Source organism: Pleurodeles waltl, chromosome 7, assembly GCF_031143425.1.
Source record: "Pleurodeles waltl isolate 20211129_DDA chromosome 7, aPleWal1.hap1.20221129, whole genome shotgun sequence".
NCBI lineage: Eukaryota > Metazoa > Chordata > Amphibia > Caudata > Salamandridae > Pleurodeles > Pleurodeles waltl.
In genome coordinates this window covers 1135563653-1136717085 of record NC_090446.1, presented here as the reverse complement: position 1 = coordinate 1136717085, position 1153433 = coordinate 1135563653, and the positions used below count along the sequence as shown (strand labels likewise).

The window sequence follows — 1153433 nt, the reverse complement described above, 5'->3', positions numbered from 1 at the left end:
TCCAGTGGTGGGGGTCCCCTTTGAAAGAGTGGGAGTGGACATAGTGGGTCCACTTGAACCTCCCACAGCCTCAGGGAATCAGTATATCCTAGTAGCAGTGGATCATGCTACTAGGTACCCTGAAGTAATTTCCCTTAGGTCCACTACTGCCCCCGCAGTAACCAAAACACTCATTGGTATCTTTACCAGAGTGGGATTTCCTAAGGAGGTGGTTTCTGACAGAGGTACCAACTTCATGTCAGCATACCTTAAACACATGTGGAATGAGTGTGGGGTGACTTACAAGTTCACCACACCATACCATCCACAAACCAATTGTATTGTTGAAAGGTTTAACAAGACAATGAAGGGCATGGTCATGGGGCTCCCTGAAAAGCTCAAAAGGAGATGGGATGTCCTCTTGCCATGTCTGCTTTTCGCCTACAGAGAAGTGCCTCAGAAGGGAGTAGGGGTTTCCCCCTTTGAACTTCTGCTTGGCCATCCTGTAAGGGGACCACTAGCTCTTGCGAAAGAAGGCTGGGAGAGACCTCTTCATGAGCCTAAGCAAGATATAGTGGACTATGTACTAGGCCTACGTTCCAGGATGGCAGAGTACATGGAAAAGGCAAGTAAAAACCTTGAGGCCAGCCAACAACTCCAGAAGATGTGTTATGACCAAAAGGCTGCTATGGTTGAGTTTCAGCCAGGGCAGAAAGTCTGGGTTCTGGAGCCCGTGGCTCCCATGAAACTTCAGGACAGATGGAGTGGCCCAGTGCTAGAGCGAAAGAATCAGGTCACCTACCTGGTAGACTTAGGCACTAGCAGGACCCCCAAAAGGGTGATCCATGTGATCCGCTTTAAACTCTTTCATGACAGGGCAGATGTAAACATGTTAATGGTTACAGATGAAGACCAGGAAGCTGAGAGTGAACCTCACCCTGATCTCCTCTCCACTTACCCTAAAGATGGCTCAATAGATGGAGTGGTCTACTCAGTCACCCTCTCTGGCCAACAGCTAGCTGACTGCAGGCAAGTCCTACAACAGTTTGCTGAGCTCTTTTCCCTAACCCCTGGTCAGACACACCTGTGGACACAGGAGACAGCATGAAGCCTATGTGTTTTGGGCACCACTTTGACCTCTGCACCTGACCGGCCCTGAGCTTCTGGTGTGGTAACTTTTGGGGTTGCCTTGAACCCCCAACGGTGGGCTACCTTGGACCCAACTTTGAACCCTGTAAGTGTTTTACTTAACATTTACTTACTTCCCCCAGGAACTGTTGATTTTTGCACTGTGTCCACTTTTAAAATAGCTTATTGCCATTTTTGTCAAAACTGTACATGCTATTGTGATTATTCAAAGTTCCTACAATGCTTGAGTGAAATACCTTTCATTTGAAGTATTACTTGTAAATCTTAAAATAAACTAAGAAAATATATTTTTCTATATAAAACCTATTGGCCTGGAGTAAGTCTTTGAGTGTGTGTTCCTCATTTATTGCCTGTGTCTGTACAACAAATGCTTAACACTATCCTCTGATAAGCCTACTGCTCGACCACACTACCACAAAATAGAGCATTAGAATTATCTCTTTTTGCCACTATCTTACCTCTAAGGGGAACCCTTTGACTCTGTGACCACTATTTCTTACTTTGAAATAGTATGTACAGAGCCAACTTCCTACAATAATGATGACTCCCTCAGGAATAGGTATATAACCACTGGGGATGAAGGCGATATTCTGATGTATCCCACAGGGGTAAATGAACAGAAAGAGATAATAATGCCCCAACTTAGTGAGGTTCTATCTTCGGAACAACGGACCCAATTATGCCAGACAGTGAGGGCTAACTTAGATGTCTTTTCCAAAATCCCCGGAAGAACCCACATGATACGCCATCATATTCGTACAATAGGGGATAGAGTGGCCCGACAACGACCATACAGAATACCGGAGGCCAGACGGAAACTGGTAGAACAGGGATATGTTGCGAGCCGGCTTTATTGAACCTTCTTCCAGTCCTCGGTGCTTCCCTATAGTCCTAGTCACGAAACCTGATGGGACTACCAGGTTTTGTATTGACTTTAGACAAGTGAATGCTCTTTCTCACTTTGATACCTATCCAATGCCTAGGACCGATGATTTACTGGAACGGTTAGGACAAGCCAAATATATGACCGCCCTAGATTTAACTAAGGGTTATTGGAAAATTCCCCTTAAGGAGGAAGACAAAGAGAAAACGGCCTTTGCACCCCCTCAGAACTCTACCAGTTTACCATCTTCCCTTTTGGTCTGTATGGAGCACCAGCTACCTTTCAACGACTCATCGATATGGTGCTTTCAGGAGTATGCAGATGCTTACTTAGATGACATAGTTATCTATAGCACTACCTGGGAGGATCCTATTTCACATATAAAACAGGTATTACACGCCCACAACAAATCCCGAAAAGTGAAAGATAAGACACAATACTACTAAGTACCCAGGGTATGGCATAGAACATGTAATGGTGAGGCCACAAATTGAAAAAGTACAGGCCATCGCGCAGATACACCTTCCACGCCTAAAGAAAGACATCAGGGCTTTTCTGGGGATGGTAGGTTATTACAGACGATTTATTCCTAATTTCTCGGAAATAGCCGCCCCTTCACTGATCGATTGGGGAAAAATAAGCCCAATAACATCAACTCTCTCTCCGACGTTGAACAGTACAGCTTTCAACAGCTGAAGAACCTCTTGACCACTGAACCTGTACTGTGTTGTCCAGATTTTCAGAAACCTTTCCAGGTCCAAACAGATGCCTCCGATCAAGGATAAGGTGCAGTGTTGTCACAGAAGGATGAGAATGGATTCTATCACCCCATAGTATATCTGAGTCGAAAACTTTTACCTCGCGAGAAACAATATCCGACCCTTGAGAAGGAATGTCTTGCGATCAAATGGGCTATTGAATCCTTACAGTATTACTTATCAGGCCGCCTCTTCACCTTGCTTACTGATTACGCTCTCTTAACCTGGTTGGCACGCCATAAGGATACCAATGCCCGTGTACTCCAGTGTTTTTTGTCACTTTAATCATTCTTCTTCCAGGTTCAGCATTCGCCAGGCTCCCTTCTAACTAATGCAGATCATCTATCCAAATATCCTTCCTGCATGTGGCTCCAACAGCCACTGTCTAGGGGAGGTGAAGGTGCCAGGCCGACTATCGATATTACGGCCCAGCAGTACCCCGGGGGCACCATCAAGTCCGGAGTCCATGACCCGGACGTAGTCCGACCGCTAACCACTCATAAGGCGTCTCCATTAGAAGGAGGAGTTTTTAAACCGATATCAGGACAGTTGGAGAGGAGGAGCCCGTCCGCAGCGACAGCACCAGTGGAAGCAGCACAACGTGAGGCCAAACAGCGGAGAAGTGCAGCGGACCCAGCAGCGGCAAGCGAAGCGATGTAGGAAGCGGCAACCAAGGGAAAGACGCGAGGACCAGGAGAAGAAACCCAAAGACAGGGGCCCGACCCTCATCACAGTGTCCAGGTGGAGGAACAGGAGGCAGCAAGGCCAGCAGACCGGCCACGCTCTGTGGAGAGCGTGGCCCTGCCAGGTACGGCCCCAATTTACGACAGGGAACAGAAACAGTGGAACAGGCGGGAGGTGGGAGGACGGAGTACCAGACAAGGCTCTCTCCCCTTCTTTATTTGTGGTTTTGATATTTGGTTCCATGCCAGGATCGTTATGAAGTGTAATAACGGCTGTGGAGGGAAGTACAGAAAGAAAGTACCAGAACAAACAAAAGTGAAGATTTATGTCAGACTCAAGTTTTCGGTTTGTGAAATTTTATTTCTTCTAAATATGGCAGTTTGTCTGAAATATTAGGGAAATAGGAGGGGAAGGAAAACCAACCCCCTCGATTAAATCATAGAAAAGAGACACGGACAGAAAGGGTACGAGAAGATACCACAGAACCAGGAAAAGAGACAGTAAAGGCAGAAGAATAGACAGTAGAATAAAAGAAGAAAAGGAAAGCTAGTAAACAAGAAACGCAGTACAAGAACTAAAAGAGAAGACAAAAAAAACAGTAAGAGGAAAATAGAAACAAAGGAGAGGAAGACAGACCAGGGAAAATAGGGGTAATACTTACTTTTCCACCAACAGTCTTTTTCTTCTTCTTTTCCTCATGCGCCTCCTGAGAAACCATCTGGAAGGAAAAAAAAGAAGAAAATGAAGACCCCATGAAACCTCAAAGAAGAACAAGGATCGGAAAGGACACATATGACAAAAGAAAGAAAGAACAAAACAGTAAACTACTAGTAAACAACAAACTCTAATAAAGAGTATATATATATATATATTACAACTGGCTGTGAGTCTCCCTTACGGTGGCCCTGTGACAGTCTTCAAAATAACCTGCTAACTCAATCTTTCTCCCTTCATATGAGACTGGTGCTCTGTTAGGCACACTGAGAGGTCTGTCTCCCCAAACCTTAAATAATTCTTGGGTAATCATTGTGATTCTAGCTCCAGAATCCACCAACAATCTGATATCTTTGTCACCCACACCAATTTCAACATACGGATCTACACACATAGTAGGATCACCACTCACTATTTGACCATCCGTAACAATCATTACCATGTCTTTAAATTCCTCTTGGATTTTATCAAAATCATTATCAACCACTTCTGTGATGTTGGCCACCCCAGTACTGTTTGTATACCTCCCTGAATTCTGATGAGAACCTGTACTGATTGTGCCACTCTGACATACTTTGGCAAAATTCCCCACTTTGTTGCGTTTTCTACATGTAATATTCCTAGCAGGACACCCTCTAATACTCTTAAAATGGTTTGGATTACCACACCTAAAACAAATATTATTTTGTATAAAGAATGGCTTATTAGAAACCTTAGTCAATTTTAATGTTTTTCACCTTGAGACTTCACTAATCCTATATTCTCTGTTGTCCTGCATTTCAATTCCTTCACCGATAACTTAAACGTCTCAATGCTTTTTGCCAATCTCAATGTCTCATCAAGTGAAATATTGCTCACAGAAATAAGTTTTTGCTGAATGGACTTATCCGTGCACCTTGCAATAAATTGATCTCTCACTAACTGGTCGCTGGTGAAGATGTGGATACATTTATATCAGTGTTGAGAAAACTCGCAGCTGACTGTCAGTTTCAGACTTTTTTCTCTTTTGACAAACTTGTGTCTGATTACTACTAAACTGGGATGAATATCAAACCTTCAACCATTTCTATAAAATGTCATTCAAGTTGTTTGTATAACAGTTTGTAAGTACTAGAAAAATGTACAAAAATCCAAATCTTGTAGTACTCAGGTAAAAAAAAAAATAAGTGTCTCTTTCCCTTGAGAAAGTAAAAAAAAAGTGCACTTTCTTTTACATTTGACGTTGAACAGCACAATTCTCTTTTTATTGTAGTTTCAAATATTTTTTCCTTTTATTGTGAATAAACAGCTGAACGCACTGACGTTAAACCAAATTGCATGGTTAAGGCCTAAAACATACACACACTTGACCTCCTTTGATCAGCGTTCTCGGAGACTGCGCATGGCGGTACAGTTAAACATGAAATGCCAAAAAAAAACCACACGCTTGACCTCCTTTGATCAGCGTGCTCGTAGGCAGCGCGCAACAGTGCAGTTAAAATATGAAATGCCGGTTAGCTGTCTAGCTTCTTCCTCTTGAGATAAGCGTCAGCCAATTATGGGATTTTCGCTGCTGCCGTACACAGACATACCTTCCACTACAGGAAATCAGCGTCCATCCATGCAACACTGCAGCACACACGACAGGAAAAAAAGCTTCGAGAATACACCGATTAAGCTGGTAAGTGGGTCCGGGACAGTGGTCCTGACAGCTCGTCGCCAATTTCCTTGTAGTGAAGATCACACTCAAGGAGGTTGTATATTTCAAGATTAATTTTACATAAGACCGCTGTCCAATCTTCAGTGCGCTTGGTCGCTTGTCTCCACCGTCTTCACTGCCCAACTGCCCAAACCTCCCAACATTCTGCTCTTGAGTCCTGAGCACACTACAGTATCCTTCTCTCCACCCCCTGGAGTGGGCATTCTCTGAACGCTATCACTACCTCTGGGGAATGAAGTGGGTAAAAGAAGTAAAGTTGTAGACATGGAATGAATTAATATGTTAGGCCACATTATCTCTGTCTTTTACTTTCTTATCTGCTAACACTTTAATGGGTAGGTACTGGCTCAATTTGGGTAGTGCTACAGGAAAAAAAACCTTAAAAGGACCCCCACCTTCGTAAGCAATTCAGTTAGATGAGCAGCCATAAACACCCAACGTACTGCTAGATGTTACCTCTATGAAGGTTTTAGCAATGGCACTAGGAGACTTGACTTATAAAATTGGCTTTACTGTTGTTTAATGAGGTAGAGGAATTTGTTTTACAACAATAAGTACAGTAGAACCCAATACACATTTGGGTTTACTCACAGGGAGGCATTGCCCAGTTTTGTAGTGCGCTCACTAAACTTTGGTATATGCACTCACTACAATTTGGTGTAGTGGGAAAGTTATAGCAACATACTCTTGCCATAGTGTTTGCACCCCTACTTCACCAAATTGTTTGATCTTCACCAAATCATCTTCTTCCTTTTCCTTCGTCCGTTTATCTGCCAATATGGGAGAACTTTGGATAATGAAACTGTGTATCAAAGACATAAAAACCAAATATTCCCAGGTCAAGACCCCAGTCTAGGTTTATTCATACATGGTTAGACTTTAGTGATAATTTCATGGGTAAATATGGGAGAATTGATGGGCAACCACCTGGACGTCCACTGTCCCGGTTTATTGAAATAATAACACTGAATAGTCTCAGATTCTGCATGCATTCTTAACCATTCTAAAGCAGTATGTTAAACTCTTATTTTGAAAGCATCCTTTTGTAGTCTAAATATGATTCCAGCAATCACACAGTTTTATTTGGCCTTTCTCAAAGACACTATAAATGCTTCAAGTATTTGTGCGAGTAATATCAGTTGCCTCTTATGAGGACTCACTCCTGCTTCAGCTTCTCCTAGTGCTTTAAGATGTTGGCAATCCTTTTATTAGCTGTGATAAAATAAAACATATTACTAAAGATGAACATTGCAGGACACCTGTGCTTAAAGTACACCTTGCATGTAAATAAAAAGTTCCCTGGCCATAGATCAACCCAATATACAGCAGTGCAGAGATTTTATATATTGAAGGGCCACATGAGTCCTGATAATGGTCTTGTGGATCGTGTGGCCAAGTAAAGACTGAAACATCGACTGTGAGTCCTCTCTAACTATAGTTACTTCAGCATATGGTCAGTCGCGGCTCACGGGGATTAAAAGGAGCGGGGCGGCGCAAGGCAGGGGGATGAGGGGAATAATAATAAACATTATTTTAAAAATGTAAAAAATAAAACGTACCTGCTCTGCTCCCACGCAGCACCTCTTGCTCCCGTTGCTGCAGGCAGGCACAGGCTCCCAGCCAGCCCTGAGCCAAGCCTGACGCTGCTCAGAGCAGCATTAGGATTGGCTGGGACCGCCCAGCCAGGGCACTCCCAGGCAGACTGGGAGCCTGTGCAGGCTCTCTCCAGCCCAGCAACTGTGTTGCTGGTCTGAAGAGAGCCCTGTGTGCATGTGTGTTAGGCTGGCCAAAAACACATGCACACTGAGGGTAGTGCACAGTTCACACCGCTTGTCCTCGTCATACCCCATGGCCCCGCCCCTTTAACCGGTTCTGTGCCCAGGACGTAATGGTTACGTCCTGAGGCACAGTGCTGCTGTGCCCAGGACGTAACCATTACGTCCTGGTCACAGAGCCCAGAGGGAGCGCTAGCGCTCCCTCTGTGGGGTTCCCCCGACCCCCCCAAGTCAGGGATGGAAGGGGATGCCCTTCCCCTTCCACCCTCGACCCCCCACCCCCCCCCCCCCTGACGTCAGCGCGCGAGCACGCGCTGACAATCACAGAGCCTCCCCCATCTCGCTGGAGGCTCAGCTTCCAGCGCGATCGAAAAAGAAATGCTTTGCATTTCTCTTTTGATCACGTGGGGGAGGCCCGGAGAGGCTTCAAAGGGAAGGAAATGTATTTCCTTCCCTTTGAAGTCTCTCCAAGCGTTTCAAAAGCCGGAGGGCAAGGGTCGCTCCCAGGGGGGGCATGTTTTTTGAAGGCCTTTTCAGCCCCTCCCTTTTTTGTTGTTGTTTGTTTTTCACGTAAGAGGAGCGACCCCTTAGGCAAGGGTCGTTCACCAGGGGGACAAATTAATTTTAGGCCATTTCTGCCCCCCATGGGGGCAGATCAGCCTATTTTAATTAGGCCGATCTGCCCCCAAGGGGGGCAGAAACCACTAGGCACCGGGGATTTTTGTTGTTGTTGTTGTTTTACAGATGGGGGAAATTGTATTTAGGCCATTTCTGCCCGCTTTGGGGGCAGATTGGCCGATTTTAGGTCAATCTGCCCCCAAGGGGGGCAGAAACCACTAGGCACCAGGGATCTTTTTTTTGCGCCGTCACGCAAGGGGAGCAATCTTGTAGGCAATTTCTGCCCCCCCCTAGGGCGGGCTGAGCTATAGGCCAAAATCCACAGGTAGGCACTTTGCAAAAAACACCTCTGTTTTCTGTGAAAAAATGTGATGTGTCCATGTTGTGTTTTGGGCCCTTTCCTTTCGTGGGCGCTAGGCCTACCCACACAAGTGAGGTACCATTTTTATCGGGAGACTTGGGGGAACGCTGGGTGGAAGGACATTTGTGGCTCCTCTCAGATTCCAGAACTTTCTGTCACCGAAATGAGAGGAAAAAGTGTTTTTTGGGCCAAATTTTGAGGTTTGCAAAAGATTCTGGGTAACAGAACCTGGTCAGAGCCCCACAAGTCACCCCATCTTGGATTCCCCTTGGTGTCTAGTGTTCAGAAATGTGCTGGTTTGCTAGGTTTCCCCAGGTGCCGGCTGAGCTAGAGGCCAAAATCCACAGGTAGGCACTGTTTTCTGTGAAAAAATGCGATGTGTCCATGTTGTGTTTTGGGCCATTTCCTTTCGTGGGCACTAGGCCTACCCGCACAAGTGAGGTACCATTTTTATCGGGAGACTTGGGGGAACGCTGGGTGGAAGGAAATTTGTGGCTCCTCTCAGATTCCAGAACTTTCTGTCACCGAAATGTGAGGAAAATGTGTTTTTTTAGCCACATTTTGAGGTTTGCAAAGGATTCTGGGTAACAGAACCTGGTCAGAGCCCCACAAGGCACCCCAATTTTGAGGTTTGCAAAGGATTCTGGGTAACAGAACCTGGTCAGAGTCCCACAAGTCACCCCATTTTGGATTCCCCTAGGTCTCTAGTTTTCAAAAATGCACAGGTTTGGTAGGTTTCCCTAGGTGCCGGCTGATCTAGAGGCCAAAATCTACAGGTAGGCACTTTGCAAAAAACCCCTCTGTTTTCTTTAAAAAAATGTGATGTGTCCACGTTGCGTTTTGGGGCATTTCCTGTCGCGGGTGCTAGGCCTACCCACACAAGTGAGGTATCATTTTTATCGGGAGACTTAGGGGAACGCTGGGTGGAAGGAAATTTGTGGCTCCTCTCAGATTCCAGAACTTTCTGTCACCTTAATGTGAGGAAAATTTGTTTTTTTAGCCAAATTTTGAGGTTTGCAATGGATTCTGGGTAACAGAACCTGGTCAGAGCCCCACAAGTCACCCCATCTTAGATTCCCCTAGGTCTCTAGTTTTCACAAATGCACAGGTTTGGTAGGTTTCCTTAGGTGCCGGCTGAGCTAGAGGCCAAAATCTACAGGTAGGCACTTTGCAAAAAACACCCCTGTTTTCTTTAGAAAAATGTGATGTGTCCACGTTGCGTTTTGGGGCATTTCCTGTCGCGGGCGCTAGGCCTACCCACACAAGTGAGGTATAATTTTTATCGGGAGACTTGGGGGAACGCTGGGTGGAAGGAAATGTGTGGCTCCTCTCTGATTCCAGAACTTTCTGTCACCAAAATGTGAGGAAAATTTGTTTTTTTAGCCAAATTTTGAGGTTTGCAAAGGATTCTGGGTAACAGAACCTGGTCAGAGCCCCACAGGTCATGCCATCTTGGATTCCCCTAGGTCTCTAGTTTTAAAAAATGCACAGGTTTGGTAGATTTCCCTAGGTGCCAGCTGAGCTAGGGGCCAATATCTACAGGTAGGCACTTGGCAAAAAACACCTCTGTTTTCTGTCAAAAAATGGAATGTGTCCACGTGGTGTTTTGGGGCATTTCCTGTTGCGGGCGCTAGGCCTACCCACACAAGTGAGGTATCATTTTTATCGGGAGACTTGGGGGAACATAGAATAGCAAAACAAGTGTTATTGCCCCTTGTCTTTCTCTACATTTTTTCCTTCCAAATATAAGAGAGTGTGTAAAAAAGACGTCTATTTGAGAAATGCCCTGTAATTCACATGCTAGTATGGGCACCCCGGAATTCAGAGATGTGCAAATAACCACTGCTCCTCAACACCTTATTTTGTGCCCATTTTGGAAATACAAAGGTTTTCTTGATAGCTAGTGTTTACTCTTTATATTTCAGCAAATTAATTGCTGTACACCCGGTATAGAATGAAAACCCACTGCAGGGTGTAGGTCATTTATTGGTTCTGGGTACCTAGAGTTCTTGATGAACCTACATGCCCTTTATATACCCGCAACCAGAAGAGTCCAGCAGACGTAACGGTATATTGCTTTAAAAAATCTGACATTGCAGGAAAAAGTTACAAAGTAAAACGTAGAGAAAAATTGTAGATTTCGTCACCTCAATTTCAATATTTTTGTTTTTCAGTTGTTATTTTCTGTAGGAAACCCTTATAGGATCTACACAAATTACCCCTTGCTGAATTCAGAATTGTGTCTACTTTTCAGAAATGTTGCGGTTTCTGGGATCCAGCATTGGTTTCATGCCCATTTCTGTCACTGACTGGAATGAGGCTGAAAGCACAAAAAATCGTAAAAATGGGGTATGTCCCAGTAAAATGCCAAAATTGTGTTGAAAAATTGGGTTTTCAGATTCAAGTCTGCCTGTTCCTGAAAGCTGGGTAGCTGGTGATTTTAGCACCACAAACCCTTTGTTGATGCAATTTTCAGGGAAAAAACCACAAGCCTTCTTCTGCAGCCCCTTTTTCCAATTTTTTTGAAAAAAACGATATTTTCACTGTATTTTGGCTAATTTCTTGGCCTCCTTTTGGGGAACCAACAAAGTCTGGGTACCTCTAGAATCCCTAGGATGTTGGAAAAAAAGGACGCAAATTTGGCATGGGTAGCTTATGTGAACAAAAAGTTATGAGGGCCTAAGCGCGAACTGCCCCAAATAGCCAAAAAAAGGCTCGCCACAGGAGGGGGAAAAGGCCTGGCAGCGAAGGGGTTAACAACCAAACGATAATAAACACAGTTTATTATCGTTTGGTTTGTTAAAGATTTGCAGTGGCTGCTGCTGGCGTGGGGGCAACGCTCTTGCCCTAATGGAGGAGCCACCCCTGCGTATGGTGCTTTAGTCCATTGTTGGAAATTGTTAAGATAAGGGCGAAAACCACTTTGGATTGGGGAGTACTATCCCTTATGGTTAGGAGGACTATGCACTTCCCCTGATCCCTGGATTGTATATATAGGAATTGTTAGTGGGGGAGTGTCAGTGCTATATTCTTATATACTGCTGTATGTGCTGGCTATCTGTCTAATAGACTGTGAAGTTAAAACAATTTATCTTTTGCCATAAAAATAAATTTGATTCCGTTTATAACAATATGCTATCACTTGATTTTTTTCTTGCTGATTGCTTCCTGCAGATTTTTTCTGGCACATCTCTCTGGTATACTGTAGCTGGATCATTATGTTGTCCAATATTGAATATTGTGGATTATTAAGTGGATTTTTTTTTGTTATATATATATATATATATATATATATATATATATTTTATATATATATATTATGTTTATATATATATTGGACTATATCAGGCGTATTCTGTTGGAGGTGATATGTACAACAGGCTTCCTTTTGAATATTATCTTCTCTTTATGTAGTAAACAGTGCACATGTTGCAGTGTTTGAAAAGTTAAAGGACTACTGATCTCCAGTCACAGCTGGTCCAGCTGTATTCTTTGAGGCTAGTCTCCATCTTTGGCAACCAGCCAACCTCCTTACAACTCTCCCAGGTCTCTCAGATACGGGTGCAACTTTTTTGTCTGGAGCAGAGATCTTCTTGGCTGCACATCGGCCTTCAGTTATGAGACCTTGTGAGTGGCTCCTGGTGAGCTTGGGCGACTTCAGCTTTTGTGGTCCTAGTGCTGGAACAGGGGGTCTGCTGACTGACCTTTGGCACTACAACTTCAGACACTACAGGCACATTCTCCTCTTTGCTAGCTTAAAGAGCAGCAGGTACAGTCCAGTGGTTGGTGCAGCCTCTCTGGTCAGGTCCAGGGGTCAGCAGGGCAGTCCTTCTTCAGTTCTCTCTCCAGTCCAGATGTGATCTAGGGTTCAGGGTGGCAGGAGTGCCATATTGCTGCCCAGAAAGTGCCCTCGTAGGTGATGCGGTCACTAGCCAATGGGCTACCAGTATCCCTCCCACACTATGACGACGTCTGGCAATGTGTGGCATCTACCAATCCCAGAGTGCACTACTCTGTCCACTCTCAAGATCTCTGAACCCTTCCTTGGATGTTAGAAGCTTGGTAGCCCACCCTAGAGGTGTGGCTACCTGTGGGCTAAATGCCCACAGAAAAATCAGTTTGCCAACTGGTTACCCCTCTCTGTTCCCACCCCAGCCGGTCTACCTGAACAAAGGGGCAGCCTTACACTAGTGCAATCGCCATTTGCCCACCAAAGGCAGCTTTACCATTTGAAGCTCACCTTTTGGGCCAAAACTCTGTTTGGTTTCCTGCAGGGAGTGGTAACACCGCCCTCTGTGGCAGGCTTCTATTGTTCCTGAGCCTGGGAGCGGTTCGCACTATTCCCCAGTAAGGTAGAATACTTTCTGGTGGCCAACAGCTGCAGAAAGCCACTGAATAAACTGGATAGAAGAGGGGCAACTTTCGAGAAGTTGCCTTTCCTTAAAAGTGACATGAAATTCGACGTGGGCATCAAGTCCAGTTTAATGCCATGATTAATTTGATACCTTGAAGTACCTATTTTATTAGTCCCATTCAGAAGTAAGCAAGATTGAAATGTCAGCCTATAACTCAGTGTTAGCCAACAGGGCTACTACAGTTTCCACAGTAAAGCAACAATTTGGAAGTTTTACTGTTAGTACATATACGTGTATGTCCCACTTAATAATATACAGCTCCTGGCCCTAGGGCTTCCTTTTTGTACTTTCTCACTCGCAGGGTGGCACAACCAGTTCTGCAGTCCTGGGTGAACACTCTAACTTTAAGTGCTCTGGGGTACCTTCGGTAGCATATACTAGGGACTTCTGAGAAGTTAGCATATGCCAATTAAGGGTAGCCTGTTCAACATACATTTTGTAAGGGGTTAGAACACAGATACCAAGGTCTGGTTAGCAGGCCTCAGTGGACTTTCAGAATCGATAAACCAGCACCATCAGTCCAAAATTTTGGAAGTGATCATGCAAAAAAATGCCATTTCATTACAATGGCCCATGTAAGCAGAGAGTTAAGCTTGACCTCTCCATGCACCTCTGACTTGCTCTGTCCTCGGTACAATTCAGGAAATGTTTCAAAACTCACCTCTTCACAATAATCCTGCCATCCTTGACTGTATCCACTTCTATATCATGCCACTATGGTGCTATAGTTCTATGAAGCAGAGGCTTACGACTCAACCCCGAGGAGTGTGAAGCAGGAGGTAAGTTGAAAGTTTATTCCATAAGAAACAGTATCTCACCCACCAGCATCCTTCACCAACTGTCAGCCACCTTGAAACTCTTGCCACTTTCCAACCCTGCATATGAAATAAGATGGAAGGGTAACAAAGTGTGGGACTTATCCAGTGAAAGCAGGGGGACCGCTGTAACCTCTGAGTACTACTGACTCCACACAAAAACCAATGATGGAATACCCCGGCTGCACAGAGAGGGAGAAGGCCTGAACAGGTAGACAAACTGACAAGAAGGTAACGAGACAGGAAACATAAACGAAGGCTAATGAAACTAGATGACCTAAGCGAACCCAACAAGGGAGAAAACAGCAAACTTGAAGGGCCGAAACATGCTAAGTGCAAATTGCAGTGAAAAACAGAGTCATAAAAAGCGCTGTTTTTGCCAGACAAGGAAACTCTATGCAGATGAGGTTGAAATACCTGCATTTTTATTACTGACCTGAAAGTGTGCTTAATTGTTGTAGTGAAAATAATTATGTTTGACCACTGACTTTGTGTTTCACCACAGCGCATATTAGTTGTTCAATGTTCACCAGTAGCACATTACATTTTATATTCGGTTTAGCTGCCTATTGGCGTTAACGTGGCATTAGACATTACATTCTGTATTCAGTTTAGCTGCCTATTGGCTCTAACGTGGCATTAGACATTTTGTAGTCAGTTTAGCTGCCTATTGGCTTTATTGTGGCGTTAGACATTGCAGTTGAGACATTGCAGATGAGCTGTGTTTTTCCACATGGTAAACCAAGCTGTGTTTTTTGTAGATTCTCTCACTGAACACTAATCATGATAAGGAAGCGCATATTTTGTATTTTTCTCTAGTCAGCCTTGGGAAAACCTTCGACGCTTGTTTCTTCCAACTCTGACCTACTGTAGCCAGCATGTTTTGACTATTAGGGGGAAGGGATAAAAGGTGTCCCTGGGCAGCAGCGAGGGGAATTTTCCGAGACTTCAGTCAGGAGCAGACGTCAGCTGCCTGACCTGTCCCGTATGGGTGGAAAATCTCTTTCTCGCAGTTGAACAGGAGTCATCAACTTGCAGGCATGAGAAAGATGAAGAGCAGTAATAGGCCCTACAGTGATTAATTTTGACTTTTATTCTTTGCTTTGACAGTTATGCTATAATATAATCACATATATTTGCTGTGTACATTACAATTGAGAATCACTTTGATATAGTTTCCTTTCATTGCTGTGACTATTTTTAATTGTGTGCCTCCAACCTACTAATCTCCTCTCTCAGGAACCTTGGGTGAAGTAATAATAAATGTCTTCTTTAAACTAAGAAGTGCATTCCAGAGATTGTTTTCAGCTTGGTCATTAGTGAAAGCAAAACAATTGTGCTGGTTCTCTAGTGGCTGGGGCTGTGCCTTTGAGTCTGGGAGATGTATTCTTTTGAGTGCAAGTGTTTATTTTCCACTGTTCTGTGTGGTATCTCTTTCAAGTTCCAGGTCGCCTATATCCAAACATGTCTTGAAATCTGACAGTCATAGAATGTGAAGTGCCAGCTCCTTTCAAAGTCCTGAGGGAAGCCTCCTGCAAATCGGTAGAGCCACCAAAAGATTCTCCTCAATCTTTCTTTGGTTTTACACATAATCAAATGAGCCAAGTGGGCCACATCTAACCACGTTCTCTTGATGTAAGGTGGAAGCACATATGTTACTGTGAATAATAAACGTTAATTTTCAGACAGTACGCAGTTCATAAGATGGAAGGTTTTACTTATATTATTCTTGTATTTACTACACTCCCCTTTATTTACCAACTCACATACTTCCTGTAACTACATCTCTATCTACCTTAGCTGTCATTCTTTCTTTGATGCAGCACCACACATGAACACACTCTTCTTGATGTCATTCCCCTACAAAAATAACTCTGATTGACTTTGGTCACCCTTTTTTGAGCTCTAGTAACCTAGACAAATAGTCACTTCCTTTGTTACCAGTACCTGTTACGTAACTCAAAACAAACATCCTGTACACCTACCATCCTTTTGTAGATGCTAGATGAAACCTGATCTAACCCTTTCTTTGAGAAAATGCCTTTACAGTCTTTGACTACTTCAAATGGATCACCCCAAATGAAGTTCATAAACATCCAAATTGCCCAGAAGACAGCAATAGTTTTGTTTTTTTTCTCATGGAATTCTTCTTCCTTGGTCCCTTTATTGACCTTGATCCAAATTAAATTGTGTTCAGCATCTGAAGAGAGGCTACACTTAGCTACTTGCACATAAATACTTAGGGGGTAATTCCGACTCCGCCGCCCGCCAAAGTAACCCCGTCGGAAGACCGCTCCGCGGTCAACAGACCGCGACGGTCATTCCGACTTTCCCGCTGGGCCGGCGGGCGACCGCCAGAAGGCCGCCCGCCGGCCCAGCGGGAAAGCCCCTTCAACAATGAAGCCGGCTCCGAATGCAGCCGGCGGAGTTGAAGGGGTGCGACGGGTGCAGTGGCACCCGTCGCGATTTTCAGTGTCTGCATGGCAGACACTGAAAATCTTAATGGGGCCCTGTTAGGGGGCCCCTGCACTGCCCATACCAGTGGCATGGGCAGTGCAGGCGCCCCCAGGGCCCTACAACACCTGTTCCCGCCATCGGGTAAGAACCGCCAGGAACAGGATGGCGGGAAGGGGGTCGGCACCATGGAGGATTCCCTTGGGCAGGGGTAAACCGGCGGGAAACCGCCGGTTGCCCTTTTCTGACCGCGGCTTTACCGCCGCGGTCAGAATTGCCCATGTAGCACCGCCAGCCTGTTGGCGGTGCTACCTCCGGCCATAGACCGCCAGGGTCGGAATGAGGCCCTTAATATGGTGCTTGCATCATTTTTTTAAATTTACAAACTCCTTGTCACAGTCATCTGTCCAACAGAGTAAGTCCCTCTTGTAAGTAAGCTTGTCAATGCCCCTGTGTTGTTTGCAAAGCTTTTAACATATCTGACATAAATTCCATCATTTCCAAAAAAAAGTGCTTATACTTCCTCTTTCTTCAAAGGCCTAGGTATTATGTCTATCCTTTTCACAGACTTGTCTCTTTGTTTCATGGCATCTACAGTAATTGTGCCCAGATGTGTAATCTTTTCTTTCCCAAATGCACATTTGAAGAAACCTAAGGACTCCAAAAGAAGTGGCAAAGGCTGTAAGATTGTGCTGAAGATAATTGCAGGGTGGAAAAACATTTAGCTTCAGCTAACATAGGGGGTCATTACAACCCCGGCGGTCGGTGTTAATATGGCGGAAAGTACCGCCAAAGGCTGGCGGTATTTACCTTCATATTATGACATTGGCGGGTTGGCTGAAGCCATCCCGCCAATGTACCACTCCGACCGCCACGGCAGTAACAGCTGTCAGGCTGGAGATATCTATCTGCAGCCCGGCGGCCATCATTGTTCCACCTGCAGGATTATGACCCCACCTACTGCCATGGTTTCCATGGCATTCGTAATGCCTCGAAAACCATGGCGGTAGGCCACATCAGTGACAGGGAATTCCCTCCCTGTCACTGATAGGGGTTTCCCCCCCTCCAATCCAGTTACCACCCCACCTCTCCAGAACCCCCCTACATCCACCCCCTTTACATACATGCATACACACACCCATTCCAACATGCTTTGACACATGCATACAACCATTCATACACATATCCGCACACACTTTCACACATACACGCAGACACGCATTCACATAACACAACATACACGCACTCACACCTCCATACATGCACACACGCATTCAACACGTACCACACACCCATATCCATGCACACACAAACATTCACACACCCCCACACACACACCCAAAACCTCCCCCACCCCCTCCCCTGTCGGAGACCTGACTTACCTGTAGTCATGGGGTCCTCCAGCAGGAGACCGGACGGGGCACTGCTACTGCCAGCAGCACCCACCAGCAGATCACCGTCAGGCCGTATTATTTCTCACAATACGGCTGGCGGTGGTCTACTGGTGTGGCGCTGCTGGTGGCAGCAGTGCCACCTTACCACCATCTGACGGCATGGCCACAGCCGGATTTCTGCCCTTCTTGTGGTGGAAATCCGGCTGTGGTCATAATACAGCGGACAGCTGGTAGCCACGGCGAACGTCTTTTGGCAGCCATCGCCACGGCGGTATGCGGTTTTTACACCTGATGTCAAAATGAGGGCCATATCTCCATTTCTATGATCTTTAGGATCTGGGATTTATCAACCACAGCAGTTGTATTAAGGCTCCTCCTGTCTATTCAAAGTCTGCCCTCTCCTGTAGACTTCCATGTTATAACAACATTAGAGTGACCTCAACTGACTTCCCCTCAAACCTTTCTAATTCACATTTAACTGCCTCTCATATTTATGAGACTATGCCCAACATTTCAACACAACCAGTTTAGCAACTTCATTCACTTTAATCCTATGAACTTATCTATTCAAACATGTGACGTCATTCTGAAACACCTCAGAAAACATCTCAAGTAAAAGACTTCCCTTCACAATTCACCAAACATAGCGTCAGACAGTGGAAGTTTTGAAGAAACCATCTAAAAAATTATTCTCTTTGAATGGAACATGCACCTTTTCCATGGTTTGCCTACCTCGGAATTGAATGTTAGACACAAAATACCCCTTTAGCTCAGTTGGTTTTCCTCTATACCCACAAGGCTTAACATTAGCTTTCTGAAAATTAAACTTATCACTAAGGGCCTCATTATGAGTTTGGCGGTCCAGGGACTGCCATGTTAGCAGTCTGACTGTCATCGGTATGGCGGATGTGACAGCTTTATTACGACTTTGGCGGTCGTACCAACAGAAGACCACAGACTGCCACAGTCACTAGGAAGCACAAACAGGCCGGCAGAGACAGTGTTTCTGTTGGACTTATTACGAATTTGCACACTGCCAATGTGACCATGGCGGTCCAACCACCACATATCAGAAGGTGGAAATGGACAGTATAAAGTCAGACACTCACTTGCAGGCAGCCTTACACGTCCATTACTACCATGGAGCCATTCACAATCGTCATGCTGCTGCTGCTGATCATCAGAAGACAACAAAATCAACATTGCCGTGGACACCAACAACCATAAGTAGACACACCTACCTGTGTCACCACCCATAAAAAAAGCTTGTAGCGCAGGCAAACACATCATGGGGGCATGCCACAGGAAGCAGGTACACTTCGCAAACAACACACACTCACAAACTTACATCAACACGGACACGTACACAGTCACAATATGCACAATTTCAGCAGCACACTCACAATGCACTGCAACACTACACAAATACACATGGCCACAGAGTTCCGGCACAGGGAGACTGAAGGCTACATAAAATTGCCATACACATCAATAACAACACACTTACAGCACGTATACAAATACAACTCACATTCCACACTGGCCAGGGACTAAACTCACATGCAACACACATATGTAACAATGTGGCATTGAACACAAACCGCACCACCAGTAAACTACCTTGCAATGGACACACATATCACACACATCACAGCACAATGGAAGCACAATGGCATGCACAAAACACAGAGACACAGATAGGCCAAGAACAACATGACAACTATACCAACGCAGTAGGGAATGGGGTCATCTGGGTCACCCAGGGAAGGAGACTGCACTGGGACATATAACACTTTGAACAGGCCCCCAAACAACATGTACACAGGAAAAGGCCTTACATTGGTCTCAGGCACAAACAATAGTAAAACCAATAGTCATGCACATCTGCACAATGGGGAAGGGTAAGTCAAAAAAGCACATACAACTCCTACTGCATAGGACATACCTCTACAGGAACTAGCTGCAAGGGACACACATCGAAATGGACACATGCACAGACATATGCAACCACAGCTAGCACAATTTAACACAGTTCATGTCTGCAGAAACAAAACTCAAGATGACACACATCAGATGAATCCATAAGCCACATCAGGGGGACAAGTCTAACACCATACCTGCACACATTAGGCAGCAGAAAAAGAGAAATACTTAGCATACAAAATAGTACACAATGCCATGACACTACCCTTGCATTTACACACACATACCTCTACACACAACATATACCTTTCTCTTGGGGGACAAAAGCACTGCACACAAACTCACATACTGCAAACAACAGCACATGGAGCAGCAAGCAGGCCAAAAAACACACAACTGGAGGCACACAACCAAAGTCACTCATGAACAGCATCAAGCTAGAAAAAGAATTGCAGGACAAATGTATACCCCAAAAAACTGCCTGGGTAAAATGATGAGAATAATATTAATGTCCAAAGGCCATTGGCCAGTCCATATTGATGCACAATAATGGCACAGTGTTGTGCCTAAACAAGACTCCCAACTGCCATGTAACCTCCACAGGAAGGGGCATCAAGCGGGCAGGCAGGCATCTCAGGGATTATACGAAGGTGGGGAGGGTATGGAGGTTTGGATTTGGGAGTGGGGGGTTTGGGCTTGGGAGGGGTTGGTTTCTTCTTGGGAGGGGTGGGCTTCTTCTTCGGTGTAGGTATGGGTATGTAGGGGGAGACGGTGGCCTTGGAGGTAGAAGGGATGGCCTGAGAGGTGGGTTTGGTCTTCTGGGACTGAGATGGAGGATGGGGTGGGGTGAACAGGGCAAAGGTTTTGGAGGTTGAGGGAGTGGTGGTCTGATGTGTAGGTGTGAATGTCGTGGGTGCGTGCTTATGGGAGGTATGCCTGTGTGCCTGTGTGTGGTGGGTGTCTGTTGCATGGGTGAGTGAGGGTGTTTATGTGTCTTGGGCTTGGGGTGGAAGTGCATGGGGATGCTGGGCTGTCTGTTGGGGTGGTGACAGGTATGGTAGATGTGGATGTATGCGTATCTAGTTGTGGTGTCTAGAGGTGTCATGCTTGTTGTTTAGATGTCTAGTAGTCTGCTGGGGTGATGTCCACAGGTAGGATGGATGTGGTAGCTGTGTCAGTGCTACTGTGGTGGTGTCTGTGGGTATGCTTGATTTTGTGTGTGTGATGCTAGGGGTGGTGGAGGTGTCAGGGTAAGTTGTGAGTGTTGCTATGTGTGTGGGTGGATGTTTGTGTGTGTGCCACTGTGTCTTGTGGTGCTTGTGTGTGCTCCGTATGTTTATTAAGATGGATGTCTGGGGATTTGTTTGTGTGTTTGGGTATGTAAGGGGAAAGGGGACTTGGACAGGGAAGAGGGAGGTAGAGGGGGGCGGAAGGTGCTGTTGCACCATGAATGCCTTCCAGGAATGCATTAGTCTGTTGGAGCTCACTTGCCAATCCCTTGATGGCATTCACAATGACTGTCTGACCCACAGAGATGCTTCTCAGGAGGTCAATAGCCTTCTCACTGAGGACAGCAGGGGTAACGGTCTGGGGCCAAGGTGCCTGCAGCAAAAGAAACGCCCACTCTCTTAAATGAGCGGGCACGGCCAACTGGGTGGGGAACAACAGGTTATGCAGTGATAAAAAGGGGGGTGGCGGACAAGGATGGTACTGGGGGATTCCCCGATGGGTCTGCCATCACTAGGGAGTGGCCACTGGAGGAGTAATCAGAGGATGATGACGATGTCCTAGTCTCCCCCGTGGCACTCCCCTCCCTCTCTGGGCCACTGGGTCCCTCAGTGTCATGGTGTCTTGACCTGAGGTCCCGTGGCCAAATGCTTCTACACTTGGCTCAGCCCTGTCACCTTTGCTTGCCTGTGCTGATGCTGCAAAAAGAAAGAGAAATAGGGTCATAACATCTCTATTATAACACTCTGATTGACATAAAAATACAAACATGTTAAGTAGGCCCAGCAAAAAAGTACATCTAAGTGGCACATACATGTGTCAAAACATATGCATGCATACCATCTGGATCTACTAAAGGTGCCCACAGGAAATCAGGATCTCAGCCAACTACAATTGCATGGCTAAAGTCTTGCAACCACAATAACCATGCAACTACTAGGAGACCTCTCCATCCTCAAAGCTGTGCCACATGCAGCAGACCTAAGTTAACTTTTGGCAAATATTGGTATCCCATTCCCAGATTTCACACACAAGGTCTTGCAAACGTCTATTTGGCACATACATAATGTACCAACAATTTTAAAAGATGCCATAAAATCCTGCTATGCTGATTACAAAAGTGCAATATCCTGTAGTAGGTGACATGGGAATACCCATGCCACACTGTAAACGTTTCAACGATGTACACTTCAACAAGTGTCACCTGTCACAATAAAGTCAAGGAGGTAATATACATGTTACTCAGATAGGCCTCACATGTGCCATTGAAAGGAACACATTTTACATCAGGTTCAGCATGTCAGGGTGTTGTACAGCCATTTTAGCTATAGTTTTATACACATTATTTTAGCAAACTAGGCCTGCCTCTGTGCACTTTAACCTAGATATGTTTTATACTAGCTTCGTTATATTATTATAACATTAGCCACATTTGCGGTCTTGTTTTATTTTTTCTATCTAGCTGTTCTTGGCCTAGGTCAGCACTGTGTTCTTAAACAAGACATTTCTTTCACTCTGTGCTTTTCTCAAGGCTGCAGTAAGATAGGTTGCCTGCAAAAGTGGGATGATTTGTCTCCAATGTTCACAGAAACATACACACCCTGGGCATCCTTTCTTGGAACATCAGCTGTTTTATTATAAAACACTACTTTGACCCATGTACATTAGAGGGAGATTCCAGCCAGATAACCACGACTGTATGCTGATTACTGAGTGCTTCGCTGCAACTGCTTATGTAGACTACAGGCCTCTTGCTTAGGTATGAGGGATGATGTCTTACCAAGGGAACCTGACGGGCAGAATTTATAAGTCTGATTTTATTGAATTGGAAAAACATGATCAACAAAAAACATTTAGTGCAGTGCTATTGTTACGAGACAATGCTATATCATGATATCACTGTACCAGAGGGACTCATGTACATAAATCCAAGCTGAGAGATATTCGGAGCCACTGCATCTGAGCTTCCTTCCAACCCCCCCATCGATATCCGCATAAGACCAGTCATTATACAGACTGTAGAAGACAAACATATCAACATCAAAGTTGACTGTCACAAGCACAGTTTGTTCAAGGCGTACCCTCCCCATCCTCATGCTCCGTACTGCCCGCCGAGTTTCCCACCACAAGCCACCACATCTGTTAAAGCCCCATTGTCATGTTAGGCGCATATGTTGTTCCTCTGCTGCGCTCCGTTCCATTAAGTCTTGCATCCAACAGGGGATTGAAGGACTCCGGGGACTCATCCAACCAATCGCTACTCTGCGGCTGGCCAATACCAGTGCCAACTGCTCTAACTTGTATGGGACACTCCGGCCCGTGGTCTCTGTATCACTCCCAGAAGACATATCATTGGCATTGCTTCCACCCCCAATCCCTTGACCTCCTCAACTGTCCCTGCTACTTCCATCCAGAAGTTATATACCGTCCTGCAGGTCCAAGCTAAGTGCAGAAAGGAAGCACCAAAAGCGCCACACCCGGGACACCCCACTCTGCGTCCCGGACCAATCTTCTTTAGCCAGATGGGAGTGAGGTATGTCCTATGCACAAAGTTAAAGTGTAATAGTTTAAACATATTGATGCATGACACTGTACGCACCAGTGACAACGCCAGTTCCCGATCAGTGTCTTCTATGTGTTCCCCCAATTCGTAGTCCAATGTCCTCTGCGCCACATTCGGAGCACCCGGCTGATCCTCCCGAAGAGCTTTGTAAAACCGGGTTATCAAGTGTGTCCCCTCGCCCAAATTAATCAGTCCGTTCAGAACTGCTGAGGCCTGCGGGCCACCGGAAAACAGCTCCAAACAGCTCCAAAGCTCATGGGCCAAACTCTCCATTTTGGCATATTGCAAAAACTGCCCAGGGCCCAGATCAAACGATTCCTGAGCTTCAGTAAATGAAGTGAACTCTCGATTGGGGTACAGATCCCCTACCACCTCACATCCTCCCAGCCTCCAACCCTCCATGAACATCAACTTTTCCATCTCCCTAAAGGGTGCTAAGTCCCATATCCTCAGCTCTCTGTCAAAGGGTGCCCTACAAACCATATTCTTAATGGCCTGCTCCCAAATCCAAGCAGTGGTCTTGACCTGATAGGGGACGAAAAACTCAGATCGACCACCCGACATCAATAAATGCACCAGCATCTGCCCATCCAGCATTCCTACCAACAATCTCTTTTCCCAGTTATCGGATCCCGTCATCCATTTTGCAGCATGCTGCAGGTGCGCTGCATAATAATAGCATCTAATATTGGGAATCCCCAGCCCCCTCCTCAAGATCCCTTTCCAACACAGGCAGCACCACCCTGCTACGTCGACCTGCCCACACCAGTGACATCAGCAAGCAATCCAGACAGCGGAATAGCCAACCGGACAGTGGAAACAGGGAGTTCTGGACCAGATATAAGCAACGCAGCAAAAACACAATTTTTGCTACAGCAGCCCTGCCCATTACGGAAAGAGGCAATCTATTCCAGAACGATACTGAACGCTCCAGGCCGGTGATCACTCGTTCGACGTTATGTTTTTCATGTGCAGCCACCGTGTGAATAACCGATATGCCCAAATACCAGAAACAGTAGATCTCCTACCTTAGTCCTATCTTTGGAAAATCATCCTGAGGAACACCACAAAGGGACCCCAAGGGGAACAGGAGGGACTTCTTTCTGTTTACTTTAAGACCAGAGACATCCCCGAATGCTCCCAGCATCTGCAGCAACAATGGCACTGAAACAAGGGGTTCCTGAAGACATACCAACGCATCATCTGCCTATAGGGAACCAACATGAGTAGTCCGTCCCAGCCGGATAACCCATGGTCCCAGCTCTTCCCGTAGACAGAGCGCCAGTGGCTCCACCGCTAAAGCAAAGAGAAGAGGTGAGAGCGGGCATCCCTCTCTAGTGCTCCTGCCAATCTCCCAGGAGTCCGATAGCTCTCCATCTACCCAGACACGTGCAGTGGGGACAGTATACAATAACCTCACCCATGCGCAAAAACCTGGGCCGAATCCCATGCCCTTCAACACCTCTAACAGATAGCCCCACTCAACTGTGTCAAAGACCTTCTCCAGGTCCAGTGATACTAGTGCCAACTCAGTCTCCTTGCCCTCTGTTTCATGTAGGACATGTGCCAAGCGACGCAAATTATAAGTCGTACTGTGACCAGGGATAAACCTGCATTGGTCTTTGTGTACCAAGCTCCAAATCACCCCACAAAGCAGAGTGGCCAATATCTTGCACAGTATATTTACATCATTATTCAACATGGTAAGCGGGCGATAGGAGGAAGGGTTGCCAGGATCCCCTCCAGGCTTGAGCATCAAGCACACAATGCCCTGATGCATAGTTTCTGGCAACATGCCTTGAACGTGGGCCTCCTCAAACACCGCTAGGAGCTTTTCCCGCAAAAGCAGGGAGAAAGTCTGATACAACTCAACCGGAAAACCATCACCACCCAGAGACCTAGACTTAGCCATTGCAGTGACTGCCTCACTCCCCTCCTCCACAGTTATCACAGCCTCCAGTGCATCCCTACTCTCCAGTTCCAAACGCGGGAGCCGCATCCACCTCAGAAACTCTCCCATACCATCCTCCGGGGGTGGCACCCCAGCTGCCTATATGCTCTAAGTGTAACCTGACTGAGAGTTTCCCAACAATTGTCCACTTCCTTGTATAATCTCAGTTCCTCTTTTTCAGACGTTCTTGTATTTAGTGCCTGCTTCTGCAGAGCCCCTAACCTCTCCTCCAAACTTGTAAGTTCCTGCTCCATTTATCTACATACTCCACAGGCCTGCGAGCAGCTCACACCGCCCACAAGAAACCGATCCAGCCGACTGTATGTATTATGTGTTTTAGAGTGACAAGTGTACTCCCTACCCTTTGGGTTCAGCTCCCTCCATCCTTCCCATAATCCTACACTATTCATAACTTCCGTGAGAGATTTCACCATCAAAGGTTCAGTCCCCTGCTTCGGTGGGAGACGGTCCATTTCCCCATTCAGTATACAATTATAATCCCCAGCCCACACAATAGGCCCATCCACTCCCTCCCCCAAGATCTCTGGTAGTCTTGCATAAAAGGAGGGTTCCTCAGTGTTGGGCGCATAAGTGTTAAGGATAATGATGGTTGCGCTGTCTAACATACCCTCTTTCCAAAACATCTACTCCACTGTACACGTGGGTGAATGGGACCCCCAGAGCCACCCATATGGTTACTTCCCTTGCATAAGAGGAGAGGAGGATGAGAACATCTGACCCCTCCATTTCTTGGACAGTTTCTGTGCTTCCTCCTCAGTCATTTGTGTTTCCTGAAGGCAGGCAATATGAACCTTATGTCTCTTCAGAAAGCAGTGCACCCTATAGCGCTTGGTGTATGTCTTCCACATGTGACATTCCACGTCAACATATTAATCTGTCGACCCATACTGTAGCTCTGCTCCTCCCTCTGGGTGCCCACACCTTGCCTCCCTGCCATCCGTTGGAAGATAAGGAGAATACACATGGTCTATTTCTCCAATATACCTGCACTGCTGAAACAACTGCAAATGTTGACACATTTTGCCATCAAAACCCCTCAAATCCCAACCTCCCACCCCAGATAGACAGTAAAACAAATATAACAAACCATACTGTAGATCCATACTGCGATTGCTGCCAGGACAACAGCCTAAACCCCAACTACCCAAATCTAAAGTCCTACCACAGCCACAGGTGGAGCGGACTTGGCCTGGGGTGCAGCAGATGTTCCAGGGCCAGCACGGGGTCTCTTGCTCACAGGGGAGGTAGCACGGGAATGGGAAGGGTGGATGGGGGGGCTGTGACTTGGGAGGAGTGAATAGGGCAAGGAGGTGGGCCCAACCCTGCTCTACAGCCATCCCCCACAGCACTGAAGGGCATGAAGTACTGCAGACCTGACCCTCATAACCCTACTCCCCACGGAGGTCATTATGTAGATGGACATCAGTCAGAGTCCCTGCCACTAGACAGCATACAAACCACCGCACACACACACATCCATCAAGGAGCCAAAGTAAGGTTTTTGTACTCACCCCCTTGTGACTGCTGTGCATCCTTCAAGTGCCCATCCAGGTCCTGGTACGCCACCGCCAGAATGCGTCGCATAAGGGGGGGGGTCAGTGCCCGATGAGCACCCCTTCCTTGTTGGGAGGACTTCCCCAGCTGGGCCTCGCAGATCTTCCTTTTCCAGCGTCACAGGTCCTCCCACTGCTTCCTGCGAAGGGTGCTCCGCTGGTTGTAGACACCCCAGGGTCCGCACCTCCCTGGCGATGGCCTGCCAAAGTCCCCTCTTCTGATGGGCGCTGACCTATATGGGACACACAGAAAAAGGAACACAGAGGTCAGACAATGTCCATTACATACGGCTGGTTATACGTCCGCTATGGGATGGACATATATGACAGCATAACAGCACACACACACACGCAGCATGTCAGGAAGCCTGGACTATACAGTGTCACACGTGCGCACATGTTTACAGCCATCTACCACCATTACACACATCCATGCCCCCCAATCCTCCTACTCACCTGTACCTCTGGCCGAACGTAGAGCTTGGCGTACAGATGCAGGACCCCGTCCACAAGCTTCTCCAATTCATCACTGGTGAAGGCGCGGGGCCCTTTCCCCTGCCACACGTGCCATTTCCATGACCATTGGCAGGATACATACAGCAGCACACTCAGTGGAGTACCTGCATGCACGAGATCCAGGAGTCATGTTAAGTTGGGGTGACGAGTTAGCGTACACACCGCGGCGGTGTGCACAGTCACCGCCGGCCGCCATTATGATATGCTAGGAATACCCATTGACAACCATGTTAACCAATGAATTGGCGCACGGCGGTAAACACCGCCTTACGCTATTACGTCAAACACTAGCGGTATGAGGTCACTTCCACCACAACAATTCTGGATTACAGGGGGCAGACACTTTGCCCTTAACTATGCAGTTGTTAAATACTCACCTGCCCCATGCAGGCCCTGTTGTCCCTAAACACCCATAGGCATGAAACAATATACATTTGCTCACCTGAACAGTCCTGATGTGGACATGTTGCTACAGTGTCACACATACTATGCATATGTGTCATTGACAATCATGCCAGCAGTGCTGAAAATGAAGCATGGTAGGCATATGAATGTGTGTTCCTCACTCCTCCTAGGTACAGACCCTTGTAGCGAGGGAGGGCCCCGTCGGTTTACAGACCACTTGTTGATTTGCGGACCATGGTGGAGCATCATATCATATTCAATTACAGACTCAACCGTCTACTATTCATGAACCTTGTGCATTACTGGATCCAGCACTGAGACTGGCTAATCATAATCAGCATGCAATCCCTACTGAAGTGCAGGTGCTCTCTGCACTCCATTTCCTGGCCACGGACTCATTTCAAGTGACAGTGGGCATGGGTGCAGGTTTTTTACAGCCAATGTTTAGCATTATACTGTGCAGATTCCTGAATGCATTTTTACGACACCTGCAGCCCTATGTGAGGTTCCCCCAAAGTGTTGTCCTCCCTGCCATCAAGTCGGACTTTTATGCCTTTGCCAACATACCCCATGTGATAGGTGCCATCGATGGAACCCATGTTGCTCTCATCCCCCCAAGAGTCAGTGAAAAGGTGTACAGAAACAGGAAGAAGTTTCATTCCATGAACATTCGATTGGTGTGTAATACAGAGCAGTACATCTCACATGTGAATGCCATGTTCCTTTGTGCTAAGGAACAGTAGTGTGCCACACAAGATGGAACAACTACACGGGGACAGAGGATGGATCATAGGTAGGTATGTCTTACAGTTATTGCCACATAGCAGACAGCCAGGCTGTCTGCCATTGAGAGTTGTCACTGACAGTCCTGTTTTGCCCCCTTTTTTAGGTGACTCTGGCTACCCCAACATGCGTTGGCTTCTGACACCTGTGAGGAATCCTAGGACAGATGCAGACAGGAATTACAATGAGGCCCATGGACGTACTAGGAGGGTGATAGAGTGCACAATAGGTCTCCTGAAGGCTAGATTTGGTTGCCTACATATCTCTGGTGGATCCCTGGCCTATGAGCCTGAAAAGGTGTGTAGAATAGTGGTGGCCTGCTGCATGCTGCACAATGTGGCTGTGAGGAATTCTATCCCCCTCTTGAAGGAGGAGGGTGCTGTATATCCAGACCTGCTTCCTCAGAGAGGGGATGAGAGTGATGGTGATGATGAGGAGGGGGAAGATGAACATTCAAGGAACCAACTGATACAACTCTACTTCCAGTAACTATGTGGGACTAATCAATGAGATTGCTGTCTGTGCAGCATACTGTCAGTGTGCCTTTTCATGGGTGTTGGGTCAATAGACATTGCTGCTGAGACCAGGTCTGCATGGGACATGTTACATCATGGTAAAATAGTTTGACAATTATGTTGGCACAACCACATGTTATGCGTGGGGTGCAATTCCTGCTACTCAGATGAGAATACAAGATTTATAAGACAATTGCATCCATACTTCAATTTGTTTTGACATAATGACAGGGGACATTGTAATTGGTGAACTTGTGTTTTATTTGGTGCAGGGATTACATCGTGTAGTTTACAGTGATGGGAGTGAGCTACTGGTGGTTGTACAATATGGCTACATGGTCGCAGTATTTGTTGACAGTAGTGGTATGTCCATCTATCTTTTCCAGTGTTTGGTGTTGTTTTTGCACGGTTTGGTAGTTGGTTCAGTGACACACTTGGAGGAGAGTTATTTCAAGAGTCACTTCTTTGAGGGGGCCTTGGTCTTAGGAGGTGTTCATGTCCCATATCTGGGCATGAGGGACTATTTGGGTGCCTGGTGTTGGCCTGTACGGACTGAGATGCAGGTCTCCTGTGTGTCCTGAGATGGTGGCACATGTCCTGTTGCTGCAGCTGATGTTATTGCCGAGTCTATATCTTGGCCTGTAGTAGGGGCTTCCTGGTCTGTGGAGGCCTCAGGATGTGTTGGGACAAGGTGCAGCAGCGCACCTGCTATGGTGGCCATTGTGGCATTGTGCAGTTTCCACTGCTCCATGGCCTCTTGGTGGTGTGCTACCTGCATCCTTTGACTCTGCTCCAGGGTGGACACTATCTGGGACAATCTGTCCTGGGTATGGTGGTATGCTCCCAGGACCTCTGAGATCACGTCCTAGGCTGCAGCATCCATCCTGTGGCCTCCCCCCTGGGCCAGTAATGCCCTCTTACTGGGCCTAGCCCCCTGTGCCTGTGTCCCCTGTACAGGTCTGGTGGTATCACTTGTACTAGGGCCATTGTCTTCCTGCCTGTTGGTAGGTTGTGACTGTGGCCTCTGTCCATGTGTTCCACCAGTCTGTGGCCTGGATACACAGGTGTGGGACCGGTTGCCCGGGGCTGATGTTGTTTGCTGGGTGGTGGGGTGTCAGTGGTGTCCTTGGTGGGGCTGCTGGATGGTGACAGTCCAGGACTGTGTAAAGGGCCAGGGTGTTTGTCTATGTCCAGGATTCCATCTCCAGTGTCCTGGGTGGTGCCTCTGTCTCCCTGTGGGGCACTGCCACTCCTTGTCCTGTCCGTCAGGGTGGCATGGGTGGTGGTGCCTATTGGGAGGAATGGACATGTCTGTTACAATTGCATGATTGAATGGGGTGCACATGTCTGGGCTGTATTGTGCTGGTTTTTACACTTTTGGTCCATGCAGGGTGCCTTTATGAGGTTTGCATTGCATTTTGCTTAGGATGTGGAGGTGTATTGTGGGTGGTGTAGTGCATTTGTGATCCCTTGCAGAGGTAAGTGGCTGTGCACAGAGGGAGGGATGTGGGCCTGTTGGTGGGTCTGTGGGCATGCAAGGTGACTGGGTTTTGTGAATGTGGGCTGGGTGGAGTAGTGGTCCTGGTGGCTGTTGGAGGGGTGGGGTGGTGCATGCATTACAGGTGTGCTGGATATGGGGTAATTTTAGACGACTTACGCGATTCCATTCCTCCAGTGAGTCCAGTGTGTCCCTCAGGGTGCAGAATGGCCAGTACCTTTTCCTCCCATTCAGTGAAGTCGGGTGGTGTGGTGTTGGTGGAGGTCCTCCCCCAGTCTTCAATGTTGTGCCGGGATGCCATGGACCTCACCTTCCCACGCAGGTCACGCCATCTCTTGTGGATGTCGTCCCTGGTGTGTGGATGGTGTCACACTGCATTGACCTTGTTCACTATTGTCTGCCACAGCTCCATCTTCCTGGCGATGAGTGTGTGCTGGACCTGTGCCCCGAATAATTGTGGCTCGACCTTCAGTATCTCGTCCACCATGGTCCTTAGCTCCCTTTCTGTGAAGCGTGGGAGTTTGGGGGGTGCCATGGTGTGTGTTGTGTATGGTGTCTTGTGTGGATCTAGGTGAGGGTGCTCTTGTGTGGTTGGGTGTATGTTTCGTGTATTGTGGCGTTCGGTGTCTGCTTCTGGGGTTCTCTGTATCAGTTGTGGTTCTCTGTATCAGTTGTCCTAATTTAATTGCAAAGGATTGTGGGGTGTGTTTGTGAGTGTTTTATAGTGCTGTGGATGTGTGTCAGGTGTGTGGGTTTCGAACTTGCAAATGTGTGCATTTTTTACTGTTGCGTCCACTTGCCGGCCGTGGCGGTCTGTACCACCAACGGTCGTTTGGCTTCCACTGACCGCCGTGGTGATTTGTGCATCATTAATTGGAGGGCGAGGAGTTTGTGTGCTTTTCCGCCGACAAGGTCCTGATGGTGACTGGTGGCAGGAAGATTTTTGTCGGTTTCTGATTTGTGTCTCATTATATGGCGGGTTTCTGTTCTCCGCCAATGGCGGTCTTCTGTTCGCCGTCGCCACAGCGGTCGACGGTGTTTACCGCTGTGTTCATAATGACCCCCATAGTCAGACCTGGGCAGGGACCCTCTCCGCTCCCCGTTCCAGCTGTCCATTCAAATCCTCCTCCATTCCAGTATTCACCACTGCCTTTGTTCCATCCTGTTCTATCACCACTCTTTGTGCAGAGTCCGTGGCTGACGCCTGAGCCTCAGTGTCATCCATCTGACCATTGTCACGAGTCCTCCAATCCGGACCATCCGCACCAGAAGTCCGAGATGCCACCCCACCCGTCCTTTCTGTTCTGCCTGGTGTCACTTTGTCCCACATCTCCAGCCATCTCCATACTTCCTCTGGATGTTCAAAGAAGTGGGACCTGCCACCACAAAGCACCTTTAGGCGTGCCGGGTATAGGAGCATGTATCTGACATTCATGGCCAGAAGCTTTGCCTTCACCTCCAAGAACCCCTTTCGGGAGCTTTGAACCTTGTTTGTGTAATCAGGATAAATGGAGATTTTACAATTCTCAAATACCGCCGTGTCTGATTCACGGGCCGCCCGTAGTACACAGTCATGGTCTTTATAGTTCAATAGGTGGGCAATAATGGCCCTCCATGGTGCACCTGGCCGAGGAGGCACAACAAGGGACCGGTGAGCACGCTCCACCACGAACACCTTGGACAGCCCGTTCGGTCGTAGAACGTCTCTGATCCGATTCTCCACAAAAGTTGCAGCTGCGGATCCCTCTGCGTGCTCCGGGAATCCCAGCAGTCGGATATTGTTCCGCCGGGACCTGCCCTCTGCGTCATCTCGCCTCCAGCCATCCCACCTCGGAATTGGCCCGCACCATCTGTTTCCATATGGTCCCCACCTCAATTTGCAACTACACAATAGAGCCCTCCGCCAGCTTGACCTTATCAGACACCTGTCACAATGTCCTTTCCTTGGGATCTGCACGTTGCTGAACAAAAGGCCCATCTTCCGGCATCACCAACTCAGAAAGCTATTATAGCACAGAGTTATGATAAAGCCAGTCGGGGGAAGGGAATTAGGGTAGGGAACAGCAGGGAGAGAGATCTGAAAAGAAAAGGTTAGAACAAATATGCACTTACTCAGTCATAGAAATGTAACTCATCAATAGACTCTTGACTAAATGCGTCTCCGAGATATCAGATGGAGATGCCTTTTGAAATGAGGGCAAAGCCCCTTCTTTGAATCTTGGAACAAGAACAAACTACAACCTCAGAACCAAGAGATGGAAAGAGCTTTGGACTGTGATCATCATGGAACAAGAATAAACTATGACCTCTGAACCAAGAGATGGCAAGAGCTTTGGACTATGATCATACTCAGAATATCAATCCTGTAACATCTATGCATTCATAACATAAACCTTTGATCATGACCTAAAAAATCTCAAAGAATTAAATATGCTTTTCACATATTATGCTTTCCAAAAAACAATGAAAACTATGATTTGCTTATCTCCAAAAATACTTTCACATTCACAACTATAAAGGCTGAAAAGTTTTTACTCATTGAACTTGAAGCGCTTGAATTGTGCCAAGAGCGCTTTACACCTGTGGACTAAAGCGCTTGAATTGTCGTGCCAAGAGCGCTTTACACCTGTGGACTGAAGCGCTTGAATTGCTGTGCCTAGAATGCTTTACATCTGTGAACTGAAGCGCTTGAATTGCCGTGCCAAGAGCGCTTTACATCTGTGAACTGAAGCGCTTGAATTGCAATGCCAAGAGCGCCTTACACCTGTGGACCGAAGCGCTTGAACTGCTGTGCCAAGAGCGCTTTACACCTGTAGACTAAAGCAATTGATTTGCCGTGCCAAGAGTGCTTTACATCTGTGGACTAAAGCGCTTGAATTGCCATGCCAAGAGCGCTTTACATCTGTGGACTGAAACGCTTGAATTGCTGTGCCAAGAGAGCTTTACACCTGTGGACTGAAGCACTTGAATTGTCGTGCCTAGAGCGCTTTACATCTGTGGATTGAAGCACTTGAATTGCTGTGCCAAGAGCGCTTTACACCTGTGGACTGAAGCGCTTGAATTGTCGTGCCTACAGCGCTTTACATCTGTGAACTGAAGCGCTTGAACTGCCGTGCAAAGAGCGCTTTTCATCTGTGAACTGAAACGCCTTTGATCGTCGCGCCAAGGCCGCTGTACTCTGGAAACTGAAAACGCTTTGCTCGTTGTGCTAATGGGCGCTTTACTTCTGGAAGTAATGACTTCCTCCAAAATTGGATTCCTCAAGGCCTTACCGCTACGAGTATGACCTACTTGTTTTTGAATTCACTATAGAAACAAGGATCCTTCGATTGGATGTCACTCTGCCATGCAGGAACTCTGCTCTTCTTCAGAGAACCCACGAGGTCTGACTGCATCGAAGTCTTCAAAATAGTGAGCAATGTGCTTGGGTGTGGCTGGGCTTTATAGGCCTGCCACCCCCCCCAAGACGGCTGCTGCCTCTAAAAACATGGGAATTGTAGTCCCTACATGGAATAGCACTGATAAGTGCATCTTGTCCACCAATGTCCTGAACCTGCAGCTCTATGAGGTTTGCCACAGGGCAGATGACACTGATGTCCACCTTTGGAACAAGAGGGGATGACAAGTGGTGCACATAAAGCGCCGCAGAGCAGCGCAGCGGAGTTTCGGGTGGGACCTGGACCGCGCATGGCCTTTCTCCTGACAACACCTTCCTGAGGTCCACCCGGAGGAGATTGACCTCTACCGCAACCATTTCAATCTTACCCTCCAGGGCCACTCCGGATGGCCGCAAGAAGCTCAACTCGTGACGGCTCCTCAGGATTTGCTGGCACACTCTGCCCCTCTCTGTTCCTCCCCAGTTTGGTCTGACGCTGTGGTAAGGGCACCGGAGTGGTACATTGCTCCATGGTGTTACCTTGGGAGGTTTCAGTCCGCTTTTGCCCGCCCTGTTCTTCCGCGGCCATAGAGAAAAACGATATCCCCGTCTAGTCTGGCCCACAGCCGTGGCAGAAAAATGTCTGGTGCCCACAGCGCCAAAGGACAGGATCCTCTACTCCTCCAGTTGTAGGGTGCCACTGTTCACCATCTCCCAGCCAGACAACCCAAGTTCGGGAGGATTAGGCACCTCAGAGGCCTCCTCTCAGCAACTCCAGTGCCTCTGGGATAAGGAGGCCCAAAATCTAGGCCCAGGGCCTTGCAGAGGCACAATCTCGCCACCACGATCTGGCCGGTGCCCTGCTCCTCCAGGCCCCGTCTCACCCTGTCCAACCGGCTCAGCCGTCACCACCAGCGTTCTCCCGGGCCTCCTGCCACCCGTCCGAGAGTCCAACAGCTCTCCAGTTCATGGGCCGACCACAAGCCCAGACTCGCACGCCCAAGAGTGCAGGCCCATGCCAGTGCTCCGCGGCAGCGCCCACCTCCAGAGTCCTGCTGTGGTGTGGTGGGCAACATAATTGGGGCTGAGACGCTCCGATACACTCGGGGCTCCGTCCCAAGCAAGGTGTGGGGGGGCACCAATCACCTCAGGCACCCCAGGATCCAGAAAGGATAAAGCCGTGGTGTGGAGCTCAATAGGAGCCTGTCCCGCCGCACATTTTGCTTGGTCACGCCCTCGAAGGGCAGAATTAGAGCTTAACATGCTGTGCTCTAACATAGCTTAGGTAGGAACTATTCTTAAAAACTGTAATGACAACATGATAGCGTTATTTTTGTGTTTTACTCTCCTTATCACAATTCTAATCTTATTGTGCTTCATCATCCTAGTTATTGCAATACATACCTTCTTATCTAAAACCTTATTGAACTATATTCTGCCTCTGGTTGTCCTTGCATACGTGAGACTAATGTAACTGAGAGAAACGGATGAGATCTGAGTGACCACGATTTCCCTGAGGAGTCATTTATGTCATGCGCCTGGTTGCCCAATGATCCCTGCTCTTGGGTGGAGATGAGGCACTGCTAGTTAGCCGGAATAAAACCTGGATTAGGCCAACAGGTGTCACATGGTGCGGGATCAGACTCAGTCCCCTGCAGTCCAGATGATTCTACCGCCAAATCCAATAGTCTCATTAGGATAATGAGAACCTATGCGACAAGAGAGAGATGTCAGAATACACAAAACAATAAATCAGTAAGCCTTAGCATAGTCACACTAATATCTGACACCCATAACATTGACATTATATTAGTGTATCTGTAGTAAACATCTGTTATTTGCATGTTGGAGAGACACAGAGGGCCTGATTATGACCCTGGCGGACGGCGGAGGCCGTCCGCCAAGGTACCGCCGCTGAATGACCGCACCGTGGTCAAAAGACCGCGGCGGCCATTTAGACATTTCCTCTGGGCCGGCGGGCGCTCTCCAAAAGAGCGCCCGCCGGCCCAGAGGAAATGCCCCTGCAACGAGGACGCCGGCTCAGAATTGAGCCGGCGGAGTTGCAGGGGTGCGACGGGTGCAGTTGCACCCGTCGCGTATTTCAGTGTCTGCTTAGCAGACACTGAAATACTTTGCGGGGCCCTCTTACGGGGGCCCCTGCCGTGCCCATGCCATTGGCATGGGCACGGCAGGGGCCACCAGGGGCCCCGCGGCACCCCCTACCGCCATCCTGTTCCTGGCGGGCGAACCGCCAGGAACAGGATGGCGGTAGGGGGTGTCAGAATCCCCCATGGCGGCGCAGCAAGCTGCGCCGCCATGGGGGATTCTAAGGGCAGCGGTAAACCGGCGGGAGACCGCCGGTTTGCCTTTTCTGACCGCGGCCGAACCGCCACGGTCAGAATGCCCTGCGGGGCACCGCCGGCCTGTCGGCGGTGCTCCCGCCGACCCTGGCCCCGGCGGTCTTGTACCGCCGGGGTCAGAATCACCCCCAGAATGTCCAGTTACTTACAGAACGACCTCAACTTGTGAAGCAGCATCACTATCCACATCTTGGACATGCCAACCATGGTGTCTGTCTGTGGATGAATACCTGTACCCAATCACATGTGATGTCAACATCACTGCAAGTCATTCCATGATGCATGCCAACAGTCAGACCACAATCCTCAACCATTACACATGTGCAGTGCACTTTTACACATGAACCCACATCACATCAAGGGCATAAATAAACACAGAGCGGTTCCACAATCTTTGCATCGCTGTCATGCCCCTTATTGCTTATTCAGTTTTGCATGCCAAATTACATAATATGATGCATGAAGGTATCTGTCAGACAATAAACAATGGGAACACACTCCTGTCTGTGGCACAACATGAAATGCTCCACCATTGTAACTGTACTATTCCACAAACACTTTTCCGTGCACATATTTGTGAGGGAATACAGACATCATCCCAGTAACATGGATAGAATATGCATGAAATTGCAGATTAAGAATGTTTCCCAAAGAGAAAAGGACACATGCTGACAAGTAGGCACAAGGAATGTTGGCAACAGCCATGGGACATAATTCATGTACATGGACATTCCCCACTTACAAAGGCAAAATAGATTGCTACATCTGCAATAAATTAGCCATCAAAGCCATGTCACATGTATGATGGCCACCCGCACATCACAGACTGCAGTGAAGTACCAGCACCCATCATACACTGAAGATAACTAGCTTCTGAGTGGCAGATGTCTACATTCACATGTACCCAGACACATGGCAGAGGACAGTAATCCATAACCTACTTACCTTTGGCCTGTAACATTTAGGGTTAGTGAGCTGTAGATTAGAAATTACACCCACTACAACAACAAACTACATAAATGATCACTGTACACAGCCATTTGTGAGACATGCAGAGCAAGTGGTTTGCGGTTTCCCCCCAGTTTTGTTCCAGGTCCCAGGTCCAAGAGACAACGCACACCATTTTGGCACAACATGTCAACACAAATAATCTCTCATCTACTGTGCAGGACATTGCTCATCCCTAATTGTCAGCGGGAACAGTCAGTACCTCACTCAATTACCTGGCAAAGGGACAGGCAGGAATTTGCTTTGTACTCACCCCCTTGTGGCTGCTGTGCTGTGCTGCCCTTAAACACCGATCAAGCTGCAGGTAGGCCACCACCAGAATGTGGGCCATTAGGGGAAGGTCATTGTCCGACGGGCACCCAGCCCATGTTGGGAGGACAGCCCCAGCTGGGCCTCGGCAGTCTTCCGGGTTCAGTGTTTCAGGTCCTCCCACCTGTTGCGACAGTGGTCGCTCCGCCGGCTGTGGACCCCCAGGGTCTGCACCTTCTTGGTGATGGTTCTCCAAATCCTTGATGGCCGTTGACCTGCATGGATGCAAAAGACAAGAGAAGAAATTATGCCCACAAGTCCCATCCTAAATGGCTGAGTTGCATACATGTCAGTATTCAAAGCTAAGAACATTAATTTTGCCCAAACTGCCCAAGTGTGGCACATACTAGCCATTGAGTACAGGGACATGACTAAAAACACTTCACAATCTGCTGTCCAACCCACCACCCTGGTAATGCCCTTCACTGACTAGGTCGGTCAACTGACATCTAGTGGGACATGCTCTAGCAATCTGACTGAGATCTGAGGAACTATGGGACAGATCACACCTCTGTGGCTTTTGAAATGTAGACTCCTTAGGCATAAAAGCATTAAAACACTCACACTCTGTGAGATTGATTCTCTGCATAAAGTTCCTACAGGCTATTGCCAGAGTACAAACTCGAACATTACGCATGGGTATCAATGAAGGAACTGGCATGGTGGGTACAGAAAGTGTCTACCCTGTCCATGTGTGGACATCTGGACTTACAAATGCATACTCATGCCACCCCAGGGGGTGGGGTTCTGTGTCATGTACTTGTGTCACAGAACATTGTTTTGGACATATGTGTCCATCCTACACAGATGGCATCCAACAAAGGCATGCATTGTCCATTTACTGAGATGTGACTAAGCTATTGAATCACATAGCATGGCTTCCCAGGAATCAATTCAACGTCTGCAGGACTGTCATGTATGAAATAAGCCTGCACAGGACTAATTTTACCTGGGTAAATTAACAACAGGACTGTGTGAGTAAGGGACCTGTCAGGGGACAGATACACACATTGTCAATGATGCCAAGTGCAGATTTGTCACAGATCATCAACACTCCCCTAAAACATTTTCATACTCATCTGAGAAAATGCCTCATTAAGCTGCAAATTAGCACAAAGCCTAGATTTGGCCACATGACAGGATCAACGGGGATACAGGAAGTGGGCACAGTACCACAGTTGTATAGCAAAAGTGACTCAACAGCAGCCTAGACTTGGGCCGATACTGGGCGATACAGTTGACAGTCACAGGTCTCTACAGGCTGAGCAGATAGAACCTACATGAAACTCCATTCCCATCACTTCCATGAATGACCTTACATCATGAAGCCAACAGCAATTTGGCATGTGTTGTGTATGTGGCAAGCTGAAGGGCAGAGTGAGTCAGAATATGCCTTCAAAACATTTTAGCAAGGCCAGATGTTGTTTGAAATATCAGTGGCAGCATACTCATAGCTCACTTTACACACCTCACACATACAACATGCATATACAGCTCATGCTGTCATGCAATACATGTCTCACAGTGACAACATCCATGTGTTAAGAGATGCATGGGGATGGCTGTGATGTCACCTCACCCAGTTTTGTGCATCCAAAGTAAGGTAGATCAGGGTACACTCAAAACACTCAACAATGTATTAGGACTCAACATCTGGCACTGAACACAGATACATGTACATTGACTATCCCATTGATGCCACACTGACTGCACCGCCCTGGCCCTGACCTTACAATCTGGCACACATGGGCACAATCTAGCCTGTGAGGAGGGAATATATGGTGAAGTACAGAAAAATAAATGTGGACATGAGGCACATACCTGTTCCTCTGGTGCACCATAAAGCTGTTCATACAGGGGTAGGACCTCTGTTACTAGTCTCTCTAGCTTCTCTGAGGAGAAGCAGGGGCCCTATCACCTGCTGAGCATGGCATGATTGCTCTCAGAGGGGGTACAGAGCAGCTCACATAGTGGAGGTCTTGCTGACAGCAGTATCAGGAGTCAAGTGAGGGATTTTGCAGAACATGGCGTTCATGTCTGCCACGTACGCAGCCGCCACCACCGGTGGACGCTGCCATTGACCTGCAACTGCCACTGGCAACAACGTTAGCCTATGTCTGTGTCCGCCAAGGTTGCAATCGCCCACCGCCATGATGACTCCCGCCGGCGGTCGCAGGTGGTTCCTAATGTCCTGTGGAGTAGGTCAGGGAGCCGCCATTTTAGAAGGCTAAAATGCATTATATGCCTCCCAAAAATGTCACAACTCAGAAAATGTTGTCCTTCCCCCCAGCCCCCCCTCAACAAAGGTCATTTTAAATCTTGGGACATGAAATCACAGTCTGAGTGGCAATTTTCATGCACAAATTGTTGATTACCAGATAAATGATGTGTACACGTGTTGCATAGCAATGGTGTAACATGTTTCTACTGTGTGATTAACACTTGTGATGTGTACTGTGTATCATGCCTCAAATTATGACATGCCTTGTCACAGTTTGTCATTGACATGCATCATGTTTGTTGCAAGGACACATTGAATGATGACCAGAATCTTTCCTTGCCATACATAGGTACCCAGGGAAGGGGGAGGGGATCAGACAACCTCATGTCTATCGTCCACTGCCAGACCCTCAGACAATGGAAGAACACCACATCATCCAAATCTGCAGTCTAAATCGGCAAACAATCATGGATCTATGCTGTCAGTTGGAGCCAGATCTGATGCCTGCCATTCGTCATCCATATAGCATACCACTCATTGCACAAGTCATGGCAGTGTTGTACTTCCTGGCCTTAGAGTCCTTTCAAAAGATAGTGGCCCTATCTGCTAGGATGTCCCAACCTATGTTCAGTCTTGTTTTGAAGGATGTACTCTCAGCAGTGTTGAAATACCTGGATAACTACATTCGGTTTCCTCAATGTGAGGATTTCACCCATGGATTTTATAGTTTGCTACACGTCCTAAATGTGGTGGAAGCCATTGATGGTACACATGCTGCCTTGGTCCCACCATATGGCAATGAACAAGTGTACCACACAGAAACAGCTTCCATTCCATCAATGTCCAAGTAGTTTGTTTGTCGGACCTCTAGGTTTCACAAGTCTCAGCCCGTTATCCTGGTTCAGTCCATGATGCCTTCATTATGCAGAATGCACAATCCCCCAGCTGATGCCATGACTGTACCCAGAGAGGGCCTGGCTGGTTGGTAAGTCACATATGTCCTGTTTATTTGTGTGCAATGTCTGCTGCAAACATTGCAATTAGAGGGACCATAGTTGCACATATGTCCCATTCCATAACAGGGGACTCCTCAGACCCAAAACGTCCATGGTTATTGAGTCCAGTGAGGAACCCAACTAGGCCAGGGGAAGTCTGCTTCAGTGATGCCCCTGGAAGAACATGGCATGTCGTGGAGTGGGCTTTTTGGGGTCCTGAAGGCCAGGTTTAGGTGTATGGATAAGACAAGTGGAGCTATCCTCTGCTGGCCTGAAAAGGTTTGTAAGATCATTGTGGCCTGCTGCATGCTCTAAAACATTGCTCTGTGGAGGGATATCCAATACATTCCAGATGAGCTGGGAGCTAGCAGTGCCACCGGGTGAGAATCCTGAAATGTCAAGTGAGGATAACACTGACAGGGGTGTGGAATTTATTAAAATATCTACTTGTCCAGGGGACAGGTTGCTTCTCGAATCTACTTGTCCTGTAAAAAGATCTACTTGTCCCTTTGGTGCCATGTAGTGTGGCGACAAATTATGGCAGCAATTAATAGCCTCTCTGATTATGCCAGGGCTACTACCATAGTAGGGCTTGAATACTTGGAGTTTCAATCCCTACTGTAGCAATTTCCTTATTTTGCCACCTTTCTGCAGATCTGCATACTGGGGCTGGAGGAAGCAGTAAGCAATAGTTCCAGGGCTGGAATGCCTTTGAGTCTGCAAACCTACTAACATGCATGTTTTAAAGATTTTTACCAGCTTCTCTCTAATATTTTCCCATAATAAGAAAGGTTGGACAGTTACTCCTGACAATGGCAGAATTAGAACTTCTTCCAGGGTTGGAAAGAAAGTGGCTGGAGGGAAAATTAACTTGCAAATGCTCAATAGATTTTCACATGAGCAAATCTACACATCGTATTTACCCACGCTAAAATACAGTTCACAAATATTTTATAGGGGTACGACATATACCATGGGTGCACTTTTGTGACTTTCTTTAAGAATTTGGGGCCACAAGTAGGTAGGTTCAGATTTGTGACCTGCAAATTGCGAGTCGCAAATCCGAATGTAGGATGGTGTCCTTGACACCATCTGTGATTCGCAAGGGCTTCGCAAATGCCCACATCATGAATAATCATGAGGTGGGTCGCAATTTGCGACCCCCTCACGAATGGTGGCCTGCTGGAGACAGCAGACCACCATGTCTGTGACTGCTTTTCAATAAAGCAGTTTTTTTTGTAATGCAGCCCGTTTTCCTTAAAGGAAAACGAGATGCATAACAAAAACGAAAAATGAAACGTTTTCATTTCATTTTTTCAGAGCAGGCAGTGGTCCACAGGACCACTGCCTGCTCTGAAAAAATGTTTACAGTGACATTCACAATGGGAAAGGGGTCCCATGGGGATCCCTTCCCTTTTGCGAAAGTGTTTGCACCCATTTGAAATGGGTGCAAACTGCGATTGGTTTGCGCCCGCGTTCGCGGTCACAAAACAATCCTACATTGCACTGCGAGTTGCAATTAGGAAGGGAACACCCCTTACTAATTGCGAGTCGCAAACCCGTTTTGTGATTCGGTAACCAGGTTACTGAATCGCAAAACTGGGTTTGTGCATCGCAATGTGCTTTTTGCACGTCGCAAACAGCGAAAGTCGCTGTTTGCGACATGCAAAAAGCTACCTACATGTGGGTCTTGGTCCCTAATTAGGTCTGGTGTTAACAAAGACATTTTGTTTTTATTAAACTTCTATTTCTCTCTCTTTCGGCTGGCTTTACTGTGAGTGATCGCATTCTGCTCTTCCACAAGGAGCATATTGCCACACAAAGTAGTTTTGTTCAGTGTCAGGAACTACAGTGGCAATCAGTGACGTAACGAAACTGGAGGGTGCCCCTTTGCAAAGAACATGGAGGAGCCCCCTCTCCAGACTCACTCAGGGCAGGTGCTGTGCTGACGGGGCCCCCTGGAGGGCGGCTGCGGGGCCTTTGTTATGCCGCTGGTGGCAACGTGTGCTTTAAGAGTTCAAAAACTTTTTGGGGGGGTTTTGCCAATGTTTGTTACAATGTTGAGGGCCTGGTAGCTCCCACAACAATAAAGTGTTACAAAAGCCATGTCAAAACAAGACACGCATTGATGAAACTAAAAGACTTATAAAAATATGTCAGATCAGTTGGCTTTGTCAGTGTTTGTTTATTTTCATGCTTCCCATAATCGTGTTGAAAATGGTTACACTGATTTTCCATTAGAAATATTTTTGGGAAATACTAGCATGCATCAACACATTTTACTAAATGACACTTCATTTGCATATAATCAGAGAGCATTCTGGGAGCATTATACTTAGCCTCTTAGCCTAAACTTTTCAAACATGTGTGTACACGTTTTTTTTTTTTGTACTGGAACCAACGTCAGTAGTGAAGTGTGACCTTAAAACATTTATTTACAGCACGCACCCTAATAATGAAGGCTTTCAAATAATGAACCATAAATACAAGTTCGAACAGCATTATCCTTTGGAAACACATTACCTCAACTGCAGAGAGCTCAACTCTCTGTAAACAGTCAGCCAAAGGGTTTGTGCTGCAGGGGGGTTGGGCTTACTTGTCCCAAGGACAAAGTAAACATAAAAACTTGTTGCCCTTGACCCCAAACAAGATGTCCTGGGCATTGGGCGATAGGAATTCCACATCCCTGCACTGATGAAGAGGAAGGTGAGTGATTACTTTGTATGAAGAACTGTAGCTGTCAGGGTATGTTGAGTATGCTTTGCAGTATACAGCCAAGGTTTGATTGCTAAGTCAGACTTGAACATTTCACTACCTTGATTATATGCTTTGTTTGTGTCAGGCTCATTGCAATGTAAGTGGATCTACTGATGTTTGATATGAGGTTTTGGTCATAGGTATTAACTTTTCTGCCTAAACTCCTTATATTGTTTTTGACCAGGTACCTTCACCATGCCATCCTTGTTGGGATTTCAGAGTTGTGACATTGGCAGGTATATGTTGCTGTTCTGACATATGAAGTGGACATGGATTGATTCAGGTAATGTTGGTCACAGATCTAGGATGTATGAGTCCTGTGTCAATGCAACTTGGACAGTGGGTAGGTGGAATTCTGAACTGCAGAATACATTGGTTTGATGTGATGTGTTGTCCCAATTGTCGTGTATGTGATGATATGGCCTTGACATATGTTCTTATCAAGTGCAATCCATGCATTCTTCCATCACGTTGTGTAGACAATGATCCATATGACCTTTTTGTAGCTGTAGATCTGTTTCATCATTGCAGGCCACAGTGCCTGTGCCACAACACTGACATAAGTTTGTATCACACCACCAGATGCTTGATCATTGTAATGGGATGGACATACGTTGAACAACTGTTGTACTGCCCTCTGTCTGTGCCATGGTGTATGTTATGTTTTCAGTCCTGGTTGTAAGGCTCAAGCTGGTGACAACATCCACCAATCTGTTAGCCTATTCTACTAGGGATAGCTAGCCTGACTCAATATGGTTTGGCCATTCTTGGCCATAACAGATATTTTAACAGCCTGTGTGCTGGACAGTGCAATAAAATGTTTGGTGTGACTGGACAGTTGTATCATTGCGTTGCATGTAATCCTCAGCATGACACAACCTGAGACATATCCCTCCTTCCATTACCGTCCTGTATCTTCCTCATGTGCATCACATGGGATTACATTTCATATTTCAAATTGTGTAAAGGAAGGTAGCAGGCAATGTTTTACTGAAAGGTAGGTTTATTGACATAGAAGCAGGAAATAATTGAGAGATGCAACAGAAAAGTAAAGTGGAGAAATCAGTCATGGTGGATGTCATCATATTAGTAGAGGCCACAACATTTGAAGTCCAAAGTCCAGTGTCTTACTACCTTAGGCAATGGAAGGTGGTCAAAGAACAGTCTACAGAGAAATTATGTGGAACACAAAGGAGTTCCTTCAGTAAGAGGTCACTTTCTGACAGTGGTAGGTGTCTTGCCATCCCCACCTCCTGGATGCTTGGCTGGAGGTCCCGCTTGCAGTGGGGGGGAGTAGGCTTTGGGGGGTGAGCTCTTCTGCTAAAGAGGCAGGGGTGTCTGAGGCAGGTCCTTACCCTGAAAGGGCCTCCCTTCCAGTGGCGTCCAAAGATGTTGACGGGGACTCATGTTGCTTGGCCAAAGGGAGGGGTGTGGTGTTGCTCATTGTCCCTGATCAGGATACTGGTGATCTCCCTGAACACCTCTGAAAGGGAGGTCGGGATGGTGTTGGTGGGCTCCCACTTTTCCAGAGACTCAAGATGGAAATCCCTCTGCAGCTGCTTGATCTCCCTCAGTTTGGCAAGAACCTGGTCCTTCACGCTTTGTGATTCTTGATAGGCTCCCAAGACTTGGCTGATGGTGTCCTGGCAAGGACCATCCCCAGTAGCCTCATGCCACTGGCCCACAACATCACTCCCACACACCAAAACCCCACGTGCCTGCACCCTTGGCACAGATTCCCCCCTCCCACTGGTTCCAGGGTCATCATTGGCGGAGGTGGCGGAGGTGTGTTGCTGTGACTCGGGATCCTGGACTGGGGGTGCGGGGAATACAAGATGGTTGTCACAGTACTCGGAACACAGGTTGGGGGGCGAATGGCTGCCTGTAATGTTGATGCAACCAGGCAGGTAGGACTCAATGTGGTCACAGTGAGGCTCTCTGGTGTCATCTGACCAGGTTGCCAATATGGGCCAGAACCGTCCTCAACAACCAGACATCCAGGAGTGTTCTCCTCACTGAGGGCTTCATCCATGGGGTTAGTGGCAGTCTCTTGAGTGGGCTCGGTGTTCCCAGAGGCAGCTAGACCTGTTGATGTGAGGGATACAATGTTACAGGTTGTATTGTGACACCTACCTCCAACAGTTTTTAGTGACATTTAGCAAAGCCCATGTACACATTGGTTTTGCAGGTTTACCTTATGTGACAGGTAAACGTGCTCTTGATTGTATTGGCCTGTAATTTGAATAACATACCAATTCCATTTCAGTCAACCAGCGGCAGAATGTATGAGTTCGTTAGCACTTGGGAGGATGGTCATACACTTACATCTTGCCAGCAGTGCAGGCAAAACAGTGGCTGGGCAGACTATATTTTAGATCATTTTATGGCCTAGTTGACTGTTATGCAGGTAGCCCCAGGAGTTTGTTTTGTATGTGATTGTTGTCACCATGTGATCATTGCATTGTGGATGCTGCCAATACCATTCAGGTGATGCATCTTGAAGCCTTTGACTTTTTCATTATTTTATTGCTCACAGGTTGAGCTGTACTTCCTGTCCACAATATTTTCATTTTGGCTTGCTGCTCAGGATGGGTCTAGGTGGTTAGCTACATCACAGAGTATACCATGATCGGTATCTTGGTCTCTCCCAGGTGGGTAGACTTCATTTCTAAGTTCACCGACAGATGAGCTATGTCATATGGACACTGGCCCAGTTATTGGAGTTACAGGGATTGACCCTCCTGGGATCTACAGTGATATTACTTCAAGTACTACTCACAGTATACATAGGTCATCCTCTCAGGTGAGTACACATCCATTGAAAATTAACGAACAAGGATTTTTGGACATTTGCACACTGGGCTTGTGTTTGGATTTGGGGAAACAGAGCCTCCCGGCCTTAGCAGTCATATGTCATCCCCCCAGGTGGGTACACTTCATGTGCACTTTCCAAAATAAGGGTATATTTGTAAGTGTACACTGTTCTGGTGTAAGGAGTGACAGTAAGGGGGCCTCCTATGAGTTGCAGCCATGTAACTTCCTGTATTACACGCACTATACTGATGGTTACCTCCCAGGCAAGTACACTTCAATTATGATTTGGTAGACAGGTGCATTTTGGGGGAGGGTACAGTTTTGTTGTTTGTAGTTAGGGGAGCATTTCCTGTTTTGAGTTGCAGTCCTGTCACTCTCACTGCTTCACAATCCCTGACAGATGCCAGCTCCCCCAGTGAGTACACATCATTAGAGATTTGAAATACTGTTGTCTTCAGGGAAGGGGACACTGTTCTGGTGTTTGTAGTGACAGTACCAGTCCCTCTTGGCCTTAGCATTCCTGTCAATGCCTATACTACACAAACACTATGCAGATGTCATTCCTTCTAGGTGAGTCCCCTTCAATGGGGTGTTCAGGGACAAGGGTCATTTGAGCAGAGGACATTGTCTTGGCTGATTGGAGTGACAGTAGCAATGCCTCCTGGCTTTCTCAGTCCTGTCAGTGCTGGTACTACACACACAATGTACAGATATCATCCTTCCAGGTGAGTACATTTCAATGGGGAGTTCAGGGACAAGGGTCATTGGAGCAGAGGGCACTGTGTTGGCTGAGTGGAGTGGCAGTAGCAGTGCCTCCTGGTCTTCTCAGTCCTGTTAGTGCTGGCACACTACACAGATGGCATCCTCTCAGGTGGGTACACTCCAATGGGGCATTGACATACAAGGTAATTTTGAGTAGGATACACTGTTCTGTTTTTTTTTTTTTAATGTACATCAGTGCCTGCTGGGAATTGTACTTCACACAATATACAGAGATGTTATTTCCCCAGGTGAGTCTACATCACATGTGGGATGCCACACCAGGGTCTATGGACAGGTGGACAGTGGGCTGGTGGTGGGGTGACAGTCAAGGTGGCACAAGGTGATCAGTGAGCATGCATGACAATACATTTTGGGGATATTTTTGTGTTGTGACTTACCAGACTCCACTCCCCCAGGTAGTCCTGTCAAGCCCTCAGGATGCCCAAGACCTTCTCCTCCCAGGATGTGAGTTGTGGGGGGTACCACTGCCAGCTTTCTGGACATGCAGCTGGTCCCTGAATGAAACAAAATGGACCTTCCCCTTTAGGTCGTTCCATTTCTTCCTGATGTCATCCCTTGTGCAAAGGGTGGGGCTTACAGAATTCACTCTGTTGACTATTCTTTGCCACATTTCCATTTTCCTGGCGACAGTAGTGTGCTGGAATGGTGCTCCAAATAAATGTGGCTCTACTCTTATGATTTCATCCACCATGCCTCTTAACTCATCTTCAGTGAAACATGAATTTTTTCTGGGATGACATGGAGGGGATTAAAAAATAAGTGGTGGGAAATTAATAGGTGACGGTGAATTAATGGGATTGGGAAGTCTGGCTTGGATGTTTGGTGTTGTAGATGCAAAGAATTGTGATTAGTGAAGGGGTGTGTTTTATGGTGTGCTTTGCAGGTACGTTGGGTGCGACAATGTGTGTCAGCTGTTTTGTTTTCAAATCCATCCAATGTGGTGTTGTGTATTACTTTGGTGGCCGCGAACCACCGTGGTTGGACGCCATTAGCAGACCGCCATGGGTATCCGCCACTGGGACTTTTGACTTGTAATACGTTCAGAGGTTGGTTGACAGGCTGTCGGTACTGGTGGTTGGACAACCTATTTCCTGTCCTCAATGGTACTGGCCGCGTGGATTTTTGGACGTGCTTTTGGCGGTCCTGCTTGTGTAAGTTGTAATATGGCGGTCTGTGTGACCTCCAACATGGTGGTCTTTTGGAAGCCGCCACTATGGCGGTCTGACCACCGAACTCGTAATCAGGCCCTTAGTCTATTTTCGTGAAGTTTGTTATACATCAGGGTTAATTGTGCATCCAAGTCAATCATTACATCTACCAACTCATCATTCAGTCATTCTCGATCCACGGGAAAACAACTCTTGGATTCCTCAGATACAGTACTCACTTGCAAAACTATATAATCAATTTTCACAGTTATCTCCTGCACTTTTACATTCAATATACCATTCCTGCAATGGTGTTTTGACAAAATATTGAGTTTTAAACAATAAGTTGCAATAATATCGGAAATAAATATTGTGATGCAGAAATATCATTGCCAAGAATATCAGTTTTCTTTTTTATGTACGTAATATCATTTTCAATAATATGTTTTGTTAATATTGCTTTCCATAATATTGTTGTCCAAAAATATTATTTTAAAATTATTATTTTTTTATGTTTTATTTCATATCTTAATTTTATGTTGTCATTGTTTGTCTAATTGTTAATATTTGTAAATCTGTTTTTTAATTTTAAGTGATTTATAATTTTTTATTAAATTGCCAATACTAATTTATAGTGTTGCAATGGGTTGCTGGGTTTGTAGGGGTATAGAGTGGGAGGTTAATGAAATAATATTTAACAATTAGTTATTCATTTGTTTTTCAATATTTCATTGAATATCAGTTATGTAAATTGTGTAATAATTATACTTTTTAGTTCTTTTTTAGTTGTGGGTTGCTGGGTTTGTAGGGGTAGAGGGCAGGAAGTTAGGTAAGTAATAATTAATTATTTTTTGTATTTAATTGACAATTATGATTTTGTTTTAGTTAAAAATTAGGTATGGGTTGCTGGGTATGTTGGAGTATGGGGTTTGAAGTTAATTAAGTAATAATTAATAATTATCAATGTACTAATACTTATTTAATGGATTATTAATTATGTAAACTGTGTAATAATTATATATTTTAAGTTATATATTGGGCGCTGGCTGTTCTGTTTGTAGGGGCATAGGTTGGGAAGTTATCAAAGTATTAATAATTATTAATGTATTAATATTTGAAATTATGAATTTATAAATATGCTTTTAATTGATTATTAATTATGCTAATTGTGTTATATTATTTATTTTAGTTGTATTTCAAGTTTGGGTTGCTAGGGGTCGATAAAAAATGATTGATAATGATTAAACATTTAATAATCATGTACATTGTTTTTTTAATTTTTATATATTGTTTATTTTCTGACTACTTATTTTTTTTCTTATTAAGAGTTTTATATTTGTTTTAAATTAATGGGGTCATTTAGATATGTTTTGTGTTTAAAGTACAGTAGTGAAGTACTTTCCCTACTGTTGCACAGACTCGAGTGGGAACAGTAAAGTTTACTCCTCCGAAGTCCATCAGTTTCCCTACAATTGCACAGACTGAAGCAGGAATAGTAAATTTTACCCCTCCGATGCCCAACGCTTTCCCTGTTGTTGACCAAACTGGAGTGGCAATAGCAAATTTAACCCATTTAACTAATCCTTTCCCTACTGTTCCACAGACACGAGTGGGAACAGCAAATTTTACCCCTCCACAGTCCAATGATTTCCATACTGTTGTACAGACTGGAGTGGGAATAGTAAATTTTGCCCCTCCAAAGTCTAACGCTTTCCCTACTGATGCATAGACTGGTGTGGGAATAGCAAAATTGATCGCTCCGAAGTCCAATGCTTTCCTTACTGTTACACAGACTGGAGTGGGAATAGTACATTTTGCCCCTCCAAAGTCCAGTGTTTTCCATACAGTTGCACTGACTGGTTTGGGAATAGTAAATGTAATCTCTCCAAAGCCCAACGATTTCTGTACTGTTGCACGAACTGGAGTGGGAATAGTACGTTTTACCCCTGCGATATCCAACACTTTCCCTAAAGTTGCACAGACTAGAGCAGGAATTGTAAATGTTACCCCTCCAGTGTCTAACGCTTTCCCTAAAGTTGCACAGACTGGAGACAGAATAGTAAATTCAACCCCTTGGAAGCCCAACGCTTTCCCTACTGTTGTACACACTGCAGTGTGAATAACAGATTTTGCGCCTCTGAAGTCCAATGCTTTCCTTATTGTTGCACAAATTGGAGTGGGAATAGTAAATGTAACCCCTCTGAATTCCAACGCTTTCCCTAGTGATGTACAGACTGGAATGGGAATAGTAAATTTAGCCCCTCGGAGAGTCAATGCTGTTGCACATGACTGGAGTGGAAATTTTACATTTTGCCCCTCTGAAGTTCAGTGTTTTCCCTACTGTTGCACAGACTAGAGTGGAAATAGTAAATCTTGCCCTCTGAAGTCCAACTTTTCCTTAATGTTGGTCGGACTGGAGTGGGAATAGTACATTTAACCCCTCCGAAGTCCAATGCTTTCTCTACTGTTGGACAGATTGGAGGGGGATGGTAACTTTAACCCCTCCGAAGTCCAGTGCTTTCCCTACTGCTGCACAAACTGGAGTGGGATTAGTAATTGTAACCCCTCTGAAGTTCAACGCTTTCAGTACTGTTGCACGGACTGGAATGGGAATGGTAAATGTTACCCCTATGATGTCTATTACTTTCCCTACTGTTGCACAGACTGGAGCGGGAATTATAAATGTTCCCCCTCCGATGTCTAACACTTTTCCCTAAAGTTGCACAGACTGGAGATGGAATGGTAAATTTAACCTTTCCAAAGTCCAATGATTTCCCTACTGTTGCACAGATGCGAGGGGGGAATAGCAGATTTTACCCCTCCGAGGTCCTATGCTTTCCCTACTGCTGCACAGACTGGTGGAGGAATCATACATTTTGACCCTCCTAAGTCAAGTGCTTTCCTATTGTTGCACAGGCTGGAGTGGTAGTAGGAAATCTTACCCCTTCAAAGTCCAGTGCTTTCTCTGCTGTTGCACAGACTGGAGTTGGAAAAGTAAATTGAATCCTTCTGAAGTCCATCAACTTTCTTACCGTTGCACATATTAGAGTGGGAATGGTAAACTTACCCTTTTAATAAAGTCGAACGGTTTGCCTATTGTTGCACAGACTGGAGTTGGAATAGTAAACTTAACCCCATCCAAAGTCCAATGCTTTTCCTACTGTTACACAGACTGGAGGGAGAATAGTAAATCTAAATGCTTCAAAGTCCAACGCTTTGCCTACTGTTGCACAGACTAGAGTGGGAATAGTTAATCTAAACCCTCCGAAGTCCAATGCTTTCCCTAGTTTTGCACAGACTGGACTGGGAAAAGTAAATTTTCCCCCTCTGATATCTTTCGCAATTGTTCTACAGACTGCAGTGGGAGAAGTAAATTTAATCTCTCCGAAGTTCAACACTTTCCCTACTGTTGCACAGACTGAAGCGGCAATAGCAAATTTTGGAGCTGATTTAAGAGCCCCTAGCACCAACCTAAAAACACAGCCTCATTTGTTTTACGCTAATGTGGCGTTAGATGGCCAATAATGCTACATGCACCACTTTTAACTCTTTGCGCTACATTATGCCTTCATCAGGCGTAATGTACGCAAAGGGGGCGTTCCCCAGTTAAGTGGGGCCAAAAATATGGTGCAAAGAAATCTATGAGATTTATTTGTGTCACTCTTTTAGACACTTTGAACGCCTGCTCAAATCAGGAGTTAAATGGAGGCACACCATTATTTTTAATGGGTCTCAGTGGGCTTTGCAGGATTAGCGTCAACAGTTTTTACGCTAACTCAGAACTAGCTTCACAAATGTTGGCGCTAGTCTCCCTAACTACTGCTATGGTGCACCATATCTTAGATACAGTACACACAAGGTGGCATTAGGGGGCGCTAAGGGGCGCAAGAAAAGTGGCACTGCACACAGTGCAGTGCCACTTTTCTTAAATCAGGCCCTTTATCCCTCCGAAGTCCAATGCTTTCCCCACTGTTACACAGATGGGAGTGGGAATAGTGAATCTTCCTCCTCTGAAGTCCAAAGCTTTCCCTAGTGTTGCACAGACAGGAGTAGGCATAGTATATTTTACCACTAAGAAGTCCATTGCTTTCCTTACTGTTGTGCAGACTGGAGTGGGAATAGTAAGTTGAATCCCTCTGAAGTCCATTACTTTTCTTTTTGTTGTACAGATTGGAGCGGGAATGGTAAATTTAACTCTTTAATGTCAAATACTTTCCTGAGTGTTGCAGACTGGAGTGTGAATACTACATTTCACCCCTCCGAAGTCCAATGCTTCCCCTACCGTTGCACAAACTGGAGTGGGAATAGTATATCTTGCCCCTCTACAGTCCAACTCTTTCCCTACTGTTGCACATACTGGAGAGGGAATAGAAAACTTTGTCCTTCTGAAGTCAAACTCTTTCCCTACTTTTGCACAGATTGCTGTGGGAATAGTAAATTTTACCCCTTTGACACCCAGCAGTTTCCCTACTGTTGCACAGATTGGAGTGGGAGTAGGAATAGTATATCTAATATTGTTAGTTTTTTACTATTATTGTTTAAATATATATATTATTATTGTTTAATTTTAGTTGTATAGTTTTCTTATGTATTTATATATTTTAGATTTATAGTTTTGAAAGTAAATGTGTTTTTTTCTGGATTGCAATTTTTTTTAATTTTTAATTTTGGTATTTTTTTACTGTTTTGAAATTGATTTATTTTTTGTTTTATATGTATATGTGTGTGTTTCTATAACAGTACACTTAAAAAAATTAAAAAACGTAATATGTAAAGTATGTCTTAGTAATAGTGTTACTTTATATATATAATTATGAATATACATACACATATACACATGTGTATGTGTTGTGTGATAAAATATGTATTCATATAGTATTTAATATTAGCTAAATATATTTAATTTACTTTATGCTGTTATATATTAAAATATTCAAAATGTACTAGTTTAAACTCTATACATATTAACAAATTATGTTTGTACTTTTTTAACCCCTTCGCTGCCAGGCCTTTTTTTGGCAATTTGGGGCAGGGCACGCTTAGGCCCTCATAACTTTTTGTCCACATAAGCTACCCATGCCAAATTTGCGCCCTTTTTTTCCAACATACTAGGGATTCTAGAGGTACCCAGACTTTGAAGAAATTAGCCAAAATACAGTGAAAACGTTGTTTTTATTAAAACAAAATTGGGAAAAAGGGCTGCAGAAGAAGGCTTGTTGTTTTTTCCCTGAAATTGGCATCAACAAAGGTTTTGCAGTGCTAAAATAACCAGCTTCCCAGCTTTCAGGAACAGGCAGACCTGAATCAGAAAACCCAATTTTTCAACACAATTTTGGCCTTTTACTGGGACATACCCCATTTTAAAGATTTTTTTGTGCTTTCAGCCTCCTTCCAGTCACTGACAGAAATGGGTGGGAAACCAATGCTGAATCCCAGAAACCTAAACATTTCTAAAACGTAGACAAAATTCTGAATTCAGCAATGGGTAATTTGTGTAGATCCTACAAGGGTTTCCTACAGAAAATAACAACTGAAATAAAAAAATATTGAAATTGAGGTAAAAAAAAACAGCCATTTTTTAAAGCAATATACCACTATGTCTGCTGGACTCTTCTGGTTGAGGGGATATATAGGGCTTGTATGTTCATCAAGAACCCTTGGTACTCAGAGCCAATAAAGGAGCTACACCTTGCAGTGGGTTTTCATTATATACCGGGTACATAGCAATTCATTTGCTGAAATATAAAGAGCCAAATATAGGTATCAAGAAAACCTTTGTATTTCCAAAATGGGCACAAGATAAGGTGTTGAGGAGCAGTGGTTATTTGCACATCTCTGAATTCTGAGGTGCCCATACTAGCATGTGAATTACAGGGCATTTCTCAAATAGATGTCTTTTTTACACACTGTCTTATATTTGGAAGGAAAAAATGTAGAGAAAGACAAGGGGCAATAACACTTGGTTTGCTATTCTATGTTCCCCCAAATCTCCCGATAAAAATGGTACCTCACTTGTGTGGGTAGGCCTAGCACCCGCAACAGGAAATGCCCCAAAAACACAACGTGGACACATCACATTTTCCCAAAGAAAACAGAGGTGTTTTTTTGCAAAGTTTCTACCTGTGGATTTTGGCCTCTAGCTCAGCCGGCACCTAGGGAAACCTACCAAACCTGTGCATTTTTTAAAACTAGAGACCTAGGGGAATCCAAGACAGGGTGACTTTTGGGGCTCTCACCAGGTTCTGTTACCCAGAATCCTTTCCAAACCTCAAAATTTGGCTAAAAAAACACTTTTTCCTCACATTTCGGTGACAGAAACTTCTGGAATCTGAGAGGAGCCACAAATTCCCTTCCACCCAGTGTTCCCATAAGTCTCCCGATAAAAATGATACCTCACATGTGTGGGTAGGCCTAGTGCCCGCAACAGGAAATGCCCCAAAACACAATGTGGACACATCACAATTTTTCACAGAAAACAGAGGTGTTTTTTTGCAAAGTGCCTACCTGTGGATTTTGGCCTCTAGCTCAGCCGGCACCTAGGGAAACCTACCAAACCTGTGCATTTTTTTAAACTAGAGACCTAGGGGAATCCAAGACGGGGTGACTTGTGGGGCTCTCACCAGGTTCTGTTCCCAAAATCCTTTGCAAACCTCCAAATTTGGCTAAAAAACACTTTTTCCTCACATTTCGGTGACAGAAAGTTCTGGAATCTGAGAGGTGCCACAAATTCCCTCCCACCCAGCGTTCCCCCAAGTCTTCCTATAAAAATGGTACCTCACTTGTGTGGGTAGGCCTAGTGCCCGCGACAGGAAATGCCCCAAAACACTATCTGGACATATCACATTTTCTCAAAGAAAACAGAGGTGTTTTTTGCAAAGTGCCTACCTGTGGATTTTGGCCTCTAGCTCAGCCGGCACCTAGGGAAACCTACTAAACCTGTGCATTTTTAAAAACTAGAGACCGAAGGGAATCCAAGACGGGATGACGTGTGGGGCTCTCAGAAGGTTCTGTTACCCAGAATCCTTTGCAAACCTCAAAATTTGGCTAAAAAAAAGATTTTTCCTCACATTTCGGTGACAGAAAGTTCTGGAATCTGGCCCGCGACAGGAAATGCGCCAAAACACAAAGCAAACACATCACATTTTGTCAAAGAAAACAGAGATGTTTTTTGCAAAGTGCCTATCTGTGGATTTTGGCCTCTAGCTCAGCCGCCACCTAGAGAAACCTACCAAACCTGTGCATTTTAGAATACTAGAGACTTAGGGGAATCCAAGATAGGGTGACTTGTGGGTCTCTAACCAGGTTTTATTACCCAGAATCCTTTGCAAACCTCAAAATTTGGATAAAAAACACTTTTTCCTCATATTTTGGTGACAGAAAGTTCTGGAATCTGAGAGGAGCCACAAATTTCCTCCCACCCAGAGTTCCCCCAAGTCTCGCGATCACAATGGTACCTCACTTGTGTGGGTAGGCCTTGTGCTCGCAACAGGAAATGCCCCAAAACACTATCTGGACACATCAAAATTATCAAATAGAAAACTACCTGTTTTTGGGGGGGGGGCACCTGCGTTTTTGGTCCTGGGCTCAGCAGCTATCTAGGGAAACCTACCAAACCCAGACATTTCTGAAAACTAGACACCTGAGGGAGTCAAGGGGTGTGTGACTTGCGTGGATCCCCCAAATTTTTCTTACCCAGAATCCTCAGCAAACCTCAAATTTAGCTACAAACATCACATTTTTCCCACATTTCTATGTGGGATCACTGCACCGGGACAAATTTCCTACTACCCAAGGTTCCCCTCAGTCTCCCGGTAAAAATGATACCTCACTTGTGTAGGTGGGCCAAGTGTTTGTGACAGGGAAGAGCCAAAAACATGTCAAGGGCAGTTTGAAAAAAAACATTTTTAGGCTGACAAGTACAGCAGAAATGTTATTGGTATAGATGAGATAATGCTGGGTGGTAGGAATTTTGTGGATTCCTGCAGATTCCGGAAGGTTCCATCACAAAAATGTGGGGAAAATGTGTGCTTTCCAGCAAAGTTGCAGGTTTGCAGGGCATTGTGGGTAAGGAAATGGTGCAGGGTGCATGTGAAGCACACCACCCTGGAATCAACTAGATGTTTATTTTTCAGATGTGTCTAGGTCTTGTGGATTTTTCTACATGGCTGCGTCCCAAAGTAAAAAATAAAAAGTGCAGCCCTCACCATTCCAAGTGGGACGATTTTGAGAGTTACCAAGCTCTCATAGCTCAAGTGTAAAACAAAACCCAAAAATAATCAAATGTCCTCTTGCTTGTCATGGGATAAGATGTTTTAGTGTGTGGGGGAGAGCTGAATGACTGTTACTCCCTTCAGTTCAGGTGGGGGCATAACCAGGCCCATACTAGTTGGTAGCCACCACCCCACTAAATATATATATATTTTTTTTATTCCCTGGCATCTAGTAGAGTTTCTGTCCCCCCCGGGGTGTGGATCGGGGGTAATTGCCCAATCTGCCCACTGGTGGGCAGAACAACTTTGGCCCCATTTATTTGGGGTGGGGGTATGGCCATACCCCCAACCTCTTATTTAGATAAAAAAAAACGTCCCTGGTCTCTGGTGGGCTGGGGGCAGATGGGCCTTCCAAAAATATACCAACATGCCTCCAAGGGGGGCAGTTATGGCCAACAGTAATGTGCCCCCATGGGGAGTAACCCTTGCCCAAGGGGCTGCCCCCCAACCAAAAACACACACATACACACACACCAATCCATGGTGTCTAGAGGTTTCTGCCCCCTTTGGGGGCAGAAATGGCATAAATACAATTTGCCCCCCAGGGGAGTGATCCTTGTCTAAGGGGTCGCTCCTCATACATAAAAACATAAAGTAAATAAAAAAATATATATATCCCTGGTGTCTAGAGGTTTCTGCCCCCCGGGGGCAGATCGGCCTAATTATATTAGGCCGATCTGCCTCCAGGGGGGGCAGAAGAGGCCTAAAAATATTTTGCCCCCACTGGGGAGTGGCCCTTGCCAAAGGGGCTGCTCCCCTTATGCGTTAGTATAAATAAAATAAAAATTCCCTGGTGTCTTGTGGTTGCTGCCCCCAGGGGGGGCAGAAGTGGCGTAGAAATAATTTCCCCCCCCTGAGGAGCGGTCCTTGCCCAAGGGGCCACTCCCCTTATTTGAAATAACAAAAAAAATAATCCCTGGTGTCTATTGGCATTTCTGCTGCCCGATCGCATCGCGATCGGGCAGCAGAAATGCTCAGAGACATGAAAGGAGAGGAAAGGACTTTCCTCTCCTTCCATGCCTCTCTGTCCCCTGCACGTGATCGGAGGAGAAATGCTTCAGCTGGAAGCTCAGCTTCCAGCGCCAGGGTGAAGGCCTCTGATGAGGTCAGCGCGCGAAAGGGGGTGTCACGGAGGGGGCGGGGTGGAAGATTCCCCTTCCATCTCTGCCCAGGGGAGGGGGGTGCTCGGCCTGGGGGCCCATAGCCGGACAAGGTGGTCTAGTCCGAGGACGAGACCACCTCGCCCGGGGCACCCAACAGCTTAAACAATATTAGTGTAAAACAATATTTTTTTCGATATTTTGTACTTACCATTATAAGTACAGGAAGACAATATTTTTGTAATCAGTAGATTTTTGACACAATATTTTTGGTCACAATATTGTTGTTTCTTATACTCCGTCAGAGATCCTCCTGCAACATTTAAAGCAATAATTCCACATGTTGGAAGCTGGCTCTCAATATGGTGCACTAAAATGAAGAACACCCTGCAGAGAGTCCAGTCGATCCCCAAAGGTTTGCAGAGGCTGAAACTGATAGATCCAATGCTCTATTTGTGGTAGTGTGAGTGAGCAGTTAGGCTTATCAAGGAGTCATGTTAAGCATTCGTTGTACTCACAGAGGTAATACATGAGACACACACTCAAAAAATATGTGGGCATTACTCCTAATTTAACAAATTTTCCCACCTGTGTTGCCGCCAATAGAGGGGTCAGGACAGGGGGTTGGTCATCTCCACCATCTGGAGAAACCTGGGCCGCATTACAAAGACAGCAAGGCCTTTAAAGCTCCCCACCCTGAAATGTCCATCCTGCATGGGAGAGGAATTAACACCTCTGCCCAGTCCAGGCTTTTGTCTCAGGCCCTCGAGAGTTCTGGCTCTCACCAGGGGGCCAGAAACGTGTCTGTGGCACTAAACTGGTCAGGACCAGTTAGTCAACACACTAGAAGTTGTTACGTTTTCAGGGGGCACCTCTAAGTTGCCCTCTGTGTGCATTTTTTTAAATGGGTCAGTGAGAGTTTATTATTCTGAGATATTTTATACCAAACATTCCAGGATTCAGAGAAGGCAACATTTGGCTGGGGAACTCTTAGTCACTAATATCTGGAACATGCATTTAAATTGGCTTCCTTGTACACTTAATATGTTTGAGAATCAACAAAGACATAGCCTGAGTAGATATGCTCTCACATGTAATATAATGCACCCTGCCTTAGGGCTGTAAGACCTGCTAGAGGGGGGACTTACATATATTACATGGAGTGTTTGTGGGACATGGCACACAGGCGCTGTGCCATTTTTTGTTTTCAATTTTGGAATCATCGTGTCATGCAGCCTACAATGGCAGTCTGCACAAGGTTGGTGCTGGGTCCCTCAGAGTGGCACAAGTTGTGCTGCAGCTCTGAGGGGCCCTGGTTTTTACCCATTCCCTAGGTACCAGGGGTACCATTTACTAGGGACTTATAGGGGACTGAAAGGCCTGGTCACTTTGGGATCAAGTGACAAGGTGTATTGTTTTTTATGGAAGGAACACTGGCACTGGGGACCTGGTTAGCAGGAGCTGAGTGCACTTCAGTCAAAGTTGCATCTAAAAACAGGTAAAAAGCGGGGGCGGGAGAGGTGGGGTTACTGCAACCAGAACCCAGCTCCCTACAACTCCTAATACAAAAGTGTTCTGTCTGTAATATTAAGATGGGCTGGGAGGTGAGAGCTGGAATTGCTTCCTTTGTGATTGAAGACTGGAGCATTGCATTTCACAGCATTCTTTCTATAGGATTGTCTAATTCATTTGTTCAGTGCCTGCAAATGGCCATCTCTGCCCAGGGGAGGGGGGTGCTCGGCCTGGGGGCCCATAGCCGGACGAGGTGGTCTCGTCCTCCGCCGAGGACGAGACCACCTCGCCCAGGGCACCCAACAGCTTAAACAATATTATTGTAAAACAATATTTTGTTCGATATTTTGTACTTACCATTATAAGTACAGGAAGACAATATTTTTGTAATCGGTATATTTTTGACACAATATTTTTGGTCACAATATTGTTGTTTCTGATACTCCGTCAGAGATCCTCCTGCAACATTTAAAGCCATAATTCCACATGTTGGAAGCTGGCTCTCAATATGGTGCACTAAAATGAAGAACACCCTGTAGAGAGTCCAGTCGATCCCCAAAGGTTTGCAGAGGCTGAAACTGATAGATCCAATGCTCTATTTGTGGTAGTGTGAGTGAGCAGTTAGGCTTATCAAGGAGTCATGTTAAGCATTTGTTATACTCACAGAGGCAATACATGCGACACACACTCAAAGAATATGTGGGCATTACTCCTAATTTAACAAATCTTCCCACCTGTGTTGCCGCCAATAGAGGGGTCAGGACAGGGGGTTGGTCATCTCCACCATCTGGAGAAACCTGGGCCGTATTACAAAGATAGCAAGGCCTTTAAAGCTCCCCACCCTGAAATGTCCATCCTGCATGGGACAGGAATTAACACCTCTGCCCAGTCCAGGCTTTTGTCTCGGGCCCTCAAGAGTTCTGGCTCTCACCAGGGGGCCAGAAACATGTCTGTGGTGCTAAACTGGTCAGGACCAGTTAGTCAACAAACTAGAAGTTGTTACGTTTTCAGGGGGCACCTCTAAGTTGCCCTCTGTGTGCATTTTTTTAAATGGGTCAGTGAGGGTTTATTATTCTGAGATATTTTATACCAAACATTCCAGGATTCAGAAAAGGCAACATTTGGCTGGGGAACTCTTAGTCACTAATATCTGGAACATGCATTTAAATTGGCTTCCTTGTACACTTAATATGTTTGAGAATCAACAAAGACATAGCCTGAGTAGATATGCTCTCACATGTAATATAATGCACCCTGCCTTAGGGCTGTAAGACCTGCTAGAGGGGGGACTTACATATATTACATGGAGTGTTTGTGGGACATGGCACACAGGCGTTGTGCCATTTTTTTTTTCAATTTTGGAATCATCGTGTCATGCAGCCTACAATGGCAGTCTGCATAAGGTTGGTGCTGGGTCCCTCAGAGTGGCACAAGTTGTGCTGCAGCTCTGAGGGGCCTTGGTTTTTACCCATTCCCTAGGTACCAGGGGTACCATTTACTAGGGACTTATAGGGGACTGAAAGGCCTGGTCACTTTGGGATCAAGTGACAAGGTGTATTGTTTTTTATGGAAGGAACACTGGCACTGGGGACCTGGTTAGCAGGAGCTGAGTGCACTTCAGTCAAAGTTGCATCTAAAAACAGGTAAAAAGCGGGGGCGGGAGAGGTGGGGTTACTGCAACCAGAACCCAGCTCCCTACAACTCCTAATACAAAAGTGTTCTGTCTGTAATATTAAGATGGGCTGGGAGGTGAGAGCTGGAATTGCTTCCTTTGTGATTGAAGACTGGAGCATTGCATTTCACAGCATTCTTTCTATAGGATTGTCTAATTCATTTGTTCAGTGCCTGCAAATGGCCATCTCTGCCCAGGGGAGGGGGGTGCTCGGCCTGGGGGCCCATAGCCGGATGAGGTGGTCTCGTCCTCCGCCAAGGACGAGACCACCTCGCCCGGGGCACCCAACAGCTTAAACAATATTATTGTAAAACAATATTTTGTTCGATATTTTGTACTTACCATTATAAGTACAGGAAGACAATATTTTTGTAATCGGTATATTTTTGACACAATATTTTTGGTCACAATATTGTTGTTTCTGATACTCCGTCAGAGATCCTCCTGCAACATTTAAAGCAATAATTCCACATGTTGGAAGCTGGCTCTCAATATGGTGCACTAAAATGAAGAACACCCTGTAGAGAGTCCAGTCGATCCCCAAAGGTTTGCAGAGGCTGAAACTGATAGATCCAATGCTCTATTTGTGGTAGTGTGAGTGAGCAGTTAGGCTTATCAAGGAGTCATGTTAAGCATTTGTTATACTCACAGAGGCAATACATGCGACACACACTCAAAGAATATGTGGGCATTACTCCTAATTTAACAAATCTTCCCACCTGTGTTGCTGCCAATAGAGGGGTCAGGACAGGGGGTTGGTCATCTCCACCATCTGGAGAAACCTGGGCCGTATTACAAAGATAGCAAGGCCTTTAAAGCTCCCCACCCTGAAATGTCCATCCTGCATGGGACAGGAATTAACACCTCTGCCCAGTCCAGGCTTTTGTCTCGGGCCCTCAAGAGTTCTGGCTCTCACCAGGGGGCCAGAAACATGTCTGTGGTGCTAAACTGGTCAGGACCAGTTAGTCAACAAACTAGAAGTTGTTACGTTTTCAGGGGGCACCTCTAAGTTGCCCTCTGTGTGCATTTTTTTAAATGGGTCAGTGAGGGTTTATTATTCTGAGATATTTTATACCAAACATTCCAGGATTCAGAGAAGGCAACATTTGGCTGGGGAACTCTTAGTCACTAATATCGAGAACATGCATTTAAATTGGCTTCCTTGTACACTTACTATGTTTGAGAATCAACAAAGACATAGCCTGAGTTGATATGCTCTCACATGTAACATAATGCACCCTGCCTTAGGGCTGTAAGACCTGCTAGAGGGGTGACTTACATATATTGCATGCAGTGTTTGTGGGACATGGCACACAGGCGTTGTGCCATTTTTTGTTTTCAATTTTGGAATCATCGTGTCATGCAGCCTACAATGGCAGTCTGCATAAGGTTGGTGCTGGGTCCCTCAGAGTGGCACAAGTTGTGCTGCAGCTCTGAGGGGCCCTGGTTTTTACCCATTCCCTAGGTACCAGGGGTACCATTTACTAGGGACTTATAGGGGACTGAAAGGCCTGGTCACTTTGGGATCAAGTGACAAGGTGTATTGTTTTTTATGGAAGGAACACTGGCACTGGGGACCTGGTTAGCAGGAGCCGAGTGCACTTTAATCAAAGTTGCATCTAAAAACCAGTTAAAAAGCGGGGGCGTGAGAGTTGGGGTTACTGCAACCAGAACCCAGCTCCCTACAACTCCTAATACAAAAGTGTTCTGTCTGTAATATTAAGATGGGCTGGGAGGTGAGAGCTGGAATTGCTTCCTTTGCGATTGAAGACTGGAGCATTGCATTTCACAGCATTCTTTCTATAGGATTGTCTAATTCATTTGTTCAGTGCCTGCAAATGGTCGTTGTGCTTTCAATGGAATGCCAGGATGGCATTTGCTATCACATACTAACAACATGCATGCTTGACCAACAATTCAGCTCCAGAGATTTTTGTTTTTGAAGACAGTGACTTTGCTGCCTAAAAGTGTACCATTTTCTCCATTATGAAGATTATTGCATGAGACCAATTGTCATTGGTTCAATAGCTCAGCAACATGAGATAATTTAAAACAATAAAAGTATGTTTTTTCCAATGTGGGTTGCAGAGTCACAATTACAGGTGTAGAGTGCACTACACATTCTCTCTCTCTCTCTCTCTCTCTCTCTCTCTCTCTCTGTACCAAATGTTGTGTTAAATGTTGTAAAATCTTTAAAGTCCTTGCTGGCCGGGGGAAATTGGTGACCAGAATATAATTACCATGTCACTGTAGGCCTAACTAGGTCTTTTCCATATCACACTTTGTAAGGAAAATTAAAATACATTAAATTACTAATCTTTTTCTTCAAATTGCAGAAAGAGAAAAAGGTGAAGAATATTCTAAGACAAATAACCAAAGCAGGTCATAGTTACCTGCTTCCTAACAAGAAAATTCATCTTTTTTGGCCATATGTGTAGATGCACTACCTTTGGCTGTTTCTTGAGTTTTATCAAACATAATTTTGCATTCTGAGAGTTATACATTTGCTTTTACATCACTTGTTTTAAAAATGTCAACATACTAATGTTTCGATGCTCGCGCACAGTGTGTGTTTACACTAGGCTCGAGCATCGCTAGGCAACGGGAGTTCGAAGGGAGGTTGAAGAGGGAGACGGTTAATGGTAGACGCACTTCGGATGTCCTGTTATCGGGGTCGCATTTAACGTTACGAATAAAAGCTTGTCAATCACATGTTGGTAACGTTTCTTCTTAACAAAATTGGCGACGAGTGTATGAGCGACCCCGAGGAAGAACCCACACGTCCAGCAAGCACATTTCTTCACAGCTTGAGGTAGGATTTCAAGGAAGTTGTATGACTCGATATTTTCCTGCCGTGTTCAACAGGACTTTGTGATTGCTGTAGCGGTAGGATTATTACCTTGTTTATCGGTTGTTATTGTGCCAAGCAAACCAGTCTGAAAACGTCTATGTGCCGCATCTCGCGCTTTGTAATTGTCTGACGTCGTCAAGCAAACAAGTCTCTCGTGCTCGTGCGCAAGGCCTGCGCACATTGATTTTTTTGATTATTTCGTCATTTTTAAACAGGGTTTGCAGTTGCTTAGCGACTTATGCTGGATGAATAAATATTTTCTGCTTTCCAAGAAAATATTTGTTGTAAAGTTTGTTTCATCATAATTTTTGGTCATGGCTTCTGGAAATGCATGGAATCTTAGCGCACCTGAGCCATTCTTGCCAAAAGATGGAGAAGCTACTTTAAGATGGGAGGAATGGCGAGAATATTTTGTAAATTACATTTCTACATTTGAAGATGAAGAAGAACTTACTCCAGAAAAGAAGAAGAAAATTATTTTACACTGTTTAGGTGCAAAGGGTCTGAAAATGTACAACAGTATTAACAAAAAAATTAGAGCACCTGACCAAGGAGATGTTTTTAGTCATGCTCTTGAAGATCTTACGGAGTATTTTAGACCTGCCATGTGCGTAGCTGTTGACCGATTTAAATTTTATCATAGGAGGCAGCCATTTGAGGAATCTGTTGATGATTACGTTGCTGCACTCAAGAATTTGGCGTTGTCGTGCAAGTTTGGTAATCTTCATGATGAACTTATTAGAGACCAAATTATAATGCACACTGCCAATCCACATATCCAAGAGAAACTTTGGTCTAGAGGGGAAGCACCTTTACGAGAGGTTATTGACATGGTCAAAAGCGCTGAACTCACTGGAAGATGCGCAAAGGCTGTTCTGCGCAGTGAGGAAAAATCATTTTCGAAGTTGGAAGACAATGCTACTATTGCCATGGTCAAGAAAAACAATGAATTATCGTCTAAGAGAGTCCATTCGTATCAAGGGGAGAAAGACAATTCATTCCTGAAAGACAAAAGATCTTTTTTCAGATGTGGCAGCAAATTTCATCTGGCAAATGATAGGAAATGTCCGGCTCGGAATCAGAAGTGCTCAAACTGTGGTGTTTTGGGACATTTTGCTAAAGTGTGTCGCAGAAGAAAATTTGGTGGGGGTGACAGGAGTGTTAAATGTGTGAGAGAATGTGACAGCGGTTCATCGGAGGAGTCTGATTCTAATTTATGCATTCTTAATGTTGATGATAAGGTACAGAATGTCAAAAATAACATTAGTAGACCCTTATGCAATGTCACGATTGCTGGCATTGATATTTCGGTTGTTGCGGATTCTGGTTCTCCCTACACTATTCTTAATGAGGAAATTTGGCAACAATATTTTGAACCTGTCTTAGGAAATTGCTTTGAAAAAACAGATATTTCTCCAAAAACATTCACGGGTGAACCCATTAGAATTGTGGGTTACAGAAATTTGCTAATTGAATTTAAACGCAAACAAGCGCACTGCAAGGTATATGTAGCGGTTTCTGGGCCGTCCGTACTGGGTTGGAAGGACCAAGGAAAGCTGGGTATTATTCTGAACCCCAATAGTAGTACACCTGTGTCTATTGTACAACATACTGAAGATTTCTCAGGAATTATTGCAAAAAAAATTCCCCAATGTCTTTTCTGGCCAAATTGGAAAACTAAAGGGTTTCCAACATAAAATACTAATGAAAGCTAATACCACACCTTGTATTCACAAAGTCAGAAACATACCTGTTTCAGTGAGGGACCAGGTAGAATAAGAACTTTAAAAACTTCAGTCAGACGGCATTATTGAACCCGTGGAATCCGCAGAATGGGTCGCACCTTTAGTCGTAGTTAAAAAAAAAAAGGCAAATTGGGACTATGTGTGGATCTCAGAGATCTTAACAAGAGTATTTTAGTTGATCAATTTCCTTTGCCAAAAATAAATGAAATGTTAGCTCGCACTAAAGGTATTAGATGGTTTTCTAGTATTGATCTTAAAGCTGCTTACCATCAGGTGCCTTTACATGCAGATAGTAGAAGTGTAACAACTTTTGTGACACCTTTTGGTTGTTACAGATTTAAAAGAGTACCTTTTGGGTTGGCTTCTGCAGCAGCTATGTTTCAGAGGTTAATGCACAAGGTATTATCGGACATAAAGGATGTACTGATTTTTCAGGACGACATCTTGATAATGGGGAAGGACAGAAATGAACATGATCGTAATCTAGATAATGTTTTGCATAGATTGAGCACACACGGTTTGACAGCAGAAATTGATAAATGCAGATTTACATTTAACAAAATTAATTATTTAGGTCATGAAATTTCAGATGCTGGTATTAAACCCAAATTGGAATTAGTTAATGCTGTCAAAAATGCCCCAAGACCTCAATCTAAAGATGATTTGCGAGCTTTCTTAGGATTGGCTGAATTTTACGCCAAATTCATACACAATTTCTCAGAAAAAACATATGTTCTGCGTCAACTTCTTAAAACTAATGTTAAGTTTGTTTGGAGCAAGGCATGTGATGAAGCATGTGAGGTAATAAAGAATGATGTGGCTAATGCCCCACCACTTCATGGTTTTGACCCCATGTTGCAAAATGTTGTCACAACGGATGCCAGTTCTAAAGGCATAGGTGCAACGTTGTCCCAGATCGATGAAAAGGGAGTTGAATGGACCATAGCTTTTGCCTCGCGTTCGATTACACCGACTGAGGAAAGGTATTCTGTGATCGAGCGTGAGACACTTGCATGTGTTTGGGGTTTGGAACATTTCAGACAGTTCATTTGGGGTTTTCACGTTTTGTTAAGATGTGACCACAAACCGTTCACTAAAGTGTTGACAACAAAAGGGTTAATTTCAGCATCACCACATATAGCTCGTTTGTCTGTTAGACTTTTAGATTTCAATTACAGTGTTCAATATGTTCCGGGAGTCAAAAATGTGGTGGCAGATTTTTTAAGCAGAATGCCTTTACCTGTTGTGAGTGATGAGGATACTGATATTGAAAATTTTACAGTAGCCAATGTGTTAGCTGATTGTCCAGGTATTACCAAAGAGGACTGGGAACAAGCTCAATCTCAAGATGACATCTTTGGTGTAGTTAGCAGATATATCAAGAATGGATGGCCTAATAAACATTTGTTAGATCATAGTATGCGTGTGTTTTGGGAACTGAGACATGAACTCTCTCTGGAAGGTGGTCTAATTTTTAGGAATGGCAGGGTTATTCCCCCCACATCTATAAGAAATAGGATTATTGATATATGTCACGAAGGACATCTTGGCATTGGTAAAACCAAATACAAAATTAAGTGTACTTATTGGTGGCTAGGTTTGGACTCAGACATTGAAAGGAAAGTTAGAGATTGCTATGCATGTAATTCGTCTGACAAGACTCAAGTAACATTAAGACCACCTCTCCATCCTATTCCGTGTCCAGATGGACCTTGGGAAAGGATAGGCATAGATATTGCAGGGCCAATAATGTACGATGATAAACAAAAATATTTATTAGTTTTGGTTGACCATTTTTCAAAATGGCCAGAGGTTGAGATTGTTAATAGGGCTGATGTGGATTCAGTTGTACACTTCCTGGACAAGGTGTTTCTGAAAGAGGGTTTACCTAAGTGTATTGTAAGTGACAATGGACCTCAATTTATGTCTCGCATTTTCAAAGATTTTGTACAGGGAAAAGGTATTGTACATAATACTATGGCTTTATATCATCCGGCAGGGAACGGTGCTGTGGAGAGATTCAATCGGGTGATCAAGGGCGTCATCCAAATGGCAAATTACAACAATTTGGATTGGAGATGTGAATTAATGCGGAATTTATGGTCATACAGAACAACACCTTGTGTTTCTACAGGGTATTCTCCCTTTGTGTTGATGAGAGGGAGAATTCCCACAGGGAAAGATAATGTGGGTTGGAGTTCTGGGGATAAAAAGGCTGATTGGACACTTAAACAAGTTAAACACAACATTAAAAGTTCCCAAGGGCAAAGTAAAATGTACTATGATGCAAAACACAAATGTAAAGAACAAGTCATAAAAGTTGGTGATGTGGTGAGAGTTAAGAAACCAGGTTTCATAAAAAAAGGTAATAATCGATTTTCAGATCCCCTTAAAGTAGATAGAATTTTTTTGTAATTCTGCATTATTAAGTGATGGTAAGGTTTGGCACATGTCATCATTGTCCATGTGTAGGAATGTTAATTCTGGGTTGGTGGGGAAGGAAGGAAAAGTTATCAGCCCAGAACGCAAGGAATGCAAATTTGACTGGTTAGATGATTGGAAGTATACGCCTTCCTATGATCCTGATTATAACTCAAATGTACAGCCAAATGTACCTAATGTTAACAATCATTTTGGTGTGCCTGCAAGGAAAACAAGCAGGTGTGGTCGTTTAGTCAGGACACCAAGCAAATTTCAGGATTATGTCTGTTTTGCATAATGCTGCGAATGTGAATTTATTATTCTTTGAGGGTAAAATTGTTTTTGTTTTTGGAATTGTTTTTTTTATTTTCTCCTTATTGTTGTATTTTCTGTTTGTTAGGGGGAAGATGTGTTGCGATGCTCGCGCACAGTGTGTGTTTACACTAGGCTCGAGCATCGCTAGGCAACGGGAGTTCGAAGGGAGGTTGAAGAGGGAGACGGTTAATAGTAGACACGCTTCGGATGTCCTGTTATCGGGGTCGCATTTAACGTTACGAATAAAAGCTTGTCAATCACATGTTGGTCGTAACGTTTCTTCTTAACAACTAAATGTTACAGGTCAAAAATAGGGTCCTGCTAAAGGTCACGCATGATGTGTTAGAATGTCTAAAACTAATGGAAAAGTTAATGGAGTTGTCTTTAACTGTACTATGCTCTTTGAGTGAGTGTGTCTGTAACTAAGAATAATCAAACTCAAATTAGTCCCACTCAAGATTTTAACAACCTCTAGAATGCCTGTACCATTCAACCAAAACACTTCCCTTTTCCCTTTGAGTCTGCTGTTGCAACCATTCTTTTCTTTCCTTGTGGACCGTTTTGGAGGCTCCTGACTCTATTACCATCTGTAGCTATCAACACACAGCAGCCTATGCTATTCTTTTGAGTTTATGCTTTTAACTTTATCACTTACCGGCTAGGGGGATTGCCGCTCAAGACAGGATCACCTGGGCTTTAGTTTGTTGTTTTTATTTGTCCTACCTGGTTGGTAACTGTGCTTCCAATCAGGCTTGGGAGGCCTAAAGGCCACACCCCTCCAATACCCCCTCCAATACCATTAGGTGGCACATTTGTTAAGGAAAGGATAAAAATGCGAGAAAATGTCAACACCACAGACATCAGTAGAGATGTAAAAATATACAAAGTTAAGGAGCAGTACAGGCCACAGCTGCAAGGACACGTCGGTGAGTGTTCACCAGAAAACACAACATACATGTAGGAAGCTGGCTCTGTATATACTATTTCAAAGTATGAAATAGTGTGAACAGAGTCCAAGGGTTCCCCTTAGAGGTAAGATAGTGGCAAAAAGAGATAATTCCAATGCTCTATTTTGTGGTAGTGTGGTCGAGCAGTAGGCTTATCAGAGGGTAGTGTTAAGCATTTATGTACACACACAGGCAATAAATGAGGAACACACATTCAAAGACTGATTCCAGACCAATAGGTTTTTATATAGAAAAATATATTTTCTTAGTTTATTTTAAGAACCACAGGTTCAAGATTTACAAGTAATACTTCAAACTAAAGGTATTTCACTCAGGTATTCTAGGAACTCTGAATAATCACAATAGCATGTACAGTTTTCACAACAATGGCAATAAGCTATTTTAAAAGTGGACACAGTGCAAAAAAACAGTTCCTGGGGGAGGTAAGTAATTGTTAAGTTCACAGGTAAGTAAAACACTTACAGGGTTCACAGTTGGGTCCAAGGTAGCCCACCATTGGGGGTTCAAGGCAACCCCAAAGTTACCACACCAGCAGCTCCGGGCCGGTCAGGTGCAGAGGTCAAAGAGGTGCCCAAAACACATAGGCTTCAATGGAAATAGGGGTGCCCCGGTTCCAGTCTGCCAGCAGGTAAGTACCTGCGTCTTCGGAGGGCAGACCCGGGGGGTTTTGTAGGGCACTGGGGGTACACAAGCGGGCACAGAAAGTACACCCTCAGCGGCACAGGAGCGGCCGTGTGCAGAGTGCAAACAGGCATCAGGTTTTGTGTATAAAGCAATGGGGAGACCCGGGGGGCTCTTCAACGATGCAGGCAGGCACAGGGGGGGCTACTCGGAGTAGCCACCACCTGGGCTAGGCAGAGGGTCGCCTGGGGGTCGCTCCTGCACTGCAGTTTGGTTCCTTCACGTCCTGGGGGCTGCGGGTGCAGTGCTGGTTCCAGGCGTTGGGTTCCTTGTTACAGGCAGTCGCGGTCAGGGGAAGCCTCTGGATTTCCTCTGCAGGCGTCGCTGTGGGGGGTTAGGGGGGTCAACTCTGGCTACTCACAGCCTCGCAGTCACCGGGGAGTCCTCCCTGTAGTGTTAGTTTTCTGCAGGTCGAGCCGTGGGCGTTGGGTGCAGAGTGGAAAGTCTCACGCTTCCGGCGGGAAACGTAGGGTCTTTAAAGTTGCTTCTTTGTTGCAGAAAGTTGAAGTTTGTTGAACAGGGCCGCTGTTCTCGGGAGCTTCTTGGTCCTTTAGATGCAGGGTATTCCTCTGAGGCGTCAGAGGTCGCTGGTCCCTGTTGGATGCGTCGCTGGGGCAGTTTTCGTCGAAGTAGGGAGACAGGCCGGTGGGGCTGGGGCCAAATCACTTGTCGTCTCTGTCTTCACTGCAGGGCTTCAGGTCAACAGTCCTTCTTCTTCTTTAGGTTGCAGGAATCTATCTTCCTCGGTTCTGGGAGCCCCTAAATACTGATTTTTGGGGTGTGTTTAGGTCTAGGAGGGCAGTAGCCAGTGGCTACTGTCCTTGAGGGTGGCTACACCCTCTTTGTGCCTCCTCCCTGTGGGGAGGGGGGCACATCCCTAATCCTATTTGGGGAATCCTCCTTCTACAAGATGGAGGATTTCTAAAAGTAAGAGTCACCTCAGCTCAGGGCACCTTAGGGGCTGTCCTGACTGGGGGGTGACTCCTCCTTGTTTTCATCATTATCTCCTCCAGCCTTGCTGCCAGAAGTGGGGGCAGTGGCCGGAGGGGCCGGCATCTCCACTAGCTGGGATGCCCTGTGGTGCTGTAACAAAGGGGGTGAGCCTATGAGGCTCACCGCCAGGTGGTACAGTTCCTTCAGGGGGAGGTGAGAAGCACCTCCACCCAGTACAGGCTTTGTTCCTGGCCACAGAGTGACAAAGGCACTCTCCCCATGTGGCCAGCAACATGTCTGGTGTGTGGCAGGCTGGCAAAAACTAGTCAGCCCACACTGGAAGTCGGGTATGTTTTCAGGGGGCATCTCTGAGATGCCATCTGGGTGTATTTTACAAAAAAGTGCACACTGGCATCAGTGTGCATTTATTGTGCTGAGAAGTTTGATACCAAACTTCCCAGTTTTCAGTGTAGCCATTATGGTGCTGTGGAGTTCGTGTTTGACAGACTCTCAGACCATATACACTTATGGCTACCCTGCACTTACAATGTCTAAGGTTTTCCTTAGACACTGTAGGGGCATAGTACTCATGCACATATGCCCTCTCCTGTGGTATAGTGCACCCTGCTTTAGGGCTGTAAGGCCTGCTAGAGGGGGGACTTACCTATGCCACAGGCAGTGTTAGGCTGGCATGACACTCTCAGGGGAGTGCCATGCCGATTTAGTCATTTTCTCCCCACCAGCACACACAAGCTGGCAAGCAGTGTGTATGTGCTGAGTGAGGGGTCCCCAGGGTGGCATAAGATATGCTGCAGCCCTTAGAGACCTTCCCTGGCATCAGGGCCCTTGGTACCAGGGGTACCAGTTACAAGGGACTTATCTGAGTGCCAGGGTTGTGCCAATTGTGGAGACAAAGGTACAGTTTAGGGAAAGAACACTGGTGCTGGGGCCTGGTTAGCAGGGTCCCAGCACACTTTCAAATCATAACTTGGCATCAGTAAAGGCAAAAAGTCAGGGGGTAACCATGCCAAGGCGGCATTTCCTTACAATACACTCATCAAATTTCAGTTAAATGGGAAAACATGTTTAACAAGCCTTGAGGAGTTTATGATCAAAGCGCACCACCACATATTCTGTTCCAATTGTCGGTAGAGATGGGACTTAGAAAAATATTGGTGAAAGCTTACTTTTGTGAAGAGTATAAAGAGTCCAATAGGAAGTCTTGGGAACACAGCAATAAACAGACACTCAGGAAAGCAGGACAATGTTTTATCAAGGCTCTGTTAGGGCTATGATAAGGGGAACCCAGAGAAGAGGTCACAAGTTTAAGGATACAGGCAATGTGGTATTTATGTGAAAGTCTATTATCAACTTTTTTTTCTGTGACTTGTTATTGGTTTGTAAGATAACATGTATGAAGTCAGCATTTTTGTGACTACATAAAGGGCAGCTGGCAAGCAACCATTTGAGATCAGCGTTTCAGCTATACAGAGGTGATTGGTCTCCAGGCCGTTGTGATTAAACCTACTTTTGCCTAGTCATAGAAGTCTTGTCTTTCATTATTTCAGTTTTCCCCCAACACATTTAATGGACACAGGAGCTTGTCTGTGCAGTGGGTGCGCCAAAGAGAAACCCGTATTGCAGAATGCGCCACTCATCCTGCATCTCTCTTCCCAGGTAAGGACGATAGAATCACGTATTACTCCAAACCCATACAATATTTTGAATCCCTTTGTGTATCCTTTTGTGCCAGCATGCATAATATCAAGGCACAAGATGGCTTCTTAAGCTACCGGTGCTGTAAGTCCTCCTCTCACACTCCAATAGCTTATGATCCACTTACCACCTACAACCTAATGCTCACTCTATTAAAAACCAAGAGTGCCATTTCCCCTATTTAGGATTCATATAAACATTAGCACTTTTCTGTCAAATGAACTCAAAGTATGGAATTTCACACAGTACCTGCAATCCTTAAATTTTTATTCTGATGGAAACTTGGCTACGATCAACTTCTCATAATATCGCTGCTGCCATTCCCAATGATTGTCTTTTTTTTTATCTCAACACCCCCTCGAATTAGGAGGCAGGATCGCTATTACTCACCAGGCCTTTAATCAATGGCATAACTTTCCAGGATTGAATTTGCCACTCTATCCTTCTCTGGCACCTTAAACTACAGAACCCATTGGTGCCCACAAGAGCTTTAGTTCTAAGCTTTCAAGACTTATTGCCTCTGTGTTTTAAAACTATCCTACTTTACCATTTTGGGTGACCTCAGTTTTTCTCTTGACTCAATTGATGACCATGATTCTATCTTTTTCATTGATGACATTAACTCTTTTGGTCTGACCCAACTCATCAGTCAACCCATCCATACTGCTGGGCAGACACTGGAAACTATGGCCCATATTTACAAGAAAATAACGCAGTGTGGCGCTGCAAGCCAGCTTGCTGTGCCGCGCTGCTCCATTAGGAAAGTGAAGGAATACGTCGTATTTACAGCAAAACAACACATCCCTGTACTTTCATCTGCACTGGTGCACAATTGGCTGCCTAATGCCAATGCAGGCAGCCTTGCATCATGCGTTGCAAGGATGATTGCTTATGTGCAGGAAGGGAATGCTTTCTATGTGTGCTGCAATATGCACACATAGAATGAGCAAAAAACAAGGAGAAACAAGGTATTTCTCTTTGTTGCACCACTGTTACGCCACCCTCGTAAAATTTGGAATTCGGCAGATTCCACTGGTTTTGTGTGGGAACACCCACAGCTACATTCATGGAGTGCCCCTTTCACACAGAGTTAAGACGGCCATGAAAAACCATGCAAGGTGACTTTATGTGGCCTTGTAAATATGTGCGGGCACCCTGTGCTGCCAGAGCATCACAAAAATGACACTCCGGTGGAGTTGTTGTGCTGCACGGGCCTTGTAAATATGCCCCTATATTTACAAATGTCAAAGGAATGACCACCAACTCTCCAATCTCACTACAATGAACTGACCACAAAGCCATACGTTTTAGGTGGCCCTTGCTTTGTACTTCCTCCTTTTAGATTTAACCCCAACAAAACATTACTTTCACAGGTTTGGAAGTCTGGTTCCCCTAGAAATTACTGTAATGCTCTTAATGCTCTCCCAGTAGATCGTAATGAAGACATGCTCCCAGCTGCTATTAACATCAGAAATTGGATATCAATATCACTTGACAGCATTGCTCATGTGAACACCAGTAAATTTCAAAGGAGCTCTCCCTCTGCCTCACTGTACTCGGAGGACAGCTGCATGGCCAAAGGGTAATGCAAGGTACTATATTGGAAATGGTGATTATCTTACGAACAGCCTGATAAACAGGCCTACAGAGCAGGAATTAAATCCTACCACAAGCCAATCAGACTGGCTCGATGCACCTATTTTCCCGATCTAATTACTGACTCTTAACTCTTCATGTATACATTTCTGCATCATCAATAGCTTTCTTCACCCAGCAATTCAAAAAAACAGGGTAACACCCTCTCAGGATTATGTGACTCTCAGCTCTCTTCATTAACAAAATTCACAACATACAAGACTAATTTCCAATTTGCTGACATGGAACACACTGTTAATCACTTTGACACTGACTCTTTTTTCTTACAATGGTGTTATATTGACAAAGCTGCAACCTGCAACAGATTCAGAAACGGCTAAGCTTTTTAGTAATATCAAATCTGGCTCACCGCTGAAGCCCTGCCCTCTGAGTTTTCTCTGCAGGGTGGTGAACTTATCTCTGTACTCAAAATAGTATGTAATATCTCCTTGTCCTTGGTACCCACCAACTGGAAGCACACCCTTGTTGTGGCTTTGCTGAAAAAGTCTTTGAAGTACCCCGAAGTGCTGACCAATTACAGGCCAATTTCTCTTATTTCTCTTCCCTCTAACCGTACAGAAAAAAACATTTAATCTACAATAGGTCCTCCTCCTTGTAGACAGTGTTCTTTTAGACTCCTCTTAATCCAGTTTCCAGACAGGACACAGCACTGAGGTGGCTCTAGTCACTGCCACAGATAACCTCTGCCTGCTCCTTGACCAGGGCACATCTCCCCCTCCTTGATCCACTTGGAGTTATCTGTTTGACACTCTATCACACCTTATTCTTCTCTCTTAAAAGCTTTTGTGGCAGATGCTTGATTCAAAGAGTTAAGTGGTTCCATTATTTCCCCTCTGATCGAACCCAAGCTGTCACTCTCTCACCTAATGTCTCTGCCTCCAAACTATCAACTACAGCTACAGAATTCCTAAAGGCTCCCCACTCTGTCGCACTCTCTTTCTGTTGTACATGGCTAGCCGACCTGGTGAGATCATCTGGCCTGAATAATTTTTTCATATACAGATGACACACAAATTATGTCTGTTGGTGACAATATGGTTGAGACTAGCTAATTTTCAAGCTTGCATGTTATCCATTGCTGCCTGGATGAACATGAATCAATGTAAACTTCATGGTGACAAAAACAAAGTTCTCGTGTTTGGCAAACTTGCCTATACCTGGCACCCTGGCACCCTGGCACCCTGGCTGGTAACCTTATGACCTAGGAGCTTCTCTCACAGCCTCCAACTAAGTGAGATATCTCGGAGTTCTGACGGACACTGACCAATCTACGTCCAAACAAGTGAACCTGGTCTCTTATATCTTCTTTGTCACAATGAGAGCCCTTCATAAAGTTTTTGCCTGGAGTCCTATTTCTATCTGTAAAACAGTAGGCCAAGCTCTGATTGCATTTAGGCTAGACTACGGCAATGCCCTGAAACGTGGCATCACTGATTGTCCTCTCAACTGACTTTAGGTCACTCAAAACTCTGCTGCTTTCCTCATATTAAACCTTCCTGCACATCCTCACATCACCAGAAGGCACAGATATAGCTTGTTCAGTATGATATGGGTGGGGTGGGGGTGGGGGAGTGGGGGTGGGGAGGTGAGCTTAAGATTTCCAAACGCACACTCTGGGACATCTTGTTAAACCACAATATTTGAGAAGCAGGATGTGAAGGGGGCTCTTAAAGGGCAGTGAAAAGAGAGAGGAGTGCAGATTGTATGGGGTACTTAAAACGCAATATATTACAAACTAATCAACATTTTTAAGGTCTTCAAAACTTAGAGGAGAGTGAGTGTGTGTTTGTCAGTGTGAGCATGTACAAATCCCAGGTGAAATCCGATAGACACTTAATATTACCCGACTGAAAGCAGTTATACCCAAATATTCAGTACAGAATACATTTTTTAGGGGTAGTGTAACACCTCAAAGCAACGCCTCAGCCAGAAGGATATACAATGGCTGCCTGTCATTAAGAGGGCTTGGTTTAAAACTCTTTCTGGCGCCCACAGAGCGCTGCACAATAATGGCCCAGAAGTCCTTAAGGGGAACTTCAGATTTTTGTATCCAGCCCGCTCTCTAAGGTCAGCAAGTATTTATCTTTCCATATCTGTGCTGGTCTGGTGGCAAATCTTTCTCCTACTTTGTCGCAACAAATTAAAAATTGGTACCTCTCAGGAACATAGCACTTCAAATTTTCCAATGTTTAAGAAATTTCTTAGGGCTTGGCATTCCTCCCAGCCTTAACATTGTTTCTCCTTGCTTTCCAGATGGCTGTGATTAGGAATCTTTCTTGCCAACACGCACTTTTGAGGGAAACCGTTGCGCTCTACAAATAAAATAAAAATAAATAAGGAGCATCTTCGAAAGTATCCTCAATGTTGAATTTGTCCATCTGTTAGACCTATTTTCCTGGTGCACTAGGGCACTTGGTTTACTATACTCCAATCGCATGAACTGGAGTGTCCCCCACTGGTGTCCTGGGACCTCAGTACTAGTGGACCCAAACCTGGATAACCAAGTACTCCTCGCCAGCACATGACTCTCTCAGGGTAGCAAAACAGCAGTCCAAGGCTTACTCGAGGTGAGGTGGGTTTAGACATTCAAAATACATTGTACACCATACTACCAGCTAATAAGATCAATGTCCAGTGAGTGCTTTGCTTTTTGAAAAGAAAAGCACTTTAATACATATAAGAGAAATATACTACACATAAAACTAGAATAAACAGTGAAAACCAGACATCTCTACAACCCTCTGTGCCAGAGAAGACTTACCATCCCAACACCATCATATTTGTAGTTGTGTACTTTCTTCCTCCCTGCACCTCCAACGCATCCCTGACAGTGAAGGTAGATGTCTTGCGGGTTCTGTGGTACAAGATACCAATTAAACAGGAACTTGTAGCATTTTTCCTTTTTGTATGCTTTTGTAACCCTGTAGGGTGTCGTTCCATAATAGCTTCTACCTCAGTCTCTCTCCCTAGTGTACGTTCCTAGCCGATCTGTAAAGCCTATTTTTTCTTATCTCCCCTTCCTTGAGCAGTTTGTATTGTTGATATCAACCTCTTCAAGGAAGCATTGCCCTTGCAAAAACTCTCAAAGGCCATAAGTCTTCTCATTGCAGATTATTTCCGGCTAATAAGAATGTAGCAGTCTTAAATTTGACATAAGGTCAGTTTATTTAACTCCTTTATGGAGTGTGCTGAATGACACTGCTCGAAGGATTTAATTCTTTCTTTATGGAATACGTCTCTCAAGGTTGTACTTTCACCCTATCAATCTCCAACAAGAGTTTCCATCCATTGCAGGTGTGTATTCGGCTTTGTAGTGTACAGGGGTCATCGGGTATGGAAATAATATCAGTCAAAGTCCGGCCACCACTAACTCCCAAGACTTTAATGTTTGTGTAATTACCCTAGTGCATATGTTTGCAGGTCTTGCTGACCTTGGTAACAAGAGGTTCCAAAGGGCCTTGACAGTTACTGCCGGGTCCATATGAACCCATTGCACAAATTGTCCTTGCCTGCATTTGTCTCGAATATGAAGCCTGATAGTATTTACAGATATAATGAGTAGTGGGTTTAACCCCTCTTCCCCCCTCCATGACCTATCTTCGCTCCTTATCTACACAAACTTGCCTATCGTTTTCTGTAGATCCTGAATTCCATCCTTGGATATAGACAGGGACACTGGCTTTGTTATTCTGCATAAGGATGGATTTACTGTTTATGTCACAATCTACACCGTATAAGGCCCTTCGCAAAGGTGAACTGAGCACTTTTAGTATTAACCTGGTAATAAAATGGTATTAAACTGATGATAATAAGGCAAACCTTTTGCCCAGAAAATAACATGTTAAAATGACAAAACAGTGTAATACTACTGCCAAGCAAATATTTCAGCTTTAAGGTCATATTGCGCTTTTTCTTGCTGAATAATTTATCCAACCTTGTTGAATAATTTGGTCCACAATTGCTACATAATTCCACTGGCCCTCCGTACAGATATTGGGAAAGCCTGAAAGAGGCATGGTAGGTAAGGATATATATTCAGGGCCAGATTTATCAAACTTTCACGCAGCACAACACAGCAAGACGTCTTGCCGTGTGAAAGAGGGAGGGCAGGAATGCCTCATATCTATGAAGATGTGGCACATTCCTGTCCTCTGTCGCACAATTATCAGCCTAGCACCAAAGCAGTGTCATGATGCAGTGGTGCCTGCATTCCAGGCAGGTTGTTTTTGTGCAGGAAGGAACACCTTCCTGCACAAAAACAATCCTGAGGGGCATTTTCCTCTTTCTGTGTGTGCTGCAGAATGTAGCACATGTAAAACAGAAAAACATGGGGAGAAATAAACATATTTCCCTTCGTTATGACTCCCCTGGGGAGGCGTAAGATGTTTACCCATTCCCAGGTTTCCTACTAATGGTAAATCTGGGAATGCATCAAACTACATGGGTGGATGCATGGGAACACCCACGCTCCATACGTGGAACTCCTCCCCAGGGCAAAGTACTGCAAGGCAGCAATGCTCAGAGATTTCCATCTAAAAAGGTCACGCAGGTTGACTCTTTAAAAAACGTGGGGGCCAAGTGACCCTGAGAAGTGTGTACAGCGAGGCAGTTAGGTTTTATCTCTTTTGTAAGTCTTTGCAAGAAACATGTGTCTGTGTAGTCCACGCACTCATTTTGATCATCTATCCCCATAGTGTACAGGCAATGGTAGTTTTTATATTACCTTTCTCATCTCACCACGTTTATCACTAGTCAGCACTGTATTGGCCTTGTTTTGTTGGATTCTGAACTAAATAGTCACTACACAGTCGCCTCTATTAGCCTATGCATAAAATCTCTGCTGAGTCTTCACAGTTTGTAATCTGCCCTGTGCGTCTGGGGGACAGTCCGATTGCCTATAAACTTATTGATTTTTCTTACTTTCTCTACCGAAGTTTGTGATTTGTTGGTGTTTTCCAAAACCTGGATTATTATATGGGTAATCTAACCTATCAGGGTACCCAAGAAATAAAGAAAATGAAAGGAGGAACAGACAATAGTGCCTCCTCTTGGGATATTTTCCTTAAAGAACTGAAGCCCTCACCCACCCAAAGTCGGCATGCTTCATCATAGGGCTCCTGCTTACTTTGAGTGAAACTAACCATGTGGGCTACAACTCTGATGTAATGGGGAGCTCTTTAGCTATGATAACAAGGAGACCAATGATGTTTGGTGCAGAGGGACGAGAAGAAAGAAGGCTCTTTTCTTCTAGTGTAAATATAGAGAAAGTTGTTACAAAATCCTGGAGAACAAAATTGTTTTATTGGCTCTCCGTTACATATGGTTAAAAAGACAGGGGCTAACTCTACTCCGAGGTAATGGTCAACATGTTTCATCTCCATACAGTGCCCTTTGATAAGTACTGCAGGCTTTCTTCACGCTCTCAACTCTCTGTATTGAAAGCCCAAATGCTTAATATATAGAAAAAAGAAATTGCAAAAAAGATAAATAGTTGATCCAAGTATCCGATGATATACTGTCGTCATATGTCGTCATTTGTGGATCCTGGTCATTGCTAAGTGATGGCCTCCGCTTGTTAAAGCTGAGGGCAGGGGGCTGGCTTGAGTCTTTGGTGCCTCCTGCCTGCCATCTGATCCTAGCAGGGTATGTTATGGGTAACCAGTCCATGCTCCTGATTGGTTCTTGCCTCTAGGGCAATCGGGGTACCCATAATGCACACCTTCAGACCCTTCCAGCTAGAGAGTAGGGATGAAGTACTGGCTGTATTTATCACTTGGAAATTAAAAATCTCGGATTCAAATTCAAGTCTAGAAAAGGATGCCTCTGTATGTATTCCTTCCTGAATGCTCCTGAAACATGCATGATTTGCCACTATTATACTATGCTTAGCTTGTTTTCATCTGTCTAGCTTAGTAAAGTCTTCCTCACAGATATATCGTCATCGTGGTTTAGGTCGTGTGGACATGGTAAAAATAAGAGTACTCCCCATAATCTATAAGCAGATGTTCCCCTTTAAACATTTTGCTGGCCGCCCTGGTGATGCACTCTTTATTTTGGATCAGTCCATTTTAGCATCCCAAACCTTCCTAGAAGTTGCTAAGTGAGGCCACAACTTAACATTTGCCTGAAATATGGGGGATGCTACGGGACATCAAACAAGATGGTCGCATAGTGCACAGGCCCCGGAAGCTGAAATAACCCTTCAAAATTATCCTGCGAAAAGCTACCATGGTATGTTGTAGTTCAGCTGACTGGACGTGAGGTAAGGAGGTTCTTGATAAGCCGACTTCTGAGACAGGTGTGGCCCCAAAGGCCTGTAAATCATGCTGAAGGAAGCACTATGGCCCAGCAGACTGCGCAGAGGCCATGCGCCTCCTGAGATGTGGAGCCTTATCTGCTCCTCTGCAGAGCATCCGTGGACAAGAGGCCATGGAGCGGCACAGCTGTGAATAACTAAATGGCCCAGACAGCCGACGTGAGTGGGGCCTTGTGTGGAAGGCCTAGCATGGAGAATGGAGTACAACCGCGCAGGTAGGGGTGGGGAGACAAGACCCTAAAACAGAGACCCGTGATATGGGATGGTGCGGACACTTGGCCCGAATAATCGTGATGCTTGATATGATATAGCAGAAGAAGAGTACCCGCATAAAAGGCTTCCTGACATGACCTGGCTGCCGGGTGCGCCCACCCTGGCATCAGCCAAAGCCTTGGGCCCCCGTGGAGTCAGCTGATGCCACTGAGGGCAAAAAGCTTTGCAGGACATGAGAGGTGAGCTCACGCCCTAGTTACATACACCCTAGTCAGTGACACCACATCGGTTCGCAGTGCCGGACCCTCTCCACATTTTTACTAAGGGCCAGTACTTGCTGGCACTGCGACGCAGTAACGGTATCTGTGGCATCTTCATGGAATATGCGCCGCAGACATTTAAAAACTGCTTGGCCCGTACTCCCTTCAGTTACCAACAGTAAGAAAGACTGGTGTGAGGCAGCCCAAGCTGAACTTCAAAGGGGGCAAATAAGGGACTTGTGGCCAGATGTCCAAAATTTTGCGAGTCGCAAATGGCCCGAATCGCTATTTGCGACTCCGCAAAATTGGAAATGGGATGCAAAAACCCAATTTCCGAATCGCAAATAGCGACGCAAGCCAATACCGACTCGCAAAATTTGCGACCCAATTGTGCGACCCGCAAACCATATGAAAAAGCCACTCGCAAATTGCGACTAGTCGCAAAAAGCCCATTTTGCACACCCAATTTACCACTAACTCAGAGCAGGTGGTAACCAGAACCAAAGTATAAAAGGAGACCCAGAAGGCACCTGGGTTACTCAAGATGGCGGAGATATATGTGATAGCAAGGAGGAGGAGAGTCCACGCCGCACAGCAGAGGAGGAGGAGGAGCCAGAGACAGGAGAGGATATACAGAACCAGGCAGACACTTTTCCAACAAACTGAGGAGATTTATGATAAATACAGACTCAGCAGTGCAGCAATATTAGAAATCATAGATCTACTCAATCCGCAGCTTGAACGCCAGACTGTGCGCTACAGCGCCATCCCCACACATGTGCAAGTGCTATGCTCACTGCACCTCTTGGCCTCGGGAAGCTATCAGGGGGTCATTGCTGTGGCAGGTGGGGTATCCCAAAGTGCACTCTCACGGTTTTTCAGATGTTTCTTAGATGCCATACTCACACATATGTCCAGATACATTTACCTACCTAGGAATGAGGCAGAAATCAACAGCACCAAGTTGGAATTCTACAGGATTGCCAACTTCCCACATGTAATAGGGTGTGTAGACGGGACACATATACAAATATGTCCTCCTGCAAATCTGGAATATCTGTTCCGCAAACGGAAGTGTACCCACTCACTGAACATCCAGGTGGTATGTGATGCCCATTATGTCATCACTGACATGGTAGCCAAATTTCCAGGGAGTACACATGACTCTTACATTTTCAGGCACAGTGGGATACACCAACGCCTAGAACGTGGGGAGTTTGGAGACGGATATCTCCTAGGTATAGCTGAATACACCTTGAAGACATACACACAGGTCAATGTGAAAACCATCCATGCCCTGCTAATATTGTTCATTTTTGCCAAACAGGTGACAGTGCATATGCGCTACGACCATGGATACTTACCCGGTACTTAACACCCAGCAATGAGACTGAGAGGCGATACAACAGTGCACATAGGAGGACCCGAAATGTTATAGAGAGGACCTTTGGACTGTTGAAGGCAAGATTCAGATGCCTCCACAGAAGTGGAGGTGCCCTCCAGTATGCCCCAATAACAGCATTCAAGATCGTTGGCGCATGCGCTATACTGCACAACATTGCCACCAGACGTGGTCTACATCTCACCCCTGAAGACCCAGATTCGGAGGATGACGAGCAAGAGCTACCACATCGCCATCATGGGGATAGAAGCATTGCAAATCAAGGCAGACAGAGACGGGACCACATTGCAAACCAATACTTTGGAATGTATGTGCTGCCTGTCACCACACACACGAATGTCACAAAAACCCCAGGTGTGAAGTTGAACAAACAAGAACTTTTATTAAGTGAACCAAATAACTATAGAACAGAACTGTTGGTCAGGGGCAGTAAATGTCCACCTACCATGAGGACACATTAACCTCATGTGCCTCAATTGTCCGTAAGTGCGTAGCTCAACTTCTACGCCTGGGACGACCAGCATGGCTAGTGCCTGGAGCGTCAGCAGATCCCTGCCATGCACTGCCACTCCTCAATACCCTGGTGTCCGTGGCAGATGCACTACTGATAGTGGAGGTCTCCTCACTATCTTGAGGCGTGTCTGCCGTGCCCCTATCCACCTGTCTTGCCTCCATCATGTCCACAGCGTGGCTTATCCGTCCCAGGCCGCGAGCCACATCGCCTGCAAAGTGGCCCATGTCTACTTGTAAACTGACTGCCCGGCGTGACAGCCCTGTTGTATTCACAGCCAGGCGGACAATTGAGGCAGCCATGCGGTCCAAACGGTGGATGAGTTGGCGTTCACGGCGCCTTTCACTCTCTCTCTCTGTAACAAGTTCAGTCACTAGTTGCCTGATGGAGAGTGCAAGGTCACCCACATGACTGTTCAGGTTTTGGAAGTCTGTGTGGACCTGTGCCAGCCCTGTTGTGAAATTTCTCTCCACTCGCTGCATGGCCCCTGATATCACTCTCATCTGCCTTGTTTGCAGGCGCTGACCTCTGATGAGAGCTGCCTCGGCCACGGACATGGAGGAGTCCCCTACATCTCCCTGGGACTCTGCATGGACATGGACACGTCGTCTGCGACGCAGTGGAGCATCAGGGTCCTGTTGGCTGGCACTGTGGCTGGGACCGGGTGCTGGGACAATCTCCACAATGTCCAATGGTGCATCTGGAGGGGACTGTGGTCGGGTGGTGCAGGGCCCTGTGGTGGCTGCTCCTGGGTCTTGTGCTGCCTGTTGACTGACCTCTGCACCCTGGACGGACTGGCTGGTGGGGATGTCTTGTGGGAGACCTGTGGGACATAGGGAACACACTGTCAGTATCTAACATCTGTTGTATGCTTCCTAATAAGCTGTTACCTATCAGCTGCCTACTGGACTACATTGCCCATAATGCACCATTCCGGTGGTTGCTACTCTGAAATGGAGCTCATTTGGTTGTGCATGCTGCTGTGTACTGGGTGGGTGGGGGTATGGCAGATATGGGGGTACATGCATGTTTCATGGTACTCACTTGTTGATGGTCCTGGCGCTGACGTGCACAGCTCTCCTATTCCAGCCACTGCCTCTGGCTCCAGGGTCTGTTGCACTCGTTCCTCCATGGGTGTGGGTGGTGGGACGGTAGATGGGCCTCCTCCTGTGCCCCTCATCTTCCGGAGGCGCTCTGCCACCCTCTCCTTGGTCCTGGAGCGCAGGTCGTACCATCTCTTTTTCAGGTCATCTATGCTCCTGTGGTTCACCCCGATTGCATTCACCTTCTCCTGGACATCAGTCCAAATCCTCCTTTTGTCAGATTCTGGCACACTGAGGGCAGCCCTTCCAAATAGTTGGACATGGTGCTGGCAGCATTCATCTGTCAGCACCTCCAGTTCCTTCTCTAAGAATATGAGTTTCCTCTTCCTGCCTGAGTCCTCCATTCTTGCTGCTGTTCCTCCTGGTGGTTGTTCGGCAGTTGGAAATGGGTGTGGTCCTCCCTCCTCCCAGGTGTATTTGTAAACTTCCTGGCTGTGATGTCATCATCAAGAGCCAGGAAGTGTTTTCCAGAGTGTTCTACTGCACCTGCATGCAATTTGCAGCACAGTCGCAATTTGCGACACCCACTTGCAATTTGCGTGTTCGTTTTTAGCGAGGTCGCAAAAAGCGACCTTGCAAACAGCGGACTCGCAATCTGCGGTGCGATTTAATTTGCGAGTTGCAAAATGGAGTCGCTTCTTCTTGTTGGATACCTGTTTGCGAGTCGGAAATTGCAAGTCGCAAAGACTCGCAATTTCCGACTTACACATTTTTGGCTTCCTACATCTGGCCCTAAACCCGGTCGAATGACGCGTGATTCTGATACTTTGTCCGGGGCAGATATCTGTGCACTGTTGTTGGACAGGAAGAGGAACATGGAGACAATGGATACAAAAATAGACTCGCTAACTCGGCGCCTTGACTACATGAAAATGCGCCTAGATAGGCAGCATACCTGCCTTGAAATGGCATAGTGTTGCATCTCGACCTTGAAAATGGTTACCCAGTCTCAGCTCCAAACGGAACTGCAAATGGAACAAGGACAAAAACATGAAGACCTTGAAGCTTGCTCCTGTAGAAGTAATCTGCATGTCGTATGAATCCATGAGTCTACAGGCATGCAACGCATACAGGGCTACATGGAAAAATCGTGATAAAACGAGCGCATATTACCCTTGAACCCAGACCAGTCCGGGGTGCCCCAGCGTCTTCCATGATTGTAAAGCTCCTCAACTTCAGAGACAGTATAATTTGTTTGCCTAGAGAAAAGGAGACAATGCAGTCTGAAGCATCAACTATTTCCTTTTTTCCTGACTTTACACAAATAGTACAAGATGCTAGTAGAAAATGTAACTCTACCGTGGTACAGTTGTTAGATAACAGTCTGGCGACTGTTATTTAACAACTGTACCACAACTCTGTAACCTCGCCGTTGACTCACTATACAGGCGGCGTTTGCTGTTTCTTTACCTTGTTTGCTTACATAGACTATTTAAGCAGGGCATGGTACGTATTTGTTGAGATGCTGGTGCTCGATGAGGGAAGGAGAAGAAGAAGGGTGGAGCTTCACAGGCATATTCTATTATTACACACACAACAAGGTAGTTATACTATGCTGTAAAGATAATTTTGAAATGACAGCTCACACCTGGGAAGGGCCTGAATCTCCTACCCTTGCCTAGGCGTGCTAAGACACAGGCGGTACATAAGATAAAACTGTTATCTTGGAATGTAGGGGCAATTAGTGATTATCGGAAGGTTAGATTACCTTCTGACATATTTAACCAGACTTGGCATAGATACAGCACTCATTGAGGGAACCCACACTGCAAATTTGGCCACTAGCAGGTTTGCGAATGGATGGAGATCATTTCCATATTTTTCGTCATTTTTCTCGTATTCACCGGGGAGATTTCCTGTTGGTGCCGGAAATATTGGGTCCCAAGCATGCCACGCTTCTATACGTATATGCCCGAACATTGATGTCCCCGAATTTTTCAGCAAGATTAGGAACTGACTGCCAGACGTCACACCACGTACAGTAATTTGGGAAAGTAATTTTAATACCACTTTGCAGGCGAAGTTGGATATTACAGGACGAGATGCTTGTAGGCATGGTTGAGCACCGGAGGCTCTATATGATGTTATAGAACAGTTTGGATTGCTGGATCTGCATCAATCTACTGAGCCAATGACTACTGACAATTCGTTTACTCCATGGTACATAGCTCCCACTCCAGGACTGAATACCAGTTGGGAACAAGGGACATAATTGGTTGAGTTGTCTAAGACGTTTACTGAATACTCACCAGTCACTGCTACATTAAACATAGCCGCGCAGTGGAGACTGCAGTCGACTAAATTACTTGACTCCCCATTTAAAGCTGAAATTAAGCAAGCTATTAACTCCTACTTTGACATGAACAAGAATTCAATAGCCACCGTGGGAGGCATTCAAATCTCTGATTAGTGGAAGATGCATCTCGAAGGGAGAGACACCCCTCAAATAAAATGGCTGATTGAGCTGATCCAAGCCTGCTGGCCGAGGTGACCCTGGAAAGGCTGCAGAAGGAGAGACCACCTTTTCTGCAAGTACACAGATGCTAGAAAATATGGAGGACAAATACTTGGGCTGAACGCTGGATGGTCTACTCTGGCTGCCATGGGCAGCTAATGATATTATTATATAAATATGTTCCCTGATAGCCTATCTGACTATCAACCGTAGAATATGTTGCAAGACTTCATAACCTTAAACACAGACCGCTATCCTGTTAAGCATGACGCCTTTCCTCTTACAAGAATGCAGGAATATCTAAGCTAGGCCACTATTCCACGTCTTGAGACATATCAGTGGGCTAAACCTTTACAGCCTTAAAAATGGGAATTTATGCAGCATGACCTATTCACAAAAATAAATGTATGTACAAATTACATATATAATAGACTTTGCATTATTATTGGTTATACTATGCATGAAATGTGCTCCTTGATAATATATATATATATTAATAAATATATACATTTAAATATATATAAACACACACATATATATATATATATAGTAATTATAAATCTACAATATTTGTAATGTACATGCATTTTGTCAGTACAAGGTTTGAATTTATATAGGTTTATGGGCCTTGACCTAGTCAGATGCATTTATAATGAATGAAAAAGTTGTCATAATCAGACTGGGTATCATAGGACAAAGGGAACAAGTGAACAGCCCCTTGATATTACTCCATATCAGAGAAAGCCCTTGTGTTTGCTGATTTCGGTTCAACAAATGAAGTGGGTAATAAAAACTATGTGGAACAGCATAGCCCCGGTGAAAATGGATTCCCTGTAGAATTATTTAAAGAGTATGCAGGCAAATTTGCTTCCTTTCTGCTAGAACCACATAAAGCCAGGCAACCCATCACATAAATGTGAATTGTACTGCCCACTTTCATTGATTAATAATGCTTGACTTGAAAAAATGGAGGGGACTGGGAGATTATCTGGTCCAGTGTACATCCTCCCTTATCATACTGTATCAATCAAAAAGGTACACTGTTCCAAAAACAAAAACAGGACAACACCAGAAAGTCTCTGGCTGTCTTCAGGTATGTCTTACTTCAGAAGCAAGGGCCCTCATGTATCATCATTGGGCTTGCTCCAAGTCAGACTGGCACTTCAGTGTCTGACGGGACCCTAATGGGGGCCACTTAGCCAGAATTCTGTACAAAGATGTAGGGCAAAAAAACTGTAGGAGAGATAGAAAAAAAGTGTTAAAATTGGCTCTGTCACTCCCGTAAAAAACTCTTTTTATTAGTGTCAGGAAGCGCTGGTCAAGGTTAAAAACAAAAAGGAGTTAAGGGGAAATAATGATCCTTTACTCTAAATAAAGTGTGGTTAGAAAAATATTTCTTATACCACTCCAAGAGTCACCATGTTTCGCGCCTTCCAATGTCCTCACGGATCAAATTGCACTTCATTAGGACTAAGTGAAATCTTTGAAAATTTAGTAAGGAAACAATGTTCTGCAGTAAAAAAAACTTTAAACAAAACTTCTGATGGCGAGACTCTACTCGCAATAATTCACAGTGGTCTCCTGCAACTGAACCATACCATCCATAGTTTGGGCACAGTTTTCATGGGATGTGCAAGCTAACAATCAGTCGTTGTTTAGCAAAGACTCCTATGGGACCTGATTCAGTCCTCACCGGGTGCCGCCGATCTTCCAAGTCCCAAGTCCCTTAACTCCTTTTTGCTTTTAACCTAACCAGTGCTTCATGACACTAGTAAAAATAGTTTTTAAGGGAGTGACAGAGCCAATGTTAACACTTTTTTCTATTTGTCCTACTGTTTTATCACCCTACATCTTTCGTACAGAATTCTGGCTAAGTGGCCCCCATTTGGGTCCCGTCAGACACTGCAGTGCCAGTCTGATGTTGCACCTAATTTTGAGCTGTCCTATCTTGTTGCACAAGCCTGATATGCACATTACTGGATTGATTCAACCAGACGAGCACCACACTTAGATTTGGAGGCTGGATTGACTGCCCCAGTTCCACTTAAATCAGCTGTCCCAATAAAGTCATGTTGACCATCGACCGAAATTCACGCTGTACAGTGTACAGGTTGTTCATTTTTTAAACTAGCGGGACTTACAGGAGTAACAGAAAGATACTCGGCATCCTTCCATTGGTCAAGAAGCTTCAGCTGCCCCTGACAAAGGAGTTGGGAAAGTTAAACAATTGCAAGCCAGAGGCCAACACACATCAGTGACCTGTTTCCCACTGGTCAGTTTCTCACTATTATGGACTAACTGCATGGTGCACCTATTAACCCTATGCATATCGACGTATCAATGACTTCGCAACTACTTGGAAGAAATATACCCATCCTTTCAAAATGAATCCCCAAATTGGGAGTTACTAACCATGATACTCACCAATCCCAGACCTCACAAACTTATTACACAAATGTATTACTTCGTCATGCCTGTTGTTAACAAAACCAACCTGACTATTGAAGCAAGATGGGAGCACGACTGGGGCACAACATTACTAATGAGCAGTGGTGAATTTGCTGCTGGCAATTAATTGAATGGTAAATCTAGGCTTATACAGCTGAAATACAGAAATATATACGTCAATCATATTACTCTTTAGTCACTGTGTTACATTATGTGATAACTGCAAAACAAACTCGTAATGTTGGAGATGTGGGAATCTGGGGGCTGACTTTCTCAATATGACTTGGTACTGCCCGCACATCCAGGCATATTGGCAGGAACTTATTATGGGGTTGAAGCAGATTACAGCAACTCTAGATGTTTCCCCAATAATAGCCCTAATGGGATATTGTGGTGTCTTTGGTGCCATTACCACGCAGAGACCATTTGACAAGATACAGAGTTATTGGCCACAGTCTAGCTCGACGTCCAACAACAACTGAACTCCTTATAATCTCTTATCATCACTGTGCTCTCTACATTCCAAGTACAAGGGAGATAGAATTGTCACCTTGGAATGTAGATACCAGATTAAATCACCACAACGTCTTCCCCCTTTATACAACAAAAATAGAATAATTGCTTAAAACTACGACAATTCAACACATGACACATAAATAATAATGATGGTTAACATTTTTTTTTTAAAATTAATACAAATCTCAACAACATTTTTGTAAACAATTGTAAATTAACATTTTGTATTTCACACATCTCGATATCTAGCTGGTTTTACTACCATCCGTTTTCTTCTTCTTGGTGCTGAATGAGTGGTTCCTTCCCTATTTGACTCATTCTCCTGTGCATGAATAGTTCTTGTTCTAGTTTTTGGAGATAGCATCAACTCTTTCTGGAGAACTAAATTTGGATTTTCCTTTACTGACATGAATAGGATCTTTCACATGCACCCAATCACCCAATTTGATATCAAATTTCAATTCCTTAATTCTGTTCCTGGAACCATATTCTTTTCTCATACTTTCTTGTAACTTTCCAACATGGGGCCGTAAGATCTTATCTAGGGATTTCATTTGCTCAGATTTCTGCTGATAGCCCTGCAACCATGCTGGACATATTAACACTGCTGGAGTTCTTCCTCTCATCATTCCAAAAGGGGGCACTCCTGTTACAGCATTTGGACTTGACCTATGAGACCAAAGCTTGTTTTCCACTGCTTTATGAACATCTATTTTATTTTGAATTGCCCATTGTATACATTCTACTAGTGTACTAAGGCAAACCTTGATCTTTGAGGTAATGTGTTAAATGGGCCTATAAAATCTATTGTTAATTTTGACCATGGGCCCTCTGGTAAACTACACGGTTGCAATGGCAATGGTTCTGTTTTTAATCCTTTGTCACTGTTGGCGCATAATATACATGCTTTTACTCCAATGACTATTTATGTGTTCATGCCAGGCCACTAGTAACTTTCTCTAATTTTTCTTTTCGTAATAGTCTGTCCAAGAAGACCTTCATGACTATTCAATATTATTTTGCCCCTTAATCCACTAGGGGGAACAGATTTATCACCTCTCATCAGCATTCCCTTTTTTTCAATAGACAACTTATCTGCTACCTTAACGCATGCTTGGATTTTTACAGGCACCGTTGTCTCGTTGGGCCACCCCTCTCTAACATATTTCTGCACAAGATCAAGAGCCTCATCTTCTATCATTCTAGCATTCCATTTATCCTCAGAAAATTAATTTCCTTGGCAGACATCTATGGAACCTATCAAACACTGTACATCCTCTTCATCCCAATTAACTCCAGCTGACACTATGTTGTTTTTAAGTGTAACAAGTTCTTGATGACGTGTCATCCCACACAAATGTTTTTCTTTTCTTTAAAAGTTCTCTCAAACATGCTGTTTTGATTAAACTTTGTTTTACAAATTTACTGTACACTGCCACTTGTTCTTTACATTTGAATTCAGAAGCTTGCTTAATTGCTTCAACTAGTCCTGGTCTTGGTTCCACCCATTTTTCAGAGATAACGTGTCCCAGATATTCTATGTTTCCTTTAGCCAACTCACATTTTCTTCAATTGGCAACTATTCAGTATTTTTGCAATCTTTTCAACACGCTATGCATACGTTTATCGTGACTTTCTAATTCTTTGCTGGACACTAGAATGTCATCTTGGAATGTCACTACCCCTTTGATGTCCTGCAACACACTTTCTAATACCCTTTGAAATATGGAGGCAGTAGATGCCAGGGCAAACAGCATATTTGTTAATTGAAAAGTTCCTATAGGGGAAACAAATGCTGTGAACTCTCTAGAAGATTCATCTAATTCACTTTGGTGATATGCAGATGCCCAATCAATTTTAATAAACACTTTGGCACCTGCAAATGTGGTAACAATGTTATCAATGCATGGTAACGGGTGTGATTCTACCCATATCACTTTGTTTAAACTTCTCTAGTCCACACAAACTCTCAGTTGGCCATTTTTCTTCCTTGCAATCACAAAGGGGGATAACCACAACAATGACTCGATTGGTTCTATGACTCCATCTGCACACATTTGTTTGAGTATTTCTGTGAGACCTTCACAAACACTAAACGGCACATTCCTTAACTTATGCTTAATAGATGTAACTGCACTTTGCACTTTAATCTTGTGTTTGAATCCAGTTATCTTTCCCAATCTTCCACTGAATGCCTCTTTGTATTGATTCATCCAAAAGTTCTCCACACTTTGTCTACCAGAAACCTGGTCATCAATAACCAGGGATACTTGCACTTTTCTCTCTGGCCTTAATGTCATATTGAATAATCTCTGATGGTACCATCCTAAGAGGTTCAACCCTTTTCTGGCTACATATACCTTTCCAAAAATTGCTCTGTCTTTTCATTGTAAATGACCTTCGAAGTATTCCACTAGTTCTATCTTTCCACCCATCATATGTTACTGGATTTCTATCAGATGGAAATAAAGTTTCTTCACTTATCCTAGTCCTTTTGACACCTGAGTTAATCAACAGATTCAATACCTTCTCATCAACCGTGCTGTTTTCATATGGATCAATACAAGCACACTTTAAATCATCGCCTGAGTGTTGACCTAACTCATTGTCTCGTACAGAATTTACTTTATTCTTATCAGATTGACAACCTTTGGTAAAATGTCCCAATTTGTTACATATTCTTAAGTTTGCCTTCTGTGCTGGACAAGGACGATCAAATCCATATTTGGGGTATTCACACCTAAAACATATTTTTCTGCCTGAAGACATTTTCCTTCCGTTCTTTATTTTTGTTAAAATTCCTGTTTTCCCTTTTATATTAGATGTAGAATTTTCTTTGACTACACACACTTAGCCCTTTGTGTGTCAATTCTTTGCACAACTTACGTGACAACTCTATACTCTTCAAAATATCAATTGTTTCTATTAGTGTAGGGTTTTTCAAAGTCAATAATTTTTCCTGAACTTTTTTGTCAAACAGCATACAACAATTTGATCCCAGATGAGTTGTGATGTGAAATTCTCAAACTCACATTTTGCTGCAAGAGTGCGCAATATAGCTACATAGCTATCAATCGACTCACTTTGTCATTGTTCCCTTATAAAAAAAATGTACGCCTATTGACAATTAAACTGGGTTGCACATCAAACTGTTTTTCTAATTCTATTTTTACAGCTAATTGATATTCATCAATGTCCTCATCATCCTCAAGTACCTGGTAATGTGGTAGATGCTCATACACTGATAGAACTTCAAAGCCTAAATTATGTTCTAATAAATACCTATTGCGCTCAGGGCAATACCTATTCCCACCTATTGGACCCATATATTTTGTAAATGTTCTATACCAATTACGCAAAGAAATGGGTGGATGTCCCAGAGTCTGATAAAAAGGTGTTGGTGCACTGACGCCTTGCATATTGAACAATAAGTGTGGTTCTACCAATATACTATGTAATAGTTTTCACCATTCATGTAACACGTCTAGTAGACTTTATAAATGTACTTTTGTATTATCATCTGCTAACCCCTATAAACTAGAACTTAATTTGAAAATACTGTATGAATGGATACACAGATAATGTGTGTGTACCATAGAACATTCTTCATGTAAATAATTTGACAAGCTTCTTTAAAATGTGTGCGCATCACAGGCTGTTGTTGTTTCATTAAGATGTGTGCTGTAGGCAAGACACAGATCCACTGCTTATATACTTGCGTTTGACAGTGTTTTCCCTAGTAAACGGTTGATTGCTAATTTTAAACATAGATATAACAATATGTCAAAATTAATATGAGATGCGTGTTACTGACATTCACTATTACTTCTGTGTGTGCGCATCACAGTGTTTCAGGAATAAATGTGATGCATGTTGCTGTCACTGAATGTCAAATAGGCAAAGCTTAGCTGTGATGCGCATTACTGACATCTACTTAGTTACCACTGAACGTCAAATATGTAGACTAGTTTTTTTGTTCCAGACGCACTCACACTACAAGTTAAACATAACGTTTCCTGCACATGACGTCTGGATTCTGTGGACAGCACCCTGCATGTAGCTCTCGCAAGGAAATGCCTCCAGAATGCACAGTAAGGTTTGCAGAGCATCAAAGCTGCTTGCATTGTGACAAAACAAATGTCCGTCAACCAAACTGCACCAGCGCCACCCGTCAGTCTAAAGGTCAGTTTCAACATATACTTCAGCACAACACCCAAACAGGGACGCCCATGAAACTTGCCCGGAAATGTCACATAGGCAATAGCAATCAGGCAGATACCTTCCTGCGAACCTCATTAAATGGTAACAGTGGGGTAGATGGAGCCAGGCATAATTCAGTGGTTGGCAATTGGGGGTCTAATACTTCAAATGCCTGTGAAAGAGGTGCTTTCCTCTGTAGTAGGACCAAAGGGAGACACCAGGCTGGTATTAGGTGAAATGTCAAGCCCACCGTCATCTTGAAACTTCTCATACCAGTTGTCTTCCTTACATTGGTCGAACATAATATTCCCCTTTATCATAGTTTTCTTTTTCAGAATTCATTCCAAACAGATTATGTAAAGTCTGGACCCTACCACATGGTATCAGAGTTAGAGGAATTGCCAAGAGGTTGTGAAGCGGTCAACGCCAGACATGACTTCAATCAAGGTTGTGGCAAATTAATTTCTGAGTTGAATTGCACTATACACTGCCTAGCCTGATCCAGCATTGGCATAGGTGTTGATGTGAACAGAACTGCCTCAGGGGTTGACACGTAAGTAGGCACCAGAGCTGGTGCTGAAACCGATGTGGGTCCGACTTGCCAGCTGTCACCCAACTGGAGGCCCATGCAATACCATGGAGCCCCAAAGCATGCCGGTGGTAGCTGGTAAAGTGCCAACGGTCTACAGCATAGCCTTCCTGAAGGCTTCTACTACCGTAACATCATCGTTGGACCTGGAAAATCACGTTGCGTTGGGACGAGAGACAGAATTGGCTCTGATGGAGATCAGGAGGGAGACCAGGAGGCACAGTGATGCCCTTGCACTCTCTCTGAAGTATGAAAGTGGCAGGAAGGGGTTGTCTCCTGCTTGAATTTCTTGTGTTTCTTATGTCTCTGTTCACTGGATAATTTTTTATGAAAAGTCTGGTCAAAGACCAGGGAGGAGCTGTGGATCTGCACCTGAAAGTATAGAAATAAAATAACTGATGGCAGTGTGAGGAACTGCACTTAAGTGATGGCTCAGCTCATCACTTCCGGTGTGGAACAGCATTGATGCAGTGGCATACAATACCACCTAGTGACATTCAGAGCAAATGATCCACTCTGGTGCCTGGAGATTATTAACAAGGTGAGAAATCTGCAGTCCGAAGTATCCATCAGAAATATGTCAGTGTGCTTAGTGACATATTAAATTAGGTACCTGTTCATTTCTCATTACAGGATTTAGAGGTTGCACATAGGTCTACTTTGCAGACTCATGGCTTGAATGGTTTGTTCTGCTTTGGCTACAGAGCTAGAGTAAGATGAATCTGATTCCTTAAGTGTTGCAACACTGTGTGCTCAGGTTTCATAGGGGCCTTTGCCAAGAGGTTAGCATTGCCTCTTTAAAAGCATGAACCTTTTGATGAGTGTATCCTACTGAAGGAACCTCCCTGTGAAGAAAGGCTCTTAAATAGGGATGGGTTCATAGAAAAAAGAGGCCCATTACTTTGATCGTTCCCTCCTCTTCCAGTGCCTATGCTACTTCTTATTTTTTGTGCTTTCTGTTTGTAGAGTCATGGGAATGACAACTGGTGTGAGTTCTACTTATGAAGTCCCCTTTAAAGATGCACCATTAATTTGGTCAAACTCTGGTTGATAACCCAGGGAGTAGGGTTACCACTAGACTCGAGGTCATTTAAAATAGTGTTGTAGTCCCTAACCTTTCATCAAAAATTAATTGTTTGCAGGTGTGTTCACCGAAAGCAAATCTAGATAAACATAATGCGTTAGGTTATCATACAAAAGTACAGGTCTGGAAACAGTGTCTGTAATGAGCTGGTGGATGGTAGTCACCCTACCTTGGGATGAATCTGGGCACAAAGACAACACATTGGTGGATAATGAGAGGAAACAGGCCACCACAGATCTGTAGCGTGTGTGGCACAGATATAGGGAAGAGACATGTCACACTGAGCTTAAAGTCTGAGGACTTTCGTGGAGAGATGATCCAAATAAGGATAAAAAAGGTGACAACATCAAAAATAGAGAAACCCCCCTCTGTGACGAATTACATGCAATAGTGTTGTGTAGCCATTTTAGTTATAGCTCCATGCACGTTATTATAACGTACTAGGCCTGCCGCTGTGCACTTTAACCTAGATATATTTAATTCTGCTTTGCTTTATTATTGTTACAGCAGCCACTTTCACAGTCTTGTTTTATTTCTTTCTATCTAGCTGTTTTTGTCTAGGCCAGCACTGCGTTCTGAAAGAAGAAATTTTTGCCCACTCTGTGCACCTCACAAGGCTGCAGTAAAGATAGGTTGCCAATGAACGTGGTATAAGTTTTTTCTCTGACATTCATAGAAAACACACATCATTACGTAGGGACATTTTCTCAGAACATCAGCTGTTCTATTATAAAAACATCTTCCTGTCCCTTTGGGAGATTCCAGCCAGAGAACCACGAATGTATGCTGATTGCTGAGTGCTTTGCTACAGCTGCTTATGCAGATTTCAGGCCTTTGCTCAGGTATGGGGGATGATGTCTTCCCAGGGGAACCTGAAGGGCAGAATTAGAGCTTAACACGCTGTGCTCTAGTATAACCTAGGTAGGAATTACTCTATTGACTCTAGTGACAATATGGTAGCATTATTTCTATGCTTTACTGTCCTTGTCACAATTTTAATCTTGTCATGCTGTATCGTCATGGTTATTGCAGTCACTTTACTAAATCATTGTTGAAACCTATACTGCCTTTGTTTGTCATTGTGTATATGAGACTAATGTGATTGAGAGAAACGGATGAGACCTGAGTGACCACGGCTTCCCTTAGAAACCAGTTATGTCATGAGCTTGGCTGCCCAATCATCCCTGCCTCTGGGTAGAGATGAGGTACTGCTAGTTAGCCGAAGCAAAACCCGGATTGGAGTGACAGGTGTCACCTGTAGTGAGTCGGACTTAGTCTCCCACACCGCAGGCGGTTCTGCCACTCAAAATCCAGTAGTCTCATTAGAATAATGAGAGCCTACACGACATGGCGCCACCAACGTTTGGTTAGGCTCTAATTTTCGGGTCCTCCTGAGTATCTCTGTCTCACTATATACAAAGACACCTCAGTACTATATACAGAGACGTCCGTGGTATTGAGGGTTTCCTCCTCAGCTAAATAAGGAACACCTATCTGATACTGGAGGTTGTTAAAGCTTGAACCCTGAATGGAAAATCCCCATTTGGTGTGCTTATCTCTGAACAAAACTACCACCTAAGATGGCGAATCTACAACAGGTAGCACTTGCAGTCAATATGAGACAAACCCTGACTGCACATTTATTGGCAAATGGCCTAACGGCCCAGGGAGGTACAGTCACATTTGTGGTGGACGCACATGCAGCTTATAGAACAGAACTTTTTTATTCTTGGGTTACATTTCCAGCAGCTGATGGGAACACAAACACATTTCATCTTCATACACTTGCAAACGTACCTGGACAATACAGAGCATATGCATATTTATAAATACTATTATCTTATCAAGAACATAATAATTAGCTTGATGGCGCCCTACCCCACACAATATTACCAGTTAGGTTAGGTCCTCTAAGTAATGATGGTCCTACCTGGCCTTTATTGGCCACTTATACACCTCACCCTGCAGTAGCAAGTTTAGCAGTAGCTGAGGTTCGTCGCTTATATACTGAATTGACAGCAATATACAGACGATTAGTGCAGTTTGTAATGCAAACATTGAATACAAACCCAGCACGTGCTGCCCCATCGCAACCACATGCAGTGACGCCAGGTATAAACCCTGCAACTGTACATTCGATCATGGGTGGAGTATCCACCAAATGAGAACAAATTCCGTTTTGGCTAGCTCAAAAAATAAATGCACTGAAAGCAGTATTTCCCCATACGGGACCTCAGGATAAACATAGAATTCTAACAATGCGCTTGCCAATTGGGATGGTTCCACAGTAGACAACTGTAATACATGGGGCATGGTATTTGCTGCGGTCTATACTACCGCTCACGGTACACCCACACTTGCCAACTTACCGGAAGTGTTGAAACAAATTCAAGATGAATATGGGGCTGCCCTGGCCCTAGATTTGGGGATGCAATTAATGGGCAACTTTGCCACAGTATCCTCGATTATTTTAAGTAACCTTAAAGGGGAAGCGGTCGCACCAGCAGTGTGCATGCGGCTCCGGGATGTTCCTCAACAGGATCAGGAACGTGAGCTGCCAAAGATTATTGCAGAGACCTAATTCTAGTATTGGTCGAGATAGTCTCGGGGCCAGACCAACCAAACCACAATTTCAGGGCAAATCTAATAAAGATTTTTCCAAGCAAGCTCCTGAGGGTAACAAGAAACGCTGGGATAAAAAAAAAAAAAACTCCTAAAAAACAAAGGGTAGAATCTCCGCGTACGGAGACCCCACAGAATAGATATAATCTCCGAAATAGAGATAATATAAAAACGTCTGATAGATATCAATATACTGATACACACCAATCTTGTTCCTTTCAGGACTCATCGGAAAAACGTATTCAGAGAGGTGGGCGGTCAAAGCGAAGAACAGAGTCCCTGAAACTGAGACAGGAATCACAACGCTCAACAGAGCTTTCTGTTAAAAAGGAAGAGAAACCTCCCCAACAAAAACCCCAATTTAAAAAGAAAAAGGTGGCAGCAGTTGCAGTTCGACATGCCACTCAATAAGAGAGTCCTTTTGAAGAACAGGAATTGAGCACTAGCGCTGCTAGACAGCGCGGCAGAGGTCACAATAGTTCGTCAGAGTCTTCAAGAGCATCTGGAGGTGAGAACAACTAATGACTTTCTACAAGTAGAAACTGTGGACATGCGTGTTTCCATGCCTGATAGGGTGTATAAAGTAACGCTACAGTTAGAAGGATACATTGAACGCACAATAGACGCAATCTTTGTGATCGCATGGTAAATATATATGATATTTTGTTGGCTGAACAAGACTGGCCACCTGAATTTGTCCGTACCTGCCCATGTGGGGAAGATGTTATTAAACCTTCTTTCTCACCTCTTGTTATGGAGCAACTCGCTGAATATTACGCCATTGATTGGGCATTGGCGCAGGCATCTGCGTTATATCGCAACCACGTAGGATGGGACAAAGATTTCCCCTACCATGTAATTCCTATTAAAAATCAACCTCAACCTCAATACCCAATAAAACATGATGCAAAAGCATCTGTGAGAGAAATTCTCACACAACTGGAGTACCAGGGCGTAATTGAACCCTGTGTCTCCCCCAGTGAATAATCCTTTATTCCAAGTAGCTAAACCGGACCATTCATATCGAAATAGTCTTAGACTACAGACACCTAAATAGTCATACACACACATATGCTATACAAAACTCACATAGCACAGCACTGATGAACAACATAGTGCACAAAAAATACAAAACAAGACTGGACATTTCCAATGTTCTTTCTGCCAGAATGTAGCGCCTGAGAGTAGAGACTTATCAAGTTTCAGCGCACTAGGCTCCCAGAAAAAAATTCTGTTGTTAATCCCAGGGGTACAAGACCAGTCCAGGACTGTTCTCAGCTTGTGTGACTGCAATTTTGCACGACATTGACCCTGAAGCATTGTCCTATGTAGATGATATCTACCTTACCGACGATGAATTGCTGCAACATTTAAGCTGGGTAGCCCGCGTTGTTGTGGGATTTGCTGAATTTGGCTACAAATTCAACTTACGAAAAACTAAAATAGCCTTCCTCAGCGTCCTGTTTCTAGGATATGAGCTATCGAGTGAAGGAAAGAGCCTAGCGCCACAATTCTTAGAAAAATGCACACAGTTACAACCTCCAAATATGATTAAAAAACTCCAATCTCTATTGGGTTTCCAAAATTTTGGCAGAATTTACATTCCAGATTATGCAACACACATAAAACCTTTATATGATTTAATATGTCCTGACTTTTCAAGTAAATTTTGGACAGTCAAACATACACACATTCTCAGAGACCTGCAGACAGACATGCTTGCAGCGCAACATCTACACACAAGGGACAACAAAACACACTTAGTCATCAGAGTAATTGCTGGTGCCATTGATTTCACCTATGTAACCTTTAATGAGGGTGAGACCATCCCGATTGCATATAAATCACACTTGTACTCACCAGCAGAACAACGCTTTGCTCCCACTGTGAAAATTCTCACTGCTGTACAGATGGCTGTCATTAAAGAAAGACCTCTGGCCCAGGGCAAACGAATTAACGTTGTTTCACCCATTCCAGCCCTTGAAGCTGTCACAAAAGTTAGCGTTCCTAATGCTAAAGCATTATATCCACGTTGGATGCAATGGGCCATGTCTTTGACAGCCACTGATGTAGATTACATTTTTGACCCAATATTACAAACCCAAGAATTTTAGCAATATGAACTAGAGTACCCAGTTCCTGCAAACACACTGCCTATTGATCAATATCAAAGAGTCATGTACACCAATGGCTCTGCACAACCTGCAATTGGCACAAAGCACCAATACTCCGCTGCTTGCGCAGTCGTAAGTGGCTACATGGAGGACAATACATTTAGTCCCCAACATACATTCACGCAAACCCTAGGGGATTGCACAGCACACCTTCAATGAATACCTACATTACTGGTGCCAGAATGGGTTCAGAGATTCTAAAGGCAACACCATTAAACACAGATTACTGTGGGGGAAAGTAGCGGATCTGAAGGAAACGCTACCAAATGTCAATGTTGTACATACACTTGGACACCAGAGTGTTGGAACACACGTGGCTGGGAATACACTGGCTGATGAAGCCGCAAAGTCAGCAGTAACCTGCTTAAGTGCGAAACCGAACAAAGACATATGGGCTGCCGTGAAAGCTACGGCTGATGGTACGATCTATCAAAAAGCATTTCCTGCTAACTATTCCTACCGAATGGGAGATTACCTAAACGCGAGGTTAAGATACCAGGTGTAGGAGTGCGGGATATTCCCAACAAAGATGTAAGACCAGAGTTACAAGCCCGATATTGGTGGCCAGGCCTATACAAAGAGGCCCAGCATTATGTCTTTTGTTGTGACATCTGCCAACAAATTAAAGTTTCCACTGTTAAACGCCCACCGCAGACACCCCTCCTAATTTCCAACAAACCTTTACAATGTGTGTACTTGGACCATTTCGGTCCCAAACAGTGCATACAAGTACATCTTAGTCACTGTTGACTCCTGCTCCAGATTTCTATGGGTATGGCCACGATGCTCGGCTGACGATCGGACTGTTATTAAAGATTTGCGAGTCTATATCAGTACCTATGCAGTTGCGGGCTTTCCACTCTGACCAGGGCCCTGCTTTCGCCTCATGGGCATTCAGGTTCACCATGGCTTCATTGGGGGTCCAGCTCCAGTACTCGTCTCCATTTCATCCCAAGGGAAATAGTGTTGTCAAGCGATTAAACTGTGATTTAGAGCAATCCTTAACAGCCAAAGTCTTAGGTACGAGTCATAGTTGGCTTAACCACCTGTATGGAGTACAGAGAGCACTTAACAATCTGCCTATAAGGTCCCTGGGGGGGGTCGTACTTCATATGAATACCTGTTCGAAACTCAAATGTATGTTCCAGATCTTGATGGTCCCGGCGTGGAGGCGGCAGAAACACCTTTTGACATAAATGAACATGTTACTGTATTACAGGACTTACAAAAGTTCTGTGACAACAACACGTCTGCCAGTGCTGCCTCCACAGGAATTAAGGACGTGCCTGTAACTCCTTCCGGCTGGATTCCGAGAGTGGGGGATCTAGTACACAAAAAGGTGGCTGTGAAAACAGGAATTTGGTCCTTCTTATGGTGCACCAGTCCCAGTCTTGGGAATACACGGTCATTCTACCACTGTTGGCAGGTGCCAAAGAAAACCAATTTGACTCCACAAACAATGTCAAACTACACCATGTGGCCGATCCTGCACAGCCGACGAAAAGGAACTACCAGTAGTTCCCGAATCCCTCTCACTACTGGTTAAGAAGTTAATCTACAAGTTGTAGGCAGCCACACTGAGCTTGGGGGGCAGGGGTGGAAAATGATCTTGCATTGGTTCCACTAACAACAAATAATACAGAAATAACTGATCCATTTGATACAACTTCAACACAGACGGATGGTGCCATTTATTCTGTGCCACCGCGGGAGACTCCAAATCCACCAACTAACACGGCTCCAGTTTTTGCACAGACTGCTTCTGGATACTTTGCCGACATCAACAATGACTTTTCTGACTCATTTGCCTCTTCAACATCTGAACTGTCAAAAACATGTAAGCTGATAAACTGGCTTAGAGTAATTTACTTCATTCTTCCATGGAATTATCTGTGGCTTTTCTTGACTGTACTAGCTTTCCTGCTTTGGACTGGTTTTGTGAATACATTCTTTTTGTTAATACATGGTCATTTTCTCCCTGAAAGATCAACAGTTGAACAGGTGGATGAGGTCCTAAAACCACAGTTTTCTTCTCACAGGGTCCGCAGAGACTTGTCCTTTGTGAACATTTCCGCTATACCAACTCCTGATGGGATTGTTTGGGATAAAGTAACATTCGATATATACGGCCCTACTGAGGTCATTCAAATACCACATGTGTTTAAACTTTCAATGAACGATATAATAATACTGGGAGTTGTTTCTGATGATTGAGATGTGAAAACAGTTGATTCTATGATGACTAAATTGCAGTGTTATACTGTATTTGAAAACAAAGATGTTTATCAATCTAAAGAGAACTATGCTGATATGTTTTGCTATAATTATTATGGGCACTATTTCATCCACAGAGAGAGTACCCCAAAGACTATCTTTAATTATACAGAATGGGAACATTGTCCGACTCCACCACAAGGGAGTTCCAAAACGTATTCTGAAAAGTTTACATATTTTTCTGGGCACAATGTTAAAAATGCTGAGTCATATTATTTTAAATTGCCATCAACACAATGAATTCTAAATTGACCATCTGGTAGGGAAGCCTACACTCCCATCCCATGAGCTCCCAAAACATTATTCAAAACTAAAGCTTCCGAATTACTTTGTAAAAGCTAGATGTGCACACATCATGTGTGAAAATAGATCAACCAACTTATTCAACCCAACCACCACCTTTTCCATTAGTTGTCAAAGGGAGAATGAGATGGAAAACGTGAGTTTTTTTATATTAAGCTATCTCAATATTCAGGAGCTACAAGAAATAAAAAAAGAAGAAACATGAAGTCACATCTTCTTCAAAATCCTCAAATGTTTTTGAGATGGGAGATATTTAGGGTACCCCTTCCCCCTTGCCTAGCTCAATGGCAGGGAGAATTATGTCTTTGGCAGGCCCCACCACAGCCTTGCATAGGAAACAGGGATATTTCTTTTTGTTTTTTCGCGCACCACGCCTAGACCAAGGTGAATGCTTCCGGTTTGCATTTTCAAATAAGGCATGCTCATATATGCATCATTCAACATGAAGCCTCTATCGGGCCTGCTTTTTAGGTCGAGTGTAAGCGTAGGGCTTCTTGTATACTTTTAGTATACTTACTTCTGTGGGTTAAAGCCATTTCATTTGTTAGTTTCAATGTCTTTTAAAAATCCTTGCTTGCTAGTGGTCAGTCATGCCTCTGTCATTCATTTTCCCTCTTTGGGAGTAGGACCTACCTACTGTATATTTACTCTTTACCGTGTTTATCTGTTCTTTGGGGGACTTTTTTTGTTGGTTTCGTGCTCCTGCAAATCAATGTTCTTACAATGTTGAGCTCGGGGCACTGTACATGCACCTTACTGCTCTGTCCATAGTGCCTAAATCGCACTCCCCACGCCATATTCTTGCTTGTCCTGCCACTCAATCACCCTCCTCCTGCTGTTGCTTGTTAACACCTGTGCCACAGTGGCAACTTGTCCCGTACCCCCCTGTTTTCTTTTGCCTTGCCGCTTCGCTCTCATGGCAATATGTTGTTTCTTCCTCTTCCTTGTTTTTGGGCATCTTGCTGTTTCTTTGAAATGTCTGCAGGGTCGTTTTTTTTTTTGCAGTTATATGTAGCGGGAACTCAACACAAAGGTATTGGAGCACTTTATTTATATTCTTTTGCAGTTGTATATAGGGCGAACGCGATACAAAGGATTTACAGTGCTTTACACGAGCACCAGTTACATTACACAAGAACACATTCATTCTTGGTAGCAAGGGGAGATTAAGTGATTTGCCCAGAATCACAGGATGTTGAGGTGGCGCTAAGACTTGAATCGTGTTCCCCAGCTCCAAAGTCGGCAGCTCTGGCGCTTACGCCACATCCTCTCCTCTAGGTTTCTTTATCTGGTGCATGTTGGGGCAGTCTGGGATTAACAATTTTTGATATATATATATATAGTGCCTGGTAATACAGGTTCTGCAATTTCATACTGCTGCAAAACAGATGCCATTCTTAACAAAATTGCTATAATTAATTTCCATCAATCTTCAAGAGGTGAAAAAGCTATGTCAGGATTTGAATCTGTGACATTCTCATTCTGTCAAGACCTCTGGAGTGGGTGGATGAACCAACTGACTTGAGTAGAGCTTAACACTATGCCATAGCATGTGCTCTTGATAATCTCCGGAGGGTCACCAACCAAGCACATATGTTAGTTCTAGGCAAGAAGATAGCGAAAGGTAATGTCTCCAAAATGGTGGAAAGGGAGTCATGATTCCAAGACCCTAGCCATTCACTGCCTCAAGCTTGATAGCAAAAAACATCTAGCCTTTGGATGTAAATTCGGCATCTTTAAATAGAGTTTGGTTAGCGCGAACTCAATACAAAGGTATTACAGCGCTTTACCTGAGCACTGGTTACATTACACAAGAACACATTCATTTTTGGTACTAAGGGCAGATTAAGTGATTTGCCCAGAATCACAGGAAGTTGACCCGGGGTCAAGACTCAAACCGTGTTCCCCAGGTCCAAAGACAGCAGCTCCGGCCCTTACGCCACATCCTCTCCCCTAGGGTCTTTGTCTGGTGCGTGTTGGGGCAGTGTGGGAATAACTCATTTTTTAAATATAGCTCTTGGTAATACAGGTTTTGCCATTTCATAGCCCTGCAAAGCAGGTGCCATTTTTAACAAAATCACTATATGTAATTAGCTATGTCAGGATTGTAATCTGGGACATTCTTGATCGTCAAGACCTGTGCAGTGGGTGCATTAACCAACTGACTTGAGTAGAGCTTAACACTATGTGATAGAACATACTCTTGATAACCTTTGCAGGGTCACCAACCAAGCACATAGGTTAGTTCAGGGCAAGAAGATGGCGAAAGGTTTTGTCTCCAAAATGGTGGAAAAGGAGTTGTGACTCCAGACCCAAGCATTTCACGGCCTCAAGCTTGATAACAAAAAACCTCTAGCCTTTGGATGTAAATTGGGCCTCTTCAAATAGAGTTCAGTGAGTAGAGGCAGCTATTTTCCTTACCCTGTGATGCAAAGAAGCTAACACAAGGGTGCCAGAGTGAGAGGCGCAGCGTATCATAGGGCACTAAAGTGGAGAAGACTCCAACTTCTTCCTCCCAGAATTCACTGGTGTCATGACTTTGATGAGAGTCCCCTCACAGCTATTGCCACCAATGCACCATATAAAACAGCCCTCAGTAGCACTGCTTCCTGTTTGAAGAGGCACCACCTTGAATACCACCCACAGTCGCTGTCATAGGCGCAGAGCGCTTCCCCATCACCCTCTGCACTCATGTGTATAATGATCCATGTATAGTCTGTCACAGTCCAGTAATGTTTAACCTTCTCTCCTCTCTTCCAACCCCAGGCTTCATGTAACCACTCCACTAAGTTCCTATGCATCATTGTTTGCATTATTTTTTATTGCTGTGGTTACCAGGTACATGGAAAATCAATGTCCTATCAGATGGCCCTGTTCTCACTCCTGCTTCTACCGGTATTCCGCTCAGTGCTTCACCATGCCTCACTGTGTCTATAGGACTATACATGTGTTTGTTTTGACTAAATCTCAAATCAAGAAACTCTGACATGGTTCTGGGCGTACTTTGGATTCCCTAAAAACATTAATTTGAATCCTTTTCATAGCCAGAAAAAATGCCAATAAACCAGCCCTGTAGGAGCCTCACTGGGCAACACTCTATCATTCCAACCCAGGCTTCCTGCTCTACTCTGAGTGGTCCAGATGGCAAGGTCAATACTTCAAATTTTGAGTAGCCACCCCAACAGAGATAATTCTGACTTCAAAACCATCAGCGAGTGCACAAATGTATGCACCGAAAAGACACTGTCAAGGCTCAGGAGATTCAGGTGCACATATGTGTTTTATACAGTCTAATCCTGAGCCAAGGGCTGTCACAAGACTATTTACCCAGGGCAGTGTCATAAATGAATACAGGGTACCAGCCCTTCTGTATATCCATTTAAAACACTGACCCAATGTCACACCTCTTGAACCTATCCTGTCGGCCTGTCTACCACTGAAGCTCTGTTTCACCAATCTGCACACATTTGAAGCCTCCTGTTCAGTTAATATGCCTCTTCTTTTATTCTTTTTGTATACAGTGAATGTTTTTAAAAGTTAGGCTGGTTTTGCGAATGTAGAGGAATAATTCCTTTACAAGTTTAACACACAGATATATATGGATGCCCCCTTTTCTTTGCTCCTAGCTCTTTTGAGACCCCTCATTCTCTGGGTTAAATACCACAAAGGTGCCTCTTTGTGGTTTGTTTGGTGCTATAAGAGTTCTGTAGTGGCAACAAATTCTTCATGGGGAAAGATACCTGACATTTCTAGGCAGTTGTCACCCATGGTTAATAAAGTTCAGAGGTGGCAAGTGGCAAATCAAGAAGTTACACCTTCTAAAGCAGGAAGTTTTGTGTTAAAAGAGCAGGATCAAATGTCAGGAGTTGGGGGTACAGGTCAGGTCACAGTAAAGGGGCACAGGTTGGGCAGTGGGTGCGGGTAGCTGGTTCCTTTGGTGCTGTGGATCCAGTGCAATCTGGAGCGCCCAAGTGGTGTGGATGGTTTGGCTGAATCAAAGGTTGTATTTAAAGTCAGTGTTGGTACCCTGCCCCTGGTCAAATCCAGAGCGGCTTGTGGACACCGGGATGAAGTGAAAAATGTGTCCGAAGTGATCATCCAGACATCGGATCAAGCCTGTCTCGAAGATTATCTGGATGATGGTGGAATCAGAGATTGGGAGTTTCTGAGTACCAGTTCCGAAGCAAAAATAGTGGTGATGTGATGCGAGATGCGGGTGATATAACACTGGATTATGAGGAAGGTTGTGAGTCACTGGAAGAGAGTGAGATTGTGGATGATGGGGTGTCTAACTGTGTGGCAGCTAAAGGTGTGAATGTTGGGGGAGTTGGAGATAATAGAGGTTGCGGAGTTGGTGTTTTGCAGAAGCAATTAACGCAGTGGGCTGACAAGGTCTCTGCTAGACCCAGATCCAGTGTGATGAACAAGGAACCACTTTCTCCGTTGAAATCAGTTAAGTTCCTTGGGACAATGGATAATGACATTATAAAAGGGTGTGGGGGCAAAAAGTATTGAGGTTGGTCTCTTTCGGAGTGGGGAATCATCCAGACCAACAATGTCCAGTTGCACGAAAGCTTGCAGGTAAGAAACCAATGGGTATTGAGGCAAAGGTGAGTGAACAAAGTACAGGTGAAGTTCAGTTGGTGCCTGAGGCTGCTGCTCGGCAGGAAGGTAAGGAGTCATCTACAGGGGTTGCAAAAGAAGTTAAAACCTATAGTGTTAAAACAAGAAACTTCCATAAATGGGGATATCTGTGCCTCTGGGTGCTCATGTCTTCAGCTACAAAGGAAACATTTAGTAGTGGAATTTGTTGATTTTTTAAATTGTTACATTGGGAGATTCAGGCAAAAAGAGGGTTCCAAAGAAGAACAGTGGGAGGTAGCTAGGAGACCTAGGGTACCTACCAACATTGAGAACTGGATATCCGCATTCCTGATCTATGCAAGTATTTTTTGCAAATGCCATCCAGAGCGATGTGTTCCGTTATTGACATACATGGATGTGGTAAGGAGGGCGCAAATGGACTATGGTGATCTTGCATGGTTCGGCTACAATTAAGAATTTCATGCTTGTCTTGAAGTGAACCCAGACAAGGAATGGGTGGTATTGATAATGAATTATGGATGCAGGGGATGAGAACAGTGAAGCCTATCCCATTAGTGCATACTACTAGTAGTTTACTGGTTCCTTTTAAGCATTTCTGGGGTTCTCCCACCCTGATGGGGGTAGGAGGAGGAGGGAGATGTGAATTGCCCGAAGAATAGAGCATGTTGGTCCTTCACCAGAGGCTCTTGCATATGACCTCAATGCAAATTCAGACATGATTGTGCAAACTGTGGTGGGCGGCACCCCATCACACAGTGTTTTGGTAACTTACCATATATGTTGCACGGGGGGCCAAGGAGAGGCAGGGCACAGAAGGCGATTACAGGGAAAGGGCACTACACCAATTAACTTTGATGTGTTACAGCACTGGCTGGGTTGGTATCCCAAACAGTCCGAGTCAAAAAGTATTTTTTTGAGGTTTCAAGAATGTTTTTAAATTGTTTCCAAGGACCTTGGTGCAGCAATTGGAAAATAATTTGAAGTCTGCTGATACGTATAGGGAGGCGGTCACAGCTAAATTGGACAAAGACGTTTTGGAGGTAAGGATTTTAGGTCCATTTTATGCATGGATGATGGTGAATCTCATGATCTCTCCATTGGGTGTGGTGCCCAAGTAGCAGCCAGGTGAGATTTGGCTTTTTCATCATCTTTCATGGGCAGCAGGTGAGTCCATAAATGACTTAATTGCCAGTAAGGATTCTGAGGTGAACTATACTTTGATGGATGATACCATCATTTTGGTGCAGGATTGTGGCTGGGGTGCGGAAATGGCTTAGTTAGACATCAAGTCAGCTATTCGGCTGTTACTAGTTCATCCGGAGGATGTTTTCGCTGTTGGGTTTACAGTTTGATAGAGCCATTTATGTGTACAAAATGTTGCCAATGGGTTGTTCTGTTTCATGTTCTCTTTTGAATTGTTCAGTTCTTTCTTGCATTTTCATTTTAAGAGTGGTTTTAAACAAGTTACCCACTATCTGTATGATTTTCTCTTTGTTGGGAGTGCAGGTTCAGGTGAATGTGGCAAGGCTCTGGAGACATTCAAACATGTGTTGGAAAATATGGGGTTACCATCAGTTTTAGAAACAACGGAGGGCCCTGTTACCTTTGTAACCTTTTTAGGCATTCAGTTTGTTTCAGTTTCCATGGAGGTGAGTACCTAGTGGCAAGGTTCAGATTTTGTTGTAGCTGTTGGAAGAAGCATCAGTGTAAAAACATTTTTTATTGAGAAAGATCCAATCACTATTAGGCCATCTCATCTTTGCCTATCAGGTGGTGCGGGCCGGGAGGGCTTTTTGTAGATGATTTGGGTTTTCAATGTCAGGTGCTGTTTTACCTTATCATAGGGTGCGTTTGTCAGCAGCCATACGTGTGGACCTGAGAGTCTGGGTGACTTTTTTGAAGGAATTTAATGGAGTCATGATGTTATCGCTGCAGGATGAATGGTTATGGCAGGGGCAGATTTTTCTGATGCAGCGGGTGCTCATGGTTTTGGCTGGTTCTTGGATGGACACTGTGCGGCAGAACAGAAAAAGTATGGAATTTTTTCCCTTGATAGTGGCTTTGCTTCTGTGGGGCAGACTGTTGGCCAACAGATGAATCACTTTTCATGTGGATAATCAAACTGTAGTGGCATTGGTCAACACACAGAAGGCGAAGGATGAGAAAGTTTCAAGACTGCTCGAAGTTTTTCTGTTGGGTTATTTGAAGTTTAATATTAGTTTTTTTTATATCAAGAGTGTTTTATTGGGATTTTTTTGCAATAAGAAAATTAAATAACAATAATGAAAAGAAACATTACATTGTATGATACCATCAAATCAAGTCGGAACAGTAGTTTAAGATATAGCATGAGGAGTTGATCCACATTTATAAAAGTTTAGGGTAGAGATAGGTGTATTGGTTTGCAGTGGTTGGGTGAGGTTAATCAGTGTATGCATTGTGACTGAGCGTTCTTTGATGTTGTGGTGAATGATTAAGGTACCTCAGCTGTGGGTGAACGAGACAAAATAAAAGAGCAGAGACAAGAGAAGAAGTGAGACATAACGTTGTCTAGTTTGCATCAGAGTTTACCATTCTTCATTGGTGTTGTCTTCAAGTATGTTTACTGAGTTTTAGGCAGCTCTGGTGAATTGGACCCATTCCCACCATATGTGGGGGGGATAGTTTAGATGAGTCTTTCCATTCATTAAGGATAACTTTAAGGTCAGTTGTGACTAGAAAGTCCCATAGGAGATGGTTCTCTTTGTTTAATGCCTGTTTAATGTCAGTGGGAGGGGGGAGAACCCAGTGTAATAGAGGCTAAAGTAGAAGTCAATTTTGTATGAAGTATTTGAGATATTGTATTACTGATGTCCCGCCAGAATTTGTTTGTGGAGGTGTACTCTATTAGCATGTGTTTTAAGTCTCCTGTTTCATTCTCACAGCTCCAGCATGTGTCGGAGGATCAGAGGCCTAGTTTTAAAAGTTTGCCCAGAGTCCAGTGGGCCAAATTGGCAGTATCTGCTTTTTGCTAGTGATGGGGTTATTATGTTAGAAGTGAGGTTACTCCAGGTACAGGGCCAGCCCGGTGAGGAGCGTTGTTGGAGTCTGATAGTACAGTTTTCCACTTGTCTTGTGTTAGTTTATTTAGTGAGGTTTTTGTGGGGTTAGGAGGGAGTACAGTGTGAAAGCTAGATGATAGCCTTTGGTAAATTTTTCTAATGTGTTGGGTAGGTCAGGGGGGTAGTTGGAGGTTTATGTTTGGCTATAAGTGATTTTATTTAAAGAAAATGGTAAAAGTCTAGGTCATTTAGGTCAAATTTGTCTTTAATTTGAGATAACGGTATGGGTTCTGAGGAGGTGCCGATATCTCTCACCAGGAGACTATCTTTTTCTGCCCATTTCTCTATATACATTGTTCTCCCTTCTAGTTTTACATTTTCAGGGTGCCATAGGGAGGCTGGACATGAGTGTTTAATTTAGTTGGGTAGTCTGCTGTCAATTGTTTAGAGTGCCTGTGCTGGATAGAATGCTTATAGAGTTGCGTGTTTTAATTGTTTTGACGGTTAGAAATGAAGTGAAGGATAAGGGTTTAGCAAGGGCGGTTTCAATAGCGAGCCGAGCCATAGTGGCGAGGGGTTGGTGGTGGTTAGGAGCCAGTGGCTCTCCTGTTTTGCTAGGAATGCATGTTGGTATCTCTGGTAGTCAGGTAAGTTTAGGCTGCCAAGTTTTTTTTTAGGAAGTCTCAGTTTCTTTAGGGCAATACTGGGTTTCTTAGTCTTCCAGAGGAATTTGGCAAATAACAGGTTGACCATTTCTCTAAGCTATCTTTCATGCTATCTAGTGTCTTTTTTTCTTTGAGATCGATGTAGTCTTTAAGGTTATGAGTGAACCATATAGCCTCATATTTTATCTTATCTGGGGCCAATCTGAGTCCATAGGGGCTGATGTGTGAGCTGTTGAAGTACACATTGAGAGGAAGAACCTCTGTCTTTTCCTTGTTGAGGCAGTGGCCTAATATCCTAGACTAGTCACATACAAAAGAGGGGGTGTTAGACAGTGGAGAAAATGGTGCTGAAAGACCCAGTCCGCACACATTAAATTGCAAAAATATCAGTAAAGCGGTGCTCTCATAAGGGAAGCACCCTCATCTCTAAACCTGAAAAACCATGTTGATCAGACAATATAGTAACATCCAAGGTGTGGCCTCTGAGGGTACAGCACTGCAAAGGAGATGGAGGGGGCAACTATTTTATACTACCTACTCGGCATACGCAAGGGGCACCCTAATTTGGATCAGGGCGGTGGTCCCGTTTTAGGTCACTAACACATTAATAGATCCTGACGGATGCTACGTATTGACCACCGGCCGCTTGGGCGGACGGGGTATAACACTGATTAACGTGTTTGCTCCTAACACAGACCAGGGCGTGTTCCTCAGCAAATTAACAACCATACTGGCGCCGCACATGATCCATTCAGTGTTGATGGGGGGAGATTTTAATTGTGTGGCTAACCCAGGCATAGACAGGTCCCACCCACTGCTGTGGGAATCCCCAATCAATGCGCATGCTAGAAAATTCACAAACTGGCAGGCAGAATGGCATTTGATAGACGCATGGAGAACACTTAACCCTACCTCCAGGGAATACTCTCATTACTCTGCAGCCCATGACCTCCATGTCAGACTCAATACTTTCCTGAGCACTTCAGAGGTACATGCGCAGGTGCGGGAGTAGAATATCTGGGGAACACCATTTCCGATCACAAAACCTTACTGTTGCATTTGCCTTGGACAAGGGCGGTCACATGCATACCCACTTGGAGACTTAAACCAGACTTGTTGACAGACCCCGCTTTTTGGGAGCAGATCAGAGACCACATAACCCATTAGTTTGAGGACAATGAGCCCACCGCACCTTCACCACAAATACTCTGGGAGGCGTTTAACCCCTTCGCTGCCAGGGCTTTTCCCCTCCTGTGCCAAGCCTTTTTTTGGCTATTTGGGGCAGTTCGCGCTGAGGCCTTCATAACTTTTTGTTCACATAAGCTACCCACGCAAAATTTGTGTCCTTTTTTTCCCAACATCCTAGGAATTCTAGAGGTACCCAGACTTTGTGGGTTCCCCTGGAGGAGACCAAGAAATTAGCCAAAACACAGTGAAAATTAATAATAATTGGAAAAACGGGCTGCAAAAGAAAGTTAGTGTTTTTTTCCCTGAAAATGGCATCAACAAAGGGTTTGCGGTGTTTACACCATCTTCCCAGCTTTCAGGAACAGGCAGACTTGATTTAGAAAACCCAATTTTTCAACACAATTTTGGCATTTTACTGGGACATACCCCATTTTTATTATTTTCTGTGCTTTCAGCCTTCTTCCAGTTAGTGACAGAAATGGGTAAGAAACCAATGCTGGAGCCCAGAAAGCTAAGCATTTCTGAAAAGTAGACAAGATTCTGAATTCAGCAAGGGGTCATTTGTGTAGATCCTACAAGAGTTTCCTACAGAAAATAACAGCTAAAATAAAAGAATATTGAAATTGCGGTGAAAAAAACAGCCATTTTTCTCCATGTTTTACTCTGTAACTTTTTCCTGCGATGTCAGATTTTTTAAAGCAATATACTGTTACGTCAGCTGGACTCTTCTGGTTGTGGGGATATATAGGGCTTGTAGGTTCATCAAAAACCCTAGGTACCCGAAGCCAATAAATGAGCTGCACCTTGCAATGGGTTTCCATACTATACCGGGTATACAGCAGTTCATTTGCTTAAATATAAAAAGTGAAAAATAGGTATCAAGAAAACCTTTGTATTTCCAAAATGGCCACAAGATAAGGTGTTGAGAAGCAGTGGTTATTTGCACATCTCTGAATTCTGGGGTGCCCATACTAGCATCTGAATTACAGGTAATTTCTCAAATAGACGTCTTTTTTACACACTGTCTTACATTTGGAAGGAAAAAATGTAGAGAAAGACAAGGGGCAATAACACTTGTTATGCTATTCTGTGTTCCCCCATGTCTCCCAATAACAATGGTACCTCACTTGCGTGGGTAGGCCTAGCGTCCGCGACAGGAACTGCCCCAAAACACAACGTGGACACATCACATTTTCACAAAGAAAACCGAGCTGTTTTTTGCAAAGTGCCTAGCTGTGGATTTTGGCCTCTTGCTCAGCCTACACCTAGGGAAACCTAGCAAACCTGCACAGTTTTAAAAACTAGACACCTAGGGGAATCCAGGGTGGGGTGACTTGTGGGGCTCTGACCAGGTTCTGTTACCTAGAATCCTTTGCAAACCTCAAAATTTGGCCAAATAAACACTTTTTCTTCTCATTTCAGTGACAGAAAGTTCTGGAATCAGAGAGGAGCCACAAATTTCCTTCCACCCAGCGTTCCCCCAAGTCTCCCAATAAAAATGGCACCTCACTTTTGTGGGTGGGCCAAGTCCCCGCGAAAGGAAATGCCCCAAAACACTATCTGGACACATCAAAATTATCAAAGACAAAACTACCTGTTTTGGGGGGTGCACCTGCGTTTTTGTTCCTGGGCTCAGCAGCCTTCTAGGGAAACCTACCAAACCCAGACATTTCTGAAAACTAGACACCCGAGGGAGTCCAGTGAGGTGTGACTTGCGTGGATCCCCCGATTTTGTATTACCCAGAATCCTCAGCAAACCTCAAATTTAGCTAAAAAAATCACATTTTTGTGTGGGATCACCGTGCTGGGACAAATTTCATACAACCCAATGTTCCCCTCAGTCTCCCGGTAAAAATGATACCTCATTTGTGTAGGTGGGCCAAGTGCTTGTGAAAGGGAAGAGCAAAAAACTTGTCCATATTTAGGGGGAACCAAAGGAGGTCCAAAAGGGCAGTTTGCAAAAAGACATTTTTAGGCTGACAAGTGCAGAAGAATTTTTATTGGTATAGATGAGATATTTCTGGGTGGTAGGAATTTTGTGGATTCCTGCAGATTCCGGAAGGATACATCACAAAAACGTGGGGAAAATGTGTGATTTCCAGCGAAGTTGGAGCTTTGCAGGGCATTGTGGGTACAGAAATTATGTGTGGTGCATGTGAAACACCACCCTGGAATCACCCAGATGTTTAGTTTTCAGATGTGTCTAGGTTTTGTGGATTTTTCTACATGGCAGCGTCCCAAAGTCCATAAAGTGCAGCCCTCACCATTCCAAGTGGGACGATTTTGAGAATTAGCCAAGCTCTCATGGCCCAAATGTAAAACTAAAACACACAATAATCAAATGTCTTTTTGCTTGCTGTGGGATAAGATGTTTTAGAGTGTGGGGGAGAGCTGAAAGACTGTTACCTCCTTCAGCTGGGGTGGGGGCATAACCAGGCCCATACCGGTTGGCAGCCACCACCCCAAAATGTTTTTTTTTTTTTTTAATTCACTGGCATCTAGTAGACTTTCTGCCCCCCCTGTGGTGTGGATCAGGGGTAATTGCCCCATCTGCCCACTGGTGGGCAGAACATCTTTGGCCCCATTTATCTGGGGTGGGGATATGGCCATACCCCCACCCTCTTATTTTGGAAAAAAAACTTCCCTGGTCTCTGGTGGGCTTTCTGCCCCCCCCCCCCTTGGAGGCAGATGGGGCTTCCAAAAATAGGCGCATCTGCCCCCAATGGGGGAAGATATGGCCAACAGTAATGTGCCCCCATTGGGAGCGACCCTTACCCAAGGGGCTGCCTCCCTAAAGAAAACACATGCATACACACACAACAATCCCAGGTGCCTAAGTGGTTTCTGCCACCCTTGGGGACAGATTGGCCTAACAAAAATCGGCTGGTCTGCCCCCAGGGGAGCGACCCTTGCCTAAGGGGTCACTCCCCACCTCTAAAAAACGAAACAAAAAAAAAACCCAAAAAACTATTTTTTTTTTATACCTGGTGCCTAGAGGTTTCTGCCACCACTGGGGGCAGACCGGCCTATTAACAATAGGCCGATTTGCCCCCGGGGGGGGCAGAAATGGTCTAAAATAAATTTGCCCTCCCCACCCCCAGGGAGCGACCCTTGCCTAAGAGGACGCTCCCCACCTCTGAAAAACTAACAAAAAAAAAAAAAATCCCTGGCGCCTAGACGTTTGCCCTCCCCCAGGGGCAGATCGGCCTAATAACAATAGGCCGATCTGCCCCCAGGGAGGGCAGAAATGGCCTAAAATAAATTTGCCCCCCCTCGGTGAGCGATCCTTGCCTAAGGGGTCACTCCCCTTGCGTGACATTGGTGCAAAGAAAATATCCTGGTGCCTAGTGGTTACCTAACAAAAATCATCCAATCTGCCCCCAAGTGGGGCAGAAATGGTCTAAATACATTTTACCCCCCCCAGGGGAGCGACCCTTGTCTAAGGGGTCGCTCCCCATCTCTAAAAAAAAAAACAACAAAAAAACGGGCGCCTAGAAGTTTCTGTCACCCCTGGGGGCAGATTGGCCTAATAACAATATGCCGATCTGCCCCCGGGGGGGGGGCAGAAATGGCCTAAAATAATTTTGCCCCGTCCCCCCAGGGAGGGATCCTTGCCTGAGGGGCTGCTCCCCTTCCATGAATTTGGCGTAAAAAAAAAACAAAAAAAAACTCCCTGGTGTCTATTGGTTTCTGCCCCCCTTGGGGGCAGACTGGCCTCATAAAAATAGGCCGATCTGCCCCCAAGGGGGGCAGAAATGGCCTAAAATAAATTCCCCAAGCCCCCAGGCTTCCCCTTCCATCCCTGCCTTGGGTGGGTGGGAGGGAAGCCCATAGAGGAAGCGCTAGCGCTCCCTCTGAGCTCAGTGCCCAGGACGTAATGGTTACATTCTCGGCACATGAGCACTGTGCTGTAGGACGTAACCATTACGTCCATGACACAGAAGGGGTTAAGGTAGTGGTTCGAGGCCGTTGCATGGTGGCTTCCACTAAGATTAGAGGGTCCCTGCTGCGAGATATCACGATCGCAGAAAGAGACCTCAGGTCATTGGAGAAACTGGTACTGGAACACCCGGAGAGACAAGGGGAAGAGCGCGAAGCCAGGGAAAAAGTAGCGGAGCACACTGAAATGCTCCAATGCTTCGACTATAAACAGTACATCGGCAGGGCCCACACTGATAGAGATAAAACAGGAGCGCTGCTGGCATGGTTGGCAAACCCAGCCAAGAGAGGGACCCCTATAATGGAGATCACCACCCCATTGGGGGCAAAGCTCTATCATCAAGCCAACAAAAATTCGTATTTCCACAATTATTACTCCGCACTCTACACCAGCTCGTCTCATGGGACGGGAGCGGAGCTGCAAAATTTCTTGTCTGCACTGTCACCCCGGGCTTTGACCGAGGAGGTTCGTGGAGCCCTGGGTGGGGATATTGAAATATCAGAGATCGGGACGGCTATAGCGTGTCTGGCTCGTGGAAAGACCCCGGGTACGGACGGGCTTCCCATTGAGTTCTACGCCACTTATGCACGGACACTCATCCCCAAGCTGGCGACGCTGTATAATGACGTGCGCGTGACTGGCCGTCTCCCGGCCTCGACAGGCGAAGCCTTAATTGTCCTACTGCTCAAGCCAGGCAAACCTCCTGACGAACAGGGGGCGTATAGGCCCCTACCCATGCTCAACTCAGACTACAAAATACCGAGCAGGGTACTAGCAATGAGATTACTACCGCACATGATGCAGCTGGTTCACTTGGACCAAGCGGGATTCATCCCTACTAGGGGTACCGCTGAAAATGTATGTCGGCTGCTGTCCCTCATGGAATTAGCGACCCCTGATGATCCGGGATCTGCCATAGATATAGAGAAGGCATTTGACAGCCTGGAATGGGATTACTTATACAGGGTCCTCTCTCATATGGGCCTGGAGGAAGGCTTCATTAGCTGGACAAAGCTGCTCTATGCAGACCCCAAGGCGAGGGTTAGAATGGGCACGTGCATCTCAGCGCAGTATTCAGTTGGCAGGGGCACCAGGCAGGGTTGCCCGTTATCGCCACTGTTATTCGCCCTGGCGATGGAGCCACTGGCCGCTCAGGCCAGGATGGCTGCCTGGTATCAAGGTCTGATCAGACGAGGTAGGCTACATGTGATCGCGCTGTATGCGGACGACCTCCTCTTATTCTTACAAAATACTGGTCTGGAAAAGGAGGGTACACAAGCTCTGCTGGCGCGTTTCGGGCAGCTCTCAGGATTGCGGGTCATCATTCAGAAAATCATTCTTATTCCCAATGATGGCAAACGCTGCGCCGCCAACGGAGCTGGGCGGAGTGACATGGGAGCCGCGCTGTATCACATACTTGGGGTGAGAGTATTTCACTCCCAGCCAGATATCTTGGACGGTAACATCGGAAGGGTCGTGGGGGCTCTGAGGTCGAGCTTTGGCTTTTGGGGATGGCTCCCGCTATCAGTGGCCGGACGGGTCTCCCTCATCAAGATGGTGGCGCTGCCCCGACTGCTGTACTATTTTGCAGCATTGCCTCTCTGGGTGCCTCGTGCCTTGTTTGGAGAGCTGGATACGGCGATCACCGCGTTTATGGGGGGGGTGGAGCAGACACAGGGTGCCACTGGCAACACTGAAGAGACCCAGCGCGAGCGGTGGCCTGGGGGTACCCGATTTCGAGGCTTACTATCTTGCTGCGCAGCGGTTAGCAAGATGGATGGGGGAACGGCGGCGCTGGGGAAAACAGAGGGCCTGATGGTTCCCTCGGCGGCTGATCTGGCTGGAATCTTTTTTAATACCACGGGGAGAGGACTAACGAAATCCATGGAATCCGCCATCATCCGCAGGTGCTGGAAGAGGTGCCTCCGTAGCATGGGATTGACTGCGCCGTATTCTCCATATGTACTGCTATCTTGGCTTTGCTGGCTACTTGGGGTGGGAGTGAGAAGGGGCCTACTCACCTGGATTGAAGTGGGGGTCACGCGGCTCGACGAGCTGTACGGAGGGGGCAATCTTTTATCCTTTGCAGATTTTTGGCAGGAACACGACCTCCCGCAGGGCCATTTTCTACTACACTGCGCACTCACCTGATCCGTGGGACGACGCTCTGGAATGGGAGCTGCCGAGCCTCCTCAACATGGCCTCAGTAATTACTTGCTGACTACAGGGTGCACACATAAAGCGGTCACTAGGCTCCACAGGGTGATTGAGGAAGTGGAGGAGATTCCCCTGGTAAGGTTAAAGCAGAAGTGGGGGCATGATTTAGAGACGCAGATACCGGACGCAGACTGGTCACGCATTCTAGAGAGAAAACCCAAGGTATCCAGAAACGCTAGGTTCCAGCTCATACAGTTTTACATATTCCACAGAGCTTACCTTACCCCACTTAGGCTACGGGATCACTTTGGAATAAGGGAAGCGAAATGCCCCTGTTGTAATATGGGGGCGGCGGATTTCCTCCACATGCTTTGGTCCTGCCCCTGACTGGAGTCTTATTGGTACATAGTAATTGCAGAAGTGGCTACCATCACAGAGACTGAAATTACCCGCACACCCGCTAGATGCATACTTCATTGGTTCCCACACTCAGGAACAAGGCCACTAGTAGAATTCAAGACCTTACGTACATATTAGCCAAAAGGGAACGGACGAGGAATTGGAAATCCCCAGGGGGCCCGCAGCTCCGGGACTGGCGAAGGGAGCTATAGAAATGGGCCGAAAGTGAGGGGACGGCGGTACACATGAAATTAAGAAGGGGTCAGGGGTCCCTAGAGATGAAGAGGGCTTGGGATCAGATTATCATAGCATTACAGAGGGAGCACTTGGAACAGGGCAGGTACGCCCCCACGCAGGCTGACACTCTGGCGGACTGATGACCTCACAAAGGGGCAAACCACGTGGCACTCAACAAGAGCAGAATGTGACACCAGGGGAGCTCTCTTGATCACACCGCGTGGCTAGCACGACCAGGGAGGATCTAGCACGACCAGACGGGATATACCTTCAACACAGGTCATAAGCCGAGGGGGGGGAGGGAGGCGATTAGTTACATGTTGGTTGAACATTCTACACTCTCCATAAATATGCATAGTGCCAGGTATCAGGCGCATTTAAGTATTACAGTGTCCTGCACATCACTTTACCGATCGATCGACCTGGGCCGTTAGGGCCCCCGCAAAGGCGGAGGGGATGCAATCTTTAATAAGCACCTACTGAAGAAGATGGAAAACACCAGGTTTAAACAAAGATACCAATGCTAATTATATCTAATGTTCTGTAAGAGGAAGAATAACTGCTAGTACTACTACTATGCAATTTGAGAATTTATGATCTGTGCTACTCATCGATGTCAATGCGTATCACTGTTGCCTATCACGAATAATAAAATATGTTTACCAAAAAAAAAATAGTAACATCAGAGGCACTTGCTCACGTAAATAATAATTCTTATCTTTTGTAATTAATATTATAGTCCATATATATATATATATTTTGATCATGTAAAAATAAACCATCAAAGTCCAAGAACACACTGTCATGAAGAAAGTCCAATCACATGATGAACAAATACAAAAACGTCTCAGTTCTTCTGTGTGGTTCACCAGTTTGCAGTTTATTTATTTCAAGCACAATTCTTGCTCTTCTGTGTATGCAGATGTTGGATTTCAAATATACCTCAGCTTCTGTGTATGCAGATGTTGAATTTCAAATGTTCTTGGGACTGGATGGGTCTTTCCCTTCTTTGGGTTTAACAGTTATGGTTGCCTCCGTGGCAGAGCCTTCAACAGAGCCAGTGGAGAAGTGGGTGAGTAAGTCTTCTAAGGTAGTGATTAGGGAGGTACCCCAAGTTTGAGGGAATGACGCCAGGAGCCTTCCTGGCTTTCATTTTTTTGATTGAGTTTATGATTTGCAAGAAATCAATAGTTCTAGTGATTCTTTTGTTGATTCATCTATCCTGGTTACTTTAATTTTGTTGAGGTAGTTTAAGCATATGTCATAAGAGGTGTGATTACTTTTGGAGTTGAGGGTATGGTAATATTTTTCAAAGGTAATTGGGATGTCTGTCTCGGTTGTCGATGTGACACCATGTTCGTTGGCTATAGAGGTTATTCTTATCTTCTACAGGTCTGTTTTAAATAAGACACAAGTATTTTGCCAGCTTTATTATGTCCACAGAAGTTGATGCCTTTGTATTTTTGGATTATTAGGTGGGCTTTGTTTCTCAGAATCTTGTATTCATACTTGAGTTTAATTAGATTTTTTTATTGAGTTTTGTATTTGGTGCGTTTGAGATCTTTCTCTAATGCTTTTATTTTTAGTTCTAGTTGGTCTAAAGTTTTGTTGTGTTGTCTGTTTTTCTTTGACATAAGTCTAATTATGTGCCCACTGATAGTGCACTTCAGTGCATCCCAGATGATGTGTGCATTTGGACCAGAATGCCTTTTAGTTCTATGTATTTATTGATTTGTTGATTATTTCCTTAAAGGAGGGTTCCGCCATGAGGAGGATGTCCATTCTCCATGTTTTTGTTCTGGATGTATTGTAAGCGATATCGTAGGACTGGTTCAATGGTTGGAAAAGAGGTGGCTGGGGGTTGAGTTTCGTAATCTCTCCCTGTGAGATTAAATAGTCTCCATATGTCTAAGTTTAAGAGAATTGCATTTGTTTATGGTATTTGTTAGGTTTAATTTGACGTGCAGAATCCCTGTCAAGAGTGGCGTTTCAGGGTAAATTGAAATATCCTCCTAGAATCATTCTGCAGTTTGGAGGTAAAGTTGAGTTTTTTTACTGCGATTAATCCAAAAGATAGGGTTGTCATTATTGGAGGCATAGATGTTCATGAGTATAATTTCAGTGTTGTCCCTCTATAATTTAATAAGAAGCCATCTGCCTTCGGAGTCTGCTTCTGAGGACAGGATAGTGAGGCCAGAGGCTTTCAAGATCAGGGTTATCAGCCCATTTTTTTGTTCATGGCTGGGGCACATCATAAATCACTAACCCATGCTTTGTTTTAGGAAGATTGCCTCTTTCATGGCCACCTTGGTTTCATGAAGGAGAATAAGGTCCCCCTTAAGTTTCTGTGTATAGATGGGATTTTCTGTTGTTTGGATGGGTAATTCAGACCCTTGACATTAAGGGAGAGTATTTTCATTTTCTGCATTTTTGTGGGAGGTGAGCCTTCTTATTAGATGTAACCAGCTAAATGCCAATTATTGTTTGCCGGTGGGGTGTGAGGGGGGTACTTGAAGGGACAGCATGGGTGAGGGGAAATGGAATGGGTGATAGAGGAAAGGGAGGGGGTAGGGAGGAGGGAAATGAGATAATAGAGTAGCACAGGACAGGAGGGAAAATTTGAAAGGTAAAAAGAAAATGGTGAAGAAAATGATAGGATAGTGATTGATTAAATATTTTTGATGAGAATCTAGATACCATGGAGAAGTATCCAATGAAAATCTAACTGAGGAGAGGTGATGGAGGCCACGTGTGGTCAAGCCTAGGTCTGGAGTGCAGTCTTGCCGCACCCTGTATAGGATGGGGTGTGTATTAAGAGTCACAGCAGTTTCTAAGTATGGTATGTTCATCTATATTGTATGGTGACTGGAGTGCTTGGTGTTGTTTCCATAGTGGTACCTAGTGAGTTAGTAGTCATTTAGTGGGAGTGAATAATAATGTGTATTCTGTTATTTATATTAATTTATTTGCAGGTATACTGTAGTAGTTGTAGTATATATAGCAAGTGTAATATTTGTAGTGAATGAGATGGCCATTTGTGAGATGGGTGTTAGGTGGTGACATGTATCATTATTTCTGCTGAGTTAAGTTTTTATGTCAACAGTTAGGGTTGTGAAAAATAGTACCTATTGTATTTCACAATTATGTAGTACAATGTACATTTTGCAGTCCGCTTACTGTCATTATAGTGCTAACATAATATCAACATAGTGGCAACGTAGAGCCAACGGAGTTTCAACGAGTTATCAGTAAGGCGTCTACCTGGAATCAACATATTATCAACCTAGTACCAGCATAATGTTCACATAGTACCAGCATATTCTCAACATAGATTAAATAGATATCGAAGTGAGTCAGTCAAGTGACCCCAGCTTACTGTGATGCTGGCAAATGTTAGTGATTTTTATGTTGTCCAAACTGTGGGTCAAAACGCAGTTTCGGTAACAATTGGACAACAGCTAAGTACCCCTTGTATGGCACTAGATTTATGATATTATCATCATTGTGAGGCTGGTATCAAAATTCATTAATTTCAATATGAGATTTGATAAATCTAAATTATGTTGAGAAGATGAAACATTGTAATAAATCCATCATTGGGTTGAAGGCAATCATAAAACATCTGATTTGACGAGAGCAGGTTGAAGATTGTTATAGAGACACAGTACCAGTCATTGAAGAAGAGAAGAGAAATCTTACAATTGGTTAGAGGAATCGTAGGATGTTAGGTTTATTGTTAGGTTATAAGTAGGTTAATAGGTGCTAGTTAGTTTAGTTAAGGTTTTGTAGGTTGCTGACCACTTTATTTATTATGTTTCGGTTTGAGGAAGTGGAAGCAACTCAAACAAATATTTTGCTCTGTTATAGGTAATATGGAAGAATGAGCTTGTATGCCCATGTATAAATCAGAGTTATGCAGCGTTATGGGAAGAAGGTGAATTGGGTTTTATTTAAGCCGTTTCTGGGCAGCCTTGATTATCGTATTTTACTGAGTAGCAAGTTAGTGAAAGTTAGTTGGAAAGATTTGTGTTAAGTGTTGGCCATTCCTTCTGAGTTTTTAAGAAGTCATTTTCAGGTCTTGGATTTCTGTCATGTAGGAGTCCAGTTCCTTAGGTTCTTCAAAAATGATGGTTTTGGTGTTGTAAGTTGTTTTTATTCGTGCAGGACCAATACAAAAAAATTGTATTGACAGATCTTTCTGAGTTTTCTTTTGATAAAGGAAACTCTTTTAGTTTCTTGGCAGTGTCTTTGGAGTAATCTTGAGAGATCCCAATGGAGGCCCCTTGCCATTTAATTCTCTGTATTTTCTTCATCTGTGTGAGGATGGCTTCAGTATGTAAGTAGTGGAGGGGTCTGAAAATGAGGGCTCTTGGAGCTTCGCTGTTTGCAGGCTTATGTATGGGCACTTTAACTTTATATTGAGTACTTGGGGGGTCCATTTGTCAATGAAGGTTGCACAGGAAGAAGCTTGGTTTTCGTTACCTTCAGGAAGTCAAAAGATTTGCAAGTTGCCCCTTCTATTTCTATCTTCGAGTTCGGTGATATTGCTTTCCAGTCTCACTAGTCATGCAGCGGTGGTTGATAACGTTTTAGAGGAGTTGTGTTTGTGGTCTTCTGGGAGGTTTAGCTGTGATTCAATTTCAGAGACTGTGCCACCCAGTTGTATAGTTTCTTGTTTTAAAGATGAAAGGTCACTCTGTATAGTTTCTGTAGTGGATTTTTTTTGATTGAGCAAGCACATATTGCATGTTGAGTTACTGCATAATTAGATTTAGAGTTGCGGAGTTCTCAGATTTAGATTTTATAGGGGAGTCTGGGGCCAGGGTCCTGCTTGTGTCTCTTTTGTGCTGGTTTGGTGTCAGTCAGACCTCCCCTCGCTTCTTTGTGGTGGTGCAGTTTGGAGTCTGCCATTTTGAGAGTGGACCTTACTATATACTTCGTGTTGGGTGTACCTGGTGTGATTTCGGTAGTCCTTGAAATGTTTGACAGAGGTGACGAATGTTGGTAGGTAGGATGAGGTGCAGAAGTTGGTATCCTTCACGGGTTAGTAACACTTAAATAATTTTATATGGTGCTTCAATGCAGATTGTTGAATATCATGGTACAGCACTTTGGAGCAAAGGGATTATTCTCAGCCGCCTCCTGTCTGCAACTTGTGTTGCTATTGAGGTGGAGAAATTCATGATCCCAATAGGTGTAGTTTAGAAGTAAGAAGGTTCTGGAGCATGATTTATAGACAGCTTTATTAAATGGAAGTGGCCATTTTAGGGTCAAACATAGGGTGGGAGGGCCCGTGCCATATTTGCTCTTGTCAGTACGTTAATTTTGTATATTATAGGTTCTCACCCTTATAGAGTATTGTAGATGAGTGCCAATAAGGGCTCACCTCTAGGGGTAAGATCTTCATAGTGACTCTGGGGTAGTCGAGTAGAGATTCATCCGCATAGAGTCCTGGTGTCAACCATTTTAGGGTCAGGTGTTGTAAGGCAGCTTCTGGAGCAATTGGTTATAACAGGGGTTTCTCTCAAAGTTTTTCACCAAAATTGGGTCACTGAAAGCACCACACCTTCCTATAGGCTTGGTACTGTTTAAAGTGTCCGTGGAGGCGGTGTATCAGCAGAGCGGGCCGTTTTGTCCCTCGGCACGTCAGAGCTCTCCGATTAGGTGGCCATTTTCCTTGGGTGGTAGCTACACCCCCTTGAAGTTTAATATTTTATTCAGGGTGAGATATGTACTGGGCACAGACAATGATATAGCAGATGCATTATTTCGTTCGCAGTAGTAGATTTTCTGTGGGTTGGCTCCGGGAGCAGATGTGAAGACGACAAGAATGTCACAGGACCTCTGGCAGTTGGGCAGATGAGAATCCTGGATCAAATTGAGAAGTCTGTGGCTGATTCCACCAGAAGAGCTTACAGACAAGCTTGGCTTCAGTTTCTTATCAGTGGTGCTCGGAGGAGAAGTAGGATGACAGGACCTAATGTCTTTAGGCAGTCCGATTCTATTGTCAGAGTTGGACTCTTGCTCTAGGCAAGACTGCTGGTTTAGGGATGACACCACTTTTGTTTGTAGGTGAATAGGCCAGTCCCACAACAAGTCACAACTGTCGGCCTAACTCTCCCAGCTCAGAAGCAGTACATCAGGAAAACCCAAAAAGTTAAAAGTGATTTGTGGCAGCCGTTACGCATGTACTCTAGAGTGCGACATCTCAGGGAAGTTGTGGTTAAACGGAGATTACCTTTTTCTCACATGAGCAACAAACCTCATTCACACACAGGGAATGAAGAAGATGCAGTAAAGTTTTCAATTGGTTTTATTAACAAGTTTGCAATCTATTGTAGGATGCATGGGCTGCAATGATTAGGATACTGAACAATGCAAGAAACAGAATTGTAAAGACAAGAGTCGTAAATATATAAAGACCACCACCACCTTGCAATAACATGAAATGTGAAATAACTGTAAAATAGGCCCTAATACCCTAGCATGATGACCCTAATCTCTAACCTAAAGAGAGCCAGGTGTGATAAACTTAATCTGCCAGTACCAGTTCCATGAGAGAGCCCCCCAAACCTTGTTACCTTGGAACGAGGTCTCTAGATCAGACTCCGTGGGGACACGTATGTTGGGTCTGCATCACGGCAACGTGTAGCATAGAGAGCGTTGATGGCATTTGGTAGGAATCCCTCTGATAACCCTGTCTGCGTGAGATGTGTTTATGCAGAGCTTGTAGGACCCCTGACGAAGGTGTGTTCCCGAACAATAGATAAGAAGGTATGCTTGGGGTGGCAATTATATAAACAATTCCCTGAAAAAGTACATTATGTTACTGTCACACGTAAATGATAAAGTACATGATGTGAATACCAATGTATATTACTTATCTTTGATGCTGATAGTAACGCCTTCACAGTGGCACTGATAACGTGTAATTAAGACATCTTTCTAACTATAAAAATAGCAGTCATCTTGGAACAAATAATTAAATAAATGTGCTAAAACAGAGCAGGCTAAGTATGTTAAAAGTCACTAGGTGACGGGGGCACAGGCCTGCAAGCCAAAAGGCTAAGCTAAACTCCTGATTCCCATTAAAACTAAATAGGATCCACTGCATGATAAAAAATTTCATGTCTCAGATTAGTATAGATTTAGCAGCAGTTACCATTTCAGGCAAATTAGCAGGGAGTTCATTCTATGGAAAATATTTTTGGGGTTACGATCTGATGGAAGGTGGAATTTTGATGTAGATTGGTGGCAGGCTGGGTGAAGGAAAGGGAGCCAGAATAGACAGGAGGAGACCTATTTTATCTGACATGTTGTTGGGGATTTTGGTGCAATTGCCAGATATTTGTTTTTCAGGTTGGGAGGTGGCATTGTTTTCGTTATGCATGGTTTGGCTGTTTCATGGGCCTTTCTGTATTTTGGAACTACTGGGCATGAGATAGTTAATATATGTGTTTTCCTTCTTAAGTCGTGTGCCCGGCCCCCCTCTACAGTTGTTCAATGGTTTGGATTGTGGGGCATTCTTTTGTTCATTGGGCTGCCAAGAAAGCAGAAAAAAAGAATCTATGGAAGGCAGCTAGGACTTGACAGTGCCATGGTGAAAATGTATTGGTGGGGAAAAAGTGGGATGTGTTGGGGTGAATTGTTTGAGTTTTTATCTAGATATTTGACTGGGAGGTTTTGTCCTGATTTGCTGGTTGTTCATCTAGGTGAATATGATTCAGTGAAACTGTCAGGAGTTGGTTTACTGAAGACAATAAAGATGGATCTTTCCCAAATTAAGAAGGCCTGGACTGGTACACATATCTTATGGACAGATCTGGTTCAAAGGAGACAATGGAGGGATGCAATAAAGCCTAGAAGTATTGAAAAACAGCCTCACAAGGTCAATAGAGAGATTAGAGGTTTTTGTCATTCCATGGGTATTTCAGTACCAAACCATGAGGAGATTGTGCAGGAGTATGTATCTTTGATTCGCCACAATGGAGTTTACCCGACTGTTTTAGGGATGGAATATTATTTGATGGAATTGCAGCTGTTGTTTGCGCAATTAATGGGGGGAAATGTATGCCATTAATGTCTGGTGGTAGGTTCATGGGAACAGAGCACTTTAGGAGGGGCAGAAAAACGCCTCTGGATTTTCCTGGGTGGCAATGTCAGGGTATATTTTGGTGATGGGGGGCTTTCAGGGTAGGTGACCACAGCACTGGGATGGCGGGGATGTGGTCACGGAGCAAGGTGATAGGTTGGCCACAGGGGGGAGAATGGTGACGTCAGAGGGTGCATGATGACTATGACAGCTTTGGAGGGGGAGGAGGTATGAGGGGTTTTGAGGGGAAAAGAAGAGTTTACTAATGAGGGTGGGGTTAGGAGGTTGTTTTGTCTTAGTGAGGTTTTATTAGTTTTGTAAGGTGCCATGCCTAGGTAATGTGATGTTGAATTACAGATCTGTCTATTAAAGAGGCCTTTTACCCCATATAAAGGTGTGAAGTGTCAGAGTCGCCAGATGGGGACTTCGGGGGATCCAGAAATGCAGTATTCCCCCAGGTATTTCGACAAGTTGGTGCTCCACATAAGACATGTCAAGGTGTCATTGGTGGCATGAGCTGTGGGTGGGGCTAGAATAGGTTTTAGGTGGGTGTATGTTGTGGGACCGTCTCTTCAGCCGTCTTCACAACCAGGGGCAGGTTATTGTGATTTTAAGGTTTGTTGCTGTTTCAACAGTGCAGGACTAACTGTGCCTTTTCTTTTGCCACTGGTAGACAGGTCTGTTTCATTTGTGGTGGTGTCAGGGTACTTTCTGATGATGGGGTGTTCTCAGGATGGATGACCAAAGCACAGGGATGGCAGGATAAGGCCAGGGAGCAAGGGGATGGATTGGCCAAAGGGGACAGAGGAGAGAATGGTGTCATCAGAGGGTGTGTGATGACTATGACAGCTTTAGTGGGGGGTATGGTATGAGGAGATTTGAGGGAAAAGTAAGAGTTTACTAAGGGGATAGGATTAGGAGGTTTTATATTTGTGAGTTTTTTTTTTATTTTGTAAGGCGCTTTGCCTAAGTAATTTGATGTTGAATTACAGACTGGTTCTAATAAAGTGGCTTTTTACTCCATACAGGAGTGTGGAATATCTTATTTGGCGCCCTCTCACCTGATTGATGTACAGTGTGTCTCCCTCCCATCCTTCCATAATCCCTAAATCAGCCCCATGGCTTCTGGGGAGGAGGTGTGTCCCAAGATGCCCTCCCTATACGTGTGTGTGTGTGTATTTTGACCCAAAATGCAGGATGATGGGGTAGCCCCAAATAACATGTAGGCATGTACCCTCTGTGTTGTTACAGCATCAACATGCAGCCAGAGGGGCTTTAACCATTTGCCACAACAAAGAGAGATGCAAGTATAACAGTGTGAATATTTTAACTCTATGAGTAAGTTGAGTTGAAACTGCCAATATCTGGTAGCCATCTTTGAATCAATCCACTAATTGTCATCTAGGGCCTCCGAGTCTTCCTTCCACTTTTCTCTAAGACGGATGAATGGTTCGGGGGAGTTAACAATTAAAAACCGGTACACACGATATCCCCTTATGCCCAATTTGTGCCATGGTGATTTTTGCTTTAAGGGACTGAAATTCAGGCATTGTCGACAAGTCAGCTTTGTAGTTGTCCATTGTGTGCCTGAGCTGCAAAAAACGGAAGAATTGGCTTTTGAGGAGTACATAGTAAGCCGATAGTTGGTCAAAGGACTTCATGTAGTCAGTTGCTCAGTTTGGAAATACCAAACAAAATCCCAAGCCAAGAATCCCTAAGGTGTGGTCATGCCATCCAATATATTTGAACACAGCTTTCCAGCACTCTAAGTGTGTGAGGGACCCAAGCTCCATATAGGAGAGAGTACAGGTCATAATGAGCTCCATGCATACCGCTGTGTGTACAAGGGAATACTTTGGGATGTCCAGGAGTAGAGTTGGAGGTGGGGAATCTCCAGCTCACCATTGTATATGGCTTGCATGCATTTGGCTAGCGATACAATTGGCAAGCGCCAATTGTATGGGCGGGTCCCTTCCCGCCCATACAATTGTGTTTGTGAATGGTGTTATTTCAGGAAAAATTGTTGAGGAAGTGAGTATGGGTTATATTGGAGTGTGGCTAGGATGCGAAGTACAACCATTTTGTAGAGGGCACAAAGACTCATGATGGAGAGCAAGAGTTTGGTCCAGGTGACTAGATCCCATTAATACATGTTCTGCAGTGAGCTAATACTGAGGCTCCAACAGAGTCCTGTGTCAGTTGAGATAATCATGTAGAAGTATTTAAGGTAGGCTGGGGCAATTTTCAGTTTTGAAATATAGACATTTTGTGGGGTGGAGCTGTTAGAGACATGTAAGTTGACTTCTCCCAATTTACCAGAATACCCGAGGTGTTTGAGACATTAAGCAATGGCATGGGGAGGTAGGATACAATTGGGCAATCCTGGTCATATAGGGCATTGCATAGTGGCGAACAAATATAAGCGCAATCTCGGGCCTTATGCACCACAAGTTTCTGTGAATCTAGAACCATTAGTACAATTTGGGCCTCTGTCTTGTTTTGGGACCACCAGAGGAGGAAGTTGCCCACTTTTTTAACCCCATTTGTATTTTATGGGTTGTGAGAGTAGCCAGAAATATCTAGCGGAATATTATTTTTAAAGGGCATCCCTGGTGGTTAGTGTGGATTGCAAAGTGTTGTCACTCAGTGTGCTAACCCAATGGCGGTGGAGCCGATCCTCAAGTTTGGCTAGTTCTCTTGCCTGTTCCCTCTTCTTGCCTTTGCAGTATGGCATAGCATTGCCTCTGATGAAAGTCTTGAAGGCCTCCCATGGGACCACCCATATAATCCTTCTTGATCACAAAGAATTTGACTATGTCATCTCTATAAAGGTCCACAAGATAAATATCAGGTTCACCAGAACTTTAGTCTCCGGATCCCATCCTATTCACTGACGTGTGTCCTGAGGCTCATCTCCACCGGAGAGTGATCAGATATTACCCTCTGGATATTCAATATTTCTGAGATTGTGGCAATGTCACCAGCCAGTACAAACATGTAGTTTATTCTAGAACATGAGAAGTGTGAATTTTCTGGTGTGTTTGTACCATTTGCACGATGTGTCAGGCAAACCCAGGGAGGATGCCCTGGCCAGTAGGTAACTGTCTATGCAAACGAGCACTTCTTTAAGTATCCATTGCTGATTTCATGACAGAGTTGAGGTGGCATCCAACCACCATTGTACCCATGTGGGCATGTAGTAGGCTGAGAGGGACTGCAGAGTGGTTTTCTAGAGACTAGGGGATGAATAGGTACTAATCAGCATCCAGTTGACCCCTTCCAACAGACCACAGACAAGTACATATTAGCCAATCAGCTGGGAAAGTACTTTGATGGAGGTGACTACTTACTTATACCTACTACTCCTCCTGGGTTATAGGCCATCAACCAGGCTCTCCAGCCATCTCGGTCCTGGGCTTTTCTTTCAATTTGACTTCAGGTGTAACACATCTCCGTGCAGTCAGCTTTGAGGCCTTGGTGCCAAGTGTTTCTTAGCCTTCCTCTTTTTCTTTTCCCTTGAAGGTTCCAAGTCAGGGATTGCATTTTGGTGTTTGAAGCAGGCTTGTGGAGGGTGTGACCTATCCAACCGCAACATCTTTTCAGGGCTTTTTCAGGAGCAGGGAGTTGGAAAGTCTGCTGCCTGGCTCACTGATGATCAATCAATCAGGAATTTGTAAAGCGCACTACTCGCCCATGAGGGTCTCAAGGCGCTGAGGAGGAAGGGGGTGAAAGTGGGGTGGGGACGTGCTGCTACTGCTTGAACAGCCAGGTCTTGAGAAGTTTCCTGAAGGTAAGGAGGTCTTTGGTCTGGCGCAAGTGGGTGGGAAGAGTGTTCCACATTTTGGCGGTGAGGTGCGAGAATAATCTACCGCCGGCTGTAGTTCTGTGGGCGCGTGGGACGGTTATGAGGGCGAGATCAGTGGAGCGGAGATGCCGGGTCAGGATGTAAGAGAGCCGTCTGTTGAGGTATTCAGGTCTGGTGCTGTGCAGTGCTTTGTGAGCGTGGGTGAGGAGTTTGAAGGTGATTCTCTTGTTGACTGGGAGCCACTGCAGGTTTCTCAGGTGGTCTGTGATGTGGCAGTGGCGGGGGATGTCCAGTTTGAGTCGATTGGCAAGTCCTTGTCAGCTGGCTGTATGTCTAGTGGAGACTGCGGCACGGGTGGATCAGCAGTTCTTCAATGTATTCCACTCAGCTTCATTTTTAGCTTTCATTACCCACGATGCAAGTGAGGGGGGACTTTTTTTTTTTTTTTAAGTAGTATGGGGACACATCAAGACCCTCTAGAAAACCCAACATGAAAAACTGTTGGGTACCTGTAGCAGTTTAGAAAGCTGCACTGCGTGCCCATGAGGTGTCTCTTGCAATATAAGAACATCTGGTGTGTGCTGTTTGGCATAGAGCACGGCTTTCATCCAATTTATTTTTTCTAGCAGACATTATAGGAGGCAATGCGTTTGTGGCTAGGTTATGTGTGTTAGAAGAGAGTCCACGAAGAGACCAGTCATGAGATTATGACCCACGAACGTGTTGTTCTGGGTGCCCACTCCCATATTGGGCATGTCTATGTGTGTATTATGTGTTGAGAGTGTATGATGCTGGTATCCCAACATAAGAAGCATAACAGCACCACATTGAATACGGATCCTCATAGGCCTGATGTAGGGTCCGCAGGAAGTATAATGTTAGTTAAGCTAAGAACAAAACTACAATCTTTGAAAACTCTAACCCCTAAACTGATCCAACCTCATGCTTCTGCCCCTGAAGAATCTGTCACCCATGCCCAAAAGTTGCATATTGACCAATATAAATCTAAGAAATTAAAACCAATGCTGTGGGCTGTGGGTCAGTTGGGCATGTCCCAGTACCTGCAACAATTAATTTAATAATGGTCAGCAGTGTGAGACGACAGTTAAGGATCAGTGGCTGCAATACCATTCCTTTACCACAGAGAACTAGACAGTCTTTAACTAGTTGTCAGTTCACCTGCAGGGTAAGGTGAAGTGGTCAATGCATTAGTTAGGTTTTTCTGTGGCTCTGTTGTGAGGTCCCTTTAGTACCCAAGTTGGGCACTCCTGTATTACTAACGACTATATAGAATTTGAAAGCCCAGACAGGCAAGTCACTGAGTCTTTAAATTACTCAAACAATCAAATTGAGGGAGATATAATGCACTCAATTAATTTTCTGGAAAAGAATAACACTCAGCTATGACATTCTTTTGGCAGAAAATGATTGGCCACCACAGTTAGTTACAACCCTCCCACAAGGAGATGTCATTTTGCCATATTTTCTAGTCCTAGTTCCAGAGCAAGAAAAATAACCCTATGCAGCAGATTGGGCTTTAACACAGGCATCAGCACTGTACCACAGCCATGTAGGCTGGCAAAAGGATTCTCCTTATCATGTTATAACTATATGGTCCAGCCTGCAAGTACAACCACAGTACCCTAGACAACATGAAGCAAAAGCACCTGTGAAGGAAAATATTTCATAAGTTGAGTACCAGGGAGTAACTGAACCCTGTGTAGCTCCAGTGAATAATCCCTTGTTCAATGTAGCTAAGTCATACCATTCCTATAGAATAGATTTATATTTAAGACATTTAAACAGTCATACATGCACATTTGCGATTCACAACTCACCCAGCACAGCTGTAATGGTCAACGTCGTCTGTAGAAGATACAAAACAACCTTGGATATTTCCAATGGGTTTTTCTGCCAGAACATAGTGCCTGAAAGCAGTGATCTAATTGTTTTTTTCTGCACTCTGCTCTTAGTACCGATTTTGTTGACTCCCTCAAGGGTATAAGAATAGTCCATGAGTGTTCTCTGCTCGTGTAACATCTATACTGCACAAAATCGATTCTGTGGCATTGTGCTATGTAGATGACATCTATCTGCTGGACAATGACTTAAACTTAAACACACATTTGACCAGGGTAGATCGCATTCTGTTGAGATTTGCAGAGCATGGCTGCAAATTCAAATTTAAGAAAACAAAAATTGCATTTCTCAGTGTCATGTTTTTGGGATACGCTTTCTAATGATGGAAAAAGTCTGGCACCACACTTCCTTGAGAAGTGTGCACAACCACTACCACCAAATACCATCAAAGAACTGCAACGCTGGTTAGGATTTTTTTTCACCTTGGCCGAACATACATACCAGATTATGCGCAATGCATAAAACTACTTTTTGATTTAATACTTCAGATTTCTCAAGCAAAATTTGGACACCACAGCATACACAAGTAGTGAGATCATTGGAAATAGACATGCTTAAAGCAAAAAACCTATGTACTCATGAAAACAAAACAAAATCGTAATCCGGATAATTCTGGGTGGTACTGGCTTTACCTATGACACATTCAATGAAGGTGACACAGACCTGGTTGCATAATAATCACATCTATTTTCCAATGCAGAAATGCGTTTTTTATCTACTCAAAAAATACTAACTGCAGTTCAGACGGTTGTAATTATGGAGAGACCATTATCCAAAGGAAAACGCATCACTGTTATTACCCCAGTCCCAGCCCTAAAGGCTGTTACAAAAGCCAACGTTCTAAACGCAAAAGCATTACATCCCCAATGGATACAATGGGCCACCTCCTTAACTGCCACTAATGTTGGTTATGTTTTTGACCCAAAATTACAGGCTCAAGAATTTCTCCAATACAAACTCCAGTCCCCAGTGCCCACTAACGTCATGCCTCTAGATCATTACGAATATATAAGTTACAGTAGTGGTTCAGGTCAATCTGTTGTAGGAACCAAAGATCAATACTCTGCTGTTGCACAGCTGTTTATGGAGAGATGAGGGATGGAGAATTCCACCCTAATCAAACCTGTATACAGTCTCTTTGGGACTGTATCCTATGGCTGATGAACTTAAAGCACTGATTTCAGCATTAGAACATAGGAATCCTGAATCCCCCCCCCCCCCAAATTGTGTGTGATTCGTACTATTGTGTCCAGTCTTTCAATGAATGAAAACACACTATTGGCGCCTTAACAGATTTAGAGACACCAAAGGAAACAACATCAAGCGTAAAATGCTTTGGGGAAAGGTGACCGAGCTCAAAAACAGACTGCCACAGGCTCATGTCATATATAAATTGGGTCATCAACGTGTTGGAATACACATTGTATGGAATTAATTGGCTGATGAAGTGGCCAATTCTGCAGTAGTTACAGCAACTGTAGCTGCAATAACTTGTTCTCACACAAGGGTGCATGATACAATCTTTGCTGCTGTGAACGCTTTGGCTGACCACTCATTTACCAAAAGCATACCCAACAAACTATTCCTACCATTTGAGTGTCCAAAACATTCCATATGTAACAATTCCAGAGGTGGATAACCGTGTTATCTCCAACCAAGATCGTAGGCTATGACTAATCAAAGCAGCTCATGAGGGTGTTCTTCTGCCCATGCTGTTTTGGCAACACTAATTCACTATTACAAAAACGCTACTGGTGGCAAGATATATATAAACAGACCGAACAGTATGTCTTTACTTGTGACATCTGTCAGCAAATTAAAGCGTCCACTGTCAAACACCCACCTCAGACACCCCTTTTAGTGTCCAACAAGCTTATGCAGTGTGTATACCTGGACCATTGTGGTCCCTTAAATTCCAATGGTGCATACAAATACATTCTACTAGTAGTAGACTCTTTCTCCAGACTCGTTTGGGTGTGGCCACAACGATCGGCTGAAGTTTGCACTGTTATTTAATATTTGCACATCTTTAGTAGGACATATGCAGTTGTTTCATTCCATTTGGACCAGGGCCCTGCTTTTGCCTCTAAGGCTTACAGGGACACCATTGTAACATTGGGTGCAGCAATGTATTATTCTTCTTCCTATTATCCTGAGGGAAATTCAATAGTGGAAAGGAAAAATCCAGATTTAAAGCAGTCCTTAACAGCTAGAGTATTAGGTTCAGGTCATAGTTGGATCCATCACCTATACGGGGTCCAGAGAGCATTAAATAATCTGCCTAGAAGATCTCTGGGAGGCTGTAACCCATATGAAATCCTGTTTGGTATTCCAATGTTCGTCCCAGATCTTGATGACCCTGGTGAAGTGGCGGCAGAAATCCCTTTTGACATAATCGAACATCCCAATGTCTTACAGAAATTACAGCAGTTCCGAGATGAACGTTCTACTACACACACTGCCAGTTTGGGAATTAGGGATTCACCAACTTCAAAAGGTTGAATTCAAAAAGTTGGGGATCGGGTTTGTGAGAAGATCACTGTGAAAAAAGAGTCTGGCCCATCTTGCCGAGCACCGGTGCCCGTTCTTGGAATACAGGGTACAAGAACTGTGATTCTACCAGCGCTTGCTGGTTCCAAAGACAAATGTTTGGTCTCTATTGATCAAATCAAATTGCATCATGTGGCCGATCCTGTACAGTAGACCTCGGGGATTCCTGGATAGTTCCCTTTCCCCTCTCACTACCAAACAGAAGATACCTCTTTAAGCATTAAACAAGCTGAAATGTTTTCCCCTAGGTTGGGGAGGGCAAAGAATGAACCTTTGTTGATTCATTTACCACTACACGCACAAGAGATGTCCCAGACATAAATCTGCAACCCTCTACTACATCACAAATCAATAGAGTTGTTTACGATGAACCACTATTAGAGGCATTTACCAGTTCTCTTTCGCCTGCACCAGCTCCAGTTTTTGCAGACTGCCTCAAGTTACTTTGTCAACATAGACGACATTTCATCAACTTCAACTACCACTTCAGTACATAGTACACATAAGTTTTTCATCTGGCTTAAACACATTTGGTTTGTATATGGTATTACCTGTGGATTACATTAAAGTTGTTTGCCTTTTTTTGTATGGATTGGATTTGTCATTGTCTTCTTTTTGCTTATACATGGGTATTATCTTCCTGACACTCTGCTTTTGGACTGGTATATGAGTTTTTTTTAAGGCATTTTTGTCTTCCAAAAACTGCGAAAAGACCTGTCCCTGGTGAACATTTCTGATGGGATTGTTTGGCATAAAGTTCTATATAACATTTGTGGCCCTACTGAAACTATTCAAACTCTGTATGTTGTTAAAATTTCCATGAATGATATTGTTATACCTGGTATTGTGTCTGATGAAAGGGATATGAAAACAGTTGATTCTATGCTCTCCAAGTTTGAATATTATGCTGTGCATAAAAGTAAAGATATGCACATGAACTCTCCAAACTATGGCAAAATGTTCTGGTACAATTATTGTGGACACCATTACCTACACAGGGCTAGTACCCCATATACAATTTTAATCACACACGATGGGAACTTTGCCCAACTCCACCAGTGGGAAGTTACAGAACATATGTAGATAATTTCACATATTTTTCTGGACATGATGCAACTGATCTTTAGTCATATTATTTCAAACTGCCAGAAGTAAAAGCAAGATAAACTAAGAATTTGGGAAGTGTGTGAGGAAATGCCTCCTTGGCATGGTTACCCCCTAACATTTTGCCTTTGCTGATGATAAGTTATGATTTGAAAGTGTGCTGGGTCCCTGCTAACCAGGCCCCAGCACCAGTGTTCTTTCCCTAAACTGTACCTTTGTCTCCACAATTGGCACAACCCTGGCACCCAGGTAAGTCTCTTGTAACTGGTACCCCTGGTACCAAGGTGCCTGATGCCAGGGAAGGTCTCTAAGGGCTGCAGCATGTCTTATGTCACCCTAGGGACCCCTCACTCAGCACATGCACACTGCTTCACAGCTTGTGTGTGCTGGTGGGGAGAAAATGACTAAGTTGATATGGCACTCCCCTCAGAGTGCCATGCCAACCTCACACTGCCTGTGGCATAGGTAAGTCACCCCTCTAGCAGGCCTTACAGCCCTAAGGCAGGGTGCACTATACCACAGGTGAGGGCATATGTGCATGAGCACTATGCCCCTACAGCGTCTAAGCAAAACCTTAGACATTGTAAGTGCAGGGTAGCCATAAGAGTATATGGTCTGGGAATTTGCCAAACACGAACTCCACAGTTCCATAATGGCTACACTGAAAACTGGGAAGTTTGGTATCAAACTTCTCAGCATAATAAATGCACATTGATGCCAGTGTGAAATTTATTGTAAAATACACCCAGAGGGCATCTTAGAGATGCCCCCTGAATACCTACCTGACTTCTAGTGTAGGCTGACCAGTTCCTGCCAGCCTGCCACACACCAGACAAGTTGCTGGCCACATGGGGAGAGTGCCTTTGTCACTCTGTGGCCAGGAACAAAGCCTGTACTGGGTGGAGGTGCTTCTCACCTCCCCCTGCAGGAACTGTAACACCTGGCGGCGGCAAGGCTGGAGGAGATAATGAGAAAAACAAGGAGGAGTCACCCACCAGTCAGGACAGCCCCTAAGGTGTCCTGAGCTGAGGGGACCCCTGCCTTGAGAAATCCTCCATCTTGAGTATGGAGGATTCCCCCAATAGGATTAGGGATGTGCCCCCCCTCCCCACAGGGAAGAGGCACAAAGAGTGTGTAGCCACCCTCAAGGACAGTAGCCATTGGATATTGCCCTCCCAGACCTAAACACACCCCTAAATTCAGTATTTAGGGGCTCCCCAGATCCCAGGAAATCAGATTCCTGCAACCTGATGAAACAAGAAGGACTGCTGACCTACAAGCCTGCAGAGAAGGATGGAGACAACAACTGATTTGGCCCCAGCCTTACCAGCCTGTCTCCAACTTGAAAACCTGCTACCTCTGAAGCCTCAGAGGACTGCCCTGGACTACAGGACCAAGAAACTCCTGTGAACCATGGCCCTGTTCAAAACCTGCAACTTCTTTGCAACAAAGAAGCAACTTCCAAAGACTTCACGTTTCCCGCCGGAAGCGTGAGACTCTACATTCTGCACCCGACGCCCCCGGCTCGACCTGCAGAAAACCAGCACCTCAGGGAGGACTCCCCGGTGACTGCGAGCCCTTGAGTAACCAGAGACGACCCCCCTGAGCCCCCACAGCGACGCCTGCTGAGAGAATCCAGAGTCTCCCCCTGAAGCGACTGCCTGTAACAAGGGACCCGATGCCTGGAACCAACACTGCACCTGCAGCCCCCAGGACCTGAAGGAACCGAACTTCAAGGCAGGAGTGACCCCCACGCGACCCTCTGCCTAGCCCAGGTGGTGGCTGTCCCGAGAAGCCCCTCCTGTGCCTGCCTGCACCGCTAGAGTGACCCCCCGGGTCCCTCCATAGATTCCTACCTGAAGCCAGACGCCTGCTTTGTACACTGCACCCAGCTGCTGAGGGTGTGTTTTGTGTGCCTACTTGTGTCCCCCCCAGTGCTCTACAAAACCCCCCTTGTCTGCCCCCCCCCCCCCAAGGACGCAGGTACTTACCTGCTGGCAGACTGGAACCGGAGCACCCCTGTTCTCCATAGGCACCTATGTGTTTTGGGCACCTCTTTGACCTCTGCACCTCACCGGCCCTGAGCTGCTGGTGTGGTAACTTTGGGGTTGCCTTGAGCCCCCAACGGTGGGCTGCCTATGCCCCAGGACTGAGACTTGTAAGTGTTTTACTTACCTCCTAATCTAACCTTTACTTATTACCCCCAGGAACTGTTGATTTTTGCCACTTTGGAAATATCTTATTGCCATCTTTACAAATACTGTACATGATATTGTTTTCATTCAAAGTTCCTAAAGTATCTAAGTGAAGTACCTTACATTTAAAGTATTAACTGTAAATCTTGAACCTGTGGTTCTTAAAATAAACTAAGAAAATATATTTTTCAATATAAAAACCTATTAGCCTGGAGTAAGTCTTTGAGTGTGTGTACAACAAATGCTTAACACTACCCTCTGATAAGTCTACTGCTCGACCACACTACAACAAAATAGAGCATTAGAATTATCTACTTTTGCCACTATCTTACCTCTAAGGGGAACCCTTGGACTCTGTGCACACTATTTCTTACTTTGAAATAGTAAATACAGAGCCAACTTCCTACAAAGTGCATAATTGATCTAAAATCAGTTTGGGGAATAAAAGATTGTCAAGAACAAGACACAGACGCTTTATTTAAAGTATGTTTGATACCATTGCCGGTGATCTTTCTGAACGAAACTGTTCAACAAACAACTTGCTTGGGTTTAGCCAAAGTTAAAGATATGAATGTGCCCAGTATTCCTTCAATAGCAAAATTCTAAAATTGGCAAAATGTTGTGAATTTTACAGAAGAACAGATCGATGGTATGGTTAAGAACGTTACATTTAGTTCTATACTTTCAGGTCCTAACTGGTGGGTATTGTGGCCAGTGGACACCAATGGTTTTCATGCACATTTTATGAACTCTACACAGGGTTTAAAAGCAAGCAGACCGGACCCTGATTATGTCACCACACAATATACAGGTATAGTCACCAAATATAGCGTGTGCAAATTATGTCAGTAATAACTGCAACACTACTTTGACAGCTGTTAAGGAACACCCTTCCTCTATGAGAATGTATATTTGTAAGATTTCATTTTAAGTCATAGGAAATACCAACTTTAAAAGGCACTTTGGTGAACTTGTCAGTTGCATTTTTAATGCATCAAACACCGCAGAGGTTGTACACTTTTTTAAGGCTATATGATCTTGATTCATAAGTATGGTCCAGACTGTTTTTGTAGTAATACCATCAGCCATACACTCAACTTTTTTTTTATAGTGTTTTTGGAGGCACAAGGCTTGTACTGGTGGTATCCTATTTTTGCTCTGAAATGGATGACCTATCTCAAAGCTAAAGAGTGATGGAGCTATATCCAGCCCACTATGTCATGATCGTATGATGCAGTTCTTTGGAGTATCACTGTTGGAAAAAAGTGAACAAAGACTGGTCCCTATCCTTTAGACCAGTATTTTGCTGGGTGCAGCCTGTTTTCTGTTACTTATGGTGCCCCTTTGAGAATGCAGTGGAAGTATGTCTTGTTCAGCAAGTTGTTGTATAGCTGTTTTAGCCATATTTTAGCCACGTTATTTTAGCAAACTAGGCCTGCTGCTGAGCACTTTAGCCCAGTTACATTTTATTCAGCATTGCTTTATTTTTCTAGCAATAACCATGTTTGCGGTGTTGTTTTATTTTTTCTATCTATTTGTTCCTTTGCTATGGAAAGCATCACGTTCTTAGTATTGCATTCATTACGCTTTCTGCTTTTCTCAAGGCTGCAGTTAGATAGGGTTGCAGGTAAAAATGGTACGCTGTGTTGCCAATATTCACAGAAATATACACATCCTTACGTGGGGACATTTTTCCTAAAACATCCATTGTTTTACTATAAAAACACTTTTCTGTCCCACACACGTTAGAGGGAGATTCCAGACAGACAGATGACCACGACTGCATACTGATTGCTGAACGTCTTCGCTACAGCTGCTTGCTTAGACTGCCAAACCCCTTACCCATATGGGGTGGTGTCTTCTTAGACAACATGCATGCTTTCCCAGGGGGAAAAGATGAAGGGCGGATTAGGCTTATCTAGCTGTTCTCTAACATAGCTTATGTAGGAAAGATATATATATATATATATATATATATATATATATATATATATATATACACACACACACATATACATCACTCCTAGTGACAGTATGGTGGGATTGTTTTTGTGTTTCACTCTCCTTGCCACAATTTTACTTTTATTGTTTTATAATCCTAGTTATTGCAATATATGCCATTTTATCTAAGGTGCACTTACTTCAATAAACCCTTATTGAACTATATCCTGCCTCTGTTCATCTTTGCCTGTGTGAAACTAATGTAACCAACAGAAAGGGGTGCGATCTGATCGACCACGATTCCCCTGAGGAGTCTAACTTATCATGTGCCTAGTTGCCACAATCATCCCTGCTCTTGGGCAGAGATGAGGCACTGCTAGTTAGGTGGAAAAAATCTGTATCAGGCCGGCAGGTTCACACGGTGTGGAATTGTACTCAGTACCGATAATTCAGGTGATAATGCTACCCAAATCCAGTAGCCTCATTAGGATAAGGAGAACCTACGCGACATGGCGCCCCCAACATCTGGTCAAGCACTAATTTTCAATCCTCCTAAGTATTTCTGACTCACTAAAGGCACATTGATACTCTATATGCGGAGACATCTGTGGTATTGAGGATTTCCTCCTCAGCTAAGTAGGTAGTACCTAACTAACGCTGTAAGTTGTTCAAGCTTTAACCTTAAAAGGATGAATCCCTACTTGGTGTCCTCAGCTCTGAACAAACACCCTTACCATTACCATGGTGAACCCGCAACGGATAGTAATCACAGTGTACATGTGACCACCCCTTACTGCACACTTATTGGCAAATGGCCTAACAGGCCAGGGGGTCACATTTGTTGTTGAGGCTCATCCAGCCTACAGAACAGAAACCTTTTATTCTTGGGTCACTTTTCCATCATAAAAATACATTTCATCACTATACACCTGCAAACGTACCTGCACAATACAGAGCATATACATATTTAGAAATACCTTTATCTTATCAAGACCATAATAATTAGCTTGATGGCGCCCTACCACATACAATACTACACGTCAGGTTAGGTCCTCTGAGCAATGACGGCCCGACCTGGGCCTTTTGGCCACATATACACCACACCCTGATGCAACAGCCTTGGCAGTAGCTGAGGTTCGCCGCTTATATACAGAGCTCATTGAGCTATACATACTGTTAATCGAGTTTGTAATGCACACATTAAGGGGGTCATTCCAACCCTGGCGGTCGGTGTTAAACCTGCGGCCAAACCGCAAACAGGCTGGCGGGGTAAAAAATGGAATTCCGACCCTGGCGGAAACAGCCAACAGAGACCGCCACATTACCACACCGCCCGCCACGGCGGCACAAACAAACAGCGCGGCGGTCACCGCCAACAGACAGGCGGGAGACAATGTACCGCCCACTGTATCACAAGCTACCAATCCGCCACCTTTTCCGGGGCAGTAGCCCCGCCGATAAAAACACGGCGGAAACAACCATTTCGAAGGGAAAACGCCCACCTCGATATACCCCACAAGGAATCAGGACAGCATGGAACCCGAACTCCACAAACTCCCAGCGATAGTGTTCCTACTCCTCTTCCAGGAGCACGAACGCCGGCGCAGAAGACAACGGTGAGTACAGCACCCACGACACAGGGGAAGGGGGAGAAGAACATATTACGGGTACACACATACGCGACACACCCACCCTCACCCTCACCCACTACAACACACACATCAATGCATAGCAACACATCAGAGTGACACCCCCAAACACCCCGGAAGAATGCGAATACAAAAGGAAATGATTCTAAACATTGGAATATATTGTATAACTGGCTTAAAAATATATCTACACATCAAAAAATCTTATATACATAAATGTACAAGTCCGAGCATTGTAGCATGCATTGTCCGTGGACCACTGGGCCCAAATCACATGGGCAAAGCCCACACAAGATATCTGACTCCAACGGAGAGAACACTGCAGGGGCATCAGATAGCAAAACTACAGGCACCTCAGGGGGAAGGGAAGGGGGGCACCTCAGCCAGATGAGTGAACGACACCAGATCCACGAGGGGCCTCCATGGCCACTGTTCAATCCTGGGGAGTGCAAAGCCACAGTCTCACAAGTCTCTGCAGTGGGTGGTTTGCCCACTGGACCATCCTGTGGAGTGCAAAGCCACAGTCTCACAAGTGGATAACAGTCTCCACTGGTTCTGGAGGGGGCTTTGTGCCCAGAGTGCTTCGTGCAGCCCTGCCCAACACAGATGCGGGCCAGCCCCTGCCGCTCATGGGGCAGCGGTGCTTGAGATGAAGGGCTCAGTTCAGCGGTGCTGGAGACGGCGGTGCCCAGTTCAGCGGTGCTTGAGACGGCGGTGCCCTGTTCAGCGGTGCTTGAGATGAAGGGCCCAGTTCAGCGGTGCTTGAGACGGCGGTGCCCTGTTCAGCGGTGCTTGAGATGAAGGGCCCAGTTCAGCGGTGCTTGAGACGGCGGTGCCCTGTTCAGCGGTGCTTGAGATGAAGGGCCCAGTTCAGCAGTGTTTGAGACGGTGGTGCCCAGTTCAGCGGTGCTTGAGACGGCGGTGCCCAGTGCAGCGGATCTGGCCATGGCGTGGAGGTCATTTGCCACCTGTCCTGTGGCTGGCGGAGCCTTCCTGCCCATCTGTCCTGTGGCTGGCGGGGCCCTCCTGGGCTGCAGTGCCGGGCCTGTTGGTGGCCTCCTGCCCACCTGGGATGGGGCTGGCGGGGCCCTCCTGTCCACCTGGGATGGGGCTGGCGGGGCCCTCCTGGCCAGCTGGGTTGATAGCGGTGTTGTCGGGCGTGCTGCCCTTCCCAGCCTTCCCTGATTGCCTGTGTCCCTTCCCCACCTTGGGCGGTGTGCCAGCTGTCTCCACACTTGCTGCCGGAGCCATGGTAGGGGTTTTTGTCCCTGCTGTTTTCACCCTCTCGCGCAGGCCACTGCCTATCTTTGGATGTTTCTCCGGGGGTGGGCTGCCCGTGCCTTGGCTCCGTACTGAACTTGCTGCCCTGGAGGGTGGGGGACTCCACAGTCCATGGCAGACTGTCATGACAGGGCCCGGTTTTGTCGTGGCTGAGGTTCTGACTATAGTCCTATGACATGGACGGGGTGGGGGAATTGGTGGAAAGAGGTTGAGTTTGGACAGGAAAAGCTTCTTAGGAGCAGTGGGATGGGTAGGTATAGTGGGTATGGGAGTGGAGGAAGAGGTTGTGGTTGTAGGAGTATGAAGTCTGGTGTCTTTGGGTGCAAGTGCTTTGGCTGGAGGCTGTCGTGAGGTGGATGGCTGTTGGGCGGGTGGCTGCCTGCGTTTGTGTATCTTGGGAGAGGGGGTCACAGACACACTGGGAGAGGACACAGGGGACGTGTAAATGGTAGTGGGGGTGGTGACTGCACGTGTGCGGGGGGTTCTGGTGTGTGTGCTGGTGATGGACGTAGTGGCTGAAGATGTTGTACATGCAGGTGTGAGTGGAGACGTGACAGGGAGGGAGGAGGGAGCGAGGAGGAGGGGGACACAATGGAGGCAGTGGGTGTTGGTATGTCTGTATGTGGATGTTGCTTGTGTGAATGCCTGTGTGATGTGTGGTGCTTATGTCTGCCTGAGCTTCCCTTGGGTGTTGAGGTGTGTGCAGGCTGGTCTGATGGTGTGTCAGGGATAGGCAGAGGTACAGGTGATAGGGTCTGGGTGGAGGAAGTTGGAGGGGGGAGGCTAGAGACAGGGACAATGGCTGCCATCAGTGCTGAGGCCAGAGTGTTGAACGATCGCTGCAGGGCAGCCTGACCAGAATGAATGCCCTCCAGGTATGCATTACTCTGGTGCACCTCTCTTTCTACACCCTGGATGGCATTCAAAATGGTAGACTGCCCAATAGTGAGCGTCCTCAGGAGGTCAATGACCTCCTCACTGAGGGCAGCAGGGGTGACTGGGGCAGGGCCTGAGGTGCCTGGGGCGAAGGAGATGCCCACCTTCCTGGGTAAACGCTGAGGGGCTGCTGGGAGGGCGGTGCTGGTGCGGTGGGTGGCAGCTGTACCTGTTGTTGCGGGGGGCACAGATGTTGCCGCCACCACAAGGGAGCTCCCTTCAGAGGACAAGTCCGTGTCGCTGATGTCTGCCCGAGTCCCAGCTGTGAAGCTCTCCTCGCCCTCCGTCCCACTGGTGAATTCGGAGTCCGTTGCATGGCCCTCCATGGCCATGTGGGATGCAGCTCCCTCGTGCTCCGATGCCACTTCTCCTCCGCCTGATGATGCTAATGCACACATGAACAGGAAGACCACAAAAAAAGGGGGGGAGGGGAGAAAATAAAGACATGTTGAGTGCATGCACTGGCGACACCGTTGGCGGACAGGACAGACACAGAAGCCCCCTGCACTACGCCGCGCACTTGGGGTCGACTACTCAATCCGTGGAACATGGCCTGCAAGCCTATGGACGACATCTGCACACATAGATGACACAGGGCCTTGATTAGCTGTACTTGGCACCCTACAGAGGTGGGGGGCGGGGGCACAGGGCCATGCCTTATGGAGGGGCCTAGCCTACAGAAATCGCCCTGGCCTAGGGATACCCACAGCCCTCCTCCCCCACCCAGACACCTCCACTGCGCGCAAAGTCAACAGAATGAGAGTGTACTCACCCCCTTGTGTCTGCTGTGATGTCCTCACGCGCCCATTCAAATTGGGGTAGGCCACCGCCAGGATCCGGGACATCGGGGGGTCAAAGTCCGACTGGCACCCCTCCCACGTTGGGAGGCCATCCCCAGCTGAGCCTCTGCCGTCTTCCTGCTCCAGCGTCGGATGTCCTCCCATCTCTTCCGGCAGTGGGTGCCCCGTCTCTGGTGGACCCCCAGGGTCTGGACGTCCTTGGTGATGGCACGCCAAATATCGATCTTCTGGTGGGCGCTGACCTATGTGAAATGTACAGGGGGGGAAAAATAGTCATCACAATCTGCATGCTCAATGTGAGTGGCCCCCCATCCCTACTCTTGCCATGTGGCACATGCTCTCACTGTCGTTTGATGCATGCCTCAATCGCTCCCCTCCCCACCATCATTCATCCACCCCACTCAACACAGGCATTGCCCACAAAGCATGGTCCCAGTGTACTTACCTGTTGGTCTGGAGGACCGTAGAGTAGCGCATACTGGGGGAGGACCCCATCCACAAGTTTCTCCAATTCCTGAGCAGTGAAGGCAGGGGCCCTTTCCCCAGTCGCATAAGCCATTGTCTCTTCCAGACCGAGGTGACAGCAGCACTTGCAGTTTAGGTCCTCTCCTGTCGAAGATCAGGTATCGAGTGATTAAGCTGACAGAAAATGGCGGTCACGCCCGCGGCAGTGCGTACTGCGGCGGTGCGTCCCACGACCGCCGGCGCACATCTTCATTGGCTCCTGAGACCCATAGGGTTCAATGTTAACCAATGGTGCTTAGCCCAACGGTCTTCGACCGCCTACCGCCACGGTGTGCCACGCCAGCGCATTTACCTCACATCCCATTGTCGCACTTCACAGGTCAGGCAGCCGCCATTTCAGGGGCCCACATGGCTTTCTTTCTACTGCGTCACACATACCTAGGCCTTGCATCAACACTCATACAAGCCATTCAATGCATTGGGAATCGTGTTATGTGCAAGCTGTGGTTACGTACCTGTGGGTTGATTGACTCTGTGCTCGCTGTTGTCCTTCATAGGCACCGTCTGCTGGGACATGCGAGAAGATGGAGGAATCTTCCTGTGTACAGACCACTGGTGGACCTGTCGACAATGGAGGAAAGACATGTCATACTGACATACAGGCTTGACCGAGCCACTATCCATGAACTGTGTGCCCAGCTGGAGCCAGACCTGATGTCACCAATCCGCCAACCCACAGGGATCCCCCCTCTAGTGCAGGTGCTGTCAGTGCTCCATTTCTTAGTGGGTCATTTCAAACAACAGTGGCCATATCATCCGGGATGTCTCAACCTATGTTTTCCAAGGTGTTGTCCAAAGTGTTCTCTGCCCTGCTGAAACACATGCGCAGCTACATCGTTTTCCCTGAGGTGGGGGATTTGCCTACAGTGAAAGGTGACTTCTATGCACTTGGACATATCCCCAACATCATAGGTGCCATTGATGGGACACATGTGGCTTTGGTACCCCCCAGCAGGAGTGAACAGGTGTACAGAAACAGGAAGAGTTATCTTTCGATGAATGTACAGATGGTGTGTTTGGCAGACCAGTACATCTCCCATGTGAATGCCAAGTTCCCTGGCTCAGTGCATGACGTGTACATCATGCGGAATATCAGCATCTCTTACGTGATGGGTCAACTCCAGAGGCACCGTGTGTGGCTAATTGGTGACTCTGGTTACCCCAACCTGTCATGGCTACTGACCCCAGTGAGGAATCCCAGGATAAGGGCAGAGGAACGCTACAATGAGGCCCATGGGCGAACTAGGAGGGTGATCGAGCGGACCTTCGGCCTCCTGAAGGCCAGGTTCCGGTGCCTCCATATGACAGGTGGTTCTCTCTACTACTCACCAAAGAAGGTGTGCCAGATCATCGTGGCCTGCTGTATCCTTCACAACCTGGCTTTGCGACGCCAGGTGCCTTTTCTGCAGGAGGATGGTCCAGATGTTGGTATTGTAGCAGCTGTGGAGCCTGTGGAGAGTGAAGACGAGGAAGCCAAAGAGGACGACATAGACAACAGGAACACAGTAATACAGCAGTATTTTCAGAGACACACAGGTAAGAATCCACACCGGCATATTACACATACTTAATCACTACTACGTCTCTACTGTCTGTCCTTTTCCCCCAGTGTATGGTAACTGAGTTGTGACTTTCCCTTCCGATTTCAGAGATGTGGGCCCCACTGCGTGACATCTGCTTTGTTTCCCCATGGACTACAGCTGTGTGACAGTGGTATGTTGGCATTACAATGTAAATATGCATTTTGGCACAGTAATCTCTAATGCATTTGTACTAAATCACAGCCAGACTCCAGAATGTTTTGTGCAATAACTGTGTTTATTTCTGTGCTCTATATTGGTGGGTGGTTGCAAATCGGTGAGGGGTGATGGTGGAGGATTGTCCATGGCAGAGTCCAGACTAGTATTATCACAGGTGCATTGTCCAAATGGCTGTGGGAAGTGGAGCAGGGGCAGTTTAAGGATGGACAGGGTGACAATGTGGGTCAGTGGGATGACAATCAGGGAGGTATCCTTTGCTGGCGGGGGTCTTGGCATCTTACTCTGTCTTCTTCCTGGATCTCAGGGCCCGCTTGCGGGGTGGTTCTCCTTCTGCAGGGGGTGGGGTGCTGGTGGCCTGTTGGTCCTGTGGCGGGGCCTCCTGTCCACTAGCGCCGGCAGAGGTGGTAGGCAGTTCTTGGTCCATGCTAGTGTCAGGGGCCCTTTGTGGTGCAACAGTGTCCCACAATGTGGTGACTACCTGATTCAGAGCCCCTACAATGGTGCCCAGGGCGGTACTGATGGTTCGTAGTTCCTCCCTGAACCCCAAATACTGCTCCTCCTGCAAGAGCTGGATCTCCTGAAACCTGGCCAGGACCGTCGCCATCGTTTCCTGGGAATGATGGTAGGCTCCCATGATGGAGGAGAGGGCCTCGTGGAGAGTGGGTTCCCTGGGCCTGTCCCCCCCCCCCTGTCGCACAGCAGCCCTCCCAGTTCCCCTGTTTCCCTGGGCCTCTGTCCCCTGGACCGTGTGCCCACTACCACAGCCCCCAGGTCCCTGTTGTTGTTGGGGTGGTGGGTTAACCTGGGTGCCCTGTAGTGGTGGACACACCACTGCTTGACGTGTCCTGGGGACAGAGGGATGGGCCCGCTGGGTGGGTGCAGTGCTGGTGTTCCCAGAGGGGGGAAGGTCTGCTGTGGCTGTCTGAGGGGAACCGACTGTCCCGAGGTCCCCGATGGGCCGGGCTGGTCATCTAGATCCAGGTCGACAGAGGTGTTGTCATCACTGTGGGCCTCTTCTGGGGGTGGAGTGGACATTTGTGGACCCTCCTGCGCGGTGACGTGGCGTTCGGGTCCTGCAGGGGTATAAATGGATGGTTATTGCATCTGTGTGTGCCATAGCGTGCAATGGGTGGGTGCCCGTGTACCCCAGTGCTGGCATTCCTGTGTGGGGGCTTTTGTGACGGTGGTTTGGGGGGGGGATGGGGATGTGCAGTGGGCATGCTTTGGTGATGGGTGTCCATGCTTTGTGGTCGCATGCAGGGCTTGGGGTTGGGATGGGTGGGTTGTGATGGTGAGACATTTGCAAGGAGTAGGTGTGATGGGGTGAGGGTGGGGGTATGAGTTGGCATGCTGGTGGGGTCGGGGGATGAAGTTGTGAAGATGAGACTTACCAGAGTCCATTCCTCTAGATACTCCTGCGAGGCCCTAAGGATGCAGGATCGCCAAGACCTGCTCCTCCCATGTTGTAAATTCTGGGGGAGGAGGAGGGGGTCCGCCGCCAGTCCGCTGCACTGCGATGTTGTGCCTGGATACCATTGAACGCACCTTCCCCCGTAGGTCGTTCCACCGCTTCCTGATGTCGTCCCCATTTCTTGGGTGCTGTCCCACTGCATTTACCCTGTCGACTATTCTGCTCCATAGCTCCATCTTCCTAGCACTGGTGGTGTGCTGCACCTGTGTCCCGAAGAGCTATGGCTTTACCCGTACAATTTCCTCCACCATGACCCTGAGTTCATCCTCAGAAAACCTGGGATGTCTTTGCGGTGGTGTGGGTGATGTGTGGGGTGGATTGTGTGGTGCTAAGTGTGGTGATGTGTATTGGTGTGTTGTGTGAAGTGCGTGGTAATATTGCTGGGTGAAAGTAAAATGCGCGTCTGGGTGCTCGGATCTCTATTTCTCTGTGCGTGGTCCCGATTCTGGAGGAGTGGGGGTTTGAGGGTGATGTGGGTGTGTGTTTTATATTGTCTTGGGTGTGTGGGAGTGGTGTTTGTATGTGTATCAGGTGTGTGTATTTTGATTTGTCCAATGTGGTTGTATTTTGTAAGTGTGTGTGTATTTTGAGCGCGGCGGTGTGTACCGCCAATAGTATACTGCGGTTGAAAGACCGCCGCATGGATTCGGGTGTCGTGATAGTGTGGGCGTATTTCTGTTGGCGTGACGGTGGAGATTTGGTCATCGCCAGTTTCTCGCTGGCCTTTGGTGTGGCGGACTTTTGTGGATGTCTGTATTTTGGCGGTTTGCCTGTTGTGGGTCAGAATGACCGTGGCGGTTTACCGCAGCCGCATGTTGGCGGTCTTCTGACAGCGGTAAGCTGATTTTACAGCCAAGGTTGGAATGACCCCCTAAATACTAACCGAGCACATGCTTCCCCAGCTTAACCACATGTAGTTACACCAGGCATTAACCCTGTAACTGTACATTCGATCACGGGTAAAGTACCTGCCAAGAGGGAGGAAATTCTGTTTTGCTTAGCTCAAAAAATGCGCTGGAAGCAATCTTTCCCCAAACAGGACTTCAGAATAAACATAAAATTCTAACTATGTGCTTGCCATTTGGGATGGTTCCTACAGTAGATAACTGCAACACTTGGAACATGGTATTTGCCACACTCTATTCTACCATACACAGCACAACAACACTTGACAATCTTCCGGAAGCTTTAAAACAAATTCAAGACGAATATAGGGCTAGCCTGGCTCTACACTTGGGGATGCAATTAATGGGCAATTTTGCCAGTATCCTCAGTAATATTAAGCAATCTAAAAGGGGAGGCAGTTGCGCTAGCGGTGTGTATGTGGCTCTGGGACATTCCTGTATAGAATCAAGAAAGTGAGCTGCCATAAATTATCACCGAGACCTACTCTAGTATTGGTCGAGATAGTGTGGGGGCCAGACCCATTAAACCACAATTACAAGGTAGATCTAATAAAGATTCTACAAAGTAAGCACCTGAAGGATCTGAAAACGCTGGGATAAAAAACAACAAACACATAAAAAAAGTAAAGGGAGAATCTCTGCATTTGGAGATCCCATCAAAATAGATATAATCTTAGAAATAGAGATAGTTTAACAACGCCTGACAGATATCAATATACTGACATATGCCAATCTCGTTTCTTTCAGGACTTGCCGGAAAAACGCAGTGAGTGAGGTGGGCGGTCAGAGCAGCGAACAGAGTACCTGAAACCGAGAAAGGACTCAACGCTCATCTAAAGTTTCTGTTAAGAAAGAAGAGAAACTTCTGTAACAAAAACCCCAGTTTAAAAAGAAAAAAGTGGCAGCAGCTGCAATATGACATGCCACTCAGTAAGAGGTCTTTGGTAAAGAACAGGATGTGGGCACTGGCACTGCTAGATAGTGCGGCAGAGGTCACAATAGTTCGCTGGGTCCTCCAATAGCATTTGGAGGTGAAAGCAACTGATGGCTTCTTACAGGTTGAGACTGAGGACATGCGTGTCTCCACGCCCGACAGGGTGTATATAACATAACTCTACAGTTAGAGAGAGACATTGAACGTACAATTGACACTATCTTTTGGGACTGGGTAGTCAACATTTATGATATTTTACAGGCCGAAAAGGTTTGGTCACCAGAATTTGTCTGTGATTACCCTATGGAGAAGAGATTATTGAAAAATCTTTCTTGCCACTTGTTCCCAGAAAGCTTGTAGAAATTCACGCCATTGGCACAGGCACCTTACAAATTCACGCTACCATTTAATACAAATTTAAATTCCAACCTCAACCCCAATATCCAATAAAAAGTAGCTAAAGCATCCGTGAGGGAAATCCTCACACAGTTGAAGTACCTGGGCGTAACTGAACCCTGTGGCTTACAAATGAACAATCTATTGTTCTCTGTCGCTAAACCCGACCATTCATACAGAATAGTTTTAGACTATAGACTCTTGAACAGCCACACATATACATTTGCTATGCAAAATGCACACAATACTGCACTTATTAAGAACATAGTGTGGAAAAAATACAAAACGACCCAGGATATTTCCAACAGGTTATTCTGCCAAAATATAGCCTGAAAGTAGGGACTTAGAAAGTTTCAGTGCTTTAGGCTCTCAGAAAAATTCTGCTGATTCCCACGGGGTACAAGAACAGTCAAGGACTGTTTCAGCTTGTGTTACATCTATTTTACATGACATTGACCCTGATGCGTTATCATACGTGGATGATTTCTACCTTATGGACGACGAACACATAAGACTGGGTAGCACTCATTGTTGTGGGTTTTGCTGAATTCGGCTACAAATTCAATTTAAAAAAAATAGCCTTCCTTAGTGCCCCGTTCTTGGGATACAAATTATCAGTTGAAGGCAAGAGCCTTGCCCCCCAATTTTGGGAGAATGCGCACACCTACAACCTAAAAACACCATTAAAAAAGCTCAAGTCTTTATTGGGCTTTTTACATTTTGGCAGAATCTATATTCCAGACTATGCAAAATTCATCAAACCTTTTTATGACTTTTCCAGGAAATACTGGACAGTCGAGAACACACACATTTTAAGAGGATTACAACAAGACATGCTTGAGGCGAAACACCTACATACAAGGGACAACAAAAAAACACCTGGTCATCAGAGTAACTACTGGTGCCATTGGTTTCACCGACGTAACGTTCAATGAGGAGGAGACCGTTCCGACAGCATGCAAATCACATTTGTAATCTACAGCAGAACAAGGCTTTGTTCCCACTGAGAACATTCTCACTGCTGTTCAGATGGCTGTCATCAAAGAGAGACCTCTGGCCTGGGGGAAACGCATCATTGTCGTATCCCCCTAGCGTTCCTAACGTTAAAGCATTACATCCACATTGGATCCAAAAGGCAATGTCTCAGAAGGTCCACTGATGTTGACTACGGTTTTGACTCAAATTTACAAACATAAGAATGTTTGCAATATGAATTTGAATATCCAGTTCCAGAAAACACATTGCCTATTGAACAATATCAAACAATTATGTACACTGATGGTTCAGCCCAACCAGCAATAGGCACTAAACCCCAGTATTCCGCCGCTTGCACAGTCGTGAGTGGCTACATGAAGGATGGTGAATTCCATCCACAACACACCTACACACAGACCTTGGGGACTGCACTGCACAATTAGCAGAGCAGAAGGCTCTGGTGATAACACTGGAACACGCGGATCCTGAACAACTGATGCAGGTTGTATGTGATTCGTACTATTGTGTCCAGTCCTTCAATGAATATCTGCATTACTGGCGCCAGAATGGGTTCAGAGATTGGAAAGGAAACACCATTATACACAGACTTCTGTCGGGGAAAGTAGCAGATCTGAAGGAAAGGCTACCCAATGTCCATGTTGTACATACACTAGGACACAGCATTTTGGATTACACACTATAAGCAACACCTTGGCTGATGAAGCAGCCAAATCAGCAGTAGCTACAGCTTCTGTTGCTGCAGTAACTCATTCTAGAACTAAATTGGATGATCAAACACTGGCAGCTGTGAAAGCTTCAGCTGACGGAACACCCTTACCAAACGTGTATCCCGCTAAATATTCCTACTGCATATCATGCCTCAATACAGCCCTAGCAGTTATACCAGGGGTCAGTAATTGTGTGATTCCCAACAAAGATCAAAGGCTAGAATTGATCAAAGCAATGTATGTGGGGGTCGCTTCGGCCCATGCTGGTGTGGCGGCTACAATATCATTGTTACAAGCATGTTACTGATGGCCATATCTCTACAAACAGACCTAGAAGTATGTCCTTTGCTGTGATATCTGCCAGCAAATAAAAGGGTCCACCGAACGGCCACCTCAGACACCCCTCCTAATTTCCAAACAATCCATTGCAATGTGTGCACCTGGACCATTGGAGTCCCCTGACACCTCATAGTGCATACAAATACGTTTTAGTCGCTGTTGACTCATGCTCCAGATTTCTATGGGTTTGGCCACAACGCTCGGCTGACGCTTGAACTGTTTAATTAAAGAGTTGCAAGTCTTGATAGGCCCATATGCTGTTGAGGCTTTCCACTCAGACCAGGGCCTGGCTTTTGCCTCAAAGATTTTCAGGGACACCATGAATGAGTTAGGAGTCCAACTGCATTACTCGTCTCCATTTCATCCTGAGGGAAATAGTGTTGCAGAGCGACGAAACTGAGATTTAAGGCAACTTAACAGCCAGAGTATTAAACATGGGTCGTAGTTGGCTTACTCACCTGTATGGAAGTCCAGAGAGCACTTAATAATCTGCCCAGAAGGTCCAGGGGGAGGGGGTTGTACTTCATACAAATGCCTGTTCGGAACACAAATGTATGTTCCAGACCCTGATGGTCCTGGTGCGGAGGCGGCAGATACACCTTTTGACATAAATAAATGTGTCACTGTCTTACAGGACTTACAACAGTTCTGTGATGACAACGCATCTGCCAGTGCCACCTCCTTGTGAATAAGGTATGTTCCAATAACATCGACCAGCTGGGTTCCAAACGTTGGGGATCTAGTGCGTGAAAGGATTGCTGTAAAAAAGGAATTAGGTTCATCCTATTGTGCACCGGTTCCAGTCCTGGGAATATAATGTCTGGTACTAAAGAAAATTGCTTCATCTCCATCAACAATGTCAAGCTACACCATAGGGCCGAACCTGCACAGCAGGCCTAGGGGACTCCTGGGTAGTACCCGAATCCCTCTCACTACAGACCAGGCTGTTCCTCTTCAGGTTTTAAGCAGCAACGCTAACACCTCTCCGAGCTTGGGGAGGGTGGAAAATGATCTTTCATTGGTTCCACTAACCTCTGCTGCTACAAGTAACATCAACAATATTGATCAATTCAAACTCTACACAAACGGATGGCATAATCTACTATAAACCACTGAGGGAATTTTCTGCAAGTTCTCCTCTTTCAAACACAGATCCAGTTTTTGCACAAACTGCTTCTGGATATTTTTCCAACATCAATGATACTTTCACCGACTCATCTGCCTCTACTGCAATAGAACTGTCAAGAGCACGTAAGCTGATAATTTGGCTCAAAATTAACTATTTTGTTCTACCATGGAACTATCTATTGCTTTTATTGACTATACTTGCATTACTCCTTTAGATTGGGTTTGTGATTGGTTTCTTCTTCCTGATACATGGTCATTACCTTCCTGAATGCTCCACAGTTGAACTGGTGGATGAGGTCTTAAAAACACATTTTTTCTTCTCACAAAGTCCACAGAGATTTGCCCTTACTGACCATTTCAGTTATACTAATTATTGATGGGATTGTTTGGGATAAAGTATTATTTGATATATATATGGCCCGACAGAGGTAATTCAAATTCCTAATGTATTCCAACTTTTCATAAACAATGTAATTACACCTGGAGTAGTTTCTGATGATTGGGATGTGAAAACAGTTGATTCTATAATCTGCAGTATGGGCCAGATGTAGGTAGCATTTAGCATGGTGCAAACTGCGAAAATCGCAGTTTGCGCCATGCAAAATGCGCATCGCGATGCATATTCACATTTTGCGAGTCGGTACCGACTCGCAAAATGTGAATGCGACTCGTAAATAGGAAGGGGTGTCCCCTTCCTATTTGTGACTCGCACCGCAATGCTAAATTGCTTTGTGACTGCGAACGCGGTCCCAAAGCAATTCACAGTTACCACCAGTGCCACACTGGTGGTAACGCATTCGCAAAAGGGAAGGTGTCCCCATGGGACCCCTTCCCCTTTGTGAATGTTGCCAAAAATGTTTTTTCAGAGCAGGCAGTGGTACAATGGACCACTGACTACTCTGAAAAAACGAAACCAAATGGTTTTGTTATTTTTTTTGTTTTGCAACTCGTTTTCCTTTAAGGAAAACCGGCTGCAATACAAAAAAAAACAACAAAAAAAACTGCTTTATTTAAAAAGCAGTCACAGACATGGTGGTCTGCTGTCTCCAGCAGGCTACCATCCCTGTGAGTGCAGGGAATCGCTATGGGGTCGCAAAATGCGACCCACCTCATTAATATTAATGAGGTGGGTCTTTGCGAACCCATAGCGATTCGCAGACGGTGTCTGAGACACCGTTCTGCATCCGAATTTGCGATTCGGAAATTGCGAGTCGCACCGACTCGCAATTTCCGAATCGCAAATTCGGAAATTGCTACATCTGGCCCTATTTTACTGTATTTAAAGGTGAAGCTGTTTATCAATCCAAAGAAAATTATGGAAATATGCTCTGTTATAATTATTATGGACAATTTCATTCACAGAGCCAGTATTCCAAAGACAATTTTTAATCACACAGTAGGAACACTGTCTGACTCCACCAGTAGGGAGTTCCAAAACGTACACTGAAAAGTTCGCATATTTCTCTGGGCACCATGTTAAAAATGCTGAGTCGTATTATTTTAAATTGACAGTAATGGAAATGGAAAGTCAACATGTTTTACTGACCAGTACAAAATTAATTTATTCTGATTCCTTTGTAAAAATGTTATAAATGGCAAAAGTATATAAATGCATCAGAAGATCAGCTCGATGAATGGGTCCAGAATGGAACATGTAACACGTCACTTCCACATCCTGGTGGGTGTTTATTGTGGCTAGTAGATACCAATGGATGTTTTGTAAAAAGGGGTTTTAGAACCAGTAGGCTAGACCCTCACTGTGTGTCATCAGAACACACGGGTACAGTGACAACAAATAGGCTCTCATTAGGACATCAGCGGTAAATCCCGCTTACCGCTGCGGTAACGACCGCCAGCATACCATTGCGGAGGCGAATCTCCATATTATGACACACACACAAAACCGACAGAATACTGCAACAAACACATATCCGCCAGACCAAAGGTTAGTGTTAAAGTGTTGGTATGAACACCCATACCATTACGCCAACAAAACAACGCCCACCGCATTAAGACCCATGAATCACCACGGTGGACATTCAACGGCAGTAAACCATTGGCAGTACACACCGGTGGGGTCAGAATGGCCACCCAAATACAAAACAACACAACATTGGCCAAAACTAAAATCACACACCTGACATTGATACACACACCACACCCACCCACAGCACTGTAAACCACACACCCACATTACCCACAACCCTTTACAAACACAAAAAACAGCCAAGAGATAGCCACGCAAATCACAGCAACGACTACACCCACCACAAACACTATCCAACGTCACACCCCCCCACACCCCACCACATTATTCAATACCCACTGCACAACACACACCACACAACACCGAGGTCCCCACAAAGGCACCCCCTTTTCACAGGTGTGGAGTTGCGGGTCATGGTGGAGGAAATAGTCAGGGTAAATCCACAGCTGTTTGGAGCACAAGTACAGCAAATCTCCATTGCCAAGAAGATGTGGCTATGGCGGAGAATCGTGGACAGGGTGAACACCGTAGGAAGGTACGTTCCATGGCAGCAAGGCACCAGCTCGCCATCCAGAGGACTGGCGGTGGACACCCCACCTCCTCCCCTACAGCTGACAGCATGGGAGGAGCAAGTCTTGGCAATACTGCATCCTGATGGAGTCACTGGAGTAGCCGGAGGACTGGACACCGGTGAGTCAATATTTACTACCTATCACCCCCCATACCTGCATACCATCTAACCCCCTCTCCCTGACTCTTCCCTCCCACTCGACTACATTCCACACAGTGGACCTACACATTTGACTAGCCCTAATGCCAAACACTGCATGCCATACCAATGAATGTACAGCCCTGCATGTACACCCGCCACCAATGCATGCACACCATGGACAACTAACAATCCCACAATACATCACCATACACAAACAAAGGTGGCAGGGCAACAGCAATGATATAGGGGAAGCTAGGGATTTAAAATATGTCAGATATGAAGCATAACACATCGCATACATCCCCACAGGTGCCCCAGCCAATCCCAGCAGTGAGGAGGTGCCACAACTATCTAGTCCCCCAACAGAAGATGCCCCCATTGATGACAGTAACTTTGGACTCCTGGATTTGGATGAGTTACCTGGTCCATCAGGGACCACTGGTCATCCCAGCCAACTTCCAGACCACCACAGAGCCTCCCCCTCAGTATCCAACACCACAGCACCCACCTGATGTCCCCACCCCTCTGTCCCCAGGACATGTCAATCAGCAGTGTGCCCACCTGTACAGGGACCCCAGTCCACAACTAACAGCCAAGACAATCAGGGTTATGGGGTCAGTGGCAGTGGGCACACCATTCAGGGGACAGGGGGACAGGGACACTTGGAGGACAGCTGTGCGCCAGGGTTGGACAGGCTCAGGGAACCGACTGTCCAGGAGGCACTCACTAATGTCCTGGGGGTTTACCAACAATCCCAGGACAAGATGGGCCAGATTCTTACCAACACGCAGGAGAACCAGCGGCTGCAGGAGGTACACCATCAGGCGATCAGGAAAGATTTGCAGGCTCTCAACACCACCATGGTCTCCATAGCAGGTGTGCTGGCTGATATGGCCAACATCATGAGGGAATATACAGCACACCAGCGGGCCCCTTCCACTAGCCAGTCATCTGAACAGCCCACCACATCTGCTGCAGCTAGAGGACAGGAGGACCTGCCACAGGACCCACAGGCCACCAGCACCCCTCCCCCTACAGAAGGTGAACCACCCTGAAAACGTTAACCGCGACCCAGACAGATGCCAGAGACACTTGCCAAGACCAAGACCACCGCCAGGAAATGAGACCCTCCTGAATGTCCCCCTTGCTTTTCACTGTCTCACCTTGTCCACTAAACTGCCATTGCTCCCCTTCCTATGGCCCCTTGGAAAATGGACCTCTGCAACAAGCAGACTGGACCAATAGCCTGGACCTACCTCTACTATCACCCCATTCCATTGCACTATTCATTCTATAAATCGCACTACAATAAACACCTTTGGACACAACTTGAGAGGTAGTGCTTTATGTGATGAAAATGTGCAATTATATTAACAGGTACATTTTGTGCAATTGACATGAATTTTGGTATAGTATACAAATAATGAGCTGTAGCTGTCTGTAGTAATCACATCAGTACACAGTTGTAATAACATCAACATCTGCAAATTGAGAAGGCATAGGTGACAATCAGTTGAGATGCAAAGAAAGTGACTGCCATCCTGCTACAGCCACACTGAAACATAAGTAATTAGAGGAATGGTCACTTCCCATGTCTTAACTGTGTCATTGGAAGTACTGCTGTATTACTGATTGTAAGGAAATGGCTCCCTGTTGCAATTACCCCCCACTTTTTGCCTGATACTGATGCTGACTTGACTGAGAAGTGTGCTGGAACCCTGCTAACCAGGCCCCAGCACCACTGTTCTTTCACCTAAAATGTACCATTGTCTCCACAATTGGCACAACCCTGGCACCCAGGTAAGTCCCTTGTAACTGGTACCCCTGATACCAAGGGCCCTGATGCCAGGGAAGGTCTCTAAGGGCTGCAGCATGTCTTATGCCACCCTAAGGACCCCTCACTCAGCACAGACACACTGCTTGCCAGCTTGTGTGTGCTGGTGGGGAGAAAATTACTAAGTCGACATGGCACTCCCCTCAGAGTGCCATGCCAACCTCACACTGCCTGTGGCATAGGTAAGTCACCCCTCTAGCAGGCCTTACAGCCCTAAGGCAGGACGCACTATACCACAGGTGAGGGCATAGGTGCATGAGCACTATGCCCCTACAGTGTCTAAGCAAAACCTTAGACATTGTAAGTGCAGGGTAGCCGTAAGTGTATATGGTCTGGGAGTCTGTCAAAAACGAACTCCACAGTTCCATAATGGCTACACTGAATACTGGGAAGTTTGGTTTCAAACTTCTCAGAATAATAAACCCACACTGATGCCAGTGTTGGATTTACTAAAAAACGCACACAGAGGGCATCTTAGAGATGCCCCCTGTATTTTACCCAATTGTTCAGTGTAGGACTGACTGGTCTGTGCAGCCTGCTGCTGAGAGACGAGTTTCTGACCCCTTGTGGTGAGGGCCTTTGTGCTCTCTGAGGACAGAAACAAAAGCCTGCTCTGGGTGGAGGTGCTTCACACCTCCCCCCTGCAGGAACTGTAACACCTAGCAGTGAGCCTCAAAGGCTCCGGCTTCGTGTTACAATGCCCCAGGGCACTCCAGCTAGTGGAGATGCCCACCCCCTGGACACAGCCCCCACTTTTGACGGCAAGTCCAGGAGAGATAATGAGAAAAACAAGGAGGAGTCACTGGCCAGTCAGGACAGTCCCTAAGGTGCCCTGAGCTGAGGTGACTCTGACTTTTAGAAATCCTCCATCTTGCAGATGGAGGATTCCCCCAATAGGAATAGGGATGTGCCCCCCTCCCCTCAGGGAGGAGGCACAAAGAGGGTGTAGCCACCCTCAAGGACAGTAGCCATTGGCTACTGCCCTCCCAGACCTAAACACCCCCCTAAATTGAGTATTTAGGGGCCCCCAGAACCTAGGAAACCAGATTCCTGCAACCTAAGAAGAAGAAGGACTGCTGAGCTGAAAACCTGCAGAGAAGACTGACACACCAACTGCTTTGGCCCCAGCTCTACCGGCCTGTCTCCCCACTTCTAAAGACACTGCTCCAGCGACACGTTCCACAGGGTCCAGCGACCTCTCAAGCCTCAGAGGACTACCCTGCATCTAAAAGGACCAAGAACTCCAGAGGACAGCGGCTCTGCTCCCCAAAGACTGCAACTTTGCAACAAAGAAGCAACTTTGAAAGAACACACGTTTCCCGCCGGAAGTGTGAGACTTTGCACTCTGCACACGACGCCCCCGGCTCGACTTGTGGAGAACAAACACTACAGGGAGGACTCCCCGGCGACTGCGAGACCGTGAGTAGCCAGAGTTGACCCCCCTCAGCCCCCACAGCGACGCCTGCAGAGGGAATCCCGAGGCTCCCCCTGACCGTGACTGCCTGCTTCAAAGACCCGACGCCTGGTAAAGACACTGCACCCGCAGCCCCCAGGACCTGAAGGATCCGACCTCCAGTGCAGGAGCGACCCCCAGGTGGCCCTCTCCCTTGCCCAGGTGGTGGCTACCCCGAGGAGCTCCCCCCTTGCCTGCATCGCTGAAGAGACCCCTTGGTCTCCCACTGAAACCTACTGCGAACCAGACGCCTGTTTGTGCACTGCACCCGGCCGCCCCCGTGCCGCTGAGGGTGTACTTTTTGTGCTGACTTGTGTCCCCCCCGGTGCCCTACAAAACCCCCCTGGTCTGCCCTCCGAAGACGCGGGTACTTACCTGCTGGCAGACTGGAACCGGGGCACCACCTTCTCCATTGAAGCCTATGCGTTCTGGGCACCACTTTGACCTCTGCACCTGACCGGCCCTGAGCTGCTGGTGTGGTAACTTTGGGGTTGCTCTGAACCCCCAGTGGTGGGCTACCTTGGACCCAACTTTGAACCCTGTAGGTGGTTTACTTACCTGCAAATCTAACAAACACTTACCTCCCCCAGGAACTGTTGAAAATTGCACTGTCTAGTCTTAAAATAGCTATTTGCCATTTGTGTGAAAACTGTATATGCTATTTTGCTCATTCAAAATTCCTAAAGTTCCTAAGTGAAATACCTTTCATTTAAAGTATTGTTTGTGAATCTTGAACCTGTGGTTCTTAAAATAAACTAAGAAAATATATTTTTCTATACAAAAACCTATTGGCCTGGAATTGTCTCCGAGTGTGTGTTCCTCGTTTATTGCCTGTGTGTGTACAAGTGCTTAACACTACCCTCTGATAAGCCCACTGCTCGACCACACTACCACAAAATAGAGCATCAGAATTATCTCTTTGTGCCACTATCTTACCTCTAAGGGGAACCCTTGGACTCTGTGCATGCTATTTCTTACTTTGAAATAGTACATACAGAGCCAACTTCCTACACTGATGTTCTGTTGTCCAAATCCTCATCCTAATCATCCTCACTGTCCTCAGGGTCTACTGCTGCCACAGGGGCATTTCCAATCTCCTCCTCCTGCAGATAAGGCACATGTCGTCTGAGGGCCAGGTTGTGCAACATGCAGCATACTACAACTATCCGGCAGACCTTCTCAGGGGAGTAGCACAGGGATCCACCTGTCAGTTAGAGGCATCTGAGCCTGGCCTTCAGGAGGCTGAAGGTACATTCTATGATCCGCCTGGTTTGCCCATTTGCATCATCATACCGATTTGCAGCCCTAGTCCTGGTATTCCTCACAGGAGTCAGCAGCCACGATAGATATGGGTAGCCAGTGTCACCTGCAAGTACCAGGGGACAAACATTAGCCTTACACAATGGTATAGGGGATGACTCCAGAAGGCATACACTGACACATATTGGATGGGGACTCAGGCTCACCTATTAGCCACGCCCTGTGCCTTTGTAATTCTGCCATCACATTTGGGATACTGGTATTCCTCAGGACGAAGGCGTCATGCACCGACCCAGGATACTAGGCAGTGACGTGGGAGATGTATTGGTCCGCCAGGCACACCATTTGCACATTGAGTTAGTGGGAACTTTCTATTTCTGAACACCTGTTCATTGTGGCGGGCTGGGGGGCTGGGAGGGGGGACAAATGCAATATGTGTTCCATCAATCGCCCCAATAATATTAAGAACATGTCCCATTGCATAGAATCCAGCGTTTCACAATGGCCAAATGTTCCACTTGTGGGAAAACGATGTAGCTGCACATGTGTTTGAGCAAGGCAGACAAAACCCTTGCCAGCACTATTGAGAACATTGGCTGTGACATTCCTGCTGCCAAGCCCACTGTCACTTGGAAAGAACTAGTTGCCAGGAAATGGAGATACTGAAAGAACTTGCACAAGAGGGGGGATCCCAGTGGGATGATGGATAGCTGATATCAGAACAGGCTCCAATTGAGTACGCAGCTCTGTGACTGTGGCCCTGTCTGGTCTATAGGTCAGTATATGCCAGTCCTCCAGAGCAGCTAAGTCCACAAGGGGTCTATACACAGGTTCTTGCCTCCTCCTCCTATTTCTCCGCAGTGGTAGGTATCTAAGGGATACAAAAGTGAGAAGGGTGTCACAAACTGAACTATGAACCACCCCAGTGCAACTGAGCATGTATGTAATCGGACAATGTGAATGGCAATGTATATACAATTCACAGCAATGACGCAGTTTCCAATTTCTGGTTATTGTCCACTACCATAAAATGGCGACCGCCTGTCCTGTAAGTATGGACAGGTGGAAGTGATATAACTCCACTGGCGTTAGGAGTCATGGCGGAAAGAGGGCTTGCACCGCCGTGCTCATCCTCATTGGCTAAAATGGGGCTCTATGGAGTACAGTGTCCAAAGGAGATCACCGGTGGCGGTGACAGTGATGGTGTACACCACTGCGGACGTGACCGCCATTTTCTATCTATAACCTCACTTGATTCCTGACTTTCCACAGGACAACACCTAAACTGCATGTGGTGCTGTGACCTGTGTCTGGAACTTGCCATGGCCCGTGTGACAGAGTAAAGGGCCCCTGCCTTCACTTCGGAGGAGTTAGTGCCCGGTGGATAGCCTCCTACCCCTGTATGGACAACTGTATGGGCCTCCAGACCAACAGGTGAGTACACCATGGGGACGATGCATGTGACAAAGAGTGGGGTATGTCTGGTGGTAGTGTACATGAAGGGCTCCGGGTGATGTGTGTGCCAGTGGAGAAGGAAATGTAATTTGTGGGCCATATGTATGATAGGCTGGATTGCATGGTTAATGGTGTCCTCCTGTACATTAAGCGTGGCAACCATTTTTGTTGCCTGGCATGGGATTCTGGTGGTGGGTTTCAGTTAGTGGGTGCCCCTTATCGGCCAGCTCAGACATTGCTGTGTGGTCCAGCTCAAGGTAAATGGGTGTGTAGCAAAATCTTGTAACCTAGCGTGGTGGCATTCCATGTCAGACAGGGCTTAGTGGGTCCCAGGAGGGGGGCAGTTGGTGGTGTTTGGCTCACATCTTGCTGTGGCACCTAGCCAATGGAATGCCACTGTGATGTTTTGTGCTCAATCCTGATCCCTATGTGTGATGGTAATGTGTATGCCATCTGTGGTGTTGGTGCTGTTTTTGACCCACTGCTCCCTTTCTCCCTCCCCCATCTATTTTCTTCTGTCATCCTGTCCATGTGTGCATTAACATCATCTGGCAGAGGAGCAGGGGCACCGGCGACTGAGGGCACTGCATCCCACAAGACCCAGGAGGCAGTGTCCACCGACTGCCGAAGGCACCTGTGGGACGGAGGGCGAGGGGAGCACCACACCGGAGGCAGGAGGTGACAACTCTGACTGATTCCTCCTCCAATGGGAGCTCCCTGGTGGTGGGAAACACCTCTGGAACCACCCCAGCTACACCTTCCACCCCGGTACCAGCACCCCCCTCCCAGTAGCCCCCCACTGAGTTGCCTGTGCCAGCTCACCCAGGCAGGTGGGCATCTCCTTCCCCCCAGGCACTTCAGGCCCTGCCCCAGGGAGCCCTGTTGCCCTCCGTGAGGAGGCTATTGACTTCCTGAGATCCACCTCTGTAGGGTAGTCAACCATAGTGAATGCCACCCAGGGGCGGTTGGCGGCCCTACAGAGATCGTTTCATGCTCTGGCCTCCTCTCTGCTAGCAGCCAGGGCCCTTGTTCCTACCACCCCCCTCCAACTACCACTTCCCAGTCTCCTCTACCCAACCCATCCCATGCACACATACAGACAAGCATATACACAAAACATCACAAAGCAGCACAGTCAAACACAGGGAGCACACTTCAGGCCACAAGCACTCACACAAACAGACAGTTGCACACACAACAAGCTCCACTGTCCCCCCCCCTCCCTCAGTCACACCTGCATGCACTCCATGAACAGCCATCACCACATCAAGCAGCACACACACCTCACTTGCAGACACCTCCACAATATCCATCCACATGTCTCCCTTTCCTCTCCCACCCTGTCTGCCCCCTCCTAAGAGACACAAACGCACGAAGACTCCCAACAGCCATCCACCTCACACACGCACACTGCCCAGGCACCTGCACCAAAGTCCAGCAGACTTACACTTCTGACAACCACTCCCTCAACCTCCACTCCCATCTCTCCTCCCACATCCTGCCCTAAAGTCCCTAAGAGGCTTTCCCTTGCACATCTTGACCTCTTTCCTCTCCCTCCAACCCCGTTCTGCCCGTAAGTGCAGGGTCCCAATGACCCAGCACGGCACCTCAGCCGAACAGTCTGCCACTGCTCCCATCAAATCATCAGCTGCTGGCACAAAGGGGTCCCAGAGTGTGACGGCTGTCACTCCTACTGTGAGCACACCTCCACCTGAGAAAGGGAGAAGTAGGGTGGTGAAACCCAAGGGACATGAGACTGGGACAGTGGAGGCACCTCCTAGTCCTGGAGGCAAGGACACAAGTGACATGTCAAAGGCCACGGGTACCCGTCACAAGAGGGGACACATGGATCTCCCTCCACCACCAAAGAAAGAGAAGGTTCCCACTCCACCACCAAAGAGAGGCAAGAGATCCCCTCCACCAGCAGAGGGCAATGAGCCCACACCTCCAGCAGAGGGCAAGGAGCCCCCACCTCCAGCAGAGGGCAAGGAGCCCCCACCTCCACCAGCAGAGGGCAAGGAGCCCCACCTCCACCAGCAATGGGCAAGGAGCCCTCACCTCCAGCAGAGGCAGCCAGGGTTACACCTCCACCAGCAGTGGGCAAAGAGCCCTCACCTCCAGCAGAGGCACAGCAGCCCTCACCTATAGCAGAGACACAGCAGCCCTCACCTCCAGCAGAGACACAGCAGCCCTCACCTCCAGCAGAGGCACAGCAGCCCTCACCTCCAGCACAGGCACAGCAGCACTCGCCTCCAGCACAGACACAGCAGCACTTGCCTCCAGCACAGGCACAGCAGCCCTCGCCTCCAGCAGAGGCACAACAACACACACCTCCAGCAGAGGGCATTGCCAGGGAATGTTGTGCAAGGAGCCCCCTCCAGAAGCAGTGGTCATGTTCCCCAAGTCAGAGACTGTGGCCTTAGACTTCCCACCAGAGTCAATTGGGCAAGGAGCCCCCTCCAGAACCAGTGGGCATGTTCCCCAATTCAGCTGAGGTGTCTCCCCTTACCCCTGAGGTGCCTGCCCATTTCCAACATGATGACCCTGCACAGTGGATTCTGCATTGTGTCAGGGGCAAGAGTCAAGTTGGGCCTTGGACTGTGCCCAAGTGGGCCTTTTGTACTTTGGACTGGCCATTGGCCCCTTCTGGACATTGACGCCTGCGTTTGGTTTCGAATGGACAATATGGTGACTGTTGGCATCAATTTACAGTGTCCGTTAAATCTCAATGTATTCCTTGTTTTAATTAGACATGGGTCCTGTGACATTGGTTTTACACTGCAGCTGGTTCTGTTTATGGTGTGTGTGTGTGTGTGTGTGAATGGTGTGTGTTGTACGTGTGTATCACTCTCCTTTTTCTCCCTCCCTCCCTTGTGTGCTACGCAGCTGTACTCACCATCGTCTTTGTCAGCATTGGTGTTCCAGGAGGGCCATGGCGTACAAAATCATCGGGAAGACTTGAGGTTCAGTTTCGATGGCGGCGGCAGTCTTCCTCTTGTGTGCAGTGTTTCCGTCAGGCTTTTGATGGTGTTGGTACAGCCCCGGAAATCCTGGCAGTTTGCTATGTCATAATATGGTGGGCGGTACCTTGGCTTCCGCCAGGCTGTTGATGGCTACCGATGTGGTCAGTGGTGTTCATGCCCTGGCGGTTGGTGTGGTATATTGCCTGTCTACTGGAGGTATCACCGCCATGGTCATAATTTGGCAGTAATTACTGACAGGCTGTTGGCGGTGTTAACATCACTTTTATAGTCACCGCCAATGTCATAATGAGGGCCATAATGTTGGGAAATTATGTCTGCAATGGTTGAAAAGTTCCTCACTAGGTGCTGTTGAAGAACACCTCAGTCTCCTGTCGATACAGATTTGCAGGATTTCCTGTAAAGCGCCAGAAGACAACGCAGAAAACGCTTCTTATATGCAGTATACAATAAAATTTGGAAACTCTCCCAGTAAGAAGCGGTTGCCCGGTTAAGGCAAATAGATCAGGAAAATTTACAGAAAACATTAGCCGTTGTAGATAATGGTATTAACAACCTTGTCCGATATACACTTTAAACAACATTGTGTCTTCTGCAATAGAGATAGTACAGAGTGACATGTCATCTTTACACCATGGACAGAGTCAGCTAAGGTCCATTATGCAGTTGGGTTGGACACTACAAACACTGAAAACAGGTTGCGTTCCCTGGCAACACGTTAGCGCAAGGGACATATTTTGAACATTTAATTTAACGTGACAACAACAAAGAAGGAAGAGACTTATGTCATGCTAAACATCTAGAAATTAGAAAAGCTGCCTTTTACTGTGGCTGAAATACCATCTGACAGACGCCACCCGCCCGGACATCGCCTTTCTTACTGAAACATGGACAAACACAACATCCGAACCGGACATCTCCATTGCAATCCCCAGCAACTACAGGCTGCTCCGCCAGGACTGATGATCCAGACCAGGAGGCGGCATAGCCATCGGCCACAAGACCACCCTCCAACTAATTTCAACACAGGAATTCTCTCCCCTCATGAAGCAGCTCCACTTCCAAGAGCACGCCACCCCGAAGACCACCATCTGCGGCACCCTCATCTACAGACCACCCAGATCAGCGACTCCGTCGTCGACCTCATAGCCCCCCACAAACTCGCCTCCAGCAACTACATACTCCTCAGAGACCTAAACTTCCACATTGACAATCTCAGTGACCACAACACCTCATCGCTACTCGAGAACCTGGACACAATCGGGCTCAAGCTACTGGTCACCTCACCGGTGTATACTGCCAGACATACACCCAACCCCATCTTTTCCACCAGCAGCAACGTCACAATCGACGACTCAACCCAGCTGCACTGGACTGACCACTACTGCAATCACCTTTCCATCTACACACCTACAATGCACACTTACACCACTCACCCCCCCCACAGGAAATGGAACTAGACAACAAAGTAGCAAATCAACACCCTCAGCTACTCGCCACCCCCGACACAACAGATCCCAACACCTCAGCATGCAACCGCCACAAATGGATCACCAATTGCGCCAACACTCTAGATCCTATCCGAACGACTACAGGGAAACACAACACCAAGAAAGCCAGCTGGTTCACCCACGCACTCCAGGAATCAAAGGACACCTGCAGGAGGTTGGAGAAGAAATGGAGGAACAGCAAATCCCTGGAAGACCTTGCAGCATTCAAATCTGCCACAAGACCCCCCATGGCCTCATCAGATCCACTAGGAAAACAGCCTTGCAGGACCGCATCAACACCACCACACACAACACAAAAGAACTCTTCAACATCAAAGAATTCGCCAGACCACAAGCTGAGACCACCATCATCCCTCCTTCTCAGGACCTCTGCGACAGACTACCCACCTTCTTCCATAGGAAAATCAAGGACATCTATGACCGCTTCGGACTCCAAGACTCCAAACTCACCAATACTGCCCCAACCAGGATCCAACGAACCCCCACGGCTCCTGCATGCCTGGACTCCCCCCTCACGACGGCCAACACTCACTCCATCATGAGCAGCATCCATTCCAGTGTCCCTACCGACCCCTGCACTCACTATATCTTCAACAAGGCCTGTGCGCCTCGATGGCACCTGAGCCCTGCAAGACCATCAACTACTTCATAGAGTCAGCAACCTTCCCCGGAAACTGAAAGAACGCCGAGATTCACCCACTACTGAAGAAACCCACAGCCGACCCAATGGATCTCAAGAACTACCACTCCATATTGTTGCTGCCCTTCTCAGGTAAGGTCGCTGAAAAAGAAATCAAAGATCAGTTCCACAAACATATCGAGGACAACAACATCCTGTACATCTCCCAATCAGGATTCAGAATTAACCACAGCACCAAGATCACTCTGATCGCCCCCACAGATGACATTCGCTCTTTCATCGACCACGGACAAACAGCAGCCCTCATCCTACTAGATCTTTCAGCCGCCTTTGATACAATGTCCCACCGCACCCTATGCGCCAGACTCCATACAGCAGGCATATGCGGCAAGGCCCTTTGATGAATACAATCCTTCCTGAAAGGCAAAACACAGAGTCAGAACCTACAGAAATCAGCTGTGGAGTACCCCAAGGATCCTTGTTAAGCCCCATGCTATTCAACATTACATGATCCCCTCGCCCCAATCATCAGGAACTACGGTATAAACATCATCTCCTACCCTGATGACACCCAGCTGATCATCACCCTGACTGAAAACCCCTCAACAGCCAAGAAGAATTTCAAAGATGGGATGGAAGCAGTCCCCGCCTGGATGAAGGAGAGCTGCCTTACGCTGAAAACCGAGAAGACCGAGATCATCATCCGGGGACCATACCCCTCATCCGGGGATGACTCCTGGTGGCCCTCAACACTCGGCAGCCTCCCCACAGACCATGCATGAAACCACAACGTTGTCCTTGACTCAGCGCTCACCATGACCAGACAGGTCAACTCCGGCGCATTTGCCTGCTTCCACACCCTACGACTCCTATGGAAGATTCGATACCAAGTGACTGCTGCAAAACCGTGACACACACCTTGATCACAAGCAGACGACTATGGCAATGCACTCTATGCTGGAACCACCAAGAAGAACCTGAGCAAACTGCAACAAATCCAGAACGCCGCCATTAGACTTGTCCGGAACATCACCCGCCGAGAACACATCACAGGACACCTGAGAGACCTCCACTGGCTCCTCTTCGCGAAGAAGATGAACTTCAAACTGCTTGTACCCGCCTACAGAGCCCGCCACAACATCGGACCCAGCTACCTCAACCACCGCATCACCTGGTACTCCCCTTCAAGTTATGTCCGCTCATCCCAGCAGTCACTCAGCACGATACCCGCATAAAGAAGTCCTCGGCTGGAGGAAGATCGCCCACCTACCTGGAAGCAAAAGGTTGGAACACCGTACCTCTACACCTCAAACAGTCGCCATTGCTACTTCAATTCAGGTAGGCTGGCTTTTGACTGAACCCTGAGGACATACTTCACAGCGTCTTGAGACCCTATGGGTAAGTAGCGCACTCTAAAATAACTGATTGAGTTTTTGTACCACTTTGCCTTTCTGGGCACCACAGTGTTCAACAAAAAGCTGGTCATCCAGCCGAATATCCTTGGTGTGGGCCAGGTAATAGTTGACTGCCCACCTAGGATGCAACCTGTGTAACTGATTCTTCTCCAAAGGCGGATACAGATTTGTTAAATTCTTTCAGAAAATGCATCACAATGGAGGTGCTAAAAAAAGGAGGGCTGATCTGTAAGATAGAGGGACATCAACACAACTCTTCTGAGCAAGGAAAAGTGTCAACTGCAAGACGCAGGACAACTTAGCCTGAAGGGGGGGAGGGGAGGAGGTCATATTGTTGTTTGCACAAGCAACAAAGTGGTTCCATCTTCCAGTTGAAAGGAGGTCAGATGTCCCCGGTCAATCTCCATGCATTAAGCTGGAGGTTTCGGAGACTGGGAGTGCAGATCTTCCCCCTCCCCCACACTGCAAATGGAAAAAGACGGTCCAGTTTGTATGACAACTTTAGCCAGACATATGGAGAAGTGCTGAAGGTCTGCATACCACACCTCCCTTAGCCAATCTGGGGCTATAAGAATTACTTGTGTTGAGTCGTATCAAATCTTACTCAGAACCCAAGGAGTCAAGAGAATGGGGGTGGGGGAGAATGCACAGTGCATCTGAAAAGTCTACCTTAACTGATATGCGAACCCCAAGTCTCCCCTCAACAGGTACTGGAGGACAAAAAACTACCGGCATGGAGCACTTTCCGAACAGCCAACCTGAGGTGTTCCCCACTGGGTGAAGATGTTCTGGACTACCTCCAGTAGAAGGCATCACTTGTGGTTAGCAAGATAAAGCCAGCTCAGGCTATCAGCACTGACATTCATAGACCCTGAAAAGAAATTGTGATAGTCCAGATTCTTAGTTGGTAAGCCCAAGACCACAGTCTCAACACTTACAGGCAAAGGAGGCGATACCGTACTCCCCCCACTGTTGTGTTGTTCATCAGCATTTGGCCGAACCATCCTTGGATGGAGAGAAGGCCTTATGTGCCAGCCAAATCACCTGCAGGTCTAACAAAGTTGTATGACAAATCTGGTCTTCTAGAAACCAAATACCCATACCTCCAGGTGAGCCCCCACCCTGAAGTGTCACTACTGTAGCCACGGTTGGAGGGGGAGAGGTGGTCATCCTGCAACTCAGGTTTGATTTGTTCCCCCAATATACCACTTCAGTCGTAGCAATAGGGAAGAATTCAATGGGGTCTGACAGGCCACCCCCATACTGTAGCCACCACCTATCAAGGCACCAAAGCAAGGCCCTCATGTGGCAAACTGCATTTGTGAATAGGAGAATACAGAAAGTCAGCAGATGTAGAGATTCCAGGACACTCAGAACTGGAACTTGCCCTGTTGGAATAATGAGACCATTTTCCGAAAGTCGACAATTGTCTGGATGGAGCATAGGCACAAAGAAGGGTGGTGTCCTGTACTGACCATATGAACTGGAATTGTTGGGAGGGCCTCAGAGGTTGGATGTGGATTAGTTGATCAAAAAGCGCAGGTCGAACAGCAGGGGTACTGATGACTAGATAGCACACCACTACCTCCGGTGTCCAGACTTTGATTAGCCAGTTGTCCAGGTACTATGAAATATGGATGTTCAACTTTCTGAGGTGAGCTGTAGTCACTACCATCACCTTTGTGAAGACTCAAGGTGCCAATGTTAATCCAAACGGGAGCACTGCAAAGTGGTAGTGCGTGGAACCCATACAAAATGCAAATACTTAAGATCTGACTGTAAGACCGGGATGTGTAAGTACTTATTCTACAGTTCAAGTGACCCCATCCAGCCTCCAACAACAGTAATACTTAAGCAAGCATTAGAAATTTTAACTTTTCATTCCTCAAGAATATACATTCTCGGAGGTCTCTGAGGTCCAGGAATTGACATAAACCGCTGTCCTTCTTGTGAACAACTAATTATTTGGAGTAACATCCTTTACCGCTTTCCTGTTCTGGCACTAGTTTCATAGCACCTTTGTGAAGGACTGTTGCCACTTTGTGTTGCAGGATGTTAAGGTGGTCTGAAGGATGAGGTTCTGAGGGGGACAGGGAGAAGGCATGGGGAAATTAAGGATGGAGTCTGAAGAAAAGGAAGGGTGTGGCCTTTTTCTTCGATTTGGAGGACCCATCGGTCTGAGGTAATGGCCTTCCATGAAGGAGAAAGAAGGACACTCACCCTCAACTATGTTTGCTTACCTAGTGGTGCAAAGGAGGAGAAGGCTTGCTATGTGGATCTGCAGCCTTTGCCTCGGCCTTATTACTGCTTGATTAGTGGATTTTGTGGTTGAGATTGTCAGGTTTGGCGAACAGAATCCACTGGAGATGCCACGAAACGTCAAAACTGGTGGTAATCTCTGGATGGGGAGGCGGTTGTATCCCCAGAGATTGGGCTGTAGCCTTGCTGGTCTTGAATCTTTCTAGGGTGGAAATCCTTTGTCAAAGGAAAAGTCTGTAAGTTTAGCCTGAACATCAGTTAAAAAATAAGAAGTACAAAACAGCATGGCATCATATGTCGATAGAAGTGACTACGGCATGTGCTATTGAGTCAGCTGCAACCAGCCGAGACTTAATGTGTTGAGGCATTTTGGTCATATTGAAGTGGGACTCGTCTTCTGAGGTGTTTGGTATCAGCATCTGAGCCATGTCCCATGAGGAATGGGTGTAGTGTGCAGGGGGCAGGTGGCATTTAAGCTTCTGAGGCAATGATGTCCAAGGAGAAGTTCTTCTTGCTGCATGCTTTCAGCAGTTTTGAGTCCTAATCTGAAGGGACTGTTGGAAAGGTGCCAGCTGATTGCCCTAATCTGAAGGGACTGTTGGGAAGGTGCCAGCTGATTGCCCTCCAGAACAGGAGACTGATATAACTAAGCATTCTGGCAAGGGGTGTTGTGATAGGAAAGGTGGGTCGCCCAGGACAGGTTGATATCTGGATTTTTATGCTTTTTGACCATTCTGAGTTTAACACCTAAGGAGTGGGAGGAAGGCAACCAGCAGCATGTCCTAGAATGCAGATGTTTCTTTCTGTGTCAGACGCTGTAAGAAAGTACCTTCTTTCTTGGCATGGATACCCCCATTTTCTGCCTGCAGCAGTGTTTGACTGTGTGCACTGGGATCCTGCTAACCAGGACCCCAGTGATTATGCTCTCTCCCTTCTAACCTGATAACTTGCACCCCCAGGTAAGTCCCTAGTATATGGTACCCAGGGCACTGGGGTACCATGAGATCCCCGTGGGCTGCAGCATGTATTATGCCACACATAGGGAGCCCATGCAAAGTATCAGCAGGCCTGCCATTGCAGCCTGCGTGAAAGGGTGCATGCATCCTTTTCACTACAGGCCACTGCAAGCTGCCCCTATGGCGGGCCTTCATAGCCCAGAGGGCAGGGTGCATGTCCCTGTGTGTGAGGGCACTCCTGCACTAGCTGAGGTCCCCCACCAACTCCAGTTCCATTTTCCTGGACTTTGTGAGTGCGGGGACGCAATTTTATGCATGTACTGGACATAGGTCACTACCTATGTCCAGCTACATAATGGTAACTCCGAACCTAGGCATGTTTGGTATCAAACATGTTGGAATCATACCCCAATACTGTTGCCAGTATTGGAAGTATGATTCCATGCAATCTGGAGGCTCCTCAGAGGACCCCCAGCATTGCTCCTATCAGCCTTCTGGGGTTTTCCAGGCAACCCTAGCTGCTGCCACCCCTGTCGCCAGGTTTCTGCCCTCCTGGTGCTTGAACAGCTCAAGCGCAGGAAGGCAGAACAAAGGATTTCCTTTAGCAGTGAAGGGTAACACCCTCTCCATTTGGAAATAGGTGTAACATGGCTTGGGAGGGGTAGCCTCCCGAAGCCACAGATATGCTTTGAAGGGCACATTTAGGGGGTCATTCTGACCCTGGCGGTAAAATCCGCCAGGGCCAACGACCGCGGGAGCACCGCCAACAGGGTGGCAGTGCTCCCATGGGCTTTCTGACCGCGGCGGTACAGCCGCGGTCAGAAACGGAAAACCGGCGGTGTACCGCCGGTTTCCCGCTGCCCTGGGGAATCCTCCATGGCGGTGCAGCTTGCTGCGCCGCCATAGGGATTCCGACCCCCATACCGCCATCCTGTTCCTGGTGGTTTTGACCACCAGGAACAGGATGGCGGTATGGGGTGTCGTGGGGCCCCACAAAGATTTTCAGTGTCTGCCATGCAGACACTGAAAATCGCGACGGGTGCAACTGCACCCGTCGCACCCCTTCCACTCCGCCAGCTCCATTCGGAGCCGGCATCCTCATAGAAGGGTGTTTCCCGCTGGGCTGGCGGGCGGCCTTCTGGCGGTCGCCCGCCAGCCCAGCGGGAAACCCAGAATACCTGCAGCGGTCTTTTGACCGCGCAGCGGTATTCTGGCGGTTCCAGCCAGGCCGGCGGCTTCCGCCGCCGGCCGGGGTCAGAATGACCCCCTTAGTGTCTTCCGTGCATAAATCAGTCTGCACTGGTTCAGGGACCTCCAGTCCCTGCTCTTGTGTGAAACTGGACAATGGAAAGGGGAGTGACCACTCCCCCGTCCATCACCACCCCAAGGGTGGTGCCCAGAGCTCCTCCAGAGGGTTCCTGTGGTCTGCCATCTTGAATCCAAGGTTGGCAGGGACCTCTGGGATCATCTCAGAAGCAAGGTCAGGTAGGTGATGTCAAAGCCCCATCCTGATAGGTGGTCACCTGGCTAGGTGACCAATCCCCCTTTCAGGGCTATTTAGGGTCTCTCTTTTGGCCAGGTCCTAAGATTCGGCTTTCAAGATTCCAGCAAGACTCCTCTGCAACCTCTACTTCTAGCCACTGGAACTGTGACTGGACTCTCCAGGAACTGATAATCTGCATCCACGCCGAAGACACTGCCTCCAACATTGTTTCCACGGCTTCTTCCAGCTTCTGCAACATTTACCCAGCTGTGGATTCTTGGAGGGTGGCAAGTCTTCAGTCTGCATGAGAAGGAAGAAGGAATCTCCCTTGGAGTGAAGGAGTCACTAACAGCAACGACGACCGGCTATGTGGTTCTCCTCTCATCCTGAGCTGCGTGGATCCTGAATCACGGGTGTTGGTTCGGAGTATTCTTCTTGGTCCTCTCTGCTAGCTGTCCAACTTTGTTGGAGGTAAGCCTTTGCCTTTGCATGCAGGACAGTACCCCCATGCACTGCGTCTCTTGCAGCTACCATGGCTTGTTGGCATCTCCTCCAAGGGATCTTCAGACTCTGTGTAGCCCCAGCCCTCAGCAGTCCTTCCTGTGACGCACAGCCCACTGAGTGCTTCTCCTGCGGCGTGGGACTCTTCTCCATTAGTGATGTGTGGGCTCCTCTGCAACTCCTGCTTCATCATCCAGTGGGTCTCCTGTGGGTGCTGCCTCTTCTTCTGTGGACTCTCTGCCTTGCTGAGCGTCTCCCTAGGACTCCCCCCAAATGGGTTGAGTCCTCCTGGACTTTGCTTGTCCCCAGCAGCTCCACTTTTGCTTCACCGCGACTTCTGACTCTACCAAGGCTTGTTGGTGGTTTTTCCACGCCACTGCACTGATTGACTGAAATCGTCCATCCGGCATGGTCCTTCAGGAACTCTTCACCTGCTCCAGGGCTGCATTCCTGACCGTCTTCGTCCTACTGTCGACCAACTCCTGCATCCACAGTTGGGTGGGTAGTAGCTCCTACTCCTCCTGGACTCTTCTGTGACTTCTGGACTTGGTCCCCTTCTTCTACAGGTCTTCCTCTTCAGGAACCCACCGCTGGTTTCTTGCAGTCTTGTCTGGGTGTTGCATTTTCTTCTTTTCTCTCTTTTTGGGTGGTTTGGGGAAAATCTAGTAATTTACTCCTTTCCTCCTGGTCGCCGGGGGCACTGTGGTACTTGCGGTTTTCTAGTACCCCCAACTCCCTTCTACACATTCCACTTACCTAGGTGGGGGGCCTGCATTTGCATTCAATTTTTTTTAGTATATGGTTTGGGCTCCCCCTAGGGTCACTAGTGTCTATTTGCATTTGCACTGTTTTCTAACACTTTCTATGCCTATTGCTGATTACTAATGTACACATCTAGTGTGTTACGCACCTCCTATTGGAAGGTTGCCTCTCTAGTACATGTTGATATTTGTGTCACTAAAATAAAGTACCTTTATTTTTGTAACAATTAGCGTTTTCTTTCATGGGTGTAAGTGCTGTGTGACTACAGTTGTATTGCATGAGCTTTGCATGTCTCAGCATTGGCTGCTCATCCACAGCTACATAGAGCCTGGCTTCTAGATACTGCCTACTCCACACTAATAGGGGATACCTGGAATAAAGTTTAAGTACCTCATGTATCCACCACACACCAAGCCAGCTACCTACATGTGCATGCTATGAAGAGCTTGGCTTCACGTTCTTAGATGGCCTTCAGGTGCATACTCTTACAGAATTCACAGGAGCGCCAGTCGTGGTCCAACCCAAGGACTGAAAGAGACAGAATGGGGAACAGTGATCGGCATCTAACCCTCATAGTCCCTACAGAAGTTGGAACAGTTGGGTGGTGACATAGTATTGCGCTGTTAAATTATATCAGTGAGGAAAGGCTCTCAAATTGAGACAGCAAGATCCAGATCCGCGTCAAAGGTGAGGAAAAAAAGGGAACTGATGTTGCATCGGGGTGGGTGCTATATGACTTTGGTAATGTCATCTAATGCTTCTTCCTGTGTCAATGCAAAGCCAGCGCATCTGGCTACGTGAGATCTCTGAAGTTCTGGATCCAGTCTGATGCCCGGGGATCTGTTCTATGAGAGAGGAATCTGCAGGTACACGTACCCACCAGAATCCAGTACATATCCACATTTATGTACCCAGAAAGGTACATTTACAACTTGATTTTTATACGTTTGGTGGTGTAAGAAGCCAATAATGCATCACTAATATGTGACACACTCCTATGACATTAGCATTTAATACACCTGTAAATGTTTAAGTTTAAAGATTTATTAGGAAACTGTACCTTTATACCAACTCCACTGGGTGTCAAACTGCACAGTTTTTGACTTAACAGTCATGACTCATAACATAAAAGAGCAGAGAAAAGAAGACCTATTTTCCATATTAAAAAAAAGAAATAGAGAAAGATGGTCCTCTATTTTCTGTAAAAATCAGTAAAAAATAAATACTGGGAACATTAATTGCAATAGCTTTCACAACACAGCGTTATGGCATTGTAGTTTCTTCACTTAAACAGAAAGGTGAATTTAAGTCCTTCGGTGATATACACTTCTTGTCTCTTGGTTGGTAATTTAGACTTCAATGTGCTGCATCTTGATTTTTACTTTATCTTCATATCAACTACCTCTCTAATCCCTGTACTAACTGGCAAATTGTCAAGAAGAATTTAAAATATTTGTATCAAAAGTGCTCCACAAGGACATCATGTCTGAATAAATCCAATTTGAGTTTGCTGACAGTTTTGAATTTTTGTTATAGCAATATCAATTGCTCTCTTAAAAGTAGAGCAATACACAGTCCAGTTTCAAGCTGCTTCTAAGCTCCTGTAGCCACATCCATGTCCAATGAGTAGGCTTCCCATTTAAAAGACTCAAGAGGACATAAGAACAAGTTAGAGAGTGGGTGCTGGGTGCAAAGCGTGTGTAGTAGGCGCACTTCATTTTTTAATACTAACGTCTAATGAAGCAGTACCTGGTCCTTTTATCAGTGAAAGTAACTGGGCACTAAACAGGGCTGATTACAAGAGAATAATAATGCATAGCCAAATACATTTTATCCTACGGCCATAGTAAAAATTATTTCAACAGAACTGTTATTATAGCAGCTGGATAAATGATTCAAAAGGCAGGCTAATTGGGTATTAAGTAACACTTTATTTCCAAGATTGCAAAGATGGTTCCATCTTTTAAAAAACAAAAAAACACATATATAAAATCTTGTCATTAAATTCAAAGATCGCACATTCAGATTAAAATATATGGGTTTCTTGAGACTCCAGCTCTTGATGTCGTGGGAGTTGCACATTTGAGGGCAAGAAACGGAGAGCACCAGAAAACAAAACCACAAATGACACAAACAGCATCTGGCCACTGAAACCATTTTTCAAAAACAGATACTATGACAGGGATGAGATAAATTAGGTTTAGTCAATAAAAAGACTCCGCAAAAACGAGAAGTTCACAAAATTAGATGGAATAAATAAAAGGTCAGAAACCTTATAAGCCTGCTGTCAGTTAAGCAGGCGTACTACAAGAAGCTCCCACTCCTGCTCAGAACTAAGTGGAAATACTAAGGTAAACAGACAGAGAAGAAGAATACTGACACCAGCATCTCCTACACCTGCCTGTAGGATTTGAGCATGCAGAGGTGAAAATGTCAACTCTTAGGTGGGAGCACACGGGAATACTGTGCTATATGCAATATACATCTCCCATTCGTGTTTTTGATAGAGTTGAAATCCATAAAGACAGCCAGGGGGCAAGCATCTCTGAAAGTAAGGGAACATGTTGAACTGAACAATGCCAACACCTGGTATGGATAAAAAAAAGTACAGAGGTGATAATCTTTCACTCCTGGTTGCGGGAGATATGAATGCAGAAGATGAAGTCAAGCAACCATGTGCTTGCGTCTCCCCATTGTACCACTCTTCCCTCTTGGAAACCAATTTATATTAGTCTCTGATGCCTCTCATATGTGATAATCGGGGGAGGTACCCTCAAGTCCAAGTTAAGGATAGCAGTGAATACCAGCCTTGTGTAATTCCAGATTATTCCCCATGAAACCTATCAGGCACAAGCAGAGCTACATAACAAACATGCCGGGGTGCTTAGGTAGCAGAGTCAGTTAAGCTGGAAACTGCAACGAAAGGCAGGACTAGAAGGCCAGAGCCGCATCAGTGCGCACAGTTAAAGGCAGGAAATCGCTTCTGGTTTTTAGAAAAATCTGTATGTTGGATAGTACAAAAGAGCAGTATTCCCTATAGGTGTTGAGGCTGACAAGGAGATGGTCCATTTTTTCTGGACTTTAGATAAATGCTGAGCCATACCTGAAAAAGCAAAATACTGGGCTTAGGAAGTGATGACTATCTTTAAAAGCATTTAGATAAGTGCAGGAGAGCCGTAAAATGACAATGTTTTTATGCCAAGAGCAGGTCTAGGACACCTTGAAGAGTTCACGCGCCTTGTAAAGTATTCCCTGTGCGTTTGAGAAGATGATGTTTACATATGGGAACAGACTTCTAGTGCAAGGTGCCCCTGGGAAGAAAAAGGCACAAATGATGATCTGGCAGTATCAGGGTTTGGGATGCTGAAGCTGTAGTGAAAATACCTGCAGAAAGCAAGAGCGAAGGAAAATTACTTATATTCTCAGTTTTCAACTATGGGTATGTTTGTTGTAATCATAATCACTAATCTGTGCCTATGTTCAGGATCCCAGAACACTTTACAAAGAGAAGAAAGGTGGATTCCTATCAAAAGGCACATTTGCTTTTCCTTCACAAATGAGACATACAGACATTAATTTATTGTTTTTTTTAAGGTTAAAACAGGCAACATAATTTTATTTTCCTTTTTTTTTAAAGGAAAACATGAAATAAACTGAGCAAGTTAACAACATAGACATGAAAAACCACACTGTCAGTCTAGGACACTATGGCTGACCCGCTACCCACAATAAATAGTGAATTTACATTTGTAAGGCACTTAACTTTCAAACTGAGTGCAGATCTTGAAAATGGACATTATAACCATTGCGGGAAATTGAGCAAGTTGTTTATGAAATTAAAAAGAGATGCAGAACGAGGATTACAAGTAATGTTTAATTCTCCATCCTGGGATTAGGACTCTTACATAAAACACTGATCTGAGGAGCAAGTTTATCCCCAACTCTTCGGGGTAGGGGAATGCTAGAGGAGATGGGGGCAGTGAACAGTGTACTGGACAGCACATCGAAAATAGATATATTGAAAATAAGCTCAGCAGTTTTCATAGAGAAATTTGGTCCACTTGGGTGTCCTCTCAGAATTAGGTTCTAGAAAGCAATGACCCTGGATACGATTGAGTATTTACGAGGTATCTTCTCTAAATGTTTAGCCAACAAGGATACTTTGGTGGACTCTGGTAGCCACTTTTTCTCGAATGGAACTGCTGTGGGGAGGATAAAACGGGCGAATTGCACCATAACTGACTAACAACTTTCTGCTGTGGGAAAGAGTTGAAAATATGGTCAAAACAGAAATAGATAAACTTGAAAATCTAATGCCTTCGGGGCAAAAAGTATGCATTTTCAAAGAAACCTTCTTATGAAATATTTTGTATTGCTAATGAAAGTAAAAAACTGTAGATGGCTTACCCTTCAGTCATGATAATATAGCAACCAAAATAAGATTCTCGCTTTCGGTAACACTCTGGTGGACACTCCATCTAAGTGCAGATTCCTCACCTTCAGAATACTCCCAGATAATTTGTTTGCCATGCTTCTGGGTGCCCACAGTAGGTGTCATATGGCTCTGCTTTGAATAAGTACTGCCCCAAAGTAAAGGAGAGGCATGCTTATAAATACCTGTGTGCTGACATCTGTATCTTTCTCCTTCAATGCCCTCCCATGCGGAGCGCAGATCAATGTATCTGAGACTTTGTTCTGAATCCTAACTTGGGACCTTTTTAGGTGGTAAAGAGCGCATGCCACAAGAAAAGGAAGGTGAGAGGGCAGCAAAGAATATTCAGTTACAACTATCCTCCTGAAAGAGCATTAACAAAGGTACATAACTTGTTCTGATGATTACAACTAACTGCAGATTCCCCACCTTTAGAATCGATACCACAGATGTATGAGTGGACTCAGATCAAAATGTCCTACAGAACCAAACAGGCAATGTGACCTTTCTGCCAGATCTGAGTGTTTTGTGAATGCATGCACTGACGACCATGTTGCTGCCTGGCAGATGTCTAGAACAGGTACATCTCTCACCAAAGTCATTGCAGCAGCCTTGGGCATGGTGGAATCAGCCTGGTCTGGAGTAGACTGCATTTTGTCTCATGCGTGGCACAGATTAATATAGAGGACTACTGACCTAAAGAGAGTCTTCTTCTGCATCGTCTAGTCATTCTTTGAAGCAGAAAACCCCACAAAAATCCAGTCATCCACACAATGATCCTCTGTGTGGTTGATGTAAAACCTCAGGTCAAGACGATGAAGGCCCTCCTTCTTTGAGGGGAGCAGTGGTACAGAAAATGTTGCCAGACTAATCAACTGGCCAACGTGTAAGGGAGTGTCAGCCTTCAGTAGGAAGGTCGTACTAATCCACAGCACCAGTTTGTCTAGAAAGGTGGAGGTGTATGGCAGATGGATCACAAACTCCTGCCATATGGTGTGTTGACATAATGGCAATGAGAAAAGCAATGTTTAGTGTTCACAGCCTTACACAACAGCTGTGCACAGGCCAAAGGCCATGCACATGATATATGTCAAGACTAAGTTGAAATCCCACTGGGGCAAAACAAAAGGTTTGGGGGAGAAATATGCGAGTCAAACCCTTTATAAAACAAATCACTTTGGGTGACTTAAACAAAGATGGTTAGTCAGGTAAACAGAGAAAGGCTGAAAGGTTCAACAAATAACCTTTCACTATGCCTAATGAACATTTTACTTACCTTTGGTAATGTCTTATTTGGAAGAGATGATCTAGCTGCAGATTCCTTACCTTAGAATATTCCCCAGGAATCAGACTGGACCTAGAAAAGCAGTATCTCTGCGTGCTGGTACGTGGTGTCACACTGCTCTGCATCAGGATAGCAGACATTGTTCGCACTGGATGTGACATGCGTGGCACCTATATAAGGTACACCCCAGGGTCTTGACTTCAATTCATGACCATTTCTGCACCAGAAGCACAGAGCCATGGAGGTAGGTTCTTTAAGGGCCCAGATTCTAGGGCCCACAAGGCCACTGTTAGATTGAAAATCAAGTTTTCAGAACAGGGAAGATAGGAGGGTCAGTAAGGAGTCTGTAGCTGGACAGTGCCTTCCCCATAAAGTGTCATCCAAAATAATAAGTTGTTTATCTGATAGAGACTTCTAGTAGCAGATTCCTTACCTTAGAATAGATACCAAAGCAATACCTGCCTGGAGGTGCACCTGCAAACTGGCTTAGACCAAAACGTCTTGGAGGACCAAATGGGCAAAGTGCCTGTTACGACAGACCTGACTGTTAAGGCAGTTGTGTTTGGTAAATCTGTGCAAGGATGTCCACACAGGAACTCTACAAGCTAACGCAATAGGCACAGATTTGGCTCTGTTGGTATAAGCCCTCAAGACCTTAGGGGGTGCTCCTTAGCTAATGCGTAGCAGATCTTTAGACAGAGTCCAATCCATCTGGAGATGGTCCTCTGCACTTCTTTCCCCTTCTTTGTTCCAGTAATCCCTGCAAAGAGCTGATCATCCACCCGAAATCAATACAGAATGACTGTTCCCTTTTAGGATCCAGACTGTGGAGGCTCTCTTGCTCCTTAGAGGGGTGAGGCACAGTAAAGAAACCCAGCAGGGTGATGTTGTGGCTAATGTGGAAAGGTGTCACCACATTCGGCAGAAAGGAGGCAGAGCTTCGGAGAACCAGTTTGTCTTGAAGAAACTGGAATATGGAGGGTCAATAGAAAAATGCTGTTGCTTGCTGACCCTTTTGGCCAATGTGATGACCACCAAGAAGACTGTATTGACTGTCAGAAGATGTAGCGGGCCGCTAGGCATGATTTCAAAGGGGGAACAAATAAAATAAGTTGAAACTAACTTAAAAGCCCATTGTGAAATACAAACGGTTTGGAATGAAACGTGCTAAAGACATTCCAGGAAATAGGTGATTTAAACAAGGAGGGTGGTCCAGCAATTGCATAAAAAGCTGCGATGGCCCAAAGATACCCCTAAGCTGTATCCCTAGCAAGGCCTTACCATGCTAAGGAAAGCATAAACAGCAAAATTAGGACAAAGGTATAGAAAACGGGTCAATATGTTTCTCAGTGCACCAAGCTACAAAGCTGTCCGAGTGGCAGGTGTATATAGTTTTAGTTGATGGATACCTGACTAAAAGGATTACCTCAGATTTCAGGAGGAAGACTGAAGGCCCTCAATCCTTGCTGCCCAGTCTCCAACAATGAGGGTGGAGGGGGCACAGGATTGGGTGTAGAAACCTCCCCTGTTGCTGCAACAGATCATCCTGGAAGGGCAGCCTGATCAGAGGACAGATGCTCATGTCCAGGAGTTCTGGATACAATACTCTCTTCAACCATTCCAGAGCCACCAGGATAGCTATCATTGGGAGATGTTGGTGGGAAGGCATATAGGAGTTCTATATTCTAGTCTAGTTATAATATGCCTCCGAGCAAGAACCGCATTGGAGTACAGAAGTCCTGACATTGCATGCTCTCTACAGTGGCGAACAGATCTAGCCAAGGTTCACCCCAGTACTGAAAGAGACCTTGAGCCACCTCCGGGTGCAGATGCCAATCAACAGCTCAGTTTGTCTGCCCTGGCATTTAGAGATCCCGCCAGGTGCTGCAGAACCAGGAAAATGCCCTGATTTTCCAGTCATGTCCAGAGGCACAGAGCCTCCTGGCACAGGGTCCATAACCTCGCCCGGTCCTGCTTGTAGCAGTACCACATGGTGGTAGTGCGGTCCATGAGCACCTGGAGCACCTTTTGTTTTTATGGCGGGCAGGAAAGCTTTTAGTAGGAAGTGAATCACTCTCAGCTCCAGGCGGCTGATCTAGAGCCAAGTCTCCATCTCTCCCAAATATCTGCTTCAGCTTAGAAGTGATGCATCGGTCGCCTCTAGGTGGAGAAGGGAGAATAGTCTGCTTTCATCCCAATCACGTTCTTCCCCAGAAGGCAGAGGAGGCCATCAGACTCCGCACTCTCAGATTCAGCCTCACTGAAATCCAGGACTGAGGTTAAAACATCAGAATCACAGCATGAATGTCTTGGACTTTTCCCTCCAGAGGATAGGCACGGCACTGCGTCGAGAATAACTCTAATGAAAGGGAGCATCTGATGAGTAAGCTGTGACTCCAGTATTTTGATAGTGAAGACCAACGAAGGCATGAGGTCTGCCGCAGTCTAAAGGTTAATAACAACTACCTGTGGCAAGCCTGCCTTCAACAGTCAGTCACCAAGGTAGGGCAAGACTGCTTCTCCTGACCTCTAAAGATATGCTACAACCACCCACATCACCTTCATGAACACCTGAGGGGCAATGGTGAGAACAGCATACTAGTACTCCTGGCCCACCGTGAGTTGTGGGTAATGTCAATGGGCCAACAGGACGGGGATGTTAAAAAAGGTATCCTGCAGGTCCATCCACTCTCGAGGGTCTAACATAGACAGAATCTGGGCAAGCATCATCATCGTGAATTTTTCCTTATTCGGGAAAGCATATAGAGGGTGCAGATCTAGGACAGGTTGGAGGCCTCCGTCCTTCTTTGGCACAAGAAAGAAGCGGGAATAGCAACCACAAACTACTTCTGATGCTGACACCCTTTCAATGTCTCCTTTGACCAAAAGTGCCTGCGCTTTCTGATGCAGCATGGAGAGGTGGTCCTCCGTCAGATGAGCGGAGGACAATGACAGGGGTGGCAGTTTTTCTATGAGTGGAAATGTGTTACGCCGCCATACAATTTGGAACAACTACTTGTCTGATGTTATGGCCTACCATTGGGGCAGGTGGTACCTGATCCTGCCTCCAACAGGGAGTCTCTTACTTCGAGGGCACACTAAAGAGGTTTGGAAGCTGCGGCTGCCTGGGCAGTTCTCACTGGACTTGTGGGAGCTGTGGTTATGAAAAGGCTCAGAAGCATGTTGGCTCTATGGAAAGAATACATTTGGTAGCCCGTACCACAGTCATGGAAGAAGCAAAAAGAAGAATGCAGTTGGCATAGGGCCATGGGGAGCCTCAACAACTAAGCAGTGACCCTACTATTCCACTTGGAGCTCTTAATCAGCTTTGTCACTTAACAGACAAATGACATTGAAGGACATGTCTATAAGGGATGCCTGGAGATGAGCCAAAGAGCCAGATGATCTCAGCTAAGAGTGGCTTTTGTAGTTCCAACGAAGCAACGGCCCTGCCTAGTGAATGTGGTGTCCAGCCAGCACTTGACGATCTTTGCGGTGTCCCTGTCATCAGCAATAGCCTGGTTCAATATGGCTTGGGGCTCCTCCAAGACCATATGCAGCACCTGCGTAATCGAGTCCCACACAGTGTGGCTATATCGGCCCAAGAGGTTCACCGAGAAAAGTGCAAGGCTGGCGGAAGAGAAAATCATCTTCCCAAAGATACCCAGCCTCTTGGAATCTCTGTGTGGTAAAACGGTAGAGAACTCACCGGGATTTACTCTGGAGGTTGAGGCCTGCATCTCCAGGCTCTCAGGGGTGGAGTGCTGGATGAGGAAAGCCAGGTACCCAGAAGCGAGGTGGTGGCGATGGACAATTATCCTGTTCACAGGAGTGCCCCAGCAAGGCTTAGCCCTGGTAGGACACTACAGAGGGACAACAGGGGTTCCACGTATGGTACCCCCGACTAAAAAACCTGTCAAGACATTAGTCTTGACTTTTACAGAGGGTAGCTGAGGTCGAGAACCTTCTCAGCACCATAGTAAAGGATACCCCCTCCTCCGTAGTCACATTAGGAGGTGAGATCAGGCCAGTGTCCTGTGAGGAGTCCAGGCCACAGACATCAGCCAGCTCCTCATACCAGTTGTTGTCATCCAGTTGGGCCAAAGGGTCTTCAGGGGGATAACTGTATGCTTATTGTGTTCTGCTCCAAGCTGTCATTGGGAATTGTGCCATGGAGTCAAACCCATGGCATATTGCACCTGGCAAAGGTCTTAGATTTGCAATCGGAGTCAGTCTGGATCAAGGAACGAACCCAAAGGGCCCAATTGGAGCTAAGGGTGAACCAGTCGGTGAAAATCCAGCCAGGGTACTTCCTTGATCCCAGTCTGACCACCTAAATATGAGGTACATGGACTAAAAAAATTCTAAGTTGGGTGGAGGTCACCATGGCTCCAGAAAATTCAGGAAGGCATGGAGTGAACCCAGGCTCCGGCTCCACAGAGGGAGTGTGGGAGAGGGACCTTAAAGAGTGCTAGGAATTCTTGAACTTTTCATGTTTGTGAGACCTCCCGACGATGACTTCAACCATGTTGACGGCCCACTTCAAGGAATCCACAAGCAGGCTCGGGACATTCCACACAATCAGCACATGGAGCAGTGCAGAGTCTTCCAATGTCATGCTACCAGTAGCTTTGTCTTTCGCTCCCAAATTGCCTTTGCATTCATGGTGCAGCATTTAGGACAGTTCCTGGCGGTGTAGTCTGGCTCCAGGCATCATAGGCAAACCAGATGGGGCTCCATCACTGACATTTGCCTATGACAGAACCCACAGGGTTTAAAACCCACTGGTTTCTTAGAGGACATCTCTTTAGGCACACTGGGAGCAAAATGATCAAACGATTTCAACAAAATGTCAAAGAAAGTGGTTAAGTAATGACTGAGATAGCTGTTCCGGATCCAAGCTGTTAGTGCAAAACGAAACGAACTGAAGGCAAGAGCGCAAGGGTGGTGCCTACATAGGCACTGTGCACATCACATCTGGGGTGGATGACTCCTACACAGCTGAGCCATTTGATGCCACCTACCTGCAAACTGAATACTTGTCAAGATTTTCTGGATCCAGTATGTCACCTGAGGAATATTCCAAGGTAAGGAATCTGCAGCTAGAAGTCTCTGTCGGATACAAAGCTTTGCTGGGCAAGTAAAAAAAAGCAAACAAAAGAACATTGGAAAATCCAGCCTGCAAGGGGTCAGTGTTTTAGGCACCATATCATGCAACACATTTCACCCTTGTGTCCAACACCAATTTTGTGAAGGGCTTTTGGCAGTGAGGAAGACATCCACCACCTTGGCTGGCATGTAAAGCTCATTTGGCTGCAGCCACTCAATGTCCACACATGGAGATGTAAGGTGTGGAAGACCTTGCCCTGTTACAGAGACAGGAGGTCCTCCTGAAGCACAAGTGTGGACAGAATGCAAATGCTCAGGCGCTCTGGGTACTACACTTAACTGTCCCAACCTGTGACGATAAGAATGACTAAGGCCCCATCTGTCTTCATCTTACTCAGAACTCAAAGATAGGTAGTGGCAGAGAAGAGTACAATATTCTTTCTTTCCATTCCAGCAGAAATGCATCTTCTAACAAGTGCTGTAGAGGAAACTCCAGCTCGCAAACTGCTGACACTGCGCCATTCTCAATAGTGATGAATAGCTCTAGCTCAGCAAGCCTCACTAGTCGAAGACTTTCTGCTCCACTTTGTGATGAAGATTACACTTATTGTTTATCAGATGAGGCCTGCTCAGTCAATTTGTTATGGCATTCAGTGACTTTCCAGGTGGATGCAGGCCAGCTACTGCCAAAAGGTACAGTGCCTCCTGATACAGGATCCAGAACCTGACTTTGATATGCTATTTGTAATACCCATGAAGGCCTGCACCAGCCACCTTTTGATGGATGTCAGGCCGGCTAGTAGAGCTACATGAATCGCCTGAAGCTCTAGAAGGTTGATGTGGATCTGGCTCTTCACTGTAGACCAGGGGCTTCGGATCTCCACCTCTCCCAAATGGTTCACCCAACGCAGCATAGATGTGTTGGTCACCACTGTGAACTGTGGATGGGGGAGGGAGAGTAGCCGGCCAGAGGTCAGGTTGGCATTCACTAGCCACCACTGCAGGTCCTGTGTTGTCTGCCTGGAGATCTGAATGAAGTCTGAGAGGTAGCCCGGATGTTGGACCTACTGGAATCTGAGGTTTCGCTGCAGGGTACATAAGTGCCACCTGGCATTCGGGATGAGGAGGATACAAAAGGTCCAGAGACCAAGAAGGCTCAAACTCATCCTTACCAAAACCCAGGACTGATTCCGAAAGATTGGTATAATATCCTAAATACCCTGGACGCACTGCATCGGAGGAAGGACCTTGAATGTCACCATGAGCAGAAGTGCTCCAATGAATGGAATTATCTGTGTGGGTATCATGTGCGACTTCAATTTGATGGTAGCACTCAACGATGTCTGAAATTAGGTCAGCACTTTCAGCAGACAGTCATCGAGACATGGTTATGGGTGTACCCCCAACAGTTTTATAAACACTGGAGGGGCCAGAGTGAGGCTGAAGAGGAGCATGATAAATTGAAAGTCTTCCTGGCCCATGTTGAACCGTAGGTAATGCCAGTGGGACTGCAGAGCAGGTGTATAAAAATCCATGTTCGGCAAGTTCAAGGTCACCATCCAGTCTCCTGGATCTGCAGCTAATATGATCTGAACCAAAGTGAGCATTTTCAAGCTGTTCTTCCTCAGAAAGGAAGGCATTCAGCAGGCAAAGTTCCAAAACAGGCCTGAAGACTCTATACTTCTTCAGAATGATGAAGTAACATGAGTAGCATCGTCCTCCTCTCTCTGAGACTGGTACCCTTTATTTCACCCCTTTAGACCACAAAAGGTTGATTCTCTGCATCAGAATTGCGGAATGCTCCTCAAACAAATCGCTTTGGTGTGGTAGGAAGATGGGATGGGAAAGAAATGAAACTAAGGGGAAAGATCTTTTAAACAATCAGTAAGACCTGTCTGTCTGGCGTGATGGGTCTACAGCCAGGGACAAATGCCATATCTGACTCCAACCAGGAAGGAGAACTGGAGGATTGCTGAATGGAACAGTTTCTGTTGCTTCCACATCTGTAGCCGCCAAAGGATTGGATTCCTGCAGAACAGTTCGGGAGCCTCTGAATTTCCTCTACTGGTGGGGAATTGCTTGGATGATGTCCAAAGCTCCAAGGATTGCTGTAACACAACTATCCTTAAATCTTTATAGCGACAAATTAGCCTTTATTCCAAAGCCTAAAGCAGTCAAAGGGAATGTACATTAACAATGCTAACATGTTTCCTAAACTATACAGGTAATCACATCCAGGCATGATCCCGGAGTACAACACTGATGACCATAGCTCCCCTATTGAACTATAGTGTCCAGGCCAGTTTGGAGAATGTTCTTGGTGTCATCCCGACCATCCGGTACAGCTTGGATTAGTGATGCACTAGGAGCTCTGAAACCATTGACAAGATGTTGCTGGGGATGTCCCATATTGTGTGACTCAACCTCCTCAGAAGGCAAAAATAGACTGGAGTGCTAGGCTGGCCAAAGAAAGCACTCTCTTTCTGAAAGCATCAATTATTTTCACTTTCCCATCTGGAGGTTTGGTCAGAAAGGAATTAAGATTAACCTTTCATGCTGAGGCCTGAACAATCAGGCTCTCCAGTGTATGGTGCTTGGTTAGGGAGTCTTGGTCACTGAGGGCCAATCCATGTCGCCTAGCCTCAGGCTGACTGACTGGAGGGCATGAGCATAGCTTATGACACGTTGCTAAAGGGGCATCAGTAATGGTTTCATTAAATGGCAATACCAGCTCTGAAGAAGCAGGACTTGGGCGAAGGATCTCAGTCAATGTAACCATCACCGCAAATTAGGTCTTTCTTTCATGGGTGGACCAGGATGCGAGTCTACATCAGTCTCAGGAGATGTATCTACACCCCTGGTGTTCGGTCCACATACAATGACTCCTTAGGCTAGTGAGGGGGGAGAAACCAATCCCCTTCCTTGATCATCATCAATGTCTTGAGGCACACTGCATGCCTCTTGCAGTGGGCACAAATAAGAGCCAAAACCAGTGTGAACTATTTGCTGATACCAGTGTCTGTATATTCGTAAACAAGGGGCAATCCCGTTGGGTAACCCTGGGACCTGGGTAGTACATTAATAAAGGAAACAATGGTACCTGAAGAGGGAAGTGTGAACCTCAACTTCCATGGTAAACTAGTAAATAACCATCTATAGATTGGTTTTACTAGACAAAATCCAATATATACATAAATAGTGACTGTACATTCAGGCCAGCGCTCTGTTGAAGTCTTCGCATACACCCACTGATGTGGTGAGCCTTGTAGTTGCAATTGGTTCATACAGTTTGATACAATGATCTTTTTTGCTACCATTCCAGACTGACTTTGGATTTTGGGACCAATGATTTGCAGATCCAATCCTGAATGTACTGTTTGCCATTGCTGCTTGAGTATTACCTAATGGGTGTTTCCCACCCTTCGTCCTCATGATGGCCCTATGCATATAATATTAGAGGGTCAAAACGTTGACACAATAATAGTGTTCTGTGTTTATGTAACTTGGAAGGCTGTAACTCTAAGTTAGAGTTTAGATTAAACTGTGCATCCTCCACAGTCACTATGTATATTTTGTATAGCACTAGCGCACTTCTTATTCACTTACCTCACTTTCCCTGGGCCGTGGTGTATTTTAGGAACACCTCTTTAGTTTCAAATGTACATGGTAACAGAGCTTAATGAGTTTGCCTTCCTATGATTACGAACAATGAATAATCGAATAATAATAACAATTTATTTTTTCTAGTAAAACCAATCCATTGATTGTTATTCACTAGCTTACCGTGGAAGCTTAGGTTCACAGTTCCCCCTTCAGGGCACCAGCGCCAGGGCACAGGTAATGGATTGCAATTGGGCTGTGTAACTATTGGTTGTACTTTTGTAATTTCACTGCACAACACAGGCCTGGACTGAGTGGTTACTCTTTTAGGACTTTTCGGGATCCTATACAAAAGTGGAGATATTTAGTGTTTATGAATGTTAGTATGTTTCCACGAGGGGAAAAAGGAGAGTATTTGGAAATGTTTCGTAAAACAAAACACATAAAGGGATATTATGGAGAAGGTTTTAGTCTCAAAAAGGCATCTTGGGCAAAGCAATGCTGAATTCTTTCCAGTCTCCAATTTCCTGACATCTACAGATGATATCTTCTCTCTCTCCATTTAGCTGTCTCTGGTTTCCAACCACGCGGTGCAGATCATGCTCAATGATTTTAGCTTCTCAGTATTAGCTACTCTCCTGCATACCACATCATTCATACAAATGCAAATTCAGTTGAAAATACTTAAATTAGCTGTCAATGAACTCTATGACTCTGTGGCAGAAACCAGGAGTAGAAACAGACTAGAACACAGAATAAATAGGTAGCAAGGGGAGGATTGTCCTTGGAGAATCCAAGGACTGTAGTTTGTACAAAGTCTGCAGCCAGATCTCCCCTTACAATAAAAAAATGATTTATTATTTCTATACACATGATTTTAAAACTACTTTAATCTTTCCCAGTGTTCTCATTTAACAAGAACGATGCACAGGGATGATTTGCTCTGATTACTCTTAAATTTAAGATGAGTGAAAAAGCTAAGTGTTCACATAATTTAGCACAGGCAGCAATGGGCATTGTTTCATTATCTCTAAACATGGGCAATGCCTCACATACACTGCCACCATGCCTGGGGTTGATGCACGTTTGGGAAGGTAATAACACTAAAGTCATTGAAGGTTTCATGGGGGAGAGACACCGATTACGTATATGGGAGAAGTGAGCTTTTAATGTGATTTTTTTAAAAAAAATTTAGAGGCTGCTGCTAAAGCAAGTGAGTCCCTCAAGATGAGCGTGAGAGGTGCAAGACCCCATGGGACTACATAGAGTACCAGGCTTTACCACCACATATCTATTACATTTGGACCTACTAGAAGGATCGGGTCTAAACCAAAGCACAGTCCTGTAATCCCAGGACTGAAAGGGAGAAAGTGTAATGTAATTGTAAGCTTATGGTAGCAATACTTTTAAAATATTTCAGAAAATAAATGTTCTCAGCTCTGCTAATTGCAGGTTTTGTGCTGTCTTGTTTCTTAGGAATTGTTTGCACAATGCGATTCAAATGTATGTGCATGTAGTCTCTTCTGCAATAAAATGTGTGCAAGTTGAAACACTGACACGGCTACAATGAATACAAATCCTTACAGGAGGTCCATCTAAAACTGTTCACAATAGTGTTCATAATTATCATGGATTGGACTGGTACAATAACAGATACCCCAAACATTACAGACCTCACCACATTTGATTGAGATCTTGGCTTGGCACTTTCAAAACTGTCACATTTCTATTTTCCAAATGAAGCAATATACACAGTAGCCAGATGGGAAGAGAATCACCAATGTTCTACCATCGAGATTGCTTTGACCATGGTTCAGAACTGCTTCACGTAAATTCAAATACCTCATGGCTTGTCATTATGCACAGCTCTAGTTCCTTGCAGTGGTGAGGTCACTTTTTTCAGGCCTTCTGTGAATGGGCACTTAATGGTACTGCCCAGAAGAACCACCCAAAGTCAACGTATCATTACCTTTACGAAGAAAGCAAGAAATTATTTTACACCATAAGGAACATCTCCCAGGATTATGTACTTATTCCATCCGTTATTCTGGAAAACATATCAAATGGTTCTTTTAATGGGAGTAACCACTCCATAGCTTGTGATACAAGCAATCATGATTTCATTGGTCTGAAGGCCAGTCACTACTTCAATTATAGTTTCCTAATGTTGCAGAGTAAGTATGTTAAAAGGGGCCTTCTCAGGCAATGAAGAATGGAGCTATTTAAAAAAAAGTGCATGCCCACAAAGGGTCCTCTGTATATATGTACAAATATAAATTGCATTAAGAGCTGTCCTTTATGTGGTGTTCTGGATGTTCCCAGGGGTCATGACTGGGCAGCATGTGGCCGGTTGGGGCTGCAGATAGGGCAGTCACTGTCCTCGGCACACTGGTCACATAGCACGGCATGCTGGCAGGGTAGCACCACACGGTTCTGTTCCTGACACTTAAGACACTTCACGGACTGCATCTGGAACACTGCCTGAGGGAGAAGAGAAAGATGAAATCAAAACTTCTGCTAGATTCAATAGTAAAAGGAGAAAAGGGCAGAGTCAGGGTGTGTCCTGGGTATTAAAAAACAGAAAGAAGGGGCTGAAGAGAGATTAAGAGAGAGCAATGAGGAAAGACATGGAACTGGGTACATGAAAGCCTACCACAGGTATGTGCAAAACAGAAAAGTTAGACCTGGGTTCTACCTGGAAAAAAGTCAGTGTAAAAGGGACATTGGAAGATCCAAGTTTGACTGAGCAACACGGAGTAGCACATTACAAGTATGCTAGTATTGAGCATGGTATATGGGAACTACAAATGATGCAGGTATCAGTAATTCCTGGGAGAGGGGGAATTACCTCACATTACAAGGTAAGGTGGAAATAACGAGGCCATTGGTGTTTCCGTAACTATTTACATGTTTGGCACCATTTTTACCCTGATTTTCAAGAATATATTTTTCATGCTTTCAGCAGTTGACGTGTTATGGTGAAAACGTTAGGAGCCAGTGTCTTCCCATGGATTCTGCAACCTCTCTAGGGCAGTTAACACCTTTTTACCAGAACCATCAGGATTATTGGGGCACTCAAAATTAGGACCTCACAGATAAAAAAAAAGGGTCCAACCGGGAAAAAGAAAGAGAAATGGGTAGGATACAAGGTCAAACTCAGCCTTAAAAGGCTTCAGCAACATGAAGAGAACCTTAAAAAAAAAAAAAAAATAGGAAAAGGAGCCTAAAGAAATGCAAACACACATTAAGCAAAAAAGATGTTCAACCATTATTTTATTGTATGAATGTGTGTGTAAGCATGCTCACACAATGCTTCAAAAAGCAAATTAACTTTTTTTAAATTGATGTTCTACTAACCCCTATCAATGTAATGTTATTTTGCTCAATATCGTGCCAGTTACACTGCACTGTGCCAGCTCTCATTACAAAGCAACATGAAAGCAGTCCTTTCAGAAAGCTACTTCAGATCTGCTGTTTTAGATCTTGTACTCTCGCATCTGGCTGATGCAAACAACCTGAGCCATTCTCTGTAGCTACAGTTAGGGCTGAGTTTTCACTGAAAGGGCAATATCTGCTTTGCTTTTAACTTTGGTGCATCTACAAAAAGACCTTCCAATCTAATAGGAAAAGAGGCTACATTTTGGCATGCCAAGTTCTAAACAGACACCGGAGGAGGTGGGTATAGTATTAAGGGGTGGTTTAACAAATGAGATATACCCCTTAAACTCGCATATAACCATTACTACTCCAGTACAGCAAAAACTACTGATGAATAAAATTACAGAAAGAAAATGAGTTACTTACCTGTAACTGCAGTTCTCCAGTATTGGTAACTTTCATAGATTCATATTCTTGCATCATTTCCCATCATCGAAGTGGGAGTCCCAAGGTATCATTAAATAGCAGTGTGGAGAAATTGTACACATAAGAATGTTAAAGTGCATTCACTTTCACAGCTCATTTACATCATTAGAAAGGACCTGAAGTCTAGCCAATCAGGTGACAGCACCCTTCGGAGCCCTCACCACAGAAGCTCCAGTATCTCAGATTTTCAAGCACAAGTGAGATATATAAAAGAAGACATAAGGGGAGCCTCTATTGGGAGGAGGGTGGTTCACATATGAATCTATGAACGATATCAATAATGAAGAACTGCAGTTACAGTAACTCATGTTCTTCTCCAGTATTGGATCTTTCATAGATTCACATGCTTGAATCAGAATAGCAGGCAGTTATTGAAATTATACATTCTGTGACATTATTACCCTTGTGGATAGTGGGTTGTAAAAATAATACACATATCTAAATGCATAAATATAGCATACAATATTTATCAAGTATAAGTAGCATTCAAAGTAACAGAGGATTACCTTACTGAAAGAGGTGTCATAACACTGCCTGTCCAACTGCTGCATCACTGCGCTGTGCTGAATCCAGGCAATAGTGCTGCATAAAGGTGTGGACGCTTTCCATGTTGCAGCACAACAAATCTTTTCCAGAGAAACATCTGCAAACAGGGAAGCTGGCATGGAAACTGCCCTTGTAGAGTAATGCCTTTGCTTTCGTGGAGAGCTGTTTGCCCGCTTTGGAGTGGTAGAACTATATTGTTGTAGAAACTCACTTTGTGATGGTTGTCTTCGTAACTGGAGTGCCTTGTCTAGTCTGTCCAGAAGCAATCATCTCGCTCACTCTTCTAGCGGATGTGAGCGCCACAGTATAGCTACTTTCTACATGAGAAATCTCAGATCTGCTTTGTGAATGGGTTTGAACAGAGGTTTGATAAGTTGAGAGAGAACCACATTTAAGTGACATTCCAATGGAGGCGCTTGTACTGGACGGTAAACCCTGAACAATCCCTTCATGAATTCTTTGATTATCCTTGTGAAACACAAGAGAGATTGTGTTTAGCACCTATATCTAGATATTGCAGCACAATGTACCTTCATAGACGCATGAACCAAATCTGAATGAGCCAGAGAGGGAAAATAAGGCAAGATCTGCTCCGGTGATGCCTCCAACAGATGCAAATTGGATTGTTGACACCACAGGCAGAATCTCTTCCATTTCAATCTGTACGTCTTGTTAGTGGAATCCACTCTTGTGAGCATATCCCTGCATTCTTGAGCAATAGTCACATCCAGGAATTCAGGAGTCAAACATATTTGGAGCAAGCCTGGGTCAGGATGTAGAACCTGGCTCTGGTTTATCGTTAGCACTGTTTGGATGGTCTGAAGGCAAATGGGAAGAGATTCTGACAGGAGGAGAATCTCCGTGAACCAGTTTTGCCTGGCCACCTGGAAGCGGTCAGGATCAAATGACACCTCTCAACTTTCATCTTGTTGAGAACTTTCGGTATCCTGGGGATGGGGAAAGCGTATGCATAGATCCAGGACCATCTTATCAAAAAGGCATTCCCTGACGACCTTGGGAGTGGGTGCCAACCGGAGAAGAATCAGCATTTGTTGTTCTCTTCCATTGCAAAGAGATCCAATGCTGGTTAGCCCCAGAGCTAAAATAGTCTGAGGAGTTCCGTCTGGTTTAGTTTCCATTCATGGAAGCTGTGCAGGGATTTGCTGAGCTACTCCACCAAGATGTTGCTTGGTCCTGATACATGCTCAGCTTTCAAAGTGATGCTGTGTGTTGCTAGCCAGTGCCATAGCTCCTGCGCTTCCCGAGTGAACGCCAGCGACCTTGTACCTCCTAGATTTGTTGACGTAGTGCATGCTGGTCGTATTGTCTGTATGCACCAGCACTGAAGAACCTACTCTGCAAGGTTAAAAAGCTTGAAGGGTGAGATAGATAGCCTTGAGTTCCACACAGTTTAAATGCATTGAACGTTTGGATGGTAGACCACCTCCTTTGAATTTGCAGGTCCTGTTGAAGTACACCTCAGCCTGTCAGAGACGCGTTCGTTGTTATGACAGTCAGTTATTAGAGGCAAAAACGTGAGGCCTTCGAGAAATGAGAGGTCTGGCACCACCAAATTAGTGCATAGACCATCTTTGGTGTGATATTGATGAGCTCTTTCAAAGACCCTTCTTTCTGAATCCACTGTTGTTGTGGCTCCACCTGCAAAGGTTTCATTTTTCAGGCATGCTAGAAGTATTAAATTGATTGTGAATGACATTATTCCAAGCAATAATCTGTAAAGACACACTGAGATGCACTTTCTTCTGGAGACCTTGAGAGCTAGCTGACTTAGGGGCTGATTTAGATAATGCAGGAGGGGTTACTCCGTCAAGAAATCTAAATCCCATTATATCAAATGGGATTTAGATTTCATAGGACGGGATGTCTGTCACTATTGTGACAAAGTAACCCCTCCACCAATATCTAAATCAAACCCTTAGTTTCTGTGTCTTTCTTGGGAAAGAAACGCTTTGTCCTGTATGGTATCTGAGGTGGAACCCAAAAAACGTTATAGTTTCTTTTGGAACAGTGGATGATTTCTGATTGTTCACTGTGACACCCAGTTTGTGAAACAATGAAACACAAGCCTCTGTTGCTTTGGAAGCCTGCTAAGTTGTCTGGCATTTTGCAGCCAGTTGTCCAGGTAGGGGAATACCTAGTGACCTCCTTTTTTAAGAGCGGCTACAACTGAGGCCAGGCATTTGGTGAAAATGCAGAAAGCTGATTTGAAGTGAATAGGACGACTCTCAACTGGTAATGGGTGCCTGCTATGGTAAAGCAAAGGTACTTGTGATGCTTGGGATGTGAAAATATGCATCTGGCAAGTTGAGAGTTGTCATATAATCCTCAAAGTTCAGGAGATGCAGGATGTCGGATAGAGTGACCATGCAGAAGGATTGTTTCCATAGAAATTTGTTGAGCTTCCCAAGGTGTAGGATGGGTCTCCATTCCCCTGCTTTTTCTTGATGAGGAAAAAAAGGAGTAAAAACCAGTGCCCTCCTGGGAAAAAGGAACTTGTTCAATTGCTCCCTTGGCAAGCATAATGAGGGCTTCTTTCCTCAATAGGTGAAGATGCCTGGGGTGAGCTTCCCTTGGTAGGATGTTTGGCGGTGATTAACTCCAGGGTATGACTATAGCTGACAAGATCTAATACCCATTTGTCTGTAGTTATTTTCCAACACTGGTGGAGGTGGTTTGAAATGTTCACACCCATGGGACAGGGAGAAATGGGGTAGCTGGCACCAGATCGAGGTCACTGCTTTCGGTTGATGTACCAGTACTGGGTGGGCTGCTTTCATTGAGCACTTCGTTTTGTGTAGGCAGCTGATGGTGGCTAACAGTATGGTTGCTGTTGGTAGGTAGACCTATACTGAGGTTGAAAGGGCTGGTATTGATGGCAGCATTGGTATCCTCCTCTGTAGGTAGAAAAACCTCTACTACGTTCTCCTCAAAAGGGTAATCTTCTAAATTGCAGGGTGCCTAAGGATTATGCAGTGTCTGTGTCAGTTTTGACGGCTAGTAAAACATTGTCTATGTGCTTTACAGTAACTTCCTATCGTATGCTATATCTAGAATCTTGGACTGTACTTCTGGCCCGAAGGATACTGATTCCACCCAGCTATGCCATTATAAAACTGCTGCTCCGGCCAACTGACGGAAGCCAGAGGAAGCTATATCCATTGCGCAGTCAATTATTTCAGAAGACTGTGCTCTCCCTCTTGCAAGATATACCTTGCTTCTGACTTCCTGTCTTCAGGCACTAGCTCTATCAGAATGCTGATGTCTGACCTCATCTGCCTATCATAACGGCCTAAGATGGTGAAGGAATTGGCAGCACAAACTGTTATGGCAGACATGGTTGAGAATCGCTTTCTAATGTTATTTAAGATCCAGCCTTCTTTGTCCAGCAGAGGTGAGATGGTAGTAGAAGGATTTATTTAACAACAGTGTGCCACTTGGGAGAGCACCAAATCAGCCTTTGAATGTCCTTTTAGGCAAGCAGAGGAATTCTCTGGGGCTTTGTACTTCTTACCTATAAGTGGTACAACCGTTGCTACTGTGGCTGGGTTTCTCAATAGCTTGATCCCTACTTCCCATATGTAAACTATTATTGGGATGGCACTAATAGACTTCAGCATCTGTTTCTTAACCCCTTCGCTGACAGGCCTTTTCCCCCCTCAGGTGCCAGGCCTTTTGATTTTTGGCTATTTGGAGCAGTTCAAGCTTAGGCCCTCATAACTTTTAGGCCACATAAGCTACCAACGCCAAATTTGAGTCCTTTTTTTCCAACATCCTAGGGATTCTAGAGGTACCCAGAGTTTGTGGGTTCCCCTAGAGGAGACTAAGAAATTAGAAAAAATACAGCAAAAAAAAAGAAAATGGGAAAAAGGGCTGCAGAAGGCTTGTGTTTTTTTCAATGATAATAGCATCAACAAAGGGTTTGTGGTGCTAAAATCACCAGCTTCCCAACTTTCAGGAACAGGCAGACTTGAATCAGGAAACCCAATTTTTCCACACAATTTTGGCATTTTATTGGGACATCCCCCATTTTTACGATTTGATTTGTGCTTTCAGCCTCCTTCCAGTTAGTGACAAAAATGGGTGTGAAACCTATGCTGGATCCTGGAAAGCTAATCATTTCTGAAAAGTAGACAAAATTCGGAATTCAGCAAGAGGTAATTTGTGTACATCTTACAAGGGTTTCCTACAGAAAATAACAGCTGAAATGAGCAAATATTGAAATTGAGGTGAAAAAAGCCATTTTTCTACATGTTTTACTCTGTAACTTTTTCATGCGATGATAGATTTTCAAAAGTGATATACTAGTATGTCTGCTGGACTCTTCTGGTTGCGGGGATATACATGGCTTGTAGGTTCACCAAGAACCCTAGGTACCCAGAGCCAATAAAGAAGATGCACCTTGCAATGGGTTTTCATCGTATACTGGGTATACAGCAATTAATTTGGTGAAATATAAAGAGTGAAAAATAGGTAGCAAAGGAAACCTATGTATTTTCAAAATGGGCACAAGATAAGGTGTTGAGAAGCAGTGGTTATTTGCACATCTCTGAATTCCAGGGTGCCCATAAGAGCATGTGAGTTACAGGGAATTTCTCGAATAGACGTCTTTTTTTTTACACAGAGTCTTACATTTGAAAGGAAAAAATGTAGAGAACGACAAGGGGTAATAACACTTGTTCTGCTATTCTGTGTTCCCCCACGTCTCCTGATAAAAATGGTACCTCACTTGCGTGGGTAGGCCTAATGCCCGCGATAGGAAATGCAACACAGACACGTCAATTTTTTTACATTGAAATCTGACGTGTTTTGGGTAAAGTGCCTAGCTGTGCATTTTCACCAGTTTCTGTTACCAAGAATCCTTTGCAAACTTCAAAATTTGGCAAAATAAATAACACTTTTTCCTCACATTTCGGTGACAGTAAGTTCTGAAATCTTAGAAGAGCCACAAATTTCTTTCCACCTAGCATTCCCCCAAGTCTCCCGATAAAAATAGTGCCTCAAATATGTGGGTAGGCCTAGTGCCCCCAACAGGAAATGCCCCAAAACACAACGTGGACACATCACATTTTCCCAACGAAAATTGACCTTTTTTTTTTTTTTTTGCAAAGTGCCTAGCTGTGGATTTTGGCCTCTAGCTCAGCCGGCACCTAGGGAAACCTAGCAAACCTGGATATTTCTGAAAACTAGTTTTTGCGGGGGTGGGAGGAACCTGCCTTTTTTGTCCTGAGCTCAGCTGCCATCTAGGGAAACCTACCAAACCCAAACATTTCTGAAAACTAGACACCAAGGGAGTCCAGGGAGGTGTGACTTGCGTGGATCCCCCAGTGTTTTCTTATCCAGAATCCTCAGCAAACCTCAAATTTAGCTAAAAAAAATATAATATTTTACCCCCATTTATGTGTGGGATCACCACACCGGCACAAATTTCCTACCACCTAACGTTCCCCTCAGTCTCCCGGTAAAAATGATACCTCACTTGTGTAGGTGGGCCACGTGCCCGAGACATGGAAGAGCCAAAAACTTGTTGAAAATGAGGGGGAACCAAAGTGGGCACAAAGAGGCAGTTTTGAAAAAAAAAAAAGTTTTTAGGCTGACAAGTGGGGCAGCATTTTTATCGGTAGAGATGCGACAATGCTGGGAGGTAGGAGTTTTGTGGATTTCTGCAGATTCCGGAAGGTTCCATCACAAAAATGTGGGAAAAATGTGTGATTTAAAGAAAAGTTGGAGGTTTGCAAGGTATTGTGGGTATGAAAATGATGCAGGTGCATTTGAAGCACACCACCCAGGACCCACACAGATGTTTAGTTTTCAGATTTGTCTAGGTCTCGTAGATTTTTCTAGATGGCAGCATCCCAAAGTCCAAAAAGTTCAGCCCTCACCATTCCAAGTGGGGCGATTTTGAGAGTTAGACAAGCTCTCATGGCCCAAATGTTAAACCAAAACCCAAAATAATCAAATGTCCTCTTGCTTGCCATGGGATAAGATGTTTTAGTATGCGAGGGAGAGCGGAAAGACTGTTACCCCATTCAGTTGGGGTGGGGGCATAACCATCCCCATACTGGTTGGTAGCCACCACCCCACAATTTTTTTTTTAATTCTCTGGCATCTAGTAGGCTTTCTGAACCGGGGAGTTGATCGAGGGTAATTGTCCCAACTGCTCACCGATGGGCAGAACAACTTTGCCCCCATTTATTTGGGGTAGGGGTATGGCCATTCCCCCACCCTCTTTTTTAGAAAAAAAATCTTCCCTGGTGTCTGGTGGGCTTTCTGCTCCCCTGGGGTCAGACGAGCCTTACAAAAATAGGCCAATCTGCGCCCAAAGGGGGCAGAAATGGCCAACAGTAATGTGCCCCAATAGGGAGCGACCTTTGCCCAAGGGGCTGCCCCCTCAAACAAAACACACACCAATCCCTGGTGCCTAAGTGGTTTCTGCATCAGCGCCGCAGCCAAGGACGTAAATGGTAAGTCCATGGCGGGGAAGGGGTTAAAGTCATATAGGAAGCAGTCTGACTGCTCAATGATATGGTTAAATCAAATCTTGCTTTCACCTGCTCCATTAAATTATGAAAAACCCTGATGTCTTCTGGGGGAGAGTAAGCAGGATGAGGTGTTGGCGGTGATGGAGTAGGGAGCAGATAATCATTCCATTTATCACAGGGTGCGTGAGTATCCAGGATCTCAGCTTTGTCTTTGTCATTTTATGACGTTTGATATTCCTTTGAAGATGCTGCTATATTGGAAGCAAGTGTCATCCTTGGAGTTATTGGTGGAGAAATAGGTCTTGGTGTTGCCGGAGATGCAGTAGATGCTGGTGGAGGAGGAGCCACTGGTTGATCGTGCAGAAGTTCCGGAAACCTTCTACAGTAATCCTGCAGCATGGCCTGTAAGTCCTGAAAGAGTGACAGAGGTACCTGAACAACACTCTGTCTAGGTGTTGGTTCAGGGTAGTCTTGGTAGTACTGCAAATGTCTTTGCTTGGCTTGTGGATTATAGTAGCAGCCATAATATGGCCCTTCTTCCTCATGGTCGTGGTATTTTACCTACAGTTCTGATGGGCTAGCTGGTCCAAAAGGGCCTTCATCTTCTCATTCCTCTAGATCCAGCAGATAGCTTGGATGATATGGTGAGACCTTGCTTACAGAAGTATCCTGAGGCCTTAAGAATGTCTTAGACATTTTTACCATCGTCATCCAGGTAATAGTGGAAGAGGTCGTCGGCGAGGACGTCGTCAATGGTGGTATCGTCAACGGCTGTGAAGTACTCATTAACAGAGTCTTTGGCAACGAGAAAATCATTGACGGGTTTGGAGTCGACAGATATGGTTGCAGTTGTCATCAATGGTCATGTGGAAGAGACGGAGGTGACTGTCATTGTAGTGGTTGTCGACAACAGTGCCACTGATGATGAAGTTGTCATTGACGGTGTTCTTGAACGATTTCCAGGCCTCATAGTCGACCAGTCTGAGGAGGAGGTGTGGGCAATCTCCAGCCCTGGTAGATGGCATGCTAAGCTCAGAGAACGCAGTTTGTGAGGAGAATTTAGGCATTTTCTCTTTCTGTGTAGATCTTCAACATTATGGGAAACCCCAAGGGCCTTCCTGCTTTCCTCAGAGGTCTCCTGGTCATGGGACCTTTCACTTTTGTGGGACCTAGCAGAGATGTCACTATCTTCCTCTGGGTATCTAGGTTTGTGCGTCTTGGCTTTTTGTAGTCATAACAGTAGGCTCCGCTCCCTGTCCTTCAAGATTTTGGACACAAAATGCAGTAGACTTTGTGTTGGGGGTAGAAGCAGTCCTTATGTGGGTCTTTTCTTCTCACATCTTGCAGGATCTGAAGACAAATTGTTCTGATGTATCAGATATTATGAAGTGTTGGTTGAAAATTTACAGAAGCTGGAATGAAGAAAAATGAGCAGAACTCAGGAAGACTCCCTTTACAAGACATGTGGTACAAAATCTGAGAGATTGGAGCTTCCCTGGCGAGGGTGCTAAACAGTGCTGTTGCTGATCGGATGGATGTCAGGTCTTTTCTAATGATGTGAATACAGTGTGAAAGTGAATGCACTTTACCACTGTCTTATTTGTAAAATTTCTCCATACTGTTATTTAACAATACCATGGGACTTGCAATTCAACGGCGGGGAATGATTTTTGGATCTGAATCTATGAAAGATTCAATACTGGAGAACAAGAATTTTACTAACAGGTGTGCGTTTGATGTAAATCTGTTCAGGAGAATTGAGCATTACAAGAAAAAGGACCTAGGCAGGCTCCACGACTGAAACAGCAGAGCTAACTTGACCATTATATCTCAGAGAATCTGCAAACAATTAATATAAAGACACACCAATGGGAAAGGGAGCTTTTCTCTAATGTGGATTTGTGGATCTACAAAATCCGCATGTTCTTATTGGCTGGCTATCTCAGAAAAATGAGGGCTGCACCCACCATTACCCACATGATTAACTGAGCACTGTAATGCAGGGGGGGAAAATGGCCACAAAAGGGCGGGGGAACAAACCCTAATGACAAGCACAACATGAGAGACAGTGATTAATAATTAACATTTTCTTCGACTGAGCCAAACTTTATGCATCTTTTCTTAAGCCTCTAATCTGTCTTTATACTCCTAGATTGGTAGAGCTTCAAAGAGGCTCCAAAGCCCTGAGACTACTGAGCGGATTCTTGTCTGGGTCTTCCTTCCAATCCGGTTTAATTTGAGAATTAGTCACTGTAGGAAAGTAGCACCTTTCTGACATAGTTACTCCAACTTTTTGCCTGGTGTCAGTATGTTCAGTCTGTAGTACACAGGGATCCTGCTAGCCAGGACCCCAGTGTCTATGTTGTCTCCCCTAAATTTAGCTGGTAAGTAACCTTTACACCCTACAATTGGCATACTGGTGCACCCATGTAAGTCCCGAGTATATGGTACTTAGGTACCCAGGGCATTGGTACATTATGGGTCCCCCATTGGCTGCAGCATGTATTGTGCCACCCCTGGGAGCACATGCACACTGTGACTACAGGCCTGCTATTGCAACCTGTGTGAAATGATGCATGCACCTTTCACCCCAAATGTAAGGTTTACCTTATACCACGGTCACAGCACTCAACCCAATAAGTCACCCCTAAGGTAGGCCCTTTAGCCTAAGCGAAGGGTGCATGGTTCTAAGTGTGAGAGCAACCCTGCATGAGCAGTGGTGCCCCTACAAGCCCCAGAGTCTATTTTCTGGGCCTTATAAGTGCAGGGAAGCAACCTTAAGGTATATAGTGGACACTGGTCAACACGAGATGTCCCACTACATAATGGCTTCACTGAACCTAGTCATGTTTGGTATAAAACATGTTGGAATCAAGCAACCACACTGATTCTAGTGCTAGTTGCATGATACCATATACTCTGGGGGTTTCCTAGGGGATCCCCCATGTCTGCCTGTACAGCCTTGCAGGTCTGCATGCCATCCTGTGCTGCTACCGACCCCAGACACTGTTCTGCCCTCCTGCTACTAAGCCGAACTCAGCCAGGGGAAGGCAGAAGAGAGGGTTTCCTGTAGAGGAGAGGTGTTACCACAAAAAGAAAAAGAAAAAAGGGAGCACACTGCCTCACACTCCAGCAAAAAGTTAGCCCCAATGCATCATGGTAAATCCAGTCACTTTGTTTTGTGTTGAAAAAGTAATCAAAAGTCTTTCACCTAAGTAGGTGCAGCAAGTGCTGTGTATCTCTGGACATGTGTTTCTAGGTTTAGCCCATCATCAGCAGAGAGCAGCCAAAGTCTGTCACCTCTCCTTAGAAACAGCTGTCTCTGTGTGTGGGGGGTGGGTGCCTCTGAGCGCCACCAGACTGCTTTGAAGGGCACATTTGGTGCCATCCTTGCATAAACCGGTTTACTCCAGTACAGGAGCCCCCGGCTCCAACTCTGGTGTGAAACCACACAAAGGACAGGGGAGTGACAACCCCCCTATCCAGCTCCTTCACTAGGGAGGTGCCCAGAGCTCTGCCAGGTGGCCACTTGATTCTGCCATCTTAGAAATAAGATGAGCAGAGGTCTCTTGGAGCATCTGACTGGTCAGTCCAGTGGGGTGAAGTCCCTGAACCCCTCCCCAGATAGGTGGGTCCTTGCAATTAGTGTCCAACCCCCTTCCTGGGTTACTTAAGGGCTCCCGTGAGGGTGGGACCCTAGATTCGTCTCTGGATTTATCTCTGGAACTGTCTAAAGACACTTTTGCAACCTGGACACTGGAACCGCTGCTGGACTTCGTCGGGACCAAAGATAAGACTGCACCTAGTAGGAAGGCTCTTACTGCAACTTTGTCCCTGTGCACTGCAAGGACTCTGCAACTTCCAAGGTAACGCATCCTCCAGCAAGGACAATGCCTGCACTTTGAAAAGCAAGAAGTAATCTCCCTTGGAGTGAAAGAGTGACTCCCCTGCATCAGCAGGTACCTCAATGTCGACGACCCATTTGTGAATGCTGCTGTCCCACGGATTCCCCAAGACTCTACAACACAGATGGTGGTTCTGTGGCCCTCCAGAGGTTTGACCTGTCTTCTTTGCAATTGAGAAGTCAGAAGTCCCTCGCTGGAGCTGCCTAGCTGGAACCCCTGTGCACTGAGTCTGTTTGTCGCTGCCAAGGATTGTTGGCTCTTCAGTCCGAAGACTTCCTAGCTCCAGGAAACCCCCTCCTCAAGCACTGCACAGCTCCAAGTACAACTTCCTCTCTGCAACTCCTGCAACATGGGCACCCCCCTTTGTTGTGCTGCTGAGGCCTCCCTCCGACTCCCTGTACCTGCTGCCAGAGGGACCTGCTTGGCGCTTCAACGACTCCTGCTTGCCAGGGTAGAGTCTCCTGGACCTTGCTGGCCCCCAAATTCTGCAACACTCTGTGCAACATTTTCTTGCATATGCCAAGGCTTATTGGGGGTTCTGCTGACCACTTACCTCTCTGAAATCCGATGACTGGTGTGGGACAGCTGGTGGTCGACGCCAAGGATCCTCCTGCATTGCCTGGACTCCACAGCTGCACTTTTTCGATCACCATCCAACAGGGAAGCATATCCAAGAAGGGTGGGCATTGCCCCCCTGACCCGCCTGGGCAGCCCTCTGTGGTCTGGAATCTGTCCCCTCTTTCCTTAGGTCCTCTTCTTCTGGAATCCACACCTGGGCTCCTTCGACCTCGTCCACGGGTCATGACAGCAGTGGAATGACCAAGGTCCCCTTTGACTTCAATGGGAGATCCGACACAACTTCACCCCAATGCTCCTGGGCTTGCTGATGTAGGTACTCTGCTTATCCATGTATCCACCAGTGGGAGGGACTCGTGAACCTCCCTTGTCCCAGCGGGTTTCGCCAGGGTCCTCTGGGAAGGGTCCTAGAACATGAAAACTCCAACTGCAACGTCCTAATGTTATCCTATGGACACAATAGGGGTTACAATGCTGCACACGGGCACCTGGGGAACCCTAATTACTAGCTACTTATCTTTGGTGTTTTAGTGCTTCCCCAGTCCTAAGGGTCCTTGGCTGGTAGTCTGGGTTAGTAGCGACTTTCATATTCCATTTTTCTTTTTGCATATGGTTTGGTCCCCTTTCCCCCATAGGAGCCCATGTTATTGTATGCTTTTACTTACCTGTTTCTGGGTATATTTTTGTATGTTCATATCTCTGGTTAGGAGATATACCAAAGTTAGTTTAGTGTTTGTGTCATAATAAATAATACATTATTTTTCTAACACTGGTGTGGTTCTTTTCCATGTGTATATCACTGACTGACCTGTGTGATATCTGCAACTGCTTTACATTCTTCTGGATAAGGCTTAGCTGCTCTCCACAGGTACCCTTTGACAGTTCTGGTTATCTAGAACATCTCACACTCTCACTAAGGGCTGCCTGGACTCAGTACAGGGTGTCTCATGTATAGGTATACACTGTATACTGAGCCAGCCTTCTACCGTCACTTACCCTCGGTAATGCTCTTTCCTGGTGGATACCCTACCTAACCGCAGATTCATTGCCTTTTGAATATTCTACACGCCTCTGACAAGATCTGGGAGCTTTCAAGCAGCACTCCTGGGTGCTGGTAGGTGGTGTTCCCTATGTGTCTATGTTGCTCTGTTCTGAGTAGGGACAGCCTCAGATAAAAGTGTGTCCAGTTCATAGAACAGGGGGCAGGAGGTTCAGTGAGGAATCTGCAGTGAGAGTAACCACCAGTAAGGGTATTACGGAATGTAAGCAACCTGTTCTACTAATGGATACTTCTAACCACAAATTCCTCAACTTTTGAATAGATGCCAAAGCAGTACCTCCCAGATTATGCGTCTGTGCATTGGCTCAAACCGAAAAACCTTGTAGGACCGAGCCGACAAAGTGCTCCTCTCATTGAACCTTGCTGACCTGAGATTAGTGCTTCGTGAACATGTAAAGCAACACTCATTAAGCAGCTTGAGCTTGTCAGGGTAACACAAATAAAATCTCTTCACCATTGAGAAGCATATACATGACCAGCAGGTTCCCATGAACTGCTTTCAGGCCCATACACTTTCCAAACAATACAACAGTAAATTCGACCACTTATTGTTTTTGAGTCCAAATTGCTCTCGCCTCATAGTCTGATGACAATGACAATAGGTGATAGCACAATAGGTAATCTAGTTCTTTCTATCACAGGCTTCACCAAAGAAACACAAAAATAGGATGGACTTTTAAAGAGGCTATTACGTCTAATTTTAGGGCTACTGGATTAACTACCTTCCAGACTTTAAATGGCCCCATAAACATCAGCTGAAACTGGTTCCTTCCTTTCAAACACAAATATAGCCACACTAAATAATCAACTGCATAACCTCTTTCTGAGGTTCTGTTAATCAGCATATCTCTTATATCTTTCCTTAGCATGCTGCAAGTTTTCTTGTGCATTCTGATGTATTCTACTTAGGCGCTCCTGAAATTCGTGAGCTTCAGGGACAATCTGAGGCATATGAACTTAACAGTCTAACATTTTAGGGTGAAAACAGTACGTACAAAATGTAAACTTGGAGAGCCATAACACTTAATTCCAGTGTGAATTGTGATGTAATGATTGGCACCAAATGTATTGTTCCAAACACTGATTCACGGTGGCTGGACGACAAGCTTATTTCAAAACCCATAAATTCACATACAGCTTTCCAGAAATGGGAATCAAACTGAGAACCCCGGTCAGAAATAAGCACACATGGAACTCCATGTACGTGGACTACACTTTTCATGAAAACTTCAGCTATTCGTGTTAGCTGACTGGACTCCCTTCAATGGGATAAAATGTGCCATTTTAGTCAGGAGGTCTACAGTGACTAGGATTGTACAGAACCCTTCTGGGGTGTGTGGTAGCTTGACAATGAAGTTCACAGATACAGTATGCCATGGTTGGGGAGGAACTGGGATAAGTATCAATAACCCCACAGTTACAGCATGACCCTGCTTATTTGAAAGAGACAGTGCGAATAGCGATTTATTGTTGCGTGTCTCTCACCATAATGGGCCACCAAAAATGCCTGTGTAACAAGTCCGAAGTTCTTTTGTAACCTGGATGACCAGCTAGCTTGCTATTATGTTATGGTAGATAGCCTCCGCTTATGTAACATAACTGTTCTTTCTTATCACTGTTATTTTGTTTTAGTATTCTTTTGCCATTCTCTGTTTCTTGTTGTTATCATACCATTGTTAAAAAAAATCTGAGGTTGCTACCAGACCTAACATTTTTGTTGGTTTTATGTGGGAGGATCATCTCTTGTGGTTCATGACCTTAAAGTGTGTCTACATTTCCATTCTTTTTTCCTGGTTGGAAAGTTACTGCAAAATAGTAATCTGCAAAGAACTGAGTCCATCGTAAATGAACAGGAGATAAAGCTCAAGTTAATCTGAGGAATTGCAGATTAGGACGGATTTCATATTTTGCAACCCCAACAGATAATGTCTTAATTCTTCAAAAGCATACTTGATTGCCAACAACTCTCTATTCGCTACAGTAAATTCTGCTGGACTCAGCTTTCAAGGGCAATAGGATATTGGATGCAAGTGACCAGTAACCAGCTGTCTCTAGGATAATATTCCTCCCACAGCTGTTTGTGAGGAATCTGCCGCAACAATAAAAGGTTGTGAGGAATCCAGTTTTCTAAGGATGGTGGCCTTGATAAACTGCTTTTTAAGAGCCTGAAAGGCCTTTTCAGTCTCTTTGGTCCAATATAAATGCACCCCTTTTTTCAAGAGCCCAGTAACTGGAGAGACCAAAGAAGAAAATGCACTGATAGATCGCCTTTAAAAGTTAGCAAAACCCAAGGAACTTTGCATGTCTTTGACTGACTGAGGTGATTTCCAATCTTGAATGGCCTCTACCTTCTTGGGATCCAGTGTTATTCCGTCTGCTGAAACAACGAACCCCAGAAACTCAACCTCCTCTACATGGAAAATACACTTTTCCAACCATTCGAACAACTGATATTCCCTTAGTTTCGTCAAGATGCTCTTAACATGGCCTACAAGTTATTCCAAAGTTTTCTGAGAAAATCAGGGTATCATCAATATACTGAAACCCTCAAGCAGTAATTATAACATTGTAGTTTCAGTAATCATCACAGTGGTTTTAATCACTCAATGGCATCATCATAGGGTTTCGCACCTGGATACTTGCTCCTCCAGGTGAAATGTCAACTCTGTGTAGCAGTGAAAAAGTGTGTAGTGAAGGAAAAAGTGAACTATAAAATTATCTACTGTACCTAAAGAAAACAAGTTTTTTACACCTGTAACTGAAGCTATCCAGTATTGGTATCTTTTATAGATTCACATGCTTGAATCATTCCCTGTTGAAGTGGGAGTCCAACGGTACCTTATGAAAGTAGTATGTAGAAATCATCATAGGCTGTAATGTTAATGGTCCTCAAACATACAGCCTACCTATGTCCTTTTGAAAAAAGAACCAAACTTGACTTATGACCAAGCAGACAACAACACCCTCTAGAATACTCTCAAGAGAGGTTCTTTCCCTCAGATGTTATAGCACAGGAGTGAATGTATGTATGTATATATATATATATATAGTCAATCTATGAAAGATACCAATACTGGATGACTGCATTTACAGGTATGTGACTTGTTTTCTTATCCAGTTTTGGCTCTTTCATAGATTCACATGCTTAAATCACAATAGCAAGCAGCAGTTAAAAAAAAAACTAGTATTAAACATTTAGCGGGTGGTGGGTCAAACATGCCAATTCATATTAAGTAATGTAAGCAATAAAATAAAAGTGTATAAACAGTATGTTAGACGATAACTGCAAAGTGATTGGAAATATATATATAAAATTTCACATGCAATAGCCAATACCTGGATAAAGAAACCAAACTAAGAAAAGCATCATTAAGAAAAAAAAATAAGCTTACATTAGTAATGAGGCTCACCTCAGTTGAACAGATGGCGAAGCACCGATTGTCCTACAGCTGAGTCGCTGTGCAGACTCCAAACAATAATGCTGCGTAAAGGAATGAGTGGTCTTCCATGTTGCAGCTCGACATATTTTGTCTAAGGTGATGCCAGTGAAGAAGGCAGCTGATGTTGCTACTGCTCTAGTTGAGCGTGCCTTTGGTGATCTGACGAGAGTTTTGCCACCTTTTGTCTGACAAAATTGTATGGTGGATGCAATCTATAGGACTATTGCTGTCTTTGTAACTGCTGCTCCTTCACGGCCTTGACAATAAGAGACTAGTAACTGATCTGTTTTCTTTAAGTGCTTGGTAGGCTGAAAGTAGAATTTCAAACATCGTTTGACATCCAGCGTGTGGAGAGTCCTTTCAGCTGGAGTGGACAGATTTGGGAAACAGGTTTGTTGAGATGAAAAGAGGATGGAACATTAGGAATATATCTTGGGTTTGTCCTAAGAAGAACATAATCGTCAGTGAAAAGTAACAAAGACTCCTTGATGGTAAAGGCCTGTATGTCACTGACTCTCCTATTGGAGGTGACAATGAGAAGAACTACAACTTTCCATGTGAGGAAATTGAGGTCAGCTTTATGTATCTTTTCGAATGGGGATTTCATTAGCTGCGAAAGGAAGGACTACGTTGGGATGCCATTGGAGAGGAGGTGGTCACACCGGAGGAAAAGTGTGAAATTAACCCTTCATGAACTGTTTTAAGAGCCTGGAATAACCAAGAGAGGGCGTCTCTGCGGAACGCCTATATCTAGAAATTGCAGCCAGGTGTACCTTACTTGAGGCATGGACGAGTCCGGACTTGGCAAAAGATAGGAGATAAGGCATGACTTGTTCAGGAAGGGCTTTGAATGGATGCAAGCTGTTTTTTTGGCACCATATGCAGAATCTCAACCACTTGAGCTTGTAGGTTTTGTTGTAGATTCAGCTTGCGCTCTGAATAATGTTTCTCAACACTCTTGATCAATATTCATGTGTCGTAGTTCACAGAACTCAGGAGCCATGCGTGCAATTGGAGAGAGGCTGGTTCCGGATGCAACATCTGCGCTCGGTTCCTCGTTATTAGCACCTTTGTCTTGGGAAGTCACATTGGTTTGGTCACAGACAGGAGAACAAGTTCTGTGAACCAATGCTGCCTGGGTCAACTGGGAGCTATTAGTATGAGCCAGGCAATGCTCTGTCTTCATCTTCTGGATGACCTTGAGTATCAATGGGAAAGGGGGAAAAGCGTATGCAAAGATCCAGAACCATTGAATCGAAAGGGCATTCCACCATGATCCCAGAAGTGGATCTCGAGAGGCGTAGAACCGGCATTTGACGTACTTGTTGGAAGCGAAAAGATCCAGTGCCGGTGTTCCTCAGTGGAAGATCTTGTCCACTTTGTGCTGATCGATCTCCCATTCGTGGCAGCTATCTTCTGTCCTGCTGAGTGAATCTGCAAGAGCGTTGTTGATGCTAGACACATGCTCTACCCTCAGAGGTATTTTGTGTTGAGTGAGCCAGTGCCAGAGGGTTTGAGCCTCTTGCGAGAGGGAAAGTGATCGAGTTCCGGCCTGTTTGTTGATATAATGCATGCTGGTTGTGTTGTCTGTGCGGACCAACACCGATGAGTCTGATATCAGAGGAAGGAAAGCTTGGAGTGTGAGAAAAATTGTCTTCAATTTTAAGCAATTTATGTGTATTTGTTTCTGAGAACTGGACCACTTTTCCTGGATGCACGTCTTGTAAATGACCACCCCAACCTTCCAGAGCGGCATCTATGTGATGATGAAATCTGGGATAGGAGTGAGGAATGTTAATCCCTGAGAAATGTGATCTATTTGAGCCCACCATAGTAGGGTTTCTACCATCCTCGGAGTGACATTTATCAAATCCTCAAAGGACCCTAGAGACTGAGTCCATTGTTGTTGAAGTTCCTCTTGCAGTGGCCTCGTTTTCAGATGTGACAAGTGCACTAGATTTACTGAAGAAGAGATCATTCCTAGGAGCAACTTGAACATTCTCACAGAAATGAACTTTGAGACTTTGAGAGCCAGATTGGGTAAATTGTGCTGTCTTTCTTCCAAAAGATATGCCTTGTCTGTGACTGTATCCAGTTTTGCACCCGAGTAGACCATCTTGCGTGTTGGAACTGTAGATGACTTCTGAAAGCTCACGTTAGACCGAAGCTGTGAAACAAGGTCAGACAGCCCTGGTGGCTTGGGAGGCCTGTTGCAGTGTTGGTGCTTTTGGTAGCCAGTCATCCAAGTAAGGGAAGATCTTCTTGCGAAAAGTGGCAGTGACTGCTGCAAGACACTTTGTGAAGGTTCTGGGAGTCTAATTTAGTCCAAAAGGAAGAACTCTGAATTGGTAGTGGGTACCAGCTACAGTAAATTGAGGGTATTTGCAATGCTTGAGGTAAATAGGTATGTGAAAGGAACCATCTTGGAGATCCAAGGATGTCATGTAATTCCCGCTGTTGAGAAGGTGAAGGATATCTGACAGTGTTATCATATGGAAAGATTGCTTGCTTGCTTGTTTAATTGTCTGAGATCTAGAATGGGTCTCCATTCTCCTGACTTCTTTCTTACTAGGAAGAAACAAGAATAAAAACCTAGACCTCTCTGATGAGTGGGAACCTTCTCTATCACACCATTGGAAAGCATTTTAGATGCTTTCTGTTTTAGTAAGTGGAGGTGAGTGCGTCTTTTTTGAAGGATGGTTCGGAAGTTGTGCACAAATTCCAGCATATGACCGGAAGCCACTATGTTCGATACCCACTTGTCCAATGTTATTTGTTTTCATTGATGCGTGTAATTTGAAATATTTGCACCCACTTGGTTGGTCTGTGGGAATGAGGGTATTGCAGCCGGTACCTGATGAAAATCACTGCTTATGTATCGCCTCCCAGCTTTGGGGGCTGCTTCTTTCTGTCACTTGGCTTGGAGTAGGCCGCTACTGGTGGTTGCTGATATGGCTGGCTTAAGATGGTCTGTATCGAGTTTGGGGTTGATGCTGTATATGGTAAGCACCTCTGAATTATGAAAAACCCATTCCTCCCGCTCCGCGAAAAGGCTGCTTTCCATACTTTAGTGTACCAAGGGAACGGGCAGTGTCTGTATCAGTTTTGATGGCCAACAGAGCGTCATCTATGTGCTTGCCAAACAGGGGTTTGTCATCATAGGTCATATCTAGTATCCTTGACTGAATCTCGGGTCAAAACGCGGTAGCTTTCAGCCAACTCTTGCGACGTAAGACTGCTGCCCCTGCCTGCTGTCGAAATCCTGTGGAAGCAATGTCCAAAGCACAATCAATGACTTCCGAGGACGTGTGCTCACCCTCTTGCAGTATCTTCCGAGCCTCTGGTTGTTATCTTCAGGGATAATGTCGAGGAAGCTATTCATATCAGACCACATCTGAAGGTCGTAACGTCGTAGGATAGCTAGACTATTAGCTCCTCAGACTGTGATGGCTGACATTGAGGAAAACCTTTTCCCTATATTGTCTAATTGCCTGCCCTCTTTGTCTGGTGATGCAGAGATAGGAATTGACAGATTTTTAGATTGCAGTTGGGCAGCTTGAGAGAGAACTGTATCTGCTTTTCGATGATGTGTTAGGATGGAAAATCGTCAGTCGCCTTATACTTTTTGTCCAGTCTAGGTGGAACTGGAGAGACTGCTGTTGGATTCCTCATTATCTTCAAGCCTTCATTCCAAATATAATCTATAGTGGGGAATAGCCCTTAATGACTTTCTCTCCTGCTCTTTAAAATCTTGTAGAAAGCAATCTGAATCAGCAACAGATGTCGGCAGGTGGAAATGTGTAGCTGCCCTGCCCATTAAATTATGAAATCCCCCAATATCTTCAGGAGGAGAATCTGAAGGGTTGGGTGGTGGTGATAGTGTGGGAGCTAAGTAATCATCCCACTCATCACTAGGTTGCTGTAGAGTAGTAATTTTTCCTTCTTCTCTTTCCTCAACGGAGGCGGTGTTGTCTTCTCTAGGAGGTGTTGTCTTCTCTAAGCAGTGCAGCTATTGTAGAAGCTGGCGTGAATCTGGGTGTTGCTGGGGGCAGAGGCAAGTTTCTTGGCGTAGCTGGCAAGTTAGGTTGTGATTGGGAAGGTTGTTGTGGTTAATCCAGAGCCAAATCCGGAAACCTAGGCTTGAAGTTCTGAACAATAGACTGAAGATCAGAAATAAGGGAAGTTGGCGGTTGGTAATATTGTGATGGTTTGTAATAACAGCTATAGGGTGTATAATAAAGTTCATATTGCTGCTACTCATTGTAGTCATCATCTTGATATTTAACATGCAGCTGTGATGGACTGTGTGCATCCCCAAATGGCCCTTCGTCATCAGATTCTTCCTAATCTAAGAGGTGACTAGGTAGTAAAGTAGACACCTTGCTGGGAGAGGTTTCTTCAGGACGCAGGTCAGATCTGGTAACCTTTGTGATTTTACTGTGGTGCAGAGGTCAGGAGAGTCTAGACCGGTGGGCATCACAGTGTATTTGAAGTTGCTGGTTTTATTGTAGACAAAGATGTTCTTGACATTGGTCTTGTTGCGGATACTGCTGTCGACGGTGACTTTGATGAAGATATTTTTGTCATCAATGGCTTTGTCAACAGATGAGTATTCAACGGGGTTGAAGACCTCTTCGAAGGGCCAGAGGGTGCAGTCGACTGCAACAGTTTCTTCTCAGATGGTGGTGAAGTCAAATCCACCATGGCACTCACTGTCATTGAGGAGATTGCCATTTTTATGGCCGTCATCGCTGATGTCACTGGTCTTGTCGAAGAGACGGTGACAACAGTAGACTTTATGGTCATCGTCGATAGCATTGTCGACGGTATAGTCATCTTTGACTTAAGAGGAAGTAATGGTTTACAGGACATGGACAGCTCAGAAGGAGAACGATGGCGACTCTCCTTTTAGCGGCGTGGCGAAGATGGTTGTGAGGAGGCTGACCCTGAGACTTTTATCCCTAGAAGAGTCTTTATGATGGGAGTTACATGATTTTTTGCTCTCCTCAGAACACTGCTGGTTAGATCATCTTGACATTTTCTGGGGTCTTGAAGCTGTGTCACTATACTCACCTGAAATTCTGTATTTTGCTTGAAGCCATATTAGAAGTCTGCCTTCTCTATCCCTCAGAGTCTTAGCAGGGAAGGTGCAACAAATTTTGTAATCATTCACCTGGTGTGTGTGATACAGACAGTACAAACACTCCTTATGAGGATCATCAATGTGTCACCTTTTTCTGCCACAAGTTTTACAAGGAGGAAAAAGGCCTTTTCTGGAAGTATCAGGCATTTTTTGAAGGAAAATATAGCTTTCAGAGGAAAAAAACTGAGCAGAGCTCAGGGAGACTCCCTTCACACATAGTGTGGAAGAAAATTTGAGGGAACGAGCCTCTCTTAGGAGTATTCTAGAGAGTGCGGTCATCTGATTGTCATAAGGCAAGTTTGGTTCTTTCTTCAAAAGGACATAGATAGGCTGTAAGTTTGAGGACCATTAACATTACAGCCTATGATGATTTCTACATACTGCTTTCCTAAGGTACCTTGGAACTCCCACTTCAACGACAAGCTATGATTCAAGCATCTGAATCTATGAAAGATCCAATACTGGATAACTATCTAGTTTAATGAATTGTTAAAAAGGTACAGGGAAGGTTAAAACAACAACATAGTGATATATACCGGGCGTGTTAACTGTCCGGTGTATCACTGCAAATGACCAATGGTCAACATGTTCCGGCTCTCATTGACCAAAAGGGTCATCAACCTTCATCAGGGCCTTTTAAGTTGTTACCCCATCCCTTGTTTGATGGTATCTTTCACAACCTGCTATTTTTGCACTTTCTGGTCTTGGTGTATTAACAAGACAAAAAGGAGACCAGTAGCTCCGGTAAGATGCATTTCTGAAAAAGAATGTTAAAACACAACATGGAAAAAGAATATATCTATAACAGTGTGTACACGTTTCTTTTGTTACACACATTTCAAATTTTTCTTCACTGTCCTCCCACTTTGTGGTTCAGACAAAGCTGTATAAATGTATCCATTGTAATGTACACAGGGAACGGTTTGCGGAAGACATCGTGATGCAAAAGTGTTAACTAGCTTAGACAGTTTTGATGAGTGGAAATGCATGCAGAAAACCTGTGTTAACATGTTAAGTTTGTTTTTGACATTCCATGGTGTTTTTGAAAATATTCAGTTTATAGTACCAAGCTGCACAGAACACATGACGCTTCTAAGAACGTTAAAAAGAACTTTGATATCTTATTTACTGTATACCATTGAGGATGTGCTGACACCAAGAGAACTTGGGAATAAAATTGATGGGTACCAGAAAGAATGTAATGGTAAACACTGATAACGCCAGAACCTGAGAGAAGCGAATAGAATATTGTGCAAGTCAGCTTTTAGTGTATAAAAAGGCTCAGGTGTCAAAGCATGGGGAGGCCCGAAGATTGAGTCCTTCAGAACTGCTGCTGCCCTGCAAGTTTCCCCCTGTCACCGTGCCCGAGGGAGGGAGAGTAGAATAGTCAGAAAGGGCTTTCCGGTGTTAGGTCCCAGGGGTGAAGGGCCAGATTCTCATGCTATATCATATTCTTTATAATTGTTACACTGTTTTTGATTCATTGCATTGTGAATAATTACTGTTTCTTTCTCATGTTATTGTTGTGCTAGCACTGCACCATAAATACACAAGCCAGTATATTTAATTCATTATTGAATCTAGCACTGTTTATGCAATCATTCTGTTGAATGAATGAATTAGTAATTTATTGTACAGATAATAAAATCCAATACAAATAAACAAAAAGGCGAAAAAACTATAGAAAATACAAATACAATAAAAAAATGAATTCATGCTAAAAACACACCTTGATTTAAACATGCATGACATAAAAAAGACATTACTGCCTGGAAATATAAAATAATCCTGAAATATAAAAATAAAATGAACCACCAAGCCCAGAACCCTGCATAATGCATAAAAAGACAAAATACATAAGGCACAAGTTGTAGTGCATTAAATAATAATTATACTAAATACCAACATATGCCGTTGGAGCTCCACAACCTGACCAATAACGGGCAGTATAGCAAGAGCAGGGAAAACATTCCAATTATGCTTATCCATTGCTCGCACTGCCACTAAATTTAGATAGTGCAATTGTAATCAATTTAATCAATAACACATTGAGCATTGAATTGGCTGGGTCCAGAGACTGGATGATAGCCTGTCGACAGGAGCAAATTTCCCAGTTTGTTCCATTTGCTCCGAAGCAGAAATCTACGCTCCTTTAGTAAAGCTGGGCACAGATAAGCCACATGATCAATAGTTTAATCTGCATTACTACAGCCTCTGCATGTCATGCCTTCCCTAGGAGATAACTGCCATTGGGGTAGATTAAAAAAAAAAAAACTGCCCATCCTTAAGGCCATAAAGGCCTTTTTCAACCAAAACCCATAAGAACAGGAAAAAAAGCTAGAAGACCTACCTGGCTTAAAAGGCTTAATTACTGCCAAGGCATGCTTCCGTCGAACAAGTATGAAACAATCGGAGTGATACGAATACAGTTGAATAAACCTTTTTACATCTGGTTTAAACAGAGAATAGGTGGGATTACTTGATTGCCAGCACTCAGTCACTTTTTGCATTCAACCGAAAAATTAGAGTAAGATCCCTTCGATTTTGACTCACTGGTTTCTTGCCACAAGACTGCCTCCAAATGACCATCCGTGGCCCGACGCAGCTTATGACAAAGCTTCAAAAAAGCACCGGCACCAACTGCCACCAAATCTGGAAGCCCAAATTCCAACCGTACCTGCGCGGGTGAAGCAAGCCGTGGGACATGAAAGACTCTTTTGTAGATTTTATTGACCAGCCTATTTAATAGGCAAGAACCTTTGCCCAACAAAACTTCTTGACAGTAGGTCAGTGAATGGATAATCTTTGCTCTCATAACTTCCATTAGGGGAAGAAGGGTCGGCCCTTTTAAAACTTTAGATAATTTAGAGAAGGCCACCTGCAGTGCCACAGCTTTGAGTTCAGTCTCCTTCTTATGTTTAACAAAACTGCCCCTGGAATCGAAGTGTACCCCTAAATATTTATAAGACTGGTCAGAAATGAGTTTACAGCTTTTATAATACCAACTAGAGCCCGAATGTTTTTTCCTTCCAAAGGAGACCACTTTTGTTTTAAGCAAATTAACTTCCAATTGATTCACAGAAGTATAAGATGCAAGTTGGTTAAGCAGCCGTTGAAGGCCAATCTTAGTGTAACTGAATAATGCAAGATCATTGGCATAAAGCAGATGACTCAGACTAAGGCCGCCAGTTGTGGGGGGATTAGAAATAACAGTGTAAAGAGACGTTGACATGTCTGCGATGTACAGATTAAAAAGAAGGAGATCAAGCACACAGCCCTGTTTCACACCACGGGTGGTGGGAATTTTTCTAGAAAGGGAGCACCCATCACTGAGCTTAATACGGACCCAGGTATTTGTATGGAGTTCTATAATAGCACCCAGGAGTAATGGAGGGATGCCCCAGTTTTGTAGTTTAGCCCACAGGGCACTCCTGGGGATCCGGTCGAATGCCACCTTGAAATCCACAAAACAACAATTCAACGTCAAGCCTGACAGAATTGCCCTGTCGATCAGAATAGTAAGTGCTAATAAATTGGTCGAAGTGCCTGAGCCAGCAGAAAACCCTGTTTGGACAATGGGAATTAAAGCCTTTGAATCAGCCCAGGCATGAAGATCTTGCAACAAAAGGCTAGCATAGAACTTGGCCTCATTGTTCAGCAGGGCTATCATCCTAAAATTGTCGGGGTCTGACCTTGAACCACTTTTATATAGAGGATGAAGTATGGCACCACGCCAGGACTCAGGAATTATAGAAGTCACGAGGCAGTGCTCAAAACAGATGGGCAAGATGGTTGGCCCAAAAGAGAGGATCCTGTTGAACAGTGCCTGTGGAAGGCCGTTGGGACCGGGGGCTCCAAATTGCTTAACCCTTGAGATGATGCGAGGGAACTGAAGACCCTATAGGCAAGGGACACGTTTTAAACAAAGCAGGAGTGGGGCTATAAGCCCCCTCATCCAACAGTTTCCCATCCTGCTCGCTAGCGGAGAAGTGGGTAGTCAAGTAAGACATCCAGACTCCTTCTGAAATATTGACAGCACCAGTGCCCCTTTGGTTGCTATTTAGATTATTGATAAGGGACCAAACCTTTGTAGAATTTGGATCTTTACTTGCACCTAAAAGTTTAACCCAAAACTGATTAAGACAGTTCTGAAGGTCTTCCTATAATCTCTCCTCAATTGCTTGTATTTAGTAAATAGACACTCAGAACTGGGATTTTTCTAATTGCCCTTGCTAGTCTGTTGCGTGCTTTCTTTAGATTCCTGGTTTCCCTAGAAATGACAAAAGACCAGGGTGGGGTGCAATTACGCACAGGTTGATGAAAGCTTGACCATAAAAGGCAAGAAAGTTTTACCCATAACTTAACTGGGGACACACAACCTGATACCTCAGAATCAAAAAAGTTAATACATTAATTCAGTCAATACTATGCCGCCAATAGAAGCATTCCATTTTATACGTTTTAGTGACTCAGAGCAGACACCGCCGCCCACTGCCCGCATGAAATCATGCACAGGAAATCTAGATTTGATGGATACAATTTGTGGACAATAATCACTCTCGCTCCAGGAAGAAATCAGAAACCTTTCGATGAAGGGAAACAGTTCAATATTGCAAATGGTATAATCTAAATAAGAGTGGGATCGACCATCTGATCTTGTCCATTAGGGGGATGGAGGGTATCGTCACAAACGCCCATTCAGAACTTTAAAGCCCATGCTGTTAAGGTGCATCACTAAGTACTCTCCCAAGGGGCATTGAGGACAACCCTGAGGTCTCAATTGTTCGGGAATTAACTGGCTATTAAAGAGATTACAGAGTCTCCATTGTGTCCTGAGACAGGTTCGTATTAACATCACGTTATGAGATAATTAGCAAATGGGTATTCCCCAACTAAGTTGCCCACAATCTGCATCAGTCAATACAACCTGCCCCCTTTTTCCTTTGTTCCGGGAGCAATGTAGACATTAATTACTATGAGAGCTTGCTGCGCGGTCCCGTTCCTGATGACAATCCACTGGATCCAGTTATCATCCCAGACCAGTGGCAAAATACTCCCATTTAGTTTGACAGTTACATAGGTGGCCAATCCCCCCTTGGCACGGCCATTTTAGCTCGTTCTATGGGCAGGTTTCCATATTTCTGAATACCCTGGCAACGGACATCTGTGCTCAGCCCAGGTTTCCTGAAGGTTGATTTCATCGTAACTGTTAAAAAAATGATAACAGGTCAGCCGAGGCAAACTTGTGCACAACCCCGTTGAAGTTCCATGAGCATATGGACAGACATTCAGGTGTTAACACAGAACCACCCACCCATAGGGGTCAATGGGGACGCCCATGCAAAAGGGTAGAGGGCGGCCAATCCCAATTGGAGGCCCCCTGGGAACCAGAACGAGGAGCGCCATTGAAAGTCGAGGTGCCACCTAGGACACTTTTCAAAATTGAAAATGGGTTCAATACTGCAAGAGCCATTGAACACTGGGATTCTGATAGTAATGCAGGACAACCAGGCTCCTTGTAGGGAATAACTGAAATGTCCCACAAAGGAAATAGATCTCTCTTAGAAAAAACAGAATGAGCTATTGAGGCAGAAAATAACAAAACCAAGGTGGAGTCCCTTGGGTAGGACCCCCTTGAGTCCAGAAATTCAATAAACGCAATGCCCTTAGAACCAATGTTATTAAGATCCGAGGTGGCGTTAAAGAGTCTTAAAATGTTCCCCCTATTCAGTATGTCATGAGGGTCCCTGGAGCGATATTCTGGGATGAACACAAGTTTAAAAGTTGTGCATTCCGGTGGAGCCATTGAGGGACGCAGGGGAAATGAAGGCTGTAATTGTTCTCCTGCATTGAATGGGCCCACAAGGCCCCCTAAAGTCGGATTATCAGCAGAAACAGACCGGAACTTGATGGCAAAATTACAGGAAGGCTGTTTTTGTTGTCAGAAGGCAGCTTGAGGGAATTGGGAGAACCAAAACACAGAACATCACCATTGGTATTTCCATAAACAGTTTTATATTTGAATGGTGTGGCGGCGGGGCGAGCAGGCACTCCACCACCCCAATGTGGAGCTACCGAGTCCGACACACTGCCTAAGTTGCCTTTCTCAGCCGAGATCAGAGGGTCCTTGGGGAGGAGTTCAGTTTCCTGCACAGTAGTACCAGCCGAAGGGTCCTTAGTAGGCTCAATCAGGAGGGGAAAACAGCCAATGAAGTCAACAAGGGATTAGACGGTGAAGTCGCCCTGGGGACCACCTGCAACTGCAAGAGCTACTGCACCTCAGGACGAACCGATGGTTGAGCATTAGTTGGAAATCCTTGAGGGGGTTGGCTCTGCCTATTGTTCCGTTGTTTGCGGAGCCTTTTTTCCCCCCTCTTTCTCAATGGATGTTGAGCCGCAGGATCAGCTCCTGAAGGCGTTGGATGAACTAAAAAAGCTGAGACCAGACAGAGCTGGTTACCGTGATCATAGAGGAGGGCACAGGGTTGAATTCCCTGTCAGCACCTCCCATGGAATCAGAGTGAAGACAGGAAAGGTCAAGGAGGAATTGGTCATTGAGCTCACCCTTACTGAACTCAGTTTGAGGGCTGTAAGCAGACCCGCTGGAAGATCTTGTTGGTAACATTGGATGAATACTGCTGGTTGAACTACGGGTCCATTGAGCTGCCTGGGGACTGGGTGGCGGGGGAATGCTGTGATCCTGTGGGGGAATCGTGGCAGCTCGCAACCAGCCCGCCCTGCCGATGGAAAGCAGCTGGAGAGGCCGCTAAAGAAGACACCCACTCTCTCCTACACTGAAGGAATGGTCACTGGAAATAATAATTGGTGAAAGTTTGTGTTTTGGCAAGAGTGCGGCCAGCTGGGATTGAGAATGGCTCACTTCATCCTGAGATGCTAGCTGGGGAAAGGCGGGTAAAGCTGGGCGACGAACCAGTGCCGCTGTTGTCAAATAACCACAAGCAATGGGTGAAACATCAGTGACTGCAGGGTCCATGGGGACACCACGGCCTGGCGCCGGCTCGATCACCCCACTGTTGGCCAAAAGTTCCAGCTTAGGTGTTTTCTTAAAGTAAGCCAGAAGAGAAGACTCACGGAGTTTCGAGGAGCATGAATGCGGCGTATGAACAACAGAAAGTTGAGACTTCAAAGTTGCTGCACTGGACGGATCGGCAGCCAGTGGAGGGGGGCTTCTATAATTACAGTGGGTGAAAGAGGATGAATCCACTTTTCGGGGGCTGATGGTGAATGCGGTGGTGACATTGCCCACATCATCACCGCAGTAGCATTTCTTACGCTTTTGAGGATTGGGGTGCTCCTTCCTTACTTTACCAGACCTCACACTGAGACAAGCTCCAAAAGTCCCTCCTTCAAATCTGGGGAAGCTCAGGGCAGGAAATAATGTCGCTCAGCGTAAGTAAGTTCTTAAGGGGGCGCTTTACGGCACTTGTTGTGGGATATCTCTGCTCCACTTAAAGGCTTAAAATGAAGAAGAGGAGTAAAGGAGACCCGTTAAGTTGGATTGAGCGAAAAGGGCAGGAAAAGCCAGGAAGAGCAAGGCAACACGGTCCAGACAAGCCACACTGGCCTAACACCAGCCGCATCCGTCAGAAACCGGTTGCCTACAGCCTAAGCTTCAGTTTGTGTGCTCCCCGACACCTTAACTTGGCCCTGCTTGCAGGATGCTGGATACTTGCCTTAGACCACCATCTCCTGTTTAGCTCCAGTCCAGGCGGTCCTGAGGAGATCGATATTGGCACAGGCACAGGCCCCAAATTCTCTCATGCGGCCCCAGTCAAGGAACCGTCCGTTGTGGAATGGCTGACCCGGCAAAACAGATCCTCGCAAGGCCCCACCAGGACCTAGGGCCGGGGCCAGCAACAGCTGTGACCATCCAAGGAAAATCTGAGGCAAGCCAGGCAGGAAATTCACCCCCCCCCCTCTCCAGCCCTGCCAAGCACTACCGGAGCACCACAGCAGCTCGGTTCTGCTCGGCCACACAACTACACGGCCACACCGCTGCACAGCCGCAGCATCCACCCCCTGACGAGGCTGCTCCGGCGAGGTCCTGACGCGGCTGCTAGAGCGAGGTCCGGGGACAGAGACCAAGGGGGGGGCGATAGTTGTAGACATAGATAGCCCCCTCGTGCGGGGGTCCGCTATCTTGCGCTCTGCAGTTCGCCACTCGCGCTGTGCTCTGGTGGCGGTGAGCTCCGAAACTCCACCTCCCGCAGTGCAGTGAGAGTAGAATAGTTAGAAAGGGCTTCCCGGTCCTTAGTCCCAGAGGTGAAGGGCCAGATTCTCCTGCTATATCGTAATCTTTATAATTGTTACATTGTTTTCGATTCATTGCATTGTGAATGATTACTGTTTCTTTCTCATGTTATTGTTGTGCTAGCACTGCACCATAAATACACAAGCCAGTATATTTCATTCATTATTGAATCTAGCATTGTTTATGCAATCATTCTATTGTGTTTGAACTTCAGTCATATGCCTTCTTGCCTCTTTGATTAACTGCACTGCAATCAATTCCAGACCATGTGTTTTACCACCACTGAGCTTGTAGTGTACTATACACTTGATTGTGACCATTGGGTATAGTATCTAGGATGAAAGGTTGGATTCTCCTGTGTTGGTCTAAGTGACAGACTTACCTTTGTGCCTTAATTGACTGCATCATGACAAATTATAGTATCTACTGCTAACCATGCTGCTAATGTATATGTGTACATACATAGATTCATGCAACTGATCTTCTGTTTGATAATCATTGCCAATATATGTGCTTGTGCAACTGTTTCATTTAAGTTACATTGCATTAGCTATGTGTGTGTGTTGAGCCTCACTGAGTGTCCTTGTTGATTTGTATATGATTACCAGCACTCAGATTGGTTACCAGCAGCTAGTCCAAGACATTCATATATATCCATCTTATGCAAATACATAAATTTTTGGACTGCACCCTTATAATAAGGCAGCATTGTATGGAATGACATATTGGTCAGTATAAGGTCAAACTAAGAACAAGTACTAACAAATCAAAATAGAAACCAAATCCTAAATGTAACTCCAATTAAATGTTTCTTAAAAGTTCAATCTTTTAAGCACATGTACTTTACATCTTGTTGTAGTACCTTATAGCGTCTGTTGCATAGCTGCATGGGAGCTCTGGGTCTTTATCCATTTTGGTCTTATTTGAGAAAATATAAAAACAGCTGAGCCCACCATTCAATGGCTGTAGCAAAACTAGTCAATCTTTTTAAATCTGTAGAGTGTTATAAATTATTTGCTTGCGTTATCAAACTGACTAAATATTAGCTCTAACTAAGTATTGTGTTCCCATACAGAGGAACAAAACTTGTAGCCCATTGTGATAATGCGCACACTCGAACTCTTGTTATGTCCTCCTAAGTTATCGACCTAGTTAGACATTTGTAGCTCTCGCTCTATACAGCGACCAAGTGCATAGAGAACATATAGTGGTACCCAAATTTAAAAAAGGACCACGTATTAGGTTATACCCACAAGCGTACCCACCTGCTTGAGATGAAACCATTCCCACCTATTGTGTCCGGGCCAGTCCTGCTCTGAAAGCCTACTTGTATTTGGCACTGTATTTAAGCGTACTGATGTTCTCCCTTTGTTAACTCGCTACCAGTGTGCTATCTAACACAAAAGTGGTGACAACATATTCCCAGCAAAATCAACCCAACCCATTCCTACAAAAACGCCGATGGAGCCGCGTTCCTTAAAAAGGTATTAAAGAAATATCCAACGATGTGGGAAATCATATGGTGCTCAGTTAACAGACAAAAATCGTCTGTCATGTCTTAAAAGCAAATGTAAACATCTTTCTGCTATTCAATCTGTTATGTCTTACAGTTGTAAAAGTATAATTCTTACTCATAGGTGAGGTCTTGTGCTCTTTGTGGGGGTAACACATTGGTCTTCTTTTTTGTCAAGAACATCCCAAAAATTCAGATTTTCTTTTGGAAACATTACGCTCCTAGAGTTTGTTCTGAAGACTGAGGAAGGGTTCTTACTCAATGTTGCTGAGAATATGAAAAGGAGAATATAAGAGCCACTCACACAATCTACAGCTGAATTATGTTGGTACAACCATGCTATTCCTAGAATAGCCTGAAATTGAGGAGCCTTAATAAAATCAAAACTAATCAACTCATCGGACCAGACAATATTTCATTTCCATCAATAGTACGAATACTTACCACTGTAGATCTAGATATATTAGGAATACTCAATTTACGAGCAACAACTGCATCCATAAAGTTGCCTGTGGCACCGGAGTCAATCAAAATAACAATGAAGACCTTGAAATTAGGTCCCAACTCTAAACAAACATGAATGTGAAAATGCCTAATGGGGTACTCCCTTGTTGGTGTTACCAAGACTTTAGTATCAGCAGAACCCGGCAACTTGGGTCCAGATGTAGGAAGAGAGCAATTTGCGACTTGCAAATTGCGAGTCCCTGCGACTCGCAATTTGCAAGTCGCAAATTGCTATGCAGTACGGTGTCTCAGACACCGTCTGCAACTCGCAATGGGGTCGCAATGACCCACCTCATGAATATTCATGAGGTGGGTCGCAAATTGCGGCCCCATTGCGAGTATAGGCACTCGCTAACATGGAGGCCTGCTGACGTCAGCAGGCCTCCATGTTAGCGACCTGCCTTTTCAATAAAGCATTTTTTTTTTTTTTTTAAATGTAGCCCGTTTTCCCTAAGGGAAAACGAGCAGCATTTAAAAAAAACCGAAACCTTTTGTTTCGGTTTTTTCAGGGCAGGGAGTGGTCCTTTGGACCACTCCCTGCCCTGAAAAAATATATTGGGGTCCAGTCTCAAACTGGAAGGGGTCCCATGGGGACCCCTTCCAATTTGCGAGTGGGTTACCATCCACTTGAAGTGGATGGTAACTGCGACTCCATTTGCGACCGCGTACGCGGTCGCAAATGGAGTTGCATACCACTGCGACTCGCAAATAGGAAGGGAACACCCCTTCCTATTTGCGATTCGGAAATGCATTTTGCGAGTCGGTAACGACTCGCAAAATGCATTTCTGCATAGGAAACACGCATTTGCGAGTCGCAAACGGCAGATTTTGCCGTTTGCGACTCGCAAAGTGTTTCCTACATCTGGCCCATTGTCTCTTCAATTACCAGGTTTATATGTTTCCCCACACCTTAAGAGAGGAGGATGATGATGCTTCAACTCCCTCTTTGGGTTTGTTAGGACAGTCTTTTAAAAAGTGACCTGCTTTTCCACAATACAAGCACAATATTTTATTCCTTTGTGATTGCCATTCTTCACAGGAAAAAGAGCCATGAAGACCTCCTATCTGCATTGGTTCATGCTCATCCACTATTTTATGCTTGGTTCGACTCTCTCTGGACATAATAAGTCTTGGATCACTTCTTCACTTATCAGACTTTCATTCACCTAATCTGTGATGCCAGCATACCACCAAATCAATCATTTTATCACAATCTTCCAGTGGATCCACCTCCTGAGCTACTAAATCTAAACTCATATTTCTAAGATCTACATAAAACAGAGGTCCTGTTTTCCTTAGGCCAACGTGACTCAGCTACGAACCTATTGAAGGTGGTCAAGTAAGTGATGTGATCTTCATTACCTTGTTTCAGATGTAACAATTCTGAATAAATTGACTGCATAAAGCTATATCTATCAAATAATACTTGCATATTTTATTCAAATTCATTATAACGCAAATACCACCTTTGAATGATCACTGGGAAAACAATTAGGTTTCAACATGAAGTGTAACGAATTTAGATGGCTCCCCAAAACGCATTCGGGTAGCCAATGGGGCGCTTTGAGAGGTGTGACTACTTGAACTATTGGACTCACAGATGTGTCTCCACCAGTGGCTCCCTTTCCTAAGTCTGACATCTGTGAATCTGCATAAACAAAGATAAGAGGCCTTAATTTTTTTTAGGTCCTTTTACAGAGGACAAGATATTAGGTCCTGCACCTGGGCCATCTATACCCCCTACAGTGCAACTACTTGCTGAGTCTCTTTATGAGTTTCACTTTCAGACTGTTGAACTGCCCCTCTCTATGCCTTGGTTTCCTTTTGTAACACAACTAATACTGCATTAGCATCAGAAAATGTGGGGTTCTTGGACTCCATCTCGCTCGGACAAGAGTAGCATTCTTGGTCCTGTGATTCTGTCACAGTGGTATGCAACAAACAAGCGGCTGCACATAATCTTGTACAAGCAAGATGAATATCCTGAAGCCAGTTGCCATGCCTCCCAAATCCTGTTACCACTGGAAGACGATGATACTCTTCATAGCAATAGCCCTCAGGGGGAAGGGAGAAATGGAGGAAAGAAAATAAACATACGAAGAATCTGGGTCCACACAGTACATGCGCTTAGGACCTGAATGGCTTCAAAACCGTCTACGCATCAGTGGGACTGGAAAACATAGAAAATAAACACTGTTAATTCATAATCAAAGTCTCTTCACACGTGCCAAGTCTCTTCCTTTTGTTTTCTTCTTATTGTTTCAGGCACAAACCGAAGTTACATAATCCAGAACTGAGGGTCCGCAAAAGAATTCTAACATTAAACCAAGAACAGGGGGTTAAGTGACTCCTTATAAAAACTGAGGCGTGAGTCTTACCCTGATGTAGAAAGGAGGTGTTGCTGTTGGTAAAATGTCTTTCGTACTTGTTTTGCCGGGGACAACAACAAGGAGGACACTGACCAGGAAGAAACTGCAGCCAGTAACACCCAAAAATGAAGAATGGCTCACCCAACCAAAGAACACGATGTGTAGAGAAGAACTGAAGGTTCAGCTAAGTATTTGTTTAGTTCTCTGCAAGAACGCAGCTCTCATGTGCCTTTTCTTTTAAAAATCCCAGGCAAACATGAGCTCCTTAGCATGCTCTTTATGTGTGCTCTTGGGATCTTGTAGCGCATCCAATGGGACTTTCTGTGGGAGAAGCCGATGTGGAAAGCAAGAAACGCTAGACCAAATCTGCCCGTCCCATTCCAGGGTCCATGTTGGCTGTGCGCCCGAAACTGGGATTTGTGGTAGCAGCCATTAGATGACTGTGCCACTGAAACCAAGCTGCATCGGATTCATGACCCCAAACTAGGGAGAAAGTGGTCTTGGGTTGCTTGATTTCTGGTTTGGGGAGGATGTGGCTTGGTGGTTCAGTTTGGGCTGTTCCTACTGGAGCAGTGTCATGAATGATTTTTATGTGGCTGGGTTCAAACTGAGATGGTATGGTGTACAAAGTAACAATGGATAGGGGTGTGGCCCAAATAATTACCAGTGATTGACATTAATTCAACCATTTCATCCATCACATTTTTCTATACTTCAGTGCGACGCCCTAAGTGCAACGAATATGACTGGATGTGGTTCCTGTTGAAACTGTGCCACTGGAACCAAGCTGCATTCGAAACCGGTCTGGGGTTGCTTGTGTTCCTGCTCAAGGACCATTTGGCCTGGCAGATCAGGCCAGACTGTTTCTATTGGAGCAGGGTCAAGACAGTGAAGAACACACATGCACTTCTATGTTCACCGCATATCCAAACATAAAAGGGCTCATGTGAAAATTCACTGTCATTGGCAGACCAATTTAAAAATGAGGCCGGATACACACACTGATATTAAAGGTAACAGAACAAAGCCTACCATTATATTTATACTCCAAACTGCTGCCACCACTGACAGCCATTCACAGCCTGGGGAGATGACAGCAGTCACTCTCCAGAAAGGAGGTGTGCATTTTGGGTGCCCCTTTATAACTGGGAGCCCTGCTCTAGGTCGAAAAGCAGGCTGCATTTAAGGCCTGAGCAAACATGCATGATTGTTCTACAGTAAAAAATAAAACCTACAAAAACCTTCAGCAAAACAGACAGCTAACAGCAGGGGTGCATGGTTCATCAGCCATGCAGGAGACCTTTCCGTCACAACAGCAAGTAGTAAAATCTATGGGGCTGTGCTACAGTCAGGGGTACACATCAGACTTAGGTACTTGACTACTAGGTGCAAACAGAATGAGGATCAAGCCTAGAGCAAAATCCAATGACTTTACGGAGGATGAGAGTGATGAGAAGCACTGTCTTGTCAGAATGTAAAAAAAACAGAAAATGTGTCACTGTGCTTGATGTAGGTAAGCAGGAATTGTTTTTTAGGGTTAAGTGTAAGAAAATTTTCCGTCATCCACGTAAGTAGTACTTACATATATGAATGGAGTGTGAGATAATAATCCCTAGAGTCGACTTTCATTCCTCAAAAGAAATGTGAATCACCAAAATAGTGCAGAACTGAGATTTGAATCTCTGAAGATTACATTTAGAGGTTCCATGCTTATGTTGAACTGACGAGGGAGCAGGAACAAACTTGGAAATGCAACACATAAGGTAGTACAACCGGAGATGAAACTCCCCATCTTCATCACCTGATGCTGGGTATGAAATGAGGAGAATCAGTTCAAGACTTTACTATGGAAACTCATGCAATGTTCCAGGGTGTAAATAACCCTGTCATACTCAATGTGTGTTGAAGGCTGTTGATATATCCACAAGAATCGCTATATCAGACAGTCCATAATCCAATATATGAGTTGCTGCACATGTCTCTATCGTTTTCCCAAACCAAGAAAGATCTAATATTGGTCGGTAGATGTATATTAGTCCTGGATTAAGACTAGGTATTTTGGGCATGGGATGATTTTGCCAGTTTTTATGGAATATGGGAAAATTTCCTGGGATAGAGATGCATTCTGAAGTTCAGCAGGTACGTTTAAAAATGTGGAAGTTGTATTTTATGTTAACAATAAATATTTGACATAGTAGTTTGTCAGTTTATTAAGTTTATTTTTTTTATAATGGATACAAATAACCGTTGCTGACTGCAGAGAATGAATCTCAGTGTTCTTTGGGGTGCAGACAGACCTTCACATAGAAGTTGGGCTGATCTGGTCTCAGATTCATTTGATTTTGTCAGGAAAGTTGTGAGAAGTTCCTCATATTTTGAGAGTGAAGCAGGAAGAGTAAGTGGGCAGGATTGGAGGATTGCTTTTCTATTCTTGCATAGGTAGTCAGAGAAACAAGGCTGAATTGGGGTATTTCATGACTTGCTGGGCTTGAGATAAAAAAAAAAACTGTGCGGACAGTTGTCAAAACCCTCTTCAGAGGGCAATGGGGCAAGCAGGAGGTACGGGCCGTAGCATGATGGTTGAGGTCTTTTATTCCAGATAGGATGAATGACGGAACAATTGCCATTACCATGCATATACCTTTACCACGGTTGTATGAGACAACCACGCATGCCTAAACAACGCGGTTGGAACCACAACCATGTCCTTACTACACACGCCTTTACCACGCATGCCTTTACAACTAATTTCATTGTAAAAGCATGTTTGGTAAAGGAATATGCTTGGTACATCACACCTCAATGCCCCCCGCCCTAACGCCCTATATCCAAGCCCAGCGATTCACCCTGCCCCATTTAAAACTACCCCTCTCACCCACCCGAGCCTCAAAACTCACCCTGCCCTGCCCATAAAACTACCCCGACCCCAACCCCTTCCCTGCCCTGAGCCCTAAAATTGACCCTATCCATAAAACTACCCTGACCCCCCAGCCCTGAGCCCTAAAACTGACCCTGCACTTAAAATAACCCTGAGCCCCGAGCCCTAAACTTACCCTGCACTTAAAACGACCCTGACTCCCCCCGCCCTGAGCCCTACAACTGACCCACCTTTGAAACTATCCCTTTACCTTCACCTGCCCTGAGGGCTAAAACCCTGCCCCTTCGTGAAAAGTAACTCAACCCCCGCCCCACACCCTCAGTCCTACAACTGCCCTCCACCCCTGAAAACTGCCCCTCCCCCGCCGCACAGCTAAAACCCAACCCTAGGCCTTAAAACTTATCCATACGCCCCCCCGCCCTGAGCCCTAAAACCCTGCTCCTTTAAAAAAAAAAAAAAAAACTACCCCAACTTCCCCACCCTCACTGTGCGCCAAATCGTTCCCCCCTTTAAAAAAAAAAAGAATAAATAAAAAAAAAAAAATAACCTATCCTGACTCCCTCCTCCCCCTGCCCTAAAACTTTACCCACCCCTAAAAACCACCCCTTCAAACCCAGCCCCAGCCCCACTTCCCTCTCTTAATCCTTCCTGTTCCTCTCGCTGGCCCCTTCCTAAAATCTTCCCCGACCCCTCCCTCATCAGCCCTAACACTGACCCCCACCCCTTAAAACTGTCCCTTCCCCCCTTAAAACTACCTTGACCCCCCCACCCTAAAACCCTGCTCCCTTTTAAAAAAACGACGACCCCCCAAAAAACCACCCTAAACCCCAAAATCACCCTCCACCCCTAAAAAATACTCCCCCAAACCCGGCCCCAGCCCCACTTGCCTCTACCAATTCTTCCTCTTCTGTTCTTCTCCGCACAGCTAGACTGCACACGCTTCTCTGCCTTGCATATGCATGGTTAAGGCAGAGAACGGGAAAGTCGTGGTTTAGGTAAGCATTGGTACACTTACGGGGAAAAATATTTCTGCCACCCAAATAATACTTTTACCATCCAGATACCCTTACCTACCCTAAATCCTAAAAATACTCCTGCCACCCAAATATCCTTACCCACCCAAATATCCTTACCCACCCTAAGCCTTAAAATATCACTGCCACCCAAATACCCTTACCCACCCTAAATCCTAAAACTATCCTTACCCACCCTAAACACGCCTGCCACCCAAACACCCTTACCCACCTTAAAGGAAAAGTTACTTGTCCTTGGCAATGCCTTCTCTGGTAGAGACAATATCTAGTTTCACATCCCTTACCACAGAATTTCCACCAGGCATTAGTCTGGATCTGGAGATTTTTCTTAAGCAGTAACCCTTTGTGCCATTAGGTGGTGTCAATCGGCTCAGCGTCCATCGTCGGCGTTGTCCGCGCTGGATAGGACATTAAGGGTCCTCTATAGGTGTCACTCTGGTGCGCTGATGTCAGTTTCTTTTCAAGACTTTCCATGCCAGAAGTGCAGATCCATGAAGAGCACTGACCACTGGGATGTCAAAACTAGGGCGCTGAGAGGGAGTCCCTGTCCCTAAGAAATCAGTTTGCAGAGCAAGGAGGATGGGTGGATAAGGAATCTGAAACTAGATATTGCCTCTACCAGATAAGGTGTTATCAAAGGTAAGTAACTTACCCATCTGACAGAGACATCTAGTTGCAGATTTCTTACCTTAGAATAGATACCCAAGCAATTACATTCCCTGAGTTGGGTCTGCGAACTAAGATCATACTAGGAAGTCCTGCAGGACCGAACTGGCAAAGTGTCCATCCTTATGGACCTGACTGTCCAGGCAGTAGTGTTTGGTAAACATGTGCAGAGATGCTCAAGTTGCCACCTGACAGATGTCAACGACTCAAACTCTGTGTGCTAAGGCAGTGGTAGCAGTTTTAGTTCTGGTAGAATAAGCATGCAAACCCTCAGGGGGTTGCTTCTTAGCCAATGCTGACAACCCACCTGGAGATGGTTCTCTTCTACACTGCCTGATGTTTCTTCGCACCCACATAACCAACAAAGAGTTGATCATCCACCCGAAGTCTTTGGTACAGCTGAGGTAGAACGCCAACGCTCTTCTTGGGTCCAAGCAGCTGGGTCTCTCCTCTTCCTTAAAAAGCTGCTGGAGTGCATAAAAACTAGGCAAGGTAATGGATTGGCAAACATGGATGGGCGTAACCACTTTTGGTAGAAAGAGGTCCTAATGTAAAGCACCACTTTGTCAGGATGATGGAAAGCTAGATCACAATTACTGCAGCTCACTCAACCTGTGGGCAGATGTAATGGCCACAAGGAAGACTGTTTTTGAAAGTGAGAACCTGAGAGGACAATTGTGAAAAGGCTCAAAAGGAGCATACATCTGAAATGTCAAAAGTAAATTCAGATCATAATGAATCGAGATGGAGGAAACATACGAGTAAGGTCTTTAAGGAACCTATTCACAACAGATTTAAACAATGAAGGTCGATCAGGCAACCATAAAAAAGCAGAAATGGCAGACAGGTAACTTTTGAGTGTGCTCTTAGCAGAGCCCTGCTACGCCAGAGAAATAATAAACAAAAGGACCTCAGACAGAGGGGTGGAAAGGGGGTTAACAGACTTGTCTGTGCACCATGCCACAAATTTCTTTCAACAACAGTCATATACCGTTCTGTGGGAGGGATGCCTGGCTGCCAAGATTACATTACAGACTTCGCGTGGAAGGCCAAAAGCTGTCAACTGCTGCCGCTCAATCTCCACCCAAGAAGGCAGAGATTGGACAGAATCGGGTGGAGAACCCTCCCCTGCTGCTGCGATAGAAGAGCCTCACGAAGGGGAAGTCTGATAAGAGAATGGATAGCCATGCTCAATTGCTTCAGATACCAAACTCTTCACGCCCAATCCAGAGTCACAATGATTACTTGGGCTTAGTCGTTCTTAATAACTAAGCAAAAGTGGTATGGACAGAAAAGTGTGCAGTAGACCTGAGCTTCACTCGAAATGTAAAGCGTCATTGAGCGATTGCTGCCTTGAAAACTCCAATGTGCAATACTGGTGACACTGCACATTCTCTGCAGAGGCGAAAAGACCTATCCAAGGTTCTCCCCACTACTGAAAAAGACCTTGCGCCACCTCTGGAAGGAGACGATATTCGTAATTGACTAAGCATTGTCGGCTGAGTTCTGACGTTCAGAAATCCTGACAGATGTTGAACCACCAGGGAAATGCCCCGTTGTTTCAGCCATGTTCAGAGGCGCAGAGCCTCTTGACAAAGGGTCCACGACCCCACCCTGCATCTTACAGTACCACACAGCAGTGGTGTTGTCCGTAAAGAACAAGTTACTTACCTTCAGTAACGCATTACCTGGTAGAGACTATGGCTCTCATTTTAACCCTGGCGGTCTTTTGCCCGCCGGGGTTATTGTGGCGGTAGTACTGCCAACAGGCTGGCGGGACATACCGCCACATTATGAGTGTGGTGGGTTGGCTGCAGCCAACCCGCCACTTCACCACTCATACCGCCATGGCAGTATGAGCCGCCAGGTGTGAGATGTCAATCTCCTACCCAGCGGCCCACAGAGTACCGGCGGCGGCATTATGAGTCGGCCTATCGCCATAGTTTCAGTGGCGTTAGCAATGCCACGAAAACCATGGCAGTAGGCCCTACCGGTGACAGGGAATTCCTACCCTTTCACTGGTATGCGGCTCCTTCATCCCCCCAACACTCACCTGACACCCCCTGCCCCTCTGATTCGAATACTTCCCCACCCCCTCCGATACACTCATTCACCCCCATAAATGCACACATCTCCCCCTCCCTACAGTCACAGAGCCCCTCGCCCTGCATACATGCACACATACACCCACATGCACCAAGCATACACGCATTCACTGGCATACCAGCATTCACTTACGCATTCGTCCAGACATACTCACAGACAACACTGACATGCAGACACCCATTCACTTCACCATTCTTTGGGACGACAACGCCTGCAACCTAAACCTGAAGGATCATCCTGACCGCAACCAGATCTGACGAAGATTCTTGATGCCCATAGGTACCCCTGCATCCAAAGCCCCCCTGGCCTTGGGGAATCTTGACAGTCCAGCAGTGTTTTGTGGGCTTCTCTCCTACTTATCCAGCCTTTGGTTTTCTGCAACCGACCCCCTAGACCCAGCTTGCAGCATCATTGTGACCCCTGGGGTTCCCCCATTGAAAAGCACTGGGCAACCAATGCTGTGTTTGCATCCTGCACCCGACCGCCCCTGTGCCGCTGAGGGTGTGTGTTTGGTACTGACCTGTGGCCCCTCCGGTGCTTATCTAAACTCCCCAAGTCTCTGTCCTGAAGTCGCAGGTACTTACCTGCAACCTATTTCTTTTTGAGTGCCCCCAGTCCCAAGTCCGCAGAGGATTCCATTAAAAACCTGACACCAACTTTGACCTCTGTCTCCTGGCCGGCCCTTTGTTGTTGGTGGTGCTCTGTTGGGGTCACCTTGAACTGTGGACATCCTAACCCCTGAAGACTGGGGTTGTAAGTCGAGTACTCACCTGTAAACTGTGTTAACACTTTTCCTCCCTAGGACTGCATTGCTTCCTATGAGAAATTGCACTGTGTCTACTTTTGAAATTGAAAATTGTTAGTTACTTGAAAACAGTTTTATCTGCAAAACCTAAACAAAGTACCTCTGCTATATAAGCTTGATACTGCAGGAAAGTCACTCTTTTTAGCATGGTTACCCCACTTTTTGCTTGTTTATCAGTCTGCTTAGACTGTTTTCACTGGGGTCCTGCTAACCAGGAACCCAGTGATGGTGCTTTCTCCCCGAAATGTGGTTGCTTTGGTGCCCTTTACACCTGTAAGTTCCTAGCATATGGTACTTAGGTACCCAGGGCATTGGTAACCTAGGGTCCCCCATGGGCTGCAGCATCTAAGACGCCACTCATGGGAGCCCATGCAAACTGTGTCTGCAGGCCTGCCCTTGCAGCCTGTGTGAAAAGGTGCATGCACCCTTTCACTGTTGGTCACTACACCAGGTCACTGTAAGTCACCCCAATGGTAGGTCCTTTCAGCCCAAAGGGCAGGGTGGAGGTTCCTGTGTGGGAGGGCACCCCTGCATGAGCAGAGGTGCCCCTATGAACTCCAGTTTTAATGCACTGCACTTCTTAAGTGTGGGGAAGCTATTTTACCCATGTGCTGGCTACATAATGGTAACTCCGAACCTAGGCATGTTGGGTATCAAACATGGCAGAATCATACCTCAATACTAATGCCAGTATTAGCGGCATGATGTCATGCACTCTGGGGGTTCCTAAGATGACCCCCTCCAGTATTGCTCCTACCACTCTTCCAGGGTTTGCCGGCAGCCCATGCTGCTGCAGCCCCTCAAATAGGTTTCTGCCCTCCTCCTGCTTGAAAGGCAGAAAAAAGAATGTCCGGTGGGAGAGAGGATGCAACACCCTCTCCCTTGGAAATAGGTGTTACAAGGCTGGGGAGCTGTAGCCTCCCCAAGCTTGCTTTAAAGGGCACATCTGATGCCCTCCGTACATAATCCGGTTTGTACTAGTCCAGGGACCCCCTGTCACTGCTCTGGCGTGAAGCTACACAAAGGAAACAGACGTGACCACCCCCCTGTCCCACCACCACCCTAAGGGTGGTGCCCAAAGTTCCTCTAGGTGGCCACTTGATTCTGCCATCTTGGAACAAGATGTGCAGAGGCCCTGGGAGCATCTGGTTGGTCAGAACAGGTGACTGATGTCAGTGACCCCCGCTGATAGGTGGTCACCCTGCAGAGTGATCAAGCCCCCTGTTAGAGTTACTTAGGGACTCCCTTGTGGGTGGGTCCTCAGATGCGGCCACCAGGACTTCTCTGCATTGACCTCTTCTGCTACTGGCCACCGCAACCACTGCTGGACTTCACAGGAACCAAACAAGTCTACAACTCCAGAGACTACCTCACCTTGCAACATTGTTTCTCCGGCTCCTTCCAGCAATTGCAACATTTCCATGGCTGTGCATCCTCTGGGGTTGGCAAGATGTCAACTGCAGCAAAGAAGCAAGAAGGAATCTCCCTTGGAGTGAATGAGTCACTCCCCTGCAACTGGCAGGTACCTAAGGCAATGATGTCCGGCTGCTGGGATCTGCTCTCCAGAGGAACTGCGTGGATCCTCCAACACATGTGGTGGTCCTATTGGTCCTCTCTGCCTTCTGTCCAATTAGGGAGATGATAAGCCCTTGCAGGATGGAATCCCTGTGCATCGTGACTCTTTCAGCAACCAAGGACTGTTGACTCCTGCTCCGAGGGATCTTCAAGCACCATGTAGCCCCGGTCTCCAGCACTTCATCCTTGCGAGGAGTCTCTCCTCTCTGCTTCTCCAGCAACATGTGACTCCTCTTCAGGTGTGCTAACTGTGCTTCACTGCAACTTACTATGCCTGCTACCAGTGGTTTGCCTGTTGGGGTTACGACAGCTTATGTTGGCTCTCCCGACTGCTGAGGGACAGCTCAGACTCCTCTCCAAGGGTAGAGTCCACTGGACTTTGCTGGTCCTCTTCAGCCCTGCAAGTCCTCTTCTGATCAGATTTGCACTTGCCAAAGCTTGTTGGTAGTCCTCCCAACTACTGACCCGTCTGCAACCCGGCGACCAGTGTGGGAAATCTTCTGCACAACTTCAGGGACTCCTCTGCAGCTCCTGGGCTCCACAGCTCACCTTCACCTTGCACCATTGACCCAGATCTTCACCCACAGAAGGGTGGGCAGTGGCTCCTGACCCAACGGACACTCCTGCCTGGACTGGACTCTGTCCCCTTCTCTTGCAGTTCCTCTTCTTCCTTTGGGTTCCACTGGGTTGGTCCTGTTCTTGCAGTCTTCCTTTTCCAAGTCCCCTTTTTAGTCTTTGGGAAGACAAGGTAACTTACCTCTTCTCTCCTGGTCGCTGAGGTCATCTAGGTATCACCTGCGGGGGTCCAAAATTCTCCCAGCTCCCATTTCCAATTCCACATCCTTGGTTGCAGGACTTCAAATAAAATAAAATTAAGGTTTATAAAGCACAACTACTCACTCATAAGGGTCTCAAGGTGCTGTCCTCTGAGCTTCAGTCGAAGAGCCAGGTTTTAAGGTCCTTCCTGAATTGGGGAAGCGATGGTGACTACATAAGGTGTAGGGGCAGGGTTTTCCAGCACTTTGCCATGAGGTAGGTGAAAGATCTCCCACCAGTTGAGGTCTTCTGTGTGTGGGCTAGTGATTCTTGAGTGGAGAGGTCTGGTGGGGGAGTAGGTGGTGATGTGGTGGTTGAGGTAGGTAGGTCCTTGGTTGTGGAGGGCCTATAAGCGTGGATTTCACTGCGCATTCAACTACTTTAGTATATGGTTTGCCCCCCCTATAGGGTTCTAGCTATTTTCTTCAATTTTTTGCCAATGCTTGTCCTTCTTCCATGCTAATTTCTAATACCTATCTTGTGTATATATAGTGTGTATTTACCTCCAGTTGGGGGATTGCCTATAAGTAATATAGTTCAGTGTTACATGTGGGATAAGTTGCTGTGTAAATACTGTGGTATTGCAAGTGCTTTACACTCCTCCTATATAAGTCCTGGCTGTCGCTACTGTCAGATCTGGTTGGGGAAGGGAGAGGAGTCTTACTTTGACCCAATCGCAGTTTGTGAGCCACCAATGCAGGTCTTTTGCAGTTCCCTCCGAGATCTGGACCACGTCAGAGAGGTTACCCTGATGCAGCACCCACTGGAATTTCAGTTCCCACTACCGATCATGCATATGCCATCTGCCATGATTCACCAGCAGGATGCGAGAAGCCATGAGGCCCAGCAGCCTCACAGTCAATCTCACCGAAATCCAGGATAGAGGCCGAAACATCAGTTTCATAACCTGAATATCTTGGACTTGCTACTCAGGAGTATAAGCCGAAACTACACTGTGTCCAAAAGAGCTCAGATGAAAGGAAACGTCTGAGAGGGAGTCAGGTGTGACTTTGGCATGTTTATAGTGAACCCTAGCGAATGCAGGAGGTCTGCCGTAGTCTGGAGGTGGGAGACAGCAGCCTGGGGCAGGTTCACCATCAACAGCCAGTCATCAAGGTAGGAGAAGACTGAAACCCCTATCCCGCGCAGACGAGCTGCAACCACTGCCATCACCTTGGTGAACACCCAAGGGGCGCTGGTAAGGTCAAAGGCTAGCACAGTGAACTGAAAATGCTTGAGGCCTAACTTGAACCTCAGGTAATGCATGTGGGCAGGCAGGATAGGGATGTGAAAATACCCATTCTGCAAGCCCAACATACCAAGCCAGTCTCCTTGGTCTAGGGCAGACAAGACCCGAGACAAAGTGAGCATCTTGAATTTCTCTTTTTTGAGGAAGAGATTGACAGTTTGCAAGTCTAGAATAGGGCGCAGGCCCTTATTTTTTTGGGGTATCAGAAAGTATAGGGAAAAGCAACAACGACCTACTTGTGGCACAGGAAACCTCTCTATGGCTCCCTTAGCCAAGAGAGCCATAACTTCCTCTCGGAGAAGTGCTGAGTGACCCTCCATAATCCGATCATAGTATGGTGGCATGGATGGAGGGATAGTCTTAAAGTGGAGGGAGTAGCCCCTTCGTACTATCAGCAAAACCCACTTGTGTGATGTTATGGACTGCCAGCGAAGCAGGTGATGGCGAATCCTGCCTCCGACTGGTCCCTGGTGGGGATTTGTCAGACTAGGAGGGTTTGGAGGCAGCTGCAGAAGGGGGGAGAAAGACTGCCCAGACTGCTGGCCCCCTGATCCACGACAGATCCCACAACCCCAGCCACACAGAGGCCGGGCAGCACGCGCGGCATGGTGGCTGCAGGGGAACAGCCATGGCTGGGTACCCCTTCCGTAGCCATGAAAGGGGTGAAAAGTAGACTGAGGGGGACAAAGGGTTGCCACAAGGCCAAAGGATCTAGCATTAAGGTGAAAGTTCTTGAAGCACTCGAGCGCCCAGTCTGCTTTTTCTCCAAAGAGATAGGTGCCATCAGAGAGCATGCCCTTAAGGTTAACTTGGACATGCCCCGAAAAACCACACGTCTTCAACCAGGCGTGGTGCCTCAAGGCCACTGACGAAGCAATCGCTCTGCGCACTGAGTAAGTCATGCCCATTCCACATTGAATCATCAACTTTGCTGCATATCTCCCATCAGCAACTGTTTGGGAAGGACAGCCTGGGCCTCCTCTGGGACCTGTGGCAGCACTTGTGGAACCGTATAACACAGCGTGTGGGAATAATGGCCCAAAAGGCATGCGGTGTTCATAGACCACAAAACCAGACTGGCGGAAGAAAACATCACCATCGGAACCGGCACCGGGGAAGGTCGATGTGGCTCGACCGGTGCCAATTCGGATTCATGAAAGGATCCCTGGGTGCCCCTCGGAGTCGAGGCTGGAGCCACCAGTGAGAAACCTGAAGGTGCCCCTTCTGACTCCACAGGGCCCAAAGGTGCACCATCAGAGTCAGATTTCCCAAAAATGAGGCGCATGGCTTCATAAAACTCTAAGTTGGGCAGGGCTCACTATGGCTCCCGGAAACTCAGGAAAGCGCAGTCAGCCAAGGCGCAGGCTCCACAAATGGAGGCATCGATCGACAACGCTCCTGCATCTCGTTGGCCAGCGTACAAGGAAAGGTCAAAGAACGTTTTGCTTTCTTCAACTTCTTCTTATGCCTCCACTTAATCATCCCAAGGAACTGGAGTGGGATTACGAAGAGGGGGTGGCTCTGCGATTAATCCAGAGACCTTCCTCTTGACAGAGATCGGGACTTATGAGGAGCCATGGCCCAGCACTGGGAGCACAACTTCGGGTCATGGTCTCTCTCCAGACATCAAAGGCACATGAGGTGTGGGTCCATCACGGACATCGCCCGATGGCAGGATCCACAGGCCTTGAATCTGGCCTTACGCAAAGGCATCCAAGAGTGGAAACACTCAAAAAAGCTTATGCTGAAGTAAAAAAGTGACTGAGGGGTAACTCTTTCTTCAGATCAGCGCTGGCTGGCGTGGAAAGAAAATAACTGATATCCCCGCTCTGGGACGGCCCCCATATAGGACCCGCATCGTCCTATCCGGCGTGGAAGTCACCGCTGCCGCAGGATGCAGAGCCAATCAATGCCACCTAACGGCGTGCAAAGGAACTGCTCGAGAAAAATCTCTGGATCCAGACTGATGCCTGGGGGAAATTCTACTGTAAGGAATTTTCAACTAGATGTGTCTATCAGCTAATACCCTTATCACTCAAATCCCCTTACCCACCCTAAACCCTAAAAATACCCATACACCGAAATACATTTACCCACCCCTAAACCCTAAAAAAACCTTAAATCCAAAAACTCTTATACCCTTACCCCCAACCCTAAAAACGACCTTACACTAATATCCATATATCTATATATATCTATATACATAAGCATATACACACACACACACACACACTTACCTGGCACATACTCACTATTTCGTGATGAAGGTATGCATGGTAATGCTATATGGGTTGTAATGTCTTGCATGGTAAAGGCACTGCGTAGTAATGAATGTGTGGTATAGGTGTTGTGTGGTAATGGCCAGGTTGTAAAGGTGGTTTCCCATCCAGATGGCTCGGGCCTGGCCTACTATGAACTCTGAGCAACTGAACCAAGTACCCCTTCAACATCGGACTCAATAGTAGTGCGGGTCAAAAAGTTCAAGGCTTTTTGGGGAGGAGGTAGGTGTAACGCTAGCGCCAACTCAACTTAAAATATGCTCAGCAACCCCAATATATGATTGCCCAGTAAAATTCCTGCTTTAATGTCAAAGGGAGTTTTTATCTTCTAACACTAAGTGCAGTACATCACATTGCAATATACACAAATTTCTTAAGGCAGAGGTACCAGGTTAGCCCCTATTCTACTTCCCTGCCTATGGTTGATGATTATTTCCTATTCATATGTGCCAACATCCTAGCTTGGCCCCACTAGGGAGTTCGAGTCTCAGAAATTCTACGAGGGCTTCTAACAAACATCTATGTGCGCCTGTACCTGTCAGTCACTCAGGGCATGACAGCCCAATTTCAATCTTACTCACAACTCACTGGGATGGCGGTTTGGAGCCAATGGGTGTGGGTTCCCAGCTTGGTGGTGAGCAGAACTCTGAAACTTAGGGCAGGTCTCGGGTGCCCCTAGACTGAGCAGGTAAAACATGGTTCTAATCCTGCAGGTCACAACCCGCTAGAAGATTATGCCCGTACACTGGCCTATGGCGATGGCTGGCCTCCTGGACTACAGACCCCTCCTGACATGAAGGGGAGGGGGCTAGGTCTTAACCGCACTCACAGGGTGTCAGCCCTTAGTCTTCTCTGCGATTCCCTCCTGGTACACAGGATTGGTTAGCAGCGTTGGTAAGGTGAAGGCCCTCGTTCGGTCCCAGTACTACCAAGGACAACGGCGTTCCTTCATGGTGGTATGGCACCACAGCGGAGATCATTTCTCTCTGTATCAAAAATTTACTGATCGGTTAGCAAAAGCCATCATAATTAGGGTAACCACCCGGCCGTAAATTTCACGGACTGTCCGTAATTTCGCCCTGCAGTCCGTGATGAAAGGCTTAACAGACAGCATTTGTTCGTACTTTTAGCCTTTCCCCAAAAGGACAACGGACCGCAGGGCGAAATTACGGGCATATCAGTTTCCCCAGCTGGATTGAAAGAGGGGGTTCTCCTGTGCTCTGAGGGAGGGAGGGGCAGACAGATAATAAAAGGCCTTCTTGCCAGGGTGTCTCCTTCCCTAAAGAAATTCAAATGTGTGAAACTGCTAAATGTGCAAATGCAAAGGGGCCTGAAAACCTGCATTGACTTTAATCAAAGGAGTCACTTGAAGCTTTCTGATGGCAAAGATATTTTCTTTTAGAGAGGTACTGTAATGGTGTTCCAAGGTGAGCTGTGGAGACTGTAGTTTTAATGGAGTGTTATAAAAAATGTTTACACTAGGTATAAAGTGTATATTATTCAAATCTGTATTTGAGAAGCACTTTTTTTTTATTTAACTAAAATATATTTGCGCATTTTGTAGCAGCCTATATTATGATGTACTTTTATTTATATAGCGCTTACTACCCTTGACGAGGCGTCAAATGCATGTTTAAAATAAGGACTTACACATTCACAGTTCTTTCAGGGACCTCTGTACCTCATAGTACTAACAAACATTGGCAAAGCCAATAGGTCTCTGCTATGCAAGAGTTATGGCTTTGCCAATGTGTTTTACGCCATGTTATACACCTGAGTGGCTGCTGTTCATGGCTAAAAGGTAGTGGCATAGTGGTGTGGAGTAGAGTGGCGTAGTGGTGCAGAGTACAGTGTAGTGGGGTACAGTGCAGTTGTTTAGAGTGCATTGGCATAGAATGCAGTGGTTTAGAGTGCAGTGACGGAGTGGCGTGGGGCAGAGTAGAGTGGCATATACTGCAGTGGAATAGAGTGGCATACAATAGAGTGGAGGAGTGCAGCAGTGTAGAGTGGTGCAGTGGCATAGAGTGCAGAGTAGACTAGCGTGGCAGAGTGCAGTGGCGCAGAGTGGAGTAGTGTAGAGTGGTGTAGTGCAGAGTAAAATATAGTGCAGTAGAGTGCAGTTGCCTATAGTGGAGTGATGCAGAGTAGAGTGGCGTAGAGTGCAGTGGCATAGAGTGCAGTAGTACAGAGTAGATTGGTGTACAGTACAGTGGCAGAGAGTGCAATGTTGCAGAGTAGAGTGTCAGTGGAGTGGAGTGGCACAAAGAGCAGTGGTGTAGAGTACAGTGGTGCAGAGTAAAGGGCAGTGGCGTACTGTGCAGTTGTTTAGACTGCAGTGACAGAGTGGCATGGGTTAGAGTAGCATAGAGTGCAGTGGAGTTGAGCGGCATACAATAAAATGGCAGAGAGTGCAGTAATGCAGAGTGGTGCAGTGTCAGAGTGCACAGTAGACTCATGTGGCATAGAGTGGTGCTGAGTGGAGTATTGTAGAGTGGTGCAGTGCAGAGTAGAGTGTAGTGCCTAAAGTGCAGTGATATAGAGTGCAGAGTCAGAGTGCAGTGGCATAGAACGCAGTAGTACAGAGTAGAGTGGTGTAGAGTGCAGTGTTGCAGAGTAGTGTGTCAGTGCAGTGGTGTAGAGTGGTACAGAGAACAGTGGCATAGAGTACAGTGGTGCAGAGTAAAGGGCAGTGGCATACAGTGCAGTTGTTTAGAGTGCAGTGGCATAGAGTGGCATGGGGCACAGTAAAGTCGCATAGAGTGCAGTGGACAAGAGTGTATTGGTGCAGAATTTAGTAGGACAGAGTAGAGTGGTGTAGAGTATCGTGGCAGCCAGTGCAGTGTTGCAGACTAGAGTATTAGCATCCAGTGGCGTAGAGTGCATTGAACTAGGATGCAGTAGTTAGAGTGGCGTAGAATAGATTGTTTCAGAGTAGAGTGCAGTTGCATATAGTGGAGAGGTGCAGGGTAGAGTACAGTGGCATAGAATGCAGTGGCACAGAGTGCAGTGGCGTAAAGTAGATTGTTTCACAGTAGAGTGAAGTGGCTTAGAGAGGAGAGGTGCATTGTAGAGTGGAGTTGCATAGAGTGTGATGGCATAGAGTAACAGAGTGCCGTGGCATAGAGTGCAGAGTAGATTAGAGTGACATACAGTGTATTGATGTAGAGTGCAGGGGCACAGAGTTGAGTGTTACAGAGTAAAGTGCACTAGCATAGAGTGTATTAGCTTACAGTGCAGTGGAGTAAACTGCAGAGTTGCAGAGTGGCATAAAGTAGAGTTGTGTGGACTAGATTGGTATTGCCTAGACTGGAGGGATATAGCGTGCAGAGGCGCAGAGCGCAGTGGTGTACAGAGGCGTAAAGTGCATTGGCACAGAGTACAATAGTACAGAGTAGAGTAGAGAGGCATAGTGTGAAGTAGCAGAGTGCAGTGGCATAATGTGGAGTGGTTCAGAATGGAGAAGAATGCAGAGCAGTGGCAGAGTGGTATAAAGTGGAGTGTTGCAGATTAGGGTGCTGTGGTGCGGAGTAGAGTATGCATGGTGTGGTTCTATTACAAGCAACATATTTTTGATTGAAATGACCATTACATTTGCACAGGCATACAGTTTTTTTTAAATCAAACTATACTGTGCACAGACGATGTGTGGAAATTGCATCACCTAATGCAATGATTTGTTTTAATCATATAAAGGTATTTGTTTACAGCAGTTTAGAATTAACAAAAATGTGCTATATTTGTACTCCTAATTCGGATATATTCTAAAATGTATTTAAATGTTGTCATGTGATAGAAAAAAACTCTTTCCTAACCCCAGTATCCAGCAAGATCGTTGCATAAGTCCTCTCACTTTGAAGTCAGAGAAAGAAAAGTAAACAGTGAGTTTCCACCAATGATAGAGCCTGACATTTGACTTTGTTCTTTAAATGGACAGCAAATGTAATGAGATAAGAACAAGATTTACAGGTCTGTTTACAGAAAGGGAGCACTCAGAAGGATACTGTAAATAAGGTTAGGGCAAAGGAAGGGACAAACTCAAGCTGCATGGCCTAAAACAAATAAAGCCAGCAAACTGATAGCAACAAAATGTGAGTTACAAACCACAAGGTCAATGGCAAGCAATGGGTGGAATGCATTCCCAAGGAAGCTCTATGAATGTACTTAAAGTGACAGCCGTGGGATACTTTGTGGGGAAAGTCCAGTATTTTAGTCCAGTCTGTATCTTGCAGAGGTTTGGCCACATCAGTCACCCAGGTAGTGTGACCAGAAAACCTGGAGTGGTTTTCATGTTGCAGGAAAGGTATGTACACCCATTCAATCAGTTTGCCACCAGTTCCTATGGTGTAGAGCTTCTGGCACATCTCTTGTAGGGTTAGTGCTAGGCGGCAGACATGAAATAGGGCATTTAATGATTATTTAAGGTGGTTGTAAGTAAGGAGTTGACCGGGGTGAAGATGGTTGTCTGCCACAATGGTTTGGAGATTCAGTAGCTCGCTGTCCAGAAACAAATTCCCCACTTTTAAGACACCTGCAGCATGCCACTGATGGAGTTGCTCTGAGCACAGCCGTCATGTACGAGTGGGAAGGCTTAGCAAAAATTGTGCAGGAGCACAGGGTTTCTTCATGTCAGTGTGCTTACAGGTTCTAGCAAGGCAAGAGAAAGCTGTGCTTGATAACCCCAGATGGTGATCCGTAGAATGGTCTGTAGGAAACAAAAAGCAGTGCATTAAGCCTTCCTTAAAAGTCTTTAATGATAAACCCCATCTCATGCAGGGAAGGTGGGCAGAAAGTCAGTGAGCCACCCATTGGACCTGTGCAGCTGAATAATAGCATTTTAAGTCCGGAAGACCTAATCCTCACGCAGTCACCGGCAGCTTTACAGTGGAAAGAGTTAACTGACGGCGATGAGGCAACCAAATCAGATGTGTGACATGTCTGAAGAAGGAATGAAGGACGAGTAGGAGAAGGTTTACAAAATAATACGGTCATTGGTGTAGCACACCATCTTCACTAGTGCCACATGGCCCACTACAGAAAGCCGAAGAGCAAAAAGCAAACTGGCTTTGGAGAGACCGTGACGCTCTGCCGAGATTTCCATCCTGCAAATCAGTGGGAGAATGGTAGATATTAATCACTAGGTATCAAAAGGTAACTGGTTACCAGCTCAATCTGAGATCTAATTGTATATAAAGGGGAAAACAGTGGCATATGTTAAAGAAACACTAATTACCTTTTAACATTTTTACTTTTTGTTTGTGCAATTTACATACCAAATATTTTGAGGATTCTATATGTACTTGACACTTAGAGATAACCCAGATCACTAGTTTGTCTTTTGCTCAATTTCAAAACCATTTAAAGACATGGACAAAGCGGACAATTGCCTTGCACAACCTTGCAAGGGGTCTGGACGCTGCTCACCCTTCACAAGCACAAACAGTGGCCTATTGCACCAGAAGAGTCTTCCAAGGTGGATGGGTGTTGCTTGTGCAACCACTTGAGAGTGCCTCTTCTGTTTCTCTCCTGTCTGCAGAGACAACTCCCAATACCTAATACCTTCTGAAAGTCTTGGTGCACCCATCTTGTCTGATTTTAGGAATTGTCCCACCTTGTTCTTCTCTTCCTTATTTATCCAGTTCTTAGCAACAACTCTTTGAATCACTTGCCGTGGATCTCCCATTTGATCTCAATTTCATCCTCCTCTTTTAATATCTTTGATTGGTAATCTGGGCTCCCATTTCTGAGATAAATGTAGAGTCCCAGACATACACTCTAGTGCTGTGAGACTACTGACAAGTTGTGGGTACCTCACATCCTGACATTAGGTGTGAGACTGTCGCCCACACCATCTGCCTGGCCTCATTAAATTATTTTTAGGTTGAAAGTCCATGGGCAGTTGGGGTGAGCCAGATATTTTTGTTCAATTTGTTCAAAGTAGCATAAGGTTAATTACCTTAATGTTTCCCAAACCGTTTGCCAGGGCGTTTTAAAATGTTCAGAAACATAATTAAAATGTTGCTGTTTCTTTCTCTTCAAAAAAGATTGGGTAGATTCGAGTAGGGCGTGATTGGCCTACTGAATAAGGACGTAATGTGCACCTGAATGTAGTATACCAGGAGGCAATCACAAAATGACCACAGTGAATAAATAGTGCTATGTTAAAAAGGAGTAAATAAATGCACTGACAACATAGTGAGGCATGACCTCTCTTGGGTGTCTGTAAAACTGACGTTTGTTCTTGAATTTTTGTCCTGAGCTTTGACCCTTTGTCCTGAATTTTTTACATTCCTGTCCAGAATTTGCCTCAATGCCAGGTGGTCACCCTAATTATAATCATCCATTCATTGAATGTTTAAAACATGTTTCTAAAAATAAAAGAACGTTACACTACTCTTATTAGTCTTTGACAACCTTTGAAGAAAACGCCATCCAAAGTCATTGAAATTTTACAGACATAACAGAGTCGTAGACAAGGCCTGACGATATTAAAAACTATCTGTGTTTAAAACTTTATTTCAGCAAACAAATGCCATAAAAGTAAAAAAAAGTGTACAATAAAGCAAAACCAATAAAATCTTCATCAGACATAAAAACAATACAAAGATAATTGTGATATCAATACGAGCAGTGCCTCAGATAAAAATATCGTTGTAATGGTACCAAAGCACTAGTACAAAAGCATTTCACAACATTTACACTTTTATCTCGACCAGCATCATTTTCTTTGGGTGCTTAATGCTTTTCTCCTGATACACCAGAATCATCTCAAAAATCAGGCATCAGTACAAGCAAACAGAGGGAATGTGTCCGTTCTCAAGATTCTAAGCACAGTGTGATCATTATGCAGGCCCAGCTGTTTGCACAAAGACTTTAGCAGGATCCTACGAGGAGAAACATAAGTTCTGCCAAAAAAAGTCATGGGGAACAGTGTCCAATGCGTTTCTGCACGCCACGCTGGAAACAGAAGAGAGTCGCCCCGACCCTAAATTGAAGGTAGAGTTTCCTATCTAATTAAAAAGTTATTGTATCCCAGTAGGGTTCCAGAGCGCTATTACATAAAAAATCCAAGAATGCTCCAGTCAAAGATGCACACGCAGCTGCATGAACAGCTGAATGCATCACGCAGTAACAATACTGCTCTTACAACTGATTTCTAGAAGGCAAAGGTCCTCCCACCAATCTATCATGCCTAATAAAATCACCAAGTTTTTGATGCAACACAGCCATCTAATCTTGTTAGATCAGCAAGCTTAACTTCCAGCAAGGCAGAAGTGTAATGCGAGAGTTCCGGCGTAGGCCAGATCCTCCTCCAAAATAGCAAGGGCCACAATCTTGCCTTAGAAGCTACTGCCCTCCTTCCTGTCCATGTCAACCATAAGGGGGAAATACTGGGGTGCTAGATGGAAGCTGAGCCAACCTCCTTAGAAACGTATTTTCTGAGTTTATTAATACTATATAACTAGTGTGCCACAACAAGCCAGAGCCGTAAAGGCTGGAACCTACAACTTTGCCCTTGTATATTTTAAGAGTGGGGCTATTGGCTTGCTGAAAGACGAGCAGTGCTCTATACAAATTATGCCAGTTAACTGCCTAGGTTTCGTGGTCATTTTATCAATATGTTGTTTCCAGGGCAAATATGCTGTCAGGTTGATCCCCTAATAATTGAATAGAGTCCACCTTCTCAAGGACAGTTGGGCCTAGAGATAATTTACCTTTGAATGATTTATGTTGGTTGGACGTCATAAACTTGGTCTTTTCTGTATTAATTTCCAAGCCTTGTGCTGTGCAGAATTCCTTAAACCAGAACAGCAGAGGTTGTAATTCACTAGGACAGTGGTTCCCAACCTTTTGATTTCAGTGGACCCCCACTTTAACATTAATGGAACCCAGGGACCCCCACTGAATCATCAATGGAATTCGGGGACCCCCGCCTGAGTCATTACTGGAAGCTGCGGAACTAATTTGTCAACATTTGTTAATATTTTTTAATTTTCTAGGCTCTTGCGGACCCCCTGAGAAGGCTTCGCGGACTCCCAGGGGTCCCCGGACCACAGGTTGGGAACCACTGCACTAGGAGTTTTGGAAATTAAGTGTGTCGCCGCAAAGAGCAAAATGGACATTTTTGCTGAAGCCAACATTGAAGCATCAATAGGATATTGCAGAAGAGTCTGAAGAACATTTTTCAAATGAAGAGAGAACAGAGTGGCCCCTAAAACAAAGCCCTGGCAGACACCTTTATTAAAGGGAATCCTATCAGTGAGTTGTCCCTCGCTACCCCAGCAAATTCTGTCGTAGTTTCCCTCGTGAAGGCGGACTATCAAACCAAGGATGGCTTGAAGGCTTACCCATGTCTCTAAGAACCACTCACAACTTACGTCCAGTGACAATGTCAAAGGTTGACTTAAGATGGACAAAGGCAACATACAAGCTGCCCTTGCCGATAACTACAACCTTCCAGGAGATGAGGAGGAAACGAAACACCTGGCTAATCGTACTATTTTTCCGATAAAAATCAGCTTGAAAGGGTGACAGTATGTCATTATCAGTGATCAAAGCTTTAATTCTATCCAGTAGTAGTCCGCTGAAGATTTTTTGGGCGCAGTCTATCAAACTAGTTGGGTGATAGTTACCAGGAAGGCATCTATCCTTCCTGAGTTTATAAGTCTGCTGTCATTATGAGCAATAAAGTGAATTGATTTTGGCGACAGGCACTGCCTGAGCTGCTGACACGACTAACCCTCATTGAATCAATAAAATGCAGAAGTATTCTAGCAGCGTCAGGATCAGTAAAGTGCATTGGCTCCAGCGGACTATACGTTTTTCCAGAGCAAGTTAGACATCTACCTGTGCTAACAGGGCAATATTCCCTTGAATATTCAGTAAAATGCTATAGAAAGGCAGCTTGGTTTTGGGGACTGTAGCTGCCTGGACTAAGTGAACATGCCAACTCTAGCTGGGCTGATACAGCACATGGAAGGAGTAGCAGCATCATTTAAAGTAAATGGCACTGATTTAAACGCCAAAGGGCGATGTGTCTGACAGAGCTAATCTGACATCTACCCGAAGTTGTGGAGGATCAAATTCCCTCACGATTAAAAAAAAAGCATTGAAAAAAATCCCAGTTTAAAAAACTGACGCTGCCACGTAAAACTGTACAGCTAACCCTCGCTGAATCAGAAGGCGACACAACTAGTTTCAAAAGCATATTGTCCGATAAGGTGGATCGATTTTCACGCCAGACGGCCATATGTCTACCAGGGCTAGCTGCGCATCAGTCACTTGCTACATCAGAAACTAGAGTTATTTGGGGGGCAACTGAATTAACAACTCGGATACAATCAAGGGCCTTGGTGTGACACTAGACATATACATTCCCCCGAGGCACATTAAACCACTATCTTTACTTTATAGGGAAACTCCTATTTAAGCAACTGACACTGCCAGGGCTAAATCAACAGCTAACCCTCGCTGAGTCAGCAGGATACAAAAGTAGTGTCAATGCATACTCTGCAATGAGATACATTGATGTTGGCGTCAAAACACTGTGGCCTTCATTATGACCCTGGCAGACGGGGGAGAAGTGCAGTAAAACTGCCAGCAGGCCGGCGGGAAAAAAAAAATGGAATTAGGACCATGGCTGTTACCGTCATGGTCATCCGCCACTTCTCCACTCTGACCACCAGGGCGTGACGACCACTGGGCTGGAGAATTCAGTCTCCAGCCCAGTGGCCGTCACCAGACTGCTGGCGGTATCAGGACCCTGCATAACGCCATGGATTTCGGGTGGTTTGGAACTGCCACGAAATCCATGGCGGTAGGCACTATCAGTGCCAGGGAATTCCTTGCCTGGCACTGATAGGGGTCTCCCCCACCGAGTCCTCCCACCACACCCCCACACCCCAAAAGTGGCAGGACCCCCACCCCCCTAACATGCACAGACACACACCCCCTCCCCACCCTGCAAAGACACACACCCCTACACGCACACATACACTACAACAACCCATACCCGCACACATACAAATAGACATGCACAGACCGACCCGCACACATTTCCCATACACACAACACACGCACTCACACACCTCCTTTACATACTCACATGCACACCCCCATGCGCGCACACAACACACAACACCTCCCCACCCCCAACGGACGATCAACTTACCGTGTCCGTTGATCCTCCGGGAGGAGACGGGATCCATGGGGGCTGCTCCGCCGCCAGCTCCCTGTCACCAGAACACCGCCACACCGAATCATGGAACGTGGTTCGGTGGGCGGTGATCTGATGACGGGCAGTGGAGGTGAAGCAGCCTCCACTTCCCCGCCGACCGCCAGTATGGCTGCTGGCGGCTCTCCGTCTGAAAAAGGAGGGAGGGCTGCCAGCAGACATAATACGCTGCGCGGAAAACCGCCTGCACTGGCAGTCTTCAGCACGGCGGTACCTAGGCGGTCTTTGAAAAAGACCGCCGAGGTCGAAATGAGGGCCTGTGTGTCACATGACAGTAGCACGAAAATGCTGGCAACGCTTTATACATGGCAAGAACCAATATATTCCTTATTCATCGTTTATTTCCCTGCCACAACTGCTGGGTATATAGGCCACATGACCTGACACCACTGCAAGCTAGAGGGGTCAACCAAGTGGGCGACTTAATGAAGGGGTCCTTATGTTCTTCCCGGACATAATGGACACTTGCAATGTGGCTGCTGGTCACTTTCTGACTTTCTGACGTATCATGCAATTCAGTAGATTGTGATGAACACCAAGGGGGTGGGAGAAGCGGAACCCCCCTCTATTTTACAGCTTCTTGTGACACACGGCACTGAGCAATCTCCTTGGTATACTCAGGTAACTCAGCACTACTCCCTGATACTATGGGGGAAGCAGGGACAGCACTGACCAGATGGAACAATGCCCTCTCACAACCACTGATGGATAAGGCGTGGGCATGTGCTTTACAGCAGGTGAAAGAGGTGTCCAGGAATCCTTGGTTCCGTTACACACAATTCAACGACGTACATCACACCTATTTATAACCCCACTGCACCAAACGCATGACCCCGCATCAGTGCCTGCGCTGTCATTTAGATGATGACGGTTTTTATCATATGGTATGGGAAAGCCCGCCACTGCGTGTGATCTGGATGGAGGTCACAGCCACCATGGCAGTATTGGCAGATCATGCCTTGCTGCACACTCCTGAATCTTGCCTGGGGGCAGGGGAGTTGGGGGTAGAGTGGCAGCGCTCCACTATTTTGCTACATGCACCCCAAGATCCACTTACCCTACTGCACACCCATAGCTTCCTTGATTCTGTGGCCACCACACACACTTGCAGATTTTATTTCTGCGAAGATGCAACTGAATGTTTTATCTGCTAATAAAGGCTATACCCATGTACTATGTAATATGCTGTTGCCATTGGATGTACCTTGTATAACTACTGGATAATTCCTCTGTTACTGTTACCAGATAATAAAAAACAAATTAATAAAAAGATTACAAAAAGAATGTGTCTCTACTCCGGGTAGCTGTTCATCAGACCCTGACTAGATCAGTAAGCTAAAATCGAGTAATAACAGGGCAAATTAATAAACTTCTCCCAGTGTGCAGTAATAAAAGAATATATGACCATGGGCCTTGGTGTGTTGATAGAAAGGTTTAAATCACCCAAGGCAGATAACACTATCCCTGCTTTATAGGGAAATCAATGAGAGGCACAAGGTGTTGGGTATCCCAGCAAGTTAATCAGTAGACTAGAGGACAGCCAGTTATGAGCTTGTCTAAAATCGAGCTCTGCAGTGTAGTGACCACTCTCTCCAAGAATTTTACTAACCTGGCCAGTAACAGAGGGTCAGTGCCCTAGAGGCAAGCTGACATTACTACCTCCATTCCCAGCTGGATGAAACAAGGACATAAAAGCTGTCTTCTAAGGGAAATTACAAACCGGCATAAACAGATGATATTTGAAAGAGACTCGGGATACTTCCCACATCCTCTGCAACATTTATAGGTGAATGTGAAAATCTCCGTGCTGTGATTGTTTTCAATGGTAAGAGTAGGAACCTAAATCAAACATAACTTGCTTGTATTGATTGTTTCATGTGCAGATAAAGGTAAGGCTGTGGGCCGAGTCCCTGCAATGAAGGCAAAAGGAAGTCAGCAATGGTCAGTTGTTAAATGTTTTTCATTTAGGAAAAGGCTCTGAATGCTTGGTTTAACTATAATTTAAACTGCCTGTAATCTATCTGTCTACACAACATTAATTTAGCTACAGTTACCTAACAAAGTTTTCAAATTTAGGATACAAATTGTCTGTGGATTTTAGAGAAGTCTTGGTGCTTTTTCCAGATAGATGCTTTCAATGATCCTTCTAGCACCTTTCTTAGTGATAATACTTGAGAAATTGGACGTCAGCAGACATAGAAAAGATGACCAGTCCAAACTCCAACTAAAGTTGGCTAATAGGCTTACTCATGGGTTATCCAAAAACCGTCTGTATAGCCTTTGAGTATTTGCACTAAGCTGTAGTGGAGTTCGGTGTCCCGGATTGGAGAACGTAAATGATAGCTGGTTTCAGCCTGGCTGTAAAAATGTGTAGCACATCCTCTAATGTGGAGTCGGACAGCCTGTTTGTTAACCTCAGTTGGTGCTGCAACAGCTGTGCTTGAGGTTTCATGGCTTTTAGTTGTTTATTAAATGTAATTTTACAGTCAATTCAGAATCCAGGATAATGATAAGCTTGTGTCGTCCAAATCTGTTGGTCTCCCAGACGCCACAAAAAGTTGGGTTTTATAGAGCCAAATCTCATTATAGTTTTAACATATTCAGGTTCAGGTCATTTTCTGCATTATACGCTCAAAAGCAGTCAACAGCCCTTTGAAGCCCTATTTCGTTTACATTAAGACGAGCTGTGCCGTCAGCATACTGGCGCAATGGGAAATGTTGGATTACCAATTTTAGAGGAAAAACTCTGTGACCTAACTGCACTTGTTAAGGGTCGGCCTTTTACAGATAACAAATAACACATCCCTGTTTCAGACCTTGATTAGTGCTTATTTTCTTTGACAGCATGGGCCCATTGGCAAGTTTTATCCTGACCCAGGTATTACTGTACAGACGGTGAATGGCAATAGCAGAGTTTCTAGAATTTTCAAGTTTTTCAGCTTCCGCCAAAGGATGCTCTGGTTAACTAGATCGAATTCCACACTATAGTCCAGAAAACACACATAAAATGGAGACCTCTGGGCAATCACTCTTTCTGCCAGCAGGATAATAGTGCTTACATTATCTAAAGTTTCACTGTCTTTTCTAAACTCCCTTTGACAGAAGGGTAACTCTTTAAATGACTTAATCTAAATTTCTAGATTAGTCAGCAATAACTTAGCAATCACTTAGGCTTTGGTATCTAAAAGGGCTATTGTTCAGTAATTTTCCGGTTCGACGGTCTCACCCTTTTTAATGTATGGGATGTAAGTTGAACCTCACCAGTTCTCAGGCATAGTACTGGAGCCTAAAAGACCACTGTAAAGTTTCAATTGGGCACGACCCAATGTTTTGTCGTTGTAGTTGAATACTGCCACTGGAACCAAGGGCTCCATTGCTTTTCATGGCAGCCATGGTGTTAGTAATGTCCAATGTGTCGCAAACTCTGGGTCGCACCGACCTCAGTTGGTCCTTTCCCCAGCCCAATGGCTTCTTGTCTTTCTCCATCACATTAACCTTTATTGTGACTTTTAGGGTTTGCACATCCATGCCACAGGCCGGAGACTAAAATGAGTTACTTACCTGTAACTGTAGTTCTCCAGTATTGGAATCTTTCATAGATTCACATGCTGGAATCATTCCTGGTCGTCGAGATGGGAGCCCCCAGTGTATTTATGTAAGCAGTGTATGTAAGCAGTATTGGAACAGATATAACACAAGGGCCCTAGGCCTCTTTAATTTAACACTCTATCAGAGTCATTTTAAGAACAAGGACCAAACTTTAGCATCCACCAATCAGATGACACCACCCTCTAGAACCCTCCTGAGAGAAGCTCCAGTACCTCAGATTTTCCAAGCACAAGTGTGTGTAACATAACAAGAGAGAGAGAGGTGAAAGTGAGCTTCTCCGGGGAGGCAGGTGGGTCGCATGTGAATCTATAAAATATTCTTTCATAGATTCACATACTTGAATCAGAGTAGCGAGCAGTACCTATGCACATTGGAACATTGTAGCCATGTATGTCACAGAAGACATGTATTATATATATATATATGTAGAGCAACATTTCAAATGAAATACCGTCTGTTCCCCCAAAATCCCCCCCCCCCCCTTTTTTTTAAAACCTCTTAAGCATTGGATCTGAATACGAAAGTAACAGTCATAAACAATGTGCATACCTGATCTTCAGATGGAGGGATGAAAGAGATGGCTCACCTTCACCGGATGAGGTTCCGGAGGACTGCCTGACCCACTGCTACCTCTCCTTGAGATAGTGCTTCCAAGCAGTAATGTCTTGTAAATGTATGGCAGCTTTTCCACATCGCTGCTCTACAAATGTCTTGCAGCGGAACCCCCGCAAACAGCACTGCTGAGGAGAAAACTGCCCGTGTACAGTGTGCACGGACCGATGAATGCAGTGGTTTGCCCGCTGCCTCATGGCAGAATCGAATAGCTGAGGAGATCCATCTGGCTATACTCTGTTTGGAGAGCGGTTGACCTCGCCTGGGTGCACTGTAAGCTACAAACAGCTGATTGGACATGCAAAAGGTCTTAGTTCTGTCCAGATAGAATTTAACACATTTTTTAATGTCTAAAGAGTGCAGGAATTGATGGATGTGGAAAAAAGGTTTTGAAAACTAAGGGCTCGTTCAGATGAAAAATCCGAAGGGACCTTTGGAAAAAAATGCGGGTTAGTGCGTAGGAGTAGTCTGTCTTGTTTGATCTGTAAAAATGGCTCTTGTATGGAAAGAGCCTGTATCTCATTGACTCGTCTGGCTGATGTGAGGGCCACCAGTAAGGCAACTTTCCAGGAAAGGAATTTCAGAAAAGCTCGATGAATCGGTTCAAATGGGTGCTCCATTAGTTGCGCTAGAACGATATTCAGGTTCCACGAGGGAGGAGGAGGTCTGAATGGAGGAAAAACTCTGAAAAGTCCTTTAAAAAAACGTTTGATTAATCTAGAGGAATATAGCGAAGGTGAAGAGTCTGAATGACTGTAAAATGCTATTGCTGCCAGATGCACCTTTATAGAGGAATACGCGAGACCTGATTGCACTAAATGTAGTAAATAGGAAAATGGACCAATTTGCTGTTGGTGACACCAGAAACAAAACCTTTTCCACTTGCAAGAGTAAGCCTTATTAGCACTATCTGCTCTAGCCTTGGACAGAATGTCTGTGCACTCGTGTGGAATATTTAAATGTGCAAATTCCCTGTGCTCAGGAGCCATGCTGGCAATCGCATCGACTGAGGATCCGGATGCAATATCTGCCCTTTGTTTGTTGTCAGTAAGTGGAGAGATGGTTTCAGCGGGATGTGAGGCTTCACTGATAGAAGAAGCTCTGCAAACCAGTGTTGGCGAGGCCAGTACGGAGCTATTAATATCAGAGTGCATGGCTCTCTCTTCATCTTTGTAAGGACTCTTGGGATCAACGGTATCGGAGGAAAGGTCTAAGCAAAGATGCCTGACCAAGCTATGGAAAACGCATTCCCCCATGATCCCTTTTGGTGATGCCAGCTTGCGAAGTATTGGCATTTGGCGTTCCACTTGCTGGCGAAAAGGTCGATTTTGGGCGTTCCCAACTGGGAAAAGATGTGATCCACTGTGCACTGGTCCAGTTCCCGTTCCTGGCAGCTCGATCTTTGCCGCTATCTTTTTCTCTATCCCAGGCAGATGCACCGCTGTGAGCCTGATGCCATGCTGCGAGGCCCAGTTCCGTATTTTTTGAGCTTCCCTGGAAAGGGTAAGAGATCTTGTGCCTCCCTGTTTGTTGAGGTAGTGCATCGTAGTGGTGTTGTCTGTTCTTATTACCACCTCTGATCCAGCTATCTTTGGAAGAAAAGCCTGTAAAGCCAGATAAACTGCTCTGAGCTCCAGCAGATTGCTGTGCATTGTCCTCAACCCAGTGGCCACTTGCCACTTACTCAAAGGTCTTGCAAAATGGCCCTCCAGCCTTCCAGAGAGGGGTTTGTCGTGATAGTTCATAGTGCTGGACGATGGAGAAACGAAAGGCCGACAGACAGATGATGCTTCTGAGACCACCATATCAGAGCTTCGGCTACTGCTCGGGTTATGCTTATCCGATCTTCGAAGCTTCCCGAAATCTGGAGCCATTGTATATTGAGCTGCTCCTGTAGTGGCTGCATCTTGAGTCTGCAGAGAGGAACTAGAGGTATGCATGATGACATCATGCCCAACAAAGATTTGAAAAGGCGAACTGAAATGCAGTTTCTTCTCTGTATCAACTTTGCTAGAGTTGGTAACTTGTGTTGTCTCACAACAGTGGGAGACGCCATGGTGGATTGAGTGTCCAGATTTGCTCCTAAAAAGGTGATTCTGCATGATGGTAGGGGTTTGGACTTCTCCCAGTTGATCGTGAGGCCTAAGCTGTTGAGTAAGGAAACAAACTTTCTTGCTGATCTGCGCGCTCCTGTGTAGGTGTTCGCCTTTATCAGCCAATCGTCGAGATATGGGAATATCTGGTGTTTTCTCCACCTGAGGAAGGTTGCAATTGGCACTAGGCACTTGGTAAATATCCTGAGAGCTGACTTTAGGCCAAAAGGGAGGACACAAAACTGAAAATGGCTTCCGGCTACCATGAATCTCAGGTACTGTCTGTGGGTTGGGTGAATGAGAATGTGGAAATATGCATCCTTTAGGTCTAGTATAGACATAAAATCTCCCTGGTTCAGTCGCAGAAGGACATCCTGGAGGCTTATCATGCGGAACAACTGTTTTTTCAAGTAGACGTTTAATTCTCTGAAGTCGAGGATCGGCCTCCAGTCCTTCCACTTCTTACGAATGAGAAAGAACCTGGAATAAAACCCCCTCCCTCGCTGTGATAGAGGTACTTTTTCTATTGCTCCTTTGAGGAGCATCTTGTTAATCTCCCTCTTGAGCTGTTCTAGATACCTTGATGGAGTCCTGCGAGGAGGATTGGAAGGAGGCAGTTGGACAAAATCCAAAGTGTGGCCCTGTTTCACTAACTGTAGGACCCACTTGTCTGATGTGATGACTTGCCATTGTGTGAAAAACAGGGATATCTTTTTGCCTAAAACCAGAGGAGGAGGGTCGGATGTAGCAGGAGACTTGGGTGTATCAGGCTCTGTGAGCCGAGTCCTTAGCAGGGCGAGTTGAGCGTCCCCTAGAGCCAGATCTGCTGTAAGCTGCTTGTGGCGGTTGACTGCTGAGAGGAGGAAGGCTACGTTGAGTATCTGTATTGCTGGTAGCCTCCCTTATATGAAGGCAGTCCACATCCTCTGGCTCGAAAGGAAGGGTTCCGAAACTGGAGAGTTCCCAATGATTTTGCCGTATCCGTGTCGGATTTAATAGATTGCAGAGCCTCATCAATATGCTTCCCAAACAACGCTTGGCCATTAAAAGGTAGGTCTAAAACTTTATTCTGGACCTCAGGCCGGAATGATGGAGCTCTTAGCCAGCCTTGCCTCCTAAGGACAGCCCCACCTGCGAGCTGGCGAAACGCAGTCGTGGCTATGTCCATAGAACAGTATCAGTTCTGCTGACGTACGCTCTCCCTCATGCAACGTCTTCTTCGCCTCTGATTTTACATCGTCCGGCAACTGGTGAATATGCAGGGCAATGTCTGCCCATAGCTGTCTGTCCTATATGGCTAACACTGCCAGGGAATTAGCACCTCTTATAACGAGGCTAGCCATTGACGAGAACCTCTTTCCAATATTGTCCAACCATCTACCCTCTTTGTCTGGAGGTGCGGAAATTGGAGCAGAGGGGTTTTTGGGCCATTTCTGTATCGCCTGAGCAACCACTGAGTCTGGATGAGGGTGACCAGTTAGACATGCTGGGGTATTCTCCGGTGCTTTGAATTTTTTGTCTAGCAGGGGCAGCACTTTACTGTGGTAACCGTAGCATGGTTGTGCATAACTTTCAACCCCTCTTCCCATGAGTAGTTGACTAATGGTATAGAGCGCACAGATTTCTGGAACCGCTCTTTAAAATCATATAAGAAGCAATCTGTTTGCTTGGATGGCATTGGCAGAGCGAATCGCTTAGCAGCTCTCTCCAGAAGATTATGGAATCCCTCGATGTCATCTGGAGGGGAATCCACCTTTGGCTGAGAAGAACGAGGAGCAGGAATAATATATTCATCCCACTCCGAATGAGTGTCAAGGAGCTCCCCTTCTTCTTGATCACCTTCTGACACATCAGTGTCCTGCGGTATAGTCATATCCGTCGTGGACACATTCGCTAGTGGCAAAAAGGTTGGCCTCTGACGTGGAGTGGTAACCCCTGAAACGGGCGACGGCGGAGGTTGCTCTCCTTGAGGAGGAAAACACTTACTGTAGTCAGCCAGCATTGCTCTGATATCAGAGAGCAAAGCAGTTGGTATATATGCCCCCTCCTGATATTGTTGATCTCCTCCATAGTACTGAGGGTCATAGGTTTCACCATATTCATCATCGTCCTCTTGATGTTTGACATTTAACTGTGAGGGGCTATGTGCTGTTCCAAATTGACCCTCGTCGTCTGACTCTCCATCCCCCTCCAGTAGGTGTACTGGTATGAGTGGGGTCACCTTACTAGGTGAGGTATGCTTTGGGGTAAGTTTTTCTTGTCTTTTCTGCTGTTTTTCTATCATTGAGGGTGTCGATGGTGTAGCCGATAGTGCAGATATAGCTTTCGTCAACAGTGGAGTCGTCGTCAACGAACGCACAGAGATCTTAATCGTCGACAGCCTTACTGAAGAGTCTGCAGTCGACGAGGCCGTCGACGATGGCAATGCGGACACCATTGTTACTGCCGTCGATGATGATGTGGTGTAGATCCACGGTGGGACACTCGTCGTCGACGATGTCGTCAAAACTGCAGTCGACGTTGAAACGGTGGAAGTTGACGTCAACGGTGAAAAAGCACTTACTGACGCTCTCGTCGACGATTAATCCGTCGACGACGGAGTAGTCTTTGCCCCAGTAGTAGATGAGCGCCTTTTGAAAGGCACAGATGGTGGTACAGAGGATGACTTCTTGTGCCTTTCAGAGCTGCTGGCATGACCTCTCTCCCCTCTCTTGGAGGATCTATGAGGTGAAGTAGAGGGGCTGGGTCCATTGCAAGACCATGAGGCAGTCTTTTAGTGGGCTTTTCTTGACTGTTGTAAAGGAGATCTTGTTTCTGATCTCACCCTTTTCAGATATTGAAGAATCATCACTATCAGAATCCAAGACTGGATTATCTCTGTACTTAAGTTTCTGCAGCCAACTCAATAATCTGCCTTCTCTATCCTTAAGAGTTTTAGAGGAAAAGGTATAACACACCTTATAGTCCTTGGCTGAGTGGTCTGGATAAAGGAAGTATATGCAATCCTGATGAGGGTCTTCTGAATGTAGTCTCGTTTTACCACGTCTTGCAATTTCTGAATAAACCCTTCTTCTCCTTGTCAGACATGTTGTAGGTCTTACCCACAATCAGTCAAAACAAGTTTTAGCAGAGGAAAAAATAGCTTAAAGCTAATCCAAAGGTGTGAAGAAAGAGCAGAGCTCTGAGGAGACTCCCTAGCACAACGTGCAGTAGAAAATCTGAGGTACTGGAGCTTCTCTCAGGAGGGTTCTAGAGAGGGTGGTGTTGTCTGATTGGTGGATGCTCAAGTTTGGTCCTTTTTCTTAAAATGACTCTGACAGACTATTAAAGAGGCCTAAGGCCCTTGTGTTATATCTATTCTAACACTACTTACATAAATATACCGGAAGCTCCCATCTCGACGACGGGGAATGATTCAAGCAGGTGAATCTATGAAAGTTCCAATACTGGAGTAAATACAGATTATTTCCTCAGTGTGGTACAATTGTACTAGATGCCAGATCCCTTATTTAGTGCATTTAGTTCCTGGAGTAGGGCCGTCCAATTTTCAGATGAGTTTCCAAAATGCGGTGCTATCCTTTGTGGTGTCCCATTTACAGATGTTGTGTCATCTTTTGCTTTGAAAATCTGATTTAGCTATCCAGCATTTTGCTATATATTCTACTTTCAGTTTGGTGAGAAGATCTTTACCCACCACTTGATATTGTTTCTTGAAGTTCTGTCTGAGGTGGGCTAGAGAGACTCCTTTAGGTTTGCTCTGGTTGATAGTGCTCTACCACCACTCTGCTGAATGTCAGCTTCCTCATAGGTCTGCAATCCATGAGCTGGTTGACAGTACTGAAATAAGGCAGACACTGATGCAGATGGCACACAATCTTTGGAGCCTCTTCATAGGGAATCTGAGTTTCAGTGTATCTGCTTCACTTACTGATACAGTTGGCAAGTCTTTATTTGAATGAGAAGACCTAAATTAGACCATAGAATGTAATACCCTATTGATGTGAAGCATATTCATTTTCACTATAGGTGGAGCAAAGCCAGTAATCTCGTTCACATCAGCTGCACTGTAACACAAGTGTCAATTTCCCCAAGAAGTGCATGCACTAGTCTACGTCAGACCGAAATTTCTAGTGACATACCAGATCACAATCTTCACTTTCACAGCGTTACAAAACCCTAGCTTAACTCTCATTCACAAGCCAAACTCATCTAGCTAGTATTGAAAAGCTGCAAAGTCAATCTGACCTTCATAAAGTTTAAGGCAACCAGCATCATCACCAAGATTCACAAGAAAGCTTTGAACTCTGAATCAACAACCATCTCTATGTTAGCCATATTGGAATGCCTCTGAATTGCCATCACGTTAGATCCTTGGGAAACAGAAATGAAACACAAACTTCAAAGATCAGTTTCCTCACCTTTTTCTATGCGATTTTACTATCAATGTGGACAGTAGTGTGGAAAGCCTGTTTCACTCCTCAATATATAATACATCTTGAACATAACTGCCCATCTGGCACACATCAAGTGCAAATTTTGTGACCTCGTCTTTCTGATTTTACCTCTGTTAAATGCTTCCTTTCTGTAGTAGCCAACTATCCCAGCCACTTTATAATACCCTTCCACATCCTCATCCCCACATCACATAAGTTCTGCAGGCCCTCTACCTTGAAGAATTTGATTCAACCGCTGAAAATACTATTACTCAATATACTTCAAGACATTATCTCCCCCAAACTGATACCACTTAACTTCTCTGCACTAAGGAAGCAAGCTACCATAGCATCCAACTGACTGCTGTTCAGATAGAAAAGTCCCTTGAATGGTGACAGAAGTGTAACCCCCTTCCCTGCGCGCCCCAGGTGCAGTGATAACTGGATCCTTAGTAATGATTTCTGGTCCATTCCATTAACTCCTTTATTTCGGTCACAGATAACCCTAAAAAGTACAAATGTAAAAACAAATATGAACAAAACAGAATCGAGGAAAAACGCCATAAAAGGGTAATTGCTATATGGCAAAATGTATGACAGTTCCTAACAGCAATTACAATGTCTACCAAAAAATAGTATATCCAATGTCAAAAGACAAATTCCTATTGGAAAAAGTGAATAAGTGGGGTATAAAATTATAGCAATGCACAAAAGTTAAAAATATTATGAGACCGCAATTTGCCAAATGACCACAGGCAGTGGATTCTCAAAGGGTGCAAAAATATAGTGATGGTATATAACCAAGTTCAGGGTGTTACTCAAATAGAAAGAAATAATTACAATTTATACAAATAGAGCCCCGAACCTAGGCCAGAATAGTAGCTGCAAACCAGTTCACTATAATGTCCCAGAAACAGCACAGAACACAATTGATCGGTGAGGAGAATAAAACATCCCTGCCATAGTTTATACAAACCCAAGGAGACACCATCTTAAGTAAACCTACAGATATCCAAATAACAGGGAGGAGAAAAAAATTAAACACTTGTGGCATCTGTCGCACAAGCCTGTGCAGCAGCTGCTCTAACAGACCAAGCCCATTTTAACAATCTGGTAAGAGCAAACACAGTGAGTTCAGAAGTGTTGGATTTTAATACAAGTAATGCTTCCAGACACTGCTTTACACCTAAATTACGGCATGGGGCAAAGTCCATCTAGGTCTCAATTTTTTATACTTGAGGGAAATTAATAAAACATGCACCTCCATTTCTACTGTATTAGGAAAAAACAAGCAATCACACTTCTGTTTCCCCTCTTTGCACCATCTCAAGGTAAAGATCCTGAGTGGCAATGTGCAAACCCGAAAATAAATATAAAAAACTTTGTTGCGGGGAGAGGGGTAATTCTACCAAGAAATGGCTCAAAATGTGGGTAACATTTATGGCTTAATAATGTATCCTCCAGGACATCAGACCTCACCCCTCGACATGTTTTCTGTAGAACAAACCTCTAGTAGATATGTTCGAAACATTTGGCCAATTAATCCTCAATTTACTAGGATCTTCCCACAGACCCCAAGCTTTAATTTGCTGCATAGAATTTTAAACAGCTTTAATCTATCGCTTATCCAATAGCAGTAGCTCCTGGAATGCAGCCTTGAAGGTGGCCAGCTCCTGGATTATCCAAATTCGAACCCAATAGGTCAACATCTTTAGGCGAACATTTTGATAAACTCAGGTCCCATCTCAAAGGTATAAGTGCAGTACTTGCAGGTGTCGTGGGGTTATTTTAGCATCCTTTTATGGGCACGTTATTTTAGCCATAGGCCTGCAGCTTGTGCCCTTTAGACTCATAGATTAATTTTATTATTTTAGCAGAAGTTTCTGCTTGTGGTGATGTTTTAATTTTTGTATCTGTTGTTTGCTCTGCTTAGCAATTGTTTTCATCTCTTAGCACAATATTTTTGCTTTGTGCCCTGCTCAAGGCTGTACCCGATAATGTTGTTGGTACAAAGAAGAACATCATATTCCCTGATGTTTCCCAGAAACGTATGTGTTGTTACGTTAGGGCAGTTTTTTCATAACATCAGATGTTTTATTAAAAAACACCTCTTTGTCCCCTATACTTTAGAGGGAAATTCCAGCAAGAAGTTGCCACTGCATGCTGTTCGTTTCATTGCAGCTGTCTGCTGAGACTAAACATATTTTCCACTTATATTGGAGAAGACTCTCAGTAGACCAACAGCCCTCTTTGCTACTACCATATTCACGTATGGGGATGATTTCTTTCGGGGGCCTGAAGGACGGATTAGGGCTAACACTGCTGTGCTCTAGTGTAGAACCTTAGTGGTGTAGGTAGGATTTCTGACTCTTAGCATTGTGACACTATCGTGGGACTTTTCTTATGTTTCACCGTCTTTGCCACTGCCCAGCTACTATCATGTTTCATTATCCTTATTATTGCAGTCCATGCTTTTGTATCTAGAATGAAGTTGATTCAATAAAATTAATTGAACCAATTTCTGCTTCTGTTGGTCTTTGCATGTGTGAGGCAAATGTAACTGAGTGAAAAGGGTAATATCTGTTCCACCATGATTTCTCTGAGAAATCAGAATTTCATGAGAATGGCTGCATCAAATCACCTCTACTCTTGGGTACCAGTGAGGTACTGCTAGCTGTCCGGAAGAGGTAGGTTGACAGTTGCAAGTTGTGGGATTGGACTCAGTTTCCCACAACCCAGTGGTGCTGCAGCCTGAATCCAGCAGACTCATTGTTGTAATGAGAGCCAACACGACATGGCACCGCCAATGTTTAGTCAGGCACTGAATTACGGATCTTCCTGAGTACCTCTGTCTCATTACGTGCTAAAGGCACCCCAATACTATATACGGAGACGCCCGTGGTACTGAGGATTCCCTCTGTTGTGTATGCTGGCAGAGCGACCCCTCTACTGCTGGCGCCTTGGCGCACTTTACATCAAACCTGCAGTGGTCTTTACATTCCCAGTTTTTACAAAATGTCAATACTCTTCAAGAACTATATTTGAAATCTTCATCTTTATTGCATCAATTTATACGTGATCTTCTGTTTGGCAAACATGAGAATCATTCAGAAGCGTGCTGAGAAAGCTGCTCATCAATCAGTTCACGTTTGTATAGTGTAATGATCAATACTCCTGACGTTCTAGTGATCCCAATGCATTTCGGGGACAGAGACCCTTCCTCAGAGGTATCTGAAACAATAATAATCGAATACGCTCTCACCTCACTGGATTCTACAAAGCAACTGTAAGTCGTCTAAATGTGTTTACAGCGTAACGTGGAAAAAATAATAATTGTGCATGTCCCTAACATGCCTATGCTTATACACAAAACAATGCATCATCCTGTGAAAGTGAACTTATGGAGAACAAGATGACAATGACGGAGTGTTGTGACTTCAACCATTCTGCCCTTGTTATGATTCGCAATAGTGAGAATACGCCGTATGCATCAAATCACGGTGGCACAACTTACTGAATTTAAAAAGTGAAACAAGCCGGATTACTAATAGTCAATTGTAATTTACAAAACCCTTGGTTCGACCGTTCATTCATCCACTGGAACACTCTATTAACTAAGCACAACCGCGTTATTAACCATGCAGACAGTGTCTTTTGCCCTTTGTGCTCACACAATGATACCACAAGTTTCCAATGCGTGCACAAACACTTACCTTAGAACGATGGAAACCCTCGGGCTGGTGTAATTACCAATGCAACTCTATCTATGGTGCAAATGCCGATGTGCCTGGCAAGCTACTTAACTCGCAAGTACCTGGAAGTGAATCTCTAGCGTAAGCTCAGGTCTTACTTTTTAACATAGCTTTAAAGGTTCCACTTGCCTCGCGCTCAAAAATGCCCACAGTGACAACATGGGCTCACCATACTTTACAAAAAAAATGATTGCTAAACAACCCAACAGCACATGATCACGTGTTATTTGGAGACACAAAAATAAATCCACAAGAGAAAGGTAGGTGAAAAAAATATGCTAAACAAAGTGCTAAAAAAGTACTACTAGACACACATCATGATGTGCTGAAGAATCATATATAAAAAGTATAATATCAGTCAATGTTATTAAAAAAAGCATGTAAATTCCAACTTGTCATTCATTCCTTTGGACTGCATGCTATCAAGCCTCTTGAGCCAAAATAATTCTCCTTGCCGCAACTTCTTTTGACAACCCTGACTTGTACATCTTCCAATATCTGGAATCTCAGTTGTGAGATGTTGTAACCTGCCTCCACCCAATGTGCAGCCAGATTGGAAAGGGAGACTTTATTTAGTATATCACTTTTATGTTTGGATATTCTCAATTTTATTTTTCTCTCAGTTTTCACCACATACATTTTCCCACAGGGACATTGCAAAGCATATACCACGTTTTTGCTATTGCAATCTGTGGAATGTATCAACTTGATGGGGATGCCTCTCATTGGATGTGTGACAGTATCTCCTATGATCACATTGTTACAGTGCACACAATTCAAGCACTTCAGAATACCCTTAAATAAACAAGGCTGTTTCTGGTTACTCATCGCTATAATTCCTTTCAAATTTCTAGAGCGGCTGTGTGGAAATAAGGGTTTTTGGCTGAATATGCTGTGAAAAGCTGGTTCATTAGTAAGAAGTTCCCATCTCCTTTTGATAATTCTTTTGAGCCTTGATTGAATATATTGACACACAAACCAATCTTTCAGGCCTCTGACTAGATGATTTTAACTAGCAAGATGGAATTATCAAGTACTTGTTGGGGATACCACATGGCCCTAAACATAATTTTAAACTGCTCATATGAACCTGATAGTTCTTCTGGGTTCTAAATTATTTGTTTCAACCTGATAAATTGTAAGAAATGTAAATGATGAGAAGACCGATGAAAGCTGTGGTAATCCATACTATTGTTTCTATCACTAGGCACAATGAACAGCTTTGTTTGAATACCATAGGGAGTATCCCATATTGTCACATCTGAAAATGTTACTGCCGTTTAGTGGATTTGATGGGTGAAACGGATGTGCTCACTCCTTCTGTTCAAAATTTGAATGTTTTCCGATAGTAATGCAGGGCTGCCTCGCCACATGATAAAAATATTGTTGATGAATCGTTTGTAAACCACTAAGTTATAAAGTCATTTCCCATCTTGTAGAATCCACTCTAGCTCAAATTTTGCAATAACAATATTAGCATATGAAGGTGCTGCCGAAAATCCCATGGATACCCTGTTTTTTTGTAGAAAGAATTCATCCTGCCATTGAAAATAACTATGGTACAGCGAAAAGTGTAAAAGTTTCATTAGAAAAACTTTGTTTATTCTCACTTGATCCATTTGTAATAATGCTCATTCTACTGCTTCCAGTCCTTTATTGTGTGGTGTGGAGTTATACAACGCGTTGACATCAACTGTGCAAAGCCAACAGTTTGCAATATCATGTGGGGGTATTATATGGATTGTGTTAAAAACATCTGTGGTATCCTTAATATGTCTGCCACTATTGTACAAAGGGTTGGAGAAAAAAAATCCAAGTACTGACCTACGGGTTCTTTTATTGATCCACATGCTTAAACAATGGGTCTAAACGAAGGATCAAAGAGATCTTTGTGGAGTTTGGGGAGCATGGACAATTTTTAATTAATTCAGCGAAGAAATCCCAAAAGTAGACAGGTATGCGATGAATAAACATCTTGTATCATAACTGAGGATTTCCTCCTCAGCTGGATAGATAGCACCTATTTAAGACTGTAGGTTGTTTAAACTTGAACCTTGAAAGGATTAATCCCCAATTGGTGTGCTTTATCTCTGAACAAGTGTATTCAACATGGCGAATCCACAACGGTGTAACTGTAGTAAACATGAGGCCCCCCAAGCCCATAATGCTATCTGTATCGAACCACTGGCTCAATCTTGACCACTGACTCCATTTTGTGCTTAGCTTCAAACGCCATCACATTGGTGGCGCAGGTATTTTTCTGTGTACCACATGTTAACATGTTCTTGCTTTTCTCACCAGAGAAGGGAACATAACATGGAGAAGGCAATACTGATAAGAATGTACCAGGCTGAGAATGTTTATCGTAGAGCGGGGTACAGCTAGGTCTTGGAAATACACAGTGAGATCTGGCCAGTCTCTAGCGTATTTTCTCGACACTGACCTGGTACGGCCTGCGCGTGAATTTCACAACCTACTCCAAGGGAGGGATGTTTCTAGAACCTTCCTCGTAAGTTTGTTCAAAGTATATAATGTTAGGAAGCTTGACACAGAGAGAAGAAGCTGGTCTCTGAGGGTGGAAGCATTGCTCAGAGTAAATCCCTTTTAGGTAGTTCTCTTTTGTCTCAGTTGTCATGGGTTCCACAACTTGACGGTGGCAGACAAACGATGATGTTGGTTTTAAGCTCCCAGGTGACGTATTTTTAATATCTAGCTTTGCTGTGTGCATGCATGAATACATATTCACTACATATTTATATTATAGTCACTGTTGATATATTGCATTTTATTTTATTATTATTCCACTGCTGTGATTATTTTAAGAGTTGACATGTGTTTCTACATTCACATTAAGTGCTCACGTTATTATCTTTGTGTAACCCGGGAAGTGCCTTCATAAATTCATTATTCAGACTAAGAGTGCTACATTCCTTGAATTCTTTAGTTCCTTTCTACTGCGATTACAGCACTTTATGGCATTTGCACTTTCACTCTAAGTTTTAGAATTTTATAACAATTGATTTGATTCCAGACTTTCAGGGTAGTCTCTATTGGCATTTGCACTTTCACTACTGTGTTTACACTATGTTACTATAGCATACGACAAGATGTATTTTATTCTAAGTGTGTTTATTGCATTTTATGCAACGATTTTAAGTAATCATGCAATAAAGTTACCTACCTACCTAGCTCCTTTCCCTCTCAGTCTGAAGCAACGCAGAACCCCCCCTCACTAATCATTTATTGAGTAAAGGCCTCACAGCCCAGAGGGTACTGTTACATTCGTGGTTATGGCACATCCAGCTTATAGAACACAAATCTTTTACTCTTGGGTTAATTTGTCACCAGTTGATGGGAACAGCAATACATTTAATCATTACACACATGCTAATGCACCTGCACAGTTCAGAGCATACACATACATAGAAATACCTTTATCATTTCAAGACCACTAAAACTAGCTTGACAGTGCCCTACCACATACAACACTTCATGTTAGACTAGGTCCTTTGAGAAATGAAGGTCCTACCTGACCACAATGGGCCACATACACAAAGCATCCTGATACAGGGCACCTTGGCGGTAACTGAGGTTCACCGCTGATACATTGAGCTTGTAGCAATATATAGGCCCCCATTACAACCCTGGTGGTAAATCCCGCTTACCGCCGTGCAGAAGACCACCAACATACTGTTGCGGCAGCGGAATTCTGCTACAGCTCGGAATCTGCCACAATACAGACACCCACACAAGTCCGCCACAGCAAATGTCAGTGATAAACTGGCAATAACAAAACCGACACCGTCACGCCAACAGGAATACACCCACACTATCAGGATCCACAAATCAACCGCGGTAAACCTCTCATTGGATGTGTCGATACCCCACCAACACGACCCACGAATCAACGCAGCGGTCTTTCAACCGCGTTAAAACAATTGGCAGTATACACTGCCGCGCTCAAAATACACACACATATACAAAGCACAACCACATTGGACAATTCGAAATACTCACAACTGATACACATACACACACACACACCCACTCACACCACTATAAAACACACACCCACATCACCCACAAACCCTTACTACCAGAATTTTGAAACCACGCCAGAGAGAGACACTACCAAAAACAACACCAGCATTCACAGAGACACAACACCATCACTTACACAACATCCACGCACCTCAAACAACACACACCAACACATCCCCTCACACATCACAACAGACACCACCTCACATATCACCCACACTACACCATGGCACCTCAACGACACCCCTGGTTCTCTGAGGAGCAGTTCAGGGTAATGGTGGAGGAAATCATTCGGGTAGAGCCACAGCTATGCGGATCACAGGTGCAGCAGACATCCATTGCAAGGAAGATGGAGCTATGGCACAGAATCGTCAACAGGGAAAACGCAGTGGGACAGCATCCAAGAACACTGGATGACATCAGGAAGAGGTGGAACGACCTATCGGGAAAGGTGCGTTCCGTGGTCTCCAGACACCAGATCGCTGTACAGAGGACTGGCGGTGGACCCCCACAACTAACAAAATGGGAGGAGCAAGTCTTGACTATACTGCATCCTAAGGCCCTCGCAGGAGTAGCAGGAGGACTGGACTCTGGTAAGGCAAATCTTTACTACTATATCCCCCTCCCACCCTACCTGCATGCCATCACATACTCCCACCCTTACCCTCACACCCATCACCCCAACAACCTACAGATACCCCACCAACACAACCCAAAACCAAGCCCTGCATGTAACACAAATGCACGGACACCCATCACCCAACCATGTCCAGTAGAGAGACTCACTCATGCCCCAAAATCACCAGTCACACAAGGACCAAGCCAATAATGCAAGCACTGGAGTAGAGGGTCACTCACCCATTGCACACAATGGCACACACAGTTACAATAACTATGCATTTACACCCCAACAGGACCCCTACCCAACGTCACCGGACAGGAGGTGCCAAACATACCCAGTCCCCCCACAGAAGAGGCCCACAGTGATGACAGCAGCTCTGCACAACTGGATCAAGATGACCAGCCCGGCCCATCAGGGACCTCAGGACAGTCGGTTCCCCTGACACAAGCCACAACAGACCCTCCCCCTTAGGAAACACCAGCACAGCACCCACCCAGCGGGCCCATCCCACTGTCCCCAGGACACGTCAATCAGCAGTGTGTCCACCACTACAGGGAACCCAGGCAAACCCACCAACCCAAGAAAATCAGGGACCTGGGGGCAGTGGGCACACGGTTCAGGGGACAGAGGCACAGGGAAACTGGGAGGACTGCTGTGCGACAGGAGGCGGACAGGCCCAGGGAACCCACTCTCCACGAGGCACTCTCCAACATCATGGGAGCTTACCATCATTCCCAGGAGACAATGGCAACGGTACTGGCCAAGTTTCAGAAGACCCAGCGGCTGCCGGAGGAACACTACCTTGGGATCAGGGAGGACTTGAAGTCCATTAACACCACCCTGGTCACCATTGCAGGGGTGCTGGCAGACCTCGCCAACACCAGGAAGGACACAGTGGCACAACAAGGGGCCCCTGACACTAGCCTGGACGATGAACAGCCCTCCACCTCCGCTAGTGGACAGGAGGCACCGCCACAGGAACAACAGGACACCAGCACCCCACCCCCTGCAGATGGAGAACCACCTTGCAAACGGTCCCTGAGATCCAGGAACAAGACTGAGAACAATGCCAAGACCCCTGCCAGGAAATGAGAGCCCCCTGAATGTCACCCCTCTGTCCCACTATGTCACCCTGTCCATCCTTAAACTGCCATTGCTCCACTTCCTATGCCTCTTTGGACAATGCACCTGTGAAACAAATAGACTGTACTCTGCCATGGACATTCCTCCACCATCTCCCCAGCCAATTTTACAACCCCCTCCACTTATTTGCACATTAATAACACACTTCAATCACAAAACAATCTGGAGTCAGTCTGTGCTTTCACAAATGTGTAATTGCAATATCTATGGAATATAGCAATGTCAATTTACTTGTTCACATACCAATGTAACACAGCTGTAGGCCAGCAGTAAACATAGCAGAGGGCACAAAGTGGGACCCAAATCTGTGAAATGGAAAGTCAAAATGACAAGTCAGGGTCCATACACTAAATGAAAATGACACACTTATGCTTGTTCCAACAATAGAATGAGATGTGGGAAGCAGTGGCATCTTCTTACCTGTTTCTCACTGGAAGTATTGCCTGATGATGTTGTTTCGGTTGTCGATATCCTCTTCTTCTCCCTCCTCTTCTTCACTGTCCACAGGCGCCACAGCTGCCACAAGACCACCCTCTGGCCCATCCTCCTGCAGAAAAGGCACCTGGAGTGCAAAGCCAGGTTGTGCAGCATACAGCAGGCCACGATTATCTGGCACACCTTCTTCAGTGAGTAGTAGAGGGATCCACCTGTCAGATGGAGGCACCAGAATCTGGCCTTCAGGAGGCCGAAGGTGCGCTCGATCACCCTCCTAGTTCGCCCATGTGTCTCATTGTAGCGTTCCTTTGTTCTTGTCCTGGGATTCCTCACTGGGGTCAGTAGCCAGACAGGTTGGGGTAACCAGAGTCACCTGCAAATGTCGTGGGACAACTGTTAGACACACACTAACCCTTAGGGACAGCCCCATACCCAGACACCTATGTCAACTATATTGGGACCTTGACCTCACCTATTAGCCACACACAGTGCCTCTGGAGTTGCCCCATCACATAAGGGATGCTGCTATTCCTCAAAATGTAAGCGTCATGCACAGAGCTAGGATACTTGGCATTGACATGGGAGATGTACTGGTCTGCCAAACACAACATCTGCACATTCATCGAATGGTAGCTCTTCTGGTTTCTGTACACCTGTTCATTCCTGCTGGGAGGGGAAGGGGGAGGGGGAGGGACAAATGCCACATGGGTCCCATCAATGGCACCAATGATGTTGGGGATATGTCCCGGGGCATAGAACTCACCTTTCACTATGGGCAAATCCTCCACCTGAGGGAAAATGATGTAGCTGCACATGTGTTTCAGCAGGGCAGATAACACTCTGGACAACACATTAGAGAACATTGGCTGGGACATCTCTGATGCCATGGCCACTGTTGTTTGAAAAGACCCACTGGCCAGGAAATGGAGTACAGACAGGACCTGCACTAGAGGGAGGATTCCTGTGGGATGGCGGATAGCTGACATCAGATCCGGCTCCAACTGGGCACACAGTTCTTGGATTGTTGCACAATCAAGTCTGTATGTGACCAGGATGTGTCTGTCTTCCAATGTCGACAGGTCGACCAGAGGTCTGTACACCGGAGGATGCCGCCATCTTATCACCTGCCCCAGCGGACATGCCCTATGGAGAATAGCGAGCAGAGAGTCATCCAACACTGAGGTATCACAAAGTTTAATTTTCGGAAACGTAATAAATCCGTAATGTGCCGGTATCTGTCTATATTCCCGGCCTAGATAGGTGTGACACAGTTAACATCCATCCCATGTGGCCTCCTGAAGTGGCGGCTGCCTGACCTGTAAGGTGGGACAAGGGGATATGAAGTAACTGCGCTGGCGTTGTACACCGTTGCGGTGGGCGGTCGAAGACTGTGGGGCAATTCAGCATTGGTTAACATTGGACCCTATTGGTCCCAGGAGCCAATGATGATGTACGCCGTCGGTGACGGTACGCACCGCCGCGGATGTGACCGCCACTTTCTGTCTGTTCACTCACTTGATACCTGACCTTCAACAGGAGAGGACCTACACTGCAAGTGCTGCTGTGACCTCAGTCTGGAAGCGACGATGGCTCATGTGTCTGGAGAAAGGGCCCCTGCCTTCACTTCGGAGGAGTTGGAGAAACTAGTGGATGGGGTCCTCCCCCAGTACACGCAACTGTACGGTCCTCCAGACAAACAGGTGAGTACACTGCGAGCATGCTGCATGGGCAATGCCTGTTTTGAGTGGTGTGGATGGAAGGTACATGGTGGGGGGTAGGGGGGGGACTGAGGCCTTCATGTGCGGATGGGGAGTGTATGTGCGTCAGGGCAAGGGTGGGAACTGGGGGGCAATGAGTATGATGGTCCGGACGGGAAAGTCATTTCCATTTCCCCCTGTACCATTCCTCTAGGTCAACGCCCACCAGAAGAAGGGTATTTGGCGTTCCATCGCCAAAGACGTCCGGACCCTGGGGGTCTACCACAGACGGAGCACCCACTGCCGTAAAAGATGGGAGGACCTGCGCCGCTGGAGCAAGAAGACAGCGGAGACACAGCTGGGGATGGCCTCCCAATGTGGGAGGGGTGCCTGTCGCACCATGACCCCCACTGATGTTCTGGATCCTGGCGGTGGCGTATCCGGAGTTGTATGGGCACTTGAGGGCATCACAGCAGCACAAGAAGGTGAGTACACTCTCATTCAGCTGACTCTGCGCGCATTACGAGGTGTCTGGGTGGGGGAGGTGCTTAGTGGGTTATCCTAGGCCAGGGCAAAGTTTGTAGACAAGGTCCCTTGTGAGGCAGACTATGTGGTACCGCACCCCAACAGTGGTAAGAGCCATCTACATCTAGTCAGGCTCCCGTGACTTCCAGGTGTGCAGCAATTGGTGTTAGGCTGCGTACCCCATGGTCCAGTGAAATTTCTAGGAAATGTTGCATGGCATAGTGCAGAGGGCTGCTCCCTGTGTGTTGTGTCCGCCAACGGTAATGGTGTTGCATGAACTGAACATGTCTTTCTTCTGTTCCCCTCGCCCCCACCACCTTTTTGTGGTCTCCCTGTTCTTGTGTGCAATAGCATCATCAGGTGGAAGAACATTGGCACCGGAGCAGGAGGGAGCTGCAACCCACTTGGCTCTGGAGGGCGAAACAACGGAGTCTGAAGCCACCAGTGGGACAGAGGGCGAGGGGAGCTCCACGGCGGGGACAGGAGCAGATAGCAGTGACAGTGACTCCTCTGATCGGAACTCCCTTGCAGTGGCGGGCACCTCTGTGCCCACTGCATCAACAGGTACAGCTGCCACCCCAAACCTACCAGCACCGCCCTCCCAGCAGCCCCTCAGCGTGTGTCCCGTGCCCGCTCACCCAGGAGGGTGGGCATCTCCTTCGCCCCAGGCACCTCAGGCCCTGCCCCAGTCAGCCGTACGCTTCTCAGTGAGGAGGCTATTGACCTCCTGAGATCCCTCACTGTAGGGCAATCTACCATTGTGAATGCCATCCAGGGTGTCGAGAGGCATTTGCAACAAATAAATGCATACCTGGAGGGCATTCATTCTGGGCAGGCAGCCCAACAGCGAGCATTTCAGGCTCTGGCCTCAGCACTGATGGCAGCCATTGTCCCTGTGTCCAGCCTCCCCCTCCAACTTCCTCCACCCAGACCTAATCCCCTGTACCTCAGCCTATCCCAAACACACCATCAGACCATCATGCACACTCATCAATACACAAGAGTGGCTCAGGCAAACATAAGCACCACACATCCCACAGGCACTCACACAAGCACCATCCCCATGCAGACACAGCAACATCCACAGCCTCCACTGTGTCCCCCTCCTCCACGTCCTCCTCCTCCCTCCCAGTCTCGTCTCCACTCACACCTGCATAAACTACAACCTCAGCCACTACCTCCATCACCAGCACGACCCATCACCACACACCGCTCATGTGCACTCACCGCCCCCACTACCATGCACACATCCCCAGTGTCCTCTACCAGTTTGTCTGTGAGCCCTCCTCCCAAAGTACACAAACGCAGGCACACACACACCAAACAGCCATCCACCTCACAAAAGCCTTCGGCCCATGCACCTTCACCCAAATTCAGCAGACGTACACCTCCTACAACCACTACCTCTGCCTCCACTCCCAAACCCTTCCATCTTCCCGTCCCAGTGTGTCTAAGAAACTCTTCCTGGCTAACATTGACCTCTTCCCTACACCTCCCCCCCTGTCCTTCCCCTAGGGCCAGGCATTCCAGGTCCCAGCCCAGCACCTCAGCCACCAAATCCCCAGCCACAGTGGTGCCAGCAACTGCAGGGTCATGGAGTGCGCCACCCATCAGGGCTGCCAGTGTGCCACGTAGCGAGGGCAAGGACATTCCGCCACCTGCCAAGGTGAAAAAGGTGCCCACATCCTGGAGGGAGAAGCCTAAAGTACCAGCCACCAAGGGCTCAGCAAAAAAACAAAGGGGATAGTGACAAGACAACTGCGGCACCATCAAAGCTGGGGAAGGGCCAAAAGCTGAAGAGCAGGTAAGGAGAGGGCATGGTGGCACTGACTGAGGGACCAGTGTCACACTTTCTGTCCACGACCACGCCAACCTGTAAGGCGGCGAACACCGCTAGCTGCCCGCCACCACAACCGCCACCTGCACCATCACCTGCACCGCCCCTGGCATGTATATAGCCTCATCGACAGTCCCCAGCCTCTTCCCCAGTGGGCAGCCGTCCGAGGCTGCAGGAAACGTCCTGCTGTGTCCCTCTGCAGGTGCTGACCCAAGCACCGCCGCAACAGACACCGCTGCAAGCACCGCCACCTGCACCGCCCCCGGCACGTCCACAGCCTCAGCAACAGTCCCCAGCCTCTTTACCAGTGGGCAGCCGTCCGAGGCTGCAGGAAACGACCTGCTGTGTCCCACTGCAGGTGCTGACCTATGCACCGCCGCGACAGACAACGCCGCAAGCACCGCCACCGGCCCCGCGGCGTCCTCGGACACAGGCACCACCGCTGACATGGCTACCATCCCCAGTGGTCAGTCGCCTGAGGCTGGAGGAGAGTTCCTGGACCCTCGGCAGCTTCCATGAGGCATTTCTTCCATCACTGTTTACACCTGCAGGTGGAAGGCGCAGCCACAGCAGTGTGGGGTATGTCGCTGCCTCCATGGCGTATCATGCTACATGAACCTCACCAATCTCGTGGCACGCACACCCAGGTGAGGGAATTGTACCGTCACACTGCACGTGGAACACTCTGGGCACCAAGCCCCCTCCAGAACCAGTGGAGAAAGACATCCACTACCTCTGTCCTTGGCAGGATGAAGCACTCTGGGCACCAAGCTCCCTCCAGAACCAGTGGAGAAAGACATCCACTACCTCTGTCCTTAGCATGATGAAGCACTCTGGGCACCAGGCCCCCTCCAGAACCAGTAGAGAAAGACATCCACTACCTCTGTCCTTGGCAGGATGAAGCACTCTGGGCACCAGGCTCCCTCCAGAACCAGTAGAGAAAGACATCCACTACCTCTGTCCTTGGCAGGATGAAGCACTCTGGGCACCAGGCCCCCTCCAGAACCAGTGGAGAATGACATCTACTTGAGAGACTGTGGCTTTGCACTCCCCAGGATAAAGCAGTGGGCAAACCACACACTGGAAAGACCTGAGAGACTGTGGCTTTGCACTCCCCAGGATAAAGCAGCGGGCAAACCACCCACTGGAGAGACTTGAGAGACTGCGGCTTTGCACTCCCCAGGATAAAGCAGTGGGCAAACCACCCACTGGAGAGACTTGAGAGACTGCAGCTTTGCACTCCCCAGGATAAAGCAGTGAGCAAACCACCCACTGGAAAGACTTGAGAGACTGTGGTTTTGCACTCCCCAGGATACATCAATGGGCATGGAGCCCCCTCGTGCAGCAGTGGCGTCGTGCATTCATCCGGCTGAGGTACCCTCCTCCCCCTGAGGTGCCTGTATATTTTCAATCTGTTGCCCCAGCAATGTTCTCTCCGTTTCGAATCAGGTATTATGTGTGGGCTTCGCCCATGCATTTTGGGCCCAGTGGTCCACGGACAATGATTAGTACACTATCCGGACTTGAGTAGCTGCTGTACATATTTGTATATACTGATTTTTGAAATTACACTATCTGATTTGTATTGATTACAATCGTTACAATCATTTCCTTTTGTCCTTGCGTTCTTCCAGGGGGCAAGGGGGTGTATATGTAATGTTGTTGCATGTATTTGTGTGTATGGTGATACAAGAGGAGGAAGACCAGCATTGGTAACACCTGTAGTTCGGGCTCCATGGCGTCCTGGTTCTTCGTTGGGTGTCGAGAGGTGAGTGTTTTCCCTTCTGTGTACTGTTTGCGCCGTGCTTTTGATAGCGTTAGTTCCGCCCCGGAAAAGGTGGCGCATAGGCCTCTTGTAATAGGGTGGGCGGTACTTTGTCTCCCCCCTGTCTGTTGGCGGTGGTCACAATAGTTTGAGGAATCTTCAAGAGCATCTGGAGGTAAAACCAACTGACGACTTTTTAGAAGTCGATACTGCGGACATGAATGTCTCCCCTACCAATAAGGTGTATAAAATTAAAATACAATTAGAGGGAGACATATAACACACGATTGATATATTCTCAAAACTACTAACTGGCATTAATGACATTTTATTGGCCAAAAAGATTGGCCACAAGAATTTGTCCATGATGTCCCCCTGGGGGGAAGAGATCATTAAGCCTTCTTTCTAGCCCCTGGTTCCTATAGAGTTAAGAGAGGCTTACGCATTTGATTGGGCATTGGCACAAGTCCTGCACTGTATTGCAATCACGTGGGATGGGACAAAGATTCTCTTCACCACATAATACCAATTTGGTCACAACCACAACCTCAACATTCTATTAAGCATGAGGCTAAAACATCTAGGAGAGAGATTCTCACACGGCTAGAGAATCAGGGTGTAATTAAACCGTGTGTCTCACCAATGAATAATCTACTATTTCCCATAGCTAAACCAGACCATCTAACAGTCTTAGATTACAGACATTTAAACGGTCATACTCGCACATTTGCTATCCAAAAATGCACATAGCACAGCACTCATTAACAATATAGTGCAAAAAAGACAAAACAATGTTGAATATTTCCAACGGCTTCTTCTGCCACAATATAGCCCCTGAAAGCAGGGATCTAACCGCATTTAGCGGTTTAGACATGCTCCCACAGTTCTGGGCTGTTCTCATCAAGTGTAACATCCACTGTATACAACACTGACCCTGAGTCATTGTTCTATGTAAATGATATCTACCTTTCGGATGATGATCTTGTTCAAAAGATGGGTAGCCAGAATTGTTGTGGGATTTGCCGAATTCAGCTACAAATTAAATTTTAAGAAAACAAAAATTGCCTTTCTCAGTGTCCTATTTTTTCGATACAAGTTCTCAGATAAAGGAAAAAGCGTACCTCCCCACTTTCTAGAAAAATGCGCACAATTGCAACCACCAAATACCATAAAAAGAAAAAAAAAGCTCCAGTCCTTATTGGGCTTTTTAAACTTTGGCAGAACTTACTTCCCAGATTATACAGAACAAATTAAACCATTATATGATTTAATACACACTGAGTTTTTGGCAAATATTGGACTGTCAAACACAGGCATTCTCAGAGCATTGCCACAAGACATGCTTGCAGCAAAACACTTACACACCAGGGACAACAAAACACATTTGGTAATCAAGAGTAACTGCTGGTGCCATTGGTTTTACTTATGTAACATTCAGTGAGCGTGATACTGTCTCTATTGCATATAAATCACATTTATATTCCACAGTGGAACAAAGCTTTGTTCCCACAGAAATGATTCTGACTGCTGTTCAGATGGCTGCCATTAAAGAGAGACCTCTGGCTCAGGAGAAACACCTCATTATTGTGTCTCAGATCCCAGCCCTTGAGGCTGTCACAAAGGCCAGCATTCCAAACGTGAAAGAATTACATCCATGCCGGATCCAATGGGCAGCGTCTCTGACAGCCACTGATGTAGATTACATTTTTTACCCAAAATTACAAACTCAAGAATTTCTTCAATTCAAAATGGACTATCAATACCAGCAAACACTTTGCTTTGATCAATTAAAAAAAAAAGTACTTACACTGATGGTTCAGCCCAGCCAGCCGTAGGCACTAAATACCAATACTCCGCCATTTCCTCGGCTGTGAGTGGCTACATGAAAAATGGTGCATTCCATCCACAAAATACATAGACCATAGGGGACTGCACTGCACATTTAGCAGAGCTCAAGGCTCTGGTGATGGCACTGGAACACGTGGATCCAGAACAACTAACGTTAATAGTCTGTGATTTGAACTAACGTGTCCAGTCGTTCAATGAATATCTGCATTACTGGAGTCAGAATGGGTTCAGAGATTCAAAATGCAACACCATCAAACACAGGTTACTTTGGGAGAAAGTAGCAGATCTAAAAGAAATGCTACTCATTGTCCATATAGTTCATACATTGGGACATCAACATGTAGGAATATACGTCACAGGCAATACGCTGGCTGATGAAGTGGCCAAGTCAGTAGCTACTGGAGCTGCAATTACTCATTCACGAACGAGGCTGGATGATGAAATACTGACTGCAGTGAAAGCTTTGGCTGACTGCAAGCCAATACCAAAGGCATATCGTGCCAAATATTCCTACCGCATCACCTGTAAGGAGTCCAGAGAACACTTAATAATCTTGAAACACCTTCCCGTGGGCAGATGTAAAAGGATAGAAGATAACTAAATTCACGAGGTGTGGGATCTAACCCTTCTCGTACAAATGTTTCAATGGCATGCAAATACGAGACCTCTGTGAGCCATTCAATGGTTTGTAAACATGGTTTGTAAACAGCTGTCCTTGCTCAGAGCATGTAATGTTTCTGCAGCAAATTTGGCTTGTTATCTGAAGGGAGTACCCGTCTCCTTGATTCAACCAGCGTTCCAGCTGCTCTCAAATAGAAGTTATGTGCTTCTAAACAGCGAGGGCTGTTGTGGAATGCGAGCTGGAATTGCCTATGTAATTTGTCTCCAAAATTGTTACTTGTGGCAGCAACATGCTTTCTGCCCCCACGCAACAAAGCAGCAGAAATTTGAACTCAGATTGCTACTTCCAATGTAAATTTGGACAAGTTAAGCAGACTAAAAGCTCTATTGTTTTAGAAACATGGAGCACTGACATCTGCCCGCGAGACCTATGCACTCCAAGTAGCGAGGTCATCTGTACAGATACAGTCCCTTTTAAATACAAACTTTCTGAGACACTTCGGTGCACTTGTGGGATGAATTTTTAATGCATCCTATACTACTGGTATTGTACATTTCTTTAAGGCTGTTGGTTCTGGGTCTGCCAGCAGCTTTACATCTATATTTGGTATAATACCTTCAGCAATACACTAAATATTTCCAGGCATTGTTGGGGGATTCCCAATTACTTTGGCCTTAATTGGGGCCATTTTAATGTTGCTGTTTTTTATTCGCAATGGCTGCCCAGCTCAGCAAGGAGGACTGATGACGCTTTCACCAGCGCAACTGTGTCGTGGGCACATGATGCAGTATTTCAGAGCACCACTCCTTGAGGAACTGGAGTGCTATTGGTCTTTATCATTTAAAGCGGTACTGGGCTGTATGCAGCCTGTGTTTCGTTGCCTTTTCAAATGTGCACTGCAATTCCTGGTCAGCGCCTGTTCGCCCTCCTCTGTGCAGTTCCACCTGTTTGCTGCTGCTGCCTGCCTGACTCTCAGTTCGAGGCCCATCCGTGGTGGCCTAGTGGCCATGTGCATGTATCGCTTTACTCCTGCTTTTTACTTCTGCTTATTTTTCTGCCATTTTTATTTCACTTTGCTTTCCTTGTATCTTTCACTCCCCTTTCATTCTCAGTTTTTCCCGTGCCGCTGATGCCCTGCCCCCCTCACTCCATGCAAAGCGCACTCCTGCGCTCCCAGCTGACCAGACCCCCTGCCTCCCTCCCTTTGTTAATGGCAGCCAGGCTGAAGGCACGCCAAAGGCAAGCCTGTCTGCGCCCGTCCACACCTGGACCATGCCACAATCTCTGGCCCTAAGACCTTCCATTGCTCCTCCATAGGACAGTTAAAACAAGGAGTCCAAGCTTCCCTCTTCTCTGTATCCCGCTCCGGTGGGGGGACGCATTACCAAGCATTTAAAAGAGTGGCTCGAAATAACAAATGACAAATGGGTTTTGAACATTGTTCAGAATGGTTACGCACTCAAGTTCAAATCCCCTCCACCAGAAGTACCATTCCACCATCAACACAGTATGTTACGAAAGGAAGTGGACATGTTACTACAAAAAGAAGCAATAGAGGAGGTTCCACCTGATGATGCACAGGAGTCTTCCTCGTCCAGAAAAAAGGCCCGTCTCAAGAATACTGGCCAATCTTAGACCATTGACACCTGAACAAATTCATCCAAAAAGAAAAATTCAGGATGCTTGCTCTTCATCAGATTTACCCCCAACACCATCAGGGGGGCTGGATGTGCTCCGCAGACCTTCAGAATGCCTATTTCCATATGCCAATCGCAAGGAAACATCGGAGGTATCTGCGCTTCAGGGTAGCATTATAGCACTACCCGTACAAAGTCTTACCCTTCGGCCTAAAATCAGCCCCTCAAACATTCTCGAAATGGAAGGCAGTAGTTGCTGCATATCTGAGAAGGAAGCGCATTTTTGTCTATCCATACCTAGATGACTGGCTGATCAAAAGTGTCTCTCCAGAACTAGCACAACTGCATTATCCAAACCCTGGGCTTACAGGTCCCCATCAAAAAATCCACACAGATACCAACTCAAAGCATCCATTATCTAGGAGCGACACTGGATACAAACCACGCAATAGTGTATCCTACGGAGGAAAGGTTATACTCAATCGACATGAAATGTTGAATTCTCCTCCACACTCCTCGTCCATCAGCCAGACAAGTGGCACTGCTACTGGGATCAATGGCCTCCTGCATCTTGATTGTGCCCAATGCCAGGTTGCACATGAGAACTCTACAGCAAGTCCTGGAGGATCAGTGGTCTCAATATTTCAACAAATGGGACGACAAGATACTTCTCACAAGGGAAGTCACACAATCCCTCTGATGGTGGATGCAGAAACAGCATTTACTGCTAGGAGTTCCTTTTCACCAAAAACTTCCAACACAAACTTAGATCACTGATGCTTTCTCTCAGGGTTGGGGGGCTCACATGGGTCCCTTACAAGTTCAGGGCCTGTGGTCTGACAAGAAACAACTTTATCATATAAACATGTTGGAACTCAGAGCAGTCCATCTAGCACTGAAATCCCTCTATCCTTCCATTCAGATGAACTCTCTCCTTGTTCAAATGGACAACACAACCACAATGTATTATCTGAATAAGCAAGGAGGGACTCGTTCACGGACCCTATTGTTGGAAGTGCAAGCAATATGGAAGTGTCTACTTGCCAGAAACTTGACGATATTGGGGGTTCACCTACCAGGACATTTGAACACTCAAGCAGATTTTCTGAGCATCGTATCTGCAGAAGATCACAACTGGGTTCAAACATTTATTCAGCAAGGGGGCAACAGCAAATAGACTTATTCGCCCGCGAACCACACAAAAAATGCCCAAGCTTCGCATCCTGGTTTTACCGTCCAGGGACAAAGGGCAATGCCCTTTTGATCAACTGGTCAGAAAGTTGTCTGAATGCATTTCCTCACATTCCTCGAATTCCGAAGGTCATCAACAAGTTCTACAGTGCCAGGACCAGGATGATCCTAATAACTCCTGCGTGGCCTCCCCAGTGGTGGTACACGGGTCTACTTCATCTCTCAGAGAAACCACACGAGACTGCTGTGTAGACTGGATCTCCTTCACAAACTCTGGGGGGAAAATACTCCATCCCCAACCTTCCTTCCTTGAGCTTAACAGCATGGCTCCTGAATTCCTCCAATATGGCCATTTAGGTCTTTCGCAGGAATGCATGGACATTCTCATGGATTCCAAAAGACCATCAACGAGACGCACATATGTGTTTAAATGGAAAAGATGTTATATGTGGTGCATCCAGAATAATTTCCATCCAATTCTGGGGCAGGAGAATGTCATTTTACCTTACCTCATTCTTCGGGCAAAATCAGGTTTGCGGTTTTCATCGATAAAGGGATATGTTGCAGCTATAACTGCTCAGAAAATCACTTACTCAGACATCCTTTTTTCAAATGTCTGTTAAAGATTTTTTATATGGCTTAAGAAAAGTTTTCCCCCTGTTCGTTCACCCTCTACTCCCTGGGAGCTAAACGTGGTACTTTCAAAACTGATGAGTCCACCTTTTAAGCCCATACATAAGTCTTCCCGACAGCATATTACATGGAAAACAGCATTACTTGCAGCTATTACCTCAGCGCGCAGAGTAAATGAAATTCAGACTCTCTGTGCAAAAGAGCCTTACACAGTTTTACACGACATCAGGGTAGTTATGAGAACCCACCCTAGTTTCCTGCCAAAGGCGGTTTCTGATTTCCATATTAACCAGCCTTTTCCGCTCCCTACCTTTTTCCCCAAGCCTTCCACACCAGCAGAAAGAGCGCTACACTCTTTAGATCTAAAGAGAAACCTAAAATTCTATTTGGATAAAATAAAAGACCTTAGACAATCTGATCACTTATTTGTGAACTATGGACCAATAAGAACAGGCATGGCTGCTTCTAAACAAACTATTTCTAGATGGATAGTTTCTTACATTGTATTTACCGGTCAGCTAGCCAATAAGCAATGGAATGCAAGGCCCAAAGCCCATTCTACCAGGGGGAAGGCAGCAACAATAGCTATTCTGAGAAATGAACCCATCTCCAAAATCAGGAAAGCAGCAATGTAGAAACCGGTACATACTTTCACAAGACATTACTGTCTTGTTTCAGATACTAGAGCAGACATCCACCTAAATGGGACAGGCCTTATTACGTAACCTGTTTAAATGAACTGATCAACTGCTGCAGCTTAATCCAGCTTCATCCTCAGGGGTATGGGATGGGCTTGCTACTCTAGGTATTACACATTTCATTCCACATCAAGTCAAATTGTTTACTACCTTTATCCGGTGGTGCCGTTGAGGATGAAGCAGTGGCATGAGTCTTTTTTGCAGCTGCCACTATCACCAAATCTGGGAAAGAATCTGACTGGAGGAACAAAGGGTCTTGATCAGGTGCCTTTGAAGAGTCTTGATGGTACAGCTCAAACAGACGCTGGAGTAAGAAAAGTCTGCATGGCAGGTTCAAGAAGGTTGGGTGCTAAAAGTATTAGTGGTCTGGAAGAAGACCTGTGATGAAGAGTTTCAAAAACGATCGACGACGTAGACACAGGTGTTGCAATGTCAATGTTTAGCTTTGTCGCCCCTCTGATGAGGACATCATTGTATGTTACCAGGTCGTCCACAGGGGAAACTCTAGACTAGAGGGGAGTCCGACAGCGGTGGTGAGTAGTACCTCATGGAGGAACGAGAAGTCGAAGACCAAGAGGGTGATCTATGTCTTCTTCGAGACCTGGAGGGATAGTGGTGACATGACCTGGACCAAAACCTAGTATGTGTAGATCTAGATGGGGATCTATGAGGTTGTGGGTGTTTACTTAGTGTTTTCCTTCTGAGTGCACTCCTAGACCTGCGTGGCGTCCTTGATGGTGTATGGGCAGGCGCAGGTGTTCTGTATGGGAAAAAGGTTCTTGAATAATCCAAACTTGGAGTCTGATGTCACTGAGGGAAACGCAGAGGTTATAGAGGGGACTTTTCTGGCCATGTCGCCATGTCTTCATGAACAGATCTGATCTCTGAGGAAAGAAAACTCCTCTGACGTCGAGAATCTTGGCTGCAACGTCGACCTGGGCCTGTCTCTCTGCCATGACTGAGTCGATGTCGACAGTACTTGACATCGACCTTCTCCCAACGTTTATATTGGAACCTCAGCAGATCGAGTCGACGTCGGTTGCCTTGGCGTCGAATCCTGTGCCGTCTACATTTCTTGTAGCGTCGGATTAGTCGATGATGAGCCTGACACCGACAATGTAGCTTGTGTGGACATTGAGTGACCATGCTTCGACAGAGACCTATGCGACGTCAGCTGTGTCGACTGAGACTGGATTGGAACTCTTGAAGTCGATTACCCATGCCTCGCTGGTGACTTCTCCGATGTCAGTCTTGTCGATGTCAGTGATTGCCAGACTGGCCCTCCTAACATCGATCCAAAGCCGACAGGGAACAGGTAGGTACTTCATTTCTCCTACCTGTTAATTGAAGCGAGGAACATCGTTTTTTTTGTTTATACCTTCCTCAATGTTCCAGAGAGAAGGGCTCTGTAAAGGAGGTTTTTGATCACCCAAGGCCACTTGAAGGTCTCACCTTTTCTCTCTCTTTAAGTGCATGAAGTCTGCTCTTCTCTCTGTCTCTGAGAGTTCTTTTTGACAGGGTTTTACAATGAGGACATGTTTCAGGGTTATGAGAAGTTGGTAAACAAGCAATGCAGACTGAATGAGGGTCAGAGATTGCCATCTTCCTCCTACAAAAAGGGCATTTGTTGAAGAGAAATGGCATTTTGATTGATAAAAACTTTAGTTTTCAATCAGAATATTGTTTAAAAGTACAACACCAGCTTATAAACATCGAGTGAAGTCAAATTCTTTTGGTTTGCCAATGACAGAACTAACCGGAATTCCAGAAACAACTGGAAAGAACTTACCTGACATATCCATTTTTAGGAACTGGGAAGTAATAATGTATGTTTACTATGTGTTGGCTCCAGTTTATCCCTTCTGACAAACTATACGGAAGGTAAACGAAAATCTTTTTGTTACAGAGGAGTATTAAAATGAAAGCAAGCCCTATAGACGGCACAGGTACTATGAAATAGCAACTCACTGCATCATGCTCACTTTCCTTTGCCATGCGACCACAGCTGTGCACCTACAAGTGGTTATTTTGTAATGATATGTTGACCTGGCCTCTTGCACTGGACAATGTTGCATAGCCAAGGGAAGCGCCAGGAAGGGTATGTGGGATTAGGTCCTTTGCAAATTTCAGTTGTCACTGAGCTATGGGCAAGTGTCAGTAGGTCATATACTACTGTAGAAGGGTAGGAAGGAAGGGACCTGGAGAAATCCTCAAAAGACCAGTGTACGTATTGCTAATTACAGCAAAGACTTGACCCAGATGACGCAGTGGTGATTGCTTTTTCATTTGCTTGCACCAATGAGAGGAAAACCAATAAAGTGTGGAGGGAACAATAGGGAAAAGAAGAACAGAAAAAAGAATAGATAATAATGAACACAGCTGAATATTTAGATAGCATCTAAACTGTCTAACTGACCTTATCCACGCGCTCTAAATTGGTACGCAGCTGTTTCTGGATGGTGTAAAGTGCTGAGAGTGGAAGGCCCTCCACATTAATGAAAGAGTGCTGTAGAGTTGAATCTTGCCCTGCAGGTATCCTCTCCAGCTCCTCTTGCAGCTTTTGTACCTGTTGTTCAAGAGCATCTCTTTGATCCCGGGCTAATTCACACTCCACATTTGCCGTGCTTGCCCGGTCATTGGCTTCCTGGGCTTCTTTTTCCCAAGCATCACAGGCCTGCAACACAGCGTAAAACATTACAAGCCTGCAACACGTACTGAAACATTAATCGAGGTATGAAAAGTGATCTCTAATTACTCTGTAACCACTGAAAGTGACCGCTGAAAACAATGAAACCAATTACACCACATCCATAAAACGCACCCCTGTGAACTGAAAAAAGAACCCTCAGGTGCCCTGTTGCAAGTTTTGCCAGCATCCTAGCATGATGATGTACTCTGGAGCAATAAAACTACAACGTCCTGGAACAATGTCCCACCAGTGCACTTGAACAACTCAGCGCTAGCTAAAATGTACTATTTGAAATTCCTTATCCCTCCTCCTCTAAACTCAGGGCATGTCCTTCAGATTGGCAAATCTATTCTGAAGCATACAGAATTTTATTTGTATAGCAGCCACTTCTGTAAGGACACCTCAAACACTCCATCTCTTTAAATGTCATCAAACGTGCAAGATATTATTGCCAGAGAATAATAAACTACTTAATGTCAGAATTTTTCTCCCGCTGTTTGTTGTCTTACCAGAGATTTGTGATCATGAACCTTCTGACTAGACTGCTGATTAGTTGCAGAAATGTTTAGCTACACCAGATTAAGAGTTTCAATTGGTGCGGTTGTGACCTGAACTGTGGATCCCCATGATATCACTTGAAGAAATGGCAAAGTGGGTCAAAGCACCAAAATGCAAGTGGAGTTTGGCTCAGCCTAATTTCCCTGCTCCAAAGAGGCTAGGATGAAAAAAGGCATAACAATGTAATAACCATTTGCAAAACCAGTAGATGTGACTCGTATTGTTATTTACAAGTCACACCCAATGTCTCTGCCAATGTTTGTCTGTAGCAGGAAGAAGTCACTGGATGCATTAAACTGCAACAGTGGCCTGGCAGCAAGGTCACAACAGCGCCAGTGATCCTGCTGCAAGCCATGGACATCAATTCACCAAAATGTCAGGGGCAGCAGAAGTGACATTACACGCCATTTCATCTTTACTTTCACTCACACACATATGCTTACACAAACACACATTCACTTATGCACACCATCTTTTACATAAGCACACAACATACACCTAAGTGTGTTTTGCACTTCTCTCAGCTACGAAGGAGGGTGATAATACAGCTAACTGTAGTCTATTTTTTTTATTACACTAATAGTAAAAAATATATTATTCACTATGAGTGTAATAAAACAACTGATTGAAAAAAAGTGGCGCTCCAAGTAACGCTCCTAAGGACGAGCAGTGCCAGAGGTCGCAAGGGGAAAGCTGGGGGTCACAGCTGTGACCCCCAGCAACCCCTAACTGACGTCTATGGATATAGTGGTAGAGGAATGGTGCCATCTAGTATACCCAATGTGTGTGTTGCGCCCCAGCAGCAGAGGCGAGAAAGACCTGGATTGCCACCTTAATGTCAGGTTCGCAGTTTACTGATGACAAAAATATGATGCCATGATACAGTAACAAAAGACATTTAATTTTTCATGGCAGACTACATGTGCACAGGTCTAAGCTTCCCCCTGATTATGAGAGGTCTTAGACTTGTCCTGTGACATGTTCATTGGGTTTAGCATTGAGCGGTGGTGGCAGCTTACCTTACTTTAAGGGTCAGTAGAGTGGCCAGATATTTTTATCAGGCTGAAGTGGAGGTCTGTTTGCCCATGTGTGTAAATTAATTATTCTACTCGTTCATCAAGTCCTTTGCAATTGCATCCTGAGCAGGTGTTCACTGCGTTAGTGCGTGTGGAACATGTTGTACATGCATTTGTGTGACTGAGCAAAAGTATTGCAGGCCAGTGGGATCAATTTAGATGCCCCTTGCCTAGCTTTTGCATGATGGAGGGTAAAAACTGTGCTGCCCGTCAGTGTATTTCTTACATTCCTGTAGCGTGCTTTGAACTTTGACTAACCATATGATTTGACTTGATTTAAAAAGTAAACAGACCTGTGGTATGAAGTGTGACTGATAGCACAAATAGGGGCGAGACTAGGATCAGTGCCCAAAACACAACCTTTTCTTATGCTTTGCTACTTATAAGACTTTGCTTGGTGCTCTCCAATTGCACCTGGGTGCGTAAGAGCACACTAATCACACTACTTCGAGTCGTGGTTTGATCACATTCATCAGAGACGCACATCATGAGGGTCTGTGACCAACAGCTGCTTCCTGCAATGCTTGAATCCTGTTGTTTTGGGGAAACATACTTCTTCTCTAGCACTATGTTGGGAAATTTTAAACTGGTGGAAGAGGAGCACCAGATTCTCGCTGAATAGCGCAGAAAGAAAGGAAGAAAACAAGTTACTTGCCTGTAACTGTAGTTCTCCAGTATTGGAATCTTTTATAAATTCACATGATTGAATAATTCCCTGTAGCCGAGATGGGAGTCCCCCAGTACATTATAATAGCAATGCAATGATAACTACAGTGTATGTAGGCCCACTGCCCCCCACTTTAGTAGTCTATCCTTGTCAATTCGAGAAGAGAGACCAAACCTAGATTTCAGTGAATCAGGCTGCCCTTCCCTCTAACACTCCTATGAGAATCTCCAGTCCCTCAGATTTTCCAAAGCACAAGTGCTGAAGTAACTGAGGCAGATAGCGTGCAACGGTGAGCTTCTCAGAGGAAGAACGAGGGTTGCATGTGAATCTATGAAAGATTCTAATACTGGAGAACTACAGTTACAGGTAAGTAACTTGTTTTCTTACTCCAGTATTGGAACTTTCATAGATTCACATGCTTGAATCAGAAGAGCAAGCAGTAGTGAAGCTCATTGTATGATAAACATTCATGTATCAATTGATAGAACCAACACTACGTATGGTAAAAAAAAGCTTTAAGTGATTGACTTATTAAAACAACAAATTACTATACAATGCTAAACATCAGTGTATTACCAAAGAAACAAAAAATTAGTATACAATGTGCGGATCATATACTGGTATGGAGAGAAAAAGAATACAAGAGCTCACCATTACAGGAACAGATGCTGCAGCACCACTCACCCCACTGCTACATCGCCTTGTGACGTTTCCTCCAAGCAGCAATGCTTTGCAAAAATGTTTGTGCACTTCAAGGTAGCCACTCTGCAAATGTCCTGGATGGGCACACAAGCAAAGATGGCTGTGGATGCTGCAACAGCCCTTAGTGAATATGAATGCGTTGGTCTGTGCAGAGACTTTTCTGCAGTTTTGTGACAATTGTTTGCACTAGATATCCGTCTCGCAATTCCTTGTTTGGAAAGTGGTTGCCCTCTCCTAAGAGCGCTGAATGCCACGAACAGTTGACTGTATATTCTAAAGTCCTTCGTTTTGTCTAGATAAAACTTGAGACATCTTTTGACATCCAAGGAATGCAGAACCTGTTCCGCTGGTGTTGAAGGGTTTGCGAAACACAGCTTTAGGACTACTGGCTGATTAATGTGGAAATCTGAAGGGACTTTGGGTATGAACTTTGGATTTGTTGACACTATTACCCTATTTTCTTTAAACTGCAAGAAAGGGCCTTGAATAGTGAAGGCTTGGATTTCGCTAACCCTTCTAGCTGACGTCAGGGTAAGAAGTAGTGCGATCTTCCATCTCAGAAATTTTAAGTCTGCCCCGTCTATAGTCTTGAATGGATGCTTCATTAATTGGGACACAACTACGTTGAGTTGCCAAGACAGCGGAGGTGGTCAGACTGGCGGGAAAGAACGAAAAAGTCCTTTGAGAAACTGCTTGATAATCCTTGTCAACCACAAAGATGGCGAGTTCTCTCATCGCCTATAATGGGATATTGCAGCCAAGTGGACTTTCATTGTAGCATTCGTCAAACCCGCTCTTGCTAAAGGTAAGGGAGTATCTGCTCCAGAGATTATGCTTGAGCTTGTTTGCACCATATGCAAAACCTCTTCCATTTAAGGCAGTAAGTTCTGTTGGTACTATCTACTGCAGCTCTGGCAAGAATGATTCACCAGTCCGGAGAGATGTTTAAGTGTGCAAAGTCATAGAGTTCAGGCCCCAGGCTGTCAAATGAAGCAATGCTGGATCTGGGTGGAGAACCTGACCATTGCTCATTGTTATCAGGCACGGTGTTACTGGTAGAGGGATGCTGTGGCTCTCTGAGAGGAGAAGCAGCTCCATAAGAATTTTCAGTGTTCGTTCTTGATCTTGGCTAGAACTCTTGGGCTGAGGGATGCTGTGGCTCTCTGAGAGGAGAAGCAGCTCCATAAGAATTTTCAGTGTTCGTTCTTGATCTTGGCTAGAACTCTTGGGCTGAGGGGAATGGGAGGAAAAGCCTAAGCATAAATTCCTGACCATGCCATTGAAAATGCATTCCCCCGAGAAACTGGAATCGTGATCCCACCTTGCAAAGAATTGGCATTCTGGGCAGTGGCAAAAAGATGCAGGTTTGGCTTGCCCCACTGAGAGAAAATGTGATCTAGCACTCTGATCAAATTCCCGTTCGTGGTTGGATGTTGTCAACCTGCTGAGAGAGTCTGCTATGACATTCTAGTGGCCGGCACATGTTCTGCTCGAAGATGCACGCCTTGTAGGATGGACCAGTTCCAGATACATTCAGATTCTCGAGATAAGAGCAGAGATCTGGACCCCCACCACATTTGTTGATATAGTGCATCATTGTAGTGTTGTCCGTATGTATGAGTACTGACAAATTATTTATCTTTGTCAGGAAGGCCCGAAGCGCAAGGCAAACTGCTTTTAATTTGAGATAATTGATACGGAAGGCCTTTTGATGTGACTTTCACCTGCCTCTGACTTGTAAATCCTGAAGGAAGGCTCCCCAATCTTCAGAAAAGCGTCACTTGTGATCATTCACAGGGCTGGCTGAGAAAGGAAAGAGAGACCCACTGATAGGTGAGATTCCTGGGTCTACCAAGACAGAAATGTGATCATTGATTTTGTAATTCTGATTACATCGTCGAAAGATACCTTGGACTCCGTCCACCGATTGTCCAGTTGCTCTTGAAGGGGTCGCTCTCTGAGGTGGCAGAATGGCACAAGTGGGATGCAGGAAGACGTCATTCCTAAAAGGGACTTGAAGAAGTGAACTGAAAAAGGCTTTCTTTTTTTTAACTGCCCAATGAAATTAGTTTTATCTGTCTCTCCCTTGTAGGAGCTGCCTTGTGGTTGGATGTGTCCTGAACTGCATCCAGAAAGGTCATTCTTTTCAGAGGTTGAAAAGCTGATTTGATGTGTTTGATAGTGAGGCCTAATTTTCCGAATAGCTCTACACAGGTCTCTGTCACTCTCTGTGCCTGCTACTTGGCCTTGATGAGCCTATTGTCTAAATACAGGAATATCTGATGTTTCTGTCTTCTGAGGAATGCTGCAACTGGGGCTAGGCGTTAGGTGAAGATTGGTTAAAGTAATCATACGGAATGACTGGTTATTGAGGTAAGCATTCAGTTCTTCGAGGTTTAAGATTGGACACTATTCCTTCCATTTCTTCAAGTCAAGAGAGAAACGTGAATAAAACACCCTCTTTCTGTCTGGAACAGGGCCCTTTTCTAATGCTCCCTTCTTGAGCATTGTTCGGAAATTGCATGGAGGAGGAGCAGGAGGTCTTGCTGGGGGAATTAGCAGGAACTGCAGTGTATGGCTGAATTGGATAAGGTTTAATACCCATTGGTTGAAAGTAATCTTTTGCCAATTGAGAAAATGTTGGGAGATCTTTCCTCTTATTTTTGAATTTGAGGACAGATAGGTAGCCGGCGTTAGTAAGAAGTAATTGCATACGTCCTGCCTCCCTTGTTTGCCGTCCTGCTCTGTTTTTTTGTGTACTTCTAGCATATGCGGCCTGCAGAGGCTGTCTCTGTTGGTATTTAGGACGAAAGGATTGGTAAACTGAGGAGAAAGATGGATATTTATGTTTTTGAAATCCCCTCTGTAGGATGGATATCCCCGTCCTCTGGCACCCCAAAAGGGTTAGTTCCTTAAATGAAGGATCCCAAGAGGCTTGGCTGTGTCCCTATCAGTTTTATAAGTTGCAAGGCATAATCAATATGTTTCCCAAAAAGGGCTTCTCCATCAAAAGGCAAGTTGAGAATTTTGTTCTGCACTTCAGGCTAAAAGAAGTCGCATGAACCCAACCCTGCTTTCTTAAAACAGGAGCTCCTGCCAGCTCTCGAAAAAGCAGTAGTAGCAATATCCATCGCACAGTCGATGACTTCAGACTAAATTATTTCCCCTTCCTGTAGTATTTTGTTTGCTTCTGCCTTTCAATCCTCTGGGAGTTGGTCTAGGTAAGGAGCAATGTCTGCCCATAGCTGCCTGTCATATCTGCCTATCACAGTTAATGAATTTGAAGCCCTCACCGTAAGAGAAGACATTAAGGAGAAGCACTTTCCTATATTATTAAGTCTTCTTCCCTCTTTGTCTGGCGGAGCAGAAACTGGAGCCAAAGGATTCCTAGATCTGCACTGGGCCGCCTGACTAATAACTGAGTTTTGTTTGTGATGTCCAGTTAGACGGGCTGGGTCATCATCTGGTGCCTTATATTTCTTACCTACGCAGGGCAAGACCGCAAGAACAGTTGCAGGATTTTTCATTACTTTCAGCCACATATCCCATATATAGTCAACTGTGGGCATTGATCTCACACTTTTTTCGTAAGGTTCCTTAAAGTCACAAAGGAAGCAGTCCATCTGCTTTTATGGAATAGGTAGCGCAAATCTTTTCACGGCCCGCTCCAATAAACTGTGGAGTCCCCCAATGTCACCTGGTGGAGAGTCCACTGGGACCGGGGAAGGAGAAGATGGCATAGGTATATGATAATCATCCGACTCCACAACAGCATCTAGTAACTCTCCATTTTCTCTGTCATCATCCGAAGTTGATGGGTCCTGTACTGGGACTGACAGAGGTGTATGCAGGAGTAAGTCTGAAAGAAGTACCCGAGATCGAACAGGTGTGGAAGGAGGTGGTACTGATTAAGGTACAGATGCCTGCTGGGCCTCAGTGTTGACTGGTGGAAATCTCTTTCTGTAATCTGCCAGCATTGATTGTAAATTCGATATAAGGGACCCAGGCATAGGAAACATTTCCTCCTGGTATGAATACTGATCCCTAGGTGAAAAAAAGGGTTGAGGATCATATTGGTTGTCATCGTCTAAGTCCTGGAACTTTACATGTAACTCCGAAGGGCTGTGGGCACCACCAAATGGCTCTTCCTCCTCTGAATCATCCTCCTCCAAAAGATGTGTAGGAATTAATAGTGACACTTTACTTAGAGAAGTATGTGAAGGTGACACAAATTTAGATTTTCTATGATTATTGATATTTTCTGTCGACAGAGGCGAGCAGATGGTTATTTTCAAAGTCAACGACATGACCGAAGGGGCTGTCGACGATGGTGTTGTGGTGTTTTGCTTTACTGCTGACCAAGCCAAACTACACACACTGAGAGGAGTCAAAAAAGAATCTCTGGAATGCACTTCTTAGTCTAAAGAAGACATTTATTATATCTCTTCGCAAGGCTCGTGAAGGAGGTCAGTATAACTGAAAGTACACTTTTAAAATGTGCAACAATAAAGTGAGAACATGTAAAAAGAATCTTCAATCGAGAAACAGCAAATATATACATGCAAAGATACAAACACCTATATTGATATATATATTCATACACAATGCAAAGCAAATAATTAATAAAAATGCATCACAGTGGCGCCTATCTGGTGCTTCATCCTTCTGCTGCCAGAAAGTCGTTGATCCTGGTGCGACTGCAACAAGAAAGAGAGAAATCTACTCTCACGGGAAATGTATCGGGCATCCGATGTCTCAATCCGGAAAGAGGTCTCTGAATCTCCCACTGTCGAGCTAGGTCTCTTATATACCTTAAACAAGCAAGGAAGGAGATTTCTAGAAAACCTCCTCCCGCTCCGCAAGAAGTATTAAAAAATGCTGGCTATTTTAGGTCGGGTTAAAATAAACAGGTTGGAGCTGTCCAGTTTCCTAAGGTGTCTCTACAAAGCCTAAGGCGTTCCCTGCTGTACCATAAACATCATTCTAGTACATTCTTATCTTGCTGACTGACTGACTCCTCCACGTTATGTCCTAGCGCTTTGGTGAGAAAAGACAAAGCAGACACATAGAATATAGAAAACATGTTGCATAACATGTTTTGTACGGAAAGATACTCACACTTTTAACGTGGCAGTGAAGCTAAGGCTAAGATGAATAGAAACTGGAGTCTGTAACTTGTGACTGCTAATGTGACAGTGGACAGCTAAGCCAAGTACAAAGTGGTACGACACAGAGTCAGTGGTCAAAACACAAATATCACTACATGAGGACATTAGAAGAACTGCATGCCGTGTAAATTGTCGTTGTTGTAGAGGTTGTCGACGATGCTGTAGACACCTTTCTTGTCGACGCTGTCAACGCTTTTCCAGATGGCTTCTTGAAGGAATGTCGAATCATAGGAGGTGGTGTAATAGACTCAGAAGAAGCCTTTTTATGATTTTCTCATGAGGCAGAACGCTCTTCTCTCCTTTTACGGGAGGAATGTACACCACCTGTGAGGAGAACTAGAAGGGCTCTTAAGACCATCGATTAGTCTTTTTTAAGGCTTTCTTGGGCTTTCAACTGGTATAAGTAAAATTCTGAGGAAAAAAGATACCAGAAATGATTTCTGAATCGAGTGACTGAGCAGAGCTCAGTGGAGACTCCCTAGCACCACGTATGGTAGAAATGATGAGGGGCTGAAGCTTCTCACCAGAGGGTTTTAACCTGTTCTGTGCATTGGACGAGATGATCTCGTCCAAGGCTATAGTTCCCCTGTTCCTAGGACGAGATCATCTCGTCCATGCCACAGGGGAACTTGGGGGAGTGCTAGCGCGCCCCCCGTGCACCCCCCTCCCCCCCAAGGCGGGGATGGAAGGGGAAGACCTTCCCCTTCCACCCTGACCCCCCCCAACCCCCCCTGTGACGTCAGCGCACGAGCGCGCGCTGATTAGTCACAGGGGCCTCCCCCATCGCGCTGGAAGCAGAGCTTCCAGCGCGATTGAAAGAGAAATGCTAAGCATTTCTCTTTCAATCACGTGGGGGAGGCCCGGAGGGGCTTCAAAGGGAAGGAAATGTATTTCCTTCCCTTTGAAATCTCTCCGAGGGTTTCAAAAGCCGGATTGCTTGCAATCCGGCTTTTGAAACCCCACTAGACACCAGGGATTTTTTTTTTTTTGTGATATTGTGATAAGGGAGCGACCCCTTGGGCAAGGTTCGCTCCCAGGGGGGGCATGTTTTCGGGAAGGCCTTTTCTGCCCCCAGGGGGGGCAGAAACCTCTAGGAACCAGGGATAATTTTTTTTAAACGTTTTTTTTTTGTTTTTTTGGTGGGGAGCGACCCCTTAGGCAAGGGTCGCTCCCCTTGGGGGAAAATTATATTTAGGTCATTTCTGCCGCCCTTGGGGGCAGATTGGCCTATTTTGATGAGGCCAATCTGCCCCCAAGGGGGGTAGAAACCACTAGACACCAGGGAGTTTTTTCTTTGCGTGAATTTCACGCAAGGGGAGCGACCCCTTAGGCAAGGGTCGCTCCCTGGGGGTGGGGGGTGGGGGGGGGGGGGGTGGCGGGGGGTAAGGGGGAATTGTATTTAGACCATTTCTGCCTTGGGGGCAGATTGGCCGATTTTAGGCAGAAACCACTAGGCAACCTGGGATTTGTTTTTTGGCGCCAATGTCACGCAGGGGGAGCGACCCCGTAGGCAAGGGTCGTTCCCGGGCAGGGGGGGTTTGGGGGGGGGGGGGGGGGGGGGGGTCAAATTTATTTTAGGGCATTTCTGCCCCCCCCCCCGGGGCCGGATGAGCTAGAGGCCAAACTCCACAGGTAGGCACTTTGCAAAAAACACCTCTGTTTTCTGTGAAAAAATATGTTGTGTCCACGTTGTGTTTTGGGCCATTTCCTTTCGTGGGCGCTAGGCCTACCCACAGAAGTGAGGTACCATTTTTATCAAGAGACTTAGGGGAACGCTGGGTGGAAGGAAATTTGTGGCTCCTCTCAGATTCCAGAACTTTCTGCCACAGAAATGTGAGGAACATGTGTTTTTTTAGCCAAATTTTGAGGTTTGCAAAGGATTCTGGGTAACAGAACCTGGTCCGAGCCGCACAAGTCACCCCATCTTGGATTCCCCTAGGTCTCTAGTTTTCAGAAATGCACAGGTTTGGTAGGTTTCCCTAGGTGCCAGCTGAGCTGGAGGCCAAAATCTACAGGTAGGCACTTCGCAAAAAACACCTCGGTTTTCTTTAAAAAATTTGGATGTGTCCATGTTGCGCTTTGGGGCTTTTCCTGTTGCGGGCGCTAGGCCTACCCACACAAGTGAGGTATCATTTTTATCGGGAGACTTGGGGGAACATAGATTAGCAAAACAAGAGTTTTGCCCCTGGTCTTTCTCTACATTTTTTCCTTCCAAATATAGGAGAGTGTGTAAAAAAGACATCTATTTGAGAAATGCCCTGTAATTCACATGCTAGTATGGTCACCCCGGAATTCTGAGATGTGCAAATAACCACTGCTCCTCAACACCTTATCTTGTGCCCTTTTTGGAAATACAAAGGTTTTCTTGATAGCAATTTTTTACTCTATATATTTCAGCAAATGAATTGCTGTATACCCGGTATAGAATGAAAACGCACTGCAGGGTGCAGCTCATTTATTGGCTCTGGGTTCCTCGGGTTCTTGATGAACCTACAAGCCCTATATATCCCCGCAACCAGAGGAGTCCAGCAGACGTAACGGTATATTGCTTTCGATAATCTGACATTGCAGGGAAAAGTTACAGAGTAAAACGTAGAGAAACATTTATGTTTTTTTCACCTCAATTTCAATATTTTTCTTTTTCAGTTGTTATTTTCTGTAGGAAACCCTTGTAGGATCTACACAAATGACCCCTTGCTGAATTCAGAATTTTGTCTACTTTTCAGAAATGTTTAGGTGTCTGGGATCCAGCATTGTTTTCACGCCCATTTCTGTCACTGACTGGAAGGAGGCTGAAAGCACAAAAAATTGCAAAAATGGGGTATGTCCCAGTAAAATGCCAAAATTGTGTTGAAAAATTGGGTTTTCTGATTCAAGTCTGCCTGTTCCTGAAAGCTTGGAAGCTGCTGAGTTTAGCACCGCAAACCCTTTGTTGATGCCATTTTCAGGGGGAAAACCACAAGCCTTCTTCTGCAGCCACTTTTTCCAATTTGTTTGAAAAAAACGAAATTATCCCTGTATTTTGGCCAATTTCTTGGCCTCCTTCAGGGGAACCCACAAAGTCTGGGTACCTCTAGAATCCCTAGGATGTTGGAAAAAAAGGACGCAAATTTGGCTTGGTTAGCTTATGTGGACAAAAAGTTATGAGGGCCTAAGCGCGAACTGCCCCAAATAGGCAAAAAAAGGCCTGGCACAGGAGGGGGGAAAGGCCTGGCAGCGAAGGGGTTAAAAGGAAGGGCAGCCTGATTGTCTGAAACCTAGATTTGGCCTCTTTTCTCAAATTGACAAGGATGGACTACTAAAGTGGGAGGCCTTAGGCCTTCATACACTATAGTTATTATTGCATTGCTATTATAATGTACCGGGGACTCCCATCTCAACGACGGGGAATGATTTAAGCTTGCGAATCTATGAAAGTTCCAATACTGAAGTAAATTATGTCACTGTACAAACTTACAGTAAGTACCTTATGTCTCAGTTATGGCTGCTCCAATATGGAAATGGCCCTGCTGTGACCAGCATCACTATACACAAGGCCCTCAGCAAACTCCACAAAAGCCTCCAGTGTGTTGCTGCTGTTGCGATTGTACAGGTGCACCTTCCAAGCCCCTGGCTGCCTGAAAATAACCCGTAGATGACTGACTCTTCTACAAAGGGGAAACTGCGCACATAAGTATTTGGGGGTTCTTGAACTGAATCTGTGCTATATTCAGGCTACTCCAGTTTACCCCTGGAGTGATGGGAAGGACCCAGAACCAGGTAAGATATTCTTAGGATAGTAGGCACAGAGAGGGATTGGGGTGGATGCAGCACCTGCCAACGGAGCGCCATAGACCCTAACTTGCTTTATCGCGGTGTATAATAAAAGGAAGAACTGGCGATTAAAGTACTTACTTTCTTGCAAAGAGAAGCACTAAGCTGAACATTCAGTTTATTGGGACTGTTGACTGACTGTGGAAAGCAAGAGAAAATTCACAGCATCATGATCACGGTCCTTTGCTGTGCGACCACAGCTGTGCACCTACAGGTGTTTATTTTGTTGTAATATATTGGCCTGCCTGTGACTACTCACCCTTGCTAGCCTAAGGGTCACATGTAGAAAGGGTTGTACTTGACCTAGTTTGAAGAGCCATAATAGCACTAGCCATTGGACCTGAGGAAAATAAGCCCAATCTCCATAGCGGAGACCTAGTAGCCTCTCATTGCCACATGGCCCACCAAGTGTGTTTTGAGGAACAAATTACTTACCTTTGATAATGCCTTACCTGGTAGATACTATCAAGCCACAGATTCCTTACCATGGAATTATCCCCAGGTGTCAATTTTTCATGGGCAGTATTCCTGCGCATTGGTAGGTGGCATCATTAGGCTCTGCATGGCATTGTCTGTGCCGGAAGTGACATGCATGCACTGTGCTTATATAGGCACCACCCCAGCTTGGCTGACACCAGTTTCTTTTTGCGACTTTCCAAGCCAGGAGCCACGAAGAACACTGACCACTAGTATGGTAAGCTTGGGGCCCAAAAGGTGAACAGCCTTGACCCTAGAAATCTGTTAACAGAGCGGGGAGGATGGTTGGGTGGCGAGGGAATATGCAGCTAGATAGAGTCTCCACCAGATAAGGTGTTACTGAAGTTAAGTAATTTGTTCATCTAAGAGAGTCTTTTGGCCGCATATTCCTTACCTTGGAGTAGATACTTAAGTATACCGCCACAGAGGTGGGTCTGCAGAACAAATTCACACTAGAAAGTCAACAGGACTAAACAGGCGAAATGCCCATACTGACAGGCCCTGCTGTCCAGGCAGTAGTGCTTTGTGAACGTGTGCAGAGAAGCACAATTTGCTGTCTTGCAGATGCCCAGGTTGCAGTGGTCACTACCTTAGCTCTGGTGGAATAAGCATGCAAACGCTCAGGGGGTTACCTCTTTTCCAGTTCGTAGCAGATTTTAATAGAGAACGATCCCTCAGGAGATGGTCCGTTTCTGCACAGCCTTGGCTCCGAACTACTCCAGGAAGAGTTGGTCATTCACCCGGAAATCTTTTGTGTGATCAAGGTGGAACGACAATGCTCTTTTAGGGCCCAGATGATGGAGTAGCTCCTCTTCTTTAGAAGGATGAGGCCGAACATAAAAGGTAGGCAGGATGATGGACTGGCCTACATGAAAGGGAGCAATAACATTCGTCAAAGAACTAGCTTGTCTAGCAAAATGATTAGGTATGGAAGCTTAGATGACAAGCCCTGGAGCGCATTGACCCTCCGGGCAAGTTATCGCCAATAGGAATGCCATCTTGATGGTAAGGAACCTGGGAGGGCTAGAGGGCAGTTATGTAGCGGCTCAAAGGGAGAACACAATTAAAATGTAAGCACAATATTGAGGTCTCATTGAGGCATGATAAAGGGTGAAGGGTAAACATATGTTGGATACTTTCTAAAAATCTATTTACCCAGTATTTGAAGAAGGATGGCTGATCTGGCAACTGTAGCAGGCTCCGATGGCAGAAAGATAGTCCTTTAAGGTGCCCAAAGCAGAGCCCAGCTGGGCAAGCAAAAGAATAAACAGAAGGATCTGAGACAGAGGAGCAGAAAGAGGGCTAACTTGCTTATCTGCACATTTGTACTCTGCTAGGCATCGCTGGCGAAGTTCGTCTGCCCTGGCATTCAAACTGCCCACCAGGTGTTGAACCACCAGGGATATGCCCTGAAGTTCCACTCATGTCCAGAGGCGCAGGGTCTCTTGACAGAGTTCCCAACTCTACCCTGCCCTGTTTGTTGCAGTACCACATGGTGGAGGTGTTGTCTGTGAACCCCCTCATAAGCCTTCCCTTGATGGAGGGCAGAAAGGCTTTCAATGTCAGCCAGAGCTCCAATTGATTGATGTGGAGTCTGGATTCTGCCAGACACCAGAGACCTCTGATCTCCACCTCTCCCACATGGCCGCCCCATCCCAGGAGTGACGCATCTGTCACCACTGTCAGATCTGGTTGGAGAAGGGGTCTGCCGCTGACCCAATCGCGGTTTGTTAATTACCACTGGAGAACTTGTGCAGTTCCCTCCGAGATCTGGACCATGTTGGAGAGATTCCCCTGATGCTGAGCCCACTGGAACTTCAAGTCCCGCTAGAGAACCTGCATATGCGAGCGGGCATGTGACACAAGCAGGATGCAGGAGGCCATGAGGCCCAGCAGCCTCAGAGTCAGTCTCACTAAAACCCAGGATAGTGGAAGAAACATCAGTATCATAGCCTGAATATCCTGAACTTGCCATTCGTGAGGATAAGGCCAGAACTGTACCATATCTGGAAGAGCTCTGATAAAAAAGAGTCTGAGAGGGAGTCAGGAGTGGCTTCTGCATGTTGATAGTGAACCCAGGCAAGAGCAGGAGGTACTCTGTAGCCTGCAGTTGGGAGTCAACAGCCAGTCGTCGACATAGGGAAAAGATTGGTACTCCTGATCTCCACAGATGGGCTGCAACCACAGTCATCACCTTGCTGAACTCTTGAGGGCGCTGATAAGGCCAAATGGCAGCATTGCGAAGGGAAGTGCTCATGGCCCACCGTGAACCGCAGGTAACATCTTTGGGCAGGCAGGACAGTAATGTGGAAATATGGGTCGCAAGTCCAATGCCAGCATCCAGTTTCCTAGGCCCAAGGCAGACAGGACTTGACTGAGCATTTTGAATTTCTCCTTTTTGAGGAAGAAATTGAGAGGGTGCAGGTCTAGGACTGGACAAAGGCCTTCATCCTTTTTGGGCACCAGAACGTAGCAGAAATAACAACCACAACCTACTTCTAAAGAGATGGTCATCCTACATCAGCCTGACCCAAGAGGGTGGCATGAGTGGAGGGGATGTGAGGAAGGGGGGGGGGAGTAGCCCCTTCGGACATTCTGGAGAACCCAGCGGTCTGATGTTATCGACCTCCAATGGTGCAGGTGATGGCGTACCCTGCCTCCCACTTGTTGCCCAGAATGGTTGGAGGACGAACTAAGGAGGTTTGGGGGCTGCGGGGTGGGGGGTGAACTTGGACGATCTCTAGCTGCCCAACCCACAGGTCTGGGAGTATCGTGTCCTCAGCCAGGCAGACGCTGGGCAGTTGGCATGCCATGTGGTTGGTCAGGCAAAGACACAGCTGGAAGCCTCTTCTGTGGCCACATAGAAATGAAAGTAGGACTGGGTTTGGTGGGGAGGGGGCATGGAAAGGCCCAAGGACTTGGCTGTGGCTTTGCTATCCTTGACGTTCTCCAGTGCTGACTCAGAAGAGACGGAGGCCATAAAAATGCAAGTCCATAAGTGAAGCTTGGAAATCCCCTGAAAAGCCAGTCGTTCTCAATTAGGCATGGAGCCGTAAGGCCACCCACAAAAGCACTGCTCTGCCTAGCGAGACACCATTTAAAGCCAACATCTGATCGTGAACTTGGCTACATATCTTCCATATCTTGGGGGAGAATGGGCTTGGCCTCCACCTGTGTAAACAAAATCCTACAATGTATGGGAGTAACAGCCCAAAGGCACGCAGTTTAAGTGACTGCAGTCTCAGGCTGGTTGAAGAAAACATTTTCTTGCATAAGGTGCCCAACCTCTTGGATTCCTTATACGGTGGGGTGGTAGGGAATGCACCAGGCTTTACACAAGAAGTAGAGGCTTGGATCACTAAGCTCTCCGAGTAGGGTGTTGAGTGACAAAACTGGGGTCCCCAAGGGTAGGGGAATGGCAAGTGGACAATTGTCCTATTCACAGGAGCCCTGGTGCTGGGCTTGGACCAGGCCCCAAGCAGGAGGTCTGTAAGGGCTTCATTAAATGGGAGAAACGGTTGTGAGGGGGGTTCACACCACAGCTGAAACACCTGTCACAACGTTAGTTTTGGCTGTCACTAAGGGCAGGCTAAGGTACAGGACTTCGACCTCCCTTCTCACCACCATAGCAAAAGAAGCTCCCTTCTCAGTAGCCATGGTAGAAGGAGAGACCATGCCAGTATCTGGGGAGGTGTTCAGTTAACAAGCATCTTCCAATTTCTCACACCAGTCCATGTTGGGGTCTAGGGGCTGGTATTCCTCAGGGTACAGCAGCCCATCTTAATCTTCCCCAAGTCCTAGCCTGCAGGAAGAGGTCTCAGGCTCTGGTCTGGAGGGCAAGGCCAGCACCAGCGTTAGGTGACGTCCTTCCGGCTGCATGTCTGAGTCGGGTATGAGAATGAGGATGGCCCTGCCGGAAGCATCGGCAACGGCATGGGGGAAGGTCAAGCTGTTACAAACGGCATTAGTCCGGAGCTCTATGTGGATCCAAAAGGCCCTACAGGTGTCGGGGCAGACCTGCCGGTGGTGAACCAGTAGGGGCCCCCTTCCGAATCTATGATACTCAAAGGTATGCCAGCGGGGATGGGCCACCAAAATATGAGGTTCATGGTTTCGTCAAATTTGCAGATTTGGGCAGGGGCTGCTGCTGGAGAGGTGGGGAGACATGGAGCGGGCCAGATGAAGGCTCACCTGCAGTGCCAGTCCTTGAATTACGACAGTCCTTGAATTACGACAGTCCCTCAACTCTTCAGATGGACGAAGTGAAGTCGAAAATCTCTTCGTCTTCTTACTCTTTTTCTTCTTATGGAACTTACCCTAACACCCAGATGACTTCAATGAAGCTCAATGGCCTCGCAACCAATCCTGGGACCTTCCACTTGACCAGGATTGAGACCGCTGCCAAACAATGTCACCTACGAGTGCGCAGGGGTACTGCACATGAAAAATGTCTGGATCCATCCTGACACCTGGGGATAATTCGAAGTTAAAGAATCTGTGGCTAGAAGTCTCTATCAGATATATACTTCATGCTGTACTTTTATTTCTTACTGCATCACCATTGCTTTGTCAGTGCTTGAGTGCAAGCCTAAGATTAAAATGGACATCCAGTGACAGAGGTGAGGAGCTGTGGGCAGCCATGTCAGTCTTTAGCTTGCATTCGAGTGCAAACAAAAAAAGCAATCTGATAAAGTAACAAAAAGGATAGCTTTGTTTACAGGATGGAAGTATGACAGTGTTGAAGGAGTGATGATGAACCTTACTTTTCTGATATATAAAACAATCCTTCATGCATTAAAATGGGGGCAGAAGGGTACATCCAAACAGCCAACAGAAAGGGGGTAAGACTAAAATACTGCTGTGACTCGTTTTCTGTGCTCTTGTGCCTTTTTTTAACTTGTGATTCATTTTCTGCGCCTTGAATTACTGTGCCGTTCTTTGTTCAGTTTAATTCTGTGCCTTTTTGCCGCTTTTGCCCCTTGTGCGCTCCCCTTGCCGGCTCTCCCTGAGCCGCTTTCCCCGCCGCTGCCTCCCTGCGGCCCGCCCCCTCACGTCCCCATTCGCCGCTCCCTCCCGCCTCCCTTCTTAATGGTGAAGGGGGAAGCCCGTCCGCGCCTGGACCGCGCCCAGCGCCACACCCCCTGGTCCGCGAGATCCCGCACCTCCAGATGCCTCTACATGGCCGACCAACTCACCGCCCTCAATCCCGGCCGCATCACAGCATGCTTCCAGTCCTCACCAAGGAACACCCACGGACCCTTCTCATGCCACAGCTGCAGCTTCACCTGCAACAGAACAACGAAACCTACAAAGACCGGAACAAATCACCTGCACTGCATACTCCTCAACACCCGCTTCGCACGCAAGCACGCCATCGAGCTCTGGGACCTGCTCGACTCCACCGCCCCAGACGTAGCCTTCCTGACCGAGACCTGGTGGAACGACTCCTCGGCACCCGACATCGCGATAGCCATCCCAGACGGCTACAAGATCATCCAAAGGGACCGCACCAACGGAATCAGAGGGGGAAAAGCCATCGCCCACAAATCCACCCTCAAGGTCTACACCCACACTGACGACACCCTCAAGACCGCTGAACACCTACACTTCCGCATCCACACCGACCCCAACACCACTCTCAGAGGAACGCTCATCTACAGACCTCCCGGACCACGAGCACCCTTCAGCGAATCCATCGCCGACCTCACCAACACTCACACCCTCACCTCAACGGATTACATCCTCCTCGGAGACCTCCTAAATTTACACCTGGAGAACAACGACAACAACTCCACTACTCTGATCGACAACCTCACAAACCACGGCCTCAGACAACTCGTAAACACACCAACCCACATCGCCGGCCACACGCTTGATCCCATCTTCTCCTCAAGCGCCCACATCACCTTCAACCACACCACCGTACTCCACTGGACCGACCACGACTGCATCCACTTCACCTACAAGAAACATACCGAGCACCATCGCACCCAACAACCACCCCGCCGATGCTGGAGCAAAGTTACAGAAGACCAGCTTACCAACACCCTCGCCCAGAACGCATCCTCCGTCCCCACCGACCCAGACACCGCCGCCCACAACCTCACTCTGTGGATCAACGATTGCGCCAACATCCTCGCGCCACTCAAGAAACCCACCAACAACCAAGTCAGAAGAAAAGCCGCCTGGTTCACCGACGAGCTCCTAAACTCCAAGCACGACTGTCGAAAACTAAAAAAGGAATGGCTCCTCAAACACACACCTGACAGCCTCACAGCCCACAAAGACGCCACCCGCAGACACCACCAACTCATCAGACAAGCCAAACGATCCCACTTCAAAGACCGCCTGGACAACAATGCTCATGACAGCAAAGAGCTCTTCAGCATTGTAAAAGAACTCTCCACCCCAGCGCCAACGTCAACGACATCCCTCCATCCCAAGAACTATGCAACGCACTTGTCCACCTTCTTCCACCGAAAGATCACCGACATCCACAACAGCTTCAATGCCACGCCCACGCCAGCCCCCACCCCCGAAAGCTCCACCTGTACAAACCACCTGACCTCCTGGACCAACGTCGACGACACAGACACGCAAGATCATGAACTCCATCCACTCAGGATCTCCGTCAGACCCCTGCCCCCATCACGTATACAACAAGGCCGACTCCACCATCGCCCCCCAAATACGGAAGGTCATCAACATCTCCTTCGAAACATCGACTTTCCCAGAAAGTTGGAAGCACGCCGAAATCCGCGCCCTCCTCAAGAAGCCCAAAGCAGACCCCAACGACCTCAAGAACTTCCGACCGATCTCCCTACTCCCCTTCCCAGCGAAGGTGATTGAAAAAATAGTCAACACACAACTAACCAGCCAACTCGAAGACAACAACATCCTGTCTCCCTCCCAATCCGGCTTCAGACGAAACCACAGCACTGAGACCGCCCTTCTCGCCGCCACAGACGACATCAGATGTTAAATGGACAACAGCGAAACATCAGCCCTCATCCACCTGGACCTATCTGCCGCCTTCGACACAGTCTGCCACCGCACCCTGAAAACCCGCATCCACGAAATCTGAATCCAAGGAAAAGCCCTTGACTGGATCATCTCATTCCTCTCCGGCAGAACCCAGAGAGTCCGCCTCCCCCCCTTCCGCTCCGAAGCCACCGACATCATCTGCGGCGTCCCCCAAGGATCATCCCTCAGCCCGACGCTGTTCAACATCTACATGGCCCCCCTCGCACAAGTAGCCCAACAAAACAACCTCAACATTCTCACCTACGCCGACGACACCCAGCTCATCCTCTTGCTCACCAAAGACCCGCGCACTGCCAAAACCAACCTCCACGAGGGAATGGAATCCATTGCCGAATGGATGAAAAACAGCCGTCTGAAACTCAATTCGGACAAGACGGAGGTCCTCATCCTAGGACCCACCCCCTCCGCCTGGGACGACTCCTGGTGGCCCACCGCACTAGGAACCCCACCGACACCAACCAACCACGCACGCAACCTGGGCTTCGTCCTCGACTCCTCCCTCACCATGTCTAAACAGGTCAACGCAGTCTCCTCTTCTTGCTACAACACTCTCCGCATGCTCCGTAGGATCTTCAACTGGATCCCGATAGAAACAAGAAAAACTGTGACACAGGCCCTCGTCAGCAGCAGGCTAGACTATGGCAATGCACTCTACACAGGCATCCAAGCAAAAGACCTACTACGCCTCCAACGCATCCAAAATGCCTCCGCCCGGCTGATCCTCGACGTACCCCGCCGCAGCCACATCTCCCACCACCTGAGAAACCTTCACTGGCTCCCCGTGGACAAGAGGATCTCTTTCAAGCTTCTCACCCACGCTCACAAAGCACTCCACGACACCGGACCAACTTACCTGAACAACAGACTCATCTTCTACACCCCCACCCATCAGCTCCGCTCCGCAAACCTCGCCCTCGTCCCCCGCATCCAACGAAAAACCTCCGGTGGCAGATCCTTCTCATACCTCGCCGCCAAAACCTGGAACACGCTCCCTACCAACCTGCGACAGACCCAAAACCTTCTCACCTTCAGAAGACTCCTCAAGACCTGGCTCTTCGATCAGTAACATCAGCTCACCCAAGCCCCCCCTCTCAGCGCCTCGAAACCCTCACGGGTACGTAGAGCGCTCTACAGATTCAATGATTGATTGAGATGATGTAAGATGTGACTGACGGTTTCAAGCCAAATACTGAAGGAAGCCAACATTAAAAAATGTTTTCGTTCAACACAAGATGCCTGACAACAGCTTCACCATATCTAATTAAAATGACTCAAGAGTTAGAACTCGAGAAGAGTATTCAACAGGTACTATGCCTAGTAGAGCCAATGGTGTCGCTTTATGTCTTGTGGAGAAGATGGTGGCCCTGAATATAAGTTGCAGTGTACTAGGGTAATTGTAAAAATCCAATGATTGCACCATTACTATAAAATTACAAGTAAAAGCCCATGAAGGGAGAAATTACCAGGTAGAACTGATTTATCGGTTGTAAACCCTCATGGATTTCCCATCACCACCACATGGCTTAAATCCTCATATCCCCTTTTGAGATATATATATATATATACATACACATACACATACACACACACGCACACGCACACACACACACACACACACACACACACATGTGCATAAATGTAAATTCACTTTAAAAACAAAGGTTACAGGGACGTTAGGTTGCGAATTTATTCGCACAAAACCAGAGAAATAGAGAAATCAGCGGTTATAGTTAAGAGTTATTTCAAATAACTATAACTTGCGGACTAGGGTAACTATAACTTGTGCCCCAGCCACGCAGCACAGCTTCTTCTTCAATAATTTGATTTCTAATGTTTCATTTATATTTTTAGTGACGTCATAAAAGTTGTCATGAGTGCTGCAATATCTGTGGTAATTAGCAATGCATGGTGTGAGTTATAGCTACCTTTGGCCATCCCTAATAACCACCCAATCCCTTGCCGTCCATGGCCTTCCACCATGTGTGGCAGGGGTTGGCAGCAAGGCGTGGCCATAGGCTAGGCCTTGCGGGTAACTCCTTTTAACCACCCAGAGAGTTTTTCTAATGTTTAATAAATGATATAGTTAGAATTATATATTTTAGGACAAATTGAAAAGAGAAAAGTAATTGTCAAATAAAAAGAGTGAGATCGCCTTTCAGTTTATACCTTAAACATTTGAAGTTGAAAATAAATTAAATCAGGCGAACAGCCAGCGACACACTAAGGGCCTGATTACGACCTTGGCGGATGGGATACTCCATCACAAATGTGACGGATTTCCGTTTGTGACAGGGTATCCCATCCGCCAAGGTAGTAATCAGGCCCCAAGACTGGAACCCTCAACCTTCAGTGTGAGGGTCAGAGACCTTAACTACTAGCCCATACAGTACTCCTTAGTATATAGCGTCCAGACATAACTGACGTTCAAGCCAAAGATTTTGCTGATGAAAAACATCACTAAGAATGTTTAACTTTCAAAACAATAGTAGATAAACAGACACACTGCATGAGATAATAGGACTTGAACCTTTAAATAGCTTTTCTCTGCTTGCGGGAGCAAGGTTTTCATATGTTTGAAACAGATGAAAACTGCGCTTAGTTATCTTAACTTTTTCTTGGTGGGAGCTGGTGTGGGGGTGGGGGGTCCCTAGGGCTAATACAAGCCCATAGGAGGGGTGTCCTGAGTGCCGGCCTCCTTTTAAAAGTCCCCAATGCCCTGGGGACTTGGCCCACCAGGGGGCAAAATAAAATCAAAACAAAGTGTTGGGAAAATCTGCTTCTTTTCCAGACTTTTAAAAAAAAAAGAAAAAAAAAAAAGTTTTTTTGGCCTTGGTGGGTTTCTGACCAAGGCTAGAGGTTCAGCGTGACCCTAACCTGGTCCCTTTACATTTTTTCACTTTTTTGGGGGACTCGGTTGAAGCAGAGTCCCAAGATCGGTGCCAACACTTCCTTGCTGAAGTGCTGGCAGGCAATCAGATATCAGTACAGGGACAGTTGGAGCCCTGGAGAAATCACATCCCTAGATAGATATTTTTTAAACTCTAACATCTCCAAAACTACTGAAGGAATTTACACCAAATCACAAAAAGCACACTTTTGGGCCCAGTAGCTAGCTTTCTGCCGAATTTGGTGTAATTCCATTCACTGGTTTAACTTGTAGTTGTGTTCAAAAATTTGAAACATCCCATTGATGTCGAATGGGAAAATTTGTTTTGGGACCCCTTCCTTTTTCTCTGCCCCTACTTGACAGATCACCCCAAAACTTTCAGGACAGCAGCTGAACTGACCAAAGTATAAGTTTTGAAATATTTGTGAAGATTTAACAAATGGTGAAAAAGTCATTGGCAAAACAAAAAAGGCTCCGGCTACGGAAAAAATGGTCCCAACTATAACTACCTACTGTTAACCGCCAGCAGGTAATATATTAAAAAAAAGGAAATATATATATGTATATATATATATACATACACATATATACACACAAACACATTAACTGAAAAATTAAAGATTAAAGTGATGCCACAGTTAGGTGAAACATAAGCTTTTAAACCAAAAAAAAATAAAAAAAAAAAAATTCTAAAGTTATCTTTAACTGAAGTAACTATAACTTGCACACCCACCATGTACAGTGCTGTCACCATTGATGCTGTCAGAAATCTAGAGTGCCACGAGACACACATCGGTTTCTGAGGCCAACTGTGCAGCTTGAGGCCTTTTACTCTGGATATCCCTGGGCCCGACTTACTAAGGATCCTGAGTACCTAGGCCACACACCCCTTTCTGCACTTGACTCTTAGGTAACATGGTACGAGAAGTCTAAATCTCCTTCAGGGGAGAGTCCACTTCGACTCTCAGTTAAAGTCAACAGTGTTTTATCGCCGCAGCACTATTAACAGCAAGTTTCCTCGGGCAACAGGCCTGAAACCAGTCTTTCCTGCAGTGGCAGGTGTGAACCGTTCAGAGTTCTGGAGTGCGTCTCATTCGCGTTCACTCACAGCAGCTGAAGCCAAGTTCATGTAAGGAAGGCATACACAGCCCAGGTGACTGCACTCAGCGGGTGTGGAGTATCTCACTCGTGGTCATGCTCCTGAAGCAACCAGATGTTTTCTGAAGCTCCTCCTGCGGGGTACATATTTCTTCACCTCCAGATGGGAGGTGGCTACTATGATCCTGTCCTGAGTCCTTCATCTGGGTTATGGTGCGCCAACAGTGTCCTCACTTCTCCAATGGGGCAGAACAAGTCACAGTTTTGGTGCTCTCAGTGGTTGCCACTGGCATATGGGGTCATCGCAACACACAGCCCACGGGCTTTGGTCTGATCAGCACAGTGATACTCTCCACTGGGTTAAAGCTTCACAACTGCACTGTGCCACAGCCCCTTTTCTCACAGCAATCTTTCTCCTTCAGCCCCTCCTTGCATACATGGTTGCTGCCACACATAAGCTTTGCCCCTATTGGCACAGCACTACACATGGCTTACTTCATGGCAGCCCTCTTCTACCACAGAGGGGTCCCTGGCTTTGTCCTGCATGTGGGTAACGACCCAATCGATGCAGCAGCCATTTCTTCACACAGGGAGTCCCCTCAACAGAGCTCCCCAATGCATCTTGATCCCTCCAATGCTCTCCTCTTTCTCACAGGGTACACTGGTCTTGGTAAGCAGGCAGGCACTGGAGCTCCAGGGCAGGTGGTCTTTGATTCCCTGGTTGACGGACCCCGCCCAGCAAGGAGACTAGCAGGCCTTGGTCCCTAGTCTTGGTCACAGGTAGAAGTCTTGCAGAGTTTCCCCTTCTCACACAGCATGCCCAGCTGCTTCGCAGATTACAATTTTTCGCAAGCTCCCTTTCTTATAGTCTATTTCCAGACACCAAATGTGACTTAGGGTCTGAGTCTTTGAAGTTTTATGTTGGGGTTCTGCTTCTTCTGAAGTGTCCACACATTTTGTCCTCAGTGAATTTCTATGGTTTTCTTACCGTAAATTAGGACGTACATCGCTGTGCACAGCATGGAAATGGGCCAGACCTTGCAGTGTACGGGCTTCTGCCACCTGTGTGTGTGTGAGGGAAGTTGGGGCGGGTTCCCACCTGGGACAACCACAGTTTATATGTGGTTTGGGGCCGCTGGGAGAGCCTGCCTCTGCCGGCTTTCCAGCCGGCACTGATCTTGGATCCACCCCCCTTTTTTTTGTTATGGCAGTGCAGGAAGCCCACTTCCGCAATGCCGTTGATTTAGTTTTATTTACTTGGGTGTTGGATGCTCCGGTCCCACCAGGGGCACCCACAGCATGTTACTCTGTTGGGGCCATGTGGGGACATCCATTGCCCCTGTGCCCCCCACCCCCCAACCAGCACCAATCTCTGCTGCCAGCAGGAGACGGCTTTGCTCCCACACTGGCTGGGAACTTCTTTTTGTGCTCCTGCTAAGCAGTAGTAATCCTATGACACCCACCTGCAAGAGTGCAGGCAAAGAGCTGAAGTTCTCCCTGCCCATGCCAGGGTATGGGATCCTGCTGCCATTAGACCCCAAAAGATGGGGCTCCACATGCTCCCCCCCAACCAAAAAAGTGGTCATGTCCCAGGAATTGGGTCTTGCTGGGCCATTACATGCCTCTGGGAGGGGATAGGGTCCATGCCCCCACCCAAAAAAAAAAAAAAAAAAAAAAAAAAACACACATTGACCTTGGTAAGCAGTCCCCAAGGCTCGTCTGTGGCTTTAGGAAGGAAGCTGCACATTCCCTCCTCTTTAATAATGAAATTGGCCCCAGGATATGGGGTCACCAGTGCCCTTTAATGGGCTTTGGGAGGGGGGGGCATCAGCCATCTCCCTTTCAAAAATACAACACTGTAATCCCCCCACCCCCTGGTACACCCCAGGGATTCTCTGTAGCACTGCAAAAAAGGAAAAAGGCCGATCCTTGGGTTCGGAGGTGAAAGGTGGAAGATGGATCCTTTGGGTTCTTCTGGTGAGGGACGAGGTGATCCATCTGAGCATGTCCTTTTAGATGCCTATGTGGTGGAGCCTTTAAGACTGCATGTGGTGCGACATGGTGTCGAAGGCTGCTGAGAGCGATAGGAGGATCAATTATACTGTTTCTCCTCAGTTGAGGAGGGTTTGGATGTCGTCAGTGGCTGTGATCATGGCAATTTTGGGGCTGTGATTGCTGGGGAAGCCGGATTGGGAGGTGTGGAGTAGCTGGTTCTGCTCCAGGTATGTCATGAGTTGCTTATTGATAATCTTTTCCAGCAGTTTTGCTGGGAATGGGAGCAGGGAGATTGGCTGGTAGTTTTTGGGTTCGCTGGGGTCGGCGGAGGGTTATTTGAGAAGTGGTCTGACTTTGCTGTGTTTCCATGCAGCCAGAAATGTTGCAGTGGTGTGATGTTGTATTTTCTGGCAGCCAGGTTGGGGATTTCCTTAATGATGTTGGGAAGTTCTGTGGTGTTTTGGCGCTGGTTTCGATGTGTGTGGCAAGGGCTGCCTTCCCTGTTGCACTCAGCAGGCGAGGGTAGAGGCTGAGGGAGGTCTTGAAGGCTGCTTTGAGGGAGGTGTCCTTGCTGACACGCCATCTCCTCTCCAGCTGTCTGCGGTCTTCTTTCACTCTTCTGAGTTTTTGGGTGTCCCAGCTGGACTTTTTGGAGGATTCTCTCTGGATGTTGCTCTTGATAGAGACGATGCTGTTGGCACAAGTAGGTCCTGGATCGGGCGGGGCTTTGGTTGGCTGGAAGAACATTGAATGGGAAAACCTGGTTGGGAAAGCCCAGGCAGCTGAGGTGTCAATCGATCAGTCTGGAACAAGCAGGAACTGGAAGCCAGAGGCAAGTGGCAGGCTAGGTGTCCGGGTGCCTCTCATCCCCATTCCTCCTTGAGAAGGGTACCAACCAAGGTTGCTCTCTCTGCTCTCCCCTTTGCTCTTGGTGTTGAATCCCTAGCTGAACACATAGATTGACACAGGTGCAAAAGGATTACAAAGATGACAGTGAACTGGAACAAATAAAACTTACATGCAGACATGCTACACTTTGCAGCAGCAACGAAAACAAACCCATCTACAAGTGGCTGGACACCACTTAAAATATTTTATCATGATTGTAAAACTGAATCAGCAGAAGTCTAGGAATCTTGGCCTTGTGGCTAGAACTGAATGCCCTATAGGAGCGAAACGTTTTTCCCTTGTAGGGCAGTGACCACAATGTTTGTTCCCATAACTCACAAAGGCACCAATCTGGTATTGGTGAGGGTCCCAAGGCATATCAAATGGCTAGGAAAGCTCACACCTCAGATTTCGCTGTGATGTGGGTTGTGGTTAGCATAGGTTGCGCAGTTTCTGGATACCTTGGCAATTACACAGGACTTAGCTCTATAGATGTCTGTTGCTTTTCTATGCCCTTACTACATAAAAGAAGGCTTAGATGAACACCCTAACTTTAACCCACCAGAACCAAAGTTGATAATAGAACCACTCAGCTATAAAGAGGTCTTGAGAACATACAGGTCCTTGCTCTCAACACCCAAGATCTACTGATAGGGATGAGGGCCACAGGGGAACAGGACCTGGGAGAGAACTAGGATTACAGCTAAGGAATGGTTTCTTACCTGTAACTCCAGTTCTCTCGTAGGGGTATTTCCATGATAGTCATAAGCACTGAATAGTTCCGCGCGCCTGCGGGGACCCCGGAGCACTGTTGTGTAGTATATTCTTAAGTGCAATCATCAGCTCCTTGACAAAAAAGGTCTGTGAAAAACACTTAAGAATAACAATGTGCAGCCTATGTGAACAGCTACACAGACCAAATTGTTAGAAGAAAAAACAGTTGTAGTGTAAATTCACGTTTAAACCTCTATTTATTCTATAAATACATAAATAAATACATTCTCATATTTTATTTACACCTCTCATGAGAATAAAACAATGTAGGGCAGTGTAGCCCATAGGCTGCCATTATACAGAATGAAAATAGAGCTGTGCCTTTAAGAAAGTAAAGTCTTCCTGTTTCCCATCATGCACAGCAAAAGGCAGTTGCCTCAGTTCTTTTTTGGAGGCTATTAACCTGACATGAAGAAAAACAAAACATTTGTTGGAGTACCAACCTCCATAATATTCATGTTCTATGTCAACTCCACCGGGGAGGAGGGAGGGTTGCTTATGACTATCATGGAAATACCCCTACGAGAGAACTGGAGTTACAGGTAAGAAACCATTCCTTCTCTCGTAGGGGATTTCCATGTATAGTCATAAGCACTGAATAGAGTAGCAAGCCCATCCCCATAACCGCGGTGGAGTAGATATAAGAATACTGAGAAAAACATGAATCATGCAAACAAATTCTTGAGCAAAGCCTGCCCAACCTGAGCATCTGCCCTAGCGTCTGTATCAAGGCAGTAATGCTTAGTAAAGGTATGGACCGACCTCCAAGTGGCAGCCTTGCATATTTCTGCCAAAGGGACATTTCTCATCAAGGCTACAGTAGCTGCTTTCCCTCTGGTAGAGTGGGCTTTTGGCCTACCACCAAGGGATTTGTTTGCTAACTGATAACATAACATTATACATGAAACAATCCACCTGGATAACGATTGTTTAGATGTGCCCAAACCTGTTCTAATTGGGCCATAGTTAATAAAAAGCTGTTGTGATTTTCGAAAGCTTTTTGTCCTGTCCAGGTAAAATTTCAAGACTCTCTTTACATCCAGAGAGTGCAGAGTTCTCTCAGCAGGGGTAGCTGGATTCTGAAAGAAAGTCGGTAATGACATTGTTTGGTTCACATGGAAGTCGGAGACTACCTTAGGTAAAAATTTTGGATGAGTTCTCATTACCACTTTCGCAGAATGAAAAACCGTGTAGGGTTCCTGAGCGCAAAGGGCCTGGATTTCGCTGACCCTACGCGCTGAAGTGATTGCCACCAGAAAAGCAGCTTTCCATGTGAGATGCTGCAGCGATGCCTTATGTATCGGCTCGAATGGCGGCAGCATCAGACGTGATAAGACAACGTTCAGTTCCCATGGAGGAGAAGGCTTTCTAATGGGAGGAAAAACCTTCTTTAAACCTTCTAGGAAATCCTTAATAATCGGAATCCGAAAAAAGGAAGTTTGTGAAGGACTCTTTCTGTATGCCGTTATCGCCGCCAAGTGAACTTTTATTGACGACAGTTGTAAGCCCGATTTTGCCAAACTTAACAAGTATGGCAGGATAGATTGTTCCCCACAGGAAACCGGGTCAATGTTGTTGTGTAAACACCAAATGCAGAATCTCTTCCACTTGCTTGCATAGGCTGATCGTGTGGAAGGGCGCTTTGCTTCCTTCAGAATTTCCATACAGTCCTGAGGTAGGTTCAAGTGTCCATATTGCACTAGCTCAGGAGCCATGCTGCCAAACTCAACGATGAGGGGTTGGGATGAGATATCTGCCCTCTGAACTTCGTGAGAAGGTCCGGACGATATGGTAGCCTGATGTGTGGTTTGAGTGACCGGTGAAGAAGGTCTGGGAACCACCACTGGCGTGGCCACTCCGGAGCAATTAGGATCATTTTGGTCTGAGCATTGGACAGCTTCTGGAGGACCGCCGGAATCAGGGGAAGCGGTGGAAAGGCGTAAAGAAATGCTCCTGACCAGCTTATCCACAGGGCATTCCCCAGTGTCCCTGGATGGTAATATCTGGAGGCGAAGTTTTGGCATTTTTGTTTTCTGGGGTTGCGAATAGGTCTGTAGAGGGGGTACCCCAGAGTGCGAAAATGGAATGAACGACGTCGTCGTGTAGTACCCATTCGTGGTTCTCGTCCATTACCCGACTGAGGGCATCCCCTTGAACATTCTGGATACCGGGCAGGTGAGTTGCCACTAGTGACAGGTTCCTGGCTAGAAGCCAATGCCAGATTGTCTGAGCCTCTCTGGATAAAATTCTGGACCTGGTGCCTCCTTGTTTGTTCACGTAGTACATAGTGGCCACGTTGTCTGTCTGGCGAAGGAGAGTTTCCGTTCTCAGAGAGGGAAGGAAGGCTTTGAGCGCAAGGTGGACTGCGCGAAGTTCCAGCAGGTTGATGTGATAGAGACTCTCTCTCTGTGACCACTCGCCTTGGACTCGAAGATGTTCCATGTGCGCCCCCCATCCGATTAGTGACGCATCTGTTACGATGGTTTGAGATGGAGGCCGTTGTTGGAACGGAATCCCCACCAAGAGATTGCTGGGTAAACACCACCACTTGAGGGATTGTAGGGTGTGAGGAGAAAGAAGGACTTTGTTCTCCCAATCGTCCCTCAGTTGACACCACTGATCCTCCAGATTTTCCTGCAATGGTCTCATATGGAGGCGAGCATTGGGAACCAGATGGATACAAGACGCCATCGAGCCCAGTAGAGAAGCTATTATTCTTGCAGTGGCTTGAGGTCTTTCCTGCAGTTGTTTGCACTTCTGGAGAATCGATAACCGTTGTTCCTCCGAAGGAAACACCTTTCCTAGTCTGGTATCTACAATGGCCCCTAAGTAATGCAACCTCTGAACAGGTGTTGCTGTAGATTTCAGGAGATTGACTTGAAGACCAAGTTTTTGCAGCAGTTGTAGAGTCCATTCGAAATGTTGCTGTGCCTCGAGACAACTGGAGGCCTTTATGAGCCAATCGTCTAGATAGGGGTAGGCGAATATTCGCTGTTTCCTCAAGTGGGCGGCTACTACCGCCATGCATTTGGAAAAAGTTCTTGGCGCTGATTTTAGGCCGAAAGGTAGAACTGCAAATTGGTAATGGCGTTTTCCGACGGTGAACCTTAGGAATTTTCGATGTTTCTTGGTTACTGGGATATGAAAGTAAGCGTCGCAAAGATCTATCGCACATAGCCAGTCGCCCTGACGTAGATGTGGATAAATTTGGTGTAAGGCTAACATCCTGAATTTTTCTTTGTGAATCCATTTGTTTGCTGTCCTCAGATCTAAGATGGGACGAAACTCTTGTTTGTCTTTTTTCGGTACAAGGAAATATCTCGAATAAATCACCTTCCCTTGTTGGCTGATGGGAACGGGTTCTATGGCTCTTTTTTGCAATAGGATATTGACCTCTAACTGTAGAGCTTCGAGATGGCGGTTGGCTGTTTTGGGTGGAACAGATGGTGGAGAACTGGTGAATCTGAGAGCGTAACCATGTCTCACAATATTCAATACCCAGGCGTCTGTTGTGATGCGTAGCCACTCGTCCAGATGATTTGAGATACTTCCCCCTACCGGAGTGGATAACGGAGGAGGGGGAAGCAAAGATTCCTGGCTTAGACGTGGGAGCCTGTCGAGTTGCCTGAGTTTGAGGTGTTGAACGACCCCTTGTCGACCTTCGCTGAGTAGAGAAAACCCTTTGATGCTGCTGTTGTTGCTGCTGCTGGGGGCGCGAAGACATCCAGTGTGGCGACTGATACCGGTGGGTGAAAAGTCGTCGTTGATATGGCCGGAAAACCTTTCTTTGTTCTTTCGGTCTTTCCATGCCTACCGCTTTCAAGGTATCTAGTTCAGCTTTCATTCTAGCCATCTCGTCATCGGCATGAGAACCGAACAAGGTGGAGCCCGAGAAAGGCAGGTTTTGTATTCTCTGCTGCGCTTCAGGTTTGAGTGATGTAAGTCTCAACCATGCATGCCTTCTGAGCGCTATCCCGTGTGCATAATTGTGTGCGGATAGCACCGAAGAGTCAGCTGCAGCACTTATAATTTGGTTAGACACCATGGCTCCCTCACCCACGACCTCCAGGAAATCTTCCCTTTTATCCTTAGGAAGATGTTCCGCAAACTGCATTAAAGAGTCCCAGAGGGCACGGTCGTACCGCCCTAATAACGCAGTAGCGCTGGCTGCCTTCATCGTGACGGCTGCAGTAGAGCATACTTTTCGTCCTGCAGCATCTATCTTTCTACTCTCTTTATCTGGAGGTGAAGAAGAAGATGGTGAGGTTGAATGCAGTTTCTTTGCCGCTACTATGACCACCGAATCAGGAACTGGGTCCGACCTCAAGAATAGAGGATCTTGTTCTGGTGGACGATATTTTTTAATAAGTCTGGAAGGAGCAGACTTTGTTGCGGCCGGTGCAAGGAAAATATCCATTGCTGGTTCAAGGAGACCTGGAACCAGTGGAAGCAAAGGTCTGGAAGATGTCCTGTGATGCAAGGTCTCGAAGATCACTGACGTCGATGGGGCAGGTACCGCCAGCGGGATGTTCAGCTTGGTTGCCCCTCATACTAAGACCTCCTGGAACGTATTCACATCATCTATGGGGGACACTCTCGGGGACGGTGAGTCCGATAGGGTTGGAGAGTAGTCCCGTGTAGACGAAGAAGAACGCCTGTGATGTGAATGCTGAGATCTCTGTGAGTCATGACGGTGCCGAGAGGAAGAAGAGCGTCTAGAGGAATGTCCCGAACGTCTTACAGACCGCGTTGGAGTCCTCAAAACAGACTCTGAAGGCGGAGCCGGAAGAGGCGCCGTAGGTGTTACCGGCGTCTGTGGCAATGGTGATTGTCGAGGAGAGAGTTGTGGAGACGCTGGAAGGAGGATGAGTGAAGCCGAGGATTCTGAGGTTGTATAAACCCTCCTAGGTCTTTTTGATTGTCTCGACGTCGACACACTCCTCGACGTCGAAGTACGGTGACGGCGAGTGCCCTTCGCCGTCGATTCTTCTCGCCGTTGAGAATCTCTCGACGACGACCCTCGACGTCGCCGTGATGACGGTGAACGTCTACGACGTCGAGCACCCCTCGACGTTGATCGATCTCGCCGTGTCGACGGCGAACCGGATTCAGATCTCCTCGACGTGGAACGCCCTCGCCGTGTCGACGGTGACCCAGATCTCGACGGTGAAAGTCCACGCCGTCTCGCCGGCGAAATCGTCGTCGACGGCGAGCGATGTCTCTTTCTCGCCGGCGAACCACTCCTCGACGGCGAGCATGTTGGCGCCGTTCCTTGCCTCGACGTCGACGCCCTCGACGTCGTCGGAGACCTGTGCCGTTTTTGAGCCGGTCTGGTCGGAGTTATAGAGGAACCAGTGTGAGCCCTGGTAGAAGACTGACCTTCTCCTCGCTCTGTGGTAGAATGACCACTTTTCCTCCTGTCCTCTTTCGCCTGGAGTCGGATCTTCTCCCTGTCACGAAGGGTCCTTCTGGAGAAGGTTTTGCAGATGTCACACGACTCCGGTTTGTGGCTGGATGGAAGGCAAATTATGCAGACCCGATGTGGATCTGTTTTGGCCTTTTTTCTGCCACAAGAAGGACATTTGTCAAACAGTGAAGGCATTTCTGAAGTAGAAAAACCTCAAAATTCTGTCAGAATCTAACAGAAAAAAGCAGAAAATTATCACTCAATGTTAAAAACGTCGAGTGAAAATGAAATTCAAAAGATTTTAAATGAATTTCTGTCACAAAAGGATTTTGTGAGGTAGAGCTCAATGCTTCAGGGTCCTGTCAGAAAGGAGCCGGAAAAAAGAACTGAGGCAACTGCCTTTTGCTGTGCATGATGGGAAACAGGAAGACTTTACTTTCTTAAAGGCACAGCTCTATTTTCATTCTGTATAATGGCAGCCTATGGGCTACACTGCCCTACATTGTTTTATTCTCATGAGAGGTGTAAATAAAATATGAGAATGTATTTATTTATGTATTTATAGAATAAATAGAGGTTTAAACGTGAATTTACACTACAACTGTTTTTTCTTCTAACAATTTGGTCTGTGTAGCTGTTCACATAGGCTGCACATTGTTATTCTTAAGTGTTTTTCACAGACCTTTTTTGTCAAGGAGCTGATGATTGCACTTAAGAATATACTACACAACAGTGCTCCGGGGTCCCCGCAGGCGCGCGGAACTATTCAGTGCTTATGACTATACATGGAAATCCCCTACGAGAGAAGTTAACTTTTTCATCTCTTTCAGAGGATCCTCATCAATAGTCATAATTACTGAATAGAATAGTACACCCATTCCATATATGAAATAGATAAGAATTAAAAACAGTTCAACAATCACTGAAAAATGCTCATCAAAGAAGCCTGTCCTACTTGAGGGTCTGCATTCAGACACTAATGTCTAGTGAAAGTTTGAACGAAACTCCAGATAGCAGCCTTGAAAATCTCTGAAATCAGTATATTTACACGACGGGCTTTAAAAGCAGCTTTCCCCATGTGGAATGTGCTTTAGGCCTAACAGGGAGGAACGTTTCAGCTAACTGATATCGAAAATAATATACAAGATACTATTCATCCAGAAATAGATTGTTGGTTGAAGGTAGATCTGTTCCTATAGGACCATCATTTATGAATAAACAATCTGACTGTCTTTGTTTCTTTTGTTTTATCAAGGTAGAATTTTAGGACTCTTGGCATCAAACAAATGGACAAATCACTTTGCTGGAGTTGAAGGATTCAGAAAAGGCATAGGGGCAACTAAATTTTTTGGTTATTATGAAAATCTAAAACCACATTTGTAATGAAATGGAGGTCGGTGATCATCACTACTTTATTGCTATGGAATACCATACAGGGTTGTGTAGTGCATGTTGTAATGTTATGTCTATTTGGAAAGTGTGCCTTCACCTGTGAGGGTATCTTGGCGTATAAGGCCTGTTTTTCAGTAGCTCTGCAAGCATCTAGGAAGGCAGCCTCCCAACTGTGTTGTAAAGACAAGAGTTCAATTAATTTATAAAGTACCATGATTAAGCTCCAAAAGAGGTGATGGGAGCTTAATCAGAGGGAATTACTTCCCAATACCGTCTAAGAAATCCTTAATTACAGGGATTATAAAAAAGGAGGTTAGTCATAGACGTTTCCTATAGGCAGTTGTTGTTGTAAGGTGTACTTTAATAGATGAAAATTACAGAACAGACCTTGCCAAAAGACATAAGAAAGGGATCACCACATTTTCCTGACACAGTAAAGGGTTGTGGTTATCCTAAATGCAGCAAATACAGAATCTTTTCCACATGAAGCTGTAAAAAAGTTTTGTGGAAAGGTGTTTGGCTTTCTGCAGAATAGTCATGTAGTCCTAGGTAGCATTAGATTGTCATATTGCAGAAATTCAGGAATCAGGCTGCTAAGTTAAACAATAGAAGTGTAAGGTGCAGGACCTAGTACCCGAACTTGTACAGTAAATCGAGTCTTCCCAGCAGCCTCTTGAGGACATTCAGATTGGTGTAGAAGGCCCAAGAACCACTGCTGACGGGGCCATTTGGTAGCTATCATCATTCGGTTTGATCAGAACTGTTGATCTGAGCGGTATTGTGGAAAATAAGTACAGAAATTTCTAGACCTGTCTACCAAATGGCATTACCTCTCGACTCTAGTTGGCAGAATCTGGAGATGTAACCGGAGCATTTCTTACATCTACGAACAAATCAATTTGTGGATTGCCTCTCTCTGCAAAAATGGTTCCTCAAACTTTGTTTGTGATGAACAAGTTACTTATGTCCAGTAATGCCTTATCTGGTACAGACTATTTAGCCACAGATTCCTCACCTTAGAATAATCCCCAGGCCTATGCCTTATCTGGTAGAGATTATTTAGCCACAGATTCCTCACCTTAGAATAATCCCCAGGCGTTAGATTGGATCTGGATTTTTTTTTGTGAGTAGTACCCCTGAACGTCATTAGGTGGTGTAGTTCGGCTTTGTATGGCATCATCTGCACTGGAAGTGATGTGCTTCACCCCAGCTGGCTGACATTTTCATTATGACACTTTCCACACCAGCAGCACAGAGCTACGAAGAATAGTGATCACTGGTGTGTGAAACTAGGGCCCTGAAAAGGGAACAGCACAAAAAATCTGTTCGCAGAGAGCGGGGAGGATGGGTGGGTCGGTAAGGAATCTGCGGCTAGAGAGAGCCTCTACCAGATAAGGTGTTACCGAAGGTAAGTAGCTTGTTCATCTGAAAGAGACTTCTAGCAGCAGTTTCCTTATGCTAGGATAGATACCCAGGCAACAACTCCTCTGGGTGGTTCTGAGAACTTAATTTAGACTAGAAAGTCCTGCTAGACCAGTGGTTCCCAACCTGTGGGCCGGGGACCCCTGGGGGTCTGCAAAGCCTCCTCAGGGCGTCCGCGACTGCTTAAAAAATTTAATAATATTAGGTCCCAGCTATCAGTAATGACTCCTTGGGGGTCCCCTTGTTCCAATAATGATTCAGTGGGGGTCCCCGGGCTCCAGTATTGATAAAATGGGGGTCCACAGAAGTCAAAAGGTTGGTAACCACTGTGCTAGACCGACTGGGCAAAGTGCCCATCCCGAAGGCAGTCAAGGCAGTAGTGCTTGGTAATGTGCAAGAAACCCAATGTTGCTGCCTACCAGATATCCGGAACCGGTACTCGGCGTGCTAATGCAGTGGTCCTAGGCGTTGCTCTGGTGAAATGAGCATGCAAGCCCTCCGGGGGTTAGCTTCTTAGCCAGTGCGCAGCAGATCTTAATGCTGAGCACAGTTCATCAGGAGATAGTTCATTTCCACAAAGCCTTCCCTTTTTTGTCTCAGACATACACTACGAGTAGTTCATCGTCCACCTGGAATGGTTGTGTGCGGTCAAGGTAGAATGACAACTCTCTTTTGGGTCCAGGTTAAGTATCATAGGAATCCAGGGAAAAAGTAGGCTTCACAAGATAAAATATTTTCTCAGAAGTTTAATCCTGTAGGATAAATCCACTGGTACAAAGAACTCCAGCTTCTCCCAAGTCCAAGGCTGCTGCTCTCCAACTGCTGCTGCTGCTCTCCCCGATGCTGTTGCTATTCCAACTTCCCAGAATAGAATGTCCCCCAAATTCCAGCAAGCAGCACAGTCAGCAGACTGGGGGGAGTAAAAGAACATACCAAGTAACACTAAAACATAATAATACAAGAAAAGATACAGAAACTGAGAGAATGTGAAAATTAATGAAAGAGAAAAACAACACTAATACTACACTTTCCTCCCCCTAAAACAAAAGCTATAAAATAACAATTCTATTGAGATCTCAAATGCGTCCATCATCTAGTTTGACTGACCCTTTGAACACTTTCACAACTCAGTGTATTTTGCTAAAATGTGAACCACCAGATTTGATTCTTTCAGGCAATTTGACTATAACCAAATCACCTACTTGTATTTTTTTTCCTTCACAGATTTGCGAATATCATAAGCTTCCTTTCTCTTGCTCCGGAGATACTGGCTCTTCTTAATAGCCTCACTCTTGACAATCTCACTATCTAAACTGTGAGCAAGATATTCCCCTGTTCATGGAGGATTTATTTTGGTATGGAGAACACGCTTTCTGAACAAAACAAAGGGAGACTGACATGACTAGAATATGGAGTAAAACGGTAGTCCTCAACCTTAGCTTCACCCAAATCTTCCCATCTATCTCCAGTCAAAGCGGCTAACCGGATAGTCTCCTTCAAAGTTCTGTTAAAGCGCTCTATCATACCATTGGTCTCGGGATGGTACAATGCACATTTCTTGTAATTTATGCCTCTAGAAGAGAGAAACTCAGACATAAGTTTAGAAGTAAATTGTACTCCATTATCTGTTAGAATGACCTTCGGATTGCCTTCCCGGCTGAAAACCTTAGAAAGGAAACCCACAACAGATTTAGAAGTAACTTCCGATGTGATAAAAGTCGCAGGCCAGCGAGATAACATATCCATAAGTACAATCACATACTTAGAAATAGACCCACATGAAATGGGCCCCATTATATCAATGGAAACTTCTTCCCAAACTTCTTTAGGAATGTCTTTAAGCACTAGAGGTTGTGTTCTAATTTTCATAGTTTTATCAGCTAGTCTGCATTCAACACATTCCCTAACTTTTCTTTCCACTGGCAAATCCATACCAGGCCACCAATATGCAGTTCTCATTCTCTCTTTAGTTTTGCTAATCCCTTGATTCAACACAAAACTAGGGGAAACCCTATAACCCTAACCTGCCCAGGGTAAATACAACAAAAAGGCAAAAAATGACAGGTAGGGACGAATTTAGTACTAAGTTGTAAGAACAGTCTTTAATTCTGTTACTTCTAAATTTATTTATTTTTCATATTTATTTCCAAAAAGAATTTAATATAGCAAAAAGGATCTATGGTGATCTAATATAAGACTTAATACACATCACATAAATAAATATAAACAAAGTATTACTCACAATACACAAACAATAAATTACATATAACATTTTTAACAATATAGAAAAAATAAACCATCTTGATGGCCTACATGAGAAAGGTTAATGGGGCGATCACGTAAACTAGACGGAGGCACAAACTTGCATCCTCTTAACAACAAACTATTGTGTACTGAAAGTTCCTCGCAAATTTTTTAAAAGATACCACTGTACTATCGCTGCTACAATCCAACTCTCCAGACATGAGCAATTTAGTTACTTTCAACAATTCCTCATCCTTTTCCATCTCTTTCAGCCACTCTTTTTTCTGAAATACAACCCTCAGTCACCACACAAACTTTCACAGCCTCTTCCTGCCACCAAGATACACCATCACTATCATCCGTTTCACTCCCAGAACTCAACCTAGACAAACAGTCAGCAGTTTTGTTGTCCCATCCTGGCACATATTTAACTACAAACTGAAAGTCCTGCAGGGCTACTACCCATTTACAAATGCAAGAAGAGACTTTTTCAAAAAGTTCCCTCAAAGGTTTATGATCTGAGTGTACCTCAAAGCGCACACCCCAAAGAAATTGTCTAAACTTTCTAATGGCCCAATATATAGCTAATGCTTCCTTTTTTTATGGTGGAATATCTGAATCCCGCACCACGCAATGTGCGTGAGGCAAAAGCAATGGTATTATCCTGACCATCTTTTACTTGTTTTAAAACACAACACAGTCCCTTATCAGAGGCATCTGTGGTGAGACAACAAGGCAAACCCAGTTGAAAACTGCTAAGAGATTGTGCAGACGTCAATGCGTTCTTTAAATGTAAAAACTCTTTCTCACACTCTTCTGTCCATAAAAATTCAGAGCCCTTCTTAAGTAAGTTTCTTATAGAACAAGATCTTTTGGCAAAATTAGGAATATACCTAGCATAAAATTCGGCCATTCCTAAGAACACTTGTATATTACTCTTCTTCTCTGGTGTTGCTAAGTTTACAATAGAATGCACTAAGTCGTCTTTTGGTTTGACACCACCACTTGTGATAACGTGACCTAAGTGTACAACTTCTGACTGTAGAAACTTGCACTTTTCTTTCCTTAAAGTTATACCTTTAGATCTAAATATGTTAAGTACATCTCTTATTTTTTTTACATGCTGTTCTTGTGTATCTGTGAAAATAAGGACATCATCTTGAAAGAAACAAACTCCATCCAATTCCCCCAAAAGTTCATTCATTAATCTCTGAAAAACGGCAGCCGCTAAACAAAGACCAAATGGCATCCGGTTGAACTTGTACACTCCAAAAGGTGTGATGAAAGATGTGAGTAATTTTGCAGCCTCGGTCAACTGTACTTGACGGTACGCGGACGTTAAGTCAAGAGTGGAAAAAAACTTTGTGTTACCTAAAGAACTAATCATTTCTCTAATATTTGGTAACAGAAATTTATCTTCAATAACTTCCTTGTTAAGGTTGCGCAGATCAACACAAAGTCAAACATCACCAGAACGCTTGGTTGCCACCACAATGGGAGCAATCCATTGAGCGGCTTCCACTTCCTCGATTATACCATTGTCTTTGAGTCTCTGAAGTTCCAACTTAACTTTGTCCAGTAAAGTAATAGGAAAGTTTCTTAAATTGCAAGCTATGGGTTGAGCACCATTATTTAACACAACGCGATGCTTATACCCTTTAATGCACCCAACGCTAGAACTGAAAACATCCGGAAATTCAATCAATAGGTCATTTAGCAGATCCGATATTTTCTGCACTTGCACTTGAGGTATAGCATTAGGATTTAATATAATGCCCAACTCTTTCTGGTGAGGCAAACTCAAAGTGGTGTCTACAACAACCGGAAAGTAAATGTTCCCGAAAATGTTGTGTCCTCTAAAGTAAATGTGTGCATCAAAGTAGCCTTCCAAATCAATGAGCTTGCACCCCTTACGAGTATGGTGTAACATCAGGATTTCAGAGGGAAACCTTACCATCAAAGTATTTTTTATAATCCCTTTCAGACACAAGCGATAATTTTGCACCAGAGTCCATAATCATGGAAATTGAGGTTCCATTGACTTCAACTAAATCAGTAGGATAGTCACAATGAATAGCAGAAACACAGTTAACATTGTTAACAACCTGTAAAATAAAATCCTGGTCATCATTATCACAAACTACCTCATTAAGTTGCATACTACTTTTCTTTACAGATTTACAGTACTTTGCAAAATGCCCCTTCTTGCCACATTTATTACAAATTACAGAGATTGCGGGACATTCTTTACAGTTAGCCAAATGTGCAGGAGATCCACACCTGAAGCATAGCACATTAGTTTTCCCTTTAAAGTTAGAAACAATTTTGGGTTTTAAATCAAGTTTTTGAATTAAAGTTGAACATTTGGATTTCTTCAGACTTTCGATGCAAGATTCAGAATGTTCAATTTGCTTAGCAATACACAATACTTCATTCAAGGAAGGATCACTTTTGGACCAAAGCGCTTCCCTAATTTTATCACTCTTGCACTCCAGCATGAATTGCTCACGAATGCGTTCCTCAATATTCCCACCTAAATTGCACTGTGCAACCAGTTTACGAAGATTAGTAACAAAGTCCTCAACAGACTCCTCATCAGATTGCTTACACTTCCCAAAGTAAAATCTTTGAAGGATGATGGAGATTTTGGGTAAAAAATGTCTGTCAAGTTTCAGTAATGTATCTTCAAATTCACTTAAAGCAGCATCCCCTTCTGCTCCGTCAGACGGTGATATAGAGGGTTGCGTCTCTAAAATTTCCTGCCCTTCTGCTCCTAAACAATGTTGAAGGACTGATGTTTTCCTCTCAGCAGAAAATTTGCTACCACAAACCTTAAGATAAGTTAAGAAAACTTTTTTCCATTTTGGCCATGGAATTGGTGGTTCACCAGGAGTGACAAAAAAAAACGGTGGCGGAGAAAATGTTCTGCATAACTGTGATACCAAAATGTAGTAAATATATCACAAAATGCTCTGCACGCTAAATATAAGGAGAAGTAATGACAGAAATGTGAGTATAGAGTCCCTGGAATCCAGTCTGAAACGTTGAAACAAATTCTTAGGATTCATAAAATGCAGACACTGGAAGGTAATTGAACAGGAACCAGTCGCAGTGTTGAGAAACGGTGCGTAGCAACGTTGAAATGACAAGTAAAAAAGTCAAAGCAACAGCCGGAACGGCAGACCAGGAGTCTCCGGGGAGTCCTCCCTGAGGTGTTTGATCTCTGGATCTCGAGCTGGGGGCGTCGGGTGCAGAGTGTGAAGTCTCACGCTTCCGTCGGGAAACGTGCAGTCTTTGAAAGTTGTTTCTTTGTTGCAAAGAAGTAGCAGGTTTTGAACAGGGCCGCTGTTCACGGGAGTTTCTTGGTCCTTTAGTCCAGGGCAGTCCTCTGAGGCTTCAGAGGTCGCTGGTCCCTGTCGGATGAGTCGCTGGTGCAGGTTTTCGAAGTTGGAGACAGGCTGGTAGGGCTGGGGCCAAAGCAGTTGTCGTCTTCCTCCTTCTTTGCCGGCTTGTAGGTCAGCAGTCCCCCTTGTTTCTTCAGGTTGCAGGAATCTGATTTCCTGGGATCGGGGAGCCCCTAAATACAGAATTTAGGGGTGTGTTTAGGTCTGGGAGGGCAGTAGCCAATGGCTACTGTCCTTGAGGACGGCTACACCCTCTTTGTGCCTCCTCCCTGTGGGGAGGGGGGCGCATCCCTAATCCTATTGGGGGAATCCTCCAAACTCAAGATGGAGGATTTCTCAAGGCAAGGGTCACCTCAGTTCAGGACACCTTAGGGGCTGTCCTGACTGGTGGGTGACTCCTCCTTGTTTTTCTCATTATCTCCTCCAGCCTTGCCGCCAAAAGTGGGGGCAGTGGCCGGAGGGGCGGGCATCTCCACTAGCTGGGATGCCCTGGGGCGCTGTAACAAAAGGGGTGAGCCTTTGAGGCTCACCGCCAGGTGTTACAGTTCCTGCAGGGGGGAGGTTATAAGCACCTCCACCCAGTACAGGCTTTGTTCCTGGCCACAGAGTGACAAAGGCACTCTCCCCCATGTGGCCAGCAACATGTCTGGTGTGTGGCAGGCTGGCAGAAACTGGTCAGCCTACACTAGAAGTCGGGTAGGTATTCAGGGGGCATCTCTAAGATGCCTTCTGGGTGTATGTTACAATAAATTGCACACTGGCATCACTGTGCATTTATTGTGCTGAGAAGGTTGATACCAAATTTCCCAGTTTTCAGTGTAGCCATTATGGAACTGTGGAGTTCGTGTTTGACAAACTCCCAGACCATATACTCTTATGGCTACCCTGCACTTAAAATATCTAAGGTTTTGCTTAACACTGTAGGGGCATAGTGATCATGCACATATGCCCTCACCTGTGGTATAGTGCACCCTGCTTTAGGGCTGTAAGGCCTACTAGAGGGGTGACTTACCTATGCCACAGGCAGTGTGAGGTTGGCATGGCACTCTGAGGGGAGTGCCATGTCGACGTAGTCATTTTCTCCCCACCAGCACACACAAGCTGCGAAGGCAGTGTGTATGTGCTGAGTGAGGGGTCCCCAGGGTGGCATAAGACATGCTGCAGCCCTTAGAGACCTTCCCTGGCATCAGGGCCATTGGTGCCAGCGGTACCGGTGCCAGGGTTGTGCCAATTGTGGAGACAAACGTACAGTTTAGGGAAAGAACACTGGTGCTGGGGCCTGGTTAGCAGGGTACCGCACACTTTCAAATCATAACTTAGCATCAGCAAAGGCAAAAAGTTAGGGGGTAACCATGTCAAGGAGGCATTTCCTTACACCACCTAAATACTCAATTTAGGGGTGTTACAGAGAGTGCCAGGTGGTAGCCAATGGGCTGACCTCCTTTAGGGTGACTTCACCACTTCTATGGTCACTTCTGTTGGGAAGTGGGCATAACTCTGACCCTGGTGGCCTAATTCCTTCCACGCCAAGATGGAGGAATTTAAAAAGTGGTGTCCACTTCAGCTCGTCCACCTTAGGGGTGGGACTGGAATGATGTGGGCACACCTCCTAATCTGCCCAATTTACCCGCCTGTCTTGCTGCCAAAAGTGGGGGCAGAAAGGAGGGGGGGGGGGTGAGATGGGAAGGTGTCTGTCATCTCTGCCATTTTGAGAGACCTGGCCACATTACAAAGGCAGCTAGGTCTTTGGAGCTTCCTGCCCTGGAATGTCCATCCTGCCTGGAGGATGTGTCAGTAACCTGTCCAGTGCAGGCTTTTGTCTCTGCACCCCAAGAGCGCTAGCTCTCACCTTGAGGGCGGGTAAGAATCGTGGCAATGTTGGTTGAACTGGTAAGGACCAGTCAGTAAACACACTAGCAGGCTAGTAGGTTTTTTCAGGGGGCAATGACTAAATCCCACATTGAAATAAGTGAGGGTTTATTAATCTGCGATGTGTGATACCAAATATCCCTGGGTTCAGGGAAGCCATCATGTATCTGGGAAACTCATAGCGACCAGTGCCCAGCACATGCATTTCAAATAGCTTCCCTGTTCATTTACTATGTCTATGAATCGACAGATACACAGCAGGAGCATATCTGCTCGTACAGATATGCCCTCACATGTAATATCAAGCATCCTGCCTTAGGGAGACTTACATATATTATATGCAGTGTTAGGGGACCTGGCACACAGGGGTGTGTGACAGGTCATGTTTTAAATTTTATTTGCACCAATACACGCAGTCTGCAATGCAGCACTGTGTGGCTGTGGTGAGGGGCCCCTGTGGGTGACCCAACCGGTGCTGTAGCCCTCATGATCCTTCCTTAGGACCCTAGGCCTTAGTTACCAGGGGTACCATTTACTAAGCATTTATAAAGGGTGCAAAAGAGTGTGTCAATATTGGAGAACAACTGTGCAGTTTTAGGGGAAAGAGATCTGGAACTGGGGACCTGGTCAGAAGGAACCCAGTGCACTTTCAGTCGAAATTACATCAGATACCAGGCAACGGGGGTGGGGTACGGTGAAGAGGGTGTGTGTGTGTGTGTGTAAATATATATTTATACACATATATACACACTGAAAAAATGTAATCTACCTTTTAAGCATCTGTTTGTGGCATGCAGTGTCAAGGGTCTCCCTGAGTGGGCATTTTGTTTGGGTCCCCTCCGCCATGCTCTCAAACTCAGTGTGGTGACCTCTGTGGAGTGTAGGGAAGTGGTGCAGCAGGGGATGCAGGTGGAGATGGAAAGAGAGGCTCAGGGCTTGGGAGGTGTGATGGAAGGGATAGGCAGTTGAGGCTCTGGAAGAGGAGTGATGGCCTTGTCGTGCCTTTTTCCCTGCTTGGCAGGTAATGGGAGCTTGAGGGCTAAGCTGTCTCTTGGAAGGCTGAGTGGTGGACACCAGTGGCTGTGTGGAGATCCAGCTGGTGTGGAGGTAGATGAGAATGTGTCTCTGGCGGGCATCAAGTTCATCCTGCAATTTTTGAAGGACTGCTTGGACAGAGCAGGTGGCCGACTTCCTTGATGGCACTGAAGGTTTCAGCACTGGTGCAGATTACAGTCTCTAAGTCGATGGCTTGAGATCTGATGGTGCTGTCATCACCATGCCAGGAGCGGTCTGCACATAATGGGTCAGCTTCAATATCTTCTTCGGCGCCAAGGCCGGGCGTGGAGTCCAAAGTGGTCAGTTGGTGCCGACCATGGCTCGTAGGCAGTGGTTGCCTGGAAGCCTGTCTCGGTGGGTCCAGGGCAATTGTATGCCCTTATGGGGAGTGGGAGTCATGGGGTGGGGGCTGCTCAGAATGCAAGCGGTGCTGAGGGGCAAAGGGAGAGAAGCTGGAACTCGAGTTGGGCGAGTAGGCTTTCTCGTCAGCAGCCAAAGCCTCTGGATGATGTTCCCCCTTGAGGTCCTGGGTGTCGAAGAGGTTTGGGGTGTCACCCCTGCGCCTGGGGATCTCGAAGAATCTTCTTGGACCAAAAGGAGCACAGGCATTGCAGGAAACCTCATTGTATTCGGGCGAGAGGGAAAGACTGCAGCCTTGGTGTAGGTCAGGCCAGGGTTATTTTGCACGACACCGAGGGCAGTATCGAAAGGGCATCTATTCCATCACAGGCGAAGCAAGGTGAGAGCGGAGCAAGCAGACAGAGGCGATGTTATTTCAAGTAACTGCACTGCTAACTATCCCAGATATACAGCACTCATGACAACGTCTATAACATCATTACAATTACAAATAAAACATTAGCGTGGGCACGAGTTATAGTTACCTTAGGCCACGAGTTACAGTTACTTGAAATAACTCCAACTATAACTGCTGAATTTCTCTAGTTACCGGGACATTGTTATAGTTAGGTTTAGATTTTACAAAACCATAAGAATTCAACAGTTATAGTTATACTTATCTTAATAAAATATAACCTGTGCCCTAAGGTAACTATAACTTGCGCCTCTGCCATGCACTGCTAATTACCCCACATATTCCATCACTGATTATATCTTCTATGAAACGATTCATAATATCACCACAGCTTTTGCAGTAAAATTACTGTTGAGAAAATGGTGCATGGCAGTAAAATTACTGTTGAGAAAATGGTGCATGGCAGGGGGTAAAGTCCGAAGATGGAGGAGGAGGCAGTTCAAGGACTTTGCAGCAAGGTAGGAGAAGGTGAGTCTTCTGCTGTTTCTTAAGCAGATGAGGGATGGGTGATTGAGGCAGATCGTAGGAGTCTGGAGGGGTGGTGGAATTTAGGGGGTGGTTGATGGATGCAGGTCCTTGGTTGTGCAGGGCTTTGGAGAAGTGAGTCAGAATTATGAATTGCCATCTCTTGTGGACGGGGAGCCAGTGGAGTTTCCTCCAGTGACTCTAGTCTCTAAATTCTGAGTGGTCTGCAGTCTTCTCAGGAGGTGTGTGGCAATTCCTGTGTTTAGTGTATTGTCGTAGTCTAAGCAGCTGGTGACAAGGGCTGGAGTGATGATGCGCCTGGTTGGCGACTGGGAGCTATTTAAAGATCTTTGGAGCATGCACAGCGTGAGGAAGCAGGTGAGGAGACTGTGATGATTTGGTTCTTCATGGTGGGTTTCCTGCCCAGGATGATGCAGAGTTTCCGGGGGAGGTCCGTGGGGGGTGGAAGAAGGTCCCAGTTCAGCAGGCCACCAGGAGTCGTTCCATGGGGTGGTATTGTTCCTGAAGATCAGTGCTTCAGTCTCGTCCGTGATAAGCTTGAGGAGCTGTTTTGCATTTCATCGGTGGCGCTGGCCATGCACTGGTGGACGTTGACCCTCATGGAGGAAGAGTCTACGGATAGAGAGAGGTTGAGCTGGGTGTCATCTGGGTAGGAGATAATGTTTAGTCTGTGGTTTCTGATCATGTTAGCCAGTGGGGTCATGCAGGTGTCGGGCTTAAGGATGAACCTTGAGGGATGCCGTAGATGATGTTCTTGGACTCTGAGGTGAATGGTGGAAGGTGGATCCTGTGTTCTTCCGGGGAGGAAGGATGCAATCAATTTGAGGGCATCCCCTTGGATTTTGATTTGATGAAGCCTCTTGATCAGGGTGTACTGGGGCACAGTGTCGAAGGCCGCTGAGAGTTCGAGGAGGATAAGGGCAGCTGCTTCTCCCCGGTCCAGGTAGGTTCTGATGTCAGTGGCTGAGATCATGGCAGTTTCGGTACTATGGTTCATGTGGAATCCTGACTGGGATGTGTCCAGAGGATCGTTGTTTTCAAGGTATTCTGTGAGTTGGCAGTTGATGGCATTTTCGAGGACTTTGGTGGAAAAGGGAAGCAGGGAGATGGCTGGCAGTTTTTGAGCTTGTTGAAGTTGGCAGATGGTTTCTTGAGAAATGTATCACTTCTGCATCCTTCCAGTCGTCTGGGAAGGTGGCTGAGGTGATGGATGTGTACATGACTGTGAGCTTATCGTTGATAGTCTTGTTGCCTATGTTGAACATGTGGTGGGGACAAGGGTGCATGGGTGCTTCTGAGTAGAAGGAGAGCATGATGTCAGTTGAGCTCTGCATGGTGAGCTGGTCGCAGGCACTGACCCTGTGGTTGGAGGTTGTGACTGAGGAAGCCAAAAGACTGAGGATGTTGGTGAGCTGGGGTTCGAAGTTTTTGTAGATGGTGGTGATCTTGTTGTGAAAGAAGTCCAACAGGGAGCAATGGTATTTTCAGTCACTGAGGGGTTGTAGAACTCCTTGACAATGTTGAAAAGTTATTTGCTGTGGTTGGCGCCGGCTTCAATGCCTTCAGCTAGGGTGTGCCTTCTCATCTCTGCCAGGAGTCGTGGTACTGGTTGAGTGATGTCTTGAAAGTGGTCCTGCTGGTGGGCTCCCTGATGGTGCACCATTTTATTTTCATTTACTTGCATTTGCGTTTTGTGGTTCTCAGTTCCGGGCTGATATGATTGCTGGGCCTCTTGAGTTTGATGGGTTTGATGGGGGACAACTTTATCAGCGCAGTCAGAGATCCAGGTGAACTTGTTGAAAGTCTATTCAAGATTGGTAGTGGTGATGGGCAGGGAGTTGTTGAGCTTACAGATACTTTGTTCCAGCTGGGGTGTGGGGTGTTGGGAGGTCGGTTTGTGGCACCGGGGTCTGCTGGGAAGGTAAAGTGGATGATTGCGTGGTCTGTCCAAGTGAGTTCAGTGACTTGGATGTACTTGACTCTGTTGCTGCCTATGAAGATGGTGTCCAGCGAGGTGTCCTGTGAGGTGTGTATGGTCAATGACTAGGTGGGTGAGGCCAAAGTTGTTCATGCTTTCAAGAAGGTTGACTGTGTTGCATTGTTTGGGATATCGAAGTGAAAGTTGAGCTTTCTGAGAAAGATGTATTAATCGGTGTTGATGACTTGGGAGGTGATGAATTTGGGGATGGCGGTGCAGAAGCCACTGCGTGCTCCTGAGGTCTGCAGGTGAGGGGGGGGGGGTTTCCTTCTATTCTGAGTTGAGGTTTGCTTTAACCGAGGGGGGCGTCATCTGTGGCAGTAGTACAGTTGATGGATTCATTGTGGATGGAGGCAATCCCACCTTTGTTTGTTGTTGTAATCTTGGTGTGCTATCTTGCAGCCATTAGGCAAGGCAGTTGCGATGTTAGGTGCAGATGCAGGGTGATATAGTATTGAATGCAGCTGAGAGGTAAAGCAGTATAAGGGCAGTCTAGTACATTGAGAATCTCATCTGTAACAATGATGAATGTTGTTTCTGTGCTGTGGTTGCTTCAAAAACTGAACTGGGTGTGGTTGAGTAGGTTGTGGAGTTCAAGGTTGTTGGGGAGTTGTTGGTCAATTGTGTTCTACATCACTTTGGCTGAGGACAGGAGCAGGGATATAGGACAGAAGTTGTTCATCTTGATGGGGGTCAGCCAAAGGATTTTTGAGGAGAGCTCTGACTACTGCATGCTTCCAGTCCTTAGGGAAAGAGGGCGGGTATGATTGAGGAGTTGATGTGTGTGAGGATTCTGCTGATCAATGGTCCTCCCATGTTGTAGATGTGATGGGGCAAGGGTCTGTTGAGGACCTGGAGTGAACAGTTTTCATGATTGCAGTGGTGTTTTTCTTTATGAGTGTTCTCTAGTTGGTTAAGAGAGTGCCTTAGCTGGCGGTGGGCAGGCTGATGATGTCCTTGGGGTTGGGTTGTTGTTTTAAGTTACTGTAGATCTTTTCAATTTTGCTATCAAAGAAGTTGGAAAGGTTGGTTCAGAGTTTGTGAGAAAGAATGATAGAATTAATTGTGGCCTCTGGAGTGGTGAACACCTTTATAATAAAGAAGATCTCTTTGCAGTTGTTGGAGCTAACCTCAATCTGTTCAGTAAGGGCACTTCTTTTTGTATCTCTGAGGAGATGGAGCTAAAGGGAAGTGCCCCTTTTGGCAAGGTTAACCACCCAACCCTCTTTTTTGCCTGATATTGATGCTGCCTTGACAGAGTGTGCTGGGACACTGCTAACCAGGTCCAGCACCAGTGTTCTTTCCCTAAAACTGTACCATTGTCTTCACAATTGACACACCCTTGGCACACAGATAAAGCCCTTGTAAAAGGTACCAATGTTACCAAGGGCCCTGTATTGTGCCAGCCTAAGGGACTTCTCACCAAACACATGCACACTGACATTGCAGCTTGTGTGTGCTGGTGGGGAGAAAAAGGTAACGCCGTCATGACATCCCTCTCAGGGTGCCATGCCCACCAACCATTGCCTGCGGCATAGGTAAGTCACCCCTCTATTAGGCCTTACAGCCCTAGGGCAGTGTGCCCTATACCACAGGTGAGGGCATAGGTGCATGAGCAATATGACCCTACAGTGTCCAAGTCCATTCTTAGACATTGTAAGTGTAGTGTGCCATATTAGGTACATGGGCCTGGTAGTTTATCATTAAAGACTCCACAGCTCCATGATGGTATCAAACTTTTCAGCACAATAAACCCACACTGATGCCAGTGTTGTGTTTAATGTGCAATGCACCCAGAGGGCATCTTAGAGATGCCCTCTGTATTTAACCAACCCTATAGTGCAAGGCTAACCAGTATGTACCAGTCTCTGGAGCTCTCTGATGCCAGAAACAAAGCCTTCTCTGGGTGGAGGTGCTTCACACCTCCCCCCTGCAGGAACTGTAACACTTGCGGTGAGCCTCAAATGCTCAGGCCTCCTGTTACAATGGCCCAGGGGAATCCAGCTAGCAGAGATGCCCGTGCCCTCCACCCCAACACAAAGCCCCACTTTTGGTGGCAAGTCTGGCAGAAAAATTAGGTAAAACAGGGAGGAGTGACCAGTGCAGCTAGGACCACCCCTAAGGTGAAGTGACCTCCTCTCTGCAGAATCCTCCATCCTAATTTGGAGGACAGGGACCAATAGTGTTAGGAGTGTGACCCCCCCCACAAAGGGAGTGGGCACAGGAAGGGTGTAGCCACCTTCAGGGACAGTAGCCCTGGCTACTGCCCTCTGACCCCTGTAACGCCTCTAAAGTTAGGATGAAAGGGCACCCCTGAATTAGCTCACAAGATTGCTGGCGACCGCAACAAGAAGAAACAAGAACGAAGGACTGCTAAGCCGAACCCCCAGCAGTGAAGACTTCTAATGACAACTGACTTGGCCCCAGCCCTACATGCCTGTCTGCAACTTCAAGAACTCCGCTACCAAAAGGTGACGCATCCAGCAGGACCAGTGACCTTTCCAAACTCATCCATTACCTGCAATTATTCTATAAAAGATCTCCGGCAAAGAGCTCTCTAGTAGGGCCCGTCAGGCATTGTAGTGCCAGCCTGACGAGGAGCATGGCCCAGTGATGAAGCACTTCACCTATGGGTGAGTGAGGGCTATTGTTCCTTTAACACTGATGCATTAGGGGACCACTCAGACTCTTGCCTACATTGGCAGTAGTGAGTCTACCTCCTTGGAAAAGCATGTATCTAGTGAGTTACAGATAAGTGAGAGTCCACCTCCCAGTTTGTGAAAACGGTCTTGGCGTGCAATTTTGTCTCTTGCTGGGATGGTCACTTCAATGTCGGGAAACAGCAATGCGTTCAGCTAGGTTTCAGACAGGTCGTCTGGTGCGCTGATGCTGAGGAAGTGCCAGATTATGGTGGAGTATTTGCTGAGAGCGCAGGTGTTGAGTAGCATGCACACAAGTACCTGGTGAGAATCAAATGTGGGGTGTTGTGGGGCGCTGGTGTGGGTGGTGTGGGGGAAAGGAGTGAGGGGGTGTATGTAGATGAAACGCCACAGGTGAAGCGGTGGTTCGAGTAGGAAAAACGTATTGCCATTCTGTGTGGAACAATGCAAGAACAGTGGGTGGTTGGGCGTTCAGTGTTGAGCGTACACAGGGTAGCTGCTGTGTAGCGTCTGGGCTGAATGAATCAGGATTTATAGCGCTGGGTGCGGTGCAGCGCAGGCAGGCTTGACTTTGGCACGCTGAAACAGTGGCCGCCGCTAAGTAGGTCCTGGGAGGGGTGAGGAGTGCAGAGGGTGGTGGGCGGAACTAGAATGGGCAGGAAGAAGAAACAGGAAGAAGCAAGAAGACACGGGAGAGCACTTATGGAGCAGGGGAGGTGGGAGGGCTGAAAAGCACAGGGTGGGTAGGGGAGCATGAGGGGGCATGCAGGGGTAAGCAGGGCAAGAGAGAAGGAGAGAGGCGGCCAGAAGACTACAGAGCACGAAAGAAGACAGTTACGCAAGGGTTTTAGGAGACCCAAATAGAGACATAAATGTGGAAAAACAAGACAAAAAAAGCACAATGTGGAAAAACAAGCAAACAGAATGCAAGTTTGGAAAAACAAGAGTACAAGTGGGAAGAAATGATGGAAGAGAGCAGAGTGGAAAAACAAGAAAAATAGAGCAAAAGTGTGGAAAAGTGACAGAAGAGAGCACAAGTAGGGAAACGATAGGGAGCAGAGCATGAAAAAGAGGGACAGGGGCCCAGAAAGAGGTGAGAGAAAGGAAGAGAGAGGAGGGTGCCGGAGGAGCAAGGAGGGGGCCTCAAGGTGCAACGCCGGGTCCAAAAGCACCTAGACTGACCAAAGGACCAGTTCCAGGTAAATGGAGGGAGGAGCTGGGCCCAGGACAAATCAGAAGATATGATATGACTGGCTGCCATCACATCAACAAAGATGTGGCAGCAGCCATTTTAGGACTCAGGACTAGGGGCCAGATGTAGGAAACTGTTTGCGACTCGCAAACGGCAAAATTTGCCGTTTGCGAGTCGCAAAACGCAGTTTCCTATGCAGAAATGCATTTTGCGAGTCGGAACCGACTCGCAAAATGCATTTCCGACTCGCAAATAGGAAGGGGTGTTCCCTTCCTATTTGCGAGTCGCAGTGGGATGCAATACCATTTGCGACCGCGTACGCGGTCGCAAATGGCATCGCAGTTACCATCCACTTCAAGTGGATGGTAACCCACTCGCAAATTGGAAGGGGTCCCCATGGGACCCCTTCCAGTTTGTGACTGGACCCAAAAATATTTTTTCAGGGAAGGGAGTGGTCAAAGGGACCACTCCCTGCCCTGAAAAAATACCTAAACAAAAGGTTTCGGTTTTTTTTAAGTGCAGCTCGTTTTCCTGTAAGGAAAACGGGCTACACTTTAAAAAAAAATAAAAACTGCTTTATTTAAAAGCAGGTCACGAACATGGAGGTCTGCTGACATCAGCAGGCCTCCATGTTAGCGAGTGCCTATACTCGCTTTGGGGCCGCAATTTGCGACCCACCTCATGAATATTCATGAGGTGGGTCATTGCGACCCCATAGCGAGTCGCAGTCGGTGTCTGAGACACCGTACTGCATAGCAATTTGCGACTTGCAAATTGCGAGTCGCAGGGACTCGCAATTTGCAAGTCGCAAATTGCCGATTTGCTACATCTGGCCCTAAGTCCTGTGCCCTACCAAAAGGTTAGAAAAAATTATTGAGCCCCACTTGGCGGGGCACTCCTGGGACTAAACCCTTATTTTTAATTATTTTTAAACTGCCCGTGGATCCACAGAGGTGCATATATTTTTTATGGGGATGGGGTGCATGACCCCCTCTCCAGAGTGTTTTAAGGCCCCAGGAGACAACATTTCCCTTTTCTTAAAATTATAAGCAGCAGCCACCCACTCACACAATATTAACAAAAGACACACAATAAGACTACTATGTCACTGAATCAATGAACCCAGCAGAGCTTACCATATTCCTATGCCCAAGCCACGCATGGCAATGGACATCTTTAGTTAAAAACAGAAATTCACTGAAAAAAGTTAAAGCGATGTAATAGTTAGGAACTGTAATAATATCTTAGCTCATATTTAGAAAAGCCGAAGAAATTCACTGAAAAAATTAAGGTTACAGGGGCTTTATGGTTAGGTGAAACTCTCAGTTATAATATACTGTTTAAAATTAACAAAACCACTGAAATCTACCAGTTATACATATTTCAATTACGGATAACTCATGCCCTAAATTAACTAAGTTGCGTCCTTGTCAGGAACTGCTAAGTACCTCCCATATTAAATCACTCATGACATGTTCTATGACATCCTTGGTAATATCACTTCAATATCTGAAATTACACCATTGAAAACATGTTAACATTGTGCATTGCTGGGCGCTAGTTATGGTTACTTGACATAACTATAACTGGTGAATTTCAGTGGATCTGTTAGTTTAAAATGGTAAGTTTTACCTGACATTTTCACCTACCCATAATGCAGTCGCAGCTCGCCACAACCAGAAGGGGTGGGAAATAAAAATTAAATAATAAAAACAAAAACACTTACCTCCTCCATCGTGCCGCTCCTCTGTCTTTCGTAGCTCCAGGCTGCAGGCACAGGCTCCCAGCCTGCCCTGTGACCAATCCAGCCAGGGTGCTCCCAGGCAGACTGGGAGCCTGTGCAGGCTCTCTCAAGCCAGTAACTGTGTTGCTGGGCTGGAGAGAGCCTACTGTGCATGTGTGTTTGGCCAGCCCGAAATGACTGTCCAAACACACACACACGCTTTTAGGGGTGTGCTCTGTGTACTCCCCTCAAGTGCTCATCACCCCCAATGCCTGCCCCTTTCAAGAAAACGATAATAAACACAGATTATTATTGTTTTCTTGAAAAGATTTTGCAGCTGTCGCTGCGGGCGGGAGGGCAACACTCCTCCACCCTCATGGAGGAGCTGCCCCTGTTATAATGTCCATTTAGCCTTAGGTTGTCTCAGAATATTATATATATATATATATATACACATATAAATATATAGATATATATGGGAAATGTCACTTACCCAGTGTACATCTGTTCGTGGCATGTTCCGCTGCAGATTCACATGCTGTGCATACTTCTGCCATCTAGTGTTGGGCTCGGAGTGTTACAAGTTGTTTTTCTTCGAAGAAGTGTTTTTGAGTCACAGAAGAGTGACTCCTCCTCCTCAGCTCCATTGTGCATGGGCATCCACTCCATGTTAGATTGTTTTCCCGCAGAGGGTAAGGTAGGAGGGATAGAGTATAAAGAAAAGAGATGTCCATGCTAATGGAATGTTAAATATATATATATATATATATATATATATATATATATATATATATATACACACACACATATACCTATACATATGTACAAGTGTGGTTAACTTAAACGACTACAGGCTACCGGGGAGGTGGGAGGGTGCATGTGAATCTGCAGCGGAACATGCCACGAACAGATGTACACTGGGTAAGTGACATTTTCCGTTCAATGGCATGTGTAGCTGCAGATACAAATGTTGTGCATAGACTACAAAGCAGTTAGTCCTCCCATAAAAGCGGTGGTTAGCCTGTAGGAGTTGAAGTTGTTTGAAATAATGTTCTTAGTACAGCTTGACCTACTGTGGCTTGCTGTGCTGCTAAAACATCTACACAATAGTGTTTAGTATATGTATGTGGTGTTGACAAAGTAGTTGCCTTACATATTTCAGCCATCTGTATATTTCCTAAGAAGGCCACTGTAGCACCTTTCTTCCTTGTGGAATGTGCTTTAGGAGTAACTAAGAGTTGTCTTTTGGCTTTAACATAACATGTTTGGATGCATCTTACTATCCATGTTGCTAACCCTTGTTTTGAAATGGGGTTATCAGTATGTGGTTTTTGAAGAGCTACAAATAGCTGTTTAGTTTTTCTGAATGGTTTTGTTCTATCTATATAGTACATTAGGGCTCTTTTAATGTCTAATGTATGTAGAGCTCTTTCTGCCACAGAATCTGGCTGTGGGAAGAAGACTGGTAGTTCCACTGTTTGTTTGATATGAAAAGGTGATACTACTTTAGGAAGAAATTTACGGTTAGTTCGTAGTACGACTTTATGTTTGTGTACTTGTATGAACGGTTCCTCAATAGTGAAAGCTTGAATTTCGCTAACTCTTCACAATGATATCATTGCGACTAGGAAGGAGACCTTCCATGTTAAGAATTGTATTTGACATGAGTGCATAGGTTCAAATGGTGGGCCCATAAGTCGCGTAAGCACTATGTTTAAATTCCACGAAGGAACTGGAGGTGTTCTTGGTGGAATGATGCGTTTTAAGCCTTTCATGAAAGCTTTGATAACAGGAATTCTAAATAAAAAGCTGTGCTGTACATTTTGTAAATATGCAGAAATTGCAGTGAGATGTATTTTTATGGAAGAGAATGCTAAATTTGATTTTTGTAAATGAAGTAAATAGCATACAATATCTTGTATTGATGCTGTAAGAGGGGCAATTTGTTTAGATTGACATTAATTTACAAATATTTTACATTTGTTCGCATAGCACTGTCTAGTAGTGGGTTTTCTTGCTTGCTTAATTACTTCCATACATTCTGATGGTAGTTGTAAATACCCAAATTCTATGACCTCAGGAGGCAAATCGTCAGATTGAGTGTGTTGGGACGTGGGCGCCTGATCTGCCCTTTGTTTTGTGTTAACAGGTCTGGTCTGTTTGGGAGTTTGGAGTGTGGTACTACCGACAGGTCTAATAGTGTTGTGTACCACAGCTGACGTGCCCACATTGGTGCTATGAGTATCATATTGAGTGTGTTTTGATGCAATTTGTTGACTAGAAATGGAATGAGTGGGAGAGGGGGAAAAGCGTAAGCAAATATCCCTGACCAATTGATCCACAGAGCATTGCCCTTGAATAGGGGATGTGGGTATCTGGATGCGAAGTTTTAGCATTTTGCGTTTTCGCTGGTGGCGAACAGATCTATGTCTGGTGGTCCCCATTGTTGAAAGTATTTTTGAAGTACTTGAGGGTGAATCTCCCACTCGTGTGTTTGTTGATGATTTCTGCTGAGAACATCTGCCAATTGGTTGTGTATTCCTGGAATGTATTGTGCTACCAGGTGAATCTGGTTGTGTATTGCCCATTTCCAAATTGTTTTGAGTTAGGAGGGAGAGTTGGGATGAATGTGTCCCTCCCTGTTTGTTTAGGTAATACATGGTGGTCACGTTGTCTATTTTGATCAGGGCATTCTTGTGAATGAGAAGAGGCTGAAAAGCTTTGAGTGCTAGGAAGACACCTAACAACTCTAAGTGATTTATGTGTAGCTGTTTGTGTTGGGCATCCCATTGTCTTTGGATGATGTGATTGTTGAGGTGAGCTCCCCAGCCAATTATTTATGCATCTGTTGTAATTATGGTCTGAGGCACAGGGTCTTGAAATGGCCGCCCTTTGTTTAGATTTGTGGACTTCCACCACTGAAGGGACAAGTATGTTTGGCGGTCTATCAACATTAGATCTTGAAGTTGACCCTGTGCTTGTGACCATCGTTGTGCAAGGCACTGTTGCAAGGGCCGCATGTTTAGTCTTGCATGTGGAACAATTTCAATACATGATGCCATAATTCCTAACATTTTCATGACAAATTTGACAGTGTATTGTTGACCTGTCTGTATCTGTGCTATTATATTTTGGAATGCTTGTATTCTCTGTGTATTTGGACTTGCAAGCGCTTTTGAGTATTTAGTATTGCCCCTAAATACTGTTGTATTTGCGCAGGCTGTAGTTGCGACTTTTGGTAATTCATTGAAACCCTAGCATGTGCAGGATTATATTACGTAATGCGCATGGTTTTGACACTGCATATGACTTCTCGATTTTATCAGCCAATCGTCTAGATATGGAAAGGCGTGTATATGTTGTTTTCTTAGGTAGGCTGCGACTACCGCTAGGCATTTTGTGAATACCTTTGGAGCTGTTGTTATTCAAAAGGGTAACACCTTGAACTGATAGTGCTTTCCTTGAATGACAAACCTGAGATATTTTCTGTGCGCCGGATGGATGGGTATATGAAAATATGCATCTTTGAGGTCTAATGTTGTCATGAAATCGTGTTTTTGAAGTAGTGGGATAACATCCTGGAGAGTTACCATGTGAAAGTTTTCTGACAGTTTAAGGAAATACCTCCTTGGCATGGTTACCCCCTGACTTTTTGCCTTTGCTTATGCCAAGTTTTGATTTGAAAGTGTGCGGGGACCCTGCTAACCAGGCCCCAGCACAAGTGTTCTTTCCCTAAACTGTACCTATGTCTCCACAACTGGCACAACCCTGGCACCCATGTAAGTCCCTTGTAACTGGTACCCCTGGTACCAAGGGCCCTGATGCCAGGGAAGGTCTCTGAGGGCTGCAGCATGTCTTATGCCACCCTAGGGACCCCTCACTCAGCACATACACAGTGCTTGCCAGCTCGTGTGTGCTGGGGGGGGGGGAGAAAATGACTAAGTCGACATGGCACTCCCCTCAGAGTGCCGTGCCAACCTCACACTGCCTGTGTCATAGGTAAGTCACCCCTCTAGCAGGCCTTACAGCCCTAAGGCAGGGTGTACTATGCCACAGGTGAGGGCATATGTGCATAAGAAAAACCTTAGACATTGTAAGTGCAGGGTAGCCATAAGAGTATATGGTCTGGGAGTCTGTCAAACACGAACTCCACAGCACCTTAATGGCTACACTGAAAACTGGGAAGTTTGGTATCAAACTTCTCAATGCACACTGATGACAGTGTGCACTTTATTGTAAAAATACACCCAGAGGGCATCTTAGAGATGCCCCCTGAAAACATACCCAACTTCCAGTGTGGGCTGACTAGTTTTTGCCAGCCTACCACACACTAGACATGTTGCTGGCCACGTGGGGAAGAGTGCCTTTGTCACTCTGTGGCCAGGAACAAAGCCTGTACTGGGTGGAGGTGCTTCTCACCTCCCCCTGCAGGAACTGTAACACCTGGCAGTGAGCCTCAAAGGCTCACCCCCTTTGTTACAGCGCCACAGGGCATCCCAGCTAGTGGAGATGCCCGCCCCTCCGGCCATTGCCCCCACTTTTGGCGGCAAGGCTGGAGGAGATAATGAGAAAAACAAGGAGGAGTCACCCCCCAGTCAGGACAGCCCCTAAGGTGTCCTGAGCTGAGGTGACTCTTACTTTTAGGAAACCTCCATCTTGTAGAAGGAGGATTCCCCCAATAGGATTATGGATGTACCCCCCTCCCCACAGGGAGGAGGCACAAAGAGGGTGCAGCCACCCTCAGGGCCAGTAGCCATTGGCTACTGCCTCCACAGACCTAAACACACCCCTACATTGAGTATTTAGGGGCTCCCAGAACCGAGGAAGATAGATTCCTGCAACCTAAAGAAGAAGGACTGGTGACCTGAAGCCATGCAGTGACAGGGACGACAACTGATTTGTCCCCAGCCCCACCGGCCTGTCTCCCTACTTCGAAGAAAACTGCAAAGGCTACGCATCCAACAGGGTCCAGCAACCTCTGAAGCCTCAGAGGACTACCCTGCATTTAAAGGACCAGGAAACTCCAGAGAACAGCGGCTCTGTTCAAGAAACTGCAACTCTTTGCAACAAAGAAGCAACTTTTAAAGACCACAGGTTTTCCTCCGGAAGCGTGAGACTTTCCATTCTGCACCAGACGCCCCTGGCTCGACCTGCGGAAAACTAACACTACAGGGAGGACACCCCGGCGACTGCGAGCCCGTGAGTAGCCAGAGTTGACCCCTCTGAGCCCCCACAGCGACGCCTGCAGAGGAAATCCAGAGGCTCCCCTGACCGCGACTGCCTGCTTCAAGGAACCCAACGCCTGGAAACCACACTGCACCCGCAGCCCCCAGGACCTGAAGGAACCGAACTCCAGTGCAGGAGCGACCCCCAGGCGACCCTCTGCCTAGCCCAGGTGGTGGCTACTCCGAGGAGCCCCTCCTGTGTCTGCCTGCATCGTTGAAGAGACCCCCGGGTCTCCCCATTGATTCCTAATAGAAACCCGACGCCTGTTTGCACTCTGCACCCGGCCGCCCCTGTGCCGCTGAGGGTGTACTTTCTGTGCCTGCTTGTGTCTCCCCCGGTGCCCTACAAAACCCCCCTGGTCTGCCCTCCGAAGACGCAGGTACTTACCTGCTTTCAGACTGGAACCGGGGCACCCCTACTTCCATTGAAGCCTATGTGTTTTGGGCACCACTTTGACCTCTGCACCTGACTGGTTCTGAGCTGCTGGTGTGGTAACTTTGGGGTTGCCTTGAACCCCCAACGGTGGGCTACCTTGGACCCAACTTTGAACCCTGTAAGTGTTTTACTTACCTGTGAATTTAACATTTACTTAACTCCCCCGGAACTGTTGATTTTTGCACTGTGTCCACTTTTAAAATAGCTTATTGCCATTTTTGTCAAAACTGTACATGCTATTGTGATTATTCAAAGTTCCTAGAATACCTGAGTGAAATACCTTTCAATTAAAGTATTGTTTGTGAAGGACGAGGCGCGCGGCTATGTTCTGGATTCTCTGGAGTTTGCGTGTGAGTTTGAGTGTGGTGCTGGCGTAGAGGGCGTTACCGTAGTCTAGTCTGCTGATGATGAGTGCATGGGTGTCTGTCTTCCTGGTTTCTGGGGGAATCCCTTTGAAGGATTTTTTTTTTTAGAGTGCAGAGTGTGAGGAAGCAGCAGGAGGAGGTAAAAGCATTGATTTCCTGTGTCATGGAGATGGAGGGGTCCAGGATGTTGCTGAGGTTGCATGCATGGTTTGCAGGGGTGGGTGCGGGTCCTAGGGCGGTGGTCCACCAGGAGTCCTCCCATATGGTTTTGTTTGGGCCGAAGATGATGATCTTGGTTTTGTTGGAGTTAAGCTTGAGTTGGTTAGTTGTCATCCAGTTGGCGGTGTTGAGGAGAGCTGCGTGTAGGTTGGTTTTGTCGGTGGTGGGGTTGCGGGTGAGGGAGAGGATGAGTTGGGTGTCATCTGCGTAGGAGAGGATAGTGATTCCGTGAGATCGGAGGATGTTGGCTAGGGGGATCATGTAAATGTTGAAGAGTGTGGGGCTGAGAGAGGACCCTTGGGGGACTCCGCAGATGATCTTGGTGGTGGTGGAGTGGAAAGGTGGGAGGCGGACTCTCTGGGTCAGGTCAGTGAGGAAGGAGGTGAGCCAGTCTAAAGCTTTGTGGCGAATTCCTATGTTGTGGAGGCGTGTGCGGAGTGTGTGGTGGCAGACAGTGTCAAAGGCTGTGGAGAGGTCTAGAAGGATGAGTGTGACGGTCTCGCCTTTGTCGACTTTGGTCCTAAAGTCGTCAGTGCATGCGATGAGGGCGGTTTCCGTGCTGTGGTTCTTGCAGAACCCGGATTGTGAGGGGTCAAGAGTATTGTTTTCTTCGTGGTAGTGGGATAGGCGGGTGTTGACTTGTTTCTCGGTGACCATGACGGGGAAGGGGAGGAGGGAGATGGGGCGATAGTTGGAGAGGATCTTTGGGTCGGCTTTGTTTTTTTTTTTAGGAGAGCGGTGATTTCTGCGTACTCCCAGGGGTCTGGGTAGGTGGCGTGGTCAAAGGAGGAGTTGGATATGTCGCGGAGTATGGGGGCGATGGTTGGGCTGGCTTTGTTGTAGATGCGATGTGGGCAGGGGTCGGAGGGGGATCCGGAGCGGATGGAGTTAATGTTTTTTTCGGTTTCTTCGTGTGTGGTGGGGGCCCAGATGGTGAGTGTGGTGGGGGGGATCACGAGTGGGGGTTGAGTTGGGTGAGTGAGGGGTGTGTGTGGTATGAAGCTGTTGTGGATGTCCAGGATTTTGTGGTGGAAGTGGTTGGAGAGGGCGTCACATAGGGGCTGTGTGTGTTAAGGGTCTATGTTGCTGGCTTTGGGTTTGGCTAGTTCATTAATGATGGTGAAGAGTTATTTGCTGTTTTGAGAGTTGTTGTCAAGGCGTGTCTTGTAGTGATCTCTTTTGGCGGTGCGTGAGTTGGTGATGGGTGCGAATGGTGGCTTTGAGGGTGGAGAAGTTGGTTGTAGAGGGTTCTTGTCGCCATATTTTCTCAGCTTGGCGGCATTTGCGCTTGGACTCCCAGACCATATACTCTTATGGCTACCCTGCACTTACAATGTCTAAGGTTTTGCTAAGACACTGTAGGGGCATAGTGCTCATGCACATATGCCCTCACCTGTGGTATAGTGCACCCTGCCTTAGGGCTGTAAGGCCTGCTAGAGGGGTGACTTACCTATGCCACAGGCAGTGTGAGGTTAGCATGGCACTCTGAGGGGAGTGCCATGTCGACTTAGTCTTTTTATCCCCACTAGCACACACAAGCTGGCAAGCAGTGTGTATGTGTTGAGTGAGGGGTCCCTAGGGTGGCATAAGACATGCTGCAGCCCTTAGAGACCTTCCCTGGCATCAGGGCCCTTGGTACCAGTTACAAGGGACTTACCTGGATGCCAGGGTTGTGCCAATTGTGGAGACAAAGGTACAGTTTAGGGAAAGAACACTGGTGCTAGGCCTTGTTCTGCAGGGTCCCAGCACACTTTCAAATCATAACTTGGCATCAGCAAAGGCAAAAAGTCAGGGGGTAACCATGCCAAGGAGGCATTTCCTTACACCCCCCCCCCCCTAAACGAAAGGGGATGAGACTAACCTTTCCCAAGAGAGTCTTCATTTTCTAAGTGGAAGAACCTGAAAGGCCATCTACATTGGCATGGGCAGTCCCAGGTCTGTGTTCCACTATAAAGTCCATTCCCTGTAGGGAGATGGACCACCTCAACAGTTTGGGATTTTCACCTTTCATTTCAATTAGCCATCTCAGAGGTCTGTGGTCAGTTTGAACTACAAAGTGAGTACCAAAGAGGTATGGTCTCAGCTTCTTCAGGGACCAAACCACAGCAAAGGCCTCCCTCTCAATGGCACTTCAAAGCTGCTCCCTGGGGAGTAACCTCCTGCTAATGAAAGCAGGTTTTTGGAGCTACCCAGTCCAGAATAGTCTGGATCTTGGGTTGGAGTGGCTGAACTTGGCCTCCACCTACAAGGTGTCCCAAGTAAACCACAGTACCCTGCCCTATCTGGCATTTGGATGCCTTGATAGAGAGGCCTGCTGATTGCAGGGCCTTCAAAACCTTCTTCAGGTGGACCAGGTGATCCTGTCAGCTGGAGCTAAAGAGAGCAATATCATCAAGATAAGATGCACTAAAGGACTCCAAGCCAGCAAGGACTTCATTCACCAACCTTTGGAAGGTGGCAGGGGCATTCTTTAAGCCAAAGGGCATCACAGTAAGCTAATAGTGCCCACCAGGTGTAGAGAATGCTATCTTTTCTTTTGCTCCTGGTGCCATTTTTATTTGCCAGTACCCTGCTGTCAAGTCAAAGGTACTCAAGTATTTGGCAGCACCCAACTTATCAATTAACTCATCTGCCCTTGGAATGGGATGGGCATCTGTCTTGGTGACAGAATTAAGTCCTCTGTAGTCCACACAAAACCTCATCTCTCTCTTGCCATCTTTGGTGTGAGGTTTGGGGACTAAGACCACTGGGCTAGCCCAGGGGCTGTCAGAGTGCTCAATGGCTCCCAATTCCAGCATCTTGTGGACTTCCACTTTGATGCTTTACTTAACTTGGTCAGACTGTCTAAAAATGTTGTTTTTGACAGGCATGCTGTCACCTGTGTCCACATCATGGGTACACAGGTGTGTCTGACCAGGGGTTAGGGAAAAGAGCTCAGCAAACTGCTGGAGGACTTGCCTGCAGTCAGCTTGCTGTTGGCCAGAGAGGGTGTCAGAATAGATCACTCCATCTACTGAGCCATCTTTAGGGTCAGTGAAGAGGAGATCAGGGAGAGGTTCATTCTCAGCTTCCTGGTCCTCATCTGTAACCATTAACATGTTTACATCTGCCCTGTCATGAAAGAGTTTGAGGCGGTTCACATGGATCACCCTTTTGGGGGGGGTCCTGCTAGTGCCTAGGTCTACCAGGTAGGTGACCTGATTCTTTCTCTCTAGCACTGGGTAAGGGCCACTCCATTTGTCCTGAAGTGCCCTGGGAGCCACAGGCTCCAGAACCCAGACTTTCTGCCCTGGCTGAAACTCAACCATAGCAGCCTTTTGGCCATTCCACATCTTCTGGAGTTGTTGGCTGGCTTCAAGGTTTTTACTTGCCTTTTCCATGTACTCTGCCATCCTGGAACGTAGGCCTAGTACATAGTCTCGCTTAGGCTCATGAAGAGGTCTCTCCCAGCCTTCTTTCACAAAAGCTAGTGGTCCCCTTACAGGATGGCCAGACAGAAGTTCAAAGGGGGGAACACCCTACTCCCTTCTGAGGCACCTCTCTGTAGGCGAAAAGCAGACATGGCAAGAGGACATCCCATCTCCCTTTGAGCTTTTCAGGGAGCCCCATGATCATGCCCTTCAATGTCTTGTTAAACCTTTCAACAAGACCATTGGTTTGTGGATGATATGGTGTGGTGAATTTATAAGTCACCCCACACTCATTCCACATGTGTTTAAGGTATGCGGACATGAAGATGGTACCTCTGCCAGAAACCACCTCCTTAGGAAATCCCACTCTGGTAAAGATACCAATGGGTGCTTTGTGTACTGCAGGGGCAGTAGTGGACCTAAGGGGAATTGCTTCAGGATACCTAGTAGCATGATCCACTACTACTAGGATATACTGATTCCCTGAGGCTGTGGGAGGTTCAAGTGGACCCACTATGTCCACTCCCACGCTTTTGAAGGGGACCCCCACCACTGGAAGTGGAATGAGGGGGGCCTTTGGGTGGCCACCTGTCTTACCACTGGCTTGACAGGTGGCACAGGAGGCACAAAACTTCTTGACTTTCTGGGATATGTTGGGCCAATAGAAATGGTTGACTAACCTCTCCCATGTCTTGGTTTGTCCCAAATGCCCAGCAAGTGGAATGTCATGGGCTAAGGTCAGAATGAACTCCCTAAACTCCTGAGGCACTACCACTCTCCTAGTGGCACCAGGTTTGGGATCTATTGCCTCAGTGTAAAGGAGTCCATCTTCCCAATAGACCCTGTGTGTTCCACTGACGTTCCCTTTTGTTTCCTCAGCAGCTTGCTGCCTAAGGCCTTCAAGAGAGGGACAGGTTTCTTGCCCCTTACACAGCTGTTCTCTTGTTGCCCCCCCCTGGGCCTAAGAGTTCAACCTGATAAGGTTCCAACTCCATGGGCTCAGTTCCCTCAGAGGACAGAACTTCTTCCTGGGAAGAGAAGTTCTTTTTCTTTTGCTGCGTTGAAGCTGGTTCCCCAGTCTTCTTTCATTTTCTCTTGTAGGGTTGGACCATTATTCCAGGCTCCAACACCTCTTTTTTACCCTGAGCCTTGCACTGTGCCCGCCCTTATCTTGACACGCAGCAGTTCAGGTATATCCAGCATGGCTGCATGGGTTTTGAGTTATACCTCAGCCCATGCTGAGGACTCCAAGTCATTACCAAGCAAACAGTCTACTGGGATAGCAGAGGAGACTACCGCCTGTTTCAGGCCAGTGACCCCTCCCCATTCTAAAGTTACCATAGCCATGGGATGTACTTTAGTCTGATTGTCAGTGTTGGTGACTGGATAAGTTTGTCCAGTCAGGTGTCTGTCACCATTGTGACACTGGCACCTGTATCCCTCAGGGCTTCTACACTAGTCCCATTAATTAAGAGTTGTTGCCTGTATTTTTGCATATTAGGGGGCCAGGCAGCCAGTGTGGCTAAGTCCACCCCACCCTCAGAGACTAATGTAGCTTCAGTGTGAACCCTGATTTGCTCTGGGCACACTATTGATCCCACCTGGAGACTTGCTATTCCTGTGCTAGCTGGAGTAGTAGTAGAAGTGAAACCTTTCTTGGACAGGCCTTGTCTCTAGTTTGGTGGCCCTGCTGATTACAGCTACGACACCAGGGCTTTTTGGGATCAAAGTTCTTAGCCTTGTACCCAAAATTGGATTGTGAAGAGGCTTTGGACCCTCCCTCCTGAGCAGGTTTTTGGGGCCCTGTAGAAGACTCTTTACTTTTACCCTTGGATGTCTCAACACTCTTCCCCTGGGGAGTCTTGTGACCTCTTTCTTTTGGTCACCCCCTGTGGAAGTCTTGGTCACCCTAGTCTTGACTCAATGGTCTGCCTTCTTTCCCAATTCTTGGGGAGAAATTTGACCTAGGTCTACAAGATGCTGATGCAGTTTATCATTGAAACAATGACTTAAAAGGTGTTCTTTCATAAACAGATTGTACAGCCCATCATAATCATTAACACCACTGCTATTAATCCAACCATCGAGTGTTTTGACTGAGAAGTCAACAAAATCAACCCAGGTCTGGCTCGAGAATTTTTGAGCCCCCCTGAACCTAATCCTGTACTCCTCAGTTGAGAATCCAAAGCCCTCAATCAGGGTAGCCTTCATGAGGTCATAGGATTCTGCCACCATTGATGGGAGCTAAGCCCATCTCTTGTCTTTCCCTTTCTATGGCTAGGAGCTGTCTCTCGAAAGCCAATCTTTTGGCCATCCTGGCTAACACGAGGTCATCTTCATTGAGGCAGCCCTCAATGCTTCCAGAGTTGCTGGACTGCCCTGTGGGAGAAGCAGCATCTCTGACTATCACTTGTGGAGTCAGGGTTCGAGGAACCCTGGTCTCCCTAACAAGGAGTGGAGGGGGGAGATTGTCCTCCACTTCACTAGCTTCATCCTCTGCAAGGGTCTCTTCAGAGGGGTTGTCTCTAGCAAACTCTGCCAAGAGCTCCTGGAGCCCTACTTTGGTAGGGTTTGATCCAGTTTTTATCTTTTTGATTTTGTAAAGAGTCCTTAACTCTGACATCCTAAGATGCAGGTAAGGGGTGATGTTGAGCTCCACCACCATCTCTTCTGCAGTAGAAATTATTTCTCCAAAAGTTGGGATACTTTTTAAGAATCTAAAACTATCTCTAGAACCTAATCCAAACGTTTACCAAATGTTTAAATTCTAAAAGAAATGCTAACAGGGACTAACACAAGGCCCTAGGAGGACTTTTAAAAATTTCGAAAAATAGCTCAAATTTCAAAAATCAGTTTCTAATGACAATTTTTGGAATTTAGTCGTGTGATCAGGTATTGGCCGAGTAGTCCAGCAAATGCAAAGTCTTGTATCCCACCGCTGCCACCAATGTAGGAAGTCGGCTCTGTATATACTATTTCAAAGTAAGAAATAGTGTGCACAGAGTCCAAGGTTTCCCCTTAGAGGTAAGATAGTGGCAAAAAGAGATAATTCTAATGCTCTATTTTGTGGTAGTGTGGTCGAGCAGTAGGCTTATCAGAGGGTATTGTTAAGCATATGTTGTACACACACAGACAATAAATGAGGAACACACACTCAAAGACTGATTCCAGACCAATAGGTTTTTATATAGAAAAATATATTTTCTTAGTTTATTTTGAGAACCACAGGTTCAAGATTTACAAGTAATAATTCAAATGAAAGGTATTTCACTCAGGTATCTTAGGCACTTTGAATCAACATGATATCAAGTACAGTTTTAGCAAAAATGGCAATAAGCTATTTTAAAACTAGACAGTGCAATTTTCAACAGTTCCTGGGGGAGGTAAGTTTTGGTTAGTTTTTTCAAGTAAATAAAACACCTACAAGGTTCAAAGTTGGGTCCATGGTAGCCCACCGTTGGGGGTTCAGGGCAACCCCAAAGTTACCACAGCAGCAGCTCAGGGCCAGTCAGGTGCAGAGGTCAAAGTGGTGCCCAAAACGCATAAGCTTCAATGGAGAAGGGGGTGCCCCGGTTCCAGTCTGCCAGCAGGTAAGTACCCGTGAATTCGGAGGGCAGGCCAGGGAGGTTTTGTAGGGCACCGGGGACACACACAAGTCAGCAAAAAAAGTACACCCTCAGTGGCACAGGGTCAGCCGGGTGCAGAGTGCAAACAGGTGTCGGGTTTGCAATTGGTTTCAATGGGAGACCCATGGGTCTCTTCAGCGAAGCAGGCAAGGGGGGGGGGGGGGGGGGGCTCCTCGGGGTAGCCACCACCTGGGCAGGAGAGGGCCTGCCGGGGGTCGCTTCTGCACTGGAGGTCGGATCCTTCAGGTCCTGGGGGCTGCGGGTGCAGTGCGTTTACCAGGCATCGGGTTCTTTGAAGCAGGCAGTCGCGGTCAGGGGGAGCCTCTGGACTCCCTCTGCAGGCGTCGCTGGACAGGGGGGGGGGGTGGGGGGGGGGGGATGGGGGTGGCCAACTCTGGCTACTCACAGGGATGCAGTCACCGGGGAGTCCTTCCTGTAGTGCTGGTTCTCAGCAGGTCGAGCCGGGGGCGGCGGGTGCAGAGTGGAAAGTCTCACGTTTCCGGCGGGAAACGTGTGGTCTTTAAAAGTTGCTTCTTTGTTGCAAAGTTGCAGTCTTTGTGGAACAGGGCCACTGTCCTCGGGAGTTCTTGGTCCTTTTAGATGCAGGGTAGTCCTCTGAGGCTTCAGAGGTCGCTGGACCCTGGGGGACCCGTCGCTGTTGCAGTTTTTCTCGAAGTGGGGAGACAGGCCGTTAGGGTTGGGGCCAAAGCAGTTGGTGTCTCCGTCTTCTCTGCAGGGCTTCAGGTCAGCAGTCCTTCTTCGCCTTCAGGTTGCAGGAATCTAGTTTCCTAGGTTCTGGGGAGCCCCTAAATACTGAATTTAGGGGTGTGTTTAGGTCTGGGAGGGCAGTAGCCAATGGCTACTGTCCTTAAGGGTGGCTACACCCTCTTTGTGCCTCCTCCCTGAGGGGAGGGGGGCACATCCCTATTCCTATTGGGGGAATCCTCCAAAATCAAGATGGAGGACGTCTAAAGGCAGGGGTCACCTCAGCTCAGGACACCTTAGGGGCTGTCCTGACTGGTGGGTGACTCCTCCTGGTTTTTCTCATTATCTCCCCTGGACTTGCCACCAAAAGTGGGGGCTGTGTCCAGGGGGCGGGCATCTCCACTAGCTGGAGTGCCCTGGGGCATTGTAACACGAAGCCTGAGCCTTTGAGGCTCACTTCTAGGTGTTACAGTTCCTGCAGGGGGGAGGTGTGAAGCACCTCCACCCAGAGCAGGCTTTTTTTTAGTTTCTGTCCTCAAAGAGCACAAAGGCCGTCAACTCATGGGGTCAGAAACTCGTCTCTCAGCAGCAGGCTGGCACAGACCAGTCAGCCCTGCACTGAACAATTGGGTAAATAAGATGCCCTCTGTGTGCATTTTGTAATAAATCCAACACTGGCATCAGTGTGGGTTTATTATTCGGAGAAGTTTGATACCAAACTTCCCAGTATTCAGTGCAGCCATTATGGAGCTGTGGAGTTCGTTTTTGACAAACTCCCAGACCATATACTTAATATGGCCACAACTGTACTTACAATGTCTAAGAACAGACTTAGACACTGTAGGGGCATATTGCTCATGCAGCTATGCCCTCACCTGTGGTATAGTGCACCCTGCCTTAGGGATGTAAGGCCTGCTAGAGGGGTGACTTACCTATGCCACAGGCAGTATTTTGTGTGCATGGCATCCTGAGGGGAATGCCATGTCGACTTTGCCTCCTCACCAACACACACAATCTGCAATGGCAGTGTGCATGTGTTAGGTGAGGGGTCGCTTAGGGTGGCACAACATATGCTGCAGCCCTTAGGGATCTTCCCTGGTCACAGGGCCCTTGGTACCACCGGTACCTTGAACAAGGGACTTATCTGTGTGTCAGGGGTGTGCCAGTTGTGGAAACAATGGTACATTTTAGGTGAAAGAACACTGGTGCTGGGGCCTGGTTAGCAGAGTCCCAGCACACTTCTCAGTCAAGTCAGCATCAGTATCAGGCAAAAAGTGGGGGGTAATTGCAACAGGGAGCCATTTCCTTATACTTACCTCTAAGGAGAACCCTTGGACTCTGTGCACACTATTTCTTACTTTGAAATAGTATATACAGAGCCAACGTCTTACAGACAGGATGTAAAGATTGAGGGTCCTGCGATCAAATATTGGCCTTAGGGTGCCATCCTTTTTGGGAATGGGGAAATACAGTGAGTAAACTCCCGTCCCTACTTGATTTTGTGGCATGGGTTCCATTGCTTGTTTGAGTAATAGAGATTTTACTTCTTCCTGTAACAGAGTGATATGCTCTGTGGATAGTTTGTGTGGTTTTGGTGGAATGTTTGGTGGAGTTTGTATCAATTCTAGTCAATAGCCATTGCGGATAATTGATAATACCCAGTTGTTTGTGGTAATGTTTAGCCAACTGGTGTGGAACTTTTGCAGTCTTCCTCCCACAGGGGAGGTGTGGATTGGAAGGGAATGGAACAAGTCACTGTTTACTTTGTTGTGAGTCTTGTTTAGGTGTTTGATATTTCCCTCTGCCTCTGGGGTACTGGTTTCTATATGTGCTCTTAAAACCATCTCGTTGGTATTGAGGTTGGTAGGCCGGCTTTGGCTGTGATGTGCCTAAATCCACCTCTAAACTGGGGTTTGCGAAAGGATCCCCTGTATTGTGTGGTGTACAGTGCACCTATCTCTTTTGCATATCTGAATCCTTACGCATTTTTTTCTATTGCAGTGTCGACCACTGGGCCGAAAAGCTGTTTTTTGTTGAATGGCATATTCAACACTGGCTGTTGGATTTCAGGTTTGAATCCTGGGGCCTAAGCCATGCATGCCTCCTGATTGTTACAGCAGTGTTGATGCTTCTGGCTGCTGTATCTGCTGAGTCTAGGGCAGACCTAATCTGAACTTTGGTGATGGCTTGCCCTTCCTCCACTAGCTGCTGTGCACTCTTTTGCTGTTCCTTGGGAAGATGCTGAATTATATATTTCATCTCGTCTCAATTGGCCCTGTCATAATTAGCCAACAACGCCTGTGAGTTGGCTATTCTCCACTGGTTCGCTGCCTGAGATGCCACCCTCTTCCCTGCAGGATCAAACGGCCTACTCTCTTTGTCTGGTGGGGGTGCATCACCTGACGACTGAGCTTGCCCTCTTCTTGGCAGCGCTTACCACTACTGAGTCTGGAGGGAGTTGCTGAGTAACAGACAGGATCAGAAGGAGGTGGCTTGTATTTCTTTTCTACTCTAGGAGTAATTATTTTTGCTTTTACAGGCTAGCTAAATATTTGATCAGCATGTTTTAGCATGACGGGGAGCATAGGGAGCGACTGGTATGTTGCATGCGTGGAGGAGAGTGTATTAAACAAAAAATTGTCCTCCAATGGTTCAGTGTGCATGGTGACACTACGGTATGCTGCCACCCTATCTAGCTCTTGATTGTAGCCTGTACTATCCTCTGGTGTTGAAGGCTTAGAGGGATAGCAATCAGGGTTATTGTCGGGAATGGGGTCTGGGTCATAAAGATCCCATGGGTCCACATTGTCTTGCTGCGAGTCAAGTGAATGTGATGGTGACTGCATTGGTGTAGGACTGGTAGGAGGCGAGATATGCAGGTGTGGAGAGTGAGGAGGAGACTGAGGAGGAGAAAAATGAGGAGGTGGAAGTCTTTCCTTTGTTTTTGGCACTTTAGCTGGAGGCTGTGTAGTGTCCAATTCCTCCTGAAAGGCTAATTTCCGCTTAGGTTTTAGAGGAGGTGCTGTTAAAATTCTGCCAGTTTCTTTATGGATATGAATCCTGGCTTGCCTTTTATTTATTACTTCCATTATTGGCTGTATTTGGGAGTCCTTCTCAGTAGTTTTATGGCTTTCTTTAATTGTTTTTGAAAGTCCATGCTCCTCAGTATAACCAGCTCTTTTCGGCTCCGAAGCTGGCTTTTTCGGTATCGAAAAAAATGGCATTGTGGATAGTCTCGGCTCTGAAAAAGATTTTCAAAATTTGGACTCGGAAGGGCGCTGTTTGCTTGAGACGGAGCTTTGGCTCGACTCCGATGGCTTCGGAGAAGTGGCCTTTTTCGGTGCCGAACTGGTGGTTTGGTCAACGGGTGTCTTCTTTCGGGTCGAGCCATGGCCTTCCGGCAGTGGTGCCCCCAAGGGCTAATGTTTCGGCTTAGATGGTACAGGGGCAGGCGTACTCACATGCTGTCCTGCCGTGACCGGTCTTTCCTCGGAATCCTGGTCGGAGTCAGATCCTCAGAGACTGAGTCTGCATGATTTCTTCCTCTCTGACATTGAGATGTTCGGACCTTTTTGACGCCATCTCGAGCCTTCGTGCTCTTCTGTCCCGAAGTGTCTTTTTTGACCGGAAGGATCTGCAGGCCTCGCAATTTTCTTCCCGATGGTCCGGGGAAAGAAGATTACAGATGAGGTGCTGGTCTGTATAAGGGAATTTAGCATGGCACCGAGGACAGAATCGGAATGGAGTCCGATCCATGAGGCTTCCACGCTGTCTGCCCGACCAGGCCTGAGTTGGGCATGCGCGCCCCGAAGGGCGAGTAGAGATGTTTGTTCCGATGGTACCGAAGTGGCGATCGAAACAATACTGACGAGAAATGAAGCGTTTTCAAGGTTTTCCAAATCGAACTATCAGAGCAAAAGGAAACACGTCCGAACCCGACGGTGGAAAGAAAACAAGGAGTCGATGCCCATGCGCAATGGAGCTGAAGACGAGGAGTCACTCGATCCCGTGACTCGAAAACACTTCTTCGAAGAAAAACAACGTGCAGCACTCCAAGCCCAACAATAGATGGCAGAAGTATGCACATCATGTGTATCTACAGCTTCGTATGCCATCAAACATATGTATCTATATGTGCATATATGGAAAATGTCACATACCCAGTGTACATCTGTTCGTGGCATTCGTTGCTGCAGATTCACATGCTGTGCACATCCCACCATCTGGTGTTGGGCTCGGAGTGTTACAAGTTGTTTTTCTTCGAAGAAGTCTTTTTGAGTCACGAGATCGAGGGACTCCTCCCATTTCGGCTCCATTGCGCATGGGCGTCGATTCCATCTTAGATTGTTTTCCCCGCAGAGGGTGAGGTAGGAGTTGTATATGCTAGTAATAGTGCCCATGCAATGGAGTGAATACGTATGTACATAATGTAGTTTAAAGTAATATATATATTTACAAATATACAGATGTTCAAGATCAACTTCTAAACGGCTACAGGCTCCCGGGGAGGCGGGTGGGCGCATGTGAATCTGCAGCAACGAATGCCACAAACAGATGTACACTCGGTAAGTGACATTTTCCGTTCGGTGGCATGTGTAGCTGCAGATACACATGCTGTGCATAGGCTAGTAAGCAGTTATCTCCCCAAAAGCGGTGGTTCAGCCTGTAGGAGTTGAAGTTGTCTGAAACAATGTTCGTAGTACTGCTTGGCCTACTGTGGCATGCTGTGTTGTTAGCACATCTACACAGTAGTGTTTGGTAAATGTATGAGGCGTAGACCATGTAGGTGCCTTACATATTTCTGTCATTAGAATATTTCCTAGAAAGGCCATGGTAGCACCTTTCTTTCTAGTTGAGTGTGCCTTTGGTGTAATAGGCAGTTCTCTTTTTGCTTTAAGATAACAGGTTTGAATGCACTTAACTATCCATCTAGCAATGCCTTGCTTAGAAATTGGATTTCCTGTATGAGGTTTTTGGAAAGCAATAAATAATTGTTTTGTTTTGCGAATTAGTTTTGTTCTGTCAATGTAGTACATTAACGCTCTTTTGATGTCTAATGTATGTAGTGCTCTTTCAGCTACAGAGTCTGGCTGTGGGAAGAACACTGGTAATTCTACTGTTTGATTTAAGTGGAACGGTGATATGACTTTTGGTAAAAATTTGGATTTGTTCGTAGAACTACTTTATGCTTGTGTATCTGAATAAATGGTTCTTGTATGGTAAATGCTTGAATCTCACTTACTCTTCTTAAAGATGTGATGGCAATTAAAAATGCAACTTTCCATGTTAAGTATTGCATTTCACAAGAGTGCATGGGCTCAAAAGGTGGACCCATGAGTCGTGTTAAGACAATGCTGAGGTTCCATGAAGGAACTGGTGGTGTTCTTGGTGGTATAATTCTCTTTAGACCTTCCATAAATGCTTTTATGACTGGTATTCTAAATAGAGAAGTTGAGTGCGTAATTTGCAGGTAAGCTGAAATTGCTGTAAGATGTATTTTAATGGAAGAAAAAGCTAGCTTTGATTTTTGCAAATGTAGTAAGTATCCTACGATGTCTTTGGCAGATGCGTGTAAGGGTTGAATTTGATTAGTATGACAGTAATAAACAAATCTTTTCCACTTATTTGCATAGCAATGTCTAGTGGTAGGTTTCCTAGCTTGTTTTATGACCTCCATACATTCCTATGTAAGGTCTAAATGTCCGAACTCTAGGACTTCAGGAGCCAGATTGCTAGATTCAGCGATGCTGGATTTGGGTGTCTGATCTGTTGTTTGTGTTGCGTTAACAGATCTGGTATGCTTGGTAGTTTGACATGAGGCACTACTGAGAGGTCTAGTAGTGTTGTGTACCAAGGTTGCCTTGCCCATGTTGGTGCTATTAGTATGAGTTTGAGTTTGTTTTGACTCAGCTTGTTTACTAGATATGGAAGGAGTGGGAGAGGGGGAAAAGCGTAAGCAAATATCCCTGACCAACTCATCCATAACGCATTGCCCTGAGACTGATCTTGTGGGTACCTGGATGCGAAGTTTTGGCATTTTGCGTTTTCCTTTGTTGCAAATAGATCTATTTGTGGTGTTCCCCAACTCTGGAAGTAAGTATTCAGTATTTGGGGGTGAATCTCCCATTCGTGGATCTGTTGGTGATCCCGAGAAAGATTGTCCGCTAGCTGGTTCTGAATTCCTGGAATAAATTGTGCTATTAGGCGAATGTGGTTGTGAATCGCCCAATGCCATATTTTCTGTGCTAGGAGACACAACTGTGTTGAGTGTGTGCCTCCCTGTTTGTTTAGGTAATACATAGTTGTCATGTTGTCTGTTTTGACAAGAATGTGTTTGTAGCTTATTATGGGTTGAAATGCTTTCAGCGCTAGAAATACTGCCAATAGTTCTAAGTGATTTATGTGAAACTGTTTTTGGTGAGTGTCCCATTGTCCTTGGATGCTGTATTGATTGAGGTGTGCTCCCCACCCTATCATGGAGGCATCTGTTGTTATTACATATTGTGGCACTGGGTCTTGGAAAGGCTGCCCTTGGTTTAAATTTATACTGTTCCATCATTGAAGCGATGTGTATGTTTGGCGGTCTACCAACACCAGATCTAGAATTTGACCTTGTGCCTGTGACCACTGTGATGCTAGGCACTGTTGTAAGGGCCGCATGTGCAACCTTGCGTTTGGGACAATGGCTATGCATGAGGACATTATGCCTAAGAGTTTCATCACCATTTTGACTTGTATTTTTTTATTTGGATACATGGCCTGTATTACATTGTGAAATGCCTGAACTCTTTGTGGACTTGGAGTGGCAATCCCTTTTGCTGTGTTGATTGTCGCCCCTAAGTATTGCTGTGTTTGACATGGCAGAAGGTGTGACTTTGTGTAGTTGATTGTGAAACCTAGTTTGTGGAGGGTTTCTATGACATACTCTGTGTGTTGTGAACACCTTTGTAGCGTGTTGGTTTTGATTAACCAATCGTCTAGGTATGGGAACACATGTAGTTGCTGCCTTCTGATATGTGCAGCTACGACTGCTAGGCACTTTGTAAAAACTCTTGGCGCAGTTGTTATTCTGAATGGCAACACCTTGAATTGGTAATGTATTCCTTGGAATACAAACCTTAAGTACTTTCTGTGTGAAGGATGTATCGGAATATGGAAATATGCATCCTTTAGGTCTAGTGTTGTCATGTAGTCTTGTTGTTTGAGTAGTGGGATTACGTCTTGTAATGTCACCATGTGAAAGTGATCTGATTTGATGTAGGTATTTAATGTTCGGAGATCTAATATAGGTCTCAGAGTTTTGTCTTTTTTGGGTATAAGAAAGTACAGAGAGTAAACTCCTGTTCCTTTCTGGTGTTCTGGTACTAACTCTATTGCTTCTTTTAGTAGTAATACCTGAACTTCTAGTCCTAGAAGATCTATATGTTGTTTTGACATATTGTGTGTTTTCGGTGGTACGTTTGGAGGGAATTTGAGAAATTCTATGCAATAACCATGCTGGATAATCGCCAGTACCCAAGTGTCTGTTGTTATCTCCTCCCAATGTTTGTAAAATTGCCTTAGTCTTCCCCCCACAGGTGTTGTGTGTTGGGGATGTGTGACTTGGAAGTCACTGTTTGTTTTGAGGGGTTTTGGGGCTTTGGAACTTCTCTCTATTTTTTTGGAATTGTGCCCCTCTATATTGCCCCCGAAAACTTCCCCGCTGGTATTGGCTTTGATAAGTGGGCCTTGCTTGTGAGGTTGTGGCCTCTGTAGGTTGACCTCGAAACCCTCCCCTAAATGGTGTTTTGCGAAATGTGCCTCTGCTTTGTGGGGAGTAGAGTGCACCCATGGCTTTTGCGGTATCAGTATCTTTTTTGAGTTTTTCAATAGCAGTGTCGACTTCCGGCCCAAACAACTGCTGTTCATTAAAGGGCATATTCAGCACGGCTTGTTGTATTTCCGGCTTGAATCCTGACGTACGTAACCATGCGTGTCTCCTTATTGTTATTGCAGTATTTATTGTCCTTGCAGCTGTATCTGCTGCGTACATTGATGACCGTATCTGATTATTGGAGATACTTTGTCCTCCTTCTACCACTTGTTGTGCCCTTTTCTGGAACTCTTTGGGTAAGTGTTCTATGAAATGCTGCATTTCGTCCCAATGAGCTCTATCGTATCTTGCCAAGAGTGCTTGTGAATTGGCAATACGCCATTGGTTTGCTGCTTGTGCTGCAACTCTTTCACCCGCAGCATCGAATTTGCGACTCTCCTTGTCTGGAGGTGGTGCATCTCCCGAGGTCTGAGAGTTTGCTCTCTTGCGAGCTGCCCCAACAACCACAGAATCTGGTGTTAATTGCTGCGTAATATAAACAGGGTCTGTTGGTGGTGGCTTGTACTTTTTTTCCACCCTTGGAGTTATGGCTCTGCCTTTAACAGGATCCTGAAATATTTGTTTTGAATGTTTTAGCATTTCCGGGAGCATAGGTAAGCTTTGGTATTGGCTATGAGTGGAGGAGAGTGTATTAAATAAAAAGTCATCCTCAATTGGTTCTGAATGCAAGGTGACGTTATGAAACGCAGCTGCCCTTGAGACCACCTGCATGTAGGATGTACTGTCTTCAGGTGGCGACGGCCTTGTAGGGTAACAGTCTGGGCTGTTATCTGATACAGGAGCATCATAAAAGTCCCATGCATCAGGATCATCTTGACTCATTGCAGTATGAGTCGGGGATTGCATCAGTGGTGGAGTGGCTACCGGTGATGTGTGCATTGATGGTGGTGGAGATGGTGGTGGAGTTGTTTGTCTTGCCACCTTTGCCTGTGGCTGCTTGTCCTTTTCTTGAAAGGCAAGTCTTCTTTTCATCTTAATTGGGGGAAGAGTGCTTATCTTCCCTGTGTCTTTTTGAATGTGGAGCCTTCTTTGAGTGTAGTCTGGCTCAACAGATTGAAGTTCCTCTCCGAACTTATGTCCTTGCATTTGGGAGGACAATCCCTGTTCCTCTGTGTAGGAACCTGTTTTCGGTTCCGAGGCTGGATGTTTCGGAATCGAAATCTTTTCGGTCGCCTTTTTGGGCTCCGAGGCAACCTTCTTTATTTTCGGCGTCGTGGTGTCTCGGTGCCGACCCATTTCGGTGCCACTGTCTCGGTGCCGAATCTGTTCGGAGCTGCTGTCTCGGGTCCGAGATTGCTGTGTGGCGGTATCTCGACCGGAGTCGGATGACTTCGCCACATGCATGCCCTTTTTCGGTGCCGATGATCGGTCACCTATTTTTCGGTTTAAGCCAGGGCCTGTTGGCGGTGGCGTCCCCTGGGCTTTTGTTGTCTTCTCGTGAGTTTTATGTTTCGACGTCTTACTCACGGTTTTCGGCGTTTCTTCGGAATCAAGCTCGTCCGAGTCTGATTCATGGATGGAGAAGCTTTCTTCTTCCTCCTCGAAACGCCCTTGTCCTGTCGGCGCCGATGCCATCTGCAGTCTTCTTGCTCTTCGGTCTCTTAATGTCTTCCTCGACCGAAACGCTCGACAGGCTTCACAGGTATCCTCCTTGTGCTCTGGAGACAGACACAAGTTACAGACCAGATGCTGATCTGTATATGGATACTTGTTATGACATTTTGGGCAGAATCGGAATGGGGTCCGTTCCATCAGCCTTGAAGAAACACGTGGCCGGGCCGACCAGGCCCCGACGGGGGGGGATCGAAAAAACCACGAAGGGCCACCGGAGCTCTTCAAAAGTCGGTGTCGATCTGTTATAACTAGCCCGATACCGAACGCAAACAATACCGACGTTTTTTCCGAGATTCTAACTAACTTTCCGACCCGAAACACGGAGCGAAAAGGAACACGTCCGAACCCGATGGCGGAAAAAACCCAATCTAAGATGGAGTCGACGCCCATGCGCAATGGAGCCGAAATGGGAGGAGTCCCTCGATCTCGTGACTCGAAAAGACTTCTTCGAAGAAAAACAACTTGTAACACTCCGAGCCCAACACCAGATGGTGGGATGTGCACAGCATGTGTATCTGCAGCTACACATGCCACCGAACATATATATATATATATATATATATATATGGAAAATGTCACTTACCCAGTGTACATCTGTTTGTGGCATGTTCTGCTGCAGATTCACATTCTGTGCACTGTTCCTGCCATCTAGTGTTGGGCTCGGATTGTTACAAGTTGTTTTTCTTCGAAGAAGTCTTTTCGAGTCACGGGACCGAGTGACTCCTCCCTTTCGGCTCCATTGTGCATGGGCAACGACTCCATCTTAGATTGTTATCCCGCACAGGGTGAGGTAGGAGTGGTAGAATGAGAATACTAAAGATGTCCATGCAATGGAATAGATAAGTATGTACATAGTTTGTGCTAGAGGAATGTTTATTTACATATATACAATTTAGAAATGGGTAAGTGACATTTTCCATTCGATGGCATGTGTAGCTGCAGATACACATGCTGTGCATAGACTACAAAGCAGTTATCCTCCCTAAAGCGGTGGTCAGCCTGTAGGAGTTGAAGTTGTTTGAAATAATGTTCTTAGTACAGCCTGTCCTACTGTGGCTTGTTGTGTTGCTAACACATCTACACAGTAGTGTTTGGTAAATATATGAGGTGTAGACCAAGTGGCTGCCTTACAAATCTCCGTCATTGGTATGTTACCTAGAAAGGTCATTGTTGCTCCTTTCTTTCTAGTGGTGTGTGCCTTTGGTGTAATGAGTAACTCTCTTTTAGCTTTGGAGTAACAGGTTTGTATACATTTGACTATCCATCTGGCTATGCCCTGTTTGGATATAGGGTTACCAGCATGGGTTTTTTGGAAAGCAACGAACAATTGCTTAGTTTTACAAAATGGTTTGGTTCTGTCTATGTAATACATTAGTGCTCTTTTTATGTCTAATGTATGCAGTGTTCTTTCTGCTACTGAGTCTGGCTGTGGGAAGAAGACTGGGAGCTCCACAGTTTGGTTTAAATGAAACAGTGAAATTACTTTTGGCAGAAATTTTGGATTTGTGCGGAGAACCACTTTATGTTTGTGTACTGGTATAAATGGTTCTTCGATAGTGAACGCCTGTATTTCGCTAACTCTTCGTAGTGAAGTGATGGCTAGCAGAAATGCTACCTTCCAGGTTAAGAATTGGATTTGGCAGGAATGCATGGGTTCAAAATGTGGGGCCATGAGTCGTGTAAGTACAATATTAAGATTCCACAAGGGTACTGGTGGGGTTCTTGGAGGTATGATCCTTTTTAGTCCTTCCATAAAGGCTTTAATAACTGGTATTCTAAAAAGTGAGTTTGTATGTTTAATCTGCAGGTAAGCAGAGATTGTAGTGAGATGAATTTTGATGGAAGAAAAAGCGAGATTTGCTTTTTGTAGGTGTAGTAAATAACTCACAATGTTTTGTATGGAGGCATCTAACGGTGTGATTTGGTTTGCTTGGCAGTAGAAAACAAATCTTTTCCATTTATTAGCATAACAATGCCTTGTTATCGGTTTTCTTGCCTGTTTGAAGACTTCCATACACTCATTTGAAAGGTTTAGATAGCCAAATTCTAAGACCTCAGGAGCCAGATTGCTAGGTTGAGCGATGCTGGATTGGGGTGTCTGATGTGTTGTTTGTGTTTTGTTAACAGATCTGGTCTGTTTGGGAGTTTGATGTGAGGTACTACTGAGAGGTCCAACAGTGTGGTGTACCACGGTTGGCGAGCCCATTTTGGTGCTATGAGTATTAGTTTGAGTTTGTTTTGACTCAGTTTGTTGACTAGGAAAGGAATGAGTGGGAGAGGGGGAAAAGCGTAAGCAAATATCCCTGACCAATCGATCCATAGAGCATTGCCCTTGGACTGAGGGTGTGGGTACCTGGATGCGAAGTTTTGGCATTTTGCATTTTGTTTTGTTGCCAACAGATCTATGTCTGGTGTTCCCCAGTGGTAAAAGTACTCTTGTAGAATCTGGGGATGTATTTCCCACTCCTGAGTTTGCTGGTGATCTCGACTGAGATTGTCGGCTGATTGTGAATGCCTGGTATATATTGCGCTATCAGGCGAATGTTGCTGTGAATTGCCCAATGCCAAAGTTTTTGTGCTAGAAGGCATAGTTGTGACGAATGTGTCCCCCCCTGTTTGTTTAGGTAGTACATTGTTGTCATATTGTCTGTTTTGACAAGAATGTGTTTGTGAACTAGAAGGGGTTGAAAAGCCTTTAGTGCTAGGGAGACCGCTAGAAGTTCTTAGTGATTTATGAGTAGTTGTCTTTGTTGATTGCCCCATTGTCCTTGTATATTGTGATTGTTGAGGTGTGCTCCCCACCCAATCATTGAAGCATCTGTTGTGAGAACGGCGTGAGGTACAGGGTCTTGAAATGGCCGCCCTTTGTTTAAATTTTCAGGGTTCCACCATTGAAGCTAATAGTGTGTTTGGCGGTCTATCAACATTAGATCCTGAAGTTGACCCTGTGCCTGCGTCCATTCTTTTGCTAGGCACTGCTGTAAGGGCTGCATGTGTAGCCGCGCGTTTGGGACAATAGCGATGCATGATGCCATCATGCCTAGGAGTTTCATGAAAAATATGACCGTGTAATGGTGATTTGATTGCATGTTTGACACCATAGTTTGAAATGATTGAACTCTCTGTGGGCTTGGAGTGGCAATTGCTCTTTGTGTGTTGAGTGTTGCTCCCAAGTATTGTTGTAGTTGGGATGGTTGTAAGTGAGATTTCTGGTAATTTATAGAGAAGCCTAGTCTGTGTAGTGTATCTATTACATACTGCGTGTGATTCTGACACCGGTGTTGAGTGTTGGCTTTTATTAGCCAATCGTCGAGATATGGCAATACGTGCATGTGATGTCTCCTTATATGAGCTGCTACTACAGCGAGGCATTTTGTAAATACTCTGGGTGCTGTTGTTATCCCGAAGGGCAGTACCTTGAATTGGTAATGTTTGCCCTGTATGACAAATCTGAGGTATTTTCTGTGAGATAGATGGATGGATGGATGGGTATATGGAAATACGCATCTTTTAGGACCAGTGTTGCCATGTATTCTCTGTGTTTTAGTAAGGGGGCTACATCTCGTAGTGTGACCATGTGGAAGTGTTCTGATTTGATGAAAAGGTTTAATGTCCTGAGATCTAAAATTGGTCTTAGTGTTTTGCCTTTCTTGGGAATGAGGAAATATAGGGAATAAACCCCTGTTCCTTTTTGCTCGTGAGGTACTAGTTCTATGGCTTGTTTTGTTAATAGTGCTTGTACCTCTATTTGTAACAGGTCTAGATGTTGTGCCGACAGTTTGTGCGCTCTTGGGGGAACATCTGGAGGGAAATGTGTGAACTCTACGCAGTACCATGTTGGATAATTGATAGTACCCATGGTCCGTGGTTATGTCTGTCCAATGTTTGTGGTGAAGTGTTAGTCTTCCCCCTACTGGTGATGTGTGTTGGGGAAGGGTGACAGTGAAGTCACTGTTTGTTGTTAGGGGCCTGCTTGGTGGGCTGAAACTTTCCCCTTGATTTTGTGAATTGTCCCCTGAAGGATCCACAAAACACCCCTCTCTGATATTGGGATTGGTAGGTGGGTTTTGCTTGAGAGGTGGATGCCTCTGAAGGTTGCTGTCTGAAACCTCCCCTAAATTGCAGTTTCCTAAATGTCCCACTATACTGGGACGAGTAGAGCGCGCCCATGGCTTTGGCCGTGTCAGTGTCTTCATCTTTTCAATGGCTGTATCCACTTGTGGCCCAAACAGTTGTTTCTGGTTAAATGGCATATTCAATACTGCCTGCTGTATCTCAGGTTTGAATCCTGAGGATCTTAACCAAGCATGTCTTCTAATTGTGACTGCCGTGTTCACAGTTCTTGCGGCAGTGTCAGCGGAATCCAGTGCCAAACTAATTTGATTGTTCGAAATTGCTTGCACTTCCTCTACCACTTGTTGAGCCCGGTTTTGATACTCTTTAGGTAGATGCTGGATGATGTCACTCATTTCATCCCAGTGAGCTCGGTCGTAACGGGCGAGGAGGGCCTGGGAATTTGCGATATGCCATTGGTTGGCAGCCGCGACGCCACTCTCTTTCCCGCTCCGTTAATTTTGCGACTCTCTTTATCCTGAGGTGGTGCATCTCCCGATGATTGTGAGTTTGCACGTTTCCTTGCGGCACCAACCACTACAGAGTCTGGTGGGAGCTGCTGCGTAGAACACTGGGTCCGAAGGGGGGTGGTTTGTACTTTTATTCCACCCACGGTGTGATGGCTCTTCCCTTTACCGGCTCTTGAAACACTTGCTGTGCATGCTTAAGCATGCCTGGTAGCATAGGCAGGCTCTGGTATGATGCATGCGTGGAGGCCAGGGTATTGAAAAGGAAGTCATCTTCCAAAGATTCAGAATGCATACTGACATTATGGAATGCAGCAGCCCTGGCCAAGACCTGGGTGTACGAGGTGCTCTCCTCCGGTGGAGATGGTTTTGAGGGGTAGCACTCAGGCCTATTGTCAGAGACAGGGGGATCGTAGAGGTCCCAGGGGTCTACATCATCTTGCGTCTGCACAGTATGTGTGGGTGACTGCAGTGGGCGTGCCAATTGGTGACCCTGTCCTTTGTGGTGAATGCGAGGGAGAAAGTTCTGGCGAAAAATGGTGAGTTGGTGATTTCTCCCTAGCCACTTTAGCTCTTGGCTGATCAGTCCCAGTCTCTGTTTGTGGTTGAAAAGCCAGCTTTCTCTTGATTTTGAGAGGAGGGGCATTTTGGATCTTTTCAGTATCCTTATGGATCTGTATCCGTGCATGCGTTTGGTCAAACTCTTCAATTTCCAGCTCCTCTTCAAATCTGTGCCTCTCCTTTAGTTGTTTGGAGAGCCCATGTTCCTCTGTGTAAGAGGTCTTTTTTGGCTCCGAAGCCGGTTTTCTCGGCACCGAAATGCCCATGGTGATGGTTGGCCTCGGCTCCGAAAGGCTCTTTCGAGGCTTACTCGATTCGACAAGGCGATGCTGACTTTTTTCGACGCCGGGTTCTCAGCTCAAGTCGGAAGACTTCAGCACCATTTTGGCCTTTTTCAGTGCCAAAGGTGTTGCTTGGTCACCGCTTTTTTAATGGGTCGAGCCATGGCCTTAAGGCAGTGGCGTCCCCGAGGCCTTATGTTTTTTCGGTTGACTTTGGGGTTGGGTCAGGGCAGACGTACTCACTTTTTGGCCTGCTGTAGGCGGTCGGTCACCGTCGGAGTCGTCAGAGTCCGATCCCTGGATGGAAAAAACCATCTCCTCCTCTTCGACGTCGAGGTGTTCCGATGATTTTGACGCCATCTGCAAGCGCCTCGCCCTCCGATTTCTCAAGGTCTTTTTCGACCAAAGGGACTTGCAGGCCTCGCAAGTATCTTCTCTGTGCTCCGGTGACAGACACAGATTATAAACCCGATGCTGGTCTGTATATGGATACTTAGCGTGGCACGTCGGACAGAAACGGAAGGGGGTCCGGTCCATGAGGCTTCGACGATGAGGCCTCGGCTGGGCGCCGAAGCCCCATAGGGCCACCGAAACGGTTGTCTCGTCTGTGTCGATAGAAGATCTTTTCTGAATGCAAACAATACCGACGCTTTTTTAGAGGCTTTTAATACTTTCCCGATTCGAATCACGGAGCGAAGAGGAACACGTCCGAACCCAATGGCGGAAAGAAAACAATCTAAGATGGAGTCGATGCCCATGCGCAATGGAGCCGAAAGGGAGGGGTCACTCGGTCCCGTGACTCAAAAAGACTTCTTCGAAGAAAAACAGCTTGTAACACTCCGAGCCCAACACTAGATGGCAGGAACAGTGCACAGCACGTGTATCTGAAGCTACACATGCCATCAAACATATATACATGTACTGTGGTGTTTTACATGTTGTGGTAGTGAAATACTGCCAAATTTGTTTTTCACTATTGCAAGGCCTATCTCTCCCATAGGTTAACATGGGGACTGCCTTTAAATATCTTTTAAGTGCAGTTTTCCATTGGGAGCAGATAGAAATCCGGAGTTTGGGGTCTCTGAACACACAATTTAAAAATACATCTTTTAGTAAAGTGGTCATTTTTTTGCTCAACCATTATGTGCCTCTGCTTGGCTGCTGAATCCACATCTGGGTCAGACTGACATTTGGGCTGTTTGTGAATTCACGCTAGACAGTGACACAAAGGGAGCTGAGGTGTGTTCTGCATATCCTGATGAGTCTTCCTGGGCTAGAGTGGAAGAGAGGAGCTGTCACCTGCAATTGAAAGGGCTGTGTCTATCCCCTCACAATGCAGTCTCCTACCCCCTATTGTGTGGCTGTGGAAGGGCAAGAAAAAGGCAAAGTCTTGTGCACTACAAATACTTTCCTTTGAGGTTTGCCTTCTTCAAAGGCTGAAATGAGTATAAGTAGTGGACCCAAACCCCCAGACTTTTAGAACACGCCTGGATCAAGAGGAACCTCTGCCAAGGAGAAGAGCTGAAGAGCTGTGACGAGGAGGACTGCCCCTTTGCTGTGTTTGCTTTGCTAGGTTGGCCTGCAATTGCTGCTTCTGCCTTAGAGAGTACATAGACTGGCCTTTGCTGTGTATCCTCTTGTGAAGTTTCTCCAAGGTCTTCGACTGAGCTTGCCTCCTGTTTAGAAGTCTCAGGGACATCAAAGACTTCACTTGCCAGCACCTGGGCTCACTTGCTGAGACCCCTTGACTTGCCAAGTAGTGCCACATCCAGTCCCTGGAAGGAGAAGTTGGCAGAATTTGAGTGAAAATCCATGAATTGGAGCAGACCAGGAGAACAATCGATGCAGCGCCTGCACCGTGGCTGAAAATTAGATGCAGCACTGGTGAAATTGAAGCAATGCCAGTTCAGTGGGGTTTCATCGCTGCCATGCGTCCAGATTTTCCACGCAACGTCCCTGGACATCAAAATCTTCATCACCACCACCACAAGGATCCGAGGCTGCTTGTCAGGAAATCAATGCATTCCTTTCCTGCAAAGAAAGTATCAACGCATTGCTTACCGAGCAGAGAAAGAATCAATGCACGGCCTCACTTGCGAGTAAGGAATTGATGCATTGTTTCCTTTTCTGACACACGCACGCCCATGCAGCTTTATTTCTGACACATACCAGGTACTTTGTGCTGAAACAACACATCCATTGATCCTTATGGAGTAAGACTCTTTTTACTATAAAATTTTATATCTTTACTTGTGTATGTTGGATTTTTTTTTGTTTTGGTCTCGTTTGAATTAGAGAAATATTGGCTACTTTTCTAAACTTATGTGGAGTATGGAGTAACGTTTGTGATGTTTTCACTGTGTTACTGAATGCGTTTGTGCAAATACTTTACACATTGCCTCGGAGATAAGCCTAACTGCTTGTGCCAAGCAGTATATATATATATATATATATATGGAAAATGTCACTTACCCAGTGTACATCTGTTCGTGGCATGTTGTGCTGCAGATTCACATGCTGTGCACTGTTCCTGTCATCTAGTGTTGGACTCGGAGTGTTACAAGTTGTTTTTCTTCGAAGAAGTCTTTTCGAGTCACAGGACCGAGTGGCTCCTCCCTTTCGGCTCCATTGCGCATGGGCGTCGACTCCATCTTAGATTGTTTTCCCCGCAGAGGGTGAGGTAGGAGTTGGTGAAGTAAGGATACTAGAGGTGCCCATGCAATGGAGTATATCTATATGTACATATTGTGTAGTAAAGGAATCTTTATTTAAATATTTACAAATTTTTATTTTTATGCAACTAAAACGGCTACAGGCTTCCGGGAAGGTGGGAGGGCGCATGTAAATCTGCAGCACAACAGGCCACTAACAGATGTACACTGGGTAAGTGACATTTTCCGTTCAATGGCATGTGTAGCTGCAGATACACATGCTGTGCATAGACTACATAGCAGTAATCTCCCCAAAAGCGGTGGTTAGCCTGTAGGAATTGAAGTTGTATGAAATATTGTTCTTAGTACAGCCTGTCCTACTGTGGCTTGTTGTGCAGCTAACACATCTACACAGTAATGCTTAGTAAATGTATGAGGCGTAGACCAAGTGGCTGCCTTACAAATTTCTGTCATTGGTATATTACCAAGAAAAGCCATTGTGGCGCCTTTCTTTGTAGTGGAGTGTGCCCTTGGAGTTATGGGCAATTCTTTTTTTTTTAGCTTTTAGGTAACAGGTTTGTATGCATTTGACTATCCATCTGGCAATGCCCTGTTTGGATATAGGGTTACCTGCATGTGGTTTTTTGAAAGCTACGAACAATTGTTTTGTTTTACGAAATTGTTTTGTTGGGTCAATGTAATACATTAGAGCTCTTTTTATGTCTAACGTATGTAATGCCCTTTCTGCTACCGAGTCTGGCTGTGGGAAGAAGACTGGGAGTACCGTTTGGTTTAGATGAAACAGTGATATGACTTTTGGTAAGAATTGTGGATTTGTACGGAGAACCACCATATGTTTATGTATTTGTATAAAGGGTTCTTGAATAGTAAACGCTTGTATTTCGCTAACTCTTATAAGTGAAGTGATGGCTATTAAAAAGGCTACTTTCCAAGTTAAAAATTGGATTTGACAAGAATGCATGGGTTCAAATGGTGGGCCCATGAGTCGTGTTAATACAATATTAAGATTCCACGAAGGCACAGGTGGTGTCCTTAGGGGTATGATTCTTTTTAGTCCTTCCATAAAGGCTTTAATAACTGGGATTCTAAAAAGCGATTTTGTATGTTTAATCTGCAGCTAAGCAGATAATGCAGTGAGATGTATTTTAATGGAAGAGAAGGCAAGAATGGACTTTTGTAAGTGTAGTAAGTAACTTACAATGTTTTCTGTGGAGGCGTCTAGTGGCGTAATCTGATTAGCCTGGCAGTAACAAACAAATCTTTTCCATTTGTTAGTGTTACAATGTCTGGTTGTGGGGTTTTCTTGCTTGTTTAATGACCTCCATACACTCTTTAGAAAAGTTTAGATATCCAAATTCTAAGACTTCAGGAGACAGATTGCTAGGTTAAGCGATGCTGGATTTGGGTGTCTGATCTGTTGTTTGTGTTGTGTTAACAGATCTGGTCTGTTTGGTAGCTTGATGTGGGGTACCACAGATAGGTCCAACAGTGTGGTGTACCACGGTTGGCAAGCCCACGTTGGTGCTATAAGTATTAGTTTGAGTTTGTTTTGACTCAGTTTGTTGACCAGATAAGGAATGAGCGGGAGAGGGGGAAAAGCGTAAGCAAATATCCCTGACCAGCTGATCCATAGAGCATTGCCCTAGGACTGAGGGTGTGGGTACCTGGACGTGAAGTTTTGGCATTTTGCATTTTCTTTTGTTGCAAATAGATCTGTTTGGTGTCCCCCAGTGGTAGAAAAATCTTGTAGAATCTGGGGATGTATTTCCCATTCGTGAGTTTGCTGTTGATCTCGACTGAGATTGTCGGCCAACTAATTTTGAATGCCTGGCATGTATTGTGCTATCAGGCGAATGTTATTGTGAATTGCCCAATGCCAATTTTTTGTGCTAAGAGACACAGCTGTGACGAGAGTGTCCCCCCTTGTTTGTTTAGATAATACATTGTTGTCATATTGTCTGTCTTGACAAGAATGTGTTTTTGGGCTAGAAGTGGCTGAAACGCTTTTAATGCTAGAAATACCGCTAGCAGTTCCAAGTGATTTATGTGAAGTAGTTTTTGTTGCTTGTCCCATTGACCTTGTATGCTGTGATTGTTGAGGTGTGCTCCCCACCCAATCATGGAAGTGTCTGTTGTGATAATGGCGTGAGGCACTGGGTCTTGAAAAGGCCGCCCTTTGTTTAAATTTACAGGGTTCTGTAGGAGGCTGGCCTGGCTTGTAGTGGGTACCAGAGGTACTTACACCTTGTGCCAGGTCCAGTTATCCCTTATTAGTGTATAAGAGGTGTTTCTAGCAGCTTAGGCTGATAGAAGGCAGCTATGGCAAAGCAGCTTAGGCTGAACTAGGAGACATGTAAAGCTCCTACTATACCACTGGTGTCATATGCACAATATCATAAGAAAACACAATACACAGAGTTACTAAAAATAAAGGTACTTTATTTTTATGACAATATGCCAAAAGTATCTCAGTGAGTACCATCAGTATGAGGATAAGTTATATACAAAAGATATATGTACACAAACCAAAATTAGGTAAGTAATAGAAAGAAAAGTAATGCAAACAGTGCATAATTACAATAGGTTGCAATAGGAGCACATAGGTATAGGGGCAACACAAACCATATACTCCAAAAGTGGAATGCGAACCACGAATGGACCCCAAACCTATGTGAGCTTGTAGAGGGTCGCTGGGACTGTAAGAAAACAGTGAGGGTTAGAAAAATAGCCCACCCCAAGACCCTGAAAGGTAGGTGTAAAGTGCACCTACTACCCCCAGAGAGCACAGAAGTTGTGATAGGGAGTTTCTGCAGGAAAAACAAACACCAGAAATGCAACAACAGTGGATTTCCGGACCTGAGTACCTGTAAGACAAGGGGACCAAGTCCAATAGTCGCGACAGTGTCGAGAGTGGGCAGGAGCCCAGAAAATGCCCGCTGAGGGTGCAAGGAAGCTGCCACCAGATGGAAGAAGCTTGGAGTTCTGCAAGAAAGAAGAGAGCTAGGGACTTCTCCTTTGGAAGACGGATGTCCCACATCGCGATGAAGCTTGCAGATGTGTTCCCATGAAGAAAGACCACAAACAAGCCTTGCTAGCTGCAAAGGTCGCGGTAGAGGTTTTTGGATGCTGCTGTGGCCCAGGAGGGACCAGGATGTCGCCACTTGGAGGAGGAGACAGAGGGGGCGCCCAGCAAGTCAGGGAGCCCTCACAGAAGCAGGAAGGACACGCAAACGTACCTGAACAGGCACTTGGAAGGAAAGTGAACCGGAGTCCACGCGAAGTCACAAAAGGGAGTCCCACAACGCCAGAGGACAACTCAGAAGTCGTCTTGCTACTTTGTTGCGGTTTTGCAGGCGTCCTGAGCAGTCAGCGGTTGATCCTTTGGTAGAAGGTGAAAAGGGAGATGCAGAGGAACTCTGGTGAGCTCTTGCATTTGTTATCTAAAGAATTCCCCAGAGCAGAGACCCTAAATAGCCAGAAAAGGAGGTTTGGCTACCAACAAAGAAGGATTGGCTACCAAGACAGGTAAGAGCCTATCAGAAGGAGTCTCTGACGTCACCTGCTGGCACTGGCCACTCAGAGCAGTCCAGTGTGCCCCCAACACCTCTGAATCCAAGATGGCAGAGATCTGGGACACACTGGAGGAGCTCTGGGCACCTCCCCTGGGAGGTGCCGGTCAGGGGAGTGGTCACTCCCCTTTCCTTTGTCCAGTTTCGCGCCAGAGCAGGGCTGGGGGATCCCTGAACCAGTGTAGACTGGCTTATGCAGAGATGGGCACCATCTGTGCCCATCAAAGCATTCCCAGAGGCTGGGGGAGGCTACTCCTCCCCAGCCCTCACACCTATTTCCAAAGGGAGAGGGTGTTACACCCTCTCTCAGAGGAAGTCCTTTGTTCTGCCTTCCTGGGCCAGGGCTGCCTGGACCCCAGGAGGGCAGAAACCTGTCTGAGGGGTTGGCGGCAGCAGCAGCAGCTGCAGTGGAGACCCCGGAAAGGCAGTTTGGCAGTACCCGGGTACTATGCTAGAGACCCAGGGGATCATGGAATGGTCCCCCCAAAACCAGAATGGCATTGGGGTGACAATTCCATGATCTTAGACATGTTACATGGCCATGTTCGGAGTTACTATTGTGACGCTATACATAGGTAGTGACCTATGTATAGTGCACACGTGTAATGGTGCCCCGCACTCACAAAGTCCGGGGAATTTGCCCTGAATGATGTGGGGGCACCTTGGCTAGTGCCAGGGTGCCCACACACTAAGTAACTTTGCACCCAACCTTCACCAGGTGAAGGTTAGACATATAGGTGACTTATAAGTTACTTAAGTGCAGTGGTAAATGGCTGTGAAATAACGTGGATGTTATTTCACTCAGGCTGCACTGGCAGGCCTGTGTAAGAATTGTCAGAGCTCCTTATAGGTGGCAAAAGAAATGCTGCAGCCCATAGGGATCTCCTGGAACCCCAATACCCTGGGTACCTCAGTACCATATACTAGGGAATTATATGGGTGTACCAGTATGCCAATGTGAATTGGTCAATTTAGTCACTAGCCTGTTAGTGACAAATTTGGAAAGCAGAGAGAGCATAACCACTGAGGTTCTGGTTAGCTAAGCCTCAGTGAGACAGTTAGGCATCACACAGGGAACACATATAGGCCACCAACTTATGAGCACTGGGGTCCTGGCTAGCAGGGTCCCAGTGACACATAATTGACAACATAGGGTTTTCACTATTAGCACTGGGCCCTGGCTAGCAGGGTTCCAGTGAGACAGTGAAAACACCCTGACATATACTCACAAACAGGCCAAAAGTGGGGGTAACAAGACTAGAAAGAGGCTACTTTTGCACAGGTTCCACCATTGAAGCGAAGAGTGTGTTTGGCGGTCTATCAACACTAGATCTTGGAGTTGACCCTGTGCCTGCGTCCATTGTTTTGCTAGGCACTGCTGTAAGGGCCGCATGTGTAGTCTTGCGTTTGGGACAATAGCTATGCATGCGGACATCATGCCTAGTAGTTTCACCACAAACCTTACTGTGTATTGTTGGTTTGGTTCCATGCTTGATCTTACATTTTGAAACAACTGAACTCTTTGTGGACTTGGAGTGGCAATTGCTCTTTGTGTGTTGAGTGTTGCTCCCAAGTATTGTTGTATTTGGGATGGTTGTAGATGTGATTTTTGGTAATTTATAGAAAACCCTAGTTTGTGTAGAGTATCTATGACGTATTGCGTGTGAAATTGACATTGTTACTGAGTGTTGGCTTTTATTGGCCAATCGTCTAAATATGGGAATACGTGCATGTGCTGTCTCCTTATATGAGCTGCTACTACGGATAGGCATTTTGTAAATACTCTGGGGGCTGTTGTTATTCCGAACAGTAGCACTTTGAATTGATAATGTTTGCCTTGTATTACAAACCTGAGGTATTTCCTGTGAGATGAATGGATGGGTATGTGAAAATACGCATCCTTGAGATCCAGTGTTGTTATGTATTCCCCTTTTTTTAGTAAGGGAACTACGCCCTGAAGTGTTACCATGTGGAAATGATCTGATTTGATGAAGAGATTTAGTGTTCTGAGATCTAACATTGGCCTTAGTGTTTTGTCCTTTTTTGGAATAAGGAAATAAAGGGAGTAAACGCCTGTTCCCTTCTGGTGATAGGGTACTAGCTCTATGGCTTGTTTTTGTAGCAGTGCTTGGACCTCTATTTGTATTAGGTCTAAGTGTTGTGGAGACAATCTGTGCGGTTTTGGTGGAACATCTGGAGGGAATGTTGTGAATTCTATGCAATAACCATGTTGGATAATTGATAGGACCCACGTGTCTGTGGTAATGTGTGTCCAATTGTGGTAGTATTTGGTTAGCCCCCACTCCCCCCCCCACTGGTGACAAGTGTTGGGGAAGTGTGACATTAAAGTCACTGTTTGCTAGGGCTTGGTTTGGAGGGATGGAATTTCCCTCTTCCTCTTGGGAATTGTCCTCTGTAGGAACCACGAAACCCCCCTCTTTGGTACTGCGACTGGTAGGTGGGTTTTGTTTGGGAGGTGGATGGTTCAGATGTTTGTTGTCGAACACCCCCCCCTAAACTGTGGTTTCCTAAATGTGCCTCTGTATTGTGAGGAGTAGAGAGTGCCCATGGCTTTGGCCGTGTCCGTGTCTTTTTTCATTTTCTCGATCGCGGTATCCACCTCCGGCCCAAACAACTGATGTTGATTAAATGGCATTTTTAGTACCGCCTGTTGTATTTCTAGTATAAATCCAGAACTTTGCAGCCATGCATGCCTTCGAATTGTTACAGCTGTGTTGACAGTCCGTGCAGCTGTATCTGCAGAGTCTAGGGCAGACCGTATTTGTTTGATATGGCCTGTCCCTCTTCAACCACTTGTTGGGCACGTTTTTGGTGTTCCTTGGGCACATGCTGGATGTCGTCTTGCATTTCGTCCCAATGTGCCCTGTCATAGCGTGCAAGTAGGGCTTGCGAGTTTGCAATTGGCCATTGATTGGCTGCTTGTGATGCCACTCTTTTCCCCGCTGCGTCGAACCTTCGACTCTCTTTAACAGGGGGTGGTGCATCCCCTGATGATTATGAATTCGCCCTTTTTCTTGCAGCCCCCACAACCACTGAGTCCGGAGGGAGCTGTTGAGTTATAAACACTGGGTCTGACGGGGGCGGTTTATATTTCTTTTTGACCCTTGGCGTGATGGCCTTCCCTTTTACAGGCTCTTGGAAGACCTGTTGTGCGTGTTTGAGCATGCCTGGTAGCATTGGTAAAGATTGGTAGGATGCATGCGTGGATGCCAGAGTGTTGAACAGGAAGTCATCCTCCACCGGTTCCGAGTGCATTGTTACGTTGTGGAATGTAGCTGCCCTGGCTAGTACTTGCGTATATACTGTACTGTTCTCTGGTGGTGAAGGCTTGGTTGGATAACACTCTGGGCTGTTGTCCGATATAGGTGGGTCGTATAGATCCCAGGGATCCGCATCATCTTGAGTCATCCCAGTATGTGTGGGTGACTGCGCCATCGGTGTACCCACTGGTGACAAGTGTGGTGACTGCAGTGGGAATGGTTGTGGTGAGAACTGTGGTGGTGGTGATTTTTCTCTAACCACTTTGGCCTTCGGTTGCATTTCAGTCTCTAGAAAAGCTAATTGAGTGGAGGGATGGTTTGTATCTTCCCTGTGTCCTTTTGGATTTCTAACCTTTGTTGTGTTTGATCATGTTCTTCTAAATCCAGATCTTGCTCAAATCTGTGCTTTTCTTTGAGCTGCATAGAAAGCCCTTGTTCCTCAGTGTAGGAAGAACGTTTCGGCTCCTAAGCCCTTTTTTTCGGTACCGAAATTCCCAGTGAAATTGTCTTTTTCGGCTCCAATAAGCTCTTTCGAGGCTTGCCCGACTCGATTACTCGATGGCGAATTTTTTCGGTGCTGGATTCTCGACCGGAGTCGGAAGTCTTCGGCAAATCTTTGGCCTTTTTCGGTGCCGATGTTATTTGGTCACCTTCTTTTCTGTGGGCAGAGCCATGGCCTGCTGGCGGTGGCGTCCCGTGGCCTTGAGTTTTTTGGTGTGACCCTGGGTGTGGGATGGGGCAGGTGTACTCACTGTTTGCTGCGTCGTCGAAGGTCGATCACCGTCGGATTCATCGAAGTACGATTCTTGGATGGAAATTCTCATTTCCTCTTCCTCGACACCGAGATGTTGTTTCGGCTTCGACGCCATTTGTAGTCGTCTTGTTGCGCGTCGATCCCTTAAGGTCTTCTTGGATCGAAACGCTCGGTAAGCTTCACAAGTATCCTCACTGTGTTTGGCCGACAAACACAGGTTACAGACCCGATGCTGGTCTGTATAAGGATACTTGGCGTGACACTTAGGACAGAAACGGAAGGGGGTCCGGTCCATTAGTCTTCGACGACAGGTGTGGTCGGGCCTACCAGGCCTAGTTGTAGTGCGGAAGCGCCGAAGCGATAAACTAAACCGGTGCCGAACGTAAACAATACAGACGATTTTTCGATTCTTTTCTAAGTTTCCCGAATCGAAATACGGAACGAAGAGGAACACATCTGAACCCGATGGCGGAAAGAAAACAATCTAAGATGGAGTTGACGCCCACGCGCAATGGAGCCGAAAGGGAGGAGCCACTCGGTCCTGTGACTCGAAAAGACTTCTTCGAAGAAAAACAACTTGTAACACTCCGAGTCCAACACTAGATGGCAGGAACAGTGCACAGCGTGTGTATCTGCAGCTATGCCATATATATATATAAATCACCAAAAGTATTCACTGCACTCCACGAAGTTTATAGTGCATATTTATTCCAAAATAACAACCACCAACGCGTTTCAACTCCCTAAGGAGTCTTGTTCACAGTCACAGTATATATATATATATATATACACACACACACACACACACACCTATATATATATATATATATATATATATATATATATATATATATATATATATATATATATATATATATATAAAAATTACAATGTGTGGTAAAAGCACAAATACTTACATGCATGGTTACTTCCCAATATGATAAATCTGAGTATCATTTTGAAGCTTGCATTGCAGCATTCCATGTGCAGAAAGGTGAAAATGTATGAAGAGAAGAAAAAGGCAACGCAACCTGATAGGCTTTCATTGCAGAATGAAAAAAAAGAAACATATCTCTAGTGCACCCTACTAGCAGTTTACGTCAGAGAGCCCGTTCTTAGTGTTTATTCGCTTTCCAATGCCGAGCCTTACAGAGCCGGGGAGGCAGATGGGATTTTTTATGACTTCAAATGAAAATTCCTATGATGCAAAACTAGGACCTCAAGTAAGGAACCTTTTCTTCTGCTTCGTGGATCTACACTAATAGTCAAACACTAGACTGGAATAGCAATCTTAAAACGTTTAGATCACGGCTGTTGGACAGCTTAAAGAGAACAGCATGAAAGAAATCCTGGAGAAGGTGCGTTATAGAAAATACAGACTGAAAAATACTCTACCTTATTTCGTATGGTTTCCTTAACCATTTTAGCATCTGTTTGAGTGTCCGAATACAAGCGATAATGTTTTGTGAATGTGTGTTGTAATTTTCATGTACCTGCTTTACTATGTCAGCTACTAGTACATGTCTATCCCAAACTCTAGTAGTTGCTCTGATAAAATGAGCACTAGGTTTGCTAGGTAGTGGTTTGCTAATTGATAGCATAAAGTGATACAAGAAACTATCTAGCTATGGATTTTTTGATGTGGCTACGTCCTGTGTAATCTGACCACATTTAAAGATAAGTTCATTTGTTTTCCTTATAGCCTTTGTTTTGGCCAGACAGAAACAGAGAGCCCTTCTGATATCTAAAGAGTGTAGGGCACATTCTGCAGGTATTGAAGGATTAGGAAAGAAGGTAGGAAGAGTAATAGTCTGATTCATATGGGAGTCTGAACCTACTTTAAGAAGGAATAAAGGATGGGTTCTCGTAACCTGTTAAGAGTAGAAAATATTATAAGAATCTATTGTAGATAAAGATTGCAATTCAAGGAGCTACTGACCTTGTAGAGGGAAGTTTTGATTATTTTTTATCTCCATACAGGCTGGTAAGAGATTTAGGTGGCTATGCTGTCTGACTTCTGCGGCCATGCAGCCAAATTCAATGATGGAAGGGTTTGGTGTTGGGCTTTTACCGGAATATTCATTAGCAGGTCCAGTCTACACAGCAGCCTATTGTGTGGTTGTACGGCTATTTGAATTTAGGCTGGGTAACCACCAAGGCCTCAGCCAATCTTGATCAGTGGAAAAGTGTAAATAGATGGCTTTGGTGGAAAAGCATAAAAAAATGCCATCGACTATTTGATTAAATGGGCATTTCCTGGAGCTCCTTGTTCTAGTAGTCTGGACACATTTCACATTTCCCCCCCCCCTGCTGTTTTGAAGAGGTATACCAAATGTGTTCCCCAGTCTTCCAAAATGTTATTTAAAACATCATCAGGCAGTACCTATGCATGTGAATCTTCGCAGCATCTGCTGAGAAAATAAGTTTGGACATTTATTTCCCCAGGAATGCATACTGCTGTTAGGTTTACATTGTGGATTGTTGGTCAAAGTCCAATTCCAGATCAACTGAGCCTGCAGCAAAAGTGTTCCTGATCTGGTGCCTCCCTGACTGTTTACATAATGCACGGTCGTGGTGTCCATTTGTATCTGAATGGTCGATGAAGCTTTCAGAGATGTGAGAGGGCTTTGCAATTTAGATGGACCTCTCTGTGTTTAAGGTTGTTTATGTGGTGCGCTTTTCCCTCTGTTCACTGATCCTGAATTGTCAGATTATGGAGATGAGCTCCACATCCCACAAGAGAGGCACCTGTTACTATATTTTGAGATATAATTATTTTTTGAAAAAGTGTTGCTACAGGCAGATTGTATCTTTTGCATCACCATGCCAATAAGTGATTGTTTTGCTCCTTTGGTCAGAATTCAGTTGTCATCCCAACTTTTTCTTTGACATCATTGTTGGAGAGGTCTCATACACAACAGTGCAATCAGGAGAGAACACATGCAAGAAGCCACAGAATCTACTAGGGAGGCTATCAACTCGGCATTTGGGTATTAGGGTGATTTTTGGACAAGGCATTTGTTCTGGATAGATGAAACTCACTCTCTCCTCTGCAGGAAATGCCCTTGCCTTTATGGTATACAAGCTTGTTTTTAATTAAGACAGTCTTTGAACCAGTGATGAAGTTGACTTTTGTTCACTGACCTGAAGAACTAGGTTGTTTAACGAATTGTTTTGTGCATCGTAGATTGAGTGTCGGTCCTAGTTCTTGTGTGTGACCTTTTTGTGAACTAGAAAGTACCTGCAATCAATTCCTAGACCTTTCAGATCCAAAGGAACTTGTTTGATCCCTTTTTTTTTTTAATCAACAGAATTGAGGTTTCTTTCCTAAATATAGAAATCTGATGCTTTGAATTTGGTTGTGGTGCGGATGGAGGTGGAATGGTTTTGAAACACAGAAAGCATCTACAATACTTGGCATCCACTTGTCTCTTATAACTGAAGACCACAAAGGCATGTGCAAGGATACCGCTACCCCAACTAGAGAAGGTAATGAGGGGTGGCTAGGGTGTAATGAGAGGGAAAGGGGTATGGAATGGTCACAATGTCTTGTGCCAGAAAAGTGCCTGCCTCTACAAGGAGACTTTGATGAGGTTGTTTTCAGCTTTGATGACCATCACTGGAAAGAATACCTCAGACTCTGAGGGTATTTTTGTTGTTGCTGGAGAAAAGACTAGCGAAGGGTATGATCACTGGGAGCATGGGTGAGCAATTAAACATGGCAGATAATTCTAGAAAAGCTCCAACACCAGCCCACAACATCCTTCATCATGCTGTTGTTGAGGTGTATTGTCTTTTGTTCCCGGTGTGCTGACTGTCCCTGAAGTGCCGCAAATGATCCCAGAGAGACTTCTGGGGGGCTCCTTGACAGTTGCATGGACCACAAGCTTGAAGCAGCCTACCTAGGTAGTGTTGGAAGCAGGCCAGCGGTGTGGAGTAGTGTGAGCCAGAGATCGTAACCTTGCTGCAGCAAGTGGTGCTTGCTCTGTCTAAATATTTGAAAGACCAGCTGGGGCCTGGGCCCCCCTGCCTCTTTGGTGATAACCTGCGCCCTGTTCTGGCCTTCTGGGATACGCGATGATTCCCAACACCTGCAGGGGCGGATGCCACTTGAAACAGCCAGGGATGTTTCTGACCAAAGAAAAATCACAATCTGCCTCCAAACACAGAAAAATTGATAAGTACACCACACCGCTAGCCTCTGGTCCTAGATTGCCTGACTCTGCAACAGACAACAGGACACACAACTGGTGCAGGTCTAAAAAATTCTACTCATCCACTCTCTATGGCGACTTATATTTAATCAGGTCGAGCTACTTTTAGGACCTACTCCACCCTTCCGGCGAGATGATAAAGAACAGGTGTTCTGGTCAGCCAGAAAGTGAAGGAGGCCTTTAAATCTTATTTCCTCTGTGTTCAGACAGCCAAAGCTAAGTTTGTCTTACAATTAAATTCCTTGTGACTGCAGAGTGCCAAGATTTTGTCTTTTTTTTCCTAAACACACAACATTTAAATAGGTAAGTCAATTGTACAAACATTTCAAATATATTTCAGTAGTTGAGAAAACCCATTGTTTGTACTTGTGTGTGATATAAAAATTATTTTAATAGGATGAAAACAAATCAGAACACCTTCTGTGGTGATGTGCAAAGCATAAATGTTTTCTGAAACCCGATTTTGACAGATTTGTTAATAACATTATATAGTTTTATCAGTAAAGCTGTAAGTTAGTGGGAAGATTTTTTGGACACTTCTTGGAAATTTTCTGTCTGTAAATGACAGTGTGCTACCACATCATGCTTTAGTAATATATTTATTAAAAATGAGTGTTTAAAGTTAAACCTAGAAACACTCCTGCTCTGGTAGTGATGCTGTTAGTAAACTAAGAGGCCAGTCATGGACTACTTGTCCCCTATATGTGGACTAGATTCTTTCTATACATAGAGCAATTGTTTAGTCCATTTAAGCAAACAAAGAAGTTTTTTTGTACAGCAGAAATTCTGAGTTCACATATTCGAATTTACACTCATATGTGAGAATGAAGAAAATAGTGACTCTGTAAACTAAAATATTAACCGAGGGTCACACAACTGAGACCCATTTAAAGGTCACGTACATTACAGTTATCGTCGAGTAGATAATTCAATTTACTTGACCTACAGGTCTAGTAACATTTCTATGATTTTTCGATGGCTGTGGTGAAACTTCAATCACCCACTTCTAAGATGCTACAGACTATACAAGACTTCAAAGTGACTCCTGAGACGAAGATAGGGGCAGTCCTGGTCTGATGTCCACTTGCTCTCCATCAGCAGCCGAGCCATTGGGTGATCGGGAAGGGCAAAGTCCCCACCGCCGTTTTCTCCCATTCAGAATCTCTCTCTTTCAAATGGGCGAAAGCAGCGTTGGGAACATGGCTTTTTCTAGTCACCCAAAGTGTTGGCCACTGATGGTGAGCAAGTGGACTCTGAGCAGTTGCAAGACAGGTCGTTGATGCACTTAGTGAGAGGACCGGCATAAGATGCTACACTACGACCAGAGTAAATCAGAGAGAGGGAAACCTGTTGGACTGGCTAGGAAACTTATTCCGATCTCTACCTGGCCTAGACCCCTTGATATCGGTCACATCTGGAGCCGTCACAGTTTTTCTCTCTGCTGCCCAGGTTCTCTACTCAGGGGCCTGGATTTTACGTGAACTCAGACATATGTAATGTTCTCCCTCACTGTTAGCCGGTGTTTTCAGTTTTTAGGGTTAGCCCGATGGCAAAGGCATCCTTCGAGATCTGGTCACAGGACAGCGTCCTCAGTTGTTCAACTGGCACTTCATGATTCGAAATATGGAGTGGAGGGACAGGATTGTTAAATGTTGCTTGTTGACGGCATGTTTATCAGATATACTTCTCAAGGCTGCAATCACTGCCTTCCTTTTGACCATTGACACTACGTACATGCACTGTCGTCCCAGTGGATAAACACAATCCAGTCCTTTATGATGCCTTACTTGGAATGCCAATGGCCTTCTGAACAAGATTAAATAAAGTGCAGTCCTCAAGAGAGCTGAACACCTCTGCTTCTTCAGGAGACACTTGCTGAAGAATAGCTACAGATGCCTACACACATATGACGTGAGTAAGATGTACCAGATGGTATTCCCCAGAGGCTCCCAGAGGAGTCACTATCCTCCTTAATGCACACCTGCCCCTCAGACAGACCACAGCAAGGCTGACAGACTGGGCCATTATACATAGGCAGTTGGCACACTTAGAGGATTCCCTTTGAAGCTGTGCTCCATCTACACCCCTTAACCTCTGACACAAGCCTTGCTCTCTCATCTTAGTATGGCCCTATTATCCGCACCTAAGGGTCCCCCAATAGCATAAGGTGATTTCAATGGCTTGAACGATGTGACCTTGCACAGGAAAGAGCCACCTTTACTGACACTGCCTACTCGCAAGCCCACTGGCTCATGTCGGCAGAGCCCTGGATCTCTGTGAAGTCTGGCAACAATATAACCTGACCCAGTGGTGATGCACTTTTTTCTCTGGAGTTCATAACTTGCGTGGTGCCTTGATTATTTCTTTCTCCCATAAGCTTATCTCAGCCGGACAGTGACTATCAAACTTCATGCAAAAGGCCTGTCCAAACACACAGCATATACACAGGAAACTATATACTTAGTGGTTGACCAAAAAAACCCTTACTAGACATGCTTAGAGAAACATCCACCCATTACATCCAACAAAATACGGGCTCTGTGGGCTCATCTGGAACCTCATGTCAGGCCTATGAGGCAGTGGATTTGTGGCGAATAATTTCCATGACATCCTACTGCAAGTGAGAGAAGAGTTATCATTCTTCCTCTTGAAGAAGCAGTGGCTGATGCTAAAAGGTATTTTCACAAACTGGCTCCCTGATATTCCTTCACAGACTTACTGTTGTCACCCAAGAGCTGCAACATACTCAACCAGATGAGGCAAAGAATATTTGGCAAGCCTCCCTTAGTAGGCTGTTTGAGCATGGCAACAAAATAAATACACACATATTACTCACAATGCAGATGCATACGGAACATATACCGGGAAAGCCATGGCAGAGATGTTTGTGGCTTATGCTTCTCTACTCTATATGCTGACCCGTATTCTACACCACTGAGTAATGGTTGGGAGTAACAATCCAGCGCATCACATTAGATGTGCCACTCACCACTAGCCTTTTGGTACAAGCTATTACCTAGGTGGCAACAAGCAAATCATCAGGCCTCAATGGACTCCCCACTGAGTTCCTCAAATGCTAGGCTTCCATTCTTGCCCAGGTCCTACTGAATGTATATGCGGTGGCCCGAGCCTCTCGCTCCCTCCCTTTAAACTCTGAAGAATCCCTTACAACGGCTATACTAAAGGATGGCAAATCAGCACCAGTGTAATGTGTGATTTAGTACATCTAAACCAGAGCGGTCTTCAGCCACATCATTCCACCAGATATAATCTAAGTCGCCTCCACAAAGCAATAGTGATGGCCGGCCACTTACAAGGTCCACTGGTTATAATGGCAATAGACTATGAGAAAGCCTTTGATAGCCTATGGTCCTACCCCCTTTTCACGTTTGAAAATCTTGGATTTGGGCCCACACTGTCTCTATTACATCAAAATCCTGTGCAATACACCATGGGCCTGGGTCAGATGGGGCTGTGTCATTTTATCACACCCTTACAACTATGGAGAGGTCCGTGGCAGGGACGTCTGTCGCCACTTCTTCTGTTCACCCATCTGATCGAACCCTGCTGAGACTGGATGACACTGACACGATTTAAATGGTTTTCCTGTACACACAGATGACCTCCTACTTTATGTGGGTAAACCTGAAATGTCAGGCCCTATCATAATGGACATTGTAACTTCTTTTGGCAATGCCTCTGGGTTGCATGTCAACTGGAGCAAGACAAAATTATTCCCGCTGGTACACATTGCAGTTATTGACAGAAGCAAGTGGGATAGGCTTAACTGTTATTTATTCTGGTTTCTGCTACCTGGGGGTACAAATCAACAATAATGAGCCAGATGCTACAACAGGGAATTTAGTGTCCCTTACTTGCAGCTATTCCTGCCCTTGTTCTTATAAAGCTATGCAGCATTGCTTAAAATGGTTACTCTTCCTATAATGCTACACCTACTCCAGAACTAGTCTTTCTGTCATTCCAAGAGGTTCCTCACGACCTTCAACAGACTACTTACCATGTTTATAGGGGTTGGGGGACACATCTATCATTGCCAGCCCACCATTGTAAGTGAGGTTACAATGGTGGGCTGGCAATGATAGATGTGATCTCATACTGTGAGGCCTCCCACCATTTGGTTCTTAACCGTTAGCTTAATGTTCCCACAGACGATCCCACCTGCAGTGGAGTGCCTGCTGCTGGGAACGAAACGTCACCTACAGTACCTTCATGGGGGAAAACTGTTCTGAACAGCACCTCCAGCTGCCCTGATGGTATAAAGACTCTGGCAGACTTCTCTCCGGTGCCTGGGATGGGAGGGAAAAGCTAATGGGAGAAACCGCTTTGTGGCATGGTGCTCACCCATCTCAGGTCATCGCTTTGGAGGGGTTTGGCAGATAGGCCTTCCTTGGCATCTCCATCCTCTGCCACATAGTTAATTCTAAAGGGATATATTCTTTCAGGACCTCCAGGCGGAGTTTGGGTTAGAGAACTCCTCATTTTTCCTACACTTTCACAACATATGTGCATCCAGCATGTTTATTAAGCACACTGTTCTTTATATAAATAACCACAATAGCCTGGCAATATACATTCTGATTTTACTGGTAATGTTTCTCTGGCCTACATTGGGTGAATGTTGATGTTGTATATGTTAAAATCTAATAAACAGAATGTTTTGTTTTTTTAACAAAAAACAAAGGGGTGTGAACCTCTACGCTGATAAAATCAGCAATACCGTGGTCTGTACTGTTGCTCAATTCTTCGAGGCCAATTGCTTTCAGAACTTCTGCCTCACTTCTTATAGTTCACATTTCCTCTTCAGTGATTTGTCCAAACAGAGATAATCCTGAAACATGATTTTAATTGTGCCTCAGGTTCTAAGGATGATTTGCAGCCATGATGATCAATGAATCGAAATGCCATACATCCAGTGTATATTCAATATATGGATAAGCAATATCCTGTAGCTGCTAGCTCAGCTGAATCGACTGCAGCACTAATAATTTGGTTAACTATTGAGATAATTTTTTACAGCATTTCAGTGAAATCTTGCTGACAGTGTTTCAGCAAGTCATATCTACGCATATTATCCTTTGGTAGCGACCAAGGAGAGTAATAGCACTTGTGTTTTTAGGGAGTGTGGTATCCTACACACCTTCCACTCCACACCATCTGTCATGGTCTGGGGGAGATGTTTCAGGGCTGGATGCACGTCTATAGATGGGTTTGACTGATCAGCAGAGAGAGTGCCATGGATGTGCAGCAGTAGAATGCAAGGGTTCAATACAAATCCATTGCCTGTGTGCTTTAAATATGTTGTTCATCTTCAGTTTACTGGCATTATGCTCCTTCAGTTCCCCTGTCCTATACATCTCCAGTGCACTCAGCCCCCTAGTGGCCCAGCCCTTTATCCAACGCAGTATCCTCATATTATATTCCTCCACCAGTCTACCTCTCAGGTCACTTTCAATATCACTCTACAATGTTCTTGTATTGTATCCCAATGCAATCTTTCAGGGTCCCATTCCATTCTCTTTTATTGATTTACTCCAATCTTTCAGTACTATTCCCTGTTCTGACTTTACACTCTTGTGCCCTAACACTGAACTCCTTCAGCATACCACCTAATGTTCTGGCATTCTTCACCTCAGGAGCACTGGCCGTGTCCCATACCGAACACTCAAACACTGAAGCCTTTACTTCTTCTCCCATCTCTTATACACAATACTCTTTCAGTGTGTTGGTTTTGTACCTGTTTGGCCTGTTTCCAGGACTCCTCCCACTGTTTGATTGTGCTGTTGGATTCCTCTAGTTCCTGGCGCAGCCTTGTAAGATCTGCATTGAGCGGCCCTGACAGAAATGCAGGTGATGTACTAGGGGAAAAGCTGCCAGAAGCAAAGTGTTCCCATATATTGCTATTCATTCCATTCAGACCTGTAAAGACATAGGGAGAGAATATATCACAGATGGTAAACATTAAATCTCCTTAGCTGTACATTAGGGTAAAAGAAGACAGGCCAAGATGCAGTGACAATGGTCTGCATGTCTTACTACATCATAACACTGGAAAGAAGAGGGGTACTCAGGGAGCCACAGATATTGATATACAGATACAAGGTATATCTTTCTCTGTAAGCATCTATTTGTTCCATGTAGTGCCAACAGACTGACATGCTCTGCATACTCCTGCTATGTATTGTTGGGCTTTGGCATTGCTTTTCTCCTAGGAGTTCTTTCGAATCACTAGGTCCTGGCAAACCCTCCTCTGGATGTAGATGCACATGTGTTTTCAGCCAATGGGTGTAAATAAGGAGTAGTGATTACAGGAAGAATAGTGAACATGCAAATAAAAAGAAATGTTAAAGAGAAAGAGATCCGTAGAAACCTCTGGCTTCCAGGGAGGAGGCTAAGAACATTTGTATCTACAGCACTACAAGCACTGAACAGATGCCTACACGGTAACATATTCTGTTCGTAGCATGTGTGGCTGTAGATACACATGCTCTACACAGAGTGAAGCAGTACTCCTCTAAGCAGTGGCTAGAAAGTGGATGGTGCAGAGGTCTCAAATAAAGTCCTGAGGACAGCTTGATCAACTCTGGCCTGTTTTCATGATAGAATGTCCACACAATAATCTTTCATAAAAGTGTGTGGAATGAACCAAGTGGCAGCTCTACGTGTGTATGCTATGGATATGTTCCCCAGAAAAGCCATAATATCGACCTGCTTGAAGGTGGAGTGGGACCTGGGATGGAAGATAGTGGTCTCTTAGCTTTAGCATAGCAGGCATTAATGCATTTAACTATCCACCTGGCAGTCACTGCCTTTGAAATGATGTGGCCTTTATGAGGCTAAGAGAAAGCTACAAACAGCTGTTGTGTGTTGCAAAAAAATCAGGTCCTCTCAAAGTAATACACAACAGCATGCTTAACATCGTGAGAAGTGCTCTTTAAGTTACCAAGGCAGGCTGTGGGATGAACTCTGGGAGCTCAATGGACTGGGAAAAGTGGAATAGAGAGATCACCTAGGGCAAACACTTAGGACTGGTTCCGAGAACCTCTTTTTCTTTGTGGACTTGGAAAAAAAGTCCCTGAAAAGTTAGGGCCTGGAATTCACTAACGCGCCTGAGTGAGGTGATTACAATGAGGAAGGCAACCTTCCAAAAGAATAACTGCAGGGAGCATGTATGCAATGGCTCGAAGGGTGGTCCCATCAGTCCGGGGAGGACAACGTTAAGATTCCAGAAGGGGGCAGGAGGTACCCTATGTGGGATCACTCACTTAAGGCATACAATAAAGGATTTGACAAAAGTGTTCTCTAATCTGCATGTAAGCAGAAATAGGGTCTAGGTGTAGCCTAACTAATGTATAAACCAAATCTGGAGTTGTAGGAGACAACAGAAGATATCATGTTCAGTAGAAGTGAGTGGGTTACGCAACCGTTTACACTTAGCAGCATAACAGGTGAGCCTAAGGAGCCCTTAGAAGAACAGCCAACAAGCCTTGATAGCTGCAAGGGTCATGGTGCACAGGGGTACTGTCCTGCAAGGACAGGTAAGGGCTTACTGTCTCTCAAGTTGGATAGCTGGTAGAGAGGACCTCCACCTGTGATGCAAGATCCATGCAGCCGGCGGTCGTTGCAGTTGGTGCCTGCAGATGCAGGGGCGTGACTATTTCACTCCTTCACTCTTTCTTGCTTCTTGTGCAGGCTGAAGACTCGTCACCCTCAGAGGATGCACAGTCAGGGAAATGTTGCAGTTGCTGGAAGGAGTCAGAGAAACAATGTTGCAAAGTGGAGTCGTCACTAGAGTTGCAGATTGTCAGTTCCTAGAGGGTCCAGTTGCAGTCCCGGAGGAGGCCAGCATGAAGTAAATGATGCAGAGGAGTCCTGCTGGAATCTTGCACGTCGAATTTGAGGACCCACCCCAGAGGAAGACACTAAATAGCCCTGGAAGGGGGATTGGTCCCCTAGCAGGGTGACCACCTATCAGGAGGGGGCTGTGACGTCACCTGTCTGACCTGGCCACTCAGATGCTCCCAGGGGCCTCTTCCCACCTTGGATTCAAGATGGCAGAATCAAGTGGCCACCTGGAGGAGCTCTCGGCACCACCCCTGGGGTGGTGACGGAGAGGGGAGTGGTCCCTCCTCTTTCCATTGTCCAGTTTTATGCCTGAGCAGGGACGGGGGTCACTGAACTGGTGCAAACTGGTTTATGCAAGGAGGGCACCAAATGTGACCATCAAAGCATACAATTGGCTTGGGGAGGTTACCCCACCCAAACTATGTAACACCTATTTCCAAAGAGAGAGGGTGTTGCCTCCCACTCCCAAAGGAAATCCTTTGTTCTGCCTTCCTGGGCTTGAGCTGGTCAAGCAGCTGATAGGGCAAAAACCTGTCTGTAGGATGGCAGCAGCGTGGGCTGTCCAGGAAAGCCCAGCAAACTGGTAGGAGCAAGGCTGGGGGTTCTCTAAGGAGCACCCACAGTGCATGGAATCATACAACCAGTACTGACAACAGTATTGGGGTATGATTCCAACATGTTTGATACCAACCATTCCCAGGTTTGGAGTTTCCATTATGTAGCAGGACACAGGTATGACCTATGTCCAGTACACAGGTCAAATGGCTTCCCCGCACTTACGAAGTCCAGGAAAATGGAGCTAGAGTTCGTAGGGGACCTCTGTTGATGCAGGGGTTCCCCTTACACACAGGTACTTGCACCCTGCCCTCTGGGCTAGGAGGGCCTGCCATAGGGGTGACGTACAGTGACCTGTAGTGAAAGGGTGCACGCACCTTTTCACACAGGCTGCAATGACCAGCCTGCAGACACATTTTGCATGGGCTCCCATGGGCGGCATAATACAAGCCGCAGCCCATGGGAAACCCCTGGTGTCCCATTGACCTGAGTACCTAGGTCCCATATACTAGGGACTTACATGGGGGCACCAGTACGCCAATTGTGGGGTGTACAGAGTCAGGAACAACCAAATTTAGAGGGAGAGAAAGCACAGTCACTGGGATCCTGGTTAGTAGGGTCCCAGTGAACACAGGCAAAACACAGGTAAAAAGTGGGGCTAACTATGGCAAAAAGAGGGTACTTTCCTACAATCACATATCTCACATTGAAGAATGAAATGTGGGTAATGGCAAATATCACCCAATCAAATGTTAGATTTTGCAAATTGTTGCACGATCTATGTCTAGTTCATAGGTTAAGGAGCTTAAGTATTTGAACTTCTATTTATGCCCCAGCTAAGGTGACTTATATAAGAAGAGAGAGAGGGGAACAGTATTATTGATGATATCGTTATGAACTTGAAGACTGAGGGAGCTGTATTCAGTGGATTGGAACGCTGGATAAATATCCAACTAGAACGGATTCCCAACCTATAATGCTTACATAGCTTCACAATAAAATACATACTTTGCTTGGCTAGAGTAGAAGAGGAGGTTAGATCTGATGTCCTCATTACCATACTGTGAATTCTGAAATCATATGGTGCGAGACTGTAGCACTGATCTACACAAAGTATATAATTACACACCCAACTAATCTAATATATGTATCTTTTCATCATTAATAGTAGGACTGGGGAAATTTAAATGATGCTAATGTAATTTGCATGATTTCATTCATTTCACTTTACGCGTTTATGTGAAATTCACAAAATTATGCCACTACACCACTGCAAGTAATTACACGCCATTCGTGGGAAAAATTCCCAGTGAAAGGACAGGGACAACACCTCATGAGTGGCTGCTCGCTGTGCTTTGTTTAAATGCTTCCCTTCAAACTAAAAATTAACCCCAGGACAACTTTTGTGCTAAAATATAAAGGTTTTGCATGTCATGTAACCATGACATTAAGCATAGTTACAAAAGGCATGCTGTGTAACTTTTGTACACATCAAAATGATAGGTGGCTTGGTTCAGCGCAATAGCTGTTTTTGGGTGCATTAAATCCCATGAATGTACCAGGGAAAAATAGGGATGATTGGAAGCTACATAAAACATTGATAACAATACAAATGAGGCCATAAACCAGGAGAGGGGTTACTAGTAGTAACAAAAAATACAGCAACAGACGTATTTTTGCAAACACTTGTATACAATAGCAGGACACTTAATACTGTTGAGAATTCTGTAATAAATACTGATCAGTAGCTATCTCTCTACTTCCAACAACGCAGATACTTGTGCTACAGGAAGAAACAAATAAGTTACTTACCCTGTAAGCATCTGTTCGTAGAATGTAGTGCTGTAGATTAACATGCTCTGCATACTCCTGCCATCAAGTGTTAGAGTTGGAAGTTTAAAAGTTGTTTTTGTTCAACAAATAATTTCGAGTCACACGGTGTGATGTGACTCCTCCCTGTGCTGGCAATGTGCAACTTCATTGTTAGACTGTTTTCCACACAGTGAATGACAGTTAGAATGGAGTGGTAAGAACAGTATGATGACCATGAGTTTAGTATTTATACAAGAAGAAGTGTAAAGGGGGAGGATATCTGTAGCAACCACTGGCTCCTGTTGAGGTGGGTGGTTGACATGTCAATCTACAGCACTACACGTTACGAACAGACGCTTACAAAGAAAGAAACATATTCCATTTGTACCATGTATGGCTATAGATACACAGACTGGAAAGCAATGCTGCCGTAAGCGTTGGTCAGCCAGTGGATGGTGCAGATGTATGAAATGAAGTCCTTAAGCCTGCTTGGCCAACTCTAGCTTGTTGATGTGCTACACAGTAGTGCTTTGTAAAAGTATGTGGAGTTGACCATGAAGCTGCTTTACAAACGTCAACTATGAGGATATTTCAGAGGAAACCCACTGTTGCACCCTTCAGACGGGTGGCCTGAGAGGTGCTGGCAAAATTCTTTTGGCTTTAAGATAACAGGTTTGGGTGTATTTTACAAGTAACCTAGTTATATCAGCTTTTGTTACGGGATGACCTTTATGGGGTTTAGCAAAAGCAACAAAAGGCTGTCAGGTTTTGCAAAAAAGATTTGGTCCTGTCATTGTAACACATAATGGCACATTTAGCGTCAAACATGTGAAGTGATCTTTTGGCCACAGGGTCTGTTTGGGGGAAAAAGACTGGGAGCTGTGCAGTTTGGTTGAGATGGAAAGTGAGAGAACCTGGTCTTCAGAATGCAGAATGACCCTTTGTTGCGGACGTGAAAGAAAGGTTCCCTTAAGTGTAAAAGTCTGTAATTCACTTATATGCCTCAAGGATGTAATAGTTATAAGGAAGGCAATCTTCCATGAAAGGAACTGTAAAGGGCAAGGGTGTGGTAGTTCAAAAGGAGGGCCCATAAGCCTGGTAAGGACATATTAAGGTTCCAGACCAGGCCCTGTGGAACTCTGGGTGTGACGACCTTTTGAAGGTCTTTCATGAAAGCCCTGATGACAGGGATTCTGAAATTGTTGAGTATTACCTGTTCTGCATACATGCAACAATGACAGCTATGTGCATACATAAGTGTAGGTTAGTCCTGATTGTTGCAAATGAAGGAGGTAGAATATAATATCTTGTAAAGCAGGTGTTTTAAGTGTCTATGTGCTGTGAGTGCCAACAGTGGACAAATCTTTTACACTTGACTGCATAGAAGGCCTGCGTCAAGAGTCTGTGGGATTTCTTCAGGATGTCCATGCATTCCTGAGGTAGATATAGGTAACCACATTCTAGGACTCCAAGAGCCAGATTGCAAGTTTGAGCTGCATAGGGTCTGGGTGTCTGACTCTGCCTTGGTTGTGTGTGGGAAGTTCCGGCTTGTTAGGGAGTTTCTGGCGTAGAGTGACAGAAATCTTGGGGAACATTGAGAATCACAGTTGTCTGACCCAGGAAACAGCCACCAAGATGAGAGTGAGGGATGTTTGCTAAAGCTTTCTGACAGTGCACAGGAATAGTGGGGGAGGAGGAAAAGTGCAGGCAAAACTCCCTGACCAGTTTATTCATAGAAGATTACCTATGGGGTGAGGGTGTGGAAACTGAAGACACATTTTGTCATTTTGCATTTCAAGAAAGACGAATAGTCTAACTCTGGGATACGCCAATGATGGGACCAATATGTTACAAGCGCAATAGAAACTTGCTATATACTAATACAGTGACTGGCAGAATTCCTATTTGAAGTGAGTTGCAATGTCACCTACCTCATTACTTTTCATGAAGTAGGTTGCAAACTGTGCCTCACTAAATGTGAAGCAGCCTGCTGGGGTCAGCAGACCACCATATCTGTGATAACTGGTTAAATCAATTTTTTGTTTTAAATGTAGTCTGTTTTCCTAAACTGAAACAGGCTGGTGTTCATTTGAGAAGTCAATAAGTATCAATTGTCTGCTACCAAAACTATTGTCCTAAACAACCGAAACATAGCATTCCGAACTGTAGTTTGGAGGGGGATCACCTCTACTGTCAGAAACAAAGGGACGCCAAATTTCATACTTGAACTAAAGACCTGATAAGGCTGTCAAGGATAACTATGATCAAGCGGCAAACAAGGATAATGATCCATTTTAGGATCATTGAAATCAACAAAGTGCTGGACTATGTAAAATACGGAAAATATTACTTATCCTATAAGCATTTGTGCATGCCATGTAGTGCTACAGATTCACACACTGAGGAAACTCCTGCCGTCTAGTTTTTGTACTCTGACGTCTACAACTTGTTTTTGTTCCAAGAAGTCTGTTGATTCCCGAGATATAGTGACTCTTCAGTTAGTTGGCCCATAGGCATCAACTCCATAGTTACATTGTTTTCCTGCTCACTGGGTGAGGATGGACACAGGGCATGAGAATGCATAAAGATGTCCATGCAAAAGAAAAGTAGAGCTAAAAAAGGAAAAAGCTATCTGCAAAATCCAAACGTTTCCAGAGAGAAGGGTGGCGCATGTGAATCTACAGCACTACATGCCATGCACAGATGCTTACAGAGTAATATTTTCAGTTTGTGGCATGTTTAGCTGTAGATACAGATGCTGTGCATAGAAAGTAAAGCAGTTCATCCTACAAGGTAGTAGCTAACTAGAGGATGTTGCAGAACATTGCAAAAGTGTACGCAGGACAGCTTAGCCCACTGGGGCTTGCTGCCTCGCTCAGACAGCCACAAAATAGTGTTTGGTGAATGTGTGGTGTGGCAAAAACAAATGAACAGTGCACACCTCACGTATTTCACTAATCAACGATTTAACATGCTCAATGGCAAGATCTTGGCGTGTAGATGTGATTTGTGACCTGCCCCTTGGCACGAAGATTGAATACCATAACTGGCTGGTGCACCGTTGCATACCAGACTCAAGCTGCACAGCTGTGTAGGCATAAGCCATAGAAATCAAGAAACGAAAATCCACTCCACGTAAACCATTGTAATCCAAGTTTATTCCAATATTCTTCAATGACTGATTAGTTCACACAGAGGCAGTGTGACTTCAAACATTATTATATACTAAAGAAAATGCCCATCCAAGCTTTTTTCTGCATCACATTAGAATTCACGCCTCATCCTGAGTAACCCAGAAATTTACCCAATGCATGTCAAGGAAGAAGCCCATTGTCGAGGGTAACTTTGATATAAAAAAAAAAAAAAAATCCCATCAAACCATGGATAATCTTTTAAAACATAAGCAGGCATAAAAAATAAATCATGCAGTGAGCACCCAAGAACCTCCAACAAAACAAACTATGGCCAATTACACCACAGAGTCTGTGAACAATTTAAACCAGAAAAGTATTTTGACAGAGTGTTCGTTACTGGATGCGCGTGCTGTTACACTGAGAGAAATAACCTGCTGTGCAAAATCAGGTGTGAATCAAACAAACTCACGGTGCTACTGATATATTCTCTAGATTCCCCTTGTCTCAGCGCCGGTACCAGCAGCATGACTGCTTAACTGCCTCCAGCAATAATGTGTGGTGTGGACCAGGTAACTGCTTTATAGATCTCAGCTACTGTTACCTAAAAATGCCACTCAGGCTGACCTTTTACGTGTAAAGTGCAGCCTTGGCGGAGCAGGGAGTTTCCTTTTGGCTGTGGCATAGCAGGTTAGAATACACTTGAGTAACCAGTGATCTATTGCTGCTTTTGAAATGGCACTGCCTTTGCGTGGTTTTGAAAAGGCTACAAATAGCTGTTGTGTAAAATGATTTTGTCCTATCAAGGTAATACATGAGGGCCCACCTTACTTCTAGTGTGTGAAGTGCCCTCTCTGTTACTGAGTTTGGAACAAGGGTAGATCTACTGTCGTGTAAGGGTGGAAAGCAAAGATCATCTTGGGTAGAATCTTCGCATTAGTTCTAAGTACTAACCTGTCAGAGTGTACCTCAAAAACAGTTCCCCTAATGTGAGCACTTGAATATCCCTTACTTGTCTAACGGAAGTGATGACAACTTAAGAACACCGAATTGAAAAAAGGGGATATGGAGGATTAATGGTCCAGTGTATGCCCTCCTACGGATACTATAATATACTGAAATACACTGTTCCAAAAAGTGCAAGAAAGGAAGGAACTTGGGTCCTAATAATTAGGAGCAAGAGTCCTCACACACCCTATTGGGTGTCATGCTTCATCATCGGACATGCTCCTCGTCAGACCGGCGCTGCAATGTCTGACGGGCTCCCTCTTTCGGGGGCTCTTTGCCGGAGATCTTTTCTCAATGATGCCACAAACCCCAAAAGTGAGTAAGGAGAAAAAAGAAGGGAGAATAATGGAAAAATAAAAATTGGTTCACAACCCTCTGAATAATAAAATTTATTAATCTATTTAGGGAAATGGCCAAGATTAAAAACACAACAAGGGAGTGGGAAAGAGGTAATGCTCCACCACTCCATATTGGTTTGTAGAAACAAGAGGAGGCCAGGAATTACTTGACGCACCTCAGCAGTGAGGTCAACATGTTTCGCGTCTCTATGGGCCTCAAAGGATCCAGTGACGCTTCTTCAGGACCTAATGTATTTTAAATCTCTCCTACTATCAACTAATTAGATTCCTGCAGTCTGCAACTGTCAGTACAAAGTCAAAAAGGAAGGATACCAGTCACTTACATGAGTAAGTATAGAGTGCTCGACCATTACCTCTTTCCCACTCCCTTGTTGTGTTTTGTGTTTGCGGCATCATTGAGAAAAGATCTCCGGCAAAGAGCCCCCCGAGAGAGGGAGCCCGTCAGACATTGCAGCGCCGGTCTGACGAGGAGCATGTCCGATGATGAAGCATGACACCCAATAGGGTGTGTGAGGACTCTTGCTCCTAATTATTAGGACCCCAGTTCCTTGCTTTCTTGCACTTTTTGGAACAGTGTATTTCAGTATATTATAACTTAAGAACACCGTCTTCCAGTATAAAAATTGTAGAGGGCAAGAATGAAGGGGTGTCCAATAGGTCTTGTGAGGATGATATTGAGATTCCAGGATGGGACTGGGGGTATCCTGAAAAGGCCAACTCTTGAGTCCTGCCAAAAACATTTGTTAACAGGTAATCTAAACAGAGAGGAGTGTGCCCTATTTTGTAAGTATGCTGCCACTGCAGCTAAATGTAGGCGAACGGATGTGTAAGCCAGGCCTGAGTGTTGAAAGTACAATATGGAGCAGACAATGTCTTGCATTGTTGGTTTCAGAGAGGCAGTGTGTTTGTGTAGACAGTAGTGGACAAACGTCTCTCACTTTGTGGCACAACAGGCCGTAGTAGTGGGGCATCTGGCTTACTTAAGGATGTTCATGCACTCAGGAGGTAAATTTAGATAACTAAACTCTAGGACCCCAGGAGCCAGGTGATTAGATTGAGCTGTCTGGATGTAGGATGTCTTAAGGTAACCTGGTGTTGTTTGAGAAGGTCCAGCTTGCTGGAGAGCTTCTCAAGACGAATTATCAAGAGATCGAGGAGAGTTGTGAACCAAAGGAATCTGGCCCATGTGTGAGAAACCACTATTAAGTTGAGGGAGGTTTGCCGGAGCTTCCGATTCACATAAGGATGGAATGAGAGAGGTGGAAAAGCATAGGCAAATATCCCTGACCAATATTCCAAAGTGCATTTTGCATGGACTGTGGGTGTGGAACCTAAACGTGAAGCTTGGCCATTTTGTGTTTTATGTGGGTGCGAATAGATCTATGTCGGGAAATGCTGAAAGCAGGGGATCAGGGCCTCTTGGAGGAGTTCCTACTTGTGGACTAGTTGCTGCACCCTGCTAAGCAGGTCTGCAGAGTTGTTGTCCACTCCTGGAAAGTATTCCGCAGGAGGTGGACCTTGTGGTGAACCATTCACTGCCAAACATCCTGTGCCAACCTTGATATCTGGGAGGAGTGTGTGTCAGTTTGTGAAGGTAGTACATGGCAGTCAAGTTATCTGTCTTGATCAGGGCTGTTTTGTGGTGAATGTGGCCAAAGAATGCTTTGAGAGCCAACTGGACCGCCAGCACCTCCAGAAAATTTACACAAAATGTCTCTTGGAAGGGAGCCCACAAACCCTGCGCAGTGATATCCTGTAGATGCGCCCCTCCATCACATGAGAGAGGTGTCCATGATGAGTCAGTTGTGGAGCAGGCTTTAGGAAAGGCTTGCCCTGTAAGAAATTGGTGCTGTTTCAACACTGCAGAGAGTGATAGGTGCTGTCTTTTATGTACACTAGATCTTCCCACAGACACTCCGCTTGAGACCACTGTGCTGGCTAGATACTCTTGGAGCGGATGAATATGTAACAGGACATGTGGAATTATGGCGATGCAAGTAGCTATCATGCAAGGAAGGTGAATCCCTATGCATACAGTTAGCTGGCAAACCAGTTGAGAAAGAGGAAGCAGGCACTGAAAGGCTTGCGCTTGAGAAGGATTGAGGTAAGACTTTGCAGTGACTATTCAATATTACCCCTAGGAAGGGTTGTATCTGTTGTGGCTGAAGATGGGATTTTCCCAAATTGATGGTGAAGCTCAGACTGTGAAGGATATCTAAAGTGTTGTGCGTGAAAGCGAGACACTGCTGCCTGCACTCTTTACAAGCCAGTTGTTGAGGTAGGGGAAGACGTGGATGCCACTCCTCCGTAGATGCGCTGCGACCAGTGCTTAATTTGTGCTTGTTGTTTCCGGTGCTGAACACCAGCACTTATTTTTGAGGGTCGGGGCTTGCTCTTCTGCCTCAAGCATTTGCTGCAAGCAAAAAACACATATGGGAAAGACGGGGGAAGGGAAAAACGAAAATACATCACAAAGGGAGAAAGCAGAAAGCTGCAAGAGTAAGCTGAAGGGGCAAGGAGTTGCTTTAAATGGATTGAAGAGGCCCGATATGGCTTCAGGATTACGCTGACTCAGTATTCGGTGTTCACACATTTAATTGCAGCAGCTGCGTGTTTAAGAGGAGGGCTTTGAGCACCGACACCTCTTCATTCACAAATTAATCACTGGCTGCGACCACTGCCAGACATTTGGTGAAAACTCTGGGCACGGTGGTAACACCAAAGGGTAGAACTTTGAATTGAAAGCTCTGGCCCCTTACCATGAATCTGAGGTAGTGACGATGTGCAGGGTGGCTGGAATGTGGAAATAAGTATATTCAAGTCAAATGCAGTTCTTGAGTTGCCTTGCAAAAGAAGCAGTATGACATCTTGAAATGTAACCATGTGGAAATGGTCTGACAAGATGTACTTGTTGAGGGAGCAAAGGTCTAGAGTGGGTTTGAAAGACCCGTCTTTTTTGGGAAATAGAAAGTACAGAGAGCACATACTTGTGCGGCATTGATATGGCGGCACTGTCTCTATGGCTCCTTTGAGGAGTGCTGTTGGAGTTGACAGGAAAGAGTTTGCGTGGTGGGATGTCTGGTGGTTTGGTAGTGAGCTCTGGTCTGTAACTGTGCTCTACAGTGGCAAAGACCCACTGGTCTGAGGTAATGTTGAGCCATTGTGAAAGGAACCTTTGAAAACACCGCCAAAAGGTTTTGTGTGATTGGGGTGGAGGGAGTCAATGCTTAAGAGGGGTGGCTGAATGAGCCGCTTCACCTCTACCGCTAACCTTGGAATTGTTTCCCTCCCCTGTATTTGCCCCTGGAGTATCCTCAGGATGTTTGGGGTTGCTGTTGTTGCCTATGATAGGAGGTGGAAGCCTCCAGGGAGGTGGCTTTAGTGCTGCCACAAAACTGTGTGAGGTTGAAAAGTGGAACACGGGACGGTGACTGGAGAGCTCCCATTGCTTTGGCTGTATCTTTTTTGATTTTCTTCAGCATATGATCAACTTGTGGGCCAAACAGGTGTTCTCCACTGAAAGACATGTTGACCAAATGCTGTTGAACTTCTGGCTTAAAGCCAGAGATATGAAGCCAATCATACCTGCCTACAAGGACACAAGTTTACTCCCCTGGCAGCAGAGTCAGCTGTGTCAAGGGCGCATCTAATGAATGTGTTGGAGATGGCCTGCTCTCTGGGAAAAATATCCAGAGCCCGCTGCCTGTACTCATCAGGGAAGTGTTCTATGAACTCCTCATTTCATCCCATTGGGCACAATCAGCCCTACAAAACTTGCAATGCGCCAATGAGTCACCAACTGTGCGGCACCTTTGCCTGCCGGTTTCCTGGCCAGTGGCTCGCTTACAGGCAGCAGGGACAGCCAATGAGTCTGGCGGGAGCTGGCCTGTAACGTAAGGTTTATACTTCTTGTCACACCCTTGGTGTGAGAACTCTGGCCTGCACTGGGTCTTTAAACACCTCCTGTGTTGGCTTAAGAACATCCTTAAGCATTGATAGGTACTGGGTGGCCCATGGTGTGTAGGAGAGCGTTTCCACCAAGAAGTCCTCCTCTTCCGGTATGGAGTGTAAATCCACCTTGTCAAAGGCGGCTGAATTCTGAATAACCTCATAATAAGAGGTGGTGTCATGTGGAGGTGAGGGTTTGGCAGGGTATAGGTTAGGGTCACTGGGCTCTGGAGAGATCCCGTAGTAATCGTCTTGGGGGTCATACTGTGATCTTGATCACACTGGACCTCGTAGGAATCTAAGGGTAGCAGGCTTCCCTCACTATAAGAGGAATGGAAAGACCGCTTAGGCCAAGAGGGAGGTGGAGTTGGTAAAGGTAGGGGACGGGGGAGAAAAAGATGAGCTGGTCTTGAGGGCAGCTGACAGGTGCCCCTATCATGTCTCTTTTACTGCTGCTCAAATTTGGGCTGGCTCTTGAGACCGAGAGACTGCTGCACTTGTGGTGGAGGTTTGGCAATAATCTTGCCCAAGTAAAGGTGAATAAACAACCTTTGTTGCAGCGAGTCCCGTTCCTGCTGAAGGGGCTGTCAGATGGGGAGCTTCGGCGCAGGCATTATGAACACCAAGACGCAAGACCGAAGCAGTAAACCACGATGGTGAGAAAAAAAAGTAGGTGCACTGAAGGATTGCTCGAGGGCTACCGGGAGCAGAGAACTCGAGAAGCCCTGACCAAGACTGCCACACAACGAAGCAGGTCCGACCCAGACTGTGGAAGAAAAGTGACTATGGAGTCAATGCCCATGCACATTTCTATCTAAGTTAAAGTGCCACTATAGCTTATGACTCCAAAGACTTCTTTGAACAAAAACAAGTTGTACATGTCTGAGTTCAACAATAGATCGTAGGAGTATGCACAGCATGTGCATCTACAACTACACATGCCATGAACTTATATTTGTCAGATGTAACACAGTGCCTGTACTACAGATCATGATAGTGAGTAAAGAGGTGGCAATTTAAAGGATAGTTGGCTTCCAGACAAGTCATCTGTTCTGATATCTTTCGCCTTGTGAAGAAAAGACTGTCAAGGTAAAGAACCCAAGTAAACAAATATTGGAAATATTTTTTGGCATAAAACTGCATTTATACAAATGTTTCAAATATTTACTTTTACATATTACTATTTTAAGTGCTTGTTTTAAGAATTATTTAATACAAAATGAAGAATGACTTTTATAAAAGCACTGAATTGAACAGCTTTGAGGAGTAGTTTACAGTTCTGGCAAAAGGCATTGGATAACCATGTGCTGGGAATAGGACAGTGAAGTAGCAATGTAGAAATTCCATAGGATGGTTCATGCAGTGGTTCAGCAAGATTAAAAAAAAGGAAAATGTTATTTACTCTGAAAGTATCTGTTTGCAGTTAGTAGTGCTGTAGAGTTGCATGCTGTGCATACACCTGAAAGCTAGTGCTAGCCTTTGACATTATGTGTTTTCCTTTGAAGGATAAGGGGCGACTCCTTCCGTAGTTCACAATCTACATGGTAATGAGCTCCGTCCTGCATTGTTTTCCACTCAGTGGGACAGAGGTGAAAGTTGTGTGTAGAGTAAGAAAACAAGGTACTTATAGGTAACTGCAGTTATCTAGTATTGGTATCTTTCATAGATTAACATGCTTATGTCATTCCCCGTCATCAAAGTTGGAGTCCCACGGTACCTTAGAAAAGCAGTATGTGAGAATCACATAGGCTATAATGGCAGCAGCCATCAATTGAACAGCCTATCTATGTCCTTTTGAAAAAAGAACCAAACTTGACGCCTGACCAATCAGGCACCAGCACCCTCTAGAATACTCCCAAGAGAGGCTCTATCCCTCGGATTTTTTTAGCACAAGAGTGAAGTACACACTGAGGTAAAAGGTGAGCCTCAAAGGGGAGGCGAGAGGGTCCCATTTGAATCTATGAAAGATACCAATACTGGATAACTGCAGTTAAAGGAAGGAAACTTGTTTTCTTATCCAGTATTGGATCTTTCATAGATGCACATGCTTGAATCAGAAAAGCAAGCAGTACCTAAAGCAAGTATTACAACCCTTAGTGGCTGATGGGTGAATAGAAAACAGCTCCTAATCCAGGCAGTAGTGCTGTGTAAAGGAATGGGTAATGTTCCATGTCGCAGCCCGGCATATCTTATCCAATGATATCCCTGCAAAAAGAGCAGCTGAGGTTGACACTGCCCTCATGGAATGCGCCTCAGGTTTCCCGGTGAGCAGTTTGCCAGCTCAGGAGTGGCAGAACTGAATAGTTTGTGAAGTTCATATTGCTATTGTTGGTTTCTTATAGGAGCTCCTTTAGTTCTTTGACTGTAGGAAACTAATAACTGATCCATTTTACGTAGCTACTTTGTGTGGTGGAGATAAAACTTGAGACATCGTTTTAGGTCTAGAGAGTGTAGAGCTCTTACAGCCGGCGTGGTTGGATCTGGAAAGAATGTTCATATGATGATGGGTTTGTTAAGATACAATTGAGATGGGACGTTTGGGATGTATTTTGGATTGGTCCTGAGAAGTACAGTCACTTGAGAAATGCAGGAATGGTTCCTGAATAGTTAAAGCTTGTATGTCACTGACTCACCTGATAGAGGTGCGAGAAAGAAGTGCAGCGACCTTCAATGTGAGATATTTTAGCTCAGCTTTATGTACCGGTTCGAATGGAGATTTCATTAGTTGAGCGAGAACAATGTTGAGATTCCATTCCGGAGGAGGTGGTCGCACAAGAGGGAAAGTGCGAAATAACCCCTTCATAAACTGTTTGATGAGCCTGACAGAACAAACATAAGTTTTACTTGCAATACGTCAGTATTTTGAGATTGCCGCCAGGTGGACTTTCAGTGAAGGGAAAACTAGCCCGGATTTGGCTAGCGAGAGGAGTTAAGGTATGATCTGCTGAGGCGAAGCCTGGAATGGATGCAAACTGTATTGTTAGCACCGAGCACTGAATTTCTTCCACTTCAGTCTAAATCTTGTTAGTACTTTCAGCTCTTGTTCTAGAGAGTATCTCTCTACATTCCTGATCGATATTCATGTTTTTGAATTCATGGAACTCAGGAGCCATGCTTGCAACTGGAGAGAGGCTGGTACAGGATGCAATATTTGCCCTTCGTTCCTTGACAGTAGTGCTCGCTTCTTGGACAGTGGAATGAATTTGGTCACAGACAAGAGAATCGGCTCTGTGAACCAGTGTTGCCTGGGCCATCTAGGAGCTATTAGAATCAGTTGACAGTGTTCTATTTTCATTTTCCTGAGACCTCTGGTGATCAACGGAAAAGGAGGAAAAGCGTATGCAAAGATCCTGGACCACTGCATTGAAAGGGCATTCCCCCACAACCCTGGGAGAGGGTATCGACTGGCGTAAAACTGGCATTTTGCGTTTTCCCTTGTACCATGGAGATCCAGAGCTGGTGGCCCCAAAGGGAGAAGATCTTGCTCACCTCCTGTTGATCCAGCTCCCACTCGTGAAAACAGTCTTCTGTCCTGCTGAGTGTGTCTTCAAGAGCGTTGTTGACGCCAGACACGTGTTCTGCCTTGAGAGAAATGTTGCTGAATGTTAGCCAATTCCATAGAAGTTGAGCTTCCTGTGAAAGGGATAGGGATTGTGTTCCTCCCTGTTTGTTTCTATAGTGCATGCAGGTCATGTTGTCCGTACGGCCCAACACTGACGAACCTGCAATCCGAGGAAGAAAGGATTTTAGTGTGAGAAAGACGACTTTCAATTCTAAGAGGTTGATGTACATTGATTTTAGATTCTCTGACCAGTTTCCATGGATGCACATGTCCTGGAAAAGACCACCGCAGCCCTTGAGAGAAGCATCCGTGGTAATGACGAAGTACGGGACTGTGACTAGGAATGCTGAACCGCGGGGTACGTGATTGCTGTGATACACCAAGGATAATAGAGACTTTGCAGTGGTGGTATGTAGGAAAGTCCTCTTTTTGGCATGGTTGCCCCCACTTTTTGCCTGCTGTCAGTGTGTTTTGACTGTGTTCACTGTGATCCTGCTAACCAGGATCCCAGTGACTGTGCTCTCTCCCTCTAAATTTGGTTGTTCCTGACTTTGTACACCCCACAATTAGCATACTGCTGCCCCCACGTAAGTCCCTAGAACACAGTACCTAGTTACCCATGGTATTGGGGCAGCATGGGTTCCCCATGGGCTGCAGTATGTATTATACCACTCATGGGAGCCCATGCAAAATGTGTCTGCAGGCCTGGCATTGCAGCCTGCATGAAAAGGTGCATGCACCCTTTCACTACAGGTCACTGCACTAGGTCACTGTAAGTCACCCCTACGGCAGGCCCTCCTAGCCCAGAGGGCAGGGAGAAACTACCTGTGTGTGGGGGCACCCCTGCATGAGCAGAGGTGCCCCTACGAACTCCAGCTCCATTCTCGTGGACTTCGTAAGTGCGGGGAAGCCATTTTACAAGTGGACTGGACACAGGTCCTTACACGCAAAATAATGATAACTCCGAACCTTGGCATGTTTGGTAACATACATGTCGGAATCGTATCCCAATACTGTTGCTAGTATTGGTTGTATGATTCCATGCACTCTGGGTGATCCTTAGAGGACCCCCAGCTTTGCTCCTACCAGTTTGCCGGGATTTACCGGGCAGCCCACGCTGCTGCCATCCTATAGACAGGTTTCTGCATTCCTGCTGCCCAGGAAGGCAGAACAAAGAATTTCCTTTGGGAGTTGGAGGCAACACCCTCTCCCTTTGGAAATAGGTGTTACATGGCTTGGGAGAGGTAGCCTCCCCAAGCCACTGGTATGCTTTGAAGGGCACATTTGGTGCCCTCCTTGCATAAACCGGGCAGCATCCTCGACTTCTGACTCTACTCACTGCTCAGGGTCGCCTGGGACTCCCCTCCTTGGGTTGAGTACCCCCTGGACCTTCCTGGTCCCCAGCAGCTCTTCTTCTGCAACTCTTGCCTTTGCCAATGCTTGTTGGTGGTTTTTCCACACCACTGACTGACTGCAACTCTTCTTCCGATCTGGGATATTGACTGCATCACTCCTGGAACTCTTCTTCGGCTCCTGTGCTGCATAGCCGACTCCTGGTCTTCACCGCTAACCTAGTGCTGCATCTCCAAAAGGGTGGGTAGTGGCTCCTGCCCCAACCAGACACTCCAACTGGAACTGGACTTAGACCTCTTCATTTGCAGGTCTGCGTCTGTCAGGATCCATCTTCTGTTTCCTCCAGTCGTGCCTGGGTCTTGGACAGTCCTTCTACAAAGTTTATCTGTGGGTTTGGGGGAAAACCAGGTACTTACCTTTTCTCTCCTGGTCGCTGGGGGGAGGGGAAGCCACTCTGGTACTTACCTTTTGGGGTTTCTAGTTCCTCCAGCTCCCCTCGACAGATTTCAATTTCTTGGGTGGTGGACTGACTTTCGCATTCCATTTGCTTAGTATATGGTCTGGACTCCCGCTAGGGTCTCAATTATTTTCTGATATTTCACTGTTTTCTGCTGCTTTCTATGCCAATTCCTGACTTGTAATGTGTATATAACAGCGTGTTTACTCAACTGCTAGAGGAGTAAAGCATCTACAGTATTTTAATATTACTGTATAAATAATTATTATTAGTATTATTGGTAGACACTCTGAAATAAGTTTAGTCTACCTAAATACTGTGGGACACTTATGGGAGGTGCATTCTTTCTGCCACTGCTACCCTCCAGTAAAAATGAGACAGCTGCAGGAAGAAATCCAGCTTCAGTGGATTCAATCTCAAGGGTCCTTCAAGGACTTAATCACTGTTACACTGTAGGAAGCTGGCCTGGTGTGTGGTGAGCACCTATGGTGTTATCACCTTATACCAGGTCCAGGTTACCCCTAATAGTGAGGTATAGTCAGTGTCTAGGAAGCCAGGCTCTCTAGAGGTGGCTGTGGATGAGCAGCCAAAACTTATCCAGGAGACGTGCAAAGCTTATGCAATACCACTGTAGTCACTCAGCATTTACACAAATGAAAGAACCACAAAGGGTTACAAAAATAAATGTCCTTTATTATGGTAACACAAATACTATATAAGCAATACCCCATCTGGAGGTAAGTAAACATACTATATGTACATCAGAAATCAGGAATTAGCATAAAAAGCAACAGAAAACAGTGAAGGCAAGTACCGAAGGCCCGGGGGGAGAAACCAAACCATATACTAAGAAAGTGGAGCGCCCACCCAAGGAAGTGGAATCGGTAGCAGGGAGCTGGAGGAACTAGGGACCCCCCCTAGTTCCAAAGCGCCCCCCAGCTACCAGGAGAAGAGAGATAAGTACCCGGTAATCCCCAATCCCACCAAAAGGACTTCAGAAGAAGATTTTGCAAGACCTAAACAAGACAGCAAGAAACCAAAGGTGGAGCCTGGTAGAGGAAGACCTGTAAAGGAAGGGGACCAAGTCCAGTTCACGTTGGAGTGTCCAGTGGTGTCAGGAGCCACTACCCACTCGTCTGTGGATGCAGGACCAGGTCGACTGAGGGTGAAAACAGTCAGCAGTGCAGCGCTGGAGCAGCTAAATAGTTGCTGAGGCGCTGCAGTTGACATCCACACCAGAAGAAGAATTGCAGTCAGTCAGTGGTGTTGAAAACACCATCAACAAGCCTTGGCAAAGGCAAATGTTGGAGAAGAATTGCGGCGCTGACGGGGACCAGCAAGGTCCAGGAGGACTCAAACCACATCCTGGGTGACCCTCAGCAGTGAGGAGAGTCACAGCAAGGAGGCAACCCCCACAGGTGACCCACAGGCAACAAGCACAGGAGTTGTGGTGAGGCCCAAGCAGCACACCTAGGTATGAGTCCCACATCGCTGGAGAACCATGCAGGGGGCTGTGTGTTGCAGGGGAGACTGCTGGGGGCTGGAGCTATACAGAGCCTGAAAATCCCTTGGAGGATATGCCAACAAGTCTTGGTAGCTGCAAGAGACGCAGTGCACGGGGTACTGTCATGGGTGGAGAGGAAAGGGCTTACCATCTCCCAAGTTGAACTGCTGGTAGCAAGGACCAAGGGGGGCACTCCAACCCACCACCCATGATGCAGGATCCAGGCAGCTCTGGTGGAGAGGAGATCCACGCAGCAGGTCGTCATTGCAGTTGATGCCTGCTGATACAGGGGAGTGACTCCTTCACTCCAAGGGATATTTCTTCTTGCTTCTTGTGCAGACTGAAGATGTGTTGCCCTCAGAGGATACACAGCTGAGGAAATGTTGCAGTTGCTGGAAGGAGCCATGGAAACAATGTTGCAAGCAGATCAGTTCCAGTGGTCAGAAGATGAAGTAAGTGATGCAGATGAGTCCTGCTGGAAACTTGCACGTCAAATCTGAGGATCCACCCAAGAGGGAGACCATAAATAGCCCTAAAAGTGGGATTGGTCACCTGGCAGAGTGACCACCTATCAGGAGGGGGCTGTGATGTCACCTGCCTGACCTGGCCACTCAGGTGCTCCCAGAGGCCTCTGCCCAACTTGGATTCAAGATACCAGAATCAGGTGGCCACCGGGAGGAGCTCTGGGCACCACTCCTGGTTTGGTAATGGACAGAGGAGTGGTTACTTCCCTTTCCACTTTTGCACCAGAGCAGAGGCTGGGGATCCCTGGACTGGTGGAAACCGATATATGCAAGGAGGGCACCAAATGTGCCCTTCAAAGCATACCAGTGGCTTGGGGAGGCAACCCATCCCAAGCCATGTAACACCTATTTCCAAAGGCAGAGGGTGTTGCCTCCAACTCCCAAAGGAAATCCTTTGTTCTGCCTTCCTGGGCTTGAGCTGGTCAAGCTGCAGGAGTGCAGAAACCTGTCTGCAGGATGGCAGCAGGGTGGGCTGCCCAGGAAAACCCTGCAAACTGGTAGGAGCAAAGCTGGGGGTCCTCTAAGGAGCCACCAGAGTGCATGGAATCATACAACTAATACTGGCAACAGTATTGGGATACGATTCCGACATGTATGTTACCAAACATGCCCAGGTTTGGAGTTATCATTATGTAGCATGACAAAGGTAAGGACCTGTGTCCAGTCCACGTGTAAAATGGCTTCCCCGCACTTACGAAGTCCAGGAAAATGGAGCTTAAGTTCGTAGGGGCACCTCTGCTCATGCAGGGGTGTCCTCACACACAGATACTTGCACCCTGCCCTCTGGGCTAGGAGGGCCTGCCATAGGGGTGACTTACAGTGACCTAGTGCAGTGACCTGTAGTGAAAGGGTGCATGCACCTTTTCACACAGGCTGCAATGGCAGGCCTGCAGACATATTTTGCAATACCTGCTACAGCCCATTGGGAACCCCTGGTGCCCCAATGCCCTGGGGTACCTAGGTACCATATATTAGGGACTTACATGGAGCATCAGTATGCCAATTGTGGGGTGTACAAAGTGAAGAACAACCAAATTGAGATGGGAGAGCACACTCACCGGGGTCCTGGTTAGCAGGATCCCAGTGAACACAGTCACAACACACTGACAGCGGGCAAAAAGTGGGTGTAACCATGCCAAAAAGAGGGTACTTTCCTATAAGAATCTTCCCAGAGTAAGAGGTGACTGGGTAGCAAGGTGGACACCTTGCTTGGAGATGTAACCTCGGGATATAATGGACGTCTTGACATCTTTGTAATCTTTATTGTAGTGCCAAAATCAGTGAGATTTGGATTGGTGGAGGCAATAGAGTATTGAGGCACTGGTATTTTCTTCATTGGATCCAGTGTCGTCTATGATATAATGGTCGACTGTGGGTCCGTCGACAGCGATGTCTTCGACGATGCGGTTATAGACGTAGTTCTCGTCGATGGCTTTGTTGACGGTGTTGCTGTCAACGATGATTTTATCGATGGAGGTCTCGCCGACAGTATTTTTGTGGATGAGCGAGTCCCCTGGGATGTAGCCGGTAAAGCTGTTTTCGTTGACGGCTCAGACATCAGCTTCATCAATGGAGGTTTTTTTCTTTATTGGTGGCAATGACAAATCCACTACTTTTCAATGACTTGAGCCACCAATCGTCGTCAACAGTTTGGGTGTCCGTATTGCCGTCAACGTTGTGAGCTACAACAGTGGCCTCATCGACAAGACGGTGCTTACCATCGCTGTGGTGGTGGTCGTCGACTGGACCCTTACTTTGCTTGACGTCAGTGGCTCAGAAGAAGGCGAACGATGATGATGAGTCTCCTTTTTCCTAGAATAAGGAGTAGATGGCTGTGAGGAGGCTGACCCAGTGAAGGGTAGGTGTCATTTCACCCATGAGTGGTCTTTGTGGGAAGTTTTAGCCATCTTCTTGCTCTCCTCAAAATGCCCTTGGTCAGCGGTAGCAACAAAAGAAGTCTTCCTTCTCTGTCGCTCAGAGTGTTGGATGAGAAAGTACGACAGATCTTACAGTCTTTTGTTTGATGTTTAGGATATTGGCAATATAGGCAATCCTTATGAACATCATCAATATGAAGCCTTTTGCTGCCACAAGCTCTACAAGGGCGAAAAAGGACTTTTTTGAGAATGGTCTGACATCTCTTTTAAACTGAAAAAGATTTCCACAGGAAAACACCTAGCAGAGCTCAGAGAGACTCCATTCACATGACGTGAGGTAGAAAATCTGAGGGAGAGAGCCTCTCTTGGGAGTATTCTAGAGGGTGCTGGCACCTGATTGGTCAGAGGTCAAGTGTGGTTCTTTTCTCAAAAGGTCATAGATAGGCTATAATGGCAGCAGCCATCAATTGAATAGCCTATGTGATTCTTACATTCTGCCTTTCTACGGTACCGTGGGACTCCCACTTCGATGACGGGCAATGATTCAAGCATGTGAATCTATGAAAGATCCAATAGTGGATAGGTTAACTGTGACGCCCAGTAAATGTGTCTCTGCTGGGCCACACTAGTGCTTGGCAGATATGCTGTATGGGTGCTCCAGCAAAAAAAGCTGTGGAAGGGGAAACAGCTCTAGTAGAATGGGCAACGGCTCTCCAGCTTATGAATGGAAAATTTGTATAGTTGATGCAATCAATCTGGCCATGGTCTGCTTGGTCATTGGAAGACCTTTCCTGATACCTCCATATGCCAGAAACAGGTGATCTGCTTTCCGGATCTGATGTGTCCTGTGTAAGTAAAACTTGAGGCATCTTTTGACATAAAGAGACTGCAGTGGTTTTTCCTGCAAGTGTCTGAGGATTTGTAAAAAATATTCGTAGAACCACCAGTTCATTCAGTGGAAGTCTGACAGCACCTTTAGAATAAACCTAGGGTTGGTAGGAAGTATAACGCTATTCGATGTAAACTGAAGAAAAGGTTCTTTGATGGTAAAGGCCTGAATGTCACTTACTCTTTGGGAAGATGGGAGAGCCAGTAGAAGTGCTGTTTTCTAAGGTACTACAAATCTGCCTTATGTATTGGCTCAAAAGGTGGTTTCATGAGCTGCCCCAGTACTACACTGAGGTACCACAGTGGTGGAGGCTTTTGTACAGCAGGAAAAGACCTGAAGAGACCCTTGAGTAATTGCTTTACTATTCGCCTAGACCATAGAGCAGGTGCATTTTTGGAGCGTCTAAACCTAGAAATTGCTGCCATGTGTACTTTTATTGATTAAAGAGACAATCCAAATCTTGTTAGGTGTAGCAGATAGGGTAGGATTCATTCTGGCGGTGATGTGATAGGGTGGACGTTACACACCAAAGGCAGAAGCGTTTCCACTTAAATGTATAAGTTAAGATTGTGGTCTCTGCTCTTGCTTTGGCAAGTATATTCCTGCAGTCTGATTGTCTATCGTGGAATACTCATTGAACTCAGGAGCCAGGCTCATAAGTGTAGTGATGTCAGGTCTGGGTGCTGGATCTGTGCCTGGTTCATATTCATGTTTAATAAGTCTGGTGTTGTCTTGCGCTAGACATGGGATTGTTCCGAGATGATCAGGAGTTCCGTGAATCAGATTTGTCTAAGCCACCTGGGGGCTATGAGGAGAAGTCAGCAAGGTTCTCTATTCAACTTGTTGAGTACCTTTGGGATCAATGGTATTGGGGAAAAGTGCAGGCATAGAATTGGCATTTCTTGTTCTCCCTCTTACCGAATAGATCTAGCTTTGGTTTGTTCACTGGTGGAAGAGGTCATCCTTGACCTGCTGGTTCAGTTCCAATTCATGGTACATGAAGGTGGTCCTGCTTAGCGAGTCTGCGAGGAGACTGGACATGCCTGGCGCATGTTCCCCTTTGAGAGATATTTGATGTTGAAGCACCCATTTCCAGATGTTACCCTTTGAGAGATATTTGATGTTGAAGCACCCATTTCCAGATGTCCTCTGCCTGAGCAGATAGAGCTTGTGAGCGTGTTCCTCTTTGTTTGTAGAGAAACATCATACTGGTGGTATTGTCTGTGCGTATAACGACCAATGATTTTGTTATCTTGGGAAGAAATGACTTTGGTGCTTAGTCGATAGCCCCATGCTCCAGTTAACTGATGTGAAGCTTTGTTTCGTCGGGGCTCCATTTACCCCTGGTTTGTAAGTCCTGGAAGTGGCCACCCCAAACTTTTATTGAAGCATCGATTGTTATGATGAAGGTGGGATGTTGTAGATACAAGAGCCCTTTGGACATATTTGAAACTTGTGTCCACCAAGACGTGGCTGTTTTCATTGTTGATGTTATCTGAATGAGGGCCTCGAATGAACGTTGTGCCTGTAGCCATTGTTTGTCACGCTCTTCCTGAAGTGGACGCATATGCAGTCGGCAATATGGGACAAGAGGGATGCAAGAAGAGATCATTCCCCTTAATGATCTGTAGATCAGAACAGAAATTGACATTCTTGAGGATATTCTGTAAGCTAGTTGTCGAATCCTCCTCTATCTGTCTTGGGAAGGAGATGCTTTGTTTTTTGCAGTGTCGAGGGGAGCCCCCAAGAACGTTAGCCTTGTTGTGGGCTGTAAGTGAGATTTCTGGTGATTGACTAACTCCAAGTTTGTTGAACAGTGACAGGAAAATGGTCATGACTGCTGTTGCTTGATTATGAGTAACAGCTTTTATGAGCCAATCGTCCAAGTATAGAGAAACTTGTATTTTTGGTTGTCTGAAATGAGCTGCTACTGGGTCCAGCAACTTGGTAAAAATTCTGGGGGCTAATTTTAGCCCAAATGGGAGGACCTTGAATTGCAAATGGGTACCAGCTACCTGAAAGTGGAGGAATTTGCTGTGTTTTGGATCTATTGAAATATGAAAGTATGAGTCCTGGAGATCCAGTGGGGTCATATGAGTTTCTTTGTCAGAAGGTGTAATATGTCTTGAAGTGTCACCATGCGAAAAGAAGGTTTCTTTAGAAATTTGTTCTATCTTCGGAGGTTGAGAATGGGATGCCAATCAAACAAGAGTAGAGCCCTGGATTTTTGGACCAAGATCTATTGCTCCTTTTTTCCATCATGGTGGATATCTCCTTGAGGAGTTGCTTTAAGCAAGGGGGAGGTGGTCCTGATGGTGGGATGCTTGAAGGTTTCTGAAGGAATTCCATGGTGTGTCCTCTGGAGATCACATCTAGAACCCACTTGGCTGATGTTATTGTGGATCCCTGTTGGAAATGGTGTGTAATGCCACCTCCAATCTGGGATGTTGGAGAGTGTGGGGTAGTCAGCACCAAAATGTGGTCATTGTTTTCTGCCTGTATCGCTACGTTGGGCAGACAATTTCCTTCTGTTAGAGTGCTTATGTGCCACTGCAGGTGGTTGTCTATCTTGCTGCTGTTGAACATATTGGGAGTGGTATTATGTGTGGCTTGACTGATATTGTCTGTAGGGTTGGTAATTACCTCTAAAGGAATAAGCACCTCTTCCTCCTTTGAAAGGGATGTTTTCTATACTGTAGTGTTACAGGAGATTTCGTTGTGTCCGTGTCAGCCATGATAGACTGCAGGGCATCATCCACAGGTTTGCTAAACAACGATTACCCATTGAATGACATGTCCAGTACCTTGTTCTGGATTTCTGGGCGGAAAGAAGTGGATTTTAACCACCCTCGTCTGTGGAGAACCGCCGCACCCACATGCTATCTGAAGCCAGTAGCTGACACATCAATGGCGTAATCAATCATTCCTACAAATATTCGTTCCCCTCCTGGAGAAACTTTTGAGCTTCCAGCTTGATGACCTCTGGTAGTAAGTCCATATATGTTGACATATCTGACCATGTCTGTCAGTTACCTTTTGAGAAAGGGTCGGTGCTCCCTTTTCTGTATGCATGCTGTGATGGGGGCCAGGTAAAGATTTACAAAGGTATGTACAAGTCCTGCCTTCTGCAGGTGTAAATTATGGCAGCAGATGATGTCTTACAATATGAAAGGGTATAGTTACTTTGACATGCAGTAATGAACACATCTCTTTCCCTGGCTGCATAGCATGCTTGAATAATATTCCTCTGTGCCTTAGGCAGCATGGCCAGACACTCATTCGGGTGGTTTAGATAGCCAAACTCTAGGATCTCAGGTGTTGGTTCGCTGGATTGAGACCATCTCAACTGAATCAGGGGGCCTCACTTGGCCACGTTGTTCTGTGGCAAGGTCCAAGCTGATCTGTAGCTTTTCTTGGGGACTGATGAACATCCCCAGGAACATTAAGTACCAAAGCTGTTTAGCTCAAGTTGGGGCCACTAGGGTAAGGTGGGCATGGACACCTACCTCATCGCTCTTACAATGTATGGAATGAGTGGGAGACAAGGAAAAGCGTAGGCAAATAGCTTGACCAGTTCATCAATAGTACACTGCCCATACACTGTGGAAGTGGGTAACTGGGGGTAATGCTTGGGCATTTTGCTATTTTCAGTGCCACATCTGCTGTGCCACATACAGCTGAGGATGTCAGATCCCCTGGGTGCCTGTATGTTATACATGTCCAGTAGTTCTAGATAATTGATGTTTTGAACCTGATGCTTAGGGGTCAGGTTCCTTACACAGTCATGTTGGCAAGGTGTGTTCCCTACCCAGGGAGTTATGCATCAGTGGTGATGGAGGAGTGGACACAAGAAAGGCCTGCAGAACAAAAGACATCATACCTAAGAGTTTTAGTAAGTTTCTTACAGTGACGGTTCTGAAAAAGTGGCAGCAGCTGCAGAAATGCCATCACCTTCTGCTGGTTGAGATGAACAAGTTACTTACCTTTTGTAAAGCTCCTTCTGGTGCAGACTATTTGATTCCTCACCTTCTGAATACTCCCCAGGCATCAGACTGGATCAGGACACTTTTGAACAGTACCGCTGCGGGCAGGTAGGTGGCACCATGCAGCCCTGCACTGGCACTATTCTTCTCCAGAAATAACATGCTGTGCCCATAATGTCAATCCCATGTGCTGATCAGTATCTTTCTAGACTGTCTGCGCCCCACGATGCAGAGCCTCAAAAGCAAACTGACTTTGACCAAAGTGCAGATTACTCAGATTGGGATCTTATTAATGGATTGATCCAAATTACGGAACGGGCAGGATCAGTAAGGAATTTGTGGTTAGATAGAGTGTTTATCAGAAGGCGCATTACCAGAGATTAGTTACTTGTTCCTCTGATAAATGCTTCTAACTGCAGATTCCTTAACTTTTGAATAGATACCAGAGCAGTACCCATAAGGAGGTGGGTCTGTGAATTGGCTCAAACCAAACAGTCCTGTGGGACTGGGCAGGCCAAATGCCCCAATTAGAAAACCTGGCTGTCCAGATAGTAGTGCTTTGTGAACGTATGGAGTGACATCTATCCAAAACAGGAACTCAGCACGCCAACACAGTGGTAGCAGCACTGGTAGAATGAGCCTCCAGTCCTTCTGGAAGCTGATTTTTGGCCGGTTTGTAGCAGATCTTGATGCAGAGTACAATCCAGCGGGAGATGTTCCTTTACTGAACACAACCTTGTCTTTTCCCCTACAGCTAATCCCACAAAGTGCTGATCGCCCACCTGGTGTTCCCTGGTACGATTGATGTAAAAGGTCAACACTTTTGTGGGCCTAGCAATGGAGACTTTCCTCCTCAGAGGGGTGAGGTGGAGCACAGAATACCAGTAAGGTGATGGTCTGACTGACGTGGAACGGCGTCACAACTTTGGGTAAGAAGGATTCTTGCCTACATACAACAAGTTTGTCTAGAACGAAAGTAGTGTACAGCGCACTGACGCAGATTGACTGCAACTCACTCACACGCTGCCCCCATGTAATGGTGACAAGGAATATTATCTTGTGGGTAATAAAATGCAAATGGCAGCTGTGAATCAGCTCAAAGGAAGTGCACATCAAATATGTGAGGACCAATTGAAGGTCCCACTGTGGAATGACACAAAGAGAGGGAGGAAACAAATGTTACAGGGCTTTAAAAAATGCATCACAACCAATGATATAAATAATAAAGGCTGGTTCAACAACTGTAAAAAGGTCGAAAGGTATTGTTAACTGTGCTCAAAGCAAAGCCTGCCATGATGAAAGACAAAACATGTCAGAACTTGGCTTGGAGGGGGGTCAATCTGGTGTGTGCTGCACCAAACCACAAATGTGTGCCAACAACGCACACAGTTTTTGTCAAAGGACCCCTTGCTGCCAAGGTGACATCAACCAACTCCAGAGGAAAGTGAGGTGTTAAGCTGTTGTAGCTCAATTTCTATGCACGAAGGTGGAGTATGAAGGCTGGGGTGCAGAACCCTGACTTGTTGCAGCAACAGTTGGTCCTCCTAGAGGGGCAGCCTGATTGGAGGACAGATGCTGAAGCCCAGCAGCTCCTGATACCATACTCTACATGCTCAATCCATGGCCATTAGGATGACTTGGGCCCGGTCGGTCCTGATTTACTTCAGAACTCGGGGCAGAAGCGGTATCAACGGAAAGGCATACAAGCGTCCCGAGTTCCACTTCAGACATAACGCATCTCCCAGTGACAGAAGGCTTGGAAACTCCAGCACGTCTTCATGGAAGACACTTCTTGGCACTTCCAGATGTAACTGCCACTCGTGATCCACTACGCATTGCCGGTTGAACTTGTCCACCTTGGCATACAAAGATCCTATCAGGTGGGTTCACCACCAGGAAAATCCCTTGATGGCCCAGTCATTTCCAGAGGTGTAGCATTTTATGGCACCAGGCACATTACCCTACTCCACCCTGCTTTTTCAAATACCACTGGCAGTGGTGATGTTCGTAAGCATCTGTACCAACTTCCAGTTGATAGACAGAATAAAGGCTTTTAAAAGCCAATCGGATGGCCAGCAGCTCCTAGATGTTGAGATGGAGCCAAGCCTCCACCAAAAGACCAGAGACCTCAAATCTCTTCTGGATCTTCTGGACCTTTGAAGGTGGCCTCTCCAACCCAGAAGGGATGAATCAGTCACCATTGTCAGTTTTGCATGGGGTAGGGACAGGGAACTACAGCTGCCCCAATCACTGTCCAGTAACGACCACTGCAGATCTTTCGCAGTCTCTTCCAAAATCTAGAAGTGGTTGGGAAGGTCCAATTGATGTTGGGCCCACTGAGACTTCAGATCCCACTGCACAACCCGAATGTGCCATATGATGTGTTTGTTGGGCCGGATGCAAGAGACCATCAGTCCCAGCAGCCTTTAGGTCTACATCACTGAAATCTAGGACAGAGACTGAAAGATCAGGTTTATAGCCTTAATGTCCTGGACTCCCCTTTCTGGGGAAAGGCATAAAACCCATGTCCAGAATGCCCCCCATGAAGGGGAGCATCAGCAAAGGAGTTAGGTGTGTCTTCGGAATGTTGATTGTAACCCAAAAAAATGACAGGAGGTTAAACGTACTTTGAAGGTGGTTAACGACTACCTTAGTTGAGCCCTCCCCACTTCCGATGCACACACCCTCTCGATTGCACTCTTGGCCAAGAGGACTTGCACTTGCTGTTGTAAAATAGACTGCTGGTCCTCTGTCAGTCATTCTAGGGAAGGTGGACGGCACAACCAGGAATGCATAACCCACCTTTACAATACTATAGCTTGCGTTGGATCCTACTTCCAACTGGGTGTCTGTGCTCTGCTAAGGGCATGCTAAAAGGAATCGGCAGGTGCAGTTGTGGTTATGAGGTGGGGGCAGGGGATGCATTGGGGATGGTGCAGCAGTCTAAATGGCTTATCAGCCCTGACCTCTGAGCCAGTGGGTGCAAAGGGAATGACACACTTGGGCATCTTGCTTAGGTTGTAGTGGCTGCAGGAAATTGCAATACAAATTGGGTAGATGAGCATGGCAGACAAGCTAAGGAAGCGGTTTGTGGCCTTGCTCTTTTTGAACCACTCCAGAGCAGAAACTGCCTTGTCCCGAAATAGGCAAGTCCTGTGAAAGAGCATGTCCATAATGGGCGACTGGGCATCGGCTGAAAACCCTGTTGTCCGCAGCTAGGCATGGTGACAAATGAAGACAATGGTGCCAATGGGTCATCTCATGGAATCAGTGGTGTCTAGGCCACAACAAATTGTAAAATTGGCTGCGCTACGGCCATACTGTACAGCTTGAGGGAGGACAGATTTGAGGTCTTCCAGAACACCTGGAGTAGCTGAGCCACAAAAATCCCAAATAGCGTGACAATAGTGGCCTAGCAGACAACTGACTGACGGACTTTGAGGCCAAACTGATAGAAGAAAATATATTCTTCTCAAAGATTTCTACCCTTTTGGGAGCAGTCAAATAAGTGTTCAGATTAGTCCAGCTAGTTGATGACAGCACCAATAATCTCTTAGGAGAGAGAGTACTGAGGCAAAAACGTAGGGTTGCCTTTGGCAGGTCATTGGCATTGTGCAACTTGGCTGTTTACTTGAAGGTCAGAGGAAGGGTTGGTCAAGGCCTCCAAGAGGGGAATCAGTGAGGGCCTTGTTAAAAGGTAATAGAGATTTAGTATTGGTTTTCCCTGGTTGAGGAACTTCAGTCAAGACATTCGTTTGTTCTTCTAAGGTAGGGAGCTGGAGGTCATGAACTCTAGCTGCTCTCCGTATGACCACTGCAAAAGAAGTACTCTCCTCGGGGACAGGATCTGGAGGCGTGAGCAGGCCAGAGTCTGGAGAGGTGTCGAGGCCACTGGCATCTTGTACGTCATCATACCATTTATCTTCATGGTGGTGTTGGCCAATTTCATCACCTGTATCATAATTGTTGTCACAATTGGTGCCAAACAAGGAATGTATTGTGTATTGTGTGGGATCTTCCTTGCTCAGGAGGGACATAAAGCCGCGCATGGTGTGCTTCGACAGCAAAATTGCAGCCTTGGCCAAAGTTGTAATGCTCCAGATTTGGAGTTGGGTAGCACAATGGGCACCTCCTACTCTGGCATCAATGGACTTGGTGTTGATGTTCCGGGCACTGGTGTGGGTTGTGGAGCCAGAGAAGGTATGTGCGCCAGAAGCAGCCTGTTGACAGGTTTGGATGGTCCAACTGGTGCCATAGGCCTACCCCACCGTCGGTAACCCAAACAGAAGGCACTGCGGCTCAAGGGGGCCTGAAGGTACACCAGAGGGTGTTGGGCAGGATCCAAAGAGTTGGAGAATGGCCTTGTGGAAATCAGATCTGCCACAGTATCATAAATGACCCAGAAACTTGGGCTATGCCTAGGACAAGTTGAGGGATGGGTTTTAATGTCAACCGATTTCCAGAGCGAAATCAAGAGGCATGGGATAGTCAGTGTGTCCTCTCAGGAGTTTGAATGCGACAAGAAGGTGCAGAAGATTTGGAGCGCAAAGGAAATCAACCCCGGGATAGACTCCAGTGGTTCATGGACCAGAAACAAGATTGAGACCAATGCTCAGACGTGGACCGGGCATGATGTGGTATCTTCTGATGTTTGGTGACGCAGAACTTTGCCTCGTGGTCCCGTATGGCCTTTGGGTTTTTTGATGTGCAGTCAATGAAGGTTTTAGAGTCGTGGCACAACCTCAGGCAGACCTGCTGACATGTCACAGACATTTGCCTACAACAGTATCTACTGGCTTTGAATCCTGTTGTGTTGGGAGGTCACACTTCTCTTAAACACTAAAAGAATTTTGGTTAAAAAAAAGTCTCAAAAAGACAAAAGGTAGCTCTGGTTCTGTATCTGGTGGCGCAGGAAGAAAGGAACTGACGCCAGCATGCAGGAGTGGCATCTATATAAACACCACGTCATTTTCGGAGCAGAAAAGAATTAGCCTAGAGCGTCCTGGTGCTACCTACCGGCACACAGAGGTACTGCTCAAAAGTTCCAGGATCCAATGTGACACATCGGTACTACTCAAAAGTGAGGAATCTGCACTTAGAAATGTCAATCACAAATGCTCTTCCTGTGACAGAGTTTTACCAGGAGCCTACTCTTTTAGCTGGAGGTGGGATTTCTTTGCATTTATTGAGAACTGTAGGCTGTGGAGCAGGGTCACAACCGTTTTGAGTGTGTGCTAGCCATTGCTGTCTGTTGCTTCTATTGATCAGCCGTTTGTCGAGGTATGGGAAGATAGGAATGCCAACTTTTCGGAGGTTTGCAGCCACTAAACTCATGTCTGTGAACACCCTGGTAGTGATTCGAAGGGTAGGACTTTGAATTGTTAGTGTTGTTCACTTACCAGAAACTGAAGATGTCAGTGATGGGCAGGATGTATGGGGATTTGGAAGCAGGCATCCTTCAGGTCTAGAGCCATCAAGTAGTTTGCTTGGGAAAGCAGTGGGATGACACCCTTTGGGGTTGTTATATGAACGTGCCCTCTGAAAGGGCAAGTTGGTCTTGGCGGAGGATGTGGTTGTGAGGTGGTATGTGGGTGGGTGGTGGTTGAGAGAGTGCTCCCCTCAGCTACAAGCTCCTCTCTCCTTTTCCTGTAGGTCTCAGGTGTTGCTGCACCAGTGCCTCTATTTCCTCCCAATGGAACCTGTCATACCTAGACAGCAAGCCTACTGAGTGATACACCAGTTGGTGGCTGCATTGACCATCATGTGCTTACTTGCAGTGTCAAGGTGCTTGCTTTTCTTGTCTGGCAGGGGGTGTCATCAAAGGCTTATTGTAGAGGTACGCTTCTGTGCTGTGTGTAACACCAAGGAGTCTGGCGGATACAGATGCAAAATGTGAGGTGAGTCATGGACAGAAGCTTTGAACTTCTTTTTTGGTTAGTGGCTAGACAACATTTTCAAGGTTCCCGTTATCTGGGCTAATTTTAGTATTCTCTTGGGCTAGCGAGGAACTGAACAATGCATTCAGTTTTGGAGAGAGTCACCAACAGGAAGTCGTCCTCCTCCTGCCATACATGCATGGTGGCGAGCTGTCTTCTGAATCATAGCATGATACTAAGGGCATCATCTGGTCAGGTGGCTTTGCTGGCTATGGCTCAAGATCGGGGTGATCCATAAGGGACAACACTGTAATCATACTTGGTGTAGAGCCCATCCCTAGAGGCTAGTCATAGGAGTTTCCCTTCCAATAGGGCCTAACTAGGTCTTACTAGGAATGCGCTGACCTGCCAGGTGACTGGTGGTTGTGGATGAGGGGGATGGGGAGTATGGCGTGATGGTAGTGTGAGTGAAGGAAGAGATAAAGGTTGTGACTGCCTGGGTGTGGATGATGGGATTGTGGACTTGACCTTTTTGTTTTTGGGGCACCAGAGCTGTTCCATCAGGTTAACCTGTGCTATTTTTTAATCGAGGCCACCGTGGTTGAAGGCCATCCGGGGAGCAGATCAGTGGTGATCTTGCCAGGCTCGAGGTAAATAAAGAGGTGCTTCTGTCTGGCAACAACCTCCTCTGCCACCTTTGATAGGACAGATGTTTGTAGTCCACTGATCTTGGTGTTGAAAGGGCCCTCGATGTTTACTTGGCTGGTACTTTTGGAAGGGCTCTGCAGCTTGACGCCCTTCTTCAGGAGCCTGTTTGGCTCTAAAGCATTCTCCTGGTGCTGGATGGAGCCAGATGGTGCAGAATCAGGGCTCGGTACGAGGCTCCCAAGAGAGTGATACTCTGCCTCAGCCTGGGGGAGTTTACCAGAATGGGTTTTATCCTCTGGCCTTGATGCGCTAGAGATATACTTATGCTCCTTTGAGTCTTCTTTGCTTGGGGCAGAGGACATCCCATCTTGGAATTCTCCCTTGAATGTACTGAAGGACAGCATCACAGGCCTGTGTGTTGGTTTGGCTGCTGGGATACCCAAGAGGCCTGACTCTTCCGCCTCAATGTCAAAAAAGTTGTGTTACTAAAAAATGTCAGGGTTCTCAGAGGATGATTGCTGTTGTACCTCAGGGTAAGCCCAGCGCTGTTCCCTTTGAGATCCTTCTCTCTGCGCGTAGTGCACAACAGAACTTGAAGGATGCCTCATGGTTGTGAGAGAGACAAAGGTTGCAACGGCCAAGGATATTTTGCATTTCAACCTGGGCAAAACTGGATGGGTGTGCTTTTCATCACTCTCTTTTGTATTCATTCTCTCAGGCAAGCTCGGCAGGAATCAAAGGGGACTTGTGAGCCGTTGGAGGCACCAGGACATCAGAGTGGAATAGTTATGATCAGTGTAGAAAAGAAGCCATTTGTTGTCTAGTGTAGGAAAGTCTTCTCTTTCTGGCATGTTTACCCCACTTTTTGCCTGTCAGTGTGCTTATACTGTTTTCATTGGGATCCTGCTAATCAGGACGCCAGGGATTGTGCTCTGTCCTCCAAATGTGGTTGTTTTGGTACTTCATACACCCCACAATTGGCATACTGTTGTACCCCTGTAAGTCTCTGGTAGATGGTACATAAGCACCCAGGGCATTAATACACCAGAAGTCTCATGTGGGCTGCAGCATGCATTATTTTATCCAGGGGAGCCCATGCAAACTGTGTTTGCAGGCCTGCCATTTGCAGCCGATGTGAAATGGTGCATGCTTCCTTTCACTACTGGTCACTACACCAGTTCACTGTAAGTCACCCCTATGGTAGGCCCTTTCAGTCTAAAGGGCAGGGTGCAGGTCCCCAAGTGTGTCCGCACCCCTGCATGAGAAGAGGTGCCCCTATGAATTCCAGTTCCAATTCCCTGGACTTCGTAAGTACGGGAAAGCCATTTTATCTATGTACGGGCCACTACCTGTGGTCCAGCTACATAATGGCAACTCTGAACCTGGGCATGTTTGGTATCAAACATGTTGGAATCAGACCTCAATACTGATTCCAGTACTAGTCGCATGATTCCTTGGAGGATCCCTCAGTTCTGCTCCTTTCAGTCTTCCAGAGTCTGCGGGCAGCCTGCGCTACTGCAGCCCCCAGACACGATTGTGCCCTCCTGCTGCTTGACCAGCTCGAGCAGGGGGCAGCAGAACAAAGTATTTCCTGTAGGAGAGGAGGGCAACCTCCTCTCCTTTGGAAATAGGTGTTACTGGGCCGGGAAGGGGTACGCCACAGGGCTGCTTTGAGGGCACCTTTGGTGCCCTCCTTGCATAATCTGGTTTTCACCAGTCCAGGGACAATTGGTCCATGCTCTGGTGCGAAACACACAAAGGAAAGGGGAGTGACCACTCCCCTGTGGATCTCCATCCCAGGGGTGGTGCCCAGAGCTCCTCCAGGAGGCCATTTGGTTCTGCCATCGTGGAAGCAAGATGTGCAGAGGCCTCTTTGAGCATCTGACTGGGAAGGCCAGGTAGCTGACGTCAGTGACCCCTCCTGATAGGTGGACACCCCAGAGAGTGATCAAACCCCCTTTCTGGGCTAAATAGGGACTCCCCCTTGAGGGTGGGTCCCCAGATTCATTGAGCAAGATATTGGAAGGAACTCTCTGCAAGACATCTTCTGCTCCTGGCCTCTGGAACCTCTGCGGGGATGCACCGGAACTGGGCAAGACTGCACCGCTTGAGAAGACTTCTCTTTGCAACATTGTCTCCGCGGCTCCTGTCAACATTCTGCAACATCTCCAAGGCTGTGCATCCTCTGGGGTTGGCAAGACTTTGACTGCACCAAGAAGCCAGGAGGAGTCCCTTCTCTGCATCCACAGGCAGCTAATGCAACAACATCCGGCTGGTGGGATTTTCCGGCTGGTGGGATTTTCTGTCTGTCAGATTTGTGAAGATTCTCCAACACAGGTGGCAGTTCTGAGGGATCCTCTCTGCCTTCAATCCAACGTGGGGGACGGAGAGCCCTTGTCTCTGCCACTGGGACAGAACCCCTGTGCACCGCAGCTGTTGCACCAGCCAAGGCTTGTTGACTCCTGCCAAGAGGGATCTGCAGGCTACAAGTAGGCCCAGCCCCCAGCACTCCAGCTCTGCAAGGACTGTTTCCTCTCCACAGCTTTAGCTATGTGGGACTTCTCTTCAGGTGTGCTGACTGGGCCTCACTGCGACTTACTGTGCCTGCTGCCAGTGGTTTTCTTTTGGGGGCTCTGACTGCTTCTACTGGCTCTCCTGCATCATGAGGGTCAGCCGGACTCCCCTCCCAGGGTCGAGTCCCCCAGGACTGTGCTGGTCCTCCACAGCTCTGTAAAACCTCCAACAGTCCTTTTGCATTTGGCTGTGCTTGTTGGTGGTCCTCCTGACCACTGACCTGTCTGCAATCCGGCGACCGCTGGGGGATGGCTCATAGGCGACTTCAGGGACTCCTCTGCAGCTCCTGGACCCCGCAGCTGGACTTCATCCATCACATACAATCCGAATCTTCAGCTACAGAAGGGTAGGCCATTGCCTCCTGCCCCACCTGGACACTCCTGCATGGACTGGACTGCGTTCTCTTCTTTTGCAGGTCCTCTTCACCCGGGAATCCGCCCTTGGGTTCCATCGGCCTGGTCCTGTTTCTGCATTTCTCTAACCACAACATCCTCACATAATTTACCTCTCTGCACCTGGCCACTGGGGATCTTCTAGGTAATTACCTTTTGGAGATCCACTCTTCCCCAGCCCTTAGCTAACTACTCCATACACTCTGGTGGGGGACACACTTTACATCCATTCTTTTTAGTATATGGTTTGGCCCCCTATAGGGGTCTTGCTAATTCATGCTTATCCTGAGTACCTACCAGTGTATGTTTTGTGTGTTTCTGCCTCCAGAGGGTGTGGGGCACCCTCTCGCATTCCTTTTTTTTGGTATATGGTTTGCCCCACCCTTGCTAATTTATGCTTTTCCTGAGTACTTGCTAGTGTATATTCTGTGTGTTCATACTTCCTGAAGGAGGTATACCAATGATAGTCTAGTTTGGGGTGTCTATAATAAAGTACCTTTATTTTTACAACACTATGTGGTTCCTTTCATGTGTGATAAGGTACTGTGTGACTACTGTGGTACTGCAAGTGCTTCACATGTCTTCTAGATAAGTCGTGGTTGCTCACCACAGCCACTCTAGAGAGCCAAGGCTGTCTAGACCAGGGGTCTCCAACATATTCTGTAATAGGAGCTACTTACGGTCAACAAAAATCATCCCAAGCTACTAGTAACATTAGCGTTACAATAGTGACCATTTTACTCAAGAATACATAGTAGCCACACTGTTCAAGATTACTAGCAATGATTACTCAGAGCATCAAGGAGAGTAGTCAGCAGTATTGATAAAACTACTGTTCCCAGTTTGGAATGTCTTTGCATAGGTAATACATAAAATCTTTAGTTTGAATGGCCCTGGAACCAAACTAATTACTAAGTTTTAAATTTCTTTTTGGAATCCAACCATTTTTCTCACATCAGTTTACGAGTTCTAAAAATACACTCACTTTTGTCTTAAATTCACATTTTTCAATTTTGGTTTAGGTATATTAATTTAGGCAAGAAAAAGCTTCTAATTTAGTAGACTGGGTTGGACACAGGACAGCCACTTACTGGTTGGAGAGCATGGTCTAGACACTAACACCATCTAATCAGGGTTGCCTGGACCCAGTATAAGAGGTAACACCATAGGTGTCCACCATAAACTGGTACAGCTTCCTACAGCCAGGATGACTGCCAAGTGTCAAAAACATGGTGACCGCTAACTGAGCTTTGGTCTTGAAGTGGCACAAGAAGGCCCAAAAAAGGTGCGAGGATCACATCTGTCTCAAAGCAGTCACAGGATATGTTAGAACAATTTGTCCGAGCCTAACACTACACTGAAAGAGAATACAGAGCATGTATGTCTACAGCCACAAATGCTACAAACATACAATTTCAAAGTGATCTTTCTTTCAAAATCTGCAAGATTTCGAACAATGTTTTCCTTGCAACTCAAAACACTCAGGTTTCTGAGATGTCGTTAACAATAACCAGCTGCATGATCAAGAAGTCACAAACTCTCTGGGTACTCCTCCTCCAACCTTCAGCACTCTGTACAGTACATGAGCTGCTACAGCTAATATTGGTTTCTTACCCAATGATCCATGTGAGCTTGATGTTCCGAGGAAAGTGCTATCCGACTGGCTGGAGTGTCCCTGGTGCTGTAGAGGGAACTGGGAAGAGAGGCTGACAGGTGGTGATGGTGAAGCAGAATGAAAGGAGGCAGAGCTTCCAAGCGAACCTGGAATATTTACAGGGGCAGAACTCTGAAGTAAACTGCCACCTGAAGGGATTAAGGAGAAATAAAGCAAGAGTGAACATGATACAGAATTAGTATGATTCAGAGAGACAGCAGGGACAGGAGAGAGAAAGAACACAGAAGAGAGTAGTGACAGAGCAGAGGTGAAGATAATATATGAAGACAGAAATAGTGAACGGGGATAAAGCAGGGATAGAAGACAGAAAGATAGCATGCTCGAAAAAGGAGCAAGATGATGGGGTCAAAAAAGACAACCAAGTGAGGGTAAATGAGCATAGATTAAAAAGTTATATGACCAGACAGCAACAACAGAGGGGATTATGTATAGAAGTAAGTAGGGCAAGAGACAGCAATTGAGCAAGGAAAATAAAGAAAAACAGCGGAAAGGGACAGATATGGCAGATGAATAAAAAGGAAAGAAGCAAATCACGAAAAGGAAATCAGAAGAAAGGAAAGGGAGTTGGTACAAGCAGGATGAGAACACATATTGGAGAGAAAACAGCAGAGAAAAAGGTGAGCAAAGAGGATGAGACAAGAGAGAGAGAGAGAGAAATTAAAGTTAGTTCTAGGGTCTGAAACACAATAGAGCACACAACCTAGAATAAACCAGACAACAATATGCTAACATGTAAAGCATTTACAGCACACGAATGCACGCTCCCAACACAGACAGACACATTTTATATGCCAACAGGGCCACTAAAGTATGCAACTTGTTTTGATTTGCAGGGAATGAGTTTCAGAAATGCAAACAGGCTGAATATGGCCTGCTAGGACCCAAAAGGGTTTCTACCACGCATATGTAGGGTGTAGAAGAGCCATACTGAACGGAAGTCAGGGTTCTGAGTATATACGGATGACTGCAAGATATTAATAAGAATTTCAGTTTTAAGGCCTCTACCACCTTCTGAACAATTGTTCTGTAAGCAGAGACCTCCTCTGAAGTCAAGCAAGAGAGGCAGAAAATGTCCACTTTTTTTGTAAACAGATTTTATTGAAATGTTTCCTTGAGCATCAACGCCAACAACTAATAGTACAATGTAACTAATATCTGCATCTTGGAGATCAGAACACCTACTGATACATTTGTACAGGCCTCATGCAAGGTAACCTAGACAGCATGCATCTAACAGAAGTACCATCCCCCCCAACCTCCTCAGACCCCACAACCCCCCCAACCTCCTCAGACCCCACAACCCCCCCACCTCCTCAGACCCCACAACCCCCCCCACCTCCTCAGACCCCCAACCCCCCCCCCACCTCCTCAGACCCCACAATCCCCCCTGTTCCCCCCAAGTAGGCATAGCAGCATTTGTAAATTTGTAAGGACCTACCGGGTTGCACATGCCTGTTTTCAGGAATAACCATTCTCCCCCCCGCTGCACGTGAGGCCTCTAATTCTGTAGTTATCCGGGGTGAACTCAGTGCCCTGCCTGAGTGGTACAAAGGGTGAGTGAAAGCTATGCGTTATGGGAACTATCTTATGAGGTATCCCCCAGCCGGGGATATGGCTCTCTCAGGCTATCAGTGAGTGTAGGAAGCTGGCTCTGTAGATACTATCTCAAAGTGAGAGATAGTGTGCACAGAGTCCAAAGGTTCCCCATAGAGGTTGATAGGGGCAAAATTAGATAATACTAATGCTCTATTTTGTGGTAGTGTGGTCGAGCAGTAGGCTTATCAGAGGGTAGTGTTAAGCAATGGTTGTACACACCCAGGCAATAAAGGAGGAACACACACTCAAAGACTTACTCCAGGCCAATGTTTTTTTTTTATTTAGAAAAATATCTTTCCTTAATTTATTTTTAGAACCACAAGTTCAAGATTTGAAGTAAATACATAAAATGCAAGGTACTCCACACAGGTAAGTTAGGAACTTTGAATTAGAGCAATAACATATACAGTTTTTGTTAAAATGGCAATAAGCTATTTTAAAAGTAGACAGTGCAAAACTCAACAGTTCCTGGGGGAGGTAAGTATTGGTTAGTTGAGGTAAGTAAGACAGTTACAAGTCTCAGTTCTGGGGCATAGCAGCCCACCGTTGGGGGTTCAAGGCAACCCCAAAGTTACCACACCAGCAGCTCAGGGCCGGTCAGGTGCAGAGGTCAAGGAGGTGCCCACAACACATAGGAGCCTATGGAGAACAGGGGTGCTCTGATTCCAGTCTGCCAGCAGGCAAGTACCCACGTCCTCGGGGGGGGGAAGACCAGGGGGGAGACACAAGTATGGCACACCAAACACAGCCTCTGCGGCACAGGGGCGACTGGGTGCAGTGTGCAAAGCAGGCGTCGGGTTTTGTATAGCATTCAATGGAGGGACCCAGAAGTCACTCTAGTGGTGCAGGCAGGGCACAGGGGGGCTTCTCTGTCCAGCCACCACCTGGGCTAGGCAGAGGGTCGCCTGGGGGTCACTCCTGCACTGAGGTCTGTTCTTTCTGGTCCTGGGGGCTGCGGGTGCAGTGCTTGGTCCAGGCGTCAGGTCCCTTGTTACAGGCAGTCGCGGTCAGGGGGAGCCTTTGGATTCTCTCTGCATGCGTCGCTGTGGGGGTCCAGAGGGGTCGTCTCGGGCTACTCACGAGGTCGCAGTCGCATGGGAGTCCTCCCTGTGGTGTGTATTCTCTGAATCTCGAGCCGGAGGCGTCGGGTGCAGAGAGAGAAGTCTCACGCTTCCGGCGGGAAGAGTGAAGTCCTTTAAAAGTTGCAATATTGCTGCTGTTTCTTGAGCAGAGCCGCTGCTCATGGGAGCTTCTTGGTCCTTCGGTTCAGGGCAGTCCTCTGAGGCTTCAGATGCGTTGCTGTTGCAGTTTTCCGAGTCAGGAGACAGGCTGGTAGGGCTGGGGCCAAAGCAGTTGTCTTCCATCGTTTCTGCAGGGCTTGCAGGTCAGCAGTCCTTCTCGTTTAGGTTGCAGGAATCTGATTTCCAGGGTTCTTGGGTGCCCCTAAATACTAAATTTAGGGGGGTGTTTAGGTCTGGGAGGGCAGTAGCCAATGGCTACTCTCCTGGAGGGTGGCTACACCCTCTTTGTGCCTCCTCCCTGAGGGGTGGGGGCACATCCCTAATCCTATTGGGGGAATCCTCCAAAACTAAGATGGAGGATTTCTAAAGGCAGGGGTCACCTCAGTTCAGGGCACATTAGGGGCTGTCCTGACTGGTGGGTGACTCCTCCTTGTTTTTCTAATTATCTCCTCCAGCCTTGCCGCCAAAAGTGGGGGAGATATCTCCATTTGCTGGGATGCCCTGTGGCGCTGTAACAAAGGGGGTGAGCTTTTGAGGCTCACCGCCAGGTGTTACAGTTCCTTCAGGGGGAGATGAGAAGCACCTCCACCCAGTACAGGCTTTGTTACTGGCCACAGAGTGACAAAGGCACTCTCCCCATGTGGCCAGCAACTCGTCTGGTTGTGGCAGGCTGGCGGAAACTGGTCAGCCTACACTAGAAGTCGGGTAGGTATTCAGGGGGCATCTCTAAGATGTCTTCTGGGTGTATTTTACAATAAATTGCACACTGGCATCAGTGTGCATTTATTGTGCTGAGAAGTTTGATACCAAACTTCCCAGATTTCAGTGTAGCCATTATGGAACAGTGGAGTTTGTGTTTGACAAACTCCCAGCCCATATACTGTTATGTCTACCCTGCACTTATAATGTCTAAGGTTTTGCTTAGACACTGTAGGGGCATAGTGCTCATGCACATATGCCCTCACCTTTGGTATAGTGCACCCTGCCGTAGGGCTGTAAGGCCTTCTAGGGGGGTGACTTACCTATGCCACAGGCAGTGTGAGGTTGGCATGGCACTCTGAGAGGAGTGCCATGTCGACTTAGTCATTTTCTCCCCACCAGCACACACAAGCTGTGAAGCAGTGTGCATGTGCTGGGTGAGGGGGTCCCCAGGGTGGTAAGACATGCTACAGCCTTTAGAGACCTTCCCTGGCATCAGGGCCCTTGGTACCAGGGGTACCAGTTACAAGGGACTTATCTGAGTGCCAGGGCTGTGCCAATTGTGGAAGCAAAGGTACAGTTTAGGGAAAGAACACTGGTGCTGGGGCCTGGTTAGCAGGGTCCTAGCACACTATCAATCATAACTTGGCATCAGCAAAAGGCAAAAAGTCAGGGGGTAACCATGCCAAGGAGGCATTTTCTTACACCTGCATTTGTGTCTTTACAGCTGACAGTGCATTTGTCCAGCGCCCATGGATCATGACACCCTACTTGACTCCCAACACTCCCCATGAAAGGTGCTACAACATTGCACGTAGGTGCACAAGGACAACAACTGAACGCACGTTTGGCCTCCTGAAGTCACGTTTCAGGGGTCTACACAAGAGTAGGGGTGCCCTGCAGTATGCCCCTGAAACAGTGTGCAAAATAGTTGGAACCTGTGCAATATTGCACAACATAGCCTGCAGGCGTCAACTCCACATAGGTGTGATGGGGTCAGATTCTGGGGATAATGAACCACCTCCACCTGCACCGTAGCCGGTTGAAGAGAGCAGAGCAGCAGAGGGAAGAAGGTGCAGGTATAGGAAAATAACCTCTTTTTGGCATGGTTACACTCACTTTTTGCCTGCTGTCAGTGTGTTTTGACTGCTTTCACTGGGATTCTGCTAACCACTACCCCAGTGATTGTGCTCTCTCCCTCTCGATTTGGTAGCTTAGGACTTTGCACACCCCACAATTGGAATACTGGTGCCCCCAATATAAGTCCCTAGTATATGGTACTTAGGTACCCAGGGCATTGAGGCACCAGGGGTTCCCCAGGGGCTGCAGCATGTATAATGCCACACATGAGATCCAATGCAAAGTGTGTTTGCAGGCCTGCCATTGCAGCCTCCATGAAAAGGTGCATGCACCCTTTCACTACAGGGCACTGCACCAGGCCACTGTAATTCACCCGCTATGGTAGGCACTCCTAGGGCAGGTTGCAGGTACCTGCATGTGAGGGCACCAGTGCTTGAGCAGAGGTGCCCCTACGAATTTCAGCTGCATTAACCTGGACTTCGTAAGGGCGGGGAAGCCATTTTACCTGTGTCCTGGACCTGTGTCCAGCTACATAATAGTAACTCCGAACCTGGGTATGTTTGGTATGAAACATGTCGGAATCATACCCCAATTCTGTTGCCAGTGTTGGTTGTATGATTCCATGTACTCCGGGGGCTCCGTAGAGGACATCCAGCACTGCACTTACCAGTCTTCTGGGGTTTTCTGGACGGCCCGTGCGGCTGCCACCCTTCAGACAGGTTTCGGCCCTCCTGCTGCTTTACCAGCTCAGGCAGTGAAAGGCAGAACAAAGGTTCCCAGTGGGAGAGGGAGGCAACACCCTCTCCCTTGGAAAAAGGAGTTACATGGCTTTGGAGGGGTAGCCTCCTCAAGCCACTGGTATGCTTTGAAGGGCACATTTGGGGCCCTTCTTTCATAAGCCGGCTTGCACCAGTCCATGGACCCCAGGTCCCTGCTCTGGCGTGAACTGGACAAAGGAAAGGGGAGTAACCACTCCCCTGTCCATCACCTCCCTAGGGGTGGTGCCCAGAACCTCTCCAGGTGTCCACTTAATTCTGTCATCTTGAATCCAATGTGGGCGGAGGCCCCTGGGAGCATCTGAGTGGCCACGTCAGGTAGGTGATGTCACAGCCCCCTCCTGATAGATGGTCACCCTGCCAGGTGACCAATCCCCCTTCCTGGGCTATTTAGGGCCTCCCTCTTGGTTGGGTCCTCAAATTCGTCACACAAGATTCCAGCAGAACAACTCTGCATTGTTTACTTCATCTTCTGGCCACTGGGACTGCAACTGGACACCTGTCAACCGAACTGACAATTTGCAACTCAAGCGACGACTCCGCTCTGCAACATTGTTTCTCCGGCTCCTTCCAGCAACTGCAACATTTCCCCAGCTGTGCATCCTCTGAATGTGAAGAGTGTTCAGCCTGCATAAGAAGTAAGACAAAATCTTCCTTGGAGTGAAGGAGTCACTCCCCTGCATCTGCAGGCACCAACTGCATCGACAACCGGTCGTGCGGATCTTCTCTCCTCTGAGCTGCATGGATCCTGCATCAAAGGTGGTGGTCTGGAGTGGTCCCCTTGATCCTCTCTACCAACTGTCCAACGTGGGAGGCGGTAAGCCCTTTCCTCTCCTTGTAGGATAGTACCCCCGTGCACCACAACTACCAAGGCTTGTTTGTTCCTCCTCCAAGGGATCTTCAGGCTTTGTGTAGCCCCAGTAGTCCTTCCTGCAAAGCACAGTCTCTTACCTGCTGCTCCAGCAACGTGGAACTCCTCGACAGGTGTGCTGAGTAGTCCTCACTGCAACTCCTGAACCTGCTGCCAGTGGGTTGCCTGTGGGGGCTCCCCCCTCATCTTGTGACTCTCCCAGCTGCTGAGGGCCACCCCGGACTCCGCTCCTTTGGTCAAGTCCCCTGGTCCTTGCAGGTCCTCTTCAGCCTTGCAAACCTTCTTCTCCGACTCTTGCATTTGCCAAGGCTTGTTGGTGGGTTTCCAGCACCACTAACCGACTGCATCTCGACCACCGGCGTGTGACATCACTTGCCTCACTTCTGGGACTCCTTTTTGGCTCCTGTGCTGCACTGCTGAACTTCTTTTCTTCATCCACCGTCGACCTGGTCCTGCATCCACAAAAGGGTGGGTAGTGGCTCCTGCCACAGCCGGACACTTCAACTCGAACTGGACTTGGTCCCTTCCTTTGCAGGTCCTCTTCTGTCAGGATCCACCTTTGAGTACTTCCAATATTGGTTGGTTCTTGCATAATCCTTTTCAAAAGTCCTACTGTTGGTTTTGGGGAAAACCAGGTACTTACTTACCTCTGCTCTCCTGGTTGCTTGGGATCACTCTGGTACTCACCTCTTGGGGTTTCTAAATCCTCCAGCTCCTTCTACTGATTCCACTTCCTTGAGTGGGGGAATGCATTTCACATTCCGCTTTTTTAGTACATGGTTTGGCCCTCACTATTTGCTATGGCTTTTACCAATGCCTATTGCTTTCTATGATATTTACTGATTGCTAGTGTGTTACATAAGGAAAATGTCACTTACCCAGTGTACATCTGTTCGTGGCATGTTCTGCTGCAGATTCACATGCTGTGCACTGTTCCTGCCATCTAGTGTTGGGCTCGGAGTGTTACAAGTTGTTTTTCTTCGAAGAAGTCTTTTCGAGTCACGGGACCGAGTGACTCCTCCCTTTCGGCTCCATTGCGCATGGGCATCGACTCCATCTTAGATTGTTTTCCCGCATAGGGTGAGGTAGGAGTGGTAGAATGAGAATACTAAAGATATCAATGCAATAGAATCGATATGTATGTATAGTTTGTGCTAAAGGAATGTTTATTTATATATATACAATTTTTAATTGCAACTTAAACGGCTACAGGCTCCTGGGGAGGTGGGAGGCTGCATGTGAATCTGCAGCGGAACATGCCACGAACAGATGTACACTGGGTAAGTGACATTTTCAGTTCGATGGCATGTGTAGCTGCAGATACATATGCTGTGCATAGACTACAAGGTAGTAATCCTCCCCAAAGTGGTGGTCAGCCTGTAGGAGTTGAAGTCGTTTGAAATAATGTTCTTAGTACAGCCTGTCCTACTGTGGCTTGTTGTGTTGCTAGCACATCTACACTGCAGTGTTTGGTAAACATATGAGGTGTAGACCAAGTGTCTGCCTTACAAATCTGTCATTGGTATGTTACCTAGAAAGCCCATTTTTGCTCCTTTCTTTCTAGTGGAGTGTGCCTTTGGTTTAATGGGTAACTCTCTTTTAGCTTTGAGGTAACAGGTTTGTATGCATTTGACTATCCATCTGGCTATGCCCTGTTTGGATATAGGGTTACCAGCATGGGATTTTTCGAAAGCAACAAACAATTGCTTAGTTTTACTAAATGGTTTTGTTCTGTCTATGTAATACATTAGTGCTCTTTTTATGTCTAATGTATGCAGTGCTCTTTCTGCTACTGAGTCTGGCTGTGGGAAGAAGACTAGGAGCTCTACAGTTTGGTTTAGATGAAACGGTGAAATGACTTTTGGCAGAAATGTTGGATTTGTGCGGAGAACCACTTTATGTTTGTGTACTTGTATAAATTGTTCTTCGATAGTGAACGCCTGTATTTCGCTAACTCTTTGTAGTGAAGTGATGGCTATTAGAAACGCTACCTTCCAAGTTAAGAATTGGATTTGGCAAGAATGCATGGGTTCAAAAGGTGGGCCCATGAGTCGTGTAAGTACAATATTAAGATTCCACAAGGGTACTGGTGGGGTTCTTGGAGGTATGATCCTTTTTAGTCCTTCCATAAAGGCTTCAATAACTGGTATTCTAAAAAGTAACTTTGCATGTTTAATCTGCAGGTATTTCAATTTGCGAGGGTCCCCTCTTTTTAGTGAATACTTCACAACACAAATGTTTTCAATTATAATGCATCAGTTCCAAAAGAAATCACAATGGTCCTGGAGTCAACTAGTTGGGTTGATTGATGAAACCACAGTCTTTTTATTCCAAATCTGATTCACATTACATAGTCTGTAATCCACAGGTTATGATCCTTCCAGCCAACACGTGTTTCGTCATTGGGAAATAATATGTCCCCTACGACTTCTTCAGGGCTAGAAATCATAAAGTAAATGTAACATAATGAGTTGAGACCAAAATGCTCAAACATCCACTGCAAAGTGTGTAAACACTCCAAAAACCCAAAGGAGGTGAAATTTAAATCTAAACACCAGGAACAAATGATAAAGCAAGTGAGATCAAATCTAAAGTCAAACTGACTAAAGTGATATCTACTTAACACCAAACCAACCATAGCACCCAATGAATCTCTCAAAGTGAAGACACCCACATCATTACCAATCTCATGCCGAGCTGGAGAGCCCCCTAAAGTGCACAAAATTACCCAAATCCAAAAAATGCAATGAAAAAATATACCTTCTTAATTGAGGCACTATTCCTCAATAATTAAAATCGTTAATGTTTCACTCCAAATTGCAATCCATTGCTCCGATCATATTTCAATGACTGCCATAACAAAGAGAATTCATTAATTACTAATATGTAAATGATAAATGCATCGTTGCTAGTCATTATATACAATTCAAGTACGTTAAACCAGTACAAATATGCCCGGGGTCAAGCTCCATCACAGCCAATACTCACCCTATTATTCCGCAAAGTCTTATTGAAGGGCTACAGCGTCTCACAGTAAAAGACGCTTCGCGAGTGCGCTGCTCGCGCAGCCGAACCCGGAAATAAATACGTTTCTGGGTTCGCGCTCCTGAACCCGAGTTATCGTCATAGAAAACGGACTATTGATGCGAGTATGGATGGAATGAGTAATCGGAGCGCGCTCAAAACAACCCAGAAAATGCCCAAATAAATATTCCTACTAGTACGTCATCAAAGGTGTTCATTACTACCAAAACAACACACAAACCAGGTGAAATAAATAACTTAATTCAGTCCACAGTGTTCCCACCGGAAAAACAGTTAGAAATATCTTATTGCAAATAAGCACACCACTCAGGTAAGTAGTGTTGAAGAATAATTACAAGTTAGCAGTATCTTTAAGAAAATAAACTGCACTATATTAATAACTCAGCCACCACCTCACTCCAATTTCCTTCAATAAGGTAAACTCAAAATCTAAAGAATACTACTAGCGGGGAAATATACCAATGGAGTACCCATATAAATCCTTCAAAGTTATGACGTTTGAGAATTTTGGTTTAATCACTCATGAAAACAAAGACTTTTTTATGACATCATATCTCATACAATGTTCCTATAGGAAACAACGTTAATATATAAACAGACAATGTGTGACACGATGATATCAGAGGCTTAACAGAGTCCAGATATTATCATATAATTTATCAATCGCCCAGAAAGAATTCCAATTCTCTGTCGGAATTTAACCCTGTCTCTACAGCTCTTAATTTCATGATCCACATGGCTTCTTGTCTGCGCAGACAAAGTTCCCTATTACCCCCCCTAGAATCCCGGGGGATGTAGTCAAATCCAAAGAATTCAAAACTCTTCTGAGTTGGTTGTCTAGCACAAGACACAATATGTGCCACCACGGGATATCTAATATCAAGATTCTTCAATGCCCATGCATGTTCACCTATTCTGATTCTGAGTGGTCGTATGGTACTGCCCACATAGATCTTAGAGCAGCTACAGCGTATAATATACACTACATAATTGGAATTGCAATTCATAGTGAAACAAATTGTAAATGTCTTGCCATCATGAGAAAATTCTTGCAACTTATGACAAGCCAAACGGCAAACCCCACAGCACCCACATTTGTAGAAACCCGCTTTTTTTCTTTGTGATAACCAAGTTTCTTTAGAGGAGATAGTGGTAAAACTAGGACTTAAAATGCTCTTGAGAGTTCTGCCTTTGCGAAATGTTGTCACCAAGCCCCCAGTAATTACATTTTTTAATGATTCATCTTGCGTTAGGATATTCCAGTGTTTATTCATATATTTTTTCAAGATCAATGAAGCCTCATTGAAATCCGTTATAAACCTTACCAAGTTGGACGCTTCCTTAATATCATTTCGTACTTTAAGTTTCAAAGTATCCTTTCTGTCTATGTGTTTGACTCTATGCCTGGCTTTTTTTATAATTTTGTGGGAATACCCACGTGCCAAAAATCTCCTTTCCATGTCATTTATTTGAGAAATAAACTCATCATCAATACTACAATTTCGTCGCGCCCTCATGAATTCTCCAAAGGGAATTGATGCCACCTGATGTCTCGGGTGAGAACTTTGCGCATGTAAAATAGAATTGCATGCAGTTGCCTTACGAAACAGTCTACTATGAATTTTGTCATTGGAAATAAAAAGTTCCACATCCAAGAATTCAATTTTAACAGCACTAAATTGAAAAGTAAATCTAATGTTTAAATTATTTGAATTGATGAAATGGCAAAATTCAATGAGTTTCTCCTCACCTCCTGTCCAAATCATTATACAGTCATCTATGTAATGACCCCAGAACAAAATAAATGTGTGCCACGCAGCGGCATCTGGGCCCCAAATGCAAGTGTGTTCGAACCAACCCATGAACAAGTTGGCATATGATGGAGAAAATTTGGAGCCCATTGCCACCCCTTGTTTCTGTCGAAACCACATGTTATTGAATAAGAAAAAGTTGTTAGTTGTAATTATATCAATCATATCCAATAGCATCAAAGTATGGTCCCATAGATTTGCTGATCTCTTGTGAAGAAAGAATTTTAAGGCTTCTAAGCCTAATTCATGTTTAATGCAGGTATAAAGAGAAACCACATCTAAAGTTACCAGAAACATGTTGCTATCCCACTCTACATCACTAAGAATACTCAGGATATGTGTGGTATCTCTAATGAAAGATGGAAGATTAAGTACCAGTGGCTGCAGACACCCAGATCATTGGGCTCCAACTCTCTAGACAATTTTTTTGACTTGGTCTGCAAGGACTATGATAACTATTTAGCAAAGAAGAAATGTTGTCATGGTACGAATAATTTAAGCACAGAGGAATTAACCGCATTACAGGAACTAAAACTGAATAAAGACATCGTTATCAGACAGGCTGACAAAGGTGGAAATGTGGTTATCATGAACAAAGTGGACTATGATAATGAAATTTTGTCTCAACTAACAGATTTGTCTTGTTATGAAAAAATTGCACATAATCCTATCTCTAACCTTGTACAAGTAATCAACTACAAATTGGTGGGGTGGCATCATCAAGGGTTACTTAACAAAGATGAATTTGTGAATTTGAAAGTGCATCATCCTCGTTATCCGTGTTTGTATACTCTTCCTAAAATACATAAAGGTTTGTCTTTTCCGCCGGGGAGACCTATTGTTTCAGGTATTCTCGGGCCTACCGAAAGGCTTTCAGAGTTTGTTGACTGTTTTCTGCAGCCACTGGTACTTAATCTTCCATCTTTCATTAGAGATACCACACATATCCTGAGTATTCTTAGTGATGTAGAGTGGGATAGAAACATGCTTCTGGTAACTTTAGATGTGGTTTCTCTTTATACCTGCATTAAACATGAATTAGGCTTAGAAGCCTTAAAATTCTTTCTTCACAAGAGATCAGCAAATCTATGGGACCATACTTTGATGCTATTGGATATGATTGATATAATTACAACTAACAACTTTTTCTTATTCAATAACATGTGGTTTCGACAGAAACAAGGGGTGGCAATGGGCTCCAAATTTTCTCCATCATATGCCAACTTGTTCATGGGTTGGTTCGAACACACTTGCATTTGGGGCCCAGATGCCGCTGCGTGGCACACATTTATTTTGTTCTGGGGTCGTTACATATATGACTGTATAATGATTTGGACAGGAGGTGAGGAGAAACTCATTGAATTTTGCCATTTCATCAATTCAAATAATTTAAACATTAGATTTACTTTTCAATTTAGTGCTGTTAAAATTGAATTCTTGGATGTGGAACTTTTTATTTCCAATGACAAAATTCATAGTAGACTGTTTCGTAAGGCAACTGCATGCAATTCTATTTTACATGCGCAAAGTTCTCACCCGAGACATCAGGTGGCATCAATTCCCTTTGGAGAATTCATGAGGGCGCGACGAAATTGTAGTATTGATGATGAGTTTATTTCTCAAATAAATGACATGGAAAGGAGATTTTTGGCACGTGGGTATTCCCACAAAATTATAAAAAAAGCCAGGCATAGAGTCAAACACATAGACAGAAAGGATACTTTGAAACTTAAAGTACGAAATGATATTAAGGAAGCGTCCAACTTGGTAAGGTTTATAACGGATTTCAATGAGGCTTCATTGATCTTGAAAAAATATATGAATAAACACTGGAATATCCTAACGCAAGATGAATCATTAAAAAATGTAATTACTGGGGGCTTGGTGACAACATTTCGCAAAGGCAGAACTCTCAAGAGCATTTTAAGTCCTAGTTTTACCACTATCTCCTCTAAAGAAACTTGGTTATCACAAAGAAAAAAAGCGGGTTTCTACAAATGTGGGTGCTGTGGGGTTTGCCGTTTGGCTTGTCATAAGTTGCAAGAATTTTCTCATGATGGCAAGACATTTACAATTCGTTTCACTATGAATTGCAATTCCAATTATGTAGTGTATATTATACGCTGTAGCTGCTCTAAGATCTATGTGGGCAGTACCATACGACCACTCAGAATCAGAATAGGTGAACATGCACGGGCATTGAAGAATCTTGATATTAGATATCCCGTGGTGGCACATATTGTGTCTTGTGCTAGACAACCAACTCAGAAGAGTTTTGAATTCTTTGGATTTGACTACATCCCCCGGGATTCTAGGGGGGGTAATAGGGAACTTTGTCTGCGCAGACAAGAAGCCATGTGGATCATGAAATTAAGAGCTGTAGAGACAGGGTTAAATTCCGACAGAGAATTGGAATTCTTTCTGGGCGATTGATAAATTATATGATAATATCTGGACTCTGTTAAGCCTCTGATATCATCGTGTCACACATTGTCTGTTTATATATTAACGTTGTTTCCTATAGGAACATTGTATGAGATATGATGTCATAAAAAAGTCTTTGTTTTCATGAGTGATTAAACCAAAATTCTCAAACATCATAACTTTGAAGGATTTATATGGGTACTCCATTGGTATATTTCCCCGCTAGTATTATTCTTTAGATTTTGAGTTTTACCTTATTGAAGGAAATTGGAGTAAGGTGGTGGCTGAGTTATTAATATAGTGCAGTTTATTTTCTTAAAGATACTGCTAACTTGTAATTATTCTTCAACACTACTTACCTGAGTGGTGTGCTTATTTGCAATAAGATATTTCTAACTGTTTTTCCGGTGGGAACACTGTGGACTGAATTAAGTTATTTATTTCACCTGGTTTGTGTGTTGTTTTGGTAGTAATGAACACCTTTGATGACGTACTAGTAGGAATATTTATTTGGGCATTTTCTGGGTTGTTTTGAGCGCGCTCAGATTACTCATTCCATCCATACTCGCATCAATAGTCAGTTTTCTATGACGATAACTCGGGTTCAGGAGCGCGAACCCAGAAACGTATTTATTTCCGGGTTCGGCTGCGCGCGAGCAGCGCACTCGCGAAGCGTCTTTTATTGTGAGACGCTGTAGCCATTCAATAAGACTTTGCGGAATAATAGGGTGAGTATTGGCTGTGATGGAGCTTGACCCCGGGCATATTTGTACAGGTTTAACGTACTTGAATTGTATATAATGACTAGCAACGATGCATTTATCATTTACATATTAGTAATTAATGAATTCTCTTTGTTATGGCAGTCATTGAAATATGATCGGAGCAATGGATTACAATTTGGAGTGAAACATTAACGATTTTGATTATTGAGGAATAGTGCCTCAATTAAGAAGGTATATTTTTTCATTGCATTTTTTGGATTTGGGTAATTTTGTGCACTTTAGGGGGCTCTCCAGCTCGGCGTGAGATTGGTAATGATGTGGGTGTCTTCACTTTGAGAGATTCATTGGGTGCTATGGTTGGTTTGGTGTTAAGTAGATATCACTTTAGTCAGTTTGACTTTAGATTTGATCTCACTTGCTTTATCATTTGTTCCTGGTGTTTAGATATAAATTTCACCTCCTTTGGGTTTTTGGAGTGTTTACACACTTTGCAGTGGATGTTTGAGCATTTTGGTCTCAACTCATTATGTTACATTTACTTTATGATTTCTAGCCCTGAAGAAGTCGTAGGGGACATATTATTTCCCAATGACGAAACACGTGTTGGCTGGAAGGATCATAACCTGTGGATTACAGACTATGTAATGTGAATCAGATTTGGAATAAAAAGACTGTGGATTCATCAATCAACCCAACTAGTTGACTCCAGGACCATTGTGATTTCTTTTGGAACTGATGCATTATAATTGAAAAAATTTGTGTTGTGAAGTATTCACTAAAAAGAGGGGACCCTCGCAAATTGAAGTTTGTAGTTGGAGTTGTTTTTCTCCTAGGGTAAGGTGTTTCCCTGAGGAAGTTCCCCGTTATCTATTGGGGGTAGATTTTCACCCGTAGCGCCATTGATCCTTATTTACACACCCCACTTTGTTGCTTTAATCTGCAGGTAAGCAGAGATTGCCGTGAGATGAATTTTGATGGAAGAAAATTCAAGATTTGCTTTTTGTAACTGTAGTAAATAACTCACAATGTTTTGTATGGAGGCATCTAACGGTGTGATTTGGTTTGCTCGGCAGTAGAAAACAAACCTTTTCCATTTATTAGCATAACAATGCCTTGTTGTCGGTTTTCTTGCCTGTTTAATGACTTCCATACACTCATTTGCAAGGTTTAGATAGCCAAATTCTAAGCCTTCAGGAGCCAGATTGCCAGGTTGAGCGATGCTGGATTGGGGTGTCTGATCTGTTGTTTGTGTTGTGTTAACAGATCTGCTCTGCTTGGGAGTTTGATGTGAGTTACTACTGAGAAGTCCAACAGTGTGGTGTACCACGGTTGGCGAGCCCACGTTGGTGCTATGAATATTAGTTTGAGTTTGTTTTGACTCAGTTTGTTGACTAAGAAATGAATGAGTGGGAGAGGGGGAAAAGCGTAAGCAAATATCCCTGACCAATTGATCCATAGAGCATTGCCTTGTATTGAGGGTGTGGGTACCTGGATGCGAAGTTTTGGCATTTTGCGTTTTGTTTTGTTACGAACAGATCTATGTCTGGTGTTCCCCAGCGGTAGAAGTATTCTTGTAGAATCTGGGGATGTATTTCCCATTCGTGAGTTTGCTGGTGATCTCGACTGAGATTGTCGGCTAACTGATTGTGAATGCCTGGTATATATCAGGCGAATGTTGTTGTGAATTGTCCAATGCCAATTTCTTTGTGCTAGGAGGCATAGTTGTGACAAGTGCGTACCCAAGTTTGTTTAGATAGTACATTGTTGTCATATTGTCTGTCTTGACAAGAATGTGTTTGTGGACTAGAAGGGGTTGAAAGGCTTTTAGTGCTAGGGAGACCGCTAGTAGTTCTAAGTGATCTATGTGTAGTTGTTTTTGTTGATTGTCCCACTGTCCTTGTATATTGTGATTGTTGAGGTGTGCTCCCCACCCAATCATCGAAGCATCTGTTGTGAGAATGGCGTAAGGCACCGGGTCTTGAAATGGCTGCCCTTTGTTTAAATTTACAGGGTTCCACCATTGAAGCGAAAAATGTGTTTGGCCGTCTATCAACACTAGATCCTGAAGTTGACACTGTGCCTGCGTCCATTGTTTTGCTAGGCACTGCTGCAAGGGCCGCATGTGTAGCTGTGCATTTGGGACAATAGCGATGCATGACGCCATCATGCCTAGGAGTTTCATGACAAATCTGACTGTGTACTGGTGATTTGGTTGTATGTTTGACACCATAGTTTGAAATGATTGAACTCTCTGTGGCCTTGGAGTGACAATTGCTCTTTGTGTGTTGAGTGTTGCTCCCAAGTATTGTTGTAGTTGAGATGGTTGCAGGTGAGATTTCTGGTAATTTATAGAGAAGCCTAGTTTGTGTAGGGTATCTATTACATACTGCGTGTAATTTTGACACCGGTGTTGAGTGTTGGCTTTTATTAGCCAATCGTCGAGATATGGTTATACATGCATGTGATGTCTCCTTATATGAGCTGCTACTACAGCAAGGCATTTTGTAAATACTCTGGGCGCTGTTGTTATCCCGAAGGGCAGTACCTTGAATTGGTAATGTTTACCCTGTATGACGAATCTGAGGTATTTTCTGTGAGATAGATGGATGGATGGATGGGTATATGGAAATACGCATCTTTTAGATCCAGTGTTGCCATGTATTCTCCATGTTTTAGTAAGGGAACTACATCTTGTAGTGTGACCATGTGGAAATGTTCTGATTTGATGAAGAGGTTTAATGTCCTGAGATCTAAAATTGGTCTTAGTGTTTTGTCTTTTTTGGGAATAAGGAAATATAGGGAGTAAACCCCTGCTCCATTTTAGTGGTGAGGTACTAGTTCTATGGCTTGTTTTGTTAATAGTGCTTGTACCTCTATTTTTAACAGGTCTAGATGTTGTGCCGACAGTTTGTGCGCTCTTGGGGGATCATCTGGAGGGAAATGTGTGAACTCTATGCAGTAACCATGTTGTATAATTGACAGAACTAATGTGTTCGTGGTTATGTCTGACCAATGTTTGTTGTAAAGTGTTAATCTTCCCCCTACTGGTGATGTGTGTTGGGGAAGTGTGACATTGGAGTCACTGTTTGTTGCTGGGGGCCTGCTTGGTAGGCTGAAAATTTCCCCTTGATCTTGGGAATTGCCCCCCTGAGTGATCCACGAAACCCCACTCTCTGGTGTTGGGACTGGTAGGTGGGTTTTGCTTGAGAGGTGGATGCCTCTGAAGGTTGCTGTCTAAAACCTCCCCTAAATTGTGGTTTTCTAAATGTCCCTCTATACTGGGAAGAGTAGAGCGTGCCCATGGCTTTGGCCATGTCAGTGTCTTTCTTCATCTTTTCGATGGCTGTGTCCACTTCCGGCCCAAACAGTTGCTGCTGATTAAACGGCATGTTTAACACTGCCTGCTGTATTTCAGGTTTGAATCCTGAGCTTCGTAACCAAGCATGTCTCCTGATTGTGACTGCCGTGTTTACAGTTCTTGCGGCAGTGTCAGCGGAGTCCAGTGCTGAACGAATCTGATTGTTGGAGATGGCTTGCCCTTCCTCTACTACTTGTTGAGCCCGTTTCGGATGCTCTTTAGGTAGATGCTGAATGATGTCACTCATTTCATCCCAGTGAGCTCGGTCATAACGAGCAAGGAGGGCCTGCAAATTTGCAATAGGCCATTGTTTGCGACTTTCTTTAGCAGGGGGTGGTGCATCTCCTGATGATTGCGAGTTTGCACGTTTCCTTGCGGCACCAACCACTACAGAGTCTGGTGGGAGCTGCTGCATAATGAACACTGGATCTGACAGGGGTGGTTTGTACCTTTTTTCCACCCTCTGAGTGATGGCTCTTCCCTTAACCGGCTCTTGAAACACTTGCTGTGCATGCTTAAGCATGCCTGGTAGCATAGGCAGGCTTTGGTATGACGCATGCGTAGAAGCCAAGGTATTGAAGAGGAAGTGTTGTAGTTTGGACTCTTGCTCTGAGCAAGACTGCTGGTCTCAGGATGACAGTACTTTCGTTTGTAGGTGACTAAGTCTCTTCCTACAACTAGTTGTGACTGTTGTCCAAACCTTATCGGCTCACTAGCAGTACCTCACCAGAAACACAATAGTAAAAGGTGATTTGTATGTAGCAGTCGGTTACGCATGGACTCAAAGTAAGATATCTCAGGGTTGTCGTGGTTAAACGGAAATTACCCTTTTCTCACAGATGTATTATGTCTCATACAAACAAAGGCAATAACACAGATGCAGTGAAGTTATAATAGTTTTTATTTAACATAACTGCCATTTGCGATAAGTTGCATGAACTGCAATGATTAGGATAATGAAGATACCAAGCAACAGTATTGTGAAGAAGAGAGTCATGGTTATAAAGACCCCCACCATTTTTGCAATATATGAAAGAAATATATATATATGTACGAGATGGAATATGCCCTAATACCCTAATGAGAATAGGCCTAACCTCCTACCTAAAGGAGAGCTGGGTTTGCTAAACCTAATCTGCCAAAGCCATGTCCATGAGAGGAGCCGCCAACCCTTGTTACCTTGGAATGAGGTCTCTATCTCAGACTCCGTAGGGATACGAAGACTGGGTCAGCGTCAAGACGACTGCAGCATCGGTATAAGCGATGGTGGCGATGCCCTCTGGTAGGAATCCCTCTAATTATCTGTCTGAAGTGTGATGTATTTATACAGATCTACAAGGTCCCCTGACGTAGGTGTATTCCAAAACAATAGATAGCAGGCATGCTTGGGACGGCAATTAATATCAACAATCCCTCGAAAGTATAGAGAGGGAAAATCCCTAAGTGTGAAAACATACTGTTTGTTTGTCTTTTGTGCTTGATCTTGACGCCTTGGCGCAGTGACACTGATAATAAAACTCATAACAAGTGGCCTAACTATAAACAAGGCCGCCATTTTAAAGGAAATAAATAATTAAATGGACTAAGACAGAGCAAGCTAAGTAGGTTAAAAGTCACTAGGTGACGGGGGCATGAGTTTACAAGCCTACGGCTAAGCTAACTCCTGTTATCCCGTTAAAACAAACTAGGATTCACTACAGAAGTCATCTTCCAATGGTTCCGAATGCATACTGACATTATGAAATGTCACAGCCCTGGCCAAGACTTGGGTATAGGATGTGCTATCCTCTGGTGGAGATGGTTTTGAGGGGTAGCACTCAGGGCTATTGTCCGAGACAGGGGGATCGTAGAGGTCCCATGGATCTACATCATCCTGTGTTTGCACAGTATGTGTGGGTGACTGAGCAGTGGGCGTGCCAAGTGGTGACCCTGTCCTTTGTGGCGAATGTGGTGGCAATATTTCTGGAGAGAAATGGCGAGTTGGTGATTTCTCTCTAGCCACTTTAGCTCTTGGCTGATCAGTCTCAGTCTCTGCTTGTGGTTGAAAAGCCAACTTTCTCTTAAATTTGACAGGAGGGGCAGTTTGATTTTTTCCCGTATCCTTATGGATCTGTATTCTTGCTTGAGTATGGTCAAACTCTTCAATGTCCAGCTCCTCTTCAAACCTGTGCCTCTCCTTCAGTTGTTTGGAGAGCCCAGGTTCCAATGTATAAGAGGTCTTTTTCGGCTCCGAAGCCGGTTTTCGTGGTACCGAAATGCCCATGGTGATGGTTAGCCTCGGCTCCGAAAGGCTCTTTCGAGGCTTAGTGCCTTCGACAAGGCGATGTCGGCTTTTTTTGACGCCGGTATCTAGGCTTGAGTCGAAAGACTTCGGCACGATTTTGCCCTTCTTCAGTGCCGAAGGTGTTGCTTGGTCACCGCTTTGTTTTATGGGTCGAGCCATGGCCTTCAGGCAGTGGCGTCCCAGAGGCCTTTTGTGTTTTCAGCTCACTTTGGGGTTGGGTCGGGGTACGCGTACTCACTTTTTGGCCTGCTGTCGGCGGTCAGTCTCCGTCGGAGTAGTCCGATTCCGATCCCTGGATGGAGATAGCCATCTCCTCCTCTTCGACGTCGAGGTGTTGCGACGATTTCGACGCCAACTGCATGCGCCTCGCCTTCCGATCTTTTAAGGTCTCTTTCGACCGAAAGGCCTTGCAGGCCTTGCAGGCCTCGCAAGTATCCTCTCTCTACTCCGGTGACAGACACAGATTACAGACCCGATGCTGGTCTGTGTATGGATACTTAGCGTGGCACGTCGGACAGAAACGGAAGGGGGGCCAGTCCGTGAGGCTTCGACGACGGGTGTGGTCGGGCCGACCAGGCCTCGGCTGGGCACAGAAGCCCTGTCGGTGCCGATGTATCCATAGAAGATCTTTCCCGAACGCAACAATACCGACGTTTTTTCGATGACTTTAATACTTTCCCGATTCGAATCACGGACCGAAGAGGAACACGTCCGAACCCGATGGCGGAAAGAAGACAATCTAGGATGGAGTCGATGCCCATGCGCAATGGAGCCGAAAGGGAGGAGTCACTCGGTCCCGTGACTCGAAAAGACTTCTTCGAAGAAAAACAACTTGTAACACTCCGAGCCCAACACCAGATGGCAGGAACAGTGCACAGCATGTGTATCTGCAGCTACACATGCCATCGAACTAGTGTATTTACTCACCTCCAGTTGGGTGATTGCCTACTTAGAATTCTAGTATTTGTGTTAACATAATAAAGTACCTTTATTTGTGCAATACTGTGTGTTTTTTTCATGTGTGTAAGTGCTGTGTGATTATAGTGGTATTGCATAAACTTTGCATGTCTCCTAGATAAGTCTTGGCTGCTCATCCACAGCTCCCGTTAGAGAGCTCTGGCTTCATAGACACTGCCTACATCTCACTAACAGGGGATACCTGGTAAAAGGTGATAGCACCATAGGTGCTTACCACACACCAGGGCAGCTTCCTACAGTCGGGACCACATAACAACACATTCTTTTGCATGCTAAGATATACACATGTAGCCAATAACAACCAAAAAGGACAAAGGAAACTGTTGTTTGTAAACGCCAAGCGACAACACTTTAATTACAGTGTTGGCATTAAGAGGGCTAAACAAACGGTCCACCATAAGTGCTAAGTAAATAGTGCCTGCACATGTAGAACAGTTATGTCACCGCATGGGGCACCATACAGGATGTGGCAAGACAGGCACAATGTCAGTCTACAGTCATTTCCTGCCTGTTCGTCCACCATGTGGTGTGCCAGTTATAGGTGGGGCAGATAGATGGCTTCTGCTCAGTCTTAGGACACGTGGCTCAGCAGTAGACACACTGCTCAGGCTAGACACCTTGCTGTCTGCTGCCTCACTTGTTGCACCACTGGAAAAACTGGCAGTATGTATTGCCTTAACTGCTGCAGTAATTTGATGCCCTCTGGCCACATCGCCACTGAGGAGGCCCATCTCCACCTGCAGTGCGAAGGTACGTCTGCTATGTAGTGTGGTGGCCTGTGCCAGTCTGCTAATTGCCCTAGTGAGGGCAGCCATCGCTGAAGCATGGCTGTGCTCATGTCGATTTAACAGGTGTCTTTCCTCTGCCATCTCCCTGCAGAGTTGGTCAAGAGAACCTTTAATGCCATCTAATTTGGTACTGAGCTCAGACTGGTTAGCAGACATCTGCTAGGTTATCAAAGCCCAGGGTGATTTTCTGTCCTAGAACGTGCATCTATTGATTTGTTGATTGCTGAATCCTCAACATGGCCTACTCAACATTCCTGGGTCCGACTGCTCCCTTATCCCTGCCTGTGCTCGTGCAGCCTGCAGTGCCTGTTGGCGCCTTTGGACCCTTCGTGTATGGTGAACACTTTGTACCCTGGTCACAGGGAGGCCTTGAGGAGTGGAGTGCTGTGGATCACTTGTACTCCCACTTCCAGCTGCATGGTATGGTGTGTCTGCTGCCCCTAAATGGCCCAGCAATGTATTGGGTAGACTCATGGCGACATCACCCTGCCCTTCCTCCAGATGAGCCTGGGACTGGTCATCTCCCTCTGCACATACTCCTTCCTGTGTTTGACCATGTGTATCTATTTGGGAAATTGGAAACCAAATTTAAAAAAAATGTGTGTGAAACACTGCCTCATTTGTTTGGATGTGGGCTCACACACTGCATGACAGTGACATCACTTTTGCTCTACAAGACCACATGTTCCATAATGCACCAGTTGTGTTGATTTCCCTCCTTTACATGGACTTAAGAGGCAGATAAATGTGTGTGAGTGTGCTTGTTGTGTGCATGGGTGTTGACGCCAGGATGGTGATATGAGTGAATTTGCTCTTACCTGTGGTTGTTGGGGATCCAGATGTGTCCAAGGAGCCAAATGCACAGACTGCCTCAGACACCAGAGTTGTTTCGATCATCGCATCAGCAGCTATTGGTGTGGTCACATTGGAAAGTCCTCCTCCTGTCCCCTGCTCATCACAGAGCAGCGCTGCAACCCTTTCCTTAGATTTGGAGCGCAGATGTTACCACCTCTTTTTAATTCCCTTAACAGATCTGTTGGTCACTCCCAGGGCAATAATCTGGCTCTGTATGTCCTTCCAGATTTTACTCTCGTCTGTCTCAGGGACAGTCTGGGACAAGCTCCCAAACAGCTCCTCAAGGATGATGCAGCAGGACTCAGTGAGGAAGTCCAGCTCGCTCTCCGTGAACTTCATTTTCCTTTTGAGCTCCCCAGCACCTTTGCTCCCCTGTTGGCTGGCCATTGTTGTTGCTGTTAAGCGGTGAGTGTGCAATGTGGGCCTGTGATGGTGTCCTGGACCAGGTGCTCCTCCTCCTGTATAGGGATCTCGAGGGACAGCCGCTTCCTGATTAGGGGGCCTTCCAATTCAACAGGAAGTGTTTTTCCTCTATTCCTATGCTCGGTCGCATTTGTGATTCATTATCGCAATTTATGACCACGCGGTCGCAATTTGCAATAGTTTTTTGCGACTGGTTACCGACTCGCAGATTGCATTGTCAGGAAGTGAGCTGTGACCCATTTGCGAGTCGCAAAATGGTACCTGAGTCTTTCAGTACATCCTTTACATTTTGCACAAATTGCGAGTTGCTATCACAGTAGGCTATACATTGGGCCCCCGGTGTTTAACCAGCATTGAGGAAGACTCCAGCACCTGAGAGTGACGTTGGGAGTTTGAATGTTTTGCAGAACAGGACCACATTCTTGGGGAAGAAGATTTATCCTTCCTAAGTGCTTCTTGTACTGTTTGTGTCAGGATCATTTAGGAAAACATTTCCTAGTGGGTGGCCTACCTTTGGGAGAGGGTAAGACCGAAAACAACTTGGCCATCTGGTCCACGGAGGCACAAGAGTCACAGGCCGGAGTGGCATGCCCAACCCCAAACCCACCACAAACAGTAGCCAGGGGTTAAAAAAGTGGCAACTTGTGGTACCATGTACAAGCATTTTTGTATGAAGTCTTTCAGGATACTTTCATTTACTCGCTGTTGAAAGAAACTGTTGGTGAGCCATGAAATTTGTACTGCACCAATGAAGCATGGAAAAAGGAACTGATGCAAGTGCAGTGGTTGGTAGCTAATATGCTCTTGTTAAGTCCAAAGGCAGTTAGTTGCAGCTCGAGTTGCAAAGCAACACCTGGTGACATTGAAGGGCCATTGGAACATTTTTCCAGTTTAGTTTGAAGCCTGGGACAAGTATTCATATGATGAGGAATCTGCAGGAAGATGAATCCATCAAACTACCCTTAACACAAGATAGCATCTCCAATGTGTCAATCAGTCACCCGTTACTGCATTCAAATAATTTGCTGGCAGAGGGGTATGATCTATAAATATTTACATAACTGATGGAAATTGATTCTCACCCGTCATTAAAAATAAATGCTAATTTCCTAGGTATATCACTTTTCCCACCACTTTCTGCAGGGCAGCAACAAGCAATAGGATGGGGACAATAATATAGATTTATCGGAAAAGTATACTCTAGAAACCCCTTTACAACTAAGCACTTCTTCGTATCAACCACCACTTTACTCATCTCCAGGTAAATGCCAGGTTTTGTCCATATCAGTACACCACAGGAGTAAGAAGAAAATTCTGTTGCATAAAAACCCCTCTATCCTCACCTCCTTTCTAACCTGTCTCAACCCACAATAGCTTAATCTCTTGAAGTAAAGTGATAGGCGTCCCTCCCGTTTTAAGTAAAACACTTTATGTCCCTTGCCATTTCATGCACATTCCATTTTAGTAATTTATATCTGTTTACAGGAGGGCCTTAACACCTCCCCAGAGCCCTTAAATCATCATTCCTAAATAGCATAATAGCTCAATTTTAACATGTATTCCAGAATTGATCCATGTACACCTCAACCAACATGTCAATCATATTTAAAAGAAGACAAATATCCTAGGATTATTGTCTGTATGTCCGCCTCTACTTGACACAATGTAACTATTCTTGCTATAGATATAAATCTGCAAAATACTAAAGCATCTTAGGTGTGAATTTGGGAACTACTCTGTTCAGTAGAGCAATAGCCCTACAATATAGCAAAGACATCTTCCATAGGAGTGGTAGTCATGTGATGCTGCACACTAGATGCTGCACACTACCTAGTAGGTTACTCATACTCAAGGTGCTAAGTGGAGGTGATTATGGGTGCCATATTCCTAAAAGTAGGACAATTGTGCCAGTACAATAGGGGGAGATCAAAATCAACAATACATGCTCCAGGTCCTACAATAAATTAACAATAAGAGACAGACACCCTTAATATCATTCTCTGTATGACACAAAACACAGCCACTTGCAGTCAGGTTACATTTGACTATTTCCATGCAGCACAGTAACAACCAATTCATTGTGGATAATCCAAAGTTATAGGGGTAACCAAAAGGTCCATTCACTGAGATACCAAAATGCTGTCTGTTGCGCCTGCTCTACACAACACCTCCTGCATAGCCCACCTTTGTAGATGACTCTAGTAACATCAGTGCCCCCTCCACAGTCGCTGTTCGGTCTTTTAGCGTCTATATGGATGTGGGTCTATTTAAGTTTTTTATTTCGCCTCTCGAATCTTGGCGGTGGAAGGGATCTTGGAAGATGTGGAAGGCGAGGTAGGCTTTCACATCCCGCTTCTGTCACCAGTTGCTCCCGGATTGCTCAAATGTTGGCTTTTTCATTCATCAGAATCTTATGCTTGGCTGAGAACAATACCATGTTCTGGATGTGCAGTTAGCAGAGCTTACGCTTCACCTCGAACAACAATCATCATTGCTGTTTAACTGCCACAGTGAAATCAGAGAAAATCACGACTTTTGCATTGTGTATGGTAAAGAGACCATTCTTGCAAGCTGCATAATTTTCCAGTCACAATAGTGCACTAGTTTAGTTATCAGCTGTAAGAGGAAACCTGGCAGCAGAAGAGAGATCAGGGCTCTCTGAGCCCTGTCTACTGAGAAGACCTTTGTAAAGTCCATTGAGGCCACTGTGATGTTCTGTCATTCCTTGAGGGACTGTCAGGCACCCGCTCGCCAGGAACTTTCTGGTAGTCAAACAATTCTAATATTACATCTGTGGGCCCTTATTTTAGTATAGTCAGCTCTACATTCTAGGAAAAAGGCTCTCCTGCATACTAATTACCGGACTACGGATGTCTTTTACCTCTGGTGTCATCTTTGACTGGGCCAAAAAGACAATATACATAGGTCAGCCTGCAAAACGCTAACATCCACAACAACTGTACCTATTTGTGATTCAAGGCCAGTGTAGGAGTCTTACAAGGAGAATGCAGTTCTCTTAATCAAATAAACCAGCTCACACGGGGCTGTCTTGGAAATGTTACTCTATATGGAATCCTCTGGTTCTTGAAATTTGTTGCTTTAATGAGAAATGAGGATGCAAGAGACTGAGGTGGGTCTCTAGCATAATCTGGTGATAAATTAAGTAAGGCTGACCTCTCTTCCACACGTTCATGGATATTTTGAATGAAGAACAAGTACTTTCCCATTTTGAGTTCCAAGGACAGTATAACACTTGCTCTGAGGAGATTTACTCTAGCTTCAGCTGAACAGAAAGCCATTAATGAGGGAGAAGATGGACTTAGGAATAAGACAAAATTCCTGAACACACTTCAAGGGAGAAATTCTCTTTAGGCCAGGAAACAAAGCAAACAAAACCTAATCTGTCACCAAAGTGTGTCCGGCATGAGCCTGGCTTTAGCCAAAGAGAGGACATGGCGGATCTACAGAAACTAGTATAATGGACAAACTCTAAAAATGAAAAACTATCTCAAAAAATAAATTTAGGTCCTGTTCAACTTTCTTTCAAAAGATCTTCAACAATGAAAAATAAACACAACCATATTCTCCAAGTGCAACACTCGAATAAGAATAATAATAAGAATAGGGTAACCAGTGGGAAAACCCCAAGAATTTAATCACAAATAATGCACATCAGATACATAAATTGTTGTTGTTTTAATGAGATCAGACAACTAAATTAAAGGGAACCAGTGGAAAAGGATAACAGCAGGGTACAAAAAAAAGCAGTCTGCTCAGAAAAATATACCTGCAAGTGACAGTACATATTTATTGATAGTAACAGTAAAAATATGAATAAGGTGGCGGAAAATGGCTGCGAGTAGAGAGTAGAGAAAACAGCCCATACTATCTTACAGACTATAAGGGAAGATGAAGACAAGCCCTTTACTGGCCTACAATTGGAAATGATGCAACGGAATATGAAGATGCTTAAAATAATCCAAGTTTAATATGAAAATGACAATGGGAACCTCACTGTCCAGGCCGCCTGATTTTTCAACCCCATTTCTTATCTTATCAGTTGTGCCTGGCTTACCCTCTAAGATGCAACAAATTTGTCAGCAATACTGGATTATAAATCACATAATCAGGCAGCAGAGAGGCAAAGTGATCACAGGATTCACAAAAGTGATCAAAGCATTCACAAAAGGAGCCAAGCGATGATGGTTATCTGCACACTTACCTCTCATGATACCACCGGACTGGGGGGCTGGACTGCTATCAAAAGACTTCTCCAGAGCAGCCACTCCAAACTCATTGAGGTCCAAATCATCCAATGCAGACTCTGTGGGAGGGGGCAGAGACAAAGGGAGCTAAGAAATTTTCAGGGGGTGGATAGAAGAGAAAGGGGAACAGGAGAGGAGTCAGCGGAGGAAGAAAACAGACTGGACAGACATTGAGAAAGAGGGAGGACTAAAGAGCTCTGACAAAACAGAGGAGAGGACAGATCAAAGACAGCAAGGAGAAAGGAGGAGGAATGATCAGTAAGAGGGACAACAATCACAGACAAAGAAAAAATAAGATACTGATAGAGAGGCCAGACCTAATATGGATGTAATTGAGAAGGATGGAAGAGATCAAAGACAATGGAAACAGCAGGGGTGAAAGTAGGGAGGAAGTGTCAGAGAAAAATGAGGCAGGAAGAGCTCAGAGAGGTGGTAGTGGTGGCCAAATGACAATAAATGAGGCAGGTGGCCGGATGATAATCAATGAGGCAGTAACAGGAGAAATTAGGTAGTAAATCGGGGAGGAATGAGAACAGTCAAAACACAACTAGGCAAGAAAGGAGAAAGGATCAGAGATGAGAAGGTGACAAAAGGGGATGAGAGAAACAATGGTTATAAAGACAGAAGGAGCTATGAGAAACACTGAATAGGAAGAAGAAGGGATCTGAGAAAATGGAGAAGGACTATAAACAATGAGAGAGAAATTGGAAGAGAGGTAAGTGGAGAGCTCCAGTCAGATACTAGAACCAAGAGACAGGAGGAGAGATGAGAAATCTGAACTAATGAAGAGGGATGACACAAGGATGGAGGCTAGGGTAAATCAGAAAGACAATTAGTAGGGAAAGGAACACATCCACCAGGCCATGCCACAACTACGGAAGGGCAATGAGAGTGAGCCAGAGAGAGAGATTGGAGTCGAAGAAACAAAGAGGCAGAGTTGCTAACTGACATCATCAGGGCCACCTTTAGCGTGGTCAGGCTTGTTAGCTAACACCACCCTGTATTCCAAAGAACCTATTAATGACTGGGTTTAGCGGCTGGTCTATCATTCCTTTTGCAGAGGCTCTGAGGAAAGGACGACCCCTTTCAGAAGCCACATTGTCTGTCTTGATGTACCTCACATTACTGAAAGGATGCCCTTTGGAAGGTAGTACCTGAGAGCACTAGTACAAAAAAAGGCACAAAAAACATCAAGATATTGGGTCCCAATTCTAGGACAGTTCTTTCAAGGACAAAGTTCGGGCCTGGATAATACCATGAGGAGCAGAAGTTGGCAGGACTAAAGCAGAGCTATATCAAGAGGAAATAGTCCAAGAGCAGATGTAGGCTTGGGGAGTTGCAATACACTGATTCAATGATCAAGGGTCGTTTTCCCACTGATAGATAAGAGACCTGATAGGAAGGGGATGGACTTTGGGCAGGAATGACCTAACAGCAACGGGACGGTCCCAGAACAAGAATCACCTGAGATAAACAGGATGGTCATAGAGAAATTGTGTTAAAGTTTAGGGTACATCATGGAATAGAGTTTGTATTTGGTGGTCAGCTTAGTATGGAGGCTTATTAAAAGAAGAGTTGAAATGAAGCTGAACGCCCACAGCTTTGCCTGCTATTGGCTCTGATCCATAACTATACGTATATGTATCCATGTTTAGTGTGAACGTTGCTAAAAGGCATTGGAGTGCTGTAAAAGGACAAAGATAGGCATAAAATGAAGCAGTGATAGGAGTGGTATCTGGGTTATGGACAGGGAATGCATTGTGATACAGTGTTCTCTAAAGAGGCAAGTCCTGATCTCTTTCCTAAACTGGAGCAGAATTGACACGTTACTGATCGATATTGGGATGTTGTTCCAGATCCTGGGTGCGTAGATGGAAAAGGCCTGTTGCCTTGCTGCTCCTTTTTTACACTTCTTAATCTGCAGTCAGAAGGTGTCCCAGCTACAGATGTTTTGTGAATGCAAAAACAGAGCTGGCTCAAGGTGACCATGATAAGGGGAAGGAAAACTATTAGCAAGAAGAAAGGAGCAGAATTAGGAGAAAGAAGACACATACTACGGTAGACGGGGTCAATGAGGATGTGACTGAGGAAGGAAAAAGGATATTGAAGGCCTAGACGCTGGTGTGTGCAAGAGCAGAACAAAGGTTAACTGCCTTGATCAATAAAAAGAAGTTATTTACCTTTGCTAATTCGTTATCCGGTAGAGGTTATCTAGCCGCAGATTCCTTACCTTAGAATATTCATCAGGTGTCAGAATGGATCCAGAAGATTTTCAAGTAGTACCCCTGCATGCTGGTAGGTTGTATTGTTTGGCTCCGCTTGCCGTCATCTGCGCCAGAAGTGATGCACGCGGTATCTATATAGCCGCCACCTTAAAATGCTCACACCAGTTTCTGTCGCGACTTTCCGCTCCATGAGTTCTGACCACTAGTGTGACGATCTAGGGCATGTAAAAGGGTGTTCCCTACACCGTAGTTGATTCGCAGAGCGGAAAGGATAGGAGGATCAGAAAGGAATGTGCGGCTAGATAGAGTCCTTATCAGATATAGCGTTAATGAAGGCAAGTTAACTTGTTCATCTGATAGAGACTTTACCCACAGATTTCTTATCTTAGAATAGATACCCAGGCAATACCCCCCTAGAGGAGGTACTGCAAAACCAATTATATTAAAATGTCCTACCGAACCGAAAGGAATAAATGCCCATAGCGACAAACCTGACTGTCCAGGCAGTAGTGCTTGGTGAACTAGTACAGTGAGGCCCAAGTACTTGGCACCAGGATGATACATGCTAATTCAGTGGTCACAATCTTGGCTCTGGTGGGGTGAACCTGAAAGCGCTCTGGGGCTATTTCTTGGCCAATGCATAGCTGAGCTTAATGCACAGGACAATCCCACAGTGAGATGGTTCTCTCTTGTACAGCTTTACGTATTTTTGCTCACACATAGCCCAGGAAGAGTTGACCGTGCACCCGGAACTTTCTTGTGCAGTCAGGGTAGAACAACAACGTTCTTTCTGGGTCAAGTTGATGGAGTCTCTACTCTTCTTCGGAGGTATGAGGTGTGTAGGAAAGTACCCTCTTTTTGACATGGTTACCCCCACTTTTTGTCTGCTGTCAGTATGCTTGGAGTGTTTTCACTGGGATCCGGCTAATCAGGACCCCAATGATTGTGCTCTCTCCCTCTAAATTTGGTTGCTTAACACTTTGCACACACCACAATTAGCATACTGGTGCCACCACATATAAGTCCCTAGTATAAGGTACTTAGGTACAAAGGGCATTGGCCACCCATGGGAGCCCATGCAAAATGTGTCTGCAGGCCTGCCAATGCAGCCTGTGTGAAAAGGTGCATGTACCCTTTCACTTCAGGTCACTGTAAGTGACCCCTATGGAGGCCATCCTAGCCCAGAGGTCACTACCTGTGTCCAGCTACATAATGGTAACTCCGAACCTGGACATGTTTGGTACTGTTGCCAGTATTGGTTGTATGATTCCAGCCTGCTCGGGTTTTCTGGGCAGTGTATGCTGCTTTCACACCAAAGACAGGTTTCTGCCCTCCTGCTACTTGCCGTGCTCAGGCAGGGGAAGGCAGAATAAAGGATTTCCTGTGGGAGAGGGAGGCATCACCATCTCCCCTTGGAAGCAGGTGTCACATGGCTTGGGAGGGGTAGCCTTCCCAAGCCACTGGTATGCTTTGAAAGGTACATTTGGTGCCCTCCTTACATAAACCGGTTTGCACCAGTCCAGGGACCCCAGGCCCTGCTCTGGCGCAAAACTGGACAAAGGGATGGGGAGTGACTACTCCCCTGTTTATCACCCCCCAGGTGTGGTGCCCAGAGCTCCTCCAGGCGGCCACTTGATTCCACCATCCTGAATCCAAGATGTGCATAGGACCCTGGGTCGATCTGACTGGCCAGGCCAGGCAGGTGACGTCACAACCATCTCCTGATAGGTGGTCACCTTGCAGGTGACCAAACCCCCTATAGAGATATTTAGGGTCTCCCTCTTCGGTGGGTCCTCAGACTCGACGTGCCAGATTCCAGCAGGACTCCTCTGCATCCTTTACTTCATCTTCTGCCCACTGGAACCGCAACTGGAATCTTCAGAAACCAACAATCTGCAACTCTGGCGACAACTCCGCTTTGCAATATTGTTTCTCCGGCTCCTTCCAACAACTGCAACATTTCCCCAGCTGTGCATCTTCCGGGGTTGGCGAGACGTCAGCGTGCACCAAGAAGTAAGAAGGAATCTCCCTTGTAGTGAAGGAGTCACTCTCCTGCATCTGCAGGCACTAACTGCAACTACAATAGCTCATTAGATCTGCTCTCCTACGGAACTGCATGGATACTGCATCACATGTGTGGGTCTGGAGTGGTCTCATTGGTCCTCTCTGACAGATGTCCAACTTTGGAGACAGGAAGCCGTTGCCTCTCCTTGAAAGACAGTACCCCTGTGCACCAGGACTCTTGCGGCAACCAAAGATTGTTTGCTCCTGCTCCAAGGGATCTTCAGGCTCCATGTAGCCCCGGACCCCAGCACTTATTCCTGCCAAGCACAGCCCCCTCTCTGCTGCTCCAGCGACATGGGACTCCTCTTCAGGTGTGCTGACTAGGCCTCACTGCAAATTGCTGTGCCTGCTGCCAGTGGGTTGCTTGTGGGGGCTGCGACTGCTTCTAGTGACTCTACTGACTGTTGATGGTCACCCCAGACTCCCTCCTTGTGTCGAGTCCCCTGGGCCTTGCTGGTCCTCTTCCCCCTTGCAACTCATTATTTTCTTCTTTTGCATTTGCCAAGGCATGTTGATGGTTCTTCAGCACCACTAACCCACTACAACCAGACAGCCAACGTGGTACACCATCTGCATCACTTCAAGAACTCCTTTTTCAGCACTGCATAGCTGTTTTATTTCCTTCCTCCATCGACCCGGTCCTGCATCCACAGAAGGGTGGATAGTGGCTCCTGCCACGACCGGACCCTGTATCATGAACTGGACTTGGTCCCCTTCCTGTGCAGGTCCTCTTCTGCCAGAATCCACCTTTAGGTCCTTCCAGTCTGGTCTGGGTCTTGCACAATCCTTTTCCTAAGTCCTCTGAATGGTTTTGGGGAAAACCAGGTACTTAACACTGCTCTCCTGGTCTCCGGGGGTCACTCTGGTGCTCATCTCTTGGGATTCCTAGTTTCTCCAGCTCCCCTCTAACAATTCCACATCCTTGGATGAGGGACTGTATTCCGCATTCCATTTATTTGGTATATGGTTTGGCCCTCACCTAGGGCCTATACTATTTTCTAATACTTTTGCCAATTCTTGTTGTTTTTATGCTCTTTACCGATTGCTGTTGTTTATATAATTAGTGTGTTTACTTACCTCCATTTGGGGGGTGGGTGGGGGGGGGGGGGTGGAAGAGACTGACTAATATTATTCTAGTATTTGTGCTTCCTTAATAAAGTACCTTTATTTTTGTGACATTGTGTGGTTCTTTCATGTGTGACAGTGATGTGTGACTATAGTGGTATTGCATAAGCTTTGCAGGTCTTCATGATAAGTCTTGTCTGCTCATCCACAGCTACCTCTTGAGAGAGACCTGGCTGCTTAGACACTGCCTACACTTCACTAATAGGGGATACCTGGAATAGGGTGATAACATCATAGGTGTCCACCACACACCAGGCCAGCTTCCTACAACGTTGAGCAAATAAAGTGGGCAGAGTGATGTTCTCGGCTAACCAGATTAGAGTCACAGCTGTTGTGAGGAACAAGGCATGCTTCTGGAGAACCAGCTTGTGAGGCAAAGAGTGCTTGCAGTTCGCTGGCGCTCCTGGCCGATGTTACGGCCACCAAAAAGGCAGTTTTAATAGTCAAGAGACTGAGAGGGCAATTGTGCAGAGGTTCAAATCGTGCACACATAAGAAAAGTGTGGACCAGGCTGAGGTACCACTGAGTCATGATGAAGGGCGTAGGTCGGAAACAGATATGGCAGGCTTTTAAGGAACCTAGCCACAACAAGTGACTTAAAGAGAGAAGTTTGGTCTAGCAACCGTAAGAATGCAGAGATGGCATAAAGGTAACCCTTAACTGTGCCAAAATAGAGCCCTCCTGGGCCAAAGCCAATGCAAACAAGGGAACCTGTTGTAGAAGTGCAGATAGTATTCTGAGAATCACACCATGACACAAACTTGTTCCAACTGCAGGCATAATCTGACTTGGTGAAGGGAAGCCTGGCTACAAGAATAATATCACAGACTTCAGAAGGGTCGAAAGCTGTGAACTGTTGCTGCTCAATCTCCACGCATAAAAGTGGAAATTACACAGGTTTGGGTGCAGAACCCTGCCCTGTTGCTGCAACTGAAGGTCCTCTCAAAGAGGCAGCCTGACTGGAGGACCAGTGATCTTGCTCAGCAGTTCGGTATACCATACTCTCCATACACAACCTAGAGCAACAAGTATGAGTTGGGCTCAATCGTTCCTGATGTTCTTAAGAACTCTGGGCAGGAGTAGTATTGGCGGAAAGGCGTACAGAAGGGTGGAGCTCCACTCGAGATCAAAAAGCATCTCGGAGCACGAGTCGCCTTGGAAACTCCAGTAAGCAAAATGGGTGACATTGCTCATTCTTGGCGGTGGTGAACAGATCTAACCAAAGCTCTCCCCCCACTGAAAGAGTCCGGGAACCACTCCTGGGGGCATTTGTGATCCCCTACGCATAGTCCACACTGGCTTTCAAGACGCCCTCCAGGTGCTGAACCACCAGGGAAATGCCCTGACGTTTCAGCCATGTCCAGAGATGCAAAGCTTGTTGACAAAGGGCCCAAGACTCCACTGCATCCTGTCTGTTGCAATAGGACATGGCGGTGGTGTTGTCAGTCAGCCCCTGCACCAGTCTTCAACTTGATCAATGAAAAAAAAAGGCTTTCAGAACCAAGCAAACCTCCCAGAGCTCCAAAAGACTAATGTGGAACCCAGAATCTGCCGGCGACCAGAGCCCTTTAATCTCTACGTCCCAGGTAACCACCCCGACTCAGTAGTGATGCATCTGTTAGTAGTCAGCTACAGTTGAGGAAGAGAAAGAGGTCTGCCCATGACCCAACAGCGGATTATTTTTTGCAGAATATTTGTGGTCCCCTCCTAGATCTGGATCATTTCTGAGAGACTCACCTGATACTAAGCCCACTGGGACTTCAGGTCCCACTGCAGAGTCTGCATTTGTTAACTGTTATGAGTAACCAATAAGATGCAGGAGACAATAAGACCCAAAAGCCACAGGGGCAGTCTCACCGAAATCCACGATAGAGGCTGAAACATTGGTATCACAGCCTGAACATCCTGGACTCTCAGCTATGGAGCATAGGACTGAAACTGCATTGTGTCCAAAACGGTTCTGATGAAAGGGAGCATCTGAGAGGGGGGGCCAAGTGTGACTTTGGCACGCTGATAGTGAACCCCAGCGAGTACATGAGGTTCGCCGTAGTCTGGAGGTGGGAGATGACTGCCCGGATCGAGCTAAAGGTGCGGCTGGAGGCCTCTTTCGGGGCAGAAAGCAGATTAGGGTTGATGAACAGCTGTAGACAAACCCAAGGGCCTGGCTCCAGCACCAAATCCGCCTTCCTCGAAAGAGGAGAGTCATCAAAGGAATGTCCTAGAGGGAACACTGGATTTTCCTCAGCCAGGCATGGCACCACAAGGACATTGACGGTGAAATCGTTTTGTCAAGTGAGTAGGTCTTGTTGAGTCCACACCTTAAGGTTAACTTTGTTGCATCACACCTGTCTGAAAGTGCGCCTTTTGCGATGATTAACCCCACCCCGTCCCCCCAAACACACACCACCACCACCACACATTTTACCTGATATTGATGCTAACTTGACAGAGTGTGAGCTGGGATCCTGCCAACCAGCCCCTGCACCAGCACCAGTGTTCTTGCCCTAAATGTACCATTGTTTACACAATTGGCACACCCCTGGCACACAGCTAAGGCCCTAGTAAAAGGTACCAGTGGTACTAAGGGCTTTGTGACCAGGGAAGGTCCCTGAGGGCTGCAGCATGTATGGTACCACCCTAAGGGACCCCCTCACCAAGCACATGCACACTGCCATTGCAGATTGTGTGTGCTGGTAGGGAAAAAAAAATAAAGTCGACATGGCACCCCTTCCAGGGTGCCATGCCAAGAAACCACTGCCTGAAGCATAAGTAAGTCACCCCTCTAGCAGGCCTTTCAACCCTATGGCAGGGTGCACTATACCACAGGTGAGGGCATTGCTGCATGAGCAATATGCCCCTAAAGTGTTTAAGTCCACTCTTAGACATTGTAAGTGCAGTGTAGCCATATAAAGTACATGGGCTGGGAGTTTGTCTTTACGAACTTCACAGCTCTATGATGGCTCAACTGAAGTCTGAGAAGTTCGTTATCAAACTTCTCAGCACAATAAACCCACACTGATGCCAGTGTTGGATTGATTGCAAAATGCACCTAGAGGGCATCTTAGAGATGCTACCTGTATTATCACCCAACCAGTCTGTGCCAGCCTGCCATCAACAGACAAGTTTCTGACCACATGGGGTGAGAGCCTTTGTGCTCTCTGGGGTTGGAAACAAAACCTGTTCTCGGTGGAGGTGCTTCACACCTCCCCACTGCAGGAACTGTAACACTTGGCAGTGAACCTCAAAAGCTCAAGCCTTCTGTTACAATGCCCCATGGCACTCCAGCTAGTGGAAATTCTCCCCTCCCAACCCCATCCCAATCAAGCCACTCTTTTGGCGGCAGGTCCGGTGTGAAAATCAGGAAAAACAAGGAGGAGTGACCACTTTAGCTGGGACCACCCTTAAAGGTGACCAGAGCTGAAGAGACCCACTCCTTGTAGAATCCTCCATCTTGGTTTAGAGGAGAGAGACCAATAGCGATAGGAATGTTCTCCCCTCCCTAAAGGGAGTGGGCACAGAAAGGGTGCAGCCAACTTCAGGGAAAGTAGCCATTGGCTACTGCCCTCTGATCCCGGTAATTCCCCTAAATCTAGTATTTAGGGGCACCCCTGAACCTTACTCACCAGATTTCTGACTAGCTCAAGAAGGACTGCCAAGCCGACCCCAGCAGTGAAGAATCACACAACAACTGACTTGGTCCCAGCCCTACTGGCCTGTCTGCAGCTTTAAAGACCCAGCTCCAAGAAGGTGACGCATACTGCAGGACCAGCGACCTCTACAAACCCCCAGAGGACTGCCAGCCCAGCAGAGCACCAAACACACCAGAGGACAGTGGCCTGTCCAGAAGAAACCTCGAAGAAGAACGCCAGAACCACCCTGGATCCATTAGCCCTGCCCACTCTGCACCAAAAGCCGATGGCCTAAGTCCAAGTGGCCTACCGGTCCAGAGAAGGTCCCCAGGCGATTCTGACCTCGAGTCCACACTGTGTAGACCCCTGCTGGCCAACACAATGACACCTGCAGCCTGAATCCAGAGGATCTCCTGACTGAAACCAGATCTGTTGAGGATACCAGACGCCCAAGGAGACGCCTTCACCCGCAGCCCCCTGGACTTGGGGCATCTGACTGATGGTCCAGCAGCATCCAGCGAGCGCGTCCCCTACCTGTCAGGCCTTTGGTTTCCCGGAACTGACGCCCTGGACCCAGCCTGCAGCACCTTTTGTGACCCCTGGGAGCATTGGGTGCCCAGCTCTGTGTTTGCATCCTGCACCCGCCGCCCCTGAGAGTGTGTTTCTGGTGTGAACCTGTGGCCCACTCGGTGCTGATTTAAACCCCTAAGGCCTGTGTCCAGGAACCGCAGGTTCTTATCTGCAATCTGCTTTCTACTGAGCAATCCTAGTCCTCCTAAGATTCCATTGCAAATCTGACTCCAACTTTGACCTCTGCACCAAGCCGGCACCATGTTGCTGGTGGTGCACTTTTGGGATCAGCCTAAACTTTGAACTGTGGACATCCTAACCCCCGAAGATTGGAATAGTAAGTTGTGTACTTACCTGGTAACTGTGCGAATACTCACCCCCCGGACTCTATTGACTACTATGAAAAATTGCATTGTTACTTGTAAACTGCTATACCTGCAAAAACGAAACAAAGCACATTTGATACATATGCTTGATGCCTATTAACAGCCGTACTTACCTGCACCAAGGACCTTCTGCTTCTAGAAATAAAGTAACAAAATATATTTTTGCTATATATAACAATCGGCCTGGAATTAGTAATTGAGTGTGTGCCTCGTTTCTTGACTCTGTGTGTACAACAAATGCTTTGCACTACCCACCGATAAGCCTAACTACTTGACCACACTACCACAAAAGAGAACATTAGTATGATATACTCTAGCCTCTGCGGAACCCCTGGACTCTGTGCACACTATACCTCATTTTGGTATAGTATATACAGAGCCAGCTTTCTACAGTGCTCATCAGCAATAGCCTGGGTAAATAAGGCTAAGGCTTGGGCTGCACTTGCCCAAACTGAGCCCTGGGAGTAAGGGTCCAAAAGGCATGTGGTGTTCATCGACTGCAGTGCTAGCAGCAGAAGAAAACACTTGCTTGCCAAAGTTGGACAGCCTCTTGGACTTCCTATTAGGTGGAGTGGTAGGGAACGCGAAGGAATTAATCATAGATTAATCCTCTTTAATTGAGCAGCACTCCCGCAAACAGCGCCTTGAGACCCTATGGGTGATTAGCCACGCTTCAAAAATCACTGTTTGATTGACTGATGTGGAGCCCTGGACTACCAAGCTCACCAGCGTGGGGTGCTGGGTGAGGAAGAAAACAAGTTATTTACCTGTAACTACAGTTATCCAGTATTGGAATCTTTCATAAATTCACATGCTTGAATCATCCCCGTCATCGAAGTGGGAGTACCACGGTACATAAAATAGCAATAATTAACAATTTTTTTTTTTTGCCATAGGCTATAATGGAAATACCAGCCACTCATATAGCCTATCCAGGTCCTTTTGTGAAAAGGACCCAAACTTGCCTGCTGGCCAATCAAGCACCAGCACCCTCTAGAACACTCTCCAAAGAAGCTCCTTCCCTCAGATTTTCCAGCACGAGAGTGAAAAGATTATAACCTGAGAGGAAATGCGAGCGTCTAAGGGGAGGAGGGTGGGTTGCATGTGAATTTATGAATGATATCAATACTGGATAACTGTAGTTACAGGTAAGTAACTTGTTTTCTTATCCAGTATTGGATCTTTCATAAATTCACATGCTTGAATCTGAGTAGCCAGCAGTACTGCTGATAAACATTATACTCGCAGTGGATGGAGGGTGCGAGCATGGAAATCCTTTACAACCTTTAAGAAATAGTTAGCTCAGAAATCCTGTATTATGAAGTTCAAACAAATATAGATAATTCTATGTACATATACACATATATACTAAACATCCATACATATATATATATATACACATATATATATACACATATACACATACCCATATATATATATATATATATACACACACACACACACACACATATATATAAAAAACGACATACATAGATATATAGAAGCATGTCAAAGTATATTGCATAGCAATTATGGACTATTTGCGTATCAAACAGTTTCTACACAACCAAGGAAAGGTCTCACCTTAACGAAAGAGATGACAAAGAACAGCTTGTCCAACTAGAGAATCAGTTCTCTGCGAGGACTCCAAACAATAGTGCTGCGTAAAGGAGTGCGTAGTCTTCCATGTCGCAGCCTGACATATCTTAGCCAGGGCAATACCCTGAAACAAAGCAGCCGATGTGGAGACTGCTCTTGTGGAGTGGGCTCTCGGGCGCCCAGTCAACGGTTTTCCTGCTTTGGTGTGACAGAACTGAATTGTAGAGGAAATCCACCGGGCTATAGTGGCCTTGGTGACCCCTGTTCCTTGTCGTCCAAGAGAATACGATACCAAGAGTTGATCTGATTTCCTGATTTGTTTGGTACTTTGAAGGTAAAATTTGAGGCATCGTTTGATGTCCAAAGAATGTAGAGTTTTTTCTGCGATTGTAATTGGATTTGGAAAAAAGGTTTGTAGTATCACGGGCTCATTGAGATGAAATGAAGATGGTACCTTGGGAATGTATCTGGGGTTGGTCCTGAGCATAACGAAGTCATCAGAAAAAAACAGAAAAGGTTCTTTAGTCGTAAAAGCCTGTATATCACCAACTCTTCTGGTGGAAGTGAGAGCAAGCAGGGTTGCCACTTTCCATGTGATGGACTTGAGTTCCGCCCTGTGAATAGGTTTGAAAGGAGCTTTCATGAGCTGGGACAGGACTATATTGAGATGCCACTCTGGCGGAGGTAGCCGCACCGGAGGGAAAGTGCAGAAGAGGGCTTTCATGAACTGCTTAATGATTCTGGATGAGCCGATTGAGGGCATTTCAGCGGATCGCCTATAGGAGGCTATAGCTGCTAGGTGAATCTTGACTGATGCATGGCAAAGACCAGCCTTAGAGAGTGTGAGCAGATATGAAATAATTTGTTCAGGCTTAATTTGTAACAGGTGGAAATTGTTCTGAGAGCACCAAACACAAAATCTTTTCCATTTGAGTTTGTACGTCTTATTTGTGCTCGCTGCTCGTGCCCTAGATAAAATCATTCTGAATTCCTGATCGATGTTCATACCCTGAAACTCTCTGAACTCAGGAGCCAAGCATGCAATTGAAGAGAAGTTGGATCGGGATGAAGAATTAGACCCTGATTCTTCGTGAGAAGGTCGTGGTTGCAAGGAAGGTGGACTGGATTGGCCACGGACCGGAGTAGGAGCTCTGTGTACCAGTACTGTCTGGGCCATCTGGGGGCTATGACAATGATCTTCCAGCATTCGGACTTCATTTTCCTGAGGAGCCTGGGGATCAACGGGAAGGGGGGGGGAAGCGTAGGCAAAGTTCCCAGACCATCTCATCAAAAAAGCATTTCCCCACGACCCCGGGAGTGGGTATCGACTGGGTATCGACTGGCGTAGAACTGGCATTTGGTGTTCAGGTTGATGGCAAACAAGTCTAGGATCTGCTGACCCCATCGTTGGAAGATGCCGTAGAGTATGTTCTGGATGTTAGATCCCACTCGTGGCAGTTGTCGTCCATCCTGCTGAGAGAGTCCGCTAGGGCGTTGTTGACCCCTGGCAGGTGCTCCACCCTGAGGCAAATATTGTGCAGAGTGAGCCAGTCCCAAAGAGACTGAGCTTCCCTTGAGAGGGAGAGAGACCTTGTTCCTCCCTGCTTGTTGATATAAAACATACTTGTTGTGTTGTCCGTCCTGACCAACACTGAGGACCCTGCAATGCGTGGAAGAAAAGCCTTGAGCGTGAGATGGATCGCCTTCAGTTCCAGCAGGTTTATGTCCATTCCCTTCTGAAGATTGGACCATCTTCCCTGAATGCACATGTCTTGTAAATGGCCTCCCCAGCCTTCCAAGGAAGCGTCTGTGGTGATGATAAAGTCTGTCACTGGTGTTAGAAACGTAAGACCTTGGGAGAGATGGTTGGTCTGAGATCACCACTTCAGCGCCTGCCGAATCTTTGGCGTGACAGTTATTAAGTCGTCGAAGGACCCTTGCGACTGGGTCCATTGGGGTTGTAATTCTTCTTGTAACGGTCTCATTTTCAGCCTTGCCAGTGGAACTAGGACAAAGGCTGAGGAAATCATGCCCAGAAGCGACTTGAACAGTCGCACTGAAACAAACTCTTTTGTGGAAATTCTGACAGCTAAGTTGGTTAGCTTCTGCTGCCTTGCCGGAGTGAGATGTGCTTTGTTCTTGATGGTGTCTAATTCTGCACCCAGGAAGACTCTTCTGCATGAGGGAAGTGTGACCGACTTCTGTAGATTTACTGTTAGCCCCAAACTGTGGAATAACTTCAAGCAAGCGTTTGTAGCCTTGGAGGCTAGTAGCAGAGACGGAGCTCACTTGGTTGGTAATAGCATTCTTGATGTGAGTAATATGGTTGGTATTGGTCATACTCATCATCGCCGTCCTCTTCCTGGTATTTAACGTGTAGCTGTGATGGGCTGTGCGCATCTCCGAATGGACCCTCCTCGGATTCCTCCCAGTCTAGTAGATGACTGGGTACTAAATTTGACACCTTGCTTGGAGACGTGTCTGTGGGATAAATCTCTGATCTGGGCAGAGATGTGATCCTGACCATGGCCCGAAGATCCGGAGACCTGGAAGAGGTAGGAATAGCCTCTATCTGTCTGACAGGCACCAGTGGCATGGTAGATGGTGCCAATAATGATGATGTCGTCGATGGTATTGTAATCAGGGATGATTTTTCCATCAACTACCATCTCGTCGGCGATGGTGTCAACGACAGTGGTCTTGTCAACGATGGTCTCGTCCACGACGGCTTCTTCGACGGTGAGACAGCCGACGACGCTGTCTTGGTGATGTTATAGTCGACGGGGCTTTCGTTGACGGTGTTATCAACGACAATGTTCTCGTCGACGAAGGAGTCGATGTTGTTAACGACGCACTCCGTTCTGGAATCCTCGTCGACAGAGGTTTGATAGAGGGAATAGGAGCCCTTACCGTTGACGTCAATGTAGTCGGCGACAATGGTCTCGTCGACAAGGTGGTGTAGACGGTAGATGTAAAGACCGTCGTCACGGTCGTCGAAGGTGGTGTCGTCGACGACTTAATTTTAATGGTTACCTTTCTAGAGGTAGAAGGCTCCGAGGAAGGAGAAAGACGGTAGGACTCCTTCTTTTGAAGAGGAGAGGATGGCTCAGAGGAAATTGAAGTCTGTAAGCCTTTTCCATGATGTAATTTCTGCTTCTTTCTAGATTTTTCTGCCTGGCCCAGGTCCTCAGATTTGGACCTTTTGTGTGGCCTTTCTGACCCACTCTCCTCACCTGAAGTACAGGATTTTGCCTTGTCAGGAGTCTACCCTCACGGATGAGGGTTTTTGTGGAGAAAGTACAACATAACTTGCAGTCCTTCACCTGGCGTTGTGGGTAGAGGCAATACAAGCAGTCTTTATGTGGATCATCCACATGGAGCCTTTTCTTTCCACAGGTCTTGCAAGGGCGGAAAAGGCCTTTTCTAGAAGAATCCAACATTTTTTGAGTTCTCTGAGAGATAAAAAGCTTCTGAAGAAGTAGAAAATTGATCAGAGCTCAGGGAGACTCCCTTCACACGACGTGCGGTAGAAAATCTGAGGGAAGGAGCTTCTCTGGAGAGTGTTCTAGAGGGTGCTAGTGCCTGATTGGCCAGCAGGCAAGTTTCGGTCCTTTTCACAAAAGGACCTGGATAGGCTATATGAGTGGCTGGTATTTCCATTATAGCCTATGGCAAAAAAAAAAATATTTTAATTATTGCTATTTTATGTACAGTGGGACTCCCACTTCGACGACAGGGATAATTCAAGCATGTGAATTTATGAAAGATCCAATACTGGATAAACAAGGATCCCCCGAAGCAAGGCAATGGTGACAGCAACCGTCCTATGCACAGGAACCCCTGTGGTGTGCTTGGACCAGGCCTCAAGTAGAACATCTGTAAGGGTTTCATTTAAAGGAAAGGGTTCAGAAGGGAAAACTCCCAACAGAAGCACCTCTGTCAATAAGTTTGTCTTGACCACCACTATGGGCTGCTCAAAGTCCAAGACCTCAGCTACCTAAAGCATCACCATTGTACAAGAGGTTCCCTTTTCCATAGCCACAGTAGGAGGAGAGACCAGGCCGGTGTCAGGGAGGTGTCTAACCAACTGCCATCCACTGGTTCCTCAAACCATTTGTCTGGCTCCTGCTCTTCTTCAGGGATCTGGTAAGTATAAGGGTCCACAGAACCTTGTCTTCCTCTCTAGTCCTGTCAAATATATAAGGCACAGGCTCACCTCCAAGAAGCCTGAACCCAGTCGACATCAAAGTTGGTGTCAGACACAGCAGCTCTGTGTCAAGTCCAAAATAACAACGGGGGCACTGGTGCCTAGGGATGTCAGTGGAATTGATACTGCAGTGGGTGCCAAGAAAGGTCTTAATCTCACTGATGGATCCACCAGAGGAACATTGGGGCCCGACTGGCGCCAAGGACAGACTCGCCATTGTGGACCAAGAGGGGACCCCTTCCATGCCATGGGGCCTAAAGGCACTCAAGAGGGGCCGGGATGCCCAAATATGAAGTGCATGGCCTCATAAATCTCTTTTAACTAGGCAGGGTCTCTCTGGATCAAGGGAGCGTGGAGCACACCCAGGTCCCACCAACTTGTGGGGTCTGGAGTGCTGATGCTCCAACGTCTTAACGGAAGACTTCAACAGACGCTCCAAAGTCAAAGATCTCTTCGACTTCTTGGATTTTTTTTAAAGTCTGTGGGACTTACTCGACTTCCCCAGCGACTTGAAGCGTGACGACGAATGTCGGGAACTTGCTCCGGGACCTGATGCGAGAACGGGACCTTGAATGTCAAGAAGTTGACCAATGTCGGGAGGCAAGGAGCTTGAGGGATCACTACCTCAGCGTCTTGGGATGCATGACACGGCAGTCCGCTGAGGTCTTGGAGCCGTGGTCCCACTCCAGACACCAAAAACACACCAACTGGGGGTTTGGCACTGACATTTGCCAGTGACAGCCCCACATGAGTTGAATTTAGTCATTTGTTTGGGTGATATCCTTCACACCAGGGGAAAAATACCCATAAAGTTTGACAAAATGTTGAAAAAAGCAAGTCAAAAAGTGACTCTGGGGTAGCTCACACCAGATCAGAGCTATCTGCAACAGAAAAGAAAGGACTATCAACGAGCTGAGGTGGCGCCCATATAGGTACTGCGCATGCCACTACCGGTGCAGACGACGCAACGCCATCTACGGTGAGCAGGGGTACTTCTCAAAAATCTTCCGGATCCAGTCTGATGCCTGGGGAAAATTCTAAGGTAAGGAATCTGCAGCTAGAACCCTCTACCAGATACCAGCCTTGAAGGCTTTTCCCTAGCTCCAAAAATTGCAGCATGTCCACTTAAAGTAAACGATGCCCTTCAGATTAGCTCAGTTGCTTCAACTCCATACAATTACCCAGGCAAAGACCCTCACTTATAGTCTGCAACAACAGAAACCTCTTATGAGCAGCCTAGGGTATTTTAGTTGAGGAAAATCAATTGAGTAGCTATATTGCTGTAAAAGGAATGGACCAATATTTGTTCCACCCTACATGCTCTTAAAATTTACAGATTAAAGTAGTTCTAAACTTAATGAAGAACCCAACCGGAACTATGCAATATCATTAACATTACTGCAGCTACCTGCAGGCAATATAAATTGTATCAAACAGTAAAATGTTATTAAATTTTTAAACTCCAGTTGCAGCATATGCCATTTGCAGTAAACAGGGGTTTTCTAAACTCCTGCTTACACGCATATAAATGTAAGTACACGCGGTCTCTCTTGCTCTGCCACAATCTATTCATCTGCCTCTCGACCCAGAGACATGCCTTCTTGACCTCTAACACAATTATGTCAAGACTAATTATATATCTACACACAAGGGATTGTCTATAAGAGGGAGAAATTCTGATGGGTGCCCAGAGGAGCTATCAAGAAAATACATTTCCGTGACATCACAGACATACAATGAAGCTCTGGCTATTATAGTCCTTTCTTGAGATAATGAGAATTCCTTTGCAACGTTACCTATAACAGACTCAACGGTGTCACTTGTTGGGTAGAAGGGAAGCGCATTTGCATTCATTCCTGGTAGATTGCTGATTCCGGCTGGACTTGGTGGGGTTGCTGCTAGGCTGGAGGTGATGCTGGAGGAGATGCTGGATGTGAGTGGGCTGCCAAGAGGAAGAATCCCTAGCACATCCTGTAACAGGTAAAAAATGTTCAGTTAAAAAAAATAAAAGAAATAATGTGATAGGGTGCCCCGCCCACAATCATGCTGCCCACCAACCTGCCTGACTCAAAATATCATATAATGAAGGAGAAAGCTAAACACTTGATCTTATGACTGAGGGTGCAGAAGGACAAGTACATAAACATACTTACTCATGTCTCAGCTTTTCAAATTAAAAGCCCAAGGCACAATTTATAACTGGAGATGTAGTGAAACATATACTTATGTAATAAGGTTCCCTTACTTCAGTCTTATCGAAATGTCTAGGTTGGCAGGCAACAGCACAGATTTTTTACACTTATAAAATAGGTGAAAGAAAAGAAGGGGCTCACCTAGGTCACTCTTTTCATACCCACCATTGCTTCAAAAGCCCAGTCTTGTGCTGCTGCATGTAGAGTTCCTTTGGCTCAGTCCTGGCTTTTTTGTATGTTAAAGTATGTAAGGCAAATGTATAGCATATTTATAAGAGACTGCGTTCCTTTGTTTGCAGCCCATGCATCTTACAGTTTGTCTTCAGGTCTAGGCTTTGGTTTGTGAGAGAGAACTTTCCTGCTAACCAAGTGCTATGCTGCTTTGATCTTCAGTTTCTAAATGGCAATATAGCGGATACCACACAAGAGTCTTGTTCACTATGGCACCCTTGATGGGGTGTTACACTAAGTTTTGCCTATGATACCATTCAGGGACGTCCACTTGGTGACTCTGACACCTCGGGGGCATGGAAGGTCTGTTGCCTAGGAACAATTCTTAAAAATGGATATAGGAAAAGGTCATGGAAGCAGTATCAATGGGGTGACTATTGAAAAGATGTCAACAGCACAGAGGTACAACTATGTGCTTTTGATGGAAGAAGGGGGTGCAGACAGGGGATTCAACAAGGGTGTGCAGACAAGGTATTCAACAATCATCTGGATAAGGGATTAACATTGGCCACTAACAAGGTCAACAACAGAAAGTTCACCTGAATCATATTTTTGTAAATGTTTAGGTAATGCTGTTAAGGAACTGCCCCTCTGGGCCATGTAAGTGATAAGAGCATGGGTGAAGTCGAGACTTCAACCTTTAACCCCTTATGTATGTCAGGACAGTAGTCAAGTAGTCTGCCTTAGTCCGCTGAGCTGTTTGTAATATCTTCGCTACAGCAGGATCACATTAATTTCAGAAACACTAGATAAAAAGCTGCGACATTTATCACATTCCTCCGCTTTGGCTGAGGTGTCTCCTAGTAAGCCCATACAGTAGCAGATCCTGACAAGTAACCTCTGTGAGGTTTCAGCCTTGGGATAAAGTAAACCCAGGAAGAAAGACAACCTCTGAAAAGCCAAAGGTTCCTTTTATCCGTAAATAATAGTTGAGAGGCTCAAAACAATTGCCATTCGTTTGTAGAAATTCTCACAAGAATATGGCTAATGCCGAGGTCTTCCGAAAGAACAAGTTACTTACTTTCGGTAACACCTTATCTGGTAGAGAATCTATCTCGCTGCAGATTCCTTACCTTAGAATTTCCAGGCATCAGCATGGAATCGGAAACATTTTGCTGAGCAATACCACTCCGCACCGTTGGGTGCCTCCATTCAGATTTGTGTGGCGGCGTTGGCAGCAATGGCGCAGTCTATAGCGCCATGGTCACCTATTAAGGCACCACCCAGGCATGTGTATGTCGGTTACTTTTCCCCAAATTTCTATGCCAGAACTGCAGAAAAAACTGTCAAGGTTTGTCTGGGCCAAAACTAGGGCCCTGAAAGGGACAACCATCAACCCTAGTAAATGAGTCCTCAGAGCAGGGAGGCACGGGCGTGTGTAAGGAATCTGCAGCTAGAGTCTCTACCAGATAATGCGTTACCGAAGGTAAGTAACTTGTTCATCTGATAGAGACTTCTATCTGCAGATTCCTTCCCTAGAATAGATACCCAAGCCATAACCTCCTGGCGGTGGGCTGCAGATAAATTCACTTTAGACTAAAAAGTCCTGCAGGATCGAACAGGCAAAATGCCCATCTCTGTGGACCGGATTGTCCAGGCAGTAGTGTTTGGCAAATGTGTGCAGAGACGCCCATGTTGCTGCCTGACAGATGTCCAGAACTGGTAGACATTGTGCTAACACTGGTAGCAGCCTTGCTCCTGGCGCGACGGGACCTCAAGAGGCTGCTTCTTGGCCAGAGTATAGCAGACTTTTATGCAGAGAATGACCCAGTGCGAAATAGTTAGTTTCTGCACCGCCCAACCCTTCTTTGCTCCCATGTACCCCACAAAGAGCTGTTCATCCACCCGGAACTCTTTTGCACGGTCAAGGTAGAACGACAACGCTCTTTTTGGGTCCAGTCGGTGGAGTCACTCCTCTTCCTTAGATGGATGCAGGGTGATAGTCTGACCCAGGCGAAATGATTGCACCACCTTAGGGAGGAAAAAGGCAAGAGTGCGCAGCACTACCTTGTCCGGAAACATTTTAAGATACAGAGGTTTGGATGACCTGTATCTCACCCACCTTCCGGGCAGATGTTATTGCCACTAAGAAGACTGTCTTGATGGTGAGCAGCCAGAGGGGACAGTTATGCAGTGGCTTAAACGGAGGACACATTAGATAGGTGAGAACTACATTTTAGTCCCACTGAGGCAAGGCGAAGGAGGAAACATATCTACAAGCCCTTTGAGAACTCTGTGTACAATAGGTGCTTTGAACGAGGAAGGCTGATCAGGCAGCTGTAGAAAAGCAGCCAGAGCAGATAGATATCCCTTGAGTGTGCCCAATGCAGAACCCTGCTGAGCCAGGGACATAATTAAAAAGATATCATAGAGAGTGCAGAAGGAGGATGAATAGATCTTTCTGTACAATAATCTGTTTTTATTAGCTGTGACTGTGACCAGATTCTGCCGGAGAGCAGAGTCCCCAGATCTCCACCTCTACCAGATGGCCGTCCCATCCCAGATGCAATGCATCTGTCACTACTGAGAGATCTGGTTGGGGAAAGGAAAGGAGTCTGCCTCTGAGCTAATTGCAGTTTTTAAACCGGTTGACTGCAGTTCCCTCCAAGATCTGGACTATGTCGGAGAGATCCCACCAATGCAGCGCACACTAGAACTTCAGGTCCCATTGCAGAGCCCACATATGCCATCTGGCATATTCTACTAACATGATGTAGGAGTCCCGGAGGCCTAGCAGCCTCGGAGTATCTCTCACCGAAATTCAGGATAGAAGCCGAAACTTCAGAATCATAACTTGTTTACGCTGGACTCGCTGCTCGGGAGGATATGCCTGAAACTGCACTGTGTCCAGAACAGCTCCAATGAAAGGGAGCGTTTTTGAGTGAGTTAGGTGTGACTTTGCCTTGTTTACAGTGAACCTCAGTGAGTGCAGGAGGTTAGCCGCAGTCTGGAGGTGGGAGACAACAGTCTGGGGCTAAGGAGCCTTCGACAGTCAGACATCAAGGTAGGGAAAAGACTGAAACCCCTAATCTGCGCAGATGACCTGCGACCACTGCCATCACCTTGTTGAACACTCGAGGAGCACCGGTAAACTGGAAGTGCTTGTGGCCCACCTTGAACCACAAGTAACACCTGTGGGCAGGCAGGATAGGGAAGTACACATCCTGCAAGCCCAACACTACCATCCAGTCTCCTTGGTCTAAGGCAGACAATACCTGAGCTACACTGAGCATTTTGATTTTCTCTTTTTTGAAGAAGAGACTGACGTTATGCAAATCCAGAAAAGGGCAAAGACCCTTGTTCTTTTTGGATATCAGAAAGTAGCAGTAATTACAACCACTGCCTACTTCTGATATCGGGACCTTTTCTATGGCTCCCTTGGCCAAGAGAGCCGTAACTTTCTTGCAGAGTAAAACCAAATGGTGGACTACTTCTGGCCGGACCCTATGGGTCTGAAGGCAGCATGACCGCGTCTCCTCACAAGCTGCTGGCCCGGCGGAGGACAGTGGCTGGCCTGTGGGTGGTGTGGCACGAAAGGGGCGAAAGACAGACAGTTGATGAGGGGGTTACCGAGAGGCCCAAGGAAGTGGGCCATAGCCCGGGAGTCCTTAAAGCGCTACAGTGTCAAGTTTACCTTTTCATCAAATAGGACTGAGCCATCAAAAGGCATGTTCATAAGGTTTGCCTGGTCATCTTCTCCTAGAAGCCAGATGTTCGCAGCCAGGCGTGGTGCCAAAGGGCCAGATTTGCCAAAATCGCACTATCCGGTGAACCAGTCGTGTCTAAGACACACTGTATGATGAACTTTGCCGCATCTTTCCCATCCTTCACTGCTTGGGAGAGAATGGCCTGTGGGTCCTCTGGGACCTGGGGCAGCACCTGCACCACTGTATCCCCCAGTGTGTGAGAAAAATGGCCTAATAAGCACGAGGTGTTCAATGACCTCAATACCACGTTGTTGGAAGAAAACATCTTCTTCGCAAGCTGATCCAGCTTCTTGGATTCCCTATCCGGGGGGTGCAGAAGGGAAGCCACCCTGGGAAGTGGAGGCTTGGACTACCAAGCACTCAAGGGTAGGGTGTTGACTGAGGAAACTAGGGTCACCCGATACCGGGCGATGGTGGCGGACAACTATCCTGTTTACAGGAGCCCCTGTGCTGGGTTTGGACCAGGTCTCCAGCAGGACATCTGTGAGGGCCTCAGTTTCGATGGGGAAGCCCCTTGGCTGAGGCACCTCCGTCAGGAGGTTAGTCCTGACTTGCACCCAGGGCAGTTCAAGGTCCAGGACCTCTGCTGCCCTTCGCACCACCATAGCTTAAGACGCCCTCTCCTTTGTAGCCACAGTTGGGGGAGAGAACAAGTCAGAATCTGGACAAGTGTCTAGTCAACTGACCTCTTCTAGTTCTTCAAACCAGACCTTAGGCTCCATCTGGGTTTCTAAAGGGTCCAGAGACCTCGCCAGTGCCTGGCTGGTTTAACAAAGGCTCATGCATTGATATGGCACCTGTGGGTGCCAGAATCTGCATTGTGCAATGCCGTTCCAGCTCATCTGAGATCAAAATGAGGCTGGTGCCACCGGTGGACATCGATGACGCCGGGAGCGTTGACTTCAGGAACGGCGCCAGACATGTTCGACTGTGTGCAGCGGGCCATGTTCCGGATCTGGAATCGGATCTCTGAGGCCCCACTGAAGCTGAGGCCTAAGCCGCCACGGGACCTGATGGGACCTTCTCTGACCCCGCTCCAACGGGGCCACTCAAACATGCAGCACACGGCCTTGTAAAATTCCTTCAAGTGAGCGGGGGTCGCTCTGACTCCCAGAAAGGGGTGGAGGCTCAGAGTCGGCCCTGGAAATAGTTCAGTGGAACCGTGCCTGGAACGCCGATGTTCCCGACTCGCCGCAACAGCCACGGTGAAGTTGAAGTCCATTTGGTCTTCTTCTTGTGCCTTTTCCCCAAGTGCCCGGAAGACCTTGAGTGGGACGAAGAGGACTTTGAGCTCCTAGAGTGGGCCTGCGACCCTTTCCTCCATTGGGACTGTGATCTCCTTGGAGTCGTGCCTGCCGATGTCGACTGCCGGGACACAAGGAGTTTCAGGGATAGCTCCCTCAAAGCTTTCGGAGCCATGGCCTGGCAGTCCGAGCATGACTGAGTAGTGGTCGCGCTCGAGACACCAAAGGTATACCAGATGGCGATCTGTCACCAACATGGCGAGATGGTAGGCACCACATGGCTTGAATCCAGCCTTCCTCAATGACATCCTCTCACAAATGAAAAAACGTTGACACAAAAGTTGAAAAAAGAGCCTGTCAAAAAAGAAAGAGGGATAATCTCTAAACCAGATCTGCACTTAACCGGCACAGAAAGAAAAGAACTGACGTACGCATGACTGGATGGTGCCTTTATAGGTGAACGTGATGTCACGGACAGCTCCTATGACGCAATGATGCCAATCGAATCCGAACAGAGCCACCCAATGGCGTGCAGGGGTATTGCTCAGCAAAATGTTCCAGATTCTAAGCTGACACCTGGAAATTCTAATGTAAGGAATCTGCAGCTAGAAGTCCCTATCAGATTTATGACTCATGGGAGAAAATCTGACGATTTCTGGAGATGGACATTAAGCCTATACATGGCAATGGCCTGGTCACAATAGGGTGGATAGTACTGTATTAAATATTCTCTTTCATACACATTGTTAACCATAATAAGCATACCTGACAGACTATTTGACGTACACTGATAAGAACAGGTATGTTGTGTGTAGTGTGCGCCTTGATGCAAGTTAACATGGTTTATGTTTGTGCGCAGAGTGATGTTGCAAATGTGCTCACGTAGCATAGGTGCTTTCAGCCTCAAAATAACTATAAGCTTTCTCCATTATTTTGTGCACGCTATCAGAATGTTCTGTGCGCAAAACTAAAGCATGGCTTCTGCTGTAGGTTGTGTCTGCCAAAGGGGAATTTCCCACTATTTTCAAGGATAGTAACAGTGATTGCATAAGAAAATAAGTTACTTACCTGTAACTGTGGTTCTCCAGTATTGGTATCTTTCATAGATTCACATGCTTGAATCATTCCCCGTCGTCGAAGTGGGAGTCCCACGGTACATAGAAAGCAATAAATAAATAAAGAAAAAACTTCTTTTTTTTTTTTTTTTCCCACTGTAGTCAATAGGAAAAAACACATTCAGTTTTGTAACTATCAGCCTCATTAGAAAAAGCCCAAACTTCAGCCAATCAGGCGAGACCACCCCTTTAGAATCCTCAGCACAGAGGCTCAGTCTCTCAGATTTCTCTGCACTAGTGATTACATGAAAATTAAAGAGGTGAGCCCCTATGGGGAGGCGGGTGGGTCGCATGTGAATCTATGAAAGATACCAATACTGGAGAACCACAGTTACAGGTAAGTAGCTTATTTTCTTCTCCAGTATTGTGGTATCTTTCATAGATTCACATGCTTGAATCAGAATAGTCAGCAGTAAGAAAGATGGTTGAGTTCTGAACACCAGAAGCATGTCTGTTCACAAATCTTCTTATGTGGACTCACATAGGTAGTTAAATTATGCTAATCAACTTTGCAAAAGATTATACACATGAATATATACATATACAGATATATATATATATATATACCTACATGAAAAATATTAGTCTGGTAATACATAGAGGATGGAGGGTAAAGAGATTATTGGCTCACCTTATGCAAATAAATTACGTAACACTGCTTGTCCTACCACGGCATCTATTCTGTCAGTAGCTTCCAGGCAGTAGTGCTGGGTGAAGGTGTGGGCACGTGTCCACGTTGCCGCTCTGCAGATCTGGCTCAGAGGGACTCCTGCGAATAGAGCTGCCGAAGTGGATACCGCTCTAGTGGAGTGCGCTCTGACACTGGACGATAACGGTTTCCCTGCTAATTGGTGGCAGAGTTGTATGGCAGAAGAGATCCAGCGCGCTATGGTCTGTTTAGTAACGGCCTTGCCTTTATTGATCCGTCCATAACTAATAAACAGTTGCTCAGATTTACGGAAACTGCTAGTCCTTTGTATATCAAATTTTAAACATCGTTTAATGTCTAGAGAATGTAATGCGCGCTCCGCTGGAGTTTGCGGATTTGGAAAAAATGTTCTCAAAACCACCGGCTCATTTAGATGAAAAGTCGATGGGACCTTGGGGATAAATTTTGGATTAGTTCTTAAAAGAGGTGAGGTGAGGGCCAGAAGGAGGGCTGTTTTCAAAGAAATGTATTTGAGGTCTGCCTTATGAATGGGTCAAACGGATGCTTCATTAATTGGGAGAGTACAATATTCAAATGCCACGGAGGTGGAGGACGGTGAATCGGTGGAAACATCCTGAACAAGCCCTTAAGAAATTGCTTTATTATTCTGGATGACCATAAAGATGGTGAATGAGAAGTTCGTCGGAAACGGGATATAGCAGCAAGGTGAACCCTGATAGACGAATGGGAAAGGCCTGATTTAGCTAAATGCAACAGATATGGTAGAATCTGTTCAGGAGAGGACTTTAGAGGATGAACGTTGGAAGTTGAACACCATATGCAAAACCTTTTCCACTTGAACTTATATGTCCTGTTTGTAGATTGAACCCTGGCACAGGCAAGTACCTCCCTGCAATCTGAAGGGATATCTAGGCCGTCAAATTCATAGAATTCAGGAGCCAGGCTGATAATCGAAGAGATGTCGGGTTGGGATGACAGACCTGCCCCTGATTCGTTGTTAACAAGTCCCGCAGTGTTCTCAGTCGTATGTGAGGCTGCTCCGAGAGTAATAGAAGTTCTATGAACCAAAACTGCCGTGGCCATTTGGGAGCAATTAATAGAAGTCTGCATGGCTCCCTCTTCATTTTCTGCAGAAGTCTCGGAATGAGTGGAAGCGGGGGAAAAGCGTATGCATAAATCCCTGACCATCTGATCAAAAACGCATTCCCCTTTGATCCCTTCTGTGGTCGCCAGCTTGCGAAGTGTTGGCATTTCTTGTTGTCTCTGGTCGCGAACAGATCCAGACTGGGCTTGCCCCAACGACGAAAGAGGCGGTCGAGAACTAACTGATTGAGTTCCCACTCGTGGCAGCTGGTTCGAGTTCTGCTTAAGGCATCTGCCCAGGTGTTGGAGATCCCCGGGAGATGTTCTGCTCTGATGGATATCTGATGCTGAATCACAAAATGCCACAGTTTCTGTGTTTCTAAGGACAATGCCTGCGATCTTGTGACCCCCTGTTTGTTGAGGTAATGCATGACTGTGGTGTTGTCTGTTCTTATCAAGACTGAGAAACCCCTGATGTTGGTGAGGAAGGACTTGAGCGCCAAGGAAACTGCTCTTAACTCCAATACGTTTATGTGAAGAGTCGACTCCTGAGTGGACCATTTCCCTCTCACTGATAGATCTTGCAAATGTGCGCCCCATCCCTCTAAGGATGCATCTGTTATAATATGCACTGGCTTGTCCTTCAGGAATGAGAGACCTTCCGAGATGAGGGGGGTATCCCTCCACCATTTGAGAGCTTGTTTTACTGATGGGGTTATCGGAACTACATCGTCGAAAGATCCTTCTATTTGTTTCCATTGATTGCACATGAGAACACTTCAACAGCAATTAGACAGACAACAGTTTTCTATCAATGGAATGCAAGACGAAAGCATCCCCAGAAAAGACTTGTAAGTCCGAACAGAAGCGGACCTTCTTTTGCTGAGATGTGTTGCTAGATCTTGAAGTCTCTTTCGTCTGTGGTGCGAAGCAAAGGCTCTTGCTTGGACTGTGTCCAAGACGGCTCCTAGAAAGGTGATGTTCTGGGAAGGATCTAGATGAGACTTAGGGTCATTGACTGTCAAGCCTAGTGTCCCGAAGAGAGAAAGACATGTCTTCGTGTCCCTGGCAGCTTTTGACATTGTTCGTGCCTTTATTAGCCAGTCGTCTAAATACGGGAACACCTGTATCCCTAGTTGCCTGAGGTGGGCTGCAACTGGTGCCAAAACCTTGGTGAATACTCTTGGTGCCGATCTGAGGCCAAAGGGCAACACTCTGAACTGGTAATGAGTGCCTGCAACCCTGAATCGTAAGAATTTCCGATGACTGGGGTGAATGGGGATGTGGAAATATGCGTCCTGGAGATCTAAGGATGTCATAAAATCCCCCCGGTTAGGTAGGCGTAGGACGTCTTGAAGGGAGATCATGCGAAATGATTGCTTCTTGAGGTATTTGTGGAGAGAACGAAGATCTAAAATAGGTCTCCAGTCTCCTGTTTTTTTCCGTATAAGGAAGAAGCGGGAGTAAAAACCTGTTCCCCTCTGGTACTTTGGTACGATCTCTATTGCTCCCTTCTCCATTAAGATAGAAATCTGCGCCAGAAGTTCGTTGAGATGGGCCGGCGGGGGACCTCTTGGTGGTACATGAGGGGGACGGTGATTGAATTCTAGTGTATGTCCTCGGTTGACAATATCGAGCACCCGTTTGTCTGAAGTAATTTGGGACCACTGGTGGAGGAACTTGGAAATTCTGCCCCCTATTAGAGTGTTGATATAGGGGTTGGATGCAGGCATCTGATGAAGGTCAGTGCTTTCTTGGTGCCTCTTTGGCTTTGTAAGTCGACTTTCCGCTCGCTTGCTGTCTGAAATGTGTGGATGACTGTTGTCGAAAGGAATGTGGTTGTTGCTGGCCAAAGGTGAAACGAAACTGTCCCTGGTAAGAGGAGTATTGACGGTACTGATGTGCGCCGCCTCTATAAGAAAATGTTCCTCTCCCTCTCGCTCCCCGAAACGGCTGTCTTTTGTATTGTAATGCTGCCAGAGATCTGGCTGTCTCAGTTTCTGTTTTGATAGATTGCAGAGCATCATCTACATGCTTGCCGAACAAGAGTTCACCATCATATGGCATGTCTAGTATTTTTAATTGTACTTCTGGTCTGAACGATGTAGCTTTCAGCCACCCTTGACGCCTGAGTACGGCTGCTCCGGCTAGCTGGCGGAAACCTGTAGACGAGACGTCTATGGCGCAGTCTATTATCTCAGCCGAGATCTTCTCTCCCTCCTGTAAAATTTTGCGCGCTTCTGCTCTACTATCTTCAGGTAACAGATCTATAAACTGCGACATATCGGACCACATCTGGCAGTCGTACCTTCCTAGGATTGCTAGGGAATTTGCTGCTCTAACTGTAGTGGCCGCCATCGTTGAGGACTTTTTCCTAATCGAATCCAACCGACGTCCCTCTTTATCAGGGGGGGGGCAGTCAAAGATGAAGATGGATTTCTGGACCTTCTCTGAGCTGCCTGCGATATGACCGAGTCTGGTTTAGGGCGACTAACCAAACATGATGGAGAATTGTCCGGTGCTTTATATTTTTTCTCAAGTCTCGGTAATACTGCTGGTATGGAGGATGGAGTCTGCATGACCTTAAGACCCTCTTCCCAAATGAAGTCAACAATGGGTATAGCTCTTACTGACTTCCTAGTATCCTCCTTGAAGTCATATAGAAAACAGTCTGACTCCTTTGATGTTATTGGCAGTTGAAATCTTTTTGCTGCTCTTTCCATTACACTATGAAAACCACCAATATCCTAGAAATCTAGAATAATAGTCCTGCATTATTTGCTGTAGGTTAGCTATCAAAGAGACAGGCATCTGGACCGTCTGCTCCTGCTGCTCTTGAGGTTGCAGGTGACTCTGCCTCTGCTGATCTAAATAAAGCTGGTCACTTTCTTCTTCATCCTCCTCCTGACATTTAATCCGTAGTTCTGAGGGGCTACGTGCCACTGGGAAAAAACCATCATCCGAATATACATCATCCTCCTCCTCCTCGTCAGCAAAGAGATGTTGCGGAGGTACTGGTGTGACTTTACTACGTGATGTATGGGATGGAAGTAGGAGAGAAGACTTGCTTTTTATTAGTAGAATTCTCTGAGGTAGGTAAGGAGATGCTCCAAAATGCTTGGGTATAGGATCAGGAAATTGAGCCTTCGTCAGTGGAGCCGTTATCGGTGATGCGGGCGTCGACGAAGTTGCCGTCGACGGTGCCAATGTCGACGAAGTTTCAGTCGACGGGGCTGCCGTCGACGGGTGTGTCGTTGCTGCTTCCGTCGGTGGGTTCGTCGACGAAGAGCCCTGGAATTTACCCGTCGATGAGTGCGTCAACGCTAGAGACTTTGGGGGTCATTCCGACCCCGGCGGGAGCACCGCCAACAGGCTGGCGGTGCCCCGCAGGGCGGTTTGGCCGCGGTCAGAACAGGAAAACCGGCGGTGTCCCGCCGGTTTTCCGATGCCCTGAGGAATCCCCCATGGCGGCGCAGCTTGCTGCGCCGCCATGGGGGATTTCGACCCCCTCACCGCCATCCTGTTCCTGGCGGTTCCGACCGCCAGGAACAGGATGGCGGTGAGGGGTGTCGTGGGGCCCCCGTAAGCGGGCCCCACATAGAATTTCAGTGTCTGCATTGCAGACACTGAAATTCGCGACGGGTGCAACTGCACCCGTCGCACCCTTCCCACTCGGAGCCGGCGTCCTCGTGGGAAGGGGTTTCCCGCTGGGCTGGCGGGCGGCCTTCTGGCGGTCGCCCGCCAGCCCAGCGGGAAACACAGAATGGCCGCCGCGGTCTTTTGACCGCGGTGCGGTCATTCGGCGGTTCCCGCAAGGCGGGCGGCTCCCGCCGCCCGCCGGGGGTCTGAATGACCCCCTTTATCTTCTTACCCATTGATGGTTTCTTTGTAATCTTCAGGGTGTGAGAAGGTGATGGACCGTATTTTAAGCTCACCGACGTTATAGTCGTAGATGAAAGTGGAGACGAGGTAACAATCATTGGCGACGACGGAGCCGTAAACGTGGCCGTCGCTGCTGTCGTCGATGAAGGAAGACCTGCCGTCGACGATGCGCTTGTCGACGGAGTCGTCGACGGTGTGGATTTCCTGGAACGTCGACGGTGGCAGGAAACTCGAAGATCTTTTGAGCTTCTTTGAGGAGGAAGCAGGTGTAGATGGCTCTGAACGAACCTTACCACCAAGTTCCCTGGATGTTGAAGCGTGTTCCTCAGGTTTGTCCTTAAATGCATGCAGCTTCTTGGCTGACTTACTGCTCTTGGGGGAGAAGCTCTCCACAGACCTTTTCCTCTTCTTTGAGGCCACTGATGTGTCGCTGTCGTCCTCCTCCTCAGAAAGAGCTTCTCTGGCTTTTCTTTTCTGAAGCCAAAGTAAGAGCCTGGCTTCCCTGTCTCTCAGAGTCTTGTTGGGAAAAGTCCTGCAGATTTTACAGTCCTTGACCTTATGCTCTGGATGTAGACAGTATATGCATTCCTTGTGAGGGTCCTCACAATGAAGCCTTAACTTTCCACAAGTCTCACAAGGTCTAAACAAACCTTTTCTTGCTGTAGACATGATGGAAGAAGTACTACAGTAAGAACAAAAGTGAAAGTTGAAGAATATCTCTTGAAGAGAAAGTAAACTGAGCAGAGCTCAGGGAGACTCCCTTACACACGACGAGCGGTAGAAAATTTGAGAGACTGAGCCTCTGTGCTGAGGATTCTAAAGGGGTGGTCTCGCCTGATTGGCTGAAGTTTGGGCTTTTTCTAATGAGGCTGATAGTTACAAAACTGAATGTGTTTTTTCCTATTGACTACAGTGAAAAAAAAAAGAAAAAAGAAGAAGTTTTTTCTTTATTTATTTATTGCTTTCTTTGTACCGTGGGACTCCCACTTCGACGACGGGGAATGATTCAAGCATGTGAATCTATGAAAGATACCACAATACTGGAGAAATAAAGCTTCTTTATAAACTTATTAGTGGTTTAAAACTAATAAGAGTAATGCTTCGGAAAGACTTCAAATGTTACAATAGTTTTCACCTTGGTGGTGCAAACACTGCGTTCTGAGTGAGAAGGCTTCCAACTACTCCACTGAAATACTAAAATGAGATAGCTAATTAGAGATGGGGAGAAAAAGACCAGTTGATAGGGGGCATGTTGTATGTTGGGACACTGGGCTACCCTCTGGTCAGCAGATATGAGAAGGTATTGTATGACATAGAAACAAACTGAATGCAAGGGTGATTCTGTTGCCAAAAAGGGAGTTTTAAAATAACTGGTTAGAAATGTGTGATGAATGACAGGCAGAGGGAGGGGGGTCTATGTGTTATTCACTCAAATAATGATCATTACCACAAAGGTATGTCATTTTTAAAAAGAAATTCTATTGTAGTCACAGCAGATAAACAGAACAGCAAAATGCAAACATTTAGTAGCATATGCTTCTCGTCAAGACAAAAATGAACCACCCAGATCCATCTGTGCAGTCCCAGCCGGCGTCAGATCTCCAGTCTCATCAATGACATTTGTATCAATTGCACACACCCCTTCTCTGTGAACATTCCATTTTCCCCATAACTTTGTCTATTTGGGGTATTTCATTTTTATAATCATTCTCATGATTTATATAGGAACAGCACAAACTGAATACTATTATAAAACACCACATTTTCTGTGCATACAAATCATGGGGGTCCAGTGAGGTGCCCCTTATTTACACCCTGCAAGAGAAAAAGATTCTCTTAGAGGTTTGCTATATTCTGAATACCCTTCACGCCTATAAGTACAACCCAAAGGAAGGGTTGTGAAATAAATGTCCATTTCCTTTATTTCACGAAGGCAGAAACCGCTTTGGGGGAGCTATGGAAATCTATTATGAGTGTACCCTGCAAAAGTGTGACACTTTAACAAAAGGTTGAAAAGGGTTTGCAATAACGCTATAAGACTAAGGTCTGACTCCAGAGAAGATGTGATTCTAATCTGTCAATTGTTTGGAGTAGACATAAGAAAATAAGTTACTTACCTGTTACTGTAGTTCTCTAGTACTGGTATCTTTCATAGATTTACATGCTTGAATCATTCCTCGTCATCGAAGAGGCAGTCCCACGGTACATAGAAAGCAGTAAATCAAACATTTTACATTGAAGTTAATGCAAAAGTCATTCACTTTAATAGCTTATCAGTGTTACTAGAAATGACCCAAAGTCCAGACAATCACGCGACAGCACCTTTAGAACCTTCATCACAAGAGGCTCCAGTCTCACAGGTTTTCTCACACAAGCGAGATAAATAAAGTGAAGACAAAACAGGAGCCTCTACGGATAGAAGGGTGGGTCACAATACTGGAGAACTAACGTTACAGGTAAGTAACTTATTTTCTTCTCAAGTACTGGAGGAGAAGTGTATAAAAGTTATCAGCAATCAAAGAATCAAAAGGGCATTGTCTTTGGTTCCAGTATTCTCACGGCACAGCCTTAGCATTTTCAGTTCTCCAAAGTAGTAAACAAAAATAGCACTGGATTGCCCCACGCCACGAAGATTCATTATATTTTGTCATCCAGGACCCACTTATGATTCTCTTTGTAGAATTCACTGAGTAAGTCTGATTGATGGTTGTGTGTTCCTGGCAAGTGAATTGCTCTCAGAGATATTCCTCTTGCCTAGGCTCATGTCCAGATTTACTGAAACTCCAGTGAGGGAGATCTTTATTTTGTGTGCCCTGCATATTCAAGTAATGCACTGTCTGCCAAGATGAGGACAGTGCTCACTGCCAGAAAAGACAGAAAGAGATAGAGAGCCTAGTGGACTACTCTGAAGGTCTTTCTAAATAGATGAAACAATGTCTCAATTTTTTACGTTTGTTTTTGTAATGCCAGTCCCAAGATGTACTTTCCATCACAATAAGCCATTTGTAACAATTGTATGAAGTGTTGGTTTCTGTTGAAACAGGAATCCCTGTTTGAAATTCTGCGCCTTGCACTACCAGGAGAGTGTTACTTGCTACTATTGTGAAATATTGTCCCCCTAACTGCCATAGCCCAAACTATTGATCTTCTAGACTCAGTTGGCGGTGGCCTCATAAGAAGCCCTGCATTTAGGATAATGGAAATGCATACAGCCATGAAACCCAGCAGAGAGGAAATATGTCTAGCAGCTGGATAGCATGTCCCCAGAGGATGGCATATGTCTCAGACTGACAAAACACTTCACTTCAGGCAACATTTTGTCTAGTACTGTGCCCAGATATGACATTATTTCATCTGGTTCGACTTCTGCAGAATTATCTGGAGGAGCAATGATTCTGTGATGTTATCTTGCTGTGGCTGCGTATTTTTACCAGCCAGTTCTCTAGGTAAGGACAGGCTAATAACCCTTGGCATTGTAGATGGTCTGTTGTTACTGCCATGTATTTTGAAAAGGTGCAAGAAACTGACTTGAGACCAAAAGGCAGTACTGCAAACTGGTAACGTGCTCCTCCTAGAATAAATCTCATATTTTCTGTGAATTTTGCAGACAGGAATGTGGACATGTCTGTCTTGGAGATCTACTGTGTGCAGATCCATTTGCCCTATTTGTGGTGAGGGAAGATTTGAAGGAGGACTACTATACAAATCTTCTCTCTTTTGATGCACTTGTTAGTGTTTTGTAGATCAAATATTAAATGGAATTCCCGCTTTGGTCCTTTGTTTTGAATGAGGTAATACCTACAATACTTTCCCTTTTCTGTGAGTTTTAAACAAGACATTTGGCTCCTATCAACTGGACAAGATGGAAACTTGACTTTCTGTGGTTAAATTGGCAGTGGTTTTGCCTTCAATAGACTAAGGTAGCACAGCTTGACAACAGTCATCATGCATCTGCCTCGTGGGATTATTTTTCACACTTTTCCTTGTGGAAAGATACCGCTCCCCACACTGAAGTAGCAAACAGAAGGGTGGCAGGATTAAGGGGTCACGACAGGTGCTGGAGGAAGGGCTTGCACAGCTTTTCTCTTTGATTCTTTCTTGTATTATTGATACTTCCAGTCCCATTACTGATATTGCTCCGGGTAAGGCCATAAAGGGACAGATCCCTTCAAGGGTAGTAGCTTCCATCCTTATATTGACTCTTCTAGACTTTATTTTCTTCTAAACCTACTGCTTTCCATCTTTATGCCTTATTTTTCATCCCATGCACCATTTACTCTGTGTACTGGCCAAATAGAGAGGAGCCAGAAAAGACTAGGTTTAGGATCTTCAGTTGAGGGTCTGGTTTTAGTGATGTCAGTCTTAGCCATGACAATCATGTGAGAGTGATGCTATGACAATAACCCAGCGGTGCTAGTTCCACTGTGCTTACGGGAGCACTGATTACCAGGCTGGAGACCAGCGATCCCTTTTGCATCATTTCCTTCAAGTCTTACCTGTGATGGTTTAGTACATCATAAGAAAAAGATTTTTGTCCATGCTAAATTTCTCATCCACAACAGCTGAGTGGGGCTGTGGGTGCTAGCATTCATTAAATTTACTGACATGACACCAATATTTTTTTTATTCCTGCCATGACCATCCTATTGCTCTTGCTATCAAAAGGCACAGCGGGCTGAGGCTGAAGCATGTTTACACCTTACCAATAATTCTATGACAGAAGCAGACTTCCAGTTACTTTTGAGACAAACCGGAACTTGATGAGGAGGCTTTTATTTCTTCATAACCCTTTTTCAATGTTTCCAGAGTACGAAATCTTTCTTCAGCTAGTTCCAGTAAACCAGGAACCAAGGGGAGGAGCAACTGCTTTATCACTGCCAATGGTTTGCAATGTGTCAAGTGAAATGCTTAGGTTGGTCACTCCTCTAACCAAAACATCATGGAAGCTAGGTCAACTATAATAGGATTGATGGTAGACCCATGGTGATGTCAGAGTATGAGGTGAGAAAGGATTCTTATCCCTCCACAAATGTAATAACACAAGTGAAGTGAAGTGTGATTTCTAAGCACTTCCAAAGGGAAGCATGACATTCCAAAAGTTGTCTAGGAAAAATGTTCTCCTATTTTCAGATATATTCAGTAGTGGGCACATCGATGTAGTGTGAGACATCATCTGAGATGGACAAGTCAAATACAGAGAATCTAGATGAACTTGAAAGAGTCTCTGGCCAGTTGTACAAATCTTGGAGACTCCAAATGTTGTACAGGCATCACAATAGCAGAAGAGACCCTAGATCGTTTTGTGTCTGTTAAAGTGTTGATATTGAATACATCAAAGCCTGTTTTCCCAGGGAAGCTGTGAAAGAAGTGTTGCCTTTGAGGAGTGTTGCAGTGATGTTAATCAAGTGGACTGTATTGAGATAAAGTGGGATGCCATTGGCTTCCTTGATCTTCAAACCTGTTGGTGATGCTGTGTGCCTCAATCTCGATGACTTTGAGCAGTGGGGGGTGAGGAGGTCATGGTGATGCTGCCATTTATCCTTGAATGGTGAGCATGTTGGTGCGGATGGTCTCAACGCATGTGCACCAGTCGTCAACTGCAAATTGGTTAGTTGGTGGTGAGAAGGATGGCAATTATATCTTTTTTTAGTTGTACTCAACCTTTCCTGTCCCTAGATCACCCTCGTATGAGGTCCTTAAGAGATACAACAACTTTTCTAATGAGGCAGATATATTATTGGGAGAAATCTATAGGCTTCTATTCTTCTTTGCCATCTGGCCTTTAAGCTGTCCTTTCAGCCGCATGCCTTCTCTATCCTCAGGTGACCTTAATCGAAATTTAAATACACACTCTTTTACTGAGTTAGAAGAGAGCTGGAACACCACACAGAGCTTGTGCTGATCCGAAGCAGCTTCCTTCCTCCCACATGAGGAGCACTTCACAAACTGAGATGGCATTTTTGACAGAAACATGCCCAGAAGAGCAAGAAAAATGTTTTACACAATAGGTACTCTTTACAAATTTATAGAGAAAACAAGTAAATTAAGTTTCTGTGAGAACACTGTCTTGGAAGAAAGTGTGAAAACCAATGTGTTCCTGGATGCAGGTACATAAGTGTAAGGAAATGCCTCCTTGGCATGGTTACCCCCTATTTTTTTGCCTTTGCTGATGCCAAATTATGATTTGAAAGTGTGCTGAGGCCTGCTAACCAGGCCCCAGCACCAGTGTTCTTTCCCTAAAACTGTACCTTTGTTTCCACAATTGACACACCCTGGCATCCAGGTAAGTCCCTTGTAACTGGTACCCCTGGTACCAAGGGCCCTGATGCCAGGGAAGGTCTCTAAGGGCTGCACCATGTCTTATGCCACCCTGGTGACCCCTCACTCAGCACAGACACTGCTTGCCAGCTTGTGTGTGCTGGTGGGGAGAAAATGACTAAGTTGACATGGCACTCCCCTCAGGGTGCCATGCCAACCTCACACTGCCTATGGCATAGATAAGTCACCCCTCTAGCAGGCCTTACAGCCCTAAGGCAGGGTGCACTATACCATAGGTGAGGGCATAGGTGCATGAGCATTATGCCCCTACAGTGTCTAAGCAAAACCTTAGACATTGTAAGTGCAGGGTAGCCATAAGAGTATATGGTCTGAGAGTCTGTCAAAAACGAACTCCACAGCACCATAATGGCTACACTGAAAACTGGGAAGTTTGGTATCAAACTTCTCAGCACAATAAATGCACACTGATGCCAGTGTACATTTTATTGTGAAATACACCCCAGAGGGCATCTTAGAGATGTCCCCTGAAAACATACCCGACTTCCAGTGTGGGCTGACTAGTTTTGCCAGCCTGCCACACACCAGACATGTTGCTGGCCACATGGGGTGAGTGCCTTTGTCACTCTGTGGCTAGTAACAAAGCCTGTACTGGGTGGAGGTGCCTCTCACCTCCCCCTGCAGGAACTGTAACACCTGGCGGTGAGCCTCAAAGGCTCACCCCCTTTGTTACAGCACCACAGGGCATTCCAGCTAGTGGAGATGCCCACCCCCTCCGGCCACGGCCCCACTTTTGGCGACAAGACCGGAGGAGATAAAGAGAAAAACAAGGAGGAGTCACTGGCCAGTCAGGACAACCCCTAAGGTGTCCTGAGCTGAGGTGACCCTGACTTTTAGAAATCCTCCATCTTGCAGATGGAGGATTCCCCCAATAGGATTAGGGATGTGCCCCCCTTCCCTCAGGGAGGAGGCACAAAGAGGGTGTAGCCACCCTCAGGGCTAGTAGCCACTGGCTACTAACCCCCCAGACCTAAACACACCCCTAAATTGAGTATTTAGGGCCCCCCAGAACCAAGCAAGATAGATTCCTGCAACCTGAAGACGAAGAAGGGCTGCTGACCTGAAAGCCCTGCAGAGAAGACGGAGACACCAACTGCTTTGGCCCCAGCCCTACCGGCCTGTCTCCCCACTTCAAGAAAAACTGCAACAGCTCCGCGTTCCCCAGGGTCGAGCGACCTCTGAAGCCTCAGAGGACTACCCTGCATCTAAAAAGGACCAAGAACACCCGAGGACAGCGGCTCTGCTCCAAAGAAGAAACAACTTTGCAACAAAGAAACAAACTTTAAAGGACTGCACGTTTCCCACCGGAAGCGTGAGTCTTTCCACTCTGCACCCAACGCCCCAGGCTCGACCTGCGGAGAAACAACACTACAGGGAGGACTCCTCGACGACTGCGACCCTGTAAGTAGCCAGAGTTGACCCCCCTGAACCCCCCCAGCGACGCCTGCAGAGGGAATCCAGAGGCTCCCCCTGACCGCGACTGCCTGTTTCTAAGAACCCGACACCTGGTAAAGACACTGCACCCGCAGCCCCCAGGACCTCAAGGATCCGACCTCCAGGGCAGAAGCAACCCCCAAGTGGCCCTCTCCCTTGCCCAGGTGGTGGCTACCCTGAGGAGCCCACCCCCCTTGCCTGCCTGCTTCGTTGAAGAGACCCCTGGGTCTCCCATTGAACTCCATTGCAAACCCGACGCCTCTTTGCACTCTGCACCCGGCCGCTCCCGTGCCACTGAGGGTGTACTTTTTGTGCTGACTTGTGTCCCCCCCAGTGCCCTACAAAACCCCCCTGGTCTGCCCTCCGAAGCCGTTGGTACTTACCTGCTGGCAGACTGGAACTGGGGCACCCCCTTCTCCATTGAAGCCTATGTGTTTTGGGAACCACTTTGACCTCTGCACCTGACCGCCCCTGAGCTGCTGGTGTGGTAACTTTGGGGTTGCCCTGAACCCCCAAGGGTAGGCTACCTTGGACACAACTTTGAACCCTGTAGGTGGTTTACTTACCTGCAAAACTAACAAACACTTACATCCCCCAGGAACTGTTGAAATTTGCACTGTGTCTAGTTTTAACATAGCTTATTGCCATTTTTGCCAAAACTGTACATGCTATTTTGCTGATTCAAAGTTCCTATAATACCTAAGTGAAGTACCTTTCATTTGAAGTATTGATTGTAAATCTTGAACCTGTGGTTCTTAAAATAAACTAAGAAAAGATTTTTCTATACAAAAACCTATTGGCCTGGAATTGTCTTTGAGTGTGTGTTCCTCATTTATTGCCTGTGTGTGTACAACAAATGCTTAACACTACCCTCTGATAAGCCTACTGCTCGACCACACTACCACAAAATAGAGCATTAGAATTATCTCTTTTTGCCACTATCTTACCTCTAAGGGGAACATGCTATTTCTTACTTTGAAATAGTACATACAGAGTCAACTTCCTACAATGAGCCAAAAAACAAAACTGGCTGAATGATGTGACTGCTAGAACAACTTATCATGGGTAATGTAAGCTCCTGGAGCCTTTAAGGGGCAACACACATTTTCAGCTCTCTCAAAGGAATCCTATCAGGCTACGATTTTCATCAAATGTAATGCATATTAAAGCAGTTTTTTTAGGGTTGAGCCTGCGTTGCATGCGCTCGCGCATGCGTATCGCAGCGAGACTCTTTTGTATTTAGAAAAGGGCTCGGAGCCCTGTCAACTTCACGTCAGTGTTTTTTATTGGTTCGTGGGCTTCCCTAATAAAATCTGCTTGCTTTCATTAGTCGAAGGCACGCATAGGTCATGCCTTTTCTGGTGGCTAGCCCTCCTCGGGCGCAGCGACCAAGTACAGAAAACATGCGAGGCTCTCTGTTTTCCATCGGGCTCGTGGACTTCTTTTTCTCTAATTTACCAGCACGATCTCGCTTGGCAGAAGTCGAGCGCTTTACATAGTTGATTACACTTTTTCGGGCTATGTACATAAATGCACTTTTGCCCGATAGGTGAAAAGTCGGGTTAGGAGTTTACAACGCGATCAGCTCTAACATGAGCAAACGCGAGACCCGTTGCATTGTAAATGCTTGTGTTGATTTGCATTACGTTTCGCTTACATCCATATTGACATATACTCTTTGCTGCATTTTTTCACGTTTAACTTTTCTTTCATTGACATTTTTTACACGAGTGTTAGGAATCTTCGCATCGTTATTCAAACCCTCAGATGCATCCGAAATCTCGCTTCAATGTCTGAACTAGAAATCTTGGCATGAGCACAATGTCCAGTCTGTCTGGGCCGATGCACTTGGGAAGGGAAGATGAATTAAGGCGGGCGCTGAAGTTGTAACCCTCCACCGTCACGATAAATCATACGGTGTAACAGTCGGTGAAGATGAACACAGGCGAAAAAGGCTTGAGCCTGGGATCCACAGGCTACAGGCCGATGCTGTTGCTATAGGGAGCTTTCTTCCCCCGAATGCACGGGAGTTTTGTAGCTGTAGTACCCTTGGTGACTTTGATTGGCTTAAGGCACTATATCTCAGCGCCATCAATCAGGCCGTTCGAGAGTGCATGTCCCACAACGACCCTTGGAAGAAGGAGCATTAGAGAGAACAATAACCCCACGGATCCTGAATGAGATGGTGCACAATGATGGGTGAACTCTTCCAGCGCACAATACCTTTAGAAGTCAAGGAAGGCTCCAGGGAGAGGACATGCTAGTATCCTTCATATGGTCCAGGCAACGAAACAGATGAAATGGAAACATACACGAGCCTTCTGTAGCCAGGGAAGGCATACTTCACCCACTTAATGCCACGCAATAAGAGATAAACACGGTGCAGAAGTATCGTGTCCGAAATAGGACTTGTTGGGGGGGCGGGGTATGAGACAAGATGCCAAGGCCATAATTTGAAATTGCTGATGCCTCTTGATTGCTACTGCCGCAATACTGCAAGATTACACAGTTTTCGGCCCACAATTCCTGCCCTTCTCCCATCGCAAGAAAACATGAACTTATGACTCCTTCCTGGCACTGGTGGAAGAAGCTGGGTACAGAATGTCTGCCCCTTGGAACATGATGCGCTTATCCTTTCGCTCCTGTTCTGATGTTAGTGTTACATTCAGCCCTAACTTTGATATAAGTGATCTGGAAATCGCACGCTTTAGAGCTTCCTTAGAAATGAAGATGACGTTTAATAATCCGCGAGAGTTTTCAGTTTAAATTATGTAATTTTAACATAGTTTTTGATGGTTTAGTAGTATTTATGAATGCTCTATCGATTTATCCGACTTGTTGTTCAACTTTCTTTATGTTATCCAGTTCAAAACGTTTATTTATCAGGTAACAGAAGAAATGGTGGTTTTGGAGCGACAATCAATTGTCATACATCTAATATTCCAATGAGTTTAGTAAAGAACTGTGTTTAATTAGGGTCGAGCCTGCGTTGCATGTGCTCGCGCATGCGTATCGCAGCGAGACGCTTTAGGTATTAGAAAAGGGCTCGGAGCCCTGTCGACGTCACGTCAGTGTTTTTCATTGGTTCGTGGGCTTGCCTATTAAAATCTGCTTGCTTTCATTAGTCGAAGGCATGCATACGTCATGCCTTTTCCTGTGGCTAGCCCTCCTCGAGCGCATTGACCAAGTACAGAAAACATGCAAGGCTCGCAGTTTTCTGTCCGTCTCGTGGACTACTTTTTCTCTATTTTACTAGCACGATTTTGCTTGGCAGAAGTAGAGCGCTTTACACAGTTAATTGCACTTTTTCGGTTACGTAGATAAATGCACTTTTGCTGATAGGTGAAAAGTCGAGTTAGGAGTTTACAACGCTCTCAGCTCTAATATGAGCAAACGCGAGACCCGTTGCATTGCAAATGCTTGTTGTCTATAGGTAGTTCAATGCAGACTTATAAAAGTTTAAATTATGCTTTTTAACACCTTTAATTTGTTAAACCTTGCCTATGATAGGTTTTCATCATACATTTATGGCTTTCAATTCAGATCCTACAATGCAGAAATAGCATCATCTTCTCGGAATCCATTGAAGAGTACAATCAAAGTGTGTTGCTTGGGAGGAGACGAATGAGGCCTACTTGTGTTGCGTATTGAATTCCTAGACTCAACATCTCTTTTGCTATGATTATATGTGGCTGCTGGCAAATTGTTAAAATGGGAGTCTTAAAAAGCTGGGGAAAGCATAAATCATTTAACATGCAAGAAACAATACTCCTGGTTAATCAAATGGGTACTAAATGATAATGAATAGGGACAATTGAATTTGAAACACTGCATATACTTGGTTTTGCCTATAGTGAATCAACATTTCAGTTTGAATATAAGAGGTATGCGAAAAAGGAAACAAATGAAAAATGTTATTTGTCATAACCCCTGTAGAGATTTGGAACCAATGGATTTGACGTTGACTTGGGTGCTAAGAGTCTCAATCACCCATGTGATGTGCTTTCACGCCTTCCTGGAGCCCAGGGCTACACAACCTAATCCTGATATAGGAGAGGTAGAAAAAGGGTGCTAACAAACATGACTCCTTGTCCTTAGGAAGGAACCAAAGGGAATGAGGGTCCAAAGCACAGATGGAGTGACCTCAGAATTTGCAACTTCTGAAGCCAGTGCTAAATGGCATAAGAGGTCAAAATATGAGAAAGTGACATTATATTTAATATAGTTAAAGAGGTATTTCCCAAGTAGAAGGAAAATGGTACAAGTTCTCCTGGTTGCGGCTAACACAGATGTGATCACAGCTGTTCAATACTCAGGGTTATATTTTTTCTAAAAATGATAGGCACTGTTTCTGCTACTGTTCAAGGGCACTGAGTGTCTCAGCGCAAGCCTAAATTGCTGGGATATATAGTCAACAGGTTATAGGAGAAACAGGGCTTCTACAGCAAAGCTTGCTCTAGACTGGTCTTCAAAAGTAACAAACGTTACTTTCAGAAGCTGGAGCTACATGTAGCTTGATGTAGGCAGCATATCTAGAAGGTGGAGGTCTGCAGAGCACAGTGTATCTGTTTGCACAAGAGCTGCAGCGTATGGAACCACTTATGAGGGATGTGTACACTACCTGTTTTACTATCACAGAAAACAGCACACCTATCTAGGTGATAGCATAAGGCAATTAAGATTATTTAGACTGTAGCAGTAGACAGTGTAGCTCAACATGTTACTGAGGGAAAGATCAAAGTATACTCTTTCCTTTATTAGCAGAGGACACTGTTTCTATAGAAGACGATTGTGCAACGGTATACAATGATGATATATACGCTAGCACTGTTTTAAAACAATTTACCTGTTTGGGCTGTAATAGAGGTTGGTCTTGATTTCTGTGCTCCAGTGAAAAGGACTTAATCTTTGACTAAAGTAAAAGAAAACAAATCAGTGAAAATATTATGAAAAATATTTCTAAACATGCTTAACAAACAGACAATTTCTTACCATGGTAACTGTAATAGGCATAGTCCTTTGTCATACATAAGGTACACATTTCTAAAGGATAGCAGGCCAAGTGCAAAGCAATTTAAAAAACACAAAATAGGCTGGACATGCACAGGATCACAGAATCCTTCTCTTTAGTCTCTGTTTTCTCTGTTATTGAGCTAAAGTATAACAACAGGACAGAGTTGAGTGGATTAGTGGGGAAGTTGTTTTGGCTAAAGCAAATATATGACTAATAATACATAGGTTGCTAATGTAAGTATAATTTACCCAACATAACAATCTTTATTTTTTGCCTTCTATTCACAGGTATGAAAACTCCTCCCATAGGACGAAAGAGTGTCTGTCCTGGTGCTTTATGGCATGAAAAGCAAGATTCTAAAAGCCTGACATAGGGCCTTCTCTGTTCGCTTATCACTTAGCCTGCTCTAGCTACCTCAGGTTTCCTTTTTCGACAACTGTACAGAAAAGTATTTAAAAGCAAAGTCAAGACCAAGACAGAGGAGTATACACCAGGTCATAAGTAAAGGAGCTACAGAAAAATAACAGGAAATTATCAATGGTTACCTCTACTTATTTTGATATAGGAGCTCATTATGACATTGGCGGTAAATACTTCCTACCGCCGCGATGACGGCCACCAACATACCGCCACGGCGGCTACCACCCGTCCCCCATAATATGAGCACTGCCTGACTTCCACCACAATAAAGGCGGAAATCCGGCAGTGCTCATCTTAGTTGACAGTGGAAAGCTGCTAACACCAGCACCACCCCGTCAGAAGGACTCTGTCAGCCGTATTACGACCAGTAATAACAGCCTGACGGTGTTCTGCTGGCAGGCGCTGCTGGCGGCAGCAGTGCCCCTTCCCTGCCTGGACGACCTCCTTGCCGGACAAGGTAAGTCCGGCATCCAACAGGGGAGGGGGTTGGGCGGGGAGGGGGTATTATGTGTGTGTGTCTGAGTATGTGCATGAATGTGTGAGTGTAATACCGCCACATTAACCCTGGCTGTCAGAAGACTCCCAGGGTCATAGTGAGCCCAAAGTCTTTATTCCATTATATAAAATAATTATAAGGAGAAACACATATGATACAAGAAGAGACCAAAGAAATAAATCCCAAGTTAAATACAGATAAAACCAAACAACAAAAATGTGCAGTTTTCCTGTAGGAAACAGCAGATTTCAAAACGCAGGTTACCGCATAACACACAAGAGGGTTACATAGTGTCCATTAAAAGTAAAGCGCTAATGTGTGTTGGCTTAAATGACACTGTCTTTAACCCCTTCGCTGCCAGGCCTTTTCCCCCTCAGGTGCAAGACCTTTTTTTGGCTATTTGGGGAAGTTTGCACTAAGGCCCTCATAACTTTTTGTCCACTTCAGCTACCCACGTCAAATTTTCGTCCTTTTTTTCCAACATCCTAGGGTTTCTAGAGGTGCCCAGAGTTTGTGGGTTCCCCTGAAGGAGACCAAGAAATTAGCCAAAATACAGCGAAAATTTCGGTTTAAAAAAAAAAAAAAAAAAAAAAAAAAATGGGAAAAAGGGCTGCGGAAGAAGGCTTGTGTTTTTTCTCTGAAAATAGCATCAACAAAGTGTTTGTGGTGCTAAAATCATCATCTTCCCAGCTTTCAGGAACAGGCAGATGTGAATCAGAAAACCACATTTTTCAACACAATTTTAGCCTGGGACATACCCATTTTTACTATATTTTGTGCTTTTAGCCTCCTTCCAGTTAGTAACAGAAATGGGTGTGAAACCAATGCTGGATCCCGGAAGGCAAACCATTTCTGAAATGTAGACAAAATTCTGAATTATGCAAGGGGTCATTTGTGTAGATTCTACAAGGTTTTCCTACAGAAAATAACAGCTGAAATAAAAAAATATTGAAATTGATGTGAAAAAAACAGCCTCTTTTCTCCACATTTTATTCTGTAACTTTCTTGGGATGTCAGATTTTTTTTAAGCAATATACCATTACGTCTGCTGGACTCTTATGGTTGCGGGGATATATAGGGCTTGTAGGTTCATCAAGAACCCTAGGTACCCAGGGCCAATAAATGGGCTGCACCTTGCAATGGGTTTTCATTGTATATCGGGTATACAGCAATTCATTTACGAAATATAAAGAGGGAAAAATAGCTATCAAGGAAACCTTTGTATTTCCAAAATGGGCACAAGATAAGGTGTGGAGAAGCAGTGGTTATTTGCACATCTCTGAATTTCGGGGTGCCCATACTAGCATGTGAATTACAGGACATTTCTCAAATAGACGTCTTTTTTTACACTCTGTCTTACATTCGAAGGAAACAATGTAGAGATAGACGGGGCAGTAACACTTGTTTTGCTATTCTGTGTTTCCCCAAGTCTCCCGATAAAAATAGTACCTCAATTGCGTGGGTAGGCCTGAAGCCCGTGACAGGAAACGCAACATGGACACATCCTATTTTTACATTGAAAACTGACTTGTTTTTTGGAAAGTGCCTAGCTGTGGATTTTGCCCTCTGGTTCAACCGGCACCTAAGGAAACCTACAAAATCTATACATTTTTGAAAACTAGACACCTAGAGGAAGCAAGACGGGGGGACTTTTGGGGATCTCACAAGGTTCTGTTACTCAGAATCCTTTGCAAACTTCAAAATTTGGCAAAAGAAATGCTTTTTCCTCACATTTCGGTGACAAAAAGTTCTGGAATCTGAGAGGAGTCACAAATGTTCTTCCACCCGGCTTTCTCCCAAGTCTACCGATAAAAATGGTACCTCATTTGTGTGGGTAGGCCTAGTACACGCGACAAGAAATGTCCCAAAACACAATGTGGACACATCATATTTTCCCAAAGAAAATAGAGCTTTTTTTGCAAAGTGCTAACCTGTCGATTTTGGCCTCTGGCTCAACCAGCACCTACCAAACCTATACATTTTTTAAAACTAGACACCAAGGGGCATCCAAGACAGGGGGACTTGTGGGACTCTCACAAGTTTCTGTTAGCCAGAATCATTTTCAAGCCTCAAAATGTGGCCAAAAAAATGCTTTTTCCTCACATTTCGGTGACAAAAAGTTCTGAATCTGAGAGGAGCCACAAATTTCCTTCCAACCAGCTTTCCCCCAAGTCTCCAGATAAAAATGGTACCTCACTTGTGTGGGTAGGCCTAGTGCCCGCGAAAGAAAATGCCCCAAAACACTATCTGGACACATCCAAATTATAAAACTACCCGTTTTTGCAGGGGGCACCTGCGTTTTTGGGCTCAACAGCCATATAGGGAGACCTAACAAACCCAAACATTTCTGAAAACTAGACACCCGGGGGATTCCAGGGAAGTGTGACTTGCGTGGATCACCCACTGTTTTCTTACCCAGAATCCTCAGCAAAGCTCAAATTTAGCAACAAAAAAAAATCATATTTTTCCCACATTTCAGTGTGGGATCATCGCACCGGGACAAATTTCCTACCACCCAACATTCCCCTCAGTCTCCCTGTAAAAATGATACCTCATTGTATAGTTGGGCCAAGTGCCTGTGACCGCGAAGAGCCAAAAACATGTCAGAACTGTGGGGGAACCAAAGCGGATCCAAAAGGGCAGTCTGAAAAAAAATATTTTAAGGCTGACAAATTGGGCATAATCTCCTGGGGAGCAAGCATGCTTCCGGCGCAATGGGAGGTGACCTCTGATGAGGTCAGCACGCAATCGCTTGCTGACGTCATCAGACGTCACTGGGGTGGAGGGAGGGGAGTGATGGTAAGCGATTCCCCTTCCATCCCTGACGGGGGTGGATGGGAGGCCCAAGGGGGAGTTCTAGCGCTCTCCCCGTGGGCCTGGTGCAGGGCAAGCTGCTCGAGGACGAGGCCACCTCGCCACAGCGGTTAAAAATGTAAACATTGAACATTGATAAAATTTATAAAAAAGTACAAAATGTTAGCGAGTTTGCAGATAAAAGTCACCACAAAGACACATCAAAACAGAAACAGAATCATATTGACCCAAGGGAAAAATAAAGAAACCGTAAACTGTCCCTAACCAGAATCTTGTATGAAGTGGTCTCTCCCAGAGATCGAACACCTAATGAAGATATAGCTCTATAGCGTCAGTGGTCTGGATTAGCATGTAATCCTGTTTAGTGGGTGTAAGGATCTCCTTGTCTTCTCTTATGTTAGTTTTAAATTCCCTAAAACATTTTTGCCTACAAAATCTCACACTTTTTAATTGTAGAGAGACTAGTCCAGGGACACACCCTCCAATGGATCGCCACATATCTCACTGGAAGTGCCCAGCAAATTCTTCTCCCACCATTCACCTCGAAACACAATAAGATCATCTGCGGCATTCCCACAAGGACCATTCCTCAGCCCCACCTTCTTCAATATGTACGTGACCCCCCTTCGCCAACACTGTGAGATCGCACGGCTCAACATCAACTCATATGCCGACAACACTCCTCTCGCTGTCAGACGACCACCCCCACCCCACCACCAAAACCATCTTCCATGGATGTATGATGAACATCGCCAACTTGATGAAGGACAACTGTCTCAAGCTCAACACGGATAAGATGGAAGTCCTCATTTTAGGGAAGAACACTTCGCCATGGAACTACACTTGGTGGCCTGCTAAACTCGTCCCTTCCTCCACTCCGACAGATCTCGCCCGCAACCTTGGTATCTTCTTGTACAGCAAGTTATGTATGCAGAAACAGGTAAATGCAGTCTCGTCCACCTGCTTCCACACCCTACGCATGCTCTGTAAAATCTTCACGTGGCTCCCAAACAACACCAGAAGGACCACCACTCAAGCCTTCGTAACCGGTAGCCTGGACTACGCACTGCACGCCTCCTGAAGAGACTACAAACTATTAAAAAACTCAGCAGCAAGACTCATTCTTCACTTCCTCAGACGGACCCATATCCCCTTGCTCCTCAAGAAGCTAGAATGTCTCCCAATCTAGAAGAGATGCTAGTTCAAGATGCTGACCCGCGCACATAAAGCCCTGCTCAACGAAGGGTACCATACATCAACAAACAAATGACCTTCCACTAACCGATCAGACACCTTCAATCCGCCTCCATGTTCCTCGCAGACCTCCCCCCACCCCACGGATCTGCAGGTCTAACAGTGGAGGACGCTTCTTCTCCTATCTGATGGCCAGAGCCTGAAACCACCTTCTCCTTCACCTCAGGAATGCTGCATCGCTCTGGGAATTCAGAAAAGGACTCATGACACGGCTGTTCGAATGAGCAGTGCACTGCAAATCAGCTAGAATCCGCAGCGTCTTGAGACTTTCACAGGTGTTTTACCGTGCTTTGTAAATGCGAATTGATTGACTGACTACTAAATGGCTCACTTCTGCCCAACATGTGGGCCCCTCTTCCTGATGTACTGAAGTCAAGGTATCATACGTCCTTGATCATATGCGAGAAAATCCAGTATAATTTGATGATTAGTGTGGTAGGGGTTAGACCAAATAGATATCCATAGTAACAAAGGGGCAGAGCAATCTTGTCTGCCATGCATACCAGGCTTCGTTCCTCATGAGCAACATAAGTATAGCTGTAGAGCTATGGAGTGGTAAGCTTAATACTCTACTACAGAAGCAGTTCTCTTCAGCTTGGAGAGTGTTCGTTGAGCAGTATCCCCATAACCCTGCACCAAAAGTAGGAATGGGAAATATTCACTTCCATTATAGGCCTAATGGGCGACTGGCCTATACTGTGAGCAAAATTTAGCAGAATGCCAATGGAACGGGTGCACTTCAGGTGCCTAGAAGGTACGCATAGTTGTCATGCGCCCAGGGAATAAAAAGTAACACATAGGTACAAAAACTGGGTGATCCTCTCTACTCTTTTGCCTATTGTGCCAAACACTCTTGACTTACTATGTTTTGGGCCACATACCTCATAAGAACTTTTTACTAGATTGGTGTTGAGAACCAGGAAATCCAAATAACTTAAACTTTTCAATTAGGACCTTCAGGCCAATGGAGATTCTAGACTTCAATATTGCATCATCTCCATAAAAAAACACTAGGTATTTACCTTGGGCATGTCCTTCCCATTTAAGGTTTAAAAGGGAGAAAGACAGTTGGTATATGATAAAAACAAAATGTCTGCCAAAATGCATCCCTGCCTAACCCCACAGTTCAACTTAAACAGGCAGGTATATATTCCTCTTGCACCATATCATCCTGAAGCCGAAATATCACAATGGAAAACACAGAGAACTCAACTAAAGGAGGAACCACACCCATTCTGGTGAACAGAATCCACAATTCTCACCTATTCACCCGATCCACGGACATACTTGGATCCATAGGAACAAGTTACTTACCTTTGGTGACGTCTTATCTGGTAGAGACAATATCTGGTTGCAGATTCCTTATCTTAAAGAATTTCCCCCAGGCATCAGTCTGGATCCGAAGGTGTCGGTTGGTTCTGCGTCTGTCGCTTGCGTTGTGCACATCTGATATGAAGTCACAGGTTCTATATAGGCACCACCCCGCCGCACTGACATCAGGTTCTTTTCACGACTTTCCACACTAGAAGTGCGGAGCCGTGAAGAACACTAATCACTGGTGCATCAAAACTAGGGCCCTGGAAGGGAAGTCCCTGTCCTTAGAAATCAGTTCACAGAGCGGAGAGGATGGGTGTGTCAGTAAAGAATCTGCGACTAGATATTGTCTAGTAAGATAAGGCGTAACCAAAGGTAAGTAACTTTTTCATCTGATAGAGGCATCTAGTCACAGTTTCCTTACCTCAGAAGAAATGCTCAAGCAATACAATCCCCAGAGGTGGGTCTGCAAACCAATTCCATACTTGGAAGTTCCGCAGGACCGAACAGGTAAAGTACCTGCCCTTTCGGACCGGACTGTCCAGGCAGTAGTGTGTTGTGAACATGTGCAAGGATATCCATGTTGCTGTCTGACTGATGTCAAGTGTAGGAAAGCGCCCATTTTGGCATGGTTAACCTCAGCACTTTTTGCCTAATATCTGATGCTAACTTGACCGAGTGTGTGCTGGGATCTTGCTAACCAGGCCCCAGCTCCTGTGTTCTTTCCCTAAACCGTACCATTGCTTCTACAATTGGCACACCCCTGGCACAAAGCCAAGTCCCTTGTAAAAGGTACCAGTAGTACCAAGGGCCCTGTGGCCAGGGAAGGTCCCAAAGGGCTGCAGAATGTATTGTGCCACCCTAAGGGACCCCTCACCCAACATGCACACTGCCATTGCAGACTGTGTGTGTTGGTGGGGAGAAAAAGGAAAAGTCGACATGGCATCCCTCTCTGGGTGCCATGCCCACAAACCACTGCCTGTGGCATAGGTAAGTCAGCCCTCTTGCAGGATTTACAGCCCTGAGGCAGGGTGCACGATACCACAGGTGAGGGCATAGCTGCATGAGCAATATTCCCCTACAGTGTCCTAGACCATTCTTAGACATTGTAAGTGCGGTGTAGTGATATTGACTACATAGGCTGGGAGTTTGTCATTACAAACTCCACAGCTCTATGACGGCTTCACTAAACACTGGGAAGTTTGGTATCAAACTTCTCAGCTCAATAGACCCACTCTGATGCCAGTGTTGGATTTACTGAACAATACACAGATATGGCCCCCGTATTTCAACCAGTCCTCTAGTGTAAGGCTGACTGGTTTGTGCCAGCCTGCCACTAACAGATACATTTCTGACCCCATGGTGTGAGAGCCTTTGTGCTCTATGGGGTCAGGGACAATACCTGCTCTAGGTGGAGGTGCTTCACACCTACCCCCTGCAGGAACTGCAACACTTGACGGTGAGAGCCTCAAAGGCTCCTGCCTATTGTTACACTGCTCCAGGGCACTCTAGGTAGTGGAGATGCCCGCCTCGCGGACCAAATCCCACTTCTGGTGGCAGGTCTCGCAGGAAAATTAATAAACACAAGGACAAGTGACCACCTTAACTGGGACCACCCCTAGAGTCCCCAGAGCTGAGGTGACCCCCCTCCTTGCAGAATCCTCCATCTTGTATTAGAGCAGGATATCCAACAGGGTTAGGAATGTTCCTCCCTCCCCAAAGGGAGTGGGTACTGGAAGGGTGTAGCCACTCTCAGAGACAGTAGCCATTAGATACTTCCCACTGTCCCCTGTAACACCCCTAAATCTAGTATTCAGCGGCACCAATGAATCTTGCTCTTCAGATTCCTGGTGACCGAAAGAAGAAGACAAACTGAAGAACTGCATAAGCAGTGAAGACTTCATAAGACAACTGACTTGGCCCTAGACCTACCAGCCAGCCTGCACCTATAAGACTCCTGCTACAAGAAGACAACTTGTCCTGCAGCACCAGCGACCTCTACATACCCCCCCCACCCCTCCAGGACTGCCTTCCTTCCCTAAAGACCAAGATCTTCCAAGGACAGCGGCACTGTCCACAAAGAAACCTCCAAAAGGACTCCAGAACTGCCCTGGATCCACGAGTTTTGCCCACTCTGCACCCGATCCCAACAGCCCATGTCCAGGTGGCCCACCAATCCAGAGAAAGTCCCCATGGGATTCTAAACTTGAGCCTCTTCAGCCAACACTCTGGACCAAGCCTGCAGCATCTTTGTGGCCCCTGGGATTCCCCCACTGAAAAGCATTGGGTGCCTGATGCTCTGTTTGCACTCTGCACCCGGCCGCCCCTGTGCCTCTGAGGGTGTGTGTTCGGTGCTGAACTGTGGCCACCCCAGTGCTGATCTAACCCCTCCCCCCCCCAGGTCTGTGCCATGAAGTCATGGGTACTTACCTGCAAACTGTTTCTTTCTAAGTGCTCCCTGACTCCACAGGATTCCATTGGGCCCCTGACACCAGCTTTGACCTCTGCAACCAGCTGGCCCTATGTTGCTGTTGGTGCACCCTTGGTGTCTTCCTAAACTTTGCCCTGTGGACACCTTAACCCCGAAGACTGGGATCGTAAGTCAAGTACTTACCTGAAAATTGTGTTGTTACTTTTCCTCCCCTAGGACTACATTCCTTTTGCACTGTCTATTTTTTAAATTGAAAAGTATTACTTACCTGAAAACTGTTTTATCTGTAAATTTTAAACAAAGTGCATTTGATATTTGAAAGTGATACATTTTTTTTAACGGTGCTTACCTGCAACAAAGATCCTGTTGGTTCTAGAAAATAAGTAACAAAGTATATTTTTCTATACATAAACGCAGGCCTAGCATTAGTCATTCAGTGTGTGCCTAATGTCTTGACTGTGGGTGTACAACAAATGCTTAGCACTACCATCTGATAAGCATAACTGCTCGACAACACTATCACAAGCATATCTACTTTGGCCTCTGTAAAGCCTCAGGGGATTCACTGGGCTCCGTGCAGACGATACCTTACTTTGTTATAGTACATACAGAGCCAGCTTCCTACATCCAGGATTGGAACTCCGTGTGCTAATGTAGTGGTTTGCGGCTGTCGCTCTTCAGGGGTTGCTTTTTAGCCAATGCGTAGCAACTTTAATGCATCTGGAGATGGTTCTTTTCTGCACTGACCAACCCTTCTTCGCACCCACGTACCAACAAAGAGTTGATCATCCACCTAGAATTCTTTGGCATGATCAAGGTAGAACTCAACACATTTTTTGGATCTAGGTGGTAAAGTCTCTCCTCTTCCTTAGAAGGATGTGGGGTACATAAAAAGCAGGCAAGCTGATGGACTGGCCTACATGAAAGGGTGTAACCACTTTTGGAAGGAGAGATGGAAAGGTAGGGCGCTTAGATGACAATGTGTGCAGCTCACTCACACTGCAGGCAGAGGTAATGGCCACAATGAAAACTGTTTTTAATGTTAGAAGCCTAAGAGGACAATTGTGGAGAGGCTTAAAAGGATAACACATAAGGAATGTCAGAACCAAATTCAAATCCCACTGGGGCATGATGAATGGGGATGAAGGAAACCTGTGGGTAAGGCTCTTAAGGAACCTACTAACAACAGGAGACTTAAACAAAGAGGGTTGATTGGGTAATCTAAGAAATGCCTGATCGGAGGATTGATGGCCATGCTCAACAGCCTGGGATTCCAGACTCTTTCTGTCCAGTCCGGAGGCACAAGGAGTATTTGGGCCCGGTCTTTCTTGATCTTCTTAAGAACACTGGGCAGATAGATAGATAATCTTTATTGTTTGATTAATAAAAACCATTGCAATATAATGCATACTAAAACGTCAATACTGGACGGATGAAACAAACTACACAAGACAAAAAGTTAAGAACTTAAAATACATACAAATAGTGGGGGCAGAATTTATGTCAAATAAAAATTAGGGACCCAAATCTAATATGGCTGATGATACACCTTAATATTCAAACTCAATAAAAAAAACAATCAAATGCAATATCATAAATAGGTTTTAGAAGTTTGATTCATGAGAGGATGATACTGCCTAAAACGCGGCTTGTCATTTTCATAATGCAAAAGTAAGAACTAAGGACGAATCTCCGACCAGGGCACTCTGCATTCTGGTTGCTGCTACTCTAAAAATTCCCAGAGTCAGCCATAGCCAGCTTCTTATAAAACAGCTGTAAAAAATTCACCCCCGTGCAACAGTATGGAATCTACTCCGCCCTTGACCCAACTTATTAAAACAAGTCTGCAGGAACGGACATTATGAAGTTCAAAATGCTGTTTTCACAGATTTATTCTTTTCAGGCCCAGAGACGGGCAGGTGCAGAGGGGGTGCAACAAAGTTCTTGGTTATGGCCACATAAACAGCAACATTGGTTGGGATACTTTTTTTTCCAAGAGGGGAGTGCGTCTTTGGTGTCAAAGAACCCCATTCGATATAACAAGAACTTATGTTTTACAAAGATAGAAAAATGTTCTGCAAGATATCCTTGTGGGGACAGAGTCGAATAAGACCCCAGAACTACTCAGGCGTGCCATCTTTTAGCCAAAGAGGCCTTTACTGTGATCAGCAATAGAGAGCGAAAAGAAATGTTAATTAGTCTGTTGAATGCAGACTTCCCCAGGCTACACTTCCAATGCTTCTTCCATGCCCAAGCCTTGGATGACCTGATTTAGATAGCTTCTCTAATTTCCTTTTCTATTGCTGGTTTGTTGGGCCTGCACTTCTTGCCAGCAGGAATCATTTATGGAGGTATTCTCCGTAGCCTCCAGGATGATTTAAGGAATGTTCCCTTACGCTGAAAGACCTGATTTTTTTAGGTCAAACTCCAGCATGACCTGGGCCGGAGAAGCGCTTTTTGGAATGTTGAAAACAGCCTTGTAAACTTTAATTTGGCTTTTATTTAAAAAAATAATTTCCTGGCCCTGCAAAACTTTGGTCCTGTAGGAAATAGCTGGGAGCAAATGAGCTTACATGACTTTTAAAAGGCGAGACAAATCCAATTTCTTCCTAAGAAGCTTAAAGCTATATGTTAATATTGCTATATGCTATTTGCCTGACTCAAAAGCAGGTGACGCTTCCATTTCAATCAGGGTTCAAGGTCGACTCCTAGATATAGACTGCACCACCTCCACTTTTTTTCCCCCCCAGAAACCAAGAAAAGGATTAATAATTTGCACCAAGGAGCCACATCGAGTTAGTTTTGGCCAGGTATATTTCTAGGCCTTGGTGATCCATAAACAGTTTTAAGAGCTGCAATGCTTTGTTGCAGACCGAATGGAGTATGACTCAATAATAAAATGTCGTTGGTGTATTATAGGCAACGACTCTCTTTGGGCCTAAAGCTGGAGGATGGCTGTTTACTTCTACTAGCGCACTGACGAGATCTACCAGATACAAATTAAACAGGCTAGGAGCCAAGACACAGCCTTGCTTTAAGCCAATCTTTGTGGATATTCTTTTTGTTAGTCTGGTGCCATCTCCAATTTTAACCTGAACCCAGGTGTCAGTGTAAAGATCTATAACATCCCTTAGCAGATTATTCGCGATTCCCCATTTGGCCAGCTTGGACCAAAGCCTTTAGCTGGAAACCAGGTCAAAGGCAGAATTAAGGTTGATAAAGCAGGCCTAAGGGCTCAAAACCCTAGATGGCATTTTCTACAAGGAAGGAGAGAGTTTAGGTTTGTTGATGTTCGCATGCCCGCCCTGAAGCCAGTTTAAAATCTCGGGATTAGCTTGTTTTCGGTCTGCCCAGGTTTGGAGGTGCAGTAACAGACAAGATGCATACAGCTTAGCTTCCACATCGATTAGAACAATTAGCCTGTAGTTGGAAGATGGCATTTGGAAGGCCTTTAGGTCCGGCAGCCCCTTCAGACTTCATTTTCTCAATCAGACCGGCTAGTCGTTCTGGCACCCAGACGTGGTCGTCATCTGCTCTCTCCGAGATGGCCAAAAGCTTCCTCTCTACTTTATGACTTGGGGGCGGGTCGCTTCTTCGGTGTGGCTGGGCCGCAAGCAACTGGGTTAATGACAAATGGCATTTTTTCACCTTCTGTGGGCAATACAAGCTGCAGATGTGACTCTCCCAGGAAGCTGAATCAATCTCAAAGCTGTGGTGTCCATTTTTAACAAGCGCCAGCTTGTTCACAAATTTCCAAAATAACTTGTTGTTTGGCATTTTACTTGCCTGGAGTAACTTGGACTATGAGGTTTCTTGAAAGCTTTTCTTTGAGGTCCAACAGTCGATGCAGTACTTTTTTTTACACAGCCCACGGGGTTGAGTTTGTCACGTCCTCACCCCAGAGGGCTGATTTTACCAGTTTCCTGGACTGTTGCATGATTTGTGATTTCTGAGTACGCAAGGCCTTATTAAACCAGGCCTGTCGATCTCGACCCTTCTGAGTTGAAAGCCTGTCACTGAATTGTTGAATTGGAAGTAGCTGGAAATTTTGCTAGCAGAAAGTGAATTAACTCAGCCCAATCCTTGTTCCAATCACTTTTAAAAGTGGGCTCTTATTCTTGCTTGGCCACAAGGTTTGCTCTCACCTTAGGGACCCTGCCCTACGATACACATCAACCATCACAGCTGCAATCCCATGCTGACGCCATTGTATTATTTTATGATTGAACATGGAAGGGGGTGCAATTAAGCTGCTTGAGATTTGCAGCTGCTCAAATTTAGATACCAATTCCAATGTTTGCGGGAAGTGATCACTCTCAGCTCTGCATTTGATTTGGGAATTCCTCACCAAAGGCATCGCAGAGTTGTTTATCAGAGTGTAATCGATAGCTGAGCACCTTTTGCAGATGTTATGGATGTTGGAATGTCCTCCTTGCAGTTTCCGTTTAGCAATGTTAGTCTTACATTTTCCAGGTATTTTCTATGTGTGCTTGCAACTCGGTTCTTTGCATTTCCCCCTCTTGTGGCCAACAAATGGAGACTGAAGTCACAGAGATGATAAATATGGTCTCATTATGCTGTCTTTGTAAGACCTTAATTCACCCAATGCTTCCACTTTTCCCCCTTTATGTGCTTTTTTTGGGTGAATGTCAACATTTATAAGCATTAAGTCTGTTTGACTGCTGTGAGGCCTGCCAAGTGTGACTTTGGTTGCCTGGATCCAACTTGACCCTGTGTCAACTGTGTTGTTATGCCCTATAGGTGCCGTAGAAACCAAGGTTGCCAGACACTCTTGAGTGGCCATATTTGCAGGAACTCTTCGCTGGAATGCGTGGAATGTGGCTGCGTACCAGGACACCAAAATCGGCCCCGGGCTCAATGTTTCCTGAAGTAAGATAATATTGTACTCCTGGTGGAGGGACCGTGCTTCTGGGTCTTGCAGTAGTGACTCAAGTCCATGGACATTCCATTAACTGATGTTAACATACATCCTCCCTGAGCCCTGGTCCCCAGGCTTCCTGATATTATCAGGAACGTTTTTGTGATTTGGGGGCTGGAGCTCTTTCAGGGCCCAATAGATTTGGCCTATGCCAGAGTTACCAGCGTGATTCACAACCATTACTTTTTCCATATCCACTAAATTTGATTCAGCTCCTGTCACCCCTCTTACCACTGATTTATCGCAGGTTGTGGGGGCCCGCAACAGACCTAGGTAACAAGGATGTTACCTGTCATAGCTCAATGCCTCATGAGTCAAAGATGTCAGAATGGGAGACTAGGCATAACGTGGTCCATGGAGTTACTGTGATGTCTTGATTGCTCCTTAAGGAATGGGGTTTGAATTCAACGGAGAGTAGTTCTGCAGATGACACATGGGAAAGTTCTCTTACTCTATATCAGTTTTCAAATGTTACCTCTATTGAGAGTATCAAAACTTCCCTCCGACTTATAATGTGGAATAAGGAGCACTTTATGAGTCTCTGAAGGCATGGCAGTCAGAAAGACCACCGATTTCCTTTCTCTTCGTTGGTTCGGTGGGGACCCCATGAGGCCTACTTCTTGTACATGTTGAAGCGAGTAATTTGACTGCAAACTGGTGCTGGATGTGCTCCTCTCCTTCCCTCTTTGGTCCGTAGTCAACTCCTCGAGCTCCTTGTTATTGTAAATTAAGTTTCCTGTTGGATTGCGAAACTTGGTTCCTGTAGAGGTATGACTCGTGTATTTTCCGTGTAGACTATTCTTATAGTACCCAGCTTATTTGTCAGAGTTGCCTTGTTAGCCTCTTTGCTATTTCCCTCTGTGGGTTGTCCGAAGATGATTCTTTGTTCCTCACTTCTCTGACCCCCGTATTCAGCGGTTGGGATTGGTCTTTGAGAGCTTAAACTTGGGTTGGACCGTTCCTCTGATGTTGTGGCCTGCTAAAAAATCTGATGATATAGGTGGGATCTCGATTTTGATACTGTTGGTGATGTATGGTACTGCTCCTGAAGATGTCAAAACCTGTTGCTTAAACATGGTTGCCAGCTACAGGCAACCAACTGCGGGTGCAAAGTGCAGGAACAGGTCCAAACTGCTCAAATATTCTGCCAATGGCGATGAAATTGGAAAATTCTATCTCGTAATGACGTTAGCAACATGATAGGGAGGAAAGTTTTAGGGGCCCTCAAGTGGGTCACGAGCTGGTCTCACTGGGGGTTCCACAAGCCGCACCCAGGCCTAACTGGGCTGCTTCTGTGAATCCCCCATGGCTTTCACTCTGCAGCGGGTGACTACAGTGGCGGCGTGCAACCAGCCCACCTGGCTAGCCCACCTACACAACCTGATGAAACAAAGAAGTTGGCTGAGCTGAAGTCCTGAACTGCTGCTGGCACTGGTTTGCTCTACACTAGAGGCCCCCTTCCAAAGGCGTGGGGCTGTGGGGGGAAGAGGGGGATGAAGATTGGGGTGCCCCGGAAATTCTGCAGTACCTGCCCCCTCTGAACCACCCTACACAACCTGCACCTCTCCTCCATGGTCCCCGCCGTTACCTGTTGCACTGCCTCTCGCGTCACATTGTGAAGCAGGGATGGGAGTGGGTGGTGGGCTCAGGAGTGAGGGGCTTCAACTGTATGCTGTTCCTGCTGCTCCTACTGCTCTTACTGGGTGTGGGTCCTGAAGCCGCTGAGTCTCCGAGCTCCGAAGAATCCCGGCCGCACTGCTCCACTCAGCTGGGTCAGGCCGGTCAGGCAATTGGGCCAGGTGGAGCTGGGTCAGCCTGGAATGACTATGGTTAACCTCCAGCTGCCAAGCTGTCGTATTGTGCTGCCATGTAGTGTGGACCGTGACCGATGCTCAGAGCTCATCACTCCTCTCGCCGGACTGCGCGCGGCACCTTCGCTTCCTCAAAATGGGGAGAACTCTGGGCTGAAGTGGTATGGGCGAAAGGCATACAGGAGGCCTGAGCTCCAGTCAACACGAAAAGTGTTATTGAGTGAGTGCTGCCTTGCAAACTCCAACGCGCAGAACTCCAGATATTGTGTGTTCTTTGTAGAGGTGAACAGACCTAACCGAGGCTCTCCCTACTGCTGAAAGAGACCTTTCAACACCTCCGGATGGAGATGCCATTCATGATCGACTAGTCATTGTCAGCTGAGTTTGTCTGCTCTGGCGTTCAGAGAGCCAACCAGGTGTTGAACCACCAGGGAAATGCCCTGATGTTCCACCCGTGTTCAGAGGCGCAGAGCCTCCTGATAAAGGAGCCATGACCACTTATTGCAGTACCATATGGTGGTGGCGTTGTCCGTGAACACCTACACTATTTTCCCTTTGAAAGAGGGAAGAAATGCTTTCAATGCTGGTCTGATTGCCTGGAGCTCAAACAGGTTAATGGGGAGTTTGGACTCCGCTGGAGACCAGATGACTGATCTCTGCCTCTCCCAGGTGGCTGTCCCATTCCAAGAGTGCTGCATCTGTTACTACTGTCAGATCAGGTTGGAGAAAGGAGAGGAATCTGCCTATGACCCAATTGCGGTTTGTTAACCACCACTACAGATCCAGTGCAGTTTCTTCCGGGATCTGGACCATGTCGGAGAGATTCTCGTGATGCTTCGCCCACTAGAACTTCAGGTCCCACTGCAGAGCCCGGATATGGCATCTGGCATGCGTTACTAGCAAGATGCAGGAGCCCATGAGGCCCAGCACCCTCAGAGTCATTCTCACCGAAATCCAGGATAGAGGCTTAAACATCAGTATCATAGCCTGAATATCCTGGACTCGCATCTCAGAAAGATATGCCAGAAACTGCACTATGTTCAGAACAGCTCCAATGAAAGGTAGGGGAGTCAGGTGTGACTTCGGTACCTTTATAGTGAACCCCAGCAAATGCAGGAGATTCGCTGTAGGCTGGAGGTGGGAGACATCAGTCTGGGACAAGCCCCCCTTCAACAGTCAGTCATCGAGGTAGGGGAAGACTGAAACCCCTGACCTGCACAGATGAGCTGCGACCACTGCCATCACCTTGGTGTACACCCGAGAGGTGCTGGTAAGGCCAAAGGGGAGCACAGGGAACTGAAAATGCTTGTGGCCTACCATGAACCGCAAGTAACATCTGTGGGCAGGCAGGACAGGGATATGAAACAAAGTGCTCTGCAAGTCCAACGCTACCAGCCAGTCTCCTGGGTCTAGAGCAGATAAGAGGGGAGCCACAGTGAGCATTTTGAAGTTCTCCTTCTTGAGGAAGAGATTAAGGGACCAAAAATCTAGGATAGGGTGGTCGCCCTTGTCCATTTTGGGAACCAGAAAGTTGCGGGAATAACAACCACGACCTACTTCTGGCACAGGGACGCTCCCTATGGTTCCCTTGGCCAAGAGAGCTGTAACCTCCTCATGGAGAAGTGCCAAGTGATCCTCTGTCATCCAGTAGTAGGATGATGCCATGGATGGAGGCGTAGTCTTGAAGGGGAGGGACTAGCCCCTTCGGACTATCTACAAAACCTGTCTGACGTTATGGACTGCCAGGGGGGCAAGTGATGGCGAATACTGCCTCCGACTGGTCTATGGTTGGGAAGTGTCAGACTAGGAAGGTTTGGAGGCAGTTGAAGGGGCATGGGCTGACATGTGGACTGGCCGGACCACTGGCTCCCAGATCCACGAGGACGGTGGATCTCGAGTCCCCGGACACAAGGAGGCTGGGCAGCATGCTGTGGCTTGAGGGGAACGAACATTGTGGGGCACCCCTTTAGTAGCCACGTAGTGGCGAAAAGCAGACTGAAGGGGCAAGGAGCAGCTGTGAGGCCCAAGGATCTGGTGTAGCACAAGAGTCTTTGAAGCACTTGAGCGCAGAGTCTGCTTTGTCTCTGAAGAGACGGGTGTCATCAAAGGGCATGTTGATAAGGTGAGAATGGACATCCTCCGAAAAGCCAGGCATCCTCAATCAGGCGTGACGCCTAAGGCCACCGTTGATGTAACCACTCTGCCCAGTGACTCAGCAGTGTCCAGCCAACATCTAATTAACTTTGCTGCATCTATCCCGTCAGCAACAGCTTGGGAGAGTAGGATGACGGCATCCTACTCTCCTTGGGCTTCCTCCGGGACCTGTGGCAGCACTTGCCAAACCATATTCTATAAAGTATTGGTGTAAGGGCCCAAAAGGCATTTGGTGTTCACGGACCACAATACCAGGCCGGAGGAGGAAATATCTTCTTCCCAAGTTGGTCTAACCTCTTAGATACCCTATCCAAGGTCTTGCACCGTCCCAAGGCACTGCCTTTTTTTCTCTCTCGTGGTACTATTGTATTGTAATAGTATTTATATAGCGCTTACTACCCCTGACGAGGCGTCGAAGCGCTTTTTGGTGATGTGAAATTACTTGAGGGCCGCACTAAGCCCCACAGTAATACTGAGGAAACAAATATTTAAAATTTGGACTCAGGAGGAGTTTCACCATAACAGTCCAGGTACTATTCCTCTCGCCCCATGTTTGTGTGTGTGTGTGTGTGTATATATATATATATATATATATATATATATATATATACATACATATACATACAAACACACACACACACACATATATATATAAGCACCCCTGGGGGGTGGGCATGATATGTTTTTTTCCCTAATTGGGGGGGGAGGGAGGAGGGGTGTTCCCCTCCCTGGGCCTCAGAGGTCCAGGGGATCCTGCTTCCGAGTGCCATGTTTTTTAAGGGGGACTGGGAGACCAAAATACATATTAAAAAAATAGAACGGATAATAAATGAGCAGCAGGAGCCTCTCATTTATCATTCTCTGCGCCATGCAAGGAGCATCCACTTTTTTAATGTTGTAGGGAGCGCAACAACTGCCCAGCAACACAAAAAAAAATAAAGCACGGTAAGTCTCCTAAGTCATCGGATCCATGATCCCACAAGAGCCTAACATATTTTTTATTTTTTTAAAGCACTCCAAGTTGGAGCTGTATGCCAGTTCGCTGGAGTGCTTGGCTAATTTATGGTGGTTTCTATGGCTGCGCTTTGTGGCCCGAAAAATGTTGATAAAAAGAAACTCAAAGAAATTTTTAGTGTTTTCCCCCAATAATGCTTTCTTAAAAATATTTTGTGACAGTCCCTATTATTAAACATTGCAATGTGTGAATTTATTAAATATACATTTAATTATAGTTATTGGTGACTTTATGGGTCTGCTTTACCTAAAATGATGTCCTTCATATTGTTACAATACAGTGGGTCCGTGCAGAGCAGGTGGTGGGCGTCTGCTTAGGGGTTGGGAGGAGGGATGGTTTGGGAGAGGGATTGGCCACAGGCAATGACCTGCAGTCATCCCCCACCATTGTGCAACAGGGGGAAAGGCACCCAACGTTTATGTTAAATAAAACTACAGAAACTCACTGAAGAAACTCAAAGGTTAAAGTGACAATATAGTTAGGAATTGTAATAATATTGTATGTTCTAGTTATGTGAAAATGTCAGTTAAAATATACCATTTCAAAAGACCAAAACCACTAAAGTTTATCAGTTTTAGTTATCTCAAGTAACTATAACTTGTGTCCTAAAGTAACTATAACTTGAGTCCTCTCCAACCACTGGTAAATATCTCACATCTAATAACACTCATGATATGTTCTATGTCAGTGGTTCCTAACCTGTGGTCCGCGGACCCCCAGGGGTCCGTGACACATTCCCAGGGGGTCCGCAGGCCTGGGCGGCAGGATGGCACTTCTCCTGCTGGGGCCTCTGACAAACACGTGCGTGTGTGTTTTATATTGATAACTTCCTTTGTTGGCAGTTTTAAAAGCACTGCAACATTCCTTGTACATCCAGCAGCTTTACAACAAAAATAAAAGCGTGAAGATAACTTAGTGATTCATGTACCTGCTGGAGACAGATGGGAGTTTTGTGCCCTGGCAGTTTTGACTCAAAGATAGCACAGATGGTTAAAATGCCTGCTGCAAAGAATGTGTATTATGCATAGAACAGCATTTTATATGCATAGCACAGTGGGTTTTTGTTTTTGTCACATATTCATTTGTTACAGTGCAATGCATAAGTTACAATTGTAATCTAGCACAGTGAGCTATGAACTGCCATTAAAAAGCTCCAGGCAAACTGCATGGCACAAATTAGAAAGTTGTTTTTTTCCCAGTCTTTCATTTTCTTTATGCTACTAAAAAACGTTTCCTTGCATAGAAATACTTTCTTATTATTAAAGTCAATGCTAACCACCGCGTTGTGTTAGGATTCCTGAGTTTGTGCTTCTCCAGACCAAGCACTCTTAGAAACGCCTACCAGCGTGGATGACATTTGAATCCTACACCTTGTAGTACCCTGTAAAGTGCTCAGACACCCTACACTGGTATGAGAGGTGCTATAAAACAAATGAATTATATGTGACAGAGGGGCTAGGGAGAGATGAGAGGCCCTCATGGTTTTACTTCCTTTCCCCACCACATATTTATGTCAAAAAGCTTTCTCAGATCTTAGGTACCTAAAAAATAACAGAAATTGCTTTGAAAATATAGAATCTAACCTGAGGATTCAACTTTTTTTTTAAATAAAACCGAACATTGAAAAGTTAGTCGCCGAGATGCAGCGTCAACCTTCCCATTAAAATGCTAACATTTTTGCATATGTTTTCAATATATAAAGATTATGGCCCTCATTATGAACACGGCGGGGCTGGCGGTCTAAACACTGACTGCCAGCCCGTCGAGGACCCCGCCGGCCAAATAAAGAACATTCCGCTGGGCCAGCAGGTGGAAATAGTGTTTCTGCCAGCCGGCCCAGCGGAATGCTGGGCCTGGACATTGCCGACGGGTCCACATGGAACCGGAGGCAATTTAGCAGTGCGTCGGGTGCAGCAGCACCCGTTACACATGTCACTACCTGTAAATCGGCAGTGACATGCGCGAAGGGGCTGTGCATGAGGGCCCCTACACTCAGGGGGCCCCCGAGGCACCCTTCTGCCAGCCTTTCCCTGGCAGGGTAAACCACCAGGGAAAGGCTGGTGGAAGTTGCCTCATTATCCGGCGGGCAGCGCTGCCCTGTCGGATATGTAACTCCACCATCGCCAGGCTGCCTGGCAGTGGAAGCCTGGCAGTGGTGGAGTTACGCCAGTGGCGGTTTTGCCACGAAAATTATATGGCGGTCCAGACCACCATGTTCATAATGACCGCATATATCTTTACTAATTTGAGTATTTGTTTTGTGTGTACTTGTTTGTGTATTTTTTGTGAATGACTGTTTTAATGTTTGAAATTCTAATTGTACAAGTTGTTTGGGGGTCCCCACCTTCCATTAATGATTCAGTGGGGGTCCTCAGGAGTCAAAAGGTTGGGAACCACTGTTCTATGTCATCATTGATAACATCACCACAACATCTGAAATTACATCTTTGATACAACTGGCATGGCAAGAGAGCGAGTTAGTTACTTTAGGGCACAAGTTATAGTTTCTTGAGAGGTACTTGATATAATTATAAGTGGTGAATTTCAGTGGTTCTGTTAGTCAAAAATGGTATGTTTTAACTGACATTTTCAGCTGTCTTTTTAACCTTTGTTTTTTCCACTGAAGATAAATATATGAAACATACCTATTTCTCTCTCTCTCTCTCTCTCTCTCTCTCTCTCATATATATATATATGTGTATATATAAATACTTACCCAGTGTACATCTGTTCGTGGCATGTAGTGCTGCAGATTCACATGCTGTGCATATCCTGCCATCTAGTGTTGGGCTCGCAGTGTTACAAGATGTTTATTTGAGTCACGGGATCGAGTGACGACTCCTCTCGGTGATGGTGCACATGGGTATCGACTCCTTTGTTAGATTGTTTTCCCGCAGAAGGGTGAAGTAAGGAGTGATAGATTTTGTATGTACAACTATAGAAATAGACAAGGTAACAGAGATGTCCATGCAAATATATATATATATCTATGCACAAATGAGTACTACGACGACTACAGGCTCCATGGGAGGAGGGAGGGTGCATGTGAATCTGCAGCACTACATGCCACGAACAGATGTACACTGGGTAAATTACATTTTCCGTTCGATGGCATGTGTAGCTGCAGATACACATGCTGTGCACAGACTGAAAAGCAGTTCTCCTCCTAAATAAGCGGTGGTTAGCCTGTAGGAGTTGAAGTGGTTTGAAATAGTGTTTTTAACACTGCTTGTCCAACATTTTTTTGTTGTCTAGATTAAACATCCAACAAGTAATGCTTTGTGAATGTATGTGGTGTGGACCATGTGGCAGCTTTGCACATATCTGCCATTGGTATATTTCCTAAGAATGCCATAGAAGCACCCTTTTTCCTAGTGGAATGTGCTTTTGGAGTTAATAGTTGCCTTTTGCCTTAAGGTAACATGTTTGAATACATCTCACAATCCATCTAGCTAATCCTTGTTTTGAAATGAGATTAACTTGATGCGGTTGTTGGAAAGCAACAAAAAGCTGATTAGTTTTCCTGAAGTCTTTTGTTCTGTCTATGTAATACATTAGAGCTCTCTTAATGTCTAGAGTGTGTAGAGCTCTTTCAGCAGCAGAGTCTGGCTGTGGAAAGAAGACTGACAATTCCACTGACTGATTAATGTGAAAATGTGAAACCACTTTAGGTAGGAATTTTGGGTTTGTCCTAAGTACTACTTTTTGTTTGTGTACTTGGAAGAACAGTTCCTCTAGAGTAAATGCTTGAATTTCACTTACTCTTCTTAATGAAGTAATTGCTACTAAGAAAGCAACCTTCCATGTGAGAAATTGAACAGGACAAAAGTGCATGGGTTTGAATGGTGGGCCCATTAGTCTTGTGAGTACAATAGTAAGATTCCATGCAGGAACTGGTGGAGTTATGGGTGGAATAATGCGTTTAAGTCCTTCCATAAAAGCTTTTATGACAGGAACTCTAAAGAGAGAAGTATTATGTTGTATGGTTTGTAGATTCGCTGATATGGCTGTTAAATGAATTTTAATAGAGGAAAAGCCAGGTTTACTTTTTGTAAATAAAGCAAATAGCACACTATATCCTGCACTGATGCTTTAAGTGGATCTATATTTCTAGGTTGGCAGTAGTATACAAACCGTTTCCAGTTATTGCATAACACTGTCTGGTTGTTGGTTTACGTGCTTGTTTTATAACATCCATACATTCTTGTGGAAGGTGTAAATATCCAAACACTATGACTTCAAGGGCCAAATCGCTAAGTTGAGCACAATGGGATTGGGATGCCTGATTTGCCCTTTGTTGTGAGTTAACAGATCTGGTCTGTTTGGAAGTTGGTGATGGGGCACTACTGACAGATCCAGAAGTGTTGTGTACCAGTGTTGACGTGCCCACGTGGGAACTATGTGTATCGTGGTGAGAGTGGTGTGACACATTTCGTTGACTAGAAATGGAATTAACGGGATGGGGGAAAAGCGTAAGCACATATTCCTGACCAGTTGATCCATAGAGCATTGCCCTTGGATTGAGGGTGTGGGTGTCCGGATGCGAAGTTTTGGCATTTTGCGTTCTAGCTTGTTGCAAAAAGGTCTATGTTTGGTGTTCCCCACATTTAAAAGTAATATTGAAGTACATGTAGGTGAATCTCTCATTCGTGTATTTGTTGCTGCGTCCTGCTTAGAAGGTCTGCTAGCTGGTTGTGTATGCCTGGGATATATTCTGCTAGTAAGTGAATCTGATTGTGAATTGCTCATTTCCATATTGTTTGAGCTAGAAGGGGCAACTGGGATGAATGTGTCTCCCCTTGTTTTTTGAGATAATACATCGTTGTCATGTTGTCTGTTTTTATTAAGACTGTGTTGTGTATGATCTGAGGTTGGAATGCTTTGATGGACAAGAACACAGCTAATAATTTCAAGTGGTTTATGTAGTAAGCTGATAGTGTTGAGTCCCATTCCCCTTGTATGGTTAGGTTGTTGAGATGGGCTCTCCAACCTGTCATTGACGCAACTGTTTTGATTATGGTCTGTGGCACAGGGTCTTGAAAGGACCGCCCTTTTGTTAAGTTGTTATGATTCCACCATTGCAGAGATTTGTAAGTTTGGCGGTCTAACAACACTAGATCCTGTAACAGACCCTGTGCCCGAGACCATTGTTGTGAGATACACTGTTGCAGTGGTCTCAGGTTTAGTCCTGCATGTGGTACTATTACTATACATGATGCCATAATTCCCAATAGTTTCGTGATAAATCTTACTGTGTAAGTCTGATTGACCTGGATTTGTGATATCAGGTATTGAAAAGCCTGTATCCTCTGCGGATTTGGGTAGGCTAATGCTGTGTGAGTATTGAGAATTGCACCTACATAAGGTTGAATCTGTGCTGGTTGAAAATGAGATTACTGGTAACTGATTGTGAACCCTAATGTGTGTAGGGTATCTATTGTGTATTGAGTGTGTTGTTGACATAGTAGAAAGGTGCTGGATTTTATTAACCAATTGTCTAGATAAGGGAAGACATCAATGTGTTGTCTTCTGAGGTGAGCTTCTACTACAGCTAGACATTTTGTGAAAACCATTGGAGCTGTTTTTATGGCGAAGGGTAGTACTTTGAATTGGTAGTGATTGTCTGATATTACGAATGTTAAGTACTTGTGGTGAGCTGGATATATGGGAATGTGGAAGTAGGCGTCCTTTAGATCTAACACAGTCATGTAATTGTGTTTTTGTAGTAGGGGAATGACGTCCTGCAGAGTGACCATGTGAAAATGTTCTGACAGGATATATAAATTTAGAGGTCTGAGATCTAGAATGGGTCTGAGAGTACCATCCTTTTTTGGTATAAGGAAGTCCCTTGCTGTGAGATGGGAACCATTTCTATTGCCCCTTTTAGTAATAGAGATTGTACCTCTTGTTTTAGTAGAACAGTGTGTTCTGGAGAGAGTCTGTGAGAACGAGGAGGAATATTTGGTGGAGTAGAGAAGAGTTCTAGGCAATAACCATTGCGGATAATTGAAAGCACCCACTGATCTGTGGTGATGTTTTACAAGCGAAAGTGGAACTGTTGCAGTCTTCCTCCCACATGAGACGTGTGGGATTGTGGGATGTTTAGGAAGTCATTGTTTTCTGGGTGTGGTAGCACTCTGAGGCAGTAAATTTTCCTCAGGCTCTGAAGTTTTGTCCTCTGTAAGAGCCTCTAAATGACCCCCTTTAATAATACGGTTGCGGCTGTTTTGGATGGGAGGCGGAAGCCTCTCCAGTTTGGGATTTAAAACCTCCCCTAAACTGTTGCTTCCAAAAGGAACCCCGAAAAGGTGTGGTATAAAGGGCTTCCATGGCTTTTGCAGTATCTGTATCCTTTCTAGGTTTCTCAATAGTAGTGTCTACTTCTGGTCCGAAGAGATGCTGTTTATCGAAAGGTATGTTAAGCACTGCCTGCTGTATTTCGGGTTTAAAACCCGAGGACCTTAGCCATGCATGTCATTGGACTGCAACACTAGTATTAATACTTCTAGCTGCAGTGTCAGCTGCATCTAGGGCAGATCTAATCTGGTTATTTGTAATAGCCTGTCCCTCTTCTACAATTTGATGCACTCTTTTGGTGTTCCTTGGGTTGATACTGCAATAATTCTTGCATTTCATCCCATTGTGCCCTGTCGTATCTTGCCAACAGGGCCTGGGAATTGGCAATGTGCCATTGGTTGGCTGCTTGTGTTACTACTCTTTTCCCTGCAGCATCGACATTTCTACGTTCTTTGTCAGGGGGTGGGGTATCCCCTGAAGACTGACTATTAGCCAGTTTCCTGGCTGCACTGACCACAATAGAATCCGGTGGCAGTCGTTGCGTAATGTAGACTGGGTCTGTTGGTGCAGGCTTATATCTTTTGTCAATTCTTGGGGTTAGAACCCTAGCTTTGACTGGTTCTGTGAATATGTTGTCTGCGTGTCTAAGCATACCACGAAGCACTGGTAAGCACTGGTAGTGTTTATGGGTAGAGGATAGTGTATTGAAAAGGAAATCCTCTTCCAAAGTTCTGCATGCATTTGGACCCCATGGTATGCAGCTACCTTAGATATAAATTGAGTGTAAACTGTACTATCCTCTGGTGGTGATGGTTTAGGAGGGTAAAGATCAGGCTCACTGGACGGTATAGGGTCTGATTCATACATGTCCACCGTGTCTCCCTGTGAATAGGTATAGGAGTGTGATGGTGACGGTAGTGGTGGTGGGGTAGTAGGTGGTGGTGAGAAAGAAAGCTGTGGCGAATGTGGTGGAGAAAGCTGGAGATGTGATGGCTTCTCCTTTTGCTTGAAAATGTTTGCTGGTGGTGGAGCAATATCAGAGACCCTTGAAATGCCAACTTTCTTTTAGTCTGTGGAGGTGGAGAAGCAATAATTTTCCCAGTCTCTTTGTGGATGCTTCTCTGCTTACTTTCCGTAACCTCTAAAATTGGTTGAATAGCAGATTCCTCTATTTGATGTTCAGATGTTTTTGTGCCCTTAGAGGATTGTTCAGTGGATGTCTTGGGCATATGTTTTAAACGGGTCGAAAGTCCTGTCTCTTCTGTATAGAAGGATGTTTTCGCCTCCGAAGCGGTTCCGATCTGTTTCGGTCCCAAAGATATTAGCTGACATTTCAGGTACAAAGCCGGACGCAGTAATTCTGGATCCGTAAATTGTAGGCGTCGGCTTGGTTCAGAAGTTGAGCTTCCTATTTTCTTGCTCAACTCCAGCACCTAAACAGGCATGGCCTGTTGATGGGGTGACTTGGCCTTTTTCTGGGCCGAACCCAAGGGTTGGTCGCTGATTACTTTCTTTCTGGTGGAACCATGGCTTTCCAGCAGTGATGCACCGAAGGCCTTGCTCGATTTTTTTAGAGTGGGTATAGGGGCAGGTGTACTCAGTTGCTGTGCCACTGTGATGGGCTGGCTGCCGTTTTCTGATCCTTGTTCGTAGTCAGAATGTTGGATCGAAACAGCTGTCTGTGCCTGCTCCTCCTCTAAAGTGTATGTGGATACTGTGTGTACTGTATATTTCGACGCCATCCCGAGGCTTCTTGCCCTTCAATCACTCAGTGTCTTTTTCAAACTAAATGAACAGCAATCTTCCTCTCCATGTTCAGGAGAAAGGCAAAGATTACATATTAAGTGCTGGTCGGTATAAGGGAATTTTGTGTGGCATTGAGGACAGAATTGGAATGGAGTTCGGTCCATCAGGCTATGGCGTGGTAGGCCTGAACAGCGAGCGCCCAAGGGTGTTTTCTTGATCCCGACGGTACCATCAGATCGACTGCATATGTAAACGTGTTCAAAAACAATACCAACGGTATAAGAAAGCAAATATAAAGTTTCTAAATCAAAAGTCACAGAGCGAGAGGGAACATATCCGAACCCGACGGCGGAAAGAAAACAATCTAACAAAGGAGTTGGATGCTAAGGGGCACTATCGCCAAGAGGAGTCACTCGATCTTGTGACTTGAAAAAAGACTTATTCGAAGAAAAACAACTTGTAACACTCCAAGCCCAACACTAGATGGCGGGATTTGCACAGCATGTGTATCTGCAGCTACACATGCCATTTTGCCTCTTCTCAGTGCGCACACACCCAAACAGTAGGACCTCAATCATAATTTTCTGTTCCTCATCATCTGCATGGGTAGCAAACAGAGTTGAGGCTGTGAAAGGCAGGCCGAGTACTTTCTACTGCAGATGTGTTGTTAGAGATGTAAGAAGCAAGAAGGAGGAAAGTCTTATTGAGAGACCATTGCAGAACTTTTGCATAGCTAAGTCAGTATTATCCTTTGAAGCAATGATGATACTAACAGATGAAATCCTGCTCTCCATGATGAGCTCTTAGAGGTTTTCTCTTCCTTTTCCCTATGCAGCACTGATGACATTAGCCGATGAAGGCATGCCTTCCAAAATGAGCTTCTGGAAATCCTTACTTTCTCCCGTTTGAAGATACTAAATAAATTCTTCCAATGAGACTCAATATAAGAGCAGAGAGACCATAAACAGCTGAAGAACTGTCTAATTTTAATATGGTGGAATATACCTGGCAAACCTTATCCCGGAATTCACACATGTATCATTTATTTCTGGTAGAGCCTTTGCCTTGGAAACCACACTGTTTTCTTTCTTCATGAAAGAGAACCCTATTGAATTAAGAGATGGAGTCTTTTTGCTGATCTATTCTTCATTTTCTTCTGCTCAAAGGAGCACACAAAGGAGGCATGAAGGTAGCCATAACTGAACAGAAAGACCTGAGTTTTGGCAATCCTGAAATACTTAAATATGAGGACTTAACCTTTAAGACTGCAACTCAAGTGTTCATGAGCACCCGAAAACAAGCAGAAACAAAACAAAGCAGCAGATTATTATACATTGTAGTTGGTAAACTAAAAAAGGAAATGGGGTGCATCTCATGGTTCCAATAATGTGTTTACTTGGTCTAGGGTGGTAAGCCGCCATTTTCTTTTAAGGTTATTAGAGTCAGTCACCTAAAATAGGGATCTCTTGATAAACTGGCACTTTTCCCTTGATCAGTAGAATCAGAGTGAGGAGATAAGCACTGAAATGAATTACATTATCCAAAAAATAATTTTTTGGGGGCTGATGAATGAACTGAACAAAACCTGCTATTGCAGATGTCAGTGAGGAATGGAGAACTGTCTAACATGGGATAGTCGAAAATGCAGATGCACCCTGAGCTACTAGGAGCAAACGGCTTCAAAACTCCATTATCATTACCATGGGAAGTTCTGGATTTGTATTTGATGATGGAATCCCTCCAAATACATAGCATAAAGGAGCAACCTCTGGTTTGTTCCATTTCATGGCCATGGAATCAATAAAGGTGATCCCAAACGATAAGGACAGAGCCTATTCAACATCTACTCAATTGCAAAGCGATTTGATTGAAATGGCATCTATTTTTTTACTTTTATTAGCTGGCTGTTGAGATCTACCGGCTAATAAATGTCAATAGGTGTCCACCACCCCTGAGCTAAGAATGAGTTGCTAAATTCAAGGATCTAGGGTGTCAATCTACAAAGGGCAACCTGAAGCCTGATAATTTTAGGACTGTAAACTAGGGTTGCAATGCACATGCCCTGTTTTATGAATGGTTGACCACATAAGTCTTAGCATGACACAAAGAATGGGTATATGGTTGCACATGGCCTCTTGTGTATGTTGGTTCAGAGAATCCAAGTTGGCTCTGTTCATTTAAAAAAAACATGGACTAGCACGAAAGTGCTTTTCGTAGGGCAAAGGGGCCAGCAGTAATTTACTGCCATTAAAAACATTATATATATAGCAACACGGAGCACAGGGTGAAATACATGAGGAAGAGATGGAAAATACACATATGCTTTAATAGGACCCACTGCCACGCCATGCTGGCCCAAAGAAGCAATAAAACTTCCAACAACTTGGCTTGTAAAGTGTCCGTCTTACAGGCTCCACACCAAGGCACAAACCTGGCCCAGAGCCTGATTAAAGGGACTTTATAGACAGACGTGTGACAGCAAGTATGACATCCACAACCGCTGGTAGCAGACTGAATGCAGTTAACTGCTGTTGCTCTAGCTCCACACATGGAAGTGTAGACAGTGCATGTTTGAGTGAAGAACCCTTCCTTGCTGCTGCAACAGAAGACTCTCCCAGAGTGGTAGTCGGATCAGGGGGCAGATGCTCATGCCCAGAAGGTACCAGTACCACACTCTCCTGCTGCAATCTGTAGCAATTAGGATGACTCAGTCCCAACAGTTTCTGACCTTCTTCACAATTCTGAGCAAGAGAGGCAGAGGCGGGAAGGCGTAGAGGAGTCCCATGCTCCATTCCAGCCAGAATATATCTATTAGTGAGTTTCCAAGGGAATTCAAATGTGCAAACAATGACATTTTGGCGGTCATTCTGACCTCGGCGGTCGCCGCCCGCCAAGCGGTTCTCGCCAAAAGACCGCACCGCGGTCAAAAGACCGCGGCGGCCATTCCGGCTTTCCCGCTGGGCCGGCGGGCGACCACCAGAAGACCGCCGGCCGGCCCAGCGGGAAAGCCCCTTCAACAATGAAGCCGGCTCGGAATGGAGCCGGCGGTGTTGAAGGGGTGCGACGGGTGCAGTGGCACCCGTCGCGATTTTCAGTGTCTGCTAAGCAGACAGTGAAAATCTTTGTGGGGCCCTGTTAGGGGGCCCCACGGCACCCGTTCCCGCCATCCTGGTTCTGGCGGTGGACACCACCAGAAACAGGCTGGCGGGAAGGGGGTCGGAATCCCCATGGCGGTGCTGCAAGCAGCGCCGCCATGGCGGGTTCCCTGGGCCAGCGGGAAACCGGCGGGAAACCGCCGGCTTCCCTTTTCCGACCGCGGCTTTACCGCCGCGGTCAGAATCGCCCAGGAAGCACCGCCAGCCTGTTGGCGGTGCTTCCGCCGCACTCCGCTATGGCGGTCATGGACCGCCAAGGTCAGAATGACCCCCTTTATGTTCTCGACAGTGGGAACCGATCTAGCCAGGATCTTTTCCCTCCAACCTTTACCCCACAGTCCCCCAAACCCCAAAGGCCCAAGATCTCACTCTATCATGCTTGTTGCAGTGCCACATGCTGACAGCCCTGGTGCTGAGTGAACTGGGACTTGAGTCAACTGGGACTTCAGATTCCACTGCAGAGCCTGCATATGCCACCTGGTGTAGTCAAAAAGCAATATGCAGAAGGCTAACAGGCCAAGAAGACTCAGAGCTGCTCTCATCGCGATCCAGGACCAAAAGAGAAACATCAAGATCATAGCCCACATTTCCTGGAATCATTTAAATGGAGGGCATGCCCTGAACTCAACTGTGTTTGAGACAGCTCCTATTAAAAGAAGACTGCGAAGAAATCAGGTGCAAGTTGGGCTCGTTCATTAGGAACACCCAACCATATCAAGAGGTTTATCGTCCTTTGGAAGTGTTCTACGACTGAGTTTAATGAGCCTGCCCACATCAGCCAGTTGTCCAATTAGAGGGAAACTGGTATCCTGACCTCTGAAGAAAGATGGCAACAACTGCCAGCACTTCTGTGAACACCAGAGGGGCACTCGTGAAACCGAAGGGGAGCATGGTAGATTGACTGATAAATGTTCCATGCCTACCTTGAATAGCAGGTAATGTCTATGGAACTCTAAGATGCATATTTGAAAATAGGTGTCCTGCAGGGCCAAAGCCACTATTCAGGGCAGATAGATCCTGGGCCAGCATGGGCATTTTGAATTTGTCCTTCTGTAAGAGGGCATTCAGAAGGAAAAGATCAAAAATAGGCCAAAGCGCTGCATCCTTTTTCGGCATGAGAAAACAACAAGAACAGTCCATCCCCAATTCAGACTCTGGAACACTCTTGATGGGTCCTTTGGAGGGTAAAGAGGGGGTGGGGAGAATGGCACTGCCTGTACCGCAACCCCTGGAGTAACCACAGAATTTCTTCAACAGGTAAGGAAACTGTCTGGCAGGGGTCAAAACACAGAGTTTGTGCAGTGGTCTACGCTTCGTAAAACATTCAAAGGCAAAATCAGCTTTTTCACCAAATAGATATAAGCCATCAGAAGGCATAACCATAAGGAAAGCCTATAAGCCTGCTGAGAACCCTGTAGATCACATTCATTCATGGCGGAGGAGGTCCATATTGGTGCCAACTGCTCATCCCATACAATCAGCGGTATGAAGGACAGTACAAATCACATATTTGGCCTCTTCTTGACAATGTTGAATAATCCAAGCAAAGGAGGGCCAAAGTTTTTCCATCACTGCCAGCAAGATCTCACTGGCAATGTTCCAGAGGGCATGCATATACTGGCCCAATAAACAGGAGTGACTGGCCGTAATTCTAACCTAACATACGTTTTCTAAACGCCTTCATCATCTTCAGCTCCATGTCTGAAGGAGGGGAAAGGTTACAGAGAAAGAATAGGATTTCAACTTGCTGGTGGAAGCCTGAACCAGCAGATTCTCTGAAAGTAAGATCCTGCTTAAGGAAATCAGGTTCACTGGGAGCTGGTCTTTGATGCCTGGCCACCTGTCTATTAAGCGGCGTACATGAACAGGGCTTGGACCTAGTGCCCACTAGGGTGTCAGTAAGGGATTCTTTGAATATAAGCAGGGGTCAGATGAGGCTGGCCCAGGTTACAAAACATCTGCAAGAACATTTGTTTTGACTTCAAGTGGCATGATTTGTAGTCCCAGGATAACAGCTACTCGTTGAACTACCAAAAGAAAGGAAACACTTTTTTCCATTGACGTCTCAAGAGGCAATTTTAACCCTGTATCAAGAGATGTATTGAGCCCTCTGACCTCCAGTAAGGCCAAGTAAAGCTTATCATAATAGGGGGGTAAATCATTTCCATTCCTACAGTCATCAGCTCTGGGTGGTGGCAAACTCTGGTCACAGTCAGAGCCAAACACACCATAAAGCCTCTGAGGTAGTGGAAGCATAAGATCAGACTCAGTTTGGATGGGTACTGGATTCTCCTCCACTACTGGCTTTGTTATAGGAGGTACCCACGTGGGTCTTTGAACTAGGGTGGAAGGCTGCACTTGAGTTGGTGCTGAACGTGTGATAGGTCCAAGGGCCTCAGATGGCAATGAAGATGGATCGATCAGTGGTAAGTGAATGAGAGCTTCTGAGGATTCTTGGGACCGAAGGTGGGCCAGAGGGAGACTGAAGAATGTCAAAGATACTCAACATGGCCTTCTTAAAGACATCAACCTCCTGCTGTGTCACCAATGGCCCGGGAACTAGGATACATCGGGATAAACTCATCAGTTCCTCCATCGAAGATCAAGAACAAGATCAACTGGCATCTTTACACCTTTGCTATTTCTGTTTTAATAGAGAGCAGCAGGATGGTTGAGTCCTGCTGTGGTCTCTTAAATTTTCGCTTGGACTTCAACTTTGACCAAAAAGACAATTTCTTACCGGAGTGGTTTTGGAAGCGGGACTGCAACCTCAGCATGGAGTGGGAGGTATCAGAGGCCAGTTACTGCTTCCAATATTCGGTGATGCACAGTCCTATATCGCCCTCAGATGCATGAGGCCACACTCATCACATGAACTGAAATAGTGTCCCAAATCCAAACACAACTAGTGTGTTTCTGTGGCCAACAACTCTTTCTTGGTTTGAAGATGTGTTTTTAGGAGAGGACATCATTCCGCTGCACATTGGATTTTATTTTGGGAGTTGTCAAAAGTTTCCAGCCGCAGTCTGGTGCCTGAGGAATATTCTCAATCAATCAATTCTTTATTTAAGATCTGGATCTCAAGAGGTCCACAGAATATACAAGAAGCACTCTTTAATAACCTAAAAACTTAGGACATTTCCCTTTCATAAAGCCTTATCAAATCACAGGTATCATCAACTATTCCCAATTTAAAACATTAAAAACTTTAAAACTATTAGCTCCAAAAAGAGCAGTACCGAAAGTGCCCAACAGTTGAGAGACGTAGTACAAAAAAAGTCATAAAACCCCAATCAGTCATACATGAGAACATTTTTCGCGTCATCACATACGTATTTAAACCATTAAAACTACACTATACAATATAGAGGTTAGGCCGGACTATCACACACAAGTTATGTAGCTAGTCCCTATCCATAATCACAGATAATGTTTTGCCAATAAACATAATTTAAGACATTCAAATATACCGTATTTATCGGCGTATAACACGCACCTCATTTTAAGAGGAAATTTCAGAAAAAAAACCCATTACATTTTATCGGCGTATAACACGCACACATCATTTGCCCCCTATTTTCAGGGAGAAAAAGTGCGTGTTATACGCCGATAAATACGGTAAATTTAAAAACATTTTAAAAATCTATACACACCATAGAAAAACATTTTATTTAGTGGCGAGGATATCAAAGCATGGACTGCCACTACAGAGTGTACGTTATTTTTAAAAAATATGGGTCTAAGAAAAATATGGTGCTGTAAGTCCAAAGCTGTGCAAACAGTATGGGATTCACATCCTGAATGGAAAATGGCAACAATCACATACGTTTTCCTTTGTCTGCGCCGTTTGCCACACCACTGTTATGCAATTTAAGGGTAAAATATACAGTACTAACACCAAGAATCGCTGAACTCCATGATCAATATTCCACAATAAATATTACTCCAGTACTGGAACTATCATAGATTCACATGCTTGAATCATTCCCATCGTCGAGATGGGAGCCTCCGGTGTAATACAAAACCACATTCAATTGAATATAAAGCTCAGAGGCACTAGACCTCTTAATTTAGTAACATCTCACAGTCATTTTATAAAAAAGGAACAAACTTAAGAGACAACCAATCAGCTCTCACCACTCCCTAGAACCCTTCTGTGAGGAGCTGATTTCCCTCAGATTTTCCACCGCCCGTTGTGCTAAGGAGTCTCCTCTGAGCTCTGCTCAGTTTTTCTCTCACAAACACTGTTTGAGGTGAATTTGGATTTCTCTCTCTTCAGGATTACTTTAAGGTGATTCAAACTGACTACTATATCAGAGACATCTGAGAAAGGGCTCTTCAGAGGTGGTGCCACATGCATGAAGAAAAGGCTGCATGTTGATGACCAGCATAAAGATTACATTTACTGTTTCTAACCGAGCTACAAACCTAGAGACTGCAAGGTATGTAGAACTTTTTCTACCAACACCCTTAAGGATAGAGAGGGTTCCCCTCTCATCTGGCTCCAGAAATTAAAATCCAGGGACAACCCTGTCTCTGAGGAGGATAGTGCCTCTTCATCTGTTTTTATGGCAAAGATACCTGTCAAGCAAAATCTGAAGTCTCTTCAGAAGAAACACCAAGGAAAGTGGCTAAAAAATCTACTGATGCACCCTCAAAGTCTGGAAGCCCTTCAAAGATGAAGATGAAAGCTTCCGACTAAGTCTAAAAGGAAGCCTGTTTCTCAGCCGTCGACGCAAACACTTTTTAAAAAAAATATTTTTTTTATTAACATTTTGTTGTTTAGTAAAACAGTGTTACAGTTGCAGAATCACTGCGTGTGCATTACGTTTGTACATGGTAATCTTAACATCACCCCTGTATCCATTGTTTAATTGTACTACCTCGTAGTCAGTTAGCCTATGTGTTTTAGTCCTTTTGTACGAGCATCACATTGGTAGTCCAATTTCTCTGTGGGATGTTCTGTAAGTTGGGTGTTATGACTGTGTACTTCTAGGAATCATGCAACCCAGTTGATACCTATTCAACAGTTAGTAACTCAAACTAAAAACTGGATGGTACTGTGGGGGGTGGTGGTTGTTGATGTAGGGGTTTGCTGTGTCTTTTTCCCTTCTCCCTTCAGGGATTTATATGGCATCAATGCTCCTAGCCTTGGTCTGGTTTCGAGAGGATGGGGTTCTCTTATGTCTGATTTGTCTGTAACTCAATGTCTGGGCTCTATTCATTAGTGGTTCGTCTCTTATTCAGTTCCAGTCTTCCTCTTGGCCAGTCTATCTGTATTTTGGTGAGTGTGGTAACGTCAGTTTTTTCGCATTATTTACCCAGTTTCCCCTCCTGCCGCTGCATCTGCATCGGCATCCGCGTCTGAAGCCCTTACTATGTCGCTCCATTTTGTCACCGCTATTTCCCATCCCTGTGCAACAGGGTGTCGTCGTAGACCCTTCCCCTCCTCGCTCTTAAGAACCTGGAGTTCAGCTGTGGCCCACACTGTAACGTCTTGTCTCCATCTGACATGGGGGGGGGGGGGGGGGGCAAAGTTTGTGTCTATGTTTTTACATCTGGGACACTTCCTAGGGTCTCCCCCATAAATTACTGTTAATCGATGTGGGGTAAGGTACGTTCTGTGTAAGTAGTTGTATTGTATATACCGCAATTGTGTGCTGCGGGCGACATTCCGAGGATAAGCCAGGGCCCTATTCCACTCCGCATCAGTCGGTTCCCTGCCAACTGTCCTCCCCCATCTCTCTCTCAGTGGTCCCTGGGAGTCTAGTGCATCCTCAATTTGAGCACGGTATAGTTTAGTGATCAAATGGGTCTCCTCACCCGATGTCAATAGGAGATGCAATATTCTATTGGTGGGGGGCTCTACATTGACAGTGGTCCAGTGCGTTTTCAGCGTGTGTATTAATTTATGGTGTAGGAGGAACTGCCCCGGGGGGATTCCATCCATGACATGGTTAGCGAAGGATCTCAGTATTCCCTCATGGAACAGGTCTCCAATGGTTTCTATTCCGGCTCTCCTCCAGGGTCCAATACTTAAGTCCCTCAAGTTCCTCCCTTCGGTTTCAATCACGAGTGCAGCTAGGGGCAAGGCTCCAGGGGAGTACGGGGGACCCACTCCTACCCTTTTTGCGCATCTTTTCCAACATGCCAGCGCCACTCTTGTCATCTGGCTGTGCATGTGGAGGGTAAGTTTCCTGTATGTCAACCGCACGGCGAACCAGTTAATGTCCTCGGCCGCTGGTTCGATAAATCTCTCCAATTGGCCCCTACCTGTAAGCCACCTGGCTACCCAGTTGCAGCTGTGAAGCTAAGTAATAGGCTTCGAAATCAGGGGCTCCCAATCCTCCTTGATGGGTTGGTCTGCGTAGTATCGAGAGCGATGTGCGTCTCCGGCCATCATCCCATATAAGCTCCCTGAGTAGGGCATCAAGCTCCCGGAACCATGCTGTCGGGATCAAAAGGGGTAAGTTGGTGAAGTAATATAGGAGACGGGGTAGCATGATCATTTTAGATAATGCTATTCTGGCCATTATCGTTAGTTTTAGCGATCGCCAGAACCCAACTGAGGACTTCAGTGATCGTAGCGCCCTACCCAGGTTACCCTCGCGCAGATCTGTCTTGTCATGAAATACCTGTATACCCAAATATTTGAATGTTCGTGGGGCCCAGATCAGGTCCCCGGGGCAAGTTGTCGGCCGTTCATAACACGGGAAAAGGGGGAACAAATATTTTTTGCTACGGTTAAGGCGTAATCCAGAGATGTTCCTGTAATGTTCCAGCACTCCCAGGGCCCACAGGAGGTCCCCCTCTCCGTCCCGGAGATATACAAGTATATCGTCAGCATATAGTGAGATAATATGTTCTTGGTGTCCCCATTCCACTCCTCTACCCGCGCCATCCCGTCGCATCTGGGACACCAGAGGCTCGATGGCCAGGGCAAACAACAGCGGGGACAATGGGCAGCCCTGTCTGGTTCCTCTATAAATTGGGTACGTGTCAGATACTGTCTTGCCTGTCCTTACTCTCGCTAGCGGAGACATATATAATAGGTCCACCCATCTAACCCAACCCTCAGCCATTCCCATACGGAGCATCACTGCTCTTAGGTAGTCCCATCTGATCGAGTCGAACGCTTTCTCAAAATCTACCGCTAGTAACAACCCTGCTGCAGGTCTCGCGTTACTAGGCATATTCAGGATCGCAAATAGACGCCTCAGGTTCAGGGAGGTGTTGCGGTTCGGGACGAAACCATTCTGATCTTCATGTACAAGAGTTGGTACATTGGTCAAGCAGCCGGTTAGTCATGATCTTACTTAGTATTTTGAAATCACTATTTAGCATTGACAGGGGGCGGAAGTCAGTCACTGACGGTTGTTTTGTTTTGGTCTTTGGGAGCGGAATCACTAGCGCCTCTCTCATGGTGCCCGGCATTATTCCAATTCGTAGCGCTTCTGAGTATAACTCTACCAGCTGGGGAGCCAATTGTTTCTCAAATTTTTTGTAGAAATCCATGGGGAGGCCATCTGTCCCAGGGGTCTTCCCGGGGGCCAGTTGAGCTATAGCTTCGCTAATCTCTACCAGTGTTACTGGGCCTCCCAAGCAAGCCCTATCTTCTGCCGTCAGGCTTGGCATGGGTATCTGCCGTAAGTAATTATCAAAGACTTCGGTGCTGATTTCATCCGGCTTCGCAAAGAGATAGGTGTAGTATTCTTTGAAGGCGTTATTCACTATACATGGTCCACTTCTGCCTATCCCTTCCTTATCTAGTACATTCGTTATGGGCTCGGCCTCTCCCTACGGTCTTACCAACCATGCTAGCATTCTCCCAGCCCTACCCTCTTCTGACTGTAAGGAGGCAAAATATTTTTGTGTGGTGGCATCTGAGTTGTTCTTCGATCTGTGAGTGTTCCTTCCTTGCCTGATTGTACTCTTCGTTTCCTGTTGTGTCCGCCCCCTGTCTCAGTTCCCTCTCATGTATTATCTACTCTAGTCTGGTCAGTTCTCTTTCAAGTGTTCAATGAATTCTGACTGATTGTCCCATACAAAAACCCCTTGTCACCACCTTAAGGGCTTCCCATTCGGTTGCTCTAGTGGTGGTGGATCCGCTGTTAGTTTGAATGTGGTCGATCAAGTGCTGCCTCAGGGTGTCTCTATATGCTGGGTCCTCAAGCGCCGATGGAGTTAGTCTCCAGGTCGGTTTGGGGGGCCTAACCTCTGTCGCCCTCCATGTTACTAGCAGGGGATTATGGTTGGATAATGTGCGACCTAAATATTCTGAGTGGACCATCCCCCCGCGTAAGGTCTGCTGTACACACCACCCTGTCAATTCTGGTATGGAGTCGGTGGAGGCCCGAGTAGAATGAGTAGTCCCTGTCGTGCAGATGGTGCTCCCGCCAGACATTCATTGAGCTTCCCGGCTATCTTACTTGTCATTGCACCCTGCAGCGGAGGAGAAGACCTATCCAGGTCTACATCTAGTATACTATTGAAGTCCCCTCCAATCAGGAGCTCCCCTCTCCTCTGACGGGTGAGGTGGCTCGAGAGTTTTGTTAGGAAGGGGATCTGGTCCTGGTTAGGGGCATACATGCAGCATAGAACTATCGGTTTACCGTGCAATCTACCCTCCAGAATCACAAACCTTCCCTCCCGGTCTATGTTGGAGGCCTCAATCTCTAGCGGGACCCCTGCTCGGACCCAGATCATAACTCCTCTCGCGAATGCTGAGTACTCTGTTGCGTACACCCGCCCCCTCCATCTCCGTCTTAGTCTCTCGGGTTCACCTATTGCCAGGTGGGTCTCCTGCAACATTGCCACCTGTATATTCCTCCTTTTTAAGTAAGCCAATATTTTGTGTCGTTTATTCGGTGACCCCATCCCTTTAACGTTCCACGTTAAGAAGTTGTATTCTGCCATATTGGAGTTTTACAAGTTTATGCCGGTTGCACCTTACCCCCTTTACTTTCAGCTCTCCCCTGTCCAGTAATAGAATACCATTATTTTCCAACCATTCTCCACCCCTTGCCATCTTAACTCGTAACTGTTTCTCCCAACTCCCCCTCCCCAGGGCACCTCTCAAACAGTAGGCTGCCCATAAAAGACAAACCTGTGCAACAGTGCATTTTGTCTCAACTTTTAGTTGCTGTTCTCGCCAGTCTGCTTGTACGGATGAGATTCTAGTGGGGGGGTGGCCCTGCACGAAGGGGCCTCTCATACATCAAAATCAGCCGCCCGAGGTTGTACAGAAAAGCCTTGGGGATCAAAGTTCGTCTGCAGTCTGTGGGGTCACTATTGGTGCTCGTACGGAGCTGCCCGAGCCCCCCGCCGACGACATCACGGTCTCGTCCAACTCTCCTCCAGAGCACTCCATGGGTGACCCTTCTCCACTCATACGGGCCACTGCCTCCAATGCCGCTCTTCTGCCACTCTTTTGGTTTTCGGGAGGGTGCCACACGGTGGCGGCTTCGGGTACGTCGCCCTGGGGGGGTGGGGGGGATGGTCAGAGTGATTCTCCCCCAAGTGGTCCTCCCCCCTCCTGCCGCTCCGTCTGTACTCCACGGGCTTCCAGTAATTCCCATGCCTCCTCAGGGGACTGAGGAAATGATGTTTTACCGTCTAGTATTACCTTCAGTCTGGCTGGGTATAGCAGTGAATATTGAATGCCTTCATTCCTTAGGGCCCTTTTGACTGCGATGTAAGATGCACGCTTATTTTGTACTTCTACAGTAAAATCTGGAAAGAGTGTGACTTTGCCATTTGCCACCTTAAACGGGCCTCCTTCTCGTGCTCTTTGCAGTAGTATGTCCCGGTCTCTGTAGTGTAGCAATCTTGCGATCACCACCCGTGGGGGCCTGCCCGGAGCCAAGGGTCTCGAGGGCACCCGGTGTGCCCTTTCCAGGGTGTAGAAGGGGGTCAGCCCATCCGGCGCCACCACAGTGCTCAGCCATTTTTCGAGGAATTTCACCATATTCGATCCCTTGGTCCCCTCCGGAAGACCCACCACTCGCACATTATTCCGACGACTTCTCCCCTCTGCGTCCTCTGCTCTTTGCTCTAGGCGTGTCATTCTGTCCCTGAGGTGCGTCATTTCGGCTTGCAGGTCTTTTTGTTTTGGAGCGATGTCGGCCAACGTGGTTTCTGTTTCTTTGACTCTGTCTGACAACTTGTGGTGGTCGGCCCTCAGGAGGCCCAGCTCAACCGCGACCTGATTGATGTCGTGTTGCAGTGTCAATTTAGTGTCTTCAATCGCGCCTAGGATTTTATCTAGGGTGTCCTGCATTTGGGTCTGCGGTGGGCTCTGCGCATCTCTCCCTCTGTGACTGGGAGCCGCCGCGCCGTCCATGTCTCTGGCCTTGTGGCGGCTCTTAGGGGACATTAGGCGTGTGGGCGACCGCTCCACTAGGGGACGAACCAGAGACCAGCTCAGCAGTTCTTGGTCCCCAGCGCTATCCAAGGCCCCTATGGCTCCCAGGCCCGATCCCAGTGGCATCAGAGTCAATGTTCTCACTCTCCAGTTCACCAGAGGCCTAGGGATGCACTTCGCTAGTTCGTGGGGGTATCACCAACCCGTTCGCAGCAATCTCGGCCCTAGGGTTTGATACGGATCACATAGACAAAGCTCACGTTACAGGACACTGCCCAGGGGTTCTTTTGCAAGGGTGCACAGGTCCATGCCATCTATTTCCAACGAGTCACCACGCAGCGCCATGCCACTATAACTTCCTCCTGGATCAGGGGCTGTCCGTCATAATTCAGTTCCCCAAGTGTTTTCGTCCACACTGGGGTCAGCCTGGGTACCTCCACCCCTGGGATGTCGTTGGGCCTGCTCCGATGCCTCTCCTCTCAGGGTCCATCAAGTTGGGCTCGGCCTCCAGTCAGCCTCACTGCTCTCATGCGGTGCCGCCCCAGGCCTTATCGCTAGATAGGCGGTTCCTCCTATTAGCCTCTCGCTCCCCGGTCCATGCCCAGCGTTCTCCTCCACCAAGGGGGGCAATCCTGTCTCGCGGTCGCCGCGGCAGGGGCCCCAGCTCTCCACCAGGCCGCCTCCTGCCCCGGTCCTCAATTTGCCTCGGGGTCCAGGGCAGCCGGATCCCGCTCCCCTCGGCCTCAGCACGCCCCCTCGAATCCCGGGCAAAGGGGGGGGAGGGCCCGCCCGGCCGCAGCTCGGGCCTTCGTCAACCGCGGGGCCGCAAGGGCCACGGTCCCGCCGGCCCTGCCCCTCTCACCAGCGGCTCTCCTGCGGGCACCTCCACTCGCCGATGGGTCGCGGGAGGGCAGGGGGGGGGGGGGGTCGGTCACCTCAGGCTTCGGCTCCTGTCCGGGATGCCCCTCCGTAGCGTCGCGCAGCCGCAAGGGCGGGTGCGCGCCGGTCCTCTCCAGGGCACGTCCCGCGACGGCAGCGCGGCGGCAGGTCCAAGGCCCAGGGGTCTGCCGGAGGCAGGCAATGTCCCCAGGAGTGCTCGTCCCAGGGTCCGCTGATGCCCAGCGCCCTCACTTGGGTCCCCGCTCCTTTATGGGCTTAGATTGCCCTGGGGACGGCATAGACGAAGAATAAAGTTCCGGCCCCTCCGGAGCAGCAGAATTAGGCGTGCGCCATTTTCAGCCGCTTGGCCACGCCCCGTCGACGCAAACACTTAAGGTAAAACATACCTTAAAAAAAAAAAAAACTTCAGTGCCCTTGACAGGTTCATGGTTGACAACGGCACCGGCTCAGTTATTGACGCTGACTTCTACCGTCTCTACACTGTCTTTTTCTATGGCGAGATCCGGCTCCTCGTCGACAATATGTTCCTCCTCGTCGACGGCACGTCCTATAGTGACACAGTTGACGCTCTCATCGACGACCCCACCGACGACGGCCTCGTCGGCGCTATTCCACTTGCCAACGTCCTCGTTGATGCTGTTTTTGCTGACAATGTTTTCAACGACGGAACACCAGCCGTCGACGGCATCGTCGATGACACAACAACCGTCGATGACACTCTTACTGTTGACGACTCTCCTACCATCGACGACGGTCGAGTCAGGGATGCTCTCGTCGACAATGCCACCGTCGACGATGAGGACTGCCGTAAAGGCACAAAGACCAGATTTGTTGCCTCTGATGTCGTCAGGGGACCAGGGTACTCACAGGAGGTCGAAAAAATATCACCTAACACCCTCTGTTACATCACCTAACAAGGTTTCGAGGCTTTTACCCTCGCATCTTTTGGATGAAGATGACTCTGATAAGGAGGGTATTTTTGGAGTCGCCAGCAGCCCTTCACAACTAAGGGTCAAGGGCCAAGAGTATTCCGACGAGGATGAGGCTTCATACTACAACCAGGGCTATTATGAGCAAACGTCATTGTTCGGTCTTCCTCCTGGGTTAGTGTCTGACTAACAGGCAATGTTGACGGATTATCAGGAACGGTTCCCTTCTAAACCTTCATCTGCACAACAGCCGTTGCTTCCGCCCCCGCCAGTAACCCCTCTCTTGCCACAGCTGCATGATGCTCCTCAACCAAGGTCACAGCAGTCTCTGCTTTCCCCACCAAGACATCAGGTATCCTCTGATGATGATGCGGAGGAAGGTGAGATACAGCCTGCCACTGATGAGTGGGATGATTATATAATTCCGGCTCCTGCCTCGCCTACAGCTCCCATAGTTGAGTCTCCGCCTGAGAATATAGGTGGATTCCATAACCTGCTTGAGCGTGCCGCCACGCGGTTCGATCTCCCAATGCCCGCCACTAAGCAGGATTGCTTTCTATATGACTTCAGAGAACCTCACAGAAAAATGGTCAGAGCACCTCCCATCATAGTCCATGTGTGGAGCCAGGGCCTAAGATTATGCAGAATCCAGCTACAGTCCCTGCGGTTCTGCCGAGATTGGATAAAAAAAATATAAGCCAACAGAGGATGCCCTGGCCTGCCTTTCAGACACCCGAAACCAGACTCCGTCATATAACAGGCCGCCCAACGTCGCTCTAGGAATCCCTCTACGCCATTGAGATCACTGCCAGATAAAGAAGGAAGGGGCCTAGATAATATTGGCAAGCGCTTTTCTTCCATGTCTGCTATTGTGGTAAGAGCGGCCAACTCCCTTGCTCTGCTAGGCAGATACGATCGGCAGCTCTGGTCAGATGTATCCCAATCTCTAGAAGAGCTCCCAGACGCCTCCAAAGCAGAAGCTATAAAAGATCTTATGGAAGGCCAGCGATCCTCAGCGGAAATAATTGATTGTGCGCTAGACATAGCTGCAATGGGTTTTAGACTACTCGCTGGTTCAGCGGTGTTGAGGCAGCAAGGCTGGCTTAAAGCCACCAACTTTCGGCCAGAAGTACAGACGAAAATCCTAGACCTTCCATATGACGGAGAGGCTCTGTTTGGCAAACACGTCGACAACGCCCTTCAAGCCATCAAGGCAGATACAGAAACGGCCAAATCCCTAGGCACTCTACAATACAGAAAAGTGCCCTTTCGGGGCGCTAGAGGCAGAGGTCAGCTGTCCTTTGTGGTGGATACCAACAATGTAGGTACCCAGCGTATTCATCCACGTTTCAGCCTGCTAGAGCACAGCATCAGCCGAGGCAGCCACCTCCAGCAGCATACATCAGGCCCTACCACAAATCCTAACAGGGGCATCAATCTAAAGAGTCCACGTGTAGACAGTGACTGTCTACCAACACGGCCTATTCATCCTCCTGCAACTTACCATGGAACACTCAAACATCATCTACATTGCTGGCAACAAATAACCAAAGACAAGTGGGTGCTGGATGTGATCTGTTTCGGACACCTATTAGAATTTATTCAGATACCACCTTCGATGCCTCCATCGCAAGTTCATCAAAAACACCTTTGTCTACTTTGCCTGGAGGTAGTCACCATGTTGAGGAAAGGGGCTATAGAGTCTGTTCCGCATTCCCAGAAGGGAAAAGGGTTTTACTCTTGATTCGTTCTCATCCGAAAAAAGTCTCGCCTCTGGCAGCCAATTCTGGACTTACAGGAGTTAAGCAAATACCCCAAGAAGCAGACATTTCGGATGGTCACCCTCCAAGACGTCCTTCAGCTTCTAAACAAAGAAGACTACATGGCCTCTTTGGACCTTCACGACGCATACTTTCACATTTCAATTCATCCGCTACACAGAAAGTACCCGAGGTTTGCGGTCAACGGCAAATACTTCCAGTTCAAGGTCCTTCCCTTTGACCTACGTTCAGCACCACAAATCTTTACCAAATGTCTAGCGTCAGTGGCAGCCTACTTGAGGAGAAGCAGACATCAAGTCTTTCCCTACCTCGACGACTGGTTGGTAAAAGCTCCACCTATCGAGACAGCAAAATGTTCCGTCAGGACAACTCTGCGCCTTTTCGAGGAATTAGGCCTTACACTCAACAAGGAAAAATCGTCTCTGCAGCCATCCACTCGTCTAGCCTTCCTAGGGGCTATCTTAGACACTCAACGAACCAAAGCCTATCCAGAACCGGACAGACAAACAAAGCTAACACAGCTGGCAAGGCACGTCCAAAGAAAAAGGTGTCTTTCAGTGTGGCAGTACAAGTCCTTGCTGGGCATGATGTCATCGCGTATCAGCTCATTCCATTCTGCCGCCTCCGAATGAGTTAGATTCAAGAAGAACTGGACAAGCAGTGGATACAAGCGGGAGGTTCCTTCGAGGATACCATCCTCGTCACGCCGCGTTTGGTTTATTCACTGAATTGGTGGACAGTTCCCGAGAACATTTCCAAAGGCCTCTGTTTCTTGGCACAAGTTCCTCCAATGACTCTCACGACGGATGTATCGCTCACAGGATGGGGCCCATGCTTGCAGGACCTTCAGGTGAGCGGCAGGTGGCCAACCTCTCATAGTTCATTCCACATAAATCTTCTCGAGCTGAGAGCGGTCCATTACGCCTTGCAAGCCTTCCTTCCAAGGATATGAGGGTCAGTGGTGCTTGTCAGGACAGACAGTACCACCACAATGCACTACCTGAACAAGCAGGGAGGATCACAGTCTTGCATACTCTCCCGAAAGGCACAGCCCGTCTGAAAATGGTGCATTCACCACTCCATCCACATAACTGCAGAGCATGTCCCAGGCCTTCAGAATACCATTGCGGATTCGCTAAGCAGACTTACCACATCCTCCCACGAGTGGGAGTTACACCAGAAGACGCTAGATCGGATATTCGATCAGTGGGGAAAACCGAAACTGGACCTATTTGATCCTCCCGGAACACCAAATGCCGACATTATGCAAGTTGGCATCATCAACAGGGGTCATGGGGGGGATGCATTTTCGATTGCATGGTCAGGGATCTATGCGTACGCTTTTCCTCCGATTCCTCTCCTTCCAAGGGTGATCAGGAAGATGAAGTCAGAACCCTGCCAACTGATTCTCATAGCTCCAGCGTGGCCGCATCAACCGTGGTACACAGAGTTGCTCCTCTTGTCAGCCTCTCCATCCATCAGGCTCAGACCAATCCCAGACCTGCTTACCATCAATCAGGGGCAGGTGAGGCATCTGGACCCCAAATCGTTCAGTTTGCATGCATGGCTCCTGAGTACAATGAGTTTGGACATTTAGACCTACCGTCTGAGTGCAGAGAAGTGCTAGCTAATGCACGTGCAGCTAAGTACCAGCAAGACTTACAGACTAAAATGGAAGTGATTTTGTATTTTGTGCGAAACCCAAAATGTACACCCTTTCTCCTCCGCACCGGAGGCAGTGTTGTCGTATTTATTACAGCTGGCACGTTAAGGACTAGCTCATTCCTTAATTAGAGTTCATCTAACTGCCATCTCCAGATATAGACGACTGCCAGGCAAACCATCCTTATACTCTCTCAGATTGGTAAAAAAAATTCTCAAAGGTCTCTTCAGCTCATTTCCTCCAGTGAAACCTCTGCCGCCAGCATGGCAACCTAACTTTGTTCTTGGCCAGCTTATGAAGGAACCTTTTGAACAGATCCAAAGAGCAGACATTAAGTACCTCACTTGGAAGGTGGCTCTCCTTCTTGCCCTTACTTCGCACGCAGAGTTAGTGAAATTCAAGCTTTCACTATACCTTTCTTTTCTGCAGTTCAGAAAGGACAGAGTCATCCTGCGCACCAATCCTAAGTTTGTGCCCAAAGTACCTTCCGAGTTCCATATCAACGAGCCTGTGGTGCTCAAGACTTTCTTTCCGAACAAGCAAACTGCTGCGGAAAGAACTCTGCATTCGCTCAACTTAAAACGATTAATAAAATTCTATCTGGACAGGACAAAGTCGTTCAGACAATCCACTCAGTTGTTTGTAGCGTTCAGTGCAAGTAGGAAAGGTCATGCGGTGACCAAACAGACTATATCCCGATGGATTAAGGACACAATCATATTTTGTCATCAGAAAGCAGGAAGGCCAGTGCACACAATCGTAAGAGCGCATTCTACTAGAGCTATCTCTGCATCCTGTGCGCTGTTTGCTGGTGTCTTAATTAAAGACATCTGTTGTGCTGCAACATGGAGAACAACTCACACATTGATGCAGCATTAATTCCTGGACACGGAGTCACTTCGGGATGCAGCCGTAGGTTAAGCGGTCTTTCGAAACCTGTTCCAATGACAGTGAGCTAAAATATTTATTTCCCTCCATCCGCTTATTTTCTACTATATCACATTTTCTTTGATTTAATGTTGTAGATCACAGTAAGAAGTGTATGTACATATCAGACCAGTTTGCATTTCAGAATGCTATACTATTGTTTGTAGCATGAAAATGTGTTATTCACTGCTTACTATTCTGAGTCAAGCATTTGAATCTATGAAAGTTCCAATACTGGAGTAAGAAACAAGTTACTTACATGTAACTGTACTTCTCCAGTATTGGAAACTTTCATAGATTCACATGCGACCCACCCTTCCTCCCCTGGGGAGCTCACCTTCATTTTCTCAGCCTTAGATTATTGTTGCACTTGTGCTGGGAAAATCTGAGGGAAATCAGCTCCGCACAGGAGGGTTCTGAGGGAGATGAGAGCTGATTGGTTGTCTCTTAAGTTTGGTCCTTTTTTATAAAATGACTGTGAGATGTTACTACATTAAAGGCCTAGTGCCACTGAGCTTTATATACAAGTGAATGTGGTTTTGTATTACACCGGAGGCTCCCATCTCGACGACGGTGAATGATTCAAGCAAGTGAATCTATGAAAGTTTCCAATACTGGAGAATGAAAATGTCACTTACCCAGTGTACATCTGTTCGTGGCATCAGTCGCAGTAGATTCGCATGTTCTGCAATAGCTCGCCATCTGGTGTTGGGCCGGAGTGTTACAAGTTGTTTTTCTTCGAAGAAGTCTTTCGAGTCACGGGACCGACTGACTCCTCCTTTTGTCTCCATTGCGCATGGGCGTCGACTCCATCTTCGATTGTTTTTCCCCGCAGAGGGTGAGGTAGGAGTTGAATTGTAGTAATAGTGCCCATGCAATGGAGTGACTAAGTATGCACCTATTTAAGGTTGAGATGACACATATATAAATAACTGAAGGTAACTTCCAAACTGCTACAGGCTCCCGGGGAGGCGGGTGGGCACATGCGAATCTACTGCGACTGATGCCACGAACAGATGTACACTGGGTAAGTGACATTTTCAGTTCGATGGCATCTGTCGCTGTAGATACGCATGTTCTGCATAGACTAGTAAGCAGTTATTTCCCCAAAAGCGGTGGATCAGCCTGTAGGAGTGGAAGTAGTCTGAAATAATGTTCTTAGTACAGCTTGACCTACTGTGGCTTGTTGTGCGGATAACACGTCTACACAGTAGTGCTTGGTGAATGTGTGAGGCGTAGACCATGTGGCTGCCTTACATATTTCTTGCATTGGGATGTTTCCTAGAAAGGCCATGGTAGCACCTTTCTTTCTGGTTGATTGTGCCCTTGGTGTAATGGGCAGCTGTCGTTTAGCTTTAAGGTAGCAGATTTGGATGCATTTAACTATCCATCTGGCTATACCTTGTTTTGAAATTGGGTTTCCTGCATGAGGTTTTTGAAATGCAATAAAGAGTTGTTTAGTCTTTCTGATGTTTTTTGTTCTGTCAATGTAATACATCAATGCTCTTTTGACATCTAATGTATGTAGTGCCCTTTCAGCTACGGTATCTGGCTGTGGAAAGAACACTGGAAGTTCCACTGTTTGATTTAGATGGAACGGTGAAATAACCTTTGGCAAAAATTTAGGATTGGTCCTTAGGACGACTTTATTTTTGTGTAGTTGTATAAAAGGTTCCTGTATTGTAAACGCCTGAATCTCGCTTACTCTTCTTAGGGAAGTAATGGCGATGAGAAATGCCACCTTCCAGGTTAGGAACTGTATGTCGCAGGAGTGCATGGGTTCAAAAGGTGGACCCATAAGTCTAGTTAGGACAACATTTAGGTTCCATGAAGGAACAGGTAGTGTTCTTGGTGGTATAATTCTCCTAAGGCCCTCCATGAATGCTTTAATGACTGGTATCTTATATAGGGAAGTTGAATAGGTAGTCTGCAGGTATGCAGATATTGCTGCAAGGTGTATTTTAATGGAAGAGAAAGCTAGGTTAGATTTTTGTAAGTGAAGCAAGTAACCCACTACATGTTCTGGAGTTGTGTGTAATGGTTGTATTTGATTAATATGGCAGTAGCAAACAAACCTCTTCCATTTACTTGCATAACAGTGCCTGGTGGATGGCCTTCTGGCTTGTTTTATGACTTCCATACATTCTTGGGTAAGTTGTAAGTGCCCGAATTCTAGGATTTCAGGAGCCAGATTGCTAGATTCAGCGATGCTGGATCTGGGTGTCTGATCTTTTGGTTGTGCTGTGTCAACAGATCTGGCCTGTTGGGCAATTTGATGCAGGGTACCACTGATAGGTCTAGCAGCGTTGTGTACCAGGGTTGCCTTGCCCAAGTTGGTGCTATCAATATGAGTTTGAGTTTGCTTTGACTGAGTTTGTTTACCAGGTAAGGAAGGAGAGGGAGAGGAGGAAAAGCGTAAGCAAATATCCCTGACCAGTTCATCCATAGGGCATTGCCTTGGGATTGTTTGTGTGGGTATCTGGATGCGAAGTTTTGGCATTTTGCGTTCTCCCTTGTCGCAAACAAGTCTATCTGAGGTGTTCCCCAGAGTTTGAAATAAGTGTTCAGAATTTGGGGGTGAATTTCCCATTCGTGGACCTGTTGATGATCTCGAGAGAGATTGTCTGCGAGTTGATTTTGGATCCCTGGTATAAACTGTGCTATTAGGCGAATTTGGTTGTGAATTGCCCAATGCCACATTTTTTGTGCTAGCAGGCTTAACTGCGTGGAGTGCGTCCCCCCCTGCTTGTTTAGATAATACATTGTTGTCATGTTGTCTGTTTTGACGAGAATGTATTTGTGAACTATTATTGGTTGGAAAGCTTTTAGTGCTTGAAAAACTGCTAGAAGTTCTAGGTGATTGATATGCAGTTTTGTTTGATGTACGTTCCATTGTCCTTGTATGCTGTGTTGATCGAGGTGTGCTCCCCACCCTGTCATGGAAGCATCTGTTGTTATTACGTATTGTGGCACTGGGTCTTTGAAAGGCCGCCCCTTGTTTAAATTTATGTTGTTCCACCACAGAAGCGAGAGGTAAGTTTGGCGGTCTATTAACACCAGATCTAGAAGGTGACCCTGTGCTTGAGACCACTGTGATGCTAGGCATTGTTGTAAGGGCCTCATGTGCAGTCTTGCGTTTGGGACAATGGCTATGCATGAAGACATCATGCCTAGGAGTTGTAATACCATCTTTGCCTGTATCTTTTGTGTTGGATACATGCGTTGTATGATGGTGTTGAAATTTAGAATTCTTTGTGGACTTGGAGTGGCTACTCCTTTTGATGTGTCTATTATGGCTCCTAGGTATTGTTGTACCTTGCGCGGCAGAATGTTGGATTTTGTAAAGTTGACGGTGAACCCGAGTTTGAAGAGGGTTTGTATGATCTGATTTGTGTGATTTGAGCACTGTATGAACGAATGGGCCTTGATTAGCCAGTCGTCCAAATATGGGAACACATGTATTTGCTGCCTTCTTATGTGTGCAGCGACTACCGCTAGACATTTGGTAAAGACTCTTGGTGCGGTTGTTAATCCGAAAGGCAGTACCTTGAATTGGTAATGTATTCCTTTGAATACAAACCTTAGGTATTTCCTGTGCGATGGGTGTATTGGTATATGGAAATAAGCATCCTTGAGGTCTAAAGTTGCCATGTAGTCGTGTAGTTTTAGCAATGGCAATACTTCTTGTAGTGTGACCATGTGGAAGTGGTCTGATTTGATGAAAGTGTTCACTACTCTGAGGTCTAGGATTGGTCTCAGTGTTTTGTCCTTCTTTGGTATCAGAAAGTACAGTGAGTAAACTCCTGTGTTTATTTGTGTGTTTGGCACTAATTCGATTGCATTCTTTTGCAATAGTGCCTGCACTTCTATCTCCAGGAGATTGGAATGGTGTGTTGTTAAATTTTGTGCTTTTGGTGGTATGTTTGGAGGGAATTGTAGAAATTCTATGCAATAACCATGTTGGATAATTGCTAGAACCCAAGTGTCTGTAGTGATTTTCTCCCATGCTTTGTAATAATGACCTATTCTTCCCCCCACTGGTGTTGTGTGGAGGGGGTGAGTGACATGTGAGTCACTGTTTAGTAGTAGGGGTTTTGGGGCTTTGAAATCTTCCTCTATTTCTAGGGAATTGCCCTCCTCTATATTGTCCCCGAAAACCTCCTCTATACTGTCCCTGGTAACTGGACGGTGTGGCTTGTGAGGTGCTGGCTTGTGTGCTTTGACCCCGAAACCCCCCTCGAAAGGGCGTTTTACGGAATGTGCTGTAATTCCCTCTGCTCTGCGGGGAGTAGAGTGCGCCCATGGCTTTGGCAGTGTCCGTATCTTTTTTGAGTTTCTCAATCGCTGTGTCCACTTCTGGACCGAACAGTTCTTTTTCATTAAAAGGCATATTGAGAACTGCTTGTTGAATCTCTGGTTTAAATCCAGACGTTCGGAGCCATGCATGCCTTCTGATAGTTACAGATGTATTAATTGTCCGTGCAGCTGTATCTGCAGCGTCCATGGAGGAGCGTATCTGGTTGTTGGAGATGGTCTGTCCCTCCTCAACCACTTGTTTTGCCCTATTTTGTAAGTCCTTGGGCAGATGTTCAATGAGATGTTGCATCTCGTCCCAGTGGGCTCTGTCATAGCGCGCAAGTAGTGCCTGGGAGTTCGCGATGCGCCACTGGTTTGCAGCTTGTGCTGCGACTCTTTTACCAGCTGCATCGAACTTGCGGCTTTCTTTATCTGGGGGTGGTGCATCTCCAGATGTGTGAGAGTTGGCCCTTTTCCTAGCTGCTCCTACAACGACAGAGTCTGGTGGCAGCTGTGTAGTGATGAAAACCGGGTCCGTAGGAGGCGGCTTATACTTTTTTTCCACCCTTGGTGTGATTGCCCTACTTTTGACCGGCTCCTTAAAGATGTCTTTTGCGTGCCGGAGCATACCAGGGAGCATAGGCAGGCTTTGGTATGAGCTGTGGGTGGAGGAGAGTGTGTTGAATAAGAAATCCTCCTCGACCTGTTCTGAGTGGAGGCTTACGTTGTGAAATTGTGCTGCTCTAGCCACCACTTGAGAGTACGCGGTGCTGTCTTCTGGTGGAGATGGCTTTGTAGGGTATGCCTCCGGACTGTTATCTGACACTGGGGCGTCGTATAGGTCCCATGCGTCCTGATCTTGGTCACCCTGGCTCATGGTGGTGTGAGCTGGGGATTGTGATGGAGTTTGTGCTGGTGAAACGTTAATCACGGGCGGAGGAGAGGGTGGTGGTGTAACTCTTTTCACCACTTTTGGTTGTGGTGTTTGTTCCGTCTGGAACTCCAACCTTCTCTTTCTCCTAATGGGGGGAAGGGTGCTTATTTTTCCTGTCCCCTGCTGAATGAAGATACGCTTTTGCGTATGGTCCACATCAGTTGCTTGTAGCTCTTCCTCAAACCTATGCTTCTGCATTTGGGAGGTTAGCGAGTGCTCTTCTGTATAAGAGCCTGAAGCTGGGTCGCTTGCAGTTTGTTTCGGCATCGAAACTTTGTCTGCGTGTTTTTTCGGCTCCGAGGTGACTTTTTTTCCTTTTCGGGGCCGAAACCTCTCGGCGTCGATCTGTGTCGGTGCCGCTGTCTCGGCGTCGAGCCGTGCCCACACCGGCATCTCGGTGTCGAGGCTTGTCTCCAGCACTTTCTCGGTCCCGAGAAGGCTGCGTGCCGGTGTCTCGACCGGAGTCGGACGATCTCGGCACTGTTTGGGCCTTTTTCGGTGCCGACGGTCGGTCACCGAATTTATGGGTCGAGCCATGGCCTGGTGGCAGTGGCGTCCCCTGGGCCTTGTAAATGTTCCTCTGAGTGGATTTCGACGTCTTACTCACGGTTTGTGTATCGTCGAATCCTTCGGAGTCTGAGTCTTGGATCGAGAAGGTACCTTCCTCTTCCTGTTCCTCGAACTCCCGTTGGGCTGTCGGTGCGGACGCCATCTGAAGTCTTCTGGCTCGACGGTCTCTGAGTGTTTTTCGGGACCGGAACGCACGACAGGCCTCGCAGGTGTCTTCGCTGTGCTCAGGTGACAGGCACAGGTTGCAGACCAAGTGTTGGTCTGTGTAGGGGTATTTATTGTGGCATTTGGGGCAGAAACGGAACGGGGTCCGTTCCATCGGCGTTCTTCAGCACGCGGTCGGGCCGACCAGGCCCCGACGGAGGATCGAAAAACTACCCCGAAGGGCACCGGAGCTCTTCGATCTTCGATGCGGTGTGGAATCTAAGTACGCCGATCCCGAACGCAACAATACCGACGAAAATCTTCCGAAATTAGCTAATTTTCCGTTCCGAAACTCGGAGCGACAGGAACACGTCCGAACCCGATGGCGGAAAAAAAACAATCGAAGATGGAGTCGACGCCCATGCGCAATGGAGACAAAAGGAGGAGTCACTCGGTCCCGTGACTCGAAAGACTTCTTCGAAGAAAAACAACTTGTAACACTCCGGCCCAACACCAGATGGCGAGCTATTGCAGAACATGCGTATCTACAGCGACAGATGCCATCGAACCTACAGTTACAGGTAAGTAACTTGTTTCTTTTTGAGGCTTCCTAACTGTACATGAGGTTAATACACCAAATGTATTCTTAATAATACACAATTCAGAATCCATAAAAATTTAACCTCCCGACTCTTGTTTTGAAAAAAAGTTTTAGCTGAACAGCCGACCAGGAAATAAGAGTTTTGTCTTAAATTAAAGGCATGTAAAGCATAGGTAAACTTCTTATGAAATACTGACTTTGCTCTCTGAAGTTCAAAGATTTTCATACACATAAAGTGCTGTAATGAATTTTCTTCACTTAACATCGAATACCCCCAAAGTATCACAGCCGCCAGATCTTGTACGTGAGCACTATCACACACTCTCATTTTATTGCTTCAACTACTGCAAGAGTTATTTAAGTTACAGATGCTTCTTATAACTTGACCTTCCACTTTACCTAAAAAGACCAATTGCCGGACATCTGTAATTTCCACTCCATACAGCTGGGCTGGAGAGACTTTTGCTCGATATACAAACAGAAAATGTAAAAAATGTGTACTGCCACCAGCATTATAAAAAGATTGCAACTCATTAGCCTGAGAAGTCCCCCTACTAGAACTTAGATATGTGCTCATTTTCTAACAAGTTGCAAGAGAAAATGTTTCCTAAACAAACAGAGGATGTCACAACTTTTAGTTTTGCTTTACAATATACCAATAATGTTAACAGGGTTTTCCAAACACGGATTTCTTAAAAAACACAATTTCACTGTAGGAGAAATGTATTTTTAAGATATGAGAAATTGGAATCTGATGAAGCAGGGATAGACAATTATTAAGCCCCTTCAGGTTTAAACTACAAATAACAATATCACCAGCATATATTAAGCACTGAAGGGAGCAGCTCCCTATTCTTGGAGGATCTTCTTTAATACCATTAGGCATTTGAGACGAATCCGATATGAACAGTGTGAAAAGAATGGTGGCCAGAAAATATCCCTTCTTTAATCAATTAGTTATCACAATTTTGGAAGATAGTCAGCAGTCCGAGTCTGAAGAATTTTTTCCATAATGTGGGATGAATCATCCGATCGAAGACCGTGGAGAAATCTATAAATGCTGGATAGACTGGTTGCCCACAAATAAATCAATATTTGTCTATGATCAATTGAAGCATAGTAATGTTACAAAGAGTAATATAATTATACCCAAAGCAAGCTTTGTTCAATAGGAATTAGATATCCCTCTTGCACTCATATTTGGAGATTTTCCAAGATACTTTTTGCAAAAATCTTACCAACTGAATCTAACAGCTCTATTTGCCTATGGTTATTTGGTTGATTTCTTGGACCCTTTTTATGCAGTGGCACTATGGCACGCCCTGTCCAGGAGGCAGGAACACTATACCTAAATACTTTAGTTAAGAAAATATCCCAGAGATTGGAGTCTCTTTTTAAATAACTGAGATGTGGATTTCCTCTGAGCCCACTGCCCTGGAGAATCCCATATCCCAAATAAATCTTTTTAATTTTCCCATTACCAGGGGGACAAATTTAAGATGTGTATTACAAGGAATATTCTAAATGTGGAGCATTTGTGGTTAGAAGTAGCAATCAGAAACCATTTGTGCTGGTGCCTTCGGAATGCAAGAATACCAAGTAATTATAAATGAGCACCCTAAGAAATGCAGAATGACATGCAAGAATTGGAGCATTCACACCACGTCTAATGATTTTGCACCCGTTGTCATCTAGCTATTTCACTTGCTTTCAGCTTTTAGCTGGTGAAATAGCTAGGAGAAAACAGATGTGAGCCATGTGTTTTCTGTTGCTCTTGGATGGTAACTCCTAAAATGACCGAATTAGAAATTACAGATTTTTTTTTTAATGATTCCTATGTGGCGTACCTAGACTATGGTTGTATGTTTGGCACTCTGTCCAACAAGCTTTGAACAAACGGTGTGTGGTATATCATGATGGGGAGTGTTGTGGCAACAATATTAATAGTCACATTAATCACCTGTCGATATGCATATAGTTGTGCTTATTCTTCCTCAAAATACAAGATTTTATAACAATTCAACGTTTTATATGCAGGATTTTGTTTTTCCAATAACAGAAGTCTGCTAACCTGGCTTTTGAAACTCTTTAGGTAATCTGCTGCCACTTGGTCTTCTCTTTCAAACCCTGGAGCTTTCTTGTAGTTGCCAGAGACCGCACCAGATGTTTCTGTGGAGAGGCCGACACTCTCCCAGCTGTGTGGATTCCCTCGTAGGCTAGGTGGTGACCCACAAACATTTGAGGGACTGCCAAAGCTGCTGCTGCACAGCATCTAAAAAGAGACAGAACAGCTTAGTAGGATGTTAAAAGGAACCCTGAAAGAAAGTCAGGCCTAAATCGGGCACATTTATCAGAATTAGATCTGAGAACAATCAGTTAGGATGTTACATTAACTTCTTTCACCGCTCAGCACTGCCCTCTGAATAGGTCAAACTGATTTGAGGCTTCAAAAGTTATGTTTCACAGGCAGTGCATTTTTGCCATTTGCTGGTCGGAAAGGTGCTTTTTGGTACTTGTGTTACTCAGAAATCTTCCATTTTAGATATCAACAATGTAATGGGGCCCTTCTATGACGTTAACCAGAATTGTACAAAGACACACACACAAAAACATACACAAAAAAACTCTTCATCTTCAGGCTCTGTTTTTGTTCTTTGATTTAGCGTACATTTTAGTGAAATAATTTTTATTGCTCAACAGAATGTAGGGCATACTACAAATGGATGAAAATAAATGTTCAAGCTTCAAACTATTGCTACGAGTTTTGATGTAAGAAAATAGATTCATTGTTCCTTTTCATGTAAAGGTATAACAACGCTTTCACTTCTACCAGCAGTGGAAATGTCTGTGCTGGTGCTTTTTATTTTTAGGTTTCAATCTTTATAATAACATGCACACATTGCCCAAAACGTATCAATATACATTTTTACAATTACTAAACCCTACTGACCACATCTCTAAACGGCAGAACCAAGTTCAATCGTCTAAGGGGATAACTGTAATTGTCGGTCAGCACACAGTAAGCTCCCACTGACACAGGAGGTAATTGCGGCCCTACTTTCTTCTTGTTACGTCATAAGAATTAACATGAAACATTTGACTCAGGGAGAACACCTAGTATCATAGCGGAGATGGTGCACTTATATAAAAGATTCAATTGATATTTAATTTGTTTAATTGGTCTACAAACTCTTGTGTATATACTCAGACATGCACCTTCCCTTTGTGTAATAGAAAGCTATGCAGACTGAACAAAAGAATATCAACTGCTGCAAGAATATTTAAGTTACAGATTTTTCTTAAAACTTACGACAGTTTTTGAAGTGCAGTGCTACTAGCAATCGAGTTATATGATGAAAGAGGGGATTATCTTCCCACCAACTGCATTATATTTCCTACTCTCATATTCCGAACTTCAGTCCAGGGTACAGGGATCATGTGTGAGCAATGTTAATGACAATGTTCAGGACACCATTTCAACATAAGAGATGTTGTATTGCTGGTTTGCATTTATTTTCAATCTAGGCTTTCCAGATTTTATGGGACCCTAGGTTTAGAAACACTTCAGTAGTCTGATTCACTATATGCTTTCTGATCAATAGATAGCATCTGATACTTGCGGCTGAAGATGTGCCTCAACTAAAACGATTTATTTCTCCTCCTCCACTTGTATATCAAAAATCTCTGCTTTCCACTGTATAAATATGTCAATGGAGCAATCCAAAAAAATTGCCAGCTTTTCTAGAACGTCATCTCTGAAATAATCACACATACTCTTCATTTTATCAATAATCTGAATCTCCTACTTCGAAAAAATGACTTCAGAGATTTTCATGACTGTGGTAAACACTCGTCTTGTGAGTGCAGGAAAACAAAAAAACCAAGATATGCCATTGAGGGATGGGAGTATTAAATGCTCAGCTCTAATACCTTGCGGTTAGATAGAATATCCACCCGAAAGAGCGTTACTTTTGATCAAGACTTTTAAGTGCAGACACATCACCTTAAGAACAGATACCCAAAACAGTACTTCTTAAAAGGAGGAGATTTTGTACCAAAACGTCCTCCAGGAAGAAGTGGGCAAAAGGATCTTTTCTTGGAACTTTACTGTCTAAACAGTCACTCTTAGCCGGGTTCCTTTTTGGCCAGGGCATAGCATGTCTTCACGCACAAGACAATCCAACTGGACAAGGTCCATTTCTGTATTGCCTTCCCATTCTAAGCTCTAGAAAAACCCACAAAGACCTGTCTGTCTACAAAGTGTTCCCCTGTGCACTCTATATAAATACTACGGGCTCTTCTCAGTTCAAACCAGCAAAGCCTCTTCTGCTTTCCAGGACAGGATGCCTTCTTATGTTCTACGGGGTAAAGTTTTGTTTCCTACTCCTTGATGGCCTTCCGGTGCATCAGAGCACATCTGTTGCATTGACTTCAAATTGTGGCGTGAACATAGGGCCCACAAACAAACATGGTGTGGATCCATGACTGACATTGCTTCCTTCATTTGTGACAATACAAAAACTGTCTTCTTGTGGAGTGGTGGGGCACAGTAATTTTCCATTCTGTGCAAAATTTAGTGTCAGTAGAAACTATGACGTTGAGAGCACTGCTCCATATCCAAAGGGCGGGGAAAGAAAGGAAGTGACGTTAATGCACAGGAATCAAGTGTATGGGAGGAAATTCCATTAAAGTGGTAAACTCCACTTCGACCAAAATGCATCCACATGGCTCACTGCAGCAGAAACTGGAGGGCACAGAACTATGGCCAGTCGGTGTTGCTGAGAATAGTATGGAGCTTCACCGGAAGCATTCTTCACAGGGCAAAGCTGTCCTTAATCACCTATGGACAGAGACACCAGTCGTGATCTGCAAGATGATACAGACTGCAATTGGGTTTACACTTACAGTTCTTTTGTTCTTCGTATCAATCCACCCATGACGTTAGTTGGGGGCTCACAACTTCCAGTTTCCCCTAAGGGGCCCCATATACAGACCAAATTTGCCCATGATACTTTTTGAATATGACCATTACTTTTCCATGTTCATTTGGTAATCAGTATCTTCCTGCAAACGCTCCAGTTTGCTGTGCTCATGAGTGTTGCATGAAATTGGTGTGTCGAAGTAGCAAGTTTTACATTTATTTCAAATATGTGTTTTGTGCTTCTTTTTCAAGTCATGGGGCCATGACCAAGTTCTCCTATTCTTTAGTTTTCTAGCACCAAATTCAGCTGTAATCAGTGCGGATTTGTCAGTTAGTATTTCTATTGCTTTCTGTTTAGAGATCCAGCATAGTAGATTTGTGTTCTTTTTGGTCCTGAAAAAATGTCTTTGACCCTTCGGGCAACCAAGGCATGAAATACATCGACCACACAAAGAAAGATAGGGCTTATCATTACACCTGGTTGGTTCAATTTTATTTTATTTTCAATTCTGGCACGGACACTCACCTGGAATAAAACAGTGTCAAACGAGGGATCGTAGCTAATTTAACTTCACCCTCACCCAATTTACCTTTCCCTCTCAATCAACACCAAAGGGGTAGCTTCCAGGCTTCAGCAAACACCCCGCCAGAGGGAGAAAAGATCTTTGAAAGAGCCCCACTGTCAGGAGCCTGCTGGGTACTGAAGTGCCCACCCAGGAAGGAGCTAGCCTGATGAAGCATGCCACCTAGGTGAGTGAAGGCTATTGCATCGTATACATAGGACCCTCCATGACTAAGGTGACATTGCTTCAATGAGTCAATTTTGACTTTGGTGATCAGGCAGAAACACTCACCAGAATTTTCTGCAGACTGTCTCCTGGGGAGGATGTGTGCCAGACCGCGTTACAAATTTCCGTTCCTTCCCTTCCTTTATTAAAGGTCAACCCTGATGATCTGAGACCAGGCCAGATGGTTAGCTATTATGGTTGGCAAATGGTAAACTGGACAAAGAAGGTGAGTCCCCACTTCTCTCTGCTTGACACACCACTGAGGTCATATTGTTCCTCAAGATCTGGGCAGACAGACCGCTGAAGGGAGTGAAGCCTTCAGCACCAGCAGAATTGTCCACACTTCTAGCAGGACGATGTGGAACACCTGGGTGATCTGTAGGCCATAGGCCTCTGACCTCTTGCTCACCCAGCTAGCGCTCCACTCAGCGGTGGATGCATCAGTAACTACTGTGGCCCAGATGAAATGAAGGACATCCCTTGTGATAAGTGCTTCCCTATCCGACTACCACACTAGCTCTGCTGCCACGTCCGATGAGTGCATAATAGTGTTCATTAGAGCTCCACTCTGCTCGAACCAGGTTCTGCTGAGACACTACTGAACAGCACTCATGTGACCAAGAGAATGCAGGAAGACAACAGACCAAGCAGATGGAGGATTGTCAGAAATGGTATCCGAGCTCCCTCCAGAAACATCGGAATCAAAACAGAATATCTCATGTCCTCTCAAGAGGAAGGAAATCTTGAACCAAATTATATGTAGTACTGTCCCTACACATAGGAGACAATGAGAGGGGTACAGATAAAGACTTGGGAGCATTGATAGAAAAGCCAAAGATGAATAGAGGACCACTGTTGTCTGTAAGTGGTTCAACATCATATGCAGCAAGATGCTTTGAGCAGCCAGATATACATGTATGGGGATACGGAGAACCCAAATCTCCTGAGGTAGGCAGTGACTACCACCATCACCTTTGTGAAAAACGGAGTTGCCGATGTCAGACCGAAAGAAAGAATCATGATCTGATAGTGAGAGGACCCTACCACAAAGCACTTGTACTTCCACAAAGGATGTAGTATTGGTACTGAGAAATATGCGTCCTACAAATCAAGAGACACCATTCAGTTTCCTACTTCCACCGCAAAATGAACCTGAACCCGAGACAGCATCTTGAACTTCTCCATGGGGGAGCTGCATGCAACTTTGTTTAGGAATGATTTTTAAACCCACCTAATAAGCTTCTTTGGCAGAAGTCTCACAGGATTTTCTTCACTTCCTTTCCAACTGTTTGCATTACCTTTTAGCCTCTTTCAATTCCAGAGAGAACCATGGGTTGGATGGTTTCAGTTTCTTAGAGGATCCCTATTTCCTAGGGGCAATTTATTCAACAGCCTTGATAAGATACTTATTGAATTAAGTGACGTCTATCTACATGCATACTACTATGGTGTAGGATGAGGAGGCAAGTGTGACAGACAAACCAGATTCAGATATTCTGTGTTATGATCAAGATGAATATTGTTAAACTGTTTTTCACCATCCCAGAGTAAAAGGAAGGCACCAGCTACTAAAAGTTCTGGGTTCTCAGAATGCAACGAAGGACAATTAGTGAAGATGAGATCAACATTATTACCCATTTTATGATCACGGCATATACTGGCTGGGAGATATTTAGGTCTGGCAGGGCTTCTTTTAATAAACATGCTGAATGGGGCCTCCATGTAAATATTAAAGTCTCCCAACAGTGTGGAATTAGAATACTGAATGTACAAAGTGACAGTGCCACTGGCTAACATTTCTGCAAAATTACCATAATAATCATTAGGGTGTTCAGAAACCCTGAAAACGAGAATTGGGGTTGAATGTTAACTGAGTAAGCTAAGCCTTCTCCCAAAAGTCTAATTTAACTGCTGTGTAGTGGAGACTTGAACAGTAAATTAAGGCCACACACCCACCAACTGAATTCTAGCAATCTGTGTGTAATATGAAGTTGCTGGCCAGGATGGCCCGTGCAGTGTCTGAAACAGAGGTATCACCTACCAAGTGCTCAGTTAAGAAAACTGTCCATGTATTGTCACTTAATAAACTGAGCATTTCCAAAGTATGTTTATTAAGGGATTTAGGCCCTGTAAGGAAATGCCTCCTTGGCATGGTTACCCCCTAACTTTTTGCCTTTGCTGATGCTAAGTTATGATTTGAAAGTGTGCTGGGATCCTGCTAACCAGGCCCCAGCACCAGTGTTCTTTACCTAAACTGTACCTTTGTTTCCACAATTGGCACAACCCTGGCACTCAGGTAAGTCCCTTGTAACTGGTACCCCTGGTACCAAGGGCACTGATGCCAGGGAACGTCTCTAAGGGCTGCAGCATGTCTTATGCCACCCTGGGGACCTCTCACTCAGCACATGCACACTGCCTCTCTGCTTGTGTGTGCTGGTGGGGACAAAATGACTAAGTCGACATGGCACTCCCCTCAGAGTGCCATGCCAACCTCACACTGCCTGTGGCATCAATCAATCAAAGAAATTTATAGAGCGCGCTACTTACCCGTTAGGGTTCCAAGGCGCTTGGGGGGGGGGGGGGGCATGGGGGAATGCTACTGCTCGAAGAGCCAGGTCTTGAGAAGTCTTCTGAAGGCGAGTAGGTCTTGAGTCTGTCGGAGGTAAGTAGGGAGCGTGTTCCAGGTCTTGGCGGCGAGGTAGGTGAAGGATCTGCCGCCGGAGGAGGCTCGTTGAATGTGGGGGACGGTGGCGAGGGCGAGGCTCGCGGATCGTAGTTGGCGGGTCGGGGTGTAGAAGTTGAGTGTCGTTGTGGTAGGAGGGGCCGGCGTTGTGGAGTGCTTTGTGTGCGTGGGTGAGGAGCTTGAAGGTGACCCTTTTGTTGACGGGGAGCCAGTGGAGTCCTTTGAGGTGAGGGGTGATGTGGCTGTGGCGGGGTGTGTTGGTGATGAGTCGGGCTGAGGCGTTTTGGATGCGTTGGAGTCGCTGTAGGTGTTTCGCTGGGATTCCTGCATAGAGTGCGTTGCCGTAGTCCAGTCTGCTGCTGACGAGGGCGTGGGTCACTGTCTTCCTGGTGTCGGTCGGGATCCACCTGTAGATCCTGCGGAGGGTGCGGAGGGTGTTGTAGCAGGAGAAGGTGACGGCGCTGACTTGTCTGTTCATGGAGAGTGCGGAGTCGAGGATGAATCCCAAGTTGCGGGTGTGGTCGGTGGGCGTCGAGGGGGGTTCCGAGGGTGGTGGGCCACCACAAGTCGTTCCAGGCAGAGGGGGATGTCCCGAGGATGAGGATTTCTGTCTTGTCGGTGTTGAGCTTCAGGCGGCTATTTCTCATCCAGTCGGCGACTCCTTTCATTCCCTCGTGGAGGTTGGCTTTGGCGGTGGCAGGGTCGTTGGTGAGGGAGAGGATGAGCTGGGTGTCGTCGGCGTAGGTGATGATGTTGAGGTCGAAACGGCGGGCCACTTGTGCGAGGGGGGCCATGTAAATGTTGAACAGCGTAGGGCTCAGGGAGGAGCCCTGGGGGACGCCGCAGATGATGATGTTGGCTTCTGATCGGAAGGGTGGGAGGCGTACGGTCTGTGTTCTGCCTGAGAGGAAGGATGAGGTCCGGGCTAGGGCTTTTTCCTGGATTCCGGCTTCTTGGAGGCGTGACAGTAGGGTGTGGTGGCAGACTGTGTTGAAGGCCGCGGAGAGGTCTAGAAGAATGAGGACGGAGGTCTCGCCGCGGTCGAGTTGGCGTCTGATGTCATCTGTTGCGGCGATGAGAGCGGTCTCGGTGCTGTGGTTGCGTCTAAATCCGGTTTGTGAGGAGTCGAGGACATTGTTGTCTTCGATGTGGCGTGTCAGCTGAAGGTTGACGATCTTTTCTGCGACTTTAGCTGGGTACGGGAGGAGGGAGATGGGGCGGAAATTCTTGAGGTCCTTGGGGTCGGCTTTTGGTTTCTTGAGAAGGGCGTTGATGTCTGAGTGCTTCCAGCTTTCTGGGAAGGTGCCTGTTTCGAAGGAGGCGTTGATGATCTTGCAGAGTTGGAGCGCGATGATAGAGTCGGCTTTATTGAAGATGTGGTGGGGGCAGGGGTCAGTCGGTGATCCGGAGTGGATGGAGTTCATGATTTTGCGTGTTGCGTCGTCGTCGATGATGGACCAGGCGGTGATGGGGTTGGTGATGCTAGTGTACGAGGTGGTGACGGAGGTGGGTGAGGTAGGGGTGTTGAAGCTGCTGTGGATGTCGGCGATCTTGCTGTGGAAAAAGGCGGCGAGGGAGTCGCAAAGTTCCTGAGATGGCGGGATGTCGTTGACGTTGGTGCTGTGGGTGGATAGTTCCTTCACGATGTGGAAAAGCTCTTTGCGGTCATGTGCATTGTTGTCTAGGCGGTCTTTGAAGGAGGACCTCTTGGTGGTCATGATGAGGTGGTGGTGTCGGCGGGTTTCGTCTTTGAGGACAGCGTGATTGTCCGGTGTGCGTTCTTGGAGCCATTTCTTTTCCAGTTTCCTGCAGGCACGTTTGGAGGCCAGGAGTTCGTCGGTGAACCAGGAGGCTTTCTTGCTGGTGGGGTTGTTGGGGGGTTTCCTCAGTGGGGCGAGGATGTTGGCGCAGTTGTTGATCCATTGACTGAAGTTGCAGGCCGCGGTGTCTGGGTCGGTGGGTTTGTTTGGTGGGCATAGGTAAGTTACCCCACTACCAGGCCTTACAGCCCTAAGGCAGGGTGCACTATACCATAGGTGAGGGCATAGGTGCATGAGCACTATGCCCCTACAGTGTCTAAGCAAAACCTTAGACATTGTAAGTGCAGGGTAGCCATAAAAGTATATGGTCTGGGAGTTTGTCAAACACAAACTCCACAGTACCATAATGGCTACACTGAAAACTGGGAAGTTTGGTATCAAACTTCTCAGCACAATAAATGCACACTGATGCCAGTGTGCAATTTGTTGTAAAATACACCCAGAGGGCATCTTAGAGATGCCCCCTGAAAACATACCCGACTTCCAGTGTAGGTTGACTAGTTTTTGCCAGCCTCCCACACACCAGACAAGTTGCTGGCCACATGGGGAGAGTGCCTGTCACTCTGTGGCCAGGAACAAAGCCTGTATTGGGTGGAGGTGCTTCTCACCTCCCCCTGCAGGAACTGTAACACCTGGCAGTGAGCCTCAAAGGCTCACCCCTTTTATTACAGCGCCACAGGGCATCCCAGCTAGTGGAGATTCCGGCCACTGCCCCCACTTTTGGCTGCAAGGCTGGAGGAGATAATTAGAAAAACAAGGAGGAGTCACCCACCAGTCAGGACAGCCCCTAAGGTGTCCTGAGCTGAGGTGACCCTTACTTTTAGAAATCCTCCATCTTGTGGATGGAGGATTTCCCCCAATAGGATTAGGGATGTGCCCCCCCTCCCCACAGGGAGGAGGCACAAAGAGGGTGTAGCCACCCTCAAGGACAGTAGCCATTGGCTACTGCCCTCCCAGACCTAAACACACCCCTAAATTCAGTATTTAGGGGCTCCCCAGAACCTAGGAAACTAGATTCCTGCAACCTTAACAAGAAAAAAAGACTGCTGACCTGAAGCCCTACAGTGAAGACGGAGATGACAACTGCTTTGGCCCCAGCCCTACCGGCCTGTCTCCCAACTTCGAAGAAAACTGCAACAGCGACGCATCCAACAGGGACCAGGGACCTCTGAAGCCTCAGAGGACTGCCCTGTAACCAAGGACCAAGAAACTCCCGTGAACAGCGGCCCTGTTCAACAACCTGCAACTTTCTCGCAACAAAGAAACAACTTTAAAGACTTCACGTTTCCCGCCGAAAGCGTGAGACTTTCCACTCTGCGCCCGACGCCCCCGGCTCGACCTGCGGAAAACCAACACTTCAGGGAGGATTCCCCGGTGACTGCGAGCCCGTGAGTAGCCAGAGACGACCCCCCTGGGCCCCCACGCTACCCTGACCGCGACTGCTTATAACAAGGGACCCGACGCCTGGAACCAACACTGCACCCGCAGCCACCAGGACCTGAAGGAACCAAACTCCAATGCAGGAGCGACCCCCAGGCGACCCTCTGCCTAGCCCAGGTGGTGGCTACCCCGAGGAGCACCCCCGTGCCTGCCTGCATCGTTGAAGAGACCCCCAGGTCTCCCCATTACTTCCTATCTAAAACCCAATGCCTGTTGGTACTCTGCACCCGGCCGCCCCAGTGCCGCTGAGGGTGTACTTTCTGTGCCTGCTTGTGTCCCCTTCCGGTGCCCTACAAAACCCCCCTGGTCTGCCCCCCGAGGACACAGGTACTTACCTGGGCACCCCTGTTCTCCATTGAAGCCTATGTGTTTTAGGCACTTCTTTGACCTCTGCACCAGACCGGCCCTGAGCTGCTGGTTTGGTAACTTTGGGGTTGCCCTTAACCCCCCAACGGTGGGCTACCTTGGACCCAACTTTGAGACTTGTAAGTGTTTTACTTACCTGCAAATTTAACCTTTACTTACCTCCCCCAGGGACTGTTGATTTTTTGCAGTGTCCACTTTTAAAATAGCTTATTGCCACTTTTACAAAGACTGTACATGCTATTGTGATTATTCAAAGTTCCTAGAGTACCTAAGTGAAATACCTTTCATTTGAAGTATTACTTGTAAATCTTGAACCTGTGGTTCTTAAAATAAACTAAGGAAATATATGTTTCTATATAAAAACCTATTGGCCTGGAGTAAGTCTTTGAGTGTGTGTTCCTCATTTATTGCCTGTGTGCGTACAACAAATGCTTAACACTACCCTCTGATAAGCCTACTGCTCGACCACAGTACCACAAAATAGAGCATTAGAATTATATCTTTTTGCCACTATCTTACCTCTAAGAGGAACCCTTGGACTCTGTGCACACTATTTCTTACTTTGAAATAGCATATACAGAGCCAACTTCCTACAGGAACTGTTTGACAATCCTCGTCGACCACAAGGACGGCGAGTTCCCTGATAACTATAATAGGATAATGCAGCCAAGTGAACTTTAATTGAAGCATGAGCATTCTAGGGAGAGGCAAAAAGGTCCAGGTTTGGCTTGCCCCATTGCGGGAAGACGTAATCAAGCACCATCTGATCCATTTCCCATTCGTGGTTGGATGTTGTCAACCTGCTGACAGAGACCGCTATGACATTGATTCCTCAGCACGTGTTCCACCTGTAGATGCACTCTGTGAAGGATGGACCAGTTCCAGATACGCTGTGATTTTCGAGATAAGAGCAGAGATCTTGTCTTTCCCCCCGCCACCCCCCCCAGTTTGTTGATATAGTGCATCGTTGTAGTGTTGTCCGTACGGACGAGTACTGACAAATTCCTTATCTTCAGAAGGAAAGCTCGAAAGGCTAAGCAAACTTCTTTTAGTTCGAAATAACTGATGTGGAAGGTGTTTTGATGCGACTTCCACTTGCCTCTGACCTGTTAGTCCTGAAGGAAGGTTCCCTAACTTTCAGAGGAAGCACCGGTGGTGATCACCCACAGGGATGGCTGAGTGAGGAAAGAGTGACCCACTGACAGATGGGATCCCTGGGTCCACCAATATAGAGATGTTATCATGGAGTCATAATTTTGATTGTATCGTCGAAAGATACCCTGGACTTTGTCTACTGATTGTCCAGTTGTTCTTAAAGGAGTCGCATTTTGAGATGCCAGAATGGAACAAGAGGAATACAAGAAGACATCAGCCTTAACAGGGACTCAAAGAGGCGAACTGAAATAAATTTTCTTTTTTTAACCAGTCTAGCCAAAGAGATTAGTTTTTGCTGTCAGTCCCCTGTGTTGAGGGATGTGTCCAGAATTGCACCCAGAAAGGTAATCTTTTTCGAAGATTGAAAAGTTGATTTGTTCTGGTTGATAGTGAGGCCTAATTCTCCGATCAGCTCTATACAGGCCTCTGCTGATCTCTGCACTGCGACCTGGACCTGATGTGCCAGTCGCCTAAATACAGGAATACCTGATGCTTTTGTTTTCTGAGGAATGCTGCGACTTGAGCTAAGAATTTGGTGAAAATTCTGGGGGAAGATATCAGGCTGAATAGAAAAACTTTTAACTGGAAGTGATTGCTGGCTACCATAAATCTGAGAAACTTTCTTTGGGATGGATGGATAGTAATGGGGAAGTATGCATCCTGGAGATTGAGAGTGGACATATAATCTCCTGGATTGAGAAGGGAGAGAATATTGGTTAAAGTAATCATACGGAATGAGTGTTTCTTGAGGCAAGTGTTCAGCTCTCTGAGCACTCTTCGAGCTTTCTGGACAAGAAAGAAACATGAATAAAAAACCCTCTTTTGGTCTGAAACAGGAACCTTTTCGATTGCTCCCTTCTTGAACATTGTTAGGACTTCTTTCCTGAGAAGATTTAGGTGCTTCAAATTGCATGGAGGAGGACGTCTTACTGGTGGAAGTTGCAGGAATTCCAGTGTATGACCGATGTAATTTTTTGCTAATTGCGCAAATAATGAGAAATCTTCCTTCCTATCTTTGAATTTGAGAAAAGATAGGTAGCTGGAGTGGTGGTGGCTGCTGGTGGCTGGATTCTTAATCACTCTCAGCCCCTCATCCCATATATAGTCAACTATGGGCATTGATCTTACGCTTTTCTAGTAAGGATCCTTATAGTCATAAAGAAAGCAGTCCATCTGCTTTGTTGGCATAGGCAGTGCAAATCTTTTTTCGTCTCGCTCTAATAAACTGTGGAACCCCCTGATGTCTCCTGGTGGGGAGTCCACTGGAACGGGAGGAGAGGACGGTGTAGGTATTTGATAATAAAACCACTCTGTAACGGCATCAGGCAACTCACCATCTTCTCGTCATCATCTGAGGTTGATGGATCTTGTAATGGGACTAGCAGAGGCATATATGGGGGCAAGTCAGGTAGAGATAACTGAGTCTGAACAGGTGTGGAAGGGGGTGGCATTGGTTAGCTTGAAGGTATAGATGTCTGCTGGGCCTCAGTGCTAACAGGTGGACATCTCTTCCTGTAATCTGCCAGTATTAACGCTAAATCCGATACAAGGGATCCATGCATAGGAATCATTTCCTCCTGATATGAGTACTGATCCAAAGGTGAATAAAAGGCTTAAGGGTCATATTGATTGTCATCGTCCAAGTCCTGGCACTTTACGTGCAACTCCGAAGGGCTGTGGGCAACATTAAATGGCCCTTCCTCCTCTGAATCATCTTCCTCCAGATGTGTTGGAATCAATGGTTTGTTGGCTTTTGTTATTCTTCGTCATCGGCTGTATCGTCCATGGAGCCATTGATGATGACGTCGTCGATGGTGCTAATTACAGTGGTGTTCTGACCCCCGTCAACAACCGATGGATTCGTCGTCGCCTTCGTCGACGCAGGCGAGGAGATGGTTATCTTCAACATCCACGACTTCACAGAAGGGGCTGTCAACAATGGTGTTGTGGTGGTGTGCACAGCTGAGGAACTGCATACCGTATAAATCGTCGTCGTTGTACCGGTCATTGACGTTGCTGTAGACGCTTTTCTCGAGGACAGTGACGAAGGTGTCCTCGAAGATGTAGTCAGCGTTTTTCCAGAAGGCTTCAAAAGATTGCTTAATCATGGGAGGTGGTGTGGGGAGTTCAGAAGAAGACTTTGTACGATGTTTTGAGGATGTAGATCTCCTGTGAGGAGAGCTAGAAGGACTACAAGCCTAATAAGACCCTTGAGTAGTCTTTAAGGCTTTCTTGGGCTGTTCACTAGTAAAATGAGCATGAGGTGATCAGGCCCTTTTTGGAGTCTTTCTGGAGGACGTAGAAGATTCCTTAAAGTCGGAACCAGAAACAGGATTTTTCTGTGATTTTAACTTCTGGAGCCAAATGAGCAGCCTGCCCTCCCTGTCCTCAAGGGTTTTTGAGAGAATGTTCTGCATATCTTACAATCCTTCACTGAATGGTCTGGATAAAGGAAATATATGCAGTCCTTGTGAGGGTCTTCCAAATGAAGACTCTTCTCACCACAGGTCTTTGCAGTTTTTGGAGAGACTCTTTCTTTTTGTCAGACAAGGTGATTGAAGCAAGTCATATCTTTCTTGAACAGATTTAGGAGTTTTAACTGGAAGAAGTAATTTTCTGTGGAAAAAATGATACCAGAATTGATTCTAAAAAGGTGTGACTGAGCAGAGCTCAGTGGAGACTCCCTAGTACGACGTGCGGTAGACAATCTGAAGTACTAGTGCTTCTCACAGGAGTGTTCTTAAGGGCAAAGCATCCTGATTAGCTGAAACCTAAGTTTGGCCTCTTTTTTAAATTGACAAGGATATTCTACTAAAGTGAGAGGTTTTATGCCCTCATGCCCTATGATTATTACATTACTTTTATAAGGTACCGGGGGACTACCAACTCGACGACGGGGAATCATTCAAGCATGTGAATCTATGAAAGCAGTTTAACACCCTGAAATCTAGAACAGGCCACAAACTTCTGTCTGCTTTTTGGGGATCAGGAAGTTTAAGGAAAAGACTCCTTGGCCGCATTGGTGAAAGAGAATCAAATCAATGGCACCTTTGGCAAAGAGCGTTTGTACTTCTTCCTGTATTTGTCGTAGATGGTCATGCCTCATTAAATGTCATGAGAAGGCATGTTTTATGGTGTGGTGTGGAAATTCAGGCAGTAGCCCTGGTGTATTGTCAAAATCACTCATCTGTCTAAGGTTATTTCTTCCCACTCTGGAGAAATAACCTCAATATTCTCTGGTCAGGTGTTGTGTGATAAGAGGGAAAGGTAGTCAGGTCACTGCTTGGAAGTAGAAGTGCTCCTGCTGGAGCAATCTCTATCCTTGCCTCTGCTGTTGGCCTGGCAGCCACCTCTGCCGAAGGCCATGGGTTTCTGGAAGTAGTGAACACATAGATGGTGGCTGCTTGCAAAAGGCAGTTCTGAGTGTTGGATTTGAAGTGTTTCCACACCCTTGTCAATCTCTGTGTCCTTCATCTTCTTGTGCATTGAGTCAATCTGAAGGCCGAACAGATGCTCTCTGTCAAATGGGATAATGATGAGGAGTTGTACCTCTGGCCTAAAGCCCGAGATTTTTAGCCAGGCCTGGTATCTGAGCATTATGGTCATGTTGATCTCCCTGGAGGCAGTGCCATGGGAGTCCAAAGAGCATCAAATGTTTGTGTTAGAGATGACCTTTGCCTTCCACAACCAGTTTCTGTCCTCTTTTGCAATAGGATTTGTGGAAGCGCTTCATCAATCTTCCATCTCCTCCCAGTGGTGACATTCGTACGTGGAGAGCAGCCCAGCCTAATTGTCAATCCTGAGTGGCTGCCACCAGAGCCACACCTTACCAATCGCATTCTTTTCCTTGCTCTCTATCTTGACGAGAGCATCCCTCTTGCCTTGGAGTGTTTACCACCTGGCCCCTGATGTTAACTGGGTCATCATCTATCTATTTAAATTGTCTGCTCATCATTCGCAGCAGGCTTTTTAGGTACTGGACAGATCTCTTGGTCTTAAGAAGGGTCTCAGCCAAAACATTTTCGTCCTACTCAGTCACGTGGCAGTTAACCTTGTAGTGATGCTCTCTCTATGAATGGATGGTAGACAGTGGTGTCATTTTGGGGAGGCTTTGTCCAGGTAAATGGCTTTGCAAAAACCACAAGGTGATGGATGGAATGCTTGAATTAATCTCAACCACTGGCAATCGCCTGGGGCCGCATCCCAATCCATTCTTTTTTTTGCCCACCATGCCACCTCAGTTTAGACCCAGCCATATGCAAACCAGTCTTGACCCTGCTCTTCATAGGTACAGTCCAGCTCAAACTGCCAGGCCAGGTCCTCCCTGAACTGGAACACAAGTAACCTAGGACTGGTTTTGCCTAAGATAGGGCTCTTCACCAAGGTATAACTTGGTTCCAGTGGCACAGGGAGCCTGGGACCCAAGTCTGGGCACACCCGGGGCACTTAGGGTGGAAAATACAAAAACAAAAAGGTGATGGATGGAATGCTTGAATTAATATCAACCACTGGTAATCGCTTAGGGGGGGGGGGGGGAGTTCTAGGCTGAAATGGTGATTTTGGGATTGAAATGAAGAGAGAATAAAGATTTCATTAAAGGCAGAGGCTAACATTATGGATAAACATCTTGTAATGCCACTCTCAGCAGCTCCTTCAAAGAACATCTACTCAACAACAATCCAAACTAGAACACAATAGTCCATAAGTTGACCCCTCTTAAAACACTCTTCCTCTTTTAAATTCATCAAAAAATCCCATCTTAAATGAATCTTCCTCTTCTTGTCATCCTCCAATTTGTAATTCCTTTCTTCTCTCTTTGTCCCTCTACAAAATACATGTTAACAACACATACCCACTATATAACGTAAAACTGACAACTTCTAAAATTACTCTTAAATTTAATTAGAAATCATTAGTTAAAAAAACTTCCCTATATTCATAACTTTCAAACTATGTCATTAACAATATGCAATCAAGTACATTTTTTATGAAAGAAAAGGGAAGAGGTGGGAGGGATAATGTTACCCTCCGTGACTTTAATGAAATCTTGATTCTCTTTTCATTTCAATTCAAGAATCACCATTTCATTTCAAGACCGGAGGCTACCATTATGCATGTTGAAAGCCCTTCAACACCACATTTGACTCATGCTTTATTGGCCTAAAGTAATGTTTTGCAAATGTACTAGCATTTGACGAATCAGCAGTTATAAGAATCTCCTCCAAATGTCCTCCAGATATATACAACTTTCTTGCCATATCATCTCTTATAGAATGTGTTTAAGTTTGTTCACATCAACACCTGCCTGCTCCATTATGCTTTTCACTCATCTGGTGATCGTTGCCGTGCTTATTGCATCATGTGGTCTAGCATAAGAAATTAGCATAGCCTCTCTCTTCTCTTTCCAAACCTGCTGAAAAGCATCCACCGATATTTCTGATTCCATTTCCAATCACTGAAATCCTTCAAACATCAAGAACTACAATCCCCTTGCCAGTTCAACTTCCCAAGAAAATATTCTAAACTCACAATGACCTTGTGCTACAAACAAAAATACCAAAACTTTTTGCTAAATACGACAGACCACAGGATCTGGTCTCCCCACAAATCTGTTAATACAAACAACCGCTGATACATTGTCCATCTTTGTCATCACTGACTGCCCTTGAAAAATCCCTCTGAAACACTTCAGAGCATACAACCCAGCTGTCAACTCCAGACAGTGTGCCTCAACCTTTCCGTCTCTGTCCACATGCCTCTGTCTCCTAAGCGTTCTCCCAGGCCTCTCTGACTTGCATCTGTCTCAAACACATAGGGGGTCATTACGATTTCGGCAGATAGAAAAGCCTGCCCACCGCAAGCCTGACGGGGAGGTTGCCACCGTTGTGGCTGCCTCCCAGTCAGGCCCATTACGAGTTTCCAGCTGGGTCAGTGGGTGGAAACTTCAGTTTCCACCTGCTGGCCCAGCGGGAAACGGCCTACAGCATTGTCTCTGGGCTCGTAATCGAGCCAGTGGCAATGCTGTAGTGCGCGCAGGGTGCATCAGCATCCTCACAATGTTCACTGTCTGCTAGCAGACAGTGAACACTGCGACGGTGCTGGCCAGGGGGGCCCATGCGAAGTGCATGGGCAGTGCAGGGGACCCCCTGAGTCCCCCTGTACCTGTTCTCTGCCAGCCTTTTCAGAAATCGCTGGTGCAGAATAAAGTCGTAATCCCCAGGGCAGCCCTGCTCTGGTGGATTAGGACCGCCAGGCTGTTGGGACAACAAATTCTGGCGATACCGCCACGGTCGTAATAAGGTACTCAGACCGCGGCACTGGAGGCGGTCTGACCACCACTGCGAACATAGCGGTTATGAGACTGCCAGGTTCGTAATCAGGTCCATAATCTGGAACGTATCCCAAAATTGCACGGCCATTCCATGCTTGCATATTGTTTAATCACCAATGTAACTCCTCCTTCGATCCTCCATTCAGACATTCAAACATACCAAAGAACTTTCCTCAAGGAATCCACTTTCAAACTCTGTAAAGCACAATAATGCAGGGGACCTGGAAATAATGCTTGTATTAGAGATGATAACAACCCTGTTATCTGAGCCAGATCCCTTAAAGATAACAATTCTCTTCTCAGCACATGCATTATCTCCTTTCTTATCAATTTTATCTTCTTCCCTGGCAGCTGTAAAAGTGAAGGTGCCAACACAGATTTTCAACACTAAAACTTTTTGCAAATCCTCTTTGTCCTGAGACATGATTAAAATATCATCCAGATACACAATCATTCAAATTCATCTCGCGTAAATATGCCACCACTACTCTCATTACTTTTGTGAAAACCCAAAGTGGTGATAAAAGCCCAAATGGAAGACAATGAAACAAACAGAATCTTCCTCCAACTTAACTGCAAAATAACTGACTCTTTCTCTGCATAGGAACTGAAAAATATGCATCTTTTAGATCCATTTTTACTACCCAATCGTTTTTTAACAGTAAATCTATCAGACAATGAATTCCCTCAATTTTAAAATGCTGTATACTAAAAATCTGCACTTTTCTGATTCTTGTATTTGTAGTAGTATTGCCCCTTTTTTAGTTAAAGACTATCTCTGCCTCCACTACTTTCCTTTGCTCTTCTCCCACTCTCTTGGTTCCCTTCTCTGATGTGGTAATTCCACAAATTCTATTAAAAATCCTTGAACAGTTTCTAGAACCCAAGGATCTTGTTTTTATTTTTCCCATACTCTTTTGAAATATCGCATACAGACCCCTACTTCTTTTTTGAAAGAACCACATATAATCCTCCTACTCACCTCGTGCTCCTGAAAAATTATTACCTATTCCACAGGATATCCTTCTTCTTCTTCCTGATCTGCAGACTCTCCCACGACTTGTGGAGAATCCCAAAGAGGTTTGGAATCCTCTTCCTCTACACTGATTGCACTCCTCGGCCACCAATGTGTCCTCTTCTACTGGCCCTTTCAAAAACACTGCCTCCAAATACGTTTCTCATATTTCCTTGAGCCTTATCTAAGGCTGTGAAAGTGGCTATATTAGCCCTTATTCAAAAAGTAAGCCTTTTGAATCTTCACTCAGTTCTCTCTGTGCCTTATCCCCCAATTTTGGGCTTATTTTTATTAAGTTAGTTTTCCTTCTCTCGGAAAGCAAACCTGTGTTTCCATTACCTAACAGAACTACAGCCCTTTGTCGCCATCTCCTAAGTAACTCCATATCAACAATTGTCTCATTGACATAAGCCTCCTCAGCCATGTCCAACATTCTTGCTAATGGACCCATCACATCCAAACTTTATTCTGTCAGATTTTTAAGAGATCATTCAAGACCCTTCTTAGGACCCCAACCTAACCTAAATAAAAAAGTAACCAACTCAGGGTCCATATTAGGTGTATTAGACACCTTTTCTTCAATGACTGGTCTTGAGAAATCTGCACTAATCCCTCCTCTTACTTATCCAAAGTTTTATGCATCCATTCTTAAATGAAATTGCCCACAAGGGCCACCAGTCTCCACTGCCTAATGTTATATGGCGAAAACATCTCCCCTTCTAAAGGGTCTTTCAAGACCTCAGATGAACATCCTTCCTCATAATTCTCAAACTCTTTATAAAGTTCATTACCATGTTGTGAGTCTAATATGCATTCGTCAAACTCTGTTTGCTCATCTGTTACAGAAGAATGGCCCATATCAAACTGCCAATTCTCGTCTTCATTTGTGCATCTATGGACACCTTCCTTGTGTGTGCTGCTAAGAACACCAGGTTTTTGTGTGCCACAAAGGACACCTCTTCCCTTGATGATATTCAAACCATACCTTTCTTTTTTGACATGTTGATGTCGTCCAAATGTTTCATTTTCTTAATTTCCTTACCTTCTTTTACATCACTAGGCTTTTCCTCTTCAGACAATAAATAAAACTCCTCACCAGTTTCCATTTCGTTACGCTTTTTATTTCTTTAAAATGATATTCACACTTTCCTGCACCTTATTTCATGTTCTATTAATCTACTCACGGCTTCTATTCATTTCTGCACCAGTCACCTCTACACAACTACCCTGTCTGACTCGATTAATATTTATCAAACTAATCCTACCTTTCTAACATATCTATATCAAATTATTCTTACCTATTACCTAAAAATTGATACAAACTAACTTCTATTTTATCTCTATTTATCTTTCTTACTATGTATTCTAACTAAAATAAAATCACAAAATGTTATCTATATTACCCTACAGGTACACCATTCCTCAAAGAATTCCCTCAACACAAGCAGTCTAAGTATCTAAGTAATGGAATAAACTCAGTTTCTTTTTAAGATCGTTAATTTATAAAAACAGACGTGCTAGCGTAGCTCCTAGATATTTTTGTTAATCTTTCCCAGCCTAAAATGGCAGCAAAAACACGTGAGACTACTTATGTGATACTCCTTACTTCATGCTTTCTTTATGCAAGAGCAACTGAAAACCAGCTTGCGCGTCTCGGGAGCTTGTGCTACTCAGTACACGTTGAGGCACGTAACATGCTGAATCTGGCTCTAGCCTCCGAAACACTCTGTAGGAAAGGCAACCAAACCTGTAAGCCGCCGCGTGTTTCTGTATTTTTAAATTTGTTTGCACTCACGCAACCTCGAGTGATAAGCTACTCGATTGAGCGCGATGAACTATTATTTTTAATAAACACCGTATCTAAGATAAATTGATCATTCATAACTTACTTTTCCTTACTTAAACCTTTATAACAGTTCACAAATCTATAAAAGTTAAAATTGCACCTTAATGTAAATATGGATATACAGCTTCTATAAATTAGAAGTTCAATGAAACTACACATTTATAAGCTCAATCATTTCCAAATCTCTAATAAAATAAACTTAAATACCATTATATTCAACTTAAAAAAAATATATATATATATATATAATAAAGGTACTTATCTCTTCCAAGAGCAGCAATTAAAAGAGGAAGAGACTTCTATGAGGGGTCTACTTATGGACTAATGTGTTCTAGTTCTGGATTGTTATTGAGTAGATGTTCTTTGAATGTGCTGCTGAGAGCAGCATTAAAAGATGTTTATGCATAATGGTAGCCTCCAGTCTTGAAATTAAATCATATTTGTAATCAATGTGGTAATCCTCCCAAGAGTCATCACAATCCCTAGTGTGACAGGGTTGCGTTACGGATGGTGAAACAGTATGATCAGAGTGGGAAAAAGACGTATGAGGATTGACTGAGGAGGTGGTGAGTACAAGGTCGAGGAAGTGCTGATGGTTTCTGAGGCAGAAGAGGTGTTATTTTGTGTGAGGCTTCAGGGTAGGGGGCAGTTGTAACAAACTAATGACCTTTGCTCATAACCTTCCTAGCGACTGGCAGGGACTCTCGCTACAGATACCTGTTCTTTGATGGAGAGCCTTCTCTACTTGGGTACGTGTAGTGTGTGGTATCAGTCATGGGTGGGTCACCTAACATCAAGCACCTCTAGAACCTCAAAGCTGAAAGAAGCCTCGCTAAAGTCCCTTGCTGGTGTTGAGGCCCATTTTGGAGCTGGAGTCAGGGTAGGTCTCAGAGTCGGCTTCAAAGCCAGTTTCAGCTCTGAGGGGGTCTGGGTACGAGCGAGTGTGGGATGGAAGCTACAGCTCAGTGTTCTTGGCTAGAGCAGTGGTTCTCAATCATTTCGGAACCACAATCTACTTTTTAGAAAAACACATTTTAATAACCAAACTGCCTTTAAAAGATATGAGTAGTGGTGTTTTTTGTTTTTTTTAACTTAACTAAAGCAGTGTTAGTGCATTGTCATTTACAGAAAACACATTCTCCTTTGAAATGGCCATTAACTTTGCAAAGACCTACAGTTTTACCACTTAAACCATACATATGATAACGTGTGGAAATGGGGTTTCTGTGAATATTTGTTATTTGTGCATCACCAATTAAAATGGCTTTATTTGTTTTGTTCCAATTAAAATCTGGTTCCAGCAAGCACACTTCAGAATTATAAAACAACATGTTTAATTTTGCTTTTCCTCCTGTTTAATGCATATAATTAATTTACTGGTATTTACAATTTGTATGCTGCAAAAAACAACACTTTTAGATTTGCAAATCATTCACTTCAAAAACTCCTATCGCTATGCAGTCAGAGAAAAAAAAAGTAAAAACCAATCCCATGTTAAAAGAATAAGCAGCAACTTGTCAGAAGACATAGCCTGACATTTAACCGCTGCAGTCGAAGCACGGCAAATGTGAGAGATCACTGGGCCAGGAGCGTGACATGAAAGTCTGTGCCACTCCTCAGGGACTGACACCTGCCTCCCTTAGGAGTGGCACTTGGTGAAGAGTAGATGGGTATGGAGGTTAATCCTCAAGTGAGCATGGTAGAATGGAGGCTGAATTAATGTTTTTTGTGCTAGGATCTGTGCTCTGGTACAAAGCCTCCAAAGTGTCTGAGCACAGAACCTCTGGGCTTTAATCTTCCTGCTTGGTCTAGATACTTGAAGGCCCACGCTCTTCTCCTTTTGCATAGTTTGGAACTCCAGTACTAATGATGTGCTCTGATGAGTTTCAATGCTGGATATTGTAATGTACATGATGGCATTTACATTGGTAGTATACGGTCTTCTTCCAACTGAAGGAGGTGCACACAGAGCAGGTCTGCTCCACTTATATTTGAGACAAATACAGATTACAAACCCAATGTTGGTCGGACCAGGGGAATTGCAAATTGCATCTAGAGCAGAACTGAAAGAATTGTATTGATAACCCTCACCCCTAACTGTTATTTTCAATAACAAATGGGTGAGAAAGTTGAGTGGATGCCACTCAAAGTCGATTTCTATGAAATCGCTGATCTGGTGAAGAGTTCTTCCATCGCCGAGGTCGAATCCTCAGCGACTATCACCGATGGTCCGGTAAAAGACATGGTCCGGGATTTGGCAATGAAAGGTTCAAAACAGATGGCAGGAAAAAAAATAAGTTTAAAGTGATGCATTTGTCCTGGTGCATTGTGGGCTACAGCAGGGCTCACAAGTTCTCATCACTCAAAAACATCTTCGAAAATCAACTTGCAAACATCTCTGCCCAACACTAGATGGCAGGGGTAAACAAGGCATGTTTATTTACAACCAAGTATGCTAATAACAGAGCACTACAAAAGATAATTTGTTCTTCTGTTGCATTCTTCCACTGCAGATTCCGACCTTTAGAATAAATACCAGATCAGTCCCGCCCAAAGATGAAGGGTCAAGGGAGAGAACAAGAAAGGACCAAGCAGACAAAATGTCCCTCCAGTCAGAAATGACTGTAGAGGAAGTAGTGTTTCATAAACGTGTGCACCAACACCCTCATCGCTGCCTGTCAAATATCCAGAACCAGCATTATCCTTACCAAGGCCAACATAGCAGCCTTTGTCCTGCTCGAATGAGACTGCAGGCCTCCAGAGGGTTGCTTCTTGGCTAAAGCACAGCAGATTTTGATGAAGAGGACTACCCATCTTGACAAGTTCCTTTTTTTCGCATTGCCCTCTCTTTCTTTGAGCCAGATAATCCCACAAACAGCTGATCATCCATATAATGGTTAATATAGAAACTCAAAGCCCTTTCAGGGTACAGACGACAGAGCCTCTCGTCCTCTTTTGAATGGCGAGGTAAGGCAGCACATAAAACACTGACAGATAGACTGGCCAAGCTAAAAATGTGCCACAACCTTGGATAGAAAGGTTACCAGGGTCATCAGCTCTAATCTGTCAATGAAGGTAGTGGTGTAGGGTAGGTGCACTGAGAGCACCTTATGTTCATGCACATGGCAAGCAGAGATAATGGCAAGCAAGAAAACTGTTTGAGCAGTGACATGCAAGGCATGCACATAAAAATGCCAACAGAGGCATGACCGGGGGGGGGGGGGGGGGTGGTGACACAAGCAAATTAGGACTTTGATAAAATGCATTACAACAGGTGATTTAAATAGAGAGGATTGGTCCGATAAACACAGAGTTCGAAAAGGGTGGACAGATGATCCTTAACTGTGCCTTGCTGGGCCATCAATTGAACAAACCATAAAACATGCAAATGTTTGGCCCAGAAAGGGGTGGTATGAGGAGCATCACAACATGCAACAAATTTCTCGTACTGCCCAGCAAAGATGGATTTTGTCAAAAGGCATCGGGCTGCCAACAGATGGAACGCATTTAACTGCTACTGCTCAAAAGCCATGCATAGAGGTGTAGTTTACATAAAATCAGCTGGAGAACCCTCCCCTGTGGCTGAAGGAAGAGGCCCTCTTGAAGCGGAGGCTGATTGGAAGGAAAATTATCATGCTCAGGAGCAGGGGGTACCTTACTCTTCTTGACTTGGGGCTAGTCTGTCTGCGATGAAAGTTAAGCTGACTTTCTTCAGAACTTGCGGTGGGAGAGGTACTGGTGGGCACACCTACAGGAGGCCCATGTCTCATTGCTGTCAGAAAGACTACTGGTGAGTTTACTAGAAAAAAACTCCAGTGACTTTACTTGAGGAATGTTCAAAAAATTATTTAATTTTTGCTTTCCTAATTGTTGCTTGCACATAATTCATTTACTGGTATTTACATTTACTGTAGTTACAATTGTGAATGGCAAAAAAAACGACATTTTAAGATTGGCACATGATTCACTTCAAAAACTCCTATCGCTATGCAGTCAGAGAAAGAAAAGTAAACAGCAATCCCATGCAAAAAAATAAGCAACAACTTGTCAGAAGACATAGCCTCACATTTGACCACAGCTGTTGAAGCACTGCAAATGTGAGGGGTCACTAAACCTGGAGCCTGACTCTATGGTTTTGTACGAGTAAATTTAGAACCTAACTGTAACATCTTTGTAACCTTTGTTTTTTTCAGTGAATCTCTTATGTTTTTTTTTTAAGCATAGTCATTTTAATTGATATACATTATTCCAACCCGGGGGTCTGTCACAAGGCCCGACCTGCAGCCAAGCCCTTATAACTACCCAACTCTGCACCATGCATGGACTTTGGCCGTGCAGAGCACAGGTTCGCCACAGGGCCTGTCTCTGTCAGTGGATGTGTGAGTGGGTGCGTGAGTGTCTGAGTCGATCTGGGAGTGGGAGTCTATGAGTGGGTCTGAGTGTCTGAATGGGTGTGCGAGTGCATGTATGAGTGAATCAATTAGTGTATAAATGAGTGTGTTTTTCTTTCAAATGTTTTCACATTTGCAAATATTTTTCGAATAATTAGCAAAAATTTGTGAATTTTCACGCATGGCAACGCAAAATTATTTCAAGCCCATAATATGCCCCTAAAACACACCTACATAATACCCGTGGGGTCAGGATACCTTCTCCCTGACCCCCTATGCCACTTCCAATTAGGATTTTCACCCCCAGGACCCGTGGCCTGTGAAATAAAATGGAGGCAGCAACTTTCCAGTCAGGTTACGGTCAGCCAAATACAGCACTTCTTTTCGCAAAATAATCACAAAGTCGCTGAGGCCAGAGTATGCAAATTTAGATTTTCACTAAATATCTAAACACCTAATAAGCAAATGCACAATCTGCTTACCGACACCTAGTTTTCTGCCAAATTTGGTGTCATTATGTCCATTGGTTTGGGCTGTAGTCGTGTCTAAAGGCCAATGGGAAACACAACTTTTGACACCACCTTTTTCTCAGCCCCCGCTTGACGGATCACCCAAAACTTTCCATGCGCAACAAGAATCACCGTTACTCTTTTTTTTTTTTGGGGGGGGGGGAATACTTATGAAGATTTGTCAAACGGCACCAAAGATATAAGCAAGTCAAAAAATGCTTTTTCTATTGAAGCATGGTCCTATCTATAACTACTTATTTGGAGCCTATACAAGATTACTTGGAAGGAAGTTTCATTCCAAGGAAGTTTCATTTGATTTTCATGTTTTAAAGGAAGAAAACAATTATTATAAGTCTCTATAAAGTAAGTGGCGATAGGAAATCTTTCACAAACGTTTTAATTTTTTTGATAATGAAAGAAAAAGGAATGAAGGACAGAATTATCCAACAGGCTGAAAGGAAAAGCTTAAACAAAACTGGCACTATCTCTTTAAGAACTACACAGCATGCCCAGCATCCCACCATGGCCTACAGGTGACAGAAAGGTCAGGTCATTACAGGTAAGAAACCATTCCTTCTCTCTCAGGGGATCTCCACTGATAGACATGAGCACTGAATAGAATAGAAAGCCAATCCCCAACAAACTGCAGCGGAAAGGAAAAGAGACAACACATGGATCAGATTAAGTGAACAGATTTCTCAGGGAGGCCTGTCCCACATAAGCATCTGCTCTAGCGTCTAAATCCAAACAGCAGTGTCTGGCAAAAGTGTGAACAGATCTCCATGTGGCTGCTTTACATATCTCAGCAATAGGTATATCCGCAGTTAAGCAGCTATAGCTGCTTTCCCTCTAGTGGAATGAACTTTAGGTTTACTGGATAGAACTTTATTTGCCTTCTGTTAGTATAACAGCAAATGCACAACACTATTGTAGGAAGTTGGCTCTGTATGTACTATTTCAAAGTAAGAAACAGCATGCACAGAGTCCAAGGGTTCCCCTTAGAGGTAAGATAATGGCAAAAAGAGATAATTCTAATGCTCTATTTTGTGGTAGTGTGGTCGAGCAGTAGGCTTATCAGAGGGTAGTGTTAAGCATTTGTTGTACATACACAGGAAATAAATGAGGAACACACACTCAGAGACAATTCCAGGCCAATAGGTTTTTATATAGAAAAGTATCTTTTCTTAGTTTATTTTAAGAACCACAGATTCAAGATTTACAAACAATACTTTAAATGAATGGTATTTCACTTAGGAACCTTAGGAACTTTGAATTATCACAATAGCATGTATAGTTTTGGCAAAAATGGCAATAAGCTATTTTAAAAGTGCAAAAATCAACAGTTCCTGGGGGAGGTAAGTAAATGTTAAGTTCACAGGTAAGTAAAGCACTTACAGGGCTCAAAGTTGTGTCCAAGGTAGCCCACCGTTGGGGGTTCAAGGCAACCCCAAAGTTACCACACCAGCAGCTCAGGGCCGGTCAGGTGCAGACGTCAAAGTGGTGCCCAAAACACATAGGCTTCAATGGACATAGGGATACACCATACAATCCACAAACCAATGGTCTTGTGGAAAGATTTAACAAGACATTGAAGGGCATGATCATGGGGCTCCCTGAAAAACTCAAAAGGAGATGGGATGTCCTCTTGCCATGTCTGCTTTTCGCCTACAGAGAGGTGCCTCGGAAGGGAGTAGGGTTTTCCCCTTTGAACTTCTGTTTGGCCATCCTGTAAGGGGACCACTAGCTCTTGTAAAAGAAGGCTGGGAGTGACCTCTTCATAAGCCTAAGCAAGATATAGTGGACTATGTACTAGGCCTACGTTCCAGGATGGCAGAGTACATGGAAAAGGCAAGTAAAAAACCTTGAGGCCAGCCACCAACTCCAGAAGATGTGGTATGACCAAAAGGCTGCTATGGTTGAGTTTCAGCCAGGGCAGAAAGTCTGGGATCTGGAGCCTGTGGCTCCCAGGGCACTTCAGGATAGATGGAGTGGCCCTTACCCAGTGCTAGAGAGAAAGAGTCAGGTCACCTACCTGGTAGACCTAGGCACTAGCAGGTCCCCCAAAAGGGTGATCCATGTGAACCGCCTCAAACTCTTTCATGAAGGGCAGTTGTAACCATGTTAATGGTTACAGATGAGGACCAGGAAGCTGAGATTGAACCTCTCCCTGATCTCCTCTCCACTGACCCTAAAGATGGCTCAGTAGATGGAGTGATCTACTCAGACACCCTCTCTGGCCAACAGCAAGCTGACTGTAGGAAAGTCCTACAACAGTTTGCTGAGCTCTTTTCCCTAACCCCTGGTCAGACACACCTGTGTATCCATGATGTGTACACAGGAGACAGCATGCCTGTCAAAAACAACATTTTAGACTGTCTGACCAAGTTAAGGAAAGCATCAAAGTGGAAGTCCACAAGATGCTGGAATTGGGAGTCATTGAGCACTCTGACAGCCCCTGGGCTAGCCCAGTGGTCTTAGCCCCCAAGCCTCACACCAAAGATGGCAAGAGAGAGATTAGTTTTTTTGTGGACTACAGAGGACTTAGGGGGTCATTACAACATTGGCGGTAAAAGGCGCTTACCGCCGTGCAGAAGACCGCCAATACACTGCCGCGGCCACGGTAGACCGCCACAGCTATTATGACACACATCTCGGAATCCGCCGAAATTCAGACACCCACACAACACCGCCACACCAAAGGTCAGTGATAAACATGCGGAAACAAATCCTCCACGCCAACAGAAACACGCCCATGCTATTACGACCCACGAATCCACGCGGCGGTCTTTCAACCGCGGTATTCCATTGGCGCTACACACCGCCGCGCTCAAAATACACACACATCTACAAAACACCGCCACATTGGACAATTACAAATACACACACCTGATACACATACAAACACCACTCCCACACACCCAATACAATATAAAATACACACCCACAAACCCCTACGACCAGAAATTCTGAAAGAAGGCCAGAGAGACAGCACAGCAATTGACAACCCCATCACACAGAGGCACACAACACCATCACCCACACAACATCCACGCACAAAACACCACACACCACTACACTCACCACACTCATTACCACATACACCACCCCACACCTCACCCACACCACCCCATGGCACGCCAAAGACACCCCCGCTTCTCCGAGGAGGAGCTCAGGGTCATGGTGGAGGAAATCGTCCGGGTAGAGCCACAGCTATTTGGCTCACAGGTACAGCAAACATCAATAGCCAGGAAGATGGAGTTATGGCGCAGAATAGTGGACAGGGTGAACGCCGTGGGACAGCACCCAAGAAATAGGGAGGACATCAGGAAGAGGTGGAACGACTTACAGGGGAAGGTGCGTTCCACGGTCTCCAGGCACAACATCGCGGTGCAGCGGACTGGCGGCGGACCCCCACCTCTTCCCCCACAACCATCAACATGGGAGGAGCAAGTCTTGACCATCTTGCATCCTGAGGGCCTCGGAGGAGTCGGTGGAGAATGGGAAACTGGTAAGTCAAATCTTAACTATCATATCCCCCACCCTACCTGCATGCTATCACACACCCCCACCCTCACACCCTCCCCTATCACTCCAACTCCTCACTAATGTACCCATAACACAAACCACCCATCCCAACACCAAGCCCTGCATGACACAACTAAGCATGGTCACCCCTCACTAAACCATGCTCACTGCACATACCCAGAACACCCCCCCAACCATCATCACACAAGCCCCCACACAGGAATGCTTGCACTGGGGTTCACGCACACCCACCCATTGCACACCATTACACACACACATGCAATAATCATGCTCTTATGCCCCTGCAGGAACCCGAAGGACCGTTACCACACCAGAGGGTCCAGACAACACCACTCCACCCACAGAAGAGGCCCACAGTGACGACAGCAGCTCTGCCCTACTGGATCTTGATGACCAGCCCAGACCATCGTGGGCCTCAGGACAGTCGGTTCCCCTTGCACAGGCACAGCCCAACAACAAACTTCCACCCTCTGGTAACACCAGCACAGCACCCATCCAGCAGGCCCAAACCTCCCTACCCAGGAAAGGTCAATCAGCGGTGTGTCCACCGCTACAGGGCACCCATGGTAACCCACCACCCCAACAACAACAGGGACCTGGGGGCAGTGGTAGAGGGCACACGGTCCAGGGGACGGAGGCACAGGAACATAGGGGAATTGGGAGGGCTGCTGTGCGACAGAGGGAGGACAGGCCAAGGGAACCAACTCTCCACGAGGCCCTCTCCTCCATCATGGGAGCATACCACCACTCCCAGGAGACGATGGCGACGGTCCTGGACAAGTTGCAGGAGACCCTGCGCCTGCAGAAGGAGCAGTATTTGGGGTTCAGGGAGGAGCTCAGGACCATCAGCTCCGCCCTGGGCACCATCGTAGGGGTGCTGAAGGACATACAGCAGACCTTGAGGGACACCGTGGCACTCCAAGGGGCCCCTGACACTAGCCACGACGATGAACTGCCCACCACCTCCGCCGGCGCTAGTGGACTGGACGCCCCGCCACAGGACCACCACACCAGCACCCCATCCCCTGCAGACGGACAACCACCACGCAAGCGGTCCCTGAGATCCAGGAACAGGACAGAGCAAGATGGCAAGACCCCCGCCAGGAAATAAGACCACCCTGATTGTCCTCCCACTGTCCCACTTTGTTACCCTGTCCATATTCGAACTGCCCCAGCTCCACTTCCTATGCCCAGATGGCCAGTGCACCTGTGAGACTAATAGACTGGACTCTGCCATGGACATTCATCCACCATCCCCCATCACCATTTTACAACCCCCCTTCATTTTTTGAGCACTTAAATGAACACCCTTGAAACACAAAACAATCTGGAGTCAGTCTATGATTTGGTACTTTGTATTATCAATGACAGTGTCATAATGGCTGTACCATTGTAAGGCTAACATACCTATGACACACATCACAAGCCCATGAAGGATGCAAACAGTTGACACGTAGGTTACCACACCTGTGAAACTGAAATGGAAGGGTACAACTCAGTTAACAAATAGTGATTGAAATGGAGGAACAGGATAGAGGTAGACGTGTGAAAGTTAATGTAATGTTAAACCAGAAAATGTTCTCACCTGTGTGTCACTGGAAATATTGCTGTATGACTGACTCCCTGTTGTCGTTTTCTTCTTCCTCAGCTTCATCCTCATCACTGTCCACAGGCTCCACAGCTGCTACAACACCGTAATCTGGATCATCCTCCTGCAGAAAAGGCACCTGGCGTCGCAAAGCCAAATTATGGAGCATGGAGCAGGCGATGATGATGTCGCACACCTTCTTCGGTGAGTAGAATAGGGATCCACCTGTCATATGGAGGCACCTGAACCTGGCCTTCAGGAGGCCGAAGGTGTGTTCGATCACCCTCCTAGTCCGCCCATGGGCCTCATTGTAGCGTTCCTCTGCCCTGGTCCTGGGATTCCTCACTGGGGTCAATAGCCAGGAAAGGTTGGGGTAACCAGAGTCCCCCAATAGCCATACACGGTGCCTCTGGAGTTGACCCATCATATCAGGGATGCTGCTATTCCGCAGGATGTAGGCATCATGCACAGAGCCAGGGAACATAGCTTTTACCTGCGAGATGTACTGGTCTGCCAAACAGACCATCAGTACATTCATCGAATGGTAACTCTTCCTGTTCCTGTACACCTGTTCACTCCTGTGGGGGGGGGGGGATCAGAGCTACATGGGTCCCATCAATGGCACCTATGACGTTGGGGATATGTCCAAGGGCATAAAAGTCACCTTTCACTGTAGGCAAATCCTCCACCTGAGGGAAAATGATGTATCTCCTTACGTGTTTCAGCAGGGCAGACAACACTCTGGACAAGACGTTGGAAAACATAGGCTGGGACATCCCTGATGCAATGGCCACAGTAGTCTGAAATTACCCACTTGCAAGGAAATGGAGCACTGACAGCACCTGCACGTCAGGGGGGATTCCAGTCGGATGGTGGATTGGTGACATCAGGTCTGGCTCCAACTGGGTACATAGTTAGTACACAGGGAGCATGTTGTATGGGCTAGGCCTGGGTGGAAAGGGCTGGGTGGAAGAGGGAAGGGGGCAGAGTTCATAGAACATTAATGCATGGGAATGAATGGGCCACATGGCCAGAGTAGGAAGGGGGCCACTCACATTGACGGTGCAGTTGGTAATGACTGTTCCTCTTCCCTTGTGCACGTCATGTAGGTCAGCGCCCACCAGAAGAGGGACATTTGGCGTGCCATCGCCAAGGAGGTCCGGACCCTGGGGGCCCACCAGAGACGGAGCACCCACTGCCAGAAGAGATGGGAGGACATTCGCCGCTGCAGCAAGAAGAAGGCGGAGGCTCAGCTGGGGATGGCCTCCCAACGTCGGAGGGTTGCCCGTCGCACCATGACCCCCCTGATGTTCCGGATCCTGGCGGTGGCCTACCCGGAGTTGGATGGGCGCTTGAGGACATCACAGCAGACACAAGGGGGTGAGTACAACCTCATTCTGCGGACTTTGCGTGCAGTGGAGGTGTCTGGGTGGGGAAGGTAGGCTGTGGGTGTCCCTAGGCCAGGGCGAGTTAGGTAGGCAAGAACCCTCCGTAATGTAGGCCATGTGGCACTCCAGCAAAAACAACAAGTGATGGACGGAATGCTGAACATTGTCAAACATTCACCCCCAGTCACAGATCTGGGTTTAATCCATCGTTTTTTTGCTGCCCATGCCATTCCAGTTTGGACCCAGCCATATGCAAATCAGTCTTGACCCTGTTCCCCATGGGAACAGTCCAGCCCGAACTGCTAGGCCAGGTCTTCCCTGGACTGGAAACAAGCATCCTGGGACCGGTTTCGGGGTTTCACCCCTCATCAGCCAGGCTAGCTTGAATCCAGTGGCATGGGAAGCACGGGACCCACGTCTGGGCATACCCTTCCCACTTAGGGCGACAAATGCAAAAACAACAAGTGATGGACGGAATGCTGAACATTGTCAAACATTCACCCCCAGTCACAGATCTGGGTTTAATCCATCGTTTTTTTGCTGCCCATGCCATTCCAGTTTGGACCCAGCCATATGCAAATCAGTCTTGACCCTGTTCCCCATGGGAACAGTCCAGCCCGAACTGCTAGGCCAGGTCTTCCCTGGACTGGAAACAAGCATCCTGGGACCGGTTTCGGGGTTTCACCCCTCATCAGCCAGGCTAGCTTGGCACTCAACCCCACCTCAGCAGAGTGCCAAGTCGAGGTATAGTTGCCCCTGTGGCATCCATGTGCGCAGATGTCCACCATTGCCATGTAGGCCATAACACAGAAATTGCATGTGCAGAGTGCAGGAGCACGGCGTTATGCAGGGTGCTGCTGCGTCTGTCTTGTCCGCCAACGGTAGCGGAATGCCATGCACTAAAACTCTCTTTCTTCTGTCTCCCCCCCTTTTCCTGCTCTCCCTGTCCTTTTGTACATCAGCATCAACAGGCGGAGGTACAGTGGCACCGGAGCACGAGGGAGCTGCATCCCACATGGCCATGGAGGGCCACACCACGGACTCTGAATGCACCAGTGGGACGGAGGGCGAGGGGAGCTTCACGTCGGCCACCGGATCACCAACCAGCAACACGGACTCGTCCGCCGATGGGAGCTCCCCTGTGGTGGCGGCACCATCTGTGCCCCCCACTTCAACAGGTATAGCTGCCACCTTCCCCTTCCAGCACCGCCCTCCCAGCAGCCCCTCAGCGTTCGCCCCGTGCCCGCTCACCCAGGAGGGTGGGCATCACCTTCGCCCCAGGCACCTCAGGCCCTGCCCCAGTCACCCCAGCTGCCCTCAGTGAGGAGGCCATTGATCTCCTCAGGTCCCTCACTGTTGGGCAGTCTACCATTGTGAATGCCATCCAGGGTGTAGAACGAGAGTTGCAACACGGTAATGCATTCCTGGAGGGCATTCATTCTGGTCAGGCTGTCCTTCAGCGAACCCTGCAATCTCTGGCCTCAGCACTGATGGCAGCCATTGTCCCTGTGTCTAGCCTCCCCACTCCAACTTCCTCCACCCAGACCCAATCCCCTGTACCCCAGCCGATCCCAAGCACACCTACAGACCAGCATGCACACAAGTCAACACACAAAAGTAGCTCAAGCAAACATAGGCACCACACATCCCACAGGCACTCACACAAGCATCACACCCATACAGACACAGCAACATCCACTGTCTCCACTGTGTCCCCCTCCTCCTCTTCTCCCTCCTCCCTCCCAGTCTTGTCTACACACACACCTGCATGCACCACATCTACAGGCACCATGAGTCGCACAAGGAGACCCAGCACCCCATGCCACTCACCTGCACTCACCACCTCCACTGCCATTTACACGTCCCCTGTGTCCTCTCCCAGTGTGTCTGTGACGCCCCCTCCCAAAGTACACAAACGCCAGCAATCACTCACCCAACATCCATCCACCTCACGACAGCCTCCAGTACCTGCACCTGCACCCAAAACAGCTAAAGTGACGCCTCCGACAACCACCTCCTCTTCCTCCACTCCCAGACCACCTCCAGCTACCCATCCCAGTGTTCGTCAGAAACTGTCCCTCTGTAAAATTGACCTTTTTGCTCCCACCCCCCCCTCCTCCAATTCATCAGTCCCGTCGTAGCGCCTCAGCCAAAAAGCCTCCAATACCAGTGGTGCGAGTTCAAGGCTTGTGGAGTGCACCGGCCACTAGGGCAGGCAGTAGGACCCGGAGCCAAGGCACTGGCAGCCCACCCCCTGTAAAGGCTCTAAAATTGGAGAGTGGACGACAGGACCGTGTTAAGACTCCTGGTGGGACAACAACTGACATGGGTTCGAAGGGGATTGGTGAGTCAGCTGTGACTCCAACAAAGGTGTGGAAGGTCCAGAGGAAGTCTGCCCAGCCTCTTGTGAGTGTCACGGCGGAGAAGTGCGCCTTCATTTCCGGCGGTCCAGACACAACCGCCAGCACCGTCGTCACTGGTCAGGAGACCACCGCCGGAGTCACAGCCCAGGAGGGCACAAGTATCGTCACTGGTCAGGAGACCACCGCCGGAGTCACAGCCCAGGAGGGCACAAGTATCATCACTGGTCCAGAGACCACCGCCAGAGTCACAGCACAGGAGGGCACAAGTATCGTCACTGGTCCAGAGACCACCGCCAGAGTCACAGCCCAGGAGGGCACAAGTAGCGTCACTGGACCATAGCCCACCGCCAGAGTCACAGCCCAGGAGGGCACAAGTATCGTCACTGGTCAGGAGACCACCGCCAGAGTCACAGCCCAGGAGGGCACAAGTATCGTCACTGGTCAGGAGACCACCGCCGGAGTCACAGCCCAGGAGGGCACAAGTATTGTCACTGGTCCAGAGACCACCGCCAGAGTCACAGCCCAGGAGGGCACAAGTATCGTCACTGTTCAGGAGACCACCGCCAGAGTCACAGCCCAGGAGGGCACAAGTATCGTCACTGGTCAGGAGACCACCGCCGGAGTCACAGCACAGGAGGGCACAAGTATCATCACTGGTCCAGAGACCACCGCTGGAGTCACAGCCCAGGAGGGCCCCAGCTGCCACAGCCCCGCTGGGCAATGATGGAACGTCATGCCACACACCAATGCCCAGTGTAGAGAACGTCATGCCACACACCAATGCCCAATGTAGAGAATGTCATGCCACACACCAATCTCCGTATCAGAACTGCCATGGCAAAGCACCGCTGAACAGGGCAAAGACCGCCATGGTGAAGACCTCTGAACAGTCCTGAACTGCCATGGCAAAGCACCGCTGAACAGGGCAAAGACCACCATGGTGAAGACCGCTGAACAGGGAAAAGACCGCCATGGTGAAGACCGCTGAACAGTCCTGAACCGCCATGGCAAAGCACCGCTGAACAGGGCAAAGACCGCCATGGTGAAGAACGCTGAACAGGGCAAAGACCGCCATGGTGAAGACCGCTGAACAGTCCTGAACCGCCATGGCAAAGCACCGCTGAACAGGGCAAAGACCGCCATGGCAAAGCACCGGTGAACAGGGCAAAGACCGCCATGGCAAAGCACCGGTGAACAGGGCAAGCACCGTGTAGGAATGAAAAGGCCGCCACATCAGGCATCCTTATCAAATGTGCAGCTGGGACAGTGACAGGACATGAACTTTCACGGGGAGACTCATCCAGTCTGGGCACCAGTCCCACCCAGTACCAGTAGAGAACTGCATCTACTTGAGAGACTGTGGCTTTGCACTCCCCAGGATGGCACAGTGGGCAACCCACCCACTGTAGAGACTTGTGAGACTGTGGCTTTGCACTCCCCAGGATACATCAATGGGCATGGAGCCCCGTCGTGGATCTGGCTTCGCATTCATCTGGCTGAGGTGCCTCCCCTTCCCTTCCCTCTGAGGTGCCTGTAGTATTTCGATCTGATGCCCCGGCAGTGTTCTCTCCGATAGTGGTCAGGTATCGTTTTGTGGGCCTCGCCCATGCATTTTTGGACTGTTGGTGCACGGACATTGTTGTGTACATATCTGCACTAGTTCTCGTATTGTATATATAATTATGAGTGATTTTGAAATATATATCTGTATATTTCTGTATGACATGTATATTGGCACATTATAATGTTTCACTGAATTTCGCATTGTCTATTCATTCTTCCGGGGGGATTGTGGGTTGTTACTGTGATTTTTTGTGAATGCATTGGTGTGTATGTTGTAATATGCGGGGGTGGGGGTGTTTGGTGGGTGTCCCCCTAACTTTTGCCTCCCTCCTCCCCCGTGTCGTAGGTGCAGTACTCACCGGTGTCTTTGGCGCCTACGTAGCTGTTGGTCGTAGAGGAGCAGAAGACAAGGGCAGGGAATATTTGTAATTCTGGCTCCATGGTGGCCTCCTTCCTCGTGGGATGTGTTCAGGTGAGCGTTTTCCCATAGCAAAAGCTGTTTCAGCCGTGTTTTTATCCACGGTGAATCCGCCCCGGAAAAGGTGGCGGATTGGCAGGTTGTAATACTGTGGGCGGTACATTGTCTCCCGCCTGTCTGTTGGCGGTAACCGCCGCGCTGCTTGTCTGTACCGCCGTGGCGGGCGGTGTGTTAAAGTGGCTGTCTTTGTTGGCGGTTTCCGCTAGGGTCATAATTCCCTTTTTTTTGTCCGCCGGCATGTTTGCGGTATTTCCGCAGCTTTCACACCGTCCGCCAGAGTTGTAATGACCACCTTAATTCTTTCACGAAGACAGATGCCCATCCCATTCCAAGGGCAGATGAGTTAATTGATAAATTGGGTGCTGCCAAATACTTGAGTACCTTTGACTTGACAGCAGGGTACTGGCAAATAAAAATGCACCAGGAGCAAAGGATAAGACAGCATTCTCTACACCTGATGGGCACTATCAGTTTACTGTAATGCCCTTTGGTTGAAAGCAGTGGTTCCCAACCTTTTGACTTCTGTGGACCCCCATTTTATCAATACTGGAGCCCGGGGACCCCCACTGAATCATTATTGGAACACGGGGACCCCCAAGGAGTCATTACTGATAGCTGGGACCTATTATTATTAAAAATTTTAAGCAGCCGCGGACCCCCTGAGGAGGCTTCGCGGACCCCCAGGGGTCCCCGGCCCACAGGTTGGGAACCACTGGTTTAAAGAATGCCCCTGCCACCTTCCAAAGGTTGGTGAATCAAGTCCTTGCTGGCTTGGAGTCCTTTAGTGCAACTTATCTTGATGATATTGCTGTCTTTAGCTCCAGCTGGCAGGATCACCTGGTCCACCTGAAGAAGGTTTTACAGGCCCTGCAAGCAGCAGGCCTCTCTATCAAGGTATCCAAATGTCAGATAGGGCAGGGTACTGTGGTTTACTTGGGACACCTCATAGGTGGAGGCCAAGTTCAGCCACTCCAACCCAAGATCCAGACTATTCTGGACTGGGTAGCTCCAAAAACCCAGACTTAAGTCAGGGCATTCCTTGGCTTGACTGGTTACTACAGGAGGTTTGTGAAGGGATATGGATCCATAGAGACACCCCTCACAGAACTTACCTCCAAGAAAATGCCCAAGAAGGTCAACTGGACTGTAGAATGCCAACAGGCCTTTGACACCCTGAAACAAGCTATGTGCACAGCACCAGTTCTCAAAGCTCCAGATTACTCCAAGCAGTTCACCGTGCAGACTGATGCCTCTGAACATGGGATGGGGGCAGTTCTGTCCCAAACAAATGATGATGGCCTTGACCAGCCTGTTGCTTTCATTAGCAGGAGGATACTTCCCAGGGAGCAGCGTTGGAGTGCCATTGAGAGGGAGGCCTTTGCTGTGGTTTGGTCCCTGAAGAAGCTGGGACCATACCTCTTTGGTACTCACTTTGTAGTTCAAACTGACCACAGACCACTCAGATGGCTAATGCAAATAAAAGGTGAAAATCCAAAACTGTTGAGGTGGTCCATCTCCCTACAGGGAATGGACTTTATAGTGGAACACAGACCTGGGACTGCCCATGCCAATGCTGATGGCCTTTCCACGTTCTTCCACTTAGAAAATGAAGACTCTCTTGGGAAAGGTTAGTCTCCTCCTTGTGTAAGGAAATGCCTCCTTGGCATGGTTACCCTCTGACTTTTTGCCTTTGCTGATTCCAAGTTATGATTTGAAAGTGTGCTGGGACCCTGCAGAACAAGGCCCCAGCACCAGTGTTCTTTCCCTAAACTGTACCTTTGTCTCCACAATTGGCACAACCCTGGCACCCAGGTAAGTCCCTTGTAACTGGTACCACTGGTACTCTGTTGAGGTATTGTGGTCCAGTGTTGTGCAGTGCTTTGTGAGCGTGGGCGAGGAGTTTGAAGGTGATTCTCTTGTTGATTGGGAGCCAGTGCAGGTTTTTCAGGTGGTCTGTGATGGGGCAGTGGCGGGGGATGTCCAGGATGAGGCTTGCCGAGGCGTTCTGGATGCGTTGCAGCCTCTTCTGGAGTATGGTTGTGGTTCCTGCGTAGAGGGCATTGCCGTAGTCCAGCTTGCTGCTTACGAGGGCTTAGGTGACTGTTCTTCTGGTTTCGGTATCCATTTGTAGATTTTTCAGAGCATGCAGAGGGTGTTGAAGCAGGAGGAGGAGATGGCGTTGACTTGCTGGGTCATGGATAGCGAGGGGTCCAAGATGAATCCAAGGTTGCATGTGTGGTCGGTGGGAGTCGGAGTGGTTCCGAGAGTGGCATGCCACCAGGAGTCTTCCCAGGTGGAGGGGGTGGAGTCGAAGATGAGGACTTCCATCTTGTCAGAATTTAAGGCAGCTGCTCTTCTTTTATTTGGCGATAGCCTTCATTCCTTCATAGAGGTAGGTCTTGACAGAGTCCTTGGTGAGGGAGAGGATAAGCTGGGTGTTGTCGGCATATGAGATGATGTTGAGGTTGTGGGATTGGGCAATGTTAGCAAGCCAGGCCATGTTGACGTTGAAGAGGGTCTGGCTGAGGGACGGAACCCTGGGGTACGCCACAGATGATTTCGGTGGCCTCTGAGCAGAATGGGGGGAGGCGGACTCTCAGGGTTCTGCCGGTGAGAAAGGAGGTGACCCAGTCCAGGGCTGCTGAGGCGTGAGCGTAGGGTGTGGTGGCAGACGGTGTCGAACGCAACCGAGAGGTCCAGGAGGATGAGGGCCGCGGTTTCGCCGCTGTCCAGTATGGTTTTGATGTCGTCGGTGGCTGCTATGAGGGCTGTTTCAGTGCTGTGGTTGCTGCGGAATCCAGCTTGGGAAGGGTCCAGGGTGCGGATCTCCTCTAGGAAGCGAGTCAGTTGTCTGTTGACAGCCTTCTCGATGACTTTTGCCAGTAAGGGGAGCAGGGAGATAGGCCGGAAGTTCTTGATAACATAATGGCTGAATCTCACTAGCCCTACACTCTGATGAGATAGCTATGAGGAAAGCAACTTTCCATGAAAAGTGTGATAAGGATTTATGAAGGTTCTTAAAAGGAGCCTGTGTGAGGTGCAAAGGTAGTATGTTCAACTTCCAAAGAGTAGATGGAGGGAAAGTTACTTCAAACCCTCCAATAAGTCCTCAATAACAGGAAGGTTGAAAAAAGAGGTTTGTGAAGGGCATTTTTGGTAGGCAGTAATTTCCAACGAATGAACTTTAATAGAAGAGACGAGTAAGCCTGATTTGACTAAATAAAGCAAATATGGTAAAATAGATGTTTCTTGGCATTTCGTAGGATCAAAGTTCTTGTCAGAACACCAAATGAATCTCTTACCTTTAAAAGAATAAGCTGGATATGTTGATGGACATTTAGCTTCTTCAGAGGAAAAGTGTAGAGAATTTTGGTGGAACAGTTGATCCGGCAATAAAGCATTCCTCAGTGTCCCTGGTTGGTAGAACCTCAAGGAAAAAATGGGCATTTTGTTTTCTGTAGTTGACAATAAATCTATGTGAGGGAAACCTCACATGCAGAAGATGCTTTGCATGACATTGTCATTAAGAACACGCTTGTAGTTTTCTTGAAGAATCCTGCTTGAACATTTTGTCAGTCGTCTAGGTATGGATAGACGAATATGGAGAGATTCCTGAAATGGGCATCGACCACTGCCATGCACTTCAAAAAGGTTCTGGGAGCTGATATGAGGCCAAAGTGAACTACCCTGTACAGGCAGGGATTGTGACCTACTACAAATCTCAGAAATTTGCAATGTTTCTTGGCTATGGGGACATGAAACAAACATGGAGATCTACTGAGCAGAGCCAGTCTCCCTTTCTTTCCGTATCCATTTGTTGGTGAGTGTCATCTCTAGTATGGGTCTAAATTAGTTATTGGGGCCTTTCTTCTTCACCAACAAATCCCAGGAATAAATCCCCTTGCCTTGTTGGTTGGGAGGAAAGATCTCCACCTCTTGCTTCTGCAGAAGGATGTTCACTTCGGATCTGAGCTTTTCTAGACGTTGAATGGAAGGTTTTGGTGGGATAATTGGTGGCGGGCCAGTGAATCTGCGGTACTAACCATTCTGTACAGTATTCAGAATCCAGGTATCTTTTGTGTTGAATTGCAACTCTGACAGATATTGCAAGATACTTGCCCCTAAAGGAGTGCGTAACAGAAGAGGATGCAGAGACTCGCTGTTTGGAGGCTGCTGGAGGCTTCTCTGCTTGGGAAGGTTGATGGCCCGATCTTCCTTTGGGCTGAAGGCGTTGGTGCTGCTGGAAAGGTCTTTGGCTACTGTTGGTGGTGACCCTTTAACCACTGAGGAGACTGAACCCTCTGTGGGTAGAAGTGTTGTTCATAAGGCTTTTAGGTGGGTCTCTGTTGCTCCTTGCGTTTCTCTAGACCCGTGGTACTCAAAGTACGTCCCGCAGGCCGCCAGCTGCCCCACAGACCTACCTTGGCGGCCCGCGGACACATCGGACACACGCCATATGATAATGGCCGCCGTACATAAACATAGAAGAGGGCCGCGGGAGCATGCGCAATAGTGGCGTCTTTGCGCATGCTACCGTGGCCCTCCTCTATATTTACGTACGGCGGCCATTATCGTATAGCGGGGTGGTTGTGCCCCCTCTAAGCCCCCGCTGTCACTCCAGTGCGGCCCTCGGCCGCAAACCATACAGCAATTTTGGCCCGAGCAAAAGTTAGTGAGTACCCATGCTCTAGACCCACCACATTCAAGGTCTCCATCTTGGTCTTCATCTGAGCCATGTCATAATTGCTATGACTATTGAATGGATGATACGCTATTTATCCTGTAAGCATCTGTTCATGGCATGAGGTGCTATAGGTTCACATGCTCTGCATACTTCTGCCATCTAGAGTTGGGTCCGGAGTTGTGCAAGCTGTTTTTCTTTAAAGAAATCTTTCCAGTCACAAGGTCGAGTGACTCCTCATCTCGGTGATACTCATATGAGCCATTTATAGATTGTTTTCCCACAGGCGGGTGAGAAAGAGTGAGAGGGATGTGTAAGTAAAAAGATGTCCATGCTAAATGTAAATATATAGAGCAATTGCAAAGGTCACAGGTGCCCAGGAGGAGGGAGAGTGCATGTGAATCTACAGCATTACACTCCACGAACAGATACTTACAGGGTAAGTAACAATCTGTTTGACGGCATGTGTCTGTAGATACACATGCTCTGCACAGACTGTAAAGCAGTTCCCCCTAAGAAGTAGTGGCTAGCCTGTGGGCGTTGCAGTAGTTTGGAAGAGAGTACGTAAAGAGCACTGCCTGACCTACATTGGCTTGTTGGCGTACCAAAACATCCACACAATAGTGTTTGGTGAAGGTGTGTAGAATTGACCATGTAGCTACAGGAATGTTTCCAAGAAAGACCATAGTAGCACCCCTTTTATGAGTGGAGTGCACTTTGGGAGAAACAGGCAGAGGTAGTTGGCCTTAATGTATTTAACTATCCATCTGGCTATTCCTGATTAGGATATTGGGTTGCCTTTGTGAGGTGGAGAAAAGGCTACGGAGTGTTTAGTCTTTTTGAAAGTCTAAATTCTATTTATGTGGGGCATGAGCGCTCTTTTGACATTAAAGGTATATAGAGCGCTTTCTCCAATGGAGTTTGGTTGTAGATAAAAATTGGGAGCTCAATAGATTGATTGAGGTGAAATTGTGAAACTACTTTGGGTAGGAATTTAGGAGTGGTATAAAGAACCACTTTGTCTCTTTGTATTTGGAAGAAAGGTTCTTCTAAGGTTAAAGTCTGGAGCATACTAACATGCCTGAGTGAAGTAGTGGCAACTAAAAATGCCACCTTCCAATGTTAAGGTTCCAGGAAGGTGCTGGGGCAATCCTATGGGGTCTGAGTCGTTGGAGTCCTTCCATGAAAGCTTTGATTATAGGTATTTTGAACAGTGAGAGGTGTCTCTCTTTTGGAGGTAAGCAGCTATTGCAGCTAGGTGTAATCATACTGAAATGTAAGACAAGTTTTCTTTCTTTTTTTTTTTTTTAAACAAATGAAGCAGGTAAAGGATGATATGCTGGACTGTGGCTTTGACAGGGTCAATTTGTTTCGTTCGACAGTAGCAAACAATATGTTTTTGCTGTCTCACATGCTTTGGACGTAGGTTTACAGACTTCCTTGAGAATGTCCATTTACTCTTGTGGTAATCCAAGGTAGCAGAACTCTAGACCTCAGGAGCCAAATTGTAAGATTGAGTGACTTGGGGTCTGGTTGTCTGATTTGTCATTGATTCTGGGTGAGAAGGTCTGGCCTGTTGGGGGAGCTTCTTCTGTGGAACTACTGAAAGATCTAGAGGTGTGGTGAACCAGAACTGGCGTGCCCATGTGGGAGCCACAAGGATCATGGTGAGAGACGTTTGCCAGAGCTTCCGAACCAGAAATGGAATGAGAGGGTGAGGTGGAATAGCATAGGCAAATATCCCTGACTAACTCATCCATACTGCATTGCCCTTGGATAGTGGTGTACGTACCTGGAGGCGAAGTTTATGCATTTTCTGCCATGGCAAAAAGGTCTATGTGAGGGGAGCCCCACTTTTGGGGTATGACTGGAGACCTTGAGGGCAGAGTTCCCATTTGTGAACTTGTTGATGCATCCTGCTGACCAGGTATGCAAATTCACTGTCTGTCACTGGAAGGTATTCAGCCAACAGGTGAATGTTGTGGTGAAGAGACCACTTCCATATGGTCTGAGACAGGTGTGATAGTTTTGTAGATAGTACCCCCCCTGTTTTTGTAGATAATACATGGCTGCCATATTGTTAGTCCGTACTAGAACAGCCTTGTGAGACAGGTGAGGAAGGAAAGTTTTCAGTGCTAGGTAGATCGCCTGAAGCTTCAGACCGTTGATGTGGAATGACTGATGTCTGGTGTGGAAAAGTAGCACCTTTCTGACACAGTTACCCCAACGTTTTGCCTGGTGTCAGTATGTTTAGACTGTAGTACACTGGGATTCTGCTAACCAGGACCCCAATGTCAGTGCTCTCTTCCCTAAATGTAATAGGCAAGTAACTTTTACACTTCACAAATGGCATACTGGTGCACCCATGTAAGTCCCTAGCATATAGTACTTAGGTACCTAGCGCACTGGTACACCAGGGGTCCAACATGGGCTGCAGCATGTATTGCGTCACCCATGAGGGCCCATGCAAACCTTGACTATGGGCATGGCATTGCAGCTGTGTGAAATGTGCATGCACCTTTCACCCCAGATATAAGATTTACCTTATATCACTATCAATGCACTCTGACCCTATGAGTCACCCCAAAGGTAGGCCCTTTAGCACAAGGGCAAGGTGATCAGAGTGAGGACACCCCTGCATGGGCAAAGGCGCCCCTACAAACCCTAGACTTCATTTTCTGGGCTTTTTAATTGCACGGAAACCATTGTGAGGTATATAGTGGCCACTGGTCAACACAAGATGTCCAACTACATAATGGTTTCACAAAACCTAGGCACATTTGGTATCAATCATGTTGAAATCATGCAACTACACAGATTCCAGTGCTAGTTGCATGATACCATGTACTCTGAATTCCCGATGTCTGCCTATACACCCTTGAAGGGTCTGCATGCCAGCCGTGCTGCTGCTGACCCCAAACATGTTCTTCCCTCCTGCTGCTGGGCCTAACTTGAGCAAGTGAAGGCAGAACAGAGGATTTCCTGTATAGGAGAGGTGTTACCACCTCCCTTTTAGAAATAGGTGTGTCTACACATGGGTAGGGGTGTGTTTGAGTGCCACCAGACTGCTTTGATGGCATATTTATCTCTCTCCTTGCATAAACCGGTTTACTCCAGCGCAGGAGCCCCTATCTCCCGCTCTGGCGTGAAACCACACAAAGGACAGGGGAGTGACAACACCCCTGTCCAGCTCCTTCCCTAGGGAGGTGCCCTGAGCTCTGCCAGGTGGCCACTTGATTCTGCCATCTTGGAAAAAAGATGAGCAGAGGCCATTGGTAGCATCCGACTGGTTAGTCCAGCTGGGTGACGTCCCTGATTGTTCCTCCCCCGCCACCCTGATAGGAGGGTTACTTCAGTAAGTGTCCAAACCTGATCCTGTGTTACTTAAGGAGTACCCTGAGGCTGGGAACCTAGATTCGTATGTGGATTTGTCTTTGGTGAGGAAAGTAACCTCTTTTTGACAAGGTTACCCCCACTTTTTGCCTGCGGTCAGTGTGTTTTGATTGTGTTCACTGGGATCCTGCTAACCAGGACCTCAGTGACTGTGCTCTCTCCCTCTAATTTGGTTTCTTAGGACTTAGCACACCCCACAATTGGCATACTGTTGCCCCCATGTAAGTCCCAAGTATATGGTACTTAGGTACCTAGGGCATTGGGGCACCAGAGGTTCCCCATGGGCTGCAGCATGTATTGTGCCACCCATGGGAGCCCATGCAAAATGTGTCTGCAGGCCTGCCATTGCAGCCTGTGGGAAAAGGTGCATGCACTCTTTCACCACAGGTCACTGGACCAGGTCCCTGTAAGCCACCTCTATGGCAGGCCCTCCTAGCCCAGAGGGCAGGGTGCAAGTACCTGTGTGTGAGAGCACACCTGCAGAGGTGACCCAACCAGCTCCAGCTCAATTTTTCTGGACTTCGTAAGTGCGGGTAAGCCATTTTACCCGTGTAACGGACACAGGTCACTTCCTATATCCAGCTACATAATGGTAACTCCAAACCCGGGCATGTTTGGTATCAAATATGTCTGAATCATACCTCAATACTGTTGCCAGTATTGCTTGTACGATTCCATGCACTCTGGGGGCTCCTTAGGACCCCCAGCATTGCTACCACCAGTCTTCTGGGGTTTTCCTAGCAGCCCGCTCTGCCACCCCACAGAGTTTTGCCCTCCTCCTGCTTGACTAGCTCAGGCAGAGGAAGGCAGAACATAGGATTTCCTTTGGGAGAGGGAGGCAACACCCTCTCCCTTTGGAAATAAGTGTTACATGGCTTGGAAGAGGTAGCCTCCCCTAAGCCACCGGTATGCTTTTGAAGGGCACGTTTGGTGCCCTACTTGCATAAACCAGTTTGCTTCAGTCCAGGGACCCGAGTCCCTGCTATGGCACGAAAATGTACAATGGAAAAGGGAGTAACCACTCCCCTGTCCATCACCATCCCCGAGGCAGTGCCCAGAGTTCCTCCAGGTGGCCACTTGATTATGCCGTCTTGAATCCAAGGTGAGAAGAGGCCCCTGGGAGCATCTGAGTGACCAGGTCAGGTAGGTGACCTCACAGCCCGCTCCTGAAAGGTGGTCACACTGCTAAGTGTCCATTCCCCCTTCCTGGGCTATTTAGGGTCGCTCTCCAGGGTGAGTCTTCAGATTTGATGTGCAAGGTTCCAGCAGGACTTCTCTGCATCATTTACTTCATCTTCTGGCCACCTGGACTGCAACTGGACCCTCAAGGAACCGACAACCTGCAACTCCAGCGATTACTCCTTTGCAACATTGTTTCCCTGGCTCCTTCCATTAACTGCAACATTTCCCTGGCTGTGCATCCTCTGAAGGCAACGAGTCTTCAGCCTGCACACAAAGCAAGAAGGAATCTCCCTTGGATTGAAGGAGTCACTCCCCTGCATCTGCAGGTACCAACTGCAATGACGACCGACTGCCTGGATCCTCTCTCCTTCGGAACTGCGGGGATCCTGCATCACAATTGGTGGTCTGGAGTGGTTCCCTTGGTGCTCTCTATCCGCTGTCCAACTTAGGAGACGATAAGCCCTCGACTCTCCTTGCAGGACAGTATCCCCAGTGCACCGTGACTCTTGCAGCTCCCAAGGCTTGTTGACTCTTCTTCCAAGGGATCTTCAGGCTCTGTGTAGCACCGGCCTCCAGCACTTCTCCCTGCAAAGCACAGTCTCCTGCCTGCTGCTCCAGCGACGCAGGACTCCTCTCTAGTGGTGCTGAGTGGGCCTCACTGCGACTCCTATTCCTGCTGCCTGTGAGTTGCATGTGGAGCCTGCATCCACGTCTTCTGAATCTCCTCACTGCTGAGGGTCACCTGGGACACCTTAGGTTGAGTCCCCCTGGACCTTCTTGGTACCCGGCAGCTCTGCAACTCTTCATCTATGACTCTTGCCTTTGCCAATGCTTGTTGGTGGTTTTTCCATACCACTGACTGACTGCAACTCTTCTTCCAAAGTTGAACAGCATCTGCATCACTTCTAGAACTCTTCTCCTGCTCCTGTACTGCACAGCCGTCTTCACCGTCGACCTGGTCCTGCATCTCCAGAAGGTGGGTAGAGGCTCCTGCCCCAACCAGATACTCTAATTCGAACTGGACTTGGCCACTTCTTTTTCAGGTCCTCTTCTGTCAGGATCCACCTTCTGTTTCCTCCAGTCTTGCAGAGTCCTTTTCCAAACGTTACCTGTGGGTTTGGGAAAAAATCAGGTACTTACCTCTTCTCTCCTGGTCGCTGCGGGCACCCTGGTATTTACCTTTTGGGGTTTCTAGTTCCCCCACCTCCACTCTACAGATTCCACTTCCTTGGGTGGGGGCACAGCCTTTCGCATTACACTTACTTAGTACATGGTTTGGTCCCACCACATGGCCCTCACTATTTTCTATTGTTTTGTTGTTTGTTATTGCTTTCTATACTGATCACTGACTTTTAATGTGTGTATTAGTGTGCTTGCTCACCTCCTAGTGGAGTATTGCCTATAACAGTATTTTAGTATTTGTGTTACCACAGTAAAGTACCTTTATTTTTGTAACGCTGTGTGGTTCTTTCATGTGTGTAAGTGCTGTGTGACTAGAGTGGTATTGCATAAGCTTTGCATGTCCCCTAGATAAGTCTTGGCTGCTCATCCACAGCTACCTCTAGAGAGCCCTGGTTTCCTAGACACTGCCTGCACCTCACTAATAGGGGATACCTGGAATAAGGTGATAACACGATAGGTGCTCACCACACACCCGGCCAGCTTTCTACATCTGGAACCGTCTGCAAGACATTTCTGAAGCCTGGACACTGGAACCGCTGCTGGACTTTGCCGGGACCCTAGACAAGGTTGCACCTAGTAGGGTAGCTCCTACTGCATCTTTGCCCCCATGCATTGCAAGGACTCTGTAACCTCCGTGATCGTTCATCCTCCAGAGTCACAAGGACTTTGCCTGCACTTAGGAAAGCAAGAAGGAATCTCCCTTGGAGTGAAGCAGTCACCCCCTGTATCCGCAGGCACCTCAACAATGACGAACGGTGTGTGCGGCCCTGGTGTCCCACGCGTTCTCCAAGGCTCTACAACACAGGTATGGTTCGGTGGCCCTCCAGAGGTCTGACCTGTCTTCTTTACAACTGAGAAGTCTGAGATCCCTCGCTGGAGCTGTCTGGCTATAACCCCTCTGCACCTCTTTATAATTGCCAAGGCTTGTTGGCTCTTCAGTCTGAAGATCTCCTAGCTCCAAGAAGTCCCAGCCTCCAGCACTACACCGCCCCAACAAAGATATCCTCTCTGCAACTCCTGCGACATGGACACTCCTCTTTGCAGTGCTGCTGAGGCCTCCCAGTGACGCCCTGTGCCTGCTGCCACAGGGTCCTGCTGGGGGCTACAACGATTAATCCTGACTCTCCTTGCTTGCTGAGGGATTGTCCTGACTTACCTGCAAAGGTAGAGTCTCCCGGACCTTCCTGGTCCCCAAAATTCAGCAAAATTCCAAGCAATGCTTTCTTGCATTTGCCAAGGCTTGTTGGTGGTTCTGCTGACCACTGACCCCTCTGCAATCCAATGACTGGCATGAGACAGCTCGTGAACGACTCCTGGCATCCTCCTGCATCGCCTGGACTCCACAGTTGCACTTCTTCACCACAGGAAAGCAACTTCAAGAAGGGTGGCCATTGCCCCCTGTACCGCATGGGAACCCCAAGGCGGTCTGGACTCTGTCCCCTCTTTCCTTAGATCCTCTTTTTCCAGAATCCACACCTGGGTTCCACCGATCTGGTCCATGGTTCACGACAGCAGCTGGACAACCGAGGTCCCCACTGAGTTCAATGGGAGGTTCCGACACAACTTCAACCCTATGCACCTGGGCTTCCTGATATTGGTGATCCACTTCTCTAGGTATCCACGGGCAGGGACACTCGAACATTCCAACGGGTTTCCTCGGGTCCCCTGGTAAATGGTCCTAAAGCTCAAAAACTCCAACCACGACTGCCCCATGTTATCCTATTGACACCAACCCAGGGACCACACCAGCGCCTGAAGAATCCTAGCTACTTATCTTTGGTGTTTTAGTGCTATCCCAATCCTAAGGGTCCTTGGGTGGCAGTCTGGGTTGGTAGTGAATTTCGCATTCTGTTTTCTTGGTATATGGTTTGCCATTCTCCCCCCCCATAGGGGGCAATGTTATTTTTTGCTTTAATTACCTGTTTCCAAGTATATCTTTCTATGTTCATATCTCCGCTTAAGAGATATACCACAGTTAGTTTAGTCTTTGTGTTATAATAAATAGCTTTGGTTATATAGAACCTCTTACACTATCACTAAGGTTTGCCTGGACTTGGTACAGGGTGCCTCACCTATGGGAATACATCATATACTGAGCCAGCCTCCTACAACTTTCATCCCAAAGACCTTGTATTGTCAAGTATTGAAGAAGGGCACCCCAACCCACCTGTGATGCGTCTGTGGTGAAAGTGATGTGAGGAACAGGGTCCAGGAAAGGCTGCCCCTTTAGCAGATTGTTGGTGTTCCACCATTTGGGGGAATGGTGAGTGTGGCAGTCTATCAACACTAGATTGCCCAAGTGACCCTGTGACTGAGACCGCTGGCGAGCTAGACAATGTTGGACAGGATGCATGTGAAGTCTTGCTTGGGGAACTAAGGCAATGCAAGAGGGCATAATTCTTAGCAGTCACATAACTGTCCTTACTGTGAGTGTTTGATTTGGCTGGAACTGGAGCAGAGTTGTCTGAAAGTTCTGAATTTGAGCGGGATTGGGGTAGGCTAGTCCTAGCTGAGTGTTTAGGATTGCTCCATTATATGTTTGAACCTGTAGTGGTTGTAAGTGAGACTTGGCAATGTTGATAGTGAAGCCTAAGCTGTGAAGAAGTTCCATAGTCAGAGTGTGCTGTGTGCACTGATGAGGTGCGCTGGCCTTGATAAGCAAATCGTCCAGGAAGGGAAACATGCACGTTTTTCTTCGCAGATGTACCGCAACCACTTCCAGGCACTTGGTGAACCCCTGAGGTGTGATAATGACCCCAAAGGGAAGTACCCCGAATTGGTATATGAAAGAAGGTGTCCTTCAAGTCTAGTGTTGAAAAAAGTCGTCCTGTTGTAAAAGGGGAGTGACATCCTTAGGGTGACTATATAGAAGTGTTCCAATAGGAGGTATTTGTTGAGAGGTCTGAGATCCAAGATTGGTCTTAGAGACCCACCCTTTTTGGGGATCAGGAAGTATAGGGAACATACTGTGGAGCCTTGGTGTTGAGGAGGAACAGGTTCTATTGCCCATTTGAGAAGAAGGGCTCATACCTCTTGTTTGAGAAGCACGAGATATCCCTGTGACAGACTGTGAATGCAAGGGGGAATGTTGGGCGGTGTGGTAATGAGCGCCAGACAATAAGTCATGTTGGATAATGGCTAGAACCCATTTGTCTGTAGTGATGGTGTTCCAGACTGGGTGGAAAAACTGAAGTCCACCCTGACAGGTGCTGTGTGGTCGAGGAGAGAGTGTAGGTAGTCACTGCTTGGCAGTGGGTGTTACTCCCTGTGTGGAGGCACCCTTTCACCTACCCTTGTTGTTTGCACCTGTATAGGAACATCTGAAATAACCTCTGGTGTAGGATGACTGATATTGTTTTTGCTGGGATGTGGAGGCGTCAGTGGAGGAGAACCTGCATGCTCATATGTAGCCTGGGCTACAAAAGGGTGCCCCTCTGATCAGCAGTTTGTAAACCGCCCATCGCCTTGGCAGTTTTGGTGTCTTTTTTTCAATTTTTCTATGTTGTATCTACCTGTGGATCGAACAGGTGCTCCTTATCAAAAGGAATATTTAGAACTGCCTGCTGGACCTCTGGGTTGAAACCAGAACAACGTAGCCATGTATGCATTAGCAGGATGCTGGTGTTAATACCCCTTGCCTCTGTATCTGCTGTTAAAGGCACACCTTATACAGTTGTTGATAATAATGTGTCCTTCAGTGACAAGCTGTTGCCCCCTTTTACAGTGTTCAGCTGGGTGGTACTGTAACAGTTCCTCCATCTCATCCCAATGTGCCCTATCCTAGCATGCCAAGAGGGCTTGCGATTGGCAATGAGGCAATGATTTGTGGCCTGTGCTGCCACCCTCTTCCCAGAAGCATCAATTCATTTGCTCTCCTTCTCAGGTGGAGGTTAGTTCCCAGTGACGACTATTTGCCCGTTTGTGGGCAGTGGTGTCAACAATAGAGTCAGGCGGAACTTGACTCCTAATAAAGAGTGGATCTGACAGAGCCACTATGCTTATGCTATGGTATGAGGTGGTATCTTCTAGGGGGCGTGGCCAAGCCACTCAACATGGCGGACGCGAGCCTTTAGAGCTCCGCCCGCATCCGATAAATCTGCCTCAATTGGAAGGGGACGGGGAGGCATTCCGCTCCCCAACAAACTGAATCGGGGCCTGGGGGCCCGGGGGCTCGTGTGGGCCGCAGGCGGAGTCTCGGTGACTGGCGCCGCGGCCGAGTGAGACCAGCTGGTGTTCCGGGCCGTGAGGTGGAGCAGCCGGGAGGAGGTGAGCGGCCCCTGTGGGAGAAGCAACGCCGCGGTCGTGTGGGCCACGCCCAGGGGACTGCTATACTTGGCAACACGACCTGAGGAGTCGCGGCTGCCAGGGGTGGGCAGAGGCGCGACCACCCGGCCCGCATCTAAGGACTAGGCCGCGAGACATAGCGGCCGAAAAAAGGGGAGGCGGCTCGGGCGCCCGCAGCCGCACCCATGAACTGGGACCTCACGGGATCTCCCCCTCGATCACTGACTGCATCGGAAGATCGAGCCACGAGGTGGGACGACCCGGGGGGTAGTGAAGGGAAATAAAGAAGAGGTCTGCAACGGAGGAGCCAAGTTGCGGCCAAATCAGGGAGCTGAGCTGCGGGGTGGAGCAACTGAAAATGAAGTAACAACCGGAGTGGCCTGGACCGAGTTGAGGACCTAAGGCCTGTAGGATTCCCCCCCCCCCCCCCAATTGCTCATGGGCACGGCCCTGGGAGAAGAGACGGGGCCCCCTGGCGGTGATCAACAGGTGAGAACGCGGCTCGCACGGGGGCCCTACTAGGACTGGGTGTGGGTCTAATCGGTGCCTGCGGACCTTTTGGGAGTCAGGGGAGCTGGGTGTCCTCTTCTTCCACCGCTGACTGCAGTCACGGACCAGAGGGGACCCTCTCCTTGATATTTGGGACCCTGAGTTGAGAGACGCAAGAGGTGCTCTTAAACGGAGAGGAATTGGACCTCTGTTGAACCCTAATCCATACCTACGTACACACCAGGCACCCCTGCTCTTTTGGGCACAACCGGCACCGTAAAAAACTTCAGCGACGGAGAATTAAGTGCCGAAGGACTGGGCGGGGGGAGCCTTTCGGCCGAGCTGCTCGTGCTGTCACGGGGGGACTGCCATCGACCCTCAGACAAGCGGGCCTGGCCCCCCTCCGGTCATCTAGGGTGCCCAGACAAGCAGAGACCGCGCTGAAGATTGCAAAACACACTAGAAACTCGAGGCACATGGCAAACTACATAAGAGTTGACACCAGGTGCAGCATTCCACTGGACCGGCTATGAAGGGAAATCTACAGCGTGGAACCCTAGGTGCCCATTGAGGGTGTGCCCTGGCACTGAACTGAGCAGTCCTGGCTGCGAGCCGCCTGCTGGCTCCCTCGCTGCTCCAACCGTGACCAGATCCAAGTACGCAATACATGCTGTTGCCAACAAAATAGTGATTGCTGATCTGAGACTGAGCAAAGCCCCCTCAAGAAATAGAACATGGCCGGGACGGGACGTTTTCGCTCCAGCGCTGGAATTGGGAAACTACAAGACACGTCAATCCAAGACAGCCAAAAACTAGACGCAGTACTCGCCGCAGTAGAGTGCATCGGAGACTCACTGGAACATGCCCGCACGTCGCTGGAAGCCAAGATAGACAAGGTGGCAAGTGACCTTGTTCTACTCCACGTGGACCACCACAAGTTAACAGAAAAAAACAATGAGATTGAGGCCACAGTGAACGAACTAACGCCTGCGACCACCCAACTGAAAACTGGAATGGAGGATATACAAGCCAGGGCGACGGAGCTGTAGCGCCGGGTCGAGGACGCAGAGGGCCGCTCCAGAAGAAACAACATTCGTGAAGTGAACTTACCGGTAGGCACCGAAAATCGAGATCCGGTGGCCTACTCGGAGAACTGGTTGCAGGGGCTGGTACCCGAGGGCGAGCTTACCCCATTCTTCTCTGTGGAGCGAGCACACCGAATACCGACGCGGCTGAGACCACCGGGTAGTGCCCCGCGCCCATTCATCATCCGGCTTCTCCACTACGCAGATAGAGACATTATATTACGAACAGTGAGGCCGGCCCACCTACCCAGGTGGACAACGCACAGATCTTGCTGTTCCCAGATTACACCCTAATGGTACAAAGAGACAGAACCTCCTATTTGCCCCTGAAGCGTAAGCTACAATCCCTAGGCTTAACTGACTCTTTGCTATTTCCCGCCAGACTGCGAGTTGTGGTAGAAGACAAAACACATTTCTTCCCCACCCCTGAGGCGACATGGGAATGGCTTGAATTGTCGGGACTATCCACTGGAGGCGCACCTGAACGAACTGGACCGTCGCCCCAGCCCAGGCGCAGTCGAACCAGACGAGACCGAAAAAGAAACGCAGTTCCCACTGGAACAACGAAATGTGCTACAGACCTGGAACAGCTAATCCAGGAGAGAAGGCAGGCGATACACACTGCCGCGACAATAAGTGCATCACCCCTGCCCTCGGGATCGGACACTGAACTATCCCAACCAGCCAGTGACCGCCCTCTCACGCCGGACCGCCTATCGGAGTCAGACCTCCCTGGAGGGCCCCCTGTGACACTGGCCACTGCAGACAAACTTTTTTAAGGAACTCTTGGACAATACTGAGTGTCCACACACAGCGAGAACTACCCACCTAATAATATGTGCATGGATGAGACTTAGGAGATGAGCAGGCCATGGCTCTGACTGCAGAATACATGCATTGACCCATACGCAACTATATGCGCACCAGACTGCCTTACACCTCGCCCTGAACTTTGTACTCCCTTAAGACAGGGAGATGTGGGGCCTCCCCCTATGTTCTCCTCTATTCTTTCTGTTATCTGCCACAACCGGATAATCGGCCCTCGGCTGACTCACTCCCTTCTGTAAACGCAGCCTCCCCCCAAGCTCCTATCAGTGGAGACACACAATGTATGGATGTGTGACAACACTTTGTAGTTTTTATTGTTATGTTTGGGCGGTGACCTGTTGTTTGTCTGCTCTGATTAGTTAAGTTTTATTGTTGACGGTCCACAGAATCCTTAGTTGCCAGTTGGGAAATGGGGGGAAAAAAAGACGTGACACTACATAGGGGGGCGGGAAGGGAAGACACGAAAAGGAACCCAACGCCTATAATATGGCCACATACACAGCAATCACCTGGAATGTAAGTGGCATTCACACACCCAAGCGGCGGAATGCCATCTACTCCTACCTCAAACGTCACTCAGTCCACATAGCGATCTTACAGGAGACACACCTAGCGAACCCTGAGATTCCCAGATTGCGCCAGAGCTGGAGAGGGCAATTAAATGCGACGGGACACTCGGCATATGCCAAGGGTGCTCTTATTTGGATTAGGGCTGGCACTCCCTTTGTAGCGGAAGAGCAGATCGTGGACCCACAGGGTATATTTGTGCTAGTCAAGGGAAGACTTGTGGGACACACTGTTGTACTGGGCTCCATATATGCCCCAAACGCAGACCAAACTGCCTTTCTACATAAACTATCCCACCAATTGGCGGGTTGGAGCGGCCTTCCGTTGCTTCTGGGAGGGGACTACAACAGTGTGCTCGACGTGGAATTAGACTTCTCCTTTCCCCCGCTGCCCACATCACCAGTGGTAGCTGCTTTGCGGGGTCTAGTTGACTGGACCAAACAATGGCAATTAGTAGACGTATGGAGACAACGACACAGGGCGGACAGGACTTACTCCTACTCAGCCCCGCACTCCCTGCACATGCGTCTAGATAGAATACTCTGCAATACAAGTGTCGCCCCGGTGGTGGTGAACTCAGAATATCTGGGGCACACACACTCCGACCATAATCCCCTGATTGCACGTCTATGCTGGGGATCCCCACGTCCAGCCATTCCTACATGGAGACTGAGACCGGAGGTACTGGAAGACGCTGCTTTCAGAGCGTCACTAAGCACCGTAATCCCAGAATTCTGTTAACAAAACGATGGCACGGCCTCGTCTGGTTTAATAGTGGGATGCATTTAAGGTATTCGTGCGTGGGCACTGTTTGGGAGCTCAGTGTAACCTGCGCTGCTCTGTTGAACGTGAACTGACCCGAGTGTAGCAGGTCCTGTTACAGTCAGAGAGGGAAGCAGCCAATAATCAAACTGATGACTTGAGACTACCGGCAGCACGCGCAGAACACTTGTCATTATTGGAGCGTTTGCGATGTCTGAATTACACTGCACACACTGCGAGAACCCATGCATCAGCCGACAAAGCAGGCAAGCTTTTAGCCTGGTTGATCAGACGGGACTGTGAGAGGAAACTGATAGTGGAAATTCGTTCACAGACCAGGGAACTACTATATGCTCCCGGGGAGATACGAGCCGAATTTACAAGACATTACGAAGCACTCAATGCCTCGAGGGCACCTCCTGGAGGCAACACCGGCGCAGAATTCCTTGCCGGAGTGGAGCTCCCACAATTAGAAGACGATCAGTCTGAGGAACTTGAAACACCACTCGACCTGGAAGAGATTAGATCTAGTATCCGCGAACTTGCGTCTGGCAAAACACCAGGCCCAGACGGGATCCCGGTCGACTTTTATAACGCCATTGCGCTTCAGCTGGCACCCAAACTGCTCCGTGTATATGAGGCGGCAGAACAGGAGGGCCATTTGTCGACCACTCAGAGAGAAGCACTGCTGGTCTCCCTTCCCAAGCCTGGGAGGGACCCAGTGGACTTGGGGTCGTATAGACCATTGGCGATGCTGAACACTGACTATAAAATTTTAGCCAAACTGCTGGCGACGCGCCTCGCACCGACAGTCTGATACACCCAGACCAAAACGGGTTTGTCCCAGCCAGAGACACCTCCCACAACATCAGAAGGCTATTCAGAATCATGCAATACGCGAAACGTGACTGGCCGCGATCAGGCTGCCTTGTCCCAGACCTGAAGAAGGCTTTCGACTCTCTGGAGTGGCACTACTTGTTAAAAGTGCTGCGGCAGTTTGGCATAGGACCATCCTTTACCCGTTTAATTAAATTACTATACACCACACCACTGGTCCGAGTGAGATTGGGACCCGAGATATCGGAGCCGATCCAAGTGCGCAGGGGTACGAGACAGGGCTGCCCTCTCTCACCACTTCTATTCTCAATCGCTATGGAACTCTTAGCAGCGGCCCTGCGTAAAGAGGGGAGTAACTGGGGAATCCCATTAGGGGATGGCCTCCACATAGTGTTGTTATATGCCGACGACCTTCTCCTATACTTCCAAGATATCACGCGGATCCCTCCCCCCGAGGCCGGCTTGCTCCTACAACAATTTGCATCAATATCTGGCCTTAGAGTAAATTGGGCTAAATCCTGCCTCTTTCCCTTTGATCAGGACTCACGGACCCAGGACTTATATTGGCCAAGAACCCTGTCCCATGGCACCCCCATGCGTTTAGATACCTGGGTATTCGTATCTACCACAGCGAGGAAGATATATTTGAGGGTAACCTCGCGAGGGTGGCATCCTCGGTCAAGTCTCAAATGTTATTTTGGAGGACACTACCGCTGTCGGTAGTAGGCAGGATAGCACTTCTGAAAATGGTAGTTTTGCCCCGATTCTTGTACTTTTTCTCTAGCCTCCCACACTATGTTCCTTCCGCTTCTTCAGAGCAGTGGTTCCCAACCTGTGGTCCGCGGACCCCCAGGGGTCCGTGACACATTCCCAGGGGGTCCGCAGGCCTGGGCGGCAGGAAGGCACTTCTCCTGCTGGGGCCTCTGACAAACACGTGCGTGTGTGTTTTATATTTATAACTTCCTTTGTTGGCAGTTTTAAAAGCACTGCAACATTCCTTGTACATCCAGCAGCTTTACAACAAAAATAAAAGCGTGAAGATAACTTAGTGATTAGTGTACCTGCTGGAGAGAGATGGGAGTTTTGTGCCCTGGCAGTTTTGACTCAAAGGTAGCACAGATGGTTAAAATGCCTGCTGCAAAGAATGTGTATTATGCACAGAACAGCATTTTATATGCATATCACAGTAGGTTTTTGCTTTTGTCACAGATTCTTTTGTTACAGTGCAATGCATAAGTTACAATTGGAATCTAGCACAGTGAGCTATGAACTGCCATTAGAAAGCTCCAGGGAAACTGCAAGGCACAAATTAGAAAGTTGTTTTTTTCCCAGTCTTTCATTTTCTTTATGCTACTAAAAAACGTTTCCTTGCATAGAAATACTTTATTATTAAAGTCAATGCTAACCACTGCGTTGTGTTATGATTCCTGAGTTTGTGCTTCTCCAGACCAAGCACTCTTAGAAAACACCTACCAGTGTGGGTGACATTTGAATCCTACACCTTGTAGTACCCTGTAAAGTGCTCAGACACCCTACACTGGTATGAGAGGTGCTATAAAACAAATGAATTATATGTGACAGAGAGGCTAGGGAGAGATGAGAGGCCCTCATTGTTTTACTTCCTTTCCCCACCACATATTTATGTCAAAAAGCTTTCTCAGATCTTAGGTACCTAAAAAATAAAACCAGAAATTGCTTTGAAAATATAGAATCTAACCTGAGGATTCAACTTTCTTAAATAAAACCGAACATTGAAAAGTTAGTCGCCGAGATGCAGCGCCAACCTTCCCATTAAAATGTTAAACTTTTTGCATATGTTTTCAATATATAAAGATTATGGCCCTCATTATGAACACGGCCAAATAAAGAACATTCCGCTGGGCCAGCAGGTGGAAATAGTGTTTCTGCCAGCCGGCCCAGCGGAATGCTGGGCCTGGACATTGCCGACGGGTCCACATGGAACCGGTGGCAATGTAGCAGTGCGTCGGGTGCAGCAGCACCCGTTACGCATGTCACTGCCTGTAAATCGGGTAGTGACATGACCGAAGGGGCTGTGCACGAGGGCCCCTGCACTGCCCATGCCAAGTGCATGGGCAGTGCAGGGGCCCTCAGGGGGCTCCCGGGGCACCCTTCCGCCAACCTTTCCCTGGCGGGGTAAACCACCAGGGAAAGGCTGGTGGAAGTTGCCTCATTATCCGGCGGGCAGCGCTGCGCTGTCGGATATGTAACTCCACCATCACCAGGCTGCCTGGCGGTGGAAGCCTGGCAGTGGAGTTACGCCAGTGGTGGTTTTGCCACGAATATTATATGGCGGTCCAGACCGCCATGTTCATAATGACCGCGTATATCTTTACTAATTTGAGTATTTGTTTTGTGTGTACTTGTTTGTGTATTTTTTGTGAATTACTGTTTTAATGTTTGAAATTCAAATTGTACAAATTGCTTGGGGGTCCCCAGCTTCCATTAATGATTCAGTGGGGGTCCTCAGGAGTCAAAAGGTTGGGAACCACTGCTTCAGAGCACTGGAAACGGGACTGAGAGAATTTATTTGGAGTGGCGGCCGTTGTAGAGTTGCTCTTAAAAAAACACCTACCACTAGATAGGGGCGGACTGGCAGTCCCTAACCTGGAACATTATTACCTAGCGTCTCAGCTTCAGTGGATATCCAGATGGCTAGCTGATGCTCAACACGCAGACACAGCTTCAGAGAGTGGGCCATGGTCACTCCAACAGATACAACACCTATTCCACCCACTCACACAAGCACAGACCCCACGTCAACTCTTTCTTATGGTGGCCCACAGATGCTTTCGCCGATCACAACGCCTCACAAACTCGATAATCCCTTTTGCACCAGCCCTAGCACTATTAGGCACACCAAGAATCTGAACTACGCACATGGCACGAAATAGAATTATACACACTGGGAGATCTCTATGAAGAAGCCCATCTGCTTCCATTTACCAGACTTCAGGAAATGGGACTGCCACCCAGCCAGTTCTTACTACATTGCTCCTTGGTGAAGGCACTGAGGTCTGGATGGGGAGACATCTGAGTGGCCCCTCCTACTCACTTACTGATTCAGTATTTGCAGGTGGTGGGTCGCGGGCGCCACCTGATCAGCTGGCTGGCGGATGCCCTGAGAACCCAGACTGCCCTTGAAAGCGAAACGCTATGCGTGGCATGGGAGGCAGACACTGGCGATTCGATAGCAGTGGCAAGATGGAGATCAGTTCTCTCGGGCCACCTCAATGTGCCTCGCAACTTTCGATTTCGCCTAATCCAATACTACATAGTGCATACAGCCTACCTCACCCCAGCCCACGTGAACAGATACTTCGATCGCAGAGACACAGCTTGTCCCCGATGCCGTGATATTGGAGTAGACTTGCTGCATTTGCTGTGGTCCTGTCCTGACTTGCACTCATACTGGAGGGTGGTAATTGCCAACCTGTCTGACTGTATAGCACAACAAATTTCCTTCACATGGGAAGCATGCATTCTAGGACTATTCCCCAGAAGTAAACAACGCAGCGCGGAGGTACGCTTCACAGATTTAGGACTCATAGTGGCAAAGCGATTAGTGACCCGTAGGTGGAAATCAACGAACCCGCCACCGGTACAGGCCTGGAGGCGCTCTCTCGCGGTATGGGCGGGAGCGGAGGGCACGGCGCTTGCACGGGAAGAGGTCCTGGGGTTGAGACAGTTTCCACTGTCCACCACCTGGGAGGGAATGCTGCTGCGACTGCGTAACATAGGTGTACACCCAACAGAGGAGGGAATAGAATAATACAAACGGATATCAACAGACGAGAAAATACACCACATGGGGAACTGAACGTGAAAGTTAGCGAGATACGCTCCGATACCGGGAAGCAAAGAGATAGTATCCACCTTTACCTTGCACCCGGCCCAGCCCCTGTCAGCCAATAGATTTGTAACAATGAGATCCCCACCCTGACTGGATAATATTTACATGTGTGAAACTTGTGCAAGTGTCTGTTAACAGCAATGTTATTGTTACTTTCGTGTCTTCTTTATTCTCTTTCCATTTAATAGTTAATGCATATAAACTTCATAATCTCTGCCTCCCTACTAGTGTCTTCTCAAATGAACATTAGATTCGAAAATAGTGTTAAACCAACTGGCGCTGTTAATGACGCACTAGCCGATGGACATTAGATACATTGCTGACTTTCCGAGTGGGGAGTTTTTAGAGGATTTAGGTGGTGGAGCAGGGGCCACTGTACTCAAGCGATGGGCAGATGGTAAGCCCTGCATTTTGATATCGAGCTCCACGTAAGAGTCAGAGCTGTCTTCGATGGACAGTTTTCCTGTCCCAAAGAGTCTTTTTTTGATCTTAACGATTTGCAAACGTCACCGTCGGCCTTGCGATGGTCAGGTGGAAGGCAGGGGTTGCACACCAGGTGTTGATCAGTTTGCGGATATTTTGCGTGACAATCCTTTTCCAAAATCCTCCTGTTGGTTTTGGAGAAAAACAGGTACTTAACTCTGCTCTCCTGGTAGCTGGGGGTCACTCTGGTACTCACCTCTAGGGGTTCCTAGTTCCTCCAGCTCCCTTCTACTGATTCCAATTCCTTGGGTGTGGGACTGCCTTTCACATTCCACTTTTTAAGTATATGGTTTGGCGCTCCCTTAGGGCCCTCACTATTTGCTATTGCTTTTACCGTTGCCTCTTGCTTTCTATGCTATTTATTGATTGCCAATGTGTATATAATAGTGTGTTTACTACCCTCCAGTTGGGGGATTGCCTATTCAGTATTTTAGTATTTGTATTACTATAATAAAGTACCTTTATTTTTGTAACACTGCAGCTTCCGACAGACACCATGTCAGAACACCTTTCAGAGGGCCAAAGGGCACATAGGGACTACTGGGACCAACCATGGTGGTTGAGCCCTTTTACTTGTGATGTCCTGGGCCTGACCTACTATGCTCAACTAGGCCAAGTGCTCTTTCTGCACTTGACTCTCAGTGGTAAATGTAGTCAAGCAGTCAAGGCTCCCTTGGGGGGATACAGGTCAGTCAACAAGACATATAACTCAAAATGCAAAAAGTAGGAGCAATAAAGGTCAGGCTAACAACTTGCCTTTAAAAGAAAAGTCGTATTTTATTTGTAACTCTACACAGGCAAAGAAATGCGACATTCAAATTCAACACCACAATTCTCGTGAAGTTGGGGTTCTAGTAGTTGTTAGGAAAATCTCTGTCTTACTCTCCTTCGCATTATGAACTCAGGGTTATTATACTTTCACTGGTGGCTGCATCAAGGAATGTAACCTTTTGGGTCATACTTAAGAGTTCAACGTGCAGCTGCGAGTCCTACTCAGTTTGGAGAGGTTGGGCTCAGCAGAAACCTCAAAGAGGGAGTCCTCACGATAAAGCTACCCACTGGACCGTGCTTCATCCAATGCTCTCCTCTTCCTCACAGGGCACACAGGTCTTTTCAAGCAGGCAGATGTGGGTGCTCGGTGGTCTTGGTTTCCCTGGGTGAAGACTCCTTACTCAGAAGTGAGAATAGCAGGTTTTTGAACTCAGCCCTGTCACAGATAGAAGTCCTGAAGAACCTCCCCATCTCACACAGCCCATCTGGCTGCTTGGCAATTGTGGAGACTCACATCCTTTTCTTACAGTACTTTTCCAGACACCAAAAGTAATTTAGGTTCTTTAAAGTGTTATGGCGGGGTTCTGCTTCGTTTAATGTGGGCACTACTACTTTTCCTTTTCCTTCCTGAAAGAAGTCTGTCACAACAAGCACAACATTAAGGATGATTTTCAACAATATAATTCATGGAAGTGACAAGAGTTTACACCTGGATATCAGACACAGGGATATGTCCATCAAAGGGTTAATCACAGAAACCCAGTCATACTCTTTATGATTCTCTTATCAGCTAAATTTCCCCTTTCTGAGATGTGTCCAGGCCCCTTCCTTATAATGCATCACTGAATCAAAGAGCAGTCCTTTGAGATGAAAAGGGAGTATCGTCCTTCCCTGCAGTGTATCCCCAACCAGCTCACAGGAATGTGGTAGTACACAAATCTTTTGTCTCTTCCTCATGTCTTTACCAGGCAAGCCTGGGGTTCTCAAAATGCAACCCAGGGTCCTCCATAGAATGTACCATTGAAGGCACTTTCACTCACTGTACATTCATAGCACACTTTCTGTTCAACACAAATACCTCTATGCTCTGTACACTCACATGGCTATATGCATTCAGGACACTCAGTCTGCATGCACTGTTCAGCACTGAAGCCTTTCTATCTTTAAACGTGTGTTATTTTAAAACATATGCACTGCCAGCAAACACACCCACTATGTGCGTTGCACAACTATTCACACTGCATGTATTGTACTTCACGCAAGGACACATACACACAAGCACATGCAGTCCTTGGGCATGCACTGCACAGCACTACTTCTTTCATGTAATGTATTCCTCTCAAGCACACATGCACCCCACACATGTAATAACGGACAAGTTACTCACCTTCGGTAACGATATGTCTAGTAGAGACATATTCTAGTTGCAGATTCCTTACCATAGAATTATCCCCAGGCATCAGACTGGATCTGGAGATTTTTCTTCGAGCAGTACCCCTGCGCATCATCAGGTAGCGTTGGTCGACTCTGCGGGCGTCGAGGTCACTGTGATGATGTCACGGTCATTCATAGGCACCATCCCAGCGCGCTATCAGTTTCTTTTCACGACTTTCCATCCCAGTAGTGCGGTGCCATGAAGAACACTGACAATGGAGCACCAAAATGAGGGCCATTAACCACTTGGGTGCCTTGGACGAGCTGGTCTCGCCCTCGGCCACAGTCGCCGTGTGCTGAGGACGAGACCAGCTCGTCCTGCACCCGGTTAATGGGAGGAGCGCGAGCCTCCCCCCATGAGCCCCCACCCACCCCCCCAGGCCAGGGATGGAAGGGGTATCACTTCCCCTTCCACCCCCAAATATTTTTTATATTTTTTTACAGATGGAGAGCTACACCTTGAGCAACGATCGCTCCCCTGGGGAGCAATTTTATTTTAGGCCTTTTCTGATCCCCTTGGGAGCAGATCAGCCTATTTTTATTAGGCCAATCTGCCCCCAAGAGGAGCAGAAACTACTAGACACCAGGGATTATTTTTGCACCAATTTCACGCAAGGGGAGCGACCCCTTAGGCCTATTTTTATTAGGCTGATCTGCCTAATAGGGGGGGCAGAAACCACTAGGCATCAGAGGCACTAAGGCAAGGGTCGCTTCCACGGGGCTGATTTATTTTAAGTCTTTTCGGCCCCCAGGTGGGCCAGAAACCTCTTAGTCACCAGGAATTGGTATATGTGTTGTTTGGGGAGAGGGGTGGGGGTTGGGGGGGTTGGAGCCCCGTGGGCAAGGGTAGCTCCCCATGGGGGCACTTTACTGTTGGACATTTCTGCCCCCTTGGGGGCAGATTGGCTTATTTTGTAAGGCCCGTCTACCCCCAAGGCGGGCAGAAAGCCCAGCAGAGACCAGGGAAGAATAAAAATAAAAAAAAGAGGGGGGTTTGGCAGTACTCCCACCCCAAATAAATGGGGACAAGGTTGTTCTGCCCACCGGTGGGCAGATTGGGCAAATACCCCTGATTCACTCACCGGGGGGCCTGTCAGCCTGAAATGTTTTTTTTTTTTTTTTTTTTCCAAACTGCCCTTTTGGACCCACTTTGGTACCCCCTCATTTTTTACATGTTTGGCTCTTCCCTGTCACAGGTGCTTGGCCCACCTACACAAGTGATGTATCAATTTTACCGGGGGGTTGAGGGGAACGTTGACTGGAAGGCAATTTGTGGCTCCTCTTAGATTCCAGAACTTTCCATCACTAAAATGTGAGGGAAAAGTATTTTTCTGCCATATTTTGAGGTTTGCAAAGGATTCTGTGTAACAGAACCTGGTGATAGCCGCACAAGTCACCCCATTCTGAATTCCCCTAGGTGACTAGTTTTTTAGTTTTTAGAAATGTCCAGGTTTGGTAGGTCTTCCTAGGTGCCAGCTGAGCTAGAGGCCAAAATCCACAGCTGGGCACTTTGCATAAAACACGTCTGTTTTCTTTAGAAAAATGTGATGTGTCGACATTGTGTTTTGAGGCATTTCCTGTTGCGAGCACTAGGCCTACCCACACAAGTGAGGAACCATTTTTATCAGGAAACTGGGGGAGAACGCTGGGTGGAAGGATATTTGTGGCTCCTCTTAGATTCCACAACTTTCCGTCACCCAAATTTGAGGAAAAAGAGCTTTTTTTTGCCAAATTTTGAGGTTTGCAAAGAATGCTGACTAGTAGACCCTGGTGAGAGTCCCACATCTCACCCCATCTTAGAATCCCCTAGTTGCCTAGTTTTAAAAAATGCACAAGTTTGGTAGGGTCCCTAGGTGCCGGCTGAGCTAGAGATCACAATCCACAGCTAGGCACTTTCCAAAAAACACGTCTGTTTTCAATGTAAAAATGTGATGTGTCCATGTTGCGTTTCCTGTAGCGGGCATTAGGCATACCCACGCGAGTGAGGTACCATTTTTATCGGGAGTCTTGGGGGAACACAGAATAGCAAAACAAGTGTCATTGTCCTTTGTGTTTCTCTACATTTTTTCCTTCCAAATGTGAGTGTGTAAAAAAGATGTCTATTTGACAAATGCCATGTAATTCACATGCTAGAATGGGGACCCCGGAATTCAGAGATGTGCAAATAACCACTGCTTCTCCACACCTTATCTTGTGCCCAATTCGGAAATACAATGGTTTCCTTGCTACTTATTTTTCACTTTTTATATTTCACCAAATGAATTGCTGTATACCAGGTATACAATGAAAACCCATTGCAAGGTGCAGCTCCTTTATTGGCTCTGGGTACCTAGGCTTCCTGATGTACCTACAAGCCCAATATATTCCCACAATCAGAAAAGTCCAGCAGACGTAACAGTATATAACTTTTGAAAATCTGACATCGCAGGAATAAGTTACGGAGTAAAATGTGTAGAAAAATTTATTTATTTTTTACCTCAATTTCATTTTTTTTATTTATTTCAGCTGTTATTTTCTGTAGGAAAACCAACCGTGTAGGATCTACACAAATGACCCTTTGGAGAATGCAGAATGTAGTCTACTTTTCAGAAATGTTTAGCTTTCCGGAATCCAGCATTGGTTTCACACCCATTTCTGTCACTAACAGGAAGGAGGCTAAAAGCACAAAAAATAGTAAAAATGGGGTACGTCCCAGTAAAATGCCCAAATTGTGTTGAAAAATTTGGTTTTCTGATTCAAGTGTGCCTGTTCCTGAAAGCTGGGAAGATGGTGATTTCAGCACCGCAAACGCTTTGTTGATGTTATTTTCAGGGAAAAAAAACACAAGACTTCTTCTGTAGCCCTGTTTCCCCATTAAAAAAAAAAAAGAATTGCTGTATTTTGGCTAATTTCTTGGTCTCCTCCAGGAGAACCCACAAACTCTGGGTACCTCTGGAATCCCTATGATGTTTGAAAAAAAGGGCGCATATTTGCCGTGGGTAGCTTATGTGGACAAAAGATATGAGGGCCTAAGTGCGAACTGCCCCAAATAGCCCAAAAAAGTCCTGCCACCTGAGGGGAAAGAGGCCTGGCAGCGAAGGGGTTAAAGGGAAGTTCCTGTCCCTAGAAATCAGTCCGCAGAGCGGGGAGGATGGGTGGGTCGTTAAGGAATCTGCCGCTGGGATATGTCTCTACCACATATATCATTACCGAAGGTAAGTAATTTGTTCATCTGGTAGAGACTCTAGTTGCAGATTCCTTACCTTAGAATAGATACTCAAGCAATACCATCCCCGGTGGTGGGCTGCGAACTAAGATCACGCCAAAAAGCCCTGCAGCACCAAACGGCTGAAGCAGCCGTCTCTGCGGACCTGACTATCCAGGCAGTAATTTTTAGAAAATGTGTGCAGGAATGCCCATGTCGCTGCCTTGCAGATATCAAGGACTAGAACTCTGGGTGCTAACGCTATGGTAGCAGCAGTTGCTCTGGTGAAATGAGCATGCAAACCTTCAGGGGGTTGCTTTTTCGCCAAAGTGTAGCACATCTTGATGCAGAGGACTACCCATCGCGAGATGGTCCTCTTCTGCACCGCCCTTCCTTTCATCACACCCACATAACTCACAAAGAGATGATCGTCCACATGGAAATCCTTGGTAAAATTGAGGAAGAATGCCAAAGCTCTTTTTTGGATCCAGGCGGTGGAATCCTCCTCATAAGAGGGATGTGGGGGTGAGTAAAAAGTAGGCAAGGTGATTGATTGGTGTACATTAAAAGGTGTCACTATTTTGGGAAGGAAGGAAGCCCTGGTACGAAGCACCACTTTGTGAGGATGGACAGCTAGAAATGGTGGCTTCGAAGAGCGAGCCTGGAGCTCACTCCCTGTGCAAGCAGAGGTGATGGCTATCAAGAAGGCAGTTTTTAAGAGTCAAGAGCCGCAGGGGACAGTTGGGGAGCGGCTCGAAAGAAGCACACATGAGATATTTGAGGACCAAGTTCTAATCCCACTGGGGCATTATGAACGAGATAAGAGGGAACATATGGGTGAGTCCTTTAAGAAACCTCCCAACAATGGGAGATTTGAACAGAGAAGGTTGGTCTGGCAGCCTTAAAAAGGCAGAGATAGCAGACAAATAACCCTTGAGAGTGCCCAGAGCAGAGCCCTGATGGGCAAGAGTGAGAATGAAGAGTAGAACTTCAGAGAGAGGTGCAGAAAGGGGACCAACAGACTTGTTAATAGACCCTGACATAGGCATATACCGTTTTGGTCGAGGGACGCCTGGCTGCCAAGACAAAATCACAGACTTTGGGCGTAAGGTTCAAAGTTGTTAACTGCCCCGCTCAATCTCCACGCAAGGAGGTGGTGGCTGAACAGGTCCTGTGTTGCTGCAACAGAAGATCCTCCCAAACGGCCAGTCTGATCGGAGGATCAACGGCCATGTTCAATAGCCCAGGATACTAGACTCTTTGTGCCCAGTCTGGAGCCACCAGGATCACTTGGGGGCGGTCGTGCCTGATCTTCTTCAGAACTCTGGGCAGAAGTGGTATTGGCGGGAAGGCATAAAGGAGTCCTGAACACCACTCTTGACAAAAAGCGAGGGCTGTCTTGGAAACTCCAACGTGCAAAACAGCTGACATTGTGCATTCTCTGCGTAGGCTAATCGATCTAACCAAGGCTCTCCCAACTGCTGAAAGAGACTTTGCACCAACTCCGGATGGAGATGCCATCCGTGATTGACTATGCATCCACGGCTCCGTTCGTCTTCTCTGGCGTTCTGAGAGCCCACCAGATGTTGAACCACCAGTGAAATGCCCTGGTGTTCCACCCATGTCCAGCGGCGGAGAGCCTCTTCACAGAGGGTCCACAACCTCACTCTGCCCTGCTTGTTGCAATACCACATGGAGGAGGTGTTGTCGGTGAACACCTGCACCACTTTCCCTTTGAGAGAGGGAAGGAATGATTTTGATGCAAGTCAGATTGCCCGGAGCTTCAAAAGGTTGATGGCCCGGACTCCACCGGAGACCAGAGGCCTCTGATCTCTGCCTCACCCATGTGGCCGCCCCATCCAAGGAGTGATGCAGCTGTCACTACTATGAGATCTGGTTCGGGAAGGGAGACACATCTGCTGCTGACCCAATCTGAATTCAATAACCACTACTGCAGATCTAGTGCAGTCCCCTCTGAGATCTGGACCATGTCAGAGAGATTCCCCTGATGCTGTGCCCACTGGAACTCCAGGTCCCACTGCAGAGCCCACATTTGCCATCTGGCATGTTGGACCAGCAATTTGCAGGAGGCCATGAGGCCCAGCAGCCTCAGAGTTATTCTCACTGAAATCCAGGAAAGAGGCTGAAATATTGGGATCATAGCCAAATATCCTGGACTCGCTTTTCAGTGGGATAAGCCCGAAACTGCATTGTGTCCAGAACAGCTCATCTGAGAGGAAGTCAGGTGTGACTTCGGCACGTTTATAGTGAACCCCAGCCAATACAGGAGGTTCGCTCTAGTCTGAAGGTGGGAGGCGAGAGCCTGGGGCGAGTTTGCTTTAAACAGCCAGTGTTCGAGGTAGGGGAAGACTGAAACCCCTAACCTGCGCAGATGAGTTGCAATCACTGCCTGAGGGACGCTGGTAAGGCCAATGGGGAGCACGGTGAACAGAAAGTGCTCGTGATCTACCACAAATCGCAAGTAACGTTTGTGGGCTGGCAGAATGTGAATGAGCAAATAGACATCCTGCAAGTCCAACGTTACCATCCAAGTCTCCAGTGTCCAGGGCAGACAGGACCTGAGCTAGAGTTAGCATTCTGAAGTTCTCTTTCCTGAGGAAGAGATTGAGGGACCAGAGATCTAAGATAGGGTGAAAGACCGTGTCCTTTTTGGGCACGAGAAAGTAGCAGGAATAACAACCACAACCTACTTCTGGTGCATGGACCCACTCTATGGCTCCCTTGGCCAATAGAGCCTTGTCCTCCTCGTAGAGAAGTTCCAAATGATCCTCAAACAGATGATCGAATGATGGTGGCATGGCCGGAGGCGAAGTCTGGAAGGCAAGGGAGTAACCCCTTCGGACAATTTGCAAAACCCAACTCTCTGTGGTGATGGATTCCCAGTGGGGCAGGTGATGGCAGATCCTGCTGCCAAGTGGTCCAATGATGTGCCAATGGACTAGGAAGGCTTGGAGGCAGTGGAGGGGGGCAGGTGGACTGGGTGGACCGCTGGCTCCCTGATCCAAAAACATGTGGGATACTGCATCTGCATCCTCGCAGAGGCTGTGAAGCATGCACAGGTCGGTGGCCTGGTGGAAATTAACGCCATTGGGTTCCCCTTCCGTAGCCACGAAAGTGGCAAAAAGCAGACTGTGGTGGGCGAGGAGCAGCTATGAGGCCAAGGGACCGAGCTGTAGCCTGGGAATCCTTGAAGCGCTCGAAAGCTGAGTCCGCTTTGTTTAAGAAGAGACAGGTGACATCAAAGAACATGTCCATTAAAGACTGCTGGACAGCCCCTGAAAAGCCAGGCATGGGGCCTCAAGACCACTGTCGATGTAACCGATCTACCTAGTGAGTCGGTCGTATCCAGTCCACAATGAATCATGAACTTTGCTGCATCTCTCCCATCTGTAACAGCTTGGAAGAGAACCGCCTGGGCCTCCTCCGGGACTTGAGGCAGTACTATCCTAGAGAGAATGGTGAGTATAGGCCCAAAAGGCATGCAGTGTTCACGGACCGTAGAGCTAGACTGTTGGAAGAAAACCTTTTCTTCCCAAGACTATCCAGTCTTTTTGATTTCCTATCCGGGGGAGCGGAAGGGAATGCGCCAGAAAAAGAGGAAGCCTGGGTCACAAGGCTCCCAGGATGAGGATGTTGAGTCACAAATTTTGGGTCAGTCGATGCAGGCCTATGGCGGCAGGCAACCGTTCTATTCACAGGAGCCCCTGAGCTTGTTTTGGACCAGGTACGAAATAGGAAGACCATAAAGACTTCATTAAAGGGTAGAAGGGGTTCCGAACTGGAAGCCCCAGGCTGAAGCACCATGGTCAGGAGGTTAATGCTGACCTCCACAGAAAAAGTTCAAGGTCCAAAACCTCAGCAGCCCTTGTTACCACCATGGATTATGAAGCTCCACCGTAGCCACGGTAGGTGAAGAAAGCATACCAGCGTCAGGAGAGGTATCTAGTCCGCTAGCGTCTCTCAAATCCTGACCCCAGCCCATGTCAGGGTCAAGCTGGTATTTTAAAGGGTCCAGTGACCCCCCTACACTATGCCCATATTCAAACCTATAGAAAGAAGTGTCTGGATCCGCCCTGGGCCCAGGAGAGCCCATAGAAAACGGAATTGGCGTAGGGTTTAAGCCACTCCAGCTCCAGGTCATCAGGAATACGTGTAGGATCAACATCGATTGCGGGCCCAACCGACATTGGGAGTGTCAAGTCTGTTCCAACGCCGGGGAACATTGCGTTGGCACGAGGCAAAAGTCACAGGCATGGAACCCGAGGTGGCACTCACCGACTCTCCTGGGCCTGAAAGCGCAGAGGACAGGTTGGTCTGCCCAAAGATGAGATGCACTGCCTCATAGAACTCTCAACTAGGCGGGGGCACCGGCTCCCAGAATGTTGTGGAGGCGCGGAGCCGACCCAGATGCAGGCTCCGAAGGCAGAGGCCCAGGGCATTGAAGCTCTTCCCGGGTCACGTCATCCAAGCGACGAGGTCAAGTCGAAGAATATTTGGCCTTCTTTGACTTCTTTTTCTTGTGACTCGATCACCCTGAGGACTTGGACAAAGAGGAGTAGTGATGACTCCGCAAGCAGTCTTATGATCTTCCACTCAAATGAGACTGGGTGTGACGCGGAGTCGGGTGATGGGCAGCCATGAGCTTCGGGGACTGCTCTCTCAAACCCTTCGGGTTAATGGCCTGACACTCGAAGCACGACTTCGGGTCGTGTTCACGCTCCAGCCACCAAAGGCAGACGAGATGAGGGTCAGTCACCGACATCATTCATGCAGGGTTTCAACGGGTCTTCCAAAACATCCCTCGACACATCCAAAACTCGTCAAAAAGTATTTGACAGAAGTGTCACAGTTAGTCAAAAACTGACTAGGGGGGTCAGGGTGGCGCCTATACACAACGTCATCACGACGCGTTCAGAGTCGACCAACGCAACCTGACCCCAGTAGGGGTACTGCTCAAAGAAAGATCTCCGGGTCCAGTCTGACGCCTGGGGAAATTCTAAGCTAAGGAATCTGCAACTAGAAGTCTCTATCAGATAATCCTTGTACTGTACCCTTCCTGGCACTTATACAACCATCGCAGAATCACCACTGCACCTCTATGCAGCACTCCACTTCTACCCGATGTAGACCTAGGGTAAGTTAAGCACACAGCAGCGGAACGTTGAAAATGTGAGTTAGTCTGTAGGCTCACCAATGTGACAAAGGATAAAAAAGGTCCTGTTCACTACACAGTATGCTGCCACCACCGCGCTTGTCCTGCTTAACACCTGAAAACGGAGGTAGCCTTCCACCACTATGAGGGTACTGCTTTAGCCACACCCCTCAGTCCAACGATCTGTGACACAAGCCTAGATCATGGCACACACGCATTAGATCCATGTTTGCCCATGACAAAAAAAAAAAAATCAACATTAGGGATCCAGACAACAGTACAGTTGGACACTCTGGGCAGGGGTACATATCTTAACCATGCAGAGGACTTTTCTTTCCCAACACGCCACAATAATAGAATCATGAACAGGGTCCTGTTTTAGAAGAAGAGGGTCCTCATCAGACTGCTTATGCTTCTTTAGTGCTTATGGCTACTAAGGAGAATCCAGAGGAATAAAAGCCCCTCGTCACCTAGGGACTGGAAATGCGACTCCTGATCTACCAGCTGATGTCTACTCAGCTTGTCTACTCTGGTATTCAGCAATCCTACTAGATGGTTGGCTACCAGGAAGATGTTCTGCTGGTCCAGCCACCTCCTCAGATGTAGAGTCTCTTACAACAGGATTCAGGACTACACTCTGCTCTGCTTGTTGCCTGTGTTGTCTGTGAGGATCTGCACCAGCCTTTGCTTGATGGATGCAGGAAGATTTTCAAACACAGACGGATTGTCTCAAGCTCCAGAAGATTGATATAGAGCTGGAGATCAGAGGCCTCTGATCTCTATATTCCCCAGGATACCCTCCCTCCTAAACCCAGCAATAATGTATCTGTCAAAACCATGAAGTGTGGGTGGGGATGCAAGAGTGGCTTGCTGTTGGCCAGACTAGGGCCTTTCTGCCACCATAGAAGATTTTGAGCTTTCTCCTGAGAGATATGGATGTAGCTGGAGAGGTAGCCTTAATGCTGAGCCCACTGAAATCAGATTCCAATGCAGGGCGCTAATATACCATCTGGCGTTCGAGGAGGCTGCAGGAGGATAGGAAACCAAGAAGCCTCTGAGCCATCTTCCTAGATACCCAGGATTGTGGAAAGGCCTTGAACACCACTGTGTTCCCGGACAGAAGCAATGAAGGCAGTGACCTGCATGGTGCTCAATTGGGACTTCAGTCTGTTGCCAGAAGACTCCAAAGATATAAGGAGTTCAGCCAACATCCAAAGGAGCCAGATTATTGGCGACTTTAAGGTCTTTTTGAGTAGTTAGTAACTGAGGTACAGTAATACATTTAGCCCTGACTTTCGAAGACGGGCAGAAACCACAGGCTGCAGTGAAGAACAGCAAATCGAAAGTGCTGCAACCCCACCATGAACAGTAGATAACGTTTGTGGAACTGAAGGAAGATACATGACAATATGCATCCAGCAAATGCTTGGACACCATCCAGTATTCTGGGACCAGAGTAGAAAGAATCTGAGACAGGGTAAGCATTTTAAATTTGGCTGTCCTCAAAAAGGTATTCAGCAGGCGGAGGTCCAGCATATGCCTCAGGCCTCTGTCTTTCTTTGGTACAAGGAAGAAGCATAAATAGCACCCAACTATACCCTCAAGGCGATAGTGTGCTTTACAAATACACATAATATTACCTAACCTCTCTTGTCTGAATCATGAACCCGCTCAATGGCACTTTTACCCAGCAGAAGACTGAATTCTTGCAGCAAGGTCACAGCATGGTCTGCGGAGACTCACTCTGTTGGGGTTGGGAATGAGAGGAAATGAAAAGCAGGGAGAAAATTAAAAGCAGGAAGAAAACCGTTTGAATGATTTGTGTAGGAAGTTGGCTCTGTATATACTATTTCAAAGTAAGAAATCGTGTGCACAGAGTCCACGGGTTCCCCTTAGTGGTAAGATAGTGGCAAAAAGAGATAATTCTAATGCTCTATTTTGTGGTAGTGTGGTCGAGCAGTAGGCTTATCAGAGGGTAGTGTTAAGCATTTGTTGTACACATACAGGCAATAAATGAGGAACACACACTCAAAGACAATTCCAGGCCACTAGGTTTTTATATAGAAAAATATATTTTCTTAGTTTATTTTAAGAACCACGGGTTCAAGATTTACAAACAATACTTTAAATAAAAGGTATTTCACTCAGGTATTCTATGAACTTTGAATTATCACAATAGCATGTACAGTGTTGACAAAAATGGCAATAACCTATTTTAAAAGCGGACACAGTGCAAAAATCAACAGCTCCTGGGGGGGTAAGTAAATGTTAAGTTCACAGGTAAGTAAAACACTTACAGGGTTCAAAGTTCGGTCCAAGGTAGCCCACCCTTGGGGGTTCAAGGCAACCCCAAAGTTACCACACCAGCAACTCAGGGCCGGTCAGGTGCAGAGGTCAAAGTGGTGCCCAAAACACAAAGGCTTCAATGGAAATAGGGGTGACTCGGTTCTAGTATGCCAGCAGGTAAGTACCCGCGTCCTCGGAGGGCAGACTAGGGGGGTTTTGTAGGGCACCGGGGGTGGGGGACACAAGCAGGCACAGAAAGTACACCCTCAGCGGCACAGGGGCGGCCGGGTGCAGAGTGCAAACAGGCGTCGGGTTTTCAATAGGAATCAATGGGGAGACCCGGGGGTCTCTACAACGATGCAGGAAGGCACAGGAGGGGCTCCTCGGGGTAGCCACCACCTGGGCTAGGCAGAGGGTCGCTCCTGCACTGGAGTTTGATTCCTTCAGATCCTGGGGGCTGCGGGTGCAGTGTAGTTTCCAGGTGTCGGGTTCCTTGAAGCAGGCAGTCATGGTCAGGGGGAGCCTCTGGATTTCCTCTGCAGGCGTCGCTGTGGGGACTCAGGGGGGTCAACTCTGGCTACTCACGGGCTCGCAGTCACCGGGGAGTCCTCCCTGTAGTGTTAGTTTTCCACAGGTAGAGCCGGGGGCGTCGGGTACAGAGTGGAAAGTCTCACACTTCCGGTGGGAAACGAGTGGTCTTTAAAAGTTGTTCTTTGTTTCAAAAGTTGCAGTTTCTTGAACAGGGCCGCTGTTCTCTGGAGCTTCTTGGACCTTTAGATGCAGGATAGTCCTCTGAGGCTTCAGAGGTCGCTGGACCCTGTTGGATGCGTCGCTGTTGCAGTTTTCTTCGAAGTAGGGAGACAGGCCGGTGGGGCTGGGGCCAAATCAGTTGTCGTCTCCGTCTTCACTGCAGGGCTTCAGGTCAGCAGTCCTTCTTCTTCTTTAGGTTGCAGGAATCTATCTTCCTCGGTTCTGGGAGCCCCCAAATACTCAATTTAGGGGTGTGTTTAGGTCTGGGAGGGCAGTAGCCAATGGCTACTGGCCCTGAGGGTGGCTACACCCTCTTTGTGCCTCCTCCCTGTGGGGAGGGGGGCAGATCCCTAATCCTACTGGGGGAATCTTCCATCTGCAAGATGGAGGATTTCTAAAAGTAAGAGCCACCTCAGCTCAGGACACCTTAGGGGTTGTCCTGACTGGGGAGTGACTCCTCCTTGTTTTCCTCATTATCTCCTCCAGCCTTGCCGCCAAAAGTGGGGGCAGTAGCCGGAGGGGCGGGCATCTCTACTAGCTGGGATGCCCTGTGGCGCTGTAACAAAGGGGGTGAACCTTTGAGGCTCACCACCAGGTGTTACAGTTCCTGCAGGGGGAGGTGAGAAGAACCTCCACCCAGTATAGCTAGGAACTAGTCAGCCCACACTGGAAGTCGGGTATGTTTTTAGGGGGCATCTCTAAGATGCCCTCTGGGTGTATTTCACAATAATATGTACACTGGCATCAGTGTGCATTTATTGTGCTGAGAAGTTTGATACCAAACTTCCCAGTTTTCAGTGCAGCCATTATGGTGCTGTGGAGTTCGTGTATGACAGACTCCCAGACCATATACTCTTATGGCTACCCTGCACTTACAATGTCTAAGGTTTTGCTTAGACACTGTAGGGGCATAGTGCTTATGCACCTATGCCCTCACCTGTGGTATAGTGCACCCTGCCTTAGGGCTGTAAGGCGTGCTAGAGGGGTGACATATCTATGCCATAGGCATGGCACTCTGAGGGGAGAGCTGTCGACTTAGTAATTGTTTCCCCACTAGCACACATAAGCTGGCAAGCAGTGGGTATGTGCCGAGTGAGGGGTCCCCAGGGTAGCATAAGACATGCTGCAGCCCTTAGAGACCTTCCCTGGCATCAGGGCCCTTGGTACCAGGGGTACCAGTTACAAGGGACTTACCTGGGTGCCAGGGTTGTACCAATTGTGGAGACAAAGGTACAGTTTAGGGAAAGAACACTGGTGCTGGGGCCTGCTTAGCAGGGTCACAGCACACCTTCAAATCATAACTTGGCATCAGCAAAGGCAAAAAGTGAGGGGGTAACCATGCCAAGGAGGCATTTCCTTACAATTTGCAAGACACATCTGACCTACGTGATAGATCTTCACCTCGGGAGGAAATGTCGTATGATGCCTCCTACCAGAAGAGTGTGGGTCCACTATCGTGGGGGGGGGGGGGGGGGGGGGGGGAGTGTGGAGTTAGAGGAGAAATATTTCCCTGCTCGTGCAAATGGGCTTGGCTGCTGCCATGAACTTTGCCCCAAAAGCACAGGGACTGCAGTTGCTCCACAGGCTGGGAGAGCTGGCGTAGTTTGTCAGCTAGCCCCCTGGAATAATCCTCAAAATTTCTGTCATGTTACTGGGAATGCTTAAAAGGAGACAAAAATCCCAAATATCATGCTGTGTGTAGGAAGCTGGCTTGGTGTGTGGTGAGCACCTATACCAGGTCCAGGTATCTCCTATTAGTGAAGTGTATGTAGTGTCTAGGAAGCCAGGGCTCTGTGGAGGTAGCTGTGGATGAGCAGCCAAGACTTATCTAAGAGACATGCAAAGCTTAGGCAATACCACTACAGTCACACAGCATTGACACACATGGAATAACCACATAGTGTACCTTATTATAGCAACACAAATTCTAAAATATTGTAGAGGTAATCCCCCAAATGGAGGTAAGTAAACACACTACTAAATACACATTAGAAATCAGTAAATGGCACAGAAAACAAAAGGCATTGGTATAAGCAGTAGCAAATAGTGCAGGCCATAGGGGAGTGCCAAACCATATACTAAAAAAGTGGAATGTGAAAGGCAGTCCCCTACCAAAGTGGTATCAGTAGAGCTGGAGGAACTAGGAACCCCAAGAGGTGAGTACCAGAGTGACCACCAGCAACCAGGAGAGCAAAGGCATTACCTGGTTTTCCAAAAAGCCAACAGGAGGACTTTGGAAAAGGATTGTGCAAGACCCAACCAAGACTGAAAGAACCCAAAGATGGATCCTGACAGAAGAGGACCTGCAAAGGAAGGGGACCAAGTCCAGTTCGAGTTGGAGTCACGGTCATTCATAGGCACCATCCCAGCGCGCTATCAGTTTCTTTTCACGACTTTCCATGCCAGTAGTGCGGTGCCATGAAGAACACTGACAATGGAGCACCAAAATGAGGGCCATTAACCACTTGGGTGCCTTGGACGAGCTGGTCTCGCCCTCGGCCACAGTCGCCGTGTGCTGAGGACGAGACCAGCTCGTCCTGCACCCGGTTAATGGGAGGAGCGCGAGCCTCCCCCCATGAGCCCCCACCCACCCCCCCAGGCCAGGGATGGAAGGGGTATCACTTCCCCTTCCACCCCCAACTATTTTTTATATTTTTTTACAGATGGAGAGCGACACCTTGAGCAACGATCGCTCCCCTGGGGAGCAATTTTATTTTAGGCCGTTTCTGATCCCCTTGGGAGCAGATCAGCCTATTTTTATTAGGCCAATCTGCCCCCAAGAGGAGCAGAAACTACTAGACACCAGGGACATTATTTTTGCACCAATTTCACGCAAGGGGAGCGACCCCTTAGGCCTATTTTTATTAGGCTGATCTGCCTAATAGGGGGGGCAGAAACCACTAGGCATCAGAGGCACTAAGGCAAGGGTCGCTTCCACGGGGCTGATTTATTTTAAGTCTTTTCGGCCCCCAGGTGGGCCAGAAACCTCTTAGTCACCAGGAATTGGTATATGTGTTGTTTGGGGAGAGGGGTGGGGGGGTTGGAGCCCCGTGGGCAAGGGTAGCTCCCCATGGGGGCACTTTACTGTTGGACATTTCTGCCCCCTTGGGGGCAGATTGGCTTATTTTGTAAGGCCTGTCTACCCCCAAGGCGGGCAGAAAGCCCAGCAGAGACCAGAGAAGAATAAAAAAAAAAAAAAGAGGGGGGTTTGGCAGTACTCCCACCCCAAATAAATGGGGACAAGGTTGTTCTGCCCACCGGTGGGCAGATTGGGCAAATACCCCTGATTCACTCACCGGGGGGCCTGTCAGCCTGAAAAGTTTTTTTTTTTTTTTTTCAAACTGCCCTTTTGGACCCACTTTGGTACCCCCTCATTTTTTACATGTTTGGCTCTTCCCTGTCACAGGTGCTTGGCCCACCTACACAAGTGATGTATCAATTTTACCGGGGGGTTGAGGGGAACGTTGACTGGAAGGCAATTTGTGGCTCCTCTTAGATTCCAGAACTTTCCATCACTGAAATGTGAGGGAAAAGTATTTTTCTGCCATATTTTGAGGTTTGCAAAGGATTCTGTGTAACAGAACCTGGTGATAGCCGCACAAGTCACCCCATTCTGAATTCCCCTAGGTGACTAGTTTTTTAGTTTTTAGAAATGTCCAGGTTTGGTAGGTCTTCCTAGGTGCCAGCTGAGCTAGAGGCCAAAATCCACAGCTGGGCACTTTGCATAAAACACGTCTGTTTTCTTTAGAAAAATGTGATGTGTCGACATTGTGTTTTGAGGCATTTCCTGTTGCGAGCACTAATCCTACCCACACAAGTGAGGAACCATTTTTATCAGGAAACTGGGGGAGAACGCTGGGTGGAAGGATATTTGTGGCTCCTCTTAGATTCCACAACTTTCCGTCACCCAAATTTGAGGAAAAATAGCTTTTTTTGCCAAATTTTGAGGTTTGCAAAGAATGCTGACTAGTAGACCCTGGTGAGAGTCCCACATCTCACCCCATCTTAGAATCCCCTAGTTGCCTAGTTTTACAAAATGCACAAGTTTGGTAGGGTCCCTAGGTGCCGGCTGAGCTAGAGATCACAATCCACAACTAGGCACTTTCCAAAAAACACGTCTGTTTTCAATGTAAAAATGTGATGTGTCCATGTTGCGTTTCCTGTAGCGGGCATTAGGCATACCCACGCAAGTGAGGTACCATTTTTATCGGGAGTCTTGGGGGAACACAGAATAGCAAAACAAGTGTCATTGTCCTTTGTGTTTCTCTACATTTTTTCCTTCCAAATGTGAGTGTGTAAAAAAGATGTCTATTTGACAAATGCCATGTAATTCACATGCTAGAATGGGGACCCCGGAATTCAGAGATGTGCAAATAACCACTGCTTCTCCACACCTTATCTTGTGCCCAATTCGGAAATACAATGGTTTCCTTGCTACTTATTTTTCACTTTTTATATTTCACCAAATGAATTGCTGTATACCAGGTAAACAATGAAAACCCATTGCAAGGTGCAGCTCCTTTATTGGCTCTGGGTACCTAGGCTTCCTGATGTACCTACAAGCCCAATATATTCCCACAATCAGAAAAGTCCAGCAGACGTAACAGTATATAACTTTTGAAAATCTGACATCGCAGGAATAAGTTACGGAGTAAAATGTGTAGAAAAATGTATTTTTTTTTTACCTCAATTTCATTTTTTTTATTTATTTCAGCTGTTATTTTCTGTAGGAAAACCAACCGTGTAGGATCTACACAAATGACCCTTTGGAGAATGCAGAATGTAGTCTACTTTTCAGAAATGTTTAGCTTTTCCGGAATCCAGCATTGGTTTCACACCCATTTCTGTCACTAACAGGAAGGAGGCTAAAAGCACAAAAAATAGTAAAAATGGGGTACGTCCCAGTAAAATGCCAAAATTGTGTTGAAAAATTTGGTTTTCTGATTCAAGTGTGCCTGTTCCTGAAAGCTGGGAAGATGGTGATTTCAGCACCGCAAACGCTTTGTTGATGTTATTTTCAGGGAAAAAAAACACAAGACTACTTCTGTAGCCCTGTTTCCCCATAAAAAAAAAAAAGAATTGCTGTATTTTGGCTAATTTCTTGGTCTCCTCCAGGAGAACCCACAAACTCTGGGTACCTCTGGAATCCCTATGATGTTTGAAAAAAAGGGCGCATATTTGCCGTGGGTAGCTTATGTGGACAAAAGATATGAGGGCCTAAGTGCGAACTGCCCCAAATAGCCCAAAAAAGTCCTGCCACCTGAGGGGAAAGAGGCCTGGCAGCAAAGGGGTTAAAGGGAAGTTCCTGTCCCTAGAAATCAGTCCGCAGAGCGGGGAGGATGGGTGGGTCGTTAAGGAATCTGCCGCTGGGATATGTCTCTACCACATATATCATTACCGAAGGTAAGTAATTTGTTCATCTGGTAGAGACTCTAGTTGCAGATTCCTTACCTTAGAATAGATACTCAAGCAATACCATCCCCGGTGGTGGGCTGCGAACTAAGATCACGCCAAAAAGCCCTGCAGCACCAAACGGCTGAAGCAGCCGTCTCTGCGGACCTGACTATCCAGGCAGTAATTTTTAGAAAATGTGTGCAGGAATGCCCATGTCGCTGCCTTGCAGATATCCAGGACTAGAACTCTGGGTGCTAACGCTATGGTAGCAGCAGTTGCTCTGGTGAAATGAGCATGCAAACCTTCAGGGGGTTGCTTTTTCGCCAAAGTGTAGCACATCTTGATGCAGAGGACTACCCATCGCGAGATGGTCCTCTTCTGCACCGCCCTTCCTTTCATCACACCCACATAACTCACAAAGAGATGATCGTCCACATGGAAATCCTTGGTAAAATTGAGGAAGAATGCCAAAGCTCTTTTTTGGATCCAGGCGGTGGAATCCTCCTCATAAGAGGGATGTGGGGGTGAGTAAAAAGTAGGCAAGGTGATTGATTGGTGTACATTAAAAGGTGTCACTATTTTGGGAAGGAAGGAAGCCCTGGTACGAAGCACCACTTTGTGAGGATGGACAGCTAGAAATGGTGGCTTCGAAGAGCGAGCCTGGAGCTCACTCCCTGTGCAAGCAGAGGTGATGGCTATCAAGAAGGCAGTTTTTAAGAGTCAAGAGCCGCAGGGGACAGTTGGGGAGCGGCTCGAAAGAAGCACACATGAGATATTTGAGGACCAAGTTCTAATCCCACTGGGGCATTATGAACGAGATAAGAGGGAACATATGGGTGAGTCCTTTAAGAAACCTCCCAACAATGGGAGATTTGAACAGAGAAGGTTGGTCTGGCAGCCTTAAAAAGGCAGAGATAGCAGACAAATAACCCTTGAGAGTGCCCAGAGCAGAGCCCTGATGGGCAAGAGTGAGAATGAAGAGTAGAACTTCCGAGAGAGGTGCAGAAAGGGGACCAACAGACTTGTTAATAGACCCTGACATAGGCATATACCGTTTTGGTCGAGGGACGCCTGGCTGCCAAGACAAAATCACAGACTTTGGGCGTAAGGTTCAAAGTTGTTAACTGCCCCGCTCAATCTCCACGCAAGGAGGTGGTGGCTGAACAGGTCCCGTGTTGCTGCAACAGAAGATCCTCCCAAACGGCCAGTCTGATCGGAGGATCAACGGCCATGTTCAATAGCCCAGGATACTAGACTCTTTGTGCCCAGTCTGGAGCCACCAGGATCACTTGGGGGCGGTCGTGCCTGATCTTCTTCAGAACTCTGGGCAGAAGTGGTATTGGCGGGAAGGCATAAAGGAGTCCTGAACACCACTCTTGACAAAAAGCGAGGGCTGTCTTGGAAACTCCAACGTGCAAAACAGCTGACATTGTGCATTCTCTGCGTAGACTAACCGATCTAACCAAGGCTCTCCCAACTGCTGAAAGAGACTTTGCACCAACTCCGGATGGAGATGCCATCCGTGATTGACTATGCATCCACGGCTCCGTTCGTCTTCTCTGGCGTTCTGAGAGCCCACCAGATGTTGAACCACCAGTGAAATGCCCTGGTGTTCCACCCATGTCCAGCGGCGGAGAGCCTCTTCACAGAGGGTCCACAACCTCACTCTGCCCTGCTTGTTGCAATACCACATGGAGGAGGTGTTGTCGGTGAACATCTGCACCACTTTCCCTTTGAGAGAGGGAAGGAATGATTTTGATGCAAGTCAGATTGCCCGGAGCTTCAAAAGGTTGATGGCCCGGACTCCACCGGAGACCAGAGGCCTCTGATCTCTGCCTCACCCATGTGGCCGCCCCATCCAAGGAGTGATGCAGCTGTCACTACTATGAGATCTGGTTCGGGAAGGGAGACACATCTGCTGCTGACCCAATCTGAATTCAATAACCACTACTGCAGATCTAGTGCAGTCCCCTCTGAGATCTGGACCATGTCAGAGAGATTCCCCTGATGCTGTGCCCACTGGAACTCCAGGTCCCACTGCAGAGCCCACATTTGCCATCTGGCATGTTGGACCAGCAATTTGCAGGAGGCCATGAGGCCCAGCAGCCTCAGAGTTATTCTCACTGAAATCCAGGAAAGAGGCTGAAATATTGGGATCATAGCCAAATATCCTGGACTCGCTTTTCAGTGGGATAAGCCCGAAACAGCATTGTGTCCAGAACAGCTCATCTGAGAGTAAGTCAGGTGTGACTTCGGCACGTTTATAGTGAACCCCAGCCAATACAGGAGGTTCGCTCTAGTCTGAAGGTGGGAGGCGAGAGCCTGGGGCGAGTTTGCTTTAAACAGCCAGTGTTCGAGGTAGGGGAAGACTGAAACCCCTAACCTGCGCAGATGAGTTGCAATCACTGCCTGATGGACGCTGGTAAGGCCAATGGGGAGCACGGTGAACAGAAAGTGCTCGTGATCTACCACAAATCGCAAGTAACGTTTGTGGGCTGGCAGAATGTGAATGAGCAAATAGACATCCTGCAAGTCCAACGTTACCACCCAAGTCTCCAGTGTCCAGGGCAGACCGGACCTGAGCTAGAGTTAGCATTCTGAAGTTCTCTTTCCTGAGGAAGAGATTGAGGGACCAGAGATCTAAGATAGGGTGAAAGACCGTGTCCTTTTTGGGCACGAGAAAGTAGCAGGAATAACAACCACAACCTACTTCTGGTGCATGGACCCACTCTATGGCTCCCTTGGCCAATAGAGCCTTGTCCTCCTCGTAGAGAAGTTCCAAATGATCCTCAAACAGATGATCGAATGATGGTGGCATGGCCGGAGGCGAAGTCTGGAAGGCAAGGGAGTAACCCCTTCGGACAATTTGCAAAACCCAACTCTCTGTGGTGATGGATTCCCAGTGGGGCAGGTGATGGCAGATCCTGCTGCCAAGTGGTCCAATGATGTGCCAATGGACTAGGAAGGCTTGGAGGCAGTGGAGGGGGGCAGGTGGACTGGGTGGACCGCTGGCTCCCTGATCCAAAAACATGTGGGATACTGCATCTGCATCCTCGCAGAGGCTGTGAAGCATGCACAGGTCGGTGGCCTGGTGGAAATTAACGCCATTGGGTTCCCCTTCCGTAGCCACGAAAGTGGCAAAAAGCAGACTGTGGTGGGCGAGGAGCAGCTATGAGGCCAAGGGACCGAGCTGTAGCCTGGGAATCCTTGAAGCGCTCGAAAGCTGAGTCCGCTTTGTTTAAGAAGAGACAGGTGACATCAAAGAACATGTCCATTAAAGACTGCTGGACAGCCCCTGAAAAGCCAGGCATGGGGCCTCAAGACCACTGTCGATGTAACCGATCTACCTAGTGAGTCGGTCGTATCCAGTCCACAATGAATCATGAACTTTGCTGCATCTCTCCCATCTGTAACAGCTTGGAAGAGAACCGCCTGGGCCTCCTCCGGGACTTGAGGCAGTACTATCCTAGAGAGAATGGTGAGTATAGGCCCAAAAGGCATGCAGTGTTCACGGACCGTAGAGCTAGACTGTTGGAAGAAAACCTTTTCTTCCCAAGACTATCCAGTCTTTTTGATTTCCTATCCGGGGGAGCAGAAGGGAATGCGCCAGAAAAAGAGGAAGCCTGGGTCACAAGGCTCCCAGGAGAAGGATGTTGAGTCACAAATTTTGGGTCAGTCGATGCAGGCCTATGGCGGCAGGCAACCGTTCTATTCACAGGAGCCCCTGAGCTTGTTTTGGACCAGGTACGAAATAGGAAGACCATAAAGACTTCATTAAAGGGTAGAAGGGGTTCCGAACTGGAAGCCCCAGGCTGAAGCACCATGGTCAGGAGGTTAATGCTGACCTCCACAGAAAAAGTTCAAGGTCCAAAACCTCAGCAGCCCTTGTGACCACCATGGATTATGAAGCTCCACCGTAGCCACGGTAGGTGAAGAAAGCATACCAGCGTCAGGAGAGGTATCTAGTCCGCTAGCGTCTCTCAAATCCTGACCCCAGCCCATGTCAGGGTCAAGCTGGTATTTTAAAGGGTCCAGTGACCCCCCTACACTATGCCCATATTCAAACCTATAGAAAGAAGTGTCTGGATCCGCCCTGGGCCCAGGAGAGCCCATAGAAAATGGAATTGGCGTAGGGTTTAAGCCACTCCAGCTCCAGGTCATCAGGAATACGTGTAGGATCAACATCCATTGCGGGCCCAACCGACATTGGGAGTGTCAAGTCTGTTCCAACGCCGGGGAACATTGCGTTGGCACGAGGCAAAAGTCACAGGCATGGAACCCGAGGTGGCACTCACAGACTCTCCTGGGCCTGAAAGCGCCGAGGACAGGTTGGTCTGCCCAAAGATGAGATGCATTGCCTCATAGAACTCTCAACTAGGCGGGGGCACCGGCTCCCAGAATGTTGTGGAGGCGCGGAGCCGACCCAGATGCAGGCTCCGAAGGCAGAGGCCCAGGGCATTGAAGCTCTTCCCGGGTCACGTCATCCAAGCGACGAGGTCAATTCGAAGAATATTTGGCCTTCTTTGACTTCTTTTTCTTGTGACTCGATCACCCTGAGGACTTGGACAAAGAGGAGTAGTGATGACTCCGCAAGCAGTCTTATGATCTTCCACTCAAATGAGACTGGGTGTGACGCGGAGTCGGGTGATGGGCAGCCATGAGCTTCGGGGACTGCTCTCTCAAACCCTTCGGGTTAATGGCCTGACACTCGAAGCACGACTTCGGGTCGTGTTCACGCTCCAGCCACCAAAGGCAGACGAGATGAGGGTCAGTCACCGACATCATTCATGCAGGGTTTCAACGGGTCTTCCAAAACATCCCTCGACACATCCAAAACTCGTCAAAAAGTATTTGACAGAAGTGTCACAGTTAGTCAAAAACTGACTAGGGGGGTCAGGGTGACGCCTATACACAACGTCATCACGACGCGTTCAGAGTCGACCAACGCAACCTGACCCCAGTAGGGGTACTGCTCAAAGAAAGATCTCCGGGTCCAGTCTGACGCCTGGGGAAATTCTAAGCTAAGGAATCTGCAACTAGAAGTCTCTATCAGATAATCCTTGTACTGTACCCTTCCTGGCACTTATACAACCATCGCAGAATCACCACTGCACCTCTATGCAGCACTCCACTTCTACCCGATGTAGACCTAGGGTAAGTTAAGCACACAGCAGCGGAACGTTGAAAATGTGAGTTAGTCTGTAGGCTCACCAATGTGACAAAGGATAAAAAAGGTCCTGTTCACTACACAGTATGCTGCCACCACCGCGCTTGTCCTGCTTAACACCTGAAAACGGAGGTAGCCTTCCACCACTATGAGGGTACTGCTTTAGCCACACCCCTCAGTCCAACGATCTGTGACACAAGCCTATATCATGGCACACACGCATTAGATCCATGTTTGCCCATGACAAAAAAAAAAAAATCAACATTAGGGATCCAGACAACAGTACAGTTGGACACTCTGGGCAGGGGTACATATCTTAACCATGCAGAGGACTTTTCTTTCTCAACACGCCACAATAATAGAATCATGAACAGGGTCCTGTTTTAGAAGAAGAGGGTCCTCATCAGACTGCTTATGCTTCTTTAGTGCTTATGGCTACTAAGGAGAATCCAGAGGAATAAAAGCCCCTCGTCACCTAGGGACTGGAAATGCGACTCCTGATCTACCAGCTGATGTCTACTCAGCTTGTCTACTCTGGTATTCAGCAATCCTACTAGATGGTTGGCTACCAGGAAGATGTTCTGCTGGTCCAGCCACCTCCTCAGATGTAGAGTCTCTTACAACAGGATTCAGGACTACACTCTGCTCTGCTTGTTGCCTGTGTTGTCTGTGAGGATCTGCACCAGCCTTTGCTTGATGGATGCAGGAAGATTTTCAAACACAGACGGATTGTCTCAAGCTCCAGAAGATTGATATAGAGCTGGAGATCAGAGGCCTCTGATCTCTATATTCCCCAGGATACCCTCCCTCCTAAACCCAGCAATAATGTATCTGTCAAAACCAGGAAGTGTGGGTGGGAATGCAAGAGTGGCTTGCTGTTGGCCAGACTAGGGCCTTTCTGCCACCATAGAAGATTTTGAGCTTTCTCCTGAGAGATATGGATGTAGCTGGAGAGGTAGCCTTAATGCTGAGCCCACTGAAATCAGATTCCAATGCAGGGCGCTAATATACCATCTGGCGTTCGAGGAGGCTGCAGGAGGATAGGAAACCAAGAAGCCTCTGAGCCATCTTCCTAGATACCCAGGATTGTGGAAAGGCCTTGAACACCACTGTGTTCCCGGACAGAAGCAATGAAGGCAGTGACCTGCATGGTGCTCAATTGGGACTTCAGTCTGTTGCCAGAAGACTCCAAAGATATAAGGAGTTCAGCCAACATCCAAAGGAGCCAGATTATTGGCGACTTTAAGGTCTTTTTGAGTAGTTAGTAACTGAGGTACAGTAATACATTTAGCCCTGACTTTCGAAGACGGGCAGAAACCACAGGCTGCAGTGAAGAACAGCAAATCGAAAGTGCTGCAACCCCACCATGAACAGTAGATAACGTTTGTGGAACTGAAGGAAGATACATGACAATATGCATCCAGCAAATGCTTGGACACCATCCAGTATTCTGGGACCAGAGTAGAAAGAATCTGAGACAGGGTAAGCATTTTAAATTTGGCTGTCCTCAAAAAGGTATTCAGCAGGTGGAGGTCCAGCATATGCCTCAGGCCTCTGTCTTTCTTTGGTACAAGGAAGAAGCATAAATAGCACCCAACTATACCCTCAAGGCGATAGTGTGCTTTACAAATACACATAATATTACCTAACCTCTCTTGTCTGAATCATGAACCCGCTCAATGGCACTTTTACCCAGCAGAAGACTGAATTCTTGCAGCAAGGTCACAGCATGGTCTGCGGAGACTCACTCTGTTGGGGTTGGGAATGAGAGGAAATGAAAAGCAGGGAGAAAATTAAAAGCAGGAAGAAAACCGTTTGAATGATTTGTGTAGGAAGTTGGCTCTGTATATACTATTTCAAAGTAAGAAATCGTGTGCACAGAGTCCACGGGTTCCCCTTAGTGGTAAGATAGTGGCAAAAAGAGATAATTCTAATGCTCTATTTTGTGGTAGTGTGGTCGAGCAGTAGGCTTATCAGAGGGTAGTGTTAAGCATTTGTTGTACACATACAGGCAATAAATGAGGAACACACACACTCAAAGACAATTCCAGGCCACTAGGTTTTTATATAGAAAAATATATTTTCTTAGTTTATTTTAAGAACCACGGGTTCAAGATTTACAAACAATACTTTAAATGAAAGGTATTTCACTCAGGTATTCTATGAACTTTGAATTATCACAATAGCATGTACAGTGTTGACAAAAATGGCAATAACCTATTTTAAAAGGTGACAGTGCAAAAATCAACAGCTCCTGAGGGGGTAAGTAAATGTTAAGTTCACAGGTAAGTAAAACACTTACAGGGTTCAAAGTTCGGTCCAAGGTAGCCCACCCTTGGGGGTTCAAGGCAACCCCAAAGTTACCACACCAGCAACTCAGGGCCGGTCAGGTGCAGAGGTCAAAGTGGTGCCCAAAACACAAAGGCTTCAATGGAAATAGGGGTGACTCGGTTCTAGTATGCCAGCAGGTAAGTACCCGTGTCCTCGGAGGGCAGACTAGGGGGGTTTTGTAGGGCACCCGGGGTGGGGGACACAAGCAGGCACAGAAAGTACACCCTCAGCGGCACAGGGGCGGCCGGGTGCAGAGTGCAAACAGGCGTCGGGTTTTCAATAGGAATCAATCGGGAGACCCGGGGGTCTCTACAACGATGCAGGAAGGCACAGGAGGGGCTCCTCGGGGTAGCCACCACCTGGGCTAGGCAGAGGGTCGCTCCTGCACTGGAGTTCGATTCCTTCAGATCCTGGGGGCTGCGGGTGCAGTGTAGTTTCCAGGTGTCGGGTTCCTTGAAGCAGGCAGTCGTGGTCAGGGGGAGCCTCTGGATTTCCTCTGCAGGCGTCGCTGTGGGGACTCAGGGGGGTCAACTCTGGCTACTCACGGGCTCGCAGTCACCGGGGAGTCCTCCCTGTAGTGTTAGTTTTCCACAGGTCGAGCCGGGGGCGTCGGGTACAGAGTGGAAAGTCTCACACTTCCGGTGGGAAACGAGTGGTCTTTAAAAGTTGTTCTTTGTTTCAAAAGTTGCAGTTTCTTGAACAGGGCCGCTGTTCTCTGGAGCTTCTTGGACCTTTAGATGCAGGATAGTCCTCTGAGGCTTCAGAGGTCGCTGGACCCTGTTGGATGCGTTGCTGTTGCAGTTTTCTTCGAAGTAGGGAGACAGGCCGGTGGGGCTGGGGCCAAATCAGTTGTCGTCTCCGTCTTCACTGCAGGGCTTCAGGTCAGCAGTCCTTCTTCTTCTTTAGGTTGCAGGAATCTATCTTCCTCGGTTCTGGGAGCCCCCAAATACTCAATTTAGGGGTGTGTTTAGGTCTGGGAGGGCAGTAGCCAATGGCTACTGGCCCTAAGGATGGCTACACCCTCTTTGTGCCTCCTCCCTGTGGGGAGGGGGGCACATCCCTAATCCTACTGGGGGAATCTTCCATCTGCAAGATGGAGGATTTCTAAAAGTAAGAGCCACCTCAGCTCAGGACACCTTAGGGGTTGTCCTGACTGGGGAGTGACTCCTCCTTGTTTTCCTCATTATCTCCTCCAGCCTTGCCGCCAAAAGTGGGGGCAGTAGCCGGAGGGGCGGGCATCTCTACTAGCTGGGATGCCCTGTGGCGCTGTAACAAAGGGGGTGAACCTTTGAGGCTCACCACCAGGTGTTACAGTTCCTGCAGGGGGAGGTGAGAAGAACCTCCACCCAGTATAGCTAGGAACTAGTCAGCCCACACTGGAAGTCTGGTATGTTTTTAGGGGGCATCTCTAAGATGCCCTATGGGTGTATTTCACAATAATATGTACACTGGCATCAGTGTGCATTTATTGTGCTGAGAAGTTTGATACCAAACTTCCCAGTTTTCAGTGCAGCCATTATGGTGCTGTGGAGTTCGTGTATGACAGACTCCCAGACCATATACTCTTATGGCTACCCTGCACTTACAATGTCTAAGGTTTTGCTTAGACACTGTAGGGGCATAGTGCTTATGCACCTATGCCCTCACCTGTGGTATAGTGCACCCTGCCTTAGGGCTGTAAGGCGTTCTAGAGGGGTGACATATCTATGCCATAGGCATGGCACTCTGAGGGGAGAGCTGTCGACTTAGTAATTGTTTCCCCACTAGCACACATAAGCTGGCAAGCAGTGGGTATGTGCCGAGTGAGGGGTCCCCAGGGTGGCATAAGACATGCTGCAGCCCTTAGAGACCTTCCCTGGCATCAGGGCCCTTGGTACCAGGGGTACCAGTTACAAGGGACTTACCTGGGTGCCAGGGTTGTACCAATTGTGGAGACAAAGGTACAGTTTAGGGAAAGAACACTGGTGCTGGGGCCTGCTTAGCAGGGTCACAGCACACCTTCAAATCATAACTTGGCATCAGCAAAGGCAAAAAGTGAGGGGGTAACCATGCCAAGGAGGCATTTCCTTACAATTTGCAAGACACATCTGACCTACGTGATAGATCTTCACCTCGGGAGGAAATGTCGTATGATGCCTCCTACCAGAAGAGTGTGGGTCCACTATCGTGGGGGGGGGAGGTGGGGGGGGGGGGGGGGAGTGTGGAGTTAGAGGAGAAATATTTCCCTGCTCGTGCAAATGGGCTTGGCTGCTGCCAAGAACTTTGCCCCAAAAGCACAGGGACTGCAGTTGCTCCACAGGCTGGGAGAGCTGGCTTAGTTTGTCAGCTAGCCCCCTGGAATAATCCTCAAAATTTCTGTCATGTTACTGAGAATGCTTAAAAGGAGACAAAAATCCCAAATATCATGCTGTGTGTAGGAAGCTGGCTTGGTGTGTGGTGAGCACCTATACCAGGTCCAGGTATCTCCTATTAGTGAAGTGTATGTAGTGTCTAGGAAGCCAGGGCTCTGTGGAGGTAGCTGTGGATGAGCAGCCAAGACTTATCTAAGAGACATGCAAAGCTTAGGCAATACCACTACAGTCACACAGCATTGACACACATGGAATAACCACATAGTGTACCTTATTATAGCAACACAAATTCTAAAATATTGTAGAGGTAATCCCCCAAATGGAGGTAAGTAAACACACTACTAAATACACATTAGAAATCAGTAAATGGCACAGAAAACAAAAGGCATTGGTATAAGCAGTAGCAAATAGTGCAGGCCATAGGGGAGTGCCAAACCATATACTAAAAAAGTGGAATGTGAAAGGCAGTCCCCTACCAAAGTGGTATCAGTAGAGCTGGAGGAACTAGGAACCCCAAGAGGTGAGTACCAGAGTGACCACCAGCAACCAGGAGAGCAAAGGCATTACCTGGTTTTCCAAAAAGCCAACAGGAGGACTTTGGAAAAGGATTGTGCAAGACCCAACCAAGACTGAAAGAACCCAAAGATGGATCCTGACAGAAGAGGACCTGCAAAGGAAGGGGACCAAGTCCAGTTCGAGTTGGAGTGTCCGGTTGTGGCAGGAGCCAATACCCACCCTTATGTGGATGCAGGACCAGGTTGACGATGGAAGAAGGTCAGCAGTGCACCACAGGAGCAGAAGAGGAGTCCCAGAAGTGATGCATGTGGTGTCCCACGTCAGCAGTCATGTTGCAGTCAGGCAGTGGTGCTGGAAAACCACCAACAAGCCTTGGCAAATGCAAGAGTCAGAGAAAAAGGTTTTGCAAGGCTGAAGAGGACCAGCAAGGTCCAGGGGACTTGACCCAAGGTGGGAAGCCGAGATGATCCTCAGCAGCTGGGAGAGTCACAAGAGGAGAAGGCAGCCTCCACAGACAACCCACTGGCAGCCGGCACAGGAGTCACAGTGAGGCCCACTCAGCACACCTGAAGAGGAATCCCACAACCCTGAAGTAGCAGGCAGGAGACTGTGCTTTGCAGGAAGGAGTGCTGGAGGCCGGGATTACACAGAGCCTGAAGATCCCTTGGAGGAGGGACCAACAAGCCTCAGTAGCTGCAAGAGATGTGTTACACAGGGGTACTGTCCAGCAAGGAGAAGCAAGGGCTTACCGTATCCCAAGTTGGACAGCTGGTAGAAAGGACCAAGGGGACCACTCCAGACCACCACCTGTGAGGCAGGATCCAGGCAGTTCCGAAGGAGAGAAGTTCCACGCAGCCAGTCGTCGTTGCAGTTGGTGCCTGCGGATGAAGGGGAGTGACTCCTTCCCTCCAAGGGACATTCCTTCTTACTTCTTGTGCAGACTGAAGACTCGCCGCCCTCAGAGGATGCACAGTCGGGAAAATGTGGCAGTTGCTGGAATGAGGCAAAGGGGAGCCATTGCTTAAGTTGCAGATTGTCAGTTCCTGGAGGATCCAGTTGCAGTTCCAGTGGCCAGAAGTTGAAGTAACCATGCAGAGGAGTCCTGCTGGAATCTTGCAAGTCGAATCTGAGGACCCACCCAAGAGGGAGACCCTAAAAAGCCCGGAAAGGGGGATTGGTCACCTAGCAGGGTGACCACCTATCAGGAGGGGGCTGTGACATCACCTACCTGATGTGGCCACTCAGATGCTCCCAGGGGCCTCTGCCCACATTGGATTCAAGATGGTATAATCAAGTGGCCATCTGTAGGAGCTTTGGGCACCACCCCTGGGGTGGTGATGGACAGGGGAGTGGTCACTCCCCTTTCCTTTGTCCAGCTTCACGCTAGAGCAGGGACCGGCGGTCCCTGGACTGGTGAAAAACAGTTTATGCAAAGAGGGCACCAAATGTGACCTTCAAAGCATACTGGTGGCTTGGGGAGGCTATCCCCCCAAGCCTTGTAACACCTATTTCCAAGGGTGTTGCCTCACTCTCCCACTGGAAACCTTTGTTCTGCCTCTCTGTGCCTGAGCTGGTTAAGCAGCAGGAGGGCAGAAACCTGTCTGAAGGGTGGCAGCAGCATGGGCTGCCCAGAAGACCCCAGAAGACTGGTAGGCGCAATGCTGGAGGTCCTCTTCGGAGCCCCCAGAGTGCATGGAATCATACAACCAATACTGGCAACAGTATTGGGGTATGATTCCGACATGTTTCATACCAAACATGCCCAGGTTCGGAGTTACAATTATGTAGCTGGACACAGGTAGTGTGACGTGTCCAGTACACGGGTAAAATGGCTTCCACATACTTACCAAGTCCTGTGTAATGGAGCGGGAGTTCATAGGGGCATCTCTGCTCATGCAGGGGTGCCCTCACACACAGGTACCTGCACCCTGCCCTCTGGGCTAGGAGGGCCTATCATAGGGGTGACTTACAGTGACCTGGTGCAGCAACCTGTAGTGAAAGGGTGCATGCACCTTTTCATGCAGGCTGCAATGGCAGGCCTGCAGACACATTTTGCTTTATGGGCTCCCATGGGTGGCACAATACATGTTGCAGCCCATGGGGAAGCCCTACTGCCCCAATGCCCTAGGTACCCAAGTACCGTACACTAGGGACTTATATGGGGGCACCAGTATGCCAATTGTGGGGTGTGCAAAGTTCTAAACAACCAAATTTAGAGGGCGAGAGCACAATCACTGGGTCCTGGTTAGCAGGATCCCAGTGAAAACAGGCAAAAAAGTAGGGGTAACCATGCAAAAAAGAGGGTGCTTTCCTCCACTGGGACTCGAATATTCTTAAATTGCTTGAGTGCTGAATCAGCCTTCTCTCCAAGAAATCTGAAGCCATCAAAGGGCATGTCCACAAAGAACGCTTGGACATCTCCTGAAAACCCAGTTCAACTCATCAAGGAGTACTTTCTAAGCAAAACACTTGTGCCATTAACTATGCCAACAGTATGCGCTGCTTAAGGCAGCAGACAAGACATAGTTCGCAGTGTTCTGGCCATCACGTAACGTTTAAGCCAGCAAGCCTCTGAGGCCTTCCGAGACAGCCAGCATTATCTTGCTGACCTCTGTCACATAAAGCATTCGAGTACCTGCCTAGAAAGCACACTGCGTCCTAGGATCAAAAGGCTAAATTGCCTGAAGAAAACATTGCCTTTCTGAAGACATGAATAAGTTTTGACACACTAGCTGAAGGATTGGTGGGAAAGACTTTACAAGTGACTTGTCAACGCCTATACCACCAAGCTTTCTGGCATAGGATGTCTGGTTAGTAAATCGGGTTCACTAGAGGCTGGTCAGAGTCCCCCGGCACAGTTCAACTGACAAGGGTGCCTGAGCATGCTTAGACCAGGAGGCCATGAGTCTGACTGTGAGGCCTCATTGAAAGGTTATAATTGATCAGATGAGGAAGTTCTGGTTGAAGGATATCAACATTTGTTTCAAACGCAGGTAACAGTAAATTAAGCGCTTCTGCTGGTCTTTGCACAACTACTGTGAAAGAGGCACTTTCTTCTGTTGATGGCTCTGGTAGAAACTCCAATTCAGTCTCTGGAGATGTACCTAGACCACTCACGTTCTGTGAATCTAGGTATAGCCTGTCATTGATATAATGAAGAGGAGGTAGGTCGTCTGCAACATATTCATCACAAGGGCCAAAAGGGAACATATTGCATACCTTGAACTGCATCAGAGTTGGATCTGTGAAAAGGTCTCTAGCTTCTGGAAGTACATGTGTTGAGGCCACGAATTGAAATCTGCTTGTATACTGACTGGTTGCGCTTTCGCAATCTCAGAGTGACATAGGCCTGGAGCAAGTAATGCAGTCTCAGGGCTCGAGTCTGGCATCGGACATGGGACTAGTGCAGACACATGGAATAGGGTGGATTCAAGCGCTGGGATGGAACCGAGAGCCTGCAACCGATCCCACTGGGGCAGTTGGAGCTTTTGAAAGACCTGTAGATGAAAGCCCAGTTTCGTGTGGCTCTGAAGCACCCAAAGGCAGGTCAGATGGAGGCAGAAACATCTGAAATAGCTGGAGAATAAAATAAATTACTTACCTGTGACTGCAATTCTCCAGTATTGGTATCTTTCATAGATTCACATGCTTGAATCATTCCCAGTCGTCGAGATGGGAGTCCTGAGTAATTTAATAAAGCAGTATATATATCACTATCATAGGCTATAATGGCAATGAAAAGGTCAGTTTAATAGCCTATCCATGTCCTTTTCCAAAAAAGGACCAAACTTGAACTATAACTAATCAGGGGTTATAGAACCCTCTCGAACACTCCCAACAGAGGCTCTTTCCCTCAGATTTTCTAGTACAAGTGTGAAGATAAGAGCTCATGTAGAAGGGGAGCCTCTGCGGGGAGGAGGGTGGGTCGCATGTGAATCTATGAAATGTACCAATACTGGAGAACCACAGTTACAGGTAAGTAACTAATTTTCTTCTCCAGTATTGGATCTTTCATAGATTCACATGCTTGAATTAGAGTAGCGAGCAGTCATATTGATTAAGTAGATATATAGCTGTACCTTTACAATCCAGAGCAACATTAAAATATCAATAGAAATGAGAGTAACAGTACCTCCAGTTAGTGTTCAATGGTAACGTAATGTTCCTCTGTAAGTAACCATCAGTCAGAATAAGCACAGATCTCTGCTTTACAACGAATATGTGGCATGCTATGATAATCAGGCTCTAGCATAAACATAAGAAATAGAACAGATTTAATCTTGATTAGAATAAGAAACCGATGTTCACCTCACCGTGGTTGTGGAGGTGGGATGATCCAAGAGGCTCACATTAACGAAACAAATGCCTCAAGACTGCTTGACCCACCGCTGTGTCCATGTTATTTGCTTCATCAAGACAGTGTTTTGTGAACGTATGCTGGCTGGACCATGTGGCCGCTCTACAGATCTGCCGTAGGGGTACTCCTGCGAAGAGGGCAGCCAATGCGGCTACCGCCCTTGTTGTGTGGACTCTTACCCTGTTGTGGAGAGGCTTACCAGCCTGAATATGACAGCATTTGATTGCCAGGCCAATCCACCTAGCTACAGTCTGTTTGGATACTGCAAAGCCCTTCCTTGCGCTTCCAAAGGCCACAAACAACTGGTCTGACTTGCGTATGCTCAGAGTCTTTTGTAGGTAAAACTTTAGACATCTTTTAACATCCAGGGGATGCAGTGCTTTTTCTGCCACTGTCTGCTGATTAGGAAAAAAGGTTTTCAAAACAACCGGTTCATTCAGATGGAAAGTTGAGGGCACTTTCGGAATGTACTTAGGATTAGTTCTCAGAATCACGCTAGTAGTGGTGAACTGAAGAAAAGGCTCTTTAATGGTGAATGCCTACAAAGCCGACGACATCATCGCCCCGCACCTCCAGACCGTCATCAACTCTTCTTTTTCTTCTGCTACCTTCCCCGAATGCTGGAAGCACGCTGAAGTCAACGCCCTACTAAAGAAACCTACGGCTGACCCAAGCGACCTGAAAAACTTCCGCCCCATCTCTCTTCTACCTTTCCCAGCCAAGGTAATAGAAAAGACCGTCAACAAACAGCTGACCACCTTCCTGGAAGACAACAACCTGCTCGACCCTTCACAAACCGGATTCCGAACCAACCACAGCACGGAAACCGCCCTCATCTCAGTCACAGACGACATCAGAACCCTGATGGACAACGGTGAAACAGTCGCCCTCATTCTCCTCGACCTCTCGGCTGCCTTTGACACCGTCTGTCACCGCACCCTAATCACCCGCCTACGCTCCACCGGGATCCAAGGCTAGGCCCTGGACTGGATCGCCTCCTTCCTCGCTAACCGCTCCCAAAGAGTTTACCTCCCTCCGTTTCGCTCAGAACCCACCAAGATCATCTGCGGCGTACCTCAAGGCTCATCGCTCAGCCCGACACTCTTCAATGTCTACATGAGCCCCCTCGCCGACATCGTACGCAAGCACGACATCATCATCACCTCCTACGCCGACGACACCCAACTTGTACTCTCCCTCACCAAGGACCCCGCCAGCGCCAAGACCAACCTACAAGAGGGTATGAAGGACGTCGCAGATTGGATGAGGCTCAGCCGCCTAAAGCTGAACTCTGAAAAAACGGAAGTCCTCATCCTCGGCAACACCCCGTCCGCCTGGGACGACTCCTGGTGGCCCACGGCCCTCGGCACCGCACCGACCCCCGCAGACCACGCCCGCAACCTCGGCTTCATCTTGGACCCTCTTCTCACCATGACCAAGCAAGTCAACGCCGTGTCCTCCGCCTGCTTCCTCACTCTCCGCATGCTCCGTAAGATCTTCCGCTGGATCCCCGCCGACACCAGAAAAACCGTGACCCACGCCCTCGTCACGAGCCGCCTGGACTACGGCAACACCCTCTACGCCGGGACCACAGCCAAACTCCAAAACTGCCTGCAACGCATCCAAAACGCCTCGGCCCGCCTCATCCTCGACGTACCCCGCAACAGCCACATCTCCGCACACCTGAGACACCTGCATTGGCTCCCAGTCAGCAAAAGGATCACCTTCCGTCTTCTCACCCACGCACACAAAGCCCTCCACAACAAGGGACCGGAATACCTCAACAGACGCCTCAGCTTCTACGTCCCCACCCGCCCCCTCCGCTCCGCTGGCCTCGCACTTGCTGCCGTCCCTCGCACCCGCCGCTCCACGGCGGGTGGGAGATCTTTCTCCTTCCTGGCGGCCAAGACCTGGAACTCCCTCCCCACCAGCCTCAGGACCACCCAGGACCACTCCGCTTTCCGGAGACTCCTAAAGACTTGGCTGTTCGAGCAGCGATAACCCCCCCTTTTCCTCCCTAGCGCCTTGAGACCCGCACGGGTGAGTAGCGCGCTTTATAAATGTTAATGATTTTTTATTTTTTTATTTTTATGTCACTCACTCTCTCTTAGCGGAGGTAAGAGCCAGCAACAACGCCGTTTTCCATGAAATGAACTTTAACTCCGCTCTATGAATGGGCTCAAAAGGAGGTTTCATGAGCTGCCCCAGGACCACGTTTAGGGACCACAACGGTGGAGGCTTCTGCACTGGTGGAAAAGTACGAAACAGGCCTTTAAGGAACTGCATTACAATTCTGGTGGAATACAATGAAACTGTATCCTGAGACCTGCGGATTGAAGAGTATGAGAGTCCAGACTTTGCCAGGTGTAACAAGTACGGTAACACCTGTTCTGGAGGGGAGGAGATCGGGTGGATCCCTTCAGCTGCGCACCACAGACAAAAACGCTTCCATTTCAACCTGTAGGTTCTGTTGGTAGTATCCGCTCTAGCTCTGGCTAGAATCTCCATGCATTTAGAAGAGATGTTTACGGTGGAATACTCATGGAACTCAGGAGCCAGGCCGATAAGTGGCGAGATGACGGATCCGGATGTCTGACTTGGCCCGGTGCATCGTTAATAGGGCTGGCTTACGTTTAAGTAGCACATGTGGTTGTTCCGAGAGCATGAGGAGCTCCGTGAACCACACCTGTCTGGGCCATCTCGGTGCTATTAATAGGAGGCGACAACCCTCTGTCTTCATCTTGCTGATGACTCTCAATATCCGTGGGATCGGAGGAAAGGCGTAGGCATAAATGCCAGACCATCTAATCGGAAACATATTCCCCCCACGATCCTCTTTGGGGAAGCCAGCTTGCGTAGTAGGGGCATTTTTTGTTCTCGAACGTGGCAAACAGATCGATGTTTGGTTTGCCCCATAACTGGAAGAGTTGATCCAGAATCTCCTGGTCTAGTTCCCACTCGTGGTAGGGGATAATCGTCCTGCTCAGGGTATCCACCAGCACGTTGGAGTGTCCTGGGACATGCTCTGCTTTCAGAGAAATGTTGTGCCTTATGGCCCGTTTCCAGATGTTTTGAGCCTGTTGCGAGAGCTGTAGAGACCTTGTGCCACCTTGTTTGTTTAGGTAAAACATGCTCGTGGTCAGATCCCTGAACCTGGCGCCATTGCACATCCAATTGCTCTTGCAGGGACCGCATATACAGCCTGCAGTCTGGAACCAGCGGAATGCATGATGAGATCATTCCCGGCAATGACTTGTAAGTGCGAACTGAAACACACTTTTTTGCCGAGAGGCTGCGGGCTTACCTGTCCCAGATCGTCGAACAACCGGAGGCAGAGAGATATGTGATGCACCAATTGACGTTTTGAAGGTGCTTTTATGAGCCAGTCGTCGAGATAGGGAAACACCTGTATGCCCAACTGGCGAAGATGAGCCGCCACTGGAGCCAGCATCTTTGTAAAAATTCTGGGGGCTAATTTTAAACCGAAAGGTAGGAACCGAAACTGTAGATGCATACCAGCAACCTTGAACCTGAGGAATTTCCGATGGTTGCGGTGTATCGGAACATAAAAATACGCATCCTGGAGGTCTAGGGATGCCATATGATCTCCGGTACTCAGGAGGCGCAAGATGTCCTGCAGTGTTACCATCCTGAACGATTGTTTCTTCAGAAACTTGTTTAGCGTCAGTCTCCTGAAGGTTTCTTTACCAGAAAGAAGCATGAATAGAACCCCTTGTTCCTGTGAGGAGCAGGGACCATCTCTACTGCTCCCTTGCGTAGCATCACTTGCACTTCCTTGAGGAGTTGGGCTACTCGTGGAGGTGGAGGGCCAGAAGGAGGGACGTCCGGTGGTTTCTGTATGAACTACGTCCAACACCCACCTGTCTGATGTTATGACTTTCCAACGAAGGAAGTGAGAAGTGATGCGACCCCAGACGTTGGAGCCCCTGGTAGTGTAGGAAGCTGGTATGGCTGGTATGGCTAGCTGGTCATTTGTTCCTACTGGTATCTCTTCCCCATGGCGCTGGTCTTACCTTCGCCGGGTGCCGATATGCCACAGTAGGTGGTAACCGGTAATGCTGTTGATGTTGGCAATATTGCTGTCTGGGTCCTGCTGTAGAGGACTGATACTGGGGTATGTGTTGTTGAAAACCCCCTCCTCTGCCTCTTGCCCCACGAAAGGGCTGCCTGCGGTACTGCAAGGTACCAAGCGATCTTGCAGTGTCAGTATCTGTTTTGATGGACTGTAGCATGTCATCAACATGCTTCCCAAATAGACTTTCACCATCATACGCCATATCTAGAATGCGGCTCTGGACTTCTGGGCGGAAAGATGTAGACTTGAGCCATTCCTGTCTATGCAAGACCGCTGCTCCTGCGAGTTGGCGGAATCCTGTTAACGAAATGTCTATCGCGCAGTCAATGATTTCCGCTGCGATCCGCTCACCCTCTTGCAGCACTTTCTTTGCTTCCACCTTGACATCCCCAGGTAACAAATCCACGTAAGCTGACATGTCCGCCCACATCTGGCGATCGTATCTCCCTAGTATGGCCAAGGAGTTGGCCGCCTTTACTGTGATCGCCGCTACTGAGGAGAACTTTTTTTCCAATGTTATCCAACCTCCTTTCATCCTAGTCTGGAGGCGCTGCGATAGGTGCCGAAGGGTTCTTAGACTGACGTTGTGCAGCCTGGGATATTACAGAGTCCGGCTTAGGTTGCGATATTAAACAGGCTGGAGTGTTGTCAGGGGCCTTGTATTTCTTTTCCAGCTTTGGCATCTGAGAAGGCACTGTGGCTGGGTTCTTCATTGCCTTCATTGCCTTCAATCCTTCCTGCCATAAGAAGTCCACTATTGGGATTGCTCTTACTGATTTCCTTGATGGCTCCTTGAAATCATATAAGAAACAATCTGTTTCTTGGGAAACGATAGGCAAGTCGAATCTCTTGGCCGCCCTTTCCATTAAATTGTGGAAACCCCGATGTCCTCGGGGGGCAAATCAACTGGCCCTGCCGGCGGCGGCGTGAGAATGAGGTAGTCATCCCACTCACTAGGGGCTGCCTCAGAAATCTCTCCTTCTTCCCTCTCTTCATCTGTCGAGATGTGGTCATCTTGTGGCGGTGAAACCAATGGGACACTTCTGTGCGGTGTTCCTGGGAGGCTAGTAAAAGGCACCTGTATAGGTGTCCGTTGACTGTACAGTCTAGATGGAGTTACCGGCGTTGACGGTGGGAACCGTCTATAGTAGTCCATGAGCATACCCTGTAGATCTGTCACCAGAGACCTGGGCATTGAGAAAGAAGATTCCTGCTCTCCCTTTGGGTATGAAGAGCCCTCCTGATATACAGCTGAGGAATAATAGAGCTGCTGCTGTTCTTCCTCCTCATTCAAGCCTTGGCACTTTACATGCAGCTGAGATGGGCTACTGGCTGCACCGAACATTCCCTCATCCTGGGAATAATTGTCTTCATCGTTGTCTAGGAGATGCTGCGGGGAATATGACAAGACTTTGCTTGGAGACGTATGTCTTGGAAGGACTGATGATGGCCTTTCTCCCATGGAGATAAAAGAAAGAGGGAGGAATCTTGTGGACTCCTGCTGTGCTCCGAAATCTCCAGAGGGGGGCATGATGGTCGACGATTGAGTGGACAAAACTTCCATCCCTTCCGCTGACACTGCAGTGTTCGTCATCGACAGTCCCCTTGTCGACGGTTCTCTCGTCGACGGTTGTGCCGTTGACGGGTCTCTCGCCGTCAGATCTCTCGTCGACGACGCAGGTGTGCTCGTCAAAGTTGTTTTCCTCATCCTCGTGGACAGGTGCTTCGTCGACGATAGTGCTGTTGTCGACGGGTGGACCATTTCTGCTTCCGCTGTCGACAATGTCTTAGTTGACGATGCCTTTTTGAATATTTTGGCCGTTATGATCGTTATAGATGAAAGTGGTGATGATGTTATAATCATTGGAGATACTGCTATCGTGAACGTCAACGTCGTCGCTGTGACCGTCGACGGGTCTGTCATCGACAAATATTTTTTTGGTGACATCAGAGGAAGGCCTTACCGGATCACTCGTCGGCGACAGTGACAGAGAGGCACTTTTTGTGGGTGCCTTTTTTCCCCACAGGGGTTGTAGGCTCTGAACTAACCTTTTTTAAGAGTTTTGCCTGGGTCTCTGATCTGGCAGTAGTGCCCCTGATCCTCCACAGATTTATGCTTTGTCTGCATCACCTTCCTTGGGGGTTCCTCAGATAGTCTTCCCTTTTCTCCAGGACGTTTGAGGGAGCGAGATGATGCTTCACTCATCTGAGGATGGATTTTCCATGGCTTTCTGTCTCTGGAGCCACAACAGAAGCCTACCCTCAAGGTCCTTGAGGGTTTCCTGACTAAATGTGCAACAGATTTTACAGTCTCTCACCTTGTGGTCAGGATGGAGGCAGTAGATACACTTTCTGTGGGGGTCATCAACGTGAAGTCTCTTCTTCCCACAGCTGCCACAATCTCTAAACAAACCTTTCTTAGCCTGCTGAGACATGTTAGAATGGTAAAAGTGAAATTTTCTGAGAGAAAAATTCCGGTCAGAAAGGTATACTGAGCAGAGCTCAGGGAGACTCCCTTCACACGACGTGCGGTAGAAAATCTGAGGGAAAGAGCCTCTGTTGGGAGTGTTCTAGAGGGTGTCGACACCTGATTGGCTGAGGTTCAACTTTGGGGCTTTTTGCAAAATGACATGGATAGACTATAAAAGAACCTAAGGGGGCCCTTGGGGCCTAGTGTGTAAAGTGTACTGCAATGTGTATTTCAGGTTACCGTGAGGCTCCCACCTCGACAACGGGGATGATTCAATCATGTGAATCTATGAAAGATCCAATACTGGAGAACTGCAGTTACAGGTAAGTATCTTATTTTCTTCTCCAGTATTGGATCTTTCATAGATTCACATGCTTGAATCAGAATGGCAAGCAGTTACTGTATTTGTATATCTTATAATATTAGCGCAAATAGTGGGTGGTGGGTAGAAAATACATACATAACATTCATATGCAATATAATCAATTTATACATATATATATATATATATATATATACACACATCCTACATTAAAATCTGCATGAATACATAAATGTATGGAACCAAAAGAGGCTTCTCTCAATGAAATAAGTGGTATAGTAAAACCAATCCAACTGCTGTATGATCACGCTGCACTGATTTCAGGTAATAATGCTGCATGAATAATATGCACACTTTTCCAAATGCATCACAACACATCTTCTCCAGACGTACTTACGCAAACAAAGTAGTTGAAGTGTAACTGCCCCAGTTGATTGCACCCTACTTTTCTCTGTGAGGGAATTGCTAGTCTGAGTGGCAGAACTGGATTGCAGCAGAAATTCATTCAGCGATGGTTGCCATTGTGACTGGAGCACCCTTACGAGTGTGACTATCTGAGTCACACAGTTGGTCAGTTCACATGAGTTGTTTAGTGCAATGTAAGTAGAAATTTTAGATATCACTTGATTCCTACAGTATGAATAGACCTCTCAGCTTGGGATGTTCGATTCAGGAGAAAAGGTCGAAATATTATAGGCTCATTGAGGCAAAATCTGAAGGAACCATGGGAATAAATCTATGGAATGGTTCAGAGAAGAACTAAATTGCCTGTGAGACGCAAGAAGGCCCTTGTGTTGAGAAAGCCTGCATCTTCTCTACCCTACTTTTCGAGGTGAGCACAAGTAACAAGACCTTCCATGCGAGAAATATGAGGTGTGCTCCGAGAATGGGTTCGAATTAACTCTTCATGAGTTGAAATAAAAGTATGTTCAGGTGCCAGACCGAGAAAGCAGCCCTTTCTGTAGGAAAACACTGAATAAATCTTTTATGAATTGTTTGATGATTCTGCAAGAGTAGAAAGTAAAAATGTGATGAACAGCTATATCTTGATAATGCTGTAAACTGTACCTTAACGGATGCATGTACCAACTGTGACGGAGCTAGTGAAAGGAGATAGGATAGTTATTTGCCTGATTATGCTAGTAGAGGATGTAGGTTTGATATTCTGGTGCCACAGGCAGAAACTTTCCAATTAACGTTTACATGTCCTTATCATGGCCTCCTCCTGGATTTGGAGAGAAACCACCTGCAGTCCTGAGGAATATTGATATCTTTGGATTGATGGAATTTAGGAGCTGTGCGCTTAAGAGAATAGAAGTCAGGTCAGGATGAAGGGCCTGGCCTTAGTTTATCATCAAAGGTTTACAGGATGTTGGTAGGTGAATGTGGTTGTATTCTGATAGCAGGAGAAGCTCAGTGAACTAGTGCTGAACTAGCCACCTGGGGGTTATCAGGACAAGAGAACACTGCTTTGCTTTCCTCTTGGTGATAATCTTTGGTAGTGGGGGAAAAAGGAAGATATAGATCCTGGAGTATCTGTCGAAAGGCATTCAACCAAGATCCGGGATGTGGATGCCAACCTGCATATAACTGGCATTTGCCGGTTTTGTTTGTTATAAAGGGATGTAGAGCCAGTTTGCCCTGAACAAGAAGATCATGCTTAGATCCGAATGATAAAATTCTCCTTCTTCGAGGCTGTTTCTAGTTTTGTTTAGCATGTCTGCTATGAGATTTCTAGTCCAGGGAGTATGTTCAGCCCGAAGAGTTATCCTGTGTGTCATTAGCACCAAACTCCTGGTCTTCATTGGACAGCTCCAAGGATCTTGCTGCTTCATTTATTCACTTATTGTATGCTGGTAGTACTATCCTTGCGAACTAACACCGAAGACTCTGCTACATTGGCAGGAAAATTTGGAGGCCGAACAGCTGGCTTTGAGATCTAGGTGAATGATATGTATGATCTTCTGGAGCAGAGACCACTTTCCTTGAATTAGAGGTTCCGTAAATAACCGCCCCAGCTTCCCAGGGAAGTATCTGTAGTCTGAGACTACCAGACTAGAGCTTCCATCACCTATGTGAAAATTCATCAGGCCCTGAAATGAATGATTGATTGAATCTATTGTATTTGTAGCTGTTCCTGTAAGGCATTCATTTTCAGGCCTACAAGAGGGATCCTATTGATCGCTGAGGACCTGACGCCCAAAAGCTAATTGAACATAAAGTATCTTCTTTGATGGAGGAGTTAATTATCTCTGATAATTCACAAGGAGACAGTCAGTGAAACAACTTTAGGCAAGCCTCTGTGGCCTTGGACGCTTGAAACACCGTTGGTGCTTTTATCAACGAGTTGTCGAAGTTGGGGAAACCCTTCCTGAAAAAAGCTGATTTGATGCCAAATGGAAGAACTCTGATGGGTGGGAATGCAGAAACAAAAATATATATCCTGTGCTGAATGAGACCATATAAAAGGATTGTTTCCGGAAATACTTATAATTTCTGGAGGTGTATGGTTGATGGACACTCCTCTGTTTTCTGGTTTATGAGAATGAAAGCCTCCTTCTTGCTGAGAATGTGGGTTTCTCTCTATGGACCCCTTGGTCAGAGTAGCTGGCACTTCCTTCCGAAGGTAGATGGTGGAATCTGGGTGAACCTCAACATATATCTATATATGTGAGGAGATCCAGGACTTATTTGTACGATGATATTTTCCGTCATAGATGACATTTTTGGAACGTTTTTTCCCACTGAATGGTGTAATCAGCACCAGAACGTTGTCACTGTAGGTAAGCTAGTCTAAGTGCTACTGAGAGGGTTGTTAAGTCAGATACTTAGCAATGAATAATTGTCTTTTTTGGGGTCCCTCTAGAGATTGTTCCATTTGAAATTGTAATGCCTCAAAAGATCATGCAGTGTCAAGAGTCACCGTTGACTGCTTGCAAGTAGTCGTCCACATGCATGACATACAGAGCTTCTACATGGTACTATAAAATATTAGATATATTTGTACCTCAAATTTTTCAATGTTGAGGCTTTGATCCGTAAAATCCTAGGACCACTAACCCTGCCAGTTGTGGGAATACTATTGAAGCTTTAGCTATAGCACAGTCTATGCTGACATCTCACTCCACTAAAGCAGCATGTTTTTTCATCTTCCGGCAAACATTATATTTATGTGGCCCTGTCTGGCCGCATCTGGTGGCTATACCTGCCCAGTCTTACCAGTGAATTGGCAGCCCGTACAGTAGTCTGGACCTAGAGGAGAACGTGTCCTTGCTGGCTGGGCGGAATTATGAATAATAGGGTTTTCCATTATTGTAATTCCTCCTGGATATATGAGCAATTGGAATAGGTTTTACTGCTTGACACTAAATTATTCTTGATTATGTGTGTTTTGCTCTTGTTGACAATTAAGTGTTTTTGTCTTAATTTGTATTGTGATCAAGTTCAACAAGGCAGATGTTAACGACTAGGCTCATGTAAACAATGTTTGCTGTTATTGACGAGGCCTTCACCGCAGATGAGGCCTTTGTAGAGGATGCAGTCATAGACAAGACCGTCGTAAATAAAGCAGAGAAAAGGCCATCGTAGATGTGGTTCCGTAGACTAGGTCTTGGTAGGCAAGGCTGTAGTAGTAGACAACCATCAGAAAAGGCTGTCACACATGAACATCGTAGAAGAGACTGTCACAGATAACTATCATAGTAGAGGCCGTCACATATGACCGTCGTAGACGATCATCGTAGATGAGGCTGTCGTAGACGACATTCGTAGATGAGGTTGTCAAAGCCTAGCATCATAGATGAGGTTGTCTTAGACTAGCCTCATAGATGAGGTCCCCGTAGACGACCATCATAGATGATACTGCCATATGGTAGCATTATAGATGAGGATGTCAGACAACCATCATAGATGAGACTGTCGTGGACGACTGTCGTAGATGAGGCCGTCGTGGATGAGGCCGTCGTGGATGAGGCCGTCGTGGATGAGGCCGTCGTGGATGAGGCCGTCGTGGATGAGGCCGTCGTGGATGAGGCCGTCGTGGATGAGGCCGTCGTGGATGAGGCCGTCGTGGATGAGGCCGTCGTGGATGAGCATCGTAGATGAGGCCGTCGTGGATGAGCATCGTAGATGAGGCCGTCGTGGATGAGCATCGTAGATGAGGCCGTCGTGGATGAGCATCGTAGATGAGGCCGTCGTGGATGAGCATCGTAGATGAGGCCGTCGTGGATGAGCATCGTAGATGAGGCCGTCGTGGATGAACATCGTAGATGAGGCCGTCGTGGATGAGCATCGTAGATGAGGCCGTCGTGGATGAGCATCGTAGATGAGGCCGTCGTGGATGAGCATCGTAGATGAGGCCGTCGTGGATGAGCATCGTAGATGAGGCCGTCGTGGATGAGCATCGTAGATGAGGCCGTCGTGGATGAGCATCATAGATGAGGCCGTCGTGGATGAGCATCATAGATGAGGCCGTCGTGGATGAGCATCGTGGTAGAGCATCGTAGATGAGGCTGTCGTGGATGAGCATAGTAGATGAGGCCGTCGTAGATGAGCATCGTAGATGAGGCTGTCGTGGATGAGCATCGTAGATGAGGCCGTCGTATATGAGCCTCGTAGATGAGACCGTCGCAGATGAGCATCGTAGATTAGGCCGTCGTAGATGAGCATCGTAGATTAGGCCGTCGTAGATGAGCATCGTAGATTAGGCCGTCGTAGATGAGCATCGTAGATTAGGCCGTCGTAGATGAGCATCGTAGATTAGGCCGTCGTAGATGAGCATCGTAGATGAGGCCATCGTAGACCATCGTAGATGACCATCGCAGATGAGGCCCTCGTAAGCATCCACCGTAGATGAGGCCCTCATCGTCGAGCACCACAGACGACCGTCAACGGGCACCGCAAACGACTGTCGTCGAGCACCGTAGAAGACCGTCGATGACCATCGTAGACGACCACTGTAGATGACTAATGTAAATGACCGTGGTAGACCACTGTAAATGACCATCGTAGACGACCACTGTAAATGACCGTCGTAGACGACCGTAATAGATGAGGCCATAGTAGATGACCATCGTAGATGAGGCCCTTCGTAAATGAGGCCATCACAGACCACTGTTGATGGCTGTCGTAGACGATCACTGAAGATGACTGTCGCAGACGATCACTGAAGATGACGGTGGTAAACAATCACTGTAGATGATAGTCGTAAACAATCACTGTAGATGATAGTCGTAAACAATCACTTGTAGATGATAGACGTAGACCACTGTAGATGACTGTCGTAGACGACCTCTGTAGATGACTGTCATAGACGACCATCATAGATGAGGCCGTCAGATGACCATCGAAGATGAGGCCATCATAGACGAGGCCCTTCATAGACGAGGTAATAATAGTCAACACTGTTGTCAACCACTTTAAAGTAATTCCTGTGAATGATTAATTTTTACAGGCGGTTTTCAGACGCCCCATTGTAAGGTTATAAGGGTCTCTCCGATGTATTGTCAGAGTTGAAGAGGGAGTTGAGGGTCTTTTTCCATTATTTTTTTCCTCTCTGTGAGAAAGTGTCTTATGAAGCACATTGTAAGTCTTTTTATGGCTTTTCTGCGTGCCTTCTGGTACAATGTCTCCCTCTGACCTCTCCTGTGAGGTGAAGGAATCCTCACTGTCCTCATTATCAGTGACAGATTTAAGATTTTGTAATCCCAGCCAGTAATAGCCTCATCTATTAGAACATGAGAGTTTTTGAGGAAAAGGTTAGACATATCTATGTAGTCTTTTACCTTGTTTACTGCTACTCTGACATATTAGTGCCAGGGTTAGAGAAATTAAACAGGAAATGTAATCGTGGATGATCCAAAAAAGAAGTAAAAGCTGAAGAACTGAGCAGAGCTCAGGGAGACTCCCTTCACACGATGTGCGGTAGAAAATCTAAGGGACTCAGCCTCTGTTCGGAATGCTCTAGAGGGTGCTGTCCTCTGATTGGTTATAGTTCAGGTTTGGTCCTTTTTCGAAAAAGGGCAAGGATGGGCTATTAAACTGACCTTTTCATTGCCATTATAGCCTATGATAGTGATATATATATATAAATAAATATATATATATATATATATATATATATATATACACACTGCTTTATTAAATTACCGGGCCTCCCATTTCGACGACGGGGAATGATTCAAGCATGTGAATCTATGAAAGATCCAATACTGGAGAATGGTATTTATGAAGGCTGCTATATGCTGCGGGGTTGACGACTGCCTGAGGAATTGGGGCACACCAGGACTAGCAGCAGGACCAAATCAAAGTCAGAATACGCTTCTCATCTGACTTTGAGTGACAGGTTGGGAAGTCCCCCTTAGCTGAGCTTATGGCACATCATCACTTACAGGATGACATGGAGCAGCAACAGCTCTTTGCACTTAACAAGCTCCTTGAATGAGATTGTTAGTAGCCTACAACTTGGAGTTGGGCATTTGTTTTGACAGCAACCTTTTCTTATGTTCAGAGACAGAGTTTTGCATCTCTCCCCCGATCACCTTCGCGTACATAAGCAAACATTTATCATACGGCTTTGAATCATGACCTGAGCCCAAGCACCAAAGACATGTTGTGCTGGTCCATGACCAACATCTGCTTCCCGCAGTTGCGGTAAGTCTTGAACGATGTCATTTTTGGGGGAATACATCATCTCTGGCACAGTGTCAAAGGGTACATTTTGGAATCACCGGAAAACTGACAAAGTTGGAAGCGAAGCACCAGATCCACCTAGAAGGGCACTGAAAGAAATGAACTGATGTCGGCGTACAGGATGACAATTATATGCAGCTCAGAACCATCACTTGCTGAGCAGTATAGGGTCACTGCAGAGCCACATGGTACCACCTATTGGTGTGTGGGATTTATGCTATTACATTCACCGTATCAAGTGTGGCTAGCGACTGGGGGTGTTCTAAAGAGGAAGGTTCGGCTGTTAAAAGTATCCACCAAAAATAAAAATGATGGAAAGAGCAGCCTACAATAGTTCTTTTTTTTTTTTTTTTTTTTTTAAATTCTGGGAGGTGCTTTATGCAAGCATCATCTTGCTATTTATCTTTCTATTATAATGAATTTACGTTTCCTTTCATAGGAGAACAGCAAATGTGTTATGCACAAGCTGCAAGTCAAGGGTAAAAGAGGAATGAACAACACAATGGGTTGCTCACTTGTACTTCTAATGCCGTCAGAAGATATTATGAGAGGATGACAGAACAAGTACCTGGAGGGCTGTTACATGCACAATTATTCCTTGTCCCCATATTTAAAAACATTTGGATAAAAACCGTTGGATATTACAACCCTAGTCATAATAGCCAAATAATACAAGGTGAGGTTATACTGCGGTGCTCATTTACAGTGACTTAAGAATACTTTGGAATTGGCAATGCTGAAGTGCTCGCTAGAGATGATCTACATACACTGCCGAAGTCCGGGGCATGGGGGCTTGAGGGGCTCACTGGAACAGAATCACCTGCTGCTGACGGCATGTACATGATGGGACCAGTCTGCGTTGGGCTCGACACTGTTGATGAAGACTGCAAGTCCTCACAAAGAAGAGTGTCTGCAAAAAACAGAAAAAACACAAGCATCACTGATTCACTCAAACAAGTTCAGAACATATAAGCTAAAGTTACTTATTGGTAATTACAACTCTCTACAGAGATTCAATCTTTCATAGGTTTACATGCAAATAATAGACACTAATAGTTCACACTTTCATAAAATACAAGTACATAAAATAATATGAGGAGCTCATTCAAATAGTTTGGACTGTTTTTCAAGGAAAGAGTGCACAGGCCTGAAGAAGGTGCATATAGAAACTGTATGATTACAGTGATATGCATGTGAATCTATTATAGAAAGAACTCTGTAACTTAGATTGTCCTTCTCCAGCACAGGATCTTTAGCAGACTTGCAGACTTAAAGAAATAACAACAGTAAGTAATGCACCTTTGATAACAATGACTACGATTAATAGTGTTACATTTCAGGTGCAAACTCCTGCTTGCACCCAAATGGGGGATTCAAACTTAGGTGTTATGTCCATAATTTAATAGGTCATGTGGTATTTGCACATGCTTAAGTGTACAACAGGCAAAACATTTCTAGAATTGTGATGATAAATAAAATGTAGATTTGGATAGCTTGGAATGCATTCCAGGGTGTAAATTCTGATTTGCGAACCCTCAAATGAACACCCAAATTACCATGCAGCTGTTTGCAGGGTCTTCATGTTTGAAATAAGTCAGCAGCAACACAGAACTGGGCATACTATTTTAACACACTGTCACAATGCCATAAGGTGTCACTTATGTCTAACGTGTCACACTTTCGTACCACAGTACTTGCCGAGTGACAGGAAACGGAAACAAATGTTCCTTCCCAGCTTGAGCTCCTTCAATTCCCATAAATTTTCATCAGTGTAGGCTTAAGATGATCAGAGGACGGGGTTGGTGGATGATAATAAATTTCTAGATGTTTCAAACTATTCAACAGAAATTATGTTTTCAAGGGTATATGGCCTTTTCTTCTAAAATATACTATTCTCTATTGAGATTTTATTTAAAAAAATATTTTCGCAACACCTAACAACTTCCATGAAGGGGCCTCAAACGAATAAAAAGGTGAAGAACCACAGAGCTTCCAGCCAAGGCTTCGACCCTTGCATATGACAATCATTATTTTCAAAAGTATGGAGGATAAGACAAGTGTCTTACAGCATCTGGATATAAACCCTGCTCAAAAACACAGGAGTGGTTGCTGTACCCTCACGCTGATTCCAGTTAGTTGTAACACAGCACTCACGGATGCAAACCACTAACCATCAGGAGGAAATTGTCTGTTTTGCAACAGCTATATCTTTCAAATCCCTTCCACAGGTAACAACAGCTGCCAGTCAATCATAAATCCATCAGATGTTTTAGATGTAGTGAGTCAATCTAGGTAGCCTCTTCACTATCTTGGACGGACGATGTAGGGCAAAGAAGGCTTGCTGTGGAGTTGGATTGTTAGTGTGCAATTATGACCCTAACTTAGGGAGGAGTGACTGTTTTGCCTTCAAAATCACGTTGGCTTTGGAAATGGCAATGAGTGGCAAACCTCTGATAAGGTCCACAAACGACCCACTGTCTGGCTTAAATACCTACTACTAGAAAAAACAATTCATAAATCCCTTCCAAAATGTACAATCCGAAGGATTTCAGAAAAGATAAAGATCAGATTTCTTAAAAATATGAGAAGCAAAGAGATTTAAATCTAACCGATGACAGTTTCAAATAGCACTTCAGATAAAAAAGAGACAATTAGATTCAGACTTTCTTGTACCACAATCAGCCAAAGCTCAACCAACTACTTTTAAACAGATAAATGATGCTATTCCATCTGGCATTCAACATTAGGTCGACCATAAAGAAAGGTCATGACCAATAAATCCGGGCTATCCAAAATTAAATTCCAAACTAATATTACTTTTGTGACAGAAGTGACAGAACAAGTGATAGCCAACCACCACCCCCTTTCCTAGAGGGCAGAACATACAAGAGCCTCCTCTGCCAATTTGAAGCCTCTAGAAACACTGTGGTTGGAAATGCATGATTATGTTCAAGAGTATTTGAATGCTCATAAAAAGGGGAAGCAATACACTTGCTTGCAGATTGTTGTAATATATCAAAAGAACATGTTTAGCATTCAATAGAAATCTGTTAATGGTTAGATATTTCATATTTCATTTACTAAGTGCTTAATTGGCATGTATAATAGTAGTATGTTCCAACCTCCCCTTTTCCCCAGTAGACTTAGTACATTCCAGTGCTCAAGAGAGTTGACAGAAGCTCACAATAAAATATGTGTGCGTTGAGAGGAAAACAGCTATGTGAAGATGAAGCAGTAGAGATGGAATAAAGACCTACACCTGAAAAATTAAATGCGTCTTCTTTACAACACTGGTGACGAGTTGAAGTGCGTAATGGGGCACTTTCATATCTACCCATTTTCAGGTCACCATCGATTTCTTTTATAAACTCTCATCAGCACAAGGTACTGTAACATTTATTACGTTGCGCAGTTACACAAAGTTGACTTGTTCACATCGGTATACGTGACAAGTACAACTCCGCTGACAGGCACAGCTGATTTACTCAGTTTGTCAACTTTGGAGTGCATCTATATGATTTATAGCGAATTGCAACTACACGCGAATTGCAACTTCACACTTTTGACAGGAAGAATTTTAAACACTAGCCAGCGTTTAGTATATCGGCAAATACTGGAGAAACATTCCTTGTTTACTCTTCTCACTCCTGCTTCACTAAGCGTTTCTAAAATAAGGGCGGACTCACCGTTTCCACACATGCCTTGAGCTGCTGCTGAGGGGCACAGCTTTATCAGTGAGATGCACGATGATGAGCATGGCTACGGCCTTCTCTGAAAAAAATCTACTTTAGAGACACAGTCACTGGAAATTTCTTCGTGTCCTCGTAACACTCAGAACTGCACGCTGACGGGCACAGCTTTAATTGCTTTAAAACACACTAACAATTCTGAAGCCTGTCATTTTGTACATCAACAGCTCAGACTCCCCTTTCCAGCTCAGGGAGGGAAACGTTTGTAGAGCAACTTTGGCAGATTTTTGAGTAGACTTTGTTCGGCGCGGTCGGACACAGGAATGTTGGAGGTCTGCTATTTCCTCTTGTGAAATTCCTCCAGCCGCTCCAGAAAAAAGAAAAAAAAAAAGACTAGACCGTATTCTGCTGATTTCTTTCATTCTACCAGGAAGGTTATATATTATGATGATTTTTTTTCTTCTGATCTACAGCTTTGTAATCCTTGGTAAAACATTGTATAAACTCAGTGTAATATCACATTCACGCTTATCTCCTAAAATTGTATAATTTAATAGCTCTCATTATGGCTGCTGCAGGAATGTCCCAACCTATCCATTCTTAAATGAAATTAGGGAACCGAATATTCCATGGAAGGACTGGGTAAACATTTTTTAATCCTATTTAATTGTCATAGGTGGGGACAAATTTAGCTCAGTTTGGAAACAACACCTATTATTGCATAATTTAGGAACACACGGCAGGAAAATTTATGAATCTTTGCCTGAACCAGTTTTACCGCATGATGAGCGTGATGAATATGCTATCACAAACATCAAATTGGAGAAACAATTTGGAGATAGATTAATATTGTTCTAGAGCGTCACAAATGTTTCTGTCGCACTCAGGGCAAGCAGGGAAGTGTAACAAACTATATAGCTGCGTTGAGTGGTTTGAGTACCTTATGTAACTTTGGAGATCTTAATGATTCTCTCATTGCGATCAATTAGTATGCTGTGCTAATAACACAAAAATACAATAAAAGTTATTACAAAAAACAACCAGATTTACAGGAGGCTACTGAGATAGCGAAATCCATAGAATATACTGCTTTTTGCTACCAAGAAATCAGATCCCCACCCTCTATGGAACAAGTTTCAGAAATTAAAGAGGTCAAAGCAAATGAGAACGTACTTAAAATTAAGGGCGACAAATTACACCGGAAAAATATTAGTTCAAATTTAAATTTAAAGTCCTGTCGTTGCGGAAGCAGCAATCATCTTGCAAATTCGAACTCCTGCCAAGCCAGAATGGCCACATCTAGAAAATGCAATCAAAAAGGTCACTTTGCAAGGGGCTTTAGGGATCTTTCCAAATCTGACAGACCATATGACTATAAGCAAGTTGAAGAGAACTCTCAAGAAGTCAAAAGAATCATTTTACAAATTAAAAATGAAGTAGTTATTTCCACTCACTATCCTGAATGCACAATATACATTGATGATGAATCCCATTAAAGTATTTGCTGATTCTTATTCGCCTTTCACCCTCATCAATGCCTCAGATTGTATTTTTTTTTTTTTATTTGTTTTTATTGTTATCAACTACTTGCTGTTTTTACAAGTGTAATTCTTCTTACAGTAACGTATTGTCGTGATTATACATTTCTGCTAATTATACCATTTCCGGGCTTTGCGGTCCATGCAGTACGTTACGCATTTGGTTAGCCTTTACCATGCATTTACTTAACTTATCAACAGTTATTTCTTCGCCCAATTGAAACTTTATAATGGCATTCACATTTTCATTATCCTACGTTACTGTTGTATTCTGTGACCTGTTAACAGACTTAACTCAACTTCAAACTGTATATGAACTTTTAGGCCTATGTGGGAGGAACTGTTTAATTGCTGAATTACTAAAAAGGGAGATAGCTTGCCCGGGTATTGCTTGTCGTGTTTTATTGCCCTGCGTTCCGTCATTACCCTCCCTTATCCTTTTTATTATACCATCCCGCTCTCCCCCTCACACTCATACCGCATCCGGATCAAACTGATTCTTAGTAGTCATTCAGTCTTAGTTACAGTGAACTTCCCCTATGTTGGGATCTTCTGACCGTGTCCATTAGCTCATCCCACTCCCTCAGGCTCCATCGGACTCTTTGTTAAGTCTTCCCAGTTAGACACTAGGTTTTCCCACTCCGCCGCGATTGGGGTCTGAAGGACCCCCCTCGCCTCCTCAGCCCTAAGGACCTGAAGCTCTGCCCTGGACCACCTTGTGACATCGTTCCTCCATTCTGTTAGTGATGGGTGGGTTGGGGACTTCCATCCCTTCGTGATCAGTCTTTTAAATAGAGCCAGAGACAGGTCAAGGAAACGATTCCCAACCTTGCCCCACCTAATCCCGGTTCGAAGACCCAGTAGGCACAAATCAGGGGTTGGCCGGAGCTCCAAGCCGAATAACTTCGTGAGGGTAGCCATCATCTCGAACCAACCCACCTGGATTCTCGGGCATACCCACATCATGTGGTCAAAGTCAGCTTCACCGCCCTCACATCTGGGGCATACCTTGGGAGCCCCCCCATATATGCGGTGCAACCGATGTGGGGTGAGGTAAGTTCTGTGTAAGTAATTGTATTGAATATATCTGAGCCTCGTGTTGCGTGAGATCGTTCTAGGATAAGCTAGAGCCCTGGCCCATTCCGACTCGGACAGGTCTCGCCCGGCTGTCTTCTCCCATTTTTCTCTTAGGGAGTGCAGGGGGTCCACAGCTGACTCTATTTGGGCACGGTATATTTTTGTGATCATGTGAGGTTCCTCTCCTGCCGTCAACAAGAGGTGCAGCACCCCATGGATTGTGGGTTCTGCATTAATTGTACTCCAGTGCTCTTTTAGGGTGTGCATCAGCTTCCTGAAGAATAGGAATTGACCTTGCGGTACCCCTCCTACTACTAAGTCATCGAAGCTCTTCAGCAACCCCTCCTTGAATAGTTCCCCCACTGCCCCCAGCCCCGCTCCCACCCATGGCCCCAAGCCTAGCCCCCCTCGCTCACGCCCCCGTAGTTCTAGGGCGACTACCTCCAGTGGTAAAGCGGGAGAGTATGGCGGCCCGACCCCGGTCCTTTTCACGCAACGCTTCCAGCATTTCAACGCCACGTTACACATTATGCTGTCACCTATGAGGGCGACCTTCCTACCCGCCATATTTGCCGCTATACGAGCTGTGTCTGTTGTTCCTTGCGCTGTTGCCAGGTCTAGCTGTCCCCTGCCCGCCATCCAGCCGGCCACCCATTGGAGCTGAGATGCCAAATAATACGCCTCGAAGTCAGGGGCACCCAGTCCCCCCAGACGCGCCGGTCTACAGACGGTTGTTAGCGCCGTTCTCCTGCGACCCACATCCCATATCAACTCTCTAAGCAGTGCATTTAACTCTCGGAACCATGTAGGAGGGACCTGCACTGGCAGGTTCGCAAAGTAATAGAGTAGGCGTGGCAGCATGACCATTTTGGAGAGCGCCACTCTGGCCATTATTGATAGTTTCAATGACCTCCAGAACTCCACCGAGGTGCGCAGGGATCTAAGTGTCCTGCCGAGATTGCCGTCCCTAAGATCGCTCAGTTCGTGAAATATTTGTATGCCCAAATATTTAAAAGTCCGCGGGGCCCAGTTTACGTCCGCAGGGCACGAGTCCGGACGAGCGCAGCCTGCCAGAACAGGGAATACAAATGTTTTTCTCCTGTTAAGTCTGAGTCCAGATAGACTCCCGAATTCCTCCAGAATCCCCAGCGCCCACCCAACACCTCCCGCCCCGTCCCTCAGGTAAAGGAGTATATCGTCGGCATATAGAGAAACGATATGCTCAGCCGGACCCCAGATAATTCCCTTGCCCACTCCTTCTCGCCGCAACTGTGCCGCCAGGGGCTCAATTGCCAGGGCAAACAACATCGGTGATAGGGGGCAGCCCTGCCTAGTTCCGCGGTATATTGGGTATGCACTGGAGATCGACTTTCCGGTCTTAACTCTAGCCAGGGGGGAAGCGTACAGTAGGTCCACCCACTTCACCCATTCCTCCCCTAGTCCCATTTTGAGCATCACCTTCCTTAAGTAATCCCACCTGATTGAGTCGAAGGCCTTCTCGAAGTCCACCGCCAACAAAACCCCAGCTGGCGGTCTCAAAGCCCTGGGCATATGCAGCACCGAGAAAACCCGTCTTAAATTCAACGAGGTGCTTCGGGCAGGAATAAAGCCATTCTGATCAGTATGCACTAGCTTGGTCATATGGGGCAGCAATCGAGCAGCCATGATCTTGCTAAGAATTTTGAAATCACTGTTTAGCATTGATAAAGGCCTAAACTCCGTCACCCGTGCTTCCCTGTCTTTAGTTTTGGGGAGAGGGACCACCACAGCCTCCCGCAACGTTTGTGGCAGTTCACCCTGTCGCCGTGCCTCCGCGTACATCTCAGTCAGTTGGGGAGCCAGCAGTGACCTATATTTTTTGTAAAAGTCCATGGGGAGCCCGTCTGTTCCCAGAGTCTTCCCTGGCGCTAGCTGTGCTATGGCTTCGTTTACTTCCTCCACTGACACTGGGCCCCCCAGGGCCTCTTTATCCACTGCGTTCAGAGTTGGTAGCGGGATTTGCTGTAGGTACTCGTCGAAGGACTCTGTCCGCAGATCACTGGGTTTCCCGTACAACTGCATATAATATTCCCTGAATGCATTGTTTATTTGGGCTGGGCTGAGCTTGCGTGAACCCTCCCCATCTAGTACACATGTGATAGGCTCACCCTGCCCCCCGGAGCGGACCAACCACGCCAACATTCTCCCCGATCTACCCTCCTCCGCCTGCAGGGATGCTGTGTACTTTTGTCTATCATGGCATCTAAGCTGCTCTTCAATGCGGGAGTGTTCCCTGCGGGCTCGACTGTAATCCTCCTTCTCCTGCGCAGTTCTCCCCTGTCCCAACTCCCCTTCGTGTATGTCTTTCTCCAGAGCATTTAGCTCCCTTTCAAGTGTACGTCTAACCCCCGACGACTGCCCCAAGCAAAAGCCCCTCGTCACCACCTTAAGTGCCTCCCATTCCAGGGCCCTAGTGGGGGTGGACCCGTTGTTTGTCTCGATGTATTCTGTCAAATGACAGCGTAAGGCTTCTCTGTACGACTGGTCCTCAAGTGTTGAGGGGGACAACCTCCAAGACGGTATGGGGGGTCTGTCCTCCGGCACCCTCATCGTTATTAACAAGGGATTGTGGTCAGACAAGGTGCGGGCCAAGTATTCCGAGCGTGTCATGTTAATTAACAGGCCTGCAGTGCATACTACTCTATCGATTCTTGTATGTACCTGGTGAAGACCCGAGTAATAAGAATAATCTCTGTCAGTTGGGTGATGCACTCGCCAGACATCCGATAGCCCCCACCCGTCCAACCACTCCCCTACCCTTTTGGCTGTTTTTATTGCCGCAGCCCCCTGTATAGGAGGGGTAGACCTGTCCAGTTCAGTGTCTAGCACCGCATTAAAATCCCCACCTACTAATAGCTCTCCGGTGCATTGGCGTGTAAGGTGACTCGATAACCCTGACATGAAGGCTACCTGGTCTTGGTTAGGGGCATAGATGCAACTCAAGACTATCGGTACACCATGCAGCCTCCCCTCCAGTATCACAAATCTACCCTCCTTGTCAATATTGGAAGAGATCGTCGTGAAGGGGACCCCCGCCCTGATCCATACCAATACACCTCTAGCGTAGGCAGAGTATTCCGTTGCGAATACCTGCCCCCTCCACCTACGTCTCAACTTCTCTCCCTCTCCAGGCGCCAGGTGAGTTTCCTGCAATAGAGCCACCTGTACACCCCTTCTCTTTAGATAGGAGAGTATCTTGTGCCTTTTAGCCGGAGTGCCCATCCCTCTAACATTCCAGGTCATGAGATTGTAATCTGCCATTGCCCATTTTCGGTTTGGTGGCTCTGTCCCGGCCCTCCCAAGCCTCGGAGCCTCCTCTCCCTTTATCTATAACTTTGTCACATTCCAATTCCAATTCCCACATTGCCTTATTAACTTTTAACTGTATGACCCAACTCCCAGTCCCCAGGGCGCCTCCTAACTTGTAGGTCGCCCAGCAAATTGTGCAACAGTGCAACTTGTTCAGTCTCTGATTAGCAGTACCCGCCATTATTGTCAAACGGCAGAGTACTGGTCTGGGGGGGTGGCCTTGCCCGGAGGGGCCGGTCGATCCCAATACGCGCCCTGTCTCCAGGGCCTTCCGTGCGTCCAGGCTAGCCAAGTTCGTCAGCTGTTTGCGGGGTTACTTTCGGGGCTCGGGTTGAATGATCCGCTTCACCTGCAGATGAAACCATCGTGTCGTCAGACTCGTTCCCGGATTCTTCCTGGGGTGACGCCTCTCCGCTCATGCGTGCCGCTGCCTCCAATGCCTCCTTCCTTCCTTTCTCTTTCTGTGTTTGGGTAGGTACCATACGTCTGCGGTTTCTGGGCTTCCTTCCCTTCAGCGCTCGGCGCGCCCCGTTCCCAAGCGCGACCCTTCCTGTGGACCCTCCTGCCCGGGAGCTGTGTGACTCTAGCCATTCCCAGGCTTCCTCAGGTGACTGAAGGAACGATGCCTTCCCTTCCAGAATCACTCTCAATCTGGCTGGGTAGAGTAGCGAATATTGGTTTCCCTCCTCCCTTAGGGCTCTCTTGACTGCCAGAAACGAAGCTCGCTTGTTTTGTACCTCCAGAGTGTAATCCGGGAATAATGTCACCTCCCCGTTTCCGACTTTAAAAGGGCCCGATTCCCTGGCCCTCTGCAGGAGGGTGTCCCTGTCACTATAATGTAACAGTTTAGCTATCACGGCCCGGGGGGGCCTGCCCGAGGCCAGCGGCCTCGCCGGTACCCGATGCGCCCGCTCCAACGTGTAGAAGGGGGTCAGGCGCCCCGGAGCCACCGTCTCACCGAACCACTTCTCCAAAAATTCAACCATGTTCGTACCCTCGGTCCCCTCCGGGAGACCCACCACACGTACGTTATTCCTTCTGTTCCTCCCCTCTGCGTCTTCAACTCTCCTTTCGAGGCGCGTCACTCTGTCAACCAGGGAGGACACTTCAGCTGTCAGGTTTTCCTGCTTCGGTGCTATGTCCGCCAGGGCAGTTTCTGTTTCTTTGACTCTATCTACCAATTTGTGGTGTTCCGCTCTCAGCAAGCTCACCTCAACCGCAACCTGGCTGATCTCTCGCTGCAGCGTTGTTTTGGTGTCCTCTATCGCTCCAAGAATTTTATCTAGCGTGTCCTGGACCTTGACCTGTGTGTGGTCCTGCGCGCCCGACTCTTCGCACTCGGCCTGAGCCTTGGACTCCATATTTCTGGCCTTGGGGCGAGCCTTGGAGGGCATCAGCGCGGCCGCCGGCCCCGCCCCAGGGACCCCTGACAGCAGCCTCGGCGGTGTTTGTCTATCTTCTCCAAGACGTCACTCCCTCCCCTCCATGAGCCGCTGCCTTGCCCCAGGCTTTTCCTCAGCCGGGTCCCCGTACCCTTCAGGGTCCACTGTTTCGGAGTCTCTCCGTTGGGTGCTCCGCGCCTTTGCTCCCCTATTGCAGTCCAGACAAATGGGTCCCCCCGTCCCAGGGATCAGATCAGCCCCCCAGGGGCCCCACGTTGGTGCGGGTCCAGATCGTTCTTTTTCAACTTTTGCCCCAAACAGCCTACCAGTCCCACGCAGGCTTGTCAATGTCCACAGCAGTCCTCAAGGGACCGATTTTACTGCACGTTACGCCGCCATAGGGAATGTCAGGGCCCCGGGTTCCGTCTCCGTTCCAGTGACCTCTCCATGTGTTCCCTTATCACTCCGGCCTTTCGCTGCACTGGTCCCCTCTTACAGCCTCCCGATAACTCTTCGCCGCTGGGCGCTCTTCGGCTGCACCGTCGCGATGGAGGAGAACTCCTCCGTTGTCCCCTGGGGTCCAATGACCAGACGCTTGATCACAGCCCCGGCCTGCAGCCCTACCCGGGTCTCAATCACCGCCTCGAGCAGGTCTCCGAGTCCACCCGGGGCCTCTCGCCTCCCGGGGCGCTGCCCCGCCGCACCCGTTCCGGTGCGGGAGCTCATGGGCTCTCAGGCCCCTCCAGCACCTGTGCCGCTACGAGGAGGGGACTCCATACTATCCCCCCTCGCGCCTCGCATTGCCCGCTCCTACCGCGGGATGGTGCCGCCGTCTTCCGCTGGAGCCGCCCGCTTCTGGGCACGCCGGCCGGTCAGCTCCGCCACCCGACACCCTCAAGGGCCGCTGTAGGGGCCGCAGTCTCTCGCCCGGGTCGGCGCCCGTCTGCTCCCGGGGCCGCCCGCGTTCAGCCACTCCGTCCTGCAACGCCCTGACTGGGCGCGACTTCTCCCGCGGGCACGGCCGCCCCCTGCTCTCTCACCGTCTGATAAGGCCACGCCCAGGGCCCCGCACCTTCACGTCCCGTCGCCTCCTTCCCTCTCCGGCGGGCCCGGCCACAGCCCAGCGCGAGGCCGCGGATGCAGTCGTGCGCCCAGGCCTCTCGTCCCCCGAGCCGTCCAGGAGGCCGATTTCGGCACCGGGCTCACTTCGCCGTCACCAGAGGGGCACTCTCTCGCCTAGCCCCCTCCTGTGAGTCTACCCCTCAGTCCGGACTTCGGTCGGCCCGGCAGAGGCGCTTTTTCGCTCAATTATTCACCGGCCCCTCCGGAGCTCGGAATTTAGGCGTGCGCCATCTCCGAGACCTTGGCCACGCCCCCATCAATGCCTCAGATTGTAGTAAGATAATAGATATGAATGCAGGGAATTCACCCAATCCAGATATTAACCCTAAGGGATACAACAAAGACTCCATTCCTCTCAAAGGTATGTTTAAGGCCCTTATATCTGTGGAAAAATAGTTTCTCACCCTTCGTGCAACCACTGTTCATTTGACATCAGGACAACCATATTGAATATGGCATCCATTTTGTGAGTGTTTTAAACACCCCGTCGCAGAGGAAATAGGCAGAAAAAGATGCAGCTTGAAAGCAGCTACATCGTGTAATATGCCTAAGGCCGAATACCAGACCGGCCACATACCTGCGGTTAAGCCAATTTTGAGAAAAACGAATTTCCACGGAATAACCTGTAATTGGAACAAGGTCATACCTGTCATTTACTACACACTATTATACGCTTCAGCTGTTTGCACATTTTTGTTTGTAAGCAATCTCCCACTCCTCTCCCCTGAGGCATACAAATGTTTTTATACCTAACTAGTGGAAAATGATCGAACCTCTGCCATTTGTTTGCATGTAGTAGAAAAATGTATAAAAGCTCTATGCTGCGCGAAGTAAGACAGACTACTCCCCAACCCGCTTGGTGAAGGAGCTCTCCCTTAACTCGAGTTATTGAATAAATCCTGATTATTCTCTACATCTCGGACCCCGTCTCTTTCCTTTTTTTTATTTATTTAACTTACAAGGCAAATTCAGAGGTATTTTAAATTATTTACCACATATCATTCAAAGATCGTTCCACAGTTGGGAAAAGTTATGTAGTAGAAGAAGGCTCCAATTTATTAGGCTGGCAGCACCAGAAGGAGCTAGGAACTAAGTTGGATCTCAAACATCCAGAACAAGTAATGATTATCAACTTACCCAACTCTGGGGCACAAATCTTTCAAGAATTACCAGCGGTTTTCAATGAGAATTTAGGATTGCTAAGAGATTTCCAACACAAAATCAAACTGAAACCTAGCTCTAGACCTATGGTACACAAAACCAGACTGGTACCTCATTTACTTAAAGATGCTCTTAGTAAAGAACTTAACAGATTGGAATCTATGGGAATAATACAGTCCACTGAAAGCTCAGAATGGTTAGCCCCCAATGTTATCACAAGGAAAAACCATGGCAATAACATCAGTGTGTATTGACCTACGAGATTTAAACAAAAAAATATGGATTGAGAGATAGCCACTTCCCCGTATCCATGAGATGTTAAGTACTATGGGTGAAGCTGTATGTTTCTCTGTCCTCGATCTATCTAATGCAGGTGGAGTTACATCCTGAATCCAAAAGGCTTACTGCGTTTACCACCCCCTTAGGCTCTTTTATGTTTAACAGAATGCCTTTTGGGTTGGCGTCAGCCACTGCAGTTTTTCAGAAAATCATTCAGCATATTTTAGGTGATGCTCCCAAAACTCTTTGCTTTCAGGAAGACATTCTAATCTATGGAGCCACAGTTGAGGAGCATGACATCAATCTAAAAACTGTTCTCAATAAATTAAGAACAGCAGGGCTTACTCTAAAAAAAAGAAAAGTGTCAAATTGGGGTGATGCAGTGGAATATTTGTGACACATCATTTCTAAAGATGGATTTAAACCTAGAACATGCTTAGTGGAAGCTATTAGAAAAGCGAATGCTCCCAAGAATAAAGAGGGACTTAAGTCATTTTTAGGTCTTGTTGAATTCATGGCGAAATATGTCAAGAACTTCTCTGAACTGACATACGACCTAAGAGATTTACTGAAAGGTCACATTCTCTATAAATGGTCTGAAAACCAGGATGTTACTTTCCAGAAAGTAAAACAAGCCATATTAGCAGCACCATACCTATGCAATTTTGAACAGAAAAGGGAAACTATCCTCACTACGGATGCTAGCAAGAACAAGAAGGGATTGGGGTGATTTTACCTCAGATCATAGAAGGTAAGGAAAGAATTGCGGCTTTTGCTTCCAGGGCCCTTAGCAAGGCGGAATCCAAATATTCGGTAATAGAAAGAGAGGCCCTAGCTTGCTTCCGGGCAGTTAAACACTTCAAATTCTTCCTATGGGGCGCTCAGTTTAACATTCATACTGACTACAAACCATTAGTCTACATATTTTCCACAAAATGTCCTTAGCAATGAAACTACTGCTGCTGACTTCTTATCTAGAGCCCCTTTAGGTATAATGGAGGACTATGAAACACCTGAATATCCTCCCATGATGGTAACACCACCTTCTATCAGTAATGATAAATGGGTTTCTGCCTATCAGCAATATCAATCCTTATCCATACTCAAATTGTTTACTAAAGAAGGGTGGCCAAGCTCAAAAAATGATGTAAAAGAGGACATAAAAGCTTACTGGGAGATAAGATATGAGATCAATGAATACAGTAACTTCTTATTCAGGAACAACAAATGTATACCCCCGGTAAACTTAAGAAATAAAATCATTGAACTTGCCCACGTGGGACACTTGGGCAGAAGCATGACTAATGCTCGTGATAGGGAACAGTATTGGTTTCTTAAAATGGATTCAATGCCAAAGTCAAGCATTGCTCTATTTGTGCAAACTGTGACAAATCTAGAGTAAGTCGTAAAGTCCCTATTTCTCCAGTGTCCATTATGGATAAACCTTGGGAAAAGTTGGCACTGGATATCATTGGACCCATTAATATAGCAGGATTAATAAAACACTATGCTTTTGTGTTAATTGATTACCATTCGCATTGTATAACTACAAGAATGGTTAATCAAATAACTACTGAATCACATCAGTTTTTTTAAAAGGTGTGTTTTCAACAGAGGGTATACCAGCTACCATTATCGCTGATAATGGCGTTCAATTAACTTCATCGGCAATGAAAGATTTTCTCACGCTCCTCAACATTACCCACCTTACTACACCTTTATATTGCCCACGGGCCAATGGTCTAGTTGAAAGAATCAACCGTATGATCAAAGAATGTATTCAACTAGACAGCATTAATCATTTAAATGTAGAGCATTTTCAGCTCTAAAAGGCCGAAAAACCAGCACAAAGTTCTTCGCCTCTTGGTCAGAAGGAGGCGACAAGACTGTGCATACCGTTCCCTATCCTAAAGGCAAAATCTCCGTATACCAAGACAAATACAAAAAGTATTATGACTTCAAACATGGCACAAAACAGCACTTGTGGAAAGTGGGAGATTGGGTAGTTGTTAAAAATCCTAAGGGAAAAATGGGAGCAAGTACGGAAGGTACAAAATATATGGGACCTGTACATATTGCTAAGGTCAAACACAATGTGGTTGTCTTGGACAACGGTCAATGTTGGGATATGGATAGGATTGCCAAACATGAACCACCTTCTATCCTCAATGGACAAAACACCTACGAGGTCTGTTGGAGAAGAAAGGACATATCAGATCAAAATGTTGGAGGGAGCTATCTTAAAAGAACAAGTGGTAGACTATCCCAGGCTCCTGCTTGGCATAGACTACAATTTCAACACGTAATCCCTTTTGTGAGTCAGCGTAGTTCATTCAGTTTTGTATAAAGTGTCTTTTAGGCGATTATCCTTTCCTCAGTTTAGCTAGATAACCTTGAAGATACCCTGTTCAGTCATCTCCTCTATTGTCGTAGAATGACTAATGTGGGAATATTGAATTCACATTTCCTTTTTATTTTCCTCCTATTTGGATATCCCAACATAAAGCCATAACCTTATATTTGGTTGTTTTTAGGTGGGAAGATATGTTGTAATATATCAAAAGAACATGTTTTAGCAATCAATAGAAATCTGTTAATGGTTACATATTTAATTTACTAAGTGCTTAATGGGCATGTATAATAGTAGTAAGTTCCAACCCCCCTTTTCCCCGGTAGAGTTAGTACGTTCCAGTGCTCAAGAGAGTTGATAGGAGCTCACAGTAGAATGTTGGTGTGTTGACAGGAAAACAACTATGTGAAGATGGAGCAGTAGGGGTGGAATAAAGACCTCTTCTTTACAACACAGATCCTTCCTTAGACACTTCTAAAACCAGAACAGACTGTACAGTCTTATGAGTTCCATCAGCGGCTACTCCAACACATGGAAAGGTTTTGCCAGCATATGTGGGTGAAGACTCCATTTGGATCACAATAGTTGAATCTCACACACCTCTAAGGAGCTCACTGCCCTGCACAATTTGATGTAGTGCATAGCACTAGGATTCCCTGTAAACACCCGTATTTGCTGGCCTTGCACTTGTCAAAGGAGGTTAGTTTGATCCATTCTGATTGCAAATAGCTCCAACAAGTTGATATGGAGGTGTCTCTGTTTAGGGTAATAGGTGACTTACATTCAGTTCCTACCGATGAGTCTCAAACATAATCAATGAAGAAATGTTCGCCAACTGAACTTTACATTTCAGGATAGCAAAATACTGGCAAGTTGACGGATTGACATCCAGCATTCTTCACATTAATTCCTGGCAATGTACACCCTCACCAAAAGGCCTGTACACTACCAATGACAAAGCAAATACGAAGACCCCATGATCATGTAAAAACCTCATTGGTAGCCCATATTGTGATACTGGTAGTATGTAGGAAGCCATGCAGCATACCAACCTAAAAAATTGAACTTTCATAGATGTCCAGTATAAATAAAAAGGATCCATGTCCTTTGTGTGCTGGCACAAACACCCTTATCTGAAAAGTGTTAATCAGTGAAGCGATAAACTGAATCCTTCTGGTTAGTGTGAGTTTTGTATTGGTCATGTGAAAAGGCAAAACGCTTACTTAGCTTCTAAACAGTTCTTTTTCATGGGGACCATCAATAAATTCACTCACCATAAATAGTCCAGCTCCAAGAACCCTTCCAATTGGTTGAAAGAACTCTCAAACCTAACCACACAAACAGCCTACGCAAAAGTAAATACCCAAGGACTTTCTTTATTTCATATGAAGTATATTTTCAGAATGATAAGAATAGTACCCATCTTAGATTAACAACATTTCCATTAGTAAATTAATGATAAATGCAACTCTTTATTGGTGCAGAACACCTTAATATTTCTCAAATGCTGGATTTTACAATCATTGCTTTCAAAATGTTCTTCTATTTTCGTAAAGAAAGAAAAGAGTATTATGGAACTTCAGAAAGAAACCAATCAGACTTTTTTCCTGCTAATTAATGAAAATGCTGTGTTGCGAAGTGCTTCAGCTGTCTAGGTGTGTATGCATGCAGATTTGGAATGTCTTCTTCACTTCCATTTCTTATGGTTGTCTGCTTGGCCTAAGGAATCAATGAGCTTACTACTATACTGGGTGTTCATCAATATTAATGAAGATACAATGACCGATAAGAAAAATGTTAATTAGCTGTAACACCAGTTTTCTTTGATGAGTATCATCTTTCAATTTTAAAATGACCTGTACAAATCTTGTTCTTTCCCAGTAGAGCCACAAACATGAAAATAAAAGGTGTAGGATGCCTTTCACGTTGGCTAGCATGGTGTCCGAAAGGCCACGTGGGTAGGCTATTGCCACTGTTCAGATATTGGAGCAGGGAGGCTTCTGAAGTCATTTTCTGAGAAGAATGCTTCTTTTCATTTCTTATAGTACAGGGAAAGCTGGCAGTAGGCAGTTTGTGTTCCTGGTGATGTGTTCCTTGAGTGTGGGGTCAGTTTCTAGAGTGACTCCAAGTGACTTGGCATTGGGCGCTAGGTGGCCGTTTAATTGAGTCAGATTCATGTTATTGAGACATCTCTGTACTAGTTGATGTTTAATACTGTTAGAGAATAGTAGGAACTTTTCCTTGGTGGGGTTGTGTGAAGGAAAATCGAAATAAGCATCTGGCCTATTTATAACTAGAAAGACCATTCAATTGTCATCACTCAATACAACCAAAACCTCCACCATAAAGCTCACCCTGAATGTTTCGTTCTTATCATTATTTATGAGTGTCCTCAAGTCTAAAATCAGCCTCTGTAAAGTTAACAACAGACTGAGGGTAACAAAGGCCCATCAACCTTGCAGTCTCTTTGTACTTCACATTTTTACAACGTGAGATCCACTTGGTCACAGTACAATTGTTTTTTATCAAGTGGCATGTTTATGATTCGCATTAAAGTCCACAGACAGCCACAACCTTCTTCAATGTGGGGTGCATGTTAAAAAAAAAGAAGTCTGAGAAAACTGGATTGTGGAAACTTGACAGCCAAAGTCAAAGTCAGAGAGTGGATAATGTCATATCAACAACAGCCTCTTAATTCAGCACTTCTTTAAGTGTGCAAGGATGAATGCTCTGTTTACCATCTGTTGTCACAAAGCAAAGTATGTCCCTAGAAATCAATTCGCCGACCAGGAAGGATAAGTGGGTCAGTAAGGAATCTGCAACTAGATATCATCTCTAACAGATAAGGCGTTACCAAAGGAAAGTAACTTGTTCATCTGACAGAGACTTCTAGTTGCAGATTCCTTACCTTTGAATAGATAACCAAGCAATACCATCCCGGAGGTGGGTCTGCGAACCAAGTTCATACAAGAAAGCCCTGCAGGACCAAACGGGCAAAGGGCCATCCCCCTATGGACCTGAGTGTCTAGGCAGTAGTGTTTAGTAAAGATTTGCAAAGATGCCTAAATTACGGCCTGACTGATGTTAAGGCTGGAACTCCACATGCTAACACAGTGGTCACAGCTTTAGCTCAGGTAGAATGAGCATGCAAACCTACAGGGCGCTGGTTTTGGCCAGTGCATTGCAGATTGTAATGCAGAGTACGACCCATCTGGAGATTGTCCGCTTCTGTATCTCCCGTCCTTTCTTCACACCAACATAACTTACAAAGAGTTGGTCATCCATCCCGGTGGAGTTTCTCTTCTTCCTTAGAAGGATGTGGAGGTGCGTAAAAAGTAGGCAAGGTGATGGACTGGCCTGTGTGAAGAGGCGTAACCACTTTTGTCAGAAGGTAGGCCCTAGTGTGAAGCACCACATTTTCAGGGTAGATAGAAAAGTAAGGCAGCTTAGATGACAATGCCTGTAGCTCACTCACGCTGTGGGCAGATGTAATGCCCACAAGGAAGGCTGGTTTCAAAGTAAGAAACCCGACAAGACAATTGTTGAGAGGCTCAAAATTAGGGCACATCAGAATTGTCAAAAACAAATTCAGATCCCATTTGGGCATAATGAATGGCGATGGAGAAGAGAGATGTGAAAAACCTTTCAGGTAACCTAAAATACGCAGAAACAGGAAACAAATAACCTTTAAAAGTGCCCATAGCGGAGCCCTGCTGAGCCAGGGAAAAGATAAACAACAAACTCAGAGAGGGTGGCAGAAAGGGGGTCAACAGACTTGTCTGTGCACCATGCCCAAATTTCCTCCAATGAAAGGTGTATACCATTTTGGTGGAGGACACCTACCTGCCAAGATTACGTTACAGACTTCGGGAGGAAGGTCAAAAGCTGTCAACTGTTGCAGCTCATTTCCTCGCAAGGAGGAAGAGAGTGGACAGGTTTGGATGCAGAACTCTCCGTGCTGCTGCAGCAGAAGATCCTCCTGTTGGACAATCTGATTGGAGGATCAATGGACATACTCTGCAGCTTGGGATACAAGGGTCTATGTGCCCAGTCCACAGGATTACTTGGGCCTAGTTGTTCTTGATCTTCTTGAGAACTCTGAGCAGAAGTGGTATGAGTGGAAAGGCGTACAGGAGGTCTGAGCTCCACTCAAGATGAAAGGTGTCTCAGAGTGATTGCTGCCTTGGAAACTCTAACGTGCAGAACTGCTGACACTGTGCGTTCTCTGCAGGGGCGAACAGATCTAACCAAGACTCTCCCCACTGCTGAAAAGACCTTGTGCCACCTACAGATGCAGACGCCATTTGAGATCCCCTATGCATTTTCAGCTGAGTTCGTCCCCTCTGGCTGTAGGAGGCTGGCTCAGTTTATGGAGAACAACTATGGCGTGCACCCTATACTGAATGCAGGCAAACCTCAGTGATAGTGTTTAGTTGCCCAGATAGCAAAAGCTCTCCTCAAGAAGCTGTGGTGAGCAGCTAAAGCTTATCTATGAGGAGTGTAAAGCACTTGCAATATCACAATAGTTAGTCAGTGCCCAATCACAAGAAAGAACCACACTAGGTGTTCCCAAAATAAAGATTTGTTTACTACAACACTAAACCTAATATTGGTATATCTCCACCTGGACATATCGACACACAAAAATATACACCTAGCAATAATAAGGAAAAGCATAAAAATAAATGGGGCCGCCAAACCATATACTATATTCTTAACTAAGAAAGTGGTATAAGAATGGAGGTGCCCAACCAAGGTACGTGTGTTAGGATCCCAGGTGCTGGAGGAAATTACCAGAGGTAAGTACCAAAATCCCACACGTGCCCGGGTGCAGAGTTATTGAGCCGGGTGTCCCATATGCTAACACAGGACAGTTGCAGTTGGATTTTTATGGATTCAGGACCATTCTCAGTGGACCCCGAGCAAACCAGTTGGCAAAAAGAAGGTTGGAGTGTGCCCCCCACCCCTGGATATCCAGAAGACCAAAGTACCTACACCAGGGAGCCCAGGTGCATATGGGTGAATTGGAGTCGGAAACCATTGTTAGAGTCAATAAAAGCCTTGGTTGTCCAGCTGCTGTCACGACCCGTGGACCAAGGTAGTGGAACCCAAAGGTGGATTCTGGATGAGAGGAACCTGAAAAAGAAGGGGACAGTGTCCAGACCACTAGGAGACGTCCAGGCGGTGCAGGTAGGCAATGCCCACCCTCTTGGAGGTGAGGTTCCTGCAGGACGGTGGAAGAAATCATCCATCTGCAGCGTCTAGGGGGATGCAGGTGATCCTTGGAGTCCCCCATGAGCTGTTCCATGTCGGTGGCCGGATTGCAGGAGGGTCAGTGGCCAGCAGGACCACTAATAAGCCTTGGCAAATGCAAATCGCAGTTGTAAGGAAGCCTGCAGATTTTGGAGGACCAGCAAGGTCCTAGTGACTCGACCCTTGGTGGGGAGTCATGGAAGGCCTTCAGCAGGAAGGCATGCCAGTCAAAGGAGCCACCACAAGTGACCCACTGGCAGCAGACACAGGGAGTCACAAAGAGGCCTCAGAAACATAACAAACATGAGTTTCACATCGCAGGAGCTGCAGAGAGGTAGCTGAATCTGGAGTTGCAGAGTGCTGGAGACAGGGGCTTCTTGGAGCTGGAAGTTCTTCTTGGAGGAAAAGCCAACAAGCCTTGGCAAAAGCAAAAGTTGCGGTGCACAGGGGTTCCATTCCAGTGGCTGCAGCAAGGGTCCACCATCGCCCAAGACCACTGAACCACCACCTGTGAGCAGAGCCATGTCCATGGGACAGCAGGATCCACCTGCCAGCCAGTCGTTGTTGTCTTGAGGTGCCTTCAGATGCAGGAGAATTACTACTTCACTCCAAGGGAGACTGCCTGCATCCAAGAAGCAAGAAGGAGAGTCCTTGTGATCCTGGAGGATGCATAGCCACGGACGTTGCAGGTATCGTGCAGGAGCTGAAGAAACAATGTTGCAGTGGGAGCCATCCCAACTGGATACAGTCTTGTTCCAAAAGCAGACCAGCAGCGGTTAAGTATGGCAGCAGCAGATGTCTTGCAGAGAGTTCTTTGAAGAGTCTTGCTCAATGAATCTGAGGACCCACCCATGTGGGAGCCCTTGAGTAACCCTAAAAGGTGGATGGTATCTACCTGACTTAACCAGTCAAACGCTCCCAGGGGCCTCTGCACATCTTATTTTCAAGATGGCAGAATGAACCACCCAACTGGGACAGCTCAGTGCACCTCCCTAGGGGAGGAGCTGGACAGGGGGGTGGTCACTTCCCTGTCCTTTGTGTTGTTTCATGTCAGAGCGGGAACTGGGGGTTCCTGAACTGGTGCAAACCGGATTATGCAAGGAGAGCACCAAATGTGCCCTTTAAAGCACTCTGGTGGCGCTCAGAGGACGCCCCCACCCTGGCCCAGAGACACCTGTTTCAAATGAAGAGGTGGTCACATCTCTCTCTTGCAGGAAATCCTTTGGTTTGCCTTCCTCTGCTAGAGCTAAATTCATCAGCAGGAGGGCAGAACAGTGTATGGGGTTGGCAGCAGCGTGGGCTGGCAGCCAGACTCTGTAAGGCTGCACAGGCAGAACTGGGGGATTCTCTAAGGAACACCCAGAGTACAGAGGATCATACAACTAGCACTGCAATTGATAACAAACATGCCTATGTTCGGAAAAGCCATTATGTCGTTGGACCACTCATATTGACCAGAGCTCACTATATACCTTAAGGTGGCTTCCCCACACTTACAAAGCTCAGAGAATGGAGTATGGGGCTTGTAGGGGTACACTGCTCATGCAGGAGTACTCACACACTTACTGACATACATCCTGCCCCTGGCCTGAAGAGCCTACCAGAGGAGAGATTTAAAGTGCAGTGACCACTATATAAGGGAAGCCTTATATCAGTGGGGAAAGGGTGCATGAACCAATTCGCGCAGGCTGCAATGGTAGGCGTGCAGAGACAGTTTGCATGGGCTCCCATGGGTGACACAATACATGCTGGAGCCCTTGGGTGACCCCTGTATACCCATGCCCTTAGTACCTAAGTACCATATTCTAGGGACTTATATTAATCAATTGTGGGATGTAAAAGTTTAACAGCAACCAAATTTAGAGGCAAGAGCACAGGCACTGGGGTGCTGGTTAGCAGGATCCCACTGAATTCTAGTCTAAACACACTGACACCAGGTAAACGTGGGGGTAACTATGTCTGGAAGATGCTACTTTCCAGATGTTCCAGAACTTTAAGCCCTTTTGGTTCTGTAGAACTGCCAGGGAAATTAATTTCATTCCAATGGAATAGGCAACAATGAGGATCACGGAGGTTAACTGCATTATATTTTAAATGCTAAATGAAAAAGCTACATTTTGAACAATCCAATGTGCACTAGCATAGGTAGGCACCCTGACAGCCATGCTCTCAAAGATGTGTATAAATTATCTTCAAGACTGGTTTCGCCTCAAACACTGGCTGTGGAATAAAATGAAATAATCATTTCCTATTGTTTTCTCAATATTGTCAATGCATAAAGAGCCGTATTGCCACTGAAGGTCCATGAAGGGAGCCCTAATCTTAAAAGTGGCACAAGGGAGTACATTTTTCACTCTCCAGGTCCTGCGGAACCTTAGTGAGCAAACTACATCCATCAGCAATTAGCACCCTCTTTCCAGAGCACTAGGCTTTAAAGACGAAGTCAACACAAGCATCACTTTTCCGGCTGTCCTGAATTCATGAAAAAGTCAAATAAGATTTTACTTAGATGATGAAACCTTGAAGCACAACCCTGAGCACGCTGGGGAATCCAGACACTTTCCTGAGCAAAAAAATGACTGAAAGAATTCGAGTTAAAGCAAGATTTAGATATGGAATGTCATGACATTTAGTGTCATGACGTTTAGTAGACATTGCATGAGGGTATTGCAAGACAGGAGAAATGAGGGACACCATCAGTATCATGTAAATATTTCAGGGGTGTCCGTGTGCGACAGATATTTCAAACATGAAATCTGGCGAACGAATATCATCTAATGAAAGCCATATTTTCACCTGAGAAAAAGATGGCGCAATTGTCATTAGATACAAAAAAAAAAAAACTGTCAAGGTTGCCTGCCCCACTTTGTGTCTATGCTCTGGCATCAAGTTGTGTGGTGCTGTCCACATCAGTGTTCTGCATAATTCTTCAAGTGGAGTTGTGGTGTGCCACACTATTGTCGTCGTACCAATTTCTGTGCAATATATTACTCAGGACACAGAAAATTAATTATATGGGAGAGGTATGTTCATTAACTAAAGAAAACAAACAGGCCTGCGATGAAAGGTAGGGATATTGGTCATTAAGTGTAAATAAAATAATGGGCCCTCTTAACAACCACGTTGGTCTCAATGGATTTAAAAAAATGTGCATGGCAGAGGAGATCGTGATTAATGTAAACGTTTAGAGGACATTTAGGAACCAACTATCGACTAGTTTAGAGAACCATTTTTTTACTGCCTATTCTTGTGAAGAGCTTCTTTGATTTAAAAAAAAAATAGATTTTCACTGCATTGTCTCACTGATGTTAAAGATACCAGCAACTCTGATTTCCAAGAGAAATGCTTGAAGCTGAACATGTGCACAGATTTCAGTGCCAACAGTATTCTCACTAGCACTGTATTCTCCTCCAACACAAGGCTGCAGCTCAATACACTCCATAAAGGGTTCCTTACAATCATAGGGGCTGTGAACAGAAACTGCACTGACTGTTTCTTTCCGTACTAGAAAAGTGCTTGAAAAAAGCATAAAGAGAATGCATATAAGCTTTGTATTTTTTTCTCCAAGCGTATAACAAAAGTCGTCACATCATTTTTCATGACTCTCTACAATGTTGGAAACTCATCTAAAGAGTGAAGAACCCACCAACTTATCTATAGGAATGTATGATACCTCCTAATTGTGCTCCTTTTCTCCACAATTTGAACTTGTGGAGGGAAGCCTTCTTCTTACAAACCATCTTGAGCTGAAGGGATTAAAAGTCGTTCCATCAAAATCCGAACCCTGGATCTCGACAGTGATGAGTCTGGTGTCAATGGGTTTGGCCCGGCAGGTGGTAAGGTCAGTGGGGCCAATAAGGGGGAGACAGCTTAGCAGATACCAGAGAAGAGCCAGAGAACAGCCTAAGGAGTTGACTTTGGCAAACAGAGTGGAAGTGTTTAAAGTGGAAATGCAGAGTTGTCAGTCTGAGAGGTTGCTCCTTTATAGAACTATAATGAAGCACCAATATTTGTTATGAATCTACCATCTGCTTAGGAACCACAATAGGCTGTTCCTCCTTTTTGTCACATTGAAACTTCTGGTGTTCTAGGTAGCCATTCTAATTATCTAAGATGTTGTATAGGAGTGCTTTCAAAAAGATCAGACACACAAATAAAAAATCGTGCATCTAAAGGCCTTCATGTTGAGGCTGCCAATAATCAGTATGGTTTTGTCATCAATGCTGTCACTAAAAATGATAAAGTCCTCGTTCTCAAAACAATCATCATGAGTGCTTGCAGATATCAATAACATTGTGGTTCTTGAAACAGTCACCCTCTTGGTCAAGGCTGTCACTGCCGGACATATTCCAATGACCACTATCAAGGTCCTTGTCAATAATAAGGCCCTTGATGACAGAAAAGGAGTACCAGGATTTTTGGACTTTGAACGAGGACCAGGCAAAGAGAAGTAATGAACAAATTAATTAACTTCAGTAACATTATCTGGTAGAGACAATCGCAGATTCCTTACCTTTCAACTTCCCAGGCATCAGACTGGATCTGGAAGATTTTTAATGAGCAGTACCCCTGTTCACCAGTAGATGGCTTTGTTCGGTAAGTTACTTTTCACAACTTTCCACACCAGAAGTGCAGAGCCATTAAGTGCACTGACACTGGTGTGTCCAAACAAGGGCCCTGGAAAGAATTATCACCAACCCTAGAAATCTGTCTGCAGAGCGGGGAGGTATGGGTGGGTCAGTAAGAAATTTGCTGCTACATTTTATCTCTAAAAGATCATTCATTCACAAAGATGAGTAACTTGTTCATCTGATAGAGACATCTACGTGCAGATTCCTTACTTTTGAATAGATACCCAAGCAATACTGTCACTGCCGGTGGGCTGTGGACAAATCTTCTAAACTAGCAAGTCCTGCAGACTCGAACGGACAAAATGCCTGTCTCAGTGGACTCGACTGTCCAAGCAGTAGTGACTGGCAAACATGTGCAATGAAGCGCACGTTGCTGTCTCGCAGATGTCCAGAATTGGAATTCCACGTGCTAATGCAGTGGTCACAGCTTTTCCTATAGTAGAATGGACTCACAAGCCCTCAGGATATTGACTTTTGGCTTGGGTGTAGCAGATCTTGAACCAGAGAAATGGTTTGCTTCTGTAATGCCAGAATTTTCTTTCCTCCAACATACCCCTCAAAGAGTTGGTCATTCGCCCTGAACTCTTTTGTGTGGTCAAGGTAGAATGACAATGCTCTTTTTGGGTCCAGAAAGTGGAGTCCCTACTCTTCTTTAGAGGGTTATGGAGGAGTGTAAAAAGTGGGCAGGGCAAATGATTGTTCCAAATAGAATGGGGTCACTACTTTTGGTAAGAAAGAGGCCCTAATGCGAAGCACCACTCTGTCTGGAAACACAGTCAAATAGGATAGAAGTTATTGCGACTAAAGAGGCTGTCTTGATGGTAATAAGCCAGAGGGGACAATTATGCAGAGGCTCGAAGGACGCACACATAAGATAAGGGAGAACCAAATTAATATCTCACTTAGGCACTATAAAGGGCAAAGGGGAAAACACATATACACGCTGTGGGAAGCTGGCTTGGCATGTGGTGAGCACCTATGGTGTTTTCATCTTATACCAGGTCCAGCTATCCCCTATTAGTGAATTGCAGGCCATGTGTAGGAAGCCAGAGCTCTCTAGAGGTAGCTGGGGATGAGCAAAGCTTATGCAATACCACTATTGTCACACAGCACTTACACACAAAAAAGAACCACATACTGTTACAAAAATAATGGTACTTTATTAGGGTAACACAAGAACTAGAATACTAAATAAGCAATTTCCCAACTGGAGGTAAACAAACACTACTATATACACATTAGCAATCAGTAAACAGCAAAGAAAGAATAGGCACTGGTAAAAGCAATAGCAAATAGTGAGGGCCCTAAGGGAGGGCCAAACCATATACTAAGAAAGTGGAATGTGAAAGGCAGTCCCCCACCCAAGGAAGTGGAATCCGTAGAAGGGAGTTGGAGGAACTAGGTACCCTAAGAAGCGAGTACCAGAGTGACCCCCAGCAACCAGGAGAGAAGAGGTAAGAACGTGGCTTTTCCAAAAATCCAACAGGAGGACTTTGGGAAAGGATTATGCAAGACCAAACAATAACTGGAAGAACTCAAAGGTAGATCCTGACAGAAGAGGACCTGCAAAGGAAGGGGACCAAGTCCAGTTTGAGTTGGAGTGTCCGGTTGTCGCAGGAGCCACGACCCACCCTTTTGTGGATGCAGGAACAGGTCCACGGTGGACAAAGGAGGTCAGCAGAGCAGCACAGGAGCCAAAGAGGAGTCCCAGAAGTGATGCGAGTAATGTCACACGTTGGCAGTCGAGATGCAGTTGGTTAGCGGTGCTGGAAAACCACCAACAAGCCTTGGCAAATTCAAGAGTCAAAGAAGAAGGTTTTCAAGTCTGAAGAGGACCAGCAAGGTCCAGGGGACTCGACCCAAGGAAGGGAGTCCATGGTGACCCCCAGCAGCTGGGAGTCACAAGAAGAGGGGGCAGCCGCCACAGGCAACCCACTGGCACCAGGCACAGAGGTCGCAGTGAGGCCCACTCAGCACACTTGAGCATGAGTCCCACATCTCTGCATCAGCAGGCAGGAGACTGTGCTTTGCAGGAAGGAGTGCTGGGGGGGCAGGGGCTACATGAAGCCTGAAGATTCTTTGGAGGAGGAACAAACAAGCCTTGGTAGCTGCAAGAGTTGCAGTGCATAGAGGTACTGTCCTGCAAGGAGAGGCAAGGGCTTACCGTCTCTCAAGTTGGACAGCCGGTAGAGTATACCAAGAGGACCACTCCAGATCACCAACTGTGATTAAGGATCCACCCAGCTCTGGAGGAGAGAAGATCCACGCAGCCGGTCATCAATGCAGTTGATGGCTAAGGATGCAGGAGAGTGACTCCTTTTCTCCAAGGGAGATTCCTTCTTACTTCTTGTGCAGGCTGAAGACTCATCTCCCTCAGAGGATGCACAGCTGGGGAAATGTTGCAGTTGCTAGAAGGAGCTGGGGAAACAATATTGCAGAGCAGAGTCGTCACTGGAGTTGCAGGTTGTCAGTTCCTGGAGGGACCAGATGCAGTCCCAATGGCCAGAAGATGAAGTAAACGATGCAGGAGTCCTGTTGCAATCTTGCACGTCGAATCTGAGGACCCCCCAAGAGGCAGACCCTAAATGAACCAGAAAGGGGGTTTGGTCACCTAGTAGGATGACCATCTATCAGGATGCAACATTCATGTCACTTACCTGATCTGGCCACTCAGATGCTCCCAGGGGCCTCTGCGCACCTTGGATTCAAGATGGTAGCATCCAGTGGCCACTGGGAGGAGCTCTGGGCACCACCTCTAGAGTGGTGATGGACAGGGGTGGTCACTCCCCTTTCCTCTGTCGAGTTTCGCACCAGAGCAGGAACAGGGGGACCCTGGACTGGTGCAAACCGGTTTATGCAAGGAGGGCACCAAATGTGCCCTTTAAAGAATTCTGGTGGTTTAGTGAGGTTACCCCTCCCAAGCCATGTAACACCTATTTCCAAAGGAGAGGGTGTTGCCTCTCTCTCCCACAGGAAATCCTTGGTTCTGTCTTCTGTGGGTCCTCTAAGAGCCCCCAGAGTGCATGGAATCATACAACCAATACTGGTAATAGTAGTGGGGTGTGATTCTGACACGTCTGATACCAAACATGCCCAGGTTTGGAGTTACCATAAAGTATTTGGGCCATGTGTTCAGTACAGAGGTAAAATGGCTTCCCCGCACTTACGAAGTCCAGTGTAATGGAGCTGGAGTTTGTACGGGCACATCTGCTCTTGCAGGGGTGCCCTCACAAACAGGCATCTGCACCCTGCCCTCTGGGCTAGGTGGGCCTACTATAGGAGTGACTTACAGTGATCTGGTGTAGTGACCTGTAGTGAAAGGGTGCATGCACCTTTTCACGCAGGCTGCAATGGCAGGCCTGGAGACACATTTTTCATGGGCTTCCATGGGTGGCACAATACATGCTGCAGCCCATGGGGAACCCCTGGTGCCCCAATGGCCTGGATACCTAAGTACCATATACTAGGGACTTATATGGGGGCAACAGTATGCCGATTGTGAGGTGTGCAAAGTCCTAAGCAACCACATTTTAGGGGGAGAGAGCACAATCACTGGGGTCCTGGTTAGCAGGATCCCACTGAAAACAGTCAAAACATACTGACAGTAAGCAAAAAGTGGGGGTAACCATGCCAAAAAGAGGGTACTTTCCTACACAAACCCTTTAAGAAACCTATTTACAATAGGGGACTTAAAGAAAGAAGGTTGGTCAAGAAGCCGCAGTAAGGCAGACAGATCAGAAAGATAGCCTTTTACAGCACCCACAGAAGAGCCGTGTTGGACAAGGCTAAGAATGAACAGAAGAATATCAGAAAGAGAGGCAGAAAGAGGGTCAGTAGACTTTTTTGTACAATAGAATACATTGGCAGGCATACTTCGGTTGAGGGATATCTGGCTACCACAATAACATTACAGACTTTGGGAGGAAGGTCAAAGACTGTCAACTGTTGCCGCTCAATCTCCACGCACTAAAGCACAGAGTTCAACAGGTTTGGGTGGAGAACCCTCCCATGCTGCTGCGACAGAAGATCCTCCTGAAGGGGCATCCTGATCGGAGGTTTGATACTTGTTCTCAGAAGCTCGAGATACCAGACTCTGCACGCCCTGTCCAGAGTGACAAGGAGGAGTTGGGGCCCAGTCGTTCCTGATGGTCTTGAGAACTCTGGAAGGTATTGGTATGGGCCGAAAGGCATAGAGGAGGCCCGAGCTCTACTTGAGACGAAAAGCGTCCCTGAGCGATCACCGCCTTGGAAACTCCAAGATGCAATGCCGACATTGTGTGTTCTCTTTGGAGACGAACCAATCTAACAAAGGCTCCCCACACGACTGAAAGAGTCCTTTTGTCACCTCTAGGTGGAGACGTCACTGATGATCCGCTTGGCAGTGATGGCAGAGTTTGTCAGCGCTAGCATTCAGAGAACTTGCCAGGTGTTGAACCACCAGGGTAATGCCCTGCTGTTCCAGCCATGTCCAGAGACACAGGGCCTCTTGATAAAGGGTCTACAACCCCACCCGCTCTACTTATTGCAGTACCACATGGCAGTGGTGTTGTCCGTGAACACTTGCACTCTCATTCCCTTGACAGAGGGAAGAAATGCTGTCAATGCTAGCCTGATCGCCCAGAGCTCTATCAAGTTGATTTGGAGTCTGAATTCTGCCGGAGACCAGAGTCCTCTGATCTTCATCTCTCTCAGATGGCCACCCCATCCCAGGAGTGACGCATCTGTCACTACTGTAAAATATGGTTGGGGAAGGTAGAGGAGTCTGCCTCTGACCCAATTGCGGTTTGTTAGCCACCACTGCAGGTCTTTCAGTTCCCTCCAATATCTGGACAGTGTCGGAGAGACTCCCCTGATGTTGTCCCACTGCAGAGCTCACATATGCCATCCGGCATGATTGCCTGGCCAGATGCAGGAGGCCATGGGGCTCAGCACTCAGTCATTCTCACTGAAATCCAGGACAGAGGCTGAAACAACGGTATCATAGCCTGAATATCCTGGACTCGCTGCTCGGGAGGATAAATTGTGTACAGAACTGCTCCAATGAAAGGGAGTATCTGAGAAGTCAGGTCTGACTTTGGCACATTCATAGTGAACCCCAGTGAAAGCAGGAGGTCTGCTGTAGTCTGGAGGTGGGAGAAGACAGCCCGGGGCAAACCCGCTTTTAACAGCCAGTCATCAAGAGAGGGGAAGACTGGCACCCCTAATCTCCGTGGATGAGTTGCAACCACCGACATCACCTTGGTGAACACCTGAGCGGCGCTGGTAAGTCCAAAGAGGACAACTGAAAGTGCTCCTGGTCTACCTTAAACCAAGGTAACATCTGTGGGCAGGCAGGATGGGAATGTGGAAATACGCATAATACAAGTCCAATGCTACCAACCAGTCTCCTTGGTCCAGGGCAGACAAGACCTGAGCTAAAATAAGCATCTTGAACTTCTCATTTTTAAGGAAACGATTGAGGGTTTGGAGGTATAAGATAGGCCGAAGGCTCTTGGTTTTTTTTTGGGTATCAGAAAGTAGCAGGAATAACAACCACTGCCTACTTCTGGTTTTGGAACCCTCTATATGGCTCCCTTGACCAAAAGAGATGTGAATGTCACTGAAAAGGAAAGATGATCCTCCATCAGCCGTTCTTGTGCTGTCAGAACAGGGGAAGGGGAGGTTTTGAAAGGGAAGGAGTAGCCCCCTCCAAATGATCGGCCCGACACACATGTCTGATATTAGGTACTGCCAGTGATGGAGATGATGGCTTAGAGGCTGCAGCTGCCAGGAGATTGGTGGTTGTGGATGACCTCTGGCTACCTGACTCTATGGGGTCAAAGTGCACCGCACTCTCGTAAAGCATGGGAAGCTTGCGCAGGACAGTGCCTAGGATAGGGTTGGCGCGGTGACATTCCCCTTTCGTATGTACGAAAGGCAGACTGGGGATGTTGTGCCACTGAAAGGCCCAAGGACTTGGCTGTAACCTGAGAGTCCGTAAAGTACTCCAACGATGAGTCTACCTTCTCTCTAAAGGAACAAGCTCCATCTGAGGACACTTTCATGATGTTGGCCTGGGCATCCCCCAAAAAGCCAGAAGTTCTCAGCCAGGCGTGGCATCTAAGAGCCACTGTCGACAAAACTACTCTGCCCAGTGAGGTGGTTGTGTCCGAACCACACCTGATTGCTGCATCTCTCCTGTCTTTGATTGCTTGCGAGAGAATGTCCCAGGCCTCCTCCATGATCTGTAGCAGCATCTGCGCAACAGTATCCCCCAGTGTGTGGGATGCCCAAAAGGCATGCGGTGTTCACTGACCACAATGGTAGGCTAGTGGAAGAAAAAAATTTCTTTCCTAAGGTGTCCAGCCTCTTACAATACCTGTCCAGGGGAGTGTCAGGGAATGCACCATGGGAAGTTGAGGCTTGGACTACCAAGCTCTAAGAGGTGGCATGTTGGGTGAGTAAACTTAGATCCCTTGGGAAGGGACGGTGGGGCAGGCAATTGTCCTGTTCACAGGAGCCACTGTGCTGGGTAGGACATATGTCCGTGGTTCATTGGAAGGGAGCAGAGGTTCTGCTGAGGAAGCTCCAGGCTGAAGCACTTCTGTCAAAATGTTAGTCTTGACTGCCACAGAGGGTACTTTGAGGTCAAAGACCTCCGGTGCCCTCTTCACTACCATTACATATGATGCTCCCTCCCCTGTAGCCACGAGAGGGGAGAAAGCAAACCATATTCTGGAGATATGTCCAATCCACTGGCAAATCCCAGTTCCTCATACCAGCCCATAGATCCCTGAGTGTCCATCTGGTATTTAAAAGGGTCCAGTGACCCCTCCATTCTGCCCCCACACCTTGCTGCTCAGTAAAATGGGTAGGCAAACCTAGGACCAATGGCCCTGTCGGCACCGGAGTTGGCATCGAGTGAGGCCGAGTCGCCGTGGAGTAGAATAGGGATGGTGCCGGCGGCGTCTGAGGCGTCGTGACCAATGTCGGGGAAGGTCGCGACGGCATGACTGGCACCGGTCCAGATCTGTAATAGGATCCATGAGACCCTATCGGAGCCAATGCCGGAGCTATTGGTGCGGAATCTAATGAGGACTCCTGCGACCCCGCAGGTGCTCCTGAGGGGTCAGCCCGCTCGAATAGGCAGTGCACGGCCTCATAGAACTCTTTAATCTGAGCGGGAGTCACTCCAGCTTCCAGAAACACAGGGAAGTAAGGAGTTGAATCTGGCAACCATCAGTGGAACAGTGCCTGGAAGACCGATGTTCTAATGTCGCTGAACCAGCCAACGGATTAAACGGATGAGAAGTCAAATCACGCTTCAACTTCATGTGCTTCTTGTGCCTCTTCCCAGAGCGTGCCGATGATTTGGAGTAGGACAAAGAGGACTTGGGAATCCTGGAGCAGTCCCATGACCTTCTGCTAAATGGAGAGCAAGACCTCCGAAAATTCGCACCACATGGCGTCGCCTGCCAGGCGACAAGCAGTTTTAGGGACTGCTCCCTCAAGGCCTTTTGTGCCATGGCTCAGCAGTCAAAGCATGACTTGGAGTTGTGGTCATGCTCAAGACACCACCTACAGACTGGATGGGAGTCTTTAACCGACATGGCATGGTAACAGGCACCACATGGTTTAAAACCTGTCTTCCTCAAAGACATTCCTCAACACACTCAAAAAAACACTCAACAAAACATCGAAAAAACTCCTGTCAAAAAGCAACAGAGGGCTAGCTCTTCTCTGGATCAGTGCTAACTGGCACAGAAAGAAAAGAACTGACGTCCGCGTGCCAAGGTCTCTCTTATATAGGTGACTGCAATTTCACTTCTGGGACCGACGTGCAGAACCGAATGAAGCCACCTACCATTACGCAGGAGTACTGCTCACAAAAAATATTCTGGATCCAGTCTGACACCTGGGAAATTCAGAGGTAAGGAATCTGTGGCTAGATGTCGCTCTCAGATTTGATTGACAAAGAGGAAGTAGTGTGGCATGGAGACAATGTCACATAGGTAGATTATGTAGCAGAAGCTGCAAACAACCCCAATCCCTGAAGATTGCCATGAAAGAAATGAGGAACCCCTAAGGGGAGCTTTTTCTTGTCGACTGCTAGTATCACAGCTGACAAATGTTTCCCTCTTTAGAAATCCTTTCCTTTTCAGAAAAGGAAGTTTCTTCTTTTGAGACTGAGGAACTTTCGAGATACAGAATACCAAGCTGGAAGATGCAGATAAGTCATGTTCTAGCTGTGTTTTCACTTCTGAAAACTCATTAACATCTTGCCTCCTCTACAGCTGTATTTGAGTGATGCAGCCTAGCTAGTTGAGTCAGAGCTCTGTGCATGTCACATATGAAACACACAACAGTACAAGTAAGATCATCCAGAGAGATACCTATGAAACTGGACAACTGTTGAAACTAGAATAAATGCACATTGCCTTTCAAAAAGCATTTTTTAAACTGACACGCTTCTAAAGCCTTTCACAAGATGAGCTGACAAGAGTGCTTAATGTGTGAAAGATAAGAGTGCTGGACCCCGGAGCTCTGCTCATAAACCTGCAGCTGGCGACATTAAATGCTGGTGCACCAAATACCAAGGTTACAGTCTTGAATCCACCTCATGCCTTTTTAATACACTACCAGAGACACCCTCTCCCTTTATATCACTTTTGCTGGTTCATCCCTTTGTGAAAGTTTTGCCATCTTTCCGTTCTGTGTTGTTTTCCCTCTCTTGCACTGTGAAAATCTCTGGTGCGGGAAAATAAGTGCCAGTCTCGAAAAACAAGCATTTGCAATGCAAGAGGTCCCGCATTTTATAGAGGTAGAGCTATTGGCATTGTAAATGCAGAACTGGACTTTTCTTGCCACATAAATTGGTCAACCCTGTCTCATAATTTCGTCTTTTCCTGCCATGTTTTGGTGGTCACTGGCAGCTACTGATATCAGAAATCACAAGCCCTTGAGGAGAAACAAGAAGATGACTGCACTACCTCGCATTGTGTAAATGTCTGAACAGAAATAGGAAAGTAAGGCTGGAAAAGTATTTTAGTTTTATTTTAACAGAATGAAAAGTCTCACAACCATTCTTGCCTCGCATTTCAAGGAGCAGAGCAGCCCGAGAAGATTTATGGCCCCAATAAAGGAGATAAGCAATGCCCTATGTGCGATGTCATGAGTACTGGCAGGGAGAGGCCCTGGAGAGAGAGAGACTCGAGATGCGATCAGAGGCTAAGCAAGTTTCACATCATTACTATTAGGTTTAGCTACATTCTACCAGAGAGGGCACATTGTGGCTTTAGTGAGCAGTGAGCTAAACTACTAGGCGTTTCTTTTGTAAAATAAGCTTATTTTATGAGCCAGAGGTAAACGAGGACAGCACTGGCATAAAGCCAAAAACAAATGCCAGTGACATGGGAGGAGATGGGAAGAACAGAATGCTGCAATAAAACTCATGCATCTACCACCCTAAAACACCCACAGTGAAAGGGGAGCACCAAAGACAAAGAAATAACATAAATAGTCCATCACAGCAACAGATGAAGACACCAAAGTGGAATAATACAGTAGTTGGTCACTGCTCTGAAACAGAACAAGGAGGGAGAAAAAGGCAGAACTGACCACTAGCGAGCGAGAATTTTTAAAGGAAACTGCAACCAACAAATTAAATTACTTTAAGTCATAAGAAGTATACGAAAAGTATACACGAGGTTGAACGCTTACGCTCGACCTAATAAGCACCAATGGCCTCAATGGCAACCACTAGCTTAAAATTAAGCAGTGGTTGACATGTAAGCTGTCTCATGTTTATGTTTTTCTGGTAGCCCGTTCCAAAGTTTGGAGCTAGGCATAAGCATGCTTGATTTTATGTTTTACATTTAGGATCGCTGCCAAAAGGCAGGGTCTGTTTGTGATAATGTAGGAATCCCTGCTCTGGTGATCTTTTGTTTGAGTTAGGCGGTTGGCATACAATTACCGCTTTACTCTTTAGGATTATAGCCGCCCGGGGCAGTCACTGTCTATTGATCAATAAACAGGAAGAGAAGGTTGAGGTGGCTTTGTGTCAGAGTTCTGCAATAGCATTTCTCCCATTCAAGTTAAAGGCATTTACGCTTGGATTACTTCATGAAAATCATCCGAGGGATGCAAGTTTTCATCCTCCTGAGCAGGTGGAACTTGCTTAATGCTAATCAGATGATGTTGGTGATGTTTCTTCTAAGTTACAACTGTGCTTGATGGAAATAAAGTTGCATACTAAGACTAACATTGACGGTTATATTTTGCCACCCATATGTTTTACAATGTTTAAATTTAAAATATTTATATTTAATTTTTCCTGCAATACATAATGACAGACAAATCTGGAATTGGAAAACATTTACTCCAGGAACCCATAGATTATGGGTCAAGGTGTGTAAGAGGAATGGGGGTGGAGCAGGGTCAGACTGGGTACCCAAACCAGCTCCAGCAAATATGTCAGACCAGCCCCCAGGTGTGCGGTACAAGTACAAAGCATTGCTGCTTTTTTTCTGGGACTAGAGTTCACAGCAATGTTGCAAAACCGGCCCCCAACGTTGCAAAACCAGCCTCCCGGGGAAACGCCCGATGCCCACTACGGCCAGTCCGGCCCTGGGGTGGAGTCACAAGGGGCAGAGCTTGAAAAGCAGAGTCTAACCGTCAGCTTATACATTTATTTTAAAACATCAGCTGCAAGGACATTTCAAAGGACATTTGTTACAGTAGTTTTAGCTTATTTAAACAATCACAAAGAGGCTGTATTTTTTAAATTATCTCACAGGGCTAAGACACTTGCTGCAGGGACCATTGTGTGTCCAGCAATTTATGGGAAACAATAATAGCGTTAAGATACCTCTACTGGTTCACATAGGTCTGGGAGAGTTCTGTGCTTGTCCAGTCACAGAGAACGAGACAGCGAGAGAGAGAGAGATGTTGCTATATCTCCTTCAAAGAATATCCCAGTTTGTGCGATGGATCTAGGAATACTTTATTCAAATCTTTACTGAGATTTCAAATCTCTGATAACTTCTGAATAAAGCAATCCAAGCAATGGTTACAAAAACATTTCTTCTTTCATTGTAGCTCCATTTATTAAACACATATCAAAGGATGAGCCCTTACTACTACCACAAACAGGGGAAGGAGTAAGAGCATATATCTACAAATTGGCCTCTATTATCCTAAAGACCATAATCCATTTCATATACCCTTCTTTAAACATGGCTATACACACAGGTAAAGCCCCCCACAGCTTCTTAAATTGTTCACTTCTTACCATTACAGGGCATGCATCCACCCAAGGGTTAAACAGTGATAAACCAAATAACGGCACAGCAGTAGCTTGAGAAATAAAAGTTTAGCAAGATTTGAAAGGGTAAATGGCCTCCCCATTTTCAGAAAGTACCTGGTTGCTTCAACCTCTACAAAGATGTACATTTCTTCCCAACTGCTACAACACTGAATGAACCTGAGCAGATTCATCCCCTAGGTGGAACTGCACTTAAAATCTTTTAGTTTCACTCTTCTCACTATCCTCTCCTTTGAAGAACGTATCACCAAGAAAGCCAAGACAAGATAGCACTAACTCTCCATCCTGAAGAAAGAGAAACTTTCTTCCTGGAATCTGAATTGAGAACCAAGGTCCATACATTAATCCCTTTGCCCCTGAACAGCAGCAATTTCTTCCTGTGAAGCCATTCTACATACTATACTGGCCCTGCTGAAAGGTATCCAGCATTCTGCTGTATATTTTATCGAGGCCAAAAGAAGCTTGACATACCACCTCCATATAGATGAAACTACAAATGCTCCCTCTCCAAGCCCTCATCATGTTAAAGGCAAGCTGCATCATCCGCAAGGTGACCGAAACCAGTATATCTGGTTATCGGGCCGCAAAATTAACCACCTTCGATGGAAGCTTCAGATTGGCAGTCTAGAACATTGGTCTTTAGTTCTCCCAGGGTACGAAACAACATTCCAATCTCACCTGAACTGCCCAACACTTCTGTAATACAGAATGAGCACTCCTCGTCGTAGGAGGTGTCACTTATGAACACTTGCCTCCCTCTGCAAAGGATCCTGAACTGTAACTGAGTTTGTGCCCAAAAAACACATTCCACCACTCCCTAGCTGGGTTTGCACTAAACAATACCTACGTATGCATACATTAAAGTCTAGAAGTGCTTTTGTAATGCTGTACATTTCTTTTCTCTTGTAAACTGAATATGGCTATAGGCAGGGAACAATAAAAGTGCCTGCTCTCTAAAAGAGACCCCCTCCTTTAGAGAGGCTGCCCTCGTCACCTCCCCCATCGCCTTGAGACCCTAGCGGGTGACCAGTCACACTTTACAAGTATCATGATTGCTTGCTTGATTGATTGATTATATTTTGCCAAAACAATACTAATAAAGGCCTTCTCCAATTAGTTTTTCAGATTTTGTTCTTTTCCTAAAACTGGCATCCCATGAAGTCCAACACTGGCAACGCCATCAATATGCTTAACTCTAGACTTAACATTGCAGTCACAGGAGCTTTCACAAGGTCTTTAATCAGTATTGTTTCTCTACCACAGCGTATCACCATCCTCTTAAAGAGACAGCAGATCTCTCCAGCTCCTTTATTTTTCAGTCAGCTCTTGTAAATCTGCTGATTGGACACTCTAGAATCACTTCTACATGTTTGATTCTTTTACCTACTCATACACATTCTGATATATAGCTAACCAAGAATCTATCATTGCCCTTTCGTTTTCTGTAAGTCCCTCCACATTGGGTGCATCAGTCTGCAATTAAATTTTGTGAGACATTCTGCTTGCAGAGCAGTGGCTTTCAAGGTGTTTTTACTGGAAGCAAGACGTACGGATATATTCTGTGCTGCAGATTGGTCCTCCGACTAAGTTTAAAAGGTTCTACTTCATACTAGTCATAAATAGGACATTCTAATGATTCGCCGTCATAAGGCATGTCTGGTATCTTCTCTCAATCTCTGATTGTAAGGAGGCAGTTTTTAGCCATCCCTGTCTTCAGAGGACAGCTGCACCTGCCAGTTGCCTGAATCTCGTTGATGAAACATAAATGGTGCAATCTATTATTTTTGCTGTTATTCTTTCTCCTTCTTGCAGAATCTTTCGGACTTCCAGGTTGGCTTCTTCTGGTAATAGGTTGATATTTGTGGAAATATTTGACCACATTTAGCAGTTGTTACAGTCCAAGATCACCAGGGAGTTTGCCGCCCTAACTGTTGTGGCTGCCATGGAGGAGATTTCCTTCCCTGTCTGGAGGAGTGGCAATTGGAGTGGATGGACTTTTAGAGCGACACTGGGCCGCTTGGGACTCAAATGAGTCTGGCTTTGGCTAGCCAATCGAAGAATGCTGGAGTATCATCCAGCACTTTGTATTTTTTGTTCAGTATTGGGATGACAGCTGGAACTGTAGCTGGATTTTTCATGGCTTTGAGGCCCTCTTCCTAAATAAAATTTATGACAGGAATAGCTGTAGGAAAGTATCCTCTTTTTTGGCATGGTTACCTCCACGTTTTGCCTGCTATCAAGTATGCTTTAAATGATTTCACTGGGATCCTGCTAACCAGGACCCCAGTGATTGTGCTCTCTCCCTCTAAATTTGGTTGCCTACGACTTTGCACACCCCACATTTTGCATAATGGCGTCCCCATATAAGTCCCTAGTACATGTCCATAGATAGGCAGAGCATTTGGGCACCAGGGGTTCCCCATGGGCTGCAGCATGTATTGTGCCACCCATGGGAGCCCATGCAAAATGTGTCTGCAGGCCTGCCATTGTAGCCCGCGGGAAAAGGTGCATGCACCCTTTCAATACAGGTCACTGCACCAGGTCACTGTAAGTCACCCCTATGGTAGGCCTTCATAGCCGAGAGGGCAGGGTGCAGATCCCTGTGTGTGAGGGCACCCCTGCATGAGCAGAAGTGCCCCTACAAACTCCAGCTCGATTGCACTGGTCTTTATAAGTGTGGGGAAGCCATTTTACCCGTGTAAAAGGACACAGGTCAATACCTGTGTCCAGCTACATAATGGTAACTCCGAACCTGGGCATGTTTGGTATCAAACATGTCGGAATTATACCCCAATACTGTTGCCGGTATTGGAAGTATGATTCCATGCACTCTGGGGGCTCCTTAGAGGACCCCCAGCATTGCTCCTACCAGTCTTCTGGGGTTTTCCTGGCAGCCCGCGCTGCTGCCACCCCTCAGACAGGCTCCTGCCCTCCTGCTGCTTGAATAGCTGAGGCAGAGGAAGGGAGAACAAAGGATTTCCTGTGGGAGAGGGAGGTAACACCCTCTCCCTTGGAAATAGGTGTTACATGGCTTGGGAGGGGTAGCCTCCCCAAGCCACTGGTATGGTTTGAAGGGCACATTTGGTGCCCTCCTTGCATAAACCAGTTTGCATCAGTCCAAAGACACCACGCCCCTGCTCTGGTGTGAAACTGGACAAAGGAAAGGGGAGTGTCCATCACCACCCCAGGGGTGGAGCCCAGAGCTCCTCCAGGTGGCCAGTTGAATCTGCCATCTTGAATCTAAAATGTGCAGAGGCCCTGGGAGCATCTGAGTGGCCAGGTCAGATAGGCGACGTCAGAGACCCCTCCAGATAGGTGGTTGCCCTGCTAGGTGACCAATCCCCCTTCCTGGGCTATTTAGAGTCTCCCTCTTGGGTGAGTCCTAAGATTCGAGGTGTAAGATTCCAACAAGACTCCTCTGCATCGTTTACTTCATCTTCTGGCCACTGGAGCTGCATTTGGACCCTCCAGCAACCTACAACCTGCAACGCCGAAGACTTTGCTTTGCAACATTGTTTCTTCAGCTCCTTTCAGCAACTGCAACTTTTCACCGGCTGTGCATCCTCTGAGGTCAACAGGACTTCAGTCTGCACAAAGAAGCAAGAAGGAATCTCCCTTGGAGTGGAGTAGTCACTCCCCTCCATCCACAGGCACCAACTGCAATGACGACCGGCTGCGTGGATCTGCTCTCCTCCAGAACTGCGTGGATCCTGCATCACAGGTGGTGGTCTGGAGTGGTCCCCTTGGTCCTCTCTGCCACTTGTCCAACTTGGGAGACGGTAAGCCCTTGCCTCTCCTTGCAGGACAGTATCCCTGTGCATCACGACTCTTGCAGCTACCAAGGCTTGTTTGCTCCTGCTCCACGAGATCTTCAGGCTCCGTGTAGCCCCGGCCCGTAGCACTTCTTCCTGCCAAGCACAGTCTCCTCTGCTGCTCCAGCGACGTGGGACTCTTCTTTAGGTGTGCTGACTGGGCCTCACTGCAACTACTGTGACTGCTGAGGGTCACCCCAGACCTTTCCTTGGGTCGAGTCTACTGGGTCTTGCTGGTCCTCTTGCAACCCATCTTCTTCTTCTTTTGCATTTGCCAAGGCTTGTTGGTGGTTCTCCAGCACCACTGCCCAACTGCAATCCAACAGATGACATGGGGCACTACCTGCATCACTTCTGGGATTTCTCTTCATCTCCTATGCTGCACTGCTGGGTTTCTTCGTCCACCGTCGACCTGGTCCTCCCATCCACAAATGGGTGTGTAGTGGCTCCTGCCACAATCGGATACTCCATCGCGAACTGGACTTGCTCCATTTCCCTTGCAGATTCTCTTCTGCCAGAATCCACCTTTGAGTTCTTCTAGTCTGGTTTAGGTCTTGCATAATCTTTTTCCTAAGTCTTCCAGCTGGTTTTGGGAAAAACCAGGTACTTACCTCTCCTGGTCACTGGAGGTCACTATGGGGCTCACCTCCTGGGGTTCCTAGTTCCTCCAGCTCCCTTCTGATTCACCATCCTTGGATGGGGGACTGCCTTTCACATTCCACTTTCTTAATATATGGTTTGACCCTACCCTAGGGCCCTCAGTGTTTACCTATGCTTTAGCCAATGCTTATTGCTTTTTATGCTCTTTACTCATTGCTAATGTGTATGTAACAGTGTGTTTACTTACCTCCAGTTGGGGGACTGCCTATTAATATTCTAGTATTTGTGTTACCCTAACAAAGTACCTTTATTTTTGTAACACCCTGTGGTTCTTTCATTTGTGACAGTGCTGTGTGACTACAGTGGTATGGCATAAGCTTTACATGTCTCTTAGATAAGTCTTGGCTGCTCGTCCACAGTTACTTCTATAGAGCCCTGGCTTCCTACACACTGCCTGCAATTCACTAACAGGGGATAGCTGGACCTGGTATAGGGTGACACCATAAGTGTCCACCACATACCAGGCCAGCTTCCTACAATAACCTGAACAGATTCTTTGGTGGGCTCCTTGAAATTGTAAGGGAAACAGTCTGCTTGTTTAGTAAGAAGTGGAAGTTCAAACCTTTTGGAGGCCCTTTCCATCTAAGTAAGGAAGTGGTGATGTCTTCCGGCGGGGAATCTCCTGGTGGTGGCGCTGGAGGGGATGGTGTTGGGATGAGAGAGTCATCCCACACGTTAGGAAGCAAGGCAGTGTCTCCGATTTCCCTTTCCTGTCTTCATCCATGAATGTGCATTGTCGGGTGGGGGTTCAGCTAGTGTAGCAGCCAAAGTTGGTAGGGGATTTGCAGGTGTAGTGAACAGTTGCAATGTATGAGTTGTGCAAATTTGAGGAGATTGCACTGGTCTTAGTGTTTGTGGTGTTGGGTCGTAGATTTCAGAAACCTGAGGTAATAGTCTTGGAGCATATTTTGCCGATTGCTCACTAGAGATGTAAGCATCTGATAGTTCTTGTTGCTCTTTTGATCATGAGCTGAATACTCCTGTTGGTATTGTTCAGACTACTCTTCAGCAGTGTAGTAATGCTCCTCATGATACTGTTCGCCCTCCTCATCATATTCCTGGCAACTTTCCTGAAGTTCGGATGGACTATGACGGACTCCAAAGGGGCCCTCTTTGTTAGAGTCATGTCCTCCAAGAGGTGTGTTGGTGGGCAGGGCAACACTTTGCTTGATGATATGTGGGCTCGCAGAATTGTCTCTGTAGTAGACTTATCCCATACAGGAATTAAAGACAGAGTGAGGAATACTGTTTTTGTCATAGACGGTGCCTTTGTCGAAAGTTCCATTGTCGACTATCCCCCCGTCGAAGGTTGCGGCATCAACAATTCTCTTGTCAATGGTTGTTTTGTCAAGTGTTTTCATTGACGGTTGCTTTGACAACGAGTCCTCCCTTGTCTTCAGCGTCTCCACCAACGTCGGACTGACTGAGCCATCGTTGGCAACTTTTTGATGATTCTTGCCGTCCTGATTGTCATCGATGACAGCAGTCCTGAAGAAATGATCATGGGCGATGAAGCTATGGTAAACGTAGACACTGAGATTGTCACTGTCACCATCTACGCTGTCGTTGACAAGGTTGTCATCGATGGCGCAGTTGTTGACGAGAATACAAATTTAGAAGTTGAAGCTTTAGAGATTTGGTCATCGACTAATAATTTTGAGGCTCCTTTTGAATGAGCTTGAGGGAAGGAGTAGAAGGTTTCAAATTAATCTTTTCTGAGGCATCTTTGTCCTTTTTTGAGTTGGAAGGACTCTTGTCATGCCTTTTGAAGTGTCCAGAGGTGGTATGGTGAGGTTTTTTGGTAGCCTTAGAAGGTGGTTCTGAAGACACTTTCCCCACAGATCTATCTCTTTTGCAAGATCTCACAGTCTTTGAAGACTCATCACTGTCATCATCAGAGAAATGGAAGTCTTTAGATTTTTGGAACCATATTAATAGGCTACCTTCCCTTTCCTTCTGGGATTTCTGAGAAAAGGTGCAACAAATTTTGCAATCTCTCACCTTATGTTACAGGTGAAGGCAATATATACACCATATGTGGGTCATCAGAGCGGAGCCTTTTCTTCCTACAAGTGCCACAAGATCTGAAAAGCCCTTTATTAGACACAGACAGTAAACAATGTTCTGAAAGAAAGTCTTGTCAAGAGTTGCGAAAAAAAGGCAGTAAATTGAGCAGAGCTCAAGGAGACTCCCATCACACAATGTGCAGTAGAAAATCCAAGGGATTCAGCCTCTGTTGGGAGTGCTGTTGTCTGATTGGCTAAGGTTTGTAGTTTGGTCCTTTTAAAAAAAAAGGACACAGATAGGCAATAAAACCAATGGTTCATTACCTTTATGGCCCATTATAATGATACAAACTGCTTTATTATGGTACTGTGAGACTCTCACTTCAACGACTGGAAACGATTCAAGCATGTGAATCTATGAAAGATCCAATACTGGAGAAAGTTTGTTGAACATATCCTAAGTCAAGGAGGAGTGGGGTTCTGGAAAGAAGAAGCACAGAAAGATCCTTTCATTTATGTTAAAATAATTCAACTAATTTTGGATGATGAAAGAATGTTTACAAAGTAGCACCTTCCCCTGCTCAAAAGTGGTGTGTTGTTCAGAAGCACAGCTGGCCTGGAGTTCACTTATGCATCCTGCTGAATGAAGAGCAATCCTAAACACATGCTTCTGTTAAATAGCTTTGTGTCACAATGTCTTTTAGATTCAGTGGGTTCTTCATGAGATGGCAGAAGAGGAAATTAAGGTTACATTCAACAGACAGCTTTGAAACCGAAAGAAATCCAAAAATCTAGCCAGACTTAGCTTCATGGCTTTCCTAAGGGTGGAAAATGACAATCTGCTCTATTTCAATAGGCAGCTATGTCCACCAAAATACTGTACATGTATCTACCCGAACTTCAGACGTGACCTGGGACTAGATGAAGATAAAACATTGTCCAAAGCAGCAGAAATCTACTACTTGCTCTTACAGCAGGACCTCGCAGAGGATTTCCTGGTGGGTCCAAGAATTTGTCGCTTGTCAAAAGAGAAATCTAAGTGAGCAAAGGCTGGGTTCTCAGTAACCAAAGCTTAAGATTTGTAACTATAAGGGGTGTAAAAATTAAAAACATCCATGGTTAGCAAGCAGAATGGCGCCTTCTGAAGGGGACACAAGTTTTGAGACGCAGACTTTTCACAGCCTTTCTGAGTACAACAGGATGACTGAGCAGCATGAATGTCCTTTTGCAGGACTCTCTAAGAATCACGAGTCTTTCCCCCTATAGAACCAGGATTCCTGACCATCCAGAGTTAAAGCTGTCATGCATACATTTTAGATGTGTCATGAAGAAGTCTCTCTTCAGGTACCCCGGGAGGCGAATAAGAAGTCAAAGACTGCCCGGTTCAGCTGTCATTTAAGGGGTGAGTGGAACATCATGTGCAGACCTGCCTGTTTTTTAATGCTGGGCCCCTGCAAAGTGGGATCCCATGCATAACAAACACAGAGGTTTGGCCCATGGACAAAGATCTCCCCTAGCCCACAAGGTTGCTCAGCATTTTTTTCTTGATCCCAGATTTAAAACTAAAGCATGGTGTTGACTTGTCTTATATTGGTAGGAAGATCACTTCCAAACTCAAAATCATAATGTGGAGGAAGGATGAATTTTGCCACTGATGGACATGTCTCCATCACATGCCCAAATAACAAGCTAGATTCTAGCTTTGCTCCAGCTCCGTCTTCCAGCTGTCTGCTAAAACATTCACCCTCATGCTCTAGTGGCTCTCCACCTGGTTTGTCCAAATTATTCAATCTTGGTATGTCCCTCAAACCCCACTATCAAACGTATCTTTAATGAATGGGCTCACTGTAATGCTAAAGGTGTTTGCCCAGGCAGAGTTTCTTAGGGGTGACGAATGACCGCCAAGAATGGTCTCAATAAATTCAATTCATCTAGATGGGAGTGATAATTTCAAGTAGTTTAACAGGAAGCTAAAATCACAAAGGGTTTCTCAGAAGAAGAGCTAAGATACTTACAACTGAGGTATTAAAAACTGCCCTATGTCTCTTTAACTTCGTAATCACTTACAGCAGTCAGAAGTTTAATTGCAACTGGACAGGAAAAATAAATGTTGAGCTGTAAAGGTCCACAAGTCTATCAGTACTTCAGACAGGGTAATCATCAGGAGTTTCTAAAGCAGGAGGAGAAGTTTGAGCTTTTACAAGTATGGTATATTACCAACATTACAGATAAAACTGAGTGTGATGGATAAAACACCACTGAAAGGAATATTCATTTTTCAACCGATACCCCTAAGATCCACTAGGGTCATGGTAAGCCTCCTAATTTGATCGTGTGACCAGCTGCAAGATCTTGAGACACCCTTCCTCACCGAAGGAACACTGCTATATTGGGAGTACAGCGCACCTCCCTTGGCTTTGGCTGTTTGTTGTATGTTGGTGTCTAGGGGGCAGCAAGTTCACAGAGGAACTATGAGCAGTGCTTCAGAGTGGAGCAAGTGACACCTAAATAATATCTTCCCATTCGTTGAGTGTGATAGAGCTTTGCGCTTAATGAGAGCTCAACACAGTGACAACACAGATCACTGTGCATACGGAGGCCTCCAGAATCAATGCCCTTGCAGAAAACACTGCCCCCAAAACTGCTCCTATTAAGGTGACTGGTTGAAAGGCATACCTATGGAAGGAGTATCCTCACACACAAGAATCAGGGGACGTATCCTCACAATTTCATAAACATTTTCAGTGACCACGATCAAGCACTGAAGGAGTCCATGCACTGTGCTACTATTATTGTATACATTAACTCAGAAAATGTGTGTGTTAGCGTGTGAACTGCACCCACTACAGCTCAAAAACATAACCAAGAAATTATTGCTAGTTTTCCTAGTATGTGCGGCAGACAGTGCAGTTTCAGCAAAAAACTAAAGAAAAAAAGCAGCTTAGACCCAGGTCTGGCTTGCGTACTGAGGTTGGATGTATTTAGGATACAGCTCCAGTATCACCTGGTTCAACTTTCATTCCTAAAGCCTGAATGTGAAAACGATCCTTGAATCCTATGATGCTGACGGAAGGCTTCATACTGGGCACCACCACTAGCATTTAATGAGAACATATTGAACTTTGATTGATCTCCACCTTCCCTTTACAGCCACCCCTCCTGCCCCACCAAAGACTACAACGCACTGTAAAAGTGCACACTGCGGAGACACAAAGATAAAGTGGTGTGTTCAATTCTCACACCTGTCCTGCAGGAAGACATCCCCCAATGCTTCCTAATGACAAAAGGTCAGTTGTATTGGCAACCGTCAAATAGTAATAAGGTGTAAGAATATCTCTAGCCATGCTCATCCTTGTCAAGAGTGGAAATGGACTGTTTGGAAGAGGAATTTGAGCACTGGGTAAAAGAGGTGGGTGAAAGAAATAGTGAGAGGCTAGTTGAAATAGCAAACACAAGGTGAAGGCTTCAAGGAATTAATTTGGAAAGAAGGAAGAAAAGGGAATTAAATACAAAAGGAGGGAGCAAGGAAAATAAAGCAAATTGGTTTATAAGCACTGGTAAAACACTGCCCACGTGATTTTTAAGAGCAAAAAGATACACCATTAGTCACTGATTTTTAACATTGTTCCAAAACAATAAAAAAATTGAAGTCACAACAAACTAAAAACAGGAAAGCCTATATATTAGTAGTCAGATTCTTAGACACCATCATGCGGTGAGGACAGGGCATGCATCCAGTGATTACTGTACATGACCATTAGTTTTGCCAGCATGTACTCATGCCTGGTTATTTCTTTGGCCTTGCTGCTTCTGGTAGAGGTTGGTACTATTGGACTACACTTCCCACAAGCACTTAAGTATACACTGAGCATGAGTGGATGTGAGGCCCAGGTTTCCAACAACTAAAGTCCACTTTCACGTCATTACAAAGCGCCCTACGGTTTGGTGTTGCTTAGTTCAGAACAATGTGTTCCTTATTTTTTTAATCCTGACTGACCTTTACTCTATGGATTGCCAATAAAGATTTGAGTCTGACCTATTACAGTCTACATTGGGCTTGTTTTTATTGTCTGCTCTTCGGGGTTTTGCCACCTGAATTGTTGTCCTTTGTAGTCTCCAAAGATATCTTTGTTTTCAGATTGCTCTTGGGTTCTTTGTGATGTTTTGTTACAGAAAAATTATCTTTTTCGGTACTTATCTTTGTTAGTTTCCTGGCTGCTTCAGATTTCCCATCTGCAACAAACATTTGCTACTCGTGCAAAATTTCTTAAATAAAGACATTATTCTTGGGGATTTTTGACAAATTTCAATCACACTTCACCTTTTGGACTCATGAAGCCGCAGTTCATCCATCAGACTCTGCTTTCTCAGTATTAATTTTCTTCAGGAATAATGCCTCCAGTTTATCCCATCAAATCGTTAAGTATGCTACCCTTCTGTTTAATCAATAAGAAAATAATTCACTCATCTGTAACTGTAGTGCTCCATTATTGGTATTTTTCATAAATTCATATGCTTGACTCTTTCCCTGTCGAAATGGGAGTCCTAGGGCACCTATACCAGCCTAACAACTTAATTTGAATAGACCCAAAGGCTAGCCAATCAGGCAACAATGCTCTTCAGAAGACTCACTACAGTGGCTCTATTCCCTGATATTTTCCAGTGCAAACAAGATGTAGTACAGTAGAGAAATAAGGGGATCCTCTATGGGGAGGAGGAAGGGTAGCATGTGAAAGATATAAATACTGGAGAGATACAGGTAAGTATCTTATTTCTTTCTCCAATATTGTATCTGTCATAGTTTCATATACTTAAATCAGAATAGTCAGCAGTTAATATTTGCAAAGAACAACATAATCATATTGTGGTGGATGGTGGGAAAGATAGTTAGAAATGTCTCATCTTATTTGAACAGATGGTGCAACACTGAATATCCCACACCCGCATCGCTCTTGTCAGAAGGATCTAGGTAGTAATAATGCATAAAAGCGTGCTTGCTGGATTATGTTGCTGCATGGCATATTTGCTGAATAGGCACACCAGCAAAGAGACCTGTGGTAGTAGAAACAGCTCTGGTAGAATGAGCCTTAACTTTTTGTGTTAATGGTTTTCCTGCTCATCTGTGACAGAACTGCATAGCTGCTGTAATGCATCTTACTATGCTCTGAAACTGGAAAACCTTTTTGTAGATTCCCATGTGCCATAAGTACTGCTCCATTTTGCGGAGCTGTCTAGACCGGTGCAAGACGTATTTGATACATCTTTTAAAGTTCAACGAATGTAGTGATTTTTCTGCCATAGTTTGGAGATTGGCAAAGAATGTTCTCAGTATTATGCGTTAATGAAGGTGGAAATCCGAAGGAACCTTTAGCATAAACTTAGCATTGCTTCAAATAACACGCATTCTTGTTAGAACTGCATGAATGGTTCTTTAATTCTAAATGCTTGCAAACTCACTAACCCTTCTTGCGGACATCAAAAAGCAGCACTGTTTCCCATGTCAGAGATTAAGGGCCTCATTACAACCCTGGTGGTAAATTCTGCTGACAGCCGTGCAGACGGCCGCCAACATACTGTGTCCGCGACAGAAATCCGCCACGGGTATTATGACCCACACTCAGAAATCCTCCACAATACAGACACCCACACAATTCCACCACACCAAAGGTCAGTGATAAATTGGTGATAGCAAAACCCACACCGTCATGCCAACAGAAATTCGCCCACACTATCACGACCCACGAATCAACGCGGCGGTCATTCAACCGCAGTAATCCATTGGCGGTACACACCGCCGCGCTCAAAATACACATGCATTTACAAAACCCAACCACATTGGACAATTCAAAATACACACACTTGACACACATACACACACCACACCCACAACACTATAAAATACACACTCACATTACCCACAACCCCTCACAATGACAATTTTGGAAGAAGCAGAGGAACGCTACAGTTCTTGGATTGTGGCAAGATCAAGTCTGTAGGTGATAATGATGTGTCTGTCTTCCATTGTCGACAGGTCCACCAGGGGTCTGTACATCGGTGGATGACGCCATCTCATCATCTGCCCCAGCGGATGTGCCCTATGGAGGAGAATGGTGAGCAGAGGGTCATGTACCACATAGTTTCCACAAGTTTTTTTAAAACTAATTTGATTAAATCGGTGTATGGCGTTGTCTGTCCGTATTTGTGCCCAAATGTGCTGTGACGCAGTTAGGTGCCCTGCCATGTGCCACCCTGAAATGGCGGCTGCCTGACCTGTAAGGAGGGACAAGGGGAAATGAGGTAACTGCGCTGGCGTTGTGCAGCGTCGCGGTAGACGGTTGAAGACCGCCGCGCAATTCAGCATTGGTTATCATTGGGCCCTATGGGTTCCAGGAGCCAATGACAACGCACTGCCGTGGACGTGACCGCCATTCTCTAGCTGTTCAATCACTTGATACCTGACTTTCAACAGGAGAGGACCTACACTACAAGTGCTGCTGTTACCTCAGTCTGGAAGCGACAATGGTTCGAGTGTCTGGGGAAAGGGCCCCTGCCTTCAGTGTAGAGGAGTTGGAGAGACTAGTGGATGGGGTCCTCCACCAGTACACGCTACTCTACTGTCCTCCAGACAAACAGGTGAGTAAACTGTGAGCATGATGCATGAGGCATGAATTACTGGAGTGGTGTGGATGGAAGATACATGTTGGAGGGGGCGGGGGGTTAGGCCTGCATGTGAGGATGGTGAGTGTATGTGTGTCAGGGCATGGGTGGGAACTGGTAGCCAATGAGTATGACGAACCGGACGGGTGAGTAAGTTCTTTTCTTACTTTACCTTTCTTCTAGGTCTGCGCCCACCAGAAGAAGGGTATTTGGCATGCCATCGCAAAGTAGGTACGGACCCTGGGGGTCTGTCATAGACGGAGCACCCACTGCTGCAAGAGATGGGAGGACCTGCGCCGCTGGAGCAAGAAGACGGCGGAGGCCCAGCTGGGGTTGGCCTCCCAACGTGGAAGGGGTGCCCGTCGCATCATGACCCCCCTGATGTTCCGGATCCTGGCGGTGGCCTATCCGTTGTTTGGATGGGCGCTTGAGGGCATCACAGCAGCCACAAGGTGGTGAGTACAGTCTCATTCAGCTGACTCTGCGCGTTTTATGACGTGTCTGGGTAGGGGATGTGGGCTGTGGGTTCCCCTAGGCCAGGGCAAACTTGCTAGGATAGGTCCCTTGTTAGGCAGGCTCTGAGGCACTCCAACCCCAATTGAGGAAGTGGCCATCTACACCCAGTCAGGCTCCTGTGGGTTCCAAGTGTGCAGGAAATGGGTTTAGGCATAGTCCCCCATGGGCAGATGATTTCCCTACGAATAGTTGGTGCATGGCCTAGTGCACAGGGCTGCTCCCTGTGTGTTGTGTCCACCAACGGTAGTGGTGTTGCTGGCATTGCCCATGTGTCTCCTCTGTCTTCCCCCCTTTTTGTTTTGTCACCCTGTCCTTGTGTGCATTAGCATCATCTGGCGGAGGAGCAGTGGCACCGGAGCAGGAGGGTGCTGCAACCCACATGGCCCAGGAGGGTGAATGTACAGCGACTCCTCCTCTGATGGGAGCTCCCTTGCGGTAGCAGGCACCTCTGTGCCCACCACAACAACAGGTACAGCCGCCACCCCCTCCTACCAGCACCGCCCTCCCAGCTGCCCCTCAGCGTGTTTCCTGTGCACGCTCACCCAGGAGGGTGGGCATCTCCTTCGCCCCAGGCACCTCAGGCCCTGCCCCAGTCAGCCCTGCTGCCCTCAGTGAGGAGGCTATTGACCTGAGATCCCTCACTGTTGGGCAGTCAACCATTTTGAATGCCATCCAGGGTGTCGAGAGGCATTTGCAGCAAACAAAAGCATACCCGGAGGGCATTCATTCTGGCGTGGCGGCCCAACAGAGAGCATTTCAGGCTCTGGCCTCAGCACTGTTGGCAGCCATTGTCCCTGTGACCAGCCTCCCCCTCCAACTTCCACTACCCAGACCCAATCCCCTCTACCTCAGCCTATCCTAAGCACACCATCTGACCAGCATGCACACACATCAACACACAAAAGTGGCTCAGGCAAACATAAGCACCGCACATCCCACAGGCACTCACACAAGCACCATCCCCATGCAGACACACCAACATCCACTGCCTCCACTGGGTCCCCCTCCTCCACCTTCCTCCCTGTCTCGTCTCCACTCACACCTGCATGCTCTACATCCTCAGCCACTACCTCCATCACCAGCACGCCCATCACTACACACAGATCACCACCCCCACTACCATTCACACGTCCCCTGTGTCCTCTCCCATTGTGTCTGTGAGCCCTCCTCCCAAAGTGCACAAATGCCGGCAAACACCCACTCAACAGCCATCCACCTCACAACAGCCTCCAACCAATGCACCTTCACCCAAAATCAGCAGACGTACACCTCCTACAACCACTACCTCTTCCTCCACTCCCAAACCCCCTCCATCTTCCTGTCCCAGTGTGTCTAAAAAACTTTTCCTGGCTTCCACTGACCTCTTCCCTAAACCTCCCCCCCCCCACCCCTTCGTCCTTCCCCTAGGGCCAGGTTGTTTAGAGCCCAGACCAGCACCTCAGCCACCAAATCGTCATCCACTGTGGTCCCTGCAAGTCCGGGAGGATCGAAGGGGGCACCCATCAGGGCTGCCAGTGTGCCACCTACTGAAGCCCAGGACCACCCAATTCCGTCACATGCCAAGGTAAAGAAGGGGGCAGCATGCAGAAGGGAAGAAGCGCACCACCCACCCAGCAAGGCCTCATCCAGAACCAAAGAGAACAGTGTCAAGGTCCCAGCAGCGACTTCCAAGGTGGGGAAGGGTCACAAGAGCAAAGGAAAGTCACCTCAGGGCACGGAGCCTCCGTGTGAGGAACTGGTGACCCCCATTTCTCAAGTCAGCCCAGCAACCTGTACCGCGGTGAGCACCGCCGCAACGACCGCCACCTGCACCGCCATCTGTACGGCAGCTGTTGCTACTACAGTCACCAGCATAATCCCCAGCGGGCAGCCTTCTGAGGCTGCAGGAGACGGCCTGGTGTCTCCCTCAACTACTACAGACACCTGCAACACTGCCACCTCCGGCAGCATCTCCACCGTAGACACCGCCACCTGCCCCTCGACATGCCCAGGCAGTGCCACTACAGCGGACATCAGCTCCATCCACAGTGGGCAGCCGTCCGAGGCTGCAGGAGACGTCCTGGACCCTGCACACACTACATGAGGCACCACCACCAGCAGTTTGCAGCGTAAGTCGTCGCAAGGTGGAGTGTGGCTCTGCCTCCATGGAGTAGCATGCTACCTGTTACCGGAAAATCTCATGGCTCAGACACCCAGGTGAGGGAATGGTGGGAACTGCCACACCCCTGGTGCAGCATCACTGGCCACCAAGCCCCCTCCAGAACCAGTGGAGAAAAGCATCCACTAACCCAGTCCTTAGCAGGATGAAGCACTGTGGGCACCAAGCCCCCTCCAGAACCGGTGGAGAAAAGCATCCACTAAACCAGTCCTTAGAAGGATGAAGCACTCTGGGCACCAAACCCCCTCCAAAACCAGTGGAATAAAGCATCCACTAACCCAGTCCTTAGCAGGATGAAGCACTCTGGGCACAAAGCACCCTCCGGAATCAGTGGAGAAAAGCATCCACTAACCCAGTCCTTAGCAGGATGAAGCACTCTGGGCACCGAGCCCCCTCCAGAACCAGTGGAAGACGCCATCCCCTGGAGAGACTGTGGCTTTGCACTCCCCAGGACCAAGCAGTGGGCAACCCACTCACTTGAGAGACTTGAGACTGTGGCTTTGCACTCCCCAGGACCAAGCAGTGGGCAGTGCACCCACTTGAGAGACTGTGGCTTTGCACTCCCCAGGACCAAGCAGTGGGCAATCCACCCACTTGAGAGACTGTGGCTTTGCACTCCCCAGGACCAATCAGTGGGCATGGAGCCCCCTTGAGGAGCAGTGGCGTTGTCCCATCATCCGGCTGAGGTGCCCCCCCTCCCTTTCCCCCAGAGGTGCCTGTTTTTTTCGACCTGATGCCCCTGCAGCATTCTCTCCGTTTTGAGGCAGGTGTCATGTGTGGGCTTTGCCCATGCTTTTTGGGACCAATGGTCCACGAACATTTAATGGGACAGTGTACGGACTTGTGTACTTGCTGTAAATATTTGTATATACTGATGATTATAAGGTATCTTGGGCTATCTGATTGTTCAAATATTACACTCGTTAAACTAATTTCATTTGGTCCTTGCATTCTTCCAGGGGGCGATGGGGTGTATCTGTGATGTGATTGGATGTGTGTGTTGTGGGTGGGGGGTGCGGGTGTTGTGTGCGTGTGTCACTTTTCCCTCCTCCCCTCCCTGGTGTGCTAGGTGCAGTACTCAACGTGGTCGTTGCCATCGTCTTTGATGTTCCTGGTAGATGAGGAGGTAGACCAGCATAGGCAGGACCTGTAACTCTGGCTCCATGGCGTCCAGATTGTTCGTTGAGTGTTGTGAGGTGAGTGGTTTCCCTTCCAAAGACTATTTCCGCCATGCTTTTGATGGCGTTGGTACCTCCCCGGAAAAGCTGGCGGATTGGTGCCTTTTAGTAGTGTGGGCAGTACACTGTCTTCCGCCTGTCTGTTGGCGGTTACCGCCACGTTGTTTGTTTCTACCGCCGTGGCGGTTGGAGTGTTAAAGTGGCTGTCTGGTTTGGCAGTTTCCACCAGGGACGTAATTCTATTTCTTTTTCCCGCCGGCCTGTTAGCGGTATTACCCCTGCTTTATCACCGACCACCAGGATTGTAATGAGGGCCTAAGTCTGTCTTGTGAATGGGCTCAAACTGAGCCTTCAAAAGCTGTCCTTGTACTATATTTAGATGGCATGCAGGGGGAGGTTTTCTCAAAGGAGGAAGCACCCTGCAAAGTCCCCAGAGAAATTGTTTGATGACTTCTCGACCATAGGGAAGGTAATTTAACTGATCTTCAGAATCATGATACTGCTGCCAAATGCACTTTAATGGATGAGTGAGCTAGACCAGATTTTGCCAACCAAAGAAGATACAGGAAGATTTGTACTAGGGACGATGAGATAGGATCAACACCCATTTCCTGACACCACAAACAGAAATGCTTCCACTTAAGCTTGTATGTTTTATTGGTGGTGTCGGCACTGGCCTTTGCAAGGGTCTCCCTGCAATCAGTCAGAATATTCAACATTGTGGATTTATTGAATTCAGACAGACAAGTGCAGTGATGTCGAATTATGTACTTCGCCGATGTGCATCATCAGCAACGTTGGTATGGGCCTGAATGTGGGCCTGTTCTGAAAGGAGCAGGAGTTCTGTGAACCAGAACTGCCTGGGCTATCTGGGAGTGATCAGGATCACTTAGCAGGGTTCACTCTTGAGTTTCCTGAGGATCCTTGGGATTAAAGGGATCAGGGGAAAAGCATACACAAATATCTTTGAGCATCTAATCAAAAACGCGTTCCCCCATGTCCCCTCCTGTTGATGCCAGGTTGCATTGTAAAGACATTTTTGTCTGTCCTTTGTCGCAAGCTGATCCAGGTTTGGTTTGCCCCGTGACCGAAGATGTCTTCTAAAATCAGCTGAGTGAGTTCTCACTCGTGGCAGCTGGCAGTCATTGAGCTTAACGTGTCTGCTAAGATACTTGTTGTTCCAGGCACCTGTTCTGCTTTTAGTGTTATTTGGCTGTGAAGGGCCCATGTCCATGTTTGTTGAGCTTGCTGTGACAGAACTGATGGCCTTCTTCCTCCCTGTACAGGTAATGCATGCTGGTGGTATTGTCCATGCAGTTTAATACGGATGATCTTGCTATCCTGAGAAGCAAAGAGATTAGGGTCAGTTCTAAGGCTTTGAGTTCAAGCAAGTTTATGTGCATTTTCTTCTGTTGGTTGTTCCACCTCCCACTGATCATGAAATATTGAAGATGAGCACCCCATCTATCTAAGGATGCATCTGTTGTTAGTTCAAAGTCTGAGAACTGTGAGAGGAATGTCAGACCCTTGGCTATGTTACCAATCTGAGCTCACCACTGCATGGACGATATCATGGCTGGGGTAATCGGAATGATGTTCTTAAATTATTCTTGGACTTGCATCCATCGTTTGTCTAGTTCCTCCTGCAATGGTTGCATGTGAAGGCGGCGAATGGGGAATTAATGGAATGCAACAGAATAGCATACTGAGGATTGATTTGTACAGTGGAACTGAAATAGAATTTCTTAGCCGTTAAGCCAGTTGCTGAATCCTCAACAGCCTTTCTTGTAAGGTGAGTGCCTTGTCTTGGTTCCTATCTAGAACCGTTCCTAGGAAAGTTAGCATTGCTGTCCGTTTGTGATAGGATTTTTGTTTGTTGATTGGGAGGCCCAGGTTATCAAAGAGTGAGAGGCAGGTTGTTGTTTATGTTGTCGCCTGCTGAGACATGGTAGCCTTTATTAACCACGCCTCCAGGCATGGAAATACCTGCATTCCTTTTTGTTTTAAATGAGCTGTCACTGGAGACAGACACTTGGTGAAGATTTGGGGAGCCAATTTTAATCCAAAAGGTAGGATTGTGAATTGGAAGTGGGTGTCAGCCACCTTGAATCACAGGTATTTTTGATGTTTAGGGTGAGTCGGGGCATGGAAGCATGCACCTTTTAGATCTTAACCTGTTATGTGATCCCCTTCATTAAGAGGAGGCAAAATATCTTGCAGGGTGACAATGCAAAAGGATTGTTTTTGCAAATATTTGTTGGAGTTTACGAAGGTCTAAGATGGGGCACCAGTCTCCCGACTTCTTTCGTATCAGGAAGAAATGGAAGTAGAAACCAATTCCCCACTGAGTCTTTGAGACTTCCTTTACTGCTCTTTTTTTTAGTATGTTTGATATTTTATCGGAAGTTGTTTTAGATGGGGAGGTGGTGTCGTTTTTGGGGGGGAACATTTGGTGTTCTGGTGATGAACTCTATTATGTGTCCTCGAGCTATGACATCTAGAATTCATCTGTGTGTTGTTATATAGGGGTCACAGATAAAGATAATTGGAGATACGGCCTTCAAGCTGTTTTTGTAAATTGTTGGGGGATAACAGACACTGTTGAAAGGTCACTGCTTCCTGGCAGTGTTTCTCTTTCTGGGAGATTGTTTATCTCTTGTGGGTTGTTTGCACGCTGCTGGATGTGGATGTCTGTATTGTTGGGTACAGTGGGAACGAATACCGGCTTTGAGAGGGTTGAAATCGGGATCTGTAAGACTGAAATCCTCTAAGATTACAAACTCCTGCCCCTGGCTGCTCGAAAGGGCTGACTTCGTAATTGCAGCATTCCAAAGGACATGGTTGTGTCCTTCTAAATAGTTTGAAGAGAATTGTCAACATGCTTGCCAAACAACGCTTTAGAGTCAAATGGCATATCCAGGATTTTTCTCTGTACAGTTGGTCTGAAAGATGTTGCTTTCAGCAACCCTGGTTTTCTAAGTACCGCTGCTCCCGGCAGTTATCTAAATCTGGATGATGAAATGTGAACTGCACAGTCAATTATATACACAGAAGCTCTCTCTTCCTCCTGAAGAATTTTCTTGCCTTCAGTTTTTGATTCCTCCGGTAAGAGGTCTAGGTATTGAATGATAGCCCACATTTGCCTGTCGTAACATCCACATATCGCAAGGGAGTTAGTCACCCTGTCAGTCACGGTACACCCATCCCCATCTGGTGGTGATGTGACTGGAGGTTAATGGATTTTTTGTGTTTTGCAGGGCTGCTTGACTGATGACGGAATCCGACTTGGGATGACCAACACAATTAAACAAGCTGGTGAATCATCCAGTGCTTTGTATTTTTTATACAGTCTAGGGAGCACTGCCAACGCTGTAGATGAATTCCTCACTGTCTTGATACCGTCTTCCTAAATAAAGTCTACAATAGGAATAGCCCTGATTGATTTTTTCATGGGTTCCTTACCGTCATAGAGGAAGCAATCAGAATGCTTAGTCGTTAAGGGAAGCTAAAATCGTTTTGCTGCTCTCTCCATGAGGTTGTGGAAACCACTGATGTCATCTGGTGGACAGATCACTGGAGTTGGAACAGGTGGGATGGTGTTGGGATCAGAGAGTCATCCCAATCTTTGGGTACTGAATCAGAATCCCTGATCTCCCCCTCTTCTCTATCCTCAGCTAAGGTAGGTGGATCGGCCTGCTGGTGGGTCAGCCAATGTAGTTGCCATTGTTGATAAAGGAGTGACTGATGCAGGTAGTATATGTGGTAGGCGGGTAACTGGTGTCTAGATCTGTGGAGATCGGATGAGTTTTGGTTGCTGCTTTGGAGGGCCAGTTGTTGTATGATATGGGAATCTATTATAATAGTTCTGGAGCATATGCTGGAGACTAATGGCATTTTCACTGTCTGTTTTGTTCCTGCTGACTACAACCAGAGTACTCATCCCCGTATTGTACAGACTGTTCACCTGAATAAAATTGGACCCCATAGTACTGGTCATCCTCCTCATCATCATCATCATCCTCCCGTCACCACACATGAAGCTCAGAGGGACTATGAGCTACCCCAAATGGGGCTTTCATTCTGAGGCACCATCATGTAATAAATGCACAGGTGGGAAAGGTGACCCATTACTAGGTGATGTAGGGATAGGTAATATTGCTGCTGTGGGAGGTTTTCTTTAAATAGAAATGACGGAGACAGGCATCAAAGGTGTCGACGGTGCCATTGTTGCCAATGTCCTTGTTGATTTTTGTAATGGAGGTGTACCTTTTTGGTCAAAGGTGCAGTCGTTGAAATTACCCTAGATGTGATTATTGTCATCAATGAAATTGGCGTAGATGTGAGTATCACTGGTGATGCCGCTGATGTGAATGTGGATGTTGTTGTAGTGATGGTGAGCGTCGGTGTTGTGCCGTCATTGACGAGAACTCTAACTAAGGTGCAGAAAACTGTTTTTGAGGCTTTGTCCTCCGATGGAAGGGATATGGAAGACTTTTTATGTGGAACTTTCTTCAGAGGTGGAGTTGTGGGAACCTTGTCTGAGGAGAATTTCCCCTTTTTGGAAGTATGTAGACCCTTCTCAGATTTTTTGAAATGTCCTGAGAACCCATGGTTGGTCTTCTTCAATACTCATTTTGGTGAACCTGGAGGCACTTCTTCTAAAGACCTATCCCTCTTATGGGATTTTTCTGTTGCAGAGGAGTCGTTACTTTCTCCCTCAGAGAGGAAATTTTCTTTGGATGTTACTTTATGAAGCCAAATCAACAATCTTCCTTCTCTGTCTTTCAGGTTTTTTTTTAAGAGAAAGTGCAGCTTATCTTGCAGTTTTTAACCTTATGTTGAAGATGGAGACTAATGCACTACTTATGTGGATGTTCTTAGCGTAACCACTTGTTGCCAAGGGTCACACATGGGCTAAACATTCCTTTTTTAGGTGTTCCTGACATAGTTAAGTAGTCCGAATCTGATAAAGGTAAATATAAATCTGACATGAAGAGAATTCTTCTTGAATGTAGATCATACTCTATAAAACTGAGTAGAGCTCAGGGAGACTCATCACACAATATGCAATAGAACATCTGAGGGACTAGAGCCTCTGCAGCGAGGGTTCTAAAGGATGCAGTCACCGGAATGGCTGGATTTTGGATCTTTTCAAATGAGGTTAATAAGAAAGTGAATGTATTTTAACATTGACTTCTATATAGGTCTTTAACTACTGCTTTCTATGGAATCATATGACTCCCAGTTCGATGACGGGGAATGATTCAAGCATGTGAATCAATGAAAGATCCAATACTAGAGAAACTTCTAGACAATTACCCATACATTTTATTTTGCACTGGCAGGGCTGTCGTAGATTGTGACTTTATCCACCTCTCTGGCTGGGAGACACCTAAATTTGCATGTTTGAGGTTGATTGTAAGCTTATCAGACAGGTGAAATTAATGGCACTGGCTGGACTAGTACCGATTTGGCCAATGAGGTGACTGGTACTGGTACTGGTTGGACTAGGCTTGGAAGGTCGAGTCATTGCCTGGTTCCACTGGTCCCACATGTCTGGATTAGTCTCCTCTAAGGAAGGTGTAGTTATCAGAGATATCTTCCATGGCATCAACATTTCTCGAGACAGGGATGCCTACTGATGACCACTGATAGAGGCGAATAACCAAGCATAAAGGAGCAGTTGAGCTTTAATCCAAGGAACCTGGAGTACAACACACTACTACATCTTCAACCTCCAGGATCTTCTGAACGAGATGAGGTCACCTATTGCCAGAATCCTGGAGTAACAGTCTGAGACAACAACATATGTTTACTGCTCTAGATGGCTGGTACGGGATAGTTGAGGAGTAGTTAATCACTAAGATAGCAATGATCGCGCTACACATGAACATTATGCCCAGCAGAGATGAGTCACAAGACAATAAGATCTTTTCTCATAAAAACTATCTAGAGATAGCAGGACCTGACTCTCATTCTCAGGACTGAATGACATTTGAAGTAGCTAATTTTCTCTCCTTAAGTTGATGCCTAGCATTTGCCAAAGAACTGCTTTTCTTCCGAACTGAACACAGATGTTCATTGTGTAACTTCTTACTATAGAAACTCCTTTCCTTCCTTGAAGTGTGAAATGCCCCAAAGGAGCAAAGCAATAAATAAAGCAATGTTGTACTAGTCTTGACATTAGAACATATTTCCTGGACAGAGACGGAGAAGACGGAATGTAGTTCTTTGATATTGGAGCACAGACTTTTTACCTGAGGGATGTAAATGGAACTTTGCAGGGGACGTAAACCTTGTATATGGAGGAGTGACAGGCCTTGTAAGCAAACAAGTTTAAAGAGGCCTTGGCACAAAATCCCACTCATACATTTCAATAAACCTTTTGAACAAAGACTTGGGAGAATATTGCTTCCTTATCCTCCCTGTTGTGCCATAGCATTATGGCACAAAGATCACCGAGGCAGTTTGGGGAACCTCTGTACTTTTTTAGTTCGCTGTAAAAAATCATGTTCACTTTAAATGTAGATTGCAACTTCCATCATCAGCCATGAAGTTCCAAATATTGGGATCATCATCTGAGGACTTCACAATAAGACTGTTGGCATTGATATTCTCATCAACTAAACTGCCATCTGCGGTATCCTAATCAATAGTGTCTGTGATACTGAACTGCTTGATGTTGAGATCATGCTCGTAAAGGGAGATATCAGTGGGTACATCTGGCAGAAACATGTCTCTATGACAGCAACTCATGTTTTGATGGCTTGATCTGTGGTAGAATGGCCATAAATGAATATGCTCAGACTTTTTTCTCTCCAAAATGTGACAATGTCATAAATCTTTCACACACCACAGATTTATATCTGGAGAGGATTGATAAGACGTTGGGCACTCTGATATTAAAGGATGGTGCTGTGCTCATTTGTATCCCCAAAACATGCTTTTTCCCGCCTCCAAATTTGACAGGTTGGAGGTGTTTCAAGAATGCTTCCTTCTTACCATTGCCATCTGTAGGAAGTTGGCTCTGTATGTACTATTTCAAAGTAAGAAATAGCATGCACAGAGTCCAAGGGTTCCACTTAGAGGTAAGATAGTGGCAAAGAGAGATAATTCTAATGCTCTATTTTGTGGTAGTGTGGTCGACCAGTAGGCTTATCAGAGGGTAGTGTTAAGCATTTGTTGTACACACACAGGCAATAAATGAGGAACACACACTCAATGACAATTCCAGGCCAATAGGTTTTTGTATAGAAGAATATATTTTCTTAGTTTATTTTAAGAACCACAGGTTCAAGATTTACAAGTAATACTTCAGATGAAAGGTATTTCACTTAGGAACTTTAGGAACTTTGAATTAGCAAAATAGCATATATAGTTTTCACACAAATGGCAATAAGCTATTTAAAAACTGGATAAAGTGCAATTTTCAACAGTTCCTGGGGGAGGTAAGTGTTTGTTAGTTTTGCAGGTAAGTAAACCACCTACAGGGTTCAAAGTTGGGTCCAAGGTAGCCCACTGTTGGGGGTTCAGAGCAACCCCAAAGTTACCACACCAGCAGCTCAGGGCCGGTCAGGTGCAGAGGTCAAAGTGGTGCCCAAAATGCATAGGCTTCAATGGAGAAGGGGGTGCCCCGGTTCCAGTCTGCCAGCAGGTAAGCCCCCGCGTCTTTGGAGGGCAGACCAGGGGGGTTTTGTAGGGGACCGGGGGGACACAAGTCAGCACAAAAAGTACACCCTCAGCGGCACAGGGGCGGCCGGGTGCAGAGTGCAAACAGGCGTCGGGTTTGCAATGTAGTTCAATGGGAGACCCAGGGGTCTCTTCAGCGATGCAGGCAGGCAAGGGGGGGGGGGGGTCCTCGGGGTAGCCACCACCTGGGCAAGGGAGAGGGCCACCTGGGGGTAGCTCCTGCACTGGAGGTCGGATCCTTCAGGTCCTGGGGGCTACGGGTGCAGTGTCCTTACCTGGCGTCGGGTTCTTAGAAGCAGGCAGTCGCGGTCAGGGGGAGCCTCTGGATTCCCTCTGCAGGCGTCGCTGTGGGGACTCAGGGGGGTCAACTCTGGCTACTCACGGGCTCGCAGTCGCTGGGGAGTCCTCCATGTAGTGTTGGTTTTCCACAAGTCGAGCCGGGGGCGTCAGGTGCAGAGTGCAAAGTCTCACGCTTCCAGCGGGAAACGTCTATTCTTTCAAAGTTGCTTCTTTGTTGCAAAGATGCTTCTTCCTTGGAGCAGAGCCGCTGTCCTCGGGAGTTCTTGGTCCTTTTAGATGCAGGGTAGTCCTCTGAGGCTTCAGAGGTCGCTGGACCCTGTGGAACGTGTCGCTGTAGCAGTTCTTTTGAAGTGGGCAGACAGGCCGGTAGAGCTGGGGCCAAAGCAGTTGGTGTCTCCATCTTCTCTGCAGGGCTTTCAGGTCAGCAGTCCTTATTCATCTTAGGTTGCAGGAATCTAGTTTCCTAGGTTCTGGGGAGCCCCTAAATACTGAATTTAGGGGTGTGTTTAGGTCTGGGAGGGCAGTAGCCAATGGCTACTGTCCTTGAGGGTGGCTACACCCTCTTTGTGCCTCCTCCCTGAGAGGAGGGGGGCACATCCCTATTCCTATTGGGGGAATCCTCCAAAATCAAGATGGAGGATTTCTAAAGGCAGAGGTCACCTCAGCTCAGGACACCTTAGGGGCTGTCCTGACTGGTGGGTGACTCCTTGTTTTTCTCATTATCTCCCCTGGGCTTGCCGCCAAAAGTGGGGGCTGTGTCCAGGGGGCGGGCATCTCCACTAGCTGGAGTGCCCTGGGGCATTGTAACACGAAGCCTGAGCCTTTGAGTCTCACTGCTAGGTGTTACAGTTCCTGCAGGGGGGTTGTGTGAAGCACCTCCACCCAGAGCAGCCTTTTGTTTCTGTCCTCAGAGAGCACAAAGGCCCTCACCACATGGGGTCAGAAACTCGTCTCTCAGCAGCAGGCTGGCACAGCCAGTCAGTCCTGCACTGAACAACTGGGTAAAATACAGGGGGCATCTGTAAGGTGCCCTCTGTGTGCATTTTTTTATAAATCCAACTCTGGCATCAGTGTGGGTTTATTATTCCGAGAAGTTTGATACCAAACTTCCCAGTATTCAGTGTAGCCATTATGGAGCTGTGGAGTTCGTTTTTCGCAGACTCCCAGACCATATACTCTTATGGCTACCCTGCACTTACAATGTCTAAGGTTTTGCTTAGACACTGTAGGGGCATAGTGCTCATGCACCTATGCCCTCACCTGTGGTATAGTGCACCCTGCCTTAGGGCTGTAAGGCCAGCTAGAGGGGTGACTTACCTATGCCACAGGCAGTGTGAGGTTGGCATGGCACCCTGAGGGGAGTGCCATGTCGACTTAGTCATTTTCTCCCCACCAGCACACACAAGCTGGCAAGCAGTGTGTCTGTGCTGAGTGAGGGGTCCCTAGGGTGGCATAAGACATGCTGCAGCCCTTAGAGACCTTCCCGGGCATCAGGGCCCTTGGTACCAGGGGTACCAGTTACAAGGGACTTACCTGGGTGCCAGGGTTGTGCCAATTGTGGAGACAATGGTACAGTTTAGGTGAAAGAAAACTGGTGCTGGGGCCTGGTTAGCAGGGTCCCAGCACACTTCTCAGTCAAGTCAGCATCAGTATCAGGCAAAAAGTGGGGGGTAACTGCAAAAGGGGGCCATTTCCTTACACCATCACACCACAATTCTGAAATGACTGAAGAAATAATAGACCATCATAAAAAAAATATTTTTACAGATTCCATTTAAAAGGCAGTCAAGGACATGGAACCATAATTATGATTGCTCCAAGTTAGCGTATGTGCTACAAGATGGCACTACGAAGGCTTCCATTTTCAGGCTCTTCCATGATTTCACACAGAAAAACAAGCTTTTTTTGCTGTCCTCTTCAAATGGGATATCAAGGGTCTTTGCGTGACTGCATGAAGTATCAGAAAGTCAGCTGAAGGAATTAAGGGGTCATTACAACCCTGGCGGACGGTGTTAAAGCGGCGGTAAGACCGCCAACAGGCTGGCGGTCTTTTTTTTAGTATTATGACCACGGCGGTTACCGCCATGATCATCCGCCACTTCCCCGTTCCGCCCGCTGGGCTGGAGACCTGGGTCTCCAGCCCGGCGGGCGTGACAATACCGCCGCCGGTATTGTGACCCGTCTTACTGCCGTGGATTTCCAGCGGTAGGAACCGCCATGAAATCCATGGCGGTAAGCACTATCAGTGCCAGGGAATTCCTTCCCTGGCACTAATAGGGGTCTCGTCCACCCCCACCCCCACCCCCACCCCCACCCGACTCCCTCCCCAACACCCCCCACCACCCCGGCCACCCCCCAAAGGTGGCAGGGCCCCCCTCCCCACCCCGAACCCCGACATTACCTTACACATACACACCCGACACGCGCGCAGGCACCACCAACACACATACACACACCGACATACATGCCAACATCCACACACACACTCAGACACGTACACCCACATTCACGCACACATCCATAAAGACATACATACAGACACGCACACATTTCCGAAACACGCAACTCCCCGCAAGCATACACGCACTCACACACCTCCCCTACATACACAGACGCACACCCCCATGCACCCACACAACACCCCTCACCCCCCCTCCCCTAACGGACGATTGACTTACCTGTTCCGTCGATCCTCCGGGAGGGGACCGGAGCCATGGGGGCAGCTCCGCCAACACCACACCGCCAACAGAACACCGCCGCGCAGAATCACAGGACGTGATTAGCTCGGAAGGTGTTCTGTTGGCGTGGCGGTGGAGGTGGAGGAACCTCCACTTCCCAGCCACCCGCAAGTATGGCTGTTGGCGGCTCTCCGTCAGAAAAACGACGGAGGGCAGCCAACGGTCATAATACGCCGAGCGGCAAACCGCCACTACTGGCGGTTTTCCGCACGGCGGTCCCTTGGCGGTCTTCTTAAAAGACCGTCGAGGTTGTAATGACCACCTTAGTGTCACCAACTGGAACATCTGCGTCCTCTCAAATATAACACATGCCTTAACCCCACAGGCATTACAAAGTGTTGACCTTCATAATGTTTTGTAATGTCATACAAGGCTTTAAAAAACATGCCTTTATCTCACAATGCTGTTGTAATGCCTGATATATATGGAAAATGTCACTTACCCAGTGTACATCTGTTCGTGGCATGAGACGCTGCAGATTCACATGCTGTGCATTATCCTGCCATCTAGTGTTGGGCTCGGAGTATTACGAGTTATTTTTCTTCAAATAAGTCTTTTTGAGTCATGAGACCGAGGAACTCCTCCCTTTCGGCTCCATTGCGCATGGGCGTCGACTCCATCTTAGATTGTTTACCCAGCAGAGGGTGAGGTAGGAGTTGTGTATATAGTAAAGGTGCCCATGCAATGGAGTAAGTATGTATGTACATAATGTGTATAAAACTAGTAAGTATTTACCAAATTTACAAATTTACAGGTTTTATTCAAGTTATAACGGCTACAGGCTCCCGGGGAGGCGGGAGGGCGCATATGAATCTGCAGCGTATCATGCCACGAACAGATGTACACTGGGTAAGTGACATTTTCCGTTTGATGGCATGTGTAGCTGCAGATACACATGCTGTGCATAGACTAGTAAGCAGTAATCTCCCCAAAAGTGGTGGCTTAGCCTGTAGGAGTTGAAGTTGTCTGAAATAATATTCGTAATACAGCCTGTCCTACTGTGGCTTGTTGTGTTGTTAACACATCTACACAGTAATGTTTTGTGAATGTATGAGGCGTAGACCATGTGGCTGCCTTACAGATTTCTGTCATAGGTATATTTCCTAGAAAAGACATTGTGGTGCCTTTCTTTCTAGTGGAGTGCGCCTTTGGCGTAATAGGTAGATCTCTTTTTGCTTTGATATAGCAGGTCTGAATACATTTCACTATCCATCTGGCAATGCCTTGTTTGGATATTGGATTTCCGGCATGAGGTTTTTGGAAGGCTACAAACAATTGTTTGTTTTGCTAAACTGTTTTGTTCTATCAATGTAATACATTAGTGTTCTTTTAATGTCTAATGTATGTAAGGCTCTTTCGGCTACTGAGTCTGGTTGTGGAAAAAAGACTGGGAGTTCCACTGTTTGGTTTAGGTGGAACGGTGATATAACTTTTGATAAGAATTTGGGATTTGTACAGAGAACCACTTTATGTTTATGTATTTGTGTAAAGGGTTCTTGTATAGTAAATGCTTGTATTTCACTTACTCTTCTAAGAGATGTGATAGCTATTAGGAAGGCTACTTTCCAAGTTAAGTATTGCATCTCACAAGAGTGCATGGGTTCAAATGGTGGTCCCATTCTTTTTAAACCCTCCATAAATGCTTTTATGACTGGGATTCTAAAAAGTGATGTTGAATGTGTCATCTGCAGATAGGCAGATATTGCTGTGAGATGTATTTTAAGAGAAGAAAATGCTAGTTTAGATTTTTGTAAATGTAATAAGTAGCTTACAATGTTTTTTGCGGAAGCATGTAGTGGTTGAATTTGATTATTATGGCAGTAATAAACAAATCTTTTACATTTGTTTGTGTAACAATGTGTTGTAGTAGGTTTCCTAGCTTGTTTAATGACCTCCATACATTGTTGTGTAAGGTCTAAATGTCCAAATTCTACGACTTCAGGAGCCAGATTGCTAGATTGAGCGATGCTGGGTTCGGGTGTCTGATCTGTTGTTTGTGTTGAGTTAACAGATCTGGTCTGTTTGGTAGTTTGATATGAGGTACTACTGACAGGTCTAGTAGTGTTGTGTACCACGGTTGGCGAGCCCAGGTTGGTGCTATTAGTATTAGTTTGAGTCTGTTTTGACTCAATTTGTTTACCAGATAAGGAAGGAGTTGGAGAGGGGGAAAAGCGTATGCAAATATCCCTGACCAACTCATCCATAATGCATTGCCATTGGACTGAGGGTGTGGATACCTGGATGCGAAGTCTTGGCATTTTGCGTTTTCTTTTGTTGCGAATAGGTCTATTTCTGGTGTTCCCCAGCGTAGAAAGTAAGTTTGTAGTATCTGAGGATGAATTTCCCATTCGTTTGTTTGTTGGTGAGCTCAACAGATTGTCGGCCAACTGGTTTTGAATTCCTGGGATGTATTGTGCTATTAGGCGAATGTGAATCGCCCAATGCCAAATCTTTTGTGCTAAGAGACACAGTTGTGATGAGTGAGTCCCACCTTGTTTGTTTAGGTAATACATTGTTGTCATGTTGTCCGTTTTGACAAGAATGTGTTTGTGGGCTATTAGTGGTTGAAATGCTTTCAATGCTAGAAACACTGCTAACAGTTCTAAATGATTTATATGCAGTTGTTTTTGCTGAACATCCCATGGTCCCTGTATACTGTGATGCTCGAGGTGTGCTCCCCACCCCATCATGGAAGCATCTGTTGTGATCACGTATTGAGGCACTGGGTCTTGGAATGGCCGCCCTTGGATTAAATTTATAGGATTCCACCACTGAAGCGAGAAGTGTGTCTGGTGGTCTATCAATACTAGATCTTGAAGTTGACCCTGTGCTTGTGTCCATTGTGTTGCTAGGCACTGTTGTAAGGGCCGCATGTGTAGTCTTGCGTTTGGGACAATGGCTATGCATGAAGACATCATGCCTAGAAGTTTCATTACAAACCTCACTTGGTAGTGGTGGTTTGGGTACGTGTTTAATATTACGTTTTGGAATGCTTGTACTCTTTGTGGACTTGGAGTGGCAATCGTTTTTTGTGTGTCGAGTGTTGCTCCCAAGTACTGTTGTATTTGACACGGTTGTAGATGTGATTTTTGGTAGTTTAGAGAGAACCCTAGTTTGTGTAGGGTTTCTATGACGTATTGTGTGTGTAGAAGACACTGTTGTTGAGTGCTGGTTTTTATTAACCAATCGTCCAAGTAAGGGAATACGTGCATGTGCTGTCTCCCGATGTGAGCGGCTACTACTGCAAGGCATTTTGTGAATACCCTTGGTGCTGTTGTTATCCCGAATGGTAACACTTTGAATTGGTAATGCATGCTTTGGATTACAAATCTTAAGTATTTCCTGTGGGAAGGATGTATGGGTATGTGGAAATATGCATACTTGAGATCTAATGTTGACATGTAGTCCTGTTTTTTGAGCAAGGGAATCACGTCTTGAAGTGTTACCATGTGAAAGTGATCTGATTTGATGTAAAGATTTAGTGTTCTGAGGTCTAATATGGGTCTCAGTGTTTTGTCTTTCTTTGGAATTAGGAAATACAGGGAGTAGACACCTGTTCCTTTTTGATGATTGGGTACTAGTTCTATTGCTTGTTTTTGGAACAATGCTTGGACTTCTAGTTGTAACAGGTCTAAGTGTTGTTTGGACATATTGTGTGCTCTTGGAGGCACATCTGGTGGCAATTGGAGGAATTCTATGCAATAACCATGTTGGATAATGGCTAGGACCCATGCGTCCGTAGTTATGTTTTCCCAGTTGTGGTAATATGCGGTAAGTCTCCCCCCCCACTGGTGTTGAGTGGTGGGGGTTTGTGACATTGAAGTCACTGTTTGGTTTGCGGGGTTTTTGAGCTCTGGAATTTCCCTCTTGTCTTTGGGAATTGTCCACCCCTATATGTTCCTCGAAAACCTCCTCTCTGATACTGGCCCTGATATGTGGGTCTGACTTGTGAGGTGGAATGCTCTGTGGTTTGGGAACGAAACCCCCCTCTAAAGTGCAGCTTTCTAAAAGTGCCTCTGCTCTGTGGGGAGTAGAGCGCGCCCATGGCTTTGGCCGTGTCCGTGTCCTTTTTGAGTTTTTCTATTGCCGTATCCACATCCGGCCCAAACAATTGTTCTTGGTTGAACAGCATATTCAGCACAGCCTGCTGGATTTCTGGCTTAAATCCAGAGCTCCGTAACCATGCGTGCCTACGAATGGTTACTGCAGTGTTCACTGTCCTTGCCGCCGTGTCTGCTGAGTCCATAGCCGACCTTATTTGGTTGTTAGAAATAGTTTGACCTTCCTCAACAACCTGTTGGGCACGTTTTTGGTACTCTTTGGGAAGGTGCTGAATGAGATGTTGCATTTCATCCCAATGTGCCCTGTCATATTGAGCCAGTAGAGCCTGAGAATTGGCAATCCGCCATTGATTGGCTGCCTGTGCTGCCACCCTCTTGCCTGCTGCATCGAATTTCCGACTTTCCTTGTCGGGCGGTGGTGCGTCTCCTGAGGATTGGGAGTTTGCCCTCTTTCGGGCTGCTCCCACTACCACTGAATCAGGAGTTAATTGTGTGTGATAAACACAGGGTCCGTTGGGGGAGGTTTATATTTCTTCTCCACCCTAGGCGTGATGGCTTTGCCTTTTACCGGGTCCTGGAACACTTGTTTGGCGTGTTTTAACATGCCTGGCAGCATTGGCAAACTTTGGTATGAGCTGTGGGTGGATGACAAGGTGTTAAACAAAAAGTCGTCCTCTATGGGCACTGCATGCATTGCTACATTATGGAATGTAGCTGCCCTTGAAACCACCTGCATATATGCAGTGCTGTCCTCAGGTGGTGACAGCCTTGCCGGGTAGCAATCGGGACTATTGTCTGAGACCGGTGCATCATGCAAGTCCCATGCATCCGGGTCATCTTGAGTCATCCCCGTGTGTGTCGGCGACTGCATCATTGGGGGTGCTGCTACCGGGGACAGGTGTAGCGAATGCAATGGAGATTGCTGTGGCGAGAACCTTGGTGGTGTTTTGTCTTTAGCCACTTTCGCTTTTGGCTGCATTTCCGTCTCCTGGAATGCTAGCTTTCGCTTGATTTTTATTGGAGGAAGAGTTTGGATTTTTCCCCGTGTCCTTCTGTATGTGCAGCCTCCTCTGGGTATAGTCTGGCTCTCCCATGCCCAGTTCTTGTTCAAATCTGTGCCCTTGCAACTGACTTGAAAGGCCTTGCTCTTCTGTATAGGAGCCTGGTTTCAGCTCCGAGGCTGCATGTTTCGGCACCAAAGCTTTTTGTACAGTCTTTTTCGGCTCCGAGGAAACCTTCTTGACTTTAGGGGTGCCAAACTCTCGGTGCCGAGATGGTTCGGAGCCGGTATCTCGAGAGTCGGATGTCTTCGGCTGCTGGGAGGCCTTTTTCGGTGCCGATGTTTGGTCACCGTTTCGGGTTAAGCCATGGCCTGTTGGCGGTGGCATCCCCTTGGCCTTTATTATTTTTGAGTGAGTCTTTGACGGGGCTGGTTTACTCACAGTTTGTTCCTGCGTCTTCAGCGGCTCACTTTCGGACTCGTCCGAGTCCGAATCTCGAATGGAGAATCTCTCCTCTTCCTCGACGTCGATCTGCTTGGCCGGTGTCTACGCCATCTGGAGTCTTCGAGATCGAGGATCGAAATGACCGACAGGCCTCGCAAGTATCCTCCCTGTGTTCCGAAGATAAACACAGATTACAGACCAAGTGTTGGTCTGTATAAGGATACTTTGCGTGGCAATTGGGGCAGAAGCGGAAGGGGGTTCAGTCCATGAGGTTTGAAGATGGACGCGGTCTGGCCGACCAGGCCCCGCTGGAGAGTGGAAGCCCCGAAGGGCTGCCGGAGCGCTTCTTTCTTCGGTGTCGATGTGCTAACACTAAACGGTTACCGAGCGCAAACAATACCGTTGAATTTTCTGATAACTAACTAACTTTCCCGAATCGAAATAAGGAGCGAAGAGGAACACATCCGAACCCGATGGCGGAAAGAAAACAATTTAAGATGGAGTCGACGCCCATGCGCAATGGAGCCGAAAGGGAGGAGTTCCTCGGTCTCGTGACACGAAAAGACTTCTTCGAAGAAAAACAACTTGTAACACTCCGAGCCCAACACTAGATGGCAGGATAATGCACAGCATGTGTATCTGCAGCTACACATGCCATCGAACATATATATATATATATATATATATATATATATATATCTATCTATCTATGGAAAATGTCACTTACCCAGTGCACATCTGTTCGAGGCATGTAGTGCTGCAGATTCACATGCTATGCATAGCTCTTCCGACATCTAGTGTTGGGCTCGAAGTGTTACAAGTTGTTTTTCTTCAAAGAAGTCTCTTCAGAGTCACAGGATTAAGTGACTCCTACTCTCGGTTTCAGTGCGCATGAGCATCGACTCCATTGTTAGATGTTGTTTGAAATAATGTCCTTAAGACAGCCTGACCTACAGTGGTTTGTTGCTGTGAAAATATATCAACACAGTAGAGTTTTGTAAATGAATGTGGAGTTGACCATGTGGCTGCTTTACACAGATCAACCATTGGTATGTTTCCTAAAAATGCCATTGATGCACCCTTCTTTCTTGTAGAATCTGCTTTAGGAGTGATCAGAAGGTGTCTTTTTGCTTTTATGTAGCATGTTTATATGCAACTAACAATCCATCTTGCTAAACCTTGTTGTGATATAGGATTTCCTCTATGTGGTTTGCTCTTTCTGCCACAGAGTCTGGCTGTGGAAAGAAGACTGGCAATTCCACTGTTTGGTTGATGTGAAAAGAAAATATTACTTTTGGCACAATTTTTGGATTTGTTCTAAGTACAACTTTATGTTTGTGTACTGGGAAAAAAGGTTCCTCAAGTGTGAACGCTTGTATCTCACTAACTCTTCTCATAGAGGTAATAGCTACAAGGAAGGTGACTTTCCATGTTAGAAATTGTATTTGACAAGAGTGCATGGGTTCAAAAGGTGGACCCATGAGTCTGCTAAGTACTATACTTAAATTCCGAAATGGAACAGGAGGTGTTGTTGGTGGAATAATGTGTCTTAATCCTTCCATGAAAGCTTTAATCACAGGAACTCTGAAAAGAGAAGAATGCAGATATTGCAGTTAGGTGTATTTTGATGGATGAAAAAGCCAAATTTGATTTCTGCACATGAAGTAAATAGCATACAATATGTTATATAGATGCTGTAAGTGGATCGATGTTATTAGACTGGCAAAAGAAAACAAATTGTTTCCACTTGTTTACTTAGCATTGTCTAGTAGTAGATTTTCGTGCTTGTTTAATTACTTCCATACATTCTGGTGGAAGCTTTAGATAACCAAATTCTATGACTTCAGGAGCCAAATTGGTAGATTGAGTGCTTTGGGGTTTGGATGCCTGATTTGACCTTTGTTCTGTGTTAACGGAATTTGGAATGTGGAAGTGTTGTGTGCCAATGCTGGCGTGCCCATGTTGGTGCTATGAGTAGCATGGTGAGTGACGTTTGACATAGTTTGCTGACCTGAAAGGGAAGGAGTGAGAGAAGGGGGAAAAGCATAAGCAAATATCCCTGACCAATTAGTCCATAGAGCATTGCCCTTGGGTAGGGGATGTAGGTGCCTGGAGGCGAAGTTTGCGCATTTTGCATTTTCACTTGTTGCAAATATGATCTCTGTCTGGTGTTGCCCACTTTTGAAAGTACTTTTGAAGTACTTGGGAGTGAATCTCCCATTCGTGTGTTTGTTGGAACATTTCTTGCCAAATCCACTTGTTGGCTGTTTTGAAGTCAAGAATGGGTCTGAATTCATTCTCGTCTTCCTTCTTGATGCAAAAGTATCTGGAATAAATGCATGTACCTCATTGTTGGTGAGGAACAGGTTCCACCGCCTGCTTTTAAAAAAGGATGCTGACCTACGATCGGAACAGTGGGAGTTGGAAACTTCATGGTTTCGGACATAGGCAATATCCATTGCGAAAAATATTCAGAACCCAGACGTCTTGCGTCTGCCACTCTGCCATTTATTATTGGATGCTTCCCCCTACCAGAGAGGGGGAAGTAATGAGTCAGGGTTTTGACCTGGATGGATGCTTGAGCAGACTGCAGGGAAGATCTCCTTCTAGGCTGCTTTTTTTGGTATGATTGATATGGTCGTTGATGCTCTTGTTGTGCACCACTTTGCTGGCGTCCCTGATACCAGTGAGGGGTTTGAACCCTCTGGGAATAGAAGCGGCGATGGTATGGTCGGAAAGATTTTCTCTGTTCCCTGAATCTCTCTAAGCGGACTGCCTTTAGAGTGTCCATTTCCACCTTCATCCATTACATCATGGGTATGGCTTCTAAAGAAAGTGGCATCAGAGAATGGAAGATTTAATATCCTCTACTGTGATTCTGGCTTGAGGGATGTAAGGCAGAGCCAAGAGAGCCTTCTAAGAGCGACACAATGGCAGTACTCATGCACCACTAAAAGGGAAGAGTCTGCTGCAGCACTAATAACTTGATTAGATACCATTAATCCTTCATTTAGTATTTCCATGAAGTCTTCCCTCTTATCTCTAGGGAGATGTCCTGCAAACTGGTGCATGGATTCCCACAGTGCCCTGTCATATCTGCCTAGAAGAGCAGAGGCGCTGGCTGCTGTCATGGTGGTTGCTGCTGTACTGCACGCTTTACGACCCACGGCGTTTAACTTCCGACTCCCCTTATCGGGAGGCACTGTAGAAGAGGGAGTAGTGGCAAGTAGCTTCTTTGCCGCTACTACAATCACCAACTCTGGTGTAGGACCGGTTCGAAGCAAAGCAGGATCTTGCTCTGGACGGTGAGACATCTCTTGAAGCCTGGAGCTTGCTTAACTGAGGCGTTGTCATGAGAAGATCCATAGCAGGTTCAAGAAGACCTGGCACTAGAGGCAGCAAAGGCCTTGTTGCTGACCTATGCTGTAAAGTCTCAAAAATGACTGATGTCTGTTGTTGTTTACACTCTTCGGTCATATGGAGGCAAATCTTTGCTCTGTCCTTCAGGGTGAAATGTTCCTGCAGTGACTGCACTGAAGATTCAGGAACATGACTGTCAAACACCTCATGGGGGGCTGTTTTATCCTTTTCTCTCCCACAGGCTGTGCACTTGTCAAAGAAAGAAGGAATTTCTCTGAAAATAACTATACATTCGGTCAGACAATAACAGAAAAAAACAAGGAGAGACAAAAACCGTCAAATTAAATATTTGTCATAAGTTTTAGTTGTAAAATGTTGAGGAGAAAAGCCAAAATTGGCCCAGCTCAATGATCCAGGATCCTGTGAGCAGGAGCAAGAAAAAAAAGAACTGAAGCAACTGCCACCTACTCAGCATGATGGGATACTGGTGGACTCTGGGTCCTTAAAAGCACAGTCTTTTATTTTAACTCATATAAAGACAGCATATGGCCTACACTGTCCTGTCTCTCTACTCCTTCACAAAAAGGGTTTGTGAAAGACATTTATGCAGCTTTACTAAAACATCATGACATGTACACATGTCCCCTTTTTTTAGTTTAAGATGAAGAATTGGGCCACTGTAGCCTACTCCTATAGGCTGCATCATAACTTTCTTTCTTAAGTGATTCTGCAGGCCTTTGCGAAGAAAGGCCAACATTACACTTAAGAGATATTGTGAAGAAATGCTCTGGCGTACCCGCAAATGGGCCCGGACTTATTCAGTGCTTATGACTATAAATGGAAATCCCCTACGAGAAAAGTCTTCAACTACGTTACGTAGACTTTAAATATACAATCAGACTACGAACAAAGATACCATTTGGGCTCAAAATCGATGAGGAACTGTATGTACATTGTAGGAAAGTGCCTCTTTCTGGCACAGTTCCCCTCACTTTTTGCCTGATGTCAGTGTGCTTGGACTGTAATTTACTGGGATCTCGCTAACCAGGACCCCAGTGACAGTGCTCTCTCCCCTAAATTTAGTTGTTTGTTACTTTTCACACTGACAATTGGCATGATGGTGTAACCATGTAGGTCCCTAGTATTTGGTACCTAGGTACCCAGGGCATTGGTACACCAGAGGTCCCCCTATGGGTTGCCGCATGTCTTATTCTACCCAAAGGAGCCCATTCAAACAGTGATTGCAGGCCTGCCATTACAGCCGGGGTGAAAGGGTGCCGGCACCCTTTCGCTGCCAAACCTTACCACTGCACTTAGACCCTATAAGTCACCACTCTGGTAGGCCATTCAGCCCAAGGGCAGGGTGCATTTCTTTAAGAGTGAGGGTTCCCTTGAATTAGTAGGGAACCCCTTCAGACCCCAGGCCAATTCATGGACTCTAAGTGCGAGGAAGCCATCTTGAGGTATGTAGTAAACAAAGATCAACACGAGTGGTCCAACTACATGATGTCTACTTCGAACCTAGGCATGTTTGGTATCAAACATGTTGGAATCATGCAACCACACTGATTCCAGTGTTAGTTGCATTATACCATGTACGCTGGGGGCTCCCTAGAGGATCCCCCAGTTCTGCCTGTGCAGCCTTACGGGGTCTAGCTGTCAGCCTGCGCTGCTGCTGACCGCATACACAGTTCTGCTGATGAGCCAGGCTCGGGCCAGAGGAGCAGAACAAATGATTTACAGCAAGTATTAGGTGTCTGAAAAACCGTGACCCACGCCCTCGTCACGAGCCGCCTAGACTACGGCAACACCCTCTATGCTGGGACCACCGCCAAACTCCAAAAACGCCTGCAACGTATTCAAAACGCCTGCAACTTATTCAAAACGCCTCGGCCCGCCTCATCCTCGACGTACCCCGCAACAGCCACATCTCCGCACACCCGAGACACCTGCATTGGCTCCCAGTCAGCAAAAGGATCACCTTCCGACTTCTCACCCACGCACACAAAGCCCTCCACAACAAGGGACCGGAATACCTCAACCGTCGCCTCAGCTTCTACGCCCCCACCCGTCTCCTCCGTTCCTCTGGCCTCACGCTCGCTGCCGTCCCTCGCATCCGCCGCTCCACGGCGGGTGGGAGGTCCTTCTCCTTCCTGGCAGCCAAGACTTGGAACACCCTCCCCGCCAGCCTCAGGACCACCCAGGACCACTCCGCATTCCGGAGACTCCTCAAAACCTGGCTTTTCGAGCAGCAGTATCCCACATCTTCCCCCTAGTGCCTTGAGACCCGCACGGGTGAGTAGCGCGCTTTATAAATGTTAATGATTTGATTTGATAAGGGCTGGAGGGGGTGGCCACTGAGCGCCACCAGACTGATTTGAAGGGCACATTTGGTGCCCTCCTTGCATAATCCGGTTTGCACCAGTTCAGGAACCCCCGGTTTTGCTCTGGTGCAAAATTACATAAAGGACATGGGAATGACTACCCTCCTTTCCAGCTCCTCCCCTAGGGAGGTGCCCAGAGCTCTGCCAGGTGGCCAATTGATTCTGCCATCTTGAAAATAAGATGGGCAGAGCTCCCTGGGAGGATCTGGTTTGTTAGGCCAGGCAGGTGACGTCTCTGACCACCTCTGATAGTTAGGTCACTGCAAAGAGTGACCAACTCCCTTTTAGAATTATTTAAGGGCTCCCTCGCTGGTGGGTCCTCAGATTCATCAAGCAAGACTCTACAAGGAACTCTGTAAGACATCTTCTGCCCCTGGCCTCTCCAAACGGTCCTGGTCTTCGCTTGGGACCAAACAAGTCTGTTTCTGGTGGAAAGGCTCCCACTGTAACATTGTTTCTCCAGATCCTGCAAGACATCTGCAACATTCAAGGCTGTGCGTCCTTCAGGGTCACAAGGACTCTGTTTGCACCAGGAAACAAGAAGGAATCTCCCTTGTAGTGAAGGAGTCACTTCCCTGAACCAGCAAACATCTCAAGGCATCGTCGACCGGTTGGTGGGGTCTGCCTTCTCTGAACATCTGAAGATCCTGCAATACAGGTGGTGAGTTGGTGGCCTTCTCTGGGTCCTGCTTGACTTCTATCCAAGTTATGAGACTGTGGGCACTTGCGCCTGCCACTGGACTGGCTCCCCTGTGCACCACCACTGTTGCATTTGCTAAGGCTTGGTGACTGTTCCTCTGGGAGATCTTTAGCCTCCAAAAAGCCCCGGCCCGCTGCACTCTGCAAACCAAAGATCAGCTCCAGTCCTGCAACTTGGGACTTTTGTTTTGCTGGGCTGGTAAGGCCTCTTTGTGACTCCCTGTGTCCAGCGCCTGTGGGTCACTCGTAGAGACTCCATCGACTTCTGTTGGCCTTCCTGTGTGCTGAGGGGCAGAGCTGACTCCCCTCCTGGGTAGAGTCTCCTGGACCTTGCTGGTCCTCCCTACTTTGCAAACTCCTCTTCTGCTTCCATTTGCATTTGCCAGTGCCTGTTGGTGACCTGGCTGGTCACTGACCCTCCTGCAATCCTTCGAGGGACAGCTCGTAGGCCACTCCGGAGATCTTCATTGACTCCTGGACCCCGCACCTGGACTTCTTATTCCGACTTGCAGAAACTTCACCTTCAGAAGGGTGGGCATTGCCACCTGGCACCTCCTTGGGTGCTGGACTCTGTACCCTTCTTTCGCAGGTCCTCCACGTCGGGGATCCGTCCCTGTGTTCCACGGGTCTTGACAGCAGCTGGACAATCTGAGGCATCCACAGTCTTCTAAGAGAATCCCTTCTTCCCTCTGCATCTGGGTCCCTTGTGTAGATACTCCTGTCTTATGAGTTTCCTGGGGTAGGGTCAGTCTCCCACCATCTCCTTGCCTGCTGGTTTCATCGGGGTCCGCTTGGAAGGGTCCTGAATTCCACAAACTCCAACCACTGCTTTTTGTGTTAGCCTATGGGACAACTGGGTGGGTAACCAACTTATTCCTGGTTGGAGTTTCACTTTCACATTCCATTTTTTGGTACATGGTTTGGCCCTCCCCTAGGGGCCTGCATATTTTTATGCTATTTTTGCTGGTTATGTTATGTGAATAATTGTATGTAACATCTCCAGTGGGAGATATACCAATGTCAGTTTAGGTGTAGCACTGTAATAACGTATCCCTTATTCCTGCAACACCTGTGTGGTTCATTCTTGTGACTAAGTTATTGTCTGACTACTGTGGTATTGCACGTGCTCTAAATTCTACCCCTAGAGAGCTTCTGCTATCTGGACACCTATTCACGATCACTAAGGGTTGCCTGGACTCAGTATAAAGTTGCACACCATAGGTGTACATCATAAAACTAAGCCAGCCTCTTACATATATTTATAAAGATAACACATCAGACATTGAGTTATGAAAATACCAGGACAATCATGCTGACATAGGTCTAATGTATATTTTGTTAATTGTCTGACAGCTATACATGTGTGTGGGCACTCAGCCCATCATTTTGAGTAATCAACATACATAACAGACTTTGGTAACAGTGCTTATGTCTTGATGATCAACTGATAATGAAGTTATATATCAACACTTGATATCCAACTAGATGCCCTGTTTTGCCACTTAGCCTACATTTTGGACATAATTATTAGGTTCCCATCAATCTCCTCATATGACTTACCTTGGGTCCTGATCGATTACTAATTGAGCACTATATACACCGTACAATTATACACTGGAAAATGTGCACTACGATCTCAATGCAATTATAAATATAATTTGTCAGACAATCTCAAATCATAATGTACTATTATTATGATCTTGACTGTACATCATCAGTTTCTTCTTACATACATGTAAGTTTGGTGCTTTGTGATTGGACTACATCTCCCAGAATGCCTCCTTGTTGGCAGGGCGGAAGTCTGTATACATAGAGACATAAACAAGGGACTCACTGATCATAAGCAAGACTCTGAGGAGTCGAAACGCATTGGTGTTTGCTGATGTCACTGTGAATACAGTTTAAAAAACAAAACAAAAAAGATCTTGAAGCAAGGTGGTTTTCTCTTCTTGTATGATTATGTGTGTATATATATATATATATATATATATATATACACACACACACACACTCGCACACACATATATTTGTATTTTTTGTACTTTTTTTGTGATGACCCCACAAACTATCCCCCTTCTTTTTCAGGGTGTTAACCCCCCCCCACCCCCCAAAATCCCTATTGTTTTAAACCACTAGCCTCCCTTAATATCTACTGTCACCCTGAAAACCACTTACCTCCCAGTACCTCTACCCACCCCCTGAACACAAAAGGAACGTTACACTTTTTACCTCTAACTTTCCCTGAACCCTAACAATCCCTTACCTCCCGTTTACCTCAACCTGCCCGGAAAATTAGGAAATACTTACATCCCTTTACCTCTACTTGCCCCACAACCCTATAAAATCCTTACTACCGTTTTACTGGACCTGCCCTGAAGCACTACAAAATCCATGTCTCACTTTACCACTGCCTGCCCGGAATCATTAAAAAAATCCTTAATTCTCTTTATCTGCCCCGAACCCTAAAAAACTGTGCCTTCCTTTACCTCTACCCTCCCTCATCCTCACCCATCCTTTATATCTTGAATTACTTTTTTTTTATATAATAAAAAAAAAACATAAAACCATTATATGTGACATTAAAAAATACCAGCATAGTGAAGTACAGTGGGGGTAAAGTACCAGAAAATGGCCTGCATGGTACTTACCTGTGTGGTACAGATTACATAATCCTCTGCTGCTTCTCCATTTCGACCTCTTAATGATATAGGGCCAGATGCACTACGAACTGGTCGACCAGTGTTTGTTAACTAGTGAACCACTGCATGTATTAATACACTGGTTCGCAAATTACGGATTCCTAGTGGGTCAAAATTCAACCTATTTCACAAATATTAATGAGGTACTTTCAAAACTGCAACACACTTGAAATTGAGGTCAGCAAACCACCATGTCTGTGCCAGCATTTAAGTAAAGAATTTTTTTTCTGAAATGCAACATTTTTCATGGGGACACTGTCTACTCTAAAAATGTTTTTGTCAACATTCACAAAGGGGAAGGCGTCCATTGGAGACATCTTCCCATTTGCAAATGGCTGGCCACCTCTTTTGAGGAGATGGTAAAAGATTCAGGTTTTGCAACTGGAATTCGGTCCCAATTTATACATACCAATCCAATTCGGTATTTGGAAAGGACGCCCTAAAAACGCCCCTGTCAAAAACAGAATTGGTGTTTGGTCACAAATCTAGTTTTGAGAGTTGCAACAATATGAAAAGCCCTTTTTGTGGTCACAAATGGCCAGATTCTGTTAACTGGATCCTTTGCAAGCAAATAAATGCTTTATAGATTTGGCAAATAGTTATTTTCTTCATTCTGATTGTCTTCTTCAGTTGAAGGAATCAAAAGAGGCATATTCAACACTCTGATCCTTGAAAGAAAATGTGAGCAAAGTAGCTCAAGTGCAGTTCAAAACAGTTCAGAGGCCTTCATCCTTTTCTTCCTACCATAAAAATTAACACAGCAGAGAGGACAAGCTTTTCAAGTTCTACAACCATTAAACATTGACACTAGTGTATATAAAGGCAGGAGGAGAGAAATGGGCAAAAGCTGCAATTAAACCTCTTGAACGACTACTGAAAGCACCCACAAGTTTTGTGATATACCTTTCCCTTTCTGTTACTTTGCACTGATGGGTGGAACGTTTACACAACGCACAGGGAAGAGAGCCATTTGAGCTTGTCTGAATAACTTTGGAGCATCTGTAAGAAATCTCCCTAGATATACTGGAGGTTCTGTTAAAAAAGACACAAAATATTTAGACCATAGTCAACATATTAGACTACATACAATCCACTGACACTGGTGGCTCAAGATGTGAGGTTTTGAGAAAGTCACTAAAAGAGAGTTGGTTATTACATCTCTTGCTTTGCACTGGTTCAGGGCTTCTTGCAGTGAAAAGAAGTAGAGCGTTTTCACTTCAAAGCAGATGTCCACCAATTTAAATTTGTCCTCTTGGAGGAGAAAGATGCACAATTAGACTTGTTTGAATAACAATGGCAGCAAAGTCATATCTACTGCATTGACTTGGCTAAAGGTGGACCTAGGCATCTACAAAGGCATAGGACAAGAATCAGTCAGTCTGCTCTAAAAATGTCTTGCCAGAGTATGCAGGCAAGACATTGAAAACAAGTTACCTACCTGTAACTGCAGTTATCCAGTATTGGTATCTTTCATAGATTCACATGCTTGAATCATTCCCAGTCATTGAAGTGGGAGTCCCACAGTACCATAACATAGCAGTTTGCATCATTACCACAGGCCTCAATGGCAATGAACAGTCTCTCTTTGATAACATGTCAATGTACTTTTTTTTTATATAAAAAAAGACCAAACTTGGACTAGGACCAATCAGGCAACAGAAACACTCCCAAGAGAGGCTGTTCCCCTCACATTTTCAAACACAAGTGTAATCTTTTGTATACGAGCTATAAGGGGAGGCTATAAGGGGAGCCTCTCAGGGGAGGAGGGGGGGCAGGGGGTTGCATTTGAATCTATGAAAAATACTAGTACTGGATAACTCCAGTTACAGGTAAGTAACTCAATTTCTTATCCAGTATAGGATCTTTCATAGTTTCACATGCTTGAATCAGAATAGCAAGCAGTTATTATATGTATGCTTTGAAGCAATATAATTTGTGGATGGTGGGTAATAAAAAACAATGCAACATAGCTACATCGTCTAATCATAACATGCTAGAAATAGAATGACAGACATTCAAATAAAATCATATGATAAGTAAACCAGTTAACTAGTAATATACAAACCCCCATAAATAGAGGATCACCTTAGTGGAACAAATGCCATAGCACTGCCTGTCCTACAGCTGCATCTTAGCGGTGCGCCAATTGAAGGGAGTAGTGCTGCGTAGATGCATGGGTGTTCTTCCACGTTGCAGCACAGCAAATCTTTTCCAATGGCACACCTGCAAACAGGGCAACTGAGATGGATACTGCCCTTGTTGAGTTTGTTCTGGTTTTAGCTGTAAGCGGTTTATCCGCCTTTGAAAGACAAAACTGCATGGCAGTGGAAATTCATCTTGCGATCGTGGCCTTAGTAACTGCAGATCCTTTAGGTGCTTGACTATATGATACGAAAAGTTGATCAGATTTGCGTATGTGCTTAGTACGATGCAAACAGAATTGAAGGCATCTCTTTACATCCAGAATATGAAGTGATTGTTCCACTGAGGTGGCAGGATTCAAGGAAAAGTGTGAAGAATGATGGGTTCATTCAGATGGAATTGAGTTGGTACTTTGGGAATTAATCGAGGATTTGTTTTTAAGAGAAAGTAATCGTCGGCGAATTGCATGAATGGCTCCTGTGTAGTGAAAGCCTGCATTTCGCAGACCACTCTAGCAGAAGTGAGCTCTAGTAAAAATGCTACTTTCCAAGTAAGACATTTTAATTCTGTGTTGTGAATAGGTTCAAATGGTTGTTTCATTAGTTGAGAGGACTATATTGAGACGCCATTCCGGGGGTGGAGCTCTAACCAGAGGGAAAGCTCTGAATAACCCTTTCATAAATTGTTTAATTATTCTTTCAGAGCTAAGGGAAGGAGAATGAGATGATGTCGATATCTTGATATTCCTGCATGGTGGACCTTGACCGAAGCATACAGATCCAGATTTAGCCTGCGATAGGAAAAATGGCAGAATCTGTTCAGGAAGCTTTTTAAGGGGTGCAAGTTCGATTGTTGGAACCACACACAGAAACTCTTCCATTTTAATCTGCACATTTTGTTGGTGGATTCAGCTCTTGCTTTGGACAGGATATGTCTACAGTCCTGAGGAATGTTTAAGTCTTTAAGCTCATAGATTCAGGAGTCATGCACACAAATGGCAAGATGGTGGGTCTGAATGGAGAATTTCGCCCTTGATCCTGGTTAATAATGTTGGTACTGGTGGGAAGTGAAAAGGTTTGCATTCAGACATAAGGAGGAGTTTGTGAAACCACTGTTGCCTGGGCCACCTGGGAGCACTTAGGATCAGGCGAAACTGCTCCCTTCTCCTTTTCCTGAGGCATTCCCCACCACCCTGGGAGCAGGTAGCAACTGACGTAGAACTGACATTTGGTGATCTTGTCTGTCACAAAAAGATCCAATGCCAGTGTGTCAAAGCATGAGAATATCCTGTTTAGTTGACAACAGTCTGCTGTCCTGCTGAGTGTATCCGCCAAAGTGTTGCTGATTCCAGACACATTTTTGGCTCTCAGGGTCATGCTGTGAGTAGTGAGCCAATTCCACTGTTCTTGAGCCTCTAGGGAGACTGTTAGTGATTTTGTGGCACCTTACTTGTTTATGTAGTGCATGCTGTTTGTGTTGTCCGTGTGACCCTACGTAGCACCTTGGCGCCTGCTATCCTCAGAAAAAAAGACTGTAAAGAGAGAAAGATGGCCTTCAACTCCAGACTGTTGATATGCAAGTTTTTTCCGTTGCTTTAACCATTTTCCCTGAATTTGCAGGTCTTGTAGATGGCCACCCAAGCCATGCAAAGAGGCATCAGTGGTTATTATGAACTCAGGAACATGGGAAAGAAATGTTAGGCCCTGAAACAAATGGGAAACCTGGGACACCACACTGGGGCCTTCTTCAAGTTTGGAGCGAGTCACAATGTCAAAGGTTTCCTCCATCTGCATCCATTGCTTCTGTAATTCTTCCTGAATTTTTTTCATCGTCAGATGTGCCAGAGGTACTAGACTGATTGCAGGAAGACATCATGCCTAGCAAGGGACTTATACAGACATACTGAAGCGGACCTTCGTTTGAAAGCTTGAGAACCACATTGCTTAATTTGTGCTGTCTGTCTAGGAATAGATATGTCTGTCTAGGAATAGATATGCCTTATTGTATATCATGTCCAGAAGAGCTCCTAGAAACATTGTGTTTTGTTTTGGGATGGTAACTGATTTTTGCAAATTGATTGTGAAACCTAATTTGTGAAATGAGTCGAGTCAGTGTGTGGTTTGGATGCTTTGTGCGCTGTTGGGGCCGTGAGTAGCCAGTCGTCCAAGTAGGGAAACACTTTGTAGGAAGCTGGCCAAGTGTGTAGTGGACACCTATGGTGTTACACCTTATACCGGGTCCAGACACCCCTGATTAGATAGTATTACAGTGTCTAGACAGCCAGGGTTCTCTAGGGTAGCTGTGAAGACCAGCCAAGATTTATGTAGAAGGCATATGAAGCACTTGTAATACCACAGTAGCCACACAGTAACTTATCACACATGAAAGGAACCACACAGTGTTGCAAAAATAAAGGTACTTTATTACAGGCACACCAAACTAGACTACCTCTGGAGGTAGAAACACGCAAAATATACACTGGTAAGTACGCAGCAAAAGCATGAATTAGCAAGAGCTCTATAGGGGGGCCAAACCATTTACTAAAAAAATAGAATGCAAAGTGTGTCCCCCACCAGAGTGCATAGAGTAGTTAGACAAGGGCTGTGGAAGAGTGGAACCCCAGAAGGTAAGTATCTAGAAGATCCCCAGTGGCCGCATGCAGAGAGTTAAGTTACCTGGTCTTCCCATAGGCTAACATGGAGACGCTGTGGTTGAAGACATGCAAAAACAGGACCAGGCTGGTGGAACCCAACGGCGGACTCCGAGTGCGGAGGACCTGCAAAAGAAGGGGACTGAGTCCAAGCCACGCAGGAGTGTCTAGGTGGGGCAGGATGCAATACCCACCCTATGTAGCTGGGGATCCGGGTCAATGGTGATGAAGACCAGTAGTGGTGTCAAGGAGCCGCAGAGGAGTCTCTCGACGGTCACTGGATTGGTGACGGGTCAGTGGTCAGAAGGATCACCAACAAGCACAGGCAAATGCAAATGCAAATGGAGCAGTTAGAAGTTTTGTAGCGCTGTGGAGGACCAGAAAGGTCCTGGGAACTCGACGCTTGGAGGAGTCCAGGCTGACCCTCAGGATGCAGGCGAGTCAGTAGGAGCCCCCACAAGCAACCCACTGGCAGCAGGCACAAGAAGATGCAGTGAGGCCTACTCAGCACACCAGAAGAGGAATCCCAGGTCACTGGAGCTGCAGAAAGGACACTGTACTTGCAGAGGTAGAGTGCTTGGGGATTGGGGGGGGCGCGCAGTGGCTACCTGGAGCTTGAAGATTCATTGGAGCAGGAGTCAACAAGCCTTTGCTGGTGTAACAGCTGTGGTACACAGGGGTTCTGTCCCAGTGGCCGAGACAAGGGCTCAGTTTCCTACATTGGACAGAAGGCAAAGAGAACCCAGGGGATCCCTCAGAACCACCAGCTGTTTTGGATAATCTTCACAAATCGGACGGACAGAAGACCCCAACAGCCAGATGTCGTTGCCTTAGGTAACTGCGGATGCAGGAGAGTGACTACTTCATTCCAAAGGAGATTTTCTTGCTTCTTGGTGCAGTCGAAGTCTTGCCGACTCCAGAGGATGCACAGGATGAGAGATGTTGCAGAATGCTGACAGGAGCCACGGAAACCAATGTTGCAAGGAGATGCTTCTCAGGTGGTGCCGTCTTGTCCAGTCCCTAGGTAGCCGAGCAACAGTTCCAGAGACCAGGAGCAGAAGATGTATTTGCAGAGAGGTCCTGGAGGAATCTTGCACGACAAATCTGGGGACCCCACCCAAAAGGGAGTCCCTAAATAGCCCAAAAAGGGGGTTTGGTCACTCTCTGGGGTGACCACCTATTAGAAGGTGTCACTGACGTCAGCTACCTGGCTAACCCAGTGAGGAGGCCTCTCCACATCTTTTTAAGAAGGCAAAAAGAAGTGGCCACCTGGAGGAGCTCTGGGCACCACTCTAGGGGTGGAGATGGACAGGGGAGTGGTCATTCCCCTTTCCTTCCTGTGTTTCGCACCAGAGTGGGGACCAGTGATCCCTGGACTGGTGCAAACCGGATTATGCAAGGAGGGCACCAAAAGCGCTCTTCAGTCTGTTGGTGTGGAGAAGCTACCCCTCCCCAGACCAGTAACACCTATTTCCAAAGGAAAGGAGGTTGCATCCCCTCTCCTACAGGAAACCCTTTGTTCTGCTGTCCCCTGCTCAAGCTGCCCGCAGACCCTGGAAGACTGGTAGGAGCACTCCAAGGAATCCCCAGTGTGCATGGAATCATGCCACCAACACTGGAATCAGTATTGGGGTATTATTCTGACATGTTTGATACTACACAATGCCAGATTCAGAGTTACCATTATGTAACTGGACCACAGGAAGTGACCAGTGGCCAATACATAGATAAAATGGCTCCCCCCCCCGACAAAGTCCAAGGAATAGGAACTGGAGTTTATAGGGGCATAGCTGCTCAATTGTGGGTTATAAGAAGTACCAAAGTAACAAAATTTGGATGAGAGAGCACAATCACTGGGGTCCTGGTTAGCAGGATCCCAGTGAGAACAGTCTAAGCACACTGACATTAGGCAAAAAGTAGGGGTAACCATGCCAGAAAAAGGGGACTTTCCTACACACTTGATGACCTTGGGTCCTGAGTGGCTGCTCCTGGTGCCAGGCACTTGTTAAATATGCTAGATGCCAATTTCAACCTGAATGGGAATACTTTGAACTTCTAAAGGGTACCAGCTACAGTGAAGCAAAGATTGTCTGTGCTTGGGATGAATGGGGATGTGGAAATATGTGTCTTGCAAATCGAGAGCTGTCATAAAATCTCCGCTGTTGAGGAGGTTCTGGATATCGGAGAGGGTGACCATCCGAAATGATTGTTTGCAGAAGAATTTGTTGAATCTCCATTCCCCACGTTTTCTTTCTTATCAGGAAGAATCTGGAATAGATTCCTACGCCTCTGAGAAAATTGAAACGTTTCGATTGCTCCCTTTACAGGCACGGTGAGGGCTTCTTTTTTCAATAAGTGAATATGAGGGGGGCCTGTTCCCCTTGGGTGATAGTTTGGTGGTGTTTGCATAAATTCTAGAGTGTGATCATACTCTACCAGGTCTGACACCCATTCGTCTGATGTTATTTTTCCCATTGGTGTAGATGTTTGGAAATCGTCGCACCCACAGGCTGAAGAGAGGTGTCTGTATCCAGTACCCTGTGTAGGTCACTGTTTGCGACCGGTCTCTCTAGTTTAGGTGGTTTGTTTTCAGCAGGGGCCCTATTTGGTGTAGGTGGCTGACGGTACTGCTGCTGCTAAGTTGCCCTGTACTGTGACTGAAAGTGCTGCTACTGCTAACGATGGTATGAACCTCTGTAGGATGAGAAACCTCTACCACAACCTCCCCGAAAGGGAACTTTTTTATATTTGAGGGTGCTGAGGGATCTTGCAGTATCCATATCTGTTTTGATTTCTAACAGCGGATCGCCAATGTGCTTACCGAATAATATCTCTCCCTCGAAAGCCATATCTAAAGCTATTCTTGGCACCTAAGGACTGCTGCTACAGCCAGCTGACAAAAGCCTGTTGAGGCGATATCTAGTGCACAATCTATTACCTCAGAAGAGGTGTGCTCTCATTCCTGCAAAATCTTGATTGTTTCTGACTTTTTATCCTCCAGGATGCGGTCTATTCTATTAAATTGCCAATGTCTGACCACATCTGCCTAAGATAGCCAGGGCATTTGCCGCTTGGACTACAGTGGCAGGCATGAGGGAAAATCTTTTGCCAATGTTGCCCAGACGTCTATCTTCCCTATCTGGTGGTGTGGAGATGGAAGTGGAAGGGTTCTTGGAACGTCTTTGCACCGCCTGTGAAATAACGGAGTCAGGTTTGGTATGACCAGTTAGGGATGCAGGGGAATCCTCAGGTTTCTTATACTTCTTGTCTACCCAGGGTGGCACTTCCGCCACTGTAGCCAGGTTTGTCATAATTTTTATCCCCTCCTCCCAGATATAGTCAATTATGGGGATGGCTCTCACTGATTTCCTTGTCTGTTCCTTAAAGTCATCAAGGAAACAACAATCAGCTTGTTTGATGGAAGATGGAAGGTGAAATCTGGTGGCTGCTCTGTCCAAGTTATGGAGGTGATGGCGTGGGAATGAGATATTCATCCCACTCATTTTGTGGAGGAATATTCTCCTGAATTTCTCCTTCTTCTCTTTCATCATCAGATGAAGCAGGGTCCTTTCTAGGTGGTGCTGCCATTTTTGGATGTGATGTAATTCTTGGATTTACCGAAGGAGGAATACACTGAGGCATATAAGGTGCAATAGGTTGAGGTTGTGGCATCTTATGTTGTCTACAGAAATCTTCCGCTATAATCTTGCAACACAGCCTGCAAATCTTGTACCAAGGAGTTAGGTAATAATAGTTCCTCTTGTCTTTGCTGATAATGATATTTCTGTTCATAATCTTTCTCCTGCGGAGGAGCATAATACTAATGGTAGTATTGCTCATCGTCCTCATAGATGTCATCATCATCCTGTTATTTAACCATGAGTTCAGATAGACTGTGTGCAGATCCAAATGGTCCTTTTTCAAAAGACTCCTCTATATCTATCTAATAGAAGGAGAAAAAGGAGAGACCTTACTTGGAGAGGTAATCGCTGGTGTAATTGTATTAGTGGCCACTTTTATTATAATTGTTGACTGTCCCGTTGACGGTGTTGATGTGATATCGGGCAGCTTGGTCAAAGACATTGATGGTTTTGCAGTCAATAGTGCCTTCTTTGGTATTGTCATCGAAGGTGGCGAACTCCTCAATGGTATGGGCGCGTCGGCAGCCGTTGTTCGTGCAGACAATAGTCTCGTGGATGAGAGAGTCACAACCGTAGTCGTTGAGAGTGCTGTCGACTGATGTCGTTGACAATTTTTTTTTTTTTTACAATTGTGGACATAGAACATTCTCAATTTTTTTTATGGAGTGGTGGGCTGGGAAGAGGCCTTCTCTGTGGAGATATGGTGTTTTTCTCCTTTCTCAGAGGGTCTTTATGATGGGATTTGAAGGCCTTCTTATCCTCCTCAGATGTCCTCTTCAGGTGTGGTTGTCTTTTGGCTCTTAGACTTCTGTAGCCCCAGAAATAGCCTGCCTTCTCTGTCCTCTAAGGTCTTTATAGAAAAGGTTCTACATATGTTGTAGTCCTTCACCTGGTGATTGCAATAGAGGCAGTAAAGGCATTTTTTATGTGGATTTTCCACATGCAGACGTTTTCTGTCACATGACTTGCAGCACATGAATAGTCCTTTTTTAGGGGTTTCAGACATTTTTTGTTGAAATTGTAGTTGGAAGAAGTGAAAAACTGAGCAGAGCTCAAGCCGACTACCTTCACACGACATGAGGTAGAAAATCTGAGGTAAACAGCCTCTCTTAGGAGTTTTCTTGAGGGTTCTGACACCTGAATGGTCATTGTCCAAGCCTGGTCCTTTTTTTTTTTTTTTTAAAAGACACGTCATTAATGAGACAGTTCATTGCCATTGAGGCCCATCGTAATGATGCACACTGCTGTTATGGTACCTTTGGACTCCCACTTCGACAACGGGGAATGATTCAAGCATGTGAATCTATGAAAGATTCAATAATGGGTAACTTAAAGTTATGAATGTTTGAAGTTTGCTGCCCATCAGGATGGTATCAGTTGCCACAGGTGAGGGAGGCCTTTAGACAAAATTGCCATTCTTGACCCAATAAAACAAGACTTGTTCTCAAAGCTCCAATTTTCCATTGTAACTGACACCACACTGCATCTGCTGTCCAGATGTTCACACAATATTGGAGGAGTTTTCTGCCAAACTGTTGCCGCACATTAACTAGGTACTCTAGCAAAAGCCCAGAAAACTGCTGAACAACCTAGCGGAACAGGCTGGGGACTAGAGCACGATTCTTCACTATAGATTATTTGGTAAACTCAAGACCCCATGAAGTAATGGTACTGCTCAATGGCATAAAATAAATGGATGATGTGCACATAAACTGCCTTCTCTCCTTCCTCATCAGATGCCATATTAGTATCCAGCACTGTACTAAAGGCTGGAACACTAACATTCAAGTTCTGGGTCTTATGGGTGCTCAGTAGTAAAGGAGTAGAATAGCTTTGGATATAGCCAAGAGTAAATGTCTGGCTGGCTATATCCAAAGAATGCTATACAGATATCTTGGCAAGAGGAAGGCAATGGAGCAGATGGAAAGTGTACAGCTGAAGTATATCAGTATAGAGCTCCTGAAAAATTATCTTCATAAAGATCTCAAAACATGCAAAAACACCTAATTTTCACACACACATTGCATTCATGGGAAATACCCATCGGAATGACAAGTATAATCTTGTCTGAGCGAAAAAGAAACAAAGGTTTACAAGGACAGGAGAAGACCAGAAATCTGCCCCAAAACCATCTCAGGGAATTGAAATGTGAGTATTTAACATAAATGGTATCCAAAGAAGCCCACGTTGCCTGCAGTTAAAAAAAAGAAAAAAAGGCTGGAAGGGAAAGTGTAAAACCTGAGAATGTTCTTATCAGACTATGCTCACAGGTGATTCTCCAGAGAAAGGGTGCCTTAGATTGGTAGAATGAGGTGGGTCTCAACAGTATATCTGCCCCTGGCCCCACAGATGTGTATCCAAAATGTGACTAAATTAAGCTGGAGTAAACATGAGACCCTTGGCGAACAGAGGAATCTCCGCTGTAGGAAGTTGGCTCTGTATGTACTATTTCAAAGTAAGAAATAGCATGCACAGAGTCCAAGGGTTCCCCTTAGAGGTAAGATAGTGGCAAAAAGAGATAATTCTAATGCTCTATTTTGTGGTAGTGTGGTCGAGCAGTAGGCTTATCAGATGGTAGTGTTAAGCATTTGTTGTACACACAGGCAATACATGAGGAACACACACTCAAAGACAATTCCAGGCCAATGGGTTTTTATATAGAAAAATATATTTTCTTAGTTTATTTTAAGAACCACAGATTCAAGATTTACAGTCAATACTTTTAATGAAAGGTACTTCACACAGGTATCATAGGAACTTTGAATCAGCAAGATAGCATGTACAGTTTTGGCAAACATGGCAATAAGCTATTTTAAAACTAGACTGTGCAAATTTCAACAGTGCCTGGGGAGGTAAGTATTGGTTAGTTTTGCAGGTAAGTAAACCACCTACAGGGTTCAAAGTTGGGTCCAAGGTAGCCCACCGCTGGGGGTTCAAGGCAACCCCAAAGTTACCACACCAGCAGCTCAGGGCCGGTAAGGTGCAGAGGTCAAAGTGGTGTCCAAAACGCATAGGCTTCAATGGAGAAGGGGTGCCCCGGTTCCAGTCTGCCAGCAGGTAAGTACCCGTGTCTTCGGAGGGCAGACCAGGGGGGTTTTTGTAGGGCACTGGGGGTGGGACACAAGTCAGCACAAAAAGTACACCCTCAGCGGCACGGGGGCGGCAGGGTGCAGAGTGCAAAGAGGCATTGGGTTTGCAATAGGATTCAATGGGAGACCCAGGGGTCTCTTCAGCGAAGCAGGCAGGCAAGGGGGGGCTCCTCAGGGTAGCCACCACCTGGGCAAGGGAGAGGGCCACCTGGGGGTCGCTTCTGCACTGGAAGTCGGATCCTTCAGGTCCTGGGGGCTGCGGGTGCAGTGTCTTTACCAGGCGTCGGCTTCTTTGAAGCAGGCAGTCGCAGGGAGCCTCTGAATTCCCTCTGCAGGCGTCGCTGGGGAGGCTCAGGGGGGTCAACTCTGGCTACTCACAGGGTCGCAGTCACAGGAGAGTCCTCCCTGTAGTGTTGTTCCTCCGCAGGTCGAGCCGGGGGCATCTGGTGCAGAGTGGAAAGTCTCACGCTTCCGGCGGGAAACGTGTTGTCTTTAAAAGTTGCTTCTTTGTTGCAAAGTTGCAGTTTCTTTGGAACAGAGCCGCTGTCCTCGGAGTTCTTGGTCCTTTTAGATGCAGGGTAGTCCTCTGAGGCTTCAGAGGTCGCTGGACCCTGGGGGACGTGTCGCTGTTGCAGTTTTTCTTGAAGTGGGGAGACAGGCCGGTAGGGCTGGAGCCAAAGCAGTTGGTGTCTCCGTCTTCTCTGCAGGGCTTCAGGTCAGCAGTCCTTCTTCATCTTCAGGTTGCAGGAATCTGTTTTCCTAGGTTTAGGGGTGTGTTTAGGTCACTAGCCCTGAGGGTGGCTACACCCTCTTTGTTCCTCCTCCCTCAGGGGAGGGGGGGCACATCCCTAATCCTATTGGGGGAATCCTCCATCTGCAAGATGGAGGATTTCTAAAAGTCAGAGTCACCTCAGCTCAGGACACCTTATGGGCTGTCCTGACTGGCCAGTGAAGACTCCTTGTTTTTCTCATTATCTCCTCTGGCCTTCCCGCCAAAAGTGGGGCCGTGGCCAGAGGGGGCGGGCATCTCCACTAGCTGGAATGCCCTGTGGCGCTGTAACAAAGGGGGTGACCCTTTGATGCTCACCGCCAGGTGTTACAGTTCATGCAGGGGAAGGTGAGAAGCACCTCCACCCAGTACAGGCTTTGTTACTAGCCACAGAGTGACAAAGGCACTCTCCCCATGTGGCCAGCAACATGTCTGGTGTGTGGCAGGCTGGCAAAACTAGTCAGCCCACACTGGAAGTCGGGTATGTTTTCAGGGGGCATCTCTAACATGCCCTCTGGGATGTATTTCATAATAAAATGTACACTGGCATCAGTGTGCATTTATTGTGCTGAGAAGTTTGATACCAAACTTCCCAGTTTTCAGTGTAGCCATCATGGTGCTGTGGAGTTCATGTATGACTCCCAGATAATATACTCTTATGGCTACCCTGCACTTACAATGTCTAAGGTTTGCTCCTATGGTATAGTGCACCCTGCCTTAGGGCTGTAAGGCCTGCTAGAGGGGTGACTTATCTATGCCATGGGCAGTGTGAGGTTGGCATGGCACCCTGAGGGGAGTGCCATGTCGACTTAGTCATTTTCTCCCCACCAGCACACACAAGCTGGCAAGCAGTGTGTCTGTGCTGAGTGAGGGGTCCCCAGGGTGGCATAAGACATGCTGCAGCCCTTAGAGACCTTCCCTGGCATCAGGGCCCTTGGTACCAGGGGTACCAGTTACAAGGGACTTACCTGGATGCCAGGGTGTGCCAATTGTGAAAACAAAGGTACAGTTTTAGGGAAAGAACACTGGTGCTGGGGCCTGGTTAGCAGGCCTCAGCACATTTTCAAATCATAACTTGGCATCAGCAAAGGCAAAAAGTCAGGGGGTAACCATGCCAAGGAGGCATTTCCTTACATCCGCCATTGAAGTAATCCCAACAATGCCCCTTTAGTGGTCCCTGGGCCATTCTTCCCCAGCCTAATATTACATGCAAAGCACCTCTTGGCAAACTCTAGTATAAAATAGCCGACCTGATTACTGAGCATAAGCTCTGTTTTAAATCTTAATGAACTTACCTTGAGGAATCAAAATGTAAGGAACTTCAGGCACCTTTGAGAAAGTAGAGTTGGAGGAACCTCATAACAAGCATTGGCAAAGCCAATAGGTCTCGCCTACGCAAAGGCTATTGGCTTTGCCAATGTGCTTTTACCATGTTTTTCAACAGTGTGGCTGCTCTTCAGCATGGCTAAAAGTTAGCTGCATGGAGTGTCACTGAGTTGAATGGCGAAGAGTGGAGTAGACTACTGTAGAGTGGAGTGGCAGAGAGTGTTGTGTATTGGAGTGGAACAGTATGGAGTCGCATACCGTGAACTGATGTAGAGGGCATTGGGGTAGTGTTGCAGAGTATAGTGGCACTGAGTACAGTGGTAATGAATTCAGCAGTGAAGAAAGCAGTGGTGTAGATTAGAGTGGTGCATAGCAGAGTCGAGTGGTGTAGACCAGAGTAGGGCAGAGTGGCGCAGAGTGGTATAGAGTTGAGTGATGTATTAGACAGTGGTGCAGAGTAGAGTCGAATAGCATGAAGTGCAGTGATGTAGAGTGCAGAGTACAGTCAAGTGGCTTATAGTGCGGTGGCTTAGAGGGCAAAGTAGAGGTGAGTGGCATAGAATGCAGTGGCGTAGAGTGGTGCAGTGTACAACAGCATAAAGGGGTGCAGAGTAGAGTAAAGTGCCAGAGTGCAGTGGTGTAGAGTGAAGCAGTGCAGAGTAGAGTGGCATAGAGTTCAGTGAGGGAGAGTGCAGCAGTGCAGAGTAAAGTGTCAGAGTGCTGTGGTGTAGACTGGAGTAGATGGCAAAGACAGAAATGGAGCAGAGTACAGTGACACAAAGTGAAGTACAGTGGCGTGAAGAGCACTGGAGGGCGGTTAACAGAAGAGTAGCATAGAGTGCAGTGGCGTAGACTGTTTCGGAGTGAAGTGCTGTAGAGTGTAGTGGCGCAGGGTTAAGTGCAGTTGTGTAGTGTGGTATACAGTGTAATAGCACAGAGTAAAGTGCTATGAAGTGCAGTGGCATAGAGTGCAGTGGTGCAGAGTAGATTAGAGTGCTGTACAATGAATTAGCTTAGTGTCTATTGGCACACGGTGCAGTGTTGCAGGATGGCATAGAGTACAGTGGCGTAGAGTGATGTGCATAGCAGACTGATGTGGCCTAGACTAGAGTGGTGTAGAGTGCAGTGGTGAAGAGTGTGGTGGCATAGAGTAAAGTGGTACAGGGTAGAGTAGAGGGAGGTGCAGCGTGAAGCGGCATAGCATGCAGTGTTGCATAGTAGAATGCAGTAAAGTAATGTAAAGTGGCATAGTGTGTAATAGCACAGAGTAAAGTGGTATGAAGCTCAGTGGCATAGAGTGCAGTGGACAGAGTAGATTAGAGTGTTATACAGTGGGTTGGCGTAGTGTGTATTGGCATAAAGTGCAGTGTTGAAGAGTGGCATAGAGTACAGTAGCGGTGAGTGGAGATGTGAGAAGCAGATTGGTGTGGCCTAGACTAGAGTGGTGTAGAGTTCAGTGGCAAAGGGTGTGGTGGCATAGAGTACAGTGGTACAGAGAACTGCATAGTGTGCAGTGTTTTAAGCTGGAGTGATGCATAGTAGAGTGCAGTGGTGTGGAGTGGTGCAGAACGGAGTGGCGCAGAGTGGAGAATTCATGGTGTGGTAGCACACTGCCATTACAAGCAACATTTTTTTCAATTGAAAAGATCAGTACATTTGCAGAGACATACCATTTTACTGGTAAAACTAAATCATTTGGTTTCATCATATTAAAGTATTTCTTCCTACACACGTCAGAAATAAATAAAAAAAGGGCTTCATTTGTGCACTCATACTTCTGCTATAATTCTGAAAAAGGTTTACACAGCTCATGTAAATGTTTTCATGTGCTAGAAAAAAACTTTTACCTACTCTCAGTATCCAGCAAGATTGTCACATAAATCCTCTTGTTTTGAAGTCAGATAAAGAAAAGTAAACAAGCACCCTGTGCCTTACATTTGACCTCGATATTTGAATGAACAGCAAATGTGACGAGATACGAACAAGATTTAAAGGCTTGTTAACAGAAAGCTAGCTCGTGGAAGAATACAGAAAACACGGTTTAGGCAATGGGAGGAACTTACCGAACCTGGAGAGCCTAATGCAAATAAAGCCAGCAAATAGAAAGACAGAAAGTGTGCGTTACAAACCACAAAGCCAATGATAATAAACAAGCGGAATGCATTCCTAGGTCAACTTTCTGAAAGTCCCCAAGATGTCTTTAGCAAGCTGAGCTGACTGGTAAGCTGTGACCTAAAAAAGACTGGACTTCTGAGAAATGCTTCCAGAAATACAGGTTTTAAAACTGTGTGTTTATTTACCTTATTTTTTCTAGCATGAAAATACCAAACTTCCTGAGGAAGTTGAGTGTGAAGCTCTCCAGGCACTCAGCAAAATTCTTGAGAGCCCTCACTGAAGAAGTCACCCAGAAAAAACATAAAGGCATGCATTCTTTGCGCTAGAGCTTTCAGCGAAACTTGATCTACAAAAACTATATTTTCTGAAAATAATGTCTTAGCCGCATTAGAGGAAGTCCCAGGAGGAGACACTTCAATGGGAAGATGTATATCCTGCCACAAAAGCACTATGAAGCAATACAGCAGGAAGATCCACAAAACAAATTTCCCTACCATGCAAACCTTCATAGCTCCCTGGCTGAGTGTCAGGCATTGCTTGTGCTTGATTTGCGTTTTATTAAAGAAACAGGCGCGCTTGTAAAGGACAGGAGCATGTATACCAGAAACACAATATATAGCAACTAATCAAGATCCAGTTGTTTGTATACCTGAATAGGGTGCATTTGACCTGTAAGAGCCATTGCGAACTGAAGGATGGGAAAGGTATATTAACAATACTAAATACAAATAATTTACACATTTTCACTTGTTTCAATTAGATCTGTTGGCATGTGAGGTGACGGACACTTAAATGACCAGATGGTCAATATGGTGCATTTGGGGGACATTATTAAGGGAATGTGGAGACACATTTCTGTCCTGATGGGTTCGTAACTTGATAAGAAAGGATTGGGTGTACAATCATTCTTGAAAGCTTCCAGGGAAAAAATGGCTTTTAGAATATCTGGGAAGGTATTCCAGTTAAAGGAGCCAAGGCCCTGAAATGCTTCAAAAAACAAAATAAGGAGTTTGTACTGGACTTTATAACTGGAAGATAGATAGCCCTCCCACAGTTGTGATGGGACGTGGTTTGGCAATATGCTAAAATAAGTACATGTTGCAAAGTTGGTCACTTTATCAAGGTAAGGTTAAGTACCCTGGGGGCAGACAATAGGGCGATTTTAGAAATCTAATTTATTCATATAAATGTGGGAAATGGAGCAGAACATACCAGTAGGGACAGGGAAAATCAGATTTGTCTGGGGCACACCCTAGAGAAGAAATGACCAGTGTGATCTCTGATTAATGAAAAAAGAAAGATAACTAATTTTAAGTGTTATAATTTTAAAATATGTTTCCACGTGTCATGTGGGACTAGCCTATCAGATTCAAAGGTTTTCATGTGAAATTTTAACTGTGGCCATTATTTCTCCCCACCCGGTCTAAGATGTGCTTATTTCCTACCTCAAATTATCTGTGAGAACTGAAATGTAACCTGGTGCCTTTCTTAACCCAACCTGTTGATGAAGTGAAAGGATCTGAAACTTGGTGTGAATTTTCCAACCCAGTTAATCTTACTGACTAAAGGTACATGGATAAATTGCTTACCTGTAATCCTTGTTCTCTTACAGGGGAATCCTCAAAGTCATAAGCACTGAATACCCCTGTATAAGTGTGGGGACACCGGAGGACTTCTTAATCATTTTTTTTTCTTTCACTGAAAAAACCAAAGGTTACAGGGACATTACAGTTAAGCTGATGTTTTACCCATACAAAAACACCATATAAATTCAATAGTTATAGTTATACTTATCTCAAGAAACTACAACTTGTGCCCTAAAGTATAACGAGTTAAGGTTATACCTATCTCAAGAAACCATAAGTATAACTATAGCTGCTGAATTTCTATGGTTGTGTACGGGTAAAACGTCACCTTAACTGTAACGTCCCTGTGACCTTTGTTTTTTCAGTGAATTTCTATGTTTTGTTAACATGCACATTAATATAACATATAACAACCATGTGTGGCGGGGGTTGGCAAGACCAACCCTCCAGCATGCACTCAAACCCAAGCTGTGCACGGCCTTGGGGTTGGATGCACTAGGTGGTTTTTATTTAAAAACTTTCTTTGGATCTGCAGATTTACACTGGGGGGCTGTGCTGAGCCCCGCAGATGATCCGTGGACGGGATGGGGGAAAAAATGGGCAAGGGACCCCTCTATGTGTCCTATGGGGAAAGAATACCTGTATCCTGACTCCTTATGTGTTTTTGCACAAATGTTTCCCACCTCCAGCCAATGCAACAAACAAAATGGCAGCTGCAACTCTTCAGTCAGGTTGTGGCAAGCCAATCAGGGCCTTGCTTTGCCCTGGAGTCCCTGGATTCACAGCGGGATGACCTGCGTACTAATAGATATATATTCTTTAAACTTAACTCTGAATCTACTGAACAGATTTAAACGAAATTACAACCCGCGGACCAAGATCTAGCTTCCTGCCAAATTTGGTGTCATTTCGTTAAGCCGTTCAGGCTGTAGCTGCATCTAAAGGATGCAAAATCCCCATAAACAAAGAATGGGGAAAATAGCTATACAGATCACCCCGAAACTTTCAAGACAGCAGCTAAAGTGAGTGTGATATAAGTTTAGAAAATTGGTTTCATATATATATATATATATATATATATATATATATATATATATATATATATAATTTTTTGTTTCTTTTAAAACTTATTAATACAATTCATGTTATCAAGGAAAAAAGTTGACTATAGAAAGCCTGCCATAAACTGCTATTTAGAAACAAGGGGAAGTGAATATGAGGCACTGTTTACCAATGGACTGCATTCCAAGAGTAAGAATAAAACTGGCATTGTGCCTTTAAGAACCTCACAGAACCCCCTCGATCCCATCATGCCTCACAGGTGACAGGTCAGGTGGGTGGGTTGGTTGCATATGACTTTGATGAGGATTCTCCTGCAAGAGAACTAGAATTACAGGCAAACAATGTATCCTTCTCTTCCAGGAGATCCTCATTAATAGCCATAAGCATTGAATAGAAAAGTAAGCCCATCCCACAACAAGCGGACTTAGATGAAAAAAACATCTCCCAACATCATAGCCAAAAAGATTCCTCACTGAAGCCTTTCCTACTTGAGCGTCTGCCTTGGCATCTCAATCCAGACAGTAATGCGTAGTGAAAGTATGGGCAGACTTCCAGGCAGAAGCTTTTCAGATCTCAGATATTGGTACTTTTCTTAGCAGAGCTGCAGTAGCAGCTTTTCACCTGGTAGAGTACACTCTAGGTCGAACAGGTAATGACTTTTTAGCATGTTGGTAAGAAAACAGTATACATGAAACAATGCATTTTGAAATTGATTGTTTAGATGAGGCTAAACCTGTCCACATTGGACCATAGTTAACAAACAGGTTATCCAATTTCTTAATAATCCTAGTTTTGTCTAAGTAGAATTTCAACACTCTCTTAACACCCACTGAATATAGGGACCTTTCAGCCGAATCTGAAGGATTAGGGAAGAAAGTAGGTAGGGAGATAGTCTGATTGATGTGGAACTCAGACTACCTTTGGGGGAAAACTGGGATGAGTCCTTATAATTACCCTGTTGGAATGGATATAGTGTATGGTAAACACAAAGCTTGAATTTCCCTTACCCTACGGGTGGAAGCTACAGCCACCAAAAAGGCTGATTTTCAGATTAGTTGTTGCAAAGTGGCTTTATGTATCGGCTCAAAGGGAGGGCCCATTAATTTGAAAAGCACAATGTTGGGTTCTCTTGAAGGAGGGGGGGGATTCCTGACTGGGGGATACACCTTTTAAAGTCCTTCAAGAAAGTCTTTCACTACTGAGAGTCTGAAAAAGGATGCCTCTGAGGGAGATTCCCTGTAAGCTGTTATGGCTGCCAGGTGTACTCTGATGGAAGAGAACTGAAACCCTGATTTAGCCAAGTAAAGGAGACACAAAATGAGTACATCTTCTTGACATGAAATTGGGTTGTGACCATTCTGTGTACACCACAAATAAAACTTCTTCCACTAGAGGCATATGGACGTCTAGTGGAGGGTCTCCTAGCCTCCCTGAGAATGTCCATATAGCCCTTAGGAAGTCCTAAATAGCCATATTGGGGGAATTCAGGAGCCATGCTGCCAGGTTTAGGGATGAGCGGTTGGGATGTAGTATCCATCCTCTGAACCTGGACAGTAGATCCTGTTGGCAGGGAAGTCTCTTGTGAGACCCCTCTGAGAGATGTAGCAGATTTATAAACCACCACTGACGAGGCAACTCTGGGGCTCTGAGAATCATCCCGGTGTAAGCCCGGTATAACTTGAGAATCATCCTAGTGTGAGTCCGGTATAACATGAAAATCGCTGTTGAAATGAGAGGAACTGGCAGAAATAGGTAAAGAAATTTCACTGACCAACTGACCCTGGCTGGGAGAACCTGGATGCATAGACGTGGCATTTTCTGTTGTTGATGTCTGCAAACAAGTCTATGTGAAGATATTCCCACTTTCAAAAGATTTCCTGAAAAATGTTGTAATTGAGAACCCAGACATGATTGTCTTTGAAGTTCCGACTACGATCATCTTGCCTGCTTGTTTTAAACTTCTGGCAGATAAATGGCTATTACCATGGGAGTCCTGGTTAGTAGCCACTTCCAGATGGCCTGAGCCTCTTGGGAGAGAGGATGAGAAGGAGTCCCTCTTTGCTTGTTCAGATAACGTATCATTGTCGTGTTGTCGGTCTGTGTGAGAATGCAGTTGGTTGCGAGTGCTAGAAAGAAAGGCTTCTATAGAGATAAAAAAAGAGGGGGCAAACCCTATAGCCCGTGACCTGGATAAATAAGTCGATGAAAAAAAGATTAGTCTGTGCTTGGGACGTGTTAGCCTCTACTCTCACAGCTAAAGGTGCATCCTCCCAAAAGGTAAGGTTTATTTTTATTTAATATGTAGATCAATTTTATTTAAAATGTTCTATTTATTATGAAAATCAAATTCCTTTGTAAAAAGTTTTTTTGCCAAGTATAATACTGTACATCCAAAACAAACTAAAGTCAGAACATCCAAAGTTGTAATAAAAGTCTTGCAGAATAAGGATAAGGTGCTCCTACAGAGTGACAAAGTGATGGCGCAGTGACAATTGAAGAAGTGAAAATAAAGTGCACTGGTGTTATTTACAAGTATATACAGGAAGGAAACGTGGCTGTTAAAAATGTTGTGTTCTCATAGTACAGCACCCATTATTTGAGTGTCAAATCCTAAATGAAGTATTTGCAAACAGTCCACATTCAATGCCTGTCGAAGTTTCGACCCCAAGATTAGCGAAATTACCAAAAGGTCATCATCCTGACCAACAAATAAATAATTTAGGAAGCACCGACAAGGAACAAAGTGAATTAATCACACCTGAAGCAATGATGTATTTGCAACCATCAATTATGCATATGTCCCCATCTGACCAGGCCAGAGCTCAAAAGATATATACAGCAGTATACTAAATATTACTGTCAGACCAAGAATACGGGTTGAATATTCTTCAGTAACAGTCCTATCAGACTCTGGGCTCAAGCAACCATGACCCCGGAGGATGCTAAAACCATTCTCCAGGTCCATGGCTGATGGAGCCCAGAGTATACTGCGTCTTGTCTTATATATCTTTGGAGCTCTGGCCGGGTCAGATGGGGACATATGAGATCTAAATGGTACAGGGATGTTTTTGACGGAAGGACCGTTGGTGGAGGAGAATTGAAACAAAGAGAATAGCCATTCTGCACAGTATTCAAGACCCATCTGTCTTTCGTAATGAATTGCCACTCTTTCTAGTGATCGTCAATGCTTCCTCTCACCGGAGCGGGGAACAGTGAACAAGGAAGGAACACTTCATTGTGGGCTATCCTGGGGCTGCAGGCTGTTGTTGTTGTGTGCCCCTTTCTCTGGATGGCTTATGAGGATGGGAGTGTGATCTTGTCTGCTGCTGGTGCTGCTGTCAGTGAGGGGAATTAACCCTCTGCTGATTTTACCTTCTATTGTAGGGCCTGTAATGCCTAAGTGCATAAGGAACTCGCCTCTTTTCAAGACCTACAGCCCTAAGGATGTCCAGCTCGGACTTCATTCTGGACATCTCTTTATCCGCATGAGAATCAAAGAGGGTGTTGCCAGAGAATAGGAGTGTCATTATGCAGTGCTGAGCCTCAGGTTTCAGCCCTGCGAGTCGTAGCCAGGAAGATCTTCTTGCACATATCCTTGGTGCATATCTGTGTGGCCAGATCTGATGCATCCACAGTTGCGCTTGTGATTTGGTTTAAGATCAAAACACCTTAATTTAGAAGCTCCAAGAAATCCTGTCTGTCCTCCTTGGGCAGCTTCTCAGTAAACCTTGACATTGAATCCCAAAGGGATCTGTCATACTGCAGGAGTAGTGCAGATGCACTAGCCACCTTCACGAAGGATGCCATCGATTTTCTTTCCCAGCGCGCATCTATCTGCTTGCTTTCCTTGTCCTTTGGTACCAAGGAGGAAGAAGAGGCAATAGAATGGGATTACATGCATCTGACACAATGACCAAATCTGGAGGAGGGTCAGTCCTGAGAAATAATGGATTCAGATGCAGAGATTTATATATTTTTTCATACTTTAAGGTTGCTGGTGTTAAGAACAGCTGCGCTGCAGGTTATAGAAGACCAGACACAAGAGTGGCCATGACATTGTCCTGTGGTGTAAGGTTTCAAAGATAATCTAGTACGCTGCAGGTTGGGTTGGGATGTCTGTACAGCTTTGTAGAACCCTTAATTAAGACATCATTGAATGCCAATAATTCATCCACTGAGGAAACTCTTGCTGGTGGGGTGTCCGAAAGAGTGGGAAAGTAATCTCTATCTGACAATGTGGAAGACGCAGACCAGGATGGTGTCCTCCACCTGTGCCTAGTGGAATCTGTGTGTCTTGATCTTGCAGATCTGGTTCTAGATCATGTGTGAGATCTAGGATGGTGATGCACAGGACCTATAAACCTTGGACATGGTTGAGGCACACTCCTACGTGGTGTGGCACTCATAGTCGTAGGAGGAACAGAGACAGTGCATAGTGAGAACTGAGGTGGGGGCGTTCTCTCGAGAGATAGTGTGTAAGGCTTAAGGGGACTCAGAAACAGATTTTGCAGGCAGAGTTTTCTTTAAGCTTTCCAGCAACCATGGCGAGATGTTGACTGGAGACCGTGATCTAGACCTCAAAGGTGTTCAGTGTCTTGATATGGGCAAATCCACTGCAGCAATTTGGGCTTCTGCAGGTGGCACCTGAGGTTGTTCTGCCACTTCTTTGTGTGTTGACAGCTGTTTCTCCTTTGACGTCGTGTTGGTAATTTCTGAAGGTCTGAGTGTCATCATCGACTACATTCTTGACATCGGTAGCACAGACTGCCATGCCGGTGTGGCATGTCTTGACATTGAGTAGGTTTTCACCTTCAATGGATATCTCACTGCCGATGTTGACCTCAACGGCGAAGTTTGTCTTGGGATCGAGGAATGTCTCAACATCGATGGGCGATGTATTCCTGCCAGCGATGAGGCTTTCAATGTCAAGTACCGGGTGTGTGCCGACAGATTGGTGAGGCGACCGAACTTTCAACAGCATACGACGTCGAACAGACAGATATTTTTTCTGAACGTCCTACCTCTCAATGTCTGTTTTTCACTGTTTCTCTCTAGATCTGCCTTCTCTGATGTTCTTTTGGATCAGAGTAGGGCTATTTAGAGGAAGGTAGATGGTCCCAAAGGCCCCCTAGAGGTGATATCCTTGCCTGGAGTCCATGAAGTCTTATCTTTTCACTGTCCTTCAAAGTACGCCTTTCTGGCAGTAAGGACAGGAGTCAAGATGGTGTGACTCCGGCAGGCAGACAAGTAGACTGCATGAGGGTCAATCTAGGCCTCCTACTTTCCACAGAAGGGCATTTAACAAAAAATTAAGGCATTTTTTGACAGACTGAAAAAGGACATTCTGTCAGAAAAAAAGTATGGCAGATACTGGCAGCTATCAAATAATGATTTGCAACCTTATGGGAAAGATTTTCTGACTATTGTAGTAAAACAAGAGAGCTCAGTGCTCCAGGATCCTAACTGAAGGAATCATAAAAATAAAGAACTGACCTGTCACCTGTGAGGCATGATGGGATACAGGGGGTTCTGTTAGATTCTTAAAGACACAATCCCAGTTTTATGCTAACTCTTGGAATGCAGCCTATTGGTTAACAATGTCTCATATTCCCTTCCCTTTGCTTTTTAATAACGGTTTGTGGAAGGCTTCACATAGTCAGCTTTTTTCCTTGATAGCATAAATAGTATTCATTGTTATGATTTAAAAGAAAAGTTATTGTAATATGGCTATTTAGTACCCTTTTTATAGGCAAGATTTTTTTTATATATATATATATATATCCAGTGATTAAGAAGTGTTTAAGTGGCCGGGTCTATCCAGTTCTTAAGACTTTGATGAGGATATCTTGGAACAGAAACGCAGTTAAACAGTTCCTATTCTTGGGTCCTAGAGTTAAAGGATTTGTATACCTGTGCCAACTGTCTATTTTCAAAGGAAACTGTTGAATGCTAAACGTATGATTGCACAGACTCAATACAAGTGCTCTGGTGCAGAGGGTGTTCACTCTGCACCTCTAAAGTTAATGATATAGAGTCCCATCATCCACAGAGGTGGACAGTTAACAAAAATGTAGGTTACATTATTATAATTCTCTTAGAAAATTAGGATTTCTGCTTGTGATCATCGATTACAGGCCAGATTCCCCCAGTAATTCCTCACTGTCCCCCATACAGGAGGGGATAGAAAATTAGGTCTGTGATACTTCTTTCACCGTGTAATTCCTAATGGGGTTGGTAAGAGGGCTTAAAGTGCCATGGAAATGGTAAGCTTTTCTTAATGAGGGTCAAAAAATCTAGAAGGTGAAATAATATTTGCAGGCTCATTTTCCAATACAGCCTGTCAAACAGGCTCAGTCAAGTTATCAATTTCAACATATGCAGAACTGTAACCAACTCAGCTCTTGCGTTCATACCCCTTAAAAAAACAGCAGTATTGTGCAGCACTGCAGGAAACTCAAATATATTTTTATGATATAAATTCACCAGGTGTGGACCAAGGAACTCGACAGGGAAATCGCACAGTGTCTGTCTACTAAGCACAGGTAGCAAATCTGCTAACTAGACTGGACTTGGAGGCCTCAATGTGCCATCAAATGTAGTGTTCCTATGTAAAACAGTAAAAAGTTTAAAAGCATGCATTGGGTGACTTAAAAGGGAGAGAAAAAGCAACATACGTTCTACATGTGCGAATGCACAGAAGGGTCCACGGGGACAGCTGCCAGACTGCTGCATATCATTGCACTTTGTCGATTTGTAGATCTGTGTAAGAAAGAAAGAGACATCACCGGCAGGGAGTGTAAGTCCCAGGCCACAAAAACGACAGGACAGAAAAAATATTACAAGTGAGCAGATTAAATCTCAGGCTCGAAAGAAGACCAGACAGTGGGAGAACAGGAGAGAGTGTAAATCCCAAGGGAGGACATTTAACAACTCAGTGGTCAATTGTGCAACACAAGCCCTGAGTTATCGAGCAATAAGATATCACAGGATGTGGGTGAAAGATAACGTTAACTTGACGATTCCATTACTTCTAGTGCGTTAGGCTTTTCCTGTATTCACAATCTGAAAGTACCCTATAGCTTAGTGATGGTACCAGAAAGTGCACTTCTTAGCTTTTCAATTCAAAATTTTGCTCAGAGGGTACTCCACCTCCAACAAAATGTAGACGTGGCCATGCTCTCTTCTACCACATAGACACACGCCATACCAGTTAATATTTTAGAAAATATAATCTACTGGTGCAGTGTTTTGGCTAATGGAGAGGAGTAGACAGGTCCATTTTGAGATATGCAAATAGGGACTAGAGGCAACAATCACCATGAAGGTACCAAAATTCTACTCCTATGTCCAGATTTTTTCAATTCACATTCTCTAAGTAGATTCGAAAACAAAAAGAAAAATTAAAAGGCAGAGAAAAAAAAAGAAAAACTGTAGAAGCAGCTATCAAATAACTTCTTTAAGACCGTTTGGGCAATTTGTACATCACTACTAGGATATGTATTAAGAGCAAAGTACAGGATGATTCATTTGATGCGGCCAATTTAGCTGCCCCAACTGGCATGAATGTACATACTGACGTAATTTTTGTGTTTTATGCTTTTGTACTGCCCCCCAATTGCATTTCATATAATAATTTGAGTGCCATTTTTCATTTACAAATACATGCTGCGTTTAGTAATGTTCGCACATGTATAACAGATAACATTTGTTGTATTATAGCTTGAGTCACTTATTCATATATGTATTCAAACGACTGATAGAGTCAGATAATTAAGTGAAATGGCAACAATATTAATATGTTAATTCTTGCATTTGACATTATTTATTATGATGCCTACTCTTTGCAAAATAATCATCAACGTGTATTTAAGATGGGTAGAGACATGGCTTGGAGTTAGCACAGCTGTAAACAACTTTGGTGAAGGCCACAGCAAGTTTCTCTGAGCCACCTCAGTCTTATCGGCTTGCTTGAAAGTAATAAATTACTGAGCGCAGAGGCAGAGAATGACTTTCTCAATAAAGAATAACAGATTTGTTGTATGCGGGCGGGAGGCCACCTCAGAAACTCATACAGGCTCTTTTTGGTAACAGGACAGCTTAGTGAGGGGCAAGGAAGGAAGGATATGGAGAACAGAGACCAGTTCTCTCTCCATGCAAGGACATTCTGAAACCGTTACCATGGAACAATTCTTTTAATACTTTTTACTTTACTTAATGATCTTTACTCAGCTAATCTCAAGTCATAAAAGCACAGAATAAAACAGTACAGTCATAAAACTACATAAAAAAATAAAAACATGGCTAAAAACAAATCGAATCCATTTCATAGGGTCACAGAAGTTCATTTATCAGAAACGTTCATCACAAAGCCCCATATAGGTTTCTGTTCCTTATTGCGCAGCAAACAAAGTTTAACACTGCTACACAGAGATCCAACTCATACACTTTTTGCAAATAAAGCAATGCTTCTCTATGAGATCTAATCTTGGATTAACAAAGAATTGGTCTCAGAAAGCACTTTCTGGGTTGAGAACATAAATGAGAAAATAGAGTAAAGTGCATGGTGCTTCGCTTTGATGAATCGTCACAAAAGCAGTTTGGCAAGGTTGTACGCCAATCAACATTCTTGGAAAAGGCCAATAATAAATGAAGTAAATTAAAACAAAACCTAATAAGCAAAAACTGTTTTTTGCATCAAGGACTAAAATCAAATAAAATTCACAACCCAGCGATGTTTTGATAGAGTTATAGTTGGCACTACTACTTAATTTGTCAATGTTTGCCTGGTTGAGGCTACACCATCTTTCCCTGAATGCCTCATTCACCAAAAATGTCATAATTGATTATATATCTTTAGGGTTGAAATATAGGTCTGCAAAACCCACATCTGTAAACTTACCTTTAACATAATTAATCTAGGGGATCGTCAACATATGATCCAGAGAGAAAGACAATCTTCTTCCACATCTTTTGAAAGTACCCTCTTTACCCAAATTCTGATCCAGAGTAACAGAATCCAAATTAATCCTGGCCGCCAGGGGATACAGTTTTCACAGTTTTCAGTGTCAAATGATATTTTATAAGCAGTTCATTGCAACTATGTTTTTCATCTTTACCCTTACAAATGTAAACATTATTTAAATCCTAGCATACATTCATTTTTGTGTCTATGGTGAAAAAACATTTGGAACCCACTAGGAACTAATACTCCTATGTATCTCACAGGATTGATCCTTGCCCAGAATACACCGTCACCATGTAATGTGTAGGTGGTTCGTGGGTTACAGTTCACCAGGTTTCCTGTTTCAAGGTGTAAATTGGCATTGAGCCTGAATTTGTGGTCTACAAATCCTAATCCCAGGCTGTATTTTAAATGAACAAAAAAAAAAAAAACATTAATACTGAAAGGCAGAGACCCCATCTGGATTTCCCCCACACAATACGGCGATTGAAGGTATATGCAGTCACCCATTTGGCAACAACTGTTGGGATGCAGGCTTGCTGTGTCTGTACAACCATAGTTGAAAGTAAGTTGTGGACTAGAATGTAGATCACTTGTTCTGCAGAGATGAAATTGCTTACCTTGAACGTTGCGCAAAGAAGAGAACTGAGAAAATAATCCTTTAATTGAAACTCTGTCAATACTGTGTTCTGAACACCATTAGTGTTCATGTGAGCTGAATCACTCATTTCTAAAAGTTAATACATTTCCGCTTGGCAAAATAATTTTATGAGTGTCGTCCACGGCAAACAACCATTTCAACATTACATTTCTATTAGGCTGCATATGGATTATGTCAAATCAGTTATTTAAAACTCTCAAATGGTGTGCTTTCAAGCAGCAGAACTGAAATATATAATGATGTAAATGCAGGCTGTAGGTTTATCCTGCAGATCGAACCACCCTACCCCATAAATTAGGTTTTGCTGCATGTGTTGAAACAGTCAAGGCATGCAGGACTGGAGATGAATCAATAATGAAATGTTACTTAACCGTAATCCTTGTTCTGCATCGTACGTACCTTGACTTTAGTCATAATTGAGGAATAAACGCACTGGCATGCAGGGGCCACAGAACACTTTTTTTTGTTTACAAAGTAAAAAATCATCAGCTGAGTCCTGAATTGGAGGTAGAAGCTGACAGTGCATGTCCAACCTCCGTGGAACAAGCAAGCCAGTTTTATTAATTATTTTTTTCTCTTGTAAGAACCACTTAACTACAATACAAAATACTGCATATCTATCAATAACTGCGCTGAAATGTTGAATTTGAGCTTGTAAACTCCTAAATAAAAGAGGGAAACATGAAGGTCTGCGAGGTTACAAATGCATAAAGTTGAAAATATGCATTGCTCCTTTAAGGAGCCAGCAGGTTCCATCTCACAGCACGTCTTCTACTGGCAGCTTGCCTTGTAGCCTCAGTTCTATTTTTCCGACTCCGGCTGACTGGGTCTCAGACCACTTCTTTTTCACCCTTTTAATTTATTGTGAATGTTTTATTACTTTCAGTATTGTTCAAGAAATGGACAGTCACTGAATTTCTGATCTGGTTGGGGGCAGGACGTACTTATAATACAGCATCCATTTTACAACAACATTCGTCTGTTACTTCTCATGTCTTACCCATCCCTTAGGCCTAAATTACTCCTCCGTCCTCCTCCTTCCATATCCCTCGAGGAGTTAAAAACCGCCAAATGATGATATCCTAAATTGTACATTAACCTGTCTGTTTTAGCCCATCAATTTCACCCCTCAATCAGCATTCCTCACTGATCTCTTCACCTTCAGCTGTGAGTCCTCGATCCTCAGCCCTCATCTGTTCATCCATCTCTCACTTCAAGACAGATGTTTGAAATGGACAAATGACACGGTAAAATGTACACTACTTGGTCCATTTTATGACATCCTCAGCCCTTACGCCACACATCTCTTACCCCATTCTTCCCTCCTCTAATCAGGACAAATCGTTAAAGAGTGGTTCTGAGAACACATCCATCGTTCTTACCTAATGTGGTGTTGGACTTCCACATTAATCAGACGATATCGCTTCCAATGTTTTTCCCTAATCCGGTTACTCTGGCGGCGAAAGCTATGCACTCCCTGGACCTTAAGAGGGTGCGCAAATTTTACCTTGATAAGACTAGGTTAATTAGACAATCGGATCGTCTGTTTGTTAACTATGGAAATATGAGAACCGGGGAAGCTGCTTCAAAACAGACCGTTTCTCGATGGATAGTTTCATGTATTTTGACTACTTATCAATTGGCTAACAAACACTAAGGCCCACTCAACGAGAGGGAAGGCGGCGACTGCAGCCCTTCTTAGCAATGTACCCATCTCCGAGATTTGCAAAGCTGCCACATGCAGATCTGTACATACTTTTACCAGGCACTACTGTATAGATTCAGATGCCAAAGCAGACACTCAAGTGGGTCAAGCTTCTCTAAGAAATGTATTTGCATAGCATAGTGTTTTTTTCCTGCACTTCTATCATTCTGTCCGTAGAGGTTGGGGATGGGGTTGCTAATCTATTCAGTGTTTATGACTATTGATGAGGATCCCCTGGAAGAGAAGGATAAGTTACTTACCTGTAAATCCTAGTTCTCTTCCAGGGGTATCCTCATCAGTCATAAACAACCCACCCTCCTCTCCGGATTCGATTTTTAGAAGTGCAAAAATACTCATGTGTAGGAAGTTGGCTCTGTATGTACTATTTCAAAGTAAGAAATAGCATGCACAGAGTCCAAGGGTTCCCCTTGGAGGTAAGATAGTGGCAAAAAGAGATAATTCTAATGGTCTATTTTGTGGTAGTGTTATCGAGCAGTAGGCTTATCAGAGGGTAGTGTTAAGCATGTACACACACAGGCAATAAATGAGGAACACACACACTCAAGGACAATTCCAAGCCAATAGGTTTTTAAATAGAAAAATATATTTTCTTAGTTTATTTTAAGAACCACAGGTTCAAGATTTACAAACAATACTTTAAATGAAAGGTATTTCACTCAGGTATCTTAGGAACTTTGAATCATCACAATAGCATGTACAGTTTTCGCAAAAACGGCAATAAGCTATTTTAAAATTGGACACAGGGCAAAATTCAACAGTTCCTGGGGGAGGTAAGTATTGGTTAGTTTTGCAGTTAAGTAAAGCACTTACAGGGTTCAAAGTAGCCCACCGATGGGGGTTCAAGGCAACCCCAAAGTTACCACACCAGCAGCTCATGGCCGGTCTGGTGCAGAGGTCAAAGTGGTGCCCAAAACGCATAGGCTTCAATGGAGAAGGGGGTGCCCCGGTTCCTGTCTGCCAGCAGGTAAGTACCCGCGACTTCGGAGGGCAGACCAGGGGGGGTTTGTAGGTCCTGGATGGGGGGGGGGGGGGGGGGGGGGGGGGGCACAAGTCAGCACAAAAAGTACACCCTCAGCGGCACAGGGGCGGCCGGGTGCAGTGTGCAAACAGGAGTCAGATTCGCAATAGGTTTCAACGGGAGACCCAGGGCTCTCTTCAGCGATGCAGGCAGGCAAGGGGGGGGGGTCCTCGGGGTAGCCACCACCTGGGCAAGGGAGAGGGCCACCTGGGGGTTGCTCCTGCACTGGAGATCGGATCCTTCAGGTCCTGGGGGCTGCGGGTGCAGTGTCTTTACCAGGCGTCGGGTTCTTTGAAGCAGGCAGTCGCGGTCAGGGGGAGCCTCTGGATTCCCTCTGCAGGAATCAGGGGGGTCAACTCTGACTACTCACAGGGTCGCAGTCGTCGGGGAGTCCTCCCTGTAGTGTTGTTTCTCCGCAGGTCGAGCCGGGGGCGTCGGGTGCAGAGTGGAAAGTCTCACGCTTCCGGCAGGAAATGTGTGGTCTTTAAAAGTTGCTTCTTTGTTGCAAAAAGGCAGTCTTTGTGGAACAGGGCCGCTGTCCTCGGGAGTTCTTGGTCCTTTTTGATGCAGGGTAGTCCTCTGAAGCTTCAGAGGTCGCTGGACCCTGGGGGACGCGTCGCTGTTGCAGTTTTTCTCAAAGTGGGGAGACAGGCCGGTAGGGTTGGGGCCAAAGCAGTTGGTGTCTCCGTCTTCTCTGCAGGGCTTTAGGTCAGCAGTCCTTCTTCGTCTTCAGGTTGCAGGAATCTATCTTGCTTTGTTCTGGGGGGCCCTAAATACTCAATTTAGGGGTGTGTTTAGGTCTGGGAGGTTAGTAGCCAATGGCTACTAGCCCTGAGGGTGGCTACACCCTCTTTGTGCCTGCTCCCTGAGGGGAGGGGGGCACATCCCTAATCCTATTGGGGGAATCCTCCATCTGCAAGATGGAGGATGTCTAAAAGTCAGAGTCACCTCAGCTCAGGACACCTTAGGGGTTGTCCTGACTGGCCAGTGACGACTCCTTGTTTTTCTCATTATCTCCTCCGGCCTTGCCGCCAAAAGTGGGGCCGTGGCCGGAGGGGGCGGGCATCTCCACTAGCTGGGATGTCCTGTGGCGCTGTAACAAAGGGGTGAGCCTTTGAGGCTCACCGCCAGATGTTACAGTTCCTGCAGGGGGAGGTGAGAAGCACCTCCACCCAGTACAGGCTTTGTTACTAGCCACAGAGTGACAAAGGCACTCTCCCCATGTGGCCAGCAACTCGTCTGGTTGTGGCAGGCTGGCAGAAACTGGTCAGCCCCACACTAGAAGTTGGGTTGGTATTCAGGGGACATCTCTAAGATGCCCTTTGGGTACATGTTACAATAAATTCCACACTGGCATCAGTGTGCATTTATTGTGCTGAGAAGTTTGATACCAAACTTCCCAGTTTTCAGTGTAGCCATTATGGTGCTGTGGAGTTCGTGTATGACAGACTCCCAGACCATATACTCTTATGGCTACCCTGCACTTACGTCTAAGGTTTCGCTTAGACACTGTAGGGACATAGGGCTCATTCACCTATGCCCTCACCTGTGGTATAGTGCACCCTGCCTTAGGGCTGCAAGGCCTGCTAGAGGGGTGACTTACCTATGCCATAGGCAGTGGGAGGTTGGCATGGTACCCTGAGGGGAGTGCCATGCCGACTTAGTCATTTTCTCCCCACCAGCACTCATCAGCTGGCAAGCAGTGTGCATGTGCTGAGTGAGGGGTCCCCAGGCTGGCATAAGAAATGCTGCAGCCCTTAGAGACCTTCCCTGGCATCAGGACCCTTGGTACCAGGGGTACCAGTTACAAGGGACTTGCCTGGATGCCAGGGTGTGCCAATTGTGGAGACAAAGGTACAGGTTAGGGAAAGAACACTGGTGCTGGGGCCTGGTTAGCAGGCCTCAGCACACTTTCAAATCATAACTTGGCATCAGCAAAGGCAAAAAGTCAGGGGTAACCATGCTAAGGAGGCATTTCCTTACATCATGTGTCTAAGCGATTGCTCATTATCACAGAAAAAAGTACTGACCTAACTGTGAACCAATTGACATGTCACTCTCACCCCTGAGGCATGGTGGGATACTGGAGGTGCTCAGGGTCTTAAAGACACTGTGCCAATTTGTGGGTTCTGATGTATTAACCTGCATGCAGCCTATTGGCTAATAATGCTCCTTTAGTTTTTCTCTTTTGAAATGGATTGCTTATACTTTCTATGCCTTCTACCATGAATACAGAAAGTTTCAACTTTAATGGAAGGTTTTAGTTTATGTTTAAAAAAAAAAAAAAACTCAAAAAAAAGAAGCATTTTTATCCTGTTTCTCAACATAGACTGCATTGCTGTTTACACATGTATATATATTATATTGGTATTGAAAGTGTCTGCTGAAATGTTATTTTTCATAGTTATTTCATACATATACATGTGTTTTTGTATATACTCCGGGTTCCCCGCACGTGGGAGGGAATATTCAGTGTTTATGACTATTGATGAGTGTAAGGAAATGCCTCCTTGGCATGGTTACCCCCTGACTTTTTGCCTTTGCTGACGCCAAGTTTTGATTGAAAGTGTGCTAGGACCCTGCTAACCAGGTCCCAGCACCAGTGTTCTTTCCCTAGGCTGTACCTTTGTCTCCACAATTGGCACACCCTGGCATCCAGGTAAGTCCCTTGTAACTGGTACCCCTGGTACCAAGGGCTCTGATGTCAGGGAAGGTCTCTAGGGGCTGCAGCATGTCTTATGCCACCCTGGAGACCCCTCACTCAGCACATGCACACTGCTTGCCAGCTGATGAGTGCTGGTGGGGAGAAAATGACTAAGTCGACATGGCACTCCTCTCAGAGTGCCATGCCAACCTCACACTGCCTGTGGCATAGGTAAGTCACCCCTCTAGCAGGCCTTACAGCCCTAAGGCAGACAGATGAGGGCATACGTGCATGAGCACTATTCCCCTACAGTGTCTAAGCAAAACCTTAGACATTGTAAGTGCAGGGTAGCCATAAGAGTATATGGTCTGGGAGTTTGTCAAACACGAACTCCACAGTTCCTTAATGGCTACACTGAAATCTGGGAAGTTTGGTATCAAACTTCTCAGCACAATAAATGCACACTGATGCCAGTGTGGAATTTATTGTAACATGCACCCAGAGGGTATCTTAGAGATGTCCCCTGAATACCAACCCAACTTCTAGTGTGGGGCTGACCAGTTTCTGCCAGCCTGCCACAACCAGACGAGTTGCTGGCCACATGGGGAGAGTGCCTTTTTCACTCTGTGGCCAGGAACAAAGCCTACACTGGGTGGAGGTGCTTCACACCTCCCCCTGCAGGAACTGTAACACCTGGCGGTGAGCCTCAAAGGCTCACCCCCTTTGTTACAGCGCCCCAGGGCATCCCAGCTAGTGGAGATGCCAGCCCCTCCGGCCACTGCCCCCAATTTTGACGGCAAGGCTGGAGGAGATAATTAGGAAAACAAGGAGGAGTCACCCATCAGTAAGGACAGCCCCTAAGGTGACATGAGCTGAGGTGACCCCTGCCTTTAGAAATCCTCCATCTTAGTTTTGGAGGATTCTCCCAATAGGATTAGGGATGTGCCCCACTCTCCACAGGGAGGAGGCACAAAGAGGGTGTAGCCACCCTCAAGGACAGTAGCCATTGGCTACTGCCCTCCCAGACCTAAACACACCCCTAAATCTGGTATTTAGGGGCACCCCAGAACCCAGGAAATCAGATTCCTGCAACTTGAACTACAAAGATGGACTGCTGACCTACAAGCCTGCAGAGACGACGCCAACTGCTTTGGCCCCAGCCCTACCGGCCTGTCTCCTGAGTCGAAAACCTGCAACCAGCGATGCATCCAACAGGGACCAGCGACCTCTGAAGCCTCAGAGGACTGCCCTGACCCCCAGGACCAAGAAACCCCTGTGAGCAGTGGCTCTGCTCAACAACAGCAACATCTTTGCAACAAAGAAGCAACTTTTAAAGAACTCAGTCTTCCCGCAGGAAGCGAGGGACTTCACCCTCTGCACCTGACGCCCCCGGCTCGAGATCCAGAGAACCAACACCACAGGGAGGACTCCCCGGCAACTGCGACCCCGTGAGTAGCCCGAGACGACCCCCCCGGACCCCCACAGTGACGCCTGCAGAGAGAATCCAGAGGCTCCCCCTGACCGCGACAGCTTGTAACAAAGGACCCGACACCTGGACCAAGCACTGCACCCGCAGCCCTCAGGACCTAAAGGAACCGAACCTCAGTGCAAGAGTGACCCCCAGGCGACCCTCTGCCTAGCCCAGGTGGTGGCTGTCCCAAGAAGCCCCCCGTGCCTGCTTGAACCACTACACCCCGTGTCCCTCCATTGTTTCCTATCTAAAATCCGACGCCTGCTTTGCACACTGCACCCGGCCGCCCCTGTGCCGCTGAGGGTGTGTTTTGTGTGCCTACTTGTGTGTCCCCCAGTGCTCTACAAAACCCCCCTGGTCTGCCCCCCGAGGACGCAGGTACTTACCTGCTGGCAGACTGGAACCGGAGCACCCCTGTTTTTCATAGGCGCCTATGTGTTTTGGGCACCTCTTTTACCTCTGCACCTGACAGGCCCAGAGCTGGTAGTATGGTAACTTTGGGGTTGCCTTGAACCCCCAACGGTGGGCTGCCTATCTAACCTTTACTTACCTCCCCCAGGAACTGTTGATTTTTGCACTGTGTCCACTTTTAAAATAGCTTATTGGCATTTTAACAAAAACGGTATATGTTATTGCTCTAATTCAAAGTTCCTAACTTACACTCACACTAACTAGTGTGACATCTTGACAGGGTTCTGGCCAGGCGTCCACTTGGCTCCACCAGCCTGCCCCCTTGCCCCTGATCCTGCCGCCTGGACAGCAGTTTGAGGCCCTCCACCACCCTGCGTCTCATCCCTGGTGCCTAGTGGTAAGCATTTCCTGGTTGTCGCGTAAGTAATCCTTTTGTGTTTTTGTATTTTGTATTGCCATTGTACTGCCGTTTTGTTGCATCTATTTTCTTATAGCCATCTTTTTTCTGACCCATTGTCATTTTCTGCGCTGTTCGCATAGCGTGTTTCCACCTGCGTGCCCCCCTGTATTTCTTTTGTAGCCTGTTTTCAACGCCCGTTTTTCTACCGGCTCCGGACGGTCACTTTCCCCCTGCCACTGCGTCCCCTACGGACCCGCCCCCCTCGCACACCCATTGGCCTTCCCTCCTGCCACCCAGCTGCTCCACCCTCACACCCCACCCTCTTAATGGCGGACGCTGCACGGAGCCCCTTGTGACTTCCTGACCGGGTTCTAGCTAGGAGTACACTTGGCTCCACCAGCCTGCCCTGTGCTCCTGACTCTGCCGACTGCCGCCTGGACAGCAGTTTGAGGCCCTCCACCACCCGCAGGCACCCGCCTGCACCTCATCCGAGGTGCCTAGTGGTAGGCATTTCCTGGTTGTCGTATAAGTAATCCTTTTGTGTTTTTGTATTTTGTATTGCCATTGTACTGCCGTTTTGTTGCATCTAGTTTCTTATAGCCATCTTTTTTCTGACCCATTGTGATTTTCTGCGCTGTTCGCATAGTGTGTTTCTCTCCCTGTGCCCCCCTGTATTTCTTTTGTTGCCTGTTTTCATAGCCCATTTTTCTACAAATACTCCGCACACGCCTCCACAACGCAGGTATTTGACACAAGGCCCTAGACTGGCTTGCCTCCTTCCTCACTGAAAGAACCCAGAAAGTCCGCCTCCCTCCCTTCCACTGCCCAGCCACCAAGATCATCTGCGGAGTCCCCCAAGGGTCCTCCCTCAGCCCCACCCTTTTCAACATCTACATGGCCCCGCTCAGCAACATTCTCCGGCCTCACGGAATCATCATCATATCCGACGCAGACAACACCCAGCTCATCATCTCCCTCACCAGAAACCCTACCACCGCCAAAACCAGCCTGCACACCGGACTCCTTGACACCGCCAAATGGATGACAGCAGACCACCTCAAGCTAAACTCCAACAAAACCGAAATCATCATCTTCGGTCCCAACAAAACTATATGGGACGACTCCTGGTGGCCCACCGCCCTAGGATACCCACCAACACCCGCAACCCACGCACGCAACCTCAGCATCATCTTGGATTTTTCCCTCTCCATGACACAGCAAATCAACGCCATCACCTCCTCCTGTTTCAACACCCTCCGCATGCTATGAAAAACCTTCAAATGGATTCCCATAGAGACCAGAAAGACCGTCACCCATGCACTCATCAGCAGCAGGCTAGACTACGATAACGCCCTCTACGCCGGCACCACAGTCAAGTTCAAGCAAAAGCTCCAGAGGATCCAGAACGCAGCCGCCCGCCTCATCCTGGACCTCCCACGCAATGAACACATCTCCTCACACCTCAGATCCCTTCACTGGCTTCCGATCGACAAGAGGATCACCTTAAAAATCCTCATCCACGCACACAAATTTCTCCACAACACTGGACCAAGCTACCTCAACAAAAGAGTGAACTTCTACACTCGCACTCGCCACCTCCGCTCCGCCGACCTCGCACTCTCCACAGTCCCCCGTATCCAACGCGCCACCACCGGAGGCAGATCCTTCTCCTACCTCGCACCCAAAACCTGGAATTTCCTCCCCACCAACCTCCGCAAGACTCAGAACCTCCTGCTCTTCAGAAAACACCTCAAGACATGGCTTTTCAAACAGTAATCGCTCCCGAGCCTTGAGAGCCTTAAGGGTGAGTAGCGCGCTCTGTACATTTTGATTGATTGATTGATTGATTGATTGATCTTACCTGTGTGGAGTACCTTTCATTTTATGTATTTACTTCAAATCTTGAACTTGTGGTTCTTAAAATAAATTAAGAAAATATATTTTTCTATATAAAAACCTATTGGCCTGGAGTAAGTATTTGAGTGTGTGTTCCTCATTTATTGCCTGTGTGTGTACAACAAATGCTTAACACTACCCTTTGATAAGCCTACTGCTCGACCACACTACCAGAAAATAGAATATTAGAATGATCTAGTTTTGCCACTATCTTACCTCTAAGGGGAACCCTTGGACTCTGTGCACACTATTTGTTACTTTGAAATAATATACAGAGCCAACTTCCTACAATGAGGATCCCCTGGAAGAGAACAAAAAGGTACTGTTTCGACTGGGCCAGAGTCAAGGTCTTGCTGTGCTAAGGACAAAACAAAACATCAGATAACTTCTTGGGGTCTACCTGCTGAGCACTGCACCAATCAAAAGTTTGTCCCAATGAAAGGCACATACAGTTTTTTGATGAGGGATGCCTCGCTGCCAAGATTTTCAGCTGTGGCTGCTCAATCTCCAAGCATGAAGGTGGAGATTGTGAAGGCCCAGGTGCAGAAGCTTCCCCTGCTGCTGCAACAACAGGTCCTCCTAGAGAGGCATCACAATCTGAGGACAGATGACTAAGCCCAGGAGTTCTGGATACCATAGTCTTGGTGTTCATTTTGGGGCCACTAGCATGACTTGAGATTGGTCAATCCAGATTTTCTTGAGAAGCCAGGGTGGTAGCAGTAACGGAGCGAAGACATACAGATGTCCTGAGTTCCACTCAAGGCGGAACGAGCGATGCCTTGGAAACTTCAACATGCAGACGTGCTGACATTGTGAGTTCTAAGCAGTGAAAAACAGATCGAGTCAAGGTTCTCCCCATTCTCAGAAAAGACCTTGCGCCACCTCCAGGCACAACTGCCACTCATAATATGCAAGGGGATAATGAATGAGCACATCTGCCTTGGCATTCAGTGATCCTGCCAGGAGGTTCAATACCAGAGAGATCCCTTAATGGTCTAGGCCACTGCCAGAGGCTTAAGTCCTCCTGGCACAGGGTACATGACTCCACACAGTCCTATTCGTTGGAGTACCACGTGGCAGTGGTACTGCTGTGAGCACCTGCACCAGCCTACTGATGGACAGAAGGAAGGTTGCATGGGAATTAATGTAAAACATTTTCCTCGAACTACATCGTCATAGTTACAATAGAATGAAAACATTTTTAGCAAATTATGGTTTTAACATGGGTTTGTTTTACAAAAACCTTTTGGAGAAATTATATTTTTATTCTGTTTCAAGCTATTTTCTACTAGTACATGTGAGGAAGCAGTTTAGAATGTTGATCGTTTGTCAGATCAACTGTCATTCTAACAGGAAGGCACCAGAGGGAGCAGCACAGCAAGACTTGTGTTACCTCCATCAGTAATACAAAAAGGTATAATTAACCATTTCCTGACACAAATCTGTGCTAAATGTAGTGTCCCTTCTCCTTGTCTTAAACAGAATAGATCCTATGTATGTTTTGTGTTCGATTCCAGTGCCAGTAAAGCGGGAAACAAATGGAAGAAAAAAATACATTTACTCACAGAGTGGTAGGCTGTTAACCACAAGAGGGTAGATCTACAGCAGAGACATAGGCAACAAAGAGAAAGTTTTCTGGAAATGCACTCAAACAGTTAGGGCAGTGCCTGGAACGTCTTGCAAAACTGCAGGCGCTGCATATGAACTTTAATCTTTGTGTTGGTTTTACAATACATTGTTCAGAGTTCCATTTCTAGTGCCATTATTTAAAAATAAACATTTTACAATTGTTGGTTCGTTGTTTAAAATTAAATAAATCACGGACACAAAACACTGTTTGTACCCCAGTTTCGATTAAGCTGTGCTTTCATTTAAATGCTCCTTTACATTTTCGATTTAACTGCATTTCCAAATGTTTCTACTAATTTTCGATTTTTTTGGTGTTTCCTTATAAATGACCTTCCTTAAATGAGGATTTCCATTACTTTGTTTCCTCCAATATGCTCTCTATATAGATTTATCTACTACCAAGAAAGAAGACTTGCAATGCCAAGCACAAAAGCCCTCAGCTCCAGAAGGTTGATATGGAGCTGGGACTCCACCTGAGACCAGACACCGCTGATCTCCATCTCTCTCAGACAGTCACCCCTGTGAGCTCTGGGTGGGGAAGGGAGAGGGGTCTGCCGCTGACCCAACTGCAGTCCACCAACCATCACTGCAAATATTGTGGTGTCTTTTCCAAAATACAAATGTGGTCGGAGAGATCCTCTTGATGTTGGGCCCACTGAAACTTCAGCTCCTGCTGCAGAGCCAACATTTGCCATCTGGCATGCTCAACCAGCAGGATGCAGGAGGTCATTGTTCTCAGCATCCACAGAATCAACTTCCTGAAATCCAGGACCGAGGCTGAAAGATCGGGATTATAACCTGAACGTCCTGGACTCTCTTTCCTAGTGTGAAAGGCACAAAAGATAAGTGTCCAGAATGGCTCAGATGAACAAGAGCATTTGACGAGTTGGGTGTGACTTCGGTACGTTGATAGTAAACATCAAAGATGCCAAAAGGTTTACAATAGTCTTGGGAAGGTCAATTTTAACAGCCAGTCGTCAAGGTAGGGGAATATTGGCACTAATATCCTCCGAAGATGTGCTGCAATTACTTTCATTAACACCCAAGGGCACTGTGAAAATGCTCCTGTCACATCACGAACATCAGGGAGTGCCAATGGGTCTGCAGGATTGGTATATGGAAAAAAGCATTCAACAAGTCCAACGTCACCATCTAGTCTTTAGGGTCCAGAGCAAACAAGATCTGGGCCAGTGTGAGCATTCTGAATTCTTCTGTCTGTCGGAAGGCATTGAGTGGGCACAGGTCTCATACAGAACGATGGCCTCCGTCCTTCTTTGAAAGTAACAGGAATAACAATCACGTCCTATGACAAGCACGGGCCTGCTCTCAATAGTCCCTTTAGCCAATGGGCTTGCACTTCCTGCTGCAAACAGAAAGATGGTCCTCATTCTTTTTTTGTGGGGGCAGTGGGACGGCGGGGCAGTGAAGGGAGTGGTGGAGTGGAAAGAAAGGTTAGGGCAAAACATTTGCAGGGCCCGCTTGTCGTATGTTATGGCCTACCAACCTGGCAAGAATCGCCAGATCCTGCCTCCCGTTAGGTGGCTCTGCTCTACTAAGGGCCGGCTAAGGGGGTTTGACAGAGGGGGGAGGGAGGGGAAACAGTGGACTGTGTGGCCTGTTGACCGTGACTGCGGGGGCAGTGAGCCGCAACCAAGAAATTGCTGGGTGCGATGCTGTGGTTGGAGTGGCTCACAGTATGGGGTACATATGTCAAATCCACATAAAGGTGGGGCTGATGCAGGTGGGTGGTTAAACCTATGAAGCGTGCCATAGCCCTGCTCTCCTTTAACAGCTCGAAGAGGGGAGTACCACTTGTCCCCAAACAGACAGGTCTCGTCGGACAGAATGTCCAGAATGTTCATGAGAGACAACTGGACATCACCTGAAAACTGGACTGCGTCAAGAGTAACTGACAAGCCTGAGCAAGGACCGGTCGGAGATCATCAGGAACACTTGTGAGGACTTGAACCATTGAGTCCAAAGGGCCTGAGAACAGCACCCCAGCAGGCAGCTGAAAATCACGGACCTGAGTGCCAAGCTGGTGGATGAATTGAATTTTCTCTGCCAGTTTCAACTCACCCTTGAAAGTCAGGGGTAGTAGTCAGAAAGGTGTTGGTATTAGATCTGCTTGCAGACACCTACATCACCAAGATTTCATGCAAAAGGTGAGCCGATAGTAATGCCGGCTCAGTAAATGCCTGTACCGGCTGAAGAACCTTAATAAGAGCTTTAGTCCTGCTTCAAATGTGGGGTACAGAATGTCAAGGACTTTGGCCACCCTACACATCAACATGGCATAGGAAGGACTCTCTTCGGTGCAGGGTCAGGTGGGGAGAGGAGTCCAGTCTCAGAAGTTGTATCAAGGCCACTAGCCTCCTGTAAATCATCATACCAATTCTCATGATAAGGGGTTGCCAATCTCACCATCCGCATCACAATCATTATCGGACTCCGTGCTGAACAGAGAATGCAGGGTGTGCCGTTCTTGCTGTGGATGCAAAAACAACAAGGTGATGGATGTAATGCTTGCCGCATCCCAATCAATTGTTTTTCACCTACTGTGCCACCTCAGTTTGAACACAGCCAGTTTGGGCCAGACTGTTCCTATTGGAACAGGGTTAAGAATAATTTGCATATAGATGGTTCCAAACTTGGATGTTATGGTGTGCAAAATAACGATGGATTGGGATGAGACTCAAGTGATTACCAGTGGCTGAGATTAATGCAAGCATTCCATCCATCACTGTTTTGTATACTTAATGTATAGCCCTAAGTTCAACAGGTATGCCAAGACATGGGCTGCGTGCATACTGTCACTGGAACCAAGCTGTACCCAACTGATAAATCCATAACTAGGGCGAAACAACTCCTGGGTTGCTTATTTTCCTGTTCAGGGAGGACCTGGCTTGGAAGTTCGAGCTGGACTATTCCTACTGGAACAGGGTCAAGACTGATTTGATATATTTGGGTCCAAACTGAGGTGGCATGGTGTGCAAAATAACAATGCATTGGGATGCGGCCTGAGTGAGAACCAGTGGCTAAGATTAATTAAAGCATTTCATCCAATACTGTTTTGCATACTTAATGTGTTGTTGCTGTGGAGGCAGATCAAGCGGAAGAAATAGAATGGTGGCTGAGCGGGACTTTGATCGAGGTCCAACTGGTGCCGATTGAACATCAGAGAGGACAATCTCCTCTTCTTGATGTGACGGAGTCAGCATGGACCGTGGCACCAAAGGTGGAGTTGAGAGTGGAGCTAGAGGAAGCCTTGCTATGGGCTTAGAGGGTCCAGTGGCACTGAGGGGAAACTCGCCAGCAGTAACTCAGGTGAAGAACCTCTCGGCTCCATGGAGCCCGCAGGCACGCTAAACAACAAAGAACCAGAGCATGGCCATGCTGGAACAAGTTGAAGGATCAGCTCAGACGTCCAACGACAGTGGGTGAGTGGAAGGAAGGGGCCCAGTCCTGCTTAGATATCTTATGTTTTTGTTTGACTCACCTCAAGATCTGATTAAAATGAAGATCGACAGCTGGAAGAACTTCAGTAACTTTTGCATCTCAAATAGGACTGGGAACAAACCTTAGGCTTGGACTGGTACTGATGCGGAGCCTTCCAGTGCTTGGCGACAGAGTTTCACCTGGTGGTCTTATATGGCCTTTGGGTGCAATGAAGTGCAGTCAATGCAGACCTTGGAGACGTGACACGACCACAAGCATCACAGCCAAAAAAAGAGGATCTATGGCAGACATTTGTTTGTGACAGTTCTTATAGGACTTAAAACCTGTAATTTTGGGAGGTGCATGTCCCATGCAAACTGTAACACAATTTTTGATCAGGGCAAAGGTCACAAAAAGAGTAGAGAGATAGCGCCGGATCCACGCCTGATGGGGTGGCAAAAAAAGAAACTGACAGCACAAGGGATGGGGTGGTGCTTATATAGGCACTGCAAGTCTTTTTTGGAGTTGAGCAGCATAAGAAGTACAGCTGAAAAGTTTCTGGATTGAGTCTGATGCCTGGGGAATATTCAAAAGATGAGAAATATGTAGCTAGAACTCTCGATCAGAAAAGACAGGATACGCTAAATCATATCACCCACTCTTTCTGAAAGATAAAGGGAGGCACTCAGTCTTCACTTGCTGAGATTTTCAGCTCACTGTAAGCCTAGATGAGAACAGAAGACCTTGTAATTAAACTGATCTGAAAGCCTTATGGTACAAACAGGTAAGTGGGTGTGATTTTACTGAACATCAAATTAGGCCTTCTTGTGGAGGTAAGATTAATTTAGAGGTAAAGACAGGAGGGTGGGATTCGTATAACATATGACAGATTGCTTCTTGCTGTACAAGGTTGAAGGAAGCTGGCTTGGTTTGTGGTAAGCACCTATGGTGTTATCATCCTATACCAGGTTCAGATATCCCCTATTCGTCAAGTGTAGGCAGTGCCGAGGAAGCCAGGGCTCTCTAGGGATAACTGTGGATGAGCAGACAAGACTTATCCAGGAGACACGGAAAGCTTAAGCAATACCACTACAGTCACACAGCACTTAGACACATGAAGAAGTTACTTACCTTCAGTAACGATTTATCTGGTAGAGACATATACTGATTGCAGATTCCTTATCTTTGAATTTCCCCCAGGCGTCATAGACTGGATCCGGAGACTTTTCTTTGGGCAGTATCCTTGCACGCATTAGGAGGCATCGGACGACTCCGCGTCCGTCATTGGCATCATGGTCGTCATGATGACGTTGGGGTTGCATATATACTCCGCCTCGGCGCAATGACCTCAGTTTCTTTTCACGGCTTTCCACATCAAAAGCGCAGAGCTATGAAGAACACTGAAGTGGTGCACCAGAGCTAAGACCCTAAAAGAGGAATTCCTGTCCCTAGAAATCAGTTTGTAAGAGGATGGGGTGGGTGGGTCTGTAAGGAATCTGCAACTAGAATATGTCTCTACCAGAAAAATCACTATGGAACGTAAATAACTGTAGGAAGTTGGCTATGTATCTACTATTTCAAAGTAAGAAATAGCATGCACAGAGTCCAAGGGTTCCCCTTAGAGGTAAGATAGTGGCAAAAAGAGATAATTCTAATGCTATATTTTGTGGTAGTGTGGTCGAGCAGTAGGCTTATCAGAGGGTAGTGTTAAGCATTTGTTGTATACACACAGGCAATAAATGAGGAACACACACTCAAAGACAATTCCAGGCCAATAGGTTTTTATATAGAAAAATATATTTTCTTAGTTTATTTTAAGAACCACAGGTTCAAGATCTACAAACAATACTTTAAATGAAAGGTATTTCACTCAGGTATCTTAGGAACTTTGAATCATCACAATAGCATGTACAGTTCTGGCAGAAATGGCAATAAGCTATTTTAAAATTGGACAAAGTGCAAAAATCAACAGTTCCTGGGGGAGGTAAGTATTTGTTAGGTTCACAGGTAAGTAAAGCACTTACAGGGTTCAAAGTTTGGTCCAAGGTAGCCCACAGTTGGGAGTTCAGGGCAAACCCAAAGTTACCGCACCAGCACCTCAGGGCCGGTCAGGTGCAGAGGTCAAAGTGGTGCCCAAAACACACAGGCTTCAATGGAAATAGGGGTGCCCGGGTTCCAGTCTGCCAGCAGGTAAGTACCCGCGACTTCGGAGGGCAGACCAGGGGGTTTTTGTAGGGCACTGGGAGGGGGGGGGGGGGCGGGAGAAGGACACAAGCAGGCACAGAAAGTACACCCTCAGCGGCACAGGGGCGGACAGGTGCAGTGTGCAAACAGGTGTCAGGTTTGCAAGAGGTTTCAATGGGAGACCCAGGGGTCTCTTCAGCGATGCAGGCAGGGGAGGGGGGTCCTCGGGGTAGCCACCACCTAGGTTAGGAAGAGGGTCTCCTGGGGGTCGCTCCTGCACTGGAGTTCGGTTCCTTCAGGTCCTGGGGGCTGCGGGCGCAGTGTCTTTACCAGGTGTCGGGTTCCTTGAAGCAGGCAGTCGCGGTCAGGGGGAGCCTCTGGATTCCCTCTGCAGGCGTGGCTGTGGGGGCTCAGGGGGGGGTCAACTCTGGCTACTCACGGGCTCGCAGTCGTCGGGGAGTCCTCCCTGTAGTGTTAGTTTTCCGCAGGTTGAGCCGGGGGCGTTGGGTGCAGAGTGGAAAGTGTCACACTTCCGCCGGGAAACGTGTGGTCTTTAAAAGTTGCTTCTTTGTTGCAAAGTTGCAGTTTCTTTGGAACAGGGCTGCTGTCCTCAGGAGTTCTTGGTCCTTTTAGATGCAGGGTAGTCCTCTGAGGCTTCAGAAGTCGCTGGACCCTGGGGGACTCGTCGCTGTTGCAGTTTTTCTCGAAGTGGGGAGACAAGGCTGGTAGGGCTGGGGCCAGAGCAGTTAGTGTCTCCCTCTTCTCTGCAGGGCTTCAGGTCAGCAGTCCTTCTTCGTCTTCAGGTTGCAGGAATCTAGTTTCCTAGGTTCTGGGGAGCCCCTAAATACTTAATTTAGGGGTGTGTTTAGGTCTGGGAGGGCAGCAGCCAATGGCTACTGTCCTTGAGGGTGGCTACACCCTCTTTGTGCCTCCTCCCTGAGAGGAGGGGTGCACATTCATATTCCTATTGGGGGAATCCTCCAAAATCAAGATGGAGGATTTTTAAAGGCAGGGGTCACCTCAGCTCAAGACACCTTAGGGGCTTTCCTGACTGGTGGGTGACTCCTTGTTTTTCTCATTATCTCCCCTGGACTTGCCGCCAAAAGTGGGGGCTGTGTCCAGGGGGGCGGGCATCTCCACTAGCTAGAGTGTCCTGGGGCATTGTAACACGAAGCCTGGCCTTTGAGGCACACTGCTAGGTGTTACAGTTCCTGCAGGGGGAGGTGTGAAGCACCTCCACCCAGAGCAGGCTTTTGTTTCTGTCCTCAGAGAGCACAAAGGCCCTCACCCCATGGGGTCAGAAACTCGTCTCTCAGCAGCAGGCTGGCACAGACCAGTCAGTCCTGCACTTAACAATTGGGTAAAATACAGGGGGCATCTATAAGATGCCCTCTGTGTGCATTTTTTTATACATCCAACACTGGTATCAGTATGGGTTTATTATTCTGAGAAGTTTGATACCAAATTTCCCGTATTCAGTGTAGCCATTATGGAGCTGTGGGGAGTTCGTTTTTGACAAACTCCCAGACCTTATACTTAATATGGCCACACTCTACTTACAATGTCTAAGAATAGACTTAGACACTGTAGGGGCATATTGCTCATGCAGCTATGCCCACACCTGTGGTATAGTGCACACTGCCTTAGGGCTGTAAGGCCTGCTAGAGGGGTGACTTACCTATGCCACAGGCAGTATTTTGTGTGCATGACATCCTGAGGGGGATGCCATGTCGACTCTGCCTTTTTCTCCCCACCAACACACACAATCTGGAATGGCAGTGTGCATGTGTTAGGTGAGAGATCCCTAAGGTGGGCACAACACATGCTGCAGTCCTTAGAGACCTTCCCTGGTCACAGGGCCCTTGGTACCACTGGTACCTTTTACAAGGGACTTATCTGTGTGCCGGGGGTGTGCCAATTGTGGAAACAATGGTACATTTTAGGTGAAAGAACACTGGTGCTGGGGCCTGGTTAGCAGGGTCACAGCACACTTCTCAGTAAAGTCAGCATCAGTAGCAGGCAAAAAGTGGGGGGTAATTACAACAGGGAGCCATTTCCTTACAGTAACTTGTTCATCTGATAGAGACTTCTAGTTGCAGATTCCTTACCTTAGAAAAGATACTCAAGCAATACCATCCTCGGAGGAGAGCTGCAAACCAAAATCACTCTCGAAAGTCCTGCAGGACCGAATGACCAAAGTAGCTGTCTCTGCAGACCTGACTGTCCAGGCAGTAATGTTAAGTAAACGTGTGCAAGGACGCCCACATTGCTGCCTGACAGATGTCCCGTACAGGAACTCTGCTTGCTAACACTATGGTAGCAGCAGTTGTTCTGGTTGAGTGAGCACGCAAACCCTCTGGAGGTTGCTTCTTTGCCAAAGCATAGCACATTTTGATGCAGAGAAGCACCCATCGTGAAATGGTGCGCTTCTGCACCGCCTTCTCTTTCTTGGCACCCACATACCCAACAAAGAGTTGATCGTCCACCCTGAAATCTTTGGAGCGATTAAGATAGAACGCCAATGCTCTTTCTGGATCCAGGCGGTGGAGTCTCTCCTCCTCATGAGAAGAACGTGGGGATGTGTAAAAAGTAGGCAAAGTAATGGATTGGCCCACGTGAAAAGGGGTGACAACCTTGAGAAGGAAGGATGCCCTTGTGCGTAGCACTACTTTGTCAGAATGTACAGATAAAAATGGAGGCTTCGAAGAAAGAGCCTAAACTCACTCACTCCGAAAGCAGAGATGATACCCACCAGAAAGACAGTTTTGAGGGTAAGGAGCTGCACAGGACAATTGTGTAATGGCTCAAATGGAGCACACATTAAGTGAGGACAAGATTGAAGTCCCACTGAGGCATAATAAGTGGAGTGGGAGGATACAAATGAGTAAGACATTTAAGGAATCTCCCCACAATAGGGGATTTGAAAAGAGAAGGTTGATCTGGCAATCTAAGAAAAGCTGAGATAGCCGATAAGTAGCCTTTAAGAGTACCGAAGGCAGAACATTGATGGGCTAAGGAAACAATGAACAAAAGGCCCTCAGAAAGAGGGGATCACCTGACTTGTCCGTGCACCATGCCACAAATGTATGCCAACGACAGGCGAGAGGGATGCCAGGATGCCAAGATAACATCACAGATTTCGGGTGGAAGGTCAAAAGCCGTCAACTGTCGCCGCTCAATCTCTACGTAAGAAGGCGAAGACTGGACAGGTTCACATGAAGAACCCCCTGCTGCTGCGACAGAAGATCCTCCCGAAGGTGCAGTCTGATGGGAGGATCTGTGGCTATGCTCAATAGCTCTGGATACCATACTCTTCGTGCCCAGTCCAGAGCCACAAGAATGACAAGGGGCTTGTTGTTCTTGATCTTCTTTAGAACTCTGGGAAGAAGTGGTATTGGCAGAGGCCTGAGCTCCACTCAAGACGAAAAGCCTCGGAAACTCCAACGCGCAAAACTGACAACATTGTGCGTTCTCTGCAGAGGCAAACAGATCGAACCAAAGCTCTCTCATTGATGAAATACTTCTTGCGCCACCTCTGGATGGAGACGCCAATCGTGATAGACTTTTGTAGGAAAATGCCACTGTTGGCATGGTTACCCTCCACTTTTTGCCTAGTGTTGATGCCAACTTTGATTGAAAGTGTGCTGGGACACTGCTAACCAGCCCCCAACACCAGTTTCTTTCCCTAAAACTGTACCTTTGTTCCCACAACTGGCACAACCCTGGCACACAGTTAAGTCCCTTGTAGAAGGTACCCATGGTACCAGGGGCCCTGTGGCCAGGGAAGGTCTCTAAGGGCTGCAGCAGGTATTATGCCACCCTGGGGACCCCTCACTCAGCACATGCACACTACTTTGCAGCTTGTGTCTGCTGGAGGGGAGAAAAAGACTAAGTCAACATGGCACCCCTCTCAGGGTGCCATGCCCACAAACCACTACTTGTGGCATAGGTAAGTCACCCCTCTAGCAGACCTTACAGCTGAAAGGCAAGGAGCACTATACCACAGGTGAGGACATAGCTGCATGAGCAATATGCTCATACAGTGTCTAAAGTCCATTCGAAGACATTGTAAGTGCAGTGTAGCCATTTTAAGTATATGGTCTGGGAGTTTGTCATTACGAACTCCACAGCACCATAATGGCGTCACTGAGTACTGGGAAGTTTGGCATCAAACTTCTCAGCACACAGAGGGCATTTTAGAGATGCCCCCCTGTATGTTAGCCCAACTGCTAATGTAAAACTGACAGGTCTGTGCCAGCCTGCCACTTTCATAGGAGTTTCTGACCACATGAGGTGAGTGCCTTTGTGCACTCTGTGGTCAGAAAGAAAGCCTGTCCTGGGTGAAGGTGCTTCACACCTCCCCCCGCAGGAACTATAACCGGTGGCGGTGAGCCACAAAGGATCAAGCCTCGGATTACAGTGCCCCAGGGCACTCCAGCTAGTGGAGATGCCCACCCCCCAGACACAGCCCCACTTTTGGCGCCAAGCCCATAGGGAAAATTAGGAAGAACAAGTAGGAGTCACCCCCTCAGCCAGGACCACCCGTAGGGTGTCCAGAGCTGAAGTGACCCCCACTCCTTGAGAAATCCTCCATCTTGCTTTGGAGGATGAGGACCAATAGGGGTAGGAATGTGCCCCCCTCCCCCAAAATAAGTGGGCACAAGGAGGGTGTTGCCACCCTCAAGGACTGTAGCCATTGGATACTGCCCCCTGACCCTAACACGCCACTAAATTTAGAATTTAAGGGCCCCCCTGAACCCAGCTCACCAGATTCCTGATGACCTCACAAGAAGAAGAAAGACTGCTGAGCTGAAAACTCTGCAGAGAAGAGAAGGCGACAACAACTGACTTGTCCCCAGTCCTACCGGCCCGTCTCATGACACAAAAAGCTGCAAAAGGAGAGTGATGCGTTCTACAAGCTGAGCGACCCCTAAAAAGCCTCCAGGGGACTGCCTGCATTACAGAGGACCAAGGAACTGCAGTGGACAGCGGATCTGTCCAACAGGAAGGAAGAAGAAACTGCTTCTAAAGGACTCCCACCTCACTCCAGAAGCTTGAGTCCTAAACCACTCTGCACCCAACGCCCACGGCCCATGTCCAGGGGGCCCAAACTAGCCAGAGCGGATCCCCAGGCGATTCCGACCAAGTGTCCACCCTGGGCTGACCTCTTCATGACAACGCCTGCAGAGGGAATCCCGAGGACCGCCCTGACTGCGACTGCCCAAGACGAAGATATCTGACGTCTGGAGAAGCACTGCACCGAAAGCCCCCAGACTCGAAAGAACCTGACCACCGGTACAGCTACAACCAGCAGCCGGTCCGCCACCCTATGCAGTCGGTGGCTTGCCCGAGAAGCCCACCTGTGCCTTGCCCACAGCGCCTAAGTGACCCCAGGGTCCCCTCAGAGTTTCATTGAAAACCCAACACCCTGTTTGCACTCTGCACCCAGCTGCCCCTGTGCCGCTGAGGGTGTGGGATTGGTGCCTACTTGGGGCCCCTCCAGTGCTCCTCTAAACTCCCCTGGTCTGCCCTCAGACAACACGGGTACTTACCTGCAAGCAGACCGGAACCAGAGTACCCCCTGTCTCCACAGGGGCCCACGTTATTTTGGCTCATTTGACCTCTGCACCTAACCAGCCCTGTGTTGCTGGTGCTGGGGGTTATCTTGAACCCCCAACGGTGGGCTACCTATACCCGGGAGACTAAACCTGTAAGTTACTTACCTCAGAAAGTGTACTTTATTTACACCCCCGCCAAAACAGTTGAAAATTGCATTGTCCATTTTTAAAACAGCTTTTTGCCATTTTTAAGAAAACTGCATATATTGTCTATTTGATTCAAAGTCCTGAACCTACCTATGTAAAGTATCATATCTTACATTTTATGTACTTACCTGCAAACTTAATCTTGTGGTTTTAGAAATAAATTAACAAAATATATTTTTCTGTATAAAAACCTATTGGTCTGGAGTTAAGTCATTGAGTGTGTGTTTCTTCTATTGCTTATGTGTGTACAACAAATGCTTAACACCACCCTTTGATAAGCCTAACTGCTTGACCACATTACAACAAATAGAGCATTAGTATTATCTATTATTGCCTCTGTCAAGCCTCTGGGGAACCCCTGGACTCTGCACACTATATCTCATTTTGATATAGTATATACGGAGCCAGCTTCCAACAACTATGCATCGATGGCTGAGTTTGCCTGCTCTGGAGTTCAGAGATCCCAGCAGATGTTAAACCACCAGCGAAAGCCCCGATATGCCAGCTAAATCCAGAGACGCAGCGCCTCTTGACAAAGGGTCCAGGGCCCCACACAGCCCTGTTTGTTGCAGTACCACATGGTAGAGGTGTTGGCCATGAACACATGCATCACTTTCCCATTGATAGAGGGAAGGAATGCTTTCAACTTAAATCTGATCGCCCGAAGCTCCAGCAGATTGATGTGAAGTAGGAACTCCGCCACAGAACAGAAGCCTCTGATCTCTGCCTCTCCCATGTGGCCGCCCCATCCCAGAAGTGACGCGCCTGTCACTACTGTAAATTCTGGTTAACGAAGGGAGAGGGATCTGCCTTTGAACCAATCCCAATTTGAAAGCCACCACTGCAGATCTTCTGCAGTCTCCTCCGAGATCTGGACCATGTGGGATAGATTCCCCTGATGGTACACCCACTGGAACTTCAGGTCCCACTGCAGAGCCCGCATATGCCTTCTGGCATGTGTCACTAGCAGGATGCAGGCTGAAACATTGGAATCATAGCCTGAATATCCCAGATTCGCTGATCGGGAGGATTGGCCTGGAACTGCGCTGTGTCCAGAACAGCTCTTATGAAAGGGAGCATCTGAGAGGAGGTCAGGTGAGACTTCGACATGTTTATAGTGAACCGCAGTGTGTGCAAGAGGTTCACCGTAATCTGAAGGTGGGAGATGACTTTCTATGGCATATCCTCCTTCAATAGCCACTTGTCAAGGTAGGGGGTGACTGAAATCCCAGCACTGCGCAGATGAGCTGTAACCACTGCCATCACTTCTGTAAACACCCAAGGGGTGCTGGTAAGGCCAAAGGGGAGCACGGTAAATTGAAAGTGTTCGTGACATACCAGGAACCATAGGTAACGCCTGTGGGCAGGCAAGACGGGGATGTGAAAATAAGTGTCCCGCAAATCCAACGCCACCATCCAGTCTCCTGGGTCCAAGGCAGAAAGGACCTTAGCCAAGGTCAACATTTTGAAATTCTCCTTCCTGAGGAAGAGATTTGGGGTCCTGAGATCGAGGATAGGACATAACACCTTGTCCTTTTTGGGCACCAGAAAGTAGCAGAAATAACAACCACAGCCTACTTATGGCGCAGGAACCCTCTCTATGGTCTCCTTGCCTAAGGGAACCACAGCTTCCTCGCGGAGAAGTACCAGGTGACCGTCTGTCAGTTGCCCAAAAGATGGAGGCATAGCCAGAGGGGAAGTCTCGAAGGGGAGGGAGTAACCCCTTTGGACGATCTGCAAAACTCACCTGTCCATCGTAATGGAGTCCAGGTGGGGCAGGTAATGGCATATACTACAGCCAAGTGGGTGGAGCTGGGGGGACGGAGTAGGAACGTTTGGAGGCTGCAATAGGGGTGGACTGGGCAGACCTCTGGTTCCCTGTCCCACGGGCCCGTGGGATTCCGTGTCCCTGGCCACGCAGAGGCTGAACGGCATTCGTGACACGGTGGCTGGGGAAGGGACGTGGCAGGGAGCCCCTCCTGTGACCATAAAAGGCAGACTGTTGTCGACGAGGGGCAATGGAAAGTCCAAGGGACCAAGCCGTAGTCCGGGAGTCCTTAAATCTCTCCAGCGCAGTCTCCACCTAATCTCCGAAGAGATGAGCCGTTAAAGGGCATGTCCATGAGGGTCTGCTGGCCATCCCCCCAAAAAACAGAAGTTTTCAACTAGGTGTGACATCATGATGCCACTGTCGACACAAACGATCTACCTAGAGAATCGGTCGTATCCAGCCCACATTGAATGGTGAACTTGGCGTGATCTCTCCCATTGGAAACAGCCTGGGAGACGATCACACAGGCCTCCTCCGGGCTCTGCAGCACAACTCGTGCAACCGTGTCCTACAAAGAGTGGGTATGACGGCCCAAGAGACGTGGTGTTCACCGACCGCAATGCCAGACTGGACGAAGAAAACATCTCCTACCCAAGATGGTCCAGTCTTTTTGATTCCCTATTCGAGGGAGCAGAAGAGAATGCGCCAGTTGACGAAGATGCCTGAATGACCAAGCTCTCAGGCGTGGGGTGTTCGGTCAGGAATTTAGGGTCGTTCGGAGCAGGCCAAGAGGGGCGAGCGATTGCCCTATTCACAGGAGCCCCTGCGCTGGGTTTGGACCAGGTACCCAGAAAGACATCGGTAAAGGCTTCATTGAATGAAAGGAGAGGCTCTGAAGCAGATGCCCTGGCCTGAAGCATCTCCGTCAGGAGGCTAGTCCTGACCAAAACAGTATGCAGTTCAAGGCCAAGTACGTCGGCTGCCCTACAAAACACCATGGAGTAAGAAGCTCCCTCCGCCGTAGCCACGGTAGGAGGAGACAGCATGCCAGTGTCTGGGGAGTTATCGAGACCACTGGACTCACCCAATTCCTGAGCCCAGTCCATATTTGGGTCTTCTTGCTGGTATTCATAAGGGTCCAGCGACCCCTCTAACCCTTCCTCGCATTCATACCCATAGAAAAAAGGGACTGAATCCAACCTGGGGCGGCTAGGCACCATCGGTTCTGGCTCTGAGTCATTGAGGATCAGGTCGACGTCGATTGTGGGCCCAACTGACATCAGAAGCATCAATGACTTTGCCAGCACCAGGCAAGGTATCAGTGGTGCGACCAGTGCCAGCACGGATCTGGGCGCCAATCCGGGCAAACTCTCGGTGGCCGGAGCTAGAGCTGCCGGTGTGGAACCCGAAGGTGCCACAGGGGGTCCGACTGCACAAAAATGAGGCTCATGGCCTCATAAAATTCTGTTAGATGGGGAGGGGCCACTCTGGCTCCTGGAAAGTCAGGGAGGCAAGGAGCAGACCCAGTAGTAGGCTTCGCGGACGGAGGCCTACAGCGTCAACACTCTTCCTGCGTCGCATCATCCGAGCGATGGTGTGAAGTCAAAAAATGCTTGGCCTTCTTCAAATTCTCCTTTTTTTTACCCGAATGTCTCGAGGACGAGTGGTGGCGTTTCTACAGCCTGTCTTGAGGCCTTCCTCTCGATCGAGACCGGGATCGATGCAGTGTCGGGCCTGGACTCCCAGCCCACCATTACCTTTAGGCACCACTCCCTCAAAGTCTTCGGGCGCATGGCCCAGCAATTGGAGCATGACTTTGGGTTGTGGTCGCGCTCCAGACACCACAAACAGACCAGATGTGGATCCATCACTGACATCATTCAGTGACATTCCTAGCAAGGCTTAAACCTGGTCTCCGGGGACATCTTTAAATGCACCAACAGTCACCACAAAAGTGTTGAGGCCGGTCAAAAAGTTACCAGGGTAGGTCTTCACCGGACCAGCGCAGGTCACAGAAAGAAAAGAACTGACGTCATTGAGCCGAGACGGCACCTATATTCAACCCCGACATCATCATGGCGACCACGACTGATACAGAGTCTACCAACGCCATCTAATGGTGTGCAATGATACTTCTTGAAGAAAAGTCTCTGGATCCAGTCTGACGCCTGGGGGAAATTCTAAGGCAAGGAATCGCAACTAGAAGTTATCAGACAGAACCACACAGTGATACAAAAATAAAGGTAATTTATTATAACAACACAAATATTAGAATACTGTATAGGCAATACCCCAACTGGAGGTAAGTAAACTCATTATTATACAAACATTAGCTATCAGTAAATAGCACAGAAAGCAACAGGCATTGGTAAAAGCAAATAGTAAACAGTGCAAACCCTAGGAAAGCGCCAAACCATATATCAAAAAATGGAATGTGAAAGGCAGTCCCCCACCCAAGGAAGTGGAATCAGTAATGGGGAGCTGGAGGAACTCGAAACCCCAAGAGGTGAGTACCACAGTGACTCCCAGAGACCAGGAGTACCTGGTTTTCCCCAAAACGAGGAGGACTTTGGAAGAAGACTGTGCAAGACCCAAACAAGACTGGAAGAATCCAAAGATGGATCCTGACAGAGGAGGACCTGCAAAAGAAGGGGTCCAAATCCAGTTCATGATGGAGTGTCCGGTTGTGGCAGGAGCCACTACCCACCCTTCTGTGGATGCAGGACCAGGTTGACAGTGGACGAACAAGGTCAGCAGTGCAGCACAAAAGGAGTTCCAGGAGTGATGCAGGTGATGTCCCACGTGGACTGTCGTGATGCAGTCGGTCTGTGGTGGAATACCTCCAACAAGCCTTGGCAAATGCAAGAGTCAGAGAGGACGGTTTTGTAAGGCTGAAGATGACCAGCAAGGTCCAGGGGACTCAACCCAAGGAGGGGAGGCAAGGGTGACCCTCAGCAGCTGGATGAGTCACAAGAAGAGGAGGCAGCCCACATGGGTGAGCCAAGAGCAGCAGGCAGTGAGACCCTCTCAGCACACCTTGAGAAGTGTCCCACGTAGCTGGAGCAGCAGGCAGGAGACTGTGCTGCAGGAAGAAGTGCTGGGGGCCGGGGCTACACAAAGCCTAAAGATCTTTTGGAGAAAGACCAAACAAGCCTTGGTAGCTGCAAGAGTTGCGGTGCACAGGGGTACTGTCCTGCAAGGAAAGGCAACGGCTTACCGTCTCCCAAGTTGGATAGCTCATAGAGAGGACCAAAAGACCACTCCATACCACCACCTGTGATGCAGGATTCACGCAGCTCCGGGGGACAGAAGATCCATGCAGCTGGTCATCGTTGCCATTGGTGCCTGTGGATGCAGTGGAGTGACTCCTTCACTCCAAGGGAGATTCCTTCTTACTTCTTCTGCAGGGTGAAGACTCGCATCCTCAAAGAATGCACATCCGGGGAAATGTTGCAGATGCTGGAAGGAGCCGGAGAAACAATGTTGCAGAGCTGAGTCGTCACTGTAGTTGCAGACAGTCGGTTCCTGGAGGGTCCAGTTGTAGTCCCCGTTGCCAGAAGATGAAGTAAATGATGCAGCGGAGTCCTGCTGAAATCTTGCACATCAAATGTAGGAAAATGGCTCCCTGGTGCAGTTACCCCCCTCTTTTTGCCTGATATTGATGCTGACATGACTGAGAAGTGTGCTGAATCCTGCTAACCAGGCCCCAGCACCAGTGTTCTTTCCCTAAAAATGTACCATTGTTTCCACAATTTACACAACCCTGGCACACAGATAAGTCCCTTGTAAAAGGTACCAGTGGTACAAAGGGCCCCGTGACTGGGGAAGGTCCCCAAGGGCTGCAGCATGTGTTGTGCCACCCTAAGGGACCACTCACCTAACACATGCACACTGCCAATCCAGATTGTGTGTGTTAGTGGGGAGAAAAAGGCAAAGTCGACATGGCATCCCCCTCAGGATGCAATGCACACAAAATACTGCCTGTGGCATAGGTACGTCACCCCTCTAAAAGGCCTTAAAGCCCTAAGGCAGGGAGCACTATACCACAGATGAGGGCATAGCTGCATGAGCAATATGCCCCTAGTGTTTAAGCCAATTCTTAGACATTGTAAGTACAGTGTGGCCATATTAAGTATATGGTCTGGGAGTTTGTCAAAACAAACTCCACAGTTATATAATGGCTACATAATAAACCCACACTGATGCAAGTGCTGGATTTATTACAAAATGCACACAGAGGGCATCTTAGAGATGCCCCCTGTATTTTACCCAATCCTTCAGTGCAGGACTGACTGGTCGGTGCCAGCCTGCCACTGAGACTAGTTTCTGACCCCATGGGGTGAGCGCCTTTGTGCTCTCTGAGGCCATAAACAAAGCCTGCACTGGGTGCAGGTGCTTCACACCTCCCCCTGCAGGAACTGTAACACATAGCAGTGCGCCTCAAAGGCTCACGCTTCATGTGACAGTGCCCCAGGGCAGTCCAGCTAGAGGAGATATCCCCGCACACAGCCCCCACTTTTAGCGGCAAGTCCGGAGGAGAAAATTAGAAAAATAAGGAGGAGTCACCCACCAGTCAGGAAAGCCTCTAAGGTGTCCTGAGCTGAGGTGACCCCTGCCTTAAGAAATCCTCCATCTTGGTTTTGGAGAATTCCCCCAATAGGAATAGGGATGTTCCCACATCCCCTCAGGGGGAGGCACAAAGAGGGAGTAGCCACCCTCCAGGACAGTAGCTATTGGCTACTGCCCCCAGACCCAAACACACCCCTAAATTGAGTATTTAGGGGCGACCCTGAACCAAGGAAATCCGATTCCTGCAACCTACAAGAAGGACTGCTGACATGAAAGCCGCGCAGAAATGACAACTGGCTTGGCCCCAGCCTTACCGTGCAGTCTCCAGACTTAAAGAAACTGCACAGTGATGCATTCCGCAGGACCAGCGACCTCCAAAGGCTCAGAGGACTGACCTGCACCTAAAGGAACAAGAACCTCCTGAGGACAGTCACTTTAAAGTTGCTTGTTTTGTTGTTGTTTCTGGACAGAGATTCCAATTTCCTGCCAGAAGCACTAGTCTTCACACTCTGCACCAGACGCCCCCTGCTGGAGTTCAGGACAACCAACACTGCAGAGAGGACTCCCAGGCGACTCCAATGACGTGGACACCCTGAATCGACCTCCCTGCACCCCCACAGCGATGCCTGCAGAGAGGATCCAGAGGCTACCCCTAACTGCGACAGCCTGGTAACAAAGGAACCCGACGCCTGCACCAAGCACTGCACCCGCAGCCCCCAGGACCAAGAGGAACCACCTTCCAGTGCTGGGGTGACCAACAGGCGGCCCTCCTCCTAGCCCAGTCGGTGGCAGGCCCGAGAAGCCCCCCTGTGCCCTGCCTGCATCGCCAGAGTGACCACCGGGTCCCTCCATTGTTTTTAATTCAAAACCCGATGCCTACTTTGCAAACTGCACCCGGCCGCCCCTGTGCCGCTGAGGGTGTTTTTTGTGTGTCCCCACAGTGCTCTACAAAACCCCCCTGGTCAGCTCCCCGAGGACACAGGTACTTACCTGCTAGCAGACTGGGACTGGAGCACCCATGTTCTCTATAGGCGCCTACGTTATTTGGGCCCTCCTTTGACCTCTGCACCTGACGGCCCTGTGTTGCTGGTGCTGAGGGTTTGGTGTTGCCTTGAAACCCCCACTGTGGGCTGCCTAAGCCCAGGAGTCTGAACTTGTCAGTGCTTTACTTACCTGAGAAACTAACCACTACTTACCTCTCCCAGGAACTGTAGATTTTTGCAGTGTCCACTTTTAAAATAGCTTATTGACATTTTTGTCAAAACTGTGTATACTACTGTTTTAACCCCTTAGCTGCGCTGGGCCTTTTCCCCCCCAGTGCTGAGCCCTTTTTTGGCTATTTGGGGTAGTTCGCGCTTAGGGCTTCATAACTTTTTGTCCACATAAGCTAACCACGCCAAATTTGCGTCCTTTTTTTCCAACATCCTAGGGATTCTAATGGTACCCAGAGTTGGTGGTTTCCCCTGGAGGAGACCAAGAAAATAGCCAAAATACAGAGAAAATTTAGTTTTTTCCAAAGAAATGGGAAAAAAGGGCTGCCGAAGAAGGCTTGTGGTTTTTTCCCTGAAAATGCCATCAACAAAGGGTTTCTGGTGCTGAAATCACTATCTTCCCACCTTTCAGGAACGGGCAGACTTGAATCAGAAAACCAAATTTTTCAACACAAATTTGGCATTTTACTGGGACATACCCCATTTCTACTATATTTGGTGCTTTCAGCCTCCTTCCAGTTAGTGACAGGAATGGATGTGAAACCAATGCTGGATCCAGGAATGCTAAACATTTCTGAAAACTAGACAAAATTCTGAATTCAGCAAGGGGTCATTTGTGTAGATCCTACAAGGTTTTCCTACAGAAAATAACAGCTGAAATAAAAAAATATTGAAATTGAGCTGAAAACAACAGCCATTTTTCTTTATGTTTTACTCTGTAACTTTTTCCTGCGATGTCAGATTTCTGAAAGCAATATACCGTTTTGTCTGCTGTACTCTTCTGGTTGCAGGGATATAAAGGGCTTGTAGGTTCATCAAGAACCCTAGGTACCCAGAGCCAATAAATGAGATGCACCCTGCAGTTGGTTTTCATTCTATACTGGGTATACAGCAATTCATTTGCTGAAATATGAAGAGTGAAAAAGAGGTATCAAGAAAACCTTAGCATTTCCAAAATGGGATCAAGATAAGGTTTTGAGGAGCAGTGGTTATTTGCACATCGCTGAATTCCGAGGTGCCCATACTAGCATGTGAATTGCAGGGCATTTCTCAAATAGACGTCTTTTTTACACACTCTCTTATATTTGGAAGGAAAAAATGTAGAGAAAGATAAGGGGCAATAACACTTGTTTTGCTATTCTATGTTCCCCCAAGTCTCCCGATAAAAATGATACCTCACTTGTGTGGGTAGGCCTTGTGCCCGCGACAGGAAATGCCACAAAACACAACATGGACACATCCTATTTTTTTTATAGAAAAAACAGCTGTTTTTTCCAAAGTGCCTACCTGTAGATTTTGGCCTCTAGCTCAGCCGGCACATAAGGAAACCTACCAAACCTGTGCATTTCTGAAAACTAGAGACCTAGGGGAATCCAAGGAGGGGTGACTTGCGGGGCTCGGACCAGGTTCTGTTACCCAGAATCCTTTGCAAACCTCAAAAAGTAGCTAAAAAACAAGTTTTCCTAACATTTCGGTGACAGAAAGTTCTGGAATCTGAGAGGATCCTCAAATTTCCTTCCACCCGGCGTTCCCCCAAGTCTCCCGATAAAAATGATACCTCACTTGTGTGGGTAGGGCTAGCGCCCGCGACAGGAAACGCCCCAAAGCGCAACGTGGACACATCCAAATTTTTGGAAGAAAACAGAGGTGTTTTTTCAGAAGTGCCTACCTGTAGATTTTGGCCTCTAGCTCAGCCGGCACCTAGGGAAACCTACCAAACCTGTGCATTTCTGAAAACTAGAGACCTAGGGGAATCCAAGGAGGGGTGACTTGCGGGGCTCGGACCAGGTTCGGTTACCCAGAATCCTTTGCAAACCTCAAAATGTGGCTAAAATAACACGTTTTCCTCACATTTCGGTGACAGAAAGTTCTGGAATCTGAGAGGAGCCACAAATTTCCTTCCACCCAGCGTTCCCCCAAGTCTCCCGATAAATATGATACCTCACTTGTGTGGTTAGGCCTGGTGCCTGCGACAGGAATAGATCACACAACGGTCAATGTTGGTCCTTACGTGAGGCAGCTGTTGACCCTGGGGTGATCCATTCCTGACACAGGCACCAGGTGTAGGCACTCAAGTGGGGTAGTCTTTTTATCAGGACAGGTGAGGAGTCACTGGGTGGTAGGAATGTTGTGGATCCCAGCATATTCCTGTAGTTTGTGTGACAGAAATGCGAGAAAAAGAGTCTTTTTTTCAACATTTCAGCTTTGCAGGGTATTCTGGGTAAGAAAACTTTGGGGAATCCACACAAGTCACACCTCTGTGGACTCCCCCGAATGTCTAGTTTCCGGAAATGTTTGGGTTTAGTGTGTTTCTCTATATGGCCGCCGAATCCAGGACCAAAAACACAGGTGCCTGCCTTACAAAACCAGTTTGTTTTGCCATAGACAATTTTGATGTCTCCACAATATGATTTGGGTGGTGGAATTTGGGGCTGAACTAAATTGGGGAGCTCCCAAGAGAGCACTCTCTCTCTGCTTGCCGCCGCATTCACCTGCTCTCTGGGTTGGCCTAACCCACTATTACCCAGTTGCACGAACAGCTTGCGAAGGGACAGCAGGACTGTCCTCATCACCTCCCTCATAATGTACTGGAAGAGGAGTTTTCGAATGGGACTCCTCTGACTGAAAAATCACTCCCAGAGTCTGCGCCATTGTCCTATCCCTCAGATGCTGTCTCAGTATCTGATGTCTCAGTCTCTGATCCTATGTCAGAGCGGTCCTCTATAACCCGAGTGCAGGCAGCAGTCATCCATCAAGATGCCATCTCTGCTATTGGCTAAACTGTTGCTCTAAAACACTAGACTACGTAGACAGTCACAAAATCGATGGTGTGTGTGAGATACGTGCAACAGTAGAGGCCACCTTACCTGCGCTTCTTCCCTCAATCAGCACGTACTTTCAAGACACTCAAAAAACACCTTGTCACATACCATTCGTCACAGTCTTTAGCACCTCCTGCGCCCAGTCCAACAATCATTATTGGTGCTCCCACTCCCTCCTCCTCGGATTCCCTCATTACCACCCAGCAAAAGTGCCCTTCATCTCTCCATAGACTTTACTAATGTACTCAGCTATTTACATAAAATACAGATGTGCTCTTTGCAGTAGGCATATAAACCTTCTGCGCTTCTTTATGGCACTAAAACTGCCACTAGACAAGTCGGACCCTTTTCCCCCCAGGGAAACCACACACATATTGACAAAAGTGATATATATATGACAGCCAACCACCTGAAACTCAACTCAAGCAAAACCAAAATAATCCTCTTTGGCCCACACAAAAACACCTGGGACCCCCCCATGGTGGCCCACCACGCTAGGCCCTGCACCCACCCCCGCCAACCATGCACGCAACCTCAGCATCATCCTAGACTCCTCCCTCTCGATGACCCAACAAATCAACGCTCTTACCTCCTCATGCTTCAACAAACTCCGTATACTGAAAAACATTCAAATGGATCCCCACAGAGACCAGAAAAAATGTCACTCACGCACTCATCAGCAGCAGGCTTGATTACGGAAACGCCCTCTACGCCGGCACCACTCTAAAACTCAAGCGCAAACTACACGCATCCAGAACTCAGCAGCACGACTCATCCTCGACCTCCGCCGACACGAACACATCTCTCCACACCTCAAATCCCTCCACTGGCTCCCCATTGACAAAAGGATCACCTTCAAGATCCTCATCCTCGCACACAAATCACTCCACAACACAGGCCCTGCCTACCTCAACGAGAGTCACCTTCCACACCCCCACACGAAACGTCCGCTCAGCTGACCTCTCTCTCGCCTCTGTCCCCCGCATCAAACACACCACCACCGGAGGCAGATCCTTCTACCTTGCACCCAAAACCTGGAACGCACTCACAACCCACCTTCGCAAGACCCAAAACCTACTTCTTTTTTCAGGAAGGGCCTCAAAACCTGGCTTTTTGAACAGTGAACCTCCCAGCCCCCTTTCCCTCCCTCCACCCCCCCCCCCCCAGCGCCTTGAGACCCTCACAGGTGAGTAGCGCGCTTTATAAATCTCTTTGATACAGATCTACCTCTATATATATATATATATATATATCTATATATATCTACATAGATATATCTATAGATATATCCATGTACCTAGATATATCTATCTACATAGATATATATAGATATATATATACATATATATTTTTTTTAGTTGTTGTATGGTTACCGTCAAAATGGCCCCCAGGGAAACCCTACAACATCTATAAAAAAAATTGCCCCCACAGGGGGTCACCCTGCCCACGGGCGACCCCCTGTCATTTCATTTTTTTAAAATTTATTTATTTATTTATTTTAAATCCCCTGGGGGGGCCGCCTCCCAAAAGTGAAATCCCTGGTGTCTAGTGGGGTTTCCTGGCCCCCGATCGCAGCTGTGCTGCGATCGGGGGCCAGGAAACCGTTTGAAAAGGCCTGGTAAGAAAGGGGAGACTCTCCCCTTTCTTACGAGGCCTTCTGAAACTGTTTCTGGCCCCCGATCGCAGCACAGCTGCGACCGGGGGGCCAGGAAACACTTTCAGGAAGGCCTCGTAAAAAAGGGGAGACACTACCCTTTCTTACGAGGCCTTACCGAACGTGGAAAAGGCCGTTTTCCCCATCAAAGCAGGAAGCGGCCGCAAGGCTGCTTCCTGCTTTGATGGGGAAAACACCTTTGAAACGTCAGCGCGCCTCGCGGCGCGCTGACGTCACAAAGGGGCGGGGGGGGGACACGGTAGCTTCTGTGTCTCCCGGGGGGAGTAAAAAAAATAAAAAGGATTTATTAATGCCCTTCCTGGTGTCGGCCACTGGTCATGACCCGCACCAGGGAGGGTGTGTGGGCGTCGGCCAATTAAAAGTTCCATACTTACCTGTGTGAAGTACCTTACAATTTATGTACTTACCTAAATTCTGAATCGTGTGGTTCTAAAAATAAATTAAGAAAATAATATTCTTCTATATAAAAACCTATTGGCCTAGAGTTAAGTCTTTGAGTGTGTCTCCTCATTTACTGCCTGTGTGTGTACAGCAAATGCTTAACACTACCCTCTGATAAGCCTACTGCTCGACCACACAACCACAAAATAGAGCATTAGTATTACCTAATTTTGCCACTATCAACCTCTAAGAGGAACCCTTGGACTCTGTGTGCACTATCTCTCACTTTGAGGTAGTATATACAGAGCCAACGTCCTACATTGAATCTTAGGACCCACCCAAGAGAGAGACCCTAAAAAGGGAGAGGGTTTGGTCACCTAGCAGGGTGACCACATATCAGGATGGGGCTGTGACGTCACCTGCCTGACCTGGCGACTCGGATGCTCCCAGGGGCCTCTCTCTACCTTAGACTCAAGAAGGCAGACTCAAGTGGCCACCTGGAGGAGCTCTGGGCGCTGCCCCTGGGGTGGTGATGGACAGGGGAGTGGTCACTCCCCTTTCCATTGTCCAGTTTCACGTCGGAGCAGGGACCAGCGGTCCCTGGACTAGCTCAAACAGGTTTATGCAAGGAGGGCACCAAATAAACCCCTCAAAGCATACCGGTGGCTAGAGGAGGCTACCCATCCCAAGCCATGTAAGAAATTAATTACTTACCTGTAACTGCAGTTATCCAGTATTGGATCTTTCATAGATTCACATACTAGAATCTTTCCCGTCGAAGTGGGAGTCCCATGGTATCCTATAAAGCAGTACATAACAATAACCATAGAGTTTACAATGCAAACAGACCTAAATGTGCTCGTCTGTTCATGTCATTTTTTTAAATGGACTAAACTTGAACCATAACCAATCCGGCGACAACACTCCCAAGAGAAGCTCCCTTCCTCAGATTTTCAGCATAAGAGTGAACTATGTTACCTGAGTCAGTAAAAGGGAGCCTCTAAGGGGAGGAGGATGGGTTGCATGTGAATCTAAAAAAAACTACCAATACTGGATAACTGCAGTTACAGATAAGTAATTAATTTCTTATCCAGTAATGGATCTTTCATAGATTCACATCCTTGAATCTGATTAACAAGCAGTATAATAAAATTGAAGCTGATGGAGGGAAGGAAAGTATTTTGTTTCTCTCTTTTTTTTTCTTCATGTAAGTATATATACCAATCATAGTAAGACCATACTGTATGTAGAGATGTTGAATTTGGAACAGTAATCAGAAAATATGAGAACAACAGATATAAACAATAGCAATAGAAAACAAAATTCTACATTACCAAGAGGCTCACCTTTACTGGAACAGGTGTCCTAGAACTGCTTTGCCCATGGCCGCATCCGTCCTATGGGTAGCCTGAAGGCAATAGTGCTTTGTGAAGGAGTGGGTACTCTTCCAAGTAGCAGCAAAGCATATTTGATCAGGCGGGACCCCAGCAAACACAGCCGCAGAGGTAGAAACTGCCCTTGTTGAATGCTGTGCTCTAGGTCGTCTTTGTAGAGGTTTCCTGCTGCAGAATGCCACAACTGAATAGTTGCCGATAGCCACCTTGCCACCATTGACTTTGTTACAGAAGAACCCATGCGCCCAGGTCCATAGGAGAGTAATAACTGATCAGATTTGCGAAAAATGTTGGTTCGTTGAAGATAGAACTTAAGACATCTCTTCACATCCAACGTGTGGAGGGATTTTTCTGCTGGAGATCTCGGATTACGAAAATATGTCCGGAGAATAACTGGTTGATTAAGATGAAACTGAGAAGGAACTTTAGGAATTAATTTTGGATTTGTTTTGAGAATGACAAAATCGTCAGTAAAACGCAGCAAGGGCTTTTGTGTAGTGAAAGCTTGAATTTCACTGACCCTTCTGGTGGAAGTGATCACTAGAAGGAAAGCTACCTTCCACATAAGGAACTTAAGATCTGATTTATGTATGGGTTCAAACGGGGGTTTCATTAGTTGTGAGAGTACAACATTAAGGTGCCATACAGGAGGAGGCAACATTACTGGAGGAAAGACCCTAAATAAACCTCTCATGAATTGTTTAATAAGACGTGACAAAGAAAGTAAGGCCGTGTTTGAAGAACGTCTATGTCGAGATTGCTGGCAAATGCACTTTCACTGAGGAATGCACGAGCACAGACTTTGCCAGCATTAACAGGTAAGGTAAAATTTGCTCCGGATAGGCCTCATAAGGGTGTAAGTTGTGCTGTTGACACCAACAACAGAACCATTTCCATTTAAGTCTATATGTTTTGTTTGTGCTGTCTGCTCTCACCTTAGAAAGTATACTTCTACATTCTGGGGTTATCCTGAGATGTTGGAATTCATGGAATTCAGGAGCCATGGGTGCAAGTGCAATGACGTTGGATCTGGATGTAGTATCTCCCCTTGACGCACAGAAAGTAGCCCTGCAGCTGGAAGACGTATCAGTGTGATTTCAGACATTAAAAGAAGCTCCGTGTACCAGCATTGTCTGGGCCATTTGGGAGCAATTAGTATTAGGCGACAAGACTCTGTCTTCATCTTGGCTATGAACTTGGAAATCAATGAGATTGGGGGTGGGGGTACGCATAGATCCCAGACGTTCGCATCGAAAGGGCACTCCCCCAAGACCCTGGGAGGGGATACCGACTTGCGTAAAATTGGCATTTGGTATTGACGTTCGTTGCAAAGAGATCTACAGTTGGCTTCCCCCATGCTGCAGAAATTTTGTCTAATTGGGCATGATTCAGTTCCCATTTGTGACGATCGCCATTGGTCCTGCTGAGTTCACCTGCTAGCGCATTGTGCACTCCTGGAACATGCTCGGCCTTCAGAGAGATGTTGTGTTTTGTTAGCCAATCCCATAGTACTTGAGCTTCCTGTGTAAGCGTTCAAAACCTCGTGCCTCCCTGCTTGTTTAGATAATACATGCTGGTGGTGTTGTCTGTCCGCACCAGCACTCGAGACCCTTTAATCCTCGGGAGGAATGCCTGCAACGTGAAAAAGATAGCTTTGAGTTCTAGGCTCTTGATATCCATCCGCCTTTGGTGTCTTGACCATTTCCCCTGGATTAGTAGATCTTGGAGATGACCTCCCCATCCTTCCATGGAAGCATCTGTGGTAATTATAAATTGTGGGACTAACGGAATGTACATGAGGCCTGGAGAAAGATGAGACTGGTGAGCTCACCAGCCCAATGCCTTTACCATTTTTGGCGTAACCTGAATGCGATCCTCAAACTAACCTTGCGATTGGTTCCACTCAACTTGCAATTCTTCCTTCAACGGTCTCATTTTGAGATGTGCATTTAGTACCAAGTTGATCGTGGAAGATATCATACCTAGGAGCGATTTGTACGACCTCAGTGAAATTAACTATCTTTTTTATATTATTTTGGCCAGAGATGCTAGCCCTTCCTGTGTAAGGAAAGCTTTGTTCAGCTGAGTGTCCAGGATAGCCCCGAGAAAAGACATCCTCTGAGTGGGTATTGTGCAAGGTATTTTGACATTGAGTGTTGAGGCCTAGTCTTTGAAAGAGTGTAATGCAATCTTTTGTTGCTGCTAATGCTGCTTGCGGGTTCATGCTTTCAGTAGCCAGTCGTCTAGGTATGGAAAAACCTGGTGACCTTATTTCCTGAGAGCAGCTGCTACTGGGGCTAGACATTTTGTGAATATGTGAGGAGCGGATCTGAGTCCGAAAGGACTCGAAACTGATAGTGAGTACCAGCCACTGTGAATCGAAGACATCTGAAATGCTTAGGGTGTATGGGCATATGAAAATAAGCATCTTCCAAGTCAAGAGATGTCATATAGTCTCCGCTGTTTAGGAGATTTAATATGTCTGAAAGAGTGATCATTCTGAAAGTTTGTTTGCGGAGGTACTGGTTTAGATGCCGGAGATCTAGAATAGGTCTCCATTCCCCTGTTTTCTTTTTCACAAGGAAAACACGGGAATAGAATCCTTTCCCTCTCTGAGCCATTAAAACTTTTTCTATTGCTCCTCTGAGAAGCATCAATTTGATCTCTTTTTTCAATAAGTGAACATGAGGGGAATGCGCCCCTTTCAGGGGAGTGGTTGGCGACAGGACAGTGAATTCTAGGGTGTGGCTATAAGCCACTATGTCCAATACCCATTGATCCAAGGTGATAGTTTCCCAGTTGTGGAGATATTTGGATATATTTGCCCCTATTTGATGCTGGGAAAGGTGAGTAGCTGGTACTTCTATTAGGTCACTGCTTGCGTTCTGTGTCTCTGGGTTGATGCGAGAGCCTCGGTTGGGCTCATTGTCTATTGCCACGCTTGAAAATACCATATTTGGAGCAACCAATGTACCATCATAAAGAAATGCTGTTTTCCAAATTAAGTATCTGCCACCATGGTCGGACAACTAAATGTAAGGAGGTAAACACTATAAAGGAGTTCCCAGTTCTGAGAAGCATTTACTGGAATTACATGAGTGTAGGAAAGTATCATCTTGCCTGGCATGTTACCCCCATTTTTCACTGTATATATGTTGTTTTAGTTGTATGTGTCACTGGGACCCTGGTAACCCAGGGCCCCAGTGCTCATAAGTGTGCCTGAATGTGTTACCTGTGTAGTGACTAACTGTCTCACTGAGGCTCTGCTAACCAGAACCTCAGTGGTTATGCTCTCTCATTTCTTTCCAAATTGTCACTAACAGGCTAGTGACCATTTTTACCAATTTACATTGGCTTACTGGAACACCCTTATAATTCCCTAGTATATGGTACTGAGGTACCCAGGGTATTGGGGTTCCAGGAGATCCCTATGGGCTGCAGCATTTCTTTTGCCACCCATAGGGAGCTCTGACAATCCTTACACAGGCCTGCCACTGCAGCCTGAGTGAAATAACGTCCACGTTATTTCACAGCCATTTTACACTGCACTTAAGTAACTTATAAGTCACCTATATGTCTAACCTTTACCTGGTAAAGGTTAGGTGCAAAGTTACTTAGTGTGAGGGCACCCTGGCACTAGCCAAGGTGCCCCCACATTGTTCAGAGCCAATTCCCTGAACTTTGTGAGTGCGGGGACACCATTACACGCGTGCACTACATATAGGTCACTACCTATATGTAGCTTCACCATGGTAACTCCGAATATGGCCATGTAACATGTCTATGATCATGGAATTGCCCCCTCTATGCCATCCTGGCATAGTTGGCACAATCCCATAATCCCAGTGGTCTGTAGCACAGACCCTGGTACTGCCAAACTGCCCTTCCTGGGGTTTCACTGCAGCTGCTGCTGCTGCCAACCCCTCAGACAGGCAGCTGCCCTCCTGGGGTCCAGCCAGGCCTGGCCCAGGATGGCAGAACAAAGAACTTCCTCTGAGAGAGGGTGTAACACCCTCTCCCTTTGGAAAATGGTGTGAAGGCAGGGGAGGAGTAGCCTCCCCCAGCCTCTGGAAATGCTTTGTTGGGCACAGATGTGCCCAATTCTGCATAAGCCAGTCTACACCGGTTCAGGGACCCCTTAGCCCCTGCTCTGGCGCGAAACTGGACAAAGGAAAGGGGAGTGACCACTCCCCTGACCTGCACCTCCCCTGGGAGGTGTCCAGAGCTCCTCCAGTGTGCTCCAGACCTCTGCCATCTTGGAAACAGAGGTGCTGCTGGCACACTGGACTGCTCTGAGTGGCCAGTGCCACCAGGTGACGTCAGAGACTCCTGCTGATAGGCTCCTTCAGGTGTTAGTAGCCTATCCTCTCTCCTAGGTAGCCAAACCCTCTTTTCTGGCTATTTAGGGTCTCTGTCTCTGGGGAAACGGCAGATAACGAATGCAAGAGCTCATCCGAGTTCCTCTGCATCTCCCTCTTCACCTTCTGATAAGGAATCGACTGCTGACCGCGCTGGAAGCCTGCAAACCTGCAACATAGTAGCAAAGACGACTACTGCAACTCTGTAACGCTGATCCTGCCGCCTTCTCGACTGTTTTCCTGCTTGTGCATGCTGTGGGGGTAGCCTGCCTCCTCTCTGCACCAGAAGCTCCTAAGAAATCTCCCGTGGGTCGACGGAATCTTCCCCCTGCAACCGCAGGCACCAAAAAGCTGCATTACCGGTCCCTTGGGTCTCCTCTCAGCACGACGAGCGAGGTCCCTCGAATCCAGCGACTCTGTCCAAGTGACCCCCACAGTCCAGTGACTCTTCAGTCCAAGTTTGGTGGAGGTAAGTCCTTGCCTCACCTCGCTGGGCTGCATTGCTGGGAACCGCGACTTTGCAGCTACTCCGGCCCCTGTGCACTTCCGGCGGAAATCCTTTGTGCACAGCCAAGCCTGGGTCCACGGCACTCTAACCTGCATTGCACGACTTTCTAAGTTGGTCTCCGGCGACGTGGGACTCCTTTGTGCAACTTCGGCGAGCACCGTTTCACGCATCCTCGTAGTGCCTGTTTCTGGCACTTCTCCGGGTGCTACCTGCTTCAGTGAGGGCTCTTTGTCTTGCTCGACGTCCCCTCTCTCTTCAGGTCCAATTTGCGACCTCCTGGTCCCTCCTGGGCCCCGGCAGCGTCCAAAAACGCCAAACGCACGATTTGCGACTAGCAAGGCTTGTTGGCGTTCTTTCGGCGGGAAAACACTTCTGCACGACTCTCCCAGGCGAGAGGGATCCGTCCACCAAATGGGAAGTCTCTAGCCCTTTTCGTTCCTGCAGAAACCTCAGCTTCTTCTGTCCAGTAGAAGCTTCTTTGCACCCGCAGCTGGCATTTCCTGGGCATCTGCCCATCTCCGACTTGCTTGTGACTTTTGGACTTGGTCCCCTTGTTCCACAGGTACCCTAGATTGGAAATCCACAGTTGTTGCATTGCTGGTTTGTGTCTTTCCTGCATTATTCCTCTAACACGACTATTTTGTCCTTAGGGGAACTTTAGTGCACTTTGCACTCACTTTTCAGGGTCTTGGGGAGGGTTATTTTTCTAACTCTCACTATTTTCTAATAGTCCCAGCGACCCTCTACAAGGTCACATAGGTTTGGGGTCCATTCGTGGTTCTCATTCCACTTTTGGAGTATATGGTTTGTGTTGCCCCTATCCCTATGTTTCCCCATTGCATCCTATTGTAACTATACATTGTTTGCACTGTTTTCTAAGACTATACTGCATATTTTTGCTATTGTGTATATATATCTTGTGTATATTTCCTATCCTCTCACTGAGGGTACACTCTAAGATACTTTGGCATATTGTCATAAAAATAAAGTACCTTTATTTTTAGTATAACTGTGTATTGTGTTTTCTTATGATATTGTGCATATGACACTAAGTGGTACTGTAGTAGCTTCACACGTCTCCTAGTTCAGCCTAAGCTGCTCTGCTAACCTACCATTATCTATCAGCCTAAGCTGCTAGACACCCTATACACTAATAAGGGATAACTGGGCCTGGTGCAAGGTGCAAGTACCCCTTGGTACTCACTACAAGCCAGTCCAGCCTCCTACAATGAGAAAATTGGGAACAACAATTTTATGAAAGTATTGAGAAAATTGTCCAATAAAGAAACTTACTAGATAGTGGGGGATCTGTAAAACATGGACATATATGAATTAATAATTGATTAAAGATGGTGGTAAATATAGAGACCACTTATTTGAGTTTATGTATACTGAAAGAGCTCCCTTTGGCACAGGCAAAACGCATCTTACAAGTTTTACAAAATTTGCACTAGAAGGAGCAACAAATGCAATGCCTAATACCTGCAATTTTACACCTGCTTTAGGTGTACTGGCTGCTTCTTCAAACGCTTCTGAATTTGAATATGGTACTGAATTTGCACATAGGATTTATTGTCAATACGCACAATTCCATATATTTTATCTATCCATGAATATAACAACATATTCTACAGAGAATGCTCAGAACAGCTTGTGATTGGACTAAATAGAAATCCTCGTCAGCTTATGCTGCCGTGCAGTGAATTTTTGAAGACAGTGGCTTCAAGGCACTACACACACACAGTTTCAGGTGATTCCACTGCGCAGATGGCAGAAATACACGTCCTGTTACTTGCTCTACAGAAGGCTGACCTGTCAGTTCCTATACTTATTGTGTAATTGTATCCAAGGATATAGTGTGGATTTACCACACTGTCACTTGACCACATTCAGAGATTTAAAGGGGAAGTAAATAAAAAGTGAGCAACTCTACTGAAAGTTAGCTGTTCTACAGGACAAGCTTCCTGTGGTGCATGTAGTCCACATTATGCCCCATAAAAGTGAAGGAATTCACAATAGAAGGAACTGAGCAGAAGATTTGGCTGCAAAAACAGTGATGCAAATCATGGCGACTGCTGTAAGCCAATTCCAAACCAAGATTCATGCAGATATTTTGGTAGTGATAGAGGTGGTTTGAAAATAGAGATACCTCCTGATGGCTTCTCCCTCAAAATATTTCTACACCCTTACTATAAAGATAATGCAGATGTAGTTTTCATAGCTGGAGTCAGAGACAGCATTCCTAAGAGCTGAACTGGATTTAATGAAGGCCGCTCATAAAGGGATAGCTTTAGCTCTTGCTTGCTTCAGGGATACTGTACCAATGCTGCAGCAATGATACTGTCTGCCATATTTACCAACACCTACCAAACAATATGTCAGCAATGCTTTATTTGCCAACAGATAAAACATTACTGTTGCAAAACCAGACTCTTCTTACTAACTCTGATTCAACCTTCAAGGTACTTTTTCACAACAACTTCAGGCCAATGGTGAGTGCCAACTAGTATAAATATATATTGGTTGCTCTCAATTCATGCTCCAGATTCTTTTGGGTTTAGCCACAAAAGATTGCCTCAGCTCAAGCCGTCATTAGAGACTTACAGTGCCTAGTCGTAATGGCTCAATTCAAAAACATTCATTCAGACAATAGGTCTAAGTATGCCACTAAGGCGTTCATGAATGATATGCCTGCTGTAGGAGTACGGATGTTATATATGCACCATTTCGCCTGGAATCAAACCGAATTATAGAACGAGCTAAGGTACACTCAAACAAGTCTTGATCGCAAGGGTACTGGGTACAGGATTGAGTTGGCCGTATAACCTGTGTGGAGTTCAAGGCGCACTAATTATCGTGCCTAGAGGAGTGGCAGGTGGCCACACCCCGTACAAGATGCTCTTTGGAGTACTAGCATGTGATTTTGATGTCCCTGCAAAGGAGGTACAGTCCAAAACACCTAATCCTTGGATTTACTAAAATGGAGAACGTTCACAAAATTACAAATAAATTATCTAAAGGAAATAATGACTCCAACACATTAAGATTCCTTAAGCTGCTGATGTGGGGCTCCTGAAAGCGAGAGAGCTAGTGCAAGAAAATATCCCTAACTACCAAGTCTTCGGACTATTTTACGGACCACCTGTTTCAGTTATTGGTGTAAAAGGCACTCAAATGGTGATCCTGCTACAGCTGCCTCATTCAAAGAAAAACAAGATGCTATCAACTGACAACATCAAAAAGAATTATGTGGCCAATTCTGTTTTGCAGACCCCCACTGACACCAAAGTTCTTCTGTAGGAGACAAGGACAACCTTTCACTACTCTGCAAAAGCTATTCGAAGAAGAGTACAGCTGCAATGAGGTTCTCAGCCCTCAGGTCTCAGTCTCTCAAAAGTAACAGTTTTGAGAGGCTGAGCAGCCTGCTGTGTTTCCAGCTTCAATTTCAACTAGTGAATTTGACATTGAATTCAGCAATTCCAAACATTACAAATACTGCTATAGTTTATTATGAGTCACTAACAAAACCAACATTGACTAACATTTTTCAATTACAAAAAATTGTGCAATATGAAAATAACTGATACAGACTTGGAAAGAAAAGAAATCATTATCTCTACGCCAGGTAATCACCACTACAGGTAGTGTCTTGCTTGTTGTTGGTGCCATGACATTCGTTTCTCCAACAAGGCCCTACATTTTCACTGCTAATAGAGTTCTTTCCCCTTACGTGCATCAGACGGCTGGGAGCCGTCCAATGCCGCAGTGGGCGTGTGCGGAGGATTGCTCCCAGCCGTCCTGACACTCACTATAGGAAGTTGGCTGTGTATATACTATTTCAAAGTAAGAAATAGTGTGCACAGAGTCCAAGGGTTCCCCTTAGAGGTAAGATAGTGGCAAAAGTAGATAAATCTAATGCTCTATTTTGTGGTAGTGTGGTCGAGCAGTAGGCTTATCAGAGGGTAGTGTTAAGCATTTGTTGTACACACACAGGCAATAAATGAGGAACACACACTCAATGACAATTCCAGGCCAATAGGTTTTTATATAGAAAAATATATTTTCTTAGTTTATTTTAAGAACCACAGGTTCAAGATTTACATCAAGCACTTTAAATGTAAGGTACTTCACTTAGATACTTTAGGAACTTTGAATGAAAGCAATATCATGTACAGTCCTTGTAAAAATAGCAATAAGCTATTTTCAAAGTGGAAACAGTGCAAAAATCAACAGTTCCTAGGGGAGGTAAATAAAGGTTATATTAGGAGGTAAGTAAAACACTTACAAGTCTCAGTCCTGGGGCATAGGCAGCCCACCGTTGGGGGTTCAAGGCAACCCCAAAGTTACCACACCAGCAGCTCAGGGCCGGTCAGGTGCAGAGGTCAAAGAGTTGCCCAAAAAACATAGGCGCATATGGAGAACAGGGGTGCTCCGGTTCCAGTCTGCCAGCAGGTAAGCACCTGCGTCCTCGGGGGGCAGACCAGGGGGGGTTTTGTAGAGCTCTGGGGGGGGGCACAAGTGGGCACACAAAACACACCCTCAGCGGCACAGGGCGGCCGGGTGCAGTGTGCAAAGCAGGTGTCGGGTTTCAGGTAGTAAACAATGGAGGGACCCGGGGGTCACTCAAGCGGTGCAGGCAGGCACAGGGGGGGCTTCTCGGGACAGCCAGCACCTGGGCTAGGCAGAGGGTCACCTAGGGGTCACTCCTGCGTTGACGTTCGGTTCCTTCAGGTCCTGGGGGCTGCAGGTGCAGTGTTGGTTCCAGGCGTCAGGTCCCTTGTTACAGGCAGTCGTGGTCAGGGGGAGCCTCTGGATTCTCTCTGCAGGCGTCGCTGTTGGGGCTCAGGGGGGTCGTCTCTGTTTATTCATAGGCTTGCAGTCGCTGGGGAGTCCTCCTTGTGGTGTTTGTTCTTTGGATCTCGAGCCGGGGGACGTCTGGTGCAGAGTGCGAAGTCTCACGCTTCCGGCGGGAAACATGAAGTCCTTGAAAGTTGCTTCTTTGTTGCAAAGAAGTAACTGGTTTTGAACAGGGCCACTGTTCACAGTAGTTTCTTGGTCCTGTAGTCCAGGGCAGTCCTCTGAGGCTTCAGAGGTAGCTGGTCCCTGTCTGATGCATTGTTGGAGCAGGTTTCGGTAGGGCTGGGGCCAAAACAGTTGTTATCTTCCTCCTTCTCTGCAGGCTTGTAGGTCAGCAGTCCTTCTTTCTTCAGGTTGCAGGAATCTAATTTCCTGGGATCTGTGGAGCCCCTAAATACTGAATTTAGGGGTGTGTTTAGGTCTGGGAGGGCACTAGCCAATGGCTACTGCCCTTGAAGGTGGTTACACCCTCTTTGCGCCTCCTCCCTGTGGTGAGGGGGGCACATCCCTAATCCTATTGGGGGAATCCTCCAAAATCAATATGGAGGATTTTTCAAGACAGGGGTCACCTCAGCTCAGGACACCTTAGGGGCTGTCCTGACTGGTGGGTGACTCCTCCTTGTTCTTCTCATTATCTCCTCCAGCATTGCCGCCAAAAGTGTGGGCAGTGGCCGGAGGGGCGGGCATCTCCACTAGCTGGGATGCCCTGGGGTGCTGTAACAAAAGGGGTAAGCCTTTGAGGCTCACCATCAGGTGTTACAGTTCCTGCAGGGGGAGGTGAGAAGCACCTCCACCCAGTACAGGCTTTGTTCCAGGCCACAGAGTGACAAAGGCACTCTCTCCATGTGGCCAGCAACATGTCTGGTGTGTGGCAGGCTGGCAGGAACTGGTCAGCCTACACTAAAAGTCGGGTATGTATTCAGGGGGCATCTCTAAGGTGCCCCCTGGGTGTATTTTACAATAAATTGCACACTGGCATCAGTGTGCATTTACTGTGCTGAGAAGTTTGATAGCAAACTTCCCAGTTTTCAGTGTAGCCATTATGGAACTGTGGAGTTCGTGTTTGACAAACTCCCAGACCATATACTCTTATGGCTACCCTGCACTTACAATGTCTGAAGTTTGGCTTAGACACTGTAGGGGCATAGTGTTAATGCACATATGCCCTCACCTGTGGTATAGGGCACCCTGCCTTGGGGCTGTAAAGCCTGCTAGAGGGGCGACTTACCGATGCCACAGGCAGTGTGAAGTTGGCATGGTACTCTGAGGGGAGTGCCATGTCGACTTAGTCATTTTCTCCCCATTAGCACACACAAGCTGTGAAGCAGTGTGTATGTGCTGAGTGAGGGGTCTCTAGGGTGGCATAAGACATGCTGCAGCCCTTAGAGACCTTCCCTGGCATCAGGGCCTTGGTACCAGGGGTACCGGTTACAAGGGACTTACCTGAGTGCCAGGGTTGTGCCAATTGTGGAGACAAAGGTACAGTTTAGGTAAAGAACACTGGCGTTGGGGCCTGGTTAACAGGGCCCCAGTACACTTTCAAATCATAACTTAGCATCAGCAAAGGCAAAAAGTTAGGGGTTAACAATGCCAAGGAGGCATTTCCTTACACTCAGCCAATCCAATCTCACCCACACATACACACACTGACTCACATGCACAGACTGGAGGCACAACATCACAGGTACAGTTCCCTCTGCAATGTGTACACATGGACATAGTTGACAGGCATGATTGTAACATAATTGTGGTGCCAGCATTCATTTGGCAAGGAATATGGACACCAAAATGACATTTCTGTATGTGTGCGATATGTGTCTTGTACCAGAGTGTCCCCATCCATGTCTCAAGCTACGACAACTAAAAGCTGCCAAGAGGAAGCGTTTATGGCGGCTGAAAACAAATTCTGAAGAGCTGCTCTGGGCCAAACTGTTTCATGATATTAAAAGCAACACTGCTAAATTCTGGCAGACAATCAATAGTCTACAAAATACAACAGGCCTTGGGGTCAACTCTCATGTGACAGAGGACAACTCGGTTAAATATCTCATGAAACATTTCAACACAGAACCATAAGATAAGACTAGAGAAGAAGAGAGAATATTTGGTACAGAGAATAGGGGAATTAAAGCTAAACAAACAACCATGTTTTATAATGACAATTACAAGCAAGCAGATTCAAAACAGGATTGCAAAAGGCAAGAAGGTGGGAGCTACAGGCCCAAATGGAATTCCACTGCTCCTTTTTAAATTGGATCCATATTATTGGACTGAAGCCCTCAAACCAGTCTCCGAACAAACCTTCAGCACAGAAACAATCCCAGCATCCTGGAGGGGGTCGATAATTTCACCACTATTTAAAAGGGGTAACAAAAATGAAGCAAAAAATTACAGGTTGACTGCTCTAATTGATAATGAGGAGAAGTATTATGCTGGCCTTATATGAGCTGCTGGACTGGGCGATGCAGCTATTCCACGGTGAAAGAATGCTTTGCGGGCAGCGGAGTCCAGCTGACCTGCATCCTTGTGAGATTTTTGAGTATTGTCAAGAATGAGCTAAAAGTCCGTCTTGGGATACTGGAAGACATGAATGACGACTGGAAATACAGTTCTGCTCCAGCTATTGAAGAGGCCTAAGCACAGATATTTCTGGCCCAGGAAGATAGACTTTTTTAAACATTGAGTGCTTGCCTAAATGGTTGAACCCTGCAAGGCCGCACCAGGGGAATAAAATGGCTTCTGCGAGACAGATGAACTAACTACTGATTCAATAAAACCAGTTAGCAAGGAACAGGCTCATTAAGGGCGCACCGCAATTGGTTACCCAATTGTTAATTTGCACATTCAATTGTATAAGGCACCTGACTTGGCACTTTAGACCTCCCATCATACACATGTATAGATATTGTTCCGAGTGACTATCCTCCTTCCGTACTATAAACTGTAAATCCCAGCTCACGGCCTTTCAAGTCTGATAGATAGGTCTTAACATTGTTCATAATTTTGCACTCAAGCAAAACGACACAGACTTACAATGGTAGAGAGTGATTGTTTCTGCGACTAGCTACCTGCGTCACTACTTAGAAAATGCTGCTGTTTTTGATTTTTGTCTTTCTCTTTATGTAGTACTCTTTTTTGTCTATTTTTCTATTTTTAATGATAATGTATAATATGTAGTTTTAGCAACTTGCAATTGTTTTAAATAATCAAAGCAAAATATACTTATTTACTGTAGGACTCCTCAAAGTCACCAGAATGTAAGTCAGAAACAAATACAGATTTAGTCATGGAGATTTATTTTCTATTTTGTCATATTTTAGTACCAATAATATAGACTTATAATAAAGCAAGCTCTGATGGTATAGCATGCATCCCCAAAAAGACTGCTCACTGCACACACCTCAGGGTGAAACTGCTGCTCCGTGCGAGTGTGACAGTACTGGCACCCATCTCCGTGATCACACTTACTAGGGTCTCCCCATTCGTCACCATGTTTCACGCTTGGGCACGGGGATGACCTATTGAACAATCAAGCAAGATAAAGGTCAGTAGAGAGCAAGAGCAGATATAGGTGAAAAAATAATAACTACATGATTTGCATGTAAAAACGGATACCAAACTACCATCTCACACAAACATCACTTGCAACAACAGCACCTTTCTGTTCTCCGAAGCTAGATGTAGTGCTTTCACCTAAGAAAATAAGTTACTTACCAGTAACTGTAGTTCTCCAGTATTGGAATCTTTCATAGATTCACATGCTTGAATCCTTTCCTGTCAGAGACAGGAGCCCCCGGTACATCAAAACAGATATAGATGGAAAATGTCACTTACCCAGTGTACATCTGTTTGTGGCATGAGACGCTGCAGATTCACATGCTGTGCATTATCCTGCCATCTAGTGTTGGGCTCGGAGTGTTAAAAGTTGTTTTTCTTCGAAGAAGTCTTTTCGAGTCACGAGACCGAGGGACTCTTCCCTTTTCGGCTCCATTGCGCATGGCTGTCGACTCCATCTTAGATTGTTTTCCCCGCAGAGGGTGAGGTAGGAGTTGTGAATATACTAGATGTGCCAATGCAATGGAGTATGTATGTACATAATGTGTATTAAAATATTTATTTACACATTTACAATTTTCATTCAACTAATAACGGCTACAGGCTCCCGGGGAGGTGGGAGAACGCATGTGAATCTGCAGAGTCTCATGCCACGAACAGATGTACACTGGGTAAGTGAAATTTTTCCGTTCGGTGGCATAAGTAGCTGCAGATACACATGCTGTGCATAGACTAATAAGCAGTAATCTCCCCCAAAAAGCGGTGGCTTAGCCTGTAGGAGTTGAAGTTGTATGAAATAATGTTCATAATACAGCCTGTCCTCCTGTGGCTTGTTGTGTTAACACATCTACACAGTAATGCTTTGTGAATGTATGAGGCGTAACCAGGTGGCTGCCTTACAAATTTCTGTCATAGGTATATTCCCCAGAAAAGCCATTGTGGCGCCTATTTTCCTAGTGGAATGTGCTCTTGGTGTAATAGGTAGTTCTCTTTTTGCTTTAATACAGCAAGTTTGAATACATTTAACTATCCATCTGGCAATGCCTTGTTTGGATATAGGATTACTTGCATGAGGTTTTTGGAAGGCTACGAACAATTGTTTTGTTTTACGTAATTGTATTGTTCTGTCAATGTAATACATTAGTGCTCTTTTTATGTCTAATGTATGTAAGGCTCTTTCGGCTACCGAGTCTGGTTGTGGAAACAAGACTGGGAGTTCCACTGTTTGGTTTAGGTGGAATGGCAATATTACCTTTGGTAGGAATTTGGGATTTGTACGGAGAACCACTTTATGTTTATGTATTTGTATAAAGGGTTTTTGTATAGTAAATGCTTGTATCTCACTTACTCTTCTAAGTGATGTGATAGCTATTAGAAAGGCTACTTTCCAAGTTAAGTATTGCATTTCACAAGAGTGCATGGGTTCGAATGGTGGTCCCATGAGTCGTGTTGATACAATATTAAGGTTCCACGAAGGTACTGGTGGTGTTCTTGGGGGTATGATTCTTTTTAGTCCCTCCATAATGCTTTGATAACTGGGATTCTAAAAAGCGATGTTGAATGTGTAATCTGCAGATATTGCTGTGAGATGTATTTTAATTGAAGAGAATGCTAGCTTAGACTTTTGTAAGTGTAATAAGTAGCTTACAGTGTCCTTTGCGGAAGCATGTAGTGGTTGAATTTGATTAGTGTGGCAGTAGTAAACAAATCTTTTCCATTTGTTTGCGTAACAATGTCTTGTAGTAGGTTTCTAGCTTGTTTAATGACCTCCATACATTCTTTTGTAAGGTCTAAGTGTCCAAATTCTAAGACTTCAGGAGCCAGATTGCTAGATTGAACGATGCTGGATTCGGGTGTCTGATCTGTTGTTTGTGTTGAGTTAATAGATCTGGCCTGTTTGGTAATTTGATTTGAGGTACTACTGATAGGTCCAGCAGTGTTGTGTACCATGGTTGGCGAGCCCAGGTTGGTGCTATGAGTATTATTTCGAGTCTGTTTTGACTTAGATTGTTTACCAGATAAGGAATGAGTGGGAGAGGGGGAAAAGCATAAGCAAATATCCCTGACCAACTGATCCATAATGCATTGCCCTTGGATTGAGGGTGTGGGTACCTGGATGCAAAGTTTTGGCATTTTGTGTTTTCTTTTGTTGCGAATAGGTCTATTTTTGGTGTTCCCCAGCATAGGAAGTAATCCTGTTGGATCTGGGGATGAATTTCCCATTTGTGTGTTTGCTGGTGATCTCAACTGAGATTGTCGGCCAACTGGTTCTGAATGCCTGGGATGTATTGTGCTATTAGGCGAATGTGATTGTGAATTGCCCAATGCCAATTTTTTCGGGCTAAGAGACACAGTTGTGACAAGTGTGTCCCTCCTTGTTTGTTGAGATAATACATTGTTGACATGTTGTCGGTTTTAACAAGAATGTGTTTGTGGGCTATTAGTGGTTGAAATGCTTTTAATGCTAGAAACACTGCCAACAGTTCTAAATGATTTAGGTGGAGTTGTTTTTGTTGATTGTCCCATTGTCCCTGTATGCTGAGCTTGTTGTGGTGTGCTCCCCACCCCATCATGGAAGCATCTGTTGTGATCACATCTTGAGGCACTGAGTCCTGGAATGGCCGCCCTTGGTTTAAATTTATATGGTTCCACCATTGAAGCGAGAAGTGTGTCTGGCGGTCTATCGACACTAGATCTTGGAGTTGACCCTGTGCTTGTGTCCATTGTTTTGGTAGGCACTGTTGTAAGGGCCGCATGTGTAATCTCGCGTTTGGGACAATGGCTATACATGAAGACCTCATGCCTAGAAGTTTCATTACAAACCTTACTGGGTAATGTTGGTTTGGCTGTATGCTTGATGTTATATTTTGGAACGCTTGGACCCTTTGTGGACTTGGAGTGGCAATCGCTTTTTGTGTGTTGAGTGTTGCTCCCAAGTATTGTATTTGGGATGGCTGCAGATGTGATTTCTGGTAATTTATAGAAAACCCTAGTTTGTGTAGAGTTTCTATAACGTATTGCGTGTGAAGACACTGTTGTTGAGTGCTGGTTTTTATTAGCCAGTCGTCTAAGTATGGGAATATGTGCATGTGCTGTCTCCTTATGTGAGCGGCTACTACTGCAAGGCATTTTGTGAATACCCTTGGGGCTGTTGTTATCCCGAACGGTAACACTTTGAATTGATAGTGTACGCCGTGTATTACAAACCTTAAGTATTTTCTGTGAGAAGGATGGATGGGTATGTGAAAGTAGGCATCCCTGCGATCTAACGTTGACATGTAGTCCTCCTTTTTTAGTAAGGGAACCACGTTTTGAAGTGTTACCATGTGGAAGTGATCAGACTTGATGAAGAGATTCAGTGTTCTGAGGTCTAATATAGGTCTTAAAGTTTTGTCCTTCTTTGGAAGGAGGAAATATAGTGAGTAGACGCCTGTTCCTTTCTGATGGTTGGGTACTAACTCTATTGCTTGTTTTTGTAATAATGCTTGGACCTCTAGTTGTAATAGGTCTAAGTGTTGTTTGGACATATTGTGTGCCCTTGGGGGCACATCTGGCGGGAAATTTGTGAATTATATGCAATAACCATGTTGGATAATGGCTAGGACCCATGCGTCCGTAGTAATGTGTCTCCAGTTTTGATAGTATGCGGTAAGTCTCCCCTCCACTGGTGTTAAGTGTTGGGGTTTTGTGACACTGAAGTCACTGTTTGGTTAGGCTTGTTTTAGGTGTCTGGAACTTTCCCCTTCCTCTTGGGAATTGTCCACCTCTATATGAGCCACAAAACCCTCCCCTCTGGTATTGTGCCTGATAGATGGGTCTGGTTTGCGAGGTGGAAGGCTCTGGTGTTTGCATTCGAAACCCCCTCTAAATTGTGGCTTTCTAAATGTGCCTCTGCCCTGAGGGGAGTAGAGCGCGCCCATGGCTTTGGCCGTGTCCGTGTCCTTCTTTAATTTTTCAATTGCTGTGTCCACTTCCGGCCCAAACAATTGTTCCTGGTTAAAAGGCATGTTCAACACTGCTTGTTGCGTTTCTGGCTTGAATCCAGAGCTTCGTAACCATGCATGCTTGTGAATGGTTACCACAGTGTTGACCGTTCGTGCTGCCGTGTCTGCCGAGTCTAATGCGGACCTTATTTGGTTGTTGGAAATTGCTTGTCCTTCTTCCACAACCTGCTGGGCACGTTTCTGGTGTTCTTTAGGCAAGTGTTGTATAATGTGTTGCATCTCGTCCCAGTGTGCCCTGTCATAGTGAGCAAGTAGGGCTTGTGAGTTTGCGATCCGCCATTGATTGGCTGCCTGTGCTGCCACTCGCTTGCCCGCTGTGTCAAACTTCCTACTCTCTTTGTCAGGCGGTGGAGCGTCTCCTGAGGATTGAGAGTTTGCCCTCTTTCTTGCTGCTCCTACAAGCACTGAGTCTGGTGTAAGTTGCTGTGTTATAAAAACAGGATCCGTTGGGGAAGGCTTGTATTTTTTCTCCACCCGGGGCGTAATAGCCCTTCCTTTGACTGGCTCCTGGAATACCTGTTTTGCATGTTTGAGCATGCCCAGGAGCATTGGCAGACTCTGGTAGGAAGTGTGGGTGGATGCCAAGGTGTTGAACAGGAAATCATTCTCTATTGGCTCAGAGTGCATTGCTACATTATGGAACGTAGCTGCCCTTGATAGTACCTGCGTATATGCAGTACTGTCCTCTGGAGGTGACGGCTTTGTTGGGTAACAGTCCGGACTGTTGTCGGATACTGGTGCATCATACAGGTCCCATGCATCAGGATCATCCTGCGTCATCCATGTATGCGTAGGTGAATGCATAGGAGGTGTTCCCACCGGAGACAACTGTGGTGAGTGTAGTGGGGAAGGTTGTGGAGAAAAACTTGGTGGTGGTGTTTTTTCTCTGGCCACCTTCGCCTTTGGCTGCATTTCTGACTCTTGAAATGCCAGCTTTCTTTTTGTTTTAATTGGAGGAAGAGTTTGTATTTTCCCAGTCTCTTTCTGGATATGCAACCTCCTTTGCATATGGTCTGGCTCATACTTACTTCCTGCTCAAATCTGTGCTTTTCATGCATTTGGCTGGAAAGTCATTGCTCTTCTGTGTAAGAGCTTCTTTTCGGCTCGAAGCCGCTTTTTTCGGTACAGATGTTTCCGATAAAGTCTTTTTTCGGTTCCGACTTTATTTTCCTCACCTTGGGTGAGTCGAACTATCGGTGTCGAGATCGTTCAGTGACAGAATCTCGACCGGAGTCGGAAGTCTTCGGCAAATCTCTGGCCTTTTTCGGTGCCGATGTTTGGGCACCTTCTTTTCGATGGGTTAAGCCATGGCCTGCTGGCGGTGGCGTCCCCTTGGCCTTAACGATCTTTGTGTGAGTTTTGGACGGGACAGTTTTACTCACTGTTTTCTCCATCGTCGTGGTTCGCTCACTTTCGGAATTGTCAGAGTCTGTCCCTCCTCCTCGGCATCGAGTTGTTCTCTCAGTGTCGACGCCATCTGTAGTCTCACTCGTCGATCACAAAGGGTCTTTTTTGATCGAAACGCTCGACAGGCCTCACAAGTATCCTCCATGTGTTCTGGTGATAAACACAGATTACAGACCAGGTGTTGGTCTGTATAAGGATACTTAGAGTGGCACTTCGGACAGAAGCGGAAGGGGATCCGATCCATTAGTCTTCGTCGCTAGATGCGTTTGGGGCGACCAGGCCCCGCTGAAGAGCGGAAGCCCCAAAGGGCCGCCGGAGCGCCTCTGCGATCGGTGCCGATACGATAACACTAACCCGGTACCGAGCGATAACAACACCGTCGAATTTTCGAAATTTAGCCAACTTTCCCGATTCGAAATACGGAGCGAAGAGGAACACGCCTGAACCCGATGGCGGAAAGAAAACAATCTAAGATGGAGTCGACGCCCATGCGCAATGGAGCCGAAAAGGGAGGAGTCCCTCGGTCTTGTGACTCGAAAAGACTTCTTCGAAGAAAAACAACTTGAAACACTCCGAGCCCAACACTAGATGGCAGGATAATGCACAGCATGTGTATCTGCAGCTACACATGCCACTGAACATATATATATATATATATATATATACACACACACAAAAACACACACACACACATATATATATATATATATATATAAACTACTGCATAAAAAAATGCCCAAAGACTTTCACTTTAGTGCCTATCTTTATCTCTATGAACAAAAAGGACCAAAGCAAGCCCCAGCCAATCAGGCTTCCCCTCCCTCTAGAACCCTCCTGAGAGGAGCTCCCTTCCCTCAGATTTTCTCAAGCACGAGTATTAGAGTATCTGAAGAAAAAACAGGAAACTGTGAGCTTCCCAGGAGAGGAGGGAGGGTCGCATGTGAATCTATGAAAGATTTCAATAATGGAGAACTACAGTTACAGCTAAGTAACTTATCTTCTTACTCCAGTATTGGAACTTTCATAGATTCACATGCTTGAATCAAAATAGCAAGCAGTAATGAAGCACATTGTATAGCATCAATCCATATCTGTAGGCTGTGGTTATACGCATATATACATAAAATCCTGGAACATACATATATCAGCAGAATCATTAAAGAAGATTATGTAGGAAAGATACAGTATTAGATAAGCAATAAACATGAGAAAAAGAACGTCACCTTGAGTAGGTAAAATAAGAAATATCACAACCTTAAAAGAAAGAGACAAACCTATACAATGTGCGCAAATTAAACTGGGCTGGCGGTGAAAAAAGGAACAAAGAAATACAACAGCTCAACGTTACTGGAAAAGATGTCATAACACCGCTTGTCCTACCACCACAGCACCCTGCTGAGTTTCTTCTAAACAGTAATGAGTCACAAAATTATGCGTTGACCTCCACGTGGCTGCCCTGCAGATGTCCTGAATGGGAATGCAAAAAGCGCCATGGATGCAGCCATTTTCCTTGTTGAATGGGCACGCGCTGGACTCTGCAAGGGTTTTCCTGCCGCTGTATGATAATAGTTAATCGCAGAGGCTATCCACCTTGCAATCCCCTGCTTGGATAAAGCTCAGCCTTTACGCGGAGCACTAAATGCCACAAAAAGCTGTTTCGATTGTCAAAATTGCTTAGTTCTGTCAAAATAAAACTCCAGGCACCTCTGAAAGTCCAATGAATGCAAAGCTTACTCCGCTGGTATTGATGGATTTGGAAAGTATGACTTCAGTACCACCAGCTGGTTTATATGAAAATCCGACTGGACCTTAGGTATAAATTTTGGGTTTGTTCGTTAAATTACCTTGTCTCTTGAATTGGAAGAAAGGATCTTGGATAGTGAATGCCTGAATCTCGCTCACTCTTCTGGCCGAGGCAAGAGCAAGAAGGAGATAGACCTTCCAGGATAGGAACTTCAAATTCGCTTGTAAATTGGCTCAAACAGTGGTTTCATTAATTTAGACAAGACCAAATTAAGGTGCCATGATGGAGGAGGAGGCCGAACTGTAGAGAAAGACCTGAACAGACCCTTAAGAAACCGCTGTATGACCCTTGCAGACCACAAAGGAGGTACGTTCTCTGTACGCCTATAGCGGGAAATTGCTGCCAAGTGGACCCTAATCGAGGAAATAGCCAAACCCGATCTGGCCAGGAGAAGATAAGGTAGTATCTGCTGTGGCGATGAATAAAAAGGATGCACCTGAACTTGTGCACACCATGAGCAAAATCTCTTCCACTTCAGACGATAACATTTGTTGGTACTCTAAGCTGCGGCTCTGGCGAGGATGACTCTACAATCCGAAGGTATATCTAGATGCGCAAACTCATGGCGTTCAGGAGCCAGGCTGTCAAGTGAAGCCTGATCCGGGTGAAGAACTTGGCCCTTGTTCATGGTTAGCAGGGAAGGCATCACTGGCAGAGGGATGCAGTGGTTCTGTGAGAGGTGAAGGAGTTCTGTATACTGGAAGGAAATGCCTCCTTGGCATGGTTACCCCCTAACCTTTTCCCTTTGCTGATGCTACGTTATGATTTGAAAGTGTGCTGGGACCCTGCTAACCAGGCCCCAGCACCAGTGTTCTTTCCCTAAACTGTACCTTTGTCTCCACAAGTGGCACCACCCTGGCACTCAGGTAAGTCCCTTGTAACTGGTACCCCTGGTACCAAGAGCCCTGATGACAGGGAAGGTCGCTAAGGGCTGCAGCATACCTTATGCCACCCTGGGGACCCCTCACTCAGCCCATGCAAACTGCCTCACAGCTTATGTGTGCTGGTGGGGAGAAAATGACCAAGTCGACATGGCACTCCCCTCAGAGTGCCATGCCAACCTCACACTGCCTGTGGCATAGGTAAGTCACCCCCCTAGCAGGCCTTACAGCCCTAAGGCAGGGTGCACTATACCACAGGTGAGGACATATGTGCATGAGCACTATGCCCCTACAGTGTCTAAGCAAAACCTTAGAAATTGTAAGTGCAGGGTAGCCATAAGAGCATATGGTCTGGGAGTGTGTCAAACACGAACTCCACAGTTCCATAATGGCTACACTGAAAACTGGGAAGTTTGGTATCAAACGTCTCAGCACAATAAATGTACACTGATGCCAGTGTGCAATTTATTGTAACATACACCCAGAGGGCATCTTAGAGATGCCCCCTGAATACCTACCCGACTTCTAGTGTAGGCTGACCAGTTTCTGCCAGCCTGCCACACACCAGACATGTTGCTGGCCACATGGGGAAAGTGCCTTTGCTCTCTGTGGCCAGGAACAAAGCCTGAGAAAAACAAGGAGTCACCCACCAGTCAGGACAGCCCCTAAGGTGGACCATTTGGTGATGTCATCACCATCCTCACCTAAACACACCAGATCCCAGGAAATCACATTCCCACAACCTGAAGAAACAAGAAGGACTGCTGACCTACAAGCCTGCAGAGAAGGAGGAAGACGACAACTGCTTTGGCCCCGGCCCTACCGGCCTGTCTCCAACATCGAAAACCTGCTCCAGCGACGCATCCGGCAGGGACCAGCGACCTCTGAAGCCTCAAAGGACTGCCCTGGACTAAAGGAACAAGAAACAGCGGCCCTGTTCAAAACCAGCTACTTCTTTACAACAAAGAAGCAACTTTCAACGACTGCAAGTTTCCCGCCGAAGCGTGAGACTTCACACTCTGCACCCGAAGCCCCGGCTCGAGATCCACAGAACAAACACCTCAGGGAGGACTTCCCGGCGACTGCGAGCCCGTAAGTAACCAGAGACGACCCCCCTGAGCCCCCACAGCGACACCTGCAGAGAGAATCCAGAGGCTTCCCCAGACTGCGACTGCCTGTAACAAGGGACCCGACGCCTGGAACCAACACTGCACCCGCAGCCCCCAGGACTTGAAGGAACGGAACTTCAGCACAGGAGTGACCCCCAGGCGACCCTCTGCCTTGCCCAGGTGGTGGCTGTCCGGAGAAGCCCCCCCTGTGCCTGCTTGCACCACTAGAGTGACCCCTGGGTTCCTCCATTCTTTACTATCTGAAACCCGACGCCTGCTTTGCACACTGCACCCGGCCACCCCTGTGCTGCTGAGGGTGTGTTTTGTGTGCCTAATGGTCTCCCCAGCCCTCCCCCCCGTCTGCCCCCTGAGTTCGCAGGTATTTACCTGCTGGCAGACTGGAACCGGAGCACCCCTGTTTTCCATAGGCGCCTATGTGCTTTGGGCACCTCTTTGACCTCTGCACCTGACCGGCCCTGAGCTGCTGGTGTGGTAACTTTGAGGTTGCCTTGAACCCACAACGGTGGGCTGCCTATGACTCAGAACTGAGACTTGTAAGTGTTTTACTTACCTCCCCAGGAACTGTTGATTTTTGCAGTGTCCACTTTGAAAATAGCTTACTGCCATTTTTACAAATACTGTATACGATATTGCCTTTATTCAAAGTTCCTAAAGTATCTAAGTGAAGTACCTTACATTTAAAGTGTTGAATGTAAATCTTAAACCTGTGGTTCTTAAAATAAACTAAGAAAATATATTTTTTAATATAAAAACCTATTGGCCTGGAATCAGTCTTTGAGTGTGTGTTCCTCATTTATTGCCTGTGTGTGTGTACAACAAATGCTTAACACTACCCTCTGATAAGCCTACTGCTCGACCACACTACCACAAAATAGAGCATTAAAATGATCTACTTTTGCCACTATCTTACTTCTAAGGAGAACCCTTGGACTCTGTGCACACTATTTCTTACTTTGAAATAGTATATACAGAGCCAACTGTTAGCATTTCTTTTAGAGTTTAAAAGTTTGTAAATGTTTGGATTAAGTTCTAGAAATAGTTTTGGATTCTTAAAAAGTAACCCAACTTTTAGAAAAATAATGTCCAGCACAGAAGAGATGGTGGTCGAACTCAACCTCACCCCTTACATGCATCTAGGGATGTCATAGTTAAGGACTCTCTGTAAGCTAAAAAATATAAAGACTAGATCAAACCCTACCAAAGTGAAGCTCCAGCAGCTTTTGGCAGAGTTTGCAAGAGACCACCCCTCTGAGGATAACCCTACAGAGGGTGAAACTATAGCCTGGATGATAATTCCCTCCCTCCTCTCCTAGTTAGGGAGGTCAGGGTCCCCCAAACTCTGACTCCACAAGTGATAGTCAGAGATACTGGCTCTTCCACACGGGAGTCCAGTAGCTCTGGAACCACTAAGGGCAGCCTCAATGAAGATGACCTCCTGTTAGCCAGGATGGCCAAAAGATTGGCTTTAGAGAGACAGCTCCTAGCCATAGAGAGCGAAAGACAAGAGATGGGTTTAGCTCCCATCAATGGTGGCAGCAACTTAAATAGGATCAGACATGCTAAAAATCCCCAAAGGGATTGTAACAAAATATGAAGATGGTGATGACATCACCAAATGGTTCACAGCTTTTGAGAGGGCGTGTGCAACCAGAAAAGTAAACAATCTCACTGGGGTGCTCTCCTTTGGAAAATGTTCACTAGAAAGTGTAGGGATAGAATCCTCACACTCTCTGGTAAAGATGCAGAATCCTATGATCTCATGAAGGGTACCCTGATTGAGGGCTTTGGATTCTCCACTGAGGAGTACAGGATTAGGTTCAGGAGGGCTCAAAAATCATCGAGCCAGACCTGGGTTGATTTTGCTGACTTCTTGGTCAAAACACTAGATGGTTGTCTTAATGGAAGTGGTGTAAATGATTATGAAGGGCTGTATAACTTGTTTATGAAGGAACACCTTTTAAGTAATTGTTTCAATGATAAACTGCATCAGCATCTGGTAGACCTAGGTCCAATTTCTCCCCAAGATTTGGGAAAGAAGGCAGACCACTAGGTCAAGACTAGGGTGACCAAGACTTACACAGGGGGTGACCAAAAGAAAGGGGTCACAAAGCCTCCCCAAGGGAAGAGTGTTGAGACATCCAAGGGAAAAAGTAAAGAGTCTTCTACAGGGCCCCAAAAACCTGCTCAGGAGGGAGGGTCCAAGGCCTCTTCACAATCCAATTTTGGGTACAAGGGTAAAAACTTTGATCCCAAAAAGGCCTGGTGTCGTACCTGTAATCAGCAGGGACACCAAACTGGAGGCAAGGCCTGTCCCAAGAAAGGTTCCACTTCTACTACTACTCCAGTTAGCACTGGAATAGCCAGTCTCCAGGTGGGATCAACAGTGTGCCCAGAGCAAATCAGGGTCCACAATGAAGCTACATTAGTCTCTGAGGGTGGGGGGGATTTAGCCACACTAGCGGCCTGGCCGCCTAACATGCACAAATACAGGTTGCAGCTCTTTATTAATGGGACTAGAGTAGAGGCCCTGAGGGATATAGGTGCCAGTGTCATTATGGTGACAAACAAACTGGTTTCCCTAGGACAATACCTGACTGGACAAACTTATCCAGTCACCAATGCTGACAATCAGACTAAAGTACATCCCATGGCTATGATAACTTTAGAATGGGGAGGGGTCACTGGCCTGAAACAGGTGGTAGTCTCCTCTGCTATACCAGTAGAATGTCTGCTTGGAAATGATCTGGAGTCCTCAGCATGGGCTGAGGTAGAACTCAAAACCCATGCAGCCATGCTGGGTATCCTTGAACTGGTGTGTGTCAAGACTAGGGCACTGTGCAGAGCTCAGGGTGAAAAAGAAGTGTTGGAGCCTGGAATAATGGCCCAACCATCCAAGAGAAACAGAAAGAAGACTGGGGAACCAGCTTCAGCACTGAAAAAAAAACAGAACGTCTCTTCTCAGGAAGAAGTTCTATCCCCTGAGGGAACTGACTCCATGGAGTTAGAACCTTACCAGGTTGAGCTCTTGGGCCCAGGGGAACCCTCAAGGGAACAGCTGTGCAAGGGGCAAGAAACCTGTCCCTCTATTGAAGGCCTAAGACAGCAAGCTGCTGAACAAGAAAAAGGAATTGTCAGTGGAACACACAGGGTCTATTGGGAAGATGGACTCCTTTACACTGAGGCAAGAGATCCCAAACCTGGTGCCACTAGGAGAGTGGTAGTGCTTCAGGAGTTTAGGGAGTTCATTCTGACCTTAGCCCATGACATTACCCTTGCTGGGCATTTGGGACAAACAAAGACATGGGAGAGGTTAGTCAACCATTTCTATTGGCCCAATATGTCACAGAAGGTAAAGGAGTTGTGTGCCTCCTGTGTCACCTGTCAAGCCAGTGGTTAAGACAGGTGGCCACCCAAAGGCCCCCCTCATTCCACGTCCAGTGGTGGGGGTCCCCTTTAAAAGAATGGGAGTGGATATAGTGGGTCCACTTGAACCTCCCACAGCCTCAGGGAATCAGTATATTCTAGTAGTAGTGGATCATGCTACTAGATACCCTGAAGCAATTCCCCTTACGTCCTCTAAAGCCCCTGCAGTAGCCAAAGCACTCATTGGTATCAGAGTGGGATTTCTTAAGGAGGTGGTTTCTGACCGAGATACCAACTTCATGTCAGCTTACCTGAAACATATGTGGAATGAGTGTGGGGTGACTTACAAATTCACCACACCATACCATCCACAAACCAATGGTCTTGTTGAAAAGTTTAACAAGACATTGAAGGGCATGATCATGGGGCTCCCTGAAAAACTCAAAAGGAGATGGGATTTCCTCCTGCCATGCCTGCTTTTCGCCTACAGAGATGTGCCTCAGAAAGGAGTAGGGTTTTCCCGCTTTGAACTTCTGTTTGGCCATCCTGTAAGGGGACCACTTGCTCTTGTGAAATAAGGCTGGGAGAGACCTCTCCATGAGCCTAAGCAAGATACAGTGGACTATGTACTAAGCCTACATTCCAGGATGGCAGAGTACATGGAAAAGGCAAGTAAAAACCTTGAGGCCAAAAAACAACTCCAGATGTGGTATGACCAAAAGGCTGCTATAGTTGAGTTTCAGCCAGGGCAGAAAGTCTGGGTTCTGGAGCATGTGGCTCCCATGGCACTTCAGGACAAATGGAGTGGCCCTTACCCAGTGCTAGAAAAGAAGAGTTTGGTCACCTACCTGGTGGACCTAGGCACCCAAGAGGGTGATCCATGTTAACTGCCTAAAACTCTTCCATGACAGGACAGATGTAAACATGTTAATGGTTACAGATGAGGACCAGGAAGCAGAGAGTTAACCTCTCCCTGATCTCCTCTCCACTGACCCTAAAGATGGCACAGTAGATGGAGTGATCTACTCAGATCAGACACATCTGTGTACCCATGATGTGGACACAGGAGACAGCATGCCTGTCAAAAACAAAATATTCAGACAGTCAGACCAAGTTAAGGAAAGCATCAAAGTGGAAGCCCACAAGATGCTGGAGTTGGGAGTGATTGAGCACTCCGACTTCTAGTGTAGGCTGAGCAGTTTCTGCCAGCCTGCCACACACCAGACATGTTCCTGGCCACATGGGGAGAGTGCCTTTGTCACTCTGTGGCCAGGAACAAAGCCTGTACTAGCTGGAGGTGCTTCTCACCCCCCCTGCAGGAACTGTAACACCTGGCGGTGAGCCTCAAAGGCTCACCCCTTTTGTTGCAGTGCCCCAGGGCATCCCAGCTAGTGGAGATGCCCGCCCCTCCGGCAACTGCCCCCACTTTTGGCAGCAAGGCTGGAGGAGATAATGAGAAAAACAAGGAGGAGTCACCCACCAGTCAGGACAGCCCCTAAGGTGTCCTGAGCTGAGGTGACCCCTGCCTTGAGAAATCTTCCATCTTGAGTTTGGAGGATTCCCCCAATAGGATTAGGCATGTGCCCCCCTCCCCACAGGGAGGAGGCACAAAGAGGGTGTAGCCACCCTCAAGGACAGTAGCCATTGGCTACTGCCCTCCCAGACCTAGACACACCCCTAAATTCAGTATTTAGGGGCTCCCCAGATCCCAGGAAATCAGATTCCTGCAACCTGAATTAACAAGGAGGACTGCTGACCTACAAGCCTGCAGAGAAGGAGGAAGACGACAACTGCCTTGGCCCCAGCCCTACCGGCCTGTCTCCAACTTCGAAAATCTGCTCCAGCAACGCATCCGACAGGGACCAGCGACCTCTGAAGCCTCAGAGGACTGCCCTGGACTAAAGGACCAAGAAACTCCACTGAACAGTGGCCCTGTTCAAAACCAGCTACTTCTTTACAACAAAGAAGCAACTTTCAAAGACTGCACGTTTCCCGACGGAAGCGTGCGACTTCACACTCGACACCCGACGCCCCCGGCTCGAGATCCAGAGAAGAAACACCTCAGGGAGGACTCCCCAGCGACAGCGAGCCCGTGAGTAACCAAAGACGACCCCCCCTAATCCCCCACAGCAACGCCTGCAGAGAGAATCTAGAGGCTCCCCCTGACGCGACTGACTGTAACAAGTGACCCGATGCCTGGAACCAACACTGCACCTGCAGCCCCCAGGACCTGAAGGAACCGAACTTTAGCACAGGAGTGACCCCCCCAGGTGACCCTCTGCCTTGCCCAGGTGGTGGCTGTCCCGAGAAGCCCCCCCTGTGTCTGCCTGCACGGCTAGAGTGACCCCCGGGTCCCTCCATTGTTTCCTATCTGAAACCCGAAGCCTGCTTTGCACACTGCACCTGGCCGCCCCTGTGCCACTGAGGGTGTGTTTCGTGTGCCTACTTGTGTCCCCCCCAGTGCTCTACAAAACCCCCCCTGGTCTGCCCCCAGAGGACGCAGGTACTGCTGGCAGACTGGAACCTTACTTTGAAATAGTATATACAGAGCCAACTTCCTACATATACCAAAACTGGCGAGGCCATGCCGGAGCAATCAGAAGGAGCTTGCACCGTTCGATCTTGATCTTCGCCAGAACTCTTGGTATTAGGGGAATGGGAGGAAAAGCTTAAGCATAAATTTCTGACCATGCCATGGAAAACGCATTCCCCCAGGAGCCCAGATGGTGATCCCGACTTGCGAAGAATCGGCATTTCGCATTCTGCGGGGTGGCGAAGAGATCCAGGCTTGGTTTTCCCCATAGGGAGAAGACTTGATTCAAGACTCCTTGATCAAACTCCCATTCGTGGTTGGATGCTCGGGATCTGCTCAGAGAATCCGCGATGATGTTCTGCTCGCCTGGGACATGTTCCGCTCGAAGGATTATCTGGTGGCTGATAGACCATTCCCAAATGCGTTGAGATTCTCTCGATAAGAGCAGAGACCTGGTTCCTCCCTGCTTGTTGATATAATGCATCGTTGTAGTGTTTTCCGTCTGAATGAGTACTAATCAGCCTTGTATTTTTAGGAGAAAGGCGCTAAGCGCCAGTTGAACAGCTTTAAATTCGAGGTATTGATGTGAAAGACCCTCTGATGAGGTTTCCATTTGCCCCTGATTCGCAGGCACTGGAGGAAGGCACCCCATCCCTCGAGAGAAACATCTGTAGTTATCACCCAAGGAGCTTGTTGGGGAAGAAAAGAAAGTCCCCTCGCTAAATTAGACTCTTGAGTCCACCAAGCTAGAGGTGATATCATGGGCTTGGTTATTCAGATGACATCGTCGAAAGCCCCTCTGGATTGCGTCCAGTGAAGATCTAGCTGCTCCTGTATGGGCTTCATTCTGAGACGACAGAACAGTACCAGTGGAATGCAGGAAGATATCATCCCTAACAGGGACTTGAAGAGGCGAAATGAAACATACATTCTTTTTTGTAATTGTCTCACGAGGGATATAAGCTTTCTCCGTCTGTCCTCTGTAGGAGTTGCATTGTTGGTGGAAGTGTCCAGTATTGCCCCTAGAAAAGTTCTCCTCTTTAGGGGCTGGAAGGCAGACTTCTCGCGGTTGACAGTTAAGCCCAGGTTCGTGAACAGCTCGATGCAAGCGCTTGTGGACTTCCATGCCTGAGAGCTGGATCTGGCCTTGATCAGCCAATCGTCCAGATACGGGAAGACTTGATGGTTCTGCCTTCTGAGGAAAGCTGCTACTGGAGCCAAGCATTTGGTAAAAAATTCTGGGGGCCAATTTCAGACCGAAGGGTAACACTTTGAACTGGAAATGGTCTCCATCTACTACAAATCTGAGGTAGTTTCTGTGGGAAGGGTGAATAGGGATATGGAAATATGCGCCCTGTAACTCGAGGGTGGCCATGTAATCTCCCGGATTTAGAAGGGACAGGATGTCTGAAAGGGTGATCATACGGAATGATTGTTTCTTGAGATCCCTGAGGTCTAGGATTGGGCGCCAACGTTTCTGCTTCTTTCGAACCAGGAAGAATCAAGAGTAGTAACCCTTTCTTCTGTCCCGATGCGGAACCCTCTCTATAGCTCCCTTGAGGAGCATGGACTGCACTTGCTGCTTGAGCGGATGCAAGTGTTTCACCTTTTGAGGGAGGGGAGGTCTTGTAGGAGAGTACTGCAAGAATTCCAAAGTATGGACAAAATTGAATGAGATTTAGGACCCATTGGCCTGATGTTATCCTTTGCCAATTGTGAAAGTAAATTCCCCCTAGTTTTGTATCCAAGGGAAGGTTCGTAGCCGGAGACGGTAGAAAGTAATTGTCTACATCCTGTGTCTTTCGCTTGCCTTCCAGCTTTTTCTCTTTGTGACGGTCTCGAATAGGCCGCTTGCGGAGGCATTCTCTGTTGGAACTGGGGACAAAAGGAGTGAGAAGCCGCAGAGACAGAGGGGTATCTACATTGTTGGAAACCTGCTCTATACTCTGAATACCCCCAGCCTCTAGCTCCCCAAAAAGTTTGTCTCTGAAACTGTAGAGTACCAAGGGACCTGGCTGTGTCAGTATTCGTCTTTATTGACTGAAGTGCGTCATCAATGTGTTTCCAGAATAGGGTTTCACCATCAAAAGAGGAGGTCCAGAATTTTGAACTTCGGGTCTAAACGAAGTCACCGGAGCCAACCCTGCCTTCTGAGAACCGTGGTACCTGCCATCTGCCGGAAAGCTGTGGTGGCGCTATCCATAGCACAGTCTATGACTTCGGCAGAAGACCTTTCCCGTTCTTGCAAGACATTCTTGGCTTCCAATTTAGAATCCTCTGGCAGCTGATCCAGATAGGGCGCAATGTCCGCCCATAGCTGTCTATCATATCTGCCTATGATAGCCAAAGAATTCAAAGCTCTTATTATAAGCGAAGCCATCAAAGAAAAACGTTTCCCTATATTATCAAGTCTTCTACTCTCCTTGTCCAGTGGTGTAGAGATTGGCGCTGAAGGGATCCTGGATCTACGTTGCACCGCCTGGGCAATGACCGAGTCCGGTTTGGGATGGCCCGGGAGGCAGACCGGAGAGTCTTCGGGGTCCTTATATTTCTTGTCAAGGCGAGGCAGAGGCGGGGTGACCGTCGTCGGGTTCTTCATTACCTTGATGCCCTCATCCCAAATATAGTCCACAATTGGCATAAATTTCACACTTTTCTGAAACGGTTCCTTGAAATCATACAAGAAGCAGTCCATCTGCTTTGTGGGCATGGGCAGCTCAAACCTCTTTGCCGCTCTTTCCAGCAAGTTGTGAAAACCCCCAATGTCACTAGGAGGGGAATCCACTGGAACCAGGGAGGGTGAGGACGGAGTAGGAATCTGATAATCATCCCACTCTGTTATGGCATCCGGTAATTCTCCCTACTCTCTGTCATCATCAGAGGAAGATAGATCCTGTGTATGGATTGAAGCTGGCGTCTGTGGTGGTACATGCAATGGCTGGACCCCTGGATGAATCGGAGTAGAAGGAAGTGGCACAAAGGGTGTGATAGATCGTTGCTGTACCTCGGAGCCAGCTGGTGGAAACCGCCTCCTACAGTCATCCACCATCAGCTGCAAGTCAGCTATGAGCGATCCTGGCAAATAAACCATCTGCTCTTGATAGGGATACTGGTGTGGTTATGGATACAAATGAGTGCGGATCATGTTGCATGTCCTCCTCCAGATCCTGGTGCTTGACATGCAATTCTGATGGGCTATGAGCAATCCCAAAAGGACCTTCATCTTCTGAATCTTCTTGCTCCAAGAGATGTGTAGGTACCAACGCTGATACCCTACCTGGATATGTCACCAATGGCGAAAGGAATTCAGACTTCCTAGGCGCTTTAAGTCTCGTCGACGGCAATGTGGATGGCATCGTCGACGGCATTAACGGCGGCACCGGCATCGGCAGCGCCGACGGGATCGTCGACGGAGACATCACTGACGACGGAGAAAGTTTCATCAACAAGGAAGCCAACGACGGCAGCACCATCGTAGACGGTCTCACCGGCAGCATCGTCGACGGAGGAGAGGCGATGGGCGAAGTGACTACAAACATCGTCGACGAGGACGTCGTTGAAATTATCGTCATTGAGGAAGAAGACGCTGTAGAGACAGTAGCTGTTGTAACAGTCAACGACGAGGGCTGTAAAGACACCTTTAGACACTGCCGTCGACGGTGTCATCGTAGCAGATTTTTCATACGGCTTCTTAAAGACATGTTTTACCACAGGATGTGGCGTTAGAGGCTCAGAAAAGGCTATTTTGCTGCATTCTGAGAAGACAGAACGTTGCTTAGAGTGTCTTTTAGATGAAACAGAACTCCTGTGAGGAGAACTGGAAGGACTGCAAGCTTTAGAAGACACCTGTTTGGTCTTTTTTATGAGCCTTTTTAGGTAGATCCTCAGAATGATGGGCTTGAGGAGATCTGCCTTTTTTCTGTAACTTTCTTGAGGAGGAGGAAGATTCCTCACTGTCAGAACGAGACACTGGGTTTGATCTGGATTTCAACTTCTGGAGCCAGATCAGTAGCCTACCCTCTCTATCCTTGAGGGTTTTGTTGGAAAAGGTCCTGCAAACCTTGCAGTCTTTGGCTACACGGTCAGGATAAAGGCAATAAATGCCGTCCTTGTGTGGGTCTTCAAAGTTAAGTCTTTTCTTTCCACAGGTTTTACAGGCTCTGAAAAGACTTTTCTTTTCCTTATCAGACATGATGAATTTTGTCAAAATAGAGCTCCTTTAAGTAAATTAAGAAGATGACACCTTACTTCCTGAAGAAATCCTCTTTCTTTGAAGAAAAAACAGTAGATAGACTTCTCTGGAGATTTGACTGAGCAGAGTTCAATGCAGACTTCCTAGCACGAAGTGCAGTATAAAATCTGAGAAAAGGGAGCGCCTCTCAGGAGGGGAAGGTTCATCGGCTGGGGCTTGCTTTAGTCCTTATTTTGTAATAAGTATTTATCTGCTGGATAGTAACATCATGATTAATTTGTTTGACTAATTTTTGATATAGACAACTTTATGAGAGATTCTTAATGAATTTTAGAGACTAACATGATACTAACTACTGTGTATTAGGTTTGAATATGCACTTTAAAGATGGCCGCTGCATTATGTGCCTTTTGGTGGATGAATTAGGATTTGTCTGTTTTTTATGTTTATGATTAATTTGGGTCATTTATGTGGAGCACTCCAGCAATGCTGTATCCATGAGTAAGGCTGTTACCGAAACGCGTTGGATATTTGTGCTGAAATAAATTGAATTTTCACATTGGAGGTGTCCTGGTTCTCCTGATATCGAAGGGAGCGTTGAAGGTTATATATATATATATATATATATATATATATATACACACACATATATATATACTGGAAGATGCAGGATCACAAGAAAACAACAGCCAGCCAGGGCAAAAATCTGGATCCCAAATTATTAGGCAACTTCCTTTCCTTTGGCAAAATGGGTCAAAAGAAGGACTTGACAGGCTCAGAAAAGTCAAAAATAGTGAGATATCTTGCAGAGGGATGCAGCACTCTTAAAATTGCAAAGCTTCTGAAGCGTGATCATCGAACAATCAAGCGTTTCATTCAAAATAGTCAACAGGGTCGCAAGAAGCGTGTGGAAAAACCAAGGCGCAAAATAACTGCCCATGAACTGAGAAAAGTCAAGCGTGCAGCTGCCACGATGCCACTTGCCACCAGTTTGGCCATATTTCAGAGCTGCAACATCACTGGAGTGCCCAAAAGCACAAGGTGTGCAATACTCAGAGACATGGCCAAGGTAAGAAAGGCTGAAAGACGACCACCACTGAAGAAGACACACAAGCTGAAACGTCAAGACTGGGCCAAGAAATATCTCAAGACTGATTTTTCTAAGGTTTTATGGACTGATGAAATGAGATTGAGTCTTGATGGGCCAGATGGATGGGCCCGTGGCTGGATTGGTAAAGGGCAGAGAGCTCCAGTCCGACTCAGACGCCAGCAAGGTGGAGGTGGAGTACTGGTTTGGGCTGGTATCATCAAAGATGAGCTTGTGGGGCCTTTTTGGGTTGAGGATGGAGTCAAGCTCAACTCCCAGTCCTACTGCCAGTTCCTGGAAGACACCTTCTTCAAGCAGTGGTACAGGAAGAAGTCTGCATCCTTCAAGAAAAACATGATTTTCATGCAGGACAATGCTCCATCACACGCGTCCAAGTACTCCACAGCATGGCTGGCAAGAAAGGGTATAAAAGAAGGAAATCTAATGACAAGGCCTCCTTGTTCACCTGATCTGAACCCCATTGAGAACCTATGGTCCATCATCAAATGTGAGATTTACAAGGAGGGGAAACAGTACACCTCTCTGAACAGTGTCTGGGAGGCTGTGGTTGCTGCTGCACGCAATGTTGATGGTGAACAGATCAAAACACTGACAGAATCCATGGATGGCAGGCTTTTGAGTGTCCTTGCAAAGAAAGGTGGCTATATTGGTCACTGATTTGTTTTTGTTTTGTTGTTGAATGTCAGAAATGTATATTTGTGAATGTTGAGATGTTATATTGGTTTCACGGGTAATAATAAATAATTGAAATGGGTATATATTTTTTTTTGTTAAGTTGCCTAATAATTATGCACAGTGATAGTCACCTGCACACACAGATATCCCCCTAACATAGCTAAAACTAAAAACAAACTAAAAACTACTTCCAAAAATATTCAGCTTTGATATTAATGAGTTTTTTGGGTTCATTGAGAACATGGTTGTTGTTCAATAATAAAATTAATCCTCAAAAATACAACTTGCCTAATAATTCTGCACTCCCTGTATATACACATATATATATATATATATATATACACACATATATATATACACACATATATATACACACACATATACATACACACATATATACACACACACATATATATATATATATATATGTGTGTGTGTATTTTGCTGTTTTGATGTACCGGGGGCTCCCATTTTGACGACGGGGAGGTATTCAAGCATGTGAATCTATGAACGTTCCAATACTGGAGTAACTAGTCTTACCATGTGCTGCATTCTGTCCTATGGGTCACTGAAATCCTAATTCCTGCATTCCCTCCAAGCGCTATTAACACAGTAACAACCACCTATATTAACTCAGTATTTCCCTCTTTGCCTAAATCTGCTCGACAGTTAGTTCTTTGAGTTCGTCTTTGCCCTTCTCCTCTCAAGTGTATCTCAAACAGTCTAACTAGGAAGAAGTCTCGTCCAAGATACCACCTAAAACATCTATGGAATGTTGAAGAAGAGCTAAAAAATGCCAAAAGCAAGGCAGATTATTAAGAAACTTCAATGCTTTATAATAAATTTAAAGCCAAATGGTGATTATCAAAATGATACCTACCAGTGAAACATATGTCTAATAAGGGTGCTTCAGTTAGAGGCACATGCTGTTTACAATATGTTGCTGTATCTGATGTAGAATTCAGAACAGGTCTGTTTAGTGACACCAGCTTCGCTACCTCATCAGGAGCACAAAAATGTTTTTATGAAAACCAGCATCTTAAAACATACTACAATATTCAAATGCATCTTGGTATGTCTGATATGCGTTTCTCCATCAAGAAGTGGATGGTAGCAGCAAGTAGGATCTTAAGAACAGAAGTGGCATTGGTAATATTTTGGCAGACAACATAAGTAGTAACAACCTAGAAGGAAGCAAGCACTAATCAGATAAACATTACTCAGTGAACAACTCCTGTACTCTTATTAGTCCTTCACAGAGTTCAGATATATACATGGAATGTCCAGCCATTTGACAGAACCAGAAAAGAAGCAAGTAGATGACTAGTCTATAAACCTATTCTCAACATTAAGCTTAATCTTTTACATTAATACCTTTGTCTTCACCTGCAGGTGGAAATATATTTTTGACCTGACAGAATCTAGTGACTGTATGGTGCTTCAGATGACTGAAAGAGTGTAAGAACTAAGATTAGGTTAGGTTAGGTTGTAGTGTATTTATGTAGTACCCCACTACAGAATACAGGTTTGTTACCTGTAATCCCAGTTCAATCTCCATTGTAGTCTTAAGCATTGAATAGTCTCGCCAACATGCGGTGATCCAGGAGCACTTGTTTATATTATATCTTCTGAAGTGTAGCCGTTTGCCTTTTTTCAGGAAGGCTGTAGAAACACTTAAAACAAGAACATTGTGCAGCCTATAAGGAAGGCTATAAAGGTCAGTTGCTTTAGATTGCTTTTCAAAAAGGGTAATAATACCTATTTCTATAGTTTTAAAGCCAAATACTATGCTAAAATGCTTAAATCCTTTTCACAAATACTTTAAAAAAAGATGAAGGAAAAGAGGACAGTGTAGCTCTACATGCTGCCATTATGCGTCTGTAAAAACAGCATCTGTGTCTGAGGGCCCAGAGACCACCAGTATCCAGTTATACCCAGTGGGTGGCAGTTACTTACATTTTTTGATGAGATGTGGGATTATCAATAAGGTCCAATTATTGCCTCTGTCATCTCCACTAGGGCGGCAGGAAGGTTGCTTAAGACTTCAATGGCGATTCCCCTGAGAGAGAACTAGGATTACTCTCTCAAGGTATCTCTATGGATACTCATAAGCACTGAATACTGTAGCAAGTCCATCCCCACCAAAGGCAGTGGAAAAGACAGAGGAACGACCAAACGGCAAAATCAAGCAAAACAATTGCCAAGGAAACCTGTCCTACATCAGCATCTGTTCTAGCATCAGAATCCCAACAAAGTTTGGTAAACGTGTGAACAGACCTTCATGTAACCACCTTACAGATTTCAGTCATAGGGACATTTCTTATCAAAGCGGAAGTAGCCACTTTTCCCTTAGTAGAGTGAGCTTTAGGTCTACTGGATAAAACCTTGTTTGTTTTTTGATAACATAATAGGATGCAAGATACTATCTGTTGGGGCATGGACTGTTTGGGAGTAGCTCCACCGGTAGAGACCGGGCCACAGCTTACAAATAATTGGTCCAATTTATGTATGTCTCATGTTTTGTCCACATAAAACGTTAAGACTCGCCTTTCATCTAGAGAAAAGAGTGCTCTTTTAGCAGGCGTGGAAAGATGCTGAAAGAAAGTTGGTAAGGAAATTGTCTGATTGATGTGAAAATCTGAAATGTCTTTAGGAAGTCATTTTGGGTGAGTCCTCATCACTACCTTGTTGGAGTGAAAAACAGTGTATGATTCATGAGAACAGTGCCTGGATTTCACTAACCCTACGTGCTGATGTGACAGCTATGAGGAAAGTCGTTTTCCATGAGAGATGTTGCAAGAACAACATGTGAGTGGGTTCAAAAGTGTCCTGCCTGAGGCGTGATCTAACTATAAAGCTCTCAGGGACGGGTAAGACGCCTAATGGGAGGGAAAACCATTTTCAACCCTCCTAAAAAAATTCCTGATAACAGGTATTTTGAAAAAAAAAGAGCTTTGTGAAGGACATTTTCAGTAGGCGGAAAAAGCTGCCAAATGAACTGTTAATGATGAGAATTGTAAGCAAGATTTTGCCAAATGAAGAGGGATGGGAGAAAGACATCTTGGTAGGTTGTCGGACCCACGTTCTTGTTAGAACACCAAATGCAAAACCTCTACCATCTGAATAGGCTGAATGAGTCAATGGTCATTGAGCCTACTTGAGAATCTTCATGCATTCTTGTGTAAGGTTCACGCGGGGGATGGTGGTGGTTACAGGAAAGGCATAAAGAAATTTGCCCGATGAGTCAATCCATTCAGCAATCTCCAGTGTCCCTGGTTGGAAGAACCTCTGGGTGAAGCCTGGGCATTTTCTGTTTTCTGCGGTGGGGAACAAGTCAATGTGTGTCGTGAAGGACCTATTCATGGTTTTCCTGCAGGAGTCTGCTTGAACATTTTGAACGCCTGGGAGACGAGTCACCGTGATCAACAGGTCCCCTGGCTATCAGCACTTCCAAATTGTCTCAGCCTCGAGGGATAAAGGTCTGTACCTCGTTCTCCCCTACTTGTTGAGGTAGTACATGGTTGTTGTGTTGCTTGTCTGAACAATCAGGCATTGAGTCTTGAACAGTGGAAGAAAAGCTTTCAGCCCCAGATGAACTGTACAGAGTTTAAGGAGATTGATGGGGCAGGTCTGCTCTCTCAGAGACCATGTTCCCTGGATTTGAAGATGACCCATATGTGCCCCCAATCCCAGAAACAAGGCAACTGTTTCCATAGTCTGGGAATGAACATCCTGATAAAATAGCATACCTTGAAGCCGATTCGTCAGAAAGCACCACTATAACAGACTGTGTTGCAGGATGGGTGTGGGGGGTGCAGGGCAGGGGGGAACTAGATGAGTGTGATCCTGTCCTCCCAACTGCGTGAGAGTTGGTCACACTGATCCTCTAGCCATTCCAGAAGAGGACACATGTGGAAACGGGCATTCGGAGTTAGAAAGATACATGAAGCCATTGAGCTGAAGAGAGATGATACTGTCCTCACTGTGAGAGGCTTTCATGAGAGAATGACACTTCGGATTAATAACAGTCTCTTCTGTGCAGGGCACACTCTTTCTTGAATGGTGTCGATGGTGGCCCCCCGCCCCCAAATAATTCAGCGTCTGAACAGGACTAGAAACTGACTTGCTGTGATTGATATGCAGTGCCAATCTTTGGAGGAGATTGCTTGTACACTGGTAATGCAGATGGGTTTCCTGAGGAGTTGACGACTTGATGAGCCAATTCTCTAGGTAGGAGTAGATGAAAACTCTATGCTTTCTGAGATGGGAAGCTACCGCTTCCATAAACTTCATGAAAGTGTTGGCGGCGGAGACGTGGCCAGCAACATGGCCGTGTAGCTGCATTTTACCCAAGCTCTCCTAATGTCCCACCATCAGGCTGCGCCTTCTGCCTGCTTTGCTCTTATATGCCATGGAGACAACTTTTCTCCCTTTCCCTCATGGTACACCTGGACAACTTCCTGCAGTCCTGGCATTTATCAAGAACATGATTCTCAGGAAGGACGATCCAGATGTCGTGAGGGTCTGACTTGGCCTTCTTTCTCCTACAGATAGGACACTTGTCGAAGAAAGATGGCATCTTACTTGATTAAATACCAGAGATTCCTGTCAGAAAATTAAAGGGACAGTTGAAAATTGTTGGGTAAAAAAAGTTGTCACGAAAATCTACGAGAGATTTTTGAAGAGAAAAAGCCAAATATGGTGAGCTCTGTGCTCCTAGATCTTGTCGCCAGGAGCCAAAAAAAAAAAAACTGAAGAAACTGCCACCTGTTGGGTATTATGGGATACTGGCAGTCTCTCGGCCCTTAAAGACACCGATGCTGTTTTTACACTCACATAACTGCAGCTTATAGAGATACACTATCCTCTTTTTTTTTCATCTTTCTCTTTTGAAAAAAAGGTTTGTGAAAGAAGTTTAAGCATTCTACTAAAGTATTTGGCATTAAATCTACATAAACATAGGTATTAACTTTGTCAAAGCAATCTGAAGAAATTGGGAATTATATCCTTCCTTAAAGGTTACACAATGTTCTTGTTTCAAGTGTTTCTACAGGCCTTTGTGAAGAAAGGTGAACAACTAACCTTAAGAATATATATTGCAAAGAAGTGCTCTGGGATCCCCGCAGGTGCCCTGAGTGAGAGTAGAGAAGTTACTCTGGTGAGAAATAATTTGTTTTTAGTAAATGTTTATTAGATTTTAAAATATAACTAAATGGATGGTCATTAATAGGGAATCTTCTGGTCACAATAGAGCATAGTGGAACAGTCAGATAATTATGATGGCCATGCTAGGGACCAGCATTTCTTTTCACATGTATTTTCCATCCTGCTTTACAACGAAAATACTTAGTTAAGGTGCACAGCATTTTCCTCAACCATGGTATATGAATTTATGATCGGGTAGTAAGATTCTTATCCAACTACTTCTCCCTTTACTTCAGTTCTCCTCTTTCCATTACTCATCCAGAATTCAACATGCCCGAAACTCCCTTATTTCTTGTGAGTCTTTTTTGTAATTAAACATTTCAGCTATATCCATGACACATAGGCTAATGATGTACAGTCCGGTAAATTCCTGATAGACGAGAGGAAGTAACTGAGTTTACATCGGGAGTTAGTTGAGATGATTACAGCATTTCAGCATCCGTAACATGGTTGGGGAGGGGGGGGGGGGGGTGTATATAAATATTCAAAGACAATAAATTGTGCTAAAAGGTCAATAAAAACAAAGGAAAGGTATTTTTCTTGTAATCCTGGTTCTAGTTGAGGGGAATCTCCACTGTTACCATAAGCCCTGAATAGCCCCGCCCATGTGTGGGATCCCAAAGCACTTTAAAAAAAAAAATCTTTATTTGTAATTTTAGCTATTCAACAAAATAATAGTATGACAACAGCTGGGCGCTTCTCAAATAACAGTTGCCATTCCCACTGGTAAGAAACATTATACAATACAATGATACAAGCACATCAGTTGTAAACACAATGGTGTATTATGCTCCACCCTTGTCTAGTCACCGCCCTTATCCCATTCCAAGTGTCCAATCTCAGCCATGCACCACTGCTTCCCCATTTCCCACAGTATGTGTTTCAGCTAGGCAGGGTAATAATATTTATCAATCAACAGTACTCTAGGGCTCAGGGGTCCCAGTCGTGCTGACCCTGCAAGAAGGTCTGGAGCATGGTCGCCCAGCATGCCATGTCCTCCCCCTTCTTCTCTTTACATTCTTTTCAGTTGTACTTCTTCCACCAGCACTCACTCTTTTATGTACCAGTGCAATTTATAATGAGTGCCAGTCATTGATATACCACTAGTGTACTGCTATCTGTCCCTTGGCCTGTATTAGCCCTACGGTTGTAATCTATGCTGATGTTAGCATGTTTGGGCTTAGGAACGATGTCCAAAAGACACTGTCATATGACTGCCACGAATCTAACACGAGTCACCCACAAAAGCTTGAGGACCATCTCCCTCAAGCACTGTTGTATCTTACTACAAGTCCAGGTCATGTGTAGGAGCGCGCTTCTTGCTCACCGCAGCAGGACACTCTGAGGTCCTGGCTAGGTAGATCCCCTGGAGCCTAACAGGCATCAAATATGTGTGATGGAGATAGCTGAAGTGCCCTAACTTGAACCACCGTTGCTCGCAGCTTCCTGCATTTGCACGCAAGCCATTGCCCATTCTGCGTCTGTCAGTGAGGATGGTAGCCCGTCATCCCAAGTTTCTTGAGTATGCAGCAGGGCCAGTGATTTATCACTTTTGAGTGCATTAGAAGGCTGGGAAACCAGTCTCTTCCACCACCCCAGGGTGGCAGAGGGTGTGTATGCACCTATTCAGCAAACTGCACTCCTCATTTAGTGGATGTGCAGGGCACCATCTGGCAACCTCTTTCATCAGTGTGGTTTCCCAGCTCGGGCCCTCAGAGCACCACTTAGCCACATTCTGTAGCTGTGCAGCAATATAATACTTCCAGGTCTGGAAGCCCCAGACCCCTCCCCATTCTGTCCAACTTCAATACCTTCAGGCAGCACCCCTGCTTCTCTTGCCTACCCACACCAGGAGTCTGTAACCCATCGATCTCCCGAAAGACTAACCAGCTGATTGAGTACATATACAGGCAGTATGGTAGCAGGACCATTTTTGCCACAGCCAGTCGGCCCATTACAGAGAATGAGAGAGATATCCAGAACTGTATGAAGTCTCTAAGCCCCTTGTAACGTCGTCCCAGATTATATGCATGATGCAAGGTGACCGCGCTGGTGACCCAGAACCTCAGATAACGAAATGCTGATGCCTTCCATTTGAGACCCAGGGAAGGCAGTAGCAATTGCTTCATATCCACCAGCCCCAACGGGGAAAAGAAATGTTTTGTGTTTTTTAGGGGTAGGCCCAACACCCCAGTAAAGATCTTCAGGCCCCGCAGGAGTATAGGTACGATTCACTGGGACACATTACAGATAAGAGTGCCATCCTCATAAGAATATTACATGTACTCCGCCACCTGCATATATGCCCCATGATTACATCTGTGCAGCAGCCAAATCACCTATGGTTTCATCGTGAACCATTGAGACAATAATTGGCATCCGTGCCTGGCTCCCATCTCCACTAACTGTTTAACTCTCAAGCGAACCCGTAAGGTTAGGTCTTTGTATAAACGTCATACCCAGCACAAACAATTCAATCCATAGCCCACAGCCCAGAGACCCTCAAACCTGTATACCCATTCTAGGGAACCAAACACTTTCTCAATATCAAGTGCCACAAGGGGGCACTCGTCTTGGGTCAGTTGATGATGCCATGACATGGCCAAGATGCCACATATCCATGAGAGTATTGTGGCCGAGTTTAAAACCACATTACATCTCATGTATCAGAGTCCTCACTCTAGGCATCAGTCAGTCAGTTGGCCAACGTTTTGGCGAGTATTTTTGTATATGTATTTACTATGGACAAAGGACAATACATGCCCAGTTCTGTTGAGCCTTTGTCGTGTTTTGGCACCATTACAACGGTGGTCTCTCCTAGACCCTGGTAGGCGATTATTGTCTCATGCCTATAAGTAGACTTCCAGGAGCTCGATCGCTAGGACGCCCGCGAAGCGTTGCAAACTGCAGAGGAGAAACCACACCCACCAGGAGTCTTACCCGTAGGCATTGGTCTGATCACAGCGATCACCTCTACCATGAGATTTCTAGTACCAGCGCATCGATGTGCAATAATACCTGCCAAATTAACCTTCTAGGACAGTGGTTCCCAACCTTTTGACTTCTGTGGACCCCCATTTTATCAATACTGGAGCCCGGGGACCCCCACTGAATCATTATTGGAATACGGGGACCCCCAAGGAGTCATTACTGATAGCTGGGACCTAATATTATTACATTTTTTAAGCAGCCGCGGACCCCCTGAGGAGGCTTCGCGGACCCCCAGGGGTCCCTGGCCCACAGGTTGGGAACCACTGTTCTAGGAAGAGAAATGTAAACCAGATTTGGTGAAATGAAGCAAATATGGTAGTAAAACTTCCTCGACAGATGGCCAGATTAAAATTAACACCAAACACAGAATGTCTTTTATTTGAAGGAGTAAAAGGTTCTTGTAGATAGATGTTTAGCTTTCATTAGACTGTCCATACAGTTTAGTGGAAGGCTCAACGGACAAGTTTAGGTGCCAGGCTGCCAAACTAAAAGATGGGAGGTTGGGATGAACTATCTAGCCTCAAAACTTAATGAGAAGGTCTGGTCTGCAAGGCAGCCTTATGTGTGGTTGTTTCAAAATGTACAGAATGCCCCTGAATCAACACTGTTGTTGTCAATCTGGGGGACTATTGAAATGATTCTGGATCTCAAGTAAGAAAGCTCCATGATTACAGCTGAATATACGGGAATAAGTGGAAAAAGTGTAGAGAAATCTGCAGGACCAGATTATCCATAGGACCTTCTCGTTTTTCCATGGTTGGTGGAACCTTGCGGGAAATTCTGGCCATTTCTTGTTCTTTGTGGTGACAAAGATCTACACGAGGAAAACCACAAGTGCAGACTTCATCAATAACAGTCGTTGAGAATATCCACTTGTGGTTTCCTTGAACTTTTGAGGAAATCCGCTAAAATGTTCTGGAGCCTGGGAAATGGGCTGCAAGGGATCCTCGGGTTTCTGACTAACAACCGATTCCAGATGGACAAGACTCTGGACCTTGTCCTTCCTTATTAGTTCGGATAGTGCATAATATTTGTGTTGTCCATCTGAACAAGGAGTAAGCCCATCTTGAAAGAGGCTGGAGAGATTTCAGAGCCAAGATAACAGTTTCAGTAGGTTATGTGGTATGTCATTTCATTGCGAACCACATTCCTTGAATTTTAAGGTGATCCATGTGAACACTCCAACCTGAAAGGGAGTCGTCGGTCACTAAGGTCTGTAATGGGACACCATGATGAAAGGTCATCCTGAGGAGGAGAGTCTTCAGTTGACACTGCTATATGAGAGACTGCTTTGTATTGAGGAAAAGGTGACCTTGTCTTGCCAACTGTCAGAATATTGGTAGAATATTGATTCTACTGGTCTTCCAGGCATTCTTGTAGCAGTCTCATGTATGTGGGTGTTCAAGATCAGAACAATGTGTGACGCAATGAAGCATAGAAGAGAAGGCAGCTGTTTTGATGTTGGATGGGGTGGTTTCACTAGAGATTGACATTTCAGAATTATGGATGTAGGAAGCTGGCTCAGTATATACTATATCAAAATGAGATATAGTGTGCACAGAGTGCAGGGGTTCCACTAGAGGCTTGACAGAGGCAATAATAGATAATACTAACGTTCTATTTGTGGTAGTGTGGTCGAGCAGTTAGGCTTATCAGAGGGTAGTGTTAAGCATTTGTTGTACACACACAGGCAATAAGTAAAAACACACACTCAATTACTTAACTCCAGACCAATAGGTTTTTATATAGAAACATCTTTTGTTAATTTATTTCTAGAACCACAAGATTCAGTTTGCAGGTAATTATATTAAATGAAAGGTACTTTGCATAGGTAAGTTCAGTACTTTGAATCAAATCAACATTACATACAGTGTTCTTTAAAATAGCAAAAAGCTATTTTAAAAGTGGACACTGCAATTTTTAACAGTCCGTGGGGGAGGGAAATTCAGTACAGATTTGGAGGTAAGTAATCGACCTACAGACTCAGTCTCCGGGGCATAGGTAGTCCACCGTTGAGGGCTCAAGATAACCCCAAAAACCCAGCACCAGCAACACAGGGCCGGTAAGGTGCAGAGGTCAAGCAGGAGCCAAAATAACATGGGCACCTAGGGAGACAGGGGGTACTCGGTTCCGGTATGCTTGCAGGTAAGTACCCGTGTTGTCGGAGGGGGACCATGGGGGTTTAGAGGAGCACTGGGGAGGCCCCTAAGTAGGCACCAAGCACACACCCCTCAGCGGCACGGGGACAGCCAGATTCAGGGTGCTAACAGGGCGTCGGGTTCCCAATGGAACATAATGGGCGGACACGGGGGTCACTTAGGTGCTGCAGGCAGGGCACGGGGGGCTTCTCGTGAAAGCCTCCGACTGGACAGGGAGGACAGCCGCCTGCTGGTCACTGCTGCACTGGTGGTCGGTTTCTCTCGAGTCTGGGGCTGTGGGTGCAGTGCTTCTCCAGACGTCAGATAGCTTCGTCCCCAGACGCGGTCAGGGGGGTTCTCGGGATTCCCTACTCAGGGGTGGAGAGGTCAGCCCAGGGTGAACACTTGGTTGGAATCCCCTGGGGATCCTCTCTGGATGATTGGTTCCTCTGGACACGGGCCGGGGGTGTTGGGTGAAGAGTAGTTTGGACTCTGGAGTGAGGAGGGAATCCCTTTAAAGATGGTTGCTTTTTTCTTCTTGTTAGACAGGTCCACTGTCAACGAACGTTTCTTGGTCCTCTGTGATGTAGGCCGTCCCCTGGGGGTCAGAAACTTGCCTCTCAGTGTCAGGCTGGCACGGAACAGTAGGTTCTGCACTGAAGGATTGGGTAAAATACAGGGGGCCTCTCTAAGGTGCCCTCTATGTGCATTTTTTAATAAATCCAACACTGGCATCAGTGTGGGTTCATTATTCTGAGAAGTTTGATACCATTATGGAGCTGTGGAGTTCGTTCTGACAAGCTCCCAGACCATATACTTGATAAGGCCACACTGTACTTACAATGTCTAAGAATAGACTTAGACACTGTAGGGGCATATTGCTCATGCAGCTATGCGCCCTCACCTGTGGTATAGTGCACCCTGCCTTAGGGCTGTAAGGCCTGCTAGAGGGGTGACTTACCTATGCCACAGGCAGTATTTTGTGTGCATGGCATCTTGAAAGGAATGCCCTGTCGACTTTGCCTTTTTCTCCCCACCAACACACACAATCTGCAATGGCAGTGTGCATGTGTTAGATGAGGGGTCCCTTAGGGTGGCAAACACATGCTGCGCCCCTTAGGGACCTTCCCTGGTCACAGGGCCCTTGGTACCACTGGTACCTTTTAGAAGGGACTGATCTGTGTGCCAGGGGTGTGCCAATTGAGGAAACAATGGTACATATTTAGTGAAAGAACACTGGTGCTGGGGCCTGGTTAGCAGGGTACCAGCACTCTTCTTAGTCAAGTCAGCATCAATATCAGGCAAAAAGTGGGGGTAACTGCAACAGGGAGCCATTTTCCGACACAACCCCCCCCCCCCTTCTTCCTCTCTCCCACAGGCCAGGAGACTCAGCCGAAGTTGGGAGAGTCTTCCTAGTCTGTCAGACGAGGGAGAGCATGGAAAACAGGCTGGTTTATTGCAGTGCCTACTCTGTCTAACATCCTCCTGTTCAGGTCATTCCCTCTGGGGAACTGACCTACTTCCACAGTGATAGGACCTATTCTGAATTGGCTCTTCTCTGGGTGTTTAATGTCTACACCCATTCTCTCTATCTTGGGGTTAGAGGTATCCACCTCTGCTAATCTTATTTTAGCCAGGGTCACCACTAGCTTACCCCAAGAGCTTACGTATAGCTGGAGTAACCTCACCATGACCAACAGGGTCAGGGGGCCTAACTTGATATTTGGCATGAGGTCAGACCACCATGTCAAAAACAGTGCAGCCATAAAGACTAACACCCAGCAGAGGCCACTGACCGCTGTCAGTACCCAGAACCACACATTTAGCTCTTCACCAATAAGGGAAGGGGCTAAGTTACAGGCTTCTTTGGGTTCAGGGATACCTGTCTGCAGTGGTAGAGTAGGGGGGGGGTTTAGCACATCTTGTAGGAAACACCCTACTTCCACTCTTTCTTCTGTTAGCTGAGGAGCCACCCACTCATGCTTAACAGTTGCCTGACTAGCCAGGACATCTTGTGGGTCAGGTTGGACTTTACCAGTGCCACTTTTGGAGTTCTCCCCTACTGGAGCAGAATCTCTTTGGCTTGCTGGAACCTTGGCTAAAGGTTGTCCACCCTTTCTGCACTGTTTTCTCTTTCTATTTCTTCTGGGTCCTAGTTGGTTACAGCATGGCAGCACCTCCAGAATCCTTGGGAGGAGACTGGCACTGGACCAGTTCCTCTCTTGGGCTCTGACTAACCTCTGTGTAGTCATTTTCAAAGAGACAATCAAGGGGGAGGTCTGTAACAGACTACCACCATTCTCCAGCTAAAAGTCACAACCACTTTTAGGGGCACAAAAGCCACAGGCCTATCAGTGACCTTGTCTGGGCTAACTCTTACCGGGAATGTACTGGTTTGAGAACACCAGCCTGTCATGCACAATAGTGTGACTGGCACAAGTGGCTCTCAGGGCAGTGGCTGGGATTCCATTCACCAGTAGGTGGTGGAAGGATAAGTTACTTACCTGTAAATCCTAGTTCTCTTCCAGGGGTATCCTCATCAAAGTCATAAACATTGAATATTCCCGCCCTTGTGCGGGGACCCCGGAGCATATATAAAATACACATATATAAAGTATGAAATATGCACGAAAAATATATATAGCATTTTTAGTAGACAAATTTTCATACTAAACTCATATATACATGTGTAAAACAGCAATGCAGACTATAGTCATAAACAGGCTAAAATGCTTTATTTCTATGGAGTATTTTTTTTTTTTTTTTAATTGTTCTCAAAATTACAATAAGAGAAAAATATCTACCAAAACCACACCACTGAGCCTAGGGAAATCAGCAGTAGTAATCAGAGAAAAAAGATAGAAAACTACATTGAAAAACACTAGAGAATTCTTAGCCAATAGGCTGCATGCAGGTTAACACAGGAGAACCATAAAAACTTTGGCACCGTGCCTTTAAGACCCTGAGCACCTCCAGTATCCCACCATGCCTCAGGGGTGAAGGAGAGGTGACAGTTGGTTCACAGTTAGGTCAGTACTTTTTTTACGGTGACAAGCTGTGTAGCCGATTCGAAAGATAGTGTGTCCTGCACTTCTAGGAGACGTGCGTCCGGGGAGGAGGGTGGGTTGTTTATGACTTTGATGAGGATACCCCTGGAAGAGAACTAGGATTTACAGGTAAGTAACTTATCCTTCTCTTCCAGGGGATCCTCATCAATAGTCATAAACATTGAATAGATTAGCAAACCCATCCCTTGACTCTGCGGACTGTCTAATAGAAGTGCAGGAATAGATATGTATCATGCAAACAAATTTCTCAGAGAGGCTTGCCCAACTTGGGCGTCTGCTCTTGCATCTGAGTCCAAACAGTAATGTCTAGTAAATGTATGTACAGACTTCCACGTAGCAGCCTTACAAATTTCAGATATTGGAACATTATTAAGGAGGGCAGCAGTAGCCGCTTTTCCTCTTGTGGAATGCGCTTTAGGTCTAGCAAGTAGTTGTTTGTTAGCCAACTGGTATGCATTAACAATACAAGAAACTATCCATCTTGATATGGTTCGTTTAGATGCTGCCTCTCCTGTTCTCAAATGACCATAATTTATAAACAAGTGGTTGGAATGTCTAATCAATTTTGTTTTATCCAAATAAAATTTTAGCACTCTTTTCAGATCAAGGGAGTGCAACGCTTTCTCCGCCGGAGTCTCCGGATTGGGGAAGAAAGTTGGTAGAGAAATAGTCTGATTGATGTGGAATTCTGACACCACCTTCGGTAGGAATGATGGGTGAGTTCGCAGAACTACTCTATTGTCGTGAAAGACTGTGTACGGTTCTTTGGAGGACAAAGCCTGAATTTCACTGACCCTCCTTGCGGAAGTAATGGCTACCAAAAAAGCTGTCTTCCACGTAAGGTGATGCAAAGAGGCTTTGTGTATAGGTTCGAAAGGAGGGCCCATAGGTTTTGACAGTAATATGTTCAGCTCCCATGGAGGGGAGGGTTTCCAAATGGGCGGAAAAACTTTTTTCAAACCTTCTAAGAAATCCTTGACTACAGGTTTCGTAAAGAAGGATTCCTGAGAAGGTGATTTACAATAGGCTGTAATGGCAGATAAATGTACCTTAATAGATGATACCTGCAGACCGGATTTTGCCAGATGGAGTAAGTAAGACAGTATGACCTCCTCCTGAGCCCATATGGGATTCTGACCTTGCTGACAGCACCATATGTAGAACCGCTTCCACTTAAACGCGTAAGAACGCCGTGTGGAAGGTCGTCTGCACTCCTTCAAGATGTTCATGCACTCCTGCGAGAGCCCTAGGTGCCCATACTACAGGAATTCAGGAGCCATGCTGTCAAGCTCAGAGAGGGTAGGTTGGGGTGCAGTACCCTGCCCTCCATCCTGCTCAGAAGATCCGGTCTGCACGGCAGCCTCCTGTGAGGTTGTTCCGATAGGTTGAGGAGATCTGTGTACCAGAACTGACGGGCCATTGCAGAGCTATGAGAATCATTCTGGTGCTGGATCTGTAAAGTTTGTTGATCACTGCCGGTATGAGGGGGATCGGTGGAAAAGCGTAGAGAAATATCCCTGACCAGTCGATCAACAGGGCATTCCCTCGAGATCCCGGACGGTAGAACCTGGACGCGAAGTCTGGGCATTTCTTGTTTACCTCGTCTGCGAAGAGATCCAATTGAGGCCGACCCCATTGAGCGAAGATGTCTTCGATGACTTCGCCATGTAGGACCCAATCGTGGGCGTCCTCTAGGTGTCTGCTCAGGAAATCTGCTTCCACGTTTTGTTGACCTGGTAGGTGAACCGCTGTAAGCGACATTCCTCTGGCCAGGAGCCAATGCCAGATTGTTTGGGACTCCCGAGATAGGGGTAGGGATCTCGTTCCCCCTTGTCTGTTCAAATAATACATTGTGGTTGTATTGTCCATTTGTATTAGGAGAGATTTCCCCTGAATCGATGGGAGCAAAAGACTTGAGAGCCAGATGGACCGCTCTGAGATCCAGCAGATTGATGTGGTACTTCCTTTCGTTGTCGGACCACAGGCCCTGAGCTTGAAGGGGACCTAGATGAGCCCCCCATCCCTGAAGACGCATCCGTTACCAGAGTGTCGGATGGAATTACCTGGTGAAACGGAGCCCCTACTGACAGGTGAGGTCTGTGCATCCACCATTGCAATGACTGACGTGCTGCTATCGGCAGCCGCACTCTGTCCTCCCAGCGACCTGTCCTTTGGCTCCAGTTATTTTCCAACGCCTCTTGGAGGGGCCTCATATGTAGCCTGGCATTCGGGACATTGAAAATGCATGATGCCATGGAGCCCAGCAGAGATGTCACCTGACGGGCCGTAGGTGCGTCGGATTTTAACAGGTCTTGACACTTTTTCTTTATTGATAATAGTCGTTCCTCCAAAGGATACACTCTTTGGAGCTCTGTGTTTAGTATTGCTCCCAGGTAGTGGAGGTTCTGCGTTGGAATCAAGATGGACTTTTGGTAGTTGACTTGAAGACCTAGAGACTCGAAAACCTTGAGAACAATGTCCCGATGGGTTCTCGCCTGCTCCGGAGAGGAGGCTTTCAGTAGCCAGTCGTCTAGGTATGGGTAAATGAAGATTTTTTATTTTCGTAGATGTGCCGCTACCACTGCCACGCATTTCGAGAAAACGCGGGGGCAGATTTCAGGCCGAATGGTAGCACCTTGAACTGATAGTGCTGTGACGCTATCTGGAAGCGCAGGAATTTCCGATGCTTGGGAACTATCGGGATGTGAAAGTATGCATCCTGCAGGTCGATGGAGCGGGTGGAAAATCTGGTGAAGAGCCAGCATCCTGAACTTTTGCTTTCTTATGTACTTGTTCAGAAGCCGGAAGTCCAGAATTGGTCTGAAAACGCCCTGTCAGCCTTTTTTCGCCACCAGAAAATAACGGGAGTAAACCCCCTTCCCTCTGTGAGCGAGTGGAACTTTTTCTATTGCCTTCTTTTGTAAAAGGGCGAGAGCCTCTTTGCGCAATAGGCTGACGTGAGACGGATTGCATTTGGCTGGTGGCAAGTGCGGTGGAGGTTGCCGGAAAAGAAGAGAGTAGCCATTCTCGACAATGTTGAGCACCCATTTGTCTTTTGTGATAGAACGCCACTCGTGAATAAAGTCTGTGATACTTCCCCCCACCGGAGTGGTGCACAGTGTAAAGGGAAGCGAGTCCTCATTGTTTGGCCGGCGCTTTGGGTGTGGACTGTTGTGATCTACTTGACCCTCGTTCCCTTGTGGCCTTACGAGACTGAAAAAGCAGGCGTCCTTGCCTCTGCTGTGGCCTCTGGGACCAGTGAGGGGTTTGAACCCTCTGCTGGAAAGGGCGCCTGTCATAAGGCCTATATCTTCGCCTGAAGTCCTTCTTCCTCTCCAGGCCTACTGCCCTCATGGTGTCCACTTCCGCCTTCATGCGCGCCATTTCTTCGTCCGTATGGGTACCAAACAGCGAGTTCCCGTTGAATGGAAGATTTAGAATGCGCTGTTGTGCTTCCTGTTTTAATCCAGTCAGTCTCAACCAGGAAGACCTTCTTGCACAGATCCCATGTGCGTACCCATGTGCAGCTAAGTCTGCCCCTGCGCTGATGACCTGGTTGGAGACCAGACATCCCTCTTGAAGGATCTCTTGGAAGTCCTGCCTGTCCTCTCTAGGTAATTTTTCTGTGAACCTGTTCAGAGAGTCCCACAGTGAACGGTCATATCTGCCTAGGAGTGCAGACGCGCTGGAGACCTTCATCATAGATGCCGCCGTGCCGCACATTTTTCTCCCCAGAGAGTCTAGATGTCTGCTCTCTTTGTCCGGTGGAACCGTGGAGGATGATGCCACTGAGTGAGTTTTTTGGGCTGCGGCCAATATGACTGAGTCCGGCGGCGGATCCGTTCTGAGAAATAAAGGATCTTGTTCAGTCGCATTATATTTTTTCAAAATCCTAGCAGGAGCCGATTTGAGGGTGGCTGGCGCTAAAAAGGAGTCCATGGTTGGCTGCAACAGACCAGGCACTAGCGGCAGTAGCTTTTTCGAAACCGCTCTATGCTGTAGAGTCTCAAAAATGACTGATGAGGAGGTTGATGGCTCTGGAACCTCTATGTTTAGCTTCTGTGCTCCCCTGACAAGCACCTCATTAAAAGTAGTGATGTCGTCCACCGGTGAAACCTTAGCTGGTGGAGAATCTGTTAAGGTGGGGGAGTATCGTCTGACGGATGACCCTGACGATGACCAAGAGGGCGACCTTCTTGTCTTGATCGTGACCTAGATCGTCGCTGGGAACGTGACCTGCTGCGAGACGCAGTAGCAGAGCGCCCAGGCCTCGTGGTCGGCTGGCGAGAAGCAGAACGAGCCCGTCCTGCCCGCGCTGTCGGTGATGGTGTTCTCGGGAGAGAGGCAGTAGGAGAGTACATCCTTGAATACTGCAAATCCGGCGAGGCCGTTGGTCTGTTAAGGCTCTCCAACCATCTTGGTGACAAATTGATGGGTGAGACATGCCCCGACGATGCCACTCTCGACCGAGATGAACCACTTCTTATGGAGACCACTGGAGATGGAGTGGTCTGATCTGCTGGCGGAAGCCGATGTTCTGCTCCCTGCAAGACAGGTAAAACCTGCGTCGACGTCGACAGCCGTAATGACGTCGAAGGGAGCGCCGCCGGTTGTTCCTGTCTCGACGTTGAGTGTCTTGACGTCGAATGGCGATCTCTGGACCGCGACCTGCTCACCGTCGTGTGCCTCGACGTCAAGCGGTGGGCGGCCGACGGCGGATGTCCTCGCTCTCGCCGCTGGGGCGATTTCGACGTCGTCTCTCTTGACGTCGAGGGGTGCGAGGCCTTCGACGGCGAATGGGCACGCCGGTGATGGTTCGACGTCGATCGGCGGGTTGCCGTCCACAGAGATATGCCCCTGCGATGGCCATGTTCTCTCGACGCCGTATCCTTCGACGTCGGTCAGGTCGCCGTCGACGGCGATCTATGGCGGTGAGATGGTGGCAGCGATGACGTCGACGGGGAACAAACAGGTATCTTCCTACCTGCTGACGTCGATCTAGCCTGTCTCTCCTGAGAGTGGCTTGTTGGCTCCCTGGGAAGTGAAGAGGATGATGTTTTCTGCCTCTCGTGAAGCCCATGAAGCCTGATCTTTTCCCTGTCCTTCAGAGTCCTCTTTGACATGTTCTTGCAGTGTTTGCAAGTGTCAGGGCAGTGACTCTGAGGCAAGCACACAATACAGAGAGTGTGTGGATCTGACTGGGCCTTCTTCCCACAGGAAGGGCATTTCACAAAAAGTGAAGGCATTTATCTGTCAGGAAAAAACTTCCAAACTCAGACAATGATGTTAGATGTCGAGTAAAGTAGGAAAAAACGCTGTTCTAAAGTATTTTTCTGAGAAAAACTCACCAACTGTCACCTCTCCTTCACCCCTGAGGCATGGTGGGATGCTGGAGGTGCTCAGGGTCTTAAAGGCACGGTGCCAAAGTTTTTATGGTTCTCCTGTGTTAACCTGCATGCAGCTTATTGGCTAAGAATGCTCTTGTGTTTTTCAATGTAGTTTTCTATCTTTTTTCTCTGATGATTACTACTGCTGATTTCCTTAGGCTCAGTGGTGTGGTTTTAGTAGATATTTTTCTCTTATTGTAATTTTGAGAACAATAAAAAAAAAACTCCATAGAAATAAAGCATTTTAGCCTGTTTATGACTATAGTCTGCATTGCTGTTTTACACATGTATATAGGAGTTTAGTATGAAAATTTGTCTACTAAAAATGCTATATATATTTTTGGTGCATATCTCATACTTTATATATGTGTATTTTATATATGCTCCGGGGTCCCCGCACAAGGGTGGGAATATTCAATGTTTATGACTATTGATGAGGATCCCCTGAAAGAGAAGGGTCTACTTCCCTCTGGAATCTCCAACTCACCTGTTGGGCCCTTTTTCCAGTTGAAGGCTATGAAGGCCTCCTCATCTGAGGAGTCATCCCCAATGGCTACACTGGTCACCCCTGGGGTTTTGGTAGGGGGATTATTTTTGGGACAAGACATATCCTTGGTGTGGTGCCCTGTCAGTCTACAGGTTTGGCACCATGCCTTAGTGGAATCCCAGTTCTTACCTTGGTACCCACCTTTGTTTCGGGTTGTGTCTTGGGGCCCACCTGGACAGGTTTTTAGGAGCCCACAGAGGCCTAAGTTTCTTTATTTCTAGTGTCACCCACTTTCTCCTGGGGAGGCCTTGTAACCCCTTTCTTCTGGTCACACTCAGTGGAAGTTTTGGTTACCCTAGTCTTGACCCAGTGGTCCGCCTTCTTTCCCAATTTTTGGGGAGAAATTGGACCTAGGTCTACCAGATACTGATGCAACTTTCATTGAAGCAGTTACTTAAAATGTGTTCTTTCATAAACAGATTATACAGCCCATTATAGACATGCACTTCATTAACAGTTACCGAGCCATCCAGTGTTTTCGCTGAGTAGTCTGCAAAATCAACCCAGGTCTGGCTCGAGGTTTTCTGAGCCCCCCCTGAACCTAATTCTATACTCCTCAGTTGAGAATCCAAAGCCCTCAATCAGGATGGCCTTCATGAGGTCATAGGATTCTGCATCTTTACCAGAGAGTGTGAGGAGTCTATCCCTACACTTTCCAGTGAACATTTCCCAAAATAAAGCACTCCAGTGAGATCTGTTTACTTTTCTGGTTGCACAAGCCCTCTCAAAAGCTGTGAACCACTTGGTGATATCATCACCCTCTTCATATTTAGTTACAATCCCTTTGGGGATTTTTAAGATGTCCGTTTTCTCTCTGACCCTATTTATGTTGCTGCCACCATTGATGGGAATTACACCCATCCCTTGTCTTTCCATTTCTATGGCTAGGAGCTGCTTTTCTGAAGCCAATCTTTCAGCCATCCTGGCTAACAGGAGGTCCTCTTCATTGAGGCTGTACTCAATGCTTCCAGAGTTGCAGGTCTCCCCTGTGGAAGAACCAGGTTCTCTGACTATTATTTGTCGAGTGAGGGTTTTGGGAACCCTGCTCTCCCTAATTATAACAGAGAGGGGCGGAGTTCTTCCTCCTGTTAACTAATTTCCATGAAGGAGTATCCTCCAACTCAGAGGGGTGGTCCCTTGTGAACTCTGCCAAAATCTTCTGGAGCTTCACTTTGGTAGGGTTGGACCCAGTATTTATCTTTTTTTAGCTTACAGAGAGTCCGTAACTCTGACATCCTTAGATGCAGGTAAGGGGTGAGGTTGAGTTCCACTACCATCTCATATGTGGTAGACATTATCACTCTAAAAGTTGGGATTACTTTTTAAGAATCTAAAAACTACTTCTAGAACTTAAATCCTAACTTTTAAAAATGTTTAAACTCTAAAAGAAATGCTAACAGGGACTTATACAAGGCCTTAGCAGGACTTTTAAAAATTTAGAAAAATAGTCAAATTGCAAAAATCCATTTCTACCGAAATTTTTGGAATTTAGTCGTGTGATCAGGTATAGGCTGAGTAGTCCAGCAAATGCAAAGTCTTAGATCCCACCGCTGACCCACCATTGTAGGAAGTTGGCTCTGTATATACTATCTCAAAGTGAGAGATGGTGTGCACAGAGTCCAAGGGTTCCCCTTAGAGGTTGATAGTGGCAAAATTAGATAATAACAATGCTCTATTTTGTGGTAGTGTGGTCGAGCAGTAGGCTTATCAGAGGGTAGTGTTAAGCATTTGTTGTACACACATAGATAATAAATGAGGAACACACACTCAAAGACTTAACTCCAGGCCAATAGGTTTTTATATAGAAAAATATATTTTTCTTAATTTATTTTAGAACCACAAGATTGATTCAAATTTGAGGTAAGTACATAAAATGCAAGGTACTTCACACAGGTAAGTATAGAACTTTGATTTAAAACAGTAGTACACACAGTTGTGGTTAAAATGGCAATAAGCGATTTTAAAAGTGGACACAGTGCAAAGATCAACAGTTCATGGGGGATGTAAGTTTGGTTAGTTTTCTCAGGTAAGAAAGGCACTTACACAGTGAGTCTCCTGGGCATAGACAGCCCACCGTTGGGGGTTCAAGGCAACCCCAAAGTCACCGCACCAGCAACACAGGGCCGGTGAGGGTCAGAGGTCAAAGGAGGGCCCAAAACACATAGGTTCCTATGAAGAACAGGGGTGCTCCAGTCCTAGTCTGTTTTACAGGTAAGTACCGTAGAACACAATGGGGGGGGGGGGGGGGGGGGGGAGACACACAAGCCCACAAAACACACCCTCAGCGGCACAGGGGTGGCCGGGTACAGTAGGCAAAGTAGGCGTCGGATTTGCTATAGAAAGCAATGGAGGGACCCGGGGGTCACTTAGGAAATGCAGGCAGGGCACAGGGGGGCTTCTCAAGCCAGCCACCGACTGGGCTAGGATGAGGGCCGCCTGCTGGTCACTCCTGCACTGGTAGGTGGTTCCTCTCGGTCCTGGGGGCTGCGGGTGCAGTGCATGGTCCAGGCGTCGGGCTCCTCTGTTACCAGGCCGTTGCGGTCAGAGGGAGCCTCTGGATCCTCTCTGCAGGCTTCTCTGTGGGGGTGCAGGGAGGTCTGCTCAGGGTGTCCACGTCATTGGAGCCGCCTGGGAACACTCTGTGCAGTGTTGGTTCTTCTGAACTCGAGCCGGGGGCTTATGGTGCAGAGTGTGAAGTCTCACGCTTCCGTCGGGAAGGGAGAGTCTCTTTAAAAGTTGCTTTAAAGTTGCAAAGTTGTTGCAGTTTCTGAACAGTGCCACTGTTCTTGGGAGTTTCTTGGTTCTTTAGGTGCAGGGAAGTCTTCTGAGTCATCAGAGGTCACTGGTCCCGTCGGATGCGTCGCTGTGCAGGTTGTTGGAGTCTGGAGACAGGCCAGTAGGGCTGGGGCCAAGTCAGTTGGTGTCTCCGTCGTCTCTGTGGGGCTTTGAGGTCAGCAGTCCTTCTTTCTTCAGGTTGCAGGAATCAGATTTCCTGGGTTCAGGGTCGCGGGGAGGGGGTTTAGGTCGGGGGGGGGGGGGGTCAGTAGCCAATGGCTACTGCCCTTGAGGGGAGGGGGGCACATCCCTATTCCTATTGAGGGAATCCTCCAAACTCAAGATGGAGGATTTCTAAGGGCAGGGGTCACCTCAGCTCAGGGCACCTTAGGGGCTTTCCTGACTGGTACAGCCCCTAAGGTACCAGTTAGGGGCTGGTAAAAACTCCTTGTTTTTTCCCATTATCTCCTCTGGACTTGCCACCAAAAGTGGGGGCTGGGTCCAGGGGGCGATCATCTCCACTAGCTGGAGTGCCCTGGGGCATTGTAACACGAACCCTGAGCCTTTGAGGCTCACTGCTAGGTGTTACAGTTCCTGCAGGGGGAGGTGTTAAGCACCTCCACCCAGTGCAAGCTTTGTTTCTGGCCTCAGAGAGCACAAAGGCTCTCACTCCAGGGGGTCAGAAACTTGTCTCAGTGGCAGGCTGGCACAGACCAGTCAGTCCCGCACTAAACGACTGGGTAAAATTATAGGATGTATCTTCTAGGATACCCTATGTGTGCATTTTTAAATAAATACAGAACTGCCATCAGTGTGGGTTTAATATTCTGTGAAGTTTGATACCAAACTTCCCAGTATTCAGTGTAGCCATTATGGAGCTGTGGAGTTCGTTTTGATAAAACCCCATACCATATACTTAATATGGCCACACTGTACTTACAATGTCTAAGAATAGACAGACATTGTAGAGGCATATTGCTCATGCAGCTATGCCCTCACCTGTGGTATAGTGCACCATGCCTTAGGGCTGTAAGGCCTGCTAGAGGGGTGACTTACCTATGCCACAGGCAGTATTTTCTGTGCATGGCATCCCGAGGGGGATACCATGTCGACTTTGCCTTTTTCTCCCCACCAACACACACAACCTGCAATGGCAGTGTGCATGTGTTAGATGAGGGGTCCCTTAGGGTGGCAAACACATGCTGCAGCCCTTAGAGACCTTCCCTGATCACAGGACCCTTTGGTACCACTGGTACCTTTTACAAGGGACTTATCTGTGTGCCAGGGGTGTGCCAATTGTGGAAACAATGGTACATTTTTAGTGAAAGAACACTAGTGCTGGGGCCTGGTTAGAAGGGTCCCAGCACACTTCTTAGTCAAGTCAGCATCAATATCAGGCAAAAAGTGGGGGTAACTGCAACAGGGAGCCATTTTCCTACACTGAGGCATGCACAAGTCCGGCCTTCTATAAAACAAGGAGGTATGATATAGTATGCACTGGTACAGCCTCCAAAATTGTTTTGTCTGCACCAAGTACAAAATCTTCACCACTTGAGCCTGTAAGTCTTGTATGTACTCTGCATTCTCGATCAATGTTAAGGTCCTGGAACTCAAAGAACCCAGGAGCCATGCGTGCAATCGGAGAGAGGCTGGTTCCGGATGGAGTATCTGCCCTTGGCTCTTCGTTACAGGGTTGTGGTTGTTGGGAAGCCGAATGGGGTTGGCCACCACCAGGAAAATGAGTTCTGTGTACCAATAATGCCATGGCCACCTTGGTACTATGAGTATGATCATGCAACCCTTTGCTTTTATCTTCTTGAGAAGTCTGGGGATCAAGAGGGGGGGGGGGAAGCGTATGCAAAGATCCCGGACCATCACATTGAAACAGCATTCCCCTATAACCTTGGTAGTGGGAACCAACTGGCGTAAAAGCGGCATTTGGTGTTCTTGTTGGTGACAAATAGATCTAGAGCTGGTCACCCCAGCACCGAAAGATCTTGTCTAGTTCCTTCTGATTGAGTTCCTATTTGCAACAACTGTCCGCTGTCCTTCTGAGAGGCTGCAAGGACGTTGCAGATACCTGGTAGGTGTTCCGCTCTCAGAGATACTCTGTGAATAGTGAGCCATTTCCAGAGAGCTTGAGCTTCTCTCAAGAGGGAGAGAGATCGTGTTTCTCCCTGTTTGTTGACATAATACATACTTGTTGTGTTGTCCGTACGGATCAACACCGAAGACCGAAGATCCGGAAATATGAGGGAGGAAAGCTTTTAGAGTAAGGGAAATCGCTTTCAGCTCCCACAGATTCATGTGCATCTTCTTTTGAGATTCGGACCATCTGCCTTGAATGCACGTCTTGCAAATTACCGCTCTAGCCTTCCAGAGAAGCGTCCGCTCTGATGATGAAATCAGGCATTTGAGATAGAAAAGTTAAACCATGAGAGATATCACTGTTTTGAGACCGCCACTTGAGTATCTGTATCAATTTTGGTGTGACCCTGATCAAATCTTCGAAGGACCCTTGAGACTGCATCCATTGAAGCTGCAGTTCCTCTTGTGATGGTCTCATCTTTAGTCTTGCTAGATGAACCAGGCTGATGGAAGAAGAAATAATTCCCAAAAGTGATCTGAATGTTCTTACAGAAACAAACTTTTTTTCCGATATTGTGAGTGCCAGGTTGGAAAGTTTCTGTTGTCTTGATATTGATAGATAAGCCCTCTTTCAGTCCGTGTCGAGTTTTGCACCAAGAAAGAGCATCTTGCGTGTTGGGATAGTGGATGATTTCTGGTGATATACAGTCAGGCCTAGTCTGTGAAATAATGCTAGGCAGGCGCTGGTGGCATTGGAGGCACGCTGCGAAGTTGGAGCCTTTATCAGCCAGTCGTCTATGTCGGGAAAATTTAAATCTCCTTGTTGCGGAGAGTAGCCACTACAGCTTCAAGACATTTCATGAGAATTCTTGGGTGCTGACTTCAATCCGAAAGGAAGAACCTTGAATTGATAATGGGTACCGGCTACAGTGAAGCGAATGTATTTGCAATGCCTAGGATGTATGGGGATATGGAAATAGGCATCTTGGAGATCCACTGTTGCGAAGATGGAGGATATCGGACAAGGTGTTCATGCGGAAGGATTGTTTGCGGAGGAATTTGTTTAATTGTCTGCAATCTAGTATCGGTTCCATTCTACGGATTTCTTTCTTATTAAGAAGAACCAAGAGTAAAAGAGTAGACCTCTCTAAAGAATGGAAACTTCTTGTATCACACCCTTGGAGAGCATGTGAAACACTTCTTGTTTGAGTAAGTGAAGATGAAGCAAATGCTTTGTCACTGAAGGGTGGTTTGGGTTTCTGCACAAATTCCAATGTATGACTGAGTCATTATATCCAACACCCACTTGTCTGATGTTATCCGCTCCCAATTTTGTTGATAATTTTCAACATTTGCGCCCACTTGATCGATTTTTAGGGAGCAAAGAACTGAAGCCGGTACCTGATGGAGATCATTGTTTACGGTTTGTTTCCAGAGTCTGGGGGGGCTGCTTCCTCCTGCCGCCTTGTTTGATGTAAGCTGCTGTAGACGGCTGTGGTTAAGACTTGTGATAGGTTGGCCTGTATTGGGACTGTTGATATTGTCTATGGTAGGTATCCCTAACTCCCCAAAAGGTGTGCCTCTTGTACTGTAGGGCAGTGGTTCCCAACCTGTGGTCCGGGGACCCCTGGGGTCCGCAAAGCCTTCTCAGGGGGTCCGCGACTACTTAGAAAATTAAAAAATATTAACAAATATTGACAAATATTGACAAATTAGGTTCCCAGCTTCCACGGATTCCAATGATGATTCAGTGGGGGTCCCTGGGTTCCATTAATGTTAAAATGGGGGTCCACATAAATCAAAAGGTTGGGAACCACTGCTGTAGAGTACCCAAAGAGTGAGCAGTCTCAGTATCCATCTTAATGGCTAGCAATGCGTCGTCTATGTGATTCCCGAAAAGGGTTTCGCCATCATAGGCCATATCTAGAATTTTGGATTGACTGAACGAGGTTGCCTTTAACCAACCTTCGTGGCGCAAAACTGCAGCTCCCGCTAACTGCCGAAAGCCTGAGGAGGCTATGTCCAAAGCGCAATTGATCACCTCTGCAGACATGCGCTCACCCTCCTGTGGTATTTTGCATGCTACAGGTTGCTTGTCTTCAGGGATGAGGTCGATGAAGGTAAGACCACATCTGACGGTCATAGCGACCTAAAATAGCCAAGGTGTTGGCAGCCCATACTGTAATGGCTGACATTGACAAGAACCTCTTGCCTATGTTATCCAAACGTCTGCCCTCCTTGTCTGGTGGGGTTGAGATGGGAGCAGACAGATTTTTAGAACATCTTTGTGAAGCCTGAGATACGACCGAGTCTGGTTTTGGGTGCCCTGTGAGACAGGCTGGAGAGTCGTCCGTAGCCTTATATTTTTTGTACAGTTGAGGTCATAACCTTTAACCCTTCGTTCCAGATTAAATCTACGATAGGGATTGCCCTAACAGATTTTCTTGCCTGCTCTTTAAAATCATGTAGAAAACATTCAGTATGAGAGACAGATGTTGGCAAGTGCAAACGCGCGGCAGCCCTGTCCATTAGATTAGATTATGAAAACCTCCAATGTACTCCAGTGGGGAATCACATGGATGAGGAGGAGGAGGTGGTGGTGATGGCGTAGGTGCCAAATAATCATCCCACTCATCACAAGGGTGGTGAGGAGTGATAATTTCTCCTTACATCTCATCATCTGAAGAGATGTCTTCTCTGGGTGGAGCAGCTATTGCAGAAGTAGGTGTTAGCCTAGGCATAGTGGGAGGTGGAGGCATTATCCTCTGAGTGACCAGAGAAGAGGGTAGGAGCTCTTTGGACTGCTGCGGCTGCTCTGTAGCTGAAACAGAAAATCTCTTTTTGTAGTCCTGAAGCATGAACTGCAAATCCTGAATTAAGGAGGCAGGCATTTGCACTGTATCCGGCACTGCTGATGGTGCATTGGCTCATAGTAATGCCTATGATGTGTGTAATAAGGGTCATATTCTTGAAGTTCGTTCTCATCGTCATCCTGGTATTTGACGTGCAATTGTGATGGACTATCTGCATCTCCGAATGGGCCTTTGTATTCGTACTCCTCCCAGTCTAGCAAATGACTAGGTAATAATGTAGTTACCTTACTAGGGGATGTATCTTTAGGATGCAAGGTAGGAAACAAACTGCTTAAAGGCATTGTTATTGCTATCGTCGACAATGGTATTGTCGAAGATGGATTGGTCGTTGTAGGCATTACTAAATGTGGTCTCGTGACGGGATTACCATCAACGGTGCTGTTGTTGACGGTGTCTTCGTCGTCATCGTATCCATCGACTATGTCCTCGTCGACGGTGCAGGGGATCTCGCTGACGGTTCCTTCGATGGCAGTCTTTTCTTCATATGCAAAGTCAAATCTTTGGTCTCACTCACCTGCACCAATGAAATTGGAGTTTTTAGTGTTGACTGTGTCATTGTCGACCAAGGTCTCATCGATGAGACAGTGGTGACGGTGGTTGTAATCATCGTAGTCAACACTATCGTCAACGTTAACGTCGTCGTCGACTTTAGTTTAAGAGGAACTTTTTGGGGATGTCGATGGTTCTGAAGAAGGAGAACGCTGATGTGTCTCCTTTTTTTGATGTGGAGATGATGGCTGAGAGGAGGCTGACCCTGTAAAAGTCTCTGAAGGGTCTTTGGGTGAGCCTTATGTTGTTTCCTGCCATTCTCAGACTGCACCGGGTTAGAAGATCTATGGAGGTCTATGTCACTCTCCTCACCTGAAGTACCTGATTTAGCCTGTAGCCAAATTGAATGCCTTCCTTCTCTGTCCCTCACCTGGTGCTTGGGATGTAGACAGTACAAACAATCCTTGTGTGGATCATCCACAGGAGCCTTTTCTTGCCACAGGTCTTACAAGGGCGAAAAAGGCCTTTTTTAGAACTATCAGACATTTTCCGAGACAGAAATGTGTTCTGACAGAAAAAACTGAGCAGAGCTCAGGGAGACTCCGTTCACACGATGTGTGGTAAAAAAAAATATGACGGAAGGAGCCTCTCTTGGGAGTGTTCTAGCGCCTGATTGGTCACAGGTCAAATTTGTTATTTTTTTCAAAACAACACAGATAGGCTAAATGTTTAAGTTTGCTAGCATTATAGCCTATTGTTATTTATAACTTACTGTTTTTCTAATATACCGTGGGACTCCCACTTCGATGACATGGATGGCTCAAGCATGTGAATCTATGAAAGATCCAATACTAGATAAGTTGTTATTCTTTGAAGAATCTTTTTGTCGAATGAAGTTGTATGATTCCTCCCTTAGTGGTCCAATGCTCACGGACACCTACCCCACCTATTGATTCTGTTCCACATACTAGGTATGTGCTGTGCGGTTTATAATAAAGAAGATGTATGTCTATATTGTATGAAACTTGCTATCACAGGAGGGTGGTTACATGCCAATCTATAGCACCATGTTATGATTAGATGCTTGCAGGGTAAGAAAATGTTATTTACTTTGAATCCTGCATTGTGGGTATCCTCACAGAAGTCTTGAACATTGAATATTTTCACCCATTTGTGAGGACACAGGAACACATTTAAAAAAAAAAAATCAATCTGCAGATGGAGGCATACACCTCAATGTCAATAAACTAGCAATATCTCCATAATCAGCCAGCAAGAGCGGTGTTTAGTAAATTTTTCTAAATCAGACAAAAAGGTATTTTATGAAGTAAGACCACATTATAGCACTTGACTAAAGGCAATGCTGTATTCTATCTGAAATAACCACATTACCTATGTATAGAAACAGAAGGTGAAGTGAAAGGGTGTCTTGCAGGTCTAGAGTACAGAAGCTGCAGAGAAAAATGCACTGATGCTTTAAGATGTCAGCAGCTTCTACTTCCCAGCATGTACTGTACTGACAGTTTGCCTCAAAGCCTTAGTTCTTCTTGAATACTATGTTTTGATATATCACACTGAAAAATATATTAACTTTATTGACAACTGGGGTGGAGAGAGGTGCAATTAGGTCTTTATTGAGGATTCCAATGATGCAGAACTGGGACTGCAAACACAATTTTGTTCAGCATCGTAGGATCCTCACTGATAGCCGTAAACAGAGTAGCAAGCCTATTCCTAAACCACAGACGTCTTGAATTTTCATTCAAACAGTAATGCTTGGAAAAAGTATGGTTTGATTTCCAAGTGGATGGCTCCCAGATCTCTGTTAACAAAACATTTGTTAACCAGGCGGTAGATGCTGCTTTCCTAAATGTAGAATGAGTTCTAGGTTTTCAAGAAAGTACCTTGTTAGCAATTTATAACATAGTAATATATGAAACTATCCATCTGGCTATAGTTTGTTTTGAAGAAGCCATATCCATTCTAGGTGGTCCATAATTAATAAACAACTGGTGTGTTTATGGATATTATTAGTTCTGTCCAAATTAAATGTAAGAACTATTGTAACGTTCAAGGAATGAAGCATTTTTTCAGCTGGAGTTGAAGGATTACTTAAAAACAAAAACTGGATGATAAATTATCAGTTTTATATGACATTCCGAGACAACATTAGGTATAAAAAGAGGGATGTGTTCTTACACTATCTATTGTTATGAAATCTGTGTATTGTTCTATGGAGGAAAGAGTATGACCATCATTAACTCTAATTGCTGATGCAACAGCTATCAAAACACCTATGTTTTAAGAGAGGTGCTGCATTGAAGCCTTATGTATGTATCAAAGGAGGGACCCTTTAATGTAAATAAACTACATTTAACTAACATACAGGAAAAGAATAACTAATTAGTAGGCAATATTTTATGACTGGCATGGTGAAAAAGGAACTTTGTGTTGGTCCTTTTCTGCATGCTGTAATAGCAGCAAGATGAACTTTAATGGGGCGATGTGTAGTTCTGAGCAAGCCAAATGAAGCAAAAAGGACAAAATCACATTGTCCTGGACGTTTATAACATTGTTGTTGTTAGTGAGACACCAAATGATAAATGTTTTCCACCTAATGGCAAGACAAGCTCTTGTGGAAGGACATATGGTTTCTTTGAGAATGTTCATACACTCCATTAGGAAGACCAAATGTCTATAATAAAAAGCCTAAGAAGCTATGCTCCAACATTAAAAGATTATATATTGGATTGCTAGATTTTGCCTTTCATTCTGGATACGTTAAGTTTGCACAGCAACATCTTGTGGGATGTTATGGAGAGACGAAGTAGCTCTGGATACCACCATTGTGTGTCGTCCAATCTGGTGCTACCAAAATGATTTAGGCATTCAAACGTTTTAGTTGGAGTAGCACCATTGGTACTACCTGTTCGGAGAAACTACATACAGAAAACTTTACGACCAATTGATCAAAAGGGCATTGCCCAACTACTCAGGTTCCCCTGTTGTCAATGCAAAGTTTTTGTGTTTTTCTTTGTAGTAAATAGGTCTGGAAAACCCAAGATTTGGAAAATATTGAATAAGACTGGCTCTTCTAGGTCCCATTTGCAATTGTCTATTTAGCATCTGCTTAGGAGATCCTCTTGACAATTCTGAAGACCTGCCAAATAAATTGCTTGAATTGTTACATTTCTTGAGAGTGACTAATGCCAAATTGCTCAAGACTCTAATAACAGAGGTCTTGAACTGGTGCTCTTTGTTTGTTCAAACAGTGAATTATTTCTGTATTGTTTTTTGAATCGGGATCCTGGATGAATTTACAGATGGTGCAAACACTTTCAAGGTTAGATGCAATGCCTTTAACTCTAGAACATTTACAAGGTATTGTTGCATTCCTTTTAACCACAGTCCTTATACTGAGATCCTGCAGATGGATCCCCATCCTAAAAGAAGCATCAGTCACAAATGTGTTGTTTGGAAGATCCTGGTAAAAAGGTATTCCTTTTAGTAGATTGTTTCTCTTGCACCACCAAGTCAGTTATTGTCTTGTGCAGTGAGAGGTAATTTGTCTTGCCAACTGTCTTTCCATTGGGATCAATGATTTTCAAGACAGTGTTGTAAGGGCTAGTGTCTATAACAACTGGTGGCATTTTTGTAAAATCGTGCACACACACGTCTCTGAAGGACACACATATTCCTTTTGAGTATTCAGAGTAGCTTCTAGATAGTCGAGAGGCTGTAGCGGGGAAGATATTGACTTCTTGTGGTTGTTATGTAAAACCAGAAGTTTTAGTATTTGGCCGAGGTGTTGAAGTCCATCTGCACCGGTTGAGAAGATAGTGCCTTTATCAGACAATCGTCCATATAGGGTTAAGGAAAATGTGTCTTACCCGGTAAGGATTTGTGTGTGGGATGTGGTGCTGTGCATAATTCTGCATCTAGTGTTGGGCCCCAAAGACTGCAAGCTGTTTTTCTGCGAAGAAAGTCTTTTGAGTCACTTCATCCTCTTGCTGGTAATGCGCATGGTCATCTACTTCATTGTTACTGTTCTACTGCATGGCGGGTGAGGATGAAATGTGAACAAAAGCATAGTATAGAGAGATGTCCATGCAAGAGGAAATATAAAAATGACTGCAACTAACACACACGTCCAGGGAGGAGGGTGGGCGCACGTGAATCTACAATACTACATGCCACAAACCGATGCTTACTGGGTTAAGTAACATTTGCCGTTTGAGGCATGTGCAACTGAGGCATGCTGGGCTCCCAAATTTTGGTGGCTAGCCTGTGGGATTTGCAGTAGTAGGAAAGTACCCTTTCTGACATGGTAACCTCCCACTTGTTTCCTGGTTTATGATGTGACTGACTGTTGGTGCACTGGGTCCATTCGAACCAGGTCCCCAGTGTCAGATCTCTTTCCCCAAAACTGCACAGTTGTTTTGCACAGTTGGCAAAATCTTTGGTTATCACTGTAAGTCTCTAGTAAATAAGACTCCTGGTACCTAGCGCCTGGGGTACTGAGGAAGGTCTCTGAGGGCTGCAGCATCAATTGGCCACCCTCAGGGACCCCTCACCAAACCCACACAGTACTGCCATTGCAGACTGTGTGTGTTGGTGCAGGATAAATTGAAAACACAACCTGTCACACACCCCTTAGAGCCAGGTCCCCTACCAATGCACATGCCAGGCGAAAGTCCCTCCTAAGGCATGGTGTATCCAGACATGTTAGGGCATATATGCATGAGCAGATATGCCACTCCTATATCTCTGTCGATTCTGAGACATGGTTAGTGTACAGGGAAGCCATTATAAATGCATGTGCTGGACACTGGTTATTACGAGTTCCCCAGCTACCTGATGGTTTTTCTGAATCCTGGGATGTTTGGTATCAAACATTTAAGAAGAATAAAGCCTCACTGGCCACAGTGATGGATTTATTAAAAATGCACACAGACAGCACCATAGAGGTACCCCCTGAAAACCTGCCAGCTACTACTGTGCTGACTGACTAGTCCTGAACAGTTCAGCCACCACAGATGCGTTTCTGGCCCACCAAGATGAGAGCCAGCGCTCTCGAGGGCCTGAGACAAAAGCCTGCTCTGGGCAGAGGTGTGACCCTTTTTTCCCCAGGCAGGATGTACATTGAGGGTGGGGAGATTCAAAGGCTTGCCAACTTTGTAATGTGACCCAGGACTTTCCAGATGGTGGGGATGACGAACCCCACTGTCCTCACTCTTGGCAGCAGTAAAGGCGGGAAAAGTTGTTAAAGTAGGAGAAGTGCCCACTTCATGCCAGTCCAACCCCTAAGGTGGGTGAGCTGAAGTGGACACTACTTTTCAAATTCCTCCATCTTGTTTGGAAGGAATTAGGTTATGCCAACTTCCCAGCGGAAGTGGTCACAAGAAGGTTGCAGCCACCCTCAAGGTGGTCAGCCCATTGGCTACCGCCTTTCATGCCCCTACACTGAGTTTTTAGATGGTAACCCCGAACCCTAGAGCTCCGATTTCAACAATCTAAGAAGACTCGGACAAAGAAGAGTTGCACCCGAAGAAGAGGAAAAGAAGCAGCAGCTGACCTACACCCAGCTCTTCCGGTCTGCCTGTTGACCTCGAAGGAACCTGCACAAGAAGCCAACTCGTCCAGCCTTCAATAAAGACTCAAGTCTCCCGTGGGCACCAGACCTGATCTGCAACAAACAACTCGAAAGAAAAGACTCTGCAGCTGCTAGAACCCCTGAAACCCAACACCAGGAGTGACCACTGCACCCAACCTGAGCCGAAGCCAACCGCCGTTGCTAACGTGGGTCCCCGGCTGCACAGAGACCGTGTCCAGCGTGGTCTCACCCATCTTGGACTCTTCCAAGATGCCTGCAGCCTCTGAACGCAGGCCCACTCTCCCACAGGCCTGTGGAGAAACAAAATCCAAAATCTCCAGCAAACACTGCACCCGTGACCCTAGTTGAGGTGGGTCTTCGGTGCCAACGACGTCCCCTGGCTCCTGAGAGCTTGAGTCCACCCTGGGTCCACCCCTGCTGGACTCCCCTACGAAGCCTGCAGCCTCAACAAACAGGACCCCTGGCCATCAGTGCTCCCCGACGTGAAACCCCCCCAACACAGAATAAAAACCTGCACCCATCCCCCCTGGGAACAGGAGAAGAGGACTAAATGTGCACCTATGTCCTCAAGCATCCCAAGTCTACTTCCTACCGGTTAGCTGTCCCCAACTGGCTTCCCAGCCAGAACCTGCAGCCTGTTTGTCAAGGGGTCAAACTGCCATAGGAAACCATTAGGCACCTAACGCCTTACTGCACACCTCTGCACCCAACCGCCCCAGTGCCGCCCAGTGTGACCTGTTGGTGTGGTTCTGATCAGTATTGAGTACCTCAACTCCGTGAGATTGGCCTCATCAGTCTTTGTTAACCCTGTGTTTGCTGAACATTGTTTTTCCCTAATAGGATAACATTGAGAGAACTCTGAAAATTGCATTAAGTGTTGATTTCTGGAAAGTATTTATGCTTAAAAGCCTACTTAACTGAATATTAAGTTCTTGGGTTTGAAACATCTCTAAAAAGAATTGTTATTTTTCTAAATTGGTCTTGGATTTATTCTTTGAGTGTGTGAATCATTTATTGGCTCTGAGTACAGCAAACACAGGATCCACTGGACTCTCTACATAGCGTACTTCATTCTAGTGCAATATATAGAGAGCCAGCTTCCTACAGCAATGCTTTGGAAAAGTATACATAAAAGTGCCGGACCAACATTGGCTTGTTGGCAAGTCAGTACATTGACAATGTTTTGTAAAGGTATGTGGAATGGACTGTGTAGTTGCTTTACAAATATCAGTAATAGGAATATCGCCAAGGGAGGGCATAGAGGCCCCTTTTTCCAAGTGGAATAGGCTCTAGGAGGGATAGTTAAGGTTCTTTAAGCTCTGGAATAGCAAGTATGGATGCCCTAAAAAAAAATCCATCTAGCAAGGCCTGATTTAGAAACGGATTTCCCTATATAGGGTTTGGAGAAAGCAATACAAAGCTGTTGTGTTTTCCTAAAAGATTTAGTTCTGCCAATATATGAGGGCTTGTTTAACATCTAGTGTACCAGCCTGTTCTGCAACGGAGTCAGGTGAGGGAAAACCAGGAAGTTCAATAGACTGACTGAGGTGGAATTGTGAAACCACCTTTGAGAGAAACTCTGTATTTCGAAGAAAGGTTCTTCCAAGTTTAGCGCCTGAAGTTCACTGACATGTCTAAAGAAAGTGATGGGGACCAGGAATGTTACCTTCCAGGATAGAAAATGAAGGGGGCAGGACTGGAGGGGTTAGAACCAAATCAAAACAGGAATTATAGAGCGCAACTAATAAGCCCCCCCCAGCTCCTTGAGACCCTTATGGGTTGCCATCTGTGCTTCAGTTGAAGAGCCAGGCTTTAAGGTCCTTCCTGAATTGAGGTAATGATGGTGACTGAGGTGCAAGGGCAAGGTGTTCCAGCTCTTTGCTGTGAGATTGGCGAAGGATCTTCCTCCGGCCGAGGTCTTCAGTATGCCGGGTATGGTGGCTAGTGCAGGTTGAATGGAGAGGTCTGGTGCGGGAGTAGAAGGTGATGCGGTGGTTGAGGTAGATGGGTCCTATGTCATTGAGGGCTTTGTATGCGTGGACGAGGAGTCTGAAGTTGATCCTTTTCTCGACAGGAAGAGAGTGGAGGTCTCTTAGGTGACTGGTGATGTGTTCAGAGCGGTGAATGTCCAGAATGAGTCTGGCGGAGGTGTTTTAAATAGAGAGCCCATTAGTATCCAGTGGGACCAGAGCAGGAATGACTCTTAAGACCATACATGAAGGCCTTAATGACAGGGATTCCGAATAGGGAAATATGTTGCCTGTTGGAAAGATAATCTTCTACAGCCACTAGGTGTAGTCTCATGGAAGTGAAGACTAAACCGGAAGTTCATAAGTGAAACAGCTAGCAGACACTATTTAATACTTTCACTATTAATGGATCAATGCTTGGAACAACAACAGTGAACAAATCTCTTTCACTTAGCAGCCTAACAGGCATGAGCAGTAGGCCAGCATGCCTCTTTGAGAATGTCCATGCATTCTGATGGGAGGTTAAGGTATCCAAGTTCTAGGACTTCAGGAGCCAGATCGCAAGGTTGAGAGATCTGGTGTCCAGGTGCCTGATCTCTAAATGGTTCTGTGCAGGAAGGTCCTGCCTGTTGGGGAGTGTCTCGTGCGGAACCACTGAGAGTTCGAGGAGCGTGGTGAACCAAGGTTGTCGTGCCCATGTGGACGTCACCAGGATGAGGGTGAGAGATGTCTGTCAAACTTTCTGAACCACAAACTGAAGCAGAGGGACAGGAGGAAACACATAAGCAAATATCCATTACCCGCTCATCCACAGTGCATCCTCCCTGGACTGTGGAAACCTGGAGAAGTTTGGGCATTTGGAGTTTTCTGCTGTGGTGAAAAGGTCTATCTCCGGTAGTCCTCAACACTGAAAGCAGTGTTGGAGAACATGTGGATGGAGTTCCCACTTGTGGACTTATTCCCCCATCTTGCTGAGGTCAGCAAAGTCATTCTCCACTCCCCGCAAGTATACCGCTAAAAGATAGATCCTGTGTTGGAGAGCCGGCCCATTTCCAAATGTTCTGGGTTAAGTGAGAGAGCTGAGATGATCTAGTGCCCCTTCATGTTGTTCGTCTTGATGAGAACTACCTTGGCAATTAGGTGAGGAAGGAAAGCTTTCAATGCAAAGTGAGCAGCTAGTAGCTCTAGGTGATTTATGTGGAGACCTCGGAGACTGGATTTCCACTGGCCTTGGACAGTCAAATTCTGTGAATGTGCTCCCCATCCCATAAGGGAGGTGTCTGTTTTTTTGGCCCTCTGCGAAACTAGGTGTTGGAAAGGCCGTCCCTTTAACACGTTGTTGGTGTACCAACATTGCAGAGTGGCAAGTTTGCCAGCCGACCAAATCTAGATCTTTCCATTGACCCTCCACTGGAGACTATTGGTGAGCTGAGCACTTCTGTAACAGACGCATGTTTAACCTGGCATGTGGTACTATAGTGATGCATGAGGCCATCATGCTGAGGAGGTGCATAACTGTTGACTGTTACTTATTGGTTTGGTTGAAATAGAGTAATATTTGGGTAGGCTATGCCCATCCCCTCAATTGAGAATTTCCCCTATATAAGGTTGGATCTGAATGGGTTGGAGGTGGGGTTTTGAAGAATTGATGGTAAAGCCTAGTTCGTGAAGCAGGATGATGGTGACAGGAGTTTGTTCTTTACATTTTAGACGAGTGGCACTCAGATCAAGATATTCTGAAAAGTCAGCAAGTCATCCAACGGTGATGAGGTGAAAATTGACACAAGCAGAGAAGTTGGAGTATATGTACAGCAGAAATCTGAAGAATTAGATCTGGTTAAAGACTGTGAAGATCATACTTCACATCTCTTTGGTGAAGTGGTTAAAAGTAAAGTAGTTGGAGATGACATGGATGTGTCATTTGGTGACGTCAGTGGAGTTTGTGGTTGCACGGTTGAAGTGAAATATGTGTTTTTGACCACTGACTTTGTGTTGCACTACTTTGCGCCTGGATTAGTTGTTCAGTGTTCACCAATTGCAGATTACATTTTGTATTCAGTTTAGCTGCCTACTGAGTTTATCGTAGTGTCAGACACTGCCATGTTAAAATCGTCTGTGTTTTCCACATTGTAAACTGTACTTGTTTTCGTATTCTTTCTCACCGAAGAGCTAGGACATATTATCACCGAAACATAATATGAAGGAGATAGGCAGTCAGCACGATGAGAATGTACGAGACTGATTTTTTATTTATTTTTATTGCAAGCAGGGAACGGTTTGGCCTTGAGAGAGACAACTTGGGAGACTGGCCAGTTCCAACCTGTTTCTTTCAACTCTGACCTACATTAGCCAGCATGTTTGAATACTTCTTTTTTATGGGAGGGATTTTTCCAGAAAGCCCTTCTCAGGTTCTTTAAGATATAAAAAGGTGGCCCTGCTCCATAGCGGTGAAATTTCCGAGACCTCGCGAGGGTGGGTATCTCTTTCTTGCAGTTGAACGTGGTCATCTTCTTGCTCGCATGAGAAAGATGAAGAGCTTGGCAGGCCCTACAGTGATGAATCTTTACTTTATTCTTTGCTTTGAACATAATCATAACTACATATATTTGTTGTGTTCATTGCAGTTGAGAATCATTTTAGTATATTTTCCTTTCATTGCTGTGACTATTTTTAAACTTGTGCTTTCAATCTACTTCACTCCTTTTTTTTAGGAACCTCGTGGTAAAATAATAATAAAAGTATTTTTTGAACTGAGAAGTGCATTCCAGGGATTTTTTTTCAGCTCGGTCGTTAGTGTAAGCAAAACAATGGTAGATGGTATGGGTGAGCAAGAAAATGAAATAAGTTTAGGTTGAAGATCTAAAGGAGTAACAGGCTCATGTAACAGGTCCAATGCAGATACAATCAGGCTTAGACTTGGTAATGAACATGAATCTTCCTGATACGATTGATGATGAGCTTCTGAGGAATTGGAGAAAAACAGAAGCAACAGAGTGCCTTAACGATCTTCTTGACGTCAAGTGACTTGACAACATTCTGCACACCAAAATAATTAAGGCTTATCTCCTCTATGACGACTGGTGTGGTCTCCGTCGCCAAATATTCCACCTTTGAGTGTATTGCTGTGGAGGGCGGCGGAGTTGGCACAGCTTTCAACATCAGTGGGAGAGGCGCTGATCTTGCTGGTACTAGTGGTATTAACAGTACCTCTGGTATTATGGTTCACACTGATGGAAATGTTGTATCCTCCTTGATGTCTAGTAGGTCATTGTCAACACCTGTCCCGACCATGACCAGTGCTCACAGGAATGACTATTTTTTCCGCTTTCTCTCTCTTCAGATCTCCCTCTTGGAAAGCCTTTCTCACAAGAGGGTCTGGTTTCAGAAGGGTGTGGGGGCATCCCTGTCCTTTTTCTTCAATTTCCTTTTTTTCCTCCTGATGTTGATTCTCAAGTTTTCCTCGGAGACAAAAGCTTTCCCTTTCCTTTAAGGGCTTTTTTGACATCTTTTGATAATGAAAATGTCACTTACCCAGTGTACATCTGTTCGTGGCATCAGTCGCAGTAGATTCGCATGTTTTGCAATAGCTCGCCATCTGGTGTTGGGCCGGAGTGTTACAAGTTGTTTTTCTTCGAAGAAGTCTTTCGAGTCACGGGACCGAGTGACTCCTCCTTTTGTCTCCATTGCGCATGGGCGTCGACTCCATCTTCGATTGTTTTTCCCCGCAGAGGGTGAGGTAGGAGTTGAATTGTAGTAATAGTGCCCATGCAATGGAGTGACTAAGTATGCACCTATTTAAGGTTGAGATGATACATATACAAATAGTTGAAGGTAACTTCCAAACTGCTACAGGCTCCCGGGGAGGCGGGTGGGCACATGCAAATCTACTGCGACTGATGCCACGAACAGATGTTCACTGGGTAAGTGACATTTTCAGTTCGATGGCATCTGTCGCTGTAGATACGCATGTTTTGCATAGACTAGTAAGCAGTTATCTCCCCAAAAGCGGTGGATCAGCCTGTAGGAGTGGAAGTAGTTTGAAATAATGTTCTTAATACGGCTTGACCTACTGTGGCTTGTTGTGCGGATAACACGTCTACACAGTAGTGCTTGGTGAATGTGTGAGGCGTAGACCATGTGGCTGCCTTACATATTTCTTGCATTGGGATGTTTCCTAGAAAGGCCATGGTAGCACCTTTCTTTCTGGTTGAGTGTGCCCTTGGTGTAATGGGCAGCTGTCGTTTAGCTTTAAGGTAGCAGATTTGGATGCATTTAACTATCCATCTGGCTATACCTTGTTTTGATATTGGGTTTCCTGCATGAGGTTTTTGAAATGCAATAAATAGTTGTTTAGTCTTTCTGATGTTCTTTGTTCTGTCAATGTAATACATCAATGCTCTTTTGACATCTAATGTATGTAGTGCCCTTTCAGCTACGGTATCTGGCTGTGGAAAGAACACTGGAAGTTCCACTGTTTGATTTAGATGGAACGGTGAAATAACCTTTGGCAAAAATTTAGGATTGGTCCTTAGGACGACCTTATTCTTGTGTAGTTGTATAAAAGGTTCCTGTATTGTAAACGCCTGAATCTCGCTTACTCTTCTTAGGGAAGTAATGGCGATGAGAAATGCCACCTTCCAGGTTAGGAACTGTATTTCGCAGGAGTGCATGGGTTCAAAAGGTGGACCCATAAGTCTAGTTAGGACAACATTTAGGTTCCATGAAGGAACAGGTGGTGTTCTTGGTGGTATAATTCTCCTAAGGCCCTCCATGAATGCTTTAATGACTGGTATCTTATATAGGGAAGTTGAATAGGTAGTCTGCAGGTATGCAGATATTGCTGCAAGGTGTATTTTAATGGAAGAGAAAGCCAGGTTAGATTTTTGTAAGTGAAGCAAGTAACCCACTACATGTTGTGGAGTTGTGTGTAATGGTTGTATTTGATTAATATGGCAGTAGCAAACAAACCTCTTCCATTTACTTGCATAGCAGTGCCTGGTGGATGGCCTTCTGGCTTGTTTTATGACTTCCATACATTCTTGGGTGAGTTGTAAGTGCCCGAATTCTAGGATTTCAGGAGCCAGATTGCTAGATTCAGCGATGCTGGATCTGGGTGTCTGATCTTTTGGTTGTGTTGTGTCAACAGATCTGGCCTGTTGGGCAATTTGATGCAGGGTACTACTGATAGGTCTAGCAGCGTTGTGTACCAGGGTTGCCTTGCCCAAGTTGGTGCTATTAATATGAGTTTGAGTTTGTTTTGACTGAGTTTGTTTACCAGGTAAGGAAGGAGAGGGAGAGGAGGAAAAGCGTAAGCAAATATCCCTGACCAGTTCATCCATAGGGCATTGCCTTGGGACTGTTTGTGTGGGTATCTGGATGCAAAGTTTTGGCATTTTGCGTTCTCCTTTGTCGCAAACAAGTCTATCTGAGGTGTTCCCCAGAGTTTGAAATAAGTGTTCAGAATTTGGGGGTGAATTTCCCATTCGTGGACCTGTTGGTGATCTCGAGAGAGATTGTCTGCGAGTTGATTTTGGATCCCTGGTATAAATTGTGCTATTAGGCGAATTTGGTTGTGAATTGCCCAACGCCAAATCTTTTGTGCTAGCAGGCTTAACTGCGTGGAGTGCGTCCCCCCTTGCTTGTTTAGATAATACATTGTTGTCTGTTTTGACGAGAATGTATTTGTGAACTATTATTGGTTGGAAAGCTTTTAGTGCTTGAAAAACTGCTAGAAGTTCTAGGTGATTTATATGCAGTTTTGTTTGATGTACGTTCCATTGTCTTTGTATGCTGTGTTGATCGAGGTGTGCTCCCCACCCTGTCATGGAAGCATCTGTTGTTATTACGTATTGTGGCACTGGGTCTTGGAAAGGCCGCCCTTTGTTTAAATTTATGTTGTTCCACCACAGAAGCGAGAGGTAAGTTTGGCGGTCTATTAACACCAGATCTAGAAGGTGACCCTGTGCTTGTGACCATTGTGATGCTAGGCACTGTTGTAAGGGCCTCATGTGCAGTCTTGCGTTTGGGACAATGGCTATGCATGAAGACATCATGCCTAGGAGTTGTAGTACCATCTTTGCTTGTATCCTTTGTGTTGGATACATGCGTTGTATGATGGTGTTGAAATTTTGAATTCTTTGTGGACTTGGAGTGGCTACTCCTTTTGATGTGTCTATTATGGCTCCTAGGTATTGTTGTACCTTGCGCGGCAGAATCTTGGATTTTGTGAAGCTGACGGTGAACCCTAGTTTGAAGAGGGTTTGTATGATATGATTTGTGTGATTTGAGCACTCTATTAACGAATGGGCCTTGATTAGCCAGTCGTCTAGATATGGGAACACATGTATTTGCTGCCTTCTTATGTGTGCAGCGACTACCGCTAGACATTTGGTAAAGACTCTTGGTGCGGTTGTTAATCCGAAAGGCAGTACCTTGAATTGGTAATGTATTCCTTTGAATACAAACCTTAGGTATTTCCTGTGCGATGGGTGTATTGGTATATGGAAATAAGCATCCTTGAGGTCTAAAGCTGCCATGTAGTCGTGTAGTTTTAGCAATGGCAATACTTCTTGTAGTGTGACCATGTGAAAGTGGTCTGATTTGATGAAAGTGTTCACTACTCTGAGGTCTAGGATTGGTCTCAGCGTTTTGTCCTTCTTTGGTATCAGAAAGTACAGTGAGTAAACTCCTGTGTTTATTTGTGTGTTTGGCACTAATTCGATTGCATTCTTTTGCAATAGTGCCTGCACTTCTATCTCCAGGAGATTGGAATGATGTTTTGTCAAATTTTGTGCTTTTGGTGGTATGTTTGGAGGGAATTGTAGAAATTCTATGCAATAACCATGTTGGATAATTGCTAGAACCCAAGTGTCTGTAGTGATTTCCTCCCATGCTTTGTAATAATGACTTATTCTTCCCCCCACTGGTGTTGTGTGGAGGGGGTGAGTGACATGTGAGTCACTGTTTAGTAGTAGGGGTTTTGGGGCTCTGAAATCTTCCTCTATTCCTAGGGAATTGCCCTCCTCTATATTGTCCCCGAAAACCTCCTCTATACTGTCCCTGGTAACTGGACGGTGTTGCTTGTGAGGTGCTGGCTTGTGTGCTCTGACCCCGAAACCCCCCTCGAAAGGGTGTTTTACGGAATGTGCTGTAATTGCCTCTGCTCTGCGGGGAGTAGAGTGCGCCCATGGCTTTGGCAGTGTCCGTATCTTTTTTGAGTTTCTCAATCGCTGCGTCCACTTCTGGACCGAACAGTTCTTTTTCGTTAAAAGGCATATTGAGAACTGCTTGTTGAATCTCTGGTTTAAATCCAGACGTTCGGAGCCATGCATGCCTTCTGATAGTTACAGATGTATTAATTGTCCGTGCAGCTGTATCTGCAGCGTCCATGGAGGAGTGGATCTGGTTGTTGGAAATGGTCTGTCCCTTTTCAACCACTTGTTTTGCCCTATTTTGTAAGTCCTTGGGCAGATGTTCAATGAGATGTTGCATCTCGTCCCAGTGGGCTCTGTCATAGCGCGCAAGTAGTGCCTGGGAGTTCGCGATGCGCCACTGGTTTGCAGCCTGTGCTGCGACTCTCTTACCAGCTGCATCGAACTTGCGGCTTTCTTTATCTGGGGGTGGTGCATCTCCAGATGTGTGGGAGTTGGCCCTTTTCCTAGCTGCTCCTACAACGACAGAGTCTGGTGGCAGCTGTGTAGTGATGAAAACCGGGTCTGTAGGAGGCGCCTTATACTTTTTTTCCACCCTTGGTGTGATAGCCCTACTTTTGACCGGCTCCTTAAAGATGTCTTTTGCGTGCCGAGCATACCAGGGAGCATAGGCAGGCTTTGGTATGAGCTGTGGGTGGAGGAGAGTGTGTTGAATAAAAAATCATCCTCGACCTGTTCTGAGTGGAGGCTTACGTTGTGAAATTGTGCTGCTCTAGCCACCACTTGAGAATACGCGGTGCTGTCCTCTGGTGGAGACGGCTTCGTAGGGTATGCCTCCGGACTGTTATCTGACACTGGGGTGTCGTATAGGTCCCATGCGTCTTGATCTTGGTCACCCTGGCTTATGGTGGTGTGAGCTGGGGAGTGTGATGGAGTTTGTGCTGGTGAGACGTTAATTACGGGCGGAGGAGAGGGTGGTGGGGTAACTCTTTTCACCACTTTTGGTTGTGGTGTCTGTTCAGTTTGGAACTCCAACCTTCTCTTTCTTCTAATGGGGGGAAGGGTGCTTATTTTTCCTGTCCCCTGCTGTATGAAAATACGCTTTTGCGTATGGTCTACATCAGTTGATTGTAGCTCTTCCTCAAACCTATGCTTTTGCATTTGGGAGGTTAGCGAGTGCTCTTCTGTATAAGAGCCTGAAGCTGGGTCGCTTGCAGTTTGTTTCGGCACCGAAACCCTGTCTGCGTGTTTTTTCGGCTCCGAGGTGACTTTTTTCTTTTTCGGGGCCGAAACCTCTCGGCGTCGATCTTCTTCGGTGCCGCTGTCTCGGCGTCGAGCCGTGTCCACACCGGCATCTCGGTGTCGAGGCTTGTCTCCAGCACTTTCTCGGTCCCGAGAAGGCTGCGTGCCGGTGTCTCGACCGGAGTCGGACGATCTCGGCACTGTTTGGGCCTTTTTCGGTGCCGACGGTCGGTCACCGAATTTATGGGTGGAGCCATGGCCTGATGGCAGTGGCGTCCCCTGGGCCTTGTAAATCTTCCTCTGTGTGGTTTTCGACGTCTTACTCACGGTTTGTGTATCGTCGAATCCTTCGGAGTCCGATTCTTGGATCGAGAAGGTACCTTCCTCTTCTTGTTCCTCGAACTCTCGGTGGGCTGTCGGCGCGGACGACATCTGAAGTCTTCTGGCTTGACGGTCTCGGAGTGTTTTTCGGGACCGGAACGCACGACAGGCCTCGCAGGTGTCTTCACTGTGCTCAGGTGACAGGCACAGGTTACAGACCAAGTGTTGGTCTGTATAGGGGTATTTATTGTGGCATTTGGGGCAGAAACGGAACGGGGTCCGTTCCATCGGCGTTCTTCAGCACGCGGTCGGGCCGACCAGGCCCCGACTGGGGATCGAAAAACTACCCCGAAGGGCACCGGAGCTCTTCGATCTTCGATGCGGTGTTGAATCTAACTACGCCGATCCCGAACGCAACAATACCGACGAAAATCTTCCGAAATTAGCTATCTTTCCGTTCCGAAACTCGGAGCGACAGGAACACGTCCGAACCCGAAGGCGGAAATAAAAACAATCGAAGATGGAGTCGACGCCCATGCGCAATGGAGACAAAAGGAGGAGTCACTCGGTCCCGTGACTCGAAAGACTTCTTCGAAGAAAAACAACTTGTAACACTCCGGCCCAACACCAGATGGCGAGCTATTGCAAAACATGCGTATCTACAGCGACAGATGCCATCGAACATCTTGTTATCTTTAACTGAATATGAGGGAGGAAAACATGCAAAACACAAGAGTGAGGGTCTGAAGAAGACAATGTTTTGCCCAAATGAGGGACATTTAACTAAGAGCTATGGCATTTCTGTCAGAACATTTCCCCTTTTTGAGAAAACAATGACTGAAAAACGAGAATGGCCTTAAAAGATTTCAAGCAAAGTTTAAAATTCTTCTCTGAGATCCACTCAACACAAGCTGGAAAAAGAACAGAGGTTGAGAGGCAAACTGCCAGTACAGTGCATCCTGGGAAGTAGAAGCTGCTGACTTATTAACGAAACTGTATTTTTGTCTACAGTTCTGCATCCTTTTACTTCACTTTTAGGTTATTTCAGAAAGAATACAGCATTGCATCCAAACACGTGCTGCAATGCAGTCTTCATTAAATGAACGCCTTTTTTCAGATTACAGTAAAAGTTGCGTTGGCCTGCTGATTACCAGTTAGTTGTCACTGAGCTGGCATTGAAGAAGTGGTTAAGAGAATGTGTACAACGTAATAGACTGAACACCTTCTTGCTTTTGATCACAGTGCAATGCCAAGTATCTTTGGACCGACAACCACGGCATGTGCAATCTTTGCGTCTGCTACGAGCACTACAAGGCGTTGTATAAATCTTGCATCATGTTTACAAGCAAGAAGACATTAGGTAATAGTAAGGAGACATGCTAGGCGCATTTCAGAATGCATAAACAGTTGGCTGCAAAGATGCCGGATGTATTTAGCCAACAAGGCACCCCTGACGCTGAGGAAGGCCCTCTGAGGTTCCTGTGCACCAGCTAATGCCTAATCCACAGGCAGTGTCTTCCAACACTTCTGAGGGTTTGAAGATCAAGGGAAGAACTCAAAATTCTTCCCCAGTGGGGCTACAAACACTACAAAGTGTACTCCAAAGCCAAGGGTGTCCTTAAGTTCTACCACAGTGCCAAATACCATCCTGAAGACACACGCACAGAAACATCATGGTGTTGAAGCAGAGCATCGCTTCAGAGAGAGCCAGGTTTCCAACCCTGAACACTTGAGCCAAAAGTCATCAGTGTCTGCTGCACCACCACCTTCGGGCTCTGCCAAACAGCAGGATAAGATGTCGGAGCCAAGCATGCTATTAAGAAAGGATGTCCAATACCACAATTACAAAGGCCCACAGAGATCAACCTTTGGGACCTAAATTGGTGCTGAAACAGTTGAAGCCTATGGTCAAGCACTCTAAACCAAGACCAACACCAGTCCTCAAAAGACTGGCAGAGGAACTGGATGCAAATTTCTGCCAATGATCAAAGGAATGCTTAGAATAGAACTGAGAATTTTAAAGGTGCAATTAGGGCACGGGAAGGTGCCCCACAGGGACCCACTAGACATCAGAAGCCAAGTCTCCCCAAATCACTGCTCATGCACACAGCATGGAAGAGGGTATCTGCCCAGGCAACAGGAGATGCCCTCTCCTGGGGACAAGGAAAGCAAGTGTTTTGATGGTGCTGGGAAGAGTGTTGAAACAGGGGATACCACCCAGTGACAGATAGCCAACCCGGTAGGTTTACTGTCCCACTATGAAAGATATGACTGGGAGGAAGTGGCCTATTAAAAAAGGGGTGAAGAACTGATAGCAACCATCAGGTGCACTCTGGATGCAGCTCACACCGCTTCCCATAGTTTCAATACTAGTCTTTCTCTAGTACTACCTTAAGCAGCGATACCAATAATCAAACAGCTACATCGGTGTCAGATCCTACTGTGAATCTAAACTGACCTGTTCCTTCAGGTTTTATGCGTTTGAACCTATTTCGGAGGAGTACTTCCATTCTGTTACTAGGTCTACTTCATCAGCTTAACCTCGTATCCCCAGTGTAGGAAGTTGGCTCTGTATATACTATTTCAAAGTGAGAAATAGTGTGCACAGAGTCCAAGGGTTCCCCTTAGAGGTAAGATAGTGGCAAAAATTGATAATTCTAATGGTCTTTTTTGTGTAGTGTGGCCGAAGAGTAGGCTTATCAGGGGGTAGTGTTAAGCCTTTGTTGTACACACACAGGCAATAAAATGAGGAACACACACTCAAAGACTCACTCCAGGCCAATAGGTTTTTATATAGAAAAATATATTTTCTAAATGTAAGGTACTTCACTTAGATACTTAAGGAACTTTGAATGAAAGGAATATCACAACCAGTCTTTGTAAAAATGGCAATAAGCTATTCTCAAAGTGGACACTTAGTGCAAAAATCAATAGCTTCCTGGGGGAGGTAAGTAAAACACTTACAAGTCTCAAGTTTGGGGCATAGGCAGCTCACCATTGGGGGTTCAAGGCAACCCCAAAGTTACCACACAAGCAGCTCAGGGCCGGTCAGGTGCAGAGGTCAAAGAGGTGCCCAAAACACATAGGCGCCTGTGGGGAACAGGGGTGCTCCGGTTCCAGTCTGCCAGCAGGTAAGTACTTGCGTCCTCAGAGGCAGACCAGGGGGGGTTTGTAGAGCACCGGGGGGGACACAGGAAGGCACAGAAAGTACACCCTCAGCGACACAGGGGCGGCCGGGTGCAGTGAGCAAAGCAGGCATCGGGTTTCAGGTAGGAATCAATGGAGAGACCCGGGGGTCACTCTAGCTGTGCAGGCAGGCACAGGGGGGCCTTCTCGGGACAGCCACCACTTGGGCTAGGCAGAGGGTCGCCTGGGAGTCACTCCTGCGTTGAAGTTCAGTTCCTTCAGGTCCTGGGGGCTGCGGGTGCAGTGTAGGTTCCAGGCAGTCGCGGTCAGGGGGAGCCTCTGGATTCTCCCTGCAGGAATCGCTGTGGGGGCTCAGGGGGGTCGTCTCTGGTTACACACAGGCTCGCAGTCGGCGGGGAGTCCTGCCTGAGGTGTTTGTTCTCTGGATCTCTCTCGAGCCGGGGGAGTTGAGTGCAGTGTGTGAAGTCTCACGCTTCCAGCGGGAAACGTGCAGTCTTTGAAAGTTGCTTCTTTGTTGCAAAGAAGTTGCAGATTTTGAACAGGGCTGCTGTTCACTGGAGTTTCTTGGTCCTTTAGTCCAGGGCAGTCCTCTGAGGCTTCAGAGGTCGCTGGTCCCTGTCGGATGCGTCGCTGGAGCAGGTTTTCGAAGTTGGAGACAGGCCGGTAGGGCTGGGGCCAAATCAGTTGTCGTCTTCCTCCTTCTCTGCAGGCTTGTAGGTCAGCAGTCCTTCTTTCTTCAGGTTGCAGGAATCTGATTTCCTGGGATCTGGAGAGCCCCTAAATACTGAATTTAGGGGTGTTTTAGGTCTGGGATGGCAGTAGCCAATGGCTACTGTCCTAGAAGGTGGCTACACCCTCTTTGTGCCTCCTTCCTGTGGAGAGTGGGGCACATCCCTAATCCTATTGGGGGAATCCTCCAAAATCAGGATGGAGGATTTCCCAAAGTAGGGGTCACCTCAGCTCAGGACACCTTAGGGGCTCCAGCCTTGCCGCCAAAAGTGGGGGCAGTGGCTGGAGGGGCGGGCATCTCCACTAACTAGGATGCCCCTGGGCGCTGTAACAAAAGGGGTGAGCCTTTGAGGCTCACCGCCAGGTGTTACAGTTCCTGCAGGGGGAGGTAAGAAGCACCTCCACCCAGTACAGGCTTTGTTCTTGGCCACAGAGTGACAAAGGCACTCTCCCCAAGTTGCCAGAAACTCGTCTGGTTGTGGCAGGCCGGTAGAAACTGGTCAGCCTACCACTAGGAGTTGGACTGGTATTCAGGGGGCATCTCTAAGATGCCCACTGTGTGCATTTTACAATAAATTCCACACTGGCATCAGTGTGCATATATTGTGCTGAGAAGTTTGATACCAAACATCCCAGATTTCAGTGTAGCCATTATGGAACTGTGGAGCTTGTGTTTGACCGACTCCCAGACCGTATACTCTTTATGGCTACCCTGCACTTACAATGTCTAAGGTTTTGCTTAGACACTGTAGGGGCATAGTGCTCATGCACAAATGCCCTCACCTGTGGTACAGTTCACCCTGCCTTAGGGCTGTAAGGCCTGCTAGAGGGGTGACTTACCTATGCTACAGGCAGTGTGAGGTTGGCATGGCACTCTGAGGGGAGTGCCATGTCGACTTAGTCATTTTCTCCCCACCAGCACACACAAGCTGTGAGGCAGTGTGCATGTACTGAGTGAGGGGTCCCCAGGGTGGCATAAGACCTGCTTCAGCCCTTAGAGACCTTCACTGGCATCAGGGACCTTGTTACCAGGGGTACCATTTACAAGGGACTTATCTGAGTGCCAGGGCTGTGCCAATTGTGGAAGCAAAGGTACAGTTTAGGGAAAAAACACTGGTGCTGTGGCCTGGTTAGCAGGATCCCAGCACACTTTCAATCATAACTTGGCATCAGCAAAAGGCAAAAAGTGAGGGGGTAACGATGCCAAGGAGGCATTTACTTACACACATCTTTTGGTAAAGTTTGTTTTTAGAATGTCAGTTTAAAAATTCCACTTTTAGAAAGTGGGCATTTTATGGCTTAACCACTCAGTGCCTCTACCTGCCTGTGGAATCCACGTCTGGGTCAGATTGAAAGTTAGGCTGTTTGAGAATTTCCTCTAGACAGTGAACCAAAGGGAGCTGGGTTGTAGCCTGTATATCCTGATGAGTCTCCTAGGCTAGAGTGGGGAGGGAGGAGCTGACACTTGCACATGAATGGGCTGTGCCTGTCCTCACACAATGCAGTCTCCAATCCCCTGGTGTGTCTGAAGCCAGGGCTTAGCAAGGCAGAATCTTGTCAACAGAGGCTTTCCGTTAAGTTTTCCTACTTCAAAGGCAGAAAGGGGAATAAGTAGTGGACCCAAAATCGCATATTTTAAGTTTTACTTCTTGATCAAGAGGAACCTCTGCCAAGGAGAGCTCAAGAGCTGGGGGAGGAGTACTGCCCCTTTGCCTGTGAGTGTGTTTTGCTGGGTTGGCCTACAGTTGCTGATTCTGCCTTTGGGAGGACAAAGAGTGGAGTTTGCTGTGTTTTCCTGCTTGTGAAGTGTCTCCAAGGGCTTGGACCGAGCTTGCCTCCTCTTCCAAAGTCTCAAGGCCATCAAAGACTTCCTCTGCCAGCACCTGGACTCTTCCTGAGATGCCTGCCCTTCCAAGTGGTGCCTAATCCAGTCCCTGGAGCCTTCAAAGTAGAAGCTGGAGGAACCAAGACTGAAATTACCGTACAGGAGCCGTGCAGGAGAACACAGCACCTGCTGAAAAATCGATGCATCACCTGCATCGTGGCTGGGAAATCAACGCATCAACACTTGTAAGTGGCTGCCAAAATCGATGCATCACCCACGCAACGCAGCTCTTCACCACTGTGCGCCGGAATTTCACATGCATAGTCGCTGGGCATCAAACCACACTGAACCTACGCAAACCTGAGGTTGCCCGTTGTAGGAAGTTGGCTCTGTAAATAAGAAATAGTGTGCACAGAGCCCAAGGGTTCCCCTTAGAGGTTGAGAGAGCATTAGTGTTATCTAATTTTGCCACTATTTTGTGGTAGTGTGGTCGAGCAGCAGGATTATCAGAGGGTAGTGTTAAGCATTGTACACACAGGCAATACATGAGAACACACACTCAAAGACAATTCCAGGCCAATAGGTTTTTATATAGAAAAATATATTTTGTTAATTTAGTTTTAGAACCACAAGATTCATATTTTAGCTAGGTACATAAATTGTAAGCTATTTCACACAGGTAAGTATAGAACTTTGATTTAAAACAGTAGTGCACATAGTTTTGGTAAAAATGGCAAATTTCTATTTTAAAAAAGTGGACACTGTGCAAAAATCAACAGTTCCTGGGGGAGGTAGGTATTGGTTAGTTTCTCAGGTAAGTAAAGCACTTACAAAGTCAGTCTCCTGGGCATAGGCAGCCCACCGTTTGGGGGTTCAAGGCAACCCCAAAGCCACCGCACCAGCAACACGCTGCCTATGCTACAGGCAGTGTGAGGTTGGCATGGCACTCTGAGGGGAGTGCCATTCCGACTTAGTCATTTTCTCCCCACCAGCACACACAAGCTGTGAGGCAGTGTGCATGTGCTGAGTGAGGGGTCCCCAGGGTGGCATAATACATGCTGCAGCCCTTAGAGACCTTCCCTGGTCACAGGGCCCTTGGTACCAGGGGTACGAGTCACAAGGGACTTATCTGTGTGCCAGGGCTGTGCCAATTGTGGGAACAAAGGTAAAGTTTAGGGAAAGAACACTGGTGCTGGGGCCTGGTGACCCCTGCCAACGAAGAACAGGAGTATACTCTGTAGCGAACCAGAACCAGAGGGCTGTAATATGTGCAATATGTGCAAGGAATATGTAACAGGAAAGGGTGGATAAGAAACAGAAGCCACACCTGGTAAGAACTTGGCAAATCAAAGAAGACTTGCAACGAAGTAGGCGAGTGGATCCAGAAGAGGGCGGTACATCAGTCCTAACCATGAGAAACCCCAAAACAGTGCAAGGCAGAATCTGAATGTGCACCAAGAACAGACTTGCCATCAGATGGCAGATAGCATCCCGCCCAGGAGCTGAAAAATTAGAAGGTGACAACCAAGCTCTGCGACGTATGGAAACAGATGCAGCCATGAGCCGACCCACGGAATTGGTAGTATCCGTGCCAGTGCGAAAGTGTTATCCAAGCAGCCTGCTGACCATCACTGACCAAAGGTGTCAGGGCAGCACACACATCCTCAGGGATAGATGGCAATAACACTCCACGTAGTCCCATAGAGCAAGTGAGAAGCGAGTCAACACACAGGAGGTGTTAGTCAAGCGGAGGGCGGCACTAGAGGAAGTGAACATACGCCTCCCAGCAGCATCCAGCTGTCTGGCCTCTTGGTGCGGCGGGGCAGGAGGAATATGAGCCACGTCAGGAATGCCCAAAGCAGTTTGCACCACAAAACTCAGAGAAGTAGGGTGGTGGTGAAGGCATAAGGGATCCTCCTGTGCCGGCCGGTGGGATATAGAGTGGTCCATGGAATGTCCAGAGACAGGCAGATTCCAGACACTGAGAAGGATGTGGTCAAGAGCCTCACAATAAGGCAGAAGGGGTTCAGTGGAAGACTGATCCAAATGAAAATCCTATAACGGGTCCGAAGATAATTGCACCATTGGAAGATGCGGTTGCAAAACAGCAGCCACCCCCCTTAACATGTCTGCGAAGGCAGCACTGGCTTCAGCTGCCAATCCAGAGGACGAAAGTAGGATGGGCACCGGCGAGGCGTCCGGGCCACTTGTAGTGGCTAAGTCAAGCATCCAATCAGAAGATGAACCCGGAAGGGGACCCGTAAAAGGAGTCTGAGGATGTGCAGAAGGCTCAGAAGGTGCATCCAGCCCAGCAACCACATCCAATTCGAACAGTGCCACTTCCGGTGTCTGGGTTGATGTCGGCCGACATCGAGTGGGGGAAAGCCTCCTTGGAAGCCCATGAGGGGCGGACGGAGGAGACTGAGGTCACAAGAGGCCGTGCACCAGTGCCGATCGAACTCCGGAGTCGGAGTCGAAAGGCTGAACGGGCACAGAGGTCGACACCGCCAGCAAAGACCCCATCAGAGCACTTTCCACCTCCTTAGGATCAGAAGGTGCTCCAGAGGGAGGGGAGGACCCAGAAATGGAAAGCAGGGACAAATAGCAGTCCTGCATTTGGGCCAGAGTAGCCCTGGCACCGAGATAGGGATAAGGTGAAGGGGTGGACTCAAGCGCAAACTCCACGGGAGGAGAGCTGGTGATGCGTGATGCCTAAGGGCGTGACGGCATCCAGGAAGAGTTACTTGGAGATGCCGATGGACCACCAGACGTCAATGGAATAATGTGAAAACAACTTCTGCAAAGCTTCTGGGACTGCGGGAAAGAAGACTGACTCAGACGCCACCGGGAAGACGACTTGTCCGCCTGCACCCCCATGAGCTTCATGTGACGCTCTCAGGGATTTGGGCTTCAGACGATGGTAGGCGTTGCAGTCGTTGACGTTGTGATGAGAACCCAGACACCGCAAACACTGAATGGGGGTCTGTGACCAACATTTGCAGGGTACAGGACCACCAGGATTTAAACCCACAAGGCATATAAACTATTCTGGAAAAGTTGAAGAAAAAATACCCGAAAAAAATTTGGCAGAAAGGCTAAAAGGGCCCACGGTACCGCTACACCGGATCCTCATTGCTGCGCGGAAAAGAAAAAACTGACGTCAGTGCTTCGGAGTCGCTCAACGCTCTCTACCGACACGCAAAGGTACAGCTGAGGAAAAATTTCTGCATCCACTCGGACACCTGGAAGAAAATCCTAAAATAAGGAATCAGCGGCTAGTTGTCTCTATCACATAAAGGTAGTAAACCTTTTAAGAACTGCACTACAGCAGGCGATTTAAACTAAGAAGGCTGATCTGGCAATCACAAAAAATGCTGAAAGAGATGACAAATATGTTTTAACAGAGCCAAAAGCAAGACCGTGTGGAGCCAGAAATAACAAACAGCAACACTTTAGACAACATGGTTAGATCAGTCCAACGGGTACCACACCAAGCTACAGATTGGTGATTACAGATTTTGAATAGGGACGCCATGCCTCTGAACAACTTCAGGAGGAAGACTGAATGCATTCAACTGCTGCCGTATGAGGGGGTGGCTTGGCCGTCCTGCAAATGGCTGCCCCCTGGTGAGGGTCTGCAGGGCGGGAGCATTAATCCGCCATGAATCTGCGCAGGTCGGTCTCCCGGGTTGCCACGTTGGCCAGCATCTAAGTGCCAGATACCTGCGGTGAAGCGGGTCGGATAAATGGGCCGGCTTGGTAGACAAGAACGAGCGCGAGGCGGACCGTGTGGCTGCCGGTGGGGCCTTGCGGCCTGGTGGGACCTCTGGAGGAGGAGCTCGACCCGACGCGGGCCAGCGGCGGTGCGGAGTGGGGCCGGAACTGCGGCCAGCCCCTCCCACCCTCTGGGTGCCACAGGAGGATGCCTTGCTGTGGGGGCACCTGCTGCTAGTGGAGAGGAAAGCAAAGTGTGGTGACAGCCCCGGCCGGTGGCAGTGCGGCAGCTGGGAAATCCAGTGTTGCCGGTGAGTGAATCGGCCACTAGTGTGACTTGTGCTTGGTGTTTGGCGGCTGTGGCTGGGCCTCCTGGACAGATACAGTGGTGCGCTGAGCATTGGCCTGTGGAGCTCACCTGGGGGGAGCGGGCCCCCTATTGACCTTCCCAGTGTAGACAAAGAGAAGAGGAGACCTCATTGGCCTGAGACCAGAGGCAGCCTTTGACTGGGGTGAAGGCGGATGATAGTAGTGCTGAGGTCCTGGCACCCTGGACTGTGACTTGGCGATCCTAGAGTGGCATCTGGTCATGTGATCTGCCGGGCCCTACTAACCAGCCCCCAGCACTAGTGTTCTTTCACTAAAAATGTACCATTGTTTCCACAATTGGCACACCCCTGGCACACAGATAAATCCCTTGTAAAAGGTACCAGTGGTACCAAGGGCCCTGTGACCAGGGAAGGAACCTAAGGGCTGCAGCATGTGTTTTGCCACCGTAAGGGCCCCCTCACCTAACACCTGTACACTGCAGATTGTGTGTGTTGGTGGGGAGAAAAAGGCAAAGTCGACATGGCATCCCCCTCAGAATGCCATGCACACAAAATACTGCCTGTGGCTTATGTAAGTCACCCCTCTATCAGGCCTTAAAGCCCTATGGCAGGGTGCACTATACCACAGGTGACGGCATAGCTGCATGAGCAATATGACCCTACAGTGTCTAAGTCCATTCTTAGACATTGTAAGTACAGTGTGCCCATATTAAGTATATGGTCTAGGAGTTTGTCAAAAACGAACTCCACAGCTCTATAATGGCTACACTGAATACTGGGAAATTTGGTATCAAAGGTCTCAGAATAATAAACCCACACTGATGCCAGTGTTGGATTTATTCAAAAATGCACACAGAGGGCATCTTAGAGATGCCCCCTGTATTTTACCCAATCCTTCAGTGCAGGACTGACTGGTCTGTGCCAGTCTGCCACTGAGGGATGAGTTTCTGACCTCCTGGGGTGAGGGCATTTGTGCTCTATGAGGCCAGAAACAAAGCCTGCACTGGGTGGAGGTGCTTCACACCTCCCCCCTGCAGGAACTGTAACACCTAGCAGTGTGCCTCAAAGGCTCAGGCTTCGTGTTACAGTGCCCCAGGGCACTCCAGCTACTGGAGATGCCCGCCCCCCAGACACAGCCCCCACTTTTGGTGGCAAGTCCGGAGGAGATAATGAGAAAAACCAGGAGTCACCCCCTCAGCCAGGTCCACCCCTAAGGTGACCAGAGCTGAAGTGACCCCCTAATTGGAAAATCCTCCATCTTATTTTGGAGGATTTAGCCCAATAGGAATAGGGATGTACCCCCTGTCCCCAAAGGGAGGAGGCACAAGGAGGGTGTGGCCACCCTCAAGGACAGTAGCCATTGGCTTCTGTCCTCCAGCCCTAACATACCCCTAAATTTAGTATTTACAGACGACCCTGAACCTAGAAAAACAGATTCCTGACCTGACTGTACATTACTGTTTTAATTCAAAGTTTCATACGTACCTCTGTGAAGTACCTTACAATGTATGTACATACGTAAAATCTGAATCTTGTGGTTCTGAAATAAAAATAATATTTTTCTACATAAAAACCTATTGGCCTGGAGTTAAGTCTTTGAGTGTGTGTTCTCATAAATTGCCTATGTGTAGAACAAATGCTTAACACTACCCTCTGATAAGCCTATTGCTCGACCACACTACCAAAAAATAGAGCATTAGAATTATCTAATTTGGCACTATCAACCTCTAAGGGTAACCCTTGGACTCTGTGCACACTATCTCTCACTTTGAGATAGTATATACAGAGTCAACTTCCTACAATAATGAACTCAGCCTTTTCCCAGACTACACCCCCGGGGTGCAGGCGGCTCGCCGAGCGTTCCTCCAGATAAAGCGCACTTTGAGGAATACAGAGGTTACATTTTCCCTCATCTACCCGGCTAAGCTGCGTGTACAGCACAACGGCAAATTAATTTTTTTCTCGGACCCGAAGCTTGCTGCAAAATTCGCCAAAAGCATTCCTAAAAATCTGGCCCCTGCGTCTTCTCCGGCACAGGAAGAGAAATGGGAATCACTTAAGTGATAATGACTCAAACCAGACCTACATGGGGGGAAGCTATGTGTTCGAATGGCGCCCCGAGAACTTGTGAGCCTGCAGGTGAAGGGTGCCCTGGATCTGTCAGACCCACTGTGCACTGGACTTCTTGGCAGCTTCTGCCCACCCACCCATGCCAGGTGGGAAGATTGTTGGCCAAGTCAGCGCCCAGTTGGATGACTCCTAATCATTTCACTGTGGTTTTGAGATGGGATCGGTTTACGAATTGGGGGCGGAGCCAGGACCAATTGGGGGGCCCGAGTGGGTAGCATATGTACTGTGTGTTACCCGATTCAATGTTTTGGTTTGTTCTTTCCCCTTCGTCATTCCTCTTCCGCAGCTGGTGCCTTTAAGTATAGTGGGAGGGGGCTCAGAGTAATTCTGTAGATTAATGCAATGGCTACTACAAATGCCACCCCAGTAAGGTGCCTGACATGGAATGTTTGGGGGTTGAATGATGGGCGCAAAATGAGACTGCTGTCCGCCTATATGCAGGGACATGCAATCGATATCTGTATGCTGCAGGAGACCCATCTGACTGAGGCCACGAAGTCCAGGGTTAGGGCTGGCTGGATTGGAGAGTGTCATCTAGCTGTGTATTCAAGCTACACTCGGGGGTTGCTATCCTGCTCAGAAAGGGATTGCAATGGCACACCGAAAAAGTGCTCACGGACCCGCATGGTCATTATGTTATGATGCATGGAACATGACAGGATAGGCTCTTCCGTCAGAGTATGGCCCCAACGCTGACGATCCCAAATTCGTTGGGTAAGTATGGCGCTTGATTAACTCCTTGGGCTCCGGGTCTCTGCTATGGGGAGGAGACTTTTATGTGGTGTTGGACTTCAAGGCAGATCGGGAGAGCCGGGCTCGGCTGCAACATGTTGCGGCTGCCAGGGCTTTGTCCTTGGTTATGGATGAGGTTGCCCTGGTGGACCTGTGGAGGGCTAAGCATGGTGCGCAGAGGGAGGGTACATGCTTCAACTCTGTTCTTAACAGCTGGTCCCGCATCGACAGATGGCTCGGTACCAGAGACGTGGAGCTCTGGACGGAATCAATTAAACATATCCCCCATAACTTCTCGGACCATTCCCCGGTTATGCTGGAACTGTTGATCCCTGGTGTCCCTCGCCGCACATTCTTGTGGAGATTGCCTTATGGGGCGTTCAGAGATCAGGCCTTCAGGGAGGAAATTTGTACCGCTAAATTGCAATATTTCTCTATCAACCAGAGCTCTGTATCCGGTGGGCACTCTGTGGGAGGCCTTCAAGGTCGTGATTCGCAGGATCTGTCTTGCCAAACAACATGGTGTGCTGAAGGCGTTAAGTCACAACTTGGCAAACCTAGCGACACAGCTTGCTGGCCTGGAGAAACGACTGGCTACAGATGGGTCCAGTGGCCTCCTGGCTGACATAAGAGAAACGCTGTCACAGTAGGAGGAGGCGGCACTTCGGGAGGTCTGTTTTCTGGGGAAAGAAGCTAAGGTGAGGAGATATGGAGAGGGCAGGTAAAACGCTGGCTGCAATGCTTCGTAGGCAGTGAGCGCTGCATCTCCTTGAGGTGTACGCTGAGGCGCTTGAACGCGGATTTCTTCCGGTCTCACTGCGGGAGGCCCTCATTGTGAGCATCTTGAAGCCGGGGAAGGACACATGTAGCTGTGAGTCGTATAGGCCACTCTTGTTAATAAATATAGACAGCAAAATCCTGGCAAAACTAACAGCGTCCCGGTTGCAGCCCCTGCTCCCTTCTTTGGCACTACCCGATCAGTCTGGCTTTGTGCCTGGTCGCCCGACTTTGTATAATCCCCGCACCTTTTTCGCGGTATCTCGAATGGTCGGACCTGAGGGCCGCGCAGTGGCGGTGTTCCTGGATGCCACTAAGGCCTTTGATTCCCTTGCACAGTCGTATATGTTCGGTTTGTTGGTTAGAGTGGGGCTGAGTTCTAGATTCATTCAATTAATTTGACTGTTATATACGGAGCCAGCTGCCAGATTGAGAATCAACAGGATGTTGTCTGATCCATTTCCGATAGCTAGGGGTACCCGACAAGGGTGCCCCATCTCGCCACTGCTCTTTGCGGTGGAGCCGCTTGCGGCACATTTGAGACAACATCATAATCACAGGAGACTGGCGTTCAGACAGCGTTTAATACTGGTATCTATGTAGGCAGATGATGTTGCGCTGTATGTTCACGACCCGCAGTTACACCTTAATACGCTGACTGATGATAGTTCGGTTTGGCTGGATTTCAGGGATTACAATTAACTGGTCGAAGTCGGTGGTGCTTTCCTTATCGGCTGCAACGACTGAGTGTTGCTCCAGATATCGCCTTGGATGGGCAGATGGGCCGGTGTGGTATCTGGAAATATGGCTTAGTAGAGAGGTAGACGAGCTGTGGTAAGCCAATTATTGCAAGGCTATTATGTGGTTGGAAAGCAAGGTAGCGCTCTGGCGCTCGCTGCCATTCACATTGCCTGGTCACACAGCAATAGCAAAGATGGTGATCGTGCCCAAATTCCTATATCTATTTGTTATTATACCTCTTGTCCTCACAACCAGTTTCTTGAAGAGACTCAGATCCTTGATTGTGGCTCTTGCCCGGTGGGTGGGCAGCCCAGAATTTCATGGGAAACTCTGACCCTCCAATTTGAGCGGGGTGGGCTGGTGGACACAGATCTGGAACTTTTCTATAACTGCGCACAGGTCCACTTTGCACATTTTTGGTTACACCCGATACAATACTTACCACACCCTGGACCCTGAGTATGATTCGGACTGGCCCAATAGGTTGTCTGGGCGATTGGTGGACCACCCAGGCCAAGGCTGCGGGGGTGGATACAGTGGCATGCACAGCACGAGCCTGGACGGTGTTGTTGAGGCGTACGGGGCACGGGAGCCCTTCGCGCCTTCGATGCCAGTGTGGGATATCACGGGCCTCCAGATGTCAGAGGATGGTCAATTTTGCGAGTGTCTCAGTGAGATGAATATGATTACCCTGGGGCTTTGGTTTCCGGGGGCGATGTAAGTCTCCTCGGAGACCGCGCTGGGCGATGCGCATGGTGCTGCGTTCTACCAGCTACTCTTTCTCAGGGTCAGGGCTATGCTGTGGGCACAATACTACTTGCTTCTCTGCGATGCCTCCGGTGTGTCAAACACTGGAGCTTATGTACAGAGTGTTGTCCCCGAGCAGACTCATTACGGGACTATATGTTTGTATGCAGACCTGAGAGGCCCCAGATAGGTCTAAAGTTAAGATGTATTGAGAGGCGGATTTAGGTGAGACCCTTTCGGATAAGGTGTAGAGGTATTGCTGCATGCAGATGTGGGAGCTCTCCCCCAATTATAGACTGCGCCTTATTCATTTTAACTGTTTGCATCACCTATATTACACACCAAGCAGGCTAAGGAGAATGGGCGTTAGAGCCGACCCTAGTTGTGAGCGATGTCTGGCTCCTGAGGCAGACTTCCTACATCTGGCTTGGGGATGTGAGGCGCTGCAGGGCTACTGGTCAGAGGTGATGGAGGTGATCAAAGAGATGGTTGGACTTGCGGTGCCGCACACCCCCAAGATTGCTCTTCTGGGATACGTAGCAGAGATTCCCTCTGACTGCCGGAAACTAGTGGGGCTGTTGCTACTGCTGGCTAAGCGCAGGGTGGCGCTGTGCTGGGGGAGGAAACTGTTTCCCCGATGCAATGAGCGGTTGAGGGATGCTGCGTACTAACAGGAACAACTAATGGTATATTGGGAGCTAATACCCGAGAATTCCTGACTGCGTGATATATGGGCCCACCTACGATCTTTTCTTGAGTTCCGAACATGAGATGGCAGTGAGCCGTTCAATGCCTAGAATTAGATATGAAACAGTAGACCCTCTCCCTTTCCCCCAGCCTGATCGTAGGACAGATGCTCAAGCCCAGGAGTTTCAATTGCCACACTCTCCTAGCCCAATCCGGCACCACTAGGATGATTTGGGCCTGGTCATTCCTAATCTTCAGAACCCAGGGCCGGAGAGGTAATAGCAGGAAGGCATACAGGAGTACCGAGCTCTACTCTATACAGAATGTGTCTCTAAGACAACCTTTGTGGAAACTCAAGCATGTAAAAGTGCTGACATTGAGTGTTCTCAGCAGTGGAGCCAGGGTTCTTCCTATTCTTGGAAGGTGCCCTGCAACACTTCCGGATGTAACTGCCATTTGTGTTCTGCTTTGCATTAGCAGCCGAGTTTGCTCTGGCATTCAAAGATCCTGTCAGGTGGTCCTGTAGCAAAGAAACCCCCCTAGTGGCACAGCCGCTTTCAGGGGCCTAAAGCCTCATGGCACAGGCCCCAGGACTCTACTCTGCCCTGCTTATTGGAGTATCACATGGCAGTGGTGTTGTCCGTGAGCCAGCCTCTTATTGATGGCTAGCAAGAAGATCTTCAGTTCCAACTGAAATGTCTGCAGCTCCAGCAAACTTATGTGGAAAAGGTTCTCCACCAGAGACCAAAGCCCTCTGATCTACACTTCTTCCAGATGGCCTCCTCACCCAGAAGAGATGCATCCATCGCCATGGAAACTCTGGTTGGAGTACAAAGAAGATTCTCCCTCTGACTCACCTGGGATCCAGCAACCACCACTGTACATCTTTTGTAGTCTTTTCTGAAGTCTGGATATTAACTGACGGATCCCCGGTACTGAGCCACTGGGACTTCTGACACCACATGTGCCACCTGCCATGGTTTACCAGCAGGAAGCCAGTAATTCCAGTCATTCTCACTGAGATCGAGGACAGAGGCTGAAACATCAGGATCACAGCCCAAATGTCCTAAGCTCCCCGCTCCAGTGGAAAGGCACAAAACCATATTGTTTCCAGAATGGCTCCGATGAACAGGGCCCCTTGCAAAGGAGTTAGCTGTGGCTTCAGTGCATGGTTAGTGTACCCTAACAATGTTAAGCGGTGTGTTGTCATATTGAGGTGGTCTACAACTGCATGGAGCAAGCCCGCCTTCAACAGCCAGCAAAAGCAGGAAAAGTCTGGTACACCCAAGCATCTGATGGTGTGCTGCAAACACCGCAATCACTTTTGTGAACACCCGAAGAGCACTGGTGATGCCAAAGGAGAGAACTGTGAATTGAAACTGCTCCCAGCTCCCCATGAACTGCAAATAGCACCTGTGGGCCTGCCAGACAGGGATGTGGAAATAAGCATCTTGCATGTCCAACGCTACCATCCAGTCTCACAGGTTCAGAGCAGACAGTACCTGGGCTAACATGAGCATCCTGACTTTGTTATTTTGCAGGAAGGCATTGAGATTGCGCCAATCTAAAATACGACAAAGTCCTCTGTCCTTCTGCAGCACCAGGAAGTAAAGTAAGTTCCTACCTCTGATGCGCAACCCTCGTTGCAGCCCTTCTGGCCAAAACAGCCTGTATTTCCTGCCACAAGACAAACAGATGGTTCTCCATCAGCTGCCCTGATGGTGGTGGAAGGTGCAGCAGGGTGGAAAGCTTTCACAAGTCTGAACTCATTGCTTGCCAGCCTAAGGGGAAATGCTGGATGCTGCCTCCCACATGGTGACTGTGCCAGGAAGGACACGTGAAAGTGGTTTTGAGGCTGTGTCAGCTGCAAGAGCAGGGGAGTGAGCAGTGTGTTGCCTTTGTGAACGAAAAATCATTGGGGGGGGGGGGTGGTTCTTCTGGTTCTGTGGTGTGTTCTGGAACCAACAGTATCGAGAACCCAGCCGTAGCCACAGAGGGGGCAAAATTGCTGATGAAATTGTCTGACTGTAGCAAACATTAACCAGGAACATTATGTGGCCCTGTAATCCTTAAACCAGTCCAGTGCCAAATCTGCTTTCGCATTGAAAAGGAGGGAACCATCAAAAGGCATGCCCATTACGGATACATAGACATCCCCAAAGAAGCCTGTACACCTTATCTATGAGAGACAACTCAAGTACCAAGCCAGCAGTCATTGCTCAGCTTAGGCAGTCATCCAGACCACAGCAAGTAACAAATTTTGCTGCATCACAGCCGTCTTGGATGGCTTGCGTAAGGGACTCCCTGAGGTCGCCAGGAATGTTTGGGGAAACTTGTGCCATTGTGTCTCAAGCTGCATCGGAGTACTGAACTTAGAGGCAGCTGGTATTTACAGAGCACAAGGCAAGACTTGTGGGTGAGAAGATATGCTTGCCAAATGTTTTGATGCACTCAGATCTAAATCAGGTGGGGAGGATGGGACGGCATTAGGGTTTGTCCTACTAGCAGTTGCCTGTACCAACAAGTGCAGGGCACTGAGTTAAAAGCTCTGGGTCTCCAGATGCTGGGTGATGGAAATGGGCTATTGGCTGTTAACTAATGACACAGAGAAGTGCCTGTCAGAATCTTGTGAAAAGGCAACTCAGGTTCTGTGTGTGTCTGACCGGCTGGAGGATCTCTGTGAGGACATCGATTTTTACTTCAATGGTGGAAAATTGCAAGCTACGCACTTCTGCCACCCTTCACATAACTACATCACGTGGTAAAGCCTAGGAGAGAGACCAAGTCAGTATCTGTAGAAGTGTCCAGGCACTAGCATCCTTTAATTTCTCATACCAACTATCCTCTGAAAATAGGAGGGCACATTAATACTCATCATCAAAATTGTCATAGGAGTCCCTTCCATAAATATTATGGATTTCCTGGGCTCTACTGAGTGGCAAGGGATTTGAATCTGATGAGTTGCCTAAGGCCGTGTCTCAGTGCGAAAGAAGCACAACTTTGGTTAGGGTTGAGACAAGTTCAGATCGGACTCAGAGTACATCATAACGTGTGCTTCCTTCTTCAGCAGCAGCATGGTTTTGAAGAAATCCTAAATCTGCTGCTGCATAACGGGAATTTGGACTGTATCAGGACCAAGTTTGGAATCAGCTCTGATGGGTATCAAGAGCGAGACAGAGAGGCACGCTGGCAACCTTGCTTTTTCTCTTGAGTTCGAAAGCAGCAGAAAGGGCTGAGACCTGCCTTGACTTCTTGTGCTTCTTTTAGGATATATCCAATGACCTTGACCGTGATGCAAATATGCAGAGGGATTAAATTTGGGAACCGTACTTTCCTTTGCAGCAGTGACTTGTCACATGTGGAGTCTTTCAGTATTTGGTAACATGAAGTTTCGCCTCACTGTCCCATATGGAGTGCTGATTCATCTGGGAGAAGTCGTTGCAAATCCTGGAGTCAATAGTACGACCCCAAGGGCCCATGGCATACCTCACGGGATCTGTCACAGACATCTGTTTGTGACAGTCCCTACACACCATGGATTTAAAGACTATCTTTGTAGAAAAAGTCTTATCTGAGACCAGTGAGTAGCTCCAGATGGATAAATTGTTTACCTGTAATCCTAGTTCTCTTCCAGGGGACTCCTCAACAAAGTATTGCTCATTTAACTTTATTCGGTGAGTAAAAACAAACCATTAAAGTACAATACACAACAAAGAAAGAGAGGACTTCTAAAAGCACGGAGGTAATAAAAAAATAAGGTAAAAGTACAGTTAAAAGGGGGCAAGACAGGTTTTAAAAAACAAACAAGAAATAAGCAGTCAGATAAACATCACTTAATATAATGAAAGGGAATACTCAAAAATGAAAATAATTCCATGAATCAGCACTAGTTAAAAATATAATACACCAATATCTGAATACTGTGAAACAATCACACATCCAATTTGATAAATATAAATAGGTAAGTCTAAAAATTAGTTCCCCACTCTTGCTCCTTGAAATTGCTGAGCTCGGATATCATAATAATACAAGAATTTTCCCCTTTTTCCCCCCCATTAAAAAGACTGTCTGGGTTGATGATTTTCATTTTAAAATTCTCACGACATAAAATAAGGGAACAGTTCCATAGGTCTATAAATAATCCATAAAAAATCAAGCCAAAATCCATTTCCTGTACAAAGAAAAGCTACAATCATACATCCAAGTCAGAAAAATATACATAAATAGAACTAAACAATAACTACACCATTTTATCCCTTAAACTTGCTAACCTCAACCTCCAGATGGACTCGAGAAAACTTGCCACTGGTAGAGCTATCTTGACGGACGGGTCGCTTTTTAAAATTCTCTCAGCATGGAGACAGGATCTAACTCCTAATTGTTTAAAAAGCGGGATAAGCCAAAGTGCTCTTTGTTTGTGATATGCTTGACAGTGGAAGAAAACATGTGAAACAGTTTCTGCACTTTTACAACCCATCGGGCAACCTTTAGATCTATTAGTTGAACTGGACCATTTGTATGTAAGGCAGCACAGGGGGAGGGACCCAATCCTAAACCTGATAAAGAGGGCACGAGCAAATGGAGATAACTTTGCATCCAAAAAGGGCTCAAATTCGTAATGGCATTTAACAAGTAAAAAATTGTCGGACATGGACAATGGGATCGAACCAGCAAATTGTCCAACCTGAACATTATGCCAATAAGCATCCTTTAACAGCTGTGCAGCATTTTTAGGAATAGAAATAGGATCATGCCAATAGGAACCTAACCCCAGACGGGAAAAAGATTGTTCAACAAATACACACCATTTAGATTTAATACTAAAATCACGGCCCACCACATTTAGGAGGCCACACCGAAAAGGAGTTAGGGCATCAGTTGTCCACAGCCGAATCCAAAACAGCAGGGGCCTTAGGGCAGCAATCTGTGAGATTGAGAAAAGATTTAGGTCCAAGTGAATGGGCAAGGATGGGGTACTCGATGGAACTTTTAGCATCATTTTTAAAAACTGGTTTTCCGCGCTAGCCAGATTCGCCAGATTACAATGGCCCCAAAGTTCGGCTCCATATAGGGCGGCGCTCCTTGCTTGAGCTTTGTATATTTCCAATGCAGGAGATATTGCAAATTTCGGGGAACTAGAGGCAAATCTGACAATTCCACCCGCCCTCTGCTTCAGGCATAATAAAGATTTATGGCGCTGGGCATGCCAAAGATGTGAATCTTCCACTTTGATACCTAGATAATCAAAGGTACCCACCCTTTCCAAAGGGACATCATCTAAATATATAGGCCTCTTCATTTCTTTTCTACTATCTCCAAAAACCATGTATTTTGTTTTTGCTGAATTAATTGATAACCCATGGTCAGTGCAAAACTCCAGAAATCTGGAGAGCAGCCTAGAAAGGCCCATAGCAGTACGTGATAACAATAGGGTATCATCTGCAAACAGAAGACAGGGGATCTTCTGCCCGCCCAGGCTGGGGGCGTCACTTTGACAGTCTGAGAGATATGGCAAACAGGCATTAATAAACAAGAGAAATAAGGTGGGCGCCAAAACACAGCCTTGCCTCACGCCCGTGTAGTTGGGAAAGCAGGGGTCAGATCGCCAATGGTACCCCAGCGGACTTTAGCACAATTATCAGAATAAAGATCCTTAATAATATTAATCATGGAACTCGGAACACCGGTGGTACTAAGGACCTCCCAAAGCTTGGCACGCGGGACCAGGTCAAACGCAGACTTCAAGTCAACAAAGGCCACAAATAAGTGGCCTTTGTCTGCATCTACCGTCTTCCACTTGATGGTGGTGAATCGGAAGATCTGATCGATAGTGCTGATCTTGTCCCTAAATCCTGCCTGGAAATGGCTTAAGACCTGGTTTTTCATTATCCATTGTTTTAATCTAGTTAGCAACTGGTACGAAAAGATTTTCTGCAAGTTGTCTAATAGACTGATAGGCCTATAATTCCCAGGGGAGCTCTTGTCTCCTTTTTTTATGAACGGGGACAATAATCGCCATCTTCCACGAGTGCGGATAGGATCGAGATGCCATGGCGGTGTTTGATACCCTATTTATATAAGGGGTCCACACAGATAGATCTGATTTGTACAGATCAGAGGGAATACCATCTTGGCCAGGGGCCCTACCAGATCTTTGAGCGCAAATTGCCATCTCTGTTTCTTTTAGGGTGAAGGGCGGCATTTTGGGCTGGCACAGTGCATAATCTATGGGAGTATCATAAAGCTCCGTCCGAGAGCCATACAGTTCACGAAAATAAGAGAGCCAGGTTCCTGGGTCAATATGACATTCAGTAGTGGATGACAGGCCTGGGTCGCTACGCGCAACCAAAGTCCAAAAGAGCTTGGCATCGCGAGAGCTAGCAGCCTCCGCCAGACACTCCCATAAATGCTCCTCATATTTGAGTTTTGATAGAGTGAGAGTAGACACATAGTTCTTTCTCGCATGTGTAATGTCGTCCCGATTCTTTGCCTTTAAGGCTTCAGATAGAAGATACTTGGCCACCCGACACTCTTTGTCAAACCATTTGCACCTAGGAGCAGAAGATTTTGTTTGGGATTTGGAAGATTTAGTGAAAAGCTCCTTAAGTTCCGCAAAAAACCCCACATGGGCGGACAAAATTTCTGAAGGAGATAATGCAATGGAGTCCTCAAAAAGTTGGTGACGGGTCATCATAATGCCAAGCTTGTGGTTCAGTAAGTCAGATTTAAAAAATGAGGGCCACTTTACCGCAAGCTTATTAGTGGAAAGTTTTGACAGAACACTTCGGCCAGCCAATCCAGCGGGTAGGTCAAACAGGGCTACGTTATATGCAATTTGCAGGGGGGCGTGGTCACTAGTGCGGGGAAGTCCCACCTCTACATTGGTTATGAAGTGCCAAACTCGTAAGTCCAAGATGACATAATCCAAGCAGCTACTATAATTACCTCTGAAAAAAGTGGGCCTAGCAGGGTTATCATTTGGGAATCGGCCATTTCCAAAACGGAGGCCGTAGGTAAGTGCAAGGTCTATTATCTGAGACACCCTAGGGGAAGGAGAGGGTAGCGTAGGATGAAGTTGGAGTGGGGGAATGTTCCACACTACGTCCTCATCTTGAGTGGACTCAGCAAAGGCTGAGCCAAACTCAATTTGGGCGTTAAGATCACCAGCAATAATGACTCGATATTTAGAATGGAATTCTGAAAGAACATTATGCAAGCGATAAATGGTATCAGACTGTTGGTTAAAGGCGCCTGGACGGTTGTAGATATTAATACACAGCACAGGGGTACTAGACCTAGGCTGTATTACTATGGCTAAGATATCACAAGAATCAACAGGAATTTCCTTGACCCTAACCATCTCAGACATCTTAACCCAGATACATAGACCCCCAACCGCCCTTCCCCTGGGGGATTGAATTGCCTTTTTTTTATAAAAGAACGATAACCTTGCCTATACATACCACCCATTGCCCAAGTTTCCTGGAACATGCAGATAGAGTAAGATTCCACAAAAGCCCCCCACTCCGGATCAGGCAGTTTGCTCTTATTACCCGCCACATTCCAGGACAGCAAATACCCTTCAGAAGTTGGAGTGTTACTAGTGAGCGTACCAAAATCAGAATCCGTAATTAGTTTAGAATTAACTATAGGAGTACAGAAAGAAGCACTTGGGTTAGGACCACCTGGGCTGATTAAAGGTCTTTGAGACAGTACAAGTGGACCACAAGTTATGCAATGATTAGGGAAGAGTAGTCAGTCAACATCAGATGTGTCCCCTATAGTGACGGGGTCTTGAGTACCACTATGTTTAGGATTATGAACCAAAGCAGCCCGATCAACCGGGAAAGGCAACGAAACAGACTTAGGAGCAGGAACTGGAACACTGCAGGGGCTTCCCTTGGGCCTAAAAGGATGTGCAGGCAAGATCTTGTGGCCAATAGCAGGCAGGCGTTCGCGGAAATGTATATCAAAATCAGTTCTTATCGTATTGCGGGCTTCCATCTGCAAAAGTCCCCTAACTAATTCGGAGTTAGTAAGGTTAATTTTGATGGTATCGCGGCCACCGGGACAACCACGTACTCGAGAAGCAAAAACAATGTCAGAATGAATAATAGAAGCACAGCCCCTGGTATGACGAATCCAATATGCCACCTTGTTGACAAGGGAGGAGGTATCTTCTCTGATATGGGATGTAAGAGGAGGAACATTGCACAAATAAATACAATTAGAATTAGCTACGTGAGTAAAAGGGGCCACAACTTGACCAAAGTCAAAAGAGGAGGGTGCTGAACGTACTGCTGAGGTTGCGGGTTGGATCCTATGGCCTGGCTTATTAGTGGGGCCCTTGTTGTGGTCCTCACTTGTTGAAGAAATAGCAGGCAGTGCAACCGGGCCCAAAGGACAAGAAGATTGTACCGGCACAGGAATCAGAGTACGGTGAGGAGGTGAATCAATTTTTTTTAAGAGATTGAGAACCTCAAACAATATACCCTTTAGCTCCCCGACTTCACGTTTTAAGCTAGAGACTATTGTTAGTACGTCTTCTCCTGGAGGGTCACAGGAAGTGATAACGTGTGAAGATATCGGAGGTTGGTTGGCACCCACCGAGTCAGCCTGGTCTAAAGCAGAAAAGCGATTAGCGCAAGGGATGCCACTGAGAATGAGATCGTAGGAAGTGGCATCTAAGTTGTCCAATAGACCTGGGGGAGTCAAAGGTTTAGGCAAACGCAACTGACTAGGCGATACAGAGACTTGCACAGGGGAATTCAATGGCTGGGGATCAATAGAAAGGTTAGGGCCTGCTGTTAGGAACGGGAGTAAAGTCCCAGAATTCAGTCTCTTGCAGGCCTTGCTCTCATTTTCCTTGAGAATAGATTCCACCTCCTCGATTAAGTTATCAATTTCTCTTGAGACGCAGTTTGAGTGGACTTGCGCTACTCGATTAAGTTTTAGGTTTTTAGATTTAGCACCTGCAGCATCAGGACTGGTGCGCGCCTCACGCTTCCCCATGCTTAGCGAAGGAAGTAAGATAAGTAAGGCAGAGAAATAAAAAGGAAAAAAAAGGGCACTCACTACACTCTTGTGAGGTGCGTAAACAAAGAATTTGGAAGAGGAAACCAAGGGGGGTGGCCCAGCCCAGCCTCTTCCGGGCACTGACGGGCAAAGGACGGGCCTGCCCTTGGCCCGGGCGTGTCCCACGCGCGTCCCGCGAAGCGGGCGCGCTCAGTTCGAATTTAAAGGGCTCACAGCCCCGCCCCCAGGCACCAGGGACTCCGTAGGCTTCCTCTCTCGTTGGAACGCGCGACCCGCGAAGCGGGCGTGCTCAGTTCGAATTTAAAGGGCTCACAGCCCCGCCCCCAGGCACTCCGTAGGCTTCCTCTCTCGTTGGAACGCGCGATAAAATGTCACTTACCCAGTATACATCTGTTCGTGGCATGAGTCGCTGCAGATTCACATGCTGTGCATTATCCTGCCATCTAGTGTTGGGCTTGGAGTGTTACAAGTTGTTTTTCTTCGAAGAAGTCTTTTCGAGTCATGAGACCGAGGGACTCCTCCCTTTCGGCTCCATTGCGCATGGGCGTCGACTCCATCTTAGATTGTTTTCCCCGCATAGGGTGAGGTAGGAGTTGTGTATATAGTAAAAGTGCCCATGCAATGGAGTGAGTATGTATGTACATAATGTGTATACATTTTTTTATATATTTACAAATTTATAAATGTACAAGTTTCATCAACTTATAACGGCTACAGGCTCCCGGGGAGGCGCATGTGAATCTGCAGCGACTCATGCCACGAACAGATGTACACTGGGTAAGTGACATTTTCCGTTCGATGGCATGTGTAGCTGCAGATACACTTGCTGTGCATAGACTAGTAAGCAGTTATCTCCCCAAAAGCAGTGGTTTAGCCTGTAGGAGTTAAAGTTGTTTGAAATAATGTTCGTAATACAGCCTGTCTTACTGTGGCTTGTTGTGTTAATACATCTACACAGTAATGTTTTGTGAATGTCTGAGGTGTAGACCATGTGGCTGCCTTACAGATTTCTGTCATAGGTATATTTCCTAGAAAGGCCATTGTGGCGCCTTTCTTCCTAGTGGAGTGCGCCTTTGGCGTAATAGGTAGATCTATTTTTGCTTTAATATAGCAGGTCTGAATACATTTCACTATCCATCTGGCAATGCCTTGTTTGGATATTGGATTTCCTGCATGAGGTTTTTGAAAGGCTACAAACAATTGTTTTGTCTTGCGAAATCGTTTTGTTCTATCAATGTAATACATTAATGCTCTTTTGATGTCTAGCGTATGTAAGGCTCTTTCGGTTACTGAGTCTGGTTGTGGAAAAAAGACTGGGAGTTCCACTGTTTGGTTTAGGTGGAACGGTGATATAACTTTTGGTAAGATCTTTGGATTTGTCCGGAGAACCACTTTATGTTTATGTATTTGTATAAAGGGTTCTTGTATAGTGAATGCTTGAATTTCACTTACCCTTCTAAGAGATGTGATAGCTATTAGGAAGGCTACTTTCCAGGTTAAGTATTGTATTTCACAAGAGTGCATGGGTTCAAATGGTGGACCCATAAGTAGTGTTAATACAATATTGAGGTTCCACGAGGGAACTGGTGGTGTTCTTGGGGGTATAATTCTCTTTAGACCCTCCATAAATGCTTTGATGACTGGGATTCTAAAGAGTGATGTTGAATGTGTAATCTGCAGATAGGCAGATATTGCTGTGAGATGTATTTTGATAGAAGAAAAGGCTAGGTTTGATTTTTGTAAGAGTAATAAATAGCTTACGATGTTTTTTGCAGAAGCGTGTAGTGGTTGGATTGGATTATGATGGCAATAATAAACAAATCTTTTCCATTTGTTTGCGTAACAATGTCTTGTAGTAGGTTTTCTAGCTTGCTTAATGACCTCCATACATTCTTGTGTAAGGTCTAAATGTCCAAACTCTAAGACTTCAGGAGCCAGATTGCTAGATTGAGCAATGCTGGATTCAGGTGTCTGATCTGTTGCTTGTGTTGAGTTAACAGATCTGGTCTGTTTGGTAGTTTGATATGAGGTACTACTGACAGGTCTAGTAGAGTTGTGTACCATGGTTGGCGAGCCCAGGTTGGTGCTATCAGTATTAGTTTGAGTCTGTTTTTATTCAATTTGTTTACAAGATAAGTAAGGAGTGGGAGAGGGGGAAAAGCGTAGGCAAATATCCCTGACCAACTCATCCATAACGCATTGCCCTTGGACCAAGGGTGTGGATACCTGGACGCAAAGTTTTGGCATTTTGCGTTTTCTTTTGTTGCGAATAGGTCTATTTCTGGTATTCCCCAGTGTAGAAATTAAGTTTGTAGTATCTGGGGATGAATTTCCCATTTGTGTGTTTGCTGGTGATCTCGACTGAGATTGTCGGCTAACTGGTTTTGAATCCCTGGGATGTACTGTGCTATTAGGCGAATGTGAATCGCCCAATGCCAAATCTTTTGTGCTAAGAGACACAGTTGTGATGAGTGTGTCCCTCCCTGTTTGTTTAGGTAATACATTGTTGTCATGTTGTCTGTTTTGACAAGAATGTGTTTGTGGGCTATTAGCGGTTGAAATGCTTTCAATGCTAGAAACACTGCTAAGAGCTCTAGATGATTTATATGCAGTTGCCTTTGTTGAACGTCCCATTGTCCCTGTATACTGTGCTGGTTGAGGTGTGCTCCCCACCCTATCATGGAAGCATCTGTTGTGATCACGTACTGAGTCACTGGGTCTTGGAATAGCCGCCCTTGGTTTAAATTTATAGGATTCCACCATTGAAGCGAGGAGTGTGTTTGGCGGTCTATCAACACTAGATCTTGAAGTTGACCCTGTGCTTGTGTCCATTGTGTTGCTAGACATTGTTGTAAGGGACGCATGTGTAGTCTTGCGTTTGGGACAATGGCTATGCATGAAGACATCATGCCTAGGAGTTTCATTACAAACCTCACTTGATAGTGTTGGTTTGGGTGCATGTTTAGTATTACATTTTGGAAGGCTTGTACCCTTTGTGGACTTGGAGTGGCAATCTCTTTTTGTGTGTTGATTGTTGCTCCTAAGTACTGTTGTATTTGACACGGTTGTAGATGTGATTTTTGGTAGTTTATAGAGAACCCTAGTTTGTGAAGGGTTTGTATGACGTATTTTGTGTGTAGAGGACACTGTTGCTGAGTTCTGTTTTTCATTAACCAATCGTCTAAGTAAGGAAATACGTGCATGTGCTGCCTCCTGATGTGAGCAGCTACTACTGCAAGGCATTTTGTGAATACTCTTGGGGCTGTTGTTATGCCGAACGGTAACACTTTGAATTGGTAATGCACGCCTTGGATTACAAACCTCAAGTATTTCCTGTGGGAAGGATGTATGGGTATGTGGAAATAAGCATCCTTGAGATCTAATGTTGACATGTAGTCCTGTTGTTTGAGCAAGGGAATCACGTCTTGAAGTGTCACCATGTGAAAGTGATCTGATTTGATGTAAAGATTTAGGGGGTCATTCTGACCCTGGCGGTCATGGACCGCCAGGGCCAACGACCGCGGGAGCACCGCCAACAGGCTGGCGGTGCTCCCATGGGCATTCTGACCGCGGCGGTACAGCCGCGATCAGAAACGGGAAACCGGCGGTGTCCCGCCGGTTTCCCGCTGCCCAAGGGAATCCTCCATGGCGGCGCTGCTGGGGATTCCGACCCCCTTACCGCCAGCCTGGTTCTGGCGGTTTTGACCGCCAGAACCTGGCTGGCGGGAACGGGTGTCGTGGGGCCCAATGGCATGGGCACTGCAGGGCCCCCTAACAGGGCCCCACCAAGATTTTCAGTGTCTGCCAAGCAGACACTGAAAATCGCAACGGGTGCAACTGCACCCGTCGCACCCCTTCCACTCCACCGGCTCCATTCGGAGCCGGCATCCTCATGGAAGGGGGTTTCCCGCTGGGCTGGCGGGCAGCCTTCTGGCGGTCGCCCGCCAGCCCAGCGGGAAACTCAGAATTACCGCGGCGGTCTTCTGACCGCGCAGCGGTATTCTGACGGCGGGACTTTGGCGGGCGGCCTCCGCCGCCCGCCAAAGTCAGAATGACCGCCTTAGTGTTCTGAGGTCTAATATGGGTCTCAGTGTTTTGTCCTTTTTTGGAATTAGGAAATACAGGGAGTAAACACCTGTTCCTTTTTGATGGTTGGGTACTGGTTCTATTGCTTCTTTTTGTAACAATGCTTGGACTTCTAGTTGTAACAGATCTAAGTGTTGTTTGGACATGTGTGCTCTTGGAGGCACATCTGGTGGCAAATGTAGGAATTCTATGCAATAGCCATGTTGGATAATGGCTAGGACCCACGCGTCCGTTTTTATGTGTTCCCAGTTGTGGTAATAATCTGTGAGTCTCCCCCCCCACTGGTGTTGTGTGGTGGGGGTTTGTGACGCTGAAGTCACTGTTTAGTTTGTGGGGTTTTTGGGCTCTGGAATTTCCCTCTTGTTTTAGGGAACTGTCCACCCCTATATTGTCCTCGAAAACCTCCTCTCTGATATTGGCCCTGATATGTGGGTCTGACTTGTGAGGTGGAAGGCTCTGTGGTCTGGGCCCGAAACCCCCCCTCTAAAGTGTGGCTTCCTAAAAGTGCCACTGCTCTGTGGAGAGTAGAGCGCACCCATGGCTTTGGCCGTGTCAATGTCTTTCTTCAGTTTGTCTATCCACCTCCGGCCCGAATAGTTGTTGTTCATTGAATAGCATATTTAGCACTGCTTGCTAAATTTCGGGCTTAAATCCGGAGGTTCGTAGCCATGCGTGTCTCCGAATGGTTACCGCGTGTTTACTGTTCTGGCGGCCGTGTCTGCTGAGTCCATGGCCGACCTTATTTGGTTGTTGGAGATACTTTGGCCCTTCTCGACAACCTGTTGGGCACGTTTCTGGAACTCTTTGGGAAGGTGTTGAATGAGATGTTGCATTTCATCCCAATGTGCCCTGTCGTATCTTGCTAGAAGAGCCTGAGAATTGGCAATTCGCCATTGATTGGCTGCCTGTGCTGCCACCCTTTTGCCTGCTGCATCGAATTTCCGACTTTCTTTGTCGGGCGGTGGTGCGTCTCCAGATGTTTGTGAGTTCGCCCTTTTTCGGGCTGCTCCTACTACCACTGAATCTGGAGTTAACTGTTGTGTGATGTACACAGGGTCAGTAGGGGGAGGTTTATATTTCTTCTCCACCCTAGGTGTGATGGCTCTGCCTTTGACTGGGTCTTGAAACACCTGTTTAGCGTGTTTTAACATGCCTGGCAGCATTGGCAAGCTTTGGTATTGGCTGTGCGTAGATGACAGGGTGTTGAACAAGAAGTAATCTTCTATGGGCTCTGCATGCAATGCTCCATTATGAAATGTAGCTGCCCTGGAAACCACTTGCATGTAAGCAGTACTGTCTTCAGGTGGTGATGGTCTTGCCGGGTAGCATTCGGGACTATTGTCAGAGACCGGTACGTCATACAAATCCCATGTATCCGGGTCATCTTGACTCATCCCTGTGTGCGTTGGTGACTGCATCATTGGGGGTGTTGCTACCGGGGACAGATGTGGCGAATGTATTGGTGATTGTTGTGCGAAAATTGTGGTGGAGATTTTTCTTTTGCCTTTGGCTGCATTTCCACCTCTTGGAATGCGAGCTTCCGCTTCATTTTGAATGGAGGAAGAGTTCTGATTTTCCCCATGTCCTTTTGGATATGGAGCCTTCTTTGGGTGTGGTCAGGCTCTCCCATGCCCAGCTCTTGTTCAAATCTGTGGCCTTGTAAGTGTGTGGAAAGGCCTTGTTCCTCTGTATAGGAGCTTTGTTTCGGCTCCGAGGAAGAATGTTTCGGTACCGAAAAATTTTCGACAGTCTTTTTCGGCTCCGAGGAAACCTTTTTGACTTTCGGTGTGCCGAACTCTTGGTGCCGTGTCTGTTCGGAGCCGGTATCTCGGTCCCGAGTCTGTTCAGAGCCGGTATCTCGACCGGAGTCGGATGTCTTCGGCTGCTGGGAGGCCTTTTTCGGTGCCGATGTTTGCTCACCGTGTTTTCGGGTAAAGCCATGGCTTGTTGGCGGTGGCGTCCCCTGGGACTTCATGATCGTCGAATGAGTTTTTGCCGGGGCTGGTTTACTCACGGTTTGCTGCGTCTTCGGCTGCTCACTCTCGGACTCGTCCGAGTCCGAATCTCTAATGGAGAATGTCTCCTCTTCTTCGATGTCGGTGTGCCCGGCCGGTGTCGACGCCATCTGGAGTCTTCGACCTCTACGATCCTGCAGTGTCTTCTTGGATCGAAATGCCCGACAGGCTTCGCAAGTATCCTCTTTGTGTTCGGGGGACAAACACAGATTACAGACCAAGTGTTAATCTGTATAAGGATTCTTTGCGTGGCTGTTCGGGCAGAAGCGGAAGGGGGTCCGGTCCATGAGCTTTGAAGATGGACGCGGTCGGGCCGACCAGGCCCTGCCGAGGCGTGGAAACCCCGAAGGGCTGCCGGAACTTTTCTTTCTTCAGTGTCGATGTGCTAGCACTAACCCTATACCGAGCGCAAACAATACCGTCGAATTTTCCGATGGATAACTATCTTTTCCGAACCGAAACACGGAGCGTAGAGGAACACGTCCGAACCCGATGGCGGAAAGAAAACAATCGAAAATGGAGTCGACGTCCATGCGCAATGGAGCCGAAAGGGAGGAGTCGCTCGGTCTCGTGACTCGAAAAGACTTCTTCGAAGAAAAACAACTTGTAACACTCCGAGCCCAACACTAGATGGCAGGATAATGCACAGCATGTATATCTGCAGCAACACATGCCATCGAACATATACAGATATACACACACACACACACACACACACACATACCACCTATAAAGAGGGTAAAAATGGCCAGATTACATTTACATTTTCTTTTACTTTGTAAAGTGTTTAAAGCCATAGCTGGCTTGGCAGTTCGGGCTGGACTGCTCCCATGAAGAGCAGGGTCAAGTTGCATATGGCCGATTCCAAACTGAGGTGGCATGGTGAGCAAAAGAACAAAGGGTTGGGATGCTAACCTGATCAACCGTCAGTGGTTAGACAAATTGCAAGCATTCCTCCCATCACCTTTTGTGTATTTTATGTACTGCCCTAAGTGGCATGGGTATGCCCAGATGAGAGTATCATGCTAACTTAGTCACTGGAACGGAGCTGTACCTGGCTGATGAGCCCATAACTAGAGCGACTACCAGTGGTTAGACAAATCACCTTTTGTGGGTTTCATTTATAAATGAAGACAATTCATGTTAATAATAGAAAACTGACCAGAGGAAACTTTCCACAAGCCTTTACTGAAAACAAAAAGGAGAATAGGAGACATTGTTAACCAATAGACTTCCATTAAAATGAGCAAACATAAAACTGGCACTGCGCCTTTAGGAACCTCTGAGTACCCCTGAGTCAGGCAATTTTTACACAAAACTAAGGGATACTGCATCAAGAACTTGTTGAGAGCTGCAATAGTTTCCGTCCGGGTGCTGTGGGTTGGGTGCTTATAACTTTGATGAGTATTCCCTTGAAAGAGAACTAGGTTTACAGGTAAGCAATTTATCCTTCTGTTCAAGGGGATACTTATCAATAGTTATAAGCACTGAATAGAATAGCAAGCCCATACCACAAACTACGGACTTGAACGCAAAAAACAGCTCCAACATTTAACCAAAAAGATGCTTTAGCATCTGAATCCAGCCAGCAGTAACGCCTAGTAAAGGTATCAACAGATTTCCAGTTAGCAGCTTTTCAATTTCCAGAAAAAGGTATATTTCTCAACAGAGCTGCAGCTTTCCCTCTTGTAATGTGCGCTCTAGGTCTAGCAGGCAAATACTTTTTAGCTAGCTGGTATAATACAGGAAACAATCTATCCTAAAACAGATTGCTTAGATTTTTGTGTAACTCTGTTGATTGATTGTATACACAGTATAGAAAATAAAAGTTAGCTGATCATTTTCTTGATACATATATAAAAGTAGTGGTCCCATCATTTATTGCACAGGATAGCATCGTCAAGAATAGGAGCAACCGATTCTCATTTCTTTGTAACCATTCAATAACACAACAATAATTAACCAATCACGTGACAGAGTGCTGTATATAGAGGTTAAGCACTGACTGGACCGGGTGGGTCTCTATCAAGATATACATCTTCTTTGTTGCTTTTGTTAAAGACTAATGCATTGGAGGGGCTTGGAAAAAGGATAGTGAGGAAGGGGGGCTGAAGGGAGAAATCATTATTGGGTTGTCAGGAGCTACCTAGAGAATCTTCTGCAAACTCCAAGTACGTTTGTAAATTCAGTAAATAGCACCTCCCATTCTGCTGCTACGGGGTAATAACAAAAACCTCTGGCTTCCTAGCGCCTCAGTGCCACAGCCTCGGCATGTCCCCATTTCAGGTCATTGCTCTCCAGTGTGCTGCAGTAGCCAGCGCTGGGGCCTTCCAGTACATAGCAATGAGTCTGCAGGGCCAAAAATAACGCTAAGTCAATTAATCTATTCTCAGCCTTGGCTACCCGTGACCGTATAAGAAGTCCAAGCAATGTCCCCTCTATTGTACATAGATCTGGAGGGCCAGTTATCCATTCTATTTCGTAAGTGACAGAAGTCCACAAATCTACTGCTTCCGTGCAGGCGCAAAACATGTGCATCATGTCAGCTCTGTCTTGTTGGCATCTAGGCCATGCTGACGTAGAGCTAAACATTTGGGAGATGGAGGCTGGTGTGAGGTAAGCCCTGGGTAGTATGTTATATTGAATATACTGGAATTTTGCACAACTGGATACTTTCCTAGGATATTCTGCTATTTTCTCCCACTCTTTGCCAGAGAATTCCCTTCCCAGGTCTCTCTCCCATCCCTATGGGTTGCTGCTATTGTATCTCGTGCAGCATATGTGAGCACTCGGGCAAATCAGGTAGTGAGTCTACGCCCTCCTCCCACAACATTGTGTGTGTATCAGGGGGTCCTGATCTGGTCCAGTATCTGTGATGCCCCAGAGCATTAGCATTTCCACCAACAGGTGTGCTTGTGCCAGGAAATGCCCCCCCGGTAGCACATATTCCTCCTGTAGCACTTCATAGGACGGAAGCATGCTCTCCCTAAACACTACACCTAGGGCCAGATGTATCAAAGATCCGTTTTGCATTTCTTAAATAGCAAATTTTAAGAAATCGCTATTTATGAAATGCAAAATGGGATGTATGAAAATTGTGATTCAGTAATAGCGATTTCTTAAAATTTGTAATCGCAATTACCGATTTGCAATTAGAGAATGTGACTCCATTCATCCCCATAGGTGTGAATGGTTTTGCATTTCCCAATTTGCGAATTCCAGTTATGAATTCGCAAATTAGGTAATGCAAACCCCCGGGTGCTGGGGGCCTAAGGCCCCCTCTGATGCACCCCAAAAACATATTTGCAGACATGTGAAGCACACAAATGCCCTAGGGACACGTGTGCGGTAAGTGTCATTTTTAAAAATGCATTTATAATGCATTTTTAAAAATTGCACATGCTTATCACCAAAACTGAATTTGTGGTATCTGCATTTCTTAAATGCCCAATTTGCATTTAGGAAATGCTTGATACATGTGCTTTTGAAATCGTAAATAGGAATTCCTTATTTGCGATTTCCTATTTAGAGAATCGCAATTTGCAATTCTCTAAATGGGGTCGCAATTTTAAGGCATCGCTAGTTTATTGATTCCTTAAAATTGCACTGCGAATGCCTTTCCTACATCGTGAAAGGCATTTCTGCATTCGCAAACAGCCGAATTTTGCGATTCTCACCGTTTGCAAATGCAAAAAAGTTAGTTACATCTGGCCCCTAGTGTGCTTATTCTGGCCTCCGTCCAAGTACTCATCTCTGCTTCGCCCGTCATATTATGGACAGAGGAGATGAACTGCATCTGAATATTGGGCGAGTAATGAGGCATTATTGGCATAAGTTTCAGACTGTGTATAAAACACTCAAATGCTATGCGAAGCAATACATTAGCACCTTGCGTTGGTCGTGCATGCAGTAAGAAGTCATGTTGTACCTCCGTGAGCACCTACATGTTTGTGGGAAGCTATCTAATAATGTTCAAAATGTGGGAGCTCCAATCCTCCCATCGTAACAGGCACGACCTTTATTCCATATAAAAGTTCTCAATACGGAGTGTATTGCATGAAAGGTGGATCTTGGTACACTAACTGGCAGGCTGTGAAAGCAATAAAATAGGTGGGGAAATATGACCATTTTAGACAAGGACACCCAGAATTGCAACGTGAGTGGCAGCATTCTACAAAAAGGCCATTTGGGGCCTTAATAACGCTATGGCCTTTGTGAGGTTGCCATCTACCAAATCATGGTAGATGGCATAGTAGATACTGATGCCTAAGTATCGGAATGTACAAGGCTCCTATTTCAACGGATAACTGTCTATGAGGAAGTCCTGTTGGGGGGCAGTGTGGGTGTAATGGAAATAAGAATGACTTTGGACAGTTCACAGAAGCGGCCTGAAATTCTTTTAGCATATTCTGAATTGGTGCAATGTCTCCCCTAATATCACAGAGATAAGCCAGGACATCATCTGCATATAACTACATGCGTTTCCCCAGATAATGAAATGCTCCACTCCCTCAACACTTGAGACAATTTTTGAGCCAAAGGTTCAATGGCTAGAGAAAACAGTAAGTGGGACACCGGACATTCTTGTCATGTCCATTGCCTCACTCAAAAGGGGGGAGAAATACATTGCCATATTTTTGCTCTAGTTAGTGGTTCCACATATAACAGCCAGATCAGTTCTGACAGTCTGCCCACCATGCCAAACGCCGTCAGAGTAGAGACAAGGTACTCCCATTTTATTGTATCGAATGCCTTTTCCAGATCGAATACCAGGCATGCAGCGAACGGCCATCAGGTTGAGACCGCTTCCATTACTCTATAGAGTCTGCGTAAATTCAAAGTATTGGACCTGCTGGGTATGAACCCATTCTGGTCCGAGTGCACCAGTCGTGGCATATGTTCATACAAGTGACCTGCTAGAATCTCACTTAATATTTTATAATCTGCCCCAGCATATGCCCCAGCATAGATAATGGGCGATAGGATGCAAGCTCCAAGGGGTCCTTCCCTGGCCTGGGAAGGGAAACAAGCAAGGACTCCCATAGAGATGGTGGCAGGCAGTCTTCCTGATACAGTTCTAACAGTTTTGGGGCTAAGTGGTGTTCATACACCTAATACAATTTGCTAGGGAGGCCGTCCAGCCCTGGTGTTTTGTTAGTTGCAACCTGTATCGATCCCCGAATTTCCTGAATTGTGAGAGGAGTATTCAGTTCCTCTCGTTCTATTGGGGTTAGTGTGGGGAGCTCCACCGCCTCAAGAAAGGTACGTATATCGTCCCGCTGATTCATTCTAGGGGAGTTATATAGTGTGCTATAGTGCTCTATGAATGTTGCGTGAATGTCTGGTACTCGGCCACCAACAACTGAGACACCTGAATCCTTGTGACGGTGGGGGGTCAACGTTATGTAGTAACCAAGCCAACAGTCGATCCGCCTTATCCTCCTCTGCATGCATTTTTGCATGGTACGCCTTGAGGTCTATGCATCACAGTTGTTTTATCAGTCAGGCATGTTTTTCTAATATTGCTGTCAGTGCTCCCTGCACTGTACAGTCAGCTCTAGCCATCACCTTTAAGTCCTTCAGGGATGTCTCAGCCCGTGCCAGATCTCTCTGCATGGTGGCCCTCACTCCCACTACTGTACATATGCAGTGTCCTCAAAACATTACCTTCATGGCATCCCAATTTGTAAGTCTGGAAGTGGACATGCCCCAATGTTCGGCAAAGCAATGTGATACAGTGTCATTGGTTAACTCATGGAATGCCTGATCCTTCAAGAGGGCTGGTTGTAATCTCCAGGTGGGGATTGGTGGTCTTGGAGTGCCCCATTCTAAGTGTAACTGCATTGGGTTATGATCAGAGAAAGTTATCCCCAGATATTCCACCCATGTTGCCACTAAACAGGTATTTGGATCACAATGTATTCCATAGAGTCGAACATGCAGATCATGTGCAGGACAGTAGTAGGAAAATCCACTGAATTTGGAAATAAGTATGTCCAACAATCTAGAAGAGGGCAATGTTGGAGCCACTAGGAGAAATGTGCCGCAGCCAATATCACTGAGGAGCCAGGAAGGGGCAGATGGAGCAATCTAAAAGGGGGTAGATCACACAATTAAAGTCACTGTGTAGTATCCACGGGATATGGGGCCATTTTATCAGTGTTGCAGAAAGGTGGGTGAACAATACAGGTTGTGCTGTGTTGGCAGCGTAAAGGCTAGATCAGTGAAAGAACTTCCCATAGGTGGGTCCCTCTGTGTGTGCAAGCATGTGCACCAGTGTAGTCTAGGAGCTGAATGAGAGATGGGTGACCAGCTCAGTCAAAAGCGTGTATCTCTGCAGTGAAGCAGGTTGTAGCAGCAGTTGGGAGCGCAACGATCCGATGAACCCATGTTTTCTGAAGCTTCTCTTATCATTCGGCCCTCCTTTAGCACTCAGGTAACATGTCCGTCCTCAATCCACATTATGTGCATTAGGCAAGTCATCACACAAGTTCATCTGCCACTTGCAGTGTCACTGTAGGTAACAGCATTGAAGATGCACTTTCCTCAGATTGCGATGAATTGACTACGGAAATTTCTTCCTCCGGGAGAGATTCCTGCGGGAAGCATCGATCAGCCCAAAGTGAGACCACTGCAGTCACAGATTGGGCTTGCTCTTCTTGAGCCTGCAGTGGCGTGGGTGCTCCCTGCATCGGGGTGATCTGGCGGTGGTGTGGCTCTCACCACCCTCGTTTCATATGCCAGACGCCAAGGTGCATACATCCGGGGAGGTGGATGCCGAAGTCTTATAGCAACGCTGTTCCACCCAATCCCAGGGGGTGCATTGACTGTGAATAAGAATGAAAATGTCACTTACCCAGTGTACATCTGTTCGTGGCATTAGTCGCTGCAGATTCACATGTTTCGCACAGTCCGCTGCCTGGTGTTGGGCTCGGAGTATTACAAGTTGTTTTTCTTCGAAGAAGTCTTTTTTGGTCACGGGACCGAAGGACTCCTCCCTCTTCGGCTCCATTGCGCATGGGCGTCGACTCCATCTTAGATTGTTTTCCCCGCAGAGGGTGAGGATGGAGTTGTTTGCTATAAATAGTGCCCATGCAATGGAGTGAATACGTATGTACATAAAAAGTTTATAATAATTATTTACAAATGTACAAATGTTTAAGATTTAAGATCTACTTCTAAACGGCTACAGGCTTCCCGGGGAGGCGGGAGGGCACATGTGAATCTGCACCGACTAATGCCACGAACAGATGTACACTGGGTAAGTGACATTTTCAGTTCGATGGCATATGTCGCTGCAGATACACATGTTTCGCATAGACTATAAAGCAGTTACCTCCCCTAAAAGCGGTGGTTTAGCCTGTAGGAGTTGAAGTAGTTTGGAATAATGTTCTTAGTACAGCTTGGCCCACTGTAGCTTGTTGTGCATTTAGTACGTCTACACAGTAGTGTTTAGTAAATGTATGAGGAGTAGACCAGGTTGCAGCCTTACATATTTCACTCATAGGAATGTTTCCTAGAAAGGCCATTGTAGCACCTTTCTTTCTGGTTGAGTGTGCCTTTGGTGTAATAGGCAATTCTCTTTTGGCTTTAAGATAGCATGTTTGAATACATCTGACTATCCATCTAGCAATGCCTTGTTTAGAGATTGGATTTCCTATGTGTGGTTTTTGAAAAGCTATGAACAGTTGTTTTGTTTTCCTGATTAGCTTTGTTCTGTCAATGTAGTACATTAGTGCTCTTTTGATGTCTAATGTATGTAGTGCCCTTTCAGCCACGGAATCTGGTTGTGGGAAGAACACTGGCAATTCTACTGTTTGATTTAAATGGAATGGTGAGATTACTTTTGGTAGAAATTTTGGATTTGTTCTTAGAACTATTTTATTTTTGTGTATTTGAATAAATGGTTCTTGTATGGTAAATGCCTGTATTTCACTTACTCTTCTGAGGGATGTGATTGCAATGAGAAATGCGACTTTCCAGGTTAGATATTGCATTTCACAGGAATGCATGGGTTCGAAAGGTGGACCCATGAGTCTTGTTAAGACGATGTTAAGGTTCCATGAAGGAACTGGTGGTGTTCTTGGTGGTATAATTCTTTTTAGCCCTTCCATGAATGCTTTAATAACTGGTATTCTAAATAGAGACGATGAATGAGTAGTTTGTAGGTAAGCAGATATTGCTGCGAGGTGTATTTTTATAGATGAAAAAGCGAGATTCGCTTTTTGCAAATGTAGTAAGTATCCCACTATGTCCTTTGTAGAGGCATGCAATGGTTGGATTTGATTGGTATGGCAGTAGCAAACAAATCTTTTCCACTTAGATGCATAGCAGTGTCTAGTGGAAGCTTTTCTAGCTTGTTTTATGACCTCCATGCATTCTTGTGTGAGGTCTAAGTGTCCGAATTCTAGGATTTCAGGAGCCAAATTGCCAGATTCAATGATGCTGGGTTTGGATGCCTGATCTGTTGTTTGTGTTGTGTTAACAGATCTGGTCTGTTGGGTAGTTTGACATGCGGTACTAGTGAAAGGTCTAGTAGAGTTGTATACCAAGGTTGTCTTGCCCATGTGGGTGCTATCAGTATGAGTTTGAGTTGGTTTTGACTTAACTTGTTTACTAGATATGGAAGGAGAGGGAGAGGGGGAAAAGCGTATGCAAATATCCCTGACCAACTCATCCATAGAGCATTGCCTTGTGATTCGCGGTGTGGGTACCTGGATGCGAAGTTTTGGCATTTTGCGTTTTCTTTTGTTGCGAACAGATCTATCTGGGGTGTTCCCCAAATTTGAAAGTACTTGTTCAGAACTTGGGGGTGAATTTCCCATTCGTGGACTTGTTGGTGGTCTCGCGAAAGGTTGTCTGCTAGTTGGTTTTGGATCCCTGGAATAAATTGTGCTATTAGGCGAATGTTGTTGTGAATCGCCCACTGCCATATTTTTTGTGTTAGGAGGCACAGTTGTGTTGAGTGTGTTCCTCCTTGTTTGTTTAAATAATACATTGTTGTCATGTTGTCTGTTTTAACAAGAATGTATTTGTGTGTTATTATGGGTTGAAAGGCTTTTAACGCTAGAAATACTGCTAACAGTTCTAGGTAATTGATATGAAATTTTGTTTGGTGTACATCCCATTGTCCTTGAAGGCTGTGGTGATTGAGGTGTGCTCCCCACCCTGTCATGGAAGCATCTGTTGTTATAACGTATTGAGGCACTGGGTCCTGAAATGTCCGCCCTTTGTTTAAATTGTTGCTGTTCCACCATAGAAGCGAGAGGTATGTTTGGCGGTCTACCAACACCAGATCTTGAAGTTGACCCTGTGCCTGTGACCATTGTGATGCTAGGCACTGTTGTAAGGGTCGCATGTGTAGTCTTGCGTTTGGGACAATGGCTATGCATGATGACATCATGCCTAGAAGTTTTAGCACAAATTTTGCTTGTATCTTTTGGTTTGGAAACATAGCACTTATTACCTTGTGGAATGCTTGCACTCTTTGTGGACTTGGAGTGGCAATTCCCTTTGATGTGTTGATGGTTGCTCCTAGATATTGTTGTGTCTGACACGGTTCGAGGTGTGATTTTGTATAGTTGATGGAGAAACCCAGTTTGTGAAGGGTTTGTATGACATATGTGGTGTCGTTTGTGCACTTTTTTACTGTGTTGGTCTTGATTAGCCAATCGTCCAGGTAAGGAAACACATGTATCTGTTGTCTCCTGATATGTGCTGCTACTACTGCTAGACATTTTGTGAACACTCTTGGTGCAGTTGTTATTCCGAATGGCAACACTTTGAATTGGTAATGTATTCCTTTGAATACGAACCTTAGGTACTTTCTGTGAGAAGGGTGTATCGGTATATGAAAGTACGCATCTTTTAGGTCTAATGTGGTCATGTAATCTTGCTGTTTGAGCAGTGGAATGATGTCTTGTAGTGTGACCATGTGAAAGTGGTCCGATATGATGTAGGTATTTAGTGTCCTGAGATCTAATATTGGTCATAATGTTTTGTCTTTTTTTGGAATTAGAAAGTACAGGGAGTAAACTCCTGTGTTTTTTTGTTGTACTGGTACTAACTCCATTGCATCCTTTTGCAGTAGTGCTTGAACTTCTAGTCCTAAAAGTTCTAAATGTTGTGGTGACATTTTGCGTGTTTTTGGAGGGATGTTTGGTGGGAATTTGTGGAATTCTATGCAATAGCCATGTTGGATTATTGCTAATACCCAATTGTCTGTTGTAATCTGCTGCCAAGATTGGTAGAATTGGCTTAGTCTTCCCCCCACTGGTGTTGAGTGAAGGGGTTGTGTGACTTGAAAGTCACTGTTTAGGTGGAGGTGTTTTTGGAGTCTGGAATCTTCCCCTACTCCTTGGGAATTGACCCCCTCTATATCCCCTGAAACCTCCTCTTTGGAATGAACCCTGATATGGTGTGGTTCTTGTTTGTTGGCTGGTGGTGTCTGTGGGTTGGCCACGAAACCCCCCTCTAAATGGAGTTTTTCTAAAAGAGCCTCTGCTCTGCGGGGAGTAGAGTGCGCCCATGGCTTTGGCCGAGTCTGTGTCCTTTTTAAGTTTTTCAATGGCTGTGTCCACTTCAGGGCCAAAAAGTGGTTTCTCGTTGAAGGGCATATTAAGGACAGCCTGCTGGATTTCAGGTTTGAAGCCTGAAGTGCGGAGCCAAGCGTGTCTCCTTATGGTGACAGCAGTGTTGACTGTTCTCGCTGCAGTATCGGCTGCGTCCAGTGAAGAGCGGATTTGATTGTTTGAGATCGTTTGTCCCTCTTCAACTATTTGCTGCGCCCTTTTTTGGTATTCCTGGGGAAGATGGTCTACGAGAAGTTGCATCTCATCCCAGTGTGCGCGGTCATATCTGGCCAGCAGCGCTTGAGAATTTGCGATGCGCCACTGGTTGGCTGCCTGTGATGCTACTCTTTTTCCTGCCGCATCAAATTTTCGGCTTTCTTTGTCCGGAGGTGGGGCGTCGCCAGATGTATGGGAATTTGCCCTCTTGCGAGCTGCCCCTACTACTACGGAGTCAGGTGGTAACTGCGAAGTAATAAACACTGGGTCTGTGGGTGGTGGTTTGTATTTCTTATCCACCCTTGGGGTGATGGCTCTTGATTTTACGGGCTCTTCAAAAATTTGTTTTGCGTGCCGTAACATCCCTGGTAGCATTGGGAGACATTGATATTGGCTATGTGTAGCCGAGAGGGTGTTAAATAAAAAATCATCCTCTATAGGATCGGAATGCAGTTGGACATTGTGGAATTCTGCAGCCCTAGCCACCAGTTGCGAGTATGAGGTACTGTCCTCTGGCGGTGACGGCTTTGTGGGGTATGAATCGGGATCATTGTCCGGCACTGGGGTGTCATATAGGTCCCAAGCGTCTTGATCCTGATTATCTTGACTTATGGTAGTTTGCGCTGGTGAGTGCATTTGTGGCGGTGTTTGTGCCGGCGATGCCTGTTGTGGTGGAGAGGGCGGAGGCGTGACTTTTTTAACCACTTTGGCTTGTGGTTGTGCGTCATCCTTGAGAAGTCCGATCCTTCTTTTCCTCATTATTGGGGGAAGGGTTGATATCTTCCCTGTGTCTTGCTGGATGTACAGTCTCTTTTGTGTGTAGTCTGATTCTACACTTTGGAGCTCTTGTCCAAATCTGTGCATCTGGCCACTTATTCCTTGTTCCTCTGTGTAGGATGAAGGTGTGGAACTTTTCGGCGCCGAGAGAGAATCTTTTTTCGGCTTCGGCACCGACAGAATTTTTGTGCCTTTCGGCAGTGTGTCTCGGTGCCGATGTTTTTCGATGCCGGCATCTTGTTTTTGCCTCTCGGAGCCGCTATCTCGGCTCCGAGGTTGCTCCATGGCGGTCCTTCGACCGGAGTCGGGTGTCTTCGCTATGGGCGTGCCCTTTTTCGGCGCCTTCGACGGGTCGCCGGTTTTATGGGTCGAGCCATGGCCTGTTGGCAGTGGCGTCCCCTGGGCTTTTGTCTTCTCGATGGTTTTAATTTTCGACGTCTTACTCACTGTTTGTTGCTGTTGTTCGACGTCGGAGTCTCCGGATTCTGATTCCGGAACCGAGAATGTTTCCTCTTCGTCGTCGAAACGTTGTTTTGTTGCCGTGGACGCCATTTGTAGACGCCTGGCTCTTCGGTCCCAGAGTGTTTTTCTGGACCGGAAGGCTCGACAGGCCTCACAGGTATCCTCCTTGTGCTCGGGGGACAAGCACAAGTTACAGACCAAGTGCTGATCTGTATAAGGATACTTACTGTGACATTTTGGGCAGAAACGAAACGGGGTCCGTTCCATCGGCTTCGATGTCGCACGCGGTCGGGCCGACCAGGCCCCGATGGGGGAATCGAAGCTACCCCAAAGTCTTCCGATGATCGGTGTCGATGTACCTAACTATCCCGATACCGAACGGAACAATACCGACGCTTTCTTCCGAGATTCTGACTAACTTTCCGAACCGAAACACGGAGCGAAAAGGAATACGTCCGAACCCGACAGCGGAAAAAAACAATCTAAGATGGAGTCGACGCCCATGCGCAATGGAGCCGAAGAGGGAGGAGTCCTTCGGTCCCGTGACCAAAAAAGACTGCTTCGAAGAAAAACAACTTGCAATACTCCGAGCCCAACACCAGGCAGCGGACTGTGCGAAACATGTGTATCTGCAGCGACATATGCCATCGAACGATCTTGTTTCCTGTCAGAACTTTGAGATTCACAGTAAAGAGCAGTGAGTATCACAGGCCTGCTTGCTACAACTTGCACTTCACTCCAAGAAATGAGGCCCTGCAGCGTTGTACATAGATTGTATAATCTGGGACTATAAACACTTCGCCATTTTCATGGATTAGTGGCGTTGCTGAAATAGCAGTCTGAAGGGGCATCTCCTCATCTCTGTAATTCAAGATCTGAGCCATCACAGGTCTTGGGGGTGTACCCGTGTAGGGCTTCAAGCCACTACTCTGGGAGCACAATCCAAGTTGTTCTGGAGCGACATTCTGTGATAGCCATTTTTCAAAACTGCATGAGGTCATCGCCTTCCGCGCCCTCTGAAAAGCCCACTATGTGGCGGTTACTGCTGTGTGACCTCCACTTGGAGCCTTCCCCTCTGGTTTCCAGCTCGCAGACTTTAGGTGAGGAAGCGTATTTGCCCCTCTAGATCTTGGACTGTCATTCGCAGCTCCGGTACCTCACTCTCCATCTGGGTGACTCTGCTCGTCAACGTCTGCTGGAGCATGCAACACCACCCAGGGCTTGTTTGGTTGCTGCTACAGGCTCAAGAATTTGGTCCAATTTGAGGTCAGTGTTCGATATGGCAAGGCTATCGAAGACAAGAGATCGCTCGGGAACCAATGCTGGACAGTGTGTGTGGTGGGGCCATTCTTAGCAGGTCAGCACCTCGTGCTAGTCGACGGTTGTGTGTTGTCTATCTGGTTTTGTCCCCAATGCGTTAAGAGGTGGTGTTCCACATCATGGGACCAACCAGGCCCCCAACTCCGCTATGCGTGGGTTGGCACGACAGATGCGATCACTAGTGCGTTTTCGGGTAATTGTGCAAGCTTTTGTTCAGGATCCTAATGTCCCATCCAACCACCGGTGCACCAGTCCTCACCTGCACCAAAGTCACCGTCCGGCACGGTTTCGACATGGGACCCGCCTTACCCCTTTCACAGTCATGCAGGGGGGCACAAGCAGTCCCAAGCTCCCCTCTAGTTCCGAAGAACACGTTGAGGTAGGGGCTAAGAAGGGGAGGGGGCAGGGGGGCGCATCCACCTCACCGCTCTGTGCCTCTTCCGCTCACAGTTTCTCCCACTGCCAGTATGTAAAGGCCATCTGATGGGGTAATATTAAACTCAGATTCTGGGAGTTCCTTGTCGTTTGCGGAGCTCCTCAATTTGCAATCCCTGTAATAGCCTCTACTGGTGAGTTCCCAAAAAGTCAGCCCAGCCAACTGTCACAATGTATGACAAACAACAAGTGAGCGGGGGATAGAAGATGTATGGGTGTGGCTTCTGGGAGGAAAGAAAGAAATGAATAGCGGACCTGGGCTGCCCGCAGTTAATGGAAACCACTCATTTCAACAGGCCTTGCAGTCTCTACAATGTTTGTTTTGTGGGAGTGGGGGGTTCCTTTACTGGATCAATGTGTGTCTAGCAGGGATGTGGAATTCCTATTGCCCGACGCCCGGGACATATTGTTTGTGGTCAAGGGCAACAAGCTTTCATGTTAATTTTGTCCTTGCGACAAGTAGGCCCAAGCCCCTGCAGCACAAACCCTCTAGCTGCCAATTTACAGAGAAAGGAACTGTCTACAGTTGAGGTAATATGTGTGTCCATTTGTTAATGCTGTTCGAACTTGTATTTATGGTTCATTAATGAAAAGTGCTGTAAATAAACGTTTTAAGGCCACACTGCACTACTGGCAGTGATACAGTAATAAAAAAAAATTACGCACGTTTGAAAAGTTTAACAATATGAAGCTAAGTATAATGCTCCCAGAATGCTCTATGATTAGATGCAAATGTTTTCAGAAGCTTGTAAGCAAGAGTTATGATGTTCCGAAAAAATGCACGTAGGAAATTTTAGGTGCTAATTTTTTGAAGCGTCACTTAGTTAAATGTGTTGATGCATGCTAGTATTTCACAAAAAATATTCCTAGTGGAAAAATCACTAACCATATTCAACAAGATTATGAGAAGCATAAAAATAAAAAAGCAATGGCAAAGGCAACCGATCCAACATTTTTTTGTGAGTCTTTTGGTTTCGTCCATGCATGTCTTGTTTTGACATTGCTTTTCTAACACTTTATTGTTGTGGAAGCTGCCAGGCACTCACCATTGTAACTAACACTGGCAAAAAGAAAAAAAGAAGAAAAAAAAGTTTTTTGACTCAAAAAGTGCACATTGCCACCAGTGGCGTAACAAAGGCCCCGCAGCCTGACTTGGCACAGTACCTGCCCTTAGTGAGTCTGGAAGGGGTGGCACCTCCATGTTCTTTGCAGGGGGGCCTCCTCCAGTTTCGTAACGCCAGTGATTGCCACAGTAGTTGCTGGCACTGAACATAACTACTTTGTGTGCCAACATGCTTCTAGTGGAAGAGCTAATGCGATCGCTCACAGTAAAACCAGATGATAGATAGAGAAATAAAAGTTTAATAAAAACAAAATGTCTTTCTTAACATCAGACCTAATTAGGGGCCCTATTCTTAAAGAAAGTCACAAAATGCACTCATGGTATATGTCTTTAAATGAGTGGTTTTCATGAATTCACAAGAACTTACAGAAGTAGACCAGGAAATAGGACTCCTAAAAAATATCTGGGAACTGGATTTTAGCACCAGCAAAGATCCATGTGTAGATTTCCCATGTGAAAATCTACTGGGCATTTACAAGTTCACTTTCCCTCCAACCACTTTTTTTTCCAACCCTAAAATAACTTTTGCTTCTGCCATTGTCAGGAGTAAATTTCCAACCTTTCTCATTATGGGAAAAGATTAGAGAAGAGCTGGTGAAAATGCTTAAAACATGCAAGTTAGTAGGTTGGCAGACTTAAAGGCATGCCAGCCCTGGAACTATTGCTTACTGCTTCCTGCAGCCCCAGTTTGTAGATCTGCGGAAAGGTGGCAAAGAAAAATAAATTGCTATAGTATGGATTTAAATTGCAAGTATTTAAGCACTACTATAGTAGTAGCATTGGCATAATCAGAGAGGCTATTATCAGAGCTCTTACATAAAGAGATTGCTATCATAATTTGTTGCCGCACTATATGGCACCAAAGGAACAAGTAGATTGTTTTTTACAGGACAAGTGGATTTCAGAAGCAACCTGTCCCATGGACAAGTAGATATTTTATTAAATTCCACACCCCTGCTCTTGGCCCTGCTACCTGTCCATACAGCTGTACCCACTCTCAGCCATCTTACTCACAGATAGCCGCTGCGGTACTGGCTCCCAATCTCAGATCGCCAGGTCATTTGCAATAATTGAATGCCGAGCAGTAGAAAAACTGAAGTCAACAGAGGGGAGGTTGTTGAGGCACACTCTCTGCCCCGTGTGTGGGGGGGGCACACTCCTGGCCACGCAGGCCACTGCCTGTATGGGAACCCGGGTTCTCGGCCTCAGGAAGCCGATGTCGTCCCATGAGGCTCCAACAAGGGTCTGGGAGCTTCCACGCAGAGTCCCCCTCTCAGTGCAGTTCAATGCGGGATCTTCTGGTGGGATATGGCAGCGGGCTGGACAGGATCGTAGGTCATCGGACGGAGCGGTCCTAAAGTCCGTTCGCAAGCACTCCCAGCTGGCCACGCCCCTCGGAATAGATTGCTTGGATGAGGTTCTCACCGGACCATAATTAACCAACAGGTGATCCGATTTCCTGATACTCTTGTCCAAGTAGAATTTTAACACTCTCCTAATGCCCACAAAATGTAGTGACCTTTCTGTTGGAGTTGAGGGGGTTAAAAAAGAAAGTAGCTAGAGAAATATTCTGATTGATATGAAACTCAGACTACATCTGGAGAAAACTGGGATGAGTTCTCATAACCACTCTATTGGAACTAAACACAGAACACAGGGCTTGAATTTACTTACCCTACGGCCGAAGTGATGGGCAAAAGAAAAGTCACTTTCTCGGTGAGATGCAGCAAAGAGACTTTATTTATTGGTTCAAAAGGAGGGCCCATCAATTCAGAAAGGGCAATATTTGTTTCCCATGGGGGAGAGGGACTCCTAAATGGAGGTAACACCTTTTTAAGCCATTTGAGAAAATCCTTCAGCACTGGAATTCTGAAAATGTCTGTGAGGGAGATATCCTATATAACGTAATGGCTGCAAGGTGTACTCTAATTGAAGAAAACTTCAGCCCTTATTTAGCCAAGTGTAGGAGATACAGGATGACTACATTTTCTTGCCAGGAAATTAGATTGTGGTTATTCAGTGTACACCATGAATAAAACCTCTTCCATTTAAACACATATGACTTTCAAGTGGAAAGTCTCTTAGCTTCACTGAGAATGCCCATACACTCCTTGGAAAGCCCTACATGTCCATATTGGAGGAATCAGGAGCCAGGCTGTAAAGTTCGGGGATGTGAGGTTGGGATGTAGTATTTGTCCACCGAACTTGAACAGGAGATGCTGTCAATATGGCAGTCACTTGTGGGGGGCTAGGAGAACCATTCAGATTTAAAATCAGTATAAATTGAGAATCACTGTTAAATTAAGAGGAGTTGGTGAAAAAGCGAAGAAAAATTTCCCTGACCAACTTAACAAAAGAGCATTCCCCTTTGACCCTGGCTGGGTGAATCTGGGGGTGTAATCTTGACATTTTCTGGTGTTTGCATCTCTGAACAGCTCTATGTGAGGATATACCCATTCGTGAAAAATGCCTTGAAGCACCTCGTAGTTGAAAATAGAGTGGCGACTGTCTTGGAAGTTTCAACTGAGAGAGTCTGCTTGCATGTTTTGAATGCGTGGAAGATGAATGGCTATTATTGTGCGGTTTCTAGCTAGAAGCCAGTTCCAAATGGCCTGGGCCTTGGCAGACAGAGGGAGAGAATGCGTTCCTCCGGTTTGTTCAGGTAACACATTGCTATTGTGTTGTTGGTGTGGACAATGATGAAACTGGTTGTGATTGCTGGAAAAAAAAGACTTCAGAGCAAGGTAGACTGCTCTTAGTTCCAGCATGTTGATGTGTTAAGTCTTTTCAGTGTCCGACTATACACCCTGAGTTTGAAGGCAACCCATGTGAGCTCCCCAACCCTGGGGGGAGGCGTCTGATCAGTGTTTGAGTGGGTGGGTCCTGATGAAATGGTACCCCCACCACTAGATTGTTCAGTTGAGACAACCATGGGAGAGACTGGTGTGCAGCTTGTGATAATGTCAGTTTGTCCTCCCAGAGGTTGGAGAGCTGATTCCACTGGTATTCCAAATATTGCTGCAGAGGCCTCATGTGCAACCTCACATTCAGGACTATAAAGATGCAAGAATCCATTGACCGCAGAAGAGCTATGCTTGAGAATACTCAGAGTCCAATGTTACAGGTACTGGTCTTGTTCTTATACTTTCCACCACCTTGGAGACATGCAAACCGGTGACTGTGTCCTAGACCTAAAAGGTAATCGAGGTCTAGATCCCACCAAGTCCACTCATATGATACAAACTCGCACCCCGCCATGCAGTTTTCTAATCAATAATTATATTGCAAATGTTGTACTGAAAGTATCAGTGACGCCATAGAAGGTGTCTTCAATGATATAATATGTGGAGAAAGTATATGTGCGTTGCTAGCGCACAAGTTATAGTTGTAGGAAAGTACCCTTTTTTGGGACGGGTACCCCCACTTGTTGCCTGCTGTCAGTGTGTTTTGACTGTGTTCATTGGGATCCTGCTAACCAGGACCCCAGTGACTGTGCTCTCTCCCTCTAAATTTGGTTACTTATTACTTAGCACACCCCACAACTGGTGCCCCCTAAAAGTCCCTAGCATATGGTACTTAGGTACCTAGGGCATTGGGGCACCAGGGGTTTCCCATGAGCTGCAGCATGTATTGTGCCACCCATGGGAGCCCATACAAAACATGTCTGCAGGCCTGCCATTGCAGCATGCGTGAAAAAGGTGCATTCAACCTTTCACTACAGGTCACTGTACCAGGTCACTAAGTCACCCTCATGGTAGGCTCTCCTAGCCACGTGGGCAGGGTACAGGTACCTGTGTGTGAGGGCACCCCTGCATGAGCAGAGGTGCCCCTACGAACTCCAGCTCCATTAATCTGGACTTCGTAAGTGCGGAGAAGCCATCCTACCTGTGTACTGGACACAGGTCACCGTCTGTGTTTGTTACATAATGGGTATGTTTGGTGTCAAACATGTCGGAATCATACTTCAATACTGTTGCCAGTATTGTTTGTATGATTCAATGCACTCTGTGGGTTCCTTAGAGGACCTCCAGCATTGCTCCTCCTAGACTTCTGGGGTTTTCCAGGCAGCCCACGCTGCTGCCACTCCTCAGATAGGTTTCTGCCCTCCTGCTGCTTGACCAGCTCAGACAGGGGAAGGTAAAACAAAGGATGTCCTCTGGGAGAGGGAAGGTAACATCCTCTCCCTGGGAAATAGGTGTTACATGGCTTGGGAGGGGTAGCCTCCCCTAGCCACCGGTATGCTCTGAAGGGCACATTTGGTGTCCTCCTTGCATAAACTGGTTTGCACCAGTCCAGAGACCCCCGATCTCTGCTCTGGCACAAAACTGGACAATGGAAAGGGGAGTGAGCACTCCCCTGTCCATCACCACCTCAGAGGTGGTCCCAGAGCTCCTCCAGGGGGCCACTTGATTCTGCTATCTTGGATCCAAGGTGGGCAGAGGCCCTTGGGAGCATCTGAGTGGCCAAGTCAGGTAGTTGATGTCACAGCCCCCTCCTCTCGGGTGAGTCCTCAGATTTGATGTGCAAGAGTCAAGCAGGACTCCTCTGCATCGTTTACTTCCTCTTCTGGCCACCAGGAGTGCAACTGGACCTTCCAGAACCAACAATCTGCAACTCCAGCGATGACTCAGCTTTGCAACATTGTTTCTCTGGCTCCTTCTAGTAACTGCAACATTTCTCTGGCTGTGTATCCTCTGAAGGCGATAAGTCTTCAGCCTGCACAAGAAGTAAGAAGAAATCTCCCTTGGAGTGAAGAAGTCACTCCCCTGCATCCGCAGGCACCAACTGCAACAACGACCGGCTGTGTGGATCCTATCTCCTCCGCAACTGTGTGAATCCTGCATCACAGGTGGTGGTCTGGAATGGTCCCCTTGGTCCTCTCTACCAGCTGTCCAACTTTGGAGACGGTACACTCTTGCATCTCCTTGCATGACAGTGTCCCTGTGCACAGGGACTCTTGCAGCTAATCAAGGCTTGTTTGTTGCTCCTCCAATGGATCTTCAGGCTCCGTGTAGCCCCGGCCCCCAACACTTCTTCCTGCAAAGCACAGTCTCCTGCCTGCTGCTCCAGCGATGTGGGACTCCACTCCAGGTGTCCTGAGTGGGCCTCACTGCGACTCTTGTGCCTGCTGCCCGTGGGTCGCCTGCTTTCTCTTCTTGTGACTCTTCTCAGCTGCTGAGGGTCACCTCGGACTCCCTCACTCCCCCACCCCCTTGGGTTGAGTCCCCTGAGCCTTGCTGGTCCTTTTCAGTCTAGCAAGTCTTTCAGTCTTGTTCTTCGACTCGTGCATTTGCAAAGGCTTGTTGTTGGTTTTTGCAGCACCACTTACTGACTGCATCACGACTGCCGACGTGAGACATTACTTGCATCACTTCTGGAACTCCTCTTCTGCTCCTGTGCCGCACTACTGACTTTCTTCATCCACCGTCAACCTGGTCCTGCATCCACAGAAGGGTGGGTAGTAGCTGGACACTCCAACTCGAATTGGACTTGGTCCCCTTTCTTTGCAGGTCTTCTTCTGTCAGGATCCACCTTTGGTTTCTTCCAGTCTTGCCTGGGTCTTGCACAGTCCTTTTCAAAAGTTCTCCTGAGGGTTTAAGGAAAAACCAGGTACTTCTCTCCTGGTCACTGGGGGGCACCCTGGTACTTACCTTTTGTGGTTCCTAGTTCCTGCAGCTCCCCTCTACTGATTCCACTTCCTTGGCTGGGGGACTGCCTTTCACATTCCACTTACTTAGTATATGGTTTGGTCTCCCCCTAGGGCCTTCACTATTTACTGTTGTTTTTGCTATCTGCTATTGCTTTCCATGCTAATCATTGACTTCTAATGTGTACATAATAGTGAATTTACTTATCTCCTATTGGAGTATTGCCTATTCAGTATTTTAGTATTTGTGTTACCTATAGTAAATTAGCTTTATTTCGTAAAACCCCGTGTGGTTCTTTCATGTGTGTAAGTACTGTGTAACTGTAGTGGTATTGCATAAGCTCTACATGTCTCCTAGATAACTCTTGGCTGCTCATCCACAGCTAACTCTAGAGAGCCCTGGCTTCCTAGACACTGCCTACACTTCACAATAGGGGATACCTGGTATAAGGTGATAACACCACAGGTGCTCACCACACACTAGGCCAGCTTCCTACAATACTTACCTTAGGGCGCAAGTTATAGCTACTTGAGTTAACCATAACTATAACTGCTGAATTTCTATTATTTTGAGTGAGTAAATTCAGAACCCAACTATAGCGTTCATGTAACCTTTGTGTTTTTTTTTTTTTTCAGTAAGTTTCTATTTTATTTTTTAGTACACACACACACATACACAAACACCCAAACACAACACTGGGGAAAATGTCACTTACCCAGTGTACATCTGCTCGTGGCATGTAGTGCTACAGATTCACATGCTATGCATAGCTCTTCTGACATCTAGGCAACCTTCCATGTTAAAAATTTTATTTGCCAAGAGTGCATGGGTTCAAAAGGTGGTCCCAGGAGTCTGGTAAGTACGATATTTAAATTCCACAATGGAACAGGTGGAGTTCTAGTATGCAGATATTGCAGTAAGGTGTATCTTGATGGATGAGAAAGTCAAATTTGATTTTTGCAAATGAAGTAAATAGCATACAATATCTTGTATTGATGTTGTAAGTGGATCAGTGTTTTAGATTGACAGTAGTAGACATCTTTTCCACTTGTTTGCATAGCATTGTCTAGTAGTAGGTTTACGTGCTTCTTTGATTACTTCCATACATTTTGGTGGAAGTTTTAGGTAAGCAAATTCTATGACTTCAGGAGCCAAATCGCTAGATTGAGAGCATTGGGGTTTGGATGCCTGATTTGACCTTTGTTCTGTGTTAACAAATCTGGTCTGTTTTGGAGTTTGGATTGAGGTACTTCAGACAGATCTAGGAGTGTTGTGTACCAATGCTGGGGTGCCCATGTTGTTGCTAGGAGTATCATCGTGAGTGACGTTTGACGTAGTTTGCTGACTAGAAAGGGAAGCAGTGGGAGAGGGGGAAAAACGTAAGCAAATATACCTGACCGACTGATCCATGGAGCATTGCCCTTGGATATGGGATGTGGGTGTCTGGATGCGAAGTTTTGGCATTCTGCGTTTTTTGTTGTTGTGAATAGATTTATGTCTGGTGTTCCCCAATTTTAAAAGTACTTTTGAAGTACTTGGGAGTGAATCTCCCATTCATGTGTTTGTTGGTGATTTCTGCTTAGGAGATCTGCCAGCTGATTGTCTAACCCTGGAATATATTCTGCTAGTAAATGAATTTGATTGTGAATTGACAATTTCCAAATTGTTTGGGCTAGAAGGGACAGCTGAGATGAATGAGTCCCATCCTGTTTGTTGAGGTAATACATGGTTGTCATGTTGTTTTTATGAGAACATTCTTCTGTTTGAGAAGAGGTTGAAACGCTTTTAGGGCAAGAAACACAGCTAATAATTCTAAGTGGTTTATGTGTAGCTGTTTCTGTTTGATTTCCCATTGCCCTTGAATGGTCGGATTGTTTAGATGAGCTCCCCAACCGATCACTGATGCGTCTTTGGTGATTATGGTCTGAGGCACAGGGTCTTGAAATGACCGCCCCTTCATCAGATTGCTGCGATTTCACCACTGAAGGGACATGTTCTTGTCGGTCTATCAACACTAGATCTTGAAGTTGACCGTGTGCTTGTGACCATTGTTGTGAGAGGCACTGTTGTAAGGGCCTCCTGTTTAGTCTTGCATGTGGGACTATAGCTATGCAAGATGCCATCATTCCTAGAATCTTCATGATAAATCTCACAGTGTATTGTTGATTGAGGGATCTAATGAGTGATCTAATCTATGTCAGTAGGGGCAGGTTTATACTTTATGAATTCTAAGGGTGATGATCCTAGCTTTGACAGGTTCATAAAAAATTTGGTCTGCATGTTTAACCATTCCTGGTAACACTGGGAGACACCGGTGCCCTTGATATTACTTGGGTGTATGCAGTGGTGTCTTCTGGAGAAGGTTTTGATGGATAAATATATGGATCATTATCCGGGATGGGATCAGGCTCATAGAAGTCCCATGTGTCTGCTGTAGCTCCATTTGAGTATAAAGAATGTGTTGGAGAAAGCAGTGGTGGTGGACTATTGTGAGCTAAAACAGAAAGTTGCAGAGAGTGAGGAGGAGAAGTAGGGAGAGATGCTGGTTTCTCCTTTTGTTTCTGCACTTTTGATGGTGGTTGAGCAGAATCTAACTTCTCTAGAAAGGCCAGCTTTCTTTTAGTCTTTAAAGGAGATGCAGTAAGGATTCGGCCAGTCTCCTTATGTATATGGATTCTCGATTGTCTTTTATCCATAACCTCCAATATTGGTTCAATCTCAGTCTCCTTCTGAAGCTTTATGAGATTCTTGAATGGGCTTTGAGATTTGCTTTAATTTTCTCAAAATTCCTTGTTCCTCTGTGTCTGAGGATTTTTTCGGCTCCGAAGCGTGGGTCTTTTTCAGTCACGAAAAAGAAGTCTTTTGTTTCGGCTCCAAAGCAGGGTGTCGAATCTTCGACTCCGAAGAGTGAGGGCGTTTGCTGGAGTGCGAGGTGAAAGTTTTAGCCAACTTGCTTGACTCCGAAGTGGACAGAGGAGTGGCCTTTTTCAGCGCTGATCTGGAAGGTCGGTCGCCGACAGTCTTTTTTCGGGCCGAACCATGGCCTTCTGGCAGTGGTGTACCCAAGTCCTTTTGTTTTTTATATAAGGGCATAGGGGCAGACGTACTCACATGATGGGCAGCCATGATGGGTCTATAATCTTCCGATTCTTGTTCGGAGTCGGTGTCTCGGATGGAGACTGCTGTCTGCGCCTGCTCTTCCTTCATGACGTTGAGATGTCCAGTGCTCTTGGACGCCATTTCAAGTCTTCGAGCCCTGTGATCTCTTATGGTCTTCTTCGATTGAAACGATCGATAGGCTTCACAGTCTTCTTACCTATGGTCTGGAGAAAGGCACAAATTACAAACCAGGCGTTGGTCTGTATATGGGTACTTTGCATGGCACCGAGGGCAGAATCGGAATGGAGTCCGATCCATCAGGCTTTCCACGCGGTAGGCCCGAGTCGGGCGCACGCGCCCCGAAGGGCAAAAATTTGATTCCAACGGTACAACGGGTTCGATGCTGGATGGAAAACGCGATCAAAACAATACAGGCGAATAACTAGGTTTTCTAAGGTTTTCTAATTCAAAATCTCTGAGCGAGAGGAAACACTTCCGAACCCGACAGCGGGAAAAAAAAAAATCTAACTATGGAGTCGATGTCCATCAGCACTGTAACCAAGAGGAGGAGTCACTCGATCCCGTGACTCCAAAAAGACTTCTTAGAAGAAAAAAAACTTGTAAGACTCTGAGCCCAACACTAGATGTCAGAAGAGATATGCACACCATGTGCATCTGCAGCTACACATGCCATCGCACATATATATATATATATATATATATATATATACACACACACACACACACACACCCTGTAAGCATCTATATGTGGCATGTAGTGAGGTAGATTCACATGCTCTGCATACTCCTGCCATCTAGTGTTAGGTCCAGAGTGCTGCAACTTGTTTTTCTTCGAAGAAGTATTTCAAGTCACAAGATCAAGTGACTCCTCTTCTCGGTGATATCGCCTATAGTCAACAACTCCTTTGCTATATTGTTTTCCCACAGGCGGGTAAGAAAGGAGGGGAAGGAATGAGTAGGAAAAGAGATATCCATGCAAAGAATAAATACACATGTACAAATAAATACACGTATAATATAACAAACAGCCACAGGTCTCCGGGGAGTAGGGTGGGTGCATGTCAATCTACAGCACTACATGCCACGAAACAGACGCTTACGGGGTAAGTAACATTTTCCGTTCAGTGGCATGTGTGGCTGTAGATACACATGACCTGCGTAGACTGTAAAGTAATCCCTCCATAAGAGTGGTGACTGTTGCAAAGTGGGAGTTGCAGTTGACTGGGAAAGTGTACGAAACACCGTCTGGCCTACACTGGCTTGTTGGCGTTCTAAAACATCCACACAGTAGTGTTTTGGGAAGGTGTGTGGTGTAAGCCATGTAGCTGCCTTACAAATCTCAGCTACGGGAATGTTTCCAAGGAAGGCTTTAGTAGCTCCCTTTTTTCTAGTAGAGTGTACTCTGGGAGAAACAGGTGAAGTATTTTGGTCTTAGCATAGCATGTTTGTATACATTTGACTATCCATCTGGCTATGCCTGATTTGGATATTAGGTTACCTTTGAGGGCTAGAGAAAAAGCTACAAAGAGCTGTTTGGTCTTCCTCAAGTCTTTAGTTCTGTCTATATAGAACATGACTGCTCTCTGACATCTATTGTGGGAAGGGCTCTTTCCACAACCGTCTCAGGTTGCAGGAAGAAACTGGTAACTCGACAGAATGATTTAGGTGAAACTGAGAAATTACTTTAGGAAGAAATTTAGGATTAGTCCTAAAAACTACTTTATCCCCATGAATTTGGAAGAAAGGTTCCTCTAAGGTTAGTGCTTGGAACTCACCAATATGTCTGACCGCAGTGATGGCGTCTAGGAAAGCGACTTTCCATGAAAGAAAATGAAGTGGACACGAGTGAAGTGGGTGAAAGGGTGGACACATTTGAGTCCTTCCATGAAAGCCTTTATGACAGAAATACTGAATAAAGAAATAGGTTGTGTGTTCTGGAGATATGCAGCTATTGCTGCTAGATGTAGGTGAATGGAAGTGTAGGCAAGATTTGCTTTCTGCAAGTGGAGCAGATTGACAATTTCTTGTACCGTGGTTTTTACATAGAATTCATCTGTTTAGTTTGGCAGTAGCAAACTAAATGTTTCCATTCTGCAGCATAACAGGCTCTAGCAGTGAGTCTACGTGCTTGCTTGAGAATGTTCATACATTCTACAGGCAAGCCTCATTAGCCAAACTTCATGACCTCAGGAGCCATATTGCAAGGTTGAGTGACTTGGGGTCTGGATGCCTGATTTGTCCTTGATTCTGGGTGAGAAGGTCTGGCTTGTTGGGGAACTACTGAAAGATCTAGAAGTGTGATGAACCAAGGCTGGTGTGCCCAGAAGGAAGCCACTGTTGTGTAGCCATTTTAGTTATAGCTCCATGCACGTTGGTTTAACACACTAGGACGCTGTGCACTTGGACCTAGATATATTTTATTCGGGCTTCGCATTGTTATTTTTACAATAACCAGTTTTGCGGTCTTGTTTTAATTTCATCTAGCTAACTGTTTCGCTTAGCCCAGCACTGTGTTCACAAACAAGACATTCTTGATCACTTTGTGCTTCAGTCAAGGCTACAGTTTGGTACATTGCCGGTGAACATGGTAGAAGTTTAGTCTCCAATATTCATAGAAAATACACATCCTTACGTAGGGACATTTTCGCAGAACATTAGCTGTGTTATTATAAAAACACTTCCTAGTCGTTAAGAAGGAGATTCCAGCCAGGGAACCACAGCTGTATGCCGACTGCTGAATGCTTCGCTGCAGATGCTAACGCAGACTACAGGCCTTTGCTCAGGTATGAGGGTCGATGTCCTCCCAGGGGAACATGAAAGGCAGAATTAGAGCTTAACATGCTGTGCTCAAATTATGACTCAGATAGAAAATAGCCCATCGATTCTAGTGGCAATATGATAGTGTTATTCTTATGCTTCACTCTCATCATCACCATTTTTATATTGTCATGTTGTGTCGTTCTGGTTATTGCAGCTCACACATTGCTATCTAAAATGCAGTTGTTTTATTAAACCAGTCTCTAAAACTCATACTGCTGTTATTGTCATTTATATATGAGACTGGATTGAGAATGAGAGAACCGGATGCGACCTGAGTGACCACGACTTCCCTGAGAAGTATGATATGTCATGCGCTCGACTGCTCAATCATCTCTACCTTTTGGGAGAGACGAGGCACTGCTAGTTAGCTTGAGTCTGACCCACAATGGGTGACACCTGTCGCTCCAAATCCGGGTTTTGCTCCGTCTCCCACACCGTGGACGATCTTGCTGCTCAAAATCCAGTAGTCTCATTAGAATAATGAGAGCCTACACAACACCACCAGGATTATGGTGAGAGATGATTGCCCGATGCTCCCCAAACCAGAAATAGAATGAGAGTAAGAGGTGGGAAAGCATAGGCAAAGTACCCTGGCCGACTCATCTATATATAGAGCATTGCCCTTGGATACGAGGTGTGGATACCCAGAGGATAAGTTTGGCAGTTTGCGTTCTCTGTGGTGGTGAAAAGATCTATGTGAGTAATCCCCAAATTTTTAAGTATGTATGGAGGAATTGCGAGTGGAGATCCACGAGTGGGCGTGTTGCTGCATGCTGCTGAGCCGGTTCTGCAACGTTGTCATCCGTTCCCAGCAGGTAGTCCGCCATCAGGTGAATGTAGTGGTCCAATTCCATATGGATTGAGATAGGTGTGATAGTTGTGAAGACCGTGTCCCCCCCCTATTTTCATAAATAACATGGATGTCATGTTGTCCGTCCAGACTAGGACAACCTTGTGAGACAGGTGAAGAAGGAAAGCTTTCAGGGCAAGAAATACAGCCTAAAGTTCTAGGTAGTTGATGTGTAGGGACTGGTGTTTGGCATCCCAGAGACTTTGCACCATCAAGTCTTTGAGCTGAGCACCAAAGCCAGTCTGTGATATGTCTGTGGTCAATGTGATGTGAGGCACAGGGTCTAGAAAAGGCCACCCTTCATGAGGTTGTTAGTGCTCCACCATTGCAGGGAAAAGTGAGTTTGGCGGTCTAACAACACTGCATCTTCCAGATAACCCTGTGACTGAGACCGCTGGGGAGACAGACACTGCTGAAGGGGACGCATGTGTAGTCTGGCCTGGGGAACTATGGCGATGCAAGAAGCCATCATCGCCAATAAACGCATAATAGTTCTTACTGTGTAGAATTGGTTTTCATCAAACTGAGGAATAACTGTCTGAAAACGTCTGGACGCGACTTGGACTGGGGAACACTAGTCCTAAATTTCCATTTGAAATTGCCCGTAGCAAAGGTTAGACTTGTAGAGGATGGAGACGGGATTTGGGAATGTTGATAGTGAATTTCAGTTGGAGTGTGTTGTTGACACTGGTACAGAGTACTGGCTTTTATGAGTCAGTCGTCCAGTTAAGGAAACATATGGACGTTTTGTCTTTGTAGGTGTGCTGTGACTACTGCTAAACATTTTGTGAACAGCCTGGGAACGGAAGTGACGCAAAAAGAAAGCACTGAGCCGATAATGTCTGCCTGCAATGACGAATTTGAAGTACTTTCGGTGTGCAGGGTTAACTGGTATGTGAAAGTAGGCATCCTTTAGATCTAGAGCTGTCAAAGTCGCCTTGCTGTAGAAGTGGAATGACGTCCTGAAAAGTGACCATGTGAGAGTGTTCTGAGAGGATGTATTTGTTTAGAGGTCAAATATTGGTCTAAGGGATCCATCCTTTTAGAGAACCAGGAAATATAGGGGGTATACTCTCGACCATGGTTCCCTCTAACATGCGCACAAGGCGTTTGTCTAGCGTGCACACACTCTCCCAAAACATGCACATCACAAGGAGACCACCTGCCAACTGCACACATAAATTAAACTCATGAGTCACACAATAAAATTCACTCTGTGAAATACCAGGAGCAGTGGCAGCAATTTCGCAATGCAGATCCGACAAACAGCCATTTTGGCACAGGCAAATTGGATGAAAATCATCAGAGATGTTGCGGCTTTTGCTGCTGCTGCCTAGTCTGCTTGTGTCAGGGGCTGCCAGATATGCGGAGAGAGCATTTGGCATTATTTTCAGAGCCCCAGTCTTTGCAACCAACGAAATGGCTGTGAATCATGAACTTTGTCATTTTACGTTGGGCCTCCACAAATCTACAAGATTTGGTTCTTGTCGGAAGGAATACTCTGTCACAAATGTGACAGATATCCCGTCTGCCTTATTATGATCTCCATAGGATATTGTTGTGAGGTTATTTTAGTATTTACACTAGGACATTACGTAGCACTGGGCCTGAGCCCTCTCACCTAGTAACCTTCCAATTTCATTGCTTTTATTATTTTAGCAAAGCTTCATTTTAGTGGAGATGTTTTTAATTATTTTATTAGTTTCCCTTCCGTGCACAATTCGTTATTAATTTCTTTGCACAACATTTTCATCCTCTGCCCAACCCAAGGCTGTACACAATATTTACCAGGCATTGCTGCTCCAAAGAGTACACTGTCTACCCTATATAGAAAAATGTGCTATGCCATGAAGGCAGTTCTTAGAATAACAGATATGTTATTATAAAACATGACACAGACCACACCATCTTAGAGGGGAAATTTCAGCAAGCTTGCCATCTCATGCTGCACATCGTCGCAGTTTCAGCTGAAACCCTTTGGTTCTTCTTCGTCTATGTGGGAGCACTTCCAGCAGACTAACAGACCCCTACTACACCTCTGAACGCAGGTATGGGGGTTGGGCTTCCTTCCCAGGACTAAAGGGGCAGACTAGGGCCACCACTGCTACTTGATCTCGTGTAGAAACTTAGTAGTGGAGGTAGGGTTGTTAGACACGCTATTGTGACAATATGGCTGGACTCTTCTTGTGTTTCACTTTATGGTGGTGTAGTGTGGTCAGTTTTATGTATCCGTTGCGCGTTAGCTTCAGGCTTTTATGCCTTTGTGCACTTTGCCCTGGATGTATTTTATTCCTTTGCTCGCAGCTTAGAGCCTCTGAGCACTTTGCTCTAAATGCTTTTTATTCGGCTTCGTACTGTTATTTTTCAAATAACCAGTTCTACGGTCTTGTTTTATTTTTTATATCACACTGTTTAGCCTACTTCAGCACTGGAGTCCTCAATAACACATTCTTGTTCACTCTGTGCTTTAGTCAAGGATACAGTCTGGTACATTGCTGATAGACGTGGTAGGAGTTTAGTCCCTGGCATTCTTGCGCAGGGACATTTTGTGATCACACTGACATGTTAGTTATAAAAACACTTCCTTGTCCCAATACACGCAAGAGGGAGATTCCGACCAGGGAACCACAACTAGACGCTGACTGCCTCGTTTCAGATGCTGAACCAGATCACAGGCCTTTGCTCAGGTATGAGGGGTTATGGCTTCCCAGGGAATCTGAAAGGCAAGTTAGAAGCTTAACATGCTGTGCTCGAAATAGAACTAGCTGAGAGAGAGTAGAAATTATTAACACCATGATAGCGTTATTCTTATGTTTCACTCTCCTCGTGACTATTTCAATCCTACTGTGTTGTATGGTTCTGGTTATTGCGGCTCACGCCTTAATATCTAAAATGCAGTCGTTTTATTTAAACAATCTATAAAACTCAAACTGCCTTTGTCATTTGTATATGAGATCGTACTGTAAATGAGAGAGCTGGTTTGGATCTGAGGGACCACGACTTCCCTGAGAAGTTCTAAGATGTCATGCGCTCGGCTGCCAAATCATCCCTTCCCCTTGGGAGAGATGAGGCACTGCTAGTTAGCCGGAGCAAAACCAGATTTAGGGTGACATATGTCCTTCCAAGTGGGTCAGACTCAGTCCCCCACACCGTGAACGATCCGTCTACCTAGAAATCCAGTAGTCTCATTTAGGATAATGAGAGCCCACGCGACAGTGGCTGCTGTAATAACGCCTTTGCCCATAACCTCATAATTGCAATTTATGCTTTTTTACTTAGAACGCAGTTGTTTCAATACAATATATACTGAACCAAGATCCTGCTTGTCTTTGTACCCCATTCTCTCAGTTATACAAGTCTCATACATGCGATCTGTTCCACCACGACTTCCCTGAGTAGTCGGAGTGTCATGTGATACGCTGTCACAAATCACTCTTACCTTTGGTATTGGTGACGTGCTGCTAGCTACCCAGAAGTGTTAAGCCAACAGCTGTCACAGAGTGTGTGATCGGACTCAGTCTCCATACTCGGTGGTGATGCCGCCCAAAATCCAGCAGTCTTGGTACTATAACATGAGTCCATGACAATATCATGGGATCATAATATGGCGGATGGGATATCCATCAAGTTTGTGACGGAGTATTCCCCTATGTAAAGTCCTAAATCAGGCCCTCAGTCTGCTTTACAACTTTCCCTCCTCTCCCAAAGAGACTAATAAGGGAAAGAGGCAGCGTTAACCTCCATAAAAAGTTTGAGAAAAATGTAGCCAAGCTGTGCATTTTTAACATCTGTCACTTTGGGTAAATCACTTAATCTCCCAGTGTCTATAAACAAAGAATGAGTCTTTGTGTAATGTAACAGGTGCTCATTTAAAGTGCTCAAATGCCATTAGGCCTACTTCACGCTATATAAAACTGAAAAACATGATTCACTAGCAGCAGTGCCATTTTGGGGCAGGCACAAAGCAGTAATTAATGTATTGTCCGTATCATTTATTTACTGTGGTGGAAGTGTCCTGCATTTCATCCACAGTACCAGTAGGTGAAATGGCTATCTGATTTCACAATCATGTTTAAAAACACTTACTTTTCAAATAATCCAATGTACTTAAGGGAAATGCTTCCACATTCTATGTTGAAGAATTACACTTTCTTGAATTTTGAAGGCACGTTTATCATATTCTAGTGTGATGTTCGTTGAATGATTTTACACTCCAAATAAGTTCAACGCTTGTGCACGGTCTCTTAGATCCAGAGTCAACTTTAGGCTAGACTCTTAATTTCTTGGCACGCCCACCTTTTTTCCTCAGGTGCTCCTTCTGCTAGATTGCTATATTCCGCGGCCAAGGGGCAATGCATGAAAAAAAACAAAGCAGCAGCACAGAAGCTTCTGATGTGATAAAATGTTTTGTTTTTTTAAATGTATAGTAACTGAAAGCTGGGCAGAAACACAAAATAAAAGAGCGGCCCTTTCTAAGTCATAGTGTTTGCATATGGTGTTTTTAAAACTGGGGGAGTTAGGGGAATTAATGGATCTGTTAGGCTGTTATCCTGTATGTGCTGATCTTAGAACATTATGAACTTTTTTGAAAATTCACTGTGAAACCACAATTGATGTGTGACATTTGGTGCTGGAAGTAGAAACACTTTATGCTCTAAATACATAAATAGGTGGTCAAGGTGTGTCAAAAGAAAGGGGTTGCAGCTGAACATAGTTATGAAAGCCAAAGTCTTGCTGTCAACTTATATATTATCTTTTTTTTAAACTCACAAAGAAATTGGCAACAGAGTTAAACAGTAAATCTGAAGAGCTTAATTGTTCACAAAGGCTGCATTATAAAATATCTTATGGGGTTGAGGCACGTTCTGCGGAGATATTTGTGTGTCTAGCAAATCTCATGCATAATAAAAATGGCTCGATAACTCAGGTGGTTAATGCAGTTGCTGGAGAGAGCGGAGTTTTGACTCAAAGTTGCATAGATAGTGTCCCCCCTGCAAAGCACATCATGTAACAAGCAGATCACAGATTTTTATTTTATGTAGATAGGTAAGTGGGTTTTTGCTTTTGACACAGATAATTTTATTATTTGTAGTTCATAAACTGCAGTCCTAATATAGCACAGTGAGCTATGAATCAACATCATTACATTGCAAGCTAACGGCAAGTCATGGATTTAGAACCTTAATGTTTTCTTTCTCAATTTTTCATATAGGACTGCTAAAAAGGGTTCCTTTGCAGAGTAATAAAGTTTTATGACTACAGAGAACCCAAAGCACTGAGTTGCATTTTACATCCGGACTTCTTGGTTCTCTCAGCTATACCTTCTTAACATGCAATGTCTACCTTCTTAAAGTACAAGCTATGCCTTTTTAACATGCAATGCCAACCTTGGATAGTACATGCATATAGCTTGGGGTGACAAAGTCACCTGCCTCAAATGTTTCTGTTAAGTACATGACCTGTAAAGTGATTAGCTTGTGTGCCTTTGTTTCCTCTCCATTACATTGGCATATAGGTATTAGGCTCCAGGTGGCTCTTATCTAGGATTCCTCTTCAGCAAAAGGAGGACTGATGGCCCTTTAAATCAGGCTTTTGTTTTTAACCTAACTGGAATTGTAAATAAGACTCCCCTTCACCTCCTGCAGATTACTGCTAGGAAAGAAAAGGTGACAACCTATGGGGGCTGCTCATTTTGTCTCAGTGTCCTCAAGTTACACTGGGAAAGATTTCAGCATATTTTACAGGGTCCAGCCTGGATCCCAGTTCCGGCTTAATAATAGCTGTCTCATTTTTATGAGTGCTTGGATCAGCACTGCTGTTCAATAAAATTTTATAATGTTACAACCTTCTGAGTCCTTTTTTTTTTTTAAACCTTTGGTGTAGGTGCCACAAGAGTAAACAATTCACGTGATGATGGTTTTTAACTACACTGCAAAATAGTCTCAAGACCCTATTAAATAGATACATGTGTAAAATATCCTGGTTTTCGCTCCTGTTGTAAACGAAGGTTTGGAGTGATAATTGCCACAGCACAGCACTTGCAAAAATATTCAGTTCCTTGGTGCACATAGCCTTGACCATGGCGCACTGATATTTTGTACTGCCGCACACAGAGGAAAGGATGTGTGCCACATGTGGATCCTCCTCCACTGCCAAGCAGTGACTACCTACACTTTCCCAGGTAGTACTCATTCTTCTCCCCTTATTCCCCCCGTAGGAGCCTCTGTAAAGGCCTCTAGCGCAGGAAGACTAAGATTGTCTGGTGTGTGATGTGGAACCCTCTATGGTACTTTGGAGGGCACCCAAGGCCTTGGCTGCGTCGGTGTCCTTCGGTTTTTCTAGAGTGGTATCCACCTGTGGCCTCAACAGGTGCTCTTTATCAAAATGCATGTTCATAACTATCTCAGACCATGCCCCAGTTGAAGTGTGTTTAGAATGGGAGGGTCCTCCCCCACAATATCGGAGACATTTTTTTCTGATTTCTCTCACTAGGGTCAGTCTCCTTGGGGATAAACTATGGAATGCAATCAGAGAGGTCTTCTTACTTATTGCACCTGGGGCTACAGACACCTCCACTAGGTGGGACGCCATTAAGGCAGTGATTAAGGGACCATGCATTGCTTTAAACGCTATACTTAATAAATAAAGAGCGAAAGACCAACTCGCATTAGAGCAGTAACTCCAGTCTCTAGATGAGACACATAAGGCAAATCCGACTCTTTCTGTGCATCGAAAAGTTAGCGCTTTAAGAGGGAAGCTCAGTACTATGTACTCTAACAGAGCTAAACTTACGCTACCACGCCTCAAACACTCCTCTCGTGAATACGGAACAAAATAGGCTCCCATCTGGCTTGACAATTGAGGGCCAAGCGGGAAAAGGAGTACATAGAGGCAATCAATGGGCCTACAGGTGAACCTACTAACTCAGACGAGGGGTAAAGCCCAACTTTTTGGTAGATTCTATAAGGAACTCTATATAGCAAAATGCCCTGATCCCCAGCCACAGTTAGATTACTTAAGGGACATAGTTGTACCACAGGTGACTCTTGCTCAATGCAGAATTGTGAGAATCGATCAAAGAAGAAGAGGTTAAGGCAGAAAAAGCAGCCCTGAAAATACATAAATCACCTGGGCCGGACGGCCTTACTACTCATTTCTATAAAACCTTTAGCACACAGCTTGCTCCTTATCTGACAGAGGTCTTTAATTGTGTGGCTAATCAGAAGGCAGTCATCCCATCTATGAGCAAAGAACTAAGTACCCTGATTCCGATCCGGGGGAAATCATCAACTCTGCAGCTCGTTTAGACCCATAGCCCTGATAAATTTAGATGCCAAACTATACCCCAAAATTCTTGCCAACAGATTAGAAGGTATAATACCTGACCAGATACATTCAGACCAATCAGGCTTTATAAAGGGAAGGCAGACCCATGATAATCTGCGAAGGATCATACATTTGACTAAGAAAGCAGCCAATAAGAAGGTACCCGCAGTGTTAGTGATCTGAGATGCCAAGAAGGCTTTCAATCAAGTGGATTGGTCGCTTCTTTTTCGCCCCCCAAGGCATTTTGGTTTCTGCCACAGGTGTGTAGCAATGTTGAAAGTCAAGATTTCCTTTTCTGCAGAGGACGTGCTGCTACCACTTTCGGAACCCCAGCAATCTATTCAAGCCCTACTACGTGGCTTTGAACAAGTAGCAGGCCTCAAAATTAATGTCACCAAATCATTCATACTGAACATATCTCTCCCTGAAGCCGAAGACTGGCAACTATAACACCATTAATCTATACTACAAAGCAGCACAATTGCTTATGATCTCAGAGTGGTCACTTCCGGAATCAGATAAGCACTGGCTGCATATGGACAGGTCCATAGCTGGGAGGGTGATCTGGGATACAATCTGGAAAGGTAAGGCTGACCACCCTCGAAATGCATCCCTAAGCACACCCACAAAAACAAGTCTTACAGTCTGGGATGAGGTGACCAAAAAGATGAATTGGCCCACTTTTCCTTTCCCGCATACCCCACTCCATTTCAAGCTGGTATTCCTCCCAGTACTGAACCCGGTACCTTTTGACACTTGGAGAAAAGGTGGATGTCTCATTCTATCAGACTTGTTCCATAACTGGGATTTGTTGACATTCCCAATCTGCCAAAGGGATTTTCACCTACCTGACATTGAATATTAATAGTACGCACAGCTGCGGCATTGGGCACTGCAATCAGACATTCGGCTAGCCACCACCTGGGATCTGACTCCCATAGAACAATTTGTTAAAAAGGCAAACGCGTTGAAGGGTACAATCTCCTTTCTCTACTCATTACTTCTCTCCTAACTCCACAGTCTGAAACCACAACACATAGGAGTCTGGGAACACATATTGGGGAAAGACATCCCTGAAGCGAACTGGCAAAAACTATGGAGGGACATGAAGCAGCGTAACCCTCGATGACCTTACGAGAAGCACACTACAAACTCCTCTATGATTGGTACTTATATCCGACTAAATTGAAATTCATTTTCCCTGATGCCTCTCATTTATATTGGAGGGGCTTTTGACTCTTGGGGGACTTTAATTATATATGGTAGGACTGCCCTGTGCTTCGTCCCTTCTGGTCTGAGATACTAGCCCAACTTAAATAAATAATGGGATACCCTCTTCCACAGCCTATTGGATAAATTCTGCTGGGTATATAGGATGTCTCTCTCAAAAATCAAACCCACAGCGAGAGGGCTATTAAGTGGCTATGCCTAGGAGCGGCCAAAATGGTGATAACTTCCGTCTGGATGAAGAAGACGGCCCTTCCCCTGACTCAGTGGCATGCACAACTGTCGCGCAATTTAACTATGGAGAGAATGAGGGACATTTCACCAGAAAGTTTTAAACAATTTGAATACACCTGGGGACCCTCGATAAATTACCTATCTAACGGCCTCCCTCTGACTACATGCCCCACCCCTACAAGAGCACCATGCCTCTTTCAATTTTTGTTCCAGGAACAGCTCCTCCGACTTCCTCCAGTTTCTGGACCTCATTAACAGTCCAATCCATGACAAATAGCTATATAGAATGCCAAATGGTGTATTGTTCTAGTCTCTAGAGCAATTGCCCACCACTGTACTGGTTTCCATGCTTGTGTTTTCAGTTATATTCCTTGTTTTATGTTTTCTTTCATAATTATGTTTTTTTACCAATGGACTAAATATCTTATAGAATGGACGTTCATTCAGGGACCCAACTCATGGAACACACTGTATATTCTAGTATTTGTTCTAAACTGCAGTGGGAGACTTGGTCTATATTTGATTGGTAATATGCTTTTTTCAAAACATAATAAAAACAGTTTTGACAAAGATGTCCTCTGCATGTATACCAGGGAGCATGGGGAGGGTACTGTGCATCCCTATGTAAAGTGGAAAGGATGTTGAACAAGAAGTTCTTGCTCAATGTCTGGTCTTTTGCAGCTCTGCATGATGAAAGGAGGCTGCACTAGTAATTATCTGCTGATAAGAGGTAGTGTCTTCTGGTGGTCAGGGGAGTGCAGGTTAAAGATAAGAGTCATTTAAGGCGATGGGATCAAGCTGGCAGGTATCCCAAGGGTCAGTGTCATCAGGAGGATCCCTTAACAGTGTACAACTGTGGTGACACCTGAGGAATGTCGTAGCCTTGTATGGGTGATTGTGGAGCTTGAGGAGGGGAATGGAGTGGAGATGGGAAAGAGGGTAGAGGAGGCGTAAGTGGGAGAAGGCCTGCAAAGTGGGCTGGTCGCCTTGTCCTTTGTCCTCTTTTTTGAAGGGACAGGAACATCCAGGCTTTTTAAAAGGGAATTTTCCTTTTGGGGAGCATAGGAGAGGATCGCAATGATCTGACTTGCGCCTTCTTGGATCTGGAACTTGTGTGCTAGCATCCATTTTCTCCAGAATCAGCTCAACCGGAGAGGGACAGTTGGAGAACTGGCCTGAGTCTCTGGCCTCCGAGATTTTAGGCTCTGAGGGTTTCGGTGCTGAGGGTTTGTGCTTCAAAAGCTTCGTCGGCGCTGATGTAGAGGCTGGCGGCTCGAGCAGGAGGTTTTGGTCAATACCAAAATGATCTCTCAGTCTGAGGCTGTTGTGGTCGAAACTGATGATGTGGCTTTTTTTCCTTGGCAGCCATTTTTGACAAAACAGTTGTTCGGTACTGACCATGGCCGGGTGGCTGTGGTGGACCGGAGATCCCTAAGATGGGTTGTAAAGCCTTTTTGGAGGATTTGTGCAGGACAGCAGGGGCCACAGTACTCACACACTGGACAAAGGAAAGTTCTTGGCTTTCGATGTCGAACTTAACATCTGACTCAGAACTGTCCTGGGTGGCAAAAGACTCCCATCGATCAAAGAAGAAGAAGTTAAGTGCTGAAGCAAGTTTCTCTCCAAAGAGGCCCGGGGAGTTGTCTGGTGTCTTCTGAGCCATTTCCAGCTGACAAGCTAGTCGATCCCGAAGGGTCTTTTTCGACCAGAAGGCTTGCAGGCATCACAGTTGGCCCCACAGTGGTCTGGAGAGAGACAGAGGTTGCACACAAGGTGTTGGTCAGTGTGCAGGAACTTGGCGTGGCACTAAGGACACAAGTGGAATGGAGTCCGTTTCATCTGGGAACAATTCCTATCGGTGCCTGGGCCACATGGAAGGCAGGCCACAGGCAGGTGGTGGCGCCCCAATGGGCTGGTCAGACAGAGGCCGATCGGATGCAAGCGGTGAGAGCACTATGACAGGAGAAGGGTGAATGACAACAATACCGTCGGAACACAAAGAAAAGATTGAGAGAACCATACTGAACAGAGTTGAAAGATGGAGCAGAGGTGCACACATCCAAACCCGACAGCAGAGAGAGAACAATCTAACAAAGGAGTCGATGCCCATGCATCATGACTCGAAAATACTTCTTTGAAGAAAAACATGTAGCACCACTCCAGACAAAATGCTAGATGGCGGGAGTATGCAGAGCGTGTGTATCTATAGCCCCACACGCCATCAAACATATTATTTAAAAAGTTCACTGGGGTCCCTGCATCTGGGTGAGCCTATTCAATGCTTATGACTACTGACGAGAACCCCCTGAAAGAGAACTGCCCTTAGAGGCACGGAATGAAAGGAACTAATGTCAGTAGACATGGGTGGCGCTTATATGTGGCTTCACTATTCTCTTTTCAAGCACCACAACATTTGTATGGGGCACACAACCTCGCTTATCAGTGCACAGGAATACTATTTGAAAAGTGTCCGGATATAGTCAAGCACCTGGAGAATAATCACAAGGTGAGGAATCTGCGGTTAGAAGCTCGATCAGAAATGTGCATCTACAGCAAAACATGCTAGGAGCAGATGGCTCCAGTGCACAACATTTAGCAGGAAACAGTGAACTGTATAGGGTGAACACCCTTGAATGGAAAAGGATATAGCTGCACATACTTTCTTTTGTGTGGGGTAGTACTGCACTAACACAGAGATCACATATGTACTCACAAGTTTGGATGAAGCTTCAATCATTTTCAACTCATTTTCAATTAGGCACTATCTGTGCAACACTGGTGACACTGGGTTATGCAGATGAAGCTTTCTTGACTATATTGGTGCCCTAAGATCAGACATGTAGTGTTATCAGACTTATGCTAGTGAGACCGAATGAGTTTGATACACCCTCTGCATCTCTATTAGTAAATCTCTTGTACCTTGTAAGAAAATGCCTCCTTGGCATGGTTACCCCCTGACGTTTTGCCTTTGCTGATGCTAAGTTTTGATTGAAAGTGTGCTGGGACCCTGCTAACCAGGCCCCAGCACCAGTGTTCTTTCCCTAAACTGTGCCTTTGTTTCCACAACTGGCACAGCCCTGGCACTCAGATACGTCCCTTGTAACTGGTACCCCTGGTACCAAGGGCCCTGATGACAGGGAAAGTCTCTAAGGGCTGAAGCATGTCTTATGCCACCCTGGGGACCCCTCACTCAGCACATGCACACTGCCTCACAGCTTGTTTGTGCTGGTGGGGAGAAAATGACTAATTCGACATGGCACTCCCCTCAGAGTGCCATGTCAACCTCACAATGCCCGTGGCATAGGTAGGTCACCCCTCTAGCAGGCCTTACAGCCCTAAGGCAGGGTGCACTATACCACAGGTGAGGGCATATGTGCATAACCACTATTCCCCTACAGTGTCTAAGCAAAACCTTAGACATTGTAAGTGCAGGGTAGCCATAAGAGTATATGGTCTGGGAGTTTGTCAAACACAAACTCCACAGTTTCATAATGGCTACACTGAAATCTGGGAAGTTTGGGATCAAACTTCTCAGCACAATAAATGCACACTGATGCCAGTGTGCAATTTATTGCAACATGCACCCAGAGGGCATCTTAGAGATGCCCCCTGAACACCAATCCGACTTCCAGTGTAGGCTGACTAGTTTTTGCCAGCCTGCCACAAACCAGACAAGTTGCTAGCCACATGGGGAGAGTGCTGTTGTCATTCTGTGGCCAGGAACAATGCCTGTACTGGGTCAAGGTGCTTCTCACTTCCCCCTGCAGGAACTGTAACACCTGGTGGCAAGCCTCGAAGGCTCACCTCTTGTTACAGCGCCCCAGGGCATCCCAGCTAGTGGAGATGCCCACCCCTCCGGCCACTGCCCCCACTTTTGGCAGCAAGAATGGAGGAGATAATGAGAAAAACAAGGAGGACTCACCCACCAGTCAGGACAGCCCCTAAGGTGTCCTGGGCTGAGGTCACCCCTGCCTTTAGAAATCCTCCATCCTAAGTTTGGAGGATTCAACCAATAGGATTAAGGATGTAGCCCACTCCCCTCAGGGAGGAGGCACAAAGAGGGTGTAGCCACCCTCCAGGAGAGTAGCCATTGGCTACTGCCCTCCCAGACCTAAACACACCCCTAAATTTAGTATTAAGGGCCCCCCCAGAACAGAGGAAATCAGATTCCTGCAACCTAACTACAAAGGAGGACTGCTGACCTACAAGCCTGCAGAGACGACGGACGATGACAACTGCTTTGGCCCCAGCCCTACCGGCCTGTCTACAGAGTCCAAAACCTGCAACCAGCGACGCATCCAACAGGAACCCGCGACCTCTGTAGCCTCAGAGGGCTGCCCTGACCCCCAGGACCAAGAAACTCCGGTGAGCAGCGGCTCTGCTCAAAAACAGCTACATCTTTGCAACAAAGAAGCAACTTTCAAAGAACTCACTCTTCCCGCCGGAGGAGTGAGACTTCACACTCTGCACCTGATGCCCCCGGCTCGAGATCCAGAGAACCAACACCACAGGGAGGACTCCCAGGCGACTGCGACCCGTGACTAGCCAGAGACGACCCCCGTGGACCCCCCCCCCAAGCGACGCCTGCAGAGGGAATCCAGAGGCTCCCCCTGACCGTGACTGCCTGTAACAAGGGACCCGACGCCTGGACCAAGCACTGCACCCGCAGCTCCCAGGACCAGAAGAAACCGAACTTCAGTGCAGGCGTGACCGTAGGCGACCCTTTGCCTAGCCCAGGTGGTGGCTGTCCCGAGAAGCCCCCCTTGTGCCTGCCTGCACCGCTAGAGTGACCCCCGGGCCTCTCCATTGTTTCCTATCTAAAACCCGACGCCTGCTTTGCACACAGCACCTGGCCGTCCCTGTGCCACGGAGGGTGTGTTTTGTGTGCCTACTTGTGTCCCCCCCAGTGCTCTACAAACCCCACTGGTCTGCCCCCTGAGGACGCGGGTACTTACTTGCTGGCAGACTGGAACCGGAGCACCCCTGTTCTCCATAGGCTCCTATGAGTTTTGGGCACCTCTTTGACCTCTGCACCTGACCGGCCCTGAGCTACTGGCGTGGTAACTTGGGGGTTGCCTTGAACCCCCAACGGTGGGCTGCCTATGCCTAGGAACTGAGACTTGTAAGTGTCTTACTTACCTCACAATCTAACCTTTACTTACCTCCCCCAGAAACTGTTGATTTGTGCACTAAGTGCCCACCTTTAAAATAGCTTACTGCCATTTTAACAAAGACAGTATATGATATTGCTTTTATTCAAAGTTCCTAACTTACCTTTGTGAAGTACCTTGAATTTTATGTGTTTACTTCAAATCTTGAACCTGTGGTTCTTAAAATAAACTAAGAAAATGTAGTTTGCTATATAAAAACCTATTGGCCTGGAGTTAGTCTTTGAGTATGTGTTCCTCATTTATTGCCTGTGTGTGTACAACAAATGCTTAACACTACCCTCTGATAAGCCTACTGCTTGACCACACTACCACAAAAAATAGAGCATTAGAATTATCTAATTTTGCCACTATCAACCTCTAAGGGGAACCCTTGGACTCTGTGCACACTATCTCTCACTTTGAGATAGCATATACAGAGCCAGCTTCCTACATACCTCTATTCATTACCCTAGTTATGGCAAACAGGCTTCTTGCATCAGTACTGGTAGAACAATTGAGCATGATTCAATAATGTGTTTGGTGATTCCAGAAACAGACCTCTAGTAGTCATTCTAGTTCCAGATGATGCAGTAATACTACAACCATCTGCATTTTAAATCTGCATCTCTGTAATTCAAAGTGTAGTAGTGCTCTTTATCATAAAGCAGATATGCTCCACCTTGCTTTAATGGTGGCACTGAATTAAGCAGACAGTTTTCCGTATCTGTTCTGTGAATGAAGCAAATCCGATTGTGCTTGCAATCTGGATCATACAGATATGCTCTTTCCACATTGGCTTCCAGGTTATGGTAGACTTGCACTCGTACCTGTACTTATGTTTCCTTGGGCTTCGCCTTCTGTCTTTGCTGTTGTGGTAGTAAGGACAGGCATATCCTTGACGACAAAGCCTGGGTGGTTTTTTACATTGCTCAGTCTTGTAGTTTCCTAAGACATATGTTGTGTCTGCAAAAGAATACACATTTGCATACAAATTAAAGGACAACAGGAAAAAAGGGAGGATAGGAGTGTTTTTAGGAGACAATAAAATGTGTTGATTCTTACATTTTGAACTTCTCATTAACGGTTTTACCATTTTCCAAATTTGGTGTGCTGATTTAGCAGGCTGAGTCACAGAAGAACACGACTGTCGCTGCTTTATGAAGAGCCTGTGATCAGCATCTAATGGAAGCTTCAAAGCCCAGAAAGTTATGCAAAAATTGGCTTGAGATAAAGGAACTTAAGATTTGAAAGTCATCAACACTAATGGCTTATTTCACCAAGTCTAAAACGTCTTCCTGTAAGTTCCGATCTATGTTTGAAGTTTTTAAATTCTTTGGAATTCACAATGGTTACCAGGAGCATTCTTGGGAATCTGCAACTGTCACAGTCTCCCCTTTAGAACTGGTGAATTTCTTATGTGAATTTCTCTTTCACGTTATCAAATATACACTTCTATGTTCAAGCAAAAATCTACAAAAAAGTGAAAATTGGCTTGCTATCTTTTCGTTTTTCTCCATGAGGATTTGTTCCCCCTCTGGATAAACCCATACCCCTAACACCACCAATAATTTTGTCAGGAGTAAATCTCGGTTTCTAGAGTGGGAATAGGTTGAGGGAATGTTTGAGACTATACATCATATAGCATTAGTGGATGGACTCATACGTTCCATGACATCTTCACCCTTAAATATCTACTGTTACTCATCAGACCTGTGGTGTCATTTTCGTGTACATCAATAGGGTACATTATTTTTTTAAATACAGTCACACCATTACCCTTGAGCACAAACCACTTATATCCTTGAAGAGTTGCACACTTAAATAAAAGAGATTGGATGTTTGCAGATATTAACAATAAAACCAGAATCTGCACTGCAAACTTAAACACACCAAAGTGCAGTTAGGCATCTGCTGCAAAATAAGGTATTAGATACAGTTTAATTTAAGTCTGATCTAAAATAAACACTGCAGTTTAGACTGCATAGAAACATGGGGATTCTATCTTTGTTATGAAAGATAACATTTTTCCATAAATATCTAATTTCTTCTGATCACTCAGGAAAATAGAACAGAAGAAAAAACAGATTCAGTTTTCACTATTTAAACTACACCTTTAACCCCATAGGTGCAGCCGTCAGCCAATGTTTTTTTTGGTTTGTAATGACAATCAGCACAAGGGTCATGCTGACGTTATTACATTCCTAAACTGAAAATAAAACAAACCGATGGGCTTGTTTTACTTTCACTGAATCAGTGCTTGGGGGCATACCTCAGCCCCCTGAGCACAGATTCTCATGGGAAAGGTTTCAATAGTACCTCTGCCCAGTGTATCCCTCCTTGGGAGATCACCACAGGAGACAGATTCCCAACAGGGATCTACTCACTAGACACCAAGGACAGAGGGAGTAACCCTGTGGGCAAGGGCTTGTGCTCCCCCCCAAAACCCATTACAAACCTTCAGTCTGTCTGCTCCCCGTTAGGCAGATAAGAGCAATGACTTAAAATACCCCGATCTACGACCCACCACCAAAACCAGCACCCCCCCCCCCCCCCAAAGAGGAGGGGAAGCAGAAAGCCCACTGGACACTTTTTTTTTTTATTATAGGGGTGGGGCTGCCCCCCAGGGCAAGGCCATGCCCCACCCCCCATTATATATGGAACACTGCTGTTGAGGCAAATGAAGTGAGTACCTCAAATCTGCCCCCGCCTTCCCCCTCAAGGGGCAGAAAAAGCCTACTAGACACCAGGGTAATTTTTTTTAAACTAAACAATGGGGTGGAGGCTGCTCAACATGGGTCCAGCCATACCCACCCCAGAACAGGCGCAGACACACACTCTGCCTCCCTGGGTGGCGGAAGGGCTAGTTACCCCCAGGGAGAAGAAAGTCCACTAAACACTAGGGGGGAAAACACAGGGGTGCAGGCAGCCCAACATAGTACTGACAATGCCCGCACCCCAAATAAGGGGCTTAACAGTTTTTCACCCCCAACTCCCCCTCCCCCCCTTTAGGTGGATGGGGGCAATTACCCACAATTTGCTTTCATTGGGTATCCAAAAGCCTACTAGACAGGAGGGGTGCATTTATTCAGTATTGTTTGGGGGGCAAGGGAGCCCTTGCGCATAGGCCTGTGCTCTCCCCACCCTGGGAACCAATAGACGTTCTGCCCCATCCACCCCCTGTCCTGGGTTGGAGGGGGCAAAAAGCAAACTGAACACCAGGGATTTTAAAACGGCACCAAAACAAACAAAAGGAGGTGGTGGCCTACCCTGGCATTAAACCATTCCCTGCCTTTGAAGGGGCAATAGTGTCTTTTCAGGGAAAAAGAAAGGGGCTTGGGTGTTGCACTCTGGCACTGGCCACACCTCTACCCCAAAAAGGACAACCCAAATCTTCCTGCCACTCCCCCAAGGGTAGACTGGGAGTATGCCCTTGGGGGCAAAAAGCTCAGTGTATGACCTCATTTTTTAAAAATAAAATAATGGGGTCGGATCTGGCCCATCCTGATACCCTAACCCCTAATCCCTCAACAGTCTTTTTGCTCTCCTAGGGACTATTACATCCCACAGATTGGACATCTGATTCTTTTGGGTGTCGTTTTTCCACAAAGGTCAAGAGAATGGGGCTAAATCCAGATATCTTCTAACCTGCCGTGGGGAATAGGCCACCACCAGGAGAAAATTATCAGACCCAGACAATTAAAAAAAACAAGACATCGAGAGGAGTTCAGGGTAGTACGCTCTGCATAGATCCCATTAAGTTTTCTAGCCCATAATGCCTTGTTTAAGAACCCAAATCATCCTTGTATTTCTGTGATAGAAGTTTCCAGAATCAGGAGGAATCCGCAAAATTGCTACCACCCAGCGTTTCCCCACTTGTGCCAATAACAATGCTGCACCACATGTGGAGCTAGGTCTAGTGCATGCAGAAATAACAGATCACACGAGGCAATGGGAGCCCTTAGGAGGGGACTGCCATTGACCCGACTTTAATCAATTCATGTTGCATATACTAGAACGAGCCCCACAAGTGGTGCAGCATTTTTATCGGCACAAGTGGTTTAAGGCTGGGTGGTAGGATTACTCCTGATTTCATAAGTTTCCAGTACAGAAATGCAAGGAAAATGTGTGATTTCAGGCCACCCTGGATTCCATCAGGTGTCTAGTTTTTAAAAATGTAGACATCTGGTAGGTTTCCCTAGGTGCCAGCTGAGCTAGGGCCCAACAAAAAACACAGCTTGTGCATTAGAAAAAAATGACAGTTTTTTGTGGAAAAACGTGATGTGTTCATGTTGTGTTTTGGCCTGTTTCCGGTTGCGGCACTAGGACTACCCACACAAGTGACGTACCATTTTTACTGAAAGACATGTGAGCGCACAGAATAGTAGAACATTTGTTATTACCAATTGAATTTCACTGCACTTATGTCTTTCAAATCTAAGTCAATGAGTGTAAGAAAGAGGACATTTAGAAAAATACCCTCTAACTCAAATGCGAGTATGGGTACAAACAAATTCAGAGATGTATAAACAAGAAAATGTGTTACTCTCCAGTATTGGTATTTCATAGATTTACATAGTACCCCCACGGTACCATAATAAAGCAGTTTGAATCATTATCACAGGCCATAAAGGCAATGAACAAACAATTAAATAGCTTATGTAATTTTTTTAAAAGGAACCAAACTCCAGCCAGTCAGGTGATCGCACCCTCTGGAATACTCCCAAGAGAGGCTGAGTCCCTCGGATTTTCCAAGCACAAGTGGGAATAATACCACCAAGCTATAAGGGGAACCTGTCAATCTATGAAAGATGGCAATACTGGAGAACTAAGTTACAGGTAAGCAACTCATTTTCTTCTACAGTATTGGATCTTTCATAAATTCACATGCACTTGAACCAGAATAGGAAGCAGATATTTTATTTGTATACTTTTTATAACATAAGCTAAAATAGTAAAAGGTAACCAAATATATATATAGAAAATATCCATTTGTAATTAAAAAGACATATTACATACTTATAATGTGTATAAATATGTAGGCAACATAGCAAATCAAAAAGATCTCACCTTTTGAAATACTGGCTTAGTACGGCATTGTCCAACATCCGCATCACTGTGCTGCATCGACTCCAGACAATAATGCTGCATGAATGTATTCATATTCTTCCAAGCCGCAGCACAACATCTTGCACAGAGGCACTACCGCAAACAAAGAAGTTGATGCGGGAAACTGGCCTAGTTGAGTGCGCCTTGGTCTTAGTTATTAGTGGCTTCCCAGCCTTTGAGTGGCATTACTACATTGCGACTGAGATTCATCGAGCGATGGTTGCTATCGTGAATGGAGCACCCTTATGACTATCTCCTTTACCGTCTTGATCACACTCTTACCCTCCTGGTGGAAGTCAATGCTAGTAGCAGTACGACCTTCCATGAGAAAAACGTGACGTCTGATCTATCTATGGGTTTGAATAGACTCTTCATGAACTGAGATAGACCTATGTTCAGGTGCCAGTACAGAAAGAGTGAACAAATCTTCCATAAATCATTTGATGATTCTGTTTTAGCAATAGAGAGAATGTGCTGAGAATCTATATCCTGATATTGCAGCGAGATACACCTTAATAGACGCATGCACCAGTCCTGAATGACCAGATGAGAGGAGATAGGGTAGTATCTGCTCACATGATGCTTGTAGAAGATGTACATTTGATTTCTGGTGCCACAGGCAGAAACATTTGCATTTGAGCCTGTATGTTTTTATTGTGGCATCCACCCTTGACTTTAAGAGAACGTCCCTGCAGTCCTGAGGAATATTCAGATGTTCAAATTCATGGATTTCAGGAGCCATACTCATAAGTGGAGAGAAGTCGGGTCTGGATGATGGACCTGGCCTTGGCTCATCGTTAAAGAGTGTTCAGGATGGCTGCAGCCGAATATAGTGGATTACGATAGTAGGAGAAGGTCCATGAACCAATGTTGTCTGGGCCACCTGGGGGCAATAAGGATGAAGCGACACTGCTTCGCTTTCATTTTGCTGAGAACCTTTGGCATAAGAGGTATTTCGCGGGCAGGTGTGAGGGCTAGTGTACGCATAGATCCTAGACCATCTGATCAAAAGCGCATTTATCCACAAACCTGGATCCAGATGCTGAATTGCACAGAACATCCATTTGGGGCTCTTCCTGGCTGCGAAGAGATCAAATGCTGCTTTGCCCTAGAGAAAGAAGAGCCTGTTCAGTGTCGACTGATCCAGCTCCCATTAGTGGCAGGTGTTCTTGGTTCTGCTTAGCATGTCTGCTAAGAGACTGCTTGCCCCAGTAACATGTTCGGCCCAAAGAGTCATCATCCTGTGTGTTGTCAGCAAGCTCCAGATTTCCTGAGCTTCTTTGGAAACTGCCAACGATCTTGTGCCCCATTGATTGTTTGCTTAGTGCATGCTGGTGGTATTGTCTGTGCAAACTAATACTGAGGACCCTTCTATCCTTGGCAGGAAAGCTTGGAGACAGAGAGAAGGCATTGAGGCTTTATAGGTAGGTGTTTCCTACATCTCCTTACACTTCTGGGCACACTAGTGATTAGTTGCCGCTTTAGCCACTTAACATCGGTATCTTAGCTCAAGATTCCACAGTACATAATTTTTTACAACGCATGTTTTGGTGCTGATGTTTTTACATCACTTGTAGGGTATGTTGTTGATCTCCACTTGGTATTTTGACATTGAAACAGGTTATGTGATCCGATCCATTTCAAACTTCTGGTGCTTTATGTCACTCTTACACACGTTTGGATGTTGCCATGTCTTTTGCACACTCACTCCTATATCGGTCTCTTAAATTGCCAATGTTCCAGTTTATTTGTACATCTCACAAAACCCGTTACTGTATATATTTTTGCAGCCCTGATAAAGTCACAGGTGTGACGAAACACGTGTTGGCTGTACCTATTTGGACTTCACGGTGGATTCACGACTAACAATCCGAATAAAAGACCTACTGGAACATCAGAAGGACTCTGAATGATTTTCTTGCGGATCTACTACATTTTAATCGTTTACGTATACTGTATTTAAGCAATACGCTTTGGAGTGCGGTGGTTCTTCTTGTTCATTTCATTTTGAGGCTTTGACCACCTTCCTCGAATTTGCATGTCTTCCAGATGTCCGCCCTATCCTTCTAAAGAGGCATCCGTAGTTATACTGAACTTGGATATCTGAGGTAGAAATGTAAGGTCCTCTGACAGGAGAGCGGCTTGGACCACCAGGTTAGTGCTTACATCATACCTAATTTGATCTTCACTAGGTACTCAAATGATCTTTCTGTCTCAATCCTTTGTCTTTGTAACTCTTCTGGCAAGGGTCTCATTTTCATGCGTGCAAGAGGGATTATATTGATGGCTGAGGACAACATGCCCAGAAACAATTTGAACAGACGTACCGAAATACTTTATCATCAAAAGTTTCCTTCTCTGCACTTGTTTATGGTATGCTACTGCTGGTGGCTGGCGTTGGTAGGAGGACCTTTATTGTTTTTGGAAGAGCTGGTATAGCTGAAAACGCCAATATCCTCCTCCGTATGATGAGAAACCTCTTCCGCGTGATCCCTGAAAGGGCACTTTCCGACAGTGCAAGGTGCTTATCGATTTAGCAGTGTCAGTCTCCATTTTGAAGTCCAGTAGGCCAACATCTGTGTGTTTGCCAAATGGGTTTTTTCAGTCACAGGACATATCAAGTATTTTCGACTGCACCTCTGGCCGTAAAGATGCTGCCTTGAACCAAACTTGCTGTTTTATAACAGCAGCTCCCGTTAGCTGCCGAAATCCAGTCAAAGCTATGTCCCTTGCACAGTCAATGATCTCTGATGATGTGCGTTCTCCTTCCTGGAAGATCTTCCTTGTCTCTGATCTTCTGTCCTCAGGAACGAATGTATGTGGGAACAACGCACGCTGGAACCACGCATACCTCAACAACGCAGTTGGAACAATGACCGCATTGTTACCACTAATGCCTTTACCACGAATGCCTTAATAATGATTTTTCGTTGTAAAGGCATTCCTGGTAAAGGCATTAGTGAACGGCATGCATGGTTCCAGCATGCAACCTCCCTGGCCCCCCACCCCGCCCCTAAAAATTACTCCAACCCCCCCACCCGACACCCTAAAACCACCCCAACACCCCACCCTGAAAACCACCCCAACCCCCCCACCCCCCCGGTTATAACCACCCCAACACCTAATACCACCCCAACCTCCCCACCCCTAAAACCTAAACCACCCCTAACCCCCACCCCAGCCCCTAAAATGACCCCAACTCCCCCACCCCTGCCATTAAGGTTACTGTGACCCCCACCTCGCCCCTAAAATAACCGCGACCCCCACCCCTAAAACCACCCCCACCCCTAAAAATGACCCGACCCTCCCACCCCCCCTAAAAATACCCCGACCCTTCCTCCCCACCCCGTAAACCTAAACCACCCTACCCCCCCATCCCCACCCCTAAAACTAAAAATACCCCGACCCCCCACCCCTAAAACAGCCCCAGTCCCAGCTCCACTTACCTGATCACGTCGTCCTCCTCAGCCGACTCCCTTCTTCTGTGCCTTAACCACGCATGTGTGGTTCAGCACATGCGTGGTTAAGGCACCGAACAAAGAAGACGTAGTTAACGAAAGCGTTGTTCCGCTTTCATTGTCCACGACCTTATTGTTCGGAAGTCCTGGTTCAGGCTGCTTCCCCTCAGGAACCAAGCCTAGGAGGTCACTGATGTCAGACTACATCTGCCTTTTATACCGAGCTAATATGGCCAGAGAATTGGCTGCATGAACAGTGATGGCAGACACTTTTCCCTATATTGTCCAAGCGCCTGCCCTCCTTGCACAGTGGAGCGGAGACAGGTGTAGAGGGGTTCTTAGAACGACACTAAGCCGCTTGAGAGATTATGGAGTCCAGTTTAGTATGTCCGCTTAGGCAAGTAGGTGAATCTTCTAGTCCCTTGTATTTTTTATTTATATGTGGCAACTCCGCAGCTACAGTACCCGGATTTTTCATAATGTTTGTGCCTTTTTCCCATATGTAGTCAACATTGGGTATGGCTCGCACTGATTTCTTTGCCGGCTCTTTAAAATAATAGACAAAGCAGTCAGACTGCTTGACTGATATGGGCAGTTGAAACCTTCTTGCAGCCCTCTCTAACAAATTGTGAAATCCCCTTATGTCACCCAGAGGTGAGTCTCCAGCCAGCAGTGCAGGAGGTGACTGGGTGGGAATCAAGTAATCTTCCCTTTAATCATGAGCAGGCTGATTCTCAGGGATTTCCCCTTCTTTGTCTACATCTGATGATGATGAATCCTCTCTAGGAGGCACTGATATGCTCGATGCAGGCGTAATCCTGGGTTTTTACAGGTGGAGGGATAGGTCCTGGTGTTCTGGGAGACAGACGTGGAGTAGTATGCTGTTATCTTGGAGGCTCCGGTTACCTTTTTGGGTAGTCTTTTAACACATCTTGAAATGGAGACATAGGTACTTAAACCGCATCCTCACGAGAAGGTGATTCGCCATAATGTCTAGCTCTGTCCACATATTTTGTTTGTTGTGGGGTGTAGTATTCTCCATTGTACTGTTCATACTCTTCCTCCTCCTGATATTTTCAGTGGAGTTCGGATAGGCTATGGCAGTCCCAAAAGGACTTTCATCCGACGACGATTCCATGTCCAGAAGACAGCTTGGGGGCAGAGGAGACACCCTGCTCAGTGAAGTATGCTCGGGCAAGAAGAAAGTTTTAAGTACTTGCAGCGTCGTTGACGACATCATGGAAACAGGTACTAACTGCTGGGGTTGCCAAGTGACTTACAGCATCATCAGTGTAATTCTCATCGGCGGGGTCGTCATCAACGGTAACAATGGAGTAGTCATCGATGGAGTTTTAGTTGACTATGATTATCTCATAGATGGAGTCGAGGCTGAGACAGACATGGAAGGCACTGATGCTGCCATTGTTGGCGCCGCCGCTGTCGGCATGCCTGTGATTACCGTCAATGTTGTTACTCTGGACAGTGAGGTGATCGTCGACGACAGTTGCAAAGTGGTTTTAGGCTCCTCTGTCGATGGTTCTGATGAGCACCTTGGAGGATGAGCTCCAGATTTTTCCCTCTTACGAGATCTCTTCTGAGGTGTGACAGAGACGTCACTATGTTTCTCAGATGTAGAAAATCTAGTCTTTTGCAGCCGTGGAAGAAGCCTTCCTTCCCCGCCCTTCAAGGATTTTCTGGAAAAAGTATAACAGACTTTACAGTCTTTGACACTGTGCTGAGGGTACAGGCAGTACAGACGGTCTTTGTAGGTATCATTCACATTAAGTCTTTTCTTCCCACATGGTTTGCAGGGTCTGAAAAGCCTTTTTTTTAGATGTCTCAGACATGTCAGAGGCAGTAGATTAGCTATGTAAACCTAGTTTTGAAGAAAACTGAGCAGAGCTCATAGAGACTCCCTTCACACGACTTGCAGTAGAAAATTTGAGAGACTCTCCTGGGAGTTTTCTAGAGGGTGCTATTGCTGGAGTTTGGTTCCTTTCTTAGAAGGACATAGACAGCCTATTTACGTAAATGTTCATTATCATTATGGCCTATGGTAATGACACATATTGCTTTATTATGGCACTGTGAGACTCACACTTCCACGACAGAGAACGATTCAAGCATGTGTACCTATGAATGATCCAATGCTGGATAACGTTTAAGTCATTAAAGAAACAAATGTTTTAGGAAAATGAAGAGGGAGCTTAGGACAGTGACAGAATACAAATGTGTCATTATAATGCAGAAATTATGAGAAAACACTTGGTTTAGCACTACATATTTACTCAGCTCTGTAATAATGTTTTTTGCACTACTTCATTTTGAATGCTAATTGAATTCTGCCCTCCACCCCATTCAAATGTTTCCTTCTAAAGAAACTAAAAGCAATACTTAACTTACCTTGCCACCGAGGTTCCTCTGTGAGAATTTTCTCTATCATGGCATGACTAGCAGCAACTGCAGACTGTCCTTCCATACTCCCATCAGCCGCTGGCTGTCCATTCTGTAAAGCCTCCATTGCCTGAAGTTCTCTTAAGGGGAAGAAAAAAATATCAGCAAGATAAGCAGAAGGCGAGTGTCTGCTCTGGCTTTTTATACGCATTTATCAAAGGAGGCACACAGTCATACACCTTCCGTATCAGGTCACACCACCAAAATGTAGGCAAGCACTATTAGGAATACAGCATAAGCAGCTTTATTAGTGTCACATCCTAACTCAAGGGCGTTTCTCACCATGTAAAACAATAAATGTGACTGCAATGAGAAGACTGACAACACAGACAGACATGCTTGGCAGCTGGCAGCACACCTGATGTCATAGACTGGGGAGCGAAGATCATGGGGTCCATGGGCGAAGGCACAGTGCAGTCCATTCTTAGTACAGTTGCCCTTAGAGTCTGTTTCATGGATACATATTCCAGTTTTGTAATAGCGAAGATGGTATCTTCTCTCTGTGTCACCTGTGGTTCTATGCAAGAAAGGACAGCTGGAAGACAAAGGAAAGGAAAAACAGCAAGAAAAGGCTCATTACTTCTAATCCTAGGTCGACGTCGTGTAAATATTTATCACAGTCATAAAGAGAGAATGGGTCAAGGATATGCTAGATTCCGATGCACCTTAACTAAGGATAGTTTACTTCATAAGCACCTTTTTAAAAATGAGCACAGTTAAAGCTTGAATTTACAGAATTTCGTTATTTTAAAAAAGATAACTAAAAATGTTAACGCCACTAATGTGAAAAGAAGAGTGGGCACCTTATGAAACTACTTCACAGGAAAAAATGGAATGAAGTAAATCTACCTATATGGGTAGCACCTTAATGGAGCTGAAAGTAGAATACTAGACTGGCAACTCCACCGTCCCACAGTAACTCGCATGCACAGCTGCATCAGTTTGTTTTCTATAGCCAGCTCTTCATTTTGTAAGTCACAATCCCGATGGCAATGACTTGGGAGGAGTGCAGAATGTTTAAGCCTTCAGTTATCAAGAAATTATAAGATATAATCCAGTCTTAATTGATTGTCAAACACTGAATAGATAGGTGACAAAAAAAAGGTAGAACAGCTGAGCCAAATAAATCATATGGAGGCTTTGGAGGAAGCTGGCTTGGTGTTTGGTGAGCACCTACGGTGTTATCACCTTATACCAGGTCCAGGTATCCCCACTTAGTGAAGTGTAGGCTGTGTCACTTTATACCAGGTCGAGGTATCCCGTATTAGTGAAGTGTAGGCAGTGTCTAGGAAGCGAGGGCTCTCTAGAGGTAGCTGTGGATGAGCAGCAAAGACTTATCTAGGAGACATGCAAAGCTAATGCAATGCCACTGCAGTCACACTACACTTACACACATGAAAGAACCACACAGTGTTACAAAAATAAAGGTACTTTATTATAGCAACACAAATACTAAAATACTCTGTAGGCAATACCCCAACTGGAGGTAAGTAGACACCATTATATACACATTAGCAATCAGAAAATAACACAGAAAGCAATAGGCAATGGTAAGAGCAACAGCAAATAGTAAGGGCCATAGGGGAGGGCCAAACCATATACTAAAAAAGTGAAATGTGAAAGGCAGTCCCCCACCCAAGGAAGGGGGATCAGTAGAGGGGAGCTAGAGGAAATTGAAACCCCAAGAGGTGAGTACCAGAGTGACCCCCCCCCAGCAACCAGGAGAGCAAAGGTAGGTACCGGGCTTTCCCCAAAACCAACAGGAGGACTTTGGAAGAGGACTGTGCAAGACCCAAAGGTGGATCCTGACAGAAAAGGACATGCAAAGGAAAGGGACAAAGTCCAGTTCGAGTAGGAGTGTCCACCCTTCTATGGATGCAGGACCAGGTCGACAGTGGACGAAGATGGTCAACAGTGCAGCACAAGAGCAAGTGATATCCCACGTCGGTGGTCGTGATGCAGTCGGTCAGTGGTGCTGGAAAACCACCAACAAGCCTTGGGCTGGTAGGACTCCTGGTGGCCAACCGGTCTAGGAGCAGCCCCAACACCCACCAACCAACCAAGCAACCTGGCCGTCATCCTTGACTGAACACTCTCCATGACCAAGCAAGTCAGCGCCGTATCCTCATCCTGCTTTAACACCCTCCGCATGCTCCGCAAGATCTAGAGATGGATCCCTACAGATACAAGAGTAACAGTCACCCAAGCCCTCATCAGCAGCAAACTTGACTACGGAAACGCCCTCTACGCAGGAGCCCCGGCCAAACTCCTCAAACGACTCCAACGCATACAAAACGCCTCCGCACGCCTGATCCTCGATGCCCACCACCACAGCCATATCACTCCCCTTCTGAGAAACCTACACTGGCTCCCCATCAACAAAAGGATAACCTTCAAGCTCCTCACCCACGCACACAAAGCGCTCCACAACACCGGCCCAGCCTACCTCGCAACTTCTACACCCCATCCCGCCAACTCCACTCAGCCGACCTCGCCACTGTCCCCCGCATCCGAAGAGCAACTACCAGAGGCAGATCCTTCTCCCACCTCGCAGCCAAGACCCGGAACAACCTTCCACTGCCTCTACGACAGGTTGAAGACCTATTGACTTTAAGTTGGATAGCTGGAAGAGAGGACCAAGGGGACCTCTCCAGACCACCACCTATAAGGCAGGATACATGTAGCTTTGGAGGAGAGAAGACCTACTCAGCTGGTCGTCGTTGCAGTTGGTGCCTGCAGATGCAGGGGAGAGATTCCTTCGCTCCAAGGGAGATTCTTTTACTTTCCCTGCAGGCTGAAGACTTGTTGCCCTCAGAGGATGCACAGCCAGGGAAATGTTGCAGTGGCTGGAAGGAGCCGGAAAAACAATGTTGCATTGCAATGCGGAGACGTCACTGAAGTTGCAGATTGTCGGTTCTTGTAGGGTCGAGTTGCAGTCACAGTGGCCAGACGAAGTAAACGATGCAGAGTCCTGCTGGAATCGTGCACAACAAATTTTGAGGACCCACCCAAGAGGGGACCCAAAATAGCCCAGGAAAAGGTTTTGGTCACCTAGAAGGGTGACCACCTTTCAGGAGGGGGATGACACGTCACCTACCTGACCTGACTACTCAGATGCTCCCAGGGACCTTTGCCCACCTTGGATTCAAGATGGCAGAATCAAGTGGCCAACTGGAGGAGCTGGGGTCTTCTAAGGCGCCCCCAGAGTGCATGGAATTATACAACCAATACTGGTAACAGTATTGGAGTATGATTCAGACATGTTTGATACCAAACATGCCCAGGTTCGGAGTTATCATTATGTAGCTGGACACAGGTAGTGGCCTGTGTCCAGTACATGGGAAAAATGGCTTCCCCACAATTACAAAATCCAGTGTAATGGAGCTGGAGTTTGTAGGGGCACCTCTGCTCATGCAGGGGTGCCCTCACACACAGGTACTTGCACCCTGCTCTCTGGGCTAGGAGGGCCTGCCATAGGGGTGACTTGCAGTGACCTGTAGTGAAAGGGTGCATGCACCTTTTCATGCAGGCTGCAATGGCAGGTCTGCAGACACATTTTGCATGGGCTCCCATGGGTTGCATAATACATGCTACAACCAATGGAGAACCCCTGGTGCCCCAAAGCACTGTGTACCTAAATACCTATACGAGGGACTTATATGGGGGCACCAGTATGCCAAATGTGGGGTATGAATAGTCCTAAGCAACCACATTTAGAGGGAGAAAGCACAGTCACTGGGTTCCTGGTTAGCAGGATCCCAGTGAACACAGTCAAAACACACTGACAGCAGGCACAAAGTGGGGGTAACCATGCCAAAAAGAGGGTGCTTTCCTACAGGCTTGACTCTCTTTGGCACCTGGCCTGCCGTACAAATCCATGTATTAGTGCATAGAGAATATGTTTATGGACAGCAAGTTTGCTGCTTTAAGTGTGCCAACAACAAAATTAGTTACTTACCTGTAACTTCAGTTATTCATTACTGGTATCTTTCATAGATTCACAAGCTTGAATCTCTCCCGTCGTCACAGCAAAGCAGTACATAGTAATAACCAAACTGACCGTAGAGTATGCAATGCACAACAGGCCTAAATTTGACAGATTGTCCATGTCATTATTTAAAATGGACCAAACATGAAACATAGCCAATCAGTCGACAACACTCCCAAGAGAAGCTCCCTTCCTCAGATTTTCAGTGTGAGAACGAAGTATATTATCTGAGTAAGTAAAAGGGATCCTGTAAGGGGAGGAGGGTGTGTCGCATGTGAATCTATGAAAGATACCCATACTGGATAACTGCAGTTACAGGTAAGTAACTTATTTCCTATCCAGTATTGGATCTTTCATAGATTCACATGCGTGAATCAGAACAACAAGCAGTATCCTAACATATACGTGGGTGAAGGGAACGAAAAAATATTGTGTTTTCTCTTTCTCTCCCGATATATTTATACATATATATTTTTCTTTATTTTATTTTTTACAAAAACAAAGAGGTAAGTATGTATATAAATCATAGCAAGACTATGGCGAAAGCATAGATGTTGAATCAGGACAGTAATCAGAAAATACGAGAACAGAAAATACGAGAACAAGAAATATAATAACAATAGAAAACAAAATTCTACATTACCAAGAGGCTCACCTTTACTGGAACAGGTGACGTAGAACTGCTTGGCCCACGGCCACATCAGTCTTATCAGTAGCCTGAAGGCAATAGTGCTTTGCGAAGAAATGGGTTCTCTTCCAAGTAGCAGCACAGCATATTTGATCCAGCGGCACCCAGCAAACAGAGCCGCAGAGGTTGAAACTGCTCTCTTGAATGCGCTCTAGGTCGCCTTTGTAGGGGTTTCCATGCTGCAGAGAGGCAGAACTGTATAGTTGCCGATAGCCATCTAGCTATCGCTGCCTTTATCACTGAAGAACCCAGAAGCCCAGGTCGGCAGGAGAGTAATAACTGATCAGATTTGCAAAAAATCTTAGTTCATTGGAGATAAAACTTAAAACATCTCTTTACATCCAATGTGTAGAGAGAGTTTTCCGCTGGAGATGTCGGATTAGGAAAATATGTTCAGAGAATAACTGGTTGATTCAGATGAAATTGAGAAGGAACTTTAGGAATGAACTTTGGATTTGTTTTGAGAATTAAGATATCGTCTGTGAAACGCAGAAAAGAGGTTGCTGCATGTAAAAGCTTGAATTTCACTAACCTTTCTGGTGGATGTGATCTCTAGAAGGAAAGCTACCTTCCAAGTAAGGAATTTAAGAACCGCTTTATGTATGGGTTCGAACGGAGGCTTCATTAGTTGTGAAAGCACCACATTAAAAGGTGCCATTCGGGCAGAGGCAACATTACTGGAGGAAAAACTCAGAATAAAGCCCTCATGAACTGCTTAATCAGACGTGACAAGCAAAGTGAGGCTGTGTCGGAAGAACGCCTGTATGTCGAAATTGCTGCCAGATGCACTTTCACTGAAGAGTGCATAAGCCCAGATCTTGCCAACAGCAACAGGTATGGTAGAATCTGCTCCGGAGAAGCCTCATAAGGGTGTAGGTTGTGCTGCTGACATCAACAACAGAACCTCTTCCATCTGAATCGATATGTTTTGTTTGTTCTGTTTGCTCTGACGTTAGACAGTATATATCTACATTCTGGGGTTATTTTAGATGGTAAAAATCGTGGAATTCAGGAGTCATGCATGCAAGTGTAGTGACATCCAATCCGGATGTAGTATCTGCCCCTGGTACATTGAAATTAGCACTGGGATTGAAGGAAGGCATATTGGTGCAGTTTCCGATAATAGAAGAAGCTTTGTGTACCAGCATTGCCATGGCCATTTGGAAACGATTAGCATTAGGCAACAAGGTTCCCTCTTCATTTTGGCTATGACCTTGGGGATCAATGGGATGGGGGAAAAGCATAAGCATAAATCCCAAACCATCGCACCAAAAGGGCATTCCCCCAAGACCTTGGTAGGGGATGCCCACTTGCGTAAAATCGGCATTTGGCATTGTCTAGAGTTGGCTTTCCCCATGTCGCAAAAAATCTGTCTAGCTGAGCTTGATTCAGCTCCCATTTGTGACAATCGCTGTGGGTTCTGCTGAGTGCGTCCACTAGCGTGTTGCGCACCCCTGGAACATGCTCGGCTCTCAGAAAAATGTTGTGTTTTGTAAGCCAGTCGCATAATTCCTGGGCTTCTTGTGAAAGTGTTCAAGACTTTGTGCCTCCCTGTTTTTTATATAATACATGCTGGCTGTGTTGTCTGTCCGCACCAGACTTCCCCAATATGGGAAGCCAACAAGACTATGAGTAGGTGCCAAGCAAAGGAACATACTACTAAATACTTCTCTATGCCCCTACTGCCCTTATACTGCAAACTGGAGGTCCCACCACTGCAGTGACCTACTTTCCTCAACCTCTATTCTCTTCCCTGTGGGAGTTTATTAATTCTGAAGTTGTTACAAAAGGCCTTATTCATGGATCTGGACCCTTTTCTCAGTGTTCTAGCGCTAAACACCTAACATGTGTTCTCCTAACCAAGAAGGCTAACAAGTGGCATATGGAATTCGGGTGCGAGGTGAAGGTATTTTTCTGCAGGGTGACCAAGCAACAAAGATGGTTTGGAGGATTTTCTACTCATGTGAAAATGACTGTTCAGGTTATCTGGTCTGCTGTTGCCCGTCCTGCAATGCTGTGCTTGACTGCCCTTTCCTAAAACAACACTACCATCTGGAAGAGAAGAAGGGAATAGATGGCACCTTGCTGTCTCAAACAGAAGACACCCATTGTTTGATTGACCCCCCCCTCCGCATAATTGCAGGAAGGCTTTCAATGCAAAGAAGATAACCTTCAGCTCCAATACGTTTATGCACGTGGAAAAATCTGGTCTGTCCCACAAGTCGCTGATGGAAGAGTTCCTTGCAGTGAGCCCTCCACCTGTACTCCTAAGAGCTGGCCGTGGTGGGTACACTTCTGTGTTTGCTTGCCAAGTGAGAAGAGGCATAAAAGAGAATACCAGAAATCCTCTCACCTGGGAAGTCAGTATCTAGCATTACAGCTATCGCCACCACATTTGCCTCTAACTACAGCTCTTTATACCACTGTCCTCAGAGAGGAAAACTGTGTTTCCGTGATAAGAGATCTGCCAATGCATACTGTGTGCTAAAAAACACACTGCAATTTAAGTTGGGCTTCTGAAGCATGAGCTGTGGGAGCCATAGCAAGTATGTATTACAAAAAGACTTTTGACCTAAAAGGATTCCCACTTGAACTCTTTAAAAGATTTGCCTCGCTCTTGACCCACCAACTCTTGGCTATATTTCAAGAGGCCAGACAAACAGCAGACCTATCAGAGGACTTTGAGTTGACCACAATTTTACTCCTACTAAAAACCATGTGCAGGATACCGCCCAATCTCCCTTCATTACTTCGTGACACCCTCACTGGTGTAACAGCAAACCACTTTATTAGACGCATGCAGGTAGCTCTAGCCTGTAAACATGAACTCCTTTGTCCCATTGGTTGTGGTAAACTTTCAGAAAGTCTTTGATTCTCTTAACTGTAGCTTCCTTGGACAGATGCTACATAAAATTAACTTTGGCCTGCAGTTCTTGTCCTATATTAATATACTTTACAATAATCTGCCAGACTGAAGTCAGATTAACAGTGTCCTGTACAATCCCTAGCTTTTAGACATATAGATTCAATCCACTGGTTTGGTGCAGGGAGGGGGCAGTGAAGACCTTGTATACTAGCACGAGGATGATAAGCATTACCCATAACGGACCAGACACAGACTGATAGGAATCTTAGAATTGTATGGGAAAGGCTACAAACTGGAGGCGCACTGGAGTAAATCGATCATATTTCTGATTTGTAGGGGGAAGTGTGGAAGCCTGCTTCTGACCAGACCATCCACTCAGACAACTAACATATCTTGGAAGCAGATGTCCCAAGATCTTTTGCTGTTGCAACTCCTGAAACTAGTAAAAATCACATTTGCAAAGCAGACATTGCCATTTCTAATGTACTAAAACCATTTTTTGAGCTAGAAGCTTTTTATACTGTTACAATGGGTTCAGCAACGCACACCAAAACCCAGTTTTGAAGGGGCATGTATTCCAAATTCCGTTTCAATACTAAGAATATCAATGGTTTGTGATCCTAATTCAGTTTGCAAACCACTGACCAGTTATCTCCTCATCATAGGTGGTAAATGATTCACAAAAGGATCTCCTCGTGACCCCCTTTCCCTCTGGCAATGTGGGTGGCAGACTCGAGAAAAAAGGCAATGGTCTACAGACTCCTCCTCCTCCTGTCTTCCAAAACACAGAACATTGTTTTTCTTTTTCTAAAAGCAGTACTGGTTCCTTAAAGGAACTGCGGCTACATTTGATTAAAAAAAAAATCAGTTTCAGAATGCAGTCAAAGGGATGGTGGTCTGCATTTTCTTGCGAGCCACTATTCCTGTGACTGCAGTGAATCAGAAGTGTCCACAAATTGCAACCTGCCCAATAAATATTAAATGGGCAGGTCGTTTTGTGACCCAGTGTTTCAAATTCCAATTGTGTTCGCAATTTGCAACCACTTTTGATGAATGGAGTATTAGTGCCTTTGGAACCACATCGCCTTTGAGACAAAACCATTTTGGGAGCATCACATGGCACTACAATGGGAGGCAACGAACAGAGATACAGGAATGGAAGGATCTACTGATCACTATTTTTGACACAGTAGCATTATACAAGATGATCTTGAACCCGAAAATGTTCTATATCCTTTAAAACCACGCCATACGAACCTGCTGCAATTCCTTTACCATGTGGAGACATGTATGTGGCTTCTTAAGGGCAGGTAAACAGCCACAAATTGTTTTGGGAAAAATCAGCCAATCAGCGTATGATAGTGGGCAGGAGAATGGAGGAGAATTCCTCTATTACTGGCCATCCCAATTGGTCACTGTGAATAGCTGGCTGTTTTGGGACAGGGCTGACATTGCTTTTTGCCTGAGCAAAACACCTTCAAAAGCAAAGCTATTCTGGGACTTCTTTCTAGATCCCTAATCCTTATGACCTTTCTCCTCATAGCCAAGGTGGTGCTAAAGTGCCTAGTCTTCTACTGGATTGGACAAGCTGGTAAACTTATAAAAGAAACACCACTACAGCAAAGGATACAGCAGTAAGAATCAAGCAAATTGAAGGAATTTGAGGCAAAAGATCGTATAGATATCTCAAAACTCACAAACATGGGTGGGGTATCATGGGAAGTCATTCACAGCAGTACAAGAAACAATCAGGCTCAGTAGGTCCCAATGCTATAGGTAACTACAACAGCAGCATTATACCCACTAGAAGTCAAAACAGTGTTTGAAGGAAGAATACATGGGCTGGGTAGAGCTGGAGTATGAACTGAACTCTAATCGCTAACATCTGAAACAGCTTTGCAGTGTTAAAATCACAATGGGGAGGGGGGCTAGGGGAGAGACCTGAGCTCACTGGAGAAGGACTTGATGGACGATGATATTACCAGCCTCCCAAAGCTGGCCATGTCATCCACAATTTCACCTAATCCAACACTACTATCTGCAGAGAATTTACTTCTTCCCCACCTCACACCTCAGCCCAGTGTGGGAAGGGTCTCCTATCCGGAAAGTACTGAATGCTTTGAAGAGACAAGTTATTTCCTTGACATGATCTGAAACTGCCCAGCAACCCAGGATTACTAGTGTCATGAAATGAAGGCCTATCCCTGTGCTAGACACCAGTAGTCCAAGAAGCCTCATATCCACCAGAATAATATCATTTTATTGCCCACCAATTGGCTGATGGCCTTCTCCCTCTGGGGTGTTTGTCCTGGTGGAATGAAGGACTACTAAAGTCAAATGAATATTTTGGATAGCAGCTCGGAGGATTTGGGGTAAAGCCAGAAATCCAATAGGGTCGAGTCCCGGGCCAGACTGAACTCCGCTTGCATTTTTAACACTACTTTTAGGAGACAGTTGTTTTGGATTGCTGCTGACCTGTAGCCCAAAAAGAGCATCCATGGGACACAGGATTTAGATTTAAAAAAAAAAAAAAAGGCATTCAATTGGAGGTACTTTCTGTGGCAGAACAGGTATAAGTGCAATGAACAAAGCCAGTATTAACTGTGTGACAGTTAGGACCAAGGCCAAAATTAGAATCTCTAACTTCTGCAGTGGGAGGAACTAGTTTAGATCATAAAAATTCAAAATGGGTGTGTCCTACACCATGTTTCCTTAGAGGGAATTATTTACAATACTATCACTGCTCTCTTTAAAAGGAAAAGACAGACTTTATTGCTTTAATAAGGAGGATCGATTGAACTTCTCTTTAGATTTTCTTGGAATGCAAACTATGGGAGAGGTGGCTTGGATGCGTCCAGAGGTGGAGCTGTAGAATATAGCTGATTCAGACCACAGAGGCCTTTTGCACTAGTGATAATCTAGGCTCAGCAAAGGCAGACGAGAGCAAGCCTTAATCCTAAAAGACTATCATGGAGCTAGGAAGTATCTTTCATCTCTAGAAAAGAAATCAGGACTTTGTCCTCAGTTGAGGCTGCAGGCGAGGTTTGTCCTTTCCTTTTAAAGCTTCCGCTCTGATTGCTTGGAAACTGAAGGGGAAAAAGGCAAGAGCGTGGAGAAAAGGGCAGCTTTTGCCTTTAATGACTGGAAGAGATTGACACACTGGCTGAAAAAAGAGGTGGTGATCTCAACAGTTCAGACTTAAGCCAAGCAGGTTTACACACAGACCAACGTTGATCGCCCAGTGACAGTGTTGATATGGTATTAGGGCTTCAACAGGTTCAGCTCAGCACAACCCTTGTCAATGTTTTTTTGTTTTTTTCAAAAATAACATTTGTATTGATTTTGTACCACCAAATAAATAAAATTCACATATGCAGGTCACCATGACATTGTAACAAGCTACAACCAAATCATACCTGCATTTCATGGAATGTTCCCCACTTTCCCCATATCTTGTCATATTGTCATACCTCTGTGGGCACCCACGGACAGTGTAAACCAATATATCAAGTTGGGCACACCAGTCTAACTTGCCTTCTGTTTCGCTAGGGGAATTCTACTGCCGAGTGATGTGTCTTTTTGCCACCAATGCGGCTATAACCAGGAATACACAGTCAGCACTGGAGCCTCCTAGCTCGCCCACCATCCTCAACAGAGCCTCCCTAGGAGTGAAGTCAAGATCTCTCTTCAGGACCCCAGACAACTTGGCGGGCACTTGTTGCCAATAGGTGGAGATCACCAGGCAAGTCCAGACAAGATGAAATAAATCAGCTGGTGTACTTAGGCAATGGAAGCAGCCTGGGTTGGGGAGTTTACTAGCCCAATGCACGCGTGTCGGGTAAGTTAATTTGTGTACAAGTAATTCAGTTGTTTCAATCGAAGGTGAGTGGCCTATTCAATTAAGTCTTGTCCTGTTCTAGAATAGATAGTTTGGAACTGCAGGGGAGGCAGTGTCTGGCTCCTTCTAGCAATACAGCAGGACGTCCCAGGCTCTAGCTACATCCATTGTACTACGTTCCCTCTGTGCTTCACAAAGTAGTATCGAGATTTTATATCCCGCCCATATTATAAGATTTTCTCTCCAGTTATGCACTTGGGGAATCAGTGCATCTTTCCACCTCATGGTGATTTCTCGTTTTGCCAGGATTAGGGCTAGATCCGCAAATCTAGTTGTTGCTTTGTATTTGTCAGGCTGTGGTAATCCCCCCACCAAGCAAACCAGGGGGGTGCAGGGAACTGTTGTCTGGTATATCATTTATTTACTCTATTACTCCTTCCCAATATTTTCATGGTGCTGGGCAGCTCCAAACCACATGGAGCATCTCTGCACCCTGCTCCCGACAACGAGGACATCGCAGATCTTGCACTCCATATGTGCGCATAATCTTCCCTGTCATGAGGTATGCCCTGTACAGGTAGTAATAGCTTATTAATTGAAAGTGCAGGTATTGCCCATAATTGTAGTCCATTGCATATCCGCAATAGGATGCGCAATATCCTACGCCCATTTATGGTGTAAAGCTATTACTGGTGTTGTGGTATCAGCCCTGAGCGTTTGGTATATTAGTAATATGGCTTTTGTTTAACTTCTTGTGGTGCAGAGTATGTCTGTGCATTGATCGGTAGAAGGTTCCATTGGTCCCACTCGCCACTTGTCCCTCAGTGCCAGGACCACTGCTCTGTGTAATAGGAATTGTCCCAGATGTAACTCGAATGCTTCAGCTAAGCCCTGAAAGGGTAGCAGTTCGTCATCACTGTATAAGTCACCTACTCGTGTTTTGCCATGAGCCACCCAGTCTAATGCTCCTTGTGGTGTGTCAGTTTCGTCATTGGTCACTATCAATCTGTATTGACAACTCTGGTAAGTAAGGGCGGAGGTTGCAGGTGCACTGTAGGTAGTTTCCAGCAGTGGAGGATACATTTTTGTTCTCCTGAGCTCCCCACGTCGGGATTCAAGGGTGTTAGGAACAATTGGTATAGGGGCTTGGCGTCTGGCGTACCTCTCGGGATCTCCCCCTCCGGGTTCAGTTGTGCATGCAGCCAATGGTTAAGCCACTGAATCTGAGCCACCAGATAACAGAGTTTGAAGTCGGGTGTCCATGATAGACAGGGAGAGTGTCGCAAGGAACCTCACACTAGAGTGGAGTGCCATTCCAATGTTCCCTTCCAAAACATCTTAGGGTTTGTGATATATTTTGACACGTAGATATTTCATGCCTGATCTCTCACTCTTGAGCCCGTGTAAGTTGTGGGGTTGTGTCACATAGCGGTGAAGTGGAAAAATGAGTGGATTTTGCCAGTTTATGTGGAGGCCCGATATGCTGCCAAAGTTTTCCAATAGGGAGAATGCTCTTGGTAGCTCTCACTCTGCGCTCGCCAGGAAGGGAAGCATATCATCTGCATATAGCACTATTTTATGACAATTACCTTGGTGGACTAGACCTCTACAGTATTCCTCTGTCTTTGCTCTGCAAGACAGAGGCTCTAAGGCGATAGCGAATAATAGAGGTGAGAGGGGGCACCCTTGCTGGTTCCCTTCCCAACTGTATAGGCTTCCAAGATCGTTGTACCTGTCCCCACCTATAAGTAAGTTTTGTCCACTGGATGCACCCTGCCCCCCCTCCCAATTTGTCCATCACTTGGTATGGACAGTCCCACTGTAGACTATTGAATGCTTTCTCTATGTTGATAGATACAATCACTGCATCACTGTTGGCAGGGAGGGTGGTCTCCATAATGGAGAACAGCCTGTGTATATTTAATGCAGAATTTCACCCTGGGGTGAAACCGGTTTGGCCATATACGGAAGGAGGTGGGATGCTAATACGCAACTTAATATCTTGTAGCTGAGGTTAAGCATTGACAGTGGATGGTGTGATCATAGTCTTGGGGAGGGCGCCCTGGTTTGAGCAAGGGGACTACAACTGCCTCACTAGTAGTTGTGAATAGGTGACCTCCTTCTAGAGCAGCTACATATAGGTCCACTAGTCTAGGTGCTAGTTCCTTCATATATGTGGCATAGAATTCCATAGGAAAGCCATCGGTTCCAGGTATCTTGCACCAGCCATAGTCTTAATCGCCGCCCATACCTCTGGTACCAAGTCTTCTGTGTCAGTTATGTTAAGGCGTAATAATGCTATATTCTCCAGGAACACTTGAAGGACCTCCTGGGATGGCGTAAGGGAAGCAGTGTACAGGAGTGTATAATATCTTTCAAATCTATGGTTGGTGTCTTGTTGGCTATAAAGTGTTGTCCCTGCTTCTGAGTCGACTTCTAGTATTAAGGATCTTCTAGTGACGGGGTTGGCGAGCCAGGCCAGCAGTGTTCCAGATTTATCCCGTTCAGCAAGGGCCTTGATCACGTACTCCCATAATCAAAGCATCTAACCTTTTCAAGATCTACTGGCAGTTGTTCCTCCGCTTCTACGAGTTGCTGTTGCAGTCCCGGGTTACCGGGGTGAGCTTTCTCTAGGTTTCGCAGTATTGTCTCCTGGGCTTCTACTTCATGAACGAGGGTCCATCAAACCCCTACTACTTCTGCAATGTGTTGACCCCGCGTGACTGCCTGGCATCCCATTCTATGAGTGGGCATTATTCTCAAAATATTATCTAATGGCCTCCCCTAAGGAGTGACGGAAAGCTGGGTCCTCCTGTATCGCTACCCGTTAGCGCCAATCAGGTATCCAAGGGCGTTCCCTATTCCAGTCTAGTGTCAATAGTATCAGATTGTGGTCTGACACTAATGCGCCAGAGGTATTCAGTATGGCGCACCAAACTTTGCACCGTCTGGGAACAAAGGAAGGTGTCCAGCTTGACGTGTAAATCATACAAGTGTAAATAAAAAGGAACAGTCCCCAACTCCAGGGTGCTGTCAGCACCATGACTCTGTGAGCCCCCATTTTTGTTGCCAGTTGTTGAAAGCGTGTGCTATTCTACTCACTGGGAAATCATGCAGCGTGGGTGTGAGCGGTCAATGGTAGGATCAGTGACGCTAGTATAGTCTCCATCGAGTAAGACTGATTGTGTACGTGCAAAACAAGTGTTTAGGAGATTGTGTCACAGAACCCCTTGACTCTATGCCCCCTTAGGGGAATAGATTCCATCAATGGTCAAATCTCGGCCTGCAGGTCTACCCGTTACTAGAACATATCTCCCATCTGGGGCAATGAGTTTGCTCGTCATTTGAAATGGGACTCCAGGGTGAACCCAAATCAAAACTCCCTGGGCGAATGCTGAGTATGTTGTAGCATAAGTCTGCCCTCTCCACCTTTTGAAGAAGCGCATCTCTTTCCGGGCCAGCTAAGTGGGTCTCTTGAACGATGGCCACATGGACGCCCAGTCTCTTTAGGTATGTATACATTTTAAATCGTTCAGTCATATTATTGAGCCCTCTCACACTCCAACTAAATAAAGGTAAATGTTAGGGGGGTGCCCATGGTAAGATCGGGTGACTGTAATTAGGACTTTTCCTCATCAGGGCATGATGCCTAAAGGTGCTAACTTGTCCCTCCCATTAAACACGGAGCCAAGTGATGGAGGCAGGGATAGTACTAACAAACTTTCTTAACAACCAATCTCAAACTTCCCAACATGTACAGTTACAGCAAGGTAAGTAATCATGCAGTCAATCCAACTCAATTCAATAGCCCCCCTAGTCTAATAATATTATGTAAGAGGTACTGCACAGTTAAGTGTTCAGAGCCCTGAATCTTCTCCCAATTCCTACCAGTGTAGAGTTATATCTGTTCATCCACTGTTTAGGGGGTGGCCCGGGGGATGGAGGTGTCAGAGTAGTGGGAACTCGTCAGGTCTCAGTCTGTATCACAGTTTTCAGGTTCTTCTGCAACCTGATCGGAGTGCAGTGTATATCCTGCTCTGCTAATGCCCACTATTTCTTTGACTGCTTTGCGATGTTCCTGTAATGCTTGTGAACGGTATGGAATTGCCCCATGCTAGTGTTCTCCATCATTTTCTCTTTAGGGACTCGTTGCACAGCTCATTGAGTACTTGAGGGGGGATCATTCTCATGTTGGGGGAAGTTAGTCAATCCAAACCCAAAGCTGGTATGGTGAAGCGAAGAACTGCACTACTCCATCATGTGTGACACTGAGTCGCGTGGGAAAAATCATGGCATACTTAAATGTCCGATTTCTGGAGTTGTTTCTTGGCTTCAGTAAAGGATGCCCGCAGCTTTTGGACTGTTCTTGTAAAGTCGGGAAAGATCATGACTTTTCTTTTGTCAACTAGGAGTTCACCTTTGATCCGGGTCTGAGTCAGTATATGATCTCTAACTTTAAAGTGCAGTACTCTGGCCACAACAGGGCAGGGACCTGATCTCGGCAGTGGTGGCCTGGCAAGCACCTAGTGGGCTCGTTCAAGCACAAGGAATGGTGAGAGACCTTCCAGTGCGACTTCTGTGTGGAGCCATCTTTCCAGGTATATAAGCGTGTCTTTGCCGTCAGCGTGTTCTGGAAGCCCAACAATACGAATGTCATCGCACCTCACCCTGTTTTCTGCATCCTCTGCTCTTAGTTCCAGTACCTTCACTCAGTTCTCCATCCACCCTAGTCGGTCCCCTAGTGATGCCACTTCTGGATTCAGAGTATCTATGGTTCTTTCTGTGGGGGAGACTCTTTCTGCAAGTCATCTGTCATAGTTCCGGAGTAGGCCAAGGTCTGTAACCACTGTGTTGATTTTGAGTTCTAGTGCTTCTCGCAATGCTGTGATGGCTTGAAGGATTGTGTTTAATGCTGGGCTGTAATATTCCTCCAGACTGCGTCTTTCGGTATCAGTTGTGGTACCTGGTTCTTCTGATGCAGTGTCCCTGGCCTGCTAGAGGTCCCCTGTGTCTTTCTTCCTTCCAATTTTGCCCATCTTTACTTTGGTCTGTGGGTGAATAATCTAATCTTGCTTGGTGCTGGTGGAGTATTCGCAGTGGCGTTTACACAATCTTTTACTCCGGGGGGTCACGTCTCACAGTGAGCTCTGTGCATTACATTATGGCGCAGGAGGGGAGCCAGCGTTCTAGGCGGTTCTCGTATGTGGTCTGTTCTTGTTCCCGGTTATTTCATACGGGTTTGCTGTGGTGAGGTTCCCTCCTAAGTGCTCTCTGGAGTGGCAACCAGCAGCTTCCTAACTGGTTTGCCTAGGGCAGTGGGGGGAGTGCACACAGCATTATTTTCTGACCACCAGTAGTTGTGTGTCAGTTCTTGGGGCCCCTGCAGTGCCTGCTCGTAGGTTTCTTGGCTTGCCTGTCAAGTGCTATGACCTAATTAGGCTCCTGCAGCGTTTGTACTTAGTGTGAGCATATGTATAGGCCTGCGCTCGTAACTTCTATTAAGGGTCTGGTTAAAAATGGGTCTTCACACCTCCCCCCAAGCGGCCTGCAGATTCTTTAGTTATATCCCTCTAGTGGGGACCAGGTATGTTTTTATATCCAGTCCTCACCTCTTATCTTGAACGGACAGGTTGTGCGCGTCAGTTCCCGGGGCCTCCCGCTGAATCGTGGTGCCTGCAAGCACTCTCAATGCCATTACCGCCAATTTGTTGGGGGCCTTTCAGTGTCCACCTCTGCCGATCAGGCCCCGCTCCACACACGGTAGTCAAGATTTACATGTCGCTCAGTCTTCTTCCCATTTCACCCCGTGCTAGGTTGGGTAGCATATCTTGGGCACTGGGAGCTTTCTCTATATCATCGCCACCAGAGACTGTTTTCAGTCCCTTTTTTCACATTGCATTCATGGGGTTCGCTCAATGTCCGAGCTGGAAAAGTGGGTCCAATGCTTGTGTTTCACTCACCCCTCCTTACTGCTCCCTTCTGCTCATGCTCCCGTGGGAACTTGCAGGTGTCGTTCAGGGACCTGTACCTTGAGCTATGGCACTTCAGTGTACCGTTAGGCGTGTAGTGCTGGCAGTTGAGTAGTCACTGGATACTTGTATCACGCCACCATTTTGTTTAGCCACTTTGCAGCCGGCTCAGTCCTCTTTACAGTTTTCTTCGCCGCCGAGTCCCTCAATCTGCCTAAAAAGCGTTAGTGTCACGGGGGTATGATGCCCCTCACATTACCTTTTTATTGGGCGAGAATCATTAATTTGCAGCAGGATGGGTCCAGATGGCGGAGCTCAGTCGGGAGCCACACTGAGGTGCGTCTATTCACATTGGTGCCTAGCCATGCCCGCCTCGCCCTCTTATTGATGTGGCCCATCTGCAACTTGGCCTCCAAGGGGCTAAATTCTGGCACATCTGTGCTCCCCCAGAAGTGCAGGGCTTGAAAACCCATACAAATTTTACCACACCTGCAGGTTGAGTAACTTAAATAATCTACTCGACCTAAATGTAATGTACTTGACCTGTAAACGGGTCTCAAATCGTGTGATCCTAGGCAAATAGTTTACAGAGTCACCTTTTTCTTAATTCTCACATATGATTGCACCTTCAAATATGTGAGTTCAGCATTTTTGCAGTACAAAAAATCCTTGTTTGATTAAGTAGACTAAAGTTTGCTGCATGCATCACAAGAATCTAGCCCACATACCCATGGAGGTCTAGCCCACATAACCTAGGAATTCCTTTAGTTTACTAATAATATTGCCACCAGGGAGGAGAGTTTCTCAGTTTGTTTAAACATTACATTTTAATAAATATATTACTAAACCATGATGTGGTAACATATTGTCATCTACACACAGTAACTTTCCAAGAAATGTCAAAAAATCTCTCCACTAACTTGCAGCTTTACTGATAAAACTATATAGTGTATTAACAATCTGTGAAAATTGGGTTTCAGAAAACATATCTTTTGCACATCAACATGTAAAGTATTCTGATTTGTTTTCATCCTATTAAAATATTGTTTCATCACACAGATATAAAAAAGGGGCTTTCACAACTAATGAAATATATTTTGAAATGTTTGCACAGTTGACTCAGTCCTTTAAATGTGTGTTAGGAAAAACATGACACCCTATATCCTTTTATTTTACATTCAAAGCAGCAGGTCACACAGTTCACCTTACTAAGTCCTGGAACTCTGCAGTCAGAAGGAAAATTAATTGTAAGAAAAACTGACTTTTGACCTCTGTCTGTGAACACAGAGCAAATGTGACATAAGAACAAGATTTGAAGGCATCTTTTATTGCCCTTCCACTTTTCAACTGAACAGAACATCTGTTAAATGCCAACTTGCCAGAAGGGACAAGTAAGTGTTAAAAATAGCTGGACCTGATCAAATAAGACTGGCAAATGCAAGTGGTCAAGTGGATTTTTCAAGCCCTGAAGTGCATGCCATAATTGCAGGTATTTATGAAATTGGGTCCAATGGAACTCAAAGCAGGCTTCTTGTAGTTTCTGAAAGGGCTAGATGTGTTTCCCAGCCCAGACATCCCCAAGGACTAAGATGCTAATCATATCCTATTTACAGAAGCTCTCTAGGCCAGCTGTGTGTTGAAGCCAGCGACCCCTCCAAGGACGAGTCCCCTGCAGTAACATCGTTTCAGCCTATGAATAACAGGGCTGACCACGAACAAAGTAAAATCACATGAGTAATGTCAGGTAGGGTGTGAGGTAAGGGGGCACCAAATTACTAGTCTATGGTGCAATCGGGGCTCAAAGAGCAAAGTTTCCCGCTGTATGTCAGGTCATCCCACCCGCTGCAGAACCAGTCAATCACTATCAGCTGGGAGGCCAGATATGAACAGCACATGTCTACCATCCCTAGGCCTCCAAGGTAAGGGACTTGCTGACCATTTTGAAATGCAATTCTGGAGCGACCACACGACAAACTCAGAGGGATTGGAAAAAGGAAATGTTGAAATACATAAAGAAAGCAACAGTACCAGAAGGTTAAACATACATCTATGCCCCATTGTTAGAAATGGCCCATCCTGCAGGGCTATCTCCAAACATTTTGCTTTTCAACTCCTATTTTTCTGACCTTCTTTGTGTTGGCTTCCAGACTTTGGGCACTTTAGCTCTGCTAATCAGTGCTAAAGTGCATGTGTTTTCGCCCCTAAAACTCGGAACGATTAGCTCACACCTGTTTGGAATATTTAATTTACCAGTAAGTCCCTTATTAAGTGGTATGCCATATACCCATAGTCTGTAATTCAAATTATGAAGATTAAATGCAACTAATGGGCCTGCAGCGTTCACTGGACCACCCACAGAAGAACCCTTTCAAACCTGTCTCAGGCCTCCCACTGCAGGGCCCGCGTGCGCAGTTTAGTGCCACATTGACTTGGCATTTTAAACTACTTGCCAAGGCCTAAACTCCCCTTTTAGTACCCCCTAAGTCACCATTAAGGAAGGCCCTAAGAAGCCCTATGGGCAGGCTGCTGTGTATGTTAAAGGTAGGATGTGAACTTTTATGTTTTACATGTTCTAGTACTGACAAACAACATATATCGTTTTTCACTACTGTGAGGGCTGCTCCTCTCAAAGGTTAGCATTGGGAATATTTAAAGGGGTAATTTCTGATCTGAAAGAAGTAGTATTAGCATGTTCAGTATGTTTGGAATGGTACTGCGAAATCATGCTTTCTGGTGTAGTTGAAGTTTACATTACTATTTTATAAGTGCCACTTTTGGAAAGTGATTAAAAAAAGATAATACTTTGGCTGAGCTTAATTAAAAAAAATATCTTTTAACAGAAAAGGAAATTAATTACCCTGGCCATTAATGACTATTTTGAATTGTTAAGGTTAAATCCACTTTTTCCATTGAGCTTTTTCGTATAACAAAAGCTCACCCAGAAGTTGCAACTTTGTTCAATATTAGATGCATAGATGAGTTGAACACACAGTAATTTGACCAAAAACCTTCACAGAAAGTAAATTTCTAAAAATCCCTTGTCCCTAGACCAACATTTTAAAACAATTCTCACATCAACATCTGAAACAATTTTCTACAACACACCAGTTTTCTGACAAAGTGATGCTCTTTGATCAATTTGACCAGTTCTGTGTTTTACATGAAGACAGAGTCCTATTATTACCACTCTTTGAGGACTTTTAGTGCATACTCACAGGGTTGTGTTGCTTATTATTTTGAGCATAAAGCACTATTGCCAAGACTGGATCAGACTGACGTTATTAACCTTTAATTATATCTCTAAGACCATTATAATGAAATATGTTTGTGACATTAATGTCATAACTTTTTTTTTTTTTTTAAACGGGAGAATGGTTACACCAAGGACTACAATCCTTAATAATACAAGACAAGAAAAATAGAGGTGCCCATTGTTAAAGGAAGCATACTTAAACAACTTATATTACAAGACTTCAGAGGTAAAACAATCAAAATGGAGAAGCATGATTTGAGATGGACTGAATATTTGAATACGTCTACACATTACATAATATTTTTCCAGTCTTGTTCCTGAAGAGACCCCTGAACTATGGGGTCAAATCACACTGGCATATAGCATTAGGAAGTTGTGCAAATTCAGCTGCCAAACGGATGCAACCCGGCCAAGGAAAGAAGGTGCCTTATGCAGAAAATAATAAGCAACGCAACCCCCAAGTATACACTTTTTGAATTAACCTCAACCAAGGTATTATCTAAGTTTAATTTGTTATCTGTGGCCTAACCTGGCTGTGACAAGGGTCTGACCCTCTGGTAAATTACAACTTTTAGAAAGTGGGCATTTCTCTGTGCTTATAACTGTGTGCTTTGCAGCCTGACCACTCCCAGTCTAGGGCAGAGAGACAGTTACAATTGTGCATGCTTTCCAGACAGCCACAATACAGGAAAGGCTGGGTGTGACAAGAGAGGCAGCTGCATACTGATAGATGTCCTAGAATTGGGGATGTCATTCACACCTTACAAGTCAATAGGCCATGTCCTCACACAAAGCGCTGATTAACCCCCCCCACTGATGTCTAAAGCCAGGGCTGAGTCGAAATAGGTTGTGTTACACTTAAGTGTTCCTTTGAAGTCACCACTTATATCAAAGAAAACTTTGAGTATATGTACAGGGACCCTGATGCCATAATTCTAAGCACCTTTGGAATTGAGACTGAACCTCTGTCAGAAAGACTGCTGTGCTCCAAAAAAGACTCATCTGAACTGCTCTTCTGCTGTTGCCCTGCTGCCCGCTACTTGCTTTGTGGCCTAAAGGACTGTAATGCTATCTGTATTTAGCCATCGGCTCCATCTTGACCACTATCCCCATTTTGTGCTTAGCCTACCTTCAAACACCGTCACATTGGTGAAGCAGGTATTTTTCCGAGCACAGCTCGTAAACCTGTTTTCGCTCTTCTCACCAGGGAAAGGAACAAAACATGGGGGAGCACTGAAGATAAGCAGGTACCAGGCCGAGAATGTTTACGATAGAGAAGGGTACAGCTCTGTCTTGGAAAAACACCGTAAGATTTGGCCCCTCTGATGTGCGTTTTCTCAACACTGACCTGACATAGCCAATGTGTGAATTTCACAACTTACTCAAAGGGAGAGAGGTTTCTAGAACCTTCCTCTTAAGTTTGTTTGAAGTATATAAGGTGGGGAAGCTTGACAACTGGGAAAAGAAGGAACTCCTCATTGTGGGTGGTCTCCCTCCTGTGTCCGTTGTCCGGGGTTCCACGACCTGAAGTTGGCAGAAAAAGGGATGAAATCGGTGTCCAGCCCCATGGTGATGCTTTTTTAATTCTTATTTCTAGCTCTGATGTATGCTTGCATGAATACATAGTCACTATATATTTTATATTCATTGTTGAAGTATTGCATTTTCTTTGTTTCTGTGATCACTATTGTTCCACTGCTGTGATTATTTGTAGAATTGCATGTGTTTCGGTATTTGAAATAAAAGCTCATGTTATTGTTTTCGTTCATGAAACTTGGAACGTGCCTTAATAAATTCATTACTCAGACCAAGAGGGTTGCATTCTTTGCATTCCCTTCATTTTGTTTCCTCTCAGTCTGAAGCAGGGCAGAACAAAATGGCATAGTCCGGCAGTACAAGGGTGGGAGGTTGAAAAGTATAAGATTTAAAAGTATAAAATGTTTGGCAAGAAATCAAAATCAGCTTCACAGCCAGTTTCCAAAGTTTCATGTGAGATTCCTGGGTGGATTAAAGACCCTCATGATGTTTTTGCGAAATATTGGGGTTTGGGTGCTGCTTTGTGTGAGAGCTGGGACGATTATCTTAATGAAGCTGAGCAAAAAAAAAAATATGTATTACGTTTACAAAAACTACCTCATGAACGGGATTGTGATGTATCTATTTTGAGGCAGAAGAGGGTGGATTTTATTATCTGGTTATAGAAAAATGCATGACAAATGTAAGCAGTTGGAACATGAAAACCAGCAATTAGAGAGGCAGCTAGATGACACCAAAAATAATGTAACCATACTGTCATATCAGAATAAGTTATTGCATGATAAGACAGATACTTATCAGCCTGTTGCTGAGAAAGCTGCTGACAATGTCAGTCAAAGCAGATATCGGGAATGAAGGGGTAAAATAAATCAAAATAAAGTTTAACAATTGCTAAAGAAGGATTAGACTGGGATCCCGAAAAATGGGATATGAATATTTGGGAGAGCACTGATTTTTCAAATTCCAGTGGTGAAGGTTAAAAAAGGTAGGGACCAGTTTGAGGCAGACGAGCCAAAAGTGGTTCGCACACAGCCACAATTTAGATGAAAAATACAGGGCACTCCACAGAACCCAGGAGGTATTGAAATGCACTCCCTAGAAGATTACACCCGGCAACAAAGCAATATTATAGTCAGATTCAAAAAGAAATCTGGGGAAGCACTGCTTACGTGGATGGTGAAGTTGTTTGACACGGGTGCCTCTGGAGTGGCACTAGATGATGAAGATTCAAGGAAGCTTTGTACTCTTAGCTCTGACCCCATAATACAACAACAATTTAAAAGTTATGGGAATCAAGGAGCAACTAATGTGTTCCAATTGGCAGTTAAAGGATGTAGCCAAAAATATAGTACTAAATCAGATTGGCCGCCAAATGAAAAGCCTTGGCACACATTGAGAGATGCTATGCAAACAATCAAAAAATAAAGTATGAAAACTAATATTCTTTTGGGCGAAGCTCACAAGTTAGATGCTCCCTTAATTTCAGTACGAAATAAAATCATTTGCCTTGCTCCTCGAGCTTACATGCAAGTAATAATGACTCTCCAAATTAATCAGACAGGGCATGTACTGAAAGATGTGCTGCAGGTAGTTTGCAAGTTGGGAGAGCTGGGAAACTGGAATAAACCAGAGGGAGTCTCAAGATAGGATTACAGAGTAACAGAGTATCTAGGAGAGTCATGCATATGGCATTACTGAAGGATAGTGTCAACATGGAGCAGATTGATGGGACAGATACCAAAAGGTTATGAAAGATGTACCGTAAGAGAGGGTTAGACCAGAAAGAAGGCAGCAGAAGAGTTAACAAGCAAGGTAATAAATGTGTGACTCCGTGTCGTAGCTTGACTCTTGCTCTAGGCAAGACTGCTGGTTTAAGGATGACAGCACTTATGTTTGTAGGCGACTAGGCAAGTCCTACAACAAGTCTCAGCTGTCTTTTCAACCCTCCCGGCTCACAAGCAGTACCTAACCAAAAACCCAAACAGTAAAAGGTGATTTGAGGCAGCCTTTACGCATGGACTCAAGAGTGCGACATCTCAGGGAGATGTGGTTAAACGGAGATTACCCCTTTCTCACATGAACAGGTCTCATTCAAACACAGGCAATAAAAGAGATGCAGTAGAGTTTTCAATAGGTTTTATCAACAAGACTGCAATTTACGATACGTTGCATGGGCTACAATGATTAGGATAATGAAAAATGCAAGGAGCAGAATAGTGAAAACAAGGAGTCATGAATACAAAGAATTCTACCATCTTGCAATAACATGAAATGTAAAGCAGGTGTGGAGTAGACCCTAATACCCTAGCATGATGAACCTAATCTCTAACCTAAAGAGAGCGAGGTGTGTTAAACATAATATGCCAGTACCATGTCCATGAGAAGAGCCCCCCCCACCACCAACCCTTGTTATGAGGTCTCTAGATCACACTCCGTGGGGACAGGAAGACTGGGTCAGCATCAAGCCGACATGTAGCATAGATAGCGTTGATGACATCTGATAGGAATCCCTCTAATTATCTTGTCTGTTTGAGATGTATTTATTCAGATCTGGTAGAACCCATGATGCACGTATATTCCCAAACAATAGATAAAAAAAGAATGCTTGGGGCAGCACTTATGTGACAACCTACGTATCTCATTTATCTTTGACGCTGATAGTGACGCCTTTACAGAATGGTAATGATAACGTGAAACTAAATCATCTTCCTAACTATAAACATGGCAGCAATGGGAATAATTACTTAAATAAATTTGCTAAAACAGAGCAAGCTAAGTAGGTTAAAAGTCACAAGGTGACAGGGCACAGGCCTGCAAGCCAGAAGGCTAAGCAATCCTGACTCCAATTAAAACTAAATAGGATCTACTACAAGAGTCAGCCAAAGATACAGGAGGACGGAAAGGAGAGGGAAAAAAATGTTTCTTCACGAGGGAAAGAGGAGGAAGGTTTGGACAGCAAGTGGTTAACTGCTGACAGCAGGGAAAGAAGAGAATCTGCTCCCAGATATGAAAATGTATATACAGACCTGACTTGGGCAAAAGTTGACAGGTTTAAATCAGATTAGTAAACAGGCCAAACTCCGGTACAGGGATGGGCTCGTAAAGATAACAGACCCCATGTTTATTTAGAAATACACTAGAAGCACAAAAATATTCAGAGGGTCCGGGCATTAGTTGACACCGGAGCGAAGGCCTCTTTAATTTATGTAAATCCCAAAAAAAGTGTACCAGTCAGTAATACACCATCGTAGGCTTGAGTGGAAAACAGACCCCTGCCGTGCAGACTAATGTTCAGCTGAAAATAGGAAGAACTCCAAAAAGAGAATGTACTGTTTTGATTGTGCCCCTCCTGGAATAAATACTGGGAATTTACATTTTAAAGGGTATGGTTGTTATCAATTTGGATCAAAGAGATATATTTCAGTGGCAGCCATGAGGGTGGGCCTTCTGCAGATACCCCCCAGTGATGTTGCCCTCAGCAACCAAGGTAATTCGCTCAACCCAGGAGGGCATGAGGAAACAAGTAAAACTTTACAATAATTGATTGAGGCTGATTTGATAGCTCCAACCGCCACTGAATGGAATAATCCTCTGTGGCCCGTTCGTGGAACTGGCGAGCGCTACAGAATGACTGTTGATTATCACGAGCTGAATAAACATACACCCCATTTGACGGCCGCAGTCCCCGACACCATCACTTTGAAAGAATACAGAAACATAAAAGGATCTGGTATGCCACCATTGATATTGATAATGTTTTCTTTGCCATACCTTTGGCCCCTGAGTGTCAAGAACAATTCAGCTTCTCACATTGTGGCAGATAATTTAAGATGTTATCTTTGCCTATGGAGTATACACGTCTGTCACCAGCTGGTGGCAAAACACCTGGATGAAGGATCTGTCATTCCAGGGTTGACAATTGACCCATTACATTGATGATGTGATGATTCGGGAAGAAACACAAAAACAGGTGCAGACTCAACTGGAGCAGGTTCTGGAACTCTTACAGAGTAAAGGGTGGAAGATTAATCCAGATAAGACACAGGGACCCTCTCAAAATGTGAAGTTTCGACAAATTCAGTAGAACCATGAATATAGAGAGGTGTTGCTGCAAGCAAAACAAAAGATCTTGGAATTTGCCACTCCCCGTACTAAGCATGAGACACAGCGATTCATTGGATTGTTTGGTTTTTGGAGATAGCACATCCCTCACTTGAGTCAGATTTTGGTCTCTTTGTACAAAGTGACACAAAAGAAACATGATTTTGAATGGGATGAACAGCAGCAATATGTGTTTGACTTTGCTAAGGCGGCAATTCAACAGGCTTTAGACTTATGGCCAGTACAGGAAGGATACCCTGAGTTCCATGTAACCGTTCAGGGGGAATATGTAAATTGGAGCAAGGCAAAAACAGGGAAGAACAAGGTTGCCCTTGGGTTTCTGGAATAAAAAGCTACCTGATGCTTGAGAGTGATATACTCCCTTTGAGAAACAGTTATTTCCTTGTTACTGGGCTCTAGTTGATACTGAGCAAATGTCCGTAGGTCCTAATGTGATTTTGAGACCTGAGATTCCACTAATGCAGTGGGTCTCGATTTCCCCTAAAACTCACCGCATAGGACATGCGCAAATAGCTAGTATCATATGTTGGAAATGGCACATACAAGATCGGACCTGAGTGGGACCAGCAGGGACAGCCGCTCTACATGAAGACGTGTCACAAGCACCTGTGCAGGATGAGGAGAGGGTGGAGGAGGTAACGCAAATTAGAGAGTCACCAGTGAGGCGGGGTGAGCCATCTGAATCCTTGTCCCCTGAGGATAGGAAGAATGTATGGTTTACCAATGGTTCAGCCAACTATGTGGGGGCTAAGAGATATTGGAAGGCAGTGTCTTATAACCCAGTCACCAAGACGTTGTTACCTACTACAGAAGAAGGGAAGCGTAGCCAATATGCAGAACTGTATGCTGTGTATCAGGCACTGAAACAAGAATTACATGGGACTTTTGACTGCCAACGGGTTAGCCACCTGGCTTCCCACATGGAATGCACATAACTGGCACATACATTCGAAGGAGGTGTAGGGTAAAGAGTTGTGGCAAGAAATTTGGGAAATGCTAGAGCAAAGTACTGTTACTGTGTATCATGTAGATGCCTACTGTCCCACTGATTCACTAGAATGATGGTTCAATTCCCTGCCAGACAACAAAGCCAAACTCTCAGAGGCAGAAGTGGCGACACAGGATTCTGATGTGGTGGGGATGGCTAAGTGGGTGCACTAAAATCTGGACATCTGGGAGAGACAGCCACTTACTGGTGGGCATATATTAGAGGGATGCACATTCCCCTAGACTTACTGTGATCATACAGTGTCCTACTTTTCAACACAAAAAACAGAGCTCTATCCAGCAAACAGTGAAAGGTCAGTTGGGGAGAGGGAAGTTACCGGGACAGACACCATCTACCTACGGGTGTCAATACGCTTGCACAGTAGGGGACACTTACTCTGGTTAACTGATTGCTCTCCCTTGCAAACGTGGCACCCAAAATAACACAATGAAGACTCTGGACTTCTTAATGCTATATTACGGAATCCTACTCCAAGTCCAGAGTGACAAAGGGTCACATTTCAAAGGAAAATTGGTACAAGACTATTGTTTACAACACAATATTGAGTGGATTTATCACATTCCATATTATCTACAAACTACAGGACTGACTGAGAGAATAAACGGCTTGCTTAAAGCTCAATTACGAAAACTATCAGATTGAACTTGGAAAAACTGGAGAGAGCATTCAAATGAAGCCTTCCAAATTTTGAACAGGCCACTGACAAATGCAGAGATTCAGCTAATGCGGATGTTAACCCCAGCAATACAGATACAACCTCATGTAGCGACCAACACCATCATGTATTGGGAAGTAAAACCAGGAGCATTAGCTCCTTACCGAGCCACACCAGAATCTGCAGGTCTTGATCTACATGCATTAAAAGCTTACACATTGAAACCAAGAGACATGGCACTCTGAGAAACAGATGTTGGAATACAGATTCCCCAGAGCATTTCGGATTGATAGCTCCCCGATCTGGGTTGGCACTCAGAGGGATTCAGGTCTTGAGGGGGCGGGGGGAGTGATCGATGCAGACTACCAAGGAGAAATCAAAACTATACTCTAAAATAGTGGAGACACTGACTTGATAATACAATCTGGAGACCGCATTGCTCAGATTGTGATTGTCCCAGTATATGGAGGAATAGTGAAAAGGGGGATTGCCCCAGCCCTTTTTACAGTGCATAGGGAGGGAGGTTTTGGTTAAAGTGACAAAAAACCCTGGTGCTAAAGTGTGGGAACAATACCCAAATAATCCTCCAGAACCAGCAGAAATCATTGCAACGGGCAATGACAATATACTTTTAGTCATGAAACCGAGGGAATGAAAAGTGGGAGTATATACCAGCTAACATATGTTATTTGAGAGAATGATCATACTTGTTTCTTTTACAGATCATACTACAAGGTGTCTGTGTGCTAACTGTGCTATGTGGTCTCCCTTCAGGCGTGTGCATGTGGGGTCGGGAGGGACCAAAAGCCCGAGCTCCGAAATGATTAATCGACCACACCAATCGACACCTTTACTGCACTTGACCGAAAATGTTTGGACACATCTGGCATGGATTGTATTCAACAGGTCGAATTTGAGCATGGCTCCCATGCAAAGGACATTCAATGTTATAACCACCTGTCTGGTGGCCATATTAACGTCTGCAAAAGTTTTACTCGAGATTTTCAATGTCACTAACAAAGACAGAGATGTACAAGAAAGTGATGGTTCATCCCATTTTAGTCCCTAAGAGTACTGGAAGTTTTGCCAAGAAACAATGACTGAAAAGTGGGACATCTTGACCCAGGTGATTACTTATAATATTACTACCGGCGATGTATGTTTTAATATAACCTGTAATTCACACCAAATCGGAAAATGTGATCAACTGCGCATAGAGGAAACAGGGTCTCCTCAAAAGATCCCGTGGGAACAACTAACTCTACCAAACCGAGAAACATTGCAAACAGATGGATAGTGACATGTCCCTGTCTTCATATTCTGTCTGCTACTAGTCAAATCAAACATGTCAAACTACCTGTGGGATGGTTTTTCTCTTGTGGAAATACCACCTTCACATACATTCTTGCTAATATAACTGGTGGTCAGTGTACCTTTACACGATTAGGGCTCATGAGGTTTCCATTTTATTCTGTACATACTCGCTATCCAAGGGAAACAGTTCAATTAATCGAGGATTGTGATTCTAAAATTCAATTATCTAAACTAAAATACATGAGCTTAAGTCTTTCTATTGTGGGAGTTCCAGGATTAGCTGTTTATAATACTCAAGTGATTAACAAGTTAGCATGTTTAATGGTGAAGAACATCAACCACACTTCCATTGCTTTAGCTGAGTTATTACAAGACATACAAGGTACTAGAAAAGCTGCATTGCAGAACAGGGCCGCTATTGATTATTTACTGTTAAAGCACAATAATGGTTGCTCAGAAGGCCTTTGTTGTTTTAATCTGTCAGACCACTCTGAATCTATTCAGTCCCATATAGACACTTTGCATGAATTGATGAAAGGAATAAAACAGGATGTAGACAAAGGATAGTGGGACTGGCTGTTCAGTTGGCTGCCCGATTTTGGGCAATTGCGCAATATTTTTGGTAGGATACTTGTAGTCATTTGTATTATTATAATAAAGCTATGCTGCTGTGTACAATGTATACCTAATTTGCTCACAATGTTTAAACCAAAAAGGGTTAATTTTAGACCAGTATGTTATGAGAGTCAGTGGTCAAAGGATGGAGCGTAATGCTAGTTGTATTTAACCACCGGCTCCATCTTGACCACTGCCTCCAGTTTTTTGCTTTGCTTAGCTTAGCTTCAAACACCGTCACGTTGGTGGCACCGGTATTTTTCCGTGCACAGCTTGTAAACCTGTTTTCGCTCTTTTCACCAGGGAAAGGAACAAAACATGGGGAGCACTGAAGATAAGCATGTACCAGGCTGAGAATGTTTATGACAGAGCAGAGTACAGCTCGGTCTTGGAAAAACACGGAGATTTAGCCAGTCAGATGCGTGTTTTCTCAACACTGTCCTGACATAAACCAACGCGTGAGTTTCACAATTTACTCAAAGGGAGGGGGTTTCTAGAACCTTCCTCTTAATTTTGTTTAAAGTCTTAAGGTGGGGAAACTTGTCAACTGGGAGAAAAAGGAACTCTTCTGGGAAGAGACGCATTGCCCAGGAAATAATTCCATTGCAGTCCCTCCTGTTTCGGTTGGCCAGTATTTCAAGACATGAAGTTGGCAGACAAAAGGGTGAAGTCAGTGTCAAGTCCCATGATGATGCATTTGTATTTCTTATTTTTAGCTCTGCTGTTTTCATGCATGAATACGTAGTCACTATATGGAAAATGCCACTTACCCAGTGTACATCTGTTCATGGCATGTTCTGCTGCAGATTCACATGCTATGCATAGTCCTGCCATCTAGTGTTGGGCTCGGAGTGTTACAAGTTGTTTTTCTTCGAAGAAGTGTTTGAGTCACGTGACTCCTCCTCTTCGGCTCTATTGCGCATGGGCATCGACTTCATGTTAGATTGTTTTCCCGCAGAGGGTAAGGTAGGAGTGATAGAGTATGAAGAAAAGAGATGTCCATGCAAATGGAATAGAGATATATATACATATGTACAAATGAATGTTTTAAATTAAACAGCGACAGGCTCCCGGGGAGGCGGGAGGGCGCATGTGAATCTGCAGCGGAACATGCCACGAACAGATGTACACTGGGTAAGTGACATTTTCCGTTCGATGGCATGTGTAGCTGCAGATACACATGCTATGCATAGATTACAAAGCAGTTTTGCCTCCCATAAGCGGTGGTCAGCCTGTAGGAGTTGAAGTTTTTTTAAAAAGTGTTCTTAGTACAGCCTGTCCTACTGTGGCCTGTTGTGTTGCTAACACATCTACACAGTAATGCTTGGTAAATGTATGGGGTGTTGACCAAGTGGCTGCGTTACAGATTTCGGTCATTGGTATATTTCCTAAAAATGCAATTGTTGCTCCTTTTTTCCTGGTGGAATGTGCTTTTGGTGTTACTAATTGCTGCCTTTTAGCTTTCAGGTAACATGTTTGGATGTATTTTACTATCCATCTAGCTAGTCCTTGTTTTGAGATAGGATTACCAGTATGTGGTTTCTGGAACGCCACAAATAACTGTTTGGTTTTCCTAAATGATTTAGTTCTATCAATGTAACACATTATAGCTCTTTTAATGTCCAATGTATGCAGCGCTCTTTCTGCTACAGAGTCTAGCTGTGGGAAGAAGACTGGGAGTTCCACTGTTTGACTGATATGAAACGGTGATATCACCTTTGGCAGAAATGTTGGGTTTGTCCAAAGTACCATTTTATGTTTGTGTACTTGGATGAAGGGTTGTTCAATAGTGAAAGCTTGGATTTCACTAACTCTCCGTAATGAAGTAACTGCAACTAGGAATAAATTTCCATGTTAAGTATTGAATCTGACATGAATGCATAGGTTCAAATGGTGGACCCATGAGTCATGTGAGTACAATAACACTCACGAAGGCACTGGGGGTGTTCTTGGTGGTATGATGCATCTTAGTCCTTCCATGAAGGCTTTGATAACAGGGACTCTAAATAGAGAGGTGTGCTGTATATTTTGCAAATATGCTGAAATAGCAGCGAGATGTATTTTGACGGACGAGAGGGCTAAATTTGCTTTTTGCAGATGAAGCAAGTAACCTACAATGTCTTGTATTGATGCTGAAAGAGGAGCAATCTGTTTAGATTGACAGTAAAACACAAACCTTTCCCATTTGTTTGCATAACACTGCCTGGTAGTGGGTTTTCTAGCTTGTTTAATTTCTTCCATACACTCTGTTGGAAGATGTAGATATCCAAACTCTAAGAATTCAGGAGCCAAATCGCTAGATTGAGTATTGCTGGATCTGGATGCCTTATCTGTTTGTTTTGTGTTAACAGATCTGGTCTGTTGGGGAGTTTGATGTGTGGTACTATTGACAGATCTAACAGTGTTGTGTACCAGGGTTGACGTGCCCACGTTGATGATATAAGTATGAGTTTGTTTTGACGCACTTTGTTGACTAGAAACGGAATGAGCGGGAGAGGGGGAAATGCGTAAGCAAATATCCCTGACCAGTTGATCCATAGAGCATTGCCTTTGGATAAAGGGTGTGGGAACCTGGATACGAAGTTTCGGCATTTTGCGTTTTCGCTGGTGGCGAATAGGTCTATGTCTGGGGTTCCCCAGTGATGAAAGTATGTGTGAAGCCCTTGGGGATGAATTTCCCACTTGTGTGTTTGTTGATGTTCTCAGCCGAGATCATCTGCCAAATGGTTGTGTATCCATGGAATGTATTGTGCTACCAGGTGAATGTTGTTGTGTATTGCCCAATGCCAAATCTTTTGTGCTAGAAGGGACAGTTGCGATGAGTGGGTCCCTCCTTGTTTGTTTAGGTAATACATTGTAGTCATGTTGTCTGCTTTGATCAGAATGTGTTTGTGAATGAGAAGAGGTTGAAAGGCTCTGAGTGCTAGGAATACGGCTAGCAATTCTAGGTCATTTATGTGAAGTTGTTTGTGTTTGGTGTCCCATTGTCCTGGAATCTTGTGATTGTTGAGGTGTGCTCCCCATCCAACCATTGATGCATCTGTTATAAGTGTGTTTTGAGGCAAAGGGTCTTGAAATAGCCGCCCTTTGTTTAAATTTGTGGAATTCCACCACTGAAGTGATATGCGTGTTTGGCGGTCTATCAACACTAGATCTTGAAGTTGACCGTGTGCCTGTGACCATTGTTTTGCAAGGCACTGTTGTAAGGGCTGCATGTTTAATCTTGTATTTGGGACAATGGCGATGCATGATGCCATCATGCCCAACAGTTTCATTACAAATTTGACTGTGTACTGTTGGTTTGATTGAATTTGTGCTAATACATTGTGGAATGTTTGTACCCTTTGTGGACTTGGGTTTGCAAGTGCTGTTTGCGTATTTAGTGTGGCTCCTAAATACTGTTGAATTTGCGCAGGTTGCAAGTGGGATTTTTGGTAGTTTATAGAGAACCCTAGAGTGTGTAGGGTTTGTATTACATAATGTGCATGGTTTTGACACTGTGTATGACTGTTGGATTTTATTAGCCAATCGTCAGATATGGAAAGACACTGATGTGTTGCCTTCTTAGGTAGGCCACAACTACCGCAAGGCATTTTGTAAATACTCTGGGAGCTGTTGTTATCCCGAAGGGTAACACTTTGAACTGGTAATGTTTTCCCCGTATTACAAACCCGAGATATTTTCTGTGCGCTGGATGGATTGGTATGTGAAAATACGCATCCTTGAGGTCTAGAGTTGCCATGAAATCTTGTTGTAGCAGTGGGACTATATCCTGTGCTGTTACCATGTGAAAGTGTTCTGATAGGATGTAAAGATTGAGAGTTCTGGGATCTAGTATTGGTCTCAAGGTTCCATCTTTTTTGGGAATAAGGAAGTATAGGGAGTAAACCCCTGTTCCTATCTGATCTTGTGGTACAAGCTCTATGGCTTGTTTGAGTAATAGTGACTGTACTTCTTGCAACATGGAGATGTGTTGGGAGGAGAGTTTGTGTGGTTTTGGAGGTATATTTGGGGGGAATTTGTGTGAATTCTATGCAGTAACCATTGCGGATCACAGAAAATACCCAGTTGTCTGTTGTAATGGGTAACCAACTTCTGTGGAACGTTTGAAGTCTTCCTCCCACTGGTGAAGTGTGATGAGGGAAGAGGTGGCGAGAGTCACTGTTTTGGCTGTGAGGCTTGTTTTGCTGGCTAATATATTTTCCCCTATTAGCCTTTATAAGTTCCTTTAAACCCACCTCGTTGGTATTGAGGCTGGTAAGATGATTTGGATTGTGAGGTGGATGCCTCAGGTGTTTGTGCTCTAAAACCACCCCTGTATTGAGGTTTCCGAAATGAACCTCTGTATTGCGTAGTATACAGAGCACCCATGGCTTTAGCGGTATCTGAGTCTTTCTTCATCTTTTCAATGGCCGTATCAACTTCAGGGCCAAAAAGCTGTTTCTCATTGAATGGCATACTAAGTACATCCTGCTGGATTTCAGGCTTAGGCCTTGGCACTTTAGCTGGTGGCTGATCAGTGTCCAATTGTCCTTGAAAGGTTAGCTTCCTCTTAGTCTTCAGAGAATGTGCAGTTATAATCTAGCCTGTGTCTTTATTAATATGAATTCTGGTCTGCCTTTCATCATTTGTGCGAGTGCCTCCGAAAATCTATGGTTTTCTTTAAGTTGTTTCGCAAGTCCATGCTCCTCTGTGTAGCTGGGTCTTTTCGGCTCCAAAGCCGGTTTTCTCGGGATCGAAAGGCCGGGAGTAGATGTTGGCTTCGGCTCCGAAAGCGATTTTCGAGGCTTCGACTCGATGGGTCGGTGTTTGCCTGTTTCGGAGCCAGTGCTTCGGCTCAAGTCCGAAGGCTTCGGTGGTGTGGCCTTTCTCGGTGCCGAAGTTGTTGCTTCGTCACCGGAGGTCTTTTTGCGGGTCGAGCCATGGCCTTCTGGCAGTGGCGTTCCCGAGGCCTTGTGTTTGGGCTTGAATTGGACAGGGGAAGGCGTACTCACGTGCTGTCCTGCTGTGACCGGTCTGTCCTCGGACTCCTGCTTGGAATCGGACCCTCGGACAGAGACTGCAGTGTGCATAATCTCCTCTTCCTCCACATCAAGACGTTCGGTGCTTCTCAACGCCATTTCCAACCTTCATGCTCTTCTGTCTCGTAGATTCTTCTTCGAGCGGAAGGATCTGCAGGCCTCACAAGTATCCTCTGGATTGTCTGGAGATAGACAGAGGTTACAGACGAGATGTTGGTCTGTATATGGGAACTTGGTGTGGCACCGAGGACAGAAGCGAAATGGGGTCCGGTCCATGAGGCTTCAACGCGGTCGGCCCGACCAGGACCTAGTTGGGCGTGAGTCCCCCGAAGGGCGAATAAAGAAGTTGGATCAGACGGTACCGAAGTGTCGATGAGAGATGATACGCGATCGAAACAATACCGACGAATTAGACAGTTTTTATAACTTTTCCGCACTCTAGGTAATAATGCCTTAGTGCCCATGCGTTCTTTCTTTTTTCACAAGTGATGCCATTTACCTCTCCCACCACCATTGTTTTCTCCACTAAAAGCACTGCACTAGACGTTTACAGTAAACTGATAACTTTGCTGCACATCCCTCCCTTTTACTTTGCAGCTGGTCACAAGTATGCAGTGAGTCACAAGTGTTTGTACACTTAGTTATGGGATCCAGAGATTTTTCCAGACACCTATTATCATATATCCAACAACTTGCATACTAATCTTTGTGATTTTTGAAACGCATATAATGCATTTTCCCACCTTCCGAAAGCCCAAGGCCTACACAACAGGCAAAACACCTGCTGCCTGTTATTTCTCAGTTATGATAAACCCAAGAATAAACAAACAATATCAAATAATTGTTACCTAACTCAATCTCTAGTCTGCTTTTGAAAGAAAATTCTAATGAATAAGATCACTAGTACTCCTAATGTTAAACAACAGAAATTGCAGTCCAATCCTCACCACTACCATCTACCTTAAGGCGGTGCTTGCAAGGCACTTCAAATCAAATCAAATCATGTTTTAAAGAGTGCAACTACTAACATATAAGGGTCTCAAGGGGCTAAGGGGATTTGTCCTCTGAGCTTCAGTCGAAGAGCCAAGTTTTGAGGTCCTTCCTGAATTAAGGTAGCGATGGTGACTGCCTGAGGTGCAGGGGAAGGGTGTTCCAGCTCTTCCGTATCCGGGGAAGGGTGGCTAGTGCTTGTTGAGCGGAGAGGTCTGGTGGGAGAGTAGAAAGTGATGCGGTGTTTGCGACGGGGAATGTCCAGGATGACTCTGGCGGAGGTGTTTTAGATGAGCTGTAGTTTCTTCAGGTTCTTCTGGGTGGTACTGGCATAGAGAGCGGTGTCATTGTCAAGTCTGCTGGTAACCAGGGAATGGATTACAGTTTTGCGGCAGTAGTGGGGTTTTCGGTCAGTGAGATGATCAGCTGGGTATCGTCGGCGTAGGAGACTATGTGCCGCCTGTTGTTCCTGGCGATGGATGTGAGCGGGGCCACGTAGATGTTTAAGAGTGTGGGGCTCAGAGAGGAGCCCTGTGGAACTCCATAGCTGATCTCTGTAGGTTCTGACAGGTAAGGCAGGAGTCTGACTCTGTGTTCTTCCAGACAGGAAGGAGAAGAAGAGGTGAGGTGTGAGATCGTGTCTCAACTTATCAATTATCCTTCTATAAGTAGCCCTGCCTCCATCCTCCTCAGTTTCTGCCCTGCAGGCACAAGAATGCAGTCAATTTACTTCCAGTTTCTGGGGGAAGCTCTTCTCATTCTCTCATCTTGTGCTATCCTAAATCAGGGGCATCCAAAATTGACCCACTAACCACAGCACTAAACCGCACAACACAGAGTCCTACTACAATACGAGCAACCCACGCTCACAGTACACATAAGCATTCAACATGGACTCAGGATGTCAACAGAAGCTTATGTGTTTCACATCAAAGAGGACATTTATACAGAAAAAGACAGTAGACTGGATTCTCACCAACACTGGAAAAAGGTATGATCACACTATAGATTTGAAAAAATCATTGTGTGCTGCCACTACTATTTTATGTGCTCCATCCAAGGCATCAGCAGCAGACCACTGCCCACTATGAGGGCATGCCCTGTGCACCCCTGCATGTCACAGAACAGCTCTTGGACTTCACACTATGAGCTACACCTCTGCATATGTGCTAGTTTACACTGACACCAGAGATAAAATAAAAGTAAGGACACCAGTTTTGCTTGCAGTTGGGCGGCTAGGGTAGACACTTGTTTACTGTAGGAAAGTGCCACTGTTGGCATGGTTACCCCCAACACACTTTTTTGCCTAGTGTTGATGCCAACTTTGATTTAAAGTGTGCTGGAACCCTGTTAACCAGGCCCCAGCACCAGTGTTCTTTCCATAAAACTGACCCTTTGTTTCCACAACTGGCACAGCCCTGGCACACAGTTAAGTCCCTTGTAAAAGGTACCCATGGTACCAAGAGCCCTGTGGCCAGGGAAGGACTAAGGGCTGCAGCATGTATTATGCCACCCTAGGGGACCCCTCACCCAGCGCATGCACACTGCCTTGCAGCTTGTGTGTGCTGGTGGGGAGAAAAAGACAAAATGTCGACATGTCACCCCTCCCAGAGTGCCATGCCCACAAACCACTGCTGTGGCATAGGTAAGTCACCCCCCTAGCAGGCCTTCCAGCCCTAAGGCAGGGTGCACTATACCACAAGTGAGGGCATAGCTGCATGAGCAATATGCCGCTGCCGTGTCCAAGTCAAATTTTTGACATTGTAAGTGCAGTGTAGCCGTATTGAGTATATGGTCTGGGAGTTTGTCATTACGAACTCCACAGCACCCTAATGGCTCCACTGAATACTGGAAAGTTTGGTATTAAACTTCTCAGCACAATAAACTCACACTGATGCCAGTGTGGGATTTATTGAAAAATGCACACAGAGGGAATCTTAGAGATGCCCCCTGTATGTTAGCCCACCTCCTAGTGCAAGGCTGACTGGTCTGTGCCAGCCTGCCACTTCCAGACAAGTTTCTGACCACATGGGGTGAGTGCCTTTGTGCACTCTGTGGTCAGAAACAAAGCCTGTCCTGCGTGGAGGTGCTTCACACCTCCCTCTGCAGGAACTGTGTGCCCAAGACACTCCCGTGGACCTCGCCTGCAGCCTCTGGGTGACCCCTAGGGTCTTCTCAGAGAGCAGCATTGAAGACCCAACGTCCTGTTTGCACCATGCACCCGGCCGCCTATGTGCCGCTGAGGGTGTGTGGTTGGTGCTCACTTCTGGCCCCTTCAGACTTTTCCTAATTCCAGCCTAGTCTGCCCTCCGAGTCGCTGGTACTTTACTACTGGCTGACCTGATTCCAAGTATTCCCCTGTCTGCATAGAAGCCATGTTAACTTTGCTCAACTTTGACCTCTGTACTCGACCGGCCCCATATTGCTGGTGGTGGGTGTTTGAGGTTAACTTGAACCCCAACTGGTGGACTTCCTAAAACCCGGAGACTAAGACTGTAAGTGTTGCACTTATCAGAAACAGATCTAACTTTTCTTCCAGCCGGGAACAGTTTAAAAACTGCAGTGTCCATTTTTAAAATAGGTTAATGCCAATATTTCAAAAACTATTACTTACCTATTTCAAACCAAGTACTGTTGATACCTGTGTGAAATATGTAACTTTTGAAGTACTTACCTGCAACTGGAATCTTTTGGTTCTAAAAATAAATTAAGAAAACATTTTTCTATATAAAATCCTATTGGTCTGGAGCTAAGTCATTGAGTGTTTGTTTCACCTATTGCTTATACTGTATTGTATTGTAATAGTATTTATATAGCGCTTACTACACGTAACGAGGTGTCAAAGCGCTTTTGGGCGAGTAGCACGCTACTCTGGAACCCAAGAGGAATTAGTTATGGATTAGTATAGGGAAATGTGTTCAATTTTAGTATTTTTATGAGTTAATCTGAGCAGAGGATATGTGAGTTTATTAGTTGGATTGACTACAGTAATGGTGGGATAGAGGAGGGAAGAATCCAGAAGTTTTAATTTGTGTGTACCGCAAACGCTTAACACTACCCTCTGATAAGCCTAACTGGTCAACCACAATATGCATTATTATTATCTACTTCTGCCTCTTGTCAAGCCTCTGGGGAAACCCTGGACTCTCTGCACACTATATCTCACTTTAATATAGTATATACAGAGCCAGCTTCATACATTTACCACGCAAGCGACACACTCATTGCAGCACCATCCAACGTCCATTCACCTTGGGTCAGCTTAATTACTCACTCTGTCTAGCACTTGCCCTAATATGCACAATCATTGATTCCCAGTGTGTTTGATATTAAGACTAAGGGGGTCATTACAACCCTGGCGGACGGTGTTAAATCGGCAGTAAGAGCGCCAACAAGCTGGCGGTCTTTTTTTAGTATTATGACCATGGCGGTTACCGCCATGGTCATCTGCCACTTCCCCGTTCCGCCCGCCAGGGCGGAGACGACCGCAGGGCTGGACACCTGGGTCTCCAGCCCGGTGGCCGTGACAATACCGCCGCCGGTATTGTGACCCGGCTTACCGCCGTGGATTTCCAGCAGTAGGAACCGCCATGAAATCTATGGCGGTAAGCACTATCAGTGCCAGGGAATTCCTTCCCTAGCACTGATAGGGGTCTCCCCCACCCCCAACTCCCTCCCCTACACCCCCCACCACCCCCCAAAGGTGGCAGGGCCCCCCTCCACACCCCGACCCCCGACATTACCTTACACATACACACCCGACACGCACGCAGGCACCACCAACACACATACACGCACACACACCGACATACATGCCAACATCCACACACACAGTAAGACACCCACATTCATGCACACATTTCCGAAACACGCAACACCCCCGAAAGCATACACACACTCACACACCCCCCTACATACACAGACGCACACCCCCATGCACCCACACAACACACAACACCCCCCACCCCTAACGGATGATCGACTTACCTGTTCCGTCGATCCTCCGGGAGGGGATGGGAGCCATGGGGGCGGCTCCGCCAACAGAACACTGCCGCGCAGAATCACAGGACGTATGGCTGTTGGCGGCTCTCCGTCGGAAAAACGACGGAGAGCAGCCAACGGTCATAATACGCCGAGCGGCAAACCGCCACTACTGGCGGTCTTCCGCACGGCGGTACCTCGGCGGTCTTCTTAAAAGACCACCGAGGTTGTAATGACTACCTAAGTACATTAGGGTGACTGCTGACAATATGATGAAGCTTCAAATTACTATAAGAAATGTGTTGCTTGTCATTTGAGCACCATTACAACCCTTGCTTATTATCCATTAGTATTGATGTAAAAAGTCCCCTGGAGCCATCTGGAAGAGGTCACAAACATATCTGAGTAATAGTTAACTGTACTACAAGATATCTAGAACATTTCCCACTTTGAAGAACCTTGGCTGCCAACCTGTGTGAACACTTAATTCCATTCTTTGCCAAGGTGGGACTCTGTGCAGAAATCAACACTGCCCAAGGTACTAATATAGCCTTACACCTGCCATTAACGCTCCATAGTCATAGGTCCAAGCCAAAGGTGAGGGCCTTTATCAAGGTTGTGGGACTTAAGCACCAACTACAGCCCATTAAAGCAGCCTATAAGGCTATTAATTAAAAAACAGGTCTTCTAGGACACAGAGATGGTTCAATCTCTTCCCACCCCCATTACTCTAAAGTCTTTATTTCATAGCTCTTGTTGTGTATGCTCAACAATTACAGCTGCACGCAGGTTCACAGCTGTTAACTGTTGAACATATAAAGCAACAGCTGTAATAGGAGGCTTAAGTATGCCCCTGCTTCTTCCTCGGGTTTGGCATTCTTCATTCAGCTCAGTCAGGGAATCCCAGGAACTGAACAAATTCCCAACCCGCCGCCACCCCCCACCCCCTTCTGTCCTTCGATGCATCTGTAAGCCATGGGAGGGGCTCCTGAGTGGTTGACAACCTCTGCTTCTCTTTTTTGCCTGCCCAATCTACATATCCTGGAGAGGGAGTGGAAGGACAGAGGCTCTGCATTAGGACATTGCTATATGGAAAGCATAAGGCCTAAAGCTACTGCTCGCTCTACTGTTTCAAAGGAGCTCTTACCATTCCATTGTTATAATATTACTTCTTAACCTATGCAACAAATATGTAAATTGCTATGCTTTAAACATATTAATACCTCCATTCTTGGAAAGACATTAAGCCAATAAATAAATGTTCAAGAATCATATTCGACGTGACACTAAAGACTGGGATTGTTTAGCCATTAATGTTGTTTACTCTACAAAGCAGTCCCCAGGAATGAACTATTTTAGCTCTTCTGATCTCTTGTTTATCAACTGAAAACTACTATGGATTTTGCAGAAAGAAGATAGGAGGTAGAAGACAACACAATTTCCTTAGTTGTTTATGTCCTGGCTTTATATGATCGATTATAAGCCAACAAAGAAACTTCAAGAGAAATCAAAAGAAGGCACAGCTAAACCAAGGAGAAACTTATACTCAGGGTACCAGACTGTGGACAACACAAACAGGAAATCAAGTTGTAGTGTCACTTTCCACTTCAGACCAAAATGTACTTGCTTAATGGCACCGTGCTTATATTGACACTGAACCAGTGCATGCTAGCACATGACAGAAAACTTAACACTAATTTATAAATAAATGGGATGTGAGCCTTTAACAAAAACTGTATGACTAGGAAAGCCAGGAAGCTAACTAGACTCATAATGATACGTCACTGTTGAGGAAAAAAAACAGTATATGGCAGGATTTTGTGGATTATTCTTCAGTCACAAATTTAGGTGATAAAAGATGTATAGGTTAATGAGACTGAAAGAACTGTGATTTCCATATTCCAGGAAGACCAACAACATTGCTCCATAAATCAAACAATAGGAGGGTTCAAAAGCAAGGGTTTAACTATGTAGGACCCTGTGCAGTTTCTCCTTCTGAAGTGTGATGGGGCTCCAATTAGAAGGATGTACTTTCCTTCAGCAACCACAATAGCTGTGATACAGCTTCCACCAATCGACCACTTTGCTCGACTTACTGACACTTTCTAGACTCAAACTTGCTCTGTGCTTCTTCTAAGATGCACTACAATTGCAAGGTTTACCATCCAGGTTTGGGCTACTGCATGACTCTCGAAGGCTTTAGAACGAAGCCCAAAAAGACAACATGACAGTCAGAGAATTGTGTGAAAACATGCAGAAAATTATGCTGTGGGCGCTTACACATGTGGCCAAGCATAGAGTTGCAAAAGAGGAGCCAGCAGACAAGATGTGAAAGTGTGCCAAATGATTGGTCTTTAGTTATTTGATTGCTGAGAATGTGCAGAGGGTTTGGGAGGACTTTGCATCAGACATATAAGGGTTCATGTCAGTCGTGGAAGTTATTGGGAGAATTGTGCTACTTTGAACAGTCTTAAGAAATTATGGCAGCATGCAAGGGAAATGCGGTGCAAGTGTTCTGTTTGGTGTGGAGGTGCTACATGATGTACAAGTACTTTAGTAGCAAATATCTTAAGAGCTTAATCTTTGCCATAAGAGGATGATGCTCTGGTTATGTTTAGCATTAATAAAAAGGGATAATGTGATCTGCATAGCTCTTCAGTCTGTGGTGGCTGTATGAGAATCTGGCGTTTATCTAGTGAGTTCTGTTGCATTCAAGGGGTTTGGTAAAGCAATGTAGGATTGGTTGTTTCAGACATGTTAAATTATCATTTTTGTGCTCAGTGCTTTTTGATATCTTATTGTAGTATGCATGAGTACACCCTTCAATACCCAGCAGAGTTCCCCACTTCCTGAACATATTTGGTCCTCAAACACTCTTTCACAGGTTTAGTTTTGTTGAAAAATTGTGAAATTAAAGCACTGAAAAAACCACCTTGTTCCACACATGCCATCACCAAACAAAGCAGGCTTCAGTTCTGGAGAGTCTACAAACAGGAGAAATTATTAAGGTCACCCGACTGCTGTCACCTAAACCAATAGTTACCCTGGTCACCAATAAATAAGCCTCAGTCCTAATCTTTGAAAGAAACCAAAAAACGAAAAGTTTATCAACTGTAAACCTAGTTCTTCTTAACAGGACTTCAATCTCCAATGAAATAATAAGCACTGACTAGTCCCCTCCCCTAAGCGGGATCCTGGATATAGTACCAAGTAGGTGAAAAGACTATTTGCACAGGCATGTGTGAACTCGCTACACTTTGCTTTTACTGGATAGTCTAACTAGGAGTGCTATCAGAGTGTAATCGTTGGTCCTGACGTAGGGCAGAGCGGATTGAAACAACTAGACCACGTAGAAAGAATGGTAATTGAAACCACACATACTTTCTATATTTCTTCCATTTTTAATCATACTGTCTGGAGGACGAGATAAAGCATAGCTTTCATACAGGCAGTTATTTTTAATTCACAAAAAAAACCTTCATGCCCTAATTACCACCATTGGTGTATACCATTCAGTGTTCCTGTGTATCTCACAGGTAGCAGCATGCCCTGTTCCACAGCGGAACAGGAGGAACCCTATGATGAAGCATGCTACCAACAGGTAACCCCGGTGGGTGAGGGTTAAACAAAAATAAAAATGCCATGCTTTTTCTCCCTGTAGGAGGCTTAGCACACACTACAGAGACATATATGTAACTAGGAGGACGGGCCACCTCTGGGAAATTCCTCTTTTCTCCCTCTATTTCATTGATATGAAATATTTTATACATCTCATGGGAACATAAACCATGCTTTCGGAGATGACAGCCACAAGGAAAGCATTCTTCTGGGAAAAAAGTGATGTACGGAGGCTTTTACGGACTGCCTTTAATGGTGAGAGGTGACAGTACAATGTTCACTTCCCAGCTGGAAGATGGTCTATGTACTAGCGAAAAAAACTTTAGTACTGCCTTCTAGAAAGTTCTTAAACACAGTGAATAATGAACAAGAGGACTGTGAAGGACCTTTCCAAAAGGATTTAATAACAGCAAAATGAACTATAATAGAAGAGAACTGTAAACCAGACGAAATAAGGGCAAACAAAGCAAATACAATTAAAGCTTCTTAGCAGGTAGGCAGATCAAGGTTTTTATTTGGTCACCAAATACAGAATCTTTTCAATTTGAAGGAGTATAAAGCTCCTGTAGATTGGCGGGTAACTTCTCTTAAAACGTCAACACAGTCCTGTGGAGGCTCAAATGTCCATATGAGATGAGCTCAGGAGTGGTGCTGCAAAACTCAAGGATGGTAGGTTGGGCTGTAGCAGCTAGCCTCCAAACTAGAGGAGAAGGTCTGGTCATTTTTAGTTTTATTCTATGCGGGGCCAAAGAAATCCATTCGAAAGGAATCCCCGACACAGAAGATATTGTGAATGACAGTCAGTGAGGAACGACTTGTGGTTTTCATGAATTGATCTTCTCAAGGAGTGTCCTTGAATGTTCTGGGACTCTGGCAGTCAGGCTGCAGTGATTATGAAGTCTCTGGCTGGCATCCAATTCCAGATGGATTGGACTTCCAGCGAAAAGGCTTTAGACCTCATTCCTCCCTCCTTGTCATACAGAACATAGTTGTGGTGTTGTCAGTTTAACCCCTTCGCTGCCAGGCCTTTTCCCCCTCCTGTGCCAGGCCTTTTTTTGCCTATTTGGGGCAGTTCGCGCTTAGGCCCTCATAACTTTTTGTCCACATAAGCTAACCAAGCCAAATTTGCGTAATTTTTTTCCAACATCCTAGGGATTCTAGAGGTACCCAGACTTTGTGGGTTCCCCTGAAGGAGGCCAAAAAATTAGCCAAAATACAGTGACAATTTCGTTTTTTTCAAGAAAATGGGAAAAAGGGCCTGCAGAAGAAGGCTTGTGTTTTTTTCCCTGAAAATGGCATCAACAAAGGGTTCGCGGTGCTAAAATCACCAGCTTCCCAGCTTTCAGGAACAGGCAGACTTGAATCAGAAAATCAAATTTTTCAACACAATTTTGGCATTTTACTGGGACCTACCCCATTTTTACGATTTTTTGTGCTTTCAGCCTCCTTCCAGTCAGTGACAGAAATGGGCGTGAAACCAATGCTGGATCCCAGAAACCTAAACATTTCAGAAACGTAGACAGAATTCTGAATTCAGCAAGGAGTAATTTGTGTAGATCCTACAAGGGTTTCCTACAGAAAATAACTGAAAAAGAATAATATTGAAATTGAGGTGAAAATAAAATGCATTTATTCTCTACGTTTTACTCTGTAACTTTTTCCTACAATGTCAGATTTTTGAAAGCAATATACCGTTACGTCTGCTGGACTCTTCTGGTTGCGGGGATATATAGGGTTTGTAAGTTCATCAAGAACCCTAGGTACCCAGAGCCAATAAATGAGCTGCACCCTGCAGTGGGTTTTCATTCTATACCGGGTATACAGCAATTCATTTGCTGAAATATTAAGAGTGAAAAATAGCTATCAAGAAAACCTTTGTATTTCCAAAATGGGCACAAGAGAAGGTGTTGAGGAGCAGTGGTTATTTGCACATCTCTGAATTCCGGGGTGCCCATACTAGCGTGTGAATTAAAGGGCATTTCTCAAATAGACGTCTTTTTTACACACACTCTTATATTTGGAAGGAAAAAATGTAGAGAAAGACAAGGGGCAATAACACTTGTTTTGCTATTCTATGTTCCCCCAAGTCTCCCGATAAAAATTATACCTCACTTGTGTGGGTAGGCCTAGCTCCCGCATGTGCATTTTTGAAAACTAGAGACCTAGGGGAATCCAAGATGGGGTGACTTGTGGGGCTCTGACCAGGTTCTGTTACCCAGAATCCTTTGCAAACCTCAAAATTTGGCTTAAAAAAAAAAAACACGTTTTCCTTACATTTCGGTGACAGAAAGTTCTGGAATCAGAGGAGCCACAAATTTTCTTCCACCCAGCGTTCCCCCAAGTCTCCCGATAAAAAGGATACCTCACTTGTGTGGGTAGGCCTAGCGCCCGTGACAGGAAATGCCCCAAAACTCAACGTGGACACATCCCATTTTTTGACAGAAAACAGAGGTGTTTTTTGCAAAGTGCCTACCTGTAGATTTTGGCCTCTAGCTCAGCCGGCACCTAGGGAAACCTACCAAAACTGTGCATTTTTGTGCAGAAATGGCCTAAAATAAATATGCCCCCCTCCCCCGGGGAGCGACCCTTGCCTACGGGGTCGCTCCCCCTGCGTGACATTGGCGCAAAAAAAAAAAAAAAAAAGATCCCTGGTGCCTAGTTGTTTCTGCCCCACTTGGGGGCAGATTGACCTAAAATCGGGGCAGAAAAGGCTGCCTTAAAAAAAATGCCCCCCCTTTTGAGCGACCCTTGCACAAGGGGTCGCTCCCTTATGCCAATTTCCAAATAAAAAAAAACTCCCTGGTGTCTAGTGGTTTCTGTCCCCCTTGGGGGCAGATTGGCCTCATAAAAATAGGCCAATCTGCCCCCAAGGGGGGCAGAAATGGCCTAAATGTAATTTGCCCCCTTGGGGAGCGACCCTTGCCTAAGGGGTTGCTCCCCACCTCTATAAAAAAAAAAAAAGATCCCTGGTGCCTAGAGGTTTCTGCCTTCCCCCCTCCCGATTTGCCCCTGGGGGGGGGCAGAAAAGGCCTTAGAAAAAAAATGCCCATTCTGGGAGCGAACCTTGCCCAAGGGGTCGCTCCCTCATGCCAGTTTCCATATCAAAATAAAATCCCTGGTGTCTAGTGGGCGTTTCAAAAGCCGGATTGCTTTACAATCCGGCTTTTGAAACGCTGAGAGAGACTTCAAAGGGAAGGAAATACATTTCCTTCCATTTGAAGCCTCTCTCGGCCTCCTCCACGTGATCGGAAGAGAAATGCTTTGTATTTCTCTTCCGAGCGTGCTGGAAGCTGAGCTTCCAGAGCGAAGGAGGAGGCCTCTGTGACAATCAGCGTGCAATGCGCGCTAACGTCACGGGTGGGGGTGGAAGGGGAAGGGATTCCCCTTCCATCAAATACCGGGGGGGGGACACATAGGGGGAGCGCTAGCGCTACCCCCAGTTCCCAGGTGCAGGACGAGGTGATCTCGTCCAAGGCACCGTAGGGGTTAAACAAGGAAGGAGTCCCTCCAGAAGGAGGGAAGGAAACATTTCAAAGCCAAGTCAACAGTCTTTCACACCTCTCCAATGGTCTTCCAGACATTCCTTTAGTGGCCCCATAAGGCGATGGGTGTTTCGGACCAGAAATATGTAGGATCCCATGAAGCCCAGTAGAGATGACCTCTACATCACAGATGGATGGGTGGCTTTCAACAGATTGTGACATTTCAAATTTAAGTTAACAGTCTCTCATCCAAAGGGTACACTGTTTTTATAGTATCTAGAATCGCTCCTAGATAGTGAAGAGACTACACCAAGGATGATATTGATTTCTCGAGAATGACATGCAGCCCTGAGCACCTGAGTGTAAAGACTGTCATTTGGAAACGTTGATAAGCTTTTTGAGATGTTGATACCTTGATGAGCCAGTCATCTAAATATGAATAAGTCAAAGATCTTGAGTCTCCTGATGTGCTATGACGACAGCCATGTATTTTAAGAATGTTCTCGGGATACCATTTTAGGTCAAACAAGTGCACTTTGAACTGGTGTTGATTGCTGCCTACAATGAATCCCAGGAATGTGCAATGCTTTTGGGCTATTTGAATATGGAAGTACACATCTTGCAGATCTATAGAGAAAGGCCAATTCTACAGAAAATCAGTGGGTAAATCGGATAAAAATATAACACCCTGAACTTTTTTTTTTCCATATCAATTTGTTTGCAACTTTGGGATCTAGAATGGGACAGAAAGAAGGAGAACCTCAACAGTGTGCTTCTGAAGGAGCACCTTCACTTCTTGTTGAAGTTTTTCCAGGTGTAATTTTTTTTATATTTTTTTTTATTTTTTAGGCGGGATAGCTGGATGAGGATATGAATATTAGAAGTGGCCATTCTGAACAATATTGAGTACTCATGCATCTTCTGTGATGAAACTCTACTCTTCCAGGTAGTTGGAAAAGCTTCTAGACACTGGAGTGGGTGGGTAATGGAAGAGAGGGGAAGTAGTGGTGCATTGCATTGTAGCTGCAGGAGGCTTTCCTACTGCAGTCGACTGGTGACCTCTTATATCTTCTAGTTATTGCCTTTGATGTTGGAAAGGCCTGTGCTGCTTTTGTTGGTGATCTTGAGGCTACAGAGAGGTTTGATCCCCATGTGGATAGTACAAGCATTCTTAAGGTCTGGAAGAGTGCTTTTTGTGTCAGAGGACATTGTTTATGTGGATTAGAAACATATTCTTGACTGATGTCTGCACCTAGATAAATGTGTAGAAGAAGATCTACGATGACATCTGTACAAAGGCGGAGAAGACTTAGACCTCCTTGGTGATACAGGCCAGCTTGATGCATCAGAGGAAGAAAGCGAGGATGAAAAGGAGAAGGGGGAGGTGAAGGAATAGTAGGAGTTGGCAGAGATGTAACTGGTGGAATTGGGTGCTGCGAAGGTGAAGGGTGCAGAGAAGAATGATCATCAGGAGACTCTGAAATGACCACCAGAGATGAGGGTCTAGATGCAGAATAAGCTTGAGTATTCAGAGTCAAATTTCACAGGTAATCTCCTTGGATTTATCTTTCTGACCCAATCAGCTGATTTACAGATGGAAACTGAAAAACCAATGTGTTTAGATGTCAAAAGGTCCCTCAATGTTTAATGTCTGCTATACCACGACGTCATGGTGTTTTTCAACGTCAAATGTCCTCTCTCTCTATGTCAAGTGTCTTTTTTCCCTATGCGGATCCTGACCTTGACCGAGAACAAGCTGGTACTGTACCTCGCCTTGACACAGAAATATGCAACTTCGAACAGGAATGTTGTCTTTTTTCTGAGTGCTGTCTATTTCTGGATCTTTCTTTCATGAGGTACTTAGAGTGATAGAACAGCACTAGTAGAGAACACTGAGGCACCTTCACATAGTTTCTCTTCTTGTCTGTGCAGTTCCTTGTTTTCATGAATGACTGTCTCCTGGTCCTTCAGGGTACACCTGGAAAAGGTTCTGTAGGGGTGACAGCTGTTTGGGAGGTGACTGTCAGGAAGGCAAAGTATGCACAGAGCACGAGGATCAAATTATTGCTTTTTCTTCCCATAAGCAGGAATCTGCACAAATAAAGATGGCTTTTTAATGAAAAAGAAGAATTTCCAGTCAGAAAAGGACAGTCTAACATTTTAGACGTCCAAAGATGTTGACTAAGGATTCTAAGAAGTAAATCTGTAGAGATTTAAATGGAAAAAGCCAAAAAAGGCTGACCTCAGTGCTCCAAGGTCCTATCAACAGGAGCCAGGAAAAAGAAATGAAATAACTGCCTCCTACTAGGTAGGATGGGTTACTGGAGGGATGTGAGCCCATAACCTCAAGTGTCCACCAGAGGGAATCCTTTGTTTCTTTTTTACCGCAGGCTGCTCGGGGAAACCTTTGGCAGCAACCAGAGTTTTGTTTTCATTTCCTGTAAGGACAATCCTGTGCACCAACGTCATTGCAGTAAAGAGAAAGTAAAATGAGCTGATGGGCTCATTTTATTTCCACTGCATCAGTGCTCAGAGGGCATACATCAGCCCCCAAACACTGATTATCTTGCAAGAGGTACTGTTGGAAAGGGGAGAATATGCACTTTCTAATGATATCTCTGCAAAGGGATCACAACAGGAGAGCGATCCCCAAGCTGGGATCCACCAACTAGACACTAAGGATTTTGGGTAAGCAGCCTCTTGGGGAGGGCTTGTGCTCCCTCCATTTCCTGACAATTTCAGTCATTCTTCCCCCCCCAAACACTTTTCCCCTTGCGGAGGCAAACGGGGGTAATTACAGCCAATCTGCACCACTTCAGCTGGGAGGATGGAAGAATGCCACTAGACATCGGGGCATATTATTATGAAAATAATGAAGTCAAATTGACTGGATAAAAGGTAATTTGATTAGTTAATATCTTTCACAAACGCTTTTTTGAAAACATATAGATGAAGGAATAGAGACAGTGTAGCCCCATAGACTGCCCTTAAGTAACTTTCAAAACAACGCTTGCATATTTAGGGGCACAGAGCCCATCAGTATCGCAACATGCCCAGCAAGTGGACATTGATTCAGTTCTTTTTGCCGAAATGTGGCAGTGTCAGATAGGTCTAATAATCGTCTTCACCATTTCCATAGGGGAGGAGGGAGGTTGTTTATGACTTCAATAGAGATTCCCCTGACAAGGAACTGGGATAACAGATAAGAAAGCATTCCTTCTCTCTCAGGGAATCTCCATTGATAGTCATATGCTTTGTATAGAGTAGCAAGCACATCCCCAAGAAAGAGCAGTGGAAAGGGCAGAGAAACAAATCAACTGAATAGATTACGCAAACAAATTTCTCAGGGAGGCCTGTCCTACATGACCATTTGCTTTAGTATCAGAACCAATGTTTGGTAAAAGTGCGAACAGATCGCCATGTAGCCGTTATACAGATCTCAGCGATGAGAACGCTTCTCATAAAGCAGCCATAGCCGCTTTCCAACTAGTGGAATGGGCTTTAGGTGTACAAGCAAGCACCTTACTTACAGACATGAATGGAAGAGACTATCCTTCGGGATATGAACTGTTTGCACATGGCTAAACATTAATATTCAGTATACTGACATTTGATTGCTAATTCCCTATGTTGATTTATCATGCAACTACCTTTTGCTTTCTGCACTGCATCCTGAATTATTCTAATAAACCTTCATAGTTTTCATTGTATTTCAGACTCTCGAGGATTTACTTCTTTGAAATGCAATGCACTTTATGAAATTTGTGTTTGAGTGCTGACTAGTGACATTTCCTCATACATGCTTAAGATTTAACATCAGCCCTGATCCCAGCACAGATGCTTCATCTGCCAGGACAGAATCAAAACTGCTGACGCAATCCACAACACTGTATATGCAGTGGGAAAGAGTGATGAGGTACAGAATTTCCAATATTGTACACGACAAACAAAAAATTGAGATTCGCAAAGTAACCATAAACATGGAGAGTATACGAAACTCCAAAGTTTAAGTAGAAGACATTTGTCACTCTGTGACTTTGGTCATAGTTGGAACTTTTCAGCCAACATTCAACATGGATCATGGTAAGAGGCAGTTCTGCATATCCCTGGAGTCATAGCCCACTGTTCATCATAAAAGTAGAGACTCTAGTTAATGCAAAACGGCATCTAGCATGGGACACTGAGCTAGGTCTACAAGGTTTCGCTTTCCCACACACCGGTGCCTGAACCCAGTTCAGTGCACCATCATTTGAGCGAGGAAGTCCAGGTTATTGCAGCCCCACACAACCCACTGAACATAACTGCTGTTGTGGTGTCCGTTACTAAGAGTCCCATAAAAGGGTCAGTGACACAAAGCTTAAGTACCCAGCCAGGGATATAGAATTTGTACTTACCTGTAAGTCCGGTTCTCCAGTATTGGTATCTTTCATAGGTTCAAATGCTTGAATCATTCCGTCAAAGGGGTAGTCCCACACTATCATAGCAAGCAGTAAATATCAGTATAATAGGCTGCAAAGGAAATAAAAGGTTCAGTTTAATAGCCTATGTTTTTTTTTCTTTTTTTTTTTTAAAGGACTAAAGTTGAACAATGAACATTCAGGTGACAGCACCCTTTATGATACTCTGAACAGAGGCATCTTCCCTAAGATTTTCAAAGCACTAGTAAGATAAACCTCATTGACCAAGATGGAGAGCCTCTTAGGGGGAGGAGTGTGGGTTGCATGTGAATCTATGACAGATAACAGGAGTTATAGTTGAGCAACAAATGTTTTCTCCAGTATTGGGGAATCGTTAATAGATTTACGTTTGTATCAGAATGAAAATTAATATACGTTAAAAAACATAGAAATTCACTGAAAACAACAAAGGCTACAAGCACATTACAGTTAGGAAATAGAATTTAAAAAAACATAGAAATTCACTTGCAAAACCAAAGGTCTGGTGCTCTGGTCCCAGCGCCAGAGCTAAGGGGTCAGGATGTTCATACCCTGACCCCTTGTGTACTTTTTATTCTTTTTTTCTGGAACTTGGCTGAAGCAGAGTCCCAACATGGCTGCCAACACTTCCTTGTTGAAGTGTTGACAGCCAATCAGATCCCAGCACGAGATCGGGTGTGGTTGTGAATCCTTCGCATCCATAAATATTCAAATTTGGATTTCCTTAAATTTCACAAAAACTACTGAACAGATTTACACCAAATAACAAAAAGGGCTCTTTCTGGACCAAGAGCTACCTTTCTGCCAAATATGGTGTAATCCATTGAGTTTTTTTGGCGCTATTGCTGTTTAAAATCCCTATGGGGAAAACACATTTTAGAATCCCCTCCCATCCATTTTTTCAGCCCCCACTAAACCGATCACCCCAAAACTTTCCAGACAGGGAGCATCGTATTTTCTTGGAAAATTTCGTGAAGATTCGTCAATTGGCGCCAAAGTTATTAGCAAAACAAAAAAATGCTTTCTACAGAAATCTTGTCATAACTATAACTACCTAGTGGCGACCACCACTAGGCAATATATATGTTCAAATATATCAATGGAATACACATGCATATAATAGCGGGTAGTGAGTACATCATTAGAAATTATATTGTAAAAAGGCTCACCTTACTGAAAAAGATGCCGAAGCACTGCTTGACCCACATCTGTATCAGTGGTCTGTGCTGAATACAGACAGTTGTGGTGGGTGAACGTGTGCCCGCTCTCCCAGGTTGCAGCACAGCATATCTTTTCAATGGATACCCCAGCAAATAAGGGCATTGTAGTGGACAGCTCTGGTAGCGTGCGCTCTAGTCTTTTGCATTAGAATGGCAGAATTGAATGGCCGATGAAATCCATCTTGCTATAATGGACTTGGAGACTGGTCCATCTTTTTTATTGTTACCATAGGCCACAAAATGTTGATCAGTGGTATGAATATGATTTGTTCGATTTAAGTAAAATTTGAAACATCTCGAGATCAACGTATGAAGACTCTGTTCCACTAGTGTTTGAGGATTGGAAAAGGTCTTAAGCATAACTGGTTGATTTAGATGGAAATCAGCAGGGACCTTAGGTATGAACTTGAGATTAGTTTGCAGGATTCCCATGGTATCCTCGAATTGTAAGAAAGTATTTTCAGCAGTGAACGCTTGTAGTTTGCTTACTCTTAGCAGAAACGAGAGCAAGTAAAAGAGCCACCTTCCAGGTAAGAAACTTTAGCTCAGCGAATCGGTTCAAATGGACTTTCTCAATTGAGATAATACGGTATTAATTTGCCATGCTGGCGGTGTTAACTTTATTGGATGATACACTCCGGAAAGTCCTTTAAAAAACTGAATGATTAATCTGTGTGACCATAGGGAAAGAGGTCCCAAAGTTCACCTGTATCGGGAAATAGCAGGCAAATGTACTTTGACAGAGGAATGTGCTAGACAGGGTTTGGCTAGCAATAGTAGATATGGTAGCACCTGTTTAGGAGGATCTGTAATAGGATGTACATTAGACATCTCACACCAAAGACAAAGTCATTTTCATTTAAAGTGATATGTTTTGTTGGTACAATTAGCTCAAGCCCTCGCGAGAATATTCTGACAGTCCTCCAGAATATCTAGGTGCTGTAACTCATGGAGCTCAGGAGCCACGCAGATAAATGCAGAGAAATCAGGTTTGGATGAAAGACCTGCCCAGAGCTCGAGGAAGCTGATGTGCAGTTTAGACTGGTCTGGAATCCACTTGCCTTGAATTTGCAGATGAGCTCCCCATCCTTCTAGAGAAAAGCCTGTTGTAATGATGTATTCTGAAGTGGGAGGAAGGAACGTTAACCTAGCTGAGAGATTGTTGGAGCTTATCCACCAGGGAAAGGTCACCTGCATGACAGGTGTGATATGTACAGTGTTGTAGAAGTGTCCTTCTGACTGGAGTCATTCTACGCTCAAATGTTCCTGGAAAAGGCCATATGTTGAGACAAGCGTTATGTATAAAGAGAATGGTTGAGGACATCATGCTGAGTAGAGATTTGATCAGGCAAATTGAAGTGCACTTTCTTTTTGAACGGGAGCAGGCTAGAAAAGAGCAATAAGACAAGAATGCCTTATTGAGTAATGTGTCTAGAGTTGCTCTCAGAAAGGTTATCCTTGTTGTAAGTGAAAGAAAGGATTTCTGGAAATGGACTGTGAGCCCCAGGCTTTGAAACAGGCAAAGATACCTAGCTGTATCCCTCAATGCCTGTTGGGAAAATGGAGCTTCTATCAGCCAGTCGTCTCTAGGTAAGGGAAAACTTTGATGCCTTGTTGTCGAAGGTGGGCCGCCACTGGGGCAATATCTGGGGACCGGATCTGAGACCGAAAGGCAAGCATTTGAAGTGGTAATATGTAACGGATACTGTGAATCTGAGGAACTTGCTATGGTTGGGGTAGGATGGGAATGTAAAAATATGCATCCTGTAGTAAGAAAATCTCCATGGTTGAGAAGTTGAAGAATTTCCTGGAGGGAAACCATACAGAAAGATTATTTCTTCAGGTACTTGTTGAGTTCCCTGAGGTCGAGATTGTACCCCACTCCCCTGATTTCTTCACCACAAGGAAAAAACAAGGAGTAAAATACTTTCCTTTCTGGGGAAACTGAACCAGTTCTACGGCCCCCTTGGCCGTCATGGTGGAAACTTCTTTTGAAGAAGATGAAGATGAGAAGGGAGGAATTTTGTTGGTGAAGTCCGAGGTGGAAGTTCAGTAAACTCCAAGGTATGGCCATGTTCGATGGGATGTATGACCCACTTGTCTGTAGTGATCTTGGGCCAATGATGCATGTATTGGGAATTCTGGCACCCACAGGAAAACAAGCAGGGGTTGAAGCCAGCACACGGAGGTTAACACTGTTTTCTAGCTGTGTCTCTGGCGGAAGTAGCCTGTCTTCTTGGCTGCTGTTTAGAATAGGCTGCTGAAGGTGGTGCTCTGTATGGCTGATGTTTCTGATAAGCAGTCTGAAAGGGCTGATATCTCTGATAGCCCCCATGGTATGAGTAAAATCCGCTGCAACATACTCCATGAACTGGAGGGTTCCAAGAGATCGAGCTGTCTGTCTTTATGGCCCGCAGAACATCGTTGACATGTTTCCCAAATGAGGAATCGCCATCAAAAGGCATATCAAGTATTTTCAACTACACTTCTGGGAGAAAATAATGTAGTCTTAAGCCAACCCTGGTGCCGAGGTACAGCAGATCCTGCCAACTGTCTGAATAATATGGATGCTGTATCCATTGCACAAACAATTTCCGATGCTGCTTTCTCATCTTTCTTTAATATGTGAGAGGCCTTAGTGTTGTCATCTGGTAGGAAATCCAGGTATGCAGCAATGACTGACAACATTTGGTGATCATTTCGCCCTAGGATGGCCTGAGATTTGCAGCTTGGACAGTGGTACTTGACATGACTGTGAATCTTTTGGCAATATTGTCCAATCGCCTGCCCTCCTGGTCAGGCAGAGTAGTGAGAGAGGTGGAAGGATTTTTTTACATCTGCTTTTCACAGCCTTAGCAATGACTGAGTGAGGTCTTGGATGTCCAATTAAGCAGGCTGGTAAATCATCTGGCGCTGTGTATTTTTTTGTCAATTCTGGGGAGGACAGCAGTGACAGTCGCTGGTGCCTTCATGATTTTTACTCCTTCCTCCCATATGTAGTCACAAATCCGTATTGCTCTGTCTTCCTGGATCGATCTTTAAAATCATATATAAAAAAGTCAGTCTGTTAAATAGTAATAGGGAGTTGAGAAAGCTTGGCTGCTCTCTCCATTGACATATGAAAACCTCCAATATCTCTTGGAGGCGAAACTATTGGTTGTTGCACCGCCGGAGAATGTAGAGGTATTCGTTGGTGATGGCACAATTGTCTGTGACTTCACCTTACTCTCTGACTCCATCATCACCAACATCATCATCAACATCTTCTGAGGAAGGATTACCTCGAGGCATAGCAATACTGGATTGCAGAGTCAATCTTAGGGAGTGGGGTGAAGGCAGATGTTCTGGTGATTTAGGCTCAGGCATGGCCGCCATATCAGGTAACTGATGCACTTCAGCTGGTGTTAGAAAGTGGTTGTAATAGTCTTTAAGCATATTTTGCAGGTCTTGCACGAGGATGGCTGGAACCTGAAGCAGGTCTGGTGGTAGAGAAGACACATAAGGATGATACTGTTTTGCATGTTGATGAGATTGATAAATGGGCTCATAATAATCTTGCTCCTAGTCTTCATCCTGATATTTCACATGCAATTCAAGAGGCCTGTGAGCTGTACCAAACATTCCTTGGTCATCATCCTCAGAGTCTTGAATATCCAGGTCACGTGAAAGAGAGATGCATCGATTGAGGAGACTGCAAAACTGTCATCAACAAGGTTGTCAACAGTGTGGGCAATAGCAGTGTTGACGGCCTTTTCTGTTTTGATTTTGCCAGCGACGAGGAGGTCTTTTCAGAAGGCTGTGTCATAGAGGGTGTTGCCGACGACAGTGACACTGATGTCGATGCAGTCGTCGATGGTGCACGTACAGTCTTCGTTTACGTAACTGTCGTCGTCAACGCGACAGTTCTGGTCAACGATATAGTCATTATTGACGAGGTGGTCTTTGTCAACGTAGACATTGTTGTTCGATGACAAGATTGATAAAGATTGAAGAGTAATCGTTGGGCTTCTTTGAGACATAGGTGTAGTCGACGATGGTTATGATGTCTTTGATATCGTTGACGATACCCTGGAAGGAAATTTTGACTTATTTGAAGGTTCAGATAAGGATGTAGGCTGTAGAAGGAGTAGAGGACTTAGATTTAGAGTCTGAGGAAGCCCTCTTTTACTTTTCTTGATGGGAAGAACCTTCTACACATCCTTGGTGAAGCTTTAAGGTTTTTCTTTTACCTCATTAAGGGGACTCATGGTGAGACCTTTCTCTCTTTGTGGAAGGCTGTAAGGAGATGGAACACTCAGTACTCTCCTCCTCAGAAAGTACAATAGGCTTAGATTTCAGTTTTTGTAGCCATAATAAAAGTGTTCCTTCACAGTTTTAGAGAATTTTTGTAGAAAAGGTTCTGCATATTTTGCAGTCTCTCAGCTTATGGGATGTATGAAAGCAATCAATACAGTCCTTGTGAGGATCTTCCAAATGGAGCGTCTTTTCTTACCACAGGTGGCACAAGGTCTGAAGAGTCCTTTCTTGACCAGTTATGTTCAACTTTGGTCCTTTTCTTTTAAAAAAAGGACACAGATAGGCTATTAAGCTGAACTTTTTATTTTCCCTTGCAGCCTATTATTTTATACTTATATATACCACTTACTATGATACTGTGGAACTCCCACTTCATCCCTTTAGTGTCATGTAGTGCAACGATAAACTATGGCAGCAATCTCAATACGTAAGAGCTCTGTTAATCGCTTCTGATTATGCCAGGGCTAATACTACATTAGGGCTTGAATACTAGCAATTTCAAGCCCTACTATAGCACATTCCTTTTTCTGCCACCTTTCTGCAGCTCTACATACTGGAGGAAACAGTAAGCAATAGTTTCAGGGCCGGAATACCTTTGAGTCTGTGCAAACCTACTAACGTTCATGTTTTAAGGATTTTCACAAGCTCTTCTCTAATCTTTTTCCATACTGACAAAGGTTGAATATGTACTCTTGACAAGGGCAGAAAGTAGAAAATATTTCAGGGTTGGGAAAAAAGTGGTTGGAGGAAAATTGAACTGGTGAACGCGCAATAGATTTTTTCATGAGCAAACCTACACATGCATATCTGTCTATCGGCTGGCTTTACTGCGAGCGATAGCATTCTGCTCTTCCACAGGGAGCATACTGTCACACAAAATAGTTTTTTCAGTGCCAGGAACTACTGTGGCAATGTGTGCTTTCTGAGACCAAAACACTTTTTTTTGGTTTTTGCCAATGTTTGTTACAACAGTGAGGGCCTGGCAGCTCCAACAACAATAAAGTGTTACAAAAGTTATGTCAAAACAAGACAGGCATTGAAAGAAAAAAAGAAAGACTGACCATCAATGTCAAATGGGTTGGCTTTGCCAGTGTTTGTTTATTTTCATGTTTCCCATAATTGTGTTGAAAATGGTTACACTGATTCGCCATTATTAATATTTTTGGAAATACTAGAATACATCAACAAATTTTACTAAATGATGCTTCAAAGAAATAGTACCTAATATTTCACAGTAATTTAGCAAAACGTTTTATTCTGAACATTTTATTATGAAAGCAAGGAACCATCAATCTTGCTTACAAGCTTCTGAAAACATTTGCATCTAATCAAAGAGCATTTCTGGGAGCATTATATGTAGCCTCATATAGTTTAACTTTTCAAACATCCTCTGGAACTTCTGTCAGTAGTGCAGTGAGGCCTTACAACATTTATTTAGAGCGCTCACCCTAATAACAAAGGTTTTGCATTATTGAACTATAAATACAATATAGGTACAAATATTAACTCAACTGCAGACAGTTCCCTTCTCTGTAAACTGGCAACCAAAGTGTTTGTGCTGCAGGGGGTTGGACCTACTTGTCCCAAAGACAAAAATAAACATGAAAACTTATCTTTGACCCCAAATAATATGTCCTGGGCATCGGGCTATAGAAATTCCACACCTGTGACAGGTACCCAATCCCATTGTGGTCTAATGTTAGGATTGATATAGGAGTGAAAATTATCATATGCCTGATAACACTGACTGTTATTCTGCTGCTACTGAATGGACATTAGAACCCTCATAGAACTATTCCAAAATGTGTAAAGCTGCAAACAGCACACCTTATCCTGTGTCCGGGAGAATAGTTTTGGAAAAAGGTTCCCCCATCAGGTTATGTGACCCACAGAATCATTGCAATTGTGCAGATTTAGAATGTTTCTATGAATTATGTGATTATTTCTGGTTCTATTTCAGATCACTGGGACACAGACTGCAAAATGCACAATGTTTGATGTCCAGGTATATACAACTGTTGACAATGAAGACCTATATTTGAATGCACTGTATTAGAAATAAAATGTATTGTTTGCATTTAATAGGCATACTATGGTAATTGATCCCATCAAACTTATGACATGGTCTCTTGGCAGAGCAGCCCCCCCAACACACACACACACACAAAAAAAGTAAATCCGGGACCAATTTAGAAAAACAACAATTGCTTTTATATATGCTTTGAACCAAACAACTTCAGTATAAGGTAATCAGTTTTTAAATTAAAAATACTTTTCAGTTTCAAAAATTGACAGTGCAGTTTTCAATATTAACCTATGGGAAGAAAACAAGGCTGCAGTTTTTCAGGTATATACACAACTTACAAATCCAGTCTTCTGGGTTTAACGTCAACATCAGGCAAGGTTCAAATCAGTACCAAAAGAGCAGAGGTCAAACTCTGAGTTGGATGCCCAGTGTTAACCAATGGAGACTGGGGATAAAATAAGATGCACTGATCACAGTTAAGTAAAAGTGGTGTCACAGGTTGGCCTCCTGGGGTTGAGGTAAGCACCAGGAGGGCCACAAGGCAGCACCTAACTTATGCCCTCAGCAGCACAGGGGCTGCCGGGTGCAGACTGCCCACACAGCATCTGGTGCCCAATCTTAACCAGTGATTGTAGGAAAGTACCCCCTTTTTGCCTGATGTCAGTGTGTTTTGACTGTGTTTACTGGGATCCTGCTAACTAGCACCCCAGTAGCTGTGCTCTCTCCCTCTGGATTTGGTTGTCCTTAACTTTTTACACCCCACAATTGGCATACTGGTACCCCTATATAAGTCCCTAGTATACAGTACCTAGGTACCCAGGGCATTGGGGCACCAGGATTTCCGAGTGGGCTGCAGCATGTATTACACCACCCATGGGAGCCAAACTGTGTCTGCAGGCCTACCATTGAAGCATGCGTGAAAGTGTGCATGCACACTTTGCAATACAGGTCACTGCACCAGGTCACTGTAAGTCACCCCTGTGGCAGGCTCTCCTAGAGCAGACGGCAGGGTGCAAGTACATGTGTGTGAAGGCACCCCTCCATGAGCAGAGGTGCCCCCATGACTCCAACTCCATTTTCGTGGACTTCATGAGGGCAGGGAAGCCATTTTACCCATCTACTAGACAGAGGTCACTATGTCCAGCTACATAATGGTAACTTCGAACTTGGGCATGTTTTGTTTCAAACATGTCGTAATCATACCCCAAAACTGTTGCCAGTATTGTCAAATACAGAGGGTGAATGATGAGTAATGGGCGCTTCCTACTCTAACTCCGTAATATTCCAACTCCACTATATCAAACGGTGCAAAGGACTGGGGTCAAACCTTCTATACCCCCTAAAATGATAACAGCCTGTTATCTAAAATGAAAATGAATACATTTGCACACGTGAAAGTGACATAAAAAACCAATCCAGTTACAATAGTGTGTTCAGATTCTATTATATATATAGTATAGAGAAAAGAAAATACAATAGTCAAAATAATACAAACCAAACATCAATCAAAATTTATATCCCAAATGTGGGTTCCACAATAATCAATCCAAAATATATTTATTTTTTTGTCTTCTCCACAGTCGACAAATAGTTATCACCAGTTCCAATTACGTATCCTCATATTGATCAATCCCAAAAATACTTATGACAACTCCACAGTCCAAAACAGTTTATCAATTCAAATTAAATTCCTGTGGGTAAATCCAAAGTTACCAAATCCGTCCAGCAACAATTCTCCTTTGTCCTTATTGTCTTATCCCTTAGTCCTTTGTCAACACGTGTTTCATCCGGGGAGTATCCCTGGATTTCATCAGGAATTCCTTCACAATATCCTTGATCATTATATACGCTCCATATCGTCCTTTACAGCTGTTCCGTTTAATCCTTATGTCCTAGTATATCTATATCTCCCTTGTATCTCCAATCGTTGCTCTAGTGTTCTAAATATCCCTGAAAATTATCCTAATGTACGCGAGTACGCTGCAATATTGCCGTCCTGTCCAGCTCCGATATTTTAAACCGAAGCTCCGTAGCTTCCGACTGTTGCCAGTATTGGTTGTATGATTCCATTCACTCTGGGGGCTCCTTAGGGGACCCCCAGCTTTGCTCCTACCAGTTTGCAGGGTTTTCCCAGGCAGCCCGCGCTGCTGCCATCCTACAGATGGGTTTCTGCCCTCCTGCTACTTGAACAGCTCAAGCCCAGGAAAGCAGAACAAAAGACTTTCTTTGGGAGAGAGGGGCAACACCCTCTCTCTATGGAAATAGGTGTTACATGGTTTGGGAGGGGTAGCCTTCCCAAGCCACTGGTATGCTTTGAAGGGCACATTTGGTGCCCTCCTTGCATAAATCAGTCTGCACCAGTTCAGGACCCTCCACTCCCTGCTCTGGCGTGAAACTGGACAATGGAAAGGGGAGTGACCACTTCCCTGTCCATCACCACCCCAGGGGTGGTGCCCAGAGCTCCTCCAGGTGGCCACTTGATTCTGCCATCTTGAATCCAAGGTGGGCAGAGGCCCTAAGGAGGATATGAGTGACCAGGTCAGGCAGCTGACATCACAACTCCCTCCTGATAAGTGGTCACCTTGCTTGAGCACCAATCCCCCTTCCAGGGCTATTTAGGGTCTCCCTCTTTGGTGGGTCCTCAGATTTGGCATGCAAGATTCCAGCAGGACTCCTCTGCAACATTTACTTTGACTTCTAGCCACTGGAACCGCAAATGAACTTTACCGGAACCGACAATCTGCAGCTCCAACAACGACTTCACTCTGCAACATTGTTTCTCTGGCTCCTTCCAGCAACTGCAACATTTCCCCAGCTGTGCATTCTCTGAGGGTGGCAAGTCTTCAGTCTGCACCAAGAAGCAAGAAGGAATCTACCTTGGAGTAAAGGAGTCACTCCCCTGCATCCGCAGGCACCAACGGCAACGACAACTGGCTGCTTAGGTCCTCTCTCCTGCAACTCTGCGTGGATCCTGTAACACAGGTGATTGTCTTGAGTGGTCCCCTTGGTCCCCTCTACCAGCTGACAAACTTTGGAGGTGGTAAGTCTTTGCCTCTCCTTGCAGGATAGTACCCCTGTGATCCGCGACTCTTGCAGCTACCAAGGCTTGTTTGGCTCTCCTTCCAAGGGATCCTTAGGCTCTGTGTAACCCCGGCTTCCACCACTCTTCCCTACAACGTGTGGTCTCCTGTCTGCTGCTCTAATGACGTAGAACTCCATTCCAGGTATGCTGAGTGGGCCTCACTGTGACTCCTGTGCCTGCTGCTTGCGAGTTGCCTGTGGGGGCTGCACCCACAACTTCTTGCTCTTCTGGCTGCTGGGGGTCACCTGGGACTCGCATCCTCAGATTGAGCCCCCTCGGACATTCCTGGTCCCCGGCAGCTCTGCAAATCCTTTTCTACAACTTTTGCCTTTAGCAAGGCTTGTTGGTGGTTTTTCCACACCACTAACTGACTGCAACTCTTCTTCCGATGTGGGACACCGACTGCATCACTTCTGGAACTCTTCCTCTGCTCCTGTGTTGCATAGCCGACTCCTGGTCCTCCCCGTCGACCTGGTCCTGCAACTCCAGAAGGGTGGGTAGTGGCTCCTGCCCCAACCGGACACTCCAACTGGAACTGGACTTGGTCCTCTTCACTTGCAGGTACTCTTCTGTCTGGATCCATCTTTTGTTTCTTGCAGTCTTGCACAGTCCTTTCCCAAAGTTTCTCTGCGGGTTTGGGAAAAATATGTACTTACCTTTTCTCTCCTGGTCGCTGGTGGGCACTCTGATACTTATCTTTTGGGGTTCCAAGTTCCTCCAGTTCCCCTCTACAGATTCCATTTACCTGTTTGGGGGGTCCATCATTCACATTCCATTTTTTTTAGTATATGGTTTCGGCTCCCTCTAGGGTCACTATTGTCTATTGTTATTGCATTGTTTTCTATTCCTTTCTATGCTCATTCCTGACAACTAAGGTGTACATGATAGTGTGTTTATTCACCTGCTAACAGAGCACTGCCTATATAGAATTTTAGTATTTGTGTCACTAAAATAAAGTACCTTTATTTTTGTAACACTGTGTGGTTCCTTCATGTGTGTAAGTGATGGGTGACTGTAAGTGGTATTGCATGAGCTGTGCATGTCTCCTAGATAAGCCTTGGATGCTCATCCACAGCTACCTCTAGAGAGTCTAGTTTCCTAGACACTAACTACACCTCACTAATAGGGGATACCTGGAATAGGGTGATAATACCGTATGCACTCACCACACATCATGCCAGCTTCCTACAATGATGACAGGGGGTAATCTTTGAAGTGCTGCTCAATGGTGAGAAAAGCGAGGTCAGGGGTCGATCCTCTGGAGTTGAGGTAAGTAGAGGGGGGACCACAAGGCAGCACCAAACGTACACTCTCAGCGGCACAGGAGCAGCCAGGTGCATAGTGCCAACACAGAGATGGATGCCTAATGTTATCCAATGGAGGAGATCAGTTTCAGAAACAGGCTGCAGGCTCTGGCCCGGAGGCCGGGCGAGGACAACCCACAGCTGCCTAGGTAAGTAGAGATGCCAGGCATCGTTGGGACACCAATGGTCCAGCTCTCCAAGGCCCAGGGGCTCCGGGTGCAGGGGTGTCTTTTGGCATTGGAAACAGATTACCCGGCAGGTTGCGGTCAGAGGGGAGCACTCAGACTGAGGCTGCTGGCGTCACTGTGGAGTCCGACAGGGGCAGCCCACGGTTAACTCTTGTTCATAAGCGCCGGGGGACCTTTAAAGGACCCGTGGGTCACTTTGACACAGGCCATGGGTGTCAGGTGCAAAGGTGGTTCCAATCGAATGTTACACAACGTATTTAGGAAAAAGCCTCTCTGATCATAACCCCCTAGACATAACTATCACATGAAAACCCACACCTTTCTCCATCCCCACATGGCATCGCCAGCCCTAGAAGATTCGGCATTTTGTTATATACCAGCTACCCCAATAGATACTTATTTCACAAGGAACAATGGCTCCATCTCATCCAGAATGGGAAGCTTTTGAAGTGGTGATGCGTGGAACATCCATAAGTACAATAGTGGGAGCCTGTAAAACGATCCTTAAAGAGCTTAACCGCCTGGAGAAAAGTCTGGAAACCCTTGAGATGGCAGCAGCCAATAACAAGAAACACACAGGCAAGTTACAAGATGCCATGAAAGAATATGCAGAATTACTGGAGTGATTACACGTTGTGGACTACAGAGCGTACATACTGAGGACACATACTGAAGCCGATAAATCGGGGGAATTACTAGCTCGTCTAATAAAACCACAACCCATGCCCACCTCAATCTTCTATCACTATGCCATACAATAATCAAGTCACTCCCCAAATGGACATAAATGCGGCACTCCTTGATTTTTATTTGGCTTTCCACACAGATACCCCTCCCCCACCACCCAGGGGTTGTAGATCAAGAACAATACAAGGTTTTCTGAATGCCCTAACCCTCCTTAGGGTGACAGACAAAGAGTGATAAGCTACGAGCTCAGATCACAGCCAATGAGATCCGAGGAGCAATTAAGGACTTGGCAGGAATAAGACCTCTTTATCGGAAGGCCTCTCCACGTAGTTCAAAGCTACCTTTGCAACCTGACTCGCCCCACAACTGGAGCAACTCTTTAAATCCTTGTTGGACATGGGTACTTTGCCTCCCACCACAGACCAAGCACTAGTCGCCTCCCTATTAACACCAGACACCCGCCCCCTGACATGTCCTCTTATAGGCCAGTCCCTATGTTTAATACAGAATACAAAATCCTCAGTAAAGTTTTGGTGTGTCGCTTACTTCCCATGCTTCTCAAACCCCTTCAGAGATCAGCACTGCTTTGTTTCTAATCGCAATACCTCGCTTAACATACGTCGGGTGCACCACATTATGGTTGCTGTGCGTGGGTGACTCCGATGAGCAGGTGTATTTGATTGGATTTAAGACAAGCATTTGATACACTAAGCTGGAATTTTATGATTGTCGCTCTTGAAAATAATGACATTCCTCCTGAATATATTCGGTGGGTAAAATTACTTTTATAATGCTCCCACAGCACGAGCACGCACAGGCTAAAACATTTCTGCTCCTTATTTGGCACATGGCAAGGCTGCCCTCCGTTGCTGCTTCTTTTTGTCTTGGCACTGGAGCCCCTGGCACAGTGGAAACATCAAGATTCCCACAGGTGGCGTATCCCAATTGGGCCCACAACACACACAATTTCATTATATGCTGATGATATGATTTTATACATTAAAGACCTCCGCCTCAACCTAGCAGAAGAGGCTAGACACTTCACAATTTTTGCATCCCTTTCTGGCCTCCAAATGAATGTAAAGAAATTGTATGCTTTTTCTTTTGAAGACACTTACAAGCCGTCTCTGCCAATTAGGGAAATGTCTGTACAGGTGACACCCCAGACCTTTCGCTACGTAGGGGTCCAAATTTACAGAGAGACAATCAGTGTGCTGGAAGGTAACCTCCTTAAAACTATCACGGCCCTCAAGTTACAAGTTCACTTCTTGACTACCTTACCATCATCAGTGGCAGAAAGATTGGCCCTAGCTAGAATGGTATGTTATCTCGCTTACTGAATCACTTCGTGAATATCCCGGTACTCATCCCTACCTGGATCTTTAAAATGTTGAAGACTCTCCTAACTGATTCAATCTGGGCTAACGGCTGCCGTAAGGTTGCCCTTACCAAGCTCCAGCTTCCCCCCCTCATAAAGGAGGAATGGATGCTCCTGATTTCAAGTCTTATTGTATCGCAACAACAATGGCTCTCCTAATGACTAGCCGTCAGCAACCTGCTCGTGATTGACTATACAATACCTATGCTTAAACGAGGCAAACTACACAGTATGATGTGCCCAGGCTCCTCCTTCCTACAGACTGACCTCTATTGCTGCGCATCACCCTCTCCTGTTGGAGATTGGCCTAATGCTACACCTCTGCCCAAATGCCTTCTGCTCTAAATATACCACTGATCGACCTCCCTACTGCTTCTGGGACTCTAACAGAACAGAGACTACAGCCTTGGATACAGGCGGAGTGAAAAGAGTGAGTGATTTGTTCTCGGAGGGCACTCTACTGAGTCTCACAGACTTTACACACACTACACACAAGGCCTACAGGATACTCTGTTTCTGACCCATGCGACTATTATCCGCTATACCAGTCACCACTGGGCCCCTTAAGGAACCGAACCCACCCCACACAAGTTACTCCAGGCTATACACACAATGGGACATGGTCATCACTTAGTTCAATGGCTTGATCAGGGCATTCGTGCACATTTACAGACCTCTTTGACCACTTTAATGGGCAAATGGGACGAGGACCTAGCACGGACCCTAAATGACAAAGAATGGGAATTCCTGATAAAGTATCTCTGACACATTTTAAATTTATAAAATTCGCTATTTTACATGCGCTGCTTACCACACACAGAATACACATAATTTTCCCAATGGCACCTTCGAATTGCCTGTGATAGCCAGATGCTAACTTACTACACATGCTATGGGACTTCCCCATACTAACTTCCTACTGGGGGGTATTACTGCTATCTTTTCATACCTCACGGAGCGGAATCAATAGCATAACCTAGAATGTTGCATACTTGGTCTCTTCCCTAGATCCAAGAACGCAAGAGTGACTTTACGTTTTATCAATATGCACTATTATTGGCTAGACGCCTTCTGACGAAACATTGGAAATCTCACCCCGCGCCTTTGTTCTCCCAGTGGCGGGAAGAAATGGAGCAATGGGGTCTAGCAGAGAGTGCTGCACTACGCTGCGAGGAGTATGGTGGCTACTGAAAAGACCGATAGCACTGGAATGGGATGTCATGTTGGAATCCTTTAAAACCTTAGACAACACAGATTCTTAGACTGCTGTACTCCAACCCACTGAGAATAGTCTCTCCAACATATCTTACAAAGGTAGCTAAACAATACACAGATACATGTAAATAAAATAAAAAACACAGCGCCTAGGCCATACCGGGATACCTATCACATCATATTAATCCAACTGCACCCGACCTTCCCTTTTTACTTAAGCTAATGCCAAAGTAATGACACCAAATGAACAAATGCATGGCTTTTGACATGCTTGTTATGAAGTGACGACTACTAGTTTAAGAGAGTGGGAGGTGGTTTACCTTGCTCATGTTTGAGAATGTATTTTTGTGAGCATTAGATCTACTTAAAGGAGACTTAAGTACTTTACAACATGGCCAGGCTCAGGTAAGAGCCATAATATAGTATAATTACATGGGTTTTATAAAAACTATGATTATGATCAAGCTACACACCTTGGCAACTTATCAATGAAAGTGCCATTTTTGAGCCCTAGCGCTTAACATTAACACAAAAGAAAATTGCCAAAAAACAAAGCACCTATACTTTTTGAGGAGCTGGAGGGAACATTTTCATTTAGTGAAAATCTGGAGGTTACATGGCTGAAACATTCTTTCCAATTACAACTTTCTACTTTTACGATTGCCTGAAATCCAAATTCCATATCCTATACTTTGCCCACCGACACATGACATTGAGTTCAAGAGCCCCCCCGGGTGCCAGCTGGAGGAAGGAGGTGGTGGCATGTCGCCTAGCGATGGGCTGTCTGTCGCAAGGATGGAACGTGCCTGCCAGGCAATGGCAGTCCCATGGGCGCAGCGCCAGGCTGATCAGATTGAGGCAAGCCCCTGGAGGGGGAGCGCACTGGACAACCTGACAGGTGAAAGGTGTTCTGAGAGTGAGAGGGAGCCCCAAGAAATATGTGCACAGTGGGGAGGCCTGCTGGGCAGAGGCAAAGACCCTGCAGCCACATAGACAGGAAAGGTCGGCAGGTCACCCCACTGCACCTAGACAGGGGCACATGAGAAGTGGTTGTTGAAGGGGAGATAAGGACAGATGGCGCAGCCAACTGCAGAGGTACGCGGTCAACTACCCTGCCAACTGCAATTGCTGAAATGAGCTGAGCTGTCTTGGCCCCGCCGTTCCTTTGCCCCATGCCAAGAGACATTTCCCTGGGCCACTACAAGACCTCACTCAAAAGGAATCTATCAACAGCCACGGCTTTGTCGGCAGCACAATGGCAGTGGTACAGGAGCCTTCGAGAACTGATGCCGCAGGGAGATGCAAAAGGCTGCCTAAAAATGGTCGTTGCCCTGCAGTGTGGGTCCCACAAAGGGCCTCACGCACCTGGACCTTACAGATGAGCAAGGCCCCTCCTGTCAAGGGTAGGGGGATGTAAACTAACCTTGCTGATGTGCAAAGGACAGATCCACAGAACTTCCAAAGAGGGGGAGGAGGGGGAGGCCTTGAGAGTGTCACATCCAGGAGATGGCAGCCAACAGTCAATGGCGTGATACCTTGATAAAGGAACTCCTACAAATGCCTTCAACAAAGGGGGGGGAGGGTCCAAACAATCTAAGAAAGGAGACTCATATAGACTCACTGAGGTCCACCACTGAGGATGAACCCATCACAAAAGGCTTCATGCTTCAATTGTTTGCCGACTTAGAAATGGAAACTGGAGCAGTAAGGGTGGACCTTAAGCAAAATCTGCTGGATGATCTGAGACAGAGAATCGACTCAATTGATTCGACCCAAGAGGAGCAGTCCCTGGAGCAGGAGAAGTACTGCTCTTGACGGTCACTGAACAACTCATGACCCTCCAGGAAAAACAAGGGGAACTTGAGAACTACTCTCAGACATGTAAACTGGGGCAAAGTAGGAAAGAATATGAGGCCATTCAGAGGGCTTGACTGAGGCATTACTGGAGGAACATGGCCGGGCCACCTCCTTATAAAGCGAGAACACAAAGCCAGCCTGGAAAACAGGACCCAGAATGAGAAATATCCTCCAGACATATTGTATGTTTTCACTACTTTGAAACAAGGTAACAATCAGAGTCGGCTATTATGGGGATAATCTGAAGGTTTAGCAGGATCTATTGATGGTGACCCTGATGAATCGGAGATTCTTCTGGGAGGATATCACTTTCCTGAGGACCAACACAATGTGTTACAGATGGGGCCACCAATTCAGACTCCTCAAGTGGGAGGGCAAGAAACACAATATTAAGTCGATGCAGAAGGTCCAGCGGGTCATGGACATACCTGTAACTTGTAGAGGTGTCGGACTGCCCGATGGACTTGCCTAAACCGGTGAGCCCCATATGGAGAATGGTGAGACATTGGGATACCCAGAGGGCCCCAAACCAGGAGGAAACACTCGCTCCAGACTAAGAGTTTCCTGTCAGTGTTTGTCGTCTGAATAATTCGGACAAGCATCAAACACTCTAAGACGCATAGCTTTTTCATCATTAAATTCATTGAATTGAGTGTTCGGTGAGTGAGTCAAGTCTTTCCACGACTGTATTGATTGTTTCACCAACTGTTTGACTGAAAAAATATTCATAATCGATGTCTGGTACTGGATTGAATTTGAGATTCAACGCACCCTTAATCTGATGATCTAGATTAGATGATCTACTCTTTATGTGACTTCTTCGTCACTTCTTGGCATTTTCTTTATGACTTCTTTCACACCATCACCGGTAAGATTTTTTAGATATTTGATAATCTTCCTGTTATCAGTCTATCCAAGCGCAAATATGAAATCTTCAAATGTCTTTATCCAAGCAGTTCATCTATTGCAATGTTTTGCTTTTTGGCAGTGTTGAATGGTGGTGGTGGTTTGAGGAAGGCGGCAGCATTGTAAACCAGTGTGGAACTTACTGACATTCGGATGGGAGCTTCCCCTGGCCTCCCTGACTGGAAAGCAGGATCGGTTCCATTCATGCCCTAGCCTTGCGGTGGCCCAGCCTTAGGGTCATCCTTGATGGGCTTCATTGGCAGAATCTCCTGCTGCCACATTCCTGGCTGCTGGAAATATGGAGTGCTCCTTTAGCACAACCCGGGAACTTCTCATGGGGCCACTTCTGTAACTGCTGTGGCACGATGACTCTTTAATGGGCTTAGTAAATCTTTTACTTTATTCTTTTTTACTTCAATTTGTATTGTTTCACATCTGGCTCATCCGCCTTTAGCATTATTTGGTATTTGATAACTGTCTTTATCTACGCTGTGTGAACCTGGTTGAATCCACCTTTAGCTGTAACACTCCGTATAATGTATAAGTATTTTGCGTGGCAGCATGGTACCTTTTTGTAGGATCTTGGTCATAGTTTTTTTTTTTTACCAACACTGCGTAGACTTTTTGATGAAGCTCTCTTTCCATTCACATGCTTCACATCGGCAGGAGCTGCGCTTTGACTCCACATATGCCAACTGCTGATTCAGCACTTTGATGAAGGCACATGTGGCACGCACAAGCAGTTTGCTTGGACCAAGATAAACTCTCCAGAAGAGTGCTATCTTCTTCGTGTTACTTATACCCTATCATATCACCAGTTGTAGCGCTTTCTCCAGTCTGATTCCAGATAAATAAACAGGTCACACACAGAGCTTTTAAAAACACGTCTTTATTCCTCTGCATGTACCTGTGAACACAACATTCTAAAGCAATCATTCATGCATTCTGTTCTAGCGATTATGTCACACACTGATACGAAGTCTTTGGAGAGCCAGAAAGGTACCGTTCTACATCACACAAGACACTACAATTATCTTTCCAGGAATACATTAAAGTGCCTGTTCATCTAAACAATGGATTTGCTGACATGTAAGGTAACACAAGTCTGCTATAAACATCTGGATTAATAGAAAATCCCCCAATGTAGAGTAAAAGTCAGTGGTCAACCCTATTTAAACCATATAAATTAACCTAACCACTGAATAAGATAGGCCTTTGCACCAGTTTATCATGAGAGGTCCTGAAAGGCTGCCACAGCATCCATTCTTATGCTGAAAGCAAATACCGAGAGAAAGGGAGCTGAATCCGTCTGATGTGTTTTTTCCTTTCGGAGAACATGCTCTCCCAGCTGAAGTCCAAAAACTACAGCTGATCCACCATGAAACTATATGCACTGCGCTGAGCTCCAAGAAACACAAGAGGAAAGTTAGCTACTCCATGCTCTTAGTGTAGTGCACAGACGTAGCCTTTAGGCTGTTAGGCTGCTAGAAACATTCTACTCATGTTGTAACTGTTCATCTTAATCCTGCTGCTATCAACAAGTCCTTGTGTTTTTTTTAATATATTCTGTGTGGTTATTACTCGTGTACTAAGCAACAGGAAGAGCCTGTTGAAATAAACACTTTTAAATGTCTATAGTGTCTTTTATTGGTACAGGCTTTGAGTGTGTGATTCTAGAGAACAAAATAAGCTTTGAATTACCACTGTTTTCCTGACCCTTTTATGGGACTGTTAGTAACCCAAAAAGCACAGACACCACATCATCAGGTATGTGTAGGGCTACAGTAACATAGACTTCCCCGCTCAAGCTATGGTGCATGAACTCAGTCCAGGCACCAATGGGTAGAAAAGCCAAACCTTAAAAACCTAGGCCACAGCCTTAGTTAATGCAACATTAGAACCGCCCAAAAGAACTCCTATTTAGGAAAAAGTTGAAGAGCTCTTTAAAGAAGACAATATCATAATTTATTAACAGTCCACAAACAGACACCGTTCCAGTTACTTGTTGACTTTATGATAGTCTTCAACGCTGTATTGAGGACCACTAAAAATTTTACTATTTTAAATCTTAGTGACTACCATTCCAATGACTAATCCAGGACACTTCAGATGACTGGTGGAAGCTGATTAACGTAACGTGGTACATCCCTTTTGTCCTAAACCCTTGTGAGGAGACTGTATAATGAGTCTTCCTGGTAGATACTTGTCATATGTTAATTGCTGGGTCCCTTCATTCAACTGAGTATAGAGGGACCAGTGTTTAGGATCACTTCAGCGTATATATCGCCAATCAAGAACTTCATACAGTTAGTGGTAGGCAACTAGCAGTCTTCTTTCCTCCGCAAGTTCCTTGGGCTGCTCTTTAACCCTCTTCTTCCTCCCCCCATAACATCCTAAGACCCCACTCGAGCAATGTTTGTTTGCTTTGAATTATCAGTCAAAGAAAGGACATTTTGTTGTAAGCGACTAAAGTTGTACCAGTTCAAGAAATGAATGCTGGACCTGGCCAGGGAGCAAAACCCCATGCTGTTGGAACTCCACTGGCTCCCCGTACCAGCCCATACCATCTTTAATACCAGCTACATCTATAGCAAAGCCATTACAATCAGCAATTATCTTACAGAAAAGCTCACCATTTCTGGTGGCTCTTGTTACACCTGCAGGCAGGACGACATCAGACTAAGAAGTGTAAAAAATAACAATAATTAATAACCAACCAAGCTGGCCTTTCCCATCTGTGCACCCAGGATTATAGACAATACCTCTGTATCTCTAAGGACCCACCCTAATGCTGCTTCAAAATAAGAAACAGCTGAAGGCCAATCAGTTCAACAGTACACTGCTGTTCTAGAACATAGCTATATCGTCTATCACTCAACTGTATGATGGTCCTTAACCCTATACTGTACTGTATTGCACTGTCTTTTGGCTAGCTTTGAGCTTTACAAATACCACATACCTATACACATATACACCTGGTAAAACTGTGGCCTGGAAACTTGCTCTTAAACACACCATCCCTCAAAAGATTGGGACTCCTGATCACTACCCTGTATCATGTGCTGAGAGAATAAACCATCTATAAAAAAAGGGAAGGTAGCTGTATTACCTCCAAAAGATTAACAGCTTCAGTGCCATGCAACTGCTGCTCACATTCTCCATTTGTGAAAGTGGCCGGACCATCATTATCCCCTCTCTTCAGTCAAAGGTGACAAGTTCAGTCAGGTATCAAACAATGAAAACTCAGTATTTAACTACCCCTTGTGGATTAGTTTTGCGCAGCTGTCTAGATCCCAGTTCCATTATAAAGTATAGAGGATACAAAACCAAGTACAACTGTTGATGCAATACACATTTTTTTTTAAAGTTCCTAGGCATACATACTGCCTAATCATAAAAGTCTTAAAATTTATTTTAAAGAACAACAATGCTTGGATACTCTATTTATTATGCAGGATACATTTGCACCTGAACTTCACTTTCTATCCTACAATATCCCCCAGGAGCAAGTCTTGACTGTTCAACTGCTGACACAGACATTCACACTTGTCTCTACCTGGCCAGTTCATCAATCGTGCCAGATCTTAAGCATGGCCATTTACATGCCAACAGTCTAGAGGCAATCTCACTATCCTTAACTGACTGTGTCAGGTCTTCAGGTCATATGCATGCAGAAATGCTTAGATCTTGTTGACTCTTGGCACGTATAAAAAATATTTCTAAACAAATGCATTCATGTGTTTTCCTTTTCGTTGAAATACAATTTAATGTCCTTACTGCAGTACAACCGTGACATACTCATCTCCTGTCAGGAGTGTTTGGTAAATCGTGTCTTGTTACCTTCATCAGCATTCAAAAGATTGCTACTATCCCAATCTCACAGGCTCTGTCATATGATGACCCTGCATGAATACACTTCAGGGTTTCAAAACTTCAACATACCTCTAACTTTGGACTGTTTTAAATTTCACCCATAAAGGGAAGATCGGGAGGGTTACTCTTGTAGCCCCTCTTTAATCAAGTATTTGATAACCATTGTTGATTCCCACATGCTTCCTTGGTTTTCCCTGGTACTATTACACGTTTGAACTACACAAGACCCGCACAGTCACACTTTGTACTATTGCAGCTTCAATTTCTTGTTATTTTATGTCTGAACATAATACAAATCATATTATTTATTTGTTACTCTTATTTCTCAATGAGTTCAATATGTAATTAGATAAACTTGTCAAGTAAAGGTCTTGCAAAGTTCAATTTATTTTCACTTCCCAAAATAGACATTAATACTTAAATGACCTGACTGCCCCCTGAAATTCAAAGCCTAAAAATTAGACATTTGGTATTTGAGAAAGCATGCAGAAGTATCTAATTTCTTAGTTTTTCCAGGGGCAGCAGCAAGACTTCCTCCAAGGATTGCCTAAATGCCTTTGGTTTGTGCAGGCACCAGAGAACTGGCCTGCCAAATTGTATTTAAAAACAAAGTTAGCTATACTCACTCATCTCCTTCTGGGCACAGTCCAGTGGTTTCATCATACTTTGTGCAGTAGATGTCAGGGCTGTAGTTAAAGGTCCCATCGCGGCGGCGTACTGATCTCCTCCGGCGCTGGTTGACAAAGTGCCAGTGAAAGCAGGTGTATGGGCGATGCTGCGAACACTTGTGCTGCACAAATAGAGGACACTGCTCAGTACGGAACTCCTTCAGGTATCTGCTGGTCAACGGAAGAGAATAGTTAGAAATCACAGCATTGTTTGCAAACGATGCTTCTTGTCCAACCAACCTCTGAAGAAGACAACAACTATACATGTGAAGACTGCAAAAAATCCTGCCACTCACGTAGAAACTACAAAATATCTTACAGCCAACATCATACAAAAACTGCAATAAATGTAAGTTGTGCAGTTGTGCCTAAGAAATCATGATGATGTTAAAGACATTAACAGTACGCACAATAATAGCTAACATCATTCAACTCAATGAAGAGAGAAACAAAGCATAAGCCGTTGCAGCCATAGCTTCATTCTTTATGAATGCGAGGCAATAAAGAAAAACAGGAAATCAGATGACCCGATGACACCTACAATGCAAAAATGTAAACAGCCAAAGGTGTAACTAAATTATTTAGCTGATGCAGCTTAGAAGGAAAAACAGAATGAATATTAAAGGGGTGAAAACTGGATCTACATAATATTCGCTAAGCACCTGTAATGAAACCATTATTTCATACATATAAGGGAAATGAAATGCGGGATCACATTATGCAAGTTTAATGCCTTGCAACAATCTCTGAAGGTGTACTATTAAAGAACAAGTTAACTGCTTTCAGTAATGCTTTTCCTGGCGAATACTCCATGTTCTATTAGAGTCCTCAACTTATACACATCCTAGGAATTAAACTAGATCCTGACATTCTTGTAAACTATAGCTACGAATTAAACTAGCAAGACTTTTAAACCATAGCTCCCCAGAACTATCAGACTCGAGCTGCATTTTAAACTGTCCCTGGACATGAATGACATCGGACTACACATGACAACAGTGATGCCCAGGCATCAATCCCATAACCATTTCACACTCCAAAGCTCATTAAGGAGGAAGTAGACAAGGTAAAAAATGTGAGCAGCAGCAACCCGTCAGAGTCCAATTAAATACCATGAGATCTTACAAGACTAGCAGCAACACATTATAAGAGTAGGAGGGGGTTCCGAGTCATCTGCAGGAAGATAAAGCAGCGACCAGAAAAAAAACATTACTGAAGGTAAGTAGCGTTTGATTAGCTGGATGCTTTTACCTGCAGATTCCACACCTCACGAATGTGCTCCTAATCAATACCCCCAGAGTGGTGGCGCTGAGATGGTCGGGTCAAACTAAGAAATCGAACAGAACATCCCGGGCAAAGATGTGATCTCTCCTTCCCTGTACAGTCAAACAATGTTTAGCAGAAGGGTGAAGTGAAGACCAAGTCACCACATGAAAAAGCTAGGCAGGCTAACATAGCCGTACTTGAATGAGTGCAGACAACTTCTGGCAGTTTTTGTTTTTGTTTTCCAAGAATAACGGATCTCGATACAAAGAACGACTGTCTCGGCATCTGCAAAGCTGGTCCTCTGATCTATTTGCACTTGTTGCTCCTGTTTAGGCACCACCAGGATATTGCAGCACAAAAATTGACATTTTTCAGCACACTACTGCTTTTTTGTGCCATTTTTTACGCCACCTTATTTTAGTGACATTCAATACTTAGGATCAAATAAAAAGGGAACCTGAAGGAACAAAATTGGCATGTGCTCCCCTAATCACAACACTGTTCTGTTGATCACCTATGCTCTAATCTCACCCTCTAAGATGTCAGAAGGAGATACCTATCCAGTCGCTGAATTGCACAGCATGAAAATAAAAAATAAATAAATCGAGGGTCAATCCCGGCTTTCAGCTTGACCATATTTTGTCATCTTAGGTAAATACTCGACTGAGCCTCCTTTTTGTTATATACCACAGACGAGCAACTTCAAAAATGTGAATTCAGAATTTTCGCTGTACAATAACCTCTATAGTGTTTGATATAATCTATAATGTCGCTCCATTTATAATAAGAATCCAGGCCACATGCAGGGAACGCATGACATCTGCCTTGCCACTTAGTTAATAGCGATGTATCGGTATGTTCTTTAGGGTTTCCAAAAGATGAGCACAAGCTTTTCACTTGTACCGAGTCAGGGTATATTTAATTTTTTCTCACTACTCCTCAGGAGTACCGCGAGATAGGTGAAGCGAGAAACATATATATTAAAATATAGCAGATATCACTACATGTAAAAAATAAAAATAAACTGTCTTCTAGCAAACTCTTAAGAAAACATTGCATCAGGGCTAGCTTTCCCACTCTCCCTACTCGCTGAAGCAACTCTAGTAAAAGGGAGGAGGAAGTTCACTTTACTTATTTAGAGCATACCTTGAGAGGGTGGGCAAGAGGCAAAAAGATACGCTGTCCTGTGCCTAGGTATGTCATAGCATGCTGTGTTCAGAGCAAAAACATTTGTTATATTTCATGGCACAAGGATATGAAATTGTGGCCTTTGTGGGCCTTGGCCAATATTGCAGTAAAATCGCGATTCCCAAAATTGAGAAAAGTTGGGGGTGTCTGCTTGTTGTGACAGCGTACAAAGAATGGATCTCCTACGTTTCAGTCTGTGAAGCCTTCCCTCCTCTTTGGACAGGTGAAAAGCAGGAACGAAAGGCAACACAGTGACCAAATGACCCATACCGAAGTCAGGCACCACCTTAGCAGAAATAAATGGCATGTGAGCAACACTTACCTCTCTGGGAAAAAGGATTTATACGGAGGGTGGACTAAAAGTACTTGCGACTCATAAACCCTTCAAGCCAAAATAACAGCCAAAAGAAAAAGTGTTCCAAGTTAGTAGTCCTAAAGGACAACTATGAGGTGTCTCTAATAGTGAAGTCTTTAGAAACGACCACCTTAAATTCAGGTCCCACTGCAGAACAATGGGCCTAGGGTCCCACCCCATCGCCCACCAACCCCCCACAATCCATGCCCAAAACCCAGGAGTCATCACCGACAACAAACTAAACATGAAAACCAGGTCAGTGCAGTATCGTCCGCCTGTTTCCTCACACTCTGTAAGATCCTGAAATGGCTCCCCATCACCACCCGTTGTACCGTCACACAGGCCCTCATCACCAGCTGCCTGTACTATGGTAACACACTCTACGCCAAACTCACGATACACCTCACGGATAGACTTCAAATCATTCAGGATGCATTACCCAGGCTCATTCTGGACCACCCAAGAAAAAACCCACACATATCCATCCACATTAGGATCTTCCACTGGCTCACCGTACACAAACAATGCCAATTCAAACTGCTGACACAGGCCTACAAGGTCCTACCCAACCAAGGACCTGCATGCCTCAACAACAAACTGAACTTCCACCACCCCACCGGACACCTGTGCTCCGCGCCTCTCTAACCTGTCCATATACCCGCATCTGCCTCAGAAATAACAGAGGCCGTACTTTCTCCTACCAAGCAGCTAAATCCTGTAACAGCCTCCCCATCCACCTAAGGATTTCTCCCTCCATCCAGGATTTCAGGAAAAGGCTCAAGATCTAGCTATCTGACTAAGCCTCTTGGAGCATGATCCAGCACCTGGGTACCCTCACAGGTGATAAATTAGCTCTACAAATCTTTTTGATTGACTGAACAACAAATAGGGTCAGAACAATTACAGGCAATAAACCATTAATAAATCTAATCACCCAGGTTGACTAAGCATAGAGGTCTAATCAGGAAGGCAAAGAAATGGTGGCCAAACACCCTTTCACAGGTGAGACTGCCTGTCTCTGCTTGCCACAAACAAGCAAAACTTGTAAAACATCATACATGTAAGGCCTGACAGAAACTAGCCCCTCTGCAAAGCACTTGTACACACATTTCCCCCAACATGATTGAAAGACCAACTGGTTTGAAGACTTCCTCATGGCCAAAATAAAATCAAACACCTCAGAAGGAAGGCCGAAATCTTTCTGCTGGCAAACCATCAAGGGACCTGAAGGGAACCTGAGCACTCGAAGATAGGGGTGCACACCAGACCACCCCGTTGTCGCAGAAGATATGTCTGGTCCAGAAAAAGAATCAGTTGAGCAACACTGAGTTCCACTAGATCGGCTAACCAAACTATCATAGTAGTCTGAAGCATTGAGTATCAACTGCACCCCATTCAAACGGGCTTTCTGGAGGACTTAAGTAAGGAGCACAAATGAAAGTAAGGTCATAGTTTCATTACAGTTGTCACAGTGTATTCCAGAGATCCCAGTAGCAAAAAGAACAGACATTTCCTGCTGAGGTAGGACAAGAACAGACCAACTCACGAGAGCAGGTACAGTAAAAACACTACTTGCATCACCTTGGGATGAAGCATGTGTTTGCAATGCCATGCCCCTCCTCAGCTACAGCTTTTGCTCTTTTTTGATATTGCTCAGGCAGGTGTTTCATTAGTTCCACCATTTCTTCTCCGTTCTGATGGGCTTTTCTGTTTAGCAAAGTTTGCTATCCTCCATTGTAAAGCAGCTCCTCTTTCGGATTTTCTTCCCACTATTACAATCCTTATCTGGTGGAGGGCCAGAGCCGGTAGGGATATTTGTTCTCTTCCTGGCTGTGGCTACAATGATAGATTGAATCTGCCACTGCATTGCCCCGTATGTATGCTGGGTCTTTGGAGGAGTGCTTGTACTTTTTCTCCATGTTGCTGGTTCCTTAAAAGCCTCACTCCCTAGGTCCATGATGCTAAGTAGCATAGGAAGAACTGGACTTTTTTCTGTGATTATATCAATGCTGCAAGCAAGAAACAAGTCAGTGTCTTTTCTTCCATCTGCACCCTGCATCTTTCAGCTGCTTTCTTGACAAGTTGGTTATACATGGTCACATCAAATGGAGGCAATGGCCTCAATGGATAAGTGACAATGGGGGGAGTGGGTGATCTGCATCAGTCTTTGACGCCTACTGATTCCTCATTGTCTTGATATAGACCCTGTCCCTCGGTCTTCTCTTCCAATTCCTCCTGAGGCTCAGGTATGAGGGGTGGTTCTAGTTCCCCCTGTAATTCTCCCTTCCCCCAAGTCTTCTGTTGAAGGCTTTTGCAATATGGCCGCTGTTTCAGCTTCAGGCCTTCTTTACTTGCGCTCTATTTTGAGTGCACGTTCTTCGGTGTTGAGGGTAGGTGGTGTTCTCTTTTTCAACTTCGAAGATTCAGCTGTTGCTGTAATATCTGCTGTCGTCTTTACTTTTTCTCAGCTTTGTTCGTATTTCGACAAAGTTTTTTCAGCACCCCTCCCACCTGTGATAGCAGTTGTATGGGACCAGAGAGGATCTTTGTGCTTTGTCTTGCCTTATTTCAGAGATCTTAGGTGCAGAGGCTGACTTTTGTTTTCGGAAGTCTGTTTTCGACTCGACCATCATTAACTTTTTTGGCGTTATCTGTCTGTGTTTTTCTTTTGGTCTTCTGTGCTCTTTCTCAACACTGATGATGTTTTATCGATGTAGGAGTCTTCTCCTTCCGCTTCTTCAGCAGCCTTATCTTACTCCTCACTAAACAACCCCAAGCATTTGAGTGAGGTAGTGTCATTTTGCCGCTGCATACCACAGTGTGCACACCTTTGCTTTGAACTCTGCACTGGCTTCTCAGGATCCCAAATCGTGGTTGATAGGTAAGCAAAGATTGCAGACCTGACGTCAGTTTTCCAGGAGTTGACCCATTTTTTCAAAATGAGCTATGCTTCTCCAACCCACAACAAGGTAGGAATTACCTCCAGTGTGTCACTGGCATGCTTTGTGATGAATACCTTTTTTATATAACAAATGCCAGTACCAGAAGTTTGCCATTAATGCCCAATAAGTCAAAAATGCCTCTGGTATGTCAAGACAAGTATTTTCTCATGGGTGTCTTTCCTAGCCCTCCCTAACGGCAAGAATTCCCTCCAACATGCCAGCATCAGCATTCTGCCATGCATGCATCCTTACTTCAGGAATTGCCTCTAGTATGCCAGGACCAGCATTTTGCCAGGGATGCCTCCCTTACAAGAACCACCTCCAAAAGGGTTACCACCAGAGAGTGGCCATTGGCACCTACATAAGCCAAGAATTGAATTGAGTAAGTGTTCACCACCACCAGACTTATGTACAACATACACTCTTGCTCACCCAATCCAAGTCATTTTCACATTCCCTTAACCTCTCCTTCCCATGTAGAAATACTGGCACACCCTCACTCATTGATTCTCACTTGTAAAGGCACACAGATTCACTCAGTCAGTCAAAAAAATTTTTTATTTGGCATAAGCCTTAAAAATATAAAAACAATAAAATTACAATTACAAATTACATTAGCACACAAAGTTCTTAGACCATTCTAATTCTTATAACCAACTCTAGTTACATAATTCATTTGATTAAAATTCAAGTTCTTACAATTCCTAAAAGTGCAGCGTGCCAACTTAAATTATCCCACATACAGTTCTGATTAGACTCTGGTCCTTGCGATCTAAATGCAATTTCACAATTTGGTATGCTCCACGTTTTATTTCTTGCCTTATTATGCATAGCTAGGTTATCTAGAATACCATCAACCAATGCAATTTTAGAATAATCAGGCTCTTCTTTCCTTTTACTTCCTCCATAATTCAAGTTCTTATAGTTTCATAAAGTGCAACATGCCAATCAATTTCTCCCCTATACAGCTCTAAAAGAGCTCCATTCCTTACTTTATCATAAAGTGCTTTTTTTTTTAATTAATATAAAGTGCTTTCCATTTTATTTCTTGCCTTCACCTAGCATGGCAAATTTTCTAAAATACCGTCAGCCAATATAATAATAATCAATTATAGTATTTAAAACACTACATTTCGCATTATACCCTACCTTCTATCAACCCCTATAAATCTGAATATTTCCCTTAAGTCATTTAGAAATAGGCCCAATGCACGAGTTACATTAAATAAATCTCATATCAATAAGTAGCCTAAGCGCTTGGTCTCGATTAGAAATATTATATTCCTTAAAAATTGGTTTTAGAAACTTCCTGTGCACTCCTAAAAACCATTGACAATCCACAAGTAAGTGTTGCATTGTATATTTCTGTTGTAAGCCACATGTGCATAGACCCTTGCTATCCTTAAGAAAAGCTTTTGCTTTTCAGCCCAATTCGGAACTGTAACATTACATTTCTTAGTCTTGAATTAGGTAGGGCCTCTATATACGGGAAGTTTTCCGGATTCCTCCATCCAGCTATCATAGCCTGGGTTGATATTTTACTTTCTAAGTTCTTCAGGTCTAATTCCCTTGCTCTTTCCTTCGCTAATATTCTTAAATTGTGCTTCAAAATTTGTGCACCAGACCATAGGTTATCAGGTAAACCTAGGAGGACACAGATCTTCTTTAACCGTCCTCTCACTTGTGATGCCCAATGTAACTCACTTATTATTAATTATTTCTTACATAGTCTCGCGATCTTACAGAACCCTTCATCTGTTATGCTTAACCAGAACTTCAGTGCGGCTCGTAGGCCCAGATAAGTCCACGCTGTCATTTGACATTCTGCTCTTATGGCTTGTAACATACTCGAGGGAGGCAGTGAAAGCATGCGCTTTACACAAATGCTTTCTTCTATTTCCCAATTTAGCTTTCTCGAGAAAGTTAGAACTTCCACCCCGTACTGAAATTGGGGGTGAACCATAGCATTAAAAGCAGAGATAACCGGCTGGAGAGAAGGACCTCCATACTTACTATTAAATTGTTTTAATCCCCAGACTGAAGATAAGGCTTTGTTTTTTAAGGTTTCAGTATGAACTTTCCATCTTAAATGTGAGTCGAACCATATGCCCAGATATTTATACTCTTTTACCTTCTCTAGTTTTTCTCCCCCTAGAGTGTAATTAAATGCACTTTTCTCTTTCCCTATTTACCTTATTTTCGTTTTCTCCATATTTACTACCAATTTTTTCCTTTGACAGTAGGAGTAAAACATCTCTAGATTCCTTTGTAGCCCTAATTCTGTCATATCCATTATCACTAAATCATCAGCATATAGTAGGCAAGAAACATGCACGCCATCCATTTTTGGGCTTAGCCCATTAGCCTTCCATAACAACCCTGGCAGATCTGCCAAAAATTATGAGAATAAAATTGGGGCCAACACACAACATTGACGGAGACCATTTATTATGGGGATCCTTTTTGAAAGTGAGCCACTCATATCTCAAATTACTTGGGCCCAATTTTGTGAGTGCAGGCCCTGGAGAAGAAATAGTATATCCAAATCAATTCCTAGCTGCTTTAACATATCCCATAACAATTTCCTGTCTACCAGATCAAATGCTGCACGAAAGTCAACAAAGCAGCAAAATAGACTTCCTCGCAATTCAACTGATTGTTTTGCTAAAGCCCACAGACTGAAGCAGTGGTCAATTGTTGAATGCCCTTCCTTAAATCCACCTTGCTTTGCTGGTATCAAATCTTTATCATCTGCCCATTCTTTGATTGACCCCAGCAATAGCTTTGTAAAAACCTTTTCCCCTCCGTCTAATAAACTTATCAGCTGATAGTTTTTTGGGTTAATTGGCTCCTCCTTTTTGTAAATCGGTCTTATCATGGCACCCTTCCAACTCTCTGGAAAACGGCCATGATCAAGAATTTTACAAAACGTAACATAGAAGAATTTTGTCCACCAATCAATATTCTTTTTTATTATTATTGCTAGGCGGTTGTCTGGGCCTGCTGCTTTAGTTCATTTCAAAGCTGCAATAATTTATTTTATTTTATGTGGGACAAAAGCTAATCTGATCTTCTCACCAAGCTTCCTGGAAATACCATAGCCTTCTTCATCCTCGGTACCTTTATATACAGAAGACAAATATTTATACCAGTCTTCTTCACCAACCAAACACCACATTACTCCTACCTTTTTTCCCTCTCTTACCAACTGCCAAAACCCCCTAATATTCTGTGTTTTAATCACCTCCATCATTACATCCCAATTTTTATTAACATATTCTCGTTTCCTCTGTCTTATCAGCATCTTATAATCCTGTTTTGCTTGGCGAAGCTTCTCTTCTTAGACAACGGAGGGTCTTTTCTTATAATCCCTTAGTAATCTTCGCATCATTTGCTTTCTACGTCTGCATTCCTGATTAAACCATGTTTTACTATTATTCATCATATATGGTTCTCCCTTCCTCTTTCCTTCTTGAGGTATTTTTAAGGCAATTGACCATTAATGCAATACCCATATTATTTCCTTTGAATATGTCATTTGGGTCATCTTCCATATTAAGGATGGGATAGTTTATAATCAAATTATTAAGTACTTCTAGACTGCTATCTGTTAGTCGGGTTGTTACCCTACGGGGGTACTCGACCAACACTATCAGTGCCTTTCCCCTTTCTTTTTGAATTTTATCGGCTGAGCGTATTGTTATTTGAAGCGGCCAATGATCGCTGCCCTCTGTATCCCCAACCTCAAAGTTTGGCACTTCTCCAAAGAACCAGGTGTTTACAAAAGCATAGTCAATAGTGCAATCCTGATTACCTGTTCGAAAGGTCTTTTTGGCTGGATGATCGTTCTTCATACGCCCATTTAGGCAAAACATGCCCAATGATCCTAATGTTCTTGCTAAGGACAAATCACGAGCAGAACATTCTACGTTTGGAAAGATACTTCTATAGATTTGTGCTGCTGCCAGTAACTCCTTATATAAATTGTCACTGCCATTGGGGTCAAGTTTATGAGATTCACTCACATTTTCTCACTCACTCATTCCTACTTACACTACTTCACTCGCACTTCCTCACCCATTTCCACCCCATCTCTCTCACTTACTCATATTCACTTTTACTTCATGTTATACACTATCAGACTTACTCTCATTAAATCTCACCAATTCTCTCACTGATTCTCACTCATTCACATACAATCACACTCACAAACTATCAGTCACTGTGAAGCTCAATCTCATTCTTAGTCACTGATTCACAATAACAGACATTTTCACACTCATTCAACTCAGTTACATTATATCACTCTCACTGTCTCTCCCTCACTCACACCAATTAGTCACTAACAAACACACTTTCATGTACACTCTTTCTAACACTGTGTCATCTATGCTCTCTCACAGTCACTCAAACGCATAGAGAAGCAGTTTTGGAATTATGTTCTGGTTGCTTTTCCTCTGCTAGTCACTGCGCCAGTGCACCAACAGGCAAGGATTCCTACACTGGACACAGAACCCAGCAAGGCATGGTACAAACAAGGAGCCAGACAGGACAGCAGAGGCACCAGGAAGATCTACCTATACCTATCTGCTAAATTCCAGCAGTGTTCGATTTCAAGCCCCATTAGAAGATGGGACAGGGCATGACATCCACCCCTGTCATTTCTGTGTGTATTTTTGTTTGGTACAGGGACGCACTGATGTGCTCCCTGGCAGCCCCTTTTTTAACAGACATTCTGTGCTTTTTAAGACAGGAACAGTATGTCTGCTACATAAAAATGAACTGTGTATGTGTGAGGGGAACATAGTTAAATTATATGTGCAATCCAGACATCCACCTATAGTCTTCTTAAACAGCACTCTGCAGATGGATCTTTGCTTACACACCTCAGCCCTAACCTGTTCCTCCTCTTCCTGTCATTATTAGATTAGAGAGGATGAGAGGGCAGACCAGTGCACAGAGATAGATTATGAAAACACAAAAGGTGTGTTTTCATGAACCCTGCTAAGTTAAACATCAGTGTGAGCAGAGGCAAAGAGCAGTATTAGGTTGCTCACGGGTGGTAGGCTGTGACCTGAGATCCCTGTTGATGAGCTGCCATTCGGTTCAGGTGACATTATAAATCACAACGCCACACTGTCACCAGAGTACTGAGATGGCAACACTGGACCATGTTACCTGTTAAGAAATGTTTTTATTATATGTCAATTTTCGGTACTTTTCAGGAACAATGGCACAGTGGTTTAGATTTCCTTTACCTTTTGTGAATACATTTTTGATTTAAAAAAATGGACAATGGTGAAAGCCAGTGGCTGATGCAATACTGTGGCTGCCAAGTTTACCATAAGTTTATGGATTTATCATATCTGTAAACTTGAAAAAAAATAAGTGGCTGCATTTACAGTTAGAAAGGCAGCATGGCATCTGCGACTGTGGTCGAGATCATCTCAGCCACCACGGAGGACTACCGCCCACCATATTTAGAGATCAAGAACAGCGTGGCAGAAAGTTCTGTGTCTACAAAGTATGTGCTGCCACAGGGTCTCCCCTAAATGAACTGAAAGTTTTCTGAGTGGTATCAATGTTTCATCGGGTCACTCAGAAAGCTTTGTTGTTTTACAGAAATAAACTCCAAAATACTAATGGCTCCTGATACCCTCAGGGTGTGAGGGTCATTGTTCTGTTTTTCTATTAGGGAGCTCAAGGTAGAATGTTTGATCTAAATAGGGCAGACGGTCTCAGGCCATTGGTTAAAGGATTCCACTGGCAGAGCCAGAGGGGGCACCACTTGCAAAAGCAAATGGTCTGCCCAATTCTAAATAGTGGGGGCAGATGGTTATTTTGATGGACAGGGTACTTCACCACCTTTGTGGTAGAGTGTGGACTCCACCAAACTCTAAATGAAGCCCACATATTGTAACTCTAATAGCTGAGAATAATACTGCCAGATAATGAAATATATTGCATTTAAATTGTTGCTGCATAATTTAGATAACTGCACATGCTGTACAAACGTAGACGCCCCAGCAATGTTAAAGCTCTTCAAAGTGGTTTAGGGGTGGTCATAAACATGATGAAATCCATATCAAACAGAGAATCATGAAATGTTTTACTTAGTTCAGGGGTCCCAGTGATGTAGGAGTTTTTATACTGTTGCACTTTGTGCAATAAAATCATCAAACTGTGATATATAATTTTGTGGTTCTGATGTAACCAAAACCCTCCGATGGCAATATAGGGCTATATTACAGGCTAACATGTTATGTAGCTTTATTTAAATATATATTCACTGAACAAAAACAAAAAAGATTATTCACTGAAAAACCACAGGTTAAAATGACATTGTGAGGTGATTTAAAAAAAAAAAAAAAACATTTTTTTTTACAAAAACAGTTCACCAAATATGTTTAGTAGAGCTAAATATAACTTGCACCCCGCCATGCCCTGCTTATGACCTCACATATTACATAACTCACAACAATGTATATGACATCATTTATGACATCTGAAGGCCCCTGTGGCCAAACCTAAAGTGGGCAGACAACCCCACACTGCAACAACGTTTGCCATGCGTAGCGTAAGGCTGGCCTTCGGCCCCAGGGACCTCATCATGGCCAAATACAAGGAAAAAGGGGCCACCAGGAATCTCACCTCCTGGGGGGAATACGAATAAAAATAAATACATTAAAAAAAGCCTGCATCTCCCAGGGCCTTTGATATTTTAAAAGGGAGGGGGGGCATATAGCGCTCCTCCCTGAGCCTTAATAAGTCCTGGGAATCCAATCCCTGAGGGTTGTGTTTTTTTCTTCTTTTTTTATATATATGAAGGAAAGACATTTTGTTTTTATTAAACTTCTATTTCTTTTTCTATCGGCTGGCTTAACTGTGAGTGATCGTATTTTGTTCTTCCACAAAGAGAATATTGACACACAAAGTAGTTTTGTTCAGTGCCAGGAACTACTGTGATAATCAGTGGGGTAGCAAAACTGGAAGAGCCCCCCCCCCCTTCCAGATTCACTCAGGGCAAGTGCTGTTGTGCTGATGGGGCTCCATAGAGGGGTCCCCCGCACCGCAGGGGATGCAGAGGCTGTGTTACACAACTGGTGGCAATGTGTGCTTTTTGAGACCAAAAACGTTTTGCTTTTTGCCAGTGTTTGTTACAATGATGAGGGCCTGGAAGCTCCCACAACAATAAAGTGCCACAAAAGCCATGTCAAAACAAGGCATGCATTGCCAAACCCAAAAGACTATCAACAAACGTTGTTTCAGTTGGCTTTGCCAGGCTTGTTTATTTTCATGCTTCCCATAATCTTGTTGAAAATAGTTACACTGATTTTCCATTAGGATATTTGTTAGCACTACTAGCATGCATCAACACATTTTACTAAATGTCGCTTCAAAGAAATAGCACCTAAAATTTGATAGCAGCGAAATGTTTTTTCCCTACTTGCATTTTTTGTGGACATTTTGAAAGCTAAGAATCATCACTCCTGCTTACAAGCTTCTGAAAACATTTGCATCGAATCGGAGAGCATTCTAGAAGCATTATACTAAGCCTCATATTGTTTAACTTTTCAAACATGAGTACACTTTTTTTTTTTTTTTTTTTTTACAGGAACCACTGTCTAGTGCAGTGTGACCATAAAATGTTTATTTACAGTGCTCATCCTAAAAATAAAGGCTTTTCATTAATGAACCATAAATACAAGTTGAACAGCGTTAACATAGGGATGCACATGTTACCGGAACTGCAGACTAATCTGCAAACTGGCAGCCAAAGGGTTTGTGCTGCAGGGGGTTGGGCCTACTTGTCAAGGACAAAATAAACATGAAAACTTGTTGCTCTTGACCCCAAACAATATGTCCCGGGCGTCGGGCTATGGGAATCCCACATCACTACTTTCATAACTTGAATAGAAATATCAATGAAATATTAGAAGTTAAATAATTGAAGAAAAAACTGTGCATGGCGGGGGCGCGAATTACAGTTAACTTAGACCAAGAGTTATAGTTACTTGAAATAACTAACGGCTTTGCACAAGTAAATTCTGAACCCAACTAGAACGTCCCTATAACCTTTGTTTTTTTAAATGAATATATACATTTATTCACTTAAAATCGGCATGGACAGCACTTGCTAAACCTATGTTTAAAGACACAGCTAAAACTGCCAAAACACAGTCCCTTTTCTAACTCTGCAGGGACGCCTCTGGGCTTATACTATGCTTAATATTCTGAAAAACAGACATTCAAGGCAAGTAAAGTGTGGGTGGTGTAGTGTGTGCCATATAAGGAGCTGCTCTATATCTAAAACATGGCAACTACTCTGGGTCCCCTACACACAAAAACGGTGGTTATGGTTAGCAACACACAAACATACTCATTGTTTTTCTCTAGTTAGTTTGGGCTTTGTTTCTGTGCATTCGCAAGATGACGTATTTAGTATGGCAGAAGGTTTGAGTTATGTTTTGCTAGCAACTGGAGAATCTCGGTGGCTTTGAGCATTTGAACCTAAACCATGACTCAGCTTTTAAAGGTATTTTTTCAGTGAATTTCTAGAAATTGTTTTATAATTCACTTTGTAAACTCCTGCCCAGGCTTTGTACACAACCCGGCACAGACAGGGAACTCCTGCTGTGCACAGCGTTAGGCCATTCCCAACAGCAGACATGCTGTGAGCTGCCAACCCTTGCTGCGCAAGGGTATTAGCAGCAGGACATGAACTAAGGCCAAGCCCAACGAGCAACCTGGCTGGAAACACCTACTTCACAAGACCAAAGGCCCTGTACTTAGCTGGGTGGCCTACTGGGCCAGTATTCAATACGCTGTGAGTTGCGATGCCTATGAAGAGCAAGGCCAAAAGATGTGAAGTGGCCACTGTCCTATGATCACTGTCCTATGGCTTGGCCCAGCGACCAACCTGCCAAGAGCCATTTCAGCAGGAGCCGGCTAAAAGACCTTGGCTTTGCCCTGGCATAATCCTGTTGTGCAAACCTTCAAGTTACAGCAACAGTTGACCGCAGGGCTTGATTCTAAAATGACCAACGTGCCACCAGATGTGAAACTGCTGCTGGTTACCCCTGCTATGCAAGTCCTGTCTATGAACAGTGGTGTTTTCCCTCCTATTTCTTTAAATTAGTTACATTTCTTCCAATTTTGTATTTTTTTTTTTTTTAAAGAAATTTGTGATTTGAGTCAAAGTCTATATTTTCTGCACAAAAAGTGCCTTTTTGTTGTTCACAAAATGGTAGCAAAAGGATGTGATTCCATTAAAATTGTATTTTTATTGCTGAGACCCTGTTCTGGTCTGGATTGTGGGGCGTTTTCTACGCCTCTGGGGGTCTTGCTACGAAATGTTTCTTCCAGAATACTAAATTTACAATTAAAAAAAAAGGCAAATATCAAGATGACAACAAATTAAAATGTGATCGACATTTCACGGTTTTAAATGGATACAAATGAGTAAAACTGTTCAGTTGATAATGCTTTAAGCACAATTACAATGTCCCAACAAAAATGGGAAATCTGTTTATTTTCACCCTCCGTCCAAGTTTTATTTTCTGGTCTTTGCAAAGAACTCTTTTTTTTAGATGCTTTTAAGAGTTTTGTATCATAACTAAACATAACAGTACAATGGAATCAATATTCTAGGATATGCGGAATAGGTAGTAATAAGGGACACCAAGACTTATTGCAGACATTGTTATAAACAATAGCATAGTTCTAAGAAGCATTAGGAAATATAATGCTGAAATTACACAAATAAAACAAGGGAGTGGAACGGGTTCGGAGGAAGACACAATATGTGAAGACTAGCTAATAAAATATAGGGAGGGAAGAAGTTAGATCATGGCACACGAGGTTGTGAAGGCAGGCCCGTCATGCGAGTGTACATTCAGGATAGATGAAGGGGAAGGTGGGAAATAGTGGGCCCAGGGGTTATATATGAGGCACATGGAGTCGTGAGGAGGTTGAACATGGTGTGCTCTCGGGCTGCGGTGTCGGGGCAATGAATTTACGGAGGGATATCGTCTTAGGGTATGAGGTATAGGAACTGCAATAACAGCATGTCCTACTCTGGGGAAATGGGGCGCCTGCAGATGTGCCGGGCCTCTTCAAAACGGAAGTTGGTCCCTTCAGACATCCCCATTTGCATACTGCACCTTGTCATGTTGCCAATGGTGGAGGGGGCCTTCCATTGCAGTACAAGTGTTCTCTTGTCTAGCAACAAGGCAAGACCAGCAAAGAATGTGCAGACAGTGGTTTCTTTTTGCGGTTGAAAATTCCAGGGGCGCATGCTTTCGGGGGGGGGGAGGGGGCAACTTAGGGGGGGGGGGGGGGGAGAGAGAGTGAGTGTGTGTATGTATATATATATATATATATATATATATACATACATACATATACACACACACACACACACACAAAATGTTCATACATACACGAGTGAGCTCAATGGCCTCACAGAGTATAGTATGCATACCTTGTCAGTATGTAATTGGGGCAGGGCAGGACCACAGCATGTGTCTGAGATCCGCATCTCTCGAGTTAGAGGGGACAATTTAGATCTGCTGTAGGGAAGCAGCGGTTGAGTTGCGCCGATGTCAAGTAAGCATGGTGGAGAATCTGGAATTGGATCTTGGGACAGTATAAGGGAATTACAGTACCTGTATCCATTTCGCATCACTGAGCACTCTACCCATATCATCCTCCCACTTGGTGTGGAGGGGTCCTAAGGAGATTCCGGCATGGCTCTGGACCACCCATAGAGTCATGTAATCAAGTGACCGCCCTCTCCCATGGTGGGGAGCACCTGAAGTACAGCGTGGGTAGAAGGTTCCTCATCCCTGGTCGACCACAGTGTATGACAAGTGTTGGAACTGCCCAGCCAAGAGGTCAAAGTCCATGTGGAGCTGTTCAAAGGAGAGAAAATGACAGTCTGACAATAGGCTGGGTAAGAGAGCGGTCCCGCCAGCTGCGTAGAGCCAAAGATGTGTATTTGCCCAGATAGGGTAGGAGGCCTTGTAGTGGGAACCCTGGGGCATAAGGAAGGTGTTGCTTAAGAAAGCATCCTCTGGTTATGTATTTACAAGCAATTTGCATCTGCAGCAAGCACAGGGGTTTTCCTGATAATCAAGAGAACAGGAAGCCTCGGATAGTGGTGGTAGTGAGGGGTGGAGAATGGTGGCATGGTTCACCGGGATTGCAGCTGGCTATCCACCTAGCAATCCACTGTAGTTGTGCCGCCAGATAATAGGCCTCAAATGACGAGGCACCCAGCCCACTCGCCAGTAGACAACTGCAACGTTTTCAATACTATACAGCGACGACCACTTCCACATAAAAATTCTGTTAAGCAGTGTATCAAGTTCTCAAAAGAGGGGGTAACACTGGGAGGTTGGCAGAATAGTATAGGAGGCGCAGTAGGATCACCATCTTCGACAATGCAATCCTCCCAGTCGTCACAAGTGGGATTTTCTTTCAGAAGGACACCAGAGATTCCAATGCTGCCAACACAGATTGTAAACTGCCACTGAAGAGGTGAGATGGGGAATGGTATAGACAGATTCCCAAATATCTGATTGAAGAGCATTGCCAAGTAAGGGGTGTCCCGCCCAGAGTTATCTCCCTGTGGGATCAGGCTAGTGTGAATCAGGTAATTGGGGATTTGTTCCAGCTCACTGTTAAGGCAGAAAATATGGCGAACAGCTGCAATGCATTCTGGATGAGGGTGAGGGAGGGATATCACAGAAGAACAGTAGAAGATCGTCAGCGTACAGCAACAATGCCCCAGTGCCTACTATCCTGACATAGTCGGATGGCCAGTGGTTCCATGGTCATCGCGAAGAACAGGGACGAGAGGAGGCCCCCACAACTGAGTGCCATGATCAACCCAAAAGGCTTCAGAAATAGAGCGATCCAACCAGACCCACAAAAGGTTTCATGTAGAGAAGTTGTTGTAGGCCAAAAGGTGACTTCTGACACCCACCCGCGTAAGGGCCTGAAAGAAATAGCTGCAGTTCAATGCCTTCTCCAGAACCAGGCACGCAGCAAAAGTGAACTGTCCCTGGACCTGTTCCTGAACGTAAAACAGTCTCTGAAGGTTATGCGAAGTACAGCGTCCAGAGACAAACCCGTTCTGATCTAGGTTAATAAGTTCAGGAAGTATTTGGGCATATCTGGCAGACAAGATTTTGTGGTCTGGCCCCAGTATAGCGATTTGGCAGTAAGTAGGAAGAGGCGCTGGTAGAGTCTTGGTTCAGTTTGGAGGTGGACACTAGTAGGGACTTCTGATGGTAGGACGGTAACTCACCTATATGAATGGCCTCATTGGACAAAGCAGCTAATCAGGGCGCTAAACTATTTGTGTATGTGCTGTAGTACTGTACAGGGAGTCCGTCAAGGCCTGGGGTCTTTTGTTCCTGGCCAGGTCTCGAATTGCCTCTAACGTCTACCGGTGTTATGACTGGTATCTCGTACAGTTGTGGTGATATGTGGTAGTGGGAGACATGCAAAGAAAGACTAGGTGACCCCATCCAGCTCTTGATGGGGTGCCTTATACATGAGGCAATAATACCTGTAGAATTCCAGAAGGACATTGTACTGTGTATGTAGGATCGCACCCGAAGGGGAGACCAGCTTGAGAATGGGGGCTTCTCTTTGCTCCTGGCGAATCAGCCATGCAAAGAGGCGACCGGATTTATCGCCTTTCCTGTGGGTTTTGGCTGCAAATGTGGTGAAGTTAAAACACTATAGGTGTTCAAAGAGGACAGCATGTTGGCGTTTAGCTTCCCCTAACACAGGACAGCGGCACACACTCTGTTCTGCTTAGCGCTCCAACGATTATCAAACGTTTGACGATGCTCACTATTTCTTAAAGATAGATACCACAGGTGACCACTTTGAAGGCGTCCCGCTCAAGGAGTGTATTAGTGGCTGTGCTCTCGTTTTCAGTCTTCTGTAAAGTAATTGCGTATATGTGATTCCTCTGAATTGCAGAATGTGGGATCCTCCATGCAGCCTTGGGGTAAACACCATGTAGGGGTCAAAGAGTGAGGGAAACCCCAATGCAGATCTGCGGGGGCATCATGATCAAACACTACTCGGCCTAGGTAGTTTGCAGCATTGAACAAAGGTAGTAGGGTTTGGAGCATAGTATAGAGCCTAGGCATATAAACAGATTTTGGGGCACCACGTGAAAGGAGTAGACCTGGCAGGCAGGGTTGAGGGCAAGTGTGTGAAATGATGTGTGCGTAAAATGCTGTGTGAAGGGGGGACGTGGTAAAGCTGGGTGAGAATGGTCTAACTACAATTCTAGGGCTCAGTTATAATCGCCCTCTAAGATCCATGGGATACGAGTCTTTTGGGCTAACACAGCTGAAAGCGCCATCCAGAATGCCTCTAGGTCAACGTCTAGAGCATATGTACTCCGGAGTAGAATGGGAAGTCCACTGAGGTGTCCCTCAAGCATTACATACCATCCTTCAGTTGATAAAGGTATCCAAGACCTGAAAAGGGATCTCTGGCTAAATCCAGATCATGGCACCCCTTGAGTATGCACACTTTGTGGTAGAGTAAACTGAACCGAGTCAGGGTTTAATGTGGGGCAATTCGGTTTAAGTAGTAGTTTCTTGAAGAACAACAATATGTGTCTGCTGTAGTCTGAGGTATGAGTTTACGTAATAACACTTTAAGCTGTGTACATGCCACTGACAGAGTGTGAGGCATCTAGTGCTGATCAAAGGTGCCACTGTGGGTCCACTGGAAATGTTTTGGCTCTGGGGTCATGGACAGAAGGGTAAGCTCTGTCTTGTGACCATGTCCACTACCCAGTGTCTGAAATGTCGAATTGGATCTGTCTGCCTCCTTGGTCTGGAATCAGGAGTAGGTAATGGACGGGTGTGGGAGTGCAAACAAACATGGAGAGTGCCAGGTTGGGCGGGGTGGGGATGCGCTGGATCTTGTTGTGCCCTCTCCAAGAAGAAGAAAGCAGTGAGGTTGGAAGCGTGGACAAAGGATCGGAACCATGTGTCCAGTAACAAAAGGTTCCCCTCTACTCCCTTCAGCAGATCCAAGACTGTTGCTCATACGGGAGCAGCCTTCAGCATTGTCAGATCACTCCTCGAGTGTGTGGACTCACTCCTGTAGATCTTGAATGGTACGTTGGTTGTCTGATGTTTGGGGTTCCAAGTGAATCAATTACCCGGTCCATGAGTTTCCGATGGTCGTCTAAGGGCAGTTCTGAGACCCCAAAGCAGTTCCATCAGTTTCCAAGAGTTTTCGATAGCTGCTAGGACTTGATCCAGTTTGTCTTACGGCAGCTCCCAAAGTTCGGCTGCTGTCTCCTGCAGAGGGGTGTCCAGCACAGTGGAAGGGGTTCTGGGTGTACTGGCTTCATTGTCAGCAGTCTTCGGGTGCCCATTTTTGCTTGTGCCGAGGGAAGGACTGTGTCCCACCAAGAAGTTGGCAAACCATGGAGGTGTGGAATTGGGTCTGTGCATTATGCTGCAGAGGTGAAGAAAAGAAGGGGAGGTAAGGGCTCCTCTCCGTCAATACAGTGCACACTTCTGTCGCTGCTGCGCCTGTGTTCCCTAGCGCAGGCGGAACCTCAGCAGAGCAGGAGTCCTGGGGTCCAAGGTCGGAGCAGAGATCAGCCTATGACCCACTCCACAATGTCAGCACCAGAGGGCTTTCGTTTAAGCCTCACACCCAGCTGCAGGGCCCAGAGAGCTGTAATGGTGAGCAGGATGATCAGTGGAGCCCTCACCCCCAACAGTTGTGTGTTTTGTCTGGTCTTTAGCATAAGCCGCCAGCAAACGACTCATGCAGCCTGTTGGCAAGGCAGCGGTCAAGGTGGCTGGGGGGGTGGAAGGCTTTCAGTTCAGTAGGCACAGTGCTGCTGGAAGGTCATGCAGCCTATGGGGCCCCTGTAAGCAGGCATTGCTGTACCTGTGCTGCCTGCGTCAGGCATCCTTAGTGACAGAAACTCAAAGGCAGTCCCCAGAGGGGGGGGGGTCACCCCCCCAGCAGGGAAATCAATGGGAGCTGCAGTGGGATGGTGTGCGGCGTGGGTGCCATGCCGCATCCTGGGCACCAAAGGCCCCATGGAGCATCCAGTATCATGCTGCGGGCCCCTGAAGACCAGCAGAGGCAGGTGATGGCAACCTAAGCACACCAACACGGCCACGTAGTAATCCCTTGTGCGGGCTGCTGTCGTGTGGGTGATGCAGGAAGCAATCCAGGTAGTGGTCTCAGGTAGGAGCAGAAAGGTCACCCAATTGTGGAGCACTTGCCTTGGGGGTCCCTGTGGTGCACACCTTAGAACAGCTGGCATGGTTCCAGCGGCTCTCAGTGCGGGTTGCCCACTAGTGAGGCAGCCACAGGGTCCTAGGCCAGGTCCGCAAGCAGCATTGAGGCAGTGTATTAATTTGAACACCGATTGCCCATGGACAATGTTGCGTACCCCCGTAGTCAGGTGGAGGCAGTGATGCAGAGGGGCCTCAGGTAGAATGGCCATGCGTTAGCACATCACACTGTCTGTTATGTTCTGGAATGGTGCAGCCTGGAGTCAAGTCAATGACTGCAAAGTAGGGGGTTTAAAGGCTGGCCGTCCCCAGGATAGCAGGACATCATTGCACGGCAGCCACTATTTAGATTAAAGCAGCATGGATGCCGGACCCAGAGCATATTTTTGTCTCGGATGAAGCGTGGGTGGTTCAGCGCCTTTATAGCATGTCCACCATCCTAGCCCGCTTGGCCACACCATTTCCTTTGCACAAATCATTATGAAAATTGGCATCCGATCCTTACCTGATTTTGCTAAGTCAGTGGTTTTTAACCTAATGACTTCTGTGGACCACCACTGAGTCATTACAGGAATCAAGGGACCCACACTGAGTCGTTGTCTGAAGCTGGAGACCCCGGGCTAAGCAATTTCTAGGATTTGAACCTTAAACAATACACAAAAATATAAAACAAATATTTAAATATTTAGTTTGATTCACAATCCAATATATAAAAAAGGTTTTCACATTTTCAATCTTACTTATTTGAATATACTTTATTCATTTTGTGTTATTTTATTACTACTTAATTTTGTAACACAGTTGCGGGCTCCCCGAGAAGGAAGTGCCGACCCCCCAGGGGTCCTCGGGCCACATGTTAAGAACCACTGTGCTTTGTGTTTGCCAATCTTTGCACAGATCTGTCCCTGTGGTCAAAAGGTATTGGCAAATCAAAAAATGCCTTTTCATAGGAAAGTGTAACTTAACAAGAGAGAGAGAGAGAGATTGAGATTCCCAAGTTATGGCTAGGAATACAATCTATAACTCACAACAGACATGCAAACCATGACTTGAACACTATTCTTTCTTCAGCGAATTTCTATGTTTAGCTAATGTGTTATAACAAAACCTTTTCATAACCTTACTTTAACTTTTGGCTTTTTGAAGAGGGTTTTGTATCACATACAAGAGTTTCCTGGGAACAACCAACCATGGGCAGTCAGCTCTGGCCCATATGGTATCTGACCATGGACAGTGAGGACTGGTAGCCAGGTCCTGCACACAACCATCAACAGGTGGTCAAACCCCACTATCTATGCCTTTTGGCCATGCACAATCGGGAAGCATAGCGTTCTATTGCCGTAGATCCACAACCCTCCAGGTAAGGTCAACCTCCTTATGCACATGGATTTTAGTCATAAGCAGGTTTCTTAGCAAACAAACACAAATGATGAACGGAATGCGGAACCAATCAAACATTCACCCCAAGTCACAGATCTGGGTTTAATCCATCAATTATTTTGCTCACCATGCCACCCCAGTTTGGACCCAGCCATATGCAAGTCAGGGTCCTGTGCTCACTATGCCACCAGATTTAAGCTAGTCTGGCTGAAGAGGAGGTGATACTCCAAAATCAGTCTCAGGATTTCTGGTCAAGCGAGGACCTGGCCTGGCAGATCAGGCTGGACTGTTCCCATGGGGAACAGGGTCAAGGCTGATTTGCATATGGTTGGGTCCAAACTGGAATGGCATGATGAGCAAAAAAACTGATGGATTAAACCCAGCTCTGTGACTGGGGTGAATGTTTGATTTGGTCTACATTCCGTCCATCAACTGTTCTTTTTGCATTTGTCATCCCCAGAGTGAAGGGTATGCCCAGACATGGTTCCCGTGCTCACTATGCCACCAGATTCAAGTGAGCCTGACTGAAGAGGGGTGATACCCCGAAACCGGTCCCAGGATGCTTGTTTCCGGTCCAGCGAGGACCTGGCCTGGCAGTTCGGGCTGGACTGTTCCAATGGGGAACAGGGTCAAGACTGATTCGCATATGGCTGGGTCCAAACTGGAATGGCATGGTGAGCAAAAAAAGTGATGGATTAAACCCAGATCTGTAACAAACCCAGATCTGTGACTGGGGGTGAATGTTTGATTTGGTCTACATTCCGTCCATCAACTGTTCTTTTTGCATTTGTCACCCCAAGAGTGAAGGGTATGCCCAGACATGGTTCCCGTGCTCACTATGCCACCAGATTCAAGTGAGCCTGACTGAAGAGGGGTGATACCCCGAAACCGGTCCCAGGATGCTTGTTTCCGGTCCAGTGAGGACCTGGCATGGCAGTTTGGGCTGGACTGTTCCCATGGGGAACAGGGTCAAGACTGATTTGTGTATGGCTGGGTCCAAACTGGAATGGCATGGTGAGCAAAACAAACTGATGGATTAAACCCAGATCTGTGACTGGGGGGTGAATGTTTGATTTGGTCTACATTCCGTCCATCAACTGTTCTTTTTGCATAAGCAGGTTTCTTGGCTTGAGATGGCCAGGTCCTTACTTTGCCCAATATGCAGTGTGGCTAAAGCCCACTGTGCAAGGCCTTTGGAAGTGCACAAGTTCACAGCAGTGTCCTCTCCCACAACCCAGGACGCTAAGCCCTGTGCAGAAGAGTTGGTTGCAGGCCCTGTTTCCCACCATGTCAGCAATCCCTGCATGCTGTCACTGGCCAAGAGCAACCCTAATGCAATGAATATTTTCTTTAAATTTTTTTAATTCTCATATGGGCCTAGGGGTCATGATGGGCCATCCTGACTCCTTATGTCCTTTATGTGGTCTAGCTCGACAGTGCAGCTGTGAGCATCACTAGAGAGAGACTTTGGCCCCACCCATGTTAGGAGCTAGGACTACAGGTTTTGATTGTGCAGAGGTTGTGTGCTTGAACAAAAAGGTGCTTTTCTCCACACACAACTGTGATCATTTTATTTATCCAGGTGCCAGAACATACATTTTTAGGGGTGTACACAGAACACTGTAATGCTGTCGGTATGTCTTAGATAACTACATAATTTATTACATTTTTCTAAAGCAAAAGTGAGGATGGCATTAATCTGCCCGGCTGTTTAGGTCTGGTTTGCCAATGCAACTGTCACCAGACCTTTCAATCGAAACCAGCAGTTCTTAACCTGTGGTCCAGGGATGCAAAATGTGAAATAGAAATTTTAAATACTCTGTAAATGTGAAGGAATTTTAAAATAAGGTCTAAAAATTAAGTAAGTATCCTCAGATTGATTTGTGTGAGCAATCCATGTGCATCAACCAGAATACAGTACAGCCAGTGGGTGGCCTCAACTGCAGTTAGAAACGCTCCAACCTTATGTTTTGGAATGTGTACACTGCAGTGGTTCGGGCTCTTCTAATGGGTTGGGGATATCCCCAAGCTGTGCACTGGTTGCGTTTTCGGCTGGTGCTGTTGGTTTTTGGATCGAGCCCATGCATTAGGATGGGACTAATTTAGGACATCTATGTACTTATGTTCTGCAGGACTTTCTTTGCTGACGTCTGTTGTATGTTCATTGTTATATTACAAAATGAATAAATAAATAAAAAAATAAAAAAGAAACGCTCCAACCTTCATATCAAAATTAAACATTACATTTTTATATGTTTTTGTTTTGTATCAAATATTTCAGAATTTATGTACACGATTAAAGCTTATTTATGCATCCTTGTGTATAGTTTTGTGGTTAAGATAATAAAAAAGTGCTTAGGACGGGGTCTCCTGCTACTAGTAAAGACTCTATGGCAGTGCCCGGATTCCAATAACGATTCAGTGGGGATCCCAAATTCCAGTAATGATTAAATGAGGGTCCACAGAAGTCAAAATGTTAAGAATAAATGACTTACACTAATACTACTCTGCAGTTATTTGCTTTCACACAAATACATATCCCTACCTAGATATTTACTTGTAGTGTTTCACATTACCAATATTCCTTTAAAGCCAGACCTATTAACATTGCCTATGCTTGCCTTCTCATTTTCCTCCAACTGAGTGCTCGATAGACCGTGTTAGGTAATGGTGGCAACAAAAGATTTTTTTTTGTGATGGTCAGCCAATCACAATGCTTCAGGTTTGTGACATTGCAGCTGGATTTGCCAATCCACGCTGCATAGGAGAAAAAAGCTCATTCATCCAATGGTCCTCCTCTATTTTTTAAGATTTACAAATACACCGACGTTCGGCAATTTAACGGTGCAGACAGCTGTAACGTTATACCTCTTCATGTCCACAGGACCACAGCTATGTTTTCAAAAACTATTTAATGACGTTTCAAGAACAGACTTTATCAACATGAGCACAAGATCTTTGATTAACTAGTGAATGATTCCAGTTTAATAATGAACTACTCAGATAAAGGAGGGAATGTTGAGGTCACGAGAAAGAACAGCATATTAATGAAGATGTGTGACAACTAAGCATCACTGACTACTATTGTGAGATTACACCACAAACTTATCGGGAAACTACATTGCAATATTATGTCATCCTTGAAGACTGGAGAGACAAAGGATTAATAGAGTATCAGGAACATTTTATTTTTAAGAAAAGCATCCCACTCTACATATTTATTTCCTGCCTAAGGCATATAAAAATCTACAAAGACCATCAGGTAGACCCATTGTTGCATCGAACAGGAAACTACTAGACACTACTTCTCGATACACTGTTGATTTTTTTGTGACATAGGCTGGCAACATTACATCAAATGTGAGGAATACCATGTATATTTTGTCAAAAATTTAAGGTATACCCTGATGGAGCGATTATTTAATACTGATTACTAGTAATAATACACACGAGAAGGGTGTAGGATCATGTGAAAACTATTTGAGATCACGTTCAATACAGCTACTTTTCATACCAACATGCTTTTGAATATGCTAAGATTTTATCTGCCTAATCTGTTTCTCTTCCAGAAAGTTCTATACGAATAGTGGGGGATTTGGTATGGGAATCAGGAATGGGGGCATGGTTAGGCCCAAAATATGCAAACTTTTATGTGGGATGGTGGGAGGAGCACATTTTCTAGCACCCAGTTTTCAGAGCACCTAAATAACATTATTGTATAGTTTCAATACACTGACAACCTGTTTGCGATGTAGACAGTAGCAAAAGTTCAGATAAGCAATTTTGATGAAACTTAATTTTAATTCAGATTTGCAATATCAGATCAGTAGCATTAAGTTTGATTTCTTGGATGGGAGAAGACTGGGGCAGTGTACAGCTTCATAATGGGAGTACAGAAAATTGTATAACACAGGGGAGAAACAATAAGAGCCTTAACATACAACATTCTGTACACTACACAGACTACACTACACAGAGGCTCTCTGTACACTACACAGAGGCTCTCAGAGAGTGTGTCAAAGGATGGCTCTTGTAAGTCATGTTAAGTTCAAAGGTTTGCCGACACAAAGCATGAATTTCCAAAGATCCTGTGGGAATTCTCAAGACACTAGTAAAAGCATTGTACCAGCTTTGAATTGCTGTGACAAAAGATAGCAGAGATTATAAAAATACATGCAAAGTCTACGCAGCAGACTTAAGTCTGTATAACAGTTGCTTCACTCTATGATGTAACTACAGCTAACCACAATTTCCACTTCAGCTCTTCCTTCCCAACTTCAATAGGTATGAATTAAACAATAGATTCAGCAGAAATAATGTAAGGGTCTGAAATTTGAAGGAAAATAATGGAGGGGGTCAATCTCCACACTTGGAATTTTTCAGGTATTGTCAGGGTTCCATCCGGGCTTCGAACTAATGTATAGGGAGGAGAAGGAAGACATGAAGATATGCTATTAGCACAAACTTTTGCACTTCAAATATCTACATAGTATACCAGCTCGCAAAACACTGCAACGACCTAACCCATCGTCATTACTGTATGTGTTGCTGTGCGGAGCATGTAGGCTTCTTTCATAAGGCATGCAAGTGCCCTTTTATTCAATCTTAATGAAAGGAGGTTCTTATACTGCTGGCTCAAATGACGGACCAATGACCATCACCCCACCCCACGCTTGTAGCTCTATTAGGATCTGTCAAAGTCACACCCAAAGGAAGAGGGGGGGAGGGGTGGTCAAACGGTCCTCAGCAATGGTTTTGCTCCTGACCAAGGGCAGGGCTTTGATGTACCGGGGAAGCCACAACACTCCTTAAGCGACTGACTGGATTAAACACTTAACAGTCTGCATCGATCTACATATTTCTCGCAGTAATCTCCTGGGCAAAAGAAATATGGGCCCCCCCTCAAACTTATTCATCTATACAAGACACAGGCTCACCAGAGAAAAGTGAATACACCCTCATGGATATGAATGCACCGATTCCCACCACAACCCGAGAGTTGTGCACATACTTGCACTGAGAGATGTTGGGATTGGTGAATTGGGCCAAGGAGAGATCAGGCAGAAGTCAGACCTTATTGTGTCATGTACTCTACAGATATGCATGACAGATACTGCCTGTGGACATGACTATCTAGATGTGGAATAATGTTCGATTTGTATTACAACGTAGGTCACTGTGGTTGAAATTTAGGATCAATTAAACTGACATCAAGGATGTACTAAATGTACTGCATTGTTTGCCTTGTGATCCAAAGGGGGGGAAGAACTGAGGATACTAATATTTAAGTTCTTTTTGCTATACTCAAGTAGGGATAGTAAGAAAAGGGAGAGCTGAAACGACTAGTCACTTCCTGGGCAGTATGCATCTATTTACCAGGATTTGACAGCTGTAATTCAGCTTTACAAAAAAACAATTTGACCCAATAAATTAATGAACTAAACTCAAAAACGTTTTAATGGTTGTCAGTCCAAACAGATCTCCAATTCCAGAAGAGGAAGAAAAAGAAGAAGAAAACCACAAGGAATGCTAGAAAAGGTGAGAGGGGATGGATAGCAAAAGGATGATAACGATGAAAGATGAAAACAGATGAAAGAAGTATAAACAAGGAATGTCAAGTGTCAAAGCCTCACGGGTCGAATCCTGCCCGTGAGGAGGCAGGATTCATAAGGCAACAAATGGAGATCACATAGTTGGGCGCACTAAACCCTCCACTGCGAGGAAATATTCAGCCACAGGCATTCCAGGCTGAAGCTCGGGAGGGGGTTGGAATTTTAAGCTACTTAGTGTAGCGGAATGATGCGGGAGCAGTGTGCCAAACAATTGAAGTTTAAATGTTCACCGAACAGAGGGGGTACAACAGAGAAAGGGCACTAACATCCTAGCAGTAGTCCTAGTTGGCCTAACCACTCCTTTCTGAATCGCATCAGAGAAGGAGGACAGACTTAACCGCTAAGCTATTCATGGTGTCTTTTCAATCTTGTCTGAAGCATTAAAGTGTCCTGGGTTAGGGGGCATATGGGACACACCTGAGTCGAATGTTGCTGGGTTACATTTAGAACTGATGGTTTGTGACCTATGAAATTTGGCATCAGAGCATAATACTGGTTTAATGGTGCAACTGTTTAATGCAATGAAAACTCCCATGCTTGTGATGTTATCATCATGCTCTGTTATATTTAGTATATTATTGTTAATGCACTGTTTTTATGATATTATTGATGCATGTAGTGATAGCATGTGTAGACTCAAAAGGAAAAACAGAACCCTCATTGCTAGTACTGTGCTTTATATATGTACAGTTCTCAAAATATCTTGGTAAAGAGGTACTGCCTTTTCAAGTTTTAGCCACTGAAACACTAAGAAGCACATGTTCACGTTTGTAACTAAAGGAGAATTACTATGCTGGGAGACACTCTGAAGGACGACCTCTAAACCCTCAGACTCTGAAGAAATGTAGGATGGCTGCGCTCACAAAAAACAGCGGTAGGAAAGATATGGAGTCCTGGGTGCATTTCTCACACAACAGCAGAAATAATACAGGTTTCTGCGACAATGGTTTCATGAGATGTTTGGTATCTCATAAGACATTAGTTATCTTCAGTGCATTATTTTATTATTCGCCTTTACTAATGCTCTGATAATCGCTGCAGTATTTGCTTGCATATTCTATCCTATCCCAGATTAGTGCCCAATAAAAAAATATACAGACCATATTGTTGTGTTCAACCTCTCACAACCCACCTAAAAAAAGCCCTGCTAGTTTTTTTTGGCAGATGCCTGCAGTCGAAAAACTGAAATAGCTGTGTCACTGGGACGTCGGTCAGTACTCTCTTCTCGAAGGGTTCTCAGAATATCAACAAAAGACCTTGGCCCAAGGCTGATCTACGAATAAGCAGGATTTTTTGGCTCATATTGCAACATGGAATGGGAATGCAATAGAGGTGGCTGGTTGATTTACTACATCACCACTATGGTTTGCATGTCTTCAAACATGAGGGTTCGATTCACTGAGAAAGAAGGCTAAGATATGGCACCACTTTAGGTCTCTGGGATCAAATATAAATTTACACTGAAGAGACTCAACTCAAATACTGAGACCAATTCAGCTTCTGGATTCCCAACTATCTGGCCTATTTCACAGCTTCTGCTGACAATGGAGTGCCGGGTGGCCATACTACTGCATAAAAGAGTTATTTAATTAAAGAAGTGTACAGGGAGTGCAGAATTATTAGGCAAGTTGTATTTTTGAGGATTAATTTTATTATTGAACAACAACCATGTTCTCAATGAACCCAAAAAACTCATTAATATCAAAGCTGAATATTTTTGGAAGTAGTTTTTAGTTTGTTTTTAGTTTTAGCTGTGTTAGGGGGATATCTGTGTGTGCAGGTGACTATTACTGTGCATAATTATTAGGCAACTTAACAAAAAAAAATATATACCCATTTCAATTATTTATTATTACCAGTGAAACCAATATAACATCTCAACATTCACAAATATACATTTCTGACATTCAAAAACAAAACAAAAACAAATCAGTGACCAATATAGCCACCTTTCTTTGCAAGGACACTAAAAAAGCCTGCCATCCATGGATTCTGTCAGTGTTTTGATCTGTTCACCATCAACATTGCGTGCAGCAGCAACCACAGCCTCCCAGACACTGTTCAGAGAGGTGTACTGTTTTCCCTCCTTGTAAATCTCACATTTGATGATGGACCACAGGTTCTCAATGGGGTTCAGATCAGGTGAACAAGGAGGCCATGTCATTAGATTTCCTTCTTTTATACCCTTTTTTGCCAGCCACGCTGTGGAGTACTTGGACGCGTGTGATGGAGCATTGTCCTGCATGAAAATCATGTTTTTCTTGAAGGATGCAGACTTCTTCCTGTACCACTGCTTGAAGAAGGTGTCTTCCAGGAACTGGCAGTAGGACTGGGAGTTGAGCTTGACTCCATCCTCAACCCAAAAAGGCCCCACAAGCTCATCTTTGATGATACCAGCCCAAACCAGTACTCCACCTCCACCTTGCTGGCGTCTGAGTCGGACTGGAGCTCTCTGCCCTTTACCAATCCAGCCACGGGCCCATCCATCTGGCCCATCAAGACTCACTCTCATTTCATCAGTCCATAAAACCTTAGAAAAATCAGTCTTGAGATATTTCTTGGCCCAGTCTTGACGTTTCAGCTTGTGTGTCTTGTTCAGTGGTGGTCGTCTTTCAGCCTTTCTTACCTTGGCCATGTCTCTGAGTATTGTACACCTTGTGCTTTTGGGCACTCCAGTGATGTGGCAGCTCTGAAATATGGCCAAACTGGTGGCAAGTGGCATCGTGGCAGCTGCACGCTTGACTTTTCTCAGTTCATGGGCAGTTATTTTGCGCCTTGGTTTTTCCACACGCTTCTTGCGACCCTGTTGACTATTTTGAATGAAACGCTTGATTGTTCGATGATCACGCTTCAGAAGCTTTGCAATTTTAAGAGTGCTGCATCCCTCTGCAAGATATCTCACTATTTTTGACTTTTCTGAGCCTGTCAATTCCTTCTTTTGACCCATTTTGCCAAAGGAAAGGAAGTTGCCTAATAATTATGCACACCTGATATAGGGTGTTGATGTCATTAGACCACACCCCTTCTCATTACAGAGATGCACATCACCTAATATGCTTAATTGGTAGTAGGCTTTCGAGCCTATACAGCTTGGAGTAAGACAACATGCATAAAGAGGATGATGTGGTCAAAATACTCATTTGCCTAATAATTCTGCACTCCCTGTATAAGTGAAAGCTCCTAGTGGCAAATTCCTCATGAAAAAAGGTAAATCTCCCAAACAGGAGTGTGACATTGGCTAATCTGGGCTGAGCCCAATTCAAAGACACCAGGCACTGACGATTATCATATTTTTTTTTTAATCTTCAGAAATGCCCAGGTTTCTCCATTGGCAAAGTTATTCAATGAATATGGGGAAATTGGTGGCTTTTACGTGGGTAAGAATGCCTTTTAGGTTACTCTCAGAGGTATCAGTTTTCCAAAGGACTATGGCATCAGTGCTAGGAGAGATTGAAGGAGTGGGATTTTACAAGGACAACATTGTGATACACAGCAAAACCGGTGAAGAGTTCAATGTCAGAGTGTAGAAAGTTACGTGCTTTCATTAGTATGGGTCACAATGGAAACCCATGATACATGGTTTTGAAAAGCAATAGATTAGCTGTCTGGGTCAATGCATAACTGCAGTAGGTGTTAAATCTAAGGAGTTAGTGGACCCAATTTGTAAGCTGGACACACTGCGGAACAAGGAAGAATTGTTATTTCTAGGAAAGGTGGAATTTTACAGCAGATCTATAGCAATACTGGCTGGCAAGACTGAACCGTTATGGCATTTGAAGTCAAGGTATATTGAATTTGTTTGTAATGAGGAGTGAGCTGGTGTTTCAGTCTGTCAAGGGAGGTCTGGAAAAGTTTTCAATTTAAACGTTTTTATTTCGGGTATATTCCAGGTGTTGTGAACACAAATGCATCTAACTTCAAATGCATTAGGCACAGCTCTAAAGCATGCTGAAGATGGCAAGCATTGCATTTACGTAAAAAGCACTACGTAGAGTACAGCTTAACTCCTCCAAAACCTGATAAGGATGCTTTGGAACTGAACTGGACAACCAATAGGTATCAGAGTTTCCTGTGGGAAGAAAATCTTTTGCGGGTGATTTTCAAGTGGAACAGGTTAGACGCAGGCTCTGCTAGAAAAAGTAGGTTACAGGAATGAAAACTTTGTTTCGTACCTTCCAGGTATGTAAAACTGTATGTTATGTGTAGTGTTATTTGAGGAGGAGGAAGCTGAGGAGGTTGAGGAGACCTGGTTACAGGAGAGTATTTTCACAATACAGGTGGGACTATTTTTCAAAATGAACAAAAAGGCACAAAATGTGTGGTGGACAAGGTTTCTAGATGTATGAAGCGAAGATGGATGAATGAAATCAAGGTTCCTCCTTAAATCAAACCTTGGTGAAAAATAAGGGATGAATAAGCTGAGCGTTAGTGGCTAATTTCTAGAGGGACAAGATTTATACCTCTGGGTGGTTCTTTGCATAACAGACTGATAGATTTGCCTCACAGATAAATTGTTAAATCCCAAAGAAGAGAAAAAGGATCAATTTGCAGGGGCTTGGGCCAGATCTGGATGCTGAAACGTCAATAAAGGAATGTTGGGAATGCTGCAAGCGTGCCAAAATGCTCAAAGCACCCATTCCTCCTACGCAATGTAGGGAGTTATCCAAAGTCTTGTGTGAAGAAGGGGCTTTGAATTTGCTGGGTTCTTTGAAAGGTGGGGTGGCTACACTGTACATGATGGTGGTGGCAAAGTTATTCTCCAGATAATGTGAAATGCAATGGCTTGGTGGCAACAGTTTAGGAGGGTTCATAATGTCTTTAGAGTAGTGATTTTAAAATAAATTGACATTTGTGAGCTACCACTTTATCATTAATGGAACCCAGGGACCCTCCCCCCCAACAAAATCATTATTGGACTCTGGGGACCGCCCTCTCCCACTGGTCATTACTGGAAGCTCGGGACCACAGCCTAAATTTGGTTGATGATTTGAAACGCAAAATATACAAAAATACTGCATTTTTCGAATTCATACACAAATGATAACACGTTTTATTTAATTTGCAAACAAATACTTTAAAAATGTAATTTTAATAGGAAGGTTGGAGCTATTCTAACTTCAACTGAAGCCACATATCGTCCATACTATATCCTGTTTTATACAACTGCAATGCTCCCACAAATCAATCTGAGGATACTAATTTCATTTTTAGCCTCCAAATTTCAAATTCCTTTAAGTTTACAATGGGTTTTAACATTTTCAATTGTATATTTAGCTACTCTATCTACACTTTATCAATCTGTTAATATTTACTTTTCTAAGCAGTCGCCGACCCACTGAGGAGGCTACGCAGACCCACGGTGTCGCCGGACCACGAGTTGGGAGCCACTGCTTTAGAGTATTTTTAGCATATATGGTTTTCTAAAGAAAATTAATAATGGGGTGCACTTCTGCTCAAATTAAATTGAAGAGTACTTTGAGAAAGTGATGTCTTATTCAGGACGTGCGTTTTAGGGTATAATGGAGAGGTTTAAATACAAGTTGAAGTAAAGGACTCAATTGGTGAGAGCGAGTGATTTGCCATGGAAAAAAAGTGCTGCAAGAAAGGGTGTTGACGTACAGAATGTCACTCTATCAAACCACCAAGAAAACTCATTCCAAACTGTTTTGGGAAAGAAACAGCAAACTGGTTCTAGAATAATTGGAGTGGTGGAAATTGTGTGTTGTGGTGTCAGTGAGGGATCTGAGGTGAAGAGAACTATCTATGCAAAAGAAATGGAATGAAATGTATGATGTGAAGAAGACCATTGAGACAGGAATGGAAGAATCTGGAATGTGCATCTAGTGGGGCAAATGTGGAATATATGAGGGATGAAGAAATCTCAAAGTTGGAAAGGTTGGTGAGGGATGTACTTGGTTTGAGGTCTGCACATGGTAAAGGACGGGTGTAGGAAAATGCCACTGTTGGCATGGCTACCCCCTAACATTTTGCCTTTTGTTGATGCTAGTTATGATTGAAAGTGTGCTGGGACCCTGCTAACCAGGCCCCAGCACCAGTGTTCTTTCCCTAAACTGTACCTTTGTCTCCACAATTAGCACAGCCCTGGCACACAGATGAGTCCATTGTAAATGGTACCCCTGGTACCAAGGGCCCTGAGGCCAGGGAAGGTCCCTAAGAGCTGCAGCATGTATTATGCCACCAAGGGACTCCTCACTCAGCACATGCACACTGCCTCACAGCTTGTGTGTGCTGGTGAGGAGAAAAAGACTAAGTCAACATGGCACTCCCCTCCGAGTGCATTGCCCACAACCCACTGCCTGTGGCATAGGTAAGTCACCCCTTAGCAGGCCTTACAGCCCTAAGGCAAGGTGCACTATACAACAGGTGCGGGCATAGCTGCATGAGCACTATGCACCTACAGTGTCTAAGCCAATTATTAAACATTGTAAGTGCAGGGTAGCCATAAAGAGTATATGGTCTGGGTGTTTGTCAAACACAAACTCCACACTTCCATAATGGCTAAACTGAATACTGGGAAGTTTGGTATCAAACTTCTCAGCACAATAAATCCACACTGATGCCACTGTGGATTTATTAAGAAATGTACACAGAGGGCATCTCTAAGATGCCCCTGTACACCAGCCCAACTACTAGTGCTAGGCTGACCAGTTTCTGCCAGCCTGCCACATCCAGACGGGTTTCTGGCCACATGGGGTGAGTGCCTTTGCTTCACACCTCCCCCTGCAGGAACTGTAACACCTGGAGGTGAACCTCAAATGCTCAAGCCTGGTGTTACATCGCCCCAGGTCACTCCAGCTAGTAAAGCTGCCTGCCCCTCCCCCCCCCCCCGGACACAGCCTCCACTTTTGGCAGCGAGTCCGGAGGAGATAATGAGAAAAACAAAGAGTCATCCTCCAGCCAGGACAGCCCCTAAGGTGTCCTGAGCTGAGCTGACCTCTGCCGTAAGAAAATCCTCCACCTTGCTTTGGAGGATTCCCCCCAATAGGTTTAGGGATGTGCCCCCCTCCCCACAGGGTGGCAGCACAAGGAGGGTGTAGCCACCCTTAAGGACAGTAGCCATTGGCTACTGCCCTCCAGCCCTAAACACACCCCTAAATTGAATACTTAGGATCGACCCTGAACCCAGGAAAACAGATTCCTGACGACCTGAAACAAGAAGGACTGCTGACCTGAAAGCCCTGCAGAGATGACGGAGACAACTGACTTGGCCCCATCCCTACAGGCCTGTCTCCAGACTCAAAGAACCTGCAACAGCGACGCATCCGGCTGGACCAGCGACCTCTAGCAACTTAGAGGACTGCCCTGCAACCCAAAGGACCAAGAAACTCCAGAGGGCAGCGGCTTTGTTCAACCAACAAAGAAACAACCAACTTTAAAGGGACTCCAGCCTCACTCCGGAAGCGCGAGTCCCCAACACTCTGTACCCGACACCCCTGCTCGTGTCCAGAGAAACCAACACTGCAGAGAGGACCCCCAGGCGACTCCAACGACGTGGACACCCTGAGACGACATCCATGCACCCCCACAGTGACGCTGGAAGGAGAATCCAGAGGCTTTCCTCTGACCGCCACTGCCCGGTAACAAAGAACCCGACGCCTGGAAGAAGCACTGCACCCGCAGGCCCAAGGCCCGAGAGAAACCAACTACTGCTGCAGGAGTGACCAGCAGCCGGCCCTCATCCTTGCCCAGTCAGTGGCTGGCCCGAGAAGCCCCCCCTGTGACCGGTCTGCATCGCCAGAGTGACCCCCGGGTCTCTCCATTCATTTCAATCTAAAACCCAACACCAAAACCCAACATCTACTTTGCAAACTGCACTCGGCCACCCCTGTGCCGCTGAGGATGTATTTTGTGTGCCTGTTTGTGGTTTACCTGCTAGCAGACTGGAACTGAAGCACCCCTGGTCTCCATAGGCGCCTGTGTTATTTGGGCCCTACTTTGACCTCTGCACCTCTCCGGCCCTGTGTTGATGGTGCTGGGTTTTTGGGGTTGACTTGAACCCCCAACGGTGGGCTGCCTATGCCCCGGAGACTGAACTTGTAAGTGCTTTACTTACCTGATAAACTAACTTGTACTTACCTCCCCCAGGAACTGTTGATTTTTATACTGTGTCCACTTTTAAAATAGCTTATTGCCATTTTTGCCAAAACTATGTACATTACTGTTTTAATTCAAAGTTCCATATTTACCTATGCCATGTATCTTACAATTTATGTACTTACTTAAATTCTGAATATTGTGGTTCTAAAATAAATTAAGAAAATAATATTTTTCAATATAAAAACCTACTGGCCTTAAGTCTTTGAGTGTGTGTTCTCATTTATTGCCTGTGTGTGTACAACAAATGCTTAACACTACCCTCTGATAAGCCTACTGCTCAACCACACTACCACAAAATGGAGAATTTGTATTATCTAATTTTGCCACTATCAACCTCTAAGGGGAACCCTTAGACTCTGTGCATACTACCTCTCACTTTGAGATATTTTATACAGGGCCAACTTCCCTTTTTCATTCCAGAGACAATTGTCTGTGTGCTCATTGCAGTTTGCCTTTTACTGATTTTTTTTTTAACACATTTTTATTGGTTTTTGTCACAGTTGATATAGCAATTCACATGTTACACGTTACAGGATATCATATTTTCTGTACTGGATCTCTACCAAGAGAAAATATAGTGATTGTATATATCTGCTTGGCTTTATCATCATACATAATATATTTGTGAGGTCTGTTTCGATCCATCATACAGGTTAATCATTTGTCCAGTACATGCACAACTTCCATAACTGCTTATGTTTCCTCCAATTAAAATTTCCCACCCCTCCCCCATGAACTTGACATCGAGGTCTTGTGTGGTGGGCACCGCTGTAATATTGTTCAGAGTTATTTCTTCATTATGTGTCATGTATTTAGGACGGGAATCCATGCCGGATGTTGGTCTAGTAGCTTTTGTATGCTAATATTTTATGAAACTACGCTCTTCTTGTTATCTCTATTACATACTTGTGAATTATTAAAGGTCCAGCACTATGTGGTTGACAGCACCCAGGTCTTCACCCATTCCCCATGCCGATTTCGCAGGTGTTCCTAAAGACTTCTATGAGTGCATCCCATTCTAATGTTATAGGGCACCGTCGTAAACCTCTGCCTTCATCCCGTCGGAGAGTTGCACTCTGCCGCACCTCACCTCTGCACTCCACTGCAGTACTGAGGGCGCGGTTGTTGCTTTCCAGCATCTAGTTAAAAGGCGCTTTGCCAGTAGCAAGGCCAAGTCCGCAAAGCGTGATGTCTCTTTCCTCTTCTTTGAATGTGGGAAGAGACCGAGCAGACATGCCTCTGCTATTCGCCAGTCATTCCTCCCCAGCACCTCCTCCAGTATGGTACCAAGACAGTGCCAGTATTGAGTGATGCTAGAGCAGTTCCATAGCATATGGAGTAGTTCGGCTTCTTCAGCTTTGCATCTTGGACATGTCAGTGACAACGTTGGGAACAAGATGAGCAGCCTATGCGGTCTAAGATACGCTCTGTGCAATGTGGTATATTGTATGAATTTAAATCTAATATTATGGGATACTTGTTTAGGATATATCAATATGTGAGAACATTCCTTGTCCGAGAGTTCTCTACCCATATCTTCTACCCATTTGGTTTGCAGGGGTGTGAGGGGCTTCCTTTAATGCACCCTAAGGCCCCTATAAAGCCATCTAATTAAGTGTCTCCCATGGTGTGCATTGCGTAAATAAAATCATGTGTGGGTGGTTATACTCCATCCGGTGCCAAGTGATCCTTAACATAGCCTCTTATATCCGCATATAATAGAAATACTGAGGTGGGCAGGTTGTGATCATGAGTGGAGTCTATATGTGTGAGTAATAGGCTGTCCTTGAACAGCACCTATTCACTTCTTCTTGTGTCCACACCCGTATTCTACTTTGGGAGAGAATTCTATTTCATGTAAATTGCGTCCAGCTAACCAGTATGCCAGCCACTGCAGTCTGCCTGCTATACAGTAGGCCTTGAAATCTGGGGCTCCCATACCTTCTTGTTTTGCAGTCATCTGCAGCTTCACTAAGCTTATCCAGCGTCTACTCATCCCCCAGATAAGGGCAGATAGGATAGAATGTAGTTTTTTTAATTAGGCAGTAGAGACCATTACCGGCAGGTTTACAAAATAGTACATAATGCAAGGTAACATCACCATCTTTGCCAGTGGGAGCTGACGCACAATGGACAGCAGCAGTGTTATCCAGAACCGGACCTGCGATCTGAGTGAAGCCATTACCCTCTGCAGACTGCCGTCCAATAAATCGTCTGGGGTTCTATATACGTAAATTCCGAGGTACTTAAAGGCATACTCGGCTACCTGTATTGGTGTGCCACCAAAGGCAATGGTCTCTCCTATGTCTGTCCTACTGAATGAGAATGCTATAGATTTGTTATAATTAATCTCTAATCCAGTAAGGGGAGAGCGAAATCCACAAATATCTATGCAGCTGACTTTATGTTCTGGACCAGATCCCTCGCATACAGCACGATGCCATCGGCATATAAAGACACTGAGTGCAGCGTGGTGTCAATCTCTATACCCTACGTCTCGACGATTTTGTTTTGCTATAAGTGTCTTCTATGGCACAACTCATAGCCGAAAGTAAACAAGCGACAGCAATGGACAGCTTTAAATTGACATCAACAAAAAATTAAATATTCAAAGAACTGCTCCTCATAGATCATTTTGACATCCATAGCTCCACAATACACTTCACTGCAGTCAGGGAGTCACAAAATGGTTCTAAAAATGTTTGCCACTCTGCCCTCTACATCATCTAAGCTAAAAATCAAGATGAGGGCATGCTTATGAAAAAGGTATAAACATAGCACCGCAGAAAACCTTGATATCTTAAATACTGGCTTTGAACACACCATCTCTCGACAACAGCAAGGCCATTTAAAAACATGATCTTATCACTACAGCCTCATCCTAAATGTCTCTTAAGACCATCTTCCCAGCATGCCCACCCAATATTCAACCCACACTCTCAGCCATGAACGGAAACCCCTTGTTCAGTAGATGTGGGGAAAATGTAAATTGCAAATGAACACATTTATGAAACTTAGTATGAGAGAGTAGACACAGAGCAATGTATATAATTCGATTTTGTTGGGAGTTAAAACAAGACCACAGATCAAGTGGAGGAGTCTGCACATTTGAACTACACAACTACAATACATTTCATTTCACATATGCTTATATTTTTAGGCAGAGAAAGGTTATAATATGTGCCCAACATAAGACTTTTAGTCAAGCAAATGAGAAAGGATTAGAACCTACGTGACCGGGTTCATAAACAGGGAGCTTACCTGAGAGACCACAAAGCACAACTATGGCAAGCAGGGACACCATAAACTATCACAGATTCAACTTTCAGGTACATGTTTGCACAATGCACAATTGGGCACATTCTAGTTTCCAAGTACAATAATTCCCCAAGTATGCACACCTGCAAAAATTCCCAGCACCCTCGAGTAGCATGTTATACATTTCTACAACGTCTGCTGTAGATGTCCATAATTCTCCAACTAGCAGCCTTTGCAGTGGTCTATGATGCCAACCCCACACTTTGCAGTCTTCCATAATAACCTTGTCAATACACATTGCAAGCTTCCTTAAAATCAACAATATAGACCTGGCAAGTTCTGTAATCCCCAATTAGCACATTTTAAAATTTAAGACGAGGTAGCATTTTGTATCTAATGTTCCAACATAACCTGGGCATCAAGCTATGTACCAACTATCATTTCATACATTTCTGTTCAAAATAAAAGGCTACTCATGGTAAATTAACAAACAATGGTAGTATAGCAAAGCAACCACAGTCTTTACCCCAAAACTCCAGTGATAACTTAATTATTAACTGTTCTCAGTCATGAACAGTTCACCATTGCTTAAGTGACACATGCATTCTAAATTGCATTCACTTTACAGCTGAAACAAAAAAAAAAACGAGATAGTGCATGCACGTATGAGTATACCAATAGGTGAACCATGGAATTACTGAATTCGTTTTTCAGACAAAATCTAAAGGAACCGTCTGCAGAACTGAATGTACTCAACATGGAATTCAAAACTGATGAGTTAAATACAGACTTATGACCTTGTCCGCATGAAGGTCGATTGGCGATAAGAATGCCTGGTTACTAGGAAAAATTACCACTTTGCCTCATGGACACCACCGAATTTGCATTAGAGTTGATATAGGTGTGCACACTCGCCACTGCTTGTTCCCTCACTATATTGCGAATCAGTGTGATGACGACCACTCTTATAGGTACTGAAACATTATGTTGTGCTTCACTCAGCTATTTGGTCGAATGATGGCCAGACCCATTTGCCTACGTGCTTATATTTCTTTAACCATAAAATCCCAAATCAAACTGCTTTACATCGTTTGAGACATTAAAAACTGGTGCAGAACTGTGTTCTAAACCATAATCACCTGGTCCAGTGATGCAAGGAGCCATGCTCCTCCGAACCCTCAGTGACCATAGCATCCAGATAGTGTTATCTGCGGGTCTCGAATCCAGCCAATCACCAATCCTTATGACTTGTTTTGATGCAGCACAGGATAAGACTACACAACGAAAAGCTGTTGTCGTCAATTCTTTGTAAAAGAGCCCAGTCATACAATATATGGTGTGTGGCTAAATACCCGAGTCAGATGTGCTTATTCACTGTCAGCAGAACCTGACCTAATGGCATGATCACTAGACAACAAATGGTCGTTAGAATGCATTCACAAGCAACAAGGAACATACTGAATTGGGTGTCATTAGCCATCCATGAGTCAACGATTCGTGTTCACCCTCGTCAGAGTACAGGCAAGTACCTGCCAGAAAGCTTAAAACTATATTCAGAAGACCAATAACAACAGCCTGACCAAATCAACCAACGTAAAGGATGTTACCAAATTGGTACGAGACATTAGTATATCTCGAAATCCAAACTTACAAAAATGCCTTTTAGGATGTAACGGGACACTCATTATCAGCAAACCCTATTCAACACCACACGTCAGCCAAAGCACATATGGTCGTAATACTTAATCACAGTCACTGAATATCTGGACAATGGTGTGACAAAACACCAATGGGCTCTTGTTTCCTATCGACAGGGTGGGGTTAACAACTATCATAATTAATGACAAGAATACAGTCAAGAACCGCTAGCGTTGCAGGTGCAACATAATTATTTTAGGTGTTCATTCACCACAAAGTATCAATATCAAGTTGTAAAAAAGTTTAAACACATAAACCTCGAATCCTTAGTAGTCGTACATCAGTATAAACCTATTAAAGAGTATGGGTTACGCATTAGTGCGAATGAACAGTAGAGATTTTCGCCATAATGAGGGGATAACAAAAACTGGAATCGGGGTAGCTTCAAGTCAGAATACACGTTTAGCGATCTAGAATTTTCAGGAACCCACCAACTGGCTAACGCAAGAACACTGTTCAGGGCTTGCAGGGCAAAAAAAAAAAAAAAATGAGAAGACAGCAACTTCACTGGCCACCCATGAACTCAAAACGAGACAAACAAAAATAATTATCTTGCGGATCCATCGATCTTTTCCACTGGCATAAGAAAAATGTCTCCAAAAACATCTAATAAATGTACATTCGTAAAATTGCAAGATTCCCACGTAACTCTTATCATTGTGATAGTGACGAATTTATTCAAAGGCATACCAAAAACCAAAAGGAATAAAGAGACCTGGACCACAAAACAGGAGAGCGTTCAAAGCAGACCAGGTATGGTGACAAACATTAATAACTAGGTAGGGGAAAACGGATAGGGTTTGATGTTTGGGTGTCTCCACTAGCACAGCGAATGGATGGACCCGTCCGGGATACCGAAATGAGGAAGGTGACTGCACCTGTCGTGGGCGCTACTAGCACCTGCTTGCACTCTTAATGGTGGTGGGGTAAATCTTTGTGCTAGGCCTGACTGACAGATTGCCTGCTAAGGCTGGAGAGCCCGAATGTTACCAAACAGACTCTGGCTGAGTCTTCAAGGGACCCGTATGTTTCCCGCGCTATAGAGCTGGCCACAGCTGGCTAAATCAGGCCTGAACCGGAAGAACGCCTGACTCCTCTGTCGCTCAATAACGCTCGCTCTCCTTGCTACCGCCGCTGCGCGTGACGTCAGCCGTGCGCGCGAGCTCTGATGGTTACGTACGTGTAGTGCTGTGGTTTTTCGGGCTGCGCGGGTAGAGCGCCGCCAACTGGGGGCGTCGTAGAGCCTGCGGGGGAGCTGGGCAAGATGCCCCGCGACATCTTCCGCCTCCTTGCGCGCTCCTCGGATCCGTTTTATTATTCGCCCAGCGCGCTCCGAGCGCCGACGCTACAGCGCCTGCGCCAACGCCATTGTTTAACGGGCGCCCAGTCTCCACCAGACTGCGGGCTCCTGGGGCTTGTGGTCCCAAATGTGAATGGGATTCTGATTGGGTGGGGTAAAAGAACTGTAAGACCCAGAAAGGTAGCGCCCTTTAGAGTGTGTGAGGAAGTGGCTGTGGATCCCGGTATGTGTAGTTCTCAGATTCACCTTTACTTCCAGCGTGCCTTATATTTCTAACAGTCACTCTCTTGCGCTCCACATCTACCTGTTGTGGGCCAAGGGTGAATTAAGCATACAGCAACAAAACTTTTAAGCAGGTGAGTGAGCCTTTTGCCTCACTCCAGCGACACAGGTTAAAAAGATACTGATCACTACATGGTATGCTGTCACCAGCACGCTTGTGCTGTAGGCCACTCAACTCATCTTCACTCCACTACTATTCCACTCTACGAATCTGCTCCCTTCTACAACACTCTGTGCCACTCTACTTTATGCCTGTTACTCCACACTATGCCACTCCACTTTACACCTTTCTACTCTGAGACTTTACTCCACTCTATACTATTCCACTCTACGACACTTTGCTCCACTCTACGATACTCCACTCTATGCTCCTCCGTTCTATGACTCTCCACTCTATGCCCCTCCATTCCACTCTACACCCATACATGCCCCTACACTATACCACACTCTACTTCACTCTCTGCCAGTCCACAATGTAGTGTCTTCCCCAGCCTGGAACCTGCTGAATAACTAGGCCACACACAGAGCTGTAAATCACATGTCTTTATTCCAGTGTGCCTACTTGTGAACATTCTAAAGCAAGCTTTAATTTCATTCTATTCTAGCGATAACATCTACTGATTTGAAGTCCTCAGGGAGCCAGAAAGGTTCCATTTCAAATCATGCAAGCCATTACATCTCCCTCTGTTAAATGAAAAATTGCAAATTTAAAAAAATCACGAGACAGATAAAAATATCTACATCTATCGACCCGATCTGGTTACTCAAAGCTGCAAACGGTCGTCCTCCATGTCGGAAATTGCCAATGATGGCAAGGAATCGGCAATGGAATGATCTGCTATCGAAAAGTTCTTAATTAGCAGCTATCATAGAAGCTAGAGTGAAAGCCAGATGGGAAGCAAGCAAATTAGCACACTTTGAATATGGCAAAAGTGCAGGCAAATTGTTGGCCTGGAAAGCTAAGTCAGATATGATAAGAAATGAAGTAGGAGAGATAAGAGGTCCTGTTACTGGGAAAGTAGTGAGAGAGGTTGCAGACATGCAGAAGATTTTTGTGAGTTTTTTTGAGCCCTTATATACTGAAGATCTATAAAATATATCAGGATCTAGACTAGAATGGCTTGATGCTCTGCAAATGGGGAAACTTGCAGAGGAAGATAAGGTATTCCTGGAGGAGGCAATAACATTGGAGGAGATTGGGGGGTGTGGCTAGCCTGCCGGCAAGATGGCCATCACCTCGTGAGACTCTGCCGGGCTTAGGGCATAATCCTTCATTTCTCCTGTTGGAGCAGCTGTTACTGCGCTCCCATGGCTGGACCAGCCCTCGCGGGTGCTGGTGCTTCCGTACCTTGCTGTTCCGAGGCCGGTGGAAGCTTTTTGGCGGCTGGTTGCGAGGAGCCGGGGGGGCGGGCACGGGTCTGTGCTCGGCCCGCAGTGGCTGGAGATGCGCCCCTGCATTGACGCCTGCTGGATCCTGGCGAGGCCTGCGGAGGATGTGTTACCGCTGGCCGTGTGTTGGGGATGGTCGGAGGCGAGGTGATCTTGCTGCAGGGCCGGCTCGGCGGTCGAATCAGACCGCTGCCCCGTGGAGTGCAGCACTTACCTGCCCTTGGCGCCGGCGGGTTGGGTGGGCCCCGGCAGTTCTGGGCGCCTGGGTGGCCCTTCTGAGGCCTGTCTGCCCTTGGTGTACACCGGCTGGGGCGGCTACCCGGATTTGGGGGCTGGGCGAAGTCTCTGCTGTTGCGGAGGGAGTCTGGGCACGGCCCTTACATTCGGGCTGGGGGCTCGCTCTGGCATCACCGGTGGTGGCGTTTGGAAAGAGGGCCCACTGGGTGGCTCCATCTCCGGTCGGATCGGACCGGGGGGCCATTTGGGGGTCATTTGGGAGGCGGAGACGATTTGAGCCCTGGGGAGGCCTGATTGGGCGCCTGCCCTTTTATGCCCACTAGCTGTTTGGTGGTGGGCTGCCGATCTCGGCGGTGAGCTGGGTTCGGAGGCTACGGATGAGAGGCCTGCTGCCTGAGAGATACTAAGCTACTATTGGGGACTCCACCTTCTGGTGATACTACCTGTGTGAACTTGGTGCGCTGGCTGCCCCTCTTCAGGAATTGGCGGTGAGTCTCCCTTTGTGAGGTATCGGTGGTTGTCATTATGGGAAATGCAGAGCAGAGGCAGGCGAAGATCTCCTTTGACGGAGGTAGAAGGAAGGGAGGTGTCTCTGCCTCTCAATCGGGGGAAATGCCGGCGGAGGAAGGGCCTTCGGACACATCGGTTAAGGCCATGTTCCTGGATCTTAAAAACAGCTTAGCTGGCATAGACGCTAAACTTGATCACTTAACTGAGCAAATGGACTACATCAAGGCCAGGGTGGATGATCATGATGCTTGTTTTGACCAGTTAGAGAAGCACACTTCGGAGTTGGAGGATCAACGGCATGGAGAACGAGAACAATTGTTGCAGATGGAACGGGTGCTGGAGGTAATACGCAATAAAAATGAAGATTTGGAAGCACGGTCACGCCGCAACAACATCAGAATGATTGGTCTCCCGGAATCCACGGATATGGGCAGGATGGAGGACTTTGTGGAGCAAATGCTTGCGGACCTCTTGCCTGGAGAGCTTTCCCGGGTGCTGGTGGTGGAGAGAGCCCACAGGTCGCTCGGGCCTCAGCCTCCGCCTGGGACCCCACCGCGACCCATTATTATCCGTCTGTTGATCTACCACGACAGAGATGCTGTGCTTCGTTTGGCCAGGCAACAGACGCCCGGTGATCTATAAGAACTCTGAGCTGAACTTTTTTCCGATTACACTCCAAGTGTGCAGGCGGCGTGTAGGGCCTTCCTATCGATTAAACGCTCGCTTAGTTTGACTGATGCTAGATTTTCTCTTATTTATCTTGCGAAGCTCCGAGTACAGCATGGGGGCACATTGCATTTCTTTACAGACCGGAAGCTGGCTGCTAAATTTGTTAAAACGATTCCCCGAAGGTCTGTGAGTGCGGATGACCCTGGAGCTGAACGTGCAGTCCTAAGTGACAATGATTAAATTGACATGGGTGCCGGAAGATCAGTTGGTCTTGATGATTACAAGGGAGTGCTGCTACAGTACCCTTTTTTTCTCACTTGCCGCTCTGACATTATACTTGTTTTTTGGGGCCTTTACCCTCGCTCCCCTGTCCTTGTTTGGATGGCGGGTTGGGTGGCTAGCCTTGTGCCCCTCGAATAAGTCCTGTCACTATGTTATGGGTTTTGGGTTGGTTTTCTGTGGGTCCGGGGGGGTGGATCTTAGCTTTGACCTGTTTGGGGGTACTGCATGGGTGGGTCTGTTCACAACTTGTTTCCTTGTCCTTTCTCTTGTGCTTACTCTGTCTACGTGCGATTGATGGGCGTGAGGGGATGGCATGGTGGTATTGTCGCGTGGGCTCTCATTATTCTAAATGAGACTACTGGATTTCTAGGTAGCAGGATCTATAACGGTGTGGGGGACTGAGTCTGACCTATTGGCCTGGAAACCGGTCTGAATGACAGAGACCAGTCACACTCCAAACGTCCCAGGAGTGTCGCTCCAAAATGCTGCATCATGCGTTCACGACACAGCTGCGCTGACGGGAGCAGCAATACAGGATCTCGTCGTGACGGGACAGCCATTGCGAAAAAATAGCAACAACAGCAAGACTCCAGCCAATAAAGCCAAAGTAATCGGGAAACCCCCAAAAATGCTTCCGAAAATAGAATGTATAGCCAAAGGTATCAAACCGAATATGGAAGAGAAGGTATGAGCAAAACCAACACCAACGACTTTGAAAAAATGTGCAATACCAGCAGTGCTGGATGCATTAAATATACGTCCCACAATTTCACCGAAGTGATTCGGAAAGTTAGTATTCAAAAGGGACTGTATCTCCGCCGATGACCTTGCCACCTGAAGTGCGTAGGTCTCGCTAGCAGATGTAAGGGCCACATGCTTTTGAAACAATAAAGCTTTCAGCCGACTCAACTTGTCGAAATCAACCTTGGAAGTAGCAATATGAGGCCAGATGTTCGCTACCTCCCTAAATTGAGTGGGGGGGAAACAACACATTCCCGCAGCACGTAACGGCCTTGTTGACAACGACGATGTAAACTATTCCGGCACGCATGCCACAGCAGCGTTCGCTGTTAAGAACAATGTAACTGCCGTTAGAAAGCACCTGGAAAGTGTTTTTAATAACCGGGACTGGAACTCCCTTCCGATAACAAGCTAAGTTAGCAATCGAAGCGTTACACGCCCCGTGCAAGGACAGCTGTTTACAAACCATTGAATGGCTGACAGAAGCTTCGCATTCGCTGCCGCTAAGAAAAACCTCCTTCAAACCATTAACACATCTGTACTGAAAGGGAAGGTCCCACACCTCGTGTATGTAATTGTCTCCCAATAGTTCATATCTACCCACCGGAATGTGCTTCAAACAAGAAGTAAATTGCAAAGTAGAGATAGGCAAATTAATAACCCCATGAATCAACCATTCAGCTGACGGAATCTCAGCTACCGTGAAAGGCAGTTTCTCTAATTTCTCAATATTTAACATACCATATGTCGCTTCCTTTTTAGCCATCAGTTGTTGTTGACGAGTCAAATTAAAAGAGATAAAGATCTCTCTGGCACAAATGTGCTGCCATGGAACGCGACCCGCCTTCAAGGTCTGAAGAGTCCAACCCAGCTGCATGATGGACCGCGTCTGACTCTGCCCATGATATAAAGAAGACATGTCCGATTTAATAATGTCAATGGCAGAGGAAACAATGCTGTCAATCGTGTAAACACGGTCAGAAAGGTTATGCATGCCATTATCAACAACAGATAAAGTCTGCATCAGATTTTCCTGATCAATCTGCCTCAACCGGGCTGCAGCCTCTTGTTGTGAAAGCTTCCAAATCTCATTATAAACCTCGTATAAGAACCTTTTCTTCCGTGGTACTTTGGGACCTGACAAAAAATCTTGTAAATCAGTATCATTAGACAGTAACGTGAGATGTGACTTAACTGCATCCAGCGTGGATGACTTCAACCATTGCTGACAAAGCTTCCCCACACTGTATGTAGTTATAATATCAGCATGTTCTGGTGATACGTAACGAGGGTCTGCCCTACTAGTCCTGAACCCCCCTGAAGAGGTGACAAAACATTGATGACACACATTAGTGTCTACAGGCCATAATAACCACCCGCCTGGATGTAACGATGAAGTGTTAAGCGTACCATTCTGGACCCAATGTGTAAAGTCACTAAAAGTAGCATTCACATAGTGCTGCCAATTTTTTAATTTAGAAGGGACAGGTATACTAGGCAAAGTCAACTCCCTAATTGTCGCTAAGCCCAAACAGCTAGTCTGTTGTACTGTGTCATTGAGGAAAATCATCTGCACAGGGATAATACATACTCTAAATAACGTGTCCCTGCCTCGCATTTGCCAATTTTCCGAACCCCAAACACTCTTCAAGTCAACAGTTTTAAACCAGTATTCATATCCCTCGACCGAAAGTTTAGATACAAACAAATTGGAATACAGTAATTTAGTATCGGTCAATAACATTTGCTTATTAGAATACGGTGCAACTTTAAAATAGTAGGACTTAGCATTACGTTGATCATGCCCAGAAAAATATGCAAATTTATCATAATACGTTTTCGAACTCCCTTGTGGAGGAGTCGAGCAATGTTCCCATTGCACATAATTAAACATGGGCTTAGGGCTACTAGCTTTATGAATAAAGTGGTGTCCATAATAGTTGTAACAAAACATGTCACCATGATTATCTCTAAACTGGTAAGCATCATCATCGTCATAGACAGTATAATATTGCAAATCCGTTAGCATAGAATAAACTGTCTTCACATCCCAATCATCAGAAACAATGCCAGGTATAACAATATCATTCATTGATAATTTGAGGACGTACGGTATTTGAATCAATTCAGTGGGACCATATATATCAAACATTACTTTATCCCACACAATTCCATCCGGAACTGGTATTGCAGAAATGTTTACAGTGGACAAGTCTCTTCGAACTATATGAGACGAAAAATGCGGTTTTAACACAGTCTCCACGTGCTCAATGTCAGATCGATCAGGAAGAAAATGACCATGTATTATCAGAAAAAAAGTAACCACAAATCCCAACCATAATAAAACAGTCATCACGGCCAAAAACAGCCAAAAATAGTTCCAAGGAAAAACAAAATATGTGTGTTTAAGCCAACCCAACAGCCGTCGTGGACCGTGGACAGAAGACATCGAGGACGAGGAGCCGGACACATCATTATCAGCGTCGTTGAAGCAGCCAGAAGCAGTTCTAGCAAAAGGTGCAACTGTGAACAAAGAAGCAGATGGAGGCTCTCGCCGTGGCACACTATAAACCACATGTTCAGAAACGTCAGTAGAACGTACAGCAATTTGATCAAAAGATTCCATATTAATCGCCGTCGGTGGAACAATCGCAAGATCATCATCCACCCTCCCCAAGCTCGGAGAGGAAACAGTGTCGGTGAAAATCACCTGCAGCGGGACTTCTTCCCCAGTAGTGAGAGGGATTCCGGAACTACTGGGTGTCCCTCTTGGTCTGCTGTGCAGAATCGGCCACATGTTGTAACTTGACATTATCAATGGAAATAAAGCGATTTCCTTTGGCCCCTCGCAGCGGCGGTAAAATCACAGTTCTCGTGCCGCTCACCCCCAACACAGGGACAGGTTCTCGATAAGAAGGACCAAATTCTTTTTTAACTGCGACCTTTTCACGCACCAGATCCCCAATCCTGGGTATCCAACCAGTAGGTGTTACTGGCTCATCCTTAATTCCTGAGGAGGCAGCACTGGCAGAAGAGTTATCTTCACAGAATTGTTGTAAATCCTGCAAAACAGTGACACGATCATTTATGTCAAAGGGCGTATCTGCCGCCTCCACACCAGGACCATCTAGATCAGGAACATACATTTGTGTTCCAAACAGGCACTCATATGAAGTACGACCCCCCAGTGACCTCCTAGGCAAGTTATTAAGTGCTCTCTGTACTCCATATAGGTGGGCTAGCCAACCACGACCCGTACCTATAACTCTGGCCGTTAAGGACTGCTTTAAATCACGATTTAAACGCTCTACGACAGAATTTCCCTCAGGATGAAATGGAGACGAGAATTGGAGTTGGACCCCCAACGAAGCCATGGTGTCCCTGAATGCCTTAGAGGCAAAAGCAGGGCCCTGGTCCGAATGAAAAGCCGCAACTGCAAATATATCGACAAAGATGCGCAAATCTTTAATAACAGTTCGAGCGTCAGCCGAGCGTTGTGGCCCGACCCACACAAATCTGGAGCACGAATCTACAGCAACCAATATATATTTGTATGCACTATCTGGTGTCAGCGGACCACAGTGATCCAAGTACACACACTGTAATGGTCTATTTGAAATCAGAAGGGGCGTCTGCTGCGGGCGTCTAGCCGACGATGCTTTAATTTGTTGACAAACGTCACAACAAAGGACATATTGCTTTGTCTCTTTATAGAGACCAGGCCACCAGTAACGAGCCTGTATAAGTGAAACCGTGGCAGCCACCCCAGCATGTGCAGAAGCCACCCCCTCATGTGCTGCAGAAATCAATCGAGGTCTCTCAATTTTATTGGGAATTTCACGTACACCAATGCCTGGAATTGTAACAGTAGCATTCAGCGCACCATTCAAGCAGTAACTATATTTTGAAGGAAATCCTTTAGGAAAGGGCGTGCCACCACCGTAGCCTTTATGGCAGCTGAAATTTCTGTGTCTGGTTTGGTACTCGAACGAGTCACTGCGGCCACAGTGGCGACAGCCACTGCCGATTTCGCGGCTTCATCAGCCAAATTATTCCCAGTAACGTGTATTCCAACGCGCTGGTGTCCAAGTGTATGCACAACATGGACTTTAGGAAGCGTTTCCTTCAGATCCGCAACCTTACCCCACAACATTTTATGTTTAATGGTGTTGCCTTTAGAATCTCTGAACCCATTCATCTTCCAATAGTGTAGATATTCGTTGAAAGACTGCACACAGTAGTAGGAGTCACAGACCAGCAAGGTTAAAAGCGCCGGATCCGCGTGCTCCAACGCTAACAATAGAGCTTTGAGCTCAGCCAGCTGTGCCGTGCAATCTCCCAAGGTTTTAGTATAAGTATGTCGGGGGCAGAACTCGTCCCCCTCCATAGTGCCGCTCACCACCGCACATGCAGCAGAATACTGTTGTTTAGTCCCAACCGCTGGTTGCGCAGAGCCATCGGTATACATGACCACCTGATATTGGTCAATAGGCAACGTACCAGCAGGAACAGGGTATTCCATTTCATATTGAAGAAATTCTTGAGTCTGCAGTTTAGGGTCAAATACATAATCTACATCAGTGGCTGTCTAAGACGTAGCCCATTGTATCCATCGCGGGTGCAAAGCTTTCGAATTTGGAACACTCGCTTTTGTAACTGCCTCTAAGGCCGGAATTGGGGAAACGACAACAATGCGTTGACCCTGGGCCAGTGGTCTTTCTTTAATAACAGCCATCTGTACTGCAGTGAGAATTTTCTCAGTCTGTGCAAAACGTTGTTCTGCAGCAGAATACAAGTGAGACTTGTATGCAATCGGGACTGTCTCCCCCTCATTAAAGGTGACATAAGTAAACCCAACAGCCCCAGGTATCACCCTGATGACTAAATGTGTCTTATTGTCCCGTGTGTGTAAGTGTTTACCTGCTAAGAGATCACTTTGTAATTCTCGTAGTATGTGTGTATGTTCAATCGTCCAAAATCTACTCGAAAAATTCGGGCGAATCAACTTGTATAAGGGTTTTATACACGTCGCATAATCGGGAATGTAAGTTCTGCCAAAATTCAGAAACCCCAACAATGACTGGAGCTTCCGAACCATATTAGGAGGCTGCAATAAAGCACATTTCTCCAAAAAATTAGGCGCTAAGCTCTTGCCCTCACTCGACAACTCATATCCCAGGAAAATGACGCTGAGGAAGGCAATCTTTGATTTCTTAAAATTAAACTTATAGCCAATATCAGCAAACCCCACAACAATGCGCGATACACGCCTTAGATGTTGCAGAATCTCATCATCTGTCAGATATATGTCATCAACATATGATAATGCTTCAGGGTCGAACTCATGCAGCATTTCAGTTACACAAGCCGAAAACAGTCCTGGGCTATTCTTATACCCCTGAGGCAAACGACAAAAACATTTCTGAGAGCCAAATGCACTGAAACAGGTATAGTCCCGACTCTCGGGCGCTATATTCTGGCAGAAAAATCCATTCGAGATATCTAATGTTGTCTTGTATTTTTTACGCACGATATTATTCATAAGCGCTGCGCTGTGTGAATTCTGTATTGCATATGTGCGTGTATGACTATTCAAATGTCGGTAATCCACCACTATCCTATATGAATGGTCCGGTTTAGCAACCGGAAACAAGGGATTATTCATCGGCGAGACACAGGGTTCAATTACACCCTGGTACTCCAATTGTGTAAGAATTTTCCTAACCGATGCCCTTGCTTCAAATTTGATAGGATACTGCGGTTGTGGCTGAGGTTCGCCCTTTATCGGAATTACATGATACGGTGATTGTCTGTCCCACCCCACGTTATTTCTATACAAGGCGGGGAGCCTGTGCTAGAGCCCATGATTTACTATAGGACTCCACTAGTTCTCTTGGAACAAGTGGTGAGAAGGAAGGTGTAATAACCTCCTCCCCAACCGGACAGTCACGAACAAAGTCAGGTGGCCAATCCTGTTCGGCCAGCAGAACATCATATGATTTTACCACATGGTCCCAAAAAATGGCGTTTATAATACGGTCAATGTCCCCTTCCAATCGTAGAGTCACTTCATATACTCTATCAGGATCAGAGACTCGCATATCCGCCGTCTCGACTTGTATGAAGTCATCAGTTGCTTTCACCTCCAGATGCTCTAGAAGACTCCGGCGAACTATTGTGACCTCTGCCGCGCTGTCTAACAGTGCTAACGCCCACGTCTTGTTCGTCAAGAGAACTCTCTTGAGCGGCATGTCTAACTGAGACTGCTGTCACTTTCTTCTTTTTAAATTGCTGTTTTTGTTGCAGCGGTTTCTCTTCTTGTTTAATAGAAACCTCCGCTGAGCGTTGTGAATCCTGTCTCGGTTTCACGTACTCCGTCCTCCGCTCTGACCGCCCACCTCTCTCACTTCTCTTTTCCGAGGCGTCCTGAAAGGAACGAGATTGGCGTGTATCAGTATATTGATATCTATCAGGTGTCTTCAAAGTATCCCTATTCCTGAGATTATACTTATTCTGTGGGGTCTCCGGTTGCGGAGACTGCCCACCATCTTTCTTAGGTGTTTGCTGTTTCTTTTCCCAGCGCTTTTTCGAACCCTCCGGTTGTTGCTGTTTAGCATTATCTTTATTATTTTTACCCTGTAACTGGGGTTTTTGTGGTCTAGCCCCTAGGCTATCACGACCAATACTAGAATATGTTTCCGCTATTATTCTCGGAAGCTCCCGCTCCTGATTAAGCAGCGGAACATCCCGAAGACGCATTCGCACTGCTAGTGCTACTGCCTCTCCTTTGAGATTACTCAAAATAATAGAAGAAACTGTGGCAAAATTGCCCAGCAACTGCATGCCCAAATCTAAGGCAGGGGCAGCCCCATATTCATCTTGAATCTGTTTAAGCACGTCCGGTAAATTAGCTAATGTCGGTGTACCGTGTGCCGTAGTGTAGAGCGCGGCAAACACCGTGCCCCAGGTATTACAAAGGTCCACCGGAGGAACCATCCCATACGGCAAACACATCGTCAAAATTCTATGTTTATCCTGAGGTCCTGTATGGGGAAATACTGCTTCCAGCGTATTAATTTTTTGCGCCAGCCAAAATGGAGTCTCCTCTCGTTTAGCCGGTACTTTACCCATAACTGAGTGTACAGTGGCCGGATTAATATCCGGAACCACTGCCTGTGGGTGCGCTGGAGCAGCACGCGCTGCATTCGTATTTAGTGTCTGCATTACAAACTGAACTAATCGTCTATATGTAGCCATTAATTCTGTATATAAACGACGAACATCAACCACTGCCAATTGAGCAACCGCAGGATGAGGTGTATATGTAGCTAATAAAGGCCAGGTAGGACCATCATTACTCAGCGGACCTAACCTAACTTGTGCTACTGTGTGTGGGAGGGCGCCATCAAGCCAATTATGATGTTCTTGATAAGATAGAGGTATTTCTAAATAAGCGTAAGCCCTGTATTGTCCAGGGACATTTGCAACAGTGTATTCGTGAAAAGTATTTGTTCCCCCATCCACTGCTGGAAATCCGACCCAAGAATAAAAAAGTTCTGTTCTATAGGCTGCATGGGCGTCCACCACAAAAGTGACTGGACCCCCCTGGACTGTCAGTCCATGTGTCAACAGATGTCCCGTGAGCGGATGACGCATATTAATTGCTATATTCACTACATTAGGATTCGCCATTTTATAAAAAATTGCTTCAGGTCAGAGAAGGCACACCAATATCGGGGTTTTTCCTTTCAAAGTTCAAGCTTGAACAACCAACCACTAAGCAATAGGAAGCACCTATGCCGTGGCGGCGGAAACCCTCAGCCCCACGGACGTCTCCGTATACGGAACCGAGGAGTCAAAATATATATGAGACCAAGAGAGTCAGTCGGACCCAATCATTAGAGCCAGACCAAACGTTGGCGGCGCCATGTCGCGTGGGCTCTCATTATTCTAAATGAGACTACTGGATTTCTAGGTAGCAGGATCTATAACGGTGTGGGGGACTGAGTCTGACCCACGTGTAAAGAACTCTGTCACCCTAAATCCGTTTTTTGCTCCGGCTAACTAGCAGTGCCTCACTTCTCCCATGTGGAAGGAATGATTCGGCAGCCGAGCGCATGACATCTTTGGAACTTCTCAGGGAAGTCGTGGTTACTCAGATCCAAACCAACTCTCTTATTTCCAATATGATCTCATATACAAATGACAAAGACAGTATAAGTTTTATATAATGTTTTTAATAAAACGACTGTATTTTAGATATTAAGGCGTGAGCCGCAATAACCAGAACGATACAACACAGTAGGATTGAAATAGTCACCAGGAGAGTAAAACATAAGAACAAAGCTATCATATTGTCTAACAGTTTCTACTCTCCCTCTGCTTGTTCTATTTAGAGCACAGCATGTTAAGCTTCTAGCTTGCCTATTAGAATCACTGTGGAGACATCAGCCCTCATACCTGAGCAAAGACCTGTGATCTTGGTTCAGCATCTGCAACGAGGCAGTCAGCGTCTAGTTGTGGTTCCCTGGTCGGAATCTCCCTCTTGCGTGTATTGGGACAAGGAAGTGATTTTATAACTAACATGTCATCGTGATCACAAAATGTCCCTACGCAGGAATGCCAAGTCTAAACTCCTACCACGTCTATCGGCAATGTACCAGACTGTATCCTTGACTGAAGCACAGAGTAAATATGTTATGGAGAACTCCAGTGCTGAAGTAGGCAAAACAGTGTGATATGAATAAAAAACAACACCGTAGAACTGGCTATTTGAAAAATAACAGTACGAAGCCTAATAAAAAGCATGTAGAGCAAAGTGCACAGAGGCTCTAAGCTATCAGCAAATGAATAAAATATATTCAGGGCAAAGTGCACAAAGGCCTAAAGCCTGAAGCTAAAGCGCAATGAATACGTAAAACTAACCACACTACAGTATGGAGTTTTGTCTTGGATGCTTAGATGGCACTGGGGAGGGTGATGTCGATTCGTTGTCTCACCCTGAATGTGCGTGGCTTGAATGACGGGCGCAAGGTGCAGGTCATGTCTGCTTATGTTAAGCGCCAGAATATAGATATATGTATGCTGCAGGAGACTCATTTGGTGACGGCTACGCTGAATCGCTTGAAAGCTGGATGGATTGGTGAATGTCATGGCGCGGTGTTTTCGCAGTATGCAAGGGGTGTGGCGATTCTGCTGCATAGGGGACTGCAATGGCGCACCCAGCAGGTAATAGTGGATCCAAATGGGCGCTATGTTTTGTGGAGTGGAACGCTACTGGATAGGCCTTGCAGGCTTGTCTCAGTCTATGGCCCTAATGTTGACGACCCTGAATTTTTCTGCGAGGTCTGGCGCTTGGTCGACTTAATGGGTGGTGGCGCTGTGATTTGAGGAGGAGACTTTAATGTGGTCCTGGATCCGGAGAGGGATCGGGAAAGTTTGTCCAGGGCGCGACACTCCGCTGCTGCTAATGCTTTGTCGACTGTCATGACTGACGGCGCCTTGGTTGATATATGGAGCGCCTCTGCTCCGCTCTGATAAGACAGGACTGGGCAGGCGGGCAGCCCAGGATTGCTTGGGAGAAGCTGACACTGCCTTTCGAGTTGGGTGGCCTTGCTGCCCCAGATTTGGAGCTTTATTATTATTGTGCGCAGGCCCATTTTGCGTACTACTGGATTCGCCCTGTGTGCTACCTACTGCATCTCGTGCCTGAGAGCGATGCGGTGTGGCCGGATAGGCTGCAGCGGGTCCTTGGGTGTTTGTCCCGGCCCAGGTCTTGTGGTGTGGATACAGTAGCGTGTACCTCCAGAGCTTGGGCGGCTTTGTTGTGCTGGTCTGGTATACACAAGCCTTTTGCTCCTGTGATGCCCGTGCTAGATGTTGCCGATGAGATGATGTCCCGGGATGTGCGGTTGGTTGATTCCTCAATGGCTTGGGCCTATCTTCTTTAGGAGACTGGTTTGAGGGGGGGGGCGGAGCTGATAACGCTTTGCACCGATTATATGTCTTGCATGTTAGTGCATTGCTCCGCACGCGATTTACGGGTCTCCCGGCGACCCCGAGGATCTGCCAGGCGGTGAAGGTGTTGTGGTGTGTGCAGTCGCCGCGTAAACTCATTACTAAGCTGTATGGCTGCTTGCAGGAACAGCAGAGTGACATTGCCATGTCTGCTAAAGCCAGGTGGGAAATGGATGTTGGGGAGGACATTTCTGAAGAAGCGTGGAAGAAATGCTGTACGCACATGAGAGCACTGTCACCGAATTATCGGCTGCAGGTTATTCATTTTAAATTCCTACATCGCTTATATTACACCCCTCGAGGTCTCTATGCTATGGGGCTGCGCGCGGATGCTAATTGTGAAAGGTGTCGCTCCCCAATGCTGATTTTCTTCACTTGGCGTGGCATTGTGGGAAGATGCGTGACTTTTGGCTAAAAGTGATGCATGCGATTGCAGAGATGACTGGCTTAGATCTGCCCCTCTCCCCTACGCTGGCGCTGCTTGGACTGGTGGACAGAGTGCCGTCGGCTTTGCGGAGACTGGTGGTCCTGCTGCTGCTTTTGGCCAAGCGCAGAGTGGCGATGTGCTGGGGGAGAGGCCGGGCCCCTCGTGGGTCTGACGGGCTGCGAGATGCTGCGTTCTGCCAGGAGCGGTTAACGATTTTTTGGGAACTGGTTCCTGAGGGCTCTCGCCCGAGGGACATTTGGGCACCCATTCGCTCCTTTTTGGAGTCTTATAAATGAAATGTTACGTGCTTATTTTGGTTGGCCACGCACATGGAGGATCAGCTCTGATTTGCTGCTCATCGGCGCCATGTTTGTTTGCTGGGATAGATGACTGTGGTGCCCGTGTCCCTCTCTGCCACCCTTTTTCTCTCTTGCTGGTTGCATACCTGTTCTTTTCAGTCCTGGGAGCGCGGTAGCATTTAGCCTCTATCTTTGAGGCGTGATTCTAATGTTAATCCCAATGGCTAGCACAAGCTGTGTTTGATGGAACCTGATGCACTGAGCACAATGGGAATATTCCCCCTCCTATATCTTATCATTGACTGGCTGAGAGACATTTGATGATTGGACGGTGCCGGGATTATCTGTGTATGCATTTGCACTGCTCCTGGGGCTTTGTTTTTTCATGTTTATCTAAAATTGAATAAATAAAAAAAAAAACATTGGAGGAGATTGCCCAGGTTATCGGTAAGAGCAAAAAGAGGAAAGCGGCAGGACCCGATGGTCACCAATTAAATTCTATTTAGAGATGCAAGAGATAATTAACCCAGTTTTAACTAAACTTCTTAATATTTTCCTCAAAGGAGAGACTACCCTTCCAAAATCCTGGGCAGAAGCAGTGATCACTCTCACAATAAAACCAGGGAAGGATCCTTTGTTATGTGAATCTCAGTATAGATTAATGACTATAAATTATTTGCCAATATTTTGGCTACTAGGTTGGGTACGGTGATGGGGAAATTGATCCAGGGGGACCAGAAGAGATTCCTTGAGGGTAGATATAGGCAATAGATTTGGCAGAAACATATAAACTCCCCTGGCTGTCATAACATTAGATGCCACTAAGGCTTTTGATAGAGTGAACTGGGGATATCTCAACTTTCTTTTAGAGCATCTTAATTTTGGGGCGAGCTTTTGTAGAGTCTTGAGAAATATTTATAAACCCCCCTCAGCTAGATTAGTGTTAAATGGCATCTTAACCACGGCATTTGCTATTACAAGGGGAAGTAGGCAGGGTTGTCTGCTTTCCCCATTATTGTTTATCCTCTATTGAGCCGTTTGCTTTAATGATCAAGAGGGGCCACCTAATTAAACCATTTATCTATCTCGATTGGGAAAAGAAAATATCGCTATATGCAGATGATATTATGATTTACACTGGAAATCTGCTCTCTACCTTAGATAGGCTGGAGCATTTAACTTTAGAATTTGGCAAGGTGTCGGGGTACGCAGTTAATATGGCCCGAAACATAAATTATTACATGGGATATAGATGAAGAGCACAGGTTAAAAAAGAGATAAAATACTTAGGTATCAAGATTTGTAATGATTTGGAGGATGTTCCAGATGTAAACTTGAGATATGCAACATGAGAGGTAAATAAACTGTTGCTAAGCTGGTCGCACCTTCCATTAACCTTTTATGGAAGGGTAAATTTAATAACAATTACCATTTTCCCAAAGCTTACTTTCCTTTTTAATGTGATACCTTTATATTTTAATAAGGCTGGGATATAAGAACTCCAAGCTAAATTAGACAGTTTTATTTGGGCTTCTAGAGGAATCAGAATTGCAAGGAGGAAGCTTAGAAGGAAGTATGACAAAGGAGGGATAGCCGTGCCTGATATCCAGTTGTATGTCTGGGCCCTCCAGTTAAAGAATGCTAAAGATTTGTTATTAGGAAGGGCGGTTAATCAGTTAAAGGTGGTCATGTTAAGAGGCGAGGGCAGGGACGGTTTAAAATTTATGTATACATTTGGGCATCCCAAATTCTTTAAAAGAGTTAGATTTAAAGTTCTACAAGCTGCTGCTCAGCTATGGGCACAGATAAGGAAAATTACGAACCTATCATATTACCATATTTAGACTTCTATATGGGACTCCCCGGGCACACCAGAGTGCCTTAAGGATCCCCTGTCACGACCTTTGAAGGAAGCAGGTATTGTAGAATGGTGACAGGTACTTCAAGATGTAAAATGAAATCCCTGGGATGATTTTCTGGCAATGACGTGGGGGTCCCTATCCAAATTTAAGTATTATCAACTACAAAGTTGGGCTTACTCTCTACGAGAGGAGTGAACCAATACAAATGAGCTTGAGGAACTGCTGATTAAAGGCCCACATTGTAGGAAGGAAATGGCGGCTTACTACAGCTTACTTTTGGCTATCTTGGATCGGGATCAGGACCCCCCGGGCTCTTTATGGGGCAAACTTGTCCAGAGTGAAGAGGCCACTCGTTTATGGGTGGTCTCATGGCGCCTTCTTTATCAGGTGGTAAAACCTGCGCATTTCAGAAGGAATCATCTGTTTGTCCTTCATAGGGCATATTTTACTCCTAAGAAAATAGCTAAATTTGGGTAAAGAGGGAGTACGGCATGCAGGAAGTGTGGTAGTGATATGGCTAATGACCTCAACATGTTTGTATTTTGTCCCCATATTCAGAGTTTTTGAGCACAGGTCTTTGGGGTGTTAAGTGCGGTATTACAGGTGCAGTTAGTGTTGACTTCGGAATTCATTTTTTTGGGTTGGTCCCCCAAGATAGAAAACTTGTATGAGTATATGTAGGAAAATGGCTCACTGTTGCAGTTACCCCCCACGTTTTGCCTGATACTGATGCTGACTTGACTGAGAAGTGTGCTGCGACCCTGCTAACCGGGCCCCAGCACCAGTTTTCTTTCACCTAAAATGTACCATTGTTTCCACAATTGGCATACCCCTGGCACACAGATAAGTCCCTTGTAAAAGGTACCAGTGGTACCAAGGGCCCTGTGACCAGGGAAGGTCCCTAAGGGCTGCAGCATGTGTTTTGCCACCCTAAGGGACCCCTCACCTAACACATGCACACTGCCATTGCAGATTGTGTGTGTTGGTGGGGAGAAAAAGGCAAAGTCGACATGGCATCCCCATCAGGATGCCATGCACACAAAATACTGCCTGTGGCATAGGTAAGTCACCCATCTAGCAGGCCTTACAGCCCTAAGGCAGGGTGCACTATACCACAGGTGAGGGCATAGCTGCATGAGTACTATGCCCCTACAGTGTCTACGTCTATTCTTAGACATTGTAAGTACAGTGTGGCCATATTAAGTATATGGTCTGGGAGTTTGTCAAAAACGAACTCCACAGCTCCATAATGGCTACACTGAGGGGCATATTTATACTCCGTTTGCACCAAATTTGCGTCGTTTTTTTCGACGCAAATTCGACGCAAAACTAACTCCATATTTATACTTTGGCGTTAGACGCGTCTAGCGCCAAAGTTCCTGGAATTAGCGTCATTTTTTTGCGTGAACACCTTCCTTGCGTTAATGATATGCAAGGTAGGCGTTCCCGTCTTAAAAAATGACTGCGATGCTATTGCGTCGTATTTATACTCCCGGGCAAAAATGACGCCCGGGAGTGGGCGGGTCTAAAAAACCCGCATTTGCGCCGGATTTTAGCGCCTGGGTCAGGGCAGGCGTTAAGGGAACTGTGGGCTCAGAATGAGCCCAGAGGTGCCCTCCCCTGCCCCCAGGGACACCCCCTGCCACCCTTGCCCACCCCAGGAGGACACCCAAGGATGGAGGGACCCACCCCAGGGACATTAAGGTAAGTCCAGGTAAGTATTTTTTAAATTTTATTTTGTGGCATAGGGGGGCCTGATTTGTGCCCCCCCTACATGCCACTATGCCCAATGACCATGCCCAGGGGACAGAAGTCCCCTGGGCATGGCCATTGGGCAAGGGGGCATGACTCCTGTCTTTGCTAAGACAGGAGTCATTTCAATGGGGGATGGGCGTCGTTAAAAAATGGCGCAAATCGGGTTAAGACGTTTTTTTTGCCTCAGCCTGACTTGCCCCATTCTTAGACGCCCAAACGCCATTTTTCCCTACGCCGGCGCTGCCTGGTGTACGTGTTTTTTTTTCACGCACACCTTTTGACACCCTCTCCTAGCCAGGACATAAACGACAAAAGATGTTAGTGATGCCCCATTACAAGGCAGTTTACTGCTGCTCACTAATACCAAACACTGTTATCAGTATAATGCTTCTTTTGGCCAGAGCCTGGTGCCCCCCCCCATGAGATCACTTGAGGCCCCCATTAGAGAAGCCATCACCCCACCCAACCCCACACCCGTTTGAACACCCCTGCTCTACTTCAAGGAAATAAAGAATCTTCTACGCACCTTTCTAGGATATCTCATGCCTCAATTCTACAGCCTCCAAGTTCCTTTACTTCATTGTTTCACCCAATCCATGAGCTAGCTAACTTAATCACAGGTTCACAGCCCTTGAAAAGAGTGAAAGGGGATACACCAGTGATGGCGTTGGGAGTGGTGCAAAGAGTAGAAGATTCTTTATTTCCTTTAAATAGAGGATACAGGGAAACAACTGACCAGGCACAAAAGCAGAACTAAACTGCCACTCTCAACGTTCCCTCCAGACATATACATTCTAAGAACCGTTACAAGCATATACATTCTGCAAACCTAATATGAATCTCACAGCAACATAAAACCCAACAATTTACAGTTTTTCACTAATAGCTGCCAACCTGTGTGACCTAACTTTCTGAAAGCTTCTCTCTTCTTGAAAACACTTTTTTAGGGGCAAGCGCAAAGCCCTCTGTCCTGTGTTGTAATCTTTCTTTGGGCTTCAAACCATGCCCATGTCACGTCAGTCTCTTTCATTGGTTTGTGAGCTTGCCTTTTAAACTCTGGTTGCTTTCATTAGTAAAAGGCATGCATAAGTCATGCCTTTTCCGGTGTTTAGCCCTCCACGAGCGCAGCGACTAAGTACTGAAAACATACGAGGCTCCATGTTTTCTCTCTGGTTTCTGGACTACTTTTTCTCTTTTTTCGCAGCGGGATCTTGCTGGGCAGAAGTCGAGCGCTTTGCATGACATCAACCCTGTTACATAGTTAATTGCACTTTTGCCAGTTACGTAGATAATTGCACTTTTGCCAGTTACTGACGGCTGGCTACATGGATAATTGCACTTTTGCCGATAGGTTTCACTGCGAGTGAACTTTTATTTCCTTTTGAGGGTCTGCTTTGCACTGATGGCGGCAGTCAGCTCGCTTATGTGAAACTTTTACTTTTCAGTTTATATGGCAAGAAAAGTCCAGTTAGTTTATTGAAACTGTTTTATTTTCATTTTCAATTTATGTGGCAAGAAAAGACTGGCTAGGAGTTTAAAATGCTAATTGCTCTGGCTCAAGCAAACGCGAGACTCGTTGCATTGCAAATGCTTGTTTTGTCTCGAACCACTCCCCAAGGCATCCCCCACCCCTCAACCCATTCTCCTTGTAACTCCGTGTTCTCTTCTTTCAGACTGTGGTGCGTCCTTACGCAAGACTGGCTCCTCCCACATTATCTTATACTCCCTCTCTGTCATTAGTATGTTCACTACTGGGCACTTGCTAGTGGGTTGCTCCCTAGGATTGCTTTGCGACTGTCCTAAACACAACGGTGGGATAGCTTCAATGTGTGCCGCGGTGGGGGTTGCCCAAGGGGGACTTGTATACCTGAGAACATGTGCAGGTTTCACTCCATACTATTATCACAAACCAATTCCATTTCGACCCTTTCCGCACTGAAGAAAGCAGCAGATTGTGAAGTTATCGACGGTACACACATTGTTGGTTATATAATTTAGATTAAATAACCGAACTATAAGTTCTTCCAGCTGCATTTTTCTTCATAGCATTTTCGTTTATACTTCTCCGCGGAATTTTTTCTCTGGCCGTCTAACCTTACTCTGTACTTTCTAGTCAAGCATTCTATTCTTTACTCTAGCAAGAGTACGTCTGCTCATTTCATTTACTGTGTTGAGCTTGGTGGCAAAACGGGGATAGAAAGATGTACCGTTTTCGACCAATCCTGGGCCTCTGCTGAGCTTTTAATTGATTGGCTCTTTTCTGTTACAGTGTGACCAATGACCAGTCAAGTTTAAAGACCAATCAGACGCCAGAGTTTCGACCAATCAGCAAGAGCTTGTGAAATTGGGTTGGTATTGTTTGACGTCACCATGCAGCCTATGGGTTCGGGGCCAATTAGAGGGCGCAGTGGGTTTTGCTGGTTTAACGTGCTTTATAAAGCGGCATTTCGGCTAACAGAATTTAGTATCTCTGCACAGCTGAAGGCGCGTGAGCACTGAAAGAAAGAAGTAATTTGATCTTTGAGTGGAAAAAGGATTTAGCGGTTTGAGGATTATCAGTACACAGTCAAGTTCACACGGTTTGAAGGAGCGACCGCTCTACTGAAGAGGTGAGAAGCGGAGTGTTGATTTAGGGAAGCGAGTCGTTTTGGCTTAAACCGATTTAAATGATGAATGAGATAATAGAACATATTGAATTACGATCAAGCGGATAGCGTGTGCTTGTATGCCCGTGTTTATATGGGGTTGAGGGATTCCTTCTCTTCTGAATGTTTCCAAACGAAGGTGTCTGTCTGATTGCCTTTGAGGCGCGGGAGATGACGGTTTGGATGACGTGGGGGATGGTTTGGCGGGGAGAGGGATTGGTGAGAGGAAACTGTATTGGTATAGCGTTTATTACTCCTGACAAGGCGTTGTAGATGAGTTTTTAAGCGGGGCGTGTGATCTTTAGGCAACCGTAAACTAAAGTAACCTGAAGTATGGAAAGGTCGCTGTCCTAAAATGTGGTGTGATTCATAGGGTTTAGCAGGGTTGAAAAAGGTGTTTTTCCTTGTGAGGTGGGAGCAGTCTAAGGAGCCAGGCCTTTACATGGTGCCATGGCTGACCATGGTTAAGGAGCTCGCGCTGCTAAAGCTTTCGTTTAATACAGCGCAACGTCTTGCTCTAAGCAAACGGCGAGTCTTAATTCCAGCTTTCCTTATACCTATTGGTAACTGATTCTTATGGCGAGGTACGTGAAAGTACGTCCTGTTGAAAAATAGAAGCAGTTCCGTCATGGTTTAACATTCCTGCTAATAAGCCAGATGTTTGTTAGATTATCATTTATCATCTCGTGATAAAGGCATCCCTCAATTTATACTCGGCAATTAAACAGCTTTGGTCTACGTCCGATGTCCATCTGTATTTACACACACTTAAGTAGCCTTATCTACTGATAGTTTAGCAGCATTTCTTTTTCACTTGCGTTTTCAACAGACGCCATGGCCAGAACAAAGCAGACTGCTCGTAAATCCACTGGTGGGAAGGCCCCCCGGAAGCAGCTGGCGACCAAAGCAGCAAGGAAGAGTGCCCCCTCTACTGGAGGTGTGAAAAAGCCCCATCGTTACAGGTAAGGTTCATCTATAACTTAACTTTAATGGCCCTTCATAGAGTTGCACGGTAAAGATTTGTTACATTCATTACGTATCCGTTAGCCGAGACTTAATTGAAGTAAACTCAGTGTGGGGTGTCAGTAATATCCATCTATTGGTGTGATCTGATGTCACTCGTTTGTTTTGCCCACCCCCAGCTTAATGCACAGGGCCAGAGTTTCGGTATTGGTCATCAAGTCGCCACTCTCCTTCCGTGTCAGTTACTACTGGTACAATATGTAATTGCCTTTTTAAGTAATGTTAGGCAAATCGTGCCTTAGTAAACCCATCGACTGTATTTAGCGACAGACCTTTTGTCTTTGCTCGTTTTCATAGCAGTGTTTTCAGATCAAACTATCAATTTTCTTATAGGAAGGCTAATCTCGTGTACTGATCTAGTGTGCTTAATCTCCAATCTTGGGCGAGTAGTAGATAACTCATAGGCTAGGGTTGGAGACTGCTGTTTAATAACCACCCCTTATGCTGAGCCTACTCTTACGCACCCCCCTTCTTATTTTTATTTTTTGTTTATTTTATTTTTCAGGCCTGGCACGGTCGCACTGCGTGAGATTCGTCGTTACCAGAAGTCCACAGAACTGCTGATCCGAAAACTTCCCTTCCAGAGGCTTGTAAGGGAAATTGCCCAGGACTTCAAGACGGACCTGCGGTTCCAGAGCGCAGCTATCGGTGCACTACAGGTGAGATAAATTGTACTCCACCTTGAATGAGGGGTTTTATGCTGTATAAAGTGTTTTTGTCCTGTACCGTTCTAACTGGCATTGTCCTATTCTAAATTGAAGGAAGCCAGTGAAGCCTACCTTGTAGGTCTGTTTGAGGACACCAACCTGTGCGCCATCCATGCCAAGAGGGTTACCATCATGCCAAAAGACATCCAGCTGGCTCGTAGGATACGAGGCGAACGAGCATGAATCAGTTTCTTGTAAAACCTGTAAAATACCTTTTTTTAACGTGAACTCTTTTGTACGAAATTGTTAATTTTGAGTTTTTACCCGAAGTGTTGAGCATTTGTCTTGCTTTTCTTGCATGTTTGTTTAAAAAATAAATAAAAAAAATGGGTGCTATGTCTTGCCCATGTACAAGATTCTCTGCAATAATTATCACTTGATTTTGGTGTAACTTTGGTGCTGTACTGGCAAACCACTGGGATTTGGGCCTTAAGAAAAGGGATGCCAGTGACCCTTTAGGTTCCTGAAATGTAAATAAGGCAGCTGTAAGACTTGTGGATTTATAATAGCCTTTTTATATTGTAGTGTTTTTCTTTTTTTTTTAATTAAATGTCTTGTATCACACACAATGCCTATTTTGTCTTGCTGTTGCGGTGGGAATGATTTTCCAGGTGTCAGTTGTATTCAAGTTACTGTTGGATTACGCTCGCATGTCAGTAAAGGCTGCCCTGTTGCCACACTTGAGAACTTGTAGTAATGCAATCGGGGTGCTGGAATATTTTGTTCAATCTGGCTGATAACCTGTGCTGTACGTTTCAAACCTAATGGGTTATTTCCATTCTCCTAACGTGTGTGCCTACCTGAAATTGTAGATGTGCAAATGCTCGTCGCCCCGTGTGATCTTTGAGTGTACATAGTAAGTTTCTGATTTTTAATTGACCGACAGACTTTCCCTGTGAGAACCTCTGTGGCTTTGGTAGTAGGGTTGGTGTAATCCTGTATGGGGAGCTGCGCAGGGGAGAAAGCCTGCTCTGTATTCATGCCAGAGCAAATTGTGGCTTTATTACAAGGGCCCATTGGGGGGGGGGTGAAATCGGTTTCTGCTTAGGCATTGTTTGTGCATAGGATTGAAAGATGGCTTCAGAACACTAACAATTCAGGGTCTCAAATTCTAGGTCAACTAAGCAACTAGCTTGGACAAAAGAGAAGTCACGGCCACATGCACTTTCATGATTTTTATGCATCTGCAATTGAAAGGCTTGCATGTCAAATTGTAAAGTTTGCCTTCAGCGCTTACTTACCATGATTGCTATCCTATTACGTCCATGCCAATTGTTGGTGTTGCGTCAGAGGAGCGATCAGCAATTAGACATGCACCCAACGCAGGGGATCTTTCGCAAATCCTACTTTACTTTTGGCAGAGAACACCTCCTGGTGTATAATTGTTAGGACACCTGAATAGGTGGCCATAGGCACAACTCTGGCCCTATAGATATCCACCATTTCCCTTCTAGGGCGACTAGCTTGCTGGCAAATCTAAAAATACCACATGTGTTCCTGCCTGGAGGAATATGCTGTTCCCGGGACCTTCTACTTAAAAATAGGACCCCCAATTAACATTGGTAATTGGCGTATTCTGTATAAAGAAACATCTACATTTCTGTACTCTTTTTCTCTCTCCTTCCCTTTATTAATCAACATACTCTTTAAAGTCATGCCTTCTGCGAAGGCATGCATTAATTTCTGAAGTCCCATTGGAGTCCTAGAACACAGATGGTGTCATCTGCATATGATAAGACTGGTATAGGGCGCCCTGCCACACATGGTTAGTCAGCTAGTAAGGTGTGCAAGAAGTTATCCATCCTGTTAATAAAGGGAATAGCAGTGGGGCTAGGGAACAGCTCGGCCAAATAACTTTCAACCTTTAATAAAGGGGTACATTCTCCCATTAAACCAAAGCAGACTGCGTGATTTCCATACAGGTGGGTCAGAGACCCAGTTTTCCTCTGGGCACCCATATCCAGCAAAGTAGGCCACAAAATAGCATGTTAAAAAAGATCAAAGGCTCTCCTAAGATTGACAAAAAAAAGGCATAGGGTCCTTGTATATTTCCTAATACACAAATCTAGATTTGTGTACACAGTAAAGCCAAATTAGGCAAGGAATGAAATGTTGTACTCCTGTACCCATCCTTCCCAATAGGATCCTATTTAGTAATTTCATAGACTAGTCCTATAGCAATATTGGTTAGTAATTTTTAGGATCTGATTTAGCACCATCTTTTGTATATTGGTACTATGATAGAGGATGGCCATGGTGTTGGAATCTCTCCATCCCCCACCATGCTGAACTCTATAGGAAGCTGGCCTGGTGTGTGGTGAGCACCTATGGTGTTATCATCTTATACCAGGTCCATGTATCACCTGTTAGTGAGGTGTAGGCAGTGTCTAGGAAGCCATGCCTCTCTAGAGGTAGCTGTGGGTGAGCAGCAAATACTTATCCAGGAGACATACAAAGCTTATGCAATACCACTCAGGAAACACTTTTTATTTTTTATTTTAAGTACTCGATTATAGTAACACAGGTACTAGAACACTGAATAGGCAATCTCCCTACTGGAGGTAAGTAAACACACTATCATATACACATTAGCAATCAATAAATAGCATAGAAAGCAATGGGTATTGGTAAAAGCAATAGAAAATAGTAAGGGCCCTAGGGGAAGGCCAAACCATATACTTAAAAAAGTGGAATGTGAAGGGCAGTCCCCCACCTGAGGAAGTGGAATCAGGAGAAGGGGGTTGGAGAAACCCCAAGAGGTGAGTGACACCATCCTTCTCTCGCACCCCCCCCCCCCCCTCCCCTGCAACCAGGAGAGCAGAGGTACGTTCCTGTTTTCCCTAAAACTAAAGACATCTCGCCACTTCCTGTCTGTAAATGTGTGCTCTCATTCCAGCTCCACCTCACTGGTGAAAGTGTTGTCTGTGTGAGCAGAAAGGCGTAAATGTCGGACATGAGCGGCTTGTCTGTCCATAGTCAATAACCATTGTTCAAATAGTGTGAGGGGTCTGTTTCCATGCGGGTGTGGCACAGGGGAGGTTACCCAGTGATGAACGGGTATGTATTGCCAGTATGTGGATACTCTGTCCTAGGTAAAAAGGTTGCCTAGCCTCTTGCAGTTTGCTTCCTGCCAGGGTCGCCAAATGCAGGTGGGGGAGTCTGAATTACCAGTGTCTGTGGGGAGACTGGCATGGATAGCACTTTTATAACCTGTACCTTGTCCCGTGCTCCCACTGTAGCCCTCAAAATAGGGGAGACCTACACCCCTTGTGGTCGATGTTTCCTGAGCAGCCATGTTGCCTTCCAGGTGTGAATTCCTGCCACCCTCTGGTCGATTTTAAACACCAGTATTTCTCTGTATGGGGTCGGGCCCATTCAACCATGTATTGCAGATGTGCAGTGTAATAGTAGCTCAACAGGTGTGCGACTCCAACCCACCCTCGGTCTGTGGGAGGCATCCCCTCCTACCACTCCAAATGTACTCCCAGATAAGTGCTTGTATTTTGTCTAGAAGGTTACGGGGTGGTTGGAACTGCATGGTCTGCATAATGTATTTTAGGCAGAAGTGTCATCTTGACTGCACCTTGGTGGCCTAGCCAGGAGAGACCGTGCGCCTTCCACTAAGTTTGAGAATGCAGTGTTTACTATCCTATTGTAGTTAGTCTACGGTTGTCTCTATTGTGGAAAGTGTCTGCAGGCCCAAGTGCGTAATCTCTTGTGTAGCCCTCGAGTAGGGAAGGTCACCCTCCAGGGGTGCGCTTTCAATGCCAAGAGAGGAGAGAGATGAACAATTTAAAGAAATTGGTTTTAAAACCTGGTACCTTACTAAAGGTTGCCAGCTCTGCCATGAGCCCAGGGAGAGACGTCTGCAGCTGGGTCTGGTGAAGGAGCACATTGTCTGTGTAGAGAGAGTTTGTGGTCTGCCACCCATTGGCGTGCCGAAAATATCCGGGTGCTGCCATATGTGCTCAGCAAAGGGCTCCATGTATAAGGCAAATAATAGTGGCAAGAGGGGGGTATCCTTGTCTAGTGCCCCTTAAGATAAGAAATTGTCGTGGCACTCCCCCATTTACGACTGCCATGGCTCTAGGTTTATCATAATTGCATTGGATCCACTCACGGAACCTGGGGCCTAGTCAGTCTCCCTAAGACTGCATGAAGATGCTGCCAGTGTACCTGGTCAAAGGCCTTCTCTGCGTCAATGGGTTGGTAGGAGGAGCACAGTTGTTGGTCTTTACCTGGTTTGCGCATAACTGTCACTATACTCAGTTGCATCTTCAGTAGGAGGTGCCTAGCACGCTGTACAGCCTGGCCAGCTGGGTTCCAAAAATTTATAAAACTCTGCTCTGCCGGTGCATGCTTGTGAGGACTTCTGTGGGTGTAATATCCTTCTCAAAGGTAGTGCTGTCTATAGTTGGGATTCGGGGCAGAGGAGCGGAGTCCAGATAGTCCTCCATACAGTTAGTCGAGCTCCTCTGTGGAGTTTAAAACCAAGTAGAACAGTGCAAGGCTCAGGGTGAAAAAGAGGTGTTGGAGCCTGGAAGAATGGCCCAACCCTCCAAGAGAAAAGGAAAGAAGACTGGGGAACCAGCTTCAATGCAGCAAAAGAAAAAGAACCTCTCTTCCCAGGAAGAAAGTTCTGCCCTCTGAGGGAACTGAGCCCATGGAGTTGGAACCTTATCAGGTTGAACTCTTAGGCCCAGGGGGTCCCACAAGGGAACAGCTGTGTAAGGGGCAAGAAACCTGTCTTTCTTGAAGGCCTTCAGCAGCAAGCTGCTGAAGAAACAAAAGGAAAAGTCAGTGGAACACACGGTCTATTTGAAAGATGGACTCCTTTACACTGAGGCAAGAGAACGCAAACCTGGCGCCACTAGGAGAGTGGTAGTGCCTCAGGAGTTTAGTACGTTCATTCCGACCTTAGCCCATGACATTCCACTTGCTGGGCATTTGAGACAAACCAAGACATGGGAGAGGATAGTCAACCAGTTTTGTGCCTCCTGTCAAGCCAGTGGTAAGACATGTGGCCATCCAAAGGCCCCCCTCATTCCACTTCCAGTGGTGGGGTTCCCTTTGAAAGAGTGGGAGTGGACATAGTGGGTCCACTTGAACCTCCCACAGCCTCGGGGACTCAGTATATCCTAGTAGTAGTGGATCATGCTACTAGGTACCCTGAAGCAATTCCCTTTAGGTCCACTACTGCCCCTGCAGTAGCCAAAGCACTCATTGGTAACTTTACTAGAGTGGGATTTCTTAAGGAGGTGGTTTCTGACAGGTACCAACTTCATGTCAGCTTACCTGTAACATATGTGGAATGAGTGTGGGGTGACTTACAAATTCACCAGACCATCCACAAACCAATGGTCTTGTTGAAAGGTTTAACAATACATTGAAGGGCATGGTCATGGGGTTCCCTGAAAAGCTCAAAGGTGATGGGATGTCCTCTTGCCATGTCTGCTTTTCGCCTACAGAGAGATGCCTCTAGCTCTTGTAAAACCGCTGGGAGAGACCTCTCCATGAGCCTAAGCAAGATATAGTGGACTATGTACTAGGCCTACGTTCCAGGGTGGCAGAGTAGATGGAAAAGGCAAGTAAAAACCTTGAGGCCAGCCAACACTCCAGAAGATGTGGTATGACCAAAAGGCTGCTATGGTTGAGTTTCAGCCAGGGGAGAAAGTCTGGGTTCTGGAGCCTGTGGCTCCCAGGGCACTTCAGGACAGATGGAGTGGCCCTTACCCAGTGCTAGAGAGAGAAAGTCAGGTCACCTACCTGGTAGACCGAGGCACTAGCAGGGACCCCCAAAAGGGTGATCCATGTTAACCGCCTCAAACTCTTTCATGACAGGGCAGATGTAAACATGTTAATGGTTATAGATGAGGACCAGGAAGCTGAGAGTGAACCTCTCACTGATCTCCTCTCCACTGATCCTAAAGATGGCTCAGTAGATGGAGTGATCTATTCAGACACCCTCTCTGGCCAACAGCAAGTTGACTGTAGGAAAGTCCTACAACGGTTTGCTGAGCATTTCCCGAACACCTGGTCAGACACACGTGTACCCATGATGTGGACACAGGAGACAGCATGCCTGTCAAAAACAACATTTTTAGACAGTCTGACCAAGTTAAGGAAAGCATCAAAGTGGAAGTCCACAAGATGCTGGAATTGGGAGTCACTGAGCACTCTGACAGCCCCTGGGCTAGCCCAGTGGTCTTAGTCCCCAAGCCTCACACCAAAGATGGCAAGAGAAAGATGAGGTTTTGTGTGGACTACAGAGGACCTAATTCTGTCACTAAGACAGATGCCCATCCCAAGGGCAGATGAGTTAATTGATACATTGGGTGCTGCCAAATACATGAGTACCTTTGCCTTGACAGAAGGGTACTGGCAAATAAAAATTGCACCAGGAGGAAAAGAAAAGATAGCATTCTCTACACCTGATGGGCACTATCAGTTTACTGTTATGCCCTTTGGTTTAAAGAATGCCCCTGCCACCTTCCAAAGGTTGGTGAATCAAGTCCTTGCTGGCTTGGAGTCCTTTAGTGCACCTTATCTTGACGATATTGCTGTCTTTAGCTCCAGCTGGCAGGATCACCTGGTCCACCTGAAGAGGGTTTTGCAGGCCCTGGAAGCAGCAGGCCTCTATCAAGGCATACAAAATGTCAGATAGGGCAGGTTACTGTGGGTTACTTCGGAGACCTTGTAGATTGAGGCCAAGTTCAGCCACTCCAACCCAAGATCCAGACTATTCTGGACTGGGTAGCTCCAAAAACCCAGACTCAAATCAGGGCATTCCTTGGCTTGACTAGTTACTATAGGAGGTTTGTGAAGGGATATGGATCCATAGTGACACCCCTCACAGAACTTATCTCTAAAATGCCCAAGAAGGTAAACTGGACTCTAGAATCCTGCCAAGGACTGGGGTAGTGGATGCTGTTCTCCACTGGTTCTGGAGGGGGCCTGGTGCCCAGAGTGCTTCATCCTGCCAAGGACTGGGGTAGTGAATGCTGTTCTCCACTGGTTCTGGAGGGAGCATGGTGTCCAGAGTGCTTCATCCTGCCAAGGACTGGGGTAGTGAATGCTGTTCTCCACTGGTTCTAGAGGGGTCCTGGTTCCTAGTGATGCTGCACCAGCGGTGTGGCAGTTCCCATTCCCTCACATGGGTGTCTGAGCCACGAGATTTACCGGTCACAGGTAGCATGATACTCCATGGAGGCAGAGCCACTGTCCTTGCGACGACTAAGGCTGTAAACTGCTGGAAGTGCCAGTGCTGGTGGTGCCTCATGTACTCTGTGCAGGGTCCAGGACGTCTCCTGCAGCCTCAGACACCTGCCCACTGGGGATGCTGCTGATGTCCGCTGTAGTGGCACTGGCTGGGCACGTCGCGGGGCAGGTAGCGTGGCTGCAGCGGTGTATGCGGTGAAGATGCTGCCGGTGGTGCAGGTGTCTGCACTTGTGGAGGGAGACACCAGGCCGTCTCCTGCAACCTCGGAAGGCTGCCCACTGGGGATGATGCTGGTGACAGTAGTTGAGGCAGCTGCCATGCAGGTGGCGTTGCAGGTGGCAGTCGTTGCAGCAATGCCCACCGCGGTACAGGTTCCTGGGCTGTCTTGCGAAAGGGGTGACACCAGTCCCTCACCCGGAGGCTCCATACCCTGAGCTGACTTCTCTTTGCTCTTGTGTCCCTTCCCCACCTTGGAAGTCGCTGTTGGGACCTTGGCACTGTCCTCTTTGTTTCTGGAAGAGGCCTTGCTGGGTGGTTGGTGCAGCTTTTCTCTTCTGCATGCTGGCCCCTTCTTTACCTTGGCAGGTGGTGGAATAGGGTGGTCCTTGGCTTCACTAGGTGGCACACTGGAATCCCTGATGGGTGCCCCCTTCGATGTTCCCGGACTTGCAGGGACCACACTGGATGAGGATTTGGTGGTGAGGTGCTGGTCAGGGCTCTAGACAACCTGGCCCTTGGGGAAGGACGGGGGGGGGGGGGGTGGTGTAGGAAAGAGGTCAATGTTAGCCGGGAAAAGTTTCTTACACTGGGACGGGAAGATGGAGGGTGTTTTGGAGTGGAGGAAGAGATAGTGGTTGTAGAAGGTGTAGGTCTGCTGAGTTTGGGTGAAGGTGCATGGGTTGGAGACTGTTGTGAGGTGGATGGCTGTTGAGTGGGTGTTTGCCGGCGTTTGTGTACTTTGGGAGGAGGGCTCACAGACACTGGGAGAGGACACGGGATGTGTGAATGGTAGTGGGGGTGGTGATTGCACGTGAGCGGTGTATGGGGATGGGCGTGCTGGTGATGGAGGTAGTAGCTGAGGATGTAGTGCATGCAGGTGGGAGTGGAGACGAGACTGGGAGGGAGGTGGAGGATGTGGAGGAGGGGGACACAGTGGAGGCAGTGGATGTTGGTGTGTCTGCATGGGGATGGTGCTTGTGTGAGTGCCTGTAGGATGTGTGGTGCTTATGTTTGACTGAGTCACTTTTGTGTGTTGATGTGTGTGCATGCTGGTCTGATGGTGTGCTTGAGATAGGCTGAGGTAGAGGGGATTAGGTCTGGGTAGTGGAGGTTGGAGGGGGAGGCTGGACACAGGGACATTGGCTGCCATCAGTGCTGAGGCCAGAGCCTGAAATGCTCTCTGTTGGGCCGCCAGGCCAGAATGAATGCCCTCCAGGTATGCATTTGTTTGCTGCAAATGCCTCTCTACACCCTGGATGGCATTCAAAATGGTTGACTGCCCAACAGTGAGGGATCTCAGCAGCCTCCTCACTGAGGGCAGCAGAGCTGACTGGGGCAGGGCCTTAGGGGCCTGGGACGAAGGAGACTCCCACCCTCCTGGGTGAGCGGGCACGGGAAACATGCTGAGGGGCTGCTGGGAGGGCAGTGCTGGTAGGAGGGGTGGCGGCTGTACCTGTTGTTGCGGTGGGCACAGATGTGCCCGCCACGGCAAGGGAGCTCCCATCAGAGGAGGAGTCGCTGTCGCTGGCCCTACGTCCCACGGGTGCCTTCAGACTCTGTACATTCACCCTCCTGGGCCATGGGGTTGCAGCTCCCTCCTGCTCCGGTGCCACTGCTCCTCCGTCAGATGATGCTAATGCACACACAGACAGGGTGACAAAACAAAAAGGGGGGGGAGACAGAGGAGACACATGGTCCATGCCACCAACACCACTACCGTTGGCGGACACAACACACAGGGAGCAGCCCTATTCACTAGCCCATGCACTAACAGTTCTTAGGAAAATCACCTGCCCATGGGGGAATATGCCTAACCCCATTTGCTGCACACCTGGAACCCACAGGAGCCTGACTAATTGTAGATGGCCACTACCACTATTGGGGTTGGAGTGCCACAGAACCTGCCTAACAAGGGACCTACCCTACCACGTTCGCCCTGGCCTAGGGAAACCCACAGCCCACATCCCCCACCCAAGCACCTCGTAAAGCGTGCAGAGTCAGCTGAATGAGACTGTACTCACCCCCTTGTGGCTGCTGTGATGCCCTCAAGTGCCCATCCAACTCCAGATATGCCACCGCCAGGATCCGGAACATCAGGGGGGTCCTGGTGCAACGGGGACCCCTTCCACGTTGGGAGGCCTTCCCCAGCTGGACCTCCGCCGTCTTCTTGCTCCAGCGGCGCAGGTCCTCCCATTTCTTGCGGCAGTGGGTGCTCCGTCTATGATAGACCCCCAGGGTCCGCACTTCCTTGGCGATGGCACGCCAAATACCCTTCTTTTGGTGGGCGCGGTCTTGAGGACCATAGAGTAGCGTGTACTGGGGGAGGACCCCATCCACCAGTTTGTCCAACTCCTCTGCAGTGAAGGCAGGGGCCCTTTCCCCAGACACTGTAGCCATTGTCGCTTCCAGACTGAGGTCACAGCAGCATTTGCAGTGTAGGTCCTTTCCTGTTGAAGGTCAGGTAGCAAGTGAGTGAACAGATAGAAAATGGGGGTCACGTCCGCGGTGGTGCGTAATGTCACCGCCGGCGTACATCGTCATTGGCTCCTGGAACCCATAGGGCCCAATGATAACCAATGCTGAATTGCACAGCGGTCTTCAACCGCCTACTGCAACACTGCACAACGCCAGCGCAGTTACCCCATTTCCCCTTGTCCCTCCTTACAGGTCAGGCAGCCGCCATTTCAGGGGGCACATGGCAGGGCACCTAACTGCGTCACAGCACATCTGGGCAGGAATATGGACAGACAGTGCCACACACCGATTAAATCACATTAGTGCAAAACACCCTTGTGCAACTTATGTGGTACATGACCCTCTGCTCACCATTCTCCTCCATACGGCACATCCGCTGGGGCAGATTATGAGATGGCGTTATCCTCCGGTGTACAGACCCCTGGTGGACCTGTCAACAATGGAAGACAGACGCATCATTATCACCTACAGACTTGATTGTGCCACAATCCAAGAACTGTGTGCCCAATTGAAGATGAAATGAAGATACTGCAGGTGTACCTGGTCAAAGGCCTTCTGCTATCCGCCATCCCACAGGTATCCCCCCTCTAGTGCAGGGCCTGTCAGTGCTCCATTTCCTGGCCAGTGGTTTCTTTCAAACAACAGTGGTCATGGCATCAGGGATGTCACAGCCAATGTTCTCTAAAGTGTAGACCAGAGTGTTGTCTGCCCTGCTGAAACACATGCGCAGCTACATCGTTTTTCCCCAGGTGGAGGATTTACAGTGAAAGGTGACTTCTATGACCTGGGACATATCCCCAACATCATTGGTGCCATTGATGGTACACATGCGGCATTTGTCCCTCCCCGCAGGAATGAACAGGTGAACAGAAATCGTAAAAGCTACCATTCCATGAATGTGCAGATGGTGTGTTTGGCGGACCAGTACATCTCTCATGTGAATGCCAAGTATCCTGGCTCTCTGCATGACGCTTACATTTTGAGGGATAGCAGCATCCCTTATGTGATGGGCCAACTCCAGAGGCACTGTGTGTGGCTAATAGGTGAGCCCAAGGTCCCCACACAGTATGAATAGGTGTCTGGGTATGGGATATTCCCCAAGGGTTGGTGTGAGGAAATGCCTCCTTGGCATGGTTACCCCCTAACTAATTGCCTTTGCTGATGCTAAGTTATGATTTGAAAGTGTGCTGGTACCCTGCTAACCAGGACCAGTGTTCTTTCCCTAAACTGTAGCTTTGTCTCCACAACTGGCAAAACCCTGGCACTCAGGTAAGTCCTTTGTAACTGGTACCTCTGGTACCAAGGGCCCTGATACCAGGGAAGGTCCCCAAGGGACGCAGCATCTCTTATGCCACCCTAGGGACACCTCACTCAGCACATGCACACTGCCTCACAGCTTGTGTGTGCTGGTGGGGAGAAAATGACTAAGTCAACATGGCACTCCCCTCAGGGTGCCATGCCAACCTCACACTGCTTGTGCCATAGATAAGTCACCCCTCTAGCAGGTCGTACAGCCCGAAGGCAGGGTGCACTATACCACAAGTGAGGGCATAAGTGCATGAGCACTATGCCCCTATGCAAAACCTTAGACATTGTAAGTGCAGGGTAGCCATAAGAGTATATGGTCGGGGAGTTTGTCAAACCCGAACTCCACAGTTCTATAATGGCTGCACTGAAAACTGGGAAGTTTGGTATCAAACCTCTCAGCACAATAAATGCACACTGATGCCAGTGTGCAATTTATTGAAAAATACACCCAGAGGGCATCTTAGAGATGCCCCCTGAACACCTACCCGACTTCTAGTGTAGGCTGACCAATTTCTGCCAGCCTGCCACACACACCAGACATGTTGCTGGCCACATGGGGAGAGTGCCCTTTGTCACTCTGTGGCCAGGAACAAAGCCTGTACTGGGTAGAGGTGCTTCTCACCTCCCCCTGCAGGAACTGTAACACCTGGCGGTGAGCCTCAAAGGCTCCCCCTTTTTGTTACAGCGCCCCAGGGCATCCCAGCTAGTGGAGATGCCCGCTCTCCGGCCACTGCCCCCACTTTTGGCGGCAAGGCTGGAGGAGATAATGAGAAAAACAAGGATGAGTCACCCACCAGTCAGGACAGCCCCTAAGGTGTACTGAGCTGACGTGACCCCTGCCTTGAGAAATCCTCCATCTTGAGTTTGGAGGATTCCTCCAATAGGATTAGGGATGTGCCCCCTTTCCAACAGGGAGGAGGCACAGAGGGGGTGTAGCCACCCTCAAGGACATTAGCCATTGGCTACTGCCCTCCCAGACCTAAACACACCCCTAAATTCAGTATTTAGGGGCTCCCCAAATCCCAGGAAATCAGATTCCTGCAACCTGAAGAAAGAATAAGGACTGCTGACCTACAAGCCTGCAGAGAAGGAGGAAGACGACAACTGCTTTGGCCCCAGCCCTACCGGCCTGTCTCCAACTTCGAAAAACTTCTCCAACGACGCATCGGACAGGGACCAACGACCTCTGAAGCCTCAGAGGACTGCCCTGGACTACAGGACCAAGAAACCCCCATGAACAGCGGCCCTGTTCAAAACCAACTACTTCTTTGCAACAAAGAAGCAACTTCCAAAGATTTCACATTTCCCGTCGGAAGCGTGACACTCTGCACCCGACGCCCCCCGCTCGACCTGCAGAAAAGCAACACTTCAGGGAGGACTCCCCGGCGACTGCGAGCCCATGAGTAACCAGAGACGAGCCCCCTGAGCCCCCATTGCGACGCCTGCAGAGAGAATCCAGAGGCTCCCCCTGACCGCGACTGCCTGTAACAAGGGACCCGACGCCTGGAACCAACACTGCACCCGCAGCCCCCAGGACCTGAAAGAACCGAACTTCGACGCAGGAGTGACCCACAGGTGACCCTCTGCCTTGCCCAGGTGGTGGCTGTTCCGAGAAGCCCCCCCCTGTGCACGCCTGCACCGCTAGAGTGACCCCTGGGTCCCTCCATTGAAACCTATACAAAACCAGACGCCTGCTTTGCACACTGCACCCATCCGCCCCTGTGCCGCTGAGGGTGTGTTTTGTGTGCCTACTTGGGCCCCCCCAATGCTCTACAAAACCCCCCTGGTCTGCCCCCTGAGGACGCAGGTACTTACCTGCTGGCAGATTGGAACCGGAGCACCCCTGTTCTCCATAGGCGCCAATTTGTTTTGGGCACCTCTTTGACCTCTGCACCTGACCGGCCCTGAGCTGCTGGTGTGGTAACTTTGGGGTTGCCTTGAACCCCCAACGGTGGGCTGCCTTACCCCAGAACTGAGACTTGTAAGTGTTTTACTTACCTCCTAATCTAACCTTTACTTACCTCCCCCAGGAACTGTTGATTTTTGCACTGTGTTCACCTTGAAAATAGCTTATTGCCATTTTTACAAAGACTGTACGTGATATTGTTTTCATTCAAAGTTCCTAAAGTATCTAAGTGAAGTACCTTACATTTAAAGTATTAACTGTAAATCTTGAACCTGTGGTTCGTAAAATAAACTAAGAAAAGTTATTTTTCAATATAAAAACCTATTGGCCTGGAGTAAGTCTTTGAGTGTGTGTTCCTCATTTATTGCCTGTGTGTATACAACAAATGCTTAACACTACCCTCTGATAAGCCTACTGCTCGACCAGACTACCACAAAATAGAGCATTAGAATTATCTACTTTTGTCACTATCTTACCTCTAAGGGGAACCCTTGGACTCTGTGCCCACTATTTGTCACTTTGAAATAGTATATACAGAGCCTACTTCCTACATTGGTGGCAGCGGTGGGATCTAATACTTTGCATTTACTGGACTACTCAGCCAATACCTGATCACACGACTAAATTCCAAAAATTGCCATTAGAAACTGATTTTTGCAATTTGAACTATTTTTCTAAATTTTTAAAAGTCCTGCTAGGGCCTTGTGTAAGTCCCTGTTAGCATTTCTTTTAGAGTTTAAAAGTTAGTAAAAGTTTGGATTAAGTTCTAGAGATAGTTTTAGATTCTTAAAAAGTATCCCAACTTTTAGAAAAATAATGTCTAGCACAGAAGAGATGGTGGTGGAAGTCAACATCACCCCTTACCCCTGCAACTAAGGATGTCAGAGTTAAGGGCTCTCTGTAAGATCAAAAATATAAAAACAGGATCAAACCCTACCAAAGTACAGTTCCAGGAGCTTTTGGCAGAGTTTGCAAGAGACCACCCCTCTGAACATAACCATACAGAGGGGAAAACTAGTGACCTGGAGGATAATTCCCTCCCTCCTGTCCTAGTTAGGGAGGCCAGGGTCCCTCAAACCCTGACACCACAAGTGATAGTCAGAGATCCTGGTTCTCCCACAGGGGAGTCCAGTACCTCTGGAAGCATTGAGGTTAGCCTCAATGAAGATGACCTGTTAGCCAGGATGGCCAAAAGACTGGCTTTGGAGAGACAGCTCCTAGCCATAGAGAGGGAAAGACAAGAGCTGGGGTTAGGTCCCATCAATGGTGGCAGCAATTTAAATAGGGTCAGAGAGAATACTGACATGCTAAAAATCCCCAAAGGGATTGTAACAAAATATGAAGATGGTGATGACATCACCAAATGGTTCACAGCTTTTGAGAGGGCGTGTGCAACCAGAAAAGTAAACATATCTCACTGGGGTGCTCTCCTTTGGGAAATGTTCACTGGAAAGTGTAGGGATAGACTCCTCACACTCTCTGGAAAAGATGTAGAATCCTATGACCTCATGAAGGCTACCCTGATTGAGGGCTTTGGATTCTCCACTGAGGAGTACAGGATTAGGTTCAGAGGGGCTCAGAAATCCTCGAGCCAGACCTGGGTTGATTTTGTGGACTTCTCAGTCAACACACTAGATGGTTGGATTAATGGCAGTGGTGTAAATGATTATGAAGGGCTGTATAATTTGTTTATGAAGGAACACCTTTTAAGTAATTGTTTCAATGAAAAACTGCATCAGCATCTGGTCGACCTAGGTCCAATTTCTTCCCAAGAATTGGGAAAGAAGGCAGACCACTGGATCGAGACAAGGGTAACCAAGACTTCCACAGTGGGTGACCAAAAGAAAGAGGGGGAAGAGTGTTGAGACACCCAAGGGAAAAAGTAAAGAGTCTTCTACAGGGCCCCAAAAACCTGCACAGGAGGGTGGGTCCAAAGCCTCTTCACAATCCTCATTTGGGTACAAGGGTAAAAACTTTGATCCCAAAAAGGCCTGGTGTCGCAGCTGTAGTCAACATGGACATCAAACTGGAGACAAGGCCTGTCCCAAGAAAGGTTCCACTTCAACTACTACTCCAGTTAGCACTGGAATAGCCAGTCTCCAGGTGGGATCAACAGTGTGCCCAGAGCAAATCAGGGTCCACACTGAAGCTACATTAGTCTCTGAGGGTGGGGTGGACTTAGCCACACTAGCTGCCTGGCCACCTAACATGCAAAAATACAGGCAGCAGCTCTTTATTAATGGGACTAGAGTAGAGGCCCTGAGGGATACAGGTGCCAGTGTCACTATGGTGACAGACAAACTGGCTTCCCCAGGACAATACCTGACTGGACAAACTTATCCAGTCACCAGTGCTGACAATCAGACTAAAGTACATCCCATGGCTATGGTAACTTTAAAATGGGGAGGGGTCACTGGCCTGAAACAGGTGGTAGTCTCTTCTGCTATACCAGTTGAATGTCTGCTTGGAAATGATCTAGAGTCCTCAGCATGGGCTGAGGTAGAACTCAAAACCAACGCCGCCATGCTGGGTATCCCTGAACTGGTGTGTGTCAAGATTAGGGCACAGTGCAGAGTTCCGGGTGAAAAAGAGGTGTTGGAGTCTGGAATAATGGCCCAACCCTCCAAGAGAAAAGGAAAGAAGACTGGGGAACCAGCTTCAGCACAGAAAAAGAAACAGAACCTCTCTTCTCAGGAAGAAGTTCTATCCCCTGAGGGAACTGAGCCTATAGAGTTAGAACCTTATCAGGTTGAGCTCTTGGGCCCAGGGGTACCCTCAAGGGAACAGCTGTGCCAGGGGCAAGAAACTTGTCCCTCTCTTGAAGGCCTAAGGCAGCAAGCTGCTGAACAAAAACAAGGAAATGTCAGTGGAACCCACAGGGTCTATTGGGAAGATGGACTCCTTTAAACTGAGGTAAGAGATCCCAAACCTGGTGCCACTAGGAGAGTGGTAGTGCCTCAGGAGTTTAGGGAGTTCATTCTGACCTTAGCCCATGACATTCCCCTTGCTGGGCATTTGAGACAAACCAAGACATGGGAGAGGTTAGTCAACCATTTCTATTGGCCCAACATGTCCCAGAAGGTAAAGGCCCCCCTCATTCCACTTCCAGTGGTGGGGGTCCCCTTTGAAAGAGTGGGAGTGGATTTAGTGGGTCCACTTGAACCTCCCACAGCATCAGGGAATCAGTATATCCTAGTAGTAGTGGATCATGCGACTAGGTACCCTGAAGCAATTCCCCTTAGGTCCACTACTGCCCCTGCAGTAGCCAAAGCACTCATTGGTATTTTTACTAGAGTGGGAGTTCCTAAGGAGGTGGTTTTTGACAGAGGTACAAACTTCATGTCAGCTTACCTGAAACATATGTGGAATGAGTGTGGGGTGACTTACAAATTCACCACACCATACCATCCACAAACCAATGGTCTTGTTGAGAGATTTAACAAGACATTGAAGGGCATGATCATGGGGCTCCCTGAAAAACTCAAAAGGAGATGGGATGTCCTCTTGCCATGCCTGCTTTTCGCCTACAGAGAGGTGCCTCAGAAGGGAGTAGGGTTTTCCCCCTTTGAACTTCTGTTTGGCCATCCTGTTAGGGGACCACTAGCTCTTGTGAAAGAAGGCTGGGAGAAACCTCTCCATGAGCCTAAGCAAGATATATTTGAACAAGATGGCCACAGCACACAGAGTATATAGTCCAATGGTGTGACAGGGAACATATTCCTGAAAGTATATTTGTTGAAGTGAAAAGTAGACTGGAGTCCAAGTTCTTGTTTTGCAGATGTAGCCTTTAATTGTAGATGCCAGAGATCATTGTGTCATCAACGAGATACAGCCAACACGTGTTTCGTCACACAAGTGACTTCATCAAGGCTGCAAAACAGTAATGAAATACAAAAAAGGAAAAGTTCTAATGTTATGGCAAACATAAGTGTATGAGGTTGAACATGGGCTCATAAGTGAGCACACGAAATAGACTCCAAGTCGTTGGATGTCAAAAAAAACCCAGTGATTTGTGTGTGAACTCAGTGGAACTAGTGTGGTGAGTGGGTGAATGTAGAAAACACACAGCAAAAAACAGTAAGTGATAGGGACCCTAGGTGTAGTGCATAAGAAAAAAAGGTGAATTACTGTGGTAAAAAACCTCAAGTTTAAGATGGACAGGTACATCAATGTTCTGGAGTAGTATCCATGTGCCTATAAAGTGAAGTGTATCAGGTGAACGAGAAGAGAAGGGCTGAGAGAAAGATCCGACCGACGGATGAATAAGAGCACTAAAGTCAATCAGGTGAATTAACCGATGGGAGAAGTGGCAGTAACTAAAAGCGTGGATCATACCTGGGCCGTCCGGCCAGAATGGTATGTGACAAAGGTAAGTAGCGAGGGAGCCCCGTGTTCAGTTAGCTGGGCTCCAGAAGGTCAATTATAACTGGTAAGAGAGAAAAAGGACTGTTAGTACGCAAAGAAACAGTACAAAGTAAAGATGAAAGGATGAAAATTAGAAACACAGAGTAAGAACAAAAGGGAGGAAAGAAGAGGTATAGATGAGTGGTGTGTAAATAGAGAAGGAAAATTGAAGAGAAATAGGTCGCACAATACATACCTTCTATGAGTGGACCTGTCAGTAGTGTACCTGGGTAAGAAGAGGGCAATGGCAGTAGTAGACCCTGATAAGCCTGTGGTCAAAAACCTATGAGAATAGCGGAGAGAAGGGGGACATGGAGCGAAAATGAGCCAGTAAATCCTGACAAAGAAAACAGGAACATAAGTAACTGGTATGGGTGCAGGTGATGTAAAGGCGGTGGGGAGTACGTAGATAAAGTAGAGAACAATAATCGGTGAGATACTATATTGGAAGGTCAAGTATTAATGGCCTCATCGGTTCTGTTCGTAGGATCAGAGGTAACTGCTATGTAAAAAGAGGGCGGTTAAGGTGAAGGCTAAGCGCGGTATGGCTATCTAGGAAACGTTAGCTGGTAAAACTGAAAAACGTCCAGACACGTAACCCGGTATGGTGGTTGGAGAGTGAGTAGAAAAAAGGGGGCCCAAGAAAGCAGGGCTCCGTAATCGGCGTGGGGCAAGTAATCAAAAACACAAGAAATAGTGGACTATGTACTAGGCCTACGTTCCAGGATGGCAGAGTACATGGAAAAGGCAAGTAAAAACCTTGAGGCCAGCCAACAACTCCAGAAGATGTGGTATTGACCAAAAGGCTGCTATGGTTGATTTTCAGCCAGGGCAGAAAGTCTGGGTTCTGGAGCCTGTGGCTCCCAGGGCACTTCAGGACAAATTGAGTGGCCCTTACCCAGTACTAGAGAAAAATAGTGAGGTCACCTACCTGGTGGACCTAGGCACTAGCAGGACCCCCAAGAGGGTGATCCATGTTAACCGCCTAAAACTCTCTTCCATGACAGGGCAGATGTAAACATGTTGATGGTTACAGACGAGGACCAGGAAGCAGAGAGTGAACCTCTCCCTGATCTCCTCTCCACTGACCCTAAAGATGGCACAGTAGATGGAGTGATCTACTCAGACACCCTCTCTGGCCAACAGCAAGCTGACTGCAGGCAAGTCCTCCAGCAGTTTGCTGAGCTCTTTTCCCTAGCACCTGGTCAGACACACCTGTGTACCCATGATGTGGACACAGAAGACAGCATACCTGTCAAAAACAAAATATTCAGACAGTCTGACCAAGTTAAGGAAAGCATCAAAGTGGAAGTCCACAAGATGCTGGAGTTGGGAGTGATTGAGCACTCTGACAGTCCCTGGGCTAGCCCAGTGGTCTTGGTCCCCAAACCTCACACAAAAGATGGCAAGAGAGAGATGAGGTTCTTTGTGGACTACAGAGGGCTTCATTCTGCCACCAAGATAGATGCTCACCCTATCCCAAGGGCAGATGAGCTGATTGACAAATTGGGTGCTGCCAAATACCTGAGTACCTTTGACTTGACAGCAGGGTACTGGCAAATAAGAATGACACCAGGAGCAAAAGAGAAAACAGCATTCTCTACACCTGATGGGCACTACCAGTTTACGGTGATGTCCTTTGGCTTAAAGAATGCCCCTGCCACCTTCCAAAGGTTGGTGAATCAAGTCCTTGCTGGCTTGGAGTCCTTTAGTGCAGCTTATCTTGATGAAATTGCTGTCTTTAGCTCCAGCTGGCAGGATCACCTGGTCCACCTGAAGAAGGGTTTGCAGGCCCTGCAAGCGGCAGGCCTCTCTATCAAGGCATCTAAATGTGAGATAGGGCAGGGTACTGTGGTTTACTTGGGACACCTTGTAGGCAGAGGCCAAGTTCAGCCACTCCAACCCAAGATCCAGACTATTCTGGACTGGGTAGCTCCAAAAACCCAGACTCAAGTCAGGGCATTCCTTGGCTTGACTGGTTACTATTGGAGGTTTGTGAATGGATCTGGATCAATAGTGCCCCCCCTCGCAGAACTTACCTCCAAGAAAATGCCCAAGAAAGTTAACTGGACCTTGGACTGTCAAAAGGCCTTTGACACCCTGAAGCAAGCAATGTGCACAGCACCAGTTTTAAAAGCTCCAGATTACTCTAAGCAGTTCATAGTGCAGACAGATGCCTCTGAACATGGGATAGGAGCAGTCCTGTCCCACACAAATGATGATGGCCTTCACCAGCCTGTTGCTTTTATTAGCAGGAGGTTACTCCCTAGGGAGCAGCATTGGAGTGCCATTGAGAGGGAGGCCTTTGCTGTGGTCTGGTCCCTGAAGAAGTTGAGACCATGCCTTTTTGGTACTCACTTCAGTTGGTGTATGTCTAACAGATAACCCTCTACATTTGCAGGTGACTCTGGTTACCCCAACTTGTCATGGCTACTGACCCCAGTGAGGAATACCAGGACAAGGGCAGAGGAACCCTACAATGAGGCACATGGGCAAACTAGGATTATAGAGCGGACTTTCGGCCTCCTGAAGTACAGATTCCGTTGCCTCCATTTAACAGGTGGCTCCCTATACTACTCACCGGAGAAGGTGTGCCAGATAATCGTGGTATGCTGTACTGCACAACCTGGCTTTGCACGCCAGGTGCCTTTTCTGCAGGACGATGAGCCTGATGTTGGTCTTGTGGCAGCTGTGGAGCCTGTGGAGAAGAAGATATTGACAACTGAAACAGCATCATCATGCAGTACTTCCAGTGAGACACAGTTAAGAGACTGGCACTGCTCCTCTCTTATCAGACTACTGTAGGACATTGTATAAGTCTGCCTTTTTACCTCTGTGTATGGAGCCTGACATTTCACTTTGGGTTTTATTTTCACAGATCTGGGTACCACATTCTGCCTTCTGTTATGTTCACTGCTGCCCAACAACTGTCATACTTTGGTATGTGCAAATTAACATTAACATTGATATTTATCAAGAGGTTGTAATAACACATTTGTGAAAGTACAGACTGACTCCAGATTGTTTTGTGATTCAAGGATGTTTATTTAAGTGCTAATAAGTGGAGGGGGATGCGCAGTGGGCTGAGGTGATGGTGGAGGAATATCCATGGTAGAGTCCATTCTCTTTCTATCACAGCTGCATTGTCCAAGGGGGCATAGGAAGTGGAGCAATGGCAGTTCAAGGTGTTCAGGGTGACATAGTGGGTCAGAAGGGTGACAATCAGGAGGGTCTTATTTCCTGGCGGGGATCTTGGCAATGTTCTCTGTCTTGTGCCTGGATCGCAGGGACCGTTTGCAGGGTGGTTCTCCTTCTGCAGTGAGTGGGGTGCTGGTGGCCTGTTGGTCCTGTGGCGGGACCTACTGTCCACTAGCACCGGCGGAGGTTGAGGTCTGTTCATCATTCGGGCTGGTGTCAGTGGCCCGGTGGTATGCCACTGTCTCCCTCATGGTGCTGGCCATGTCTGCCAGCACCCCTGCTATGGTGCCCAGGGTGGTGTTAATGGACTTCAAGTCCTCCCTGATCTCCAGGTACTGTTCCTCCTGCAGCCGCTGGGTCTCCTGAAACTTGGCCAGTACTGTGCCCATGGTCCCCTGGGAATGGTGGTATGCTCCCATGATGTTGGAGAGTGCCTCGTGGAGAGTGGGTACCCTGGGCTTGTCCTCCCCCTGTCGCACAGCAGTCCTCTCAGCTTCCCTGTTGTCCTGTGCCTCTGTCCCCTGAACTGTGTGCCCACTGCCACTGACCCCAAGTCACTGATCGTCCTGGGTTAGTGGGTTTGCCTGGGGTCCCTGTAGTGGTGGACACACTGCTGATTGATGTGGGTCCTGTTGGGATGTACATTCACAGTTATTGTATCTGTGTGTGCCATCTTGTGCAGTGGGCGAGTTTCCCTCTACTCCTGTGCTTGCATTATCGCCTTGGCCCTTGTGTGAGTGGTGATTGTGTTCCCTGGCTGAGTCTCTCTACTGGACATTCTTTGGTGATGGGTGTCCATGTAGGTCTGTGATGGATATTCATGCATTGCTGTGACATGCAGGGCTTAGTATTGGAATGTGTAGGTTGTGATAGTGGGGTATCTGTGAGGTGTTGGGGTGAGGGTGTGACGGTAGGGGTAGGTGTTTGTGATGGCATGCAGGTAGGGTGGGGGATATAATAGTAAAGATTTGATTTACGAGAGTCCAGTCCTCCTGCTACTCCTGTGAGGCCCTCAGGATGCATGATCGCTAAGACTTGCTCCTCCCATGTTGTTAGTTGTGGGGGTTCACCGCCAGTCCTCTGTACTGCTACCTGGTGTCTTATACCACGGAATGCACCTTCCCCCGTAGGTCGTTCCACCTCTTCCTGATGTCATCCCGTGTTCTTGGGTGCTGTCCCACTGTGTTGACCCTGTCGACAATTCTCTGCCATAGCTTCATCTTCCTTGCAATGGATGTCTGCTGCACCTGTGATCCGAATAGCTGTGGCTCTACCCGGATGATTTCCTCCACCATGACCCTGAACTCCTCCTCAGAAAACCTGGGGTGTCTTTGAGGTGCCATGATGTGGTGTGGGTGATGTGTGATGTGATGGTTGATGTGATGTGTGGGGTGATGTGTTGGGGTGTGTTCTTTGAGGTGCGTGGATGGTGTATAAGTGATGGTGTTGTGTGCCTCTGGATGCTGGTGTTGTCTTTGCTATTCTTTCTCTCTGCATCTTCCAAAAATGTCGTTGTAAGGTGTTGTGGGTAATGTGGGTGTGTGTTTTACAGTGGTGTGAGTGTGTGGGTGTGGTGTGTGTATGTGTGTCAGGTGTGTGTAGGTTGAATTGTCCAATGTGATTGTGTTTTGTAAGTGTGTGTGTATTTTGAGCGCAGCGGTGTGTACCACCAATGGATTACCACGGTTAAAAGACCACCGCGTTGATTTGTGGGTCGTGATAGTGTGGGCGTATTCCTGTTGGCGTAACGGTGTGGGTTTTGCTATCGCCAGTTTATCACTGACCTTTGGTGTGGCAGACTTGTGTGGGTGTCTGTATTGTGGCAGATTTCTAGATGTGGGTCATAATACCTGTAGCGGATTTCCGCCGTGGCCAGAGTAGGTTGGCGGCCGTCAGCATGGCGGTCAGCGGCCTTTAACGCCAGGGTTGTAATGAGGGCCTTAGTCATGCTGCTATTGCTATGAACTGACCTCTGATGACTGCTTTGAGGTTTCCCAAAGGGTTGTGATATTGGTTGTGTGGGTATCATTTATGGTTAGAAAGTGGCTTATCGTGTCCCTAATTTCCACCAAAATATCCTCATATGCTAAAAGTCTTATGTTAAGATGCCAGTATCGTCTACCTGGGGTGTATGCAGGTAGAGCAAGGGACAGCGTGAGCAGGGAATGATCTGAGATTGAGGCCACTCCAATTGCAGAGCTGGTAGTCAGAGTGGTAATACGTGGAGTGGTGAGTAAAAGGTCTTTACGGGCATATGTCTGATGGGTGGCTGAGAAAAGGGAGTATGCTTTATCCGCTGGATGTTGCCGGCGCCCGATGTCAGTCAGTCTTACCCCTTCAAGCCATTCCTGAAAACCCCTCGAGAAGGCTCCTGTCTAGATGGACCTATCTGGGACTATATTAAAGTCTCCGCCCACTACAATGTCCTCGTCAGGTGTTGCCAGGATCCTCCCAAATGCATCTTTTAGGAAGCATTATTGGTGTTCATTTGGCCCATAAATATTAGCTATCGTCAACCTGCACCCCTGCATGTCAATATGTAGGGAGAGAAGCCTCCCAGGAATCTCAGCCTGCACCCGGATCACCTTCCCTGGGAAGTTTGTGGCCTGTATGATCGCCACTCCTGCCCGCCGCCCAGGACCTGATGAGTGGAACTGACGGTCAAACCAGCGTGATTTCAGTCTTGTCCAGTCTGAGCAAAGTAAATGAGTTTCCTGTAATAGACATATATCACACTTCATGTCTCTAATCTGCAGTAGAAGGGCCTGTCTCCTCACTGGGGCGTTAAGGCCCCTTATGTTAAGACTAAGTATGGTTATCATTGGGGAGGTGGATGGGTATCGCTGTACTGTATGTCGAATGACCAGTGCATTATGAGAGTGTCCCGAACAGCGTTCCCCACCGGGGAACAGTCACAAGCAAGTCCGGGGGTTCGGACCAGATCATCAGTCTGTCGGTTGTTCGACCACTACTCCAGTAAGTCGGATCTCCGCCATCCTGTTGTCTCAGTCTATTGTATCTTTTACCATCTCGTGGACTGCCCGCTTAACTTACCCAATAAGCATCGTTTAGTAGACGGGCAAATCCCACACAGAAATCCAGTTCATATCAATGGTCTGAGTCTGCTTCCGATACGCTGTCACGGCTTCGTAGACTTCTGAGCAGTGCCGCCCTCTCCTTTTGGCTCCCAGTCATTGTAGGTTTGTGAGATTTATTCTGTCGGGTTTGTGTTTTCAGGTGTCCCCCGTCAGCTCTTGGCGATTGTACCTGTGATGCTGATTGCTGGGTTTGGTCTCTGAGGCGCGGCGGCATCCCGTCTAGGCCCTGTGCCTCTTCCAGTGTGCGGATGCTACAGGTTTCATTCTGCCAGGTGAAGAGGAGGTGAAAGGGGTGGCCCCATTTATATCTAATACCTTTCTCTCTGGGAGGTCCGTTCCAGGCTGAAGCGTTCTACGCTGTTGTAGTGTTAGCATCGATAAGTCCTGAAGCAAGCCGATCCGGTGACCCTCAAACTCAACTGATGCTGTGTCGCGAACCGCTGCCATTATGGCCTCTCGTTGTTTATAATAATTCAGACAAGTTAGTATGTCCTGAGCCTGGCCCATAGAGCAAGCAGGGCGGCCAGCTCTATGTGTTCTGTCAAGCACAATGTTCTAATCTCTCAATGCCGGGGCCACATAGCAAAAGAGTTGCAGTACAAAAGCCTCCAGGGCCCCGTCACTGCCTGTGCTGGCACTCCTTTTATGCGAATGTGCGAGCGACGTGATCTGTTCTTTATGTCCTCTAGTTGACACTGCAGTTCTTGGTTCTTGTCCTGTAGGGTGAGATGTTCTCTCCGGTGGCAGTCCAGTTCCTCCTCTTGTGTGTCATGTGTCTGTTCCAGTGTGCCCACATGCTGTCCCAGGTCAACCACCTCTCTTAAGGTCTTTAAAGTCTGCTGTTATTTCATGTTTCATTGTTGCGAAATCTTCTTCACGTAGAGACCCAAAGAGTTGCTCCATTGAACACTCTCGTCAATGGCACTTCATTGCCTTCCAATAGTCCCGGCTCTGCTGTCTCTCCGCCCTCTGTCACCGGGACCCCAAGTGGGGCCACTTTTTTGGCTGAGGTTTTATTGAAGAGGTCTTTGAGGGACGCTACCCCTGTTAATCTGTGTCTTATTAAAGGCTCTATCTGGACCACAGTCCTTCTGTTGCTGCCTCGTCCCACTCACCGTCCCGGGAGTCCTATTTACACTGCTATCTTTTATGGCTATGCTATTCCACGGATGAGTAGGGGACCGGGGACCTACTTGGTGTCCATGGCAACGTGCTCCATCAAACAGGCAGTGGCGGACCCTGCTGTGCAAGACGGCCAGGCTAGGCAAATCGCCACCGCTGCACCAGCTTCAGTTGGTCCTTATTTAGTTCCACCTGCGGCCCACTCCTGAAATGCCATCTCCCTACCGTCTGCATCTGCTCAACACACTGAGCCAGCAAAGCTCCGTTGTTTATTTGCTAATCTGGACTGCGCCGGCCACCGCAGGCCCCGGTCAACTTCACCCTGCAGTGGGCGGTCGCACACCCTGTCCCCGCAACAGTCCCTGCACAGACCATCTCCTTAGCCCCAGTTGGGGCTCCTCACCTGTTTCTTCTTGCTCCTGTCCTGCGTCATCCAGGTGCTCACATAGCCCATGCCAGTAGTCTCGCAACGGCAACCAGCCCCGCAGCAGTCAGGCAAGAACTGCTGTTCCTCAGGGGCCTCCGTTCCAGGGGTGCCTGGCCTCTCTTGTTTACGCTCGCCCTGCTGTCGCAGCCTGGGTCCGCAGGGCTCTGGGGTCAACCCGATGGACAGGGCCGACTGGGGCACTACACGTGCTTGCCTGCTGCGGTCTGCACCATCATGGTGAGGACTTTCTCATCCTCTTCCTCACTAATCGTCTCCTCAGTTGGTTTTCTTCCTCCACGCTCTCCTCCGCTCCAGGATTCGCTCGGGCCGTGGCGTCTGCTCCAATTGGCTCGGGCTTTCTCTTGCACTGCTCTGGTGTCTGCCCGGTGGTGTCCAAGCCCACAGCCCAACAGGGCCCACACTCTGGGCTGCAGCACCCGCCGCCCGGCAGTGTCATGCCCTCCCACCCCCCACACACACATACACACACGCGACGAGCGAGCACCATTCTCACCTCACCTGCTCCAGGTCTCAGCTTGCCAGGCTGCAGACTTCTTACCGCGCCACCAGCGGCCCAGCGCGGCCTACTCAGTGGCCTTCCTTTAAGCCCCTCAGTGGGGTCACGGCACCTGACTATATGATTACATGACCATGTTTCTTACAAATGCTATTTTTATTATGATGTCCTCTATGGGCTGTTCTGAGGATTGCAATCTACAATATTCGCTGTTCTCGGAAAATCGCCCCATAATGCTTTGCGGGCATTCCTTTTACAAAAGATTTTTGCCCATATCTCACTGCATGACGTGCTTTCTGTCTGGGTCATCTATCGGTCCCCACACTAGGTTGGGGTGACCCCATAATAATAATATAAAAAACAATAAATAATGGCAATATTTTTATTTTTTGCTGCAGATAGAGGAAGAAGGTAAATGTAAGTACTTTATTTATATGCATGGCCACTGGTATTATGTGGCAGAGAGGACCAAATTATGCGGCAGGGTTGACCAATTTATGTGGCAAGAAAAGTCTAGTTATGCACTTACAACGCCAATAGCTCTAACCTGAGCAAATGCAAGACCTTTTGCATTGAAAATGCTTGTTTTACACTTGACTCTCTCAGGGTATTGATAGCAAGCACAGAAGGCTTACCCCAAGGTGCGGTGGAGGGATAGTGACTCAGATACTCCATAACACATTATTGTCAAATCTGTGAATCTTCTAGAGACTAGGGGTCTGATTTACGAAAAGTTAGTGCTGCCTTTACATCGTTTTTTACGCAAAAGCGACACAAACTTACAAAATATAATTAATTATATGTTGTACGTTTAAGCTGCTTTTGCGTCAAAAATTGATGTAAAGGTGGCACTAACTTTTCATAAATCAGGCCCTAGGTGTTTGTTTAAAAAACAGTATGGAATGAATCCTTCAAAATAACTCCATGACTCACTGACCTCACCATATACATGCTTCACTTTCCCAAATGCCCACCTTACCACCACTTCAGCCCCACAAAGCTTTTCTCTCTTCCCACCTGCATCAATGCAGCCCTTGGGGACTCCACAGGTTATATTTTGTGGCCCCTGGGAAAATATTGGTTTATATCATCAGGGAATGTTGACAACTCCTAGCTAGCTCACAGTACCCCATTTGAACCCCTAAACTTGCCACTGTACCAGATAGTATCAGCACCTTCAAACATGACTACTTTTATTCCCAAGGAAATTGTAGAAACAGACATACCTTTTCATTGTTACTTAGCATGCCCAAAGTAGTAAGACACCCAAAAATGGCTTTTCAGACTTATTGAAACAATTGTCTTCTTGTATAGAAAGCATGATCTGTGACTATTAGGTAGACGAAACCAAGCATGGTAACCAGCATTTTAAGAATGATAAAAAGATTAAAATGTAATCATGATAATGTTATTATATTGGGACACTTCTATCTGTTATGACCTAAACTATTGAGAGCATAGTGTAAGTACTCTCTTCCAGATCCATTGGGATAACCTAATGCCGCACACCTGGGTAAAATGTACCATGAAGCTGGTCTGATGTAGTGCAGGCTATTGTCCTTTACAGGTTGGAGGTCAGAGTCAGCAGGGCTGCATCTCAATGCTCCTCTGCCGAATGTATCACCATGGTAATTTAAATAATGAAAGCACTGTTCATATCACACTGTGTTAGACGTGAAGAACTGATATGATGTGTCTGGAGTTTCAGAGCTGTCTCCAATGGACAATCATGATTGAAGGGCATTGCATTCTATGTGCCTAGCCTTGGAATGGGTGCACAGACTGCTTGGCAGCAACGCTTACAAGGAATAAGCTGTACTGGATTTTCTCATTACATTAACCCATAAGTGTAAGCCCATGCAAAAATCACCATCAGAAAAAGATGGCAAGCTAAAACGAGCAGTCTAAAATTGAGACTCCGGGTGAGCCCTAACATGCTTTACCATACCCTCCCCATGGCTGTGGGAGATTTAGCTCAAAACTAAAAATCATAAAAACTAGCCTAAAATGCCATTGCTAAACGAATGTAAAATGTACTTGCAGGAAAGTCCCCTCTTTCTGGCATGGTTACCCCCACGTTTTGCTTGATGCCAGTGTGCTTAAACTGTTTTCAGTGGGATCCTGCTAAGCAGGAACCCAGTGATTGTGCTCTGTCCTCCAAATGTTGTTGGTTTGGGACTTCTTACACCCAACAATTGGCATACTGGTGTACTCCTGTAAGTTCCTAGTATATGGTACTTAAGTACCCAGGGCATTGGTACACTAAGGCCCATGGGCTACAGCATGTAATATGCCACCCATGGGAGCCCATGCAAACTGTGTCTGCAGGCCTGCCATTGCAGCCTGCGTGAAAAGGCTCATGCAAACTTTGACTGCTGGTCACTACACCAGGTCACTGCACGTCCTCTCTATTGTTAGCCCTTTCAGGCCAAAGGGCAGGGTGCAGGTCCCTGTGTGTGTAGGCACCCCTGCATGAGCAGAGGTGCCCCTACACACTCCAGTTCCAATTCCCTGGACTTCGTAAGTGCAGGGAAGCCATTTTAGCTATGTACTGGTCACTTGCTGTGGTCCAGCTTCATAATGGTAACTCTGAACCTGGGCATGTTTGGTATCAAACATGTTGCAATCATACCCCAATACCGAATCCAGGATTGGTGGTATGATTCCATGCACTCTAGGATTCCTTAGATGATCCCCCTGTTCTGCTCCTGCCAGTCTTCCAGGTTCTGCGGGCAGCTCGCGCTGCTGCAGCCCCACCATTCTGAACTCCTACTGCTTGACCAGCTCAGGCAGGGGACAGCAGAAAAAAAGGATTTCCTGTAGGAGAGGGGTGCAATCTCCTCTCCTTTGGTAATAGGTGTTACAGGGCTAGGGAGGGGTAGCCTCCCCACACCACCAGTTTGCTTTGAAGGGTACATTTGGTGCCCTCCTTGTATAATCTGGTTGGCACTAGTCCAGGGACCGCTGGTCCCTGCTCTGGTGCAAAACACACAAAGGAGAGAGGCGTGTCCATTCCCCTGTCCAACACCACCCTAGAGGTGGTGCCCAGAGCTCCTCCAGGTAGCGACTTGGTTTTGCCATCTTGGCAGCAAGATGTGCTGAGGCCTCTGGGGGCATATGACTGGGTAGATCCCTCCTGATAGATGGTCACTCCAGAGAGTGACCAAACCCCTTTTTGGGTTATTTAGGGACTCTCATAAGGGGGAGGTCCCCAGATTCGTCAGGCAAAATTCCATCAGAAAACTCCTGCAAATACCTCTTCTGCTCCTAGCCTCCAGAACCGCTTATGGGCAACACAGGAACCAAACAAGACTGCAATGCCTGAGTAGACTTCTCCTTACAACATTGTTTGTATGGCTCCTGTCAGCAGTCTGCAACATTTTCACAGCTGTACATCCTCTGGGGTCTGCAAGACTTCAGCTGCATCACGAAGCAAGAAGGAATCTCCCTTGGAGTGCGAGAGTCACTTCCCTGCATCTGTAGGCACATGAGGCAACAACAGCACTCACTAACACTTAGGGGGTCATTCTGACCCTGGCGGTAAAATCCGCCAGGGTCAACGACCGCGGGAGCACCGCCAACAGGCTGGCGGTGCTCCCTTGGGCATTCTGACCGCGGCGGTACAGCCGCGGTCAGAAACGGAAAACCGGCGGTGTACCGCCGGTTTTCCGCTGCCCTGGGGAATCCTCCATGGGGATTCCGACCCCCATACCGCCATCCTGTTCCTGGCGGTTTTGGCTGCCAGGCTCAGGATGGCAGTATGGGGTGTCGTGGGGCCCCTGGGGGCCCCTGCAGTGCCCATGCCAATGGCATGGGCACTGCAGGGGCCCCCGTAACAGGGCCCCACCAAGATTTTCAGTGTCTGCCATGCAGACACTGAAAATCGCGACGGGTGCAACTGCACCCGTCGCACCCCTTCCACTCCGCCGGCTCCATTCGGAGCCGGCATCCTCATGGAAGGGTGTTTCCCGCTGGGCTGGCGGGCGGCCTTCTGGCGGTCGCCCGCCAGCCCAGCGGGAAACCCAGAATACCTGCGGCGGTCTTTTGACCGCGCAGCGGTATTCTGGTGGGCCCAGCCAGGCCGGCGGCTTCCGCCGCCGGCCGGGGTCAGAATGACCCCCTTAGTATGGTATATCTAGAAAGGAAAAGTCACGTAGATCTCAGTCCATTGTCAACTTTATTGATTGACAGATGCCACAGTCTTCTTGCAGAGTTGCTCAACATCAACACTATTGCGACAGATGAATCAATCCTTGCTTTAACATAAACAGCCAAATCGTACATGAACAGTTAACACAGTTCAAATAACTGTTCTCAATATCCAAAGTCCTATATGAGTATTTCTCAGTAGTATAATGAACACACGTCCACTGGGTAAAGTTCCAAAGATGCAAATTATGTCAATGATTCAGAGCAGTAATAATACTAGTCACACTGGGAACAATGATGTGTCCTAGTCCTTGTATTGTAAGTCCTTGAGTCCTAGTCCTTGTATTGTAAGTCCCTGAGTTCTGGAACGTGGCCATGCTGACTCAAGGACTTTGTATGGCAAAATCTCTGTTGTGTTCAGATATTTCAGTTGCACATGGTTTGATTTCAAAACCTGCTATGTCCATTTGAGTTGCATAATCAATCTTAACTGACTGCCCAGGTGTAGAAGAGACATGTCACCTGTATGATTTCGAAAGCAGATGATACAGTATTGATCAAAGAATAAATGCGAGTTGACATGCCATTATCAACAACAGCCAATGCTCTTTCCAAATTGTCCCTGTCAATTTGTCTTAAGCGTTCAGCAGGGTCTTGATGAGAAATGTTCCAAATGTTATTGTAAATGGCATATAAGAAACGTTTTGAGCATGGTGATCTAGGAGCGAAGAAGAAATCTTGTAAATCTATATAATCCAAGAAGAGAGATAGTGCAGCTAACATGGAATGTTGTAACCTTTGTTGGCAAAACTTCCATACGCTATAGGTGGTAACTGCCCCTGAATGTTGTGACTGCAAATGCCAGGGGACTAGTCTGCTTGCTTTAAAACCTGTGGAGCAGTTCAAAAGACATGCATGACAACCATTAGTGCGAACTGGCCACACTAACCACCCGTCTGGACCTGAAATTGAAGAGTTATATGTACCATTGTTTATCATATTGTTTAGTTATTGTTCTGTAAAATTTCCAAAATGTTGCCAATTGTCAAAGTGTGCAATGGAGGGAATGCCAGGTGTATTAATGTCCTTAATTTTAGCCAGGCCCATGCAGGTTGTTTGTCACACCATTTTGTTCGGAATAATCATTTGTCGAGGGATGAGACAAGCTCTAAATAAAGCATCAATGCCCTAGATTGGCCAGTGGCACATTTTTCCAAACTGATTTCAGATCAATGTTTTTCTTTCCAGCTCAATATTGGCAGCAACACTTATGGGGAATAAGCCCTGTATGGTCAACTGGTAGATAAATGAGTCAGAGTAAATCAGTTTAGTGTGGGTCAGCATATTTTTCTTCGCTGGGGAAGGAGTAAACTTATAATAATAATGAAAACCTGGGTCCAAGGGGTTGTGACCAGAAAAATATACAAAATTTCTCAAATATGTTTTTGACCTACCTACCTACTAGTGGTGTCGGACAATGTTCCCATTGTAAGTAATTGACAACTGCATGTAGAGAACTATTTCTATATAAATAATGATGAGCATACTGTTGATAGCAAAGCATTTCACCATAATTAGCAGAATTTAAATACACATCTTCAGTTTCAAACACATGTAACTTTCATTCAGAAAGCATGTTCCTTACAGTTTTCATATCCCAATCATCAGAAATGGCACCTGGAGTATTTATATCATCCATATTGATCCTAAACACATAAGTGTAGGAAAATGCCAATGTTGGCATGTCAGCCCCCATGTTTTGCATGTTGTTGTTGCCAGCTTTGATTGGAAGTGTGCTGGGATCCTGCTAACCAGGCCCCAGCACCAGTGTTCTTTCCCTAAAACTGTACCTTTGTTTCCACAAATGGCACAGCCCTGGCACACACAGTTAAGTCCCTTGTAAAAGGCACCCCTGGTGCCAAGGGCCCTGTGGCCAGGGAAGGTCCCTAAGGGCTGCCCCATGTATTCTGCCACCCTCTGGGGCCCCTCACTCAGTACATGCACACTGCTTTGCAGCTTGTGTGTGCTAGTGGGGAGAAAAGACAAAGTCGACATGGCACTCCCCTCAGAGTGCCATGCCCACAAACCAATACCTGTAGCATAGGTAAGTCACCCCTCTAGAAGGCATTGCCGCCCTAAGGCAGGGTGTACTATACCACAGGTGAGGGCATAGCTGCATCAGCACTATGGGGGTTATTCTAACTTTGGAGGAGTGTTAATCCGTCCCAAAAGTGACGGTGAAGTGACGGATATACCACCAGCCGTATTACGAGTTCCATAGGATATAATGGACTCGTAATACGGCTGGTGATAAAACCGTCACTTCTCCGTCACTTTTGGGACGGATTAACACCTCCTCCAAAGTTAGAATAACCCCCTATGTCCCTACAGTGTCTAAGCAAAACCTTGTGCAGGGTAGTCATAAGAGTATATGGTCTGGGAGTCTGTCAAACATGAACTCCACAGCACCATAATGGCTACACTAAATACTGGGAAGTTTGGTATCAAACTTCTCAGCACAATAAACCCACACTGATGCCAGTGTCGGATTTATTGAAAAATGCACACACAGGGCATCTTAGAGATGCCCCCTGTATGTTAGCCCAACTGCTAGTGCAAGGCTGACCGGTCTGTGCCAGCCTGCCACTTCCAGACGAGTTTCTGACCACATGGGGTGAGTGCCTTTGTGCACTCTGTGGTCAAAAACAAAGCCTGTTCTAAGTGGAGGTGCTTCACACCTCACCCTGCAGGAACTGTAACACCTGGCGGTGAGCCTCAAAGGCTCAAGCCTGGTGTTACAGTGCCCCAGGGCACTCCAGTTAGTGGCGATGTCCACCCTACCCCGGACGAGCCCCCACTTTTGGCGGCAAGTCCAGAGGGATACTGAGAAAAACAAGAAGGAGTTACCCCCTCAGCCTAAGGTGTCCTGAGCTGACACGCTCCTTGAGAAATCCTCCATTTTGCTTTGGAAGATTAGGACCGATAGGGATAGAGATGTGTCCCCCTCCTCAGAGGGAATGGGCACAAGGAGGGTATAGCCACCCTCAGGGACAGCAGCCATTGGCTACTGCCCTCTGACCCTAACACACCCCTAAATGTAGTATTTAGGGGTGACCCTGATGACCTCAAGAAAGAAGGACTGCTGAGCTGAAAACCCCGTCTCCTGCTTCGAAAATCTGCAAGAAAAGAAGAAACGTGTTCTGCAGGACCAGCAAGCCCTGAAAAGCCTCCTGGGGACTGCTTGCATCACCGAGGACCAAGAAACTCCCGCGGACAGCAGACCTGTCCAAAAAGAAGACAAAGAAACCATCTTTAAAGGGACGGTCACCTCACTCCAGAAGTGTGAGTCAAACTACTCTGCACCCGACGCCCCAGCCCTTGTCCAGAGAAACAAACTAGTCAGAGAGGATCACCAGGTGACTCCGATGACGTGTCGTAACACAAAAGGGAGAGTGGGGGAGAGTTTGGCTCAGGAAAAGAACCAGGGACCCATATTGTCTCCCCACATTCAGAACCATATACACAAGAAGTATGGGGTGTGATTTGGGGACCAATAGCAAAGAAATTGCCTTTGGCCCTTAGATCTCTGACTTTAAGACTTGGTAGTGAGTTAAACGTAGCTGTGAAGGGAGAAAGGAATTTTCCTTTACGGACTAGGTGGTCTCAAACACTATATAGTGTCTTGCTTCATCATTTGGCCACCTAGCCCCATCCGGGTAGGGCAATGCCACCTGGACAGACTCAACCTCACTGTTAAAAGAACTCGTAGGGAGTACAGAGATTAGAGTTATCTGGATGAACAAGGGATCCAGTTGTGCTATAGAAAGTATGAAAACACCTAGTCAGTCACCTGTGATAGTACACCTTTATTCGTGGTGACTGCTGGTGTGGCTAAAAATAAGTGATAGGACACCTACTGAGAATAATGGCTCGAAGGGTCACCTATTTATTGATTAACCCCTTCGCTGCCAGGCCTTTTTCCCCTCCTGTGCCAGGCCTTTTTTTGCCTATTTGGGGCAGTTCGCGCTTAGGCCCTCATAACTTTTTGTCCACATAAGCTAACCAAGCCAAATTTGCGTCCTTTTTTTCCAACATCCTAGGGATTCTAGAGGTACCCAGACTTTGTGGGTTCCCCTGAAGGAGGCCAAGAAATTGGCCAAAATACAGGGAAAATTTCGTTTTTTTCAAAAAAATTGGAAAAAGTGGCTGCAGAAAAAGGCTTGTGGTTTTCCCCCTGAAAATGGCATCAACAAAGGGTTTGCGGTGCTAAACTCAGAAGCTTCCCAGCTTTCAGGAACAGGCAGACTTGAATCAGAAAACTCAATTTTTCAACACAATTTTGGCATTTTACTGGGACATACCCCATTTTAGCAATTTTTTTTTTGCTTTCAGCCTCCTTCCAGTCAGTGACAGAAATGGGCATGAAACCAATGCTGGATCCCAGAAACCTAAACATTTCTGTGAAGTAGACAAAATTCTGAATTCAGCAAGGGGTCATTTGTGTAGATCCTACAAGGGTTTCCTACAGAAAATAACAACTGAAAAAGAAAGAATTGAAATTGAGGTGAAAAAAACATAAATGTTTCTCTACGTTTTACTCTGTAACTTTTCCCTGCAATGTCAGATTATCGAAAGCAATATACCGTTACGTCTGCTGGACTCCTCTGGTTGCGGGGATATATAGGGCTTGTAGGTTCATCAAGAACCCAAGAAACCCAGAGCCAATAAATGAGCTGCACCCTGCAGTGCGTTTTCATTCTATACCGGGTATACAGCAATTCATTTGCTGAAATATAAAGAGTAAAAAATTGCTATCAAGAAAACCTTTGTATTTCCAAAAAGGGCACAAGATAAGGTGTTGAGGAGCAGTTGTTATTTGCACATCTCTGAATTCCGGGGTGACCATACTAGCATGTGAATTACAGGGCATTTCTCAAATAGATGTCTTTTTTAAACACTCTCCTATATTTGGAAGGAAAAAATGTAGAGAAAGACAAGGGGCAATAACACTTGCTTTGCTAATCTATGTTCCCCCAAGTCTCCCGATAAAAATGATACCTCACTTGTGTGGGTAGGCCTAGCGTCTGCGACAGGAAACGCCCCAAAGCGCAACGTGGACACATCCAATTTTTTAAAAGAAAACAGAGGTGTTTTTTGCGAAGTGCCTACCTGTAGATTTTGGCCTCTAGCTCAGCCGGCACCTAGGGAAACCTACCAAACCTGTGCTTTTCTGATAACTAGAGACCTAGGGGAATCCAAGGAGGGGTGACTTGCGGGGCTCGGACCAGGTTCTGTTACCCAGAATCTTTTGCAAACCTCAAAATTTGGCTAAAAAAACACTTGTTCCTCACATTTCTGTGGCAGAAAGTTCTGGAATCTGAGAGGAGCCACAAATTTCCTTTCACCCAGCGTTCCCCCAAGTCTCCAGATAAAAATGATACCTCACTTGTGTGGGTAGGCCTAGTGCCCGCGACAGGAAACGCCCCAAAGCGCAACGTGGACACATCCAAATTTTTGGAAGAAAACAGAGGTGTTTTTTGCGATGTGCCTACCTGTAGATTTTGGCCTCTAGCTCAGCCGGCACCTAGGGAAACCTACCAAACCTCTGCATTTCTGAAAACTAGAGACCTAGGGGAATCCAAGGAGGGGTGACTTGCGGGGCTCGGACCAGGTTCTGTTACACAGAATCCTTTGCAAACCTTGAAATGTGGCTAAAAAAACACATGTTCCTCACATTTCTGTGGCAGAAAGTTCTGGAATCTGAGAGGAGCCACAAATTTCCTTCCACCCAGCGTTCCCCCAAGTCTCCCGATAAAAATGATACCTCACTTGTGTGGGTAGGCCTAGCGCCCGCGACAGGAAACGCCCCAAAGCGCAACGTGGACACATCCAAATTTTTGGAAGAAAACAGAGGTGTTTTTTGCGAAGTGCCTACCTGTAGATTTTGGCCTCTAGCTCAGCCTGCACCTAGGGAAACCTACCAAACCTGTGCATTTCTGAAAACTAGAGACCTAGGGGAATCCAAGGAGGGGTGACTAGCGGGGCTCGGACCAGGTTCTGTTACCCAGAATCCTTTGCAGACCTCAAAATTTGGCTAAAAAAACACATGTTCCTCACATTTCTGTGGCAGAAAGTTCTGGAATCTGAGAGGAGCCACAAATTTCCTTCCACCCAGCGTTCCCCCAAGTCTCCCGATACAAATGATACCTCACTTGTGTGGGTAGGCCTAGCGCCCGCGACAGGAAACACCCCAAAGCGCAACGTGGACACATCCAAATTTTGGGAAGAAAGCAGAGGTGTTTTTTGCGAAGTGCGTACCTGTAGATTTTGGCCTCTAGCTCAGCCGGCACCTAGGGAAACCTACCAAACCTGTGCATTTCTGAAAACTAGAGACCTAGGGGAATCCAAGGAGGGGTGACTTGCGGGGCTCGGACCAGGTTCTGTTACCCAGAATCCTTTGCAAACCTCGAAATTTGGCTAAAAAAACACATGTTCCTCACATTTCTGTGGCAGAAAGTTCTGGAATCTGAGAGGAGCCACAAATTTCCTTCCACCCAGCGTTCCCCCAAGTCTCCCGATAAAAATGATACCTCACTTGTGTGGGTAGGCCTAGCGCCCGCAACAGGAAACGCCCCAAAGCGCAACGTGGACACATCCAAATTTTTGGAAGAAAACAGAGGTGTTTTTTGCGAAGTGCCTACCTGTAGATTTTGGCCTCTAGCTCAGCCTGCACCTAGGGAAACCTACCAAACCTGTGCATTTCTGAAAACTAGAGACCTAGGGGAATCCAAGGAGGGGTGACTAGCGGGGCTCGGACCAGGTTCTGTTACCCAGAATCCTTTGCAGACCTCAAAATTTGGCTAAAAAAACACATGTTCCTCACATTTCTGTGGCAGAAAGTTCTGGAATCTGAGAGGAGCCACAAATTTCCTTCCACCCAGCGTTCCCCCAAGTCTCCCGATACAAATGATACCTCACTTGTGTGGGTAGGCCTAGCGCCCGCGACAGGAAACACCCCAAAGCGCAACGTGGACACATCCAAATTTTGGGAAGAAAACAGAGGTGTTTTTTGCGAAGTGCGTACCTGTAGATTTTGGCCTCTAGCTCAGCCGGCACCTAGGGAAACCTACCAAACCTGTGCATTTCTGAAAACTAGAGACCTAGGGGAATCCAAGGAGGGGTGACTTGCGGGGCTCGGACCAGGTTCTGTTACCCAGAATCCTTTGCAAACCTCGAAATTTGGCTAAAAAAACACATGTTCCTCACATTTCTGTGGCAGAAAGTTCTGGAATCTGAGAGGAACCACAAATTTCCTTCCACCCAGCGTTCCCCCAAGTCTCCCGATAAAAATGATACCTCACTTGTGTGGGTAGGCCTAGCGCCCGCGACAGGAAACGCCCCAAAGCGCAACGTGGACACATCCAAATTTTGGGAAGAAAACAGAGGTGTTTTTTGCGAAGTGCCTACTTGTAGATTTTGGCCTCTAGCTCAGCCGGCACCTAGGGAAACCTACCAAACCTGTGCATTTCTGAAAACTAGAGACTTAGGGGAATCCAAGGAGGGGTGACTTGCGGGGCTCGGACCAGGTTCTGTTACCCAGAATCCTTTGCAAACCTCAAAATTTGGCTAAAAAAACACATGTTCCTCACATTTCTGTGGCAGAAAGTTCTGGAATCTGAGAGGAGCCACAAATTTCCTTCCACCCAGCATTCCCCCAAGTCTCCCGATAAAAATGATACCTCACTTGTGTGGGTAGGCCTAGCGCCCGCGACAGGAAACGCCCCAAAGCGCAAATTGGACACATCCAAATTTTTGGAAGAAAACAGAGGTGTTTTTTGCGAAGTGCCTACCTGTAGATTTTGGCCTCTAGCTCAGCCGGCACCTAGGGAAACCTACCAAACCTGTGCATTTCTGAAAACTAGAGACCTAGGGGAATCCAAGGAGGGGTGACTTGCGGGGCTCGGACCAGGCTCTGTTACCCAGAATCCTTTACAAACCTCGAAATTTGGCTAAAAAAACACATGTTCCTCACATTTCTGTGGCAGAAAGTTCTGGAATCTGAGAGGAGCACAAATTTCCTTCCACCCAGCGTTCCCCCAAGTCTCCCGATAAAAATGATACCTCACTTGTGTGGGTAGGCCTAGCGCCCGCGACGGGAAACGCCCCAAAGCGCAACGTGGACACATCCAAATTTTGGGAAGAAAACAGAGGTGTTTTTTGCGAAGTGCCTACTTGTAGATTTTGGCCTCTAGCTCAGCCGGCACCTAGGGAAACCTACCAAACCTGTGCATTTCTGAAAACTAGAGACCTAGGGGAATCCAAGGAGGGGTGACTTGCGGGGCTCGGACCAGGTTCTGTTACCCAGAATCCTTTGCAAACCTCAAAATTTGGCTAAAAAAACACATGTTCCTCGCATTTCTGTGGCAGAAAGTTCTGGAATCTGAGAGGAGCCACAAATTTCCTTCCACCCAGTGTTCCCCCAAGTCTCCCGATAAAAATGATACCTCACTTGTGTGGGTAGGCCTAGCGCCCGCGACAGGAAACGCCCCAAAGCGCAACGTGGACACATCCAAATTTTTGGAAGAAAACAGAGGTGTTTTTTGCGAAGTGCCTACTTGTAGATTTTGGCCTCTAGCTCAGCCGGCACCTAGGGAAACCTACCAAACCTGTGCATTTCTGAAAACTAGAGACTTAGGGGAATCCAAGGAGGGGTGACTTGCGGGGCTCGGACCAGGTTCTGTTACCCAGAATCCTTTGCAAACCTCAAAATTTGGCTAAAAAAACACATGTTCCTCACATTTCTGTGGCAGAAAGTTCTGGAATCTGAGAGGAGCCACAAATTTCCTGCCACCCAGCGTTCCCCCAAGTCTCCCGATAAAAATGATACCTCACTTGTGTGGGTAGGCATAGCGGCCGCGACAGGAAATGCCCCAAAGCGCAACGTGGACACATCCAAATTTTTGGAAGAAAACAGAGGTGTTTTTTGCGAAGTGCCTACCTGTAGATTTTGGCCTTTAGCTCAGCCGGCACCTAGGGAAACCTACCAAACCTGTGCATTTCTGAAAACTAGAGACCTAGGGGAATCCAAGGAGGGGTGACTTGCGGTGCTCGGACCAGGTTCTGTTACCCAGAATCCTTTGCAAACCTCAAAATTTGGCTAAAAAAACACATGTTCCTCACATTTCTGTGGCAGAAAGTTCTGGAATCTGAGAGGAGCCACAAATTTCCTTCCACCCAGCGTTCCCCCAAGTCTCCCGATAAAAATGATACCTCACTTGTGTGGGTAGGCCTAGCGCCCGCGACAGGAAATGCCCCAAAGCGCAACGTGGACACATCCCATTTTTTGAAAGAAAACAGTGCCTACCTCTGGATTTTGGCCTGTAGCTCAGCCGGCACCTAGGGAAACCTACCAACCCTGTGCATGTTTGAAAACTAGAGACCTAGGGGAATCCAAGATGGGGTGACTTGTGGGGCTCGGACCAGGTTCTGTTACCCAGAATCCTTTGCAAACCTCAAAGTTTGGCTAAAAAAACACCCTTTCCTCTCATTTCGGTGACAGAAAGTTCTGGAATCTGAGAGGAGCCACAAATCTCCTTCCACCCTGCGTTCCCCCAAGTCTCCCGATAAAAATGCTACCTCACTTGTGTGGGTGGGCCAGGTGCCTGCAACAGAATAAGGCCCAAAACTTGAAGAGATAGAAGGGATAGCACAGCGAGTTTATAAGGGCATATTCTTTTATACATCTTTAGATGGACTCTGCTTTGGGGACCCACATAAGTGAGGTGTCATTTTACTTGGGAGACTGAGGGGAAAACTGGGGAGTAGGAATTTTGTGCTGGAGCGGTGATCCTACTAAGAAAAGTCAGGAAAATATACTTTTTTATGCAAATTTTGAGGTTTACAGAGGAGTCTGTGTAAGAAAATGTTGGGGGAGCAACGCAAGCCACACCTCCCTGGACTCCTTGGGGTGTCTAGTTTTAAAAAATGTCTGGGTTTTGTAGGTTTCCTTAGATGAACGCCGCACCCAGGACCAAAAACATAGGTGGGCCCCCCCCCCCAAAACAGGTATTTTTGTAATATATCATATTGATGTGTGCACATACGTCCGTGATGTGCCAAACTCTAAAATTGTGAAAAGAAACACACTTAGGTTATGTGAAGAAGACCCCTCACCCACCAACCAAGTTGGTGGCATGCTTCATCATCGGGGTCCCACCCGAGGCACCTAGCGTGTCACAGGTGTGCTGCGACGCCTGATTACAGCAGAGCAGGTTTTGTCATTTTTACCACACATACTGGTTGGATTTGGCACGAGGGTGAGTGATGGTTCAGTGGATCAAATTTTATTAACAAGAGATTTCACAAAAATGAAATGCACTGCTAATAACTGAAAGGCAAAAAACTGAACCAATGACTCACAGCTCGTGAGCTGTAAAGCCGCGACAAGGCACCAACCGCTTTACAGTCCATTCACACACCTTTCATACATGACACGCACAAGACCATTCACACCGCCAGCCATGGGCCCAGCACATTACAACACTCACATCGACAGACCGCACCACTCAAGGGCCCATCACTTACATACGCCCACATGCCTGATACAAGAATCACACCCGCTGATGGGAGTGTGGACTGCCGTTTGGCTGGCACCGCCAGCCAAGCGCCACCCCACGCACACCGCCAGCCAAGCGCCACCCCACGCACACCGCCAGCCAAGCGCCACCCCAAGCACACCGCCAGACAAGCGCCACCCCAAGCACACCGCCAGCCAAGCGCCACCCCACACACACCGCCAGCCAAGCGCCACCCCACGCACACCGCCAGCCAAGCGCCACCCCACGCACACCGCCAGCCAAGCGCCACCCCACGCACACCGCCAGCCAAGCGCCACCCCACACACACCGCCAGCCAAGCGCCACCCCACGCACACCGCCAGCCAAGCGCCACCCCAATCACACCGCCAGCCAAGCGCCACCCCACGCACACCGCCAGCCAAGCGCCACCCCACGCACACCGCCAGCCAAGCGCCACCCCACGCACACCGCCAGCCAAGCGCCACCCCACGCACACCGCCAGCCAAGCGCGACCCCACGCACACCGCCAGCCAAGCGCCACCCCAAGCACACCGCCAGCCAAGCGCCACCCCAAGCACACCACCATCACTTTTTTTGTTTATAAACAACAAAGAAACCACTAATTATAAAATAAGCACAAAACTACAAACACAAAAGCTCTAACTAAATACATGACAGAGATGCCAACCATGAAACATATGAAAATATAAAACAGACAGCTTACGCTCAAGGTATTTCCCAGATTTTTTTTGGGGTATGGTAACTTCTGTAACAGCCGTGCACACACAGCCCAGGCTTTGAAGGGCATTCGGGGCAGTACATCCGGCTCTCCCTCCGGATTAATCTCCGGGCACATACTCTACATTTCTTTGTGGGCATGTCTTTTTTGGGAGTGGGAGGAATGTGATCTGGAAAGTGCCGATCTTTCAATCTAGCCACATCCTCCACCACTTCTACTCTAGGAACTCTTGCCGGTTCCACCACAATAAGGCTTTCTATCACCGACTCCTGAAATTTAACAAATGTCATCCTTGACTCAGGTGAACAATCCTTGTATACAATAAAGGCATTAAAAGTTGCCAAATGAAATAAATGTAGGGCCAACTTTTTATACCACACATAAGACTTACGAAGAGCAGTGTAAGGTTCCAACCTCTGATCTACTCTATCAACACCACCCATGTGCCTATTGTAGTCCAAAATGCACGCAGGTTTGCGCACTTCCGCAACCTGACCCCAAACAGACACAGCGGAAGTACTCTCATCATGGATGGTCGATAGCATGTACACATCCCTCCTGTCTGAAAATTTCAGAGCTAGCAGCTCATTATTCCGCAAGGCACTGCACTGTCCCCTCTCAAGTTTTTTACAGACAAGCTCCCTTGGATAGCCTTTCCGGTTAGAACGGATTGTGCCACAAGCAACAGTGTCCACCCTAAACAACTCCTTGAACAACTGCACTCCAGTGTAGAAATTATCTACGTACAAATGGTGACCTTTGTTAAACAGCCGTCTAGCAAGTTCCCACACAATTTTTTCGCTAACTCCAAAAGTGGCCGGACAACCAGGAGGGTCAATACTGGAATCCCTACCAGTGTAGACCCGGAAATTATACACATATCCTGTACTGCTTTCTGACAGCAGATACAATTTAATCCCATACCGTGCCCTCTTACTAGGAATGTACTGCTTAAAAACTAAACGCCCCTTGAAAAGGACCAAAGACTCGTCCACACTTATCTCTTTGCCTGGAACATAGACCTCTGAAAACCGATCCACAAAATGATCAAGGGCAGGCCTAATCTTAAAAAGGCGGTCACAATCAGGGTGATCTCGTGGCAAGGCTAAAGCATTGTTTACAAAATGCAGCATACGAAGAAGAAGCAAATACCGATTACGTGTCATAGTTGCAGGAAATATAGCAGTTGCCATCAAGGGACTAGTAGACCAATAAGAAGCCAGTGACGGCTTCCTGATCAACCCCATCAAAAAAGACAAACCTAAAAACCTTTTCATCTCTTCCAGATATGTGGGAACCCACTGAGTAGCTCTAGACTGAGGCTTAAGTCTGGCAGCGTTGTCCCGCAAATATTGCTCTGCATACACATTTGTCTGCTCCACAATCTCTTCCAAAAATACATCGTCCATAAACAAGTGAAAGAAATGGACAGGCAAAAAGTTTTCCGTATTAACTCTACACCCTGGGAGACCAGTAAATGCAGGTAACTGTGGCTGCTCCATGTTTGGGGCAATCCAGGTGTCAGGTCTTCCAATGGGAAACCCTTCAGCCCCAGGCTGCTGCACTCTTGGCACATCAATGTCCTCCTCTAACACAGGCCCTTCATCTGCACTGAGAGTAGCTTCCTCATCAGAAGAATACTCTCGGACAGAAAACTCACTTCCAGAATCTCCTGCTTCCTCCTCTGCCTCAGATGCAGAGTCAGTGTCGTAATCATGGTCTGAAGACGACTCAAAGAGCATGCGAACAACCTGCTGAGCGGTCACTTTGCGGCTAGCCATGATCCTAACAACAAATGGATTGCCAACCACAACTAGCACTAAAATAAGTAATAAACAAAGTGTAGCTTTATCACAAAGAGTTATGTACTACAAAAAACTATACCACTCAGTTTCCTGAAATAGCTACTCACCAAGCAACTACTCTGCACAGACACAGCAATCACCAATGATATCCCACTAAAAAGAAAAAAGAAAAAAGAAAATTAGACATATGACAACACAAACATCACTGTGCTCAAATCTAAGGACAATGTCAAACACACAATACTGCATTTAGTACACCACCTACAAACATGTCATTCATGCATGTCAACAATACTCCTTTGGAGTAAATTGCTTTCACTTACCTAAAACATGCAACTATGCAAACCGCAGGACAACTACTGCCAAAACCGCAAAGATCCACAGCAAAGGAAGCAAAAGCGTTGAACTAGAAGAAAAAGAAGAAATAAATTGTTATAATCACAAATACAAATATTTTGCCAGTTGACAAACACCCCACCACCAAGACACCACCAAGAACTTAGAAGTTGTCCCTGGTACCTAAGTGGATCCTGCCCCCCTCGGGGGTAGATGGGCGTAAAAAAATTGGCCAATCTGCCCCCAAGGGGGGCAGAAATGGGCAACACCTCTGTGCCCCCTTTTAGGGGGCGACCCTTCCCAAAGGGGGCACCCCCAGCACAACACAAAACAAAACAAAAAAATCCCTGCCGTATTGGTGGTTCTGCCCTCCTTGGGGGCAGATGGGCCTACAAAATTAGGGGCAGAGATGGCCAATACGAATTTTCCCCATCTTAGGGGGGCGACCGTTGCCCAAGGGGTGCCCCCAAACACACACCACACAATCCCTGGCGCCTAGTGTGCTTCCACCCCCCCGGGGGCAAGATTGTCCAAAAAATGGCTGGTCTGCCATCGGGGGGTCCGAAACAGAAAAAAAAAATAGCGCCCAAGGGGTTGCCCTCAAAATAAACAATAAAAACAAAATCCCTGGTGTCTAGTGGATTTCGCCCCCCCCCCCCCCCCCCTGGCGGCAGATCAGCCCAAAAATTGGCAATCTGCCCCCGGGGGGGGGGGAGGGGGGGGTGAAATACTAAAAAAATAGCCCCCCAGTGGGGCGCCCCTTGCCCAAGGGGTCGCCCCCCAAAAAAACTTTACAATAACAATACATCCCTGGTGTCTAGTGGTTTTCGCCCTCTGTGGAAGTTATCAGAATTTTACCTGAACTCCTAGGCCGCTGAATGCAGTTAGATCTCTGTTTTCAGGCACTATGGCCCTCATTACAACCCTGGCGGTCGGTGTTAAAGCGCCGGTAAGACCGCCAAAAGGCCGGCGGTAAAAAAAATTGAATCACAACCACAGTGGAAACCACCAACACATACAGCCACTTTAACACTCAGACCACCACGGCGGTAGCAACAAACACAGCATTGGTAACCACCAACAGCCTGGTTGAAGACAATGTACCGCCCACCCATTACAACACACCCATCCGCCAGCTTTTCCGGGGTGGTACCAACGCCATCAAAAGCACGGCAGAAACAGTACTTGGAAGGGAAACCACTCACCTCTCGACAGTCAAGGAAGAACCAGGAAGCCATGGAGCCCGAGCTGCAGGTCCTACCCATGCTGGTGTATCTTCTCATATATCAGGAGTACCAACGGCAGCGACGACAACGACCGCGGTGAGTACAGCACCTAATAGACTGGGGAGGGGGGTAGGAAAAAGAGAGTGACACACACACGCAACACACAACATCCCCACCCCCACCCCCACCCTCACCCCAACACCATACACACAAACACATGCAACAACATTACATATACACACTGTAACCCTCTGGAATAATGCACAGGCAAAATGAATTGAGTCAAATTAGTGTAATATTAGAAATTTAGAGAAATACGTTCATGAATAAATAAACAGTATGTACAATATATACAATATATACAAAATGAGGGACAATGTCCACACAAAAATAGTCCGTGGCCCACTGGGTCATAACACATAGGCCAAGCCCACACTTGACTCCTGCCTCAAAACGGAGAGAACACTGCAGGGGCATCAGTTCGAAAGCACACAGGCACCTCAGGGGGACAGGGAAGGGGGGGGGCACCTCAGCCGGAAGATGATACAACGCCACTGCTCCTGGAGGGGGCTCCATGCCCACAGAGATGTCCTGGGGAGTGCAAGGCCACAGTCTCTCAAGTCTCTCCAGCGGGTGATTTGCCCACTGCTTGGTCCTGGGGAGTGCAATGCCACAGTCTCTTAAGTGGGTGGTTTGTCCACTGCTTGGTCCTGGGGAGTGCAAGGCCACAGTCTCTCAAGTGGGTGGTTTGCCCACTGCTTGGTCCTGGGGAGTGCAAGGCCACAGTCTGTTTAGTGGATGGCTTCTTCCACTGGTTCTGGAGGGGGCATTGTGCCCAGTGTGCTTCATCCTGCCAAGGATAGGGTGAGTGGATGCCTTTCTCCACTGGTTCTGGAGGGGCCTTGGTGCCCAGTGTGCTTCATCCTGCCAAGGATAGGGTGAGTGGATGACTTTCTCCACTGGTTCTGGAGCGGGCATTGCACCCAGTGTGCTTCATCCTGCCAAGGATAGGGTGAGTGGATGCCTTTCTCCACTGGTTCTGGAGGGGCCTTTGTGCCCAGTGATGCAGCACTTGGGGGGTGCCAGGTCACAGTCCCTCACCTGGGTGTCAGAGCCACGAGATTTGTATTGGACAGGATGCATGATATTCCATGGAGGCAGGGCTACAGTCCATCCGCAGGGGGCTACAGCTGCACAGTGGTGGTAGTGCCGGTGGTAGTGGGGGTACTGCCATTGGTGGGGGGAGGCTCCAGGCCTTCTCCTGCAGCCTCAGATGGCTGCCCACTGGGGGTGCTGGCAGTGGTGCTACTGTCAGCGGTGCAGGTGGCGGTGCTTGCGGCGGTGCAGGTGGTGGTGCTGGCCGTGGTGCAGGTGCTGGTGCTGCCAGTGGTGGGGGGAGGCTCCAACCCTTCTCCTGCAGCCTCGGACGGCTGCCAACTGGGCTGCTGCTGCTGGTAGTAGCAGTGCTTGAGGAGGTGCAGGTGGAAGTGCTTGCAGCGGTGATTGTGGTGGTGCAGGTGGCGGTGATGGCCACGGTGCAGGTGGGGGTGCTGGCGGTTGTGCTGGTAGCCACCAGGCCTTCACCTGCAGGCTCGGACAGCTGAAGTGCCTTGGCTGGTGTTTTGTGCCCCTTCCTGCCATTGGCAGATGGTGGTGTCACCTTGGGTCTGGCAGCTGGAGTCTTTGAAGTGGCCTTGCTGGGTGGTTGTGGCTCCTTCCCCTTACGTGATGCTGTCCCTTTCTTCACCCTGCCAGACGGTGGAATGTTCTTTGCCTTAGCAGGGTTTGGTGGCACACTGGCTGGCCTGACGGGTGCCCCCTTTGAGCCTCTGACAGCTGCAGGAACCACAGCAGACATGGACTTGGTGGCTGAGGTGCTGGGCTGGGTTTTGGCCACCGTGGCCAGAGGGGAAGGACGTGGGGAAGGCGTAGGGAACAGGTCAATGTTGGCTTGGAAAAGCTTCTTAGGGACATTGGGGCAGGAAGAGGGTGAAGGTTTGGGAGTGGAGGAAGAGGGAGTGGTTGTAGGAGGTGTCAGTCTGCTGTGTTTGGGTGCAGGTGTATGCACTGGATGCTGTTGTGTGGTGGATGGCTGTTGGGTGGGTGTGTACTGGCGCTTGTGTACTTAGGGAAAAGGGGTCACAGACACAGTGGGAGAGGACACGGGCCGTGTGCATGGATGTGGGGGTGGTGACTGCCAGTGAGGGGTGTGTAGTGATGGGCGTGCTGGTGATAGAGGTAGTGGATGAGGATGTAGTGCATGCAGGTGTGAGTGGAGACGCTACTGGGAGGGAGGTGGTGGAGGAGGAGGACACAGTGGAGCAGTGGATGTTGGTGTGTCTGCATGGGGATGGTGCTTGTGTGAGTGCCTGTGAGATGAAGTATGGTGCTTGTTTGCCTGAGCCACTTTTGTGTGTTGATTTGGGTGAACACTGGTCTGCCTATGTGCTTGGGATAGGCTGAAGTTGAGGGGATTGGGACTGGGTAGAGGAAGTTAGAGGGGGAGGCTAGAGACAGGGACAATGGCTGTCATCAGTGCGTAGGCCAGAGCCTGAAATGCTCTCTGTTGGGCCGCCACGCCAGAGTGAATGCCCTCCAGGTATGCATTTGTTTGTTGCAAATGCCTCTTGACAACCTGGATGGCGTTCAGAATGGTTGACTGCCCAACAGTGAGGGATCTCAGGATGTCAATAGCCTCCTCACTGAGGGCAGCAGGGCTGACTGGGGCAGGGCCTGAGGTGACTGGGGCAAAGGAGATGCCCACCCTCCTGGGTGAGGTGTCTGCCACCACCAGGGAGCTTCCATCGGAGGAGGAGTCGCTGTCTGTGGTGTCCCCTCCTGTCTCCGTCGTGGTGCTACCCTCGCCCTCCAGCCCACTGGTGCCCTCCGTGGATTCGGCCTCCAGGTCCATGTGGGATGCAGTTCCCTCCGTTGCCGGTGCCTCTGCTCCTTCGCCAGATGATACTAATACACACAAGGACAGGGTGACAAAACAAAAAGGGGGGGGAGAGACAGAGGATACACTTGGTCAATGCCAGCAACAACACTGCAGTTGGCATTCGCAACACACAGGGAGCTGCCCTATGCACTAGGCCATGAACTACCAGTTACAATGCTAGTCCCCAGCCCATGGGGACATGCCATAACGCCATCAGCTGCACATCTGAAACCCACAGGTCCCTGCCCAGTGGGTTTTGAGTGCTTCAGAGCCTGCCCACCAAGGTACCTACCCTGCCATGTTCGCCCTGGCCTAGGGGCACCCACAGTCCACATCCCCAACCCAGGTAAAACCTTAACACACACCAACTCATGAATCTGAATTTGTACTTACCACCTTGTGGCTGCTGTGATGCCCTCAAGCACCCATCCAACTCCGGATAGGCCACCGCCAGGATGCGGAACATCAGGGGGTTCAGGGTATGACATGCACCCCTTCCTCGTTGGGAGGCCAGCCCCAGTTGGGCCTCCACCGTCTTCCTTGCCCAGCGGCGTAGGTCCTCCCACCGTTTGCGGCAGTGGGTGCTCCTCCTGGGTCCGCACCTCCTTGGCGATGGTACACCAAATACCCTTTTTCTGATGGGCGCTGACCTGCATGAAAAATACAGCAGAAAAGGGATTAGTAATACCGTCCGGACTGTCACACTCATGGGCCACCATATCCCTCCCATCCACTGACGCACATACATTGACCACCATACATACAGCACTCTGCCCAGGACACCTCACCCCCCCACATGTGGCTTACACACACAGCACTCCATACATTCATGGCTCACGCATCATGCTCACAGTGTACTCACCTGTTTGTCTGGAGGACCATAGAGTAAAGTGTACTGGGGTAGGACCCCATCCACAAGTCTCTCCAACTCCTCCTCAGTGAAGGCAGGTGCCCTTTCCCCAGACACATGAGCCATTGTCACTTCCATACACAGGTCACAGCAGCACTTGCACTGTAGGTCCTCTCCTGTTGAAGGTCAGGTAGCAAGTGAGTGAATAGCTAGAAAATGGCAGTCACATCTGCGGCTCCTGGAACCCATAGGGCCCAATGATAACCAATGCGAAGTTGCGCGGAGGTCATCGACTGCCTACCGCAACGGCGGACAACACCAGCGGAATTACCTGATTTCCACTTGTCCCTCCTCACAGGTCAGGCAGCTGCCATTTCAGGGGGGCACAGGCGATGGCACCTAACTGCGTCACAGAAGACATTCCTGACTCTCGGATTCACATACTGGTTCTGTAAATGAAGAGATGCATGATTATTGCAATAGATGTGTGAATATGACCCTCTGCTCACAGTTTTCCTCCCTAGGCTTCAACCGCTGAGGGTGAATATGAGATGGAGACATCCTCCAGTGTACAGACCCCTGGAGGACCTTGCAACAATGGAGGACAGACACATTATCCTAACATACAAACTTGATTGTGCCACAGTCCAAGAACTGTGTGCCTAATTGTAGCCAGACCTGATGTCAGTTATCCACCAGCCCACAGGTATCCCCGCTCTAGTGCAGGTCCTGTCAGTGCTCCATTTCCTGGCAAGTGGTTCCTTCCTAACAACAGTGGCCATGGCATCAGGGATGTCTCAGCCAATGTTCTCAAACGTGTTGACCAGTGTTGTCTGCCGTGCTGAAACACATGTGCAGCTACATCGTATTCCCCCAGGTGGAGGATTTGGCCACAGTGAAAGCTGACTTTTATGCCTTTGGACATATCCCCAACATCATTGGTGCAATTGATGGTACACATGTAGCATTTGTCGCCCCCGGAGAAATGAACAGGTGTTCAGGAATAGAAAAAAC

General features: G+C 46.1%; 2 protein-coding genes across 5 annotated transcripts; one reads left to right on the top strand and one right to left on the bottom strand.

The window, feature by feature from the left end:
* Nucleotides 1-190871: 190871 nt before the first annotated feature.
* UNK (unk zinc finger) lies at nucleotides 190872-1081124 on the bottom strand. 4 transcript variants are annotated; one of them, XM_069200175.1, is made up of 16 exons: nucleotides 1080942-1081124; nucleotides 1038598-1038810; nucleotides 964917-965093; nucleotides 964508-964638; nucleotides 954368-954503; nucleotides 816456-816573; nucleotides 763979-764063; nucleotides 660198-660340; nucleotides 552375-552575; nucleotides 497182-497247; nucleotides 472238-472412; nucleotides 454594-454695; nucleotides 427357-427545; nucleotides 389183-389364; nucleotides 286976-287233; nucleotides 190872-192516 (listed from the first exon to the last, which is right to left on the bottom strand). In XM_069200175.1, the coding sequence occupies exons 1-16, from the start codon at nucleotides 1081037-1081039 to the stop codon at nucleotides 192361-192363; spliced, it is 2430 nt and encodes an 809-aa protein (XP_069056276.1). In that variant the 5' UTR covers nucleotides 1081040-1081124; the 3' UTR covers nucleotides 190872-192360. The 4 variants fall into 4 exon arrangements, with proteins under 4 accessions (XP_069056276.1, XP_069056277.1, XP_069056279.1 ...); XM_069200176.1 differs by having other exon boundaries at nucleotides 1038598-1038807; XM_069200178.1 differs by lacking the exon at nucleotides 1080942-1081124 and adding an exon at nucleotides 1079203-1080909 and having other exon boundaries at nucleotides 1038598-1038807.
* Nucleotides 1081125-1101925: 20801 nt separating this feature from the next.
* Nucleotides 1101926-1104475, top strand: H3-3B (H3.3 histone B). The gene is made up of 4 exons (XM_069200174.1): nucleotides 1101926-1102140; nucleotides 1103006-1103138; nucleotides 1103705-1103858; nucleotides 1103961-1104475. Exons 2-4 carry the CDS (start codon nucleotides 1103011-1103013, stop codon nucleotides 1104087-1104089), a joined length of 411 nt encoding a protein of 136 aa, XP_069056275.1. The 5' UTR covers nucleotides 1101926-1102140; nucleotides 1103006-1103010; the 3' UTR covers nucleotides 1104090-1104475.
* Nucleotides 1104476-1153433: the final 48958 nt, after the last annotated feature.

Bases quoted from the DNA above. Each gene is read 5' to 3' on its own strand.
- UNK (XM_069200175.1), bottom strand. From the start codon at position 1,081,039: ATGTCGCGGGGCATCTTGCCCAGCTCCCCCGCAGGCTCTACGACGCCC. The intron at 964,639-964,916 runs GTGTGCTGCCAG...CTTCCCCTTAAG, and splicing joins TCCCCAGTCTATGACATCAG to AGAACTTCAGGCAATGGAGG. The intron at 764,064-816,455 runs GTGTGTGCAGTG...TTTCTTACACAG, and splicing joins AGCAGCAGTTTCACCCTGAG to ATCTACAAATCGACAAAGTG.
- H3-3B (XM_069200174.1), top strand. From the start codon at position 1,103,011: ATGGCCAGAACAAAGCAGACTGCTCGTAAATCCACTGGTGGGAAGGCC. The intron at 1,103,139-1,103,704 runs GTAAGGTTCATC...TTTATTTTTCAG, and splicing joins AAAAAGCCCCATCGTTACAG to GCCTGGCACGGTCGCACTGC. The intron at 1,103,859-1,103,960 runs GTGAGATAAATT...TCTAAATTGAAG, and splicing joins CAGCTATCGGTGCACTACAG to GAAGCCAGTGAAGCCTACCT.